The sequence below is a fragment of the Ambystoma mexicanum genome, chromosome 3q, assembly GCF_040938575.1.
Source record: "Ambystoma mexicanum isolate Mex_15411 chromosome 3q, UKY_AmexF1_1, whole genome shotgun sequence".
NCBI lineage: Eukaryota > Metazoa > Chordata > Amphibia > Caudata > Ambystomatidae > Ambystoma > Ambystoma mexicanum.
Window position 1 is genome coordinate 159,972,716 of NC_090926.1, and position 1,153,433 is coordinate 161,126,148.

The 1,153,433-nt window shown below is 46.4% G+C and overlaps 2 protein-coding genes across 11 annotated transcripts; one reads left to right on the top strand and one right to left on the bottom strand.

The window, feature by feature from the left end:
- Positions 1-69,367: 69,367 nt before the first annotated feature.
- Positions 69,368-602,267, bottom strand: POU6F1 (POU class 6 homeobox 1). Of its 3 annotated transcripts, XM_069653381.1 has the most exons (11): positions 601,858-602,267; positions 448,139-448,232; positions 378,104-378,299; positions 373,970-374,079; positions 371,294-371,519; positions 347,102-347,367; positions 342,165-342,293; positions 286,565-286,786; positions 236,486-236,633; positions 210,323-210,491; positions 69,368-75,214 (listed from the first exon to the last, which is right to left on the bottom strand). In XM_069653381.1, exons 2-11 carry the CDS (start codon positions 448,190-448,192, stop codon positions 74,869-74,871), a joined length of 1,866 nt encoding a protein of 621 aa, XP_069509482.1. In that variant the 5' UTR covers positions 448,193-448,232; positions 601,858-602,267; the 3' UTR covers positions 69,368-74,868. The 3 variants fall into 3 exon arrangements, with proteins under 3 accessions (XP_069509482.1, XP_069509483.1, XP_069509485.1); XM_069653382.1 differs by lacking the exon at positions 371,294-371,519 and having other exon boundaries at positions 373,970-374,074; XM_069653384.1 differs by lacking the exons at positions 448,139-448,232; positions 601,858-602,267 and having other exon boundaries at positions 373,970-374,074; positions 378,104-378,235.
- A 350,695-nt stretch (positions 602,268-952,962) lies between these two features.
- On the top strand, positions 952,963-992,032 carry DAZAP2 (DAZ associated protein 2). Of its 8 annotated transcripts, none has more exons than XM_069653387.1 (6): positions 953,000-953,193; positions 985,557-985,607; positions 985,980-986,101; positions 987,131-987,373; positions 988,373-988,436; positions 989,388-992,032. In XM_069653387.1, exons 1-6 carry the CDS (start codon positions 953,181-953,183, stop codon positions 989,471-989,473), a joined length of 579 nt encoding a protein of 192 aa, XP_069509488.1. In that variant the 5' UTR covers positions 953,000-953,180; the 3' UTR covers positions 989,474-992,032. The 8 variants fall into 8 exon arrangements, with proteins under 8 accessions (XP_069509490.1, XP_069509493.1, XP_069509488.1 ...); XM_069653385.1 differs by lacking the exon at positions 953,000-953,193 and adding an exon at positions 953,317-953,377 and having other exon boundaries at positions 989,388-989,614; XM_069653388.1 differs by lacking the exon at positions 953,000-953,193 and adding an exon at positions 953,561-953,588 and having other exon boundaries at positions 989,388-989,614.
- The last annotated feature ends 161,401 nt before the right edge of the window (positions 992,033-1,153,433 follow it).

The following is a 1,153,433-nucleotide window of genomic DNA, read 5'->3' on the forward strand; positions in this document are numbered from 1 at the left end:
ATGTGTCTAGATGCTGAATCATTTTCCTAGCACATATGTGCGTGGGGCTGTGGGCCATAATGACCATCGCTGTTACATAGGCATTTGGCAACATTTTCTAATTTTTTTATCCACCCAGCAACCCTCTATGTGTAGTTCTGCTGCACCCTCAGACCAAGCTTTTATTTCGTCTGCAGATGCTTCTGTTTGCATCTCTTTAACTGTTGCAATTCCATTCTCTACCAATCAGGGTACTTCATTTGATCTCTCAATACACATTTTCATATGTAAATCAGTGGCAGTTTGTTTTGCAATTTTGTCTGCAAATGTGTTTCCTTTTCCAACATTACATGTTACTTTCTTATGTGCTTTGCATTTAATTATTGCGAGTCGTTTAGGAAGTGCAAGGGCAGACAACAATCTTACTATCAAAGTGCCATGTTGGATCTTGGTTCCATGTGATGTTAAAAACCTCCTCTCAGCCCATAATCGATCAAAATTGTGTACCACCCCAAATGCGTACTGACTGTCGGTATATATGTTTGTATTCAGGTTTTCAGAAATTTCACATGCTCTTGTTAACGCTATTATCTCTGCAGCCTGTGCTGAATTGTATGGGATTCTTTTGCTTTCAACAATACTCTTTAGTGTCATGATGGCATATGCAGCAGTTGATGTACCATCAGGTCATTTGAAACAAGAACTGTCACAAAACAGTTCTTCATCTGGCTCTTTCTGTGGGGGATCTATTAGATCAATTCTTCCTTTCGTTTCTTGCACAGTAACCATTATACAATCATGGGGGAATTCTTTTTCACCCGTCTTTTCATTAGGCGGAGGCATTAACTTGGCCAGATTCAAAGCGCAACATCTCAGAATTTGAATATGCAGTGTAAACAGGACAATTTCATATCTTGTCAGCCTAGCTGATGTAAGATGTTGCGTCTGTGTTTTATTTAAAAGAATGTCTACTGCGTGAGGCACCATTATGGTTGAGGCGTGACCCAAAAGCATTCCCTTGGTTTGCTTTACTGACGTGGCAGCCGTAACAACAGCTCGCAAACAGCGCGGCAGCCGCAGCAACAGCTTGCAAACAGCGCGGCAAAGCACATGCAACACGATCCAGTGTGGAAGAAAAATAACCACATGGTCTATTTCTTCCTCCTTGTTCCTGGGTCAAAACAGCCAAAGCACATCCATTGTTTTCATGCACAAATAACTTGAAATTCTTTTCATAATTAGGTGTGCCCAAAACTGGAGCTGAGCACAATAAAGCTTTGGCCAGGTCAAATGCTTCTTGACATTCCATACTCCATGGCAAGAGCAAAGCAATATCCTTCTTTGTTAATGCCACCATTGGTTTCACAATCATGGAAAAATGTGCAATCCAATGCCTACAATATGAAGTCATGCCTATTATAGCTCTGACTTCCTTCTGTGTTCTTGGAATAGGCATACCAGAGATGCTTTCTATTCTTTTGGGTGTCAGTCTCCTTCCCGCCTTCGAAAATAGGTAGCCCAAACAGGGCACCTCCTTTCGACAATACTGGAATTTTTTGAATGATGCTTTGTGTCCATGTGCTGCTAAATGTGTCAGCAATGTAGCTGTGCTCTCCTTGCAAATGTCTTCTGTGTCTGATGCAATTAATAGGTCATCAATGTATTGCAATAGTACACAACCTGTTGGTAGCTCTAGCATGTCTAGTTGTTACTTCAATGCTCTACTATAAATACTCGGGCTTTCAGTGTAACCTTGTGGAATTCGTGTGAATGTGAATGAACGTCCTCCTAGAGTAAAAGCAAATAAATATCTGCTGTCTGGATGTACAAGAATGCTAAAAAAATGCATTCTTCAAATCTACAACACTAAAATGTGATGCAGATGCTGGAATCATAGTCAAAATGGTAGTCACATCTGAGACCAATGGAAATTGGGGATCAACTACTTTATTCAATCCGTGCAAATCAATTATAAACTGATACAGTATTTCATTACCCCCTTTCTTGTAAACTGGAAGAATTGGACTATTGCAAGTGTTACCAGTAATCTCTTCAATCACATCTTGTTTAATCAAATCAGACACAATGCATTTCAATGCCTTCTCTCCTTCCACTGAAATTTTATACTGTGGAATGCGTGGCGATGTAATTCCTTCCTTTAAAACAATTTTTACCATCTCTATCTTCAAACAGCCAACATCATTATCATTCATCGCCCATATGCAAGTTGGTACACTAATTAATTCAGTCGGTAATGGTCTGGACAAAAATTGTGATACTGGAGCTTTTTGTGGTGATATAGTTAAATACACTCCATCAGGAGAACAAAGAATAACCGCACTCAATTTTTTCAACAAATTTAAACCCAATACATTTTCACTGCAATTCTGTGTCAAAAGAAATGGGCAAGACTCAGTGAATGGACCTAGTGTTATGGGTTCTGATTGTGACACAGGACTAATTACTGGTGTACCTGCGAACCCTACTGAAACGTTATTTTGCCCTGAAAGTGGTATATCTGGAACCAGATGATGGTCAATTGAACATTTCTGAGCAGCTGTGTCCAATAGAAAAGTGTGCTCTCTATTCCCAACCTTCATTTCTATGTAGGTCCCTTTCTGGTCTACGGGAATAGACACTGGTTCCAACCCCTGTCTCGGGCTGTCCTCGTAAAATAATACATCATCAGATGTAAAGTCGCCAGAATAGTATGCATTGGCCTGGTTATCAAATACTTTTCCATCTCCCGCACTATTCTGTTGCTGCTGGTTCTGGTTCTGATTCTGGTTGTTTTGGTTTTGTGTCGCTCTCATATTTCTATTCTGTCCTTGTGTTCCCAGGCGACCTCTATTCTGTCTTCTCGGGAAACCCCCACTCCTATTTTGTATCTGCGGGCACTGTGCTCGCCAATGGCCTTCTTGTCTATAATAGGCAAATTGATTAAGTCCAATCGGACCCCCGTGCATGTTGGCAAAGTTCCCTCTTGTTTGTGCGTTCCCGCCACCTCTGTTATTGTTTGCTACTTGTTGCATCAATACCCTTGTTTTCTAATTCCCTTTGTCCCTTAATTCTTTCTCCTTCTTTGCATTGACTCTATTCTCATAATATTGGGCCATGTGTAACACCTCACTCTGTGATTTTGCCTGCCATGCACTCTTGGATGTCATTATTAAATTCTGAATTTTCAGTAACAACCCTCGTACATACTTACCAACAAACAACCTCTTCCCTGGTTCAGTACTCAAATCTTGACCACTGAAATCTGCAAACACTTCTTCAAATCGATTAAAATAATCTGTCGCAACTTTATCTTTAGCCTGCACACAAGCTGTGAACTTGTCCCACACAATCCTTCTCTCAGGTACCCACATTTTCAATTTCTGTATTATTCTCGCTGGTAAGACCAACATGACCGGTGGTGGTTTCTCGCCAGCTTTTCTGGCCGCATAACTTATAATCAAATTTTGCCGTGTATCACCCAGAATACCAATGTCATCTGTATTTCTAATCTGTTTCCATATGTCTACAGGAAGAATCACAGGAAATAATAGGTCAATATCACTCATTGTAAAAACAGACGAATTCAGAACAGACTCAATTTCCTTATAAAATCCCGGAGGATTTTTGCTAAAATCAGAGATCGATTGTTTTATATTATCTACCTCCTGTCTTGAAAAAGGTACATGCACAAACGGTGCAGTATAATGGGCATTTATTGTGTGCGCGGCAACCGTTTCAGTGGCAGCAACCTCTACTTTCGGGACAAACGTAGGGGGCACTTCTCTCATAGGTAATTGAAAACTAGGAGTTTCCTCAGATGTTCGCTTGCTAAGCAATAAAGCCAAATCGAGATAGAGAGCAGCCTTTCCAGTTTCAGGCAAAAATGCTCTTTTGTATATTGTCATTAAATCAGGGGGCAACATAACTTTTTCTTCAAACACTCCTCTTGCAAATATTCAACCATTACCTGCAATACCTTCCTTTGCATCTCTAGTGTATATTCACTAAACGTATCATGCACTTCTATTGGGGTCATAGTGATGTCTGTAATCCATCTAAGCGCCTCTCGCGTACACATTTTCAACTCTTCACTAACAGGTTTTAATGGCGGCAAAAATCACTGCTGGACATATGGCACTACTTGTTGTTTCCCTTTTTTCATTTCTTCAATCGATAGATCCAGCTCATTTTTAAACACAAATAGCAGGCCTACATGTCCTTGTATTTCTGACGCACCATCCTGCATTCGAGAGAAAACATTTCAATCTCGCAACTCCTGCGGTGCCAAAGTACCAGTCAATTATTTCCATTGCTCTACAAGATACTCCCCCATGCATGCTAACAATACCTGTTCACCGAGCTTCTTATAGTCATACATGGAACTCTGCACGGATCCCTCATCGTTACCTTCAGTAAACATCTCTGCCCACTCTTTCAGCTGTTCTTCCCTCTCCCTACTAACCGTACTACGTGTTACTCTGGTGCTTCCTTTCAGCACAGGCCCCACCTCTACAGAACTGCCTCCTGCAGCAGCCACTAACTCACGCTCTGTCAGCAATGGAGGAAATTGTGTCACGTGTACAGGGGGAGCTGGCCTAGATGGAACAACAGGAATGGGGGGTCGTAGCAGAGGTGGAGGAACAATGGGTAGAGGTACAATAGGGTCAGTAGTACTATCTTGAGGACGTTCATTTCTTCGTTCATTCAGAATTTTGTTTATCAATTGATCTGATGTATGCAAATCTTGTTATGGATAGATTTTTTGTATGCCTAATTGGAAGCTCCTGTCTTCTGATATCCTCTGTCACTTTAAGTTCATCTAGTTCTAGCGCTTTCTCTGTGTTTGATTTATGTCTTTGTGCATGTTTCTCCCTACTTCTTAAACAGAGATTAGCTTCCTTCCTCCAATCTCTCACGACATCAAATGCTGCTGGGCGTGCTTTCTTGTGCAGTTATACTGATTCTAAGTGGTCTATATGTGCCAATTCAAAAGTTCCATCGGTAGGCCACTGCAAGTCTTCTACATGTCTGGTCTGCTTATGCCAAATTGCGTTGAACATTATTGCCCCTATTCCATACTTCACATACATTTCAAATGCTGGCGACCCCAGGGGTGGTGCAACTTGGCCAGTTTCCAAAGATTGTCTACTGCAGTGGAAAAATCCCACTAGACAGGAAGAGAATTTCCCAGGCATAACTGATCTTAACTTGTACCTTACCCTGGGCGTTTGATCATGCAAGAGCAACACTCAATCAATATCAGGGCAATTAAGAATCAGGTCACGACTCACCTGATCTATCAGTTCGTCACTCAGGACGCAATTCGTCCGTATACGGACGCAACCAAGAACCGTCGTGACTGCGTATCTGTTTTTTTTCCTTTCTGTCAGACGCTTTTGCAAAACGTATAATGCTCTGAAAGCTCATACACGGTACGAGGCCACAGCTTGCATGTTGATAGATCGACCCAGACAGGAATTTCCAAGCAGTGCAGAAATACATTGGGCCTCATTATGAGGCAGGCGCTGATGGAATGAAGGGGGCTGGTACGGGACCGGCCCCCTTCATTCAGTCAGGGCTGATTACGAGCTTCCCATCGCGGGACCTAGATCGGACGCCTGGTAAAACCAGACGTCCTTTCCGGGCCCCGTGAGGGGAAGAGGGAGGTAACAACGGGACACTTATAATGTGCCCGTTGTTACCTCCATCCCCATTCCCATTGAGCCCTATGGGGGCTCAAATGGGAATGGGGAATGGTTCCTGCAAGGAGAACTCACCGGGTCCTCCTATGTCGGAATGAACCAGTAAGTCCCCATTGCAGGAACCCGGAAAAGGAGCCCGGTTTGGAGGTAGCCATGGAGCTAATGGCTCCATGGATACCTCCAAACTTGTAATGAGGCCCATTGTTTTCCTCCCTCACTAAGTCCTTGAAAGCAAGCAGAAACGGCATTTAATCAACGGACCAGGTGCCGGACTGTCTCACTTCAGCTGTAGCAATAGGCAGTTAAAACATGAATTATACTTTTCTAGCAGTCCTCCTTCACGGAGCTTCCTTAGAACAGGCTGACCCCTAGTTCACAAATAGAAACTGGTAGATAACGTGCTTTGGAATGGGTCTCTCTCGCGAACAGCATATCCTTGATGAACAAGTGCTTTGTGTTCTTAATAACAAAGAACTATGGCTGCAACTGTAGCTAAGTATAAGAAACTTGTCATACTGTGTCATATTTGTCATGATTGTGAATCACTGAACCCTAGCTCAAAAAGATACATTATGGGTGGTTCTGATGTGCCTTGAAGGCTGTTATTTTGTATATATGTATCTGTTAGTATGATGTTCGCTCTCTTGCATCTCACGAGGTCTGGGTGACACACGTTGCGAGACGTTAGACCCAATCAGCCGACTGAGCATATTTTTTCTGCAATAAACCATTGTGCTTGGAAAATCAAACCACGTGTCTGTCGTATCAGATGTATATGGTGATTGTGCCTTGTCTCCATGTGCGAAGGGTCTTCAGGGCCTAGCAAAAATGGTGCTCGAATAGGGACAGTCCCCCTTTTGCTCCATCGTATACGTTAAGTTTGAAGATGGTGAAAGTGAATCGAGGACGAGGCCGTCGAGTCGGAATCGAAAGGTGTTCGGGCGCCCCTGGGAAAGTGATGAGAGACTCCTTTGCAAATCTGTACACAGCTGATCCCTGATTGATGAGCAGAGTCCAGAGAGCATTGGGGCGAGGGTCCCGAAACGAGGCAGATTGAGCCGCGACCTCATCAGGGGAGAAAAGAGGAAAGGATGAGAAAAAGGGTGAGGGGGTGGCTGGGGGAGGGTCAGCATGCACAGACAGAGATGGGAGAAGAGGGGTAGGTGAGGAGAAGGTAGACAGGATGTCCTCGGTTTTTTAGATAAAGTGAGAGGCAAGGGCATTGGGAGGCAACAGGAGAGATAGAGACTGCAGTAGGGTTGGCCAGCTCCTTGCATATTTTAAAGAGTTCAGCCGAGTTGTTTGATGCCGCAGAGACACAGGCTTGAATGTGGACTCTCTTCTTGGTGAGGACAGAGAGTCAGTATTGACTTTGATGTGGGTGACAGGCCAGTTTGTCAGAGGATGAACAAGAAGCCCCCCAGGTCCTCTCAGTCACCCTACACCTACATTTTAGTGTATCTAGGTCAGAGTCATACCAGGAATTGCACTTGGCTTTAGACTTCAAGCGGATCCTCATGACAGGGGCAAGAACATCAAGAGTATTAGAAATAGAGGAGTAGAGCAGAAACAGGGCGGTGTCAGGATGTGAGTCAGCCAGATGTGGATGTGGGGGAGAAGGTGGTGGCGAAAGCCTCAACTAACACACGCTTCATGGGCCTGATGTCCCAGAATGTAGATGGCAATGTTGGGGTAGGCTTGGCCCGGGGGGAAGAGAGGGAGAGATGAGAGGAAAGGAGGGAATGATCCCTCCAGGAGAGAGAAGTGGTCAGAGGGATGGAGAGGGGAGGTCAGAGGAGATCAAGACATCTAGTGTGTGCCCTGCAGAGTGAGTCGGGCCAGAGGGGATGATTGACAGAGATGCAGAATCGCAGAGGTCAAGGAAGAGTAAAGAGGAGGAACAAGGAGAGTCTAGATGGATATTGAGGTCACCTAGGAGGAGAAGTTGAGTGGTAGAGGCCAGGAGGGAGGAGGAGAGCTCTGCCCACTCAGAGAGAAATGAGGTGATTTGACCAGGAGGCTGGTAGATAGTAGCCACGATAAGAGAATGGCTAGGAGAGAGAGAGCCTACAGACAAGGCATTCAAATGAGGAGTAGGTCTGGATGGGAATGATAGAGGCTGGAATCCACTCAGGAGAGATAATGGCTACCCCCCCCACCCTGACCGGGGGATCTGGGTGCAGAGACGATCTTGTAGCCCTCGGGGAGGAGAGTGTCAAAGCTTGTGACAGAGCTGGACATGAACCATGTCTCAGTAAGACCAAGCACATCAAGGTCTAGTTCTTCAAGGAGGCGGCAGATGTCAGAGGAGTGTTTGACAGCAGATCAAGAGTTGAGAGTGGCAAAATGAAGAAGGTTGCCAGCTTTAAAGACCTTCTGGGAAGGGGTACAGATCAGAGGCGATATAGGCGCAGAACCAACCAACACAACAGACCACACCTCCGCCAGAAATTTGAGCATAGTAAATAGGGAGCGGGAGCGCACCAATCACTGGAGGAGGGACCTGTGACTCAGTCAACAGTCCGCCATAGCCCCAGCAATGCCCCGTCCTTCCCCAACTCTGGTAGGCAGCCAACCGAAACCCCTCACACTACAGGAGTCCAAGGAGCCGCAAGCAGCAGAGGGCCAACAGCACTGTAGTCCCGCCACTGGCGCTTTACAGAGCCCCCTCGGATCAGCCAGAGAGAGAAGAAGGAACCAATGAAGGTAGGTCCCTGCCAAAGACAGTGAACTGGATATCCTAGCCTTTTTCATGAGTAGCAATCACCCTTGAGATGGATGGGGATGCAGATTTTATTCATACATCAATAATCGAAATGACTCAGGTAGTTTGGCAAAAGGAAATCTGTTTTAATATCAACTTTCTAAAACAGGGAGTACAATGAACTTCAGCACTCGCTCGATCCTCTTACTCAACAAATCTTGCAAAAACTGAGGTTATATTAGGCTAAATCATCATCAGTGACGTGTTGACCTGCAACATTACCAACATTATCCTACATGGCAAACTACACAAACCTATTAAGGAAGTGATAGCCTCTAACTGAATATCTAAATATAAATTCCATATCAGTATAGAACAGTGAAGGAAAGTGATAGGGTACTTAACATCAGGTGGGGCAACTAAGCCCTCCCTTTAAAATGGCCACTATGAACGTCACTAAATGCACGACGTCCCATTGGCTACACAAACTATAGGACCCTTAATTACGCTGTCCTCTACAATTGGTCAGCTTCTAACTCCTGTCAGTACTTTTCCACCTATGTCTAGCAGCTTGCAGACTGAACATCCAGGTGCGGGTGAGCTTGTCTTAACATTAGCTTCCCACCAATTAGCAAATCAATCGATCATCACCTCAATGGTCCAGTGTCAATTAGGGCTTTGAAGCCTGGCCTTGAGTTTTACTGTGCTCTGACAAATTTTAAGGAGCGTGGGCACACGCTGCTCTCATGCGTAGGTGTGACCACCTCGTTCTTCCAACTTCATTCTTTCACGTGACTGGAGACCATGGAATCGAACCTTTTAGTGTATTAAAATACTATTTTCTAATAGTCCTCTGACGTCTTTTGTTTTGCTCAAGCCTTCTGGACAGGAGTTTCTGTTCTTTCACACAAATTGTATGTAATGTCAGTTCACCCCAGTTTGATAAGACCTTGGCTTCTTGGCTCATCCAACTCCTTCTGCTGAGATTCATTTTGTAAATCAATTTGCTTTTAACTGTGACACACGGAAATGAGGCCTTCTTGCTAATGTCCAGCACTGCTTTATAGTGGAACCATCCATCCTTTACTCGGCCATATGCACATATATATATATATATTGGCTCTTGCCGCATTCTATTTACTATAAAGCTAGTCTCAAGGTCACTTTGCCTGCTTGCGTTTCTTTTGCATCTGTATATGTGCAAAAATGACTTGATATCTCCATCTGTTTCTGTGGCATAAGCTTCTTCACCTTGATCCCAGATGTCACTTATCCTTGATACTTTCTTGATGCCTCATAGAATATCTGCATTCTCTGGTGTCTGCATCTCTTCTACAGACGTCAGTTCGATTCTGTGTGACGTCACCATTTATCTTTGCCCTTCATTTGCTCGGCTTCTTCAGGAATCTCATTCAAATGGTCATCATATTTTCTTGTATGCAGGTACGGTTTTCCCAATGGATACCTTGCCTCCCAGATGTTCTTCGGTATTGGTACTTTCACTGGTACTGCGCAGAGTGCATACTCTGTTCTTTGTCTGTTCAACTGCTCCGTGTATGTCTCATACTCTGGTTTCCAACAGACAGGTAATATGGGCGGGGCAGTTGGAGTAGGGATACTTGGCTCCTCCTCTACACACACCCCTCTGGGCGATTCATCAACCACTTCCTCATCATCCTTTACATCCAAGCATCCTCCTCTGAAAAAGAGCTTTTTAGGGACCCATATCTTTATGACTCCTTTCAGGCATTCTGCTGATTTCACATGCTCATCCTTACTCCATGTCATGAGCATGCATTGTCCACTTGGACTGCAATAGATCCATCTTCCACATACTTCTTATGGTTCTTTGGATAGAGGAACTTCATTTCCTCAAGTGCATGAATACCGGCCTTCACAAAGTCTCTGATTTCTTCATCTGTCAGGTCTCTGGCTTTCCATCCTTGCTCAACATCGATCATGATCTTTATCCCTATGGCTTTCTTTGCTGTCTTCTTGCACTGTGAGATTAGTGTTGTGATCACACATAATCCAAGTAACACCAACACTATCAGGGCTCCAAGAAACTTGAACATAACTGCCATCCATTGTGGAACCCAAGACAATAGCGATCCAAACCAGCTATCATCAGCAATGTCTTCCGCTTCGTCTATCATCTGGCCATGGAGTTTCATCAGCATGTCTATGGCCTCTGTCAAGGTTCCATGCTCGTCATCATGAGAAGGTATAAATGTGTAACATGATTCTCCAATTTTTGCACAAACACCTCCATCCATAGATGCGATCATGTCCAAGACGTGTCTATTCTGGAGAGTCATCAGTCTTATGGCTCTCATCTCTTCCCTGATAGCATTGAATCACTTTATTGTAGTGTCAATTGTCTGCAACAATTCCCAACTGGTTGTCTGTAACCACTTGGTGTTTGCTCCAACCTGGATTCTTGGCATGAAGATCAACGATAACACTGAAGAAGTTTGGCTAAACAGTCTGTGCTCACACGGGATAGAGTCAAAAGCTTCTATTGATTTGGCTGAGAAATAATTCTCTCTCTTCATCCTCTTTATCAGCTCCACAGATCTCTTCCTCAGGTGAGCATCTGCTTTTGGAAAACTGTCAAGAATCAGATCACTCTTTGGAATCACTAATGCTGGAACATGGACATTCACCAATGAGCATATTCCTCTGCAGTCTTTAGGTAACTTCATGTATGCCTTGGATCAACACGCCCAATAGTGATCCATAATTACTGCTGTCCCAATGTTCATTCGTGGTGCTTCGAATATTCGACCACAGTTATGGTTCTCTCCCATTTTTCTTTTTCCATTATTTCTGAAACACAGCTGTGCACTTTCTAAAGGCACTATCTGCAAGGGTCCTCCTCTATCTTCGACCCATGTCAGTAGCCTTGCCAGTTTCGGCCATAAAGGGTTACACAACATTTGTGCATGTTCAATCGTTGGCAGGTAGTGACCCATTATTACCCAGTCCATGCAGATCACCACACCTTCTTCCCAGCCATCTGGTGATAGGAAAGTTCCCCAAATCTGCATCTGGCCTCTGTTCTTCCATCTACAAATGTCTTCTGCAGACCTTCCTGGAGCTTTCAGTCTTTCATTCACTTCTCGTCTGATTCCAGTTTCTTTTACTCCAGGCTTCTCATATCTGATCACATGACTCCTAGTGTGGGCTCTGTTTCTTGTCTTTATGTCTTAAATATAGTCATCGTCATCTGGATCTGTCCATTCAGTCGCCCATTTGAGAGAGGCTGTTCGACCCATGAATTGGCCTCTTGCACTACAGAATGCTAAATGCACTATGCAGTGTTTAGTTAGGACATCTATTTCAACAGCTATGAAGATTTTTTAGTCCCCATGCTGTATGGCAGGAGTGCACATACAAAGCATTCCTCCTTTGAAGTTCTTCTCCCAACTTCTTTCATATGTTGATACCATATGTTATTTCCCAAGTGTGCCATGCTGTCCAGGTAATCATTTAATTCATAATTATCTTCCTGTGTGCTTCTTTTAGGCCTCATTCTTTTCATGTGAGCTTCCATAATCATATCATGAAGTGTACCAGCATAGCCTCTTCCAGCTGGCCTTCTTACAGGAACATCCATAAGTGCATCTTGTGTAGAAGTTTCAGCAAGTTTCATCCTCTCAACATACCTTTTAGGCATAAAAATGTCTCGCAAAATCTCCATGTGTGACTGTCTTTTGGGGATTATCTTTGGGTCATTTAATACAGGACCAGGTGTAATTGCATGCATTACTGGTGTAGGCTCACCCTGTAACAACCCCTTGTCTTGCCAAGCCTGTCTCTGGGGTCCAAAAATAATTTCTACGACACCTTTTGTATATGAATGATTAGTAATGGCACTTATCTCAGGTTTAGGCAATTTGTCATCTTTCTTTGGGACAGGAATGACTACATAGGGTCTGGGCTTCCCAGTAGTTGCCACGTTTACATTTTCCTTCTGCTCAGGAGCATGCACATGAGTCTTAGCTCCATTTGCACCAATGTAGGATGCCGTGCGTACAGTCAATGAAAGCAGTACAATTATGAACACAATTCAAGTGTAAATGATGCAAAGATAAGTTACTTTACAGAATGTACTTCGTGGCCACCGTGGACGTCTCTCTGTGTTATGCATGATGATGCTACTATGAATGCTGCCCATCTTTATTGCCTAAGGAAGGAAAAACTCAAACCTTAATACATCAGCATTGTGAACTTCCTCTGGAAGCTGCTGTCTTGACTCAGCAATTCGTCCTCAATCAGCTATCCACCTACTGTATGATAAGAACAAATTCTTTTACTGTATGTCTGGAACCAGTCTTTCGCGAGCCGAAATGTAGATGCCTTTCCAGTATGAAAAAATGACCTTAGTAAGTCTAAATGAGCTCAATGACATAGATCAGCTCCCAGTCAATGCCTCGTCTCTGCTTCAGCCTAGACGACATGTCGCATTTCTTTCAGTATTAAACAAGAGTCTTTTGTTATCAGCAACCTCTCGATCTGTCCCTCGAAGGAAAGTTTAACACCGATCTGTGATTTCGCTCGAAATATATGCTCACTTGGATTATAATGTCTTCCAAGATCACATTCAAATGTGCTGTGTTTCTAGGATCCCTCAGAAAGGCGAGCACATCGGTGTGCCTTCCAACAATATGTGGATATTCCTCAATCAGACGAAAGAACACCACACTGACTAGTCTATGAGCTGAATCAGTTGATAGGGGCATTTGTGCTCTACTCACTGTACTCAGGAAATGTTGTTGAGTGATAACTATAAGCAATCTTCTTATATCTTGGCCATTTTTAGGATCTTGTAAGAAAGCAGGAATGCAATTAGTTCTCCCCACCAGTGAAGGGAAAGAACGCAACACCAACTCGAAATAAGTAAGAACCAGCCGAGAAAGGTCATCACTGGGTAACACCATAGGTAAATCCAAACAGGAACTCAGTGTTAAATGAATATGAGTACTGCGCCCTTTTCCAATTGCCATAACCATGATCAGAATCTGGCATAATTCTCTTCTTATCAATGCTTAATCATGCCTCAGTCCAAAGTTTGACAAGCTCCTGTGGCTTTAAGACCAAATGATTTTTCTTTCACCCTGAAATGACAGCACAGAGTGTTCGGATCAGCTTGCCTTAACCTTTTCAGAGATGGCTAAAGAGTGTCCCGAACCAAGCTGCAGTCCAATAAAATGTTCTTTCTTTTATTCAACAGCTTCTGTGTCCTTCTTCCTCATCATAGACCTTGTCTGCATGTGCTGTGGTTCTTCCCCTATGCTTGTGCTTGCTTCCTGTAGGGGTGCAGGCAGAGGGGTTTCTCCAGCAAAGATCTTTACATTGCCTAGGAATGTCCAGGCACCCTGCCCTGCACTTTGACAGCAGACAGCGTGACGTCTTCCACGATGAACGGACCGTTGAAATGGGGTTCATCACACTTTTTCCTAGTATGATTGCGGACTAGGACCCCATCTACAGGGAAAAGTTGGGGAACACATAATTCCTGAGATTCACTTGTTGAAGCATCTCCTTCTGTGTTCTGTACTGCCCTACACCCTTGTCACTGCAGCTGACCTGAAATGACAGAGATACTTGAAGTGATACAGTTCAAATAGTCAAGCAATTCCATTCCTAACAAATTGTAGTTGGCTGAGCATCATTTCTTACTCTGGATGGAGGTATTAGGGGTGTCCTCATTCATCTCCCCGTCACTATCTCGTGGGTCATCAGATGGTGGCCAGAACCCGGTTGGTTCCTTAAAGCATATAATGCCAGTGGTAGGCAATGCAACCGCACTTTCTTCAAGGTAAGCTTCAACTTGGCTATCCTTTCTTTGAGCAGGCCATTGAGCCTTTCACAGATCCCATTTCCTTGTGGATGATAAGCCAAAGAAAACTTGTGCTTTATACCAAGCAACAAGCTGTTCTGTTCAAATGTTTGATTCACAAAATGTAGGCCTATCACACTCACCTGGGTCTCTGCGGGAGCGATGAAGTCTTCTGGACCTTTCCCCGGAGTAGTGGGTGGTACTACTGGTATCTGTTGAGAGAGAAGTGAACTGCTTAGTTTGCTTGGATATGGCCCAAATCCCCCTTTCCCTCCTCCCATGTGTGTACTGTGATAGAAGTGTAGGGGTATGGCTCACCTTTACGATAGATTGGGTGAGCTCTCCATCCTGAACTAGGCAGGGTGCTGTATCTCTGAGATCCTTGGAACTTCGTTAGGTTTGGGGTACTTGCTGGTGTTCTAGTTCCAGATTGCAGGTAAATTCTAGTCCCAGTTGCTTCACTGATTCAGGTTATATTTGCAGGTAAGTTCTAGTTCCAGAGTGCAGGTAAATTCTAGTTCCAGTTGCATCACTGGCTCGGATTATATTTGCAGGTAAATTCTAGTTCCAGAGTGCAGGTAAATTCTAGTTCCAGTTGCCTCACTGGCTCGGATTATATTTGCAGGTAGGCTCTGATTCCAGTTGCATCACTGGTTCGGGTATTCAGCGCATCTCTGAGAGACCTTGCTATGCAGCGAGTTCTATGTGTGGTAGGCAAGATGATTACTAGTTCTAATCCTGTTCTTTCTTTCTTCAGAGGTGATTCGCGGTGGTTCTCGGAGGGATCCGACAAAGGAGGCGCGTGTAAGAAGTCTGAACGCTACCTTAAGGTTTTCCAAAATTCGGGTATGTGATGCTGCTGACAGCGCGCACGCTCAAGAAGGTAGATTGCAGTGAAGGCGCTGACAAGTACTGCTTTTCTTATGCTGTCTTTCTCTTCCAGATGCTGAGATCCAGGACCTGCGCGCGGACGAAGCCGAGGAAGGAACAAGTCAAGGATCGCGGTATTCATGCTGCTCGAAGCCACAGTTGCAACACGAAGCACAGGTCTGCTGTCGCGCTCACCTGGTCTCCACGGGGGCGTGCTCGTGTGCGAAGGATGATGTCTGCACTGGTGTTGTTCTGCTTAATGAGGGCCTGCTTGCGTCTTCCCTTCTGTCTTGCCACAGGAGATGTTCGTCTGCAAGTTGAAACAAGATATTAGCCAACTGTGTGGAGCTGGTTTTGGTTTTCACCTCCTTCTGTGTAATCCTTCTCTTTCCCTGGCTCACCTTGTCTATTATACGGGTGAGCTCTCCGTCCTGCACACTCTCTGGCAGGGGTGCGGTTACTCAGTAGTTCCAGGATCGAGTTACTTCACTGATCCGATGGAGGTTGCTCAAGTGGATGGACCAGAGTAAGCAGTTAAGTCTCTATTCCAATAACTCCTTGAAATAGCTGCCTTAAGTCCTTGCATGCAAGATATCTAATGTTCGTTTTTTTGTCTTTCAGGTGCGGCACAAAAGTGGCTTTCGGATGATGGATGACTCTCTCCTGACAATGATGTGCAGGATTCTTGCCGGTAAGTAGAGCGCTGTGCGAGATGCGCTAATAGTTCGCTTTATTTTAGCTTTCTTGTGTGCGACTAACCTGCTTTATCTTTTCTGTTCGACAGGTGCGGCGCTTTTCCAGGAAGATGATGGAAGGTCCGACTGACGGTGTCGAGATGCGGCGTGATGCAGAATGATGGAGAACTGCTCACTGGAGTTCCTGGAGGGGGCCGAGAGGGTACCTTCTGTTCTGATCTTCCACAGATGCGGCGGCCCCTGGATAAGCGTGAAGGCGAGGTCGGATGTTCTGCAGGTAAGGCCTTCAATGCGTGAATAACTCTTGTTCTTCTATTTTCACAGGTGCCAATGGATAGAAGACTCTGGACGGGCATGGCAGAAAGGAAGCAAGAACTGACACGGTGAGCGTTATGCTTCAGGAGTGCAGATTAACGTGTAGCGTGTTCAGTTTGCAAGGTGCGGTTTAAATAGCCTTGCAAGTAGTTCCAGGAGAATAGTCCCCTTCATCGTATCCTGCCTCTCAGGAAAAGTAGTCCCAAGCCACACCCTGTACGGAATGGCTCAGCATCTCAGAGCCAAATAAATGGACCATGTATTTAACGCTTACCATGAGCCTGGCGCCAGCGGCTGAGCCCAGGGGAGCCTAGCTGGGGCCTGGGAAGTGCCAAAGGAAGCCAGAGTCCCGGCTGGGCTCGCAGCCTTCAGGGTTTTGGGGGCATGCACCATGACATCTGCCTTTAGGCGTGTCTTATGTAGCCAACCACACCCAGAGGCTGGAACGTGCCCTGGTATTCATTGGATTCACAGGAAGTCTCCTTGGGGCCATCTTGAGTGTACTGGAAGTGTGCCTGGGACAATCAGAGTCCCTAAAGGGGGCCGGGACTAACTGTGCAATGCACCTGAGTGCAAGAGTGTGGCAAATGGATGTTGGATGCCTGCAAGGCGTGTTTAGCCTGCCAGGCTCTAACCCATCTTGCTCCTGCCTGTTCCCCAGCATATATGACAGGGCCATTGTCTGACCTCATTACCTCACATACTCCCCATCTAGGAAATACTTCCGGCACTAACAATTTTGCTGCACAAGAGGAATCTGGGTGTGTACACGGTCCAGCCTCAATCCATCTTGAAAAAGGACACACTACTACGATCAGGTATCTATATCCATTACATACTTGTATCATATCGACATAGTCGATATGCAAATGCTGAAAAGGGCCATTAGGTCTCGGAATAACTCCCCTAACTGTGCACAGTGTATGCCCACCCATGCATTTTTGGCACACAAGACAATTATCTACATAAAATGCAACATGCTCTAATAAATTTGGTACAAACCAATCCTCAGCAATAGTTGCAGCGTGAGTCTCCCTCGTTGTGGCCGTGGGGTGGTGTGGCTGTTACAGCACCACCCTTAATAAGGCTACAGGCATCACCGGTTTACCAGTTCTGTCTTGTCTCCACAATGCTTCAGAGGGGTTTAAAGAACACCCTCTTCGTGTCCACAAATTCTTTTTCTCTTGAGGTGCTTCCCCTTGCACCTCTACCAACAGCATTTTTGACAGATTATTATAACTTTCAGATACAGTCATCATAACAACAATTTTTTCATTTACATTAGGAGTTTCAACTTTCATCATTTCCATTACTATGCGCTTGGCCTCAACATCTGCTGCTTGATTTCCACGTGAGATAAAATCTGCCCTTTTAGTGTGGGCTGCACACTTGATGACTGCGATGCTTACTGGGAGTTGTAATGCCTTAATAAGCCTGTCCAATAAGACGGCGTGCTATACTGGCGTGCCGTCCGCTCAGAGGTAGCCCCTCCTTTTCCAACGTGCTAACCCTGCATGCACCGTCGATGTCACATAGGCGGAGTCACTGTACACTGTTACTTCCTGGTCTGTGTGATCCTCAAGCGCAAGTATCAACGCCAATAATTCTGCAGCCTGTGCTGAATAATGAGACGGCAATCAAGTACTATTAAGCACCCGAAATTCCCCATTAGACGTGTGCTTTATCACAGCGGCACCTGTATATCTCTGTCCATCATTTTGATCGATCCTTGAAGAACCATCAGTGAAAAAAATCTCTCCTCCTGCTAATGCGTTCTCTTTTATTCTAGAGATTTCATCATAGAATTCTTCATAGTTTGTGCAATGGTGTTCAGGCTCTCCTTCTGTCATTGGCTCAGCTATAAACATGGCAGGATTCACTATTTTACAATGGACTATTTTTAGCGCTGGATTCCATATGACTACCTCATAGGCAGAAGCCCTTTGGGATGTCAATGTGCCCTTTGGTTTTTCTAAAATAGCAAATAATGTATGCTCAACGAATAACATCATGAAACATCCCATCACTATGCTTGCAGCTTTCTCTATGGTGAACGCGGCGGCTGCTAAACTTTGTTCCCATGGAAAATGACCTCTCATTACTGGGTCTAAGATTCCACTGTAATATGCAAGGGGCTTGTACCCCAAAGTGGTTCTCCACGTGAGTACTGCTGTCAACTGCTGTCATAACAGTGCCATCTGTATGTGAGAACAAAAATAATTTCTCAGTATAATTAGGAATCCCTAAAACTGGAGCTGTGCAAATAGCTTTTTTCAATTCATCAAACCCTTCTTCCTGTGTTGCCTGTGCTTTCTTTAAGGCCTGCAGCAAAGGTCTTATATACGAGTTATAGTCAAAGACCCATGCTCTGACATAATTACATAATCAGAAAAATCTCTGCATATGTTTTATCGTGTGTGGCTTTGTAGTTTTCAAAATAGCCTCAGGTCTTTCAGGGGTAACCTTCTTTCCTTCATGCGAAATCAATTGGCCTATAGCACTTCTTGTTGACAATATTGTAACTTTTCTTTGTCAACTTTATATCCTTTGTCAGCGAGTATAATCATCAGCCGTACAGAATCGCTTCTGCACTCTTCCTCTGAGTGCTGCAAACTAAAATGTCATCTACGTATTGTAACACAACACTTTCTAAAACAATATTGCTCAAGTCCATCTGCAGGACTCTATTGAAAATCGAGGGGACTCACAGTACTCCTGGGGTAAACGAATGCTTTTCAGGTGAGTCTGTCTGAACGTAAATGACATCAGATCCTGTGGGTCTTTGTGCAACGGGATTGAGAAAAACACATTTTTCAAATCAATCACAGTGAAATATCGTGCTTCAATAGGTATATTACATAAGTTTGTAGACGGGTTAGGAACTAGAGGGAACTCGGCTTCTTCAATCTGGTTTATCAGCCTAAGATCTGAATTAGTCTCCAAGACCCCCCCCCCTTAGATTTTTTGATAGGGTACACCGCAGTATTACATGGTGACTCTGACGTCACTAAGATGCCCTGATTTATCATGGCGGAAATCGTCTTAAAAATACCTTCATCTGCCTCTCGAGACATAGGATACTGTCATGCTCGAGGTGAAATTGTTCCTGGATTCAATTTAATCTTCACTTCACCAACCCCCTTCAGTAGGCCTACGTCATAGGGGCCGGTGGTCCATAATGAAACTGGCACTTTCGCCATGTCTTCATCAAAATACTCAGGACGCCTTTGTGCTAACATCATCTTCTGAGGAACTTCTCTTTTAATTACTCTCACCCAGTAAGTGATGTCTATGTCATATATTACTTCGGCATCAGATTGATGATCTCCAAACAGATCTTCATCAGTAACGTCAGTCAATCTGTAACCCTCCCCAATGGCGATCACTTCGCACCATTGTCTGCCTTCATCATCATTTCCGGCAAACAAAACCATTTCTCCTCGCATTATGGCTGCTTGTAGCTTTAAGAGAAAGACTTGTGTCTCCTCTTCAAGCATAGGTATTCTTGGTCTGAACAGAAATTCATCGGGTGTTCTCATTGCTCTGCCTGTTAGGCCTGGTAACCATGACAACATAATGCGCACTCCATAATGAAAAACCTCTGGTTCTAACGGTATGGCTCTCGAAGCTACCTGTCCTGAAAAAGCCATAATAATTTCACATACGTATAAACAATGCATTCCTGGTGTTGAACACACCATGCCTTCATCAGTAAATGAAATGGTCATATTCATCTTTGTCATTAAATTTCATCAATATATTAACAGGTGTTTGCCTTGAATATAGCAATGGCACCTTCATGTCACATTCTCCTATAGAGACTGGTAATTCTTCAGTGAAAGGAACTCTGCTTGTAGCTGCTGTGAATCCCTGAGTATTCATGGCATTGCCAGACATTGAAAATGTTCCCTCTCGTATACATGAGCGTGTTGCACCTGTGTCTACTAAAAATGAAAAACTTTTGCCCCCTATACTGACGTCTACCCTTGGTTCCTCATGAGGATTCGGTGCCACGGATAGTATGGAACACATCAGGTCTCCCATTGAGCTGTACTATTGTGGGTACAGCCTCATCCCATCGTTGGTAAAGGATTCCCTCCATTGCCAGTGACACCCCCTACTCTAGGAGTCATTAACTGTCCTGTGCTTGTGTTTTGCTGAAGCTGCGTAGGTGACTGCTGTGACTGTCCTTATGGCAGATTAACTGCTACCTGCTGTGGTTCAAAGCCGTGCTGTACTTTTGGCGCTTGCTGCTGCATTATATGATTCTTAGCAAATCCGTCTCCATTCTGCTGCGAATATGCAGGCAGATTTGACATCCCCCCTCTCAAAAACTGGTCATTTTGTACTAACCCTTGACATTGCCCCTTCAATGGTGTATTTGGACAATTATTTCTGCACTAGCTTAGCCTCTTCGCCTTTTCTCGCATCGTCTTTTTTGCAATTCTTTTCCTGCAGGAGTCTGTAGTAATGCGCAATGGTCAGCTGAATCTCCGACCATTGTTTTGCTTCTATACCCACTAATTTCTTGAGCTGCTTTTGGACTGGCTCTGGCAGCCCTTGGCATAATATATGATAGAATACCGGTATAGTTTTCCCCAAGATTTGCCCGTTTTCAAACTCCATGCCTCCTGAAAATGTTGAATGTAAACATGCGTGCCATCCCCGTCCTTCATCTTTTTTGTCATTATAGCTGCCATATCGGATGTGTCCAGATACAGTAATCTAAGCGCTTTCCAGACTGCTGCCCTACAGTTATTGAATGGTGCTCCATCATGAGCAGTGTTGACTGTAGTCACACCAGGGTACCCTGCCCTTGGCCACACGTCATCAGCTCTCTCACCAAGTATGGCGATGAGGAGACACTTAATGTCCCCTATAGCCCACGTGTTTCCTTCTGTCATTTTTTCTAACTCATGTATCCATTTCCCAGGGCCAGAAGTTAAACTCAGGAGTTTACACCTTAGATTATCTCTATCCATTTGAGGCCATGGTATATACTGTGGTCTCTTTCCTCCTTTCTCTAGCAAGGGAAACTGTGAAGCCCCAAACTCATTCTCATCTTTCATAATTTGTCTGTCCACCGCAGGGAGGATATTGCCACACCGCCTTCTTCCTGGCAATGATCTTGATCTGCTTACATAAGGCTGCGACTCCCCCCTCTCACCATGGAGTCACCCTTTAGGTCTGTCTGACTGTGTCAATGGTTCTGACGCCCTAGGTATAGGTGCGTTCAAATCCAACCATTTTACTTCCTCATCCATTGGAAAGCATCCCTCGGAACCACATGCATCATCTCTCTCTTCCCCATGGAAGGTTTCCCTGTCTTCGTCCGACATCTCTTGTGCCCAACTCGTGCAACTTCTCTCTTCGTCATCTCTATTTAGAGTTAGTCTATCTAGAGACAGCTCTTTATGCTTTGTACTACATGAGGCTTCCTCTGTGTCATACAACTGCGTGCTCTCAAGTCGATAATTTTTACTCTTCCCCTTTGACTCTTTCTGGGCTTTAATTTCTTGGTATACTTTATCGATCGCTTCCCCAATGCTCCTAGAATCAAACTCGTCTTCTAGATTTGCTCTAGATGTGTCTGGTAATGACTCGTACTCTGGTAAGAATTCCTCTTTATCCTCCCATGCTACTTGTGGAATAGGATCTCTTACTTCCTTTTCCAGGTGATCAAGATCGCGTACTCTCTGCCTTTTTTTGTGTTCCATATAATCGTCAAATTCTCTTTGCTTTCTTGCTTCTTCTCTCACTCTGTCTTTCTCTTTTTTCTTCATATCTCTTCTCTCATTTGCCCTTTGTATCTCCTCATCCCTTCGTCTCTGTATTCTCTTATCCCTTAACTTCTGTTCCTCTTCTTCTATTCTTCTTCACTCTAATCTTTCCTGCTCATCAATTGTTCTTTGTCTATTGTCACGTTTCCTTTGCTCCGCTACTCTCTTGTTTTTTCGCTTGCTCATCTTGCTATAACTGCTCTCGTCTCTGTCTATCTTTCCTTTTTGCCCCTTCATCTTTCTGTCGTTCCTCCCTTTCTTTATCTTTTTTTTCTTGCCCGTCTTGATCTTCTCTTCGTCTTACGTCCTTGATGCTTTTACCATCGAGTTTAAGCAAAATCTGACCTCCCATCCATTTGTTCTGTAAGAGCGCTGTCTCATCAGCTTTATCTCTTTCTCCTTTCCATCTCTTTATTTCTCTTCCTACATCTAGAGACATACTTGCCTGATTGCTTCGTTCCTTATCACGTCTCTCCTTGTCCCTCGGGACCTTAGAGATTAAATCTTTCTCAGTATTCTTCTCTAGGCCCCCGTCACTACTTTGCGTACGTGACTCATATGCTGTGTTGCTATACCCTGCCGCTGCCTTAAGCTCCCTCAATGGGAATAACCCATCATCTTTCTTATTCTCGTCTTTTATTTCAGGTGGTGCAGGTGGAGCAGTGGGCTCTTCACCCCCCTCTTCGCATACATTAAGTATCCAGTCTATAGGAGGCAGCCCATCTTGCTCCTCCTGGTACATTTTCCAAATCTCTAAGCTGGCTAGGCGCTTGTCTAGCTTCTTCTCAATATATGCTGCATGCAAATATGTCGTCACATGCTGCAGGACTGCCTTCGATAGTGACCCTCCTTGCGGCCACGGCATAAACATTTTATCTGCGGTTCCTTAAACCCATTCCGCACTATACTGTCTAAGCTTGGGTGCATGTTTTGGCAATTGTTTGCAGAGATGCACAAGTGGAGTAATATCCTCCATCCTTAACCCTTCACTCTTAACTTGTTAATGCTCGGTTGCTTTAATCACAGATTTAAAATTACGTTTCAGGAAAACAACACAATATGAGCGAGCACCAACCGTCGCAAGGTCCAATCCTGTAAACCACAATTTTTACTTTAATCTTGCTAAAAAACAACCATCAAGTGCAATAAACACAATAAATGTTTCCGTTTATGACGTTATCATTCTTCAAAACCACATAAAACAAACAGACAGACTCGAAGGGCTACATAAATCTCCTATGATCTTTTCTCTAAGACTCGTCTTGCCCTCTAAAAATACTTCATACAAAGTGTAAATTAACCCCTTTGGATTCGCCTTTAATCAAATCAGTTTTCTATGTGTTCTACTACGGGACTCTGGGTTCAAATTTCTTCTAACTGTCATGATCTCTGCAAAAGCTCACAGGAAGATTCTCAAGAAAACCTGGTCCACTGCTTACCACTCATGGATAGTGTGCAGACATTACAGTGTCAAAGCAAGCAATGAGGTAGTCACTTTCTGACTATCAAACATGGGCGTCTCATTGTTACCTGGCAGTCACAGTGTGGGTCTAGGCATTCTTGCTCATTCCCTATTCAAGCCCCTCCCCACGTGTGCTCCGCGCTTCGCGCCGTTCTGCTTTTGCAGTTGACGCTTACCGCGGGTCCATTTTAGCTACAGCTTAAAACTCGAGTTAAAAATGTCCTAATTGCTGCCCATAGTGTTAGTATCTTTTGACTTAGATTCCCTGTAACTGAAGTAATAGTTCAGTTTATTCCCAGTCCCTGAATCTTTTAACGTCTCTTCACTCGAGCAGAATTCCTGTCAGCCCGCAGTCACAGCAAGTATATTTTGACATTTATTGTGGTCGCCTCAGAAGTGCCGTTCCATTAGCGTGTTGTTTTTTCAGCTGGTATTTTTTTCAGTAGAACTTCTGGGTGCCGTTCACATTGCGGTCAGCATCTTCAGCTGTTCCGTGATTCGAACGTTTACCGAAGCATTACACAGCATTCCATTTCACCGCACTCGGAGCTGCGCTCTCAGCGGTGTTGATTTTTCTCTTTCCTGAACATTCTCAGGACGAACACACACCTCACATGGTAGCCTTCTCTTGTTACGTTTGTGTTGGTCATATTTTCCAGTCATTAACACATAGTTTATCACCATTAATGAATGCTCCACAATAATTAGTTGCTCAATCTAGGAGTAGGAGTCCAGTGAGAGAAACGAGTCATACATATATATATTAGTAGCAGAAGCTATCAGAGACAGCATTGAGGTCACTCTCTTCACTATTCCATTTACTCATTCTCCTCCGCTTAGCGCATGCCCGCTTCCTGATAAGCTCTCTCCTTGTCAGTTCACTTAACTCCCGCCTGCAGGTTAAGTGCAAGTGTAGTCACTTTGTCTATAATAATATAATTAAAGATTAAATTCTCCATACTTCCCATATAAGAGTTCCATCCAATTAAGATCTTCAGGACAAGCACCCCTGCACAGATGCAGGATGGAGAGCCCACCATAAAAGAGCAGAAGGTAAAGAGAGAAGAGTGTTAAATGAGAATTCTAAAATAAGGCACACTCTTGCAATAGTTCAGAAAAACTTGGAATCACCTCACTGAGGAATGTATGTGTATTACAATAGGAACACCACAGCAGTAGAAAAATCTTGAGAAGGAATACATCTCTAGCTAAGAAGAGTCCTTGTGAATAGTTCTGAAGTGGTGCTCCCTCAGAGTTCAGGTGGGTGTTACACTAACGTTCTTTAAAGCTTAGGTATGGGCGTATCCTCTTTATCGTAGCCTCTCTCACGATTTGTATTGCTCAGCCACACTCAATTCAATATCTATTCAATACTTTAACACTCTTATTATCACGTTATGTTTGTCCCGTCCCCTTATATCTTTTTCCCTTATCACCTCCCCTTATTAACTATGCATGTATCAATTTGCCACTCTCCTCAGTTTCTACTGACCATTTGCATGTTCGTCTTCTGACTCCCGGAATCGCACGCCTCTTTTACCACCTCTTCAAACTGTCGTCCGATCAGCTTCATGTAGACGTGGGAGGGGATTTTATGGAAACTAAGGGACCCGTCACACCTGCCTTGCAAGGTCTTGATAATTACACTGACCACTATCTACGGGGAGCTTCACGTTTTGTCAGCCGAATGGCAAAAGTCATGCAATATTTCCGGGACTCTAAAGTTTACTTATGTCGGTGGATTTTTTAATAAACCATCCTCTCTCTGCTACCAAGTGAACTGGATATCCCAGCCCCTTTGATGAGTAGCAATTACCCTTGAGATGGATGGGGATGCAGATTTTATTCATACATCAATAATCAAAACGTTTCAGGTAGTTTGGCAAAAGGAAATCTGTTTTAATATCAACTATCTAAAACAGGGAGTACAACGAACATCAGCACTCGCTCGATCCTCTTCCTCAACGAATCTTACAAAAACTGAGGTTATATTAGGCAAAATCATCATCAGTGACGTGTTGACCTGCGTCATTACCAACGTTATCCTACGTGGCAAACTACAAAAACCTATTGAAGGAAGTGATAGGCTCTAAGTGAATATCTAAGTATAAGTTCCATATCAGTATAGAACAGTGAAGGAAAGTGATAGGGTACTTAACATCAGGTGGGGCAACTAAGCCCTCCCCTTAAAATGGCCACTATAAACTTCAGTAAATGCACAACGTCCCATTGGCTACACAAACTATAGGACCCTTAATTACGCAGTCCTCTACAATTGGTTGGCTCCTAACCCCCGTCAGTACTTTTCCACCTACGTCTAGCAGCTTGCAGACTGAACATCCAGGTGTGGGTGAGCTCGTCTTAACATTAGCTTCCCACCAATTAGCAAATCAATCGATCATCATCTCAATGGTCCAGTGTCAATTAGGGCTTTGAAGCCTGGCCTTGAGTTTTACTGTGCTCTGACAAATTTTAAGGAGTGTGGGCACACGCTGCCCTCATTTGTAGGTGTGACCACCTCGTTCTTCCAACTTAATTTTTCCACATGTCTGGAGACCATGGAATCGAGCCTTTTAGTGTATTAAAATACTATTTTCGAATAGTCCTCTGATGTCTTTTGTTTTGCTCAAGCCTTCTGGACAGGAGTTTCTGTTCTTTCACACAAATTGTATGTAATATCAGTTCACCCCAGTTTGATAAGACCTTGGCTTCTTGGCTCATCCAACTCCTTCTGCTGAGATTCATTTTGTAAGTCAATTTGCTTTTAACTGTGACACACGGAAATGAGGCCTTCTTGCTAACGTCCAGCACTGCTTTATAATGCGTAGTGGAACCATCCATCCTTTACTCGTCCATATGCACCTATATGTATATATATACGCACTAGATAACTTCAAACTAACCTAATATCAATAAATTTAGAGCAACACAGCGATTTCTTTCACAATTTAATCTTAATGTTATTTGAATTTTCTCTCATTTTATTCTAGCTTGTAACTCCATAAAGTGGGTTTCACAAGAATATTCACAGGTACGAGCACCCTAATAGCAAGTACGTAGCGTCTTAAGGACTAGTTTCTGATATGGGATTGAAACCTAACTAGTTATCATAATAGTTCAATTGGACATTCATTGAAGTCTTAACGCAGTGTATTGATTAACTTGGCTCTGATGTTTGCCAATGGTTCATATTGATGGGTATCATTTATGTGTGGACTGACCACTGTCTTGTGTTGATTATACTTAATTCCTGTCTTTTGTGTTAATGTTAATGCACCCTGATGCTTGCGAGCTATCAGCGCTATACAAATAAATAAATAAATAAATCAGATTTATGTACCTGCCAAGTCTGCTCTTATAAATTAGACCTGGATGTATTATACTTCTTGGACAAGTTGATAACATGCCAACATGTAATTATAATTGGGTTCTTTCTGTTATCTTTTGTTTTTTCTTATGTGACCATGATGTTACATTTCATCCTTTTCAAATAATTGATATTTGTGCTTAATCGAATGCACTGTGAATCTTTCTTTTTGTCTAATTGGACTACATACCTTAAAAAGTCTGTGACTTGTTATCCTCCGCCAAAGACCTTGGGTTGTGCCCAATTTTGATTACTAATTGTTCTTAAAAATCCAAATACACTAACAAAAACTATAAATGTGATATCTTTAGCTATTTGTGTGCATGTAATAACTTCTAGCTTCTTTTTCTGCTGCTCTCCACAAGCATGGATCATCTCCTTGAGGCTATGCTCCATGTGGTGCCTTTGTTTCTTCTCATCGCTGCACCGCAGCACAATGGTAAGCCCAGAACGGCTTTTTACTATTGCGAGCACGTTCTGTTTCCTTCATGCTGAAAGTGAGGAATAATTCTCTACAAAGTGTGCCTTGGGCCTACAAGCTAGCCTCTACCCTTTTGCGTGGCTGCAAAGTTTGTGTAGTGGTTTTAGCGCATCTGGGCTGTACGAACGCTGGCTGATCACGCTCCCACTAATATGGCCGACTCCATCTGCACACTAGCTGTGCATCAGCAGCCAGATCTTGGCCTGAAATGATTGCCCATTGTGGGTCTCTTCAGGAGCAATCATTGGAGCCAGCAGCCGAATGCCAGCCCCGCTCCAAGGCCGACACTGAGGCCCACTGTCTGATCCTGTCCATTGTCTGGACGTGGCTTTGGCCCAATTTCTTGGCATCCCCAGTCAATATGTCTTTGAAAAACCTATTCACAGCCAACACTCTGCCTGTTTCTCCCTGACCCGCGCCATCAAGGGAATTCGGTGGCTGCCTTAGACCCATAGAATCTCTTCTACTCTGCCTTCCATGTCTGCCACTTTAAAAAAATCTCCATGCTCTACAGTGACTCTGTTTTCTGCCTCCACTCTTTATGACTCACTTCACCATCTACTGTAGTGGTGTGCTGCTCTTCCTGTGCCCTTGAAAGTCTGTAGTTTTCAAGACAACCGTGCTTTTTGTTTGAAAATTGTTTCTCTGCCCCCTTGCTGCTTAGAAAGTGCCTGTTTTGCATGAAATTCATGCTGTTTGTTTGAAAATCTTTCTTAGCAGTGCCCCTTGCTGCTTAGAAAGGGCCTGTCTTGCAAGAAAATTGTGCTGTTTGTTTGAAAATCGTTCCGAGCTGTGCCCCTTGCTGTCAAGAAAGGGCCTGTCTTGCAGGAAAATTGTGCTGTTTGTTTGAAAATCGTTCCTAGCGGTTCCCCTAGCTGCTCAGAAAGTGCCTGTTTTGCATGAAATTTGTGCGGTTTGTTTGAAAATCGTTCTTAGCTGTGCCCCTTGCAGCTAAGAAAGTGCCTGTTTTGCAAGAAAATCGTGCCTGATTGTTTAAAAATCATTCTTAGCTGTGCCCCCTGCTGCTTAGAAAGTGCCTATCTTGCAAGAAAACCATGCTGTTTGTTTGAAAACTGTTGTTAGCTGCACCCCCTTGCTGCTTAGATAGTGCCTGTTTGCAAGAAAAATGTGCTGTTTGTTTGAAAATCGTTTGTAGATGTGCCTGTTTGCTGCAGAGTATGTGTTTATTTAATGTGCAAACCCCACAGCTTGGCACCCTCTGTCCCCTCCACCCTGTGCCACCCCCTTCCTGTGTCCTGTGCTTGAGTGCATCAGCCTGGTAAGTGTCCTCCTCCCCATTGCAGTAGCTTTGTCACTATCTATCTCTCCTATCTTCTCTAACTGCTTCTCTATTTCCTATCCCTCAATCTGGCTGGAAGAAACTTAAGAAGGACATTTTGGGCTCCAACCCAGGCCTTCCTATGGAAGACACCTATGTCACGGCTTCTGCCAGAGAGACTCTCACAGACAGCCTCTTTGTTGTTCCCTCATCCGACCTATGGACCCGGTACATGGTCGCCTTTCTCTCGCCTATCGTCTCGTCCCCCATTAATGGTGGCACCCGCTAGGAGGTCCTACTCAACCTCTTTGCCATTTCCAGGGTCATCATTTATGTCTACCTGAATGGAACCGTCATGGTTCAGGGACCTCAACCAAACCTTCTTTTCTTCGATAGGCTCCTACCTCACCTCTCAAACCTTACCTCCGCCTCTGCACAGGCTCCATTGCCTGCTGTGCCTTCCTCCTCCTTTTCACAGTCTCCCTTGCCTTCTGTGCCTTCCTCCTCCTCTGCACAGGCTCCCTTGCCTGCTGTGCCTTCCTCCTCCTCTACACAGGCTCCCTTGCCTGCTGTACCTTCCTCGTCCTCTGCACAGGGCTCTCTTGCCTGCTGTGCCTTCCTCCTCCTCTGCACAGGCTCCCTTGCCTGCTGTGCCCTCCTCCTCCTCTGCCCAGGCACCCTTGCCCTGCCTCAGTGTCCTTGTTCCCTGGTTGGCCTTTGCCCCTCCACGATCGTCCACTATCCCGCTGGCTCTCTTACCACCCTCGAGGGAGGGGGGGGCCCTGTCCCCTTCGTCCCCCCCAAGGAAGACCTTCCAAGATGGCAAGCTGCTGCCTATTGCCACGCTTAACTCTCGCTCTGCTGTCAAACACTCGTCTGCCATCTCTAACCTCCTTCAACGCATGGATCTTGATGTGTTCACCGTCATGGTGACATGGTTCATGGACAGCTATGTTACAAGCTTTGACACACTCCCCCCTGAAGGATACAAGATCATTTCTGTGCCCAGGCCCAAGTGTTCACGAGGGGGAGTGGAATTGATCTTCCCAGAATGGATTTCTGTGTCTATCATCCCCACTTAGGCCTACTCCTCCTTCGAAAGCCTAGTCTGCAGGCTCTCACTCGCTCCTAAATATTCTCTCCCCATGGCCACCTTGTATCAGCCACCAGGACAGTCCACTCTCTCAGAATGGGCTGACCTGGCCTCCTCTCCACCCTCCTCCTCCTCACAACTCCCCCTACTGGGTGACATCAACATCTATTTTGACTTTCTGCAACCTATGTGATTCTCTCTCCCTCTTTATCTTACCTTCTGGCTCCACACACATAGCGGGCCACACTTTGGATGCTATTATCTCTATGACATCCCTCTCTCTATCCCTCTCACTACCTCTCTCTCTTGGACTGACCACTCTCTTCTTTCTTCACACTTGAAGCTATCCTCTCCCCTTGCATCGACACACCAGGTGCGGCCAGTCAGTTTCAAAGTCACCAGACCCATGAAAAGAGTGACAGCGGCTGCCTTTGCCTCCACCTACTCTCCACCTCCTACTCCTGTGGCTGACTCCCACCCTGACACAGCCCTCGCTAACTTCACTCTCTCTATCTGTAACACCTTTGATACTCTTGGCCCTGTCATGAGGGTCCGACTGAAGCCTTCCAAAAAGTGCAACTCTTGGTACGACTCTGATCTGGCTGCCCTTAAACGCAAGTGTAGGGCAGTTGAGCAGAAATGGAATGCGTCAGGCGCCCCCTCTGACAAATTGGCCTGTCGCCTCCTCCAAAGGCAATATTGACTCTGCATCCACACCAAGAAAAGAGTCTTTATTCAAGCATGCATCAAACAACACAGCCAAACCTTTCAAAGTCTGTAAGGAACTGGCCAATCCTGCAGCAGCCTCCTCTTCTGTCACACCCACCCATGACCTTTGCTCAGCCCTGGATGCACACTTCACTGAGAAAACCCAAGAAATCCTTTCCTCTCCCACTTCCACACCACTTCATACACCAACACCTCTGGAGCCTCCCTTTGCCCCTCCACTACTTCTCCTCTTTTCTCTCACTCCCATCATACCTGATGAGGTCGCCAGACAAGTCTGGTCTATGAAGGCCTCATCCAAACAGGTAAACCCCTGCCCATCCAAAACCATTAAGGACAACTTTGACTCTCTCGCTCCAGCCTTGGCGGATCTCTGCAATCTCTTTTGCCACTGGAGTCTTCCCTACTTCTCTTAAGCACTCCATTGTGTACCCCTGCTTAAGAAACGCTCTGCCGACCCTGCCATTATGGCAAACTACTGCCCCATCTCAATCACCCCTTTCCTGGGCAAACTCCTGGAGAAACTGGCTATCTCTCAGCTCACCCTCCACACTGAATCTGCTGGTTACCTCCATGAACATCAGTCTGGCTTTAGAGCATCCAGAGGCACGGAAACTTCTCTTCTGAACCCTTGTGAAGAACTGCTCTAAAAACTTGATGCTAACACTCTCTCTGTCCTCATTCTTCTTGACCTCTCCTCTGCCTTTGACACAGTAAACCACAACATCCTGATTGCACGTTTCTGTGACACCCTGGGAATCACAGGTCAGGCTGTGCCGTGGTTAACCACCTTCCTTTCCGACCACTCATCCCAGGTGGAATTTGGGTCCTTTCTCTCTACTATCACTCTTTCAACATGCTGCGTTCCTTAGGGCTCTAACCTATCCCCTGGTTCTTCAATATCTACATGGCTGCCCTGGCACATGTGAGAGCCACTTTCATCTCTAACTTCCAGTGTTATGCGGATGACACAAAACTCTCCTTCCGGCTACCCTCAGCCACCTCCTCTAACTCGCTCACATATGACTGTCTGTCCGCAATTCAGTCATGGTGTACTGCAAACAACCAATGCCTCAACGCCAGTAAGGCCAGGATCATTTGCAATGGGACTCCTGCTCCACTTTTGCACTTCCAGTCTCGCCGGCCTCCCTTGGCCCTGCGCCTGCACCAAGCTCCGAAGCAAAAAACCTTAGGGTCATCATTGACTCCACTCTCTCCTTCTCCACTCACATTTCAGACATCTCTAAAAAGTCCAACTACCAGCTGGATCTCCTCAGAGGTACTCTTGCTTTTCTCACCTGCCCCCAGTGGCTCACTGTCTCCAGAGCCCTGGTTCTCTCTAGGCTGGACTACTGCAACAGCCTCTTTCTCAACCTCGCTGCCTCTACTTTGCGCCCTCTGCAACTCATCCAGACCAGAGAGACTCTCACTATGAGACTTATCTTTGGCCTCAAGTCCAGGGACCGCATCTCGCCGGCACTGACATCCCTCCACTGGCTCCCCGTGGCCACAAGGGTCAAGTTCAAGACTCTCTGCATTGTAGACGAGGCTTTCTGGGGCATGGAACCTACCTATCTGCAACAATGCCTACCTAAATACTGTCCCTCCCTACCCCTCTGCTAATCTATCTCCAACCTTCTGCAAGTGAGCCGATCCTACAAGGAGAGATTTGGAGGGAGATCTTTATCCTCAGGAGGGGCTACCCACTGGAATAGCCTCCCTGTCGCCCTCCGTCTTGAGCCTGATCTCCTTAAGTTCCGGAAACTCCTTAAGACATTCCTCTTCTCCTCTTACTTCTCTCTCCCTCTACCCTGCTAACCTCTCTCCCTGCTGTGCTCCTGCTCTCCCTCCTTTTCCACACAGCTTGTCAACTGCCAACCTGGTGTACCTCAGAGTCTCACAGGTCCCTAGCATCCTCACCAGTCCTCTTGCACTTGCATCTGTGCTTGCACTTGTCCTCATTGCTAATGTACCTGGTCAATGGTCCATGAGAATGGCATTCTCTCAGCACTTACCCAGTTTCTGACTAATTGGGTGCACTTGGATCACTTCTTGTTATCTCTGTAAACTCTAACTAGTATGTATGCCTTTGTAAAGCATCAACAAATTGGAAAAATAACAGTCTCACCTCTGCAGACTGGAAATATTCAATGGGAAGGCAATGCTGAGTGAAAAGACACCGCCGCGTCACTCTCTACCCGGCAAGAAAATTCCTGAGAGGAGAAAGTACACGACAGTCAGGGTAACCCTCTGGGGTAGAAAACTCTGGTAGGAAGCGGAATCCGGTGTATCGAGTGAATTGTGAGGACAGCGTCACCGGTGGTAATGGCAGTTCTATGCGGGAAAGCTTCTTCTCTTAGTCTGCAACTTCTCGGATACCTGAAGCGAACCCTGGAAAGCGGGATTCCGAGAAAGCTGAAGGACGGGAAGTCCGGAAAGACAATCGGAAACGGGATAGAAACCGAGGCTCCCGACGAGGTGACGGGAGCAACCCCTGAGTTTGGGCAAGCAGGAAAGGCTGATAAAACGATGGAGCATCAGCCAAAACAGTAGCGACGCGAAGAGCGGTCAAACATCCTGCAGCATAAGGGATCACGTGAGCTGTCCGCCGCATCCCTGCCGAACGTGTAAAGATTGCAACATTGCTCTCCGAACAGACCGTTCCGCAGTCCTCCATCTTGGAAGTACCGACCCGAATTGAACCGCATAATCGGTTTCGGGACCAAAGGGACCAATGTCTTGCATGTGTAACAGTATGCCCCCTTCTTCTGCGAGGCGACCCCAGCTTCCCCGGATGTAATCGGAAAAAATGTTGAACTATTCGGGGTGCGTGAACCCCCGAAGCTGGTTCCCAGGTTCTCTCGGCAGGAGAGTACCCCTTCCAATCCACCAGGAATTGTAGTTTGCCCCTGCGATAGCGGGAGTCGCAGATGCTTGCAACTTCAAATTCAGGACCGGTATCTGTAGATACCAGAGGTAGAGGGGTTCTATCCAATCGATGAAAACAGTCTTGTACAGCTAATTTGATCTGAGACAGATGGAATACAGGATGTATCCGAGACCATGAAAGAGGTAGAGCTAGCTTTACTGCAGCTGAACCCACCAAGGAAATAATCTTGAAGGGTCCAAAAAATCTCAGAGAGAGCTTAGATGGGACCAAGTGACGGGGGAGAAATCGAGACGCCAACCAAACCGAATCTCCCGGATTCAACAGCAGGGAGTCTTGGCGATGTCGATCTGCAATATTCTTGGCCCGGTCTTGAGCGGCTTGCAGTGATATCTTGGCGAGTCTATGTCCTTCCTGAATTCCAGATATAAGACTATCCACTCCCGGGCAGCATGAAGGAGAATTGGTAACCGCTGGTACAAAGGAAGGATGAAATCCATATGAACAATGGAAGGGACAAGTGTGAAGGGCAGAATGTCTGGCGTTATTGTAGGCAAACTCTGCAAAAGGTAGTAATTCCACCCAATTGTCTTGAGCGGCGGATACAAAACAACGTAAGTATCCCTCCAGTGTCTGATTAAGATGTTCGGTCTTTCCTTTAGTCTGGGGATAATATCCTGAACTCAGAGCCCGTTTGATTTCTAAAGAATGACAGACCTTCTCCCAGTAAACTGAAGTGTATTGAGGACCCCGGTCTGATGGCCAATGGTGTAAAGTGAGCCAGTTTAGTTAAGTAATCTATAGTGACCATTATAGTGGTCTTGTTATGTGAAGTAGGAAGGTCCACTATAAAGTCAGTAGAGATTACTTGCCATGGTTTATCTGGGATTGGCATCCGAGTCAATAATCCCATAGGCGGTACTCTTGGATTCTTAGATTGAGAGCAGAGCATACAGTACAAGCAGCTACATAGTCTTGAAGGTCAGTGCGGACTCCTGGCCACCAAAAGTGATGTTTCACTAAGTCCAATGTACCTTGAAACCCTCGATGACCTGCTGCTCGGAAGTCGTGGCACATCTGTAAAACTTCTTGTTGAAGTGTCGATGTAGGAACCAGAACTTGGGTTTTGTGAAAGTAGTAGGGCTTTTCCTCGGTGAGATGATGGGTAGAGGCAATCTTTTCGCAGATTGATTGGTTAGCAGTGGACGCGGATTTTAGTTCTTGTAGAAAATCTGTTATCACAGCGATAAACTTTGCTTTGGGAAACAATTGTTCTGGACTGAATTGAGAGGTGGGTGAATCTTTACGGGAAAGGGCATCCGCCCTTAAATTTTGTTTTCCAGGAGGGAAAGGAAATTCAATCCGAAACGGGAGAAAGAAATATGCCTAGCGCGCTTGTCGACTGTTGGTCGTGTGTGCATTCTGTAAAACCTTGAGATTCTGATGGTCAGTGCGGACCTCTACTGGGAATGGTGAACTCAACAATAAGTGTCTCCATTCCTCAAAGGCCTTTTTGATAGCCAATAATTCTTTTTCAAGCACTGAATAGTTTTGTTCAGAACCTTTGAAGGTTTTAGAAAGATACGCTATAGGTCTTTCGTCTCCTTGTTCCGTGCGTTGTAGTAAAAATGCGCCTAACGCATGATGGGATGCATCTGTTTCTATAAAGAATTGTTTGTTCTGGTCAGGAGTTACCAAAATGGATGCAGATGTGAACACTGACTTTAGGGTTTGAAATGCTTGATTGGTTGATTTGTCCTAAAGGTATGGAATCCCTTTTTTCAGGAGTCGCGTTAGTGGTAAAATGATTTCTGAAAAGCAAGGGATGAATTTCCTATAAAAATTTGCAAAACCTAAGAAACGTTGGATCTCCTTAACATTGGATGGAATAGGCCGTTCGACTACTGCAGAGACTTTTTTTGGATCCATGGATATGCCTTGTGGTGACATAACAAACCCTAAATAGGTTACTTGATTTCGATGAAATTCACATTTTGAGGCTTTGCAATAGAAATGGTTGGACTGCAGGCGTTCTAATACTATATTTACATGTTTGATGTGTTCTTCTCGGTTAGATGAATACACAAGGATGTCATCCAAATAAATGATCACAAAGTGAAACAGAATATCTGCAAAAAGATAGTCCATAAAACGTTGGAACACGGCAGGTGCGTTTACCAACCCAAATGGCATCACGTGATATTCATAATGTCCGAATGGCATTCAGAAGGCTGTTTTCCATTCATCTCCGGGGGCAATGCGATTGAGATGATAAGCCCCACGGAGGTCTAGTTTAGTGTAGAAGTAGGGCCCCCGGACGGCTTCCAGGATGTCCGGAATCAGCGGCATCGGATATTTGTCTGCCACTGCGATCTTATTAATCCCTCGAAAGTCGATGCATGGTCTGAGTTCATTGGAATCTTTTTTGGGAATAAAGAAGAGTGAAGCACCAGTGGGGGATATCGATTCCGTAATGAGTCCATTTCGTAAATTGGCCTGGAGATATTCTTTAAGGACACTCTTTTCACGCTTTGAAAGTACATACATTCTCCCGAAAGGAATAGGTTGGTCAGGGAGTAAGTCAATATGACAGTCGTCTCTTCTGTGAGGCGGTAGGGTAGGGAATTGGGGATTGGAGAATACAGATTGGTACATCATATGGCAGTCTGGAATAACCTCCAAGTGTTAATGGTGGAAACTGAAGGAGTATCTGAGCTATCCATCGGGATGTGTATGCCTACTGACTCATCGGATAAACAATGGCGAACACAATATTCAGAGCCGAGGAAAAGAATTCCTGCTGTCCAGTTTATAAAAGGGTTATGCACCGTTAACCAAGGAAGACCTAGTATAATTGGAAAGTGGGCCGCTTTGATGAGATCAAACACCAGGGTTCCTTTGTGCGCGGCAATCTGACAAGTTATTGGTTCGGTTTGTTCGCGGATTGGGCCAGAGCTTAAAGGGTTTCCATTGACCCCTTGGATAGGAGTGATCATAGCCTTCGGTATACGGGTTATTCCGTGATCCGTGGCCCATTGATCGTCCAGGAAGTTTCCTGCGGCTCCACAGTCAATTAAGGCAGGTATTCCTGGTAGGACCTGATTAGGCAATGCAATGGTTACGGACACAATGACCATGTTCTGAGTGGTTGCAGCAGTGTCAATATTCAAACCGAACCTCTTTGGGGAATCAGACTTAGGTACCCCTACCGCTGTTCCCCCTGCGGTAGGGTTTCGAAGTTTCCCGACCCCGAGACTTGAGTACGGCAGGGAGGAACCAGAAGACAATCTCGTAAAATGTGAGACAAAGCTCCACAGTACATACATAATCCAAGGGTTTTTCTTCTCTCTTTCTCAGTAGCGGATAAAGGTCCTCTTACAGCTCCAATTTGCATGGGTTCGTCAGTCGGAACAGGTTTACTGGCAACTGAATGGAATTCGATATGAGGTCGGATCTCTTTATTCTTTTTCCTTTCATGTGATCGTTCGTGTAGGCGATAATCAGTTTGCATGGTAAGGGTAATCATGTCGGCTAGATTGGCAGGACGAGGAACTTTAGCTAACTCGTCCTTGAGATCATCTGATAGCCCCCGTCTAAACAATGTGAGTAACCCATCATCTGGCCACCCTGTCTCTGAAATGTGTGATATATGTCAACAGGTCCTTACTACCTTGCTTAAGATCTAGCAATTTCTCTTGTGTGGCTACTGAAATTTCTTGTCGGCTAAACATAGATTTTAGGCTATTGGTAAAGGCAGAGTAAGAGTCTAAGATCACGTTGTTTGATGTCACCAATGGAGTTGCCCAGGCCAAAGCGGGCCCGGCAAGGTGGGAAATCACAAAGCCTACTTTATCCTTGTCTGTTGGAAAGAAACAAGATTTAAAAGTGAATTGCACTGTGCAACTGTCAAGAAACTCTTTAAGTTTATGTGGGTCTCCATCAAACTTGCCTGTATTTAATGTAGATGGGGGTGAATCAGAAAACGGCCGGGCGACCTGTTTTCGCTGCTGGACGTTATCTTGTTTGAGGGATTGCATCTTTAAAGACATTGCTTGCATGGCGGCCGTAAGTTGTTGCATTTGCTGGTCCATTGAATATCAGTCTGCCAACTCCTTTCTTGAAAAGCTTAATAGGCGTCGCTATCTGTTATCTCTGTAAACTCTAACCAGAATGTATGCCTTTGTAAAGCATCAACAAATTGGAAAAATAAGAAAGTCTCACCTCGGCAGACTGGAAATATTCAATGGGAAGCCAATGCTAAGTGAAAAGACTCCCCCGACCGCCGTGTCACTCTCTACCCGGCAAGAAAATTCCTGAGAGAAAGTATGCGACCGCCAGGGAAACCCTCTGGGGTAGAAAACCCTGGTAGGAAGCGGAATCCGGTGTATCGAGAGAATCGTGAGGACAGCGTCACCGATGGTAATGGCAGTTCTATGCGGGAAGGCTTCTCCTCTAGTCTGCAACTTCTCGGATACCTGAAGCGAACCCTGGAAAGCGGGATTCCGAGAAAGCTGAAGGATGGGAAGTCCGGAAGGACGATGAAAAACAGGATAGAAACCGAGCCTCCCGACGAGGTGACGGGAGTAACCCCTGAGTTTGGGCAAGCAGGAAAGGCTGATAAGAGGATGGAGCATCAGCCAAAACAGTAGTGACGCGCAGAGCGGTCAAACTTCCTGCAGTGTAAGGGATCACGTGAGCTGTTCGCCGCGTCCCTGGCGAACGTGTAAAGACTGCAACGTTGCTTTCCGAACAGAACATTCCGTGGTCTGCCATCTTGGAAGTATCGACCCGAATTGAACTGCATAATCGGTTTCGGGACCAAACGGACCAATGTCTTGCATGTGTAACACTCCTCCCCTCCACTCTCCTGTACCGTCTGTGCACTTACAAGATATGAACGTACCATGCCTTGAAGATCTTCTATCTATCTTCCCTGTCTCCCCACCTTGCATGGTGGTGCCTCAATGCTCTTCGGAAAAACTGCAGAATCGCTTTCAGACCTATTTGGTGTTGTCTACACTGTTAATTGTATTATATGCACGTACTCTGCCTGTGCAGACTTGTATCGTTTCAGGAATGCAAGGGCTCTGAATTACTGTTTTTTCCCCTTGTTCCCTCCCTCCTTGAGCGCTTTGAAACACTTGCCTTGTGTATAGGTGCTTTACAAATAAAAATTACCCTACCATACAATACCTATTTTGGTTACGATATTTTGAGGATTCTAGCCTGGAAGAAGACTTGTGGTCAAAACACCTGTCGGCTCTATTAATTATATTAAATCTGATCACCTAATCATACGTGTAATTGCACATCGTGGTTGTGTTACTTCTTCTACATCAAGTTGTTGTACAGAGAGACCGATGGCAATAGCCTCTGGCTCCTAGTTTCTGTCTTCCACATGGAGAGCTGATGTTTAAAGAACCTGTTGAGACAACAAAAGCACCTCGAATTGAAGGTTACTGAGGACCCTGAGTAACACCTAGAACTGAAAGGGGTGCTGAGAAACCTAACAAAGCACCCAGAGCCTGAGAGGGGTACTGATAAATCTAAAAGATACCTACAACTTGAGCGGGGCATTAAGAGGTTTTAGAAATTGCTGGCGCCTGAGCGGTGTGCTAAGAAGTCTGAAAGCTACCTCGAATGTGAGAGAGATTTTGAGAAGTTTTACAAAGTTCTTATAGCTCTGTGGAGCACTGGCAAGTGTGAGGTACCTCTTGAACTTGAGAATGATATTGACAAGATTTAGGAAGCAGTTTTAGTCTGAGAGAAGTGCGGAAATACCTGAAATATGTGCACTTCAGAAGGATTGTGAAAGATATGCAAAGACATTGATATACCAATTAGAGACAATACTGAGACAGGGGTAAACGGGTGAAAGGTCAGACTCTGAGAGAAGTCTAGTATTATAAAATACCAAAAGTACAACACCTTCGGACACATTAACTATGTCCTTGCTTTATTAACAACCTTTCACTACACACACTTCATAAAAACATCACTGCCCAGCGGGCTAATAAAATACAGTATTGTAAGACTGTATGTCTGATATGCAACAGCTCTCTATCCACACGAACATGGATGAATCTGCACAGATTTCTAGGCACCTTGGTGTTAGTTGATAGATTGCTTGTAAGTGACATCAGCCCCACTGTGTGATTATTATAAGCCTAGTAACTGGGCATAGAACAAAGATTGTGTAAGGGTGTCGAAGAAGGATGCAAACACAAGGGTGGCATTTTCATTGGTAAAAACTTTTTTTATCAAAAGAAACCCTCACTATTCCTATCTTCTAAGAGTGGTTTCCCTGCCTCAAACTAATACTAAAGGATCTGTCAGAATATCAGTTAAAATCAACCTCCACAGCCCTGTATCACAACCTACTTCTATGCCTCAGACTACAACTAAAGAATAATCCAACAGAAATGTCCTTCTCCTGGGAAATGACTCCCTTCTCCAGGTATTTGGTTGGTATTCTCAGAAATGTTCTTTGACAAAAGGATGTCAGGGGGAATGGCTCCCTGCCCCTGGTCTGTGGTGTCAACAAACCTTTGTACCATTCAATTTTCAGAACCTAGAGAATGACTCCCTTCTTCTGGTATTGGTTTACACACTCAATATCATTCACAGCAAAGCCAGGGAGAATGTCTTCCTTCCCCTCGCATCTCTTGATCAAAAAGGGTGTTCAGTTCCTTGAACTTTCAGGACCAGGAGAATGACTCTTCTCTTCTTGTATTGGTCCGCACAACAAAGCCAGGGGGAATGGCTTCCTTCCCCTAGCGTCTCTTGCTTAAAAGTGCTTTTTTTTTGTTTCTTCACCCGGAGAATTACTCCCTTCTCTTGGTGTTTGAAAGTTCTTTTCTGTGTCTTTCGACTTGCTGTTTATTTTGCACCTTTCTCATGGATTTAACAAAGTGCCAAATCCTTCTCTGGCCTCAACGGACTTTTCTCTGCCACTGCGATGAGGATGCGTTCCTTGGATGCTTAGTACACTTAGGTTAGGGTCCCAGACCCTTCTCTGGCAGTCAGTGGGCTTGTTGCTGCCACTGCGATGAGGAAGTTCTCCTCTGATGCTTGATGTACTTGTGTTGTGGTCCCAGACCCTTCTCTGGTGGTCAGTGGGTTTATTGCTGCCACTGCAACAAGGAAGTTCACTGTGGATGCTCGGTTCACCCTTCACAATAGTTTGACTCTTACTACTGGGCCGGTTGAAAGCCACTCGAGCCTGCCTCTCTTCCACCCATGTGAGCTGTAAGTGATTTCAATCCGGCACACACCCAAGTCAACGCCTAGCGTGTAGTGCACAACTGAAATCCTTATTTATTTTTGTCTAAAAGTTCTTTATTCTTTTTTTTATCCACTTTATTCGTTGTTTTGAATAACACACAAAAGACAGATAAGCAATGTCATCTTAAAATCTTAACAATACAACCAGATTGCAAAATTAATAGCATTTTCAAAAAATATACAGTACTATACTCAATTTCATGAACACAAAGAAATTAACAACAATCACTAAGTATCAATTTACAAACGGCTTATCAACTTTTGACGCTTCACAAACAAGACAAGACCAGACAACATCGACGAGCACAACAGACAACTCCAAATAACCATTAAAACCAACCCCCTAAAAATGTAAACAGACTAATATATACGTGGTATTGGATTTTGAACTGTACAATTCATCAAAAGACCCCCAAAGTCGGGAATAAAAACCCTCCCTACCCTGTCTCAAAAACATGACTTTTTCATAGTATGACAGAGTTTGTACATCCAATAACCATTCTTCCACTTTTGGTTTCTTTCTTGACTTCCAGACACGTAATATTTGTTTTGCCGCTACTACCAAAACTCTATTGATCCAGTCTGTTCGTTCCCTAGCCCTACTCCCCCTTCCTCCGTTTGATAACAAAATTGTCGAAGAGAAAGTAGGTGGAAGTTGTTCCCCCAGCACAATGTCCAATCTATCTAATACATCAGACCAAAAGTCAGACACTCTTGAGCATACCCACATCATATGCAACAAAGTACCACCGCCACATCCACATCCCCAACAAGAATCAGTTTCCAAAAGACCCAATCTCGCCATCCTAGATATTGTCCAATATAACCTGTAAAGAATCCTCTGCCTAATGTATCGTAGTCCCAGGTCCATTTTCGCTTGTACCCCCACGTGAATCAGATATTCCCACTCCTTCACAGGGATAGCTATGTCAAGATCCTCCATCCAAGCCTGGCGAAGCTTGTCCCAGGCCTTCACTTCCGACTTATCCATCGGCATCAAATTAGTATACGTGGATACAGTATACGGGGTACAGCGAACGATCTCACACATCTGTGGTCTTTCAGTCATAGCTTCTTCCAACATCCCCGTTCTTTATTCTGAACGATCTACCACTCATATCACGCCCCTCCCCTGGAACCCTCTCCCCCCGGTCACACTGAACCAGAAATCAGGCTGGTTTGCAAAGTTAAAATATTTATTTATGTATTTATAATTTAATCACGCTATGTTTTAATGGGTACACAATAATCACCAATGGGGTGATGTAACACTAAATAATCTCTTTAATATACGAGAAGTAATAGTGAGCAAAACAATTCAGCACAGACATAATACTTTTGTGTGTGTGTGTGCAGATCAAATAGCACTGTGGTTAAAGGTTCCCCCTGCACACCCCTCAACCCCCACTAGGCAATGCAAAGAGATAGGAGGAGAGAGAAGGTATTCACGAATGGCAGAATTCAAACAAAATATCAATCCCACTTCCCCCCAGCAAACACAAGAGAAAAACGAAATTGACTGTCAAGATGTCAGGATGGCTTTGAAAGTTATCTTAGAATGGACTGGGTAAAAACACTAAAATATGGTCAAAAATGCTGAAATTGCTAAAAAGTCTTATGGGTGGCACTTTGGATAGTTGCTCACAAACAAAAGCAATGATTTAATACCAAGAAACAATTTGAAATCTTATTGGTTCAAGTTAAAGGGGAGGGTGGGAGTGGGACCAAAGAATGCAATCTGTGAATATTCTGCTGTTGAATCGGTTTCATGTTTGGTGTGTTGATAAAAGAATAAAATAAAAATTGTTTAAAAAAAAAAATTTGAAATCTTAAAATTCAAGTCAGGAGCAATCAAAAGCTGTTTTACATGTGTCAGAATTTCCCAAAAACGAAATTCACAGCAAACTTTTCACTGCGCAATAATCGCGATTACGGGAGAATAGCACCAAAACTGAGGGAGTTATAGATGTTTTAGTGGAGGTCATTTTTTCGAAATAGGCGCAAGAATGGAAAACTGGAATTCACTTTTCAAATAACAAAATGATTTCGCACACTAGAGGATGACTATGAACAAAACGAATACCTCACAAGAACACAGCCACTTGATCAGAATGACTGCCTGCAGAGGACTCGCCTTCTTCAGATGAGAAAAGATCAGCGCAAGGGTAGTTTTAGCATTACTAGTACAGAGGAAGATAGGAGGGATAGGATAGAGGGTTCAGACAATTCAAAAATACTCCTAACAATACAGGTTCTGAATACCAGATAGGGTGGGTTTAAGATAGGGATTAACTAAGCACTGTACATATGCTAGTGACACAGTTCTATGTATAGATACTCACTAGATCTGTTTTTAAACAGAACTGTCAGAATTCTGGTCCGTCAAGATTCTGGTCAGGGAATGGGATCTGGTTCTGGGACAGACACCTTGGAACATCAGATTGGATCTGCAATCAGCAAGGCGCTCTGGTCACAGCACGGCACAGGACTGGATCTGCAATGGTTCTGGTCACAGCAGGGCACACGACTGGATTGGATCTGCCCTTCTTAGTTCTGATGATAATTATTTCAGCAGGCAAGCAGTACAGCGCAGCCCTGCTGGATTTTGATGCTTCCCATTAGGTTTGTGGGGTTCTGGTTCTGGAATTTGAGGCCTAGCTGAAAAAGTTTCAGCTATGCAATGGGTTTCTGCATTGCCAAGTTTCTGGAGCAGGGTGCTCTGCCAGTATCAGGATAGTGGGTGAATCTGACTGTCTTTTTGAGTGGTGAGCTGTGTCTATTTATGCTATGATAAAGGGGTGTGTGGGCTGGTTTATCCTAAACTCGCCCCTTTGACAGATCATTGGGTCAGAGTCTCCTCTCCGCCTTGATAGGAGAAGAGAAACACTGTGTCATCTTTATGGTGTGATTTTATGAGGCTGAGAATCCACCCCTAGCCCCTTGAACACAAAATCTACTTTTGGCACAATACATATTTACACATGTGCAACCTCTATAAAAATCACATATACAGATTACATATTTTATATGGCAGCTATTTCTCAAAACCCTGTAACTGTGGGATCTTGTCTCTGCTTTTCACAGAATTGTGCCCTTTTCAACAGGAACACAATGTCCAATTCGTAAGCAAATATCGACAAGTGTGCACCTTTAACATGGGCATACGTGTACAAAGTTTCATACTTCTAGCATAAATATATTTTGTGTGAAATCACATTATCTGCCATTTCTTTCCAGAACATGGCACACGATTTTGCCGCCTCTTGAACGTGCAGCCAAAATTTAGATTTACAACTCTGCTATTTTAATATTTTTCACAATTTTAAGCAGTAAGTTATCCATCTTTTTAAAATGTGTTTTTTGTCCTTGTTAAGCAACAAATGGTTGTTTTTGCTCCACCCCTTGGTCTCTCCCTGGAAGCCCAGCAACAGTCTCCTCCCCATTTGCTCTTGGCAGAGGCCATTTACGACTGTCCTCACACCTTTCATTTCCTCAGTAGCAGCTGTTCATTGTTCCTCATGCCTCTGTAGACCAGGTTCTTTCCAAACCCTATAATTATCGCTTTGGTGTGATTTCCTGCTGGAGGGAAAGGCCTCTGTGAGGAAACCTGTTATTCTAGTTTGGTATGCTTTAACAAGGCTTGATTTAATGGTTAATTCTGTTGCATTTTTCCTTAGCTTAAAACAAACTTGTGATTTCAAAAAGCAGTTAGAATTCTCATTCAAGATTTTAAACCATGGGATCAAACAATTACAACATAGGTTACTCTAAGTAACAGGCCTCTTAGATTGCAAACATTTGATTTCATTTTATACAGGTTTAAAGTTTAATCAGGCAGGCTCCTGACAGCTGACATCCCTGCAGTCCTCTGCGGCACAGAGATTTTTAACATCCACAGACAGGCCACTTTTGCTGTGGAAATCCCTTTATGCTTTCAGCTTTTCAGGACCTTGCAAGTTCACAGTGATTACTTAAACTAAGTGAATTGTAGCACCCAGCAAGAATTCTGGATGTTTGAGGGTGTTTTGTACCGGCATTCTGCAGTTCCAGCAACAAAGAAAAAGGGATTTAAAGCAAGATTTTGGGGTTTCATTAGCAGCACTGCTTTTTCCTTCTGCACTCCATTTTCACTTGCTGAGGAGCCCAGTGACATATTCCAGGAGTGAGATCTCTGTTCCACCACTGACAACATGCGTGGCAGATTGGGCAGCCATCTTTTTGGGCATTTCAAAGCGCGATTTCAGAGGTTTTGGCATGCACAAGGGTTTTGCGGCCATTTTTCTATTTCTGGCACCATCTGTTACTCACTGGAATGGAGAGTACGTAAACAGGCCGGACCTCTATTGCTGGGGAGTTGCTTGAAGGAGCTAGGGTTGGAGCCTCCACCCAAGCCTCCTCTCTGTGAGGGAATGAACTCTTTAAACCGATATGACCACCTGCTGAACTGTACAGACAAGGGGACCGATCGATCAAAAAAGCGGGGAAAACAGACCGTCTCAAACCCAGGCTGTAAAGGAAAGGATAACAAGTTAAACAATCTGCCAATAATGAATCTGGTTTTTCCCCAAGACTATTCCCCTTTAGTAGTACCTGGTTTAATCTCCCCTTAAGCCAAAGGAACCGGAGCAACCTATAAATTAGAGAGGCTTTAGTATATGGCTAATGTATAATTATTCAGTATGGAAAAACCAAGAAAACTATACTTTACCCCTGATGGACATAGGATTGACGTAAAGAGTCCTGGGAAACAACGAAAGTATACGAAACACAGCAGAATCAGTGTCCAAGAGTTCCGGAAGCAGGCAAGGGGTCTGGTACACGGGCGGTCAAGAAACACAACAGAATCAGTGTTCAAGAGTTCCGAAAGCAGGCAAGGGGTCTGGTACACGGGTGGTCAGAAAACAGTTCAATCGAGGATTCAGAAGGAGTCCGTGTGCAGGCAGGGTCGGTACACGGGAAAAACAAGGACTTCACAATTCAAGATACAGGGAGAGCACTTCGGAAAGTATGCCGGTTGTAACTTTAAACAGAAGCAGCGTTCTGTATGCCGCTGTGGAATAAATAACAACAAAGAGGCGTATCGTTTGAAATTGAGGCTCCCATCTCAACGCCGAGAACTACAACGTAACAGGTTTTCTGGATACTGTAGTTCGTGTAGAAATTTGCCATGGCAGCTGCCAGCGCGATAAGAAGGGAGCATGCCGGCGCCGTAACCCTTTATGAAGGGCGATCACTTTCCTGTCCCTTATTCTGGTGTTACCTGGAATTCCCCAATTGTTCTTGCGCATACGAGAGCAACGAGGCAGAACCCGGGAAACGTGGCGCGGCCAAGGGCGAGGTGTAACACCATCATAACACAGTGATACAGCATAGCAGAGCAGAAGTGGGTTAAAACATCCCACAGTTCCATCCGGGTCTCTCGTACCTCCTGTTACCTTCTTTGGGACTTTGGTACACAACTGGTGCTTCAAGGGACTGGGGTGCGTTTCCGCGACTCTTGAGACTTCTCTCCTCTGTTTCAGCAGCACTGCTCCACAGGACTGCTCAGCTCTCTTGTCTTGCTTCATGTTTGGGCACGTTCCAGCTGGACTTACGGTGAATTCCCCCAGTGTTTCGCCGGCGTCCTCCGGATGGTTTCCACACCTGCCACCTCTACCGGCTCTTCAGTCCTTTGTCTCTTCTTATACATTGTTGCCAGTCTCACCTTCAGGGATTGTTAAAGTCCTTTATTGGTTTTGACAGTTTGATCATCATGCCTCCTTCTGGCCAACTGGTTCCAGTAATAGCAGTCAGAAATCTCCATGTCTTCTTTGCTCTTCTTCATCCTGGTACTTTCTGTTTTTGCTGTTTTTCCTACAATACAGAAATACATGTGTCTGTTCTCGAGGAAGTGATTTGGAATGGAAGGGGGGTAGGAAAGATTGGGGTTTGACATTGGTCTACGGACTGCCCCCTAGGTGATCGTCCTTATCCCCTGAGGGGGAGTCCCTCTCCATGTGGTCCTCCCACATTAAACCAGCCCTTGGGTAGCGGCAGCCCCTCCTTAGCCCCATGGGAAAGGGCTCTCCCTACCCCCAGGGAGAAGTGACGATACCTGGCGAATCGTTAAAACTGCTATTATTGATGAAAGTTCTGTTTTGCGCAGAAGAACATGTCATCCAATATTTCTTGCGATCCCGAAGGAGCCCACTTGAGAAACCTAGCCTTATCAACAGCAAAGACCAACACTTGGAGATTAAGTTATGATGTTCTTGTTTTGTTAATACCACTTTGCCACATTATCTTTAAACCAACCATTGTTGAGCGCATGGTTGCGAGCTACTTTTAAAAAGCAGTTCTCATGTTTTTTTCTCCTTTCTCCGCTAGAGCATAGGCCATCTTGGCAATAGAAGCAAGAACATGTTTTTTTTCCTGCAGACATTTTGTTTCTCAAACTTGTACGAGAAAAGAACGAGCCAGCCTTGGGTCTCAGGCTAGATGGTAGAAGCTGAAGATTGTTTTGTAAATATCTGTCCAGCTACAATGCCAGTGCCTGACATATTCCATGGGAAGATGACAATTTTGCTGACATTTTCTGTAGTATATAGCAGTGTGCTTTGCACGCACCTATGGGAACGGTGGACTGAAGAAAGCGGACGTTTGCAGCTCGCAAAAGCCTGTGCAGCTGTACGCTTCTGAGTTGTTACTTAGGAAGATCTGGATCCCCACAGAGGCTGATTAGACATTGTTGGGAAGTATCATTCCATCCTAATTTATGTATGATATTTGGTCTGCTCCTTGTATATTCATATGTCTCATAACAAATAGCGCAACTTTTTTTGTTAGTCAGTGGGTATTTGTTCAGGAAAATGTCACCTCACTCATGTACACCTAATCAGATTGCAATAGTTGGTATAGGCATACCAAGGTAAAGAAGGTTTCTTTCCATGGTTCACATGAGACAATGCAGATTTAAATGTGGCACAACATAATGGTTCAGTAACAGGAGCCTCAAGATCATTCTTTAGATTTCTCAGGTAGTAGAAACAGACTATGCCCAGTGACCTGAGGCATCAGAGCTGATAGGCAAAAAGGAACACCAGAATCCCCAGCACTGGAGCAGACGTAGGATAGGCATGTATGGATGTAGCTACAGTCATAGGTCTGAATAGATAACGGGCAGTATCATGTGCAAATCCTAATAGATGGGAGTGTTAACTGAAAGGAATTGTTTCTTTCCTCCGGTTCACAGAACGCCTTCTGTGGAGACACCTGGACTCCCAACCAACAAGATGCTGCCTAACTCAGATCGATTTTGAAAATGACATCGTCTTTGAGCATGATGCGCTTTAAATACACGGACTGCTCGCAATATATTTGAAAAACAATGGAAAGTGTGGTGTGTACCTACATATTGGGGAAAGGCGATACATTCAGAAAAAGTCCCTGTACAATGTACATTGCAAATAGCATTGCGTGATTATAATAATTAATTTCCTATATAGAACCCGGCTTAAAATAGGTAATTTTCCCCTAGGTTGGGCAGAGTGCACCATCACATCTGATGGGTGGAAGACTGATGCTCGTACAAAGAAATTGGTCCTGAGGAAGATGATCTAACAAACATATCATCGAAACCGGTCGACCTAAGAACATGATTAAATCCCCAAGTCATATGAGATGCATGCAAGAAACTAACAAATCATGAATGACCAGTGCCTCTATGACACATGATTGGTTTTAACTACATTTGTTGTGTCTTTCAAATTCTTTCTGGTAATAATGCAATTACGCACATTGTGGATCTAATTGTGCCAAAGGAAAAGCAAAAGACGCACATAGACATTTGATGTTTTGAAAGCACTCCAATTCACCTTTTTCAATTAAAGAAATGGGTTTTTATGGGTAGGCTCAGCACACTTCACGGAGGTTTAATAACATTTCTGGCAAGGTACCAGTTTCTGAATATTCCCTCACTGACTGCTTTTGCCGAAAACAACCCGCTCAGCTTCCTTCTGGGACGAGCTCCCAGACCTAGCGGTTTTATTCAATTTTTTATCAATTCTTCCAATGTAGTTTTAGGGCCAGTGAATCTCTCTCCCTCTCCTTTTAGATAGGCGGCGCACCATCGCAACCAAGGGTGAGAACAGTTTGGAGGGCCAGGGTGTTCTTATGGTCAGCGTGAGATATAGGGAACACAATAACAGTTTTCTGATACGTAAATATGAATAACAATGACCAAATACCTGTCCCTGTTCTGTGTGATACTGGATAGACATAAGCCAGGAGTTATGCAACAGAACGAGGTTAGTTTTTCTAGGCTGCTACATCCTGCAAATGGTTGAATGAAACATACTTAACTGTCCCTGCTCAAAACGGAAAAGGAATGATTACAACAAAGAAAAAGGTTACGTTTTTAGCAATCACTTGTTCAAAGTTTCATTTTCAAACGACTCACATATTTACACTGAACTATCTATTGAGGCCAATTAATATGCAATCCAAAACAGAGACCCTCAGTGTCAAATGCCTTGCGTCGTCAACCTGGGGAATGTCACCCACATGAATCTTGCAATGCCAACCAACTCGAATTTCACCTAGTCATTTCTGTTACAGATTGCACTCTGGTCAACTCAGAATATTTGTATTCAAACTTACTGTGACTGGTTTTCCTGCACCCCACCTCCACACCAGTTACCCCTTATTCCCCCCTTCGCTCTCCTCTCACCCCTTTTCCTCAGTCCCCTCTAGGGCCTTGAAGTGGCTTTGTTTTGCATATGTGAAGTTACAGGAAGTATGAATTAAAAAAAATAAACACATCCTCTGCAGGATATGATGCTTCAAAACAGTGAAGAGTGATGGCTGTAAACGCTTTTAATTAATCATAACCACTGAGCATTGCTCCAGGTAACTTTCTAAACTAAAACAAGTGTCAACCTCACTGGGCATTGCCAGTGCTGTATAGTTGGAATTCTAATTGCAGCAGGCTTGGGACCCACGTCTGGGCATAGCCATGCCCCTTAAGCCTGTTTTTGTAACTCTGCGGATTGACGAATGGAAACTGTTTAAATTAATCATAACTTCTGGATATTACTCTGGCAGCCTGCCAAACCAGCAAGTTGTGCCATTAGAGAAGGAGAAAAACCATAAGCAAATCAGCCTTGGTTTGATCCAGTCTGAACTTGCTGGGCTGCACCCTGCACACTTTAGGCGCAGCCTGGGTTTCTAAGCACAGAAAGCTTGGGACAACAGCCACCGAAGGACACTTATACAACAGTGGACAGTGATGGAAATAAAAGTTTAGAAATAACCATGGCCACAGCTGCTCTAGGTAGACTTCAAATCCAAATGACCAATTTCCATCAGCCTGCGGGTTGCTAAATACCTATAAACAGGTCAGGCTGGATACTATTCAAAAGAGGCAGCTCAGAGCAAATTACAAGGTCACATTCCTTCTGTGTGAGACCACAAGCACCTCAGACTCAGCGCCTGATTTCAGATTCAGTGCTGGGCAGCTAGCTAGCCATTCTCAAGATACCGCTCACCACAATGTCCAACATTTTAAAATAGTTTACAAATTTTGCTCCAGGCAGTGGGAGGTTTGTTTTTGCATCGTGGAAAGACAACTTTAAGAGAAAGTTAAAAAAATGTATACAAAACATTAGCATTTTGCGCTAAATAATGGTGAGTATCTTTGAAAAATCGGGTGAGTCAGTGGTGGACTGGCCTATAGGGAGCTTTGGTCAGATTACCCAGTAGGCCTCTGCACCCTGGGCCTCTTGTGTGGCATTTCCACAATTTCTCATAGGAAAAGGTTTGGGCTTGCTGAAAATTCTAATTTGTGGGCTCTTTGAAAATGATCTCCAGAGAGAGTTTGTCAGTGTGCTCCTCAACCTCTTTAAGGACGGTGTTGGTCTGTCTTCGGTGGGTGCAGTGTCTCCGCAAATGAAGAGACCCCCATGCACTAGTGACTCTATACTAAGAGGGCATGCAACAAAGACAGGGCAAGTCGTTTTCCCTCAAGTTTGTGGTGCATCAGCCTCAAACAGAATGTGGCTGTAAGACGTTAAAAGGGAGGCACTGGCAATTTATTTTAAAGTTAACCACAGTCTGGACGTTGTTATAGGCCCGGGGCTAAAGTTAACCCCAGTCTGGACGTTGTTATAGGCCCGGGGCGGATTGCTCCGTGCAGCTGAAGAAAGATGCAAGACGTCTTTGGTGTGTGACGGGGATTGACTCCCCTCGGTGGGAAGTCCTCCCCCTTTTATTAACGGTGGTGCGTGGGATCACCTGACATGGTTCCCTCACGCACTGTAACAGCCCCTTCCAACTTTCCTCCCAAAACAAGAACATGGGACAGTAACCAACATTGCAGAACATAGTCCTTCATTATACTTGAGATTCATCACTGCCTACTACATTACATAGTCTCTCAGCCTTTTGGGAAACTGGTGGCCCACCCACTGGGGCTAGCTCGGCGTGCTGGGCACCGCGCGGTCTACGGGGTCTGCATCGGGTGCGTAGTTGCTCCAGTCATTGTCAGCAGTTCTCAATCACAGAGTCCGGCCTGGAGTTGGCCCTCCTCGCTCTGCGGGTCTCCTCTGGTCAGTGTGTCCCTGATGCGATGGAACCAGCTGCAGTTTTGGGTGAGCGGCGAGCCCTCGCGGATCGCCGTGACCATAGTCACTTGGTGACCGGCCACTGTCCAGGGAATTAGTTCATGAGGGAGGCAAAGCTTGTGTGTGCGGCTCCTGGCCCTGGCCAGAATGTGATCGCCCACTTCCATTGGCTGTCCCACGAGACCAAGGCGGACTGACTTTCTGGTGTTCGACTGCACCTGTTGTTCTCTCACCAGTGTGGGTTCGACCGTGCCTTGCGACCGAGTCTCATGATCGAGCCTCATGCTCCGGGATTGTGGGCCTGACTTTGCATCGAAACAGTGTTTCAGCCGGGGATACAGCTGTGGTTGAGTGTGGCTTTGTGCGGTAGGCCATGAGGAACTCTGTGAGGATGGGTTCCAGTGCCTGACCTCTCTCCAGGGCAATGCGGAAGGCTTTGTTGAGCATCCTCATAAACCTCCCCACGTCGCCATTGGGCAGGGCCAGCACGGTGTAATCGGTGGTGCTCCATGACATAGGCGGTCAGGAATGTGGCCAGTTCCTCGCTCTGGAATGGGGACCCGCTGTCCGTCCTTATTGACTCCGGGAACCCGAATGTGGTGAATGTCTCCTTCAGTATCGGTGTGACTGCTCTGGCTGCTGTAGAGCCCACAAACTGAATCAGCGGGTACCTTGAGAATTCGTCCAATAACACTATGAGGTGCTGAGACTGTAGTACGGTTCCAAAGTCCATGTTGAGGGCTTTCCACGGGGAGTCTGCCTTTAATGGGGATGCAATGGGTGGCCCTTTGGCAGGGGGCCTCGCGGCCTGCCACCAGATACACGCTGCAACCATCTCTTTCACTTTTACTTCTATCTACGGGAACCACACCTTCTCGCGGTGCCTTGCCACGGTCTTGGTGACCCCTTGGTGGCCCACGTGTGCGAATTCGATCACTGACTTCTTAAGGGATGTGGTGATTAGCAGTTGCGTCCCCCTGAGCTGCATCCATTCCGGCCTCACCTTGAGCACATTCTTCACGTTCCATAGTCCCTGAAGAAATGCTTGTGCCTCGGGTGTTCGGATTTGAGTGATGCTTAAAAAGTCTTTCCACTGCCTGGACCATAGCTGCTCGGCCAACTCCTGCAGGCCCAAATCCAGTGAGGTCGCTTCGGCAACTTCTGAGACCGACATCGACCTGGGGACTTCTGCCTGCGTGGCCATCGCCACCGTGGCCTCAGTGTTGTCCATGGGTGTCTCAACTTCACTGGCCGCTCTTCTCGGGTGGGGAGACAGGTAGTCTGCGAGGCTGTCGGCACCTATTCTTTTGGTCAGAGTCACATTGTATTCCTTTAGTTGAAGGAGCCAGCGTTTGAGCCTGTCTCGCCTAGGATGGGGACCAGGGGCTTGTGATCCGTGACAACAGTGACAGGGTGCCTGTAGATGTATATATGGAAGTTCCTGCACTCCCACAGGACAGCCAGTGCCTCCCGCTTGATTTGGGAGTATCTGCGCTGAATGTCAGTGAGTGCCTTGTTCGCGAAGGCAATTGGCTGTTGTACACCAGATTCAGATACTTATAGGAGCACCGCCCCTAGTCGCACCAGGCTTGCATCCACCATAACCTCTGATTCCTTTGAAGGGTCAAAGTACACCATTGTAGTGTCCGCGGTGAGGGCTTCTTTAGTGGCGTCAAACGCTTCTTGTTCAGCTTTGCCCCAGTTCCAGTCCTGGTCTTTCTTTGTCAGGATGCAGGGGGGTTCCATGAGGGTGATGAGATTTGGGATTAATCTCCTGCAAAAATGTATCATGCCAAGGTAGCTTCGGATCTCTGAGGGTGATGTCGGGGCTGGTGCTCCCTTGATGTCCTCCACCTTCTTGGGGTCGGGTGACAGCCCCCCATTGTGAAAAACAAAGCCAAAGAATTCTACCCGGGGCTCCATGAATTTGCACTTCCTACGGTTCAGGGTAAGTCCCAGCTGGGAAAAGCCTCTCTAGCACTGCCGTGAGCCTGGCCACGTGTTCCTTCAGGGATGCTGAGTACACCAGAACGTCGTCACTCACATTAAGGACACCCGTGAGGCCTGCCAACACTCCCCTTATGTTGTGCTTGAAGACTTCTGCTGCTGTAATGGTTGACTTTGCCACAGCTCCCTCATGTGGCTCCCGCTGCCGGGATGCGTTGGTCGTGATGTGCTACTCCACCACAGGTATCGCACTGCTTCTGGCGCTCCACCGGGGGCTTTTACATCCCTTGCGTGTCCTGCCTTCTGCACCTTCTGAGGGCCTTGGGCGATCCGTTGGCCGACACCGCCTGCACCAGCTCCAGGCTTCCTCCTTTCGATGCCTCTTCCATCTGCGCCTCTCTGGATGTGGAGAGATCCTGGGTTCTTCCTAGCTCCAGGATCCTGTGTAGTGGAATGTCGGGCTGCTTTAAGATTTGGCATCACCGGGCTGCCGATGAGCAGTGTTGGATGATGTGTGCCCTGATCTCGTCTTCCTCATCCACCAGTCGATAGGTCAGGGCCAATCTCTGTAGTCAGACATGGTACACGTCCAGCGGTTCTGCCGAGTCCAGGTGGGCTTGCCACAGGCGAAATCTCTCATAGTCCCTGTTGACGAGCGGTCTGAAGTATTCCTGCAGGGCCTCCTTCGCTACACTATATGAGTTGTCTCGAGGTCTCAGGGTTTTGAAGATTTGATGCACCTCACTGCCCGCATAGAAAAGGAGCATCTCCCTTTGGGCTGCCTCATCGCCTTCCTTGGTCATGGCGAAGTACATCTCGAGCCCCTTGGCCCACGTTTCCCACCATGGCCCAAGGGTGGCAGGGGCTCCCGCAACATCAAATTGGGGCACTGGGCACCCGTGAAGCCACGTGTGGCATCTTGGGCCGTGCCGGAGCTCGTGCGTCCATCACTATGGGACGCGCATAGCGATGAGCTGCTTGCCACGCTGATGTGCTCCTCATCCTTCATCGTGGTGGGGCCTTCCCTCCACCTGTGCTGCTGTCTCTTCCTTGTGGAATCCCCCTCGGCAGCACAAACACCCCTGTGGTCACATAGGGGCCCCTTGCCCAGCTGTAGGGACACCTGTAGCAGGTAGTTCTGTTGGGCTAGGCTTCTGTCCCCTCCCCCACAGCACGAGCACCCTGGCAGGGCCGCTTGCAGTGATGCTGGTGCAGCGTTGCTGGGGCACCCTTTTTTTGTTTTGTATTCTTCAACCAACTTTTGTACGTGGTGGTGGTGTTGCCTAGTAGGTATTTGATGTATCTTTTATTTCTTCTCTGGGCCTCCCCCTGGACCTGGATGGCGAGCAGCTGTTTTCCTTGTTTTTTGGGGGCCTAGGCCAGCTCTGGATTCCGCAGCAGGGGGCACCGCACTCAGGTTCTGGACTTACCTGAGCGCACAAGGAATAATGGGCCTTGCTGCCAGAAGCTCCACCCAGCGCCGACCCTTGCACTGTTGCTGACAATGCAGTCGAACGTGGGGGAACTGCCCGGTGGCGTGCCCAGAGAGATGAAGAGTGCCGTCTCTGGACGGCACGCTTGGATCCCCGTCCCTGTCGCTAGTTGTTATAGGCCCGGGGCGAGTTGCTCCTGGTTGTGAAGATTTGAGGCCCAGAGCGGATTGCTCTGGGCCACTGAAGAAAGACGCAAGACGTCTTTGGTGTGCGATGGAGAAATGTTTTGGGCTTGCTGAAAATGTGTAATTTGTGGCCACTTTTAAAACTAGCCCCAGGGAGAGTTTATGGGTTTGCTCCTCAACCTCTTGAAGGAGGGTGTGGGTCTGTCTACGGTGGGTGCAGTTTATCCCCAATTGAAGAGAACCCCATGCACAAGGACATGCAACAAAGACATGGTAAGTCGTTTTCCCTCAAGTTTGTGGTGCATCAGCCTCAAACATAATGTGGCTGTAAAATGTTCAAAGGGAGACACAGTCTGGACGTTGTTATAGGCCCAGGGCGGATTGCTCCAGGCAGCTGAAGAAAGACATGAGACGTCTTTGGTTTGTGACGGGGAGGACTCCCCAGGGTGCTTGTTCTTCTTCTTGCTGATAGACTTTTATCCATCAGTGGTGATTTTGGATACTGAGGCTTGAGCCTCATTACTCCATCTTCTCGGGTTGAGTGTGTAGTCGTGGGTTCATATTCTTCTTAGTCTGTGTGGTCTTGTCACAGTAGAGCTGGTTTCACAGGATCTTCGTTGTGATGGGCGGGAAGTTCTCCTCCTTTTATGAACGTCGGTGCGCAGGGTCACCTGACATGGTGCCCACGCACACTGTAACAGACGTTAATTTACTGTATTCATTTTTATACCGCTAAGTAAAGTTTGCTTGCAAAAAATTTAGAGCCTGCATTACTCTTGCATACTTTTGAAATTGCATTTCAGTTACAGGCCTACCCAGCGTTCTTTTCAAATCCTCAACATTCTTTTTCAATTTAGGCTACTTTTAGAGTGCGTACGCACATACCACAATGAAGTTCGGAAGCCTGTGGCAGTTGTAAGCTTGTGCAAATAGCCAGGCCTTGAGCTTGTGAAGAAAGATGGAATAAGAAGAACACAGGCAGAGAACAAGGGGAAGAGAGTTACAAAGGGTAGGGGGCCAAGAAAGAGAAGCACCGGCTGTTATGTTCACCTGGCTCCCACAGGGGCGTCGTCGGACCCGGACAGCTGCGGTCTCCACCCACGTGATGCGTAGTGCAGCAATGACTGACTGGATCTGCCCTCCTAATCTTGTCTGCTTAACCCGTAGAAATATTCTCCTGCAAGTGGAGGGATGGGTTTAGCCACTTGTGGATTCAAGTGATGGCACCCCCACAGTCCTCCCCAACTAATCACCTCCGAAATGCCCTCACAGCAATCTCACCTTATATTCTTGAAAGATGAGCTCTCCATCCTGTGTGGATTTGCAGGGGCGTGTCGATTCCAGTTACTTCACTGGTTTGAAGGCTCGGGAGAGTTCCGGAGAGTATTGACTCTGAGGTTCCTGGTGAGGACCAGTAAGTATTAAGTTCATAGAGTTCAATATGTCCGATGTTCACTCTTGTTCCCCCCTTCCTTTCTTGTCTTGCAGCTGGTTCGTGAAAAGATGCTCTTGTGGCAGCTGGTGGCGCTCAGGTAAGAGTCTGTATTTCCCGGCGCTGTCCGGTAAATGTTGCACGTGGAAAACGTGTTGTTTTGTCTCTCTTTACAGATGCGGCACATGAAAATATGGAGAGTCACAAAAGGATGCCTCCGGTGGTAAATCAGGTAAGTCTATGGTGGTAAGAATTATATTTGTTGGTTCCCTCAGCTCACCTTGTGGTTTTCTTTTGTCTCCTAGGTGACGAAGTTCGGCGAAGAAATGATGGAGGCAGCGCCGACCCGAAGGATGCTGTGAAGACTGGTGAGTATTGCGCTGCAGCTGGAGGAGCGGCACATGCAGAAATGATGTTCTTTACAGGTCCGGAGACGAGATGGATCCAGAATCAGGTGTGGAATAGAAATAAGTTTGTTTTATAACCTTGTCCCTTTCTTTCCTCTTTGTTTTAGGAGCTCCGGATTCGAGGCGGGCGTGGCAGAAGACTGGATGCAGGCTGCAGGCACGGTGAGCGTTACGCTGCTGGATGCAGAATAATGCGAAGCGTGTGTTGCTGGTCGGGCGTGGTTTAAATAGCCTCAAAAGTAGTCCCAGGTAAGAAGTCCCTAGAACCACACCTGAGTAAAAAATAGTCCCTGTAGAAAAATAGTCCCTTTCAGGCTTCATGTTGGATTGGAGTCATTTGCAGCATGGTCTGCCTGAGGTACGTAATGACTATAAGCCTGGCGCCTTGGGCGCCAGAACTGATTTCTACTATGAGCCTGGCGCCTAAGGCGCCAGGACTGAACCCAGATAGCCCCTAGCCGGGCCTGCTGAGGTTTTACTAAATGTCTAGATGCCTGCTCCCGGGGCTATTGGGCTTGGTCCGGATGCCTGGGGGTAGGCATCATGACACCGGTTTCCTTTACGAGAGTAACTGGCTTTTGGAAGAATTTTTGGAAGAATGGAGTGACCTACAGGAGAGTAAGGGATGGTTCCTTTGGAAGGAAAAGGGGGGGTGCAGCACCACTAAAGGCAGCAGAAAAAAACAAATGACTTACCTTTAATGCTGATGAGGATACTTTATTTCCTAGTGCTTCACACTTCCTTCCCCTCGTCTGGGTGCAGAGTGAGTGCTGAAGCTGGATTGGTCGAGCAGTGTCTCCCCGCGATTGTTAGAAGAGTCAGTTGCCGAATGTCCCTACAAGTACAGTGAGTCGGTGTCAGGGCCTTTGTAATTTATCTCGCCGACCTAAAGGCGTCTTTAGAATCTGGACATCTGTTTCGCAAATGTGGTTTAAAATGGGAATGGTAGTGGGGATCCTGTGACATCTGTTGGAAAGAGAGATCCAGTGGGTCCAGTATTACCGTAGTATGCACAACCAGGGATACTCATTTAAAGATTCGAACATGGAACGTTTGGGGGCCTGGTAAGAGGTCCAACTGTATACAGGGGTGGGTGGGGGGGTTCATGAGGCAAAATGACATACAACTGGTGTTGCTGCAGGAGGTGCATTTACTACAGAAAGACTTGGAATACCTGACACGCAAATGAGGAGGTCAGGTGGTCGGATCGTCGTATTTCTCTTATGCAGACCAGTTTTAATTTGGGTGGCTCTAGGGTTCCATTACATATTGACAGAATTATAGGTGATGAAGTAGGGAAAACTGTCATGATACTTGGGAGACTGTAGGGGAAGGAACTGTTTGTTGTCAATTCATATGCTCCCAATATAGATGACAAGGATTATTTCCCATCGGTGATGAAACTGGCAGGTGGTTACAGGGCTGGATTTTTGTGCCTATAGGGGGGAGATTTTAATTGTCTTTTGCACCAGGAACTGGACAGCCTGGGGAAATCGGGACTTACATAGAGTGACCACAGCACAGAGTTGGACCTAGTCGAACTATGGTGGGAATCACATGGGCGGGAGAGGTGGTACTCGTATTTCTGTGGAACACATGGCTCGCATTCCCGTCTTGATTACATTTTTGTGGGGAAGGAATCCTTTCATTGGTTCTCCAACACTACATTCTAGGGGAGGATATTGTCGGATCATTCGCCCCAGGATACAAAACTAATAGGGCCCAAAGGGCGATCAGCGCTCTGGTAGTGGCAGCTGCATGCAGAAGCGTTGAAGGATGAGGCATTTGGTGCTTCATTGAGGGATGAGCCATCTAAGCTCTTTGAAATGAATTAGGGGTCGGTGGAGGACGTGGGGACATTGTGTAGGCCTACAAGGTTACGATGAGGGGGTATGCATCTCTATGGTCTCGGGAATACAGAAGTCTTTAAATAGTTCCTTAACGAAGTTAGAGGAATCAGTTGCACGTCTAGGCAGAAAAATGGTGGGAGGATCACAGGTGGGCAGTGTTCTGGTGCAGGTATTGGCATCCCATCGGGAAGTACAAGAATTTCTATTGGGCGCTTGTTGGCTTGGTTGATACAGCGAAAACAACCTAGATATGTAATCACACAGATTCTTAACAAGTCTGGGGAATGGTATGGTCCCTACAGGATATAAATGCAGTATTCCAGGGCTATTAACAGCAATTGTATAAAAGCGAGCGTACTTACTCAGAAATAGATGCAGCTGATTTAATGGAGCAGGTGCGATTGCCAATATTAGCGCAGGCCCTCAGAAAAGAGCTGGAGGACCCTGTAGAGGAATCGGACATTCACTTAGCTATTAATTCCATGCACACTAGTAGGTCTCCGGATAGCGATTGTTTCCCTGTACAATTGTATCACATGTATGTCGATATGCTGGTTCCTCAGTTAAAGAAAGTATATGATCATGCATTTGAAACAGGCGTTTTGCCGGATTCAATGAGGGAGGCGATTATCACGGTTTTGTTGAAGAGCGGGAAGGAGCCCAAGGCCTGTGCTTCTTATCGTCCTATATCATTACTTAATGGGGACACTAAAATTCTGGGAAAGATGTTGGCAACTAGGTTGTCTAAGGTGGGGCCGGGCCAATGCAAATTTGTAGGGGGGCCGAACACCACAATGAACTTGCATAGCCTCCATCACGTAACGAACCAGGCGAAACACCTCCAGGGAGAATTTGCGTTGGCTCTTTGGATGCAGTAAAGGCCTTCGATTCCCTAGAGTCGCAGTGGTTATTAAAGGTGCTGACAACCTTTGGTCTAGGTGAAAACATTTTAAATGGGTGAGGCTTTTGTACAACAGAGGGTGAAAACGAACACTTGGATTTCGTCACAGTGAACATTTATTTGTTTATTTTTTCATGTATAAAGTGCGCTGAACCCAGAGGCATTGAGGCGCTGTTACAGCACCAGTTACACACACAGAAATATTAGAGGGTTAAGAATTCAGGTCAAAGTGTAAGCATAGTGCCGTGTGCAGTTATGCGAACAGCCAATTTTTAGAGACCTCATAAATGCCAAGTATGATTGTTCTGCTTTCAAGGCGGAGGGGAGTGAGTTCCACTGTTTTGCTGCAAAAGTGGGAAAGCTGGCGCTGACAGCTTTAGACCTTTTGAATTTTGGTTACATCAGTTTGTTGATATATGATGATCTGCGGGGCCTGTTGGATTGATCTCTGATCATTTACTGGGCCAAGTAGGGGACAGCTGATTTGGAGAGACATCCGTGTGTAATAGATAATTGGCCTTATTACGAGTCTGGCGGTAGCTGTGCCGGAAAAATCGGCAGGCTGCCGCCAGACCCGAAAAACCATTTCGCCTCCCTGATTGCCGGAATCACTGTGGCATTACAATCCCGGTGACCATGTAATTCCGGAGGCGGAATTCCGTAAATCCCCATTCCCATGGGGATAATGGAAACACTAGTTCCGTCTATGACGAAGCCAGTGTTTCCATGTCTGCCTGCAGGCGGGTGGCGTTACTCCCGCCAGGTCAGAACTGGCGGTAGTCACACCTCCCGCCTGCAGAACTCGGAATCAGCCGGTCCATAAACAACGGTGGTGGCAGATTTACCACCACAGTTGTTTCTGGACTGGCAGAGTCATAATGAGGCCCAATGTCCTGAAAATGATTCACTCTGGTATCGGAAGCCAGTGTGCATTTTTTCTTGCAGCCGATTTGTGCCCCATCTCCGAATATTGAGAGCAGCTTGTATGGCGTCATTCTGGATCACCTGTTATGATAGGGGGTGCCAGCAAACAGGGGACTACAATAATCAAGTGTTGATCCTTTGATGACTTGTGCAATTGTAAGGCAACTGTCCTGAAAGAGGAAGGACCTAGAGGCATTGATCAATGTAGTCATGTGCGCAGAGGAAGAGGCAATAGCATTCACTTGGCGCTTCAGTGAGAGAGTAGCGTTAAGGTATATCCCCAGTGTCTTCACTGATGAGGAGACTGGTATTTAAATGCCGTCTGTATTGAAGGATGTGTTTCTGCCATTAAGATTCTTGATCACCGCCGGTGGCCCTACCAGGGGGAGGTCCGTCTTCTCGTCATTCAGACAAAGTTGTTGGGTGGCCATCCAAGCCTGGATCGTCGCGTACACTTTGTATAGTGAGCAGGTGTCATCTGGGTAGTTGCCAGTCAAGCGGAGGAGGATTTGTGTGTCATCGGCATAGTTGGTGTCAGATATGCCAATGGAGTCAAGAAAGTCAAAGAGGGGGCTGGCAAATATGTTGCAAAAGGCAGGGGACACACAAGATCCTTGAGGCACTCCACACAGGATTGGAGCAGGTGGGGCACTGTCGGTTTCGGTGAACACTCTCATGGATCTGCCATCTAGGAAGGATGCAACCCATGTAGTGGCTTCGGGTGAGAGGATTGCTGCAGAGATGAGATGTTGGCAAAGGATTAGATAGTCGACCAGGTCTAAGGCAGCTGAGAGAGCAAGGCTGAGGAGGAGGGCAGGTTGCCCCTCGTCTCTGATCTCGTCAAGCTGGTTCTTTAGGTCGAGCAAGACAGATTCCGGGCCATGGTTAGGCTAGAAGCCCAAGATGTGGTGGGGTTCACGGAATTGTTGAATTTGGATGGATGCTGCTCTGTCCAGGATTTTCAGTAGGAAAAGGACGGTGGTAATGGCCCAATAGTGTTGGGGACTGCAGGGTCAAGCTTAAGTTTTTTGAGCAGAGGGAGTACCCAGGCTTCTTTATGGCTAGGTGGAACTTGGCCAGAGGAGAAGGAGGCATTAATGAACTTAGTGATGTTCATTTTGGAAAGATGAACGACGAAAGGGTGCCTGGTATCACCCATTCTATATTCCATGGCATTGGAGCCGTTAGCCGCCGCCAATGCCGTTAACAGCCTAGATTGTCATAGATGCTGAAGTGGATACTTTCTTTGTGAGTGCTTCCAACCTCCCCTTCTTGTTTCGGTTCAGTGAGTGCTGAAGATGGATTGGCTGAGCAGCATCCTGCCACGACTGTTACGACAGAGTCCAGTCATGGATGCCCTCGCAAACAGAGTGGGGTGGAGTCATGGCCTTTTATTTCTTATCCAGCCATACCATGAACAATTGCCGCTGACGAAGGTGTCTTTAGAATCTAGTCTCCTGTTTCTCAAACATGGTTTACAATGTAAATGCTGGCGGTGATCCCTCGCTGCCTGTCCCTCCGGTCGGATAGGAATCACTGCCGCCTTCCTCATCATCTGTTGGAAAGAGACAGCGTCATTGAGGCAAACAAATCTGCCTTCAGCCTCAGGTTTGTCATGCTTCAGCATTATATACTTGTCCCATTTGTCCCCAATATCATCTTGATGTGCTGTATTATCCCCATATTTCCCCTCACCCCCCTCTGATTAGGGACTTTCTTGAGGATACTAGATATTTATATCATATCATAGGGCTTGTGCTTGTCATCACAGCCCTAGTCTTGTTTCACATCTGAGGGGTATCTGGGGCAGCATTCCCGTGTAGCTGAAGGTCCTGGGACTCTGTGGGGGCTGTGCCAGAGGATGTCCCTTTTTGCTACAGAATTGACATTCCACACCAATGACCCATTATGTTTGGGCAGTGACCTTTCGGACGTCCTTTGCTTTTCCTTCTCGCAGTCCTGAAACATGCGCTGGAGGGATAGGAGAAGGGATTTTGGTATAGTTTTAACATGAATTTGCTCTTTTCAGCCAGAATCTGCAAAGGAAACTGAGGTACTGTTATCTTTAAGTGCTTGCACCTTTTTCTGCCTTGTCGACTCCTGATCGTCCCCCAAGGAGTCATACTCTTGGTCCTGTAATATCACTGCTGGCACCACTGAGTATTTGGCAATTGGGTACAACGTTAACTGTTGATGTAGTACCTGAGTGCCCTTGCTCTTGGCAGTGGTGAAAACAGTAGACTAGTCTCGTTGATGGATTCACAGTGAACAGTGTTTTGTTAAGTGGACAATCTGTGGATGGCTTCCCCTTGGAGGAGGTGCACGTAGTTGTCCTTCTTGTGGGCTAGGAGCCTGTGGACAACATTGTTTACTGCGGGGTCAATGGACGGCTGGCTCGTTGGCTGGCTCGTTGACTGGATTATGTGGCCAGCACGGACTTAACAACTAACTTGGATGTTTATGAGGCCATGGATGGGAGTCCAGTCAATGGGGATTTAACTATGGTCAGTGCCATCTTTACCACTCAGGACCCACTAATTGACAGTGGTATCATGGATGGGGACATTGTAGGTGTAGTCGCCATCGATGGACCGGACGGCAGGTCTCTGCTTAAGGGGATCTTAGGGTCCCATAATGCCCCTAACATCGGTGGGCACTTTTAGAGGAAGACAAAAACAGGGAGGACATGAAGGGTTCCACAGTAGCTTGAGCCAGGCCACAATCGTTTGCCTTTTCTGCACGTGAGGCCCAGTCTTCCGGATATGATCCTTCTCAGAGGGGGCTTGGCCCTTAACTCCTTTCCCTCCAGAAACCCAGGCGTAGTTCACCTCATGCTCACTCAGGAAAAGAAGGCATCTACTTCTAACCTGAAGTGTTTGATGTAAACATGTTCTGTAGATCCTGCAATCTTTTGGCATATGGTCCCGGTGCATGCAGTAGATGCAATATTCACGAGGATCTTCGAGGAAAATATTATTTTTGTGGTATTATCACATTCCTTGATGAGTGATTTGCTAGCTTTTGCTGGATCTTAAGAAACTATTTCCTCAGCCATGAGGTGTGGGGGTAAGGCTTCACTCGGAGGAGCCTTACCACCACACTAGAAGATAATAGAAAACAAAACAGCAACCTGAGAACAACACCGGTTTAAAGGTGCAAAATATTGAAGAAACTGAGAATATTCAGAAAGCTTCTTTCACTGAAAAAATTATTAGAACTGGGAGAAAACAGAGAGGGCACCCATGCACACCATGGGTGCGGTAATGATCTAATGCTGTCCTCTGGTGGTGGAGCTTTAACCCTCATTGGTCAGAGTCAAAGGGACTAAAATGAGGGTGATAAACTGTATATTAAAACTTTTGTTAGTGTTTAAACTGTTTTTCTAATACTGAGGATTCTCAGCCTGGCAACGGGGATTTATTCAGCACATGTGAATCTATGAGTGATACAGTGCTGGAAATCCGTGCATAAGGGCTTAAATTGTACAAACTGCTTAATGGCCATACAGTGAATTTTGCCAAGGAAAGAAGATATATGAGATGAACCCTGTAGTCTGAAGATAGATGGGATTGAAGAAGTCTCATCTGGGATGAGGGGATGCCTAAGTAGAGGGAATTAGCATAGTCGAGGCAGGACTGAATCAAGGCAGAGATGTGGGTCAAAGCATTTAAAAGCATTCTGTACTGGCGTCTAGTCAAATCTACTAGTAACAAAGGTGCCTCTGGTGATCTGTAAGAGGAAAGTTTGTACTATTGGACTAAGATTCATATCAACTTTGTTTGGACTCGTTTTCATATAAATCTTGCACATTTTCTTTGGATTCTTTGCATAAGCACCATTGTCAATGAAACTGTACCCATGAGATATTCAGGTGAATAAATGAAATTAGACAAAAAGATGATTTTCTTTTACAAAATGATGTTTATCTCTGAATTGACATATTAAAGAGGCAATACCGAAACTTCTTACATCACATTTTGTATTAAAATATCCCTCTGATTTTTCACTTTCAGTTCTTCGTTGGCAAGCCTGTATTGTCTCACTTTGGGCCTCATTACACGGATGGCGGTAGGGATTTACCGGTACTGGTAAAATACCGGTACCGGTAAATCCTTACCGCCTTACTACGAGGTCCCTTTGCGGGTTGGGGGATTTAACGCCTGCTTTTTGCAGGCGTTAAAATCCAAGCCGCTAAGGGACCTCGGAGCTAATTACGGCACCGCAAAATTGCGGTGCCGTAATTAGCGCCTTCCCCATTCCCATAGAGCCCTATGGGGCAGAAATGGCAATGGGGAAGGGCAATGGTGGAAGGGGGATTTACCGCCCCTCCAAACTTGGAATGGAGCGGTAAATCCCCTTTCCGCCAAGGCGGTGCCGGTATTTTACCGGCACCGCCGGTAAATACAACCATGCTAATAGCACCATGGCTCACCGCCTACCGTGTAATGAGGTCCTTTGTCTGCAAGTCTGTTAATAGTGCTCCGCCTTAGCATTGCATACCCACTTTCTGGGCGATCTCGTGACTGTCCTTGCGGATGACTGTCACGAGCTATGGTGCCCCATTGAGTGGATGTGTATTAAGTGTCCATTTAGATGTCACTTGATCGGCATATATTGAAAGCAGAGGTCACCTTAGTGCTGCAATACATAACATACAAAATCACATACTTTAAAAATAAGATGATGTCACCCTTAGTAGCTCAATGTGCTTCAAGCAGCTGCACCACCAATTCCACAAGAAATAAGCTCATATATGGAGTTCAGTTGGGTACAAAAGTGAGGACCATGCTGAAATATGGCGAACAGACTTATACAGGAGAAAATTAATTTTTCTTACTGACGCATGTGATGCTTCTAAATAATTATCACAATGAACACAACATTCTTTTCAAACTACATATCTGCAAAAATGCATACTGCAACGTGGGCGGGATGCTCTGGCCCGTGTCAGTGCACACACCATAGTCATGGGTACAATGTTTGCAAAGCAAAACAAAATGGCAACCCACAGCAGACAAAACAATTAGCCCTTCAAAATATGAAGGTGTATCCTTCTTCTTTTGGCAGTTTTTTTTAAAGAGCTCATCAATGCACAATAGTAAATTGGCTTAATTTATCATTTAAGTGGCAGTGCTTTTAATATAAAAACAGGAACTACATTTTAGCCGTTTATGGATAGTTAACCATTCTTAACTATGCTAAGAATAGCAGGAAGGTTGTGATGATGGACTATCCATATCTTTTTTATGAGTTACTACTTCATATCACACTTTGTATGGTATCGCTAAAGATATGTTTCCTGTTAATGTGTAAAAACAGAGGGTTCCTTCTTCTTGGTGGCTAAACTCTAGCTTCACAGACTTCAGTCCCCTGGTTCAAACCATTGTTAGGTTGTCGCAGCATAAAGCTCGAGCAAAGAAGAATATGCTTCGAAGCCATTTTAGAATTTCTATAAAAGACTATTGGATTACTTTCTGGACCAGCAGGTGCACCTCACCGCATAGCAAATGTAAAAAACAGAGTTAGATGCTTGAGCAAAAGGGAAGGCCGTATAAGGCAGGGTTAATGGCAACTACATACTCTTGCGTCCAGTTATGCAAAACACCTTACAGCAGACCGTCATCGAAAACCACCACTGCTCAAGTAGAGGTTTTCAGATATTTTGACACACATTATTTACCATTTTACTCACAAATTTACTATTGATAGTTCAAGTATTTAGGTGTGTAGCTCAGTCTCTTGACCAACTACAAACTTCACTCAAGGCATGTTATATGATCAATCACCCTCTGTTTAGCAGTCCCACCAACACCTTTGGGATATTATGGTTAAAAGCCCCAATTGGTGAGGACACATCATATGAACACCACCAATCTTGGGTATCTAACCTGACATGGTTGGCACACATTAGCAAGCGTGAGAAACACAGGGTGAGCCTTGCATATTGCACTATTGTAACACGGGTAACACATTTTGCAGTTGTGCCAATGCATACAAGCCAGTAAGAATAAAGAATGGTATTTATATCACTAAACAATGTTTAGAGGTAGCACAACATATGTACTTCGCTCTGAAGCACTGCTTTAGTTTGCACATGGGTCTGAAGCTCCATTAGGCATAGTTGGGCATCAAGATAACTTTAGGTAACTTTGTGGGAGAGGCTGCCAGGGATATGCAGACAAATATTTCATTTTGAAACAGTGAATGTTTTAGCTTTATATGATGTAAGTGCAAAACAATACATGGTGCTTCAAATTGTGTTTTCATTTGTAATCCAAGTCATGAATGTTTTTTCGAACTTACTAGTTCCCACCTTAAAATTCCTGTGCCCTCTTAACATTGTATTCCCAACGCTGCTAGAATTGTGAATTGTTTTAAATGAGGAGTTGTGTGTGTCTTTCCTGGTCTCAGATATACTGCTCTGGAGACAAGGTGACCATCCAGGACTGCTTTACACGCATGCTCTTCCTATATCCCAAGGAGTTTAAAGTGAAGATTATCTTTCTTTTCTATTTGAAGAAATGTTCAGCACTTTGTTGGTTAATCATTTCACCCTTTAACTACCATCTGATGCACTAGTCACCCCTGGACTAGCGATAAAATGAAGGGCTTGTGTTGGTCCATTGTATGTTTAATTGTAATCTCTTAGGAGCATTGTTTTTGTTGTTTTAACTGAAACTCTTGGTTCTTATGTTGAAGCAATAATCACAGGTCTATTCACCTCTTTTTGGAATCATATTTGCAACACAACAGATCTGCATGACAGGTTCTAAGGCAGGTATGTTGTAAGTGACATGCCTTGCATATTGTATTATTTTACAATTTGCCCGTGATTGGGCCCAGTGATCTCAAAAGAATCTCACTGAACACACTACTATCATTGATGTACTTACTTATTTCCTGAGGGGCTAATATAAATGGGTAATCCAAGTTTTTTTGTTTGTCTTGGCTTTCTGTACGCAGGGTGCTTCTAGAATGCTTAATTACAACATCAGCACTGCCACCACGCACTAAATAGGCTACATACATGATAAGTATGCTAATACAGTGAGTGACACAAAAAATGTGGCCCCGATGGTCAGAACTGCTGCTTTTCCCCAAAGGAACAAGAAATGTCAAACAGCAATAGAGGCTTATTTGTAATATTAGGAACCTCCCAACACACCCCTGGACAGTCCAGCTTTCACTTGACGATTCCCCATAGTCATCCACATGCCACATGCCTCTGTAATATGTCCCTGCATTCAGTGCAGCTATTTTATTTATTTATTGGGCATGTTTAATGCACCTATTCACCAGGGTGTTTCAAGGCGCAACAACACAAAGGGGGGATGAGGGGACAGGGATGAAGAAAACAGAAACGATCCTACTAGGCTTTGTGTCATTCAGATCTATATTACCTCTACCTTAAATGGTGTTGAGAACTGTGAGCTGGCTAGCTGTTGGTGAAATGGAACAGAGCGGAATCAGAATCAGGTAAGGTTGAGTGGTGAAGATGCCCGAGGAGTCAATGCTGCACAGACTAGTTATATATGGTTGAGGTAAAAGTGTGCATACACAAAGGGGAGTGGTGAGGCAATGGTTCACAATACATGCCTATTCCACACTAGACGGACACGTTTGGTTTGGCTCTTTCAAAATGCATTCCCTTTTACAAAAGCTCAGCAATTGATGAATCTGATGTGGCATGTATAATGGAGTAAAAAGAAAATAAGCAGCCAGAAGCCAGTTGACCCCATCTATGGGCAGTGACTTGGTACATGGCTCTGCAGAGTTAAGAAAAGGGGGCGTGACAGAAATGAAAGGGAAATGTTGAGTTGGGAGAAATGAGTCGCTGCTAAGTTGTCGAGATGCCAACTCTATGCTTCAGGGGAACCACTGTCTTGCTTGAGCTCAAAGCAGCTCCCCCACCCCCCCAGGGAGGAACCCACAAACGCAATCCAGAGGGGTTTGAAAGAAAGACGCTGAGCTGCAAGTGGAACTGGAGGCAAGTGATAGAATGTTCAAATGTGGAGCTGGTTTCCATTTAGAAGGAGAAAGTAGTGAGATTGCACCAGGACGCAAGCCATACTGAGAGACTAAAGTAAAGCCAAGCAGAACCGTATTATGGGAATTTAGATTATGGCATTCTGCACCGAAGCCTAAGCAGTGCTGACAGATGGAAACACAAGCCAAGCGGGGTCACATGATGGGAATTTGGATTGTAGTACTTTGCACTGCAGTGTGAGGAGTGCTGAGACACCAAACAACAAAAATGGGAGAACTTTCATCTGTGTATTGGAGTCCGTCAATCCCCAGACATGGTAAGAGAGAACATGCAGTGGCAATGCCAACACTATGGGCTTTTGTGTGGGCATGGGAAAGGCACTTGCCAATGGTATTAACTGGCTATTGGCGGTAGCAGGTGCAAAATGGCACGAGTACCTGGGCATATAATAGCAGTGCATGGCAAATGCCTAATACAAAAATCAAAATTGTTGGCTTTGCCAATTCTTGTTTTTAACAAGACATCAGTGAAGGGCACACATAGTACTTATAAACCGAGTGGCTGAATAAGCGTGTTTACTGCTCCAATTAAGTCATTGCCTCTTAGAAGACTGCCTCGGGAAAACTCTGGCAGACACTTCAAGTGCAAAGTTTGAGGGTAAGATGGATTAAAGCGAGCTGAAAGAGTTCCCATGAGGAGCTGTTTTGGGTGGGGAGGGGCAGGAACTGGGTGGGACTGGCCATGGGGATTAGCATGACCATGTGCAGTCAATGGGTGGGCACATAACCAAAGAACACCTTCAAGCTTTGTGTCCCTCCTCATATGGCATTTCTCCCTATCTGTACGCTAATGCAATAGTTTCAGCTTATAGGTAGCTGTGCCACCTAATAGTCCAAACTAAAAACGAGACAGTGAAAATGATTTATCAGAGGTTTATTGGAAGTTGTGATTCAACAACTTCACAAGGGAACGTTTTTCATGCCGTGAAGCCCCAAAGAGAGGTGAACTGTATACTAGTGGTCGAAGTCCTGCCACTCCCAACAGAGCGCAAGAGGCCATGAGAGAGAAAAGGTGAACCACTGAGAATTATTGTTTAGAGGCTGTTGTTTCATAACCTCACAAGGCAAAGCTTGTTCCGCTGAAAAGCCTCGAGAGAACTAAAGGAAATTGTCTTCTGGGTATTGGATGCCTGTCATTCCCCAAAGGAGTAAAAGAGGTGCTGAGAAAGAGAAAGTAAACCAGTGAGGGCTATTTATTGGAAGTTGTGGCAGTAACACATCACAAGACAGAGAGAGGAGCACTGGGGAGCACCAAGAGAACCAAAGTGCCGTTTGTGATGTCATTTTTGATGTCCTGGGTGTTAGTCTGAGCAATGCATGGTGGTCGCGTGAGTTTTGACATAACTGGTGAATTGTTTTCATTTTTCCATATTGTGCTGCAACCATAACTTCTGCTTAACAATGTTTTTCCTCTGCTTCTTTTCAATGTTTTTATTAGTGCAATGGACCTCTAACGCCAGTTTAACCGCGTTTTTTCACTGAATCTATATATATTTAATTGACATTACTAATGGAAGGTGATGAATCCGCCCGTTTCAGGAGCCAACACCTAGAAGAAAAGATAGATGAGCTTAGATCATCTAGCTGATGAAAGATGATGGTAGCATATATGTGTAACACTGCTTTTATGTTACCCACGTTATTTCATTAACCATTTCTTCTGTCTTAATGTCAGATTCACCCCTTAAGTCTCATTCATAATTGTATAGACCATGTTAAAAAACACTGTTTGGGATCCCTACTTTCGACCATATGGTTCTACACTAAATTGTATTGATATGCCGCTCTTGGTTAATGGGGACTTAAATATAGGGGCATAGGTCCTTCTTATCATCTGTCTCCCTCTCTATCGGTGGTGTTCCCCAGGGGTCTAACCTCTCGGCCTCGCTTTTCAACCAATACCTAGCAACTCTTGCCCACTGCATTGCCATTTTCTGCTCCAATTTCCCGCGCTATGCTGACGACACTCAACTCATTCTTAGGCTGCCCTCAGCCACCTCCTCTCCTTCTCTCATCTCTGATTGCCTAACTGCCATTCAAGATTGGTGTGCCACCAACGATCTTTGTCTGAATGCCAGCAAGACAGAGATCCTCCTCATCGGCACACCTTCACCCTCCTTTCCCCTCTCTCTCTGGCCGGTCTCCCTTGGCCCTCCTCCTATCCCCACCTGCGAGGCTAAGAACCTCGGGGTCATCTTTGACTCCATACTTTCCTTCTCCGCCCACATCTCTGAGGTCTCTAAAAAGTCAAACTTCCTACTGCACCGCCTCAGAGGTACTCTGCCTTTCCTCTCCTTCTGCCAGAAGCTCACTGTCTCCCAAGTTCTGGTTCTCCCTAGGTTGGACTATTGCAAGTCTCTTTCTGAATCTACCTGCCTCTACTCTCCACCCCCTGCAACTAATCCAGCACAGGATTGCAAGACTTGTCCTTGGCCTCAAGCCTTGGGATCGTATCTCTCTAGCTCTGAAATCTCTCCATTGGCCTCCAATGGATGCAAGGATTTAATTCAAAACCCTCTGCATTGTCCACAAGGCTTTCTGGGGCCTGGGTCCAAAATACCTTCAGCTATCCCTCCGCAAATACCTCCCCTCTCGAGCTCTTAGCTCCTCTACCTTTAACTCCCTCAGGGTCAGTCGCTTTTCAAAGAAAAGAGCAGGGGTAGATCTCTGTCTTCGGCTGGGGCCTCCCTCTGGAACAGCCTCCCAGCTACTCTGAAACTTGAGAACCATCTCCGGTTTCGGAAGCACCTCAAGACCTTCCTCTTTGCTTCTGCCTTTGCACCCCCTCTCCCCTGCTGATCTGCTCTCTCTCTCGGCACTGTGCACCAGGCCTACCCTCTGTCTTCAGGGCCCAGGTACCTGCTCACCCTGCCACCCTCCCGCACTGCCCCGGGCCTCGCCTTGCACTGGGGTCTGTATCTGTACCCATACAGTCCCCCCTTTTATTCCTGCACTTATCAGACATACCCTGTCTACTGTTTTAAACCCAGCACTTGCCACTTGCGGGCTGCACTACCACTGTTTGTTGACTTTATTATTTATTTATTTATTATTATTTATCTGTTTTTCTCCTTTTCTCCACACTTGCCACTTCTGCGCCTCCCATGCACTTTTCCCCTCTCCCATGCACTTGCGCGTTCTCAATGTCACTGGGTCTAGTAAGATCGTTGTTTTGTTCTCCCCTGTTCCCCTCCCTTGCCTTGTCGCACTCTGAAACACTTGTGTACGAGCGCAATATAAATAAAATATCAATCACATGAACTGTTAGATTGTTTCCTCTTCCTCCTTTAGCAGGACATAAGATGTGAACTTAAGTGCAGTGGTGATGCTTAGAGAGCTATAATGAAGTTGGTACTATGATGTGGACTATCCAAAGACAGCACCAACCAAACATTGACACCCCTTTTCAGCAGAAGATGAAACTTTGCAAACTGCCTCTTTCATCAAACAGCTAGAGTTGTGTTTTTTATTTTGCTAATGCAACCCAGTTTGCGAGACCAATCAATGGAAAGCTAAAAACATCTTGGAGACATTACATACCTCTTGGGGGTTAAATATTAATAGCCACCTACTTCCGTGTTGCTCATTTTACTTTCCTCAGAAGGGTAGAAGTTTAGATCACTTCTGACGAGTATTAAACCTGTAAACTGCATAACACACTTAAAAGTCTGATATATACTTCAAGCCCACTTGTATCACTTTGTGATTTTAATAATCTGCAGTTCTAATTCAATAATGTTGCAGTCCTGGCACATTTTAAGTCCATTATTCTGCAACCAACAATGGCAAAGTGACAACTCTCTTTGCATTAAAATATATCAATATATTTTGATTTACAAAACGTACCACATATCATCTAACCTACGTGCCCAAATCATAACAACGTAAATCATTTGTTTTCATGCCTTTAGGATTTGTTAAGTTAGGTTACACTTCTTACCCTGAAATCTAGAGCTCATCCTATTAAAAAACAAATAGCAGCCATTTGCCTGGAAAAATGCTTCTCTAGTATGGGCACCTCTTCTGGATTCAAGTGATTCAAATATTCCCCGGCCTCATAAGTAGGCTCGTCAGCGCTACATATGACCAATGACAAGTCTAAGTGCCACGAGATCACAGAGACTATAATAATCCGATCCGTGATTGCCATTTTTGTTGTCCTTTTTGGGGCTGAATGGTTAAACACTTGAATCCAAGAATTGGTAAATCGTCGAGGCAGGATGTCTCAATCCAACAGGCATTCCCTTCAACATCGCTATCTAGATGGCAAAGCTTGCAGTATGTGTAGTTCCATTTCACACAGGACTGCTCAGCAGACTTCAGTCAAACAGATATTCATAGCACAGCTGCACCGGTATTCATGTACACTATGGGATGACCAGGCAGAGCATTACCTTTCTAGTAGCAAAAAGCGACGACAGAGTGAATCACCACTAGGATAAGTGACCACTTTGCAATTTAGCAACAAGGCAACAAGTAGCAAATCTTTGCCTTGTCTAGCTTTTAAAGTTTAACTCTCCGACTCATGATTCTTGGAATAAAAAAGGCCTTTCATATGAAATCTGAAATGCCAAACTGGTACATAACCCAAAATGTGCTTCAACAGTTTAGCGACAGCACATCTAGGGGATCATATTTTTGATAATGATTCACTCGAGACTCTCACATTCATAAGACAACATTTTCTTTCTTATTTAACCCTTTAAGTAACATCGGGGTATTCATGTATGCACCCTAAGATGTTTCACTTGTTACTCATTTTGTTTGCTGGTTTGAAATCTAGAATTGGCTGAATACTTAGGGTTTCTTTGTGAAACAGAGGGAGCTCGCCATGATGCCCATAGTTGCGCAGAATGCAACACCAGCTCACTTGCCTTCCCGGAGAAAAGGGATTGAACTTCTTTTAGCGAAATTATCCAAGTGAGTCTTTGACAAAATCTTAGAGGCAGATGGTGGGGTGAGAGCAGTGTGGTAGTGGAGTGAGAGGTGGCAGGTGGGAAGTGAAGGGTGAAATGAGAGGTGGCACTAAGGGGAACAAAGGTGGGGAGGGGCGTGGCAGGTGGGCCGTGAGGTATGTGGTCGTGGGGTCTCTAGGTCAAAGTAGTAAGCTGATGTAGCTTTCACAAAAAGCATTTAACACCAACACCTCAGACTTAGTTTAAAAAAATTAAATCAAAAGAAAAAAATGTTTTTCAATCCTAATGTTAATCCAATCGTACTATTTTTCACTGCTGAAGGGAAACGTCCAGAGTATGTGAACCAGCTGAAGAGTCCACAAATAGATTACATATTTTACAGTGCAAATAATGGAAACAAGTTAATCCTTGATTTTTGTGCACGTTTCCTCGAACTTCCCCACCAAAAAAGGTGGCCTAGAAACAGAGGCGTAGACAGGGTAGGGCTTGAGCGGGCAAGGCCCACCCAAACTCTATAAATGGCCACTGAGCTGCGCAGTGTGGGCATTTACAGATGTTAATCACTGTGGTGGACCCAACTACATTAGCTTCAGGCCTCACTTGTTAGACAATCCTGGTTACGCCTCTGCCTAGAAAAGTGTTGGCAAAGATGGCTTCATGCTGGGTAGAGCCCTGATATGTCCACAATGTGGTAAAGGAGTTTACTGCAGTAGAATACAGTTACTTTGACCAATAACGTCAATTTGTATACTTATTTTTTTAAATATACTATAAAGATTCAAGAAATGTATCTCATTAATTGCCATTAAAAACATTTACCTACAGTATTAACCTAGGCATACACCTTTCCCTGTATATTCATTGTTCTCGTTGACGCGTCCTGTCTTTGTATCGCTAGTCCACTCTCTTGTACAGAATGTTTCCAAGTAATGGACATATTTTGCTGGAATTGTTTTGTACAATTGCAACGTATGATGACATCTTGTTCTTTTGGCTTGCTGACAGCATTTTGCAGCTTTTCATCTCTTAAGCTTGATGGATGAAGCCGCTGCGTAATGAAGCGCAGGTGGAAGTGCATCCCATTATTATTTCTGGAGATAACTTTGATCCTCCACAAGAGTTCATTTTGGTTCCCCCCTCATTACATGAAGACAGGCATGACCAGGAGACAATCGTGTGATTCAGAACCAGTGCAATGGGCGCTCAAGATCGCTGCTACCAAAGAAGACTACATACGTGATGCAGCAGGCATACATCGACTGTAAACCTCACTCGAGTGCAATAAGTGTACCAGCAAACAGCGCTTGCACCAGATCATCATCTACTGCTACACACAGAACCGTGTCCGTGGGAGGAAAACGGTGACGGGCAGATTAACAGCCCCCCCTTTAAAGTTTCAAGTTCTTGCTCCATCGCAGCTTCATAAAACGTTCTATTGCATTGCATGGTGCAAAATACCCACAGGGAGTACCTGCTCATCGCGTCTCTGGCTACTGAGAGGCACCAACATGACCAACCAATGACCATAATGTACGCGGAATGAAACCAGCGTGGCGTGACTGCCTGTCCACAACAAGTTGTTAGTGGCTTTTCACGTGGCCTCCACTGAATTTCATGGCACAAGGTTGACAGGTGCAGGTGCATCACCACAGATCCACTGAGCGCTGAGTTTGACTGCTAAAAAGTGCTCATACAAAGAATGTGATCAGCTATAAAAGCATGATACTATTATCTCTTTTGTTTCACCCAATCCTTTCCTTTTAAGGATTCTGGAAGACGTTCAGTCTGCTGGTATTTTTGAGGGTCTGCCGCCTGTTGCAAAACCAAACCCTGACAACCTCGCGGTCATAGTTCAGCTCCTTTGCAATCTCTGTAATCTCCTGGCCCGTGGGAAGGGCATTCTTCTCAAAGTAGGCATTGAGGATCTCAATGGCTTGTGGGGTGAAAGAGGTCCGCCGCTTGCGTTTTTTGGAAGGTTCACCTCCGACGAACTCCATGAGGTTTTGCTGGCCTTCCTGGTTCCGCAGCTCTGCCTCGTTCAGCCACTTTTCCAGGACTGGTTTCAATTTCTGCGCACTCTTAGGAGTGATGTCCAGCTTCTCAAACCTAAGGGAACAAAGAAAAACATAAGAATATAATTGTTTTGTTAAGAAATAAATACCACTTGTTTGGCACTTTCGTTGGGTGATACATTTCTTTCTGCTAATGAATTCAATACTATCTCTCCAACCTTGAAAATGCCCACAATTTGTCCATGAATGAAGAGTGAAGGTGTAAACAGTTTGATAAGCAGTAGCAAAATCAAGCATTTCATCCCAGCCTCGAGTTTCAGAACACTTGGACAAGCCCTGATCATCTCTCACCTGGACGGTGGCAATCCCAAATCCTAGATGCCATCTTGGCCCCTCTGAAAGTGGTCTAGCACGCTGTGGCATGCCTCATCAGAGGACTCACATAATGTGATCACATCACCCCGGCCCTCAAGGAGCTGCACTGGCTACGCCTTTAAGTGTGCATCATCTTCTAAACAGCCTGTGTCACCTACAAAGCATGCACAACCAAAACACCACTCTGCCTGGCTGAGAAAGCCACCATCTCCGGAGGCCAGCACACCACAAGAAGCCACAACATTACAGACATTACATTACAGACTAAGAACCAAGAAGGGAGAAAAACAAGAAACAGGCCCTTTACTGCTAGTAACCCTACTTTTGGAACAGGTCTTGCCCCATCGATCCTTCACTTCTTTGAGGAGCTGGTGGACCGGTCAATACATTTCTCGCCAAACATTGATTGCTTCACTTAACCCAACTTCCCCCTTGCGGATCTCCCTCCCTCCACTGCTTCCCCTACCTATCAAGGCTCCCAAGCTACAGCAGCACCCTACTTGTAACCCCCACTGCTTTCCAGTTAGGTTTGCCTTTTATAAATTCCATACATAGGGCCTCATTACACGGTAGGCGCTAAGGGATTACCGGCACAGGTAAGGTCACTGGTGCCGGTAATCCCTTAGCACCCTACTACGAGGTCCCTCAGCGGGTCCCGTCCTTAATGCCTGGTCTGATCAGGTGTTAAGGACGGGATCCGCTAAGGGACTTCATAGCTAATAACGGTACCGCAATTTGTGGTACCGTTATTAGCTCCTTCCCCATTCCCATTGAGCCCTATGGGGGCTCGAATGGGAATGGGGAATGGAAATTGACATGGGGTCTTACCGGGTCCTCCAGGGTCGGAATGACCCGGTAAGTCCCCATACCGCCTACCCGGACCCGGTATGGGGTAAGGGAGTAGCCATACCGCTAATAGCAGCATGGTTACCTCCTACCGTGTAATGAGGCCCATACACACATATTCGAGCATGTCTCTTTCTTTTAGGTAGGGCACACTGTTAGGAAAGATTTCCATTTATGGGTCATTTTCCCTCCAATTGTGAACCCCCCAACTTTTTGCTGTTGTCTGATCATCCTAGCCTGACTTTTGCCAGTGGAGCCCAGCCTGGGATTGGGCCTGTACAGTGGATACATTCCATCAATACCCATCTATAATTCATCTCAGGGGCAACCACAAAAGAAGATGAACCTTGGCACCATTCTTAGCTGTATACTCACAGCACGCTATTCCGCATTTCAAGTGAGCAATGTGCGATTTCTACGTTCAGGGTAAGCTTATTAGTGACTTAATAGGCACATTTAGTGGTGTCATTGCTCGGGATCTCTTGAACTTTTGTTGTGAGGTTGCAAGGTCACAGCGGCCTTAGATGGTCTTAGATGTTATGTTGGAAAGAGCCAGGTTTTTAGAGCTTTGCGGAAGAACATGTAGTCTTTGGTGTGTCGAATATGTGGGGGGAGTGAGTTCCACAGAGTGGGGGCCAAGGTTGAGAAGGCAGATTCTCAGATCCTCACAGAATTAGAGGTTGGAATCACTAGAAAGAGAACAGTGCTTGATCTTAGGGTGCGAGATGGGAGTTTGGGTTTTATCTTCTCTTGTAGGTACTTTGGGCAGGTCTTGTGCGCTGCTCGGTGGGTAATGCATAGGTTCTTAAAGGTGGCCTTTCATCCGACCGGAAGCCAGTGGAGGGTTCGGAGAGCAGGTGAGATGTGGTCTCTGTGTCCCAGGGCAAGGAGGAGTTTGGCGGCAGCGTTTTGGGCTCTTTGGAGTGTCTTGAGTTGGTATGCCGGTGCTCCCAGGTATAAGGAGTTGGCATAGTCCAGTCTCTAATAAAACCATGGTCTGAGTATACAGCTAAGAAGGGTGCCAAGTTTCCTCTTCTTTTGTGGTTGCCCCTGAGATGAATTATAGAGGGGTATTGATGAAATGTATCCACTGTTCAGGCCCAATCCCAGTCGTATAAAGCTCTCTTTAGTCTATCCTGATTACCAATGAGGTCATCTGCATCCTCCCCGCACTTTACAACCAAACCAACTCATTACAATTGGCAGCCAAATCTTCAAGTGTTTCCAGACCCTTTTGATTCTTAATATACTTCAGGTCTTCATATAATGAATCTCTACACGGATCTCTACATTTTTCTGTAAAGGGATAGATAGTGCAAATAAACCCTTGCCATCAAGGTCAACACAAGTTCATATGGAATGGCTAAATGAGGGATCGAGCTATACATATGCAATACTCGCCTCCAGATAAGGACTTCAAGGGCAGACAATGCTTCAACAATAGTGACATCATAAACCTTCAAGCCATACAGTAGTCTGGGCACACATTTACCTTCATAATACCGAATTGCTGCTAATGAAGAAAATTTGCTGTATTTTGCATACATTTTGGTTAATTGATTTGCCAAGTTTGCAACTTTGTTCCGCAGCCGCTGAATGATGTTATTATTGGCTTTCCTGGACAGAATATAGAAGCCCAAATACAGGCGGGAGTTTGTTGTCTTTACCTGTTCACTTCCTGTGTGCCATTTGAAAGGTACTTGTTTCCCTTTTATTAGAAAAGCATATGACCTTAGTTTTAGATGTATTAATTGCCGGTGAATGAGTTGTTACAAAACTGGCAAGTCCCTCCAACAGATGTTGTAGGCCTATAGGGGTTATATCAAAGACAACAAGATTGCCTGCGGAAGCAGGCCACAATGGAGTAATATTGTGTTGTTTTGGGGTTACCATGGCCCTTGGTTGTAAGTAGTCACCAATATATGAAATGTATAGGTTGAAAAGGCAGGGGGCTACAACGCACCCCCTCTAAAGGTCTGTATGGATCTGGGGAGTAATCCTTGTTGGTTCCAGGTGACCTAAATTGATGTGCGGTCGTACATGCCCCTCACCAACCTCAATATACCTACAGGTATGCCCCAACCCTAGAGTTTCTGCCACAGCAGATTTCGGTCCACGCAGTCAAAAGCTGCAGAGAGGTCAACTGAAGCCAAGTAGACCGCAGAGTTCCCCTTAGAGTAAGTCTGATGTTGCATACACTTTATCAAGAGACCATTGAACCCAGTGCCTATATGGCTTTGAACACCTGTCTGCCCCTTTGAGATGTGCCCACTTTCACCTACCCATGCCTTCAGATGCTGAAGTAGTAAGCTAGAAAAAAACTTTACTATCAGCATCGAGGATAGCGATAAGCCAGTTATTGCAGGGGTCTTCCAACACACCTTTCTTATATATTGGGACAACATGGGCCTGTGCCCATGCCAAAGGAAATTCTTCCGTCCACACAATTTCCGTAACAGGGTCGAAAGGATTCTTGACCAAGTGTCTGGGTTGGTTTTAAAAAGAAAGTTTGATAATCCATTTGGTCAGGGAACCCCATAGGCACTAATGGATTTAATAGCTTTTAGTGTTACCTCCATTTCCACATCTATCCTTGTTCCGACATGACCCTCCCCAGGACATGGTGCTACAACAAGTCTTAAAGTAGGTAACCGAGCAAAGAGACGTTTAAAGTGCATTACCCACTCATCCTCGGAAAGTGCATTCACCAGCCTGCCCATATAGGGCATGTCCTGATTATTCATCAAGGACCAAAACTCCTGCGAGTTTTTATTACGTAGGGAAGAGAGCACTTGTTCCACATCCAGTTGCAACCTATCTGAACGAGTAGCCCTCAACCAGTTTTTATATATTTGCCGCCGGTGCCTACTCTGTTCTCTCTTTTGTAAGCAGGTAAGGTGTATGTTCCTTTGGACCATCCTGATTTCGGTGCGTTTAATTGTTTTCTGTTTGGCTAGATTAGTACAATATGTGTGTATATGGGGTTTGTTACTCTTTGTGTGCTTGCCCTTGTGTGCAGTATTCTGTTCAATAACATCCATAATGAATCCCCCGAAGTTATCGATAGAAATAATTTTGTTCCAATCCCCAATGCTGGTCACATCCCAGTAGTCGTGCATAGTTCCATTCACACAATGTGCCAGGGAGGGCGATCAAGTAATCCTCCTTCCTGTTATGTTAAGTTGGACATAGGGCCTACCCAATCCATATTAATCCACTCGGTCACCTCTATCCCAGGCACCAAAGTGACCCACCAACAGGGAATGGTCGCTTATTTCCATCCTAGTTATTTCTAATCCCAGACAATTCTCATGCAGTCCACTCCCCACAAAGATATAATCTATAGTAGAGGAGTGTTGGCCATCTGTCCACGTGAGACGGTGCGGAACATCTCTGCAGACTGAACCATTTAGAGGCTGCTATCCCAGCCCTCTAAAGCAGTCCCCACTGAGTACCATTGCGTACTTTCCAGTTATTCTGACCAGTGTCCATTCGTTGTTCCATCACAAGCATACCTTTTATACAGTCCGAGTTTAGATCTCCCAACAGTACGGTCTGGCCCCCCGCATGCTCCCCCATCATTCACTAATCAATAAAGTGATATGCTCTAATTCCTCGGCAAGTGGACAGATGCCTAGGTGCCAGTACACATTTACCACCAAAACATTAACTTTAGTCGGCATCTGCATTTGTATGTGGGTGGCCTTTGCCCCAAAAACCACATCCAGATTGGATATAACGCTTACTCCAGACACCATTTGGACCATTGTAATGAAGCCTCCATAGGGTCTGTCCATCAAACCCTAGCGAGCGACCTGATTAAAAATCATGTAGCCATCCAGCGAGGGGGAGAGTCTAAGCCAAGCCTTTTGGAGAGCAACAATTGTGTAGGTCTTTAATAGGTTGGACACTTGAGTATTATTCATTAGAGCTCTATTGCCCCTAGGGTTCCATGTAGCGATGGTCAGCTCAAATGCGCCAACCCGAGCCCCACCAGAGGGGTTGCAGAAGCGGCCTAGCATAATGCCTTGTTGAATAACCAAGACCAGTCTCTGCTCTCTTCAGGTGCCAGTATTTTCTTTTTCAGCATAAGAACCAGCTCCCCCATTACTTCACACTGCTCGGACATAAATGAAGGCCTGGGCGATTTTTGAATTACTTTCTGCCCATCCTCGCCGGCACCACGTGCTGACACCTCGTTATGAGTACAAATGTGAAAGCCTAATTTACGTATATTCTCACGTTCCCTCAGTAGAATATCGTTCAAAATACTTCTGTTCACATACAGTGTCACAGTATGCCCTCACTCGTTGAAAAAAATTCTATCGCGATCTTTATAACACACATTTGCAAGGGAGGGTATTTCCTGTAACAAGACATTTGTACAATTTAACACTATCGTTGAAATGTCCTGTAAAACACTTTCAATAGTTAAAGTCAATACATTTTATAGCTGTTGCTCCTTTAGGCTTTGTTTCCCATGTTTTGGCCCATAAGGCTTTATGTGGAGGAGTTCCCTGTTTGTTGGGCCTATCGGGAAGCAAAAAAAAAAAACCTGTATATTGCAGCTTCGTGCTGCTCGCAGTGTTAATGAGCAGCCTTTCACGCCTTGGTTGCTCATTTGTCACGTTAAGGACCCAAGGGGAGATTTTTGCCGAAACACTGCTCCAAAGTTACTAGTGCGGGGCATAGGTGTTGGTTTTAGAAGAAGCTCAGGCAAAGCGTCACGTATTTCTTTTAAACAACTATCCGATACGGCCAAATCTCTTGACCAAGTTTGCACCATTGGTTGAGGGAATGAAGGATTATTTTCCTCCGCCCTTGCCCCTGTAGAGTTTAATTTGGTCAGTGCCTGCTTAACCTCTGGTTGAGAAAATAGTAAATACAAATGTTTTGGCCGAATTGCTTCTTCGCCTTTGGCTGGATACAGTTCTTAGATTTTTTAACTTTGTTCAATGCCCGGTCGATTATTCTTCTCCCTTCTTCTTCTTCGGGCTCTGCCACCTTTAACAGGGACTATAGGAACCTACCCGATTGAAGCCTCTCCTTCGGCTGCGCTCTCCAGTCTCAACGTTAGCGATCTTTCTATGGCCCTTTGACGATCACTAATCATTGTATTCTTAGATGTTGTGTCGCCCATCTGAGTTTGCAGCAGGATTCTGTGTGGCACCTCTTGTTGATTTCCAAGTGCAGAGTTCTTTGTTCCAAGCTTCATCTTGCTTGCCATCAGGATTGGTTGACTCTCCATTGGGGCAGGTATCTTTTTTCCTGTCCCTTTTTCCTCGCAACTCTCTTTGCATCCTTTATGCTCTATGCCATCACCCTTACGGTCAGAAAGTAAGTCCTTAATTGCTGTGTGTATCTCTGGATGATCTAACTTAAACAGTAAATATTCCAACATCAGAGTTTGCTTTTGTCTCCCGCTGAATGGACTCATATAGTGACATTAGGATACACAGGACTTGATTTGTTTCAGTTAATCAATCATTCTGCACCTCTCTAGGATATTCCTCGATTTTCCGCATGATTGTTGATAAACGTTGAGGGGTTAATGGAGTCGGATACAGCGCTGGTGAAGATGAGAAGTCTGAGCCAGTGTTAAAGTGAGCATTTCGTCCTGGGAGATTAGATGATAGATCTAAGTCTGGTGAAGTATCCACGAAACGTAGGTCGATGAAATGGGTTTTTGTGGGCAAATTCTTCTGTTTATTCACAGGTGTAGGTTTGTCCATATCTACGGCCTTGATACTCATAAGGTTGGCTGACTTCAGCTCCCGAACTATTTTAGCGTTTGCATTTAAATCTTGAACGCTCAGTTGAATATGTTTCCTTACAGGAGAAAAGCAAGCCGTAATCAAGTTATGCCGTCACACTTTTGGATCAAAAAGGCTCTGTGTGGAGGAGTTCCCCGTCTGTTATTTGTCATACACCTTTGCCTTAATGAGTTCCTCCGGTGACGGAGCAAACAGCAAGTTAGCAGCTGCAAACATCTCTGCGTCTGTTAATGAGTGAGGGGATTGTAGTCCCATTTTCCCCCGACTCCTCAAATTGTACATGCAGGAAGCAGGGTCCAGGATACCCTCCCTGAGACAATTATGTATTGCGGTATTGAGTTGACTAGCCCAGCTGCTGATAGTCGTAAAGGGGGCATTTCAACCTTTAAGGACAACAGGTAACTTTTAGCCGGTAACACAAACCAGTGAACCGGTATGGTTTCCAAAATGGGAGAAGGTATTTCCTTCAATAAAGGAGTATAATTGACGCACCCAATGTTCGCAGGATTAACAATATTTCAGAGCGGATGGTGAGTAGTTCAGGTTGTGCCTGTCGCGTGCTGCGTGGACTGTTCTGACTGCAGCACTCAGCTCTGTCCAACTCCGCCTGACTGACTCTATGACTGGTCACAGAAAGCTTGTCCATCAGTGGGCATAGGTCGCTTGTGGTGGGACTGGTCAGAAATCTCTGTTCCATGATTGGTAGCACGAACGTGGCATCTGAAATGGTCACAAGAAGGCATATGATATCTGGTGACAAAGGGTAGTATGAATTGCTGGCTGCAAGAAGATCTTTCTCTCACCAGTCACATAGGACATGACTGGTCACAGGAAGTTCATTCACGACTGGTGACAGAAAACCGATTCGGTGACGGGTCACAGGAAGTGGTTTCTTTGACTGGGTACAGCAGGCTAGTTCTATGAGTGGGGTTGAATATGAGAAAGTGTCTCACATGGATTCCACCAGCAGGAAACTTAAGAGCATTATAAAGGTTTCAATAATAACCTAAAAAAGAGTATTAAAATGTTAACAATGTGTGCGTTTTGAGGAGGAAAAGACCTAGACGGTATTTTAACACATCTTGAAGGAGCTGTCCTGCTGGCTTAGGGTGCACAGTTTTCTTTGCATGGGCCACTCTACGGCCAACCTGTAGGGCCCTCAGACTGTGGACTGTCCTTATCCACCCTGAACTTTACATTGAAACAGGAGAAAACGTTTGGTTAGTCGCAGCAGGTAACCTTTTTTATTTTTTTAAGAAAGCCTTCCAGCTTTGTATTTCCCAGTTTCTGTGGTAACAGCTATCAAGGGGCTAATTTGCAAAGGTTGACAGAGCAGGAGTTATTTTTATCTAGAATTAATTACTGGAGTCTGACTTTATAATGCGTTCCTTAGTTTTATTCTTTTAAGAAGTAATAGAACACGCATGTGAGTCGTTTTTCTTAAAGAAAAACTATCCAATTGCTTAAGATGCTCATTTTTATCAGTAACCAAGAGAATGATAAAAATAACAACATGATTAGGCAACCCCTACCAGTAACAGCCCTTCCCCCTCCCCCATGCCACCCACTGCCGATAAGTCTATTGCTGTAAATACAAGATCGCATAACAAGTTCAACAAACAGTGACCAGGGCAACAGTTTTAGATTCTGTATAGGCATCACATGGGCAAAAGCATTTGCGAGTTGCTGAAAGATAGCAGATCGTTCTATCATTTGCCATGTATTGCCATGCTATGCCCAGGAACAAACAGACATGGCACATATTATGGCAGGCATACTAACGTACTAACATCATGGGGGACTATTGCCATTGAAAGCCATGCACTCGCACCATTAATCAGAATGGCCCAGGGCCTGTTCATGTGCATCACCATGTGTGAATGGTTCTGAGGAATGATTGTATGCCCATTCTATGGAAGGTTGAGCCTCAAGCCCTCCACTGAGGTACACTCATTACACAGCCCTAGACACTTAAAATATGCACAAGGATTTAAGCTAAAATGTGAAGAGAGACTGTTTCAGTCATGGCACAGAATGTCTCTGGTACTTGCTACCACAGATGGCCATCTCATCTTGCATAGCCAACTTAAGACACAGGTGTTTCCCCCATTACCAACATTCTTAACCGCTTAGTGAAAAGTCTACAGATGACCATGGTGCCCCTAGAAGTTGCTTCTTGAAATGGGTAGACCTTATTGTAACCCCTGAAGTGCTACCCGAAGGGACAGTACCAAGAAGCCACTTTGGTAGCATTGAAAGCTGTATGAAAATAAACACAACCATAAATCAAGACACTCTCTTCGATTATGAATAATTCATAGAAACCCTTTATCCTGAGTCCATGAAAGCCCTTTTATTGGAGCAGCGCAAATGCTCATTTGGTGAATATATTTAAACATTAGCTTTCAGGTCCACTCCTTCAGTTACAAACATCTTTAACCAACTTGTTATGGCAATGTGGCACTTGTATCTGACCACTTGCTTTCCCTGTGGCGCACAAGCTGTGGGAACCAGTGGACTTGGATGACCGCCCAATCAAACTTTGGGTCTGTGATATGTAGGTTGCACAACTGTCCAGGCTGATGCTGCATTGAGGAATCTTTCCTGGTTTCCTACAAGGGCAATATGCCAACTTTTTCATTTCTGAGAGATTCGTGACAAGGGTATAGTTTCATAGACATCTGTTCATTTTGGTGTTCCAAACTGATTCCGCCAACATGCAGCGTGCTGCCTATATGGCAGTCCCTTACTGCAAAGCTGCCTGTCGAGGTCTGCCGAAACATCCTCCGAACCTGGAAGCCAGGAAAGAGCGTTTGCCCTCATACCTGCATATTTCCATGCCTATTCCTCCCAAAGAGCCTGCATGGTCTACAGACGTAGCCATGTTTTGTTAATGAAATTGCTGTTCTGTGCCTTTACTCATTGTCATGTTTCTCTATCACCTTTATGGTGGTTCATTTGTCCAGGGCCAATCATTAGGGTCTACGCTAGATAGAAAATGCTGTTTAGGAAGAGGTCACCACTTCTGCGAAAGCTTTGAAATTGTGTTTGGCATTATTGCAACCTGACGCAGCCTCCCTTAGGACAGTCACAGTACAGAGCAACACAAGAGCTTGCTGTACATGAGAGATCTTTGGCACTAGAGCAACTTGACAACCTGTCACAACATGTTGTTTGCCTTCTTGATAGCTCTGTGTATTGATAGTCTGCTGCAGATATATGTGAAACCTGCAAATGAGAGGTTTGCAATCCCTTTGTCACTTGTAGATTCCGAGGGTAAATCACTGAGTGCCCTTACATTTGGTAATAATACCACATGTTATTGCAGTGCTAATAAATGAAAGAGGAGATCAGTACACATAGATGGTGAAGTTATTTTAAATGTTGTTTCTATTACGATTATTCAACGATGATGTACATTTATAAATAAGACTTATGATAACATGCCATACTATCTCTGTACAAGCACAATCCCTCCAAATGTATATAGCGTACATTGGTATACCCAAAACATATATTACACTCTATTTACTGTGGCACATACAGAATTTTAGTCACACATTGACAACAAGAGTACACCTCTCACCAATCTCCACCAAACTCCTTCCTCCAACTGCTGCTGGATCTTCCCTGGTCTTCTGATATAGGGAGATCTCTCCTCTTGAGTGCTGGCTAATACTTAATACGGTGTACTGAGGGTCAAACTATTAGTTAATGGGGACAGACGATGGTAGTCCCTATGACTTGGAATGAGGCTGGCCTGAGGTCACATGAGGGTATGCCACCATTTTGGAATTCACCAGGGCCATGGACAGCTGCAGCGTCTCCCACCCTCACCATGGGAGCCCTGTTGTCATTGCCTGCGTTAGTCTCGGCCCCACCACTTTCCTGGTGTGTGGATATAGAGTTGGGAAAGATCTTGGTAAGAATGGAAAGACGTTTGCTATGTTTTATTAGCTCGCAGGTTCTGTGAGAATTAGTTCATCTTTGTGTGGCTTTGTAACGGGTTGGGCTTCTGCAAGTGGCTGCATGTAATGTATTTCCTCACTTGTCAGGACTTTGAAATGTGAACATGTCTTCAAGGGAGACACTTCGTTTCCTATGATAGATGCCAGAGTGTGGCTATAGATCTTAAAGGGCACCCTGAGTGTGTTTAATTTACTGGAAGGAGTGTCACTGAGGGTCATGGCCACCCATTTCCTCTCTAATTGTCAAGGTTAGGGGTAGGCAAGGTGGGGCTATGACAGCCCCTGTGATTACCCTCTTTTTGGACTTGGGTGGTAACATGTCGGGCACTCCAGGATCCAGCAAGGGCAGTCGAGGAAGCCCATATCCTCACCTGTAACCCTGTACACCTCTACTAGCTTGGGTGGCACCTGGAATCGCTGACCACCCCACTATGGACGCCTAAGGTTAGGCAGAGGACTTCATCACGTTTCATTCATAGGTAAAATTGTTTATTGATTACAATCCTGTGTATTTATTTTGTTGTTTAGATCACCCCTGATGAGCACGATGGACTGGATAGAGTGTGTTGGCTTACAAACATTTTTGGGAATTGTAACTAAGGGCCAACAAATGATAATTTGATATATATTTTCAGCAACTGAAAAGAACTATGTTTTCATACCACCTTTGTCACATAGTACTTGTAGTTTATGGATTAATTAATACAACGGCAATGATATTAATTTCATGATCCTGCCATCCCAGAGTGGTGTTGACTGAATAGATTTCTGGCATTTTAGAGAAACCTAGCCAGGTGTTCTAATCTCAGCCCCAGGGATGCATATTTAAGACAAAGATGATTGTCCACATCCATCCTTTTGCATGTGTCAATAGATCCCATAATTCTATCTTCCTTCATACAGCTGTCCAAGCTTTACCCCCTCACCCCCACCTAAACATACTGTCCATTCCACAGCAACAAAGCGCCTGCCTCTGATGGAAATGTTTGGTGAAATATTCTTGTATGCCTCCTGGTATCCACTACCGACTTCCAAATGTTCATACATTTCTACCAGTTACAGGAAATTGCCTAGCTATACTTTAGGGTGCCACAGGAACATCCTGAAGGGATAAGGACTCAACCACAGCCGCAATCCTTAATGAGCATATATCAACCTGCACCTCTGCACCTCCCATAACCAAGGTGACATATTTTGTGAATGTGTGGCAGCATAGTGGGCGTTATAATTGGGAACTCCCAGACCACTTGACTCCCTGACTTGTATGGTACTTCATAGTGGTCAGTGCCACGACAGACAATTTACCCCTACAAACATTTACTCAGCTGGATGTCATAGCTTGCAAAATGCCACTCATGTAGTTTCAATAAAATGACTAAAACAAGGTATGAAGTAAAGTGAAGTTGGCTAAATCTGTTCTGCGCATTACTGATAGTGAGAGATGCAGATAAATGTCAATGGAGATCTCCATCTCCTCCAGTGGCCTGACCACACTGAAAGTATAGACCCCATCGGGCAAAAGCCTGCTTTTACTGAATTTGACATTGTAATGCTTATTGGCTCTAATTGATGTATGACCTGAAAATGTTGCTGGATAAATGCACCCTAAATGCATAAACATAGAATGACAGAATTTTGAAAAAATGAAATTAAGCTCTTGATATTTATAAACTTCATTTCTAAGCCCCAGTTTCTGTACCTGGGTAATATGAATTGCTGTTACCTTGCAATATACTAGCTTTCTGCCATGTAGCATATGTTGATCTAGCAAATCCTGCGCCATCCTTCTGTAAACTTGCGTCAGCCTTATTGTCCATCCTGTGCCGTCTCCTTATCACTGCCTACGTCAGCACCTCTTGTCAGCCTGCATCATCCATCCAGCTTCGTCTTTCCTTGTGCTTTGGACTACACGTCCATCAGTTAGTTCAAAGTGTGTGCTTGCAACGGATTGCTGCAGACAATCAGCCTTATCCTTCTTTATATTTGCTCAGTTTCTTTGCACTTGCTCACTTTCATTCCTGTATATCTCTAAAAGCAACATTGATTGTAGAAAACTATTTGACCTTTTTCATATTTGCAAAATTGCTTAGCCTGTTTATGTTTATAATGATACTTCATGTTCGTTGGATTCTGTCCTATAGAAGGTCACGTGATCTGTGATGTCTACTATGGCAGCTCACGGGGGAAGTTGTAGTGCAACTGCACTCAAGGTATGGCTATTTTTAGTGAATTTGATATTTTCATAGGGTTACCCTAAAAGAATGAAAATCAGAAGGCTGTATTATGAATGACATCGAGCTCTTGCTGTTTTTAAACTTTCCTTTTAAGCCTTCATTGTCAAAAATGCCAATGACATTGGATACAACCATCAGTTAGATGCATTACTTATTTTACTTATAGATCATTCATATTTTATTCCCTAACAGTGTCCTGACTGATACTTCTGTAAATGCTCTGAAAAATAAATCTATATTTCTATACCCCTGCAGAACGAAGTTTGCTTTGAAAACCGACACCCACCCTATGAATCCAGCACACCTGATTCAAAGGCCTCCCTTCCCTGAAAAGCACTTCACCTGGATGTCAGGTCTGTGACAAAAACATAATTTATTTATCCATAACAGTATTATTGACTTGAACTGAGATCCAAGTTGTCAAACAGAAACCTGGCTCAACAATACAAATGTGAGAGTTACCAAATAATTTCAGCAAGCCGCATGAGGTAGAGGTAGGGTCAGTTTACTAACTCAGCTGAAGACTGCCTTCTTTTAAAGTGCTGTTTATCGCTTAATTCCTCTGTATACCTTGGTTTCATTAATAGAAAAATTCATGTTGGCAAAATATTATGGTAATTCCAATTAGTATCCCTATTTCCCACAATATTTAAGGAAACCTTTTTCTTTCATGAATATGCGCCATTTTTTCAAACTGAAAAGCTGAATCTATAGATGTATATCCTTTTTGAGAACACCCTCGTAGGAATTACTTCTACAATGCTCAATGATCTGACTAATAGGATTTTAGAAGGCCTGTCTAATATTACCCCTCTCCAAAGGAATTACTCTGTGATAGCCTTCATGCCTAAAAAAATAAGTGATTGTCACAAGATGTACGAGATATGGAGATGCAAGATAGGAAAATTGAAAGTAGCTTTGACCCAGATAATTTTGTATGCTCCGAAATAGATAATATTCAAATATGTATAGCCAATCAATGGAACAATCAGTCTTGGCAAGCGACTTATTGGTCAGAAAAGCCTACATACTGAAGTTTAATCATGACCAAAATTGTGCTGTTTTTATGTTGCAGTTAAAAGTAGCAAATAATAATAGTAAATGTTCTGGAGAACCCAGTAATCAAATCCTTCTAAAATTTAAAAAAAGATTGCTTCATGCTTTGTAATTACATTTGTAATTTCCTCATAGATACCGGAATAGTTCGATATCTTTGTAAACATGCTCCTATAAAATCTCTATTAAAGGAACCGTCCCTTGACCATAATGATCTGCTCAACTTATTTTATTTATTTATTTATATACAGGAGATACAATGCTCTTTTGATCACAAAAGAACGTACAATAGATAAGAAATCTGATTTGACGGGAAGCAGTGAGCTTCTTACGATGGGGTGAGTTTGAGGGACATTCTGACCAGGTTGTGGAGGGGATTAAATGGAACAGTCACCGGGGACAATACATAAGTCGACATACATAGATTGTATCACCGCATCGCCACTCTCTGTCCTAACTTCCAGTGCTATGCGGATGATACCCAGCTCATTTTCAGGCTACCCTCGGCCTCCTCTTCCCCTTCCCTCATCTCCGACTGTCTTTCTGCTATCCAGGAATGGTGTGCCGCCAACGACCTCTGCCTTAATGCCAGTAAGACTGAGATTCTACTTAACGGCACACCCACTCCCTCCTTCCCTGCAGCTCTGTGGCCGGCCTCCCCTGGCCCTCTCCCTGCTCCTACCTGCAAGACAAAAAACCTCGGGGTCATCTTCGACTCCACACTCTCTTTCTCTCCTCACATATCTGACCTCTCTGAGAAGTCACACTACCAGCCATACCTCCTCAGAGGTATCCTTCCTTTCCTCTCCTTCCCCCAGAAGCTCACTGTCTCCAGAGCCCTGGTTCTCTCTAAGCTGGACTACTGTAACAGCCTCTATCTAAATCTTCCTGCCTTTACTCTCCGCCCTTTGCAACTCATCCAGAACAGGACTGCAAGACTTGTCCTTGGCCTCAAGCCCAGGGACCGTATCTCTCCAGGACTGAAATCGCTACACTGGCTCACTGGCTCCCAGTGGCCGCAAGGATTAAGTTCAAAACCCTCTGCATTGTCCACAAGGCCTTCTGGGGCCTTGGGCCAAAATACCTTCAACTCTCTCTTCCTAAATATCTTCCTTCTCGAGCTCTTGCTCATCCACCTCCAACTACCTCAGGGTCAGCCGCTTCTCCAAGCAACGAGCTGGGGGTAGATCTCTCTCTGCAGCAGGGGCCTCCCTCTGGAACCGCCTTCCTGCCTCCCTGAAACCTGAGGAGAACCATTTCCGGTTCCGGAAGCACCTCAAAACTTTCCTCTTTGCCTCCACTTTTTCTCCCTCTCTCCCCTGCTAAAATCACTGAACCTGCACTGAATCTGCAACTGGCCACTCACTGATCTCGGTCCTTGGCCCTGCCACTCTTCCCTGCACTGCCTACCTGAACTACAGGACTGTCTCTGTATCCTACAGCCCCTTCTCCCCGCACTTACCTTGCACTTGCCACCAGCTGGCCCTATTATTTATCTTGTATTCTACTAACCATGTACTGCACTCTCCTTGCACTTGCCACCAGCTGGCCCTATTACTTATCTTGTATTCTACTAACCATGTACTGCACTTCCCCTCTCCCCTTCCAGTTGCACTTTTCCCAGTCCCCCTACTCTTGCGCGATCTGAATGACACCTGGCCTAGTAGGATCGTTGTCTGTTCTCCCCTTGTCCCCCCCCTGCCTCGTCACGCCTTGAAACACTTGTGTATAGGCGCGTTACAAATGCCATATCATATCAAGGAAAACTAACATTGGACATTTTTAAGTGCAGGTAGGCGATCCGGCCAGCTGTGTTTGGGACGTGACCATGATGGGTGAAGTGCTGGAATAGAGGGAGAGGAAGTGAGAGACAGAGGCAGGCTGGTTTATGGTAATTTCATCTAAAACCATTGCATCTAATGCCATTCCATCGAAATCTTTCCATCTAAAAAATGTCTATCTAATGCATTTTTGTTTTCTTTTGGGGGGGGGGGGTCCCCTCTAAACCCCTGTTTTCTACCCTTTAAAATACACCTGAACAAAAACTAACCCTTTACTCCCCAAAAACATGTATTAGATGGACATTTTTTAGATGGAAAAAATTAGATGGAATGGTATTAGATGGAATGGGTTTAGATGATTTGACTAGATACTGGCAGGCTAGAGGCGAGGGAAACATGTTAGCTATCAGGCAGCTGAGAGCTAGGTTAAGATGGTAACTCAGAGGTGAGGAGGTAAGCTTTTAGTTTGGTTTTGAACAAATCTGCGAAGACTGTTTCTTGGATGTCCAGGGGAAGAAAATTCCATGCAAATGAAGCAAGAAGAGAGAAAGAGCGAAAGCGAGAGGAAGCACAGGGAGGGCGAGGAACCACAAGGGTAGTCGAGGAGGAACAGCATAGATCACGAGAAGGCTTATAGAGTTGGATAGAGGAGGATAGATACAGGTGTGCATTACCATGGATAGATTTGTAAACCAGGAGAAGAATTTTTTGTCTGGTCCTGTTTTACATCATCAGCCATCCAGCCTGGGGATTGTACGAGGAAGTAGGTGCAAACTGAAGGAGTTAAAAGATAGTACTGGTAGCGAAGTTAAATATCTTGTTGATAGAACAGAAAGCGTAGTTAGGGAAGACCAAAGGGGATGCTGGCACAGCAGTCCAGTTTAGAGAAGACAAGAGTGGTGAAGAGATGCTTGGTGGTGTTGAAAGGAAGGAAGTACCTGATTTTCCTAATATTTAGGAGGTTGAGGCGAGCTGCTGTTCCAGTTTTGGAGATAAAAGTAGAGAAGGTGTGAGAAGGGTCATAGATGACGCTGAGGTTCCTAGCTGAAGAAGAGTAGGGGAGAGTGTCAGGTTGGAACTGGATAGGCAGAAGAAGAGTGGAGAGAGAGTTTTTGGCAGGGAAAAAGAGTACCTCTGTTTTGGTAGAGTTTAACATCAGAGAGTGCAAAGCCATCCAATATTTAATGGCAGAGAGACAGTTGGACATTTTGATAGCGGGATCAGAGGATAGTTCAGGAAAAGAGAAGAAAATGTGGGTGTCATCAGCGAACAGTTGGTACGAGAACCCAAAGGAGGAGATTAGTGCCCCAAGAGCAGAAGTGTAGAGTGTTAAGAAGAGCGGAACCAAGACAGAGCCTTGTGCAACATCAACAGTTAGAGTGAGTTGAGAGGTGTTGTTGCTCCAGGAGACAGCGAATTGGTGAGGTGCAAGGTAGGAATCAATCCAGGCAAGGGCTTGATCACAAATCCCAAGTAGAAAAACAGTATTAAGGGATTGGAGTGATCAATAGTCTCAAAGACAGCAGACAGTTCAGGGAGAATTAGGACAGAGGACACGTTTGAGTGCTTAGCAGAGGCGATGAAGTTGGACCTATTCACAAGAGCAGTTTCCGTGGAGTGACAGGAGCCAAAACCTGCTTGTAGGGGGGCTTGAAGGTTGTGGATGTCTAGGAAATTGCTAAGACGGTTGAACACAACCCTTTCGAGCACTTTAGAGTAGTGAAGAAATAGAGACACAGGGCGAAAGTTAGCTGGTAGGTTCCGCTCAGCGCCTTGCTTTTTTAGGAGAAGGATGAGCTGTTTTAAAAACAGAGGGAAAGCAAGCAGAGTCGAAGGACAGGTTGAAGAGTTCAGCGATGGGGAGAGGCCACTACATGGGCAATAGGCTTGACTAGCTGAGGACCAAGAGGGTCTGATGGGGCACAAGAGTGGTTAGCCTTCATAAAAAGAGATAGCACTTCATCAGTATTATTGTGACTAAAGTGGGAGATGGAGGCAGAGGATGATGTAGAGTAGGCATGTAAAATGCAGGATGAGGGAGTGTGAGAAATGTCAGGAGGGAGGCTCTAATTTTGGAAATGCTTGCAGCAAAGTATTCAGCTAGGTCATTAGCTGTGAGAGTGTAGCTGATAGTCATATATTTAGGAGGAGTGATGAGTGAGTTAAGGTTGCCCTGTAGTCGGCGAGGATGGTTGGAGTGAGAGTCAATGAGAGCTAGACAGAATCCCCTTTTTGCTCTATCAAGAGTGGACTTGAGAGAGTTCAGGGCAGAGAAGTAGAGTTGCAGGTCCTCATGCGAGTGGGTTTGCCTCCATTTGTGCAGCAGCCGACTCATATCTGTGCGGAGAGAGCATATGAATGGGGTGACCCATGGTTGAGGATGCTGAGACTTACAGGTGGAAGTAAGCAGCGGGAAGTGAGAAGAGAATGAGACATGTGTTGGTAGATGTAACGCTCACCTGGTATCCACAGGGACGCTACTCAGCCTGTTTGGAGCTCCTACGACCTGAAACCCTTCCCTGGAATCTGTTCGTCTGGAGACTGGGCCTTGTTTTCTTGTGTAGCACGCTCTCCGTCCTGCCCTTCGGTGCAGGGGTGCGTCGAATGATGCAGGCTCGATGCTGCCTAGTTGCTTCACTGGTGCGGGCCCGATGGACTGGGCTTGCTGTAACTTCAGCCCGACCGGTAAGTAGAATGAGTCTTATGAACTGTTCTTTTTACTCTTGTTCATTCTATAACGTGTCTCTTCTCCCTTAGGTGTTGGAGAGGGGTCGGAGATGGCGTCGTGCTGCTGAGATGAGCCAAGCACTAACGGTGAGTGAGAGCGCAATGCGCGATGCTGTCCGCTCTTCCTTGTATTAACCAATGTTTGTCTCTGTGTCCCTTTCAGGTGCTGCAATATCCCAGCATGGTTGCCAGCTGAGAGGATGAGGTGCAGTGAGTAAGCACAATGTGCAGCGCCTCCTTATGCTTTTCGTGCTAACCTGGAATGTCTTTTCCCCTTGCAGGTCGATGGGATGCTCCGGAGCTGAAGTTACCCCGAGCGGCTTAAGTTCAGGTAAGCGTTTGACTCTTCCTACAGTTTTCGAGTAAGGTAAGTTATGCAGAATGCTTACTAATGTCTTTACTTCTGTTCATTTATCCTTCCCTAGGATGAGGCGTGCCGAGATGGAGATGACACCACCATAGCTGCCCACAGGACTGGAGGAGCGATGGATGGAAGCTGGATGCTCTTCAAGGTAAGTCTAATATTAATGCTGTTCTTGTTCTTGCAGGTGCGCGGGATGCGGCGGAAAGGCGAAGGCCTTCAGGAGACCGATCCGAGTACGGTGAGTGTCACGCTGCAGGTGCAGAGAAACGCAAAGGGTGTTTCTCAGCCCGGGCGTGGTTTAAATAGCCTTCAGGTATCCCAGGTATCCCTGGGTTGAACCACACCCAAAAGGCTAGACTGCACACTCATTTCAAGGAACTGGGTTATGTGGGGGCATCCATCTTGCCCATAATACATTACAAGTCCAATGCCAAGTGAATCCTAAGGCTGTATGTGAGCCTGGCGCCACAGGCGCTAGGTATGACTCCAAGTGTGTCTGGGTCTCTGGGAGGATGGAGAGGCCCTTGGGGGCCATATAGGTGATCGTGGCCTGGCTCCAGCCTGATATCTCAGAGGGCTGGGGGCAGGAATCATGACAGCAGTCCCCCCCTGCCCCCCCAAGGTGGCTCTCCTGTCTGGCCCTGGTTTGGTTGGATAGTTTTGATGAAATCTTCTAAGAATGCGAGGTGCATGGATATACTCGCAAGGTTCCCATGTTCTGTCCTGCGGACCATACCCTTTCCAGTCCACTAGATAGTATAGATTGGATCTGACATACTTTGAATCCAGGATGTCCTTGACCTCAAATTCTGGCTCTCCAACGATTACTATTGGCTTCGGTGGCGTTGCAACACGGGTCCCAAGTTGTACAGGTTTTAGGAGAGATACGTGGAATACAGGATGAATCTGCATGTTAGATGGCAAAGCTAGTTTAACTGCTACTGGATTTATCACAGAGGTAATGGTGAATGGACCCAGGTATCTTGGACAGAAAGTCTGGGTTCCTTTAATGGGCATGTGTTTAGATGCCAGCCAGACTTTGTCTCCAACTTAGTAATTGGGGGCTTTTACCGCGCGTTGGTCAGCAAATTTCTTCTGCCGATTCTTAGCTTGGAATAAGTGTTCGGCTGCCCTTTTAAAGGTTTGAGAAATGGTTGTGTGCAAGGTTTTAATTGCTGGCATTTCCAAAGTCGTAGGGACGTCTAACTCGGAAGTGCCTGGATGTCTGCCTTATATGGTATAAAAGGGCATCTGCCCAGTGCTGGTGTGTAGGGAATTATTATACGCATATTCAGCTATCCATAATAGGTCTAACCAGCTTCCTTCCGCTTGATGTAACATACAGCGTAGATACTGGTCGAGCGTTTGATTCGTTCTCTCAGTTTGACCATCCGTTTGGGGATGGTGACTGGTGGATAGTCGGATGGCGATTTGGGCCGTAGAGCAGCACTTCCTCCAGAAGTTGGACACAAATTGAGTACCTCGATCTGAGACCAGTACTGAATGAAACCCATGGTGCCATACGATGCGTTCGATAAATACCTTTGCCAGAGTGGAAGCGTTTGGGAGACCCTTAAAAGGAATGAAGTGTGTCATTTTTGAAAACAGGTCCACGACCACTAGAATGGTGTTAAACACTTGACTGGGTGGTAAGTCAGTAATAAAGTCGAGGGATAACGTGTGCCAGGGTGCTGGTGGAATATCCAATGGTTGTAAGAGTCCAGCTGGTTTCTGCTTGGATGATTTGTTTTGTGCACACACTCCACAGGATAGGATGATTGGATAATGTCTTTACGCCACGTGGGCCACCAATAACTCTGTTTTACCTTGGCTAGGGTTTTTGCAATTCCAGGATGGCCTTTCATTAAAGAATCATGATAACCGGACATGACTTGTTCTCGTAGTTCTTGGTTCGGCAAGAATAAAATGTTCCTGAAATAGGGCAACTGGCCCTTTATCGAGTAATGTTCCCTTTGTGTACTCCACTCTTGTAATTGCTCAGAATTTATTAAGCTTTGGATTTTTTCATGTAACTCATTTTGGGTTATGGTTGCTCTGATTCCTAGGAGTTTGTCACTTGGGAGGATGGCTATGGGGTCAGGGGTCTTGTATCCCTGTTCATCAACACCAATAAGGGAAAGGGCATTGGCTTTCCCGTTTTTTACTCCTGGTCGAAACGTGATCACATAGTCATATTCAGCGAAGAAAGGGGCCCAGCGTAATTGTCGTGGAGATTGAGCCTTTGCTGTTTTTAGGTACTGGAGGTTTCGATGGTCAGTTATTACAGTGATTGTGTGTCTGGCACCTAGAAGATAATGTCGCCAGGCCTTAAAGGCTGACTTGATGGCTAGGAGTTCTTTGTCCGTGATAGCGTAATTGAGCTCGGGGGGTGTAAATTTACATGACCAGAATGCAACAGGGTGTAATTGACCCGTTTCTGGGTCCTTTTGTGAGAGGACGGCTCCCATAGCCATACTCCAGGTGTCCGTCTCCACCACGTACGGGAGGTCTGGGTGAGGATGACGTAGAATTGGGGCAGAAGTGAATCTCGCCTTGAGTTCCTGGAAAGCCTTTTCTGCTTCTTCTGTCCAATGAAACCTTTTATTGCATTTTCTTAGTAATGATGTGATGGGATGCACTATTTGCGGGAACCCCGGGATGAACCGGCGGTAGAAGTTTGCAAAACCCAACATGCTCTGGACTCCCTTGAATGAATTTGGCGATGACCAGTTTAAGATAGCATCTACCTTGTGTACATCCATTCGGATTCCATTCGGGCTGAGAATGAAGCCAAGGAATTCCACCTTGGAGACATGAAATGAGCACTTTTTCGAGTTTGGCATAGAGCTGGTGTTGGCAGAGTTTTGCCAGTACGGATCAAACATGTTTGACATGGTCCTGCTTTGATGCGGAGTATAGTAGGATATCGTCAATATATACTAGGGCACAGACAGCAATTAATTCCCTTAAGACATCGTTCATGAAGTATTGAAATGCAGCGGGCGCGTTGCAAAGGCCAAAGGGCATTACTTGATATTCGTACAGGCCATACTTTGTAAGAAAGGTGGTTTTCCATTCGTCACCCTTTTTCACTCGAACGAGGTGATATGCTCCCCTCAGATCCAATTTTGTGTAGATTTGGGCGTCTTTAACTTGATCAAGCAGTTCAGGGATTAGCGGCAGAGGGTAATGATTCTTTATGGTAATCTGGTTCAGTGCGCAATAGTCGATGCACGTTCTCAAGTTCCCTTCCTTCTTCGGCATGAAGAATAGGGGACTTGACACTGGAGACTTCGAGGGAAGGCTAAATCTGTTTGCCAGGTACTGGTCTAGATGGGACTTCAGGTGCTGGTTTTCTGGTTCAGTGAGTGCATAGATGCGTCCACAAGGGATCTGTGCGCCGGGTATCAGGTCTATCTGGCAATCGTATGGTCTGTGCGGTGGTAGGTTATTACCTTGTTCCTTCTGAAATACATCTTGAAAATCCTGGTATTCACTTGCTAAGGCACCGGTTGCCATTGTTCCAAGCGTAGAAGTTCTGGTAACAATTGGTTGTCTCCCTTGGCGGTAACACGTGTGAGCACAACTTTCGGAGAAGGCCAACTCTTTTGCTCGCCAATCTATTCGAGGATTAATAGCTACCAACCATGGCATTCCTAATATCAACCGGAACTGAGGAGCTGTCATAAATCACCAAGGTATCTTATGAAAAGGATACGGTAACCAAAAAGGATGCAATTGGTGGGGCTCTTACGGATCCTTATTCACACAACTTGATAGTAGTGAAGTCAAATTAGACCTTCCAAATGATACAACTCTCTGACTGGTGAAACAGGCAGAGAGAGGGATCACTGGAAAGGGCGTGGGAGCTTTATAGGAAGTCAGCCTAGGATAAATAAAGCATCATGAGAAACTGTCCCAAATCAACTATAGCACAGTAATAGCACTAACTACAACACTGACCTGTAGGCTTAGAACTGAAGTATCCACCAAAGTCTCTGAAGAATCCAGGAGTTGAAACAATGAAAAGGAGGGGAAGGTTAGTAAGGGAGACTTATCCCGAACGGCACAAGGCTCACGCTAGATACCGGGTTGGTGCACCACAGGATAGCGTCCAAAGTACTGTGCACAATCACCTTCAAAATACAGTTGTTGAAATACTTCCTTTCCCACGTAGAACAGAAATATGATGAAATGAGTCCACCTGTTATCTCATCACTGGTGCCAGGGATTCACTCCAAAGCAAAGCATTGTATGCGTGTGGATTTACAAGTTTCAACAGAGTTCAAAAACCCGCGTGCAAGTTTACACGCAACAGAGTTCACGCAGCCGGAACAGCCGCGCTTACAAGCGTGAGGATTCACACGCAACACAAAGACACGCAACTAGGACCGCAGCGTGTAAAGAGTAGAGTAGACTGCGTGTGATATGCAAACAGAAGTGCACGCAGTCAGAGCAGCCGTACCTGAAGAGTTCCAGAGTCCGCGTGTGTATTACCCGCAAACAAAGTACACACAGCCGGGACAGCCGCGCTAGTGTCCGCGTGAGAATTTACACACGACCAAAGTACACGCAGCCCAGGACAGCTGCGCTAGCGTCCGCGTGAGATTTTACACGCGACCAAAGTACACACAGCCCAGGACAGCCGTGCTTGGAGACAGCGTCTGCGTGGGATTTACACGCGACCAAACTTCACATAGTCAGGAAAACAGCATGCGAAGAAATCAGGAACCCGCGTGTCAGGATACACGCGACTGAAGAGCACACACACAGTGCGGCCAACCTGTGACTTCCAGGCAGCAGCTCCAGGAATTCATGTTTGGAAGAAAACACGCCGAAGAAGCCAAGGAAGTAACTGAAGAGAATGCAAGGACGCAGATCAAGGGTTTCAGCTACTAAACGCCATATTGGTTCAATCAGAAGCAGCGAGCGACGTATCCACGCTGCTTATGAACGTACTGCCATAACACACGTGACTAACTTGAATCACGTGAATTTAACGACGTGAATAATGCAGATGTCGTTTTCCCGGCAGTGCATCAAACAACCTCCATTTAGAATAGAACGGTCTAGCAGTTCTTTGAGCATAACTCGTTCTGCGTGAAGATGTTCCAGGTCCAGAGGTAATATGTCCAGCATACATGACAGTGCCACCCCCCAAAGGAGCAGCCTCTCCCCTTTTCAAATGGAATTTTCTTAATAAAGCGGGAGCATGGATATTGGAAAGAGGTTCCCAGGACCTATCTTCGGGACCATAGCCTTTCCAGTCCACCAGATAATACGGTCTACCAGAATGTAGTCTCATATCCAGTGTTTCTTGTACCTCGAATTCGTCCGAACCTTTCACAGAAACAGCAACATGCCATATAGGCAATCTAGTAGCATCGGAGCATGGCTTGATGAGTGACACGTGAAATACTGGATGCACTCACCATCGTTTTGACAATGCCAGACAGACAGCAGCCGGGTTAATCACTTTGAGCACTTCATATGGCCCAATGTACTTAGGCAACAGTTTCTTTTTACCAGGTATCCTCAAGTTCTTAGTGGACTGCCATACTTTCATGCCTGCTTTGTAGATTGGTGCAGGGACTCTATGAGCATCAGCATAGGTCTTATCTCGTTTTTTTAGCCTGCTCTAATTGCTGCTTCACCTTCGTCTGTAGACTCTTTAGATCTCTGACATCACGAACTGCTGCAGGAGTATCCATAGACAAACCGGAATCCAAAGGAATGGATCTGGGGTGTTGCCCATACAGAGCATAGAAAGGTGAAGTACCTATGGCACTATGGTAGGAATTATTGAAGGCAAATTTTGCTGCCAGCAGGACATTGACCCAGTCTGACTGGAACTGCAGACACAAACACCGCAGGTATTGTTCCATAGTGCTATTGACCCTCTCAGTCTGTCCGTCCGTTTGGGGGTGATAAGCACTAGACATCCTGTCATCAATTAGTAATGCCGAGTTTAGTGCTCTCCAAAAACGTGACGCAAATTGAGAGCCCCTGTCGGTAATTATCACTGAAGGTAGATGTAACGCTCACCTGAATCCCTCGGAGGCGCAGGTCTGGGCTGGGGGTTCTCGGAGTCTTCTAGGGTCACGCGCAGGCCTCGAATGCCAGCCTGGAAAGGCCCTTTTCTCACTGAGATCTTGATCTGAAGGGTGAGGTGTCTGCAATTATGAGAGCAAGGGGTTAATATGGATATATAAGCCTGACTGGGTAAACTGCCTCCCCTTCCTGGTACTCCCAAGTAGTTCGTAGGCTAAATGTGCTCACCTTATGTAGGTGAAAGCGGAGCTCTCCATCCTGCGTCTGTGCAGGGGCGCCGAAGCCAGTTACTTCACTGGTTAATTGTCCAGCCTCTTGGTTGCAGAGGATGAAGATTTGGAGCTAGGCCGTTGTTAGCAGCAGAGCGATGGAATGGCGAAGGTATTGCAGGCAAGTAAGTAGAAAATGTCAATTCGAAGTTAAAAGCACTTCTTAATGTCTCTTTTCCTTTTTCAGGTCGCAGAAGCAGCTGGGTAGAAAAATGGATGTCGAGGAATGCACCGAGGAGTGAGAAAGATGAGCGCTGCCCAAAACATGTGCGTATAGATGGAGTTTTGTATTTCTTAATGATGTCCTTTTGTTTTGCAGATGCGAGTAGCAGCGTCGGCGGAGGCGAGAAGAATGCAGCGCAGGTAAGGAAAGTTTCACGGAGGTTTACTAACCAATGTCTTTGCTTCCACAGGGTGCCGGAAAAATGGAAAGCTGCAGCCCGTGGCTTGAGATGCACCGATGGACTGGGTAAGTGCTGCGCTGGTTTTTATCTCGTGCTAACCTGGTGTTCTTTTCCCTTTTCAGATGCTGCTGGAGACGAAGATGGTATTTCGGAAGGTAAGATTGCGGATTTCTCTTCCCCAGATGCGGAAGTTGAAGATTCTCTGGAGCTGACACGGTGAGCGTCCTGCTGCTATTGCAGAATAACGCGAAGCACGTTGCTCTGATCGGGCGTGGTTTAAATAGCTTACTGGAGTGCTTAGGTGTCTCCTTCCACAGCAGCCTCGCCCAGGTAAGAAGTCCCAGCTTCCAGAATAGTTCCAGTATCCAGTCCCAGGGAGTGGTGCTGGCCACACCCAGAAGGTAAAGTAGTTCCAGCCATGGATGGATGAGGATTTCATCCTGCAGGTGAGTGAGCAGCATGGTCTGCAGCAGGTAGGTCCACCCAAGCACCATTCCTTACATCATGAGCCCGGCACGTCCTGTGCCGGGACTGGGTCCCCTTATGAGCCTGGCGCCACTGGCGCCAGGACAAGGTCCATAAGGCCCCTATGGGAGCCGATGGGTGCCCAATGTACTTAGGCAACAGTTTCTTTTTACCAGGTATCCTCAAGTTCTTAGTGGACAGCCATACTTTCATGCCTGCTCTGTAGACTGATGCAGGGACTCTATGAGCATCAGAATAGGTCTTATCTCGTTTTTTTAGCCTGCGCTAATTGCTGCTTCACCTTCGTCTGTAGACTCTTTAGATCTCTGACATCACGAACTGCTGCAGGAGTATCCATAGACAAACCGGAATCCAAAGGAATGGATCTGGGGTGTTGCCCATACAGAGCATAGAAAGGTGAAGTACCTATGGCACTATGGTAGGAATTATTGAAGGCAAATTTTGCTGCCAGCAGGACATTGACCCAGTCTGACTGGAACTGCAGACACAAACACCGCAGGTATTGTTCCATAGTGCTATTGACCCTCTCAGTCTGTCCGTCCGTTTAGGGGTGATAAGCACTAGACATCCTGTCATCAATTAGTAATGCCGAGTTTAGTGCTCTCCAAAAACGTGACGCCAATTGAGAGCCCCTGTCGGTAATTATCACTGAAGGTAGATGTAACACTCACCTGAATCCCTCGGAGGCGCAGGTCTGTGCTGGGGGTTCTCGGAGTCTTCTAGGGTCACGCGCAGGCCTCGAATGCCACCCTGGAAAGGCCCTTTCCTCACTGAGATCTTGATCTGAAGGGTGAGGTGTCTGCAATTATGAGAGCAAGGGGTTAATATGGATATATAAGCCTGACTGGGTAAGCTGCCTCCCCTTCCTGGTACTCCCAAGTAGTTCGTAGGCTAAATGTGCTCACCTTATGTAGGTGAAAGCGGAGCTCTCCATCCTGCGTCTGTGCAGGGGCGCCGAAGCCAGTTACTTCACTGGTTAATTGTCCAGCCTCTTGGTTGCAGAGGATGAAGATTTGGAGCTAGGCCGTTGTTAGCAGCACGAACGGCGGTTGCTTGAATATGGAGATCCGGAGAGCGATGGAATGGCGAAGGTATTGCAGGCAAGTAAGTAGAAAATGTCAATTCGAAGTTAAAAGCACTTCTTAATGTCTCTTTTCCTTTTTCAGGTCGCAGAAGCAGCTGGGTAGAAAAATGGATGTCGAGGAATGCACCGAGGAGTGAGAAAGATGAGCGCTGCCCAAAACACGTGCGTATAGATGGAGTTTTGTATTTCTTAATGATGTCCTTTTGTTTTGCAGATGCGAGTAGCAGCGTCGGCGGAGGCGAGAAGAATGCAGCGCAGGTAAGGAAAGTTTCACGGAGGATTACTAACCAATGTCTTTGCTTCCACAGGGTGCCGGAAAAATGGAAAGCTGCAGCCCGTGGCTTGAGATGCACCGATGGACTGGGTAAGTGCTGCGCTGGTTTTTATCTCGTGCTAACCTGGTGTTCTTTTCCCTTTTCAGATGCTGCTGGAGACGAAGATGGTATTTCGGGAGGTAAGATTGCGGATTTCTCTTCCCCAGATGCGGAAGTTGAAGATTCTCTGGAGCTGACACGGTGAGCGTCCTGCTGCTATTGCAGAATAACGCAAAGCACGTTGCTCTGATCGGGCGTGGTTTAAATAGCTTACTGGAGTGCTTAGGTGTCTCCTTCCACAGCAGCCTCGCCCAGGTAAGAAGTCCCAGCTTCCAGAATAGTTCCAGTATCCAGTCCCAGGAAGTGGTGCTGGCCACACCCAGAAGGTAAAGTAGTTCCAGCCATGGATGGATGAGGATTTCATCCTGCAGGTGAGTGAGCAGCATGGTCTGCAGCAGGTAGGTCCACCCAAGCACCATTCCTTACACCATGAGCCCGGCACGTCCTGTGCCGGGACTGGGTCCCCTTATGAGCCTGGCGCCACTGGCGCCAGGACAAGGTCCATAAGGCCCCTATGGGAGCCGATGGGTGCCTGGAAATGAAGTTGTGACCCAGCTTCCGAGGCAGTTGGGCTAAACCTGACTCCTTGGAGGCTGCGGTCATGACAGCACCCCCCCCCCCAAGGCCCCTCCCAAGCTTGTCTTTTCCGGAGGTTTTGGCTTGTTGGGAAAAGCCTGATGAAATTTTCGGACTAGACGAGGTGCATGTACATATTCTGAGGGTTCCCAAGATCTCTCCTGGGGTCCATACCCCTTCCAATCAATCAAGTAGTATAGTTTTTATTTGGAAATTTTGGAGTCCAAGATGTCTCGAATTTCAAATTCGGATTCTCCGTCAACTTGGATTGGCTCAGGAGGTTTAGTCAAACGGGTTCCGGGTTGCACAGGTTTCAGGAGAGAAACATGGAAGACAGGATGTATCTTCATTCGAGTAGGTAATTCTAGTTTGACAGCCACTGGGTTAATCACGGCCGCGATCGAGTAGGGTCCTAAATATCTTGGGTTGAAGGTGCGTGGCCCTTTTAAAGATAAATGTTTAGTGGACAGCCAGACTTGATCTCCTTTTTGATATTGAGGAGCCTCTTTTCGATGTTGGTCTGCTCCTTTTTTGTATGATTCTTTAGCTCGTTGAAGATGAGCTGTGGCTTCTTTAAATGCTTGAGTTATCGTCGAATGCAGATGGTCAACAGCAGGTGTTCCGAGAGCTTGAGGTGGGTCCAGATTTGAGGTTCGAGGATGACTTCCATACAGCAGGAAAAAAGGGGTTTTTCCCGTCCCAGAATGGATTGAATTATTGTAAGCGTATTCAGCAATCCAAAGGACATCCTTCCAAGTACCCTCGGATTGATGCAACATGCAGCGCAGATATTGTTCTAAAGTTTGGTTAGTTCTCTCAGTCTGCCCGTCGGTTTGAGGGTGATGGCTGGTGGAAAGTCGTACATCAATTTGTGCTAAACGACAACAACTCCGCCAAAAATGGGAAATAAATTGGCTCCCTCGGTCAGAGATTAGTACTGAAGGGAAACCGTGCAACCGGACAATGTTTTCAAGAAATTCTCGGGCTAGAATGGAAGCTGTAGGTAAACCCTTCAGTGGGATAAAATGAGCCATTTTTGAAAAAAGGTCCACGATCACTAGAATTGTGTTGTATCCGGAGCAAGGGGGTAAATCCGTGATAAAATCCATCGAGAGCGCGTGCCAAGGGCCTGGTGGAATGTCTATTGGACGTAGTAATCCTGCTGGTTTTTCCTTCTGACTCTTGTTTTGTGCGCAGATACCACAAGAAGCCACAAACCTTTTAACATCTTTACTCCAAGATGGCCACCAAAAATGCCTTTTAATTTTCTCTGAGGTTTTGGCAACTCCAGGATGTCCTTCCATTAGAGAATCATGGTAGCAGGTGATGACCTGTTTTTGTAAGCCAACGCAGGGTAAGAATAGTCTTCCTTGGAAATGCAATAGGTTCTGATCTATTGTAAAATCCTTTCCTTTCAATTGCCAATTCGATGAATCTTCGGGAGTTATGAGTTGATTGACCCTTGCTTTAATCTCTTCGAGGGATAGTGTGTTGATTGCTCCTAGTATCTTTTGTTCAGGAATTATTGGCACCGGCTCTGGATTAGTTGTAAGTTCATCTACCCCTATCCGGGAAAGGGCGTCTGCTTTTCCATTCCTAACGCCTGGTCGATATGTGATTACAAAATAGAATTCTGCGAAGAATAAAGCCCAGCGTAGTTGCCTCGAAGATTGAGCTTTAGCTGACTTCAGGTACTGGAGGTTACGGTGATCCGTGATTACAGTTACTGTGTGCCGGGCTCCCAAAAGATAATGCCGCCAGGCCTTAAAGGCGGACTTAATTGCCAAGAGTTCTTTGTCCGTAATTGTGTAGTTGATCTCAGGAGCCGAAAATTTGCGAGACCAAAAGGCTACAGGGTGTGACTGGTGCGTTTCGGGGTCTCTTTGTGACAGCACCGCCCCCATTGCAAGACTGGAAGCGTCTGTCTCGACGATGTAGGGAAGTTCTGGACGGGGATGCCTTAAGACTGGAGCAGAGATAAATTTGGCTTTTAATTCTTGGAAGGCTTGTTCGGCTTCTGGAGTCCACTCGAATTTTTTATTCTTTTTCAGAAGAGCCGTGATAGGTTGGACTACCCGAGAGAATTCAGGAATGGACCTTCGGTAAAAATTAGCGAAGCCCAGCATGCTCTGTACACCTTTCACGGAAGTTGGGGAAGGCCATTTGGTGATAGCATCCACTTTTCTTGAGTCCATGTGAACTCCGTTGGGTGACAAGATGAACCCTAAAAATTCCACTTCCTTTGCGTGAAAGGTGCACTTCTCCACTTTAGCAAACAAGCGGTGTTGGCGAAGTCTCTGTAAAACCGCTGTGACGTGTCTACGATGATCAGTTTCTGAGGCTGAGTATACCAGGATGTCGTCAATATAAACGACTACGCACACATCAATAAGTTCTCTGAGGACATCATTCATGAAAAACTGGAAAGCGGCCGGTGCGTTACATAGTCCGAAGGGCATTACTTGATACTCAAATAATCCATATTTAGTGCGAAAGGCCATCTTCCATTCGTCGCCCTCCTTAATGCGTACCAAATGGTAAGCTCCTCTGAGGTCTAACTTTGTGTATATGCAGGCGCCTTTTACCTGGTCCAATAATTCAGGAATCAAGGGCAACGGGTATCGGTTTTTGACTGTAATCTGGTTCAGGGCGCGATAATCGATACAAGTTCTTAGGTCACCTTCCTTTTTTGGGACGAAGAACAAAGCTGAGGAAGCCGGGGATTTCGAGGGGCGGATGAATCCGTTAGCCAAGTACTGGTCCAAGTATTGCCTGAGATGGAGGTTTTCTGGTTCAGTGAGGGCATATATTCTACTGCACGGAGGGGTGGACCCAGGTATTAGGTCTATCTGGCAGTCGTATGACCGATGCGGAGGCAGGGCGTTGGCTTGATCTTTCTGAAAGACGTCGCTGAACTCTTGGTATTCCAGAGGTAATCGGGGGTCCTCGGAAGTGATGGCTGCTAGCTTGATTTTGGGCTGAGGATAACAGGTTGAAGCGCATTCTGGAAACCGAATTACCTTGGCTCGCCAGTCTATCTGAGGATTGTGCTTTTCCAACCAAGGCATTCCCAGAATCACCTGAAACTGCGGGGCCTTGATTACATCAAACATGATCTTCTCCCGATGTCCGTCTTGACATAACAACGTTACCTCCATGGTGGTATGAGAAACTGGTCCGGAAGCTATTTCAGTACCATCCACTGTAGTGATTACGTCCTTTACCATCTTGGGAAGTAGGGGAAGATCCATCCTGATAGCCAAGTCTTGGTCCACATAATTACCAATTGCTCCGCTATCAATGTATACTTTGATAGCATGCATGCGATCTGGTCTATTGGGACTTATGAGGACCATAGGCATTACCAAATGCGAGGTCAAGGAACTGGTTTTAACGCTCGGCAAGCGGACCTCTATGCTTGTCGGACGAGGTCGTTTCCCGATTCCAGTTTCTCAGCATTTTTATCAGAAACTCCTACGGTCTTCTTGACCGGTTTCACTGAGCAATCACGAAGGAAATGTCCAGAATCCCCACAGTATAGGCACAGCTGTAATTGCCTTCTTCTTTCCCGTACTTTCTGAGTTAATGGTCCTTTTACTACTCCTATTTGCATTGGTTCCACGGAGTCATTCCCTTTAGCGGAGCTCTGAGGTCTTGAAAGTACCCGGGTTTCAAATCTGGATCGATCGGTCTTCCTGTTCTGTAGCCGATGATCTAATTGGACTACTAGGTCGATATAATCTGAACAGTCTTGCGGCGGATTACCACCTGTGCTAAAACGTCTTTAAGTTCCCCACGTAGACCTCTGTAGAAGAGCGTGATTCTCTTATCTTCAGGCCACCTGGTCTCAACCACCAGTCTATTAAAGGACGCTATGTAAGCCAGGAGATCCTGATTACCTTGTCTGAGTGACAGGAGTTCATTGTCCAAGGCCTGCCCCTGTGAATGTCTTGCGAACAACTTTTCCATACTGGTCTGAAAGTCTTGAAAGTTATAGAGGAGCGGGTCATCCTGTGTCACGAGAGGAATGGACCAATCTGCAGCACTACCGCTAAGATAGGAAAGTACAAACGCTACCTTGGCTTGGTCCGTTGGGAATGCGGCGGGTCTACACAGAAAGTGCAAGCCGCATTGATTGATGAATACTGCATATCGCTTTGGATCACCGGAAAAACGTTCGGGCGGGGCCAAAGGCACATTCCCTGGCAGATTAATTTGCACCGGATTACTTGAGGTTGTAGGAGTGCCGCCCCCTCCATAGGGAGGCAGTGGCGTCTGTCCCGCTTGAGCCTGTAGCAACTGTCTGGCCAGATCATCCGTCCGTTCCTTGGCAATGATCAACTCCCTTCGTAAAGCGTTTGTTTCTTGGCGAGATGCGTGTACTTCTGCCCTTAGTTCCCCAAGCAATTGAGCCAGTTGATCTGTGTCCGAGGTTTCCATTGCGCCTGGGTGGGAAAATTGCGGTAGGCTTTGCGTTCTGTAAAGCTCACCTGAATCCCTCGGAGGCGCAGGTCTGGGCTGGGGGTTCTCGGAGTCTTCTAGGGTCACGCGCAGGCCTCGAATGCCACCCTGGAAAGGCCCTTTCCTCACTGAGATCTTGATATGAAGGGTGAGGTGTCTGCAATTATGAGAGCAAGGGGTTAATATGGATATATAAGCCTGACTGGGTAAGCTGCCTCCCCTTCCTGGTACTCCCAAGTAGTTCGTAGGCTAAATGTGCTCACCTTATGTAGGTGAAAGCGGAGCTCTCCATCCTGCGTCTGTGCAGGGGCGCCGAAGCCAGTTACTTCACTGGTTAATTGTCCAGCCTCTTGGTTGCAGAGGATGAAGATTTGGAGCTAGGCCGTTGTTAGCAGCACGAACGGCGGTTGCTTGAATATGGAGATCCGGAGAGCGATGGAATGGCGAAGGTATTGCAGGCAAGTAAGTAGAAAATGTCAATTCGAAGTTAAAAGCACTTCTTAATGTCTCTTTTCCTTTTTCAGGTCGCAGAAGCAGCTGGGTAGAAAAATGGATGTCGAGGAATGCACCGAGGAGTGAGAAAGATGAGCGCTGCCCAAAACACGTGCGTATAGATGGAGTTTTGTATTTCTTAATGATGTCCTTTTGTTTTGCAGATGCGAGTAGCAGCGTCGGCGGAGGCGAGAAGAATGCAGCGCAGGTAAGGAAAGTTTCACGGAGGTTTACTAACCAATGTCTTTGCTTCCACAGGGTGCCGGAAAAATGGAAAGCTGCAGCCCGTGGCTTGAGATGCACCGATGGACTGGGTAAGTGCTGCGCTGGTTTTTATCTCGTGCTAACCTGGTGTTCTTTTCCCTTTTCAGATTCTGCTGGAGACGAAGATGGTATTTCGGAAGGTAAGATTGCGGATTTCTCTTCCCCAGATGCGGAAGTTGAAGATTCTCTGGAGCTGACACGGTGAGCGTCCTGCTGCTATTGCAGAATAACGCGAAGCAAGTTGCTCTGATCGGGCGTGGTTTAAATAGCTTACTGGAGTGCTTAGGTGTCTCCTTCCACAGCAGCCTCGCCCAGGTAAGAAGTCCCAGCTTCCTGAATAGTTCCAGTATCCAGTCCAAGGGAGTGGTGCTGGCCACACCCAGAAGGTAAAGTAGTTCCAGCCATGGATGGATGAGGATTTCATCCTGCAGGTGAGTGAGCAGCATGGTCTGCAGCAGGTAGGTCCACCCAAGCACCATTCCTTACATCATGAGCCCGGCACGTCCTGTGCCGGGACTGGGTCCCCTTATGAGCCTGGCGCCACTGGCGCCAGGACAAGGTCCATAAGGCCCCTATGGGAGCCGATTGGTGCCTGTAAATGAAGTTGTGACCCAGCTTCCGAGGCAGTTGGGCTAAACCTGACTCCTTGGAGGCTGCGGTCATGACAGTAGACCAAAAAACCAGAATATATGCCGGATTAATAGGTCAGCTAGGGCAGCAGCTGTTGGTAACCCAATAAAGGGAACAAAAAGAGCCAATTACGTAAAGTAGTCCACCACAACCCATATGGTATTGTAACCATTATTTCTTGGAAGTTCTACCACAAAATCCATCAATATCATCTCCCATGGTTTGCGAGGAACAGGTAAGGATTGGAGTAAACCCACTGGTTTGCCAGGAGTGTTCTTGCATTGGATGCATACAGAACATGTTGAAACATAATCTATAACATCTCGTGTTATGGAAGGCCACCAACACCATCTTTTGAGCAGCTCTAGGGTCTTCTTCTGTCCAGGATGGGCTGCAATCAAGGAATCGTGTCCCCAACTGAGAGCCTTGTTCCGAGTAGTAACTGTTGGTAGATAAAGCACCCTTGTGTGAAAGGCAAACCGTTGTGTATGTCTAGATTCAATTCCTGAACCAATCAGGGATTTTGTTCCACCCATTCCTGTAATTCATGTTTTAGGGAAGGTTGTGCAGAACAACTACATATCACATGGTCTGCCAACAACCTATTTTGCACCGGTGGTTCTTCCTTTACCTCCTCACCGATGCGGGATAAAGCATCCGCTTTGACATGTTGTCTGGCAGGGCGATAAGTAATCTGGAAATTGTATTGAGCAAAAACACATGCCATCTGGCCTATCGAGCCGTAAGACATTTCATAGTTTTGAATGCCTGAAGATTCCGATGATCAGAGTACACCAACACCTGATGTTTGGCCCCAAGAAGATGATGTCGCCATTCTCGGAAAGCATCCTTGATCGCAAGCAATTCACGCTCAGTAACGGTATAGTTCTGTTCGTATGGAGTTAGCTTACGAGAGGAAAAAGCGACTGGATGCTCCTCCTTGGTTTCTGCACAAACTTGCGAAAGTACAGCTCCTGTAGCGACACTGGAAGCATCCGTTTCAATGATAAACTGACAATCAGGATCAGGATGTTGAAGTACAGGTGCAGTGGTAAATGCTTCCTTTAACATCTCAAAAGAGGCTTGGGCGTTCTGGTTCCAACAGAATGATACTGTGGAACTAGTTAAAGCTGTCAATGTGGCCACTGTTTTGAAGAAGGAACGAATAAATGTGCGATAAAAATTTGCAAAACCTAGGAATGATTGTAGCCACTTGACATTATGTGGAATGGGCCAATTCAATATGGTCTTCACTTTGGAACGGCTCATTCGAACACCATGATTGGTAATGTTGTAGCCCAGGAATTCAACTTCTTGTGTATGAAAGACACATTTCTCGGCTTTAACAAAGAGTTTGTTCTCTCTGAGTCTTTGTATGACAGCAGACACATGTTTAACATGTTGTGGGAAAGATGATGAATATATCAATATGTCATCCAAGTAGATCACCACAAATTGGTCCATCATGTCTCTGAAGATGTCGTTCATCAAGAACTGAAATGTGGCGGGAGCGTTACAAAGGCCAAAAGGCATCACCAGATATTCATAAAGGCCGTACCGCGTCTTGAAAGCGGTCTTCCACTCATCGCCCTCACGAATGCAAACCAGATTGTATGCTCCTCGTAAGTCCAATTTAGAAAAGTACATGGAAGTACCTAGCTGATCTAACAAAACATTTATCAATGGTAAAGGGTACTGGTTCTTTATGGTGATGTCATTAAGAGCCCTGTAATCAATGCAGGGCCTTAGATCTCCCTCTTTCTTTGGAACAAAGAACAATGGGGAGGCAGCAGGCGATTGGGATGGCCGTATGAATCCCATATCAAGAGCTTTATCGATGTATTCTTTCAGGACAACATCTTCTTTGGGAGTTAAAGAGTAAACACGACCAGTAGGGATTTTAGCCCCAGGAATTAGTTCAATCGGACAATCATACTGTCTATGTGGAGTCAGCTGTTCTGCCTGGCCTTTGTCAAAAACATCAGCATATTCCGTATAGTCACATGCTATATGTGTACCGATCTGATGTACCACACTGATAGTGGAACCTCCCTCCATAGAGGCCAAAATATGTGATTTGGTTGACACCTCCTGACTGGTAAAGCAATGTTCATTGCAATAAACGGAAGGATATTGGACCAATCCCGTAACCCAGTCAATGGTTGGATTATGAAGAGTCAACCAGGCAAGACCAAGCAATAGTTTGTACTGAGGAGCCGCAATGACATCGAAAATCATTTCCTCTGAATGACCATTTGATAAAGTCATCCAAATAGGTACAGTCTTCTGGGTTACCATACCTGAAATCAAGACTGACCCATCCACAGTATTAACTGTTTCAGGTTTGTTCTTGTTTACAAGGGGTATAGAACATTTTTTAGCATACGTGATATCAATGTAATTATTTGTGGCTCCGGAATCAACCATAGCCCGGGGAAACTAATTCTTGGTCAGCAAAACGTAACATCACCTCAACAGCTATAGGTGCGTACGCTGGAATGGTATGGGAGTCCGATGTAACACTCGACACAGGGACTCCTGCTACTGTCGAGTTTTGGCGTTTCCCGAACGCTTAACTGGTTTCTTGGGACATGCCGCCAGTAAATGTTCAGATGAACCGCAATACATGCATAGATTGTTTTTTCTTCGGTTCTCTCTCTCTGCATTAGATAACCGGCACCAATCTGCATTGGTTCAGGGCCATTTGAGGAAGCTTCCGGTGCCTCCGGACGAACCGGTGCTTGGGAAAAAGGTTTTCTCTCTCCTTTGCAAGCATTTCTTCGAGCATCGATTTGTAGAATCAAATCGGGCAATTCTGTGAACCCTGTAGGAACCACAGGGACCGTAGACAAGAAGTCTTTTAGTTCTTCTGAAAGACCCTTGTAGAAAACAGCAGTTTTCTTGTCTTCAGGCCATTGGGTTTTGGCTGTTAATTGATTGAATCTGGCTATGTAAGCCAACAGAGTTTGACTACCTTGTTGTAGACTTAAGAACTCCAGATCTGTGGCTCGAGTGGCGTAGCGCATATCAAAGACCTTACACATAGCAGCCCGAAGATCATCGCAATCGTACAGCAAGGGACTGTTTGATTCCAATAAAGGATTAGCCCAAGCAGCAGCTGTACCCCCCAAATGGGAAAGCGCAAATGCTGCTTTTGTAGTTAAATCGGGAAACGAGTTAGGCCTGCACAGGAAATGGAGTCGGCACTGATTGACAAAGGTTCTATAGGTTTTAGGATCACCTGTGAATCTTTCCGGGGGAGCCAAAGGAAACTGTGTTGGCATAACCACTTTAAGGGTTTCTTGTGGTGGTGCCGGTGTCCCAGATCCAGATGCAATGGCCACTGGAGCCTGTGCTCCCTGAGGACTGGCATGAATGGCGTCTTGCATAACATCCATGCGATGCCGCAATATGTCCTGTGCCGTAATCATTTCGTTTCTCAAATCGTTGATTAACTGAGTCAAGACAGTTAAAGGATCCGTATCCTCCTTGGCTTCTGATTCTGTCATAAATCACCAAGGTATCTTATGAAAAGGATACGGTAACCAAAAATAATACAATTGGTAGGGCTCTTCCGGATCATTATTCACACGACTTGATAGTAGTGAAGTCAAATTAGACCTTCCAAATGATACAACTCTCTGACTGGTGAAACAGGCAGAGAGAGGGATCACTGGAAAGGGCGTGGGAGCTATATAGGAAGTCAGCCTAGGATAAATAAAGCATCATGAGAAACTGTCCCAAATCAACTATAGCACAGCAATAGCACTAACTACAACACTGACCTGTAGGCTTAGAACTGAAGTATCCACCAAAGTCTCTGAAGAATCCACGAGTTGAAACAATGAAAAGGAGGGGAAGGTTAGTAAGGGAGACTTATCCCGAACGGCACAAGGCTCACGATAGATGCCGGGTTGGTGCACCACAGGATAGCGTCCAAAGTACTGTGCACAATCACCTTCAAAATACAGTTGTTGAAATACTTCCTTTCCCACTTAGAACAGAAATATGATGAAATGAGTCCGCCTGTTATCTGATCACTGGTGCCAGGGATTCACTCCAAAGCAAAGCATTGTATGCCTGTGGATTTACAAGTTTCAACAGAGTTCAAAAACCCGCGTGCAGGTTTACACGCGACAGAGTTCACGCAGCCGGAAGAGCCGCGCTTCCAAGCGTGAGGATTCACACGCAACACAAGGACACGCAACTAGGACCGCAGCGTGTAAAGAGTAGAGTAGACTGCGTGCGATACGCAAACAGAAGTGCAAGAAGAAGCCAAGGAAGTAACTGAAGAGAATGCAAGGACGCAGATCAAGGGTTTCAGCTACTAAACGCCATATTGGTTCAATCAGAAGAAGCGAGCGACGTATCCACGCTGCTTATGAACGTACTGCCATAACACACGTGACTAACTTGAATCACGTGAATTTAACGACGTGAATAATGCAGACGTTGTTTTCCTGGCAGTGCATCAAACAACCTCCATTTAGAATAGAACGGTCTAGCAGTTCTATGAGCATAACTCGTTCTGCGTGAAGATGTTGTTCCAGGTCCAGAGGTAATATGTCCAGCATGCATGACAGGTGCCTTGATGAGGTCGAAAGTAATAGATTCTTGATGTCCATCCTGGCATTGAAGGGTTAAGGCTGCAGTGCGTTGGAATACTGGACCAGAAGCTATTTCCGTGCCATCAACAGTGGTAACAGTGTCTGTGTTTGACTTAGGGCATAAAGGAAGCCCCATCTTTGCTGCGAGATCTTGGTCTATGTAGTTCCCAACGGCCCCACTCTCTATGTACGCTCTTACTGCGTGCATCCAAAATGGTTGTTGGTGATTGATCAATATCACAGATAGTGCAAAATGGGAGGTCTGTAGTTCACTTTCTTCGCTCGACAAGTGAACCCCTACACTTGCTGGGCTTGGCAGTTTTCCGATTCCTTGGTGGTATCTTCCTTGTTCATGGCTCCTACTGTTCTCTTCGGTGGCTTCACTGGGCATTCTTTAGGGAAATGGCCTGACTTTCCACAGTACAAACATAACTGCTGCTGTCTCCTTTTATCCCTTTCAGCCTTGGTCAAGGGGGATCTGACCCCTCCGATCTGCATTGGTTCCCCTGAACTTTCTGTTGTTCGAGAGACATTGTCCTTTGAACGCACATACATAGGGCGAGGGTCCGGTCTGGTTCGATCTGCTCTTCCGTCTTGCAATCTATGATCCATTTGAACAACAAGGTTAATCAATTCTTCACAGTCTTTCGGGGGTTAACTACTTGTGCAAGAACATCTTTTAGCTCTCCCCGCAGACCCTGATGAAATAATGTGGTTCTCTTCTCCTCAGGCCATCCAGTTTCAACCACGAGTCTATTGAACGTGGCTATGTATGTTAATAGGTCTTGATTCCCTTGACGAAGGGACAGAAGTTCGTTGTCTAATGCCCGTCCATGAGTACGACGGGCGAAGAGTTTCTCCATCTCCTGCTGAAAACCCCTGAAGTCATGTAGCAAAGGATCATCTTGATTAACAAAGGGTACAGACCAGTCTGCGGCACTACCACTCATATAGGATAGCATGAAAGCAACCCGTGATTGGTCATTTGGAAAGGCCCCTGGCCTGCAAAGGAAGTGCAGACGGCATTGATTCATAAATGTTGCATACTTCTTGGGATCCCCCGTGAATCGCTCGGGCGGGGCCAAGGGAACTGCCCCAGGAATGGTTATCTGAACAGGGTTGGCTGATGGTACTGGCATTGAAGACACGTTACCCGGTAACGGTGCATGTCCCGCTTGTGACTGGAGAAGTTGCCGGCTTAAATCATCAGTACGTTCTTTAGCAACTATCAACTCTGTTGGTCTCCTGCCTGGCTGTGTGTACTTTGGCACGTTGCTGCCCCAACATTTGGGCATACTGGTCGGTTTCTGACGTTTCCTTGATGCCCAGGTGGATTATGGTGTGAGGCTTTGCATTCTGTGACGCTCACCTGGTATCCACGGGGGCGCCACTCGAACCCTTCCCTGGAATCTGTTCTACTGGAGACTGGCCTTGTTTTCTTGTTTTCTTGTGTAGCACGCTCTCCGTCCTGCCCTTCGGTGCAGGGGTGCGTCGAATGATGCAGGCTCGATGCTGTCTAGTTGCTTCACTGGCGCGGGCCCGACGGACTGGGCTTGCTGTAACTTCAGCCCGACTGGTAAGTAGAATGAGGCTTATGAACTGTCCTTTTGACTCTTGTTCCTTCTATAACGTGTCTCTTCTCCCTTAGGTGTTGGAGAGGGGTCGGAGATGGCGTTGTGCTGCTGAGATGAGCCGAGCACTAACTGTGAGTGAGAGCGCGATGTTTGTCTCTGTGTCCCTTTCAGGTGCTGCAATATCCCAGCGTGGTTGCCAGCTGAGAGGGTGAGGTGCGGTGAGTAAGCGCGATGTGCAGCGCCTCCTTATGCTTTCCGTGCTAACCTGGAATGTCTTTCCCCCTTGCAGGTCGATGGTATGCTCCGGAGCTGAAGTTACCCCGAGTGGCTTAAGTTCAGGTAAGCCTTTGACACTTCATACAGTTTTCGAGTAAGCTGAGTTATGCAGAATGCTTACTTATGTCTTTTCTTCTGTTTATCCTTCCCTAGGATGCGGCGTGCCGAGATGGAGATGACAATGCTGTAGCTACCCACAGGACTGGAGGAGCGATGGATGGAAGCTGGATGCTCTACAAGGTAAGTCTAATATTAATGCTGTTCTTGTTCTTGCAGGTGCGCGGGATGCAGAGGAAAGGCGAAGGCCTTCAGGAGACCGATCCGAGCACAGTGAGTGTCACGCTGCAGGTGCAGAGAAACGCAAAGCGTGTTTCTCGGCCCGGGCGTGGTTTAAATAGCCTTCAGGTATCCCAGGTATCCCTGGGTTGAACCACACCCAAAAGGCTAGACTACACACCCAGTTCAAGGAACTGGGTTATGTGGGGGCATCCATCTTGATCACAATACATTACAAGTCCAATGCCAAGTGAATCTTAAGGCTGCGTGTGAGCCTGGCGCCAGAGGCGCCAGGTCTGACTCCAAGTGGGTCTCTGGGAGGATGGAGAGGCCCTTAGGTCTGACTCCAAGTGGGTCTCTGGATGGATGGAGAGGCCCTTAGGGGCCATATAGGTGATCGTGGCCTGGCTCCAGCCTGATATCTCAGAAGGCTGGGGGCAGGAATCATGACAGTAGAAGAGGAATTGGGTGTGAAGTAGTTGAGTGAGAACTTTAGGTCAGAGAGAAAGGGGGCAATGGCAGAAGGTTAACATTTCCTTTCAGTGATAGGTGAAGCAAGTGGTGAGGAAGGAACAAGTTACTTACCTGCAACTGTTGTTCTCCAGCATGGGTCTGGCATGGATTCACATGCTGATGAATATTCCCCGTCGTCAGGCTGGGAATCCTCGGTAAAGAAAAAACCAGTATCAGTTTCGTTTCTGATCTGTCTTTCGTAGTAGTAACCAATCACTGATCTCTGCGTCATACTGACCACAGCCAATGACTGCCCTCTACCTAAGCCCCGCCTCTGGCAGCCATCTTCAGATTTGGTAGCACGTGAAGTGGCAGTATGACCAAGTGAAGAGCCGCAGAGGGGTAGGCGGGAGGGTTCGCATGTGAATCCATGCCAGACCCATGCTGGAGAACAACAGTTACAGGTAAGTAACTTGTTCCTTCTCCAGCATGGGGTCTGACATGGATTCACATGCTCATGAATAAAGAATACATAGCAGTACACACATGCACAACCACGGGAGGTGGCAAAGGCTCAACATTAAGCATCACATCAAACTCAACATTAAGCAAATCTTACCTCCTCACCAGGCTCACCTTAGGCGAACAGGTTGCGCAGCACTGCTTGGCCGACCCTGGACTCCTCCCTGGAATCCCGATCGACGCAGTAGAATTTCGTGAAGGTGTGCGTCGACCTCCACATAGCAGCCCTGCAGATGTCCAGCAAGGGCACACCAGATAGGAACGCTGTGGTAGCTGCGATCGCTCTGGTGGAATGGGCTCTCGGACGGCCAGGCAGGGGTCGGTTTGCCAACCGATGACAGTACATGATACAGCCAGAGAGCCATCTGGAAATGGAAGCCTTCGAGAGAGCCTTCCCCTGATTGACAGGTCCAAAGTTCACAAAGAGTTGTGACGTCTTCCGAAAACCCTTCGTGCGGTCCACGTAGAACTTCAGCGCTCTAGCCACATCCAGCGAGTGCAAAGTCCTCTCAGCCGGCGACGAAGGCGACGGGAAAAAAGCAGGCAACACCAAGGGTTCGTTGAGGTGGAAGTCCGACGGCACCTTGGGCATGATGGAGGGGTGCGTCCTGAGCACTACCCTCGTGTCGTGAAAAGTCAAGTACGGAGCCTTGCAGGAAAGGGCCTGGATCTCTCATACCCGTCGTGCAGAGGTGATGGCCACAAGAAACGCTGTTTTCCACGACAAGAACTTCAACGGGGCCGAGTGCAGAGGCTCGAGCCGAGGTCCCATGAGCTTGGTCAGCACCACGTTGAGCTCCCACACCGGGGCCGGAGCCTTCACCGACGGGAACGATCTGAACAGTCCCTTCATGAACTCTTTCACCAGACGATGAGACCACAAGGACGTCCGCCCCGTGGTTCAGGTGTATCGGGAGATCGCAGCAAGATGAATCTTGATGGACGCGTGCGCCAGTCCAGCTTTGGCCAGCGTCAGTAGGTACAGCAGTACTTGGGGAGCCGTAATCCGCAGAGGGTTAATCTTCTGTGCGTGGCACCAGACAGAGAACCTCTTCCATTTGTGTCCGTAGCATTTAAGAGTTGAGGACGCCCTGGCCTTTGCAAGAACCTCTCTGCAGTCGGCCTGTATGTCGTATCCTCCAAACTCTAACGCTGCAGGAGCCAGGCCTGCAAGTTCAGCGACTTTGGGTCGTGATGGAGGATGGCGCCTCCTTCCCTGGAGAGCAGATCCGCGTCCACTGGCAGCTTGATTGACGGGGACGCTGACAAGTCCAGAAGGTCCGGGAACCATATCTGCCTCGGCCACGCAGGTGAGGATCATCCTGCACTGTGACCTCTTGAGCTGGTTGATGAGCCGGATCAGCAATGGCAATGGAGGGAACGCGTATAGAAACAGGCCCTCCCAGGGGAACGAGAAAGCATCGCCCATGCTCCTCGGCTGGGGAAACCTGCTGGCGAACCTCCGGCACTTGGAGTTCGTCGCCGTCGCAAACAGATCGATCTGGGGTGTGCCCCACCGTCGGAAGGGGCGGTCCACTAGATCCTGTCGTAGTTCCCACTCGTGGCACGAGCGCAGCTCCCTGCTTAGTGAGTCGGCGATGGTGTTTTTTATCCCTGCCAGATGAAACGGCACCAGAAACATCCTTTGGGCGACGGCCCAATGCCACAGATCCTGCGCCTCCCTGGACAGGGCTGGGGACCTGGTTCCGCCCTGTTTCCTGATGTAGAACATGGTGGTGGTGTTGTCGGTGAAGATCCTCACCACCTTGCCCTTGAGGGATGGAAGGAAGGACCTGAGGGCCCAAAACACTGCACGGAGCTCCAGGACGTTGATATGGAGGGACTTCTCCGTCGGGAGCCAAAGGCCTCTCGCGTGCAGATTTTCGGTGTGCGCTCCCCACCCTTCCAGGGAGGCATCCGTGGTCACTGTCTCCTGGTGGCCGGGGGTCTGGAAGTCCATGCCCGCCGTCAGATGGGCGCGGGTGCCCCACCACCGGATCGCTCGCCGGAAACTCTCGTCGAGTGTGATCCTCTCCTCGAAGCTGCCCGTCGTCTGGATCCAGCGCGCGTCCAGGAACTCCTGCAACGCATCCGGAGCCTGCACAGGGGGATGAGGTAAATGCAAGAAGACATCATTCCGAGGAGGGACTTGATGGACCTCACTCTGGCCGCGTCCGCAACCAGCATCCGCTGCACCTTGCCCAGAATGGCGCTCGTCCTTTCCTCCGACGGAGAGGCCAGAAGCGACACTGTGTCGAGCTTCGCTCCCAGAAACAGTGCGTCTTGCGCGGGCACCAAGTGGGACTTGGCGTAGTTTATGGAGAATCCCAGGTCCGTGAGAAATTGGACGGTCCTTGCCGTGTGCTCCACGGCGAGCTCCCTCGTCTCGGCTCGGATGAGCCAGTCGTCCAGGTAGGGGTAGACGTGGATCCCCTCTCGGCGCAGCTGCGCCGCCACCTGTGCGAGGCACTTGGTGAACACCCTGGGTGCCGACCTTAGTCCGAAGGGAAGGGCTCTGAACTGATAGTGACGCCCTTGGACCACGAACCTGAGAAACTTTCGGTGTCCCTTTAGGATGGGAATATGGAAGTAGGCATCCTCCAAATCCAACGACGACAGGAAATCGCCCTCCTCCAGCTGACCCAGGACGTGTTGGAGGGTGACCATCCGGAATTTCTGTGCCTTGATGAATTTGTTCAGTCGTCGTAGGTCCAGGATGGGACGCCATCCTCCCGTCTTCTTCTTCACGAGGAAGTATCTTGAGTAAACTCCGGAGCCCCGAAGCCTCTTTGGGACAAGCTCGATGGCGCCCTTCCTGAGCATCGCCTTTACCTCCAAGAGAAGTTGAGGGACGTGATGTTCTTTCATGGCCACAGGGGGGACGCGCGGGCACCTTTTTTGAAACTAGAGCACGTGAACCTGGGCTACGGTCACCCAACGGTCGGTGGAGATGGACTCCCACACGCTGACGAAGCTCGCCAGCCGGCCTCCCACAGGGGTGCTTCGGTGGGGGCCCGACCCCACGGCCGGTTCAGTCCTGATTCGACGAGGCTTTGCCGCCTTGACCTCCTTGGCGACGACGGCAGGGTCCGCCTGACTTGCCTCGTCCCCTGTAAGCTTCCTGCGACGACGAACGGGCCGCTTGACGGTAGGTGGAAAATCTGCTCCGGAACCTTTGGAGGCACCATGTTTGCCCCCGCCGCTCCGAAAGGGTGGCCATCGTTGCTGGAGAACCCCAAGAGCCCGGGCCGTCTCCGTGTCTGCTTCGATGGATTGAAGGGAATCGTCCACTGTTTTCCCAAACAGGTTGTTTCCATCGAACGGCATGTCCAAGACTCTGGTCTGCAAGTCTTGACGGAAGTCAGTAGCCTTGAGCCATCCACGCCGCCTAAGGCACACGCCGTTGCCCAACTGGCGAAATCCAGTGTCAGCGATGTCCGTCGCAATCGTAATGGTGTGGTCCGACGCCACCTCTCCTTCCTGCAAGATCTCTAGGGCATCCGCCCTCTTGTCATCCGGTAGGAAGTCCAGCAGGGGGGCCAGTTTGTACCACAGCTCCCTGTCGTAGCGGGCTACGATAGCCAAGGCGTTGGCCGCCTTAATCGTCATCGCTGCAGACGAGATGACCCTGCGTCCCATCGTATCCAATTTCTTTCCCTCGTCGTCCGGCGGGGAAGTCGATGTAGAGGCCCCACCCCCCCCCGCTTTCTTCCTGGCCGCCGTGGAGACAACAGAGTCCGGGGTCGGCTGTGCCCTGAGGCACAAGGGGGCCGCGTCCGGCCGGGACCCGGTACTTCTTCTCGTACCGATCCCTTCTAGCCGGCGTCATGGATGGGTTCTTGAGGAGGGCGAGGCCCTCATCCCAAATATCGTCCAGTAGAGGCACGGAGAGGACCGTCTTCCTCTTGGCCTCGCGCCGTTGATAAAGGAAACCTTCCTTCTTCTTCTCCTCCGGGCAGAGCTGGAAGAGCTGGGATGCCCTGGCGATCATGGAGTGAAACGATCCAATCTCGTCGGGCGGGGAAGCCCGGGTGGGAGGTGACGACGGCAGATCCTCATCGTAACCTCGTCGTCCGTACCCGTCGCGGCCGTGTCAGTCCCCGTATCATCCCCACGAGTCGTGGACGGGGAGGAGGGCTGAACAGGGCGCGATGGCTCAAAAGGAGGTGGAGGATGAATCCTTCTTCTCTTAGGGGGAGGGCTCCCAGAAGGGCCTGGCTCCGGGTCCCCCGTCGGGAGCGGTTCCTCCGCTGGTGGTAACGGCAGTCTCGTCCTTATCTCCGAGCATAAGGACTGTATAGCCAACAAAATGGCCGCCGAGTTGTCTTGCGGCGCTGGTTAAGGGGAGTCCGACGGGCGGTCAGGGGCCCCGTCTGCACCCTCGACGTTATCGTCATCTCCTACGTCGGGATCCCTCCCGACGGGCTGGTCTTCTTCCACGCCAACGCTGTGGCTTAAGACCTCGATCATCTCTTCCTCAGAGGTTGAGGCCGAATCCACGACGACCTCCTGCACCCCCTTTTTCTTCTCTGTCGGAGGTTTCACGGGGGTCCTGTCGATGGGCATAAAAGAGGACTCCCTCCGCGGTGGCAGGGAGACTCTGAGCCCCGAGGTCGCCACCACTGGTGTAGCCTCCACAGGCTGAGCCAGGGCCGCCGCGACTGTCTCGATAGAGGCCTTGGCCGGATGGATTAAGGCTTTCACCACCTTAGGTGCGCTCACCGCCTTCTCCTGGGGGGGGGAGACACTGCCTCGCTCTCCCTCCGATGGGGCCTTCGAGCTCGACCGGGGCCTCTCCAGGAGCTTCGCCGGGTGCTCGGCCTTCCTCTTACCCGAACCAGAGCGTTGGCTCGTGGTTGATGGTGCCGGGGAGGATGCGCCCTGCCTGGCGCCCGTAGAGCCCGACCGTTCGGCGCTCCCAGTGCCAGCGGACCCGCGGTGCTTGGCCTTGTGTTGGACCCCCGTCGCCGGGGCGTCCTCAAAGGTCTTAGAAGACCGCTCGGAGTTCTTCTTCTTCTTCTCGCCTGACGGGCTCTTCCCTTCCAGCCAGTTGGCGAGACGTTGATGGCGGTCCTTCATGGTCCGCTCCGACATATTGCCGCAAAACGCACAGTCCTTCTCCATGTGCGTCTTGCCCTCAGGTAGGCAGTAAAGACAAAAGGAGTTTTCGTCCTTCTTAAAGACATTCTGAAGCTGGCATCCAGGGCAGACCCTGTACAGCTTTCCGGGCGTCGAGCTTCCCTTTTCCTGGGCCATGTCCGAGATGGGCCTGAGAAACTTCTGGAGTCCTCCAAAAGCATGGCTCGACGAAATCTTCACCCTTGAGGGGCATAGACGAATCCGACACGGGTCCCCGTTGATCGGATGAAGAATCGGTGGAGTTTGAGGCTCTTTTTGACCGAAAAAAAGGAAGTTTTTGAGAAAAAACGTGAAAAAATAGCACTAACGCTCAAGAGCAATAGCACGAGGATCCCAACACTTGAACGTGCGGTAAAAATCTGAAGATGGCTGCCAGAGGCGGGGCTTAGGTAGAGGGCAGTCATTGGCTGTGGTCAGTATGACGCAGAGATCAGTGATTGGTTACTACTACGAAAGACAGATCAGAAACGAAACTGATACTGGTTTTTTCTTTACTGAGGATTCCCAGCCTGACGACGGGGAATATTCATGAGCATGTGAATCCATGCCAGACCCCATGCTGGAGAAAAATAAGATGGTGGAAAAGAGATGGTGGTGGAAACAATTGAGTGATCAGATATGGATGGTGTGACAGTAGTATCAGTGGCTGTAAGAGAGGGGGAGATGAAAAAGAGATCCAAAGAATTACCCCATGTGTGGGTAGGTAGGGTATGGATAGAGTGAAGATCATGGCCACTAAGAAAAGACTGAAGATCAGATGTTTGAGAAGTGGTTGAAGAGGGAAGGTTAAAGTCACCTGCAAGAATGAGGTGATGTTTAGTGGAAAGAGAATCAAGGAGTTGACCAAGATCATCAAAGAATGGTCCAGTGGGACCAGGAGAGCGATAGATGGAGATGATGTGAACCGAGTGAATCAGAGCAATAATGGAGATGGTTAATTTAAAATAGGCAGGAGAGGACGTGGCATTGGAGATTTGTGAGGCAGGAAGAAAGTAGGTGCCTGACGCCTCACCCTCTGCCAGTCAGTCGAGGAGAGTGAACGAAGGGTAGTTTGTAGTCGTGCAGAGCTGCCAGAGTGTCAGTGTCAGGTGGAGAAATCCAGGTTTCAGTGATGGTAAGAGGGTCTAGGGCAGGATAGCTGGAGTTAAAGTAGTCAGTGATAAAGGACGTTTTGTTGCATACAGGCTGATCATTCCAGAATGCAATGTTCAGTTGATGAGGTAAGGAAGAGTAGACAAGTCGAGTCTCAGAGGAAGAGAGGCGAAGTAGATAGGTGTTAGTGGAGGCATGGTTAGCTTGTTGGCTTTGTTTGTTGGAAGGAGGTAGACGAGAAATGGAGCAGTGTGAGTTTCGAGTTGTGAGTTTTATAATAAGGATAGGAAAAGAGGAAGTTGTAGCGTGATTGAAGAAAGTGTAGGGAGAGGTGAGTAGGAGGAGCAGCACGAGTGAATGCATTAGAGGTTAGTAGCACAGTGTGGAGAGACAGTACAGTCATCAGGAACCTTTGGGTACTCACAGGTGCAGAAGTTACAGGAAGCAGTAATCTCCTTGCATCTACTTGAACGGTTTGCAGCCAGAGGCTGCGAGTATAGATTGGATTTTTCTTTTTGAAGTATGCAGATCACTCTCAGATTTTTGTTAAACTCTGCAGCCTCTATATCAAAATCGTGTGTAACTATCATCATATCCCGGATGTTCCTAATTTATTTATTTAAAACATACCCCAGGTGCAAACATGGTTTCCAAAACCTCCTAAAAGTCCTCCTTTTGGTCTTACTGTTTCGGTCATAATCCCTAACAGTCAAATATAGTAAGAAAAGAAAATTCAGGATCCCGAAGGACAATAATATTGCCCTTGCTCCTAAGGTCTTGAAAGATGTAAAATACATGTTTTTTTCCAGCTGAGCAGGCTTAAATCAATCCTATCCATTGGAGTCTTAACTTTGGACCTGTCAAATTATGTGCAGTACATACCAAATATAACTGATCACCCTCTAACTAGGTCTTTGTGGTTTGCACACATCTGCCCTGTCCTCAGATCTCTACATTGGTGATCAGCCCATAATAGAAAATGATTAAGACCCTGTGCCTTGACCACGGGACATAAGTGTTGCCCCTCTCCTTTGCACCTTAGACTCATGCTTTATACGTTTCGCAGAATACATTGATCCTAAGATCAAACCAAATTAATTGTCCCCAAATTCAGTAGAAAGGAAATGGATGGCAATTCCTTTTCTGTTTTGGCCTCTAGCCTCTGGGACCATCTTCCCCCATTCATCAAAAACCATTTAACTATTTATATTTCAGAAGGACCTGAAAAAGTGGTTCATCCACACCTGCCTCGTCACTGCTCGCACAGGGAAAACATGAAACACCATTGCATTAGTTTTGACCCTGGAAACTAATGCTGTGTAAAATAACTGGTACCATTTAATAAAAGTACCCCCTTACTTAAATTAGGAAGCATCTTTAACATAAAGGTCCAGGTTAGCAACCGCCACTTCCTCATTCCTCTCACAATGACAATGGGCCTCATTACGAGTTTGGAGGTAGCCATGCCTTTTTTAGCAGTATGGCTACCCCCCAAACTCGGGTCCGGCTCCTGCAAAAGGGGACTTACCGGGCCATTCCGATCTTGGAGGGCCTGGTAATTCCCTTTCGCGGGACCCGGTACGTCCCCATCCCCATTGGGCCCCCATAGGGCTCAATGGGAATGGGGAGGATGCTAACAACGGGCCCGTTAATGACGGGCTGGTTGTTAGCATCCTGGACTGGTAGCAGGCCCTGCTCTGCATGTCTGGTCTGGCCAGGCGTCCAGAGCGGGACCCGCTGCAGACCTCGTAATGTTGCGGCCCGGAATGAACGGTGCCGGTCCCTTACCGGCACTGTTCATTCCACGACCGCCACACTCCTAATGAGGCCCAATGTTTCTAGACAAGTCTGATCTATGAAAGTCTTGTCAAAGCAGGTTCTCCCCTGCTCATCCAGAACCATCAAATACCACATCATCACCCTTGCTCCAGCCTTGACCGATTTCTGCAGTCACTCCTTTGCCACTGGAACTTTCCCCGGGCCCCTTAAGCACTCTCTTGTGCACCCCCTTCTAAAGAAGCCCTTGGCCGGTCCTCCATCTCTGGCTAATTATCACCCGATCTCCATCACTCCTGTTCTGGGCAAACTCTTGGAAAAGCTGGCCATCTCCCAGCTTAATCTACGTACTGATTCTGTTGGTTGCCTCCATGACCACCAGTCTGGCTTCAGAGCTGTCCGAAGTATAGAAACTGCTTTCCTGAACACATGTGAAAACTTTCTCCCATCTTGACTCTAATCTCCCTTCTGTCCCGATTCTCCTTGCTCAATCCTCTGCTTTTGACCTGGTCAACCATGCCATCCTGCTCAACCTCTCTGCAACAACCTTGGTATTACTGATCAGGCCCTGGCCTGGTTGACCACCTTTCTCACCGACCGACCCTCTCAGGTCCAACTGGGGTTTTCCTCTCTTCTATCTCTCTCTCTCTACTTGTGGTGTTCCCCAGGGGTCCAACCTCTCTCCATGGCTCTTCAACAACTACATGGCACCTCTTGCCCACCGCATCGCGACTTTCTGCTCCAATTTTCAATGTTATGCGGATGACACTCAGCTCTCTTTCAGGCTCCTCTCAGCCACCTCTGCTTCTTCTCTCATACCAAACTGTCTGTCTGGCCGCAATTCAGGAATGGTTTGCTGTAAACAGGGTCGGACTGGGACAAGAAATAGGCCCGGACACCCAAAAAAAAGTGGCCCACCCCTCGCTTCAAAAAAGTGACCCACCTCGCGCCTAAAAAAAGTGGCCCTCAAACCATCATCCGTGAATCGCCTACCACACTTCCCACTGCTCAAACACTGATGTTCCTACAGTATCAGTGCCATTAATGAAACACGACCTTTCACCCCTTGACAAAACAGGAAGTGGCATCAAAAGCAGACTAATATGGTTATGATTTCACTAATGTGATATGCATTTCATACAAGAATGGATCACCATATGTATCATTAATATCTGTGTGTTTAGATCCATATTGTCAAATTACTGTGAATGCAAGCAGACGTCCAAGGCCAAATGATAATATGTTATTGTATAGCACTAACGCTTAAGCTCTTTTTTATAGAACAAATATGCATACAATATCACCCAACCTGCCTTGGTACTCATGTATCGACCTCAGAAGAGTGAAAGGCTGAGATGGCCTTGCTGGGATGCAGATCACACACACACATCACAGCAGTGAGCACTCAACCCACTAAGCTATCATATCGGCTATAGTAAAATGAGCATCTGCAGATCTGGTGCAAATGTGGCCACATTTCAAGCCTGTCTGCAATGCATCTACTTTTCAGGCTCTGCCCACGGTAGTGCTTGTCTGATGAGGGCCTCAGCAAATACAAGTGCATGAGACAAGGCAATGGCGCCTGACCATTTAGGGTAGTTTCTAAGATCCCAACGTGCAGTCTCTAGTAAATCACGTCCATGACAAGCTGCCAGCCAATCCCCCAGGGCCTCGAGCACCTGATGGTAGGCTGATGTCAGCTGGATGTCAAAGCCAGCCTGAAAACAACGTCACGTCAGTAATTTACTGTCAGTAAAGGTCCTGTTTCTGGAACACCACCACCAAGGCATTGTGCTTCAGGCAGTCCCGGCCGTTTCCTCTGCTTATTAGGAAGTGGGGGGCCCGAGAAGCATGTGAATGAAAGAAGGGACATGCATAGCGCAGCACTGTTAACTGAATTGCCTCAAGGCGCTTCCTGGCCACACACCCACAGAGATTCTGGGAAATCGACAGACCAAAGGAGGTTGAAATTGTAATGCAAAGATCCCTGTTAAGCAGAATAGATTCTGCACGGACAAAGCAAAAGTAAGATTCTAACAACAAAATGTCAAAAGAGAAAAGTAAATTAGCTTTGATGAAGGAAGGATGACTGCTTTGTGGGATGGAAAGGACATCACACCCCTCTGAGATTTGTTTTAGGGAGTAGGCCCTCATTAAATGCCATGTACGCGTACATGTTCCAGATATCGTTGATATGACCAAATTAAAAGACTAATTGGAGCATTGTTCACTATTAGTTGCATTTCCATATTTAAGTTGGTGACATAAAATGGAGGCTCGTATGCAGGCATAACGTTGCCCACAACTACCTCATGCAAATAAAAGGTTTCAAAGGACGTGGGAATCATATTGAAACCACAACACAGTGTGGCTAGTGAAATGTGCGTTCGCCTCTAGCTATACAAGGTTGACAGCAGTTCGGAGAAAGATTGCACTCAGTGTGCAAAGGCGAAACACAAGATGAGAAATGGAAAATGCTGGCTGTGCTTGGATAAATGATGATAATGCATGCGCCAATAGTCATTAAATATAGTGCATAGACTAAGACCAGCCAACCTTGAGCCATTTTTGTGGCGCTCCCCAAATGCCAACAACCTATTATGGATAAACCCTGCCTAAGCTGCATGGATCAGTCTGGGAAGGCACCTTTCAAGCCTGGGCACTAGTATCCTAGTGAATAATTTGGTGTCTGTGTTTAATAGGGAGATGGGCCGGTACGCAGAATGCTGCAAGTGGTCTTTGCCTGGCTTGGGAATGACAGCAATCAGTGCCTCTAGGAACATAGGCGGTACATCGTCAGTGCCCTTAATAGCAATGAATACTTTAGCTAGGGATCTCGCCACAGCCTTCTGGAATTGTTTATAGAAATCTGAGGTGTATTTGTCGTTCCCAGGCACCTTGCCTGGTTACAGCTAGCTTATGGCCTGAATCACCTCCTCCGGCGTTATGTCTGCCTCAAGCATAGTCCATTCTGCACCAGTCAGCTTGGGAATAGGGAGCCCTTCCAAATAGTCCTGCAAGTGGATCCCTTCTGGTGCAGGGGGTTGTGCATATAAACACTCATAGTAGTCCGCAAAGCGGTCTGGGATACGTTCCTGGGGGGTAATCCAATTACCCCCCTCGTCCCTTATCCGGTGAACTCTCTATTCTACCGTAGCTGCCGTACCCTATTCGTCAGCATCTAGTACCTCTATTTTGTGTACTGCATCTTCTTTAAGACCTCCCCATCAGGAGCGAGTGCAGCTCTTGCCACTTGTCCCTCATCGTGCTCAATAGTTCTGCTCTATTTACCCTCAACCAACGTGAATAAGGACATCTAAACGGGACCCCATGCCCAGGCTGCCTTGAGACTCCCAGGCATGTCTGGATCACTAGGGTAACCGGGAGGCTGTCACATCCACAGGAGCAGCGGTCGGACTCTTGGGTTGAGGGGCTCACCTGATGTTTCCGACAGGTGGAACTGATAGGAGATGGAGTCCTTCGTGCCTTGCGCCGGGTCCAGGATTCCTGGAGATAGGGATGAGCCTCTCCTGAAGCCACCCTGCCAGTCTCCAGAAAAGGTACCAGCAGTATACCCCCTGGAGAGACCGTCAAGGATTACAGGAATGAATCCCCACAAGAGGGGAAAAAAACCTGCAGTTCGGTGTTGTTGGTATGTTTTCATTAGTTGAGTAGCACAGAACCCAAAGAGTAGCACGGAATCCAGGGCCCAATTGGAGCTTTCACGGAGTAAGAGATCAGGTTTACAAACAGGACTGGAGAGCTGACACAGAGGACAAGAGTGCATCAGAATGGAAGCAGAGAGAGGTAATCAGGCAACGGAATGCAGCTGGCACAGAAGAACAAAAGCACATCGGAAAGGCAGCAGAGAGCCAGGTAAGCACAGATATGGAGCCTGGCGAGGCATAGGAAGGAGATGGGATGAAGAGTGACAACAAGAAATAGTTACTGGAGTGCTGAGCTAGGGAATCCTAGCGTTGAGACGCAACATCAGCTTCCACATGGCTGGTATTAGGCAGACCAGAACAGGAAGCGGAAATGGAATTGAGACCGACTTCTGAAAGGATAGACTGTTGCATGGCACATCCAGCTGCCATGTTGGAAGCAATCGCTGAATGCCGTAATCAGGGAGAGAGGTCCCAGGAAGAACAAATAGTCCACAGACTCCCAACCTTGACAGCAGTACTATAAACTCCAATGAACTTCCCAGCCCCATTCCTCCATGCTTAAATGCCATGCTGTAACTCTCACTGCCTCCTCCCTTGCATCCTTTTGGTTGTGCAAAAGCACTGTTGAAGTGCTCCCGCAGCTGCTGCTGACCCTTCCGATCCGGCAGCTCCTTCTCCTTCTGTAGCACGGACAGCAGCCAGCCAACCTCCTCTCCCTGCTTTACTTTGTAATGTTCACCTCCATACTCAAAAGAGAGGGCAAAGGGGAACCACCACCTGCACCGTACCACTTTCTACAGCAGCCATCTTGTCAAGGGCCAGCATTTTCACCTTTGCTCGAGGGCGTACACCAACAGGTCCTGAAGAATTCCCACTAAGGAGTCTTCCCATTTTACCTCGCCCACCTCAGGAACCTTCCGCAGGATCTCCTCTTTATCGCTGTAGTAGAGGCACTTGGCCACTACTGAGCGTGGACCTTCTGCTAAGCCTGTGCTCCTTTGGACCTTATCAAAACGGATCTCTCTCTCGAGCGTGGGCCCCATCAGCTTCTGCAAGACTTGGCCCAAGAGGTGTTCCAATTCCTCCAGGTTCTCCACATCTTTACTTGGGAGCCCCCAAATTCATACATTTTCCACATCGTCCAGTTTGCTCCTGGCCTCCCTCTTCCTGCTTTCAAGTTCTTTAATCCGCACCTCCAAGTTCACCTCCGCGATATTTGCTGCACGCTCATTATGTTCCAGGTCCTCTACTTTCTCTTCACCCAATGACATTCATGGAGGTCTGTATTTCAGCCCGGAACGTTTTGAGCTCAAGGAGGATGTTTGAATGTCTTTTTTTAGGGCTCTGAGGCAACCCGTCTCCATTGCTGCCCCTGTGAATAGCCCTGTCTCGTTCCTGTCTCCTGGCCTGGGGCCACCCTCTCCTGCAGTCCAAATCTCTCCCTATGAGCACTGCCACCAATACCTGTCAGGGCCTCCACAGAGCCTTCCCCGGGCCCTGTGCCAGGCCTCCACATCCTCTGCTAGCTGGGGCTCGCAGGCTGCGGTCCGCAACCCACCTCACTCCTCCAATGCCTGCAGCAGAGCGTGGACCCCCCACCAGGGGTCCATGGGACCCACCCACACCAATCCACTGGTTAGTCAGTAGAATGGACAAGCTTTGCGCCTTCAATTGAGACCTTGCTGGAAAATGAGGTAGCTAGGGGTGTCCAGACAACAGCAAGCCTGTCTCACGAACCTTCACCAGACTGTATAGCTGAAGTTGCAAAAAAAGTAGACCAGTGAGTCCAGGCCCCAATTGACACCCTCCTCTCTATGGGAGCACTGCAGGCCCTAGCCCATGTGGCCGACAGTGGGGACCAGGTATCCTCAGTGCTGGCCACTTCTCACGGGCTCTCCACTGCGCTCTGCTTCAGTGCCAAAGCTGGTGCTGTTATGTTGCTCCCCGGGGGCCTCCCAACAGGTGCACATCTCCCACTTACCGCTGCTCCTCCTAGGCTCCACCGGCAGTGCAGCTCCACATGATTCAGAGCGGGGACCGCTGCTGCCCGTTGTAGGAGGTGGGCACCCCTCATTTCTGCTTCCAGACCACAGAGGTAGCTAATTGCCCCTCACAGGTCTCCCGAGAGGGCATGGGTTGGCCCCCGTTCCCATGTCAACCCCGGCGGCTGCCGCTCTCCTGCACTTTCACGGCTTCGCAGCAGGCCCACTCTCCAGTGGCTCCTGGATGCGGGTCTTCAGTCCGTGTTACAGGGGCACACAACACTGTAAGCATCACCCCAGTCCCACCTCCTCTTGCCTGGTGTTGCTCTCGGGGGACAGAGCTCTGCTTTCACGTGGCCATCAAGCTCCGCGATCCCTAGTGGTCTCCACTGCTTTCTATATTACAATCAATCTTTATCTCTTTTTGCCTTCTGTACTGTTCTCAGCACTATTATCAATAGTCTACTATGGGGTGAGACTTTACAATTACTTGATCTATCACACAATTGATATCCCTCGTCCAAACTAAATCTGCTGTTCACACCCTTGCAACAATGTTACCACCTTTCGAAAGCAGGCACTATAATCACGTATGGAATATATAGGTTTAGGAAGCAACAATTATCAACACATATCAGATATCTGTTGACATGGACCCCTCCTGGAATAAGACCACAGAGGACTTCCATCTGCCCGAACCTATGGTAAAAGAGATTGCCACAAGGTGATGGTAGTGGTGTTGTCCCTCAGCAGATTCATGGCTGAGAATCACACAGATTAACTCTGCAATTAACTGTACTGATGGTCAGTCACTAACAAGTGCATTTAGCAGGACACACTGACACAAAAGATATTGAATATCTAGAGTCCATGCGAGAGCCAGATACTTTGTAGACACTATGGGCCACAATTCCTGTGAGCATGCAGCTGCCATTTTGGACCCAACCTTCTTTAAAGAGAGACCTACTCCAGCCCAAGCACTTGTGATTCCAAAGACTTATGTGGGTGCATCCCGTAAATGGATTGGCCATTGCGTTTTGGCTCAGACACCCATAGTGAGGAGAGAAAAAGCTGAAGGACCTCCAGAGTAGCATTGTTGGTTTGCCTGGTGGGATCAGCTCTGCGCCCTAGCCCTGTGCTCCACTTTCCCATCTCAGAGTGGCGCAACACCAGCCTTGCTGCTTGTGCAACACAATGGTAAGTGTTAGGAAAGGTGGCAGACTTCGAGTTAGATAAAACTCACCGCAGACATGTGTCAGATGGACAACATTTGTTGTAGAAATTAATAAGGAACTAGCAGAGACAGCTAGCTAGACCCATATAAGCTAGATTGAAGCCCAGCCAAGAATACTACGGAAATGTAAGACAGAATGTCCTAAACTTCCTCAAGTTAGGAAAGTAGACAAACACAGTAGCAGCTGGTGACATTTTTAATTGGAGGGGCGTACATGTTTCAAACAACCATGTGGGAGTGATTTAGCATAGTGAGGGAGCCCGAACCAACCAAGTGGGATTCAGTGGTGGGGTTCCTCCCCAGGAAAATTCTATATATAATGGGTTGAAATGGTGCATTTTAAAGAACACTTTCTGTGAAAAATCTGGTAAAAAGCCAGACAGTTTGAAATTGGTTTTGGAGAGTAACACAGGTGGCAAGTCATCAGCAGTGTATAGGAGTTTTTTTCCAATAGTTCATCATGCCTTTCCTCACAATATGCTAGCATAGAAAAAATGTTGGCTGTGCCCATGCATGTCCAGGCTGGCTGCACCAATTGATGCCATTAGTCCCACATCTGAACATACTCATGTTTGCCCATAAACCCAGTAATGATACTATAAAAATCATGTCCAAGCTGGCTCTGCCAATATATGCCAGTAGCCTCAATGCAAGAAAACCCTGTTCGCTTTGTCAGAAATAAAGTGCCATGCCAGATCAAAAAAACATGATGCCTGTAAAAAATACCACATTAAGAAAACGTGTCCAGACTAGATCCACCAACCTAGCCCATAAAAACACTCATCATGTTGGCTTGACCCTTTATGTGGGTAAAAAATACCATGCCAGAGTAAGAAAATATGTCAACATTTGCGGCACAAATATGGGCCAGTCTAGCCATGTAATAACATATTTTATTTGCTTTACCCTTTATGCCTAGGAAAAAATACCATGTCACAGTAAGAAAACACATATAGCCAAATGCACCAATGCAGGCAAGTCTAGCCACTTTATAGCACTTATCATGTTTGCTTTACATTTGATGCCCAGTAAAAAATGCAATACCACATTCAGAAAATATAATGAGACTGACTGCACGAATATAGGCCAGTCTTGTCAGTAATAACAACTATTTTTGCTTTACTCGTATGCCCAGTACAAAATGCCATACCACAGTAAAAACATGTTCGCACTAGCTGCACAAATTAAGGCCAGTCTAGCCGTGTAATAAAATTTATGTTTGCTCAAGCCTTAATGCCCAGTAAGAAAGGCCATGCAACAGTTAGGAAATATGAGCACAAAAATGCCTGCACCAATTTAGGCCAGCCTAATAATAATAATAATAATAATAATTTAGCATTTATATAGCGCTACAAACCCTCAAGTATCTGAGTGCTGCTTATTATTACCCATGGTGTGTGGTGCTCATGTATCGACCTCGGAATGATGAAAGGCTGAGTTAAGACCTGCCGGGATTCAAACTTGCATCAGCAGACTCTCCACAGATGTCAAAGCGAGTGCTCTACTCGCTGTGCTATCGGACTGCGATAGCCATGTAATAACACTTATCATGTTGGCTTTACCATTGATGCTCAACAAAGGATATCGGGCCACAGTAAAAAAAACATACCCATACTGGCTAAAACATGTTTGATTTACCCTTGATGGATAGTACATAAATGGCATGCCATAGTAAGAATATAAAACCAGACTGGCTGTACTGATGTAGGTCAGTCTAGCCACATAATAACAGTCATCATGCTGGCTTTACCGTTGATGCCCAGTAACACATAAATGGTATGCCACAATAAGAAAACATACCCTGACTGGTTGCTGCACAAATAGACTCCCACCTCAAATCAAAGGACCTCTCCACTGTACAGCACATGTGCATGCATACATCATTGATTAATTTAATTCTCTCTTTTATTCACATGACCGGCACTCATTCAGCATCCATACACTCTCTATCACACTCACACTCGCACTCAAAACCATACACATGATTCACACAGCACTCTCATTCATAAGTACACTTTCACAGACACACCCTTACATGTACGCATGCATACAATTTACAAATCCCCTCTGTGCACATATTCATAAATACATAGAAATATACATATATTCTTATCTCCTCTTTGCGCCACAGGTCTGCACCTCCACGCAGGCCACATTTGCAAGCCCTGTGTTTCCTTTCAATCAAGTACAGGCAGATGCTGAGTACGCTGATTGTTCTCAAAGAGAGGTGGCGGGGCTTGCTTTTCTATGCCCCTGCAGGACTTTCAACAGTGTGCACCACACTTTTTGTGTGCAGCCTCAGCCACCATGTTCATATAACAAGACAAAAGTGCATAGTACACGGTACACCCCTGTCAAGGGTCGAAAGGTACATGGCAAAGGTAAAGATGCAAATTTAGATGTCAGTTATAAACTTAAATTGGATATTATTTTAAGATTAAAACATCATTTTTTTAATCTAAATTCAGTCGCTTCCACTGGGTGAACATATGCTCTCCTGAAATCTATGCTGCTTGACAGAACCTAAACATAAAAGTTATTTTATGTTTTTAGATAGAACCTGGGGCACTGGATGACGGAACAACGTGCATCTCAGCAAGTTGTTTCTGACGGCCCGGCATGCAAGATCCTGAGCCACCTGGTCTGACATGTGGCCCTGAAACTGTGACCACTGAAGTGATCTCATGCACAGCCTCGCCTCCAGAACCACTAGGAAGCAGAAGGCCATGAGTCCCAGAAGGCATTAATTGTTTATGTGTTTAAATGTTACACTCAAGAACTTAATTGGAAAAGGTAATGAAAAATTGAACGAAAGACTGAGACTGAAAACTATTATGTCTGCTATCCTATATATATGTCTGTAACCAGTGCTCTTGAGATGAAATACAAAAATAAAGTTTGTAAAAAAAAAATTAAGAAAGACTGAGGCAGCCCTCATTACAACCCAGGCGTTAAGGGGTAAACGGCGCCGTAAAAGGTGGCGGCGCCGTTAAACCCTTAACGCCTGATTACGAGGTCCCTTTGTGGGTTGGAGACTTTAACGCCTGCTTTTTGCAGGCGTTAAAAACCAACCCGCAAAGGGACCTTGGTGCTAAGTACGGTGCCGCAATTTGCGGCACCGTACTTAGCGCCTTCCCCATTTCCATTGAGCCCTATGGGGCAAAAATGGGAATGGGGAAGGGCCATGGCGGCATGGGGAATTACTGCCCCGCCAACCTCGGAATGGGGCGGTAATTCCCCATTCCGCCATGGCGGAGTCGGTAAGTTACCGGCATGGACCATGGTGCTATTAGCACCATGGTCCAACCCCAGGGTCGTAATGAGGGCCTGTTCCTGGGATTGGAGGACATGGACCATCTGGAAGATGTTCACCACTCGGTCCACCGGCGGGAATGTCCTTACCAGGCGAGTGTCCATGACTGTGCAGATAAATCAGAGACTGCAACGGCAAAACCTGAGACTTTTTGAAGTTTAGGGAAAAGATGTGCAATAGAGTGCATGTGTGGAGTATGTGCTCCAACATACATCTGGGGAGCGAGATCAGACGAGCCAGTAATCCAGGCAAGGAAAGACATGAATGCCATCCCTCCTGAGGCGAACCGGCACCACTGCTAGCAACTTAGTGTATACTCTGGGAGCCGAAAAAAGACTGAATGGCAGGACTTGGAACTGTCAGTTATGTTCGCCCACCACAAACCTGAGGTACTTCCTATGTTTCCAATGAACTGGCACATGGAAGTAGACATCCTGAAGGTCCAGTGATACCAACACTCCCTGCAGATCGAGGGCTTGCAGGATCTGGGCTAGTGTAACCATCTTGAATGTATCCTTGCATAGGAAATTCAGCAGCCTCAGATTCAGTATCGGACGCAACCCCCCGTCCTTCTTCAGCATCAGAAAATAAGTGGAAAACCAACCCTTGTCTCGTTTTGAGCACGGTATCAGTTCTATCACACTTTTTGAGCGAAGCTGACAGACCTGCTCCAAGTTGATCGGATCCAGAGGCAAGGTGATGGTGCAAGGGTCATGGTTTGGAGGACATTGTATGAAAGGGAAATAGCAACCTGTTGAATGACCTGTAAGGTCCAAGCATCAGACATGGTCTTGGACCATTATGCTCTGAACAGAGAAAGTATCCTCCTCACAGAGAAACTGTGGCAGAAGACCTCACAGAGGTCTAGCTTCTTGTGGTGGTAAGGGGATGGTGGGCGCAGCCACTCCCCCTTTGGGGGCACCGCTACCACTACCCTGTGTTAAGTGTATGCTCTGAAGTCTTCCCAGGGTGGCCTGGCCTCAACCCCTTGAGGCCTAGGAGACTTAGGGATGAAAACTTGCATTCCTTGCCAAAGGTGTAGAGGGCTGCTCGCTGCTGTACGACTAGGACCAATGACTTTGCTGTGACCTTAAATGCCTTGAATTTCTGGAGGGTGTCATCGGCTTTCACCCCGTACAGGTTCTGGCCATCAAAGGGCATGTCCAGAAGTTTAGCCTGGACAGCATGAGGAAAGCCAGAAGTTCTCATCCATGAGTGACACCTGAGTATTGTTTCTGTGGCCATGAATCTGCACACAGTCAGCTGTGTCCAGTCCAGACTGCAGAATCTGGTGAGAAGCTTCTCGGCTGTCTGTAACCACAGAAAATAAGCCCTCTCTCGTGTGTCCCGCAGGGATATGTTCAGCTGCATTAGCCATTGCGGACCACAAGCTGAAAGCGAATTTTGCCAAGGTGCAAGATGTGTTTATTGCACGAAGGGCGTGGCTGACCGACGCAAACACCTTCTTTCCCCAGACGTCCAGTCTCTTAGTCTACCTGTCAGGTGGAAGAGAAGTAAAGGTGGAAGACTTCAGATTACCAGTCGCGGCCTGCACCACCAAGCTCCAAAAGCAGCCTTTTCTAAATCGTCATCCATGTTGGAGACATGGAGATTCAATAGACAGAGTGCAAGAATTCATCCCTACCTGAAATCAGAGTTCATGTTTTCTTGAAAGACTGCCCTTATAGACCAGCAATGCTTGAATGTTAGAATTCTCATGCAGACCAATAAGCAGTTTCAAAAGACCAGCCGGAATGCCCCATTTGTCCAATTTAGACCAAAGGAGCTCACGATTCACTAAATCAAACGTGGCCGACAGATCAATCGAGCAACAAAAATGTACCTATATTCTTTATCCCAAGATAATTCCTGTAAACAATGCAAAATAAAACAATGTAAGGAGGTACCCTGCTGGTTTCTAAATTCAGTTTGGCATTCTTTTATTCTACCCAAACTATTTGCCCAACCCTCAAGATGGTTTAATTAAATGGATGCAAAGATTTTGCTGCCAGCATACATTATCATGATGGCCCTATAATTCTTGGGCTATGTTTGCAGGCTCCGGTTAAAAATATGAATCACAAAGGATGTTTGCCATGAAGTTGGAAAACTTTCAGCCTTTAGAATTTAATAAAAAAATGTATACATTGCCCATTTTTTTGGGACCGCTTTAAATAAATGGTTGGATAGGCCGTTTGGTTCTACGGATCTTGCCGAGCTGGATTTTCATATAATGGCTGAGATTACCACTTGCTCGAATTCCAAACTCCATGCCATTTTATCAGGATTTATGTAAGCAACCAAATAACGGAGAGGCATTATTTTATAAATGGATACAAAGTGCAAAACCCAAGCAGCTTCTTGTGTCGGTTTAGCCGGTTTAATTGCTTGATAATCTTCAATGTTATTTATTGTCTCCCAGAAATTAGAACTTTTCCTTCCAGATAATAATTGTAACAATCTTTCACCGTCCTTTTGGGCCATTAGCACTGTAATTGTAATTGTAATTGGTTATTAATAACATGCTTAATACCCAGAGGTTTCTAAGCGCGGACCCGGGGATCGTACCTGTGTTGCTCCATGTTATGTTGCTTCCAAGACGAGCACGTTGCCCCTGAGCTATCCTCTTGAGCAAACAGCGATTTTCTTTACCCTATTTTTATATACTTGGGTGACCTTTTTTATTTTATTACTAAAAATATCAGAGCCTGGGTTAACTTTTTTCAATTCACAAATAGTGTGTCTGATCTCTTTTTTCCTCTCCCATCTCCCAGAGTCAAAAATATGGATGTGTCTTTTGACCCTGGCTGTATTTATCTGAGAATACCTTTTAGAGATAAGTGTTTCCTTTATTATTTCTTCCATGAATGAGTGGAAGGAATCATAATTAAAAGTATCAAGTTTCCATTCGTACATGGAATTACCCAGGAATTCGTCCATTTCTTTTTTTAAAGATGTCAATATGATTCTCACTACATTTTATTCTATTTTTGCCAGGATTAATGGTCAGCTCATGTGACATACTTCCTTCATCTTTACTAAGATGAAAATGTAATTTCCCGGTCAACATATAATGATCACTTAATGTAGTTTTAATTACTTTCAATTGTTTGCACTGACATTGCAATTTCTGATCCACAAAAAAATGATCCATAACTGACTCTTTCTAGCCTCTGTGTCAGGTCGGTTGGATAGGGATACCACTGGACGTATTGCCATTCAGCATCCTACGTCCCAGGGCATTCATGCATACTGACCATAGGTTTCCCTGTTGATTTTTGTGAGAGGCAATTTTCAACACCTGGGTTCGTCAGTAATAGTATCCCGATTATCCATTGGAAAACAAGCAGAATTTAGATCACCAACGATTACTACATGACCATTAGTTGTAAGATGAAGCCAGTTCTCCACAAGTTCTGTGAGTTTAGTCAGAAATGATCTAAGGGGACACACCCAAATGGCAATAAATGTACATCAACATTAATCTTTACTTTAGTAATATATTCTATTAATTCAATCAAGGTGACCATCGGACCCCTAAGAATGTTGTATTCACTTATGGCGTCCAAAGAAACACAAGATGTTACTGCAGTAAGGGCCTACCTCCTCTATTTTCTTTGGCAGCCTGGAAAGGTAGGTTATAACCATCCATGAAAGGGTAATCAGTTAGCCATGTTTCCTGTAAGAGAATAATGGCCATTTTTTAAAACTATTTACACAATACTGGTTAGTGAATAGTAGCTTATTGCCACTTGTGCTCCAGGAAATGAAATTCACACCTGGACTTAAGATCCTGCCGGCTTTTGTTACGTGTGCTTGAGTTTAATGCGGCAGCCAACCAGGACCAAACTTTGCACCCGGCCCTATTAGTAATTTATGGTGGGATCAAATTAATCTCAAACTCTTCCAGGCTCCTATCATTGATGGAGACAACTACATCTTTAGATTGATTACCACTCCTCATCAACCACTTATTAGTCGGTGCTCCAATATTAGATGGTGTATAAGGAGTGATGTCAAATCCTAGTTTTCTAAGTGGACAAAATTGTTCAGAATAACATCATGTACTATCTTAGAGTTGATGTCCATGGTTACCAAATCTATTCCATGGTCATCAATAAATTCCTCTCTGGCAATGTCCTTTCTTGATATTGCTCTCAGGTTCAGAATCGCCAAAAAGAAGGCTTGTATATGTTCATCACAAGTGACTGATCGTCGTGAAAAATACCTTCTAAGAGCAATCTGTTAGGGCATTTGGACTCACTGATGACATGATCTTTCAAGGGCTTTGATTCTGTAGATTTCAATAATCTATCCCTGGTTAAACTAAAATCTCTAGAGCCGTAAGAAAGAGATGACGAAACAGCATCTCTCAGAATACTATAAGTCTGTTTTTGTATGGATCCAGACCCTCTGGAGTATGGCTACAGATCCTCTGGAGTATTCACAGCTACCTCTAGGGTAACTCTCTGGCTCTACCGCACCAACTGTGTGGACTTTGGATCCTTGCAGTGTCTGTAAGAAGAGTTCAAGTTGTGCGCTGTATAGGCTTTGTAGAATAGAGGATAACTCTCCTTGTAGTTTTTTCCCCCCAAATTATCAACCATAATTTCTAATGCGTCTGTTTTTTATTTGGGTTTGCCACTGGGACAGGTAATAGTTCCACACTGGGTTCCTTTTCCTCAAGATTCTGATTGATGCCAAGTTCTGTCTCAACCGAGGGAAGGAGATTCAGATTCCTCAAGAATTTCCGGCTATACAAAGCCACACCATTGAACCCACGTCTACCAAAATTTGCATGGATTTCTCTTTTGTCTGAGGCAAGATCGTAGTCTATGTTTGGATGCAATCATTTAATATGCAAAAGAAATGTGTATATGTGTGTGTGCTTGTCCGGCTACACAAATCCACACCGTTGAACCCACATCTACCAACATTTGCATGGATTCCTCATTTGTCTAGGGCAAGATTGTAGTCTATGTTTGGATGCAAAAAATATTTGGCTGTAGCCACTCATTTACTGATGCTCATCCCGATTCACTACAGTAGGTACTAGAAGGAGGCACAATTTGGAAAAGTGTCTGAAGCAAAATGTTCGATATGTTGATTATTCCTTTAAAATGTATTACTACTGTATACAGTTTGAAACTGTTTATTAAAGCATTTTTAAAGGGAATTAAAAATAAAAAGAATACTTTTTTCATCACGCCACTCCAAATATGGGAAACGGCAAGGTTACAGTTTACTTAAGTTCATTTACGAGAATAAACCACAATCAATCAATCTTTCGTGCACATTTTCTCAAATGTGCTGAAGCCATTAAGTGACTGAAACACAAAAAACGAACATCACTTGGAAAAGCCCCATCCGATGGAGAGCGAAAATCAATATTAAGATCCTCTGAAACACAACAACAAACAGCAGCACGACTCGGGGGGCGTGGCTAGGACGGCCATGTAAAGGGACGTGCTCCGGAGGAGCTCCTTCGCTCCTGTATTGATCCTGGGGAAAAAGTGCGCGCACGGATGCCTGACTGCGCTGTGAATTAACATCTGTGACTATGAAGGTGGGGGCCGTACTCGCTGAACTTTTGGTGCACATGGGATGCACGAACACAAAGATATACCCATTTGTATAACTGCGGGCCCCGACTCGAAAAACGGAAACAAAATGGCCGCGGGAACAAAGGGATCACCGAGGGTCATGGGCGCTCTGCAGCGATAGCTGATGGAAGGATCAGACGGTACCAGTAATGGATTTTAGGATCCTGTTTTAAGCAATAGACCCGAAGGGGCCGTAGTGTGGAGAAGCGGAGGAAAGAAGGTGGACTGCCCGGGCCACGCTTATGCTTTGCGAGTCGAGAGACAAGATTGAGACAGCATGATGCCCGGAGCCCGAATGCGTATGGATGGTAACTGACGAGACCCGCCGCGAACTCGCGGCTGATGCTGGGCCCGCAGTGAAGCCAGACTGAACTTGGAAGGTGCCCATGGAGTAAGGCAGAGACTGGGGTAACGACACCGAGAGTGCGCAAGTACGTGGGTGGACACAGCCCACTCTAAGGGTGAGGCGAGCGACCAAGACACACATGGGCATAGCCGCTACGGCCCTATACTGCCAAGAGTGGCCTGGTGCCACGCAGACCTTTGTGCACGGGGAGGTGCAGCTGGCTTACGCCCGCACAACACGACAGGATGTGTAATAAAGTTTTCAGACCCAGGACCAAACAGCCCACGATAGAGGCATACACCAAGACGCCCCCAGGTGCGGAGGGAGGCAAAAGCAAGGAGACCCCCCACGACAGAGGCAGAGGCACCGGGCACGATCCAGGAGGTGCTAGCAGCAATCGCAGACTTGAAAGTGGCCTGGGAGACTAAACTGGGCCAGGCAATGACCGAACTGAAGGTGGGCCTGGACCTCAAGATTGGTGCGGTCCAAGAGGAAGTGAACCTGCTGAGACTGGACGTGCGGACGATTGCGGAGCGTACTGGGAACTTGGAGAAGGAGATGGCCCCGAATACTGCGGCGTGCGCTGCACATGGATCGGAGCTACATGCCCTCGTGCAGCGGGTGGGCAACCTGGAGGACAGAGCGGAGGAGGCGGAAGGGCGGGCCAGACGAAACAACATATGAATTGTCGGTTTGCCGGAAGGAATGGAGGGGCCCAACCCAACAGAATATGTGGAAACCATGCTCCTGCAGGAGATAACTGGCGGGGCGCTGACCCAGGGGTTCACGGTTGAAAGGGCGCACAGGGCCTTGACAAGAAGACCGTCCCCGGGAACTCCCCCCGCAACCGCTGATCGCAAAAATTCTGAACTATCAAGACCGGGAGAAGATACTCTAATTTTTTCAGAAGGGAGGAACGATTGAAAGGGGGTCGGAAAAAATCACGGCATACATACGCTGCACGTACAGCGAAGCAGGATGAACTTTGGGTCAGTGAAAAGAAGATTAAGAGAAGCAGGCCATCGTTATATGTTGCTTTACCCAGCCAAGTTGAAAGTGTTCTACAAGAACAAATCTCTGTTCTTTGAGACGCCGAAGGATGCGATGGAATGGCTGGACATGCAGGGTCGCCCTCAGGAAACGGATATCCAGATGGGGGCTGCAAGAGATAAGTAGCACGCAGCTGTGTCCTTCTCGGGGACATGGCTAGGACATTGGGACTTCAATATAGAGTTCAATTAAGCTTGTGGGTAGTGCGCAGCAAGATAAGCTGGCGGGATCTGCTCGGCGCAACAACCCTAAACAGATAAGTGGGAGCACCTAGGAGGCATCCCTTGAACCCATTAGTAGTATACCTAGTTAGGTCACTGTTAGATCGGTGACGCCCTGCGGGGTCCTAGTCCTCGGATGCTACATAGGACCAGACGCGGGTGGGCCTGAGATCCAGGGATGGAGCTGGGCATTTGTTGGGGTAGGGTAGGGTGGGGGGAGGGGTTGGGTTGTGTTCAGTGGGGTGGAGTTGGGGTACCGGGGGGGTGAATTGTTGAGGCTGGGAAAGGTAAGAGTCGGTAAACGGGCAATCACGGGAAGCATCGGGGGGAGGAGTGGATTGGGAGCACACCGATTAGATGTATCTAAAAAGGATGCATATTGATATAGTCTTGCTACAAGAGACCCACCTCACTAAGGAGAAGCTGGAGGTGGTCAGGAGAAAATGGAGGGGTAGTGTCATGGAGGCCACGTATTCGATATATGCAAGAGGGGTGGTCACATGGGTGGCACCGCACGTGCCGTTCCAGTTGCTCAGTTCCACAATAGACCCAGAGGGCAGAATGGTGGTAGTAACGGGACTCCTGGAGAACAGAGAGGTGCACATCATCAATTTGTACGCCCCTAACCATGATACGGTGGCTTACTTTAGGTCCCTATACAGTAAGATTAGCCCCCTGGCGGGTGGCACGATAGTGTGGGGAGGGGACTTTAATTGTACCCTGAATCCTAGAATAGACAGGTCAGATGACAAAACAGGGAAGCCAGCGCCAGCGGCTAAAGCGCTGGGGACAATGTTGGAAGACCTAGGCCTAGTGGATGTTTGGAGGAAGCTGCATCCATTGGATAGACAATACTCGCACTACGCAGCACCACATGACTTGCACACGAGGCTAGACTATGTGTTTGCAGCTTCCGAGATATTGGGAGAAATGATGGGAGCGGAATATAAGGCTCGGGTATTATCCGATCACTCGCCTCTGGTCGTAGAGTGGCGATATCAACCCCCCAAGGCGCGCATCCTGACATGGAGGCTCAGAACTGAGGCGTTACAAGACACAGGGTTTCGAGAGGACCTGAGGGAGGCCATCGGGGAATATTTTGAAAGTAACACGGGCAGTGTATGCTCTGTGGGTACAGTATGGGAGGCGTTTAAGGTGGTGGTGCGGGGGGTCGCTATATCGAAATCTAAAGGGCTCCAAGGGGGCATTGAACAGGAACTTCAGGAATCAGAAAGAGAGCTGGAGGGTCTCATGCAAAATGAGGAGACAACCCGGCAGAACTGTGCCAAGATAAAAGACTTACAGTTAACCTGCAGTGGACTCTGGGATAGATTATGCAAATTAAATTACAAGAAATACACGGAGAGACTACATGCAGGGGGGGATAAACCGGGTAGATTGCTGGCCTGGCTGTATAAGAGCGAGACCCCCCGCTCAGTGATTAGAGAGATCAGGGATGCGGAAGAACCCGTAATACCCAGGAGGGGCTAAATGAGGAGTTCCTCAAGTATTATAGACAACTATATGAGAACACAGGGGAGGATATGAACCAAGACATACTGGGAACAATAGAGGATATAGGGCTGCCCACCCTGGATGACCTAGAATGTGCAGATCTGGATGCCCCTGTTACCTCGGACAAACTGGAAGTGGTCATCCAACATCTGCCCACATGTAAGGTGCCTAGGTCAGATGGGTTGCCTAGCGAGTTTTATAAGACATACAAGTAGGAGCTACTCCAGCCGTTGCTAGACATGTTTAATGAAGCCTACGAGCGGGGGGAACTGCCACCGTCCCTCCGCGAGGCAGTGATTATCCCACTTCTGAAACCATGCAAGCCAGCCATGGAGTGCGGGTCCTATAGACCCTTGTCCATGCTCAATCAGGACAGTAAAATACTCACGGCAGTATTAGCCAATAGGCTAAAGAGGGTGATTGGTAAGTTGATACACCCAGATCAGACGGGCTATGTCCCTGGTAGGAATATCACAGACAACCACAGGAGGCTGCACCATATCATTGATTACACCAGGGAGGATACGGGTGAGTTGGCTATCGTGTCGCTAGATGCGGTCAAAGCCTTTGACTCGGTGCGGTGGCCATGGTTGAAAGCTATCCTGTAAGGATACGGAATGGGCCCTGGATACATCAGGTGGGTCCATATTTTATATAGCACCCCGGTAGCGAGAGTTAAAACGGGATCCATAATTTCAGACAAATGGCAACTCAGCAGAGGGACCAGACAGGGATGCCCCTGGTCACCCATGTTATACATACTGGCAATATGCCTGCAACAACAATACGGGGAGGTGGGGATTCGTACGATAAGTGGCACGCACCTGATATCGCTGTATGCAGATGACATGCTCCTCTATTTGCGCTACCCGGAGGAAAACCTGCAATATGTACTGGAGGTGATGGATCGTTATGCCACCCTCTCGGGCAAAATCGGTGAACCCCGGGAAGTCTAGTTTGTTTCACTTGGGAAGGTATAAGAGTGTCCCGTTGGAGAGGCTGTCTATCCTGCAAATACCTTGGCAACCAGACATTTAGGTATCTGGGAGTAAACATTTATCACATTTATCACAGGACGGAAACAGAGCACGAACATAATACAGAGAAAGCGATCGAGGGAGTTAAGAATAGTATGGTGTTCTGGTCCAGATTATCTATGGTGGGGAGAGCAGCTCTGCTCAAAATGGTGGTTTTGCCCAGACTCTTACATTTGTTTGTAAATGTCCCGTATTTGATTCCCAGAAGTTTTTTCAGGAGACTTCATGGTATGTGCAGGAGCTTCATATGGGGAAACTTCAGGAACAGAGTAGCCCTGTGGAAACTACAGAACTCATGTGACAGGGGGGGGCATAAACTTGCCGAACTTTGAGCTTTATTATCTGGCAGGGCAGCTGTTGTTTGTGGCCAGGTGGTTGCCGTCAGTGGACTCGGCAGAAGCTAGACTTTTGCAGGGCGACTTGGCTCCATACTTTCTGAGAGAGACGGTGTGGCTACAAAAGAGTCAACTAGTGGGAAGAGGGAGACTATTGGAGCTGGATTGGGAGGTCTGGCGCAGGACGTGGAGAAAGGTGGGTGATCCGGGTCTGCTCTCCCAGCAGGTTCCGCTGGTGGCGCTGTGTGGAAACGACTCCCAATTGCTTGAGGTAGTCAGTAGATACTGGGAACCGATGGGCTTGGCCACCCTTGGGGATATATGGCAGGAGGGGGAGGTATTGGAATTCCAGAGTTTGCAGGAGGAGACAGGTGTGCATAGAGGCCAATATATAACTTACACCAGAAACACGAAACGGGTGAGGGAGAGGTGGCCCGAGACGGTGTTGGCGGAAGAACCTGATGCCGCCCTGGAAACGATGTACGATGTTTCGGAGGGCGGGCACAAAATATCCAGGGTATACGAGCTCCTAAGAGCTAAGGCTGGGAAGGAACTGCTTCAACTGAGGCAAGACTGGGAGGAGGAGCTAGGAGGACCCATGACAGAGGGGCAATGGGAGAGAGCTCAAAGGTACCATAAAAAGGTGTCCCGAAATGCGAGACTCCAACAGATCCATTTGTATGTCACCCATAGGGCTTATCTGCCCCCCGGGAAAATAGCCAGGTTTGGAGGCTCGGCCACACAGAAATGCCCCAGGTGTGGGGAGATGGAGGCGGGGTTGCTATACATGATTTGGGCCTGTCCCAAGGTGCACAGATTCTGGGACGAAATAAAGACTAAGATGGCCGGTGGGGGAATGGTGCTGGATGTGGGGTCGGCTTGGGCATGCATGCTCGGGATTTTTCCCAGGCCACGCAATCTAAAGCACATAAGCAAGATGAAGGACCTGGCTTACATCCTGGCCAAGCGTAGGATCGCAATGGGCTGGAAGGCGGCCCACAGACCCAGGGTGGAGACATGGTGAGCGTACCTCCTGAGATGGGCAGAAGCAGAATCAGTAGTATTGTTTGAAGCCGTTATCAGGGGGGGGTGAGGAGGAAGTGGGTCCCTTGATAGCCTGGTGGCAACTAGTGACCTCTTTGGTAAACCCCCACCAGGTTAACCATGAAATAGAAGACTCCGACGAGTCTACAGGCACTGTGATTCCCAAAAACGCTCCCGTAGATAACACGGATGAGCCGGCTCAAGTTTATGGGGTGGGTGGGAAGAGGACAGAGAGTAACACTGTATAATGTGACGGTTTGATATTGATCATGTACGTCCCGAAAAGCTGTATTGTTTGTTGGTTTTGTTTGTTTAAAATAATAAAAATAAATTAAAAAAAACAAACAGCAGCACGACTTGCCGACCAGAGGACAAGAGCAACTTTCCTCAGGGCAGATGAGATGCCAGAGCAAACTAAAGCAAGACTTGCTGACATGAGAAAAAGAGCAACATACTCCAGGGCACATGAGACACCAGAGCAAACGAAAGCACGACTTGCCGACAAGAGGACAAGAGCAACATCCTCAAGGGCACATGAGACACCACTCGATCAGGACACGGGCAACGCCAGGTACCCCAGCTAGTTTTTATATCTAGGACTTCCTGGGACAACTACAGTTCTTGCTCTTTGTTTTTCCCTCTTTGCATGGTGCCCCTGATGAAATTATAATAGGTTGAGAGGCGTCAACTAAGGGCAAACATTCACAATCATTGTCATCTGTCTGAACATGAAGAGGACCACCACTTTGGTATACAATTGTATTATCTTGTAGTACTAATGGACCACGAGTACTAAGCCGAGGTTGTTTGAAATTCATTTGTAAGAGAGAGTGTAAATCATCCACTTTTGAGAGGCTATCTATTTTTTTCATTATGGCCTAAAGTGTGATAGAGTGATGTTTAACTTCTGTACTAATATTCTTGGGTTACAAAAGATGATAAAACACAGTTTAGTGCGAACAAGGCAGATTCATTTGTGTCACTACTTTGTGGCTGTTTCAATAGAGAGGTAAAGCCACTTCGCTGTATAGACCTCGGAGTGAAGGACTGACAACTGTTGCTATTCTTGCTGTCATAGTCTGTGAACATAGGAGGTGTGTTCAGATAAGAATTGTGGTCCTCACCCCTCGATGTGCTCCCACCCACACCTAGGAGGTCAGAATCCATCACCAATAACCTCTGGGCATTAGCTAATGCCAAACTTTCCCTGCAGCTTTGGGCTTCACCCTCAATCCTCTCTTTTTGTTGTACATCTTTTGGCATGGTGTTATAGAAGGAAGTGATTTCAACAACGTTTTTACTTTTGTGAGGGGTAGCCACGTTGGTGCCTTGTGCCCTGGTGTAAGGTTTGCTTTACCCCAGTAGAGATGCCGGTAGAGGGAGGGCCCAAGCTAAATCCATTAAGTTGGCTGTATGTGTCATCATACTTTCTGCATTATTAGAAGTGGCCTTAACTTCTAGGATTGCGCATAGAAGGTCGTACAGTGAAGGGGAGGGCAATCATTCACCTCCACCCTTGAATAACTTCTGGTGTTTCCACGGCCTCACAGAAGGCCTGACAGCAAGGCTAACAGCACTCTCCAGCGCTCTGCGCCAGCCAGGATCTTTTGAGTAGTAAGAGTGTCACAGGCTAATCCGCCCGACCTGAAACAGGGCTCATTTGCACACCAGTCCACAACGCAGTGCTGACTGCACTCTGCGGCACTGCACGGCACTCTGTGCCAGCCGGGATCTTTTGAGTAGTAAGAGTGTCACAGATGAATTTGTCTGATCTGAAACAGGGCTCAATTGCACACCAGTACACAACCCAGTGCTGACAGCACTCTACGGCACTCTGCTGCACTGCGCGCCAGCCGGGATCTTTTGAGTAGTAAGAGTGTCACAGGTAAATCCTTCCAACCTGAAACAGGGCTCAATTGCACACCAGTCCACAATGCATTGTTGACAGCACTCTCCAGCACTCTGCCACTCAAGTGCAAGATTTCTGTTTTTAATGGATTAATCTTGAGGCAATTATCTTTGGTAAAAGCAATACATGCGTTAATCAATCGCTGGAGCCCAATCTGTGTGCTATCAAAGAGTAAAATATCATCTGCATATGCCAACCAAGAAAATTTAAAATCTGCAACATATAAATGCAGCGTTCTCTAAATATTTGTCAATATCTGAGACATATAGGTTCAACAGGCAGGATGCCAACATGCAACCCTACCTCAACCTAGAACTAGTGAGAATCTTTATCGAAAGATGACCAAAATTATTGCATCTAACTTGGATATTGGAGTCCCTTTAGAGTTGAATCATGATGTTCAATAGTCACACTGGGAGTCCACATCCCACTAATTTAGACTACAGGAGATTCCTGTTGACTAAATCATATGCGGCTGACAAATCAATTGAAGCCACAAATAAGAAATTACATTTTTTGCTCCAAGCCAATTCCTGAAAACGTTTTAGTAAGAAACCATTCAATGTTGTACCAAGATTTTTACGGAAACCCGTTTTATATTTTGAGTATCCGCCCACTTTTCCAACTCACTCAATGTTAACGAGGCAAATATCTTTCTATCAGCATCCATTATGGTAATCGGTCTGTAGTTCTCAGGGTCAGATCTAATACCCCTTTCAAAAATGGCAATAACAAAGGAGGATTCCCAAGAATGGGGAATTGCAGAGCCCTTCAAAATGTGTTTAAAGAAAAGAAACAAAATCATGGACCAAATTTTAATTTGCCGATTCATAGAGTCGATTGGAAAGATTATTCGAACCGGCACCGCTGGTGGACCTAGCTTTCTTAATGATTTTCAAAATGTCCTCCTGATAAAAATGGAGGGACCGTTTGACCACCACATGAAAATCCACATTACCCAAGGAGGGAGAGATGTTAGCATATAAATCCCCCAAATATCTCACCCAAACCTATTCGCAAATGGGGTTCATTTGTTTATCTACCTGGTTTCCTTCTAGCTCATTGATAATGGGCCAGAAATTGGAATCAGCCGTACTAAAAAGAATTCCCAACATATTTTCACCATCCCTTTCATCATGTAACAATGTTGTCTTAACTAATTTAAACTTAAACATTTGCCCATGATGAATTTTATGAGTTAAGTCTGTTGAATCTGTTGAATCACGAATGGATACTAACTCACCCTGAGAGTTTTTCCGCATTGTAACAAGTTGAATTGAGATCTCCTGTAATGATTATATTCCTATTCATTGTTGAGCCCAGCAATTCCAAAAGATATTCAGTGAGATTATCAAGAAATGTGCGCAGTTCGCATATACCTGTGTGCAAATAGATATTAATTAACATTTGTCCTGTTAAGGAAGCCGGTCAAAATTCTAAAATAGTAGCTAGAGCATCCCTGAGAATACAACACTCTTGAATTGTTATGCACATATTGGATTTAACGGCCGTAATAAATCCCCTGATGGGCAACCCATCCTGCCCTGTTTTGCAGGCTGGAAAGCAATAACATAGTCGTCCAAAAGTGGGCAATTGATAAACCACGTTTCTTGTAGTAGAATGATCGTGTGAGCCTTTAGAATACTACCAAGATGTGCGTTTGTAAAAAGGTTCTTATGGCCACAGGTATTCCATGAAACTATTTTTAAGGGATCCAACTTACTAAAGATGGCTTTCAGGTCTTAATTTAGTGAAACATTCTTAGTTTAAGGCTCCAACAAGCCACCACCAGTCAACCACCTCAGACTGTGTTCTTTTCAACTGATTTGAAAAGCACACCTCCCTCCCTTTTTCACCTCCCACCCCAACAGATATTACAAAGTCCTCCGGCACCAAATGAGAACCCTTGTTGTTATTATTGCACCAATTACGTGCATGGAGAACATCGATGGCGTTATGTCAAACCCAGTTGTCTTAAAGTGGTGTATTCCTTGAGTATAACTCCAAGCAGTCCTGCGAGGATCTATAAATTCGACCAAGCCAATGTCTCGAGTAGAGATAAAGTGAAGATTAGGTACTTCAGAAAATAATGCCAAGACATTCATCTGTTCAGAATTAAAGCGGTATACCCTCTAAATAGTCGTTAAGAGCCTGGGCAGCCTTCTTTTTACAGGCGGGGTTGTTTGTAGCCAGAGGGTGCCCAAGATCTCGATTATTGCCGGATGATAAAGGACACGTCAAATTTTTGAAATTATGGTTGGACCCCATACCTTTGAAGATACTACAGACTTTGCCCTGAGGGGGGAGTTTGTATGACAGAAATCCAACTGGCTCCTGACGCCGTTCATCCTGCCGATTTAAGACAGCCTTTGGGGAGGGGTGAATCAATCAGGGTTAAGTTAGATTAGATGTTTGGCACCAAATCGAGTGTTGCCATTAAGGGAAAAGAAAGCCAGGGTCTTCAATTACAGAACCACAGTCCAATTCGATATTTGAGTTACCATGTGGTAGCTCAACTGATGCAGGCCTCTTTAGTTTAGCTTTAGATTTATTTTTTGCACAACGTGTGGCAACAAATGTATTGTCCTTAGAATATTATTTAAGAATTTCCTAGATGCTCTCCTATTGCAATTTTTAGCTTTAACGTGTTTAGTCTTCTTTGCTTGGAATTGTAAACACTTTTGGTGTTTCTGAATAACCTGAGTGCCAGATTTATCATAATGATTTCTTGTCATGCCTTCCTGGAAGCTATGGGAAAGTTGGCGGCGCCATTAGACGTTCCATCACGTTTTCAGACCGTTGTAATGGTCTAGTTGTTCTTCAAGATGGCCACCGCCTGGAATAAACACTCACAACAGTGGCACCATCGCGCGTTGCACCTCGGATTTCTCCATGCTACACGCTTGTTTGCTTTCCGCTTGTTATAGCTCTTTTCTTCCCCTCCTGCTTCAGTCCCCCGGGACTCTACCTCTCTTTTCTCTTCTGTCTGCCTCGTTATGCTCACTTTCGCTCCTGTTTTTGCCTTACATGTGCTTCTCTCGCTCTCTATCTGCTCGTAACACGGCCCTTCGCGTTTTGTCGCTTTCTTTCTTTCCGCTCGGCTCCACTTACCTTTTTCTTCCTACCACTCCTTCGGGTTGCCTTTCTCTCTTCCGATTCCAGATTGGTTCTTGCCCAGCTATCTTCGTTTCCTGCATCCCTGGACTCCATTCCTTCTAGCAGTCGGACTGGTTTGAGAACTCTTCCCGCTCTACTAGCTCCCTTCAATTCTGTTGTTGCTGCTAACGTCCTGGTTCCCGTGTGCTTATTGATCCACATTACTGGATTCTTCTTACCAAGGAAGGTACTCCAGTTTCCATTGTTTCTGCCTACTACTTCTAAATCTTCCTGTGGACTCAAATCTACGAGCCAGGCTTTTCCCTGTTAATTTTGGGCTTGCTCCGGGGAGATAGCTCTGTTGGGGTTCTCCCTACCGACAGAGTGGCATCCCAGGGAGAGAGACCCTATTTACATCAGAAGAAGGAAAGAAAAGGAAATCTCATAAAGAAGAGTACTAGGAGAAAGAAGAGGAACCCGGAAGAAGACTCTGTTGAGGAATCAGGTGAGGAGGAGGGGAGGGTGGAATCAGCAGGAGTTGACAGCGTGCAACGCCAAAGAGAGACTATGGCCTCATTAGAACAGTATCACAAACTGGTTACAGCCATACAAGGTTTGACCACAGAGATGCAGACCATCCGCTCTGAGAATGCTGCTTTAAGACAACAAGTGGCTGCTAGGGACGAAGGGACCCGGGGTGACTTGCCTCCCTACCCATTACCCTTTGGGAAGTACGACGGCAACCCAAAGTCTTTAAAGGAATTCCTGGATACCTGCCTTATGTACTTCACTTTCCGGCCTTGAGCCTTTCAGACGGATAGGGCTAAGGTGGGGTTTTTGGTATCCGATTTTGTAGGCAATGCCCTGGTTTGGGGAACCCCTTTGATAACCCGATCAGACCCGGTCACAAATGACTATGCCTTGTTCATCCAACAATTCAAGACCCGTTTTGAGAGGCCCGAAATCCAATACTCCACCTACGAAGTGTTGATTTATCTACGACAGGGTTTACAAGACGTACAAACCTATGTCTCAGCCTTTCAGCGCCTGGCGGCTAATGCAGGTTGGCCGGACTCTGCACAACAAACTCTGTTCCGCCGAGGGCTCCACGAAGATATTAAGGACGAGTTGGCTAGGACAGCTCGTTCCCAAACCTTTCAGGAGTTAGTCACTCTTGCTCTACAGATGGAGTTCCGCCTAGGTGAGCGAAGACTTGAAAAAAAGACGCCGCCGTACCTACCCGTCGCCTCAGCTGGATCCCCCACCAATGAGTGAGAAGATCGTCTCCCCTTCGGGTGAAGAGCCAGTGCAGATCTGCATAGCTAGAGGACCCTTGACTGCTGAAGAACAAAGAATAAGAAAAGGGCTTGGCTTATGCATGTACTGTGGCTCTCAGAAACATCTTCGAAGGAACTACCCAGAAGTCCCTCCAAGACGGTCGGGAAACGCTGCGCCCCGAATCTAAACAGGGATAGGTCGGCGGTGATTGCCATCAGTCCCTGTAATCTTTCCAAAGTATCCAGAGACTCGGAAGACAGTCGTCTCATGGTCATAAAGGTGAGACTGCCTTCGGAGAGCAAGGAATGGGAAGGTTTAGCAATGCTGCATTGTGGCGCAGCCGCCAATTTTCTCGACATAGGTTGGGCTCATGAGAACATACTTCCGATCTGCTGCAAAGTCAGATCAGTTCCAGTAGAAGGCGTGGATGGTTCTCCTTTATCTTCTGGACCCATTGAGTGTGAAACACACCCAATCGGAGCAACCATATTCAAACATCAGGAGGAAATCGTATTCGATCTCATTAAGGCGGCCCATTTCCCCATTATATTGGGTATGCCATGGTTGCATCGCCACAACCCTTCCATTGACTGGACTGAGAATACTGTGTCCTTTGCTTCTTCCTACTGCAGAGATCACTGCCTTGATTATCCTACGTTAGCACCCCTCCAGGGTTTCCATGGTGAAGCATCGCCAGTAGTGGTCAGTTCAGTACCTATCCAGTATCATGACTTCCTAGAAGTCTTTGAAGACAAGGCTCATCACCTCCTCCCTCCTCACAGAGCTGAAGATTGTGCCATAGAAACCATCCCTGGGGCCTCCATTCCTTTTGGTAGGATGTACCCTCTTTCCATTCCGGAACGTCAAGCCCTGAAAGACTATCTTGAGACAAATTTGGAACATGGACTTGTACGTGAATCTAAATCCCCAGCTGGATCATCACTTTTTTTTCTCCCAAAGAAGGGGTCATCAGAGCTACGACCTTGCATAGACTATCGCGGTCTAAACCAACAGACCATCAAGGACCGTTATCCCATGCCACTGATTAAGGAGATACTGGAAGCTGTTCAGGGGGCCACCATTTTCACAAAGCTAGACCTTAGGAGAGCCTACCATTTGTTGCAAATAAGATCTGCTGACGAATGGAAGACAGCATTTCGTACTCCCCTAGGCCACTTTGAGAACACTGTCATGCCCTTCGGCCTGGTCAATGCCCCTGCAGTTTTCCAGAGATTCATGGACAAGCTATTTTCTGACTTATTATTTGTGAATGTCATGGTTTATTTAGACTACATTTTGGTGTATTCATCTTACACAACTGAACATCGTAAGCATGTACGTGAGGTTCTTTCACGTCTTCAACTCAATCATCTTTATGCCAAACCTGAGAAATGCGCGTTTCAAGTGTCTTCCATTACCTACCTGGATTTCATTCTCTTAGCTGACGGTATTCAGATGGATCCCTCCAACATTCAGGAGATCCTGAAATTGCCCACTCCCAAGACAGTGAAAGACATCCAGTGTTTTTTACGACTGGCAAACTTCTACCGAAGGTTCATTAGCAACTACTCTGACAAGGTGTTGGCCATCACAGCTCTACTAAAAAAAAAGGGGTTTCTTTCCAGTGGAATGCCGAGGCGGAGAAGGCATTCAACTAACTTAAGCATGCCTTTACCGCTGCACCCATTCTTAGACAACCTGACCAAAGTCCTCCATTTGTAGTCGAATCAGATGCTTCAGATAGTGCCAATGGGGCTGTGCTTCTAGAAAAGGGAGAAGACGGATTGGAACATTGCCCTATTGCATATCTCTCCAGAACCCTTACCACCAGCAAACTTAATTATCCAGTGATAGAGAAGGAGCTGCTTGCTATACGTCAAGCTTGTGTAGAATGGTGTCACCTTCTACAAGGAGCATTACATCCCTTCTCTGTCAGAACAGATCATCGCAATCTCCGCATCCTACAACAGATGGAGTGTCGCAATGCCTGTAATGCCGGCTGGGCGTATTCTTTTTCCCAGTTCGATTTTACGCTTGCCTATATACCTGGTAAAGAAAATACTCTAGCTAGTCCCCCCCCGGACTCTACCTCTCTTTTCTCTTCTGTCTGCCTCGATCTGCTCACTTTCGCTCCTGTTTTTACCTTACCTGTGCTTCTCTTGCTCTCTATCTGCTCGTAACGCGGCCCTTTGCGATTTCTCACTTTCTTTCTTTCCGCTCGGCTCCACTTACCTTTTTCTTCCTACCGCTCCTTCGGGTTGCCTTTCTCTCTTCCGATTCCAGATTGGTTCTTGCCCAGCTATCTTCGTTTCCTGCATCCCGGCACTCCATTCCTTCTAGCAGTCGGACTGGTTTGAGAACTCTTCCCGCTCTTCTAGCTCCCTTCAATTCTGTTGTTGCTGCTAACGTCCTGGTTCCCGTGTGCTTATTGATCCATATTACTGGATTCTTCTTACCAAGGAAGGTACTCCAGTTTCCATTGTTTCTGCCTACTACTTCTAAATCTTCCTGTGGACTCAAATCTACGAGCCAGGCTTTTCCCTGTTAATTTTGGGCTTGCTCCAGGGGAGATAGCTCTGTTGGGGATCTCCCTACCGACAGAGTGGCATCCCGGGGAGAGAGACTCTATTTACATCAGAAGAAGGAAAGAAAAGGAAATCTCATACAGAAGAGTACTAGGAGAAAGAAGAGGAACCCAGAAGAACACTATGTTGAGGAATCAGGTGAGGAGGAGGGGAGGGTGGAATCAGCAGGAGTTGACACTTCTGCTTCAATTTGCAGTTTGTTTCCTTGTGGCGCACTACTCACTACAATAGCTGTAGGTACTGCATCTAATGAGTTGGGGGATTTCCCCTCTTCATTTGCACAGTCATTCAGAGATATACCCTCTCCAGTTGAGCTGTTTTTTGTTATCACCTGAAAGATAGAACAGAGAACTTTGCCCGAATTCATAAGGTCCAATCTCTTTTTCCGGGCATTTAAAAGTACTGTGTGAACTTTAACTTCAGTATTAATATTCTCATATATGCTGAAAAAGGACGATAGTACAAAATCTAATGCTGTCAGTATGATGTGATTCATTTCAGCACCAGTAGTTTGCTGTAACAAGGAAGTAAAGTCACTTCGGTGAGTATTAAGAGGAGTATTAAGAGGAGAGGGTGATCAGAATGTTCTGGGTCACCACTTACGTAGTCAGTGAAAATGGGAGGGGTATTCAAGTATGGCACTATGCAGATGGTCACTAGTCACACCTTGAATTTCCAGATCCAAATGAAAGGAATAAACCTCCACTTCCTCTGTTCGCTTGCGTGTCGGAACATGACAGAGTTCTGGAAATGGCTCAGTTAAAATCACGGGGTGTGGGTTAGTTATTGTCTGAGCTTTCATGGTTTCTGTTAAAAGTTTGTCGATGGTAATTCTGGCAGTGGAAGAGCCCAACCCTGATCCAGGAGCGCTTTTTCAGAGTTCATATTGTCTTGCTTAGACTTACTTCTCAGAGTGTACATATTTGGAAAAGTATGTTGGCAGCACTCACCTACCAGCGAGTGTCAGCAGTCAAACAGCAGTACTAACAAACAGCATTGCTAACAGCACTCATCTGCGCTCCACGCCTTGTCAGTGACAACAAGCTATGTCGGGAAACAGCAGGCAATGAGAAAAAGTGACCTCCACAGTAGTGCCAACAGCACTCGTCTGCAGTCCGCAGCACTCTGCACCTTGTCAGTGATTTTCATGGGACAGAGTGTGCCACCCAACAAGCTCTGTCGGGAAACAGCAGGTAATGAAAAAATGTGACCGCCACAGCAGGTGTTAACAGCACACGTCTGAACTCTGTTTATATCTTTATTTTGTATGTATCTGTATTTAATAGCTCCTTGTCAAGTCTCTTGTTACTTTTTTGAAAAATATCACTCAATAAATGACCTTTTTGCAGTTTAGTTGGTTTGTACTATCACATCTCTTGCCTGATCAAAGCAATTAAGGCTAGTTAATTTTACAAAAAATGTTTTTCTGAGTAATGAAATGTGTAAATAAGTTTGGGCTTAGAAATAAGTTATGAAACATTTGTGTTTTTCTCATGCTGTGGATAGGATATTACAGATGAGGACTACGTGGGAGGTAGGAACCCAGAAACAAAATGAATGCCCTGATCTTCAATGTTTACCTATATAACACCTAACAGCAACACCAGCATTTCTTCTAGAGGCCCCACTAGATCACCACTCCTCATGGCCCCTACACCTACCTCCTACCTTCTTCAACCCGCCCCCACCACTTACTGTTGTGGATCACTCTGCACTCTGTGTCCTCATTATACTTGTTACCCACCCCTTAAATTGTGCAGCCCTCCGCTTCTTCACAATAGCCTTGGCTCGAAGGGATAGTGTGGATATTGTGATGAATCCCAGGATGTTGTCGCTGCTTTCATGGGAGGAGCCCCTTCCCATAATGCCAGAGAAGGGAGACATTCCCCCAGCAGTTGTTGGACTACCTCATAAGCCTTAGAACGGCCACGGGAAGGGACACGTTCGCCCATCAGTTGTTGCACCACCTCATAAGCCTGAGAAAGGCCAGATGAAGGAAGACTTTCCCCCATCAGTTGTTGCACCACTGCATACGTCTGAGAAAGGCCAGGGGAAGGGAGACATTCCGTCGCCATTTGGGTTTGAACTTTATTGTGAGAACTCTCAACTTTATACAGAGATGTTTTGATCCCCTGTCCAGAAGAAAGGGATAGTTCTCCTGGAACAAAGAAACCTACTACTTCTTCAGTTTAGTTTATACTGTATGGGAAACAGTTAGGATTCTGATAGAGGACTGTGGACATTTTACTTTGGACATATAGACAGCCCCATTAGCATTTTAGTTGAGACAGGTAAACCGCTCTTAAAAACCGGGCAAAATAGGGTTTTCTTTTCATTTATCTCATTAATACACGTTCTTGTCAACCACCATGCCACTGCTTTGTCAGAGTCCTACTTATACACCCTTACACCCTCCACACAGAGATCAGGTTCAAAGGCGCTTCCAAGTTCATTGACTCCATTTAAGGTTTTGGTACAGAAAAGCCCCATGTCCTACACCTATTACTAGCATATCCACGTCTCTTTATTTGAGTGTACCAGCTTCTGTAAATTTATGATTTAGAGCCCCAGTCCTGCTATAGGGCTGCATGGAATATGCAGTATGATTACTAGATTTTATGATAGTCCATGACCAGATGTGGTATCTTGTAAACTGGGCTATGGTCCAGAAGTCTGTTCCTGAGGGACTGGCGTGCAGGTCCACACTGCTTGATTGATCTGGGTGTTTCATCTCCATCACGATATGAAACCCTGTGGTATAAGACACTCAGTTAAAGGTAGATGGTGGTGGCTTTGCGCCCTCAGCAGATTTGTGGACTTTTTAGACACATTACGGAGCCCAAACTCACAGACTAGCCCTGCACGTCATGGTACTGAGAGTCAGACAAACACATAAGCATTTGGCAGGGCACAATAGGACACAAAACATACAGAGCATATTTGCTGCATGCAAGAATCAGGCACTTTTTAGAGAATACAATTCCCATGAACCCACAGCGGCCATTTTGGACAGGACCATCTTAAAAGGGGGCACTTCCGGTGCCTGAACATTTGTGATTCTCAGGATTGATTTGTGTACATCTCCTGAATTTGGACATATTTTCCCGCAGTAGGGAGGATAAGGTCACAATCCAGCACTGTGCCTACATATGTACAACAAGAACCCTTCAAGTCGTATAAGAGATACAGTGGTAAGTACCTTCTACTTACTGGTACTTCCAGTGATCTTTCCTCCAGACACCTGGAAGATGTTAAAGCATTAGAATTCTGAAAGGGAGGAAGCTAGACTATATATACAAACAAAGATATTTTTCAGGACGTCTTAATTAAATGGTGGGTTTGATCTGGAGTCACTATGAATTAAGCAGAGTTTTTTAAATGCATTAGTAGGCTTTACAGTGTGGAATAGGAAGGGGCACTCTGGATGAGTTAGCCATTACCCTATGAATGAGGGGTCAAAATATGATATACTTAGAGCTTTCATCAACGAGAGGAGTTGAAACCTAGAAGTGCTTGGAGACTGCAATTTCCTAACCCCAATGCTGAAACAACTATGCCATTTTGTGAGGTGTCTGTGTTGAGTAAGTTCTTTGTAGGGTTGTGGATGCAGAGATCAGTGTGGCACGGAGCAAAACTGAGGGTTAATCTATGAGGGCAAAGCATTCATGTTTGCACAGGTGGAAACCACTATTGACTTTGCCTCAAGGCGTGTGTTGAATGCGGTTCAGGTAGACTTAAAAAAGTCCTCAAAACATCAAAGTTCTCTCTGCATCATAGGAAGGATTTGCAAAGAAGGAAGGAAACAAGATTGACATGGAAATCAGATAAAACCATTTGCAAATAAAAATGTGCTAAAATTGATTCTGTTTCCCAGTAAGAAAGATGGCAATTTACTAAAATGAGGAATGTATAATCCGGCACTTCCATAACTTCCCTGGCAGTCATGTGTTCAAAAGGCTTGTGAAAATAAACACATTCTAATCGCAAACAGGATATGGAATCAGACAGGGGAAACAAATGCATAGGTTTTTCAAAATGACACTTCCCACCAATGTCTGAAAAAGAAAACTAGCAACCCTGATGTGCACCTTTGCCTTACTCAGAGATCAGGCACTAAAATGCAGCGCTGCTCGGCAGGTCTGGGGACACTGGCGTATTTAGGCTTTCTGCTGCCCTAGGCCCAAATAAGTGCATGTGCACCACCCCACCTTTACTTCACCTCTGCCAGACTCTGCACCGTCACAGGATTCCACCCCTTCAAAAAACCCTGTCTGTGTTGCCCAAACTACGCTCCTTCACCCCAATTTTGTTCCCGATTTTGGCTCCATAACATTGTAAGGACGTTTTTAAGGTTGCAGGGATTAGAAGATCATTGCTTCCTCGCTATGAAATCAAGCCTGTCATCATCTATGTTATGTGAGCTGAAAGACTGTTTTCAGATCTCTGCTGCCCATGATTTGAAGAAGGCAGTGTGTTCTACAGTTGAGTGCACTAGGAGGTAATTGTTGCAGCTAATTGTCTACTTTCGGTTAAGTCCAACAACAATCGTTTAGAGGAATTGATAAGAACATAAGCTGCCTACCAAAAGGACACAAGTGAGAGAAGGTTGTAATGAGGAATTTTGGTTTCAATGCTAATATCTGGTTTCTCTCTCAAATTGCCTGCTGTCACTCTATGAGAAGCACCTAGACAGACTGGTCTGTATTATTAATGCAACATAACTACATTTTGACATCGAGTCTTGTCAAATGGTAAAGTTTGCATATGAAATATATGCAAGTGGTACAGGCACATTTTATAAAAATGTTCAATAAAAAGAACTCAACCCCCTTATCATGGTTTCAGCTCTGGTGTTAGCAGGGGGCAAAATGGAAAAAAGGCAAGTCACCTGCGGCAGCCGATGTACCTTCAATCCCTTGGGCTGGAACGCCATTAAAGTATGACAAAATTACAAGTGCTTGCTTCTGAACATTGTTTTAGTGCCACCTGTTGGAACTTGACTTAAGCATAGGCATGCGTTTAATATTGTAAAATGATGCATCATTTGTAACCTTTACCCTCATTTTTAAAGCAGTTTAAAAAATGAATGTTGTGTATTTGAATATAAAAGTGATTGTTTAACAGTGTATGGGTGTATTATTTCGAAATAACTCCAAAGATAATGTGAAGTGACACCAATAAAACCAATGAGGTTTTGGCTGTTTTGCATATTAAAGAGCATTTTGGGAAGATAAGAATGACCAAAGAGCTTTATATCTGGCATATGTCTGTGAGTGTTGTATGACTGAATCACTAAATACCTAACGTACGCTGGGTTTGGTACGCGTTTTTTTTTTTTTCAAACAAAAGTCACCCTAACAATAAATCTTTTGCAAATATCAAGCATACATACAAATTTGGCCATCAAAGACTTTAGTAGTCAGAGTGGAATGACTGCTATCAGCTCAAAATGAATCGCAGTGTTGTGGATCAGCCATACTCGAAGTAACAAAATTGGCTTTATATAAGAAAATGACAAGCAATACATTAAAAATAAACTGCAATAAAATGCTGCTCCTCTGGCAATCTGCCACCCTAGGCCTGGGCCTTGTTGTAAATACGTCCATGGGGAAGCTGTTTATCTCCCTCTAGCTCACCTCTGCCCCTAAAAAGCCCACCTCTCTGTTTTCCCTCCACCCAGAACCATTATCTTCTTCTGCAGTCCCTTTTGAAACCTATGCAGGCTTCGATCTTCATATTCCCTTTTGTCTTCTGACATAAATTTCCTCACATCTGGCGTATACACTTGTGGCTTCTTTTCCCATGGCCGCAGCAGTGCTCTGAACTCTGTCCTCACGATACAAAATCCCTTTCACATCTCTTTCTACTCCTCTGTCCCTCATCAGTGGCCTTCACGGTCACATTGCATTTGGAAGAGAAACAGGGCTTCCTCTTCCTTTCTCTTTCCTCTTTTTTCATCTTTGTGCATGTTTACTTTTTCCAAGCACACCAGCTTCCAAGTTCTTGTTCTGAAAAAGCTTAGAGCATGAACAAAATCAGCACACTATGAACATGGCAACCTGGCCAGGGTGCAAGGAAGCCTTAAACCCGCAGTGGGAGACTAACCTGGCTGTTTAACTTCAAACCTTTGTTAATGGTCCTAGTGAAGGAAACATCCATTAACTCACACTTAACAGACACTTCAAAGCAGGTATTGCTCTCTACTGCAAGCTACATAAACTCCAGATGGCCTTAGACTAAATTCTCAGGAAACTGGACAGGTTCAGTAAGTGAAGGAATGAAGTGAAAAATTAGGAATGAGAAACAGACATATCAGACTACCCCATGTTTCAATTAATCAAACAGCCTGTATCTATGCTGCAATTGATCCTCACCAATCAGTCCACCTGGTAACAAAAATTATCACTAGATACTGAGGAAAAAACACGCTGATACAAAGTATTAATTCATTTTGAAATTCTGTATTTTGCTAATGATATGTCATAGCCATTCCATTGCTAAATCTTGAATACAAGGGATCAACCTGGTCCCACAGTTCCACTTCCAAATCAAAAACTATACTTCGTAGGAATTACAGTTGTATATACAAATGAATACAACATGAAGTAGACTTTATTAGTGAGGCTGACTAAACTTCTTTCAATATGATCATTTCTAATACTGTTGGAGGTCAATGCATGTTCTACACTGTGGTGGCTGATGTATAGTCCACAATAGGTGCTTCTTTTGGGCCTATAAATGAAGGGAAACAAAACCTTGTAATCTAAAAACTATTAACCAGTTCTGTTATTAACCACATTATTACGAAGTGTTTGATGTGTATTTGGATACTCCTTTTTTCTATTACTCTTTTCCATGTTTTGTCTCCAATTTATTTACTCTTTAAATTTACTGAATTACACAGCTCCAGATTTCACGTTTATGATTTGCACAAAATGCCATCAAATAGTTGTTTTTACAGGCAGCTCTTTTTTTAATCTGCAAATCATTTCATTGGCATTTCAAAGAAAGATGAATTATTGACTATGAAGGAGAGAAAAAAGAGCAGGAAAACAGCAAGCATGATCAGCATCAAAACATTCCAAATGTTGTATGAAATGTAAGTTAAAACCAAATAAGCGACAACCAGTGGCAGTGTTATTACATGAAAACATCATCTCCAAGAGCATCAATAAAGTAAACAAAAAACCCCAGAGGATCCCACTGCGTCACTTGTTGCCTCCCAATTATCCCATATTTTCCCAATCTTTCACTCCCCCGGCATTAATCATGAGTCCAAATCATGTTTGCATTTGGACACTGTGGAGGGAGACTGTATACCCCATGTCATTGCAATATTTGGTTTTGCTAACACTAAGGCAATTGACAGAGGTTTTTCATATCGGGAGAAGGCAGTGTCTCCACAAATGCCTAGTAGGGATAGTCTCTGGCCCATAGGTACTGGCTGGTCAAGTAGCAATGACAAACAATGTAAAACTGTACACTAGAACATCTGTATCTTAGGACGCAACCATATTGTATGAAAATATGTGCCCTCTACTGTCCGACATCGTAGACTGTCAGGTGTTGTGGCACAGCCACATTTAAATAGAAGGTCTCGGCCATAGTAGGCTCTATGGAGGATTTACAACTGGATCAACTGGACCTTTCCCAGCAGGAAAGGCTACATCTCGTGAGCACATTATGGCCCTCTGCCAATCCTCAGCCTCCAGCGGGCCAAAATCACATTCCAACTTTCACCTAAGTTTTGAGATGGTCTTCGACAGGGTCAATGTAGCATTAATATTGGCCTCTAGTGGAGATTGTGAGGGTAGGTCATAGGAACCATGAAACTGTGCATAAATAACATGTTTAGACTGTATGTATGGGAACTGATCACAAGCTGCCAGCGAAAACAACTGCCGCAATACAGCAAAGGGTTGAAGTTGATCCTCAGAAAGTACGTCTTCTAGCAGCTGAATATTTGTATTCGTTCATCGCTTAGCAAAATCTAGTTTCCAGAGCGCCGGGAGATCTTTATTGCCCCAAAGTGGAGATTTCATGGACACTATACCTCACCAGGCAGTTACTTTAGTGACCGCATCATGCACCCAGCTGATCTGCTGTAACATCAGTGGGAGCTTATTAACAGCCCCACCAATGGATATTTGGGAGCAGTTCTTTTGAGGCCTGGAGGATGCCTGGTTGGCACACCAGTGTCCTTCATTTTTTTGTTTTCTTTGTGTTTTTGCTGTGGTTTAATGTTGGTGGTTTTAGTTTTAATTTTTATTTTAAGTTTTGGATTTTTTAGTTTTTTACCGTTTTGCCCTTCCTCCCCGCCCCAAAAATATAAAGTTCCTTTGGGAACTAATTTGAAGTAAAACAAATAAGTACTACACATTTAAATCAATCTTTTTATTTTTTAACAATATATATTTGTCAAATTTTTCAGCACAGAAACACCAAAGAAACATCATTATACATTCAACCGCCTGGTTCGCAAAAGGCAAATCAATAAAAAGCAACTTCTATAAACATTTTCGTGGAAGAACCAGCAAATAGGATCCAAGGACACCCCAATTGTCCCCCTGCCATAGTATTCATTGCCAACACATGACTATATGAAATAGAAATCCAATATGCTTTCCCATTTCATCTTGCATCCATACTGAGAAATCCATCATCATCTAGCATTGAGAATTGCCCCACTTAACATCAATTACAGAGTATAATATAACATGTCACACCCTTCAAACTCAGCAACCACTCCACCCCCTTATGCGATTACCAGACCCGAGCGCTGGGTAATTCCCAGGGATCCTTGCAGACTACCCCATTTCACTGTGAGAACCCCCATTCCTCTTTGAAAGCCGTCACATTATCATATGCAAGGTATGTCAAATTTTCCATAGGGTACACACCCCACACTTTCTGTAAACACTCCAATTTATCTGGAACGGACGGCTGCCACCATTTCTGAGCCACTGCAAATCTTCCGGACCTTATAAGCGCCTTCCACATCCTTGGACATCTATAGTTTTCATGATCTTTCGGAGGAATACCCAGGATAATCATTAGGGGGTCCAGCTGAAAAGTAACCCCTATTACTTCTTTAATCCAGCTCAACAATTCCACCCAAATATGTATTGTGGGACATGTCCACCACATATGAGCCAATGTACCCCTTTGATCGCACCCTCTATAGCTCAAAGGAGAGACTCACACATTCAGGGGTGTTGCTAGGTCTGGAAAAGATCTGGGGCTACGCTAATGTCGGGACTCGGGCTAGCTAGCCTTTTAGTTGTAGCCCTTGAGCTTCTATCGGGGGCTGCAACCAGAAAACCTGGCGTTATTACCCCCTACGCTTCCCCTACCAACGCCTCTGCCCACAATCGTCCTAGAAATAGTTTGAGGTTCGCTATGCCTTCCTCGGAGGACCTTCACATTATGTTCCATTGTGTGAGTAGAAAGGTTCCCATGAAAAGTAACTTTATATATCTTTTACCATAGAGTTTCCAGAAAACCATCATTGGAGAGTGACTCCCAAAAAGATTTAAAACTTTGAAAATTAGTCATATCACTTGTTTACAGTACTGTATACATTTTAGATATAATGCCCTTCCTTGTACTATTGTCATCCAAAACATTTTTGAAAGAGTGAAAGGTCTCTTGATAACTTTTCTTTCCAACGAACATCCAGTGGGTGTCCCTTGAGTCTTAGATAGTCAAATGTTCTTACTGCTCCCCTACCCAACATCAAATGAACCTCCTCAAACTGTTTAAATTTGCCAATGGAAAACAGATGACAGGCTCTTTCAAGCCCGATATCAGAGCACGACTGAGTACCTCTCAATCCCAACTTCCCAGCAGTATCCCCCATGGGGAACGCAACAGTGAAGGCCATGTAAACAGTGCCTCATTAGCACGTCCAACTTTCCACAGGAACCGCAATAGCCCCCAAAGTAGGGGGAAGCATCTAACCAACATTACCTACAGCCAAAAGACTATAGGCAGACCAGATCAAGACAACCCCTGGGAAAAGCTCATAACCAGCATTACCATCAGCCAAGAGGTTGTGAGAAACCCTTAATAAACCAACCAAAGAATAAATCCCCTTTCAAGAGATATATTTGGGAAAGCTGATATCGCCCATTGCCAGCAGCCAAGAAGTTGTGAAACCACATGAAAGACTGGTGTGGGGAGTATTGCAATCAAGTCATCGAGTTTGAAGATGGTGATAGGAGTTTTCTTCCTGGCAGGCTAGTATTTCAAGAAACGGTTAATAGTAGTTAGTCCTGGCAGGCGAGTGGACCAGGTAAAAAGAGGATGGTTTGATACTGTCACGCCGCTTACCTGGGGTTCAGGGTCCTCCGGCCGCTTACGGCGTGCCCCGTCTTGGCGGATGTATCCGCACTTTTGTTTGGGGGGTTCTGGGATTTCCCTGTCCCCGGGTGCCGGGTTTCCCGTGCGCGTTGGACTGCACATGCGCAGGCGGCCGTGTCTCGCTCTCCGCGCATGTGCAGTACACAGGGCGCTCGGGCTGGGACAGACTTGCGGTCCGAGCCTCTCTCTGCCTGGGAACAGCATGGCTTGCGTTCCAAGCCTCCCAGGTGTTGGTTGCCCTTTATAAGGAGCCGGGCCATTCAAACAAACCGCGTCTCAACACGGTTTGTTACAGATCGTATCCACGCCAGACTCCTTGATTTCCAGTTCTTCTTCCTGACCTGATACCTGTTTCTTTCCTGTTCTCGTTTTCTTCCCCTGTCTGTGCATTCCTGGTCCTGCCTCCTTGTTTCTTGATCCTGGAAGGGGGCTCTCCTGTTTCCTTGACCCAATTGCCCTGGGGTGGTTCCTCTTCTGTTCCCTCTTTTGGGTTGTCCCTTCTCCTTCTTCTAGGGGTTCCTTGCCTTGCCTTGTCTCATCTGCCTCTTGTCCTGCCTTGGTAGGCTGCCCTATTGGACTCACCTGCCTCTTGTCCCGCCTTGGTACGCTGCCCTTTTGGACTCATCAGCTTTCATTACCAAGTCTTTGCCTGTGGTTCCACCATCATCTGGATCCTGCTGTCTACAGAGGGACTTTGAACTTTCATCAGGAAACGCTTCCCCTATCAGTGCCTGCACTGTCCTGACGCCACGTAAAAATCTGGGGAAAGCGCACCCGTGGCGTTGTTAGCTGGTTCACCTCCAACCCGTTTCTCATTCGGTGAGAGTCGGGCTGGTTCCCCACGTCATTCAATCTCCACAGGACCGTCCGACAGTCTGGCATCTTCTCCGAGACATTCAACCGGACGAACAGATACTCAGCGCCCTCAAGACGCTTTTCTTAATAGATTGAGACGCCAGCCTTCAGACTTGGAGATGGATGAGAACCAGGATCTTCCGAATGAGATACAAGCTCTAGGTGTCGAGATGACCGCGTTACATCAGGAAAATCTAACGTTACGTCAGATGGTGAACAGAGTATTGGAGCCACTCCTCAGGCAAAAAGCACCATGACCCACACCGCACCAATCAAGTTCGATTGCGACCCCAGACGTGCGGGCGAATTCTGCAACCATTGTAGGATACATTTCCTCTACAGATCCACGCATTTCAACAATGATAAGGCAAGATAGGTTACATCATAGGCAACCCATCAGGAAACATTCTTGCTTGGGCAATGCCTTTGGTTGTCAACAACAGTCCCATACTCAATGACTTTGTGGCCTTTGAAAAGGCATTCCTGGAAGTCTTTCAGTCTCCTAATTTGGCCTCTACAGCAGAGAACCAACTAATAGACATTCAACAGGCTAACAGTGTTATAATCACCTATATTGGTCATTTTCTTCAACTGGAGACCGATTCTCAATGGCCTGAAATTACTCAGAAGACCTTGTTATGCAGAGGATTAAGAGAGGAATACAAGGACGAGTTGTTACACATACCTGAGCCTGAAACCCTCCAGCGACTTATTGAACAGGTTTTGCAGATTGACCAGAGATTGGCCGAGCGAAGAGGAGAGAGACGTCGAGTTGAGAAGTTGTATCTCAGACCTCCAAACATACCGACCGGAACATCGGCGCCTTCGGATTCAACTCCAGAACCGATGCAATTGGGTGCTGTAAGGGGTCCTTTGTCTAATGAGGAAAAGAAACGCAGGAGAAGTCTTTGATTGTGCTTATAGTGTGGGGCTGCAGGTCACTATCTGGGTACCTGTCCCCTACACCTTCTCAAGAAGGGGGGAAATTAGAAGATCTGTCATGTACCGGAAAGGCTATGACAGGTCCATCCTTGCTTCCAGTCCTTTTTAGTTCCAGTCCTGTGCTTCCGGCTATGCAACCAGCTGTCTTGATGGTTTTGAAGATCAAGTTGAGGTGGCCTGACAAGACAGTAGAGATCCATGGTTTATTAGATTGTGGGGCTTCCGGAAATTGCATTGATGAAGAATTTGTTGCCATTGTATTCCAGAAGAAATGCTCTGCCTGTGGAGGTTATTGATGGTACACCTCTATCTTCGGGTCCCATACGTCTGCACACTATTGGTTTCCTCCATCAGATTGAGGGACATGGGGAACGAATAGCTCTCGATGTAATCAAGTCACCCTCATACCAGGTGGTGTTGGGGTTACCATGGCTTCTGCGACACAATCCCACCATCAATTGAGAGACCCGAACGCTGGTATTTTCCTCTGCCCTTTTTCTTCTGGATTGTTGTGTGCCCGGCACGTCCTTGGCTACTTTAACTTCAGCACCTCTAGCTGTCCGGAGGGAATCATCCGATCTGTGTTCTTTGGCTCAGATTCCGCAAGTATATGCAGACTTACAGACTATGTTTTCTGAGCCTGGAGACATACCTCTACCACCTCACAGATACTTTGATTGTTTAGTCGATCTGGTTCCGGGTGCTGTGATTCCCCATGGGAAGGTATATGCCCTGACTCAATCTGAAAGACAAGTACTTCGGGACTATTTGGATGATTGTGTCAAGAAAGGATACATTGTGCCTTCCAAATCCCCTGCGGGATTCCCGCTGTTTTTTTGTGAAGAAGAAAGAAGGCACTTCATGGCCATGTATCGATTACCACCAGTTGAATGATATCACACTAAAGGATAGGTACCCCTTGCCTTTGGTTCGGAATATCATGGAATCCCTGCAATCAGCCAGACTCTTCACTAAGTTAGATCTGCGCGGGGCCTACCATCTGGTTCGGATAAAAGAAGGAGATGAGCGGAAGACGCCCTTCAAGACTCCCTTTGGGCATTATGAATACAGGGTAATTCGGTTTATGTAATTCCCCGGCTATAATGCTGTAATTTTCTTAGTTCAATCACGAGTATACCATATACTGAGTACTCACCAATAGATGGGCTTCCCTGTACAGGTTCGGGTCTATGAACAGGTAAGATGTGTAGGGATGACTATGGGAATCCCCCTGAGTCCCCTCTCCCCCCCAACGACTGTGATAGTCAAAAAGGGGAGAGTAGACTCAGGGAAACCCTCTGCAGAATAAAACCCTGTTGGATCCGGGTATCTCCTTCGGGAGATTCCAGTAATAGCAGATGTAGAAAAAGAAAAGGAAGTTTAAAGGATAAGGAAGATTCAAATATATATACCATCCGAGAGGAATAGAAATTAGAAGCTGTGTCACTCCTCGGGGAGGTTCGTGTTTTGAGAAATGTCGCTAAAATAATAATCAAGGATAGTAAGACACGGGAAGCAGTGATAGAGAAGGGATTGAGAGCAACTGGTGAGTACCTGGAAAAGTGGACGACACGGGTTTCTCTGTTGAAAGACTAGATTTGTGTTATCAGATGAACCCTGCGTTCGCCAGAAATTATTGTGGCTACCGTGCTGTGAATAGGAATCAGGATGTGAGGAGAGTTGAAGAACAAAGAAAGGTAACTTGAAATCGTGTCTCTAACCCTATTCTACCCACCAGGTTTGTCCTCTGACGTTGAAGAGGAAAGTCAAATATTGAACGTTGAGCGCGAGTCTGTGTTTGCAGACAGATGGAAACAGACTTCAACGGGGAGTGAGACAGGTATCGGCGGCTCGGTCCGAGGGTTGAAATAATCTGTAATAAAGGACATAGACTAGCAGTTTAGAGATGAGGAATGGGAAGTACAGAGAAGTGAGCAAAGCCTAAATTGGCGAACTTACGTAGAGCTGATGTAAGAGAGTAGCAACGCGTCCACGTGTTGTAAAGGAAGGTTGATATTCTGTGCTCTGCAGAAGGGGCGGAGCCACCCTGTCCTCAGAGGATCGAGAAACTGTACCTTAGCAGCAGACGTGTGTCGCCATCTTGGGAGTAAAGATGGACGACACACGTCTGCGAGACCATCAGTGTCAAAGGGACCATCTGTTCCTGAGAAATGTCACAGTATGCCCCCTCCGAAGGGCAGGTGCACCGGGTAGACCGGGATGACGCCCGTGGAAGAGGACCAAACGCGGTGCATGTACAGCAGAAGCCGGCTCCCAGGAACGTACGGCCTGGGAATATCCACGCCAATCGACCAGGTACTGAAGACGACCCCGATAAAAACGGGAGTCACAAATTCCTGCAACCTCGTACTCAGGACCAGACGAGGTAGAGAAGGGAGGAGGGCGAGCACCCCGGATTCGGGCAAAGCGGTCCTTCACATCTTTTTTGAGTTGAGAGACGTGAAACACAGAGTGAATCCGGGACCAGGAAGGAGGGAGCCTAAGACGATAGGCCATGGCCCCAATACGTTTTAGAATCGGAAAGGGACAAAAAATTTCAGAGAGAGTTTGGAAGGCACCAGGTGTTGGTGCAGAAATCGGGAGGCCAACCACACCAGATCCCCAGGTACTAAGGATGGAGCCGGGGTACAATGTTTGTCTGCAAAACGTTTGACTCGTTCCTGCGCGGATATCAGGGAGGCACGGGCCAGCCTGTGGCCCTCATGAATATCCAAGAGCAGATTAACCACACCCGGAAATACAGAAGGAGAGGTAAGTCCCACAGGGAAGCAGGTAGGATGGAATGCGTAGGAACAGAAAAAAGGACTAGCACTCAGGGCAGCATGATGAGCGTTATTATATGCAAACTCTGCCAATGGTAGCAGTTCACACCAGTTGGCCTGGGAGGCAGAAATGTAGCAGCGGAGGTACCCCTCCAAAGTCTGATTAAGACGTTCAGTCTGGCCGTTGGTTTGAGGATGGAAACCTGAACTCAACGACCGGGTGATATTGAGACTCTTGGAGATCTGACACCAATATTGTGAGGTGTACGGGGGTCCACGGTCCGAGACTATTGACTCCGGGAGACCATGAAGGGAAAAAATGCGTGCAATGAAGCTTTTGGCCATCTGAGCAGCTGAGGGCACCTTAGGAAGAGAAACAAAATGTGCCATTTTAGTGAAATAGTCGACTGTGACCATGACTGCCGTACAACCGTCCGAGATTGGAAGATCTACCACAAAATTGATCAATATCATCTGCCAAGGGCGATCAGGAATCAGCATTGTAGAAAGAAGGCCCAGAGGAGCACAACAAGGAGATTTGGTTTGTAAGCATATCGAACAGGCTGAGACGTAGTCTTGTACGCCTTGTGACAACGTTGGCCACCAGAAATGACGACGAACCAGCTCTGTGGTATTAGTGATACCCCTATGTCCCGCCATCAGAGAATCGTGACATAATTGCAGGACCATCCTTTGGAGTTTCTCAGAGGGTATAAATAATCTCTTTCCATGATAAGCGCAGCCTTGAGAGAATACAAGACCCAGGGCATTTATAACTGTAGGATAGATTCTTTGCAGTTGTGATGTGGCATCTGAAACTAGTTGAAGAAAGGTTGTTATTTTGTGAACAAATCGAGCTTTAGGAAACAGAGGTTCAGCTTGGAAGGGTATGGAGTCGAAGGATTCTTTTCTAGATAAGGCGTCCGCTTTAAGATTGACTCTGCCAGGGATGAATGTGAAGACTATCTCGTAAGGAGAAAAAAGATGTGCCCATCGGGCTTGGCGACTATTCCTTGTCTGGGCGTACTGTAACGCACGGAGGTTGCTGTGGTCGGTTCGTACTTCAGTGGCATGATGAGCTCCTAGTAGAAGATGTTGCCATTCTTCGAAAGCTCGTTTGATCGCGAACAGGTCCTTCTTGAGGACTGTGTAATTCAGTTCCGAGGGCGAGAGCGTTTTTGATAGGTAAGCCACGGGACATTCCACCTCTTGATCGTTTTCCTGTAAGAGGACAGCTCCTAAGGCGCGGTGAGATGCATCTGACTCTACAATGAATCGTTTGGTTTGATCCGGTGTGAGTAGAATTGGGCCGGTCACAAAGCGGTGTTTAATGGCATCAAAGGCGAGTTGAGCTTCAGAGGACCAGTGGAACTCTATTCCCTTCTTGAGAAGTGCAGTCATAGGTAGTATTTCTTCAGAATATTTAGGGATGAAGCGCCGATAGAAGTTGGCAAATCCTAGGAATCTCTGTAATTCCTTAACACTTCCAGGTGGAGCCCAATCAGTGATGGCCGAGACTTTACGGGGATCCATGGATATGCCTTGACCTGACAATACATATCCCAGGTATGTAACTTTTTCTTTATGAAACTCATATTTGTCCAGTTTACAATATAAATGATTATCGGATAGTCTCCTGAGAACTTCTCTGACATGTTGAATGTGACTTGCTATTGACGAAGAGAATACAAGTATATCGTCCAAGTATACTATGACAGAGTGTAGTAGGATATCCGAGAAGAAGTGGTCCATAAAATGTTGGAAAACAGCTGGGGCATTTGATAACCCAAAAGGCATTACGCGATATTCAATGCCCGAAAGGTGTTCGAAAAGCCGTCTTCCACTCGTCTCCTGCCCTAATCCGTATTAAATGGTAGGCTCCATGTAGGTCTAGTTTTGTGAAAATTGCTGCCCCTTTCACTGCCTCTAGTATGTCGGGAATCAAGGGCATAGGGTTGCGATCAAGGATTGTAATCTTATTCAAACTGCGGAAGTCTATACACAGTCTGAGTTCTGTGGTCTTTTTTGGGTATGAAAAATAACAAAGCTCCCGCAGGTGAAGTGGATTCTGCTATCAGCCCGTTGTGAAGATTCTTTTGTAAGTACTCTTTAAGCACTTGCTTTTCACGAGAGGACAAGACATACATACGACCGAAGGGTATAGGTGCATCAGATACCAGTTCTATGGAGCAGTCATCTCTTTGGTGAGGTGGTATTTCCGCGTACTCTGTATTGGAGAATACCTTATGAAAAGACTGGTAAGCACCCGGTAATTCTTGTATATGGTTAAGCACAGTGGGCTCGGGGTCTAGATCTAAGAGAGAGGACATGGGGCGGAACCCGACTGCGCAGCCTGATAGACAATTGGAGAGGCAATGTTCGGACCCCAAGACAATAGTTCCGGCTGACCAGTTGATATAAGGATTGTGGATGCAAAGCCAGGGTAGACCGAGTATAACTGGACAATGTGCTGTTCGAATTACATCCAGGACAATGGATTCAACATGTGAAGCTATGTTGATCTGCAGAGGTTTAGTTTGTTCTTTAATAGGACCAGAAATCAAAGGGCTACCGTCCACTGATTCTACAGGAATAGAGACTAGTTTGGAAGAGCGAGGTATTCTGTGTCTTTCGGCCCAAACATTGTCAATAAAGTTTCCTGCAGCGCCACAGTCTACTAGGGCAGGCACCTCCACAGATCGCGAAGATTCCAACATTATGGTTACTTTGAGTACAACCATGGGTTGTTCAGAGATTTCTGTGATATGAGATGTCAAATGAGCTGATGAGGAATCACTCAATGATCCCCTATCCGAGGTTCCCCTGACGGAAGAGCTTGAGCGTTTCCCGACCTTCGAGGAGGGGCGATGGTACAGTTCTGGAGAATATGTTCCTTTGATCTGCAATACATGCATAAGCCCAGTGTACGATGACGATTACGTTCTTCGGGTGTCAAAGGTCCTCGTGCGGTTCCTATTTGCATGGGCTCATCAGGGATATGTGTCTTGGCTGTTGTAGAAGAGAAGTCAGACAAGTACTGAGCACCCCTGGGTCAACGACGCTCCTTATGTTTTTCTTGTAAACGGTAATCCATTTGCATAACTATAGAAATGAGTTCCGCTAGATTGCGAGGTCTAGGCACCCTAGATACCTCATCTTTCAATTCCTCGTTCAAACCCCTTCTGAACAGCGTGATCAATGCATCATCTGCCCAGGAAGTACCAGCAGCCAATTGTTTAAATTTAGTAATGTACGTTAATAGATCTTGAGATCCCTGTCGGTAGTCTAGTAACTGTTCTTGGGCTGGATCCATGATTTCTTGTCGACCGAACATAGTTTTAATACTGTTCAAAAAGGCAGGGTAAGAATCTAACAAAGGATTGTTAGTTGTGATCAAAGGGGTCGCCCAAGCTAAAGCAGGAACAGTCAATTGAGAAATCATATGCCCTACTTTGCCTCTATCATTATGAAAGAAGGCAGCCTTGAAAACGAACTGGACAGTACAGGCCTCTATGAAGGCTTTCCATTTGTGGGGACTGCCATCAAACTGACCTCCTGGTATAGGTCCAGGAGGTAATTCGGGACAGCTGGGAGCTCGTCCCATATGTTGTCGTAGTACTGCATTTTCTTGTTTCAAGGATTGTACCTCAGCAGTTAAAGACTGGACGGCCGCAATTAGCTGCTGCTGTTGTGCTGGGTCCATGTCCCGTTAGCCCGCTATTGGTGTGTCCAAAGTCTATGGTATGCATTTTCTTTATTATTTTTAGGCGTTGCTAACTACAATGCTGTAATTTTCTAAGTTCAATCACGAGTATACCATTTACTGAGTACTCACTAATAGATGGGCTTCCCTGTACAGGTCCGGGTCTATGAACAGGTAAGATGTGTAGGGATGACTATGGGAATCCCCCCGAGCCCCCTCTCCCCCCAACGACTGTGATAGTCAAAAAGGGGAGAGTAGACTCAGGGAAACCCTCTGGGGAATAAAACCCTGTTGGATCCGGAAGGATGTCTATTTCAGGAGGGGCAGCCAGTAATGGGTATTCCTTCGGGAGAGTCCAGTAATAGCATCTAAGCAGATGTAGAAAAAGAAAAGGAAGTTTAAAGGATAAGGAAGATTCAAATATATATACCATCCGAGAGGAATAGAAATTAGAAGCTGTGTCACTCCTCGGGGAGGTGGTGTTTTGAGAAATGTCGCTAAAATAATAAACAAGGATAGTAAGACATGGGAAGCAGTGATAGAGAAGGGATTGAGAGCAACTGGTGAGTACCTGGAAAAGTGGGCGACACGGATTTCTCTGTTGAAAGACTAGATTTGTGTTATCAGATGAACCCTGCGTTCGCCAGAAATTATTGTGGCTACCGTGCTGTGAATAGGAATCAGGATGTGAGGATAGTTGAAGAACAAAGAAAGGACACTTGAAATCGTGTCTCTAACCCTATTCTACCCACCAGGTTTGTCCTCTGACGTTGAAGAGGAAAGTCAAATATTGAACGTTGAGCGCGAGTCTGTGTTTGCAGACAGATGGAAACAGACTTCAACGGGGAGTGAGACGGGTATCGGCGGCTCGGTCCGAGGGTTGAAATAATCTGTAATAAAGGACATAGACTAGGAGTTTAGAGATGAGGAATGGGAAGTACAGAGAAGTGAGCAAAGCCTAGATTGGCAAATTTACGTAGCGCTGATGTAAGAGAGTAGCAACGCGTCCGCGTGTTGTAAAAGAGGGTTGATATTCTGTGCTCTGCAGAAGGGGCAGAGCCACCCTGTCCTCAGAGGATCGAGAGACTGTACCATACCAGCAGACGTGTGTCGCCATCTTGAGAGTAAAGATGGACGACACACGTCTGCGAGACCATCAGTGCCAAAGGGACCATCTGTTCCTGAGAAATGTCACACCGGCTGTCTTCCAACGATTTATGGACAACATCTTCAGTGACTTGACTGGTATCTCGGTGTGGGTCTATCTGGATGACATCCTTGTCTTTTCCAACACTCTGGAGGAACATGTTTCACACGTCCGAGAGGTGCTTCAACGTCTGTCACAAAATCAGCTGTTCGCCATAGCCGAGAAATGTTCTTTTCATCGGAAAGACATGGAGTTTTTGGGCTATGTTATCAGCAGTGCAGGCATACACATGGATTCCAACAAGGTCCAAGCCATCCGAAATTGGAAAAAACCCCACGATTTGAAGTCTCTCTTCTTGGGATTCGCCAATTTTTATCGGCGCTTCATTCCTCAATTTTCACGGGTGAAGGCCCCATTAACTCGTTTGACCAGCAACAAAATACCATTCCTCTGGGATCAACAGGCTTCCTCAGCTTTTGACTCTTTGAAGACAGCGTTCAGTACGGCCCCCGGTTTACATCATCCTAACAACGAGATGCCATACATCATTGAGGCTGATGCCTCAAACTTCGCTGCTGGCACCGTTCTCCTACAGAAACATCCTGTATCTGGCGATGAAAACCCTGTGGTTTATTTTTCTCGAAAACTCTCTCCTACCGAACAGAATTACGCCGTCATTGAGAGGAAACTTCTGGCCATAAAGACGGCATTCGAGGAATGGAGGAACCATTTGCTTGGGGGATGCTTCCCTGTGGAGATACGAACGGATCATCGCAACTTGCAATTTTTGCGGTCTTTGCATTGTCGCACCGCTCCCCAAGCCCGATGGGCTTTCTCTTTTTCTCATTACGACTTCCATATCACGTACATTCCCAGTGCTTTGAACCTGAAGGCTGATGCCCTATCTCGCTCTCTGGAGAAAAAAGATGAAAACACCAGTTTGAACACTCTACTGATTTCTACCAAACATTTTCTACTTACGCTTTCTCCTCACCTGCAGAAGATATTGCAAGAGACCCTAGCCGACCCGGATTGTGCTGACCTCCTGAAACGGCCACAGATCACAGAACGCAATGGTCTACTCTTCTTTTTGAACAGTTTGTACATTCCCACAAGCTCTCTTCGGGTGAACATACTCCACAGATTTCATGATTCACAAGTTGGTGGTCATTGTGGCATCAAAGCTACCTAGGAGTTGGTTTCCAGACAATTTTGGTGGGCGGGCTGGACCAAGGGGTTTAAACAATATGTGGAGAGTTGTCCCGTCTGTGCTCAGACCAAGACACCTAGAAGTAAGCCTCTGGGACTGCTATGTCCCATTGAAACACAGCGCTACCCATGGCACACCATCGACACCAATTTTATTGTCGAGCTCCCACCATCGGAGGGCTACACTTGCATAATGGTAGTTGTGGATTGTTTCTCCAAGACTGCGCACTTTATTCCATTTTTCTGAATACCTACCTCCTCACAGATGGCTTTGGCGTTTTTACATGACATTTACCGGTTACATGGGTTGCCAGAGAAGATCATCTCTGATCGAGAATACCAGTTCCTCTCCTCCTTTTGGCATCAGTTGTGCAGTCATCTCGGTATTCACAGGGCTTTGAGTTCAGGTTACCACCTGCACATCAATGGTCAGACGCAAAGAACAAACCAGACCTTGGAACAGTACCTGCGTTGCTATGCAAATGCCACTCAATCCAACTGGAAAAAGCAATTAGATCTGACGGAGGCTTCCTATAACAACGCCACTCACGCCGCCACCGGTGTCGGTCCCTTCTACTGTCCTCAGTGGCCTTTTGGTTACAGTTGCTCCAATCTTGGCGGGTAAACCCGGTTTTTCATATCTCCCTTCTGAAACCTTGTGTGGCCGAAGTCTTTGGGCGCTCCTGTCCTTGTCCTGCCTCCATTCAAGTACAGGTGGTCCCCGAGTTCGAAGTACAGGAAATTTGTGATTTGCGAATTCGTCGCGGTATGCTCCAGTTTTTGGTGGATTGGAAAGGTTACCCTGCTTGTGATCGCACTTGGGAGCCACGCTGTAATGTGCATGCACCCCATCTTGTTCGCAATTTTTTTCCTTCGCTATCCCTGGAAGCCTGGGGCCCCGGGTCTTTCTGGGAGGGGGCATAGTGTCACGCCGCTTACCTGTGGTTCAGGGTCCTCCTGCTGCTTACGGCGTGTCCCGTCCGGGCGGATGTATCCACGCTTTCGTTTGGGGGGTCCTGGGATTTCCCTGTCCCTGGGTGCTTCCGGGTTTCCTGTGCGCGTTGGACTGCGCATGCGCGGGCAGCCGTGTCTTGCTCTCCGCGCATGCGCAGTACACAGGGTGCTCGGGCTGGGACAGACTTGCCGTCCAAGCCTCTCTCTGGGCATACCAATGCCTGGGAACAGCACGGCTTGCGTTCCAAGCCTCCTAGGTGTTGGTTGCCCTTTAAAAGGAGCCGGTCCATTCAAACAAACTGCGTCTCAACGCGGTTTGTTCCAGATCGTGTCCACGCCGGACTCCTTGAGTTCCAGTTCTTCTTCCTGGCCTGATACCTGTTTTTTCCTGTTTTCTTCCCCTGTCTGTGCATTCCTGGTCCTGCCTCCTTGTTCCTTGATCCTGGAAGGGGGCTCTCCTGTTTCCTTGACCCAATTGCCCTGGGGTGGGTACTCTTCTGTTCCCTCTTTCGGGTTGGCCCTGCTCCTTCTTCCAGGGGTTCCCTGCCTTGCCTCATCTGTCTCTTGTCCTGCCTTGGTACGCTGCGCTTTTGGACTCACCAGCTTTCATTACCAAGTCTTTGCCTGTGGTTCCACCATCATCTGGATCCTGCTGTCTACAGAGGGACTTTGAACTTCCATCAGGAAACGCTTCCCCTGTCAGTGCCTGCACTGTCCTGATGCCACGTAAATCAGATGGAAGCGCACCCATGGCATTGGGAGCTGGTTCACCTCCAACCCGGTTCTCATTCGGGTGGGAGTCCGGCTGGTTCCCTGCGTCATTCAATCTCCACAGGACCGTCCGACAGTCTGGTATCTTCTCCGAGAGCTTCAACCGGACAAACAGGTACTCAGCGCCCTCGAGACGCTTTTCTTAATAGATACCTATCTGGCAGAAAGATTTGTGGAAATAACTTTTGTTGAATGAAAAGAATTCAGATACTTTATCATTTGTTGGAAAACAGTACAATCCTTGAGGCAAGTTGCTTTTTGCTATCCTGACAATAGTGTCCCATTTCAAGAAGAAGTATTGAGGGAATGTGATGTGCTATCATGATAAGAAGTCGTTTTCTTTGAAGAAAGTGTTCTATGATAACAGAACAATTGCTTTTGGTTTGTGGAACTTGTATTCTAGGGAGAAAGTGAAGTATGCTTAAAAGAGAGAAACTGTGCAAGACATTGAGTTATTGTCCTGAAGTGTAACGCTCACCTGGTATCCACGGGGACGTCACTCAGCCTGTTCTGACCTCTTACGACCTCGAACCCTTCTTTGGAGGCTATTCGACTGGAGACTGGGCCTGAAACACAGGATTGGTAGAGTGTAACTGCCTATTGTCTCTGTGTGCTTGAACCCCTTCTTCCCCGGGGTCCAACCCTTTCCTTTGATCCACAGCTCACCTTGTTTTCTTGGATAGTGTGCTCTCCGTCCTGCCTTCAGCGCAGGGGCGCGTTGATTGATGCGGGCTCGTTGCTGCCTAGTTACTTCACTGGCAAGAGTCTGACAGGTAAGTATAATGAGTCTTTTGAACAGTTCTCTAACTTTGTTCCTTTCCTTCCTTAGATGATGGCCGGCATCCGGGGATGGCGGTGTGCTGCTGAGATGAGTAGCGCTGAAGGTGAGTGAGAGCGCGATGCGCGATGCACCCCTTTCGTATTTGCATTGAACTGAGTTCTTTTTCTGTGTCTTTTAGGTGCTGCAACATTTTCAGCGTGGATGCCGATTATGAAGATCAAATGAAGTGGGTACGCGCGGTATGCGGTGCCTCTAGATGTTTCCACGCTAACCTGGAGTGTCTTTTCCCTCTTACAGATGGATGAGAAGTTCCGGAGACAGAGTTCCCCCAGAGTGGCAGGGATTCAGGTAAGCGTTTGAAGCTCGTACAGTATTTCAAAATAAGCGAAGATTTGCAGAATGCTTACTAATGCCTTTTTTCTGTTCTTTTCCCTTTTCCTTAGGAAGCAGTGTGCCGGGATGGGAATGACACCACCGAAGATGCCCGCAGAACAGAAGGAGCGATGACTGATGGGCAGAAGCGCCGCAAGGTAAGGCTGTTCCTAACGGTGTTCTTGTTCTTGCATGAGCTGAGCGCAGAAGAAAGATGCAGGCCTACTGGAGACCGATCCGAACACGGCGAGTGTCACGCTGCAGGTGCAGAAAACGCAAAGCATGTTTCTCAGCCTGGGTGTGGCTTAAATAGTTTCTGGGTATCCCAGGTGCCTCTGGGCTGAACCAAACCCAAAAGACTAGACCGCACATGCAGTTCTGGGAACTGAAATATGTGGGGGCATCCATCTTGTCCCCATCAATGCACTACAAGTCCAATCTCCAATGTTATCCTATGGGAGTGAGTGAGTCTGGTGCCAAAAGCGCCAAGTCTGACACCAAGTGGGTCTTTGGAGGGATGGCGAGGCCCTTGAGGGCCATGTTGATGATAGTGGCCTGGCTCCAGCCTGACATCTTGGAGGGCTGGGGACATGAGGGGCAGGAATCATGACATGAATTGACCCCACGTCCTCACCTGAGTCTTCTTTAGATGAGAACACCACCTCCATGTCGGATTGTGTAGTTGAGCCTTTCTTCTTTGAGGCCATGAAACAAGCATGTACGTAATGGCGGCACCTACTACAAGGTTCTAGACACCCTTTCGAGATCAGGACCGATCACAGAAACCTTAAAGTGCTCCAACAAATGGACTGCACCAATGCTCGTCAAGCTAGATGGGCCTTTTTCTTTGCCCAATACGATTTTTTCCTAACCTACATTCCTGGTTCTGATAACCTAGTGCCAATGGACTGTCCCGGAAATGAGCCTCTCCCACTGCCAAAGACCAGGATTTCGAACCCCTCTTCAGAAGAAATTGTTTTCTAGGAACAGTTACCAACTTTCAGCAGGAGGTCCAGTAAGCTGGTGCCAGTTTTTCATGTGATCCGTCGGATCCCGCTTACCAGAAGACCTGGAATCTCCTATTCCATCAGAATCTATTGGTGGTACCCACACCGAACTTACAACGAATGGTACTCTCTTGGTGTCATGAATGGAAGACTGCAGGTCACAAAGGGGTTGATGCCACCCTAGATCTTGTCAAACGGTTGTTCTGGTGGCCCACCTTGTACAGTGATGGTAAGGCCTTTGTTTGCTCTTGTCCCACTCTTGTCCCACATGTGCTCAATGCAAACATAACACTGGGCATATATACGGCCATAGGAATAGGCATTTCATTGCACCTATGATCTCCATCCCCGGTTTCTCCACAACTCCGCCTTGAGCTATTCCTTCTATTGATGCCCTCCTCAAAGACATCTTTCGAGCAGACAAAGAAGCTCTTGATAACCTGAGGAAGGCCAGAGATGAGTACAAGAGACAAGCTGTCCTACACAGAAGAAAGGTTCCGGAATGGGACGTGGGAACTCTGATATGGCTTGCCACCAAACACCATCCCAGATGGGTTGATCCTTCTAAACTCCCCCACTCCCCCCGATTCATTAGGGTCTTCGAGATCATTACCAAAATCCACCCATTGGCGTTCAGACTGATGCTGGCACCCCCCTTTAATAGATTACATCCTGTTTTTTTATTCTTCCCTTTTATGCACTTGTGTACAGGACCCATACCATCGCAAGAGGAAGTCCCTCCAGACGGCACCTCCCCAGGATATGAGGAGTATGAGGTCTCCAGGATTTGGGATTCCAGGTATCGCAAGTGGAAGCTCCAATACTTGGTACAATGGAAAGGGTACCCTCTTTCTCAAAACTCTTGGCAGTCAGTCTCTTTCATCAACGCTCCCTACTTCCTCAAGAGGTTCCATCAGATGCATCCATGGAAGCCTGGAACCTCCAGGCACGGAAGGGGGCATACTGTCACCGGGCGGCACCCGTGAAGTCTTTGGAGGAAGTGGAAGATCCTCCATTAATGTACTCTCACATTAATTCAAATGCGCCTGCGTGTTCTAGTCTTCTTGGATTCCAAATTTCGCTTGCATAAATGGTTGCTCCGCCCACTCCTCTCCACGTTGCAACCGATGTGTGTTTCACTTCTCCTTGGTACGCACGGTAGTTTCCTCGCTTTCTCTCCCTCGCCTGTTTGCTTCTGCGTTCGGCTTGCTGCCCCTCAGCCCTGCTTCAGTCTGCTTCCCCTCCTTCCTTTCGCCACGGCCTCCAGCGCTGCCATGCTCTATGACCAAGTAATTTAGCTCGGAAGGATTGAGGGTCTTGGACAAGTAAGCTATGGGATGTTCCAGAACACCAAAGCACTGTGAAGTGACCAGGGGTGTGAGCCAAGCAAGCTAAGGGAATACCCACCATATTGGAGACCATAAAGCCTGCTCGAGCGTGGTCAGTGGCATAAGTGTTGGTCCTGAAAGTGAAATGAACTATACAGGCATCACTGAATTCCTTGAGCCTTTTAGGTGAGCCATCATACTTGCCCGTAGCCAGTCCCATGGATGGAAGGTCGGATGAACGGCTGTCCCATGCGGTAACAAGCTGTTTCAATACTTTATTTTCCGCCTTCACTGCTTGGAGTTCTACAGAGAGCCCCTGAACTTCTGCTATTAATTCCTGGACCTGTTCGGCAGTAGCCATGGCTGTCATGGTAGTTGGGCATTGCAAACTGTCCTGAAGTGACCCCACGTCCTCACCTGAGTCTTCTTCAGATGAGAACACCACCTCCTTGTCGGATTTTGTAGTTGAACCTTCCTTCTTTGAGGTTTTCTGTTCTTAGTAGAGAAATTGCCGACCCCGGGAGGTAACTACTATGCCCGCTGAATATACAGCCAACTAACACACAAAGGGGGGGTCCCCTAAATGAACCACTTCCAATTATGATTCTATGAGGCCTGGCCCTTGCTGAGACCTGGCCATTGTACATATTTGTTAAAGGGATCTATTAAATTGTACACAAGTGAATATAAAAAGTAAATGATTTATTCCGTAGGCCCATGGGTCCTTATATATATCACATAAAAAATATATATGATCTGTTTTAATTTATACCGATGAAACAAACTCTTTTTTTGTATAATGAATATCAAAACAATAAATCCCCACCTATAACCCATAGTCCAAACCTAACATTGCATATTTACAAGTTAATAATACAATCAATAGCATTTGTGCATATTTGTTAACAAAGTATAAAAACAAAGAGAACAAATCTTATTTGTTATGGACAGGTTAAAGTGAGATTTCTCAAACAGGGGTTTGGCTATAGATATGAGTCAATCTAATTTGTAAATGTATGGTCCTTATACGCTCCTCCTACCCTATCTAACTACTGTTCAGCAGAATCCGTATATATGCAAACACCACGTGGATGATACATGTAACATTTTTAGAACCAGATACACATCCCAGGTCCATGTCCCAAATACATTGACAACCATAAAAATTTGTTTAGTGCCAAGGTTGTGCAGGCAAGACCTTTCGACAGACGATGGAGGCTTCTTCAGGACCCCAAGGGAAGTTGGAGCTCTGTGGATGTGATATAGTAAGTATTACTACAACATTGAAATAGAACAATAATAAAAACTAGATTAATAAGAGAGTTAAGAAAGCAGAGGATGTAAGGAAACTAAGAGTTAAAGCTAAAACCAAACACATCACTCGCCAAGTGTGCAACCCATTTTTCTGCTCTTCTTTCAGGTTTATATTTTCCAGACAACTGCTTGGAGCCATGTGTGGCTGTATGTGACATCTTTGGCTTGAATTCAACCAAATTGAACAGATAAGCCTATTGAGGCATTTCCCTCACATTGGTATTGGGGGTAAGTAGGAACTAGTTCATTGGTTAGGCAATTGAATGGGTGAATTGGCTCACCAGTGCAATAAAACTATAAATGGCAGAGCTGTAAATTGGAGAGTATGATAAGAAACCTCCTAAGTTAGGAAGCCTCTGTATTCACATATATGTATTGTTACAATCCTAGCTGAATCTAAGCTTCAAGACTATTATTGCTGTGATACATCCATGGACACCAGTCGTTCATCCGCGATATATAATTCCTTCTGAGTGCACAATATGTGGTTTTTGGTTGAATGGACATTGGCCCACTGGGTGTTGACGGTGTGGATTGGGAACTGACCTCATGTTACACGAAATTTGTTTGGTTTCTTTTTTCGTTTCTTCCTGTTTTAGTTTCCTTTAGATGTAAAATATTCTTTTCTACACCAGAGGTCTCCAGAATCTGGGTGAGAGCACACCTGGCGGGTGATGTATTTGGTTTTCGCTTTAACTCTTTGTTTCCTTACATCCTCTGCTTTCTTAACCTTCTTTTTAATCTAGTTTTATTTATGGTCTATTTTAAAGTTACAGTAATTCTTACTATATCACATCCACAGAGCTCAAGCTTCCCTAGGGTCCTGAAGAAGGCAGCGAAATCCATCTTCTGCCGAAACATCTTGCCTATACAACATTGGCACTAAATACATTTTTGTGGTTATCAGTGCATTTGGGATGTAGACCTAGGATGTATATCTGGTTCTAAAAATTATACATGTATCATCCACATGGTATTGGCATATACGGATTCTGCTGAACAGTAGTTAGATAGGGTCAGTTGTACAGAATAAGGACAGTACATTTACAAATTAGATTGACTCATATATATAGCCAATCCCATGTTTGAAAAATCTCACTTTAACCTGTCCATAACAAGTAAGATAGTTGCCACAGTAGAAAGACTCGGGACTCAGGACAAAATTATCCAGTCTGCTCCAAACACCGAACACTCCCGCACTCTCTGCTACGCTCTGCGTACTGCTGGGGATTTTGAAAGCGGGATCACAGGAAGCAGGTAGTTGCCACAGTAGAAAGACTCCGGACTCAGGACAAAATTCTCCAGTGTGCTCCAAACACGGAACACTCCCGCACTCTCCTCTGGTTGACAATTCAAATAACTGTCACCGGGCAGCGACCGTGGAGACTTGGGAGGAAGTGGAAGAGCCTCCATTAATGTCCCCTCATGCTAATTCAAATGCGCCTGCACGTTCTAGTCTTCCTGGATTCTGAATTTCGCCCGCATGAATGGTTGATCTGCCCACTCCTCTCTGCGTTGCAGCCGCTGTGTGTTTTTGCCTTCTCCTTAGTTTGCACGCTAGTTTCCTCGCTCCCTCTCTCCCTCGCCTATTTGCTTCTGCCTTCGGCTAGCTGCTCCTCAGCCCTGCTTCACTCTGCTGCCACTCCTTCCTTTCTCTGCAGCCTCCAGCACTGCTTCTTTCCCTCTTGCTCCCTTGGTTGCTTCCGCCTGCAGTAAGCTGCTTTGCTTCCTTCTCAGCTACTTACCTGGCTCCTCCTCCCTCCAGTGCCTCCTTTCTTCCTTGCTTCTGAGACATCTCCTGTGAGTCTGCTTTCAAAATACCCAGCAGTACGCAGAGCGTAGCGCAGAGTGCGGGAGTGTTCGGCTGAAGGCTGGCGGCCAGAAAGAGCTATTAAGCTAACACACCATTATGTTCCCAAGACCCGGACGCTGAGGTAATGATTTTTTCTAATACGTCTCGGAAACTTCTTTCTTAAAGTGGTGTAATTATCAGGAGTGACTACAGGAAAGTTTCCTATTAACCCTTGCTGAGTAGAAGTATTTTGTGCATTCCTCGGATCTACACAAAGATCTAAATATACACAATAGACTGCAAACGATCACAGGTGTTCATTGCATTGAGACAAATATTGGGTTTGCACAATACATGTTTTACTCTCTCTAGAGAAGGTGTGGCTCTGAAGAAATGTCTCAGTGATATAATCTGCGAAGTGGGCAGCAACGGAAAACCCCTCTCTTGAGGGGAGTTGGGATCAGACTCAGATTAAGCTGGCCAAACCTGCTAAACAGAGTGAGACTGTTAGAAATGACCATTCACCAACAGGGAAATATGAGGGAGAAGAGCAGATCACAGTAGGCAAATGGATCTGTCCAAAGTCGGTAGAGGTGCCTGAACATGCAGATGAAGCGAGGCTAGATCTAGATCACGCATCTGCCTACGGCTTGGAGTACACTCTAACAGCTGCCACGATAAAGAAATAAATGTATGACTGCTTCCCTATCCGCAAATGCTATAGTCTAGGGGACATAAATCAATTTGGTTTCAATGAAGGTCCCATGTTGAACGGGAGGGCGGACAGGGATGGTGTTAAAACTTTAGAGAGTAGCTTGATGTGGAGGATGGATAATGCTGTAGCGAATCCTAGTCCATCCAAAATTCTAATGATGAAAGAAATTAAATACAACACAGTTGATCAAACAAGAACATCTGGGAGGTCTGAGACGGAGGAAATGAAATGCGGCCAGCCTGTAGGTGCCACAGAACACAGCTCCCTCTTAAAGAGCCAGGAGTTTTACCATCCTGAATTAGAAAAAGTGAACAGTAATACACTTTCCGCTTTGAGTTTCGTCCTGAACTCACTAGTAAACGTGTTTGAATTGGTTAAAGGTTAGGTACAGGTCCACTCAAGTGTATTAATGGAATTGACCAAAGAAATGGAAAACTGCAAATCAGCAGCAGTGGATGTTCAAACAGTTCTAAGTCTCATAATAATTGATGCCCTACAAGATCTAAAACCAGAGGCCATACAAGAGACAGTTAGTATTGGGGAGATGCATGAGACTTTCAAAACAATGAGTCATTGTATGTAACTATTAGAAGGGAAAATGGCTTCCATGGAAGAGAAATTCCAGCTACTTCTACCAAAAGGGGGTGGCCCAGACCCTGGTATATAAGCTGTAATGTACAGTGAATTGGATGATACACCCCTGTTAGAATCTGTCTTGGAAGAGTTTATGAGGTTAGCACAGATAAGAGACGATCCAGGCACAACTACAGGAGGTCATTCCACTCCCATTCCTTCATCAAATAACAAGGAGAAAAGGGAAGGCCTCCCGCATGCATCATAAAGATCCAGGCAGGGTCAGGCAACACTTCGAAGTAGAATCAACCTGCCCCGGTTAGAGGGGAAAGACAATGGCCCAAAATGATCATACCCCCCCCAATAATCGAAAAAAGAACAGTAGAGGTAGCACAAAAAACATGCAATTTGGTAGACCAAGCTGCACAAACGGAACACCATGAGAATATACTTGACAGTCAAAATCAATCTTCAAAATGACCAGGTAAAGTGAATGATGCTATGAGCCAAAATGCCACAACAAGAAAAACCTCAGTGTTAAAGTTGGCTCCGATTTCCTCAGGGGGCCAAAGGCTCGTCAGTCCAAAATCAGTGAGAAAGAGACTAACGCATCCATCCCAGTGAAGTAATCTTTGTGTGAGAGAGCTCAAGAGAATAAGATAAATGGAGGAAAGATGGACAGAGAAGAAAATGTTTTTTGGGCCCTGAATATCAGTAGTCCAAAGAAGCAGCTCAGGTCTCTGTGGCAGTGTTGGAAAAACGTGAAGAAGAGCTAAAAACAGTACAAGCCTTTTGCTATTCCGAGATTGTGGATGGAAGGCTCACACAACGGCAGAGGCCACAAGGCTCTAAAACAGGAGTTCATTACTATCCATCTTCAAAGGAATTTCGACTTTGTATTTTTTATCCTCCCAGGACATAGAATATGTGCGATTTCCGCAACAGAAATTTCGCACACATTGTGGAATTGGGTCTAAAATCACGGGTGGGTGCTAGAGCAAAGATGGATGCAAGTTCTGATTTAAGGAGAGTTGGGATTACGCTGACAGAGTGCCGCCTTGAACCGTAGTGTGGGAAAATAAGAGGGAGAGAGTCAGAAGAGAAGAGGGAGTGGGCACACGACAAGCATGCTGAAAGCAACAGATCCACCCATGACGAAAGATGGGGGAAGGAAGAGAAGAGATGTGCCATAAAATCAAAGATCTGTCCTCTATTACCAGAAATAATTAATCAAGTTTTGCTGAAATTAGGGCTTGCCAATGAGTATCTCTAGCAAGAGATGAGATGAGTGTGCTTTGTTGGAATACTCAGGGCTCTACCTCATTTAGAGAATCAGGGGTCTGGGGTTCTGTTTTTGGTGATTTTAATTTGGTGTTCCTACAGGAAACCTGGTTGATGACATGTGGGGGTGGATGTTTCTCTGTAATTGACCAATTGGCCACCAGGGAGAGGGGAGGTCGACCCTCGGGTGGCTTGCTGATTGCTGCTCGTAATTCAGCTATATCTGAGTCCTTTCTTATTAGTGATGAATTTCCCGGTGTTTTGGCTATTGGTTTTGTGATTAGTGGAGGTATCTCCACTCAAACGGGGTAATTCATAGAATCCAGTGTGCGCTTGCGACAGTCTGCGCCAGCCGCGTGCGCTAAAATCCATTTCCGCGCACAGCATATTCATGAATTTCAACATCCAAAACCAGCCGTGGCGGAGCGACCCTGCAGCAGTGCCAGTTACACCCCCAAACCTCTCCCCGTGCGCCATTCACAGCGCACAAATCCGGTACATGGCGCACAGGCCATTGGACCAGCATACAGCCCCCCAACCACAAAAACGCCTGTAAAACTCCCTGCGCACCCCTCTAAATACATGTACACCCGGGCGCGGGGAGTTCCACACGCGATTGGCCCTGTGCGAGCGGTGTACGTGATTTACTGGGGTTCGCGTGGAGTTTTACACGCGATTGGCCCTGTGCGAGCAGTGTACGTGTATTACTGGTGTGTGCGGGGAGTTTCACACGCGATTGGCCCTGTGCGAGCGTGGTACGTGTATTTCGGGAGTGCGCAGGAAGTTTCACACGTGATTGGCCCTGTGCGAGTGGGGTACGTGTATTACTGGGGTGCGTGGGGAGTTTCACATGCAATTGGCCCTGTGCGAGCATGGTACGTGTATTTCGGGGGTGCGCGGGAAGTTTCACACAAGATTTTGCTGTCAGAGCGGGGTACCTGTATCCAGTAGGGTGCGCGGGGAGTCCCACATGTGAATTGGCAGGTCCTCCCAGGTGTCCGGTCTACCCCCTCCACGGCCCCTGCAGGCAGCCCACACCACAGGGGACTACCCTGCACCCCTGGTCATGTCCCGCAGGCAGCCCATCCACCATGGGCATGCCCCCCAGCCAAGCCACATGTCACCTTGCAATATGATCACCAACTCATGTCCCCCAGCACCCCCACCTCCCAGCAGTGAGGGGCACCTGCCAGCAGGCCCCCACTCATGTCCCCCTGCACCCCCACCCCCCAGCAGTGAGGGGCACCCCCCACTCATGTCCCACTCATGTCCCCCTGCACTCCCACCCCCAGCAGTGAGGGGCAACTGCCAGCAGGCCCCCACTCATGTCCCATTCATGTCCCCTGCACCCCCCAGCAGCGAGGGGCACCTGCCTGCAGGCCCCCACTCATGTCTCACTCATGTCCCCCTGCAGTGAGGGGCACCTGCCAGCAGGCCCCACTCATGTCCCCCTGCACTCCCACCCACCAGCAGTGAGGGGCACCTGCCAGCAGGCCCCCACTCATGTCCCACTCATGTCCCCCTGCACCCCCAACCCCCAGCACTGAGGGGCACCTGCCAGCAGGCCCCCACTCATGTCCCCCTGTACCCCCACCCCCAGCAGTGAGTGGCACCTGCCAGCAGGCCCCCACTCATGTCCCACTCATGTGCCCATGCACCCCCACCTCCCAGCAGTGAGGGGCACCTGCCAGCAGGCCCCCACTCATGTCCCACTCATGTCCCCCAGCACCCCCACCCCCCAGCAGTGAGGGGCACCTGCCAGCAGGCCTCCACTCATGTCCACCTGCACCCCCAGTCCCCAGCAGTGAGGGGCACCTGCCAGCAGGCCCCCACTCATGTCCCACCCAACACGTCAACATGACCCACAATCATGGCCCTCGTGGCCACCAAAATCCCATGGCACACCACCCCTGCCCAAATAACCAACCAAGCATAACATACACCCCACATTGAAATGCCCATTACATGAAACAACCCAAATGGCATGTATGTACATCAACACATGTCCGTCACACACACACAATGGGTGCCAGTGAATGTGAAAACCCACATCGTGACATGCATGAAACCAATGAGAGAATACTACACATTGAAGTACGGGAAAAAATGTATTGAACAAAAAATGTGGTGAAAGAAATTCAAAGACCAAACAATGGACATAAGGAAAACAATGCATAATGTCACATAATTATAAAAAAAAGGAAATCAGAATCCAAAATATATTAAATCAAAAATGTCTCCAAAGTCTCCTTCCAACAAAGCAAATCCAAACAGAAATGAAAAAGTAAAATCCATTGCTCCATGGAAAAATCAGAAAAGAAAATGCCGACAAATCCACACTAACTATTTACAAGGATGAAATCCTGGGTCCATGAGCCCAACTGTCCAAATGAAACCTACAAAAATATATTAACTAATGAAGAACTATATACAAAAATGTGGGGTATTGTCCAAGCGCCCCAAAAAAAAAAGAAAACCAAAATGAAACCTAACACTAACTAACTATTTACAATGGCAGCGGGCTAGTCCGAAGCCAGGGCATCATCGAACTCCCGCTCAATGTCCTGGAGGTGGTCCTCTTCTATGGCCCCGAGGGTTCGCAGGGACGATGACATGTTGACCTCCAACTCCCTGCGAATTGCCTCGAGGCACTCGGCCCGCCTCAGTGCCCTCCGGATGGAGTTCTCCGCCCTGACCATTGTGAGCCGTACCTCTTCCGCCCGCTGCAGCTCCGCTTCTATGGCGTGGCCCAACCACTGCCACATGGAAGACACTTGCATTCCTGGATCCTCCTGCCCTCTGGCCGATGCCTGAACCTCCGATGTTGAAGGCCCCAAGCCATCATTGTTCCCACCATGTTGCTGCTGCTGCTGTGCCTGTGCCTGCGCCCTGGCTCTTGTTGCCTGCACGTCCTCCTCCGGCTGGGATGCAGTTGTCGTGGTGGCCACCCCTGCTGGACGTCCGACTCCTGACTGTGGCAGGGATGTGTCCTCCACCAGCCTGGCCGCTGGGTCAGAGGCAGCTCCAGAGGGTACCCAGGTGATACATGGGTGGGAAAATGGCATGGAGGACGACTGGCGCGTAGGGGGTTCAGGTGAGGAGGGGGTCGCAAGAAGGTCCAGCACACGGAGGAATCCAGCTCTGGTGACCCATCCCAGTAGGTCAACGTGGTCAAAGAGGCATCCGAGATGACGTGCAGTGTCTTCACGAAAACACCGCAGGTCACCTCGCATGCCCTGTTGACGCAACGCTATCCCAGCCAGGACAGGCTCAACCCGGTCCCGGATAGCCACGTTCGCAGGGAGAGGAAGGCCAGTTGTTGTGCGCCCATCCCCTCCCTGAAAACGGGTCTGGACGTAGCCATCCCTGCTGGTGCCGGATGATGCAGTCACAGGATCAGGGACAGATTACACACAGGCACCTCCGCGGCGGCCTGTGCTGCATCCTGTCCCTGCCCCTGCACTGCACCACTGGCACCAGTGGAATCCCCACCTCCAGACCCCGTGTGTGTCCCTTCCACGGCCTCCTCCTCCTCCAAACCCCCCACCAACCTGGATGATTCCATGCCATCTTCCTCCGTCGGACCCTGTGGGGTCTCAGCTGCCCCTTCTGCTGCCGAGAAGTCCATCTCCAACCTCAGCCTGTTGGACCTACCCTCGGCAGCTGCGGCCTGCGACGCGGCACCAGACTCCTCACTCCCTGAAGAGATGACAATCTGGGAGGGGAGCCGGGCCTTGCGTCTACGGCTGGTGGTGCGATCCCTGTCGCTTTGCTCCACAGCACCCTCTCCGCCCTCTTCATCAGCTGACGCTGCAGACAAGGAGAGATACAACACAGGCATCAGGGCACTGTACAATGGACTGATACACACATGACAGTTGTACATGAGTGGCAGTGTCAAACTTCAGACATGGAATCACACTCCCTAACAAATGTAACTTCTACTCACACACATGAGCAATTCCACAGCAATATTGCACAAGGCAGCACCATCCATACACATACAGCAGCATCAGCCTCCGAAGGTGAGCCTGACGTCACATGAAACACGGGGAGTACCCAACACATGCACACAGACCAACACACTTACATGCATGTGTACATGTCCACCAACTGTCAGAGTGATGAGATCGCCATCCATGTCACAGCTGGCATTCAGCCTTCTACATTTCAGTGCCACATGCATCCATGTTGCATCACAGTTGCACACTTGTCAAATACAAACACATGCACATGTACACAGTGCAGATACATGCATCTGGAACCAACATCCATGTGTGACACCACAACCATGCCAACGTACATACACAGTAATTCAAACATGTGTGCTCCCACATCTGCATTTGGCCTGCATGCTTACCCACACATACACCATCCATGTGTTTCACACATGAGAGGACTCGCATGAGTCAGCCTCACGCCCCTGTACATAGACATCCATACATGGCCCTACAGAAACACATGTGCAACCTGCACACTACTGGCACACCACGACACGCACAGCATCCAACCAGTATGCATGCACACTTGCCGCTCGACTCCAGACGGATCTGCCTCTCAAGGACCTGGACGTGGAGCGCTGGGCTTATGCATTCCAGGACCCTCATTTGGTGGTCGGACAGGTGGCCCCGGCACCCCTTGGCATCCGCTGCCTTCAAGAGGCGCCGGGCCTTGTCGAGGGTCCTGGACCTGAAGTCCTCCCAGCGCTTCTTGACATGTTTGATGTCGCTGACTGCCACCCCCTCTTCGTTGATGGCAGTCACGATATCCATCCAGATCCTGGTCCATCCTTCATAGTCGGCGCGCGAACGTCCAAAGAGGGCATCATACTGCCCCAGGACTTGCTCCACCAGGACACCAACTTCCCTGGCACTGAAGCTGCTGGCCCTCTGCCTCTCTGGCTGGGGGTTGCCAGTGATGCCAGATGGTGTTGTGCCTGACATGGCAACCCCAGAGGCAGGTGTGGGTGGGCAACTGGGTCCTGGGGCTGGGCTGTGGAGCGATGGTATCCCAGTCGGGAGTCTTCAGTTCCAGCAGGGGTGGTCACAGCAACTGCACCCCTGGCTGACGCGCAGGCAGCAAATAGCAGGGCACGTGGGCAGCAGGCAGGCAGCAGCAGATGGCAGGTGGGAGCGTGCTCGGGACTCTTGGGGGCAGTAATTCGGCCTTCTGGGCAGGAGCGTGGTCTTCCATGTGTTGTCGCATGGCCAGCTTGATACGGAGTGATTTGGTACGTGAAAAATTGCACGTCTGCGTGTAATTCGAGGAAAGGCCCTTAGCGCGTAAGCACGTCTGTGACATTACGCGCGTGGGTCTTTCCCTCGTGATGGGTGCATAGTGAATCAGCACGTGAATACACCGCACGTACGCGAATTCATTGGACCAAAGGCCCTTTAGCGCTTAAGCGCGTCTGTGACGTGACGGGCAAGGACGTTTCCCTCAACAAGGGTGCATGTTCATTGTACACATGCAAAAACTGCACGTCCAAGTGTCAGCTCGTGTAATTGGAGGAAAGGGCCTTAGCGCGTACACGCGTAAGTGACGTTGTACGTGTGGGCCGATTGAAAAGGTAAGTGTAGCACATCATTTTCTTGTATGTGCTTTTCGTGGAGAGCGAGTGGGTGAATTTTGTACTTCTAGTCGGTTCACACGCAATTACTTCACAACAGTTCAAGTTCGTACTCCCTGTTACCTCTGACAGTGTTCAATTCTTATTTTAGCCCGTTTCCTCAAACAGCGTTCACTTCTTCTGTTGTCCTGTTTCCTCAGACAGCGTACAATTCTTATTTTGGCGGGGGTGTTGCCAACGCGCACACTTTGCGTTCTTTTTCCAGGCATACGGTGAGTCGCGCACGTATTTACCAACTGTGCTTGCCCCGTGTGTCGCATACCCCTTCAGAGGTCAGTGTAGGCTGCGTGTATTACACGTACGCTTATTTTTGTGTTTCTGGGTGCCACAGCGTAGTGGAGGTTAATTCTTCCTCGCACGTGGTCTACGAGGGGTTGCGTGGACATTCATTTTTGTTTTCGGGGTGCCTGTGCATTGCGTGACCCGCATCTTCCCCCAGGGGTCACAGACAGCCTTGCTAGAGCACTAGGGTACAAATTCCATCTAGTACCGTACCCCTCCCACCCCCAATTGCCCAGGACAATTGTTTACTGCTACTCCCATACGCACAACAACATCAGTGCCATGGTTGGGAGGTGACCAAGCGGTAAGGGAGGCAAAGGTGGCCGACCTCCAAAAGGTGGGTATGGTGGGCGCGGTAGGGGGCGTGGCCAGGATTTGCAGGGTTCCCCTAGACCCCCGTGTGTGGAGGACCAATCAGGGACACTCATGCCCCCCCATGGTTGTGGGAAATGTAGCTGACACCATCCCAGCTCAGCCCTTGTTTGACCAGCCCATTTTGGCACCAGAACCGGCACAGGATGACTCCCAGGCTGACTTCCAGGTCAGCAAGTCTAAGCCACGTGTGGCGGTGCAAGTTGCTGTCACCAGGCCATGTGGATCTGGGGTAGCAATGTCATCTGCTGCCCCAAGTAAGCAGGGTGGGGAGGCTGCAGGGGCAGCTGCAGCTCTATCCACCCCAGCTCTGAGTCTCCCAGCCGGGACAGTGTCGGTCCAGGTCCATCAAACCGACGTTGCCCCTGCCAACATCACCCTGCAGCCAATGCCTGCACCAAGACCTATGGTCATTGTGCATTCGCACACTCCTAGTACCCAGTCCACTGGCGCTTCTGCCCCTACTGACCAGAGCGGCATAAGCAACTCAGGATCCGCACCACCTTTGAAAAAGAAGAAGAAGGGTGCTCTGGCAGTACAGGCTGAGACCCCAGACACGGCTACACACTCCGGCACGTCAAGGATGCCTGGGTTTAATGACGCCGAACTTGATGCACTTGTGGCCTATGTGTCAGCACATAGCCGCAAAATGGTGGTGACTGCAGGGTGCAAGACCACACCTGGTCAACGTAAGGCACACTGGCAGACCATCGCCGACATCATTAGTGCCCTTGGATTTGTGAGGCGCACAGCTGATGATTGCTACAAGCGGTGGAATGACCTGAAACGCAGAGCAAAGAACAAGCTGGCCTCAAATCATGCCTCTCCTCTGGTGACTGGCGGTCGGTGGGTCTCCACCAGAGGACAACCAACTCACTGAACATGAGTCTGTTGATGGAACCTTTGTCACAGAGGAACAGATCCAAGGCGTGGGAGACCTACCAGATTACGACGCATTGTCCGGTGAGTGCCCATGCATGTGTGTGTAATCCATGTGTATTTTGTTTGGGTGACGGGTTCTGATTGAGTGCCTGGTGAGGGTGTGTACTCCTGAGTGGTATGGGTCACCCATGTGCTACCTCCAAAACATTCACTTGAATTTGGGTATGACAGTATCCCTTCTGCCCACAGTAGCCAAATAGCACAACATTACTGCAGTTGCCCTTGAACTGTCATCATGCAACAACATTGTTCAGATTTTTTCAGGGTTATTCAGGCTGATTGTTTCAATTCTCCAATTTTTGCAACGCATTTATCAGCCCTAATGCCACATATGTGACATGCTTCTGTCATTGATTACACCCCTCATTGGGCCACATTTGTTACCTTGTCATGTGAATGATTAGACCATTCAGGCTGATTGAGTATTGGCCTGCTCACATTGATTTTTGGTGCCTGTTTGAATTTGGTACATGATAGTTGTTTCCTGTCATGTTAAAGTGACCAACCATTGATGTGTACATCTGCCTACAATCACTTTATTATTGTACACTGGATGTGTAGCAGTGTGTGGCACATGCACATTTTGGCACACTATTTAGCATTTTTCATCTCATCATGTCCATCTCACATGGATGGGTGACAGTACTCATTCACTGACATATCGCTGTACTAGTCAAATGTGCCATGGCTATGCTACATGCCATCTGTGTGCTGGCATGTGTCATGTATGTGTATTGGACATGCAACTCACAGGCTGATGTGTGATGCCAGTGCTACCCACCATGCAGCAAATGTGTTGCTTTTCCGTCTTGGTGTCCGCAGTTTCTGCTTTTTAACTCCCCTTCAAACTCATTGACAGTGCATGCATGCCAGGGTTGTAGTCATGTGGGACATGTGTACATCCTGTACTGGATCTCTGGCTTGTCAGGCCTATGTGTGTGCTATGGTGCTCATGCCTGTTTCCATTTGTTGTCTTTCATGTTTTTGCAGGTGATGACGCACTTGATGCTGATGAGGTTTAGGAGATGGTGCAGACCCAGGAGGAATCTCAGCCAAGACCTGGCACCAGTGGAGGATGTGGTGTGGTGGTGGGTGAAAACCCTTTCGTACTGCAGACCATACTGTCCAGGGGTGTCTCTGGGTGCACCTCCCTAGACCTCTATTCAGGTGCTGAATCGGATGATGAGACTTATGTGCTGTCGCAAGTGAGTGCTTCTGGCAGGGATTCTGTTCTGTCCAACCCACCTGCACCAGGGCTAGAACCCTCTATGGAGATGTCAGTGTTGGAAGGTCCACCTTTGGCGGTTACGGATGCAGGGTCACACTCCACAACATCTGATCCTGTTCCTGGGCCAGCAGATCAGAGGGGGAATGCAGTCCTGCAGCCTCAGGCAGTGCCAGCACAGCAAGGTGCAGATCGCCTTGCCCCGAACAGGTGTGGTGCCCGCCGACACGGTGGCCGTGCGCCACCAGGCAATACTGTATGGGAAAACTCAATGTACGGTATAGCAGTCCAACAGGGAGCATCGGTTAAAATGATGGCTCAGGCAATGGAGAGGGTGGCCACTTCCATTCTCCCCCCTGAAAGGCAGATGGAGCAACAACAGCAGGCAGCAGAGTCCATTTGCCAATCACACAGGGAAGACATGTTGGCGTCCAACAGGGACCGACGGGCGGCACTGGAGACTCTGTGCGAAGCTATGTCAATAGAGTCACAGGGCCACAGGGAAGCCCTGAGGGTGGAACTCCATAAACTCAGGGAGACTCTGGTTGAACTTGAGGCTTCCCGAAATTTTAGGGCAGAACAGCAGCTGGAGCAGCTCACTTGTTCGCTCTCAGCTGAGCTGCATGCAACCCGTGAGGAGATCCGGGCATCACGCGAGGCCATGCGTGCAGAAATGCAGGCAACCCGTGAGGTGCTGCATGGGGATCTCCGCACTATCATCCTCCAGAATCAGACCTTCCACACCTGCATGCTTGCTCCCATGGAGGACCATACCAGGGCTTTGCGTGGGCTGCCTCCCATAGCACCACCACCTCCCGATGCAGCAGCAGAGGGTGATGAGAGCGACAGCAGTTCTCCCACAATGGCATAGCTGTGTAGGCCATATTTTTTTTTCTCGCAACATCCACGCAGTTGGGTGTTGGTGTGCCCCCTGTCCTTGAACCTCCTGGGTGGCCTCCCCCTCCCCCTGACCCCCACATGGCCATTTTTGATATTTATTTTTTTTTATTCTTTTTTTTACAGTCTGTTGCCTTGTGTGGCTCCCGTGGGCATTCACTGTGTATTCCTGCTGGGCACATGCAGGCTTGTCCTGTGTTTGGGTTAGGTGCTTGGGTTCCTGACACACACACTCCTCCTGCTTCCCGTTTCCATGGGCTTGCAAAGGGTGTGACCAAGTGACAGTAACTTACACAGTGACATTGGACTCCCATGAGCTGTGTGGGCAGTCTGTAGTCAATACTGTGTGGACATCCCTAGTGGGTATTGTTGTTGTATTGAACACTGCATGGTGTATTGATATGTGCTTGTGCATCCATGTCTTCATCCTTATTCGCAGGTACCTTCTTCACGTCTTCACATGGACGTCTCCTTTGCAGATGCAGTTCATGTTGTACGCAGTAATCTGACACATTTGCGTGACAGCCACACTCTGCCGTTGGAAGGGGTCGATGTTCTGGATTATTCAGGTTGTAAGACTTGCACTACTTTGACTTTGTACTGTCATATTTTTGCAATGAGTCATGCTGTGTTGCTGTATTGTGTTGCTGGTAAGTATTTGGTCACGTGTGGTGTTTGTTATTGATTACTGGGAGCATATTGTCTGTGGCCTGTTTCCTTTAGGGACAGTGCACTTTGTGACACTTGTGTCAGGTGTTGTACATTCCTTTGTTTGCTTTCACATTGCATGACATGCCATGGTGTGTTGGGTGGCCGAGATGGGGAGGGGTTGGGTGACATGGCGCTATTTTCATGTAGTATTTTGCAAGGGGGTAGTTAGTCATGCAGCATAAATGTGTGTCTTTTAGTGACACAGCATTGGTTGTCTTTCAGTAGGTAGGGATGCACACAATGTAACACTTCCAGGTGACCAATCTCAGGCTGGTATGGTTGTGACAGTTGACTGTCCCTTATGTCATCATCATTGATTGTCAGCTGGTATGTGCCAGGGCTGTGTACACTCCACAGGGGTGTGATTTTAGGTGAAGTAATTAGCCACCAGCTGCGTACGGGCTGCCTCACCACGTGCCCTTCCCCTCCCATGCGCAGCGGCCGTGCATGAGGTTGGGGATGTGGGGGCACCACCATGTCCACCGGCAGGCCCCGGCGTGTTGCAATGTTGTGCAGGACACATGCTGCCACTATGATCCTGCACACTACTGGGGGAGCGTATAGCAGCTGCCCACCAGAGTGGTCAAGGGAGAAAAAGCATGACTTGAGCACTCTGAATGTGTGCTCCACTATGCCCCGGGTTGCAATATGGGCTGTGTTGTATGTTACCTCGGGTGGTGTGTTGGGGTTCCGAATTGGCGTCATCATGTGGGTACTCAGAGGGTAGGAACTGTCCCCTGGGGAGGTGATGCTGGGTATCATTAATGGGGTTCTGACATTACTCAATATGTGACATGCATGCATGTGCAGTGGCATTTATACTCACCAAGCAGCCATGTATCGCCATGCCGCCCAGCTTCTAGGTCCCGGTTTAGGGTTGACATTCTGTAAATGAAACTGTCATGGGTGGACCCTGGATAGTTGGCATATACTGAGGTGATGATTCCCTTGGCATCACATACTACCTGCACGTTGATGGAATGCCAGTGCTTGCGGTTTCTATAGATGTGATCAGAAGCCCTGGGAGGACGTAGAGCCACATGGGTGCAATCAATGGCACCAAGCACTTTGGGGAAGTGTGCCACCCCGTAGAAATCCTGGACGGCAGCCTGCCTTTCTGCAGGTGTTCTGGGCAGGTATATGTGCTTGCGGACTGATGGTCATGCAGTCATGATGGTCAAGACCTGGTGTAGACAGCGTGACTGTGTAGCCAGTGAATCCCCCCCCACTATGGCACTTGTCCGCTGAAATGAACCAGTGGCCAAGAAGTGCAGAACATTGAGCACCTTTTCCAAGGGGCTTAGTGCTTGGGAGCACAGGGTGGGTGATGTGAGGTCATCCTCCCACTCACTCACCAGGTCAAGAATTATGTGAGGTGGAAACCTGTACCTCCCATACACCTGGTCATCAGGCATCCCAAAAAGGCTGGTCCTGGGTGAAAAATTCTGGCCCTGACTATCTTCCTCCTCCTCCTCCTGCGGTATCCCACGACCACTGCTGTGAGGAACGGTATATTCATCTTAGCGTCTGAGCTTGTTTGTTGTTTGCGTGCACTTTTATGCTGCGCGGGTCCGCGTATGCCTGCTTCCTGCTGGCGTACGTGTTTCCGGATTAGCGCGGCTATTTGGTGCACGCGTTAGCCCCGTTCGATTCCATGAATACGTGTTGTAGGCGCGCGTGTGGGCGTTCTGCGCATTTGCCTCCTGTACTTCCCCCGTAACGCCCACATTTTCACGCGTTGTTCCCCATTCCGCGTGTTACGCCCCGTGTTCCACCTACTTTTGTTGTGTGCCCCGCGCTATGTGCGCTTTCGCTGTGTGCGTAGCGCACTCTTTTTGATGACGTGTGCGCCCACGTACGCCACGCAGGATTTTAGCACACATCCATGGATTTACACGCGCACGGACTTCCATGAATCGATGTGCGCGGGTTTCGCTGCGATTTTCGCACTTGCGCTGCGATTCGCACGCTTGCGCGGAAATTTTCAGCACACATTAATTCCATGAATCGGCCTGTAAATGTGGCTGTGATAAACAAATATTGGAACCCCGCCGTCTCAAGCCAGACATCATTACTGCAATCCCTAATGTCAGTGTTGCTAAGCATTGAAAATATGTACAAAGATTTCACGTTACTGATTGCAGGTGATTATAACTTACAATGCATCTTGAGAGAAATGCAAGGCGATAAGCAAAAAGCGAGTCAGATTGCTAGTAGAGGTAAACACTGGAATACTTTCATGGCTGATTGGGCCCTGACAGTGGCAAATGGGAACATTGAAGGTGATGTGCCTCCGACATTGACCTAGAAACAAGGTGTGAAAGGTTCCATCATTGATGATCTATTTTTGTCAGATCTCTTATTTTCCAAATGCACAAGCTTCCAAATTCGGCAACAGACCCCCAGCAATCACAACATGCTGGTAGCCAAATTCAAACTCTCATTTGGGGAGAAAAAAAGCCTGTATTTAGGTGAACTAGCTGTTAATGAGGCAGAAAATCGCATCAGAAATCTGAGAGACAGTGCGACCGTAAATCAAAACACCAAACATTTATGGGACACTGCATCAGAGTTAGAGATACAGAAGTTCCCTGAGGTACTTTGCAGACTTCCTGTGAGAGCTAGATCCTCCGACACTAAAGGGGAAAAAAAGCAGTACAAGCATAACCATGCGTTTGATGAAGAGACCTGAAAAAGAAAAAGGGCCCTAAGGAAATCTAGTTGGGCCCTTAAATTTGAAAGTATCAGCTGCCTGGAGCATTCGGCCAAGCTGAAGTCAATGAAGAATGAGTACAGGAACTTGTCTAGGGCCCAAAGACAGCTACGCCTTCAAAATGATGGGGAGCTAATGCTGAGTTCTCTTTGCCTTGGTAACACAAGAAATGTCTGAGCGTTAGTCAAAAATCTGCATGCCCCTCAAGGCTTATTGCAGGGCAATGCTGTATCAGAGTATGCCTGGTGCCACTTCTTTGGAAACCTTTACAAGAAATCCTCAGAGGAAGAATTGTAATCCAAAGAGATTGCCCCTGGCATGTGGCTGTCACAAGAGAACGATAGCAAACTTGATCAAGAGATCCTCATCTTCTCGAGCTGCTAGCCCTAATGGTCTCACTAACCAGATCTTGAAGTCAGATGTAGAAATGTGGTCATAATACTAAACAAAAAGTATGGGGAAATACTGAGACTGAAACGCTTTCCTGACTCATGGAAGCGGGCAGTCATTATCCCGATATGTAAGAAGGGCGATCGGGCGAATCCTGGTAGTTACTGCCCGATCGCCCTCTTAGAAGTGGACAGCGAGATTTCTGCTGGACTCAGCTTGAGGGAGTTGGAATCTTGGGCAGAGAGCAGTGGAATCGTGTGAAAACATCAGTTAGGATTCTGAAAAGGACTGTCCACTTCAGTTAATGGATTGCTAATGAGCATAGTCTATGAAAGATCTTGAAGTAAGGGGGGGACCTATTCTATATGGAGCTTGTGTTGATCTATCACAGGATTTAGATACCATAAATAGAGAACGCCTGTGGAACAAGCTCAAATCTTGGGGGATACCCATGTCGTTGCTGGCAATTATAGTATCGCTTCATGAGAATTCCAATATACAGGTGGGATTAAATGTGGAAGGGCACTTTACCAATCAGATTACCACAGAGAGAGGTGTCTGACAGGGGTGTATTATAGCCTCCCTCCTGTTCAACCTCTAGCTGGCAGATTTGGGGGAAGCGCTTAGTACATCCGCTCTCAATAGTCCCAAAGTGGTAGGAGAAAATTCAATTGGCTTGCATATGCAGATGATCTAGTTTTGCTAGATTATGCACCAGTTGGCCTCCAGAGCATGATGAGTGCCCTCGAGTCATATGCGAGCATCAATTGTTTTCCCATAAACCCCAGAAAATTAAATATAGTCAAACGCAAAAGGCCCTACAAGAAAACTGTGAAATTTAGGTGGATACTGGACAAACAGTTAGCGCCAATTGTAAATGAAGTCACATATCTATTCGACAAACTACAGGTCTTTCCCACGCTGGCTACAATAGAGCATGAACCAGATGCCAAGGCAGACCAACTAATTTGTCAGATGAAGAAGTTGAATGTACTCTTATTGTCGATTCTGTTTAATTCCACTGATAAGATTTTACAAATCAAAGGTAATTCCTTCCCTGATGTATGGGGTTGAAATAAATCTGATGACTAGGAACTTCAATTGGTCCCAGCTGGAATGCCGGATATGGAAAAACGTGCGCGGTCTACCTTTGAGCCTTTTAATCTAGTGCCTGAGGTATGAGTTGGGTCTCTCTTCCATGAAGATGCAGGAGGGCTGGAAGGTTCCCTCACTGTTTAGACTAATCCGGCTATACCAGTCAGGGTCTCTGTTGGAAAATGTTAATGAAATGCTGAATACATGTCCTAACAGCTCTCTAACTAAGCTGGGCCTAACCGAGGGGTTTTCTTGCCAAATATTTTAGGCAATTTCAAGTCCAAGAGGAAGAATAAACTTTCTATGGTTGTGCCTCAATCTGCTCCCCACGGATGAAGTAAGGATTTTTCGGCCCCAAGAAGCCCTGCGGGGCTTCTCTTGCTCCTATTGCCATATGCCCATCGTGCAGACACTAAGACATATCATGATGGAATGTGAAGGAACTCAGGACCTCAGAATCAAACTCCTGAATCGTTTTGTTCACAGAGAAGAAGGACTGTATATGGATGAGTTTTGGGAAAGACTTACAGCTGGACATGAGATCTTACTCACTAATGACATTTTAAAAGCTTTGCAAATAATGGGTTTATTGATGTTTTAATGAATTGATGTTTTTTTTTGTTTTGTAACAAATTTTGTTTTGTACTATAAAATGTCGATATGTATCGGCTTAGACATAATAATAAAACAATTAAAAAATTGTCAGCCAGCTGTGGTGAAAAGACATTTGTTGTTTCTCCAAGAAAGACTCTGTGGTTGAAGAAGTCCTGTGTTTTGCCGAACCAAGTAATGGCCGCTTCCCCAACAGTAGAGGCAAAACCAATGGAGACACCGCCTTTTGCGTTCAGCATCAGACAGTGGTCCTCGTAGAGCTCCAAGCTGCATTGGTTCCTCCATGGATTCGTTTGATGGCAGAACTGGTGGTGCCACTGGTAGAAAATCACCCCTTCCCGCCCGTCTCCGCTCATCCCGTTGTTTCGTCAATCAATGATCGATGCAAATGACATGATCTAGCAGGCCCTCTAGCATTTTAGGTCCCTGTGAATGGACTAATTTATCTTTGTGGAGTCCTCTTCGGACTAGCATGTGCTGAGTCACCTCGGGCCTTTGAGAGTCTGCTGCTCGTTGGCCGAAGCGACTGATGTAGGTCACAAGATCGGAGGGTTCTTGCTTGAGATCAAGTAGCTGGTTTTGAGCCATGGCCGCCAAGTTGGTTGATTGGAAGACAGCGAGGAAGGCCTTCTCGAATTCACTGAAATCATCTAAGATAGGGCAATTAGAAAAACGTACAAGACTGCCCATGCCAGAGCGTTACCCATCAAGCTACTAAGAATAAATCTGATTTTGGCTTTGTCCTGTTGGAAGTGCTGAGGTCTGAACCGAAAGTGGATCTTGCAATGGTTGCAGAATTTCATTAGGCAACAGGGATCTCCATCAAATTCCAGGGATGAGGTGTGTGCCACAGTGTTCTCTGTCAGGGCAATCATGGGGTCCTGACCATGGCCCCCTTGAGAACAGCATTTTATTGTTTCAGCATGGCTACCTCGAGCCTCAAGGCTTGTAATTCCTCTCCGGGTTTTTGCACTGTGCCCATTGCGGTAGGGGTAGATGGGTGTTGTAACCTGCCAAGTACCTGGTCACGTCTTTGCTGCACTTCAGATGTGGGTTGGTATTCAGGCTGGCTTAAACCAGTCTTGGTCTTCTCTGGGCGGTCCAGGCTTCCTGCTGTTAGCAGAGGTGGAACAGAAACTGGCCCCAGTGAATCCCCGGGGCGGCAACACTGAATGGACTCCTGGGAACCAACTCCCTACAACACAAAGCGACTCCCCGGATTAACATAGCCTAGGGTTAGTGACAAGCTCTGTACTGGGGAGCCGTATGTTGTTGCTGGTGAAATGAAAGAAGCCAGAGGATCCCAGGCTGAATAGGCGAAGGACCAGGGATGGAAGGCTAGGCTGGAAGCTGGAGGGTCCCAAGCTGGGCAGGCAGAGAATCACAGGGAGCAGGTAAGGCCAGGCAACAAGCAAGCTAACAGGAGAAGACCACAAGAAGCAGAAGGCAAGTTACGCAACGGCAGGAAGTAGGGACAGGACTGGAACACTAGAGACAGGGAGTGAGAGAGAGAGAGAGAGAGAGAGAGAGAGAGAGAGAGAGAGAGACATGGATGGTACACAGCACATGGAACGTGTTACAACAATACCTTATAGAAAGTAATCCAATCGCAAAGTCATCAAAAAATTTTCATACATCATGAATAACAAAAACCTAACCAGTAGAATCCCTATGTAGTCATAACAATTTGGCCTTGAAACATGCAATTGGTTTTCAATGTGATTCAATTTTACAGATCATGCAACAAATGCATTAGTTTTTCCTATGGTTGGAGTCTAGATTAAAGGGATTTATTTGTAAAACTGCACCTTAGAATCATCCTACCTTTTTGGCGACTGTTGCAAAATGATATTGTTCTTAATACTATTTATAACCTTTACTATGTTCTTCATCAGGTTGTGTAAGACTATAATGTGGACTTTGTCACATGTGTCTCCATCTATAGGGACTACCGGTCAACATCACCTGAAGTCCTAAATTACAACTTTAAGAACACAAGTTGCTACTCTGTATTTCAATACAAAAGGTACCCAATTAATAATGGAGCTACACATGATCAAAAAGACGGTTTGGTTATAAATAGGCAGTATATAGTGACTGACTAATGGCCATTATAATATCATGCTTGAAAAAAGACAGATCTTTGGAAGAGTGCTAACGACTAACATTTCTCCCGACACCACATATTCTATTAACTTTATGTGTTGTAGTGCTCCTTTGGGGGAATGTGAACCAGGGAGTGTTGGACAGAGCCGAAACACATTTCTTAAGGACATCCTTATTCTATCTCGGGGGAACCCTGAATATGATAATCCATCATGAAGTGGACCTATGTCCCATAGGATTCATGACCCATATGAAACATGTGGTGTTCTGGTTACCCTCGGGTTGATAGCGTATCTAAATACTTTATCCCACTTTCTGGATTAAGAAGGGGGGGTTTACCATGGGTGGCACACATCATGACTTCCCTGAGAGATTTAGGGAAACATGATCTCTGGGAGCGACCAGAGCATATTACTAAAATTACTGCTGGTCGCGTGAAGACACTGCTCATGGAGCACTCTAGGAAATGTATGGTGGTAGAGTGCCAGCGTCTAAATTGAGTCAATGTTATTTGGGGAATAAGCAGGATTGTGGGTTTGATAGTTATTTAGATTATATTCATCCTCCCTTTGCTCGTATGTTATACCTCAATTTCAGGATGGCCCTCTTTAGCTTGCTTCTTTTACCAAACTCTGGGTTATTGATGGATTGTGTGTTTGTACACTATGTGGGACTAGTGAAGGGACAATTGTCCACTTCCTATTTCTTTGCCCTAGCCTGGGAGCCCTGCAAGGCCTGTACTTGATACCCATATTAAGATTAGTTGGTATTTGTACGACTACTGAGGCATTGATGATGTGTAAAAAGTACAGAAGATCCGAATATTGTCTCTTCTGGTGCTAAATGTATTCACCATGCCTGGCTGTTAAGACTCTCACCAAAGGAGCGGTGAGAGTCGATCTTATATCCCTTGGGTTATTTGCCATTGTTCTGAATTTTTTCACTAATGAGGCTGTCAGTTTTGTTCCACCGCCATTCTGTGTTTATGTTTGTATTTTTCTTGTAATGCATGGAATCCTGTTCTACTGAGAATCTTTGTATTAGGGTGGCTGCAAGCTTGTTACTCTGCCCCCTTGTGTTGCCCCTTTTAATGTTTATCTTGATATGTATACTTTTTTATTGGTCTCGTAATGTATGGTCATTTGTTTTTAAATTGAAATTGCTGATGATTTTGCATATTTTGTCTGAATCCAATGGTTTGGTGATGAAATATGTTATCATGCAAACTTATAACAATCTTTCACACTTTTTTGGAATCTATTGGCTTGCTGATGACATTTATTTCTATGTGTATATATGACTATAATTATGCCACGGTAATTAGCTTGTTAATTATTAATAATTGTGTATCTTTTTTAACTGAATCTGCTGGTCTGCTGACAAAAATATTCTTATGTGTACATTTTATAAGGACATTTCGTAATATTAGATGATCTCAGGTGGGATTTTTAAATTGTTCATCAATTGTATTCTGTATGCACTTTTATGGCCCTGTGTCGAATAAAAGATTTCAATGACGATGATGATTAAAAATTATATGAGTCACTCTTTAATAAATATTTAATCACCTTTACTTAGTGATGTCATGTGATCTCTTCACTGTTGTCATCGAGATATCAGTTTGTTCTCATTTCCTGTGATATTATATAGATGTTTTCAGTGATGTCATCTGCAGCCATGCATCAAGGTCTAATACAACTTGGGCTATCTTTGGAAAAATGTGGATACATTGATTCTGCTATTATTTCTTATGTGTGTAATATCGAATGTTTACATTTTGTATGCGTGGCACGCATTTCCCCACCTTGTTCGAATAAAGATGGGAGGTTTAAACTGGGAGTGCCTACTGGCCACGCAGATGATTGCAGCTGAAAATATGTTGGTAGCCTTCTGCACTCTACTCGAGGGGGAAATAAACTCTTAAATCCAAAACGAAAATACACTCAACCAGTAACCGTGGCTTTATGGTGTGTATTTATCAATTAAACAAAATATTAATATATCCAAACACGTAAGACAAAGTAATGGACAAAATCATATCTTTTTTATGATGTCACAATACAACTTTCACATTTCACACCACGTTATAACCATTAAGTGAAGTTTAACCAAACCAATAAACATTTATTAAGACAAGAAATCTTCTCCTCAGCAATTCTGAAATCATATCTTTCCCAGCATGTTTCAGATATCGACTCCTTTTTCAAGGGGTAGTGTTACATTACTTTCCTGATATCTTCCACAGTTTTGTCATGGAATGTTTTTGTTAAACTGATTACAGAAAAGATATTGAAATATCTAGTACAGTCACAATCTTGTTATAAAAAACGGATTACATTGTTATACTTCTACTGACCCCTGCATATGTAGGGTTTTTATCTCTTCATATCCTTCATAAAATATGCCAAACAATTATGATATGGAGACGGAAAGCACTTGATAAAAGAGTTTACAGACTCACGGTTGCTTTGCGGACTCTGTATAATTTATGTTAGTAACAACATCTAAACTATTTCAGAACTATCAATTTGATCATGTTTTTTGTTAACAACCCCATGCCTCAAATATTTACAACCTGACCAACCATAAAATGTACTTTACTTTTGTGTGGGCAAAATACAGTAGCCCACTACCGCTCACGTTGTGTCTCCTGCCCTCTGATCCAAAGAGCCAATTTTAATCCACGTTTTTTTTACTTAACCAATTCAATATAAAATATAATAAAGAAGAGCTTTTAAAAATAAAATTGATGAATTAAAGATTTCCAAAATCAATATTGATTTTAAAACTAGATTGGGAGGACTGGACAATGCTGATGATTTCCTAAGAATCTTTGGGCAGGCTTCCTAAGCATTTGGCGCCCTTCTGATATCCTTCTTGGAGATAGGACTGGTGATGGTTGCTTTAGCACAAGTACTCACACAATTAAGGATTGACCAATCAACATCAGTGACAGTACTTGTCCATCAATGTTTTATCACAAAAAATTGAAACACTAAAAAATGTATTTTTGTTGCAAGTCAAGGATGCAAAGAGATAAGAGCACTAACTGATCTCTAATAGAGGGAAACCTCCTTAAAAGGCAGTGATGTACCGCTCACCTAATAGATACTTGTTGGCAGTACTATGCTGGACATGTAGAAAGCTTCTAATTTTTATTTTGAATACATTTTACTTTAAAATAATGTGACCAAAATGCAAAACAAAAGTCAAAACAATTTTATGTGATTTGTAAAAGCAAACTAATCTGATATTGACAGAACTAATACAACTACATTTCGATAGGAGAGACTTTTTACTAATATCCTATTTTCACCCGTATTCAGTGCCTACAGTTTTCAGCTTTGTATAATATATTTAAACAGCCTTCTTCTGGACACAAACACTTTTTTAGGTGCTTGCAGTGTAGCATGTGGCGAGACATCAATTATAAAAAGGCAAGCATGGCTGTCATCTCTCATACAGTTTGTCAGGGTAGTGTACCAGACTGAATCTTTTAGTCACACCCAACTGCTGGATAGTATAGGAATGTTATTCCAACTGTAAATGTCTCCTTTGGCCTAGCTTCCCTGTCATTAATTATTTATTTTACAATCTAACTTCTTAGGTTATTCTCTCATACTGCATTCCAGTGCCCTCTTTATCAATTCACTACACACAAGGGCAACACTCCTCTCTTCTCCAATAAAGGCCAATCTGGTATTGCATGGGGTGGGGAGATACTTTGTCAAATTTTCCATTTGTGTTGCTCCAGCATTCATTCTGTCCACAGCCGATTCTTGGCTGTGGCATATCCGTAAGCAGGCATGGTTTTACCAGTGCCCCTCCGACAATTAGCATGAGGGAATCAAATATGAATATCTGGTTAGTACCCTCCACAACCCGCAGGCACTCAAACTCATGATGAGGCCATCATGCATGCACAACATGACTTAACATAATATCATCACCACACTAGTAAATGCATGAAAGTTCTGCAGGCCAACAAGGGAAGCTTATGTCTCTACTCTCGATGTGTTCTTCTGGTTAAAAAAACAAAACAATTATACATACTTTCCAACCATCACTACTACTAATACTTAGGCTTTCACCTCCCCACATGTTATGTGTTAGATCTGTATGTTTTTGTCTCCGCGACTTTATCCACACATCTCGTGTCCTACTCTCCTGTGCCGCATTTCCTTTTTACCTCACAGACAATGGTCTGGTTGCCCCCCTGGATAGGGTTACAATTCACCTCTAACCGCACAAGGCTCAGTGCTTTAATGCTTCTATGGTAGTGATGTGTGCAGTATAAAATACTAATATCATAACATATCTCTATCCAACATCTTTCCCTAACTCCACTTATCCTCCTGCTCATCTATCACCCACATCCTCTCCCCAATGTCTGTTTGTCTAAACTAGATCTACTGCTTGAAGAAATCCTAGCCAATGAATGTACCCTTGATTACCAAAGCTCACCAATTACAACTGGATTCCACCATATCAGATGACTCCCTGGCCAGTATACACAATCTCTCAACATACACCTGTGGTAACATCTTTCTATTTTCCACATTCAACTTCTCTGCTAATGACTCCTCCCAAAGCGATTACTTGTGTTCCCACAAATCCTACACCCACCCAACCATCAGCTGATCCTACCAATCCCTCTTTATATCATTCTGTCTTCCACTTACATCATCGTTATCACTCCAAAGTCCTTGAGAAGTTGTCTTCATCGCATCGTCAGCTTCCTAAACGACCACTCAATCTGCAATCCTCTTCAATCTGGCTTCCAGAGCAATCACTGCACCAAACCAGCACTCACCCATGCCTCGAACTTCATAACCGCTGCTTATCACTCTTCTCCATTCTCCTACCACTTGATCTTTCTGTGGCCTTTGGCACTGTCAACCACTCTTCCTCCCTCCATCTGATTCTCTCCTTCATGCGCGTCAAGGGCATCACACTTGACTCGGTGGCCTCTTACCTGTCCGACCACGCCTCTGTCATCAAGGACCTCCAACACTTCCTCCTCCCCCAGCCAGCCAGTGTCCCTCAAGGCTCAGTGCTCTGCCCTCTTCTCTTCACCCACTATACCTCCTCACCAGGCAAACACATCTCTTCCTTTGGCTTCCAGTAATATCTCTTCCCCAATGGCACCCAAATCCTCTCCTTTATATCCTTTACCCCCGGCTCTATCCTACGACATCACCAAGTATCTTGCTGCGATTCATTAATGGATGGCTATAATGTGTCTGATGCTGAATCCTTCCAAAACGGAAGTCAAATTGGGCTGATAGTGACCTTACACTACAGCAATTTATCATGACAACAGACATTGAAACTAGGTGCATTGCCCTCAACAGAAGGAACCTCCACCTGCAATTTACCTTCCACTCTTCTAAAAATCAACCCTCACCGACATTAATCTTGACTACAGTTCCAGAATACCTCAAGGATTGCCCCTCTATTCCTCCTTTCCTCTCAAGAAAAACCTCAACTTTGCCACACATACTATACAACCTACCCAGAACTGTCCTCACCTCTTCTCACCATCACTATGCTCCATGTACAACTACTCTCTTTTTAAACTTCGCTCCTCATCTACAAAGCTATCCATGGTATTGCCCCCCTTCCCCACCTGGGTAGCTGCATTTCTTGCTACTCTCCCCCTCTCATGCTGAAATCCTCCCCTCTCCTCTACCTCACATCTCTGCGCCTCATGCTAATTCCCAATTCCGCTCCTTCCATAGGACTTCCCATTGCTTTCACCATCATCTAAGCCATCCCATCACATCACTAGAACTATTCAAAACATGACTAAAAACCCACTTGCTTGCCACAGAGCAGACACATCCCACCCATCCTCTTGAAGTCCCAGGCCTAGTCCTACTGACATTATTCCAAATAGAGACACTGAATGCAGACATGTACACTGTTTGCCTGTACTAGCACTAGGCCACCTTTGTCTATTCATTGTATGCTTGCAAGTCTTTGTACCAGGATATGCCCTACATGCTGCCCTTTCATCATGCATGCACCTACCCATGTTTAGGCTTCCCCCACATAGGGATTGACTCTGCTATCTGTATTGCCTCCTTTGCACTGAATAACTGATTGAAAATGACGTTCCTGCTATTCAATAAAATACCATAAATACAATAAACAAAGTAGGGGTGAAAGCAGAAAAAGACTATGCCTTACCTACAGATGGCAGACTGGCTGTATGCTGGTCCTTCTGTGGCAGTCAAGGCTTGCCCCACCTGTGTCTGTGTAAGCCCTAGCGAGAGGCGCCTGATCTTGAAGTTCTTCGCAAATTCCCGAATCTCTTCCAGGTTGATTCCATCCTCATTGACATTCGGAGTCTGAGGCTCTAAATAAGAAAAGGCTTTCGTGAGTTGGACTTCCTTTTATTATCATGTATACACATCCTGTGCATAGTAATTTTGAACAACAATTGCAAAAGAAATTAGATTGTTGTTGCTATGGAACAATCCTTGGGAGTTGGTGGTAAAGAAAGCAGACAAACCCAGAGACCTATATTGAGGGTCCAGGAGCATGAGGTAGAATATCATGATGGTCACTTTAGCAAAAGCAGCTGCAAGTGGAACATCACATTTTAAATAATGTTGAAAATCCCATATATTTGATACCATTACCAGCATATAAAAGCAGTACAAAAACCGCGAGGAAAGCGGAACCCGGTGCCACGACTGGTTTTCATCTTTAGCCAATCAAGGAATAGCTTTGCTCGTTGCCAGGCAGTTGCATTGATCATCAGAAAGTAATCGAAGGATGCTTTAGTTAACAAACAGGGTTTGCTAGACTTTATTCTGGCATACAATGCACTTATAGACATATACCATTGTGTGTAAAATCCAAATTCATTTCATGTGATGAAGTTCTCTTGTCTGGAGGTGGAAAGAGCATTTTTGACACTGTGGCAAGCACAGAGGAGTTCTTTCCCCCTACCATTGCCTGTAAGAATCTAAATATGACCAGAGTGCTGGGAGAATAAGCTTACTCCTTTAAGGGAGCAAACGTGTCGTTATCCTGATGCAAAAGAAAGCTGGGGCTATTGATGTACGAATCAAGCTATTTTGAGTTTTATTCGAGCTTTAAACCGTAGCCAGTGCCTCTGCCTAAGGTCTTTAGAGATGTAGAACAGTGGGCTAACAAAGAGATGATAATCAAATTGAAAGAAGGCCTTAGAGCAAATTGAATCACTCTGCTTCAAAGAGAGAAATGCAGGCAACAGAGATAAGCTGCTCCGATACTTTAAATTGGGTTCCCCAAATAGTCAAAATCAAAATACTTTTATTACATTCCTCACAGCAATGGTAAGGGCTCTTAGGAGATTTGCAGTCAGACTGTACGGCATCTGGGCTGAAAGCTGTTCCAGCTCCAATATATGGGTCAAAACTCTCTGCCTGGCCCACAAAGATTTCTGTTCCTGCAACAGGCTCTCGAACCAAACTGATCTGCACTGAAAGCCATGCAGATGCCTATGACCGGCCTCCCAATTCAGATACAAGGATTGTGTGGTAGTCTCTACATTGCCAGGGTGCATCCCTATGGAACTCTTCCCATCTTTCTTCTGGCATGAAGCAAATTTTCCATAGATCCTGGGAGAACCATCTAACAATTAGAAAACATTTGTAGACCTGGTTATTCAAATGAATAACCTAATGCACAGTTGCAGACATTTCATAGCGCCAAGAAGCCACTTGTGATGAACAACGTTCTACAAAACCCCATAACATATGTTATCAGAACATAAAGGTGAAATACATTCCTTTGTGGTTGGACAGAGTAAAGGGTGTTTTCCCTAGAGAAAAGAAGCAACAACTGTTTCAATTACGCTACAACGGAACCAGTACCAATTCCGGAAGGAACTAAATCCGTGCTCTTATGCCAATCATTCACATGTAGGTAATTAAAACTTGAAAAGGGATTTTTGTGACTGGAAATTCATTTTAAACCAATGCATTTATAATAGCAATCATAACATTCCAAAACACACCTCTTATTGTCTACACAACACAGGGTGCAGAGTTTAAAATTAGCCAAGAATTTAGAAATGTTTCATTCTGTAACACATCACTGGCCAGCATCCCAACAACTCAACTCAATATTTCCACGGTTCTGCACCAACATTCTCCAGGTGCAAGACTACCCAGACAAGGAGGCCAAACTACAGTAATGGAACTAGCACCCAGCAATACAGCAGATAAGCCTCTACTTAAGAAAACCACAGCTAAACCTGATGACCAGGCGGATAACCACCCCTCTCCAGCACACCTTCATAACAAGCATCCTCTAAAAATCAATCTACCAACATCTCTGGAACGATGTAGACCCAACAATACAGATTTAGACCTATTAGGGGAAGGAGCCCCTACCCGCTGCTCCATATGGCACACACTAAAAAGCAATGTGACACAAACACACTATGTGCATTTATGCTTCTGGACATTTCTACGGCAGTCAACACCATCAGTCAGAAAGACTTGCTTAAAAGGCACAAGGACATTGTATTAGAGGAAACCATGCTACGTGTGGCCGCATCTTTCCTTATGGACGGGACAGAGAATACCTTCATCGGTACCACGCAACACCTGTGGAATGTCCCAAGGATCAAACTTATCTCCAATACTTTTCAACATGTGCATGACCTCCTCTCGGAAATCATAAACAACTTAAGCTTCACATGTAAAAAGTATGGGGACAATACTTAAATCATCTATGAACTCACCCACATTCAACCACAAATCAAGTGGACCTGGGCATTTACCGCTCACATATTGATTCATGTATGATGACAAATTGACTAAAACTAAATCCATCCAAAATGAAAGTTAAGATTTGCGGCACCGTGAACAAACAAACACATACATTCTAGAGCCGGAATAAATGCAAGCTTGCCAAAGGATAACTGCGATAAACAAAAACCTCAAACTCTTCATGAGTGTTCCCTTACACTGAAACCCCAAGTTCAAGCCATAGTAGGAAGCTGCCTCTTCCAGCTCTGAAGAGATTGGACAATCATGCCTTACCTGACTGTCCCACAAACAAACATGGACAACATGGCCCTGGTACTCTCCGTGCTTGATTGTGCCAATAACCTCTACCTGGGCCTCCCAGAATAATTGCAAACCTACCTACAAAAAGCCCAAAGCACTGCACCCACAATTCTCCGAAGACTGTAAAGATAAAAGCACATCGCCCTGGCTCTCTGAAGACTACATAGTCAATGTAAGGAAGGCATGGTATCAAACAGTGAAGACAGACACAAGTGATCACAGTTCAAGGGTGTTTATTGAACTTCAATGGGTTGGTTAAACGCCTATCTAAACCTAAATCTAAGGATGGGAGCAAGCTATGACCATCAAATAATAATAATGCAGTCCTAGTCGAATCTGTCAAAATAAAAGGGCCTATACTAATAAACCTATTGCCAATCCTTACTTCTAAATACAAAATGGTGTGGGACAATAGTGTATGCAAAACGAAAAGTGTTCAAGAAATAATATGTCAGGATAAGTGAGCAGTGTTTTCAGCATAGGGCAAGGCAGCACGTTCGAACTTCTCACACACTCTGGCTTCTCTGCCACGAGGATACAGTTCAAAGCATAGGTATCAGGGCCTTCTGCCAAAGCCTCTTTCCCAAATACAGTCTCTTGCTCTGTCTTAACAAACAAGCATCAAAGTTCCTTTCTCATCAGGATTTCACATTCACAAACTTCTCGCTTCCAGTGTTCATCATGGGTCTCCCTCCTCTGGGCTCGTACAGTTTTTATTACAATGTTCACAATTGACCTGCCTCGATCGGCTTGGACAATAGAGCTCCCTCGTTCGGGCTCAAGCCCCTTTTATTCGAAGTTCACATTTGGTCTCCCTCGTTCGGGCTCAGACCATGTATTCTCACTTTCTATGTTTTACTCTTGATATCAAAGATCGAAGACTTTCGAATGTGCGATGAGTTTTGCTTAAACCATTGCAGGACCACTTCGATTCACTTCACACAATGTTCCTACGTTCGTTTCTGCCACTTCTTGGCTGAATACCTTACAGAGACCTTTGACGGAGCACCCACGTGGTGCCGGAACACTCTGTCACTGGCATTATATCCTTCTCCTTAAATGTTCAAAATATCCATCAGCAATTAAGCTTTCCTCGCATATTTCATCACACCAGTTTCAATGTTCGTTCTTGCGCTCTTTATACAATGTTGCTGCTTACAACCTTGACTTCAACACAGACCATTCTTGCATTGGTTGCCTCTAACTCACCGGCTGTGTTGCTCTCTCAGGCGCTGATTTGATCTTAGAGCCAAGAAAAGGACCACGGCGGCTGCTGATCCTCCCCGACTCAGTCAGCCGTGCAGGAGGTCCCCAGGTATCTCCGACACACAATACAGGATTCTTCAGTTTGGGTTCCTGGCCTTATGCTTTGTACTCTAAAGGGTTCTGGAAAGCAAAGGTTTCTCTCCGGAAAGGTCAAGGGTATCTCCCTCCTTGCGTACTGTTCTTGGTTTGCGGTCATTCTTCCCTCGTTCAGCTGCCGTCGGAAAAAGTACTATTCCTTTGTGTGCTTTGCCTTGTTCAGATTGTGCGCTTATGCTCTGCTTTTTATCCGTGAGGGGAAGTTTAATGGAAGTCAGTGATTATCAGTAATTGCCTGACCTTGCCTGACCATTGTAGTGGGACATGTCAGGTGAGATGCTCGGGTGTGAGTCTGTTTTCTCCACATAGCGGGCTGTCCATGTGAAAGTGTGTGTGAAGGGAAATGGGGGCAGGGGTAAAGTTTTAAAATATCTTATCGGGTAGGATGGGTTAAAGGGGAGGATGCCACTTCTCAACCCTCAGCCAGGTGATCCTCCCGCACTGATCCACCCTCAGGAACTGGATCCAAAAGTGATGGCTGTGTCCTGGGTACCTGGATTACAGATCCCCGGGGACTAGCGGGTTAGACACCTTCTGGTTTCTCACATCAAAAGCAGCCAACCATACTGGGACTAAGAAGATTGAGCTAGTGAGGAAGAACTTTCAGGACAGAGAGACAAAGGACTATGGGTCTATGCTAGGGAGGGACCAGTACTTGACCTTAAAATTAGAAGGACCAACGTATGTTGTTGGTGGAACCTGGGAGGTTCAAAGCTGACGAGAGACCAGAGAACCACTGGAGGTCCTCAGCCGAGAAGACACCAGCAACCACTAGGTGGAAGAAGTATGGAGAGGGCAGAGAACCAAACTGTGTTTGCCCTAGAACGAGAATCGAGGCAGTGGCGTGACCCTGAAGAGGTGGACCGGCTGGTCCTCAAACAACACCGAGACCGCAACTGGAAAGGCTCAGCAGAGCCGCACACTGGTGCCAGGAGAAAGAAGGCCCACTAGATGCGCAGAAGAGACAAGAGGTAGCCTGACCTCACAGGGAGAACCAGTGATGCCAATCCATCAGAATCGAGGTAACGGGTGAGGCGGGAGACCCGAGAGGAGAAAAAGGCAGGAAGAGCCTCAAGGGCCTAATCATACTCATCTCAGGGATTGTGAATACCTTAAAGAAAGTGAAGAATGTAAGGGGACTCCTCATACTTGTCTCAGTGGTTGTGAATACCTTAAATAAAGTGAAGAATATAAAGGGACTCATCATACTTGTCCTAGTGGTTGTGAATACCTTAACGAAAGTGAACAATGTAAGGGGATTCCTCATACTGGTCTCAGTGCTTGTGAATACCTTAAAGAAAGTGAAGAATATAAGGTGGCTCATCATACTCGTCCCAGTGGTTGTGAATACCCTAACAAATTGAAGAGTATAAAGGGACTCATCATATTCATCCCTTTGGTTGTAAATACTTTAAAGAGGGTGAAGGACAGTTCATTAAGTCTACAGAGTGGTTGAAGTATAATACAAAGATATAAAGCATCTAGAGACACTGCAAGAAGCCAAAAGGGATAAGGGTCAAACCCCTATTGTGAGAGACCAATGAACTCTATTGAAAGCATTATGGGAGAAAATCCCCTAGAAGAATTAAAGAATTTGATTCACATGGTTACCAAGACCTATTTGAAAATAGACTATTAAGGCTGTCCAGGAGAAGGGCGTCATTCTCTTGGACCCCTTTCTTTTCCTTTGGTATTTAATAGTGGTAGGGTTAGAATAGGATAGCTTTTGATGAAGGACGGATCATTACTTCAGACTACCATACCGACGACAAGGCCCATAGTTTGTTTTATGTTAGGTACCTTTGTGATAGGTCTTTTTCTTAATGTTTAATAAAACAAATTGTAAGAATTCCACCATTTGGTCCACCTCCTTCATCTGACCTACCACAATACCCAATGCACCATCCATAGCAGAGCTACAGAATCCCCAGGAAGAAACGCACTACAAGCCAATTGGAACTCTTCACTCAAGCAACACGGTCCTAGCGGTAGTGCCATGCTTTAACTGGAAATGCCATGAAGGATCCTCATTCTTGCTCTTCTCAAACAAGTTATGGAACTCAATGCGCAGTTGACTTCCTGCATACCTAGTCTTTAATAAAGCTTTCAAAAACCTGCCTGTTCACAAGATTGTAAGAACGAAATCAGCAAGCCATCCACAAAAGACTGGACCAATCTGAACTTTTCAACCTACTAGCCACCTCAGGCTGGGACTCCGAGACCCCCCCAGAACCACTCAGATGAACCAATAAACATGCAACTCCCAAGGATAGGACCAGTAAAACATGAACAAGATAACAGCCATCATGAATCTGGAGCCAAAGACCAATCAGAGTGCCAATGTCATAAAATAGGAGAAATAGAGACACTGTTGCTGACACTTGTAATGCGCATACGCGCAACGCTCAGATCAAAATAACAGGAGATTGGACTCAATCAGGTCGTTCTCCACAACGTTTCTCCACATCAAACAAAAGATACCAACATGATCCCAAAATCATCATAACATGAACAGTAAGACACCTCATCCCGACGAATCTCTGTACTTTGCCCAATGACAGACTTGGACTCTGTTGGTTCAGTCTAGCCCTACTCCAACTGCAGGACTTGTCAGGAGCTGCTAAGAACCCCTCCTTTCCTAACTATCAGACTCACCTCTCGATCAACTAGCACCCTTACATGGCCTAAAGAGCATCTATGTAGATCAAGAAAACACACATTTAAATATGTTTTCACAAAATACGTATTTTTTGGTCAAGGTGGGATAAATGCCTGTTTTTCTAGCGGTTTCTTGAAACAGTAAAAGGGTGTTCTGGCCTTAAAACAATCTACGCAATAGGGGTACGCAAGAGGTAGATTATACTGCATTGGGTTTTTCCTGTCTAGCATTGATACTGCTTTCCCTCCAGTTCTCTGTCTAATTTCCCTCTCATGCTGTCAGGGTAAAGCATCTAGTATGCTTTTTGACAGTCTTGTGGTTATAGAGCCCAATTGGCTTTTTTGCTGTCTAAACAATGTCTCAGCGCTATTGCAGGCTTCATGCTTTTTGACAGTGTAATCACAGTGGCAAGGTTGTAGCAGCCACCACACTTCTAGACAGGATAGCACTGGGGTTACAGTGCCCATTTCACTTCTGTTAAACACCTGAGGATTTAGTGCACAGCTTACTTCCTGGTGTACAGTGCTGAGCTCACTCCTTGACCATCTAAGATATAGTGCTCATCACTTTCTGTAAACTCCCTGGGATGTAGGACACAGCTCCCTTTCAGGCATATAGCACCCTGCTCACTCTTGCAGCCAACCCCAGATTCCCTTAGCTTGGTCAAGCTTAATCGCTGCTTGGGTAAGGCTCAGGCGTGCATCTTTTCCTCAAGAAACTGACATCTATCCATTTCCTGTGGGTGTGTAGACATTTCAGGCCCCTGAGAGGCCTCTAGGTTTCTCCTGCAGTGTCTCATCTGCTGCCGCTTCTTGCCTCTCATCTCTTGCAGGTAGATCAGCCGACATAACCTGAACAGATCATTCCTCTGTGTCAAGCGGTTTCTATGTTTTCCCTCTTGTGGGTGTCTTGTTCTCTCGACTGGCTCCTTGCATAGGGCACCTGTCCTGTGGTTCTGTTTGATTGAGACTTTTATAGAAATCTGCATGTTCATTTATTATTATATATTCTTATAGCTCAAACCTAGCCCAAGATCAACGGAGCACTGTAGAGCAAGACATTTGTGGTGAGAATTTAACAGGTGATGAAGTAAAAATAAGTAAATATTTCCCCAGTACAGTGTACAGATGCATGTGTGCACAAGATAACCGGAATCTAGGTTTCACCAAGGTGCTGTTGGAAGTTTATAATAAACAGGCTTGGGATTGGTTATGCTCATTTCATCCTTGGTATCCTGCTGATTGTTTATGTGTTTATCAGGTAATCGTGTCCACGTGGAGGCTGGACATGCCGTGCTGAGGCTTCAAAAGGTCTGGTTGGTATTTTGAGGCCAGGTGGAAGTGTTCCTTCCTCTGTGTAGCTCTGCTTCTACTCTCAGCATGGGTCTGGCAGCTCTTGCAGTCTCATGCCCCTCAGAGCTTTGCTTCTGTGCAATTCCTTTTAAGCCAAATGGTGAGTGATATCATGCATGGAAGTAATTGGCTCTGGTCCGGATGTCACATCAACTAAAAAGTGTCATATGGAGCCTGGCCTCAGCCGTGGTTAGGAAATTGTATGTATCTCAGAGTTATCAACATACATACTTCTGTTTCTCGACATGATGATAGAGAGGTGCTGGTGGGAACCCGGAAACGGGGCTAGAGGGGGGAGAAGTAACCTTAGTTGTATCAGGATATGCAGTGTGCCTAATCATTTGATTGTGGTGGTTGGAACTCTGAGGAAAACTGTAAAGATACCAAAATAGCGGAAGTTTGCAAAACAAAAACATCTTACATTACTTTACCATTATTGTCTTTTATTGGTGTTATGTCCCCCATGGAGCCTTTGTCTCCATTTCCCCTTTTGGTGCCAATAAATAAATAAATAGATACATTCTTAAATGCATGGTTGTGCTTTGCAACACAGCTGAGTGGCCATCCAGTTTGGAGATCTTTCTGTGACGACTTTTGAACAAAGACACTATCCACAAAGAAAGCTTTCAAGCTTCTTGCCGATCCCAGCAAGTGCCTAGATGTGATTCAGTTTGCGATGTTGTGCTATACACAGAGCGACTCACTCACAGATTGCAAATATTCCCTCATAGTAGAATATACCTGTTACTCCTACGTCTCTGCTCTACTTTTGTACTGACAGGGTAGCTCCTTGGTGACATTGTTGGTAGTCGGAATTTGGGGTCATGACCAATATTCCCAGTTATTATTATTCACCATGTGCGGAACTTGTTGGCTGTTGTGCGCACATTATTTTCCATGTGCGCAACTGACTAATGAGGTAGCCACTTTGTGGGCATGCGTAGTTAGTGAACTACTATTGCAGAAGAGAGTTTGGAAAGGAATTTCCTCTTCCCAGCCACTGCAATTCTTGACAAATCTTACAACACTTTCCAAACACACAGGCTAAAATAAAATGTCATATGTGATCGTACAGAAAACTCATTAACAAGTCCAACACTTCAACATCTGCCACACTACCTTGCAAACATATTTCTGTGCAGAGAAAAATGTAAGTTTTATAATGCTGGAAAATCACTCGTGTACTACAAAACCCAAATATCTCTTGTCATGACTGATGTTACTGTCAAGAGATTCATACAGAATACAAAATTTGTGGATGGATTAATGGCAATTAAAAGCAATGTGTCCAAAAACCTGCTGATACGAGTTAAAGTGCCACTTTAATGTAGTAATTCAAGGGCCAGGAGAACATGCTTCCAATCATTTGTGTAAGGATGATAATTGCATCAGAATAACTGCACCTCAGAATATGATGATCAAATATTCCTGTACCTCTGCTTACTATCCACATTAGGTTATCTTGTGGGTAGGGATAACACCAGCCTTACAGCTAAGAGACATATGCACCATCCATTTTTACTCTCTAAAAAAATTAAAATGTGCCTAACAAAAACAAGAAACAATATCGTTGCTTCAACCCACAAAGTTCCACTCATATTTTTTCGAATTAGTAACCAGCAGGGCAGTGGCATAGGAAGGAACTCTAATAATATTAATGCCCGATCTCAAGAGAAATTGTAAGGAGAAGAACATTTTTTAATAAACAGAAAGTATCCCTATTGTCAAAGCGAATTACTTTTGTATTCCCTGAAAAATCATTTGACTCCAAGTAGGCAGCAAAATCTGATTAGAGCCCTGCCTGTACCCCTGACATAGGAAGTGAAACGACAGGGTGCAAAATAAAGTCTATAGTTTGCCCACCCTTCCGTGCCACAGCCTGGATAAAATTAAACAAGAGCCTTACTGAGGTTTATTATGGAGCCCTGTTGAAGGAAATCATATATATATATATATATATACATTTATATATATATGATACATTACTCACCGTAATCGTATTTCTGATGCTTGTATCTGCTTAGATTCACATGCTGTGCATAGGCCGACATCTAGTGGAAGCTGCAGAGTGTTACAGTTTGTTTTTCGAAACTCGAAAATGGGCGTCGACACAGGGCGTGCCAGTAATACTATCCCTAGTGTGACGTCCACTGTACCCAAGATCCCTCACGCATCTAGGATCCTCAGATTGTATTTTTTCTGACATGAGGTAGCATGAGGAGTAGCGTGAGTACAGATAATCCAAGCAGATAGATAGAAAGGTAAGACTACAAGCAACCATGCACCTTCTCTCAGAGGGGAGGAAGGGTGGGTCACATGTGAATCTAAGCAGATACAAGCATCAGAAATACGATTACTGTGTGTAATGTATCCCTTATGAGGCTTGTGGAATCTGCTTAGATCACATGCTGTGCATAGATTAGCGAGCAGTACCTGAAGAAGGAGGTGGGATGTGAGGAGGGTCATGAGCAAATAAGTGTCTTAGAACCGATTGTCCCACTTGTGTATCTGCCTTGGAATGGGTGTCAATGCAGTAATGCTGAGTAAAAGTGTAAATAGAGCTCCAAGTAGCTGCTTTGCAAATGGTGTCAAGGGGTACATTTGCAATGAAAGCTAGAGTGGCCCCAATGCCTCTAGTAGAGTGGGCTCTTGGCGTGAAAGGCAGAGTTCTTTCAGAGAGTGTGTAACACAGCTGGATACAGTTAATAATCCACTTCGAGATGGCACCTTTAGAGAAGCGATCCCCCTCTCTGCCTGTAGCTACGGAGACAAACAGTTGATCTGTTTTTCTTAGCGGTCTGGTTTTATTTACATAGTAGAGGACCGCCCTATGCACATCTAGGGTGTGTAGTTTCACCTCAGCCGAGCTTTGAGGGTCCTGGAAGAAAGCCGGAAGCTCGATGGACTGGTTTACATGGAATTTAGATATAAACTTAGGTGAGAACCTAGGGTGTGTGCGTAAAACCAGTTTGTCTTTATGGACAGTAAAGAAGGGATCCTGCACTGACAGAGCCTGAATTTCACTGACCCTTCTTATAGAAGTAATAGCTACTAAGAAGGCTGTTTTATAAGTCAGGTGTTTGAGACTGCTTTTATGCATGGGCTCGAAAGGGGGTCCCATGAGCTTGGCTAGCACCACATTAAGGTCCCACCCTGGTGGTGGGTTAGAAATAGGAGGGTGAAGTCTCTTAACTCCTTCCATGAAGGCTTTAACTACTGGTACTTTCCACCACGAGACCTTGCTATGGGAAGTGGTGTATGCCGACAGGGCTGCCAGGTGTACTTTCAGTGAGTTAAAAACCAATCCTGCTTTTAGCAGGTGGAGCATGTATGTAACAATAGTGGAAGGAGTGCAATCAACAGGGTTGATTTGTCTACTCTGGCACCAGATAACGAACCTCTTCCACTTGTCAAAGTAACAGTGCCTTGTGTTTGGTTTCCTAGATTCCTTTAGGATGTCCATACACCTCTGTGGTAAATTGAGATGTCCAAACTCTATGACCTCAGGAGCCATGCTGCCAGGTTCATTGAGTTGGGTTGCTGGTGCACTGTTTGACCTTGGTGCTGGGACAGTAGGTTGTACCAGGCTGGAAGTTTGATGGGCTCACACACCGCCATCCTGCGTAGGTGTGGAAACCACCGTTGTCTTGCCCACAGGGGAGCAACTAGGACGAGCGTCATCGATTCTCTGTTCATCTTGTTCACCACTTTCCTGATGAGAGGAGTTGGTGGAAAAGCGTACGCAAACATCCCTGACCACTTCATCCACAGGGCGTTCCCCTGGGAGTCTGGTTGGGGGAACCTGGATGCAAATCCCTGGCATTGTCTGTTTTCGCTTGTGGCGAATAAGTCTATAGTGGGGAAACCCCACTGAGAGAAGATATCTTCTACGACCTCTCTGTGTAGAACCCATTCGTGTTCCTCTGGGAGGGAGTCTCTGCTCAGAGCATCCGCTAGGGAATTGAGCTCCCCTGGAACATGTTGTGATGACAGGAAGATATTCCGTCTGATTGCCCATATCCAGATTTTCTGGGCAAGCTTGGACAGATTTTGCGAACGAGTCCCTCCTTGCTTGTTCAGGTAGAACATGGCTGTTGTGCTGTCCGTCCGGATTTGCACTGACAGGTATAGTAGGTGGGGCTCGAACGCTTGAAGCGCTCTGAATACTGCCAGAAGCTCTAGCAGGTTGATGTGGTTCTTGGCCACTGAGGGAGACCAGAGACCCTGAGCTGTGTGGTGGAGATGGTGAGCTCCCCACCCCGTCAGACATGCATCGGTAGTGACTACTGCCTGTACTTCGGGATCGTAAAAGGGTTTCCCCTTTGCGAGATTCTCTCTTGTCCACCAGTGAAGGCTTTGTACCAGTGTTGGCGAAACGACCACTAGATCGTCCCACTGACGACTTGCCTGAGACCACTGTTTCGCCAACCACTCCTGCATGAGACGTATGCGCAGTGGGGGACCAGGTAAATACATGACGCCATCCGTGCCCAGTCATTTGGTCGACTACAAACTGGTCGACTGCAATTTGGTTGACGTCATTTGGTCGAAAACCAAATGGTCGAATTTTTTTTTTTAATTTCTATATGTGTTTTGTGGGTTTTCGTGTAGAAAAAAAAAAAGAAAGAAAAAAAGGGGGTGGGGGGGACCCCCCCAAAAAAAAACAAAAAAGGGGTACAAATAAAAAAAAAAAAAAAATTCGACCATTTGGTTTTCGACCAAATTGATTCGACCAGTTGTCCAGTCGACCAATTGTTTTCGACCAAATGACCGGCAACCGACGCCATCATGCCCAGTAAACGCATTGCTTTGCGTACCGTTATTTGACGACCGGACTGATAATGCGGAATTTGCAGTAGTATATTCCAAATTCTTTCCTCTGAAGGAAAGGTCAACCCCTCTTGAGTATCTAGGATTGCTCCTAGGAACTGTTTAGAGGTGCTTGGCACCAGGCTTGACTTTTTTTGCGTTGATTGAGAAGCCTAACTCGTGGAGGAGGTCGATAGTCCTTTCAATGTTTGTCCTGCAAATTACTGGGGTTTCCCCCGTTATGAGCCAGTCGTCCAGATAAGGATACACCGGGATTGCCTCACTGCGTAGGTGTGCAGCCGCCACCGCCAGTACCATGGTGAATACCCTTGGTGCAGAAGCTATCCCGAAGGGCAGTACTTTGAATTGGTAGTGTCGATTGTCCACCTTGAAGCGCAAGTACCTTCTGTGTGCTGGGAACATGGAAATATGAAAATAGGCATCTTTCATATCCAAGGTTGCCATGTAATCCCCCTTTTTTAGGAGGGGGATTACCTCTTGTAGCGTAGTCATACGAAACTTTTGGGGCTTGACATACTTGTTGGCAGGCCGTAAGTCCAATACTGGGCGCATTGTCAAATCTTTCTTTGGCACAAGGAAGTAAGTTGAATAAATACCCTTGTTTACCTGGTGTTCCGGGACGAGTTCTATCGCGTCCTTTTCTAGCAGAATGGCGATCTCCTCGAGGAGAATCTTCTGATGTTCTAAAGAGTGTACTCTTTGTCGTGGAGGATGGTTCCGGGGACGCTGCAGTAGTTCTATACAGTACCCTGTGGATACTGTTGACAGCACCCATCTGTCTGATGTGATCCCTTCCCAAGCCTGGGTGAAGTTGGAAATCCGTCCCCCTACTGGGGTTGCGTGAGAAGGGACCCTGAACTGAGCGTCACTGCTTTGGTGGGGGCATGCCGCCTCCCTTGCTGGGGCTGCCTCTGCCTTTACCACAACCTCTCGTATTACCCCTGCCATAACCCTGGGTAGACTGTTGGCTGTTGTTCCACTGTGTAACCTGCCCCTGGGAATAGTTAGATCCTCTCTGGGAATTTTGGCCGCGTGGGCGACGAAAATTACTATTCCCTCTCTGGTTAGGGGGTTTATTGGTTAACTGGCCAAGGGACTTGAGTGTCTCGCATTCGTCCTTGGCATTCTTCAGTGCGTCTTCGACCGCCTTACAACAGATCGGCTTCCACCGGTTTGTCCAACAATGATGCCTGGGTTTCTGCCTTAAAACCAGACTGCCGTAACCACGCATGTCTCTTGATAACAGTGCCTTCTGCTATCAATCTGCCGCGTTGTCCGCGGCGTCAAAGGTTGCTTTCAAAATGCAACCAGACACGGCTCTCCCCTCTGTGGAAATCCGAGCTAACTGGCCCTTTAAAGGTTCAGGAGCAGAGGCTATGAGTGCCGCGACTTCTTCCCACTGATGGCAGCTGTAGCTGGCCAACAGGGTGGTGGAGTTTGCAATCTTTGCTTGATAGGCGGACGTTGAGGCTACTTTCCTGCCGAAACCATATAGTTTTTTGCTCTCCTTGTCGGGAGGAGCTTCGGACGATGACAAGGGTGTTCCAGCCCTCTTACGAGTGTTAGTGACAACTAGGGAGTCTGGCTTCAGATGTCCTCTTATATAGAGAGGGTCAGACTGGGCTGCCCTGAAAAATTTTTCAACCCTGAGATTGACTGCTCTGGTGAGGTTCGGGTTCACCAGGGACGGGTCTATTCTTCGCTGAATGGACTTAAGGATCGGGTTGGTCTGGGCAACAGGCCTCCTTTCTCCCACTAACTCCTCTGCGAAGTTCCTCTCCTCCTGGATACCGTGGGTGTCAATATGGAAATGTTCTGCTGCACGTGCGAAAACCTTGTTTAGGAGGGGTTGGTTATCGACAGGGGAGTCGGTAACCGGGGCTTCGTTTTCTACCGGGGAATCTACTCTGTAGGTTTCAGGGTCTTCCTCTTCCTCTTCCTGGTCCTCATTATCCCCATAGTATCCCGTCCCGGTTTGTTCTTCTACTATGCCAAATTCTTGGTCCTCACCAAAGGAAGCTTCACCTTGATACAGTGAGTATGGTCTTGAGTATGGTTGTACCTCGAAGGGGTCTGTAGACCTCATTGGTGTTTCAAACTGGGGCTTCTTACACGGGGGATAGGATCATTAGAGCCTGAGGGTGTCGCCCCTTGTGGATCATACGAAAGGAAATGGTCTGGATTTTTATCGTAAAAATCAGCCAAAGAAGACATCCTTGACATGACCCTATCTATGTCTTCACTGGACCATTTTTTGGAACTGGGAATGACTCTCTCAGCAAGTCTCGGGGATTTATCTTGAGTAGATTTGGTTTTAGACATATCAGCAGACCTGGTCTTGTCTGTCTGTTTAGGGGGGGTGGTGTGTTTCACAGGTGTGGAAGAGTGCAAAGGCTGCTTCTTCTGCTGTTTTCCCCCCTCCCCGTGAGTGGAAAAATGTTTTCCCTGTCCTTTTGTGTCTCCGGAGGTTTTCGACGCCTGGCGTCGAGGATCGGGGGAAGGGTCCCTGTCCTTCGAGCGTGGGGCCTCACTGATTTTTACTGCAGGCTCCGACTCCTGGAGCACGGCCTGGGGGTGGAAGTCGTCTTCGTCCTCCGAAGATCGAACTTCTGTTAGCCTAGGGAGCGAGGCACTCTTGGCAAGAGTCGATGATTGCCTGGAGTCATGCGGCGATCTTGATCGAGAGCGCCCAGAGGACACCGAATCGGACCGTTATGTTTGTGCCTCTTTCCGAGCACTCGACGTCGTCGAGTCTCGGTTGGACTTTGTGTGTTTAGTGTGTGTGGTGTGTGAAGCGCTTGTGTCGCCGGGGGTCTTCCCCATAGCCGCCCTGCCGGACGACCTTCCGAGGTCGGGGACTTACGCTCGGCTGTCTTTCGACACCGTAATGCCCTCGCCGTCCGAAAGTACGGCGTCGCTGCCGTCGCTGAAGGCGCCCTCCGCTGCCATGGCCGCTTGCCTGGCGTGGTGGGCCCAACGCTTCGTCGAACGGTCCTTAAGTGTCTTAGGTTTAAACTTACTACACGCTCTGCAGTTCGCTTCGGGGTGGTCCCTCGGCAAGCAGAGATTGCACGTGGCGTGCCTGTCGACCCAAGGGTATTTGCGATTGCACTTGGGGCAGAATTGAAAAGGGGTACCCTCCATACGCACCTTGAGGCAGCGGGCTGTTAAGTGTAGGAAATGTATAAGGTGTACCTATATACCAAGAGTGTAGAGTATGTACAACCCCCCACTCTCCCTACTTGTAGGGCCGAGGCCAGCGGCCTTCCAAGGCCCGGGCCGAGGCCAGAGGCCTTCCGAGGGCCAAATCCGTCGTGCAGCAGCCGACGGTCGATTTCTTCTCCAGCCGGCGTCGAGTGTCGAGGTTCGACGCTGGGATGGGGAAGGATGTAAATAAATTAATATTTTAGCAAAAGTATGGCTAAGGCCAGGGGTCTCTGCAAAATGCTTCTGACCACTATGGCGGAAAAAAACAATCTGAGGATCCTAGACGCGTGAGGGATCTTGGGTACAGTGGACGTCACACTAGGGATAGTATTACTGGCACGCCCTGTGTCGATGCCCACTTTCAAGTTTCGAAAAACAAACTGTAATACTCCGCAGCTTCCACTAGATGTCGGCCTATGCACAGCATGTGATCTAAGCAGATTCCACAAGCCTCAGAAATATATATATATATGCCTTTTAAATTAATAGCACCAATCCATCAGAGATACAACTGATTGACTGCATTCTTCTGTAACTATGGATCCTACTTTTGTAATTCTGTAAGATGCCGGGAGATGTTAGAGATGTTTCACACAGAACACATGGTTATATTGAAAAGTCCTCAGCAGCTGAGCATAGAAAGACAAAGAAGGTGCTGTGTCTAGACAGGTACTAGAATTTCCTATCCTTTAGCAAACAAGCAACACATTTCCTTCAGTGTATGGCTGAAACGTCTGACTTGGTTTTTGAAATATGCTGATTTGTTCATCACCCGCAAGGAGTGTTGACCTGTGCTCTTCCACCCATACTCTTTCTGGCCCCTCTGCTAGCCTCCAATACCAGTTCATAGAGCACTGTAAAAAGTGTGGGATTTTAGCAGTAAACACTCAATGGGATATTTGCAGACCTACAATACTTTGCAAGCAAGGCATATTATATACATGTTGAGAATGTCATGACTCTGCATGTACACGATTTGTTTGCAGTGCATAGATGATTGTTTGCAACATACCCCACCCTTATAGCATTGTGTAGAATTACACAGTGCTCAGTGAAACTGTTTCTGTATAGCAGTGAGATACCATATAATGTGTGAAGTTCTATGCCTAAAGGAACTCTGAACACTGGGAAACAATTCAGATTGTGTGAAAAGCATTCTCCTGCCTGAATGGAACAAGTTTCTTACTGTTGTTCTCCAGCATGGGTCTGGCATGGATTCACATGCTCATGAATATTCCCCGTCGTCAAGCCGGGAATCCTCAGTATAGAAAAAATCAGTATCAGTTTCGTTTCTGATCTGTCTTTCTTAGTAGTAACCAATCACTGGTCTCTGGGTCATACTGCCCCCAGCCAATGACTGCCCTCTCCCTAAGCACCGCCCCTGGCAGCCATCCTCAGATTTGGTAGCACGTAAAGTGGCAGTATGACCAAGTGAAGAGTCGCAGAGGGGTAGGCGGGAGGGTTTGCATGTGAATCCATGCCAGACCCATGCTGGAGAACAACAGTTACAGGTAAGTAACTTGTTCCTTCTCCAGCATGGGGTCTGGCATGGATTCACATGCTCATGAATAAGAGAATACATAGCAGTACACACATGCACAACCACGGGAGGTGGCAACAGGCTCAACATTAAGCAATACAACAACTCAACATTAAGCATCTCTTACCTCCTCACCAGGCTCACCTTAGGCGAAAAGGTTGCTGTCATGATCTCTGCTTCCAAAAGGTCAGGGTTTTCCCAGCTCCCTTGGAAGCAGATCCATAACCCAGGTTCCGAGTGCCAACCAGTCCCAATTGGGACCTTTTGGACCCAGTCCTGGCGCCAGTGGCACCAGGCTCATAAATATGCCCAGTCCCAGCGCTGGAAGCGCCGAGCTCATAATGCTTGGGTGGACTTACCTGCAGCAGACCATGCTGCTTACTTGCCTGCCAGTTGAGCCTCTGATCCTCTTTTGTTTGGAACTACTTTTCCTGTTGGGTGGGACAGGAGCCACTCCCTAGGTTCAGAACACTGGAACTCTTCTGGAAAGCAGGAACTCTTTTCTTATCTAGGCGTGGCTGTGGAAGGAGACACCTAAGCACTACAGGAGGCTATTTAAACCACACCCGATGGATGAATCTTGCTTTGCGTTATTCTGCATCCTCTGCAGCAGAACGCTCATCGTGTCTTCTGCATCTGATCCTGGGCCTAAGGAAAAAGGCTTACCATCCTGAATCCAGTCTTCAGCAACACCTATAAAGACAAGAAAGAACAGGTTAGCATTACGGTCTTCAGTGACAGCTCTTCACTTACCTGGTCCATCGGCTGTCACCAACGCCTCGCGCTGCATTCCGACACCTGAAAGACAAAGGCTTACCTACTCTTCGTGCGCTCCGGAGGTCTTCACACTGCATTCCGGCATCTGAAAGACAAAAGCTTACCAACTCTTCGCACGCTCCAGAGGCCTTCGGCGCTGCATCCCGCATCTGAAAGACAAAACAAGGTGGTTTAAAGACATTGAGGAACTTTAATACTCACGTGCCATTACTCCTTTCCACATCTAACCCAGTGGGTATTCCGGCACCCTGCAGCCGCTCCGAACTTGTACCTGCAAAATAAAAAGACAGTTAGAGCGCATCGTGAAGCAGGCAACAAGCGCTTACTTACGTGCTTCCAGGCGCTTCTATTCATCACACGGGCTCCATCTTCAACTCACTTCAGCCCGTCATCCACCATCGCCGGAACCCTGCAAAACAAGAGACATCATTACTAAAGACTTTAAAGACATTAGAATTACTCAAAACTTACCGTTCGTGCAGTAAACGACGGACAGCAGTCCTCTGAAGTCAAGAGGCCTGCTCCCCTTATCCAGTGAAGAAACTGGTTACAGCACCCTGCCCAGAGGCAGATGGAGAGCACCGCGTTCACTTACCTAAGACATCTTACCCTTCGAGTCAGACATACAGTGCACAGAGGTCCAGCCCAAAGAGCCAGCCGTGTGTTACACATCACCTTTGAAGATACGGTATACGCCCAGTCAAGACCGGCGCCTCTACGGGAATCAGGTGAGCGTTACAGTTGCGCAGCACTGCTTGGCCGACCCTGGACTCCTCCCTGGAGTCCCGATCAACGCAGTAGAATCTTGTGAAGGTGTGCGTCGACCTCCACGTCGCAGCCCTGCAGATGTCTAGCAGGGGCACACCAGACAGGAATGCCGTGGTAGCAGCGATCGCTCTGGTCGAATGGGCTCTCGGATGGCCGGGCAGCGGTCGGTTTGCCAACCGGTGACAGTGCATGATGCAGCCGTTGAGCCATCTGGAAATGGAAGTCTTCGAGAGAGCCTTCCCTTGATTCACAGTCCCAAAGTTCACAAACAGCTGTGACGTCTTCCGAAAACTCTTCGTGCGGTCCACGTAGAACTTCAGCGCTCTAGCTACACCCAGCGAGTGCAAAGTCCTCTCGGCTGGCGACGAAGGCGACGGGAAGAAAACTGGCAACACCAAGGGCTCGTTGAGGTGGAAGTCCGACGGCACCTTGGGCATAAAGGAGGGGTGCGTCCTGAGCACCACCCTCGTGTCATGAAAAGTCAAGTATGGAGGCTTGCAAGATAGGGCCTGGATCTCTCCCACTCGTCGTGCGGAGGTGATGGCCACGAGGAAAGCTGTCTTCCATGACAGAAACTTCAGAGGCGCCGAATGCATAGGCTCGAATGAGGCCCCCATGAGCCTGGTCAGCACCACATTAAGCTCCCACGCCGGGGCAGGAGCCGTCACCGGCGGGAATGATCGGAATAGTCCCTTCATGAATTCTTTCACCCGGCGATGAGACCACAAGGACGCCCGTCCCGTAGTCCTGGTATATCGGGAGATTGCAGCCAGATGTATTTTGATGGAGGCGTGAGCCAGTCCAGCTTTGGCCAGCGACAGTAGGTACGGCAGTACTTGAGGGGCCGTAATCCGCAGAGGGTTAATCTTCTGTGCAAGGCACCAGACAGAGAACCTCTTCCATTTATGTCCGTAGCACTTGAGAGTTGAGGACTCCCTGGCCTTTGCAAGAACCTCTCTGCAGTCGGCCGGGATGTCGCACCCTCCAAACTCTAGTGCTGCAGGAGCCAGGCCTGCAAGTTCAGCGACTCCGGGTTGTGGTGAAGAATGGTGCCTCCTTCTCTGGAGAGAAGGTCTGCGTCCGTCGGCAGCTTGACTGGTGTGGACGTTGACAAGTCCAGAAGGTCCGGGAACCAGATCTGTCTCGGCCCCGCCGGTGCGACGAGGATCATCCTGCACTGGGACCTCTTGAGCTGGTTGATGAGCCGGAGCAGCAACGGCAGCGGAGGGAAGGCATATAGAAATAGGCCGTCCCAGGGGAACGAGAAAGCATCGCCAATGCTCCTCGGCTGGGGGAACCTGCTGGCGAACCTCCGGCACTTGGAATTTGTCGCTGTCGCGAAGAGATCGATTTGGGGTTCGCCCCATCGTCGGAAGAGTCGATCCACTTGATCCTGGCGTAGTTCCCACTCATGGCACGAGCGCAGCTCCCTGCTGAGTGAGTCGGCGATCGTGTTTTTTATTCCTGCCAGATGAAGAGGCACCAGAAACATCCGTTGGGCGACGGCCCAATGCCTCAGATCCTGGGCTTCCGGGGACCTGGTTCCGCCCTGCTTCCGGATGTAGAACATCGTGGTGGTGTTGTCGGTGAAGATCCTCACCACCTTGCCCTTGAGGGACGGAAGAAAGGACCTGAGGGCCCAGAACACTGCGCGGAGCTCCAAAATGTTGATGTGGAGTGACTTCTCCTCCGGGAGACAGAGGCCTCTCGCGTGAAGATCTCCGGAGTGCGCTCCCCAACCTTCCAGGGAGGCGTCTGTCGTCACCGTCACCTGGTGAGCTGGGATCTGAAAGTCCGTGCCCGCCGACAGATGGGAGCGGGTACCCCACCACCGGATCGCCTGATGGAACGTCTCGTTGAGAGGGATCCTGTCCTCGAAGCTGCCCGTCGACTGGACCCAGCGGGCGTCGAGGAACTCTTGTAAGGGGCGCATCCGAAGCCTGCAAAGGCGCACCAGATAAATGCAGGAGGACATCATCCCGAGGAGGGACTTGATATATCTTACCCTGGCCATGTCCGTGGCCAGCAGATGCTGCACCTTGCCCAGAATGGTCCTGGTCCTTTCCTCCGACGGCGAGGCCAGCCACGCCACTGTGTCGAGCTTGGCTCCCAGAAACAGGGTGACTTGTGACGGAACCAGGTGGGATTTTGGAAAGTTGATGGAGAATCCCAGGTCCGTGAGCGGCTGGACGGTCTTCGCAGTGTGCTCCATGGCAAGCTCCCTCGTCCTTGCCCGGATGAGCCAGTCGTCCAGGTAGGGGTAGACGTGGATCCCCTGTAGGCACAGCCGCGCCGCCACCGGTGCGAGGCACTTGGTGAACACCATGGGTGCCGACTTCAATCCGAATGGGAGGGCCTTGAACTGGTAGTGCCGCCCTTGGACCACGAACCTGAGGAACTTTTAGTGTCTTTTTAGAATGGGGATGTGGAAGTACGCATCCTCCAAGTCCAATGACGACAGGAAATCGCCCTCCTCCAGCTGTCCCAGCACGTGCTGGAGGGTGACCATACAGAACTTCTGCGCCTTGATGTACTTGTTCAGTCGTCGTAGGTCCAGGATGGGGCGCCATCCTCCTGTCTTCTTTTTTATGAGGAAGTACCTTGAGTAAACTCCGGAGCCCCAAAGCCTCTTTGGGACGAGCACCTTATCTGCATCCGGAGCTCCGAAAGGACGTCCGTCGTTGTTGGAGCACTCCCAGTGCCCGGGCAGTCTCTGTGTCTGTCTTGATGGCCTGAAGGGACTTATCAACCGCCTTCCCAAACAGGTTGTTCCCATAGAAGGGCATGTCTAAAACCTTGGTTTGTACGTCCTGGCGGAAATCCGTGGCCTTGAGCCGTCCTCGTCGTCTCAAGCAAACGCTGTTGCCTAACTGACGGAAACTGGTGTCGGCGACGTCCGTAGCCACCATGATGGCGTGGTCCGAAGCAATCTCACCCTCCTGTAGGATTTCAAGGGCCTCAGCCCTTTTGGTGTCCGGAAGGAAGTCTAACAGAGGGCCGATTTTGAACCACAACTCCCTGTCGTAGCGGGCTACGATAGCCAGGGCGTTGGCCGCCTTAATAGTCGTCGCTGCGGATGAGATGATCCGTCGTCCCATCGTGTCCAACTTGCTGCCCTCGCCGTCCGGCGGGGAAGTTGATGTCGAGGCTGATGCCCCCCCAGCTTTCTTCTTTGCCGCCGCCGAGACGAGCGAATCCCGGGTAGGTTGTGCCCGAAGGCACAAGGGGGCAGCGTCGGGGACCCGGTACTTCTTCTCGTACTGGTCCCTCTTTGTCGGCGCCGTGGCAGGGTTCTTGAGGAGGGCGAGCCCCTCATCCCAGATGTCATCAAGAAGCGGTACGGCAAGGACCGTCTTCCTTTTAACCTCGCGCCGTTGGTAAAGGAACCCTTCTTTCTTCTTCTCTACTGGGCAGAGCTGGAAAAGTTCGGATGCCCTGGAAATCATGGCATGAAAGGATCCAATCTCGTCGGGCGGGGACGCCCGAGCAGGGGACGACGGGGGACACGTCCCGTCGTCGCCTGCGTCGTCATCTGTACCTGTCGTAGCCGTGTCCATGCCTGTACCATCCCCGTTGGTAGTAGACCGGGGGAAGGCAGAGCAGGCCGCAGAGGTTGGAGAGGTGGCGTAGGATGCATCCTCCTCCACTTATGGGGTGGGCTTTCCGAAGGTCCTGGCTCCGGTTCCCCCGTCGGGTCTGGCTCAGGTACCCCTGTCGGGGGAAGGGGCAACCTTGTCCTTATCTCCGAGCATAAGGACTGAACCGCTGACAAAATGGCCGCCGAAGTGTCCTGCGGCGCCGGAAACGACGGGCGCGAGGCCTCTTGAGGAGCCTTGTCGGCGACACCGTCGCTCTCGTCGTCGCCCTCGTCGGGATCCCGCCTGATGGGCTGGGCCTCTTCCACGACTTCGATGAGCTCTTCTTCAGAGGTCGTGTCCGTATCCACGATGGCCACCAGCCCCTCCCCCAACTTTTCCAACGAGGACTTCGTGGGGGTCTTCTCAATGGGCCTGAAAGACGACTCCCTCTGCGGTGGCAGGGAGACTCTGGGTCTCCTCCACTGGTGTAGCCTCCACAGGCTGTGCCAGGGCTGCGGGACATCCTCAATCAAGGTCTTAGCAGGGTGAATTAAGGCCATCGTCACCTTCTGGACGCCTGGGGCCTTCACCTTGGGGGGAGGGTCCGATCCTCGCTCCCCCTCTGCCGGAATCTTCGAGATCGACCGGGGCCTCTCCAGAAGCTTCGCCGGGTTCTCTGACTTCCTCTTACCCGAGCCAGAGCGTTGGCTCGTGGTTGATGGCGCCAGGGAGGATGCGCCCCGCCTGGCAGCCAAGGAGCCCGACAGTTCAGCGCTCCCGGTGCCCACGGGCTCGCGGTGCTTAGCCTTTTGTTGGGCCCCCGTCGCCGGGGCGCCCTCACAGGACTTAGAAGACCGCTCGGACTTTTCTTCTTCTCGCCTGACGGGCTCTTCCCTTCCAGCCAGTTGGCGAGACGGAGGTGGCGATCCTTCATGGTCCGCTCCGACATGTTCCCACAAAACGCACAGTCCTTCTCCGTGTGCGCCTTGTCCTCATGGAGACAGTAGAGGCATAACGAATGCTCATCCTCCTTGAAAACATTCTGAAGCTGGCCTCCAGGGCAGGTCCTGAACAGCTTCCCGGGCGTCGAGCTTCCATTCTCCTGGGCCATGTCCAGGGTAGGCCTCGGAACTTCTGGAATCCTCCAAAAGCGTAACTCGACGAAAACGTCACCCTTGAGGGGCGTAGAAAACTACGAAACGGATCCCCGTTGATCGGATGTAGAAACGGTGGAGCTTGAGGCTCTATTTAACTGAAAAATGTGAAAAATCTCCTGAAAAAGCGTGAAAACGCAGCAAAAGCTCGAGAGCTACAGCACGAGGACTCCCAACACTTGAACGTGCGGTAAAAATCTGAGGATGGCTGCCAGGGGCGGGGCTTAGGGAGAGGGCAGTCATTGGCTGGGGGCAGTATGACCCAGAGACCAGTGATTGGTTACTACTAAGAAAGACAGATCAGAAACGAAACTGATACTGATTTCTTTCTACACCGACGATTCCCGGCCTGACGACGGGGAATATTCATGAGCAGGTGAATCCATGCCAGACCCCATGCTGGAAAAATCCGGTGCCCTGATTCTATGGATGGAGTAATCCCAGGCATAGTCCATACCCATTATCCCTTGTAGGCAAAGTAATGATATTGCAATGTTGCTCTCCACTTATAGGGTAATGTTAGTACTGCTAAAGTAGGAGACGCTGAGAATCACATTTGTCTTCTCCAAATCCACAGAGGGTAAATTAATATTTGAGTTTGATAATGCGTCAATCTGCAAGGGGGCAGTTCAAAGCACTTGCATGACATATGTACGAAGAAGAGGAAGTATAGAATAAGGTTCTACATCCAAGTAGCTTGCTTACTTGCAGTCAGTATCTGATATAAAACAAGTGGATCTAGGTACACCTCTGCTAACCTTTCACAGATCCAAGAGTGGAAGAGTCAAGGTTGTCTGTAGTATATTAATGTGTTCTCGGGCAGAAGAGAGTCGTAAAAGTGTGGTAGAGTCAAGTTTAGGAGTCATGGGTGCGGAGAAAACATTATTTGGTTATTTTGTGCATGCATATCTTGGTTAGATTCTTCTGTTCATGGAGCCAGCCTTTCATATTAGTTTTTAAACTCTTATTTCTGTATTTTACTGTTAGGGAATTTAGGTGTTTAGGGTCACCCATGCATAGTAGTGTAATGCAAATTAGCAGAATATCAAGACTAGTTTCTTATTTTAAGACAAAGAAAATTGCAGGTAATTGCTTAAATCTTTTTGAATAGGTGATAATTGTCTGTGTGCGCTGCTAAAAATCTTCTGAGCGGCACCCAGAAGGAAGCTGGGCAAGCGCACATGCGCACAGCTTAGAGGGAACATTGGTCATGACAATTGAGCCACGTGTGCATGTATATCTTTAAGTTTCTTCATATGTTTTTTTGTGATGCTTTTGTCAGTCGTACGAATTTAACAATGGCCGAAACTGGAAGTTGTTTTAGGCCATGTGAGGTGCGCCTTATGTTCTGCTCCACTTTGCTTGGAGGACTTGCATGGTTCATAGGAGGGAATTTACGGCAGGCAAGGAAGCCAGATGCAGAGAGGGCTTCAGCTGTGGGTTTTAGGTAACCCGCTATTATTCCATAGTGGAGGCTTGTGCACCTGAAGGGAGATGGATTTATTTGATTTCAACATCCTCCACGAAGGGTACCAGAACGCGTTGATCTTCTGGAACGTTACATAGGCTGCATGGCCAACATGAAATATTTCCTGCTTACTATGTATAATACGTCAACGTTCTCTAGTAAAGTTATTTATTTTGAAGATAACCAGTAATATCATGATCTCTGAAAGTTATCTCTGCAGATTGCTTTCCCACAAATAACTCTTGGGCAATTACTAAACCACAATGATCATTAGGAACATTACAGATACTATACAACCTACTCGATCACCAGACGTGTATGATTTTCAGAAACAAAAAACATAAAGAAGAAATTCAAATCAGAACATTACCTAATCTCAAATATGTTCAGGGTGGCTGCCTGAAATTAATGACCCACATATACTTTACTTGACCTCATACGAATATTTACTGAAATGGATTACAGCTAATTCTGTATCATGATAGTGGCTCTCACATGCGATGCATTCCTTTAAGTTTCCATATCCAGCAAACGCTAGGTAATGCTAGAGCCACGCAACTGACCGGAAGCAAGCGAAATTGGTACTTACTAGAAATCAGCTGTCCTACAGTTGGTGTCTCGGAGCAGGTGATGCTGGCTGGCGTGCTGCCCGAGCTGTTTGTAGATGCCGTGTTGCTGATGACAACGGGTGGTTGTGATACTGCTGGTGCAGGTTGGATCGGGTGCATGACCTGCATCTGCAAAATGCATAAGAGGACACGCTGAGCCTCTGCTAGGTAATGCAGGTGCAGAGGTGAATATCACTTGCTGGTAATCTTAGCCCAAAGCGCTGCCGAAACCCATCCCACAGTAACCTACTTGGATGATGTTTCACTGCCCAGCCGTGTATGAAAACAGAGACTCCAGCATGGAGACACTGCACCAGAAAGAGATGACTGTATTTCACAAAACATATTTATCACATACTTTTGTGTTGTTTGAGCATTTCACACTTCGACCGCCCATAGAATTTATCAAAAGAAACGTGACACAGAATTCTAACAAAAATTATCCACTGCATTCTAAAAAGCTGCCATACGGGATACACATGAAAGGCAGCAAGTTGGCGATATGTGTATAGTGCCCTCAAACCCTCAGCATGTGTGAAACCTTTCAGAGGAATTTCATACATTTAATGAACGGGAGAGAGGATACCCAAGACTGTGACGAGGAAGATTTTGACTTGATATAATGAAGTTTACCGATAAGTAATAAAACATTACAGCTTCATTCATCATCCTCATCATGAGGGCATAACAAGCAGTGTAAAAGTCTTTAATGAGCACCCTTCTTGAGGCACACCATGCAATATGAGCTATGTGGAATCATGACCCAAATTGCCGGAGACTGTGTGGAGAAACAACAATTGAAAAGTCACAGAAATAACTCAACGTAAATCCATGCCAAGTAAAACAGAGAAAATGGTAGCTGAAGCACAGAAACGTCTAGGCCTCCATCGAACTGTGAGGATTTCGAGCATCCGCAAGGGGAGAGTGCGCTTGACTGCGCTTTTTGATTTTTTGATAAATGAAAATGAATGATGGGAGATCAACCTCAGTAAAATGTGTGAGGCCATTTTGCACACATTTCATCTGCTTCCCGCGCGAAACGCAGTCACGTGTACTACTACGGGAAGACACAGCCTACAGGCGCCATCTTCCCCTGTCATATTCAGCTGGGATGTGACAGCCACCCGGGTACATCAAAGGGAATATTGAAGCGCTTGAGCTGGCATTCCAGCTGCAGGAGGTGGACGAGGTACTGTGAGGTGCAGCCCTGATGAATCGCTTACTGACACCAGGGACTGATGCAATTCTTCAGTTAACTCCTGAGGAAAGGCCCGTTTATGAGAGCATGAAGGAAACTCTACTGAGGAAGTTCTGTAAAACCCCAGAACAGTATCTCAAGAGCTTCAGAGAGCTCGGAAAGAAAAGTGGACAGACATTTGAAGCATTCACACACTTGTCGTTGAAGTATCTGAGCGGGAGGGTGACTGGTAACAAAGTTGACACATTTAAAGGGATGTACAATTTGATTGCGTGTGAACATGTGTTGAAAAATTGTGAGGTTGACCTACACCAGCAAGGACAAGACTATAACAGATCCTGGGGAGCTTGCAAAGGCTGCCGACAGGTTTGTGAGTACTCGAGTGCCAGAAAAAGGCTCAGGCGAGCACACCCAAACTGGAAGAGAAATCGGCGGACAAAAAAGTAAACAAGGATGGGAAGGACAAAGGTCCAACCCAATCCTCTTCAAAGTCAGGTCCCCAAAAGAATGAAGGGAAACCACCAAACTCTAGTTCAGCCGTGCACACCGAAAAGAAGAGCGCAGGCACCCCTAACACTGGGACACCTGCATTCTCACTACCCAAAGGTTGTTTTGTGTCTAAGGAGCTGGGCCACAGCAAAGGGGATCCTGCTTGCAAGGGCTTACCCAGGCAAGCCATATTGAATGTTGGACTCATGGAAGAGGCCATCATTAGTGTGGGCCTCTCAGAGGAGGATTTCCTACTAGGCCAGGGAGTGGCCGAATGTGGATTGGTTACACTGAGTGGGAATGGTACCGGTTCTCCAGGAGAGACCCCAGTTCCCAATAATACTGAACTCTATCTAGAGCATGTGTACATCAATGGACACAAAACTCCTGCTGGCCGAAAAAACGTGGCTAGCGTCACCGCTGTCACCTGGCAATGGGTACAGCCAGGCCAGTATATTACTGGGCCAGATTTGTGCTTAAGTGGATTTGATAGGATGGACTCCCGTACAGTGAGCAAAAGGATTATGAGGGCAGGGCGAGGACACCAGAAGCTTGGTGGTTCTCCAATGCCACAGAAAGTTCCTTTTGGATTTGGCTCACCAAATTCCTTTAGCAGGTTACTTGGGAGTGACTAAGACATCAGACCAGTTGTCAGCGCACATTTACTGGCCGCAGTTTGGAGTAAAAGTTAAGGAATGTGTCCATCCTGCCCGACTTGTCAAGCTTCTGGCAAGTCAGGTGATGCCACAAAGGCCCCCTTAATTCCACTACCGATGGTTGGGAAGCCTTTTGAGAGAATAGGCATGATATTGTGGGTCCTTTGGATCCTAAAACCAGCTCAGGGAACAGATATATCTTGGTGGTGGTGGACCATGCCACAAGATACCCAGAGGCTGTTTCTCTGAGGAGAATCAAAGCCCCTGTGGTTGCAAAGGCTCTGATTGGGATATTCTCCCGTGTTGGATTCTCCAAGGAAGTCTGGCAGGGGATCAAACATCACATCAGCGTATATGAAGGCAATGTGGGAAGAGTGTGGAGTCACCTACCGGTTCTCTACCTCCTTCCATCCACAAACCATTAGGCATTTCTGAGACATTCAACAAGACCCTGAAATGCATGATAGGGGGCTTGGAAGAGCACCTGAGGAAAACGTGATGTTCTCCTGCCATGCCTTCTGTTCGCCTACAGGGAGGTTCCACATAACGGAGTAGGGTTTAGCCCCTTTTAGCTTCTGTTTGGACACCCTGCACGGGGTCCCCTCAGTCTAGTGAAGGAGGGATGGGAAAGCAAACCCTCATCCCCTGTCACAAGATGTGGTGGACTATGTACTCTGCCTTCGGTCTAGAATGGAAAACTACATGGGACAGTCGACAAAGAATCTGAAGGCCAGTCAGGAGTTTACAAAGCACTGGCACGACCAGAAGGCCACAGTGACAGTTGATTCTACAGGCTAGTCGGTGTGGATTATGGAACCTGTCAAACCCAGTGCCCTTCAGGACAAGTGGACTGGGTTGGGCCTTACTGTGTGCTGGAAAAGGTCAGTGAGGTGAATTATCTCATAGATGTGAAAGGACCTAAACAGATGTGCAGGGTCTTTCACGTCAACCGGCTAAAACCCCATTGTAGCCGGGATTACTTAGTCATGGCGTTAGTGACTGACGGAGAGACTGAGAAAGAGACAGATCCCCTCCCAGACCTCCAGCACACTGAAGCCACAGATGGGTCAGTTGAAGGTGTCAACCTTGCAACGGAGCTGTCCGTACAGCAACTGACAGATGCTCCCCGGTTACAGGGACAGTGTGCCGGTCTGTTTTCTCTGACTCCTGGTCACGCAGATTGGTGCACCCATGATGTGAACACTGGAGACAGTAAACTGATGAAGAGTAGAATTCACTGGATGTCCGATAAGTTCAGTGACACCATCAAGGAGAAGGTTCCCAAGTTGTCCATAGGAGTGATAGAGCCATCCCACAGTCCCAGGGCTAGCCCAGTGGTACTGCCCCCTAAAAAGACCAGTAGTGGGAAAACTTTCATTTGGACTACAGGGGGCTCACTTCTGTCACTAAGACAGATGCTGACCCCATTTGGCTTTCAGAGAGGGCAGATGAGCTGATTGACAAGTTTGGCGCTGCCAAGCACATGAGTACTTTTGAGCTCACAGCAGGGTATTGGCAGGTCGGCTTGGCAGATGGAGCGAGAGAGAGGTCAGCATTCTCAAGCCTGGCAGTACATTATCAGTTCACTGTGATGCCCTTCGGATTGAAGAATGCCCCTGCCACTTTTCAGAGAATGGTTAACAGGTTTTTTCTGGACTGGAAAACTTCAGTGTTGCCTATTTAGGCGACATTGCAGTGTTCAGCCACACCTGGGAGTATCATGTATCCCGCCTGAAACAAATACTTCAGGTGCTGCAGAATGCAGGCCTGACTATCAAGGCCACAAAGTGCCACATAGCGCTGAGTACCCTGACTTATCTAGGTCACCTGGTCGGTGGAGGTAAGAAACCGCTCGAAGCAAAGGTACAGGCTGTGAAGGAGTGGGACATCCCCACCACACAGACGCAGGTCTCACAGAGTACTACCAGTCGTTTATCAGAGGGTATGTGAGCATTACCATGCCCCTGAATGATGTAACTTCCAAATAGATAGACCAAAGAAGGTAACTTGTCAAGCCTCCTTTCAGGATTTAAAGGATGGATTGTGCAGGGCCCCAGTTATGAAAGTGCCAGACTATGGTTGACAGACGCTTGTGATTTTGGGATTGGAGCAGTGTTAGCACAGCTGAACTCTGAAGGGGTAGAACAACCTGTCGCCTACATTAGCAGGCGGTAGACAAAAAGGGAAAGGAACTGGGCTGTCGTAGAAAAAGAGGCATATGCGGTCGTGTGGGCCGTAAAGAAGCTAAAACCCTACATCTTTGGGTCTCACTTTACGATCCAGGTGGACCAGAGGCCTCTGAGATGGTTAATGGCCATGCAAGGGGAGAACCCTAAGTTTTTGCATTGGGCCATATCCCTAGGGGGATTAGATATGGACATCCAGCACCAGCCAGGTTCGCAGCATGGAAATGCATTTGGCCTCAGCCGGTACTTTCGCCTTGATGATGAACCAGACCCTGAGTAGGGTGGTGGTTCACATGTTGAAGTTGGGGGACATGTGAGGAATTTGACCATCCACAAGGGGAGAGTACACTTGCCAGGGCTTTTTGATCTTTTGATAAACGAAAATCAATGATGGGAGACCAACCTCCGAGAAATGTGTGAGGCTGTTCCGCACACATTTCATCTGCTTCCTGCACGAAACGCATAGTCACATGTACTCCCCGAAGACACAGCCTACGGGCACTGTCTTCCCTTGTCATATTTGACTGGGATGTGACTGCCACGGCTACATCAAAGCATCTCAAGAAGGGGGAAGGCACTTCTTCCTACAGCCATGGGCAGCCTGATTTAAATATCAAAGGCTCAATGCATAGGAATTCCTTTTGTGGTACTTTGGCTAGTCGCTAGTGGCAATGCATACTATTGAGAGAAATTGAGGCAAGCCTAGAGGAGAGGCTTGGTTGCCAAACAGACAACAGGAAGGTGGGGCTAACACCCCTTTGGCATGCAATGTGTCAACTCGAAGCTAGTTCCCACCTTTCTGTAGGAAAGGCAGTGAATGGCCTGTCTGGGTGCATCAGTTACCACAGATGTCCCTGCAGAGCGGCCCCCTTTCAGAGGGATGAAGGATATGATTTAGGGGAAACAGGAAGTCTGCTCTCATCATAAATTTCAAGGGAGACCGGCACTTTAATCAAGAGTCACAGAGGGCTCAGTTAACCAGAGAGACACTTTGATCTACAACAGACTGGCTGATGGGTGGGACTTAGGGTATGTGTTGTCACCCCTTCTCTGTCCTGTTGCAGAGCACTCTGGTCTTGACCTCATGCATAACAGAAGATTGTCGGTGGGGACCCAGGATTTGTTAATTAAGGTGGGCTTTGCCTGCAATAATCACTGGGGTCCATTTGGCATTAAGAGAGGGCTAAACCCCTCACTTGGCAGATCATCTGATGACTTCGAAAGGAGTAAGAAGAAGGACTCATTTGGACCCGGGTTGCAGGTACAGTCTACTTTACATCCTCCACCATTGAGGGAAGGTCAGGTGTTCCAAGAGGGAAACAAGATCCCTCTCCTAGACATCTAGCGAGCAGAGGGAGATACCAGAATCAGAGGACCCATCCAGCAGCTTCAGAACCGGTACCCAACCCAGCCAGCACACAGTGTGCCCTGTTAGGTTCTGTCAGTAAGCTTCCTAGGTGGGAAGTGCCGGAGAGTATCTGAACTAAGGACAAGGCCGTTCTCTGCAAACACTCTCTGGAGCTTTGTGCCGTCCACTTGAAAGGATGACAAGAGCTCTGTGAAAAAGCTAGGAGGAGTGCCACACAAGCATCAACCGGAATCCGTTCTTTTAAGGACATCTGGCTGCACCGATGACTGTCATCACGCTGCAGTGACCAGAGCCGTCCGAGACGCCTCGACCAGCATTCCAGATCTGCCAACCAGCACAGAGACAACGATTCTTGGCCCAGAGCTGCCACGCCGGCCAGCCTGCAGATGTCCGTCCTGCCTCGCTTGCCAAACCGCCTGCTGACTTATACCCGCAGCTGTCTCCCGCCACTAACTGTCTAAAGGGTTGAGAAGCACCCTGGAATCACCTCGATGCTGTCGAGCACCAAGAACTTCTTCAGCACCAGGTACATTGTGGTTCTGCCCCACTAGTCCTTCTCCGAAGCCCCCGAGAGACAGTTACGACCCTTTGCCCTCTTGGTGCTGGAACCGAATAAACTTGAACAGTAAGACCGATTACTTTACCAACTACCCTCCTGTCAGTATCCAGAGTGCATCAGTTTCCTTCGTGAAACAGTCTGTCCTCTGTGTTCCTTTACAGTGTGGGTTGTATTTTGTAGTGCTAGAACTGTCTGTTGTAGGAATAATAAAGTAGAAATTTGTATACAACCATCCATGATTGGACAGTCCCTTTTATCATTTTTTTTATTTATTTTTGTTTATTAGTTCATTGCAAACTTTAAAAAAGAAGAGAAGTATCAAAAGAGGAGAAAAGAGGAGGAGGAGAGAGACAAGATACAAGAAGAGAAACAACAGCAAAAGCAAGTCCGTTTCTTCATTTTTCTCGATCTCTTTTAAGTCCCACTACTTGGTCAAGTGGTGGATCCTTTCTCTATTGTGCACCTTCTCCCTTCGGGGCCTTTAGCATCTAGTTTTTTTGCCAATTCTCCCAGATATACAGTTAGGGCAAATATTAGTTGTCTAGTTGTCTGTTTGTTCCTTCATGCATTAGAGTCCATACATTGTCCATATTTTGGCATGTCTTTATAATGGCCACTTTTTCTAAGTGTGTCGATCGTAGCTGTTGTTAGTGCAGTTTAAGACCAGATGTTTCAAGGTTTCTTCTTCGCACAAAAACAGCATCGATCTTCACTTAGTTCACCTTTCTCCCACAGGTTTAACACCTCTTTGGTGCGAAATAGGTTCAGATGGAACATAATATAGCTTTTCCTTTTTGTGGTACTGGGAAATTGCTCAAGGTTTTCGGGAGCTTGTTGCATGCCCTTGCATCAGGGGAAGCATCTTTCATTCGTCTATATCTCACTCTTTCGGCAGCAGTTTCACACCAATCTAGTTCCCATAACTTCTTCACTTTATTTGGATTTTGCATCAGGGTTTCGGCATTTGTTTCAAGTTGGTCTAGTAGGTTTTCGCAGTTTGCCTTCCATTGTGTGAAGATTGAATCCATTGATGTTTGGTTCAGAGTGTTTAGTATTTTGAATTGGGGTAAGGCATCTGCCCCCAGGACTTTCCTGTACAGCGTTAGTGTGTTCCATTGCATTCTGGCATTAATTGATAGACCAAAAGGTGTTCTCACACCACGCCCAGATGTTGAATGAACATCATAACATTGTTTCTGCGCCAACTATCAGAGCAGGAATTGCTTTGGCTGTGTAGAACTCTAATTATTGCTTGGGCTCCCAGCATCCTGCATTTCCTCTTTATTCTCTGAACCATTGGTTCCTCGGTTATGTTAGAGTTTATATTTACACCCGAGTATTGTACTTGGTTTACGCAGGCATTTTGGTCACATCCAATTGACTAATTGACTAATTGTAGTTGCGTGCAACATTTTATTTCTTCCACTTAGATTTTGTAGTATCAGGATCTCCGTTTTTTTGGTGTTGATCACTAAGCCATTTTTTCTGTGTATCTTTTCAAGGTGGTTAGTTTCCTTTGTAGGCCGATTGGTGTTTGGTCCAATAGTACCATGTCGTCGGCATACACCATGTGTCCTAGTTCTTGGCCATTTTTCTTCGGAGGGAAAGATCTAACTTAATTTAGGTTGTGCCCCACATCAGCCGTCAACAGGTTAAATAGTGTTGCCCCTAATGGTAAACCCTGCTTTACTCCTCTTTCTGTTTCGATTGGAGCACATGGAGAGCCTGCCGCGTCCAAACCTGATTTTAATGGTGGTTTCAGAGTATAGTTCTTGAATAGCTCTCAGCAAGTGGGGCGGGCAATTCATTAATGACATCTTAGTCCAAAGTAGCTGTCGATCCACACTGTCAAAGGTATATGCCAGATCTATGAATGCCACATATACTTTAGTTCTGTTCTTTATGGCTTCCATCTTTAAAAGGTTGATCATCAATAGGTTTAGTGAACACCCTACTGCCTTGACGAAGCCGGTTTGTCAAATGTCAAACATTTTGGTTTCTTTAATCCATGTCTCTAGTTGTTTACGGATCTATGTGGCAAAAAACTTCCCAATAACATCGAGCAGTGCTATAGGTCTAAAGTTTTGTGGTTCTGCTTGGTCGCCTTTTTTGAACACCGGCACAATCACTGCCGTCTTCCACAATTTTGTCACTCTCTTTTGTGTTTGAATATTTTGGAAGAGATTGTGGCAAAATTCAGCACAAGCTTCTAGATGTTATTTAAGCAGCATATTCGTTAGGCCATCCGGGCCGGAGGCTCTGGAAAAGCTTAGGCTTTTGAGATTTAGAAGAATGTTGTCTTTGGTAATATTAAGGGGCCACTCATCCAACTCATCACATTGCAGATATGATGTTTGGTTGTGCTTTTTGAATAATTCCGTGAAAAACTCAATCCACTTGCGTTCAGTAGCCGAGCTCGAGAGGAGGGCTTTTTGGGGTGCCTCCATGTCATATAGTGTAGCCCAAAATCTGCTCACCTCTCTAGTTGCTATCAAACCGAGCATCACCTCTGTGTCTTGCTGCAAGATGTTATATTTGTGAGAGGCTAGCCAAGCTCTGTAGGATCTCCGACATTTTTTGATTTCAAGCCGAACGTCAGCATCTCCTGTTTTCTTGATAGCTCTGATCGTTTTACGCATTTCACGTTTTCTCTGCACTATTTTTTCATTGTAGGCATGTCATGTTGATGTTTGAATGTCAGATTTTGATTTGCGCTTTGGTGTTCGGTATACTTTTCTAACAAGGTGGTATAATCAGTCTGGTCATGGATTGGGCAGTTTCTTGCGTCGACAAGTAAATTTGACATATTATTGATCTTTCGCTGGTCAAGCCTAATCCTGTGTCTTCCCGGCACAACCAATATTGGGTTTTTCCATACATCTTTTTTCTCTCTTTGCGTAGTCTCCAGACACAATGTAACTAGTTTATGGTCACTTTGTGTCATCGATGTGACTTAAGGTTGTTACAATGCTTAATATAGTCTCTGAAGCATAAAAGTAGTCTAAAATAGAACTACTTTGGCCTCTCTCCCAGGTGTGTTCTGCAGGGATGTTGCCGGTCACGTTTCCGTTTAGTAATATCATGTTCCTTGATTCCATCTCCTCAGACCAGGCGGAATTAATTTAATAATGATTGTTTTTTTTTCCTTCTTGTTTTATTTTAATTCGTTAGATCTTTGCAAACGCAGTCCATGTTTAGGTTCCGCATAGGATAAGTGCAGCGTTTTTTTCTGCCTCGTTGATTGTATCAATTATTCCGCATAACAGGTCTAGAAAGTCAGATTCATCCATGGCTTTGTGCTGCCAATAGACATTGATTATGTGTAGTCTATTGAATGTTTTATCACTGGTGGAGTTCATTTTTATTTGCGACACCTGGACGTAGGGAGACGGATTTGCAGAGGAAATTAGCTGTACATTTCTCCCTGTTTTTATCAATGTTAGTAAACCCGCCTTTGGTCTTCCTTTAGATCGTTTTAATGCTGGATTAAGAGCAAGTTTGTAGTTTACAGAACTAGGTAAGGTTTGCATCCAAGTTTCTTGTATGCAGATTATGTCCAGATCTTGGAGTTCCTTTGGGAATGTGTTGTATAAATGGGGGAACCCTCGAGTGTTCCATGTTCCCAGTGATAAAACTTCCTTTGTTGGGCTGTTTTGGCATTAACATTTTGAATTGCAGTTGATGGATTCGGCTAGTCAATTCCACCTGGCTAGTTCCAACTTCTGATCTTCTCCTGTGGAGCCACCGGCTTTCACATCTCCTGCTTTTCTGATTGCATGATAGTGATTTTAATTTAATCTTTTGTGGCTTTATCTGTCGTGTGTTGCCGGTTCTCCAAGGTACTTTTATTTATTATTCTTTTACACGATCCCTCCAACCTTCTTTTCTCTTCTGTCCTTTCCTCATTTAGGCTACATGCCTGTTGTTTAATTGCTGTCTGAACCTTTGGTTTTTGTAGATGATTCTTCTCAGATTGTATTGGCAAGCTCATTTAATCTGTTATCTCACAGATGTCAAAGCCTAGTGAGTTTAGATCAGAGCTATTATTCAAGATCAAGTCCCTCACTATCCTTGAATGGATATGTAATAGCACTCGATCCATGATGTTTTCTTTTAGGAACTCAACTGTTTTAATGTCTTCCGTGTTAATAGAACGAAGTTGCTGTATATGTTTAAATAACTGCAGAATGTTTCATCTGTTTAATATTAGTGAGTCCTTACCACGGAGGACCTTTTCCAACATCAAGCAGTAATTTGAGCTGTATTTTGTTCTTTTTGGGTGAGTCTTCTTTCTTGTTGTTGGCGTTCGGTTTTGGTCCAGAGTTTTTTCCACATCCAGCGTTTGCTGTCTATCTTCTTTTTGTAGTATGTTCTCCCCTCCTTGTCTCTTATGTTGCCCACTTACACTGCTTGTCGAGTGTGTATCACACTCGTGTTTTTTGAACTCAGTGACCTCTTCGTGAAACGGCTGTTGTGATGTTTTTTCCCATCGCTCGCTAATGGTTGCAAATCCTATTGCTGCTGTATGCTGTAAGTCAGGTCTCGCAGCATCAATAACAACCTTGTTTTCATGTTGTATTATCTCACAGATACGTCTAGCCGTCTCCTTGCTCTGCTTCTTAGCCTTAATATCACTCAGTACTTGGATGGGCATTTTCACTCCTTCTGCCGCTGCCACTTCTTCCTCTAACTGGTCAGATTTGTTTCCATCGCCATCGACCAGAAGTTCAATCATCGCAGCATCTTCTTCTTCTTGGAGCTCGTGGCTTTTCGGGTCCTTCATTTTATCCGTTTGCCAGTAATTGCCAGTCAGGGGAGGTTGTTTTTTCCATGAGATTACACCTCTCTTCTTTGTCAATATTTGTCTGTAAGAGGGCGTTTAGGTTTTTGAGGTTTCTCAAAAATGTGCAAGAGCCCCTTGCCTGATTGTTTTTACGTTTGGGCATATTTTTTGACTTCCGTGTCTGTTTTTTTGCCCTCGTCTTGTCATCTATATTTACTTTTGGATTTGACTCAAGGCTGATCTTATTGAAGATTGGGAAATTCCCACCTGGTGTCTTATTTGAGCTTTCTTCTGGGATGATCACGATTTCAGGCATAGCCGCCAGTCCATCTGCGTTGGCTGAGGTAGAAGGTTGACTTTCATGCATTTTGACATCTTCTGATGGTGTGACTCCCAAATCAGGGCACAAGTGATTTTTGTTCTCACTCCCATGTGTGTGTGACCGTGTGGACTTGAGATCAATCACTCTTTCTGCGCTGTTCATGCCGTCTATTTCCTTTCTAGTATGTTGCTCTGTCTTTTGGCCACTTTTGTTGCTGTCGTCTGGTTTCTGTTGATAAGTGTGGTTCTTCTTCTTTCCAGTTGGTAACTCCCATTATGTCTCATTAAGTCTTCACTCTCGCCATCTAACAGCAGTTGTTTGTTTGTCGCTTGAGTGTGATTTCTCAACGTTTGGACAGCTTCTTTTGCCACTTCTGCCAAGAGTCGTTTATCCTCTGCGTTGTTTTTCATGTGTTCCTTTAGCAGCATAGTCATTAGTTCATATGATTTTACATTGTTTTTAGCTTGTTGCTTCATATCCTGAATTTCCATTTCCAAGTTCACTGTTTTTGAATTCAGCAATGCTATGAGCGTGTTTTGATCTTTACTTGTTTCATTTAGTTGCTCATACAGTTTGATCAACAGGGCTAGTGTGATGGTCAAAGCAGAGGTTAGATTTGGTTGCAGCTCATTGATAACTTGCTCCACTAAGTTAATGCACCATTTACGTTCATCCTCCTGGTTTGGTTTCTTTCTGTTTTTCATCTGTCTTCGGGTCTCCCTTCATATCTTTGGATAGTGTCTTTCTATCATTTAGGAGTCAGTTGTTGTCTTGTTCTCTGATTCCGAGGAATCACTCGATTCAGGGCTCATTTGGGCTCTTTGATAGTTTGTTAGAGCTCCTGCTTTCGCATACTTGATACGTCCGCTTTATGTTGCTTACAAACCGTTAAAATGTTTCCGGTACTCAAAGTGCTGACAAGACATATTGTATCAGGGTCAGGGTAACTCTTTAGTCGGGCATTGTTTAGCGCAATAGCATGGGGAAGCTTACCATTACACCCATTCATTTAATTTCTTACTTCCTCCCCACTGATCAGTCCCAGAGCGTTTACAGCACTTACTTGCAATTCCGTGTTTCCAGCCGGAGCGTGGGTCACGGCTGACTCTGATTGTCAGCGTCTCAGCATGCTGGATCGTAGCAAGGTCATTTCCTACCAGGTGCTTTCTCCGCGCACTCAAGTCACAGATTATCAGCACCACGAAGAATAAAGTTGCGACAATGCGACAAAGCAGCAAACAGTCCAAAAGAATTTCGCCCTTTGCACGCTGTGGCTTAGCGCTACAAGGGTCTATGGGGCTCCCTTTATCCCCCGCACTTCCTGGATAGGCGGAGCTAGATATCGCACTGCTTCGTCGCTACAGTAAGTATCCAGGTCACGGGTAGTAACAGCCAAACAGTGCAGTCCAAAAGAATTTCACCCTTTGCATGCTCTGGTTTAGTGCCTCAAGGGGCTATGGGGGCTCCCTTTATCCCCTGCACTTCCTGGATAGGCGGAGCTAGATATCGCACTGCTTCGTCACTACAGCAAGTATCCAGGTCACAGGTAGTAACAGCCAAACAGTGCAGTCCAAAAGAATTTTGCCCTTTGCCCGCTCGGGCTTCGTGCCGCAAGGGTCTATGGGGGCTCCCTTTATCCCCCGCACTTCCTGGCTAGGCGGAGCTAGATATCGCACTGCTTCGTCGCTACAGCAAATATCCAGGTCACGGGTAGTAACAGCCAAACAGTGCAGTCCAAAGGAATTTCGCCCGTTGCACGCTCAGGCTGTGTTGCAACTAACCAACGATCCACAACCTTGCGAAAATAAGCCTGCTGTTCTGTCCACGTTACCAAAATTGAACAAGGAGGACTTATAATTTATGTTTATTCCAATCTGTTCGGATCCCTTCTGATGTACTAGAGGTGTGGGGTTGATTGATGGTTTAGAAACCAATATTCATCTCTGGCCCACTGGTGCCCCGGAAGTTGATTTGTCACGTGAACCTATTTGAAGAATGGTCCCCACACAGACAGCCTAAGCAAACCTAAGTGGCAAGTAAGCAAAACAATTGAACTTTGAAGAGGAAATGAGTACAATTGCAGAAGCACAATGTACATTAGGGGATATTGTGTCATCCAAGCCAAATTCCAACTGACAAATTACTAGAAACTCAACCAAAGATCACACTGACGTTGGCCCTACGAGAAATGAAAACAAGAGCCACCAGTGATCAAGCCATGATGGGTGTTGCTGACTCTCTAATGAAGTAAAAGCATCACAATTTGGGAACCACCATCAAGTGCTTTCCAAAGGGGACAAGCAACAACCCTAAAAGCAGTCCACAAAACAAAGTCCTTGGAGACTGCTCTAGATCTCCATTCATGCCAGACTCATGCGCACTCTCCCTTACAGCAGCTGAGCAGCCCTTTTAGGAGTCGATCACTCGGCAAACTGGGTGATGCAAGCCCTTCCACAGAACTAACAAAGGAATCACAGAAAACCTGCAAGACAAATGCAGGGTATTTATCAGTGGTGACAGCTAACAGACTACCAAGGTCATCCCCACTAAAGAGTGATACAGAAGATTGTGCAAAGCTGCCTGTAGAGGATCACCCTCGAAGCAGCAATGCCAATCAACAAATGGCCTTGCCACAGACCAAAACATATATAGCATGTCCTAAACAATCTGACACCTGCAGAACACCCTGTAGGGTTATGGTTTTCAGTACTATAACTCTTTCTTTAGCAGGCAGAACGCAGTTGGGAGATATACTCCCGCATACCAGGAGGAGATCCGATTCACCTCATCCTTGAGAAATCCCCAAACAATGGACGGTGCAATAAACCAACTCTGTGAACACCAGAAATCCATAGGACGCCTAGAAAACAAAAGCCGCACTCAAAGAATGGCAAACAGTAACTTTGCACAGGTAGTACCATCGGGGATAAATTGGCTGGCCTGCCTTGCCAAGAAATAATGGAAATGAAGTAACATTAAATCCCTTGCCAAAGCCACACGTCAAGGCCAGATACCAACCCACTATTAGAGAATACAGGAGGCAAAGAATGGTCTGCCACAAAGCGAAGATGCAAAACAGAAATTGTGCTTAGTATTGGCATAGTAAACCCTACAAGATAAACAAAATTGGACGTGAACAAGTAAGTCATCTAAAGCATTTGAAAAGAAAATGTGGTATGCAAAAGACCAGAAGAAAACAATTACACAAATGAGGGTCGCAAGCGGACTGACATCACAGAAACACAACCATTCAAATTGCTCAATATGAACGCCTCAAGTCAAGCAGACGACACTGCCCCGCATTGTGGTAACAATGTAGAGAGTAAACCAAACTGAGCGGGTGGCGCTGCTCAACTATAATCATTCATTTTGGCCCGGTCATGTCACAAAAAATAATTGAGATAATGTTTAAAACCCCAATCCAAATGGTTAACCAGTGGTAGAAAAGTCTGTATTTTCTTTTTGTGCCCCGAATGTTCACTCCAAAAGCCCACAGGCAAGACCTATGTGCCTGCAGTTTAAAGGAGCCCTTTATGCATCTACAGTGACGAAACAGACCAACCCAATGTAAGGCTGAGAGAATTCAAAACACGGATGTGCAAGGCGATACTGCTCTTCACACTACCATGTGTACTAGAAAGCACACTGCACAGTAAGTCCCAAATCTGCACTATAAATTACACACATTTACAACCTGAAACATGAGGAGACAATGGTCTCCCCATATTGACTCCAGATAATCAGGTTTGCAGGGCCCTCAAACCTTTTGGCGGGCATTCGAGGAAGTTCTGAGGTGTCCATCCAGGCTGCTCTCCAATACTACTGCAAACCTCTAAATTCAAGGGAAGGTGGTGAACACTGAAGAGATTGAGGTAATACAAGGTACATAAACAGAAGTCTGAGAAATTCTGCAAGTGCCATTTACACACTGAGCGCACAGTGAATTAACAGAACAGACCTGCTGCAGACAAGTGTGGGTGTGTAACCCCTGGAACACTGATTCGATGTGGGCAGGGAGGACACAGTCAACAATCACACCATGCAGTACGGCAAACAACTGGTGCCAGCCTTAGGCAAGTCAACCAGTGAGCTCTAATGTGGCAACCTAATGATCACAGCAGGGCCATGACTAAATCACCCTACCTTAGTGGCCTGGGACGAGAGGATATCACAGTTGCTAGAGTCAGACTCTGACCTGTGCAACCACTGTCATGAGTGGGGAAAATTGTGAATAAAAAACATAAACTGGCTGGTCCTGTCCAGTGATTGAAGGCTTTTGGGGGGAAGTGGCACAGAAATTAGCAGATAAGGGTGTTCTGCTACGCATTGACACGGCCTGGGCCTGCCTCCTGGGAGGGTTCCCTAGACCACGGAACACCAAACATCTCGGGAAACTGAGAGACCTGGCGTATGTACTTGCTAAGAGAAGGATAGCTATGAGTTGGAAGCAACGCCACGGGCCAAGAATAGAGATATGGTGGCAGGACCTGCAGAAGTGGGCGGAGGCTGAAACGGTGGTATGGCAGGAAGCGTGTGGTAATTGTGGGGAGGAAGAAGTGGGCAACCTTGCGGCTTGGAGAATGTTAATTACGGGACTGTTTGGCACGGAGATGGACCCTGCTGCTTCCGAGAGGGGCGACGCCCGGCCCCACCAATTGTACACAGAACTGTAAGGTTGATAAGCTCTTGGGGGGAGGGGGGAGGGTTTGAAGTGCAGTAACATGGCATTAATTGATGTTTACAGTGTGTAATGTATAATGCTGCAAGTTTGGTTTGTAATGTTTTATTTTGAAAATAAAAAATATTTAAAAAAAAAAAAAAAAACATAAGCTGGCTGGGCCCCGATTCATGCAATATTTTCCTTGACTTATTTCTTCATTAAGCAAATCTATCGATAAAGCTTTGCCCAGCAAAATATATATTTCCAAAAAAGTAATAGAAACAAGTGTATGACCCTGTAAGGCTTTGGTATAGGATTGCTTTAGGGATCCAAAGACTGTGCCCAAAATAAACGGTATCACATTCGGGCATCCTGCACCCTTGCTCACTCTCATCCATTAGGGGTCTAACTCGCGACCCTATGGTAAGAAATGCAGATTCTCATAAGGTTGTATGCCAATATTCAGAATTTACTTTTTTCACGGATTTCCAAAAAGTACCTTTTTTGCCAAATGACCTTTACGGCTACAGTACTGGGAAGGCTGTCATTTGCTTTAAATCTGGCCCAAAAGATACACTTTTCCATCACTCTCATATTTTTCCTTTCTTTTTATCAAGTTTTTGCCCCAAAGAATATCGTGACTTTCAGGATGTATTCCAAAAAGACCAGGCTAACACGTTGCCGCTGCATATGCCTTATGATCGTCAAATCGACTTTGGTTCTGGGGCACAAATCCCATGCGGCAGGATTTACGCTCTCACCGAGCCAGAAAACCTTCACCTGAAAACCTATTTGGACCAGTACCTCGCAAACGGATTAATCCGCCCATCTAACTCTCCAGCAGCCAGTCCTTTGTTCTTCATACCGAAAAAGGAAGGGGACTTTAGGACCTGTATTGATTACCGCACAATAAACCAGATAACTGTGAAGAACCGCTACACCTTGCCTCTTATCCCGGAAATGCTAGACCAAGTCAAAGATGCCCAGATCTATACCAAATTAGACCTTCGGGCAGCATACCACCTGGTCCGGGTCAGAAGCGGAGATGAGTGGAAACCGCTTTCCGTACCAAATATGGCTTGTTTGAATATCAAGTCATGCCCTTTGGCTTGTGTAACGCTCCTGCAGCGTTTCAATATTTCACGAATGATGTCCTGAGAGAACCTTTGCGCCTTAGTATACATAGATGACATCTTGATCTACTCAGCCTCAAAACAAGATCATATCAGGCATGTTCGTTCAGTCCTCACCAAGCTCCGCCAACATCGTTTGTACGCAAAGCTGGAAAAATGTTTTTTTTACGTCACCGAAGTAGAATTCCTTGGTTTCATCCTTTCGCCGAAAGGCATCAGAATGGACATGCAAAAAGTGGACGCAAATTTTAAAATGGCCATCACCAACATCTCTGAAGGGAATACAGAGCATGTTAGGCTTTGCAAACTTTTACTGCCAGGTTTATTCCAGACTTCTCTCAGGTTGTGCACCCGATCATGGTATTGCTACGAAAAAGCAATAAAAAGTTTGCTTGGACTGAGGAAGTAGAAAGAGCCTTCCAGGAACTAAAACAAAGGTTCACCTCTGCTCCAATCCTGCGGCATCCGCGTCCAGACCTCCCTTATGTCTTAGAGACTGATGCTTCCAGTATGGCGATGGGAGCGGTCCTGTCACAGTGGGACCCAGAAACCGGCCAGCTGCATCCTGTGGCCTTCTAGTCGAAAAAGTTTTCACCTCTGGAACTAAATTACGCTATCACGGACAAAGAACTCCTAGCCATCAAGTCCACTTTTAAGACGTGGCGGCACTACCTTCTGGGAGCTAGACACACCATTACAGTGATCACTGACCACCGGAACCTGCAATATCTCAAAACAGCTAAAGCCCAGTCTTCACGCCAGTTACGGTGGGCCCTATTCTTCGCCGAATATGACTACGTAATCACCTTTCGAACTGGGGTCAAGAATGGGAAAGCTGACGCCTTATCTCGAATGGGCATTGATGAAACAGTGTATACAACTCCATACCTGAAGACAAACTCTTGGCCATCACAACAACCTTATCACAAGCCGAATTATGGGACAAAATTCATCAGTCAATGAACCCGGATGCTTTCCTTGCATGGCAAACTCAGGGCGAGCAGTATTGCATCAAGGATCAGTTACCTTACTTTAGAGATCGGCTATATGTACCCGAGAAGGAGTTGCAACAGCATATCATTTCAGGTTATCATGACTCCCTGATCGAAGGACACCCTGGAATTGCTAAAACTTTAGCCAAGGTAAATAAGAACTTTTGGTGGCCTACCTGGCGTAAGGATATTGTCCAGTATGTTCAATCCTGCGGCGTCTGGGCACAAAACAAATCACAGAAACAGAAACCATCAGGTCTCCTACAACCACTGGACATCCCTCCCGCTCCATGGCACACTCTTTCCCTCGACTTTATCACGGATCTGTCAAGGCTTTAACACCATTCTTGTAATCGTGGATTTGTTCTCAAAGATGGCACATTTTATTCCTCTTAAAGGCCTCCCGGACGCATCCACTCTAGCAGGAGTATTTCTGGAAAACATTGTCAAGCTGCATGGCTTTCCATCAGTTCTGGTCTCCGATCGAGGCAGCCAATTTATATCCAATTTTTGGAGAAAATGTTGTGCAATGGCTCAGATTGACGTCCGGCTATCCACCAGTCACCACCCCCAGACAGACGGCCAAACTGAGAGGACCAACCAGACCCTCGAGCAGTATTTACGGTGCATGCTGCATCATGAATTAAGAGATTTGAAGGATTTACTGTGGATAGCCGAGTACACATATAACAACTCCGTACATTCTAGCACAGGCCAAACTCCCTTTTACACCTTGTATGGAAGACATCCACGTACGACAGAACTGGACCTTCCTGCCAGCTTGGAAATGCCCACAGTAAAGACTCTTCATACAACCATCACTCAAGCGTTCAAAAAGGCAAAGGAACATCTTATTCATGCTAAAGAAAAACAAAAGCACTTCGCCGATCAGCATCGGAAAAAGGCTCCAGACTATCAAGTAGGAGACCAGGTTTGGTTAGCCGCCAAATACGTCCCCATCAAAGGGACTTGGACCTTCCAACCTCGATATTTGGGACCCTATACCATCAAGGCAATTATCAACGCAGAAGCTGTCAAGTTAAATCTACCAATCTACAAATCCATCCGGTATTCCATGTATCCCTCTTAAAACCAGTACAACCCGGTACATGAATCAAAACACCACCTCAACCTATACTAATAGATGGAGAACCAGAATTCGAAGTCAAAGGCATCCTGGACTCTAAGTACTCTAGAGCCAAATTGTACTATCTCGTCGACTGGAAGGGATTTGGGCCTCAAGATAGGTCCTGGGAACCCAGTGAAAACATTCATGCACCACGTCTGATCAAGAAGTTTCATCAAAACTTCCCAACCAAACCTGGACCAGGCAGAAGACACACCTTGGGAGGGGCCTTGTGGGGGGAGTGCTGTCACGACCCTCAGCCCTGACCCCCACTGGCAAGCCAACAAGCCAGGTGGAATCAGGGCTCGGATCTTTAATAAGGCCAGACTTCCACTTTTCAAGCCCTCTTGGGGCCAGGCTCATCAGTTGGGAGAGGCATCTGCTTAAGGGACTACTTTATTAAGGCTTTCAGCCAACATTGAGGCATCCACATAGCTGGGTTCCTAGAACCAAGCTATGCGGTCTAGTGCTTTGGGTGTGGTGGCCTAGGGGCTACTTTAACTGGACTACTTTACAGTGGCTATTTAAACCACACCCGAACAAGAACACACGCCTCGCGTTACTTTGCTTCTAGCAACGTGACGCTCACCGTGTCCAGCTTCTCGCGAAACCGACGAATTGCGGACCTGCAGAAAAAACAAAGAAACATCGTTAGCAGCAGAATCTTACCTGCAATCTTCATCCATCTCTGCTCACAGCTCCTGGGCATCTCTGTTGGAGGAGTTCGCCGCCCGGATCGGGGGACCTGAGAAAAGGAGAAAGACATTATTAACGGAGGTACTAGAGACATTACAACCATAAAAGCACTTAAAGACTCACCTGGCTGGTTACTTCTCGACCGGCACTGCTCTGGAAACCCCATCTGCGCTGGGTACTCTCCGCGACCTACGAAAATGGAAAAACACAGGCCAGTGAGGACAAGGCATCGCTGCGCTACGCAACGCGCCTCCTTACGGCATCATAGCGCAATAGCGCGCCATCATCTCCCGGTGAGAACCAGCACATCCTGTTCTCCGAGTGGACACTCCACGCCCCTAGAGGAGATAAAAAGAGACATTAGAACAGACAAAAGGCATGCAAGAAATATGACACCATTAATTGCAATAACACCTACCTGAAAGACACTACAAGTGCCGCAGTCAGTGAAGTAACTGGACCGCCAGCGCCCACAAAAGCCAACGCGCCCCTGCCCAGAAAGCAGGATGGAGAGCCCACTGATTCCGGCAACCAGGTGAGAAGAGAACCTGGAGGGGCTGGAAATATAAGGAGGTGGGGGATTAAACTGCTTACCTTGGTCGCCCAATCCTGACATAGTCTTCATTTTCCAAGCAGAATTCCCTTGACACCGAGACCACAGGGGAACCATCAGGAAGGGCATCATCGACCAGCTGGCTGGGTGGCGTCCCCATGGATACCAGGTGAGCGTAACACGAACAAAATGCACAAATCCACCTGGAAGCAAACAGCCAACAAACACGGCCAAGATTGACTGCAACAAATTTCAAAGAATTCATGGAAAAATATATTATAGAAGCACCAAATAAATCTCCTTCTGCAAAACCAGAAAGACCTAATGTGATGCTGGAAATGCATCGGAGGGACAGGGCCTCCGTATCCTTGTCCTTTACTGCTTTTCATCGTGTGTTCTGTCGTGTTTACCGCGCAGGAGCTCATGTGGGACTCCTGGCGGTGCAGCTCTCTTTCTTTTGGTTTGGTGAACGGACCCGTGGGATACCCTTATGGCACCCATGGGTGGGGGTACAACCCTGTGCCCCTAGCGTATGTTTTTGGGCACCTGTGGGTGGCCCACAGAGCAGGGTATGGGGTGGTGGCAGCTCCATGCTGAATTTGACAGGTGCGCGGAGTATCCTCCATTTTGGGATACCCCGGCCCTGCCATTGGGATCAGTTGATTCCTGATGGAAAACAAGATGGCCCCGGTGGCCTCTTGCTTTCTATTACCCATTACCTTGTTTTCCCAAAGTCCTGGGAAGCCCTGCCTCTGTCCCTTCCCCCTGACTGGCTGTTGGATGGAAGTGCCATATATGGTGTTGTTGTGAAGGCCCAGTCAGACTAGCTGGAGCCTTCCCGGTGATGTATGTTGTGGGTACCTCCTGTGGGTGGGACCTGGGTGAATAGAGTGTGTGACGAATATGCATTCTGTGTTGTGGGTGTCTAGTATCTGGTGGTTGACACAATGACTGAGACAACCCTGCCCGAAACCGGTATGAATGCAGCTTGGAGTGTTGAATGGCTCGGTACTTGTCCCAATAAACATAACTTGTTGTGAGTGTCTGGAGAGAAGTGAATGGCCTGAATACCTTGTGTGCCTGATTGGCTGCCTGCCTGCATGAATGCCCGTAGTCATGATTGGATGCTTGAGTGTGACCCAGCGAAATGAATGGGAGAACAACAGTATATCTGGGGACCTCTCACTGCTAGGAATCGTGTTCAGAAGCTGAAGTCCACTACGACGAGTAACTGGATTAACTGATGCTTGACCTTGAAGCCCTGCTGGACGAGAAGAATTGCTGCTGCTCTCCTTCACAATCTGAAAGCTGCTGTGCCTCCAAGGACTGACCCAGAGAGGACCTGGTAAGGCGCCCTCTTCCCGAGCTACGAGGGACCATCGTGCACAGCTGATCTTTGCCAACGCTCCCTGGTAGACAGACCTTCGACAGGCTGCCGACCCGATACGGGGACTGCTGCGGAACTCCAAGGAGAAGCACTCGGACTGTTGTCCGCCACTGTCGACGACCGCCGTCGCCGACCGGAGCCGCCGTGCTCCCGTTTGCCTAAGAACTTCCATTGATCATCGGACGCTCTCGTCTGCATCGCCATCCGCTTGTCTCCCGCTGGAGAAGGCCCGACCGTCGACGTGCCGAGGAGCATCCACCGGTGGGTTTCCCGCCACCTGAAGACCACAGAGACGCGACGACTCGACGGCCTTGCTGGGCCACAGTTCTTCATCATCTCTTTGCGGTCCAGAACTATTGTAACTGAGGTGCCCCGCACGCCTCTTCCTTGCAGGACGCCAACGCTCTGTCGTCGACGAGCACCGCTAGGAACGAAGCTGCCACTTCCCTGCCATAGTTCATCCTGTTCACCGTCGGATGTTCGACGACCCGTGACTCCTGCCTTAAAGGGAGGGCACTCAAGAAGGGCAGTCGATTCCCCGACACCGAACGCCAAGTTCCCCGACACCTCTCGACGATCCGTGGCTACCGCCTGTAAGGGAGGCACTCAAGAAGGATCGGTCGATGCATCGTCGGAGAACTTTATTCCACCAGATACATTGGGGGGGTAAAACCTTAACAGGAAGAAGTAAGACTATTGAACATTTGGACTGGGCTTGTGCTATATATCTTTATTTACAGGTTGCCCAGGTGGGGGGATCTCCACACAGAACTGTGCCTAGCGGTAGGGGTCAGCATTCTGCCTATTGTTTCAACCATCTTACCTTCCTTCCTATCTCTATTGCTGGTTTACTCGTTATTGATCTGTGTGACATTTTAACCGTACAGTTGATGTACTTTAATGAGATTCGATAACATTAGTGGTACCACTTTAGAATTCTATATATTTATCATTATTGACTTCCGAGTACAAAGTACGTTATTGTGATCGTGTACATACCTTTGAATATTAATTATATAAAGACTGTGTATTCAGTAATACAGTGTGTGGACATTCCTTTGTGGGGGTTCGGGAACTACAGTGTACTTAAGAACCAGCCCGCATCACCTCCTGAGAAGCTAGACCTTGATTGCTCGTCCATTGCTACCTTATAGAGAATCTTGGCTGGGGTCTTCTGTGCCTCTCCTCTACCATATAGAGAGCAGAAGTATAGACACCCCCTACCAGTCTTTACACTGGTGGCAGCGGCGGGATGCTTATGGTTTTAAGAATCAGTGTATAACCGTGCCACTTACAAAATATCTGCACTTTATTCGATTAAGGTTTGGGTGTGTACAAAATAACTGCATTACAAGCAATGGAGTCTATTGCAAATGGTAAATTGACTTGGATGAGCTTAGAGGCTCTCCAGAGGGCTTGCGAAGCCAGGGAGTTAGACTTTGTGGATAAGTCTAGGGCTGAGCTGATAGCTGCCCTGGTGGACTACCAGACCGATGGTGAAACTCTTGATGAGGGGGGGAATGCAACCAATGAGGACTCTGCCCCTGGGGTTTCTACTGAATCTGTTTCTGGGAACGCCACCATTCCTGCTGCCTCTGTTACGAACCCCAGCAATACCTTGGAACTTGAGTTATTAAGGATGAAATTGGCCTTTGAATATCGCAAGTTGGAAATAGATGCTGAGCTTAAGAAAGAGGAGCTGGCGCAACAAGTGGAACTCAAGAATAGGGATCTTGAAATCAAAGACAAGGACACTGAATGTCAGAGAATCCAGCTAGAGAAAGCTTGAGTGGAGACTTCAGCGAAACCCAGACGTGGACCCCTTGCTCACTATTCTTAGAGAGGCACAGCTCCTCCCTACTGATGAGGTCCAACCAGACCGAAACACGTGTCTGGGGATGCTGTTGGTACTCTTGTTCAGAGGAGAATTGCCTAGCATTTCGGTGCTGGACTGCCCCAGGGCAGGACAAAGACTGATATGTTTAGGATATTTCTTCTCTGTGAAAGATAGTGAGCTAAAGACTCTGGGTAAGTCTCTCGCAACCAGGACTAATGTCTGGCAGAGAGACTCCCAGGACCCCCCTTGTTAATTTGCAAACCCAGTGAGAGTGTCAGGTCCCCAGCCACTAAATTTATGAAGGATTTGGCTGGCCTGTTTTCGGAGGGTTCTGATATCCTCCAATGGATTGAAGCGTTTGAAATGGCTTGTGCAATTCATGATGTTGACAAAAGAGATTGGGCTAAGTGTTTGCTAAGCAGAGTGCCTCAAACTGTATATGACTGTATTCTGAAGCGGAGTGTGGAAGAACGGGGTCAGTATGAGTGTATGAAATCTGCTTTGATTGCCAAGTTTGGCAAGACACCTACCCAATACCTTAAAAGGTTCAGGGATTTTAAGAAAAGAGAGAATGTGTCTTGGGTCGACTGGGTAAGTGCTGTGCACATGAATATGATGGGGTGGATTGACGGTTACAAGGTGAAAACTTTTGTTGAATTATCCCACCTGTTGTTTTTTGAGCATTTTTCTGAAGCCTGTTCACCGGAGCTGCGTCAGTATGTTGCTGACTAGAACATTTTGGATCCCTTTAAGCTGGCTAGGTTGGCTGACAAGTGGGTCTCCCACCGGGTGTCCCCTAAGGACTCCAGTGGGAAGGACAAGGACAAAGAAAAGGGGGCCTCTCAGAAAGCTGACGAGTCCCAAAAGCAGTCACAGTCGAATAAACCTAAACCTTCCTCTCCTAAGACCCAAAAATCTAGTGGGGATAAGTCATCTGTGGGTGGGAATAAGAGTAGTGGTCCACCTGCTGCAAAGAAGGCTCCCAGTGGTTCCAGTACCGTATCCCGCACTCCCGGCACTTGTTGGGACTGTGGGGCTCTGGATCACAAAAGGGATGACTCCAAGTGTAAAGGTAAGGCACTCGGAGTACAGGCTGTCAGCCTGACCTACCCTTACCCCATGTAGAGATTTCCTTAGTGTCCCTTGGGGCCTGGGACCAGTACGCAGAAGTACTGGCGACTATCCCACAGAACACCCGTAGATTTTTGAGAAGTGTCCTCCTGAATGGCCAGCCTTCTACTGGTTTGAGAGACACAGGGGCAAGCATGACAGTGGTGGGCAGGACCCTGCTCAAGCCAGAGGACTATGTAGATGCTCCTCTGAGAACCACCAGGTTAGCTGGTGGGCCTTCCAAATTATCGCCTGTAGCCCGAGTCACACTGATAATTAGAGACAAGACAGCAAAGCTTCCTGTCCTGGTACAGGACAACGTCCCCGCTAACATTCTGTTAGGTAACGATCTAGTCGAGTTGGGATTGATCACGGATGGTCTTCCCATGACTGCTGCTGCGGTCACTAGGTCACAGGTGACACCGGGTCTGGCTGTGAGTCAGGTACCCGAGCCGAAGGCGCGGCCTAAGGCACGACGAAGGAAGAGCCAGAAGGCCACCTCTGTGGAGGGAGCCCCTTCTCTTCCTGCTGTTCCTACAGCACCCATTGGGATCCATCCTCCGGACGGGCTGGGTCCAGTGGTAAACCCCGTCTCAACTCCTGTGGGAGAAGAGCCAGAAGACTCTCCTGTGGGAGAGGTACTCAACCCGGAGGATCATCCCGATCTTCAATGCTTGTTAGCTGAAGGGAGACCCTCCTGGGCAGACTTCTGTAAATGACAGAGAGAGTGTCCCTCTCTCGAGGGTTTGAGGAAACAGGCCCTGTCCCAGGCACAAGGCGAAATGCCTAGGACTTTCCAGATTTATTGGGAGGGTGAGCTCCTTGTTAGTGAGCCCACTAAGCCTGAACCTGGTGCCCTCAAGAGGTTGGTGGTACCCCAGGTTTACAGGCCCTTCCTACTGCAGTTGGCGCATGAGGTGCCCTTGGCTGGTCATCTTGGTACCAAGAAGACTAAGCAGAGGCTCTCTGCCCATTTTTTACTGGCCTCGGATGGGAGTAGAAGTGGACTCCCACTGCAGGACCTGCCCAACTTGTCAGTTGTCTGGCAAGACTGGAGGCAGTGTCATTGCCCCACTGCAGCCATTGCCAGTGGTTGGCACACCGTTTGAGAGGGTGGGCATCGACATCGTCGGTCCCCTTGACCCTCCCACGTCAGGTGGACATTGGTTCATCCTGGTTTTAGTAGATCATGCCACCAGGTACCCTGAGGCTATACCCCTTCGGACTGTTACTGCCAAGGTGGTTGCCCGGGCCCCCCTGGGCATTTTCACCCGAGTTGGATTCCCCAAGGAGGTTGTCTCTGACCGAGGATCCAACTTCATGTCTAGTTACATGAAAACCATGTGGAAAGAGTGCAGGGTAACCTACAAGTTCTCCACTCCTTACCACCCCCAGACCAATGGTTTGGTTTAGAGGTTTAATAAAACTCTCAAGAGCATGCTAGGTGCTTTGGAAGAGCCCCTAAGGAGGAAATGGGATCTCCTCCTGCCATGCCTGCTGTTTGCTTACCGAGAGGTACCTCAAGAGTGTGTTGGTTTCAGCCCCTTTGAGTTGCTCTTTGGACATCCCGTGAGGGGGCCCCTCGCCTTGATCAGAAAAGGCTTGGAAGCCGCCCCTCCCGGTCCCGCCAAGCAAGTGGGGGACTATGTGTTAGGCCTCAGACGGAGGATGACACAGATGATGGGACAAGCAATGGCAAATCTCAAGGCCAGCCAGGAATTGAACAAATACTGGCATGACCTTAAAGCATCGCAAGTGGAGTGGACTCCGGGACAGGAGGTCCTTGTGATGGAGCCTACCAAGCCTCTGGCATTGGCAGATAAATGGACTGGACCCTTCCGGATAGTTTCCAAGATGGGCGAGGTCAATTATCTGGTTGACATGGGAATCCCAGGGATAGCCCCTCAGGTATTCCATATTAATAGGCTCAAGCCGTTCCACAGGCGAGCAGAAGTCTCATGTCTCTTGCTGGCTTCAGAGCAAGAAGAGGATGAGCGTGAGCCCCTTCCTGATTTGCTGCATTGCAACCCTCAGAATGGCTCTGTGGAGGCGGTGCAGCTCTCTCCAGATTTGACAACCGAGCACTAGAGGGCCTGCAGGACTTTGCTCCAGCAGTATGCCTCTCTGATTCGCTGAAGCCAGGCCTTACACCGTGGTGTAAGCACGAGATTGACACTGGTGAGTCAATGCCGTCACCAAAACTGACGCGCATCCACTGCCCCGGGCTAATGAGCTCGTGGACACCATAGGTGCTGCCAAATTTGTGAGCACCTTTGACCTCACCTCAGGCTATTGGCATATAGCTCTGACGGACCATGCCAAGGAAAAGACGGCGTTCTCCACCCCAGAGGGACTCTACCAGTTTAGGGTCATGCCTTTTGGGTTAAAGAATGCCCCTGCCACCTTCCAGAGATTGGTCAATCATGCTCTCAGTGGGCTGGAAGCCTTTTGTGTGGCTTATTTAGACGACATTGCCGTCTACAGTGCCACCTGCGAAGAGCACTTGACACATCTGGGTAGAGTGTTGCGGGCCTTAAAAAGGGCTAACCTCACTATCAAGGTCACCAAGTGCCAGATAGCTCAGGGGAAAGTCACGTATCTTGGTCATGAGGTAGGAGGGGGTCAAATCCAACCTCTCCCCAGTAAGGTACAGGATGTACAGGACTGGGAGACTCCCACTACTCAAACCCAGGTGAGAGCCTTTTTGGGTCTCACTGGGTACTATCGCAATTTCATGGTGGACTATGGAACCATAGCTGCCCCACTGACAGCTCTGACTTCACCCAAGCAGCCTAGGAAGGTCAATTGGACTGAAGACTGTCAGAGGGCCTTTAAAGGCTTGAAAGAAAGTCTATGTTGGCCACCCGTGTTGTGTGCGCCTGACTAAAGCCGACCCTTTATCGTCCAGACGGATGCCTGCGACACCGGAATTGGAGCTGTCTTGTCCCAGTTAGATGACAAAGGGAGAGAACATCCTATCATATTCATCAGTAGACAACTCAAGGGTAGAGAACTTAGGTGGGTTACTGTTGAAAAGGAATGTTTTAGTATAGTTTGGAGCCTTAGGCGTTTTAGGCCCTACCTTAGGGGGTCTACCTTCAAGGTCCAAAAATATCATAAACCCCTAAAGTGGCTTATGCAGATGAAGGGTGAGAACCCGAAGCTGCTCAGGTGGTCCATTAGCCTGCAAGGGCTAGACTTCACCATAGAGCACAGACCAGGGAAGAGTCACGATAATGCAGATGGCCTTTCCAGAAGGTATGTTGACCGTCTGGATGAGGGTGTCTATCCCGTGGGAGATTAGGCACCCTCCACCTCAGTCTGGGGGGGGTGACTGTAATGCTGGAAATGCATCGGAGGGACAGGGCCTCCATATCCTTGTCCTTTACTGCTTTTCATCGTGTGTTCTGTCGTGTTTTCCGCGCAGGAGCTCATGTGGGACTCCTGGCGGTGCAGCTCTCTTTCTTTTGGTTTGGTGAACGGACCCGTGGGGTACCCTTATGGCACCCATGGGTGGGGGTACAACCCTGTGCCCCTAGCATATGTTTTTGGGCACCTGTGGGTGGCCCACAGAGCAGGGTATGGGCTGGTGGCAGCTCAATGCTGAATTTGACAGGTGCGCGGAGTATCCTCCATTTTGGGATACCCCGGCCCTGCCATTGGGATCAGTTGATTCCTGATGGAAAACAAGATGGCCCCGGTGGCCTCTTGCTTTCTATTACCCTTTACCTTGTTTTCCCAAAGTCCTGGGAAGCCCTGACTCTGTCCCTTCCCCCTGACTGGCTGTTGGATGGAAGTGCCATATATGGTGTTGTTGTGAAGGCCCAGTCAGACTAGCTGGAGCCTTCCCGGTGATGTATGTTGTGGGTACCTCCTGTGGGTGGGACCTGGGTGAATAGAGTGTGTGACGAATATGCATTCTGTGTTGTGGGTGTCTAGTATCTGGTGGTTGACACAATGACTGAGACAACCCTGCCCGAAACCGGTATGAATGCAGCTTGGAGTGTTGAATGGCTCGGTACTTGTCCCAATAAACATAACTTGTTGTGAGTGTCTGGAGAGAAGTGAATGGCCTGAATACCTCGTGTGCCTGATTGGCTGCCTGCCTGCATGAATGCCCGTAGTCGTGATTGGATGCTTGAGTGTGACCCAGCGGAATGAATGGGAGATCAACAGTATATCTGGGGACCTCTCACTGCTAGGAATCGTGTTCAGAAGCTGAAGTCCACTACAACGAGTAACTGGATTAACTGATGCTTGACCTTGAAGCCCTGCTGGACGAGAAGAATTGCTGCTGCTCTCCTTCACAATCTGAAAGCTGCTGTGCCTCGAAGGACTGACCCAGAGAGGACCTGGTAAGGCGCCCTCTTCCCGAGCTACGAGGGACCATCGTGCACAGCTGATCTTTGCCAACGCTCCCTGGTAGACAGACCTTCGACAGGCTGCCGACCCGATACGGGGACTGCTGCGGACCTCGAAGGAGAAGCACTCGGGCTGCTGTCCGCCACTGTCGACGACCGCCGTCGCCGACCGGAGCCGCCGTGCTCCCGTTTGCCTAAGAACTTCCATTGATCATCGGACGCTCTCGTCTGCATCGCCATCCGCTTGTCTCCCGCTGGAGCAGGCCCGCCCGTCGACGCGCCGAGGAGCATCCACCGGTGGGTTTCCCGCCACCTAAAGACCACAGAGACGCCGACGACTCGACGCCCTTGCTGGGCCACAGTTCTTCATCATCTCTTTGTGGTCCAGAACTATTGTCACCGAGGTGCCCCCCACGCCTCTTCCTTGCAGGATGCCAACGCTCTGTCGTCGACGACTACCGCTAGGAATGAAGCTGCCACTTCCCTGCCATAGTTCACCATGTTCACCGTCGGACGTTCGATGACCCGTGACTCCTGCCTTAAAAGGAGGGCACTCAAGAAGGGCCGTCGATTCCCCGACACCGAACGCCAAGTTCCCCGACACCTCTCGACGATCCGTGGCTCCCGCCTGAAAGGGAGGCACTCAAGAAGGATCGGTCGACGCATCGTCGGAGAACTCTACTCCACCAGGTACATTGGGGGGGTAAAACCTTAACAGGAAGAAGTAAGACTATTGAACATTTGGACTGGGCTTGTGCTATATATCTTTATTTACAGGTTGCCCAGGTGGGGGGATCTCCACACAGAACTGTGCCTAGCGGTAGGGGTCAGCATTCTGCCTATTGTTTCAACCATCTTACGTTCCTTTCTATCTCTATTGCTGGTTTACTCGTTATTGATCTGTGTGACATTTTAACCGTACAGTTGATGCACTTTAATGAGATTCGATAACATTAGTGGTACCACTTTAGAATTGTATATATTTATCATTATTGACTTCCAAGTACAAAGTACGTTATTGTGATCGTGTACATACCTTTGAATATTAATTACATAAAGACTGTGTTTTCAGTAATACAGTGTGTGGACATTCCTTTGTGGGGGTTCGGGAACTACAGTGTACTTAAGAACCAGCCTGCATCACCTCCTGAGAAGCTAGGCCTTGATTGCTCGTCCATTGCTACCTTATAGAGAATCTTGGCTGGGGTCTTCTGTGCCTCTCCTCTACCATATAGAGAGAAGAAGTATAGACACCCCCTACCAGTCTTTACACTGGTGGCAGCGGCGGGATGCTTATGTTTTTAAGAATCAGTGTATAACCGTGCCACTTACAAAATATCTGCACTTTATTCGATTAAGGTTTGGGTGTGTACAAAATAACTGCATTACAAGCAATGGAGTCTATTGCAAATGGTAAATTGACTTGGATGAGCTTAGAGGCTCTCCAGAGTGCTTGCGAAGCCAGGGAGTTAGACTTTGTGGATAAGTCTAGGGCTGAGCTGATAGCTTCCCTGGTGGACTACCAGACCGATGGTGAAACTCTTGATGAGGGGGGGAATGCAACCAATGAGGACTCTGCCCCTGGGGTTTCTACTGAATCTGTTTCTGGGAACGCCGCCATTCCTGCTGCCTCTGTTCCGAACCCCAGCAATACCTTGGAACTTGAGTTGGCCTTTGAATATCGCAAGTTGGAAATAGATGCTGAGCTTAAGAAAGAGGAGCTGGCGCAACAAGTGGAACTCAAGAATAGGGATCTTGAAATCAAAGACAAGGACACTGAATGTCAGAGAATCCAGCTAGAGAAAGCTTGAGTGGAGACTTCAGCGAAACCCAGTGAGAGTGTCCGGTCCCCAGCCACTAAATTTATGAAGGATTTGGCTGGCCTGTTTTCGGAGGGTTCTGATATCCTCCAATGGATTGAAGCGTTTGAAATGGCTTGTGCAATTCATGATGTTGACAAAAGAGATTGGGCTAAGTGTTTGCTAAGCAGAGTGCCTCAAACTGTATATGACTGTATTCTGAAGCGGAGTGTGGAAGAACGGGGTCAGTATGAGTGTATGAAATCTGCTTTGATTGCCAAGTTTGGCAAGACACCTACCCAATACCTTAAAAGGTTCAGGGATTTTAAGAAAAGAGAGAATGTGTCTTGGGTCGACTGGGTAAGTGCTGCGCACATGAATATGATGGGGTGGATTGACGGTTACAAGGTGAAAACTTTTGTTGAATTATCCCACCTGTTGTTTTTTGAGCATTTTTCTGAAGCCTGTTCACCGGAGCTGCGTCAGTATGTTGCTGACTAGAACATTTTGGATCCCTTTAAGCTGGCTAGGTTGGCTGACAAGTGGGTCTCCCACCGGGTGTCCCCTAAGGACTCCAGTGGGAAGGACAAGGACAAAGAAAAGGGGGCCTCTCAGAAAGCTGAGGAGTCCCAAAAGCAGTCACAGTCGAATAAACCTAAACCTTCCTCTCCTAAGACCCAAAAATCTAGTGGGGATAAGTCATCTGTGGGTGGGAATAAGAGTAGTGGTCCACCTGCTACAAAGAAGGCTCCCAGTGGTTCCAGTACCGTATCCCGCACTCCCGGCACTTGTTGGGACTGTGGGGCTCTGGATCACAAAAGGGGTGACTCCAAGTGTAAAGGTAAGGCACTCGGAGTACAGGCTGTCAGCCTGACCTACCCTTACCCCATGTAGAGATTTCCTTAGTGTCCCTTGGGGCCTGGGACCAGTACGCAGAAGTACTGGCGACTATCCCACAGAACACCCATAGATTTTTGAGAAGTGTCCTCCTGAATGGCCAGCCTTCTACTGGTTTGAGAGACACAGGGGCAAGCATGACAGTGGTGGGCAGGACCCTGCTCAAGCCAGAGGACTATGTAGATGCTCCTCTGAGAACCACCAGGTTAGCTGGTGGGCCTTCCAAATTATCGCCTGTAGCCCGAGTCACACTGATAATTAGAGACAAGACAGCAAAGCTTCCTGTCCTGGTACAGGACAACGTCCCCGCTAACATTCTGTTAGGTAACGATCTAGTCGAGTTGGGATTGATCACGGATGGTCTTCCCATGACTGCTGCTGCGGTCACTAGGTCACAGGTGACACCGGGTCTGGCTGTGAGTCAGGTACCCGAGCCGAAGGCGCGGCCTAAGGCACGACGAAGGAAGAGCCAGAAGGCCACCTCTGTGGAGGGAGCCCCTTCTCTTCTTGCTGTTCCTACAGCACCCATTGGGATCCATCCTCCGGACGGGCTGGGTCCAGTGGTAAACCCCATCTCAACTCCTGTGGGAGAAGAGCCAGAAGACTCTCCTGTGGGAGAGGTACTCAACCCAGAGGATCATCCCGATCTTCAATGCTTGTTAGCTGAAGGGAGACCCTCCTGGGCAGACTTCTGTAAATGACAGAGAGAGTGTCCCTCTCTCGAGGGTTTGAGGAAACAGGCCCTGTCCCAGGCACAAGGCGAAATGCCTAGGACTTTCCAGATTTATTGGGAGGATGAGCTCCTTGTTAGTAAGCCCACTAAGCCTGAATCTGGTGCCCTCAAGAGGTTGGTGGTACCCCAGGTTTACAGGCCCTTCCTACTGCAGTTGGCGCATGAGGTGCCCTTGGCTGGTCATCTTGGTACCAAGAAGACTAAGCAGAGGCTCTCTGCCCATTTCTACTGGCCTCGGATGGGAGTAGAAGTGGAGTCCCACTGCAGGACCTGCCCAACTTGTCAGTTGTCTGGCAAGACTGGAGGCAGTGTCATTGCCCCACTGCAGCCATTGCCAGTGGTTGGCACACCGTTTGAGAGGGTGGGCATCGACATCGTCGGTCCCCTTGACCCTCCCACGTCAGGTGGACATTGGTTCATCCTGGTTTTAGTAGATCATGCCACCAGGTACCCTGAGGCTATACCCCTTCGGACTGTTACTGCCAAGGTGGTTGCCCGGGCCCTCCTGGGCATTTTCACCCGAGTTGGATTCCCCAAGGAGGTTGTCTCTGACCGAGGATCCAACTTCATGTCTAGTTACATGAAAACCATGTGGAAAGAGTGCAGGGTAACCTACAAGTTCTCCACTCCTTACCACCCCCAGACCAATGGTTTGGTTTAGAGGTTTAATAAAACTCTCAAGAGCATGCTAGGTGCTTTGGAAGAGCCCCTAAGGAGGAAATGGGATCTCCTCCTGCCAAGCCTGCTGTTTGCTTACAGAGAGGTACCTCAAGAGGGTGTTGGTTTCAGCCCCTTTGAGTTGCTCTTTGGACATCCCGTGAGGGGGCCCCTCGCCTTGATCAGAAAAGGCTTGGAAGCCGCCCCTCCCGGTCCCGCCAAGCAAGTGGGGGACTATGTGTTAGGCCTCAGACGGAGGATGACACAGATGATGGGACAAGCAATGGCAAATCTCAAGGCCAGCCAGGAATTGAACAAATACTGGCATGACCTTAAAGCATCGCAAGTGGAGTGGACTCCGGGACAGGAGGTCCTTGTGATGGAGCCTACCAAGCCTCGGGCATTGGCAGATAAATGGACTGGACCCTTCCGGATAGTTTCCAAGATGGGCGAGGTCAATTATCTGGTTGACATGGGAATCCCAGGGGTAGCCCCTCAGGTATTCCATATTAATAGGCTCAAGCCGTTCCACAGCCGAGCAGAAGTCTCATGTCTCTTGCTGGCTTCAAAGCAAGAAGAGGATGAGAGTGAGCCCCTTCCTGATTTGCTGCATAGCAACCCTCAGGATGGCTCCGTGGAGGGGGTGCAGCTCTCTCCAGATTTGACAACCGAGCAGCAGAGGGCCTGCAGGACTTTGCTCCAGCAGTATGCCTCTCTGATTCGCTGACGCCAGGCCTTACACCGTGGTGTAGGCACGAGATTGACACTGGTGACAGCGTGCCTGTCAAGAGCAGGAGCTACCGAATGTCAGATACGGTTAAGAACCACATCCAGGCTGAGGTCGCCAAGATGTTGGATCTGGGTGTATTGAACCCTCAACCAGTCCCTGGTCCAGTCCAGGGGTCCTTGTCCCCAAGGCAAGTTCCCAGGCCGGTACCAAGGATTGGAGGTTCTGTGTGGACTACAGAGGAGTCAATGCCGTCACCAAAACTGACGCGCATCCACTGCCCCGGGCTAATGAGCTCGTGGACACCATAGGTGCTGCCAAATTTGTGAGCACCTTTGACCTCACCTCAGGCTATTGGCAAATAGCTCTGACGGACCATGCCAAGGAAAAGACGGCGTTCTCCACCCCAGAGGGACTCTACCAGTTTAGGGTCATGCCTTTTGGGTTAAAGAATGCCCCTGCCACCTTCCAGAGATTGGTCAATCATGCTCTCAGTGGGCTGGAAGCCTTTTGTGTGGGTTATTTAGACGACATTGCCGTCTACAGTGCCACCTGGGAAGAGCACTTGACACATCTGGGTAGAGTGTTGCGGGCCTTAAAAAGGGCTAACCTCACTATCAAGGTCACCAAGTGCCAGATAGCTCAGGGGAAAGTCACGTATCTTGGTCATGAGGTAGGAGGGGGTCAAATCCAACCTCTCCCCAGTAAGGTACAGGATGTACAGGACTGGGAGACTCCCACTACTCAAACCCAGGTGAGAGCCTTTTTGGGTCTCACTGGGTACTATCACAATTTCATGGTGGACTATGGAACCATAGCTGCCCCACTGACAGCTCTGACTTCACCCAAGCAGCCTAGGAAGGTCAATTGGACTGAAGACTGTCAGAGGGCCTTTAAAGGCTTGAAAGAAAGTCTATGTTGGCCACCCATGTTGTGTGCGCCTGACTACAGCCGACCCTTTATCGTCTAGACTGATGCCTGCGACACCGGAATTGGAGCTGTCTTGTCCCAGTTAGATGACAAAGGGAGAGAACATCCTATCATATTCATCAGTAGACAACTCAAGGGTAGAGAACTTAGGTGGGCTACTGTTGAAAAGGAATGTTTTAGTATAGTTTGGAGCCTTAGACGTTTTAGGCCCTACCTTAGGGGGTATACCTTCAAGGTCCAAAAAGATCATAAGCCCCTAAAGTGGCTTATGCAGATGAAGGGTGAGAACCCGAAGCTGCTCAGATGGTCCATTAGCCTGCAAGGGCTAGACTTCACCATAGAGCACAGACCAGGGAACAGTCACGATAATGCAGATGGCCTTTCCAGAAGGTATGTTGACCGTCTGGATTAGGGTGTCTATCCCGTGGGAGATTAGGCACCCTCCACCTCAGTCTGGGGGGGGTGACTGTAATGCTGGAAATGCATCGGAGGGACAGGGCCTCCGTATCCTTGTCCTTTACTGCTTTTCATCGTGTGTTCTGTCGTGTTTTCCGCGCAGGAGCTCATGTGGGACTCCTGGCGGTGCAGCTCTATTTCTTTTGGTTTGGAGAACGGACCCGTGGGATACCCTTATGGCACCCATGGGTGGGGGTACAACCCTGTGCCCCTAGCATATGTTTTTGGGCACCTGTGGGTGGCCCACAGAGCAGGGTATGGGCTGGTGGCGGCTCAATGCTGAATTTGACAGGTGCGCGGAGTATCCTCCATTTTGGGATACCCCGGCCCTGTCATTGGGATCAGTTGATTCCTGATGGAAAACAAGATGGCCCCGGTGGCCTCTTGCTTTCTATTACCCATTACCTTGTTTTCCCAAAGTCCTGGGAAGCCCTGACTCTGTCCCTTCCCCCTGACTGGCTGTTGGATGGAAGTGCCATATATGGTGTTGTTGTGAAGGCCCAGTCAGACTAGCTGGAGCCTTCCCGGTGATGTATGTTGTGGGTACCTCCTGTGGGTGGGACCTGGGTGAATAGAGTGTGTGAAGAATATGCATTCTGTGTTGTGGGTGTCTAGTATCTGGTGGTTGACACAATGACTGAGACAACCCTGCCCGAAACCGGTATGAATGCAGCTTGGAGTGTTGAATGGCTCGGTACTTGTCCCAATAAACATAACTTGTTGTGAGTGTCTGGAGAGAAGTGAATGGCCTGAATACCTCGTGTGCCTGATTGGCTGCCTGCCTGCATGAATGCCCGTAGTCGTGATTGGATGCTTGAGTGTGACCCAGCGGAATGAATGGGAGATCAACAGTATATCTGGGGACCTCTCACTGCTAGGAATCGTGTTCAGAAGCTGAAGTCCACTACAACGAGTAACTGGATTAACTGATGCTTGACCTTGAAGCCCTGCTGGATGAGAAGAATTGCTGCTGCTCTCCTTCACAATCTGAAAGCTGCTGTGCCTCGAAGGACTGACCCAGAGAGGACCTGGTAAGGCGCCCTCTTCCCGAGCTACGAGGGACCATCGTGCACAGCTGATCTTTGCCAACGCTCCCTGGTAGACAGACCTTCGACAGGCTGCCGACCCGATACGGGGACTGCTGCGGAACTCGAAGGAGAAGCACTCGGGCTGCTGTCGCCACTGTCGACGACCGCCGTCGCCGACCGGAGCCGCCGTGCTCCCGTTTGCCTAAGAACTTCCATTGATCATCGGACGCTCTCGTCTGCATCGCCATCCGCTTGTCTGCCGCTGGAGAAGGCCCGCCCGTCAACGAGCCGAGGAGCATCCACCGGTGGGTTTCCCGCCACCTAAAGACCACAGAGACGCCGACGACTCGACGCCCTTGCTGGGCCACAGTTCTTCATCATCTCTTTGCGGTCCAGAACTATTGTCACCGAGGTGCCCCGCACGCCTCTTCCTTGCAGGATGCCAACACTCTGTCGTCGACGACTACCGCTAGGAACGAAGCTGCCACTTCCCTGCCATAGTTCACCCTGTTCACCGTCGGACGTTCGACGACCCGTGACTCCTGCCTTAAAAGGAGGGCACTCAAGAAGGGCCGTCGATTCCCCGACACCGAACGCCAAGTTCCCCGACACCTCTCGACGATCCGTGGCTCCCGCCTGAAAGGGAGGCACTCAAGAAGGATTGGTCGACGCATCGTCGGAGAACTCTACTCCACCAGGTACATTGGGGGGGGTAAAACCTTAACAGGAAGAAGTAAGACTATTGAACATTTGGAATGGGCTTGTGCTATATATCTTTATTTACAGGTTGCCCAGGTGGGGGGATCTCCACACAGAACTGTGCCTAGCGGTAGGGGTCAGCATTCTGCCTATTGTTTCAACTATCTTACGTTCCTTTCTATCTCTATTGCTGGTTTACTCGTTATTGATCTGCGTGACATTTTAACCGTACAGTTGATGCACTTTAATGAGATTCTATAACATTAGTGGTACCACTTTAGAATTGTATATATTTATCATTATTGACTTCCGAGTACAAAGTGCGTTATTCTGATCGTGTACATACCTTTCAATATTAATTATATAAAGACTGTGTTTTCAGTAATAGTGTGTGGACATTCCTTTGTGGGGGTTCGGGGACTACACTGTACTTAAGAACCAGACTGCATCACCTCCTGAGAAGCTAGGCCTTGATTGCTCGTCCATTGCTACCTTATAGAGAATCTTGGCTGGGGTCTTCTGTGCCTCTCCTCTACCATATAGAGAGCAGAAGTACAAACACCCCCTACCAGTCTTTACACCTAATTATCTGCTTTTCTTGTTGAAGTATAAGGTGGCGACGAGAGGAGGAAAGAAAGCCACCACCAAGATAAAACTGTGGTTGAAAAAAGAAGACTCCTGAGGAAACTGAAAATATCTGCCACGATGCTTAACACAGAAAAGGCCTGGTCGAACTGTCACCAAGAAACAAAGATCTACAAATCGTGGCTAAAAAACTACAGACACAATCTCTACCAAAACAACACTGAGGCCATGTTAAGGACACTCAGTGGCAAGAGATCTCGTGATTTCTGGTCATTAATAAAAAAATTGGATTCCTCAGTTGAGAGCCAACTTTCCAATTCAGTTCCAGAAGCCAAGTGGGTAAAATTCTTCTCAGATTTGTTTGCTGCTCCCCCCACTCAAACTGCGACCTTCACTTCAGACACAGAAGTATCTTGGATTGATTTAACAAGCAAAGATGATATGAGAGGAGCATTAAGGAAACTTAAAACATCAAGAACCCCGGGCCCAGACGGCCTAACAAACATTGATTTAAAACAACACATTGAGGAATGGACCAATTTCATCAGCACAATTTTCACTCACTTTAGGAGAGCAAAGTTAATTCCGAGCTCGTGGAGGCAAGCAGTGGTGGTCCCAATTTTTAAGCGGGGCAACAGAGAGGATCCGGCCAATTATCACCCGATCATTCTGCTAGAAATTATCGGAAAGATATTTGCCACTCTGCTACTTAAACATTTTCAGAACTGGGCCAGAACATCACCGAGCTTAGAGCCCTTCCAAATGGGATTCCAAAAAAATGGAAGTATGGCAGTGAATATTCTACTGTTGAATATGATAAAATCAAACATCAAACAAGGTGCTCCGACAGTCTTTCTAGCCTTCGTAGACCTGTCTCAGGAATTCGACAAGGTGGACAGATGCATTTTGTGGAGTAAATTGAAAGCGTGGAATTGTCCCTCTGAAATTCTAGAGCCGGTGATTGCTCTCCACACACACACCAAATTGCGGGTCCGCCTGAATCGTCAAGGCCTTCTGTCAAATTAAATACCTTTCGGAACATGGGGTAAAGCAGGGATGTCCGCTTGCACCAGCCCTCTTTGTCGCCTTCTTGGGTGACTACAAGGACTCAGAAACAACAATAAGGGCCTTTTCTCCCAAAATAGGCAATGTAACTGTATCGCGCATCCTGTACGCTGATGACCTGATCTTATTAGATCAGACGCACATTGGTCTCCAGCGCCAGCTAACAAATCTTGCGCATTATATGGAAGCAAACAATCTGGAAATTAACAAATCTAAGACAAAGATTATGATCCTGGAAAACACCCTTCCAAGAATAAAAACAACCCAAACTGGTTTCTTGACAGCGCAAACATTGAAGTGGTGCCTTACTTCAAACACCTTGGAGTGTTAATCGACGGCTCCGCAAAAGAGCAAAAAATGCAGCATTTCCTTTGGGAAAAACGAGGAATCTTGCAGTCCAAATAAGAGCCATCAATAAGAAATATGGCAGTATTTCTTTACTCCCCGTTATCCATTTCTACAAGGGCAAAGTGGTGCCGACCTTAACATATGGGACGGACGCCACTTTAAACATGCGGCCTCACTATGGTCTAAATTAGAAGGTCACCTGTGGAAATCGGTGCTCGACCTGCCCAAATTTGTTTCAATGGCAGCACTCAGGCGGGAACTCTGTCTTTTGTCCCTTGCCACAACAGTGGAGCAGAGCACTATACAATTATACAGGAAGACTCTACTGCCGGAAAGCTTAGCTATATACAGGATGATCGCTGAAGAAATTAAAAGCCACCACTGTAAAATACTAAATGTATGGGCAGAGGACCAAAAGGTCAAGTTGAGTGACTTAGCCTGTACTGAAGACGACCTGAAAGCAAACCCGCAAACAGTCAAATTCAAAATGGAATGCCGAGACTGGATTGTAACATTTGAAAAAGCAGAAGCCAACAAACTCTTAAAACATTCGCCACCAAACGTCAACAAACTAAAAACTCCTGTGGCTTACTGCTCCAAATTTCCAGACAAACAGCTGATGAAAACCTTCATGAGAGCATGCCTGAACCTCCTCCCTACTCGTGAAATTTTAGCCACTGACAAACATTAATGAGTGCAGACTATGCAAGACGCCTAAACAAACAGAAACTCTAAGACACCTTCTGATGCACTGCTCCGAGATGAGACAAGATAGAGTAGCGTAATTGACTCTGTTATGCGCTGACCTGTCCATCGCAGAAGAGGAATTATGGTGGAACCGTCTAATCGCCGGGGAGAACACAAAATGGACGATAGCCATAGCAAAACTGTTTGAAATTGCCTTGAAAAAGATCAAATCACGTCCAAACTCACCGGACTAAGATTGTGTGTCAGAGACTCTTAAAACCCTGGGCAAACCTATATCGATGTTTCTCACGACCTATCTATGATCTGTTCGTTCTTCTTTTGTTCCACCTGCTCATGTCTCTCCATCTATTTTCATCGTCTGTTTGTTTTCGTTTTGCTCTTTATCACTTCTCTCTACTATCTGTATTGATCTGTTCAAGACCTTGTAAAAATCGCAATTTGATTATAAACAAGTAAATAAAAAATAAAAATAAGAAAATAATACAATTGTCCTCTATTACAATGTTACTAACATGTTTCGAGCAAACACGCCAGTCTCTCAGCCTTTACTTGCTTTCTTACAAATCTTCAGGAGATTACCTCAGACATACCTTTGACCAATCATACACCGCTTGCAGCCTAAACAGGGCTTCCATCGCAAATATCCTGGATTCAACCTGAAAAGAAAAAAAACTGCACTATTTCTAGAAAACCCTGCTTTGCTGCTTTCCCCACCACCGAATCCATTGTGGCACAAACAGGTGAGATTTTCATTGATCACCATGCAGATTGCCAGTGCCTAGTAATGGAGGAATCACCATACTCCTCACAACCTACACAGAAGCTGGAGAAAATCATCTCCCACAATGGACAGCAACACCCACTCACAAAACCATACGTCCTCACAGTATTATAGTGGGCATCTTAAATGCAGGATTAGCCTAAACAAATGCTGCTAATAGCCTTAAAATTATTGAGGAATTTTAAATTGACTTCCTAGGCATATAAAAGTTTATTTATTTGAAAAATGACATAACCCCAGGCCACAGCTAAAATATACTACTAGGCTACAAGAATCCAGATTCTAGGTGGCATTAATCTTTAGATGGATTCTGCCAGTGACAAACCTGCCAACCAATGCAACCCAAAGAGACATGGAAATGAGCATCGTAAACTTTGACAGCCAGGTAAATGGCCCCATATATTAGGACAGCTACTCTCTGGCTATCATAAATGAAAACAACCTACAGCATATTCCTCCTCCAGATAACGGCACCCTAGGCCTTCAACCAGGCAATAATATGCACTCCAGATAGCCGGGCTCGGCTCACTGAGAAAATCTTCAAACCTCTGCATAAAACTACTAATAAATGGTTTAACGATGACCTTAACACTGAAAAAGAATAATCACCGGATGTTTAGAACATTGATGGCTTTATTCCCAAACCAACAAGGACACACTCGCCTTCAGAATGCAATCCATAGGGTACTACATTATGATATCAAGAAAAGGGAAATCCTTTTTTCAGAACCACGTATCATCTTGGACGTTGTGATGCTAGAAATGGCTTATGGGGGGGCTTCCTAGTCCTTATCCTACCACTTCTCTGAGTGTGTTTTCTCTATGTTTTCTGCCACTGAGGTCCAGCTGGACCTATGGCAGTACAGCTCTTCATGTTTTCCTTTTGGTGAACAACACACATGGGACACCCTATGGGACCCATAGATGGGGGTACACCCTTCTACCCCTTATGTGTGTTTTGTGCACCTGTGTGTTGCCCACAGAGCAGGGTATGGGCTGATGACAGCTGCATGCTGACTTGGCAGTGGCTCTGAGTGTCCTCCAGTTTTGGTACAACCAGGCCGTGTCATGGGAATCAATGGATTCTTGATAGAAGGTGAGGTGGTCCCTGTGGCCTCTTGGTTACTATTGCCTTTTACCTTGTTTCCCTAAAGCCCTGGGGATCCCTGCCTCTTTTCCTTCCCCCTGACTGGCTGTTGGGTGGAAATAACATATATGGCTCTGGGGCTTCCTCCTGTCAGACTGATTGGAGCCTTCCCAGAGGCTGTGGGTACACCCTAGGGGTGGGACCTGTGTGAATGGAGTCTGAAGTGAACTCACATTCTGTGTTATGGCTATCTGGTTTCTGTGTGTGTGAGACAATGATTGAGACAGTCATGAATGAAACTGACATGAATGCAGTGTAGTGTGCTGAAAGGCTGGGTACTTACCCTAATCCACATTCTTTATTATGGGTGTCTGGGTGGAGTGAATGGCCTGAATGCCTGTAGGCCTGATTGGCTGCCTGCCGGCATGAATGCCTTTCTGCATGATTGGCTGACTGCGCCTGGCTCAGCCAGAGTGGATGGGGAACAGATGTGTATATCTGGAGACGTCTCACTTGCCAATTTGTTCAGAAGCTGAAGTCGAAGCTGAAGCAAGAAGAAGCTGTTCCTTGAAGCGCTGCTGGAGGAGAAGACTGCTGCTGCATGTCTTCGTGTAATGCTGTGTTCTTCCAAGGACTGATCCAGAGAGGAGCTGCAAAAGAGACCTCTCCCCGGACTACGAGGGACCATCGTGTACAACTGCTACTCTTCATCAGATGTACCCTGGAAGCAGTCCTGTGTGCCTGCCATCTGGAGAAGGGGGTATTCATGAGTCCTGAAGAAGAGTGCCCGGACATCTCGAGTCGAAGAAGTCCATTGCTGTCACCCAGGGTCTGGAGGTGCGTTTCGTGACCGCTGGAAGCCATTGCTGTCTACCGCTCAGAAGAGGGGGTGCCCTGGCATAGTGCTGCAGGACACCCGGAGCTGCAAAAGTTTTAAACTGCCTAAGAACATTTCAAGGGTCATCCTTTCCATCACCACTGACCACTTTTTCCCACCAGAGAGAGTCCAGAGTCGCTGAGTGTAGAGGAACGTCCACTGGTGGGTTTCCCATCACCAGAAGCTAACAAAGATGTCCTGAGGGTCCAGACTTGATGAAGGTCCGAGGTCCACTCCAGTGGTCGACTCCAGGTCGCCAGAAGCCGTCAAGAGGTCTGTGCTGCAACTGCAGCACCGTAGAACCGAAAGTCGGAAAACCGTGATATTCTGAAACCCGACAACAAATGTGACCTATGCACCCGTCGCTGCCAGAAGTCATCAAATGGTCCCAGGGGTCTTACTGGCAACTACCAAGCCTTTAAGGAGCCCACAGCAAGTTTCATCTTCACAGGACTTCTATTGTAGGAGAATTTTTTGACCAAACGAGAACACCGCGAAGAGTAAAACTGCTGCACTTCAGAAAGACATCATTCTCATGGACTCAGCATCCCAGTGGTCCAAACTTCCAAAGGGGGTCCATCCTCTACCACTTCGCCTGCCAAGGCGCCAAAGGTACTGTGATGAAGAAGAGCATCCTCTAGCCTCAGGAGTCGTGCAAGGGCCCCAGATTTTTCTTGGATCCTGTTCTCCTTTGGCCTCTCAGGTACTTTGAGGTAGTAGAACCTTTGAAAGAAAGCAGGTTATTGAATATTATTGGATTGGGCTGTAAAAGACATGGTTAGTTACTCCCTAACTTTTCCATTACAGGTTGCCCAGGTGGTGGATCTTCACACAGAATTGTATGAGATAATTCAACAAAAGACTTGACTTTGTGACCATCAACCCATCCCATCATATTTATATGTGCAGCACTCACCCAAAAAAACCAAGACATATTCTCTATCTTCTTATAATCCCTGAACCTCTTAAGGTACTGGCCAGGTGTCTTGCCAAACCTGGCAACCAAGCAGCTTTCATACACTCATACTCACTTCTTTCTTCCAAACTCTGTTTCAGAATACACTGGGGCTAGCATGACACTGGTGGACAGGACCCTTCTTAGGCCAGAGGACTTTGTAGGTGCTCGTCTGAGAACCACCAGGTTAGCTGGTGGGCCTCCCAAATTTTCTCCTGTAGCCCTAGTCACCATTCAGATTGAAGACAAGACAGCAAAGCTTCCTGTCGTTGTTCAGGACAATGTACCTGCCACCATTTTGTTGGGGAATGATTTAGTAGAGATATTGATAATTTCTGATGAGTTACCCCTGACTGCTGCTGCAGTCACTAGGTCACAGGTCACACAGGGTCTGACTGATTTTACCCAAGCCAAAGGGGAAACCCAATGCTAAGAGGAAGAGTAAGAAGACCACCTCTGTGAAGGGGGTCCTTCTCTTCTAGCTGTTTCAGCAGCACCCACTGCAGTCCCCGGTAATCCCTTTGCTCCCTATTCTGAGGTCCCTTTGCGGGTCCTTCCCTTAATGCCTGGTTTTACCAGGCGTTAAGGACGGGACCCGCAAAGGCATACCGGGGTCAATAATGGTACCGCAATTTGCGGTACCGTTATTGACGTCTTCCCTCTTCCCTTTGAGCCCTATGGGGGCTCAAATGGGAATGGGGAATGGCTTTACAAATGGGGACTTACTGGTCCCGCCAAGGTCGGACTGGACCGGTAAGTCCCCATACCACCAACCTCGGAATGAGGGCCCATGTCTTGTTACATGCAAGGAATGTGGTGTAACTTATACGTTCTCCACCTCCTACCATCCCCAGAACAATGGTCTTGTTACCATCCCCAGAACAATGGTCTGGTTGAGAGGTTTAACAAGACTCTCAAGGGCATGTTGGGTGCTTTGGAAGAGCCCCTAAAGAGGAAATGGGATCTCCTACCATGCCTGCCGTTTGCTTACAGACAGGTGCCTCAAGAGGGTGTTGGTTTCAGCCCCTTTGAGCTCCTCTTTGGACATCCAGTGAGGGGGGGCCCTTGCCTTAGAACGAGAAGGTTTGGAAGCCACCACCCCCGGTCCTGCCAAGCAAGTGTGGGACTATGGGTTAGGCCTCAGAAAGAGGATGGCACAGATGATGGCCCAGGCAACAGCAAATCTTAAGGCAAGCCAAGAATTTAACAAATACTGGCATGACCTTAAGGCCTCACAAGTGCATTGGACTCCTGGTCAGGAGATCCTTGTGATGGAGCCTACCAAGACTCGAGCATTGGTAGATAAGTGGACTGGATCCTTCAGGATAATCTCCAAGATATGTGAGGTCAACTATCTGGTAGACATGGGTGTTCATGGGATAGCCCCTCAATTCTTCCATGTCAAAAGGCCAAGTCTTTCCACAGGAGAGGAGAGGTCTCATGCCTCTTGCGAGCCTCAGAGCAAGAAGAGGATGAGAGTGAGCCTCTTCCTGATTTGCTGGATAGCAACCCTCAGGATGGCTCAGTGGAGGGAGTGCAACTCTCTCCAGATCTGACACCAGAGAAGCAGAGGACCTGCAGGGCTTTGCTCCAGCAGTATGCCCCTCTGTTCTCACTAACACCAGGCGTAGGCATGATGTTGACACTAGTGACAGTGTACCTGTCAAAAACACATGCTAGAGGATGTCAGACACTGTTAAGAATCACATCCAGGCAGATGTCGCAAAAATGTTGGACTTGGGCGTTATTGAACCCTCAACCAGCCCATGGTCCAACCCAGCGGTCCTTGTCCCCAAGGCAAGTTTCCAGGCAAGTACAAAGGATTGGAGGTTCTGTGTGGACTACAGAGGAGTCAATGGAGTCACCAAGACTGATGCACACCCATTGCCCAGGGCTGATGAACCTGTGGACAAGATAGGTGCTGCCAGGTTTGTGAACACCTTTGCCCTCACATCAGGCTATTGGCAGAACGCTCTGACTAACCAGGCCAAGGAGAAAACATCTTTCTCAACACCAGAAGGGCTCTACCAGTTTAGGGGTATGCCTTTTGGGTTGAAGATTGTCCCTGCCACCTTCCAAAGGTTAGTCAATCATGCTCTCAGTGGGCTGGAGGCCTTCTGTGTGGCCTACCTAGATAACATTGCTGTCTACAGTTCCACCTGGGAAGAGAATTTGGCATACTTGGATAAGGTGTTGCAGGCCATGAAAAGGGCCAACCTCACTATCAATGCAACCAAGTACCAGATAGCTCTGGGGAAGGTTACCTACCTTGGTCATGAGGTAGGAGAAGGTCAAATCCAACATCTCCCCAGTAAAGTACAAGCTGTACAGGACCGGGAGACTCCCTTTGTGCAAACCCAGGTGAGAGCTTTCTGAGCCTCACTAGGTACTACAGAAACTACATGGCAGACTATGGCACCATAGCTACCCCTCTAACAGCACTGACATCACCCAAAGAGCCTAAGAAGGTTCATTGAGTGAAGACTGTCAAATGGCCTTTGATGGCTTGAATGAAAGTCTGTGCAGGGCACCTGTCCTGTGTAACCCTGACTACAGCAAACTCTTTATTGTGCAAACTGATGCAGATGACACTTGAATTGGAGCTGTCTTGTCTCAGTTAGATGACAAAGGGAGAGAACACCCCATTATGTTCATCAGAAGGCAACTCAAGGATAGGGAACTTAAGTGGGCCACTGTTGAAAAGGTGTGTTTTAGTAGAATTTGGGCACTTAGGCATTTTACACCTTACCTTACAAGGTCTGCCCTTAAGGTCCAAACTGGCAATATGCCCTTTAAGTGGCTTATGCAGATAAAGGGTGAAAACCCCAAACTGCTCAGGTGGTCCATTCGCCTACAAGGGCAAGACTTCACCATTGAGCATAGGCCAGGGAAGAGTCATGACAATGCAGATGGCCTTTCCAGAAGGTATGTTGACTGTCTGGATGAGGGTAACAATCTCAAATCTCGTGGGGGATCAGTTGTCGTAACCTCAGTCTGGGGAGAGGGGCATATCTGATGCTGGAAATGCCTTATGGAGAGCAGGGCCTCCTTGTACTTGTCCTGCCATTCTCTGTGTGTGTTTTCTCTATGTTTTCTGCCACTGAGGTCCAGCTGAAGCTCTGGCAGTGCAGCTCTTCATTATTTCTTTTGGTGGACAACACCCATGGGAAACCCTTATGGCACCCATGCATGGGTGTACACCCTTGTATCCCTTATATGTGTTTTGGACACCTGTGATTTTCCCACAGAGCAGGCTATGGGCTGGTGGCAGCTATATGCTGCCTTGGAAGTGGCTCTGAGTGTCTCCCATTTTTGGGACACCCAGGCCCTGCAATAGGAATCAATGGATTCCTGATAGAAGGAAAGATGGTCCCCGTGGCCTCTTGGTTTCTATTGCCTTTTACCTTGTTTCCACAAAATCCTTGGGAGCCATGACTCTGTTCCTCCCCCCTGACTGGCTGTCGGGTGGAAATATATATGCCTCTGAGGCTGCAACCTGTCAGACTGACTGGAGTCTTCACAGAGGATGTGTGTTGTGGGTACACCCTAGGGATGGGACCTTTGTGACTGGAGAGAGAGAGAGAGAGATAGAGAGAGAGAGAGAGAGAGAGAGAGAGAGAGAGAGAGAGAGAGAGAGAGAGAGAGAGAGAGAGAGAGACACAGCCCTGACTGAAACTAACATGAATGCAGTGTAGTGTGATGAGAGGCTGTGTACTTACCCCAATCCACATTCAATGTTATGGGTGTCTGGGTGGAATGAATGGCCTGACTGGCTGCCTGCCTGCATGAATGCCCTTCTGCGTGATTGGCTGACTGACCCTGGCTAAGTCAAAGTGAATGGGGAATAGATGTGTATATCTGGGGACCTCTCACGTACCACTTTGTTCAGAAGCTGAAGCAAGAAGCTATTCCTTGAAGCCCAGCTGGAAGAGAAGTCTGCTTCTGCATGTATTCATGTAATCCAAAAGCTGCCGTGTTATTCCAAGAAGTGATCCAGAGAGGACCTGCAATGGAGACCTCTCCCTGAGCTAGGAGGGACCATCGTTCAAACTGCTACTCTTCATCAGAAGTTCCCTGGAAGCCAGTCCTGTGCGCCTACTGTCCGGAAAAGGGGTCTTCATGAGTCCTGAAGAGGAGTGCCCGGACATCGCGAGTCAAAGAAGTCCATTGGTTTCACCCACGGTCACGACCGCTGGAAGCCGTTCCTGTCTAACACCCAGAAGAGGGGGTACCCTGGCATAGCGCTGCCAGACACCCGGAGCTGCGAAAGTTCCAAACTGCCTAAGAACATTTCAAGGGACATCCTTGCCATCATCACTGACCACTTTTTCCCACTGGAGAGAGCCTAGAGTCGCTGAGTGCAGAGGAAGGTCTGTCGGTGGGTTTCCCATCACCAGAAGCTAATGAAAATGTCCCGAGTGTCCAGACTTGGTGAAGGTCCGAGCGCCACTCCAGTGGTCGAGTCCAGGTCGACAGAAGCCTGTGTTGCGGCTGCAGCACCGAAGAACAGGAAGTCGGAAAACAGCAATATTCTGAAATGGACACCAAAAGTGGCCTATGCACCCCTCATCCCCGGAAGCCATCGAAGAGTACCAGGGGTCTTACTCTCATCTGCCAAGCCTTCAAGGAGCCCACAGCAAGTTTCATCTTCACAGGACTGCTACAGTCAGAGAAATCGTCGACCAACGGAGGGCACAGCGAAGAGTAAAACTGCTGCACTTGTAAGACATTGGTTCAGTTTTTCTCGTGGACAGCATCCCAGTGGCTCCTTCATCCAAGGGGAGTCCATCCTTGTAGGGAATCATCGAGTGAAACCGAGAAACTCTGCCACTTCACCTACCAAGGCACCAAAGGTACTGTGACGAGGAAGAGCCTCTTGTAGCCTTAGGAGTCATCCAGGGGTCCCAGATTTGTTTTGGATTGTGTTTGCCGGTGCCCTCCGGTAATATGGGGTTGGTAGAACCTTTAAAAGAAAGCAGAAGGTTATTGAACATGATTGGACTGGGCTATAAAAGACAAGATATGTTACTCTCTAACTTTTCCATTACAGGTTGCCCACTAGGTGGAGGGGGGGGGTCTTCACACAGAATTGTAAATCTAGTCTAAAGAAAGCATTCTGCCACTGTTCACAACTAACCTACATTTCTTCCCTATTCTATGCTGATACCCCTCACTTAGGAAGTCACATGCCTATTTTAAACTGTCTGCAGTTAGTGCATCTATTACTAAATTTAAGTATTGTGTGGTACCACATAGAATGTATATTTGCCATTCTTTGAATAAGTATTTCCAAGTACAAAGTGTTATTATTTATATGTGTATATTTCAGTAGTAACCTTATTCTGTACAAACATGCTGTGTTATCACCTAACATAATGTGTGGACATTCCTTTGTGGGGGTTTAGGGATTCACTGTACTTACGAACCAGCCTGGATCACCTCCTGAAAGCTTATGCATGGCTGCTCGTCCATTGCTACCAAATTGAGAGCCCTGGCTGGGGTGTTCTGTGCCTTTACTCTCCCATACAGAGGGCAGAAGTACAGATACCCCCTCCAGTCTTTACAGACGTCCTAAAAATCTTCGGTGAGTTGAGTACACACTCCCAGACCCCACAATCTTGCAATAATCATTGCCTTTACCATTGGCAATGATAGCACTGATGATTTTTCTAGAAGTTATGATCCCGTGCAATTTCAGAATTTCCATAAAAACAACTGATTACTCTTTGTAACTTATGACCACTCGCAACTCATTTTACTACATTAAAGATGATAGCCCACCATTTCTTGCACATTGCTGCCATCATGCATCTTATACTTTCCACATCATTCTCCACTGCAGGTAATGCTTTAAAGGTTATTAGTACCAACCATCTCTCAACCTCTACTCTGTCTGGGCCCCATATATCAATGACTCATAGTACCCCTGACTAGAGTAGGACCTGAGGGCCTGAAGGGGTTACACCCAACAGGCAAGCTTCAGTATGCCATGATTGGTCAATAGAAAAACAAAGGAGCATGTGCCATTCCAAGGGGGCCATTGTGGACAATAGTATCAGAGACGTGGAAGCGCTCGGCAGCATGCTGTTCAAAGGCTGCGAATTCTGCTACCACGTTGGGTACCAGAAGCGATTCTTGAGACCAGGAACTCGAGAGACACAAAGAGAGCACCAGTACCTTTACCATGCACATTAGCACATCTAGTGGGAAATGCAAAGTTGCCAAAAGCTTAGAGTACAATAAGGCCGGCATGGAGATGTTTGCCCCCAAATTAACTTGTCAGTTGACAGTGGTGCATCTAGAACTGTTACCTGTTCTGGCTTGAGCAGTAATTCGGGGGGTGTCTGTTTTCGGATGGTAGCTGGCTGCGAGGCGCTGTTGGCTAAGGTGGCGATGACCTGCCCTTGAGCATTCAGCAATAGCTGTGGAGTGATGGCAGCCTGCATCTGTACATTCGGCGCTGGTAAAGCGGCCGGCGTGGCATTCGTGGAGAACGCTGCCGAGTTTAAGACCCAGGGCAGAGTCCCTATCACCTTTAGAGGACAAAAGCACATATGAAATAATGTACACAGGTATAACGGTTAGGGCCCAGGGACCGCATTACAATTCATTCAAAAAGCTGGGTACATTCATGTTACGTTATGTACTTGTACAGCGCTTGGCTGCCATTGTTATGGCCTCTAGTCACTTGTACGGTCTGCATTTCTCAGGGTCCGAGCAACTCTCACCTGTAATTGCATAGTGTAGCACTACTTTAAATAATCAAAGTTACAGTTTACTAGTAACAATAAAATGAGGAGAAAAAGACCTGGTAAATTAGCATCAAATAAATTACATATTAAAGGAGTGGTATCGTACATCATTTATGTAAAAATGGATGGCACCTCAAAGAAAAGCATTGTATCATATGTAAATATGTAATGAGTCAACAAAATAAACTGTCAAATTTACTCCTGTAGGGATTTATTTTAGAATTATTCGTGTAACTCTCCAGCAGTTTTTACAAAGTTAATGACAATGGACTGATGACTTGGAACCTGACATTCTTGGCTGAGGTTGAGGGAACATCCTGTCTGAAGGTTGTGGTGAAGTCTCCAGCCTGACCTTGCATGTGGTTGGTGGGGCCACCAGAGGGAGGTGAGTGCCACCACAAGCCATGTGATGCTAGGCCCCGGGGTGGCATGGAGAGGACCCCCTGGCTACATCCACCATACCCGCATAAGTAGGCAATGGCTCCTCACATGTTGCCTTTAGCAGCATGGGCCCTTTAAGAAATATTTTACCACATCTTGCTCATATTAAAGACATATGCGGAGAAGCCACTACTCTTAATTAATCTCTACGGATTGCAACAGACTCTGCAGAGGTAGTAAACAAGGGACCGAGAAGGAACACACACACGTTCACTGCTGCAAGACCGGGAATTTGGAGCTGCAGAAACGTCTCAGTGAGCACCGTTCCCCATACATAAGCAGCTTAGTGCGTGTGTTCTCGTGTGCACGCATACAGAAGCTCTGAGGATCAAAATGGCGACCAGCATTATGCAGTCTTGGCCCATGCAGCTGGGAGGACTGTGCTGATAAACAAACTTCTAAAATCTCTTAAGCCCCAACAATAGGGAAGGGACACAACCCCCATGTACAGGTCTTCGGTAAAGGTCTGGCCCTGGGGGAAAGATTTCGACCCTGTAAAAATAGGGCAAGCAAAAAGATGGCCCTCTCCTGTGGAGACAAGCTGAGTAACAGGAGAGGAGCCTTCTCTTGTTCACTTTGCGTCAGCATGTCTATGGTTTTAGCACAATAAAGAGAGGATTATTAAGCGCTATGTTTTTTGCCAAGCCAAAAGGGCCCGCAGAAAAAAAAGATACGTAGCGCAATGGGCACCTGCTCTGTGGCAGGCAGCACAGTACCCCATGCAAATAAAACAGACTGTGCTGCCTGCCACTAAGGCGGGGAGGGGTGCGCCTCAGGTGAGGTGGAGGGCCTCCACTTTATATACCCCCTTAGAATGTCTTTATCGTACCTGAAATACTTTCTCCTACATTTTTCATTTGGATAATTTGTCCCCATCATATTTATTAGGAGCGGAGGTGGCGATTTTTCTAAATGTGTTAGTCTGAACATCTTTTTCCTGCAACCTCTCCCTTTGAATGCACTGAGGAATCTCTTTCTTGTCTTTGTTTTTGTTCAAGGAGTTATCTCTTGTAGCAGGGCCTCCCTTTATCTCTTGCAAAACGTGTATAATACCTTCTGTGTCTGTTAGTTTAAAGACCTTTACTTATACTTCAAACGCGAGAGAGTGCGCGAACCCCCATCTATGCCATATTTCCCTTTCATTCAACCCGGATGCCAGAGGTTTACAATGTTTTCTGTTCTCCAATGTGGTAACTGACAAGTCCCGACAATACCTTAGCTCCTTCAAAATCAATAATTTCCTGTTTGCGAGCTCTAGCTAACATCTGCATTGTATCTCTAAAGTAGTGGGATTTCTTTTTTTGTACAAAAATGTTTTAAAGGGATTAAAATTCACTTTACTAAATGCATTCGAATCACATCTCACCACCAGCGGATTGGTGTAACTTCCATCCGTTTCTCTTCAAAGTAAAAGAAAATACACAGAACAGGAGTTGAGATGGTCATGGTCAATGCCGCATTGGGTCTTGTCAGCTTGGGATACAGTATTTATTTAAAAAAAACAGTACATAAGTACAACACGTTATCAAAAAACTTGGACATTAGAAGAGGCTGCACTAAACTAACCAAAAGTTTGCGGAGAAAAACAACTACATTTTAAAAAAAGTGAAACCCCTTTCAATTGAACTGCATGATGGGGTCTATATGGGTACAGACAATGAAATTGGGTCAGAAGCAGACTTAAAACCTCAGTCACATTGGGAAAGGGCAAATAACCATACAATACAATGAAATAGTACTGCTTCTTGGGGGCAGACTGAGGGGGGATGCTGCAATGTCTGTTTGTAATGATGGCATTGGGAACACTTCATTCAGTCAGGACCCCGTGGTGGAGATTTTGGGCCCAATAAGCGTCATAGATATATCGTGTCCCCTTCTCGTAGTTGGGAAGGGCATTACAAATATGCCAGAGTTTCTTTTTTTTCTTCATGCTTTTGCATTGTGGGCAAACCTGTAAATTAGCTGTGCAGCAGTCATTTCTCACGTAGAGGTTTTATTTAAAGTGAACAGCTTTGTGCAAATAGGGTCTGTGCAGAAGTAGTGGCATTTCTTTATCTTTCTGCTCAAGATCTTTTATCCGCAGTTCAAAGAGCAATTCTAGTAATGTTGGAGTTAATTGACAGTTCTCCAATGTTTCCATAATGCTCCCAATTTTATCCACTATACCCCAAAGTTCAGAGACTGTAGCCTGTATGTCTGATCTCAATGCTTTTATTTCTTGTAAAATATGCCTGATATCCTTTTTTGTGGCCATCTCTGTTGCGGATGTGTTTCCGGAGGGTGTGTTCACTCCTAAATCAGTCATGCTGTCATATCAGGTAGAGGGGCTTTCAAATTAGTTGTCAAACGTGTTTGTCTTTATTGAGTTTCGAATCAGTGTGGGTCCTCCTCACCCTTCGAAAGCCGGAGTCTATCTCAGGCACCAAGTGATGTCACTCCCAGGGCCGCCCTTAGGGCAGGGCCCCTGGGGCAACCGCTCGGGGCACCATTAGTCCCCGTCAGGACAGCCTGGGGGAGTCTTTTAAGGTCTCCCCTGAGCTGGCGTGGTGGGAGAAGGCATGGCAGGCGCCCTATTGAAATTAAATACGTCCCGCTCCCCGGTGCGCTGCAGCCTCTAAAGCTGGCACTGGTTGCTCCATGTCACTTTCTGTGGGATTAGACCAGCCGGAGCTCTTGGTGGGCTTTATTTTGTTTTCGGTGAGATCATTTTGTCCAGGGGCATCCAAGGAAAAAAACGCCCACTTTATCTAGCCTCCTCTTTACGTCGATCCTTATCAGTCATGCCTTGCTGGCAGCAAAGCTTTTAACTTCCGTGCCTCACTCTGTATCCCAGCTTGATGTGGGGCTGCTGCTGTTCAGTGCTGCTGAGAAGCTCTTTCACAGCGGGGTCTGCTCGGGTACAGCTGGGATCTGTTCCTTCCCCCACTGTACGGCACACCTAGAGCAGGAAAGGCCCGCTTCCATAATCCTCCCCAGCTCCGTTCCGTTGTCTCCGGGGCTGTTCTTAACCTCTTTGCGGCCCCCTGATGCCGTCTGTGGTTATGGCACGCTGTGACTGTGTTCCTCCTTTTATTTAAATCTCCGGTAAGGGCTCCAATAAGTGCTCATTTGGTTGGGGTCGTGAGCATGGCTTTCAGGCAGCCATCTTGCCTACGCCACCTAGCTGTCTCCAATTAAGGAGACTCCTTTCCTTTTCTTAATCGCTTTTCCTGTTATCTTTCAGAAGACTGTATACTTGTTTATAAATTCAATTAAAATACCAAATATACAAAACTAAGTTTACTTGCACCTTTTTTACTCCATCGTGAGGTCTTCATTGCCAAAAACGGAATCGAGTAAGAAACAATGCCCAGTAGACCTGGACATGAGGAAACAAGAAGAAAAGGAAAATTAGCAAGATAGGTAGGGATAGCTACATAAACAGATTCCTCTGTGTTGCTGGCCCGCACCTGAGTCTTCTTTGGCATCAGAGTCAGCACAGAACACGTGACAAAGGTGTGATATAACGCGCCTGTACACAAGTGTTTCTAGAGGACAAAACAATGAACTTACTACGCCTTGTGTCATTCAGATCACACAAGTGCAGCTAAGTGGAAGGGGAGAAGTGCGGAGGGGGTTGGGGGGAGAAGTGTAGGTAACTCAATGAGTGCAGCCAGCGGGTGGCTCATAAGTGCAGAGAGAAGGGACTGTGGGGTTGCATAAGTGCTGGAGGAGCCTGGAGGCAGTGCGAGGGCAACTGGACATGCAGGAGCCTGGGTCCAGTGGCCAGTTCATGGAGCAGTCGGGACATCAGCAGGGGAGAGGAAGAGAGAAAGCAGAAGCAAAAAGGAAGATCTTGAGTTGCTTCCGGACCCAGAGATGGTTCTGCTCAAGTTTGAGAGAGGCAGGGAGGCTGTTCCAGAGGGAGGCCCCAGCCGAGGAGAGAGATCTGCCCCCAACATTCTGCTTGGAAATGCGTCTGACCCTCAGAGAGTTGGAAGTGGATGAGTGGAGAGCTCGAGAAGGGAGATGTTTAGGAAGAGAGAGTTGGAGGTAGTGCGGTCCCAGGCCCCAGAAAGCTTTGTGGACAATGCAAAGGGTCTTGAACTTGATCCTTGCCGCGGTTTATAGTGACATTTTCGAATTTAATAATTTCGAATGCATTAATTTCGAATAAAAAATGTGGGGAAAAAAATGTTGAATTTTTGTTTGAATTTTTGTTTTTTTTAATGGGGGGTTTCCCCCATCCCCCTTTTTTTAATAACCCTTTTTTTACTAGCCAAACCCCCAAAAAAAACATACAAAATAAAAAAATAAATATTAGAAAAAAACATTTTCGACATTTTTTTTCTTCAAAATTAATGCATTTGAAATTATTAATTCGACATTTTAACTGGACACCCCTTGCCGCCACAAGGAGCCAGTGAAGAAATTGCAGAGCTGGAGAGATAAGATTCCTGGACTTGTGGCCAAGCACAAGTCTTGCAGTTCTGTTCTGGATAAGTTGTAGAGGTCGGAGAGTAGAGGCAGGTAGCAGGAAGAGGGCCAAGAGTGGGCAGCCAGAGAGAGAGAGGAAAGGAGGGAGCTGGTCTTCCGATGAGGAGGATCTCAGTTTTACTGGCATTTAGGCAGAGATCATTAGCGGCACACCATTCCTGAAATGCAGCCAGACAGTCTGGTATGAGAGCAGGGGAAGAGGCGACTGAGGGGAGCCTGAAAGAGAATTGGGGGTCATCTGCATAACACTGAATGTTGGAGCAGAAAGTAGCAATGCGGTGGGCAAGAGGTGCCAGGTAGTGGTTGAAAAGCCAGGGAGAAAGATTAGACCCCTGTGGAACACCACAAGTAGAGAGAGAGATAGAAGAGAGGAAAGACCCCAGTTGGACCTGAGAGGGTCGGTCAGTGAGAAAGGAGGTCAGCCAGGCCAGGGCCTGATCAGTGATCCCCAGGTTATCACAGAGGTGATTGAGCAGGATGGCATGGTTGAGCATATCAAAAGCAAAAGAAAGATCAAGGAGAATGAGTACCGAAGGAAGGTTAGAGTCAAGGTTAGAAAGCAGGCCTTCACAGGTATTCAGGAGAGCAATTTACGTACTTCTGGCAGCTCTGAAGGCTGACTGGTGGTCGTGGAGACAACCAACAGATTCAGTGTGCAGATTAAGCTGGGAGATGGGCAGCTTTCCAAGAGTTTGGCCAAAAAAGGAGTGATGGAGAATTGGCGATAATTAGCCAGAGAGGAAGGATCGGCAGAGGGCTTCTTTAGAAGGGGGCACACAAAGGAGTTCTTAAGGGGGTGAAGGCTCCAGTGGCAAAGGAGTGATTGCAGAAATCGGCCAGGGCTGGAGCAAGGGTGTCATTGTGGTCCTTGATGGTTCTAGATGAGCAGGGGAGAACCTGCTCTGACAAGGCTTTCATAGATCAGACTTGTCTAGAAACATTGTCTGGGGTGAGCAAGGGAAAGGAGGAGAAAGGAGGAGGATAGACAGCCACAGGTGGGCCAGGAGTGGAGGAGGAGGAGGTAGAGGAAGAGAGGGTGGACAGGATGTCCTGAGTTGTAGTGATGAAATGAGAATCCAAGGCTGTGCAGAGGCTGGGAGGGAACAGGAGAGGTAGAGACTTGAAACAGGAATTGCCAGCTCCTTGCAGATTCTGAAGAGTATCGTCCAAGTTGTTAGCTGCCGCAGAAATGTAGGCTTGGATGTGGGCTCTCTTCCTAGAAAGGACAGAGAGTCTGTATTGCTTTTGGGGCAGGCGGTAGGCCAGTTTGTCAAGGGGTGCACCTGATGCCTTTCACTTCCTCCCAGCCACCTTACACTTGCATTGAAGGGTGACGAGGTTGGAATCGTACCAAGAGTTGCACTTGGATTTGGGCTGCAAGCGGATTCTCATGACAGGGACATGGGCATCAAGAGTGTTAGAGATAGAGAGATGAAGGTTAGATAGGGCTGTGTCAGGGTGTGAGTCAGCCAAAGATGCAGAAGAGGGAGCGAAAGTAGTGGCAAAAGCCTAAACATGCTTCATGGGTCGAATGATTGAGAAGGTAGGTGGCAGTGCTGGAGTCGGCTTGGCTTGAGGGGTAGAGAGAGAGAGGTGGAAGGAAAGGAGAAAGTTATCACTCCAGGAGAGAGGGGTGGTGAGAGGGTTAGAGAAGGGGAGGTCTAAGGAGGTCAGAACATCTAGGAAGTGCCCTGTAGAGTGAGTCGGGCCAGATGGAAGAATATATACAGAGAGAGATTCACAGAGGTTGCGAGAGAGTCCCAAAGAAGGGCAAGTAGCATCCAGCTGGATGTTCAGGTCTTCAAGGAGAAGTTGAGAGGTTTAGGGGAGGCAGGAAGAAGAGAGGTCAGCCCACTCAGACAGGAAGAGGGGGACTTGGTCAGGCGGCCTGTAGATAGTGGCCACAGTGAAAGAGAGGCCATGAGAGATAGAGAGCTTGCAGGCTAGGCATTCAAAGGATGAGTAGTCCTGCATAGGAATGACAGAAGCAGGGATCCACTCTGGGAAGATCAAGGCTACACCCCCACCGGGACGGTTGGTTCTGGGTTCGGAGAGGATCTTGTAGCCATCAGAAAGGAGAGTGTGAAAGCTCGTGACAGAGCTGGCCGTGAACCAAGTCTCGGTGAAACCGAGTACATACAAATCAAGTTCTTCCCGGAGACAGTAGATGTCAGAGGAGTGTTTGACAGCTAAGTGAAAGTTGAGAGTAGCAATATGGAGTAGGTTGCCCCCTTTGAAGGAGTTCCGTGGGCGGGTACAGGTTAGAGGGACGCCCTGCGGAAGTGTTGGAGGTGCCCGAGGATGGGCAGAGGAGGAAGGAGAAGATGGCAAGGTAGCCAGGGAGGAGGAAGAGGGTGCCATAGAGGTGCTGGAGGAAGGAGTTAACAGGGTGGCCAGAGAAGCAGCAGAGGGTGTCGTAGAGGTGTCAGAGGTTGGAGGTGACAGAAGAGCCAGTTAGGGGAAAGAAGGGATAGCAGGAGAGGAAAGGAAGTTGATAAGGCGCAGGAAGCGTCTATCAAAAAGGAGGAGTTTGGCCTGAGGGCCCTGGACCAAGACAGTGCCATTTAAGTAGACATTAATGATGGTCTTGGAGGAGTGGAAGGGGGCCAGGATGGCCTCCCACCGGGTGCCATTATTAATGGGAGAAGATGAAAAAGGAGAGAGAACAGAGCCATATGGGGGTGGGGGTCCATAGGCCTGGAGAGGGAACAGCAAAAAGGATGCCGGTAAGGGTCTGTCTGGAGGAAGCACTGGTGTAGGTATCAGCAATAGGGAGGCCTGGGTTGGAGACCAGGATGTCCTTTTTGAGCTTCTTCCTCCTAGACCTATTGAGAGGGATATGATAGTCAATAGAAAAACAGTTAGAGAAGATAGGAGAGACAGAGATCAACATAGAGGGTGCAGAGAGGAAGAGGGGGGAGCTGAGGAGAGAAGTCCAAGCCGGGGAGGAGGGTGCTGGTAGCACTGGTGGAGCAGGCAGGAGGAGAGGGACACAAAAGGAGGGGGCAAACAATGGGCAGGAAGCAGCGGACCAGAGAAATCAGATGCATTACATAGTCAACAGCAAAGTACAGCACACAATAGGGAACCAAGAAGAAAATGATGTAGATGCAAAGAACTAACAACAAAGCACAGAGCATAGCAGGGGACCTAGAAGGGAAGAAAGAATAAGGACCACCAACAAAGCACAGAATTCATCAGGGGGCCTAGATGGGAAGAAGGACAGAGCCAACATCAAAGTACAGAGCACAGAATGGGACCTAGATTGGAAGAAGCAAGCAGTGTAGTGTGATGCCAAGAATCGTAGGGAACAGCACAATATCAGAGCAAAGGAGAAAAACCCAAAATCAGAGCAAAGGAGGATGCACAAGGTCAATCACAAAAGGAACCTAGAAGTAAAGAATGTGCACACCAGGAATGCAGGCAATGCAATGTAAGCCAACAACCGTGGAGCAACAAAAACATCGGCGGAAGGGAAGACAAGTGGCAGTCCTGCAGCTGAGCTGAGCCTGAATCGCTGGTGCAGCTGCCTGTGGAGTCTGTCTCCTACCTCCATTATTGCTTTTTGCCTGTGGGTGGACCCACACTTTATAACCAGCTCCCAGCCGTGGAGCAACCGCGGAGCGGCCGCGGAGGGCCACGGAGTGGACAACGAGTGGCAGTCCTGCAGTCATGGCTGTCAGGACTGCCAGGTTCGTCAGGCCAGTGGACCTTTATGCAACATCCAAAGAGGACGAGGAGGGACACTGTTTAAGAAGTTTACGGATGCGTCCAAACACCCCAATCTGAGGTGCCGAAAAATACTTCAGAACAGGGATTTTCCCTCGACAAACTTAACAAAGGAGACCCAGCTTTATCATCTACACATGTGTACGACCCAGCGAGCGGTGTTCAAATCATACCAACACCGCCGAAAGGCTGGCGGGAAACAACTGTGAGCAACAACTAAGTGAGCCCCTCCTTACCTTACAGTGAGAGCCGACACAGCAATCTCCGGCATCTTGCACGGACTCACCCTGCACGGAATGATTGTTCGATCCGTGCCAAGCGCTGGCAGCTCTCGGAGGGGGGCCATCGCCCGTGTGGGGACCATGGGGGGTACGGGTTGCGGACCAGGAGCCGAGGATAGAGGGGAGCCCGTGGCGAGAGTGCCCTGGGATCCATCGGTGGAGGGAGCGTCTTGGAGGGAGGAGCATGCTCTGGAGGCTCAGCAGGAGCTGACTCCGCCCTTCCGTCCGATAACAACACGTGTGGAGGCGCAAATCCATGCAGCCCTGGAGATTGGGCGGAATGATACAGGAGTGCCGGACTTGGAGCTAGTCACTGAGGTTTCCTCCTCGGCTCCTAAACCAAGGAAAAGACAAAGAAGGCTCGACCCAGCTTTGAAAGTAACAAACACAAAAAAACTTTAAGAACTAGTTTGAAACAATCAAGAAAAACCAATTCTAAGATCAAGGCCCAGAGTGTGAAGAAATCACTTGCAACAAATATGACCTTGAGCTGCCCGGATGGAAAACAGGAAAAAAGGATTGAGGAATCAGTCCTGAGAAATTTTGTGACAGACTACTTTCACACACGTACCAGTTCCAGATCTAAGAACAGGCACAGCTCTTCAGAACTAACCGATGTGGAAATACTCGAGGCCATTAGAGAATGCTTGCCTCTCTCGAAACAACGTAGGATTGATTCTAACCCATCTAATTCTCTACAGCTAACATTGTCTCTGAGCTGTGAAGAAAGTGAGGGTATGATCAACCAACAAGAACACCAAGAGAAGGGGGAAATGGTTGTTAACAATCCCTCGCCTCTACCAACGGCTCATTCACCAATGCACGATGCAGATCAACACTTTTTGCTAAAGAAACAACTAGACCCTAAACGGGGGAATGATCCTGAAAAATCAGGTTTACTCGATACAACCTGAGACAACTTATTGCTGTGCCAAAGGGATCGGGACCTGCTGTTGGAACTTGACAATGGTTCACCTAGAAACATCTCCCCCACGTCCATGGAAATCATATCTCTCCCAGCACCACAGCCAGGAGTGCTGGAACCGGATATAAACTTAGACAATCCAAAAACTTCATCTAACACGGCAGCTAAATCACCATTGGCGAGCAGGGGGCGGTGCCATCCCCACAACAAAGGACCTGGTGGACAGAACATCTTCCGTCAACTCCGGACTTGACTAGGAACAGAAGGAGTTCCTTGGACACACATCGGCTTGACAAACCACATCGTCCGGGCCTCCCGACTTCCCGACTTGACACCCCAACAAGGAGACCTTCAATACAGCAACTGTCACCCAGCCTGCCGGGGACTCCAAACAAAAAAGTGGACTTACTCTCGATTATGTCAGCCATGACGATAGCTTTAGCACCATTCATGAAGCTATACGAAGCGGTGGCAGACTCTTTAAAAGATCATACAACCCTACAAGCAATGATCCACAGCAAGGTCATTTTCCCTGAAGCATACATCATGGCACTGAAATCTAGACCAAAAATTTATGTGACTTGTAAAACAACTGTTTTCCACACTTCAAAACTCACAAAAGGGAAAGAAAGCGGGGGTGTCCTGCAATACGACAGGAACACAAGTCACTATATTGATTGACTTAACAGCAAATAAACCAGTCAGCCAGGGACCGACCGTGCCACTGGCCATCGATACTCCAATGGGTCTATGTGGAAGCCAAGAAAAGCAACTCACAGTCGATCATTTGGCTGATTGCCAAGAAATACCGGTCACTTACAAGAGCGGGCTCCTAAAGACGACAGCCCAGGGAACAACCATTTGCAAGGAAATGCGACCTCCGGGGAAACTAGGCACCTAAATGACAGAACCATTTTTGCAATTTTTTACTCAGCCAAGGGCCAACAAAGAGCACAAGTCAATGCCAGCACCTTCCTTAAACCAGCAAGTAAATAAAGCACCAGGAAAAAAACCCTTTGACACCAACGAAAACAACGGGAACTCTAGAAAGGAAGGGGCCACATAAGCAAAAACAGTTGACGATTTCCTTGAAAACGGGTCCCTGATGAACCTTAGCCAACATCTTCTAGATCAATCACTGACACAGTCAACTGCGGAGCAAAGCACTATTTTATTTAGCAAAAGGGCAAGTACTGGGATATACACCACCAAACCCTGGAGGACAGATGCAAAAGCCTAAACAAAAAAGTAAACTGGAACCAAAAAACTCTGACGTATGTGCTCCAAAAAGTTAGTGAACAGAACCCAAAGGGGGCATCTGAGGATCAGGGTAGTCAAAAAGCTGGAAGGATGAATCAAGGCAATTCTCCAAGGCACCAGGACCACCTGAAAGAAAAGAATAAGATGAGACAGCGACATGCAACCTCACCAAACAACAAAGGTCGAACTGACGGAAGGGCCAAATCACATAGCCCACCAGTGTCCTCCAATTACAGCAAGGAAAAGAAAAAGAGAAGCAAAGAGATTGGGTTGAGGCATCACTATATGCCCAAAGAAACGAGAGAGTCTGACCTCCACTTTAGATCTAGAACTTACATCTACAATGAAAAACCAAGAAAATGGGAGCAGGCTAAATGGATAATCGAAATGATACAATCTGAAGAAAACAACAATAGGGTTACACTGAATAGTGGATCAGTGTTAACACTCTTCAAACACATTCCTAACTTGCGTCAAATCAAATCAGAAGACCTTTTGGTGGTGGAACCCAGCCACAAACCGAAAAAAGCAAGAACACATTTACATATTGCTTCGAAATCAACAATAATTATCCTCAAATATGAAACAAATGAAGTGCTAAGAATGGGATATGAGCTGAGTGTACATTCAGCAAGTAGTATGATAAAGAGACCATCTAGTTATGAGAAAACCAAGCGGCTGGGATCGACAAGTTCTAGTGCCTGTGACCAACCCCACGAGAGATTTAATCTCCGGGGGGCTATTACAGATAGAAAGCACAAGCATGTGGAGGAGAAAAGTGGCAGATCGCCCCAAAAAAAGGAAACAAGTGACAACCGAGTGAGCCTAAAAAACAAGGACCAAGAGGCTAAGGTGACTGTTCTGATCAGCCCGTCAACAAAAAACCAACAACAGACCAACAGTAGGAATGAAAAAGGAAGCCACATAAGGAGAGACACCATCATTACAAGATCTATTACACAAGTGGTACCGTTACACAAAAATGAGAGCGAACCACCGAAGAAATGTGCACCAATGCAGGGTTTGTGGTCTTGGTTGCCAAAAGCCCTAACTACGCAGGAAAAAAAGTAGCAATCCTCAGACCAGGAGCTCGTAGACCAGGAAACCCACCGCCCGAACCAACGAGAACAAACTATAAGGATGTGCTCATGGAATACGAGAGGGCACTCTCACCTCCAAACTCCGGGCGACACTGGAATGTGGTCCTACAATATAATATGCCTCCAGGAGACCTGATTGACAGAGCACCCTTCAATGCAAGGGTATGAGCTAGACCTGGCTCCAGCAAAAAAAGGACTGTTGGGACGACCTTCATCAGGCTTGTGGACTGCTTGTAAAAATGGATGTGGGATCCAACTGGAGCAGACATTGATTAGCAACAAAGCTATCTTGATGGTTAAAGCAACATGGACGAATCAAGGTAACAAGAAGGCATTTTACGAAAAAACTACAATAATAATAGCAAACAAATACTGCAACCCGGCTGCTATGGACTCAACAGCTTACCTAGGAATCGTAAAGAAGAGGCAATAGATGAGGCCCTCGCAGTCCATTTGGCACAGCACTTTTTTATATGTGGCGACCTTAATGCACTTTGTCAACCAAGAACAGGAGCTGACCCAGGGTCCGTGAACAAAACAGCAGCAGGGCAGTGTGGGAAACTGTGGATGAGGCTAATGGACTCAAGAAATCTCCATAACCTAGATGAGGCCTTCCCAGACCCAAATCGTCTACCATCATGGGAGAGAAAAGACAGAAACGCTACAATTGACTAGATTTTTGTCACAGAATCAATATTGTCTGTGACTACATTTTTTGAGCTTACAAGAGATAACGCTAGCGACCACAACTCACTTTCAACCACATAGCGGACAATATCACCATTCATGGACCGAATGGAAGCGCAGGTAGACAGCAATGCCCAGGGAAACAGAGTAAAATTGTCAGCAGCGTCAATTAAAGAGCTGGAAAACAGATTTAATATCTCGACCCAAACAAACTGCTAAAACCGAACAGACTACCTGCCGTTACTAATAATGTACAAGAAAGCATCAACTTCGAAGTACAATTCGGGCGAACAACCAAGACACGTTTTCAACAAGGCCTTAGTCAATAAAAGCAGAGAACTGAGGAGAATTCAGTGTAAGGCAAAAATTACTGCAACGCCGTCAGCATTCAAAGAGCAAAAGTAGCCTCCAATATAAATCCTGGGTTAAAAACCATCAGCTCGACCTGTATCAACAGGATTCCGAAAATATTTTAAACACCATAAACGGCAAAAAAGCGAGAGAATTTTGGAGCCTATTGAGAACAACATCTAAAGGTCTAGAAAATTCCATAATAAATGACATTGGTAAACAGTTTTTTGATATGCTTGACCTACCGCCACTGATGCCAGTTTTGTTATCCTATGTTATGAAACTAATAAAATATATTTCAAAAAATAAAAAAAATAAAATGACATTGGTGAACAGACCTGCATAATGCACTTTAAGACCTTGTACCAAAACCCGACAACTACATCAACCCCTTGTGCTATGGTAGATGTCTCATTGTGGGTAAGGGTGGACAACCAGGGCGAAATATCAGACCGGATCAAGTCTTTAAATAACTCCAGGGTTCCGGGACCAGATGGGATCACCAATGTGGACATAAAGACGTGTCCAAACGAGTGGGCGAGTCTCCTCAATAAAATCTTTAGGAGATGTGCGGATTTGAAAAACATCCCACTCTCGTGGAGGACAGCAACAGTGGTTCCCATATTTAAGAAAGGCAACAAAAAAGACCCGGCGAACTACCGCCCAATTGCGTTACTACACGTAATGGGGAAAGTATTTGGCTCTCTACTATTAGATAGATTCAAGACTTGGGCAAAAAACATGCCCTATGAAGATCCCTTCCAAACAGGATTTAAGAAGAACGTAGGTACAGCGGCAAACATTCTTCTTTTGAACGTCCTAAAGAACAAAGTATTGGAAGGAGTGCCTCGAATCTTCATTGCCTTTGTCGACCTCACCTAGGCCATTGATCGAGTAGAGAGATCGAGACTATGCTTGAGGCCTGGGATTGCCCTACAGCCCTTTTGGACCGATAAAGGCCCTCCACACTGACACCAGTATGCGCATCCGCTTAGACCATCAAGGACTACTGTCAGCCCAGATCCCAACAGCTTGAGTGTAAAGTAAGGGTGCCCGCTTGCTCCGGCCCTCTTTTTGGCATTTATGGGCGATATTAAGGACTCAGACGCAGAAATGAGCATTTCTGCCAAAGATATGTAAAACAGCAATCACAAGGTTACTCTACGCAGACGATCTAGTGCTACTAGACCATACACCAATTGGGATACAACGCCAATTAAACAACTTACAAATATACATCCAGGAAAACAACTTTGAGATTAAGGAAAGGAAAACACAATTCTTGGTGCTAGAAGCAGCTAGTAGAAAGAGATAAAAAACTTATCTTACCCTCGAAGATACTTCCATTGAAAAAGTACAAGACTTTAAATATCTGAGGGGCATGCTAGATAGCTCAAAGCAAGACCATGCAATGCAATTGTCATTAAGATCCAAAGTAAACAAATTGGCGGCCCAAGGCAGAGCAATTGTTAAGAAATTTGGCAGGTACTCAATAGTCCCAGTATGGGAGTTCTACAAAAAAAGTGATGCCTTCATTAACATATGGAAGCAATGCAATGCTAAACTTACCATCGAACATCTGGCTGAAATTGGAAGCAACATTTTGGAGGAAAGTTCTGAGTCTGCCCAACTCTACCCCGGCCGCATCCATTTGCCGAAAATTAAGTTTGCCTTCCTTGAAAGGGACAGTAAAGCAGCTTACGCTGATGTTGTATAGAAAATGCCGGATGGCAAACCCACCATCAGTTTACAACTTAATAAATCAAGAGATGGAGTCAAACAGTAGCAAAAGGCTGTCTTCATGGAAAAGGGGAAACATCGAAGTCCTCGAATCAATAAAATGTGATGAAGACACATTGATTGGCAACCCGGAAAAAGTTCTACAAAAACTGAAATACCTAGACTGGATAGCTACGCTGGAAGACGCAGGTAAAAACAAATTGACAACACATCTTCCACCTAACACAAAGTAATTAAACAAGCTCCAGTCTTAAATCAAAAAGTTCCCAAACAAAAAGGGGAGAGACCTCCTTTTGCGTGCTCGGCTAAACCTACTTCCAACAAATGGGATCTTGGCCATAAGAGGCAAGTCCCCTCCGAACTTGTGTCGTTTTTGTAAAACCTCAGAAAAAGAAACCATCCAACATTTACTATTAAATTGCTCTAGCATCCAACAGATTAGAGAAGGATATTTAAGACACACTTTTTCAGACGTTTTCCTGCTGGACGAACCTATGTGTTGGGCCTGATTGATTGACAAGATGCAGTGGCTGCTAGCAACGTACAAAATTCTTGAAACCTTCAATCTTTCGACAGTTTAGCCAATCAGGAAGGCTATCCTAGAGACACTATTATAGAGATAAGCGATGTAAACAAAGAATTGCACAGATTTCAAAAAAGGTAGCAGGCGCTCCTCTCCAGAAAGAACATGGCATGATAACCTGTTCTGAGATGAGAGTTTGCAGCACATGCTTTTTGCTCACTGTACCTTTCACAGATGGGAAATATCCATTTGCATATCAGTCTTTGTCCCGCCCACATGGGCAGTCCAGCACCGAAATGCTATGGCAATTCCTCTCAAAGAATTGCACAGGAAATTTGATATAGATTACATATGTTTTGTAAAAATCTAATTTGATTAAACACAAATAAACAAAAGAAAACCATCAAGAGCAGTACACAGTAGATCAAGGGGGGGGGGGGAGCTAATATGAGAGGAGACTAAGATGAAAGGTGAGGGAAGGGACTGCAGGGAATGTGCCCCCCCTCCTTGTAGCTGCATTACATATTACTGAAATTGGTCAATTTCTAAGGAGAACATATTTAAATATCTATGTAAAAACTTCCTAAACCACTCTTTGAGGTAAATGATTCATTATTCTGTCTAAAAAGGTAACTCCTGCACAGACCAGTGCAGGTTTTTCACCACAGATAAACATGTTCCACCATTCGTCTGCGAACAAGGAGCTTGTGTACTTAACATATTTCAGGAGATAAAACAAACGATCAGCCGTCCCTGCAGGACACATTGTTATGAGGTGTTCCACTGACTCCATGTTCTCTGTAATCTTACAGAAGCGACAAACGCCATCATTGGATTCTTGATTGGCCTTTATGTATATTCGCTCCATTGTGAGATATATATTTAATCTAATCTGTAAGAATTGATTGCAGTGGTATCTGCTCGGGAATGTCTGTTGATACGTTGGAATTGTGTTCAGTTGCCACAGTTCAAGCACCGAATTTTTGAGAGATTTGTATTGTTCTCTTACTTCCAGGTTATGGATCCAGACAAGTCTTTTCAACTTTTGCTTGACCCCACAGGGATTGGAGACAAGTGAATCCACAGACAAATCCAAATGTTCCAATTGCTGTAGGCATTTTTCATGCCATAGGTGTAGTAGCTCGCACTTTCCTGGAGCCTTAATCTTTAGAATGCTGTAGGGAATCAATGGTTTATTCAATGATGTTTTTCTCCATAGCGATAGTGATTTCCATTCTACAATGGACGGCAACGGCTAGTTCAGCTCTGATAGCAGCTATTGGGAAACTTTTCGGTACCTTCACAGTTATTTTCCAAAATATTCCCTCTAGAACATTCCAAATTTTCCACGAGAGGTTTAAAGTTGCCTCTCCTCCACAAGTCAAGACTGGAACTGCTTTCTGTACATAGAAGGTGCGTAGGGGTAGCATTGAAAATCACCCATATCTTGACTGTAATATGGATCCTTGTGAGGCTAGCATTTTGACTTTTTGTTTTAGCTCCACTTGCCACATTTTTTCTTCAATTGATTTGTTGAACTTAACACCTAGGTAGCGAATTGAGTCAACATCCTGTAGTTCTTTATGACCTAATCTCCACACAAAAGCACTTAAATTTTTCTCAAATTCACGGCCCAATGCTGTAATTTTTGATCTGTCGTTGTTAATCATCAAATCGTTCATTGACATATACTGTTGAAGGGAATTGAGTAAACGTTGTAGTCCAATCTGTTTTTGGCCCAGAAGGACTAAGTCATCGGCAGAAATCACCATTGACACCATTGACATAGGCTGGTTGTTTATCTTGGGAGTGAAGTGTAGGGTATCCTTTAATGCCTCCGGTAAGTCTGGTAAATATCAGTTGAACAAAGTGGCAGCTAGCGGGCAGTCTTGTTTCACTCCCCTCCCAATATCTATTTGTGTCGATAGGTCGCCCTCATTATTTAGACGTACACACAAGCCATAATGGATGCCAGGTGCACTTAACTGTAGGAAAACTGAAACCCAAATTTGGCTAGGTAAAAAAGTGAAGGTTGAACAGTTTCTTAGTGGTACACCATAGGAGCACAGCCTCTGTCTAAGCACCACAAATACAGTTTCCTTCAGTTTAAGGCATAGGAAGATCTTGTTGACAGACGTTTTTGCTTACTTGAGGATGTTTATGCATCTTGGAACTAGGTCCAAATGTCCTTACTGCAAGTAATCTTGAGCAATGCCAAGTTCACTGATGCTTTCCTCTGATGGCAAATGTTGCAGTTCATCATGCAGAGGAGAACTGGCCTTCACAGCAGTGTCTTGTGTGGTCCCTCTAAAAGCTGTAGGTGGTTTGGGTACCATGCCTGGCGAGGCCATGGGGGGACTAGCAGGATCCTTTTCTATTTGAATTGTCACAACTTGAGGATCACCTTTGTTGTTTATATATATACGTTAAGGGTGGGGGAGTGGCTAACGGCCATGTGAGGTGGACATGCGCTCCATGGGCTCCTGAAGATCCGACAAAAGATATGCTGCAAACGTATGCTTAATACAGACTAAACGACCAGGAAATATAGGAACAGTAGCTTGGAACGTCTGAGAAGCTCTGTCCGGCGCGAGACTGCCCACGAGGACCTAATTCAAGATGAAACACAGTGTCGAAGAGGAGCTACAGCGAGGGTCTGGAAAATGGCAGAGGCGATTTAAGAGCAGTGGTGGCACCGGAGGAGGACTACTGTGCTCACAGGGAGGAGAAGCTCCTACGTCGGCAGAGGGAACATCGCTGCGCCCAGACTTTCCAGGCTGCTGAAGGACGAACGTTGTGGTGGGGGAAGCGTTGAAATGGCTTTTGCCGGAGGCTAGGAGTGCCGGAACATTGTGCAGCATAAACAGCCTGACGACGGGGAATATTCTAAGCCTGTGAATCCATGAAAGATCCAATGCTGGAGAAAGAAACAAAGCAGACTGGCTGTCGGAGATGTGGTGACTCACGCTGCTGCATTGCACGACCAGAGGAGCCAACGCTTGGAGCCAGGCATATGGACACGGATCTGAGACAGCAGGCAGATGAGTGCTTGAGCCATGGGGACATTTGCTGCTGGTAACCTGGACGGAAAGACCAGCTAAGGCACATTGCGGGCCGAAGTGCAGCTGCGCCTGTGAATCCCCCACCGGAGAGCTGCCATGAGAGATGCAGACCGTGGGTTGGTAATGCAGAGACCGAAGGGGATCCCTGCTGACACCAGACTGGCAGTAAGGAATTAGGAGGGGTGGGGGGGCCAGAAAGGACTACAGTAGAACCACTAGGCTGGGAAGCAGGCTCCCTCCATTCCCCACTCTCAAGACCCGAATATTAAGCTGCGCCCGAGGCAAGAAGCGCAGCAATAAGGGTGACTCCGCCTTAAGACCAAAGCGCCTCCTTTCCCCAGTCAAGAGTCGGACCGTGGCCAGAATCTATCTATAAAGGTAGCTGGCAGTGCCTCAGTGCATGGAGCACTGAATGCATGGTCGCAGAAGGGACAACACCTGCCAGAGCGATGGACTTTCGCTCTCCCCTGCGAAGCCAGCCAGCTGTGGCCATGCTGATCGCCTACGTTAAAAAGGACATAACAGTGGAAACCAGAGACTGGTGTAGCACCATAACGTGGGCAAAGTGCACGAGACCCGACTGCCACACAAACACACTTGCGCAAGAAGAGCCCTCTGAGGTAGCGTAGCACAGATGCCACGAAAAAGACAAAGAGGAGCCAGAATACACATATCCCAGCAGTGATACTTGGGCTTACATACTGCGCACTGCGGTCCAAGAAGAAGACGCCACAACGACTGCGTGAATACACCTGGTACCTGAAGGCCAAGTGAGAGGAACGGTCAGCAGGGGTGCAGCAGGGCTATCTGGACGATTGGCCCAAGCCCCCCCCCCCACCAGCCTCGGCACTGGTCTGTACCGTCGATCTACGGGGTCCGAACACTGGGCTGCGCCTGTAAATATTGAAGCCCTTACAGCATAAATAGCCCATGGTCTTACAGCTTGCAGTGAACATCCGATGCAGCAAAAGCTGGCTTAAGGTCCTCTGGCATTGCACACCACAATACACAAATGAACAGTCCTCTGGTGAACATACACTGAGAAAGAACCCCCCGCCCCCTGGGAACAATTGTAAACAGGAGTCCTACAGGCCCTTTAAAGCAAACCACATTATAAACCTTCACTATAGGTCAAGCACCCCGGCAGGAGAAAGATTGTGGGGACAGTGCGAAAGAACAATGATCGCCCCCTGGGAGCATGGAGGATCCGGGGAACCAACAAAAACTGGAGGCCATTGCAGCACTTAAAGCTACGCTGGAGATCAAGATAGACGCTGTTGCTATCGATGTAGCACTGCTACGCCAAGATTACAAGGCCATGCGGAACGTACAAGCAAGCTGGAAGAACAAGTTAAAGCTAACACAGTAGTCAGAGTGCAGGCGACGAAGGACATAGACATCCTTATGCAGAAAGTGAAATTATTGGAAGACAGAATGGAGGAAGCGGAAGGTCGAGCATGCAGAAATAACATAAGAAGGGAATTGAAGGATCGGACCCCACTACCTATGTGGAAAACGTATTGATACAGGAAATCGGAGCGGAAGAACTCACACAAGGGTTTACAATAGAGAGAGCACATTGTTCCCTCATTAGAAGGCCGCCGCCAGGAGCTCCACCCAGACCATTGATAGCCAAGGTGTTAAATTATAGTGCAGTGCTAAGGGTTATAAAGCACAGGTGGCCATGCATTAATGAAGCGGTAATAGGAAGCGAGACATAGAGAACCTGCTCAGTGTATCAGAGGGTGGACATGCTATTTCAAGGGTCTATGAAGTATTAATGCAGCGGGACTCAAGGACAGAATTGAAGTGCAAAGATAGATGGGAAACTGAATTGGGCAGAAGATTCAAAGATAAAGAATGGAGTGCCATGTAACTATATCATAAAAAGGTCTCCAGAAACGCCAGACTTCAATTAATACAACTCTATATCATACACAGGTCATACCTCACGCCAGCGGCAATCGCAAAAATCAAGGGGGCAGGCAAACAAGTATGTCCTAGGTGCAGAGAAGAGGAAGGAGGGCTGACACATATGTTCTGGGGATGCCAGGTGGTACAGGAGTTTTGGGAGGGAGTGGCGCTTAAAGCGGCCCAAGGAGAAATAGATTTGGACACACAATCTCCAGAGGCATGCATGCTCGGTAGATACAGGCGGAGTTCGAAGAATAAATCACTGAACAAACTTAAGGACTTAGGGCCTCATCACGAGTTGGGCTGTAACCCTTAAATGCGGTGGTAACGGTATTACCACCGCATTTAAGGGCTGGCCCTTTCACAAGTTGGGTGCTAAATTGGCTGTTTTACCTCCAGATTCTTTCTGGAGGTGAAAATCCCTGTTTTTGGCAGTATTACAGCTGGCTGTATTAGCCCACAGTATTAGCACTGTAATACCACCGGACCGGTTGGTGCTAGGGCTATTACAGTCGGCGGTATTACAGCCAGGAATACAGCTCGTGATGAGGCCCTTAATGTATATATTAGCCAAACGTAGCCATGATGTGGGAAGATGCAAAGGGACCGAGGGTGGCAAGATGGCGGGAATACCTAAAAAAGGGTCAGCAGCTGACATTGGAGTATAGGAAAGGGCCTTAAGAGTACAGAAACAAGAACATGGCATGGACATACAACAATGGATTGCTTTGACAGTGACCCTGTACAACCCAGACATCGGCGAAGTCGCTACACAACAGGATGTACAAGGGGCAGACTGACAGAAGAAGGATATAAGACACAATGGGCCTCATTATGACCCTGGCGGTAAGTGGCAAACCATGCCGGTAAAGGATTACCGGCATCGTTTACCGCTCCGGCCGATTATAACCTGACAATGCGCAATTAACGGCACCGTAATTAACGGTGCCGCTAAAAGCGCCAAGGGCGCGGGCACGCGACCTCCCATGCCGTAAATACCGGCATGGCGCAAAGTGGGGAACATCACGAGTCGGGCGGACATGCAATTAACGCCATTGTGAAGGGCGTAAAGTACCTTACCGCCATGGTGCTAATACCGCCATCGCGGACCAACCGTAAACGGCCATGTGCAACGTTCCCAACTGCCACAGGTGCACACAATCAGCACAGGTGGAGGCTATACAGACTGGGCAAGCACAAAAGGAGCACACCCCACCCCTTCCCACACCCAGTCACACTCCACAATGATCCCAATACTACTAGCAATGCTGGGGCTGGAGGACCTGATTGCAGTTGAAGTGCTACAACAACAACAACAACAGGCAGCACAGAGGAGACGCAGGAGGAGAAGGAGGGCAAGGCAGGGCTAGCATGCCCTACCAGCACAGCCAGTGGCACCACGCAGGCAGCCCCCAATCTCACACATCAGAGCCAGTCCATTCAACCTAACCGCTGAGCAGATCCACACCCTGTGCCGTCTGGACCGGGACACCATTACCACCATTGGAGACATAATACATGACGACATTGTCAGCCTGAATGAAACACGCACCGCCATCCCACACCTACTGAAGGTAGTGTCTGTGCTCCACTTCCTGGCCACAGGCACCTACCAGCACATAGTTGGGCACTTGCATGGCATTTCACAACCATTATTCTCACGTACGCTGAACCAAGTGCTTGATGCCCTCCTCAAGCACACAGATGACCACATTTCCTTACCACGGTCTGCCCAGGAGATCTCAAACACCAAAGTAGGTTTCCATTCACTAGCTGGCATACCTAGTTGCATTGGCGCCATCGACTGCACCCATGTGGAATTGGTTGTCCCACATGCCATGGAGGTAGCGTACAGCAACTGTAAACTATACCACTCAATCAATGTGCAAATGGTATGTGACTCAAACAGGATCAGCACACATGATTCAATGATCCTGCGGAACTCGACAGTACCACGCTACATGGAGCAACATGCAGGGCAGAGATCCTGGCGTCTCGGTGAGTCGCATGTTATGCCCATGGAAATGTGATGTGGGTAGGTGAATGACGTATACATGCATACTTCACCTGGCTGCGAGTGCCAGAGGTAATGGAGCATGCTCATGCCCCAAAGCAGCCCAGACTGGACCTGACACATGACCACATAATGCAAGATGTAAGGAGCCCTACAATGTAAATGAAGCAGTGTCACAACCATTCCACAGCCATCTGCATGTGCACTGTACCAAATCAGATCACACCCCCCTCATCAAAATGCAGCTACAAGCTATGACTATGGCCAATACACAGCACCAAACACCATCAACTGAAAGGACAGTCCCCCATTACTGTGTACAAAGGATCACATTAGGGTCAAAAACATCAATACACCCCTACACTGACAAAGAGGCCCAACTAAATTGAATGACACCTTTTGTTGTGCGTAGTGAGATCATCATGAGGCTGACATCAACGGTGCCAGGATGAAAGCATACAAATCACCAGACATCTGCAACATCACAGAAACAACCACTGTGGACTAACACAGTGCATGGGCACTCACAAGGAACTTGACCCCCCTGCGCCCACTAGTAGATGACATGCAAACAAGTCCATAAGAGGAATACACACATAGTAGTCACATCGTGTGTCTCCATCCATGCATGGAAATGGGCTTGAAAATAAGAAATACATGCATGCCATGTTGTCACTCAATGAGGTCAAATATGATGTGGTAACTTACACATACATCGTTGCCCACATGCAGATGATGCAGGCTATCTCTTGAAGAGGTGGCTCCTTACCACAGTCCGGAACCCGCAGAACAGGCACGAAGAGGACTACAACCGTGCGCATACACGTACCTGTGTGGTGACTGAGCAGACATTTGGCCTTTTGAAGGCATGTTTTCACTGCCTCATCAGGTCTGGTGGGGCACTCCTGCACAGGCATCAGGAGGTGGGCAAGATCGTCATGGCATGTGTCATGCTACACAATATGTGCATCAGACGCAATGTGCCCCTGCCCCCTGACGCTGAACTGCAATCACCTGACAATGAGGATGAGGAGGTTGGGGATGGGGCAGCACCTCAGGGACGGAACGATGCACAGGAGGGACGTGCCATGCGTCAGACTCTGATCAACCAATGTTTCTAGCAGACATTGACTGGGGGATAACATGGAGATGGCACTCGGGGCACAGGGTGTGTCCGGGACATGGACACTTTAGACTGTTACCCAATTAAGCACATGTACGCAATAAGCAATGTCCACACATGTGAATTCTAATTAAACAAAAAGTGTATTGAATAAGCAAAACTAAGTGAACAGGCCCTCCACCCCACACACCCACTCCCCCCTCAACTCCCCAACACACCCACTCCCCCCCTCAACTCCCCAACACACCCACTCCCCCCTCCCACCTCAACTCCCCTACACATGGTGTGCAGTACTGTGCACCAGTGGACCACGTGGCACCAGTACACAGGGCTGTGCCTACTGGCATCCCCTCTTCCAGCACCAGGTGCACCCCTGTCTGATCGCCGTAGGTTCCTGTCAGACCTGCGCACGGGGCTGGTCCTGGTGGAACTGGTAGCCGAGGATGTACTCGGTTGCTCGGATGGACGCATGTCCCGCATTGCTTGCACCATGTCGGACAGTACGTGCCGCACTGAGCTGGACTCAATTGCTGACCTCAGGGAAGCAGCACATTCACGCATGTCCTCCCTTGCACTACCGCATTCTGTAATGTGCTGTGTCAAGAGGCCAGTGAGCTGCTGCTGGCGCCTTATAATGTCCTGGATCCCCTCTTGGGTGTTTGGGGCTGGGGCGGATGGTTGAGGGGTGCCCAAAATACTGTGTTCCTCCGGCACAGGTGTGGTTGGGCTGGGAGATGCTGGCCACAAGTTAGCCGGAGATAACCCGTGCATGCTGGTGTTGGGCAGGCTGCATGGGGACAGGTGTGGGGATTGCAGGGGGCCAGTGGGGGGAGTAGCAACATGCAGCACATCCCCTTCCTCGTCATCTGAGATTGCTGCTGTGGCAGCTGTTTCCCCAATGGTGCTGCTTGCAGCCGTTGCAGTTCCTTCGGCCGCCGACACTTGGCTGATTCTGGCTGTTGTGGGTGCCAAAGTGGTGGACGTGGAGCACATTGGTGCTGCGGCCTGTGGTGTGCTCTTGGCCTTTTCGTGTCGTAGGGATTTCCTTATGCCCCTTGAAGTGGAGGGCCGGGGTTGTCCCTCTTCGGCCCTGGCCTTCTTAGATGGGGTCGCACCGGTGTCGTCATCGGCACTGTCTGATTGTGTGCCTGTGGGGGACCAAAGGAGGGAGAGGGTTAGTGATGGGTCTACGGGCATTTAGCATGCTTTGTGGTGGCTGCATTGATATGGATCGGTGGATGAGTCACATTGGAGGGAGAGACATACAGGTTGTCTCACTCTTGGGTGGGTGATGCATGGAGGCATGTGGGTAGCAACAGAAATGGGGTGCATCATGCATGTGGACAAGGTGATGCTCTGCACTGCCTGTAGGCAGTCTTGTGCTTATGTGTCTGGTGGACTCTGATATATATCATTGCACTTCCCATTCATCTGGACATCATCGTGGTGGTATTGGCATAGTTAGATTTGAGACACCTACCTGCATCGGCTGATGACGGGGCTCCTCTCTCCATGTGCCCAACTCCCTCTATGGACTCCATGCCTATGGTGGAGGCACATATCTCCCCCCATGCCTGGAGTTTTAGGGGCGACTCTGCACCTCCACCTGTCGCATCCCAAGATTTCTGTTTGCCGCCAGTATGCTTCTCACGCGGAGATGTAGGTCGTCCCATCGCTTGCGGCATTGTTTTGGGGTGCGGGGTGTTGTGCCGACAGCACTGACCCTCTGGGCGACCAATGCCCAAATCTGCTTTTTCCGCAGCAGCGCCGGTCGGGTCATCTCTGTTGCAAACACGACGTCTGCATGCTCCTGAAGGGTTTCAGCCAACATGGTCAGCTCCTCTCTTGAGAAGCGCTCCTGGCGCAGCCGATCTCCAATTTTCTTCACAACTTTTGGCATTTTCAATTCAGACAGGTGGTAGTTGAGGTGTGTGGGAGTTCTGGGGGTCAGATGTCTCCTGGTTGTGGTGGATGGCAATGGATTTTGTTTTTAAAGATGGCCGCCGTGCTCTTTCCTGTTCCTGTGCAATGACGCTACTTCCGGATCCGCTTATTTGCGGTCACCGCTAATGACTATAGCTAGGATGCCGGAGGTGCTATTTGCACTGCATACGATGCCGGTAAGGGGGATTTTTCGGCCTTTAGCAGCATGGCAGTGATTTTATTACCGGCATGGCGCAAAGCTTGTGCCCGCGAACTCGTAATGGGTCGCTTTTAGTGGTCTATTGCCAGCACGGACACAGTAATTGCGCCATGCCGGTAATGACCGATACTTACCGCCAGGGTCATAATGAGGGCCAATGAGAGAGTATGCACAAGCAGGGTGGGGCGGGAGTTGGGAAGTTTATAGGGAATGATGCTCGTGCAATAACGAAATGTGATGTATGTTGGTAATATGTTGTTTGGTATTGGTGTTATAAAACAAGAAACATCAGTTACAAAATATATATATATAAGTTAAGGGTGTAAAAGCATAAATAAGCACACCTGACTAAACTGATTTAAAGGCTTTCTCCTACGAATTTCACTCTAGAAATCTAGAGGCAAAGTCGGTTCTATGTGATATTTCTGCATTTTGAAGGTCAACACCAAAAACACTGACTCATTTTGGTCGTTTTGGTGCACCACACTTTCCCTTCATACATTAACACCATCTGAAACATTTCAACTTGCACCCCCGCCCACTCATATTCCCACTACAAACATTCACTCACCTCTCCCTCACATACATGTACACACACACATGCACACACCAAAACAAACACCTTACTTCCACGACGTCCCTTGCCCGACCGCGCCTGTCAGCCCTTGCGTGCATTAGTGTGCGTCTCAGGGAGCAGCTGTCATTCCTAAAATGACTGTGCACTGAGAGGAAGGCAGCGTCAGATGGCGCAAGATAAGTTCGGGGGAAGTGGAGAGGGGTTTTGATTCTGAGCTAGCTAGTTGGCTGAATGGTGTCTTAACGATCGATTTAGAAGACCGAATTATCCATTTTATTCAGTCTTTCTAAATCGATCTTTTTTTCTTTTGATAATAAAAAACAATTTTTCACTTAATATCGGCAGTCACGTCATTTTTAACTGCCTGCTGTTACAAAAAGATTGGTCTGAAGCATTCCCCTCTACAAAACCTCTCCAACCACTTTTTTTTTTAATTAAAGAACCACTTGAGGCTTTCCAAAAAAGACATGCTTATTGTATCTCTTTGTACCTGTTTTACCTCTGGACGATGTATCACTGGAATTGCAAAATTGTGCTCTAGAAACCAGTGCAAACTGCCTAAGCATTCACTGAAATAGTTCTGAACAGTTTGTCTCGGGAGGATAGCTCATGGGCAACGCGCTCACCTTGGAAGCAAGTCGACGCAGAGCAACATAGGTTTAATCCCCGGGTCTGTGATTGTCTGGGTCTTAAGCGCATTATAAATAACCAATTATAATTATAATGAACATCGCTCCACCTTTTTTGTTCAGATAGTAGATGGAGGTAGTGTCGTCTGTCCACATGAACACTGATGTTATTGAGGGGAGGCCCTACAATTCCTGCATGTTTATATGTTAACTCTTCTGTTTCTCTGACCAAGCGTTCCATGCATGCTTCCCATCCAACCATGTAAGCACCCTTAGCATGGCAGTTTACTTTGGAAAAGGATCAGTATGAACATATCACAATCCTAACTAATGGAGAGATACAAAAGCCACTGGAGACAGTGCCACTGCCTTGCCAAGAATGTGTCCACTGCAAACACTGGTTCTCCCGACATAGTTGACCGGATAGAATGTATTAGGTGTACAGGAAGTAATGTGAAGATGTATGAGTCTGCCACACATTGGAGTTAATGAAAACTGTCTGGCGGTGGACTCAACATTTATCTGTTGGAGAGAGCAATTCTTATGCATTCCTTGTATCTAGGACAGCTCGAAGTAGTGAGTTTTCTGTACTGTCAGGGCTGTTGATGGCAATCGGTAGGTGGAAGTACATGTCCCGAAGGTCTATGGCACATAGGCCACACATGCAGAATCTCTACTTTTTCTTCCACATGAGACTGAGTTGATTCCCAAATTTCAGTTGCACTAGAAAATAAGTGAAATACAGCCCTTTGTCATCTTGGAATTCTGAAAGTTTCTTTATCACTTTATTTTTTAGACGTGCACAGACCTCATGCACCAGGAGTTAGGGTGTTGGGGATTGCACACCTTCACTTTGGAATGCTCAGTCACAGAGCGTTATCATTCTGTACAATATTGGCATCAAACTGACTATTGTGGCTGATATCTTGGCGGGAAATGGCACCGAAATGCTTCCTCCTACTTTCATGTGAGGTGTGGGGAAGCTCTTATCGAGTTATTATTTCTATTTAGGGTTGGTCATCCCCCCTCTGCAGAATGCTATTTCCTCCTCTTTCTTTGGGTGGATATCTCTGCCGGTAGCATTGCAGCTTTTGAGTTAATAGTATTGTTGCTCACAGTTTACTCTTTTCTCGGTGCTTGTGTGCAGTGTCCTGAAGTACTCTCCCTAATCTGAGCAAGCGTGTGGTTATCGTTAGTGTCTGGCCCTCACCTATCATACCATTGGTCAAGCACCCAAAGCATACCCTTTAGGATAGGAGGAGAGACAAGTGCAGAGGGTAAAACTTTGTTACCTTAAATAAAAAGAAGCTCCATACAAAAATATATATAACATAGAAAATCGCTTGACATCGTCATTATACGTAAGTGAAAATGTTTGAAGAGTAGTAGGTAGGAATGTGAGTACAAAGGGATAGAGTGATAGGGTACAATGTTATACATATAAATATAAATTATAATTATTATACATACATTAGAAAGACAGACTATTAAAGGTGCACTTGGGAGGATATGGAGAAATGGGATACAGAGGGCTACAGGCATGGTATACAAGTGGGTGAGGCAAAATAAAGGCACCTGGAAAGATAAGTAAAGGCACCTAGAAAATCTGCAGGAAATATTCATGACCAGTCTCTAGTTTGTTACCTGTTAAATATGTCGCAGAATTAAAATAGGGTACAAGAGTGGGGACTAACAATAAACAGTTTACTATTGGGTGTCCTGTGAGCCCTATGTTCAACCATGGCAAGAAGCTCCCACAGAAAAGTCATAAGGCATATCTCTGAGGAGCTGAATACGGGCCCTAATGCTTGCGGTTCACTTTGGCTAGTCTATAAGGGGCTGAATATCTGGTGGACCAGTAGTCATACATAGGTTATAACATGCATTTATATCGCATATTTTCATGGAATCATGTTTCCATATTTACATTTATTAGACTAGAACTGAGCACAAATAGTAGATCTTTATGTTTGGAGGAATTGGCAGAAGACCACTTAACACATTACATTTTAAATTTACAGACAACTCTTCCTACGCATTTCAGTTGGAGAAACTGTGATTGAATCCCAAAGCAACCTTGAACATTTTTCAAATACTACATTTTGTTGCAGTTTATTTGGTCTCTTTTGGTATGATACATTATTTTTTTCTTTAAAACATGCTTTCATTAATAAGTTTAGCTATCCCATCAGATTTTACTGACACGTCTTTCCCTAGTCCTTTTTTGCTTTAGCGTTATTCCAGGAATTTGTACCGGAAATTTCCAGAACAGGTGCGCTTTCACTTCCACTGGACTGGAGCAGGTTATTTTTACAATTTATTATTAAAATAACGTTTTCGTTTCAGTACAATCGACCTGTATTATAGTTTCTAATTGTTGTTACTTCCTGTGTGCAATGTGCCTCTTTTCTATTTTTGAATTGGTGACTGTTTGGACACATTATATGTTGAGTTTTTTTGCAGGAAAGACATTTTCCACATTTGTTTTTTAAATTCCTCTGTATGGATCGTGTAGAATCTAGAATCATTCCGAGGTTTTTTGGAGGAATTATTTTATATATTTTGTTCCTGAACCCATGGCTACATGTTGCCTTTTGTAAACTGCACCTTTCATTTAGCTTTCTTTTGCTCTTTTTTTAGGGCCATTTTTTCCTCTTGGCTAACAAGGGTGTCCCCGATTTCTGTGGCACACTTCTTCCATTGGTTTTGATATTGTATTGTACCAGGATGTATAAAGCACAACTAAGGCCCGTAGACATCTAGGCGCTGAGCAATAAGGAACAAGTTACTTAGCTGTAACTGTTGTTTCTCTAGCATGGGTCTGGCATGGAATCACATGGGCATGGAATCACATGCTCATGAATATTCCTCGTCGTTAAGCTGGGAATCCTTGGTAAAGAAAAAAATCAGTTTCAGTTTCGTTTATGAACTGTCTTCCTGCTAATAACCAATCACTGGTCCCGGGGTCATACTGCCCCCAGCCAATGATTGCCCTCTACCTAAGTCCCTCATCTGGCATCTTCAGATTTGGTAGCATGTAAAGTGGCAGTAGGACCAAGAGAAGAGCCGCAGAGGGGTCGGAGGGAGGATTCGCATGTGAATCCATGCCAGACCCATGCTGGAGAACAACAGTTACAGGTAAGTAACTTGTTCCTTCTCCAGCATGGGGTCTGGCATGGATTCACATGCTCATGAATACAAGAATACAAAGCAGTACACACATGCACAACCACTGGACAACCACAGGAGGTGGCAAGGCTCAACATTAAGCATTTCAACAACTCAACATTAAGCATCTCTTACCTACTCACTAGGCTCACTTTCAAGCAAACAGGTTGTGCAGCACTGCCTGGCCGATTCTGGACTCCTCCCTGGAATCCCGGTCCACGGAGTAGAATCTCGTGAAGGTGTGAGTCGACCTCCACGTGCAGATGTCCAGCAGGGGCACACCAGACAGGAACGCGGTAGTATCAGCGATCGCTCTGGTTGAATGGGCTCTCGGACGGCCGGGCAACAGTGGGTTTGCCAACCAGTGACAGTGCATGATGCAGCCGGAGAGCCATCTGGAAAAGGAAGTCTTTGAGAGGGCCTTCCCTTGGTTCACAGGGCCAAAGTTCACAAACAGCTGTGATGTCTTCTGAAAACTCTTTGTGCGGTCCACGTAGAACTTCAGCGCTCTAGCCACATCCAGCGAGTGCAAAGTCCTCTCAGCTGGCGACGAAGGCGACGGGAAGAAAACAGGTAACACCAAGGGCTCATTGAGATGGAAGTCCGAAGGCACCTCGGGCATGAAGGAGGGGTGCTTCCTCAGCACTACCCTCGTCTCGTGGAATGTCAGGCATGAGGTTTACAGGAGAGGGCCTGGACCTCTCCCACTCATCGTGCGGAGGTGATGGGCACAAGAAACGCTGTCTTCCACGAAAGGAACTTCAGCGGTGCCGAATGTAAGGGCTCGAATGGGGGCCCCATGAGCGTGGTCAGCACCACGTTGAGCTCCCACACCGGGGCCGGAGCCTTCGCTGGTGGGAATGAGCGGAACAGTCCTTTTATGAACTCCTTCACCAGGCGGTGAGACCACAGCAACGACCGCCCGGAGTTCTGGTGTAGCAGGAGATAGCCGCCAGATGGATCTTGATGGAGGCATGTGCCAGCCCTGCCTTGGCCAGCGACAGAAAGTACGGCAGCACTTGAGGGGCCGTAATCCGTAGAGGGTTGATCTTCTGTGCACGGCACCAGACAGAGAACATCTTCCACTCATGTCCATAGCACTTAAGAGTCGAGGACGCCATGGCCTTTGCAAGTACCTCCTTGCAGTCCGCCGGGATATCGTAGCCTCCGAACTCTAGTGCTGCAGGAGCCAGGCCTGTAGGTTCAGCGATCCCGGGTCGTGATGTAGGATAGCGCCTCCTTCACTGGCGAGAAGATCCATGTCCATTGGCAGTTTGACTGGGGGGACGCTGACAAGTCCAGAAGGTCCGGGAACCATATCTGCTACGGCCACGCAGGTGCGACGAGCATCATCCTGCACCGGGACCGTCTGAGTTGACTGATGAGTCGCAGAAGCAAAGGCAGTGGTGGGAACGCATACAGGAATAGGCCGTCCCAGGGGAAGGAGAATGCATCGCCCATGCTCCCCGGCTGGGGAAACCTGCTGGCCAACCTCCGGCACTTGGTGTTCACCGCCGTCACGAACAGGTCGATCTGGGGACTGCCCCATCGTCAGAATAGGAGATCCACTTGATCCTGCCGAAATTCCCACTCGTGGCAAGAGCGCAGATCCCTGCTGAGCGAGTCAGCTACAGTGTTTTTTACTCCTGTCAGATGAAAAGGTACCAGAAACATTCCCTGGGTGACGGCCCAGTGCCACAGGTCCTGCGCTTCCTTGGATAGGGCAGGGGATCTGGTGCCCCCTGTTTCGAGATGTAGAACATCGTGGTGGTGTTGTCGGTGAAGATCCGTACCACTTTGCCCTTGAGGGACGGAAGGAAAGACCTGAGGGCCCAGAACACGACCTGGAACTCCAGGACGTTGATGTGTAGGGAGCCATAGGCCTCTTGCATGGAAATCTCTGGTGTGCGCTCCCCATCCCTCCAGGGAGGTGTCCGTCGTCACCGTTTCCTGGTGCATTGGGGTCTGGAAGTCCATGCCTGCCGCGAGATACGCGCGGGTGCCCCACCACCAGAACGCCTGACGGAAAGTCTTGTTGAGGGAGATCTTGTCTTCGAAGCTCCCCGCCGCTTGGATCCAACGGGCATCGAGGAACTCCTGCAATGGTCGCATCCTCAGCCTGAAAAGGCGCACGAGGTAGATGCGAGATGACATCATGCCGAGCAGGGACTTGATGGACCTCACCCTGGCCACTTCCATGGTCAACAGCCATTGTGCTTTGCCTTGGATGGCTTTCATCCTCTCTTCCGACGGTGAAGCCAACTGCGCCACTGTGTCGAGTCTGGCACCCAGGAACAGGGCGTCCTGCGACAGTACCAAGTGGGACTTCGCAAAGTTGATCGAGAATCCCAGTTCCGTGAGCAGGTGGACGGTCCTCGCTGTGTGGTTGACGACGAGTTCTCTTGACTTCGCTCGGATGAGCCAATCATCCAGGTAGGGGTAAACGTGGATCCCCTGCAGGCGCAGTCGCGCCGCCACAGGTGCCAGACACTTGGTAAAGACCCTTGGGGCCGACTTCAACCCGAAAGGTAGGGCCTTGAACTAGTAGTTCCGCCCTTGGACCACGAAACGTAGGAACTTTCGATGTCCTTTGTGTATGGGGATGTGAAAGTAAGCATCCTCCAATTCCAGCTACGATAGGAAGTCGCCTTCCTCCAGCTGTCCCAGTACGTGCTGGAGGGTAACTATCCGGAACTTCTGGGCTTTGATGTATTTGCTGAGGCGCCGAAGGTCCAGGATGGGTTGCCAGCCGCTGGTCTTCTTTCAGACGAGGAAGTACTGCGAGTATACTCCAGAGCCCCGGAGCCTCCTTGGGGCGAGTTCTATCGCGCCCTTTCTCAGCATGGCTCGTACCTCCAGAAGCAGCTGTGGAATGTGGGTTTCTTTCCTGGCCACAGCAGGAAAAGGGGGGCACTTTCTTTGAAACTCCAGAGTGTGCCCGTGGGCCAGAGCATCTAGCACCCAACGGTCGGTGGAGATGGACTCCCACACGCCGACGAAGTTCGCCAGTCGGCCTCCCACCGGGGTGCTTAGGTGGGGGCCCGACGTCACGGCCAGTTCAATCCTGTTTCGCGGAGGCCTTGCCACCAGCTCCTTGGCGATGACGATGATATCCACCGGTCTTGCTGCGGCCTCTGTAAGCTTCCTTCGACGCAGAACGGGCAGCTTGGCGGTATGACGATGAACTGCTGCCAAATCCTTTGGAGGCGCCTTGGGATTTGCCTCCGGTGGTCCGAAAGGACGGCCGTCATTGAAGAAGAGCGCCTAGGGCACGGGCCGTCTCGGTGTCCGCCTTGATGGCCTGTAGCGACTCGTCCACCGCTCTCCCAAATAGGTTGTTTCCATCGAAGGGCATGTCCAGTACCCTGGTCTTTACCTCCTGACGGAAGTCGGTGGCCTTGAGCCAACCGCGCTGGTGCAGGCAAACGCTGTTGCCCATCTGGTGAAAGCCGGTGTCGGCGATGTCCGTGGCCACCGCGATGGTGTGGTCTGACACCACCTTGCCATTCCTGCAGAATTTGAAGGGATTCCGCCCTCTTGTCGTCTGGGAGGAAGACCATGAGCGGAGCGATCTTGAACCACAGCTCCCTGTCGTAGTGCACCACGATCGCGAGTGCATTGGCCACCTTGATAGTCGTCGCTGCCGACGAGATGACCCGACGTCCCATGGCGTCCAGCTTCTTCCCCTCGCCGTCAGGTGGGGAAGTGGAAGTAGATGCTGTCGCCCCCACCGATTTCTTCTTGGCCGCCGCGGACACCACCAAATCCGGGGACGGCTGTGCCCTCAGGCACATAGGAGCGGAGTCTGGGACCCGGTACTTCTTCTCGTACCAGTCCCTCTTTGCAGGGGCCGTGGACGGGTTCTTCCGTAGGGACAGTCCTTCATCCCAGATGTTGTCCAGTAACGGGACTGAGAGGACGATTTTCCTCTTGGCTTCCGGTCTTTGGTAGAGGAAACCTTCCTTCTTCTGCTCTCTGGGGTATAGTTGGAAAAGCTCCGATGCCCTGGCGATCATGGCGTGAAAAGGCCCGGGCAGGGGGTGATGGGAGATCCATCCCGTCGTCACCACCATCCTCGTCCGTCCCTGTCGTCGCCGTCTCCGTTCCTGTCTCATCCCTCGGTGGAGGGGATGGAGGTGAAGGATGGAAGGGAGGGGGAGGATGGATTCGCCTCCGCTTGTTCGGTGGGCTCCCCGACGGTCCAGGCGCCGCTGGATCGTCTGCTGGAGGTAAGGGCAACCTGGTTCTTATCTCCGTACACAGGGTCTGCAAAGCCATCAAGATTGCTCCTGAATTGCCCTGTGGTGTAGGCATCAGTTGCGACGGGAGTGACGGCTGGGGCACGGGGTCCTCCGTTTCCTCCAGGGCCAGCGACTCCTCATCAGCTCCACCGTTGCTCTCCAAGTCCGCCTCATCAGGATCCTTCCCATAGGTCCTGACCTCCTCAAACTTCTTGTCCAGGATAGCTTTGACGCCAACCAACTCATCCTCGGAGGTGGTGTCTTGTCTATGTCCGTTATGGCTACCGTGCCCCCCCCCTCTTTCTCATCCCGGGGGTCTTCTCTGGAAAGATGATTCCCTTCGGGGTGGCAGGGAAACTCTAGGCCCGGAAGTCGCCTCCACTGGGCTAGCCTCCACAGGCTTCGCCAGGGCTGTCACGACTCCTTCAATCGAGGCCTTTGCCGGGTGAATCAGGGCCTTCAAGACCATGGGCACGTCTGTGGACTTCACCTTAGGGGGAGAGTCACCGCTTCGCCCCCCCCTTGGCTTTCTCCGTCGGGATCGACCGGGGCTTCTCCCAAAGCTCACCCGGGTTCTCTGACTTCCTTTTTTCCCAAGCCAGAGCATTGGCTCGTGGATGACCGCGTCGGTGACATCGCGCCCTGCCTGGCAGCCGAGGAGCCCGAACCAACGGCGCTCTCAGTGCCCGCGGACTTGCAGTGCTTTGCCTTTTGTTGGGCCCCCATCGCCGGAGCACCCTCAAAGGTCTTAGAAGACTGCTCAGACTTCTTCTTCTCACCTGCTGCTGGGCTCTTCCCCTCCAGCCAGTTGGTGAGCCGAATACGACGGTCCTTCATTGTCCGGACGGACATTTTCTTACAGAACGCACAGACCTCCTCCACGTGCGACTTGTCGGCGTGAAGGCAGAAGACGCACCAGAAGTGCTCATCTTCCTTAAAGACATTCTGTAATCCACATCCTGGGCAGTTCCTGAACAGTTTGGATCCAGTAGGTGTCGAATCTCCTTTGTCCTGGGCCATTTCCGAATCGGGTTAGGCCTCAAAGCTCTTCCGGAATCCTCTGAGAAGTGTAGTTCGACGAAAATCCACCCTTGAGGGGCGTAGAAAATACCAAAACGGGTCCCCGTTGATCGGAAGAAGAATCAGTGGAGCTTGAGGCTCGAATTTACTGACAAAATAAGAGTAAACTCTTTGAAAAAACGCAATGCGCAGTAAAAGCTCGAGAGCTACTGCACGAGGACTCCCAACACTGGAACGTACCGTAAAAATCTGAAGATGGCTGCCAGAGGAGAGGCTTAGGTAGAGGGCAGTCATTGGATGGGGGCAGTATGACCCAGAGACCAGTGATTGGTTATTAGTAGAAAGAAACAAAACTGAAACTGATTTTTTCTTTACCAAGGATTCCCAACCTGATGACAGGGAATATTCATGAGCATATGAATCCATGCCAGACCCCATGCTGGAGAAGTGGACATTCGGCGGTGGAGGGAACCGTGTCATGCAAAAATGGAGTTTGTTAAAAAAAAGATAGGTTTTAAGTGCCTTGCGAAATGGCAGATACTGTCAGGATTCGCCCCTGGAAGTTATGGAGTTCCTGGCAATTGTAGCCGACTCAACCTACGAGGCGGTCTAGTCCTCACCCAAGATGGAGGCTCACACTTTAAATCTAGGCCACATCCACAGCCCAGCGCGTTGTATCTGTTTTCCATTTCCTCCAACGCTGCTGTGCTTCGGCTCAGTGATATTACTCCTCGGATCTCCATTGCCCTCCAGCCCGTTTGCCCCCTCTGCCCTTCGTGTCTCTACCCTCTGTAGTGACCGTGTTACTCCCTTGCTACTTTACTCCTGGACTTTCGTTTCTTAGTCCCCTCCTTCTTTTCTATATCCATACTTCTTTCCGTTTCAACCGCCTACGGTACTTTTCTACTTCTACCTTTCTGTCTCTTTATACGCGTTCCTCCGTCTTGCTTTATTTCCGAGCTACACCCAGGGTGATTTCTAAGGTTTACTCGGCTTCCTTATTTTGTCTGTTTTCCACTCGCGGTTGCGGAGCCGCTTTCGCTTACTCCGTGATAGCGGTTCGGCTTCCGACACACCGGGTGTCATTTATTCTCAGGTAGGTAGCTTTTCTAGACACTGCCTTTCCCATTATACTTTCCTTCCGTTCTGAGATTCCACACTTACCTTCTGTGTTCTTTAGATCCTTCTTCCCTGGAGGTCCATATTGCACTTGTCTTTCTCTTCCTTTTCTTCTTCGTACTCTGCTGAATTTGTTGCCAAAGACCCCTGCCTTCTACTGCCATACCAATAGGGGAAACATTGATTGCTGTATCGAGGAACCATATTAAGATGGTGGACCTTCTTTCTTCCGCATTCATTACTAAGGACTATATCCATTGGACAACCAGGGTTTTTTCTGCTAAGGCTTTGTCCCTGGAATTTTGGGTTTGGCTCCTCGCGGTCCCCCTTAGGCAGGTTTTTCCCTTCCTGCCAAGGTGGCCTCTGGGGAAGCCAGACCCTACTTACGCGAAAAGAAGAATAAACCCATCAAAGAAAAGCCAACAACCGACCACAAGAAGGCTAAGAAGAAGCCTGCTGCAAATTCTCCCTGATATGTTTGGGATATTTCTTCTCTGTGAAAGATAGTGAGCTAAAGACTCTGGGTAAGTCTCTCGTAATCAGGACTAATGTCTGGCAGAGGGACTCCCAGGACCCCCCTTGTTAATTTGCATATTTACGTAACTTTGGGTCTCACCCTAAGTTACTAGGGGAATCCAGACGTAGACCCCTTGCTCACTATTCTTAGAGAGGCACAGATCCACCCTACTGATGAGGTCCAACCAGACCGAAACACGTGTCTGGGGTTTCTGTTGGTACTCTTGTTCAGAGGAGAATTGCCTAGCATTTCGGTGCTGGACTGCCTCAGGGCAGGACAAAGACTGATATGTTTGGGATATTTCTTCTCTGTGAAAGATAGTGAGCTAAAGACTCTGGGTAAGTCTCTCGTAACCAGGACTAATGTCTGGCAGAGGGACTCCCAGGACCCCCCTTGTTAATTTGCAAATTCTCCCAAGGACTTATCATCTGAAGGCTCAGGTGAGGAGGAGGTTGGGGAGGAGAGTGCCTTATCTGTCAGAATACAACACCAGCAGATTCCGATTGCGTCCTTGGAGCAGTATCAGGAACTGGTTGCAGCAATGAAGAACCTCACGGTTGGAGTGCAAGCACTGAGAACTGAGAATGTGGCTCTACGCCAGCAAGTGGTCTTGCATAGAGATGACCGCGGAGACCTACCACCCATCGCCTTATCCTTTGGAAAGTATGATGGCCATCCTGGTGGCCTAAAGGATTTCCTAGATGCCTGTCAAGTCTACTTTACCTTCCGTCCGCACACATATGAGACTGCCAGAGCCAGAGTGGGATTCATCATATCCAACCTAATCGGTAATGCATTAGCATGGGCTACCCCTTTTGTGACTAACAATGACCCGGCTTTGAACGATTTTGATCGCTTTACAGGTTCTTTCAAGGAGAGATTTGATCGACCCGAATTCCTGTACACCTCGTTCGAAGCTATTCTGGACGTGAAACAAGGCACTACAGATGTGCAGACCTACATCTCTCGCTTCTTAAGACTCGCCACAAAGGCAGACTGGCTGTACTCGGCCAAACAGACCATCTTTAGGAGAGGTCTGCACGACGACATTAAGGACGAGTTGGCTCATATAGCCCAACCTACTTCTTTTCAGGAGTTAATGACGATAGCACTGCAGATTGAGTTCCGCCTAAATGAACGTCGCCAAGAAAGGAGAAGACCTCGCCCTTTTCCCTCCTCAGTACCCCCTTCTCAGCCTCCCAGAGAGAGCCATGGAAGTGAAGAACCCATGCAGATAGGAACTACCCGGGGTCCTTTAACTCCAGAACATAAGAGACGCAGAGATGCGGGACTTTGTATGTACTGTGGATCGTCTAAACACCTTCTTCGGAATTGCCCTGAGGTGCCACCACGGCAGAAGGAAAACGCCAGCCCCCGAACCTATGCAAGGGAAGTATTGGAGGAACAACCTACAACCCTTGCTACAACACAAGACCAATAGAGGAAGGCAAAGAAAATCGGCTATGGTCTTCAAGGTACTGTATGGTTGTCAGGTCCCAACCTGGTGGAAGTCTTGGCTATGCTGGATTGCGGTGCCGCAGGCAATTTCCTTGATGTGGACTGGGCAAGAGAAAATAGAGTGCCCGAACGTCCTAAACATCGACCAATTCCAGTTGAAGGGGTGGATGGTTCCCCCCCTCTCTTCAGGTCCTATCGTCAAAGAATCCATTCCCTTACAGATGAAGTTGGACCAGCATACAGAATTCATGGTGTTCGACATCATTGGGGCAGCACATTTTCTATTGGTCATGGGCATACCATGGCTTAGAAAACATGACCCTTTGATAGACTGGGCATCCAACAGGGTAAGCTTCAATTCATCATACTGTCAATCACATTGTATGGCGGTGCCTTGCTACAAGACTCAGTCAGAAGAGACGGAGATTCCTAAGAAGAGGACAGTTTTCTCCATACCTCTACAGTACCAAGAATTTGCAGAAGTATTCAAGGACAAGCTGCCTCAGAGCCTACCCCCACATCGACCCGAAGACTGTGCTATAGACCTGATACCGGCGGCCCGGGTACCTTTTGGACGCATGTATCCTCTCTCTTGCCCCGAGAAGGAGGCCTTGAGAGAGTACCTAGAAGCCCATCTCCAGAATGGATTAATCCAAGAATCCAGATCCTCCTGCGGAGCCTCACTGTTCTTCATACCAAAGAAAGACTCATTAGAACTCAGGCCTTGTATCGACTATCGTGGTCTCAACCAAATCACCATCCGAGACCGTTATCCTATGCCTTTGATCAGAGACATCCTGGAAGCAGTTCAAGGGGCATGTTATTTCACCAAACTGGACCTCAGGGGAGCCTACCATCTCCTGAGGATCCGCAAGGGTGATGAATGGAAGACAGCCTTCCGGACCCCTTTGGGCCTTTTTCAATATAAGGTCATGCCTTTTGGGCTAGTCAATGCACCAGCCATTTTTCAACGGTTTATTGACAAGATTTTCTCAGACCTATTGTTTATTTTGGTTGTTGTCTATCTGGACCACATTCTGGTGTACTCCTGTGACCTTCAAGAACATAGGAAGCAGGTCAAGGAAGTATTGCTTTGCCTTCAGACTAACCAACTACTGGTCAAACCAAAGAAATGCATCTTCGAAGCCAGTTCTGTGACTTACTTGGGATTCATTCTTTCTAAAGAAGGAGTTCAGATGGACCCCAGAAAGATCCAGGCCATCCTCGATTGGAAGGAACCCCAGAACGTCAAGGAAATTCAGAGGTTTCTAGGATTGGCCAATTTTTACAGACAGTTCGTCCCCAACTTTTCAAGATTAGCACAACCAATAACGCATCTCCTCAAGAAGGGAGTTAAGTTTGAGTTCAATCAAGAACAAAGGGAGGCATTCTGCAGTTTGAAGGAACATTTTACTTCCACCCCCATTCTGGTGCAACCAGATCAAGACAAGCCATCCATTCTTGAGACAGATGCTTCTGCGGGAGCAGTGGGAGCAGTCCTACTGCAAAAGACCAAAGACGGATTAGAACATCCAGTAGCGTATCACTCAAAGACTTTGACCAGTAGCGAGCAGAATTACTCAGCTCTCGAGAAGGAACTACTGGCTATGAAACTGGCTTGTCAAGAATGGCGTCATCTCTTACAAGGAGCCAAACACAAGTTCCTCATCCGTACTGACCACAGAAATCTAAGAGTCCTGCAACAGATGGAATGTACCAATGCTCGCTATGCTCGTTGGGCTTATTTCTTTTTACAGTTCGATTTCCACATCATTTATATCCCGGGCACTGAAAACCAAGTGGCAGATGCCCTATCCAGAAGCCTAGGAGAAGAGATGATTAACTATCCAGGCCACGACCTAGTTCTCCCAGGTGTTCAAAGAGTGGCAGCGGTGGTTCCATTTTTACAAGACCTCCTGGTACAATACCAGCAAGAGAAGGAACGTCCCCATGTGGTCATTCAAGGTCAAGATGGTTTGCGTTATCACAAGAAGGCTTTGTATATACCATCCAAGACCCTTCAAGATCGGGTCCTCAAGTGGTGTCATGATGCTCCATTGTCCGGTCACCCACGCAAACGCAAGACGCAAGAGCTCATCCGTCGTCAATTTTGGTGGCCTACAATTCTACAAGACATCAGCAGATACGTCTCCTCCTGTCCGGTCTGTGCCCGCAATAAAGTTCCTACGGGCAAGCCGATTGGCTTGCTACAACAACCCAGAATACCAGAGCGACCGTGGGAAAACATCTCTACTGATTTCATTGTGGAACTACCCATCCCTCACGGCATGAATACAGTAATGGTGACCCTAGATTCTTTCATCAAGTTGGCACACTTCTCTGCTATATCCCACCTACCTTCTGCTCCAGAGACAGCTGCTATCTTTCTACGTGACATTGTCCGGTTACACGGATTACCAAGAATGATAGTAACAGACAGAGGATCTCAATTTACCTCTAGATTCTGGTCTACCTTATGCAAGATGCTGGATATTGACAGTGCTTTGTCATCCGGCTACCATTCTCAAAGCAACGGTCAGACGGAGAGACTAAACTCCAGTCTTGAACAGTATCTTAGGTGTTACTGTGGTAATAAACAGGAAGGTTGGGTATCATTCCTTCCACAAGCATAATTTGCCTACAATAATGCTCTTCACATTTCCATTCAGATGAGTCCATTCTTCTGCACTTATGGTTACCATCCTCAGCCTCTGCCATGGTCTCATACTTCTGCCACCAGCACACCTGCTATTGACAACCTTCTGACGGAACTCCTAGAAGTTCAGAAGACCGCCAATAAAGCATTAGAAGTCGGCAAACAGTCACATAAGAAGTGGGCTGATCGGAAGAGAGGAACCAATCCCGACTGGAAGCCAAGGCAATTGGTTTGGTTATCCACAAAGTTTTTGCCTAGATGGGTACATACCGGAAAGTTTGCTCCTCGTTTTATAGGACCCTTCCCCATCGAAACCCAGATCAATCCAGTAGCATGCAGACTCAAGTTACCTCAATACCTCCAAAGGGTACATCCAGTCTTTCATACATCCCTACTCAAGGAGCACAAGACAGATCCTTTTTCCTGGAAGACTTCAATCCAGTATCCTTCAACCCCTCCTAGTCAGGAGGAATATGAGGTGGCCTATTTGGTGGACTCCCGTTACAGAAAGGGAAGTGTTCAATATCTAGTGCATTGGAAGGGTTATTCTCAGGAAGAAAGAACATGGGAACCCAAGAAACACATACATGCACCCAGACTTGTAAGGCGCTTTCATTTACTTCACCCGGGGAAACCAGGAGGGCCCCCGAGAGGGAAGGGGTATACTGTCAGGATTCGCCCCTGGAAATGATGGAGTTCTTGGCGATTGTAGCCAACTCAACCTACGAGGCGGTCTAGTCCACACCCAAGATGGAGGCTCACACTTTAAATCTAGGCCACGCCCACAGCCCAGCGCGTTGTATCTGTTTTCCAGTTCTTCCAACGCTGCTGTGCTTTGGCTCAGTGATATTACTCCTCGGATCTCCGTTGCCCTTCCAGCCCGTTTCCCCCCTCTGCCCTTCGTGTCTCTACCCTCTGTAGTGACCGTGTTACTCCCTTGCTACTTTCCTCCTGGACTTTCGTTTCTTAGTCCCCTCCTTCTTTTCGTTATCCATACTTCTTTCCATTTCAACCACCTACGGTACTTTTCTACTTCTACCTTTCTGTCTCTTTATACGCCTTCCTTCATCTTGCTTTATTTCCGAGCTACACCCAGGGTGATTTCTAAGGTTTACTCGGCTTCCTTATTTTGTCTGTTTTCCACTCGCGGTCGCGGATCTGCTTTCGCTTACTCCGTGATAGCGGTTCGGCTTCCGACACACCGGGTGTCATTTATTCTCAGGTAGGTAGCTTTTCTAGACACTGCCTTTCCGATTATACTTTCCTTCCGTTCTGAGATTCCACACTTACCTTCTGTGTTCTTTAGATCCTTCTTCCCTGGAGGTGCGTATTGCACTTGTCTTTCTCTTCCTTTTTTTCTTCGTACTCTGCTGAATCTGTTGCCAAAGACTGACCCCTGCCTTCTACTGCCATACCAATATGGGAAACATTGATTGCTGTATGGAGGAACCGTATTAAGACGGTGGACCTTCTTTCTTCCGCATTCATTACTCAAGGACTATATCCATTGGACAACCAGGGTTTTTTCTGCTAAGGCTTTTTCCCTGGAATTTGGGGTTTGGCTCCTCGAGGTCCCCCCTAGGCAGGTTTTTCCCTTCCTGCCAAGGTGGCCTCTGGGGAAGCCAGAGCCTACTTACGCGAAAAGAAGAAGAAACCCATCAAAGAAAAGCCAACAACCGACCACAAGAAGGCTAAGAAGAAGCCTGCTGCAAATTCTCCCAAGGACTTATCATCTGAAGGCTCAGGTGAGGAGGAGGTTGGGGAGGAGAGTGCCTTATCTGACAGATACTCCTCAATTTCCCGAAGAGAAAGAGGGAGCCCATTCCACAGAGTGGGAGCAAGAACCGAGAAAGAGCGACCCCCCCAATTGGGCTAGCTGATACCACCGCACCTTTAAGAGCGCAAGGGAGGATGAGCGAATGCACCTGGCGGGGCGGTAACGCTCCAGCTTATCTTTCAAAAAAATTGCACCTGTATCGTGAAGAGCCTGATGTGTGACACACAGAGTTTTGAACTTAACTCGGGCCTTCACCGGCAACCAATGAAGTTGTCGTAACAGGCCCACAGAAAGAGTCACTCTAGGTGCATTTAAAGCTAGCCTAACTGCTGAATTGTGGAGTACTTGCAGCCGCTGCACCTGATGTTTTGGTTATCTCAGGCAGACCCCGTTACAGTAGTCCAGCAATCCCATGATCGCCAAAGTGACTACCTTAGTCCGGCAGTCGGCAGGTAGAAATGGGAGAATCTATCTCAGTACTTTAAGTTTCCCAAAACCTGTATTACAGACGACCACAATCTGGGCTTCGCGGGAGCCGGTGAGGAGAAGCCTCACCCTTAGGTTCTTTACGGACCTGCTGGGTATAGGGCATGGGCCAAGAGAATCTGACCAGAACTGGGAGCTCCAAGTACTAGTCGCCGTCTGGGGGCCAAACACAAGCACTTTGGTTTTTCCCCATTGAGCTTCAACCAGTTAGAAGACATCCAGCTGCCTACGGTGGAAAGACAGTCTCTTAATTTATGAGGGGGCTCGGTAGTGGGGGAGTGGAGTCGAAACACCAATTGTGTGTCATCAGTGTACGTGTAAAAATTAGCCTCAGACTCCGAAATTATGGGCCTCATTACAAATCAGGCGGTCCGGAAATAACGGTGGCGGTAAACCCGCCGCCACATTTGTTTCCGGACCACTTGATCCCGACTCCTGCAGGCGGGAGGTGATGTTCACGCCAGGTTTGACCTGGCGGGTTTAACACCGCCCGCCTGCAGGCGGACGAGGAAACACCGGCAGCATTACGAGATGCTTAATAGGACTCAATGGGGATGGGGATTAACACCATTCCGCCTCCGTGATTCCCGGAAAACTGGGGTTGTAATGCCCCGGTAATTCCGGGAATCACGGAGGCGGAATGGTAATACGAGTCCGGCGGTAACTAAGCGGTTTTACCGCCTCAGTTACCGCCAGACTCATAATGAGGCCCTATGTCTCCCAAAGGACATAAATAAAGATTAAACAAAAGTGGGGACATAGCCGATCCTTGGGACATCCCACAGGGGAGAGAGGAAGAGGAGGAATGACAGGCCCGAAAAGAGACAGTTTGAGTGCACTCTGCAAGGAACGAGGAGAACCATGCCAGTGGAACCCCAGAGATCCCCATCTGCTCCAGACGGGCCAGGAGAATGCCGTGATCCACTGTATCAAAGACAGCAGAGAGGTCAAGAAGAATCAACCCCTCCACGATCCTGAAGCAGAACTAGATCATCCAGAAGTGAGATCATGACAGACTCCATGCCCATCAGGGGCCTGAAACCTGACTGATAGGGGCATTATCTGAACTTTTTAGCATCCATTTTTTGTGTGAAAACCGAGGGGTTGGGGATATTCTGCAGTTTGAAATGTTGTTTTTTGGTAATATCTTGGAATCCTTTCCTGTATCATTGTCATGCACCAAAACGTGAGTACACTTGTAAATCTTTTTCATAGTGTTAAGTTAATAAAAATAGAACTTAGATACACAAATCGCCTGTGCTGCCCCTATTTCCACTCGCATTATCAGTTTTTCTGCCTGTTTCTTGTAGTTCATGTTGCATTTTACTTTCTCCCCCTCCACACACCTGTATAAGTAGGAATTCTTGATGTGACTTTTCTTTCCTCACTGTGCTTAGAAATGTCCAGAAGCTCATCTACCCTGTCTCAATGATATGGGCAAAGGAATTGTGCAATCCTTCAACTGTGTTGTATGTTTTGGCGTCATTTTTAGAATTAAGTCATAAGATTGCAGAACTCCTTTTTCCATGCCTAACCACCCACCCACCCACCCAAATCATGTGTTCCCAAAATAATCTAAAAGAGGGCTTCATTCTTCCTCATGATTTTCTAAATAGTCGTTACGTGGTGTAAGTTCAGAATGCTTTTGCGTGTCTGAAACTGGTAGAAAAGGTAAAAAACCTAAAATTGTAACTCAGTGGCGTGTGTCAGGATTTCATGTATATCAATTTTGAAGAACTGAGGTTTGTATTTTTCTTGACAAACCTTGCATAAAGTGTACAAATACCCCCAATTTCAACCCAGTTAAATGTTTTATTTTTACACTGTTTATCCTTTGAATCTCCAAATTATTTACAATACATTTGGCAATAATGCTAAAGTATTCTGAGGTAGGTTTGTTAGGTAAAAATGCAAAAAGTATTACTGTCAATCTTTGGGTAACATGTGTGTACTGTATACAGCCGAGTGAAGGAGGCAGGGAAGGTACAATATGTACCATAAGAATTCCATATTTTGGTATTTTTTCAGAATTTCAATGTTTTTATCTGTACTCAGAATTATTGGTCTGTTGTCTTCCTTTACATCGTCGGATAATAGGACTTTTCCCTCCTCTCGTTTTACTTTTGGTATTTGTATTTCATTGTATTCATTTTGGCAATTTCATGACCGTTTGCCTTGCCTTAACACTAGTGGGTGGTGGTATCACTTCAGTGCTTGGTAGAGCACCAGCGATATGTCCAGAAGCTCCTGCTAATGCAGATTCTATCAAGGTTTCTACATGAACACCACTTTAAACAGCTTTTTTATTTCATCCACGTTTCTTCAATTCCTCCATGTTGCATCAGCCAGGTGCTTACGTTCAATATTGCATATTAGGTTTTCGACATGAGTTATAGCCCTATCACCACATGTTTTGCTACCATACTGTAAAACGTCATCATTGTTATAGCTTGGGGATCATTACACATTTGCCGGTGCAGGTAAACCAGGCAGTAGTTCTGCCACCGGCACTTTCACTGCACCGCCAAACTACAGGTTTGCCGATGGGGGTTGCCTGATTTACCTCCAGCCAAGAGCTGGAGGAAAATCGGGCCTCCACTGGCAAATAACAGCCAGTATTACTGGTGCTGGTAATACTGACTTGGCTTCTGGTGGTGCACTGTCCATCGGAGATGCTGAGACTCTGGAGTTTTGGGTGACTTGAGGGTGACTGCTTTGTAGATGATTCAGCAAGACTTAAAGGTAATCCGTGCATGCAGTGGGTGCCATTGAAGGTCGATGAGGGATGGGGTGATGAGGTTGTATATGCGTAGACCCAGGATGAGGCATGCAGTCATGTGTAGGACACTTCTCAGGGGCACAAGGTAGGACGAGAGAATGCCTTCAATGAGGGCAATGCGCCAATCCAGGTGGCCTAGGACCAGTGCTTGAACAGTGGATCTAAAGCTATCCGGAGGCAGGAAGGGCTTGGTTTTCTGCAGGAGGGAGAGCTGATACTAAGAGTTTTCTTAGCTATGTGTGTCTTGAAGGAGAGGTGTTTGCCGATGTGGACTTGGATCTGAAGGTGAGCTCAGGTGTGAAGCCATCAGGGTTCATAGTTAATAGCCAAGTCTGTATGTCTGGTTGTTCGGTGTTGTTGGCGAGGTGTATGGGTTGAGCTTCAAGAATGCAATGGAAATCCGACACTGGATCAGCGCGAGGCAGGTTTTGGGCCTGTGGTTGTCCTTGATGGAGTCGACCTTGAGGTATTGCTGTGTGTCGTCAGCGCAGATGTTGTGTGTGGCTAGGCAGGCACCCAGCGGCTCCATGTATAGAGTGAAGATCACTGGGGAGAGGATGAAACTCTGCAGAACTCAACAGGTGACGGGTAGCATTGGCGATCTAGATGTGTTCATCTGACCAAACAGCTGGTAGTTGGGGAGGTAGGACTTGAACCAGCGTAGGACAAGGTAACTGATCGCCATGAGCCGATGTAGGGTTTCCGTGAGCGCCTCGTGGTCTACTGTGACGAAAAGCGGTCAAGAGGTTGAGTAGAACCAGGAGGCTGTGGTGCCCACCGTCAAGGATGTCGAGGGTGTCATCGACCACCTGTATAGTTGCAGTCTGTGTGCTGCATCTGGGTCTGAACCCAGATTGGTAGGTTTGGAGGAGATTGTTGGTGTCATGCTGCTGCAGTTGTGTGGCTACCACTTTCTCAATGATCTTATGTAGGAAGGGAAGATGGGTGATAGGGTGACAGTTACCTAGGTTGTTGGGATCCAGAGTGGGTCTCTTTAGTAGAGGGAGGATTTGTCCTGTCTTTAGGGTTGATGAGAAGGTACCTTGAGTTAGGGAGCTGTTGACTATCTCCACTTAGGGAAGGAGAGCTTCTGCGGGGAGGGTCTTGAGGATAGGTGCTGGGAGGATGTAGTCTGTTTATGATGTGGCTTTGAGGCCGGCAAGGGTTCCTACCAGGTCGTCCGTAGAGAGTGTCTTGAATGTTGTCCAGGGTGTGGTGTGGAGATTTCACAAGGAGGGATGTGAGCTGGGTCTGTAGATGTACAGCTGGTGTCTATGTGCAGGTGAATTTAGCTGATTTTGTCGATGAAGAAGGTGTGGATGGCGCTAGCTTTCTTCGAGGGGGTCTGGTATGGCAGGGTCGGGTAGCGGGTTTATGCAGCACTTGACTGCTTTGAAGAGGCCTCTGTTTTTGTTGTGGGCTTCTGCTAAGGTGTTCTGATAGTAGGAGGCCTTGGCTGTGGTGATTAGTTGTTGGCGGGTTGAGGAGTGCCAGGTCGGTTGCGGTCCTGGAGCGACGCCAGGTTTTTTCTTGTTTTCTGATGACTTTGCTTCCAGTAGAGAGTCGCAGTTCGGTTGGGGGTGTTCGGTCAATGTTTGGTGGGGGGTGGCGAGGTTTTCCGTGAGGGCCTGCACTGGGAAGTTCTTAAAGGATGTGAATGTTTGTCTGAAGGGTTTCTGCTGGAAGTGCTTGACTGGGGTGGTGTGCAGAATGTTGAACAGCACAGGCAGGTGGTTGGATCAGTCAAGCAGGAGAAGAGAGCTGTAAAGGAGGGAAGGCAGGGTGGTGATGATTGGGTTGAGGATGTTACGTTTCCCGTGCACTGGGTCTTTTGGGTGCTGTATGAGGCTGAGGGTGTCGAGAAGGCAGAGGAGAGCTTCCTTCATCTGTTTGGTGGGCTTGTTGCTTGGGAGTTTGAAGTCACCTAGGAAGATGTTGTTGGCATGCATGAAGGACATGGTGGTGACCAGGTTGATAAAGTCTCAGACGAAGGCACAGTTGCGTTTGGGTGGTCTGTAGATGAGATGGAAGGTAACTATGTCCGTTGGGAGAGCAGGAAGAGACAGGAAAGGACTTCGAAGGAGCCAATGTTGTTGACATCTAGTCTGGTGCAGGGCCACAAGCTCTAGTGGATGACTGTGAGGCAGTTGCATGTCTTGTTCGGCCGGTCTCTGTGTTGGATGCTGTAGGCATCAGGGCTGCTCTCCTGTTTTGTGAAATATTTTTAAAATAATAAAGAGAATTTAAAAAAAGGAAACAATGTTTGGTTGCAGACCTTTGCCTTAATTTGTATATGGGTCTGCCGATAGGGCCCCACACAGTACAGCAAACTATACCGCATATGATTTAAGTGATAATACCACTAACCAATGGAGACCAGACATCAAGGAGATTTGCACGAACCATGAACTTGAGGGGCTTAAGATCCAATATGGCATATATTGGTATTTTCTTCTCTGTTGAGGCCTCAGTGCAGGAGGAGGAGAGAAAATGACGAAAGACATAGAAGACTTGTGCTAGAGTGACAACGTAGGACTTTTGGTCTCACACTCATGTTAATGCCCATCTTGGACCATGGTCACGCTGGGCCACATACTTGTATTATTTCAGATTTAGATTTCATTACTATAACCTATTTGTATGTGTCAACCAAAGTGGGTTGATACTGAAAATAAAAGATCCAAGATCTTGCGCTGGGCAGCTACATTTTGCCCTGTAGGCCTGAACCACATTGACCTCCTCTTGGGTATGTCCTTACCTAATAGGTCTGCTGTGTCATTTGCTTTACGGATGACCTTGGTTGGGACCACAGAGCCCTCTTTTACGATATCCAGCAGATCATCTCTCCTGTCACGTAGAAATTAGCCAACAAGGTGCTCTTCAGATTTCCACAAGTCTTATCTAACGATGTAGGGAGAAGTACTATTAGATCTTGATATTGCTGCAAACGTGGTCGCAAACCTTTGTCCCCAGTGTTTCCATGAGTCTGATCTTCTTTTAAGGAGGGGCTGTTGATGTAGATGTCAATGAAGATAGCTGTGGGTTCTAACTTAAACATAAAGGATACTGTAAGTGCCTGGAGCTCTAAATGTCTTCTCCTCCCTATAGTTGTGATGATTGTCTGAAGCTGGTGTAAGAAAGAATACAAAGTGGTTCCAAGGGTGCTGAAATCAATTAGATAAGTGGACTAGTCAGTACTTTTGGTTGCAAAAGTAAAATACAAGGGTCTCGTCACAGGAGCAAAGTTGGGATGTTCAGCTTTACCCCTGGCCTGTTAGGAGGAAACTGGGTCACTGGTCCCTGTGGCATCGTTGGCGCCACCTGTCATTCATTGGTAAATCCACATCCAAGATTGCGTCTTCATCACACGATCTCGGTCCATCCTTGCAGACCGCCACTATCGAGGGTCCTCCTCTTACCACGGAAGAGCTATTTCTAAACCCGGAAGCTATTCGACAGCGCGTTGCTACTGTCCTATGTGGTTGCGCTAAGTGAGATTTCGCCTTTACAATGATTGCCTCATCTACGTCCTCCAACCCCTGCTTTCCCTCTAATGCTCTTGTTTCTCGCTACCCAGGGATTCTGCTTTCTATCACAGTACGAACCCCGGGCTCTCATTAGACTAGGCGTTCCAACAATTGGCCACGTCGCATTCGGAATCTCGTAGGTGACAAGTCCTTCCTTCTAAACAAACCCTACTTCCTTTTTTCCATCCAGACTAATTCTGTTATATTTCATCACAGACATTACGAGTGTATCTCAGACTACAGCTCCCTGTTTCCATCGCGGTATTGTAACAGATACTGCCGCTCCTTCTTCTAGACTCAGGGTGTATTATACCGGTAGGTGGGAACCATTTTCTAAATCTAACTCTCAAACCTATTCTGTCTCTTTGGATTTCACTCTCGGTCTTCCCTTTAAGGTACTTATAACTGTAATTTCACCCTGCAACCGAATTCCTCGCTCCTCCCACACAGCAGGTCGCGCCGCAGATAAAGGTACGGATACTCCCTGTTGTTGGAGAATAGGGAGGTGTTAAACCCTTACTCATTCCCTCTCTCTATCTTTGTAGCTATCTCCTGAACTCAGAGATCAGTCCAGCTCCGCTCGACAATATCCAGTGGGCACCGTTTTTGACGCTCTCTAGCAACACCTTAAATAGGCCCTTCCATCATTCTCAAGCAGCACAGGGTTTTCTTCCCTCAGAGGGTTTCCCTGGCATGCCCTTCTGATGCTTAGCTGTTTAGGCATGGGAATGGTGGGTCAGGTGAACTTCTCCTAGCTACGTGCAGTTAAGAAGACCAGGTAAGTCTGTGCCTATTCTGTTCATCTGTTATCCACTGGATCAGTGACCCTTGAAGTAGTGCTGTCTAATATCAGCCTTAAAACATGTTAATGTAACATGGCCTAAATGTCACATCATTGACAGTGCCAACCACAGGTGAAGTATGAGTCAGGATTGAACCATGCTAACTTAGAGGAAAAACTGCCCAATTCATGTCCAAACCTCTCTGTAGTATTGATAGTGTGAGTGCTCATTAAGGCTTTGGTGGAATGATCGCTTTTGGCGTTTTTGATGATGCAACTGCCCTTAAAAATGTGTGTTTCATTTTGTGGGACCTTGACTGAGTTATACTTCTGCCCCCATGTTTAAAGTGCTCTTAAGGCTTTGCATCCAATGGGACGTGTTATGGATCTGTCATGGTCACTGGAAATGCCAGAGTCACTGAAATGGGCCGTTCTAGTGCTGGAGTCAATTCTGAAACGCATTGTTATCTACTGTAAGTGTTCTCTGGGACTGCTGTAGTCACTGTCCTCTTGTCCCCAACTTCCATATCAAGGTGGAAGACCTTGATGTTGCGTGCCACCAAACCTAAACCATGACCTCAACAGTGACTGGGCTCTTGAAGCTGAGCATGATACCAACAAGATTCTTGGTATCAAGACTCTTAACACTGATTTATGAAATCTGTAATGGGAATGACATTGCCCAAGCTGGCCGCAGAAGGCCCCAAGTTATGGGGATCATTCCTTCCAGTCCATTTTACTGGGGTTGAGCCACTAAGTTAATGCCCAAAAGGGAGTCCTGGCGCATTCCAGAGAATCTCCAGGCTTAGCTCTAAGTCAAATGTACTCACCATCCTTTGGCCTTCTTTATGGGATTTCTTGAGAAATTGAGGATTCCCCAATGTTTTGCTGTCAGGGAATAGATAATGCACACAGCGTTGTTGTTTTTGACTTTTTGCTACCACAGGAAGACCTTTGAAAATAGATGTCCTTGTTATTGGAAAAGCAGCTGAGGAAAAATGACTAGGGTGGAAAAAGGGTTTAATAAATCTTACAGCCATGAAAAACCGCTGTTAAATGCTGCAAGCAAGTCAAATACTTTTAAAAAGTCCACACTCTGCTTAAAACCTTAATTTATTAAGGTGACATTAGCTGAACAATGCAAGAAAAGGTAGCAGACGCCCCTCTCTTGATAGAACATGGCATGATAACCTGTTCTGTGTTTTTTTCCCACCTTGAGAGTCCGCAGCCATCGCTTTTTGCTCACTGTACTTTGCACAAAGGAGGAATTACCATTTGCATATCAGTCTTTGTCCCACCCACAAGGGCAGTCCAGCACCGAAATGCGAGGAAAACCTCCTTTGAACAAGAGTGCCAACAGCAACCCCATACACGTGTTTCAGCCTTGAACAATGGTCAGTGTCCAGAATCCTTACTCACAAAGCAGACTAATGAATTGTACCTACTCTGCGTGTTGGGGCTACTGAGCAGCTGGCAGAGTTAAAATGTCATTACCTGATCAACATGACATGCTTAACGCTTTATTTTATTTTCGTTTTTTTTGAGTAATTTTGTTTAAAGCATGCCTGTTTTTGAAAATTGCTGCGATCTAGCACACAGTCATATCGATTCTGTATTCACGAATATTAATAGAGAACCCATGTTTGAAAAATGAGAATATTTCATGGGAGGTGAACAAAGTTAATGAGATAATACATGTTGGCTGTGGTTCGGGTCCTATATACGATGTCTGCATCGACTTAAACAGTGGTACATTCATGGCATTAAGAGATGAGGGAAAAAGCAGAAAAGGAATTCATCAGTGACCTAGGACAACTACATGGAAATAGTGTTAATGATAAAGCAGAGAATGCGTTGAATCTCTGTGCTGCAACAGGAAGGGAACTGGTGAATTAGATGGGCCTAGAAGACTTTATGTGCCGGCAAACTCTACCTCCATAACTGCTGGTATACAGAAACAGACTGGATGAAGCCTACCTTACAACAAGGACCTCCTAGGCAATCCTAAATGTGGTTATTACTTTTAGGAGGATGAATCTGCATGTATGTGCTGTGGCTGTTATAGAATTATTGGATGATGAGACAAACCTTGTTTATTGATGGCGCTGGCTGTTGGTTGTTGACCAAGGTCTATAAACTTCAATTTTCTGAGTTGTCAGCTTGTTTGAATTAATGAAGAAGTGACTCCTGATTTGTTTTCATTAATACAGATTTTAATGTAGTAATAGACATGTATCACATGTCTGGAAATGTATGCCAGGTGAAGGTGAAACAAAAGGGGACGCACGTTTCAACCGTAGTCTTTATCAAGGCTGTGATGGGTGAAGTGTGGGGTGATAGGTGTGGAAAACATATCGGCGCAGTGGTAGGGGATAAATAGTTCACAAAACAAGGAGAAAGAACATGGGAATAACATTATTTTCCCATTCACAATGTCACATATCATATTAGGGTGGTGTTGTGTGAGTTGTGGTGGTGGTCATAGTATAGGAAGGTGATTGCAAGGCAGAACAAGGGTGCAAACGGACGGAAACATGTTCACATTTATGCATTTCGGCAGTTAGCACGTATGCAGGTTGCACTATTAACAAGGTACCAAGGTGAGAAGAACGGGAGGGAGAGGGAAGGAAAGCAAAGGGGAAGGATTAGAATAAGGAAGAGCTGTTAAGGTAGGTAGAAGTGAAAAAGGAATCGCTGGTGCTTACCAGACAAATTGGTGATGGTCCTTATTAGGAATGTAGCGCCTGCGGAGCCTCCCGGTAGGGTGCAGGCTGCGTGCTGAATAGCCAATCTAAAAAGAAGGTAAGTCATTGTCTACCATTAACAGTGTTGAGATCCCATTGTCCAACCGTAGGTTGATTGCTGATTGGTGAGAAGCAATGGTCGTGGGGATTGGTGCGCAACCTAATCATTAAGTTATCAATGATATTTGTTGGTTGATGGCCACTGTGTGATGGATTGGTTAAACAAATCGTGGCGCTTGTGGGTAAGATAGTACAATAGGCGGAGAGGGATAGTAGTGAGTAAGCTGGCACCGGCGACATGGTCAAGGAGATACTGTTGGTATCTGTTGGCTGGTAAACCCGGCGTGACAGTTTGGTCCACAGAATGTGGAGCTTGGGAGTACGAGGGGTGGGGGGTAACCCAAAAAGGCGCGAGGGCTTGGGTGTAAACAGTGGCGCTGGGGCTTGATAGAAAGGGGGTTAACCCGTGGGGGCCACTTACTAGACCATACCTCTTGCACTACCCAGCACGCCCCCCTCGGCACCCCCGGGATCCCGGCTTAACCAAGGCGCCACTGCACACCGGGTGCCACGCCACCTCACTGCCCCTCCTCCCCCTACTAATCACACATGGAGCTGGACCCGACCACATCCCACGCCCTACTCTACGAGCCTCGCCCAAGGGGCCATCCTACACTGGACTATGTTTGGCTGTCTGCCTTTGAACCGGCTGCTACTTCCCACAGGGCACGCTACCCCCCACACGGATTAGCCCCCTTTCTATCACGCCCCAGCGCCACGATTTACACCCAAGCCAGGTTGAACAATGGAATCCCGACACTGTTAATGGTAGACAATGACTTACCTTCTGTTTAGATTGGCTATTCAGCACGCAGCCCGCACCCTAACGGGAGGCTACGCAGGCGCTACATTCCTAATAGGGACCATCACCAATTTGTCTAGTAAGCCCCAGCGGTTCCCTTTTCACTTCTACCTACCTTAACAGCTCTTTCTAATCCTTCCCCTTTGCTTTCCTTCCCTCCCCCTCCCTTTCTTCTCTTCTTGGTACCTTGATAATAATACAACCTGCATATGTGCTGACCGCCGAAATGCATAAATGTGACCATGTTTCCCTCCGTTTGCACCCTTGTTCTGCCTTGAAATCACCTTCCTACACTATGACCACTACCACAACATCACCCTAATATGACATGTGACAATGTGAATGGGAAAATAATGTTATTCCCTTGTTCTTACTCCTTGTTTTGTGAACTACTGATCCCCTACCACTGTGCCGATATGTTTTCCACACCTATCACCCCCCACTTCACCCATCACAGCCTTGATTAAGACTACGGTCGAAACGCGCATTGGCTTTTGTTTCACCTTCAACTGGCATACGTTGCCAGACATGTGATACATGTTTGTTACTACATTAAAATCTGTATTAATGAAAACAAATCAGGAGTCACTTCTTCGTTAATTCAAACAAGCTGACAAACTCAGAAAATTGAAGTTTATATATCTTGGTCAACAACCAACAGCCAGCATCATCAATAAACAAGGTTTGTCACATTATCCAGTAACTAACCCCTTGGGAACATTCACGTTTTGGTTCCCCGACAAACCATGTGCCAGGTCGCAGGCCATTCTACAACCAGCCACTAATACTTGTCACTTGCGCAGGGACTGGCTTTCCCTCCAACTCCAACCTTCTGAACCTGTTATAAAATTATGTTTGTGGTTATCCATTAATTACATTTGTGGCTTACGAGAAGACTCTAGGATTAGTGGAATTTTTGGGTGGTTATTGTTTATTACAGACATATCAATGTAAGGAAACTCTCCAAGCCATGGCTATCAGCCATTTGATTAACACACAGCATCCATGTGGCATTCCCCAATGCTCAGTCTTGCAGTACTACTGCTTACCTGTCCCTGCTGGTTGGTGATGATTTGGCCAGTGAGCCCTTGAACGCTGGGAAAGGTATTGGCGATAACTGGGCTGGCAGCCAGTGATCCAAGGAGCTGGGCTTGTCCCCCAAAAGGTGCAGCACTGATCTGTGAAAAACGGAAACAAAGGATGACCGATTGAGTGGGGCCAAAGAGAACTCAGTGAAAGTAATGAGAAAGAGGAGAAGAAATTACTGAGAACGAGAGTGTTACGGAAACATGAGGTGGACAGCCAGAGGGTGGGGGGGGCACTGTGGGCTTGTCAGAGAAAACCCTGAACCAGAGTTAGAAGTACCTCCTTCCAAGTGCCCAGCTAACCTGCCAAAGACTAGGCAGATGCCTTTGGGACGACACTTGGTAACCCTCCGCCTCCTTCCAGTAGATGGACTGCTCTGAGCGTGACTCCGGGACAATGAACTGACAGAATTAAGTGAAGAAGATGACGACTTGGGGAAAGAGAATTCAGGGGGCAATCAGAACAACTCCGACTGTGGGCATCATTACAAGTTTGCAATTTTACTGGCACGATACCGGCAAACTGTAATACCATTTCCGCCACCTGGTCTGCCGGAATTACCAGCAGATTCCAAGTATGGCAGAAACGCTGGTAAATCCCCATTCCATAGAGTCCCATATGAATCCATGGTGGGATTTGCCGTATTTTCTAGTATTACCGACACCGGTATTACCGGGCTGGTAATACAGGCAGTTTTTTGCCTATAGGGTGGCGGATATTCCTCCAGTTTATAGTTTATTGCTGGAGGTATATCCGCCATCCTAACGGCAATCTTGGAGTGTAAACCCGGCATGTTATTACTGCACCGGCACACAGTCAGTATTGATCGATGGGCTTGGGGGCTGGACACTGCGACTTTTCAGAAACTGGCCTTTTGCTTACTTGCTTAACGTGAGGAGAAGTCATCTTATTATTTCTCACTTACTTCAACCAGAGTGGGAGCCATCATGCTACTTGTTTGAGTTGGTCTCTATGGCCTATTTATCTTGACAGTCTTCATAACATGCCACAGGTGCAATATGATACCTTGCATTTTGCCACTCACTCTGTAAAGGGGGAGGGGGCAATTGCGCCTCTAGGATGGCAAGTAGAAGTATGCCTGGAGGATATCAGGAAGGTAGTGGATTGGTCAAGGGATTCCTTGTTTAAAGATTTTTTTACCTCAAATCAACTTACTAACAGCGATTTTCAGTGGTACTCAAGCTTTAAAGAAGCATAAAGCTTTCCTTCGATCTTGACATAAAATGGAGATTTTTCAAATGTTCTAGAATAGGACAGTCTTGATTTGCTTAAAGCCATGGAGGTGAGCAACAGCCTGCCTTAGTTGCATGAATTTGGGTGGGATGCCTCGGGACAGCTTATCTTCTCACGACATGACGTATAATGATTCATTTGTCTGTAATGGTTGCCATGTCCTTGTTGTTGTCAGATTATTTTATTAACACTGCCATCCCAACTGGGTCCTGACACTTATCATTTCTTCCAGTTTCGGATTTCAATGCCTTGTGAAGTGAGATGGCTGCGGGTGTGTATAACTCCTGCTTTGCAGCAAGTAGATCATCAGTATTGGAGGTTTTTAAATGACCAGTCAAGGGTATTGTGAACATGATCTATGATATAATGGGCAGTATGGTGAGTATGCTGAATGCCCTATCCTTACCTGCAGGGCAAGTAGGCCTTTAAGGATAAGGTTGGTACGACCGCTACCCAAAGTGCCTTCTGCAGGTTGCTTTAGGTTAGATCCCGTTGGTCTGCTACTTCTCAGGAGATGCTGTAACCCTGCCGGGAGTCCCAAGATAATAGATGGAATAGGTACAAGCTAAGAATCTCAGAATGTCAGCTTTCCCTCTGATACTAAAAGGAGAGCCAGACTTAAGTGCACATTGAGTTGCAGTGAGGAAAACGAATTCAGACCCTCTCCAGAGTCTTTCCCAAGAAGTGGTGAGGACTCAATGCTTCCCAAAACACTGAAGTCCTCAGGGCCGCAAATCTGGAGCGTTCACAGACTGCCTCAAAATCTCAAACGTGGATTGACTGTGCAAGAGCGGCCAGCCAGGAAATCACATATGCAGTGCAACAGCAGTATTAGCAGTTCTAGAGAGATGCCAGAGAAAGCAGGTCAGGAGGACGTGGAACCTCACTCCATTGCACTCTGTATTACTGGAAATTCCAAGATGGCGCCACTGAACTTGTAAAACTTTAACTCATCGTAAAATCCTGATTACGAGCCATCAAGAACCTCAGCTTATTAGCCAATGCGATCAAGAGGCTTATGAAAAGATAATGAAGGGGAGTTACAACTCAAAGGGCAATTCTTTTTTAAAATTTTTTTTATTGTGTTAATAGTTCAAAGAACTTTTCACAAATTTATATACAGAAAAATGAAAAAACATCATACACAATTATATAAACACATTGGGCCTCATTACACGGATGGAGGTAAGGGATTACTGGCACCGGTAAGGGCACTGGTGCCGGTAATCCCTTACCGCCCTACTACGAGGTCCCTCAGTGGGTCCCGTCCTTAACGTGTGGGGGCTCAATGGGAATGGGGAAGGGCCATGGTGAATGGGGAATTACCGCCCCCACCAACCTTGGAATGGGGCGGTAATTCCGCCATTCACCATGCCGGACTCCGGCGGCAACCATGGCGCTATAAGCGCCATGGTTGACGCCATCCGTGTAATGAGGCCCATTATCTCAAAATAACATCAAATTTGGATAAAACATAAAAGAGAAAAAGGAAAAATACTAAAATACAAACTTAAGTAGCACAAAGCATACAAAAAGATCACACTAAAAGGCACAACAGAGATATATATATCCCAATAGATAAGAATTATGCCACATAAAAATACAAAACTAATTTTATCACTTATTCAACGGTCATATGAGTCACAACAAAGTTCAGGTCCACTCTCCAGATCCAACATCATTTTAACATCCTCTTCGAATTTCCGTAGGCGTTCATAAGCCACCTTCCAGATCTGGTGGGGCAAGGGGCAATAACCAACCAATAAGATTTCCAGGTTCAAACCTTAAAAGTGAAAAACATATGAGGAGAGAGGAAGCAAACCAATCCCCATTGGGAGCAGTGTAAAAAGGGCTGGCACAGACAAGTGAGGGAACGGATCCTGAGGTATACAGACGTATCTACCCCTGCTTCCTTCTATCAAGGGAGAACTGGAAAAAGGAGGCGTTTCAGAAGTGAGCTAACTGTTTGAGCCTGACTAGACTCTGGGAGAAACATCTGAACCTAAGCAGAAGGTACAAGCTCAAGGCAGAGCCTGTGGCATCAAATCCACCATGGAGGTGGAATATTGAATCCTTTTGCCTTTTGGGAACTGGAAGATTCAAGACATAGGACCTCAACCAGAAATCCCAGATGGATGCCCTTGCCTATGTGTTGCCTATGTGTTGCCTGACAAGAACCAAGAGAAGGGGGGGGGGGAGAACCTATCTACCTATCTCAATTCCGAAGAGTACAGGTGTGACATAGAGAATCTTAAAGTAGAAGAGGCATACATCTGACACATGGCGAGAAGCCTGTAACTCAAGGGCAAGGAATAGACCTGTTATTAAGCCTAAATACAAATGTCTAGCACAAGCCTAAATGAGAAGTCTGAGGGTAAGCAAAAGACCCACAGTGAAGTCTGATGCCTATGTTTGAATCGAAGATATGATAAGATACCGGAACCTAAAGATTGACAAAAAAAACTAATTAAACACCATGAAACCTATAACCCGGAAGGAGACCTTGAGAGGAGCTTGACTCTGGGGCCTCCAAATTAAGGGGTTAGACTGCTGGGTTCAACAGGCATAATTTTACTGACCCAGAGTTGTAAGGATTGGGGCAAAGTCCTGACGCAACCGTACTGGTATCAGCGTGAGGAACCGAGTAACGGTGAGTAAGACAGGACCAAAGAGGCCCATCAGCCTTTTGATGAAGGGCAGTGAGACTCCTAACTCCAGTAGAGGAACTTGAGGTGGAGTACCAGAGAAAGGAGAGAGGATGGAGAGGGAGCCCACACTGTGAGTAACCTGCATAAGAAACTGTTGCATAGTAGTTTATGGATGGTCTCATAAAGGATAGGTTTTGAACTATGAATTTGGTCATTCCTCTGGACTTCTGTTATTAGAGTTGAGTACTCAAAGGCAATTGAATTTTTTGACTTCTGTAGACCATTAAAATCCCCTTTATATTGTTGGGGTTAGTATGTCTTCCGAAGAGACAAGCACTTGTTAAGATGGGGAACCTGACACACGGGGGGTCAGAAACCCTCTCCTAAAAGAAAAACCACCTTTTCCTTTAGCCCAACTCTTGCACCTTTTTTAATATAGATTTATTTTTCTAGGATTACCTTGAGGGACTGATAGATGTAAACATTACCTTTCCTGCTAAACAAAAACGTTTTTAAAAAAGACGATCTGATGTGTCACGTGTTTCATTGGCCTACCACAACAGAAATGGCCAGATGCCCTGTTTGTTCCTTTGCCTACACACTCCCCAGTAATGGGAAATGTAGTGTTGTAAGTTAATTAAAGTTGCTGCTTGTGGGTCTCACTAAAGGAAATCACAGCATAATGTTTTCCTCTGTCTCTTAACAGAATGAAGATTCTCCCATACTAATACGTTTGGCAAATCTCCATTCCACATTTCCCATGATGGTGCAAATCCCACCCACTGGTCTCACGCTCTATTATCCATGCACTCATAGAGAAGCTGCAGTCAACGCTAAGCCATTGTGATGTTTAACTCGCTATCATCCACATACATGTGCCACGTTATGCAATTAAAAAAGATAACCTCTGAAAAGGCAGGGCCCAAACATAAAGAAAGTATAAATCTTGCCAAGACCTGTTTTGGTAACATTGCATTTGAAGAATGTAGCATACTTACTATTGTTGGATTAAAGGCAAAGCTGGCTGGCTGGATTGCAAACTGGGCCTGTTGTTCCATGGGCTTCTGGATGGACGCCTGAACCATGGTTGTCATCTGGGGCTGGATCACGTTTGGCGCAGATACCGGCGGTTGCTGCTGGACTGCTGCCTGCACTTGAACGGGTTGTGGCAGAGGGGCCTGTTGAACATGAAAGACCTGGGGTGCTTGAATGGCCTGTGGGGCTTGTATCGTCGCTTGTAGGTTTGTGTTCAGCATGGAAGTCGCTGAGAACAAAGGGTAGAGATTGGTTTAGGCCAAGCAGCTCATTCAGATATAACAATTATCATGGCTCATTTAAGAGTTTAGCCAGGGCCGGTTCTAGGATTAAAGCTCTAGGTGTTTTGCTAAAAGAAGCAACCAATTACTTAGAGCACAATTAAACAAGGTGTGACCACAAAGTGAGTTCGTTTCCAAGGGGAGAAGTCCTGTGGAGAATTTAGTAGACTCCCTAAAAAGGCCAATGCTTCTGAAAGTTTGATTGTGCTATGGTGCACAGAGTATCAGCCTTTTCAATGGTTTCTAAGCAAAGCTTGAGCTTCAGTCATATATACCGAGGAGACAAATGCAATATTAGGACACACAAAACAAAAAACCCAGTTAAATAGAGCTTTAAAAGGAACTATGACATTTACTCGCAGACCATTTACGTAAATCGCATTTATTCACAATCATTTTACCGCATTTTACTGCAAATAATGGGGGTGACACCCGCATCCTCCCACCTTTCTAAATACCTCCAAATCATCTACATTTCTGCTGTAAAACACAGCAGAACAATTGCAAGGACACATAATTTGAACAAATGGGTTGAGAGCAAAGTGGGTATCCTTTAATAGACAGCAATAAAAGAATTATGATTACAAATTAGGAAAATGACATTTACTACGGCTTAATTTCTTTTTTCTTTATTTTATCCCTCAAAACACAGCATATTACACTGCATTTGATCAGAAAGGGCTAAGTACTAACACTGTTACAAATAACTAAACGGAGGCAGTTCAACATGTACATGAAAACCCTTGCCAAATTAATTTCCCCCCTCTCATTTCCCTTTCCGAATATGTGTAGATGACACGAAAATTACACTTAACTATTTAAGTCAGTATTTTCACTGCTATTTTATAGGGAGGACAAACCCCCTTCATGTCCACTCTCTGGGCATCCGACTATTGGTCAGTTACACTCCTCAGGGATGGAATCACAGAGGCTCAGGCTTAGAGCCGACGAAAAAACTCTATTTCACTAAACAAATACTGTAACTTAAAAAGAACTGACTACCAGTTCCATATGCACAGGCGCCTACTGCCTCGTCCCTTAATATGTACCACATTAAGTCGCCAGACCTATGGTGTTATCTCACATCAACTGTTCTACAAGCCTATTCGCAGGCCTCCCAGAAAATCCACTATAAACAAAACAAGGCAGAAGGATGATCATTTGTACTAAACCAGGGGATCTTTTTCCCATCTAAGGAGCAGGTGAGTGTGCCTGCCCATCCGCGACCCCATTTCCGTGGTTTTTTTGTTTGTTCAATTGGTGCCCCAGGCCCCGCGTTGCCCCGTGCTTCCCGGCCTCCCCTTCCTGGTTTCTCCCTCGCCCGCCCGCCTCCCAGCCCGCTCCCCTACCCCTTCCTGGTCCCACTTCCTCCCGCCTCCCGACCCGCCCATCCCGTCCTTCATCAAGGGTCCTTCCAGGGCAGCCCTCTGCCCGGCAGCCCCAGCGGCTGAGGGCCCCAAGGCCAAGGGCGGCCCCAACAGAGGCGGCTCCAGGAAGTGTCAGTAGGTGTCCGCAGGGGAAGCCAAGGAAGCCACAAGACACCGACAAAACTGTACATGCTGGCTTGGGTGGGGGGTAGAGCAATTACTCTACTCCAGAAAGCTCCTGCCACTCTAACCTACCTTTCAATGGCTTGCAGTCTAATGTTAACCAGTACCATAGCCCGAGAGAACCACACAGGTTAGCCTGTGCCACCTCTAGGCAGAAATGTGATTGTTAGCATACGCCACACTTAAATGGAATCTCTAATAGCCTCTCTGTGAAAGTTGAATTTAGAAGTGTACCCAATTGCATTTAGAAGTTGCGCCCAATAATCCCTCTGAGAAAGTTGCATTTAGAAGTGTACCCAATTGCATTTAGAAATTGCGCTCAATAGCCTCTTTGAGAAAAGCTGAATTTAGAAGTGCACCCAATTGAATTTAGAAATATACCCAATCGCATTTAGAAGTGTACCCAATCGCATTTAGAAGTTGTGACCAATAGTCCCTCTGAGAAAGTTGCATTTAGAAGTGTACCCAATTGCATTTAGAAGTGTACCCAATTGCATTTAGAAATGTACCCAATTGCATTTAGAAGTGTACCCAATTGCATTTAGGAGTGAACCCAATTGCATTTAGAAGTTGCGCCCAATAGCCTCTCTGAGGAAAGTTGAATTTAGAAGTGTACCCAATTGCATTTGGAAGTTGTGACCAATAGCCTGTAACGCTCACCTGACTCCCACGGGGGCGCTGGCCTGGTTCGCGCTGCTGTGACCTCGTCTAAGGTGATGCGCAGGGTTCGGAAGACGGACTGGACCGGGCCCCAGATCTGGCTTGTCTGACTCGCAGAAGTATCCTTCTTAGGGTCTGGAAGGACGAGCTCTCCATCCTGCTTCTGATGCAGGGGCGCGTTGGTATCCAGTTACGTCACTGGATTTTCGGATGGGTGAGAACCAAACTTGCTTGGCTTCCAGGTAAGTTTTTCTATAAGTGGTTCCCCTTGTGTCCATGCATTAATGTTCTAATGCTAGTGTCTTTTTCCCCATAGGGGCCGGGGTACGGAATGCCGGGGAACAGGCACCGACCCGAGGTGAGCGGTGAAATCCTTGTGGAAATCAGGTAAGTCTTTAATGAGTGTTTTGGTAATGTCTTTTCATTCACTCATTAATGCTGATGTCTTTTTCCCCTTAGGGACCGGGGTCCGAAAATGCCTGGATGCGGCGCGGACCCGAAATGAAAAGGGAATGACCCAACAGGTAAGTCTTGACATGGAGTTTTAGCTTCCCTTTTCCCTTCTTTCTCTCACCTTTGTTCTTGTCTTTTTCTCCCTAGGCGCGGGGGCGCGACTGCGAATCCGGATGGTCGCTGCTGAACATGGAGGCGCCCTGTAAAGGTGAGTAGAATGCGGAGCTGCAGCGATCGATGCGATGTGCTTTTTAAAAATAAATGTCTTCCTTTTCAGGATTGTCGGCGAAATGTCTCTGGGATGCAGATTTAGCAGATGAGGCCTTTTCCTTCTTCTGTTCTCTTGTTCCCTTCCTTTGCAGGCGATTCAGGAATGTGGCAGGTGTGGCAGAAGTCAGGATGCAGGAGCAGGCACGGTGAGCGTCCAGCTGCTAGATGCAGAACAACGCGAAGCACGTGTGGCTGATCGGGTGTGGTTTAAATAGCCTTGGAAGAAGTTCCTAGAATGTGTCCTTCCTCCAATCAGGTATGTATCCTTCCCCGACCACGCCCGGGTGGTAAATGAGTCCCACAGGTAAAGTAGTTCCTTTCAGGCCTCAAGGAGGCCGGGGTTCTGCAGCATGGTCTGCATCAGGTAAGTGCACCCAAACACTTTCATAATGAGCCTGGCGCCTATGGCGCCAGGACTGACGTTTTCTATGAGCCTGGCGCCATAGGCGCCAGGACGCTGTCCAAAGGGCCCCTATAAGGGGTTGCTGGGACCTTCCCCGGGGACTTGATGTCCGCTTTCGGGGATGCAGGGCCTGAGCCGGCTCCCCGGGAGCGGGCATCGTGACAGCACTCCCCCCCAAGGCCCCCCCCAAGGTTGTTCCCTCCGGGGGTTTTGGTTTGTTTGGGAAGAGTCGGTGGAATTTCCTGACTAATCGAGGTGCATGCACATGGTCACTGGGTTCCCACGACCTCTCCTGAAGTCCGTACCCCTTCCAATCAATTAGGTAGAAAAGCTTTGACCTAAACATTTTTGAATCTAAAATGTTCTTCACTTCGAATTCGGGTTCCCCATCTATTTGAATAGGTTCTGGAGGTTTGAGTAGTCGGGTTCCGGGGACCACTGGTTTCAGAAGTGACACATGAAAAACAGGGTGAATTCGCATATTAGCTGGTAAATCAAGTTTAACCGCTACTGGGTTAATTATTGCCGTAATAGAATAAGGTCCCAGATATTTTGGGTTAAAAGTTCGAGGCCCTTTGAGCGGTAAATGTCTGGTAGCTAACCACACTTGATCCCCAATCTGATACGGAGGTGCTTCACTCCGATGTAGGTCAGCATTTTCCTTGTATTTTCTCTTGGCTTGTTGTAAATGCGTGGTTGCCTCTTTGAAGGCTCGGGTAATGGTAGAATGCAGATGTTCTACTGTGGGCACTCCGAGGTTCTGAGGTGAGTCGAGGTTTGAGGTTCGAGGGTGATGTCCAAACAAGGTATAAAAAGGACTATGGCCAGTTCCAGAGTGTACCGAATTATTATATGCTTATTCGGCTATCCAAAGAATGTCTTTCCAGTTGCTTTCAGATTGCTGTAACATACACCGTAAGTACTGCTCAAGGGTCTGATTTGTCCTCTCGGTCTGACCATCGGTCTGAGGGTGGTGACTGGTCGATAATCTTACGTCGATTTGTGCCATTTGACAACATTTGCGCCAGAACTGGGAAATGAATTGGCTTCCCCGGTCAGAGATTAGTATAGATGGGAATCCATGTAGCCGAACAATATTTTCGAGGAATTCTTTGGCTAGGACAGAAGCTGAAGGTAAACCTTTCAAAGGAATGAAGTGGGCCATTTTGGAAAACAAATCCACAATTACCAGAATGGTATTGTATCCCGAATAAGGAGGCAAGTCCGTAATAAAATCCATTGATAGGGTGTGCCAGGGTGCTGGCGGTATGTCTAGAGATTGAAGGAGACCGGCTGGTCTTTTCTTTTGACCTTTATTTTGGGCGCAAACACCACAGGACATCACAAAAGATTTAACATCTTTTCGCCAAGAGGGCCACCAGAATTGTCGTTTCACCTTTTCCATTGTCTTGGCAATACCGGGGTGTCCCTCTATTAATGTATCATGATAACCTGAAATAACTGGTTCGTGTAAATCCTTGTGCGGCAGGAATAAGCGTCCTTGGTAATAAGGTAAACCAATATCTATGGTAAAGTCTGATCCCTTTTGTATCCAATCCTGTAGGACTGTAGGGTCCAGGAGTTGTTTCACTCTGACTTGAATGTCTTCAAGCGTCTGTAACGAAGTCATGCCTAGAATTCTCTGTTCGGGAATTATTGGTACTGGTTCTGAGTTTGTATCAGATTCTCCCATTCCAATTCGGGATAAGGCGTCTGCTTTGCCGTTCTTGCAGCCAGGTCGATAGGTAATCACGAAATCAAATTCAGCGAAAAACAAAGCCCATCGGAGCTGCCGTGATGACTGAGCCTTGGCGGTTTTCAAATACAGTAAATTCCGGTGATCAGTGATCACCGTGATAGTATGTCGAGCGCCAAGCAGGTAATGCCGCCAGGCTTTAAAAGCGGACTTTATGGCTAACAGTTCTTTGTCAGTGATTGCGTAATTAATCTCTGGTGCCGAGAATTTTCTGGACCAAAATGCTACGGGATGCAGTTGGTTGGTTTTAGGATCTCTTTGAGACAGAACTGCTCCCATGGCTAGGCTGGATGCGTCAGTTTCGACGACATACGGGAGATCTGGACGTGGGTGTTTCAATATAGGTGCGGAGGTAAACTTAGCTTTTAAATCCTGGAAGGCCTGCTCGGCTTCTTCAGACCATTCAAAACGTTTATTTTTCCTCAAGAGTGCAGTAATGGGTTGTACTATTCGTGAAAATTCCGGGATAAACCTGCGATAGAAATTGGCAAAGCCGAGCATGCTTTGAACCCCTTTTACAGAGCTAGGTGATGGCCATTTGAGGATGGCATCCACTTTTCTTGAGTCCATTCGGACTCCTTTGGGTGTCAGGATGAAACCGAGAAACTCAACTTCTGTGGTATGGAAAACACATTTCTCCAGTTTAGCAAATAGTTTGTGTTGGCGCAGTTTTTCCAGAACTGCCCTAACGTGTTTTCTGTGATCAGATTCCGAAGAGGAGTACACTAGAATGTCATCGATATAGACGACAACACAAACATCGATGAGTTCCCGAAGGACATCATTCATGAAGAATTGGAAGGCAGCAGGCGCATTGCACAACCCGAAAGGCATTACCTGGTATTCGAATAATCCATATTTTGTACGGAAGGCTGTTTTCCATTCGTCGCCTTCTTTTACTCGCACCAGATGATATGCCCCCCGGAGATCTAACTTGGTGTATATGCAAGCGTCCTTCACCTGGTCAAGGAGTTCAGGAATCAGAGGCAGAGGATAACGGTTTTTAACCGTTATCTGGTTCAATGCTCGGTAATCGATACAAGTTCTAAGGTCGCCTTCTTTTTTAGGCACGAAGAACAAATGCCGGGGACTTTGACGGGCGAATAAAACCATTGGCGAGGTATTGATCCAAATATTGTCTCAAATGCAGGTTCTCAGGTTCGGTAAGGGCATAAATCCTGCTACAAGGGGGTTGTGCACCGGGCACCAGATCGATTTGGCAATCGTACGATCGGTGATGAGGTAACGTGTTTGCCTGTTCCTTTTGGAAGACGTCCTGAAAGTCCTGGTATTCCGGAGGTAATTGCATGGAGGCAGAGGTTACAGACGCTAGGTTAATCTTCAGGTTTTCTGGGTAGCATGTTTGTGCACAATCCGGGAAGGTTATTCTCTTAGCTCGCCAATCAATTCGAGGATTATGTGTCTCTAACCAAGGAATTCCAAGAATAACCTGAAACTGTGGAGCCTTGATTACATCAAACACAACTGCCTCCCGATGGCCGTCAGGACCAATAAGCGTCACCCCAGTAGTTGAATGTGTTACCGGTCCAGAGGCAATTTCAGTTCCATCGACTGTGGTGATGACATCTTTGCTGGTTTTAGGACAGAGAGGGAGGTTAATCCTAGAGGCCAATTCACGATCCACATAGTTTCCAATAGCCCCACTATCGACGTATGCCTTTATTGCATGCAACCACTTAGGCTTTTCTGGATCTACGAGAACCATTGGCACAATGAAATGCAAGGTTTGAGAGTTACTTTTCAAGCTCGGCAAGCGGACCCCTACGCTTGTCGGGCTGAGTCGTTTCCTGAAACAGAGTCTTCATGGTTTTTATCAGCGGCTCCTACCGCTTTTCGGGGCGGTTTTGCAGGGCAATCTCGTAGAAAGTGTCCAGAGTTCCCACAATAAAGACATAATTTTAACTGCCGCCTCCTTTCACGTTCCTTTTGAGTTAAGGGTTCTTTAACCCCTCCAATTTGCATAGGCTCAGAGACATCAACTCCCTTGGGGTTAGCGTGGGTCTTGACCAACACCCGGGTCTCAAACCTGGACCGATCTGTTTTTCTGTTTTGAAGTCTGTGATCCAATTGGACCACTAAGTCTATATATTCTGTGCATTCTTGGGGCGGATTTACAACTTGGGCCAAGACATCTTTAAGTTCACCGCGTAGACCTCGATAAAATAACGTGACTCTTTTATCCTCTGGCCATCCCGTTTCCACAATTAGTCTATATAAAGGTTGCAATATAGGATAGGAGGTCCTGATTGCCCTGTCCCAGGGATAGAAGTTCGTCATCCAGAGCCTGCCCCTGAGAGTGTTGAGCAAATAACCTTTCCATGCTTGCTTGAAATCCTTGAAAATCACGGAGAATCGGGTCATCTTGAGTAACCAGTGGAACTGACCAATCGGCAGCGCAGCCGCTGAGATATGACAATACAAAGGCTACTTTGGTCTGATCATTAGGGAAGGCCTCAGGTCTGCATAGGAAGTGCAAACGACACTGATTCATGAATACGGCGAATCGTTTGGGGTCCCCAGCAAAGCATTCAGGTGGGGCGAGCGGCATGTTTCAAGGTAGATTAATCTGCACAGGGTTACTGGGAACCACAGGAGCGGGGTTCCCTCCGGAACAGGGTAGAGGAGTTTGTCCAGCTTGACCTTGCAAAAGCTGTCTGGCCAGGTCATCAGTTCTTTCCTTTGATATTATTAATTCCCTCTTGAGGGCATTAGTCTCTTGACGAGCGGCATGTACTTCGGCCCGTAATTCCCCCAGTAATTGGGCCAACTGATCAGTCTCAGAAGTTTCCATAGCGCCTGGGTGGGAATTTGTAGGAAGGCTTCGCGTTCTGTAACGCTCACCTGACTCCCACGGGGGCGCTGGCCTGGTTCGCGCTGCTGTGACCTCGTCTAAGGCGATGGTCAGGGTTCAAAAGACGACTGGACCGGGCCCCAGATCTGGCTTGTCTGACTTGCAGAAGTATCCTTCTTAGGGTCTGGAAGGACGAGCTCTCCATCCTGCTTCTGATGCAGGGGCGCGTTGGTATCCAGTTACGTCACTGGATTTTCCGATGGGTGAGAACCAAACTTGCTTGGCTTCCAGGTAAGTTTTTCTATAAGTGATTCCCCTTGTGTCCATGCATTAATGTTCTAATGCTAGCGTCTTTTTCCCCATAGGGGCCGGGGTACGGAATGCCGGGGAACAGGCACCGACCCGAGGTGAGCGGTGAAATCCTTGTGGAAATCAGGTAAGTCTTTAATGAGTGTTTTGGTAATGTCTTTTCATTCACTCATTAATGCTGATGTCTTTTTCCCCTTAGGGGCCGGGGTCCGAAAATGCCTGGATGCGGCGCGGACCCGAAATGAAAAGGGAATGACCCAACAGGTAAGTCTTGACATGGAGTTTTAGCTTCCCTTTTCCCTTCTTTCTCTCACCTTTGTTCTTGTCTTTTTCTCCCTAGGCGCGGGGGCGCGACTGCGAATCCGGATGGTCGCTGCTGAACATGGAGGCGCCCTGTAAAGGTGAGTAGAATGCGGAGCTGCAGCGATCGATGCGATGTGCTTTTTAAAAATAAATGTCTTCCTTTTCAGGATTGTCGGCGAAATGTCTCTGGGATGCAGATTTAGCAGGTGAGGCCTTTTCCTTCTTCTGTTCTCTTGTTCCCTTCCTTTGCAGGCGATTCAGGATGCTGGCAGGTGTGGCAGAAGTCAGGATGCAGGAGCAGACATGGTGAGCGTCCAGCTGCTAGATGCAGAACAACGCGAAGCACGTGTGGCTGATCGGGTGTGGTTTAAGTAGCCTTGGAAGAAGTTCCTAGAATGTGTCCTTCCTCCAATCAGGTATGTATCCTTCCCCGACCACGCCCAGGTGGTAAATGAGTCCCACAGGTAAAGTAGTTCCTTTCAGGCCTCAAGGAGGCCGGGGTTCTGCAGCATGGTCTGCATCAGGTAAGTGCACCCAAACACTTTCATAATGAGCCTGGCGCCTATGGCGCCAGGACTGACGTTGTCTATGAGCCTGGCGCCATAGGCGCCAGGACGCTGTCCAAAGGGCCCCTATAAGGGGTTGCTGGGACCTTCCCCGGGGACTTGATGTCCGCTTTCGGGGATGCAGGGCCTGAGCCGGCTCCCCGGGAGCGGGCATCGTGACATAGCCTCTCTGAGAAAAGCTGAATTTAGAAGTGTACCCAATTGAATTTAGAAATATACCCAAATGCATTTAGATGTGTACCCAATTGCATTTAGGAGTGTACCCAATTGCATTTAAAAGTTGCACCCAATAGTCCCTCTGAGAAAGTTGCATTTAGAAGTGTACCCAATTGCATTTAGAAGTGTACCCAATTGCATTTAGGAGTGTACCCAATTGCATTTAGAAGTTGCGCCCAATAGTCCATCTGAGAAAGATGCATTTAGAAGTGTACCCAATTGCATTTAGAAGTTGTGACCAATAGTCTCTTTGAGAGAAGCTGAATTTAGAAGTGTACCCAATTGCATTTAGAAGTTGTGACCAATAGCCTCTCTGAGAAAAGCTGAATTTAGAAGTGTACCCAATTGCATTTAGAAATGTACCCAATTGCATTTAGGAGTGTACCCAATTGCATTTAGAAGTTGCGAACAATAGTCCATCTGAAAAAGATGCATTTAGAAGTGTACCCAATTGCATTTAGAAGTTGTTACCAATAGTCTCTCTGTGGAAAAGTTGAATTTAGAAGTGTACCCAATTGCATTTAGGAGTGTAACCAATTGCATTTAGAAGTTGTGCCCAATAGCCTCTCTGAGAAAAGTTGAATTCAGAAGTCCACCCAATTGCATTTGGAAGTTGTAACCAATAACCTCTCTGAGAAAGTTGAATTCAGAAGTCCACCCAATTGCATTTAGAAGTTGTGACCAACAGCCTCTCTGAGAAAAGCTGAATTTAGAAATATACCCAATTGCATTTAGAAGTTTGACCAATAGCCTCTCTGAGAAAAGCTGAATTTAGAAGTATACCCAATTGCATTTAGAAGTTGTGACCAATAGCCTCTCTGAGAAAAGCTGAATTTAGAAGTGCACCCAATTGCATTTAGAAGTGTACCCACTAGCGTGCCCTACTCAATCAAGTTGCGCCCAGTAGCCCCTCTGAGAAAGTTGCATTTAGACGTGTCCCCAATTACATTTAGAAGTTGTGAACAATAGCCTCTCTGAGAAAAGCTGAATTTAGAAATGTACCCAATTGCATTTAGAAGTTTGACCAATAACCTCTCTGAGAAAAGCTGAATTTAAAAGTATACCCAATTGCATTTAGAAGTTGTGACCAATAGCCTCTCTGAGAAAAGCTGAATTTAGAAGTGCACCCAATTGCATTTAGAAGTGTGCCCACTAGCGTGCCCTACTCAATCCAGAGGGGCCCAGTAGCCCCTCTGAGAAAGTTGCATTTAGACGTGTCCCCAATTACATGTAGAAGTTGTGACCAATAGCCTCTCTGAGGAAAGTTGAATTTAGATTGATGCTTAATACCCTCCCTGTATAAGCAAATTGAATCTAGAGGCTAATGTAGAATCTAAAACGGCGACTAATAATCTAATACAAAGTTGATTTACATTCATGCCTAATACCCTCCCTGTATAAAGGTGAATTGAAAGAAGTCCACCCACTAGCGTGCCCTACTCAATCCTATTAGTATAACTAACAGTATAGCTGTGCAATGTAGAAGCTAGAACGGTAACTAATAATCTAATACCCCCTCTAAGCAAATTGAATCTAGAGGCTTACCGAATATCTTCTCTGTGTACAGGTGAACTTAGAAGTTACATAATAAACTAATATCATCTCTGTCTACAATTGTATCTAGAAAGCACCAAATAGTCTTTGACCAGTTGAACCTGGAAGTGTGCTTAAAAGCATGAGCCACCGATCTTAGAACTACAATCAGAAAACCCTCCTAAATCAACCTAAAGCTCGCACCAATCATGAGCGCACCCACTCCACCAGAGTCTGTCAGAAACGACCCCCGTGGACCAACCCCACTCTCCGATCTGCCTTCCCTCCCGCCCCCCTCTCCCAAATCACCCCACCCTCCTCCGCACTCCCTGCCATTTCCCTCTCCAAACACCAAGGCAGGGCAGCACGATGGCGAGCCACTCACGCTAAGACCACTCATCCCCTGAACCCCACCCCGACCCACCAGCATTGCCCATACCCGCTCCCCTCACTATCATACCTGGCACACCCCATCCTGCAATCACCCACCCCCCGCCTTGCCCTGATACTCCTGCCACCTTCCCCCCCGACCGCACCCTTTCCCCTCCCAAAAACTGCGCGCCTAGCCCTAGCAAGAACCGAAGCTGCTTCCCTCTCCCCCTCTGACCCTCTCTCACACACCAGTCGCAGCAAAGAAACTAAAGAGGAAACGTTCCTGGTCCCCCTCAATCTCTCAGCACTCCTCGCCCCCCCGTCTCGACCCAATAGTACAAATGAATAGTATGTTGAGCGGATTAGTGTGTAGACCGGATGAGTGTGTAGACCAGATGAGTGTGTAGATCAGATGAGCGTACTGAGCAGATGAGCATACAGAACGGATGTGTATACAGAGCGGACGAGTATACAGAGCGGATGAGTGCATAGGCAGACAGGAGTACATGCGCGGGGTAGACTGGAGTGCATGCGCGAGAAGGACAAGAGTGCATGCGTATGAAACACATGAGAGCATGCGTGGGGCACACTGGAGAATGAAGGATAGACTACAGCGCGCAAGGTGAACCAGAGTGCGTGAGTATGTCGAGCAGACATGAATGTGTAGGACAATCTTGAACGCCTGAAATAAACAAAAATGCATAGAACGGACCTGTCCGCACGGAATTGCGTGACGTACATAATATGCCTTGGAATGCAGGGAACATTTGAAAGAGCATACATCATACCACACCCCACGCTTACGCTCTCCTTTACACCACCACTCAACTAGAACACAGAGATACTATGACACCATTCGGTATAACTGTTCTCATAGCAAAATCTTCCGCTCACTCTAAGTAAACATTGCTGGTTTCACACCCCCCAGCCAGGCGTTCTCCTCAGGCCTAACGCAGCCACACTCGGTGTGGATAATTCCTGCCAGAGCGAACACATACTCCTGATCTCTCAACCACCACACCTACCGCTAAGAAGCAGCTACCACATAAATTCCACACCAGCTGCACACATACCTGGTGCGCACACGCACTTTTTGGACTCTCTCTACTCTCTCTACTGACCCGAACTTCGGTTCCCAAGGGCGTTCAACCTACCAGCACCTTCAGACCATACCAACGGTATATAAGGCGCTATATAAAGGCAAAATAACATAACATAACATAACATCACGGCAGCTCTGAAGGCTTCTCTGTTGGCTTCAAGAAAATTGAGTTTAACACAAAGTCTCCTGCAATAGTTGATTGACATGTTTTAGCAAGAGACTAGAAAGATAAACCTATTTCACATCTTAAAACGCAATAAAACGCTCCACTATTATCATCAAAAAGTAACTCTTCGCAGGAAGAACTCTTGCAACTAATGGTACGACTCTCAGGAGAAAGCTTCTGAGCCTGCTTTCTGGTGAAGAGAACCACCTCACATACAGCAAACAGACAAAACCCTTACTTTTCTAAAAACTGTTTTTTTCGATCCCTAGGTTGCACTCCTTTTCTCACCCAGCAGGATTGCTGGTTATCAATTCTTAACCTTCCGAGGTAACCCTGATCTGGGCATCTGCAGCACCCGGCGGGTACCAGCGGCCCAGCTGGAATTACCCAAAATGCTAAATGATCTACTGTGCCAAAGCCCTCCTCTTTTCTCTCTTTCCCTCTGACTCATTCTGAATTCTGAGAACACACCAATATACTACAAAGTTTGGCAGAATCAATTCATTTATTAATAATGCATGAGGTTGCCACTGTGACAAGCTTGCTTTCTGGCACCTGGCAGAAGCTTCTGGAACTTTGCAGATCCCTAAGATTTTAACTGCTTTTGTCATAAACGCAGTGCACCTCCCCTTCATACTCTGACCTAAACTGGAATGCACCGAGAACTGTGATTGATCAGATTACTCGTTTATCCCACACTGTAATATATACCGTGTTAACCTTTGCCCCACTCCTCGCAGGCACCATCATGCAAATGTTATCGCACAGGCCCCCTACAAATGAACAATCACAACAATAAATAAAACCAGCAATAGAAAAATAAGAAAAGGTTCTGCAAACATACATTTAATGTAATTAGGCAGATAAATTGTTCTCCGCCAAACAGTTGGTTAAGGTGACCTTTTGAAATTGAATTACTACATATTACCGAGGTTCAGTCCGACAACGGTGCGGAGACCGCCTACCATAGCCTACAGTAAAACTGCATACGTGATCATCAGTAGAGAGTGAGAGACCGTGGTGGAGGCATAACCTGTCACGGCGGAACTATGCCGAGTTGGTCTACCCAAACGCGAGGCGGAGAGAGGCGAGACACAGAGATCTACAAAAGGAAGTTAAAGAAGGAAGAGCGAACCTGCAACCCCTGGTGAAACCAGTGGAGAGTTCCTCGGGAGAAGGTCAAGGGAACATGCACAAGTCCGGAAGGGGGTCTGGAAGTTACAAGAATGTAAATCATAAAGGGAGAGAGAAAATCGTAAAACTGTTTTGTGATAGAGCTCCCAGGCCAACTCCACAAAGGTTTGGTGCTGCAGAGACTGTGAAAGAAATTGGGGAACCAGCTAGAACAAGGGAACTAGCCCCACAAGAACTTTATGCAACTGTTTATTTTCTGTTGGGTTACAGAGAACCCAGAACTTGTATGGAACTTTTGATTTGAAGAAAGTGAAAGGCGTTTGGACGCTTTACATCCAGGAGAAGGGAGTCATTCTGGAGTACGAACAGTAGTTGGACTTTTTGGTGTTTTGTCGTAGTGACAGGGATAGAGGAGGAGTTTTTGTGACCGGGGTGGTGCCTTTTTGTTTTGACTCACATAGACTTCCTGATGAGCACCTGAGTTTCTTTAGTTTAGATAAAAAAAATCCCATTAGAGTTAAGGATAGATATGTTTTGTTTATTATGTAATAAAAGTCTATAGCAACCGCTATGGCCCCACTTGCTCAGTCTCTTCATTCCTTGTTGCCACAATTGCTTCAGACTTTCCAGTGCCTTTGGAAGGTCTGGTCCCAATTTGGGTGCCAAATATTGGAATGCTCTCCCCGAAAATCTGAATGATTTATACGCATTCAGGAAAAAAATGAAAACAATTATGCATTAATACTTAGCCCTTTTGCACTCCTTAACACCACAATCGAAGGTCAAGCACTTAAATGCCACGCTGAGTCATTAGGGGTCATTCCGAGTTTGGAGGCAGCCATGGTGCTATTAGCACCATGGCTGCCTCCAAACCCGGGTCCGGTGTCTCTGAATGGGGACTTACCGGGCCATTCCAACCTTGGAGGACCCGGTAAATCCCCATTCAGACAACCATTCCCCATTCCCATTTGAGCCCCCATAGGGCTCAATGGGAATGGGGAAGGAGCTAATAACGGATCCGCAAATTGCGGGCCTGTTATTAGCTCCAAGGTTTCTTAACGGTTCCCGCTAAGAACGGCTGGTCAGACCAGCCGTTCCTGGTGGGACCCGCTAAGGAACCTCGGAATGTGGCGGTAGGAGGTTAACGGCACCGGCATCCTTACCGGTGCCGTTAACCCCCTAGCGCCATACTCGGAATGAGGCCCATATTGCCTACTCGCTAACAATATCATAATTTAACAGCTGTCCACACATTAAAGCTATATTCCAGTGAGTGTCAAATAACCTGACCTTCCTAACTGCTCTCTTAAGTGCCAAGGTCTGCATCAGAATTTCACTCCCAGGACTTCTTCTGTAACCAGGTAGGCACAAGCATACTGCCAACAGGATTTTCTCTACAGTGCAGTCAATTTTCATCAGGCACCCACTCTCATCTGACGCATGCAACTCTTTTGACTTGTCACAGTCTGAAAAATAAGCATGGTTTCTTCTTTCCACAATTGCTCAAATTTAAAGATAAAAGAGTTCATGTTGGTGTCCCCCAGACCGTAAATGGAAGCGCTGAAGACAGGCGTAATACAGTTATGCTTGTCATAACACTGCCATCCATGCTCTGGGGGACTTTCACTGTTTTTAAGGGAGAAGGGGCGGCATAACGGTTGCCCTGCGCCTTCAACTTGGTTACACGCCAGCATGAGATTTTCTTGCTGCCGTGAAAACAATGATTTTGTATGGAAACCGCCTGCTTTTTGCAGGGGGTTTTCTTAGAAAAATCATTGCAAACGTTGATTGCCATGCGTACATGGCAGGCACCATTTGTTCTTCAGTGCAAATAGGGAAGTGTAAAGAGGCTTCTGCCGTCTCTTTACACTTCTCATTTGCATTCCACAGTGCTGATGTTGATAATTGCCTGGAGGGGACCTGTTTGCATTTAAGTGCAAACGTAAGCTGTCCCCTCTGGGCAATCTTCCTGGCTTAAAGCTGTATCTCCTTGGGAACCGATCATCCCCATTCATCCCTCAACCTCCATTCCACTGGGAAGTCCGGGGAAGGGGTCTGACACTGTCTGGGGTTGCTTCGGAGACCATCTGCTTGTCGGTTCTCCATCCTTGAATACCATGGTGACTTGAGGTAAGTTTCAAGTCTCCCACAATCCCAATGTCAAATGTTGGACCACAATCACAAACAATCACAACAAACAACTTGACAAGCAATCTAAAATTGTAGGAACTGTGTTGAATAGATTTCCTATCAAGCCACTATCGGCATGGCTTGAATGAATGCATTTACTTTTCCTATTTTAGTTACGACATGGTTAAAAATCAGAACAACGAAGATGAATGTCACTGATGACTGAAACGAAGTATGGTGCGAATAGTAATTTGACTGAACAGGAAAAAATGAGAACAAGGAAAAACGTGAATTGAAACTGATGGAGTAAACATAGATCTATTTGCTGGGCAAAGTGAGTTTTGTCTTTATGTCTAATGTCTGAATTGAGGCATTGTGAGACACGTTAGCCTGTTCTTTATACACTGGTCCTATGTGCTGCTAAGAGCAGGCACTTTTTATGAAACTTTGCAACATTGTAAATGATGGTTTGGTTTTACTATTTAATTGCATAAAGACTAAATGAGACAGTTTTTTCGACCAATTGTCATACTTATGAGCTTATTACAGCCACTTGACATTTTAGCCATAAGCTACAAACATTTCTTTTTGTGCATAACTCTGTTAAAAATATTTCCCTCGGCTTTATTTTTTTTTACCGTCACCCTGCGGTTTGGTATTGGAGGTTTTATAATCTTCATCTCATAGTCCTCCTTGCTGGTCGCAGCATCTGTGACTTCATCTGGACACGTGAGCACCTACACACCTGTTTGGGCCTGCTGGGCACGTGCTCGGGTGGTCGATGCAAACCTTTGTCGAATTTTAACAACCTCACAGTTTATCCAATATATCTGTATTTTTATCTGTACATTTTATCGCTGCCTTTGTTAAATTTCTGTTTCAGCCTATGTACATATTGATTTGTTTTTCATGATGATTTTATATTTGAGTGCTTAGCTACGCACTTTACATATTGAGAAGGAAGAAATACTGCAGCACTCCCAGCATAAACTTGAGCTGCATGCCCTTAATAGAGACCCCCTGCTGAGCGCTTTCGTCATTAGTAGTCAAATGGGTTTACGAAAATGTAAACAAAGCTCCCTCTCACTTAAAATGTACACTGATAAACTCCAGGCCATCTGTTTCAAATGCTGTTCACACTGCAGATTTGATTAAAATCTGTTTTCTTGGTAACACCTTTATAGCTGAAACATGGCTCTATGAAGATTGTGGACCATTCCTCTTGGAATTGTTCTCATCCGACTACTCTATTAAATGGCTAGATCTGTAAATTCAATGAGTAGGGGGTTGCCATTGTTTGTAAACAAATCATTAACCATTAAGTAGATACTTTGTCACCACCCTCTCAGGCCTGTAATTACTTTACTGGAAAACATCAAATATGATTTGGATACCCAAGCCTTACACTTTAGACAACTATTACTTTTAAGGGGATTTTATTTTGATGAAGTTCCCCAGAAACTCTAATGTTGTTGTTATTCAATTAGAGCATTTATTATCAGCACAATGTATTATTTCATTACATAATGAAAGGGCACTGCCTTGCTCAAGTGCTTTTGAGATGTATTGGTTAGATCCTGTTCCCTTTAGAGATCGTGTTATTAGTCTTTTTAAGCTCTTTAAACCTACTATTCCTGACTATAAAAAGGCAAAGGCATCAGGGTCTTATCACAGAAGTAAGCTTGCTTTTTTCTCGGGTTCAGGACCATCTGTTTGACCTACCCCTGCTTTACATGTGAAAACCGCGTGAGCTGTTCTTTGATAATTGTGAAACTGCATTTTGCACTTTTTGTTATTCTATGGCCCTGCTAAGAGCATCAATACGCATCATGTATTGTGGTTTACCACTCAACTTGAATTCATCGAAGTTGATTTACAAAGAAAAGAAATCCACTTGTATTTGCATTTGTATTTGTATTTTATTTATTTGTAAAGCGCACCAGGCCCAAGGGCATCCGGGCGCATGATTTAGGTTACAGGCATGTTATAGGGTGCATACAAAAGAGAACAAGGGAAGGGAAACATTTTTAAATAAAAATGCAATTTTAGAAAATATAAAAGTACTATAAATATTAACAATCATGCAGAGCAGCTAGCAGGTTTGCGCAAGTGTAGCAGAGTGCTAGTGGGTGCTAGTAATCAGGCTGGTCTTGGGCTGCCAGTCAGGCTTTGGCTTTGCTCTTGAAGGCCAGGAAGGATGGTTCTGCTCTGAGTGGGTTGGGTAGGGAGTTCCATAGTTTTGCAGCCATGACTGGGAAACTGCTCCCGCCTGATCTCTGGAGGTTGAAGCGGGGGATGGAGAGGCAGTTGGTTTGAGCACTTCTAAGTGGCCTTGAGGAGGTGTGTAGAGAAAATCTAGTAGCCAGGTAGCTTGGTGCTTGATGCGAGAGGCTTTTGTGTGTTAGCGATAGTGTTTTGAGAGAAACTCTTTGGGAAACTGATAGCCAATGGAGACTCCGTCTGGTGTCTGAAATGTGGAGGTTCCTAGGGATGTTTACTGCCGCTCTAATGGCATTATTTTGAATGATCTGTAGTTTGCTGATGTTACATTGGTTAGTGCCGAGTGCCGACGTAGAGGGCATTACAATAGTCGATCTTAGAGAGGACCAGGGTCCTGGCTAAAGTAGTGCAGTTGGCTGGTGATAGGAATGGACGTCGAGCCATGATGAGCTTGCATGTATAAGATGCAGCAGAGGAGACAGCGTTAACTTGTCTCGAAAGTGATAAAGTGGCCTTGAGATAGATACCAAGTGTTTTAGTATCTTTGGCCACTTTGATGGTATTGCCATCAATAGTGAAGGATTTGAAGGACGAGTCTAACTTGTTAAGTCTTTGGTGAGATCCTAGGATGAGAATCTCTGCCTTTTCATCGTTCAAGCACAGTTCATGCTGCGCCATCCAAGCCTGGATGATTTGATAGATGGAATTGATGGCTAGAGTATCAGTTTTGTGGTCACCTGTGATAGGGATGAGTATCTGGGTGTCATCGGCGTAATTGGTATATGTGACACCCAAATAGTCCAAAATATCAAAGAGTGGTTTCGTGAACACATTGTAAAGTGTCAGGGAAACACACTTGAGGAAACATCCTTCCATTGAGACACTGGCATCTATTAAATAAGTACTTACAATTTTTTTCAAGCCCAGAGGACTTTTCTTTTTGGGAAAGCAGATCTGCAGGACTGAAAACAACCCTAGAGAACTCTTTCAAATTGTTCCGTCTTTTTAAAACTCTAATGTACTAATTCCAGAATTATCATTTAAGAACTGTGAAGACCCAAATGCATATTTTTAATCCAAACTTAAGGATATCAAACGAGACATTTTGATAAGAAGGGCTACCATAGTACCTTCTGTTTGGGAGGAATAATTTCCCACTGTTCGTTTCTTTTTTATTCACAAATGTTTAGTGACCTCCCATAACATTATAAAACTACAGACTTCAAAGTGTCCCACACGCTGCATGAAGGACACTCTTCCAGCACTTGGATCTAATCAACATACAGTGAGTATTGCCACTTTTATGGTGCATTTTATCACAAAATCTTTCCCTGACGTAGTGGATCCTGGCTCTCTTAACGAGTCAGTGATCGCTTTGTTGCTCAAGAAAATGTAATTGATCCTCTTGAGTTGAATAATAAACATCTTAAGGTTGGTCTCTCAGGGCCCTCTACTGGTATAGGTTGTGACTTTGCAACTGCAGGACTGTGCTGAAAGCCACAATTTATTTGAAACCTTTGCAGTTGGGCATTGGGACAAGGCATTGAATGGTGGCTGACTTGGTGGGACACTATCTTATCGGGATCAGCCACGGCATACTTATTATTACGTGTGATGCTCAATCTCTTGGCAGAATTTGATACTGTGCAGCAGCAGATCCTGCTGAGTTGCCTGCCTATCAGAGATAATCTATGCAGTCAAGCTATCCTCTGGTTTCAATCCTTTTTGTTAAATAGAGTACAAAGGGTCTGATTGGGCCCTTTGTTTCCTGATCCTGTTAGTTATGGAGTACCCTAATCCTCCACCTCTACCCTCTCTATTATTTAACACTTATTTTGCAGTTTGTTGTCAACTATTGACAAATATGAACTGGTATATCATTTTTACACTGATGACACCCTGGACTTGGTCCCAAAATGAAGGAAATTAATGAATCAGGAAATTCCTTATGTGTTCTGTTCACCCCTAGGTCTGTTTCATACAATTCATTACTCTGTTTCAGCAGCAAGTCCCTTCAAAGTACGTAATTAAATAATCTGCATTACAATATTCAACCATAAAAATATTATGCAGAAAGATATGTTTTACAATAAAATAGTAAAATAAAAATCATTACACATATATCTTCATGCAAGCAATGGAAATAATATATGTGAAGCCCCATGAAAACAATTCGACAATTACTGTGCATATTTCATAAATCTTCAATTCCAAGCTACGAAAACATAATTTGATGTTGGTTGCAAATACAGTCGCTGTCCTACTTGTTGGAATGAATGCTCCTTCCAAGGTTCTGATACTTGCTGAATTCAGTAAAATATCAACCAGTATGTTCTATAGGGGACAGATAAACAAAAAATGTACAATTGTTTCCATAGTGCTAATAACTAAGAGGACAAGCATTTGAATTATATTTGGACCAATGGGATGTAAAAGCTGACAATGGAAGAATATTGAATGGAATATTCTTATTTAGTGGCTTGCTTGTTTGATATCAGACAATTGATTCTTTCCAGTGGTCTGCAGCTGAATCAAACAAAGACCAGAGTGATCTACCCTGTGCCCAAACAGCTGGAAAAAAGCATCCTGGAGTGCCAATCTCCCTGAATCTGCCAACGATTTATAAGACCAAGAATGTTGCCAATCTGATCAAATTGGTGAGTAAGTTAAACAAATCTTTCTTAAACTCTGATACCTTCTCCAGATGTTACATTTCCTTCCAAAGAAGGATCATGTGATCATTGTTGGAACTTTGGTCAACTCAAAACTTGATTATATTAATGCCTTATTTGTATTTCAAATACCAACTACAACATCTACAGTCTGTACAAAATGCCACAGTTCGCATCATCATTAGCTGAATCAAAAGATAACCCATCAATTCCTTCAAATAATCATCGCATTGGCTTTCAGACAGTTGTAGAATCTGCTTCAAGATTTTATGCCTGGTCTTCAAATGCTCAAATGGCCCACTGCAAAGGACATGTAAAGTAGAACTGTTCCTTATAATTCCACTCAATCCATTAGCTTCGGTCAGGCCTTCCTTTTTGACTGTCCGTCAATCAAGATGTAAATCTTGTTTCTATCGCAGACTTTCAGTGATGCTCCTTTCATACGTGGCATGCACTCTATGGCGACCAGGAATTAAGAGACTGACCCAGTGGTGACATAGTGGTTGCTATAGACTTATATTAAATGATAAACCAAACCTATCTATCCCTAATTCTAATGACATTTCCCTACCTAAACTAAAGAAATTCAGGTGCTTGTCAGGAAGTCTGTGTGAGTCAAAACAAAAAGGCACTGTCCCGGTCACAAAGGCTCCTACTCTATCCCAGTCACTACACCAAAACACCATAATCGTAATCCAGGAGAAAGGCTCCCTTCTCCTAGATGTAAAGCCTCCAAACGCCTCTTAGGTTGTTCAAAATAAAAGTTCCATAAAAGTTCTGGGTTCTCTGTAACCCAACAGAAAATCAAACAATCACATGGAGTTCTTGTGGAGCTAGGCGAATGACTCCCTTCTCCTAGCTGGTTCCCCACTATCTTTCACAGTTCTTAATAAGATGTGTGGCTCCCTCAGGGAGGTTTTCCCAATCTCTAGGTTTTGTGCAATTCTTGATCCGCCCCCACTGGGACGACGAAGCTGTTCCTGGAGTCCCTCTCGACCCTCCAGTACTGCACTTTTATGAAACTTGCCTGGGAACGGTAGCACAAAATGATTTACAGTTTTCTTTATTTCTTTATGGTTCACAGTCTCATAACTTCCCGGCACCCTCCTGGACTTGCGTGTGTTCCTTTTACCTTCCCCCGGGGAACTCTTCACCGGTTTCACCAGGGGTCGCAGGGCTAAACTTCTTAGACCAACTTCTTTCTTTAGTAGTCCTCCACGTTTCACCTCTCTCCATCTAGAGCTATTGTGAACCGTCTTGGCGTAGCTGCCTGACCCCCTGGTCCCGCTGTGACAGGTTACGCCTCCTCCATGGTCTCTCGCTCTTTCCTGATAGTCACCTTCGTGGCTATGCTGTAGGCTACGGTAGGCGGTCTCTGCACTGTTGTCCGACCAAATGGTCGACCCACTACAGGTACGGCCACCACCTCTCAGTCTCAGCAGGTTTATCACGCGGATTTTGGAGAAATGTCGAGACGTTTTGAAGAAAAGGTGAGGCATTGGTCGATGAGAACAAGTGGTAGTGTTGTGAGTGTACGTTCATGAGTATGTGAGAGTGTTCGAGAAAGTATAGGGAGGGAGTAAAAGGTGACTGAGGGAGTGAAAAGAAGGTGAGTGAGTAGAAGGACGGATGGAGTCATAATGGGGAGGGTAGAGCAGTAGTAGAGAGGGAAGGCAAGTGTAGTAGTGGAATGGGGAGAGTAGTAATGAAGTAGAGAGGGGAGAGTGGTATTATAGGGGAGAGGGGCAGGAGAGAGTAAGAGAGTATCATTGGAGTATGGAGGTAGAGGATAGAGATAGCGCGAGACAGAGAGACATTATAGGATCTGAAGAAGGGAGAACTAGGGGAAAAGGTAGGGTGAAGTTGTAATGGGGAGAGTAGCGGATGGAGGGTAGAATAGCAGTGAAAGAAGGAGAGAGGAACATCAGGGCATAAGAGGAAAAATACAGAGTTCCGCAATGAGATTAGACAGTTAAGGTGATAGCCTTTAGGCCCAGATTTATAGAAAAGTCAGTGTTTATACAGTATGGCCAATAAGCTCTAGATGCTAACCTAGGGAGGAAGGACACCTGATTTAGGGAAGAAACTGGTTCTTCTAGATGAGAAAGTGAGGGATGGCCCTTAGCACCCTGCCACATTTTCAACAAAAACCCTTGAACAATGTCTCAGATTTGGCATGTTCTTTAGGCCATCTGTGACATAATGTAAGAAAGACTTCCACAGGGACTGTCATCCATTAGCAAAGACCTGGTCCCTATAGGCTCACCACCAACACCTCTCACTCATGGGTCTCAACTATCCTCAGCAACCAGTGTAGGCATAAAAAAGCTGGCTGTCACAGAGCTGATGATCCTTGGCCCACATGCTCCATCAAGATCTGCAGCTACCATGCCATGGGGCTCACAAGCTCTATGAGGGCCCACAGGCTGTCACAACACTGGGTAGGTTCAGGATTATTTGGGACATTTTACAAAACAAATGGGATAGTGGTGGACAACCACAAAACGTTGCCATCTTGCTCCTGCTCACGTGCCCCCAAACTACTGGTCATGAAAGAATCTTCTCCTTACGTGAGATGGAACTAAAAAAAAGCTCTGATTATCTTTGAATAGTCAGCTGCCCTTGCCAACATAGACAAAACAATGTTACTACAATGCCTGTTGTTTACTAGGGCCCTTAAATGGGTTCTGTAACATCTGTGATGGGGATCAAATAAACAGACACATTTAGGAAGTTCATTTTAAAGTGTTTTTTATTAGGGAACCTTTACAGTGTGGAGGTAAATAATAAATGGGTTAGGAATAGACTGCAACTGAAAGGTCAGGATTAGTCATATGGTTTTGACTAACTAAATGTTAGAAGGAATCACTGGACTCAATAACTTAACAGAGGGAACTGTACGGGTTACACCTTGGACTATTTTTTAATCTGCTACTTTAAATGTTGCTACAAAATATGGCTATTTATGGATCAGCAGTAAGAAAACCATATCCATACATATGCTGGGTCAAGGCGAAAGCAAGGTAGAGGACAAGGATAACTATTTACTACAATGAACCGTATGCATAGGATGAGTAAATTCCCTTTAACAGTAAAATGCAGTGCCATTAATGAGTTATTTGTGACAGACAAACCAAGCATTTAAAAGAGAGAGAAACAGTCATACAGAGATAACTCAAACCTGAAAACGTTTGTTTTTTTGTTCTGCCTGCGTTCAAAATATTGTGTCTGACGGGAATGCTCTTACTTTGCAAATTGGTGAAGGGAAGTTTCACCAGTCCGCCAGCCGGGGTGGTCGCTGACAGCCCAGGTAGGCTGGCAACTGTAGCTGTGGGGAAGGTCCACACTGTCAAGCCCTGTTGCCCGCTCATTGGATTGGCAATACTGATGGGGATGAGAAGAGGTTGGGTAACAGCAGCCGCTGGAGCCATTACTCCTGCCAGAAGGGTTGCCAAGTTTTCCTGAGTCAAAATCTGCAAAGGGTAAGTTAAAAAAAACTTAGTGCCCTAGTTATAATTTACTAGAATGTTCTAGAACAATAGCTACAATTTCTTATGACTCAGAACATGTGTGATACTCTCTAATATTTTGTTAAAATAACAGAGGTTGAAGGTTGTAAATGGCAACTTTTTTATAATCAAGTGTAAAGAAAGCTGTGTTTAAAAAACAAGATACAAACGTTTAAAGAACAGAGTCCAATACAAAGTGGGACAAATGCCCAAAATCACACTCTTTGAACCTTCTTTTTTCATCTGCGCAAGTGTAGGCTTTTTTGTAGGCATGGGATCAGAATTGTCCTGCCACTGCCAGGATAGAACTACCTGGCCATAAGATGTCAAGAATTGGCAAATTATGTTTGCACCTGGGCATGTTGTAGAAGTGCCTGTGAATGCCTATACAAGAGCCCAAACTGTTGGTGTTGCCAATGCTTGTTTTTAGCATGGATTACGATGCAATGACACCCACTGGCCCAGAGCGCACTTGGTTAAGAAATGTGCACCACACCAGGAGTTGGTTTATAGCTGCAATTAAGTCATTATCTTTCAGAAGCCTGCTCAGGAAACACAGAGCTAGCTCAAAGAGATCCCATGAATTTGCGTTGGGCTTTGGGCATGGTGGTGCACGAAGTGGGTCGGAATGGCCATAGGGAAAACCTTTCCCATTAGGTGTCAAGGGGTGGGTCAATAACCAATCAACACCCGTAGACTGTGTGTGTCCCCTTAAATCCCATATGTCTCCTATCAATTCTTCCCACGCCAATAGTTTTGGCTCATTGGCAGAGTTTACAGCTTTTTGCCTAAACTAAAAAGAGTGTAATAAGAACGTTTTACATTGTTGATTTCATAGTTATAATGTTAATTGTATTTTAATGTTATTTAAAGGTGCTTATACAGCAAGTAATATACTGTTTCAAAGCACCCACAGGGCAAAGGGAGGGAACAAAGGAGTGAAACACAATAAAAACACAATATTTAAAAGCAGGCAGGGAAAAGGAAAAAAGGACGAACCTATTATGCCTTGTGAGTAGAGTATTCAGAACGTGCAAGTGCAACAAGGAAGAGGATAGAGGGGGTAAGTGCTGGGGTTTCTGGGCTCATGGGTGAGCCACAGATGAAGGACGTGGTATGGCGAGTGCTACACGGCCAGAGCAGCATTAAATGTAAGTGCGCACCTCCAGGGCAGAAGGTGTGCCAAAGCAAGTGCTGAGGGTAGAGAGGTATTGGGCGATTGGGTGTGGGAGGTCAGCGGCCTTGAGGATGCGTAAGGGCCTAGTACACCAATCACAGAAACTGTGAGATTAGCAGAGGAGAGAAGAAGGGAAGGAGGTGGTAAAGAGGAAAGTCTTGAGGAGCTTTGGGAATTTAAGAAAGTCCTGCTCAAGCCGTAGAGAGAGGGGGAGGCTGTTCCATAGGAGAGAGCCAGCTGAAGAAAGCGATCGACCACCTACCCTCTGTTTAGTAAAACGCTTTACACACAAAGATTTGGTGCCAGAGGAAAGTAGTGGTCTAGAGGGAGAGTATTTAGTAAGATAAAATTGAAGATAGTGTGGTCCCCGGACCCAGACATCCTCGTGGATGATGCAGAGGGATTTGAATTTAATCCATGCAGCAATCGGGAGCCAGTGAAGACTTTTTAGTGCCGGAGAGATGCGGTCCCTGGGCTTAAGGCCAAGGATAAGTCTCGATGCCCTATTCTGGATTAGCTGGAGGGGTTTCAGAGTGGATGAGGGTAGATTCAGGAGGAGGCTATTGCAAATGTCATGCCTAGAGAACACCAGGGCTCGGATTACATTGAGACTCTGGGGGAAGGTGAGAAAATTGAGGATTCCTGCATTTGTAGGACGGGAAATACAAATGTGTTACTTTTAGATCTTCAAATAGAGCAAGTGAAGAAAAAGCAATGATTTTATAAAATATTATTTTTACTTCAGCCATTTACATTTCTTATAAGCAGCTCCATTGCCATCTACTGCCGTTGAGACAGCTCATCCATAAAGTACTCCGGTAACATAGAACTATGCACACTAGGCGGCTCATGGGGTTAGCAGTCTAGAATCCTTCTTCAGAGGTAAAGAAAAATAGTAGAACTGATTTAAGTGCTATCATCTGTTATTAGCACGTTTATATCCGTCAGTATATAGAAGATCAATTATTATTATTATTATTGCTTTGAAGTGCTGCTGCCCAGGTATGCAACTGTGCCAAATGAAATGATTAGGCTATTCTGTCAAGCTAAATCTTCCCATGAGTCGTGCTATAGGCTGATGCCCTTTAATTGAATTCAGAGGCATCTAGTACAAAGGATGAGCATTTCTACTAAAGCAATAGGGCATCTTGTTTCATATACTGGGCTATACAAGCGTGAATACTTCTTTAGAGTAACGTTTCTTGACATTGCACTCTCACCCTCCTCATGCACTGACCTGTGGTGCAGCTTGCAGCGCAAAGGGAGCAATGGTCTGCTGTGGCTGGCTGGTTGCGTGGGTGAAGATTGTCGGCACAGATGTTGGTATCATGCCCTCTGATGACTTTACTTCAGGTTAAGATAAAGAGAAGACAAAAAAGAAAGAAATAACTTGTTACTGAATATCTCTTATCAACATATGGGTGGAAAACTTTAAATTAGAAACTGCCCAAAATGGGTGGGAGGTGGGCAATGTGAGAGCAAACATTCCAATCCTTAGATTTGTTTGGGTGTGCCTCTATAATTTAGGTCAAAGTAAGCGGGGTACTTTGGGAGATACAATCAGTCATTAATTAATCCTGATTGACAGTCAGGGGTTATTTTCGTGCGATAATTCCGGTCCTTAAGTTATAGCCCAAATCAGTCTATCCAACAAGGCTTCCTGTCAGGCAATACACTGAAGAACGGCATTATCAAAAGCAACAATGACCACCTGTCATGTCTATACAGCAAGTAGAACTTTGTGGTAAAATAAAGTAAAATTGTGTAAGCAATGTCAGATGTTAAGCTGCTGCTGAAGGAGAGTATTATGATTCAACTTTCTTTCCTTTCACTTCAGCAATCCAAAAACATTTTACAAAAATAAAAACGAGAATCTCCCAGCAGACCTGAATTTTTCTCAACTCAACTCAAACTCAGCTGTTTTCAGAAACTGTAAGTTATATGGTCTTTTCCAAAAAGTATGTTTCTAAGCTGCCCAGGACCTCAATTCCTGCTACGAGCCCCCCTAATTCTCTGATGCTCTTCGCCCATTTCAGTGCCTTTAATCTTGCTCTTTGTAGTCTCATTGTATTTTACCTAGACCTTGAGCGTATAGTTCATTGCATAAAGGTTTAGGTATTTGTGCCACTTGCTAGATTGACTGTGGTGTTTATTTCGCTACTTCGCTACGAACTATCAAAGAACATACGGAATACAAGAGATCACCTACAATTCAGGAAACTCCTCAAATCCTGGCTCTTCACCCCATATAAAGAAAGAATGCCCATAGGGGCATACACAGCAAAACTATGCTGAGAGAGGAAACCTATGCACTATTCCCTAAGCCTTCGACCCTTACTAGACCCTTGTGGTATTTTTCTTCGCTGAAATTATTGCATGGCTTTTTCTTTTCTTTCAATGGTTAGTATCACTCTTTCCCCTCTACCAACCTCTTAATCACACCCTCCCCTACCTTCCCCGTATATCCATCAACATACACATGCCTTTGTTTACCACTAGGAAGTAATTTAGGCAAAGTAAATTACTAAATCTAATTTACTTCAACGAAAGAACAGTGTACACCTGTAAATCCCTATGTGTTCATGGTTGGGTGCAAAAGGGCAGCTAGTCTATTAGGCAACTCCAACTGTGCTATTCTTTTGATCGCCAAATAGGGGTGTTGATGGAAATGGATGTCAGCCTTGGCGAACAGGCCTTTTCGGAGGCGGCAGCAGAAGCAAAAACATTCGATTTGGAGAACCCTTTTCAAGGAAACGAAGCCGCATTATCAGCACAAATGCAGCTTTTGACTTGGTGCAAGCCTTCATCCCAAGAATATTTTGACAACAACTCTTGTGTTTCTCCACAGCAATTGCAAAAGTAAATTCCAATTACCACTGATTTTAAAATTACTTTAGACATTTTAAATGTATGCAAATATAAGTTGAAAACTACACATTAATTCATTAATTGTTAAAGTACCAACAATTACAGCGGACACGTGGCCTATGGTTAGCATATTTGCATTTTTTCAATGCTACATAATCCTTTAAGATCAAATATAAATCCCCAACTATTATGTGAATACAACATGTGACATACATCTAACCCATTTTAACATTGTAGAGGAATAACAAAAACTTAAGGTGAAACAGAGAACAAAGACAAAAGTAATTACTCATTCTGAACAGAAATTAAAGTCTCAGACTTAATATTACTCTACTTAGGAAAAACAATAATATAAAATTATTATATTAGAAAAAACAGATTTTATGTTGGGATTATTCACTCCTCTTTGGGGGGAAATGTTTTCTATAATCTGTATAGAAATTATTACATTTGTAAAGCATATCCTCTTGCTAACATTATGCTGTTGAAAACATTATCGATATGTTATGAAATATAATCGATTAGGTCTTAAACTTTATTTCACAGATCAAGATATCGTTTTCATAAATATTCTTAAAGCTAATAGTTTGATGAGTTGAACAAAAAGATATGTTGAATCCAATTTAATGTACAGATTATCGCCACATTCATAAATATCCTGAAGTTAAGAAAAAACAATTATTGTTGTACTATTAAATGCAACTATACTGTTGAGTGGTCACAATGCAGTTCAAACTAACTATAAAGTTACTTTATTGATCTATATGTATACAAATAAAGGTCTTTTAAAATAGGCAACTAAGTTTTTTAATTAATTTTTTTAATATGGGCCTAGTTTCATCTAAATACGCCGAGCATATTTTTGGCATGTATCTTTGGTTCAATTCAGCATATTTTCTGCATTTTAACTGCATATTTATAGTTGTTTATAATGTCATTGGCATACATGTAAATTAGTATTCCATCAGACTTTGAAAGTGTAGCCAATGGGCGTAGATATTGATTAAGAAGAAGCAGTGACAGTATGGATTCCTGGGGAACTCTACAGGATAAATAGCTAAGAGAAGATTCATAACAAGCTAAAGCAACAGATTCTATCATGTCTGTCAATTAGTAATTAATCCGTTCAAAGGCTCCATAAGGAACCCCTCAAGAGTGAAAGTGGTCAAGCATGATGGTATGGTCGATAGGGTCAAAATCTGCTGATAGATCTAAAAGTATAAGAGCAGAGACATTGGCGCAATTAGCCACCCTTTTAAGATTTTCATAAATGATATTAGGAGGGACTCAGTCCCTTGACCGGGTCTAAAAGAGGTTAAAATTTTATATTTACTATTCTCTCAATCAGTTTTTCAGGAAATCGGAGCTGAGAAATGGGATGGTAGCCCTTTGGATCATTAACATCAAGATTTTTCTTCTTCAAAAGTGGTAGTTCAACAGCAAAACAGTTTTAAACATAGAGAAACAATCACTGTTTCCAAGTAGGAATGTATGATATTTTAAAGATCGGGTGATCAAAGCAGTCTAAGAGCTTTCACCAGCTGAGCAGGACAAGGGTGTTTAGGGGACCCTGCCGATTTGCATACAGAAATAAGTGTTAAAATGTCTTAGATAGCTATTGGAGAAAACTCTTAAATAAATATGGACAGCAACACATATTTTTATTATTTGTAATAATCCATTGGTACTCAGAGGTTGAACTATGAATCAATGTAACATATCATTAATACTTTGTTCTGTTTATTTTAAATTTTAATTAGAAAATATGTATACATGCCATGCCACATCCCTGTAGGTATTTCAGGTTCACATTCACACAATATACTATTGCTGGAATTTGATGCATACTGTTAACAGATTTTCTGGATGATTTCTACACCTAATTTCAGACATCCAATTTAATTCAAAATCTGCAGTAGACTGAATTCCCCCCAAAAAGCGCAATGGTTTTGTAAAATGCTTGAATTAATTAAAATATCTGCCACCTATTTTGCAGAATCGCTGGATGGGGAATTTTTCTGCACAAGATACAAATTTGTATGAACAGTGAAATCCTGACAAATTCTACATTGAGACATAACCCTACTTTCAAAGGGATTCATCAAAACATGTGCAGAGTGCCATGGACAGTTATCAAAGCAGGTAGGCTCCCCCAACCATTGTCCAATCCACTAAATGCATGCCCATCCACTTATCATTTTCTGATTTCGGTCACCCAAAAGTCATTACGGAAAACTATTCTGGGGCCAACTGTGTGCAAGACTCTATGTTAGTTCTATAATATTTGTGTGTGTGTGTTCTCTGATTTTGTGGGTCATCTGTCTTCCAAGGGATTGAGTGCCTACTAATAATATTCATGTCTTTCGATATAATTTCACAAGTGATTACCCCTCCCCTTAGACTAAGGTTCCGCACTGCAACTTGGTAAATGCATTTCAGAACCACTACAACATAATGGAGATGCCTTCTCTCTTTATTCTGCCCATTTTAGGCAGCGTCCTACCCACGGGTTCTTCACCGGGGTGCTCTGGATTTAACTGCACTGCTTTAGTGGCTGGATCACTCGTGTCTGCAGGCTTGCTGCCCGTGGCATCTGTCGCTGCTGGTTCCAAAGCCTTCCCCACCTCTTCTGCTTGAATTGGGTTGTCAACACCTACTTCCAATACTCGAATCGTCTCTTGTCCTGACATCACAATAACCTGCAAAGTAACAAGACAATCAAGCACTGTCAGCAAGTGTTAACATCCATTTTTCCATTTCTTACGCAATATATGCTGTTCATGCTTTAAAACTGTGCCAACACGATCTATTGTTCCCAATTTATTATTTTACACGCAGTTCTCTCTATAGGTTTTCATCACATCATCTAGCTTAGCTTATCATATATATTATTTCAGTAATCTTTCCATATAGTCGTCCTTTAAATCTTGTACCAACCCTCAATCTAGTCTTCCAATCTTTTCAAACTCATAATGACACTGGATTCTTAATCTGACAGCTCCCATAGGCGCATCATTGGCCTGTTACAGCCTGTTTAGGAACTAGGCGAGGTCATATTCTGGCAATACAAATTCCTTGAAACAAGTAAGAATTTGGTCTCTGAAGGATCTTAGTCTACATGTGCAGTATTGAGCTTTGCCCCTGAAGCACTCCAAGTCATCCTGCTGTTGCTGTCTCTTATATTTAAATCAAATTATTTCATGCATGACAATACTAGTCTATATTTGTATTAGAATGTTTGCTTCACCTCAGTAGTCTTCATCTTGGGTATATTTTCATATGTAGGCGAGGGTGGCAGAGATTGACTTTAGAGGCCTCTCAGTGATTCCTAGTGATGGGGGATAGGGACATCTGGGGGATGCTATGCGTAAGCTAGCGTTGAATCCAGTCCTGGATAGAAAGCTCTATACAATGCTGCATCATGGTCTGGGCAGTTGAAACAGACATAGGAGAAGAGTGTAAAATATACATGAAAGTGGGCTAATAATGGCCCAAACTATGTAAAGATGATACCACCTTGTCTTTGATCATCAACAGAGCTATATTGATGGACCATATGTCACATCGCTTGCACAGATGTTAGGGGCTGTGTGCAGAACCTGGTGGGAGATGGGGCTCTGGACCTGAATCTGTACCAACATGCTTGCAGTTACAAAAAGAAGAGTATAACCCCATCCTCTGTAGGTGTTTAGTGTTGTGACTTGCAGATCTTCTTAGAATGGGAGGGTTGCATCACGAGTCCCACACTGAATGTTGACAAATGTTGCTAAAAAGTAAAATGGTACGCAGCACTATTTGCCTTAGGTGATGCTGTGGGAGCGCCTTTAGTTCCTGTGCTTGGCAAGGTAGACTGAGAGCTGCATGATTGCAAACCATGAAACAGAATATTATTATATTTAGTGAACAAAACATAGAGCTATTGCATACTGGCTTGGCTACAGACAGGAACTTGCTTGTGAGGTCCTATCATTGACTGACTAACGTTTGAGTAAATTACTTCCATTTGCCGGGTGCCATTTTAATAATTTTAGAGAGAGAGTAAATGATCACCTAGGGTTTATATTATATCTTAATTAGCTTGGTAAAAGCAACTCTTAGGGACCTGTGGCAGAAGAAACCAATCAATGTAAAATAACCAGAGAGAATCTAAATGTGATCACCTTCCGAGGCAAAGGGATAATAGATTAGTTACTAGATCATCAATGTCACAATAATCACTAAAGGAGTTACATTAACTGATATTGCAAGAAGCTACTACCGACAGTTACGACGACATCTGAGATTTTAAGAATTTAGTGAACGAAGTAGGTGCATTTATGAGGCATATGCTATGCAGATTTTACAAGAAGACTAGAAGAGGAAGAAGCACATAACATGATATCAAAAACAAACAAAAGAACCTAGAAAACAGTTTGATAATAACAATGACAAGAATAACTGTTTTTCAAACCGTGGTGTGGGTGTCACAAAAAAAGAGGAGTGGAGGACGGTGTGCATGGAGGGACAAGTGTTGCAGGAGGCAAAGAAAAGCTGAGCAATCAATTTTTGGATTCCGATAAATACAGGTGCTTGCTAAAGGAAATGTTCAACCACCCGTGGCAATTTATTTATTTCGACATTTATATAAGCGCATCAAGCGCAAAGGCATCTAGGCGCTGGTTACAATCAGGCATGATAGCAGAGGAAGAAGAGGAGAACAGATACAGGGGGAAGGAGCACAGTCTTAGTTGAAGAGGTAAGTTTTGAGCTTCTTTCTGAAGTTATGTTATGTTATGTTAAAGGTACTTATATAGCGCACCGTCACCATCGGGATTGGTTCCCAGGCACTCTGGCGGATCTGTAAACAGGAAGGGTGGGTATGGTTAGTCTGGAGGAGGGGAGCAGGAGAGTGGGAGAGGTGATGTGCTGTTGGCAGCTTCAGCTCGGTATACACCGAGTGCTGGGCTTTGGTGCTAGTATCGGATCGGGCGAGACCTCGAGTGCTGTAGGTGATGTTTATGTGTTGTTGATGCGACGTGGTAAAGTCCGTGCGGATTGCTGCGAGAGAGATGGTTGTGTGGCTTTGTGTGGTTTAAGTATGCAGAAGATTGAGGGTTGGGTTAGTGGGGTTTGTGTCCTGATTCAGGTACTTTCTGATTCCATTATAGTTGTATCCCTGTGTGTTGGGGTGATGCTGCTTCCTCATGGGCTGACTCACTTTGTTGGTGCTGCTCTGACCCCTCTGTACCATAGTGAGTATTGTTTGGGTTGATAGGTGCGTCTGAACCTTTCTTCTGGTGTGGGACTTGGTTTGGTAGTATCTATATTCTCTTATTATCTGGTGTGACACTGGTCAGTTGAATGGTTCAGGGTCGGAGTGGTGTTGATGTGGTGTTCTGGTGATTCAGTCATACTTTTCCTCTTGTCATGACTGTCTTTCCGTTGGTTCATTGGTTTCTGTGGGGTGAGCATCCATGGGGATGTTGTTAGTTGTAGTTTTTGTGTGATGGGGCATTGTGCTTCCCGCTGGGTGGTAGGTGGACGGTGAGTAATGATGAAACATTCGGTTTCTCCCCCACCGGGTTGGGGCTCGTGGTCTAGTGCTTCCTTTCCCTCTGTCTATTGTCCTTAGGTCTGTTGGGAGGGGCTATGGTTTAAGGTCATGGTCCTTTTGATGATTCGTCATAGTGTTTCAGTCTTTGTCTTGCTATGCATACAGTCTTTGGTCGTATTGCGGCTGTCTCCCGGTTAGCCGTTTAGTATGTTGTGGGGTATTTTTCTCAGGGTTTTTCCCCACTGATGGCTTGGTGTGGATCTGGGTCTCTCTCTACGTTCATAGATGTTATAGTTGTATGCATGCCCCTGTGGCTGGTCTTTCTAGTTACAACGTGAAGAGCCAGATTTTTAGTCGTTTCCTGAATAGTAGGTGGTTTCTTGCTTAAGAATTAGTGACAAGGTGTGCACTCTATTGCCAGTCAAGTTTTCCTGCTAGGTGGTTTCTTGTGTTACATATGTACTTTGGAAGGTTGTTCCAGGTTTTCGGGGCTTGGTGAGATAAGGAGGATCCTCCACGTTTTCTTTTGTTGTAGGGTTTCGGTTCCAGGCTGATGTCAATGCTTGACCTGCGCGTTCTTGTTGGTTTGTAAAGACACAGTTTGTCTCTCAGGAACTCAGCGCCTTTGTTGTATACCGCTCTGTGCATGATGCATATTGTTTTGAATTTTATCCGGTGTTTTATTGGTAGCCAATGTAGTGTTTTCAGCGCTGGTGTGGTGTGTTCTCTACAGGGTAGTTTCAGAAGCAGTCTGGCTGCCGCGTTTTGAATGCGTTGTAGTTTTTTTTAAAGTCGTTCCGGCATGCCTAAGTAAAGGCTGTTGGTGTAGTCTACTCAGGACATGACTAAGGCGATGATGGTGGTTGTTTTGTTGGCGAACAATAGGAATGGTAGTATCCTCTTTGCCGCTCGCAGGAGGAAGAAGCTTTTCTGGATAAGGGCGTTTATTTGTGGCTCTAACGTGAGATTATTGTCCATCAGGACCCCTATGTATTTTACAATCAGCGAGGGTGTTGGGGTTGTCCCGAGTTCCCTTGGCCAAGGGATGAAGTGGTTTTCTCCTCCATTTTTTGTGACAATCATTATTTCTGTTTTGCATGGGTTAATTTTGAGACAGTTGGGAGTTCATCCAGAGGTATACATCACAGAGGCAGTTTTTTAACGTTGAGTTTATTTCTGGGTTGTCTTGTATTTTTAAGATTATTTGTGTATCGTCGGCGTAGTTGTAGAAGGTGAGGCCATGGCTCTTGATGATTCTGATAAATAGATACAGGTAGATATTGAACAGTAGTGGTGAGAAGGAGGATCCTTGTGGTACTCCACAGGTTGAATTTCTCGGGCTAGATTTGAAGGGTTTCATCCATACGGTTTGCCTTTTGCTTGTGAGGAAGGATTTGATCTATAGCAATGCAGTGTCTGTTATTCCCAGTCCTTCTAGTCTTGTTATGAGGGTGTTGTGGTTAACTGTGTTGAATTCTGCTGATAGGTCTAGTAGTATCATGGCTGTGCTGTTGTCCGAGTCTGCGTTCATTTTTAGATCGTCCCATATTGAGTGTAGAGCTGATTCCGTTCCTCTCATTGGTCTGAAGCCAATTTGTGCTTGGTCTAGTAGGCTGTGCTCTTCTATGAAGTCTTGGGTCGTTTTGTATATGTATGTTTCGAGCAGTTTCGCTGTGTACTGGATGCTGGAGATGGTCCTGTAGTTGGAGAGGTCCTCTACGTTTCCCGCTGTATCTTTGAGTAGTGGCCTGATGTATGCATTTTTGAAGGCTCGTGTCATTTTTCCAGTTGCGATGGAATGGTTGAGGGGCGTTCCTTGTTTAAGAATTGATTTGTATATATTTGGTGGGCAGGGGTCTTCGGGAGACCCTGAGTTATTGCTTTCATTCACTATTTTGACGAATGCCTCCACTGATATTTCTGGAAAGCCCAGAATTATCATAGGATAGTTTGTTACGCAGGTGGACAGGGAGCTCATTCTAGAGTGCAGGGGCACGGACTGGGAAGCTAGCCGCCCCCCCTCCCTTTTGCGGTTGCATCTTGGAGCGACGAGGCAGTATTTGTAGGCGGTGTATTGTGGTCTTGTTGTTGTGTGTCTGGTGAACGGACCTCCTACCTTCAGATATGTTGTCCCTCTTTCCAATGTCAAGTGCAGCTCTCAGCGTTATTTTGGACTGATTGAAATTTGCACAGATTTTTGGAGACTGTGCCACAAAATAGTTAGTGCAGTAGTCAGCTTTTGAGCAGATGAGTGCTCGAGCAAGTTTAAGCCATTTTTCTGGTGACAGGAAGGGTCTACTGGTGGTGATGAGCTTGGTGGCGCAGCCTGGGTTAGAGGCAATGTGGTTGATTTGGCGTGTCATGTTGAGAGTGGAAACAAGATAGACACCAAGGGTTTAAGCCAGGAGCACAATACCAAATACTCCCTGTAGGCCACCTTCAGTGGAGTCTTGATAAAAAGACTGTCCAAGGCACAGATAATCTCACTGTTCAAGAGAGGCAGTAGTTCAAGTGTTTCATGCTCAGAGGTGAACAAGGTATACCTGGGTGCTTACTCTGATTTCAAGGCCATACATTTCCAGTCTCAGAGCGACAAAGGACTTTATGCCCTGTGGCTTGATTTATAAGCCAAAAAAAGCCTCCAGCATTGAAGAGGCAAGTCCAGCATGAACACACGCTCACTGTTCACTTAGCCACTGTAGGTGGTTTGAACACGGTAAAACCATTAGAAGCACTTGAGATTGCATATTGAGAATATGCACTGCTTTCACAGGAAATCACATTTGCTGAACTAAGACATTTTACCAGGTGAGATAAATCTGCAATCAGGGAGGTAAATATTGGAAACATTCAAGTAATCTACTAATACCACCAGAGTGCCGATTTAGACTATGGTAAAAATAGGTACGTGAGGGAGGTATGAATGGACTGTATGAAATGCTGTTAATAAAGCAGCATAAATGCAATGATGATTAATGATTCAACTTGATTAATCACAAAGTGATTGGCAGTCAATCTATCATCTTTGCCAGAGGCCCATGCACCTTCTTGGTTTCCTCAGAAGCACTTTCTCACTTACTCTGCCTTGCGAAAGCCATTAGGGTAAGACAAATGCAAACAGCTTCTGAGGTGTGATGGAAGCCTGACCTTGTGGTGCTGCGATGGCTGGAAATGTCCTTTTAAAAACTACTAGTGATACCCAATAGTATTCTTCCCAACAGCACATCAAACTGGATGGATCATACAAAGTAATTATCAGATAGACTATCTCGCCACCACATGTGTGCTCCCCACTAGTCATTGGTGAGTGTTAATCTTCACTGCATCCAAACATTTCTCTTTTAGATGAAAACAAGAGAATGGGCCTCATTACAAATCGCCCGGTATGGAAACAACGGTGGTGGTAAACCCGCCGCCACCGTTGTTTCCATGCCGGGCGATCACAACTCCTGCAGACGGGAGGTGATGTTCCCGCCAGGTCTGACCTGGCGGGTTTAACACCGCCCGCCTGCAGGCGGACGAGGAAACACCGGCAGCATTACGAGATGCTGCCGGTGTTTCCATGATCCCCATTCCCATCGGACTCAATGGGAATGGGGATTAACACCATTCTGCCTCCGTGATTCCGGGAAAACCGGGGCTGTAATGCCCCAGTAATTCCGGGAATCACGGAGGCGGAATGGTAATACGAGTCCGGCGGTAACCAGGCGGTTTTACCGCCCCGGTTACCGCCGGACTCGTAATGAGGCCCAATGTCTTTGTAAGGTGAATCAGGTTCATAAATGATTTATTATTTTATGCAAAGACTTGCACTCTACCTTTAATCTGGTGGTGAAAAGGTCAACAGGATCAGGTACTTAGAAACATTATGTAGCCAGTTTTGTTTTCCCCATACAATATTGACAGAAGAACTGAGAGCAATGTTGTGGAGCAAGGCATCTTAGATCACGCAGGCTGTGCGCAAAATTTCTTTTCTCAGACTTTTAAAAACTGAAACTAGGATTTGACAGAAGGAAGCATTTCTGTTATAAAATGGAAATTCTTCTTTTGGGATGTGTTAACCCACTTATGCTCTACCCTGCGGCATCACTGTGTGCTGGTGGCACCAGAATCATCAAAATGGCAGCAAAACAACTATGCGCGCCAAAACCTATGGAATTGCGCTCTACAAAGCACAAAAAGATGGCTGCCAAATCTACCACGCATGTTGTCAGAGGTGGAATGGAGACCTCACTATTGAAACATGTCATTGGGCTGCCTCACAAGTAAAAATGGAGACTACACGAAAAGCAGTGCTGGCTGAAAGAAATCCGAAATCTTGCATTTTAAATATTTTCTTGGTTGCTGAAAATACAGAATGCGAACATCCAATTTCTTGCTGGGTGTCACATTTTACTGACTTCAAAAAATCACTGTGAAATTGCAAAATCCTGGAAAGCTGCATTAAAGCTGTAAATTTGTACCATCAAGATCTAATGTCTAAAATCTAAGTGACCTGTTAACAAGAATAACCTAGGTTGTAAATATTTAAACTTCATGGTTTAGGGTCTGTAAACAGTGTTCTAGCTGCTTGTTTTAAAATTGCAAGTTTATTTAAACAAAGAAAAATGTAACAAAATGACATTTAAAGTGAGCCCGATTCCCAGCCAAAACCACAAACAACTTCCCCCCACAGAGCCAGGCACGCCCCTTCTGCTGTCTAGGCCAGGAACTCACATTCATGTGTTGATTAAGAGGGGAGGAGCACTTGGGCTGCTCTGGGAAAGGCACAATGGACTTCCTCTCAGGCAAGGAGATGCTAATCAGGAAGGATCGTACATAGACTCTGCCAGAGGAATATGCCAGAGATTGCTTTTGAGCTGCAAGCAGGAGAGGGAGGCGGGGTCAGACAACTTGTGTTGATTCACAATGAACAGAAAGTATATTTCTAAAAAGACTGATAATTTACTGTGGACAATTGTAAAAAAGTGTCAGGCTGAGAGGTCCTGTATCCGCGGAAGCTGCTGAACCCCCGACAATCCCCCTGAGATGTATTTCCCAGAACTAGTTTTCAATACAGCTCTGTAAACTACACCCCAAAGGGAAAGGGGGAATGGGACAACAAAACAACACCAGGCAGACTGCGTCAAGGCTAATCAGTGCTGAACCTGCAGAGGATAAAGAATAACATATACACTTCCTTAATTCACTTACTTAACCTTATGAATGGGAAGTCATTAATCCTTAACTAATAATTGAGAATCCTACCTGGTTGTTCTCTTGAAATTTCTTAGAGAAGTGGATAAGAAGCTGAAAATCTCTCTTACTTGCGATACTTGAAATTCCCAGCAACTTCTTACATTAGGCAAAACTGGAAGTCTTAGTTCTTTGTTTGTCTTTTTTCCAACATGCACTGGTAGTTCAATTAGATTGTCTTTAAAATGTTCTTCCTTGTCATTTCAAAACTTTTCAAACTATTTATAATTATCTTGAGTCTTTGAATCCTTGAAGAAAGAGGAAACACGTGCTAACTGCACACGCAGGTTATTTCCATTAAAATTATCGATGAACTTCACATAGAAATCTTCCTGGTTGAAGAACACGCGCAAACGGATGAAGACGCGCGATCAAAATAATCCACACGCGCAAAAAATCCACACGCGCAATAATTAACACGCGCAATAGTCCACACGCGCAATAATGTTCTCCTGCGAGACACGCGAAATAAGAACACCCGCGCTATTGAGTTCAAACGCAACGAAGTGATTCTCACGCGCAAAATCACTCGCGATGGAAAAAACACACGCGCACTCACATGGCACGCGACGAACAGATTCTCGCGCTTTGTACCCCCGCGCTAAAAATCACACGCGCTTTGTATTTCACACGCGCTTTGTACACCCGCGCTAAAAATCACACGCGCTTTGTATTTCACACGCGCTTTGTATTTCACACGCGCTTTGTACACTCGCGCTAAAAATCACACGCGCTTTGTATTTCACACGCGCTTTGTATTTCACACGCGCTTTGTAGTTCTCACGCAGCGTATAGCTTTTCGCGCAAAGGATCACCCGCGCAATAAAACACACGCGCGTTTAAAATGACACGAGACCAACCTCTACTCGCGCTCGGAATACACACGCTAGAAAGCACGCGCTCACTTGAATACGCACGCGACAGTCAAAATCTCGCGCTAAGGAACACCGCACTGGAAACACAAGCGCACTCCGATAGTTCAATAGTTTTAGTAGAAACACTACTTTTAACGAATTTTCAAGGAGACTGTTATTAAGATGAACAGATTTACAGTAGAAATAAAGTCACTTATCTCCTGAGCGAATTCACAAGATTTCCTGCTTTTCCTATCTTCAAAACGAATTCCTGCCAGCTGAAGACTTCTCCTGAACCCCCAAGAAAGTAGCCGCTCAACTGCTGAGATCTGAAGGATAAAATCCACCAGGCCTAATACTAAAGCAGGAGCAGCCACTGAACACGTCCTCTCAGATGGGGTTTTGATGATGAAAGGCACAGAGTGACAGTTTAGAATGTTCATTGTTGTTCAGCATTGTCTTCTAGCCAATCAGAGCTGTCACTGTGAGGCTCCATCTTGCCTTGGGTCAGAACCAGGATTCTGAATCAACAAGTTAAGGCCTAACCAACTATAATGGAAAACTTCCCATCCACACAAAGCTAATCTGAAAAGGATAATAATAAAAAGGAAACTTGAATAAGAGAAGGAAACCTGACAGTACCCCCCTCCTAATGCCCAGTCTCTGGGCCTATCTTGTGTGGGTTTTTAGCATGAAACTTAGCCACTAAACGGGGGGCATGTACATCAACTGAATCTTCCCAAGATCGTTCCTCCGGTCCATATCCCTCCCAATCAATCAAATACTGCAACCTTCCCCTCACTTTCCTAGAATCCAAAATTTGTTTAACCACAAATTCCTCAGATGAATCCTCCAAAATCACAGGGGAAGGTGGTGTTCTGAATCTAGTTCCTGAACAAACTGGTTTTAAAAGACTAACATGAAAAGTAGGATGTACCTTCAACTGCTTGGGTAATTTCAATCGTACTGCCACAGGGTTGATGATTTTCTCTACCTCAAAAGGTCCCACAAATCTTGGACTGAACTTATTCTTCCCCTTAATTTTCAGGTATCGGGTAGAAAGCCAAACTAAGTCTCCCACCTTATATTCAGGTCCAGTTTTTCTTCTCAAATCGGCATATCTCTTATATTTCAACTTATTTTCTCCCAGAACCTTTTTTGCTCTATCCAAGTTATTTTTCATTATCAACAAACGATCTTCCACTCTAGGATTCCCTGAATCTTCCTCCAACACCTCAAAACTCAGAAAACGAGGATGAAACCCACGACCCAACAAGAAAGGGGACATAGAAGTAGCATCTTTTCCACAATTGTTGTAAGAGAATTCTGCCAACCACACCAAATCCACCCATTCCTCTCTAGCTTGTAAATAACACCTTAAAAACTTCTCCAATTCTTGATTTACTCTCTCCACTTGTCCATTACTTTCCGGATGATACCCAGAAGTCAAACTAACTTCCACTCCAAGTTTCTTACAGAAGGCCCTCCAGAATTTTGAAATAAATTGAGATCCCCTGTCAGAGATAACTTGACTTGGGAGTCCATGTAGTCTAACTACACCTGGCAAAAAACTATGAGCCAGTTTTTCCGCGGTAACCTCTCCCTCTATTGGTAAAAAATGTGCTTCTTTAGTAAGAAGATCGACCACAACAAGAATGGTAGTACAACCCTTATCTTGAGGGAGATCAACTATGAAATCCATAGAAATTGTGTGCCAAGGACGAGGAGGAACAGGTAATGGCTCCAATAAACCATGCGGCTTCCCAACTTGACTTTTCTCTTGTGCACAGACTACACAAGTTTTAACAAAATTCAAGGTGTCTTGGCGAATTTTTTCCCACCAAAAATTCCTTTGAACCAGTTCCAGAGTTTTTCTGAACCCAGGATGTCCTGCTAAAATGGATTCATGACAATTTCTCAAAACCTTTTCTCTCAACTCATCAGTAGGTACATAAAGCTTGTTATCAAAAAAAGGAAGATTGTCTTTCAACTTTCTAGCTGGATCCAGTCTCACCCACTCCTCCATCTTCTGCAAGGACATATTTTGACGAACTTCATTCAAAAAATCAATTTCTTTAATGGCTCCAGCTAACAAAAAACGTTCTGGAGCAATTATAGGTTCTGGTTCTATAATCTCTTTGTCTTCACTTCCAGGAAATTGGCGAGATAACGCATCAGCTTTTTTGTTTTGACTTCCGGGTTTAAAAGTCACAATGAAATCATAATCTGCAAAGAACAAAGACCAACGAAGTTGGCGTGGAGACAAAGTTCTGGCAGATTTTAAAAACAATAAATTTCGATGATCAGTAAGGACCGTTACTGTATGTCTTGCTCCTTTAAGAAAATGTCTCCATTCTTCAAAAGCGGACTTTATTGCTAACAGTTCCCGATCAGCAATTGTGTAGTTCACTTCAGCAGCAGAAAACTTTCTAGAAAAGAATGCAACTGGATGTATTTGACCAGTAGTTTCATTCCTTTGAGAAAGCACCGCCCCCAACGCTAAATTTGAAGCGTCCGCCTCCAAAAAAAAAGGTTTCGAAAGATCTGGATGAATTAGAATTGGACTAGAAGTAAATCTTTGTTTTAACTCTTGAAAAGCCTTTTCTGCTTCAAGGTCCCAGTCAAATTTCACTCCTTTTTTCAAAAGCCTCGTTATAGGAGCAACCAGCCGAGAAAAACCTTCTATAAATCTCCTATAAAAATTGGCAAATCCTAAGAAACTTTGTATTTCCTTAACCTTAGTAGGAGGGGGCCATTCAAGAACGGCTTGCACTTTTTTAGGATTCATTTCTAAACCCTTAGGTGAAATTATAAAACCTAAAAACTCCACAGAATCGGTATGGAATTGACTTTTTTCCAATTTGGCAAACAAATGATTTTCTCGCAACTTTTGTAACACCAAGCGCACATGTTTCTGATGTTGATCTAGGTCAGAAGAGAAAATCAAAATATCATCGATATAAACGACAACAAAAATATCCAAGTATTCTCTAAAAACCTCATCAATGAAAAATTGGAAAGCCGCTGGAGCATTACATAGACCGAATGGCATAACTTGATATTCAAACAGCCCAAATCTGGTCTTAAACGCTGTCTTCCATTCGTCCCCTTCCTGCACACGTACAAGATGGTAAGCTCCTCTCAGATCTAATTTTGAGAAAATATTTGCTCCTTGTATTTGATTAAGCATTTCTGAGATGAGAGGAAGAGGATACCGGTTCTTAATAGTGACTTTGTTAACTGCTCGATAATCTATGCAAGTTCTAAGCGAGCCATCCGGTTTTGGTACAAAAAATAAAGGAGAGGCCGCAGGTGACTTAGAATGACGAATAAATCCTTTGGCCAAATTTTCTGACAAATATTCTTTTAAATAATCATTCTCTTTCTCAGTAAGAGCATATACCCTACTACTAGGCAAAATTGTTCCTGGCTCCAGTTCAATTTTGCAATCAAAGGATCTATGGGGTGGTAATTCTCCTGCCACTTTCTCATCAAATACGTCCCAGAAATCTTTGTAACACTGGGGAAGTTGACCCACTACAGCTCCCACATCATGACCTCCAATTCCAGTCTCAGCCAGAAAACTAGACACGGAATTACTTTGTTTTACCTCTTCCTCTAAGAGACTTCCTGAAAAGCAATTCTCTTTACAAAAATCGGATTGCATGTCAATTGTCCTAGCACTCCAATCAATTAGGGGATTATGGAGAGTAAGCCAAGGCATGCCCAAGATAATCTTCAACAAAGGGGCATCAATTAACTCAAACGAAATTATCTCTTTGTGACCTCCTGATAACTCCAAAGTTAAAGAACCAGTTCTATGAGTAATAGGACCAGAAGATAAACATGTACCATCAACAGCCCTAGCCTGCTCTACAACCTCCTTCAGAATAATTGGAATTCCCAACGATTTGGCCAGACCCCAATCCATGAAATTCCCAGTCGCACCCGAGTCAATCATTACAGGACCATTTCCCTTACACTCCAAATCAAAAAATAAGGATACATTTATGGTTATATGAGGAACCGCTGTCTACACCGTATTAGCGATCTGTTGTACCTTGACTGCTGAGGAAGAAGTCTTCTTGGGAGTGTAAGGACAGTTTCCTAAAAAGTCCCCACCTCTTCCACAGTATAAACACAGATTATTATCTCTCCTCCTAGTCTTTTCCTCCACTGTTAACGGGCCTCTGATTCTTGGAGATGAATTATTCCCTTTGGGTTTACTCTCTATTTTAGGTCTATCTACTCTAAGTATAGACTTTACATCACTCTGACCATGACGTCTCTCTGCCTTCCTTTCACTCAAACGGAAGTCCAATTGAATAACCAAATCAATCAGACCTTCACAAGTAGGAGGGCGTTCTACTACTCCAGACAAAGCATCCTTTAACTCATTTCTAAGGCCCCGATAAAACAAGGAGGCCTGTTTAACCTCGGGCCACTTGCTTTCTAACACAAGGGACTTAAATTGTGTTATATAAGCAATCAAGTCTCTATTACCTTGTTTTAATTCTAAAAGTTCACCATCTACTTCCAGAGATAACTGTCTTCTATCAAACATTTTTCGGAATATCTCTAAAAAACTGGTATAATTTTCTAAAACCGCACTCTTTTGACTCACCAACAACCCAGCCCAAGCAGATGCCTCCCCAGAAAGATATGACAACATAAATGTTATCTTAGAAGCATCCAATGGAAATAATTCTGGTCTACTCATAAAATGTAATTCACATTGTGTTAAGAACACCCTAAATCTCTTGGAATCCCCATGATAACGTTCTGGGGGCGCCAAAGGAACTGGCATAATTATACTCCTTACCCCTTCTGCCACTGAAGGCGCCCGTTGTATGTGTGGTAACTGATCTTCTCTTTCTAACTCAGGTGGAGAACCTGCGCCCCCTGAAACCTCATCCTCTCTCCTTTCTCCCCTCTGTTGAATTTGTGTAACTTTAACACTTAAGTCATCTACCTTTTGACTAAGTAAGGCATTTTCTTCCCGAGAAATTTTCAACTCCTCCCGTAACTCCCTAATCAAAGATCCTAACATCTCCATGGATTCGTCGGGGTTCATGACAGCTCGGGCGGACTAAATTATTGGCCTTTCATTCTGTCAGGCTGAGAGGTCCTGTATCCGCGGAAGCTGCTGAACCCCCGACAATCCCCCTGAGATGTATTTCCCAGAACTAGTTTTCAATACAGCTCTGTAAACTACACCCCAAAGGGAAAGGGGGAATGGGACAACAAAACAACACCAGGCAGACTGCGTCAAGGCTAATCAGTGCTGAACCTGCAGAGGATAAAGAATAACATATACACTTCCTTAATTCACTTACTTAACCTTATGAATGGGAAGTCATTAATCCTTAACTAATAATTGAGAATCCTACCTGGTTCTTCTCTTGAAATTTCTTAGAGAAGCGGATAAGAAGCTGAAAATCTCTCTTACTTGCGATACTTGAAATTCCCAGCAACTTCTTACATTAGGCAAAACTGGAAGTCTTAGTTCTTTGTTTGTCTTTTTTCCAACATGCACTGGTAGTTCAATTAGATTGTCTTTAAAATGATCTTTCTTGTCATTTCAAAACTTTTCAAACTATTTATAATTATCTTGAGTCTTTGTTTCCTTGAAGAAAGAGGAAACACGTGCTAACTGCACACGCAGGTTATTTCCATTAAAATTATCGATGAACTTCACATAGAAATCTTCCTGGTTGAAGAACACGCGCAAACGGATGAAGACGCGCGATCAAAATAATCCACACGCGCAAAAAATCCACACGCGCAATAATTCACACGCGCAATAGTCCACACGCGCAATAATGTTCTCCTGCGAGACACGCGAAATAAGAACACCCGCGCTATTGAGTTCAAACGCAACGAAGTGATTCTCACGCACAAAATCACTCGCGATGGAAAAAACACACGCGCACTCACATGGCACGCGACGAACAGATTCTCGCGCTTTGTACCCCCGCGCTAAAAATCACACACGCTTTGTATTTCACACGCGCTTTGTACACCCGCGCTAAAAATCACACGCGCTTTGTATTTCACACGCGCTTTGTATTTCACACGCGCTTTGTACACTCGCGCTAAAAATCACACGCGCTTTGTATTTCACACGTGCTTTGTATTTCACACGCGCTTTGTATTTCACACGCGCTTTGTAGTTCTCACGCAGCGTATAGCTTTTCGCGCAAAGGATCACCCGCGCAATAAAACACACGCGCGTTTAAAATGACACGAGACCAACCTCTACTCGCGCTCGGAATACACACGCTAGAAAGCATGCGCTCACTTGAATACGCATGCGACAGTCAAAATCTCGCGCTAAGGAACACCGCACTGGAAACACAAGCGCACTCCGATAGTTCAATAGTTTTAGTAGAAACACTACTTTTAACGAATTTTCAAGGAGACTGTTATTAAGATGAACAGATTTAAAGTAGAAATAAAGTCACTTATCTCCTGAGCGAATTCACAAGATTTCCTGCTTTTCCTATCTTCAAAACGAATTCCTGCCAGCTGAAGACTTCTCCTGAACCCCCAAGAAAGTAGCCGCTCAACTGCTGAGATCTGAAGGATAAAATCCACCAGGCCTAATACTAAAGCAGGAGCAGCCACTGAACACGTCCTCTCAGATGGGGTTTTGATGATGAAAGGCACAGAGTGACAGTTTAGAATGTTCATTGTTGTTCAGCATTGTCTTCTAGCCAATCAGAGCTGTCACTGTGAGGCTCCATCTTGCCTTGGGTCAGAACCAGGATTCTGAATCAACAAGTTAAGGCCTAACCAACTATAATGGAAAACTTCCCACCCACACAAAGCTAATCTGAAAAGGATAATAATAAAAAGGAAACTTGAATAAGAGAAGGAAACCTGACAAAAAGTATGGACACCCCGGACTTCTAAAAATACATTTTGGCTGTACATTTTAAGAGGAGCCGGAACTCAGTGCTATGTTCTGGGAAGTAACTGTAGACATTGTGGTTTTATACCAAATGTATTCATGTCAAAGGTATGAAACTTCACATGCTTATGCCCAAATGCAATGCGCACAGTTGTACACAATTTTGGATAAACTAGATATTGTGTTCCGGCCCAAAAGGGCAGAATTCTGTCAAAAGCCGACACAAGATCCTACCATGACGGGGCTTGGAAGAGCACTTGCTCCACAAAATATGTGATCTAGATATGTTATTGTTATAAAGTCTGCAAAATTGTAAATATGTATTATACTAAAAGTAGATTTCATGTTCAAAAGCCAAGAGGAGGATTCCCTGACTCATAAAACCACATCATCATGGGGACACCGTTTTCTCCTCCAATCAAGGGAGAGGGAAGATTCTAGCATATAGCCAACCTAGGGGGCATGCTTAGGATGATCCAGCATACACACACCTTTATCAAATGCATAAATAGAGACACCTGAGGACTTAGAAAGACACACAGATTCACCCACCAACCGATTGCTGGTGGAGCACCTTGCGAGAGAACTGGACATCTTCCCTGCTCCAGACTCCAGAAACTTGGCAAGCAGAAAGGCACATTTCTATAGCTAAACCATTCTCAGCTAGGCCTTAAAAATTACAGAAACCAGACCTCTAATGGAAACCAGAAAACAGCCGGGCTGTGCTGTCACTGCTTCCCTGCATAAGAATTATTACCAGAATCCAAAGATCCAACCCAGTAGTGCTGTGCTGTGCTGTGCTGTGACCAGATAGTTGTGAACCAGACCCATTGCTGACCCTGTCCAGTCCGGTGTGCCCAGCAGCCCGTCCCAGTCCGGTCGGCCCAGCAGAACTTCTGACCAGAATTCCTGACGGTTCTGTTGAAACCTCTATAGTGAGTATCCTTAATATAGGACTGTCACTAGCCTATGTACTGTCCATAGCAACCCCTATCTAAACCCATCCTCTATTATACTCAGAACTGCATTGTTAGAATATTTTTGAATTGCCTGAACTCTTTATCTCATCCCTATTATCTTCTTCTGTACTAGTAGTGTTAAACTGATCTTTGCGCTGATATATCTCATCTGAAGAAGGCCAGCTTCTCGGCAGGCAAAAACCTGATCCAGAGGCGTCCTGGTCTGGTGGCTGTGCTGTCGTGGAGTATTTGCTTCTTCATAGTCCATCCCTAGTGTAAAGAAATCCTGTTTGTCTTTTAAAAGCGCATCCTTGTTTTCCAATTTGCCTCTGTCTAAAAAAACGACCTCCACGAAAACATCCATAACTTCTTCAATTTCCAAGCTAGAAACGATATTTAAGCGCCTGCTTGTAGCTAGCATCGTAAGCTTTCCAGGGAACCCGAAACCGCATCTTATAGTTCTCCCGCGATCGCGATTACCGCGCGCGGAATAGTTTGCCGCACATTTTGTTTTAGGTAAAATTCTATAACGTGTAAAACAGCTTTCAATTGCACCCGACCTCAAAATTACGTTTTCACATTGCTTTTTGCTCTCAAATCATTGCTAGTGTTTGTCTGCAACCAGATAAAGAGGCTCCCATTAGAATTTAAACCATTTCAGTGATTTTGCCCATCTTTAGTGTTCTAACCATTCCATTCAAAGCCAACTTTAAAACCATTTTGACAGTTTGCCAAACAATTCTGTTTCTCTCTTTTGTTTACTGAGGGGAAATTGGGATTGATATATTTGCTTGAATTCTGCATTCCTGAAACCTGTTCTCTCTCCTCCTATCCCTCTACATTGCACATTGGGGGTTGAGGGGTGTGCAGGGGGAAATAGTCACCACATTGCTATTTGATTTGAACACCCACCCACAAAAGTATTATTTCCGTGCTGCATTGTTTTTGCTCATTATTACTCCTTGTGATTAAAGAGATTGCTTAGTGTGACATCACCCATTGGTGATTATTGAATCCCCATTCAAAGGAGTGTGATTATATTGTGAATATATAAATAAATATTTTAACTTTGCAAACAGCCTGATTCCTGGTTCAGTGTGACTGGGGGGATTCCAAGAGAGGGGCGTGTTTAAGTGGTACATCGTTCAGAATAAAAGAACTTTTAGACACAAATAAATAAATAAGGATTTCAGCTGTGCATTGCACGCCAGACGTTCACTTAGGTGAAGTGCCGGATTGAAATCACTTTCAGATTGGGGGCTCGCCACGAGATTTCTGAATTAGACATACCACTTGTGACAGTCTAATACTGCGTGCTAATTGACGAGGTACATAAACCCTGTTGGGCTACCACACTGTGCTACACTGTGAAAAGCACCCTTCAATAGAAACACTCTAAGGAATTTGGTCTGTTTTGCAAAAATAAAATAACTCCTGTAAGTCAGAAAGGGAATTAATAGTTCCGGAATGGCGACCCTAGTAGAAATTAATATGGCAAAAGAACACCTACTGCACAAATTATTTGTCAGGGGTGAATGGACAGAGTAGGATCAGAATGTTTGGTTGCAGGAAATCAAAGAACAAGCCACTGCCACAGGATTAGACATATGGCAGGATCACGGTCCATTACACATGGCACTGATTGAATTGTACATGGCCCCTAAGGTAAAAGAAGAGCAAAGTAAAATTGCTAAAATAGCGGCATTTCTGTAGCTCCACATTGGAGCAATACAGGAAAAATATGCCGAAAACCTAGATCTGGCAAAAAGGGAACTACAATCATTAGAAAAAACCCAAACTGATCTGGACTCTGCAGAGCAAGGGCTACAAAAGAGTCTGGAATCAGAAAATGAAACCAGACAGTACCTGGTAAAAATAAAAGGAGATCTGGATATCCTGCAGCAAGAGAAGGTAGAGCAGGATACCAACGTACTGGCGCTGCAGAAAGAGTGCCAAGAAAGTTTGGACTCTCTACTACAGAGTTAACAAAAGCTTAAACAGCAATTAAATTTTAATAGAGCCTGTGCAGGGCAGGTAGTCACCCTGCAAAACCGCCTAGACCAAGTAAAAGAAGAAAATAATAAATTAATTCTCAAAGATCTTGACATCCAGACAGAATTTGATGAAGAGCGCCAGAAAGCTGGTGCACTCCGAAGACAAAGGGATGACCTGGCTACACAGAGGGGTACTCTCATTCAGGAAAGGGACACCTTAGGCCAGGAGGTCAGTTATTTAAAAGCCAAAATAGAAGAAAATCACCTGGCCTTTCAGGGATTGGGTGAGCTCCAAAAAGACTACGAAAAACTGTTAGAGCATGCCAGGAGCGTGGAAGATGCTCTGGCAAAGAAGGACCAGGCCAGTAAGGACAGGACTCAGGAGGTAACCCTCCTGCAGTAAAAATTGGCCCAATACTCTAAGATTACCCAGGAAGCTCAGAGAGACAGTGAGGCTCTCTGTGAGAAAAATGACAGACTCCACAGAGAGGTAGCTATGCAGGAACAACTAATCGAGACTAGTAAGGCCTTGATAGAAGAGCAAAAGGGTCAGATTCTTGCATGGCAACAGGGAGCAGGGGCTGAGAGAGATGAGGTCCGCTGGGAGAGGGAAACACCTGAGCATAACCTCAGGAACCCTGGTACCAGAGACTTTCATCTCTTCATCTCGATGGACTCTGCCGCCCCCATGTCCACTGGTGCACATGAGCCAAGGGCCACGGGGATGGCAGACTTCAATCCAATGAGGAATATGGGGCTCATAGATCAGCACCTCCCAGGATTAGATGGGCGGGCATCTGTGTATGGGTTCCCAAGTGCTAGGGCCATCTTCTCTGGTCAGGGAGACTCCAATGAGGGGAGGGTCAGAGAAATGGATCCTCAAAAATATAATTTACCCAGAGACCAGATGGTGAAATTTAGTGGGGAACTCCATGAGAGTAGGCTCACTAAGGGCATCCTGAAAACCTCTTCCCAGCTAGGACAGTGGGGGGGGGGGGGGGGAGGGGTACTCAGCCAATCCTGGGAGCAAGAAAAAATCAGAAGACTCTTCTGAGCACCACAGGACCCAAGGAACTAGGCCCCCACATTCTTCTAGCCATCCCAAACTCGCAGAATACAGGAGAGCCTAGAAGACCAGACAAGCACCTCTGGTAGCAGTGCCTCTGAGTCAGAGAATGAGTGGACCAGGGTCACCTGAACTAAGAAAGCCAACAAGGTCAGGAGGGCCTTGCCCAAGGATCCCCTGAAACAAATAAAAGCCATTAGGAGCGTCATCACGCCCTATCATAAGAATGCAAAGTATTCGGTTTGGGAGCACCTTGAGCTCTTTGAACAAATGATGGAAACTTTCCATTTGAAGGACAGCCAAAGCTGTATTCAATATGTATAGTGGACCTTCCCCCTACCCCCCCCCCCCCCCCCCCCCCGAGTACTCCAGCTTCTTTGCGGGGCTGGAGGATCAGAATCATTCCAGATGGTACACCTATGGGGCGGCCATCCTGGAACATTTCTCCAATCACAGGAATCCTCAGGTGGCTCGCAAGGCAGCCTACAACTTGCAGTGTGGGGAAGATCAGGCCCCACAAGAATTTGTTCAAGAGTTAAAACGTGCCTTCGTGCAGACCACTAGAAGGGTGCGCACTGACAGCAAAGAGTTTGTAACACTTTCTTCCATGCCCTCCCTAAGTATATCATGACCCAGCTAGTGAGGGACTTTCACGAGAAAAGATCACTAGACTGGGTCATTGAACAAGCCACGCGCATTTATGAGGTGCAAAAGCCAGTGGAAAATAAAAATAGTGGAAAAAGCCCCAAAACAACCAACACCCCTGCTGCTGCTAAAGTGGCGGAGGTGAAGGTTAGATTTGGAGATGGGGGGGCCTAAAAACCTGCTTGCACAGAATCAAAACAATCCCAAACCCAGAAGGCCCTCGGGCCAATCACAAACAGGGAACCAGGGAGGTAATCCCACAAATAGGACCCCTAACTCCCCTGACTATCTCAGCCCATGCTACAAGGGCAATAGACCCATCCTTGGTTTTCTATGGACTCCTCCAGCCCAAGGGGGGGGGGGAATCCAACCAGACAGCAGCTAACCCAGGGAACTCCCCCCCCCCATTTTTCCCAGGAGTGCAGTAATCCCCCGAATACTGGACGAAATGTCCTTCCTAGGTACCTGCCAAACTTTAACCCCCAAAACAATCCATCCTTCTTCCCCCACTTTCCTGAGCCCAGACAGCCCAATCCGGGAGAGGGGTGGCCAAGGATGTGGGGGTACCCAAACTTTCCCAACCCAGGGTATTTTGGGAGAAGGGATAGCTACCCTTCCCGGGATCAGCCCAGGGGAGACATGAGGCCCCCGTACCAGCCAGAGCGGGTGTCACAACTAGAGCGCCAGGTCCAGAACATGGCACAAGATCTGGGTCGCATGCTGAGGGCTCAACAGAACTCTCAGATGAGCATGGCGGCGCAGAATACCTCAAATCCAGGACCTGGTGCTCCAGAGCAATGACAGGGGAAGAACCCCAGTAACCCACCGGATCCCAGGGAGGAGCCACAAGGGGAAGGGAGTGTAAAGCCTTGGAGGAAGCTTCCTTCCCCACTTGTAAAAAGCCCCTGGAAACCCAGGAACCGGAACCGACTCTCCTGCCCCCGACAATCTGCAACCCAAGGAGCAGAGAGAGGGTAGGAGAAATAAAGAGCCCAAAAAAGACCCATTTTGAGGAGGAGGTACAAGTCTTCCAGTTTGAAGGAGAGGGATCCTCAGAAGATCCTGGGAAAAGGATATTCTCCTTCAGAGATGGGGAAACTCCTCCCAAAGAAAAATGGGTCCCAAAGGATCCAAATCTAGACTGGCGAGATGTGGGGACTGAGTTAGCACCGCCCATCATCAAACCCCAGAATGACCAACACGAAAATCCCCTGGTTCAAACCCATCCTGGTGACTGCCTCTAAAAAGGGGGGGGGCAGCCCAGAACCAGAACCAGGGGAACCCAAAACTTCCCCCATATCTAGCTGTCACCTTTTTCTTCCAGATTCCCAAGACTCCAAACAGAATCCTGCCCAAATCACCTTCCTGTCAGCATCCAAAACCAAGAAACTAACCCACCAGTTGTCCAAATATTTACATTATCTTTGCCCCCTTGAGGAGAAGGAGGGAGGATTCTATTCCCCGGTCCAAATACAGGGGCAGTGTACTATTTTGGCACTGGTGGACACTGGATCCCAAGCTACTCTTCTGTCAAAAAGGGCCTTTGACCAACTGAATTCGGGAAGGGGGGAGAAATACCAAATTCCTCTCACCCCTCTTCCTGGACAACTTCAGAACTTCGACGGGAAGGAAATTCCCATTGAGGGGACTGCGGATTTGGACATTTAAATTGGGCTGTGACTCCAGAGGGTTTATAGTGATAATTTCAAATTACATTATGTCGAAAGTCATAATGTCGAAAAAAAAAAGTTGAAATCTTTTTTTTTTGGAATGTCTATTTTTGTTTGTTTTTTGTTCGAAATGGGGGGTTCCCCCTAAACCCCCTTTTTAGTATTTGTTTTTGTTTTACCCCCTTTTTTTTACTTGCGGAACCCAAAAGAAACATGGAAATAAAAAAATAAAACATTCGAAAAGAATTTTGACATTTTTTTTCGACATTATGACTTTCGACATGTTTTCGACTTTTTCACTGCACACCATCCAGAGGGCACACCTTGTTTACTAGGGAATGACATCCTGCGTAGATTGTCACCCCTCATAGATTGTGTAAACAAGGTCCTCTGGACCCAGACTAGCCCACCAATAAAATTGAAACAGAGTGTCAACCGTGTTAGTTTAAACGGCACATGCCACATGGTTGAGCAGAAATCTGAAGGAAACACTCTGAAATTCTTTACAAATTCACAATCAAAAAATCCCACTCCTATAGTGCAGAAAGATGAAAAATCAGCTCAAAGCCTGGCTGATATTCAGAAAATTGGAGAGCAGTTGTTGATCCCTATTCAGGTAAATGAGGGGAAGGGCTCTGTTCTCGCCCGAGTGTGTGTGAACAACAGTAAGAGCTTCATCACCGAAGCCATGTTCCACAAACTCCCAAAAGATCCAGCCATCCCCACATTGAAACTGTTAGACAAATGGGAAATGGACCGGGAAACACCCAATTCCAAACATCTCCTGCCTAGCAGGTGTATGCTCAAAGTGTCCGTAGGCGACAAGAGCATAGTCCATAATTGTTGTGTCGTGCAAGATGTCCCTGCCGCATTATACTTAGGCAGTGACATTCTCAATCGCTTTGCCATTAGTTTGGACCTAATAAACTTCAAAGCCTGGTCCCGATTAGCGGGTAATCCCAAGGACTTTGTTGACCCAGAGAAAGCATTTAGGTCAGCTCAACTGCTGCCTGATGCAGTTGAAATTCAGATTGGAGAGGAAGTCACCATCCCAGAACAGACCCGACAATTCTCTCTGGAAGTGAAAGTTAAAAGAGGACAGAAACTGAAAAACCCTGACGTCTATGTCCATCTGAATGCTCATTTCCAACAGCAGGGGTTGGGGGTAAACCCAACACCATTAGTCAACATAGAACATGACACCATTCCAATAGAGGTGGATAACAGCGACTTAAAGAGTATCACTCTAGCCGCAGGCACCATTATTGGAATGGCGGTTGATGACTGACATTTTTCCATAGATTTAGGTAATGAACTGTTAGGACCAATCCCCAAGGACTGTTTTGACAGTGATAGTGACGATGACACAACACCAGACAGGATCTTCACCCGGCATGGGGGGAATTTCCTGGTGTACTCTTCCTGCCCTTATGGTAAGGAAGATGTGACCTGTGACTTCAGGAGGGATGAGGTGATATTCCAAGTCCGCAAGGACTGCCTTCCCCACCTGAAGCCACCAGTCCAAATCAGCACTTTGACCAGGGACTTCTCCACCCAGCTGGAGGAGGCCGCTGAGATAGCAAAACCGTAATTCTTTCCAGGCTTCAGGCTGATGGTTGAAGGGAGAGTCAACCTAGCTGATGCCTGTGCGACTCTGGAGCAAAGGCAAAAATTGAAACAAGTTTTCTTAGATTTTCAAGATCTCTTTGCGGTGGACTCATATGACTGTGGTCGCACCGACATCCACACAACAACAATTCCCACGGACCCTGGCATGACTCCAGTGTTTGTGAAGCAATATCGCTTGCCTCGCGCATCAATGGTGTCCCTTACTGAAATATTTAAGAACCTTGGGTCCCGTGGGATAATTTGTCCAGTCCACAGCACCTTCAATAATCTGGTGCTGGGGATTTTGAAGCCAAATGGCCAGTGGAGACTCTGTGCCGACCTTAGGGAGCTCAACAAACGGGTCCATACTTCCCAATGGCCTCTTCCCTACATTGACCAAGGGCTGGCCCAGATCCACGGGTCACAGGTATTCACTGCAATAGACCTGACCAATGGGTACTGAACTGTACCCGTCAGTAGGGAGGACCAATACAAGTTGGCCTTCACCTTCGGGGGGCAGCAGTACACATGGACCCGGACTCCCTTCGGATACATCAACTCCGGCATTGAATTTAACATTTTTCTACACAAGGCCATGCCCGACCTGGGTGAAAGGGGTAACCTGGCTTATGTAGATGATGTTTTAGTCAAAAGCTCAACTGTGAAGGAACATATAGCAGAGATCCGTTATGTTCTGACACAGTTGAGGGCTGCCAGAGCAAAACTCTCATTTCAAAGGCACAGTAGTGCAAAACCTGTGTCAGTTTCTTGGGGCATGAGATTACTCCTCAGGGTCTCTGTCCCCAGGAAAAGAAAGTGGAAGCACTCCATAAATTGAAAGACCCCAAAACTCTGCGGGAACTAAGGAGCCTCCTTGGACTAACTAATTACAGCAGAAAGTTAATTGAGGATTACGCAGAGATCACAAAACCCCTGATCCATCTTTTGAAGGGGGGGGGGTCAAGTGGGAGTGGGGTCCATAACAAGCCGAGGCAGTAAGACAACTCAAAAGAAGCCTCTGACAAGCACTGTGCCTATATTACCCTGTCAAAAACAAGTTCTTCTTGGAGACAGGGTTCTCAAATACATGCTTGACGGCAGTATTATATCAAAAGCATGACAAGGTCAATAAAGTAATATCTTATGCGAGTAAAACTTTATCCTCTGTGGAGTAAAAATTCAACGATTGTGAGAAGGCACTCCTGGCAACGGTGTGGGCATTGAAGAATTACCGCCCGTTTATCCAGGGGGAACACATCATAGTGGAGACTCCACACCAGCCTCTGCAATATCTCCAAAGTGACAGAATACGGGCCGGAAATGTGAGTAATTCCCAAATTACTTCCTGGATTCTGCCAATGAAAGGCTTTCCTGTGGAGGTCAGATATGGCCAAAACAAGAAGAGTCCCCTCGCGCAAGGTCTGGCTGACTTGCATGATTGTGCCAGAGAAAACTGTCTCAAGGACGAAAGTCTTAAAATCAAGGACAACATGGAGGCATACCTAACTTAATTCCCCACACAAAGTCTATGAAGAAGACCAGTGTGAGGGAATGCCCACTGTCTATGTGGATGGATGCTCTCACCATGTTGACAACAACGGGGAAAAAGAACTTGCGGCTGGCGTAGGGAATGCATGGGTGAATGATGCCCCAGAACCCTCCGCTGGGTACAAAATCGGTCCCCGAAGTAGTCAAGTGGCATAGTTGATGGCTGTGCATCAAGGCATCCTCACAGCTGTCCAACACCAACTCCACGAACTGGTCATAATCACAGATTCGGATTATGTACAGAACGGGTTCATGGAGCACCTGGTCAACTGGAAAACCAGAGGCATGCTATGTGGTAATAATAAACCACTGAAACATGGAAAATTAATTCAAAATATTGATGATCTGGTCACCTCGAGTGGGATGACCATCTACTGGAAAACGAGCAAGGGTCATTCTAAAGTAGAGAGACCAGACAAAACTGGAAATGACCTAACTGATCAGCTGGCCAAAACCGGAGCCATCCAAGGGGATCTACTTGAGATCGAGTCCCTGTTGGGGGAAATCCAGGTCACTGCTATCAGTAGGTCCCAGACAAATGCTCACAATGAACTCTCAACTGCACAATGGAGTAAGGAGACCACAGATGCTGATTTGATTACGGCTCAAAAAGGGGACCCAATAATTGTTAAGTTTTATCAACACATTGAGGACCCCGAGAACTTTCCCCTGACGGATCCCGATTACATAGGGAAAGAGGACCTCAGGGTGTTGATGAAATGTCCAAAAATGTTCTGAATCCAAGACGGTTTGTTGGTAAGGAGATCCCTAGCTGGCTGGCCATGACCAGTGGGTGGTCCCTACCTCATTCCGAAGCCTGATGCTAAGTTACGCCCATGATGCAGCCACAGCCGGTCATCAGGGCTTTCATATGACACTAGAAATCTTAAGAGAGGTTGCATACTGGCCACACATGGGGCAGGACCTCAACCAATACTTGAAGGGGTGTCTTGTGTGTGCACAATTTCAAACAACATGTCATGCAATGAAGTATTGGATGCTTGACAAATACCCTCCTTGGTTCCCTCCTCCTCACCTGTACTGAGTTCTTCTGAGGAACTGTCTGTGTCTATGGCTCTCCTTTCTCTCCAGAGGTCCTGTCCTTTTCTGTTGAGTTTGGGACGAGCTCCACTGGAAGCCACCCTGCCCGCTGGTAAACAGCAAGGCAGAGAGGGCCCTCCGGGAGTCCGCCCCCAATTCCAGGGAAAAGCGTGGCTGAAAAACCCTGGTGTGCTTGGAGGTATTTAGCACTACGGATGTCAAGGATGAATGCTTTCCGTTGAGGTAGATGAGAGGACTTCAATTCCCAGAAGACACTGCGGGAGTCGGGTTAGCTTGCGTATCCTGAGCGCTGTTTGAATGGATACCGTAGCCGAGGAATGAGGAAGAGGTCTGCCGAAGCAGCATACAATCATAGAGGTATGCACAACCAGGAAGAGAAAAGCACTTGAGCGGAAGAAGGAACCAGGGCAACAAAGCGGAAGGAAAAGAGGAGAGGAGGAAGAGCCCTGCGAGATCAAGGGCTAGGAGCAGACGGACAATCACTGACAAGAGAGAGCAAGCGGGAATTCACAAGGGGAGTCAGAGAGGAGCACTAGCGAATGACCCAGGTGAGGAATGCTCGGTTGCAACGCACCGACTACCGCGTGTGACGCATATTTATGCGTCATGACGGTAACGTGCCGTGCGTGGGAGACTAGACCGCTGTTGGAGGTACGGAATCAGCCCTTCCATCGGCTCCAAAGCTTCCATGGAGCGCGCGTCATGACACAACATCCCTCACACACCTGCCTTGGTCAGATTTACAAGTCGATTTTATCGGGTCCGTGATTCGCTCCTCTAGGGGGAACAAGTACATGTTCACCGTGACATGCTTGTTCACTAAATGGGTGGAATGTCTCCCGGCCCCAAATTGCAAGGCAGAAACAGCAGCTGCCCTGATGATCAACCACATCTTCTCGCATTTTGGACTACCCCAAAGTATCGAGTCAGAATGAGGTAGCCACTTCACTAGCGAAGTGATGACAAAGATGTGGGAGATACTCGGGGTCAAAAGGAAACTACACATTGCCTACCGGCTAGCCTCCAGTGGAGGAGTTGAGAGATACAACATGACAACTGTGAGCATATTAAAAAAGTTTGTGGCAGATTCTGGGACAAGTTGGGACATTCAATTACCTCTTGTCCTGATGGCCATCAGATCTACCTATTCTTCTGCAACTAAAATGTCACAGTTTGAGCTGATGACTGGATGAAGGATGGTGCTTCCCCAGCATCTGCTCTACAGAACCCAAGAGCAAACCTTGATAAATGCCTCCAGACTCATGAGTATGTTGAGAATCTGAGAAAACACCTTCAACATGCTTTTGCCTATGCTCAGCGGAATCTAGAAAGATCGGCAGAGAGTATGAAGACCCACTATGACCTTAAGACAACTAGAAAAGAATACCAAGTAGGAGACCGGGTCTACTTGTACAATTTCCAAAGGAACCAGGCCAAACAGCGCAAATTTCTTCCTAGCTGGCGGGGTCCTTTTGAAATTGTAGACAGAATCTCACCAGTCGCCTAGAAAATCCGTATCCCCAAAGGCAGTTTGGCAGAAGGGGAAGATAAGTGGGTCCACATCAACCAGCTGAAGTGTTGCCATCCTAGGCACACTCTGCAGCAACTAGAGGATTCATCTGGAAACCCAGAGGGGGACATTCCAGCTCCCTAGTAAATTCCGACTGTGAAAACCATTCCATCTGTTATAATCAGTAATAATTATAAGCGGGAAGAATTGTCATTATATGTCAAATGTATGCGTCTGCCCCACTACATGAATAGTGGTGGGGAAATGTCCACTAATATGCTCTGTTTTGTCATCATAGGACTGAAACCATGGATGCTAGGCACCCAGGAGGACCACTCGGGGACCGGAAGAAAACACCCAAGGGGCCCGGGGTATCGCTCCACACTTCCATCTGGAACCGGCGAGGAGAAACTGTTGATCCAGTACTGATGGGAGAAGCAGACACATTTCTCCACTTGGACCAAAAAGAAAAAACTGAACATCCCAATCTCGCGACTTCCCCGTGACGGACGGTCAAAAGTCAAGTCTCGAGGGGGGGCTTTGTGGGATGTATTAACCCACTTATGCTCTACCGTGCGGCATCACTGTGTGCTGTTGGCACCAGAATCATCAAAATGGCCGCAAAGATCCTATGCGTGCCAAAACCTATGGAATTGCGCTCTACAAAGCACAAAAAGATGGCTGCCAAATCTACCATGCATGTTGTCAGTGGTGGAATGGAGACCTCACTTCTGAAACATGTCATTGGGCTGCCTGACAAGTAAAAATGCAGACTACATGAAAAGCAGTGCTGGCTGAAAGAAATCTGAAATCTTGCATTTTAAATCTTTTCTTGGTTGCTGAAAATACAGAATGCTGGTGCAAGACACCCACAAACATCCAATCTTCTTGCTGGGTGTCACATTTTACTGAATTCAAGAAATCACTGTGAAATTGCAATATCCTGGAAAGCTGAATTATCATTTAAAACATCCACAGCAAAAGTTGCCTGCCTGTGGGACCTCTCAAAATCTGGACACAGTACCAGCGACTGCCTGAATGACTGTTTCAAAAGCATTAAAGATGTAAATTTGTACCATCAAGATCTAATGTCTAAAATCTAAGTGACCTGTTATCAAGAATAACCTAGGTTGTAATTATTTAAACTTCATGGTTTAGGGTCTGGAATCAGTGTTCTAGCTGCTTGTTTTAAAATTGCAAGTTTATTTAAACAAAGAAAAATGTAACACAATGACATTTAAAGTGAGCCTGATTCCCAGCCAAAACCACAAACAACTTTCCCCCACAGAGCCAGGCAACCCCCTTCTGATCTCTAGACCAGGCCTAGTATGATAGTGTCATGATGCCTACCCCCGGGTATCAGGACCAAGGCCCTCAGCTCCGGGAGCAGGCATCCAGCCATTTGTTTTAACCTCAGCAGCCCCGGCTAGGGGCTGTCTGGGTTCAGTCCTGGCGCCTTAGGCGCCAGGCTCATCATAGAAATCAGTCCTGGCGCCATAGGCGCCAGGCTCATAGACTTTACTTACCTGATGCAGACCATGCTGCAAAAGAGTCCAAACCTACATGAGGCCTGGATGGGACTATTTTGTTACAGGGACTATTTTTTACTCGGGCGTGGCTCTAGGGAACTTCTTACCTGGAACTACTTTGGAGGCTATTTAAACCACACCCGAACAGCAGCACATGCTTCGCGTTATTCTGCATCCAGCAGCGTGACGCTCACCGTGCCTGCAGCCAGCATCCAGTCTTCTGGACCACGCCCGCCTCGAATCGGAGCTCCTAGAATAAAGAAGAAGAAAAGGGCAAGGTTAGAAAACAAACTTATTTCAAATTCCTCACCTAATTCCGGAACCATTTCATCTCCGGACCTGGAAAGTACATCAGTCCTGCACGCGTCGCTTCGCCAGCTCCAGCACGGCGCCATACTCACCAGTTCTCACAGCATCTTTCGATCCGGCACTGTCTCCATCATTTCTTCGCCGTAATCCGGCACCTAGGGGACACAAGAAAGAACAAGGTGAGCCAAGGGAATCAACAAATACAACCTCTTACCACCATAGACTTACCTGATTTACCACCGGCGGTATTATTCCATAACTCTCCACATTTTCATATGCCGCATCTGTAAAGAGGGAGAAAAACAACACGTTAGCGCATGCAATAGTTACCGGACAGCTTTGGGTAACACAGACTCTTACCAGAACGCCAGCAGCAGCTACGAGACCTTCTTCTCACAAACTCAGTTGCATCTTAAGGAAGGAAGGGGACAAGAGTGAACATCGGGCACATTGAACTCTTTGAACTTGATACTTACCAATCCCGCCAAGGACTTCAGAGTCAATACTTACCGGAACTCTCCCAATGCCTTCAAACCAGTGAAGTAACTGGTATCTACGTGCCCCTGCAAGACACGCAGGATGGAGAGCTCATCTTTTATGAACAAAAGGTGAGGTTACTAAGGGGATATCGGAGGTGATTAGTGGGGGAGAGCGAGAACAGTTGGGAGGCCATCACTAAAACCCACAGGCGCTGTCTCCACTTGCAGGAAAATACTTCTTCGGGCCCAGCAGACAAGACTAAGCGGGCCAGTCCAGACAGTCATCTCTGCACTACGCATCACGTTGAAGGAGACCGCAGCTGTCCGGGTCTGATCGACACCCCTGTGGGGTCCAGGTGAGCGTAACAGATAGTCGCTTGTTTTGTTCCTCCCCTCCCTTTCTGCACCCCTCTCCCTCACCTTTTGTTTTTTTCCGGCTCTACCAGAAATGTCGTCAGGCCTAGTACGGTAGTCGCCTGTCTGTTTCCATTTCCTTCCAACTATCCCCCTCCCTTCCTTACCTATGTCTTAGCTCTTGCACTATCTGAAATGTCGTCAGGCCGAGTACGATAGTTAATTTCACATCCTTACTGTTCATGGCCTGTGAGAATGTGGTTGTATTTTCCTTGTTCCCTCCCTTGCCTTGAAGCGCTTTGAAACACATTGTGTATAGGCGCTATATAAATAAACTTTATCATATCATATCATTCATGTATTGATTAAGAGGGGAGGAGCACTTGGGCTGCTCTGGGAAAGGCACCATGGACTTTCTCTCAGGCAAGGAGAAGCTAATCAGGAAGGATCGTAAATAGCCTCTGCTAGAGGAAGGGGGCGGAGATTGCTTCTGAGCTGCAAGCAGGAGAAGGAGGCTGGGACAGACAACTTTTGTTGATTCACAATGGACAGAAAGTATATTTCTAAAAAGACTGATAATTTACTGTGGACAATTGTAAAAGAATATGGGAACCCCGGACTTCTAAACCTCAATTTTGGCTGTACATTTTAAGAGGAGCCAGAACTCTGTGCTATGTTCTGGGAAGTAACTGTAGAAATTATGGTTTTATACCAAATGTATTCACATGCTTATGCCCATATGCAATGCGCACAGTTGTACAACATTTTGGATAAACTAGATATTGTGTTCTGGCCCAAAAGGGCAGAATTCTGTGAAAAGCCGACACAAGATCCTACCATGACGGGGCTTGGAAGAGTACTTGCTCCACAAAATATGTGATCTAGATATGTTATTGTTATAAAGTCTGCAAAATTGTAAATATGTATTATACTAAAAGTAGATTTCATGTTCAAAAGCCAAGGGGAGGATTCCCTGACTCATAAAACCACATCATCATGGTGACACCCTGTTTCTCCTCCAATCAAGGGAGAGGTAAGATTCTAGCATATTGCCAACCTAGGGGGTGTGCCTAGGATAATCCAGCATGCACACACCTTTATCAAATGCATAAATAGAGACAGCTGAGGACTTAGAAAGACACACAGATTGACCCACCAACCAATTGCTGGCGGAGCACCTTGCGAGAGAACTTGACATCTTCCCTGCTCCAGACTCCAGAAACTTGGCAAGCAGAAATGCCCATTTCTATAGCTGAACCATTCTCAGCTAGGCCTTAAAAATTCCAGAAACCAGAATTTACCCCAGACCTCTAAGGGGAACCAAAGAACAGCCGGGCTGTGCTCTAACTGCTTCCCTGCATAAGAATTATTACCAGAATCAAAAGATCCAACCCAGTAGTGCCGTGCTGTGCCGTGCTGTGACCAGATAGCTGTGAACCAGAGCCATTACTGACCCTCTCCAGCCGGGTATGCCCAGCAGCCCATCCCAGTCCGGTGTGCCCAGCCGAATTTCTCACCAGAATTCCTGACGGTTCTGTTCAAACCTCTATAGTGAGTATCCTTAGTATAGGACTGTCACTAGCCTATGTACTGTCCACAGCAACCCCTATTTAAACCCATCCTCTATTATACTCAGAACTGCATTGTTAGAATATTTTTGAATTGCCTGAACTCTTCATCTCATCCCTATGATCTTCTTCTGTATTAGTAGTGTTAAACTGATCTTTGCGCTGATATATTTCATCTGAAGAAGGCAAGCTTCTCGGCAGGCAAAAACCTGATCCAGAGGTGTCCTGGTCTGGTGGCTGTGCTGTCGTGTAGTATTTGCTTCTTCATAGTCCATCCCTAGTGTAAAGAAATCCTGTTTGTCTTTTAAAAGCGCATCCTTGTTTTCCAATTTGCCTCTGTCTAAAGAAAACGACCTCCACGAAAACGTCCATAACTTCTTCAATTTTATGCTAGAAACAATATGTGTTCCTGCTTGTAGCTAACATCCTAAGCTTTCCAGAGAACCCAAAACCGCATCTCAAATCCTTATATTTCTCCCGCGATCGCGATTACCGCGCGAAGAAAAGTTTGCCGCAAATTTTGTTTTAGGTAAAATTCTATAACGTGTAAAACAGCTTTCAATTGCACCCGACCTCAAAATTAAGTTTTCACATTGCTTTTTGCTCTCAAATAATTGCTAGTGTTTGTCTGCAACCAGATAACGCTGCTCCCATTAGAATTTTAACCATTTCAGTGATTTAGCCCATCTTTAGTGTTTTAACCATTCCATTCAAAGCCAACTTTAAAACCATTTTGACACCTTGCCAAACAAGGGAGGTTGAGGTGTGTGCAGGGGGAAATAGTCACCACATTGCTATTTGATGTGAACACCCACCCACAAAATTATTATTTCTGTGCTGCATTGGGTTTGCTCATTATTACTCCTTGTGATTAAAGAGATTGCTTAGTGTGACATCACCCCATTGGTGATTATTGTATCCCCATTAAAACTAGTGTGATTATATTGTGAATATATAAATAAATATTTTAACTTTGCAAACCGGCCTGATTCCTGCTTGAGTGTGACCGGGGGGATTCCAAGAGAGGGGCGTGATATAAGTGGTACATCGTTCAGAATAAAAGAACTTTTAGACACAAATAAATAAATAAATAAGGATTTCAGTTGTGCATTGCATGCTAGGCGTTGACTTAAGTGAAGTGCCGGATTGAAATCACTTACATTTGTCTTAAAAACCTACTGATAACTAATAAAAAAAGATATAAAACTCTGTTAAAAAGATAGAAAGGGTTTTTAGTATGATTTATACAAGGCAGACATGGGGAATTCTTACACAGAATCGGGGGTATACATTTGAAGTTGCACGTTACTAGCCCAGCATAGAAGTCACTTGCCCCCACCATTATCTACATTCACACAGCATACTATGTTTTACTTCTCAAGCACCCATTATTACTCACCAAAGGCTTGTGTAAAGTGCACATTTTGAAGCCTGCACACAATCATACAAGTTAGACTGAATTATCTTCTTAAACATAACCAAAAAGCCAAAATTAAATTGGAGCGCCAAGCAAGACTAAGAGAGAGACACATTATCGCCTCTCCATTGTTAGAATGCTCTTTGATTACATAGGTTTGCAGCAGCTTCTTGGAGGTAGCTTTGTAGGGGATGATCCAGCGATGTTAATCGAGGAAAGTGTGAGAAATTTGAGTTTTGTGCTTTTAAGGCTTCAATCTATGTTACAAACTTGCTATCTTAGGTATTTGTACATCTGTAAGGTAACATCTATAAGGTGATCGTGACACTTTACTCTCTGCCCCTAAAAAACCAGCTAGAGAATTGAAATCACCTGTATACGTGTCAACATTTTCCATCCAAAGCAATAAAATCAAAAAGACTATCAAAAAACATTGGAATATTTTCAAAAACGGCACAAGAGTGCAAGATCTATTTAATGAACCACCAGTGTTTGCTTTCCAAAGGAGCAGGAATCTTAGGGACAAACTAGTACAGACAAGATTACCCTGCACGAAATTGTCCACACAACGTACTGGTACATTCCCATATCTACATTGTGTTAATTGTAATTCTGTAGTCAAAGGTAACATTGGTTTCCACCCACGGACAGGCCAAAAAATCATTCTCAAGACATTGGCACTTGCGACAGCACCAACATCATATACGGCATAAAATGCCCCTGTGGAAAATATTACGTGGGTCAATCTACTAGAGCTGCCAAGATCAGATGGAATGAACACCGGTCCTGCATTCGAAATTCCAATCCAAACTCAGCCGTGGCCCGCCATTGGGCCATGAACAATCACAATTTGTCACAGATTAAGTTTTTGGTGTTGGAAGTGCTTACAAGAAACAATCCCCATGAAGATCTGAGTCTACGATTAAATCATAGAGAAACATTTTGGATCGATAAACTCTGTAGTTTGGTCCCCAACGGTTTGAATGAGGAAATTAATTACCACTGCTATGTCTAATAACATGTCCTGCAAATGTACGCCTGGTGCATTGTTTGTTTACACTGTTGTTCTGCTATTACTAATGTACTGATTGCATCCTTTACTACCTTGACCCCATGTGACCTGTTAATTAACCTCGCTGTATATCCCGGACCTTGGTCTGGGACCCAAGGTGCCGTTCCTCATGGCGACACCATCCTCAACGAGGTTACGTAACATGAATTGCCTTTCTGGATGATATGTGTCCACATGCACTTGATATTCCTATTTATGAATCGCTGCACTTTCATATGTCATGTACTATCTCCCCAGCAATGCGACTAGCATGTTCTACTTATATGGTTTACTTTAGTAATACCACAACCTTGCAGTATTTTACTACATCACTTCCCTTTAGCTGACTTCTCTGCAGCTCATTTATCCCTTGTTGTGATATTGTCCTGCTTACCACTTGATCCGCGAGTATTTTTTCCATTTCTATTAAGGTATTTCATATATTTTTTTCGTTTTGGTCTAAATTTCATTTTTAGATGTTACATTATGCTGAGATACCCCATAATTGAATATATTTTCAATATGTGCAGGCTTACCCCTGTTTTGCACCTTAGTTTTGTGCACATCGGACGCCCAATGGCGCCGCGATGATCACGTGTCACTACAACAAGCGGTTGCCTAGGCGACTACCTTACACAGCGTTTCGCTCTTCCAAACTGGCTTCTGCACCCAGAAGGATTCCCCTGTTCCGTGTACACGGAGTTAAGCAACGCGATCGCGTCCTGCTCAATTTTGTACTTATCCATAGCCTCATAGCCCAACTTACCGGGATCCATATCTTTCTCCTAGATAACGCGATCTCTTTAATACCTTGGCGGCTGTATGCACGCTACAACGTTGCGCCCAGTTCCCCTTGGACTTTACAGTGTATGTTCTTACACTTGCAACACTATTAAGGTAACATTTCTTCCTCACATAACCATTCATTTTGTTTTTGTGTATTTCCTTCCAGTCATAATTGTTCATTTATCCCCTTTTTTCTATATTTCGCCTACACCATGGGACTTTCCATTGATTGGTATGTTGAAATCATTTTTATTTATATGTAATGGCGATAATATTATTGTTGCATTTTGTGTAACTGTGCAGACTGGTCCTGAAGAAGGAAACCTTTCCGAAATGCATTGGCCCTAGTCTATTGTACATGTGTGTTGCGGCTACTCTCCTCTCACTAAGAAAACATTAGTGACAGCTTTATTTATATTTTGGATAAACTAAAATTTGAAAAAACCAACAGATGACTTACTGCATTCATATTTTTTTTGAGCATTTTTTTTTAGCATTGTAATACCTGTGGATATAAGAAAACCTTTGAACTTTATAATTTGACGCCCACCTCTGGGCCATTTTTTGAGAGCGGCTGTGTGACCTAGTATTTTTACTCGGTCTCCTGCTTTTGTTGCGTTTTGTAGTCAGAGTGTCTCCAGACTTGTCGCAGCCAGCTCCTTTTGAATTGCTTTGAGCATAACAGTACATATTGACTTTGGATTAAAGAATATTACTCAACAGTGGTGCCCACTTACTTCTCCGTTTGTTTTAACATCTATAAGGTGCACACATATTCTAAAAAGCCTCATGCCACCTGGCAAGTTTGCTTGAGTATGAGCAGGAGTAGTTGAATGCTTCGGTCAAATGCTTAATTCTGAGTAACTTTCAAACGTGAGAGAGGTTAGTGGTGTCTCAGATTTGTTGAGGGCGGGTTCATGCTAGAGAACCTGAAAGGCCTTAAGGTCTTATGCTGGGTCCTATTGGAGAGCATTTCCATGAAAGACTTCATGGGCTAGAACAAGCACTTTGAATGGTGGACTGCCTGCGTTGCGAAATGGACCTTGCTGACGTAACCGTTGCGAAACATCCATGTGCAATCCAGGAAGGTCATTGAGGAGGACCAGCAAGTGAGGAGTGGAGCAGCAGTGAAAGGTGGGTTGCGGAGGGAGGCAAATGGATGGGGACTAGAGGGGGGTATCCACCAGATAATGACAGATGGGAGTGGGGGAGAGGGAAGTGGGTAGAGAAGTGAGACAGAAGGCCCTTGGAAAGTGAGGAGGTACAGGGTAGAGGGATGTAGCGGTGAGGACTGGGAGCGAGAGAGATCCTTTTCGGAACCCCCGTTGCACAAAAGTCTCTGTACAATGTTTCTCATTGATCCCATACAATCCTTTGCACCAGAATCTCTGTCTTATAGGAAGCCAATAAAGACGTAAGCGATAGGGGAACAGGAGCATCTTTTCTTGCCTATCGATGCTAATAATTAATTCAGCAAACACATTTTGTAGACCTTAAGGCCTGATTCACAGAACGTTTTCCTATGGGATTGCGCCATTATAAAACACTTCTGTGAATCAGGCCCTACGAGTTTTGGTAGGAGTATTACACTGGAAAGTTCCAGTAAGCGGACGTGATGGTCCACATTTAACAAAAACACATTCTCAAGGGGATGTGAGAAACCTGAAGGTGGCTCACCCGCTAGTCCCTGGGGATCTGTCATCCAGGTGGCCAGGCCACGGCCATCGCTTTTGGATCCAGTTCCTGGGGGTGGACCAGTGCGGGAGGATCACCTGGATGAGGAGTCCTCGGGGAGTGGAAGTGGGACACCATACAGTATGGTGAGATGCGGTATCTCCTTCCCTGAAACACCTTTTCCCCATCCTACCAGGTAGGATACCTAGGAACTAAACCCCCCCTTTCCTGATACGAACACTTTCTCATGGACAGCTTACCGTAAGCAACAACGGACTAACACCAGAGCAGTATACCTGACGTGTCCCAATACAGCGGTCAGGCAAGGTCAGGCAATTACAGATTATTACACACACCTGACTTCCATCCCACTTCCCAACATAGTTAAAAGGCGGAGCATGAAAGCACACTCTGAGCGAGGTAAAGCACACAAGGAAACAGCAGTTCCAAGATGGCAGTTTAATACGAGGAGAAAGACGGCGAGAACTGAGAGGGTTGCAAGGTGGGAAGTGCCCTTGACCTTTAAAGACTGTTACTTTCGTGAACCTTGAAAAGTAAGAAACCTAAGACCAGGAACTAAAGCTGAGCAGACCTGCACAGTGTGTCGGAGGTAGCAGGTGTTCTGCTGCGTCGATAACCAAGGCGAGGAGGAGCGATTGCCGCCGTGGTACTGTCCTTGGCTCCTACAACAAAGCAGCATCACTAAAGACAGCATAGCCGGCAAGTCAGAGAGACTGATACCAAACCAGCCTGTGTTTTGAATCAAGGTTGCAAGCGGCAACATTGTGTGAAGATATCTAAAGAGAACAATGTGTGAGACATATGTGACGAGCGATGCGAATATATTTGGAAACCAAAGGAGTTACTGAACTTTGGGAGGCCAAGAAAAGATACCATAGAGAGAGTGGTCCGGCTCTATGTGGGTGTTCATTCAAAAGACTCTGTTAGGTATCCAACTGATGCTAAGTGGTCCTGCAATGGGTCAAGCTAAACCCTCTGCACATTCGAAAGTCTTTGATGGTTTAAAGTACACTGCAATTGGTCTGACCCCGGTTTAGGGAGGCTAATTGAGTAAAAGAAAGAGGATCTGAGTCCAGCTGAGGGGGATCCAGGGTGAACCCGGGAAATTATATTCTTTGAACATTGTAATAAGGAGATCTGAGCCCGGAAGAGGGGGATCCAACTTTAAACTTTTGTTTTGAAAGGGATCTGAGCCCGGCTGAGGGGGATCAAGGGTGAACACCCACATTGAATAGTTGTAAAAGCAAAATAACTTTTGCATCTTATTTTTGTACATCAGGCCCTCTGAATCAAGAGATGTTTAAGAAGTAAAGAGACTTGGACACAGAATGTGTTGATGCCGTTAATGCAACTGTATCCTGGTGCCACAGAAGCCAGAGTGTGTGCTTGGTTCAAGTGATCCGCCTTGCCCCGTGCTGAAAATGTGGAGAAGGGAGGCCCACACCTGAACATCCTGACATATAATTTTGTGAACACTTCTTTCTTTTTCATGAACACTACCCCAAACTATTTGTAAACTAGTGGTAAGGATTGGCAATAGGTTTTTAAGCATAGGCCCTTTTATTTTGACAAGACTCTACTCGGACTGCATTATTATTATTTGATGCTCATAGCTTGCTCCCATCTGTAGATTTCGGTTTGGATAGGCGATTGTCACACCTTTGCAAAAGTTCAATAAACACCTTGAACTGTGGTCACTTGTGTCTGTCTTACTGTTGATACCATGCCTTTTTAACAGGGATGACATACATTACTCACTGTAATAGAATTTCTGATGGTTGTATCTGCTTAGATTCACATGCTGTGCATATAGTCCGACATCTAGTGGTAATCACAGAGTATTGCATCTTTTTATCGAAGTTCAAAAAGGGACGTCGACATGGGGGTGACTGTAACATTATCCCGAATGTGACATGTAGTGTACCCAAGAGCCCTCACGTGTTGAGGTCCCACCGGATGTTTTTCTTCTGCCGTGAAGGGGCCTTAGAGAATGCATGAGTGAGTACAGAAAAGAGACAATGTGTAAGATGTCTTTGTTCCTTCTACTTCAAGAGGGGAGGTAAGGTGGGCGCATGTGAATATAAGTAGATACAACCATCAGAAATACGATTACGGTGAGTAAAGACTAGCGAACAGTACCCAGAGTAGGTGGTGGGATATGTGAAGGAACAGTAGCAAAGAGATGTCTTAGCAGCGCTTGTCCCTCCTGAGAATTAGACTTGCAGGGGCATCACGAGTTTGCGGGAACCCTTAAATGCAGCGATAACGCTATTACGTCGCATTTAAGGATCCGTCAAATCACGGGTTTGGCAGGAATTAGCCCCAGCTTTAAGCTGGGGGTAAATCTGCTGCGAGATTGCCAATTTCCGGTGCAATTACAGCGTTCCAAGCTATGTTGAAATCCTCTGTTAGTATAACATTCCCCTACGCAAAGTTTTCAAGTGCCGCCATAGTGGCCCTAAGAAATCCATCCTGTCCAGAATGAGGTGCACACACCGTAGCTATGGTGAATACCTCTGTCTTAATACAAAACGTAACAAATAGGTATTTTCCTTGCTTGTTGTTCGTGGAACCCAAAATCACCATGTCAGGATTGTTTCTAAGCACTATCAAAACCGCTGCTCTTTTCTCATTCGCATAAGCCTGATAGATCAGAGGGTATTCCCGTAATCTAATTCAGGGTTTATCTTTCCTGCATATGTGGGTTTCTTGGAGCGTGAGAAAATCTGGTTTCTCACACCTCAAAAAATGCTACAGTTTACATCACTTTACCAGTGAGTTTAGCCCCTTATATTGTACGTGGTGATTTTAAAACACATAAACCTTCCCTAACCTTTCACACTTCTTCCCCCTCTTTCGACCCCTTATCAATGCACCCCCTTGAGAACCCCATCTGTTAGCATAGCCCATACCTCTAGCAGTATGGTAATAACCCATGTTTGCCCATAGTACTGTAACGCTCACCTGATTCCCGCAGAGGCGCCGGTCTTGACTGGGTGAATGCCGTATCTTCAAAGGTGATGTGTAACACACGGTTGGCTCTTTGGGCTGGACCTCTGTGCACTGTATGTCTGACTCGAAGAGTAAGATGTCTGCAGATAGAAAATATGGGATTAATGAACTGGGGTTATTGGGTGCCTCTCTCCTCTTCCCTTTCTCTTCTCCTGTAGAACCCCAAAGGTTAACACCCTCACCTTAGGTAAGTGAACGCCGAGCTCTCCATCTGCCTCGGGGCAGGGTGCCGTAACCAGTTTCTTCACTGGATAAGGGTGCAGGCCTCTTGACCTCAGAGGACTGCTGTCCGTCGTTAACTGCACGAACGGTAAGTTCTGGGCACTTCAAATGTCTTAAAAGTCTTTTGTAATGATATCTCTTGTTTTGCAGGGTTCCGGCGATGGCGGATGGCGGGCTGATGAGAGTTGAGGATCGAACCCGCGTGAGGAATAGAAGCGCCTGGAAGCACGTAAGTAAGCGCTTGTAGCCTGCTTCACGATGCGCACTAACTGTCCCTTTTATCTTGCAGGTACAAGTTCGGAGCTTTAGAGAAGCTGAAGGGTGCTGGAATACCCACTGGATTCGGCGTGGGAAGGAGTAATGGCACGTGAGTAATAAAGTTGCCCAATGTCTTTAAACGCACCTTCTTTTGTCTTTCAGATGCGGGATGCAGCGCCAAAGGCCTCCGGAGCGTGCAAAGAGCTGGTAAGCTTTTGTCTTTCAGATGCCGGAATGCAGTGCGAAGACCTCCGGAGCATGCGAAGAGTAGGTAAGCCTTTGTCTTTCAGATGCCGGAATGCAGCGCGAGGCGTTGGTGACAGCCGATGGACCAGGTAAGAGATGCGCTGCCACTGAAGACCGTAGTGCTAACCTGTTCTTTCTTTGTCTTTACAGGTGCTGCTTTAGACTGGATTCCAGGATGGTAAGCCTTTGTTCCCTTAGGCCCAGGATCAGAAGCAGAAGACACGATGAGCGTTCTGCTGCAGAGAATGCAGAATAACGCAAAGCAAGATTCATCCATCGGGTGTGGTTTAAATAGCCTCCTGTAGTGCTTAGGTGTCTCCTTCCACAGCCACGCCTAGGTAAGAAAAGAGTTCCTGCTTTCCAGAAGAGTTCCAGTGTTCTGAACCTAGGGAGTGGCTCCTGCCCCACCCAACAGGAAAAGTAGTCCCAAACAGAAGAGGATCAGGGGTTCAACTGGCAGGTAAGTAAGCAGCATGGTCTGCTGCAGGTAAATCCACCCAAGCATTATGAGCCCGGCGCTTCCAGCGCTGGGACTGGGCATCTTTATGAGCCTGGTGCCACTGGCGCCAGGACAGGGTCCAAAAGGTCCCAATTGGGACTGGCTGGCACTCGGAACCGGGGTTATGGGCCTGCTTCCAGGGGAGTCGGGCAAGTCCTGATCTTTTGGAAGCAGAGATCATGACAAGTACCTCTTATTATTTTTCCTGCCTCCCCAACCTGCACCACCTCCCGTGCCCACTGCCCACCCCCATCACCACTCAGTGCGTGGCGTGTCACTCGGCTTTTCCCAACCTTTCGGGGCCCGGGCATTTCTATTATCTTGCTTTACCGTGGACCACTCCCATTGCCGCCTCTGTTGGGTGGTGCGGCTCCCAAGATTCTGTATCCCAGTCAGATCACTGTACTCTGGTACCACCACATCAAGACATTCTTCACACGTTGTCACGATTGCCTTCCAGGAAAATAGCATACCAAAAGGGAGAGTCTACCCATATCGGACCTTTTCCTGATTAAGAATGCTGGTAACTGCTCCCATCAGCCACCTTCAAGTCCTGGAAGAGCTGTTTTTCCGAGCCATTGATAGTCAAAGACGTACCTGCTTGTGTTGCCCGCAAAACGTCTTCTTTCTGCCCGTAAGAAGTGAATGCTGCCAAAACATCCCTTGGGCGGGCCCCCAGCTCTTTTCTTGTCGGTCCCACTCTGTGAATCCTATCTAAATGAATCTCATCCGAGGGAATCTCTCAGAGCAGGTCAGCACAAAAGGTTTGAGTTGATTGCTTAACATCTTTGTCCACAATCTCTTTCGGAACATTCTTAAAATGAATATTGGAGCGCCTTGATCTATCCACAAGATCTTCACACTGAAGCTCTAGATTGTGCGACATTCATGCAAGTCGTTCTAGGGCTTCATTTTTCTGAGACTATTCAGCCAGTTCCTGCAAGGCATGCTCATTCGTGTCTACTTGTTCTCCTTCCATCTTTTATTTCCTGTACAGCACTTTTTATATCAGTTTTTAGCGAGGAAATCTTCTCCTGGAAAGATGCTTGTAGTGTTTCCTTAAGCCGTTGCTGATGGTCTGCTAAAAATTGCATCAGTTCATTCATCTTTGGTAACTGCCATTGTATCCCAATGTTCTGGAGTCTCCTCGTCTCGTGCCAGTGATTGTGGAGATTCAGTGAAACTTGCCTTTTCTTTTTGCTGAGCTGTGCCTGCGCCGCTTCTTTTGCATGTTGTTATGATGTTCCGGGCCGCTGTGATGTTCCGAGATCAAGGAGAGACTACACATGGTAAGTGGTTTTCATTGTTCTTGTGTGGCTGTGAGCGAGCGCTCACTAATAATGTCTCTTTTTCAGGTTGCTGCAGCGTTCCGAAGATGGATGCAGCGTCGTGATGAAGAATCCCCGGATCGCGTGTATTCAGGTGAGCAGCTGGTGGTAGTTTGAAGATGGAAGATTCAAGACCAAAGCCAAGCTGCTACTTATAGGTAAGAGCTGGATAATGGTGTTCTTCTTCTTCCAGATACAGGATTCAGCATGTGGCAGGATGCAAGAAACACCGGAGATCAGAACTGGACACGGTGAGCGTTACATTGCTAACTGCAGAATAACGTGAAGCATGTGCTGCTGTTTGGGTGTGATTTATATAGCCCAAGTAAAGTAGTTCCAGGTAAAGTAGTCCCAGGCCCAGATACACCGAAACACTAGACCGCATAGCTCAGTTCTTTTGAACTGAGCTATGTGAGTGACTCCATGTTAACTGAAGTCCCAATCCAAATATTGTCCTTCACATTACAGTATGAGCCTGGCACCAAAGGCGCCAGGTCTGGCTCCAAGAGAGTCCCTGATGGTGTTTTGTGGCCCTTGAGGCCACAATGGAAGCCTGTAACCTGGCCTCGACCCAAAGGCTGGTTTGGCCATGATGACCAGGAGCATGAATCGTGACAGCACTCCCCTCTCCCCCAAGGACCCTCTCAGGGTAGTTCTTCTGCCTGGCCCAGGTTTAGTTGGATGATTTTGATGGAAACGTTTTACCAAGCGTGGTGCGTGGATATTCTCACTTAGTTCCCATGTTCTGTCCTGAGGACCATATCCTTTCCAATCTACTAAATAATATAGTTTAGATCTAGTGTATTTTGAATCCAGGATGTCTTTAACTTCAAACTCTGGTTCTCCGTCTACCAGTAATGGTTTGGGTGGTGTTGTAACTCGAGTTCCAGGCTGCACAGGTTTTAGGAGTGATACATGGAATACAGGATGGATCTTCATGTTTGGTGGCAGGGTTAGTTTAACAGCTACTGGGTTTATTATAGACTCACTGGTGAAAGGTCCTAGATATCGTGGATGAAAGGTCTGGGTTCCTTTTATTGGCACATGTTTTGACGCTAACCAGACTTCGTCTCCAACTCGGTAATCAGGAGCCTTTCTGCGATGTTGATCAGAGAATTTCTTTTGTCTTTCTTTAGCTTGAAGTAAATGTCTAGTTGCCTCTTTGAAGGCTTGAGTAATGGTTGTATCTAAGGTTTTCACTGCTGGCATCTCCAGAGCCCTGGAGCATCTAATTCAGAGGTGCGTGGATGCCTACCATATAAGGTATAGAAAGGAGTTTGTCCTGTGCTGGTACACAGGGGATTATTATAGGCATATTCTGCTATCCATAGTAAATCCTTCCAACCTTCTTCAACTTGGTGTAACATACAACGTAGGTATTGTTCGAGTGTCTGGTTTGTCCTTTCCGTTTGGCCATCCGTTTGGGGATGATGGCTGGTGGATAATCGAATATCGATTTGGGGCATTGAACAGCACTTCTTCCAGAAGCTAGATACAAATTGACTACCTCGATCTGAAATCAGGACAGAAGGAAAACCGTGTATTCGTACTATATGTTCCAGAAATACCTTTGCCAGACTGGATGCATTTGGAAGACCTTTAAATGGAATGAAGTGTGCCATCTTAGAAAATAAATCTACAACCACTAGGATGGTGTTGAATCCTTGACTGGGAGGTAAATCTGTGATGAAATCCAGAGAAAGTGTATGCCAAGGTGCGGGTGGGATTTCCAAGGGTTGTAGGAGACCAGCTGGTTTTTGCTTTTGATATTTATTTTGTGCGCACACACCACAGGTAAGGATAAAGTGAATAATGTCTTTGGGCCATGTTGGCAACCAATAGTTTCTTTTCACTTTGGCTAGGGTTTTGGCAATTCCTGGATGACCTTCCATCAAAGAGTCATGATAACCGGAGATGACTTGCTCTTGTAATTCTTTACTTGGCAGATGTAAACGATCTTTGAAATATGGCAGTTGATCCTTAATTATGTGATGTTCGTTTTGAGTACTCCATTTTGTAAGGTCTTGGGATTCATTAAGAGCTGGATCTTGCTATGGAGTTCACTTTGGGTTAGTGTTGTTGTCAGGCCTAATAATTTGTCATTCGGAATGAAAGCTACTGGATCTGGGGTTGTGTATACTTTCTCATCAATACCCATGCGGGATAAAGCGTCAGCTTTTCCGTTTTGGACTCCCGGTTGATATGTGATCACGTAGTCATATTCTGCAAAGAAAAGTGCCCATCGCAGCTGACATGAAGATTGAGCTTTTGCAGTTTTTAAGTATTGAAGATTTCGATGATCAGTAATCACAGTGATGGTATGTCTGGCACCTAAGAGATAATGTCGCCAAGCCTTGAAAGCTGATTTGATTTGTCCGTGATAGCATAATTGAGTTCTGAAGGCGTGAATTTGCGTGACCAGAAGGCCAGAGGGTGCAGCTGGCCGGTATCGGGATCCCTTTGTGCAAGAACTGCTCCAATTGCCAAGCTAGAGGTGTCCGTTTCCACCACATAAGGGAGACATGGGCGAGAGTGTCGAAAAATTGGGGCGGAAGTAAATCTTTTCTTGAGTTCTAGAAAAGCCCTTTCTGCTTCTTCTGTCCATTGGAATTGCTTATTGTTTTTTCGTAACAATGACGTAATCGGGTGCACTATCTGAGAAAAGCCTGGGATGAATCGGCAATAAAAGTTTGCAAAGCCCAGCATGCTCTGGATTCCCTTTAACGAAGTTGGCGACGGCCAATTAAGAATGGCATCTACTTTGTGCATATCCATCCTGATCCCTTTTGGAGCGGGGATAAAACCGAGGAATTCAACTTTGGTAACATGAAATGAACATTTTTCAGGTTTAGCATACAGTTGATGTTGACAGAGTTTTGCCAGAACTGAACAAACATGTTTGACATGATCTAGGAGTATACTAAAATGTCATCAATATAAACCAAAGCGCACACGTCGATTAATTCCCATAAGACATCATTCATAAAATACTGGAATGCAGCGGGAGCATTGCAAAGTCCAAAGGGCATTACCTGATATTCGTACAGGCCATACTTGGTACGAAAGGCAGTTTTCCATTCGTCTCCTTCCTTAACATGAACGAGATGATATGCTCCCCTAAGGTCCAATTTAGTGTAGATCTGGGCATCCTTAACTTCATCTAGCAGTTCCGGAATTAGAGGCAGTGGATAGCGATTTTTTACGGTGATTTGGTTCAGTGCGCGATAGTCGATGCTAGTTCTCAAGTCCCCTTCCTTCTTTGGTACGAAGAATAAGGGACTGGCTGCCGGTGATTTAGACGGGCGGATGTCACAGGTTTCCCCTTTTCTCACCTGTTCTCTGTTTTGCGGAGTCCTTTGTCGGGGTCTTCTTCCTAGCAGTTCGGGTCCCTGACAAGCCCGCTCGGCCGTCTTCGGATTCCAGGATTCGTTCAGCTTCTTCGTCCGGGATCTATGGAAACTCCAGGAAGCTTGGAATGGAGGCAGAACACAGAGGCCGTCTGCGCGGAACACGAAAGAAACAGGATCAAGGAAGATAGAAGGAAAGGAGAAGGTGGAAGGTCCGGGAACCAGGAAGCAACACAGTTCAGGAGAACGAACTACGGAGCACGTCAGGCCACAGCTATCGGTAGCGCTGAGACACGCGGAACCGCAGGGGAGTGGCTAATTTATAGAACGTGCTGCATAGGACGTAAAGGTTGATAGACCGCGTTCCGTGTATACGGCCATGTTGGGTGTACTACAGCGAGTAACCCCCGATGTGCCAGGGACCAGGAAGACCAGAAAGGGCGTGATCGACGGATCATGACAGCAGATAAAGCCATTAGCCAGTTACTGATCTAGATAAGATTTCAAATGGAGGTTTTCTGGTTCTGTGAGTGCGTAGATTCGACCACAAGGGACTTGTGCACCGGGTATGAGATCGATCTGACAATCATAAGGCCTATGTGGCGGCAGGGTATTGGCTTGTTCTTTCTGAAAAACGTCTTGAAAATCTTGGTATTCGCTTGGTAGAGTAGCTGTAACCCCCAGTACTATTGTTGCTATTCCCTAAACAGCTGTCTGTGAATCCGTTTTCTGCTTTTCTCTGTGGTAGCAAGTGAGAGCACAGTCGTCGGAAAAGGCCAACTTCTTTGCACGCCAGTCTATTTGAGGATGTTTGTGAGCTATTAACCATGGCATCCCTAAAATCAACCGGAACTGAGGAGCTTGATGAGGTCGAAAGCAATAGATTCCCGGTGTCCATCCTGGCACAGAAGGGTTAATGCTGCTGTACATTGGGTTACTGGACCAGAAGCTATTTCAGTACCATCAACAGAGGTGACCTTTTCAGTAGTCGGCTTTTTGCATAGTGGAAGCGCTACCTCTGCTGCCAGATCTTGGTCTATGTAGTTTCCAACTGCCTCGCTGTCTATGTATGCTTCTACAACATGCATGGTTGTTGGTGATGGATCAAAATCACAGGTAATGCATAGTATGAGGTCTGTGGCCCATTCTCTTCGCTCGACAAACAGACCTCTACGCTTACAGGGCTTTGTAGTTTTCTGTCTCCTTGTTGTCGTCTTCCTTTTCAGTAGCTCCAACAGTTCTCCTCGGAGGCTTTATTGGACATTCTTTGAGGAAATGGCCTGACTTTCCACAGTATAGACATAATAGCTGTTGCCTCCTTTTGTCTCTTTCAGCCTTAGTTAAGGGAGCCTGTACCCCTCAGATTTGCATGGGTTCTACAGTGTTCTCCGTTGAACGTGAGACATTGTCTTTTGACCGGACATACATGGCACGAGTGTCAAATCTCATCCGTTTGACTTTTCGGCCCTGTAGCCTATGATTTAACTGAACAACAAGATTGATGAACTCTGCACAGTCTCTTGGTGGATTAACCACTTGTGCTAGGACATCCTTTAATTCTCCCTGTAGACCCCAGTGGAATAATGTGGTCCTTTTCTCTTCAGGCCATCCGGTTTCAACAACTAACCTATTAAAGGTTGCTATATATGTTAACAAGTCTTGGTTTCCTTGACGGAGGGACAAAAGTTAATTATCCAATGCTTATCCTTGGGTATGTCGAGCAAACAGTTTCTCCATTTCCTGCTGAAAACCTCTAAAGTCACGTACAGTGGATCATCCTGACTTACTAATGGTACAGACCAATCTGCAGCACTGCCACTCAGATATGATAAAACAAAGGCAACCCGTGACTGGTCGCTAGGAAAAGCCCCGGGTCTACAAAGGAAATGAAGACTACATTGGTTCATGAACATTGCATACTTTTTTGGATCCCACAAACCGTTCTGGTGGAGCTAAAGGAATTGTCCCAGGAAGAGTTATTTGTACCGGACTGGCTAGTGTTGTCACTGGCGGAACGCTTCCAGGTAAGGGGGCCTGTCCTGCCTGTGATTGGAGTAATTGTCTGCTCAATTCCTCAGTACGATCTTTAGTAACTATCATTTCTCTCCTAAGGGAGTTGGTTGCTTGCTTGGCTGAATGTACTTCGGCACGTAGCTGCCCCAATAACTGGGCTAAATGGTCGATTTCTGATGTTTCCATGACGTCCAGGTGGATAGATATATAAGGCTTCGTGTTCTGTTACGCTCACCTGATATCCACGGGAACGCCATTCAGCCCTGGCTGAAAGATTAGCACTCTCGAACCCTCACCCTTGATTGTGTGTTGGACGTGGATAGCGCCTGCAATACAGGAGAACTGGATATAAGGCTTAAATGTCTCTCTTGGGTTGATTCCCACCTCCCTCAGCCTCAAATGACTCCCTTAAGTCTAATCTCTCTCCTCACCTTAATATTAGGTATGGTGTGCTCTCCGTCCTGCGTTTTCTGTGAAGGAGCGCGTTGGAGGTGTGGGCGTTCTGCAACCTAGTTGGATCACTGGTGCGTTGCCCCGTGTTCGGGTCCAGGCCTGCTGTGACTCTGATTTGCTTGATGAGGTAGGTACTACTTTTTTACAGTCTTTTATCTTGCCCTTTTCCTCTTTTGCCTTTTTGTTGTTATTAATGTCTCTAGTTTCTTTCCCTCAGATGAGTTGGAGAGTTTTGGCGTTGCCGTGCTGTATAGGATGAGAATCCCAGCAAGGTAAGTGAATGCGTGGTGCGCAGCGCTTTCTTTCCTTTTCTTTTTGCTGTGGCGTGCCTGCGCCGCTTCCTTTGCAGGTCGTTATGATGTTCCGGGCCGCTGTGATGTTCCGAGATCAAGGAGAGACTACACCTGGTAAGTGGTTTTCGTTGTCCTTGCGTGGCCGTGAGCGAGCGCTCACTAATAATGTATCTTTTTGCCTTTTCAGGTTGCTGCAGTGTTCCGAAGATGGATGCGGCGTTGTGATGAAGAATCCCCAGATCGCGTGTATTCAGGTGAGCAGCTGGTGGTAGTTTGAAGATGGAAGAGTCAAGACCAAAGCCAAGCTGCTACTTACATGTAAGCGCTGAATAATGGTGTTCTTCTTCTTCCAGATACAGGATTCAGCACGTGGCAGGATGCACGCTGCTAACTGCAGAATAACGCGAAGCATGTGCTGCTGTTTGGGTGTGGCTTATACAACCCAAATAAAGTAGTTCGAAGTAAAGTAGTCCCAGGCCCAGCCACACCGAAACACTAGACCGCATAGCTCAGTTCTTTGGAACTGAGCTATGTGAGTGCCTCCATGTTAACTGAAGTCCCAATCTAAATGTTGTCCTTCACATAACAGTATGAGCCTGGTGCCAAAGGTGCCAGGACTGGCTCCAAGAGAGTCACTGATGGTGTTTTGTGGCCCTTGAGGCCACAATGGAAGCCTGTAATCTGGCCTCAACCGAAAGGCTGGTTTGGCCATGAGGACCAGGGGCATGAATCGTGACAAATAAACAATCTCAGCCTCAGGGATCTCTTCCTCAATACACAATTTCAGTGATGTTTTCACATGAGGGTGTCTGCCAATTTCTTTAATGATCTGTGCCACACTGGGACCCTCTGTATAATGCTGGTCTCTGCATCACAAAAGGTGTTATTTGAAATTGGTAGATCATTTAAGTTCACCTTGTTAAAGTTCATTTCCCAAAGCTCCACTCACTTTGAGGAAAAATACACATTGGGTTTGCTGGCCGTTGTACTCACTTTACAGTTCATTATTCGTTGGTCTCCTTGTAGTTATATTCAAATGTTCTGTAGAAATAACATATTTTAAGGTTGCTTGCAATGTAAAGTTTTGTAAAGTTTCATTCACTTTTGGAATTATCATCCGATGTATTTAATTATATTGAGAAAGCTTCCCTTCTCTTGGTTCCTTCATAAGTAAACGTTTTCCTTCAATGCGGTATTCAAAATGGTGCAGATTTTATGATTTGAATATTCTCTGCTGTTCCGCACCTCTGTAATGTGTAAATGTTTTAAGGAAAGTAACTTTGTTATTCTCACTCAATTCGTTAAGTAATGTAATTATCATTTGCCTTTAAATGTTTCCGGCATTCTGTGACTTTGGCCAACATGCTTTCATTTGCATGCGACCACTCCGTAACAAAGTATTCATTCGGCGTTCATGAGTTAACAAGTCATTAATATTCGCTGGTTTGCAAGGATTCTAATCGGAGACCTTTGACAACATGTCTTTCAATCCACGCAACCACTCTGCAACAAAGTATCCTTACGTGCAGCATCAAACACTCGCATAACGGGTTTCTGTTTATCTAGAAACTCACTGGTTGTTTGATTCAACCGACCTTCTTGTTTTTGCTTCAGGCCTCTACCTCCTGCACCTCAGGCATTCCTGGGTCGTATTCTGGACCCAGGAGAACAAGCACCTTGAGCAATAGAAAAAGGAGCAGTCTTCCAGCATGGCTCCCTTTTCATGCTTCCTTCGGTTCCACAGAGCCCCTGCTCCCGGGCCGCTCTTCCCTGAACCATTAAGCGTGTTGCACACGGACAGCGCCTTGCTGTTCTTCTTGGCCTCTCTGCTGCTGCAAATTAACTGCCACTGCTCCTGACACCATTCCCTCCTTTACACTCATTCGGTGGGGCTTTTTTTTTTATACACCTGCAACCCTGTAACAGGTCGCAGGTGTGCATACACAATTAGCCCTGCCTGACCATCATTAAAGGGACATACCAGACCTCTGCTGCTCTCAGTAAGCCTCTTCTTCGTCCCAGTACCTAAGTGGTGAAAGCAACTAGTCTTCATTGTTCTCGGTTGCCTCTTCCTCGTCTCAGTACTTTTTGTGGTCATGTGTGAATAATTCAGGGGAGTTGTTTTGTAATACCCCATAAAGACATGGGTTGGTTTGGTCTTTATTAGGAAAAAGGGGATACTCATTATGACCCTGCCAGTCCGGAAACAACGGTGGTGGTAAATCCGCAGCCACCGTTGTTCGCGGACCAGCAAACCACGAGTTCTGCAGGTGGGTGGTGTTACTTCCACCAGGTCTGACCTGGCGAGAGTAACGCCACCCAACTGCAGACGGAAATGGAAGCACTGGCACCATTAATTACAGTGCCAGTGTTTCCATGGTCCCCATCCCCATGGGGTCCCATGGGAGTCCATGGGAATGGAGAGTAATGTTTTTCCGCCTCCGGAATAAACAAAACAAAACAATTACCGGACTACCAGGGCTGTAATGCCCCGGTAAATCCGGCCAGTCCAGAGGCAGTAATTCATTCCGGGTCCGGCACAGCTACCGCCAGACTCGGAATGAGGCCCCATGTCTCTCCCAATTCCCAGTCTCCACAGACCCTTCACCCAGGTGATCCTCCCTCACTTGTCCACCCCCTAGGGGGCTCAAATGGGAATGGGGAAGAATATTTTCCGGCACCCGCGAATGGGCAATTACCGGGTCCGGCAAGGCCGTAATGACACAGTAATTGCCCATTCACAGGCGCTGGAAAAAACATGATACCGGCAGCATCATAATGAGGCGCAATATCCTTCTAAAATGTATGGAAACTGCGACCTGCTCTCCATAAAACTTACCACCACCCATACCAGCTCCATACTACTCAACATTCTATATTGGCTAAATGTACCCGAGGCACATTTGAGGAAGACCTCCTTTATCTCCTCAATGCCAACCTCAAACCTACATCCAAAGTCATCCTTCTAGGAGACCTGAACCTGGGCCTTAACAACCCTACAGACTGAAGCGCCACCTCCCTAGCAAATTCACTGAGTGCCCTAGGGTTCATTCACTGCATTAACACCCCTCACCATGCTACGGGCTGCACCCATGACTGGCTAGAGGACCTCAACTGCAAGGTTGATATCAACGCTGTCTCCCCATGCCCCTGGTCTGACCACAGCCCCAGGACAACCCACTTGCCGGCACCCCCATGCCACCCACTTGGTCCCTGAGCTCCCACAGAATCACTAAAGACAGCATCACACCACTGCTCTCTGATCTCCAACCAGAACACCTCACCCGCATAGCCAATAACCCAGTGGCTCTTGTGGACATCTACCTGAAGACACTGGCAACAGCAGTGGACACGGTCGCCCCATTAGCCCCACGTAAGGCCAAAGCTCTGTCCAACGACAACACATGGTTTACTAGTGACCTCAAAGACCTGAGTGTGAAGAAACGCCAGGCAGAAGCCACTTGGAAGAAATTTCAAACAGATGCCCACAAGGCACTGTTCAAGTCCACTAAGACTTACAAACTAGCCATCACTCAGGCCAAAGCATCCTCCTACAAAACACGAAAGAACTCTTCAGTATCCTTGGGGAATTGGAAGACCCAGCCCCAACACCTCCAGGCATTACTAAAGATGAAACCTGAATTGGGAACATCCAAAAGACCGTGCTAGAGAACGTAGTCAACCTACAGGAGAAAATCGCCACCAAGCCAGCCTCAATTAAAACCTCTTCTCCCACCCCGTCACTCTCGGCTCTCCACAAACAAGTCACTTTTCACTTCCATCATGTCTCAGAAACCGAAGTTGCAGCCATTCTTATGAGCCTTAGGCCCTCCAAATGCAAAGGGGACACCTGCACTGCTCCTATCATCAAAGAAAGTGCTGAAGCTCTCAGTCCATTTATCACCAGCTTCATTAATGCCTCTTTCTCTACTTGCACAGTTCCCACTTCCCTGAAGGAAGCCTGGGTTCTTCCTCCCTATCTTAAAGAAACCCACGCTAGACCATGCTATGCCCAGCAGCTACAGTCCCATCACAGCATTCCCTTTCCTGCTAAAAATCGTAGACAGGGCTGCTTACACACAAATCCAGAACTACCTGGAAATCAATCAGATCCTAGGTCTGAACCAGTTGGGCTTCAGACCATGGCATGGAGCCGAATCAGCCCTTTTGGACCTCAAAAACCAACTTGATGCATTTAGAGATCAAGGCAAGCCAGCCCTCCTTCTCCTTTCAGATCTCTCTTCCGCCTTCGACCTGGTGGACCGAAAAACGATCTGCCACCACCTTACCTCAGCAGCTAACTTCTCAGCGGAAGCCACACCCTGGGTAGCTTTCTTCTTGGGGGGAAGATCAATAAGAGTTTTCTCTGAAGTTGCCTGTGTGCTCCCTCTTCCCCATCACATATGCAGTGCCCCAAAGCTCATGCGTATCCCCACTCTATACAACATATTCACCAAACCCCTCTTCGATCTACTGGTCTCCATCTGCATTTCTTACACAAACTATGCCGATGACAGGCAAATCTTCTTACCCCTCATTGGCAACTACATGGGAGACTCTCCCGCCCTAAACACAACCTATCCATCCAAGCTTGGATGGCAGCTAATGGCCTCTGACTAATTGATGAAAAGAAAGAGATCCTAGTGGTCGGGCCTCCATCTATCATCAAAAACCTCTGCCCCAATACGCCAACTTAGGTATAGATGGGCTTCTGATACCTGTCTCCAGATCGGTAAAGACCGTAGGTGTATACCTTGATTCTTCACTCTCCCTGACACGCCAGGTCAATGCCATTGCAACTTCAGCTGCTTACACAACAAAGCTAATCAATGCTGCCACACCTTTCCTAGCCCCAAAGAGCTGCTTCACCATTGCTAGAGCCATCATCGGAGCCAGCCTAGACTATTCCAATGCTCTCTTCGCCCGCACCTCTTGTCACAACATCCAAAGGCTCCAAGTGATCCAGAACAATGCAATCCAAGCAGCACTCAACAACCTGAAAAGAGAGCACATATCCAAGGCAAGAAGAAATGCCCATTGGCTTCCCATATGATATGATGGGGCATTTATAACGCACCTGTACACAAGTGTCAAGGAAAGGATAATCTTTAAAGCATTATACTACATGCATAGATGTCTGTCCAATTCTGCCCCTCATTATATCTCTCAAAGCTTCATGAAGGCCCAATCCTCCAGACCTGTTAGGAGGGCCTACACCCATCGTCTTGTCCTACCCATATCCAAGCGAGCTAAACATGGAGGTGCCGAATTCCCCTCCGTGGCCACTCAACAATGGAATTCGCTCCCACCACACCTAAGAGCGGAATAATCATACTGGGCCTTGAGAAAGGCACTGAAAACCTGGCTGTTCACCTAGAGCCATTGATTTGTTTTCTTTTACTGTATTCCTTCTTTCCTATTTCACACAATAGATCATCAGGCAAATGATTCAATATTATTTACACTTTTTAAAGTTAGCTTCTGCGTAACTATAGCACTACTTGCCCTCCAACAATACTTTCTATCCCTCGTGAGTTTGCAGACCCTGGGTAGCGCTGATGGGCCACTTATCTAGAGTGAGGGCATAGAAACAGAGACTTGCCCTATGACTACTGTCTCACAGTCACTCCTATTTATATATAAAAGGCACGCCTTAACATATATCAACCTCAATGGTATGCTGAATGCTTAGCAGGTGAAATCTAATGACTTTATTCTGTTTCCTTGCTCAGCCATTTTGAAAGAAAAACAAACAAGTGAGTAAAAAATGTTCCGTGTAAAACAGCTCTCTTTAGTTAGTAGACTTATATTTAAGTCACTTTCCCAATATGGCATAACGTCTAGTTGTATCATATTGCTCTTAGAAAATGTTTAATTTATTGCATCAACCTTAGGACCATCCCAGTGTTCCTGTATAATGGTCTGTTCTGGAAAGTGACTTAAATACACAGAGGGTAACTTTAAAAAGTGTAAATAATATTGAATCATTTGCCTGATGATCTATTGTGTGAAAATGTATCAGGGTGTATTGTCAGGTACGATACCTTTGTAGTCCCCTTAGTGTTTTTTTGGTTCCTTCTTTCCTATCCACAAGTTAAGTGTACCTGGTTGTAACAGCACCTCGATGCCTAAGTATATGGGTGCTTAATAAAAGCAACAAAAAAAAAAAATAGAAAATAGCGCCTAGCTTTGAGGCAAGGGCAGGCACCATTTTGACAACCAACAACTCTGCTTAGGCCATGTTATTGCCTCAAGACTCAGACCAGGCATCCCCCCAGGAATTAGATCACACCCACAGAAACTAAGGGGTTGTTTGCACCTTGGGTCAAGGGATCTCCAATGAATTCCATGTCATGGTCCACCTCATACCTGCCCCCTGATGGGCCCACTCAGTTTCTTGGATCCATGGGTGGCACATCACTGGCACACTTTGTGGTACCATGCCTCTCCCTAAGCCTGGACTCTAGCCTCTTTGGTCTCTTGGACACTTACCTCTGAATCTACATCTTTACAGGCATTGTGCAAAGGGAGGTTTTTTGACAGATTTCAATCCTTTATGAAGTCACTGGCTGTGACATTTTGAAGGGCTTCATCAAGGACGCACTACCTCATGCTATACCAACCCCTCCTACTCTCCCATCGGCTCTGCCCCCTCAACTCTGTCAGTTGGGGCTAGTCAGGGATAGTCTTGCCCAGCCTGAATCCCTGGAAAACGCTCTTTTGGAGCTGGTACAGATAACAGGGGATATGCTTCACCTCCCAGGGAAGCTCTGATTACAAATCTCACAGGCTCCATTTTGGAGGACTCTCTACCAGACCTACCAGATTTGGGTCCTCAATAAGCAGAGGGTGACCTTCCTTCTTTAGTTCCGTAAACGATTGGTTGGGAGAGGTGGCAGAGTTTCTCAGGCTTCCCAACCCAGAGGAACGTATTGCTGAGTTAGGGTTGCTGTTGGGAGTTGTGGGTCTTTAGGCTTCTGCAATGTCTGATATTCCCCTACAGAAGAATGTCCTGGCTGAGGCAGCCAGTATGTGGAAGCTGCCGCTACAGCCCCCACCAATGAGAAGCTGACGCTTAGTTGCCTTCAGACATGGTCTGCCTATCATCTCAGCCTATGCCCTCATCCTTGGTGGTGGGAACTTCTTCCCTATTTCATAAAGCCTCTGCAGACACATCTTCCTCATCCTTGATTCCCCTAGCCAAACAGGAAAAGCTCCTGGATAGTCATGGCAAGAGAATAGTACTATACTTAAGGTAGGCTAATGCCGATGCTTTGCTGGACACAGCTAACCAAAGCCTTTCGAGGAACTGGCATAGTTTCAAGCACACCTCCCTCTGGAATGTCAGGCATAATAGCAAGATCTCCTGGACGCCTCTGCCCATCATATAGATATGGCAGCCAGAGGCATGTGCAAAGGGGCAGATATGAGGGGGTCAGCCTGGAAATAGCCCATACAATTCTCCTACAATGTGCAAGATATGACAGGAACTTGTCAGTCCATGGTGCACAGATCTTCCACAGGAGTTCAGATGAAGAGCCATGAAGAAGAAATCTCTACTCTGATAGCAAAATTTCTGGTGGTTCTTACTAAACAACCTTAGAAATGCGCTCAGTCTTCTTCTGGCTCCAGGCAAGACTTCCAGTCCAGAATGTCCAGAGGTTCTGTGACTTTCTAGAGTGCAAGAAGAGCCTGCCGGCTTGCTCTCCAGGTTTTCCCTGCAAAAAGCATTGAATGGTCACAAAGGGCTTCCCCTGACAACCCTCCACATTCCTGGATCTGGCTGAGGAATTATATTTATGTTCAGGTCCACAGGCCTCCCTTTCGAGAGGGAGAATTTAAGATTTTGTGGCAGGTGGAGCGTTCATTTACAGGCATTCCTGGGTATTATCTATGATTGCCAGGGGTTATAGGTTGATTATCCTCTTTTACACCCTTACTTCTCCATTCTCTGCCAGATCGGCTCCAACTCTCTTCGGCTAGAGGTCCAGAGTATCTTGGATGATCACACATGTTCAGATTCCTTTCTCCATGGTCAAATTCTACTGGCTTTGTGCAGTGGTCCCGTCTGTCTTCACATTTCAACTTTGTCTCCCAACAGAAAGTTTCTTTGCTTGCTATTGGGCGAATATGTGCTCCACTGGTGTTCTCAAAGCTACAGGACACAGTCGGTGCTCAACGTCCTCTAAAAGGCATACATATTAATTAATATTCAGACAATCGGCTGACATCAGCCCCATTGGCCAAGCTGGCTTCAGCTTCACTTCAGTTGTTGCTGGATATTCTTTTAAGGGTAGGGCTTTTAGTCAACTAGAGGTAGTTGCAGCTGGTTTCCAAGCTGGCCATCCAGTTCATAGACTTTGTCTGGAATAGATGTAAAGGTATAGTATTTCCATGTCAGACAGTGTCAGACCTCAGGAAAATGGCGTCGTTCATTCTGACCATAAACCAGGGGTTGGCTTGGTGGTTCAGCATCTTGTGTTCTGGTCATACCCTTTGCTAGGCTAACCATGAGGAGAATGAAGCTTGATCTACCAAGTGTTTGAGATTGTGTTCAAGATTCTCAATCAACCTGGATAGGTATTACTGAGATTCTCCACTGGGACCTGTCCTAGTGGGACAAAAAGGGAATCTAGGGGTATGCTGTTTTCGGTCCCACTTGTGATGTTGAGAAGACGACAGATTAGCTGTTCCTGGGCTGCAGTGACAACCTAGAGGGATACTACATTCATAGCCTATGAACTGTTTTGTATCAGCTAGATTAAATCAACGTTCTCAATATCAGGAACATATTCCTAGCAGTAAAGGTGTTTATACTGTCCATTTCGGCCAAGGTAATGTGATCCAGACAGACAAAATGGCATATATGTCCTACATACACAAGCAGGTCTCCTATCCTATGGAAGCTGGCAGTGGAGATCTGGGATTGGACCATCAGTCATCCCATCTTCTTCAGGGATGTCCATGTACCAGGTCTACAGAATGTTAAATTGGGCATGTTAAACAGACACTGGGGCAGGCCAATCATGATTGGGAACTACACGGTTCACTAGTAGATAGAAAATGCCAACAATGAGGACTGAAAATGTTCGCCTTGTCGTCCAACACAAAGTATATAACCTCTGTTAAATCGTTGTGGGGTGGGTTACTGATTTCCTTGGTCTAACAGGTCAATATATGCATTTCCACTGATTCTGTCAATCCACAATGTAGAGACCAAGTGGAGATGATCTTGGAATGTCTCTAGGATTCTCATCACATCGCACTAGTCAGGCAGGACAAGGTTGTCAGACTTAATGATTCTTGCCATAGAAAGTCAAATATTTTTCCTGGTTTTCTCTAATGAAATTAGCGAGCTGGCTCTTAATGTGCTGACCCTACGTCACTTCTGCCACTCGAAAGGAAATTTAAGGATCGTTCAAGCAGCCAGAAAGTCCTTGACACATAATAAGTACAAAAGTAACTGGTTGAGGTTTTGTCCCTGTTTGCTAGACCTGGGCCTGACACCCCCCCCCCTTAGAGCTCTAGATTAAGTTTTGTCCTTTTTCTCACACTTAGCAGTTATCCTCCATACAGGCTGGCTCTTGCCATACATAACTTGTGGCTATAGGGGCATATATTTTCAATTTCTAATCTGGTCATCCATTTGCACTTTGAAGGTCATGATATCTATTTCGACTGGTTAGTACTCTGGACCTCAATATTGTGTTATCGGCTATTTGTATTTCACACAAAACATTTGAGCCACTGGCTTCTGCAAACATGAAGTCAGTTACATGAAAGGTGGTGTTTTAGCTGCCGTAACTATAACACAGAAGGTAAACAGGATCGGACTGCCCAATAGGCCAATGTCCAACCAAAAACGCAAACTGCTAGTGTGTGCCAGTTTGTTTGATGAAAGTGGGCCACTTTTTTGGCCCGTGTTGGCCAATTGGATGAGTTACTTCACTGTGCGGCTAGAAGTTTTGACCAGGGTTACTGAATTAATATTCTTTAAAATGCACAATTTACATCACATTTGATCAAAAACCCCCCCTTTGCGTAGTACTCAAAGTCTGTCACCAAAGGAATGATTTTGCTATTTTCAACTGTGGGCCACTTTTTCATTGGTGCCTGAGACAATTGTATGCATCAATCTGACCCCGAAAGTAGCTGTGTACTGCTGCAGGCTGTGATGAAATGTGCGTTACAGAAATGGGAAAATACTGTCAACCAGCAAAACCAATTATGCCCACTTAACACTTGGGGTGAAAATACAGCCATTCGAATTTTATTACTGCTGGAAATATCCATTCTGGAACAAAATAAAGCCAGCCTTTGGCTGCGTGCAATGGCCAAAACAAGACTGGCTGTTAGCTAGAATTAAAAACTTTAGCACCCATAAATATCTGCTGTCATATGAGAAATGTGGCATGTGCGAAGTGTACACATACATGTGATAATGTGGGAGTTGTTTGTTCATTAGGGAGCCACATTAGCCCCTAAACTGTTTAGTTTCTTTATTTATACCGGCCGCCGAATCCTGAGGTAACTGGGCGCCAGAGACTTAGATCAGGTTACAATAGATTATAGACATACAAGATAATAACAATAAGTGCAAATGACCGGGTTACATGGTGGTCGAAGGGCAGACACCAGAAAAAATACAGTGATGAGATAGTGGTTAGTATGTCAGACAGTGGGAGGGTTCTTGTTGGCGAGCCAGGACTTAGTTTTTGCTATGAAGGTCCAAAAGGATGGTTCTGCTCTTTGGTTCACAGGTATAGCGCTCCATTGTTTGGCAGCTAGGACCGGGAAGCTGGAGTCGCCTGCTTTTTTTGAGGAAAATTTGGGGATGGATAGACAGTGAGAATTCAACATTCTGGTTGGTCTGGCTGATATGTGTTTGCTGAATTTGTCTGCCAGGTGCTTGGGGGCGTCGTTAGAGAGGCATTTGTGGACGATGACAAGGGATCTAAGGGTGATTCTGTCTCGTACAGGGAGCCAATGGGCATTTTGTCTGAAGCTGGAGATGTGAGAGTGCCGCAGGATACTCAGAGCCGCTCTGAGGGCATTATTCTGCAGCACCTGCAGTTTGTTCAAATTACGCTCTGAAGTGCCAAGGAGGAGAGTATTGCAGTAGTCGATTTTTTAGAGCACTAGCGTTCTGGCTAGGGTAATGCAGCTGGAAGGCGAGAGGAAGGTTTTGCAGGCATTGATGATCTTATTTGTGTAAGCCGTGGAGGAGGCTGTGGCATTTACTTGTTTTTTGAGCGAGAGTGTGGAATCCAAATAAACGCCTAAGGTTTTGATTTCTTTGGCCACTGTGATAAGGTTACCATCAATGTTGATAGAAGCGTAATAGGGTCCAGTTCGTTTAGCCGTGGTTGGGAGCCGGCGAGAAGGAGCTCAGTTTTATCGTCGTTGAGGCATAAGCCGTGTTCTGCCACCCAGGCTTGGATCTCCATGTAGAGGTTGTTAATCCGTATGGAGTCCTCTTCATAGCAACCTGATAGGGTGAAGCGAACCTGGGTATCGTCAGCATAGTTTGTGTATGTGTGTGGGGATACGCCTCGGCGCCAGCAGGGTGTGTTGGGTGCACCGGTGATCGGGGGCCCTGAGAACCGAGGCAGCGGGTCGGCCCCTTCGCTCTCGGCTGTCATAAGCGCCGAGAGCGAGGGAACGCGAGCCGCTGCTCGGAAACGTGGCGCATCACAGCTGCACTCACCTGACGGGAGGCCCGACCCCGAAGGGAGGGGGGGACGAGGGCGCAGGCACTCCATGGCGGGGTGGAGGGGGGGCGACCGGTCCTTCAGCGTGGCGTGCCCCGCGGTGGCCCCGGAGCGGGTTGCGGCTGGAAGGCACCCAGAGCCCGCCCATACCCAACGCAGTCGCGGTTGCGATCACGTGATCGCCTCCGGCGTTTTCCAGGTCTCGGGAAGCAGGAAATGGTGCATGCTAGCACGGCAGCCTTTAAGGGAGGCGGGACAACCCCTCAGCAGCCAATAAGGTGTAAGCCAGACAAGGCTGATGCTGATTGGTGGGGAATTGAACCTAGGGAAGCCTTTAAAAGCGCGCCAAATGAAACTGACGAGGTTCTCTCATTTTCAAGGAAAGAGAAGAGGACGAGGAACGAAGATCGGAGTGGTGGGCCTATCCGGACACGAGATAGGACAAAGTTGGGGACTGCTTCAATCTACATTGGAAGGGCCAAACACTGGTGAAGGAAACCAGAGGACTATATTCTTTGTTTTGTTAAGGACCCTTTACCCATTAGAATAAATATTGTTTCAGCATCCGCCTGTCTCCTGAAGTCTGCTTATCACACTGGCAACGAAGGTGGGATACCGACAACATCATGGAGGCACTGATCAAAACGCTATTGGAGGGGCAGCAGCAGCTGCAACAATTAATACAGCTGCAAACCCAACAGGCGGCTGCCGATAGACAAGCCTTCCAGCAGGCCATCCAGCTGCAGGGCACCATACAAACCACAGCCCAGGACAAACAACACAAGACCATAGCCCGTCTCACTGATGTGGTGGCCAACGTCAGAAACCAACCATTGGTGCCATCAGCTCTACTCCAGAAATATAAAGAGGGGGAAGATCCTGACTTCTTTTTCACCAGTTTTGAGAGGATCGCCAGGAATGCGCAATGGCCTCCGGACCGTTGGGGACAGTATGTCGCCCCCCTGCTATCCGGGGTGATGCAGGGTGCCTATCAGGCGGTAAACCCCAATGGCAGCACTCCTTACGGAGAAATGAAGGCCGCAGTCCTGGATCGTCTAGGCCTAGACGAAGAGGCTTACCGGATACAGCTGAGAGAGACCAGACTCAGGGTGGGGGAGAGCCCGCGCCAGTTATACAATCGTATAAAAGACTTGGTTGAAAAATGGCTGCTACCTCCCACCCCAGCGAATCAACCCATCCTCGACAAGATCATCCTGGAGCAATTCATCGAAGCCCTACCAGGACAGATGCAGAGGTGGGTTAGACAGCACCACCGGCCCAACTTGACTGAGGCGGTAGATCTCGCCTCAGCATACCAAAAGGCGGGTCACCACAAGATGCAGCCAACTGGAGTAACAGCCCGGATAGCAATCCCGATATCCGACCCCCTTGCATTCCGGAGTGGTAGGACCCTACCCACGAGGTGGAGACACGCCGACGACAGCTCCAGAAAACCGGAAGACAAAAAAACGGGAGGCGAGGAAAAACACCCATTGGCAGCACCAGGATACAAGCAACCGCAATGCTACGAGTGCAACGAATGGGGCCATATAGCCAGGTTCTGCCCCAGAAGGAGACCAGCCGAACCGATGGACATCGGATACTTGAGCCCTGGGTCGGAGGAGAGCATCCCGGGTCCCTATGTGGTGGACATCCGGGTGGATGGCAGACCATTGCGCGCTCTACTCGACAGCGGCAGCCGGCAGACCGCCATATCACCAACCGTGAGTAACACTCCCTACTTATCTAATATAACAGTACCCATTAGATGTATCCATGGGGATGTGAAGCGATATCCAATGAAGAATGTGGTGGTAGAACTAAACGACACAACCACTCCCTTGAGGGCTGCCGTCCTGCCGTGTCTGCCTGCCCCGGTAGTTATAGGGACCGACCTGCCTGGCTTTGAACAGGTCATGAATGCCCTGGAGGGAAAGAGAATTCCACGCAATTCCGGCGCCCCAGCGTCGGACTCTGCTTCCCTGGCCCCCGTGCCAGGACGGAAAAGACGAACCCGGATGGAATGGTGTCAGGCTAGTTACATGACCAGACCCATCGACTGGAGCTTGGAGGAGAATGAAGACACCATTAGGGGGGAGACCCTAACTGACCCAACTCTACGGGTAGCACGAGAAAGGGCAACACAAGATGGGGAACCCAATCTAAGTAAGGGACCAGGGTTCCTATTACGCCGGGGTCTACTACATCGAATATAAAAGGGCGAGGATGAAGCCGCTAAGGAGCAATTGGTGCTACCAAAAAAACATCGTGCCATAGTTGTACAACTGGCTCACAACCATCCCTGTGGCGGCCATATGGCTTCCCTCAAGACCCAGCAGAACCTATTGAAGCGGTTTTACTGGCCGGGCATATACGGGGAAGTGGCGCAGTTCGGTAAAAACTGCCCCACATGCCAATTGACCAGCGGTGTCCTACCAGCAAAGGCGCCACTACAGAAAATGCCTCTCATAACGGTTCCCTTCCAGAGAATCGGCATGGATATTGTCGGTCCTTTGGAACCTGCTAGCAGGGGGTATAGATATCTGTTAGTGATCGTCGACTATGCCACCCGATACCCGGAAGCGTTTCCCCTAAAGGGGACATCCGCCAGAGTTCTGTGTGATCAGCTTATCCCGTTTTTCGCACAAGTGGGGTTGCCTTCGGAAATAATCACAGACCAGGGTACGAATTTCATGTCCGCCCTCCTACGGCAAGTATGTGAGCATCTCCAGATCAAACAAATGAGAACCTCAGTATACCATCCCCAGACCGATGGACTGGTTGAACGGTATAACCAGACCATCAAGAAAATGCTGAAGAGGGTGACAGGGCCGGACGCAAAGAATTGGGATCGGGTGTTGCCTCTGGTGTTGATGGTATTAAGGGATACACCCCAATCTTCCACTGGTTTCTCCCCCTTTGAACTGCTATTCGGAAGACAACCTCGGACGATAATGGATCTGGTTAAAGAAGAATGGGAAGCCAGTGAGGAGGTATCACTCACTGAATACACTGAGGAGCTAAAAAACCATCTGACAGCTCTGCGTACCTTGGCCGAAGCAAACCTGAGCCAGGCTCAAACGACCCAAGAGAAGAACTATAATAAGGGGAGCCGAATGAGGACCTTCAAACCCGGAGACCAAGTACTGGTACTCCTGCCTACGTCTGCAAACAAGCTATTGGCCAGATGGAGAGGGCCATATAAAATCACGGACGTGCTCAGCCCAGTGACTTATCGGGTGCATCAACCTGATAGGACCACAACCGACAAGGTTTATCACATCAACCTTCTGAAGGAGTGGAGTGAGCCGAGTCTGAGTGCCTTCACAGAACCTGAGGAACCCGAATCAGAGGAAACCGTGAACACCGTTCCTGACACCCTCGAAGCCATCAATTGGGGCGACGTCCTCTCCCCGAACATGAAATCAGACGTCGTGGACAAGTTATCCCCCTATGCCGATGCCTTTTCTACGTTACCCGGTCGGACCAGCATATTGGAACATGAGATCAACACAGACCCCAGACAAACCATAAGGCTTAGGCCATATCGAATCCCCGAAGCCAGGCGAAGAGTCATCAGTTCAGAAGTAGACGAAATGCTGCGGATGGATATCATTGAGCCATCCAACAGCGTATGGTCATCCCCCATAGTTCTGGTTCCCAAGCCGGACGGGTCCGTCCGCTGCTGTATGGACTACAGCAACTAAACACAATTTCCCAATACGAAGCGTATCCTATGCTGCGGATGGACGAGCTCTTGGAAGGCCTCGGAGCGGCCCTCTTCCTAAGCACCCTAGATCTAACCAAGGGATATTGGCAGATCCCCTTGCGTTCCCAGGACAAGGAGAAAACCGCCTTTTCCACACCAAGGGGACTCTATCAATACAAGGTTCTGCCCTTTGGACTACACGGCGCCCCCGCCACGTTCCAGAGGTTAATGGATATCATCTTACGACCACATGACGGATATGCGGCCGCTTATCTGGATGACATTGTGGTGTATAGCAAGTCCTGGGAAGCCCATCTGAACCATCTGGAACTAGTGGTGGTCGATCTGCATAGGGCTGGTTTGCATATAAACCCAAAAAAAAGCACGATCGGAACCCATGAAACCAAATACCTGGGGCACATAGTGGGTGGGGTTGTCCTGAAACCGCAACTATCCAAGACTCAGGCTATACACGATATTCCGACTCCCACCAACCAGAAACAGATCCGAGCGTTCTTGGGGCTCGTTGGATATTACAGGAGGTTCATACCTGACTTCTCCTCGGTGGCTGCCCCCTTGACTGATGCTTTAAGGCTCAAAGGTGTTCCAAACCTAACCAACAACCAGAGCGCCTTGAACGCCATAAAACTCCTGAAACATAGGATTTCATCGAATCCTGTACTTTGTTGCCCAGACTTTCAAAAACATTTCTACCTACAAACAGACGCCTCAAACCAGGGTTTAGGGGCTGTACTCTCACAAGACCGGGGGGGTGCCCTGCGTCCTGTATGCTTTATCAGCCTCATGAGGCTGCCTATTGGACCATAGAGAAAGAATGTTTGGCCATCCGATGGGCCATCGACTCCCTTAAGTACTACCTATTGGGTCGCCTGTTCACCTTGTACACGGACCACGCCCCCTTGCAGTGGCTTGTGGGACATAAGGACACCAACCAGAGAGTGCTCCGCTGGTTCTCTCCCTCCAGCCTTTTGACTTCCTCACGTTGCACAAACCAGCCAGGTTTCAGCTGGTGGCCGACTACCTGTCTAGGTGTGCTTCCCGGCCCGAACGGCCTGGGACTGGGGTGGGGATGTGTGGGGATACGCCTCGGCACCAGCAGGGTATGTTGGGTGTACCGGTGATCGGGGGCCCTGAGAACCGAGGCAGCGGGTCGGCCCCATTGCTCTCGGCTGTCATAAGCGCCGAGAGCGAGGGAACGCGAGCCGCTGCTCGGAAACGCGGCGCATCACAGCTGCACTCACCTGACGGGAGGCCCGACCCCGAAGGGGGGGGGCGAGGGCGTAGGCACTCCATGGCCGCGTGGAGGGGGGGCGACCGGCCCTTCAGCGTGGCGTGCCCCGCGGCGGCCCCGGAGCGGTTGCGGCTGGAAGGCACCCAGAGCCCGCCCATACCCAACGCAGTCGCGGTTGCGATCACGTGATCGCCTCTGGCGTTTTCCAGGTCTCGGGAAGCAGGAAATGGTGCACGCTAGCACGGCAGCCTTTAAGGGAGGCGGGACAACCCCTCAGCAGCCAATAAGGTGTAAGCCAGACAAGGCTGATGCTGATTGGTGGGGACTTGAACCTAGGGAAGCCTTTAAAAACGCACCAAATGAAACTGACGAGGTTCTCTCATTTTCCAGGAAAGATAAGAGGACGAGGAACGAAGATCGGAGTGGTGGGCCTATACGGACACCACGAGATAGGACAAAGTTGGGGACTGCTTCAATCTACATTGGAAGGGCCAAACACTGGTGAAGGAAACCAGAGGACTATGTTCTTTGTTTTGTTAAGGACCCTTTACCCATTAGAATAAATATTGTTTCAGCATCCGCCTGTCTCCTGAAGTCTCCTTATCACAATGTGACACCCAGGTTATCTAGGCGGTCGAACAATAGCTTTGTGAAGATATTGTATAAGGTCGACGAGACGCACAAACCTTGTGGGATGCCACAGAGGATGGGGATGGGGTGGGCTGAAGCAACCGACGAAAAGACCCGAGTGGTTCGGTTGGCTAGGAAGGAAAGGACGCAGGCAGTCGCCTGACTGGAGAATGCAGCTGAAGCCATCAGATGTTCTGTGAGGATCTGGTGGTCAACGAGGTCGAAGGCTGCCGAGAGGTCAAACAGCAGGAGAATGGCTGGATTGCCCTTGTCCTTTGCCTCGTCCTTCTGAATTTTTAAGTCCAGAAGGGGTGTCTCTGTTCCATGCCTTCGCCTGAAGCCAGATTGTCTAAGGCCCAAAAGGTTGTTCTCTTCCAGGTGCTTCTGGATTTGCAAGTAGGCCACTCTGTCTAAGATCTTTAGGATGTAGTGGACAGTGGTGATTGGCCTATAATTAGTGGGGTTGTTAGGGTCTAGGTTTGGTTTTTTTTAGAAGTGGCATGACCGACGCCTCCTTGAGGCTACTAGGAACTGAGCTTGTTTTGAAGGAGGCGTTGATTATGGCTGTTATGAAAGCGGCCAGGTCGTTGGAGCCTTCCTGAATGATGGAGGCTGGGCAGAAGTCCCCTTAGCACCTGGAGGGCTTGAGGCCTTTGATGATGCTTTCCACTTCTTTTGTTGTGACAGTGGCGAAAGAGAAGGAAGGGCAGGTTGGAATTTTAGAAATGGATGGTAGTGGAGAGTTTGCTTTTTTGGCTAGGATAGTCTTTTTCTGTTCAATTCTAGATTGTAGCATGGCAATTTTGTCTGCCAAAGCTTTTTGGATTCTCTCACACCAGTCTGCATCTTTCACGCAGGTTTCTGTAGGTGGGGAGGGGGACTTGAGTTCCCTGAGGAAAATGAAGAGCTCTTTTGTTCTTGATTTAGCAATGTCAATTCTGTTTTCATAGGTCTCTTTTTTGGCCCTGAGGATAGAAGTTTTGTAGGAGGTGGCCGCTATCGTGACTAGTGCTTTGTTGGCCGGGTTAGGGGTTTTTCTCCAGCTGGCTTCTGCTGCTCGTTTGGCGTTCCGAAGGATATTAAGCTCAGGAGTAAACCATTTGTTCAAGTGGGCTGCCAGTTTAGTTTTGGTAAGTTTGATGGGAGAGATGATGTCTACTGCTGATTCAAGTGTTTTGTTATAGAGGTCAGCAAGTTTATCCACATCTAAGTTGAAATAGTTTGCAGGAGCAAGGATATTGTGGATTAGGGGGGGAGGGCTTTGCATAGTGATGTTGTGGTTATTCCTGGAGAGGGTTTGCGGGATAGTAGCCGGTAAGGTGTTTGGCTGCACCTTCCCTTGGATGGAGAAGGAGATGACGTGGTGATCAGACCAGGCAATTGGTTCGTTTTTAAGGATGGAGGTGGAGCAGTTATGATCCGCCAGCCAATCCAGGGTTCTGCCTTTGTTGTGAGTAGGGGAAGTGACCCTGTGCTTGAACCCTAGTTGGGTGATAGTGTTTTCCAGGGACAGCGCATTAGCGTCATTGGGGTCGCCTAGGCCTAGGTTTAAATCCCCAAGTAGGATGATTTGTGATCCTGTCTTGGTGTTATTAGTCAGGAGGACCGATATCTCTTCCTCAAATAAGGATATGGGGCCTGTTGGTCTATAAATGAGGTGTCTAAGAATAGTTTGTGCTGCGCTGAGTTGGAACTTAACTGACAGAAGTTCAGTGGATCGGAGGCTGGACGAGGGGGTCTCTCTGAGGCAAAGGGAAGTTTTGGCGATAAAGGCTACTCCTCATCCTTTGCCTGAATCCCTGTCGTTACTTAATATCGAGTAACCCTCTGGGATGGCAAGGGACAGAGCTGGGCCTGCTGCCTGATACAGCAAGGTTTCAGTAATAGCCAGAAAGTGAAGGTTGTTAGCGGAAATAAGGTCTGCAATGTCAAGCACGTGGGCGACCAGCGACCGAGCATGGATGAGAGCGCCTCTGATCGGAGGGTGTTCAACTATGCTGATGGTTTTTTTTTGGGTGTTGTTTACGATGTGCATAGGACTGGCTTGTGGTTGGTTAGGATACGAATGAGGGGAGTGTTTTTTGTTGGATGTCCCTGGGGGGTATGAACCAGGAGCCAAGTCTCAGGTTTCTGTCCTTCACTGGACATGTATTCCAAGGTGTGGGAGGTGCAGCAAATCTGCAAATCCATTCTAGTGGGCTGAGTGGCTGGCTGAGCATGAGAGCCTGATTAAGGTCTTCATGGGCAAAGGTCATGGTGAGTGTGAGGGGTGGATGAGAGAGTGGAGGTGGGAGATTTTTGAATGGGTAGTGGGATAAGAGGTCGTTATTGAGTAGAGGAAGTATTGTAGCTAAGAGTAGTGTGGATCTGCAAAGGGGTGCCATGTACGCAGTGAGAGTGTGTTAGGATTGGCGTTCGCTAGAATAGGCCTTAGGCTGTATATTCAATAGGATGGTGCTAGTTCCAGAGGAAGGGTGCAATAGGCTGTGTAGATACAGAGCAATTTAAGAGCAGAGGCACATTTCAGTAGAGAGTACTAGGCTGGTCCCTGTCAAGCTAATTCAAATAGTGGTGCTACGCATGTTAATAGCAATACACAGAGCACTAGGCTAGTTCAAGATAGTAGTGGTACACAAGGTAATGACAAAGCACAGAGCACTAGGCTAGGCACAGTGTAGTACAGTTCAAATCTCACCTAAGGCAAGGTTGCACAGTGATGTTTAAAATATTTGAATAGTTTAAATATCTAAAATAGTTAAATATATCAACTGCATATACAGTTGAAGGACAGTTGAAGGACAATTGCCTTTATTATTTATCCAGGCAGTAGGCGTGTAGCTGCTACATAAGAATCAAAATAGGTGTTCCACACGCTGTATTTATTTACCCTAGCAGTAATCAGTGATGGAAATGGCAAAACAATGTACTTTGGGGACCCCCTCTTGGGGGCGGGAGGCGGTGAGAGCTGGGGCCAAGGGGTCTCGCCAGGCCAGGTCACCAACACAGTGGGCCTCATTACGAGTTCTGCAGTAACCGTGCCAGTGATACCGGCGGATTGCCGCCAGACCATGATGTTTTACCGGCGCCTGGCTTCCCGGTAACACCGAGGGATTACAACCCTGGCGGACCGGAAAGTCAGGCGCCGGTAAATTGTAAGTCCCCATTCCCATAGAGTCACATGATGGGAGGGGGGACCACTGAAGCACCGGCACCGTTAATAGCGGTGCCGGTGCTTCCGTGAAAACTCTGCACCCACCGACCTGTAATATGCCGGTCCGGAAACAATGTGCCAGTAAGCTTACCAGCACTGTTGTTTCCAGACCAGCAGGCTCAGAATGAGCCCCAGTGTCTCTTCATGGAACCTAAGCCTGGCTATTTGCATAAACGCAAAGAGATTTTGGGAACAAAAGAATGGCCACAATTTTAAATGGGAAACTTGTCTGTCAGTGATTCAGCAAGAAACTCTTTTGAGAAGGTAAAGAAAGTGGGACTCTGCTCTTTTCATTGGTCACAATACTCACCCTAACAAAACAAGTCTGTGAATAGCAAGACATATATATCATTTGGACACCTTCTTAGCAGTAGTGAGACCGTTTTTGCATTGAGTCGATATTGTAAAAAAATATAAAGCATTTAAGAAATGTCCTTCTCACTGATCACAGTCATATTGATACTACACGCTACAAGAATGTGAGATCTGACGTCTCTAACCAATCATATAGAAACATTTACAAAGAATTTCACACACTGTTGTTTGGTCATATTATTAAGCATTCCTACTTGTTCGTTGACCGTAAGTGAGGCCTCCTGCAGAGGCACCGAGCCAGTATCCATGACGCCTCGAAAAAACAGCTTTCTTTAAGTTTCTGGCATGCTGTGAATGAGAAGGTTGATAATAAACTTGCCATGATCCTTGCCACATTCGAAGCCCACATACAACAAAGACCAGCGAGTTATATACAAATATTATCCTGTGCTTAAGTGTCAGTACAGAACTTCAACTTTACCTGAGTGCACCAATACCCAGAGCAAAGAGGCTTCTTCGTAAGAACAGAAGTGTTACCTTCATAATTATACAAGGAAAAGCAATTTACAAATGAAACCCCTGTACACAGAGGATACTAACAATTTACAACTGTTTGGGAACTTTAGAACTCCAAAATAAGCAGCTGTAATACAGAAATGAAAAAAGTGGTAAAGCTCAAGTCATCCGAAATAAAGTGTCAAGTTTAATAAATAAATGTAATGCTTGACTAAGGCTACCTACATTAATCACATTCCCAAAGATGTGTGTTCTAGGCAGCATATAACATCCCATAATATCACAAAACTGTGAAAAGTCCAAACCAAAAACGGCAAACGTTTTGGATCATTAAATATTGTGCGTTAAAAAACATGAACGTATTAAACACAATAATTGATCGTTGTGTGCTGCTTAATTAAGTTATCTGGTACACAAAATAATCCATACTAATGCATTAGGGGTATCCACTATTGCTTTCATGAATGCTCGTTTATCAAGGCTTTATAGGGATATGGCCATCTAACCCTAGAACAAAGATATTTCAAGTAGCTATGTTATCCTCTGTGTAATCACTAATCTGAAAACGCAGAGCTACTCAAGGTCAAGATTTTCCTAGAGGTGATGTAGCTAAAGAATTCATGTGTAGGGCTGAGACAGAATTGAGCTATTGTGCCTGGCTTGGCTCCATGAACCAAACGTAAGCCGAGTCAGTAAAATATGCAAAACACTGCCATCTGCCCCCCTCAACCCTCAAACACAAAACCAATACATGTTATCCTGCGTCCTCCACCCCCACAACAAAAAACATGCCCGGCATCCAACTCCCTGCCCCATAACACAAACCCATACATAATGTTCTGCCGCCCTGCCCCCATAACAGGGAACCTATAACTGGCATTCCTATGTTAAAAGATATGGCACTGTGAAATTAAATGATTCGTCCAGAATCACACACTTTCTGTAAAATGTGACACTTGGCCACATATTTTCTCATCACTAGCTGATAAATTGGTCTTCATGTATGGATAAGGAACTAAAATGCTGTGCTGTTTCACAAATCACAATATGAACCAACCTGACAAATACATAAAACCTTACATTAAGCTAAAAGGTTGGTTATAGCTTTATTTTCATCATTTTGAATGGAATTTTACATGTATCAAATGCAAAAATAAGTAGGCCTAAATAAGCCTGTGCTTTGCAGCTGTACTTAGACTTAGACATACAACAAATCTGCTACTTGTAGTCATTCACCACATACGACTTTAGGCTGGTCATTGTGCACAGCTTCTAGCAGGCTGAAACCATAGGGGAGCTCTCAGTGGGAGTAACTACCAGCACTTACATGTCCTGGACAAAAACTAAAGAGCTGTGTGGCAGGTGGAAAGCCTTAGGTCTTGGCAAGCAGCCCCTTGCCCAAGACCATGTGACCTCCCACCACCTCATTCACAAACTGGGTAATTTGTGGATAATCTATGGCCACTGCCTCTAGCCCAGGTGAGAGAAATATATATTGTCCTAGCAGGATCCTTATACAGCAAAGGAAAATGCCCCAGGCAAAACCTATTGCCCACCAAACAGTATGGTACACCTTCTATTTCACTTTTCTGTTAGGAGAAAAACATAGCTCATAAGTGACAGAGCAATGAGCAAGTTAAGAGATACTTCAACACGTGGAGCACAGGATATAAATGATCAACATTTGTAACATCTTTGGAGCTAACCCTGCAGTTTAACACATGTGTATACAAGTGGGGCTTTATGTGTAGGGCACAGCTGACATAATGACTTCTAAGTGACCCCACTTATGGAAGCCAAACGAAATATCACCCAATTTAAGTAGCCTGATTTGCCCGTGATTGCATATATTGTTCAGGTGTGAAAGGCAGTTTCTCGGGTTGCACAGTTTTCAGCTTTCAGATGGCACATGCATCTTTACTTTTGCAATAGCATGCACTCATCAAAGTACACCGCGCAAGCAGATTATTGCACACATCTCTTAACTGTCACTGGGTGGCAGTGCCACTCTAGCTCTATGAATAAAACCGATGATGAGGTGATGCTTGGCTCTAGTTGGCTCTTCTTTCGCAAAGGCACTAAGCCGAGCCAGAGGTAGATAAATATTCTAACCAAGCACGAGGCAGCTCTGGCTCCCCTACTTTAGATTCTAGTCATTATCTGTAGAGGCTGCGATGGACTGGGTTATTCCTGCATGTAATCTACACCGCCCACCCCACAGAGAAAATCTAGTGCCATGCTAAAAGTGCATGGCCAGACTGAACAGCCACTGTGCACAGTGGTGAAGACAGGAGGGGCAAGGACAACCCTCGTTGCCCAATGGTCCATTCTGGTTACAGTTTAGCTGTGTTCAGAGTGGTGTCTGACAGCTGATGATGGTGCATATTTGGTTGTTTAATGCATACAAATGTATTCAACTTTTTGCTGAGCTTACAATGTGATGCATTTTAGGGATAAAAAATAAACTGCATGTCGGTGTCAAAAAATAACTATGAGCATTTTATTTTATCAGACTATGGGGGGTGTCTATGTCTTGAAAGTAGCACAACTCGTTGGGAAGGGTATTGTCCCTTGCAAGTTGTGAAATAACAAGTCTGAGATCGCACTGCATTCTGATACTTGTAGTTCTTTATTTATAAACTGGACAGGAATGTAAAATGACATTCTAACAATTCTCAAACTTAAAGAACATAATTTTGGAGAGCTCCGTTGTGATTTATTTGTATGAAACACGAGTGTGAATGATGCATTTGGATGAGTAAAGTTGGCAGTGGTTACTCTGCATTACAAGCTTTAGAACGTGTACACTCCAGTTATTTTGCAAGCAGATTACTCTTGTACAGCGGGGGACAACATGTGCCAATGTATATATGTATGTATGGGATTTAAAGCGCAAACCTAGCTACCTAGTAACAGTGCTCTGCACAAACCGGGGGAGAATTCAAGAAGAACTAGTGGTGAGGGCGAGCGAAGTAGAGGTCAATTCAGTGTGTTAATCCCATAGATCCTTGCGCAACCTGCATACATATATTCGAAATCTGGTGGGGTCTTTTCTGCCTTGCATCCTTGCAAAATTGATCAAAATGAGTGCCAGTTAGTTGGGTAATAACATCTTCTTCTTTTTACAAGGCAATGAAGGAACAAGTTACTTACCTGTAACTGTTGTTCTCCAGCATGGGTCTGGCATGGATTCACATGCTCATGAATATTCCCCGTCGTCAGGCTGGGAATCCTCGGTAAGGAAAAAATCAGTTTCGTTTCTGATCTGTCTTTCTTAGTAGTAACCAATCACTGGTCTCTGGGTCATACTGCCCCCAGCCAATGACTGCCCTCTCCCTAAGCCCGCCCCTGGCAGCCATCCTCAGATTTGGTAGCACGTAAAGTGGCAGTATGACCAAGTGAAGAGCCGCAGAGGGGTAGGAGGGAGGGTTCGCATGTGAATCCATGCCAGACCCATGCTGGAGAACAACAGTTACAGGTAAGTAACTTGTTCCTTCTCCAGCATGGGGTCTGGCATGGATTCACATGCTCATGAATATAAGAATACAGTACACACATGCACAACCACGGGAGGTGGCAAGGTCCAACATTAAGCATTACATAAAACTCAACATTAAGCAACTCTTACCTCCTCACCAGGCTCACCTTAAGCTAACAGGTTGCGCAGCACTGCCTGGCCGATTCTGGACTCCTCCCTGGAATCCCGGTCGACGCAGTAGAATCTCGTGAAGCTGTGCATCAACCTCCACGTAGCAGCCCTGCAGATGTCCAGCAGGGGCACACCAGACAAGAACGCTGTGGTCGAATGGGCTCTCGGACGGCCGGGCAACGATCGGTTTGCCAACCGATGACAGTGCATGATGCAGCCGGAGAGCCATCTGGAAATGGAAGTCTTCGAGAGAGCCTTCCCTTGGTTCACAGGTCCAAAGTTCACAAACAGCTGTGATGTCTTCCGAAAACTCTTTGTTCGATCCACGTAGAACTTCAGCGCTGTAGCTACATTCAGTGAGTGCAAAGTTCTCTCGGCCGGCGACGAAGGCGACGGGAAAAAGACTGGTAACACCAAGGGCTCGTTGAGATGGAAGTCCGACGGCACCTGGGACATGAAGGTGGGGTGCGTCCTCAGCACCACCCTTGTCTCGTGGAAAGTCAAGTATGGAGGCCTGCAGGAAAGGGCCTGAATCTCTCCCACGTGTCGTGTAGAGGTGATGGCCACATGGAACGCTGTCTTCCACGACAGGAACTTCAACGGAGCCGAATGCAAGGGCTCGAATGGTGGGCCCATGACCCTTGTTAGCACCACGGTGACCTCTTGAGTTGGTTGATGAGCCTGAGCGGCAACGGTGAAAACACATACAGTAACAGTCCGTCCCAGGGGAACGAGAAAGCATCGCCCATGCTCCTCGGCTGGGGGAACGTGCTGGCGAACCTCTGGCACTTGGAGTTCGTCGCTGTCGCCAACAGGTCGATTTGGGGTTTGCCCCATCGCGGGAAGAGATGATCCACTTGATCCTGGCGTAGTTCCCACTCTTGGCACAAGCACAGCTCCCTGCTGAGTGAGTTGGCGATGGTGTTTTTTATCCCTGCCAGATGAAAAGGTACCAGAAGCATCCCCTGGTCAACGGCCCAGTGCCACAGATCCTGGGCTTCCTTGGACAGGGCTGGGGATCTGGTTCCTCCCTGCTTCCTGATGTAGAATATCGTGGTGGTGTTGTCGGTGAAGATCCTCACCACCTTGCCCTTGAGGGACGGGAGGAATGACTTGAGGGCCCAGAACACTGCTCGTAGCTCCAGTATGTTGATGTGGAGCGGCCTCTCCTCCAGGAGCCACAGGCCGCTCGCGTGAAGCTCTCCGATGTGCGCTCCCCACCCCTCCAGGGAGGCATCCGTTGTCACTGTCACCTGGTATTCTGCGGTCTGAAAATTCGTGCCTGCGGCAAGATGCGCGCAGGTGCCCCACCATCGAATTGCATGGCGGAATGCTTCGTTGAGCGAGATCTTGTCCTCAAAGCTGTCCGTCGCTTGTGTCCAACGGGTGTCGAGAAACTCCTGCAGAGGGTGCATCCGAAGCCTGCACAGGTGCACCAGATAGATGCAATAGGACATCATCCCGACAAGGGACTTGATGGACCTCACTCTGGCCACGTCCGTGGCCAGCAGACGCCGTACCTTGCCCAGGATGGCCTGTGTTCTTTCCTCCGACGGCAAGGCCAACTGTGCTACTGTATTGAGCTTGGCTCCCAGAAACAGCGTGACCTGCGACGGAACCAGGTGGGATTTGGGGAAGTTGGAGAATCCCAGGTCCGTGAGCAGCCGGAACGGTCTTTGCTGCGTGTTTTACGGTGAGTTCCCTTGTCCCTGCTCGGATGAGCCAGTCATCCAGTTAGGGGTAGACGTGGATCCCCTGCAGGCGCAGCCGCGCCGCCACTGGTGCTAGGCACTTGGTGAACACCCTGGGCGCCGACTTCAATCCAAATGGGAGGGCCTTGAACTGGTAGTGCCGCCCTTGGACTACGAACCTGAGAAACTTTCGGTGTCCTTTTAGGATGGGGATGTGAAAGTACGCATCCTCCAAATCCAATGATGATAGGAAGTCGCCCTCCTTCAGCTGTCCCAGCACGTGCTGGAGGGTGACCATCCAGAACTTCTGTGCCTTGATGTATTTGTTTAACCGACGCAAGTCCAGGATGGGACGCCAACCTCCTGTCTTCTTTCTGACGAGGAAGTATCTTGAGTATACTCCGGAGCCCCGGAGCCTCTTTGGGACGAGCTTGATGGCTCCTTTCTTGAGCATCGCCCTTACCTCCAACAGTAGTTGAGGGACGTGGTTTTCCTTCCTGGCCACGGGAGAAATTCAAGGGCACTTCTTTAGAAATTCCAGAGTGTTCCCGTGGGCCAGGACATCCAGCACCCAACGGTGGGTGGAGATGGACTTCCACACGCTGACGAACCTTGTCAGTGGCCTCCCACCGGGGTGCTTCGGTGGGGGCCCGACGCGACGGCTGGTTCAGTCTTGCTTGAAAGCAGCCTTGCCGCCCTGGCCTCTCTGGCGACAACGGCGAGATTCACCGGAATTGCCTCGTCCCCTGTAGGCTTCTTGCGACGAGGAGCGGGCCGCCTGACGGTAGGTCGAGGAGCCGCCGCCGAATCCTTTGGAGGCACCTTGCTTGCCTCCGGAGTTCCGAAAGGGCGGCCGCCGCTGCTGCAGAACTCCCAAGGCCCGAGCCATCTCCGTGTCAGTCTTGATGGCCTGCAACGACTCATCCACAGTCTTTCCAAACAGATTGTTCCTGTCGAAGGGCATGTCCAAAACCTTGGCTTGCACGTCCTGGCGAAAATCCGTCGCCTTGAGCCACCCCCGCCGTTGAAGGCAAACGCTGTTGCCCAACTGAAGGAAACCGGTGTTGGCAATGTCCGTGGCCACAGTTATGACATGGTCCGACGCCACCTCACCCTCCTGTAAGATCGCCAGGGCCTCTGCCCTCTGCCCGGACGGGAGGAAATCCAGCAGGGGGGCTATCTTGTACCACAATTCCCTGTCGTAGCGGGCCACAATCGCTAGGGCGTTGGCCACCTTAATCGTCGTCACCGCCGACGAGATGACTCGTCGTCCCATGGCGTCCAGCTTCTTTCCCTCGCCGTCCGGTGGGGAAGTTGAGGATGAAGCCGATGCCCCCCCCGCTTTCTTCTTGGCCGCCGCTGAGACGATAGAATCCGGGGTTGGCTGCGCCCTAAGGCACAACGGGGCGGCGTCGGGGACCCGATACTTCCTCTCGTACCGGTCCCTCTTGGCAGGTGTCGTGGACGGGTTCTTGAGGAGGGCAAGTCCCTCGTCCCAGATGTCATCCAGCAACGGCACCGCGAGGACTGTCTTCCTTTTGGCCTCGCTCTGTTGGTAGAGGAAGCCTTCCTTCTTCTTCTCCTCCGGGCAGAGTTGAAAAAGCTTGGATGCCCTGGCAATCATGGCGTGGGAGGAGCCAATCTCGTCGGGCGGGGACGCCTGAGGAATCGGAGACGGGAGGCCAGTCCCGTCGTCACCGCCGTCGTCATCCGTCCCTGTCGTGGCCGTGTCCGTTCCTGTGTCGTCCCTCGGGATCGGGAAAGGCAACATAGGCTGAGAAGGCCGTGAGGGCTGAAGGGGCACTGGATGAATTCTCCTCCTTTTGTTCGGAGGGCTTCCTGACGGACCCGGTACAGCTGGGTCGTCCATCGGGGGCAGGGGCAGTCTCGTCCTTATCTCCGTGCATAAGGCTTGGATTGCCGTCAAAATGGCCACCAAGTTGTCCTGAGGCTCGGGTTGCGACGGGCTTGCCGGGAGCGACGGTTGTTCCTCCACGGGAACCCCGTTGTCCCCTCCCTGGGATTCCTCCCGTGGGGCTGGGCCTCTTCCAAATTCTCGGCCAGTTCCTCCTCGGAGGTTGTGTCCGTGTCCGTGATGGCCACCGCCCCCCCTCTTTTTCCACCGGGGTCTTCACGGGGTCTTCTCGATGGGCCTAAAAGAGGATTCCCTCTGTGGAGGCAGGGAAACTCTGGGCCCCGAGGTCGTGTCCGCTGGGATAGCCGCCACAGGCTTCGCCAGGGCTGCAACGACTCCGTCGATAGAGGCCTTAGTCGGGTGAATCAAGGCCTTCACCACCTTGGGCGTGCTTGAGGCCTTCACCTTAGGGGGAGGGTCACTGCCTCGCTCCCCCTCGGCCGGTTCCTCCGAGATCGACCGGGGCCTCTCCAGAAGCTTAGCCGGGTTCTCGGATTTTCTCTTCCCCGAGCCAGAGCGTTGGCTCGCAGTTGATGGCGTTGGTGAAGGTGCGCCCTGCCTGGCAGCCGAGGAGCCCGACCGTTCGGCGCTCCAGGTGCCCGCGGACTCACAGTGCTTTGCCTTCTGTTGGGCCCCCTTTGCCGGGGCGCCCTCACAGGACTTAGAAGACCGCTCAGACGTCTTCTTCTTCTTCTCACCTGCTGGGCTCTTGCCTTCCAGCCAGTCGGAGAGACGGGTCCGGCGATCTCCCATCGTCCGATCCGACATGTTAAAGCAAAACGCACAGTCCTTCTCTACGTGCGTTTTGTCCTCGTGGAGGCAGTAAAGGCATTTCAAATGCTCGTACTCCATAAACACATTTGGTAGGTTGCATCCCGGGCAAATCCTGTACAGCTTGCCGGGAGTCGAGCTTCCCTTCTCCTGGGCCATGTTCTTCTCGTCCATGAGGTAGGCCTCAGAAACTTCTGGAATCCTCCAAGAAGCGTAGCTCGACGAAAACTTCACCCTTGAGGGGCATAGATAAATCAGAAACGGGTCCCCATTGATCGGAAGTAGAAACGGTGGAGCTTGAAGCTCGATTAAACCGAAAAGCTTGAGAGCTATAGCACAAGGTCTCCCAACACTTGAGCGTGCGGTAAAAATCTGAGGATGGCTGCCAGGGGCGGGGCTTAGGGAGAGGGCAGTCATTGGCTGGGGGCAGTATGACCCAGAGACCAGTGATTTGTTACTACTAAGAAAGACAGATCAGAAACGAAACTGATACTGATTTTTTCCTTATCGAGGATTCCCAGCCTGACGACGGGGAATATTCATGAGCATGTGAATCCATGCCAGACCACATGCTGGAGAAGGTAGCATATACAAGTTCACATTTTGCCATGCTTTGGAATTAAAACTGATATGTACCCTTAGTTTATGGGGATCACTGGCCAAAGACAATATAAACACGACCCGCCCTGTAGAGAAATTCGGGCTACATCTGTGATTGTGCAGCAGAGCAATTGTTCATTTATTGGAGTTTCATAAGGGGCCAATAGCGAGCACAGTCGCCTCACAGTGCTTCCAAAGCAAGTTGAAGGGGAGTGGGAGAGCACATCATTCACAGACTTTAGAAACATTCAGATACGTGCAAAAAAAGAACAGAGCAAAGTAGATAAAGGCAAAGTGAGAGAACGATTGGTGAATAGATATTGGCTATAATAATAAAATAACAAAGTGCCATAATCAAGGTCCATGTGGCATGGGTGCAAGGCACGCTGAGAACGAGGCAGGGTCAAATCAGTACAAGCGACAGTAACCCAAGATCACAGGCCAAGTGCAGCAATCAAGGCTCATGTTTTTTTTAAGTGGGTTTTGGTTTTCTTTTCTGAACCGAAGTTTACAGAATATATTTCGAGTAGCACAAGTGACTATCTTACCCATCTCTATAATAAGGATGCTTGCACAGGAAGATGCTGCCTAAGCTTTGGTTGAAAGAGCGTGCAGATGCCTTGGATGGTGACAGTACTGAGTTCGAGTTCTCTCATGCCGGTAATGCCGGCGGATGAGAGAATGTGTGAAGCCCCGTGGGAGAGGCCCGGCTGAGAAGTGCAAAGAATCACACAGACCACCATTGTGCAGATCTCGCCCGGAACAAACTCCCCTCGTGGAGGGGCAGGGCTTTTATTAATAAATCCTGACGTCACCGCATTAACGGAACGTCAGGCGTACATAACATTCCTCCTTTTTCCCAACAATTTGTAACTGAAACACTTTAAACTCAACTGTGCATTCTAGTCCTCACAGCTTAATGTTCTTCCCTTAAGTGTCCTTAGACCACACAGTTTTTCAATCTATGAGGGGCTCTTGGGGCTGTCCTTAAGGCATAATGCCCTCATCTAGGGGCTGTCCCCTGACCTGTGTTCTCTGGTGGCTCACCTTCCTTAGTCGGAGATGCCTCATTCGAACCATCCAGGTGTTCGTCTGCTTCCTGCCCCGAAGTCGACTCTCCTTCGGGCTGGTGGATATCGTCTTCCAGCAGCAGTCCTGCTTCCTCTGAGCGCTGCTGGTCTCCATCCGTCCTCATTTGTTGTGGCACGCTCTTGATCCACGTTTCTTAAGAAACGGTACAGGTCAACCCTCCAGAGGCTGGAGTGTGCCCGTGATAGACGTAGCACCTTGTTGAGGGTCCGTTGGCTTGTGGCCATCTGGGCGTGATGTGATGGTATTGGATGTTCAGATCATCAAGGTATTTTTTGATTTCCGTGCCCTGGAACGGCAGTCCATTGTCGCTTTTGATGCGTTGTGGCAGGCCATGGGTACCGAAGATCTTTTCAAGGGCTGGTATTACCATGTCTGCTGATGTGGACGACACAATTTCTACCTCCGGGTATCTCGAATGGTCATCAAAGGCTACTAGCAGATACGTGCCTTCCTGGACCGTGCAAAAGTCAATGCTGATTGCGTCCCATCTTGAGGACCCCGTTCTGTCGCTTGTATGGGTTCGGTGGAGCACTTGTGATTTGGCACGGGAGGCAGGTTGTTATGAGTTGTTCCACCTTGTTGTCGATGTGTGGGAACCACACTCGGTGCCGGATCTTGGCTTTGGTCCGGACATGCACTGGTGGCCTTCATGGGCTAGCACTATAATTCTGTCTTGTAGGCTGTTGGGGATTACGATCCGTGCCCCTCGCAGGATTAGTTCTTCCCTTGTGACTGACAGGTTTTGTCGTACCGGGAAGATGCCCGTAAGGTCTCTGGCCTCAGGTGTGCGGTTGTGTACGTTTCGGAGAAAGGATCTCCACTCACCTGATATGATTGAGTCTTTGATCAGGTCACAACAGGGGTCGGTTTGGGTAGCTTCCACAATGTCCTCAATTCCGACTGCTTTGGGTTTCATTGTGTGAATGACCCGGCGGATGTGCTCCTCAGTTTCCTCTGCCACATTCACCTCCCTTGGCGTGGAAACCCTTGGGTGTCTGGATAGAAAGTCCGCGGGGTTGCTGGTTCCTGGTTGGTACGTTAGCTCAAATTCGTATTGTTGCAGGTGTAACAGCCAATTTCCTATCCTGGCCAGGGGGTGCGCTGATGATCCCGTGAATATGGGTATTAGGGGCTTTTGGTTCGTGTAGGCTTTGAATTTCCATCCATATAGGTATATGTGAAAATGGTGGCAGCCCCACAATACAGCAATGGCTTCCTTCTCAACGTGTGAATACTGTTGTTCGGTTGGAGTTAGTGCGCGGGAAGCGTATGCAATTGGCTTTGTTTCTCCAGTTCGAGCAACTTGGACCAATATTGCCCCGAGGCCGACGGGGCTGGCGTCAACGTATAGTTCCGTCGATAGTGTGGGGTCGTAGTATGCCATTGTCGTCTCGGCTGAGAGGGATGTCTTGATCCGCTCTAATGCCTCCTGGTAGTCGGGGCTCCAGATCCATGTTGTGTTGGATTTCGTGAGTTCTCTGAGCGGCTCGGACATTGTTGCTAGGTTGGGGGTGAACCTCCCGCAGTATGTCGCCAACCCCAGGAAGCTGTGTACTTCAGTGGGTGTAGTTGGGGGAGAGGCTTCCTTTATGTCTGCAACCTTTTGTGGGTCAGCCAACACCCCTGCGCTGTTGAACACATATCCTTCATGAATTCGCACTTCTGCCGGTGGATGGTCAGCCATGCGGTCTCCAGCACGCTGAGCACCATCTCGAGGTGACGCATGTGCTCTTGTCTGTCGCTGGCATGGATGAGGATGTCATTGCTGACATTGAGTACTCCGGGGATGCCCTGTATCTCCTTTTGGTTGGCCTGCTGGAACACTTCTGTCGCCGAGGATATACTAAAACTCAGCCTTTTGTACCAGCGTAGGCCCAGGTGTGTGGAGAAAGTTGTGAGATATCGGGAGTGCCGGTGCAGTTTTAGCTGATGGTATCCAGCGTTGAGGTCAACCTTGGAGAAGACTTTTGACCCTGTGAGGTCCGTGATGATCTCGTCGAGTGTGGGTGTAATGTGGCGTTCCCACTTGATCGCCGCATTGGGAAGGCGTATGTCGATGCAGATCCTCACCTTCCCCAGTTGCTTTGGCTTCTTTGTGACCACCATGGGTGATACCCACAGTGTCGGCCAAGTTACCTCCTCTATGCTTCCTGCCTTTTCCAGTTCTCGCAGCTCCTTTTCGACTTGGTTGCTCATCTGGAATGGGGTTCTTCTGTGCCGCACCGCCTGGGCCTGTACCGAAGCGTCATTGTGGAGCTGAGGTTCGGGTATTTTCCAAGGAGGCTGGTTATGTCTGTTGGATCAGTGATGTCACAGATGAAGCTGATTAGCCCTAGGTCTTCTGCCGCATCCCTACTCAATAGGCATTCGATGCCCGCGTTGACAATGTATATTTTGGATTGTAGTGTCCGGTTGCCTCTGCTGAGCGTTGTTCGGAACCGTCCCACCAATGGAAGTGAGGTCTTGCACCCGTAGGCAAAAAGAAGCGTGTCTGTTTGCTTCAAGTCGTGGATGGGGTGCAGTTTTCGGTACATGGTTTCCGGCATGACATTTACTGATGCCCCTGTGTCAATTGTAATTTGTGTTTCTTGGCCCTGTATGGCCACTAGGCATTTTTGTCTCCTTTGCCTCTTTGTCGACGCTGCGCCTCTGTGTTCCGAGTGCCGAGACTAGGTTGACTTTTCTCCCCCTTCTCAGTCGTCCACTTTCCGTCTCTTTCGTTGTGTCACCGTCGTCATCGCCTTCTTCGTCGGTAGATGAGTTGGCCGTTTCGACACGGCAAGCATTGGTCTGTTGCTTTCTCTTCTGGGCACCTTTGTCTTGTTGTGGCTTGCAGCGTTGTGATTGCCCTGACAATCTACAAACTCTTGCGTAGTGGTCCTTCCGGCCACATGCTCTGCACGTGGTGCCTTGTGCTGGGCAATTTCGTCTTCCGTGACACGCACCTCCACACCACCCACATTCAGCAGGCCCTGGAATCCGTGACTGCCACCGAGGTGAGGCATTTGCGTCATTGGGGTATTCACTCGGCTGTTGGCGGCTGGCGATTGGGGCTATTGTCGCAGTTGTCGGTGTTAGCTGGAGCTTCTGCAGCGTGGTGCCCATATGCGCCGCCCTTGCGTGTGATAGTTCTCTCTGATGCCCGTATTTGAGGATTCAGGGCAGGGAGATGCCCTTTTCGCTCAACACCATCCTACGTAACTTTTCAGAGTGCATGCTGTTGATGATTTGGCGTCTGATTTCTTTTTTTACGTTGTCGAACTCACACGAGAGAGTCTTGTGTGATAAGCGTCTAGCGTTTCCTCTTCTAACTGGATGGTGGTGCAGAAAATGAAAGTCTCGTAGTCCGGGTTTAGTTGTGGCATGAAGTGGGCTGTGAAAGCGTCTTTCGCTAGCTGGTAGACGTCTAAGCCATCACCGATCATCAACGAGTTAAAGATGCGCAGGACGTCGTCACCTATGTTTAGAAGAAGGTGTGACCTCATTTTTCTGGGCGTGGTGATGTCTTTGCAGTCCATTGCCATTTCAAATTTCTGGATCCACAACACCCAGCAAGGGCCCACGGAAGAGGGATCAGTGTATGGGTCAAAAGGTCAGAACGCCATTGTTGCTCCTCCCTGTAGTCGTGGGTGTGGTTTTGCTGGTGACAGTGTCGCTGCAATCCTTGATGTTAATGTTAATGTTAAAGGACATTTGTACCGCGCACTCTCACCACCGGAGTGGTCCCCTGGCGCACTGGCGCCTTTGAAAGAGGAAGGGAGGGTCAGTTAGTGGGAGGAAGCAGGAAAAGTGCAAGAGAGCAGAGATGTGCTGTTGATGGCCACAGCCCGGTGGGTCCGTTGACTGGGTCTGGGGTGTTTGGAGCCGGTAGTCGTCCTGTACAGTTGTGGAGGTCTATGTGTGTTTTTGTTTTGTTGTTGCAGTGTAGTGAAGTTTGTGCGGTTTGTTGTGCTTTAGGTTTGTGGTTGTGATTGGTTTGGAGATTGAGAGGTGTGTGCAGAGGTGGAAATTGTTAGTAGAATTGGTTAGTTGGCATCTCTATCTTGAATTGAGGTGCTGGGCTTGCAAAGTCTCTCCTGAAGCTCCTCTGTCCTGAACTGGGCCTATCTTGCACTAAGGTCCCTTTCGCATCTGGCCCCCACCTTACCCAGCCTCCATCACAACCCCTCCTGTCCTCCTAACATGCTCTTGTGGCCAGTGCACATGCCAATGTCCACCACTCAGCTAGTGTGGTGATTGCCAGGGTGTCTGCAATCCAAATGATATGTTGGTACATGGTAGCAATTGAGGTGGAGTGAAAAGGGGATTGGCTGGGGTAGTTGACTCTGTCTCAATGGGTGTCACCTGTGTTTTAGTCTATCCTGTGTCACCTGCCTTGCCTTGCAGGAGGTTCCCTGTCATTTCTAGGGATGTTAGTGTCATTTCCTGTTCCGTCATCCTTTTTTCCGGTTGTTTCGATTTTCAGGTTGAGTCTGTGGCCTTGAAGAGCCAGGTTTTTAGTAATTTCCTGAATTTGTGGTGATCTTTGGTGTTTCTGATCTCTTTTGGGATGTTGTTCCAGGTTTTGGCGGCTAAGTGGTACAAGGAGGTGCCTCCAAGTTTTTTCTTAAGGTATGGTTTTAGTTCGGAGGGGTCATTTCGGTTTGTAGATTGCTATTTTCTTTTGTAGGAATTCTGCTCCTTGTCCACTGATTGCCCTGTGCATTATGCATATGGTTTTGAAGGTGATGCGATGTTTTACTGGGAGCCAGTGTAGTGTTTTTAGGGCAGGAGTGTTTCCTTCTGCGTTCCCTGCACACCTCGCCCGTGTGCGCTCTTCCTTCCTGGTATTCCTGGAGTTTCCTTGATCCTGGACGAAGAAGCTGAATGAATCCTGGAATCCGACGACGGCTGAGCGGGCTTATACAAGACCCGAACAGCACGGAAGAAAACTCCGGCGAAGGATCCCACAAGGCAGCATAAACAGGTGAGAAAACAGGAAACCTGTGACAGATTGAGACGCCACCTGACTGAATTCGACACAGACATGGAAGTGGCCATCCAGGACCTTATGCGTGGCATGCAAGAGCTGACGACCGAAGTGCAAAATTTAAAGGCAGAGAACGCCGCCTTAAAGCAATTGGAGTTGTCCCGTGAATCCGCTACGAAAGAGAGTGTAATACTGGGCGGCGTTGTTGATAAATATGATGGTTCCGCAAGAGCCTTCGTGGATTCCTTGACTCATGTTTGGTCCACTTTACTTTCAAGCCTTATTATTTTTCTACGCCCAGGGCTAAGGTGGGCTTTATTATTTCGCATCTTTCTGGCAATGCCTTGACCTGGTCAACCCCACTGGTCAACTCTGGGGATTCTCTCCTGGATGATTACGATGGCTTCATACAGGCCCTTAAAACCATGTTTGACCGCCCAGACCAGGTCTACAGTGCCCAGGAACGTCTACTCGACTTTCAACAAGGAACCCAGGATATGCTTACGTATGTCACACGCTTCAAACAGCTGGCTAAAGAAGCTGATTGGTCCTCTGAAGCTTGTTTTACCCTATTTCGAAGAGGGCTAAACGAAGACATCAAGGATGAACTAGCCAGAGTGGCGCGCCCAAGTTCTTATCAGGCCCTAATGGATCTTGCCCAGCAGATTGACTTTCGCATTCAGGAGAGAAAGGCAGAGAAAAAGAAAAGCAAGTCGCCACTCCAGAAGAAACCCATTGGGATACTCTCGAACCCCAAAGGTATTTCCACTTCAAATAACGAGCCTGAACCTATGCAGCTGGGGGCATTCCGTGGACCCATATCCTCCCAAGAATTAATGCGTAGGATCCACACCGGGTTGTGTATGTATTGTGCATCAGACAAACATTTAGTGAGAAAGTGCCCAATAGCCCCCACACGGCGCTCGGGAAACGCCAGCTCCCGATCCTAAATGGAGCACAGGTTCGGGAGAGAGATGCCTGCTCCACATCAATTCCATCCTTGAACTCTCCTGGACAAAATTCTTTGGTGATTTTACAGGCCTTCTTATCGCCATCCAAGAAGGAAACGCATCCCATCCTGGCACTGGTGGACTGTGGAGCTATGGGGATTTTCATAGACCAAGAATGGGTTCTTAAAGACCATATTCCTTGCGAATCCCGGACTATCATGCAACCTGCAGAAGCTATTGATGGAAGACCCCTTTCTTCAGGACCCATAACCCTTCAGACCAAGGACGTCGAACTTGCCATAAACCACCATTGAGAAAGGATAAAATTTGACATCATCAAGTCGGCCCACTACGCAATGGTTTTGGGAATGCCCTGGCTTCAAAAACACAATCCGTACATCAATTGGGCAGCAGGTTCCTTGTTCCTGGGCTCAGAATTTTGTATGTCCCACTGTTTATTGTCAGACCTTGCTCTGACACCATCAGAAGGACCTCCTACGAATCACCAAGGTACAATCTCTGTCTCAAACATTATCCGGGTTCCGGAGATATACCAGGAATATTCTGATGTCTTCTCCTCTGCCATTGTCCAGGCGTTACCTCCCCATAGACCAGAAGACTGTGCTATAGAAACGGACCCTTCCGCTGTAATTCCCTTTGGGAGGATGTTCATCTTATCCGAACCTGAAAAGAAAGCCCTTCGAGAATACCTGGATACTAATCTTGCAAATGGCACCATACGACCCTCTAAATCCCCAGCAGGGGCCTCACTGTTTTTTGTTCCCAAGAAAGACACCAAGGAACTCAGACCGTGTCTGGACTATCGAGGTTTAAATCAATGCACCCTTAATGATCGCTATGCGTTACCCTTGATCTCGGACATTCTGGAGGCAGTAAGGGGCGCAGTTGTTTTCACCAAGTTGGATCTCAGGGGTGCCTACCATCTGATTCGCATTAGGGCAGGAGACGAGTGGAAAACGGCCTTTAGAACGCCCTTTGGTCATTATGAATACTTGGTCATGCCTTTTGGACTTTCTAATGCCCCGGCGGTCTTCCAACGCTTCATGGATAGGGTGTTCTCAGACATGCTATTCCTTTTTGTGATTGTCTATCTGGACGATATCCTAATATTTTCGAAGGACATTTCCAAGCACGAAGAACATGTATAGGCAGTGTTACAACGACTACACGAAAACAAGCTCCTGGCAAAGCCCGAGAAATGCATCTTCCATGCTTCTACTGTACACTACCTAGGATTTGTCCTTAGTCCAGAAAGCATTGGAATGGATCAATCCAAGGTTAAGGCTATATTATCCTGGCCAAGCCCCACCTCTGTGAAACAAATCCAGTCTTTCCTGGGCTTAACTAATTTCTACAGGAAATTCATACCTTCCTTTTCCGAGATAGTCCAACCAATCATTGTCCTGTTAAAGAAAGATGTTCCCTTCCCTTGGACCACAGCTCAAGAGGAAGCCTTCCAACGGTTGAAGACTGAGTTTACACAAGCTCCCATCCTGGCTCAACCTGATGTCAACCGACCATTCATAGTGGAGACAGATGCCTCCAGTTACGCTATTGGAGCCGTCCTCAAACAGCTATTCGGGGACAGGATGGAACACCCCATCGCTTACCTTTCTCGGACGTTAACTCCCAGTGAAACCCATTACTCAGTCTTGGAAAAGGAACTGCTGGCCATCCGTCAAGCCTTCACCGAGTGGCGTCATCTACTCCTCGGAGCGAAACATCCTGTCCAGGTCCGCACGGACCATCGAAACCTACAAGTACTGCAGGATTTGGAATGTAGGAACAGCCGTCAAGCTCGGTGGGCCTTCTTCTTTGCCCAATACCAGTTTCAGATTCACCACGTTCCCGGGACACAAAATCAAATAGCTGACGCCCTCTCTCGACGTCCAGACTACGAACCTCCGGGAGATCGGGCATATCCCAAGATGTTTCCCCATACAATATTTGTAGCTCAAGCAAACAGTCTCCTGGAAGACATTCGTATGCAAACTCAGACTTCGGAACTCTGGAAGGATCTTTCAAAAAGGACCCAATGGGATCTGAGAACCCAGGACAGATACCTGTTTAAAAATAACAACCTGGTCATTCCCACACAGAAACTACAACAAAAGATAATAAACCTCTGCCATGATACCCTTCCCTCCGGTCATCGCGGCATCTCCAATACCCTCCGTCTAATACAAAGACAATTCTGGTGGCCCAGAATGAAGGCTGACGTTCAACTGCATGTGCAATCTTGTTCTGTCTGTAATCAAAACAAACATGACAACCAGAAACCAGCAGGACTCTTATTACAGCCTACACCACCAACAAGACCATGGGAAGTCATCGCTACAGACTTTATTGTAGAATTACCGCCATCCAGAGGGTACAACAATATCATGGTCACCATTGACATGTTCACTCATATGGCCCATTTTACACCTCTGTATAAGTTACCATCCTCGTCAGAACTTGCTGGAATCTTCCTGGAACACATCTTCCGACTGCATGGACTTCCTTCCAAGATTATATCGGACAGAGGACCACAGTATATCTCTCAATTTTGGAAACACCTCTACAGGATACTAGGAATCCAACGAGCCCTCTACTCAGGATATCATCCCCAAACCAATGGAGTCACAGAACGAGTGAATCAAACCCTTGAACAATACCTTTGTTGTTTTTCTACTAAGGTCCAGGACGATTGGTCGCTTCTGATAACACTGGCAGAATTCGCCTACAACAATTCGGACCATTCAGCTGTTAAAACCAGCCCCTTTTTTTGCAGCCATGGATTCCACCCTGCAGTATTACCTTCAGTCCTTCCGCACCCTACACCAGTTCCAGCAGTCGATTCCTGGATTGAAACACTCATCAATGTACAGAGAGAAGCCAAGGAACATCTAGAAAGAGCACAGATCCAAACTAAGCACTATGCAGATTTGACAAGAAGGCCAGGGCCTTCTTACACCATTGGGGGTAAAGTATGGCTATCCTCAAAGCTACTGCCCCGACATCTCAGACCGAATAAGTTGGCTCCTCGATATTATGGGCCTTTTCCTATAAAAGAAGTCATTAACCCTGTGGCCTTTCGACTTAAACTACCAGACTCCTGGAAGAAAATCCATCCAGTTTTTCACAAATCTCTATTGAAGCCTTACATCCAAACCACCCGGACTAATCTTAGACCCAGTCCTGTGGTTGTCAATGACCAGCTAGAATAGGAAGTGTCTCGAATATGTGACTCCAGATATAGACGAGGACAACTTCAATACCTGGTGGAATGGAAGGGCTGAACGTACCTGGGAACCAGTCTCAAACCTAAACTCCCCCAGATTGCTCAGAAAGTTCCATCTAATACATCCAGGCAAACCCGGTGGAACGAGTTTTAGAAGGGGGCATGCAGTCATGATCCATCGATCAAGCCCCTTTTGGTCCTCCTGGTCCCTGCCACATCAGGGGTTACTCGCTGTAGTACACCCAACATGGGCATATTCACAGAACGCGGTCTATCGACCTTTACGTCCATGCAGCATGTTCCATAAATTAACCACGCCCCTGTGGCTCCGCGCGTCTCAACGCTATCGTTAGCTGAGGCTAGACGTGCGTCGCCTTGTGCTCCTGGAACCGAGTTGCTGCTCGAATTCCCGGTCCCACTCCTTCTCCTTCCCTTTCCTTTTACCTGTTTCCTTCTGCGTTCCGCACACACCTCCCCCGTGTGTGCTCTTCCTTCCTGGTCTTCCTGCAGTTTCCTTGATCCCGGACGAAGAAGCTGAACGAATCCTGGAATCCAAAGACGGCCGAGCGGACTTATACAAGACCCGAACAGCACGGAAGAAAACTCCGGCGAAGGATCCCGCAAGGCAGCATAAACAGGTGAGAAAACAGGAAACCTGTGACAGGAAGCAGCATGAAGGTGCAGGGTGCCTCACGTGCCTGAGCCTCGCCTATTGTAGTGTTGGTTGACATTTGTAGCCTCCTTTGAGCTTCAGGCCAGACAGATGGTCTGTGTATTGCTGTGTTAAAAGAAAGAGGAAATGTAGTTTATCCGTTTCAAGGTGCCTGCTAATTCATTCCACACAAGTTTGCTACGCAGACATTCGTGGTTCACTGAGCCTTTCCCATTGTATTACAGCCAGTACATTGCATATCCCTCCTCTCTATCTAGCAGGCATTGCATCCTATATGTAATTGGCTGGGGACATCAGGGCTCCTATTAAGGTTTTGGGAGTTGAGAGTAAATGATTTTCCAGGGAATCAAACAATTATTTCGATTCGAAAAGGGGATTTTCTTTAGGTGAGTCAAAATATATTTGAACTCTAAAACAGATATCGTTTTGTGATCCATATTTCTATGCACCCCGCACTTCATGCAAATGGAAAGATACATTTTTATCTTACACTTTCACATCAGATTATAGACAGTAATAATATAGTGCCTTCCCATGGCACTGCTCTGCTCTGCTGGAACCACGGATCCAAACATATCCATTGAGCTGTGTAGGTGGAAGAAGGGTGCACTTCCCTTTTTTGTTAGGAGTAATTGTATTCCTTGTGCAAATTCAAGAGGGAACACCTTAAGCCTATGCCCCTGTCTAACCCTTCTCCAATCTCCATATTGCCTCTTTTTCTGGCACGACCCCACAATGGCAAGCACATGGGAGGCTTAGATGTGGAATTTAGTTCTGAGCTTGGTGAATCTGATCTCTATTTACATTTTCGATTATCTTGCTCATGTTTGGGTTGGCCTTAATATTTGCTTTCCACCTTGAATATACCCCCAGCCATTATTCACCTCAACCAGGATGGTCATACAGCGACCACCCGTGCCTCGCAATAGCACTTTCTCTTTACCTATCACAACCATAGCCTCTCACCAGTGGTGCCCCCAAACATTGTGTTGTCTCTCTACTATGAGTCGATATTTACATCCATCCCTTAAAAGAAAAATTCAATATTATGTCAAGAACTTTTAGAACTGCCCAAAAATAGTCAGGTTAAAACCAAAGATGGTTTAATTTACCATGATCCCCTACATGTATACTGTCACACAGGGGTAACTGGGAAGCAAAAGTGGCCCTGGCAATGTTTTTCAAAGTGGCCCCATATTCCACCACACAAGCGAATGGAGTGGGCAAGCCAAAATATGTTAGGTTATTTTGATTTATACTGCGCACTGATACCACCCAAGTGCAGTCTCGCGGCTCTGCAAGAAAGAGGACCGGGTTGGTTAGTGAGGGAAGAATGATAGGAGAGGTCCAAAACCAGGAGAAACTGGTGTCTGTGTGTGCCGGCTTGCAGATGGTAGGTTGCGTGCACTGGCTTGTTGTATTCGTACAAGTAAGGTCCAATGCCTGGGATGTTTTCTGTGTGAATGTTTTTATGTTGGAGTGTGTATATGTGTTTTATGTGTAGATTGGCAGGTGTTTAAAGTTGTGCGCACTGGCTTGTTGTGTCCATACAAGTAAGGTTCAGTGTATAGTGTTGTGTGTTTAAGTGTGTGTTCAGGGACATCATTTGGGGGTCGGCAGGGGTCGCAACTGCGACCCCTGAGGACTCCCTTGCTACCCCTGGGGTCTCCCTTGCTACCCCTAAAATCATTTTTAAAGATGTTTTTCTTTTTTTTTTACATGTAGGCTTCAGTGCCATGTGGTTCTTTGTTTGTGGCTGGCTTACATGTTCAGGCGTCTTAAAAAACAGGGGGTTGCACTAGTGTAACACTTTGAGTAGTGACTCTAAATAAGAATGAATAGGAATAACAAATAATTTGTCTTTCTGGAATTCTACACAATAATTGCTAGACTCATAAAAGGTTTATTTCAGGCACACTTCAGGGGTGAGTCCCTGATTTACTCTGTTCTTAAACACCTCAACTCAGCCTTTCATCCTTCTGAGGTCGATGAATGAGTACCAACATTGGTGGGATGATATTGTATGTATATTTGTTCTATATAAAGCGCTTAAGCTTAAGTGCTTTATAATCACACATCATTATCATTTGGCCTTGGATGTCTGCTTGCATTCACAGCAATTTGGTAATATGGGCCTATACATACTGATACTAATGATACATATGGTATCCATTCTTTGTATGAAATGTATATCACAATATAGTGATATTGTAACCATATTTTTCGTTGTGGACGTAGGAACAATGCTATGTGATGTCACTTCCTGTTTTATCAAGGGGTGAAAGGTCGTGTTCCTTCGCTTACCGTGATGTCACTTTGGGGGTGGGTCAAATGAGGGCAAACGCCATGTGATGTCACTTCGCTAGCCCTGGAGTTTTGGTGAAATGACGTCCCTGTGTGTGTTGCTTGTGTTTGATGTGTGTTAGGTATAGGTTGGCTAGCCCAGTGGGCCGTGGGTTTGGGTGGTGTATTTGAGGAAGTAGAAGAGGTGGGGTGGTTAGTGCTTTGGCTACTCGCTAAGTTCTTCTATGTGGCTAATATACACAGTCCTATCTGATGTGACAAATGACTAATCTCCACAATTCTATCTAAGTGTGATGCATGGCTAATATTGAAGCGATTTGCAGGGTTCTCCACCCAATGGAATCTCGAAAGATGGACCAAATAGTATATTTATATATAAACATTTCCCCCAATATAGATATTAAATAGTAGTTACATATACCAATAAACAGTCATAGTACATTTGTTAACAGTGAGGAATAACATACTTGAAGATGTCTAGCACATTATTTCCTTCAAAGGAAAATGGAGGATGAGAGCAGATCCAAAGGAAGTGCCTATGGTGACTGGAGAGCAGAGCCAAAAGAGCGGAATACCAGGGTATCAACACTAAAGAGGCTCACGGTGCAGAGGCCCCCCAGGACAGCTCCAGAGTTCCCTGTAGGCCGGTCCACCACTGCTGTCTCATCAGCCAAATGTTTTAAGGAAAAACGTAAGTGCACCAAAATGGTTTCTTACTGAGCAGAGTAATGTCATGTGTATTTTGATTACATTGGACATCAAAAGTATGCTTTTTTCCTTGTGTTCTCTATTGATTAATTAAGGTGGACACATCAGTCCTTGTTTATGTTAGAATCCCTTATATATGCTCATAAATATTGTTTGTGCCGGCTTTATAGAAAGATGAAGCAGCTTAGATGGGAATCTCGTGGTTGCTTCATTGAGTATGGACACTGGCTTATTACGTATTGTCTCCTGAAGAGGAGATTGCTCTATTAGCACAGTGTCCCATCTTGGCTGAATTGGAAAAGTGTGCTGGAAGTGTAGAAATATGGAGTGATGTCCCCATTCTAAATTAAATCAACTCCACAAAGGGTTTAGTGTATCATTCCTTTCCTACGTATTTTACCATGGATATGCCCTTGTCTTCCCAGTCCCAAAACGATTTAACCGGGTCAATTTAGACACTGAATTACTGCTGCATAGAGGGCTTTCACTGTCATCTTTCCCTTCCATCCAGTTTGTGGCATGAGCTCTGTCCACTTCTTGACCATTTTGCACCCACTGGTAAGCGGCTCAGTGTGCCTTCGCGTACAATACGGGTATGCATCTTGCTCTTTCCAGTAAGTATCTTTCTAGCCTTTTTGCCAAATCAGACCTTCCCCAAACACCCATGAATTACACACTATGCATTCAATTTTTATTTTATTTATTTATTTTATTGTATTTGTTAATACGCCCAAACCCAAAGGTATCACAGTGTAGGTTACAGAGAGTAGTACTTGCTGGTTACATGGGAACAGGACATATGCTTACATTACATCATAATACATATAAACACCATCAAACGTGGTTACATTTGGTTACATTATGTACACATATACAGAATAAATGCTAAGTGGTACATTTGATCATAGTTCATTTTCAGTATGTACAAGCAGAACAGGAACAGCTAATAGGAGTTGAACATTGGGTAGTGGCCTCAAAATGTGTTAAATAACCAGGTTTTTATGAGTTTCTTGAATTGGATATGGGAGAGCTCACTGTTGATAGTGGTGGGAAGAGTATTCCATTATCTTGGGGCTGCAATAGTGAAGCAGGCGTCTCTGGTTCTTGAACTCTTGAATCGCGGGACATATAGTAGTGTGTCCTTGTTGGATGTAAGGCGTCTCAAGGGTATTTTAGGCATGAAACAGGCACTCAGGTAGGAAGGGTGCATTTTGTGTGATGCAACTATGCTTGGTGTTAAGTGTTTTATAGAGGATCCTGGCTTGGAGGGGGAGCCAGTGACAATCTATCCTGGCTTGGGAGATATGGTCGCTTTTTTTGTTCCTAGGCTGCTCTGCATGCTTTGTTTTGTAAAAGTTGAAGTTTTGTGAAGTTTTTCTTGGATGTGTCTAGTGGAAGTATGTTACAATAATGAAGTTTGGACATGACGAGGGCTCTCGCAAGAGTGATGCAGCTGGTTGTGGTCAGGAATTGACGACTACGGGAGATGAGTTTGGATGTGTAGGATGTGGAGGAGGCTAGGGAGTTGATGTGTTTAGTCATGATGAGGCTAAATAAACCCCTAATGTTTTCACCTTATTAGAGATTGGGATGGGGGTGTCCTCAATGGTAATAGAGGTGTAGTCTTGTGGTAGTTTTTTTAATTGGGCTGGTGAGCCTATAATGAGAATCTCAGTCTTTTCACCGTTGAAGCAAAGACTGTTGGTGGCCATCCAATTCTGCATAAGGGAGTAGATATTGTTGATGGTGATGGTGTCCTGGTCTTTATTAACCGTGATTGGGATAAGGATCTGTGTGTCATCAGCAAAGTTAGTATAGATGACTCCGATGGCATCTAGCACTGAGAAAAGTAGTTTTGTGTAGGCATTATATAATGTGGGAGAGAGACATGAACATTGTGGTACTCCTAGGGGCACTGGTATGGGGTCAGCTAATTCGTCACCTATAGCAACGTTGGATGTGCGTTCTGAGAGGAATGATTTGATCCAGGCAGTTGCATTTTGGGAGTACTGGATATTATTGGAGAGTGATTGGCATAATTTATCATGGTCCACTACATCAAAAGCAGCGGACAGGTCGAGTAATAAGAGTATACTAAGTATGCCTGAATCTCTGATGGAGTCCATTTGATTTTTTATTTTTTTAATAATTTTTTTGTTTGCAAGTCACATCACAATCGCTTCAACTTCCCAATAATGTAGTTTATAAACAACAAAAACAATGGTTTACTCCTAACCGTTCCCATTTTGCAGAATGTGCGATTTTAGCAATAGTGCAATTTTAACACATTGTGCAATTTTAACACATTGGGTATACGAAGTAGGAATTTCCGCATGGGGTTCAATCATTCTCTGACTCCTCTGAGTGTGAAGAAGTAGTTTCAAGGTAAGATCTGAATGGTGCCCAGATGCCTTTGGGTCTACATGGTAAGGGGACTAGACCTATGTAATTTTCTTCACATTCATTGACATATGACAATGTTGTTAGGAATAGCTCCGTGCACGGGGCGTGGTTACTTTTCCACTTCTGCAAAATACATTTCTTGGCCACTATGCATGCTATATTGAACAGTCTCCTGGTTTTTTTCCGGGACTTTTCCTATGTCGCCAAATAAGTATTTTTGGGGGTTAAGTTGTGCAGGAATTTGTGTAATGTCTTCCAAAATCTTCGCTACATCACGCCAGAATCTAGTTATCATAGGGCAGGCCCAATACATATGGTATGCGTCCGCATGGGGGTTATTGCATTTGGGACAATTTATAGTTATAGACTCATAGAATTTTGCCATTTTAACTGCCATTTTAACTGGGGTGTAGTGGAGCTTATTCAGAATTTTAAACTGTATGAGTCTGAACCCTGCATTCAGGGAAACCCTCTTTGTGAGGAGACAGTATCTGGTCCATTTCCCCTCCTCTATTGTAGTGCCCATGTCTTCCGCCCAGGAGGCCTTTATGTTGTCGGTTGATTTCGTGTGGGTTTAGACTATGTTGTATAATATGGAGAGCCAATGCCTGTGTGTGTAGTGCTTGATAACAGGGATGTTCGGGCGGTTCTATCGGGAATGAAGGCCATTGTTTCTTGAATGCTGCCTTCATGCAGTGATATTGTAAAGTGACCAGTTGGCCCCGCCCCACTGTGTCTGCGAAATCTTCCAGGGTCACAAATCTGCCGTTTGGGAATATGGCCTTCATAGTGATGTCATAGATCCAGGCTTTCTGTATACCGGTGTCATAGGTAGGAGCAATGCCCGGAAAATTCCATAGTGGAGTTTGTGAATCATAGGGAGTTTCGATGTGGAGTCGTTTACTGATTGCAGCCCATGCTGCGATTGTGCAGGATGCTGCGTCATATTTGCAGTCATCTTTATGAGATTTCGCAAAGATTATGGATCTTAATTCCGTAGGACGGACTGAGTATCATTCTATGGGGACATGTGGTGCTTCTTCTGTGGGATTCTGCCTGTATTTGGCGTATTGTGCCTGTGACACTTGGTAATATAGCTCAAAGTTAGGTGCAGCGAAGCCCCCCATATCGTAGGGTTCTACCAGTTTTTCCCATTTAAGCCTGTTGGCACCCCCGTTCCATATGAAGGTGGTTGCCATAGAGAGTACGTTTTCAAAGAAGGGCCCGCCTGGCCAGATGGGGACGTTGTTGAAAATGTATAGGAGCTTGGGAAGGACTACCATTTTGAGTACCGCTATACGGCCAGCTAGTGATATGGGGAGTCTAGTCCAGATTTGGAGTTTAGTATGGATCGTCTGCAGTGTGGATTCATAATTGTCTATGTATAGTGACGATTTGTCCCTAGATACCAGAATCCCCAGGTATCTGATGTGTTCTGGGGACCACCTCAGACCATGAGTGTGTGAACGGCAGACGGTGGCCTGTGTCAGTGGGAAAATTTCAGATTTGGCGGTATTGATTTTATAGCCAGAATGTAGAGTGAAGTCTTTTATCACTGCCAGTGTAGGCTCTAGGTTCCTCTCTGGCTGTCGAACATATAATAGTGCGTCTTCGGCGTACAGTGAGATGGATTGATAAATGCCTGCCATCTTTATGCCCCTCATTTGTTGTTCCTTTCTACTTGCGGCCGCCATTGGTTCGATGGTGAGGGCGAAAAGGATGGGGGAGAAGGGACAGCCCTGTCTGGTGCCCTCTGTGAAGGGTAAAATGAGTAGAGACGGGACGATTTGTTAGGACCTGGCTTTGGGAGAGGTGTAGAGTAATCTGACACACTGTGTAAAGTATGGGCCAAAGCCGAGTTTGTTGAGGACCTCAAACATGTATCTCCATGAAACAGAATCAAATGCTTTCTCAGCGTCCAATGAGATGGCCACTGCTTGTGCATCCGGTGTGATCTGCGCCATGATACTAAACAATCTACGCAAGTTTAAAGCCGTGGACCTTGTTGGGATGAAGCCACATTGGTCAGGGTGAATTAGTGTAGTCAGTTTAGGGAGTAATCTATTAGCGAGTACTTTTGCATATATCTTTGCATCTGTGTTTATTAAAGATAGAGGGCGATATGACGAGCGGTCATGGGCGGGGCGTCTAGGCTTCAGTAAGACAGTTATGACTGCGTCTGTAATTGAATCTGGAAGGGAGCCGGAGCTCAAGGCCTCCTCTCATACATGAGTAAGTACCAGGGATAGTATTGCAATGTATGTCTTGTAGAGGTCTGACCATCTGGGCCAAGGGTTTTACCAGCAGCCAGTGACTTAATCGCATCAGCAATCTCTTCCTTGATTATTTCCTGTTCAAGGACACTATTGTCTTCTGGAGAGAGTCTAGGGAGCTCAATCTCGTTCAAATATGTCTTGATGTTTTCCTGTGTTCGTGTATCATGGTTTGCGTATAGGTTGGTGTAGTATTTAGCAAATTCAGAGTTAAATTCATCCTCTGTGTGTACGGGCTCACCCAAGTCAGTGAGGATGCTAGTGATGGGGGCATGGTTACATTCATTTCGTAATATACATGCCAGGTGGTTCCCTGCTCTATTTCCTTCGCCGTATCTGCGCGCCCTGATTGGAGTGGACATGTATTGTAACTCTTGGGTTGCTAGATCACTGAATATTTGCAGTTGTGCATTGATGTCAGCCAGTGTGTTTTTGTCGTGTGTCCTAGAATAATCCTTCTCAAGCGTTCTAAGGAGTGTTTCAGTTTTGTCCAGGTTCGATCTGACATTCTTGAAGAGCCCGGTAGTTTTGGACATTAGGTTGCCCCTTACCCACACTTTAAACGTTTCCCATACTGTGGCCCACTTGCCCACTGATCCTACATTTAACTGAAAGAATTCCTCCATGTAAATATGTAGTGATTCGACAAAGTTAGGGTCCTTAAAGATGTTTGGGGGCATTCTCCACCGCTGCGCTGGCCGTTTAATGTTGTGGAAGGATATTTCGAGTGTGACTGGAGAATGGTCCGAGAGTATGCGGGGAAGTATTTCGCAGCACACCACTGAGCTCAGCAGGGCAGAGGACATGAACCAATAGTCTATTTTGGATTCTGTATCATGTACCGATGAATAGAAGGTATATTGTCGATCTGTGGAGTGTGTCACTCTCCATGCGTCAGTGAGGGCCAGTTCACGCAAGACTTGATGTATAGTGGTGGCTGATTTAGTAAGGGTCCTTTGTCTGCTGGAGGACCTGTCCAACCGCACATCTAGGATAGTGTTAAAGTCTCCACCGCACAGAACCCATGCGTTGGATGTTGGGCCTATTATGTCGCGCAGGTGAGCGTAAATTTCGGGGTCATCTGTATTCGGCCCATAGGAGTTGATCAGCACTAATTCTTCACCTGCTGCCGTGCCCCATACCACTACATATCTACCCAGCGGGTCGGTTTTGCTTTTTTCATGGGCAAACCCCAGAGTGGGATGAATCAAGGTTAGAACACCCCTATTCTGTGTTGAGTATTAAGTGTAATACCTGGTGTTGCCCCATTGTTTCAAGACATTCTCATTAGTCCCCCGTAAAGCATGGGTTTCCTGAAGCATTACTATGCGCGGGCGATGCCTATTGATGTATGCCCCCACCCAGCTGGATTTTGCTCTATTGTTCAGACCCCGGATATTCCGGATATTCCAGGTTAACAGTTCCAGCCCTCTGTGCCATATCAGCAGTTTACGGTCATTTTCGGGAGGAGGGAGTGTCACCAAGGGTTGAGCAGCGTGTGAGACTGCATTTTTAACAATAAACATAACTGTAAACGTTTCCTCAAGATGCCCAACTGGGGCTCTCAGCATGAATGACCATATTGCTGGCCGGTTAAACAATCCCAAGTTCCCTGTACCCACCCCACCCACACCATCTGGCCCAACTTGATGATGAGTCGGTTTCACTCGTGGAGGGGGCGTGTGCTGCAACTCCGCTTCCGTAGCCGAGCACATGTCATCCGGCTTACTTAAGTACTTGAAAAACTGTGCAATCCCTTTCTGCTATTGTCAAAGTTGAAGTCCAGTGAAAGCAAAGAGGATATTAGGTGCTGTGGTCGGTTAGTGTGCCATGGAGGGATCTATATTGGCTGCTGTAGGGGATTTGGATTGAGTTCATTTCTTCCGGGTGGAAGGGGGATGGCGGATTCCACATATTCTAATGCCGCTGCCGGAGAATCAGAGAAGTGCGCACGTCCGCCATGTTGAATGCGTAATTTTGCTGGAAACAGGAGGGCGTATGGCACCTGTCTCACCCGCAGCTGACGCTTGATGGATTTGTAGGAACATCTCTGGGTTTGGACTCCCGCTGAGAAGTCAGGATAAATTTGTATACTTTCATTGCCGTGTCTCAGAGGGCCCTTTTCTCTCACCAGTTTCAGAACAGCGTCTCTATCTCTGTAATTCAATAGCTTCACAATTATTGTGCGGGGGGGGAGCCTGGGTTTGGGTGGTGGGGCAAGTGAGCGATGTGCCCTTTCCACCAGGAATTGAGGGGAGAATGATTCAGCACCCAGGAGTGTCTTCAAGAGAGTTTCAATTTGGGTTTCCATCGGACCTTTGCAAAAGGACTCCGAAAGGTCGACAATGCGTACATTATTCCTTCTCGACTCCAAATCATCACACTTTTCACGGAGTTTGCTCATTTCGCCTTTCAAGAGGGTAATGTCCTGAGTGTTTTGATGGGTCGAGTCTTCATTTGAATTTATTCTGTTTTGGGCATCAGTGATTCTGGCACTTTCTTTGTCCACCCGGGTTTTGAGGGAGCCTATTGTAGAGACATTACATTTGACTTTAATTGCCAAGAACACGTTTTGGACCGTAGTTAGGAGTTGGTCAAACTTGGAGTCCTCCGCCACCGGGGGCTCAGCTGCCGACGTTCATTGTGGTCCGTAAACAGGATTGCGCACACACTGTCCGCTAGGTCGGTTGGTCTCTGCGACAGCCACTGCGGGATAATGGATCTGATATAACACTCGTCTCACCACCACTGCAAATAGATGATTGAAGAGATTTGGGCAGCAAAGTTGGATGTATGGGGGGCACCTGCTCACCTATACTAGTCGGCAGTGGATATGCATTTCGGCGGTATCACCAATGGTCTCTGAAGTGGACTGTGTCCTCCCACATGTCCGCGTATCATCAGGGCATCTTTGACTGGGATGCCAGATTACTATCTCCGCTGGCCTGGTTCAAGAGCAAGCCGCCCTGTACTTCTGAGGACTATTGCGGGGGGGACGGCCAGACTGGCCCAGGATAACCTACTCCAGTGGGTTCCATCGATGAAAGGATGCTTCGTCCTGCGCAGATGTTAGCCAAGCTGGATGGGAGGGCGTATGGTGGGCTCACAGGGCACCTCTATGGCACTGCTGCTCCAGGTAATGATGACTTTGATCCAGCCAGGAGGAGGCCGTGCGGTCCTCCGTCCGCCCATGTGCAGGTGGGTCTATGGAGTGGCTGAATTAAGGCTGAAGATGCTACGTCCGGTGTGTCTGTTGCCAGTTTAGACAATGTTCACCGAAATGGACTGTGTCCCCCCGCGTCGTTAATAGGAGTGTGAGAGCAGTGCTTTCACTTCAAGGGCTTGAGGGCGAATTGGCTTCTAATTGTACAAACTGCGGAGATGGGTAGGATCAAATATGCCTTAGAATGGGGGTTGGCCAAATGTGGCAGTTAGTTCTGGGGACGGGTGCGCCAGGAGCCCGCTGAGTTTTGCTGCTTCAAGTTGTTATCTCTCTGATTGTGCCATGGGGGAGGCCGTATGGTCTTCCTCTCTGCCTCACCCCTGGGTGGTTAATAGAGTGGATAATCCCTGGGCAGTGTGTCCCCTTCAGGGTCGTCAGCCTTAGACCTCCGGTGGTTTCCACACCCCAGATCTGTGCCTGTTTGGAATGTTCAGCTTGTGCCAATCAGCATAACAGGGATTTTCTCTCGTGTCCCCTAGTGCGCCAGTTTCCGTGTGATAGACAAAAATGTTTGTGTCAGAGGGCCGGGGGGGACCACTTCAGCCGTCAGCTCCAGGCTGCCCGTCCGCCGCGGGCCGCGCGCGCTACGCACACATGTGCTGACACCTCCTATGACCCATCACATGTGGCCGGGAGAGGAGAGCCCGGATCACTGCGCACGCAGCAGTGCCACTGCTGGTCAGCGGCCGGGACGACCTCTGCCAGTCGTGAATGTCTATGCGGCCAGCGTTGCCCTCAAACCACCCAGGGAGCGTGGACAGCCCGTAAACTGGGAGATCAGATGGGACAAAGCGCACTCAATGCGTCCGGGGGGTGCAGGGATAGGCAGATCTGCTCCTACCGGGTGGGTCCCTCTCCTCGACGTGCCTCCGGTATTTCTGCTCGTAGGATTCCGGGTCAGCTGGGATCGCTGGCGCCGCCGCCCCCAAAGTGCGCCGTCCACGGGGCCGGACCCGCCCAGAGGGAAGCCCGCAGACAGCTGGAGCCGCGGTCTTTGCGTAATTGCTTCTGGAGCCGTGAGGCGGCCCGGAGCTCCCAGTCCGCGACCCTGTCCGATTGCGAGCGCACGGAGTCCGATTCCTCTCGTTCTTTTTGCGGTTGAAGTTAGGATGTGTTATTCGACCAGCACAGCTGTTTTTGTAGGTTGGGGAGATTTAATTACAGGATATATTTGTGGAGGATTTCTCGCCGGAGAGGAGCTCCACTCTTAGGCGGCCATCTTGTTGCGCGACGGCGCCCCCTCTCGTGTCCATTTGATTTTTTAAATCAAGTAAGGCGGTCTCCGTGCTGTGTTTAGGACGGAAGCCGGATTGCCTCTCACCTAGTAAGTGGTTCTTCTCTACATGGGCTTAGACTTGATTGTATGCAATTGTGTCGATTATTTTGAGGAGGAAGGGGACTGTGGTGATGGGTCTGTAGTTGGTGGGAGTGGATGGGTCTAGGGAAGTTTTTTTTAGAAGTGGTGTTGTCCATGCTTCTTTGATGTCCGCTGGGACTGCACTGGAACTAAAGGAGGCCTTAATGAAGTTGGTAATGATGGGGTTAACGTTTGAGAGCAGGATTTATCTAGTTTGACAGGGAAGATGTCACCTTTGCAGACGAACAGTTTGAGGGAGTCAATCACTTTACTCACAAGCTCATGGGTTGTCGAATCAGGTGAGTTGGAATGGGCAATAGTTGCTGAGCTCATGCTTTTGTCTAGTAACTTTCTTTTAGCCATGATTTTGTCTTCCAGGGAGTTAATTTTAGATGCTAGGACATTCTGAATGGTGGTGCACCATGCTTTACTCGCAATGGTTACGCTTGGGGTGGCAATGGGGGTTTCCAATTCTTTTAGGATGGAGAACAGTTCTTTACTACTGGACGCTGCATTGGCAATACAAGTATTAAGAGTGTTGGACTTGTGAGAGATAATAGCAAATTTGTATTTCTTGGTGAGTAAGTGGAGTTCTGTTTTTGCTTCATCAGTGGGTTTTTTTCTGACCAGATGCTCAAGAGCTCTTTTGTTTCTTCTTAGTTCTATGAGTTCTTCGCTGAACCATGAGTTACTGCGTTTGGGTGGTTTGGATTTCAATGGGGCTGCTTCGTCAATCGCTGTTTTTAAGCATGCATGGTAAAATTTGGCAATGTCATGCGGATTGGAGGAGGATTTAGGTTGATCTTGTAACAGTTCCTCAATAATGGGGGTGAGTTTCTCTTGTGCAAGTTGTCGTGAGTTTCTTACTAAAATTAGGATGAGAGGTGGGGATAGATCTTCTTGGGGTTTGGTGGTCGATATGTTAAATTGAATAAGAAAGTGATCTGACCAGAAGGTGTTCCTAATGTTTACCAATGTGACATCAGTGTTCAAGGTGAGCATCCAATCGAGGATTCTCCCCTCGGTGTGGGTGAGTGAATTCACAATTTGACTGAACTGCATATCTTGTAGTGCAGCGAGGAATGCTGTGGCTTTCTGGTCCTGTGGGGTCACTGAATCCTAAATGTATGTCTCCTAGTACTATAAATTTAGTTTTGGGTTTGATAATGGGAGTGATAAGTAACAGAATGTCGGTCTCTGGATGGTTAGCTGCACTAGGTGCTCTGTAGAGTAAGAGGAGGTTGATAGTAGTTTTAGGGTCTGTGGTTAATTTAAGAGAGAGGAGTTTGTAACCTTCTAAACTGTCATTATTGCTGATTCTGATGTGCAGTGAGGATTTGGCAATAATGGCTACTCCGCCTCCTAGTGTAGCTTGACAGTCAGTTCTAAGTATGGTATAGCCGAGGGGTATGGCTAGAGACAGTAATGATCCTGAGGCTGGGTGTAACCATGTTTCAGTTAAAGCTATGAAATCAAGGTGATGTTCGAGGGTGAGATCGTGAACTTCATTGACATGTGCACCTAGTGAGCGCACATTTAGAAGTTCTCCTTTGAGGTAGTTGTTGAAAGGGGCGACCGGTGGGTCAGGTATGATGGGTAGGCTGGTAGAGGATGTGTTGTCTCATGGCAGTTTTTTGGGTTGACTTTGTAGTGAGTCTGCAGTGGCCACTGCTGTGGGTGGTTTTAGCTCTGTGGTGGTGGTAGTCTTGGGTGTCTTTTCAATAGTGGTTCTGGCAGAGATAGGTGGCGGTTTGTATTGGTTCCCCAGTATATGGTGTAGCTGGTATGTACGGGCGGATAATCTGAACTTCCTGGAGGTTCCATTGATAGGGAGGGCAGTTGGAGGATTGTAGGGTGAGGTTCAGGTTCTTAGTCTTTCCTGGCGCCGTGAACCTAGGCAAGGGGAGGTAGAGATACTGGATGTGCAGCATTCCCTGGTAGTGATTGGAGGTGCTAGGCTTTTAATGTTCTGATCAGACAGTGATGTGGAGTTGGCTTAAGGATGATCGCTAGTTTTATTTGGGAAGTTTGATAATGGGTGCGTACTCAAAGGAAAGGGGTCTGATTTAGGTAGAAACGGTGTTGGGCATGGTAGTGGATAATGTCTAGTGCAGTAGATTCGAGCGAGGTCTAGGTCATGGTAGATCCTCTGGTGCAGGTGGATGGAGAGGCAGGGATGCTGGGAGGGATTGAAAACATACTGGTAAATTTGGTCAGTAGTAAACTGTGAGTTAAGGGAATGAGCAATGATGAACAGGCTATGGGAATTGCATGGAAGATTAACGACGTAGGTAGGCAGTCATAAGGCATAATTTATGTAGTGGCAGGTTATAATCAAAGGGGGCTATTGGCATTGTAAGCCTAGCTGTGCCTTAGCAAAGTGGCCGTAGTGATGTGTGGGCGTGAACAGGGAACCGACGAGTATCGGCCTATGGTTGCTAATAGGTTGTGCAGAGAGGCGGCACGTAATGAGAAGTGGATACCCTCAGTTTACCGCTACCAGTCGATTAGCAGTTCAGTATGTATTGGCTATGGGCATACAGTTCTAGCACAATTATGCAATGAAGCAGCATGTAAGGAGAAATGCGTACAGGTGTTGTAGGAAGTAATGACTAGTTTCAACTTCCCGCTCGCAGTCAGAAAAACACACAATATATGTTAGATATAGGCATATAATTTCTAGCACAGTTATAAGTAAAACCAGCACGTAATGAGGAAAAAAGTGTTTTTGTTAAGCAATGACTAATGGCAAATTTCTGCTAGTAGTCTGATGACTAATCAGGAGCTGCAAATGTCAAAGGGAGTCATATGGGGATTAGACAGTAACTGTAAAGTAACCTAGTGTTACAGGGAGCAGTGCGAGGCCAGCCGTAGCTGAAGCGTTGTGCGTGCGGATAATATGAATAGAGTGGACAAGAGTGATAATAGCTGCTACTGTTTGGGGTTTAACGTTTTTTGAGCAGTGGTACAACATTCGCATTACAAAGTATATAGCAATTTAAAAATGGTATGTTGCAACAATGCGTATATCACTGTGAACATTTTACGTGTGAGTAAATAGGTGGGAGGCGAACTTACCCTGCACACAAGCAAAGAGGTTCGGTGGTAGTCTTTAGTTTAGTAGTCCTCCATAGGTGTCTCGTGGTGGGAGGCTTGGGTGTACGGGGTCGTGCCAGTTACAATGTTAAGTCAGTTAAGGAGAGACACACGGGCAGGGGGATGCGGCCCGCGGGCGTAACGGCCCTGACAGGCACAGACATGCCAGTGCCTTTAGAAGGTGCCTTAAAAGGGAGGACCGGCTTGCACCTTCCGGCGGGGCCGTGCCAGGTATAAATGGAGCCAGTTCCAATGAACAGCGAGGATGGTTGCTAGCCAACCTGTAAACAGCTGCTGATGTTAGCCATTTTAGGCTGTTTTCGGAAGTCAGCCACGTGTATGATGGTGATTCAAGGCCGATTCAGGATGTTAAAGGAACAAAGCAGCCAGTAGATCGTGGCTGGAGATCAAATGCTTTTCATGGCAGCGAACAGGAGTGAGGAGCGTTTGTGGAATAATGCGCTCTCTCACCTGATTGCCAGGATGCTGGGGAGGCTTCTCTCATTGCGGCGATGGCGGAGGGGAAGGTCTCCTGCCCGGGCCTCGGAACGGCAACGAGTGAGATCGGCACAGACAGGCCAGTGCCTTTAGAGGGTGCCTTAAGAGGGAGGGCCAGCTTGTGCCTTCTGGCGGGGCTGTGCCAGGTATAAACAGAGCCCGTTCAATGAACGGCGAGGATGGCTGCTAGGCAACCTGTAAACAGCTGCTAATGTCGGCCATCTTAGGCTGTTTTCGGAAGCAAGCCACGTGTATGATGGCGATTCAAGGCGGATTCAGGATGTTAAAGGAACAAAGCAGCCAGTAGATCGTGGCTGCAGATCAGATGCTCTTCCTGGCAGTGAGCAAATTCCATCAAATTCTGTGACTTGTATTGCAAACAGGGTATTTTGGAGGATGTACAAACATTTTGGAAACATCATTATTTTGTGCAGTGGTTTCACCATCATTTTGTACGGTGGTACAGTGGTTTCCTTCCTGTTACTTTCCCCGTGCTTGGCTTCAGAAGTGAACCACTTAGGAATCAGGTCTAGGTTAACTGCACTAATGTTTTCCAGGAAACATGCAAACAGTATGCCCAGGTATTTAAAGGAGAGATGTGAGCCTCTCAGGACTGCATATTCATCACCCTGGACTGGATATAACCTTGTTATTTATGGAACAGAATGATGAACTCAAATATCCTTAAGCATCACTATTTTAAATTGTATTGATTCAGTTTTAAAAATTGTGTAAAAGTGATGGTAATGTATGCTATGTATATATGAATTTTATTGTAGCTATGTGCATCGTGCAGTTTTGTGTTTGCTAAAGGTTACATTAACCATAATGCAAATAAATAAACAAATATAAAACCTTGATGTCTGCACAGATATTATTTTAGGCAACTATCCATTATCTTAGGGCCGGAGAATTGTGTAGTGCCCAACACAATTCATTGGTTGTTTGTGTACAAGGAGATTCTACCTTCCACCCCCAATGACCTGTGCAACTGTGAGCAGTGACTCTGTCTTTATACATTCGACCAGTGACTTGATAGAGTCAAGAGAAGTGGTGGGTTGGGCCCACTTACCCATCTTTCTTCTTCCATAGAAAGGTGATTATTACCTCCCACTGTGGCTATCAGTCAATTGTATAGACTCCTGTTGATTTCCAGACAAGTCCTATCTTACTTAACATAGCCCAGAGGAAAGAAAATTAAATTGGGCTTTCTCCGAGTCCAGGCCCATGATTGCAAGGGGTGACCATTTCTGGTCCGCCAGTGGCATTGCATTGTATGACCAAGTTGATGTAATTTTATCTGCCATGAATGTGCATTGTTTGAGGTGGATAGCTGCCACATTAATTGTCTCTCCTACTCAAGAACTGTGTGATGACCTTTCCCAATGTTTTATTACTAAAATTAGTACTATTGCTTGAATATCTTGAATGCTACAAATATTTTGTCCGGAAGAGAATACTGCCCACTTTATATCATAGACCCGGTGGACTCTGCGAGGTGGTCATTCTTCCTGAGGTTTTTGGAAGAAGCAGTCTTAGCCGCCATCCAAAAGATCAAGTCATGTTCCCCCTCGGATGCTGTTCCTGTGGCTATTATGAAAAAGATTTCCCCGGATCTTCTGGCGGAAATCACAGCTGCTGTTAACAACTCGTGTCATTCAGAGTTTGTCCCGCCTGAGTTAAAAGCTGCTAGGGTTATTCCTCTTCTAAAGAAGCCATCACTTGACCCTACGGTTCTGGCTAATTTCCATCCCATTTCTCTTTTTCCATTCCTCACGAAACTGCTTGTATCCCTGGTGTCACCCAGACTTTCCACGTTTCTTGAATCTTCTCATCTCCTGGACCCCGCGCAATCCGGCTTTAGACCTGTCAGTCACCGAGAGTGTTCTGGTCTCTGTCCAGGACGATATGGCCAGGCTGGTGGACTCGGGTAGGGTGGGTGACCTGATTTTATTAGATCTGTCAGCGGCATTCGACACTGTCGACCAACCTATCCTGTTTTCTCGTCTTGCCCAGATGGGTATATCTGATCAGGTACTGGCCTGGTTCACCTCGTTCCTGGCGGATCGTACTCAGACTCTCTCCATGCTGCCTTTTCTATCTGGCCCTTGTCATTTTAGCTGCGGAGTTCCACAGGGGTCCTCCTTATTTCCAATTCTTTTTAATAAATACATATGGGCACTTGTGTGTCTCTTCCGCTCCTTAGGTGTCAGATGCTACTCCTATGCCCACGGCACTCAGATCCTGATCCGATTAGATCTCGATCAGGCTGAGATGTCATCGTGCTTGCGAAGGTGCCTGGCTGCGTGGGGGAGTGGATGTACCACAATTGGCTCAAATTGAACAGAGACAAGATTGAGGTCCTGGTGGTGGGGTGCCCTGCTGATACCTCACTGTGGGTGTCTTCTTTCTGGCCCTCCTCTCTTGGTCCCCTCCCCGCCGCGGCGGTTAAGGTGAAGAACTTGGGTGTAGTACTGTCGGCTTCCCTATCTATGGATAGCCAAGCAGCAGCCATCTGCCAAGCAGGACACTTTCAGCTGAAAGTACTTAAGAAGGTGCTACCTATGATCCCTGCACTTCTTCGTCCACCGGTGGTAGCAGCTTTGGTACTATCCCGGTTTATTATTGTAACTCTCTTTACCTGGCCCAACCGAAGAGGCTTATCAAACACCTGCAAATTCTTGCAGCGCAGGTGGCAACAGGCACCTCCTATGGAGCTCACATATCCCTGGTACCACAGTCCCTCCACTGGCTGCCTGTGATCCAACCAATCAGGTTTAAGGCTCTATGCATCGTTCATCGTGCTTTGCATGACCAGGGTGCAGAATTCCTTTGTGCTAAATTTGAACGCTATCATCCTAACCGCCGGTTGCATTCGGCTTCGGCTGATCTGCTTATCGTGCCCTCTTACCGACGTACACGGATTTGTGGCAGGGCTATTTCTATAGCATCTGCTATACTATGGAACGAGCTGCCGCTATCCATAAAGACAATTCCTAATCAACTTGCTATTAGAAAGGCAGTAAAGACCTTCCTGTTCTAGGCAGTCTGGTCTGTGTTTTTTCTGGTTGTGGATGTATGCCTGACTCTCCAGCGCCAAGACACCTTAGGGTGGCCGCGCTCTTAAGAAATCGTCATAACATTAATCCCTATCAATTTGTTGACCAAAACTTTTGACATAATCTTTGTTTCCCAATTTAGAAGTGAGATTTGCCTATATGATGGACATTCACTAGAAAGATGATCTATGATCATTTGACTCAAGTTTTCCTTCACTCAGCGTAAGTTAAACAAAGCAAACAAATGTTCATAGAATGTTCCTCAAATGAACTTGGCCCATTGCCTACTTACCTCTACTAATTTTATTTCTCCCCTCTAGGGCTTCCCCCTACTGCCTGGGCAGGGTACTAACTGGAATAGCTGACATAAGCCACTTCACTTCGTCATCTGTACTACCTAGCATGCACCAACAAAGGCCCATGATTTATGTTGAAAAGGTCTTTGGCATTCTCTCCTGATATTTGACTGCACTCACATGTTATCTCCACTCCTCTTTCTAAACAACCATGTCAGCAGTATTCCTATTTATATCACACAATCTTTCTCTCATAGCCTACACAAAATGCCTCATGTTATCTAAGTGGAGGTGCCAATTCTTCCCCTTCTGTGTCAGATTCCTGTATTTCCTAGTTTCCTGTGGTCCCTAATAAACCCTCCTCCATCTGTGCCACCCCTCTCCCCATTGACTGATATTACCATCCTTTACCTCAGTGTTTGCACTAATAGGCTACCTTGAGGCCAATTGCCCGCTCTGCCCTGTTGTTAGCTCCTTGATCCTGTTTTCATTGCTTCCGTCACTGTGTTCTTCTCCTTATGATTGTAAAGAGCCCTGTTGCTTCCCAAAGCTAGGTTCACGCTCAATAAATACCCTAATAATAATAATGTGTCTCCCATAGCTTATTTTCTGAGGATAGTCTTTTAGGCCTCATACATAACTACCTCATCTTCCACAGAGGGCATTTTACTCTTGTACTATTCCTCTGTAATTACTAAAATATTTACCTCACCCTTTATTCACAATATGTAGGGGCGGGGGATCCAAACTACCATGATAGAAACCCAACTTCCTTCACCCTATATGAATCTTGTCCCAGGATGAAAGAATAATCAAGTCTGGAAACAGAAGCATGCACACCCAAATTGTAGAATGAAGATGTACCCTTGTTCCCAGGGTGCCATACGGTGCCATACATCTTCCGATCTGATGGCCTGTGTGTACACCTTCAGGTTAGGGCCACCTCTCGGTGTCCTGGTTTACCCCAGTGACATGTCTTTTTACAGATCAACAGTGTCATTAAAGCCACCCTCCCCAATTTTCAGTCCCTTTCTCATTCAGAGCATCAGATTCAGCAGCTCACAAGTTACTGGTGGAGAGGTGTATGCATTGATGGCTAATACGGTTTCCCTCCTCAGCTTCCCACCAGTGCTCCGTGAGATGGGAGGTTTATCGGGCACATCAAAGCCACAGTTCGATCCAAGAGCAAATCGAGAAACCTTGACTTCACATGCTTAGTCTCTCAAAGAAGGGTATATTTAGGGCCTGTGAGATACAGTTCCTGGAGAATCAAGTACTTGGCTTTGTGACTTCACGTTTATACACAGCGTTAGTGCCCTTTATTTCATCTTGTTGCAACTGACGTTCACACATCAGCCTCTTTGCTAAGGAAAGAGTATACCCCTATCTACTACCCGATTACAAACCACCCCCATTTTATAACCCCAACTATTCAGACCCCAACAAACCTAAAAGACGTTGGTTGACGTACTTGAATACTAGACGTTCTTCACCAGAGGAGGACACTGGGGCAGGGTTGGGTGGGGGATAAAACTACCTGTGCGCAACCTTTTTTAGGATGGGGTCAGTTGCGGACCGGATGTCCACCCCAGCGAGGAGACAAAATAGGGTTTCCAGGGAGACTGAATTATTTTGAAACCCGCAGGAGGAACTACCCGAGATAACCATCCCCGTTTTCAACCTTACTAATATTCCACTTAACAAAGCACAGTTGAGCGTTCTGTCTAAAGGCCTCAATTTTGTACCCACTCAACAGGTGTCCAGACTGAACTAGAACTCAGAAAATATTTCAGGTCCATACGACTCGTCTTTTTTCCTCAGGCAAGAAAATATGACAGACTGCCAACACTGATTTCAGACCCAAGTCCAATTTCATCCCTAACGATGCTGAAATTCCCATACTGAGAGAATTACGAGCCATCTACAAAAATTGTCACCTGGCACGACACAGCAACTTATCCAGGGAAGAAAAATATGCCCTTAGGACACTAGCGGCCAACAAAGAGCTGGCCATCAAGCCTGCTGATACGGATGGGGGTATTGTCCTAATGAATAACAATCTGTATTGCAACCTGGTCAGGATTCTTGTGGAGAATTTGGATTTTGTGAATTGGCTTAACCAATACCATCCTGATTTGTCATTCACAAGTAACCACAGCAGGCAACATATACCATTTCTTGACCTAATTCTAAGCCACAGAGAAGGATTAGCTACACCAACTTCTTTCGGGAACCCACCGACAGAAGTACGCTCCTACTCGATGAGAGTCAGCATCCCAGGAATCTACGCGACAGCCTCCCTTACGGGCAATTTCTTATATTAAGTTACAATTGCACGCATTTGGGTGACTTCAAGGACCAGCGCAGGATTTAGCAGAAAGATTAGGACAGCTGGGTTATCCCTGCAAAATCATAAAACATGCTGTGAAAAGGGCTCTGTTTACGGACTGCAGGCACTCTCCTGACTTCTAAAGAGCCAGTTGAAGCAACAGACAAATTGGTTGAGAACGTATTGGCGACTGTTGACATCAACAGGATGCACATCGCAGGTGCCACAATTTGCACTTAACTTAAAAGGGGTTCTAACATCAGGGACAAACTGGTCCACTCCAGATTTCGATCGGGAGATGGCCCAGCACAAGCTACACTTGTCCCGGATGGACAGATGTTCCACACAAGGGTCAGGGAACACAGAAGCAGGATTCGAAATAACACTGCCATTGGTGCAGCATGTTCGCGAACACAAACATGGACCAGACAACATTAGATGGCCAGTGATTGATCAATTGAAACCTGACCTATTTGGTTTCCCTAACCCAGTCAAACTGCTGAAATTGGAACAAACTTGGATACACAGATTAAAGACTGATATCAGCTGCCTGAACGATGGAATTATCTGGGCGGCGCTCATCACCCAATGTGGGGGCATTCCATGCCCTGTGGCCAGAGCATGACTTACTTTGAAACTAGATTCCATCCACGAATGGTCCCTCCTACTTCATCTTCCCCTTGAATGTGACTTCACAACCTGCCACCGGTGATGACACACCACCTATTTCCCAACTTCATTTCCGCGCACCCTCTTTGCGTCCTAAGCAAGAGACTGTAAAGAGGTGGAAGGAGCATCAGCCATTAACTTCAATCTTTTGAGTACCACTCCAAGATGGCCGCCATTCCAGACAACCTGTGGTAGCATCCGGATGCATGCCGCGCCACACAGACCAAGGAGCTGGGTTACCACGGCAACCCAATGACTCCTTCCCGGCCTGCCTGCCAGCCCTCCCAAGGGTATTACCCAAACTGACCTTTTACAATTGACCTTTTGTACAAATGACCTAATTATAGTGGTCCTAATTGACCTTCTGTACAATTGACCCTTATATTATTTTAGTTATTTTATATATGTATTGGGTTGTTTTTGGATTATAAATAATATAAGGGGATTGGTAGGGGGCTGCAGGGGGTTTTGGATTGGGTGGGGGGTTGCAGAGGGTTTCCCCACATATATGTCCTAATTGACCTTCTAAATTAGGTCAATTCTCCCGAGGTCAATTGTGAAAATGTCAATTAGTATAGAGCCCTCCCAAGACCGCCAGTACCAGACCGCACTGTAAGGTTCCGCAAAAGCGACATGCAACTGATGCCTGCAGTTTCTGCAACTAACCTGTACAAACTGTAGCCAACAAAGACCGAACCCAATTCTGACGCCGCCCGCCCATCGATATAGCCGCTGCAGCTCGCCATCTCGGACAGGTTAGTTCTGCTGCATCAACATGTGTTTGGAGAACTTTGTGCCTTGGGGTCCCGCACCTTGTGAAGCCACTCGAGCGCCCACCTTCATGCGCGGTCTTTGTTTTAGGCGTGGCGCGATCCGTCTGGTCGGCTCGTTGAGGAGCACGCACGCAGTTGACACGAGCACTCCCAACCGATGGATAAGGTGAGCACTGGTTCGATCCAATATGGTGATTGCAGAATTCAGTACCAAAAACCGTTTGAGTCTTTCAGTTCTTTAGTTTTATCGACCTCATCTGTGCCACTTTCATTCATAGGCTTACAAACATGGCCAGTGTCCCCGCATGTGGCGCACACCACCCCTTGCCCACGCTATCAGAACCTTCACTTTGACGATCTTCCAACAGCATTTGCTATTAATTTCGTTCACATGTTTTGCAGCGGAACGTGCAGTTTCCCAGACTGTCACAAGGGAGTGCTGTCCTTCAGTGTAAAAAACAAATATCAAATTTCCTTCAGTGTACGGCTGAAATAGCCGGCTTCACCGCTCACTAATGTGCTCCTATTGAGCGGTCAGAGAAGGGGGAAATAGAGAAAGTTTGCTTTATTCCAGCAGGATCCGGCTTTCTTCCCTGACCATATCACACATTTTTGCATGATGTGAACTGTTCAGCTGAATACAACACCACCTCCACTGTTCCCCCACTCATGTGCTGGCCACCAGTACTAGTTGTCAGGGCTCAGTAAAAAGTGAGGTAGGTTTCTGTGGATTTTGTAGCAGTCAAACAATCACTGGGCTATTTGCATACCCACAATGCGTTGCATGCAAACATATAATTGAAGCATCGCCATTATAAGGAAGAGCCACACATATACATAGACACAATTTTTGTAGGGCAAACAAGATTGTTTGCAACATTACCACACCTTAATATTGTTGTTTAGGATTATAAAAAAGAGCTGAGTAACCATAAGGTTAATTAGAAACTGATGAGTAAGTATGCAGTTTGCCTGAAAAGCACTATGATTTCGGATAATATGTTGTCCTAATGCTACCTATGAGTAGCACCAGAGTGGTATTTTTTCCATATGAATAATCCTTTGTAGGCAAAACTACTGCTATTTCAGAAGTCTTCCGTTATAAGGTAATTCTACCACTATTAATGAAGGGAGGCTGAGCATGAAACTTGCCTACCCAAAATTCTTATATGACAAATTGAACAGGTTTTTATTGTCACCATCTCATTAGGGGTAATGTAAACAAGGCGATGCCAGGATATCAAGACTAATTAGCATAATTTAGCTTTCTTAAGTGAGAAAGCTAATGGTATGTAATTTCTGTGGCTTGTGCATTTTAAATGCTTGGAACAGTGGTAATTCTGTGTGCACTGCTATTGCGGGACTCAGAGGGATGCTGGGCATGCGCACATGCACACAGTTTAGAGGGAACATTGACGAGTTCAAAGTGCTGGAGATATGTGTTCCAGTCTTTTGAGTCTGCGCAATATCCTTGATGCTGAGTTCTATATGCATTTAAGTTGTTTTGAGTGGTAGTACGGCAGGCCAAGGTAAATGCTGTTGGATTAATGCATCTTGATAAAAACGGTACGAGGATGGCATGGGTCCTGTCCTGGAAGGTGAGAATTGGCATGATCCATCTGAGGGAGAAAAGATGGTAGAACCATTTCTTTACTAGTGCGTTGATTTGTGGTTCGAGGATGAGTCGTTCATCCATAAGGATGCTGAGGTTCTTGATTACTTTTAGGGTTAGATGAAGGCCTATGGATACATGGAAATAGGGAAAACAAAACAAGAGGGAGTTTTTAAAGGGTACAGTGTGAGTGACGTGGAAGAAAACAAAGTACATAATACACACACACTTTATTGTCCAGCAACCAATCCGGAATCCAGAAAACAAGGCTCCTGAGCTTCCACCCAGGTTAAATTTCAATCCGTTATTCAGTCACACTGAGGGTTAGAATGTCCCAGCACACTTTCTCTTCCCCCTTGTAGAGATCTTGGTCTGTGGCTGGCATCTTCACCTTGGTTTTAGTGATGATCTGGTGCTGGATCAACAGTCTCCTCACTGGACAAGACTTTTAGCTTCTTTCCTGCTGGTTACCTCGGGGGGTCTGCACTGTACTCGAGGGAATGAATCCCTTCTCCCAAGGGGGAGCCCCTTCCTGTGAGGCAAGGGAGGTGAGCCCGCTCTGCAATACCTTCCCTAGGGGTAGAGGCAAGTGGGACCTCACCCGGAGATACTCACCCTTAGGAGACAAGCACTCATGTTCCTGTGAGGAACTCCTTAAAGCAGTACACATTATGGCCAGAAACCTTTTCACATCAGGACTGGGATGAAGAAACGCTGCAAAAATGCCAACATCTTACTGAAAAAGAATTTGTCCCTTTAAATGAGAATAAACAATTCACTGCTAGGAGAACGTTGATTAACGTAATCTCGATAAACCAGAGAGAGGAGAGAGAGATATAGAGAGAGAGAGAGGAGTGCAGATGTCGGTTCCCAAACCACATAACATCTGCAGGAACGAGAAATCCTGTGAGTTTTGAACTCGCTTAACAGTAAAGGACAAATCGCCAGCATTGCGGAGAACACAAAGCGCGACAATCGGGCAGGGCTGAGGCAGGAGAACAGATGGTGGCAAGACCACAGAGCAGGATCTGTGGTGGACCGCTGGTCCAAGTGACTTCACTGATACCACCGTGAGAGTGACGCCACAGGGTGTGGGGCCCCACTACCGAGTAGTGGAGCACCAGGAAGAGACCATAGACCACAGATAGAGAAGGGGCCGCAAGAAAGCAAGCACAGATGAAGGAAAGGCACATGCGGCTCAAAGCAGATGAGAGGGATTCCGAGGGACCTAACCCCGGACCATGTTCCCCAGCAAAGACAAAGGTAACCGGGAGTCACTGGTGGCCTCAAAGAGGGAATCATTATTCAGAAACGGCCAACTTGTCTCAGTGTTGGCTATAAAACAAAGTTAATCTTGAAAGAAGACAAGTGAAAATGTGATAATACCAAAGATCGGATAACTGAAAAGCTAAATAGAGAAAGAGAAGAATCAGTGATGCCAATACCGTGGGGAAAAGGAGAAAGAGGTTAAGTTCCATTTAAACATGATGAACTTAAAATGCGATTACACAAAGGAACAAGCTACTGAGAAGCTAAACAGAGAACGAGAGAAGAAAGAGAGATAATAATACCCTGGGAAAGGCTATAGGTAGTACAGCGGAAACCAGGTCAGGAAGACCACAATGAACTGATTTATAATAAACCAAGGGAAACAGACACCCCAAAAAACAAAATGCATGCAGGGATATTCTGAAAGACACAACCAGGAGTGGAACATTCATAAGAGACCCCTAAAGGAACTTCCTAAAGAAGGAGAAATAAACATCCTGAAAAATTACATTGTACTAGGGCAGTCGAACATTCAGGTAACACCTACTGCTCCAACTCAGATGAGTACCGTTTCCCATCCCCGCCCCTTGCCAGTATCGTTCAGGGAGGAAACGTTACAAGCTGAGACAGCCCTAACGCCCCAAAAGTCTTGGGGTAGAAGATGAAACAAACTAACACCATGAAGGTAGCACTAAGAATATAGAACAGATAGTGTGATCTACTGATATAGAGCAACAGGTAGTTGGAACTATATATGTAGATAGAGAATAACTAGGTGACTACACGCATACACACAAAGTACATATAGTGGACACGAGTACATGTAGAACTAAAAGAATGCATAGACATAAAGAATATTCGCTCAGAGAGATGAAAAAAACACACATGCACAGACATGAAGAATATATTTGCAGGCAGACACAAAAAATATATACACATACGTATATAGCCCCGAAGAATCTCCACATGAAAAGGATGCAAAGCACAACATGACAGAGAATGAACCAATGTGCAGCCATTTTTCGAGCACACAGGCCACAGTAGACCCAGAAGCAACAGGGCTTCATACAAATGCTGAACTTGCAAAAACACATTTACCCGGGTAGCTGTGAAATTGCTCACAACCGCAATCACAGCACATGCCAAGGTTAAATACAGGAGGGAGTAGTAGACATGCAAAGTGGGCATAAAGACGAGATAACAGTTACCAGGGCATGAAGCAGTTAATTCCAAGTTAATTGAATTACTAGAAACAACCAGCCCTTGATGTCCAGGTGCAAAGTTTATGTCAAGACACTCTATAGAGACTAGGGAAAGGGCGCCCCCAGTGGTCATAAAGAACAAGCATGTTACAATTACCTAAAATCCTAATAAATATAAGAAAATACACTCTCAAAAACTGTACCCTAAACATGATCCAGACACAAAATCACTGGCTATTCATTGCAAGCCAAACTCTGATAAGACACCTGCAGAACTCCCTCATAGCACACACAGACAGCACACAAGGCTGGCATCAAAGGAGAGATAAGGCCTCACCGCCTTGGGATGACTAGACAATATTATTTAATTGGAATTATGGCACACAATGGAGTGTGATTCCCCCACTTGTGTCTAGCACATTTATTGATGCCTTTTTGAAAATGTCCAAGGTTGATAAGCTAAATGCCAAGCAATGAAAAACCCCTTTGCCACACCACCTATGATGGACAACGCCAACCAATGAACTGTCCCCATAATGATGTACTAGAGAAATTATCAGTAGTATGTCCGAAGTCATCAGAAAGAGATTAGCTAATGGTCTTACTAACCCATATACATTCTATAGGTAGCTTGAACTTTTAACCAACCCAACTTCCCCATAGATTTTGTAAACTGATAATGAAATGTGATGTTTAATGATGATGCAACTGTGATACAAAACTTGCATGTAACCATTGTCAAAGTGAGAGCTATGAGAACAACAATGCTTTTATGCTGCCCCAGCTTGGATTTGTTGTGTGAATAAAGCTGGGTTTTGAAGTGCACCTGAGTCTCCATTCTTGAGTATTATTCTGACTAATTGTGTGATCCTGATCCTACCTTTAAACTTGGTAGCAGAAGATGGTTGTCTAGTGGCTTGTGGACCATCGAGGGCTCCTTGCCGCATCCACTTGGACATCGAGGTGGTCTTTGGAGAACAGAGGTAAAGCGCAACTAAGAAGAAGAGGTTGGCAGGTACCTATGTTAATGGAAAGCTCAGCCTGGTCCCCGCAGGCTGCCCACCCTAGGCGTGGAGAGGAGAGGGGGCTCGACACCAGACACGCTCAGAGAATCTGTGGATGTGAGTATGAATAGTGCATGCCAAAACTGGGAAGTTGTTTTTTTTGTGTGTTATTGATTTATGAAACAAGCAGTTAATTCCAAGTTAATTGAATTACTAGAAACAACCAGCCCTTGATGTCCAGGTGCAAAGTTTATGTCAAGACACTCTATAGAGACTAGGGAAAGGGCACCCCCAGTGGTCATAAAGAACAAGCATGTTACAATTACCTAAAATCCTAATAAATATAAGAAAATACACTCTCAAAAACTGTACCCTAAACATGATCCAGACACAAAGGCCAACACTATTATTAGAAGAATATGAGGTGCAGCGCAGGGTGCAAGCAAAGCTAGCAGAAGAGGATGAGGAGTGTCAGAGAATTAAGGGCATGAAGGGTGGAATTGATGAGACAGCAATTGTACCAGATAAATGTATAGGAGGACAAATAATATTGGAACTTGATGGAAAGGGTATTGATCAATGTAACAAAAAGGCTGAGGGAAGGTAGAGATGGACAGGAGGTGGAGAATGAGAAAAGACTGCAGGAAAAAGGGGGAAAGGGAGACACTAAGGGAAGAAAGAGAGAGAAAAACAGCACAATGAAGAAAGAAAAAAAGTGAAGTTTAGAGAGGCATCGTAAGGAAGTAGATGACATCAGCAGGCATGCAGTGTCAGATAAAGGGAAAGAAGATGTTATGAGAAGGAAAAGCGTTAGTAAAGACAGAAACAGACAGGATTGCATTGGTGCAAGAGGAAGTTGGGGAACAGATCAACAAGAGAAAGACAGGGACGTAATAGAAGAGGAGATGAGTGGGACATACAGACTAGATCCTCTCAGGAGGCTAGATTTTGAGGACAGAGAGGATGAGGAAGCAGATGAAATATCTACAGACGATGATGAAGGATTGAATACCTTTGACATGGGTTGAGTAAGATCACGTGGTAAGCCTCTTTAAGGGGCAGAAATAGACAGATCCCCTGAGTAAACGGGAAGACAGCTGTTTTTGAGCATAATAATATTTGCTGGCGCCAGCCTTGTGTTGTGGGGTAGTATAAAATAGTAGAGGTGTTTTTGTATTGGTAGAAGTGAATTGTTGTGGACCTAGAAGGTGAGGTCCGGAGTGTGAGCAGCGGATTTTGGTTCTGCTCAGGAGAATTTGGTGTTATCAAAGAGTTGGGGCCTCATTACACGGATGGCCGTAGGGATTTACCGGTACCGGTAAAATACCGGTACCGGTAAATCCCTACCGCCTTACTACGAGGTCCCTTTGCGGGTTGGGGGATTTAACGCCTGCTTTTTGCAGGCGTTAAAATCCAACCCGCTAAGGGACCTCGGAGCTAATTACGGCACCGCAAAATTGCGGTGCCGTAATTAGCGCCTTCCCCATTCCCATAGAGCCCTATGGGGCAGAAATGGGAATGGGGAAGGGCAATGGCGGAAAGGGGATTTACCGCCCCTCCAACCTTGGAATGGGGTTGTAAATCCCCTTTCCGCCAAGGAGGTGCCGGTATTTTACCATGGCTCACCGCCTACCGGGTAATGAGGCCCTTGGTCTCAGAAAGAGAAGAAAGTATTGTTATATTGGGGAAACTATTGTGGGAGGGACTTGAAAAAGGTGACAAAAAAGGCGAGCGAAGGGTGAAGCTGAATTCATTGATTTTTGGTAAGTTGTGTTTTGTATTGCTAACATGGCTGATACTCCCATTGTTCATTTCTGTAAGTCACTTCTACGATATAAAAATAAATCATGGAATACCACGTTGAGTAGGTTAAAAATACAGCTGTCAAGATGTTTATGCCATGGCCTCAAGACGGCACTCACTCGAAAACGGGGCTGCAACACGTGCACATATTTACATCGTCTCTAACTCTGAACTAAACACAACCATACATCTACAGCAGCACAAACCGCACACACTTCACAACACCCTGACAAGGAAACAAACTCACAAAATCCTTTTTTGAAATTCACCATAGAATTTGACAAAAAAGCTATACATTTTTTGGATCTTAATATTCTGGCGGTACAAGACAAACTATGTTCTAAAATATACAAGAAGGATACTGACAGGAATTCACTCCTGAGATATTCGAGTTACCATCCACAGGCATTGAAAGACAATCTTCCCTTCGGACAATTCCTGCGTTACAGAAGAACCTGTACCCAGACCTCTGATTATGAACAACAAGGAAAAGCCCTCAAGAAACAACTGGTTGATAGAGGGTACCCTAAGAGAATCATTGACTCTACATACAGGAGAGCCCGTAATATCCCGAGAAGTGTCACGTTACAACAACATCCAAAACCACCTGCACAAGACAACATAACGGCAGTTATGAGCTATTCCCCGATGTTGAATAAATTGAAAAAGGAAATCAAAAATCTATGGCCAATTCTAAATACTGGACAACATCATTTGGAGGAGCCCAAATTTGCCATCAAAAGGAGAAGTAACATCCGTGACAAAATAGTGAAAACTTGTAGAGACACAAGAGACAACCATCCTGTCACGATCTGGCAAAGTACAGCCCCGATGGGACATTCACCATGCGGTTCCTGTTCCATGTGCTCACAAACCGAGCGCACAAAACAAATAGATTTGGGGCTTCGCACCCCGTGGATACAACGGCAGTTTACCAACTGCAACACCGCAGGGGTGATTTATCTCATTAAATGTCCTTGTAACCTTAAATATGTCGGGATGACTATGAGACCTATTAAGAAACGCATGATTGAACATCGCTCGTGTTTAAGGACCAAGAAGCTGACAGCACCTATGGTAAACCATTTTATCTTGAAAGGACATAGTCCAGAAGCATTCAAATGGACCATAATTGAAAAAATTAACATTCCGAAACGGGGTGGAAATTTCCAGAACATACTATTTAGGAGAGAACAACATTGGATATTTAGGCTTAATACACATAAGAAAGGGCTTAATGAATTTATCCAATGGAACGAGCTAGCGGTTCTCCCTAGTTAAACAGCATAGAGATTCTCTGCAATAATAGATTATCAGGATATACCCCCTTTTTCCTCAGGGGTTGTGTTGTTAGGCTTCCTCCTGTTTGCTATACAGAGAGAATAGCCCCCCCTTCTATTGTATAACAACTATGCATGATCAGGACTGCCAGCAGAAACCAGATTTTTAACATTAATACGAATCCAACACACTGTAGTAGTGTAAAAAGATCGGTTCCTCCATATGCTGTTACATGTATTTAAATGTACATTTAATTCGGATTGATATATGCACACACAGAAATGCTACCTAGTTAAGAAACGGGTGTTTTTAAAGAAAGATCGAATTATGTACGGGACATATTTGTTTTTAAAAAAACTGTGTCCTTGCAATGATGAACCGGCCTGTATGTGATCAGTGAGCAATTAATGTAATTTCCATGAGGACATGATGACAAAATATGTGTATCACGTCTTCATGGGCCAATATATGGTGGTCACTAATACTTCATCTAATTTAGAATATGATGTGTCATTAGCCTCGTTTTTGTCTGCGAAAAGATTCAAGTTTCTTTCTTCTTTTCTTTTTTGTGTGCGCAAGAAAAATGTCTATTATTCCACGATTACGGACGATTTTATACGTGTCGGAAAGTTGTTCACCTTATATATATAGAAATGTCCTGTGGATAGAGATACACACGTTATTTGCCCTATCAAAGATGGCTGTTTAGGTAGCCTGAGATAAGATGGCTGCTAAACCATAGAGTCCACTTTAACCATCTTGGCTAGCATGCATGCTATCGAGTTACCATAGCAGATAGCGTTGTAACAGTAACACCAGCGTGCGAAAACTTAGATGCATTGCACAGACACAGTGAAGCTTTGATGTATGCTGCTTTAAAGTAACTAAGGTGAGAGGCGATTTTTGCAAAACAAACTAAACAAAGTGCCGTTTGGTAAGAATTATGCATATATTTTGCAGCACTCGTGTTTTCAAGAAACTCTGCACGTTTGTTGCTGTTTTCGTTTTTAAAGGTGTCCATAATTTAGAAACATTGCGCAGACACAACGCTGTTGGATGCAGCTATTGCATAATCAAGACAATAGGTGTTATATGTAAAGCTAATGAAACAAGTGCTGCTTTGTTAAGAATAATGCATGTACTTAGTCGCACCGTGGTCTAGGAAACTTTGCACGCCCGCTGTTATACTTAGTTTCAAAGATGTCTATACCATCCCGTGAGAAGTGTATATAGCTTATGAACACCAACGGTTGTTTTTGTGTCAAAAATAATGCATGGATTTAATAATATTTTTCGTGTATACTAATAGCGCTTTTTGCCTATTATTTACAGATTGTATATAAGCCAATGCTGAAATAGGCAATGAGCTAACTGGCGCGCTCTTTTCCAAGATGCTTTCTGAGCAGTGATGGTCCACAGTAAAGTGTGGTAAGATCACACATGGTAAGATCACACACAAAGATAAAATGGGCTATTAGGGGATTCTTTCACCCCCTTTTTCACCCTTTTCTACCTATAGACTATTTGGTCTAGGCTATGGAGTTTCCTCGTGCCTGTTGTTTATTACTCCCCCACCCCTTTACCTTTCCCTTACCTTTCCCTTCGACGTTTTATGTAAGAATAGGCATTTTTGGACACATTTAGTTGTCCTTTTGAATAAGTAAGCCTAGTGATATCAAATGATACACCTATAAGTAGTAATAGAGGTATAGCAGTATACAATTCGAGAATCTGAATGGTACATTAAGTAACCATTCCTTTTTCTGTCTCTCTTTGATCCATACCCTATAGGAATAGGAACAGACACGTAAGGGCGCAAGACAGCGTTCCCAGAACAGGCAATCAAGACCTTATCAAACAAAGTCCTGACGAAGATAACTAGAATGAGATATGGTTATGAAACCGGTCGACTCTGATATAGCATGAGCAGGACTCATGTGTTTTTAGATCTATGTGTAGAATGGTTGCCATAGACTGTGTTAAAAACTTTAGACATTATATAATGTCATATGTCTACACTAAGTTTTAGATCCTTAGAAAGGACCCCTCATTCAGAGGTGCCTTTATAATTTAAGTGTCGCGTGTTCACAGTACAAGCTACTGGATTTTTCTATTCGCTGGCACCTGAGTGGCCATTAAAGTATTCATACACTGACGTGCAGATATAGCACTAGAAAAATCTAAGTACATTGGCATTATCTAATGTAAAATGCCTTATATGTTTCTTTTGTTGTGACTTATACACTTGATACTGTGTTTTAATTGCTGGAAGTGATAAAACTGAATTTCCTCTGTATGTTGGAGATTACTATCAACATATTAAAAAAGTTTTGTACTGCTCTACTGCTTTGATGAAATGTTTTTACATATTAAAATCTGTTTAGTAAAACCACTTTCTCTATAGACCGTGATTGAGTGTGATAAGGAAACAAACCATACACAATCTCACCTCAACACCACATGATCCTAATAAACGAAAACGCAGCTACACTCAGTGAGCGGTTTCTTCGAAATGAAGCTGCCAAAAGCACATCACAGCTCTCTTGCTCTTCTCCTGCTCAACCCGAATAACAAACCCCTCCTACCCTCCTTACTTTGCAGATCCAGCAGAGCGCCAAGAGACCATGCAGGTGGCAACAGTGAGCGGTATAAGAACCCTTAACATAACATAACATTTACATGCCACACATAAGGGGAAACAATTACAGAACAGACTGTGTATACCCGAACTGTGGAAAATGTTCGAAGAAGAAGGGGGGAGAGCAAAGTTTTAAAAAATGGACGCTGAATCAGCACAATGGAGGGGGTGAGCAACCCACATCTCCTCCTCAAACTAGCAACCCGCCTTAGACTGTACAAAGATTATATCCTTTAAAGGACGCTCCAGGGTATTCCAACCCCATATATGCACCCCCAGCATATAGTGATGAAGACAGCGGAGAGGCAAAATGACAAGTGGGCAAAGGCCAACACTATTATTAGAAGAATATGAGGTGCAGCGCAGGGTGCAAGCAAAGCTAGCAGAAGAGGATGAGGAGTGTCAGAGAATTAAGGGCATGAAGGGTGGAATTGATGAGACAGCAACTGTACCAGATAAATGTATAGGAGGACAAATAATATTGGAACTTGATGGAAAGGGTATTGATCAATGTAACAAAAAGGCTGAGGGAAGGTAGAGATGGACAGGAGGTGGAGAATGAGAAAAGACTGCAGGAAAAAGGGGGAAAGGGAGACACTAAGGGAAGAAAGAGAGAGAAAAACAGCACAATGAAGAAAGGAAAAAAGTGAAGTTTAGAGAGGCATCGTAAGGAAGTAGATGACATCAGCAGGCATGCAGTGTCAGATAAAGGGAAAGAAGATGTTATGAGAAGGAAAAGCGTTAGTAAAGACAGAAACAGACAGGATTGCATTGGTGCAAGAGGAAGTTGGGGAACAGATCAACAAGAGAAAGACAGGGACGTAATAGAAGAGGAGATGAGTGGGACATACAGACTAGATCCTCTCAGGAGCCTAGATTTTGAGGACAGAGAGGATGAGGAAGCAGATGAAATATCTACAGACGAGCAAGATGACGAAGAGAGCGGGGAAGAGAAAGCTATACAAGCACCGTCTATAAGCACGTGTGTAGGGAGAGAGGTAGATTGGTCAGACCTAAAGAAACCAGCGATGAGGCCAGAGCCTATTAAATACCTGTGGCTCCAAGAGAAGAGGTTGAGCGGGGAAGAAAGGAAGAGTCTATATGTAAACAGGGTAAGAGATTTACAGGGACGAAAGAAAAGAATGAAGTGCCGAAATGGACGAAGGGCGCAGCTACACCCTTGCACAGAATGGGACTGACACAATTTCCACTATTACAGAAAGGTAATGGAATAGCACAATATATACCATGGCCACAGACAGATAATAATAACTTGATTTATAAATGACCACTGCTTACAGCAGGGGTAGGGAAGTGGATTTATGAGTTAGAAAGAGCGACAGCAGGTATGACGTTGGATTTGGGAGACATGAAAAGAATGTTCGCTGCTATATTGGGTGAGCAATCCAATGACATTTGGAAACTGGCTGTGTATCCTGGGGTGACAGCTCATAACACAAGACATGACGGGGCACCTTTCAACAATTGTAGGGCAGATGTTTGGAAAGTACTCAGAATACAATTCCCAGACACATCAGACATGGGTGCAATTATGACACAAAGGTTGGGGCCAAATGAAGACCCTGCTGCTTATATAAAAGGTATACAAAACATTGGCATCAAGATATACAAGAAAAGTTGCGCCTGGAATCATACAACAAAAATATTACTATTTGGACCACCAGGGGATGTGGAAGAAGATGGCCACATGTCCGTGCTTGGCCTTAACATTTGGTTATAAGGCATAACCCAACAAGCAAGTGAAGAAGCCTGCAGGGTCTGCGGAGCATGGTGGAGACGTGCACTCGGCTGCAGAACCCTGATCAGAGCGCGTTCTGTGAGGGGTAGGTCGCGTCCCGGACTGCATAAGAAAAGCGGCCCCAGGCACACTGAAAGGTGCATACCATGTGCAGTGGAGGAGACCGCAGGTGCAGCCCCGGCTTGCTGAGGGGCAAGTGCATGAGTGGCAGAGAGGCCCCATGCCTGAAAGGCATTGCAGTCCCCCTCAGACAGGAGGAGCTGAGGTGGAGCTCCGGCACCGTTAGCGAGAAAGGAAGAAACAGGGGAAAGTGCTCGGAAAGATGGGAGCCCCTCCCCCACCATAATAATGCAGTGGACAGTGGACAGTAGCTCGCAACGGCAGGCTCGAAGTGACCTGGGCCCGGTGGTGACTCTAGGGTAGGGGCGGACCTCAGCGAGTGTGTTGGAAGAAGGGCCCGGCCCCAGCTGGAAAGAATGGAGGGTTGCTGAGGCCACCTGAATGTTGGTGCCTGGGGTGCTGCAACACAGCGACATACCTTGGCTGTAACCTGGAAGGCACACAAGCCCAGGAAGGGCCTGTGAGAGGTGAGGAGCAGCCCACGGAGGAGAGGGGGCCAGGAAAGATGTAGGTGAAATAGGCTCACCACCCAGAGGAGCAAAGGAGGCTTCCACACCTGGCACATGAGGGCTAGAGCAAAGCAGTGACGCTGAGCTGTGCGCAGCTGAGGAAGGCAATATGGCGGGGGAGGCTGGGGCTGAACTGGAGCTGGGGGACCTGGGTGGCATACACCAGGACATCCATTCCATTCTTACGGAGCTGCATGCATTCCAGTAGAGGTCCAGGGCTCTATGGGGACTCTCACAGAGTGAGTCATAAAAGCGTAGGATCGGGTGGAAGGCCTCGAACACACACAACACCCAGCCGACATAGTTGACGGGGAAGTTGGGATGAGGCTAAAGCAACTTGAACGGAGGGACAGTGAGGTCCAGTGCAAGGTGGATGCCATTGAGAACAGGGAAAGAAGGAACAACTTGCGCATTTGGGGGTTCCATGGCAGAGACACGGAAATGCAGCAAGATCTGGAGAAGTCCCTGGTATTGCTATTGTGTAAGCTACTGGGGGCATCATCTGAGAGGGAAATCAAATTCACAGGATTCACAGGGGTGGAGGGTCTGGTGAGGGGCAAAGTGCCACCACTACAGCGACAAGGAAGAAATCCTCCAAGCTGGGCGCAATAGAATGGGAAGGAGCCCAGGTGAGTATTTTCCAAGATCTCTCGGTTTACACCCTGTACAGGCGCCATAAATGTAGACCCCTCATGAGATGGCTCCAGGAAAAGGGGGTGGGTTATCCTTGGCACTTTCCCTTTGCCCTTGCATTTGAGCTCAAGCGGGAGAACTATGTCCTACATTAGGGTGAGGATGCAGATAACCTTCTTAAGGAACTGCAGAGTGAGGAAGCGCTGCCAGAGAGGGAAAGCCAGCACCAACTGCAGGAATGTTTCAAAAGTGCATTTTCCCAACCTAAGGAACGCAGGAGAAAGGGGAGCTCGAGGCGTGCTAGAAGTGAAAGGGAAAAAGATGGTGACAAAATAATTCTGTGGTTTTGCACTGAGTGAGGCTCTTGTCCCTCATGTTTGTCTGCTTGTCGGGGAAGAGGAGGCAAGGCTGACCGTAAGCTTCCACATGCCCTGGTGACCTGGGGAAATCCAGGTGTCTCTACTTAGTTGGGCAATATGCCCTGAGTGTTTATGGTTTGGTTATGGGGTTGTTGTTATGGGTTAGGGAGGATAATCAGGGTGGATAGGGGTTGAGAAAAGGGGTCGGGCACACACAGGGGGGGCAGTGGGGGTCCCAGGAGGGGCAGAGGTTCCTGATATGAGGATATTTTCCAGAAAAGGCCATGGTTGAGCTGAAGGTTGCAACACTTAACCTCAAGAGACTCAACTCCCCAACATACAATATGTTCCGGACCCTTCAACTGTCCATTCTGTTTTTACAAGAAACACATTTTCAACAGGGGATGGAACGACCATTGCGGAAGGGGGTGATGGGGCAAATGTTCTGAACCTCTAATAAGGACCATAAAAAGGAAGGATGGGAATTGTGTTGCCAAGATCCTTCCATATGAAGGAGCTCCAGGTCAAGAGGGGATTTGGGGGGAGATTGCTGGCGCTTAAGGGTCAGGTGGATGGAGTTATGTTTACCCTAGCTACTGTGTACATGCCCAACGTAGGCCAGCTCTCTTTTCTGAGAAGGATCTTTGTGTCACTACAGGAATGGGGGGAGAGACACATGCTAGTGGGGGGGAGGGTTTAACCTGATGGCTGACCCAGGGCTGAACTGGTGGTCAGCGAGAGAAGGAGCAAACAAATAAACAGGGAAGGAGAATAGAGATGTTGCTAACCTCCTGGAGGATCACTTTTGGGTTGACGTTTGGAGGGCATCACACCCTCAAGCGGGAGGCTATAATTTCTTTACGCCTCCCCCGACTTAACTTATACTAGGATAGACCTTCTATTGATCCCAAGGGAGCAGACAAATGACATCACCTCCCACAACCCCCAAGATAGTGACGGTCACGTGGTCGGACCACGAGTTGGTCATGGCATCTTGGCAATTTGAGGCAAAAAAGAAGGGTTACTGCAGAATGATGTTGTAATTATGTCTTGCTTAGGGACCCAGTCATTAGATACTTCTTGGGGAAGAAGATTTGCTCATTTATTGAGGTTAACATTACAGGGGAAGTCCACCCCAAGATGGTATGGGACGCTGCCAAAGCTATGATACGAAGCCTGCTGATAGTGGAGGGGGCACGGAAAGTGGGAGATAGGGCTCATTGAGAACAGGCTACGAGAGGAAATACAAGGGCTTAGGGTGAAGCTGAATGGGGGATCTGGGGACAGGGTGGGTCTGATACAGGATATCCGGGACAACAGACAGGCTCTACATGCCACACTGATAGGCGAGGTAGTAACAAAAAATGAGGCACACTAAACACCGATATTATGAGAAAGGGGATTGAGTGGGGTTACTGCTGGCTAACAGGGTGCAGAGTAGTAGAGGCAACAGGCGGGTTGAAAAGATTAGGGACAAAGATGGGGGGCTGTTTGGTCCGCAGGAAGGGATCCCTGAATGCTTTGCGGATTACTATGAAGCATTATATAAGAGGGCGCCCAGACCAGAAGATCACACAGTTAAAATATATCTGGAGAGCCTGGCAATGCCGAAGCTCACCCCAGAGGAAATTGCAGTCTTGGAGGCCAATGTTACGGCAGAGAAGGTAGTGTTAGCCATAGGGAAATTGAACGCCAGGAAAGCCCCAGGGGAGGATGGGAACACTGCTGTTTTTTACAAACAATTTCAAGAGCAGCTGGCAGGACCGCTGGCGAGGGCCTTTAATGCCATTAGTGACAGAGGTGAAGTGCCCCCTCCTTCCTGGAGGCAAGAACGGTACTGATACCAAAGCCATGGAAAGACACAACGCAGTTGCAGGCGTATAGGCCCATCTCGCTCCTCAATGTTGACGCCAAACTCTTTGCAGGGGTATTGGCATCCAGATTGGAGAGATATCTTCTGAAACAGATCCATACTGATCATTTTGGTTTCATTAGGAACAGGCAGGGGATAGACAACCTCTGTAAAACGCTCCATGTGCTACACTCGCCCACAGCCAAAGAATAAGGGGCTCTGATCCTATCTCTCGAAGCTGAAAAGGCCTTTGACCGTGTCAGTTGGTCGTTTTTGCAGGGAGTTCTGGCATCAGTGGGAATGGGAGAGAAATGGGCGAGCTGGGATCTGCCCTGCACTCAAGACCCAAGGCAAAAGTTGTAGTGAATGGGGAGGAGTCAATGCCATTTGGGCTAGGAAGGGGAACTTGGCAGGGCTGCCCCCTGTCACCCCTCCTGTACTCCCTGGTGATGGAACCATGGCCGATAGACATTAGGGCAGACGACCAAATCCGGGGGTACGGGTGCGGGAGGGGGAGTACAAATTGAGTCTATTTGCGTATTATGCTTCTTATACATAACACAACCTTCAGGTATCCCTCCCAAGAATACAAGAATATTGATGGATTGGAAAGGTACAGACAACTATCTGGGCTTAAGGTGAATCTTAGTAAGTCAGTGGCTCACCAGCTGGGACCAGACTGAGATCAGATTGAAGATTATGTGAAGGGACTGGGCCTCAGTGTTTGGGGGATGGGTTCTGCTACCTAGGGGTGGAGATCCTGAGAGATCTTGGTAATCTGTTCAGTCAAAACTCCCCCACCCCGCACTCCCATGGGAAAAGGTTAAGGTGGACCTCGACCACTGGACCAGGCTTAACCTGTCCTGGACGGCCAGACTTAACTGTATTAAAATGGTGATCCTCCCTACATTTTTATTTTTGTTTCAGATGCTCCCGGTGGTAGTTCCCTTGGCATTCCTAGGGACGGTTAAACGTAAGCTTCTGAACTTTCTGTGTGCAGGGAAGAGACCCAGAATAGGGCCCTCACACTTTTGAGGGATAAGGGGGAGGGGTGGTAGGGCTCCCAGATTTAGAGACTTACTATAAGGCGGCCCATTTACGTGTGTTAATAGACCAACTAGAGCCGCAATCTGGGAAACAATGGGTGGCAATGGACAACTCGATTCTAAACCCGGTCCCTCTGGGTGAATGGCTATGTGTGCCCCAGAAGGAGATTCCCTGTAGGGTCTTACAGCACCCGCTGCTAGAAGTGCTATGGATGACATGGAAAGAAGGGGGTAGTATACAGTGCATTACGACATGAACTGTATCTGGGCCCCCCGTTAAGGTACCTAATCGCAGAGCCCCTTCGGTTTCAGGAATGGTATGAGGCGAGCCTGAGTAGAGCAGGGAAGATGTGGGACAAGGGGGAATTCCTACCTATTGAAGCATTGGAGGAGTGCCTCCAGATTGGTCACCTATCCCTGTTTTGTAATCTGCAGCTGAAGGGAGCTCTCAATGATGATGAGGGAACAATTTACAAAGAGACCTTACGACCTTCGAGTGGTTGCTTTTTGCAGAGTAGGGACACAAAGGGTCATTTAGCGAGTCTATACTGAGGTCAGAGCCCCCTCACCCCCCAGGCCCCCCGAGGGTCCAAAGGCTACGGAACGATGGGCTAAGGACTTGCAGCAGGAAATAACGGATGACTTATGGTTCACGATGTGTAGACGTGTCACACAATCCACGGCCTCCCTCCAATAAATTACTACCACATGTGGTGGGCATGCACCCATATACAGATTTATTGGGGAGAGGTCCTTTCATGGATTAAGGGGATCGATGGAATTTCACCAAGTCAATCACCCTGGGGGCTTTTGTTCGGGTGTGGGAGGAGGATGAGGGGGAAGACCAGGGAAATCACATGACCTGCACCCTGTTGGTCAAAGCTAGGTGTTGCATGCCACAATTCCGGAAACGGAACAGAACCCACACGGAGAAGGAATGGCTAGAGAAGGTAAGGGGATCTATGAAATGGAATATTTGACACATTTTCTTAATGAGTCCAGGGTTAGGGTGGGAGAGATGTGGGTACCTTTTTCGCAACTAACTGGTGTTTCGGGAGGAACTAGGGTGGGAATAGAAGGGATGTGCAGCTGCCTCTAATTGTTATATGTTGTAATAAAGGCTGTGTGCTGGAAAGGGAGAGGTGGTGTTGGGGTCAGGGGGGGAGGCATATTGTGGTCAGGACAAATGTCCTGTTGTGATAGGTGTTTACTCTTGATGATGCTCTTCTCTATGTTATAAAATGTTAATAAAAATTTGATTTTCAAAATAAAATATCACTATTTTCTATCACATTTTGAGTCAGGTGCAGAGACAATTAAAGAAAGTTGTAGGGATTGAGGCAAAACTATGGTCTAAGATACAATTGACCATTGTTCATCACTGCAGACTGGAACAAGAGAAGGACAGAAAGAAAGTTGAGAAAAGAAAGAAGGAGGAAGCAAAATGAGTGCAAAGAAACTGTTGAAATTGGAAATAGAAGGAGCTGGTTGTTTTCCTTAGGGGTTTTGCTTTGTTCACATAGTATAAGACTGCCCTATGTACATCAAGTGTATGGAGGCTTCTTTCTGCTGAGTTTGAAGGATTTTGAAAGAAGGTGAGAAGTTCTATGGATTGGTTTACATGGAACTTTGAAATGAACTTAGGTGAGAACCTATGATGTGTTCGGAGGACAACCTTGTCTTTGTGTAGAATGAAAAAGGGGTCTTGTACAGAGAAAGCCTGTAGCTTACTGACTCGTTTTATGGAGGTGACAGCTACCAGGAATGCAGGTTTATAGTTGAGCTGCTTTAGACTGGCCTTGTGTATAGGCTCAAAGGGTGGGCCATGAGCTTTGAGAGCAAAACATTGAGATCCCAAACTGGGGAAGGGTTGGAAATTGGGAGATATAGCCTCTTTACCCCTCCATGAATGCCTTCATGACAGGGACTTTCCACCAGGACACCTTGTTCTGTGAAGTGGTGTAAGCCAATAGGGCCGCCAGGTGCACCTTTAGGGAATTAAATACTAGGCCGGAGTCTAGTAAGTAAAGCATGTAGTGTAGAATGTTAGCTGGAGAACATTCTAAAGGGCTCAGTGATTGTGATGTGCACCATATCACAAACCTTTTCCACTTATTAAAGTAGAAGTGTCTAGTGTTGCGTTTCAAGGTTCAAGTGGCCAAACTCTATGACTTCAGCAGCCAAGCTGCCAAGTTCATTGATTGTGGGTGTGGGTGGAGGGATGCCTCTTTGTGTTTTGTCAACATGTTGTATGGGCACAGAAGCTTGATTGGGTCGCACATCGCCAGCTTGAGCAGATGTGGAAACCAAGACTGTCTTGCCCACATAGGAGCAACCAGGATCAGGGTTACTTGTTCCTGGTGCATCTTGTGCACTATCCTGCTCAGGACTGGTGCCGGGGGAAAAGCATAAGCAAATTTCCCTGACCAGTTCATCCACAGGGCGTTCCCCTTGCACGCTGACTGGGGAAACCTGGACGCGAAGTATGGGCATTGTGCGATTAGCTTTTTGGCAAACAAGTTTAGTGAAGGGTGAACCCATAGTTAGAATATTCTGTCTAGGATATCTCTGTCGAGTTGCCACTTGTTTTCTTCTGGTAGAGGGTGTCTGCTTAGATTGTCTGCCAGATAATTGAGTTCCCCTGGAACATGTTGAGATGTTAGGAACATGTTCCGATTGAGTGCCCACTTCCATATTTTTTGGGATAGCTTGGACAGACTTGGAAAGTGTGTGCCTCCCTTCTTGTTCAGATGGAACATGGCTGTGGTGCTGTCTGTGAGGACCCGCACTGTTTGACCGTTGAGATGTTGTTGAAAGGCTTGAAAAGCATTGAGGACTGCCACGAGTTCCAGGACAGGAAGTTGATATGTCTTTGGGCAGTAGCTTTTGTCCACTGTCTGTGGACTGTGTGGCGGAGGAAGCGTGCTACCGATCTGGAGAGTGAGGAATCTGTAGTTAGGATTGCTTGTGCTCGTGGAGCAGAGAAAGTTTTTCCTTTTAACAGGTTGTCCTTGGACCACTAGCAAAGACCCTGAACCAGGGTTAACGAAACAACCACTAGATCGTCCCACTGTTCGCTTGCCTGAGACCACTGTTTCACTGACCATTCCTGCATTGGACACATGTGCAGGCGCACGTGAGGAGCTAAATGAATGCACAAACTCTGTCTGGGTGTCCTTTGTGGTTAAGGGTGTCGAAACTCTGAGTTTTTTTGGTGACCTTGCCTTTACTAGTGATGCACTGATGTGTTTCTTAATTATAGCTTATATTTTCAGCGTTTTCTTTGGGGATGCCGAAATGCCTTTCACTGCCTGTTCTTCGGCACACAAACGGAAGGCCTTTTTATATGCGGTGTCCCAACCGACCTTCGCTTTCGGTTTTTGGGAACTGCCATGAGGCGAAAGCGTGCGCCATGCCCCAGAGGACAGTGAGGAACCTGAGGCTTTCTCCCCAGTCACTGCATGGGCCTCGACGCTTGTTGGCGTCACCAAGAGTCGGCCGTGGGGTATGTCCTTAGTGTGTTTGCATTTGTGTTTGCCCTGGATGCCGGGGGTCTTCTCCATCACAGGACTGCCGGCCTGCTTCTCGGAGTCGGGGGCCCACAATTGGGGTTCCGACAGACCTCATCAGCATCACTCATGATCACGATACTGTCTTCACTGGATTCTTCCATCACGTCTATGGAGGCCTTGGTCTGCATGGTGTGAGTGGCCCAGCGTTTCGTCCGGCGATCCTTTAAGTTTTCGGTCGGAAAAGCTGAGCGGATTTACAATGCTTTTCAGCGTGATCCCTCAGGAAACAGTGATTGCACAGTCAGTGCTAGTCCATCCACAGGAATGCATGGTGGCAGGAGGGGCAACATTTAAATGGGGTTTTGTCCATTATATTTTAAAAGGGCAGATGGGCGAAAATAGAAGAAAAGGGATGATGGAATAAACATTCTCTAAAAGAGGTCAATATAAAGAACCTACCCCCCTCTATCCCTACTGTAATGGGCCAAAGCCCAAAGAGGTCCGTAAAGGCTGCGTCTGCCCATCGATCGAACAGTCGTCGACGGTGTTGGTGTTCATCAGGAACCGTTGAGTGGTTGTAGCAGTCGTGCGGCGAGGCGAACAACAAAGGAAAGGAATAAAGTTTACATGTACAACTTTAGTTAATCAAAGGCATCAGCCTAGAAGAGAACTCTGCATTTGCGACTGACTTCGATGGCGGAAAAAACAATCTGAGGGACCTCGACCTGGGGTACAGTACAAGTCACACTAGGCACAGTATTACTAACACGCCCTGTTGACGTCCATCTTCAAGTTTCAAAAACAAATATTGTAATGCTCCTCGACTTCCACTAGATGTCAGACTATGCATAACATGTGATCTAAGCAGATCCACAAGCTCCAGAAGCTAGTTTTACTGTTTAGATCAATCAGAAACATCAAGGCCTAAGAAATACCCTTGTTCCCTTCCCCCCTTGAAGCGCTCTGAAGCACTCCACTTGTGTACAAGCGTTGTATACATAAACAATTACAATTACAGGAAGAGGGGACAAGGGTTCATGCCTGGAGGCAGAGGGTTTGGATTTCAAGCAGGGCCCCAAATACAGTGTGTGATAAATCCTGTGGAGTCATCATGAAATCCCAGCCTAAAGTGCCCAGGGAAAGGCAGCCGCTACCTGATCCTAACCCAGGAGGGAGGCTCACATGGGAGAAGATGGCAGTCAAGGGAAAGTGGTGACTCTGTCAGTAGAAACCAGGTATTCATCCTCTTCTGAGGATGAGATTTCCCTAATGCCTAAATATTTAATGGCATGCTGTCACTGTAAGTCTTTCCCTTTCCGAATTACCTCATTAGGAGTGAGCCGGTCTCGAAAAAAATGCCAGTAACAACGGTTACCGGCGGCTTTTCTGGACCAGCTTACCGTGTCTGCCGGTAGGGGCGGTGAACTACCGGCAGGCCTGCCCTGTCGGTAGTTCAGGCCCCTACCGGCAGAAAAATCACTGAAGCACTGGCACTGTTACTAACGGTGCCGGTGTTTCAGTGTTCCCATTCCTATGGAGTCCTCTGGGACGCCACGGGAATAGGAACATACTGTTCCTCTGCTGCCCCTAATATCCCAGTATTACTGGGAAATAGGGCAGCGGCAACGGTAAACCGAGGTTGCCAGTAGGCCGCCGTTACTACTGGCAGCATTCCAACAACTTTATAATGAGGGCCAAAGATTAGTTAGTAAAAGAACAAACAAGAACATTATGGACTTTGGGACTTAGACGAGGAAGAGGAGCCCAGAGTTTGCAAACTATGGTGAGCGGTCTAGTTGTTTTAATGACCAACACCTGAGTGGGACCTTTAAACATTGAAAGGCCTTTGACGTGTGGGCGAGGAAGACGCAGCAGGGAGAAGCCGAAGTTGAAGTTGCTGTTGTGGCCGCAGTAGGCCACTGTGCAGAAGACGTGGCAGATGTTGGGACTCCTGATGTAGCACAGAGGACATACATTGGGAAGCGGTATTGAAGCCAGCCAGCCCGTAAGAGAGAGAAGCTCTCTACATGCCATGAACTGTTCTGGTAACAGATTGACACCGGGGAGTGCACAGAGCTGCAGAGGCACCATTGATGGTCAGCACAAGTGGCAGCAGACCGACCAGAGCTGTCCAAGGCAGATGAGGACCCAAAGAGTGAAGCAGGAGGCTAGCCGGCGAGTCAAAAGGAGACACCACGGCAAACTGGTGAGTTGGCCTGAAGCAGATGACCCCGGGGCGCTCCGAGGGAGACTGCTAGGTATTAATAACCATTTTGAATACAGAACAATTGAATTAAAAAAAAACTGGGCACAACTCTCCTACTGAGGGATTCAGAATAGGGGAACATAGTAACCCGCATTGCCAAAGCCAAAGAAAAGAAAAAGGTCAAACTTGGCGCCACTCTCATATTAAGGGATTTCAGATAGGGCAATATTGTAACCCACATTGCGAAAAAGCCAAAGAGAATTAATAACAAAGCAAAGTGGACACAACCCTAAGGAAGGGTTTCAAATAGAAAGATATTGTAACCCACATTGCCAAATCCAGAGAAAACTAAGACATAGACAAATTGGGCACAACTCTCTTAACCAGGGATACCAATTGGAAGACTCTTGTTACTTACAGTGTCAAGTTAACCGTAGAGTGATACCAAGGCAATTTAGATTTGATATTCATAGAGAGAGATGTCCAAAGGGAGAAAGTTGAAACCCGCATTGACAGAAGCCAAAAGATTGCACAAGGAGAAGTAAAAGATTGCAGGAGCAAAGTCCTCCTTGTAAGAGGAATCAAGGGAGAGAGAACTGTAACCTGCATTGCCTATGGAAAACAGACCAACAAGAGAATAATTGTCCTTTTGTGAAATATCAATTTGGAAGAAGATGTAAACCAATTGTGTTAGAAGTTAAAAGGCTGACCAGAGAAGCAGCCATTGGTTCAAATCTCCCCATTGATGATTATAGTGTGGAGAGTTTGGAACAAGCCTTACCAAAGAGTACAAGTTGTAGTAGTAGCAGGGGTTTTATCCAGGCAGGCGAGTAAACCAGGAAAGGGAGACATTCTAGTTAGTCCTGGTAGGCGAGTATACCAGGAAGAAGATGATTTAAAGCACTGTGGCTGTGGTAAAAGGTTGTGGTGGAAACAATTATCAATTCCACCATCTTGCTTTGATGAACTGTTGCATAACCTAAAGTGATTGTTGAACCATCCTGACTAAAGTGTTTCTTTTGAATGAGCTATCCTGACTAAAATATTTCCTATAAAGAAGAAGTATGATGTGCTAAAAAGTTATTGACCTGTGGAGAAAAGAACACTTGCATTTGATTTCTGAATTGATGATTAGATAAAAATACCTTTGCTTTCCCAAGCAGGAGATTGTGGAAATGTTAACAATTGCTTTGAACTGTGGAAAAACCTTTGGAAGTGAGAAAGCTACTGTCTCCAGTTAGGATATATTGAATAGAAAAGACTTGGTATCCTACATTGAGTGGAACGAACTTTGTTACTGAATCAAACAGTTGTTAAATTGAACTGTGTTCCACAGAATCCTGAATTGATAGAGGGGAAGGGAATACACTCTGGACGCAATGATTAATGGTTATAACTTTTGACTTTGAATTTATATGTTATTTTGTGGAGCTTAAAACTGCCAAACAACTCCTATGGGATTATGTTGTGTATATTAATTAGGGTGAGTGCCAGATATGTTTTGAACACTAGGTCCTTTTGCTTTAACCTTAGGTTGTTAGGTAGGGGTATCCTTGTTATGTTAGGGAAAGATAGGTGTTTGTCTCACCACTTTGTATTTAAATAAAATGACAACTTGTGAGAAAACTATACCTATGTGTCCGTCTCGCATTTCTTACCCCTCCCAAGTGGTGGATGTGCAGGAAGCTAGAACACATGTTACAGACTTGCAGAAGCAGGGGAGCCATGCAGCAAAACTGGAAGCAATATGGCCCAGCATATCCACCGCCATATAGCGCTGCACCGCAAGATTACTATGTCCAGGATTACACACAGTATATACCAGCCCCAACACAGACCCAGCAAACACAGCAAATACAGCAGGAAATACAACCACAAATGCAACAACCACAACAGACGGTGCAACCTCAGACACAGCAAGCACATATAGAACCACAAATACCGCAAAATGCAGTTGTACAATGGGACACAAACATATTGCTGCAGGCACTGCCGGCAACTAGGACAGGAAGTGTGACAGCAGTTGGAGGGAATACTTTCACTGGGACAGGACTGAACATGCATCTGCAATAGGACAGGTCAGAGGGAGACTTGATGTGCCCAATTCTATTGATTGCCCCAGGCCCGCAAGAGGAACCGAGGGTCGGGGTGAACATAAGCGACAAGACCTTTTCCTTCTTAGTTGGCACTGGGGCAACAAGATGCGTGTTAAGAGGGAATGGTTCCAATGTCAGGAATATCGATGGATGAAAACGGTTCCTTTAACAGACAACTTACTGTGAGAAACCAGAGGGTGTCTCACCCACTAGTCCCCAGGGATCTCTCTCTCAGGTGGCTAGGGCATGGCCATCGCCTTTGGATCTAGACCCTGGGGATGGACCAGCGCGGGAGGATCACCTGGGTGAGGGTGTCTTCAGGGAGGCGGGGTGGGGCGGCCGAAGGTGAGATGCGCTATTCCCCCCATTTTGTTTATCTGACCCATCCTATTTTTTAGGATACTCTGAGGTCCCAAATCCCCCCTCTTTTACACAAACACTGGGCCGAGGAAGAGGGTGACTGAGAGTAACAACATTAACTTTCACACATCGTCGGCAAACTTGACTCTAAGTGCATACACCTGATACCAATTAGCTCTCCTCACACAGATAAAAGGCAGAACCTAGAGACACACTCTGAGCAAGGCAGAACATGAGTACCAGCAGGGCTTCTGGGAAAAAGGCAAACCTACTGGAGCAGAGCAATGGACCAAGGGATGAGAGCAGCGGGTAGAAAACCCCAAGAGTTCCCTACTGGAGGTCGTCGCCTCCGACAGGTCATGAAAGACACCTGGAGAAAGCCAGATCCCACAAGTGAAGGTTGCATTGTGTTTCAAGGATGCCAGCGACCCTCCCAGGTGAGCGGCAGAGTTGGGGAGGCGAGGACAATTGGAAATCGCAAAACCCAGAAAAAGACACACACAGCCAGTGAGTTGGCAAAGGACCTGAGAGACCCGTGTGTGTTAAAGTTTGAAATAGCAACATTATATCGTAAGTGAAGGCTGCACATTTGTGGATGAGATGTGAGGAAAGGCAGAACTGTGAATGAACTTTGAAGTAAGGACAGCTGAAAAATCAGCGGTACTAAGTAATAGAGTGGTCCGGCGAAAAGAAGTAGCCCACTCGACAGTCTCTGTGAAAGGTACATTGTTTCAAGCGAAAAGCGAATGAACATCAAAAGTGAAGTAAGCAAGTTTACCTCCTAGAGAAGGGGAAGGGGACAGTGAGAGATAAACCGTGAACTGTGAGTCAAAGTGGTCCTGCAGGGGTCTGTAAAGAATGCCATGCACATTCAAAAGTCTTCGACATCCGAAAGTGGTCTGAGCCCCACAGAGGGAGACCTGAAGTATAATAAACTTGGGGAAGGGAGCCGCCTTGCAAGTTTGTGTTGAACTTTGGTGTAAGAGGTCTGAGCATCAACAGAGCCAGAGTGTATCATCCTGCCTACAGCCTTACTCTGTGAGGTCTAACGTGGGAAGGAGAGCTGGTTCAACCACATTTATTCTTTTGAACACTGATTTTTCCTTTACATACATTTCTCCTTTATGCACAAGAGATAGGACAGGCATTAGGCTTTGTTAGCATAGACCATTTCGAATTGAGGGACTCCACTAGGACTGTTTTGTTTATCGTTTGATGGTCGAGACTACTCCCATCTTAGTTATAGGGCAAAGTACAAGTGTTTCCAGCCCCAACAACTGCAATAAAGGTTTTACAAATTGTACCCATTTTGTCAGTGTCATACTTGTGATACCATGCCTCCCCTACATATGATGTCAGGGTGGGATATGACTCAAGTGGGACAAATTGGGGGACCCTTAAATTCTAGAAACGTAGTCACAGAGCCTCAGACCCCTCTACCGTCACAACATAATTCATGAGCTTTGATATTTGTAGCAGCAGACGAGCCACGAACCCTCCTAGTAAAAGAGGGATGATTCCCATGGACTTAGTCGTAATACCCCCTGCGGGTTGTTATATAAGATTGGTCCCAAAATCTGGCCTGGCCTGGGAGTTTGGCCCCAATGTCCTAGCAGGCGTCACAGATCCAGACTTTCGGGGAGACATAACGGTTCTCTTACAGAACCATGACAAAACTCCATTTGAACTCCAGTAGGGACAGAACTGCAGAGGGAATTCTTGAGAAGGCTCTATTTCCCTGTTTTAAGGAAGAAAGTGAACCAGATGAAACTGAAAGGGGTTGCTTAGGCTTTCCAGAGGCTGATGAAACACAAATCACTGAGGAAAATCCTTCACGATGTAGCCTTCGCTCAGCAAAATAATCCAACACTCACAGAGGCTTTCTTACAAGTGATTCCAGAGGCAGAAAGACAAGAAAGGGGAGTCACCTTTCCTTCCTGAAACAGGGCTTACTATATAGAAAGGAAACCTCCAGAGACGGCCCAAGTAAAATTCACTAATACCCAAAACCATTGTAAGATCATGCTAGAGATTGCACATTCTCATTTGACAGGAGGATATTTAGGACAGTCCAAAACCCAAGCTCACATCAGTGGGAAATTCTACTGGCCCATGTTGACATAAAGAACTTCAGTCAGACATGTGTAATATGCCAGAAAACCAGTGCACATATTCCCTTGCCTGCCCTTCTAAACCCATTACCTCTAATAGAAGACCTTTTCTCCAAAATTGGAATGGATATCATTGGACCGTTGGAAACCTCTAGACTAGGTAATAAATATGTTCTCGTAATCATTGATTACGCTACCCGGTACCCAGAGGTCTCCCCATGCGGAACAACACAACCCAGCACATTTTAAAACACCTACTACCATTCTTTTCTAAGGAAATTCTAACGGATCAGGGATCCAATTTCATGAGCAAACTTATGGGCGAAGTCAAGGAATTACTACACATTACCACCTTATGAACTTTGGTTTAACGCGCCAAACAGACGGATTGGTAGAGAGATTTAACAAAACCCTTAAAATGATTTTGAGGAAATTTGTAGATGAGAATGGGAGGGACTGGGATCGCATGATGCCATGTGCCCCACCGGATTCTCCCCTTTTGAGCTACTTTACGGTAGAGAACCAAGAGATGTCTTAGACATGCTCCGGGAGACCTGAGAAGAGAGGGAAGAGGCACCTATTTCCTCTCAAAGACAGCTACCCAATTGCGAGAGCACATGAAACTCGGCCGGAATCTAGTCCACACTCACATAGAGAAAGTCCACCTATGACAAGAAGGTGAATCTAAGATTTTTTTCAGTAGGACAGAAGGTATTTGTCCTCTTACCTACATCCATAAATAAGCTTGTCTCAAAGTGGCATGAGCGATATGAGGTGCTAGAGCAAACAGGAACCTGTACCTATAAAATAGCCCAACCTGATAGAAAGCAAAACACCCACCTTTATCATGTACATTTCCTAAAGGAGTGGAAATAAAATCTTTCTGCCGACACCGCCTCGATATTGTCTTGTTTGGTACCCTAGGAGATAGACAACTCTGAACATATTCCCCAAGCACTATCTAAACAGAAACAAGAAGATTTGAACAATATTATTATGGCATTCCCCGATATATTCTGCGAGAAACCAGGGAGAGTACATGGTACCTATTGTTATATCAGAACTCCAAAGGGAAAAGTGGTCCATTTGAAACCATATAGACTCCCAAAAGCACGAAAGCAAATAGTGGTTGAGGAAGTGAAAGAACTGTTGAAGACAAACATTATCGAGCCCTCTTCGAGTCCATGGTCCGCCCCTATTGTGTTAGTAACTAAACCTGATAATTCTTGGATGTTTTACATAGACTTCAGGTAGGTTAACACCATCCCTGCCTTCAATGCCTATCCTATGCCATACATTGATGAGTTAATAGATAATCCTGGAAATGCCACATTCCTATCAACCCTAGATTTAACCAAGGGATATTGACAGGTCCCAGTACATGGAACTGAAAAGGAAAAGACAGCTTTCTCAACCCCAATGGGACTATTCCAGTTCACAGTCCTCCTTTTTGGACTGCATGGGGCCCCAGCCACTTTTCAACGACTTATGGACAGGATATTACAGCCTTACTACAATTTCTGTGGGGCCTATATTGACGACATATTTATATGTAGTAAAAGTTGGGAAGACCATCTTTTTCATCTTTCTACTATTATGAGAACCCTCAGAGAGGCCAGCTTAACTTCCAATCCATCCAAATGTAAGCTGGCTCAGTGAGCCGTGAAATACCTAGGCTTCTATGTAGGCAGTGTCCAGCACAAACAAGAAAAAGTGAAAGCCGCCCTAGATTCCCCCACACCCAAGACCAACGGAGACCTCAGGGCATTCCTAGGATTGATTGGTTATTACCATAGGTTTATGCCACATTTTTCAGATAGAGTAGCCAGATTAACAGACAAACTAAGGAATGCTGAACCCCAGAAGATTAATTGGACTCAGGAGGAGGATGCCTGTTACAACAACCTAAAACAAACCTTGTGTCAGAACCCAATCCTAAAAGTAGTAGACTTTTCAAAAGAATTTGTGTTACAAATGGATGCCTCTCTCACAGGGTTAGGAGCAGTTTTATCAAAAATATACAATGGAATAGAACAACCCATCCTATTCGCTAGTCGTAAACTCTTTCCACGTTGGATGAACTATTCTGTGTTAGAATTAGAGGCCCTTGCCATCAAATGGGCAATTGTCCATCTAAGATACTACCTTCTAGGGAGAAAGTTCAAACTTGACACTGACCACTCGCCTTTAGTATGAATAAGTCAATGAAAGGAATTTAACCCTCGAGTCATGCAATGGTTCTTTGACCTGCAAGCCGCTAGTCCCCGGCGATCTCTCTCTCAGGTGACCAGGGCACGGCCATCGCCTTTGGATCCAGACCATGGGGGTGGACCAGTGCGGTATGATCACCTGGGTGAGGGGTATTCGAGGAGTGGGAATGGGGCAGCCGATTCTGAGATGCGGCATTCCCCCCTGTTTTGTTTATCTGACCCATCCTATTGTTTGGGATTCTTTTTACACAAACAATGGACCGAGGAAGATATTGACTGAGAGTAACAACATTAACTTTTACACATCGTACTGGACATGGACATGCCCCGCTAATCGGGTCAGGCAGAGTCAGGCGCTTGACTCTAAGTGCATACACCTGATACCAATTAGCTCTCCTCACACGAATAAAAGGCAGAACCTAGAGACACACCCTGAGCAAGGCAGAACATGAGTATGAGCAGGGCCTCTGGGATAAAGGCTAACCTACTGTAGCAGAGCGACAGACCAAGGGACAAGAGCAGCAGGTAGAAAACCCCAAGAGTTCCGTACTGGAGGTCGTTTCCTCCAAAAGGCCACGAAAGACACATGGAGAAAGCCAGATCCCACCAGTGAAGATTGCATTATGTTTCAAAGACGCCAGCGACCCTCCCAGGTGAACGGCAGAGTTGGGGAGTCGAGGTCAAGCCTGTGGTACTACCTTGACTCGTGAATTGGAAATTGCAAAATCCAGAAAAAGACACACACAGCCGGTGAGTTGACAAGCAACCTGAGAGACCTGTATGTGTTAAAGTTTGAAATAGAAACATCATATCGTAAGTAAAGGCTCCATGCGTGTCGATGAGACGCAAGTAAAGGCAGACCTGTGATTGAAATTAGAAGTAAAGACAGCTGCGAAATCAGCAATACTAAGTAACAAGAGTGGTCCAGCAAAAGGAAGCAGCTGTCATGATCTCTGCTTCCAAAAGATCAGGACTTGCTCGACTCCCTTGGAAGCAGACCCATAACCCCGGTTCCGAGTGCCAGCCAGTCCCAATTGGGACCTTTTGGACCCTGTCCTGGCGCCAGTGGCACCAGGCTCATAAAGATGCCCAGTCCCAGCGCTGGAAGCGCCGGGCTCATAATGCTTGGGTGGACTTACCTGCAGCAGACCATGCTGCTTACTTACCTGCCAGTTGAACCCCTGATCCTCTTCTGTTTGGGACTACTTTTCCTGTTGGGTGGGGCAGGAGCCACTCCCTAGGTTCAGAACACTGGAACTCTTCTGGAAAGCAGGAACTCTTTTCTTACCTAGGCGTGGCTGTGGAAGGAGACACCTAAGCACTACAGGAGGCTATTTAAACCACACCCGATGGATGAATCTTGCTTTGCGTTGTTCTGCATTCTCTGCAGCAGAACGCTCATCGTGTCTTCTGCTTCTGATCCTGGGCCTAAGGGAACAAAGGCTTACCATCCTGGAATCCAGTCTTCAGCAGCACCTGTAAAGACAAAGAAAGAACAGGTTAGCACTACGGTCTTCAGTGGCAGCGCATCTCTTACCTGGTCCATCGGCTGTCACCAACGCCTCGCGCTGCATTCCGGCATCTGAAAGACAAAGGCTTACCTACTCTTCGCATGCTCCAGAGGTCTTCGCACTGCATTCCGGCATCTGAAAGACAAAAGCTTACCAGCTCTTCGCACGCTCCGGAGGCCTTCGGCGCTGCATCCCGCATCTGAAAGACAAAAGAAGGTGCGTTTAAAGACATTGGGCAACTTTATTACTCACGTGCCATTACTCCTTCCCACGCCGAATCCAGTGGGTATTCCAGCACCCTTCAGCTTCTCTAAAGCTCCGAACTTGTACCTGCAAGATAAAAGGGACAGTTAGTGCGCATCGTGAAGCAGGCTACAAGCGCTTACTTACGTGCTTCCAGGCGCTTCTATTCCTCACGCGGGTTCGATCCTCAACTCTCATCAGCCCGCCATCCGCCATCGCCGGAACCCTGCAAAACAAGAGATATCATTACAAAAGACTTTTAAGACATTTGAAGTGCCCAGAACTTACCGTTCGTGCAGTTAACGACGGACAGCAGTCCTCTGAGGTCAAGAGGCCTGCACCCTTATCCAGTGAAGAAACTGGTTACGGCACCCTGCCCCGAGGCAGATGGAGAGCTCGGCGTTCACTTACCTAAGGTGAGGGTGTTAACCTTTGGGGTTCTACAGGAGAAGAGAAAGGGAAGAGGAGAGAGGCACCCAATAACCCCAGTTCATTAATCCCATATTTTCTATCTGCAGACATCTTACTCTTCGAGTCAGACATACAGTGCACAGAGGTCCAGCCCAAAGAGCCAACCGTGTGTTACACATCACCTTTGAAGATACGGCATTCACCCAGTCAAGACCGGCGCCTCTGCGGGAATCAGGTGAGCGTTACAGCAGCCCACTCTAAATTCTCTTTGAAAGGTACATTTTTGGAAGCGAAAAGCAAATGAATAGCAAAAGTGAAGTAAGCAAGATGACCTTGTAGAGAAGGAGAGAGTGCAAGTTAAACCGTGAACTGTGAGTCAAAGTAGTCCTGCGGTCGTCTGTAAAGAAAGCCACGCACATTCAAAAGTCTTCGACATCCGAAAGTGGTCCGAGCCACACATAGGGAGACCCCAAGTATAATAAACGTGGGGAGGGGATACCCCTTGCAAGTTTGTGTTGAACTTTGGTGTGAGAGGTCTGAGCCTGACAGAGGAGGACCTACGTGAACTGTATGGTTAAAGGTCTAAGCCCGAAAGAGGGGGACCTTTGTGAATTGTTAGGCAAGAATGTGTGCAGTACCCTGTGGGAGACTGCACCAGCCTTGACCTCTTGGCAATAGTTAACCCAACCTTTGGCGCCAGGCTCATGTGAAAAGCCAATAATCTGGGCCCATTAGGGCATTTTTTCAACAACATGGATGCTCCCACATGGCTCAGTTCCATAACTGAGTCATGCAGTCTAGCATTTTGGGTGTGGCAGGCCCAGCAACACCTGGGACACCTGCAGACTATATAAGCCACGCCCGGATTGCAGAACACGCTTCGCGTTGCTCTGCTTGCTGCAGCGTGACGTTCACCGCGGTCAGCTGGAATCTTCATCCACACGCCGGACCTGATCTCCTGCAAGAAACAAAGACACCATTAGTATTCGCTTACCTTTTGGAATCAGCTCTCGTACTCCGCTCCAGGAAAAACAACATTAGTAAGCGTTTATTCGTCAAATTCAATAAACTCTCGCTTACCTGCATAGAACGGCCTCCAACACCTGCAGAAGAACGGAAGGGCTGGTTCCAACTTAGAGTGCCAGTAAGCGGTTTGCTCACCACTACTCACCCCTCTCCATCTTCTCAGCACGCGTATTCCGGATCAGCACCGCAGCCTGCAAGAAAGACAATATAAACAGGTTTGCACAAGAAAAGCATATAGCGCCGCGCTACGCACTTTCTTACCATCTCATGCACAAACTGCGCGACATCACGAGGACAGCATCCACACCTATAAACAAAGGAAAGAGTTAAATAGAGACAATTACAAAACAAAGAACACACCATCAAGACAGACTTACCTGAAGAACGGAGACGCAGCAGGTCTGGACTCTTTAGAGTCTCTCCAGTGAAGTAACTAGGCAGCGACGAGCCAAACCCCAACGCACCCCTGCACCGAGTGGCAGGACGGAAAGCGCACCTTATCAAGAAGCAAGGTGGGTCCATATGGGAGGTGGGCCTGGGTCAGAGGAGAATACCAAGCTAAAATCTAATACTGTGTTTCAGACCAGGTCTTCAGCCACACGAGGGTCCAAAGGAAGAGATGCAAGGGTGAAACAGTTCGGACTGGGTGGCGCCCCTGTGGATACCAGGTGAGCGTTACACACCCTGAGGCGACTTAAATAACTAGGACACTATGGACAGAAATATATCATGGGTACATTTAGAGCAATACTGAGGGTAGTGTCAAAAGAAGAAGTTGAGGGAATAAAACAATGGTTAACAAATATTCTTAAGCAGGTAAGTACTTTTTGAACCCTCCAATGCAAAGTAAATGAACCCTTTCCTGGGGGAAAGGCAAAGCACAAAGTCAGGGGTAAGAAGAGTCTTTCAGGGAGCCTGCACAGCCAATGTTAGTTGATCAAAAGTCTAGGTTAGCTGAAGCACTTCTTGCAGGTCGGTAAAAAGACAAAAACTGATATGCAAATGGTTATTTTTCCCATCTGTGAAAAGTACAGTGAGCAAAAAGCGTGTGCTGCAAACTCTCATCTCAGAACAAGTTATCATGCCATGTTCATTCTGGAGAGGAGCGCCTGCTACCTTTCTTTGAAATATGTGCAAGGAACATGGGGTTGGTCACCCTGAGTTACCTGGGGGCAACCAGACGTGGACTCCCTGCTCACTGTGCTCAGAGAGGCACAGCTTCACCTCACTGATGAGGCCCGACAAGGCTGAAACACGTGTATGGGGTTGCTGTTGGTACTCTTGTTCAGAGAGGAATTGCCATAGCATTTCGGTGCTGGACTGCCCATGTGGGCGGGACAAAGACTGATATGCAAATGGATATTTCCCATCTGTGAAAAGTACAGTGAGCAAAAAGCATGTGCTGCAAACTCTCATCTCAGAACAGGTTATCATGCCATGTTCATTCTGGGGAGGAGCGCCTGCTACCTTTCTTTGAAATAGGTAAAAAGTCTTGCGATAGAAATAAAATGCCAATTCAATTCAATTGCACAATGTTTTAGAGTTCTTTGTATAAAAATGAAATCACTGTAGGGCCACAATCTGGGTGGCTTATGAGGGGCAAAGCTGAAAGCAACTCTGGAAAAGCAACAAGACAAGTCTCAACTGAGAACTAACAAGGCTACACACCAAGAGGTAAGTCCCCTTAGTTTTACAGTACCTTTGGTTAGAAGAAATGTGTTCCAGCTGGCTTCTGTTCCTGTGTAGGTCTGCAGATCCTGTTGTTCCTGGGTCTCAGTCGTGGGGACAAGAGGGAGGACATCTGGGGACTCCTGCACTACGAATTGAAGGTTGGCGGCAGAAATGGGCAAACTTCAGGTCAGCTGCACTTTGCAGTTTCAGCTTCTCGCGACCCTCGCAAATAGCACCACTTCGGTTCTCGTATACCTTAATGGACTTTCCTCGCATCTGGGGTCCAGCACTCTGTTGAGGTGGCTCAGGCCTGGCCAGTCCTGCCTCATGGGAGTCCGGAGGATCTTCCTGGAGCTCAGGTCCAACTTAAAGACACTCACTCAATTCTGGTGTTCCTCTCCCTGGCAATCAGTTCCTGCAGCAGCAATGGAAGTACAGCCAGCTCCGAGAGGATTTTCAGATGAGCTCGTCTTGGGGTTGATTGGTCCCACCAAACCAAGGGGAGAAGTCGTCCTTTGCAGGTCTTCTCTAGTCGAGGCCAATTTGGAGCTTCAGCACTGGAGCAGGTCTTCACTGGGCAAGCCAACAGTCCAGGAGTTGCAGCAGGCGTCTCTTCCAAGTTCTTCTTCGGATTCCTTCATCCAGTGGTCGACTCTGCCTTCCAAGCAAAAAGCATCGCCTTTCATGCAGGTTTCTCCCATTCATTTGAAGCCTAGCTGTCAATCACACAGCAAGGTGGCTGTCCTATAAGGACATCCCTCCAGCCAATCACCTTTGGGTGCATTCCTGTAACCAAAGAGACTAAGCACAGGGAGTTTCGGGCACCTCCTTTGCTACCTGCCCTGCCAGACACGCTGGAGCCAGAGGCTGGCTTCACTGGTAAATCCTGCCAAAGACAAAATGAACAAAGGGACCAAACCTGGTTTGGCATGCAGAGGAAATCTCAAAAAAGACCTTTCCAACAAGAAATGGCGAAAAAAGAAGACCGGGCCATTTTGACAAAATAGGCACACATGGGTGCTTTACTGCAGCTGCAATTGCAGCCCCCGGTAGAAACACACAATGGTAGGAAAAAGCAAACCACTGCCTCCAGCCATTACTTGTAGAAAGGGTAACATAAAAATGTTACATGAGAAACTAGACAAAGGGGATACTAAATAACCGCTCCAGCACCCTATGGTAAGATAGTGTGTGCTGGCTCTAAAAAGTTACAAAATGTAAGTAAAGTCAATTTCACTTCACTGCTCTTGGAAACAGTAGTTTCACCAAGAGAAGGTATTTAAACATTGGGCCACTGTACTGAAGGTGCTGTGTATCACAATGTAAAGGTGATGCCTATGGAGTTTGTCAGACTCCAAAGTTAAAAGAAACACAGAGTCCAAATCACAGAAAAATACACGAGAGAGTGGGAAAAAGGTCTCACATCTCCATTTTAGAAATTAAAAGTCCTAAAGTCCAGCAAAAAGAGCTGGGGGTCTCTAAGGTAGAAGGGAATTAGCACATTTCTGAGAATTCTCCCTAACATGAACTTTTTGTTGAAACATTACTTTGGAATACAAGAAAAGAGACTGTTAACATGGAATGCCAGTCGGGCCTCAATTCACATATTGGAACTGTTTATTTTGTCGGAAGACGAGCCAGAGAGTGTCATCCTGCCTACAGGAACAGCCCTAGTCCGTGAGGTCTAATTCTGGGTACCGAGCTGGTTCAACCACATTTATTCTTTAGAACACTGATCTTTCCTTTGCATACATTTCTCCTTTATATACTTTTTGTAGAAGAGATAGGATAGGCATTATGTTTGTTAGCAAAGGACTCCACTAGGACTGATTTGTTTATCGTTTGATGGTCGAGATTACTCCCATCTTAGTTATAGTGCAAAGTAGGAATTTTTCCAGCCCAAACATCTTCAATAAAGATTTTACAAATTGTACCCATTGTGTCAGTGTCATACTTGTGATACCATGCATCCCCTACATTACCAATAACCATAGGGGAACACGAGATGGCTATGCCATCATTATATTCTTGAAAGACACCAGTCTTTCAGGAAGAGATTGATGAGTAAATTAAACATGACGATTTCCTTTACTGAAAAGTGGATAATTTGTTCTACAACAGCATTTATTTGAGTAGATGGTGCAGGAGTGGCCTGGCGCACTGTAGTAGCACTCCATTTAACACACAGACTCACTAATTTGACTTATTATTTGATGATGACGACTCAGATGATGAGGTACTTTTTGATATTTGTCTTACATATCATTTGCAAATAGAATACAGAGAAGTTCCCCAACTAATATAATTGGTGAGGAAAGTATCATTATTCATGCAGGAAGATTTGGAGAAAGTGTATTTCTCCCTATGGATCAGTGGTCCATATGATGTTGGCTTATTAAAAGGAGCACTAAAACTAATACTAAAAAAGGATGCAATTCGACCACCAGTAAGATAGTATTGCATGTCCAAAGAAGCTGATGAGGGTATTTATGAGACTATTGCTGCCTTGGTACGGCAGGGTATATTAGTACCCTCAGAATCACCATGTAACACAGCGGTGAACCCCGTAAAAAAGGCACAAGGAGGGTCTTGGAGATGTATACAGGATCTAGCACCTTTAAACAATATTGTTGAAGTAGAATTTTCCTTAGCGCCAAATCCTGCGACAATATTATGTAACATACCACCTACTACCCAATATTTTACTTTGATCGACTTAATGCTTCCTTCTCCATCCCCTTGCATGAAGATTCACAATATTTGACCGCATTCATGTTCCTTGGAATTAGATTGCAACACAGCTGCCTCCCACAATGTGAGTTCCCCGTACTCTGGGTCCCTCCATGTTTTCAACAAGGTGCTGCAAATGGACTTAGGAAATGTCCAGACTGACAGCACGGTCATACAGTATGTGGATAACTTATTAGTTTGCAGTGCAACACAAGAAGAGTGCAGGAAAACTCAGTAAAATTACTGACAGTTCAGGCTGTGAAAGGATACGAGGTAGGCAAAGGAAAACTGCAGTATTGCCAAGAAGAGGCATTGTACATAGGCCAGATAATATCAAAAGAGGGGAGAAAAGTGACACCTAAAAGGGCCGAAGTGATCAGCAACAGAGCCAGACTGAATACTGTAAAGGAGGTGCAGCAGTTTCTAGGGCTTTGCAATTATTGCAGAGCATGGGTGGTTCATTACAGCACATATGTAAGACCACTAGTGGAAGAAACCAAAGGAGCACAGAAAGACAGGAGGGATATGTCATGGGCAGTTGAGATGATAGATGTATTTGATGAATTAAAAGGAGAAATTAGCACAGCTCCCGTGCTAGGGATCCCCTATTACAATAAGGATTTCTTCTTGTTCTCCCATTCAAATGGAGCTGTGATAATGGATGTCCTCACACAGAGAACTTCAATGGGACATAAAACATTGGCGTACTAAAGCGGGATCTTAGACACAGTAATGAGAGTCCATAGTCCATGTAAACAAGCATTGGCTGCAGCAGCCTTTGCAACTGAGAAGTCAGCAAGTATCACCATGAGCTGCTCAGTTACATTATATGTGGCGCCATTCTTGAGATACCCAAGAGTACACTGACTACCCAGAGAGCATCACGCTATGAGATTTTAATATCAAACTCATCAATACAAATTGTGAGGTGTCGCACAGTGAACCCAGCAAGGTTCACAGAAGAACCAGTAGAAGAGGGTGTTTATGTAGATGACTGCACAACCTACACAGATTTTCATGATGATGTGCCACACGTCAAGGAAGGTGCCCAAGGCCTAATACTCTTCATTGATGGGTCATCGGCGATAGATCAAACAAAAGGATTGCGGCACAGTGGGTCAGCAGTAGTAAAAGCAATAGACAATGGAAGGTTTCAAGTTGTGAAAAGCACAAGATTACCAGCACACTGTTCAGCGCAAGCAGCATAATTGGTAGCAATGATTTTAGCGGGTGAGTCGCATGAGGTGGTAATAGTGTACTCTGACTCCGCCTATGTGAGAACAACAGTTTATTCAGGGTTGTCACGTTGGAAAAGGAGGGGTTTCCAGTGCGCAGATGGCACACCAGTACAGCATGCACCATTGTTAGAGAGGCTATTGGAAGCACTCGAATATCCCTCAGTGATCGCTGTGGTAAAGTGCTCAGCGCATAAGAAAGGCATAGGTCTAATCTCTTGCAGCAATATAGCCGCAGATGCAGAAGGCTAAAGGGCAGCATATTTCCCTGAAATATGAAACATTACAATGGCCCAGAACAAGTATACACACACACGTAAGGTGGGGATGGCAGAAGGTTTCAACACACTGCCAATAGCACAGATTGTGGAGTTACAGGGACGCGCCCCGAAAGAAGAACAAGAATTATGGAGAAAGAGGGGTGCTCATTATCCCCTTCTCACCTAGTGTTGCGCCAAGATAGCACAGGAAAACCCGTTATGACCACTGAGTTGATCACAGTAGCTATAGAGCAACTGCATTAACCTTCACACATCACTAAAGTACGCCTTGCAGCATCGATTTTGGACAATTGGTTTATCCCTAAATGAGCATATAACTGACTTTATTATAAATTGCATGACATGTCAGAAATGTACTGCTGGCCATACATTGTGGACGGTGAGAGGAGCAAACCCCCAGGGGATGCTCATTATCCCCTTCTCACCTGGTGTTGCGCCAAGATAGCACAGGAAAACCCGTTATGACCACTGAGTTGATCACAGTCGCTATAGAGCACCTGCATTAACCATCACACATCACTAAAGTACACCTTGCAGCATTGATTTTGGACAAATGTTTTATCCCTAAATGAGCATATAACTAACTTTATTATAAATTGCATGACATGTCAGAAACGTACTGCTGTCCATACAATGCGGACGGTGAGAGGAGCAAAACCCCATCCTATGGGACCATTTCGGCATTCGCATGTCGACCATGTAGACATGATAAAAAATTCCAATGGCTACAAATATATGATTGTAGTTGTTTGCCCATTCTCCCGCTGGATCGAAGCTGGTCCATGCACACATCCAAATGCAATATGGGCTGCAAATGTTTGTCGTACAAGAGGTGTTTTCCAGATGGGGAATATGCAAGGTATTGCTTTCAGACAACAGACCACGTAAATGAAGTATTGAACACATAACATCCCTTTTGGGAATAAGACACACATTTTCATCTGCCTACCACCCGCAAGCAAATGAGATGCAAGCGCCTCAAATGCCTGTAAAAGGAATGCCTCGCAAAAATAAAAGATACTCTGCATACAAATTGGCTAAACTGCCTCCCCCTGGATCTCTTTGCCTTATGTAATCAGCCTAACTCTGACCACCACCTCACGCCTCATGAACTGGTGACGGGGCGTAGAATGAGTGCCCCAATTGTTCCTACCACACAAGCTCGAACTGATGCTGAGACAAATGCATGATTATTTGATGGCTATGACTAAATCCCTGAAATGTATCTCCAAACAGGTGCAGACGAGGCAGGGGGGTTCAAGAGTCATCAAAGAAACCAATGGACATATTGACATAGAGACATTATTACAGCCCCTTCACCTCTATCCTGGCGATTGAATTTTATGTAGAAATGTTGTGAGACTTTGGCATACACAAAGGTTTGAAGGACCTTACATAGTAGAAGCAGTAACTTCTTACGCAGTTAAAGTAGACGGAAGAAAGGCCTGAATTCACCTGAGTGACGTCAAGAGATAGTACCACAATGCCCCCCTGTCCAATAATACAAAGATCGAATGAGAAGAAACTTGAAGACCACAGACGCAGGCGATGACCAGAGCCAATTAGCAGCAGGAGCAGCAGCAGGAATACAAAAAATAACTGAGTTTTTAGCACAAGAACATCTATCCAACATTCTTCAAAAAGGGGTTTTCCAACACAGAGCGTGGTTTCCTGCTTTCCAAATGTAACATCAAATGGTCCCCATTGTCATTTTGTTTTATCTGGTTCCGTCATTTTTCTTGAATACTTATCCCTTTTTAGGCACTTGGAACATTTGCCTAACGATTTTATTGTTTAATCTGAAGACATATATTGTTCTAGGTTATAGGTCAAAGTTTCGACTCAAAAGAGTCGAATGACAAAAGGGTCGAGCCAATTCGTCCAAAAAAAGGGTCAAATTTTATTTATTTATTTGTGTAAAAACACCTCTTTTTACCTACACTAAAGCAACAAAAAAAATATACATTTTTTTAAAAAATTCGATCCTTTTGTTTTCGGTCGAATTGACTCGACCCTTTTGTCCTTCGACCCTTTTGAGTCGAAACTTTGACCGGACACTATTGTTCTAGAAAATCATTTTCTCACACTCTTAACTAGGTTTTTCTTGTAAATACTTCTAAGAACGAGAAGAGACGTTCCCTTTAGTAGAGCAATGCACCTATTAAATATTAGATACTCTCTTCTAACACGTAGGAGAAATTATACACCCAGACATCTGCAAAAAGCAGACATGCTAGCTACTAAGATTATAGCAACATTTTTTACATGTTGTCTTTATTTTATTATTTTGTATCGCAGTAAGAGAACTGGCTACCAATATTATAGCTAGAACAGTAAACATTAGCATAATTACTGTAACACATGAAATGACAACTGAACAATTCTCTGAAGTAAGCACACTAATTAGAAGATTTAAAATAAGTGTGCGAGATGACCCAAGACAATTGAGCAAGTATATTGATAATTCTGTCCACATCACCAAAAATATGTGGTACGAACACATAAGCGAAGTGGGCAGAGAGAAGTCTGATGAGAGCTGCTTTGTGTCTTCTGTGAGGGGTCAGAAATATGAGACTACACAAAGTTGTAATGTTTTCAACTTTTTTTATTTTTTTTATTTTATTGGTTTAAATTCAAACCTTTAAAATATTACAAAAACAATCTCAAATCAAATTAGATCCATCAACTTAAATACAAAACCCCAAACACCACCTCCCTCCCATACTCCATTGTCGTCCTACTCCAGTCTAGTCAGCTAGTGTGTCTCCACGTGGCTTGTTTGGGGTTGAACAGTCTGATGCTGAACATCCATATTTAGCCTCTCCTCTATTGCCGCCAGAAAGGATGTTAATGGCAAGATTAGTTTCATGTCGGTACCATTCCACATTCTCCTCCACCATTCTTCTGCGCACACAAGTTGATGTTCGTCATTCCAATGGCCCAGGTGAATTGATCGAACATCTTTTAGACCTGGACAGAACAACACCAAGTGTTTGAGTGATTCCACTTAATTCTCACAGAACCGACAGACAGGATTCACTCCTGCATTGCCGGCCCAGTGACTGTATCGCTCTTTGGTTTTTAAGGCGTTTAAACGAAACAGCAGAAAAAGTCTGCGGGCTTTTGGACTCGGAAATAAATGCAGATACTTTTGTAGCACATTGTATCCTCTTGCTTCTGCAGGTGCTTTTTTCATTGCTCTAGCAACGAGACGCTCACTACACGTGGCTTCCCAGTTTGCCCGCCAGACCTTTACTTTTGCTGCTGTGGGATTTCCATGTAGAGTGACCAGGCTAATATTATATGCGAGTAAAAGATCTTCACAGCGTTTTGTCCATAAGGAAACCATATCCGTTCCCCTCGGGGTAGCGTTGTGGAGTATCCGAAATTGCAGAATTCCTTCCTGACCTCTAGTTTTCCGGAACAAAGCCAATTGGTTCCAGATGATCCGAGCATACAACGAAATTAACGCCAGTTTGTATCTTATGCATGCTGTTGAAATTCCAATTGGAAGACTTGGAGCTTTAGTCCAGAACATATGTTCGAGCGAAGCCCAATGATTTGATGGGCATCCGAAGGCATTTTCTGCTCCGTACGTAAGGATCGGCGACGCTTTTTGTTCGTAAAAGTTTCTCAAGGGTTGCATCGAGAATCTTCCAAATTTTTTGTGAATCAAAAGGCCCCGGCATGCTAACTGACCACATTTCCTCTTTGATTCACGTGTCCAAGGGTCGTCGCAAATGCTGGAATTTACCATCATGCCCAAGTACTTCACGCTTTTAAATATGCATAATTTGTCTTGCCCAAGTTTCCACACAAATTTTGTCTCCAGTGATCTCAAGGTAACGCTAGAGTTATGGAATATAAGTATTTCACTCTTTGTGGCATTAATTTTCAAGTTGTTTAGATTCACGTACCTCTGTACAGCCTCTAGTTTGCGTTGTAGGCAGATAGGAGTTAAATCCAAGATGACCAGATCGTCAGCATACAACATCCAATTTATTGGTGACGAGTTGAGTTTAGGTGGAAAAGCCCTCACTGATGATATTGCATCACCAATATCTGATATGAAGAGGCTGAAAATTGCTGCTGCCAGTGGGCAACCTTGTATGACACCCTTATGTGTCTTAATCTGGGCAGATAGAGAGCCAGACTGGTCCAAACGAATGATGATCGATGTATCCGTGTGTAGTTCTTTGATGGCAGCTAATAAACTAGCAGGGCAGCCCCATGCACCTAACTTTTGCCAAAGAAGCTCTCGATCAATCATATTAAAGGCGCAGGAGAAGTCCACAAACGCAAGTTGTGCGCTGTGCTTCCATTTTTAAAAGGTTCAAGATGAGTAAGTTCAGCGAACACCCAACATTTTTGACAAAACCTGCTTGTCTTTCATCGATCCTTTTTGCTGATTGAGCCCAAATAACCAGTTTTTTTTGTAATTGCGTAGATCTTGCCTAAAACATCAAGCAATGCAATTGGTCGATAATTTTGAGGTGACCTTCTGTCACCTTTTTTAAAAATTGGCACAATTATCCCTGTTTTCCAGGAACTTGGCGACTGCCGAGACATGATTATTCGTGCAAATAAATCCACACATAAGTCAGCCCAAAGGTCAGGAAACTGTTTGATCATTACATTCGACAACCCGTCAGGACCGGGTGCCCTAGAGTTTTTGGCTTTCTTGATAACCTCGCAAATGTCTTCTCTCTGGAAATGTAAGCCCCATGGAGTAGGGTCAATCACTGTTAGCGGCTGCAACAACGGGTCTTTGTTGTAAAGTGTTGTAAAATGCTTCACCCACTCGAGTTCGGTTACCGGACACACTTGCAGCGCTTCTTGTGGTGATTCCATGCGATTAATGACACGCCAAAATTCTCCACTGTTTTTGGTTATTAGGGTTTTCAGCATGGCCTCCACGTCTTGCTGATGTAATAGAAATGTATGGCTTTTTAGCCAATTTTTATAGGCTTGTTTTGTAATTCTGTTTTTTGACGCTATTTCACACTTTGGCCCTTGGTTGTTATTCCGAATTTCAGCTCGCATTCGTCTTTTGCGCTGCATCACTGTTAAGTCAAAGCGATGTTTGTTATGAAATGATAGGTGTTTTAAACCGATGTTCTTTACTTTAAATCGACACAGTAGCGAAGCATATTCAACCTCCTCCTGGCTGCTCTTAAATTGGTTTCATAAATTTAACACCTCTCGTTCATCCAGCCTTACTCTTAAGCGGTTAGATTCGACCCGCACTTTTGTTCTCCATTGTCGTGGTTGAGCTACTATCAAGTTTTGAAATTGCAGCTCTAACAGTTCATGGTCACTATGAACCATTGCCCGAACTTTCAAAGAGTTTATCCTGCCATGCATAGCATCTGAAATGAAAATATAATCAATCGTTGGCGATTGATCATCGCGACGCCACGTTAACTTTGCTGGAATACCCTCATGCGTGGAGCCGTTTGCCATAGTTAAGCCTCTTACATTCAGTTCTTCCAACCAGTCTATCGCCAGTTGTGATTTAGCTGGATTCTGTGGCTTAAAGAAATCGATGTTTAGATCACCACAGATTATCATTCCCGCCCCTTTATTTGCTTCAAGAAGGTTGTCAATGATTGTTGTAACTTGATCAAGGAACGGGTAAGAGCCTGTCCAACGATGATTCCAGTACAGGTTTATTAAATGGATTATATCTACCTCCTTTCCTGCGTGATTAAATTTGCCTATCTCAGAGACTTGAATGTATGAGGTGTAATTGTTTGAGTTTAGTAACCGATACCCTGAAGATCGCTTAATCATAGTTAGCAGGCCAGCTATTGGTCTCCCCTTTTCGGCTCTAGTGGCAGGATTCAGTGCACATTCAAAGTCTGAGATCACTGGTGTTTCTAACATCCAGGTTTCTTGCAGACACACCAATTGCAAATTGAGAAGCCAGTCATTATTTAGCAAGTGTATGAAGCCACGTGTGTTCCATGACGCAAAAGAGCAGAGCTGTGATTCCTCGTTTGTTGGGCATTAACTTGAAGTTTTAGTGTTCAGTGCACTAGCCAGCCAATTCCAGTCTTGGCGGCTTTCTCTATCCAAAGCTTTGTTTGCCAGACTGGAAACACTCCTATCGCCTGAAATAGCGTTATTTAAAGTAATCTGAATATTCTCCATTGGATTTTTGCGGGGCGACAATTTCTGGTCAACCGACGTCACTCTAAGACCTGTAAGAGCAGCACAGGTTGTTTTGAGTCTCGCCTCTATCGCGCACAACTCTCCTTTCGAAGTTTGATTCGATAATCCATTTTTAAATGACAGCTTGCTGGAGTTAGAATTGGTGTTATGAGTAAGCAAGGCACCGCCTGTGTCTGCCATACCCACACGTGTGTCACAGTTTGGAGGGTCAATTACTTTATAGATATCAAACCCCAAAGACAAGAGATCTTCCCCAGCTTCTAAAATAGCATTTGCAATTATGCTGGATACTACATGTAGTATAACCTTATTTATTTATTTATTTAACATTTATAAAGCGCTCACACAGCCCGCAGGCATGGAGGCGCTGTTACAGGAATAGTTTTTTTTTTTTTCCTTAGTTGCGTAATTGTGGTTTTTTTTTGTTGGTTTTTTTGTCTTAGTTACATATTTATAACGCGCTTAAACACCCAGAGGTTTCTATGCGCGGACCCGGGGATCGAACCTGTTGTTGCTTCATGCCGTCTTGCTTCCTCCCGGGACTTATCATTGCAAGTTTCATCGGGAAATTCCACTATTTTTAGGTCTTTAAAACTTAGCGCTCTTAGACGGGGTACATGATGGAGCAATCTTATTACATTGGTGCGGTTCAGAATCAATTGATCACCTGACTCAATCCTCTCCAACATCAATTTGAACGTCAGAGTAGCATCCAAAGGATGAACTGTTTCCTTCCTATTGTTATTCTTCTGTGTAATCGCCCGGCCTCCGGGTTGTTGATACTCAGCTTTTCGTGATGGACAAGCAACCTCCTTTTTCGAGACCACATCCGGTTCAAAGCGATTTCCTTCAAAGTTTCAACAGTTTGTCGGGAACTCGCTCTTACATCCACTCACCGCATGTTTTAATTCAACAATACATTTTAGACGTTCCCTTTTTTCTTGTAAAGTGGCAAAGGCTGGACTTTTTGGAGTCAACTCATTTGCGGCTGCTGTTTCAACCTGCTCAATAGAACAAATCCTGCCCCCTAACTCTGATGTTGTAATTTTTAATTGATTCAGGGGCTCTTGTAACCCAGTCATTTTAGGATGCAGCTGGTCTGTTTCAGCATTCTTAGGAGAGGTGAATTCCACATGCCTGGAAGGTATCATGACCTCTTTTGTAATCGCTGCAACCTCAGGCGGTTGGATCCCTGCAGCCTCCTCTTCCCCAACAAAATCCTCATACACCGATAGGTCCAGCAGCTCATCTTGGTTTGCCTTTTCCTCTTTGCTTAGGCAACGGCTTGCCGATTTCAAATTATGTGCCGTTTCTTCTCCAAGAGTCTTTACCGGCTCATTAGTTGGTTCTTTCAATTTCAGACAAGTGGTGATTGCTTTATCTACAAATTGTAACATGTTAATGTTGCGGAGAAATTTTCGGGCACCTCTTTGTTTACTCTGTTTGCGTCCTGGCATGTTTTTTTGCTTTTTGCTTTGAGAAACCTTTCCTTTTTTGTTTCCTGCCTTTTTTTGTGCTTCTACATCTGGCCCTCCAAAGATTGGAAACAAACTTGCAGACTTTGCGCTAACACTGTCAGCCGCTTCTGGACCAGGAGTTTGCTCCCCACCTGGCAATTGGGACGATGAGTCAGATGCATTTTGGGAATCCAACAGGGCCGGATTAGTTGAACTTCCAGCTTGTATAAATGCTGTGTGAAAAGATGTGTCCAGTGTTTCGCTGTGCTCGCCAGCTTCACGATAAACGTCTCCGGTATTTACATAGTTCTCGACGTCAATTACCACTGGGAGCACGGACTCCTCAATTTCCGTATCAGCATTAGTTTCAGCGACATTCGTTCCTAGGTGCCCTGTTTGTCTTTGTGGTGAACTGGTCTCATTGGTCGTTACTCTTTTCACCGCCTGTGGCACAACACTTGTCAACTCATTCATTGGCGTTTGTAACCCAGTGCCAACTCCAGGTGACCCTCCGCCTTTTAAGTCAGGCAGAACTTTCGTAAACAGAGACAGAGCTTCCTTTGCTACTTCCGCGAGCAACTTTTTTATCAAGCATGTCATTACGTTTGCCATCGTTAATCGACGCCAGACCTGCCAATAAATTCTGAGTTACATCATCTTGTTTTGAGCTTTGGCAGATGTGCATTGATTCTATATGTAGGAGTTTTGAATTCATTAAGGCCAGCAAAGTTGTAACGTCCTTCACATTTTCATTTAGTGACTCATAAAGTTTAGTAAAAGGAGCCAATGAAATAGCCATCGCAGAGGTCAAAGCTATTAATAGCTCATTCGAAGGCACATGAACACAGGGGGTATGTCCGCCACCTCTACCTAGCCTTGACATGCCAGGTGCAGTGTGACTAAATGCTGACTATTTTCTTCAGACTTTCGGGAAATCTCGCTCTACAAATGAGGATTCTCTGGACGTAGAGTCGTCCGTGGAGCCGTCACTGTTTACATTCAACGGCATTTGGACTGATTGTGACAAAATAGTACCTTGATTTAACTTGTTGTAGGGTGTCTGGTGTTTCTGAGAGTCCACCACCTTCCCACTTGATGACTTTGAGGAATCTTCAGAGGACCCGTCCTCTAGTGTTCTTACTCTTTTGTAATTAGCAGATCCCCAAATGTCCTGGTTGACATTAGTCATATTAAGGCATTGCCTTTTCTGGCATATCTTCGCCATCTCTTTTGGAGCTGGAATACTCTCAGAGGTCTGTTTACTAGCACATACTTCATTTAAATCAATTAGGTTTTGTAGGACTGTTGAGACCTACAAAACTCCTCTAAGGAGTTTCTTCTACCTTTAGTAGGTGTGATACACACTTCTTGTCCTAACACAATTTCACCTTGCGCCCTTGTTGCTTCATTGAATACTGTGTCGTTTAAATTTCAGTCCGTCAGACATGAGGCACTAGGCATGCTTTTTACTGAGCTCAATGTGTGCACATTTTCCTGTTGCAGTAAAATCATCGGGCTCTTTATTTTGCTTGTGTTAGACTTTGCCTGCGGGAAAGCAGTCACGCTTACCTCGCTCTTGTGTTCCCCGTCTCCAGGCGTCCAGGCGTCTCCAATGAGATTGCGTCCCTTCCTGGGATCACAGCAGTCGCGGCATCGGCGGACAGCGCCACCGCGGCCAAGCCCCTTGATTGGCTAGCCTGGTGCGCCTCTTCCAAGTCTAAGCGACACTGTAATGCCGCGGCTACCTCAACAGAGCACAATGCATCCGCGTCACATCCCCGCCCATCGATGTCATCGGGCGCGTCCGTGAACCGCGGGAGAGCCCACCGGCTTCATTAGTCGAGCTCCCGCAGAAGGCAAACCAAGGTCCCGCGGGTCCCCAGTACACCCACCAGACCATTGCGAGCACGGCGAGCCAGCCCCAGCCTCCGCAGGGACAGCCTCGCCACTCCCAACAGTACTGGTGAGTTTGTGTGTTTCCGACTGCACTGATGCAGAAAGGTCTTGCATCAGTACTGCTTGTACCGGCGTGTCCTTCTCTTGTGGGTTTCGTTCTGGCAATATTGCAGTAGCAGATGTAGGAAGTATTTCAAATACCTCTTCTACGACCGGTGACTCTGGTTCCTCCACAATATCCGCTATAGAACCACAGGAGTAATATAGGCTCGTCTGTTGCTGACGAGCCACCTTGGTTAGGTGCTCGTCCTGTAGAGCCATACGTTTTAATTGAGCTCTAGTCCTTGAATATGGTATAACAGTTTCCATCTTTTCCTTAGTTCCCCACACACGCCACTCGCCAAACAGCCAAACAGATACTCCTCGCCCTTGCTCCTGAGTGCTTACGCCGCAAGGGCGTGGGAGGTGGCCTTATATGGGCTAACCCACTGATGGGATTAAAGGCACACGCACCTCCAGGCACCTCCAGGTGCCACGAACTGATTAGCAAAAACCCAGGAAACAGACGTAGCTTGGAGGGAGAAAAGTTCAAACACTGCTCACTCGCCACAGCCAAACAGATGCTCCTCGCCCTTGCTCCTGAGGGCTTACGCCGCAAGGGCGTGGGAGGCAGCCTTATAAGGGCTAACCCATTGATGGGATTAAAGGCACAGGCACCTCCAGGTGCCGCGAACTGATTAGCAAAAACCCAGGAAACAGACGTAGCTTGGAGGGAGAAAAGTTCAAACACTGCTCACTCGCCACAGCCAAACAGATGCTCCTCGCCCTTGCTCCTGAGGGCTTACGCCAAAAGGCCGTGGGAGGCGGCCTTATATGGGCTAACCCACTGATGGGATTAAAGGCACACGCACCTCCAGGCACCTCCAGGTGCCACAAACTGATTAGCAAAAACCCAGGAAACAGACGTAGCTTTGAGGGAGAAAAGTTCAAACACTGCTCACTCGCCACAGCCAAACAGATGCTCCTCGCACTTGCCCCTGAGGGCTTACGCCGCAAGGGTGTGGGAGGCGGCCTTATATGGGCTAACCCACTGATGGGATTAAAGGCACACGCACCTCCAGGCACCTCCAGGTGCCACGAACTGATTAGCAAAAACCCAGTAAACAGACGTAGCTTGGAGGGAGAAAAGTTCAAACACTGCTCACTCGCCACAGCCAAACAGATGCTCCTTGCCCTTGCTCCTGAGGGCTTACGCCGCAAGGGCGTGGGAGGCGGCCTTATATGGGCTAACCCACTGATGGGATTAAAGGCACACGCACCTCCAGGCACCTCCAGGTGCCACGAACTGATTAGCAAAAACCCAGGAAACAGACGTAGCTTGGAGGGAGAAAAGTTCAAACACTGCTCCCTCGCCACAGCCAAACAGATGCTCCTCGCCCTTGCTCCTGAGGGCTTACGCCGCAAGGGTGTGGGAGGCGGCCTTATATGGGCTAACCCACTGATGGGATTAAAGGCACACGCACCTCCAGGCACCTCCAGGTGCCACGAACTGATTAGCAAAAACCCAGGAAACAGACGTAGCTTGGAGGGAGAAAAGTTCAAACACTGCTCACTCGCCCAGCCAAACAGATGCTCCTCGCTCTTGCTCCTGAGGGCTTACCAACAACATTATTTCAACATTAGACATTTTATTAAAATAAAAAGGTATGGGTAAAGGCCTTCCTATCCCGATACAAATTAGAGTTTCCCTGCCTATGAAATCAAAACTAGGGAACGGTCTGTGTCTCATCGTCCAACTTACGAAAACTGTCCTTGTGTCCAAAACGTATCTGACCCTCACACTAAAAATGAACACACACTAAAAATGAACAACATAATGTGCAAGGTAAATGTCTCTGGTTTAAACTCAGAAAAATATGTGCAAAAACGAAGTATATAAATCCCAAAGACCAATCTTTGTATCAAGGGGCGACTGCCTTCGGTTTCAGGTAGAATATTGGAAAGATTCAGTTCATACAATAGTTCTTGAAGAGTGGTAGATATGTCTCTTCACATTACGCTTCCTCGAATATGAAAGTATCTCTGCCGAACAAAGTATGATTTAAGGATGGTAAAGTATCTCTTGGCAACTTATGAAATTATGTTTTAGCACTTCTTTAGGGATGATGAAAACATTGTCCTTCCCAAATAATGGCTCCCCATGGGTAATTGCAATATCTCTCTTGTACAACACTTTCTTAAGAATGACAAAGAGTATCTTTTCAAAGCAATTGTGTTTTTTGTTAGGATGGCCGAAAAGGGGGTCTCTTCGACTCAGCAACTTACTGATCAGGATTTCCTGGTATACTGCCCTGCCAGGAACTCGTTTTACAATGTCTTTTCTTCTTTCACATATTTTGGCTGGATTACCTGGTGTACTCCCCTACCAAGTGGCCCCCTCTCTGTGCTTGGTACACTCTGTTAGGCAGAAACCTGTGCAGTTCCCTCTGGGACCACTGCAAAAGATTTAAGACTACAGGTGGTTGGCAGTAAACTCAATTGATAGCAGTCTGTACCACCCAGATTTACCTGGTAACTGTGGCAGAGCAGTCAGACTTCTCTCAAGAAGAGTTAGGCAGTATACAGAGTATTCACAATAGGTCAAAAGAACACAGTAGAACAAGCAAACACTGACCAGAGCTTGGTGTAAAAGAGATATAATTATTTATTTAAAAACACATCTAGTTAAACACACTGGCACCAATATTAAGCAGTTCAAAAACACGGTCCCTAAAAGATATACACTCCCTTCAACGATTATTAGACAAGTCTTAAGTAAGGCAACACTTATTTTCAGACAGCGGTGAGCGCTTAACAAAGATGGCACTCTAAAAGGGAGAGAAAGGCAGAGCAAAGATAGAAACAGATTCCAACCCTTTCGCAAGAACACAGTAGGAGAAGAAGGCAGGTTAAAACCGTAAAGTCAAAGTTAACAAGGCCGGACCCACTTTAAGAGGCTCAGGTCGAAATGTGTCCAAGGTCACACGGTTAAAAGTGCCCAAAAGTCTCGCAATAGTTTCAGAAGGAGTTGGATCAACAGAAAGGGACCAGTTAGATGGTCAAGGCGGCCAGCCCAGTCCAGAAGGTTAAGGGATTTTTGTTACCTTGTAGCAATCTTTAGAAAGGGAGGCCTGGCAGACACGGTACCTTAAAATGGTGAGAACGCTCCAGCGGAGGCAGTTGTTCCTGGCAGCGGGTGCAAGTCGGTGCTTCGTCCGGGGGAAGAGAGGATCTCGTCGGGGAGGAAAGCAGGAGTCTGTTGCACTGCCAGGGAAGAAACCAGCCGCGGAGTTCTCAATTAAAAGGAGCGGTCCTTTTATTCGCGGTCCAAGGGTCAGTGGCTATCCGGTTGCCAGGGTGCTTGGCACAGGCAATTCGACCACAAGACGCCCTGGGATGCGAGCAAAGAAGGTAAACTGGTTGTGCCCACCAGTCAGGGGAAGAAGACTCTCCAGCAGGGAGATCTCCTCTGTCGTTGGGAAATGGTGAGTCGGTTCAGCGGGGCTCCACCGGTGGTGTCGTCGTAGCAGGTCGGCTCAGCTTCTCCTTCGTCGGATTTTCAGGTCCTGTGGTGACTTCTGAAGTTCCAGTCCCAAAAGCCCTGCTTTTATGCAGCACAGCCCCATTCACCCAGCCTAGCTGCCAATCAAACATGCTAAGTGGTGAGCCGGGGGCCAATCACACAAGAGTGTGACTGAGTTGCCAAGGCAACTCAGTCCAGGGTGTCTAAACCCCCTCCCACACCCTCTGTGGTACCAAGACAGAGTGGCACCACTTTTGGAGGCTTCTGTGGAGAAGCCCACCAAAAAGTGGAACAAAGGGCTCGACCTTTGGTTTGGAGTTACAGAGGCGAACACAAACGCCATTTTAAAACCGAGTTCTGGCAGAAAATACCAACCAGTGAATTAATATTAAATAAATAAACCGGCGGTATGTTAGAGGCTATGTTAAAAAGTATTAGCCTCGAACAATGGGAAAATCCCATAGAGATATATTCGCGGTTGAATATAAAAAGTAGTATCCACTGCCACCAGCCAAAACTCGACGAGGGGGGACGGGACAGTGCCCCCTCGGATAACAGACCCAGGGGCAATCGAATTGCCCCTACCAGTACATCCACAATATGATGGTTTGTACTGGTTCTGTTAGTAATTTGGAACTAGTAAAGCCAATGGTGACTTTACATGCCCTGGGAGACAGTAGTCAGTCCCAGGGTATGGAGTCTATGGTGGGGGGTCACTATGACACCCCGGTGTTACTGCACAGAGGGTGCGGTGTAACACACATAGAAAAAAAAACATATGAGATCCTATGGATTAAAAGACCCCATAGCCCATGAAACACATTAACATTCAAAGGAACACCACAAATCATGTCCAAGAGTGTGAGAAAAAGAGTCTCACTCTTGGCAGGAGAAAAAAAACAAACTCCAGAAATCCAGCAAAGCTGCTGGGGGACTCACTAGGTTAGGAAATTCAGCCTAAACAGAGAATTCTCCCTAACACACTCTCCTGCCAGGATCCTTCCCCCAAAGACTCACTGCCTGATGTAACACTTTCACCAGGTCTTGGACGTTTCCTTCTGTGCTTGATAGATCCCTGGTCTACTATCCTGCCAGGTATCTTCCCCCCAAAGGCTCACTGTCTGATGCAACACCTTCACCTTACAACCTTTCAATTCTCTTTCTTCTTTGAGTATAATACAGTTTTTACTCCTTCACTGTTTTATACTCCTTTAGCTTCAGTTATCACTTGTTTCAACTTCCCCCACATTGGCACCCCTTATATGGAGGCTTGTTCAAGTTGTGCTTGTTAACTTCACTAGTAACGTTCATTGGCTTGTGGCATTGGCTTGCTCAAATCTTCCCCATATTGACCTTTCACATGAAAAGAGTAGTACATATCTTGCCTTTCAATTACTTCATTAGTAATGTTAATTTTCTTTTGACAAGATTTACTCCAGCTTTCACTGTATTGGCATCCCTTATATGGAGACTTATGTAAACTTAGTATTTCAATGTTTCTTGGCAGGTATTCAAAACAGCTTGGTAATTGCGTGTACGCCTGTCAGTGTGCCCTGGGCCTCCCAATACTCCAGGGCAGACTCGCCAGTGTTTCCTGGTGTTCCCAACCCTTGGTGTACTGCTGCCGCGATGTTCGTGCGGTGGGAAAATGTTCCCCCACTCTGCAAACACTTCTCTGGACTTCCTGCCGGCTTCTCTCTCACTTGCGGGTGGGATTCTTGCTCTGCAGCGTGACTGCGCATCCGACAGCCTTCTCCTTGCTATTGGCTCCTCAGCTGTCCACTTTCTGCGCCTGCTATGCCGTTCTCAGTCCCTCTTCACTTTGTTAGAAAGCGCCTGCCTCCTTTAGCCTAGCATGCTCGCGTGTGTCTGCCTCCAGTTCTGCTTCCCGCTGCAAACGCTCTGCATCTCTACTCTCCTTCTGCTCTTTATTTTCAAAGGCACGCCATTTTTAAATGTCCAGCACAGCTGATTGATATCACAACAACTACGCACATTCAGCTTGGTTTGCTTTCCACTCCACATTAACTCTTTCCCCCTCTTCCTCGTCCCAGTACTATAGGTTTTATGGGACACGGAGTCCATTGGAGATTGAGGGCCTCATTACGAGGTTGGTGGTAACCTGCCAATCCCGTAACATTGTTTCCGCAGCCTGAGATCCCGGTGTCTGCGGGCATTACAAGTCCCGGCAGCCGGGGATCTCAGGCGGCGGAAAATGTTGTTCCCCATTTCGTAAGAGTCGGATAGGACTCTATGGGAGTGGGTACACGGAAGCACCGGCACCGTTGCTAATGGTGCCTCCATGACAACAGTGCTGACCGGGGCCGCTGCGCAGGTCAGACCTGCCGGGTGCAGAGGCCCCGGCAGGCACAGTTGTAGTCTGCCGGTCTGGAATGGGTGCTGGTACGTTGCTACCAGCACCCTTAATTCCAGACCAGCAGACTTGTAATGAGGCCCTGAGACTCTGTAAAGCTATAATGCTTTGGATTTGCATTCAAGTCAAGATGGTCAGATATAGAAGATGTTATGTGAATATTATGTGCACATGAAGTGTGAATGTTCTCCTGCTTACGGTGTCTGGCAAGAAAAGTTCTTTGAGTTTTATTATTAAAAGGATTGGTATACTGACAATACGCCATCAAAAATCAGGAATTATAGGATCCTCTTCACATGGAAGAGGAGCATGCCGCGTCCCTCCCCGACAGCCATCTCCTCACATGTGATCTTCCTTCATAATACCACCCCCAGGGACAGGATCAGGCAGCGGCTGCCGTCCCCGGACACATGAGAGGAGAATTTAGGCTGGGAGTTAGTGATGACTCCACAGGAGTCATCACAGTTCCCTCATCCCATACGACATGAGTGCCTCTTGAATATTCATAGCAACAGAAGTACCTGCAAACACAGCACATTGCCTGACAGACCTTGTACTGTGTATGGCACAAGGACAATTCCAGGATCAGACAACTTCCATTGAGTTGATGTCAAGAGGTGATTCTCCACAGAAGGATCATTTTATAAAGCAAAAGGACCCAATGATCATTGCTAAAACACAACACAAGGTAATTAAATATATGCCAGTAGACTTGAATAGTGGAAGGATTAGATTAGAAGACCATAAAATGCTGCATTGTAGTGATGCACAAGGGAAAGAAATACCTAGTAGCTGGAATAGAGGTCAGTTACAGATACAAGGAAGTGTATTTACTGTCGAAGGATGGGTTGAAGGATTGAAAGGATACAAAACATTAGCACTCCTGAGACAGCCTAAAGAGGTTGTACAGAATGTGAATAATAAAGAGTGGCGTGAATATGCAAAACTACAGAGCTGGGTAGAAGACGAGGGAGGACAAGTAGTGATAATGCCACTGAATAAATGCTACCATGTGCTTCCGAAATAATGACACAGTGACGGTTGGAATGAACAAAGGGTATGGGCGCCTTTTTGACATAACAGGCATCAAAGTAGGTACAGCAGTGATAATGGACAACTACTGGGCTTGTGGTTCAAAGTCCTACATGCAGCTTCCCCCCAAATTGGGGAGGGCACTGCTCTATAGTAATAATAAGCACTCCAGCTTGTGTGGTGCCTAGAAGTGAGGTACAGATTGTAGATTTCTCCCGGATGAGCAAGAATGTCCACAACAAAAGGTCTCTAACGCTAAAATGTAGCAAAAGGGACATTTATTATCATGACATACTAGACGAACATAAACAGTTCAGCAAAGCTGCAATAAGTATTTACTTCCTACTTTGCCCCTGGCATGCAAACAGGGGTAAACGCCAAATGGTTACAGATAACTAGATGGGAATTGCTGCAAACAATAAACGCAACTATAAAACAGTTCAAGGCCATTAAAGAAGAACTGAGGGCAGTGAGACTAATGACCCTTCAGAATAGCTATGTCCTCAATCTGATAACAGTCATGGCGGGGGGGCGTATGTGCAGAAATAAGGCCACCTTGCTGCACATACACACCAGCAAATAATGATGAGAATGGGACCCTAACAGAAGCCATTACAGCCTACAAGACTACAAGAACTGCACACTTAGATGGTGCCAGAGGTGGAAGACATTGAAAATGAAGAATGGCCATACCTGTTTGCATGGATACCCACCTAGGTTGGCGAACACATTCAAAATTCTATTGGCCATACTGGTACTAGTCCCAACAGCTATTTGAGTCTTGAAAATAGCACTAAACCAATGCAAAAAGGTGAGCAAGAAAGCACCCAAAATGACCTTAATAATAAATGTGGAGACACAAGTAAATGAGGGCACACAAACAGATGAATTGCAAAAATGTACCCTCTAGATCGTCTCATTGGACCTCCCGGGACATTGTTTGAGTGTCCCGTTGATCCCTACAATTACACTGAACACTGGGTGGATTGTGAAGCTGATGGGGATTGCTGTTTCATGACCTGTGGTCCTGAAGAATAGGTAGCAAAAGGAGGCAGCTTGATGGGGTGAGCAAAATATGGATACCCAAAGATGAGTATAATGGAATGAGCAGAAATATGGGACTGCAGAAATATGGGACTGACTGGACCAGAGGGGGGACGTGTAGTGGGGCAGTCGAACAATCAGGTAACACCTACTGCCCCAACTCAAATGAGTATGTAAGTACAGTTTACTATCCCCGTCCTTTGCCAGTATCATTCAGGGGAGGAAACGTTACAATCTTAGATAGCCCTACCGCCCCAAGAGTCTTGGGATAGAAAATGAAATAAACTAAGACCATGAAGGTAGCACTAAGAATATAGAACAGATAGTGTGATAGGTAGAGAAAAAAGATAGTTGGGACTATATAAATAGATAGAGAATAAGTAGGTGACCACACGCATACACATGAAGTACATATAGTGGACACATGCAGAACTAAACAAACGCACAGACATGAAGAAAATTCACCCAGAGACATGAAAAACACACACATGCACAAACATGAAGAACATATTTGCACGCAAACACAAAAAAAAAAATATATATGTATATATATATATATATATATATATATATATATATATATATATATATATATATCCCTGAAGAATCTCCACATGAAAAGGATGCAAAGCACAACGTGACAGAGAATGAACCAATGTGCAGCTATTTACCTAGCACACAGGCCACAGTAAGCCCAGAAGCAACAAGGCTTCAGACAAATGTTGACCTTGCAAAAACGCATTTATTTAGGAAGCTGTTTAATTGCTCAGAACAGCAATCACAGCACGTGCCAAGGTTAAATACAGAAGGGAGTAATAGACGTGCAAAGCAAGCATAAATATGAGATAACAGTTCCCAGGAGACGAAGCAATAACCTTCCAAGTTAAACGAATTACTAGATGTCCAGGTGCAATGTCTATGTCAAGACGCTCTATAGCTATAGAGAACAGAGAATGGGTGTCCCAAGTGGTCATGAAGAACACAACATGCATGTTAGAATTAGCTAAAATCCTGATAAACAAAAGAAAATCCACTCTCAAACACGGTATCCTAACACATGATCCAGATATAAAAACACTGGCTATTCATTGCAAGCCAAACTCTGATAAGACACCTGCAGAACTCCTTCAGAGCACACGCAGGCACCAGACAGCACAGAAGGCTGAGTTCAAAGGAAAGATAAGCCCTAATTGCTTTGGGATGCCTAGGAAATATTCTTTAATTGCAATTATGGCAGCCAATGGAGTTCAGTTCCCCCACTTGTGTCTCGCACATATCTTGACACCTTGTCAAAATGTACACGGTTGGTAAGCTAGATGCCAAATAATGAAAAACCTCTTTACCACACCACCTATGATGGACAACGCCAACCAATTAACTCTCCCCGTGATGTTGTATACAAAACAATATCAGCAGTAGGCGGTCTCAAGACGGAGTCATCAGATAGAGATTTGGCAATGGAGTTACTAACCCATGTACATTCTATATCTAGCTTGAACGTTTAACCAACCCAATTTCCCTGTACACTTTGCAAACTGATAATGAAATGTGACCTCAATGATGATGCAACTGATACAAAACTCACTTGTAACCCTTGTAAAAGAGGCAGCTGTGAGAACAACAATGCTTGTATGCTGTCCCTGCTTGGAATCATTGGGTGAATAAAGCTGGGTTTTGACGTGCATTCTTCAGTATTATTCTGACTCATTGTGTGAACCTGGGCCTCCCTTTACAGCATCAAAGAGTCTGTGTCCTTCAAATGACTCGCCGCAGTAGGCATTCCCCCTTACTGGCAATTACAGGTCATTTTTACAAGCCCTAGTGTCTGGACAGTAGCACTGAATGCTTCCTAAGCGTTGATCATGATCTTGAAAGTTCTACCACAGTCTCGGCAAGACCACTAGCTGGGGGTAAAGATGGCTCGCAGTGACAGATTTCTGTCAGATGCTGCGGCACCCGCTTGTACACAGCTCTTCAGGCTTACTTCTCTCTTAAACTTGCCTGTCTCACTACTGGCTGTAATTAATTGATTGGTCTAATGAAGCTGACTCGTAAGTCTGTTTCTCATAGTGGCACGTGGATTGATCACTTGTGATTCGGTCCACCTACAACAATATTTTATATTTCTTTCTGTTGTGTGGAACAGTTGGGGAGGATTGCTTGATAAGGGGCATCAACCCATACCTCAAAACACAATCTCTTGGTCTTAGAAAAAACCTATCTGCCATTCTGGGATCAGGCCTTGTAGTAATGGCAGCCCTTTGTTTCACAGAGGCTTTTCTGTGCATGTCTATGTTTCCCCTGGCTGAAGTAGCATTCTCGTGTTACTGAAATGACAATAGAGGTCAAGGCTTTTCCCCAGGAATGACTCTTATATCATCCTCCTTCCTGTCTCGTGGTGGTGAATGCTGCCTTTGCCCAGACGCAAACGTAAGGAAAACTACATCACCGACCATCAGCATCCTCACTTTACAATGTTCGTTCCCTAGGATACCCCTGAACTGGTAATGGTGATAAAAGGTGGTTGGAGGGTTTGTAAAGCTATCTTGGGGAGCAAAGGTCAGTGTCTATCACACTTGCATTCCTTGTAGTGAAGCAAACCATCTGCCTGTGCTTGTTCACTGTGCTTTAGGATTAGCCCTCTGTGTGCTGATTCATGTATGGGTCCTTTGAATGTGTAAGGAACTCATGATGGTGGCAACAGAAAGACAGACACAAGTGATCATAGTTCAAGGGTGTTTATTAAACTATATGCAGATTGGAAAAATGCCTAATCTAAAACTAAATCTAAGATGGGATAAAGCATCGCCCATCAAATTAAAATAAGGCAGTCCTTGTGGTGTTGTGTCAAATAAAAAGGGCCTATACTAAGACATCTATTGCCAAACCTTACAACTAACACAAAAAAGGGTGTGTGATGGTTTTCAAGAAAAGAAAGAATTGTTCACAAATAATATGTCAGGTGCGGTCGCTTGGATCGTCCTTCCCTACGTTTTGAGCATATGGTAAAATGGGATCTTGGAGCACAGTACGCACTCGAGCTTTCCCAGCGCAAGTCGACAGTTCCACTTGCAGCTGTCAGGACTGTCGATGGTCAAGTCTTGTTTGTCTTGAAAGTCTCTTGCCTTCGAGGGCCTAACATATTCAACAACAAAACAAAAGTTCCTTCAACAAAAAGAAAGTTTGTTTCCTGGTTTTGCTTTGGGTGAGGATTCTTCGCCCCTCGATCCCCCTCTTCCGGGCGATGACCCCGCTTTACTTTTAGCCTCCCTCCTCCGGGCTCACTATGGCTTTTCCTTTGTTCACAAATCCTAATGTCTTTTTAAACAGTTACAGTGGACATCCTTGGCCTGGTTCACCTTTGTCAACACACTGTTTATTGAGACTTTCAACTTTGCCCCCTTCTCATCAGCATCCCTCTTCCGGGTTCACACTTGCCAACTTCACCTTTACATTCACTTTCAATGTATTCGGGATTCACTTCCCTTGCTTTCTTAAAAGTTTGTATGTCAAAGGCTTTCGACTGTATGGGGATTTTACTTGACCTCCTGTATGACCACTTTGACCTATCTTGGCAGCTCTCCTACTGCCTTCTGGTTTCTGTAGTTTTACTCAGACGAGGATCGACCAGAGTGTCTCGAGTTAGCACCCACGTGGTGCTGGTTCCCTCTACAGCTGGTCTCCCCTCAACACTTTTAAAAAACATTTTTTTTTAACTTGTTTATTTTTGGTTAGCACCCACGAAAACACTGCTTTACAACAATTCAGCATAAGTTACATTCTTAAGTCATAATTATCATCGCCTGAATTTCCACCCCCACTCTTTAATTCTGGCTGCCTCCCGGAACTTGCTCCACTGCTGATTGAGCCAGACTCAGTCTGCTGCGCGTTGGGCATTCACCACCAAACGTGGTTTATGCGTTAGGGTCGGGAAGCGCTGGTCATAGTCTATCACAGGCGACCAAATGTTTGTGAAGCGGTGAAGGCGGCCTCTGTTTGCCGCCATGATCTTTTCCGCAGTGAAGATGTCCCAAAGCTTCAACCACCACAGAATCATTAGGGGGCCCTCCAGGGATTTCCAAGTTCGGGCTATTGTGATTTTCGCGGCCAGAAGCAGTTGCGTAATGAGGGCCGCTAGCTTGCCCGATCTCGGATATATGCCTGGGATCGGGGTCCCCAGTAGGAGTGGTTCTAGTTCCAGTGGTGACGTGATCTGGGTGATATCTGCTATGGTGGCAATACACTGGGACCAGAAGTTCACCACTATCGGGCAAGTCCACCACATATGTAGGTAAGAGCCCGGCAATCCGCAACGGCGCCAGCATTGCGGGTCCAAAGACTGATTGAAGTGGTGCAGTCGAAGCGGCGGGTAATACCATCTTAAGAGGAGTTTATGCGCACATTCCCGGTTGGTAATGCAGAAAGAGGACGAGTGGGTACGTGACCAGATGTCGGCCCAAGATTGGTCTTGAATCGGATGTCCTAGTTCTCTTTCCCACTGTGACATGTGCGTTGCTTTAGCTGCCAGTAGGTTCATCTGGAATAGTCTGTATAGCGTTGAAATACGCCCTCGGCTCGGTGGATATGCGGCTGTTAGCTCGAGGGCATCCAGATCTCGTGTGGCTGCCATGCGGGTCTGGGGATGCGAGCACCAAAGTCTGATTTGAATATACGAGAACCTGGCCGTCTCCGAAAGGCTAAAGACACTTTTACATTGGGCGAACGTCAACGGCTGAGTTCCTTCAAATAGCTGACTGAGGGAGCTGAGGCCCCCGGCGATCCAGTTTTTAAAGTTCGAGGGGCAGGTCCCGGGTGAGAAGGCCGGGTTGTGGAACACTGGGGTGGATGGGCTTAGGTCTCTCGGGATACCTCTGGATTTGCGTGCCCAGTCCCATGCCTTTAGTGTCTGTTTGGTCGATGATAAGATGGATGGCCATGTCTGCCGCAGTGAGGCAGGTATGTGTAGGTGAAAGCGGAGGGGGAGAGGTAATCGGGATCCACTTGGGGCGCCCTGATGCGATGGTCCAGGCTCAAGTGTGGGCTATCTGCACCGCCATCTGATATCTTTGGAGATCAGGGACCCCGAGGCCTCCCTGGTTCGGGGCACAGAGCATGGTTTTCCGTGGAATGCGTGACTTCTTCCCCTTCCATATGAAGCTGAATATCTTCCTCTGAAGCCGCTGAAGCGGAGGGCGGGGGACTATGGTGGGGAGGGCAGAGCAGGCGTAAAGGAATCGTGGTAGGAGGTTCATTTTACAGGCCATAATGCAACCTATTAGCGATATTTCCTGTGAGAACCAGCGATCCAGGTCTTTTTCCAAGGTCTTGAAGAAGGTCGGGAAGTTTATCCGGTAGGTGTCTTCGGGACAAGCGGGGATCTCGACCCCGAGGTAGGGGATAGACTTTTCGCTTAATAGGATCGCGCAATGAGATCTAAAGGATTCTTTGTCTCTCTGTTCTAAGCCTATTCCCAAGGCTGTAGATTTTGCAAAATTGATGGCAAATCCCGAGACCTTTCCGAATCTATGGATTTCTGCTAGGGCGGCTCTCAGTGACTGGGAGGTGTACGTTATGGTCAGCATCACATCTTCCGCGTATAGCGCGATCTTATGTTGGGCAGGGCCTACTTGGAGGCCTTTAATTCTGGTGCTGAGGCAGATCCGTTGGGCTAGGGGTTCCATTACCAGGGCAAAGAGGAGGGGGGAGAGAGGACACCCCTACCTAGTGCCGCATGTTAGGGAGATTGGGCTGGATAGTAGGCTGTTCACCCGGAGGAGTGTATTCGGAGCTTGGTAATGGAAGCATTCCAGGTTAAGACGAAGGAACGACCAGTCTACTTTATCAAAGGCCTTGGTCGCATCCAAGGCCAGCAAGGCTAGCTTTCGTGAGTCTTGCTTAGCAATCTTGATCAGGTTGAGGACCCTACGTGTATTGTCTGTGGTTGCTCTATTCATTATAAATCCTGTCTGGTCCGGATCTATAACGTCCGGGAGTACCTTCGCTAAGCGGTTTGCCAAGATCTTTGAATACATGTTCACATCTAAGTTTAACAGAGAGATGGGTCGGTATGCCGCAATATCTCTGGGGTCCTTTCCTGGTTTAAGAGCTAGAACTGTGATTGATTCTTGCATCGATGGGGTAATCGATCCTGAGGTGGCGAAGGAATTAAAGTGAGTCGTCATAGGTGCCAGCACCTGGGGTCGGAAGAGTTTGAAAAATCGAGGCAAGAATCCATCTGGTCCCGGGGCTCTTGATTTCAGGCTTTTAATGGCCGCGTCGACCTCCTCACTGGTGATCGGGGCCTCCAGCTCTTCCCTTCTTGTGGTTGTGATGTTGGGTAAGGCGGCCTCCTGCAGGTAGGAATGCTGTTCTTCGCTGTATCTCGGGGTTCCCGACATTGTATCGGTCATGTGGGCCTCTGCGACCCTTAGTTTATCACGATCAGCGAACTGCACTGCACCCTGAGGGTCCCGTAGGCCTATAACTGTATTCCTCCTCTCTCTAATTTTCCACTAGGAATTTATTTGCTTTATTACCTCTGGCGTAGTAGCTTTGCTTTGTTTTGGCTAGAAGCTGGGCTGTATCCTCTGCATAGTGGGCCTCCAACTTCTTCCGGGACGTCTGCAAGGCTCGATAGGTTCTCGGGGACCAGTTTCTGGCTTTACACACTGTCTCCGCCTCCTGCACCTTGTCCTCTAGGTTGCAGCGGGTCTGTTGTTTTTGTTTGTGGTAGGCTGCCCCTCGGGAGATTAACCCCAATCTCGCCACCGCCTTCATTGCGTCCCACGTGTTCGCTGGGGAGGTATCTTCATTTTTATTTTCTTCAAAGAACTGCTTTATTGCTTTAGCTACCACGTCTCTTATAGACATAGCTTCTAGGATCGGGTCATAAAGAGACCACCTGCGCCGCGGGGCCGGGTCAGGATCATGGGCTCTAAGCATTAAGGTTATTGGCGCGTGATCTGAGAGGATTCTAGGCCCAATGAGGACTTCATCTGTGAATACTAGGACCTTTGGGGATGCCAGAAGGAGGTCGATGCGTGAGTATGTTCTATGTACATAAGAGTAGAACGAGTCGTCTCGAACCTCAGGGTGGAGGACTCTCCAGGTATCCACAACGTCCAAAGTCCGAAATAGTTTGAGTAGCGCTGTCGCCAAGCTGAAGTCTTTACGGGCAGGAGGATGTGATCTGTCTGCCAATGGATCAGGAACTCCGTTAAAATCTCCCCCGATGATGGTCTGGCCCTGAGCAAATGGTGGGAGAGCACTTTCTAGGGCAGAGTAGAATTCCTCTTGCTCCTCGTTAGGAGCGTATACCGAGATCAACGTGTAAAGTTGGCCGAAGATTCAGCATTTTACCGCTACAAAGCGGCCATCTGGGCAAAGCAAGGAGTCCAGGATTTGCGGCTTGAGACCCTTGGCGATCAAGATTGCTGTGCTGTTCCATTCGACGCCAGAAATTGTAGTGGAAAGACAATGGAGGCCTCGTTGTTCTGTACGCGTCTTAGAATCGCTTTCCGTTTCTGCGGGGCCTTGAGGCCCCTGACATTCATTGTCAAGAATTTCAGTTTCTGATGTGGTGGGGGAGTTTCCTGGGCATCCTCTGGTGCGGGGTGCTGCTCAGAGCGGGGAGGATGGGGGTTCTCAGTCTTCATTTAGTGACTTAAATTCAGCGTGGTTTTCCTGCGGCTGGGTTTTATGTTTCTTCCAACGGGAGGGTAAACTTATAAATGAGTGGGGGGCCGGCATTTCCAATGCGGGCCTTCCCACGGCCAACTGGGCCTTAATTGTTCTCCCAGCCAACGGGGCTAGGATCAAACCACATAATTGGGTTAGTCTCCAAGGGTGGGTTGGTGACATAATCCTTGGAGCGGGGTATGGGCCGCTCGGGACCCGCGGCATTACTGGTTCCTTCTTCAATCATAGGATCGGTCATCGTACGACCATCAGCCGTGGCAAGATTATTTTATCTTTCGGCGTCTCTGTGCTTTAGACCAGGGCTGCTGCTGCTGTCTCTGGGGTAGCTGCTGCCACTCCCCTGGCGAACGCCGTGGGCTATGGGCGGGTGAGGCCTCCGGCGAGTGTGGGTGTAGGATGGACCCCGCGTCCTCTAGGTGGCTAACTTTGGCTCGGCTCCCTGGAACGTGAATTGAAGAGTGGAGGGGAACAGCCATCTGTAGCCTATCTGTTGGTTCTGCAGGAATAGAGTCAGGGGTTTAAGGGCTCTACTTTTCTGCAGGGTTATCAATGAGATGTCTTGGAATATCTGGAGCTGGGTACTCATAAACGAGAGCTTGTCCTTGGTGCGGCTTATAGCCGAGATGGCCTCTTTAGTGGCGTAGAAATTAACCCTGGTAATTACATCTGGGGGGGCGTCCGAGTCCACTCCCCGTCTCGGGCACAACCTATGAGTGCGGTCAAGGATAAGTTGGGCTTTATCCATGTTTGGGAGGAGCGCTTGGAAGAAATTGCCGATGTATTCTGGCAGCTCTTTGTCTTGGATCGTCGACGGGACCCCCCGAATGCACAATTTTTAGTCGCACCCTATTTTCTAGGTCCTCCTGCTAAAACTCCAGCACTTCACTCCTGTTCACCTGGATCTCGCGTCTCATGTCTAGGATTGTGGTGTCGTGACTCTGGGTTAGGTCCTCCACCTCGCCCAGCCTCTGTTCCGCATCAGTGAGTCGCTGATCTGTCTGTTCCATCCACGTGGAGAGCTCTGTCATGCAAGACCGGAACTCTGCTTTGATGTCCCGCATGAATGCCTGGATGTCTTCCTTAGTGGCTAATTTTCCCTGCTCCTCTGGAGTTTTCTGTGGGGTTAGTTTAGGGCGGGGTCTGGTTTCTTCGTCCTGTCTGCTGCTAGCTACCGAAGATTTGGTTGCTTTAGCTAGCTTCGACATTCTGCAGGGGTTAGGGTCTCAGGCTTTCTGCATCTGCTATGCTTAGGTTGAGAAGGACTGTCAGACTCCAGAGATCCCTTTATTTAGTAGGGTGAGAGAGGGGGAGAGGGGAGATCCGTCAGTGTGAAGGGAGTTATAGCTCGATTCCAAAGCTCCCAGGCTGTCCGGCGGGAGCAGATTGGGGGGGTCTCCAGGAGAGTCCGTAGCGCCACTCACTAAGTTTCCAGCGCGATGGAGGGGAGGAGGAGATCAACCCCTGATTGAGACAGTCAGAGACCTGTGATGGCAAGGGGGATCTCCCCAGCCAGAAGGATGGGGGCAATGCTCCCTCTTATTATTTTTCACCATGCGCGGAACTTGTTGGCTGTTGTGCGCACATTATTTTCCATGTGCGCAACTGACTAATGAGGTAGCCACTTTGTGGGCATGCGTAGTTAGTGAACTACTATTGCAGAAGAGAGTTTGGAAAGGAATTTCCTTTTCCCAGCCACTACAGTTCTTGACAAATCTTACAACACTTTCCAAACACACCGGCTAAAATAAAATGTCATACGTGATCGTACAGAAAACTCATTAACAAGTCCAACACTTCAACATCTGCCACACTACCTTGCAAACATATTTCTGTGCAGAGAAAAATGTATGTTTTATACCGCTGGAAAATCACTCGTGTACTACAAAACCCAAATATCTCTTGTCATAACTGATGTTACTGTCAAGAGATTCATACAGAATACATTTGTGGATGGATTAATGGCAATTAAAAGCAATGTGTCCAAAAACCTGCCGATAAGATTTAAAGTGCCACTTTAATGTAGTAATTCAAGGGCCAGGAGAACATGCTTCTAATCATTTGTGTAAGGATGATAATTGCATCAGAATAACTGCACCTCAGAATATGATGATCAAAAATTCCCCTGCTTACTATCCACATTAGGCTATCTTGTGGGTAGTGATAACACCAGCCTTACAGCTAAGAGACATATGCACCATCCATTTTTACTCCCTAAAAAAATAAAAATGTGCCTAAAAAAAACGAGAAACAATATCGTTGCTTCAACTCACAAAGTTCCACTCATATTTTTTCCAATTAGTAACCAGTAGGGCAGTGGCATAGGAAGGAACTCTAATAATATTAATGCCCGATCTCAAGAGGAATTGTAAGGAGAAGAACATCTTTTAATAAACAGAAAGTATCCCTATTGTCAAAGCTAATTACTTTTGTATTCCCTGAAAAATCATTTGACTCCAAGTAGGGAGCAAAATCTGATTAGAGCTCTGCCTGTACCCCTGACATAGGAAGTGAAACGACAGGGTGCATAATAAAGTCTATAGTTTGCCCACCCTTCCGCACCACAGCCTGGATAAAATTAAACAAGAGCCTTACTGAGGTTTATTATGGAGCCCTGTTGAAAGAAATCACATATATATACATATATATATATATAAATATATATCCTAAATAAGGAGGAAAGGCGAGCCGCACTCCCGCAGGCACAGCAGCAATTGCAGCAGACTCCAAAACACGGACAGAAATCAAGGAAACATTGTGTTGAAAAACGGATATATTTTAATGTTTCCATAGGAATAAAAGGATTGTACAAAAAAATAATGGTACAATCAGCAACCACACAAAGACACACAGAAGCAGGACGCCGTGGTACACGACCTGTACACAACGCGTTTCGCGCTCCACTAAGCGCTTGATCACGTAGCAAAGGGGGAGAAATGGACTAGTAGAAATACAATGAAAACTACAGTCCTATTACTATGTTGATTAGCTCGTGGGTCCATGGCTAGAGAAGAAAAATGCTGACGGCCATTATAGAGTGTGGTAAAATGCGTGCATGAATAGGAAAACAGGAAAGTGATGCACAGTCACAAGGGACAATTGGATCATACCTATACAAATATATACGACTATATATGTGTAACGGAAATATGACATGAAGATAATACTGCAAATGTTAACAACATTTTTTCAATTTGGAATTAAAGCCCCAGTGGCAAAAAGAATGAGCATGAAAGCACAGTCAGAGTGGATAAACATACATGCAGTCAAATATAAATAGCAATTCCTGCAAAGCAATAATTCATGCACGCACAATATTAATCAATAGAACCACACTGCTGTACAGTGACTGCAGATAAAACCATGAGTGCAGCGCTGACGCCTTGCAGTCGGGAAGTGCTGAGCATGCCTGTGAGGGATATAAACACTGGCATAGATGACATGTATACCGCCAGCCAAAGAGTACAACGGACGAGCATGAACGTTGCATATCGGCTGGGTGTAGGGACAATGGTCCAAAAGGACTAAAGTGCATAGTGCATACAGAGGGTCAGGCTCATAAAAGAGAGGCGAATAATAATATTAACCCCACATTACAGACTCTACTGAAACATTGCATCAATCAAGCTAAAAGGTAAATGCAAAATTGCAACCAGTTAAGAAAGGCGAAATAATGACTCTGCGATGTGGTAATGGAGCCGAAGCAAACCGCGTCATTAGCAAAGTAAGGAATTATGACACCTACACATTTCATCAACAGGTCGAACAACACTCCCAAAATTCAACAATGGTAATAGCTCGCATAATCGAATCAGTGAATAGGTAAAATGTACTCGTAAATGGAAATAAATGAGATACTGGCTAAACCAGTGCGAAATAAAAAGGGATCAGAATATTAAAACAGCCTCATGATGTTAAAGCCAAGGTAAAGTGCAAGTGCATTCATGACTGGGCCTTTCAGCAAGTATTAAGGTACACATACATCGGCAGTGGCATGGCAGTAATGAGAAATGGCCTCAGGATGACATGGCCATAATAAAGTGCAAGTGCAACAGCAACTAGAGCTTAACGCAATTAATAAGGTGCAATTGGAGGCAAATGCCAAATAGGCAATTACAGAGCCCACCTAGTTAACTGCCAAAATGCCAGTATGACTGTACCTTTATCCACGCATTAAGGCACCAGTATATTGGCAACTACAAATAGTAGATATGGCCTCATGGTCGCATGGCCATATTAAAGTGCAATTGCATAAGCAACTAAAACAAGACACAAAACACAGATGTAAATATGAAGGATAACCAAAATAACAATTAAAATGCACTCGTAACAATTTACAGCCCATAGTCACAAATCATTGCACAGATTGTAAAATTTGAAGCTAAAATAAGAACTAACCATCTGAATACAGCAAGGCAACAACAGTACACCAGACCACAGCAAAGGAAGGACCCCGAGTTAAAACCAATTAGAAGGAAAGAATTTGATGATGATGATGTAGACCTCCCCATAGGTACTAAAGTGAACAGCCAAAGTATAAAAAATCCAAATTAAGATTCAAGTAAAAAAGAAAGAAATGATCTCCAGAACATAACAAAGACAAAAGAAGAAAAACATCAAAAAACAGCAAATCAACGTCCGAAATGGGCATAAAAATCAGAGAATAATCGAAAAAAAATGCCTAGGGAAAGAGACAGAGCAGTAACAGAGTGGTGAGGAAGGCAAAGAATGAAAATTAAGTGCCCAGAAAGGTATATTATTCCTCGTCAACATTGTGGCCCTTTGGATACTTGGTATCAAAATCTAGAATGAATCTAGTTTCAAGTTGTCTTAATTTTAGGACACCCCTCGGATGAGCAGGTACATGTGCCACTCCAAAAAAAGTTCATAATTTCACATCATTGTCGTGGTCTTGTTTAAAATGCTTAGCCATGGGGTACGCTGGAATGGAGTACTTAATGGCTCTGAGATGTTGTAGGATTCTCAGCTTCAGTTTGCACGTAGTACTCCCAATGTACCATCTCATGCAAGGGCATGAGAGGACATATACGACAAAGGTAGTGTCACAGTTAATGGAATACTTGATCTTTTGATTAATTTTGGTGACAGGATGAATAAAAGATTTGAGCACAGTGGCATGGGCACATGCTTTGCATTTCATGCATTTTGTAAACCCCATTGAAGAGGTCGAGAGCCATGTCGTAGAAGATACCTTTTTCTTGCCGGGAACAAAATACTGGATACAAGTTTGTCTCTGAGAGAGGGCACACTTTTGTACGTCATAGTGGGACAATTGGACAAAACAAAACCGAGATCACTATCTAAGGTAAGGATGTGCCAATGTTTCTCAACAATTTTCCGAATGTAGTTAGAGGCAGCATCAAATGAGATGATAAATCTAGGGTAATCATTGTTGGCGATTTTGGGCTTGGTATTGTACAATAAAGTGTCTCTAGAAAGGCCCCGTGCCTTCATGTAGGCCATTTCAATAGTCCTCTTGTCATATCCTTGTTTGGCAAAGTCTACAGCTGCCGATGCACAGTAACGATCAAAGCAAGCAATATTGCTGCAGTTGCGACGAAAACGAATGAATTCGCCGTAAGGAATAGATTTTTTGCAGGATGGCGGGTGACAGCTGCTAGCATGAAGGGGCAAGCCGGTATTAGTCGACTTCTTATGAAGAGCCGTATGAATACCAAGGTTGTCCAACTTAACAATGACATCCAGGTATACAATCTCGGAAAAACTATGGCATTCAGTAAAGCTGAGATTGACCTTGTTGGTATTAATGCTTTTAACAAAAAGTAACCAATCGCTTTCAGTTCCCTTCCAAATAATAAAAACATCGTCAATATACCGCCACCAGGACACAAACTGTGTTGGAAACAAAGTGGCAGTTAGATCAGACAGGAAAGTAGCCTCCCACCACCCCACCGTGAGATTAGCATAAGATGGTGCAAAGGTACTTCCCATAGCAGTCCCCCTGACTTGTCGAAAGAAAGACCCCTCAAAAAGAAAAACATTGTTGTGTAAACAAAACAGAAGCATTTCCAAGATCATAGAACTGTGACCAAAATAATTTAAAGAGCGAGTGTCCAAATAATATTTGCATGCATTAGTGCCCACTGTATGGTCGATAGAAGTATAAAGGGAAACCACATCAAGGGCCTCATTACGACCCAGGCGGTAAGTTACCGCCTGGGTCGTACCCTTACACCATGGTGGATGGCGGATTTACCGCCCCATTCCAAGGTGAGTGGGGCGGTAAATCCCCATTTCCCATTTTACCCTTCCCCATTGCCATTTTTGCCCCATATGGCATAATGGGAGTGGGGAAGGCGCTAATTACGCCACCGTAAATTACGGTGGCGTAATTAGCACCATGGTCCCTTAGCGCCATGGATTTTAACGCCTGCAAAAAGCAGGCGTTAAAATCACCATGGCGCTAAGGGACCTTGTAATCAGGCGTTAAGGGTCGGCGCCGTTTACGGCGCCGTTAACCCCTTAACGTCTGACTCATAATGAGGCCCCAAGTGTGGCTAAAATCAGACCCTCTTCCCATGGTGTATTTGCGACATGTTGAAGGAAATTCTTAGTGTCCCTCAGGTAAGATGGCAACACTGATACAAAAGGAAAAAGTGTTTCGTCAATAAATTGAGCCAGATGTTCTAGTAGTGAGCCACATAGAGTAACAATGGGCCTACCTGGGGGACACTTAAGAGATGTATGTATCTTGGGAATAAAATAAATCGTGGGTATAGTATGGCATGCAGGAATAAGGAATTTAATTAGATCATCATCCAAGTGATCTTCTTTCGCCCACCTGGTACACAAAGTAGTAAGATCGGCCCTTATTTCTACAAATGGATCTTTGGAAAGCTTCTTGTAGCACAAACGATTGTGTAGCTGTCTGTTAGCTTCTGCTACATATTTGCCTCTATCGTGAGTAACAATGTTCGAGCCTTTGTCAGCTGGTTTAATGACGATGTGTGGCAATTGTTGACGTTCACTGATAGCCGCATTTTGAGTAAAGGTCAAGTTCTGCTTAGTCATATTGGTTTTCTTGCGTAGTTTTCTGAGGTCACTGATACAGAGATCCTTGAACGCCTTGATGCAGCCCCCTACTGGAAATTGCAGATTGAATCAGGACTTGTTTTTCAATTTGGTACGTATGTCCCAATTAGGATTAATATCAAAGTCAGACAAATCGAAATCAGCAGTGTCAAATTTGTCGTCATCAAGGCAGGCCAGATCCATGAGTGATGGAATGTCAGAAATCAACAGATCAGTGCCGCCAGTTTGTGATAATGGAGGCTTGGCAGTAGTAGAATTGGTGACGAAAAACTTCTTTAACTTGATTTTGCGCAAAAATTTGTCAAAATCGATGCGTGCTTGCAAGTAATCTAAACTGACAGTGGGACAGAAGTTGAGGCCAAGAGACAAAAGCGAGGTCTGTGATTTAGTAAGGACATGAGTCGACAGATTAACTATTTGGCAGCAGTTCACAGGATCGGCGGCTAATTTTTTGTCCCAGAGCGCATTGATCTGCCCTGTTGGTGCCCCATTGGACCGTTCCCACAGCGGCCTCGGCGCATGATCTTCCTGCTTGTGACTTCTGTCCTTTTCCTCTTCCTTTTGTTTTGCCATTGCCTCTGCCTCTTTTTTGGTTTTTCCCGTCCTGACATAGCAGTCTCATTTCGTCTAAAAAATTAAATTTTGGCGTAGGTTCATCGGTCTCAGATGCAGATATCCGACTCTGATGCAGCAGCCCCCAAATCGCAAGACTGTGTGGCTGTAGACTGTATGGCATTGGTCCTGCGGATGGAGTCAAACCGTTTGGCAAAAGTAAAAACTTGGCCCATTTCATAATCTATTTTATCTCTCAAGAACTTCCTATGTTTCTGTTGTTTGATATCGACTTTTTGTTGGCCCCTACAGTGGGCGGCGTGACTGTATGTTCTTGCTGTTCACTAAATAAATATTTGGCCTGGAGAAGCCGGGCTGCTACCCAGGCGTCCTGCATGTTGGCCATCTGAGTGGTTGCTTGAATCAAAAAAAAGGAAAAAATATCATAGAGGCTAACTATCCGGCTGGAGCGGCCAAAGCGGAGTGCCAACTCATCTCAAAAAGGTCGGAAACATAAAGGACAAATAAGTTGGTGCAGAGAGGGATGTGGTAGGCACAGTAGATACAAGTGATTAGAGAAGACACAGAAGCAAACTGAGACAAACACTTACCATATGGTGATCTTCCGTGCGTCCTCCGGCACACGTGGTACCACCAATCAATATATATATTTATATGCACCTTTTAAATTAATAGCACCAATCCATCAGAGATACAACTGATTGAGTGCATTCTTCTGTGACTATGGATCCTCCTTTTGTAATTCTGTAAGATGCAGGGAGATGTTAGAGATGTTAAACACAGAACACATGGTTATATTGAAAAGTCCTCAGCAGCTCAGCATAGAAAGACAAAGAAGGTGCTGTGTCTAGACAGGTACTAGAATTTCCTATCCTTTAGCAAACAAGCAACACATTTCCTTCAGTGTATGGCCAAAACGTCTAACTTGGTTTTTGAAATATGCTGATTGGTTCATCACCCGCAAGGAGTGATGGCCTGTGCTCTTCCACCCATACCCTTTCTGGCCCCTCTGCTAGCCTCCAATACCAGTTGATAGAGCACTGTAAAAAGTGTGGGATTTTAGCAGTAAACACTCACTGGGATATTTGCAGACCTACAATACTTAGCAAGCAGGTCATTTTATATACATGTTGAGAATGTCATGACTCTGCATGTACACAATTTGTTTGCAGTGCATAGATGATTGTTTGCAACATACCCCACACTTATAGCATTGTGTAGAATTACACAGTGCTCAATTAAACTGCTTCTGTATAGCAGTGAGATACCATATAATGTGTGAAGTTCTATGCCTAAAGGAACTCTGAACACTGGTAAACGATTCAGATTGTGTGAAAAGCATTCTCCTGTCTGAATATCCGGTTCCCTGATACTATGGATGGAGTAATCCCAGGCATAGTCTATACCCATTATCCCTTGTAGGCAAAGTAAATGATATTGCAATGTTGCTCTACACTTATAGGGTAATGTTAGTAATGCTGAGCATCACATTTGTCTTCTCAAAATCCTCAGAGGGTAAATTAATATTTGAGTTTGATAATGCGTCAATCTGCAAGGGGGCAGTTCAAAGCACTTGCATGACATATGTACGAAGAAGAGGAAGTATAGGATAAAGTTCTACATCCAAGTAGCTTGCTTACTTGCAGTCAGTATCCGATATAAAACAAGTGGATGTAGGTACACGTCTGCTAACCTTTCACAGATCCAAGAATGGAAGAGTCAAGATTGTCTGTAGTATCTTAATGTGTTCTCGGGCAGAAGTTAGAGTCATAAGGTAAAGGTGTGGTAGAGTCAAGTTTAGGAGTCATGGGTGTGGAGAAAACATTATTTGGTTATTGTGTGCATGAATATCTTAGTTAGATTCTTCTGTCCATGGAGCCAGTCTTTCATATTAGTTTTTAACCTCTTATTTCTGTATTTTACTGTTAGGGAATTTAGGTGTTTAGGGTCACCCATGCATAGTAGTGTAATGCAAATTAGCAGAATATCAATACTAGTTGCTTATTTTAAGACAATGAAAATTGCATGTAATTGCTTAAATCTTTTTGAATAGGTGAGAATTGTCTGTGTGCGCTGCTAAAAATCTTCTGAGCGGCACCCAGAAGGAAGCTGGGCAAGCACACATGCGCACAGCTTAGAGGGAACATTGGATGGGGGTCCGGGTCACCAGGGGGGTGGAAGCGGATTATGGGCAGGGGTGCCCCAGGAACAGCCAGATAGCCAGACGCAGTGGGGATCCCCAGCCTGGACCTCCGCAGCGTTAGGATTGAGCCGGAGAAGAGGTGTCACCAGCGTAGTTCCCTGAAGGAGGGAGGTCGGGTGGTGCTAGGCAGCCGGGGGATTCTTCTGGAGAAGGGCATCAGGCTATGATCCAAGTAGGGAGGGTGGGCTGGGGCGCCCAAGTATACCGAGGGGTGGGGCCCAGGAGGGGCACCAGATGTGCACCATCCGGACGGCGGGAGAGCCGTCAGGTCCCCTGGGCAGTAGTGGCTGGCCAGCACCTCCCCAGGCCCCAGTCGCGCTCTCACCTTTCAGGGGCCTGAAGGATCCTGGACACCGCCGCCGGATAAACCCAGGGAGCCGGAAAGAAGCTGTTCGCCGGCCGCTCCCACGTCGATCCGCCAGGTGCGGCGCTGGGCCCTGGCTCGGGAGCTCCCGCTCCACCGTCACCACAGGATTGGATCCCGCCTTTCCTCCTGCAGGATCGCCGCCTCACATGAACGGGGTCTCCCCCGTCTTGCCGCTGATGTATGAGGCCGCCGCATCCGCTTCAGGCGAACGGGCGGGGGAGAAGGTAGGGGGAGGGGAGAGGCTGGCTGCCACCCGATCTTAACGCTCCCGCATAAGTCAGCCGAAAAGCTGGCCGCTCTCCCTCCTCTCCCCGTGGGCACCGTCGGCTCTCTCCCGGCTCTGCCTCCACGTCTCAATTTGAGCAGGGACGCTCCTCATTGCGCTGCTTATCCGAGAGCCCAAGAAGTCCTGTCTGCCATTTTGAGGGCGCCAGTTACGGCGGGGCTCGCCTGGGGGTTCAGGCTATTTCAGTGCGAAATATGGGATTAGTGGAGCCGTACTGGGCTGCATCTGGTGCCCCAGATTTTCCGATTCCCTTAAATGGCACATTTGCGTTGATCCGATCGGGAAAGGATTAAATACTTGTCAAATGCCGCGGGTCTTGGACGGAGGCCATTAAGGAAACCGCCACATCGCTGGCGGTCCAAGCCACGCCCCCCTCCCCTCAACACATTTACAGTGATCTGAACTTGGTTCAACTTGCCACTTTGCATCTTTCATTCACCACAACTCGGTTCTTATCAGCTCTCCCCTCGATTCACCGGCTGTGATGAACCGCTTGGTGTTCCTCTTTACTGGAGTCAAGGCCGGTACCACGGAAGTAGAAGTCTCCCTCGCTCCGGCTTATCGGCGTCCATATGCTTCGTGCACCGTCGACATCTGTTGCAGCACCCATGGGCTATTGTTTTCGATATTACGTTTCTCTCAGCAGACGGTTTGCAGGGTTTTGTGGAAATGGGCAAGGTCGTGTCTCACCTCGTCAGCCTCTCGACATTTGCCGCCTTTCTACTCCGCTTGAATTGCCAGGTCTGTATAGCTGTCTTGTCGTACGGTCCGCCTTGTTCGTACTGTGCCCTCTTGCTCCACCTTTTATCCTTGTGGGGAAGGCAAAGGGCTGTCAGGTGCGTGTGATTCTGATCAATTGCCTGACTTTGCCTGACCGTTGTATTGGGACGGGTCATGTAAACGGCTCTGGTGTTAGTGCGTTCTCTGGTGTGTCTAGCGAAAGTGTTTGTGCGGAAAAGGGGGGGGGGCAGTGGTTTTGAATGTCCTACGTGGTATAATGGGGAAAGGTGTTCAAAGAAGGGGGATACCGCGTCTCACCCGTCAGTGTCCCACTCCCCGAGGGCCCCCATCCAGGTGATCCTCCCTCACTCGTCCACCCCAGTAACTGGATCCAATAGCGTAGGCCGTGTCTTGGACACCTGGATGACAGATCCCCGGGGACTAGCTAGGGAGACACCTTCAGGTTCCTCACATATGGCAACTGTTTATTCTGAGACTTCTTTTAGACTAACCCCCTGCTTGATAATCTTTGGCACTTCATCTGGCAATTGCTTGTTTGCTGTGCTTTTTGGATTAACACTATGTCTGCTTTGGTGTATTTGATGTATCTTCTGTTTTTGACTCTGACACCTGGATCCAGATATTACTTGCCTGGATACCATCGGAACCGTTAATAAATCAGATGCCTTTGAGACCTGACTTTATTATTTTGTTCACTGCCCCTGGATGTACTCCGACTTGCTCAATATTCTGGAGTATTTTGTTTCCTTTTTCTTTTGGCTATTTTTATCGGCATAAGTAGCAAACTTTCCTTTTGCTTTTTCCCTGTTTTACCATCTCCTATGATGTCTGTTCTGCGAATTCTATTTGGGTCGCAACCCCCTAAAGAACCATTCTTAATGTGAACCATTTCAGGTAGCAATTCAGATAGTATAATGTATATCCTCTCTGTGATGTTCATACTCAGGTTGGCCTTTCCTTTACAGCCTCAGGATTGGGGTGTAGTTCCTAGCCTCCCCCAACTATCTGATGACTGCTCAGGGCACCTTCTTGGTGTACTCTGGGGTCATGGTTCGGTGGGTGCGGGCGTATCTTTTAGGACCACTGCATCTGACAACTCTGGCCCATTTTCCCCTCCAAAGGATCAATTATATCATGTTAACAAGGTCACTCCCCTGGTGGGATATGGTGATAATACAGAATACATGTTGCAGACACTAATATATGCAAGGGGCAGGCCAGTACATCTTTTCACTACTGTCAATCCTCACCTGAAATATGCACGAAAACTTTGAGAATAAGGTGACGTGCACATTTCAACAATAAGCGCACATGAAAAAAATCACATCCTCCGTGCTTTTTTTTATTTACACTCACTTTTGAGAATCCTGCCCCTGGCGTTCTAAAGGGTGGGTCTTGCTAGCACCACCTTACATCAGAATCAAGGTTTCTTTTCTCATATTGCAGAAAATGCTTCACTATCAAGATTGTATAAAACGTCTTCTGGTGTAGAGTGTTGCACTGGCAAATACAATGCATCAATGGAACACAGTTCAAGTAACTCTTCATTTAATTCTGCTCTTATTCGCAATTGCGATGCAAGGTAGGAAATTAGATGTATTCACTGTGGAAATGTAAGGGCACTCTACAAGGAAATGTCTTAAAAAACACTTACAAAACATGTATGTGAATTTCTACAATGTTTTGTAAAAACATGCTTTTATGGCATCCCTACAAGCATATCGTGCTTGATGAACCCATGTCCCTTTGATGCATAGGCTGGGGAACCACGAATCTGTGACAGATATATTAAAAACAGGAATAAATGATCACATGTGAGCATTGAGGGAAAAGGGGTCAGGTGCATAGTAATTATTTAGTGCTTGAAAATCAGATGCCCCCCTCCTTTATACACCCAACGCTCCAATGTCCAGTGTGGCTTTGTTGTTTTTATCTGAAAGGCATAATTAGGAAATCCATAAATAGTCCTTAACATTTTCTCACCCGCTCCCACTTGGTGAGTAATGCTGGAATAAAACATAATGGAAACATTCTCAAATGCAAATAACACTGCTTTAAACCACATGCTATGAGATTTCACTGAACAAGAGGGTTGTATGATGTGGCATTTTTGCCATAAAGTAGTAGTTGTAAAGACAAACGGTGTGTCGTTTAAAAATTCTTTTGTTGTTAATTCCATCAGTAATAACTTTTAATTAACCAGATGGTTTGGACAATATTTGTTTAGCATTAATAATATCAGTAATAATAACTTTACATATGGAAATTGCTATCCAAATTTTTGCCATTCCGTAGCACAGTAATTAACAGGTATTATTCTTGCCCATCATTAAGGTACTTAATTTATGGAGCTGGAAGATGAAAGGCTGAACCAGTTCTGCCGGGATTTGAATCTGGTGTACCGTTCATGCTGAAAATAGTGTGTAGCGAGTGCTAAGCACATTAAGCTAACCCACACGCAGCAATCTTTCGGTTTGTTTTGAATACTTGTTTTTCTGTTGTTTTTTTTAAATAGTTTGATCAAAGCCTGGACTAGCTTTTCCTGCTGTATAATCAGTACATAAAAAAAAATCATCATTCATAAATAGTATACTATTGCATTTCTCTGAAGATCTGACCCAGATTCAACGACTAACATGTTCCACGAATTCCCTAAAGCATGAGAAACCTGGCAACATACAGCACTGCCCCCTCCCATTTCCCCTGGCACTTTGCCCCTCCCCTTCCCCTGCACTATCTCAATGTCACTTGGCCTAGTAAGATCGTTGTCTCTGTCCTCCCTCTGTTCCCCCTTCCTTGCCTAGTCGCGCCTTGAAACACTTGTGTTTAGGCGTATTACAAATGCCAAATCATATCATATCTCATATCATATCAGCATACATTTTTAGGGCACCAACAAACCTCGGTAGAGGGAGGTAATGGCAAGATTGGCATCTGATGTTATTAGGGCCAGAGCATCGGGGATCAATGGTGGTGGGTGTCTGGGCGCCAGCAGACCACCTGCAGCATCCAGAGCAGCATTGCGGCAAAACAGTTAGCTACGAGTGATGGAATTCTTGACTTTAGCCCGCGTCGCATCTAGATAGAAATGTGAATGTTAGCATGTACCACACTTAGATGAAATTCTTAACTTTAGCCTGCATCACATTTATACTGGTGTAACAATGTTAGCTTGTGCCACCCTTAGATGGAATTCTTAACTTTGGCCTACGTCGCATCTAGATAAGATTGTGAATGTTAGCATGTGCCACACTGAGATGAAATCCTGAACTTTGGCCCGTGTTGCATCTAGATAGAAATGTGAGTGTTAGCATGCGCCACACTTAGATGGAATTCTTAACTTTGGAATGCGTCGCATCTAAATGGGATTATGAATGTTAGCATGTGCCAGACTTAGATGCAGTTCTTAACTTTGGCCTGCGTCGCATCTAGATAGAGGTGTGGATGTTAGCGTGCGCCACACTTAAATGAAACTGTGAGTGTTGACAAGTGCCACACTCAGATGGAAACGTGATCATTAGCCTGCCTCACATCTAGATAGGATATTAAGGATTAGCAAGTGCCACACTCAGATGGGATAGTGAATGATAGCAAGCATCACACCTAGACATAATTGCAAAGACAGCAACGCCAATTAACCAATCCACTAACAATTTCACCCCTCTGCATGCACCTCTCAAACTCTAGCCAAACACAACACAAGCCTAAAACACAACAATCCGCACAAACTTCACTACATTGCAACAACAAAACAAACCACACATAGACTTGCACAATAGCACACAACCACTACCGACCGTAAAACACCCCAAGCCCAGCCAACGTACCCACCGGGCTGAGGCTGCCAACAGCACATCACTGCTCTCTTGCACTTTTCCAGCTTATTCCCACTAACTCAACCCCTCCCTTTTTTCATAGCCGCCAGAGCACCAGGGGACCACTCCGGTGGTGATAGTGCGCTGTACAAATATCCTTTAACATTAACATTAACATTAACACCTCACCCCCCTTATGGGGCATGGCAAGCCATTTCCATTACTAGTTCCACAGTGTTTGAGGACGTGAGATTTACTCATGTCCTTCGGGTTGTATTTCGAGAGTTAACTTTCATTTAAGGGACCGCCAGAACCTGAATGACTGTTAATGACATTGAGGTTTGTGTCTTGCAACATTGTTTCTTGCACCTTCTTATACTTGTTACTCAACTTCCACGCTTTAATCATGCCACAAGTATTATGAAAATTCTTAGCCCTCATTACGAGGTTGCCGGTAATTTGCTGGTTGCACCAGCGTCTTACAGGCAGCCTCGGTTTACCGTTTCCGACGCCTGCTATCCCAGTAATTACCAGGATTTTATGGGCACCAGCAGAATGGTAAGTTCCCATTCCTATAACCACTGAAGCACTGACACTGTTAACAGTACTGGTGCTTCAGTGAACTATCTGCTGTTAGGGGCCTGAACTACTAGTAGGTCAGGCCTGCCAGTTGTTTACACCGCCTACCGGCAAACACGAGTGAGCCGGTGCAAAAAAAGGCCCGGTAACATTGTTACAAGCCCCTTAAATCCAGACGGGCTCACTTGTAATGAAGGATCATTGTGTTTGAAAAACAAATGGCACTTGGGCCACAATCTAGTCTTTTCACAGAACAAGGGTCCCTAAGGACATTTTGTAGGAAACTCCCCATCATTTGTATTACAATACTGGGTTCAATAACATTTTTGGAACCCAAGTGTTGTGCTGTCTTCATATATTTAGCAGATCTAATCTTCTTCCACAAAATGCTCTGTAAATATAGGGTTTCTTTCAGTCCGTCTATACCACGAAGTATGGGATGCTCTGTTAATATATCAAATTGTCTACATCTTGATAAACAAGAACAAGTTGTACTAACTAACACCGCCATGTTCAATTTCTACAAATGTTTCAGTTTCTTTACACAATGTACTGGCCTGGCTTGAGAAAGAAGAGCGTCTGAAGATGTCAGAGCCTGCTTGGCTACCACAGGTTCAGAATTCGATGTGTGGCCTTGGGTGTTGTGGTCAGTGAGGCGTTTGGGTGTGTGGGTTCCGGCAGGGCATATGGCAACCCGGTTAAGCAAATGGAGATGCATCACTGTATTCAGAGGGCTAGCAGTTGATGAAATCTGTGACTGCACTCTACCTAAGGCCTGTCTGGTGGTAGAAAGATAGACTGTACAATAATAGTGGACTGATGCTCTTCCTGCCCTGTCCTCTTGCAGCATTCCTTGCTCAAACCTCTTCTCAAATGTTCTTTCTTCCTTGCAGACCTTGTCAGTGGGTATCCTGTCCTCTGCTGTGCAGGTTTCAGATCCGGCCAGTTGCCTTCCGCAGAGAGAGCGGGGGAATTGGGAACACCCCGATCCTTACACCAGTGCTCTCTGACCCAACCCTGCTGCTTTAAGAAACATATGAGCCAGTATGCTGACATGTCTGAAGGCCTTACTTACAATCCTCTCCACTCCAAACTGTGATTTTCCTAAGGCCTCTTTATTTCCCTTTCTAAATTGGTAATGTATCCAGGGCATACAACTCTAAACCCAGCAACTAGATATTACAAGCTAAATATTACTTTAAAAGTAAGTTAAGTTCACACAGGGGTAATATAGAAAATCGACAAAATGTTAATCTGAAAATGAGTATAAATAATAACTACCTGTATTATTAAGAACGGTCACCTAAGAGAGTGTCTTGATATTTATCAGAACCTCATGAGGACAGCGGATCCTGCGGCGTGATGGGCACACTCAAAATACATCTCCAGTGCTCTGATAAAATATTAGAATTGCTGGTATGAGTGAGATATTTCTATAACCTTTTAGCTAATAACATAGCCTTTTTGCACTTTAAACAATGAACATCAAATTCAGACTGCCCTTGGTTGATTTTATTGAGAAATAAATATGCAATAATAATTATTATTATTATAAAGGCGTTATTTGGTTCAACAGTAATAAAAACCTTTTGCCTTACATAAGCTTTTAAAACCCTAAGGTAAAAAAAGTAAGATCCATAAGAGCAAATCATAAAAGAGTATTTAAACTACAAACAGGAAGTAGCAAAAATTTGATTAAAAAAACAGAAAAGAGAAAGTAGAGAAAAACAAAAGGGAACTAAGCTCGTTGTTAGATCGTCAACACCTAGTTCTGGTCTCGTCCTCTGTGCCTCTGTGGTCCACTCCTCCTTGGCTCGTTCCAGCCTTGATTCTTACAAAGATTTCACTTAATAGTTTCACCACTGCTAGTGTGAGAGAAATGTGATTGCCCCTTAATAGTTCCAGCCACCAGTCCTCTGCAGTCCTTCCAACATGTTTTTTTGTAAATTCTGCCATGAGTTGGAATCGTTTGTCCTCCATGGTTGGGCAAAACAGTACCATGTGGTGTAGTGACTCTATAGTATCCTCAGACTGGCATAGTCTGCAGAGAGGTTTCGTACAAATGGTTGACCTGACGCTAAGTATCTCACCGGTTGGGAGTATATTTAATCTAAATCTAAGATAGTAGTCTCTGAAGAACCAGTTTGGGAATTGGTCGGGGTATTTTGGCAGCGTGTTTAGCTTCCTTTGGTCAGGACCTGGTTTGCCAAACAGTTTTAGATCTTGTCTGGCATCTTGAGTGGCTATCCAGTCACTGACGTATAGTTTCCGTTTTATTTTATCTGGGTTCTCCTTTAAGGTTTGATCATTTTCTCCCAAGTCGACGATGATAGCTTGACAGATCTGTTGCCATTCGGATAGTGTAGTTCCGGTGTTCTTGGTAATTGCGTCTTTTAGCACTGCAAATCCACCACTGTCTGTTGCGATCAAACATTTTCTGTAAAGCGCGAGCGACTTCCAAGTGACGATGGTCTTCATGGCCATCAGACCCAGTTTCATGCGTAAAGCTTGAATGGGTGTACTGGGTTGGACTCTCAGTACTCGGTTCCAGAAAATTCCTTCAATGACTTACAAATTTTCAAGACCAATGAAGAATACTGTTTCAGCACCGTAGGTTAGTATTGGAAGTGCTTTCATGCAGTAAAAATCAATGAGGGGTTTTAGTGTAAAGAAACAGTACCTTTTCATCAGTAGTCAACCTTGTTGGCAAGAGTTATAGTTTTAAATTTTAAGGCTTTGAACCTTGGTCTGTCAGTTGTGCTCGTATTTAGGCATTTCCCCAGGTAGGTGAATGCTGATACCTGTGTGATAGGTTTCCCTTCAAGGTGCCATGTGTTGGATTAGCTCCAGGTTTTTCACCAAGGACCATAATTCTTGACTTTGACAGGTTGATTTTTAGGGCGTTAAGCTCTATATAGTTGTTGAAAGCCGCCAGTTGGCGTTGCAGCCATACCGGAGTTTAGTCCAGTAGGACCACGTCATCCGCGTAGAGCAGACAGCCTATTTTGGAGGGAAACATCTTATAATGTGGAATGCCGTTTCCACATACGAAATGAACAGGTTGAAGAGGTCCGGGGCGTGGGGGCAACCTTGCTTCAACCCCCTGTTGGTGTTAATGGGTTTGGACAGCAGACCCGATCTGTCCAGTCTTATCTGTAGAGATGTTGCAGAATACAGCTCTTGAATCGGTTCTAGAATGTTGGTTGGGCAGTCCACTGCTTCATTTTAGCCCATAGCATGTGACGATCGACGGTGTCAAAGGCTTCTGTAAGGTCAATAAAAGCGGCGTACATTTCTTTCCCTTTATTACGCTCTGCTTGGGCTTTAAAGATGTTGATCACAAAAATGTTGAGCGAGGTTCCCATGCCCTTTATTAACCCATTCTGCCATTTGTCTCAGTGGTTGGTTTCCTTGCTCCACTTACCCAATAACTTCAAGACGAACAAAGCAAACACCTTACCCACAACATCCAGCAATAAATAAACAATTTCTTGACCAAATAATCTGTTTTGCCTTTCTATGGTAGTTGGCACGTTGTTTACATTGCCAGTTATGGTTTTAAGATGCTTCTGATTAAGTATGGAGCCTGTCCTTCCTTGGAAACATTTCCTCCTTTCTTTCATTTCACTTCTAAGCTTCCCTGTTATACCAAGACTTTTAATTCAGAGTTCACTGTTTCCTTTGCTTCTGTTATGTCTTTTTTGTGATAGCCGATTTAGCTTTGTGGTTCTTACACCTTTGCCCTTTCTCCTCTATCTCCTCCTACATGAGGAATCCATGCCCGCCCTGTCCTTGGTGGCTGAATCTTGGAGGCTACAAAGCCTCCCAGAGGTCCCCACTCTGTCGTGCTCCTCCCACAATTGGTTAAAACAAATCTATACACTATGTTCATCATTTAAGCAAACTACTTTCATGTTCATATTGTGGTTGACCACCATTTCAGTGTTTGGGTATTAAGTATTACTCCTGGTTTTGTGGAGTTCTTGGCTTGTTTGCTTGCATTGTTTTTGTCTGTCGCAGTCTGACCTAAACTAATGTGTACTATAGCAATAATACTGTTCCAGGCAGGCTGCCCCATCTGGTAATGGCCAGCCAACCCGAGGTAACAAGGGGCGGTGGGCTGCTAGTGTGAAACTTGACCAAATGGTGAAAAAACGTATGCGCTTAGGGGGAGAAAGTCTCTGTGAAAGGTGAAAAGTTTGTAACGATAAAGTTATTAACTGTAAAAGTGAGGTGATTGAAATGGACCCAGAGAAAAGGGGAGAGGAAAAGGTGAACGTTGAACTTTGGTGCATAATATAGTGAACTACCCAGACCAGGAAGCACTGGGGCAAATAACATCAGGAAATGTGAATTGAAAGCTGGAAAGTCGAAGTGGTCCTACAGAGGTCTGTAGAAAAAAGTCACGCACATGCGAAAGTCTTCGACATAAGGAAATGGTCAAAACCCAACTGAGGGAGGACGAAGGTGTAGTACGTTAGGGGAAGGGAACCCCTAAAAGAGGTGAATTAAGATTGAGGAAGGGAACCCCTGCAAGTGTTTTGTTTTGCTGTGAAAGGTCTAAGCCTCATTGAGGGAGACTGATGTGAACTTTTTGGTGAACTGTACTTTTGCTTTAAGATTTCTGAGCCCAACAGAGTGGGAATAACGTGAACTATTTTGTGAACTGTGTTTTAGAAATTGGAAAGTAAGACTTTAACGTGGAAGGCCAGGCAGGCCTCGATCCACATCTTGAACTGCCTTTGTGTTAAGAGCCTGAGCCAGAGTGTGTTATCTTACCTATAGGGACCGCCTTACTCTGTGCTATCCAACGTGGGGAGGAGAGCTGACTCAGCCACATTTATTCTTTATATTTGAACACTGACTTTTCTTTGCATACATATTCTCCTTTCACACTTTTTGTACACGATATAGGAAAGGCATTAGGTTTTTGCGGGTATAGGCCATTTTGATTTCACAGACGCAACTAGGACTGTTTTACTCAAAGGATACCTGACGGACAGCTGCAATAGCCATGAATTTCAACCAGACCCAACCCTGAATTACTTGCCAACCGAATTCAATTGAACAATCTCTGGGGTTCCTTTGGTAAAACTATGGCTATACATAAAATATGGAGAGATAAATGCACCACTTCTACTTGGAAAAGTACACTCAGATTTAAATTATGGCGAAAAAGAAGTATAAAGAATGCAGTAATTAAGCAAATATCGTGACATTAGCCACTCTTAGTAATAGTGGAAAGTATCTACAGTACGGTATGGGTCGCTTTTCTACACCAGATTATTTCCAGGCATTTCCATGCCCAAAGATAATACGTCAATATACCCTCTGTCCCCTGGGCCCAGGTACCTGCTCACCCTGCCACCTTCCCGCACTGCCTCCTGGCCACCTCTTGCATTGGGGACTGTATCTGTACCCATACAGACCCCCACCCCCCATTTTCTTCTTTTTCTGCACTTATCAGACTCACCCATTCAGCTGCCGTAAACACAGCACTTGCTGGCTGCACCTCCACTGTTTATTGCCTCTATTATCTATTTATTTTATTTATTGTTATTTATCTGTGTCTCCCCTGCTCCTCACTCTCCACTCTCCCCCTTCCATGCACTTTTCCCCTTTCCCTTTCCCATGCACTTGCGCATTCTCAATGTCACTGGGCCTAGTAAGATAGCTGTTATGTTCTGCCCTATTCCTCTCCCTTGCCTTGTCGCGCTCTAAAAAACTTGTGTATGAGCGCGATACAAATGAAATATCATATCATGCTGAAATGTAATTGTTGTGAAACATTGGAAACTAAAAGGAGCAATAATAGGTATACCACATGCGGTAAGATGGTGTCGTCTCTGTGGAGAGCTAAAAATAGAAACTTTGAATCATCTGTTTGTTGCGTGTGAAAGTCTTAACCAAATTAGAGAAAGTTATTTGAAATCATATGACAACCAATCCAATAACATGGATAAGCTTTTGAGCCTTTTTATGGAAGGAAATTATATGAATTTGATATATTTTTTACACAAGTTTTATTGGAAATGTACTAAAATTTTAAATGAATTATCGGAAGGTGTATTTTAAATTTTAAATGTTAACTTCTGTAATAATTTGGATAAAGTATATCATGTGGTCAAAATGAACAAATTAGAATGTTTTAAATAGAATTTTATTTTTTAATTTTATGTGTATATTATTGATGTGGTGTATAAAATGTATAATTTTGATTGTTGTGTTTTATATTGAATATACAAAACCATGTGGTTATACGTATATTAAATCAATAAATAAATAATGGTCAAGCCTGCGATTTTAAAGTATTATTTGGATGGAGGTATTAAGTCTACTGAGGACCTAGCGGAGGCTTAATACTGGCTTAAAGCTGAAAGATCGAGGGTTGCTCAGGATTCATAATAATTAATAATCAAAATATCTTTTTTTTAACTAATCTAATGTATTATTGTATTAACTTTGCACTAATGCTTTGTTATTTAGTTTAACAATTAATATAATGTAATAGTTAATGTGGTTTATTATCTTTTGTAAGGTTACCATTTATTAACGGCTGCATTTACTTTTGAGAGCTAGCCCAGACTGTGGAATGTTTATTAATATTTGAGGGTGCCTTCCTCTAATGGGGACATGAGGGATGAAATGATGACGAGGATGTGCTCCGGCCTGTATCTGCCGTGCGTCGATGCTGGATAGGGTGGGAGTGTGTACGTTGAGGTTTGTGTGGGGAGGAGGCCATCTCAAAATACAACAGCCTTGTAATGATACAGGAAAGTGTTACGATCACCTGACTGCATTTCTTGGGCTGTGATAGGATTGAGACAGAACGTGATTTATAGTTGATTGGCAGAGTCACAGTCACGGGTCAGTCTTCAGATGGTCTCGTCAGACGAGAGGCGGATTAAGGAAGTCAGCGTGTGATTCCAAAAAAGGTAATAAGCAGTTGCTGAGTAGCTTTTGTTACGGAGACCAGTGCATGAATAGAAACAGAGATAGTAGGCGAGGGGGCTACGGGCAGTTAGACGTTGTGGTAGTTCTAAGAATATTGGTAACGCGTATGAAGTTTGTACATCACTGCCCTCTCTATACATTTGAAGCAGGTGCCTGTCGGCCTAATGTTGCTATGAAGGGGATGACATCAACGGCAGAGATGGGAGGAGTGAATCCTTTAGCTGTGTGGAGAATATCAGTGACGGCTCCAACATCGCTTTTGAATGAACACTGTTTTAATGTTTTGACGGCACGTGAACATTCAAGTATAGGCGCATACTGGTTAGCTATTGTACAATAGAGCCTGGTATTGTATTTGTATTGTATTTATAAATTTTATATAGCGCTTTACGCCAAAGCACTTTACATTACAACAACAAGAAGACATTAGAAGCATGAGTAACAAACTCGAGTCATATAATCAAAAACAGTATGCAGAACAATTTGCTGAGGACTAAGAACAAGATAAAAATAGAGGAAGAGGAAGAGGAAGTAGTAAAGAGCTGTCAGGAGGGAGGATGAAGAAGGTGAGATTTTAAGGAGGAGCAGAAGTAGGGGTAAGAGGAAGTGGAGCGGATAAGAAGAGGTAGAGAGTTCCAGTATAGAGGGGCGAGAAGCTAAAAAGATCGGAAGCTGGAAGGAGCGCAAGGAGAAGGAGGAACAGTCAGGAGGAACGGGTCTGCGGAACGGAGGGGATGAGAGGAGTGTAGAAGGAGAGGAGGGAGGAGAGGTAGGGAGGGGCAAGATCACAAAGAGATTTAAAGACGAGACAGAGGAAGTTGCATTTAAGTTGTGAGTGAAAGGGAAGCCAACCAAGAGATGAAAGCGAAGAGGAGATAGAGTCATAAGGAGAGAGAAAGCAGAGGGTACGGATAGCAGAGTGATAGAGGGATTTCAGGGGGGAAAGAAGAGAGGTAGGGAGGCCAAGGAGGAGAGCAGAACAGTAGAATAGGCGGGAAAAGATAAGGGAGGAAATTAAGAGTTTGGTAGCATGGAAGGCGAGAGAGGAATAGATTTTACGAATATTGAAGAGGTGATAGCGACAGGCTTGGGAGGTAAGAGAAATGTGGTGAGTAAGTGAGAGATTAGAGTCGAGGTGGAGGCCAAGATTGCGGGCAGAGGTTGAGAAGGGAAGACTGGTAGGGGGAAAGAGGATAAGAGGAGGGGGAGAGGGAGCAGGAAGAGTGTTGGCAGGAAAGAATAAAACCTCGGTCTTGTCAGTGTTACGAGAGAGAAAATGGGAAGACATCCAGTTTTTAATAGCTGTGAGACAGGAGGAGAGTTTAAGATGAATTTCAGGGGTGAAGGAAGAGAAAGAGAGGAAAAGCGGGGTATCATCTGCATAAACATGATGAGAGAAACTGAATGAAGAGATAATGGCGGCAAGAAGGGAGGTGTAAAGTGTAAAGAGGAAAGGGCCAAGCACAGAGCCTTGGGGAACGCCAAAGTCAAAGGAGTAAGTAGGAGAGGAACGGCCGCCCCACGAGACGGCAAAATATTGGTTAGAGAGATAAGAGGAGAACCAATTGAGAACTGAGCCTTTGAGACCAAAGGAGGAGAGAGTGTTGAGGAGTAAGGGGTGATCGACAGTATCAAAGGAGGCCCAGAGGTCCAGTAAAATGAGAATGGAGGATTCAATGTCTGTTTTTCAATTATGTACGCGAGATGGACAGACATCCTACTTGGAAAGTATGCACCATACATCCCCCCGATCCGTGACAGTACACGATCGAGGTATCCCAATGTATGTGCCATACATCCAGCCAGTCCCAGGCTTTCGCACTGCCTTTGGGAACTTGTGCTTTTCTTTAGCTTTTATTTTCTCGTTTTAAGAATGTCTTAAAGTGCTGGGATGCAGAGTGAAAATCAGGAACAAATCAGGAAGTCGGTTTCCTTCCTTTGGGGCATTGGTATACTTTACATTTATGAGTCTGTTATTTTAGTCTAGGCAGTATGACCACTGGAATGACAAGATTTATAAGGCATTTTGAATGGTGACGTTTCATTATGGGATAACGTTCGAGGGGTTAGCTAGTAGTAATGACTTTAGCTTCTACATTCATACTATACACAACCATTTGTTAGTAAGGGCGGGCTTCTGGAAGCGCACTGTAAATCTATGTATAGCCAGCAGAGGTCAGCTGAGCTGTTAGAACGTCTTAAGGGTGGAATGCCGGAATCTTTGGCACAAGTGGTGCTGGGATGACGTGATGTGGGGAAAGTAGAGCAAAGTACTGGGGATGCGTGAGGATGCTTTAAAAGGGTGAAGAAATAAGGTGAACTACGGTTGGTGACAGAGTCAGGAGGGTAGTGGGGCCATGGTGAGGAACAGGAATCAGGAATAGGTGAGTGGGAGGACATGGGATGGCCAAGGGCAGCGTACGAGTGGATAGGGGCATATGTAGTAGAGGAGGTTAGGAGTGGAGAGATGCAGGAAGAAATACGCAACAGTGCAAGGTTAACGTAGAACTGACAATGCAGGCGCAAAGTCGGTCGATGTATTGGCCTACAGACATGGAATCTACACCTATGACATGCACATTCGTGTGGCTCTCTGGTCAGCATGCTTCACAGTCACAAGCTGTTGCATCTCATACATTGTTGATGCTAAGGGCGCATGGACTCAAGGAGGAACCTGAGGTGTGCTTTCCACTTAGGTAGCATTCAAGAGGATGCCAGAGTTTCTCGAAGTGACACTTTGGAATGCTTAAAAACAAATGCATTTAATTCCCCCTAGGATAGTTAGGAATGTAAATTTGGAAAACAGAGTTTGGCACTGCTTCTATCTCAATTCAAAAGAACACATGGGGCCTCATTACACGGATGGCGGTGGACCAGGGTGCTATTAGCACCTTGGTCCATGCCGGTAAAATACTGGCACCGCCTTGGTGGAAAGGGGAATTACCGCCCTTTTCCAACGTTGGCGGGGCGGTAATTCCCCCTTCCCCCATTGCCCTTCCCCATTCCCATTTTTGCCCCATAGGGCTCTATGGGAATGGGGAAGGCGCTAATTATGGTACCGCAAATTGCGGTACCGTAATTAGCTCCCTGGTCCCTTTGCGGGTTGGTTTTTAACGCCTGCAAAAAGCAGGCGTTAAATTCCCCAACCCGCAAAGGGACCTCGTAGTAAGGCGGTAAGGGTTTACCGGTACCAGTAAAATACCGGTACCGGTAAACCCTTACCGCCTACCGTGTAATGAGGCCCATGGACTTTTAGAACTATTCTTACCATACATTTAGCCCTCCCTATATGCCTAGTACCAATAAGCAGAACAAGACCTTTTGGGTGGAGGATTTTTGAAGTGCATTTTATTTGTAACATGGGATGGCCTGTACTTTGAATAATACTTGACCAGATGGAAACTGTTTGTGACACGCATGTTCTAAGGTGGTATTGTTTCTGGTATGACTAGACTACTCAAGTGCTATTGCACAGGATTAGGCTGAGATGTGGGGTATGTTTATGGGGGTTGCAGGTGGAGAGCTAACTAGTGGATGTTAGTATGAGATATGAGTTTTAAGAGAGTTAAATGGTTAAGTGGTGATAAACTGCTAAGAGATTAGGTTGGGCATAATATGTGATCCTAACATTTAACCACGGTATAAAGTGTTCAAAGCAGACAAAGTGAAGGAAAGAGATTTGTTCATTTTTCTCAGGCAGGAAATGGTAGAGGGAGACTGTGGGGGTAACTATGTTAGAGGGTTTTAGACTAAAGTCTGGAATGCGCTCGAGTAACTTAAATGAGTTATAAATAGGTAACAACAGATTACTTATAACAGGCTTGTCCAACCTTTTTCAATGTGGGGCCAAAGCATTAACTTTTTGTCACCCAGTGGGCCGGCGAGCCAAAAGTCATCTACCTCACCCAAAGCAGTATATTAAAAAGAGATATTGTGTGACCTTTGACACAACAGCCTCACAGGCAGTGATAGCCATGCAGTCCCAAAGATAGCTTTTGGCGTCATGGGTAGTGATCAAAGGTTAGTTGCTTGTGATTTCTTTCAGTGTCTATGTGTTAATATTTTTCTGAAATAGTGGGGGCGACCGAGCGTAGCGAGGGAGCTACAAGGTTCTAGGGAGGGTTTGGGGGGGGGGTTCCCCCCCAAGAATTTTTTTTTCAAATATGGGGTTGAAATGGTGCATTTTACAGCAGAAAATGTGACCAAAAAGCCATAAGTTTACAATCAGTTCTAAAGGGAAACATGAAAATTCCATGTCACCAACAGCAGAAAAGAACATTTTACAACACAACACATTTTAATGATCAATGTGTCCACAGTGTAAGACAGCACTGTCACTGATGTAACACATTGTCATGCTGGTTGTACCCAAAATATGCCCCTGTAGCAATATGTCTATGCTGGCTGTTCCCAATTTAGGCCAGCATTGTCCTGTACAAAGCATGATTGATGCTGCCCTAGCATGTGCAGTGTGCCCAATACACATGGCAGCTTATCTCTGTAATACACATTACTTCTGTGGTGATGAAAGAAGCATAATTCAATTCAACAGATAAAATGCCCTTGAGATCCGATTCTCCCCTGCCAGCTAAGTATGAGTTGCATGCAAGAGGGCAGGGGTTGGGTTAGTTCTGGGAAGCCCCGCTAAGTGAGGGTAAGAAGGCAGGCCCTGACCCAGCCCCAATCTCCCACCCCCGTGGGAGCCCTGAGCATCTGCAGAGCTGCCTGTCCCGCGTGTAGGGGGAAGATCCAGCAGGCAGAGCCCAGCAGAAGAGCAGATTGTAGCGCAGTTCCTTTCTCCCATCAGGCCCTGCTCGGCCTGAGACTTGTAAAAATAGCAGGATGGCTCGAGGAGGCCTGTTGCAGTCTGCCCACTGGCCTGTCGGCCCCACACGGGCCCATGGCCCTCCTGAGCAGTGCTGCTCAGCGCTGGCCCCATTGACGCCATCATAATCATCCTGGACCTCGACGCTCCACCACCCCTGAATCTCAGAGTTCTGCTCAATGACAATGCTGAAGCTTTGACATCTTTGCCGTAACCATATGCCGTGTTGTGTCAGCCGGGCCTGCACAGCGCCAAAGGCAATTATTCCCTTGTCCGGGCCCAGAGGTCACTGAGTCTTCCAGTGCCATCCACTTGGCACGGCCTACTGTTCCCCGGGTTTTCTACCCGCAAATCAGCACCACTGCCAAACAGAACTGCATCATTGGGGCCCATCGCTGCTGCTCTACGACTTAATCCCAGCCCAGCGCAAAGGCACCCATGCTTCTGGTCTGATGCTGAAAAGCCTGGCTCTGCTGAGATCCGAAAGACAAGAACTAAGGTATTTTGGGAACATAGTACTATTGTTTTTTGTGTTGCAACTGTATTAGCTCACACCTCTCCTGAAGGGTATAGGCTGCCCTCAGACTGCGCTACCAAAAGAGTGAAAATAAGTTATACCTGTTGGGCTTGCCTGTTTCACTTTTATGATTGGGATCACTGCTGCATGGGTATTAAGCGCGTTATAAATAACCTATCAGATCATATCACACATCAAGATCATAAGCAACCTCCAGAAACCTTGGCAGGTGGTCCACTGAGGCCCATTTGCAGGTTGCAGTGTGTTATTGGGGCACTACTAGGGTAACATATTGTGCTGAACATGTGGTATTCGCCATGCTTTGATACCCCACTGGCCACATCTATAATGACCAATGTATTTGGTATAATGCATGGACATTTTCATCAATCCGCACTGTGCTTAGAGGTAAACGTAACTGAGCTCCCGCCGTTGTTCTTTGTCTCAAGACGAGGAAAAAAAGCACTGCAAAGGTTAAGTTTCTCAACTGATAAAGGTTCCTCTTCGGTGACATTCGCAATTCAAAAGAACGATTTTTGGGGCAGACAGGCTGTGTCGCCGCAACCCTTCCTAAACATATGTCCAGAGATGACAAACCTTGAAAGTAACTCCGCACAATGGCCCTCTGAGCAGCGGCCCACGGCTAATCAGGGGTTCAGGAATCCACTGTGCTGCCCACGCCGAGAGGAACTCCTGCACAGCACATGTCCACATAATCCTTCGCCCGGGCCAGCACTCTCTTCTCCTCAACTCACCACCTCCTCCATTCATCTCGGCTCGCCTTTTGCCCCTCGGAGCACCATGCAAGAGAGGAACGGGCATGTCTGGGCCGGAGCCCGTTCCTCTCTTGCATGGTGGGTCCAACTTGCCTGAAATGGGATATTTAAATGCAAAGTAATTGCTACTATATTAATCCCATTCATAGTTTGCGGGAGTACTGGGCAATTGTATGGACCCGCGCTCACTGAAAATGAATGGTATTCCCGAGGTAACCCTCACTATGCGTGATACAAATTAGTCTCTCCTTCCTCCATCATCAAGTCCCAAGATCTTCTTGGCGAATTTATTTATTTCTGTAATGTTCGTCGGATAGCCCACAAACATTGCATAAATAAATAAATTAACGCTTCGTGACTGAGGACTGTAACTACCTCTATCGACCCCATGGGGTCACCAGAGGAAGCTACAGTTTTGCGGACAGGCACATTTAAAAAATACAAAATAATATATATATTTTTTTTTTTACTCAAGAGTTGTCCAACATACGGCCTCGAGGGCCACATAAAATGGCTTTGCGGGCCGCATTGTGGCCCGCGGGCCATATGTTGGACAACCTTGACTTATAAGGATAATAGGAAATGAATTGGCAAAAAGGGAATAATTGATTCTTGTAGAAGGGATTTGAAACTAGAGGAGGAAGCGGGCAGAGTTCTCTCTACATGGAGTACAGAAAGGAGATACCGGTGGTTTGGGTTGGACAAAACTAGGGGTTTTCTTGTTTTGTTTTTATGTCCGTATGTTTTTAGTGCTGTTTTTTATGCGTTCGTAGGATTCTTCACAGGGTTGGTAATGAACAGCGTTAACATGGCAAATTCGTGTAAGTTGGGTTTGCAAGTGATTTCCTGGAATGTTAATGGTGCAAATTGTGTAAATAAGAGAAAAATAATTTTGAATAGATTAAATGAGTTGGGGGCGGACATTGCCCTACTTTAGGAAACACATTTGCTTGAGAGGAGGAGAAATCTAAACAAGAATGGGTAGGGAATGTTTTTTGCTCTGCATTTACCTCAAGCTCTAGGAGAGTATGTACACGGATAAGAAAAGATTTACCTATTTCTTAAATGTCGTGTAAAAGGGACAATGAGGGGCGCATTGTATGTGTCCGTTTGAAAATACATATTACCTACTGTGTATGAAATGTTTATGCTCCTAATGGAGGTGATGGGAGATTTTTTTGTTACTCTTGCACAGTTTATGCAAAATGTATATCAAACGTCGCTCATAGTGGGGGGAGATTTTAATGTCACTCTGGAACCAAAGCTGGATAAAAGTGTAGACACTAGGAGTAATGAAAGTACAATGAAACAAAAGGCCTTAAAATAGTTTATGGCGTGGAGTTTACTAGATATGTGGAGATCTCAACATCCCTTAATCAGACAATACAGTTTTCCCTGTGGCCGACATAAAATGTATTCTCGGATTGATCTACATTGACGTCTGGATTATGCACTCAGAACTATAAAGGGGCAGACAATAAAAGCATATTAATTTCAGGTCATGCCCCAGTCTCGCTTGAAATTAATTTAACGTTTCCGATGCCCAAAACAAGTACATGTAGAATAAATGTAACACTCCTCAATGACACAGAAATATTGGATAAGATAGTAAAAGAGGCTAGGTTTTTTGTGGAAGAAAACTGGACTCGAGGTGTGAAAGTGGTATTTGTGTGGAAGGCCTTCAGAACCTATATGAGGGGTATGCTGATTGGCTTCTCGAGCAAAAAGAAAAAAGAAAGGGAAATGGAGATAAAGAACCTGAGCAAAGGAATTGCTAAACTTGAAAAGCAAAATATGATAGTTTACTTAATGGACTCTTACAATGTGCTCAGAAGGAGAAAAAAAAGACCTAGAAGAAATACTTACAGGGAAGGCAGAAAAACTCCTATTTAAAACAAGATGTATATATTATGAAGGAGGTGAAAAATGTGACCGGCTATTGGCCCATCGATTACATGTAATGGACAGTGAAAAAACAATAAGCGCGATTGAATAATGGGCAGGTAACTTGACATATGTGCCTACAGAGATCAATGATGCATTCAAGGAATAATATACCAATTTATATTCTTCAGAAGTGCATGTGAACCAAGAACAAATGAAACTATTTAATAAAGGGTGCAATTTTAAAAAGTATAAAGACTGAGGACAGAGTGAGTCTTGAGAATGATTTGAATGTAGAGTCTTTTAAATTCAGGGAAATGCCCGGGGACGGATGAACTCCCAGCAGAGCTATATAAAATGTTTCCAGATGAGGTTTTTACCCTAATGCTGGCCATGATACATTCATCATTGAGTGAAGGTCTGCTTCCATATACCACAAGGCACGCCACTATTTCCCTATTCTTGAAGCAAGGGAAATCATCAGTAAACACAAGCTATAGACCTACAAGCTTGATAAACACTGACAATAAGATTTTTGCAAAAGCCTTAGCCACGAACTATAGACCTACAAGCTTGATAAACACTGACAATATGATTTTTGCAAAAGCCTTAGCATCAAGATTGGAGTACCTGATGCCAAACATTATTGATCACAGAATCAAGCAGGCTTTGTTAAAAGGAAGCATGCCTCGGAGAACATGCAGAAGTTATTGCTAACCTTACACGAAAGCAAGAAATTGTCAAAGGAGCTGGTGGTATTATCACTGGACACAGTGAAGGCGTTCAAATCGAATGGGAATACCTCATGGCTGCATTAGAAGGTTTGGGATTGGAGACAATAAGATTTGTTGGATTCAGCTTTTATATTCAAGTCCAACGGCTAGCGTAAATATAAACGGTCTTATGTCAAGAGGATTTGAACTGGAAAGGGGAACAAGACAAGGATGCCCCCTTCCCCCTTTGTTGTTTGTCATCGCAATGGAACCCCTTGCAGCAAAGTTAAGAGAAGATACACTAATTCAAGGAATACATTTTGAAGATGCCAGTCAAACAATATGGCTCTATGCTGATAATATGCTCTTGGTACTACAAAACATAGATACATCTGTTACGGCACTAATTAATTAAATTGATAACTTTCACAAGTACTCAGGTTATAAGATTAACTGGTCGAAATCTGTGGCATTGCCAGCTTCAAACGCTTGTACAAGTCAACAGCTGAGTGCATATAGTTTCAAATGGTGTTAAGATAAAATGTGCTACCTGGGTATTTGGCTAACAAAAGAAGTAGATCATGTTACTGAAAACCGGGCAAAAGACTTAAGAAGATGGAAGGAACTGAGACTAAACCTTTGGGGGAGAGTGACTGCAATATGGATGACGTCAACTCCACAAATTAATTACATTCTAAGCATGACCCCCTGCTGGCTAAAAAGAAAGCAACAAAGAGAATAGAAGGCTTAATACAATCTTTTCTGTGGGATGGAAAACAGCCAAGCTTGAAACTTTGGAAACTTTAATTATCAACAGAAAACAGTGGTCTGGGTGTGCCAGATTTTGAAAATTACCATCTGGCGTTTGGAGCAAAACACCTGCTACCTTTCTTAGAAAACTCATCAGATATCTGGACACAAGCTGAGACTAGTAGGTGCACTCCGATAACAGCCAGGGCTATACTGACATCGGGAGACGCAGCAGGAGGCAGATCATCTGCACCAACTAAATTTATACGGGAATGCTGGAAAGGTCCAATGAAAAAAAATGAAAAAGATGCATCTAGTTCTAGTAGCTATTCTCTGTGGTTAAATACAGACATTAAGCGAGGAGGGAAAACGCTACTATGGCCAAATTGGCAATCGTGTGGAATCCAATGGTTGGGAGACCTTTTTGAGGATGGAAAATTGATTAGTTTCAAAAGATTAACTAGAGAAAAGGATCTTAAAGACTGCACACTAAAGGACTACAGGAAACTGAAGAGGGCAGCAGAGAACAGGATTCCAGAGAAAGGCAAAGACTGGCCTGAATGGTTGCAAGACTATAAATTGGATGGTCGCATAGCCTCAAAAGGTATACAAAAACTTGGCACAATACAAAGAACCTAATAAAGAGTTACTGGACAAATGATCAGTAGTGATAGATCGGAGATGAGTGAGAGCAGGTGGATGAATTTATGCAAGAACGTGGCATTGACGGTGTCCGGTCAAAGGTGGAATACATTGTTTCGAAATACAATAGTTTTGAAACAAAAGGACTGAAAACAAAAAAGTGGAATGCCCTTTTTAAATGTATTTTGTTTGGCTTTCGTAGCGGAAAAAATATGTTTTTTTACAGTAAAAACAGAGGTTCGGGGGGGAGACCCCCCAACAACAAAAAAACGTGCATTCAACTTTTTTGTTGTCTGTCCTTTTGGTTCGAAACTATTGCATTCGAAGCAATTTCATTCGACCCTTTCACCCTGAACCGGCATTGACATCTTTGAATCTAGGTGAAAGAAGTAGACAAATCAAAATGATCAGAGTATTCTGGACTCCGCAAAAGCAGTATGCAAGAGGAGTAATTCAATCGGAGGCCTGTTGGAGATGTAAAAATAGTGTGGGTACTTTTGAGCACATGATCTGGGAATGCAACAGCTTACAAAACTATTGGAAAGAGGTTACGTTAACAATGAACAAGGTACTGTTGCTAGATGTAGATTATGATTACACAAGTATTATTCTTGGGGAAGAGAATCTCTCTTTCGCGCAGTGCTGTTGGTTTTTCAGGGCTACGAATTTGGCAAAAAAAAAATATTCTAAGGAAATGGAAGAGTGAGAAAATGCCAGCAGTGTCAGATTGGATGTTGTACTTGCAACAAATGTCGAGGATGGAGAGACTTATCCTTTACAGAGACAAGAAAAGAAGTTTATATGTACAAATTTGGGAACGTTTTTCAAAGTTGTGATTCTTTAGTTTAAATTCAACGTTGCTGTATGATCTTTTTCGACGATTTTCCAATGTCACATGACCTAACTGTGAAGAAAAGAACTTTAATTAATCTGTATATATGTTTTAGTTTGGATGTTAATGTTATGTTTTTATGGTTAAAAATTCAATAAATATGTAAATACAAAAGAAATAGTGAATGACTGAGTGTGTTACTCACCTGTGGTTTTTAATTGATAAGCGTTGTCTAACGCCTAAATAAATTACTGTAGTTTTGTAAAAAAATTAATTAAAATAAACGTTTCTCACATAGAAGACATTGTTCTTGCTGGCCATTACCTCAGCGAGGAGGCTGGGTGTAATTGGAGTGATGTTGTGTACGGTTCTGTTCCTGTGAGGTATCTCGTAGTTTCAGATGTTATCCGACTTTCCTTCCTAAAGTCCTTTTGAAGTTTCATCAGGCACAGGGTATTGTGCTTCTGTCCTTCTTTCCCAGTCCTACCTCTCCTGAGGAGGAACAGTGGCATAAATTGGACGTGAAAAGGTCTGTCTTCTTTTTGACAGTCTAGCAGTCTGTATATAAACACATAGTGTATAGGCACATTATAGATACCCAATAAATAAATACAAATAAATAAAATGTGTGACATCTGGGGGTTCAAAGCCTTGCCTGATGGCATCAGTGCCTACCAGCCCCCCAGATAAGGTGTGTATCGTATACGCTGTATTTATTCATTAAAAAGACCTACTTTCCACCACCAGATGTCACTGTAGCAAGCAAGCTCCTGACCAGTGGTGGATTTAATGGTGCTGCCAGGCAGATCCTTCCCAGTCTCTTTCCGAGACATGTATCCAGGGACCAACCCGCACCCTTCGCCCTGGGAGACAGTTCCGGAAACGCATGTGTCCTTCACTCCACTGCTGCGTACTTTCTGTTTTCATTTAGTGCTTCTCTGAAGAGGAAGAGTAGCCTTGGGCTCGCAGCTGAGAGCGGAAGCCACAAACGCCACAGGAGTGGTGACACCAGGAGACACCAACCAGGTGAGCATCCCGCCCTTCTGCTGCTGCCGCTTTTAAATTCCATTTTTATTTTCTCTATGATAGCCAGGACCATGCAAGATTAGATCAGATAGCAGCAGGCCTGCTCCTATCTGATCTAATCTCCCAGTAATGCCTGGGAGCAGGAGCGCAACCTCTTTGAGCTGACCGGGCTGAAGCCCTCCCCACTAGAATGTTAGCTGCGGGGGCGTCCGTGCCTTTTAATAGTTCAAAGGATCGGGAACATGCTTCTGGGTGCATTTTGTTTCTTCCGAGGCAAATCTACTATCTGCTCGGGTCGGATGATCAAGCACTGCCCATTTCCCCCCGAGTACCAGCCCCCCTGAAACACACAGGCAGCGTCCCTGGCTCTGGCTGGCAACCAAAGCCGTAATGAACTCACAACACATTTCTTTTGTTATCAGCAGCATAGCCTTTCTTATGCATGATGGTGAATTTCCAACTGAAAGACCACGAGTCCCCTTGCAAATCTTTGACAGTTAAAGCGAGCAACACAATAAAGCAAGCTTTGAAAATGTGTTCATACCCATAACTTCTAATAGCTTGATATGCTAAAAAGTAAAGTTTGCTTTTATGTCCTCAGTTGAATTTTCTTAAACCATACATAACACCACGCTGAAGGTTTGTGACGAATCTCCAAACCTTAGTGAGTTTATGGCACAACTTATTTTATTGTGTGTCTTAAAGCGTGGAAAATAAAGTGGGTAAAGAGATATTTTGCCTTTTGCATCTTATAGTTTTCCATTCAGGATGTGGAAAATAAAGGTACACTGATATTATTTTTGCCCAACATGCTGCTATAAGGATTTACATGTTGTCATGATGCGTTACCATGCAATTTGTGTATTTTGCAAGTAAATTCTATAGGACAGTATTATTGTAGGTCTTGACACCCAACACTTTAATATATAGTAAAGCGTGGAAGAAGGCGGCTGTGCCCAAATTGAAAGAGTGGGTTAAAATCCCTGCTTCGCTGTTTAGTCTAAGTGTGTGATCCCGGGCAAATAATGTAATCTCACCCTGACTTCAACTGCAAAAATTGGAGTGCTTATAAGGGATTACCTTTACACACTTACAAAAGGATGATTTAAGTAAGTGTATGGACAGATTGGTTTACCCTGGTGCTCCTCTGCTAGTGGCTCCAATACAGCCACATATAATTACATTATTGCTTCACTGGACCTCTCCAGTCTCGTAACACTTGCTTTGACAGGCAGACATAGTCTCACCAGTCAGTGCACCAGAGATTCTAGTATAGTGGACTGTTAATGTTAAAGGATATTTGTACTGCACACTATCACCACCGGAGTGGTCACCTGGCGCTATGACGGTTCTGAAAAGGAAAAGGGGGTCGGGGGTGAAGTTAGTGGGAACAAGCAGGATAAGTGCAAGAGAGCAGTGCTGTGATGTTGGCAGCTTCAGTTTGGTTAACACTGTTCGCTGAGCTTGGGGGTACTTTTTCAGTCGGTAGGCGTTGTGTGCTGTTGTATGAAGCTGTTTGTGGTTTGTTTTGTTGTTGTCATGACATTCAGAACACGCCCCTTTTGGACTTCCTGGTCCTTGTCTCAACAGGGCTTACACTCCCTGGTACTCCCAACATGGCCGTCCACTGTGAAACACCTTCCTCTCTCTACACGTTGAACGTAGCGTGTTCTATTAATAGACTACACCTCCCGCGGCTCCGCGCATCTCAATGCTATTGCGAAGTAGCGACCAGACGTGTGCTCCGTAGCTCGCGGTATTATTTTCCTTGCTTCTTTCCCAGCCAACCCCATTCCTAGTCCCTTTCCTTCCTTTCTTGATTCCTGGACTCGTGTGCTGAGTAGCGCACTCTGTATATTTCCCGGATTCCTGGATCTTTGCATCCCGGGACTTTGAACGCACGCTGGAGTAGGAAGAGACTCGTGCAGCCTTATTCAAGACCAGATCCGTCTGCACAAAAAGGCATCGACCAAGAAATCCAGCAAAGATCGAATTCAGGTGAGAAGGGGGGAACTCCTTGACAGTTGTTGCGGTGTAGTGAAGTTTGTGCGGTTTGCTGTGCTTGTGGTTTATGGTTGCGTTTGCTTAGAGTTTGAGAGGTGTATGCAGATGGGTGACATTGTTAGTGGGTTGGTTATTGGCCTCGCTATTAAGAGGTGATATGCTATAAATGTCCACATTCTTTCTAGGTGTGGCTCGTGAATATCTCTTCATTTCTATCTAGATCTGGCACTGGCTAATAGTCACAATCCTGTCTGTATATGAGGCACACCAATTTTCACTATTATATCCAGATGTGGCACTGACCTAACTTCAAGAACCTGTCTAGATGCGATTCAAGCTGGCATTCACAGTTCTAAGTATGGCATAGTTAGTATTCCCAATGCAGTCTAGATGTGGAAATGGCTATTATTGGTACGCTATACAGATGTGGCCCAGTCCGACATTCACTGGATGGATGCAATGCAGGCCAATGCACACAACTCCATCTGAGGGTGGCACTTGCCAGCGATCATAATTCTATCTAAGTGTGGCACCCGCCAACCCTCACAATCCCATCTAGATGCGACACAGGCCAACGTTCACAACTCAAACTAAATGTGATACCTGCTATCATTCACAATTCCGTCTGGGTCTGGCGCAGGCCAATGTTCACAATTCTATACAAGTGTGGTACTTGCCATCTTCACAATTCTGTCTGGGCCCTTGGGGTCATTACGGTTGTTGGATAGTGTTGGACATGTATGTCGATGTCTATCCTCATGGGGTTGTCGATTGTGTTCTATTCCAGCTAGCGTTGTCTCTCTTGTTGTTGTCAAGTTTCCCTTAGTCGGTTCTGGGTGTTGTCTGTGCCATCATATATTCTGTCAATCTGTTCTTTGAGTTTCCGGTTTGATTGTTTAGTTGTTTCAATTTGGTTCCGAGGTGTTGAAGAGCCAGGTTTTTAGAAGTTTTCTAAATTTTAGGTGGTCTTTGGTGTTTCTTATTTCTTACTCAGGATGTTGTGCCAGGTTTTTGCAGCCAGGTGGAAGAAAGAGGAGCCCCCTAGTTTTACCTTGAAGTATGGTTTTGGTTCCAGGCGGATTTCATTGCTAGATCTGAGGAGTCTAGTTGGCTTGTAGATTGTTATTTTCTTTTGTAGGAATTCAGCTCCCTGAGTGCTGATTGCCCTGTGTGTTATGCACATTGTTTTGAACGTGATATGATGTTTGATTGGGAGCCAATGTAGTGTTTTTAGTGCTGGAGTGATGTGATCTCTTCTGGATAGTTTGAGGAGGAGTCTGGCTGCTGCATTTTGGATGCGTTGTAGTTTCTTCAGGAGGCATTCTGGCATCCCGAGGTAGAGGCTGTTTGCGTAGTCGATTCTTGACATGATGAGGGCTGCGATTGTCAGTGTTTTGTGGGTGAAGGAGAGGAAAGGCAGGATTCTTCTTCTTGTGTGAAGGAGGAAGAAGCATTTCTTGATTGTTGGGTTTACTTGTAGTTCTAAGTTTAGGGCATTGTCCATTAGGACTCCCAGATTTTTTACTACTTTAGATGGTGTGGCCGCGGATCCCATTTCCGTCGGCCAGGGAATGTAGGTGTTGTTCTCTTGGTTTTTGGATATAATCATGATTTCTGTCTTTCCTGGGCTTGATTTTCAAGTTCTTGGCGTTCATCCAGACAAATACTTATTTTAGACATTCTATTAGGGTTGAGTGATTGGCTTGACTATCTTCGATTTGGTAGGTGATTTGAGTGTCGTCTGCGTAGTTGTAGCATGTAATTTTGTATTTTATAAACATCCTGATTACTGGAGTCTGGTAGATGTTGAAGTATAGTGGTGATAGTACGGATCCTTGTGGTACCCCACAGTCGTTAACTCGTGGAGTAGATTTGAAAGGTTTTATCCATACGGTTTCAGTTCTGTCTGCTAGGAATGATTTAATCCAGAGTAGTGCCATATCTGGTATACCTATATCTTCCAATCTTTTGGTTAGGGTGTCATGACTTACGGTTTCGAAGGCTGCGGAGAGGTCGAGCAGAATTAATGCCGAGGTTGTGTTGGAGTCTGCGTTTGTTTATATGTCATCCCAGTTGATAGCAGTGTTGATTCTGTTCCTCTTGCGGGTCTGAAGCCGACTTATGCTTGGTCTAGCAAGTGGTGTTTTTCAACATGTTCTTGGTTTAAGTTGTATACGTACGTTTCTAGGAGTTTTGCCGGTTAGGGAATGTTTGAAATCGGTCTGTAGTTGGAGAGGTCTTGCACATCGCCACTTGTGTTTTTTAACAGAGGCTTAATATATGCTGATTTAAAGGATTGTGGTACTGTTCCTGTTGAAAGTGACCGATTTAAGAGGTTTCTGTAGTATTGTGATGGCGTTCCTTGTGCGAGGATTGATTTGTCGGGGGGAGCAGGGATCAATCGGTGATCCCGCTTTCTTGCTGTGTTTTACCAGCTTGATGAATGCCTCTGCTGATATTTCAGGGAGGTTTTGGAGTTTGTGCTGTGGCTCCTCGTCAGGTCCGGTTAGTTGAGTGTTAGAGATGGTTGGTCTGTCTTGTATGATTTTTCAGATGTTGTTGATTTTGTTCTTAAAATGGTCTTCCAAGTCGTTGGATAGTTTCTCTAAGGGGGTTGGAGTGTTGTTGCAACCTGGTGGGTTTTGCATTTTTTTTATGATGTTGAACATTTCTTTTTGTGTGTTGGTGGCACTGGTGATTCTGTCATCATAATGCCTTCTTTTTGCCTTTTGAATTTCCATCTTGTATGACCGGATTTGTTTCTGGAACTGGGTCTTCTTATCTTGGTTGTATTCTTTCCTCCATTCCAATTCCAGCTTCTTCTTGCTCTTTTTCATGGTGCTTGGTATTGGGGTGAACCATTTTGCCATTGCTCTTTTTCTTGAGGGGGTAAATGGTTTTTCCGGGGGGATGTTTTCGATTGTGTCAGCAATCTATTCGTGGAGTAGCTCCACTTTTCCATCTAGGTAAGCCTTCTCCACTTCTGCTGCTAGAGGTTTGGTCATCTCCAGTTGAACCATTAGGTTGCTTGCTTTGACGGTGTTCCAGTTTCTTTTTGTGGTGGTTGTGAGCTTGAGGGGCTGGATGCTGACTTGAGTTGGTTGTGTGATCACGAATGGGATGATGAGATGGTCACTCCAAAGTATTTGTATCGGTGGTGCTGTGGTGATAAGTTTTTTTCTTGGCGAAGATTGCGTCAAGGGTGTGTCCTGCCTAGTGTGTTGCCCCTTTGACCAGCAGTTGTAATTTCATGGTTTTTAACTGCCCAATTAGTGAGTTTTGGGAGTTGGCATGTTTTTCTTCTATCAAAATGTTGAAGTCCCCCAGGATTATTAGATGTTCGTGCTCGATGGCTATGTTGATGATGGCTTCTATGAAGTTGTTGACGAAGGTTGCTTTGTATATCGGTGGTCTGTAAACCAGTATGAATTTGATGTTTCTTTTTGGATATGCTGATAGGTGTATGACCATGGTTTCGCAGTTGATGATGTTAAGAGGTTTGTCTGTTTTTACTTTCAGGTGTTCTTTGAATGCTATTGCGAGGCCTCCTCCTTTTTTATTTTTCTTGTTTACCTGAAGGCACTTGAAGTTGGTGGGGAGGCAGCTTTGGAGTGTGATTTTGTAGTTGTCATCCAGCCATGTTTCTGTGAGGAATAGGATGTCAATGCCGTTGTCGCAGAGAAGGTCACAGATCTCCGTTGAGTGTTTTGACATGGATCTTGCGTTAATTAGATTGCAGTGGATTTTAAAAGGTGTAGTTTGGTTTGTGCTTTATTGTCGGTGTTGTCTTCTGACTGGTGTTAATGTTTCATTCCAGGTCGCTCTCTAGTTGAGTTGTTGGTACAGTTGTGTCTGTGTCATCAAAAAGCTCTTCTAGGTTTAGTCTTGGGTTTTTGTTTTCATCAGGTTCCTCTTATAAATTTTGAGCTGCCTAGCGGAAGGTCCTCTTGTTTTGGTGATGTAAGGGGTTAGGGCGTTGATTATTTTCTTGTTATTTCTAGCTTTGTCTGTTCTTCTGCGTGGTTGTGTTTGGTTGTTGGTCGTTCTGGATTTGTACGTTGGGTCGGCTCGTTCCGGTCAGTGGTTATTTGCGAGGCATGGAATTAGGTAAAGGGATTTCTCTCTTCTGTCGGCACTGGTTCTGTTGTCGCTCCTGTCTGTCGGAGTGTGTTCTGCAGATGTGAGTCTTTGGTGGTGTTCAGTTGGGACTGTTCTTTCCGCTCTCTGTCTTTCCTTTGTTCCCATTCGTTTGGGTGGCATTTTGAGCGCGATTTTTTTTTTGCTTCTTCTTTGGTTTGTTGTTGCAGAGTTGGTCTTTCTGATTTTTGGTTGGTTGTCTTGTGGTGTTCGACTGGGTGTGGGGGATTGTCCGGTACAAGCTTGGGCTCTGTCTGTTGTGGTGGTCTAGTCAGATGAAATTGCTAGGTTAGTTCAGTCGCTGTCTCGAGTTAGGGTTGTCCGTTTGGGGAGGTCTACTAGGGTGATAATGCTGGGGTATTCCAGTGGCTGTCCCTAATGTGTCTCCCTGGAAGAGACTTACCGCTGTAAACAAATCTATGTGGTGTGAGGCTGGGTACAGCTAATAACCACAATATTATCCTAGAGGGCGCAAACTGATAATCTCAGTGCTGCCCTAGAGGGCACGAGCTGATAATCACAGTACTATTCTATAGTGGTGCTTTCTAGATGTGAATTGGGTAAATGTGTGCTAATCTCTAAGGGTAGTGCTCAGTCTACCAATCAATCACAGTATTATCCTGAGGAACAAGGCAATAATCACATTACTATCTTAGAGTGCACACGCTAATAGTGATAGTGCTATTCTATAGTGGTGCTTTCTAGATGTGAATCAGGTCAATGAGTGCTAATCTCTAAGGGTAGTGCACTGTCTGATAGTCACAGAGTTATCCCAAGGAACAAGCCAATAATCTGTGTACTTTCCTAGAGGGCACAAGCTAATAACTGTGGTAGAACCAACATTACATGTTCTCCCCTGTTGTTCCCAGCCACTGAAGTTGCTTGGGCCATCTAGCGTACTGCCAGACACGGTGCAATGTCCGGTTATGCTATGGTATTGAGTCTTTCATTGCACAACAGCTGCCATTTTCACACTTTCTAGGACCTTCAGGATCTGCAAGAAGTGGGTGTTTCAGACTTAACAGAGAGAGTTAACTGATTGTAGCATTAAAGCTGGACTAAAATAGTTTAATTACAATGAGTAATGAAGTTAGATGCCCCTGTACTGTAACACTTGCTTACTCACACTCCCTCTGCAGGCAATATATTAGTCTCAATCTATAGTAATCTAGGCCCCAGAATTTTGAAAATGAAGCTGCGTATGTAGCATATATTTTCTAAGTTATTTAATGGCAGAATATTTTCCGCAAGTATAATAAAATGGTTAAAGGTAAGCCAGACAACTTTCACCCACAACTCTTCTAGTCTACGGGTCTGATTTTACGTCTGCCTTGGGTGTATGTGTTTGATATGTTTTACTCTCTTGCAGAGGAGAAAAATCATTTTTACTCTCTTGAAATTGCATTTACTCTTTAATTTGAAAAATCATGCGTAACATACTCCCACCTCAAAATCTTATCTGGAGCACTGGTGCCTAGGATTAGACATTGGATTAGGCAGGGTATTGCCCAGCCTGTTCTGGGGTATTACCCAAATTCACCACAGATGATTTGCGCGAGGTTGATTTGACCAAATTTAGTTTTTTTTTTTTCCTCAAATATATGTGGTAGGTGGGTCCAGGTTAATAAATAATATAGGGGGCTTTTGAAAGGTTTGCCGGGTTCCACTCACTTATATTTGTGGTCAAACTACAAACCAAAAAAAATAATTTGGTCTAATCGACCATGGGCAAATAAATTTGGTCAAACAACCTCAATCCTATTCTGAGGCACAGGTCTCTTTGCCGGCTTGTGTTCAGTGTCACTCTACAAGAGGCATGGTTGCATCTCGGGCAGAGGCAAAGGGAGTGCTGATTCAGATCTTCAGAGCGGCTACCTGAGCCGACGCAAATACATTTACCAGACACTATCGTCTCAATTTGCACAGGCAAGGGTCTTCCTTCTTTGGGAGTGGGGGTTGAGTGCTGGCACTGTGACTCAGGGGGGAGATCTTCCGGTGTTTTGAAATGAAGATGATGATGGGATGGTGCAACTGCACACTGGTTAGTCTATGTTTTTTTGTTTGTGGATACATTTTTCACTGCTGCCTTTGGTATGACTCGCTAGTAAGTACTGGGACGAGGAAGAGGGACGTGGAGGTAATGACTGGGTTACTTTCCTGTAACCTTCATTACTCCTAGTCCTACCCTTCCTCATCACAGTACTAAAACCTTACATGATGTGTTAGGGGTATTGAAACTAAAACGTGTGGTGGTGGGGGGGAAGTACTGTACTCTCAGAAGGGGTGGGGCAGCTATGGGCGTTAGATAATAAATGGAATGGATTCCTGCAATGAGGTCGGACCTCACACTTTTAAGTAATGTGACGAGGATGAGCAGGGCTAGGAGTAATGGTAAGTAACTGGGTCATTTACAGGGCTGCTGCATGGGCTGAGTCTAATACTTTCATTAGACATTCATAGCTGTCAACCTTTTCAAATTAAAGGCTGGTGAAACTAAAAGATTTTCCTTTTGTGGATGTTCTCTCTATTGACACCTATTGATGGGCAAGGGGATTGGTGGGTGAGGGAACTGACTTTATTGCGGGTGTCACACGCCAAAAGCAGGTGAGTTGACAGGTATGGACTTTAATTGCTTAGTGTGGCTGGTCAGGAGGCCTCTGCTTTTGATACCCATGTTCTACGGTGGCGCAAATTGAAGGAAGTGTGTGGCAAGGGAGGTGTTACACCTCCTTTTGGTGGGAGGCATAGCTATCAGCCTTTATTGTCGCCAACATTGGTGAAAACACTGGATTTCGTTTTTGGCTGGTGATGTCCCATCGATACATGACGTGGCATAACGCGCCTATACACAAGTGTTTCAAGGCGCGACAAGGCAAGGGAACGGGAACAGAGGGAAGACAGAGACAACGATCTTACTAGGCCAGGTGACATTGAGATCGCACAAGTGCAGGGGAGGGATAAGGGGATGGGGCAGTGCAGTACATGGGATCAACAGTAAAAAATAAATAAATACAAATAAAAACCAATACATAAAAAATGCGGCCAGCTGGTGGCAAGTGCAAGGGTAAATGCAGACATCAAGTGTCAAGTGCTGGTAGGGGACTGTAGGGATACAGAAACAGCCCCCGAGTGTAAGGGTTGCCAGGGGGGCAGTGCAGGTGTGCAACTGGCAGGGAGGGGACCCGAGCACGAGATCAGGGGGTAACCGGGTGACCAGTGCAGTTTCAGCCAGGAGTTCAGCAGGGGAGAGGAACAGAGAAAGCAGAAGCAAAGAGGAAAGTTTTGGGGTTCTTCCAGAACCGGAGATGGTTCTCCTCAAGTTTCAGAGAGGCAGGGAGGCTGTTCCAGAGGGAGGCCCCAGCGGAAGAAAGAGATTTACCACCAACACGTTGCTTGGAGAAGCGACTGACCCTGAAGGAGTTAGAGGTGAAGGAGTGAAGAGCTCGAGAAGGAAGACATTTGCGAAGAGAGAGTTGAACCTATTGAGGCCCCAGAGGCCTTGTGGACAATGCAGAGGGTTTTGAACTTAATCCTCGCAGCCACTGGGAGCCAGTGCAGAGATTTCAGTCCTGGAGAGATACGATCCCTGGGCTTGAGGCCAAGGACAAGTCTTGCAGTCCTGTTTTGGATGAGTTGCAGAGGGCAGAGAGTAGAGGCAGGCAGATTTAGAACAAGGCTGTTGCAGTAGTCCAGCCTAGAGAGAACCAGAGCTCTGCAGACAGTGAGCTTCTGTGGGTAGGAGAGGAAAGGAAGAATACCTTTGAGGAGGTGCAGCTGGTAGTGTGACTTCTTAGAGACTTCAGATTTATGAGGAGAGAAGGAGAGTGTGGAGTTGAAGATGACCCTGAGCCTTTTAGCCTCCGAGGTGGGAGCAGGAAGAGGGCCAAGAGAGGCTGGCCAGAGAGTGACAGGAAAGGAGGGAGCAGGTGTGCCGATGAGGAGAATCCCAGTCTTACTGGCATTAAGGCAGAGATCATTGGCGGCACACCACTCCTGGATAGCAGACAGAAATGAGAGAAGGAGAAGAGGTGGCAGAAGGGAGCCTGAAAATTAGCTGAGTGTCATCTGCATAGCACTGAAAGATGGGGCAGAGAGCAGCAATGCGGTGGGCAAGAAGTGCCAGGTATTGGTTGAACACCCAGGGAGAGAGGTTAGACCCCTGTGGAACAACACAGGGAGAGAGATAGAGGACAGGAAGGAAACCTTGCAGGGAAGATGAAAGGGGACCCTTTTGGCAAACATAGCCGAAAGTGACTGTAATTACAGATGCTTCCCTGAAGGGCTGCTGCCCTGATCCGAGCGAGCTGGCGGTGAGCGGGCTCTAGTCCCTCGCAAAGTCAAGACTCCACATAAACCTGTTAGAGCTGACGCCGATCCGAATGGTGCTTATGGTCTTTCTGCCTTCCATGCAGGGGAAGACTGTCCTGATCATTGTATTGTATTGGCCGTATGGACGTGCAGGGGGCTTGGTGGGAGAATCCGCTGATTGCAAGCGGGTGTGAGTTGAGAGGTCTGGGGTGGACATACTTATTTGAGAGAAGGTTCCCGTCAGTTGAGGCTACCTAAAATATAAGTACTTTGACAAGGAAGAGAAGGAATAGGAATAATGAGGATTACCAGTGAAATATTTTGCCATGGACTTCAAAAAAAGTTGTGGGTAACCCATAGCTCTCAACCATTTGTGTGGCAAAGGCGGGTGAAAACACCCGATTTTGTTTTTGGCGGGTGAGACGCCCATTGGAATGAATGGGCGTGCAGGAGGCTTGGCGGGTGAGTCAGCTGTTTACAAGGCGGGTGACACCCGCCAAAAGCGTGTGAGTTGAGAGCTATGGGGTAACCTCCAGTTCTGAGGTTGGCGAATCCATATCAACAATTTTCAAATCTGTGCTACGTTTTCCACATACATATCTACTGTGCAGAAATTTTGCGCTGTCCATGGTCATGAAACGCTAATGAGCTGGTGCAAAAACGAGTAACCGTCTACAAAATGCGTTGTTTACCATTATAAAACCTGAGCGTATCCACGGCACAAACAATACTCAAACTGCATACTTGCCAACCCTACAGATTTAGGCAGTAGGCTACTTCTTTTTAAGCAGTCCTACCGCCTACAGATTTGGGTGACAGATCCTACTGCTTTTTAAAGTGGCAGGCAATTTATGTGACTCTAAGGCAGGCTGCAGGACAAAGCATGCAACACATTAATTAGTCTGTCTGTACAGTGGGCTGGTAGGTGGTTACTTTGATTGGGCTCAGACCAATCCACTGACCTGACACCTACGCAACGGAAAAACCCTTAGGCGAACCACCAGTGAAGGCAAGTGGAAGAACGTAACACCATCACACAGCATCTGCCTATCAGACTGAGGCGTTATCAGTCTCCATGTCAATCAGTGTTCAACTTGCACTGCAGGAATACATATTTATTGCCCAGGCTGCTGCTACTCAGCAGTGGCAAAACATTGCCTACCAGCTCTGTGTGATTACCTTCTGTGAAGTTAGGTAATTGAATTTGGTGTTAAATTACCATTCAGAATTATACATTTTTAACATTTGAACATCTTTCCATGTTGTGCTGTTTGATGGGTTGTGTATTTTAGAATACCTCAATGGTGCCAACAATGTATGTTTTGTGTTTTCCTGTGATGTCATTTTTATGCGAATTTTTGATTTTGAAACTTGAAAAATCATACATCTGTTGGCAAGTATGAAACTGCTATTGATTCATTGAAGCTTGTCATTTCATGCAGTTAATCTTGGGATAGCAAAACAACAAAAAAATACTTTTCATAAAAAGACGCCGCGAAACCAAAGCCCGAACCCTTTCTTTTTCTAAAACCTCTACCCTCTTCTAAGTCCCAGCAAAGTGTGTCTTCTCTTTCCACTTGTTGGGCGGAAGCTGGCCAAGTTACTACGCAAGCGCGTTTCTTTCGCTCATTCGTCATTCCTTCAGACCCCTCCCATCACAGAAAGCTCGCCATTTTTACCTCATAACCAACGGGGATAAATTGAATATAAAAGGCCTCGCCGGCCCACATATGAACACAAACAACACAGAGAGGCAAATAACGAAATACATAAGTAAGCTGTCACTGGTTTAGTCGGGATCGCAGACTGCAGGGTGCCTCTTTACACCCCTTCAGACGTTAGCACATTTCCCTTATATTCTCTTTATTCATAAATATATAAATTATGCTAATTAACTCCCATTGCATATTAACGCCACAAGAAGTAAAACCTCCCATTTTTCCATGACCCCCTCCTCCTGTAGTGTAAAAACCTTGCTTACTTACCCCGTTTTGACGTGGTCCGAAAGGGTGAAGAAGCTTCTTTTGGTGCGATATTTTTCCTCTTAAAAAATTAAAAATGGTGCTAAATATTGAAACGCTCCCGCTGCTTTATTTGGATGCTTCGCTTCCCACACAAAGGGGCAAAAAGAGCCGTAAACGCCTCATTAATATATAAACATCATGCATGTTGTGCCTCCACAAGGCTTTCTTGTTCGTTTTTCCTATTTGAAAAAGATGTAAAGATATATTTAAAATACACATATAGCTATCCACGTCTCCTTCGCTTATAAACTTCACTGCAGTTTTTTTTTACTTGCACATTTTTTTTAAGCATCTGCGTCATGAACATAATTTATGCAGGGCGAGGGCTGCATGCTAAACAGGATTTCTGTGAAGTGAAGGGCGGGGCATGGCGCTCCTTTCTGAGACAGCAGGAGATGGGGGAATGGGCGGTGTTCTGTAATATTTGGTATCCCATACATATGTGGTATTCCTGGTCTTGGCTCTTTACTGATTGGCTGCTTTAAGCCCCTCTTCCAGCTGTCACAGACATAAGCAGCAGAGCACTGTGGGAGCGGCGTCCTTTGCTGTTATGGATTGAACACTGTTCATTCTGAGAGAAAGCTTTTCATTAAAACGCGAGGCTGTCTTTGAGGAAGCCGCCGATGTAAAGCTTTCTCTCAGAATAATAAACAGTGATTAATCTATACCCACAACGGAACGAAGCTCGGCATTACATACACTTTAACTTGTCATTAAAATACGAGGCTTCGACTGAAGCCATTAATGACTCGTTATAGTTCATGAAATGTCGAGCTGCGCTTTGTGGTAATAACAAGACAGTTACATCTTATGAAAATCCTCCCTATATTGTTGTGTCAGTGGAGTATTCAGCATTGCAAGGTGTGGTGAGGGGGACAGCCACAGCGAAACTCCTGCTACTTACCCCTCAAATGCAGTGCACGCAATTCCAGGTTGTCTCATTCGCGCCCACAAACCACCCACCCCTGCCCCAATCTATTTTTTTGGTAACATTATTAGTGACATCTTGCATTTTAACACAAAAAAAACGGCATAATCATTACAGATGCAGGTACCTCATCTATTAGAGCTATGAAGCCGGTCAAGTGGCACAGTGAGTAGAGCGCTCACTTTGACATTCGTGCTAACCCAGGTTGGAATCCCGGCGGGGCCAAAATCAGCCTTTCATCCTTCCGAGGTCGATAAATGAGCACCACACACTGTGGGTAATAATAAGCAGCTCTCAGATACCTGAGGGTTCGTAGCGCTATATAAATGCCAAATTATTATTTATTATTATTATGTCCAGGCGCTCTAGGGCAAAATACATGCGCATCAACTAATTTGCATATGAATTGCACTAACAGAAATTACTTCACAGAAAGCAAATCACAAGGAGCATCATCAGTCTTTGATACTTGGAGGCGCCATGCAACTGCCTTTAGAATAAGTTGGCATAAGTAAGCCAAGTGGCAAATAATTTTGTGGTGCAAAATACCTAAATTGCACTGTTATATATGGAGCAAGTCAGGCTTTTTTTTGTTTGTTTTTTTTTTTAAATAACAGCATGATATATTAAAGCTTTGAAGTGAATCACTTACAAAGCTGCAGAGAAGACACAGTCTGATTACATGGTCTGCCCAGGATCACACACACTTTGGTTAAATGGTGAAAATGGGATGTGGACATGTTCACAGTTTTAGTTTATATAGATATTTATTAATGTTTCCCTTTGCATTTCATGTGCTTAAATAATACTTTATTTATACCAATGCCTTGGAAGCAAAGCACATTACATAAGAAACTACCCTTTCATTATTAACTTTAACTATACATCACTATAGAAATATGTTGAGCAATAAGAGGATGGATTTAGTTTTATTGTCCCCATCCTGCATGCAAAGTCACAATAGCATCATGTAGATTAATGTGAGCCTAACAAATCCCCCTTGGGTAAAGCCATACTCATTTCATAAAGCCTGCAGCATTATGCAACCGTCTCACACCTGATCACTCCCTCCCATGCACATTTCTAAAGGGACAAAAGTCCCTGCTAATAGTCCACCCTGCCTTCCATCAGTGCCTAATGGTTCACATTGAAATGCTCTGTTGACACAGAGCAACCTGTGAGCCCCTCTGCTGCTGCCTGGAGCTCCTTGGGACATTGTCCTGGCAGAGGTTTCAGAGTAAGGTGTCCTGCTACCAGGACAATTACTGTGCTGAGCAGGAATTACTCAGCACACATTGTCCTGCCAGGGGGACACCTTTCCCGTTTGGGCACCCTCATTGAGGTGCCGAACAGGAGAGGTAGCCCACTGACGAAAGTCCTGGTCAGGCTCTCAAAAGAGCATGTGGCGTGGCAGCGTGCCCCCCAGCCCCTGCTCGGTACGCCACTGTGTCCGGATGTTCTCCAGCCGATCAAGATATGAAGCTTTACCATCCCTGGTGCCACATCTATGAGTTCATGAACCACCCTTGTGCATTTCACCCATCCTCCTGATTGAAGGGCTTTAACACACCACATAAGACTTCCTCCATTAGGTTCTGCACTTTTTTTGTCAAAATGTTATATTCAAGAAAAAGCGTGAACAGTAATTTCAACAAAGTGTACATCCTCATCGTATACCGCCACAGATTCCTTACATAAATCAAGAAATGCAACCTTTCAAATACAATTTTCAAAAAAAGAGGCACTAATAAAAACAACCACAAACAGCAATACATAAGGAAAGTCGGTGGGTACAAGGTGTGTTTCTGACAGACAGCAACAGGAACATCGACAAGACTGAGCACACTGATACAACAAGCATTAGCAATGCGAACAGTTTGGGCTTTTTGGTAGGCATGGCAAAGGCACTTGTCAGGCACAGTCATATTGGTATTAACTGCCCATTGGTAGTTGCAGGTGCAAAATGGTGGCAGTACCTGGACATCTAAGCAGTGCCCGGCAAGTTCCTAATATTATACACAAGCCAAAACCGTTGGCTTTGCCAATGCTTGTGCTTAACAGGACTTCAATGAAATAAACAGAGTGCTTATAAATCAAGTGGCTGAATGCAGACCTGGCTTAAGCATTTTTATTACACCAGCAGCGTTTTTACAGCAGCAATTAAGTCTGCAAGCTGTGTGACCCTCCTCATATGCCGACACCTGAAGGGTTTCTGTCAAAGAGGCTGATACCTTAAAAGTAGGTACTGGGACAAGGAAGAGGAACATGGAGGCAATATGCCTGAAAGATATGTGTAGAAATGAGCATTTCTACACATAAAGTTGACTTACGACTGTGCCGGCCTGGTAACAGCGGTGCCGGTAAGCCTACCGGCACTGTTACTGGACTGGCACAGTACATCTCTGCGGGCAGGTGCCGTCCCCCCACCGAGTTTCACGGAAGCAACAAAACCGTTATTAACAGTGACATTGCTTCCTTGGTCCCCATTTCCATTGAGTCCTTTTGGACTCAATGGGAATGGGGACGAACAGAATTACCGGCGCCTGACTTACCGGCCACCGGGGTTGTAATACCTTGGTGTAACCGGTAAATCAGGCGCTGGTAATTTTTGTCGGGTCTGGCGGCAACCCGCCGGTTTTACCGGCAGGGTTACCGCCAGACACGTAATGAGGCCCATAGTCTTGTTATTGTTAACAAGATACAGTATTATTCTTCATAAAGTACCTATGCTGCTATCACACCCGGCTGGTGTGCATAGTGTAGTTCACTCCACAAGCAGGAGAGCCCCATGGGAGCAACCTCTCTGCCTGCCGCGCTGTGCTTTTCTGTGCAGCGCCCTGCGACACCCTCACACGCCTCCTCGACCACAAGCGGCGTGCCCTTGTGGCGTGGGGCAGAGCGATGCGGGCAACACAGTATGCTGTGCAGAAACATCAACACAGTATACATGTTGTGCTTCTCACCGCTTACAGCATCTGCAGGTAAGAAGCCCTCAATTCCGAACACAAGTGGGATACTGCTTTGGTGCATGGGTGCAGCAGGCACGCATTATGTTGCCTCCCTTTTACAATGGCCCGGGCTCAGACCCTGAGTCAGGAGATGTTGTGCTGCTGCAAAGTGCCACGTCTTCTCTCCTGCATGTCCTTTGGTCTCACATCCTTAGTTCAGAAGATGTGCATGAGTGGAGTACTGTACTGATGTATTCCTCCTTTGTGCAGATCAATACAGAGGCCCTGCCGGATTATTTGTCAGTGAGTAGGATTGATACAGCCTTCCCTTTCAAACCCCACTGCCACAAGCTTGTTAAAGCATGTTTGATGCTTCTAGTGCAGTTGTTGGTGTAATTCCCTGGTTTAGCAAAGTCTTTCATACCAGATGAAACTCTAAGAAAGTGGAATTGTTCCTATTTCATCAACCTTGCGGCCGTGGAAGCTGCCAATGTTGTCAATGCTGTGAGGCCTCATTAGAATATGTTTCACCATGAAAATATTTGAAATAAATAAAATAAAAATTGTACCTACTCCTGCTCACATGGGGATCAGGGTAGCAAGTGTATTCATCCTCTTCACAGCAATATTACCAGTCTAGCTATCTTATAGGCTGTGTATATCATACATTTGTTAAGAAGGAGATGCATAGAGCAGGCGCAGGCAGTATGCAAAAACAGATTAATTGGCATGCCTATTAATGCCGTTCAAGTGTGCCCCAGTGATTGGTGGTGTTCTGCAGGTGGGGATTATATTTATAACATGTTTATCCCTTCCATGATGATTTTCTGGATGCCATATTGGGTGCTGGAATGGTAAGTGTTTGTCTTTATCTCTCTCTTCCTGTCTCTCTCACACAATCTATGACAAAACACTCTCCATAAACTAAATGTACTCTTGCCACTTCAATAATACACCTTGACCATTAACCTCATATAATTTCAAGGTCTTTGATAGACCCTGAAAGTATAAAAGGTGCAGTCTAGAGGTGTTCCTCAGATCTCTGTGGTGGGACTCAACCCACAGAACAACCTTACTGGCTCAACAGATGGCTATAGTCGGCCATGGTCCACAATCGCTGTCCATGATCGGCAAGACTTGACCATGATTGGCGATGCTTGGCAATGGTTAGCTATGAGTGGGGTTGGTGGGCCATGGTTGTGAATGATTGACTTGGGGATAGGCAACTGTGGTTGGTTTGGACGCTGGCGAAAGTCAGCAATGGCCAACTGTGTTTGGCAATGGTCTCCTGCTGTCTGATCCTAAAAAACGTTTGGTAATATGATTAATGCAAAATGCAAAACCTTTTAACTGCAGATAACCAAGACAAAAGACAGTTCAGCCAAACAAAAGCCAGACTCTATATCTGCCTCTGCCAACCCTTATGTCACGCTTTTGCCTACTTGGCGCTTACCTGATCAGGTTTCATTTTGGAAACACTTTTAAATTGCGTCCCGATCCAAGATGGCGCCCAGACGCTCTTGCCACGCGGTGACATCATCGCGTTCACGTGCTCGGCAACATCTGATACCCGGAAATAAATAGAGGTAATTCAGAAGGCTTCTCGCATTGCAATTGTTTTTTATTGCGGAACGCTAGTTTGCCTTGCGACCTCATGTTTTCTACTTGTTCCTTATTCCTGTAAAGACAAATTCCCAGAATAACAAATTTACCTGGAATGTCTTCTCAGCACCTTGTTTTTTTTCCCCCTCAAGGTTTTTTTTCCCCCTGGGACCTGGCTCCCGGGGTAGCCGTAGTGCTTACCTGTTATCCTGTAATCGGGTTGCATGGTGGCTACCAGAAAGGACAGGCCTTACCTCTTCCCAGCTAAGGAGTCCAAAGGAGCAAAGAGGTAAGGACTGAACCTGACACCTTATCTCCTAGTCATCATTTAGGGCATTCATGTTGGCTCACATGCAGAGGGGAACTAAACCACCACCTCCTGGAGCCAAAACTTAAAAATTCAAATGTAATCAGTACTCAAATAATTCTACTAAAATAAAAAGTCAAATAAAAATGAATCAAATAAGAGATAAAAGTAAGTTTGAGTCCCTGTAATATAGCCAGGGGTGTTAATGTCTCTGTTGCAGAGATATACTTGTATCCTACGGTTCCGAATTTCACATTCCCAGTTAGATTGCACAAAGGGTTAATATGCCTGCTTTGATTTGTCTGTTACATGCACTGCACATACCTACCATTCTAAACAATGGAAGAGCTGTGGCCCCTGCAGCCCACCCCTGAAAAACTGAAAAATATATTACGATTTGCTCCTCATAAAAACAAATGTCCCTTCTTCTGGGTGCTCCAGCACGGGAGCAGGACTTGTTTCATTTATATAGGGCACTGCTGCTACACCAGAATGGGACAGCCTTTGAAAGACTGCCCATGCTGGTGTGGCAGCGGCGCACTATTTAAGTGATAAGCTCTCCGCTCGTAGACAGCAGCTTGGAGCTTTTCATTTAAATAGGACGTTGCTGCTACACCAGTACAAGGTAGCTTCTGAAAGGCTTCCCTGAGCTAGTGTGGCATTAGAGCCATATCACCCACCAGATACAGAGGGATGCCCTGCGGCAGATCTGGCTTACAGCCGCCGTCTGCCTCATGGGGTAGAGCTTGCTGAGGTGAGTCGTAGCAAGGTTCTGAACCGAACTGGGACTTGCTTGTACTTCAGAGACCTATTCTAGAATCAGAAGACGCTGCTCTAGTATTTGTGTGAGTGGGTGCAGGCTGTGCATGGGGGATGTAGCCGCTTCCCTCGTGTGCTGAGGAGGGACACATTGAAACAATCAGCGAGGGATCCTAGCATTCGCAGTGTCCCAAAAACGAGTCTGTTTCGGTTGTAGCTGAAGACTGTGATGGGAGGCAGACCTAGTTCTCAGTAGTTGTCAAACCCTCAGAGGAAGCCACTCCCCAGGGTTATGATCAAGCTCAGTGGGACACAACTTGTCAACTAACTGCCAACTCACCCTAGTTTTGGCAGAGCCTCCATTGTTTGTGATTGCCCAGATACAATTCCCTTTCACACTTTCCCTTCAACGTAGAAAACATACAGTAGTCACTCCGTGGCCGATTAAAGCTTGCACCCTATGCCTGTTTAACCGCTGTGAGAAACCTGAAGGTGTCACTGATACTGCTTAAGTATCCAATAACATGTGGTACAAGCACATGACTAAAGTAGGTAAACAGACCACTGGAGAGTGAGCTGCTATGTCTGTTCTCTCATCCCCTACGCCATTAGCGCCCCAGAACATTTGTGACAATTGAAATACCAGCAGCAAGAGCACAGTGCCTTATGTTATTGTTATTGTTATCTTGCATTTATATAGCGCCTTATATACCATTGGTATGGTCTGAAGGCGCTGGTAGGTTGAACGCCCTTGGGAACCGAAGTTCGGGTCAGTAGAGAGAGTGAGGAGAGTCAAAAGGTGCGTGTGCGCACCAGGTATGTGTGCAACTGGTGTGGAGTTCATGTGGTAGCTGCTTCTTAGCGGTAGGTGTGGTGGTTGAGAGGTCAGGAGTATGTGTTCGCTCTGGCAGAATTTATCCAGATCGAGTGTGGCTGTGTTAGGCCCGAGGAGAATGCCTGGCTGGGGGGTGTTAAACCAGCAGTGTTTACTTAGAGTGATGGGGAGTGAGCGGGAGATGTTGATATGAGAACAGTTATACCGAATGGTGTCATAGTATCCCTGTGTTCTATTTGAGTGGTGGTGTAAAGAAGAGAGTAGGCCTGGGGTGTGGTATGATATACATTATTTCAACTGTTCCCTGGATTCTAATGCATATTATGTATGTCACGCAATTTTATGCGATCTGGTCCGTTCTATGCATTTTATTCATTTCAGGTGTCCAAGATTGTCCTACACACTCCTGCCTGCTCGACCCACTTGCGCATTCTAGTTCACCTTACGTGCTCTAGTCTATCCCTCATTCTCCAGTGTGCCCCACGCATGCTCTCATGTATTCATATGCATGCACCCCTGACCTCCCCGCGCATGCACTCCAGTCTACCCGTGCATGTACTCATGTCTGCCTATGCACTCATCCGCTCTGTATACTCATCTGCTCTGTCCGCTCGTCCGATCTACATACTCATCTGCTCTGTACGCTCATCCGATCAACACACTCATCCGGTCCGCACACTCATCCGGTCCACATACTCATCCAGTCCACACACTCATCCGATCCACACACTCAACCGCTCAACATACACTAATTCGCTCCACACACGCATCTACTCCACACACGCATCCGCTCCACAACTCATGCGTTCCACACACTCATCCGCTCCACGCACTCATCCGCTCCACACACTCATCCGCTCCATGCACTTATCCGCTCCACACACTCGTCTGCTCTACACCCCCTTCCGCACCACATATACTCATCCGCTCTACATTCATTCATCCGCTACATGCAGTCGTCCTCTCCACATACACTTGTTCGCTCCACACACTCGTCCGCTCCCCACACCCGTCCGCTCCACACACTTGTCCGCTCCCCACACTTGTCCAATCCGCACACTCGTCAATGTACACGCTCATTCGGTCCACACACTCATCCTGTCCATCCACTCATCGGCACAACATACTACTCATCCGCTTGACATATTACTCGACCACTCTATGTATTCATCCGTTCCACACACACATTTGTTCCACATATTTATCCGCTTTTCTATCACAAGATCTATTCTATCCGATCTCCATACTCATTTGATCTATCTAGTCGTCTGTCATTCCATTCATGCACTCATACACTTAGTCCATTCATCTGTTCTATACGCTTTATCCATTCTAACTATTTCATCTATGTTATTCACTACGTTCCCTCCTCATTCATTACGTCCATTTCATCAGTTTAGATCTCCTTACTTTCACAATGATTTATTCCTATTATCCACTTCACTGTTTTGATCTACATTATTCGTTTAGTTCTGTTTGTTTTCTAGTTTGCATTCGAGTTTATTAGCTGTCAATATCTTGCTTCAGGTAGTTTGTTGGGCCGGTGTTATTGTGATGATGCTAGTTTGGAAACCGGTTGGTTTTAGGGGAAGAGCGAGGTTTCCAGTAGTTTGCGGAAGGACGTTAAATCCTCAGTTAGGCGGATGTGGGGTGGGAGCGAGTTCCACAGGGTTGGGGCTAGGGCAGAGAATGAGGAACCGCCTAACCTGACTGTGTTTGTCTTAGGAATTACTAGGAGGCCGGCTGAGCTTGATCTTAGGGTGCGAGTGGGATGATAAGGTATTAGCTTGTCTTGAAGATATTGAGGTCCAGTTTTATGCAGTGCTCAATGGGAGAGGCATAAGGTTTTGAAAGTACATAAGGTTTATGTACCTATCAATGTGTACCACCCGAGGAAGATTCCAAGGGAAAACAGCAACCTTAAGATGGCTGTCGAAGGCAACATTTCCCTATGGCGATAGCTATATAAAAACACTAGACATGATGGACAGTTACTGGAAAAAAGATCATTCTATATAATATATTACTGAAAGCTCACAGAAAGGAAGCCCACAGGAAGGAGAGACAAAACCAATAACATTTAAAGAATTGCCATGTCGTAAGAAAGGACCAATAGAAATTGGAGGAAGCTGAGCAAGAGGATCACCCTCAAGAGAGAGGGTAAGTGACACAGATGAGAGGACTGTCAGTGAAGCTGTTCCATAGATAAAATGTAATCCAATACTTCCAACTAAAACTAGACCAAAACACCATCAAGAAATTGATACGAGGACAAAAGACAATTTAAAGCTTCCTTTGGAATGCATAATATTTAACGATGATGGTCTAGTGTTCATAGGGCAAATGTGATTAGGCTCTTACATCATGTCCCGACACTCAGTTCGGTTTCATCGCAAGAGTTCTCGATAATAGAGTTTCCAGATGGTCAAAGAACAGACAAGGTGATAATTCACTTAGTCTCTAGGCTAGCAAAACTATGCCTACTGGAGGAGGCTCATCATTTGCGATATTTGGGATTTGACTTACAAGAAGAGAAACCAACAACTGATCAGAAAAAAGTACATCAAATAAAGGCAGGGCAGCATTATGAACAAGATGAGAATCAAATGCAAACCAAGGCTCAACAAGTACCGGTAAAAGACGGAAAGAGCAGTAAGACCACTACTCAAAAATCACCCCTAGAAGGAGATGAGGCCTATTGGAAATGGTTAGTGGGCATCCTAGCAGAAAAATTGCATAATCAATATCATCAACCTCGAAATACAGAATTGACCTTTGTAAGCTGGAACACCAGAGGCTCGTCACATTTGTTCTCAGATGTTGAAAGCCAGTTAGGGGAAGCAGACATTATTTGTCTTCAAGAGGTTTGGCTCTACAAGGCCCCATTGATAGAGGGCTATTGGGTAGAGCAAAACCCAATGATCAAACGCCAGGCGGGTAGACCCAAAAGTGGCCTATTAACTGCAGTGAAGAACAATTTAGGGTGGACTTTCTTATACACCAGGTCACCCACACCATTTATTCATCTGGCAGCACTCAAAACCTCAAATCAACGTCAGTGTAAAGTTCAAACATTAATTGTGGTAAACATTTATTGGAATCCGGCAGAACCAGAGAAATAGCAACATGGCGCATGATATTGCGTTGTTAATTGACCAAGAGCGACTAAAGTGGAACGACCCCTTAATAATAGTAGTGGGTGACCTGAACTGCACTTGCATACATATAAATAACAAGCATATTCTTGAAGAAGGACAATTCACAAATAACAAAGAAAAGAGAGGAATTGCCTGTCGAACAATGATTCAGGCAAGAGACTGCATAATCCTGAATGGATTCTTAAAGGAGGTGTCCCGGCCAAGTCCACATGGATGGGTGCAACTAGTGAACATCTATTATATTACATTTGTCTCTCATCCAATATATCTACTTTACTAAAATCATTGAAAGCATGTGATACTCGAAGAAGTGACCACAACCAATTAAAATTGATGTGTCATGCATTAGATTCGGTAACACTACAGAAGTATGTACACAAGTTGCAAATAAATCCAGAGAGAAACAGATTAGTTATTCTTGCCAACAAGTTGCCAGAATTGACCCAACATCTATTTAAGGCAATCAACAACACGCAGGATAAGGAAGGACAGGCTAGAATTAACTACCTTCCACTGTTTCAAGAATTTGCTGTTAATCAACAAATAAATCGGGTAAAGCGGCAAATGTGCCATAGGCACACCTACGATAAAGTGATAATAATAAAGAAAAGACAGCTTAAGAAGAACATCAGATGATGGAAACCCGCCAATACGAGAGAGGCCTAGAAAGAAATACACAAATTAAAACAAAAATATAAAAACTGGTTGCGGCTACATAAAAAAAACTATGATAAACCAAGACGCCCAAGCAATGTTAGCCAATATCCAAACGCAGAACACTGCGGCTACGTGGGCAACAATTAACCAAATCGATGCACCACAAGACGCATTACTGGCTACTTCAATCTCGGCCAATGAATGGCAAGCTCACTTTGCTAAAATGCAAAATTTAGATGAGGAGGCTATCTTGGAAATAAATCACAAATCATTAGCAACATCAGAGAATGAAAATAAGGAGCTAAAACTGGACATTGACACAGAATCAAATTAAGCGATCATTAAAGGCCTGAAGAATTCAAGAGCGGTGGGCCCTGATTGTTTGCCAAATATTGAACTGGAAAAAAAAAACTCTGGCCAACGCTTCTGCAACATTTATACAAGGGTATCCTCCCATCGTCAAAAGTCCCACTATCTTGGAAATCGGTGGTAGTTGTCCCGATTTTTAAAAAGGGCCTACCATCCGACCCGGACAACTACCGGCCGATCGCCTTATTAGACGTGGTGGGTAAGGTTTTTGGATCGATATTGCTAAGGGCTCTGTCGAAGTGGCGAACTGTAAAAGGGCTGTCAAATATCTACGGCATTTATCGATCTTTCAAAAGCCTTTGATTCCATCAGGAGAAATCTGTTGTGGGCAAAAAGTTTGAAGAACATCAGAGATCTCCATCACAAAACATCTATTAAGATCAGAGTGGATAAGTCGGGGACCATCACCGAATCTATTGCAACAAGGGTAGGACTCAAACAAGGATGTCTGCTTGCCCTTGAACTCTTCAATTTATTCTTATCAGATATTGACATTGCCTTTTGTGACATACGCTAATTCCCACCAAAGATCGCTAACAACGCAATTGGAAGACTTCTTTACGCTGATTACATAGTCATAATTGATCAGACTCCGATAGGATTGCAGTGTCAGCTCTACTCTCCACAAATGCACTTGGAGGACAACAAATTAACAATAAATCCAGGGAAATCGAGGATCGTGGTCTTTGGTACAGGTGACAAAGCAAGAGGGAAAGAGAAATATTCCTGGTGCCTAAAAGGGCAACAAATCAATATAGTTAAAGAATTTAATTATTTAGGTGTGTGCATCAATAATAGCAGATGCGAGGTACCGAGATTGGACATACTGTGGAAAAAAACATCACGAACCAAGGCAGAATTCTAGTAAAAAAATACTGTCGCTATTCTCTAGTCCTGCTGATACAATTCTATCCATCAAAAGTTATACCAATATTGACGTACGGTGCAGAAACATCTTTTATGCTGCCAGAGGACATATGGCCACGGTTAGAAGGCCTCTTCTGGAAAACTGTACTGGGTCTGCTAAAGAGCATTCCCATTACCATCATCAGAAGAGAGTTAGCTCTAACTTCACATATAGCTACGGTTCTATGGAAATCAATATCTTTTTACCGAAAATGTACAGACGAAACACCAAAGGGTGGTTTCTCAATTCTAAAGCGGGCACTGCAGGCCTCCAGAGAGAGACAACTGAAAGAATGGGAAAGCATCTGTCAGAGGACCCTTACAAATATGAACGAAACAGAGGAATTCCTATTTTGAGATCCAGACAGGATAAAAAAAAGCTCTATAGGCATGATTGGATAGACACACTAGAATCAATATACAATTACAAACATTGTGATGAATTGTGGTTTTGGCCACGGAAACTAAATGATCTACCAAGATACGTAAAATCTTTCCGAATCCATTTTTAAGACTGCAATATTTACGCCTGCGTCTTAATCTCTTTCCATCAAATTTGCGGTTAAGCAAGGGGAAAGGCTCTACCATCATCCCCATATGTAGACTCTGACGAAATGAAAATGTAATCAAGTCCATTCGGCATCTGATTCTGTCATGATCCACAGAACACGCCCCTTTTGGACTTCCTGGTCCCTATCACAACGGGGCTTGCACTCCTTGGTACTCCCAATATGGCCATCTAACGTGGTACGCCTTCCACCTGACTCCACGTCAGACGCAGTGTATTCTACAAATAGACAACGCCCCCGCGGCCCCGTGCATCTCAACGCTATCGCTGGTAGTGGCTAGAAGTGTGCTCCGTAGTTCGCTGAACTATTCTCCTGTTCCTGGTTCCTGGACCCTCTAAATCCCATCTCCCTTCCTCCCTCTTCTCTCTACCTTGCTTCCCGGATTTCGTGTGCCGTCTTCGTGTACACCTTCCCCGTTTCCTGGACTTCCCGGAGCCTCTGAGTATCCCGGAACACTGAACGCACGCTGGAGCCAAAAGAGGCTTGCGCGGGCTTGTACAAAACCCGATCCGTGCGCAAGAAGACTCCTCCCAAGAAATCCTGCAAGGATCGATCTCAGGTGAGAAAGGGGGAAATCCAAGACGCCAAACGACCGAAGTTGAATTTAACATGGAAGCGGCCGTTCAGGATCTCATGCGTGGGATGCAAGAATTAACGACCGAGGTGCAGAATTTAAAGGTGGAAAACGCTGCATTGAAACAATTAGTTTTGTCCCGTGATTCTGCCACAAGGGAAAGCGTACTACTGGGCGGCATTGTAGACAAATACAATGGGTCTGCAAAAACCCTTTGTGGATTCCTTGATTCCTGCTTAGTCCACTTTACCTTTAAGCCCTACTACTTTTCAACTCCCAGGGCTAAGGTGGGCTTTATAATCTCACACCTCTCCGGAAATGCACTAACCTGGGCTACACCTTTGGTCAATTCTGGAGATGCCCTCCTGGATGATTACGACGGATTTGTACAGGCCCTTAAGACCATGTTTGACCGCCCAGAACAGGTCTATAGCGCACAGGAACGTCTACTTGATTTTCAGCAAGGATCCCAGGACGTGCTTGCGTATGTAACTCGATTCAAACAATTGGCTAAGGAAGCGGATTGGTCTTCAGAAGCAAGTTTTACCCTTTTCCGAAGGGGGTTAAATGAGGAGATCAAGGACGAATTGGCCAGAGTGGCTCGCCCAAGTTCATTCCAGGCCCTTATGGATCTTGCCATGCAGATAGACTTTCGTACCCAGGAAAGGAAGGCAGAGAGGAAAAAGTCCAAGATGCCCTTCCAGAAGGTGTCCTTAGAGACCTCATCGAAACCTGGCACTACTCCAGTCTCTGTCAACGATCCAGAACCCATGCAAATAGGGGCTTTCCGTGGACCCATATCCCCGCAAGAGAGGATGAGAAGGATCTAAAGGTGAGCTGCTCCTGCCGAGGACAGCTGATTAGTTTTATTTAATTTCTCTTTTATTCCGATTGCTTTTAAATTGCTAATTTTAGAAAGAACTTTCTTGTACATTAAACGGTATTGTTGTGCCCCGTGTGAATGAAGAGACTTGAATGCGTATGCCAGCCTACCGTACTTAGTGCTCGGCGGCTTCTGTTTTGTTTATTTCTACCGGCAGTTGGAGGCGGGCTAGGACTATTCAATAGTCCTGTTTCTACGCCCGTGGCCTCATCCACCCAGCCTCGCTTTCACCAGATCCGTGCACTTATGTGGGCAGGCGCAGCGGGCGCGCTGCCAGCGCACCAAAGGTGCGCTCAAGGCAAGCCCGTCTGTGCCTGTCCGTGCCGGGAAGGGGCGGAAGGGTGCCCTGGACAGATGCTCTCTTCTTTCCTTGGCACCTGCATACACCATCTGGCCAGCTAGCTGGAGTCACTCCAGTCCAGCCACAAACCCTCCTCCTACCACTAAGGCTGATTACACAGAGCCCATAAAAGATGCTCTACCCTTTGCCTATTAAATACTCAATCCCTCCCAGCACATACTGGTGAAGTTTGGGACCTGCTTACTAGCAGGAAACCAGACTTTTTGAGCTTAACTGAAACGTAGCTCACACCAAGCTCAGCATCTGCCGTAGTCCAAGCTATCCCACCTTCCTATCTTCTCATTCATCGCGACCGTCTGCTCCAGAAGCGGGGTGGAGGGGTTGCATTTATTTTTAATGAAAAATACACTGTCACGGAGCTACCATGTTCCCACACACTTAAATGGAAGCTCTTTTTATTCGGTGTGCTATTACGCCTTCCCGGACTATCCACCTTCTACTTCTTTACCGCCCTCTGGGCCCTATAGGATCCTTTGGCAAAGATCCAGCTGATTTAGCTGCAAACCTGAACCTTCAATTCTTTAACTTTGTCATTCTAGGCGACTTCAATTTGCACCCTAACATGCTGAAATTACATCTTTTTTTTGATAGTCTTTTGGACTTACATCTACACCAATTGGTGCAAGCTCTTACTCATATACATGGCAACATCCTCGACATAGAATTTTCTAAAGACTCTTTACTGTGCCCTGGTCTGATTGAACCAGTGACATGGTCTGACCATCATTTGGTCTCCTGCTCTTTTCTACCCACTATATCTCTCTGTAAACTTCCTCCCTAGCTTCTTCGGAGACTCTTACCTCTATGGTTAAACCATCCCAGGAACTGTGCGATGACTTGGCTTCCTTCTTCATTACAAAAATTGATGTTATTCGAGCTAACATCGCAAAATCTCTTGCTTTATTGCCTTCTGATACTACCTGTTTTGTCCCCCCTCTCCCCACTGACACGCTTGCGAGTTGGTCCTCTTTCCCTCTGTTTACCGAAGCAGAAGTTTTGGCAGCCATTTTAAAGATCAAATCCTCTTCTCCCGAGGATGCTATTCCGGCGGTTATGATGAAGACGATTGCCCCTGACATCTTAACTGACATCACGATGGCGATAAATAACTCATGCCAAACTGGCCTGATGCCATCGGAGTTGAAATCAGTGAGGGTTATTCCCCTCCTAAAGAAGCCTTCCATAGACCCTACTATCCCGGCTAACTTCCGTCCCATCTCTCTTCTTCCTTTCCTATCTAAACTTTTGGAAGCTTTGGTTACTCCTTTGTTGTCTTCCTTTCTGAAATCCTCAAAAATCTTTCATAATGCTCAGGCTGGTTTCAGGCCAGGTAGAGCTACTGAAAGTGTCCTTGTCTCTGTGCAAGATGACTTGTCCAGACTGGTCGATGCTGGCAGAGCTGGGGCTTTGATCCTATTAGATCTCTCTGCCGCATTCGACACCGTGGACCATTCCATCCTCCTCTCCCGCCTCTCACAGATCAGCATCTCCGGTTCTGTTCTTGCCTGGTTTACTTCCTTTCTTTCTCATTGCACTCAGACTCTCGCTATGCCTCCTTTTCTCTCTTTCCCATGTGCCCTCACCTGTGGGGTGCCCCAGGGATCCTCTCTGTCACCGATTTTGTGCAATATATATATCTGGGCCCTGATCTGTCTCATCCGTTCATATGGGCTTAATTGCTACTCATATGCGGATGAGACACAAATCCTGATCCGCTTGGATCAGGATCAATCTGAGGTTCCAGCCTGCCTCCATGACTGTCTAAGAGCAGTCGGGATATGGATGGGTCAGAATTGGTTAAAGCTAAATGGGGACAAGACAGAGGTATTAGTCGTAGGACGTCCTCCCAATCTTTATTGTGGACCCCTGCTTTTTGTCCTCCCTCCCAGGGCCCGTTACCTGGCCCAGTTAGTAAAGTAAAGAAACTAGGGGTCATCCTCTCCGCTTCTCTGTCTATGGCTAACCAGGTCACGACCGTTTGTCAGTCCACCCATCATCAAATTTGGGTCCTTAAGAGGGTTAAGCCTATGATCCCCGAAGCCCTTCGCCCTCCCGTGGTTGCTGCGTTAGTGCTCTCACGGCTAGACTATTGTAATTCGCTGTACCTGCCGCAACCAATTGGTCTTATCCACCGTCTCCAGCGTATGCAGAACCTTGCGGCCAGGTTAGCCACTGGCTCCCCCTATGGGGCTCACATCACGCCAGTTTTACGCCAACTTCACTGGTTGCCGGTGAAGCAGCGAATTCATTTAAAATCTCTGTGCATCGTCCACCGGGCTATTCACCGCCAAGGGTGCCGAATTCTTACAGTCTAAATTTATCAGATATATACCGGTCGGGACCTCCACTCCGCGACCTCTAACCATCTGACCGTTCCTAGAGCTAATCAGGAAGGGCTTGGCGGCAGAGCGTTCTCTATTGCCGCTCCCAAATTGTGGAACAGCCTCCCCCCGCTACTGAAAGCCACGGCTGACCATCTTGGTTTTAGAAGAGCCTTGAAAACCTACTTGTTTTAATTTCTGGTCTTCAATCGGTTTTCTCGTCCGTGCAGCCTCCTTCTCGAGCTCCATGATGCCTTTGGGCGACCGTGCACTTTATAAATTGCAATAACATAATATAACATAAAATAACATCCATATGGGGTTATGTATGTATTGTGCCTCGGATAAACGCCTAGTTAGAGAGTGCCCTCTAGCCCCTCCACGGTGTTCGGGAAACGCCAGCTCCCGATCCTAGATGGAGCAAGGCTTCGGGAGATAGATGTTTGCTCCACATCTATTCCATCCTTGAACTCTCCTGGACAGAACAATCTAGTGATTCTACAGGCCTTCCTATCGCCATCCAAGAATGAGACCTACCCCATTTTGGCCTTGGTGGATTGTGGGGCTATGGGAATATTCATTGATCAAGATTGTGTTTTTAGCCACCACATTCCATACGAAACACGAAGTATCATGCAACCTGTGGAGGCGATCGACGGAAGACCTCTCACTTCAGGACCTATAACCTTGCAGACCAAAGAGATCCAACTCTCGATAAACCATCACCAAGAGGTGATCAAATTTGACATCATTAAGTCGGCTCATTACCCCATGGTACTGGGCATGCCCTGGTTACAGAAACACAATCCATATATCAACTGGGCAGCAGGATCCTTGTTTCTTGGTTCTGAGTTTTGCATGTCTCACTGTCTACTCCTGGATTCCTCCTTGACATCTTCCGAAAACACGTCAATAGACCAGCAAGGCCTACTCCTGGTTTCTAATATCATACAGGTTCCCAAGGCTTATCAGGAATACGCTGATGTGTTTTCAACTGCTATAGTCCAGGCCCTACCCCCTCACAGACCTGAAGACTGCGCTATAGATACAGAACCTTCAGCAGTGATTCCTTTTGGAAGGATGTTCATTCTATCCGAACCAGAAAAAAGGGCCCTTCGAGAATACTTGGATACTAACCTTGAAAATGGCACCATAAAACCATCTAAATCCCAGCTGGAGCTTCGTTGTTTCTTGTTCCCAAGAAAGACACTAAAGAGCTTAGACCTTGCCTTGATTATCGTGGATTAAATAAATGCACCCTCAAGGACCGCTATCCATTGCCCTTATTCTCTGATATCCAGGTAACAGTGAGAGGAGCTGTAATCTTCACAAAATTGGATCTCAGGGGTGCCTACCATCTGATCCGTATTAGGGAAGGAGACGAATGGAAAACAGCCTTTAGAACACCCTTTGGTCACTTTGAATACTTGGTCATGCCCTTCGGACTTGCTAATGCCCCCGCGGTTTTCCAATGTTTTATGGATAGGGTGTTTTCTGACATGCTGTTCCTCTTCGTCATCGTTTACCTGGGCGATATCTTGATTTACTCCAAGGACCTTCTAAAGCATGAAGAGCATGTAAAGGCAGTCTTGCAACGGCTACGTGAACACAAACTCCTAGCTAAACCCGAGAAATGCCTTTTTCATGTCACTTCTGTTCATTACCTAGGATTTGTCTTTAGTCCAGAAGGAATTGGAATGGACCATTCAAAGGTAAAACCCATACTATCTTGGCCGGTTCCCACTTCCGTGAAACAGATTCAATCCTTCCTGGGGCTTGGCAATTTCTACCGGATGTTCATACCGTCCTTTTCTGAGATAGTGCAACCGATCATTGCTCTTTTGAAGAAAGATACTCCCTTTCTCTGGACCTCAGCTCAAGACAAGGCATTCCAACGATTAAAAACAGAGTTTACTCAAGCCCCCATCCTAGCTCAACCCGATATTAATCGACCATTCCTAGTGGAGGCGGATGCCTCTAACTACGCCATAGGAGCAGTGCTAAAGCAGGAATTCGAGGCTGTCATGATCTCTGCTTCCAAAAGATCAGGACTTGCCCGACTCCCTTGGAAGCAGACCCATAACCCCGGTTCCGAGTGCCAGCCAGTCCCAATTGGGACCTTTTGGACCCTGTCCTGGCGCCAGTGGCACCAGGCTCATAAAGATGCCCAGTCCCAGTGCTGGAAGCGCCGGGCTCATAATGCTTGGGTGGACTTACCTGCAGCAGACCATGCTGCTTACTTACCTGCCAGTTGAACCCCTGATCCTCTTCTGTTTGGGACTACTTTTCCTGTTGGGTGGGGCAGGAGCAACTCCCTAGGTTCAGAACACTGGAACTCTTCTGGAAAGCAGGAACTCTTTTCTTACCTAGGCGTGGCTGTGGAAGGAGACATCTCAGCACTACAGGAGGCTATTTAAACCACACCCGATGGATGAATCTTGCTTTGCGTTATTCTGCATTCTCTGCAGCAGAACGCTCATCGTGTCTTCTGCTTCTGATCCTGGGCCAAAGGGAACAAAGGCTTACCATCCTGGAATCCAGTCTTCAGCAGCACCTGTAAAGACAAAGAAAGAACAGGTTAGCACTACGGTCTTCAGTGGCAGCGCATCTCTTACCTGGTCCATCGGCTGTCACCAACGCCTCGCGCTGCATTCTGGCATCTGAAAGACAAAGGCTTACCTACTCTTCGCATGCTCCGGAGGTCTTCACACTGCATTCCGGCATCTGAAAGACAAAAGCTTACCAGCTCTTCGCACGCTCCGGAGGCCTTCGGCGCTGCATCCCGCATCTGAAAGACAAAAGAAGGTGCGTTTAAAGACATTGGGCAACTCTATTACTCACGTGCCATTACTCCTTCCCACGCCGAATCCAGTGGGTATTCCAGCACCCTTCAGCTTCTCTAAAGCTCCGAACTTGTACCTGCAAGATAAAAGGGACAGTTAGTGCGCATCATGAAGCAGGCTACAAGCGCTTACTTACGTGCTTCCAGGCGCTTCCATTCCTCACATGGGTTCGATCCTCAACTCTCATCAGCCCGCCATCCGCCATCGCCGGAACCCTGCAAAACAAGAGATAGCATTACAAAAGACTTTTAAGACATTTGAAGTGCCCAGAACTTACCGTTCGTGCAGTTAACGACGGACAGCAGTCCTCTGAGGTCAAGAGGCCTGCACCCTTATCCAGTGAAGAAACTGGTTACGGCACCCTGCCCCGAGGCAGATGGAGAGCTCGGCGTTCACTTACCTAAGGTGAGGGCGTTAACCTTTGGGGTTCTACAGGAGAAGAGAAAGGGAAGAGGAGAGAGGCACACAATAACCCCAGTTCATTAATCCCATATTTTCTATCTGCAGACATCTTACTCTTCGAGTCAGACATACAGTGCACAGAGGTCCAGCCCAAAGAGCCAACCGTGTGTTACACATCACCTTTGAAGATACGGCATTCACCCAGTCAAGACCGGCGCCTGTGCGGGAATCAGGTGAGCGTTACAGAACGCAAAGCCTACCGCAAAACTCCCACCCAGGCGCTATGGAAACCTCGGATACCGACCAGCTAGCCCAGTTACTTGGGGAACTAAGAGCAGAAGTGCATGCAGCCCGTCAGGAAACGAATGCTCTAAGAAGGGAACTGATTATTTCCAAGGAGCGAACAGACGATCTCGCTAGACAATTGCTACAGTCACAAGCCGGACAAACTCCGTTACCCGCATCAGGGGCAAATCTTCCTTCAACATCCTCTACAAACCCAGTGCAGATCAACCTACCTGGCAATGTACCTCTGGCTCCGCCCAAACGATTTTCTGGTGACCCAAAGAGGTTTGCAGTATTTATTAATCAGTGCCGGTTGCACTTCTTATGCCGGCCAGCAGCCTTTCCAACTGATCAAGCTAAGGTAGCTTTCGTGCTTTCGTACCTTAGTGGCAATGCGGCAGACTGGTCGATCCCTCTAGTTAATCAAGATGATCCAGTTCTCCATGATTTTCAAGCTTTTCAGCTCAGTATGGAAAAACTGTTTGCATGACATTCACAGGGGCAGGCCTTGGACAATGAGCTCCTTTCATTGCGACAGGGTAATCAAGACCTTTTGGCTTATATTGCGTCTTTCAACAGACTGATAGTGGAAACTCGATGGCCTGAGGACAAAAGGATTACGCTGTTTTATAGAGGTCTACGTGGAGAGCTCAAAGATGTGTTAGCCCAAGTAGTGAATCCCCCGCAAGACTGTTCGGACTATATTGACTTAGTCGTTCAAATTGACCACAGACTGCAGAACAGGATGGCCGATCATTCCAAGTTTGATGCTCGAGTATTTTCCAAACCACCAACTTCTACCAAAGGAGTAGACTCCGGGGAACCCATGCAAATAAGGGGCCTGAAAGGACCACTAACACAAAAGGAGCGGGAAAGGAGAAAACAGCTGCAATTATGCCTCTATTACGGAAACTCGGGGCACTTTCTTCGAGATTGTCCGGTGAAACCAGCCAAGAAGGCAGTAGGAGCTGCAGTTACCAGGGTCACAAACTCTGAGCAGGGAAACGACCTCGCCCGACAAGAATAGAGGTCCTCTTGCCGAGCGTTAAAACCAGTTCCGTGACCTCACATTTCGTGATACCTATGGTCCTCATTAGCCCTGAACATCCGGATCGATTACATGCGATTGAAGCTTACGTCGACAGCGGTGCCATCGGCAATTATGTGGATCATGAAATGGTTTTGAGGATGAATCTGACTCTTTGTCCAAAGGCTGTAAAGGACGTCATTACTACGGTGGATGGTACGGAGATAGCCTCCGGACCAGTAACGCATACCACCCAAGAAGTGACGCTAGTAAGTCAAGATGGACACCATGAGAAGATCGTGTTCGATGTGATCAAGGCCCCTCAGTTCCAGATTATTCTAGGAATTCCTTGGTTAGAGAAGCACAATCCTCAGATCGATTGGCGAGCAAGAACGGTTCAGTTTCCAGAATGTGTCTCTACTTGTCACCCTCGACCTGGTGTTGCACTGGCAGCAATTTCCTCGGAGGCTCCCCAGTTACCTCCTGAATACCTAGAATTCCAAGATGTTTTCCGGAAGGATCAGGCTAACTCTCTACCTCCTCATAGGTCTTATGACTGCCAGATAGACCTGATACCTGGATCTACTCCTCCTTGTAGTAGAATTTATGCCCTCGCCGAGCCTGAGAATCTTCACCTCCGACAATACCTGGATCAATACCTAGCGAATGGGTTTATTCGTCCTTCCAAGTCCCCTGCTTCCTCAGCTTTGTTCTTCATTCCAAAAAAAGAAGGGGACCTTAGAAGTTGTATAGATTATCACGCCCTGAACCAGATCACCGTTAAAAATAGATATCCGTTACCTTTGATCCCTGAACTCCTGGACCAAGTCAGAAAAGCATGCATATATACAAAGCTGGATCTTAGAGGAGCCTACCACTTGGTACGAGTAAAAGAGGGCGATGAATGGAAGACGGCCTTCCGCACCAAGTATGGGCTATTTGAATATCAGGTCATGCCCTTCGGACTTTGCAATGCCCCGGCTGCCTTTCAATATTTTATTAACGATGTCCTCAGAGAGCTCATAGATGTGTGTGTTGTTGTTTACATTGACGACATCCTCGTTTATTCTTCATCGGAAATTGAACATCGGAAACACGTGAAAATGGTCCTCGAGAGATTGCGTCAACACAAACTTTTGGCTTAGTTGGAAAAATGTGTTTTCAACGTGACTGAAGTTGAATTCTTGGGATTCATATTATCACCTAGCGGAGTGCGTATGGATTCAAAGAAGGTCGATGCAATTCTCAAATGGCCATCGCCATCCTCCGTAAAAGGTGTTCAAAGCATGTTAGGCTTCGCTAACTTTTACCGCAGGTTTATCCCCGAATTCTCTCGAATAGTCCAGCCCATCACCGCCTTGTTAAAGAAAAACAAACGTTTTGAATGGTCTACCGAGGGGGAACAAGCTTTCCAGAATTTGAAGACTAGATTTATCTCTGCACCGATCTTAAAACATCCTCGCCCAGAACTCCCCTACATCGTTGAAACTGATGCTTCGAGCCTTGCCATGGGGGCAGTTCTATCACAAAAGGACCCAGTAACCAATCAGTTGCATCCCGTGGCATTTTGGTCCCGCAAATTCTCGCCTCCTGAAATCAATTACACTATTACTGATAAGGAACTTCTAGCTATCAAGTCCGCCTTTAAGGATTGGAGGCATTATCTTCTGGGGGCCCGACACACTGTTACTGTGATTACAGATCACCGAAACCTGCAATATTTGAAAACCGCAAAAGCTCAATCCTCTAGGCAACTCCGTTGGGCACTATTCTTTGCCGAGTTTGACTTCATAATTACCTATCGACCTGGTACAAAAAACGGTAAAGCTGATGCCCTTTCTCGGATGGGAGTGGAAGAACATTTGATCAATCCTAAACCTGTACCTATCATTCCCGAACAAAGAATTCTAGGTGTAATCGCCACACAATCCATAGAGGAAGTTAAGGATAAAGCCAGGCTACTGGTAACTCCAGCAGACATACAGAATTGGCATTTGCAGGGAAAGGACTTTACGGTGAAGGACAACCTATTATATTTCCAAGAACGGTTATACCTGCCCAGCACAGATTTACAGAAAAAGGTAATCTCTTGTTATCACGATTCTTTAATGGAAGGACATCCCGGTATGACCAAGACCTCGGAAAAGATCAAGCGCTACTTCTGGTGGCCGTCTTGGAAAAAAGATATCAGAGACTTTATAATGTCCTGTGGAGTATGCGCCCAAAACAAGAGTCAAAAGGAAAAACCAGCCGGCCTCTTACGCCCTATTGACATCCCGCCTCGCCCTTGGCATACACTTTCTATGGACTTCATCACCGATCTACCTCCATGCTCCGGATACAGTACGATCCTAGTAATCGTGGACCTATTCTCCAAGATGGCGCATTTCATTCCACTCAAAGGCTTACCAACAGCAGCAACTCTGGCCTGAGAATTTCTCGAAAACATCGTCCGACTGCACGTTTTTCCTTCAGTTCTAATTTCGGATCGAGGTAGTCAATTTATTTCTCATTTTTGGCGAAGTTGCTGTCGTTCGGCTCAAATTGATGTGAGACTTTCGACCAGCCACCACCCTCAAACCGACGGACAAACCGAGAGGACCAATCAAACTCTGGAACAGTATTTGCGCTGCATGCTACAACAAACTGAAAAAACTTGGAAAGATATCCTTTGGATAGCCGAATATGCCTACAATAACTCTGTCCACTTGGGAACTGGGAAGACCCCGTTTTTTCTTTTATACGGTAGTCACCCTCGAACCTCGGAGTTGGATCCACTCCAAGATCTTGGAACACCAGCAGTAGACCACCTGCATTCTACAATCACCCAAGCCTTTAAGGAAGCCGTTTCTCACCTTCAAAGGGCTAAAGAACAATACAAGAAAGGAGCAGACCAACATCGGAAGGAAGCCCCCCAATATCAAGTAGGGGATCAAGTCTGGTTATCCACCAAATATCTACCTCTAAAAGGACCACGCACATTCAACCCAAGATACCTTGGTCCCTATTCCATCACTACCATAGTAAATCCAGTAGCGGTCAAGTTGGACTTGCCCCCTCACATGAAGAGACATCCGGTCTTCCACGTCTCTCTATTAAAACCCGTGCAACCTCAAACCCGACTAACTACATCTCCAAAACCTATTCTAGTTGATGGAGAACTCGAGTTTGAAGTCAAAAGCATCCTGGATTCCAAGATCTCCAAATCTAAACTATTTTACCTGATTGACTGGAAAGGCTACGGTCCCAAAGAAAGATCCTGGGAACCTGCAGAATATGTCCACGCTCCTCGTCTAATCAAAAGATTTCATCGAACATTTCCTAACAAGCCCAAACCCCCGGAGAAGCCCGGTTTCATGATCTCTGCTTCCAAAAGATCAGGACTTGCCCGACTACCTTGGAAGCAGACCCATAACCCCGGTTCCGAGTGCCAGCCAGTCCCAATTGGGACCTTTTGGACCCTGTCCTGGCGCCAGTGGCACCAGGCTCATAAAGATGCCCAGTCCCAGCGCTGGAAGCGGCGGGCTCATAATGCTTGGGTGGACTTACCTGCAGCAGACCATGCTGCTTACTTACCTGCCAGTTGAACCCCTGATCCTCTTCTGTTTGGGACTAATTTTCCTGTTGGGTGGGGCAGGAGCCACTCCCTAGGTTCAGAACACTGGAACTCTTCTGGAAAGCAGGAACTCTTTTCTTACCTAGGCGTGGCTGTGGAAGGAGACACCTAAGCACTACAGGAGGCTATTTAAACCACACCCGATGGATGAATCTTGCTTTGCGTTATTCTGCATTCTCTGCAGCAGAACGCTCATCGTGTCTTCTGCTTCTGATCCTGGGCCTAAGGGAACAAAGGCTTACCATCCTGGAATCCAGTCTTCAGCAGCACCTGTAAAGACAAAGAAAGGACAGGTTAGCACTACGGTCTTCAGTGGCAGCGCATCTCTTACCTGATCCATCGGCTGTCACCAACGCCTCGCGCTGCATTCCGGCATCTGAAAGACAAAGGCTTACCTACTCTTCGCATGCTCCGGAGGTCTTCACACTGCATTCCGGCATCTGAAAGACAAAAGCTTACCAGCTCTTCGCACGCTCCGGAGGCCTTCGGCGCTGCATCCCGCATCTGAAAGACAAAAGAAGGTGCGTTTAAAGACATTGGGCAACTTTATTACTCACGTGCCATTACTCCTTCCCACGCCGAATCCAGTGGGTATTCCAGCACCCTTCAGCTTCGCTAAAGCTCCGAACTTGTACCTGCAAGATAAAAGGGACAGTTAGTGCGCATCGTGAAGCAGGCTACAAGCGCTTAGTTACGTGCTTCCAGGCGCTTCTATTCCTCACGTGGGTTCGATCCTCAACTCTCATCAGCCCGCCATCCGCCATCGCCGGAACCCTGCAAAACAAGAGATAGCATTACAAAAGACTTTTAAGACATTTGAAGTGCCCAGAACTTACTGTTCGTGCAGTTAACGACGGACAGCAGTCCTCTGAGGTCAAGAGGCCTGCACCCTTATCCAGTGAAGAAACTGGTTACGGCACCCTGCCCCGAGGCAGATGGAGAGCTCGGCGTTCACTTACCTAAGGTGAGGGCGTTAACCTTTGGGGTTCTACAGGAGAAGAGAAAGGGAAGAGGAGAGAGGCACCCAATAACCCCAGTTCATTAATCCCATATTTTCTATCTGCAGACATCTTACTCTTCGAGTCAGACATACAGTGCACAGAGGTCCAGCCCAAAGAGCCAACCGTGTGTTACACATCACCTTTGAAGATACGGCATTCACCCAGTCAAGACCGGCGCCTCTGCAGGAATCAGGTGAGCGTTACAGAACGCAAAGCCTACCGCAAAACTCCCACCCAGGCGCTATGGAAACCTCGGATACCGACCAGCTAGCCCAGTTACTTGGGGAACTAAGAGCAGAAGTGCATGCAGCCCCTCAGGAAACGAATGCTCTAAGAAGGGAACTGATTATTTCCAAGGAGCGAACAGACAATCTCGCTAGACAATTGCTACAGTCACAAGCCGGACAAACTCCGTTACCCGCATCAGGGGCAAATCATCCTTCAACATCCTCTACGAACCCAGTGCAGATCAACCTACCTGGGAATGTACCTCTGGCTCCGCCCGAACGATTTTCTGGTGACCCAAAGAGGTTTGCAGTATTTATTAATCAGTGCCGGTTGCACTTCTTATGCCGGCCAGCAGCCTTTCCAACTGATCAAGCTAAGGTAGCTTTCGTGCTTTCGTACCTTAGTGGCAATGCGGCAGACTGGTCGATCCCTCTAGTTAATCAAGATGATCCGGTTCTCCATGATTTTCAAGCTTTTCAGCTCAGCATGGAAAAACTGTTTGCAAGACATTCACAGGGGCAGGCCTTGGACAATGAGCTCCTTTCATTGCGACAGGGTAATCAAGACCTTTTGGCTTATATTGCGTCTTTCAACAGACTGATAGTGGAAACTCGATGGCCTGAGGACAAAAGCATTACGCTGTTTTATAGAGGTCTATGTGGAGAGCTCAAAGATGTGTTAGCCCAAGTAGTGAATCCCCCGCAAGACTGTTCGGACTATATTGGCTTAGTCGTTCAAATTGACCACAGACTGCAGAACAGGAAGGCCGATCGTTCCAAGTTTGATGCTCGAGTATTTTCCAAACCACCAACTTCTACCAAAGGAGTAGACTCCGGGGAACCCATGCAAATAGGGGGCCTGAAAGGACCACTAACACAAAAGGAGCGGGAAAGGAGAAAACAGCTGCAATTATGCCTCTATTGCGGAAACTCGGGGCACTTTCTTCGAGGTTGTCCGGTGAAACCAGCCAAGAAGGCAGTAGGAGCTGCAGTTACCAGGGTCACAAACTCTGAGCAGGGAAATGACCTCGCCCGACAAGAATAGAGGTCCTCTTGCCGAGCGTTAAAACCAGTTCCGTGACCTCACATTTCGTGATACCTATGGTCCTCATTAGCCCTGAACATCCGGATCGATTACATGCGATTGAAGCTTACGTCGACAGCGGTGCCATCGGCAATTATGTGGATCATGAAATGGTTTTGAGGATGAATCTGACTCTTTGTCCAAAGGCTGTAAAGGACGTCATTACTACGGTGGATGGTATGGAGATAGCCTCCGGACCAGTAACGCATACCACCCAAGAAGTGACGCTAGTAAGTCAAGATGGACACCATGAGAAGATCGTGTTCGATGTGATCAAGGCCCCTCAGTTCCAGATTATTCTAGGAATTCCTTGGTTAGAGAAGCACAATCCTCAGATCGATTGGCGAGCAAGAACGGTTCAGTTTCCAGAATGTGTCTCTACTTGCCACCCTCGACCTGGTGTTGCACTGGCAGCAATTTCCTCGGAGGCTCCCCAGTTACCTCCTGAAGACCTAGAATTCCAAGATGTTTTCCGGAAGGATCAGGCTAACTCTCTACCTCCTCATAGGTCTTATGACTGCCAGGTAGACCTGATACCTGGATCTACTCCTCCTTGTAGTAGAATTTATGCCCTCACCGAGCCTGAGAATCTTCACCTCCGACAATACCTGGATCAATACCTAGCGAATGGGTTTATTCGTCCTTCCAAGTCCCCTGCTTCCTCAGCTTTGTTCTTCGTTCCAAAAAAAGAAGGGGACCTTAGAACTTGTATAGATTATCGCGCCCTGAACCAGATCACCGTTAAGAATAGATATCCGTTACCTTTGATCCCTGAACTCCTGGACCAAGTCAGAAAAGCATGCATATATACAAAGCTGGATCTTAGAGGAGCCTACCACTTGGTACGAGCAAAAGAGGGCGATGAATGGAAGACGGCCTTCCGCACCAAGTATGGGCTATTTGAATATCAGGTCATGCCCTTCGGACTTTGCAATGGCCCGGCCGCCTTTCAATATTTTATGAACGATGTCCTCAGAGAGCTCATAGATGTGTGTGTTGTTGTTTACATTGACGACATCCTCGTTTATTCTTCATCGGAAATTGAACATCGGAAACACGTGAAAATGGTCCTCGAGAGATTGCGTCAACACAAACTTTTCGCTAAGTTGGAAAAATGTGTTTTCAACGTGACTGAAGTTGAATTCTTGGGATTCATATTATCACCTAGCAGAGTGCGTATGGATTCAAAGAAGGTCGATGCAATTCTCAAATGGCCATCGCCATCCTCCGTAAAAGGTGTTCAAAGCATGTTAGGCTTCGCTAACTTTTACCGCAGGTTTATCCCCGAATTCTCTCGAATAGTCCAGCCCATCACTGCCTTGTTAAAGAAAAACAAACGTTTTGAATGGTCTACCGAGGCGGAACAAGCTTTCCAGAATTTGAAGACTAGATTTATCTCTGCACCGATCTTAAAACATCCTCGCCCAGAACTCCCCTACATCGTTGAAACTGATGCTTCGAGCCTTGCCATGGGGGCAGTTCTATCACAAAAGGACCCAGTAACCAATCAGTTGCATCCCGTGGCATTTTGGTCCCGCAAATTCTCGCCTCCTGAAATCAATTACACTATTACTGATAAGGAAATTCTAGCTATCAAGTCCGCCTTTAAGGATTGGAGGCATTATCTTCTGGGGGCCCGACACACTGTTACTGTGATTACAGATCACCGAAACCTGCAATATTTGAAAACCGCAAAAGCTCAATCCTCTAGGCAACTCCGTTGGGCACTATTCTTTGCCGAGTTTGACTTCATAATTACCTATCGACCTGGTACAAAAAACGGTAAAGCTGATGCCCTTTCTCGGATGGGAGTGGAAGAACATTTGATCAATCCTAAACCTGTACCTATCATTCCCGAACAAAGAATTCTAGGTGTAATCGCCACACAATCCATAGAGGAAGTTAAGGATAAAGCCAGGCTACTGGTAACTCCAGCAGACATACAGAATTGGCATCTGCAGGGAAAGGACTTTACGGTGAAGGACAACCTATTATATTTCCAAGAACGGTTATACCTGCCCAGCACAGATTTACAGAAAAAGGTAATCTCTTGTTATCACGATTCTTTAATGGAAGGACATCCCGGTATGACCAAGACCTCGGAAAAGATCAAGCGCTACTTCTGGTGGCCGTCTTGGAAAAAAGATATCAGAGACTTTATAATGTCCTGTGGAGTATGCGCCCAAAACAAGAGTCAAAAGGAAAAACCAGCCGGCCTCTTACGCCCTATTGACATCCCGCCTCGCCCTTGGCATACACTTTATATGGACTTCATCACCGATCTACCTCCATGCTCCGGATACAGTACGATCCTAGTAATCGTGGACCTATTCTCCAAGATGGCGCATTTCATTCCACTCAAAGGCTTACCAACAGCAGCAACTCTGGCCCGAGAATTTCTCGAAAACATCGTCCGACTGCACGGTTTTCCTTCAGTTCTAATTTCGGATCGAGGTAGTCAATTTATTTCTCATTTTTGGCGAAGTTGCTGTCGGTCGGCTCAAATTGATGTGAGACTTTCGACCAGCCACCACCCTCAAACCGACGGACAAACCGAGAGGACCAATCAAACTCTGGAACAGTATTTGCGCTGCATGCTACAACAAACTGAAAAAACTTGGAAAGATATCCTTTGGATAGCCGAATATGCCTACAATAACTCTGTCCACTCGGGAACTGGGAAGACCCCGTTTTTTCTTTTATACGGTACTCACCCTCGAACCTCAGAGTTGGATCCACTCCAAGATCTTGGAACACCAGCAGTAGACCACCTGCATTCTACAATCACCCAAGCCTTTAAGGAAGCCGTTTCCCACCTTCAAAGGGCTAAAGAACAATACAAGAAAGGAGCAGATCAACATCGGAAGGAAGCCCCCTAATATCAAGTAGGAGATCAAGTCTGGTTATTCACCAAATATCTACCTCTAAAAGGACCACGCACATTCAACCCAAGATACCTTGGTCCCTATTCCATCACTACCATAGTAAATCCAGTAGCGGTCAAGTTGGACTTGCCCCCTCACATGAAGATACATCCGGTCTTCCACGTCTCTCTATTAAAACCCGTGCAACCTCAAACCCGACTAACTACATCTCCAAAACCTATTCTAGTTGATGGAGAACTCGAGTTTGAAGTCAAAAGCATCCTGGATTCCAAGATCTCCAAATCTAAACTATTTTACCTGATTGACTGGAAAGGCTACGGTCCCCAAGAAAGATCCTGGGAACCTGCAGAATATGTCCACGCGCCTCGTCTAATCAAAAGATTTCATCGAACATTTCCTAACAAGCCCAAACCCCCGGAGAAGCCCGGTTTGGGAGGGGCCTTGAGGGGGGGTGCTGTCATGATCTCTGCTTCCAAAAGATCAGGACTTGCCCGACTCCGTTGGAAGCAGACCCATAGCCCCGGTTCCGAGTGCCAGCCAGTCCCAATTGGGACCTTTTGGACCCTGTCCTGGCGCCAGTGGCACCAGGCTCATAAAGATGCCCAGTCCCAGTGCTGGAAGCGCCGGGCTCATAATGCTTGGGTGGACTTACCTGCAGCAGACCATGCTGCTTACTTACCTGCCAGTTGAACCCCTGATCCTCTTCTGTTTGGGACTACTTTTCCTGTTGGGTGGGGCAGGAGCCACTCCCTAGGTTCAGAACACTGGAACTCTTCTGGAAAGCAGGAACTCTTTTCTTACCTAGGCGTGGCTGTGGAAGGAGACACCTAAGCACTACAGGAGGCTATTTAAACCACACCCGATGGATGAATCTTGCTTTGCGTTATTCTGCATTCTCTGCAGCAGAACGCTCATCGTGTCTTCTGCTTCTGATCCTGGGCCTAAGGGAACAAAGGCTTACCATCCTGGAATCCAGTCTTCAGCAGCACCTGTAAAGACAAAGAAAGAACAGGTTAGCACTACGGTCTTCAGTGGCAGCGCATCTCTTACCTGGTCCATCGGCTGTCACCAACGCCTCGCGCTGCATTCCGGCATCTGAAAGTCAAAGGCTTACCTACTCTTCGCATGCTCCGGAGGTCTTCGCTTTGCATTCCGGCATCTGAAAGACAAAAGCTTACCAGCTCTTTGCACGCTCCGGAGGCCTTCAGCGCTGCATCCCGCATCTGAAAGACAAAAGAAGGTGCGTTTAAAGACATTGGGCAACTTTATTACTCACGTGCCATTACTCCTTCCCACGCCGAATCCAGTGGGTATTCCAGCACCCTTCAGCTTCTCTAAAACTCCGAACTTGTACCTGCAAGATAAAAGGGACAGTTAGTGCGCATCGTGAAGCAGGCTACAAGCGCTTACTTACGTGCTTCCAGGCGCTTCTATTCCTCACGTGGGTTCGATCCTCAACTCTCATCAGCCCGCCATCCGCCATCGTCGGAACCCTGCAAAACAAGAGATAGCATTACAAAAGACTTTTAAGACATTTGAAGTGCCCAGAACTTACCGTTCGTGCAGTTAACGACGGACAGCAGTCCTCTGAGGTCAAGAGGCCTGCACCCTTATCCAGTGAAGAAACTGGTTACGGCACCCTGCCCCGAGGCAGATGGAGAGCTTGGCGTTCACTTACCTAAGGTGAGGGCGTTAACCTTTGGGGTTCTACAGGAGAAGAGAAAGGGAAGAGGAGAGAGGCACCCAATAACCCCAGTTCATTAATCCCATATTTTCTATCTGCAGACATCTTACTCTTCGAGTCAGACATACAGTGCACAGAGGTCCAGCCCAAAGAGCCAACCGTATGTTACACATCACCTTTGAAGATACGGCATTCACCCAGTCAAGACCGGCGCCTCTGCGGGAATCAGGTGAGCGTTTCAGAGGACAAATTGGAGCACCCCATTGCTTATCTTTCACGAACCCTAACTCCCAGCGAGACTCATTATTCGGTCTTGGACAAGGAGCTGTTAGCCATCCGCCAAGCCTTCACAGAATGGCGACATCTACTTCTGGGAGCTAAACATCCTGTCCAGGTCCGTACGGACCATCGAAATCTCCAAGTTTTACAATCTTTGGAGTGTAGGAACAGTCGTCAAGCCCATTGGGCCTTCTTCTTTGCCCAGTACCAGTTCCACATCCATCATGTCCCTGGATCACAAAACATAATTGCTGACGCCTTATCTCGACGGCCTGATTACGAAACTCTTGAAGATCCTGGAAGATATTCGAATGCAAATCCAGTTCTCTGAGATCTGGAAATAATTCACGGGGAAAAATCGGTGGAGTCTTGGAACTAAAGACTGGTACTTGTTCAAGCACAATGCCCTAGTCATTCCCACACAGAAGCTGCAACTACGGGTCATTAACCTCTGTCATGACACTCTTCACTCCGGGCACCATGGCGTCACCAACACCCTCCGTCTAATACAAAGACAATTTTGGTGGCCTAAGATGAAAATTGACGTTCAATGGTACATTCAAGCCTGTCCAGTCTGCAATCAAAACAAGCATGATAACAAGAAACCGGCAGGTCTCCTATTTCAACCTATGTTACCTTCTAGGCCTTGGGAATTCATTGCTACGGACTTTATCGTGGGATTACCACCATCTAGGGGCTATACCACTATTATGGTCACCATTGATTTATTCACCCAGATGGCCCATTTTACACCCTTATACAAGTTGCCATCTTCCTCAGAACTCGCTGGCATTTTCCTGGAACATATATTTCGCCTTCATGGACTCCCTTCCCAGATCATATCAGACCGAGGACCTCAATACGTCTCACAATTCTGGAAACATCCATGTCGCATTCTAGGAATCCAACTTGCCCTCTCAACAGGATACCACCCACAGACTAACAGAGCTACGGAATGTGTGAACCAGACCCTGGAACAATACCTTTGTTTTTTCGCACACCAGGGTACAGGACGACTGGTTGCTCCTTATACCCGTGGCTGAAGTCGCCTACAATAATTCTGATCACTAGGCAGTGAAGACCAGCCCTTTTTATTGCAGCCAAGGATTCCACCCGTCAGTTCTACCTTCCATTCTCCCACATCCCACACCAGTACCAACCGTCGACTCCTGGATTGAAACTCTCATCAACGTACCCAAGGAAGGCAAAGAACATTTAGAAAAGGGCCGAACACACACTAAGCGTTATGCGGATACCAAAAGAAGACCAGGGCCTTCTTATGCCGTCGGTGATCAAGTCTGGCTGTCCTTGAAACTACTGCTTCGACATTTACGACCAAACAAACTGGCCCCCCGATATTATGGCCCCTTTTCCATAAAGGAAATCATAAACCCAGTCTCATTCCGGCTCAAGTTGCCAGACTCCTGGAAGAAGATTCATCCAGTTTTTCACACTTCTTTATTAAAACCTTACATCCGATCATCCCGGAATTCCTGCAGACCCAACCCCGTGGTTGTGGACGACCAGCTGGGATATGAAGTTTCCAGAATATGCGACTCCAGGTATAAACAGGGTCAACTCCAATACCTGGTTGAGTGGAAAGGATATCCTCCTAGTGAAAGAACCTGGGAACCAATTTCTAATCTAAATACCTCTCGATTGCTCAGAAGGTATCATCTCATACACCCGGGCAAACCTGGTGGAACAGGTTTTCAGAGGATTCATGCTGTCATGATCCACAAAACACACCCCTTTTGGACTTCCTAGTCCCTATCACAACGGGGCTTGCACTCCTTGGTACTCCCAACATGGCCATCTAACGTGGTACGCCTTCCACCAGCCCCCACGTCGGACGCAGAGTATTCTACAAATAGACCATGCCCCCGCGGCCCAACGCATCTCAACGTTATCGCTGGTAGTGGCTAGACGTGTGCTCCGTAGTTCGCTGAACTATTCTCCTGTTCCTGGTTCCCGGACCATCTAAATCCCATCTCCCTTCCTCCCTCTTCTGTCTACCTTGCTTCCCGGATTTCGTGTGCCGTCTTCGTGTACACCTTCCCCGTTTCCTGGACTTCCCGGAGCCTCCGAGTATCCCTGAACACTGAACACACGCTGGAGCCAGAAGAGGCTCGCGCGGGCTTGTACAAAACCCGATCCGTGCGCAAGAAGACTCCTCCCAAGAAATCCTGCAAGGATCAATCTCAGGTGAGAAAGGGGGAAATCCGTGACAGATTCTGGGTTGCCCAGAGCTAAAAGTGGAAAGAGAACTGGAAATGGGCGACATTTCGAAGCAATACAGCTGTCGGTCTATGGAAGACTGGTGACAGATGATAATAGAGGGAGAAAAAACGCACCTCATTCTGGCTGTGTCAAAGCTTTTGTTGCTAATCCAGGCTAGACTAGACAAAGCCAGACAAGGCGACAAGAGCCCCCCCTGAGTGGTCAGAAGAGACCCCTTGAATGTGATGATAAGAGGCTCTGATCTGACGAACTTTGTTCTTTCAGCTTTCTGCTTTCTTATTTTTTTGTGCGTTTCATCATTTAGGACTATTTATTCGTTATGTGTTGTATGTAAGATGGTGAAAACAATGAGTTTGTGTATTTTGGCAAAAGGTTTTCTAAATTGTAAACCACATAATGCCAATAAAATAAAAAATAAAAAAAATAAGAAGAAAAGGGACTACTGATGGTGTAGAGCCAAGGCTAAAATGAACAGTTCAATGTTTTCTGAGGACAAAGTACTCCGACTGGCAAAGCTGTCAACACAATATAAGAATTGGCGTAGAGCCCACAGTTGTTCCACTTCTAATGTTAATTGCAAATTATCATACAATTACTTGGGAGTAACGATAATAAAAGGTTTTGGGCTATAATTAGAAACTTTACAGTAGGACAAGATTCTCAGAAACAGAATGTCATATCAGAACTTACATGGACCAAAGCTATCCTCGAATTAGACTATAACCCTGAAATAGAGATACTTGAACCAGAAGCGTGGCATCCGCCCTTGAAGAGTGACTTGTTTGATTCCACTGATTTATATGGTATTAAAAAAATTGAAGATTTGTAGGGCACCTGGGCCTGGCGACATTTCCAACGCTGTGATTAAGGCTAATTATATCTTTTGCGCATATATATTGGAACAGCTCTTCCTAGATATCATGGCCACCGGGACCATACCATCTAGCTGGCAGGAATCCATTCTTATTCCGGTCTTTAATAAAGGGAAAAGGGATCACCCTCGCTAACTATAGATTTTTTACAATGATGGATTCTGGCCAAAAGATATTTTCCTCCCTGCTATTAAAACATCTTAACAACAACTGGTCCATGAAAGGACGTCTGATTCATAAGCAGCAGACAGGATTCCGGAAAGGCCAAGGCTCCATTCATAATATCTGTGCTCTTCATTGTACCATGGCCAAGACAGGAGGCCATTTTCCAAAGAAGCTTTACCTTTGTTTGTGGATTTTTATAAAGCTTTTGATTCAGTCTCTCACCCCTTATTATGGTGTAAATTGAACCGCTGGGGGATTTATCTGAGTTTGCTATATTTAATTAAAGCAATTTACTCAGACACATTAGTCGTTGCATGCCTAAACAAAGGGGGTTTGGTCACACATAAGGTTGTTACTAACCGAGGTCTAAAGCAGGGGTGCATGTTAGCACTCCTTCTCTTTAATCTATGTATATCCGATCTGAGTATTGCCATTGGTGCTGCTCGTAATTTTCCTCCCTCAATTGGGGGTGAACCAATAGCGGGGTTGGGACATGCTGACAATACCTTCTTGTTAGATTACACACATATTGGCTTGCAGCACTTAATAGATGTGTTATCAGCTTATACAAAACAAAATAGCCTCCATATCAACATCTCAGAGATCAACATTCTACTTATCAGAGGCAAACCTAGGAGGAAACCACTTTATTCCTGGATGATTGACTAAAAACCTCTTGAAGTGGTGGAAACCTATACATTTCAGAGCTGCGATGCCCGAGGGCTGTTGTGCGCTTTATAAATGCAAATGAAATAAAAAAATAATAATAATAAAATACCTTGGGGCTCCCATTAAATCGAGATCTGAATGTAATTTCTATGGTGATGTCATTGGTCCCAGAGTTATGAGGAAATGGCTGGTCATGAAAAAAGTAAATTTGTAGCATGGAGGACACAACGTAGAAGGACTCATTAACATCTATAGGCTGAGTTTTGTCCCAGGGATATTATACAGACTCACTGTGCACCCCGAATCAAGAACTAGGTGGATTGAAAGATTAGAAGGTAAGCTTCTTAGCTTCATATTGGGAGTTCCATCTTCAGTCCCAGTGTAAGCATTAAGATTGAACTTGGGTTACCGTCTTTGAGATCCCTTTGGTTGTTATCTCTTCTCAATCCTCAATTAACTTCAGAATTGCTACTGGGACTTAATGCAAAAACAATATCAATGCAAACAAGCCAACCATTTCCGTTTTGAACTATGGGACACAGTTATGGTTCACGTTGGTAATATAGGGTAATTTAGGGTTAATGATGTCTCATTTGATTACCTTCCCAAATGCACTGATTACATTAAAGAGGAGAACAAGGGCCTGGGACGTGGACCATAACTCTATAACAAGAAACATTACAAAATGGTGAGTACTGAAGACATCCGACCAAACTTACCATGCAAATATCTCACAAGGATGTGTAGTGGGCAATTAAGCATATTTATCACCTGCATACTTTGGGGGTCATCACGTGTTTGGCAGTAACCCTTAAATGCGGCAGTAACGCTATTACTGGTGCATTTAAGGGTCTGCCAAATAATGGGTTTGACAGGATTTACCCCCCGCTCAGAGCTGGGGGGAAATCTGCGGGGAATTTGCCGATTTTTGGCGCTATTACCATGCGGTAATAGCACCCACGGTAATCCTGCCGAAAATTCCCCATTGGGTTCAATGGGGAATGGGGAATTCCTGAATGGGCCCAATGGGGAATGGGGAACTACCGTTCCGCCAAACCCGTGTTCCGGTGCTAATAGCGCCAGACTGGTTGGCGGTAGCGCTATTAGCGCGGGCAGTATCCCGGCGGGAATACCGCCCAACTCGTGATGAGGCCCCTTATAACATTCTGCCTACATTGGAATATGTCAGTAGTTGGTCTGGTATTTTGTATCATGCTAGAAAGTGCAGTTTTTGTAAATCGGTGGTAGAAACTCTTAGTCACATTCTAACTGCCTGCCTGTTTTACATACTGTATAATTGAACGGTTGTACAGTGATTACACCTTCTATTGATTTTAACGAGACTGATCAATTTTGGAGTGGCCTTTATGGAGCCAAATCTATCGTGATAATTGCAGCTGCTTTTTATGTATGGAAGAAAGTGCTCCTCTCTACCCAATTTAGTTCGGATTCAGGAAATAATTTTGAGACGCTGGTATGGGGGTACCCACATTTTATCTGTTTGTGTATATTAATGATTTATTTGTGATATTTTAACAATCGAAATTATCATCGATAATGAATTGAAGTTTTAAGATGTATTTTATAATTTTAAATCATGCTCTAATATTTATCTTATAATATTTGTCAACTATGTTTGTTTAATTATTTTCCAAGACGGTTTTGTTTTTCTGTGTGCTAAAGGCTTTTCTTGTATAACCAAAGGCACTAATAAAAAAAAAAGATTATAATTAGAGCAACTTCTTTCTCCCATCTCCCCAATCTCTACACAAATGAGAGTGTAGCTCTCTCTCTCTTTTGGCCGGAATGTGCTGTGAGACAGGCATGGTATCAAGAGAGAAAGACACTCAAAAGTAACAGTTTGAAAACCTTTATTATCAAAGTTTGTGGGGTTGGTGTACTGCCTGGCCCTAACTCTAAGGGGATTGTTCCCTCAACTGATGCTTCTAGGGGCCGTTGATGTCCATAAGTTGAAAACCAAAGTTTGTCCTTGTCCAAAACCTATGCTTGCCCTCACTCTTAAACCAAATATGATGGGGGATCTTCTAAAGGAAAAATTGTGACTCAAAAAATAAAATAAATGTAAACCACAGCTGGTTTTGGGTAGTCTTACCAATAGGTGTAGTTGTGCCAGTTCAAAATAGCTCAACTCAAAAGGATTGCTCTTGGAACCTTCCAGCAGGACACTTGCCGTAAATCAATAGACTTCACAATGTCTCTGGGTATCTTGGGGTTTCCGTCCCCAAGCTTTGATTCTTCCAATTCCAAACAAAAAAACACAGTTTCTGTTAGTCCTCTCAAAGCTCACTTCACAAAGTTCAACAATGTCTTTAGTGAGCCTCTTCCCCAAGCCTAGGCCCCTCTTTACGCAGTTCCACAAACAAACAAACAAAAGGTTCCTCTTTTCAGGGTGTACCTTTCACTGTACAGTTCTTCCATGAGGGGAAGGGGTAGTATCAGAGACTTTCGAGAATGCGGGTTCTTTGCTTCTCCCAGGTTTGACCACTCTGACTTCTAACCCCTTTCCCTATTCTCTGGTACCTTTTCTTCCTCTGTGGCTCTTTCACTCTGTTCTCCACTTTACTGTGCTTCCTGAACACCTTCTTTTCTGTCGTGCACACTTGCACCTTCTTTCCACCTTGCCCACTTCTCTCTGCTTTTCATCGTGCTCTCTTGCACCTCCATTTTCTCACTGTGCTCTCTTGCACCTCCATTTTCCCATTAACGTGCTTCTTGCACTTTCTGTATTCATTTCAGGTCGCTCGCACCCTCTTTTTCACTCTTGGGTTGCTTGCACCCTCTCTTGGCTGCCCGGTTTCCTTCTCTCTGTCTCTTTGCTGTCTTTCTCAGTTTCGGGTCACTTGCATCCTTTTCCTTACTTTCGGGTCGCTCGCACCCACTTATGGCTGTTTCCACGCCACCAGTGTACTTGCTTTGTCTCTATTTATTTCCGCGCCTCTAGCGCCCTTTTCTGTTACTCCGCTTTACTTTCTTTCTGCTTTTGCTTGCTTTGCTTTTCCCTTTCTCTTGCTTCATTTTGCTTTTTCCCACTTTTGTCAACGCTCCTGCTCCCGTTCCAGCCACCCGATTCTACTGAGTTTACTTTTTGGCTCACAAAACTCACCAATAGTAGCACAACGCCCGCAAGCAGTTCAGTGGGTTTAGGTCGAGGTCAGGGTCTCACCATCTGCCCCTTAGGCACCCCTGGGACCTACACACGTCCCATGGGAACGAGCACTGGCCTAAACAAGGCCAATAGACTACCTTCTGTCCCGTTCCGTTTTCCTGGAGGCCTGGCTTCCTCGCCTCAAACACACCGGGTCAGCATCTTGGTGTCCTGTACTCCACAGGTTCTTCTGGGCTCCTCTCCTTGAAGCCTTCTGCTCCTTGGACTCCTGGTTCCATCCTGAAATTCCAGCTTGCTCAATGCTTCTGGCAGAACCACCCTTTTTATATTGCAGATGAGAGTCAATCGGAGTCAGGTGTGTACAATTGGGGAAAAGTGCCTGACCGTGCCTGACTCTATTAGTGGAACACTTCAAAGGTTTTAGATAGTAAGCCTCACTTTGTATCCCTATGTCATTTCTATGGGTAATCCTCATCACTCCCAGTCGCCTGTTCCTCCTCCCAGTACTTATTAAAAATGGGGATGTGGGGGGAACGGAACAAGACCAATGAGGGTTCTTGTAAGGCGAAAGATAATAAGGTGGTTGGAATTGGAGAGAAGGGGAACACCCAGCATGATTTTTGTATAACCGGGACAATTCCCTTTTCCCCATATTATCCTTCTTCACTGGCAATTTGGAATGGTTGGTCGGATATGGATAAGAAGTCCTTTGATTTGAGTTGGGGAATGACCTGTTGATGTTATAGCCAAACAGATTATGTTCCCTCTGGTTCCTGCACTTCCCCACCCTCGTCATCCTACTGTGATTGGACTTCTCTTCCTTTTTCAAGAGAGATAGACCCAAATATCCTATGAAGGCTTCGGCAATGTCTTCCTTACCCCCTTTTATCCTGATAGGATACCGCATCTTGCCTGAGGGTCTCTCATATTTATTACCCCGGAGTCCCATACTCGGGAGATCTGTGTGTCCACCCCCACGGTTGGGATCCAAAAGCGATGGCCCTCCCCTGACCACCTGAATAGAGGAATCTTGGGCTTGCCTGGGAGAATACCCTCAGGTTTCTCACAGTGCCTACTGCACTCAACCTGCCAAGCCTAGCTAACATCTGCTGACAGACGCACCCCCAGATAGCCAAAGTGATCCACCTATTTTATCTTCTCCCCATTACATTTTAAAATAACCTTTAGTAACTTGCATCCAATGCATACAATGAGAACAGTTTTTGACCGTTTTTGACAAATTGACTAAGGCACTTTGTGTGGAACAGAAGGTTTGCAACACCTCCAACTGCTTTTTTACCTCACACAGGGATTTAGAAATCAGGACCGCATTGTTTGCATTAAGCAGTAATCCTTTGTTAGATCCACCTATTTGGGGTGCGTCAAAGTCTAATTCTTGAATTTGGTCAGCAAATGCATTACTATAAAATGAAATCAGTAGTTGGGGGAGTACACAGCCCTGCCTCACACCAGAATTCACCCCAAAATGATGTCTACTTACCTCACTGCCCATCCCTAATATTAGCTGTATTGTTAGTGTCTAAAAGCTGAATAATTTGTATCAAAGCGATAGCGATTCCTGCATCGATCAAAACCTGCCATAGTTTTGACCTGTCCACCTTATCGAAGGAAGTTTTAAAATTGATAAACTCTAGAAAAAGAAGCACCTTCTTCTGTTTGACAAATGTCCAGATTAGAGCACAAAGTAAAAATAATTGCTCTAGCATGCCCATGTTTTTTCTAAAACCACTTTGCAAATTAGAAAACACATTATTATCGTTCACCCAATTAATATTTATTTTTAAAGCAATTTCCAAGCACAGTTACAAAAATTAAAAAAGATGAAAGTTGTATTTACCAATATAAACATAAAATATTAAGGTGTCTTTACAAAATCTTCAAAGAGAAAAAGATCGCTAGTTTAAGACTAATCTGTGAAGTGTCAAGCCAAGAGTGACCAACAATATATGAAATCACATTGTAGATCATATTTCATATTTTTGTAATATCATTATTTGTCTGAGAATTCTTGTAATGGCCCCCATAGCTGGCAATATGAATAGTTACTTCCTTGTTTGGAATGGGCCTTGTGATACACATAGAAAAGTTCCAACAATTCGTTGTACCAATGCCGCAGCTCACTGGCTATCAGAAATGAGCCAGCTAAGAACCTATTGATCACATTAATTCGCTGTACCTTGTGATCAGAATTTAAAAGCAACACCTGGGTATATAACGCTGGTTTAGATTGATCTTTTCCATTCTTTTAAAACATCATGAGGTTTGTCTTGCCAATTAAGTTGGAACATTATGTGCAGTAGCCATAATAAATGATCTCTACGCAAATAACCGAACAGACTCAAAGAATATGGCAAAATACTACTTTATCATCAGCTCAATAAAGTAAGGAAACATGGCTTACAACAAATCGTAGCCCACACACTCTCAGTTACATATCAGACGGAGGGATTGGTTAGGAGAACATATCTACTCATAGTTTTTGTTGGTTTTAGTAACATGATTGGCTGCCCCTCATCTGGCAAACATAGCTTGAACAACCTCTAAGTATGTATTATACAGATTATAGCAGCATAACGAAAGCGGATTGGCCCCTGCAATTATGTATGCTCACCATTGCATAAGTTCTCATGATTGCTTGGCATTCTCACCCAACCTCAGACATTCGGCTCATTAGCAGCACATAAGCAAAACTAAACCCTGGTGCAGAGAACAACATCAGACTACTGCCCACTTGCCCAATTAGTCTACTATCTCTCTTCCGCCAAGCCTACAGCCGAGGCTTCTTCTTTCTACTTAACCTCGCTGAATGTTCTCTTCCCTGAAACTTTAAGAAGAGTAAAGGTACATTGTTAGCTTCATTCAGCACTTATGAATAGGCAGTTTTCTGGTCTAGCACCACGTGTGAAGAGACCACAATTTTGTCCATCTCACCTTTCTAGTTAGTGCTATTTGATTCAATTATGTCATGTGTCATTACCCTCTTCGGCCTCTGGAGACTTGGCTGCTCCATCCCACATATGCTGTCTGCATCTTTAATTGTTCAATACTTGGTATTCACAAATGTTCGCTCATTTACTTAATCTAAGAGAAATATGTCCTGCGTATATTGCTTATCCTCCATGACTTCCTTTGTACCCTGCAGTTGCTTCTTGCTGTGGCATCCTTGATCTCTGACCAACAGCTATCCTTTGTTGGTGTGCAAATCAATTTTTCCAGAGTCTGTCAGCTCTGCAACCCTGGTCTTTCTCCTTCAAGCATCTCGCTTGCTTTTATTCAGAGCCAACGTCCATCTTTTCAACATGGCTGCTTTACCCGTGTTAGATTTTCTACAGCAGTAAGCTTCTATGTGACTCATCTACCATTGCGTTTCTGCATATATATATTTACTACTCATATGGTTACTTATCTTCTTCTCACTCAGATATGTTTATTTTGCTTCTTCAGGTACATCTAAATTCTTTAAGTATTCTTAAATCGTTTCAGTGCATCATCATGCCTTCTCTTTACGACATCACTTTGCACCTGTCAGATTTCCTTTACAGCGCTTCGATGTTTAGTGGTGTCTGCAAATCTCCTGCTACCACTTCAGTTGGAGGGTACATTCGATATGGTTGTCTGAGTGCATATCGTCTCTCATACACCCGATTCAGTATTGGAATGATACCCAGTGTCACCCACAGTGTCTTCTTGTCCTTCATCTAGTATGTGGGGGCTGTGGGGGCGGGTTCTATCAATGACGTACAGTCTGTTTCTCTACAATTCCCCCCAACTCTAGGGCCTTATTCTGCTTCTCGCTTGGTTTTGAAGTGCAAGTTTATAACAGCTTTTAAGACCTTTCATGAACCCCCTTCTGCTGTTGGCAATATCTGCGGGATTGTATTTGCCTGGATTATAGTCTCCCTTGGTTTGGACAATGCTTGTAGATATAACGTCTTAACAATATTGCCCCATCGGGTTGCTAGGTTTTCCACAGACTTGCACGTTTAAAGTTACAGTCATTTGGTTTTGTTACATAAGGCATTTGCTGTTTTTCAACGGTTCAATATTAAAAATTACTTTGAGAACCACTTTCACCCATACAGATTGTTCTGCTTACTTGATGGACGCCTGCCTTGAACACGCGAGCGGAGCACTCTGGGGTCACTACCAGCTTGTGAACTCACCGGGTAAGACGTGCACCTCCGATCCCCTCACAGGACTTTGGATTTTCTGTGGCTCCTTGTGACCCAGCAAACTGCTTCTCTTACTCTGCCTTCGCCCGCTCCACCTCCAACAGAAGCTCCTTTGCTCCTGAGGCCCTCTGGTGCACGCCAGCCACCGGCGACAGCCTTGAGCCCTCGGGTGCACCAGCCACCGGAGACAGCCCCCTGGGAAGCAAAGCTTCCCTCGCTCTTGCTTCCCGTTGCACAGCCTCTGCAGAACAGTTCTCCAGAGGGCAAGCTTCCTTCTTGCCCGCTTCCCGCTGCAGGACCTGTGCACTTCAAGTTTCAGGAGGCAAAGACCCTCTCAGGACCAGCAGCTGATATCTTCCGAACAGTGCCCCGGCATCTTTTCTCTTCTTCAGCTCCTGCCTGAGCTGCCTGCACGAACCAGACTGATTCTGCTTTTTGCCTTTTCAGCTCTTCACAATGGTCTGCACTTGAAGGGGCCTTTTAAGCTTCTCTGTCTCTCTCAGGTGTGGGTCATCTGAATTAACGATCTGACCACTCCTGCAACATTGTACCGTTTTAGCCCTCTTCTTCGTCCCAGTACTTAGGGAATTATGGGACTTGAAGTCCCTACTGGCAAAGTTAGGTTTTCGAGTTTGATTTTTACTTTTGAACCCAAGTCTGTTTCTTATAATATTCTTTAAAGGAATATCACAAGGATTAGCCACCAGACCTGATTGAAAAGGGGAAGGCAGTTCTTTTAAGCCATTATTATTCACAGATTTCCTTTCACTGTACCTTTGGGTGTTAAGGAGGTCTCTAGCTTTACAATTCTCTGGGATTTTGGAAGGGGTTTTATCTCTCCCAAGATCTCAGAGTTTGTGATTGTTTTCCCCCCTATTTATATGTATATCTTGTGGACTTTGGAATTGAAGAGACATTTTCCCTAGAGGAAGCCAAATACTGAGTCTCATTCCACGGATTCTGATCATTCCCCTGGGACTGTTCTCCTTCCAGGTGATCCTCTCACAGAATACCATCCCCAAGTTCAGGATCATAAAAGTGTCTGCCTTTCCCTTGCCACCTCGGAGGAGACTTTAGGCAGGGATTTAGTGAGGAGTCCGTAGGATTCATCGCATTGGGTAGTACAGCGAGAGGTGTGGAAAAATAGATTTTAGTGATTTTACACTTTCATGTCATGTCTGGCCTGTTGCAATGCCAACCAGATATTCCAACTTCAGAACCCCTATTCCCCCCCCTCTCTCTCTCTCTCTCTCTCTTTCTCTCTCTTTCTCTCTCTTTCTCTCTCTCTCTTTTGCAACAATGGATCAGGCACTTTTGTGGCACAAGATCCACAAAAATACACCAAAACCAAAAATGTTTACTTGTCGAAACCGAAGGCTACACTTAAATTGGAATAATGGTATGCACATCTCTCTGCAGGGGTCTCAGACTATCCCTAACATTGGATTATATTACTTAGTGGAATGGATATTTCAATTAGATCCTGATCCACAGGCCGTGCTCTAATTTGTATTGCTTTTCAATGCTCCACACTTAACCTTATTCTACAGGTGACTTCATAGGTGTGGGAAAGGATTAACTTCGTCCAAAAACTGATAACTATTTGCACCCGGGAGGAGGTTACGTGAAGCAGGCTACAGATATATGCTGTTATACCCGGCAAAAATGAAGTTGCTGCATAAGAATAAAGCGCTGTTCTTCGAAACACCATAAGATGTGACTGCATGGCTGGACTTGCAAAACTGTCTGATGGAAGCGGAAGACCGGATGGAAAGTGGAACGGAAAAGTGAACCGGCGCCCTGTTAATGCTGCACTGCCGCACAAAGAGACAATATGAGAGATAAGTACGGAACACATAGTGACATTGGGACGTGATTATAGTAGATTGCATAGGAACTCAACAAGTTAGTCTATATGGTCCTACACAGTAAACTGTTGTTAGCGCAATGCAGAAGGCGCTGCACCAGGAGACACGCTACCATTCCCCCGGAGGTAGTTTGGTTGGGATACTATTAGGGCGGTATCCCCCTGCTCAGTACCGAGTATCGGTTGTACCAAGAAAAGGGCTAGATGTGGGGTAGCCTGAGATCCAGGGATGGAGCTGGGCAACAGTAAAGGGAAGTTGAAGGGGGCAGAGGGCAGGGCAACAGTTGGGGTTGGGAGAGGGGGAGGGAGGGAAGAGAAGAGGGGAGTTTGAAGGGGTGTTAATCAGTGACCAAACTGGGCAACTAATTGGGGAGTTTGAAGGGCCGTCCCCAACTGAACCCCCCTTCAAACTCCCCCAAGCTCCCCAACTCCCTTCCCTACTTGTGTAGGGTGGGGGGCGGGGAGGGAGTTGGGGAGCTTGGCAGGGTGTTAAGGGAAGTTGGGGATGGGACACAAGCTTACACCCATGCGCTACTACGCATGAAGCGGAACACAAGGGAGGATAGAGGCGGGACTGGATATGGATAAGAGATGGGAGACCGTAAAATAGCAACCTGGAACATCAGGGGGCTCAATAGTTATTTAAAGAGGAATAAGATCATGATGTATCTACGGAGGCAGAGAATAAACTCACCTTACGAAGGAAAACCAGGATGTGATAAGGAAGAAATTGAAGGGGACCACCATAGGAGCAGCATATTCAGCATACGCCACAGGGGTAATCACTTGGATAGCACCACATGTCCCCTTTCAGTTATTACAGTCCACCGTGGAATCTGATGGGAGGATGGTGGCGATACAGGGATTGATAGAAAATAGAGAGTTGTGTATTATTAACACATATGTACCGAACCAAGATACTGTGGCCTACTTTAAGACCTTATATAGCAAAGTTAGCCCGTACCTCGGGGGCGCAGTCATATGGGGAGGAGACTTTAACTGCACGCTGGACCCCAGGGTGAATAGATCAGATAGAAAGCTAGATAGACCCACCCCTGCAGCCAAAACCTTGCAGACCCTATTGGGAGACTTCCACCTGGAGGATGTACGGAGACTGCACCACCCACATGAAAGACAGTATTCTCATTACTCGGCCCCACAAAACTTATATACACGGCTAGACTATATGTTTGCTACTCCGGAGCTGACGGAGGAGCTAGTGCGGTCGGAATGTAAAGCGAGAGTCCTCTCGGACCACTCGCCACTGATCCTAACATGGCAATATTTGCCCCCTAGAGGGAAGATCCCAACATGGCGGCTCAGAGCCGAAGCATTGAAAGACACAGTGCTGAGGGGACCTGAGAAAAGAAATGATAGAATATTTCGAGAATAACACTGGAAGCATAGAATCGGCTGGCACCCTATGGAAGGCATTTAAGGTGGTGGTGGGGGGAGCAACTATATCTAAATCCAAAGGTCTGCAACGAGGTATAACGCAGGAGTTACAAAAGGCAGAGGCGAAATTAGAGGCAATTATGCATAAAGGAGAACACTCCCTTGAGGAAGCCGAAACAATAAGTCAATTGCAGCAGGAGTGTGGAGGGCACTGGGAGAGATTATGCAACTTGAATTACAAGAAATACATAGAGAGGCAGCATGCTGTTGGGGACAAGCCGGGGAGGTTGCTAGCATGGTTGTATAAATATGAGACACCCAGACCAACGATTAGAGCAATAAAGGAGGAGAAAGGACAAATACCGACACCCAAGAAGGCGTGAACGGCGGGTTCCTTGAGTTCTACCAACAATTGTATGGAGACGTTAAAGGGTGGGGGTTGGAGCGAGATGGTTGAAACACTGGAGGATAATGGCTTGCCTAAATTGGAAACAGAAGAGAGGGAGAAACTAGAGGCCCAATTACGTTGGAGGACCTATGAGCAAGGCCCCGGGAGCAGACAGACTCCCCAGTGAGTTCTATAAAACATATAAGATGGAAGTGCTCCCACCGCTACTGGCAATGTTGAACGAAGCGTTAAAAATAGGGATACTGCTGGAATCTCGGAGAGAGGCAATCATTATCCTGCTTCTCAAGCCCAACAAGCCGAGCATGGACTGTGGCTCGTATAGACCGCTATACATGCTGAACCAGGACAGCAAGATACTTACGGCTGTGCTGGCAAATAGACTGAGACAAGTTATTCACAAACTCATACATCCTGACCAGACCGGATATGTCCCGCACAGAAGCATATCCGACAATCTCAGAAGGTTCCACCATGTCATAGAGCAAACAGAAAGGGACCCGCACGAAGTTGCAATTATCTCATTAGATGCAGTGAAGGTCTTCGATTCTGTCAAATGGACTTGGCTGATGTCTGCCCTAAAAGAATATGGAATAGGGCCCACATACCTGAAGTGGGGGAAACTACTGTACAGTATTTCACTAGCCAGAGTCAAGACGGGAGCAATAATTTCAGAGAGTTTGGCAACTCAGTAGGGGCACCAGACTGTTTATCCTTGCACTGGAACCCTTAGCGATATGTCTGAGGCAACAATATGAGGAGGTGGGGATCTATACGAAAAGAAGGGCCACATTTAATATCAATGTATGCTGATGATATGCTGTTATACCTGAAGTATCCTGAGGAAAACTTGCAATACATCTTAGAACCAATGGAGCGATTTGCGGTGCTCTCTGGCATTACAGTGAATCCAAAGAAATCATGTATATTCCCCTTGGGGAGATATAAAGGGATTCTGCAAGAAAATCTACCAGTACTACAAATACATGGGGAGACTAGAACCTTTAGATCCTTGGGGATTGACATTTATCATACGATAGAGGATGAATACCAACATAACACAGAGAAGGCAGTGGCGAACATTGAGAATAGCATGAGATTCTGGGCTAAGCTCCCTTTGGCCATGGTGGGGAGGGTGGCACTGTTGAAGATGGTTGTATTGCCGAGGTTGTTACACTTTTTGGGAATATACCATATATGATACCCAAGAGATTCTTCATTAAACTTCAAAGCCTGTGTAGAGGGTTCATATGGCAGAATACCAGGAATAGAATATCCCTGTGGAAACTGCAGAACATGTACGACAAAGAGGGCATAAAATTGACCAACTTTGAGGTTTATTATCTGGCCAGTCAATTACAATATGTGGCTAAGTGGTTAACGGAAGACTCGACATCAGAATCTAAATTGTTATGGTCCGAATGTGTCCCGTTTTTTCTGAAAGAATGGATATGGCTGCCAAATCCAGAGATAAAAGGGGGCACGAGGATTTTAGAACTGGGATGGAAGATGTGGAGCTAGGCCTGCCAGGTCACGGAGAACCCGACCCTGTGTTCCCGTAGGTGCCGCTAGTGGTATTGACTGGAGTGGACGAGCAACTGAGGAGGACAATTCGTAAGCATTGGGAACTGGTGGGCATTGCAATGCTGGGAGATGTATGGCAAGATGCGAAGGTAATGGAATTTAATGTATTGGTAGAAGAAACTGGTTTACACTCAGGGCAGTATATTACATACACCATAATGGTGCGGCGGGTGAAATACACATGGTCAGAAACAGGGGGGCACGAGGTCTCACAAATCTATGAACTGCTAATGTCCAGGGTGGGAAAGGAGGTGACCCAGCTGAGACGGGATTGGGAAGAGGAAGCTGGGGAACCCATGAATGATGAGTTGTGGGTGAGGGTCCAGAGGTACCACAAAAAAGTGTCAGGAATGCGAGGCTGCAACAGATCCAGCTATATGTTACTCACAGAGAGTACATGACTCCCCTGAGGATTGCTCAATTAAAGAACGCAGGGATACAAACATGTCCCAAATGTGGGGAAGTGAATGCAGGGATGATACATATGTTCTCGGCATGCCCGGAAATTGGAAAATTCTGGGAAGAAGCAGCCCTCTGTTTAACCGAGAAAGGGATCACACTAGATGTGAAATCTGTGTGGGCATGCATGGTAGGGGGATTTTCTAGACCGCGCAAACTGAAACTCGTGAGTAAACTTAAGGACTTGGCCTATATACTGGCCAAGCCCAGAATTGCCATAGGTTGGAAAGCAAACAATAGACCAAAGTGGTGGCACGATCTCCAGAAATGGGCAGAAGAGGAAACAGCGGTATGGAACGAAGCGGTCAATAGAGGGGGAGGAAGAAGCGGAAACTCTGATGGCCTGGAGACACTTAGTGGCCACACTGTCTGGGTCCACCCAAGCCTGCCTAAGTGAACATGATTCCTCCGGAAATACAGAGGGAGAGGTACCCCGAAAGGAATCAACGGCAGAGGGCAAAGTGGAGTAGGCTCGAGTTTAGGGGGAGGGTATTGTGGAGACAGTGGACATTTAATGATATTGTATATGATGTTTGCTTCACATGATATGCACTGTCGAGTCTGTTTTTGTTTTTTGTTAATTGGTTGTTGTAAACGTTAATAAAAATTGTTTTAAAAAAAAAAACTATTTGCACCCGGAGGCACCTTTCTGGAATTATGATTGCATCGATATTGCTAGTAAAGTAATAAACTAGGCAGAATAGCATATCAAAGGCATTGCTAGTATTGGGCACATTACCTCCGAAGAGGGTCAAATGTTTGCATTTCGACTGCGGTTGACAGTTCAATGGAAATATATTATAACCAGCGGTACCACCCAGCGTTGCTCGTGTCTGTAGCTGACATGCATGTGTGGGTCTGCTAAAGCCTTGTGTATGTTTTATTGTGTCATAACTTCCTATCATTGAAAAATTGCAAAATCGGCAATTACCCAAAATCACCTATACTGATAGCACAGGGCCAGACCCCGCTCGACCCCTGTGCAGGGAGAATGCGTGGGTTTGGTCAGATTTCACTATCACCAGTACAACCCAGACTGGTATGCCAACCTTGGGCCACAATTTCAGCCCACCAACCATTGTGTGGCCTGAGCTAACAATCGCTAAATCGTCAGTCTCCCGAAATACCCTGTTCTGATAGCACAGGGCCGGACCCCGCTTCACTCCTGTGCAGGGAGAATGGGTGGGGTTGGTCAGATTTCACTATGGCCAGTACACCCCAGACTGGTATGCCGACCTTGTGTCCTAACTTCCTATATTTGGAAAAGTCGCAAAATCGGCAATCTCCAGAAATCGCTTATGCTGATAGCACAGGGAACATGTGATAGCACTCCTGTGCAGGGAGAATGTGTGAGGTTGGTCAGATTTCACTATCGCTAGTACACCCGAGATTGGTATGCCGACCTTGGGCCAGAATTTCAGCCCGCCAACTGTTATGGGGCTGGAGCCAACCCCAAACATACAAACACACTTTCACATAGTTATGGTTAAGTTGCTGTTTCCATAGGAAGAGCACTTTTTTGGGTGGCCTATAACTCCGCTCCCCCTGAATCCTCAACAAACTTTGCAAAAATAGTATATGGGGCACTCTGAATTTTTTTGCAAAGTTTGGTGATGTTTGGTCCAGGGGGGGAAACGTTATAGGGGGGTCCCAAAAAGTATTTTTTCCCATAGACTGAATGGGGGAAAAACTTTGTGGATTTTTCACCAAATTTGCAGCGGGTACGGGGGCTTGGTCCAGAAAGCGTGCTTTTGTAAATTTGGTGACCTTCCGTGCAGTACTTTTCATTAAAATGACCAAAAAGTTGGTCTGAAAAAATTAGTGATATCTATGTCCGCTTCGCGTTCACACTTCCCTGTTCCCTGTTCGGTCCACGGACAAGATACCGATTGGCTAAGGGGCTGGCATCATGACCGCGGACACACAACGTCTCTGCCGATTGGCTGCTGCGAGACGTGTTCTGCGTCAGATTGTTTGGCTGCGCCCGACATCTTGGACCGGCTGATAGCAGAGCAACAACCAGCATACACATGCTATATTTATAAAACTCTTTTGCTGTGTCACAGAGCGTTGGGACAGGTTCAGACAGTAAAACATGGCTGATTAATTCATTTGTTCTGGGGGTCGGTCTTCATGATGTATTTTCTATGGCCACCTTGTACGCACAGAAAATTAGGTGTGTAATAATGGTAGCATTTCAGTCCATGCCGTGCACAGGAAACTTGTAACTGTTGTAAGGACACGCGTAGTGGTAGGGAACATTGAAATTGACAACATTCCATAATTGCATTACTTTTTCCTATGGGTATTATTATATTCATTAGTACGCCACCATGGGTGTCACATGCTACAGTGGTTGTGGCCAGGGCTTAGAGTCTTGGCTGCATGGCCGTCGGCCAAAGGCCGAAGGCCTTACTTCCAAGACTGTAGGCCCTGGCCACAACCACCGCAGCATGTCACACCCATGGATACACCCATAGTATTGCGTATCGATTGCCAAGTTGTGGGGTGTGTGTGCAGTCTTGGGTGCATGGCCAAATGCGGCAAAGGCCATGCACCCAAGAACAAAGTTATAAGTACTGGACGTTCAAGCCACTGCACACCCATCCCATGTAATATCTATGGACATACAGCTAGGAGTGAAGCCTCTGGCCAGAAGCAGTAAAGGATACCACACCTATAGAAAAAACCCTACTACCACACAGCAAGGATACCACACCTATAGAAAAACTCTCACTACCACACATCACTGAGGTGGTTGTGGGGAGACCCTGCACTCTTGGGTGCATGACCAAAGGCCATGCACCCAATAACAAAGTTATAACGTCTTCATGATGTATTTTCTATGGCCACCTTGTACGCACAGAAAATTAGGGGTTCAATAAGGGCAGTATTTCAGTCCGTGCAGTGCACAGGGAACTTGTAACTGTTGTAAGGACACGCGTCGTGTTAGGGAACATTGAAATTGCCAACATGCCGTAATTGCATTAATTTTCCTATGGGTATTGTATTCATTAGTACGCTGCCATGGGTGTCACATGCTACGGTGGTTGTGGCCAAGGCCTAGAGTCTTGGATGCATGGCCGCCGTCCGAAGGCCGAAGGCCTTACTTCCAAAACTCTAGGCCCTGGACACAAGCACTGCAGCATGTCACACCCATGGATACACCCATAGTAATGCGTATTGATTGCTTGGTTGTGGGAAGTGTGTGCAGTCTTGGGTGCATGGCCAAAGGCCATGCCCCCAAAAGCACATTTGTATGTAGTGTAGTTATATGCTGCAATGGATGTCATATGGTGTGGTAGTAGTGGCCAAGATGCAGAGTATTTCAACAAAGTAATAAGCACTGCAGTTGTAAGCAACTGTGCATTTTATATACTGTACACCCATACATTTATAATTCTATTGTCTCAAACGCACGTCTGTAGCCTGTGGCTACAAACTACTGCACCATATCACAGCTATTGGTACACTTGTAATATGCAACATAATTAAATGGTTGTGGGGAGGGCATAGCATTTTGGGAGCACCCACAGTCTTGACTACATGCCCAAAGGCTATGCACCCAAGACTGAAGTCATAAGCAGTAGAGTTATAAGTGAATTGTTATAAGTGCTTGGTTGTGGGAAGTGTGTGCAGTCTTGGGTGCATGGCCAAAGGCCATGCCCCCAAAAGCACATTTGTATGTAGTGTAGTTATATGCTGCAATGGATGTCATATGGTGTGGTAGTAGTGGCCAAGATGCAGAGTATTTCAACAAAGTAATAAGCACTGCAGTTGTAAGCAACTGTGCATTTTATATACTGTACACCCATACATTTATAATTCTATTGTCTCAAACTCACGTCTGTAGCCTGTGGCTACAAACTACTGCACCATATCACAGCTATTGGTACACTTGTAATATGCAACATAATTAAATGGTTGTGGGGAGGGCATAGCATTTTGGGAGCACCCACAGTCTTGACTACATGCCCAAAGGCTATGCACCCAAGACTGAAGTCATAAGCAGTAGAGTTATAAGTGAATATGGGTGAATATGGTGTAATGCGCTAGTTGTGTCCACACCCTGATGTCTTGGCTGCATGGCTGTAGACGATGGTCCCAAAAGTACATTTATAAGTAGCTAATTCACAAGGACCATGGTTTCGATATGCAGCAATGGTTGTGGCTAGGATCTATACTCTTTGTACCTTGGTCGTAAGGCGTAGGTCGTAGGTTACACACCGAAGATGCAAGGGCCAGCCTACAGCCACTGCAGCATATTAATACCATAGATTAGACGTGCAGATTTGCATGTGTAGAAAATGACTGCCAATATACTTACTCCTTACTTTGTTCAGAATCCACATATCATTTTTAAATGCCTTTGGTACTTGGCGGAAGTATCCCTTTTTTAATTTCTGTGATAAAAGAAAAAGGTATGTTAGTCTTTGCATTTTATGAAAACTTACTACATTGCATAATAGACAGTTTACCTTTTTTTACCCTCATATTTAGTTTACAAACCAGTGTACTGTGCATTGTGCTCAGTTTCTGTGTTTGCTTTTCTAATCCTTGGGTCTGGGGAAAAAAATCCTTGTCGGATTAAAAAAAACCTTCATTTGCTATGGTACTAACTACTTCCTTGTTTCCTTTGAGTGTTTCCGTCATCTTTCTGATTAATGTTATGTCTGTTGCCTTCCTGCCGATTTTTAACAACAGTTAGATACCTGTAGGTGTATTCTAACTGTGCATTTGTTCCTACAGATCTGTGATATTCATTTATTTGTGTTGTTATATCCTGTTTCCATCATCTTTCTGATTAATGTTATGTTTGTTGCCTTCCTGCTGATTTTTAACACCAGTTAGATACCTGTAGGCGTATTCTAACTGTGCATTTGTTCCTACAAATCTGTGATATTCATTTATTTGTGTCATTGTTATATCCTCTTGGGCAGTTAGATAGCTGTTGGCGTATTCTAACTGTTTGTAGTCTTTCACATAATTTTTTGGCAATCTTGAAGTAAACATTATTTATTACATTTTGCCTTTAAGAAGATTAAATACGCATTTGTAAGATTAGCTGGCAATCTCTGCTTTAGAATAATGGTGCTATCATTACATTCGAACCATCCACATTTCTTTTTAATGTATGCAGTGTAGTGACATGCATTGGTTGTAGCTCCTGCATGGTAGATTATACCTATTGTTGTAAAGGTTTTCTTTCCAAGTGACACTTGACCGTGTGTGAATCCCGTCAGTTTGCAGTTGTTTTTGGTACCATCTGCATTATAACGAAGAAGCATAAGTATTATGTAGGAACTATGTGATTGTATCAGTAAGGTGGAGCGATTGTTTGAATTGCAAATAGTACATAATCTGCCATGTTTTGCATTCTGTACAAGTTGCTGAAATGGATTGCTTTCAAAATTTGGTATGGAAACATACACAAATCGATCATTTGGGATTTCTTCCTGTATCACATTGCTACAGAGATGTATCTGGAAGATTTCATTTACAGGTATGCTTTTGTTTTCCAATACTAATAGTAAGTACATTAGACATTCTTGTGGATCTTCTTGTGAGTTCACAGTGAATCTCACCATTCCAGCAAAGTCATCCAATTCTTGCCGTATTCCATGAACACTGTATGTGTTGTCAGGATTACTTGTTGCATTTCTATGAAGCACTAACATTTGAAAACACAATTGGTCTGTACTGTGCAAGTAAATATTGTTAACAATTGGTGGCAATTGAAATAGAATATTCATTGCTACATTTGCATAGCAACTTACCCCACTTTCATTTGCAAATTTGAATGGACCAGCTAGTTCTGTATGTGAGTGCATTTTTCAGAATTTCTGTTCCTTCTTTGACGACATCCCTGGTTTACCTTCCCTAATAGGTTCTTCTTTGTTTGTGGTAATTGCTGAAACTTTAGCTTCTTTTCTTTTCTTTGAGGAATTTGCTGTTGGATTCTGTTGCATTTCTGTTTCATTTACTTTTGTTTTACCACGTTTTACTTTATCTGGAACAGGATATTGTTTCAGATGAGGGGTGTACAGTGAACACAGTCTATTGTATTCTAGAATGCAAGGAATATCAGCTTTGACTTTACTTGCATCAAGTTCATTAGCAATAGACTGTCAAGTGTACGTAAGCATGATAATACTACGTAGCTCATGCCTTCCTTAAATACTGTGTTTCCTATATCTATCAATGCTTTGTCTAGCGTAAGACCTTGGGATTTATGAATGGTAACTGCATATTCAAGAGTTAGAGAAAATTGCTCTCTACGTACATACACGTCTTTGAAGAGAATGAATCAAGCAATTGAGCGCCCTATCCTTTTCACTTCTGAAACTTTATCAAAGTGGATATTGACAAACTGAATGTTGCTGTCACGTGGGTATGATTGAAAGCCAACAACTGTACCTAGTGCTCCATTAACTAGCCCTTGCTCGACGTCAAGGTTACGTTTAAGCATTACTCTACAATTTAAGGATAATTTAAATATTTTTTCCAACCCAGCTGTGTTGGAGATTGAATTTTCTAAACTATTGTTGCATCCGTTTTGCCAGTGGCAACTACCTTGGCGTCTCGCAACTGGTCGGCGGAACCATCGGCCCCTCCTGCTGCATCATCACGTGACCCGGAAGGCCCGGCCAACTGTTGATACTTCGGATCACGTGACAAGGAAGCATGTGGGTCCGCGCGTCATGTGACGCGGTCACCTGACAAGCCTCTATCCATTCAAATACTGTGAGGGAACGCTCGTTCAGTGCTTCACAGCTTACTTGTTTTTGGCACTTTTTGGCACTGTTTGGCGTTCCTGTTACTAGGTTCACGGTATTGAATCACGGACTGTTTTTTCAGACTTCTTCTTGTCAAGCCCTTGGTTATCGTTCTGCTCTGCTGGTTACCGGACTTTTGGACTGCTACTAGCTTCCCTTGGATCCCCCCTTGGATTTGGCGTGCTCATCTGGTCTAGACCTCAGAACTCCTATCGGATTGTCTACGGATCTCCCCACGCTCTGCAACACCCTAATTTATCATTCCAGCTCACGCAGGTATTCTGGTGCAAGTCCATCCGGATTGCCATTCAGTGTGCTACCTCACCTGTTGCTGCCAGTAACACCCTGTCTCTGCATAGAACACCTCCCATCCTGTCTGTACTACTTAGGGCTTGGGCCCCTCCACCTTGGTAAGCACTTTAGTATTAAGTTTCATTGTGATCCTCGCCAGTTTTCCTTGTCATTGTACTTACCCATTGCTTGCTTTAAAGAGGTTGGGGGGGGTTTCCGGTGTTCCTTGCATTTCCGGCACTCAATACCTGTGGCCTCAAGGATCGCTCTGGGAGTTATTGTGTATCTCCCTGTGCGGTACTTGGGGACAGAGGCCCCATAATCTTCACGACCATCAAGTTATAACAACTTTGTAGTCTTGTTGTGGCTTGCTCACACATGGGTAATGTCATACCATGTACGTCTAGTTTGTCTGTGGCGCTAATTTCCATTATTGGTTGCATTTCTTTATTTGAAACAGCTTGCAAAAGTTGGCATTAAGGCCGTACAATTGACATTTTTGTGCGCTATTTGTTCCATAACATCAGTTGCACGCGCATTATCGCCATAAAGTGCATGAATGTACCGGTTTTTCAATACAACTTGTGCTTCTTGCGATAACTTTTTAAGATTTTGGCATAAGTGAGATCTGCAGATTGCCGCATGTTCTCAGTTAATTCTCTGTATTGAAAATGTTGCCAAAGGTTGACATTACCTATGCTACCAACAGTTTTCCGGCAGAGTTTGTGGCCTAAGGTTTTAAAAATAGGTTCACCTTTCACTGGTGTCAATTGTAGAAGATCTCCGAAAACGATAATGTGTTTCTCTGCAAAGAGTTCTTCGTTGTTACTTTTAAGTACTTCTTGCAATCTGAGGTGAATGAAAGCCAACATTAGATTGGAGACCGTGCTCACTTCATCTATTAGTAGCATTTTCATTTGTTTTAGTACTCTGCGTAATTCCATTGCAGCTTCTGCAGAAAGTTTGTAATAGTCTCATTTATTTTGATGCTCTACTGGAAGCAGTAGTAATTGGTATAAAGTGACACTGCCTATGTTGTATGCAGCTAAACTTGTGGGGGCCGTTACAACAGCTGACAGTTTGTTGTTTGTCAGTTGTTGAAGGAACTTGCTGATGATTTTGATTAAGAATGTTTTCCCTGATCCAGGTTCACCACTCACGTACAGAAGTATAGGTTTGTAATTTTGGCAGGTACATTCTTTATTTTCGTGTTGTACACCATGAACAATTTGTTTTGTTACGTCTTCAAAAACGGTGCGCTGATCTTTGTTAAGTTTTGCTTGTTGTACATTTAAGTCTTCTGTATTTTCTTGATACTGATACATGGCGTTTTCTACTTCTGCCATAGCTACTTCAGCCTCATTTGCTATTAGTGGTTTTCCTAGTGGTTCTTGACTTCCTGTTACAGAAGGTTGGCTACTGTCGGAAGAGTCCTTATCTAGTTGGGTCTGAAGTTCTTCTTCATGTTGCTACTCATTGTGTAACATTGTTATGTACTGCATAAAGTTCACATCAGTGATAGCGCTTTCATTTGCTTTGAAAGCATCTTCATAGCAGTCATAGTTTTCTAGTATGTCTTCCTCTTTTCTCCATGGTTTTAAAAGTTGTAACAGAGACATGTAATAAAGTTCTTTCTGTTGAGGAGTTTTTAATGACAATTTTACATGATTAATTAAGCTTTGTTTGGTAAGTTTCACTAAGCTCCCTTCACAATCGGCCACTCTATATCTACGTTTGCTTTAATCAGGGTTTACATTATTTTTGAATGCAAAGTTTTGAGCTATGTGGTATAGACACATGCTTTCCAAATTGCTACTCCTGTTCGGATAGTATGTGTCCAGTAAATTGTTTTTTAGAATGGCTTGTCTGTTGGGATCATTTCTGGCAATTGTTTATATGTCCTCATATGATTTCAGCACCCTTTTTCTAGATTTTGCAGGACCAAGACTTAGCCATACTATGTTGTCTGATTTAAGCAGTACCGGTTAAATGATCTGCTGCCTCAAAGGCGCCACATTCTCTATGAGAGAGCATTTCTATGCCTAGGCTGAACAATTTCTGTGATAATGTTATGTCTGATGCTAGGTCATCCCAGAGGTCTTGAAGCTCTGTTTTTTCTGCTTTTGTTAAGTAGGCTGTAACATATCGTGCAACAGCAGTTGAATTGTCTGCAATGTACTGCACATCTATGTTTGCATTCCATAAGAGGGCAATGATTGCATTGTAATCATTTATATATTTTGATTCTTCCCTTCTTTTTATGTAATACGTGTTCTTAGGTGATCTACCTTTAACACTATGTCGAACTGAAGACATGAAGTTGTTACTTCACCTGTTCCTGTAACTGGTCTAGGGAAAGCAAACCGGCATTTGGTGTAGTATTTACCTTTGTTTTTGTATTTGCGGCAACAATATTTGCCACATTTGTGTCTTTGAAATTGTAAAATCTGCCCATGCAGCTCACTATGTGTCTGTTGGCAAGGGATTTCACAAGTGACATATTTTTGGATAAACTGCAAGACAGTGCTATCACTGTCGTGACCAAATTTCAGTGCACATTTGATCCATAGCAGCATGTGAAAATGCGGTGCTCCTCTCGCTTGATATTCTTTTCTCCAAAAGAAGTGTTGCACTTCTCCAAGCGGAGGAACAGTTTTATTGCAAATAAAGTGTAGCATGGCAATGAAACGATGATGGAAATATCTTGACACATTAACTGGATCTAGAGAGCAAAGTTCTCCAGGTGTTAATATATCTATGTTGTTTTTGTTGCTGTTTGCTATGCGTAGGAACTCATGTAACTCTTCCCATGCATATTCTGCACAACTTAGCGTAACAAACCAAGTCGCTGGTCCAAGGTTTCTGATCATACAACGCACGTCTCCATGCCGTCAGAACGAGTATTCCTTTGTACCACGCATGTTTGCAAACAAATTAGTTATACTTGATTGTAAAACCTCATCTTTTTCCTGTACTTTTTGTATTAACTGCGTAGCTGACATATTTTGAAAGTGTGTTCCAGATTTCAAAATGTGTGCAACTCCGTTACATAGTGTTGCTAATTCACTTTCATAGAGTAGGTGGAATATGTATTCCACATTTTGTCTAAATCTGTGATCTTGCGAATACATTCGTAAAGAGCGGTATTCTGAGGCCCCCATCTGAGTGGGTCTATCATCGTATCTTCCACCTTTGCCAGTAGGAAATAGCAGTGGAAAAGCACATGTTTCTATACTTTTTTCCCATATTCTCATTGGTGACCCTTTGGTTTGTCGCATTTGGTAACTTTCTAGTGCATCATCTATGCTTTCATTGGAATGCAATGGATGAATTGTGTAATGGTCCAAAAGAGTGGATACTGTAGCAGGATCCAGAAGTTCGAATTGTCCAGTTTCTGATGGCTCTTGAATTATTTCAGTTGTTTCCCTTAAGCTTTCATCAATATTTATTTCCTTGTAGTGCTTGTTATTGTCTTTTAGATATTGCAATGCTTGTCTAACTTTATGTAAATCCACCAGTTGTTGCCAAATTTTTTTGTCCTTTGTTGGTACACCATTTACCAAGACTATTAAAAAATGCTCTATTTGCCACGAATGCCTTTCACCAATTCAGAGGAAGGTAATTTTGCTGTTTTTGGATGAAGGCGTATAATTGCTTGAAATGGGTGAACTGTTTGAATTATTATGCTCTCTTCCAAATTGAGTTGTTGCAGGATATTTGGTAGTGGGAACAATTCCAAATTATTGGTAATAGCGTGTGAAGGAGTGTGGTTGTTGTCTAATTTTGTAGTACAGTAACTGTAACATATTAGGCGTTCAGATAGTTCATATTTGTTTTCTGCTAAAAGGTAGAGAGCTCATTCAAACCATTTAGAATCTTCATTGTCTTCTATTTTCTATGCTATGTTTACATTTATTGTGTTCCTTTTGTAAAACGTTCTGCGGCAACACACACATACATGGTTTGGTACTTCAGCCGATGATCTTTTACATTTTACTATTTCTTTTTTGTATGTGTGTAATAGAAGGTTGCTATGTGCAGAATTGTTGCTACTATGTTCTAAAACTATTGCATTTTGTAAGTGGCTTTCACTTCCAAAATACTTTCTCTGAATACGGTCAATTTCTTCTTGTAAGTATTTGGGTGTACCATGCAGAAGAGTGTTATTTAAATTGCCTAATTCTGAAGCTGGACTTTTTGCATAGTATATTTTATACACTATATTTCTTAAATTTGAATGATGTATTGATATCCTTTTGATATCATGGAAGGTGCTTTTGCAAATAGGCCCAGAAATGCAGGCTAATGAATGTCATTGTAGTCCTGTGTATTTGCGCACTGGACAAATATCTATATTTTGCAGCACTTTCATTTTACTTTTGTATTTACCTTTTACATACTGATTGAGGAACTGACATAAAGATTTGAAAGCTTTGTTTGGAATGGAACACATTGATGTGCACGGGCAATTGTATACAGGACAGTGTGGTTCTGTTGAATCGAGAGGTAATTCTGAGTTTTCAGAGGACACTTTTGTAAGCAGTGTTTCTTGTTCCATTATGGTAGTATTGATTTTCTCATACCCTCGTCTACTGCTATGGATGGCAATTGTGTTTGTTTGATTTTGTTTGTATGCTTCTTCATTAAAATATGGTTCTGTGTTTGGTGTGTGACTCCATTCACCACCACAAACATTTAAGAAATTATTTTTGTTCACATTCCGTTTATTGCTGAGTTTCTTTTGTAGTTTGGTACTTAGCTTTGTTAGTGCTTTCATCCTATTTAACACTAATATATACAACTTCCTTTTGAGAAGGATTGCACTGTCCACGGGAGCTTGTAGCATTAACTTTCTACGGTAGGTTTTAAGGGGTGAGGATGATTTCGGTCCTCCTCTTAGTAGATTCTGAAGGACTCTATGACGAAACATTTTTGATAAAATGTTTTTACTATTGGTTCTTGTTACACTATCAGGATTAGTAGGAGCATTGTTAGCTGTACTGGTAGTCAATTTCTTGCCAACATTTTTGTGTTTTGTGACACATTTTGTTGGAGGAGGTAAACTTTCGGTAGTTGAAGCTTCCTTTATTTTGCTAACTGACTGCATTAGCTGGCTTGTTCCAACATTCTCTACAAAATGGATGTTTAGATTGGGCACTTTTATTTTTATTTGCTCTACTTCTGCGTTCCTTTCTACGGAGTTGCTTTTTGGTAGGCATTCTTTGGTGTCTGTTGAAAAAAAGAAGGCATATTTTGGTCTGTTGTACAATGTATGTGTGCTGTGTGCATGCGTGCATGAGTCTGATGGGGAAGCTATTTGTCATGGCGTGTGAATGTGCATTGGACACTTGCAATGATTTGGTAAGGCTATTTTACTGTTTGTATACTACTACAAGTGGGCTAGTGGTGATGAGAAGCATTATTTATAAACGAAATGCCATAAACTTGCAACAACAACTTCTTTTCTAAATCTAACCTTCTAAAGATTACGTATGTTATTTGAGTTCAAAACACACAGGGTTTTGTGAGTCATTCTGCCTGTTATTCTTTCTTCAATAATAGGCGGATATTTGTAGGTAGAATGGTTCAGAAATCAATGTTTGCTTTGGTGGCCAAATTAAACAAATAACCCACGCGGCCTCTTTGAGGTGTAGTTACAATATAAAGGTAGTACTGTACTTACTCTTTTTTGCAAAATGACCAGGTTTCTTCGGATATGTCGTCTGCAGTGTAGATGCTGTTGATTCTCAGGAGAGTAGTCTTCACTGCGATACAAAAAAACAAAATTAATTACTTTGTGTGTTTACAGCAGTGCTGATACTGCACACATTAATTGTGCATCTTTAGTCAGAGCATTATCCTTTCATATTTCAACCCAGTGCATGTGTGCATTTCACTTCACTCTGTGCAGCCTTTGCATGGTTTTTGCAATATGTTACTTGCAAGTTCTTCAAAATTGCTAACATTTTTAAGGTTATAAAAATGCCTTGTTTTTTACAAGGTGTACTATCTATAGGAGAGAGGTTTGTAAGCGATAGGGCATAGTAGTAGATGGGAAAAAAAATGTAAAAGCATGATGCTGAAAAATTGGGAGACCCTCAGAGGGAGATGTCACCACAACAATCGGGAGGGCTAACTTTTGTCATACGATTACATTGCAAGTAGCATTACTGTAGGCCGTACACAGTACACAACTCCGACATTTTCTAATACAAAATCGAGTTTCGCCCTAAATAGGCATGCTTGCAACGTATGTATAGGTTATGCGGAAGACAGTAAGAAGGCGTGCGGTTTGTCAATGATAAATCGGACATCTTGCACTTAAAAGGGGGAGCGTATATTTCCTATGCACATTTAGCGGCATTAATTTGTTTACATTAAATCATAAGGGTTGCAAATGTTCTCTAAAATATACATACCTGTACTCTATACTCATGCATGTGCGCATGCATGGAGCTGTACGTAGAAATTTGCAACACTTGCACAGTAGCTTCTGAAGTAGGTGGTTTCCAATGATATGCGACTTCCATTCACAATTATCGACAGTACTTTTGAAGTGCGCAATGTTGATGTCAGAGTTGGATTTAGCGATGTTTAATGTGATTGGTGGATGGTTGTGTGACTGCTTAGTTGTGTCCAATGAGGGCCTCGATTTGCTGCAGCTGTGAGAAGGGTGAAAGGACTGGGTAAGAGTTGCGTGCCGCACATAGGCAACTCTTGTCCACGGGTAGGGCATGTCACATACAGGTTTTTACAGCAAATCTTTCATGGAAAGTGGACTGAAGGCATCAGCCAAGGAGATGCTTACATTACTCTTTTGTGTCGAAAGACGGTGCGTACACTGAAGATGGCAGAGGTGGAGAGGGTCAGGGTTTTGGTGCTTGGAGACATTTTATGCCGAGAGTAGGCATGTGGCACACCATTTTGATGGGAGAGGAGTGGAGGTGGTGTGGAACGCTGAGACTGATGCCAATGTTGCGGCAATTCTGCAAGTTTGCAGAGACATACGTACGATGACCTCTCCTCATGTGGTAATTTGGGCTACGTGACTGCACGTACTTTGTTGGCAGATTTGGGACAGTTGGTTCAAGCACTCATGAACACCTTTCCAACTGCGAAAGTCATTTTTTCTGGTTTACTCCCTAGAGTAAAATGGGAGAACAATTATTTTTTCTGTCCCGATCAAAGTATTGGGAGGTGTATCATTAATCGCAGCATGCGTGCTTTTATGTTGGTATGTTTTTCTGCAGCCACGAGAACATTGTGCCCAGTAATGCGGCTTATTTCGAAGCATATGGTGTTACGCTATCTTCTTTGGGAAATGCCATGTTCTTTTGGAATGTGAGGCTTGCTTTAGAGAATGTTCTGTAATGGTTATAGGAGTAAAGTAAGAACAAAAAATAACACAAAAAAAGAAAAATAACAGGTGTCTGTAAAGCATCAGCCCAAAAAAAAAAAACAACGGCTCTTTTACAGAGCCCGCCTTCAAGGGGAAAAGTGGACTAATACTTAAATGTACAGTCGTCACGCTCTGCTCCTGTATGTGTCTGCGAACATGGCAGTAGTTTGCAGGCACCGCCTTTTACCAACAGGGATTTTGGGGTGGAGACGCATGCAAATGAGAATGTGCAAAGGTAGGGACTGGTCAGTAAAGGTCAGTGGGTGTGTTCTGTACGGAGATATTTAGTCAGAACGTCTTTTCCCTGACAGGAGGCCAGACAGCCATGGCTCTGTGTGCTCGAAAACAGATTATCTGGATTTTGGGAGACTTATGGATACATTGGTTGAAGGTGCATGCAGAAAGCTGCAGTTTATCTGCAGATCTCGGATTTCCTCATGTGGAAGTGCAGGGGCATGGCGTGCGTGGCATGAGGTGGCTGGTCTTGGTACCTCTCTGTGTTACTTTACTGACAGAGCGTCCTCCAGATATACTTATCATTCATTGCGGAGGAAACAGTTTAGGCCATGTCTCTGGAATTTCTTTGCAATTTGCTATGAAGGAAGGACTTGCGAAGCTCATGGACATGTTTCCAAATTGTCAAATACTTTTTTCCTGTATTGCACAAAGACAAATATGGCTGCATTCTTCTGCTTTTGGTCCACAAATGGAGAAAGCAAGGCGCAATGTGAATAAGGCTGTTTGTGCCTTTCTAAGAGATGTTGGCATGTCCTCATTCCACAATGAAAACATTTTGTTTCGCAGCTCTTTCATTTTCCGCAGAGATGGAGTCCATCTGACATATGCTGGCAATCAGATTTTTCTTCGCAATGTACAAAATGCATTGCAACCTCTTTTGGATTCACAATGACCTATGTGACAATCCGTTTTCTCCAATCCACAGTTTTTGACCCACACAACACACCACCGAAAGGCTCTTTTCAGATCCACCACTTACTCCGAGAGTACACTTCATTGTGTTTGCTCCACTTGCACCCTCCTTTTTTTTCCCTATGACTGATCGCAAACTTTTCCACAACTCTGGGGGGTCTACAACGGTCACTTCATAGTTCTATTGTTAAACTGAGAAAGGCGGCTCTGAAAAGAGCCTTTTCTGTAATTTTTGTTGTTTTCACATTTATTGCTTCTCAGCACACGACACACTAGGAGAGGAGGCCAAAGGAGGGTAAGTAAGGGACACCAGCCACGGGGATAAGAAAGGGCAAGTGGACGGAGAAAGCTATAGGGTGAGCTTCACTTAGGTAAGGAGCAGATCTTCTGGTGCTCCGTGACCGTAGCCTCAAAAGCACTTCGAAAACTCTCTCCCCTGCAGAGTACTTCGTCACAATACATACACACCTTTGAAAGGTAAGGGTCAACAGCATTACGAATGGCTTGTGAGGCAGCTGGAGGAAGGCGCTCCCCCACAGGAGTGTCTCTTGTGGTGGGAGGATTGGACACAGAGGATGCTTTGGAGGAACTCAATCGACTACGCTCTTCACATGGCACCACCTTGCGAATGTCGGCAGTGTGGAACGAAGTGAGGTGTTGCTTCATGGTTGTCGTACCAAAGCTGTACGCACCAAATCTCCCGCGACTCAGCACCACCTCGCACTTGTTACACCTCACCAGGTTCGCACATGCTTTTGGTACGTTCCCATAAATGGAAAACAACCGCCACACCCACGATTCCCGGCGAGTGCTCGTAGTGCGGAGTTCCTCCACCTCATTCTTTTCCTCCTCGCTCTCTACATCCTCACCCGTACATCTCTCTGCAGGCCCTTGGGGAGGTGGTGGTGGTGGCGGGTTTGGGGGTGGTGCAGAGGCTAATGAACCAACATCAGCCATGGAAGCCATACCGATTACTTTACTTTTGGTCAATACAGGTAAAGGCAGTACACCTCAATCTGCTATAGTTAGAAGGACAATGAAGATGAGCTTAGGGGTGTGGCCATTTATAGGGGTGGAGGGGTGTGCCTTGTGACCGTCTTCATCACTGCAAAGCAGTACAAAAATTTAACACAAGAAGTCCTCAGATAAGCTATTGTCTGGAATATTTGAAATGATATTTTAACACTCTACAATATTTTGCCTTGTGTCTACAAGTTCTTTTGTACTGCTACGGAAGCACACAAACTGCGCAAATTAGTCCACACGCTCAGCGTGGGTGCGGTCACATGATGACGTCCTGAACATATCCGCGACAGAAATGGGAGTCCGCTGGAAAGCAAATGCAGAGTAACAAACTTGCGCATGCCGCAAGTGTCCTACGGACAGTGTTCGGGTTCTCAAACTAATTCAAAGTGTGACACAAGTGAGACGGACAGTTAGGAACAGGCGCGATGTTCGCTATACTTACGGTTGTACTGCGCATGTGCATACATGATATGCTCACTGTACGGACAGGTCCAGTGTCCTTAGGACAACTCCATTTTGTTTGACTACGAACTTGCCGGCCACTGCACCTGTTCTACGGACGCCACCATTTTGGCTGCGGACGATACGGACAGGTATACTGTCCTTAACACACACCCATTTTGCTCATTTACAGCCATCCCGGACACCTGGTGTGTTCTACGAACATGTTTCATCTCGTTTGTAAATGGCACAGCAAGGTATAATGTCCTTAGGACGCCTCTTTCTGTTTATGTATGCACAACTTGAACAGATGTTGCGGTCAAACATCAACTCCATCTTACTTGACATTAGCAAGGGTAGGTGTACTGCTTTTACAACACCCACATTCCATTCCTTACGGATAGGTCGAACAGGCGCGCTGTTCGCAAACATTTTAAGTCTTTTTAAAAAAAAAAAAAATTTCCTCAAACTCTATAACTACAACTACTATAAAAAAACATTCTAAACACACACACACACACAATTCAATCCAAGGAAATAGCGGGGGAAGCAGATACTGACACAAATATAGGGGAATTAGGATGGTTATGAGGAGAAGATTTGTGAGGGGAAGAAGGGATGGATGTTTCGTCAAAACGTCTATTTTCTTCTTGAAGGTTTGGGGATGGTTCACTAGGGACTGGTGAAGCAGGGCAGGTACAGGTGGGACAACGGTAACATACTTTTCTTCTCACACAGTCCTCCACAAACTCCCTTAAACTTTGAAAATTGTCATTCAGTACATCCATTTTCTGCTCAATCCTTCTCATCCTGTCTTCTTCTGCCTCGTTTGTTGGCCTTTCTTCTTTTCTTTCCTGGTGTGTACAAAAAAAATATACATATGTTAAATGCCTATAAAATACTGATCATTATTTTGCATATGCAGAGCAGTGTGTACCATTATTGTCGCTGTCTTCAGACATTTCCCCATGCGGAAAATTCTCCTCCAGCCACTCCAAAGTACTAGCCATTTCTGTGTCAAAACAACAGGAAAGAGATTACTATTTCTGCATCACATACCAAAAAAATTACACACACTTACAAAAAAATGACTTTCACTCACTAGTTTGATGTAATTTCCTTTCGTCCTACTGCGTCCGTCCACTGTCGGTCCAGGCTGCAGAGTTTCTGTGAAGTGATTACGATGGAGGCATCCTTTTTTTTATGGTACCATCCTTTTCATTCTACATGGTTATTAAATGTGTCATTTTCATTTCACACCTTTAGGTTTCCATATTTACTTATTACTACTTATAATGTCTTTGTGTCCTTCTACGTTGCAGATTTTTTGTGTAAAACAATAGTACATTTTCATATACCCCCTGCATCTTTGGGTAATGTTGATCCCGTCCACCCCCGTCATCAATAATATTTGTTATGTCATTTTTGATGGCATGGGTGTTAGTCTTAGCAATGCACGTAGATGCTGGGAGTTATGGTTGCTGAGCTTACCATAATGGGGGAATGTGCAGTGTTTTTTGGTTTCACTGTGAAGTATAACATCCATTTAACAAAGTTTTTTTACTGAATGCACGTATATATACATGGAAGGGAACAATAACAAAGGGGCTAAACATGTGATGTCGTCAGTGATGTCATCAATGACATTTGTGATGCCATCTTTCAATTTTTTAATTTGAACCATAATGGGGAGGTAGACATTTTTTTTTTAGTGAAGTTCACAGGTTTTTGGTAGGGCAACTTAACCATAACGTCCCCTCAACAAAGGTTTTTTTGTAGTATATATATATATATATATATATATATATATTGGCCACGGTAGAGGCCATGTAGTTATGGTTAAGTTGCTGTTTCCATAGAACACTTTTTGGGCGGCTTATAATTCTGCTCCCACTGGACGAATCCTCACCAAACTTTGTAAACAAGAAAATCGTCCAGGGGGAGCGGAGTTATAGGGGGGGGGGTCCAAAAACGTCTTTTTTTCCATAGACTGAATGGGGGAAAAACTTTGCACACGGCTACAGGTGAAAACGCTGGACGGATTTTGACGAAATCTGCGGCAGGTACAGGGGCTTGGTCCAGAAAGCGTGCTTTTGTAAATTTTGTCACCATACATGCAGTACATTTATTTATAATCATAAAAAGTAGGTCTGAAATAATTAGTGATATCCATGTTTGCTCCATGGTCACACTTCCCTGTTCGGTCGACGAACAAGAAACCGATTGGCTAAAGGGCTGCCATCATGACTGCGTACACGCGACGTCTCTGCCCATTGGCTGCTGCGAGACGTGTTCTGCGTCAGATGGTTTGGATGCGCCCCACATCTTGGATCCGTGGAAAGCGGAGTTACAACCAGCGTACACATGCTTTTTACATTACCCTATTTTGCTGTGTCACAGAGCATTGGGAAAGGTTCACACAGTAAGAAATGGGTGATCTATGCATTTGTTCTTCGGCCGTCATGATGTAATTTCTATGGACACCTTGTACGTACAGTAAATGTGGGGGGTAATAACAATAGCACTTCAGTCCATATAGTGGGCAGGACATTTGTAACACTTCAGTCCATGTAGTGGACAGGAAATTTGTAACTCTTGAAAGCACACGGGTGTAGGTAGGCAACATTGAAATTGACAACATGCCGTGAACGCATTATTTTCCCCAATGGCTATTATTATATTCATTAGTACGTCGCCATGGGTGGCACATGCTACGGTGGTAGTGGCCAGGGGCTACAGTCTTAACGTATGGGTGATTAATGCACTTGTTCTGGGGGTCGGTTGTATGATGTAATGTGTATGGACATCTTGTACGCACAGTACACTTATACCTACTTAATGACGTATGTTCTATGGCCTCCTTGTACGCACAGAAAAGGAGGGGTCCATTAAGGCTGGGTATTTGAGGCCGTGCACTGCATGGGGGAGTTGTTACATTTGTAAGGATACGTGTGGTGTTAGGGAACATTGAAATTGTCTACATGCTGTGAATACATTACTGTTTCCAATGCCTATTATTATATTCATTAGTACGCTGCCATGGTTGGCACATGCTACGGTGGCTGTGGCCAGGGCCTAGAGTCTTGGATGCATGGCCGTCGGCTCTAGGCCCTGGCCACAACCACTGCCCATGCATACACCCCTTGTGTTGCATTTTCATTGGCAAGTTGTGGGGAGTGCGTGCAGTGTTGGGTGTATGGCCGAAGGCCTTGCACCCAAGAACAAAGAGGTGGTTGTGGGGAGATTATGCACTCTTGGGTGCAGGGCCGAAGGCCGTGCACCCAATAATCCACTTATACGTACTTTATGACGTATGTTCTGTGGCCTCCTTGTACGCACAGAAAATGAGGGGACCAATAAGGCCAGTATTTACACGGGGGAGTTGTTAGATTTGTAAGGACACGTACATTACTGTTTCCAGTGGCTATTATTATATTCATTAGTACGCTGCCATGGTTGGCACATGCTACGGTGGTTGTGGCCAGGGTCTAGAGTCTTGGATGCATGGCCGTCGGCCGAAGGCCGAAGGCCTTACTTCCAAGTCTGTAGGCCCTGGCCACAACCACCGCCGCATCTGGCACCCATGCATACACCCCTTGTGTTGCATTTTCATTGGCAAATTGTGGGGAGTGCGTGCAGTGTTGGGTGCATGGCCAAAAGCCATGCACCCAAGAACAAAGAGGTGGTTGTGGGGAGATTCTGCACTCTTGGGTGCAGGGCCGAAGGCCGAAGGCTTACTTACAAGACTGTAGGCCCTGGCCACAACCACCGCCACATGTGCCACCCATGCACACACCCATAGTGTTGCGTTTTGATTGGAAAGTTGTGATGAGTGCGTGCGTCTTGGGTGCATGGCCAAAGGCCATGCAACCAAGAATAAAGTGGTAAGTACTAGACTTGGAAGACACTGCACACTCATCCCATGTAAGATCTACAGAAATACACCTAGGAGGGAAGCCTCTGGGCAGAGGTACTGAAGGATAACACACCTATAGAATAACCCCCACTACCACACATCATCGAGGTGGTATTGGGGAGACCCTGCAGTCTTGGGTGTATGGCTAAAGCCCATGCATGCAAGACTGAAGCCATAAGCAGTGGAGTTACAAGTTAATATGGGTGTGGTGGATTGTGTTCGTTGTTTTGATGGCCTAGTTTCTTCACTTCATGGCTGCAGAAGATGGTCCGAAAAGTTAATTTATAAGCAGCTAATTTACAAGGACCATGTTTTACAGATGCAGTGATGATTGTGGATAGGAACTGTACTCCTTGAAACTTGGTTGTAAGGCGTAGGTGGTAGGTTACTCACCTCAGACGAAAGGCCAGCCTACAGGCACTGCACTGCAGCATATTACTACCATAGATTAGACGAGTAGATTCCCATGTGTAGAAAATGCCTGCCAATATAGTTACTCCTTACTTTGTTCAGAATCCATAAACTTTTTTTAAATTGGTTTTCGTATTTGGCGGAAGTATCACTTTTTCCATTTCTGTGATAAAAGAAAAAGGTGTGTTAATGTTTGCAGTTTTTCCACATTTACCACATTGCATAATAGACAGTTCACTTTTTTTTTTAGACCCTCATATTTAGTTTACAAACCAGTGTACTGTGCATTGCGCTCGGTTTCTGTGCTTGCTTTGCTAATCCTTGGGTCAGGGGAAAAAAATCCTTGTTGGATTAAAAAAACCTTCATTTCTTATGCAACTAAGTACTTCATTTTTTCCTTTCAGTGTTTTCTTCATTTTTCTGATCAATGTTATGTTTGTTGCCTTCCTGCCCATTTTTAACAACAGTTAGATACCTGTAGGTGTATTCTAACTGTGCATTTGTTCCTACAGACTTTTGATTCTTATTCATTTGTGTCGTTGTTACATCCTGTTTCATTCATCTTTCCCATTAATGTTTTCTTTGTTGCCTTTCTGCCGATTTTTAACAACACTTAGATACCTATAGGCATATTCTACCTGTGCATTTGTTTCCAACGATTTGTGATAATCATTTATTTGTGTCATTCTTCCATCCTGTTGGGTAGTTAGATACCTGTAGGCGTATTCTAACTGTTTGTAGTCTTTCACTCACTTTGCTGACAATTTTGAAGTACACATTATTTCGTAAATTTTGACTTCAAGAACATTAAATACGCTTTTGTTAGGGTAGCTGGCAACCTCTGCTTTAGACTAATGGTGCTATCATTACATTCAAACCATCCAGAATTCTTTTTAATGTATGCAATGTAGTGACCTGCATTGGTTGTAGCTCCTGCATGGTAGATGTTGTAAAGTTTTCTTAACAAGTGGCACTTGACCCTATGTAAATTCAGTTAGTTTGCAGTTGTTTTTGGTGCCATCTGCATTATAACGTAGAAGAATAAGTTTTATATAGGCACTATGTGATTGTATCAGTAAGGTAGAGCGATTGTCTGAATTGCAAATACTACATACTCTGCCATGGTTTGCATTTTGTACAAGTTGCTGAAATGGAATGCTCACAATTTGGTATGGAAACATACACAAATCGCTCATTTGGGATTTCTTCCTGTATCACTTTGTTACAGAGAGTGCATGTATGTTTCCACATGTACGAAATTTGGAAGATTTCATTTACAGGTATGCTTTTGTTTTCCAATACTAATAGTATGTACATTAGAAATTCTTGTGGATCTTCTTGTGAGTTCATAGTGAATCTCACCATTCCAGCACAGTCGTCCAATTGTTGCCTTACTCCATGAATACTGTATGTGTTGTCAGGATTGCTTGTTGCATTTCTATGCAGCACTAACATTTGCAAACACAATTGGTCTGTGCTGTGCAAGTAAATATTGTTAAATATTGGTGGCAATTGAAATAGAATATTCATTGCTACATTTGCATAGCAACCTACCCCACTTTCATTTGTAAATTTGAATGGGCCAGCAAGTTCTGTATCTGAGTGCATTTTTCGGTTTTTCTGTTGCTTCTTTGCCAACGTGCCTGGTTTACATTCCCTAATAGGTTTTTCTATGTTTGCGGCAATTGATGAAACTTTAGCTTCTTTTCTTTTTTTTGCAGAATTTTCTGTTGCATTCTGTTTCATTTCTGTTTCATTTACTTTTCTTTTACCACGTTTCACTTTATCTGGAACAGAGTGGGGCCGATTCATGGAACAAACGTGCGCCGAAAATCCATGCGCAAGCAGGCGCAAGGGAGCGCAAGCGTGAGAAACGCAGCGCACGTGCAGGTGTGCGATTCAAGGAAGACGCTGCGCGTGTTTACCGCTGTCCGTGCGCCCAATCCAGCCATGTGGGCGGAACAGAGGGCGTAACACACGGAATGGGGAACAACGCGTGAAAAAGAAGGTGTAACTGGGGAAGTACTGCAGGGAACTACACAGAACGCCCACACGCACGCGAACAACCCGTATTCATGGATCCGAATACGGGAAACCAGCGCACGGCAAAAGACGCACACAGGCGTCAACGCGTCCGCCACACGAAGGCAGGCGGAAGCGTCCCCGCGCACAGTACAAAAGTGCGCGCAAACAACAAACACGTATATACAGCTACGATGAATGCCCCATTTGTCGCATCACTGATCGTGGGACATCGCAGGAGGAGGAGAATAGCCAGGGCACGCATTTTCGCACCACGGACAAGCCTTTTTGGGATGCCTGACGACCAGGTCTATGGCAGGTATAGGTTTCCACCCCACATCATCCTATACCTGGTCAGGGAGTGGGAAGATGACCTTACATCCCCCACCCTTTGCTCCCAAGCATTGAGCCCCTTGGAGAAGGTGCTCAATGTCCTGCATTTTTTGGCCACTGGGTCATTTCAGCGGACTACTGCCATAGTGGGGGGGGTCTCACAGGCCACGCAGTCACGCTGCCTACACCAGGTACTGGCAATCATGACAGCGCGCCCCTCAGTCCGTAGGCACATATACATGCCCAGAACACCCGCAGAAAGGCAGGCCGTTGTCCTGGATTTTTTCAGGGTGGCACACTTCCCCAAAGTGCTCGGTGCCATAGATTGCACCCATGTGGCCCTACGTCCACCTAGGGCCACTGAGCACATCTACCGAAACCGCAAGCACTGGCATTTCATCAATGTACAGGTGGTATGCGATGCAAAGGGAATCATCACCTCTGTCTATGTAAACTACCCTGGCTCCACCCATGACAGTTTCATATACAGAATGTCCGCCCTGAGCCGGGCCCTGGAAGCTGGGCAGCATGGCGACACATGGCTCCTAGGTGAGTACAAATGCCCTTGCACATGCATGCAAGTCACACACAGACAAATTCCCAAACCCTAATAATCTCAACTATTATCACCTCCCCAGGGGACAGTGCCTACCCTCTGAGCAACCACATGATGACGCCAATCCGGAACCCCACCACACCACCCCAGGTAAGATACAACGCCACCCATATTGCAACCAGGGCCATAGTGGAGCGCACATTCGGAGTGCTCAAGTCACGTTTCCGCTCCCTTGACCGCTCTGGCGGGCAACTAGTCTATGCACCACCAGTAGTGTGCAGGATCATTGTGGCAGCATGTGTCCTGCACAATGTTGCAACACAGCAGGGCGTCCCGGTGGACATGGTGGTGCCCCCACATCCCCAACCACAGGCACAGACGCTGCCCATGGGAGGGGACAGGGCACGTGGCGAGGAAGCCCGGACCCAGCTTGTGGCCACATTTTTCACCTAAACTCCCACCCCTGCGGAGTGCACACAGGCCTGGCACATACCAGGTGACAATCGATGATGACAAAGAGACAGTCAACTGTCACAACCCTACCACCCTGAGATAGTTGCCATGGAAGTGCCACATCGTCTGCATCCCTAGCTACTTAAACACAAGCTATCCTGTGTGACCAAAAGGCACACATATGACATATGACATGATATGGCCTATACACAAGTATTTCAAGGTGCGATGAGGCAGGGAGGGGGGAACAAAGGAAGACAGACAACAGTACTACTAGGCCAGGTGTCATTTAGATTGTGCAAGTGCAGGGGTAGGGGGAAGGGACAAGTGCAAGGGGAAGGGGAGGGGAGGGTGTGCAGTACAGGGGAAGTAGACCAAAAAACAAATACATAGGTCAGCTGGGGGCAACTGCAAAGGTAAGTGCAGACAAGTGCTGGGAAGGGGGCTGTAGGGATAGAGGGACAGTACGCAGTGCAGGGGTTGCCAGGGAGGCAGTGCAAGTGGAGAGTGGCTGGGCCAGGGACCGAGGTCGGTGAGAGTGGCCCAGTTGCAGATCCAGTGCAGTTCCAGTGAAGAATTCCGCAAGGGAGAGGCAGAGAGAAAGCAGAAGCAAAGAGGAAGGTCTTGAGGTGCTTCCCGAACCGGAGATGGTTCCCCTCAAGTTCAAGTGAGGCAAGAAGGCTGTTCCAGAGGGAGGGCCCTGCCGCGGAGAGAGATCTACCCCCAGCTAGTTGCTCTGAGAAGCGGATGACCCTGACATACAAGGTGTGCATCACACACACCTGCAAAACAGGCCATGGCCATCACTGTTATGTCACTCAAACCCTCCCAAACCACAACATGACATGGCAAGCAATACCCATACACCAACACAGTAACAATAAGGTACACATTGCCATGTCCAAAATGTACAGTGGCATCAGACAATGATGCCTGACCTGGAATCAGATGAAATGACAGACCAACAACCTCCCACCCAAAATAAGCCATTTCCAAATGCATTACAAGAGTTGTAGACGTAACATAACAATGAATGCCTGTCTACATGCACATTGTGCATTGCAAAATCAACACTGCAGCTTCTGTGTGCTGTGTCCTACTCCTGCAACACACTGCTCAGTGCACAGCACAGTGAACAGCCATTGTGTGTGATGCACACCCTGAGCATCACATCTAAGCGACAGACCACATCAAAAAGCAAATTAGGCATGTACAGGATCCATAATTGGTCACAGAACATGTGCTGCAGGGACACAGTGGCCACCAGAAGGCAAACAGTGTACACGTGGATATGCAAGGGTGGGAGTACATGTAGTGCATCAGAGTGCAAGTGGGTGGGTCTGCAAAGACATGCACTCAACATATGCATGTGCACTCAAGTGACCATTAGTGTTCTCTACACATCACATGTGAACATTCACCATGTGTACACCCCAGCATGTCAAACCACAACTATCCCCTCGCACCTGAAAGGTAAACACAACACATGAACAGGCATTGATCAGCAGAACACAACATGTACATAGGATACCACCATTACAATGTCAGAGTTCCCATCACACTGCAGGGCAAGGCAACTATCAACAACCCCCCCTCCCTCACAAATGACCATGACCCACTGAACAACTGCACCTGGGTCATGGAGCCTTCAACCCTCAATTCCACCTGGCCACAGGATCACCTTTACCCTTCGTCACCATCTCCCACCTTGTGTGTAAAAAGGTGCCTGCACCCTCAGAATCCACACTCATTTCCAAACTCACAAAATCCAAGGCATAAAAACGAACCAGAACACCCTCCAATAGATGACTTGACGTAGCAGTACTTCACAAAGGCCAGTACTACCACAATGATGCAACAACCAAGGTAGCACAGTAAAACAATGTCACAACAGGATGTGAACCATGTGTGGTACATAACATAGGATGATGCACCAGGAACGGATGTCTACTGTCACAGGTCCCGTGTACAGGCGCGGGAGTGTCACGAAACAACCACCCCCACCGTGTCCCGGGTGCCTGCAAGGTCAAACTCACACAGGCCCCTGAGACCCTGGTGGGGAAGGAGGTTCAGGGATATGCAGTTGGGACAGGTGTTGGCACACTGGATAATTGGAATGAGTGGCAGGAGAGGGGAGGAGGAATGACACATGAAAGTAGGGAATGCACGAAAATGTAATACCTGCATGAACACATACACAATCCAAACAAACTTGGACATCATTGTCATGGCCTTCTGTAGTCCAGGCTTAGGAGTGGTACGAACCAACCACCCCCTCTAGGGTTTTGGCGCCTGCAAGTTCGGGGCTTACACAGGCATCCGCAACCCCAGTGGGGAAAGAGGGTTAGGGAACGTTGCTTGGATAGGTACGGGAAGCAGGAACACCGGGTAGAGGGTACAGGGTTCAAAATTGCATAGGATTCCGGGTGATTAGGTGGAAAAAACATACCAAATTGAATCACACATACATCCATGCATTAGTGCACCCCCCAGCAAGCCTATGCAGAGCAGTTTGAAAGAAAAACAACAAGACACTTAGCTCTGGTTTTGAGTGCTGGCCTCCTGTCTGCGCACTCTCAGGTCCGGTTGCAGGAGCACTGCAATGCTGCAAAGAGAGCCACAGTCAACAACCTGTACGTGCCAATTACACAAAAACACACCACCAAACATGCCCCATAGCAACAAACTACTCTACAAACAGACAATCTGGTGTAGATGCTTCGTACCCATATATAACATTACCCCTGTGACGGGTCATACACAGTCAATGCAGTAAGTCAGCCGCCGGTGGGTGCGTGGCAAATGGAACACCAATGTGTCACAATTCACACAACATGCAATGTTCCCTGGGTAAGCAGACAGACCCATATAGCAAGCCATGACTTCAGAGTAAGTTGCGTACCACCATGACCGAAACAAAGTTGGCAGTGCATTTATCATAAAGTACATGGAAATGAAATGCACTGCACCCGAGTATGTCCCTTGCTGTATGTCCCTGTGAGCTGCCCCTTTCCATGTCTCGGAAGGCTACATGGTTGATACAAGTGCCTCAATGGACCTTGGTGTACCGGAGGGTATGTGCCACTGCCCCTGCAGGTGTCCCAGACAACCTTACAATCAACAGCCATCAGTCCACCAACACATCTGCGCTGCATTGTGTGCTTCAACACCAATATTCGTCCAAGCTCACCCTCAGTGCTGTGACTAAGCCTGCATGTGCAACTCGCCTGATGCAAGCTTTGCTGTGTTGTGGCCCCCCTGTGCTGCTCACCTTGCCTGGAGTTCCTTGGAACACGTCAGCAGTTCTAGGATGTAGGTCTGCAATCCCTGTGCCTCTGCTTGTGCACACATGTGCATGTGGGCACCAACAAACGTGTCCAGAATTCCGTCGTCCAATGGGCCATGCCTGCTGGCAAAGGTGCTCTGGAGGCTCATCCCCCTGCAGAAAGGGCATGAAACACATGATTAATGCTTCAAAGTCATCTGTGTGTGTCTCTTCAGGCATCTCATTACTTCACCATGTCAGAGAGTCACATCATAAATCACACCATCAGTCCGTCTTTCACATCAAAGTGTGGAACACTATCTACAGCATGAATTGCAACATGCACGTGTACAGTAAAGATAAGAAACATACTACACAATGCATAGCAATTAATGTACACATTAGTCATGAAACACCCCATCTAGCAAAAGCTGAACAGTGGACAATAACACCAAAATCATCCCCACTAGGGGTGTAAACACAAGTCACACAGCACCAGACATGCCACAGATATGACAGTCCAAAGACCTTGTGTAAAAGTTTGTGACACCAAACCATCCTTGCGAGCCCATGGATAAGGGAGGCAGGAGTGGCATATGTGAGTCAAGGACCCCAAGCAGCAAACACATACACAAGACAAGCCTGAAGGGCCCAGCTGGAACAGACAGTGGATGCCTTCAAAAGCCACAAAGCACCGCACCGTCACATGAAAGCACAATAGACAAGCAATTTTAAACTATATTAACTATTAACTAATTACACTAACTATGGAAAACCTACATTACCTAATTAAACTAACTACAAAACAGAAACTTAACTAACTAAACTAAAAGAAAAATCAAATATGGCCACATACGACCCGGGGGGGAAGGGAGGCACCCAGGAGGGGGGAGGTACAGGGTGCTGCTCAACATCCACATGCGATGATGCTGAGCCAAAAAAAAAACCTCCATGGGCTCAACGCCTGCACAGCCCGACCTATGTGGGAGATAGATGGTCGTCCGAGTCTGGCTCATCCTGTAAAGGAGGACGTGGCACAGTAGCCTGGCCACGCCTAGCCGCAGCTTGCCCCTCGTCGGCAGCAAGTCTGCCGGACGGGTGAGCCTGGTTCTGTGTGGCGATGTGACGTAGGTCTGCATGCAGAACCTCACGTGATACACGTGCTTCCTCTTGCAAGGTAGCACGTGTAACACAGAGTTCCTCCTGCAAGGCCTGGCTGGACAACTGCTGCACCTCCCGGCCAGCCTGTAGCTCAACCGAGATCGTACTCTCAAGCTGTGCTAACCTCTCCTCTGCCTGATGCCTCCGGGACATCATAAGGACACCCAGAGTGGATGTGAGGGAAGCATACTCCTCCCTCAGGGCATCCATGTGCGCCTCTGCGTGAGCAGCAATTGCTTGACGCAGAGATGACATTTCAGCCTGGCGTGCCCTGTCTGAGGCCGCCATGCCCAACCTGAGCGAGCGGCCATGGACCGTGCCGCCTGCTGCTGGAGAAGCACCTGCCTAGCAGGGGGGAGCACAGATCGGGCCACACGCTCCATGCTCTCAGCGATGTTCTCCATTGCTGCCCCCTGCCGTTCTGAATTGGCAGTCATGCCTTGCTCCCACTCAGTATACTGCGGTTGCGCGCGGCGTCCGCGTTGCCGGGCTTGACCAGGAACCAAGACTGTCTGATCCCTCAGTGCAGGTGTTGCAGACAGAGGAGTGTCCACATCAGAATCACTCACCCCTGACACATGGACTTGATGCTCATCCAACTCAAAATGGACGTCAGAGTCGTCATCAAGGCTGGACTCATAGGCAGCCAGAGACAAGATGGACTGTAGCACTTGGGGGTTTTCGTGGCCTACCACCCCACGACCCCCACTAGTGCCGGGTTGATGTAGTGGTAACAACCCTCTGTCTGTCACCTGAAAAATAGAGAGAAAAAAGGTCACTACACATGTCAGAAGCACACAACACACACACACCGACAGCAAACGCATCAGGCAGACATGTGACACACAACATATAACCTGGCATGCATGCTGGGTCAACTTTGAATTGCTTCTGTGATCAGACCTGTTGAAAGGTGGCAGTTTCCATGGAAGTTTCCATGGAAGTGGGTCTATGCAGTGCAGAAAATGTGTACGGCACTCACTACCTACATGTACAAGAATTCCATGGTGTGTGCCAGGAAATGTGAAGGCAGTGCAATGTCAAATTCAGACATCAAGTGCATTGTGCATTCAATGTGTACCATATCTAGAAGCCAAGCACCCCTCCACCCCAGTACCAAAGCAGGGATGCCTAGCATGGTATCAAAAGGCTGACCATACACCTGTGTATTGACAGGCAGTGTTGACTGGCATCAATAGCTTAATGTGACTCAAGTGACAACACTGCAATGATGCTGGGACAGTAAGCAGGACACATGATGAAAACTCTGGATTCCGCCCATGTGTGAAGAAGACACAACAACAGTTGGACAGAGTCATTGGCCATTGAACAGCCTGAGGCCTGTGAGCCACACAGATTGCCAGACCCTAAACATGTGTGCAACGCAGGACTGAGCCACAGTTGACATGGGAAGGCTGATGAGATGGCAGGCAATGTATGTAACCAAGGACTTGTATTACAGTGATCATCCAGTCAAGGACACATAGGGGCATGCGTGCAATGCACATGGAGCATGAATGGGCACTCATGTCCCTGAGGGACATCTGACCTATGCACAGTACAAGTGAGATAACCTGCATCAAGTACTAAGGCTGTACCACACGGCATATGTTTGGCAGATTCTACGCTGGAAGTTAGCATCTACACAGGACGCATGAACAAGAAAGTATACATTGGCAAGATTGAAGAACACCAGTGCAAAGGTGGAACTGGGGTGCAAAGTGGCGGAGGAGGGGCAAGGGAGCATGCCTACATGGAGTCCCCGCATGCAGGCAGAGGAGACATGCATGACGGAAGCATTACATTACTTACACATCAGAACCATGTACACGTCACATGTAGCGGCAATCATGCACAACACATCCCACAAGGGAAACACACACGTCCTCAACAAACACGCATCAACACTCACTGGACTGGGCATCAAAGTCCAGCATCTCTCCCACTCCTTCGACCAATTCAGTTGGTATGAACTCCGCAACGAGTGCCTCATGCGGAGTGAGCTCTTCCTCCTCTGGTGCAGGCCCACCGCCAGTCACCAGAGTCAAGTTGTAATTAGAGGCACGCTTAGCCTTAGTGCTGCGTTTGATGTCATTCCAACGCTTTTTGCACTCTTGCGCCGTGCGCACCTCATGGCCGAATGAACTGACATGTTCCGCAACATGCTTCCAGTGGGTGTCACGTTGGGCAGCCGTAGTCTGACTATTGGCACCCACTAGCATGTCACGGCTGTGGCCCTGCACGTAGTCCACGAGGAAGTCCAGTTCCTGCTTACAGAAAGGCTTCTTCCTCGATGTGCAGGAGGTCGTGGCTGTGTGTGGGGTCCCAGCCTGTGCTGCAGGTGCAACCTTCCTCCTCTTGGACTTTGGCGCAGACCCTGGCTGGCTAATGCCGCCCTGACCAGTATGGCCAGTGGGTTCGGTGGATTGAGCCAAGGGAGTGGCAGGTGGAGGGATGACCAAAGGCCTGACTTGTGTCAGTGGCAGCTGGGTGCCCACTAATGGACCCTGCGCAGCAACGGTCCTGGTTGGCAGACTCACAACCGGGGTGCTGTTGGGTGCATCTGCCCCTGCACTTGCCAACACCCGGCTGTTCGGGGCAGCAGATGACATGACTGCCCCAGGGACACGTGTCTTGGTCTGAGCAGCCCGGCCTGCCCCTATGGTTTCCCCCCTGGCCTGTTGGAGATCTACCAAGGGCTCTTCAAGTGCCAACGCAGCCTGCGCTGGCAGACCCCGAGCCTGGGTGGCGGTGTCCACAGCTGCACCTGCAGCTACCACTACCCTTCGGCCCGTGGCAGTCGATGGAACGGACTGCCGGGTCACACGGGTGCCAGTGCCAGATGCAGAAGCTGCATCCCCCGGAACCACAGGGGGTGGTGGCATGACTGCACCTACACATGGCACAACATTGTGCTCAAGTGGCGCACCCCTGCCTCTTCCCCCTCTGTGGCTGCCCTGGACACCCTGGAGTCCCCCTACTCCCTGGTCACCACGACCATGTCCCCGACCACGCCCGCCACGAGGAGGACGCCCAGCTGAGGCGCCCCTCACCTTTGGTGGCCTCCCAACCATGGCACAGATGTAGTAGTGCCGGCACAGATGGAGTGGTGCCAATGGGAGGTGTACACCACAATTGACCTGGGCAATTGGGGTGAAGGGGGTGGGAAGCAAGATGTTAACAGCCCCCCTGCACCTGCAAGGCTGTATGTCACCCCAGTGATGTAGTGACGCGTCACGCAATGCTCAGGCACCCCAAAACTGCAGTAAAACCGTGCACGCAACCCTGCAGCCTACGTGCGTGGATTCAACCTCCCGCAGTACGCGGTGGCACCCAGTCTAACACGAATAACACGTACACGTGGGACATGCAGGCTACTATGACATCGAAAATGGGTGCGATACACAGGGGAACCCGCAGTGGGAAAAAGAGCGTGTGCGACTCACCGTCTGACTAGCGCGATGCAGAAAAACACGCGTAGCCAATACCCCGCCAAAAGAAGAGATACGTCCTTGATAGCTGTGAAGTTGTGAGGGCGCGCGAAACAGGAAGCAGCAACAAACGTCGGTCTCCAGAAAAGGCACGTACAGTGAACTGCTGGGCCCGCTCACCTTTAACCCGTGCTGAGGGAAACCCACGCGCGCGTCACGTCACTTACGCGCATGGGCCCTTTCCTCGTATTACACGCGGACGTGCAGTTTTTCACGCGCGCTGAAATGCCCATGCACGCCTGTGCGCGTCACGTCACAGGGGCGCTTGCGCTTGAGGGGCCTTCTGTCCAATGAAATTGCGTATGCGTGCAGACGTGCTTACGCGCTAAGGGCCTTTCCTCGAATTACACGCTGACGTGCCAAATTTTCACGTGCCAAATCACTCCGTATCAAGCTGGCCACGCGTAAGCACACAGAAGACCACGCTCCTGCCCAGAAGGCCGAACTACTGCCCCCCAGAGCCCCGAGCACGCTCCCACCTGCCATCTGCTGCTGCCTGACTGCCTGCTGCCCACGTGCCCTGCCATTTGCTGCCTGCACATCAGCCAGGGGTGCTGTTGCTGTGACCACCCCTGCTGGAACCGAAGACTCCCGACTGGGATTCCATCGCTCCACAGCCCAGCCCCAGGACCCAGTTGCCCACCCATTCCTGCCTCTGTGGTTGTCATGTCGGGCACTGCAACATCTGGCACCACTGACAACCCCCGGCCGGAGAGGCAGAGGGGCACCAGCTTCAGTGCCAGGGAAGTTGGTGTCCTGGTGGAGCAAGTCCTGGGGCAATATGATGCCCTCTTCGGAGGTTCTCGCGCCAACAAGGAAGGACGGACTCCGATCTGGACTGACATCGTGACTGCCATCAACGCGGAGGGGGTCCGCGACTTCCAACATGTCAAGAAGCGCTGGGAAGACTTCAGGTCCAGGACCCTGAACAAGGCCCGGCGCCTCTTGAAGGTAGCGGATGCCAAGGGGCACCGGGGCCACTTGTCGGAAGATCAGATGAGGGTCCTGGAACGCATATCCCCAGCGCTCCACATCCAGGTCCTTGGAGTCGAGCGGTAAGTGTACATGCATCCTCATTGTGAGCTGTGTGTGTGGTGATGTTTCAGTAGTGTGCAGGTTGCACATCTGTTTGTATGGGGTCGAGTATGGGTGGGGGTGTACAGGGCCGTGAGGCTAACACATGCGAGGGCTGTAATGTGTGAGACATGGATGGTGCTTGTGTGTGTAGGCTTGCATGCCAAATGCAGTTGTGTGGGCACACATGTTTGGATGAATGTGTATGTAAGTAGACATGTTCGTGATGTCACGCATGTATGTTGTTTTCAGCTGCATGTATCAGCACTGTGTACATGTGCATTTGTCTGTATTTGACAAGGGTGCAACAGTGATGCAACATGGATGCATGTGACAGCGGGATGTGGAAGCCTGATTGGCAGATGTGACATGGATGCCCATCTGAACACGGCGACACTTGGCAGAGGTGTACACATGCATGCAAGTGTGGTGGTGTGTGTACATGTGTGGTGCACTTCCTGTGTTGCATGTGATGTCTGGCTCAGCTTTGCCTGCTCATGCTGCTGTATGTGAATGGATGGTGCTGGCAGTTGCGATATGGCTGTGGTATGGCTCATGTGTGCGAGTTGAAATGACATGTGTGTTGGGGATTGTGATGGCATGTCTGAGGTTTGCCAATGCCACTCATGTACAACTGTCATGTGTGTATGTGTCCATTGTACAGTGCCCTGATGCCTGTGTTTTATTTCTCCCTGTCTGCAGCGTCAACGGATGAAGAGGGCGGAGAAGGTGCTGTGGAGCACAGCGGCGGGGATCCCACCGCCAGCCGGAGACGCAAGGCCCGGCTCCCCTCCCATGTTGTCATCTCGTCGGGGAGTGAGGAGTCCGGTGCCGCGTCCCAGGCCGCAGCTGCCGGGGGGAGGTCCAAGAGGCGGAGGTTGGAGTTGGACTCCTCGGCAGCAGAAGGGGCAGCTGGGACCCCACAGGGCCCAACGGGGGAAGATGGCACAGAGTCATCCAGGTTGGTGGGGGGCTTGGTGGAGGAGGAGGCCGTGCAAGCAACAGAGACGGGGTCTGGAGGTGGGGATCCCACTGGTGCTAGTGGTGCAGTGCAGGACCAGGGACAGGAGGCAGCACAGGCCGCCGCGGAGGTGCCTGTGTGCAATCCTGTCCCTGATCCTGTCCCTGCATCATCTTGCACCAGCAGGGATGCCTACGTCCAGACCCGAATTCAGGCAGTGGATGAGTGAACGACAACTGGCCTTCCTCTGCCTGCGGACGTGGCTATCCGGGTCCGGGTTCAGCCTGTCCTGACTAGTGTGGCGTGGCGTCAACGGGCCATGCGAGGTGACCTGCAGTTTTTTCATGAGGAGACTGCACGTCATCTCGAATGGCTCGTTGACCACGTCAGCCTACTGGGACAGGTCACCCAGGCCGGATTCCTCCGTTTGATGGGGCTTGCTACGACCCCCTCCTCAACTGAACCCCCTACGCACCAGTCGTCCTCCGTGCCATCTTCCCACCCATCAGTCACCTGGGTGCCCTGTGGAGCTGCCTCTGACGGTGCAGCCAGGCTGGTGGAGGAGGCATCCCTGCCACAGTCGGGAGTCGGACGTCCAGCAGGGGTGGCCACATCAACGACTGCACCCCAGCCGGCGATGGATGTGCAGGCAGCAGGAGGCAGTGCACGGGCAGAGGCACAGCAGCAGCAGCAACGTGGTGGGAGCCATGAAGGCTCAGGGCCTTCATCATCGGAGGGGCAGGCATCGGCCGGAGGGCAGGAGGACCCAGGACAGAGAGTGTCTTCCGTGTGGCAGCGGTTGGGCCACGCCATAGATGCGGAGCGGCAGCGGGCGCAAGAGGCACGGCTCACAATGGTCAGGGCGGAGAACTCCATGCGGAGGGCCCTGAGGCGGGCTGAGTGCCTCAAGGCAATCCGCAGGGGGTTGGAGGTGGGCACGTCGACGGCCCTGCGGATCCTCGGGGCCATGGAGGAGGACCGCCTCCGGGACATTGAGCAGGAGTTCGATGATGGCCTGGCCCGGGACATCCACAAGTGAGCCGTCAGACTAGCCCGCTGCCCTTGTACATAGTTATGTAGTTAGTGTTAGGTTTCCTTTGTTTTTGTATTTATTTTGGACCTTTTGGACATTGGCCACATTTTTGTATATAGTTTATTTTATTAGTTAGTGTTGTTAGATAGGTTTCATTTCTTTTGTTGGGATAATGGACCCTGGCTTGTTCGTCTGTACATAGTTCACTGTTGGATTTTACTTTTCTTTCACAATTTACCCATGGAGCAATGGCTTTCAATTATTATTTCCCATTGGATTTTCTTTTGTGGACTGTGACTTTGGACACCATTCCTTTGGATTATGATTTTTGGTTTTGCTTTTTTTCACGGACATGCTTCTTTTCATTTTTGTACATTCCCATTTCTGTTTCTTTATTTTTGAATCTATTTATGTTTCCTTTAATACATATTTTTTGATCGAACTTCAATGTGTAGTATCATCTCATTGGTTTCATGCATATCATGATATGGGTTTTGAGATTCACTGACACCCATTGGGTGTATGTGAGGGACATGTGTTTGTTTCGAAACTTGCAATTGGTGTTCTGTCATGTAATTGCCATTTCTGAGTGGGTGGATGCAATACTCGGGTGGGTGTTTTGCATTTGGAGGCTGACCATAGGGACCAGGGATCTAGATTGTGATGACATGTTGGCTGGGGAACATGAGTTGGGGCCTGCTGGCAGGTGCCCCACAGTGCTGGGGGGTGGGGGTGGTGGGCAACATGAGTTGGACATGGGTGGGGCCTGCTGGCAGGTGCCCCACAGTGCTGGGGGGTGCGGGTGGTGGGGACATGAGTTGGACATGGGTGGGGGCCTGCTGGCAGGTGCCCCACAGTGCTGGGGGGTGGGGGTGGTGGGGAACATGAGTTGGACATGGGTGGGGGCCTGCTGGCAGGTGCCCCACAGTGCTGGGGGGTGGGGGTGGTGGGGAACATGAGTTGGACATGGGTGGGGGCCTGCTGGCAGGTGCCCCACAGTGCTGGGGGGTGGGGGTGGTGGGGACATGAGTTGGACATGGGTGGGGGCCTGGTGGAGGCTGCCCCTGCACTGCTGGGGGTTGGGGGTGGTGGGAGACATGGGTGGGGGCCTGGTGGAGGCTGCTCCTGCACTGCTGGGAGGTGGGGGTGGTGGGAGACATGGGTGGGGGCCTGGTGGAGGGTGCCCCTGCACTGCTGGGGGGTGGTGGTGGTGGGAGACATGGGTGGGGGCCTGGTGGAGGGTGCCCCTGCACTGCTGGGGTGTGCGGGTGGTGGGGAACATGAGTTGGACATGGGTGGGGGCCTGCTGGCAGGTGCCCCACAGTGCTGGGGGGTGGGAGTGGTGGGGAACATGAGTTGGACATGGGTGGGGGCCTGCTGGCAGGTGCCCCATAGTGCTGGGGGGTGGGGGTGGTGGGGACATGAATTGGACATGGGTGTGGGCCTGGTGGAGGCTGCCCCTGCACTGCTGGGGGGTGGGGGTGGTGGGGGACATGGGTGGGGGCCTGGTGGAGGGTGCCCCTGCACTGCTGGGGGGTGGGGTGGTGGGAGACATGGATGGGGGCCTGGTGGAGGGTGCCCCTGCACTGCTGGGGGGTGGGGGTGGAGGGAGACATGGGTGGGAGCCTTGTGGATGCTGCTCCTGCACTGCTGGTGGGTGGGGGTGGTGGGGAACATGAGTTGGACATGGATGGGGGCCTGCTGGCAGGTGCCCCACAGTGCTGGGGGGTGGGGGTGGTGGGGACATGAGTTGGACATGGGTGGGGGCCTGGTGGAGGCTTCCCCTGCACTGCTGGGGGGTGGGGGTGGTGGGAGACATGGGTGGGGGCCTGGTGGAGGGTGCCCCTGCACTGCTGGGGGGGGTGGTGGGAGAACTGGGTGGGGGCCTGGTGGAGGCTGCCCCTGCACTGCTGGGGGGTGGGGGTGGTGGGAGACATGGGTGGGGGCCTGGTGGAGGCTGCTCCTGCACTGCTGGGGGGTGGGGGTGGTGGGAGACATGGGTGGGGGCCTGGTGGAGGCTGCCCCTGGTGGCTGGGGGTGCAGGGGGACATGCGTTGGTGGGCAGTAGTGCAAGTTGACATGTGGGTTGGCTGGGGGGCATGGCCATGGTGGATGTGGTGCCTGCAGGACATGTGCAGGGTAGGCCCCTGTGGTGTGAGCCACCTGCAGGGGCCGTGGAGGGTGTAGAGGGAACACCTGGGAGGACCCACACGTGCAATTCACGTGTGGTGCTCCCCACGCACCCCTGTAATACACGTACCCTGATGGAATCGCGTGTGATACTTTCCGCGCACCCGTGATATACACGTACCGTGCTGATATCGCGTGTGAAACTTCCCACGCACCCTGAAATACACGTAGCCAGGACATTCGCGTGTGGAACTTCCCGCGCACCCCTGATATACATGTACCCTGCTGACTTTGCGTGTGAAACTTCCCACGCACCCCAAGATACACGTAGCCAGGAGATTCGCGTGTGTAACTTCCCGCGCACCCCTGATATACATGTACCCTGCTGACTTCACGTGTGAAACTTCCCACGCACCCCAAGATACACGTAGCCAGGAGATTCGCGTGTGTAACTTCCCGCGCACCCCGAAATACACGTAGCCAGGAGATTCGCATGTGGAACTTCCCGCGCACCCCGAAATACACGTAGCCAGGACATTCGCGTGTGGAACTTCCCGCGCACCCCTGGCATACACGTACCCTGCTGATATTGCGTGTGAAACTTCCCGCGCACCCCGAAATACACGTAGCCTGGACATTCACATGTGGAACTTCCCGCGCACCCCTGGAATACACGTACCCTGCTGATATTGCGTGTGAAACTTCCCGCGCACCCCGAAATACACGTAGCCAGGACATTTGCGTGTGGAACTTCCCGCGCACCCCTGATATACACGTACCCTGCTGAATTCACGTGTGAAAATTCCCGCGCACCCCTGATGTACACGTACCCTGATGGAATCGCGTGTGGAACTTCAAGCGCACCCCTGTAATACACGTACCCTGCTAAAATCACGTGTGAAACTTCCCGCGCACCCCTGAAATACATGTACCCTGCTGAAATCGCGTGTGGAACTTCCCGCGCATCCCTGAAATACACGTACCCTGATGGAATCGCGTGTGAAACTTCCCGCGCACCCCTGAAATGCACGTACCCAGCTGAAATGACGTGAGGTACTTCCCGCGCACCCCAGTGATACACGTAGCCCGCTTGCCGTGCTGGTACAGGGTTAGCGCAGCCCTTTGTGCTGGATTGGGGATTTTGATGGCTTTTCCCTGCGCGAGAGGCGTTCTTGGGGGCATAACTGGCGCTGCTGCAGGGTCGCTGCGCCACTGTGCACCACGGCTGGTTTTGGGAGCTGGAATCCATGAATACGGTGTGCGCGGAAATGGGTTTTGGCGCACGCGGCTGGCGCAGGGATTCGCACGCGCACACTGTGCGCCAGCCGCGTGCGCCACTTGTGCACTGAATTCTATGAATCACCCCCTAGTATTGTTTCAGATGAGGGCTGTACAGTGAACGCAATCTATTGTATTCTAGAATGCAAGGAATATCAGCTTTGACTTTACTTGAATCAAAGTTTATTAGCAATAGACTGTCAAGTGTAAGTAAGCGTGATAATGCTACGTAGCTCATGCCTTCCTTAAACACTGTCTTTCCTATATCTATCAATGCTCTCTCTAGAGTAAGACCTTGGGATTTATGAATGGTAACTGCATATGCAAGAGTTAGAGAAAATTGCTCTCTACGTGCATACATATCTTTGAAGAGAAGAAATCGAGCCATTGAACGCCCTATCCTTTTCACTTCTGAAACTTTATCAAAGCGAATATTTACAAACTGAATGCTGCTATCACGTGGGTATGATTGAAAGCCAACAACTGTGCCCAGTGCTCCATTAACTAGCTCTTGCTCTACATCAAGGTTACGTTTAAGCATTACTCTACAATTTAATGATAATTTCAATACTTTTTCCAACCTAGCTGTGTTGGAGATTGAATTTTCTAAACTATTTATTCTTGTTGTGGCTTGCTCACACATGGGTACTGTGAAACCATGTACGTATAGTTTGTCTGTGGCGCTAATTCCTATTATTGCTTGCAATTCTTTCTTTAACATTGTTTAATTGAATTTGAAACAGCTTGCAAGAGTTGGCATTAAGGCCATACAATTGACATTTTTGTGCGCTATTTGTTCCATAACATCAGTTGCACATGCATTATCGCCATAAAGTGCATGTATATGCCGCTTTTTCAATACAGCTTGTGCTTCTTTCGATAATACACCAACTCTAATACTTTTTAAGATGTTGGCATAAGTGAGATCTGCAGATTGCAGCATTTTCTCAGTTAATTCTCTGTATTGGAAATGTTGCCAAAGGTTAACATTACCTATGCTACCAACAGTTTTCCGGCAGAGTTTGTGGCCTAAGGTTTTGAAAATCGGTACACCTTTTACTGGTGTCAATTGTAGAAGATCTCCGAAAATGATAATGTGTTTCCCTGCAAAGAGCTCTTCGTTATTACTTTTAAGTACTTCTTGCAATCTGAGATGAATCAAAGCCAACATTAGATTGGAGATCATGCTCACTTCATCTATTAATAGCATTTTCATTTGTTGCAATACTTTACGTAATTCCATTGTAGCTTCTGCAGAAAGTTTGTAGTAATGTAATTTATTTTGGTGCTCTACTGGAAGCAGTAGTAATAAATGTAAAGTCACACTGCCTATGTTGTAGGCAGCTAAACCTGTGGGGGCTGTTACAACAGCTGACAGTTTGTTGTTTGTCAATTGTTGAAGGAACTTGCTGATCATTTTGATTAAGAATGTTTTCCCTGATCCAACTTCACCACTGACGTACAGCAGTATAGGTTTGTAATTTTGGCAGGTACATTCTTTATTTGTGTGTTGTATGCCATGCACAATTTGTTTTATTACCTCTTCATAAATGGTGCGCTGATCGTTGTTAAGTTTTCCTTGTTGTACAGTTAAGTCCTCTGTATCTTCTTGATACTGATACATGGTGTTTTCTACTTCTGCCATAGCAACTTCAGCCTCATTTGCTATTAGTGGTTGTCCTAATGGTTCTTGACTTCCTGTTACAGAAGGTTGACTACTGTCGGAAGAGTCTTTATCTAGTTGGGCCTGAAATTCTTCTTCCTGTTGCTGCTCATTGTGTAACATTCTTTTGTACTGCGTAAAGTTAACATCGGTGACAGTGCTTTCATTTGCTTTGAAAGCATCTTCATAGCACTCATAATTATCTAGTATGTCTTCTTCTTTTCTCCATGGTTTGAAAAGTTGTAACCGAGACTTGTAATATAGTTCTTTCTGTTGAGGAGTTTTTAATGACAATTTCACATGATTAATTAAGCTTCGTTTGTTAAGTTTCACTAAGCTCCCTTCACAATAGGTCACTCTATATCTACGTTTGCTTTTATCGGGTTTTACATTATTTTTGTATGCAAAGGTTTGAGCTATGTGATATAGACACAGGCTTTCCAGAGTGGTACTCCTGTTCGGATAGTATGTGTCCAGTAAATTGTTTTTTAGAATGTCTTGGCGGTTGGGATCATTCCTGGCAATTGTTTCTATGTCCTCATATGATTTTAGCACTCTTTTTCTATATTTTGTAGGACCAAGACTGGGCCATACTATGTTGTCTGATTTTCCATACAAAGCAGTGCCGGTTAAACGATCTGCTGCTTCATAGGCCCCACATTTTCTATGAGAGAGCATTTTTATGCCTAGGCTGTACAATTTCTGTGATAATGTTTTGTCTGATGCTAGGTCATCCCAGAGGTCTTGAAGCTCTGTTTTTTCTGCTTTTGTTAAGTAGGCTGTAACATATCGTGCAACAGCAGTTGAATTGTCTGCAATGTACTGCACATCTATGTTTGCATTCCATAATAGGGCAATGATTGCATTGTAATCATTGATATATTTTGATCCTTCCCTTCTTTTTATGTAATACGTGTTTTTAGGTGATTTACCTTTAACACTATGTTGAACTGAAGACATGACGTTGTTTACTTCACCTGTTTCTGTAACTGGTCTAGGGAAACCAAAGCGGCATTTGGTGTAGTATTTATCTTTGTTTTTGTATTTACGGCAACAATATTTGCCACATTTGTGTCTTTGAAATTGTAAAATCTGCCCATGCAGCTCACTATGTGTCTGTTGTGAAGGGATTTCACAAGTGACATATTTTTGGATAAACTGCAAAACAGTGCTATCACTGTTGTGCCCAAATTTCGGCGCACCTTTGATCCATAACCGCATGTGAATATGTGGTGCTCCTCTCGCTTGATATTCTTTTCTCCAAAAGAAGTGTTGCACTTCTCCAAGGGGAGGAACAGTTTTATTGCAGATAAAGTGTAGCATTGCAATGAAACGATGATGGAAATATCTTGAGACATTAACTGGATCTAGAGAGCAAAGTTCTCTAGGTGTTAATATATCTATGTTGTTTTTGTTGCTGTTTGCTATGCGTAGGAACTCATGTAAATCTTCCCATGCATATTCTGCACAACTTAGCGTAACAAACCAAGTTCGTGGTCCAAGGTTTCTGATCATGCAAGGCACGTCTCCGTGCTGTCTAATCGAGTATTCCTTTGTACCACGCATGTTTGCAAACAAATTTGTTATACTTGATTGTGAAACCTCATCTTTTTCTTGTACTTTTTGTATTAAATGCTTAGCTGACATATTTTGAAAGTGCGTTCCAGATTTAAGAATGTGTGCAACTCCATAACATTCACTTTCATATAGTGGGTGGAATATGTATTACACATTTTGTCTAAATCTGAGATCTTGCGAATACATTCGTAATGAGCGGTATTCAGATGCCCCAATCTGAGTGGGTCTATCATCGTATCTCCCACCTTTGCCAGTAGGAAATAGCAGTGGAAAAGCATGTGCTTCTATACTTTTTTCCCAAATACTCATTGATGACCCTTTGGTTTGTCGCATTTGTTAAGTTTCTAGTGCATCATCTATGCTTTCATTGGAATGCAATGGATGAATTGTGTAATGGTCCAAAAGAGTGGATACTGTAGCTGGATCAAGAAGTTTGAATTGTCCAGTTTCTGATGGCTCTTGAATTATTTCAGTTGTTTGCCTTAAGCTTTCATCAATATTTATTTCCTTGTAGTACTCGTTGTTGTCTTTTAGATATTGCAATGCTTGTGTAACTTTGTGTAAGTCTACTAATTGTTGCCAATTTTTTTTGTCCTTTGTTGGTACTCCATTTACCAAGACTATTAAAGAATGCTCTATTGAACGTTCCACTCCTAGAGTGTGCACATTTTCCATTAGATCTAATGGCAATTAAACTACTTTGCCACAAATGCCTTTCACCAATTCGGAGAAAGTTAAATTTGCTGTTTTTGGATGAAGGCGTATAATTGCTTGAAATGGGTGAACTGTTTGAACTATTATGCTCTCATACAAATTGAGCTGTTGCGGGATTTTTGGTAATGGAAACAATTCCAAATTATTTGTAATTGCATGTGAAGGAGTGTGGTTGTCTAATTTTGCAGTACAGGAACTGCAACATATTAGGCTTTCAGTTATTTCATATTTGCTTTCAGCTAAAAGGTACAAAGCGAATTCAAACCATTTAGAGTCTTCATTGTTTTCTATTTTGTATGTTATGTCCACATTTTTTGTGTTCCTTTTGTAAAACATTCTGCAGCAACATACACACACATGGTTTGGTACTTCAGCCGATGACCTTTTAAATGTTAGTATTTCTTATCTGTATGTGTGTAATAGAAGTTTGCTATGTGCAGAATTGTCGCTACCATGCTCTAAAACTGTTGCATTTTCTACGTGGCTCTCACTTCCAAAATACTTTTTCTGAATACGGTCCATTTCTTCTTGTAAGAATTTGGGTGTACCATGCAGAAGAGTGGTATTTAAATTTCCTAATTCTGAAGCTGGACTTTTTGCACAGTATATTTTATACATTAAATTTCTTACTTTGGAATGATGTACTGATATTCTTTTGATATCATGAAAGTTATTTTTACAAATAGGCCTAGAAATGCAGGCTAATGAATGTCCTTTTAGTCCTGTGTGTTTCCACACTACACAAATATCCATATTTTGCAGCACGTTCATTTTACTTTTGTCTTTACCTTTTACATATTGATTGAGGAACAGACGTAAAGATTTGAAAGCTTTGTTTGGAATGGCACACATTGATGTGCACGGCCATTTGTATACTGGACGGTGTGGTTCTGCTGAATCGAGAGGTAATTCTGAGTTTTCAGAAGATAGTTTTGTAAGCAGTGTTTCTTGTTCCATGATGGTAGTATTGCTTTTCTCATACCCTCGTCCACTGCTATGGATGGCAATTGTGTTTGTTTGATTTTGTTTGTATGCTTCTTCATTAAAATATGGCTCTGTGGTTGTTGTGTGACTCCATTCACCACCACAAACATGTAAAAAATGATTTGTGTTCACATTCCGTTTATTGCTGAGTTTCATTTGTAGTTTGGTACTTAGTTTTGTTAGTGCTTTCATCCTTTTTAACACTAATATGAACAACTTCCTTTTGAGAAGGATTGCACTGTCCACGAGTGCTTGTAGAATTAACTTTCTACGGTATGTTTTAAGGGGTGAGGATGATTTTGGTCCTCTTCTTAGTAGATTCTGAAGGACTCTATGACGAAACATTTTTGATAAAATGCTTTTTACTATTGGTTCTTGTTACACTATCAGGATTAGTAGGAGCATTGTTAGCTGTACTGGTAGCCGATTTCTTGCCAACATTTTTGTGTTTTGTGACGCATTTTGATGGAGGAGGTAAACTTTCGGTAGTTGAAGCTTCCTTTGTTTTGCTAACCGACTGCATTAGCTGGTTTGTTCCAACATTCTCTACAAACTCTACAAATGATGGATGTTTAGATTTGGCACTTTTATTTTTATTTGCGTACCTTTCTACGGAGTTGCTTTTTGGTAGGCATTCTTTGGTGTCTGTTGAAAAAAAGAAGGCATACTTTGGTCTGTTGTACAATGTATGTGTGCTGTGTGCATGCGTGCATGAGTCTGATGGGGAAGCTCTTTGTCATGGTGTGTGAATGTGCATTGGACTCTTGCAATGATTTGGTAAGGCTATTTTACTGTTTGTATACTACTACAATGTGCTTCAGATGAGAGTACAAAGTGGGCTTGTGGTGACGAGAAGCATTATTAATAAACGAAATGCCATAAACTTGCAACAACAACTTCTTTTCTAAATCTAACCTTCTAAAGATTACGTATGTTATTTGAGTTCCAAACACACAGGGTTGTGAGCCATTCTGCCTGTTATTCTTTCTTCAATAAATTGATATTAATAGGTAGAATGGTTCAGAAATCAATGTTTGCTTTGGTGCCCAAATTAAACAAATAACCCACGCAGCCTCTTTGAGGAGTAGTTACAATATAAAGGTAGTACTGTACTTACTCTTTTTTGCAAAATGACCAGGTTTCTTCGGATATGTCGTCTGCAGTGTAGATGCTGTTGATTCTCAGGAGAGTAGTCTTCACTGCGATACAAAAAAACAAAATTAATTACTTTGTGTGTTTACAGCAGTGCTGATACTGGACAAATTAATTGTGCATCTTTCGTCAGAGCATTCTCCTTTCATATTTCAACCCAGTGCATGTGCGCATTGCACTTCACTCTGTGCAGCCTTTGCATGGTTGCAAGTTACTTGCATGTTACTTGCAAGTCCTTCAAAATTGCTAACATTTTTAAGGTTATGAAAATGCCTTGTTTTTTACAAGGTGTACTATCTATAGGAGAGAGGTTTGTAAGCGATAGGGCATAGTAGTAGATGGGAAAAAAATGTAAAAGCATGATGCTGAAAAATTGGGAGACCCTCAGCGGGAGATGTCACCACAACAATCGGGAGGGCTAACTTTTGTCATACGATTACATTGCAAGTAGCATTATTGTAGGCCGTACACAGTACACAACTCCGACATTTTCAAATACAAAATTGAGTTTCGCCCTAAATAGGCATGCTTGCAACGTATGTATAGGTTATGCGGAAGACAGTAAGAAGGCGTGCGGTTTGTCAATGATAAATCGGACATCTTGCACTTAAAAGGGGGAGCGTTGGTATGTATTGCCTATGCACATTTAGCAGCATTAATTTGTTTACATTAAATCATAAGGGTTGCAAATGTTCTCTGATTAAAATATACATACCTGTACTCTATACTCATGCATGTGCGCATGCATGGAGCTGTACATAGAAATTCGCAACACTTGCACAGTAGCTTCTGAAGTAGGTGGTTTGCAATGATATGCGACTTCCATTCAGAATTATCGACAGTACTTTTGAAGTGCGCAATGTGGATGTCAGAGTTAGATTTAGCGATGTTTAATGTGATTGGTGGATGGTTGTGACTGCTTAGTTGTGTCCAATGAGGGACTCCATTTGCTGCCGCAGTGAAAAGGTTGAATGGACTGGGTAAGAGTTGCATGCTGCACGTAGCCAATGCTTGTCCGCGGGTAGGGCATGTCACATACGGGTTTTTACAGCAAATCCTGCATCAAAGGGGACTGAAGGCATCAGCCAAGGAGATGCTCACATTACTCTTTTGTGTCGAAAAACGGTGCATACACTGAAGATGGCAGAGGTGGAGAGGGTCAGGGTTTTGGTGCTTGGAGACATTTTTGTCCATGGCTTACAACATTATGCCGAGAGTAGGCATGTGGCACACCATTTTGATGGGAGAGGAGTGGAGGTGCTGCGGAACTCTGAGACTGATGCCAATGTTGCGGCAATTCTGCAAGTTTGCAGAGACATACGTACAATGACGTCTCCTCATGTGGTAATTTGGGCTACATGACTGCATGTACTTTGTTGGCAGATTTGGGACAGTTGGTTCAAGAACTCATGAACACCTTTCCAATTGCGAAGTCATTTTTTCTGGTTTACTCCCTAGAGTAAAATGGGAGAACAATTATTTTTTCTGTCCCGATCAAAGTATTGGGAGGTGCATCATTAATTGTAGCATGTGTGCTTTTATGTTGGTATGTTTTTCTGCAGCCACGAGAACATTGTGCCCAGTGATGCGGCTTATTTCGAAGCATATGGTGTTGCGTTATCTTCTTTGGGAAATGCCATGTTCTTTTGGAATGTGAGGCTTGCTTTGGAGAAGGTTCTGTAATGGTTATAGGAGTAAAGTAAGAACAAAAAAATAACACAAAAAGGGAAAAATAACAGGTGTCTGTAAGGCATCGGCCCAAAAAAAAAACAATGACTCTTTTACAGAGCCCACCTTCAAGGGGAAAAGGGGAATAATATTTAAATGTACAGTCGTCACGCTCTTCTCCTGTACGTGTCGGCGAACATGGCGGTAGTTTGCCGGCACTGCCTTTTACCAACGGGGATTTTGGGGTGGAGACGCATGCAAATGAGAATGTGCGAAAGTAGGTATTGGTCAGTAAAGGTCAGTGGGTGTGTTCTGTACAGGGATATGTAGTCAGAACGTCTTTTCCCTGACAGGAGACCAGACAGCCATGGCTCTGTGTGCTCGAAAACAGATTATCTGGATTTTGGGAGACTCATGGATACATTGGTTGAAGGTGCATGCAGAAAGCTGCAGTTTATCTGCAGATCTCGGATTTCCTCATGTGGAAGTGCAGTGGCATGGCGTGCGTGGCATGAGGTGGCTGGTCTTGGTACCTCTCTGTGTTACTTTACTGACAGAGCGTCCTCCAGATATACTTATCATTCATTGCGGAGGAAACAGTTTAGGCTATGTCTCTGGAATTTCATTGCAATTTGCTATGAAGGAAGGACTTGCGAAGCTCATGGAGATGTTTCCAAATTGTCAAATACTTTTTTCCCGTATTGCACAAAGACAAATATGGCTGCATTCTTCTGCTTTTGGTCCAGAAATGGAGAAAGCGAGATGCAATGTGAATAAGGCTGTTTGTGCCTTTCTAAGAGATGTTGGCATGTCCTCATTCCACAATGAAAACATTTTGTCTCGCAGCTCTTTCATTTTCCGCAGAGATGGAGTCCATCTCACATATGCTGGCAATCAGATTTTTCTTCGCAATGTACAAAATGCATTGCAACCTCTTTTGGATTCACAATAACCTATGTGACATCCATTTTATCCAATCCACAGTTTTTGACCCACACAACAAACCACCGAAAGGCTCTTTTCAGATCCACCACTTACTCCAGAGTAGAATTCATTGTGTTTGCTCCACTTGCACCCTCCTTTTTTTCCCTATGACTGATCGCAAACTTTTCCACAACTCTGCGGGGGCTACAACGGTCACTTCATAGTTCTATTGTTAAACTGAGAAAGGCTGCTCTGAAAAGAGCCTTTTCTGTAATTTTTGTTGTTTTCACATTTATTGCTTCTCAGCACACGACACACTAGGAGAGGAGGCCAAAGGAGGGTAAGTAAGGTAAACCAGCCACAGGGATAAGAAAGGGCAAGGGGACGGAGAAAGCTATAGGGTGAGCTTCACTTAGGTAAGGAGCAGATCTTCTGGTGCTCCGTGACCGTAGCCTCAAAAGCACTATGAAAACTCTCTCCCCTGCAGAGTACTTCGTCACAATACATACACACTATTGTCACCTTTGAAAGGTAAGGGTCAACAGCATTACGAATGGCTTGTGAGGCAGCTGGAGGGAGGCGCTCCCCCACAGGAGTGTCTCTTGTGGTGGGAGGATTGGACACGGAGGATGCTGTGGAGGAACTCAATCGACTACGCTCTTCACATGGCACCACCTTGCGAATGTCGGCAGTGTGGAACGAAGTGAGGTGTCGCTTCATGGTTGTCGTACCAAAGCTGTACGCACCAAATCTCCTGCGACTCAGCACCACCTCGCACTTGTTACACCTCACCAGGTTCGCACGTGCTTTTGGTACGTTCCCATAAATGGAAAACAACCGCCACACCCACGATTCCCGGCGAGTGCTCATAGTGCGGAATTCCTCCACCTCATTCTCTTCCTCCTCTTCTTCCTCGCTCTCTACATCCTCAACCGTACATCTCTCTGCAGGCCCTTGGGTAGGTGGTGATGGTGGCGGGTTTGGGGGTGGTGCAGAGGCTAATGAACTAACATCAGCCATGGAAGCCATACCGCTTACTTTACTTTTGGTCAATACAGCAGTAAAGGCAGTACATCTCAATCTGCTATAGCTAGAAGGACAATGAAGATGCGCTCGGGGTGTGGCCATTTATAGGGGTGGAGGGGTGTGCCTCGTGACCGTCTTCATCACTGCAAAGCGGTACGAAAATTTAACACAAGAACTCCTCAGGTAAACTATTGTCTGGAATATGTGAAATTATATTTTAACACTCTACAATATTTTGCCTTGTGTCTACAAGTTCTTTTGTACTGCTGCGGAAGCACACAAACTGCGCATATTAGTCCACACGCTCAGCGTGGGTGCGGTCACATGATGACGTCCTGAACACATCCTCGACCGAAATGGGAGACCACTGGACAGCAAATGCAGAGTAACAAACTTGCGCATGCGCGCAAGTGTCCTAAGGACTGTGTTCGGGTTCTCAAACTAATTCAAAGTGTGACACAAGTGAGACGACATTTAGGAACAGGCACGATGTTTGCTATACTTACGGTTGTACTGCGCATGTGCATACTTGATATGCTCACTGTACGGACAGGTCCAGTGTCCTTAGGACAACTCCATTTTGTTTGACTACGAACTTGCCGGCCACTGCACCTGTTCTACGGACGCCACCATTTTGGCTCCGGACGATACGGACAGGTATACTGTCCTTAACACACACCCATTTTGCTCATTTACAGCCATCCCGGACACCTGGTGTGTTCTACGAACATGTTTCATCTTGTTTGTAAACGGCACAGCAAGGTATAATGTCCTTAGGACGCCCCTTTCTGTTTATGTACGCACAACTTGAACAGATGTTGCGGTCAAACATCAACTCCATCTTACTTGACATTAGCAAGGGTAGGTGGACTGCTTTTACAACACTCACATTCCATTCCTTACGGATAGGTCGAACAGGCGTGCTGTTCGCGAACATTTTAAGTCTTTTTTAAAAAAATAATTTTTTCCTCAAACTCTATAACTACAACTACTATAAAAAAAACATTCCAAACACACACGCACACACACACACACACACACAATTCAATCCAAGGAAATAGCGGGGGAAGCAGATACTGACACAAATATAGGGGAATTAGGATTCAACACGGGCTGGTAATGGGGAGAAGATTTGTGAGGGGAAGAAGGGATGGATGTTTCGTCAAAAAGTCTATTTTCTTCTTGAAGGTTTGGGGATGGTTCACTAGGGAAAGGAGAAGCAGGGCAGGTACAGCTGGGACAATGATAACATACTTTTCCTCTCACACAGTCCTCCACAAACTCCCTTAAACTTTGAAAATTGTCATTCAGTACATCCATTTTCTGCTCAATCCTTTTCATCCTGTCTTCTTCTGCCTCGTTTGTTGGCCTTTCTTCTTTTCTTTCCTGTTGTGTACAAAAAAATATATACATATGTTAAATGCCTATAAAATACTGATCATTATTTTGCATATGCAGAGCAGTGTTTACCATTATTGTCGCTGTCTTCAGACATTTCCCCATGCGGAAAACTCTCCTCCAGCCACTCCAAAGTACTAGCCATTTCTGCGTCAAAACAACAGAAAGAGATTATTATTTCTGCACCACATACCAACAAAAATTACACACACATACAAAAAAATGACTTTCACTCACTATTTTGATGTAATTTCCTTTCGTCCTACTGCGTCCGTCCACTGTCGGTCCAGGCTGCAGAGTTTCTGTGAAGTGATTACGATGGAGGCATCCTTTTTTTTTATGGTACCATCCTTTCCATTCTACATGGTTATTAAATGTGTCATTTTCATTTCACACCTTTAGGTTTCCCTATTTACTTATTACTACTTATAAGTCTTTATGTCCTCCTTCTACGTTGCAGATTTTATGTGTAAAACAATAGTACATTTTCATATACCCCCTGCATTTTTGGGTAATGTTGATCCTGTCCGCCCCCGTCATCAATAATATTTGTGATGTCATCTTTGATGGCGTGGGTGTTAGTCTTAGCAATGCACGTAGATGCTGCGAGTTATGGTTGCTGAGCTTACCATAATGGGGGAATGTGCAGTGTTTTTTGGTTTCACTGTGAAGTATAACATCCATTTAACAAAGTTTTTTTACTGAATGTACGTAAATATATATGGAAGGGAACAATAACAAAGGGGCTAAACATGTGATGTCGTCAGTGACATTTGTGAGGCCATCTTTCATGTTCTGGGTGTTAGTGTTAGCAGTGCACAGTGGTGATGGCAGGTATGGGCGCTTAGTTTACCATAACTGGCGATTTTCAGGGGTTTTTCGGTTTTAATTTGAACCATAATGGGGAGGTAGACATTTTTTTTTTTTAGTGAAGTACACAGGTTTTTGGTAGGGCAACTTAACCATAACGTCCACTCAACAAAGGTTTTTTTGTAGTATATATATATATATATATGTATATATATATATATTGGCCACAGTAGTGGCCATGTAGTTATGGTTAAGTTGCTGTTTTCATAGGGAGAGCACTTTTTGGGCGGCTTATAATTCCGCTCCCCCTGGACGAATCCTCACCAACTTTGGAAAAAAAGTATATGGGCCACTTTGAATTTTTTTGTAAAGTTTGGTGAGAAATCGTCCTGGGGGAGCGGAGTTATAGGAGGGGTCCGAAAACGTCTTTTTTTCCCATAGACTGAATGGGGGAAAACCTTTGCGCACGGCTACAGGTGAAAACGCTGGACGGATTTTGACGAAATCTGCGGCAGGTACAGGGGCTTGGTCCAGAAAGCGTGCTTTTGTAAATTTTGTCACCATACATGCAGTACGTTTATTTATAATTAAAAAAAGTAGGTATGAAATAATTAGTGATATCTATGTTCGCTCCACGGTCACACTTCCCTGTTCGGTCGACGAACAAGAAACCGATTGGCTAAGGGGCTGCCATCATGACTGCGTACACGCGACGTCTCTGCCCATTGGCTGCTGCGAGACGTGTTCTGCGTCAGATGGTTTGGATGCGCCTGACATCTTGGATCCGTTGAAAGCGGAGTTACAACCAGCGTACACATGCTTTTTTCATTACCCTATTTTGCTGTGTCACAGAGCATTGGGAAAGGTTCACACAGTAAGAAATGGGTGATCTATGCATTTGTTCTTTGGCTGCCATGATGTAATTTCTATGGACACCTTGTACGTACAGTAAATGTGGGGGTAATAACAATAGCACTTCAGTCCCTATAGTGGGCAGGAAATTTGTAACACTTCAGTCCATGTGGTGGACAGGAAATTTGTAACTCTTGAAAGCACACAGGTGTAGGTAGGCAACATTGAAATTGACAACATGCCGTGAACGCATTATTTTTCCCAATGGCTATTATTATATTCATTAGTACGCCGCCATGTGTGGCACATGCTACCGTGATAGTGGCCAGGGGCTACAGTCTTAACATATGGGTGATTAATGCACTTGTTCTGGGGGTCGGTTGTCTTGATGTAATGTGTATGGACATCTCGTACGCACAGTACACTTATACCTACTTAATGACGTATGTTCTATGGCCTCCTTGTACGCACAGAAAAGGAGGGGTCCAATAAGGCCGGGTATTTGAGGCCGTGCACTGCATGGGGAAGTTGTTACATTTGTATGGACACATGTGGTGTTAGGGAACATTGAAATTGCCTACATGCTGTGAATACATTACTGTTTCCAATGCCTATTATTATATTCATTAGTACGCTGCCATGGTTGGCACATGCTACGGTGGCTGTGGCCAGGGCCTAGAGTCTTGGATGCATGGCCATCGGCCGAAGGCCGAACTCCTTACTTCCAAGACTCTAGGCCCTGGCCACAACCACTGCCGCATGTGGCACCCATGCATACACCCCTTGTGTTGCATTTTCATTGGCAAATTGTGGGGAGTGCGTGCAGTGTTGGGTACATGGCCGGAGGCCATGCACCCAAGAACAAAGAGGTGGTTGTGGGGAGATTCTGCACTCTTGGGTGCAGGGCCGAAGGCCGTGCACCCAATAATACACTTATACGTACTTTATGACGTATGTTCTGTGGCCTCCTTGTACGCACAGAAAATGAGGGGTCCAATAAGGCCAGTATTTCAGCCCGTGCAGTGCACAGGGGAATTGTTAGATTTGTAAGGACACGTACATTACTGTTTCCAATGGCTATTATTATATTCATTAGTACGCTGCCATGGTTGGCACATGCTACGGTGGTTGTGGCCAGGGTCTAGAGTCTTGGATGCATGGTGTCGGCCGAAGGCCTTACTTCCAAGACTGTAGGCCCTGGCCACAACCACCGCCACATGTGCCAACCTATGCACACACCCATAGTGTTGCGTTTTGATTGGCAAGTTGTGGGGAAGAACAAAGAGGTTGTGGGGAGATTCTGCACTCTTGGGTGCAGGGCCTCCTTGTACGCACAGAAAATGAGGGGTCCAATAAGGCCAGCATTTCAGCCCGTGCAGTGCACGGAGGAGTTGTTAGATTTGTAAGGACACGTGTGGTGTTAGGGAACATTGAAATTGACAACATGCCATGAATGCAATAATTTTTCTAATGGTTATCATAATATTCATTAGTACGCCACCATGGGTGGCACATGCTACGGTGGTTGTGGCCAGGGCCTTGAGTCTTGGATGCATGGCCGTCGGCCAAAGGCCGAAGGCCTTACTTACAAGACTGTAGGCCTTGGCCACAACCACCGCCACATGTGCCACCCATGCACACACACATAGTGTTGCGTTTTGATTGGCAAGTTGTGGGGAGTGCGTGCAGTCCTGGGTGCATGGCCGAAGGCCATGCAACCAAGTAAAAAGTGGTAAGTACTAGACTTGGAAGACACTGCCCACACATCCCATGTAAGATCTACAGACATACACCTAGGAGGGAAGCCTCTGGGCAGAGTTACTGAAGGATAACACACCTATAGAATAACCCCCACTACCACACATCATCAAGGTGGTTGTCGGGAGACCCTGCAGTCTTGGGTGCATGGCTAAAGCCCATGCATGCAAGACTGAAGTCATAAGCAGTGGAGTTACAAGTTAATATGAGTGTGGTGGATTGTGGTCGTTGTTTTGATGGCCTAGTTTCTTCACTTCATGGCTGCAGACGATGGTCCGAAAAGTTAATTTATAAGCAGCTAATTTACAAGGACCATGTTTTACATATGCATCGATGGTTGTGGATAGGAACTGTACTCCTTGAAACTTGGTTGTAAGGCATAGGTGGTAGGTTACTCACCTCAGACGAAAGGCCAGCCTACAGGCACTGCAGCATATTACTACCATAGATTAGACGACTAGATTCCCATGTGTAGAAAATGCCTGCCAATATACTTACTCCTTACTTTGTTCAGAATCCATAAACTTTTTTTAAATTGGTTTTCATACTTGGCGGAAGTATCACTTTTTCCATTTCTGTGATGAAAGAAAAAGGTGTGTTAATGTTTGCAGTTTTTACACATTTACCACATTGCATAATAGACAGTTCACTTTTTTTTAGACCCTCATATTTAGTTTAAAAACCAGTGTACTGTGCATTGCGCTCAGTTTCTGTGTTTGCTTTGCTAATCCTTGGGTCTGGGGAAAGAAAATCCTTGTTGGATTAAAAAAAACCTTAATTTCTTATGCAACTAAGTACTTCATTTTTTCCTTTCAGTGTTTTCTTCATTTTTCTGATCAATGTTATGTTTGTTGCCTTCCTGCCCATTTTTAACAACAGTTAGATACCTGTAGGTGTATTCTAACTGTGCATTTGTTCCTACAGATTTTTGATACTCATTCATTTGTGCCGTTGTTACATCCTGTTTTCTTCATCTTTCCCATTAATGTTTTCTTTGTTGCCTTCCTGCCGATTTTTAACAACACTTAGATACCTATAGGCATATTTTACCTGTGCATTTGTTTCCAACGATCTGTGATAATCATTTATTTGTGTCATTCTTCCATCCTGTTGGGTAGTTAGATACCTGTAGGCGTATTCTAACTGTGCATTTGTTCCTGCAGATTTGTGATACTCATTCATTTGTGTCGTTGACATATCCTGTTTCCTGTATCTTTCCCATTAATGTTTTCTTTGTTGCCTTCCTGCCGATTTTTAACAACAGTTAGATACGTATAGGCGTATTCTGCCTGTGCATTTGTTTCCAACGATCTGTGATAATCATTTATTTGTGACATTCTTCCATCCTGTTAGGTAGTTATATACCTGTGGGTGTATTCTAACGGTTTGTATTCTTTCACTTACTTTGCTGACAATTCTACACATTATTTCGTAAATTTTGGCTTCAAGAACATTAAATACGCTTTTGTTAGGTTAGCTGGCAACCTCTGCTTTAGACTAATGGTGCTATCATTACATTCAAACCATCCAGAATTCTTTTTAATGTATGCAGTGTAGTGACCTGCCTTGGTTGTAGCTCATGCATGGTAGAGTATTCCTACTGTTGTAAAGGTTTTCTTTCCAAGTGACACTTGACTGTGTGTAAATTCAGTTAGTTTGCAGTTGTTTTTGGTGCCATCTGCATTATAACGTAGAGGAATAAGTATTATATAGGCACTATGTGATTGTATCAGTAAGTTAGAGCGATTGTCTGAATTGCAAATACTACATATTACTACATAATCTGCCATGGTTTGCATTTTGTACAAGTTGCTGAAATGGAATGCTCTCACAATTTGGTATGGAAATATACACAAATCGCTCATTTGGGATTTCTTCCTGTATCACTTTGTTACAGAGAGTGCATGTATGTTTCCACATGTACGAAATTTGGAAGATTTCATTTACAGGTATGCTTTTGTTTTCCAATACTAATAGTATGTACATTAGAAATTCTTGTGGTGGTTCTTGTGAGTTCATAGTGAATCTCACCATTCCAGCACAGTCGTCCAATTGTTGCCTTACTCCATGAATACTGTATGTGTTGTCAGAATTGCTTGTTGCATTTCTATGCAGCACTAACATTTGCAAACACAATTGGTCTGTGCCGTGCAGGTAAATATTGTTAACAATTGGTGGCAATTGAAATAGAATATTCATTGCTACATTTGCATAGCAACTTACCCCACTTTCATTTGTAAATTTGAATGGGCCAGCAAGTTCTGTATCTGAGTGCATTTTTCGGTTTTTCTGTTGCTTCTTTGCCAACGTGCCTGGTTTACATTCCCTAATAGGTTCTTCTATGTTTGCGGCAATTGATGAAACTTTAGCTTCTTTTCTTTTTTTTGCAGAATTTCCTGTTGCGTTCTGTTGCATTTCTGTTTCATTTACTTTTCTTTTACCACGTTTCACTTTATCTGGACCAGGGTATTGTTTCAGATGAGGGCTGTACAGTGAACGCAATCTATTGTATTCTGGAATGCAAGAAATATCAGCTTTGACTTTACTTGAATTAAAGTTTATTAGCAATAGACCGTCAAGTGTACGTATGTGTGATAATGCTACGTAGCTCATGCCTTCCTTAAACACTGTCTTTCCTATATCTATCAATGCTTTCTCTAGGGTAAAACCTTGGGATTTATGAATGGTAACTGCATATGCAAGAGTTAGAGAAAATTGCTCTCTACGTGCCTACATGTCTTTGAAGAGAAGAAATCGAGCCATTGAACGCCCTATCCTTTTCACTTCTGAAACTTTATCAAAGAGAATATTTACAAACTGAATGCTGCTATCATGTGGGTATGATTGAAAGCCAACAACTGTGCCCAGTGCTCCATTAACTAGCCCTTGCTCTACGTCAAGGTTACGTTTAAGCATTACTCTACAATTTAATGATAATTTCAATACTTTTTCCAACCTAGCTGTGTTGGAGATTGAATTTTCTAAACTATTTATTCTTGTTGTGGCTTGCTCACACATGGGTACTGTCAAACCATGTACGTATAGTTTGTCTGTGGTGCTAATTCCTATTATTGCTTGCATTTCTTTCTTTAACATTGTTTCATTGAATTTGAAACAGCTTGCAAGAGTTGGCATTAAGGCCATACAATTGACATTTTTGTGCGCTATTTGTTCCATAACATCAGTTGCACATGCATTATCGTCATAAAGTGCATGTATATGCCGCTTTTTCAATACAGCTTGTGTTTCTTGCGATAATACACCAACTCTAATACTTTTTAAGATGTTGGCATAAGTGAGATCACCAGATTGCCGCATTTTCTCAGTTAATTCTCTGTATTGGAAATGTTGCCAAAGGTTGACATTACCTATGCTACCAACAGTTTTAAAAGGTTTAAAAGGTTTTAAAAATCGGTTCACCTTTTTCTGGTGTCAATTGTAGAAGATCTCCGAAAACGATAATGTGTTTCCCTGCAAAGAGCTCTTCGTTATTACTTTTAAGTACTTCTTGCAATCTGAGATGAATCGAAGCCAACATGAGATTGGAGACCATGCTCACTTCATCTATTAGTAGCATTTTCATTTGTTGCAATACTCTATGTAATTCCATTGCAGCTTCTGCAGAAAGTTTGTAGTAATGTAATTTATTTTCATGCTCTACTGGAAGCAGTAGTAATCGGTGTAAAGTCACACCGCCTATGTTGTAGGCAGCTAAACCTGTGGGGGCTGTTACAACAGCTGACAGTTTGTTGTTTGTCAATTGTTGAAGGAACTTGCTGATCATTTTGATTAAGAATGTTTTCCTTGATCCAGCTTCACCACTGACGTACAGCAGAATAGGTTTGTAATTTTGGCAGGTACATTCTTTATTTTTGTGTTGTACGCCATGCACAATTTGTTTTATTACCTCTTCATAAATGGTGCGCTGATCGTTGTTAAGTTTTCCTTGTTGTACAGTTAAGTCCTCTGTATCTTCTTGATACTGATACATGGTGTTTTCTACTTCTGCCATAGCAACTTCAGCCTCATTTGCTATTAGTGGTTGTCCTAATGGTTCTTGACTTCCTGTTACAGAAGGTTGACTACTGTCGGAAGAGTCTTTATCTAGTTGGGCCTGAAATTCTTCTTCCTGTTGCTGCTCATTGTGTAACATTGTTTTGTACTGCGTAAAGTTAACATCGGTGATAGTGCTTTCATTTGCTTTGAAAGCATCTTCATAGCACTCATAATTATCTAGTATGTCTTCCTCTTTTCTACATGGTTTGAAAAGTTGTAACAGAGACATGTAATATAGTTCTTTCTGTTGAGGAGTTTTTAATGACAATTTCACATGATTAATTAAGCTTCATTCGTTAAGTTTCACTAAGCTCCCTTCACAATCGGTCACTCTATATCTACGTTTGCTTTCATTGGGTTTTACATTATTTTTGTATGCAAAGGTTTGAGCTATGTGGTATAGACATAGGCTTTCCAGAGTGGTACTCCTGTTTGGATAGTATGTGTCCAGTAAATTGTTTTTTAGAATGTCTTGGTTGTTGGGATCATTTCTGGCAACTGTTTCTATGTCCTCATATGATTTTAGCACTCTTTTTCTAGATTTTGCAGGACCAAGACTGAGCCATACTATGTTGTCTGATTTTCCATTCAAAGCAGTGCCGGTTAAACGATCTGCTGCTTCATAGGCCCCACATTCTCTATGAGAGAGCATTTTTATGCCTAGGCTGTACAATTTCTGTGATAATGTTTTGTCTGATGCTAGGTCATCCCAGAGGTCTTGGAGCTCTGTTTTTTCTGCTTTTGTTAAGTAGGCTGTAACATATCGTGCAACAGCAGTTGAATTGTCTGCAATGTACTGCACATCTATGTTTGCATTCCATAATAGGGGAATGATTGCATTGTAATCATTGATATATTTTGATTCTTCCCTTCTTTTTATGTAATACGTGTTTTTAGGTGATTTACCTTTAACACTATGTTGAACTGAAGACATGACGTTGTTTACTTCACCTGTTTCTGTAACTGGTCTAGGGAAACCAAAGCGGCATTTGGTGTAGTATTTATCTTTGTTTTTGTATTTACAGCGACAATATTTGCCACATTTGTGTCTTTGAAATTGTAAAATCTGCCCATGCAGCTCACTATGTGTCTGTTGTGAAGGGATTTCACAAGTGACATATTTTTGGATAAACTGCAAAACAGTGCTATCTTGCCGTGCCCAAATTTCAGTGCACATTTGATCCATAACAGCATGTGAATATCTGGTGCTCCTCTCGCTTGATATTCTTTTCTCCAAAAGAAGTGTTGCACTTCTCCAAGGGGAGGAACAGTTTTATTGCAGATAAAGTGTAGCATTGCAATGAAACGATGATGGAAATATCTTGACACATTAACTCGATCTAGAGAGCAAAGTTCTCCAGGTGTTAATATATCTATGTTGTTTTTATTGCTGTTTGTTATGCGTAGGAACTCATGTAAATCTTCCCATGCATATTCTGCACAACTTAGCGTAACAAACCAAGTTGGTGGTCCAAGGTTTCTGATCATGCAACGCACGTCTCTGTGCCGCCTAAACCAGTATTCCTTTGTACCACGCATGTTTGCAAACAAATTTGTTATACTTGATTGTGAAACCTCATCTTTTTCTTGTACTTTTTGTATTAAATGCTTAGCTGACACATTTTGAAAGCGCGTTCCAGATTTAAGAATGTGTGCATCTCCACAACACAGTGTTACTAATTCACTTTCATAGAGTAGGTGGAATATGTATTCCACATTTTGTCTAAATCTGGGATCTTGCGAATACATTTGTAATGAGCGGTATTCTAATGCCCCAGTCTGAGTGGGTCTATCATCGTATCTCCCACCTTTGCCAGTAGGAAATAGCAGTGGAAAAGCATGTGCTTCTATACCTTTTTCCCAAATACTCATTGGTGACCCTTTGGTTTGTCGCATTTGTTACATTTCTAGTGCATCACCTATACTTTCATTGGAATGCAATGGATGAATTATATAATGGTCCAAAATAGTGGATACTGTAGCTGGATCAAGAAGTTCAAATTGTCCAGTTTCTGATGGCTCTTGAATTATTTCAGTTGTTTGCCTTAAGCTTTCATCAATATTTATTTCCTTGTAGTACTCATTGTTGTCTTTTAGATTTTGCAATGCTTGTGTAACTTTGTGTAAGTCTACTAATTGTTGCCAAATTTATTTGTCCTTTGTTGGTACTCCATTTACCAAGACTATTAAAGAATGCTCTATTGAACGTTCCACTCCTAGAGTGTGCACATTTTCCATTAGATCTAATGGCAAGTAAACTACTTTGCCAAAAATGCCTTTCACCAATTCGGAGGAAGTTAAATTTGCTGTTTTTGGATGAAGGCGTATAATTGCTTGAAATGTGTGAACTGTTTGAATTATTATGCTCTCATACAAATTGAGCTGTTACAGGATTTTTGGTAATGTAAACAATTCCAAATTATTTGTAATTGCATGTGAAGGGGTGTGGTTGTTGTCTAATTTTGCAGTACAGTAACTGCAACATATTAGGCGTTCAGTTATTTCATATTTGCTTTCAGCTAAAAGGTACAAAGCTAATTAAAACCATTTTGAGTCTTCATTGTTTTCTATTTTGTATTTTATGTCTACATTTTTTGTGTTCCTTTTGTAAAACATTCTGCGGCAACATACACACACATGGTTTGGTACTTCAGCCGATGACCTTTTCAATTTTAGTATTTCTTTTCTGTATGTGTGTAATAGAAGTTTGCTATGTGCAGAATTGTCGCTACTATGCTCTAAAACTGTTGCATTTTCTACGTGGCTCTCACTTCCAAAATACTTTTTCTGAATACGGTCCATTTCTTCTTGCAAGAATTTGGGTGTACCATGCAGAAGAGTGGTATTTAAATTTCCTAATTCTGAAGCTGGACTTTTTGCACAGTATATTTTATGCGCTAAATTTCTTACTTTGGAATGATGTACTGATATTCTTTTGATATCATGAAAGGTACTTTTACAAATAGGCCCAGAAATGCAGGCTAATGAATGTCCTTTTAGTCCTATGTGTTTCCGCACTACACAATTATCCATATTTTGCAGCACTTTCATTTTACTTTTGTCTTTACCTTTTACATACTGATTGAGGAACAGACATAAAGATTTGAAAGCTTTGTTTGGAATGGCCCACATTGATGTGCACGGCCATTTGTATACTGGACGGTGTGGTTCTGCTGAATCGAGAGGTAATTCTGAGTTTTCAGAAGATAGTTTTGTAAGCAGTGTTTCTTGTTCCATGATGATGGTATTGTTTTTCTCATACCCTCGTCCACTGCTATGGATGGCAATTGTGTTTGTTTGATTTTGTTTGTATGCTTCTTCATTAAAATATGGCTCTGTGGTTGTTGTGTGACTCCATTCACCACCACAAAAATGCAAAAAATTATTTTTGTTCACATTCCGTTTATTGCTGAGTTTCATTTGTAGTTTGTTACTTAGTTTTGTTAGTGCTTTCATCCTTTTTAACACTAATATGAACAACTTCCTTTTGAGAAGGATTGCACTGTCCATGAGTGCTTGTAGAATTAACTTTCTACGGTACGTTTTAAGGGCTGAGGATGATTTTGGTCCTCTTCTTAGTAGATTCTGAAGGACTCTGTGACGAAACATTTTTGCTAAAATACTTTTTTACTATGGGTTCTTCTTACACTATCAGGATTATTTGGAACATTGTTAACTGTACTGGCAGTCGTAATTTGACAACATCTCTGTGTTTTGTGACACTTTTTGATGGAGGAGGTACAGTTTCGGTAGTTGAGACTTCTTTTATTATGTTACCCAACTGCATTAGGTGGTTTGTACCAAGATTCTCCACTAACTCTAATACAGGTGGATGCTTACATTGGGCATCTTTATTTTTATTTGCTCTAATTCTGCGTTACTTTCTACAGAGCTGCGTTTTGGTAGGCATTCTTTGGTGTCTGTTGAGAAAAAAAAGTATACTTTGGTCTGTTGTCCAATGTATGTGTGCTGTGTGCATGTGTGTATAAGTGTGATGGGGAAGCTCTTTGGCATGGTGTGTCAATGCACAGTGACCTCTAACTATCATTTGGTAAGGCTACTTTACTGTTTGTATACTAGTACAATGTGCTTTAGATGAGAGTACAAAGTTCCCTACTTGTGACGAGAACCATTATTCATAACCGAAATGCCAAAAACTTGCTACCGCAACTTATTTTCACAATCTAACCTTCTAAGGATTTCCTATGTTATTTCAGTACCAAACACACAGGGATTTGTCGGCCATTCCACCTGTTATTATTTGTTCAATAAATGGATATTTGTAGGTAGAATGGTTTACAAATGAATGCTTCCTTTGGTGCCCAAAATAAACAAATAACCCACGTAGCCTCTTTAAGGAGTAGTTACAATATGAAGGTTGTACTGTACTTACTTTTTTTGCAAGGTGACCAGGTTTCTTCGGATATGTCGTCTGAAGTGTAGATGCTGTTGATTCTCAGGAGAGTGGTCTTCACTGTGAATTAAAAAAACGATATCAATTACTTTGTGTGTTTGCAGCCGTCATGATACTGCAGACTTTACTTGTACTTCTTTCATCAGAGGATTCAACTTTCATATTTCAACCCAGTCCACGTGCACATTTCACTTCTCTCTGTGCAGTCTTTGCATACTACTTTCAATGTGGTACCTTCAAAATAACTACATTTTTTAAGGGTTTGCAAATGCCTTGTTCTTTACAAAATGTAGTATGCATAGGAGAGAGGTTTGTAAGCGATAGGGCAAAGTAGTAGATGGGCAAACATTTTGTACTTCTTAATGAAAAGCACGATGTCCAAAAATCGGAAGACCCTCCGAAGGCCATGTCAGCACCACAATCGGGAGCGATTACTATTCTCATACGATCACATTGCAAGTAGCATTACTGTTGGCAGTACAGAGCACAGAACTCCAACATTTTCACATACAAAATTGAGGTCAGCCCTAAATGATACTTCTCAACTCACATGCTTTTAGCGGGTGTCACCCGCCTTGTAAAGGGCAGACTCACCCGCCAAGCCTCCTGCACGGCATTCATTCCAATGGGTGTCTCACCTGCCAAAAACAAAATCGGCTGATTTCACCCGCATTTCAGACAAAAATGGTTGAGAGCAATGCCTAAATAGGCATGCTTGCAACGTATGTACAGGTTATGCAGAAGTTAGTAAGCAGTCGTGCAATTTGTTAATGACAAATCGGCAATCTTGCACTTTAAAAGGGGGAGCGTTGTTATGTGTTCCCTATGGACATTTACTGACATTATTTTGTCTATTTTAAATCATAAGGCTTCCACATGTACTCTGATTAAAATGTACATACCTGTACTCTATACTGATGCATGTGGACATGCATGAACCTGTACGTAGAAATTCGCAATCCTTGCACAGTAGCTTGTGAAGTAGGTGCTTTGCAATGGTATGCAATTTCCATTAAGAATCATCAACAGTCATTTTGAAGTGCGCAATATTGATGACAGAGTTAAAATTAGCGATGTTCTATGTGATTGGTGGATGATTGTGCACCCGCTTAGTTGTGTCCAATGAGGGACTCGCTTTGGTACCACTGTAGAAAGGGTGGAAGGACTGGGTAAGACTTGCGTGCCGCACTTAGGCAATGCTTGTCCGCTGGTAGGGCATGTCACATACGGGTTTCTACAGAAAATCCTGCATGGAAAGACGACTGTAGGCATCAGCCAATCAGATGTTCACATTACTCTTTTGTGTCGAAAGACGATGCGCACACTGAAAATGGCAGAGGTGCAGAGGGTCAGGGTTTTGCTGCTTAGAGACATTTTTGTGCAAGGTTTACAACACTATGCCGAGAGGAGGCATGTGGCACACCATTTCGATGTGCGAGGAGTGGAGGTGGTGTGGAGCGCTGACACTGATACCAATGCTGCGGCAATTCTGCAAGTTTGCAGAGACATGCGTAGAATGACCACTCCTCATGTTGTAATTTTGCATTACGGTGCTTGCCACTTGGGATACCTGACTTCACGTACTTTGTTGACAGATTTGGCACAGTTGGTTGAAGTGCATTCATGCTACAAGTTGGTATGTTTTTTTGTAGCCACGATACCATTGCTCCAAGAAATGCGCATTACTTTGAAGGAGATGGTGTTGTGCTATCCTCTTTGGGAAATGCAATGTTCTTTTGGAACATAAGGCTTGCTTTAGAGAAGGTTCTGTAATGTTTGCAAGAGTAAAGCAAGGACAAAAAATACAAAAAAATACATAAAATACCACATGTCTGTAAGATATGTGGCCACATTTTTTTAAAAAAACAGCTCTTTTCAGAGCCTACCTTAAAGGGGAAAAAGGGGAATAGTACTTTAATGTACCGTCGTCACGCTCTTATCCTGTACATGTCAGCGAACATGGTGGTAAGTATCAGCCAGCACATATCACCACCGGGGATTGAAGGGTGGAGCCGCATGTAAATGAGAATGTGCGGAGCTAGGGATTGGTCCATAAAGTTCAGTAGGTGTGTTCTGACCTACGTATTTTAATAAAACCGTCTTCTCCCTCACAGGACACCACACAGCCATGGCTTTTCATGCTCGAAAACAGATTATCTGGATTGTGGGAGACTCATGGATACATTGGTTGAAGGTGCATGCAGAAAGCTGCAGTTTATCTACAAATCTCGGATTTCCACATGCGGAAGTGCACTGGCATGGCGTGCGTGGCATGAGATGGCTGGACTTGGTACCTCTTTGTGTTACTTTACAGTCAGAGCATCCTCCAGATATACTCATCATTCATTGTGGAGGAAACAGTTTAGGCCATGTATCTGGAATTTCTTTACAATTTGCCATGAAGGAAGGACTCGCAAAGCTCATGGACATGTTTCCAAATTGTCAAATACTTTTTTCCCGTATTGCCCAAAGACAAATATGGTTGCGTTCTTCTGCATTTGGTCCACAATGAAAACATTTTGTTTCATTTTCTGCAGAGATGGAGTCCACCTCACATATGTTGGCAATCAGATGTTTCTTCACAATTTACAAAATGCATTGCACCCTCTTTTGCAATCACACTAACCTATCTGACAATCCGTTTTCCCCAGTCCACTGTTTTTGACCCACACAACACACCACCAAAAGGCTCTTTTCAGAGCCGCCACTTACTCCCAACATACACTTTATTGCGTTTGCTCCTCTTGCACCCTCCCTTTTTCCCCTCTACGACTGTCCGCAAACTTTTGCTGAACTCTGCAGGGGTCTACGGGCTTCACTTCATAGTTCTATTGTTACACTGAGAAAGGCGGCTCTGAAAAGAGCCTTTTCTGTCATTTTTGTTGTTTTTACTTTCATTGATTAACAGCACTCGACACACTAGGAGAAGAGGCAAGAGGAGAGTAAGGAAGGTACACCAGCCACGGGGATAGGAAAGGGCAACTGAACAGAGAACTATTAAGGGTGATCTTTATTTAGGTAAGGAGCAAATCTTCTGGTGCTCGGTGACTGCAGCCTCTGAAGCACTTCGAAAACTCTCCCCCCTGCAGAGTACTGCGTCACAATACGTGCACACTACTGTCACCTTTGAAAGGTAAGGGTCCACAGCATTGCAAATGGCTTGTGAAGCAGCTCGAGGGTGGTGTTCCTCCACAGGAGTGTCTCTTGTGGTGGGAGGATCGGATTCCAAGGATGCTGTGGAGGCACTCAAACGAATACGCTCTTCACATGGCACCACCTTGCGAATGTCCGCAGTGTGGAATGAAGTGAGGTGTCGCTTCATGGTTGTCGTACCAAAACTTGTATGCTCCAAATCTCCCGCGAGCCAACACCACATCACACTGCTTACACTTCAGCAGGTTCGCACATGCTTTTGGTATGTTCCCATAAACGGAAAACAACCGCCACACCTACGACTCCAGCAGAGTGCTCGTAGTGCGGAGTTCCTCCAATTCATTCTCTTCCTCCTCTTCTTCCTCAATCTCTACATCCTCACCCATATATCTCTCTGCAGGCCCTTGGTGAGGTGGTGATGGTGGCAGGTTTGGGGGTGGTGCAGAGGCCAATAACCCAACAGCAGCCATGGAAGCCATACCAATTAATTTCCTTTTGGTCACTACAGCAGTAAAGGCAACGCACCTCAATCTGCTATAGCTAGGACAATGAAGATGCGCTCGGGGGTGTGGCCTTTTGTAGGGGTGCAGGGGTGTGCCTCGTGACCATCTTCATCCCTACAAAGTGGTACACACATTTTACACAGCAACTCCTGAGGTGGCCTATTGTTTGGGATGTGTGAAATTACATTTTTACACTCCACAGTACTTTGCCTTGTGTCTACAAGTTCATTTTTAGTGTTGCAGAAGCACACAAACCGCGGAAACTAGTTCCCATGTTCAGCATAGGTGCGGTCACAAGATGACGTTCTCAACACATTCGCCCCAATAATGAAAGTCCCCTGGACAGCAAATGCAAAGAATCAAACATGCGCATGCGCACAAGTGTCCTGCGGACAGTGTTCAGGTTCTCAAATTACTTCAAAGTGCGACACAAGTGAGACGGACAGTTAGGAACTGGCGCAATGTTCGCAATCCTTATGTTTGTACTGCGCATATGCACGCATGCTATGTTCACTGTACGGACAGTTGCTGTGTCCTTAGGACAACTCCATTTTGTTTGCCTACGAACTTGCCGGCCACCGTGCCTGTTCTACGGAGAGCACCATTTTGACTGCGCCCAATACGGACCGCTATACTGTCCTTCACACACTCCATTTTTACTCATTTACACCCATTCCAGACATCTTGTGTTTTCTACGACCATGTATTATCTTGTTTCCAAGTGGTACGCCGACGTAGTATATCCTTTGGACACCCCTTTCTGTTTATGTATGCACATTTTGAAAAGATGGTGCAGTCACACATCACATCCACAAACATTTGAAACACACACAAACACACACATCAATCTAAAGAAATAGTGGGGGAAGCGGACACGGAAACAAATATGGGGGAATTAGGTTTCAACACGGGCTGGTTATGAGGAGAAGATTTGTGAGGGGAAGAAGGGATGGATATTTCGTCAAAATGTCTATTTTCCTGTTCAAGGTTTGGGGATGGTTCACTAGGGAATGGAGAATGGAGAAGCAGGGCAGGTGCAGGTGGGGCAATGATAACAAACTTTTCCTCTCACACAGTCCTCCAGAAACTCCCGTAAACTTTGAAAATTGTTGTTCAATGTGTCCATTTTCTGCTCTGTCCTTTTTATCCTGTCTTCTTCTGTCTCATTTGTTGCCCTTTCTTCTTTTCATTCCTGGTTTGTTAAAAAAAACAATACATAGGTTGAATGCCTCTAAAATACTGGTCACTATTTTGCATATGCAGAGCACTCTGTACCATTATTGTCGCTGTCTTCAGACATTTCGTCATGTGGGAAATGCTCCCCTACCCACTCCAAAGTACTTGCCATTTCTGAATCAAAACAACAGAAAGAAATTACTATTCATGCACTACATACCACAAAAAAAATCACCCATATAAAAACATGACCTGCACTCACTCTTTTGCTGTAATGTCCCTTCGTCCTACTGCGTCCGTCCACTGTCGTTTCAGGTTGCCGAGTTTCTGTGAAGTGATTACGCTGGAGGCATCCTTTCTTTTTTATGGTACCATCCACTTTATTCTACATGGTTATTAAATGTGTGGTTTTCTTTTCCTAACTTCAGGTTTCCATATTTACTTATTACTACTTATAATATTGTCAAGGGTTTTGACCCATGTTGAATCAATAGACTGGGTAGATGTGGGGATGAGCTGTCGCCGCCCATTATTCTATCCCAGAACAAACTAAATCAATAGACTGGGTAGATGTGGGGATGAGCTGTCGCCGCCCACATTCACGCCAGAATCCAGGAGAACTGCGCAGTTTGCGCACACCAAAATGGTCACCTAATCTGCCACCCACCAGTGCAAAGAAAGGTGGTTCTGGTCAAAATATGTTTTTTTATGTCAAAAAGTTGCTAAAATCATGGGTACAAGACTACTCTAAAGATACAACCTTCTTGTGGGGGGTTCCACATCAACACTCTACTGTAAGGATGCCATCAAAACAATGTTAAGCAAGGGTCCTATACTATCAAGCAAAAGACCACTCTATTGAAATGCATTACTTCAAGACAGATCCCAAAAATGGGTGCAGTACCAGCTTTGTCCACAAACCGGCGCTAGCGGTTTAAACTCTGACAGTAGGACTGTATCTCAGGAGTGCAAGAGGATCCAGCCTAACTGGGACTTCAAAGCCTGTTGGTTAATTAAAATTCTTAACCACCTGCTGTTCCCAGAGACAATCTGATTCAATTAACAGGCCAAGAGGCTGGGAAACCTTCTCACCCCAGAGACCCACACAATAGACTCTTTCCCTTGAATGGAGTATGTTAATTTTGGATGTGGACTGTACACAGAGCTCTGCCTGGGAGCAGGGACATGTGAGCTGACCCACCCAGCTTCGAGGGGCGGGCCAGACTTGAGTGTGGATTCCTATTGGATCAGAAATAGATTTGTGTGCACATCGACAAGGGGAGTGTCTTTCTGTAAGCCATAAAGATGACAAACAACCCAGCTCCCCAATCAAGGGAGAGAGGAAAGCATGGCCAATGATAAGTGAGAGGGGCAGGCTTAGCTAGGCCCAGGTACAACCCATTTTCAAAACACATAAAAAAGAGCCACTGGAACCCAGGTAGAGATTCACTCTCCACTTTCTTGCGGGGCGCTTTGCTGGGAGACTTCAGACTTCACATCCAGAGATCCAGACTTCAAATCCATCAATCTCCAGAGACCAGAAATTAACTCCAGAATTTGTAGCAGAGAGGCCTGAATCCACAAGCTGAATCCTCTTCAGCAGGCCTCAAAACCAACCAAACTATTCAACAGCCGGTCGAGCTGTTTGAATTCTTTGCCAAGAACATTTGCAAGAACCTGTAGCAGTATCCAGAAATCAGTGCTGTATCCGGAACCAGAGAGAACCAGAAACCAGATCGCTGTGAAGAACTGCTAGCAGAAGTCCAGCCAATCCTGACCCGATCGGTGACGAAGTCGCATTCCTGTCCAAAATCTAGTGTGAGTACCCAGCTAGCACTGTGCCAAAACCAATCTCTTAGTTTAAAATAATCTAATCCAAACTATTTTAGCCTATTAGAACTGCCTCCTAGAATCGTTTTAACTGTCATCTTAAAGCTAAGATTCTAAGCTTTCCAACAAACCTAAAACCGACTTGCTACCCCTTATAGTGCCTCCGTAATTGCGCTCGACGCACGCGACTAAATTTGCTGCGATTTGACATTTTGCTTAATTTCAGCCACGTGTAAAAATAGTTGTCCTTGCTTTCCTTTGCTAAAATTCGTTTGCAACCTGACAATCATTCATAGAGCATTGCTAAAGGGATCCTGAACTAATACAAAGTAGCTGTCACCCACCCTGAACCTCTAGAGGGAATTAAAATCATTTTAGCATATTTTTCACTTCTTTGCATACCACCTTTAAAGTACTTTGCCTGTGTTAAAATCATCCCTTTTCCTCTAAGCTTGCTAGGGGGGAACTGAATTATATTTGATTGCATTCCTGAGAACTGTGTGCTTTCCTTCCATTTCTTTACCTTGCATAACGGGGGAGGGGGTGAATTGTCAAAGACAAGTGATTAAATTGTCTTTTGTTGAAGTCATATCAAGCTTATTTTCTGTACTGCATTTCATTCATCATTGCATTGTCCTTGAAGCCATAAAAGCATTCTCACCTACTTCATCCTCTCTATATCACTTCTAAGCCATCAAAAAGAGTGTACCACTGTAAGATTATCCATTGTTGATCACTATCATCCTCACAAGTGTGCTATCAAATATTAATTTACTATAAAAGTGTGATAGATATATATTGTTTAATTTTCACATAAACCTTTTAAATTTGCAAAACAAACCTACTTCTTGGCTCAGCGGGGTCGGGGGGATTCTGAGAGAGGGGTGTTATATAAGGGTTGTCATCCAGAGTAAATGAACAGGACATAAAAATACATCAATAAGGGCTTCCATCAGCATCCCAGACTAGGCATTGACTTAGCTGTAGTGTTGAATTGAAGTTGCTTACAAAGTGGGGGCTCGTCCGGGATATTCTGGATTAGATTTACCACTTGGGTAGCTTAATACAGTGTGTCAACTGACCGGATACACATATCCAGTTCGATCACCACACTGTTTTACACTGTGAAAGCACCCCTCAAAGGAACGCTCTAAGGAAACAGTCTGTTTTGCAAAATAAAATGCAAACTTCTGTAAGTCAGGAAGGAACTCAAATTCCAGTGACGACACTGGTAGCCATCAAAGTAGCCAGACAGCACTTCTTACATAAGCTAATTGTGAGAGGTGAATGGACTGAGCAGGGCCAGGATGCGTGGTTGCAGGCAATCACATGACAGGTCACTGCAACTGGGTTAGATATCTGGAGAGATCAGGGTCCCTTACATGTGGCCCTGAGTGAACTAGACATGGCTCCTAAAGCTAAAGATAAACACGACAAGATGGTTAGGATAGCGGCATATTTGTATCTATATATGGGAGCCATGCAGGACAAATGTGCTGAAGGCCAAGATCTGGCAAATAGGCAACAGATCGCGTTAGAGAAGGCCCAATCTGACCTGGTCTCTTCTGAGCAGAGGATGCACAGAAGCCAGGAGTCAGAAAATGAGAGCAGACAGTATCTCATTAAAATCAAAGAGGACATGTGTATCCTGCAATAGGAAAATTCTGACCAGGATACCAGATTTCTGGCCTTGCAGAAGGAGTACCAAGAAGGTTTGTACTCCCTACTGCAGAGCCAGAAAAGGCTGGAGCAACAATTAGATTTCAATAGGGCATGTGCTGAGCAGGTAGTCACCCTGCAAAGCCACCTAGATAGGGAAAAGGCAGAGAGCAATAAACTGATCCTGAAAGACCTGGATACCCAGGCAGAGTTTGATCAGGAGCGCCAAAAGCAGAGGGACGACCTGGCGGCATAGATGCAGACGGTAGATGCAGACGCAGGGACACCTTAGGCCAGGAAGTCTGCCATTTAAAGAGAAAAACTGAAGAAAATCACTTGGCCCTCCAGGGGCTGGGTGACCTCCAAAAATAGCATCAGAACCTGTTAGAGCACACCAGGAGGGTGGAAGAGGCTCTGGCAAGAAAGGAGCAGGCCAGTAGGGATGGGACTCAGGAGGTAACCCTCCTGCAGCAAAGACTGACCCAGTACTCCAGGACCAATCAGGAGGCACAGAAAGAGAATGAGGCTCTCTGCCAGCACAATGATAGGCTCCAGCAACTGGTAGCCATGCAGAAGAGACTGATAGAATCTAGTAAGGCCTTAACTGAGGAACTGAAAGCGCAGGCTCTTGCATTGCAACAAGGAGCAGGGGCTGATAGAGATGAGGTTCGCTGGGAAAGGGAAACGCCTGAGCATAACCTCAGGAGCCCTAGTACCAGAGGCCTTCATCGCTCCCAGTCCCTGGACTCTGCCACCCCCATGTCCCCTGGCGCACATGAGCACAGGGCCATAGGGATGGCAGATTACTATCCAGCCAAAAGGATGGGGCTCATAGGCCAGTACCACCCAGGAATGGATGGGCGGGCATCCGGGTCTGGGCACCTAAGTACAGTGCAATTTAGTGGGGAACCCCAGGAGAGTAGGCCCACTAAGGGCATCCTGAAAACCTCTGCCCAGTTAGGTCAGTGGGGGGGGTACCCATTAAATCCTGGTAGCAAGGAGGGATCCGAAGACTCCTCTGAGCGTCACAGGACACAGGGGACCAGGTCCCCACATTCTGCCAGCTATTCCCAGGCTCGCAGAATCCGGGAAAACCTGGAAGTTCAGACGGGCACCTCTGGGAGCAGTGCTTCTGATTAAGAGGATGAATGGACCAGGGTTACCCGAACCAAAAAGGCCAATAAGGTGAAAAGGGCCTTGCTTAAGGACCCCTTAAAACAGATTAAGGCAATCAGGAGTGTTATCACGCCTTATCATAAGAACGCCAAGTATTCTGTTTGGGAACACTTGGAGCTCTATGAGCAAATGATGGAGACTTTCCATTTGAAGGACAGCAGTAACTGCATCCAGTACGTCAAATGGACATTCTCCCCTGAATACTCCAGTTTCTTTGCGGGGCTGGAGGACCAAAACCATTCAAGATGGTCCAAATATAGGGCGGCCATCTTGAAACATTTTTCTGCACATAGAAATCCCCAAGAAGCTCGCAAGGCAGCCTACAATTTGCAATGTGGGGAGGATCAGGCCCCACAAGAATTTGTGCAAGAATTGAAGCGTGCCTTTGCGCAGACCACCAGAAGGGTGCGCATGGACAGCAGAGAATTCATCAACACATTTTTCCATGCTCTTCCCAAGTACATAATGACCCAGCTCGTGAGAGATTTTCACGAGAAAAGATCTTTAGACTGGGTCATTGAGAAAGCCATCCGGATCTATGAGGTGCAGAAGCCCATAGAAAATAAAAATAATGCGCAGAAAAACCCCAAAACCAACAGCACCCCTGCTGCTGCCAAGGTGGTGGAGGTAAAGGTTGCTCCCATTTTAGATTTGGAGATGGCGGGGCCTAAAAACCTGCCTGCGCCAAATAATTCACAGCCCAGAAGGCCCTCGGGCCAGTCACAGACAGGGAGTCGAGGAGGTAGTCCCACAAATGGGGTCCCTCGCTCCCCTGATTATGTAAGTCCCCGCTACAAGGGAAACCGACCTCCAGCACAGGGGGGGAATCCAGCCAAGCGCCTAATCCGGGGAACGTCCCTCCTAACTTCCCCCAGGAGGGCAAAAATTCACCAAATCCTGGGCAGAACTTTTTCCCCAGGTATCCACCCAATTTCCAACCCCCAAACCATCCATCCTTCTTTCCCCAATTCCCTGAGCACAGACAACCTAATCCGGGAGAGGGGAGGCCAAGGGTGGAGGGGTACCCAAATCTTCCCAACCCGGGGTATTACCAGAGAAGGGATAGTTACCCTTCCCGGGATCAGCCCAGGGGAGAAAACAGAACCCCGTATCAACCTGAGCGGGTTTCCCAACTTGAGCGCCAGGTCCAAAATATGGTAGGGGATCTCGGTCACATACTGAGGGCTCAACAGAACCCTCAGATAAGCATTCCACCGCAGAATGCCCCAAACTCTGGACCTGGTGCTCCAGAACAATGACGCGGGCAGCACCCCGATAACCCACCGGTTCCCAGGGAGGAGGCACTGTAACGCTCATCTGGCTCCCACGGAGGCGCTGACCTGGTATGGATTGCTGTGACCTCTTCAGGCGTGATGCGCAGGATTCGAAACACCGACTGAACTGGACCCCCAAATCTGGCTTGTCTGGCCCGTAGAGAAATCTTTCTGTAGGTGGAGAAAGGGGATTAACTGTCTGCAGAGTATTGTGATTGCTTCCCACCTCCCCTTTGCTCTCCTCTGACCACCTCCGAAATCCCCAATCAAGGCTCACCTTAATGTTTGAATGGATGAGCTCTCCATCTTGCTTCTGGTGCAGGGGCGCGTATTTGACCAGTTACTTCACTGGTTTCGGAAGGCGAAATGCCGTAAGTATGCAGTTTAAAAAGTTCCAGAGTAGAGTCTTCTCTTTGTTTGCTTTTCTTAACCTGCGATCTGTCCTTATTTTCAGGTGCAGAGTGGAAGTGATGCTTCGAGGGATATTGCCGGAGATAAACTCAGGTGAGTTTGTGATAAAATGATCCCTTTAAATGTCTTTGAATCCCTCTAGTAATGTCTTTCTTTTTCCCCTTAGGGGTTGGGGTGCGGTACCAGGCCAAGAAGTGGCGCCGACCCGAAATGAGGAGTGGTTCCGTCAAATATGGCCAGGTAAGTCTTGTGACGGAAAATCAGGCTTACCTCATTTGTTCCTCCTGCTCACCTTTTGTCTCTTCTTCTCCCCTGCAGGTGCAGAGATGTGGCGGAATGCCCAGAAGGTCGCGGTGGATAGTGAAGAGCCCACGAGGCAGGCGAGTGATGCACGGCGCTACAACAAGTAGCGCAATGCTTTTAAAGAATGTCTATCTTCAGGATCGCTGGCGTGATGGTTCCAGACACAGGTAGGAAGTTAGATTAAGTTCTTGGTTTTCACCTTTTCTCTTCCCTTCCTTCCTTTCAGGTATCTCAAGATCGAGGCAGGCGTGGCTGGAGGCAAGATGCAGGAGCAGGCACGGTGAGCGTTCAGCTGCTAGATGCAGAGCAACGCGAAGCACGTGTGGCAGTCTGGGCGTGGTTTAAATAGCCTTGGAAGAAGTTCCAGGTAAGTATTCTTCCACGGTCCCCACCCAAGTAAAATAGTTCCTTTGATAAAATAGTCCCTCCTAAGCCTCATTTGGCTTGAGGCTTCATGCAGCCAGGTCTGCGTCAGGTAAGTGCACCAAACACCCTCTTTTATGAGCCTGGTGCTTATGGCACCAGGACTGATGTCCAACATGAGCCTGGCGCCAAAGGCGCCAGGACAAAGTTCAAAGAGCCCCTATTAGGGGCCGCTGGGCTTTTACCCGAGGGCATGATGCCTGCTCCCGGAGGTGCTGGGCCTGTCCTGGTGCTCCGGGGGTAGGCATCATGACAGCACTCCCCCCCAAGGCCCCTCCCAAGGTCGTTCCCTCTGGAGGTTTCGGTTTGTTTGGGAAATCCCGATGGAACTTTTTTACCAGCCGAGGTGCATGTACGTGGTCGCTGGGTTCCCAAGACCTTTCCTGAGGCCCGTACCCTTTCCAATCAATTAGATAGAAAAGTTTTGATTTTGAAATTTTAGAATCCAAAATGCTCTTCACCTCGAATTCAGGCTCCCCATCTATCTGAATTGCTTCTGGTTGCTTTATTAATCTGGTTCCTGGTTGCACTGGTTTCAAACGTGACACATGAAAAACGGGATGAATCTGCATGTTAGCTGGCAGATCGAGCTTGACTGCCACTGGATTAATGATAGCTTTGATCGAATAAGGGCCCAAATACCTTGGATTAAAAGTTCGAGGTCCCTTGAGCAATAAATGTTTGGTAGCCAACCATACTTGGTCTCCTATTTGGTATGAAGGCGCCTCCTTCCGATGCAGATCTGCATTTTTCTTGTATTTCTCTTTCGCTTGTTGCAAATGGGCAGTTGCATTCTTGAATGCTTGAGTTATAGTGGAATGCAAATGGTCTACTGCGGGCATTTCAAGGCTCAGAGGAGAGTCCAGGTCTGAAGTTCAAGGGTGATGTCCATATAGGGTGTAAAAGGGGCTTTGTCCAGTTCCAGAGTGCACCGAGTTATTGTATGCATATTCGGCCACCCATAACAAATCCTTCCAATTACCCTCCGATTGGTGCAACATACACCGTAGGTATTGTTCAAGGGTCTGGTTCGTTCTCTCCGTCTGACCATCGGTCTGTGGGTGATGGCTTGTTGAGAGTCTTGCGTCGATTTGTGCCAGTTGACAACACCTTTTCCAAAAATGTGAAATAAACTGGCTTCCCCCGTCGGAGACTAATATGGACGGGAATCCATGCAAGCGGATGATATTTTCGAGGAATTCCTTAGCAAGGACAGAAGCTGAAGGTAATCCTTTCAACGGAATAAAATGAGCCATTTTAGAAAATAGATCCACCACAACCAGAATAGTATTGTATCCATTACAAGGGGGCAGGTCCGTGATAAAATCTAGTGACAAGGTGTGCCAAGGCGCTGGTGGAATGTCTAAAGGCTGAAGAAGACCGGCGGGTTTTGTCTTTTGGCCTTTGTTTTGGGCGCAAACTCCACAGGACATCACAAAAGATTTAATATCCTTTCGCCAGGAAGGCCACCAGAATTGTCGTTTAATTTTTTCCTCAGTTTTGGCAATGCCAGGATGTCCTTCCATCAGGGTATCATGATGACGGGAAATAACTAGTTCTTGTAATTCCTTTTCTGGCAGAAATAAGCGTCCTTGGAAGTAAGGTAGGCCATCGTTGACCGAAAAAGTAAGACCCCCCTTTGGATCCAATCCTGCAAGGCGGTAGAGTCCAGGAGTTGTTTTACTCATGCTTGAATGTCTTCAAAGGTTTGTAAGGAGGTTAATCTCAAAATTCTTTGTTCAGGAATGATCGGCACAGGTTCTGAATTAGTGTCCATGTCTCCCATTCCTATTCTAGATAGTGCGTCTGCTTTGCCATTCTTACAGCCGGGACGGTAAGTGATTACGAAATCAAACTCAGCAAAGAACAAAGCCCATCGGAGCTGACGTGATGATTGAGCCTTGGCATTCTTTAAATATTGTAAATTTCGGTGATCAGTGATCACAGTGATGGTGTGCCTGGCGCCAAGAAGATAATGCTGCCAAGCCTTAAAGGCGGACTTAATGGCTAATAATTCCTTATCGGTAATTGCATAATTTACCTCAGGCGGTGAGAACTTTCTGGACCAAAATGCTACAGGATGCAGTTGGTTGGTTTCAGGGTCTCTCTGAGACAGGACAGCTCCCATGGCTAAACTGGACGCGTCAGTTTTGACTATGTATGGGAGATCAGGACGCGGGTGCTTCAAAATAGGTACAGACGTGAATTTAGTTTTCAATTCCTGAAAGGCCTGTTTGGCTTCCTTGGTCCATTCGAAATGTTTATTTTTCCGCAAGAGTGCAGTGATTGGTTGTACTACACGTGAAAATTCCGGAATACATCTGCGATAAAAATTGGCAAAACCAAGCATGCTTTGGACCCCTTTTACCGAGCTAGGAGATGGCCATTTGAGGATGGCCTCTACTTTCCGTGAGTCCATTCGGACCCCATTAGGTGTCAGGATGAATCCAAGAAACTCCACCTCGGTGGTATGGAAAACACACTTTTCCAGCTTAGCAAACAGTTTGTGCTGGCGCAATTTCCAGAAAACCCCCTTCACATAGGGCCGGGTGTGAAGGGAGAAGGTCACAAGTCCCGACCGACTGCAAGGGCCATCAAGTGGAATTAAGCTGCAAAATGCGTTGATGCTTTGCAAGGAAATAGGCAGCACTGACATATTGAATACATTTACATTCTACCAAAACAAAGTACAATGCAGTTGCTAAGAAGTCAGAGTCTCACTGTCAACCGATTTAGCCACCATTTTATTATCATGCCACGCGACCCAGTAAGTCCATCAATTATTCGGATTCCCCCCCCCCCCCCCCAACATAACGTCTGGGCAAAGTTCATTATGTCCTCAACGAAAATGTCCATGATTCTCTTAGATAGGTGCACTCTGTCTCAGTGAAACATCAGTTCACACTTGATAAAGCCATGGTGAATTGTCCAAATTTTGTTATTGGGCCTCATTATAAGCCTGGCAGTAACCCTGCCGGTTCTACCGGTGGGTTTCCGCCAGACTCGTAACATTTTACTGGTGCCTGACTTCTCGCTGCCACTGGGAGATTACAAACCCAGCGGCCCGGGAAGTCAGGCGCCAGTAAAATGTTAGTCCCATACCCATAGAGTCCAATGGGAGTGGGGACTCAGACACGCCGGCACCGTTGCTAATGGAATGTGTACAGTCTGCCTACCGTGACCGCTGCACCCAGCTGGGTCCAACCTGTCGGGCACAGCAGCCCTGGCAGGCAAACTCCTAGTTTGCCGGTCCAGAAACAAGGGTGCCAGTGAGTTTACCAGCACTCTTGTTTCCGGACCGGCAAACTTGTAATGAGGCCCATTGTCCTTGGTCAGGCTTGCCAGCTCGCCATTAAGTTTCCTCACTGAGGAGTTGATGGACTTTTTCTTCCATGGAGTTCTCCAATACCTCATTGAAATCATTTGTGACCAAGCCACCACAGTGTTTGGGAACCTAAACAAAATCCACTCCAGCTCAGCCATCAGTAGCTCCCCGACCCCTCTACGTCCCATAGAAGCCATATCATTTCTTCCTAGATGTACCACCATTAAAAATGGAGGTGGAACATCTCTTTTTGCCTGGGCATCGCAGATGACTCCTCTGAACTGGTGAAGGCGCATTCCCCGACACCAAACCAGTGCAATGAGACACCATCCCTCTGAGACCCAGATGTGCTTGGCCCTGTGAAATGTGCTGCTGCCCTTCAGATGAAAGAGTGCCTGACAATCCATACAACCCTCATCCTCACTAGGAAATGGAAACATGAAAAACAAACATGAATAGGGCCAGACGCACAGTTTATCAGTTAGCACAGCAAATGCATTAATACATGCCTCTTGCAACAATCCCAGACACACACTTCTCCCAATGTTATATGTACTTCACATGTGAGAGAACAGGAGGTCATTATGTAATTGACACCTTTTTTCAGGGAAAGAGGTGAAGGATACACTGGGGGTCGTTCCGAGGTTGGAGGTAAGTATTGGTTTTTACCGGCATGGCGGAAAGAGCGAGTCCGATCTGGTACCACGCCGCTATTTACAGGCTATTACGACCTCGCGGGCACGAGCTTTCCGCCATGCCGGTAAATCCCCTAGCGGCATACCGCTAAAGGGTCCGTTAAACCCCTTACCGGCATGAAGCGAGACATTCTTAACAACACCGCCATCGAAGCTTCGCCGTCCGTAATTAGCGGTGACCGTAATTTACGGATACCGTAAGTTACGGTCACCGCTAATTAACAGATACGGAAATTACGTCATCGCACAGGAACGGGAAGGAGCGCGGCGGCCATCTTTAAAAACACAATCCATTGTCATCCTCTTCATACAGGACCCGGAGGCATATTTGGATCGGAAAAATAGCCATTAGAGACCAGCATAATGCCGAAAGCACTGAAAAAGGGTGCCGCCCCCATAAGGAAGGAGCGCTTTACACAGGACGAGCTCCAGGTACTCGTGGACACTCTGCACGAACATGCAGAGATAGTATTCAGCAGTGACATGCGTAGGCCCACTGTCGTCAGGAAGAAGGAGATCTGGGACTTGGTTGCACAGAGGGTGAGCGCCGTAGGAAACACCCCCCCCACCACGAAGGACTGCAGGAAACGGTGGGATGACCTCCGTTTCGGGGTGCGGGCCATCCTATCGGCCAACCAAAGTCAGGCCCTGGAGACAGGAGGAGGCCCAGCTTCTCCCATCAAAATGATGCCCTGGGAGGAAACGTGTGCGGACATGATGGGCACAGAAGCCATAGAAGGGGTTGGCGAAATGGAGTGCGGTGTTCCGTCATCCGCTGATGGAGGTGAGTGTCATGAGTCAAGACAGTAAAAGCATTCCTAATGTAAGGCACCGCCAAGGGCTGGGCAAGCTGTCACATCATGTATGGGAAAACCCCCCACCCCCAATGAAATCATGCCGTAACAAGTGGGACCCAGGCTGATGTCAGGTGCAAGGCTGCAACCCATATTGGCCATACCACACAAAGAGGCTGTCAATGTGAGTCACCACAGTACTCCGCCAACATGAGTGACCCAGACATCTGCATGCATTTTCCATCCAAGCCCAGATCACTGTCCCACTCACCACCCAAATGTCAACAAAACGCTGCAATCCCATTGTGATACCATAGGCTTGAAGAAATGCTGACCCCCAAATCATTGCTCATGCCGTCTCTCTCTTCCCCCCCACAGGCAGCGGGCATGAAAGTGAGGACCAGGAAGCCACCCGGGCCAGTACCTCCAGGAGCAGATCCAGGGGACACCGTATACCTGCAAGCAGGAATAAAACACATGCAACACCACCTGCTCCAGCAACCCCCATGGAGGGTGCACAACCCCCACCTGCACCCCTACCCATGCTTGCAGTGCCGCCGGACACATGCCCCACGGTGCACTCTGAGGAGTCCAGTGTGGCAGGGGAGAATGCTGCCATGTGCCTCCTCGATGTGCCAGACAGCCCCACATCAATTTCCGTGGCCAACGTGGAGGACCCCAATGACATTGGACATAGCCCAGACACTCCATCATACAGCCAGGTGGCACACAGCGACTCCGGGGAGAGTGACACCCCTGGGCTCACAAGCCAAGGAGTACCACCTGCCTGTCCTGGATCCACTTCCCCTGCAGAAAGTCCCGAAAGGGCTGCAGGCTCAATACCAAGCCTGCCAAGCACATCGGCCACATCAGCCATGGATGCAGTGCGCTCCCAGCACCTCACGGGCCTGATTGTGGAGTTCATCCGGGACAACCGCGTATCAAGGTTGGAGTGGCACAATGACCTTCAGGCTCTGGGCGAGGTGATCACTGCGAGCACAAACCGGCTCTGTGAGGTGCTGGGCCGGATCGCAGATGCCCTGGAGGCAGCACCCCCCAGACCACAGCCCCAGTGGGAGTACCCACCCTCCCAAAGCTCCTCCACGCAGACCAGCCCTGTCCGTCGGTCACTGCGTACATTGTGCCGCCACGACATGGATCCCCCTGGCTCTGGGAGTGCACATTTCGACAAAATGTGCCACACACATGTGGCCTATGTTGCACTGATGGGACTATTGTGGGGTTGTTGTGGGGGGAGGTGAAGGGGGGTGAGGGTGTGTGTGGGAGTTGGGGGAGGGGGAGGGGGTGAGGGTGTGTGTGGGAGTTGGGGGGGAGGGTAGGGGGGTGAGGGTGTGTGTGGGAGTTGGGGGGGAGGGGGTGGCAGGGTGTGTGTGGGATTTGGGGGGGTGCGGGAGGGGGGTGAGGGTGGAGGTTTTGTTGTACACGTTTGAACATTATTATTCAATACACTGGTTGATCATCCCTAAAAAACAGAGTGGACATTGATCATTGTACATGTGTCTTTTAATGTCTCACAGTGCATGGTGTACATGTATCCCTACACCCAGTGCCCAATGTCCTGTCATCCTCACACCCTCAGCTGACTTGTGAGTCAGAAATATTGTCCGATCAATGACTGCTGCACGGAACGTCCCTCCTGTGCATCGGCACTGTGATGCTGTCCTGCCATTCCTTCCTCCTCCCCCTCATCATCATCTGGTGGTAGCAGTTCCACGTCAGGGGGCAGTGGCACGTTCTGACGGATACACATGTTGTGCAGCATTACACATGCCATGGTGATCTTGGACACCTTCTCGTGGCTGTAGATGAGTGCCCCACCCGACCGGCTGGGGCAACGAAATCGTGCCTTCAACAGGCTGAAGGTCTGCTCTATCACTACCCGTGTACGGGTATGGGATCTATTGTAGTCCTCCTCGTGCCTGTTCTGTGGGTTGCGGACCAGGGTCATGAGCCACGGCTTCAAAGGGTAGCCAGCATCACCTGCATGAGAGTGGAATGAAGGTAAGTGGTTGTGCATTCATGGTGGAGAATTGTACTAGTCTTACATGGCCGCAGGTGATTACTGGCCATACACACATGTCCCAGGATACAGTACCCCATTACTGGCCCGGCTATGTGTCATGTGCAATGGAATGATGGAGGGGGTAGCTTCTCCCTGATGGGTCATGGTGTGCACACACGTCTTGTTGCATGTGCATCGTATATGCATGCAGCAGTGTTGGACTGCATTCATTGATGTCTTGCGCAAGACTTGGTGAAAGGGGGTGTTGGCTGTAGTTGGTAGCATACTCGTCATTCTGCACGGATCCCTACCATGGTGACTTGCAGTAATCCTATGGGGTGCAGGACCAGTGACACGCTGTAGGATCCCTGTTAGACTCACTTCTATGCACTCCCAGGGATGACTGTCCTGTGTGTTGAGATGCAGGCGTCAGCGACATGGTGCTATTGCACTGCATGGTGCAGGATGCCCCTACGGTGTCTAAGGGCTGCCAATGAGTGGTGCATGTGTTGTGGTATCTGGCCAGGTTTCCTGTTAGTCATGTAGTGTTAGGTGTCGGCTCGAATTCATCACTGTGTGGTTATGTGGTCATGTGCCGTGTCACTTTCCTTGGGGCACAGTGTGCTGTGAGGTGCACATCGTGCACTGGCGTGAACATTCCCACCCAGGTGGAGTATGCATCTCCCCCCCTTTCCCACCCAGGTGGAGTATGCATATCCCCCCCTTTCCCACCCAGGTGGAGTATGCATCTCCCCCCTCCTTTCCCACCCAGGTGGAGTATGCATATCCCCCCCTTTCCCACCCAGGTAGAGTATGCATCCCCCACCCCTTTCCCACCCAGGTGGAGTATGCAGACAACCTACTCACAGCCCCAATGCACTGCCATGGCCCATTCAGGTTACTCACCAAGCAGCCAGGCACGTCGTCCAGCATGTCGCTCCATGTAGCGTGGTAGTGTTGAGTTCCGCAGGACCAAGGAGTCATGAGTTGATCCGGGGTATCGGGCATTGCAATGTGTGATGGCTTTACTGGCATTACACACTATCTGGACGTTGATGGAGTGGTATTGCTTGCGGTTGCGATACGGCACCTCCATGGCATGCGGGACCACCAATTCAACGTGGGTGCAGTCGAGGGCACCCATGCAATTTGGCATGCCTGCCAGTGCATGGAAGGCAACTTTGGTGTCAAATATCTCCTGGGGAGTCCGGGGTAGGGATATGTAGTCCCTTGTGTGGTTGAGGAGGGCATCCAGCACTTGGTTGAGTATCCGGGAAAATATGGGCTGTGAAATGCCATGCATGTGCCCCACTGTATGCTGGTAGGTGCCTGTGGCAAGCAAGTGGAGCACAGACACTACCTTCAGTAGAGGGGGGATGGCAGTGCTGATTTCTATGCGGCTCACTATATCGTCATGTATCAGGTCCACTATGGTGTAATGGTGTCCCGGTCAAGTCGGTACAGGGTGTGGATCTGCTCTGGTGTGAGGTTGAAGGGGGTGGCTCTGATGGGGGGGTTTGGGGGCTGCCGGCGTGGTAATGGTGGCTGCACCGGTAGGGCATGCTAGACCTGTCTCACCCTCCTTCTCCTCCTGTGTATCCTCTGTGGTGGGGGCTGTGGTTGTTGTTGCTTTTGTTGTAGTTGCTGCCTTGCAAGCAGGGCCTCCAGCTCCAGGAATGCTGCTACAATTGGTATCATCTTGGTGTGGGAGGGGGTGTGGTGTGTGGGTGTGCTCCTTTTGTGCTGTGCCAGACTCCATTGCCTCCACCTGTGCTGATTGAGTGCACCTGTTCCTCTTGGAAACACTGCTCAGGGTTCTTAACACCTTCTCGACGATGCCGGTATTTACTCCATGGCGGTAAGGTACTTTGCGGTCTTGTGGAGGCCGTTTTTTTCATGTCTGCTTTACTTGGGACCAGCTCCGGTTTACGCCATGCCGCTAATTTCGGCATGGCGTGTCGGGCGCGCGCCACTAAACCCCTATTTACGGCCTCGTACTTTGCGGCGCCGTAAATAACGGTCTGGTGGGTCAGAATGGGCCGTAACGGGAAACGATGCTGGTAGTCCTTTACCGGCATCGTTTTTCCCTTACCACCTAATTCGGAATGACCCCCATTATGTCAGCTTGTGCCAATGTCACAGTTGTGCTGGCACAATTGTAATCGGTGAAGATTTCTGTTCCTGCAGCCCACGGTTTGTTCTGCAAGGTGGTAAGGAGAGCTGCACGTACTACATCACTGTGATACCGAAGTATCAGGGAAGGTAAATGGGAGAGAGATACTGCCAGAAAGGAAGACTAAGACTCAGCGAAGTCTCCATGCCTAGCAGTGGTGAGGGCACTGTACAATACGCATAATTCTCCCGACAGCGTGACTATTCTGACAGAGGAAATGAGCACCATAGCAAGTGTGCATTGTATGCTCTGTCAAAATAGGCACACTGACAAAATGTGTGCCAATCATCACAAATTGGTACAATTTTGGACAGTTGCATTGTTAAAGCTTTGGCCAAAGCTCCACGACGGCCAGAGATGCTGTCCCCAGCCTTGGGCACCTGTCTCCCATGTGGGTTGACCGTCTCCAAATTCAGCGGCGGTCCCATGGAGCCCCGGCAGGGTCCCTATCCCTCTTCGGAGGGAAGAGCTGTAACGCTGCTGACCTAGGGGACGGTCCACCAACAAAGGAGACATGCGCCCAAGGCGGGGCCCATCACCCCCAAATGTCCTGGCCCCCTGGGTGGACTGGGTTACAGCCTTTCCTCTGGGAAAGGATGGGGACCATGCTGGGGCTCCCTGCAATCGCCACTGAACTTGGGGATGGTCGACCAACAAGGCGGACAGGCGTCCAAAGGTTGGAGCCATCACCCTAGACCATCCTAAAGCTCTGCATGGGCTGCGTTATAGCTTTCCCCTCCAGGCAGGAATGCGGACGCTGCCGGGGCACGCTGGGACGCCGCTGGACTTTAGGACGGTCTCCCAACATGGTAAACAGGCGCCCAAGGCCGAGGCCATCACCCACGACCTTTTCCCCCGGGGAGGGATGTGGACACTACCAGGGCTCTCTGGGACTGCTGCTGAACTTGGGTAGGTCGACCAACAAGGGAGACAGGACCCCCAAGCCCGGGGCCATCGACCCCGACCCTCCTAGAGCTCTGGCTGGGCTGTGTTACAGCTTTTCCCTGTGGGAAAGAGTGGGGACCCTACCGGGGCTCACTGGAACAGCCGCTGGACTTGGAGATGGTCCACCAACATGGGAGACAGGCACCAAATTCCGGGGACATCACCCTCTGACCAGTCAGGAGTTCTGGTAGGCCTTTGTTACAGGTTGTCCCTCCAGGGAGGGTTGGGGACCCCGGCATGGCTCTCCGGCACCGCTGTTGAACATGGGGACGGTCGATCAACAAGGGAGACAGGTGCACAAGCCCAGGGACATCACCCCGACCATCCTAGAGCTCTGCCTGGGCTGCGTTACAGCTTTCCCCTCCAGGAAGGAATGGGGACGCTGCTGGGGCACACTGGGACCGCCACTGGATTTAGGGACAGTTGATGAACAAGGTAGACAGGCGCCCAAGCATGGGGCCATCACGCCCGACCATCCTAGAGCTCTGCCTGGGCTGGGTTACAGGTTTCCTCTGCAGGAAAGAATGGGCTCCAGCTGGTGTTCCTTGGGACCGCTGCTGGACTTGAGGATGGTCGACCCACATGGGCATACATGCCAACATACCGAGGGACCTGGGAGGGAGGTTTTGTCAGGGAAATCGGGAGATGTAACTTTCTCTATAGGAATACATTGGGGCTAGAATGATTATAGGTGGGAGAACATGAAAAATAAGTACATTTTTCACTGAAAAGTCGGGAGTCTCCAGCCTAAATCGGGAGGGTTGGCATGTATGCATGGGAGACAGGTGCCCAAGGCCAGGAACATCACCCCGACTGTCCTGGACCTTTGGGTGGCCTGCGTTACAGCTTTTCCCTCCCGGAAAGGATGGGGACCTTGCCGGGGCTCACTGGGATCATCACTGGACTTCGGGACAGTTGATCAACAAGGGAGACAGGAGCTCAAGCCTGGGGCCAGCACCCCCGACCATCCTAGAGCTCTGCCTGGGCTGTGTTACAGCTTTCCTCTCCAGGAAGGAATGTGGCCCCAGCTGGGGTTCCCTGAGACCGCCGCTGGACTTGGGGATGGTCTACCCACATGGGAGACAGGCGCCCAAAGCCAGGGACATCACCCCCGACTGTCCTGGACCTCTGAGTGGCATGCGTTACAGCTTTTCCCTCCTGGAAAGGTTGGGGACCCTGCCAGGGCTCACTGGGACCGCGGCTGGACTTGGGGATGGTCCACCAACATGAGAGACAGTCACCAAAGTCCAGGGACATAACCCTCTGACCAGCAAGGAGTTCGGGTAGGCCTGTTTTACAGGTTACCCCTCCAGGGAGGGATGGGGACCCTGGCGTGGCTCGCTGGCACCGTCGCTGAACTTGCGGACGGTCGATCGGCAAGGGAGACAGGTGCACAAGCCCGGGGCCATCACCCTGACCATCCTAGAGCTCTGCCTGGGCTGTGTTACAGCTTTCCCCTCCAGGAAGGAATGGGGACGCTGCTGGGGCACCCTTGGACCGCCACTGGACTTGGGGACAGTTGATCAACAAGGGAGACAGGTGCTCAAACCCGGGGCCAGCACCCTGACCATCCTAGAGCTCTGCCTGGGCTGCATTACAGCTTTCCTCTCCAGGGATGAATGTGGCCCCAGCTGGGATTCCCTGAGACCGCCGCTGGACTTGGGGATGGTCCACCCACATGGGAGACAGGCGCCCAAGGCCAGGGACATCACCCCCACTGTCCTGGACCTCTGGGTGGCATGCGTTACAGCTTTTCCCTCCGGGAAAGGATGGGGACTCCGCCAGGGCTCGCTGGGACCGCGGCTGGACTTGGGGATGGTCCACCAACATGAGGGACAGTCACCAAAGTCCAGGGACATCACCCTCTGACCAGCCAGGAGTTCTGGTAGGTCTGTTTTACAGGTTGTCCCTCCAGGGAGGGATGGGGACCCTGGCGTGGCTCGCTGGCACCGACGCTGAACTTGGCGACAGTCGATCAACAAGGGAGACAGGTGCACAAGCCCAAAGCCATCACCCCGACCATCCTAGAGCTCTACCTGGGCTGCGTTACAGCTTTCCCCTCCAGGAAGGAATGGGGACGCTGCCGGGACACACTGGGACCGCCACTGGACTTAGGGACAGTTGATCAACAAGGGAGGCAGGCGCCCAAGCGCGGGGCCATCACGCCCGACCATCCTAGAGCTCTGCCTGGGCTGGGTTACAGCTTTCCTCTGCAGGAAAGAATGGGCCCCAGCTGATGTTCCCTGGGACCGCTGCTGGACTTGGAGATGGTTGACCCACATGGGAGACAGGTGCCCAAGGCCAGGGACATCACCCCTGACTGTCCTGGACCTTTGGGTGGCATGCGTTGCAGCTTTTCACTCCCGGAAAGGATGGGGACCTTGCCGGGGCTCACTGGGACTGCCACTGGACTTGGGGATGGTCCACCAACATGAGAGACAGTCACCAAAGTCCAGGGACATCACCCTCTGACCAGCCACGAGTTCTGGTAGGTCTGTTTTACAGGTTGTCCCTCCAGGGAGGGATGGGGACCCTGGCGTGGATCGGTGGCACCGATGCTAACTTGGCGACAGTCGATCAACAAGGGAGACAGGTGCACAAGCCCGGGGCCATCACCCTGACCATCCTAGAGCTCTACCTGGGCTGCGTTACAGCTTTCCCCTCCAGGAAGGAATGGGGACGCTGCCAGGACACACTGGGACCGCCACTGGACTTAGGGACAGTTGATCAACAAGGGAGACAGGCGCCCAAGCGCGGGGCCATCACGCCCGACCATTCTAGAGCTCTGCCTGGGCTGGGTTACAGCTTTCCTCTGCAGGAAAGAATGGGCCCCAGCTGATGTTCCCTGGGACAGCTGCTGGACTTGGAGGTGGTCAACCCACATGGGAGACAGGTGCCCAAGGCCAGGGACATCACCCCTGACTGTCCTGGACCTTTGGGTGGCATGCGTTGCAGCTTTTCACTCCCGGAAAGGATGGGGACCTTGCCGGGGCTCACTGGGACTGCCACTGGACTTGGGGATGGTCCACCAACATGGGAGACAGTCACCAAAGTCCAGGGACATCACCCTCTGACCAGCCAGGAGTTCTGGTAGGCCTGTTTTACAGTTTGTCCCTTCAGGGAGGAATGGGGACCCTGGCGTGGCTCGCTGGCACCGCCGCTGAACTTGGGGACGGTTGATCAACAAGGGAGACAGGTGCACATGCCCGGGGCCATCACCCTGACCATCCTAAAGCTCTGTCTGGGCTGCGTTACAGCTTTCCCTTCCAGGAAGGAATGGGGACACTGCCGGGGCACCCTGGGACCGTCACTGGACTTGGGGGCAGTTGATCAACAAGGGAGACAGGCTCTCAAACCCGGGGCCAGCACCCCAGACCATCCTAGAGCTCTGCCTGGGCTGTGTTACAGCTTTCCTCTCCAGGAAGGATTGTGGCCCCAGCTGGGGTTCTCTGAGACCGCAGCTGGACTTGGGGATGGTCGACCCACATGGGAGACAGGTGCCCAAGGCCAGGGACATCACCCCGACTTTCCCGAACTCTAGGTGGCATTCGTTACAGCTTTTCCCTCCGGGAAAGGATGGGGACCCTGCCGGGGCTCCCTGGGACCGCGGCTGGACTTGGGGATGGTCCACCAATATGGGAGACAGTCACCAAAGTCCAGGGACATCACCCTCTGACCAGCCAGCAGTTCTGGTAGGCCTGTTTTACAGGTTGTCCCTCCAGGGAGGGATGGGGACCCTGGCGTGGCTCGCTGGCACCGCCGCTGAACTTGGGGACGGTTGATCAACAAGGGAGACAGGTGCACAAGCCTGGGGCCATGACCCTGACCATCCTAGAGCTCTGCCTGGGCTGCGTTACAGCTTTCCCCTACAGGAAGGAATGGGGACGCTGCCGGGGCACCCTGGGACCACCACTGGACTTGGGGACAGTTTATCAACAAGGGAGACAGGCGCCCAAGCCCGGGGCCAGCTCCCCCAACCATCCTAGAGCTCTGCCTGGGCTGCGTTACAGCTTTCCTCTCCAGGAAGGAATGTGGCCCCAGCTGGGGTTCCCTGAGACCGCCGCTGGACTTGGGGATGGTCGACCCACATGGGAGACATGCACCCAAGGCCAGGGACATCACCCCCGACTGTCCTGGACCTCTGGGTGGCATGCGTTACAGCTTTTCCCTCTGGGAAAGGATGGGGACCCTGCCGGGGCTCGCTGGGACTGCGGCTGGACTTTGGGATGGTCCACCAACATGGGAGACAGTCACCAAAGTCCAGGGACATCAACCTCTGACCAGCCAGGAGTTCCGGTAGGCCTGTTTTACAGGTTGTCCCTCCAGGGAGGGATGTGGACCCTGGCGTGGCTCACTGGCACCGCGCTGAACTTGGGGATGGTCGATCAACAAGGAAGACAGGTGCACAAGCCCAGGGCCATCACCCTGACCATCCTAGAGCTCTGCCTGGGCTGCGTTACAGCTTTCCCCTCCAGGAAGGAATGGGGATGCTGCTGGGGCACCCTGGGACTGCCACTGGACCTGGGGACAGTTGATCACCAAGGGAGACAGGCGCCCAAGCCCGGGGCCAGCACCCCCAACCATCCTGCTCTGGGTGGCATGCGTACAAGCTTTTCCCTCCGGGAAAGGATGGGGACCCTGCCGGGGCTCCCTGGGACTGTTGCTGAACTTGGGGACGGTCGATCAACAAGGGAGACAGGTGCACAAGCCCGGGGTCATCACCCTGACCATCTTAGAGCTCTGCCTGGGCTGCGTTACAGCTTTCCTCTCCAGGAAGGAATGTGGCCCCAGCTGGGGTTCCCTGAGACCGCCGCTGGACTTGGGGATGGTCGACCCACATGGGAGACATGCACCCAAGGCCAGGGACATCACCCCCGACTGTCCTGGACCTCTGGGTGGCATGCGTTACAGCTTTTCCCTCTGGGAAAGGATGGGGACCCTGCCGGGGCTCGCTGGGACTGCGGCTGGACTTTGGGATGGTCCACCAACATGGGAGACAGTCACCAAAGTCCAGGGACATCACCCTCTGACCAGCCAGGAGTTCCGGTAGGCCTGTTTTACAGGTTGTCCCTCCAGGGAGGGATGTGGACCCTGGCGTGGCTCGCTGGCACCGCGCTGAACTTGGGGATGGTCGATCAACAAGGAAGACAGGTGCACAAGCCCAGGGCCATCACCCTGACCATCCTAGAGCTCTGCCTGGGCTGCGTTACAGCTTTCCCCTCCAGGAAGGAATGGGGATGCTGCTGGGGCACCCTGGGACTGCCACTGGACCTGGGGACAGTTGATCACCAAGGGAGACAGGCGCCCAAGCCCGGGGCCAGCACCCCCAACCATCCTAGAGCTCTGGGTGGCATGCGTACAAGCTTTTCCCTCCGGGAAAGGATGGGGACCCTGCCGGGGCTCCCTGGGACTGTTGCTGAACTTGGGGATGGTGGACCAACAAGGGAGACAGGCCCCCAAACCCGGGGCCATCACCCCCGACCATCTTAGAGATCTGCCTGGCCTGCGTTACAGCTTTCCCCTCTAGGAAGGAATGGGGACCCTGCCGGGCTGTCCCTGGGACTGCTGCTGGATTTTGGGATGGTCCACCCACATGGGAGGCAGGCGACCAGGGACATCACCCCTGACTGTCCTGGACCTCTGAGTGGCCTGCGTTAGAGCTTTTCCCTCCCGGGAGCGATGGGGTCCCTGCCGGGGAAAACTGGGAACACTGCTGGACTTGGGGATGGTCAACCAACATGGGAGACAGGTACCAAAGGCCGGGGACATCCCCCTTAACCATCTTGCAGTTCTGTCAGGCCTGCGTTACAGGTTTTCCCTCCAGGGAGGGATGGGGACCCTGCCGAGGCAACATGGGCCGCTGCTGGACTTGGAGACGGTCGACCCAAATGGTTACCATTCTAATAAAAGAGCTCCATACCAAGTGTGCATTGCATGCTCAGAAGAAATTAACGTCTGCATTACTAGCGTAAACATGTTTCAGAAAGTGGTAGTCATTGGGCCTCATTACGAGATTCACGGTAATGGAAAAATGATGCCGGTAAGGGAATACTGGCACCACATACCGCTCCAGCCTATTATGAGTAGACATCCCAGTATCAGCTCCACCACTGAGACCGTGCCCCTCCGTACCGGCATGTGCGCGGTAACGCAACCCTTCGGGCCGGCAATACCGGGATTCCTCTAACAGGAGGACATTACAAGTCACGCAGACATGCACCTTCCGGCATCTAGAAAGCGGTAATTAGGGATACCGCGATTCCGGCATCACCGGCATCGCAGAACACACGTTAAAAGCAAACTGCTGTGTATCCAAATGCCACAGGTGCACACACTCAGCACAGGTGGAGGCAATGGAGCCTGGCCAAGCACAAAAGGAGCACACCCACACACCACATCCCTTCCTACATCAAAAATGATGACACTTGCTGGTGCAAATTCGTGGCTGGAGGACATGCCTGCATTGGCACCCCATGACCAACAACTACAACCAGCACATCAGAGGAGACGCAGGAGGAGAAGGAGAGTGAGACTGGCCCAGCAAGTTCCACCAGTGCAGCCACTGGTTCCATGTAGGCATCCACCAATCCCTTGCATCAGGGCCAGTCCTTACAACCTAACCCCTATGCAGATCCACACCCAGTACCACCAGGGCCGGGACACCATCACCTCCATTGTGGACATGAAACACAACGACATGGTCAGCCTGATTGAAATCTGCACCGCCAGCCCCCATCCACTGAAGGTAGTAACTGTTCTCCATTTCCTGGTCATAGGCACCTACCAGCACACAGTGGGTCAGCTGCATGGCATATCACAACCCTGTATAATACGCATGCTGAAACCAAGTGCTGGATGCCATCCTGAAGCACGCAAGGGACTACATATCCCTAGCACGCACTGGCCAGGAGGTGAATGACACAAAAATGGGCTTCCATGCACTGGCAGGCATGTCACATCGAATCAGTGCCTCGACTTCACCCTTGTGGAATTGGTGACTCCACATGCCATGGACGTGTTGTACCGCATTCGTAAGCCATACCACCCCATGAAAGTGCAGATGGCATGTGACTCCAGCAATTTCATTGCACATTGCTGTGCACGATTTCCGGGATGAGCACATGATGTCAAGGTGCTGTGGAACTACTTGTCACCCCGCCACATGGAGCAACAACAGGCTGCACAACGTGCCTGGCTGCTGGGTGAGTCTGCACACAGGCCCATGGCAGTGTCAGGGGGGGGAGGTTAAATAGATGTATTCTCCACCTGGGTGAGAATGGGATGGTGACTGGACACTGCCCATACTGCAAAACACTCTCCCCTAAACATCCCAACCTAAACATGACACTGAAAATTGTCAACCCACTCACCCTTGCGGCACAACAATGCCAATATGTCAGACTTGCAAGCAGCCCACACCCCTCAACATATCCACTGCACATCATCAGACCGTACCCCCCTGCAACACAATGCAGCAACATGCATTGAGTAAGCGTAAGTACTCTACCACATCAAAGCACCACACCGGTAACGCATCCATGAGTGCGCATGAATACATTCCAACCAGGGAATCCACTGATTGTCACTGGCCCTCCTCCACAGTAGCGCTGCATGCCAACATGGCAAAGTGAAGTGGCGCATGCAAAATGAAACACAAACTTGTGCCACCACTGTATGTAAACACACCTACATAGTAGTCTACATCACCCATATGAGTGCTATTGCAGTGATAGCCATCCACAGTACATAAGTACCAGCATGCCAGTGGACACTCTGCATCATCAGGGGAATGCTACCTACACCTGTGGACCATTACACCAAACACATAGTGGCACAACAAAATGTGTGCATATGTCACGGGACATGTGCATGGCGTCATCAAAGGGCTGCAAGCATGAGAGTGCAAAGTATATGTGACATGGTACACATCATCCTAAAGCTACAAACATTGTATGACCAGAATATAGTGACATCACCTGCCACACAATCCTCATATGTGACCACGTCATGGTCCCTCTCACTCCATCTGGTTGTGCGGTGATTCTGATTGAAGGCCCCTCAGTCCTGTAAGTCACACTTGCCCTACACCATGTCGTCACCAAGTAGTGGACAGGCCAGATAGTTGTGCATATGTGTAGCCAGTGACTAACAACAGTGATATCCTGCGTACCAACATAAACAATGTACAGCCTTAGTACATATGTCATGGAGGAGATACCGCCACTCATACACTATTGTGCTGCCATGCAGGTGATGCTGGCTATCCCCTGAATCCGTGGCTCCTCACTCCTGTCAGGAATCCGCAGGACAGGCACAAAGAGGACTACAAACAGGCTCATTCCCGTACCCGTGTTGTGATCGAGCAGACCATTGGCCTGTTGAAGGCATGGCTCTGCTGCCTCAGCAGGCCTGTTGGCGCACTCCTCTACGGGCCAGAGAGGCTGGATGAGATCATCATGGTCTGTGCCATGCTGCACAACATGTGCACCCGGCGGAATGTACCTCTGTCACCTGACATTGACCAGCAAGCACCAGGTGTGGATGAGGATGAGGAGGGAGTAGATGTCGCACGACGGCCAGGGCGCCATGCACCAGATGGACGTGTGGTGCGCCAATCAGTGCTTGACAATTTCTCATGAGAGACAGGGATGCAGAGGGTGGAATGATAGCTGTACTCTGGGCACTGGGAACGTGTGTATATGGACATAGGGTGTGGTGGTAGATGGACACTGAACACTGTAATGCATTGAATGGACACATGCCAAATAACCAATGTCCACTCGTGATTTCTTTTTTAAACACAATGGTTGTATTGAACAGTATATTTCGACATAGTGAATTGGCCCTCCACCACCCCTCCTCCCCTCACAACTCCCCCACACACACCCTCCCCCTCCCCCCACAACTCCCCCACACACACCCTCCCCCCACAACTCCCCCACACACCCCCTCCCACCTCCCCCCCCACAACTCTCCTACACACCCCTCCCACTGCCCCTCCCCCCACAACACCCCACACATGATGTCCAATGCAATTCATTCTATGCAATATGAGTCAGCACATGCAGGCTTCCCCTGCTACTGGCAGCCTCTCTCGGCCTCCGGGGGCTGCATATCAGAGTGCCGCATGGTGCATGTAGATCTACGCACGGGGCTCATTTGGGTTGAGCTGGTAGATGACGCTGTGCTCGCATGCTCCAATGTTGAGGCAGGACGCTGCACCTCCAAGGCCTGTGCAATCCTGGCCAGGACCTGCGTCACTGCTGATAGCCCCTTGCATATCAGCCTGGTATTTGTCTCCATGGCCCCTGTCATGGCCGCAGTGTTGTCATGGGCCTCCTGCCTTGTCAAGGCACCATCGGCAACATATTGCTTGAAGAGCTCCTGCTGCCACCCCTTCATTCGGGCCATGCGCCCCTCTATGTCCCGGATGGCTGTGGAGGTGGATGGGACAACTGCAGAGGGGCCCAATGCAGGTCTATCCTCTGGGGGGGTCCAGGCCTCTTGGATCGCCTCTCCTCCTGACTGGTGGAGTGGGGTGCTATCTGGAGTGCTCAGTGGGGTGTGCTGGGTGGTTTGCTGAGGCCTTGGTGTGCGTGCACCATCCCTGGAGAGATTGTCGTCCTCACGTAAGAATTCCTCAACCTGGCACTCTCCTTCATCTCCACTCTGGGGCACTGAGGCAGCTGCCTCCCCTATGGAGCTGTTTGCGGCTGACTGGGTCCCGTCTGCCACTGCCTCCGGATCAGTGGATACGTCCTGTGTTCCTTCTTGTGGTTTTGTACCAGTTGTTTGATGCCCCTGTGCCTTGGCATGTTGTATTGGTGTGTCATGATGCCCGCTCCCGGGGAGCCGGTTCAAGCCCGGCGTCCCCGAAAGCGGACATCCAGTCCCCAAGGAAGGACCCAGCAACCCCATATAGGGGCCCTTTGGATAGTGTCCTGGCGCCTATGGCGACAGGCTCATAAAAGACATCAGTCCTGGCGCCATAGGTGCCAGGCTCATTATGGGAATGCTTGGGTGCACTTACCTGATGCAGACCATGCTGCAGGATCCCGGCCTCCTTGAGGCCTGAAAGGAACTACTTTACCTGTGGGACTAATTTACCATCCGGGCGTGGTCGGGGAAGGATACATACCTGATTGGAGGAAGGATACATACCTGGAACTTCTTCCAAGGCTATTTAAACCCCACCCGAACAGCCACACGTGCTTCGCGTTGTTCTGCATCTAGCAGCTGGACGCTCAACGTGTCTGCTCCTGCATCCTGACTTCTGCCACGCCTGCCAGCATCCTGGATCACCTGCAAAGGAAGAGAAGAAGAGAACAGAAGAAGGAAAAGTCCTTACCTGCTAAATCCGCATCCCGGAGACATCTCGCCGACAATCCTGAAAAGGAAGACTTTAATTTAAAAGCTCATCGCGTCGATCGCTGCAGCGCCGCATTCCACTCACCTTTACAGGGCGCCTCCATGTTCAGCAGCGATCATCCGTATTCGCAGTCACGCCCCAGCGCCTAGGGAGAAAAACACCAGAACAAAAGGTGAGAGAGAGAAGGGAATAAGGAAAGCTAAATCTCCATGTTAAGACTTACCTGTTGATTCATTCCCTCTTCATTTCGGGACCGCGCCGCATCCTGGCATTTCCGGACCCCGGCCCCTAAGGGGAAACAGAGACATCAGCGTTAATGAGCGAATGAAAAGACATTACCAAAAAACGCTCATTAAAGACTTACCTGATTTCTACAAGGATTTCACCTCTCATCTCGGGTCGGTGCCTGTTCCCCGGCATTCCGTACCCCGGCCCCTATGGGGAAAAAGACACTAGCATTAGTACATTAATGCATGGACACAAGGGGAACCTCTTATCAAAAAACTTACCTGGAAGCCAAGCAAGTTTGGTTCTCACCAATCCGAAAATCCAGTGAAGTAACTGGATACCAACGCGCCCCTGCATCAGAAGCAGGATGGAGAGCTCGTCCTTCCAGACCCTAAGGTGAGACGCTACGAGAAATCACAGAAGGGTTTCAAGGAGGGTGAGAGGGGAAAGTGGGAGGCCGATTGCATTACCCCGCAGACAGTTAATCCCCTATTTTCGCCTAGAGAAGGATACTTCTACGAGCCAGACAAGCCAGATTTGGGGGCCCGTTCCAGTCCGTCTTCCGAACCCTGCGCATCACCTTAGAAGAGGTCACAGCAGCGCGAACCAGGACAGCGCCTCCGTGGGAGTCAGGTGAGCATAACAGAACGCGAAGCCATCCTACAAATTCCCACCCAGGCGCTATGGAAAGTTCTGAGACTGATCAGTTGGCCCAATTGCTGGGGGAATTACAGGCCGAAGTACATGCCGCTCGTCAAGAGACTAATGCCCTCAGGAGGGAATTAATAATATCAAAGGAAAGAACTGATAACCTGGCCAGACAGCTTTTGCAAGGTCAAGCTGGGCAAACTCCTCTACCCGGTTCCGGAGGGAACCCCGCTCCTGTGGTTTCCAGTAACCCTGTGCAGATTAATCTACCTGGAAACATGCCGCTGGCCCCACCCAAACGCTTTGCTGGGGACCCAAAACGATTCGCCGTATTTATGGATCAGTGTCGTTTGCACTTCCTATGCAGACCTGGGGCCTTCCCTAATGATCAGACCAAGGTAGCCTTTGTATTGTCATATCTCAGCGGCTGCGCTGCCGATTGGTCAGTTCCACTGGTTACTCAAGATGACCCGATTCTCTGTGATTTTCAAAGGTTTCAAGCAAGCATGGAAAGGTTATTTGCTCGACACTCTCAGGGGCAGGCTCTGGATGACGAACTTCTATCCCTGCGACAGGGCAATCAGGACCTCCTATCCTATATTGCAACCTTTAATAGACTAATTGTGGAAACGGGATGGCCAGAGGATAAAAGAGTCACATTGTTTTATCGAGGCCTTCGCGGAGACCTTAAAGATGTCTTGGCCCAAGTTGTAAATCCGCCCCAAGAATGCACAGAGTATATAGACTTAGTGGTCCAATTGGATCACAGACTTCAAAACAGAAAAGCAGATCGGTCCAGGTTTGAGACCCGGGTGTTGGTCAAGACCCATGCTAATCCCAAGGGAGTTGTTGTCTCTGAGCCTATGCAAATTGGAGGGGTTAAAGGACCCTTAACTCAAAAGGAACGTGAAAGGAGGCGGCAGTTAAAATTATGTCTTTATTGTGGGAATTCTGGACACTTTCTACGAGATTGCCCGGCAAAACCTCCCCGAAAGGCGGTAGGAGCCGCTGATAAAAACCATGAAGACTCTGTTTCGGGAAACAACTCCGCCCGACAAGTGTAGGGGTCCGCTTGCCGAGCTTGAAAACTAACTCTCAGACCTCGCATTTCATTGTGCCAATGGTTCGCGTAGATCCAGAACAGCCTAAGCGGTTGCATGCAATAAAGGCATACATCGATAGTGGGGCTATTGGAAACTATGTGGATCGTGAATTGGTCTCTAGGATTAACCTCCCTTTCCGTCCTAAAACCAGCAAAGATGTCATCACCACAGTCGATGGAACTGAAATTGCCTCTGGACCGGTAACACATTCCACTACTGAGGTGACTCTTATTGGTCCCGACGGCCATCGGGAGGGTGTTGTGTTTGATGTAATCAAGGCTCCACAGTTTCAGGTTATTCTTGGAATCCCTTGGTTAGAGACACATAATCCTCAAATTGATTGGCAAGCTAAGAGAATAACCTTCCCGGATTGTACACAAACCTGCTACCCAGAAAACCTGAAGATTAATCTAGCATCTGCAACCTCTGCCTCCATGCAACTACCTCCGGAATACCAAGACTTTCAGGACGTCTTCCAAAAGGAACAGGCCAACACGTTACCTCCTCACAGATCGTACGATTGCCAAATCGATCTGGTGCCCAGTGCACAACCCCCTTATAGCAGGATTTATGCCCTTACCGAACCTGAGAATCTGCATTTGAGACAATATTTGGATCAATACCTAGCTAATGGTTTTATTCGCCCGTCAAAGTCCCCGGCATCCTCGGCTTTGTTCTTCGTGCCCAAAAAAGAAGGCGACCTTAGAACTTGTATTGATTACCGCGCATTGAACCAGATAACGGTTAAAAACCGTTATTCTCTGCCTCTGATCCCTGAACTCCTTGACCAGGTGAAGGACGCTTGCATATACACCAAGTTAGATCTCCGGGGGGCTTATCATCTGGTACGAGTTAAAGAAGCCGACGAATGGAAAACTGCCTTCCGTACTAAATACGGATTATTCGAGTACCAGGTGATGCCTTTCGGATTGTGTAACGCGCCGGCTGCCTTCCAATACTTCATGAATGATGTCCTTCGGGAACTCATCGATGTTTGTGTTGTCGTATATATCGATGACATTCTGGTGTACTCCTCTTCGGAATCTGATCACAGAAAACACGTCAGGGCAGTACTTGAAAAACTGCACCAACACAAACTATTTGCCAAATTGGGGAAATGTGTTTTCCATACCACAGAAGTCGAGTTTCTAGGTTTCATCCTGACACCCAAAGGAGTCCGAATGGACTCAAGAAAAGTGGATGCCATCCTCAAATGGCCATCACCTAGCTCTGTAAAAGGGGTGCAAAGCATGCTCGGCTTTGCCAATTTCTATCGCAGGTTTATCCCGGAATTTTCACGCGTGGTACAACCCATTACGGCACTCTTGAGGAAAAATAAACGTTTTGAATGGTCTGAAGAAGGCGAGCAGGTCTTTCAGGATTTAAAAGCTAAGTTTACCTCCGCACCTATTTGAAACACCCGCGTCCAGATCTCCCTTATGTCGTCGAGACTGACGCATCCAGCCTAGCCATGGGAGCTGTCCTGTCCCAAAGAGATCCCGAAACCAACCAACTGCATCCCGTAGCATTTTGGTCCAGAAAATTCTCGGCACCCGAGATTAATTATGCAATCACGGACAAAGAACTGTTAGCCATTAAGTCCGCTTTTAAAGCCTGGCGGCATTATCTGCTTGGCGCTCGACATACCATCACAGTGATCACTGATCACCGGAATTTACAGTATTTGAAAACCGCCAAGGCTCAGTCAACACGGCAGCTCCGATGGGCTTTGTTTTTCGCTGAATTTGATTTCGTGATTACCTATCGACCTGGCTGCAAGAATGGCAAAGCAGATGCCTTATCCCAAATTGGAATGGGAGAATCTGATACAAACTCAGAACCAGTACCAATAATTCCCGAACAGAGGATTCTAGGCATGACTTCGTTACAGACGCTTGAAGACATTCAAGCCAGAGTGAAACAACTCCTGGACCCTACAACCTTACAGGAATGGATACAAAAGGGATCAGACTTTACCATAGATAATGGTTTACCTTATTTCCAAGGACGCTTATTCCTGCCACATAAGGAATTACACAAACTAGTTATTTCCGGTTATCATGATACATTAATAGAGGGACACCCCGGTATTGCCAAGACAGAGGAAAAGGTGAAACGACAATTTTGGTGGCCCTCTTGGCGAAAAGATGTTAAATCTTTTGTGATGTCCTGTGGTGTTTGCGCCCAAAATAAAAGTCAAAAGAAAAGACCAGCCGGTCTCCTTCAACCTCTAGACATACCACCAGCACCCTGGCACACCCTATCAATGGATTTTATCACGGACCTGCCTCCTTGTTCGGGGTACAATACTATTCTGGTAATTGTGGATTTGTTTTCCAAAATGGCCCACTTTATTCCTTTTAAAGGTTTACCTTCAGCTTCTGTCCTAGCCAAAGAATTCCTCGAAAATATTGTTCGGCTACATGGATTCCCATCTATACTAATCTCTGACTGAATAGCGCAGATCGACGTAAGATTATCGACCAGTCACCACCCTCAGACCGATGGTCAGACCGAGAGGACAAATCAGACCCTTGAACAGTACTTACGGTGTATGTTACAGCAATCTGAAAGCAACTGGAAAGACATTCTTTGGATAGCCGAATACGCATATAATAATTCGGTACACTCTGGAACTGGCCACAGTCCTTTTTATACTTTGTTTGGGCATCACCCTCGAACCTCAAACCTTGACTCACCTCGGAATGCCTGCAGTAGAACATCTGCATTCTACAATTACCCAAGCCTTCAAAGAGGCAACTACGCATTTACAACAAGCCAAGAGAAAATACAAGGAGAATGCTGATCTACATCGGAGTGAAGCACCTCCGTATCAGATTGGAGATCAAGTGTGGTTAGCTACCAGACATTTACCACTCAAAGGGCCTCGAACATTTAACCCAAAATATCTGGGACCTTATTCTATTACGGCAATAATTAACCCAGTGGCTGTTAAACTTGATTTACCATCTAGTATGCAAATTCACCCTGTTTTTCATGTGTCACTTCTGAAACCAGTGGTACCCGGAACCCGACTACTCAAACCTCCAGAACCTATTCTAATAGATGGGGAGCCCGAATTCGAAGTGAAGAACATTTTAGACTCAAAAATGTTTAGGTCAAAACTGTTCTACCTAATTGATTGGAAGGGGTACGGACCTCAGGAGAGGTCGTGGGAACCCAGCGACCATGTGCATGCACCTCGATTAGTCAGGAAATTCCACCGACTCTTCCCAGACAAACCAAAACCCCCGGAGGGAACAACCTTGGGAGGGGCCCTGGGGGGAGTGCTGTCATGATGCCCGCTCCCGGGGAGCCGGTTCAAGCCCGGCGTCCCCGAAAGCGGACATCCAGTCCCCAAGGGAGGACCCAGCAACCCCATATAGGGGCCCTTTGGACAATGTCCTGGCGCCTATGGCGCCAGGCTCATAAAAGACATCAGTCCTGGCGCCATAGGTGCCAGGCTCATTATGGGAATGCTTGGGTGCACTTACCTGATGCAGACCATGCTGCAGGATCCCGGCCTCCTTGAGGCCTGAAAGGAACTACTTTACCTGTGGGACTAATTTACCATCCGGGCGTGGTCGGGGAAGAATACATACCTGATTGGAGGAAGGATACATACCTGGAACTTCTTCCAAGGCTATTTAAACCCCACCCGAACAGCCACACGTGCTTTGCGTTGTTCTGCATCTAGCAGCTGGACGCTCACCGTGTCTGCTCCTGCATCCTGACTTCTGCCACGCCTGCCAGCATCCTGGATCACCTGCAAAGGAAGAGAAGAAGAGAACAGAAGAAGGAAAAAGTCCTTACCTGCTAAATCCGCATCCCGGAGACATCTCGCCGACAATCCTGAAAAGGAAGACTTTAATTTAAAAGCTCATCGCGTTGATCGCTGCAGCGCCGCATTCCACTCACCTTTACAGGGCGCCTCCATGTTCAGCAGCGATCATCCGGATTCGCAGTCACGCCCCAGCGCCTAGGGAGAAAAACACCAGACCAAAAGGTGAGAGAGAGAAGGGAATAAGGAAAGCTAAATCTCCATGTTAAGACTTACCTGTTGATTCATTCCCTCTTCATTTCGGGTCCGCGCCGCATCCTGGCATTTCCGGACCCCGGCCCCTAAGGGGAAACAGAGACATCAGCGTTAATGAGCGAATGAAAAGACATTACCAAAAAACGCTCATTAAAGACTTACCTGATTTCTACAAGGATTTCACCTCTCATCTCGGGTCGGTGCCTGTTCCCCGGCATTCCGTACCCCGGCGCCTATGGGGAAAAAGACACTAGCATTAGTACATTAATGCATGGACACAAGGGGAACCTCTTATCAAAAAACTTACCTGGAAGCCAAGCAAGTTTGGTTCTCACCAATCCGAAAATCCAGTGAAGTAACTGGATACCAACGCGCCCCTGCATCAGAAGCAGGATGGAGAGCTCGTCCTTCCAGACCCTAAGGTGAGACGCTACGAGAAATCACAGAAGGGTTTCAAGGAGGGTGAGAGGGGAAAGTGGGAGGCCGATTGCATTACCCCGCAGACAGTTAATCCCCTATTTTCGCCTACAGAAGGATACTTGTGCGAGCCAGACAAGCCAGATTTGGGGGCCCGGTCCAGTCCGTCTTCCGAACCCTGCGCATCACCTTAGAAGAGGTCACAGCAGCGCGAACCAGGCCAGCGCCTCCGTGGGAGTCAGGTGAGCGTAACATGGTGTTGGTTTGGTTGGCAGTTGTTGCTTGGTAGTGGCCTTTGATGTCGATGCCCTGGTGCCGTCATCCCTGGCCCTGGCCTTTTTGTTGGTGTCCTGGCCTGTGCCGCAGTATCCTCACCATCTCTGTCAGCATCTGTGCCTGTGGGGGACCGAGAGAGGCACGGCATCAGTGATGGTTGTACGTGCATCATGCATACATTGGTATTGGTGCAGTTGTACCCATGTGATGCATTGCTATCTTGGAGTTGTGGCATATAGGTTGCTTGCTATATGGGGGAGTTATTCAGGCATATGTGAGGTTCTCACATGTGTAAGGTGGTGTATGCTGCGTGACATGCCTTTGTGTTGTGGACTGCGTGCAGTGTGACACATGCTGTTTAGCTGTTTGTGGGGCGTGTTTCAGGTATGGCATTGGCATGCTGCATGCATGTTGATGTGACAGTGCTGGGGACAGCATCTGGACAGGGATGTGTCCATGTGTGTGTGATGGCCCATGCATTGCCTTATGTCACTATCACATGTGTAGGCCATCATCATGCTTTGGTTTCCTATGGTTTGTGTGGACACTCACCTCCATCTGCCGATGACGGTACTCCACACTCCATATCTCCGACTCCCTCGATGCCCTCCATGCCGATGGTACTGCTGCATGTCTCCTCCCATCTGGTGTGCTTGATGGGGGAGTGGGCCCCGCCGCCTGTTGCTAGACCCTGGCTCCGATTGGTGGATAATATGTTCCTCACACGGACGCGTAGGTCATCCCACCACTTCTTCACGTCTTTAACCGTGCAGGCGGTGGTGCCGACCGCACTGACCTTTCTGGCCACTTCCTCTCATATCTCCTTTTTCTTGATTTGTGCGGGTCACCTGAGGTCTGCTGCAAAAACCACATCAGCATTCTGGGCCAATGTGTCACCCAACATGATCAATTCATATTCAGAAAAGCGCACCTTGCGCTGACGGGAGTCACCTTTCTTGATAGCCTTTGGCATTCTGGTGGAGATGTATGTTACGCTCACCTGGACCCCACAGGGGTGTCGATCGGACCCGGACAGCTGCGGTCTCCTTCAACGTGATGCGTAGTGCAGAGATGACTGTCTGGACTGGCCCGCCTAGTCTTGTCTGCTGGACCCGAAGAAGTATTTTCCTGCAAGTGGAGACAGGGATTAACCACCTCTGGGTTTTAGTGATGGCCTCCCAACTGTTCTCGCTCTCCCCCACTAATCACCTCCGATATCCCCTTAGTAACCTCACCTTATGTTCGTAAAAGATGAGCTCTCCATCCTGCGTGTCTTGCAGGGACGCGTAGATACCAGTTACTTCACTGGTTTGAAGGCGTTGGGAGAGTTCCGGTAAGTATTGACTCTGAAGTCCCTGGCGGGATTGGTAAGTATCAAGTTCAAAGAGTTAAATGTGCCCGATGTTCACTCTTGTCCCCTTCCTTCCTTAAGTTGCATCTGAGTTCGTGAGAAGAAGGTCTCATAGCTGCTGCTGGAGTTCAGGTAAGAGTCTGTGTTACCCAACGCTGTCCGGAAACTATTGCATGCGTTAACGTGTTGTTTTTCTCCCTCTTTACAGATGCGGCATATGAAAATGTGGAGAGTTATGAAACAATACCGCCGGTGGTAAATCAGGTAATTCTATGGTGGTAAGAGGTTGTATTTGTTGATTCCCTTGGCTCACCTTGTTTTTTCTTGTGTTCCCTAGGTGCCGGATTACGGTGAAGAAATGATGGAGACAGTGCCGGATTGAAAGATGCTGTGAGAACTGGTGAGTATGGCGCCGTGCTGGAGCTGGCATAGCGACGCGTGCAGGACTGATGTACTTTCCAGGTCCGGAGATGAAATGGTTCCAGAATTAGGTGAGGAATTTGAAATAAGTTTGTTTTCTAACCTTGTCCTTTTCTTCTTCTTTATTCTAGGAGCTCCGGATTCGAGGCGGGCGTGGCAGAAGACTGGATGCTGGCTGCAGGCACGCGGGCGTGGCAGAAGACTGGATGCTGGCTGCAGGCACGGTGAGTGTCACGCTGCTGGATGCAGAATAACGCGAAGCATGTGCTACTGTTCGGGTGTGGTTTAAATAGCCTCCAAAGTAGTTCCAGGTAAGAAGTTCCCTAGAGCCACGCCCGAGTAAAAACTAGTCCCTGTAACAAAATAGTCCCATCCAGGCCTCATGTAGGTTTGGACTCTTTTGCAGCATGGTCTGCATCTGGTAAGTAAAGTCTATGAGCCTGGCGCCTATGGCGCCAGGACTGATTTCCATGATGAGCCTGGTGCCTAAGGTGCCAGGACTGAACCCAGACAGCCCCTAGCCGGGGCTGCTGAGGTTTAAACAAATGTCTGGATGCCTGTTCCCGGAGCTGAGGGCCTTGGTCCTGATGCCCGGGGGTAGGCATCATGACAATGTATGTGGTGGTTTGGGGTTCAGGTCCTGTGTGTGGAGGATTGCAATGGATTGTGTTTTTCAAGCTGGCCGCTGTTGCATTTCCCGTTCCGGCGCAATGACGTTACTTCCGGTTCCGGTATTGCCGGGCCCGATATTGTTGGACCCGGTATTGCCGGTGCCAGTTATTTAGGGGTGGACAGAGGCAGAGGAGGTGTCAGCGCATTACATGATACCTCTAACCGGGGTTTGAGGGTCGTTAATGGCATGCCGGTATGCGCATGCACGAATTCTCGTAATCGGCTGCTGTTAGCGGCATCAGTGCTACTCGGATGTGGTTGCCTCCATGCCAGTAAGGATTGTTTTTTACCGCGAATCTCGTAATGAAGCCCATTATGTTTACTAAAGTTTTTTCATACAAAGCAACCAACTTCCTCTATTCAGGGCACACACAACATTCTACAAATTACCTCTGCACCATCCGTTCCCACCCATACCACGGACACTCCAGCCACAGTCCCTCCCACTAAACTAACAATCTGCCCCCCAATTATAATGGTTAATAACAAAAGGACATTTCGTACTACATAATCCAGCAAAAGCTTTGACCTGCCACAACTGTAAAGGAAACAAAGAGAAAATGATCTCATCTGTTCTCAGCCCAGCAGTAACACATCCAAACTTCCAGGCTGCTATCTCCAAACCTTTCCCTTCCTTGGCCAGATAAATGGGACATACCAGTCATCTGCCACCAAAAAAGGGTAAACTACAAACTGATGGAAATGCGGATGAGGGCTGATCGAGCGATCCACGCACAGCAATGTATCAAGGTATTTGTCGTTGGAAAGGGGAGAATCTCCCCTTTCCAAGGACACCTCCCTCGATCAAAATGGCATGAAGAAAATGCCTGCGGTCGAGTGTGAGACCTACCTTCTCTTTCACTGCCATGCTGGTGTGAAACTGAATGAAATCCAACCGCCAGGTCGTGAGGAGGAACCTCCTCCTCACATAGCCTGGGGTTGGATTCAGAGTTTGTGCGATTCCACAAACAAAAGTGCTAAAAAGGACGAGGCATCTCATGCTCAGCACTGCAAACGTAGTGCTGAGGATTAGATCCCTCGTCCTTAGCACTTAAGAGGTTAAAGAGATTTTCCTGGCAGGAGACTAAAACGGGATATCAAGATGTTTCCTTTGTGCAGCTATGGAGATATTCTTGGCAGGAGAGTATACCAGGATATCAAAGGTTTTGCCATCCTGAGAAAAGTGTTCTATGAAAGAAACATTTGGTTTTGCCAATCAGAGAAAAGTATTCTATGAAAGTGACATTTGGTTTTGCCATCTTGAGAAAAGTATTCTATGAAAGAGACATTGGGGTTTGTCATTCTAGGAAAAGTGTTTTGTGGAAAAGATAAAGATTTGGTTATTCTGACAACAATATTCTATGGATGGGACATTTTGTTTTGCCAAAGAGGGCGCTTTGTGGAAAAGACATTTTTCATTAATTTGACAGAACATTATTGGAACAACATATTTACTGCAGGCTTCTTGGATTGATTCAGGGGAAGGTCGCCAGCTCCTGAATAAGAGGATTGCCTTTATTGGAATGACCTATTTGAACTTTCACACTCTTTTTGTTAAGTTGGAATCTGAATCATTGACCGTGCACATATTTTTGTATATGTTAGTGTGATGGTCAGATACAATTTGGACACAAGGTCAGTAGGGACTTTCTTATTAGATAGGGACAGATAGGTTTGTATCCCACCCTTTTCACTTTAATAAACATGGAGAATGTTGAGAACCCTACAAGTTTGTGTCAGTCTCTCATTTCTGACCCTCAAAGTACCATAAGAGGTCCTTTGTCCAATGCAAAAAGAGAACATAGGCAGAAAACCAACCTATGTATGTACTGTGGGGCCTCTGATAATTTTCTGCGTAACTGTCCCAAAAGACCCATACAAAAAAAGGAATACTCCAAAACTGGACCGTAGAAGGAATCCCTCTGCCGAGTATGTGTCCTTTGGACTCCCTTTCTCCTCAATCAGTACATCCGGTATAGCCTTAGATCTCCAAGCTGATGTCCCAACAAAAACGCACGCTGTGATTGACTCAGGGGCAACCGGTAATTATATAGATATACAATATGCTTGACAGACTGATTTTCCTATAATCACGAAGGAACATCCAGCAACAGTTACTGCAGTGGGTGGCACTGCCTTCGTCTCAGGACTTGTTACGGAACAAACTTAATTCTTGCTTATGTCCACATCTCAAGGACATCAAGAAAGGTTGGTGTTCAATTTAATAGTGGCACCTCAATTCAAGATCATTCTTGGGTTACCCTGGTTACAACTACACAATCTGAATATTGACTGGGAGAGTCAAGAAGTATCTTTTCCATCAGACTATTGTAACACACATTGAGCCTCATTCTGAGTGTTGCGGTAAGGCAACAACGGCGCCGGTAGTGCACCGCAACATTCTGAGTTCTACTCGCTGGGCCGTTCTGTACGCCTGGTCAGACCAGATGTGCAGAGCGGCACCCGCTAGCAGAACAGGATGGTAGCAACAGTCCCGTTATTAACGGGACCAGTGTTACCATCCTCCCCATTCCCATAGAGCCCTATGGGGGCTCAAATGGGAATGGGGACTTACCGGGTCCGGGTCCCGCGAATGGGAATTACCGGGCCCACAAATGTCGGAATGGCCCAGTAATTCCCATTTTTCGGGACCTGGACCCAAGTTTGAGGGTAGCCATGCTGGTAAAAACAGCCTGGCTACCTCCAAACTCGTAATGAGGCCCATTGTTTGAATTCAGTAATGCAGATCCCTATAGCCAACTGCACTGCCATTCTTACGCCCATACCTTCTGTTGGGGCAATAACCAAAGTACCCAATGTAGATATACCTGACGAGTACCACACTTTTTCAGATGTGGTTGACAAGAAAAAAGCTGAACAACTCCCTTCACCCACAGCAACCCCATGATCATGCTATTGATCTGATACCTGGCTCTAAAATTCCTTGTGGTCATGTGTATTCATGGACCGTTAAAGAAGACGAGAGCTTGCGTGAATACCTGGAGAGGACATTGACTAATGGCTTCAACCAGCATTCCAGGTCTCCAGTGGCTGCACCTCTCCTTTTCATCTCTAGGAAAGAGGGAGACATGAGGATGTGCATAGATTACAGATACCTCAATGCCATCACATTAAAAAAAAACAGTATCAATTGCCTCTTATCACAGCTCTGTTAGATCAATTGGGCTCCTCAGTAATCTTTACTAAATTGGATCTGAGAGGGGCATACAACCTGGTTAGAATACGTGAAGGCGAGGAACGGAAAAACGTCATTCAAACCCCATTATGGTCTGTTAAAAAATATAGAGATGCCGTTAGGGCTCTGCAATGCCCCGGCCACTTAACAATATTTCATGAATGATGTCTTTCAAGAAATGTTGGATCGATTTGTCATAATCTATTTGGATGACATCCTGATCTACTCAGAATCTTATAAACAACATGTGGAACATGTCCGCTCTGTTCTCCAAAGATTACGGGACAGTTCATTATATGCCAAAGCAGACAAATTTGTATTCAACACAACAGAAGTAGAATTACTGGACTATGATCTCACCAATAAAGGTGTTAGAATGAGCACTGAAAAGTGAAAGCAGTACTAGAGTGACCAGTACCTTTCTCTCTGAAGGCATTGCAGTTGTTTCTTGGCGTAGCAAATTTTTAAATGGAGATTCATACATTCCCTCTCTACTATTCTGTCGCGTCTTACTATTCTCACCAGTCCCAATTAACCTTTTTGTTGGAACCCAAGTGCAAATAAAGCTTTTGACGCGCTAAAAATTGCATTTACAACCACACCTGCGTTACAACATCCTGATCCTATGCAACCTTTTGTAGTGGAAGCAGATTACTCCGGAACAGCTATAGCAGCAGTATTGTGTCAAAGATGTCCTGGTACAGGCAGAATGTATCCAGTAGTTTTCTATTCTCGGAAACTAACCATCCATGAAAGGAACTATACTATAACAGAACGCAAGTTACTGTCTATCAAAAAGGTTTTTAAAGAGTGGAGACACAAGTAATTAGGGGCTCGTCATACAATCATGGGCTATACTGATCATCGCAACCTTCATGCTCGAATAACCATGAAATGTGTAACAGCGAGCCAGGCACGTCGGCATGTTTTCTTTTCTATGTTCGATTTTGCCATAACTTACCGACCTGCTTCAGAGCATGGTAAAGCTCACGCATTGTCCTGTTTAGGTGAGACGCATCCTTAGAAGAAAGAGCAACAGTATTTATTAACACCCCAGTATTTAGTAACACCCCAGTAAGTAGTCTGTGGTTGTACTCCTCATTCTACACTGAGAGAAGCATACAAGAATGGGTTTCTCAGCATTCTGAAGATGCAGATTGCATCAATGCTGATATCATCAATGGGTCCTCATATTCAGAATCGGTTATATATTCCAAATGAGGAAACTCGTTTATGCGCCCTCAAATGGTGCTATGACTCACACATCGCTGCTCATGCAGGAAAGAGAAAGACATTAGATCTCCTAACTAGATGGTTTTGGTGGCCATCCATCTCACAGGATGTGACACAGTACATCTCCACCTGTTACGTTTGTGAGTAATGCAAACAATAACCGAGTAAACCATTTGGGTTGTTGCAACCTCTTCTGGTTCCACCTAAATCATGGTGCATGATTTCTATGTATTTTATAGCAGCGCTTCCTCCTGTTCATGGTTATGACACCATTTCGGTGATCATTGACTATTTCATTAAAATGGCTCTCTTTGTTCCTTGTCTAGAAATCCTGTCTACACCCGTGCTGACTGAGTTATTCCTAAAACAGATCTTTGGGTTTTTTGGGTTGCCATCTATTATAGTCACAGATAGAGGCGCGCAATTCGCATCATATTTTTTGGACAGCCTTTTGTATTGAGATAGATATTCTAGTGTTTACCACCCCCAGAGAGATGGGTAAACCGAAAGGCTGAATGCCACTTTAGAACAATATCTGCATTGTCTGTGCCTTCAATATCAAGAAACTGGCACTCAGTATTTCAAGTTGCTGAGTTTGCATATAACAACTATCTTCATACTTCTGTTGGTTCTTCTCCATTTTACGCTATATATGGCCAGCATCCTCGATCTCTGCCTTTGGTTCCAGCCCTGCCTCTAAATACCTTTGCTGCCCAAGCTTGCATTAGGGATCTAACACTAATACATAAAGAAGTTACATTTGGAACAGGCGCAACTCACTACTAAAAGATATGCTGATGCTCACCGTATCCCTTCACCCGGTTATACGGTCGGTTTGAAAGAGTGGTTTTCCACCAAGAACTTGAAGAATTCTGGCAAGTGCAAGTTACAGCCCAGATTTATATGTCCCTATGTTGTTTCTCAGATTGTTAAACTGTGACTGTACATCTTGACCTTCCTCCGAACTAGCGCCTCCACCCGTGTTCCAGGTTTGCTTGTTAAAGCCATGTCATACGGCCACTAGATTGCCTCTAAGGTCTGCTCCGTTACGTGTGGCAGTTGTTGAAGTACATGAGGTTAATGCTATTTTGGATTGCAAAATACGTTATGGCAAACAGTGCTATTACATTGATTGGAACGGTTACAGTCTGCAGGATAGAACTTAGGGACCTTTGGAAAACATTCATGCTCCACATCTTTTGGCCCAATTCCATGCCTCTAAGGGGTTGACATGTCCTTTGTGGGAGGAAAGTGTCAGGAAGCGTGCCAACTCTCAGTATAGACGGCAGTTTGCACAGAGCAATGCCGACTCTGCTGTGCATGCGTGATGTTCGATTCCTACCTCATGGCCATCTCGTGGTGTGTCATGCATTGCCATGGATACACGGCATGCACCAGCACCCTGCCGTGACCTATGGACACGATTCAGATGGATACAAAAGACTGCACTGCCATGGCAATGGCGCTTCTTATTGAAGTAAGTTCACATGTGTTTATACTTGCATCCCTGTTCCTTTTTGATATTCTGGTCACCCGATTTGGCTCGTTTCATAGACTGCATCTTGGAATTAGCTTTGATACTTCTTGCTTGATACATTTACTGGCAACAAACCCTGCATTACGTTTGACTGGATTGAGATTGGATTGGATTTTCTTGTCTGCTTACTACTGATCCTCTAACCTTTGGATATTTTTCCCAGATTGATTCTTTTGCAGATATGTGCACTCTTGGACGCTTTGCTGATTTTCGGACACTATTTAGAGCGTCCTTGTGCCATCTGAGGTTAGGCCCTATTAACCTTACTAACCTATCATCCCATCTCCTGTTCCTTATCATGGATTTACTATCCCTGTTCTCTTGAGGCTGTTTGCTGTCTTACATTTCAACCTTTCAGGGGATAATCCTCATGAGAAACAGTAGGTGAGCATCTATTCTGTAGTACTCATTTTTGTTACATTTATTTTATTTTACTACACTGTCCAATATATTGTTTTGTTCACCAAACAACTGAACAGAACACATGGCTTTTTTTGGACCAACAGGCTTGTTCACTTCAACCCAGGTCTTGCGCTCAGGATATCAAGATTGTTTTTATGGTGCCTATGCTTATTATATATGAAAATAAAGTGTTTGTAAATAGTCATAGCTCTGTTTTTTCTACATTTCAGCCTGGCGCATCTTGGTGGTTCTTTTTGCTTTTTCATTTGAATCACAGACTCACCTGTCCTGTTATTCCGGTAATACTTTCTTCATAGGATAGGTCACTCTCTTTGAGGAGACTCTTATTAGGGTTGTTTCCAGAGAAGAGACACCAATCTACCCCGTGACCACACCGTGAGTTCTGACAGAGCCGAGTCAAGCGGACAACGGGACTCCTACACCCAACAGCATCCAGACCGTACTGTGAGGCTGGCAGACGGTGACGTGAATGCAGGAAGCAGCGTCTATACCGTCACTCCAAGGGCCAGGCAGGAGATCTACAAGGGAAAGGAACTGAGATGCAGAGAAGCCTGCGCAACATCTTCCTCGTGGCAGTACTTGGCAGGGAGGTGGAACAAGTGGGCCAAACCAAAGAAGAAGGGAGAAACCAGGGTTGCAGACCCTCACAGCACTCAGAGTTGGGTGTTGTCAGTGTGAAACCTAATGAGGATAAGACCAGGGGAAGGGAATAATTCTCCCTGGTTGTGGGAGACCTTTGGCCTCATTACAACTCCAGCATCTCAATCAGGTGTTTCTTGCCTGTCCAAAAGTTGCGGGCCTCTCCAATGCTTAATGATGTCAAGGGCTTCCCCTGCTTACTATGCTCTCTCTCCTCCCAAGTAAAGTACACATCTCTTTTTAAAGAGACATTTATTTTAGCTTTGTATGGCTGGTTTGTTCCCACTTTGCTGGAAACAAAATATAAGGACAAAAATCCATTTTCTTTGCTGGTAGTCCCATATAGGCAAATATGGGACTAGGAGTGTAGGGGTTTCCTCGTCGGAATGGGAGTCCTTGACCCCCAAGGGTGAGTCACTCCCATTGCAATCCCACTTGCCCATACCCCTAGGGAGGGTCTTGCAGAGTGGGCACACCTCCCTAGCTTCAAAGGGGGTGGCTCCCCATTGGGGAGAAGGGACAAATATGCACGATTCATCACAAAAGCCAGGCAGGACTTTCTTGTCCTTACCATGATAATGTGAGGGCCTCTCTTCTGTATCTTTCACCTATTCATGCCTCTTACATTGACCGAGCTTTCTCTGAATTTCACTATGCACTTGTGACTCCATTTGACCAACACTATCCTGCTTGCACATTCGCACCTTCTGGTCCCTGTCATTAGCCTTGGATCACCTCTGAAATTCAGACCCTCAAAACAAACATACGCCATGATTTACGATGCTGGCACGAATTACGGACACCTACCCAACCAAAATGTCTTTGCCACCCTAACCTCTGTAAATCTGCCTACTTCATAAATCTAGTCTCCTCCCTTTGCAATCACCCCAGCAAACATTTGGATTCCCTCCAATCTTTGCTCACACCTCCCAAGCCACTATCCATTGCCTTCTCCCTTTCTGCTAATACTTTGCCCTTATATCTCTGAGCTCTTTAAGCTCTCTCTCTCCACTTGTCTCTTCCCTGCCTTCTTCAAATCTGAAACTGTTGTACCTGTGAGGAACCTGAGGACATCCTGACTTCCTTTTCCCCATTATCCTCTAATGCCATCGCTTTTGGATCCTAACCCTGGAGGTAGATATGGGAGGGAGGATCACCTGGGTAGAGGGAATGAAGAGGGGATGTCCTTGGGTGTGACGCGGTATCCCCCATTTCCATCCCATGATGAACCTTCAGTCCCAGCAAGCCTTTATGGGATATTGTTATCCTTTTCCCTTTTCTTCCTTCCAGGATGATTCTGGGAAATGCCAGCAAGGTTGTAACAATAGGAAAAGGTTGAATAAGAGGAGGTCAACAGGTGAGACATGGTATTCCCCTTTCTCTTGTGAGAGCAAATCTTACCCTCCCGCTACCTGTATAGGTTGTTGCCAATCACTTCCTTTTATTTCCCCTTTTATTTCCCCTCAGTCATGCCACTCTAGTACTGGGACGTGGAAGAGGCAAATAGGACTTGTACACACTATCATGCAGTTAAACTACTCTGGTACTGTGATGAGAAAGAGGCCTGGAAACTATTGTGAGGGACAGGCATGTCCAGAAAACACCAGTAATTGTAGTCAGGCAATTGTACACTAGGGCTCGCACCTCAACCTGTTGTAGGTGGAGCCGACTGCAGGGAACGAGAAACCAGCAGGAGAGATGCTGGGCCGGGGGAAACAAGCCTGAGAGGATTGAAGTCATGCAGAGAAGAAGGCTGGCGAGGAGGGTCATGCCTGGCGGCCAAGACACTGGCGAGTGCTGTCAGGAAGTTGTGCTAGCAGGACCCTAGTGGGCCGTGCAGGATCAAAGTTGACATAATCCTGTCTGGTGCCCACAGCCAGAGCTGAGGGGCACGGAGTACTCGGCACCACAGCATCCATGAGAGAGAGAGGCAGAGCTATCGACAACCCACAGCGGGATTCGTGGAAATGGAAACAGGTTTGAGACACGCATGGGGTACATTTTAAAAAGGCAATGGATGAAACATTATGAATAAGATGAAAAGCAAGTGATGAACATTTATGAAGTTTGTGAAAACTAGGTGGTGAAGAGAGTGAGCACCATAAAGTGAGTTGTGTGGAAGAACACACTGTGGCAAAGTCAAGGGACTGGCAAGGTGAAGTGAGTTGTGTGGAAGAACACAATGTAGCAGAGTCCAAGAGACTGGCAAGGAGAAGAGGTCATTTTGGAACTGTGTTGTCTACTTGGGGAAAGGAATGCCAAGGCTTTATGGAACTGCTTTGAACTTGGGGAAGGGGAGCTGGAAAGGAAGCCTAGAGCTGGAAGAAGCTCAGAACTTTATTTGGAACACTGGGCCTCATTACAACCCTGCCGGTCCGGTAACAACGGTGCCGGTAGGCTTACCGGCACCGTTGTTACGGGACCGGCAGAATACAAGTTGCGGGCCAGGTGCCTTTCCGCCCACCAGGTCTCACCTGGCAGGCGGAAAGGCACCTGCTTGCAGACTTTGACGGTAGCACCGGCACCATTACCAAAGGTGCCGGTGCTACCACCCCCCCCATTCCCATTGAGTCCTATGGGACTCAAATGGGAATGGGTAATTACTTTTTCTGGAGCCTGGCTTCAGGGACTACCGGGGCTGTAATGCCCTGGTGATTCCCCATTGCCAGGCACTGGAAAAAAAACACAACTCTGACGGCAGCCGTGCTGTTTTTACCAGCACGGCTACTGCCGGGGTCGTAATGAGGCCCACTGTTTCATTTGTGGCTGGCATCCCTACACATTGTATAGCTTAGTTGTGAGGGCAAGTATAGGGCTTGGTCACAGACAGACCTTTAAGTTGAACTTACTGACTCAGACTATCCTTAGATTCTTTAGGTAGGGAAATCCCACCTTAGCATAGGGAAAGGTAGGCCTTACATCATCCTGACATTTAAGTTAATAAATACATTTTGTTTGAACTTTGAATCTATTGTCTGTGTCTTGCTTCATGATGCCTTCACATACCCCAATTAAAGAAATTCTCTGCTGACCCAAACGTCACCAGCAAACTATTGCCCAGATTCTTTCCGTGCCCATTATTGAAAAGTCCTTGAGCAGGTGGTCTTCGAACGGATCACTAAGTACTTTGAGGATAATGGCCTTAGAGATCCACTTCAATCAGGCTTCCATAGTAAACACTCGACTGAGAATGCACTTATGCATAGCTCCAGCTTTCTCTCTAATGTTCACCACTCCAAACTGTCTTCTATACTATCTAGCTGCACACATAATGATTCTCCTACTCTTGCATACTCTCCAGACTAAACTACCTCTCAGCACCCATCCACTGCATGCACAACTCTAAGACACATTGCACAACACCTCTGCCTTTAGAATACATCTATCCCCCACAACACAAATTCAGTCTAGCTGCACACATAATGATTCTCCTGCTCTCGCATACTCTCCAGACTACCTCACTGCACCCATCCACATGCCTGCTGACATGGGTGACGAGCAGGGACTTGGCCAAACCTACATACCTTTGTATTGGCTAAAATGTACACGCAAATTCTATAATTCTCTGATCAATTTCCCATGCCTGGACTTCTATCCGCCAAGGGTCTTCAACTAACAGCACAGTGAGACCATACCAATGCTGAAAGGCGCTATACAAATGACAATTACATTACATACTCATCCTTTTGGACTTTTCTGCCGCTTTCAACACTATTGACAACTCATCTCTCCTTCTCACTCTCCAGGACCTTGGGTCTCGCAAATCTGCTCTTGTTTGGATCACCTTCTTCCTGGAAGGTCGAACCTTTCAAATTTCTTGGAACTCGCAAATCTCATTCTTTGGCTTACACTATCACCTTTTCTGCTGATAAGACTCAAATATGTTTCTCATTTCCCTCGTTCACCCCAGCCATCTCAGATGGAATTCATCTTTCACCCAGCTTCCAGTGCCAACCCTGCACTCCCCTCTTCTATCTCCTTCCCACATGTCCTTCTGGCTCCTGCACCAAAGGCTCACAATCTTGTGGTCCTCTTTCATAGCAACCTATGACTTCAACAATTCATCACTGCCACTACATCTGCTGCTTTTATTAACCTCCTCAATATTTTCCTTTTCTCACTGACCAATATGCAAAATCTCTATTCTTGACTTTTGTGCTTAGAAAACTTGACTACTGCTCAAGCCTACTCCTTAGCCTTCATATATACTTATTCTTCCCTCTAGACAAAGTCCTCCACTTTGCTACCCGCACTCTCTACAAGCTACCCAGAGCCTATCCCACTTCTACCTACCCACAACATGCTGGTTGGCTCTCCGCGCAAAACCGCTCTCTTTTCAAGTTCCTTCTCCTAGTCCTTAAAGCTATCAATGGTGTTGCTCCTCAGTACCTGTCTGATTGTATTTCAGTTTACTCAACATCTCGTTCCCTCTGATCTTCCGCTGCACTCAACTTCACTGTCCCATGCCCTCCCTGTGCCTCCTCTCGCTTCTGCTCTTATTATTTTCTTTTTGTTTATTGAACATTTAGAAGGGACCTATATAGCAGAAAGTGTTTCCAGGCACCACAAGACAAAAAAGGGGGTAGAGGGACAGAGGAGAAAAATAACAATAACGGTCATACTAGGCATTGTGAAATTCGGATTGTGCAACTGCAGTAACAAGAAGTGCAGGGTGGGCAGGTCAGGGAGAAGAGATGGGATAGGGAGAAGGGAAGAGGGAGAAGTGCAGGAGGGAGGGAGAGGGCCCCCAAGAGGCTGGGCAATTGCTAAGGGGAGCCCAGGAGGGCATGTGCCAGGGGAGCAAGGGGGTGGGGGTTAACTAGTGTGAGGAGGGGTGTGGACCAGACTCAGTAGGCAGGGAAGGGTGCCCGAAGGCAAGTGTTGGTAGAAGAGGTCCGGGGAAGACTGGTTGAAGGATGGCCTGGCTCCAGTAAGGCTCATAAGGAACAGGCAACCAGACACAGCGGCAGGGGGAGACTAGCAAGAGAGGGTGAGAGGGAAGGAGGAGGAGAAAAGGAAGGTCTTGAGAAGCTTCCGGAACTTAAGGAAGTCCGGCTCAAGTCAGAGAGGGTCAGGGAGAACGTTCCAGAAGGAGGCTTCTGCTGAAGAAAGAGATCTACCCCTCACTCTCTGCTTGGAGAAATGTCTGATCTGCAGAGAGTTGGAGCTAGAAGACCGAACGACTCTAGCACGGGGGTATTTAGGGAGAGGGAGGTGGATGTAGCGAGGTCCCAGGCCCAAGAAAGCATTGTGGGTGATGCAGAGGGTCTTGAATTGAATCCTTGCAACCACTGGGAGCCAGTGGAAAGATTGTAGGGCTGGAGAGATGTGGTTCCTGGGCTTGAGGCCAAGGATAAGTCTTGCAGTACTATTCTGGATAAGTTGAAGAGGGCGGAGGGAGGCAAGAGGCAGATTAAGGAAGAGGCTGTTGCAGTAATCCAGCCTGGAGAGACCCAGAGATCTGGAGACATTAAGTTTCTGGGGGAAGGTGAGGAAGTGGAAAATGCCTCTGAGGAGGTGAATCTGAAAGTGAGCCTTCTTGGCAAAGTCAGCGATATGAGGGGAGAAGGAGAGAGAGGACTTGAAGATGACACCCACGTTTTTAGCCTCACGCGAGGGAGAGAGGAGGGGGCCCAAGGAGTGTGGCCAGACAGTAGGTGGGAAGGAAGAGGCAGGAGTCCCAGTGAGAAGGATTCCAGTTTTACTGGCATCAAGACAGAGATTGTTAGCAGCACACCATGCCTGAATATCAGTCAGACAGTTGAGAATGAGAGAGGAAGGAGAGGAGGAAGAGGGGAGAAGCTTAAAGGAGAGCTGTGTGTTGTCAGCATAACACTGGACATGAGTAGTGAAGGTGGAGATCAAGTGGGCAAGAGGGGCAAGATAAATGTTGAAAAGCCACTGTGAGAGGATAGAGCCCTGAGGGACACTGCAAGTTGAGAGTGGGGTAGAGGATAGAAAAGGGTTCAGATGCACTTGGCAGGGCCGATTTGAAAGGAAAGAGATCAGCCATTACAGTGTCCGGTACGTGGTGCCCAGGGTATCACAGAGCCAATTTATGAGGGTGGAATGGTTGACCATGTCAAAGGCAGAGGAAAGGTTGAGGAGGATGAGAACCGAAGGAGATTTGGAATCGAGGTTTGAGAGCAAGTCATCATGGGTGTTCAAGAGAGCGGTTTCTGTGCCTCTGGCTGCTCTGAAGCCAGACTGGTGATCGTGGTGACAGCCAACAGATTCAGTGTGATGGATTAGATGGAAGATGGCCAACGTCTCCAAGAGGTTGCCCAAGAGGGGGGTGGTGGAGATAGGGCAGTTGTTAGCCTTTGCAGATGGCTTATTTAGGAGATGACGAAGAAGGGAGTGCTTTATGGGTAATGGGAAAGAGCCAGTGGCAAAAGAGTGGTTACAGAACTCAGCCAAGGAGTGAGCCAGAGAGGCCATGTTGTCCTTAATAGTTCTAGAGGAGCAGGGGAGCACCTGTTTGGAGGAGACTTTCATAGAGCAGACTGTTTTTATGACCTCATTTGGCGCCATGGGTGAGGAGGAGGAGAGTTGAGGGAAGGTTGAGAGGGGGGCTAAGGGAGGCCTGGGTGCAGGCATAGGAGGGGGTTAGAGGAGAGAGAGGACAGGATGTCCTGTGTTTTGGTTGTGAAATGTGAGGCCAAAGCCGTGCAGAGGGCCTTGGAAGGAAGAGGAGAATTGGAGACTGAAGTCAGATTGGCAAGTTCCTTACAGATTTTGAAGGGTTCTGCAGTGTTGTTTGTGGCCCCAGAGATGCAAGCTTGGCTATGGGCCCATTTCTTGTAGCCGATAGAAAGTCTGTATTACCTTTGGCGCAGGCGAAAGGCCAGTTCATCAGAGGATGTGCTAGAAGCCAACCACTTCCATTCTGCAAATTTGCACTTGCGTTTCAGCAAAGCTATGTTGGAATCATACCAACTTTTGCACTTGGAAGAAGGCTTTATGTGGATCCTCATGGCAGGGGCAAGGATGTCACGGGTTTTGGAGAGTGAGAGGTTAAGGTTAGAAAGGGTCAATGTGCGATTCAATAGCAGAAGTAGGGAGAAAAAGCAGCTACTGACACTTGTTTTATCGGTCGAAAGATGGAGAAGGAGACTGGCAGTGCGGGTAGAGGCTTAGCATGGGAGCCTGCTCCCAACTCGCCCCACTCCACTGGAACCCACTGTCCATAACAATCAAAATCAGCCCAACTGTGGATCTTTTCAAAGCTTAACTTAAACTTCACTAACATGCTAAAGAGGAAGTTTCCTCTGCTCTCTCCCTACCTGACCCCACCACTGCCTCCAGAGATGCAATTTTGTATATTTAAATAGTGCTCCTGTTTAGGTTGAAAAGCTTGCACCATTAGGTTGTATACCTTTGTAAGTCACCTGTTTTCATTGTTGTGCTATTGTAGAGGCAGCCTATGTGGAAATGCCTCCTCCATCTGTAAATGTGATATTGTAAGTAATTTCTGTTCGAAATTGAAATCCCTGTTCTGCAAATAATAAATACAAATACAAATAAATACAAATCTTTCTGAGGAGAGAAAACATTGCAATTGTGTAAAATGTTAAGACTTGGAAACCTAACCCGTCAGCCCATCTGTTGAAAGAAAATTGAAATTTGGGTATTTGAATACACAATGGTCCATACCTAGTACTACCCTTGCAACAATTCTTATACACCAGACATCTCTCCAATTCCATATGTGAAAGAGAAGTGAGCCACTTGACAAGAACCGGGCAGTTATCTATTATTGCTATACTCATGTAAAATTCAAATGCATATTTTTTCTATGCTGAAATATAGCTATATAAATAAAACGCTTAGGTATGTGTTTCCGTACTCAGCTGATGCAATTTCTCAGTGTTAGGTTGCCCTCTGCTATCTAAATGCCAAAGTGCACCCACTTCAACAACAGCTACCATTTCAACAAACAGAATGAGCACAGTTCTACGCGGTCAACTTCACCTTCCACTATTGCAAACATTCAGGACTTCTTTCCACCCCCGCTGCTCTTCACACAGGGCACAGTGGTTCCAGTGTCAATGCACAGTTAATTACCGGCTCAACGTTTCAGTCTCTAAAGAGTGAAATGCTGTCAGACAAATGCCTCCTCAGGAGCTAAAACTGAAAGTAGGTGATGTAAATGTGCTACTACGCAATCTTATGCCATCACGGGGACTGTGAGTGTCGGAAATACGAACTGGGGCAAGCCCAGACGGCTATATCAGAGGAAATGAGTATAAAACTACAGTACCTAGTAGGCTTTGGGGGCGAATGTAGTTGTTCCAGACTCCCGCCACTAGCCAGCTGCAGGTAATTGGGGCGTTTACTAAACCGCCGGCCGCCCGTGCACGGGTGCTGATAATTGTTGATTATACAGCACGGGCGGTCACAGCGTTTCGCTCTCAGAGGAAGGATGCAGGAGAGATCGTCATTTTGCTTGGTGTCACGCTGCGGTCCACGGTAGCAATTCGAGTGGAGACATAGTTTGTAACCGAACACGCTGAACCCTTGCTACATGGTGTGACGATTCATGCACTGGTGGTTTCCTCGGCAGTGGACGTCTCGTTCAAGGAGGTTGAAGGCGCTACTACTGGAAGTCCGGGTGCGCTCACGAGGCACCCGGACATCAAGATAAGTGCTTCTGTTTTCTGTTACATGTTTATTCCACGAGGGTGTCAAATTCCATTCCTTGTTGGAAGTGTTTAAGTTTGGAGTGGACGTAGTACATGGACGCTACGCTCACTCTTGGGTCTATGATTGGCAATAGACCTTTGCCTTAAGTGTGATTGTATTCAGATATATATATATAATTACCAGGGACTTCACGTTTTCATGCTCGGAGTATCTAAATGACTGTGCAACTAGCCCGGACCATGGGTACCATTCTCTGAATTCAGAGTGCAGAGTTCTGTCCTCATTTGGCTGCGCTTTATGTTGTTATGTTGCTTGCCTGCCCTTCGGGCCATGTATTCATGTCTATCTCATATGGGAGCAGTTCCCTTGTTTGTGTCACACCGCTTACTGCTTATATGTGTTCATGTCAAAGCTGATGTACTATGTTAAGCAATTACGTTTATATGCATATTCAGGAGTTCTTGTGAGTCTGTAGTAGGTGGTGTTCAGGATCAGGGATACAGACTGGTGATAAGGTGTACGTAGGAATTGTGAATTGTATGTTATCTCCCCTCCTTTCCTTTGTCAATCCACACCCTTTCCCTAACTCCGTCTTCCCCCCATTGGCTGCCACGTGGTTATCTGTTATATTACTATTCAGACGCCCGTGCCAACCACGGTGGGAGGGTCGATCTATTCGGCTTCTGTGGTTCGGGAGATCCCCTATCATCCCCTACGGTTTTGACAGAATTATCAGACCCCTATTGGGGTAATTGAACCACCCAGGCCAAATGGATTTGAATCCTCCCACTTTAGCAGAAGTGCTAAAGGCTTTGCAGGACATTCAAGGGGAACTGGCACATGCAAGACAGGAGTCAGACATTTTGAAAGCTCAGGTGCAAGGTTTGGTAGCTCAGAGGGCTCCCTTGGAGACTGCCGGTCTATCCAGAGGGAGTAGTGCCGAAAGCACGTCCACAGTGATAGTACAGCAGCCAAGTAGTGTACCTTTGGCGGCCCCAGAACGATTTGCTGTTGACCCCAGGAAGTTTATGACATTCGTAACACAATGCAGATTATATTTTTTGTGCAAACCTTCAGCCTTTGAATCCATCCAGGCCAGAACCGCATTTGTAATTTCACATCTAACAGGGGATGCTGCAGCCTGGGCCATGACATTAGTACAAAAAGACGACCCATTATTGTATAACTGGGATGGATTCTTGGCAGAATTTGGATGACTGTTTGATCGTATAGAAATGTCTTTGGCCCAAGATAAGGAATTACTGGCATGAAAACAGGGAACGCGAGATTTGGTATCTTATGTCACTCAGTTTAACAGATTAGTAATAGAAACAGATTGGCCAGAGAATAAGCAGACTGTATTGTTTTATCAGGGATTGAGAGAAGAACTAAAAGATGCTATGGCACAAGTCGAACCATGGACGCTACGCTCACTCTTGGGTTTATGATTGGCAATAGACCTTTGCCTTAAGTGTGATTGTATTCAGATAAATATATATAATTACCAGGGACTTCACCTTTTCATGCTCGGAGTACCTAAATGACTGTGCAACTAGCCCGGACCATGGGCACCATTCTCTGAATTCAGAGTGCAGAGTTCTGTCCTCATTTGGCTGCGCTTTATGTTGTTATGTTGCTTGCCTGCCCTTCGGGCCATGTGTTCATGTCTATCTCATATGGGAGCAGTTCCCTTGTTTGTGTCACACCGCTTACTGCTTATATGTGTTCATGTCAAAGCTGATGTACTAGGTTAAGCAATTACGTTTATATGCATATTCAGGAGTTCTTGTGAGTCTGTAGTAGATGGTGTTCAGGATCAGGGATACAGACTGGTGATAAGGTGTATGTAGGAATTGTGAATTGTATGTTATCTCCCCTCCTTTCCTTTGTCAATCCACACCCTTTCCCTAACTCTGTCTTCCCCCCATTGGCTGCCACGTGGTTATCTGTTATATTACTATTCAGACGCCCGTGCCAACCACGGTGGGAGGGTCGATCTATTCGGCTTCTGTGGTTCGGGAGAGGGGGTCGATCCCCTATCATCCCTTACGGTTTTGACAGTGAGAAACCTAATGGTATTCTCCAACCTACTCCTGCGGGATCCTACAGTCAGGTGGCCAGGGAAAGGCCATCGCTTTTGGATCCAGGCCCTGGGGGTGGACAAGGGAGGGAGGATCACGTGAGTGGAGGATCACAAGGCATTGTGAGGAGGTACGCAAGGGTCAGACATAGTATTCCCCATTTCCCAATAATACCTAAACCTACTCTCCCTCAGTCTTCATGGGGTATTTCCAATCTCACCCCATCTCCCCCTCCCTATTTCCATCAAATACTGCGACGTGGAGGATACATCAAGGACCAGTCAGGCAGGGTCAGGTATTTGATAATGACCTCTCACACCTGACTCCACTTGACTGTTTGTTCAACTATAAAATGTGTGGTTTTTCACAGAGGAGTGAGGGAGCTGGATATTTTGTCTGGACCACAGAGGCCAAGGAGCAGAGAGCAGCAGGAACTGAAGCGTGGAGGAGAATGGCATGCAGTGACACTGCCCCGTTATTGGTGATCGGCTGCAGCATGGCTAGGGAGCCGTGCCTTCAAGGAGCCAGAGCGAGGCAGCCTGCCAGCCGTGTCCAGTGAAATGCTCGTTCCCGAGGGACTGGTGCCTGTCCCAACGGTATCTGAGGGGCAGGTGGTGAGACCCTGATGTATCCAGAGAAAATGCTCATAAACGCGGCACTGTCTATGGAGTTTCATGTCAGTGAGAAACTCAGGAGCGTGTGCTTGATTGGAGCGGAGCGGGAGAAAGACACAGTTTGTAAAGCCGCACGGAAAAGCGAGAGAAAATTGATATGCCGACACAAAGCGGAAGGCGAGAGGAAGCTTAAGAAAGCTGCTTTAGGAAAGCAGAAAGAAGGAAAAGGCGCTAGCGGTGCAGAGGGAAAGTAAAGACCTTTAAAGAGTGTAAAAGTGTGCAGAGACACGGGAGGAAAAAGAACCATTGTAAGTGTCTACGTTAAGGAAAGGAAAGTATGTAAAGTGTGCAGAGGCATGGGAAGAGAACGAACAAGAGCAAGTGCGCACGTTAACCAGGTGCAAGTGTGCATGTTAAAGAAAGTAAAGTGTGGAAAGTGTGCAAGAGGCACAATACAGATAGAACAAAATAGAGGAAGCTGCAAGAGTGCACAAGAAAGGGGGCGTGGCTTGGAGCGCCATCAATGTGGTCGCTCCCTTGAGGCCGCCCGTGGGATGTCCGCCACCGCCGCCAAATTCAAGCGGTTCTGACCGAGTATCCAAGTCGCCAATGCCATCTACGACGATCGGAACCAATGAGGCACAACCTGGCTTACAATGACCTCCGAACGCTGGAGCGTTCTCCTAGAACTTAGCGACCGAACCGCTCCCCCGTCGCCATTCGAAGAAACCAAGATGGCGGCCGCGCCGGAACTCAACAATATACTACGAACCTGATGGCGACGGGCTTCAGGGGGACCGAAGAGGAGCAGCAGACGGAGGTTGCCCGGTGAACATATGAGAACTTCATCGGGGGCTGCACTCGGCCAGGCCGACAGGGGAAACACGGAGGCCACGAGATAAGCCCCGAGAGCCATCCAGAGAAGCCCGACCTCGCGGGCCCTCCTTTCACGCACCACTCAGTGCTTCCTGGGGTGCCCCGGCCCACCCATCCAGCCAGCGACCCAGTCACAGCCTTGGCCTCGCCGCAACCCTTCCAGCCAAGACCGCCAAACACGATCATCATGTCTAGGCAAACAAAGGTTGGCAAGGGCGCAGATATCTCCACCATGCTCACTGCGCTAGATAAAAGCAGGAAGCAAGAGCCTCCCAAACTCACTCCACAGAAACAACAAGAGGACGGGGGAACCCTCGCTACCAAAGGGGACCTGATAGCCTTCATGGCGGACATCAAGTCGGAGTTCCGCTCATGCCTATCAGAACTCACCACCAAAATCGAACAGACGGACCAAAGGGTTACAGAGGCCGAACAGAGGTTCGGAGAAATCGAAGACCACTCGCGGGACCACGCCACCACTCTAGGGGAAATGCGAAGAGCCATTGACTCCCTGCATCAGAAATGCGAGATCCTGGAGTTTAAACATGAGGACCTTGAAAATAGGGCGCGCCGCAATAATCTCTGCATTCGGTGGGTCCCGACCTCCGTCCCCGACAACAAGCTAGCGGACTACGTGGGACGCTTCTTTGAGGCCCTCCTCCCAGACCTGGATAAATCTCAGCTCTTGCTAGATCGCACCCACAGACTTCGCCCGCGTCATGGGGCTGTTTCTGACCCCCCCCCCAGATGTCATTACGAGGGTCCACTTCTTTACAACCAAGGAAGCGATTTCGGCGATCAGCCGCCAAGGGGAGGAAATTACATTTCACAGCACGCCACTCCAAATATATCAGGACCTCTCACCACTCACCCTCCAGAAAAAAAGAGCACTCCGACCCCTGGCACTATTCCTCCAGGAGCAGCAAGTCCGCTACAGATGGCTGTTTCCAGTGGCTCTACAATTGACATACAAAGGCACCCTACGCCGGATCTGCCACTTGGAGGATGCGGAGAGGATCATGCATCCATCTTCGCCCCAGGAACTCTCCACACCAACCCCGGAGGGAGCTGAGGTCTCCAGGCCGCTTTCCTCCCCGAAACCTAAACGTACGCCATGGTCATCAACCCAGTGGATCAACAAAAAGAAATGAACAATGGCGCCCCCCGCACCTCCAGGTTCCAACTACATCTCTCCTTGGTCTCCTCTGACCCGGCCTGAATTCGGATCCACCACATAACGCTTAATCTGACGACCTTCGAGGGCGGAGACGGCGGACCATACCCACGGTTCATACCCACTCCAAGGACACTTTCCAACTTACGTTCCTTGGAAACCCACAGTACTTGATACACGATGGGACAACCGGCCCCGTTGGCCAATGGTAGGCCCGTACCTACAATGTCGGTCTACCCACCAGTTAATGTTGCGGCCCCCCGTTGGGACCCCGCGTTAAAACCTCAAGTGCAGGATGGTACTACAAGATCTCGTGACAAACATGGCAGCTGAACCATCGACCCGGACTCCCCCCCCAACTCAAGAGGTAGAGAATGGGACACCTCTGGACCACCAGGTTCTGCGAATCCTCTCCCTAAATGTTAACGGACTGAACTCCCCTAACAAACGAAAGGCAATTTTATTAAAGCTCCAGGACGAAAACGCTGCGATAGCTATGCTCCAAGAGACCCACTTGCTGCCGGCGGATGTGACCCGGCTTCGTTCTCGATCGTTCCCGCTTCAATTTTTTGCCTCTGGCTCAAGCAAAAAGGGGGGCACGGCGATTCTCTTTAGAAAAGACTTGAACCCACAAATCCTGGAAACAAAAACATGCCCGGAAGGCCGATACACAGCAGTCAAATGCCTCCTGTTGGGAGACCTATACACCCTCATCTCGGTATATGCCCCTAACACGGGACAATCACTCTTCTACGACTCCTTGGGCACGACCCTCGCTAGTTTTGTGGAGGGCCAAACAATCGTCGGAGGGGACTTCAATGGGGTTCCCGACCCCACTAAAGACAGGTCACACCCCCCGACTCCAAGCGATTTCGCCCAAGCACTCAGCCTCCTCCGGTTGTTCAGGTCTCTAGAGATAATAGACTTGTGGCGGGTGTTTCACCCCGCCGAAAGAGACTACTCCTTCTACTCGTTCGTACACCGCACTTTCTCAAGGATTGACTTATTTCTGATCTCCCCACACACCTTCCCCTCAGTCAAAGAGGTCTCCATCGGCACGAGAGCCATGTCCGACCACGCTCCAGTGTTCTTGGAACTCCGGGTTCAGGACCCCAATCTCAATAACCCACGCAAATGGTCTCTGTATGACCCGATTCTCAATGACATGGCTACGAGAGACAAGATCGCGACAGGAATTTAAAACTTCTTTGATGAAAACCCAGCCTCGGACACCTCACTGGCAAATAACTGGGACGCCATGAAGGCAGTAATCAGGGGCTCCCTCATCGCTCAGGGAGCGGCCTACCACCGGAACAGACGCCAGACTCGAATTGCTTTAGAGGACAAGCTAAGGGAGGCTGAGGCAATCCACAAAGAAAAAGGCTGGTCCCCTAAGACGCAACGGATCATGCGAACAGCGAGGAAGAAGCTTGAAGCCCACTACGCGGAACAAACCGCCCTAATGATGGCAAAAGCCAAACAATCATATTACGCGAAGGGCAACAAAGCAAACAGGTCCCTGGTGGCCAAACTAGCCAAACGGAGACGCATCAACACGATTGCAGGCCTATGTGATCCTGAGACGGTCACCCGATACTCGGAGCCCGAAAAACAACAGCTCGCGACAGACTACCTGACCCAAATCATGAAGGCAACCCCTCGAAACCGACCGCAACAGGTGGAATATCTACAGAAGGCAGCGGTTCCCCGTCTCGCCAACACGACGAGAGACGAATTGGAGGAGCCCATCACGGGGGAGGAGATCGAGGAGGCCATCAAGTCGCTTAAAACACGAGCCCCAGGCCCGGACGGCTTTTCGACCAAATTCTATAAACTTTTCAGGCCACAACTGACCCCCCATCTGGTGACCCTGTTCAACTCCTTCAGAGACACAGGCGCGGTCACCCCATCGATGCGGGAATCAACCGCCATCATCCTGCCCAAACCGGGAAAGGACCCAAGGAGTCTAGCCTCCTACAGACCGATAGCACTCTTAAACATTGATGCAAATATATCTTCAAAAATCCTGGCAAACCACCTGAATCGCGTTCTCCCGAAGATCATTCATCCCGACCAAGCAGGCTTCATCCTCCATCGATCAGCGGGAGACAACATATGAAGAACCCTGAACCTGGTGGACCTCGCCTCTCGGACCTCCCAAAAACTGGTCTTAGTGGCTCTGGCCCAGCCAAGGCATTTGATCGAGTAGATTGGCCCTTTATGAAACTCACCCTAGAGCCCAGGTACGAGTCTAAGAATTAATGGGCACAGCTCAGCTCCGATCCCCCTATCATGCGGAACCCGGCAGGGCTGCCCGCTATCACCCTTACTCTTCGCTCTCACCATGGAGCCTTTGGCCCAAAGGATTAGGGAACACGATTGAATTAAAGGGCTGCAGGACGGCCCCAACCAACATAAAATCGCTCTATATGCGGACGATGTCCTACTCACGATCTCAGAAGCCCAATCATCATTGAAATAGGCAATACGAGAACTTACCACCTATGGTGAGGTCTCAGGCTTCACTATAAACTTTGACAAATCCTCGGCCATGGGCATCGGGCTCACTCCAGCAGAACGGGAGCCACTGACGACGATGTGCCCGATGACATGGGTGAAGAAGGCCATCCCCTATCTAGGGGTCCACATCCCAGCTAACCCAAGAGACACATACAAAGCCAACTTCCCCTGGCTACTGAAAGAACTGGAAGGCGACTTGAAACGATGGGAGACCCAAGAGATCTCACTGCTGGGGCGCATCACAGCATGCAAGATGAACCTACTGCCGAGGTTCCTATACGCCTGCGCCTCCCTCCCAGTAGCGATCCCCACACCAACCCTTAAGGACATCCAAAGGAAAATGCTGAAATTCATCTGGAAACATAAGAGAGCGAGAATCCCTCTCAAAACGATGCTGGGGGGCTCCAAGCTAGGAGGTCTGGGGGTCCCGGACTTGAGGGCCTACAGTGTGGCAGCACAACTAGCACAATTTCAGGCATGGCAGACCATAACAAACCGCCCCAGGTGGGTAGAGCTGGAACAATCACAAACACCTTTACCCTTGCGATTTCTGCCACACATTCCGCCCCCCCTTAGAACACACTGGGGAGACCTCCTCCTATCAACTAAACACACCCTTAGCTCCTGGGACTGGGCTCTAAAGCAGAAGGGAGTGCCCAGAGGACTGAGTCCACGCTCCCCGGTCTTCCATAACCCTTCCTTCTCACCCGGAGCAGACCCCCGCAATTTCCGGAACTGGATAGAGGGCGGGCTGGAGACCATAGACCAGCTATATATGGGAGGGACACCCCTCACCTTCGCCCAATGTAAGGAGAAGTTCCAACTCCAGGAAAGGGACAGATTCACCTATATCCAGCTACGCCACTGGTGCTCGCACCCCCAGACTCTGCAGGCAGCAACTCGTCCGCCCACCGCCCTGGAGCTGACACTGGGGGACCTTCCAACCCGGGGCAGGTTATCCACCCTATATAGGCGCTTCTTAAGGGACTTCCTGTCCACAGAGACCCGCTGCATGGCTCAATGGGAGGCGGACCTGGGCCATCCGGTCGAGGACCAAACCTGGGTGGACATCTGGACCAGAACGCATACCTCCTCCACGTGCGTTACCAATAGGAAATGTGCGTACAAGGTGCTCCTCCGGTGGTATTACCCACCCCTTCGACTTCACCACATGAACCCACAGGTGGTTCATCCGCCAAAGGCACCCATAAATCTACAGATAGGACACTGTTGGTTTTTTTTTTTTAAGATTTTTGCCTGGAGGGGATGTGGTCACCCAGGCACTTTCTTCCACATGTGGTGGGCTTGCCCAAAGATTCGACAGTTCTGGAGGACATGCCTAGAGACCATTGCACAAATTACAGGAACGGCGATTCCTCTGGAACCTGAACCAGTCCTGCTGGGGGCCCCGATCCCCGCGATTTACCCGCGCTCCGGGACCAAGTCTAAACTATTGGCACACTGCCTTCTGGCGGGGAAAACGGTGTTGGCTAGGGCCTGGAAATCCCCAGAAGGACCTCACATAGCCCAACCGTGGTCTAAACTCTGGGACATCCTGATCACGGAGAAGGTCAGGGCAGCACAGGCGAGAACGCTCCACCGCTTTCAGAATGTTTGGAGCCCAGTGTTGGAATACGACCAGGGCTTCCCCGCCCAGACCTACAAACCGACCAGGGCCCGATGGATCTTGAAACACCAAGAGGACCCGGGAGAAGACACATAGACGCTAAGGGGCGAACTGGACAACCCAGAAAGAAAATTCCGCCTCCGAACATGAGAGGGGGAGAGGCCAGAGGGAGGTGGGAAGGAGGAAGCCTGATGGGGGAAATGAGGACTGGGGATCGAAGAACTTGAATAAGCATTGCTTGTGATATGTCATGATTTGTATATTTGCCATCCTGCCTTGATTTAAAATAAACGAAGTTAAAAAAAAAAAAGAGTGCACAAGAAAGTAAAAGAAACAAAGGAAAGCAAGAACAGGGTGCATGAAGCACCTGAAGGTGAGAGGTTAAAAGAAAGAGCAAGGAATAAAGAAAGGTGATATCCATCAGAGTGGTCACACCTCGGAGAAGCAAAGAACCTGGCGTGAAATGTGTATGAAAGAACTGAATATAAAAGGAGAGGTACATCCTGACAACTAAACTTGTGTTTGAATTCAAGAGGGCCCTGAACTTGGGGAAGGGAAACCCTGAGAGCTATAATAAAGTGGAATACCTATTATTTTGTGACAGCTAAACTTGAGTTTGAATCCAAGAGAATTGGAATACTTATTGGTTTTGATACCAAAGGAGTTAAAGTTTGGGGTAGGGCACTCCGAGGAGCTTGGAAAGGAACTGTGTATATTTCTATTGATTGTGTTCTGGAACTTGGAAGAGCTAAAGCATGGGCAAGGGAATCACAAGGAACTCAAGACATTTGAAAGTGTAAGACTGCGACAGGAACTATGGAGAAGGTCTGATGAACAGCCCTTTGTTGATTGAACTCATTTTTGCGAAGCTGGTCACCCCCACACCCAGTGAGAAAGTCACCTGAAACCAACCTTGGTTTCCTATTTTCTGTTGAATCACTATTTTTCCTTTGTGAAGGCTTTCTTACACATTTTTTGTAAAGAGTGAGGGAAAGCATAGGTTTAGACAGAGACAGACTATTGTTTTGGACTCTTAAACATAGACAGCCCTTAGAAACAACAGTTAAGGGAACCATCCTTTTAAAGTTAGGCCAGCTAGGCATTACACCAACCCAAGAACCTTAATAAATAAAGGTTTTGAAACTAACCTCTTTGAGTTAGTGTCTCTCTTGATACCATGCGTCTCTTACAGGACTCTGCAATCGAACAAGGTTGACAATTATACATCTTCAAAGACACATCATAGAGACCTGTGTGATGGATGGAACTTAGATACTGTTCTTATACCGCGCATACCTGTCATTCCATCTGAAACCTTTAGCCTTTTCAATGACCATTAATAAGTCACAGGGACCTACGTCCCCTTCTTGAAAGTGATCAGTGGTAATTCTGCTATTTAAGAAGGTGGACAGAAGTGACCCTATGAATTATCGACAGATATTGATCTTTAATATATGCTAGAATTGTGTATTTTATTCCGAGAACAGCTTGTATCCTCTTAATATGGCCAGGTCACTCAACCTCACCCCTATACAATTCATACCGACCTCGAACAACATCTATGCTTGCATAACTATTAACTTTGTACCATAATGCAGAGTAAATTACTATAGAACGTGTGTGTATAAACATAATTGTTGTTAAGTAATCTGATCTTTAGTAACACGCTGAGCAAGCAGGGATCAAAATGTTTGACATTCTCATCAGTGAATCAACCCTCCTAACGCAGTAATACACCACACACTGAATTTTGTTCTGAATCAAGCCTGCTACCATCAGTGGTCACTTGGTCCTCACAGCCAATATACTTACCAAGGATTATTTCCCAAATACCGTTTCCAACCATTCCTGAGGCGATTGTCACTGGTGTACTTCAGCAGAGCTAAGAGCTCAAGATGGCTTTGAAGTAGGTTTCTACTTGCTCACCTTCTCATGTTTGAATACACTTATGGTTTCCTTCATCACCGTGTGCCCCTGCAATGCCTATGGGACTGCCATCAAGCCTCTCTTACTTTGTTGCCTAAAATACGTCCTTATGAGCCATAATGGCAGTGTTGTGCCGCATGGTGCAGGACAGCAGCCGTTCCATTTCTTTACAATGTTGGGACATTACCACCCTAAGCCAGGAAGGACCAGTGCGCTCTGTTAGTTTCCACACACCTGGCGTCATCATTTCTTCTAATGCCACCTACTCAGACAGAGCTCTTATGCTGACAATGGGCACAGTCCAAAGGCCCCACCATTTCTGACTATCTAGGTAAATATTTGAATAGTCCTGGGGAGAACACACAAGTAGGCAAAGTTCCACTCATACACATTTTACACATGGAATCACTGCCTCTAGCATCAGATCCACAACATACATGCACACAATATGGGGAGGGAGAAAACAGGATACAGCACCTATATTTCCCTATTTTAAAACAACATAAGAAAAGTATTCTTCTGGGAGATTATTTTAGCCGATACTCGCAAGCTAGTCTCTTTACAGGCTTCTTTGTTTTCAAAGGGTTCTTCAAGTATCTCCCAGGATTTCAGGCTCCACAGCGCTTTCTCTTTTCAGGCTACTGTAAGCAGTTGTCACGCCGCGCGCTCGCTCGCGGGCGCCGGCGCCACTTACCTGGGTCCCTGGTCCACGGCCACAGCGGTCTCCTCCTTCATGGAGGCTGTATCCGCGGTGGCGACTCTCTTCACGCCGACCCGCGGTTCGGATGGGCGCCATGGACGCCACCATCTTGCGAGGATCTGCGCATGCGCGGATCGTCAGTATTCGACGTCCCGCGCATGCGCAGCATCGGAACATGCGTTCCAAGCCTCGTTTTGACCCCGGACCATAAATAGGCACCGCATACACAGGGACAGCGCGTCTCAACGCGGTTGTTACTGTGTATGCGCTGCTGGAGCCCTGGTGCTCGGTTTTCAGTCCTCCAGTTTCCAGGTCTACCTTTTCCTGCTCAGTCCTGCCTCTTCTCTTTACTTCTTCTTGCTTCCTGGTCCTCCTACCCTTTCTTCCCTTATTTCGTTACTAGCCAGTCCCTGGTTCAGGGTGGAGGAGGTTTGTCTGGGTTCCTAGTTGTAGGGGGGACCCCTGTCAGTACTGCTTCGTCTTGCAGTTTGCTTTCCTTTGCCTGTCTTGTGCCCTGCCGGTACCTGTGCCTTACTGCCTTGGAAGTTCCTGAGTTCCTCCCCGTTTTCATCGGTGATTTCATCAAGCCTTCTCAGCCAGTGGAAACACTGTCCCGACGTCACGCTAATTCTGAGAAGTGCCATCCGTGGCGTTGGGAGTTGGTTCAGTGCCGTCCTGTCATATACCGTCAGGAAGGGATTGGGCTAATTTCTCGCGTTACTCTTTCATCGGCTATCAAGACTTCGACAGACTGGCAACCTCAACTCCACGGTCTACAGGAAAAAGAGGTAAACCACGATCCCGTGAAGATTCGTTTAACAGCAGTACCAGAATAATCTCTCAGTTTTTTCACAATTGGTCCCTCCAAAGTTTCATGACAGGCCCTCCATGGACCTCGGCTTGCTTCTCAAGATTCACAGCATGCCCTTCATTGTCCTTGAGTTGCTTCTCAGGATTCACGATAGGTCCTGTCTGGACCTTAGTTTGCTTCTCAGGATTCACATCAAAACCCTCCTGGGGCCCTTGGCTTGTTTCTCAAGATTCACAACAGGTTCCTACTGGTCTTAGTTTGCTTCTCAGGACCCACAACAATCCACAATTTGTATTTCTCCACCCCTTATTAGGGAAATTGTTAGGCAGCGGTTATTATTTCACCCTTCTGCCACTGGTTTAGGTTCTCCTCTCTTTTACCTCAGAGAATCTCCTTACCACCCTGGGGCCTGTCTCCTGCCAGTTTATCCTCCCGCTGTACACCACCCCCAGGGTTGGGATCAGGAAGCGTCTGCCTCCCCCAGTCACCTGGGAGGAGACTTTAGGCAGGGTTTCAGTGAGGGATCCATAGGATTATTCACAACAGATATAATTAAACACCCCCTTAGCTTGCCCTGGCTCAGTTCTAAAGACATCAGGGAACTGTTCTAGGAGGTCCAACAGGTCTTACTTTCAGTTTTGAGGCAGTTCGGATGTAATCAAACTGTTCTTATTTCTCATCGGATAACAGACCAGTAAATACAACAGTGGTATTTTCAATAGGGTTTCCCTCCACTCCTTTAGGAGATTTATATGATTGATGTGGGTTATACATCTTTGGTCAGGTTGAGATACTCGATAATCATATGGTCCTGTTTGTTCTATTACTTCATAGGGACCATGCCATTTGGACAACATCTTGTTCTCAGATGAAGCGAGTAGAACAATGGGTTTCTATCCAATGGAAAATGATCCAAGCAAAACTTTCCTCTCATGGTAATCTTTCCGATGTTCTGGGGCCCTAATCCTATGGGTTTGAACTATTGTCCTGAACGTACCCATGTGTTCCTTTAATTGTTGAGCTGTTTGGGAAAGGGACAAAATAGCTTTCTCCCGCTCTTCTCAAGTTTCCAGCAACATATCAAGGACTTCCCAGTGCCTCTCTGCCATATAACAGTTCAAATGGAGAAAATACTGTTGAGGACTGTCAGGTCTTTTGGACAGCAAAAAGGGCCACAGTGTCATGATATCCGAGTTTTTGCCATCAGCTTCCACTAGCTTTTTCAAAAAAATGTTACGGTTTTGTTAAACCGTTCTATTAACCCGTCAGTCTGTGGGCTATAAATGGAAGTTCTCAATGTTTTAATATGTAGAATTTCCTTTACTTCTGACATTACTCTTCCCATAAAAGTTATCGCCTGGTCCGTTAGGATCTCCTTCTGGTACCCAACTCGTGAAAAATATGGGATCAAATGTTGGAGAATTTGTTGGGTCGTATTATTGCGTAAAGGGAATGCCTCAGGATAGCGAGCCACATAATCCACTATTACCAATATACATCGGTTGCCTACTTTGGATGGTTCAAGGGGCCCAACAAGTGAAAATGGAACATCTGTGATTGGTAAAGGTTGTAATAGAGCTGGAGGGGTCATCTGGAAACTGGCCTTTTGGTATAAGGTGCAACTAAGCACAACGCTGTTCACATCGGCATAAATCCCTGGCCAATAAAAATGGCTCAATATTTGTGCTTGAGTTTTAGCCGTTCCTAAATGACTGCCTGGCAAATGGGAGTGTGCAATCTCAAACTATATTTCTGTGACTTTTGGGCACCATTCTTTGTGATCTAGGAGTATCATCAGGGCCAATGTCTCCTCTATAAAGAATCCCATGTTTTAGGGAAGAAAATGAACCCCTTTTCTCTCTGCCCTCCTCCTCGGGTAACACATGAAGGAAGGGATCTGAAAGCAAGGGATCAGAGGATCCCCTTTTCCAGCATTCTTCTTTACATACACAACAGTTCTTTGGGCCTTACTTGGCCAGCTACCACACTTTTACACAAAAACTGTGTACCTTTACAATTTTGGTTTCTTTCAGGACACCTGGTATCTCTCTCTCTCTCTCTCTCTCTCTCTCTCTTTCTCTCTCTTTCTCTCTCTTTCAAGTGGTGTGGTTTCTTCTTTCTTGTTTAACACAATTCTTCTCAATTGCCTGGTATACTCTCCTGCCAGGACTTCTGTTTCACAAACTTGAAATTGCCTGGTATAGTCTCCTGCTAGGCTTCTGGTTTTCACACACTTGTGACTCCGAGATATACTTTCCTGCCAGGACTTCTGTTCATTCGGGGCATTCGCCTGCTCCCAATGTTGCTTATATATAATGTTGGATAATGTGTCCTTCTGATATGTTATCCTCTCTCTGCTTCTTAAGTGTCTGCACTGTGTACATTCACACATTAGAAATGGGGTTGTTTGTAATTTAAACCCCTTCTTCAATATGTTCATTCTTTATCTCTTTTTCCATTAACTGGTTTCCAAAGGTTGCACTCTGCGTGCTTGCTGATCCACCCGGTATCCCCACTGCTTCTTGATGGACTCACCGGTTTTCATTGGCTTTGATGACTTCTCTCACGGTCTGCAGATAAAGAATTCCCATCTGCCTCCTTCTCGTGGCTGCCTTTCCTTCGTTCGCCGGTCCTCTGTGGCTTTCACTTGACACGCCTGCTTTCCTCTTGGCTCTGTTAAGTGAAACGCTGCTTTCTTTCATTTGTGAACGCTCAGGGGTCCCTCATGTCTCTTGGCTCAGCAGCTTGTTTCTTCTCCATCAATGAGCTGCCTTGCTCCACCACACCAGTTCCAGCTGTTCTCTGCTCCTCCTAGAGAGGTGTAGCTCTCTATCGCCAGTCGCCACAGCAGCTGTCATTGATTCTCAGTTGGGGCTGTTTACTTTTCCCGGGCACAGGTGTGTGCCAGGAAACACTAAAGCGCTCGCTGAGCTTGCAGTCTCTTTTGCTCCATATTGCTTGAGCCAGTGACCTCGCTTCCGTAGGAGCCAAGAAGTCAGGGGAAAAAGCCTCCAGGCACAAAAAACCCTAGTTGCCACGATAAGGAGCTGTGATGGGATGGTCTGCAGTGATAATTGGTTCCTGCGGAAGATTCCTTAATTGAGCCAACGGATCCAGGTCTGATCACAGGAAGAAAGGTTGGACAGATTGGAATAGCAGGCAGTCGAAATAGGTAACTATCTGTCCCAGGGAGAATGTTGGAGATAGCAGTGGGGTGACACGGGTGAAGCCGTTCCCTGAGAGGAGCAGTAGAATCCCAGTAATGAGCCTTTGCAGAAAGGAAGGACCAGACTGGAATAAGCAGGAGGAGCGTTCCGAGCGAGACCAGGAGCCAAGGGAGTCCCCAAAAAAGGATGCAAGATAATGCCACAGAGGAGAGAGCAACCACGGGCGGGGAGAACCGCAGCAGAGGACAAAAGGGGAATAAAGAGAGACAGAAGGCGGGAGAGAGCCACCGAAGTGGACAGATGAAAGAATAGAGAGAGAGCGCGAGTGGAGGAGACCGCTGCGGACGCCAGGCAGCAGCAAAACAACAGGCTGAGAGGTCAGAGTACCTCGAAACAACAAAGCAGAGCACCGCTATGGGAAAAACTGGCGTGGCGACCCGAATGGGAAAAGCACAAGGAGTTGCAATGCATCGGCCCCCCCAGGAGGAGGAGGCATAAGAACCTCCCGGCGGCAGTCATGCATAGCAACAACTAGACTGCGTTGGAAATGCAGGAAAGAATGTAATGGCACTATTCAATGGAGGCAATATTTCCATTGCTTCCAGACGCGCGTGGCACCCAGTAATTCGAGGATTCTGGGAACCAAAGTCCATTATTGAAAATTGACTTATGGAATTTGAATAAGCATTTAAAAAAGGTTTCAATGGAAAGTCAGTTCTGATTGATTGACAAGTGGAATTGAAAAAAGGTGATTTCATCAGATTGGCATGGGCGACCAAAGTTAGAAGGTTGGTTCATAGATCTGGTGAAATTGGTTTCCCTGTTATTCATGCGAAAAGGAGTAGATGCATGACAATAGGCCATGAGGGTTTCAGACATGGGGAGGTGGGGATGTGGCTAGAGCCTATGGAGCGAGAAAGCTTCTGTCATGAGCTCCCGTCATGATCCTTTTCTACATCCTGAAAATGCTGGTTTTCAGTGACTGCCTGCAGAACTACACACACTGCTGACAACATAAACCAATGCTGTTGACCCACAGCGTGTGCCCGATGATAATCGGAGCCGCACAACATGTGATTGCGACTGGTGAAGGTGCCCCCCTCGGCGAGCAAGATGGCAGCTGTCTTGGGGCTATGCACTGAATCTGAAAAGGTGCGGAACGCGATCTGAGTCGAGTCCCACTGCAGCGGAGCACTGCTGCTCCTCCCCACCGAGCGGAACAGTCACCAGAGAGGAACCAGGCTCAGCCCAAGACCGTGTCTGTGGGCTGGTGTGAGGGAGCTGCGCGCACTAGAAACTGTGCCAATCGCACCGTCCCATGCTGCCCGGTGATTGGGGACCCACCAGTGTCGAGGTGTGCGGCACACTCATGAGGAACTGGTCCGTGAAGCACCCGATGAGCTTGGAGCGTGAACACAAGCGCCAATGGTAGGAGCAGCTACATGTGGGCCTGCGGCGTCGGCCGCGGTCAGCAGCCCGGCATGGTGAGAGGTGGAGTGCTGATTGGAACTTCTGCCCGGGGCCCCTGCTGCCAGGACGGGTGAGGCCCCCTAGGCACTGGCATCAAGTGCGGCAGAGGGCTTTAACAGCCCCACCAGATACATTTCTGGCCCATGCGGGCACCACAGGTAGGAATGTAGTGCCTGTTTTGAGCCACAAAGCACACTGTGAGTATCTAAGCGACTCTATAAATACCCCATATTCCTCCACATGAATCTGGTAGGCTGCAGCACAATGGTACATATGAATTAGCATGAAATACACACCATAGACACAATGTGCCATTCCCCCGCCTGATATCCCCCACTGATTGGGCAAAGTGTGCTAGCATACTAGGGACTGCACACCTTGACAATGCTTGCGGTGCTGTGCCCTGAACACTGATGGTGATTAGAGACACCAAACGGGCAGACAGTGCGAGGAAATAGCCCTCAAACCGGTTGCCTCTAATCACAGTAGGCTGACAATGCTGCAGTCCAGGCATGGCAACTGTGTCTTGCGCACAGGGGCGTCTTGCCCAGAGAGATCTCCACGCACAGATAAGGGAAATAATGATTAAACTCCGAACCATCTTGAAGCCTACTGTTGTTCCACAACCAAGATCGCATTGACCACCCACGAGCTGCACTACTGAAGATACATCCGGAAAGCAGGATAATTACATCAAGCTTCAGAGCACTGTCGCACAGACCTGCACTACAACCACCCACACACCGTACGGGAGGCCCTTGAGACCCAGACATTGTAGCTATGGCCAGCTGCGACTAGCTGCAGCATTCACCCCATAGCTGAGGCTTCCACTGGCTCTATGTAGCAAAGAGACCCACAAATACTCAGCCTGTGCCCTTGGCCGGGGGCCATTAACTCCCTTAGAGGCACCTGATACGCATGCAGGATAATAAACTGCACACCATAGAACAGGGGCCGAGCTGCCAAGTACCACTACGCCACCTTGGCCCACACAACGCAGCAATGCCCGCAACCAAAGGAAAAAAGGATCCCACCATCATGGACTCCTTCAATGTGGCTAAACCTAAAGGGCAGCATGGAGTCACAAACAGGTCAAACTCCTACCGAATATGGCGGTAAAGTGAACCAGGTTCTAGAAGCTATTGCTGCCCTAAGAACATTTATAGACACTAAAATTCAAGAGGTTAAATCAGACATGCAATTGATACGCCAAGATGTTCGCAACCTCACAGAGAGGGTCATGGTTACGGAGACGGAATTGAAAGACACAATGGACACCACCAGGGACCTTGAGAAGAGGATGTCAGAGCTAGAGAAGAAAAATGCAGCCCTAGAAGCTCGGGTGGAAGACGCCGAAGGGCGAACCCGGCTAAACAACGTACGCCTCCTGGGAATCCCGGAAGGGACAGAAGGCCCAGACCCCACAAACTTTGTTGAAAATGTACTACTTCAGGAAATCGGGATGGGCAACCTCTCGCAGGGCTTTGTGGTGGAAAAGGCCCACAGATCCTTGCAAAAGAGGCCCCCACCGGGCTCCCACCTCCACCCCATTGCTAAAATACTGAACTTCCGAGACAGGGAAATCATCCTAGAATTCTCACGAGAGGGGGGGGAGATTCGACGTGACAGTTCTAACATTCCCATATATCCAGACTACACACCAGCTGTGTAACGTCAGAGAAACTTTTTCGTACCAATCAAGTCAAGTGAACGGACAGGGTTGAAGGTTACCGGCACTACGAAAGCAACTGAATATGAGTATATCTGTAGACAGGTGTGCAGATGCAAGATGCTTTGGAGGGGTGATATAACACTGGTATGGTAGCAGAAGTCAAGGTACTGATGTGCAATGTTAGGGGACTGGGCATATATATTCCTTTCTCAATAGGAAAAGAGTGTCTATTGCACTACTGCAAGAAACACACCTAACACAACAAACCATGGACATGATTGTTGAACACGGGGGGGGCAATGCTATGGGGCCACCTACTCCCAGTTCGCCCGGGGTGTTCTCATATGGATAAGCTCTGCACTTCCCTTTAAACTATTGGAGAGGTTGGCCGACCCGGAGGGTAAGTACTTGATACTGAGAGGTTGCATTGAACAGAGTGAAGTTTGCATAGTGAACTCTTACCTCCCCAATCATGGGATCCCATGACACCTACGCATGCTGGGTGCCAAGATAGCTCCGAACCGGGAATCTTTCTTCATCTGGGGCGGCAACTTCAATTGTGTGTGGGACTGGGAGCTGGACAGATCTAGCCAACCAGCTATTCGGAATGAGGCAGCAACAGGGGCACTAAACGCGCTGCTTGGGTCTCTAGATCTGGTAGATGTGTGGAGGGAGTTACACCCAATTGACAGATGCTACTCGTACTTCTCTTCACTGCACCACGTATACACTAGGATTGATTATATATTTGTGGCTAAGACGCACCTAGCACAGATGGAAACAGCAAAATATCTGGACAGGTCGATATCAGATCACTCACCGCTGTTACTGACATGGAGAATCCTAGGCCCAAGACCCCCCATACCACTGTGGCGCATGCCCACAGACAGACTAGCAGGCCCGGCCTTTAGGGAAGAACTACGAAGTAAACTGGCAGAATATTTTGAAAAGAATGTGGGTAGTGTGGAAAAGTGGGGCACACTCTGGGAAGCTATGAAAGTGGTGGTGCGGGGTGAGGTTATCGCCAGCGTGTGTGGCATCAGGAAAACATTACGATTGGAACTAGAAAGACGGGAGAATGATAAAAAACAAAAAGAATCAAATATGCTAGGAACTAAAGAAGAGGAGCTTGAACTGGCACAAGGATAGCTGCCGGGAGATATGGGGGACACTAGAAAAATTTGACTATTCAGCCAAAACTATCAGGGCACACGCAGAAGGGGATAAACCGGGGAGGCTTCTGTCATGGCTTTGTAAAAAAGAACACCCAAGACACCAGACCACGGAACTCAAAGATAGATTGGGCACTACCCACAAATCGCAACAAGACTTGCGATTTGTGGGTAGTGCCCACAAATCGCAACAACACTTTTAAAGAATTATACTCCCACCTATATAGGCATGATCATCGGGTGTCCCAAGAAGACTTATTGAGCACACTTGAGGAGATAGGTCTGCCCAAGCTGGGGGAAGTGCTGGAGACGGGAATAACTGCCGAAGATATAACCGAGGCGATTAGGTCACTGGCCTCGAGTAAGACTCCCGGTATTGACGGGCTCCCCCGCAGTTTTACAAAACTTACGAGTCTACCTTGACCCCGGCACTACTAGAAGTATTTACGGAGGCAAAAACTAAAGGAGTGTTACCAAACTCCATGAGAGAGACCCTATTAATCCCAATGTCCAGGCATGGGAAGCCAACTGACAAATGCGATTCATGCCGCCCATTGGCGATGTTGAATAATGACGTCAAGATCCTGACCACGATATTATCCAATAGATTAAGCAAAGTAATAGGGAATTTGATCCACAGTGACCAAAATGGTTTTATCCCGGGGCGCAGTACTGCGCTAAACCTTTGCAGACTGCAACATGTGCTTGCACACACGGCAGACTCCCAAGAACAGTATGCTATACTATCCCTGAACGCAATTAAAGCATTTGATTCAATATATTGGGAATGGCTGCTGGCCGCATTAAGAGAATTCGGATTTGGGGAACATTTTATCAAATGGTTGCAAATACTATATGCAGCCCCATTAGCAAGAGTGAAGACTGGATGGTTGGTATCATCGGCCTGGGACATACAAAGGGGCACTAGACAAGGTTGCCCACTGTCTCCGATGCTCTATGTGTTAGGACTAGAGCCGATAGCCATCTACTTCAGAAAACAACTACCAGAAGCGTGCATCTGGGTGGGTGGGGTAGGGCATCTGGTATCGCTATATGGAGACAATGTGCTTCTGTACCTGGGGGACCCACACTTGAATGTCCCAATGGTTCTAGACATACTAAACAACTATGCAAGAGTGTCTGGAATTAAATTCAGCAGAACCAAGTTCTACATATTCCCGATAGCTGGATTAAGAGGGAAGGATGAGGGGGAGTTACCAGAGGTCGGAATTCGCTATGAGCTTGAATCGTTTAGTTACCTAGGGTTAAATATACGATATACTATACACCAGAACAAATGCATGAAAGCAACACGGCAGCTGTTGTGAAGGGCTTGACGGGTTCCATTAAATTCTGGTCCAAGCTACCACTATCGTTAATGGGCAATGTGGCTATCACCAAAATGATTATCCTCCCAAGATTCTTGTACTACTTTAATAATGTACACTGTTACATAAAATCCTCATTCTTCTGCCTACTAGAAGCACTACTTTGTGACCTTTTGTGGGGAGCAGCTCGCCACAAGTTCTCACTCGCCACATTATGTCTACCCTACTCAGAGGGCGGGGTACAAATGCCGAATCTAGAAAAATACTACTTGGCAGCCCAATTTAGCCATGTAATCAAATGGTTAGCAGATGAGCGCACCTCTGAAACGGAACTACTGCAACGACTAGTGGCCCCTGCTAAGCTAAAGGAAATACTATGGGTACCACTGGATTGCCTGGGACACTCCCCCATGGTGGTGGTATTGGGAAGGAAGATATGGAAGAGAACAATGTCTATATTGAAATTTAGTAATCCCTACTCACCTGAGGTGCCGCTTGTCGCTGACATCTGCAGAGTCAAAGCTGACTTGTCGACAGCGCAACGGTGTGAGGAATGGGGCATATACACTTGGGATGATCTGTATGAAGAAGAGGTTTTCTGTGAATTTAGGTCACTGCAAGAAACAGAAGGGGTGCCGGGTGGGCAGTTCCTCTGGTACCAAAAGCTAAGGAAAACAGCCAGAGAAAAATGGGTTGGCTGGCCTGCGGAACCGGCAGGCAACGCTTTACTAACCTTAATGTATAACCTAAGTGATGGCTGGCGCGCAGTCTCTAGATTATATAACACACTCATAGATATCCCCATCCCCAAAAGTATGGCATTGAAGGAACTGTGGGAAAAAAACATGTGAATGGCCATATTGGAGAAGGAATGGGAAAGGGCACTGAGGTACCCTAAAGAAGTATCCAGGAATCCCTGCTTTAAATTGATACAACTGAATGTGCTGTACCGCACATACATGAACCCGTGCAGGATAACCACGTTCAATAAGAATGTGAAACCGATATGCCCCTGGTGCGGGAGGGGGGAGGCTGATTTAATACATATGTTCTGGATGTGCGCACAAGTACAGAGTTTCTGGACAAGAATTGAACAATCTTGCAAGAAGGCAGGCATAGCTAGGTATGAATGGTCACCGAAAGAGTGCTTGCTAGGCACATACCCTAGAATTAGCAAATATAAACACGTCCTGAAGTTTATGGACATGGCATGCCTTCTAGCCAAAAGAACCATAGCGATGGCCTGGAAATCTGCAAGAGGCCCGCATTACATGAGATGCTGCAATGAGTTTGAACGTTGGGCTGAAGCAGAAACCAGGGTATGGACGGAGGGGACGAGAGGGGCAGGACTGGATGGAAGTGATAAGTGTGAGGCCTGGAAAGCGCTGATCAGAGATATGTACCACCCGTCAGATAACAAACCCCCCTGAAGTGCGACAATTGCATTGCTTAGTGATTGGCCTGGACTCCTTTGTAACATTGCTGTATCCTATCCCACCACTCCGAAACCCCTAAGGACAGCGAATTAATGTAACCTGCTACTCCCTCAGGCACGCCTATAATCTGAACGTGACACTAGGTAATACAAGTGAAGAAAGTTTCTTGTTTGTTATATGTTGTTGTTACCAATGCACCATTACAAGTACTATGCACTGTTTGTACAAATAGCACTGAAGCTGCAAAGTTGTGTTTAACAAATGGAAAGAAAAACATTTTAAAATAAAATTCAGACATGGGAAGGTTATTTGCAAGGGAATATGAGCGATACCATGTCTCACCCAATGGTGCCATGACATCTCCCTGGAGGCTGTCTCCTCCCATGTAATCCTCCCTCATATAGCCACCTCCAGGATCAGGTAGTGGCTGCTGTTGCCTGTTCCCTGGCCACATGGGTGGAGGTTGCCACCAGGAGATCAGTGATGACTCTACCGGATTTATCACAGTACACTTCTGAAAAATATTTTTTTTTGTTTCCACTTATTCTGATCTTGAAAACTTGGAAACTGGCGAATCCAGAACTGCAAACCTTTTGTTCCTAGCTCTTACAAGAAATAAAACACAGGCTTATTTGTACAACATTATACACATGTTGTCATTTTTCTGTTATTTTCTCTCACCCCACAACAGCAAACCATGAATCCTTGGTGGTGTTACGATGCCCTACATGTGGGAGGAAAAGGGTGCACATTTGGCCAGGCAATCACTTGTAACATGAAAGTTACAAGGGGTTGAATACCAGCATACCGAAATGTGCAAAAAAGGGCTCAGCACCGGGAGGGGAAACCGTCAGCAGTTAAGGGGTTAAAATATTGAACTTCTGCAATCATGGGGATTGCAAATATAATTGATAGCCACTGACACGCACATTGAAATAGCAAAGGTCATGCAGGAGCATTTCAGCACATAAAGCATACATTTGATGTATGGCACATCGCCAAATCAATATCCCAAAATATCACAGCTGCTGGCAAAGAAAGGGGTCAAAAGAAATGATAAAATAGTCACAGCTATCACCATTTGTTTTGCATTGTCAACCCGAGTGGGATGGTGTGGTTTAGAACCAAAAAATCAATCCAAGCAAACAGTAATGAGAGGCACAGGTTGCAAGGAAAACAGCTTTAATGTATTTCTCTGCATACATCTGTATGTATCTCTTTCTAGATCTTTATCCATCTCTATGTGTGCATGTCTCTATATCTCTATCCATATGTCTGTGGATCTATGCACATTTTTTTCAAACTCTGTACCTCGTAAGACCTGTCTCCCAGACCCTCTGTCTGAATGTCTGAAATATTGTGTCTTTCACTGTAGGTGATATATAGCCTGCTATAATATGCCAAGTGCTGCCTCATATACCCCAATAATGCCATTTTATTTTGGTAGAGTCACCATATATAGGGTAAAGCCCCAAAAGTACAAATTGAAATGACCCATTACTAACAAGACCCAGAGCCCAAACCCCATACCTTACATCCTGCCCAAACCACCCAGCGCACAAGCCCCATACCTGGCAACCTCCCCCTCCACTACCAATATCTCAATCCCCATACCTGTAATCCTACCCCTCCAGCACCCAGAGCACAAGTACCATACCTGGCATCATGCCCCCTACTATCCAGAGGACAAGCACATATATGGCATCCTGCCTCCCCACCACCCAAAGCACAAGCCCAATACCTGGCATCCATCACGCTATCACCAAGACGGCAAACCCCACACGTGCCCCCCTTCCCCTAACAGCCAGAGCAGAAACCCTGCACTGGGCACTTTTTGGTGTTGAGGTGTTGGCATGTAAGTGCATTGCGCTTCCGTTGTGTGCTGGCTTTCTCCATAGAGGCCCAAACCTTCTGCCGTGGGATGGGTAAGGAAGGGTGGCGGGCGGGCACAAGGGGAGGCACAACATTTTGTAGGTGAAGCGTGTGTCCTCCCTGGCTCTACCATAGGGGGGTCACTGTGTAAGAGAGTATTTGTTTTTGCAATTGTAGACCAAGATGCCTCTATATTGTGAATGTTACTATTTTATTCAAATAACAGTAAACATTGTATTCAATTCTAGTTGTTAGTATAGGACACTGTTTTAATTGGGTTAAAACAATTTAATCGTTATTCATTTTACCCAACAAAATGCATTGTAAAAGTGCCTGACCAACTGTGACACCAGAACACTTTCCCGCATGTGCATGTAGTCTTGTTTGATAAATTAATATTTAACATGGTTTGATTAAGAATGTGCATATTAATAGTAACGTTGAACGTAAATATTATGTGCTTATGAAGAGTACAAATATTGTCTTATTTTTTATGTAGAGGTCACAATTGAAATAGGTACATAATATTTTTCATTTGTGCGGTAAAGCCGAAAGTGTAAGGGCCCTTAGAAATGTGAGCACACAAAGAAGAGGCCCTTTGTAAGTGGTGCATGAATCCCTCAGAATAAAAATTCCAACGATAAAATATCATAAGTAAGCTGAAAGAAAAGATAAAAATGGACTTGAAAGAAACAGAAATTCAATTGTCTTAAGTATTTTGCCAGTGGGCACTAAAATATAGTTTACATCAAAAAGATGTGCGTATGTCATGGCAACCATCTGCCCGTCGATGGGTTCTTCAACCAGAATTGGAGTTTTTGCCATCACGAATAGAGCAATGATTAGCATCGAATGGGGCGATTGAGATGCCCAAGTTTGCCCATTTGCAGTGCCCGTCATCAGAACGAACATGCCAGCCTTTTTTTCAATGAAGACATGCGGATAGCAACGTTTTGTTGTTGATGTGTAAATAAAACTTTTTTTCTCCCAAAAAAACGCCATGTGCTTCGATAGAAAATCGATGATAGAACATAATGGAATTATATTTTACTCCACTGAACTTTGACTTGCATAATTCAAGTACAGGGATCAAAACATCAAACGATAGAATCCGAAATATTGCATGGAATGTTATCGTCGATCTAAAAATAAGTACTGTGGCTTGGCCTAATCAATCTGTTCTTCCACTGGTTATGAGCCCCAAAAGTTTGAATGTCTTGTTTGATGTACTCAACTGTTTCTGTTGCATTAAGAAACATAACGACTTGGTAAATTCCTGAATATGAGTATTTATTGAAAAGTCTAAGTTGTTTGCTTCTTTTTGTGAAAAGCGATCAAACTATGACTGTGTGTGTATATGCGTGTGTGTTCATCTTCTGTGTTTTGTATTAGGTAACGTGATGACGTAGTTGATGACAGTGTATATTTGGCTATTCTGTGCACCAACGTCATGAGAAGAGGTGAAGTATATGTTATGTCAATGTCAGCTTGAGGGGCGGGTGTTATGATTTACTGCCGCAAGGGCACTTGAACTGAGGGCGATAAGATTATCATAAGATGGTGGTTTATGACCCATTAGGTTTGCATGTCTAAATATCAGAAAATCGAAGGTAAGATGCATTGGAAGAAAATAAATCTGATTGATATATATATGCTCAAAAATACATGCCCTATTCATTAGGCCAATACAATTCCTGAGAGAACTTCCCCTTTAAATTTGGGATGACTATACAGAGGCAGCCTTGAGGCTTTCTATACAGGCACTAACCAGTTAATGCATTATGTGTAGCAACACAGCATCAACCTATTGAAGTCTGTAAAATGGTACATGTTATAAACATATGTATGTGCTTTGTATACACAACACATATGAACCCGTGTGGGCCCTATAAAACAAGGTAACAGTATCTGAGATGGATGGGGATGCAGTTCTTACTTATATGAATAATCAGATCGACTCAGGAAGGTGGCAAATATAAACTGTTTTAATAACAAGTATTTAAAACAGGGAGTACAATAGATATCAATGGACGCCGCACAGCTCGCTCAACGACTTCTCGAAAACATCTAATAAAAAACACATTTATATACTAAAAATGTGTCATTAGAGATGTCACACTACGTGGCAAAATATGAAAACCTGCTAGGGGATGCGATAGGCTAAAGGGGAAGATCTAAGTATACTTTCTTTAGGGGATTGGGTTGTGATTGGGTCTCTGCGATCAGGTGCACAACTAAGCCCATCCCAAGTCATCTTCCATGTTAGATTAATATACAACATACTATTGGCTTCTCAAACTCTAGGGCTCTTTAATATGTGTCTCTCTACAATTGGTTTGCACGCTTGTACCCTTCTGGAATATTCCACACGCAAGCAGCACGAAGAGAGGTACCCCAGGTGCTAGGGTGTTGGCCTGGTCATGCCTCCCCACCCAAATAGCCCAACATCCATCATCACTCCTGTGGTCTGCCATTCAATTACTTTGTTTGAACTTGGCCTTGCGAAGGCTCACTGTGACTGAGAATAAAAGGGAGTGAAGGCATGGTCTTATCTTCTGGTCTCAGTGTAGCTCACCCCAAAGTCTATTTTTATCTGACCATGTGACTAGAGACCACGTTTTGAGCTCCTTCGTTGTATTTAATACTATTAAATGAAGAAATATTGGCACTTCCAGTGTTTTTCCATTAGGCCTCCACCAGGAGCTCAGCTTGCTTCTCACGTTATTGTATCTTCTCGAATAGATAACCAGGCTCTCAGCGGCCCCGACTCTTGACACTGGGCCAGGCAAGCCTTTCCGAATCTTCATTCGCCTCCAGTTATTTTATTCAACTGCGCCACACTTCCAGCCCTTTCATTCACGGGGATCAGGTTTACTACAATGCATCATGATTTTCTATAGATTCCTATATATATATATACATTGGTGCATTGCCTGCAGTCTTTACTACGTGGCCAGCCTCATGATTACTTCGTCTACTTGCGTTACTGCATCTGGACATTTGTAAACTGACTTTGCATTTTCTTCAGTGCTTCTCTGCACATGTAATCTTCATTTCGATCCCGAAATGTTGCTTACTTCGCTACTTTTTCATCAGATTCTATAAAGTCTAAATTCTCTCTTCATTAACATCTCTTTTAGGTGCATCATTTCGGCTTTTTGTGATGTCACCATTCTTCTCTTTCTCTCATTTTCACACTTCTTCCGGAACTTCCTTCAGAAGACCATCATTTCTTCGTGGATACATTTAGGGTTTTCTCAATGAATACTTTGTTTCAAGGACTCTTCATGGTATAGGTACCATTACTGGTTTTGCTCATGTCGCAGTTTCTGGTTGACAACATATAGGCAGAATGGAGGCAGGACTTCTGGTAGAGGTACTCGGCTCCTCCTCTACACTCCCCCATCTGGTTGATTTATCGACCACTCTCCCATCAGTCTTCACATCTAGACATCCTTTTTTGAAGAAGTGCTTTTTCAGAGTCCATATCTTCATCACTCCTTTCAGACCTTCTGCTGATTTCACATGTTCATCAACACTCCAGATCATAACACTACATTGCCCATTCGGGTTGCAGTAGATCCATCTTCCCACATACTTCTTGTGGTTCTTCGGATACAGGAACTTCGCTCCCTCTGGTGCGTGAATACTAGCCTTTACATAGGCTCTGATTGCCTCATCTGTCTGCTCTTTGGGTGCAAACCCAGACTCAACATCAATCATGATCTTCGTTCCTGTTGCTTTCTTTGCAGTCTTCTTGCACAGTGGGATTATTATTCTGATCAAACAGAATACAAACATGATCATGACCAACAGGGCTCCAAGAAACTTGAAGATATTCACCATCCATTGTGGATCCCATGAAAAGATGCAAATCAGCTATCATCAGCAATGTCTTCCACTTCATCTTGACATGCAAGTTTGTCAACATCGTTAAGGCCTCTGTCAAGGTCCCATTCTCTTCATCGTGAGAAGGTATGAATGAGCAACATGATTCTCCGATTTTGGCACAAACACCTCCATCCATAGCTGTAATCATATCCAGGACATATTTGTTCTGAATTGTCATCAATCTTATGCCTCTCAGCTCTTCTTTGATAGCATTGAATCCCTTTATGGTATTGTTGATCGTCTGCAGGAGCTCCAATCTGGTTATCTGTAACCATCTGGCATTTGCCATAATCTGGATTCCTGACATAAAGATTGTTGTGAACACTGCTGAAGACTGGCTGAACAACCTGTGCTCATATGGAATGTCATTGAAAGCTTCTATTGATTTAGCTGAGAAATAGTTCTCCCTCCTTGTCTGATTGAGGAATCCAATTGATCTCTTCTTCCTCAGGTGAGCATCTGCTTTTGGAAACTCACCAATGTTCAGACCGCTCTTTGGTATCAGTAGTGCTGGAACATGGACAATCACCATAGAACACAGTCCTCCCCATTCTCTGGGCAACTTCATATTTGCTCTGGATCCGGAGGCCCAGTAGTGATCCATTATTACTACTGTCCCATCCTTCATTCCTGGTACATCGAAGATTCGACCGCACTGTTGATTCTCTCCAACTTTTCTTGTGCTATTGTTTCTGAAGCACTAGCTAGAGGCACTATCTGCAACCGGCCTCCTTTGTGTTCGACCCATGTCAGCAACTTTGCAAGTTTCGACCAGAGAGGTTTGCACCCTTTTTCCACACAATCGATTTATTTGAAAATATTTTTATTGGCATTTATGATTTACATATGATTGCGCCATATTTGCCACTTTAATTGTTAAGGATTGTATTGCATTTAAAACAATAAACAAACAAACAGTTTTACAACAACAACAAGTTTCTTCACATCTGCAGGTACATTTATGATACTGATCTACATGTGTGGTGTGGTGCGCAGTATGTCTCATGCCGCTAGGGGCCACCTCGTGTGGGCGGGATTGCTGCTGTTCCCTGGTCTACTCCGAACCTCTGTATCCCAGCTCCGCTCTTTCAAATATGTCTCATTGTATTCACAGTGGTTTATCATCTAATGGGTGAAACATGTCCTAGATCAATGCTTTCCATGCTTCATATGTCAAGCTTGCATCGCCCCCTTCCCTGGACACCCATTCTCCCCACACTCCGGTTTCTGCCTTCGACCCAGTGTTCAAACTCTTTTAGCCATCTGGTGTACTGCGGGCCCGCTGGTGCCTTCCACGCCATTGCAATGGACCGTTCGGTTAATATGCATACCATGTCCATGAATTTAACGACATGTCTAATCTTACTTATTCTCGGGTAGGCTCCTAGCAAGCATTCCATTGGTGTGCAGTCATACCTCGCTATTCAAGCGTTTCTGCCTGCTTGTTCTATTTTGGCCCAGAAATGCTGCACCTTCGGACACCCCAGAACATGTGCAGCATCCCTGCTTCTCCCGAGCCACACCAGGGGCAAAGTGGGCGTACTTTATTGCTGAAGCTAGCTATCCTACTTGGCGTCATGTATGTTTGGTACAGGACATTCAGTTGTATCAGCCTGAACCTGCCGTTTCTAGACACCTCCCAAAGGTACATCAATATCCTCTCCCATTCTCTATCGGTTATTTTCATCCCCAGGTCTGCTTCCCATCTTTGTTTCAGTGCTTCGCTTTTGGGGTTTGGTCTGTCTAGCAACTGGCCGTATACCCTGGACACCGGTCTCCAACCCTCATCCAGGTTGTGTATCAGAGTCAGCAGCGGGTCTGCCGATGGTTCCTCTGGCCAACTTTCCCATTTCTCCTTAGCCACCCTCCTGGTTCTCTGGTACCATAAGAACTGCCGGCTGGGAACACCTTCTTTTCCCCTTTAAGAATCAAATTCCTTAAATGCCCCCTCTTCATAGATATCCCCCAGGTGTAAATGCCATAGAATCCCAGCGCTGCACGCTGGTCAGGTCAGTTCTGCTCTTGCATATATCAGCCGCTATTGGGGTATCTGGTGAATAAGGGTGGCTGCAGCCCAGTAAGCTCTGAGTCCTCTTCCATATCTGCCTTCCCAGTTCTACTATCATCAGCGTTTTGCCCAGGCTACTGAGCGAGACCCACAATATCTCTTTTAAGTGAATTGTGCCACCAGCTGTTCAATCAGCCACGTTTCCGTAGTTGTCTCGTCTGCAAGCCACTTGGCCACGAAGCTGAGTTGTGCTGCCAGGTAGTATCTTTTCATATATGGTAATTGTACCCCACCCTCCCTGTATGGCAGGGTCAGTGTGACCAGAGATAGTTTGTGTCTGGCAGGCCCCCCAAAGGAACTCTATCAGTATACCTCTAGTAGACGAAAGAATGTTGTTTTAATGTAGTGATGTATGTTCTGAAAGTAGTATAAGAATCTCAGTAGTACTATCATTTTAACAATAGCAACCCTGCCCAGCACCGATAGCGGCAGTGTAGACCAGAATTTCATGGATTTCCTCAAACCCTTCACTGCTGCCTCAGTGTTGTTCACATGCATCAGTGTAGGCATGTGCCAAACATTCACTCCTAAGTATCTGAATGAGTTCAGCTGCCAGCAGATCCCTACATACGGAAGATCCCCCTCCCTCTTGTTCACCAGTCCAGCCACTGGGTATATGCAAGATTTTTCTCTGCTGAAGCTGATGCCAGTAACTCTTGCAAAATTTCCCAATACTTCTAGGATTACCTGGACGTTAAGGTGTGGATCTCTTACATACAGCAGTACATCATCAGCATACAGGGATATCACATGATATGTGCCATCTATCCTAATACCTGCATCAAAAAATTGCTTCTTGAGAAATATGGAAATTGGCTCGATCCCCAGCACATATAACATCGGCGACAACCCCACTGTATGTCCCATGCCGCCGACACTGTCCTTCCGGTTTTCACCCTAGCTACTGGTGCCTCATAGAGTAGTTTTACCCACTTGATGAATTGACCCCAAACCCAAATTCTCTCAAGACCGCAGTTAACCATTCCCAGTAAATTGAGTCGTACGCTTTTATGGCATTCAGAAAGACTATCGTGTAATGATCCTGTTAGTCTGCTGTGTGTTGAAACACAAAGGGTTTTTTTGTATTTGATGACCTCTAAAAAAGTCAAATTTACATTCCTACCGTGTATTCATAATACATATTAGCACTCAATCACGGTCTATGGAGAAGAATTTATGTTGTACCTATTACATATGTATATTTGGTACACCATATACCTTTAACAACACTTGCTGGGGGCCGTCACTCTACAGAGAGATATGGGACCCCCAGTCTAGAGGAAAAAATATATAAATAACGGTAACTAATTCCGCTTCGTACAAAGAGAAAATACATTTATTAAAAATCAGACTTAGTGTTTTAACAACAATAATTCATAAGAACAAATTTAGAAAAATTGTAGGAAAAAATGGGGCATTTTACATTAGATAATGCCCGGTACTAGATTTTTTTAGGGCTTTCTATGCAGCACGTTGTATATTGTTTAATTTTAATTAAACAACGTAATGCTAGCTCCTATAAAGATCTGACACCTCTTGCTGATCTAACACACCTAAGGATCCTAACCAATAAGGTCCTTGCATATAAACACAATAAAACAGACCTATACTTCAGGTCACATTAAATTCTCATTGATTATGTCGAGTTGTTTTGTGACATAGATCATAAGAAAGCATGAGTCCAGCTCATACTTTAATAAGGTCGACCGGTTTCATAACCACACTTGTTTAGGTCATCTTCTTCAGGACATATAGTTTCAAAAGAGGGGATGTTGGCTCCCCAATGGAAAGGTTTTTTCCAGATGTGTGTTCTTACTCCTACAAGGAAGCAAGAGAGAGGGGGGATTATATCACTCCTCTAGTCCCTAAATTGCATGTTATATTCTATTTTAAATATAGTGTTGATAAAAGTATTTCTTGAGACTATTGACTAAAAGATCAATTTTTTTACTAAGACTGCTGTTTAGAATTCAAAACAGCACCAAAAAAGCACTAAACAAGGGAAGGGATAGGGATGGGGCAGTGCCCAGGGATGCTCCTCGTGATCCGATTGATTCATACATGCATATGGGCTCTTGTTGGTACAACCTTATAGCCCCATTGTGTAACGAGTATGTGCAAAGGTGGTAGTTTAAAAGAAAATTAAAAAGATATTGTTTTTCCTTATCGCCATATTCGAACTAATGGCACTGTCTTGTGTTGCCTGCCCTTATGCACCTAATACGATTAATCTTGTCCCCTGCTGTAAACAAGGGAAAGCGATGGAAGAATCACTTTCCATACATCACTTTAACTATGTCATAACAAGTGTGCTTATCATTAGCACCACTGCCTTAACAAAGGTATATATATGTAAAAATGCTTACCAGTTCTTATATTGCTCGTTGCTTCTCGTGTGCACGATGAAAAAGGGGGATATTTAGTAGGCGCCGTTGGATCGCCTCGCCAAGCGGCTATTTTATTGCTTTCCTAAAAGGAAAAAAACCGCGGGTGTGCTAGCGTTATATGTAGCTCTTTTTTACAGGGAATTGGTACTATATTCATGTCGTAGTGTTATTTTAATAAGGCAGCACCAAGGAAAGTAGGGAAAAGTACTAGGGCTGCAAAATGCATACCTTCGATCCTCGCGTGTATGAGCACTATCCGGGTCGGCTGCTCTGGTTACTTTGCAGCGGCTGTTGGTAATGGGCCACCCTGGAACACTATCCTATTTTGATTACTGGCAAACAAAGCCACTCTATGGTTGCGACGCCATGTTGGACAGGGTAGACTACACCGCCATCTTTAATCAGGCGGCTAAAAAATGACCTATATATTTAAAAGGCTAATTGTAACCTGTATGCTTATTGTTCAAAGTAAAATACGGATACCTATTTATGAGAGCTACGCTAGTTTCTCTTTGGGCAAATCATACTTGCACAACAAATAACTTGTAGATGTTTAATATATATCCCAGAGTTGAAAAATTCTAGAGATAAAGAGAGATACAAATTCCTTATACAACACAAGATTAATTCTGTTCAAATATGCAAACCCTCTTCATCGGACAATGTAGTCAGCATCTTAACGGCAATAGTATATATTACATATTCAATGGTATTTGTATTTACAAAAAATGTGAGAGATGCATAGCAGACGGACACATCCTAGTTCCACAGCACAATTTAGAATGGGAACCAGGGGAGATCCTATTTAGTAGAGAATTCTCTCATCACATCAGTAATTCAAACAGAGAAAAACAAATGGGTGTTTTGATACATAGACCCATGTTGTAGTTGTTTAACAAACAATACATTCTGTACATCACAGCGACACAGTGACTAAGTCAAGGCACAAATTGCTAACATTAGGGATGCCTTTCTTCTAGTGGCTAAAACCACTTTTCTATGCCAAGGGATCAAAAATAAGGGAATATTAGAGATATGGGCAATGAATCAACGTGGGAGAACTGCCAGCTCATTCCATTGGATTTGTTCATTCAAACCGCTGTTGTGTGTATTTAGTCTAAAAATCCAATTTTGTTCCCTCCTCAGAAGGATGTTGTGATAATTCCCACCTCTTTTAGGAAATTGTATTTTTTCAATGACTGTCCATTTAAAGTCTTCAGGACCATGTTCTTTTGTTATAAAATGGTTGACCATTGGAGCTGTGAGTTTTTTAGTTCTCAGGCACGACCGATGTTCTATCAACCGTTTTTTAATCGGTCTCATGGTCATACCCACATACTTCAAATTACATGGACAAACTATCAAATAGATCACTCCTGATGAGTTACAATTAGTGAGATGTCGTTGTACCCAAGGGGTACGTAAACCCAGGTCTATTTCTTTTGTACGTGCCGTTTGCGGGCACATGGAACATGACCCACATGGGGAGTGTCCTGTTGGAAAGCTACTTTGCCAAATTGTTGCAGTCTGTTTTGCTTTATCGTCACGTAATGTGGTTACTAGTTTGTCTCTAATATTAGTTCTTCTTTTAAGGGCAAATTTTGGTTCTTCCAAATTGTGTTGTCCAGTATTCAGTATTGGCCACAGATTCTTAATTTCCTTTTTAAGTTTATTCACCATGGGTGAATAACTCAGAACAGCCATTATATTATCCTGTGGTGGTAATTTAGGATGTTGCTGAAGGGTAATGCTCCTGGGAATATTCCGGGCTCTCCTGTAGGTAGAGTCAATGATCCTCCTTGGATAGCCTCTATTTTCAAGTTGTTTTTTGAGGTTTTTTCCTTGCTCTTCAAAATCAGTAACTTGGGTGCACGTTCTTCTATAGCGAAGAAATTGGCCAAAAGGCAAATTGTCTTTAAGTGCCTGAGGATGGTAACTTGAGTATGTCAAAAGTGAATTTCTGTCTGTTGATTTTTTATAGACTTTAGAGCATAACTTATCTTCTATTACCATAATGTCAAGATCTAAAAAGTGTATTGTTTTCTTGCTGAATTCCAACGTGAATTTTAAGTATGGGTTCTGTGCATTAAGCCAGATATGGAACTCTTGGAGATCTGTCTCTGAACCGGTGAATATCATAAAGATATCATCTATGTATCTTTTCCAAAGTGTAATCTTTTGTAGGAATGGATTAGAAACTGGATAGATGGCATCACATTCAAATGAATTAACGTATAAGTTAGCTAAGCTTGGCGCAAAGGTCGCTCCCATCGCAGTGCCAGATATCTGCTGGTAGAATATGTCGTCACATATAAAGAAGTTCCTAGTCAGGGCTATTTCTGCCAGTTGGATTATCAGACCTGGTGGAGTATTGTGTAATGCAATCCCTGATTCCAATAACTGTTGAACCATGGCCAGAGTCGCTCGTTGTGGTATTTTAGTGTATAGTGACTCTATATCCATCGTGACCAACCACTCCTTTTCCTGGTTAAATACAATGGTGTCAAGTAAATTTAGCATGGAAGTCGAGTCCTTAATATATGCTCGCATTTTTGGAACTTCTTCTTTGATGAAATAGTCCACAAACTGTGAAAGGGGTTACAAAATGGATTGTATCCCAGACACGATCGGTCTTCCAGGTGGCGGATTAATACACTTGTGTATTTTCGGGGTTGCGTAAAATGCCGGTATCCGTGGGTATGCTGGTGTTAAAAAAGCAGCCTCTTTCGCACTTATGTATCCCTCTGCTTCCGCTTCCTCAATGATACTGTTAATTTGATTTTTCAATTGATTGGTTGGATTTCCTGGTAAGACACGATAACTCGTTGTGTCTAGTAGGAGGACATTCACCATGTTGTTATAGTCAACTCTATTCATAACGACAATAGCTCCGCCCTTGTCTGCTGGTTTTATGACGATAGCTTCATTCTCTGCAAGTGTTTTTAATGCTACCATTTGTTGTTTGGTGCAATTTGAGTGAATGGTTGGAATATTTTCTTCCATTTTGCTTATGCTCTTAAGTAGAGCTTGTTCAAACGTGATTGATTCCACTGTATTGGTTCCATGTGGAGGATAGAATTGTGACGGAGGTTTCAAACCTGTTGCATCTTGTTTGCCTGGTGGGATTGCTGCAAAATATTGTTTGAGTCTGATTTTCCTCATCAATTGACTAACCTCTATTCTGGTTTGAAAAGGATCATAATGAGCAGTCGGAACAAATGATAAACCCTTTTGGAGGATTTCTTCTTCTGGTTTCGTTAATATGTGTGTAGATAAATTCACAACTAAAGAAACACTGGCTGGGGGAGCCCTCTTCCTCTGCTTCGGGTAACTCGTGGAGATTGGTTTTGCCAGCGTTTGTTGCCTTTGATCCCTCCTCGTTGTCCTAAAAAAGAGGAAGCATTGGCGGGTGCTGCTGGAGCCTGGTTGTTATAAAAGTGTACTCTTGGGTTTCCTGAGCTATTTGATGACCCCGATGACGAGCCTGATCTGTTTCTATTAGTATTTTTCTGCATATTTTGAAATCTCAGCTGGGCTGCGTCACGTCTGGACTGTTTGGCTTCTTCTGTAAAGTAATCAACTCCCACATAAGGATATATTTTCTCGTGGGAGAATGCTGCCAAATCTTTTTTTAATTTAGTCAGCTTCTTATTTAAGTTGAAATCTTTAAATTCTTTTAATGATGTTTCAAGAGCCAGGAGTTTAGCGTTATATATGTCCAGGGTCATTTTCAATTTCATGGCATCATTTTTATCACTAAGTTCTTTCAAAAGTTGCTCAGTTACTTTCTTTGCTGTGTTAATAATCAAAATTAGCCAGTCTCTGGTACACTTATTGGCTATATATGACCAATCCTTCCTAAATTCCAAGTTATCCAAAAAAATCCGCGGTTCAATGCGAATGATGAGACCATTTGGGGCTGCATGCGCTCTTAAATATTCGATCATAAGTGCCCCATGAAGTTCTGTTCGAATTATTTTCTTCCTTATAACTTCCAATTCATTCCATTCATCTGAGTTGGGGGTAATTTGAATTGCCAAATCTGCACTAAGCATAGAAGGGTGAGACAGAATGCCTTCAACCAACTCCTCTGCATATGCAAGATAATTATTCTCAGCCATAATGGACTCGTGGTACCGGTGTGTGTCCGTCAAGAAGGGTATCTTATATACTTGATTAACATATATTCAATCGGAGCTAAAGGCCTGGGCACGCACTACAAATATTGTGCACTGAAGCTTTTCTTTTATAATGCTTCTTGACAATTATGGACTTACAGAGACTCCGCTCCTGTGTCCTTCACTTGAATAAATCTAACCCAACAACCGCACGGGTTGTACGAAAAATACTGAAACACAAAGGGTTTTTTTGTATTTGATGACCTCTAAAAAAGTCAAATTTACATTCCTACCGTGTATTCATAATACATATTAGCACTCAATCACGGTCTATGGAGAAGAATTTATGTTGTACCTATTACATATGTATATTTGGTACACCATATACCTTTAACAACACTTGCTGGGGGCCGTCACTCTACAGAGAGATATGGGACCCCCAGTCTAGAGGAAAAAATATATAAATAACGGTAACTAATTCCGCTTCGTACAAAGAGAAAATACATTTATTAAAAATCAGACTTAGTGTTTTAACAACAATAATTCATAAGAACAAATTTAGAAAAATTGTAGGAAAAAATGGGGCATTTTACATTAGATAATGCCCGGTACTAGATTTTTTTAGGGCTTTCTATGCAGCAAGTTGTATATTGTTTAATTTTAATTAAACAACGTAATGCTAGCTCCTATAAAGATCTGACACCTCTTGCTGATCTAACACACCTAAGGATCCTAACCAATAAGGTCCTTGCATATAAACACAATAAAACAGACCTATACTTCAGGTCACATTAAATTCTCATTGATTATGTCGAGTTGTTTTGTGACATAGATCATAAGAAAGCATGAGTCCAGCTCATACTTTAATAAGGTCGACCGGTTTCATAACCACACTTGTTTAGGTCATCTTCTTCAGGACATATAGTTTCAAAAGAGGGGATGTTGGCTCCCCAATGGAAAGGTTTTTTCCAGATGTGTGTTCTTACTCCTACAAGGAAGCAAGAGAGAGGGGGGATTATATCACTCCTCTAGTCCCTAAATTGCATGTTATATTCTATTTTAAATATAGTGTTGATAAAAGTATTTCTTGAGACTATTGACTAAAAGATCAATTTTTTTACTAAGACTGCTGTTTAGAATTCAAAACAGCACCAAAAAAGCACTAAACAAGGGAAGGGATAGGGATGGGGCAGTGCCCAGGGATGCTCCTCGTGATCCGATTGATTCATACATGCATATGGGCTCTTGTTGGTACAACCTTATAGCCCCATTGTGTAACGAGTATGTGCAAAGGTGGTAGTTTAAAAGAAAATTAAAAAGATATTGTTTTTCCTTATCGCCATATTCGAACTAATGGCACTGTCTTGTGTTGCCTGCCCTTATGCACCTAATACGATTAATCTTGTCCCCTGCTGTAAACAAGGGAAAGCGATGGAAGAATCACTTTCCATACATCACTTTAACTATGTCATAACAAGTGTGCTTATCATTAGCACCACTGCCTTAACAAAGGTATATATATGTAAAAATGCTTACCAGTTCTTATATTGCTCGTTGCTTCTCGTGTGCACGATGAAAAAGGGGGATATTTAGTAGGCGCCGTTGGATCGCCTCGCCGAGCGGCTATTTTATTGCTTTCCTAAAAGTAAAAAAACCGCGGGTGTGCTAGCGTTATATGTAGCTCTTTTTTACAGGGAATTGGTACTATATTCATGTCGTAGTGTTATTTTAATAAGGCAGCACCAAGGAAAGTAGGGAAAAGTACTAGGGCTGCAAAATGCATACCTTCGATCCTCGCGTGTATGAGCACTATCCGGGTCGGCTGCTCTGGTTACTTTGCAGCGGCTGTTGGTAATGGGCCACCCTGGAACACTATCCTATTTTGATTACTGGCAAACAAAGCCACTCTATGGTTGCGACGCCATGTTGGACAGGGTAGACTACACCGCCATCTTTAATCAGGCGGCTAAAAAATGACCTATATATTTAAAAGGCTAATTGTAACCTGTATGCTTATTGTTCAAAGTAAAATACGGATACCTATTTATGAGAGCTACGCTAGTTTCTCTTTGGGCAAATCATACTTGCACAACAAATAACTTGTAGATGTCTAATATATATCCCAGAGTTGAAAAATTCTAGAGATAAAGAGAGATACAAATTCCTTATACAACACAAGATTAATTCTGTTCAAATATGCAAACCCTCTTCACCGGACAATGTAGTCAGCATCTTAACGGCAATAGTATATATTACATATTCAATGTTATTTGTATTTACAAAAAATGTGAGAGATGCATAGCAGACGGACACATCCTAGTTCCACAGCACAATTTAGAATGGGAACCAGGGGAGATCCTATTTAGTAGAGAATTCTCTCATCACATCAGTAATTCAAACAGAGAAAAACAAATGGGTGTTTTGATACATAGACCCATGTTGTAGTTGTTTAACAAACAATACATTCTTTACATCACAGCGACACAGTGACTAAGTCAAGGCACAAATTGCTAACATTAGGGATGCCTTTCTTCTAGTGGCTAAAACCACTTTTCTATGCCAAGGGATCAAAAATAAGGGAATATTAGAGATATGGGCAATGAATCAACGTGGGAGAACTGCCAGCTCATTCCATTGGATTTGTTCATTCAAACCGCTCTTGTGTGTATTTAGTCTAAAAATCCAATTTTGTTCCCTCCTCAGAAGGATGTTGTGATAATTCCCACCTCTTTTAGGAAATTGTATTTTTTCAATGACTGTCCATTTAAAGTCTTCAGGACCATGTTCTTTTGTTATAAAATGGTTGACCATTGGAGCTGTGAGTTTTTTAGTTCTCAGGCATGACCGATGTTCTATCAACCGTTTTTTAATCGGTCTCATGGTCATACCCACATACTTCAAATTACATGGACAAACTATCAAATAGATCACTCCTGATGAGTTACAATTAGTGAGATGTCGTTGTACCCAAGGGGTACGTAAACCCAGGTCTATTTCTTTTGTACGTGCCGTTTGCGGGCACATGGAACATGACCCACATGGGGAGTGTCCTGTTGGAAAGCTACTTTGCCAAATTGTTGCAGTCTGTTTTGCTTTATCTTCACGTAATGTGGTTACTAGTTTGTCTCTAATATTAGTTCTTCTTTTAAGGGCAAATTTTGGTTCTTCCAAATTGTGTTGTCCAGTATTCAGTATTGGCCACAGATTCTTAATTTCCTTTTTAAGTTTATTCACCATGGGTGAATAACTCAGAACAGCCATTATATTATCCTGTGGTGGTAATTTAGGATGTTGCTGAAGGGTAATGCTCCTGGGAATATTCCGGGCTCTCCTGTAGGTAGAGTCAATGATCCTCCTTGGATAGCCTCTATTTTCAAGTTGTTTTTTTGAGGTTTTTTCCTTGCTCTTCAAAATCAGTAACTTGGGTGCACGTTCTTCTATAGCGAAGAAATTGGCCAAAAGGCAAATTGTCTTTAAGTGCCTGAGGATGGTAACTTGAGTATGTCAAAAGTGAATTTCTGTCTGTTGATTTTTTATAGACTTTAGAGCATAACTTATCTTCTATTACCATAATGTCAAGATCTAAAAAGTGTATTGTTTTCTTGCTGAATTCCAACGTGAATTTTAAGTATGGGTTCTGTGCATTAAGCCAGATATGGAACTCTTGGAGATCTGTCTCTGAACCGGTGAATATCATAAAGATATCATCTATGTATCTTTTCCAAAGTGTAATCTTTTGTAGGAATGGATTAGAAACTGGATAGATGGCATCACATTCAAATGAATTAACGTATAAGTTAGCTAAGCTTGGCGCAAAGGTCGCTCCCATCGCAGTGCCAGATATCTGCTGGTAGAATATGTCGTCACATATAAAGAAGTTCCTAGTCAGGGCTATTTCTGCCAGTTGGATTATCAGACCTGGTGGAGTATTGTGTAATGCAATCCCTGATTCCAATAACTGTTGAACCATGGCCAGAGTCGCTCGTTGTGGTATTTTAGTGTATAGTGACTCTATATCCATCGTGACCAACCACTCCTTTTCCTGGTTAAATACAATGGTGTCAAGTAAATTTAGCATGGAAGTCGAGTCCTTAATATATGCTCGCATTTTTGGAACTTCTTCTTTGATGAAATAGTCCACAAACTGTGAAAGGGGTTCCAAAATGGATTGTATCCCAGACACGATCGGTCTTCCAGGTGGCGGATTAATACACTTGTGTATTTTCGGGGTTGCGTAAAATGCCGGTATCCGTGGGTATGCTGGTGTTAAAAAAGCAGCCTCTTTCGCACTTATGTATCCCTCTGCTTCCGCTTCCTCAATGATACTGTTAATTTGATTTTTCAATTGATTGGTTGGATTTCCTGGTAAGACACGATAACTCGTTGTGTCTAGTAGGAGGACATTCACCATGTTGTTATAGTCAACTCTATTCATAACGACAATAGCTCCGCCCTTGTCTGCTGGTTTTATGACGATAGCTTCATTCTCTGCAAGTGTTTTTAATGCTACCATTTGTTGTTTGGTGCAATTTGAGTGAATGGTTGGAATATTTTCTTCCATTTTGCTTATGCTCTTAAGTAGAGCTTGTTCAAACGTGATTGATTCCACTGTATTGGTTCCATGTGGAGGATAGAATTGTGACGGAGGTTTCAAACCTGTTGCATCTTGTTTGCCTGGTGGGATTGCTGCAAAATATTGTTTGAGTCTGATTTTCCTCATCAATTGACTAACCTCTATTCTGGTTTGAAAAGGATCATAATGAGCAGTCGGAACAAATGATAAACCCTTTTGGAGGATTTCTTCTTCTGGTTTCGTTAATATGTGTGTAGATAAATTCACAACTAAAGAAACACTGGCTGGGGGAGCCCTCTTCCTCTGCTTCGGGTAACTCGTGGAGATTGGTTTTGCCAGCGTTTGTTGCCTTTGATCCCTCCTCGTTGTCCTAAAAAAGAGGAAGCATTGGCGGGTGCTGCTGGAGCCTGGTTGTTATAAAAGTGTACTCTTGGGTTTCCTGAGCTATTTGATGACCCCGATGACGAGCCTGATCTGTTTCTATTAGTATTTTTCTGCATATTTTGAAATCTCAGCTGGGCTGCGTCACGTCTGGACTGTTTGGCTTCTTCTGTAAAGTAATCAACTCCCACATAAGGATATATTTTCTCGTGGGAGAATGCTGCCAAATCTTTTTTTAATTTAGTCAGCTTCTTATTTAAGTTGAAATCTTTAAATTCTTTTAATGATGTTTCAAGAGCCAGGAGTTTAGCGTTATATATGTCCAGGGTCATTTTCAATTTCATGGCATCATTTTTATCACTAAGTTCTTTCAAAAGTTGCTCAGTTACTTTCTTTGCTGTGTTAATAATCAAAATTAGCCAGTCTCTGGTACACTTATTGGCTATATATGACCAATCCTTCCTAAATTCCAAGTTATCCAAAAAAATCTGCGGTTCAATGCGAATGATGAGACCATTTGGGGCTGCATGCGCTCTTAAATATTCAATCATAAGTGCCCCATGAAGTTCTGTTTGAATTATTTTCTTCCTTATAACTTCCAATTCATTCCATTCATCTGAGTTGGGGGTAATTTGAATTGCCAAATCTGCACTAAGCATAGAAGGGTGAGACAGAATGCCTTCAACCAACTCCTCTGCATATGCAAGATAATTATTCTCAGCCATAATGGACTCGTGGTACCGGTGTGTGTCCGTCAAGAAGGGTATCTTATATACTTGATTAACATATATTCAATCGGAGCTAAAGGCCTGGGCACGCACTACAAATATTGTGCACTGAAGCTTTTCTTTTATAATGCTTCTTGACAATTATGGACTTACAGAGACTCCGCTACTGTGTCCTTCACTTGAATAAATCTAACCCAACAACCGCACGGGTTGCACGAAAAATACTGAAACACAAAGGGTTTTTTTGTATTTGATGACCTCTAAAAAAGTCAAATTTACATTCCTACCGTGTATTCATAATACATATTAGCACTCAATCACGGTCTATGGAGAAGAATTTATGTTGTACCTATTACATATGTATATTTGGTACACCATATACCTTTAACAACACTTGCTGGGGGCCGTCACTCTACAGAGAGATATGGGACCCCCAGTCTAGAGGAAAAAATATATAAATAACGGTAACTAATTCCGCTTCGTACAAAGAGAAAATACATTTATTAAAAATCAGACTTAGTGTTTTAACAACAATAATTCATAAGAACAAATTTAGAAAAATTGTAGGAAAAAATGGGGCATTTTATATTAGATAATGCCCGGTACTAGATTTTTTTAGGGCTTTCTATGCAGCACGTTGTATATTGTTTAATTTACACAATGGGGCTATAAGGTTGTACTAACAAGAGCCCATATGCATGTATGAATCAATCGGATCACGAGGAGCATCCCTGGGCACTGCCCCATCCCTATCCCTTCCCTTGTTTAGTGCTTTTTTGGTGCTGTTTTGAATTCTAAACAGCAGTCTTAGTAAAAAAATTGATCTTTTAGTCAATAGTCTCAAGAAATACTTTTATCAACACTATATTTAAAATAGAATATAACATGCAATTTAGGGACTAGAGGAGTGATATAATCCCCCATCTCTCTTGCTTCCTTGTAGGAGTAAGAACACACATCTGGAAAAAACCTTTCCATTGGGGAGCCAACATCCCCTCTTTTGAAACTATATGTCCTGAAGAAGATGACCTAAACAAGTGTGGTTATGAAACCGGTCGACCTTATTAAAGTATGAGCTGGACTCATGCTTTCTTATGATCTATGTCACAAAACAACTCGACATAATCAATGAGAATTTAATGTGACCTGAAGTATAGGTCTGTTTTATTGTGTTTATATGCAAGGACCTTATTGGTTAGGATCCTTAGGTGTGTTAGATCAGCAAGAGGTGTCAGATCTTTATAGGAGCTAGCATTACGTTGTTTAATTAAAATTAAACAATATACAACGTGCTGCATAGAAAGCCCTAAAAAAATCTAGTACCGGGCATTATCTAATGTAAAATGCCCCATTTTTTCCTACAATTTTTCTAAATTTGTTCTTATGAATTATTGTTGTTAAAACACTAAGTCTGATTTTTAATAAATGTATTTTCTCTTTGTACGAAGCGGAATTAGTTACCGTTATTTATATATTTTTTCCTCTAGACTGGGGGTCCCATATCTCTCTGTAGAGTGACGGCCCCCAGCAAGTGTTGTTAAAGGTATATGGTGTACCAAATATACATATGTAATAGGTACAACATAAATTCTTCTCCATAGACCGTGATTGAGTGCTAATATAGTCTGCTGTGTGTGCCACAATATGATGCAGTCTCCTCAAATTTATAGTCAAGTTATGGCCCAGAATGAACCCGTTTTGGTCTTCATGTATTATAGTCCCAATGACCTTCTACAATCGTTTGGCCAATACTGTGGTCAGGATTTTAATGTCGTAATTTATCATTGCCAGCTGTGCTGTATGAGTCACATTCATCTACAGGTTTTCCTGGTTTGGGTATTGGAACTACCTTATCGTATGCCTCCTTGAACACCTCATGCAGGATCTGGACCAGTTCTAAGCCATATGTTCTATAAAACTCTGGGGGTAGTCCATCACTTCCCGGTGTCTTACAGGTTGCTAGGGACTTAATTGACTCGCTTATCTCTTCAATGGTTAGTTCCCCCTCCAGCGCGTTGCGATGTGCATCCGCCAGTTTAGGTAGACCTATTTCCTCAAGCGTATCTAATATTTTCCACACGATCTATAACAGGTTTATGATGTCCTGTTACTGCCACAGCTCTACATACAACTATGCCTTCTTCCCAGCCATCTGGAGAAAGTATTGTTCCCCAGATCTGCATCTGGCCTCTTTCCTTGCATCTTCATATTTTTTCATCAGTTTTTCCTTGACAATTAAGCTTCTTGTTTATCTCCCAATGGATTCCTGCTCCTTTCATTCCAGGCTGTTCATATCTTATCACATGATCTCTGGTGTGTGTTCTTGCTCTTGTCCTCAAATCTTGAACATAATCATCTTCTTCTGGAGCTGACCATTCGGTCACCCATACCAAGGATGCTGTTCAACCCTGGAATTGACCTCTTGTATGGCAGAGTGCAAGGTGAGACAGGCAATGAGCTGTTTGGACGTCTATCTCTATAGCTATGAATATCTTAGACTTCCCCATTGCATAAGGTAGGAGAGCACAAACATAGCAATCCTCCTCAGAGGCTCTCCTTCCTACCTCCTTCATGTGTTGATACCACTTGCTGTTCCCCAAATGTGCTGTACTATTTCCAAAAGAATACGTGCAAAATGCTCATGGAGTACATGTAACGCTCACCTGATTCCCGCAGAGGCGCCGGTCTTGACTGGGTGAATGCCGTATCTTCAAAGGTGATGTGTAACACACGGTTGGCTCTTTGGGCTGGACCTCTGTGCACTGTATGTCTGACTCGAAGAGTAAGATGTCTGCAGATAGAAAATATGGGATTAATGAACTGGGGTTATTGGGTGCCTCTCTCCTCTTCCCTTTCTCTTCTCCTGTAGAACCCCAAAGGTTAACACCCTCACCTTAGGTAAGTGAACGCCGAGCTCTCCATCTGCCTCGGGGCAGGGTGCCGTAACCAGTTTCTTCACTGGATAAGGGTGCAGGCCTCTTGACCTCAGAGGACTGCTGTCCGTCGTTAACTGCACGAACGGTAAGTTCTGGGCACTTCAAATGTCTTAAAAGTCTTTTGTAATGATATATCTTGTTTTGCAGTGTTCCGGCGATGGCGGATGGCGGGCTGATGAGGGTTGAGGATCGAACCCGCGTGAGGAATAGAAGCGCCTGGAAGCACGTAAGTAAGCGCTTGTAGCCTGCTTCACGATGCGCACTAACTCCCTTTTATCTTGCAGGTACAAGTTCGGAGCTTTAGAGAAGCTGAAGGGTGCTGGAATACCCACTGGATTCGGCGTGGGAAGGAGTAATGGCACGTGAGTAATAAAGTTGCCCAATGTCTTTAAACGCACCTTCTTTTGTCTTTCAGATGCGGGATGCAGCGCCGAAGGCCTCCGGAGCGTGCGAAGAGCTGGTAAGCTTTTGTCTTTCAGATGCCGGAATGCAGTGCGAAGACCTCCGGAGCATGCGAAGAGTAGGTAAGCCTTTGTCTTTCAGATGCCGGAATGCAGCGCGAGGCGTTGGTGACAGCCGATGGACCAGGTAAGAGATGCGCTGCCACTGAAAACCGTAGTGCTAACCTGTTCTTTCTTTGTCTTTACAGGTGCTGCTGAAGACTGGATTCCAGGATGGTAAGCCTTTGTTCCCTTAGGCCCAGGATCAGAAGCAGAAGACACGATGAGCTTCTGCTGCAGAGGATGCAGAATAACGCAAAGCAAGATTCATCCATCGGGTGTGGTTTAAATAGCCTCCTGTAGTGCTTAGGTGTCTCCTTCCACAGCCACGCCTAGGTAAGAAAAGAGTTCCTGCTTTCCAGAAGAGTTCCAGTGTTCTGAACCTAGGGAGTGGCTCCTGCCCCACCCAACAGGAAAAGTAGTCCCAAACAGAAGAGGATCAGGGGTTCAACTGGCAGGTAAGTAAGCAGCATGGTCTGCTGCAGGTAAGTCCACCCAAGCATTATGAGCCCGGCGCTTCCAGCGCTGGGACTGGGCATCTTTATGAACCTGGTGCCACTGGCGCCAGGACAGGGTCCAAAAGGTCCCAATTGGGACTGGCTGGCACTCGGAGCCGGGGTTATGGGTCTGCTTCCAAGGGAGTCGGGCAAGTCCTGATCTTTTGGAAGCAGAGATCATGACAGCACCCCCCCTCAAGGCCCCTCCCAAACCGGGCTTCTCCGGGGGTTTGGGCTTGTTAGGAAATGTTCGATGAAATCTTTTGATTAGACGAGGCGCGTGGACATATTCTGCAGGTTCCCAGGATCTTTCTTGGGGACCGTAGCCTTTCCAGTCAATCAGGTAAAATAGTTTAGATTTGGAGATCTTGGAATCCAGGATGCTTTTGACTTCAAACTCGAGTTCTCCATCAACTAGAATAGGTTTTGGAGATGTAGTTAGTCGGGTTTGAGGTTGCACGGGTTTTAATAGAGAGACGTGGAAGACCGGATGTATCTTCATGTGAGGGGGCAAGTCCAACTTGACCGCTACTGGATTTACTATGGTAGTGATGGAATAGGGACCAAGGTATCTTGGGTTGAATGTGCGTGGTCCTTTTAGAGGTAGATATTTGGTGGATAACCAGACTTGATCTCCTACTTGATATTGGGGGGCTTCCTTCCGATGTTGGTCTGCTCCTTTCTTGTATTGTTCTTTAGCCCTTTGAAGGTGAGAAACGGCTTCCTTAAAGGCTTGGGTGATTGTAGAATGCAGGTGGTCTACTGCTGGTGTTCCAAGATCTTGGAGTGGATCCAACTCCGAGGTTCGAGGGTGACTACCGTATAAAAGAAAAAACGGGGTCTTCCCAGTTCCCGAGTGGACAGAGTTATTGTAGGCATATTCGGGTATCCAAAGGATATCTTTCCAAGTTTTTTCAGTTTGTTGTAGCATGCAGCGCAAATACTGTTCCAGAGTTTGATTGGTCCTCTCGGTTTGTCCGTCGGTTTGAGGGTGGTGGCTGGTCGAAAGTCTCACATCAATTTGAGCCGACCGACAGCAACTTCGCCAAAAATGAGAAATAAATTGACTACCTCGATCCGAAATTAGAACTGAAGGAAAACCGTGCAGTCGGACGATGTTTTCGAGAAATTCTCGGGCCAGAGTTGCTGCTGTTGGTAAGCCTTTGAGTGGAATGAAATGCGCCATCTTGGAGAATAGGTCCACGATTACTAGGATCGTATTGTATCCGGAGCATGGAGGTAAATCGGTGATGAAGTCCATAGAAAGCGTATGCCAAGGGCGAGGCGGGATGTCAATAGGGCGTAAGAGGCCGGCTGGTTTTTCCTTTTGACTCTTGTTTTGGGCGCATACTCCACAGGACATTATAAAGTCTCTGATATCTTTTTTCCAAGACGGCCACCAGAAGTAGCGCTTGATCTTTTCCGAGGTCTTGGTCATACCGGGATGTCCTTCCATTAAAGAATCGTGATAACAAGAGATTACCTTTTTCTGTAAATCTGTGCTGGGCAGGTATAACCGTTCTTGGAAATATAATAGGTTGTCCTTCACCGTAAAGTCCTTTCCCTGCAGATGCCAATTCTGTATGTCTGCTGGAGTTACCAGTAGCCTGGCTTTATCCTTAACTTCCTCTATGGATTGTGTGGCGATTACACCTAGAATTCTTTGTTCGGGAATGATAGGTACAGGTTTAGGATTGATCAAATGTTCTTCCACTCCCATCCGAGAAAGGGCATCAGCTTTACCGTTTTTTGTACCAGGTCGATAGGTAATTATGAAGTCAAACTCGGCAAAGAATAGTGCCCAACGGAGTTGCCTAGAGGATTGTGCTTTTGCGGTTTTCAAATATTGCAGGTTTCGGTGATCTGTAATCACAGTAACGGTGTGTCGGGCCCCCAGAAGATAATGCCGCCAAGCCTTAAAGGCGGACTTGATAGCTAGAAGTTCCTTATCAGTAATAGTGTAATTGATTTCAGGAGGCGAGAATTTGCGGGACCAAAATGCCACGGGATGCAACTGATTGGTTACTGGGTTCTTTTGTGATAGAACTGCCCCCATGGCAAGGCTCGAAGCATCAGTTTCAACGATGTAGGGGAATTCTGGGCGAGGATGTTTTAAGATCGGTGCAGAGATAAATCTAGTCTTCAAATTCTGGAAAGCTTGTTCCGCCTCGGTAGACCATTCAAAACGTTTGTTTTTCTTTAACAAGGCGGTGATGGGCTGGACTATTCGAGAGAATTCGGGGATAAACCTGCGGTAAAAGTTAGCGAAGCCTAACATTTTTTGAACACCTTTTACGGAGGATGGCGATGGCCATTTGAGAATTGCATCAACCTTCTTTGAATCCATACGCACTCCGCTAGGTGATAATATGAATCCCAAGAATTCAACTTCAGTCACGTTGAAAACACATTTTTCCCATTTAGCGAAAAGTTTGTGTTGACGCAATCTCTCGAGGACCATTTTCACGTGTTTCCGATGTTCAGTTTCCGATGAAGAATAAACGAGGATGTCGTCAATGTAAACAACAACACACACATCTATGAGCTCTCTGAGGACATCGTTCATAAAATATTGAAAGGCGGCCGGGGCATTGCAAAGTCCGAAGGGCATGACCTGATATTCAAATAGCCCATACTTGGTGCGGAAGGCCGTCTTCCATTCATCGCCCTCTTTTACTCGTACCAAGTGGTAGGCTCCTCTAAGATCCAGCTTTGTATATATGCATGCTTTTCTGACTTGGTCCAGGAGTTCAGGGATCAAAGGTAACGGATATCTATTCTTAACGGTGATCTGGTTCAGGGCGCGATAATCTATACAAGTTCTAAGGTCCCCTTCTTTTTTTGGAACGAAGAACAAAGCTGAGGAAGCAGGGGACTTGGAAGGACGAATAAACCCATTTGCTAGGTATTGATCCAGGTATTGTCGGAGGTGAAGATTCTCAGGCTCGGTGAGGGCATAAATTCTACTACAAGGAGGAGTAGATCCAGGTATCAGGTCTATCTGGCAGTCATAAGACCTATGAGGAGGTAGAGAGTTAGCCTGATCCTTCCGGAAAACATCTTGGAATTCTAGGTATTCAGGAGGTAACTGGGGAGCCTCCGAGGAAATTGCTGCCAGTGCAACACCAGGTCGAGGGTGACAAGTAGAGACACATTCTGGAAACTGAACCGTTCTTGCTCGCCAATCGATCTGAGGATTGTGCTTCTCTAACCAAGGAATTCCTAGAATAATCTGGACTGAGGGGCCTTGATCACATCGAACACGATCTTCTCATGGTGTCCATCTTGACTTACTAGCGTCACTTCTTGGGTGGTATGCGTTACTGGTCCAGAGGCTATCTCCGTACCGTCCACCGTAGTAATGACGTCCTTTACAGCCTTTGGACAAAGAGTCAGATTCATCCTCAAAACCATTTCATGATCCACATAATTGCCGATGGCACCGCTGTCGACGTAAGCTTCAATCGCATGTAATCGATCCGGATGTTCAGGGCTAATGAGGACCATAGGTATCACGAAATGCGAGGTCACGGAACTGGTTTTAACGCTCGGCAAGAGGACCTCTATTCTTGTCGGGCAAGGTCGTTTCCCTGCTCAGAGTTTGTGACCCTGGTAACTGCAGCTCCTACTGCCTTCTTGGCTGGTTTCACCGGACAGTCTCGAAGAAAGTGCCCCGAGTTTCCGCAATAGAGGCATAATTGCAGCTGTTTTCTCCTTTCCCGCTCCTTTTGTGTTAGTGGTCCTTTCAGGCCCCCTATTTGCATGGGTTCCCCGGAGTCTACTCCTTTGGTAGGAGTTGGTGGTTTGGAAAATACTCGAGCATCAAACTTGGAACGATCGGCCTTCCTGTTCTGCAGTCTGTGGTCAATTTGAACGACTAAGTCAATATAGTCCGAACAGTCTTGCGGGGGATTCACTACTTGGGCTAACACATCTTTGAGCTCTCCACGTAGACCTCTATAAAACAGCGTAATCCTTTTGTCCTCAGGCCATCGAGTTTCCACTATCAGTCTGTTGAAAGACGCAATATAAGCCAAAAGGTCTTGATTACCCTGTCGCAATGAAAGGAGCTCATTGTCCAAGGCCTGCCCCTGTGAATGTCTTGCAAACAGTTTTTCCATACTGAGCTGAAAAGCTTGAAAATCATGGAGAACCGGATCATCTTGATTAACTAGAGGGATCGACCAGTCTGCCGCATTGCCACTAAGGTACGAAAGCACGAAAGCTACCTTAGCTTGATCAGTTGGAAAGGCTGCTGGCCGGCATAAGAAGTGCAACCGGCACTGATTAATAAATACTGCAAACCTCTTTGGGTCACCAGAAAATCGTTCGGGCGGAGCCAGAGGTACATTCCCAGGTAGGTTGATCTGCACTGGGTTCGTAGAGGATGTTGAAGGAAGATTTGCCCCTGATGCGGGTAACGGAGTTTGTCCGGCTTGTGACTGTAGCAATTGTCTAGCGAGATCGTCTGTTCGCTCCTTGGAAATAATCAGTTCCCTTCTTAGAGCATTAGTTTCCTGACGGGCTGCATGCACTCTGCTCTTAGTTCCCCAAGTAACTGGGCTAGCTGGTCGGTATCCGAGGTTTCCATAGCGCCTGGGTGGGAGTTTTGCGATAGGCTTTGCGTTCTGTAACGCTCACCTGATTCCCGCAGAGGCGCCGGTCTTGACTGGGTGAATGCCGTATCTTCAAAGGTGATGTGTAACACACGGTTGGCTCTTTGGGCTGGACCTCTGTGCACTGTATGTCTGACTCGAAGAGTAAGATGTCTGCAGATAGAAAATATGGGATTAATGAACTGGGGTTATTGGGTGCCTCTCTCCTCTTCCCTTTCTCTTCTCCTGTAGAACCCCAAAGGTTAACACCCTCACCTTAGGTAAGTGAACGCCGAGCTCTCCATCTGCCTCGGGGCAGGGTGCCATAACCAGTTTCTTCACTGGATAAGGGTGCAGGCCTCTTGACCTCAGAGGACTGCTGTCCGTCGTTAACTGCACGAACGGTAAGTTCTGGGCACTTCAAATGTCTTAAAAGTCTTTTGTAATGATATATCTTGTTTTGCAGGGTTCCGGCGATGGCGGATGGCGGGCTGATGAGGGTTGAGGATCGAACCCGCATGAGGAATAGAAGCGCCTGGAAGCACGTAAGTAAGCGCTTGTAGCCTGCTTCACGATGCGCACTAACTCCCTTTTATCTTGCAGGTACAAGTTCGGAGCTTTAGAGAAGCTGAAGGGTGCTGGAATACCCACTGGATTCGGCGTGGGAAGGAGTAATGGCACGTGAGTAATAAAGTTGCCCAATGTCTTTAAACGCACCTTCTTTTGTCTTTCAGATGCGGGATGCAGCGCCGAAGGCCTCCGGAGCGTGCAAAGAGCTGGTAAGCTTTTGTCTTTCAGATGCCGGAATGCAGTGCGAAGACCTCCGGAGCATGCGAAGAGTGGGTAAGCCTTTGTCTTTCAGATGCCGGAATGCAGCGCGAGACGTTGGTGACAGCCGATGGACCAGGTAAGAGATGCGCTGCCACTGAAAACCGTAGTGCTAACCTGTTCTTTCTTTGTCTTTACAGGTGCTGCTGAAGACTGGATTCCAGGATGGTAAGCCTTTGTTCCCTTAGGCCCAGGATCAGAAGCAGAAGACACGATGAGCGTTCTGCTGCAGAGAATGCAGAATAACGCAAAGCAAGATTCATCCATCGGGTGTGGTTTAAATAGCCTCCTGTAGTGCTTAGGTGTCTCCTTCCAAAGCCACGCCTAGGTAAGAAAAGAGTTCCTGCTTTCCAGAAGAGTTCCAGTGTTCTGAACCTAGGGAGTGGCTCCTGCCCCACCCAACAGGAAAATTAGTCCCAAACAGAAGAGGATCAGGGGTTCAACTGGCAGGTAAGTAAGCAGCATGGTCTGCTGCAGGTAAGTCCACCCAAGCATTATGAGCCCGGCGCTTCCAGCGCTGGGACTGGGCATCTTTATGAGCCTGGTGCCACTGGCACCAGGACAGGGTCCAAAAGGTCCCAATTGGGACTGGCTGGCACTCGGAACCGGGGTTATGGGTCTGCTTCCAAGGGAGTTGGGCAAGTCCTGATCTTTTGGAAGCAGAGATCAGGACAGTACATCAGTCATCATCCTCCCTACAGGAGGAATCATAGGGACACTTGTCAGAGAAATAGGTGACATTACATGTGTCACTGGTGTAGGAATATTTACATATGGCTGGTCCCCTTACAACATCTAACTCTGCATAGGTCACTGGGGTAGGGATAATCAGAGGGACTCCTTCCTTTCTGTTACCAGAATGGTAAGCAGCGTGCAGTAGCAAAAACAGGAAAACAATGATAGATGCTGCGCACACATATATTATGCACCAGTACATGAAACCCCACTACTGGTGTCTCTCCACACATCGTTGAGTCTGCTCACTTTCTGGAACTGCATTATTTTCAATACTCCAAATCATGCCTGTGTACTACTTTTTAAGGAAGAAAAAACCTTTTTAATCAAGCAGCCTGGTTAAATGCTCAGATAGCTGCCAAATTTGCTCAATTATTGCTGCCAACAATCTTCTAATCGCTGGCCATTCTTAGGATCCTGCACAAAATTGTGAATGGCTGTGCTACGCCAACAAGAGCAGAGCAAGCTCAGAGTATAAAAATGAAGACAGTGAGAAGTTGTCTATGGAACTCGACATCAGAAAGACCATTAACCTGACCAAAGAGAAACTCAGTGAGGAAAGAATCTGGGAACTGCTCCCTCTTCCAATCGTCAAATATAAAATCAAGATCTGGCATTTTTTATTACAGCAGCACTTTCTAAAATCCAAATTGACATGCTTCCTGTGGCTCAAGAACAGTTACTTTCTCACCCCTGCTAAAATATCTATAAAGAGTGTCCAGGGTAAGCCACAGACCAAATGCACTTTTACATTTATTTAATCAGCAATCTTAGCGTCCTTCTTCCTCGTCATTGATTGAGTCTGCACATGCTGAACTGCTTCTTCTTGTCTTGCTTCCGAATCAGGTGGGGGTGTTCTGGTCTCACCAGCATACGGCTTCACATCGCCCAAGTGACTCCAGGCACGCCTTTCTTGGACTTTTACTGCAGATGGAGCAACATTCTCCACAATATATGGTCCACTGAATCGGGCATCATGCCACATCCTAGTGAAGTTTCTTACTAAAAGGGAATCTCCAACAAATAGTTTGGGTACAGGTAATTCTATAAGTCCGGTTGCTGAATGGTCTTCATCTATGTTCTGAGACCGACACCCCTTACGCTTGAGTTGATCTGAAATGACAGAGATACTAGTGGTCATACATTATAAATATGCATGTAGCTCATTTCTTAACAATTCTGCAGTCGTCTGGGCATCACTTCTACTCCTCGATGGAGGGGACAGGGGCGTTCTCATTCGCCTTCAAATCACTAACTCATGGGGTGTGTGGTGGTGGTCCGACCCAGGCTGATTCCTTAATGCATATAATGCAAGGGGTAGGCAATACAGCCATCCCCTCTTCAGTGCCAACTTCATTTTGGTGATTCTCTCTTTGAGAAGACTGTTGAGTCTCTCACATATTCTGTTCACTTGCGGGTGATAAGCAGAAGAAAACGTATGTTTTATACTAAGCAATAGGCTGATTGTTACTCACCAGACCAATCAGCTTGGGGCATTGAATGGACGTCCTCGAGTCAAGCAGGTAGAACAGCGAGAGGTCCCTCTTTGAATCACCACTAACGAGCCTGAATTCACAAAGAACTCAAGAATTCAGGCCTCCTCCACATGAGGGAACTATTCTTTATGATACACCCCTCTCCTGTTCTGATAATAGACAAAGGGGTCGATCATACAAAAGAGCGGGGAACACACGCGCCGCCAAACTAAGGCTGTAAGAAAACCACAGAAAACAGGTTAATGCCAAGTTGATTCAGGACTATACTCACAAGGACTTCAATGAATACCGTAATACCTGGGAAAGTTTGGCTTGTAAGGCGTGTGGAATCTGAACCTATGCAGAAAACCAAATATACCATTAACATACTTGAAACCCCAATAACATATAACAAGTAACTCACTAAGTAATCTAAAGAAAATAGCTTACCAAGATGGAAATTTTGAATTAGAAGGGAGGATTGCCAGTCCAGAACACAAGTAGGGATAAAATAACAAAAAGGGATGTTAGTACAGGTAGAATAACCCAGGCGGCATGAGGGACGTGCTAGTGCCGGGTTGGTGCACTAAGCAGCAAAGCGTTTTTAAGTGCACTTGTTATCCTGTAAAGGTTCAGAAAGTTTCCAGTGCAGAATGAGGTAAGATGAAACACTGAAGGTTCATTGGTAAGAGCGAGTGTCCAAAATGATATATTCTTGAATAGTGGCAAGCAAATGTCTTACTTGTATATCTGTGTATATCTGTGGTATTGATGTGAGATCAGACATACATAGGAACAGAGGTTATTCAGAGGTTACCGTTAGTTCAGCTACTGTTGCAAGTAGCAGAATACTGGCAACACGAAATCCGTAATGTAGGCTGAGTTGGAAACGGTTGATCACATAGAAGCAAAATCGTGAGGAAAAAGCAGTTCGGTCCAAGTAATCAGAGGAAGTCTGTGCATCTTATCAAGGGAAGGAGCAGAAATGAGTCTGGTAAACGTCACCAAGTCAGGCAACACCATAGAAAGTCTGAGTAACGCTGTAATTAGAAGCACCACTGCACTGTCGAACGCCGACCTTAAGCCACAGTACGAAGGCCGGGCCTACACGTAGCTGGCAAGAGCAGCTGATGTGTCACATGACACAGACAAAGCGTCTTTGCAGATAGTTTCCATGGCAACTTCCACTTCTGCCAAACGGAAACCTTTGTGCAATGCTTCAGGTGGAAGCCATGCCTGCTAGAGTGCAGTGCATGTTGCGAATGCAACTGCATATGTGTAACACTGATCTGTTCAAATGCCTCATTAACAAAATGGGGCCCATTGTCGGATCTTAGCACCTCACATATTCCCCATCTAGGAAAGACTTCTCGGACTAAAAACTTTTCAGCGCAAGTGGCATCAGGGTGTGTACATGGACCTGCTTCAATCCATCTCGAAAATGGACACAGCACCACTATCATATACCTATATCCACTACATACATGCAGCATGTCAACCTAATCGATATGTAAATGCTGAAAAGGACCATTCGGTCAAGAAATTACTCCTCTGATTGCTCGCAATATGTGCCCAGCCATAAACTTTTGACATATGATGCAATTTACTGCATAAAATGCAATGTGTTCTAACAGGTTCGGTATGAACCATTTCTCTGCAATAGCTGCAGAGAGACTCTCCCTAGTTACATGTGCAGGGTAGTGGAGCTGTTCTAATGTTACCCTTAATAAGGCTACAGGCATCACCGGCTTTCCAGTGCTGTCCTGTCACCACAATGCTTCAGAGGGGTATAAAGAACACCATGTCCGTGTCAATAGTTCTTTCTCCTCCTGAGGAGCACTGCCTTGAACTTCCATCAACTGTGTTCTGGACAAATGATAAAATCCTTCATTCACCATCATAATCGTAACCACTTTTTCCTTCACATCTGGAGTATCAAAACTGGAAATATCTGGAGAATATGCAACGCTTTTGGCCTCTTCGTCTGCGACCTTGTTCCCGCGTGAGATAAAGTTAGTTCTCTTAGTATGTGCTGAGCATTTAACTATTGTGATGGCTACTGGGAGTTGTAGTGCTTTAAGAAGCCTGTCCAATAATGCAGCGTGTTGCACTGGAGTGCCGTCCGCTCTGAGGTTTCTTTTCCAACGTGCTAGTCCTGTGTGCACGGTTGACGTCACATAGGCGGAGTCACTGTACACCCTTATTTCCTGCCCTGCATGTTTCTCGAGCGCGTAAATAAGGGGCACAATTCTGCAGCCTGTGCCCGAAAAGCGAGCTACCGCTTCAAATTCCCAATTAGCTCTGTTCCTTCCAATGGCTGACCCTGAATGCCTTTGCCCATCAGTTTGATCTGTTTTCGACGACCCGTCATTAAAGGGAACCTCCTCCCCTGCTAGAGCATTCTCCCTCAACCTTGAGATCTTGTCATAGAACTCTTCATAGTTAGAGCAATCATGCACTTGCTCATCCGCTGTCACAGGTTCGGCTATGAACGTTGCAGGGTTCACTATTTTACACCTGACTATTTTTATCAATGGATTTGATAGAACTACCTCATATGCAGAAGCCATCTGAGACATCAATGTACCCTTAGATTTCTCCAAAACAGCAAACAATGAATGCTCAACAAAGATCGTCATAGAACACCCCATCACAATGCTTGTAGACTTCTCAATAGCCAACACGGCTGCTGCCAGCGATTGTTCGCAAGAAAGTGTCCTCTCATAACCGGATCTAGAATCCCACTATAATATGCCAGAGGTTTGTACCCAAGGGTGGTCCTCTGTGTAAGCACTGCAGTCCTAACTGTCCCATTTGTGTGCAGAAACAGATAGAATTCCTCAGAATAATAGAATAATTGGGAATTCCTAAAACTGGAGCTGTACAAATTGCTTTTTTCAATTCTTCAAACCCTTCCTCCATTTCCTCAGTCCATTCTATTTTTTCCTTTTCACTTGAGCTTTCTTTAAAGCCTGCAAAAGGGGTCTCGTGTATGAACTATAATCAAATACCCATACTCTAACAAAGTTGCACAATCCCAGAAACTGATGCATTTGCTTTATTGTGTGCGGTTTTGGTGTTTTCATAATCGCCTCAGCTCTTTCAGGTGTAACTTTCTTTCCCTCTTGCAAAATTAACTGGCCTATGTACCACACCTCCTCCTGGCAATATTGCAATTTCTCCTTGTCTACCATATATCCCTTGTCAGCTAGGATAGTCATTAACTGAATCAAATCTTTTCTACACTCATCTTCTGCTGTGCTACAAACTAAGATGTCATCTACGTATTGAGGCACAATACTATTTTCCAATTTACTCTTGCCTAGGTCCATCTGCAGGACCCTATTGAAGATCGATGGAGATTCACAATACCCTTGGGGCAAACAGGTACTTTTTAGTTTAGTCTGATGAAAAGTAAATGACGAAAGGTTTTGAGAGTCCTTATGCAAGGGGATTGAGAAAAACAAATTTTTCAAGTCAATCACCAAGAAATATTGTGCTTCTGTGGGGATACTACATAAAATCGTCACAGGATTTGGAACTAGAGGAAGCCCTGCCTCTACAATCTGGTTAATTGGCCTCGTATCTTGAATTCATCTCCACGACCGCCTATTCGATTTTTTTCACAGGGTGCACAGCAGTATTACACAGTGACTCTGACATCACCAAGATACCCTGTTCCATCATAGCAGATATAGGGCCTCATTACACGGTAGACAGTGAACCATGGCGCTATTAGCGCCATGGTTCATGCCGGTAAAATACCGGCACCGCCTTGGGCTCTATGGGAATGGGGAAGGCGCTAATTACGGTACCGCAAATTGCGGTACCGTAATTAGTTCCACTGGTCCCTTTGCGGGTTGGTTTTTAACGCCTGCAAAAAGCAGACGTTAAATTCCCCAACCCGCAAAGGCACCTCGTAGTAAGGCGGTAAGGATTTACCGGTACCAGTAAAATACCGGTACCGGTAAACCCTTACCGCCTACCGTGTAATGAGGCCCATAGTCTTAAAAATACCCTCATCTGCCTCTCGAGGCATCGGGTACTGCCTTGCTCGAGGTAAAATTGCTCCTGCTTTCAGCTTGATTTTAACTTCTCCCACCCCCTTCAATAGGCCTACGTCATAGGGGCCTGTGGTCCATAAAGAGGTTGGCACTTTTACCATGTCTTCATAAAAAAGTGCTGGGCGTTGCCACACTATCACCATTCACTGTGGGATCTCCCTTCTCTCTTTTCTGATCCAATATGTAATACTCATCTCAAATACTATTTCATCATCTGACAGATCATCTTTAAACATATCTTCGTCTGTGACGTCAGTCAATCTATACCCTTCCCCAATGGCAATTACCATTCTCCATGGCCTGCCCTCATCATCGGTTCCTTCGAGCATGGCCAATTCCCCTCGCACTATGGCTGCTTGTAACTCTAGGGGAATAATCTGTCCCCCCTCTTCGTCCATAGGTACCTGTAGCCTGAACAAAAACTCATCAGGTATTCTCATAATCTTTCCCACTAAACCGGGTAGCCATGTCAACAAAATGCGTACCCCATACAGAAAGACTTCTGGCTCTAATGGCATCCCTCGCAGAGCTATTTGCCCTATAAACGCCATGATAAATTCACCAACGTTTAAATAATGTATCCCTGGAGTGGAACACACTATGCCTTCATCAGTGAAGGAGATCGTCATATTTAACTTTGTCATTAAATCTCGGCCCAGAATATCAACTGGTGTCTGCCTTGAATACAATAGTGGTACAGACATGTCACATTCTCCTATAGAGACTGGTAGTTCATTAGTAAAAGGAATTCTACTTGTAGCTTCAGAGAAGCCTTGAGCATTCATGGCATTTCCCGATAACGGATATCTTCCCTCCTGTATACATGAGCAAGTTGCCCCAGCATCTACTAAAAAAGAAAAAGATTTGCCTCCTATGGTAAAATCAACCCTTGGTTCCTCTTGAGGATCTGGTGTTACCGATAGTACTGAACACATCAAGTCACCCTTTGGGCGGGCCTATTGTGGGTACATGCTTATGCCCGTACCTGTAAAAGGACTTCCTCCTGTGACAGTGACACCGCCTAATCTAGGTGTCAATAACTGTCCGGTGTTTGCACTCTGCTGTATCTGCATGGGTGCGTGCTGTGAGTGCCCTTGCAGCAGATTCAATGGTGCTTGCTGCAGTTGCAAGCCTGTTGCATTTGCGGCACTTGTGCTTGATACACTGTCTGATCTTGGACAAACCCATCCCTACTTTGTGAGCTACATGCTGGAGGATAAGCTGTGCCCCATCTTGAAAATTGCCCATTCTGCACATACCCTTGGCTCCCACATGTGCGCACGATGTTCCCTGTCATACCACATGTCCAACATATAGGAGGGAGTCTTCTAATTTGCCCTCCCATCTAACTCTGTCCTCCACCTGTCTTTTCTCTTCCCTTTTTTTAATTTGCCCTACACACCTCCTTATCTCTTCGTCTTTGCATTCTTTTATCTTGTCATTTCTGTTCTTCTTCCTCTTCTCTCTTCTTATCTAGCCTGTATTGTTATTTGATTGCTCTCTGCCTGTTATCATACTTCCTTTGCTCCTCTGCCCTTTCTTCCATTCTTAGTTGCTCTTCCTGATACATCTCCTCTTGCCTTTGTCTACTCTTTCTTTTATGCTCATCCTTTTTCAATGGTGTCTCTTGTTCGCTGTCTTTTCTAGCTTGTTCGTCTTGATCTTCCCCTTGTCTGACTTCCTCAATACTTTTACCATTGAGCTTGAGAAATATGTGTCTGCCCATCCATTTGTTCTGTACGAACGTAACCTTGTCAGCTTTCTCCTTTTCTCCTTTTCATCTATTAATCTCCAGTTCTATATCTAGACATACATTCAGTCGTTCACTTTTCTCTTCTTTGTCTTGTAAACCTTTTGTCAGTTCCCTTGGTTTCCTCCCTGGAATCACTGACCTCCTCTTCCTCCTCACCTGGTCATCGCCAAGCGTCTTCTTGATTGATAGTCCTTCTTTTTTTATGGAGGTAGGGCCTACCCCGAGATGAAGCCACAGTGGCTGCCTGTAAAACTGCAGACCTGTGGCCTCTCTCCTGAGATCGACACAGTGGGGAAAAAGCCTCACATATGCATCAAAACCCCCATTAAGGATGAGGACTTGCTGCGCAGTTTGGTCTTCGATATGTCCAAAACGGGCTCTGCGCCAGGACAGAGTGGTTCAAATAAAAACCAAAGTGCCAATTGAACAGTGGGACTCCGAGAAACAGTATGCCGGTAGAGAGGAGGGCCAGGAGAGAAGCCTGGGAGCCCATGAGGATGGGCGAGTGAGGTTCCAGGGAAAGCACCACGCACGCACAGAGAAAGTGAGAAAGAAAACGGAAAGAAGAGAAGGGAAGTCTGGAAAGGGCAAGCAGAACGCTTTGAGGAAATTGCGAGGAGCGGGAAAGGAGATAGAGTTCAAAGAACAGAGACGAGAAACAAAGCACCAGGCAGGGCTGTGTGGGGAAAAACTGGCAAGGTACTAGAGAGAAAGGCTTCAAAGGATAGACCGTTCCGTGAGAGGAACAAAGCTGAAAACACTAGGGTAGTGTACTGCAGCAAAAGGAAAAGCACACTGCAGTTGCAACGTGCCGGCTGCCGGGAGAGGGAGGACTAAGAACCTTCCGGCGGCGGCCATGATGGGGAACAACTAGACCGCTGAGGAGCGCACAGGGAAAGAAGTGCTGGCACATATCAATTGCGGCCAAACCTCCATTGATACCACAAGTGCCACTGACCCGGGTTTATGACACCTTTAGAGATCACTTCCTTTCCTTTAGTTCTTTCTGGGCTCTCGTCACTGCTATATGCAGAAGGTTCCTGTATCGGATTACTATATCCTGTCGCCGCTTTTAATTCTGTTAATGGATGCAATCTTTCATCTTTCGTACTAGCGCCAATTACTTTGGGAGTGGTAAGGGGAGCAGAAGGCTCAACACCTTCCTCCCTACACTGATTGAGCATCCAATCCTCAGGAGGTGGATCTTCTCATCCCTCCTGGTACATTTTCCAGAGCTCTAAACTAGCTAGCCTTTTCTCCAATTTTTTCACTGTATATGCAGTGTGCAAGTATGTGTTGTAAAACCGCATTTGACAGCAATCCACCTTTGGCCATGGCATGAACATCTTGTCTGAGGTACCCTTAACCCATTCCACACTATACTGTTTGAGGTGGGTGCATGTTTTGGCAGTTGCTTGCAAAGATGCATCAGTGGAGTAACATCCCCCATTGTGACAAGTCTCAATTGACTGTCGATACTAACTGTTGATTTACACAAAATATGTTTTCAGAAAAATAACATATATGAGCGCGCACCAACAGTCGCCGCCCAAAGCCTCTACTTCTAAATTTTACTTCAATCTACCTGTTCAGTCACGCCGACAATGACTAAAAAGATTGATAACAACTTTTAATCTCTACTCAACACAGTCTATCTTTGTCGCTCTTCGACACTTCACTTTTTTCAATACACAAAATACACAAACAGACAAACTAGTCGACTTTAACATGCATCTCCTCAGTGCTCGCTCCTCGCTGCTTTCTCTTGCCCCTAAAATGCTCTGATAAAAGTTTAAATCATTTCGTCTCATGGACCTTGTCCATGTGCCGTCTAAGTACCCCTTGGGTTTTGAAATGACTTCTTCTAGACGCTCCTTGAGCGTAGGACTCTGGGCTATATAGACGCTCCTCGTCATATATTACTAAACCAACCAGATGTTACTTCTTTCTATTATCACATTTTGCCAGTCCCCTCAATCCACTCACTATTCGCCTTTCATCTCCTGACACTCGAGATCGTCTCCTCCTCCAACCGTCCACCGTCGCCTTCGGTCCGCTTAGCGCCTGTGGAAACCAGGAAGGCTTTCATGAAAGAGGGACTCTTGCCACCTGTATCAGTCTTCTTGCAAGATTTCTATATTAGCTGCTCTCCACAGGAAGCCTTGCGATCCTCCAGCTAAATGGCAGAGGACGCCATGTTCTGAAATTTTAAAAGCGTACTAATCGATGGGTCTTGGAAACCAGCCTTTGCTACCAAGTGAACCTGTGTGGGCCCTTTAAAATGAGGTAACAGTATCTGAGATGGATGGGGATGCAGATCTTACTCATACATCAATAATCAGACCGACACAGGAAGTTGGCAAATATTAACTGTTTTAATAACAAGTCTTTAAAACAGGGAGCACAAGGGACATCAACGAGTTCTTGAAAACATCTAATAAAAAACATATTTATATAATAAAAATGTGTCATTAGTGATGTCACACTACGTGGCAAAATATGAAAACCTGCTAGGGGATGTGATGGGCTTAAGGGGAACATCTAAGTATACTTTCTTTAGGGGATTGGATCATGATTGGGTCTCTACGATCAGGTCGACAAGTAAGCCCATCCCAAGTGCATGTCAGCTTCCATGTTAGATTAATACACAACATACTATTGGTTTCTCAAAGTATAGGGCTCCTTAATACGTGGCCCTCTACAATTGGTTGGCACGCTTGTACCCTTCTGGAATATTCCACACACTAGCAGCCCACAAGCTGGTACCCCAGGTGCTAGGGGGTTGGCCTGCTCGTGCCTCCCAACCCAATTAGCCCAACATCCATCATCAATCCTGCGGTCTGCCATTCAATTGCTTTGTTTGAACTTTGCCTTCCGAAGGCTCACTGTGCCTGATAATAAAAGAGAGTGAAGGCATGGCCTTATCTTCTGGTCTCGGTGTAGCACGCCCCAAAGTCTTTTTTCATCTGACCATGTGACTAGAGACCATATTTTGAGCTTGTTCATTGTATTTAATACTATTAAATGAAGAAATCTTGGCACTTCCAGTGTTTTTCTGTTACAGCTCAAACAGGAGCTCAGCTTGCTTCTCACGTTATTGTATCTTCTCGAATAGATAACCAGGCTCTCGGCGGCCCGACTCTTGACACTGGGCCAGGTAAGCCTTTCTGAATCTTCATTCGCCTCCAGTTATTTTAATCAACTGCGCCACACTTCCAGCCCTTTCATTCACAGGGTCCAAGTTGCTAAAATGCGTTGTGGAACTTCCAGATTCTATACATTCCTATATATATACATTGGCGCATCGCATGCAGTCTATTTACTATGTAGCCAACCACATGAGTACTTTGTCTACTTGCCTTACTGCGTCTGTACATTTGTAGAATGACTTTGCATTTTCTTCAGTTCTTCTCCGCACGTGTTATCTTCACTTCGATCCCGAAATGTTGCTTACTTTGCTACTTCATCATCAGATTCTATGAAGTCTATATTCTCTCTTCATTTTTATGACATCACCATTCTTCTCTTTCTCTCATTTTCACACTTCTTCTGGAACTTCCTTCACAAGACCGTAATTTCTTTGTGGATACATATAGGGTTTTCTCAATGGATACCTTGTTTCAAGGACTCTTCATGGTATAGGTACCATTACTTGTTTTGCGCATGTCGCAATTTCCGGTTGCCAACATATAGTCAGAATGGGGGTGGGACTTCTGGTAGAGGTACTTGGCTCCTCCTCTACACATACATTACGGTTTACAATGAAATACAATAAAGCTGCCTCATATTCCCTCACACCTGTTAAGGACAATAGTACTCCACAGACAGTCTGGTGCCTTGGTCATAAACCGCTAATCTCTCTTATTGGAATGCTCGGTTGAAACAGAGCGTGAACTTGGGGGTGCCACTGGGCTACTGCATGTTTTCAACTATCACACAAAAAAGGTGCGTGAACTCTGAGCCAGGAAGTTGTTAACAGCTGATAATGTGCATAGAGATTGTTACATCCTACTTGGAGGGTTTGGATGCTGGCAGCAGGCCCTGGAATATGATGCAGGCCTCCTAGCTATCTTCCAGCTTCTGGACAATAGGGCAGTCTCCCAGCATGGGAACCAATTCTATCAGCATGGGTGTAGGCTGGGAGACTCAAAGACAGCAGCCCTTAAATACAAGGACCAATCTTGCGTGCTTCATGGAGCACAGCTGCTTGTGTGTGCCCACTCCTTTTATTAAGCGTGATGATGCTTTCCCATGTGCACAGGCGGGGCATAGAGCGTGCCCACCACGCCTTTCAGCCACATCCCATCCCTCCCCACCAACAAGTAATTTCAACAAGGAATGTTTGTCCGGTGTTCCCCCATTATAAAGTCATTTAACTATTCTGGGGGTCTGATGCGTCTGCGTTCTAGATACCATTGTTCAGCTGACACACTAGCCTCATCTACAGTGGTGTTCATTACTGAATTTTGGGACCACTCTGTTGCGTGTACTATGCTCATAGGTTTTTCAGTAGTTTGCCCTTCTTCCCCTGTCTCTTATTCCTCAAGGAGATGTTCTCTTGAGGGGCAGTACCAAGGTTACATATTCAGTAATGGTCTTTTTAATGTTGACTCTTCTTAATTAGTGACATGCGACCACTCCTACTGACAATAATAGTCTTTTGAAAGTGGAGCAATGGATTTAAGCCGCGTTTACTTTCTATGCGAGTAAAAGGACTTTCAGTAATACGTGGAAACTACATTTCCATTGTTCAGGTATTTCAGCTTCAACAAACAACTTCTACTCGCTTTAAACCATATTCGAGTAAATAGGGAACTGTATACTGTTGCTGGCAATGCTTGCGCAAGTTATTAGAACGATGTGCTTCACTCACTGGATTCTTTAACACTTGTTCTGCTGGTCACACTGCTTCCACGACTTCTACTGCTTTTTTCTTCTTAGGGACACATACCCTTCCTCTGTGAAGGTGTCTCCGGCCTGGCCACATTTATATGGAGCCCCTCTCGCTCCCAAGACCCACGGCTTGACAACTGCTCCTCGCCTCGGTCTCCAGCACATTCACTGCGCGGCAACCACGGCAATCCGGCTCATATGCGGAAAGACAGCTCTCCTGCATGCCTTCCGCTGCACAGCCTCTGCACTTCAGAGTTTGGGGGAATAGGACCCTCTCAGAACAAGCAGGTGAAATCTGCTGTCTCCATGTTCTGGTGTCCCTCTTGCTCTCCCACTTCTGCTTGGGTTGCCAGTCTTGTGCCTTCTTCCTTCTGCTAAAGCTCACATTCCAGTCACAGTTCCAGCTCCTTCCAAGTGGCTGCACCTGGGGGGGACTTTTATGCCTCCCAGGTTCTCCGAGGTGTGGGCTGTTAGGCCTATTTGCCTGACTACTGCAACTGCATTCCTGTTCAGCCCTCTTCCTCACCCCAGTACTTATGTGATTATGGGACTTGCAGTCCCCTTTGGCAAAGTAAGCTCTTTTAACAATTGAGTTACTTTTAAGGGTAGATTTATTTTCCTTCAACTCATTAAAAGATGGACTGTTAGAATTAGTTGTTACAGAGGAAGACATTTGATTAAAGGCATGTTCTCTAGATCCGTTTACATTATACCTTTGGGAGTAAGGATTTATTCTTAGAAGATCTTTCTGTTAATAAGGCTTGCTCAGATTTAATAGAACTTGTACACCGGGTTACAGATCGTATGTGTGAGTCAGGGACATTATAATGACAATATGCCATTACGTGTTTTGGCAACCCTGTTGGTGTCTTGACTTGACTCGTCGTGAAGAATATACAGGCCTCTGTCCCCAAGTTCCAACAGAGAGAAAGAAAAACTACTCTCTGTGCGAGCCTTGAGGCCACAGGTGGCTGTTGTTGTTTCGCAGGACCAGACGCCGCCGAGGACCCCAGAGCTGTGGAATGAATTTAGGTATTAGTACAAACAAGCACAGTACTGTCAACAATATAACTGTTATTGAAACAGGGCTTACCCAAGGGTGATTTTCTAACTGCCAGGAACTCTGAGGCTGTGGTGCAGGGAAGCGTCAGTAATCCTTGAAAGCCAGGCACCAGAAAACTCAGCGCTGGCTACCACCTGATGATTCTTGGATGTGTTCTTAACACTGTGGTACCATAGCAGTTCGAGGAACTCTGGAGAACGTAGAACACTTGACAAAGCAGAGAAGGGTAATCCAATCGAATGTTAGCTAAAGTCCAAAAAGTCTGTAAATCCGAGCAGAAACCAAAACGTCAAATCCAAGGAGCAAGAAAAAACCAGTCCGTAATCCGTAGGCTTGAGATCTGTAACCAAATTAATCCAACGTGAATCGAAAACGCCAAACAGTGCCGTGAAACAGCTGTGAAGCGGCGAGTGATTCAAAGTGCGCCGCTTTTATACCTGCTGACTCCTGATCACGTGAGCGGAGCTCAGGGCACGTGACCGGGAATTCGGTCTGGAACCGGGAAGTAGTTGTTGCCGATTGCTCCTGCTCCAGCCCTCTCGCAATCTCCATGGCAGTTGCCAGCGAAAACGAGGGAACAAATAATATCGCCCTCTGACAAAGCCTGGAAGTTGGTGACGCTTCCCTCGCACCACAGGTAGCGTGATCATGTGAAGGGCTGACTGTGACTTGGAGAGTCTCGCTGTGTTATGTGTCAGGAAGTCGCCGGGGGTATGAGTGTTCTGTAAGGCGGTGTGCCTGGTGTGCCTGACCTTCCTACTGCGCATGACAGTTGGAAAGGAGCCAGCGTCTTCCAGTATTTCCAAGTGCTTTAGAATTAGACAAGTCTTCTTTTAACTATTTCTAAGCACTACGTGGGGGAGGGTGGCCACTAAATGAAGGTAGTTAGTATTTAAATATAAGGTGCAAATAACTATTTAGCTGAATACATTTGGAAAATGTTAAATTGTATTTCATTTTTCACAAAGCACAGTAAAGAGCAGAATGCTCTGTGTCCAAAGGAATGCAGCCTGTGCTAAAAATAGACTACAGGCATTTTCTGGTGTTCGCTAGCACTGGCAGAGCACACGAAGTGGCTGAGCAGCTGTTTTCAGTCCATCAAAAGCCCGTGCAGACTAAGAATAGGGGAGTGTACATGCTCATGCACACAATTCAATATTATGTGAAAATAAGGTTTTAAGGGGAATTACTGGACCAGATAAAATATGAGCATATTCAGTGAAGTGTGCCGAGTATGGCGGGAAGCTGTGTTTATATATAAATGTTCACAAATATCAAAATAATGATAAACAGGAGCTACAATGTATTCGTGCATAGGCAGCAGTATGCTAAGTAGTTTGTCCTAAATGGAAATCCGGCCATGCAGGAAGGAAGACTGCAGCACCCCTTGTAAGGGAAGGACAGTTTTGAATGAGCCATGCGGTATCCAGTGACCAAGTCAAACAGCATATAAGGCTCGTCCTGCTTGGCACCAGTCTGCAGGAGCTGGGAATGGTGAGGGACAGAATACTGTTTAGGAGCAGAGTCCTTTGCCCCTTCCTCATTTACTGTAAAGATTAAAACTTGTTATCCTTGCAAGATAAAGACTCTTGGCCTTAATTCCCTAGAGGGGTGAAATTTAATCTGGTGTGAGCGTGATTAGGGGTACCCTTACACTTAAGGGGTACTCCTGTAAATTGGGCTACCTTTCAGTGGTGACCTTTGACATGATCTTAGTTTCTTGCCCCCGTACTTTAAGAAGCCCCAGGCCAGTCAGCCATGCCCATCTATAGTGACCAGTCAAAAAACATGTGTTTCCTGAGCGGTTTTAGTAGAAGCCATTTTAAAAGACATCCTCTCCGCTGACTGAAGCAGGGAGTGGCTCCAGAAAGACAGGCCAGCATGGGGACTTCGTAATGGAGGAAACACATGTGAGTATACATGGGAACATGTATGTATAAGTATGGTGATGTGAATAATAGTATGCTGATGTGGATGATGTACAAGGTCAATGGAATAGGTCTTTTTGGTGATGTATTCTGGAATAGGATTTTTGCTGATAAGGAATAGATTGGATAGGTGTCAAGACCGGCTAATTCACCGCTCCCTTCTCCCAACTCCTCCTCACCTGAAGTGTTCAATGTGTCTGCAAGTAATTCCGTCTTCTTTCTCCTTCTAGGTCTTTGTGGCTTCTTCTCCTTCCTTTCTTTCTTGTGATGTAAGTAGGGGCGTGACTCCCCGGTGAACACTGTGACCGGAAGGTGGCCTAGTCTCAGGGGCCCCCGAGGAGTAAGCCCCCCAAATCCAGGGAAAAATCTGATTGGCGAAAAAACCCTGGTAGCCGATGGTATTACTGTAGAGGTGGTGGAATGTTTCCAGTGGCAATCTTGATCCTTTTGTTGTGAAGGGTTGATGATCCAATGTCCAAATTCAGGTTTGGCGGAAACAGCAGTGCGATTAGAACCTAAACAGTACGTAATGTTTACCACCAAGTTCAAAGATAAGAATTCACAGAACGGTAAGAAGTGCTGTGTCAGGTAACACCGAAGAATGCTAACTGCTAGCGGAGAAGGGTTAGCCAGCAGCGCAGTGTCCAGTACGCCAGCAGATGCTGGATGGCACCGATGAAGAGTCTGTCAGCAGGGCAGTGTCAGGACCCCAAATAACGCTGTATGGCAGTGGTGAAGAGTCTGTAAGCAGCGCAGCATCAGGACCCCAGTGGACACGGTATGGCTGCGGTGATGAGTCTGCAAGCAGCGCGTCGTCAGGACCCCAGTAGATGCGGTATGGCTACGGAGATGAGTCTGCAAGCAGGGCGGCGTCAGGACCCCAGTGCAGTGGACGTGGTATGGCAACGGTGATGAGTCTGCAAGCAGTGCAGTGTCAGGACCCAGTAAGGAGTCAGAAGTAGAAGAAAAAGGTAACAGGCGAGTAGAGAGAAAACAGAGTATACCACAGAATAGGATAGAAATAGTATGAAATACAGAGATCCATTAAGGTAAGTAGCAGAGAAAGGACAGGACCGACAAACCCCAGAGTAAAGAAAAAACAAGGCAAGGTAACGAAAGGATATACCTTACCTCCTCCGTGCAAAGCGACAGAAAGCAACCTCTGAAATAAACCTCACAGATACAAACCTCTGAAAGTGACCAGATAGAATTAAAGGCCGCAAAACTATAAGTGCGGCAGGAAAAGTTACAAGGGCAAGTAACAAGGAGCAAAATAGAGCGGGAGTGTATGGAGCAGAGAAACTTCGATACAACGCATCAGAGTAACGGTGCGTCTCAGCGGCCATGTTGAAAAAAAGGCATGGACCGCTAAGGCGGAATCACTTGATTCCATATTCGGAGTATCTCCATTTAAGCCAAACCCTCCATGGCTGATGCATTACAATATGATAGAGTGGATATAATTTCAGGTGATGTGTTAAGAAGTAGATTGGATGAGAGGTGGGTCATGTATTGAAATTGTCAGGTATTTCTGTTTTTCTGCTTTTTATAATGGAAAAATCGAACCTCAGCATATAAAAGACTGAGATGAAAGGGAACCTAAGCGTATACAAGACTGAGATGAAAGGGAACCTCTGCGTATAAAAGACGGAGTTGGAAGGGAGCCGCACCTTATAAGGACTAGGATGTAAGGGATCCCCAGCCATAAAAGGTTGAGAAGGTAGTACCACGCATTATTCTTTTATGACGATAAAAGCAATAGGTGGTATTACAACAGATAAACAGTAGTGGCTCATTATAAGGAATAGGCCTGGATTTTAGTCATTTTTTTGTATATTTTCTCTTGCTCCCTTTTGTGGTAAAAAAGGAAAGAAGGTGGATGCGTCGCAGTGTTTGTGTGTATGTGTGAAATCAAATTGGAAAAAGTATAAAGGAGGTGGGGGAAAAATGGGTTTCTCTGTATTTTTGTGTAAAAAGCTGAAACATGCATAGCACTAGGGTTTAGAAGCATTAGGGACCTGCGCAATATTATGGGGGAAGAAACCCAAATAAAACACATGGATAGGGTTCTGCCACTGTATTGTGACAGAATAAATAAACATTTGATAGTAGAAACAAGGAATGGGGGATGTCCTGCTCCTGGCCAGAGCAGGGCTCCCATAACTGAAACATGCTAGAAAAAATGTCCATCATTATAGCAGCAAAATATAAAGGGAACCAGTCCCAAAAAAGAAAAGGGATTCTAGATCTCTGGCAATTAGTTGAGGATATGGAAGATCAGGAAGGTAAAAAAGAGATCCAATGTAAGGGGATATACTCCGTAACGCCGAAACCTGCAGTAGAGTATACAAACCCAGTCTATAAGCCTCCAGTGGTAGAGTGTCAACAGGATTATCAGGATTAGCAACTATGGGGGGGAACTCAAGAGCTTTTGCACCTCCATATAACCCATCCACAAGCGCTGATATTCCCGTTGCATTGGTACACCGAGTTGCGGGAAAGGTTGGTCAGGTACAAGAACCTGAAGAAGTGTCACCAGAAATAAGGGCACTGGTGCAGAAAATATGGGATTGGAAGTCAGGAAATGTTTTGTTTGGATTCAACCCTGTGGCAATAAGAAATGTTTGTGTTGAAAAAGATGATGGGTAGAGGGTATGGACGGTCCTGGGACAAGAAGTAGAACAAGCAAGGGAAAATGGAGGGGAAGATCAAGGTGGTATACATAATGAAGAGGCAGGGCAAGAAGGAGATCAAGGAGAGGAGGTGGTGAGAACCCCATCCCTGCCACAAGCGAGTAGTGACAGACTAAGAAACAGACCAGATTTAATCGTGATGCTACAGGATTAGAAGAAAAAAGGGGTAGAAAACCAAATAGATATGCAGATGCCTCTTATACATAAAGGAGTAGGGATAACGCAGTAGGTGCCATGGCTTCAAATGGACAAAAATAATTTGATTAAAGCGCTCCCACAGTTTATAGCTGGAGCTAGTAAATGTATCAATGAATTTGAAAAACAAACAGATGGGGTAGACTTAGCACGCCATAGTTGAGGACCAGGCTGGGGACATATGGGCAAGGGTGGGGTACTCTGGGATAAGTCTTGCAGATAATGAACATGATATGATATTTATAACGTGCTTAATACCCAGAGGTTTCTAAGCGCAGACTCGGGGATCGAACCTGTGTTGCTCCGTGTCGTCTTGCTTCCAATGCGAGCACGTTGCCGCTGCGCTATCCTCCCGAGACATGATGGAGCAGCCTTTAATGAGTTAAGGGCAAGAGTATGGGATACGCTACGAAGGATGTACCCAGATACCCCTGACTTACATTCTTTAGTGGAGTGCACAGTGGGTGATGATGAGGACCCAGTTAGGTTTATTCTTAAGTTACAGGAAATGCCGAGAGTTGAGACAGTACCATTTTTCTATTTTATCGTAAAGATAGGATTACCAAAAGAGGTCCAGAAGGCACTCAATACAATTGTGGGAATTGAAGCAAAAGGGTGGGCAGAGATACAAAGTATAATAGTCCACCGTTGTAAGAGAAACAAGGAGCGGGACAGGGAGACAGCCCAGAAGCGGCAAACGGACAAGGCAAAACTAGTGGAAAAGAAACTAAATAAGGTTGTCATCCAAGCACCAGTGACGGAACTGGCTCAGGGGGAAAGGAAAGGAAACACTCAACAAACAAATTGGGAATGCCACAATTGCGGCACTATTGGCTGAGAAGGACAGGGACAACGGGTGGGGGAGGGACAGTACCCCAAACCCACAGTGGCAGTATGAAGGAGCACCAAGGGGAAAAAGCGGATTTTGAGGAGCAAGAGCAGGAGGCTTTGGGGGGATAGGGCCCCGGGGAGGAGGATTGGGAACATCACAGTGCTGGTATTGCAGGAGATGGGGGCATTTTGCAAGGGAACGCAGCAACAGGCCTGGGATGGGATTTAATTAGGGGCTATCACCTGCAGAGCAGGGATTCCAAGAGCCCCAAGGAATGGGACAACAGCAATTTGGGCGAGGGGGGTCAAAATCAGTTCCCTTATGGGACTGACAGGCAAGGGCAACATGAGCAACAACTACAGCAGGGTGAGGGAACGCAGTTTAACAGGATGGCAGGGGGAACAGGTGCCCCATTCCAAGGCGTTACAATGGCGGGGGCGGCCCTTTTTCATTCCCCGGGACAAATACATAGTGTGATTAGGACAGCCCACAGAGAGCACTCGCATGTCCAATCCTATTGATAACCGCACACCCTGAAGAGAAGCCCTTGGTGGAGGAGGAAATAGGAAACAAGCAATTTATATATATATTTTTTAAACCTTTATTTTTAGTTGGCATACGGAAAGTAGCAGTTACACATAGCGCACTCGGTGCAACCATTCAAACAAACACATTTCATCTTACAATCTAGACCGCTATATGCAGTACAGATACAGTATGCAGCTTGCAATTTATATTTAGGGTAGATTCAGGTGCAACTAAATCATGCATTATAGAGGGGAACTTTCCATTATCAGGTAAAACGCTTTACACTCTCTGGGGCTATTTCTACGGTTCCATACACAGAGGAGCTGGATATAAAAGTGGGAGGTGAGGTAGTACGAGCCCCCTTGTTATATTTAGAGAGTTCCCCTGTGAACTTGTTTGGTAGGGATCTGCTCAGTAAACTAAATATAACTATATGTCATGATGAGCAGACCAGATCGCCCCAGCCCAGAAGCAGTGGAAACATTGGGGCACATTAAGGGCCCTGACTGGATCAAGCCTCAAAGGAGGGCCACCTGGACCCAGTCCTGGCGCCTCTGGCACCAGGCTAATGGAGCTAACCTCAAGGAAAACACAGGTATAGTTGGTCTGCCACTGAGTGATTGACTTCTGTGCTAATTGCAGTTAAGGGTGTGGCTCTAAGCCATTAGCTTGTGCATTAGTCTGCAATCATGGGTGTGGCAGAGAGCTTCTAGAATTCATTGCACAATGGGAGTGGCAGGGCATGGTTGGCTATATAAGCCCCACCCAAGCCCTAAGGCATGCTTTGCGTTATTCTGCAGTTAGCAGCGTAACCGCTCTCGGAGGAACTCCTGCCAGCAATCTTCTACAAACCTGCAAAGAAAAGCCGGAGACCATCGGGCCTCGCATACTCACCTGCTCTGACTGACCTGTGCCTCCAGCAACAACCCGGTTGTTCGTGAAGGACTCCAGCTTTCATCGAAGACTCCAGCTTTCATTGGTCGCCGGCACCTGCAGAAGCACGAGAAGGAAAACAAGGTTAACCGCTGAGCTCATTCATCGCGCCCTGTCACCGTCGCGTATTACTCACTGCTTCCGTCACCATCGACCGGATCCACTCATCACGCCGGCTCAAAGGTACCTGGAAAAAGAGAAAGAAAGAACAGGTTAGATCACGCAAACCGCACCTGAGCTTGCACTGGGCCCTAGACACAAGGCAGGCCACCGTGACCCACTGGCTCAGCCACTCACAGGACTTGCACCAAAGCAACACACACCGAGGAGGGCTTAGTGCCACAACAGCGACACGGGTCACAACAGTGAAACGAGCACAGACTGCGGCACGCAGCAAAGGACAACACAGGACACGAACAACATACAATTCAACGGATTACATGGACAATAACAAGCAGAGCAACACAAGCAACACGAGTTGTGAACATAGCAGTACTGGGTTGCCACTCGACTTCAAGGGTCAGTGAAGTAACTGGATCCTACAGGATATTGCACCCCTGCTGAGACTAAGCAGGAAGGAGAGCTCACCAACCAAATACACAAGGAGCTGACCCAAGGCCAGTCCAGGGAACAAAAGACGCGCAGTGCCTCTAACCAGGGAAGCAGACACTCCACACATCAGCGCCCGACGTTCCCGCAGAGACAAGGTGAGCGTAACACTATATCATTCACAGATCAAGGGGAAGTGTGTTCCACACCAGGGAAGTGTGTAGCTCAAGCAATGGTAATAATCAATGCAATGTCGAGGCAGTCAGTAGTCTGTGGGGTTCCTGTGGTCCCAGATATATGTTTCTATGGTATCAAGGTATTAGCAAAAGCAGTGCCTCCAATTGATATGATATGATATGGCATTTATAACGCGCCTATACACAACTGTATCAAGATGCGACAGGGCAAGGGAGGTGGAACAGAGGGAAGACAGACAATGATCCTACTAGGCCAGGTGTCATCCAGATCGCGCAAGTGCATGGGACGGGGGTGGGGGAGAGCGCAGGGGGGAAAGGAAAGGGACAGTGCAGTACATGGGATAATAGAATAAATAACAATAGTAAAGTACGGCCAGCAGGTGACAAGTGCAAGGGTAAAGGGTAAGTGCAGGCATCAGGTGTCAAGTGCTGGTAGTGGGACTGTAGGGATACAGAAAACAGTCCCCAGGTGTGGGGGTTGCCAGGGGGGCAGTGCAGGTGTGTGACTGACGGAGGAGGGGAACTGGGCTCGAAATCAGAGGGTGGCTGGGTAAACCAGTGCAGTTTCAGTATCAGCCAGGAAATCAGCAGGGAAGGTTTTGAGGTGCTTCCAGAACCGGAGATGGTTCTCCTCAAGTTTCAGGGGGGCAGGGAGGCCCCAGCCGAAGAAAGTGATCTACCACCAACTCGTTGCTTGGAGAAGCGACTGACCCTGGGGGAGTTGGAGGCGGATGAGCGAAGAGCTCGAGAAGGAAGATATTTAGGAAGAGAAAGTTGAAAGTATTGAGGCCCCAGGCCCCAGAAGGCCTTGTGGACAATGCAGAGGGTTTTGAACTTAATCCTTGCAGCCGCTGGGAGCCAGTGCAGAGATGTTAGTCCTGGAGAGATACGATCCCTGGGCTTGAGGGCAAGGACAAGTCTCACAGTCCGGTTTTGGATGAGTTGCAGAGGGCGGAGAGTAGAAGCAGGCAGATTTAGAAAGAGGCTGTTGCAATAGTCCAGCCTAGAGAGAACCAGATCTCTGGAGACAATGAGCTTCTGGAGGAAGGAGAGGAAAGGAAGAATACCTCTGAGGAGGTGCAGCTGGTAGTGTGACTTTTTGGAGACATCAGAGATGTGAGGAGAGAAGGAGAGTGTGGAGTCGAAGATGACCCTGAGGTTTTTAGCCTCACAGGTGGGAGCAGGGAGAGGGCCAAGAGACGCCGGACAGAGAGTGACAGGAAAGGAGGGTGTGGGTGTGCTGATGAGGAGAATATCGGTCTTGCTGGCATTAAGGCAGAGATCATTGGAGGCACACCACTCCTGAATGGCTGACAGACAGTCAGAGATGAGAGAGGGAGAAGAGGTGGCTGAGGGTAGCCTGAACATGAGCTGAGTGTCATCCGCATAGCATTGGAAGTTGGGGCAGAGTGCAGAAATGCAGTGGGCAAGAAGTGCCAGGTATTGGTTGAACAGCCAGGGAGAGAGGTTAGACCCCTGGGGAACAGCACAGGTAGAGATAGAGATGGAGGAGAGGAAGGACCCGATTTGAACCTGGCAGGGTCGATCGGAGAGAAAAGAAGTCAGCCACATCAGTGCCTGACCGGTGATCCCCAGGTTATCACGGAGACGGTTGAGCAGGATGGCATGGTTGTCCGTTTCGAAGGCAGAAGAGAGATCAAGTAAGATGAGGACACAGGGGGTGTTGGAATCAAGGTTGGAGAGTAGGTCTTCACGGATGTTCAGGAGAGCAGTTTCCATGCTTCTGGCAGCTCTGAAGCCAGACTGATGGTCATGGAGACAACCAACAGATTCGGTGTGAAGATTAAGCTGGGAGATGGGGAGCTTTTCCACGAGTTTTCCCAGGAAAGGAGTGATGGAGATTGGGCGATAGCCGGGCAGGAAGGGTCGGCAGAGGGTTTCTTAAGAAGATGATGCACAAGGGAGTGCTTCGTGGATGGGGGGAGCCTCCAGTGGTGAAGGAGTGGTTGCAGAAATCAGCCAGTGCAGGAGCCAGGGAGTCAATGTGGTCCTTGATGATTTTGGAGGAACAGGGGTGAACATGTTTTGGCGAGACTTTCATAGATTGGACTTGTCTAGAAACCTCATCTGGGGAGAACTGGGGAAAGGCAGAGAAGGAGGGAGGAGAGGTGGCCGAAGAAGGGCCAGAGGAAGAGCAGGGAATAGAGGGAGAAGGGGGAGAGGGAGAGAGAGAGGACAGGATGTCCTGAGTTTTAGAGATGAAATGAGAAGCCAGTGCCGTGCAGATGGCCTGGGAAGGGACAAGAGAGGTAGAGACTGCGCCAGGATTGGCCAGATTTTAAAGAATTCAGCTGAGTTGTTGGATGCCGCAGAGATGCGGGCTTGGATGTGAGCTCTCTTCTTAGTGCGAACAGAGAGCCGGTATTGCCTTTGGAGCAGGCGGCAGGCCAGTTTGTCGGAGGATGTATGTGAAGCACGTCATTTCCTCTCAGCCACCCTGCACTTGCGTTTAAGGGTGACGAGGTCTGATTCGTACCAGGAGTTGCACTTGGCTTTCGGCTTCAGGCGGAGTCTCATGACAGGGGCAAGAAAATTGTGAGTGTCTGATATAGCAGAGTGGAGCATGGAAAGGGTTGTGTCAGGGTGTGAGTCAGCCAAAGGGGGAGAAAGTGGCAGCGAAAGCCCCAACTGACACGTTCTTCATGGGTCGGATGACCGAGAAGGTGGGTGGCAATGATGAAGTTGGCTTGGCCTGAGGGGTAGAGAGGATGAGCTGGGAGGAAAGGAGAAAGTGATCACTCCAGGAGAGAGGAGTGGTGAGAGGGATAGAAAGGGGAAGGTCTGAGGAGATCGGAACATGCAGCGTATGCCCTGCAGAGTGAGTCGGGCCAGAGGGCAGAATGGAGAGTGAGAGAGAGTCGCAAAGGTCGTGAAAGAGTCCAGAGGAAGGGCAGGAAGCATCCAGGTGGATGTTGACGTCTCCAAGAAGGAGGAGTTGAGTGGTTGAGACCAGGAGGGAAGAGGAAAGGTCCGACCACTCAGAGAGGAAGGAGGAGATCTGACCAGGTGGCCGATAGATAGCAGATAGAGGCATTCTAAAGAGGAGTAGACCTGCGTAGGAATGACAGAGGCAGGAATCCACTCAGGGAAGATCATGGCTACACCCCCTCTGGAACGGTTGGGCCTGGGCGCAGAGAGGATGTTGTAGCCATCAGGCAGGAGAGTGTCAAAGCTCGTGACAGAGCTGGCCATGAACCATGTCTCGGTGAGACCGAGGACATCGAGGTCAAGTTCCTCCAGAAGGCGGCAGATGTCAGAGGAGTGATTGACAGCTGAGCAAGAGTTAAGAGTGGCAATATGGAGATGGTTGCTGTGCTTGAAAGACTTCCAGGGAGGGGTACAAATCAGAGGTACGCCCTGCAGAGGTGTAGAAGAAGCCCGAGGGGGGGCAGAAAGGGAAGGAGGAGAGGACAAGGTAGCCAAGGAGGAGACAGCAGGGGAAGGCAAGGAAGCCCTGGAGGGAAGAGAAGGGACAGCAGGAGAGGAGAGGAAGTTGATGAGGCACGGGTAGCATCTATCAAAGAGGAGAAGATTGCCTGAGGGCCTTGGACCAAGATGGTACCATTCAAGTAAACATTAATGATGATCTTAGAGGAGTGGAAGGAGGCCAAGAGGGCCTCCTACCGGGTGCAACTATTAATGGGAGAGGAAGAGAAGGAAGAGAGCACAGAGACCATATGTAGAGTTCATAGGTCTGGCAAGGGAACGACAAAGAGGATTTCGGTTACAGTTTGCCTGGAGGAGGCACTGTTATAGGTGTCAGCGATAGGGAGGCCTGGGTTGGAGACAGGATGTCCTTTTTAAACTTCTTCCTACCAGATTTAGTGAGGAGAGCAGAATAGTCGATAGAGAAGCAGTTAGAAAAGATAGGAGAGACAGAGAGCACCATAGAGAAGGGAGAGGAGAGAAGAGAGAGCGAGTGGGAAGGGGTAGGTGAGAACACTAGGGAAGGACACAGTGCAGACCAGACCAAGGGACGAGAAAGGTTGACAATTGGACAAGACGACAGGTGCGAAGATAGTGGCAGAACATTTGCTGGATGAGTGCTTTTGCAAAGAGGATAGCCACAGGACAGCACTACTTTCACAATGCAATTTTGAGTACAGGAGGGAAAAAAACACCTAAGTTTTAGAGTCCTGAATAGTGGGAAGAAGGCCTGGGTTTCACAATGCAATTTAGAATGCTTTCACAATGGAATTTTGAACACAGGAGAAAAACACACCTTATTTTGAAAGTCCTGAATAGTGGGAAGAAGGCCTAGGTTTCACAATGCAATTTAGAATACTTTCACAATTGCGTCAACGTGTTGGTGAGCGCCCACAGATTTTGTTATCCAACCCATGGTGCCACCCGAGATGGTGGCAGGGACAATATTGTCATTATATTTATAAGGATTAGTAGTGTCAGACAAAAGAGTAGTCCTGACAAGTAGTGCCAGACAAAATCTTCCTGCTTCTACTCTCCGCCCTCTGCAACTTATCCAGAACAGGACTGCGAGACTTGTCCTTGGCCTCAAGCCCAGGGATCGTAATTCTCCAGGACTGAAATCTCTACACTGGCTCCCTGTCGCTGCGAGGATTAAGTTCAAAACCCTCTGCATCGTCCACAAGGCCTTCTGGGGCCTAGGGCCTCAATACCTTCAACTCTCTCTTCCTAAATACCTTTGTTCTCTAGCTCTTCGCTCATCTGCCTCAAACTCCCTCAGGGTCAGTCGCTTCTCCAAGCAACGAGTTGGTGGTAGATCTCTTTCTTCGGCTGGGGCCTCCCTCTGGAACAGCCTCCCTGCCTCCTTGAAACTTGAGGAGAATCATCTTCGGTTCCGGAAGCACCTCAAAACCTTTCTCTTTGCTTCTGCTTTTTCTCCTCCTCTCCCTTGCTGACTACCTGGATGACACTGACTTTGCACTGGTTGCCTGGCTGCCCTCTGATCTCGGGCCAAGGTCCCCTCCCCCACCAGTCGCACTCCTGCACTGGCCTGCTGGCTACCCCGCACTTCGGGACTGTTTCTGTATCCCTAAAGTCCCACTACCTGCACTTGACACCTCTTGTCTGCACTTACCCTTGCACTTGCCACGTGCTGACTGTACTTTACCCATGTACTGCACTGTCCTCGCCCCCTTCCCACCCTGCACTTCTTCTCCCTCCCCTTCCCATGCACTTGCACAATCTGAATGACACCTGGCCTAGTAGGATCGTTGTCTGTCTTCCCTCTGTTCCCCTCCCTTGCCTCGTCGCGCCTTGAAATAATTGTGTATAGGCACGTTATAAATGCCATATCATATCATATCCTGATTGGAACAGAACATGTTGGGGGGTGAGTGGTGCACAATATTATGTATAGACCCTACAGTATAATTAAAGAAAATGACTGATGAGGAGTAATTTGGGTTCTATGTTATTTAATCGCGGGACTTTTCATTGCGGGGATTTTTACCGTTTTGGGTTAACCCCCCAAACCCGCCATTCACTTTATTTATTTTTTTATTCCCTTACACAAATTTTTATAATTTTTTAACCCCCCCCAAAAAAGAATACGATGATTTTTTTAAAAGAAATACATTCGCGGTAAAAAACCCTGCGATGAAAAGTCCCGCGATCAAAGGATGGTATACCGTTATTTGAGGACAGAAAGCAAAATGGGGAGATTATTTTGGGAATCTGCATCCCCTGTGATATCATGGTGCAGTATAGGAAGGTACAGTGCCCCCTGATTGCAGTGGTGACCCAGTCTTTTTTGAGGAGGACATGCGATATGTGCCAGAACAATTATGGACTGTTAATCCACATGATGTTGGGTTACTGAGAGATGTGACCCCAGTACAGAGTACATTGAAGTCAGGTGCCTAGCACAATCATCCAGTATGCGGATGATCGGTTGGTATGTAGTGAAAATGAACATCAGGATTCTGTGGCATTATTGCAATTGCTGGCTCACAAAAGAGTACAAGGCAGATAAAAAGAAGCTACAATACTGCCAACACTAGGGACTATACTTGGGACAACTAATTTTTCCAATGTGGATTTTTTTTTACCAGATAGGCCGGCGGCAGTATGCCCCGCCCCTAGGCCCAGTACTGTGAAGGAAATGTAGCAGTTTTTTGGGCTTATGTAATTATTGTAGGGCATGCATCCTAGACTATGCAGTGTACACAAGGCCACTGTTACAAAGTCTCAGGGAAGGACAGAGAACTTAAAAGTAAATTGGAAAGGACTGACAAAATGAATAGACAATTTGAGGACTTAAAAGAAGCTATGTGCACGGCCCCTGTTTTAGCAACTCCAGATTATACACAGAAGTTGTATTTATTTTCCCACTCTGATGTACGGCTCATACATTGACGGAAGGAGACATACTATATGTTGATGGGTCATAAATAATTGACCAGGGGACGGGACGGAGACACTCAGGGGCGGTACTGGTTTGCAGTGAAGGGGAGGAGAAATAGTGACCACCCCTGTAGAAAGCGAGACCACAGTTCCATATACAGCATTACCTTTTTTGTCAGGAGTTTACCGCCACCTTCAGTGATCTGATTTCATAACACACAGTCTGCGGAGCCGGCGGGCGGAAGAAGCGCACTGGAAAACTAGAGCTAAGTGCATTAACGTGATCAAAGAATTGTGTTTGAATTTATGTTTTAGATCTTGTGGTGATATGTAAAAGGGGTAAAAACTAATGTAAAGTTGAAGCTGAATATTGAAGCCAGACTAGAATATTGTGTCTATAGAAGCCCAAGGTTGGAGCAAACTTTGTGAACGAGGTAAACAGAGTGTTGGGTTCCAGTCTGAGGGGTAATGCATGCATGAGATAAGAATGCATGACTGAATGAATGCCAAAATGTTAAAAAGCAACTACCAAAGCGGAAAATAGTTCAGACTTAGAAGGTCAGAGTCTGGGAGCATCTCAACCACAAAAAAACCCTTCCCTATCCATAACCTCTCCCTAACCCTCAATCCGGTTACCCTACAACCCCGAAACCCATCCAATCCGTGGATCCTAACCCTCTTTCCCCGTGGGGGTCGCGGTGACCTGTGTTTCAACTAATCCAGGCGCCAAGACCGTCAAGGGGAGGTAGGAGTTCTTGCTACTTCTGCGTTGGGACAGACTTCGCCTTGACAGAAGCACGGACCCACGTATTTTTAAACGCCCAAGTAGCACGAACTCCGGAACCATGGAAGATATAGCTCGCGTCCTACATGAGCTAAAAGATGCTTTAGATGCTACTAGGCAGGATTATGCAACGCTAGCCCAGCATGTGCAAGAACTCACAGCACAAGGTAGACCCCTTCCTGATGGGCCCCCTCCTACCCCGGTGCAGGTTCAAGTGACCACGGAGCCGCCCATGCCCTTAGCCACCCCGGAAAGGTACGGGGGAGACCCACAAAAGTTCTCCATATTTATGACCCAATGCCAGTTGCATTTCCTGACCAAATCATCAATCTTTCGTTCGGCCCAGTCCCGCACAGCCTTCGTGATTTCTTACCTCACGGGGGATGCTGCGGCATGGGCTACCCCCCTAGTACAGAAGGACGATGCTTTGCTGTATGATTGGGGTGAATTTCAGGAGGAGTTCGGTAAAATGTTTGATAGGAAGGCGGCCTCTTTGATCCGGGATCGGGAGTTACTTACCTTGCAGCAGGGAAGTAGAGAACTCATTTGGTATGTGACAACGTTCAACAGATTATTGGTTGAAGCAGAGTGGCCCCATGAAAAAAGACTGGCCCTTTTTTATCAAGGCCTTAGGGAGGAGTTGAAAGACCTTATAGTGCAAGTGGACCCACAACCAACCACCTGCACAGGAATGATAGAGTTAGCCCTACGTTTAGATCACAGGCAAGGGGAAAGGAGGCAAGACAGACGTAAATGGGAGGCAAAACAGTATCCAACAAGATTGGATTACCCAAGAGCTGCACCTGGTTCGGGCAAAGCAACAGAGAAGACTTCGGAAGTTGAACCCATGCAAATCAGGACAATTCGAGGACCGATTACTAAAGAAGAAAGAGAGAAACGCAGAAGAGAAAAGCTGTGTATGTACTGTGGCAAGACTGGACACTTCGTGAAAGAATGTGGGGCTAAGCCAAAGAATACCACCTCGTCGGGAAACGCCAACGCTCGCCAGTAAGGAGGGGGGATCTGCCGAGCCAAAATCATCACAGCGCCCCCAAGCATTTATTGGGTAATGTGACACAGGTTCACAAAGCCCATGTTACCGTTACTGGAATTCTTCAGACACGCCAAAGGGATCAGGCCATCACATTAATGGTGGATTCTGGAGCAACTGGTAACTTTGTGGATTCCGATTACGCAGTTAAATTGGGTTTACCAGTGGCCACAAAGAATATACATGAGGAGGTTCGATCAGTCGATGGATCTCCGTTGACATCTGGACCAGTGACACAGCAAACGGGGGAGATGATTTTGAACATCCAAGGACATAAAGAGCGCATTCAATTCGATATCATCGCCGCCCCCCAGTTTGGCTTCATCCTGGGGCTGCCTTGGCTGGCGCTACATAACCCGGCAATCGACTGGGCACGCGGAACAGTTCGTTTCTCTTCTAGTCTTTGCAGGACTCAGTGCACTAAAGAATTGGGACATATGGTGCAGGTTCTAGGGGCCGCACAAGAAAGCAAAGGAGAGCCGCTAGTGGGGTTACCGCAAGAATACCAAGATTTTCAGGATGTTTTTAGCAAAAAGGCGGCAGAAACATTACCACCACACAGGTCGTTTGACTGTAGGATAGATCTGGAACCAGGGGCCGCCCTGCCATGCAGCCGGATTTATGCCTTGACGGAATCTGAAAACCAACATCTCAAAGAATATATAGACACTAATCTCCAGAATGGGTTCATTCGTCACTGCACTTCTCCCGTTTCTTCACCGTTATTCTTCGTTCCGAAGAAAACTGGAGATCTCAGGACGTGTATCGACTATAGTGCGATAAACCGCATTACAATCAAAAATCGCTACCCCCTACCGTTGATACCGGTCCTGCTGGATCAAGTACGAGGAGCCACAATTTACACCAAGTTGGACTTACGAGGTGCTTACCACCTGGTGCGGGAGCGTGAGGGGGACGAATGGAAGACTGCCTTCAGAACGAAATTTGGACTGTATGAGTACCAGGTCATGCCATTCGGCCTCTGTAACGCACCTGTCGTCTTCCAGCACTTCTTGGATGAGGTTCTACGTGGTTTGCTAGACATTTTCGTCGTTGTTTATATCGATGACATACTGATTTACTCCTGGAACAAGGATGAACATGTGCAACATGTCAGATCCGTTCTACAACGTTTGCGAGAACACCATCTGTTCGCCAAATTAGAAAAATGTACATTTCATTGTACCACAGTGGAATTCCTGGGCTTTATACTCTCTCCCGAAGGCGTAAAAATGGATATGCATAAGGTACAAGCAATTCTGGATTGGCCAGCCCCACAGAATGTCAAAGAACTACTGTCAGTACTAGGATTTGCAAACTTCTACCGAAGGTTCATCCATGGGTTTGCGGAGAAAAGCCTAGCCATTCCCCGTCTACTCAAGAAGGGGAAAAAGTTTGTGTGGGATTCTGAGGCAGAACACAGTTTCAAGTTATTAAAGGAGGCGTTCACTACAGCCCCCGTTTTGTTGCACCCGGATCCAACGTTACCATTTCTGGTGGAAACTGACGCTTCTAGTTATGCACTGGGAGCGATATTATCACAACGAGACCAATCAGGACATTTACACCCAGTGGCTTATTACTCAAGAAAACTTAACCCTGCAGAGCAAAATTACACTATTGCAGACCGCGAGCTGCTAGCTATAAAGGCGGCTTTTGCAGAATGGAGGCACTATCTGCTGGGAGCGAGACACACCATAACAGTGCTGACAGATCACCGCAATCTCCAGTTCTTAAAGTCGGCACGAGCTCTCACCCCACGACAATTACGATGGGCGATGTATTTTGAGGACTTTGATTTCGTGGTAACATAACGACCCGGACAGGAGAACAAGAAAGCAGACATACTTTCCAGATATCCGAAATTACCAGTTTCTCCTAGACCTGATGAAGCGGCAAACCCATTGTGCCTTCGACCAAGATCGTAGGACGTGTAACCAATACCTTGTTGGAACAGGTGGGGAATGCCATGACAGCAAAAGAGTTACTCCAATGGGAGGATCCACAGCTAAAACGTTCTTTACAGGAAGGTATACCGTTCCAAGGCAAAGCAGTATATTTACCAACTAAGAGTCTACAGGCTGAAGCCCTCAAATGGTGCCATGACTCCCCATTGGCAGGTCACCCGGGGATGAACAAAACACAAGAACTACTTCAACGGCACTATTGGTGGCCCAACCTACATAGAGATGTGCGAGAATATGTGGCGAATTGCGAAATATGTGCTCGTAATAAAACGGATCACAAGAAACCAGCAGGACTGTTGAGACCTTTACCCACTCCCTCGCAGCCGTGGCATACAGTATCGTTAGACTTTATTGTAGAACTGCCCCCGGATCAAGGACAAACCACGTTATTAGTGGTAATAGATTCATTTACTAAACTTGCCCATTTCATACCCAGTTGCGGCCTGCCGACGGCGGAAGAATTTGCAAACCTTTTCCTACAACATGTTGTTCGCCTGCACGGAGTGCCACAACACATAGTCTCGGACCGAGGATCGCAGTTTACGTCCAAGTTCTGGCGGCATTTCTGTAAGAAAATAGGAATACAATTGCAGATGTGTAGTAGTTACCATCCCGAGACCGACGGACAGGCAGAGCGACTGAATCAGACGCTAGAACAGTACCTTCGCTGTTTTACACATGGAACTGAAGGGGGTTGGGTTGAACTCTTGTGGTTAGCAGAACTAGCCTATAACAACTCTCAGCATGCCTCCACAGGATATTCTCCTTTTTTCATGACCTACGGATACAACCCATTCGTACAGCCAAGTGGAGAACGAACTCCGGATGCATTGCCATCAGTACAAACCAAAGTGGCTCGGTTAAGACAAATCTGGAAAAAAGCCTGACAGAACCTAATCACAGCCAAGAACACAACCAAAAAGTACGCTGACAGAAAGCGGCGTGCTAACCCAAAATATCAAGTGGGAGATAACGTCTGGCTCTCAACGCGACATTTGCATCTCCCAGGTTCCCGAAAATTGAAGCCCCGTTACTTAGGCCCATTTCGCATCACACAGGTGGTTAACCCAGTAGCAATGCAACTTCGTCTTCCAGACCATATGAGGGTTCACTCTGTATTTCACGTAGCGCTCCTAAAACCAGCAAAGCCCCATACGCGCATGGAAAGGCCTCCACCCGTTTTTATAGAAGGGTACCCAGAGTACGAAGTTAAGGCCATACTAAACTCACGAGTGAGGGGGGGTAGGTTGCATTACCTGGTTGATTGGGTGGGGTTCGGCCCTGAGGATAGGTCCTGGGAACCTGCCACCAATGTGCATGCCCCTAGGTTAATACGCTTATTTCATCACAATCATCCCACAAAACCTGGCCCTTCTGTGGGGAGGGGATGTACTGTCATAAACCCACGACCCACATTACGCCCCCGAGGTCAAAACAAAGGCAAGGTGGTTGCAGGGGTTGTGGGCTGTCACCTTTGTCCCCAGTGCAGATGTACGTGGTGTGGGGGGTAAAAGGTGTACAGGAGGCAGAACCAAAGGAAGACTACGTTTCCCAGCAGCCCCTGGCCTAAAACTACAGCTCAGGCAGCCCAGGAAACGCCCAGGACAACGCCCGACGCAACGCACATGCACGAGGAAGCTACCGCGCATGCGCGATCCCGGAAAGTTTGTCCGTGCTCGACTCTGCTGCCGAGAGGACGCATCTGACGGAGCTCCAGCGGAGCTTCTCGCGGGGCCGCCCTCGCTGCCGGATACATCTTCAGGCACCGCGATGCCAAAGATAAGTACACTGCCTTCCTTTCAAAGCTAACCAGAGGGAAATTAAAACTGGAAAGAGACTCTGCTTAACAGTGACATTTAGGAAGTCTTTATAAACTTCGGGGAAGATACGCGAATATTCGCAAACTAACTATTAACCCACTAAATCTGCATGTGATGTGCATTCGCCAGTTGCGGGTGCAAACGTAACGTTATGCTCGCCTGTTGCGGGCCATTCAAAGCCGTATTCGCTGTTGCGAGTACTTGTGAAATGCCAAAAGGCGTGAGAGGGCAAAGCTAACTTTCTCCTTTTTTGTCAGGAGTTTACCGCCACCTTCAGCGATCTGATTTCGCAACACACAGTCTGCGGAGCAGGCGGGCGGAAGAAGCGCACTGGAAAACTAGAGCTAAGTGCATTAACGTGATCAAAGAATTGTGTTTGAATTTATGTTTTAGATCTTGTGGTGATATGTAAAAGGGGCAAACACTAATGTCAAGTTGAAGCTGAATATTGAAGCCAGACTAGAATATTGTGTCTATAGAAGCCCAAGGTTGGAGCAAACTTTGTGAACGAGGTAAACAGAGTGTTGGGTTCCAGTTTGAGGGGTAATGCATGCATGAGATAAGAATGCATGACTGAATGAATGCCAAAACGTTAAAAAGCAACTACCAAAGCGGAAAATAGTTCAGACTCAGAAGGTCAGAGTCTGGGAGCATCTCAACCCCAAAAAACCCCTTCCCTATCCATAACCTCTCCCTAACCCTCAATCCGGTTACCCTACAACCTCGAAACCCATCCAATCCGTGGATCCTAACCCTCTTTCCCCGTGGGGGTCGCGATGACCTGTGTTTCAACTAATCCAGGCGCCAAGACCGTCAAGGGGAGGTAGGAGTTCTTGCTACTTCTGCGTTGGGACGGACTTCGCCTTGACATGGATTTAACCACGCTGGAGGATTACACCCAGCAGGAGGTTGGGGAAATTATTACCCGTTTGAGGCAAAAATCAGGGGAACCTTTATTGACATGGATGGTGAGGTTGCTAGATGGGGGGGCGCCGCGGGGTTGTTGGTAGATTCCACGGACTCACCGCGTTTTCTACCCTTGTCAACTGACACCAATGTACAGGAGGTCTTAAGGGCAGGGCCGCCCCCTGATGAGAATGGCCAAGATTCACAGGTGTCTTTGTTGCACCTAGCATCCCAAGCATGTAACCGTAAATACCCCATTACCACAGATTGGCCTAGCAAGGAAACAAAGTGGTATACTTTGAAAGAGGCAATTCAAAAGGTCAGGGAGCATGCTATGAAAGAGGCAATTCACGTAGATGCTCCAGGATACATGGGCCGTGCCGCTCTCAGTTTCAACTAAAAATATGGTGATCAGAACTGCATCGCCCGCATACAAAAGTGTCATTATGACTTTGCTCATAGGTATGACGGGCAAACCCACTGATGAGGTAGTGGATGCTATTCGGCAACTGGCAGATTTAGGGGAGTGGGACAAGAGTGATGACAAGCCACGGGAGAGAGAGGGGCGTAGTGAGAGAAGAACTGAAGGCAGGAGGCAAGATAGTAGAGACTCCAGAGTGTCCAGAAAGGGCATGTTTTTGGCTTTGTTAAAAGATGGTGTGCCACGAAAAGAAATTGATGGCATTGAAGCTAGGGTAATGTATGAATGATACAAAAAGAGAGGGCTTGCAGCCAAAGAGCGCTATAAACAGGTTAAGAAACAGGAAGTAACCAAGCCACAGGGGGACACCTTACCTTCCGCTCCTCCTGAGGAAGAACAAGAAGAAGGGTTTATGGGGACACCTTCCCCGTACCAGCCAACATACGCTGATTTGAGGAAGGTGGTGAGTGCAATGCTAGAGGCAGAGTCAAGCCACACTCATTCAAAATTTGACTAGGGTTACGGCCAAGCTCCGGCAGCGTCTGCTCACATAAAAGTTGATAGGCGGCCCCATGTTAATGTTAAGATTTTTTGGGGGCCAGGAAATACGCAAGGGGTGCGAGCATTGATAGACACCGGGGCGGAGGCCTCTCTGATTCATGGCAATCCAGCACGATTCAAAGGCAGACAATTTACTATTACAGGTCTCGGGGGAAAGGAAACCCCCGCAGTACAAACTGAAGTGGAGATGAAAATAGGCAATTTGAACAGGCAAAAATACCAAGCGTTGATTGTCCGATACCCGAGTACATTATTGGCTTTGACATTCTGGAAGGGTTGACTTTGGGACTGGGAGGTAAAACGTACCAGGTTAGGGTGAGTGCATTGACCTGCACACCCATTACCGTAGGCAAATTGAAGATGCCCCCAGTGCAAGTGCCTGTGGCAACCAAGCGGGTAGCAATGAAGCAATACCGCATTCCTGGGGGGCACAAGGACATTTCAGACACCATCAAAGGGTATGTGGAGGCGGTTGTGTTACTCCCTATCACTACCGCATGGAACAATCCTCTCTGGCCTATCAAAAAAGGGGATGGGTCTTGGAGGATGACGGTGGATTACCGTGAGTTGAATAAACACACTCCTCCCTTAGTGCCCGCGGTCCCAGATGCCATTACACTGCATGAAAACGATAGTTTACCAAAGTTCTCAGATTGGTAAACCAATGCATAACCTCAACTTTGCAACAGTTTACACAGCCATTGTAAACATTTTGCAAACATAATGTCTACTTGTAGTTTACACAACATTTGAATGAGTGTACACTATGTTTGCAAACATTTTACAACAATGTAAACTATGTGCAACACCATGAGTTTACAATGGTTTGCTTGTTTGTAAACCATACCCAACCTATGGTTTGAAAGGTTTACAAATGTTCTGTAAACCATTAACAAAAGATTTACATAGTTTACAACAATGTTGCAAACATAACCTCACAGGTTTGGCAAATGGTTTCACTCATTCTCTTGTGGGGAAGTACTTTGTATGGCTCATGCCACATTGGTGACTGGCAGCAAAAGAGGAAAAACATGAATCTTGGCACTGCTGAAGCCAGTTCTCTATACTAGAAGAAATTACATTAAATGCTCAGGATCACACACTTGGTTCAACAATGATGCTGCGATTTTAACCCACTCTACACATTGGGCACTTGAACAAATAAATACACCCCTTCTGTACATGTTTGCTCTTAAGAAGCACTTTACTCTATTTTCGTTTAATCTGTACATGTTTTGCAGTAGCTTGAAGTGCTCTTCATTTAATTCTTTCCAGAAAATCTTCCCCAGTGTACATATGCCCTTATCAATTTCTTTACATTTGTCTGGTTATCTAGTAGAATTGATTGCAGTATGATATTCGTGTAAAGAATGGAGGGGGGTGTCTTTGATGCTATCACCTATATGGTTAGGGTAGAGGCGCAGAGGCAATGGACAAGCAACCAAGGCTGAGACTCAAGGGCAGTGATGCAGGCTGGTTCTTAAGTACAGTCAATCCCCACGCCCTCACAAAGGAATGTCTACACAATGTTATGTGCTAACACAGCTCTTTGAATAGATAACATTAGGCTTAGGTGAATAGCTACAAATAAATAAGAATCACTTTGCACTCAGAAACACTCTACTTCAATAGTTAAAACAATAGATACAATACTATATGGTACCACAGTTATTCCTATCTTAAGCAATAGGCGTAAATGGGCATATGTCATATGTTATACAATGCACTAAAATGATTAAGCACTGTTTAACATCAAACCACAAATGTATAAATGTAGCCAATTACTTTAGAACACTGGCAGAATATTCTTTACAATAAAAAGGCAGTACTGTGTGGAGCCCCTCCCACCCAACCTGGGCAACCAGCAATAAAAGATAAGTCATTTATTTAATTTATTGTGCATTTGTAAGGTGCTTATACATCAAGTACATTGTATTTAAAAGCGCCCACAGGGCAACAGGGAGGGAACATGGGAATGAAAGGCAAATATAACAATGAAAGAGCGTGCAAGTGCAAAGAGAGAGAGAGCTGAGGGGGCAAATGCTAGGAGTAACAAGGAGGGAAGTGCTGGGGAGTAAATTGCAAGCTGTTAAGTGACTGGCAGAGATCATTTGGTGAGTGGTCGACTGCCAATCAATAAGTGCAGGCCTGTGATAGCACAAGACAGTAGGCGCCTAAAGCAAGTGCTGGAAGTGGGCAGAGCCTGAAAGCAATTGGGGGTTGAGGCCACGAACCCAGGTGGACACAAAAGGGCCCTGGTCACCAATCTCAGTGACTGTGGGATTTAGCAAAGGAGGGAGGGGGAGAGGGGAAGAGGTGAAAAGAGAGGTGAAAAGGAGTGTCTTGAGGAGCTTCTGGATTTTGAGGAGATCCGGTTCAAGATGAAGAGGTAGGGTGATGCTGATCCATAAGAGGAAGCCAGCTGAGGAAAGAGATTGTCCACCAGCCCGCTGTTTGGCGAATCGCTTGACATGCAGAGAGTTGGTGCCCGAGGTACGTTCAGATCTGCAGGGAGTGTACTTAGTGAGAGAGTGGGTGCAGAGATATTAAAACACACCAGGATTCGTTATACTTTGCTTATGAATTAGAGCCCAGTCCTTATATGTTCAATAATTGTCTGTTCTTGCTTCTACAAGTCCAACCACCACAAAGCACCTGGGAAGCAGCAGGAGGGTCAGGCCCAAGACAAATCCAGGACCCTTGTGTTACCCCTGCATGAAGTAGTCCCTTTTCGTAATCCTAGTATCTTGGGTCTGTTGGAAGGCGAAGTAGTAGAGTCTCACAGCTTTACTCGACAATACCCTTCGAGGATGGTCCCCCTCTAGAAGAAAAAGTCACTGGGTCATCGATGTTGTCAAGAAGGGGAAGGGAACTAAGTAATGTTGGAATGGCAGCAGTGATGGTTCGTCGTGGTGGTCTCCTTGGTGGGGTTGCTATGCTAGCTGTTGCCTGAGTGTGACTGAGTGGGCGCGACTGAGTGACTGGACATGACTTAGTGACAGTGTGCCTGAGCGAGCATGACGGACTATATGTTTAAAACAGTGATTTAGTGTAAAAGATTGTTATTATTACAGAAGCTGTCAACCTCAGGCTGTCCATTCCCTCCGGCCTTGCAGTATCCAGCAGCATTCCTTTCACCTTGTTGCCATTCTACTCCGGTTTCGACTACACTCGCATCTTGCTAACAAAGAGAGTTTATTAGCTTTTTGTACGTGGATATTTAGTGTTTATGCTCCTCACTGACTGCCTATCTTTGTTTTGCCATGCAGAGGCCAATAAACATCTCCTATGATGAGTTGCTCTTTTGTTTTATCTAAGATTTTTCACAGAATAAAACCACAGGGAGGGATTGATGGTTGGAACATATCTCCATTATAATGTATGCAACCCACAGGTGCTTCAGATGGCTTTTCCCATCTTTAGTCAAGGGAGCAGCAAACATCATTTTGGAATGGCCTCCCACAAGCCCCCATGCATCTTAAGCTGGTCAGCTTTGTGCCCATTCACGTATACAGAGAAGCGTTCGCATTGCCCCCCGGGCTTTCGGCAATATGTGCCCTGGGAGTTTAAGTGAGAGAATAATTAGGTCAACTGCCTTTGTCTAAGCTACCTGATTGTCCCTTGAAGACACATTTCAAGGGGACCCCTTGATTTCCCATTCCACATCAAAACCACATCAGACATTACATCAATATCACAACAACATTTTATCCTCATCAAAACCACACCCACATCACAACTACCATATTCTTCATTACTCCTAGTCTTGTTCTTGCTTGTTACAGTACTTATAACCCACTGCGTACGGCTCAGTGGAGGTGTCTGGTTCCATATGGTTATGAAGTATGGAACTACAAGTTTATGGGTGTGCACAATAATGTATGTGATGACAGATAGAGGAGGAACCACAAAAAAAATAGAAGAAGGGTACTGTTAATTGAGGTGGGGCCTCAATGAGTATGTACTGCGACGAGGAAGAACATGACTAGGAGTAATGAGTAATGAGGATTATGAGAAAGCAAATGACGGTTAGAAAGAACCCCCCACAGATTGAACCACCAGTAAAGGCAAGTGGCAGTGCATAGCACCATCACACAGCATGTGCCTATCAGACTGAAGGGGTGGTAAAATAGCTCAGCAGGTTGAGCGCTCGCTGCTGTGATCTGAGTGTGATCTGCAGGTCATAGGTTCGAATCCTGGCAAGGCCAACTCGGCCTTTCATCCTTTCAAGGTCGATAAATGAGTACCAATTTCGGTTGGGTGATATTGTATGTAAATATGTGCTCTGTGTAGCGCTTTGGATTAAGGCGCTATATAAATAACACGTCATTATCATTATTATCATTATCAGTCTCCATGTCATTCAGTGTTCAACTTTCACTGCAGGAATACAAATGTATTGTCCAGGCTGCTGCTACAGAGCAGTGGCAAACGTTGCCTACCAGCTCTGATTGCTTTCTGTGAAGTTAGGTAAAGGTGTTAACTTACCATTCAGAATTCTATGTCAAGACCGGAGGCTCAGATTATGCTTTCTCTTCAACTTTACTGTTCAGCAGCAAAGAAAACAAATACCATTGAACCTGAATACAAAATTAATAAAAACTACAATAACCAAGTTTTTCAGAGTTTTTGTAGTCCATTTCAATTGGTCTTCGAACTGATCATGTGATAAGTCTGTAACCAATAAACAAAGTCCTCAGTGTATAAAACCTCCTGTCCTCTTTCCATTCCTCCTCTTTCTTTGTTGCTCGGCAGCGAGTTAAGTGCTTTTTTCATTCTATTATATGTGTGAGTGAGAGTGTTTATATGAGCTTAAGATAATATTTTGGGAACACGACACGTGTGAGCTTGATCAGGCAGAGCATATCCGTGTCGAGTTAGTAGGCTCTCGGGAGTTGCGGCCGCGACGGGGCTGGTGCAACGGCGGCCGCAGCTCCTCAGATCTGACGCAGAGGGCACTGCGACACAGAAGAGAGAGCGCGACGGGACCTCGCAGTTCCGGCGCTCTCTCTCCCATTTAGGCATTCAGGTTTCTCGAGTACGGAGCGAGTGATACGAAAGTTGTGCAGACTGATTCTTACGATCGAAAGATCCATTATTACAAGAACTTTACATTCCACCTCAGCACGCATCGTTTCTTTGGAGCGTAGCGTCCTGTCAGGAACTCGACAGTGCCCCTGCAGGCCATCTCAGCTACCGCACGATAATACGGGCACAGTGTTACGAACCGTTCCCAACGGTGGTCTTTTCTGCGCCGGTGGCGCTTCATGCCATCTATTCACGCCGTCACTCCCAAGATGGTGTCGCGGAATCGAATGGACGGTCTAGAACCCATTCCATCCATTGAGGAAACTCCGCCCGGTGATTTGATCACGTTACTTAAACCGCCGGAATGGAAGACTCAGCGCGTTGCTACTGTTGTTAGTGGTCACGCTCCGTAAGTCTTTGCTTAGGAGAAATACTGGAATTTCGTTTCCGGATTGGTTCCAACCTTCCACCTCCTCCCTTTATTGAAACCTGCTTGTCTATCCTCTTTTCTCTTTCCCAGGCTGACCGCGACCAATCACTGTCACTTCATAGCGTTCAAGAGCTCGTTACCGGTGAAGTCGCCTTCAGACCTGCTCACAGTCCGTAGGTTACCTCCCCTCTCCCTTCGATTCACATTTCGTCACACAGGAAGCCCCATTCTATACTTACCTCTCATTGTTTCTCCCTCGTGTCTATTCATTAGGAATCTCCGAACTACATCTCCCATCATTCATCCCGGGAATCTCCATTCACATCCCCCTTCGTACTCAGACTGGGTTGGTGGAGCCAAATCCCTTACATATTCCTACAACCTGTCTTCTCTTAAAACATCACTGACCTTGACTTCTTCCTCTCCCAAAGTTCCCGCAGGTCCCGAACCTCTCAACAAACCCACCTCCGAGAATCGGCATAGCAATCAGCGAACTATCGGAGAACCTTCGGGAGAAACCCGCACGCTGAAACATTTCCACCTCGAGGCTGCAGCAGAAGTCTTGTCAAATCCCATTAACTCAACGCTCTCAAGCGGCAGAGGGTTTTTTCCCCTTTACAAAGGGTTTCCCTGCCGCATCCTTCATTTGCCGAGTTAGAGGCGAAGGGAGGGTGTAACAGGTGAACTCCTGATAGCCTCATCTCACTATTGAAGACAAGGTAGGAAATCTCCAATTGTTGTGTGGTATTGGGGGGAGACTGAGTGAGCCATTACATTCCCACAGTTACAACTAACTCTAAAATTAACAGATAGCAACGCCTGTGGGTGGTAGCTGGGTAGCGTTTCGACTCTCTTGGTGCTCCCTACCTCACCACAAATTAGTATGGAGCAGCAGGTCCAACAGTTGATGTCGGCTGTACAAGCCCTCTCAGGGGAGGTCCAACAGCTTAAACAGGAAAACCAAATATTGCAACAACAGGTGGGTCGCTCAGCCCATAGCTCAGAGGTTCCCCCGGGTCCACTTCCATTCGGAAAATTCGATGGAAATCCACATGCCGTTAAGGAATACCTAGAGGCTTGCACAGTTCAGTTTGCCTTTAAGGCAGCCTTTTTTCCTACGGATCGCGATAAGGTGGGCCATATGATCGCCCAAATGACGGGCGCAGCATTAGCATGGGCTACCCCCCTTGTCACTAATAATAACCCAATTCTGGACTCTTACCCCGCCTTTTGCAACAGTGTCAAAAGCATGTTTGGCAGGCAAGAAATCACGATAGCCTCACAAGAGAGGCTGTTGGACCTTAAGCAGGGAAGTCAGGACCTCTTGACATACATTACTAGGTTTAAGCAGATGTCCGCCGACACCTCCTGGGCGGACGACGCTCTAGTTACCATATTTCGACGAGGGCTATCTGAAGACCTAAAGGACGAAGTTTCACGAGTCCCCCGTCCTCACAACTTAACGGAATTTATTGCATTAACAATGCAACTAGACTATCGCCTCCAGGAAAGACAGCGAGAACGACGCAAGGGTCGTTCACAAAAAGCCTTTTCTGAAGGGACAGTTCCTCTACCCAGGACTTCAGTAACAGAAGAACCAATGCAATTAGGTTCCACTAGAGGTCCTCTTTCTCCAGAAGAAAGGTCCAGAAGAAAATCGTTAGGTTTGTGCATGTATTGTGGGGCTAGTACACATACGGTAAAGGAGTGTCCCCTTACTCCCAAAAGGAAATCGGGAAACGCCAGCGCCCGGCCGTGAGGGGAACAACGGTCCAGGGCTCTTTGACAGTTACCGGTTCCCTATTGGCCATACACTCGGATCCCGACCCTATCCCAGAAAGCGCCATGATTGTGCTAGAAGTGACCCTGTCCTGGGACAACATACAGCTTCAAAGAGTGTCTGCTCTCATAGATAGTGGAGCTGCAGGGAACTTTATTGACGATGTCTGGGCGGCACGACATGGTATTCCGAGAAGAGCAAAACCCATAGCAATCCCAGTGGAAAGCGTGGATAGTAGCCCCTTAACCTCAGGACCCATTACTAATCATACTGGCCCTTTAAATTTGAACGTTTCTAATCACCATGAATCACTGGTGTTAGACATTATCAAAACAGCCCATTACCTGTTAATCTTAGGGTTACCTTGGTTGAGGAAACACAATCCTTACATAAATTGGGCTGCCGGCACTTTGTTCCTAGGCTCGGAACACTGTGTTCAACACTGCTTAGGATCAAACAACCCGTCCCTAAACCAATACACAACCAACCAGGGGCTCCACCAGGTGAAGATTCTTCCCCCTGTCTACCAACAATATCAGGAAGTCTTTGCACAGACAGAGTACTCCTCTCTGCCACCACACCGCAGAGATGACTGCGCTATCGATCTAATCCCTGACAGTCCTCTCCCCTTTGGGAGAATGTATATCCTATCTGCCAAGGAAAAGGAAGTACTGAAAGATTACTTACACACACACATGTACAGAACGGGTTGATTACTGAGTCTAATTCCCCGGCAGCAGCTTCTTTGTTTTTTATCCCGAAAAAAGACTCTGCCGAACTTCGCCCATGTATAGATTATCGAGGGTTGAACAAAATTACAGTCCCAGACAGGTACCCTATGCCCTTAATACATGACATATTGGAGGCGGTCAGGGGTGCACAGATATACACCAAGCTAGATCTCAGGGGAGCCTACCACTTGATACGTATAAAATCCGGGGATGAGTGGAAGACAGCCTTCCGCACCCCTTTTGGTCACTACCAGTACCAGGTTATGCCCTTTGGTCTTACCAACGCTCCCGCAGTGTTCCAAAGGTTCATGGACCACTTGTTCGCAGATATATTGTTACATTATGTTATCATCTATCTGGATGATATCTTGGTCTTTTCTCCCAATGAAACTATACACGTTCAACATGTCAAAAGGGTCCTTTCCCGTCTGCAAGATAACCATCTATTTTGTAAAATATAAAAGTGCGAATTTCATCAAACTTCTGTCACTTACTTGGGGTATGTCCTTTCACCGCAAGGAATCTCTATGGACCTGACAAAGATCTCTGCCATTAGGGACTGGCCATCCCCCAAGTCCATCAAAGACATACAGAGGTTTTTGGGATTCGCCAACTTTTATAGACGGTTTATTCCACACTTCTCTTCTCTTTCTCAATCACTTACACATTTGCTCAAAAAAGGGGTCCCATTTGTTTGGACTCCCGAAACCCAGACCTCCTTTAACGCTTTGAAATCCGTGTTCACTAGAGCACCCATTTAGGGGGTTCCAGATCAAAACCGACCATTTATAGTGGAATCAGACGCTTCCCATTCGGCACTTGGAGCGGTCCTATTACAGCCGGATGCACAGAATATGGAAAGACCAGTAGCATATTTGTCAAAAACCCTCACTCAAGCGGAGCTCAACTACACAGTCTTGGAGAAGGAGCTCCTGGCTATAAAGAGAGCTTTTGAGGAGTGGCGACATCTGCTGTTGGGAGCGCAACACCCTATAGAAGTGAGGACGGATCACCAAAATCTACGAACCTTGCAGTATGCACAGACATGCAATAGTCGCCAAGCTCGATGGGCACATTTCTTTTCACCGTTCCGAATTACTTTTACCTTCATTCCAGGTAGAGTTAATTTAAAAGCGGATGCTCTATCCCGACGGGAGGGCAAGGACCATAAGAGCTTTAAACCAGAGCCCTTATTCCCCGTTGCTAAGTTCATTCCAGTCATACATCTTTTTATACAGAAAATCCGAGATCATACTCAGAGGATGTTGACGGTCAATCCAGACATTACCACTCAGCAAAAGTTATCAGTTAACAACAGACTCCTATTTAAAGGCGATAGGCTATTCATCCCTAATGAAACCCTTCAATTGGAGGTACTGCGACTATGCCACGATTCACGGATCGCTGGGCATAGAGGAATCTCCAATACCGTAGAACTGATTCTCAGGCATTTTTGGTGGGCCACGGTTAAGGAGGATGTAAGAGAATACATAGCTTCCTGTGCAATTTGTCTACAGACTAAAGTTCCTCGCAGACCACCTGTGGGGAAATTGGTGCAAATGCCACTACCCAATAGACCCTGGCAAATGATATCCACTGACTTTATTGTGGACCTTCCAGACTCGGACCATTGTTCCACCATTATGGTCACCGTGGATTCGCTAACTAAAATGGCACATTTCATCCCCCTTCCATCTGTACCTTCTGCCCTACGTATGGCCCAAGTCTTTTTGGATCGTATCTTCTCTTTACATGGTCTTCCCGACACGATTATCTCTGATCGGGGTCCCCAGTTCACCTCCCGGTTCTGGAAACATTTGTGTAACACCTTAGGAATCTCACGTGCTCTGAGTTCGGGCTTCCACCCTCAATCTAATGGACAAACGGAACGCCTAAATCAGACGCTAGAGGGATACCTCCGATGCTATATTTCGGCAGCACAAGACAATTGGAAAGACCTACTACCTCTTGCAGAATTTGCGTATAATAATGCTGTGCATTCGGCCACAAAAGTCAGCCCTTTCTACTGTACCTATGGCTTTCATCCTTCCGTATTTCCATCAGTCTCCCCTTCTTCCTCAATCTTCCCGAGCTTGGAGAAGCTTTCGGACTCCGTTCGACAAGGACACCAAAGGGCATTGGAAGCCTTGAAGGTGGCACAGGATAGAAGCAAAGCGCAGACGGACAAACACAGATCCCCAGATCCTCCTCTTGCCGTAGGGGATCGTGTATGGTTGGCCAGGACGTTTTTGCCCCGGAGACTCATCCCTTCTAAACTGTCCCCGAAGTACTTTGGACCTTTTAAAGTGCTTGAGCGGAAGGGATTGGCGGCTTTCAAATTGGAGCTACCCAGGTCATGGAGCAGGATCCACCCTACTTTCCATGTCTCTCAGCTGAAACAGGATATTCGGAACCGTTTTCATCTTGTCCCTACTGGTACACCCCCTCCGATACTTCGGAGTTCTGGCCCCGAATACGAGGTATCAGATATCTGTGATGCACGTTTTCACAGGGGGTCTCTGCAGTTTTTGGTCGATTGGAAGGGCTATTCACCGGCTGAGAGATCCTGGGAGCCCGCCTCTGCGGTACATGCTCCACGCTTGATTCGCGCCTTCTATCGCCGGCATCCGGGTAAACCGGGTGCCGCCTCCTTTGGCAGGGGGCATACTGTTATGAACCGTTCCCAGCGGTGGTCTTTTCTGTGCCGGTGGCGCTTCATGCCATCTATTCACGCCGTCACTCCCAAGATGGCGTCGCAGAATCGAATGGACGGTCTAGAACCCATTCCATCCATTGAGGGAACTCGCCCGGTGATTTGATCACGTTACTTAAACCGCCGGAATGGAAGACTCAGCGCGTTGCTACTGTTGTTAGTGGTCACGCTCAGTAAGTCTTCGCTTAGGAGAAATACTGGAATTTCGTTTCCGAATTGGTTCCAACCTTCCACCTCCTCCCTTTATTGAAACCTGCTTGTCTATCCTCTTTTCTCTTTCCCAGGCTGACCGCGACCAATCACTGTCACTTCATAGCGTTCAAGAGCTCGTTACCGGTGAAGTCGCCTTCAGACCTGCTCACAGTCCGTAGGTTACCTCCCCTCTCCCTTCGATTCACATTTCGTCACACAGGAAGCCCCATTCTATACTTACCTCTCATTGTTTCCCCCTCGTGTCTATTCATTAGGAATCTCTGAACTACATCTCCCATCATTCATCCCGGGAATCTCCATTCACATCCCCCTTCGTACTCAGACTGGGTAGGTGGAGCCAAATCCCTTACATATTCCTACAACATGTCTTCTCTTAAAACATCACTGACCTTGTCTTCTTCCTCTCCCAAAGTTCCCGCAGGTCCCGAACCTCTCAACAAACCCACCTCCGAGAATCGGCATAGCAATCGGCGAACTATCGGAGAACCTTCGGGAGAAACCCGCACGCTGAAACATTTCCACCTCGAGGCTGCAGCAGAAGTCTTGTCAAATCCCATTAACTCAACGCTCTCAAGCGGCACAGGGTTTTTTCCCCTTTACAAAGGGTTTCCCTACCGCATCCTTCATTCGCCGAGTTAGAGGCGAAGGGAGGGTGTAACAGGTGAACTCCTGATAGCCTCATCTCACTATTGAAGAAATGGTAGGAAATCTCCAGTTGTTGTGTGGTATTGGAGGAGACTGAGCGAGCCATTACGTTCCCACAGTAACTAACTCTAAAGTTAACACACAGTCCCAAGTAAAACCTGTCAATTAGAATTTTATATATATATATATATAATCACGAACCAGGTGATCTATACTACATAGATACAGATTTCATATATATATATATATTGAATCTCTTTACAGAGAGGTTATAAAGTACAAAACCCTGGTATATATATATTATATACAGACACTTGTATTCCCCAGAGACCGCGAACGATGAGCTCCTCCAGTGATGAGGGGAAGGCTAGTATTAGCCAAAAGAGGAGCCACTCGGCAATGACGGATGTCCTCCATAAAGCCCTGGGGGCTTCACTGGGACATGGACCTCAGCAAATAGCGCTGATGGAGGACTGGCTCAGATTCTCGCAGGGCCTGGAGGCAATCAAGGGCCTTAAGGCACAGAAAAAGTCAAAAGGGGGCAGTAAAGCAGCCCGCAGGGCGGAAGAAGCCCACACCCCCCCGGGCACACCACCGAAGAAGGAGGGTGGTAAAAGGAAGAGAAAAGGAAAAGTGGGGCCTAGCAGGGGACGTGAAGGGTCCTCAAACACCTCAGATGAGGGGGAGGACGACTGGGAGGAGGAATACTCTGAAGAGGAGGATGTTCTATCTATATCCTCTTCAGAAGGTGAAGGCCACAAAGCGCCGAAGAAAAGGAAGAATGAGGAAACAGAAGAGGATGGTGCAGAGGATGATGATTTCGATCCAGAAGCACTCATTCATCCCAGATCATCTGAATGGGAACCACCCAAAAGAATAGTGGCATATTTAAAGAAACGCCTGAGAGCACCACTAGCCAAAGAAGCTCGGAGCAAGATGAGGGCAGAATGCCCCAGACCTTACCTCCCAAAGGGGGCTGCGGAGACACCGACCATAGACGAGAAGATGATAACCTTCATGGGTAAATACACAAAAGATGTGAGGAAGGGGCTGGACAGATCCTGGCGATCATGCCAGGACAAGATGCTAGATATCACGGGCCCCCTCACAAAGATTCTCCAGATGGGAGAGGAAGCCAAAGTCAGAGGAGAGCCAATAGACCCGTCAATCTAATCGGGTGGGCCCAGAGGGCGATATGCATGTTGGGGAATGCCAATCATGCTATTACCACGGAAAGGAGGAGCTCTTTGTTGGTGAAGATCGACTCCAAATTAAGTGAACTGGCCTCCTCGGAATCTGCCTCATCGGCAAAAAGAAAACTGTTTGGGGACTCCTTTATCAAGGAGTTAACCAAATTTGTCAACTCCTACGCAGCCTTGGATAAGGCTCAAGCCTCGCTCAAGAGAGTGTTCGGGAGGCACATTTTTGGACGGGCGAGCAGATGTAGGGGTCGTTCGGCTGGTCGGTTCCAATACAATCGATCCTATCAGGACAGAGCTCATTGGAGAGAACAAGAGGAACGCAGACAGACACCTTTCTTTCCCTCGAGATGTAGAGGAAGAGGGAGAAACTGGTGAGGGGAACGTCAGCAGAATAACCCAGGTGAGAATAACATCCCCATGTCTAAATACCCCAGTAGTAGGTGGGAGGACAGCTCAATTTTTAAGAAATTGGTTGAACATATCGGGGGATTTCTGGGTGATACACACCGCTCAAGGTTTTTATATAGATTTTCTAGATACACCACATCAGGAGAAACCACCAAGAGGGATGGTAATGAACAGGGAAGACAAGATCTTACTGGAAAGAGAATTGAGAGGGCTGGAAAGCAAAAGAGCTATACGACCCGCATCAGGTCAGTCAGGAGGTTACATAAGCAATATGTTCCTAGTAAAAGGGAAACACAAGACAAGACCAGTCATAAATCTGAGAGGCCTAAACGGTTATGTGGTGTACAGACACTTCAAAATGGAAGGGATACAGCTATTAAGAGATACACTAATTCAGGGAGACTGGCTAGCCAGGTTAGATCAGAAGGATGCATACCTGACTATTCCCTTAGCAGAGGGACACTGCAGATTTCTGAGATTCATCTGGGGGAAAGCGACATGGGAGTTTCGATGCCTACCCTTTGGCCTGGCATCGGCACCATGGTGTTTCACCAAGATGATGAAGCCAGTTCTATCACACCTCAGAGCTCAAGGGATAAGACTTATAATATATCTAGACAATATATGTCTGATGTGCCAAGAGAAGGAGACATTTATAGAACAAGTACAGATAACAATAGATTTGCTGGAAATTCTGGGTTTTATAATAAATTGGGAGAAATCCAGTTTAGTACCAATGCAGTCAATGGAATTCCTGGGTTTCCTAGTTGATTCAATTCAGGGAACGCTCAGTCTACCCATTCACAAGGTGAACGATATCAAGAAACAGCTGAGACACACACTAGCGAAGGGAGAACTCTCGTTGAGGGACATTGCGAGTTTAGTGGGGCGCCTATCGGCATCAATCCAAGCGATTTTCCCAGGACCGCTACATTACAGGGCACTCCAGAGGTTGAAGATCTATCAACTCAGGAAGGGAGCTTCATACGAATCAAATGTGACTATTTCACAAGAAGTGAGGGAAGAGTTAGAATGGTGGCTCATTCATATGGATGCATGGAATGGGAGAGCGATATTTGGTTCATCCCCGGACCTGATCATCGAATCCGACGCCAGCAGATGGGGCTGGGGAGCCCGATGCGGAAACCTGTCGACAGGGGGCAGGTGGTCGGGCCAAGAGACGAGTCTCCACATCAACTGCCTGGAATTACTGGCAGGGTCCTTTGCAGTGAAATGCTGGACCCAGGAGAGGGTTCAATGTTGCGTTCTGCTAAAAATGGACAATGTCTCGGCAGTCAGATACATCAACAGACTGGGAGGGACAAGATCCAGGTTACTAGCAGAACTGGCAAAGGACTTCTGGGAACTCTGGAGAGAAGAGTCTCAGTGACGGCGGAATATCTGCCGGGCCAGCAGAACGAAGTGGCCGATTGGAACTCCAGATGCCTCAGAGACGCCAGCGGTTGGAAGCTGGACGAGGTGGTGTTTCAGAAACTGATGTCTCGATGGGGTCCATGCCAGATTGACCTATTTGCATCGAGACTAAACAGGCAATTACCCCAGTTTTTCAGTTGGAGACCGGACTCAGAAGCAGAGGCGACGGATGCATTCCTGCAATCCTGGGGTCAATGGAAGAACTATGCGTTTCCTCCGTTCTCCAACGAGGATGCTAGCTCAGGTGAGACGACAGGGAGCATCCCTAATCCTACTTACGCCGGACTGGAAAGAGCAGGTGTGGTTTCCCAGCCTGCTGGAATTGACTCATCAGAACCCAGTGGCTTTACCCAACACAGAATTCATCATTCGAGATCCCAGAGGCCTCAGTCATCCACTGGTGAGGTCAGGAGGACTCAATCTCTTAGCGTGGGCGATTTCAGGAGATCTTGGGTTAGGCCAGGACTATCGGATGAAGCTGAAAACATCATTAGCGAATCATGGGCCCAAGGGACACACAAAGCTTATAGATCAGCATGGGTCAAATGGAGTAGCTGGTGTTTGGAAAGGAATATCCATCCCGATAGAACGGATGTAGTACATGTAGCTAATTTTTTAGCCCAGATGGCAGCTCAAGGAAAGGCGTACAGAACTATCAACACAGCCAGGTCTACGATATCTGCAGGGCACCCTAGAGTTGAAGGTTTAGCGATTGGGGAACATCCATTAATCTGTAGACTTCTGAGAGGGGAAAAGATACTCAGACCCCCTAGCGAGAAATATAATCAGTTATGGGATGTAGACAAGGTTTTGAGACTATTTTTATCATGGCCAGATAATCAGGATTTGACACGTAACGCAATTTCAGGCAAGTTAGCCATGCTCTTATGTCTTTTAGCATATAAGAGATTGTCTGATGTTAGAGCACTGGAGATTAACAGGAAAAGTATATCTCCGAACGGAGTGACTTTTCTCATAACTAGGAGGACCAAAACGGGGTTGAGATCTGTTTCCTATGAGGTTTTTCCAAACCAACCACAATTATGCCCAGTCAGATGCTAAACAGCATATGAAAATATGACGAGGGAAGTAAGGCCCCCGGGGGTCTCACAATTATTAATAGCAATTTGTAAACCATTTAAAGCGGTTAGACCTGTAACCATAGCCAGATGGCTTAGATGGGTGATGGATAAAAGTGGGTATCGAAATCGAGAGATATGGCGTTCATTCAACTAGAGGAGCGATGGCTACTAAAGCATATAACATAGGAGCCAGAGTAGAGGACATTATGAGATCTGCAGATTGGTCGAATGAATCGGCTTTTAAAACTTTCTATTTTAAACCTATGGAAAGTGCGACATCGTTAGTGGTGAGTAAGCTTTGAACAAGCATAATCCAAGCCTCCGGTCTTGACATAGAATTCAGATTTTCAACACATTTGTTACAGAAAGTCATAATTCTATTAAAGACACGGGTGATTATCAGTGACCTTTAGATTGAGCTATCACGCATCCACCTATTCTCAATCTTTTAGAGTGGTTTATTTATCTTACAGCCAACATTTCTACTGGCTGGTTGCTCTCTCCTTCTCTCTTTCCTCCCCTGGCTTGTTCTCTTCTTGGGGCGGACCGCTTGAGCTGGGGTTCTGTGGGCACAGAGCAGTGGATCATTTTAATTTGTTAAACTGTTCATTTAGCAATCCTAGGGTTGAAGTGATTGTTCTCTTCTTTCCTTTTTCCTCTCCTTTCTTTCCTCCTTTTTTGAAATCATTAAGCTTGCAATGGGTGCACAGTTGCCTGTCATGCTTCTGTCTGTGGACGAATAATTCTAATCTTGTGAATTTTCCTTCACAGCACAAATTAGCCACTTTGACCACTTTCCATCCACTTCGTCATGAGGAGGCTGGTCTGCATCACATTGAGGACCGTTGGTTAAGCCGAAAACTTGAGTCGACAAAGACCCTGGATACATACATATATATCTCTAAGAAGTAGAGATTTTGCAACAATACAAGTAATGGTTATATAACCTGTACATAGTAACATTAAAACAGTGAAAGATTTACACATTTGCAGACAAATTTGTTTTTTGGTTATATGTGTCCAGTTTGTTCAGTGACGTACAACTCTATATGATTTTAATGTGTGTTTTTTTTTATCACGATTGGTTATGCTATGTATGTGTGGCATGTATAAGTGGTGTGAAAGCAATAGATGTGTTTGAAAAATTGATATGACAGCAGTGTCAAACTTACATTGCCAATTAGTACTGTGAATTATGTTATGTGATTTCAAATTTTTTGAATAATTCAAATAAGAATAAATCATTTTTTGTTTTATACCGATTGAAAGATTTTTCTTTTGTTGTTGAAAATGTTGTTATATTTGGCTAGAGGGCATTGCAATTTTTGTGTGTGTTCATTGACCTAGTTCTAGGTTATTTAGTGCCCTAGCCTCTGTTAAGCTTTTTGCTCGCACCACCCCTTGTGTTGAACTGTTCGAAATCTGCAAGGAACTCGCCAATTCTACTGCAGTCTCCACTTCTCTTCTGCCATCCCAGGCTCTCTGTACTGCACAGGCCTCCCACTACAAAACCAAAACTCAGGACATCGTGTGTTCACTCTCCTCTTCTCCCCTTGCCTTTTTCTCACCCGCTCTCAGGCTTACCTTGGCCCCCCTTACCTCTTCCTTCCTATTCTCATCCTTCTCGCCCATAGCACCGGATGAGGTCTCTAAACAAGTCCTCTCTATGAAAGTCTCTTCCAAACAGGTGCACCTCAGCTCCTCCAAAACTGTCAAGGACTACATTGCATCCCTTGCTCCAGCGTTGGCTGATTTTTGCAGTCACTCCTTTGCCACCGGCTCCTTCCCACTACCTCTCAAGCACTCACTTGTGCACCGTCTCCTTAGAAGCGCTCTGCCGACCCTTGCTGCCCTGCTAATTACTGCCCTATGTCCATCACCCATTTTCTGGGCAAACTCTTGGAGAGGTTGGTCATCTCCTAACTGATCCAGCACACTGAATCTGTTGGTTGTCTCTGCGACTATCGGTCTGACTTCAGAGCAGCCAGAGGCATAGAAACTGCTCTGCTGAAAACTCATGAAGACTTGCTCTCGATTCCAAATCTCCATCCTTTCTCATCATTCTCGATCTTTCCTCTGCCTTTGACATGGTCAATCTTGCCAACCTTATACATCGGATCTATGATACCCTTGGCATCAGAGACCTGGCAATGGACTGGTTGATCTCTTTCCTAGCTGACTGACCTTCCCAGGTCCAACTGGGCCCTTTCCTCTCCTCCACCTGTGGCGTCCCTTAGGGTTCTATCCTCTCGCTGTGGTTCTTCAACATCTACTTTGCTCCTATGGCCCACCTGATTTCCACCTTCTCTCCTCACTTCCAGTGTTATGCGGATGATACTCAGCTCTCCTTCAAGCTTCCCTCCACTTTCTCTTCTTCTGCCTCTCTCATTCCTGACTGGCTGTTTGCTATTCAAGTATGGTGTGCTGCTAACAATCTCTGCCTTAATGCCAGTAAGACTGAGATACTTCTCATTGGGACCCCTGCTCTCTCCTTCCCTCCTACTCTCTGACCACCGTCCATGGGTCCCCTCCCCTCATGTTCTTGTGAGGCTAAAAACCTTGGTGTCACCTTCGACTCCTCTCGTCACATCGCAGACCTTTCCAAGAAGGCCCACTTTCAGCTGCACCTCCTCAGAGGCATTCTCAATTTCCTCACCTTTTCCCAGAAACCTAATTTCTCCAGGGCTCTGGTCCTATCTAAACTGGACTACTGCAACAGCCTCTTCCTCAATCTACCTTTATCCTCCCTTACCACCTTCAACTAATCTAGAATCGGATTGTGAGACTTATCCTTGGCCTCAAATCCATGGACCACATCTCTCCAGCCCTAGAATCTCTCCAACGGCTCCCTGTGGCTGTGAGGATCAAGCTCAAGACCGTCTGCATTACCCACAAGCCTTTCTGAGGCATGGGACCATGCTTCATCCAAATCTCTCTCCCTGAATACCTCCCTGCTAGCGCCATCAGTTTTCTAGCTCCAATACTCTGCAGATCAGATTCTTTTCTAAGCAGAGAGTGGGGGGTAGATCACACTCTTCGACAGGAACATCCCTGTGTTATGGCCTCCCTGCCCCTCTCGGGCTTGAGCCAGATCTTCTTAAGTTCCAGAAGTTTCCCGAGACCCTCATTTTCTCTTCTTCCTTTCCTCTCCCCATCCCCTCCTAATGCCCCCCTCTGCCTCATGGACTGGCTGCCTGGTCCCTTCTGAGTCCTACAGGGCACTCCGTTCTCCTTAACCTGCACTTGCCCTTCCAGGCCCCTTTCCCCCCACTAGCCTGATGGGGTGTGCATCCCTACCGAGCCTGGTCCACCCCCGTCCTCGCACTTAGCATGTGGTCCTCACTCCCTACATCCCCTGGCACTTGCCCACCTGGCCTCCCCTTCGCACTTGCCTAGCCCAATGGGCCTTCCCATTCCCCTCCTCCCGGCCCTGTACTTGTATGCTGCCACTCTACCCTGTACTTCCCTCCCACCCTAGAATGTTCCCTTCCACCCTACCTGCACCCTTCCCCACTCACCTCACCACTTCGCTCACTGTTACTGCACTCTCCAAATGACAGAAGGCATAGTAGGACCGTTATTGTTGTTTTCTGCCCTGTCTCCTCCCACACACTTTCTTGTTTTGTTGCACCTTGAAACACTACTTGATGTATAGGTGCTACATAAATAAGCAATAAATAAATAAAAATATGTATTTTGCATTGTGGAAAGTGCAAACCTTTGAGCCATGTGAAAAGTGTTGGCACCATGTGCAAGACTGACCATTTTATTCTCTTTTGTCCTCCTCAAATGGAATGCAGCAAGTAAAATTGCTGGGTGCTACTTCTCTCATGCTTGTAAATTCATAGAGCCCTGTTAGCTTGACACCAAGCAATACCAGGAGCTACAGTTGACTCGCTAGTCGAACCGCTGCCATTTAAATATACCTATGTGAAAATAACCAGTTTTGGGAATGTGTATAAAGGATCATTATGACACACGTAAGACATTTAAAAGTAAAATGCAGCATATTAATAATATAACCTAGTGTATAGCTTAAAATAAACTTTCCACAAAACAATCCCACCATAATAAAAGAAAAAGATTATCAAATACAATTCCAATCACATTACAATGAGGCATATATAATGGACACTCGTTTGGTTCTTGTGGCATGTCATGTACTAGCTGCTAGTTCTCCAGATATGTTTCCTGTATATTGGGTGATGCCAGATAGATTGGGGCTGCTCCTGGCCATCAAATCTTTATTCTGATCAGTAGCAACATGTCCCCACTCACAATCTCATAACCTCATTGCTGGTAATACCAGGTAGAAGATAGTCGGATGACTTGAATTACAAGCCAGATTGCCTTTAACCCAGTATGTGTTCCAAGAGTTACTTCTATGCCATTCCAGCTTCGCAGTAAGAGAGCTAGATAACTGCTAGTGTAAGGATGGGTATTTGGAAATAGATTAAATATAGTTGTACACCTTTCACCTACTGCGTTTTACAAGCTTGAGTTGGGTTTCTGGAAATCTGATTAGGTCAGAGGGAACAGCAGCACCACACAGAGTTATGTTGGTGATGGATTTTAAAGCTAACCCGGATTGGTAATAAATAAATCCTTTGTTTTGGGATGGCTGTTCGAATTTTGGTATGAGTTTATTGGTAAAAAGCACAATATACACATCTTTCACTGAAGAATGTTTAACTTCTTGAAATGAAGGGGCTAAGGGGAATTTGTTTGACGGGTTAGATGTATTTAGACTTCACACGCAAGCAAAGTAATAAACGGCTATTGTAATACAAGGCTGCAGGCTTAGTGATGTAAACTGCACCACTGTCCCAAATTGTGAACATTTTTAGACCAGCACAAAGCTCAGAGTTGTTTGTGCCCTCCTTGTGCAATTTTCTCTCCCCTCCAGCTTGGGATTCTCTGTCCTTCCTCCACTCCCTTCAATCCCAAATAAATAGCTGTCTCTAAGCAGTCTCACACTATTCTAATGGTCATCTTCCTTTCTTTAAATCAGAGGCTCTGTGGAGGCGCTCGCTCCAAGCGGTCTGCCACTCATAGCTAATGGTTAGCCTACTTTCTTACAATCTGCCATGGAGGAGGCGCTCGCTATAAGCGGTCTGCCACTCTGTGCTAATGGTTGTCTTTCTCTCTGCCTTTTTCTCTTTCTCCCTTTCTCTTTCTTCCTTCCTTTTCATTATAAGCAGTGAGTCACAATAAGCTAATGGTTCTCGTTTTGCTTTTTTAGAATTTGAGTTATGCATGTGTATGTGGTCATTCACACCATGCTAATTTCATAGCCACATTCACAAGGGGGATACAGGGCTTCCCAAAGTGGCTAAGGGAACCATAGTTCCATGAGGAGGACACAGAGAAGTAAGACCTTCACAATGGGGAGTCCAAATGTTACAAAGTGGGTATGGGGCATTAGGTATGGGTATCAGGCATCACCAATTAGGCAGGAGCTGTGCTGGAGGAACCAGGAGCTAGTACATAGAGCAAAGCAAATATAACCTTTGCGTAAAACACAAACTCTAACTTATTGTCCATTTTATATATTATCCAATATGCTTTAAATGTCAAGTGTGTCCATGATTCTCATTTATACACACACCCAAACCTACCCAGTTAATACTACATAACCGTGTTTGTATAGCAGCACTTGCCTGGGGTGTCAGAAGTAGCTCCTGGTAGCTCTTGGTTTCAAGGTAACCATGCTCTCCTTGGCTATGACCAGGGGCTAAATAACTCCTAGCTCCTGGCAGTTCCGATCCCTGCTATTGTTTTGCATGTTTTTGTATGGATCTACATCTTATGTGATGTCTGCAGTGTAATGTTGGCATGCAATCACATGGTTTAGAGGCTTTAAATATTTGTATAACCTTTTTTTATGTGTGCTGCCAGTGATGCAAAATCAAGTTTTCTTCAAATCATATGTGCCTTTTCTAAGTCACTGCAGAGAGGGGAGAAGAGCTACTGCAGTAGATTACAGGTCTGTATTTACAAAGTTTCATTCGTAAACCCCTTCTAAAACACAACCTTTAAAACATTGTGTTTTAAGGGGTATACAACATTACTATTTAATGAAGTAAAAGTGCACTCAAAATGAACTGAACATTATTTGCAAAGGTTTACAAACATTGTAAATTCTGTAAACCAAGTGTTTATTAATAATGACAGTTTTGAGGTGTACACTAGGTTTACAAGCAATAGTAAATGGTGTAAACCAAATGTTTACAAATATTGATAAAAATGGGGCGTACACTAGGTTTGCAAAGGTTTACAAATAAGGTTTCTTTGTAAATGAAATGTTCAATTGTGCCTGAAACATTAAGTGTACATTAGGTTTACAACGTATTCATGATTTGTGAACCATGGCAAACGTATGGTTTACAAATCTCTGGAACATTAAGTCCAAATGGACTTGCATAACTACAAGGTTTACTTATGTGTAAACACAATGTAAACCAAAGGTTTACAAAAAGGTTTCAAACACTCGTAAACCTTTGTAAACCTATAGTTTGCATAGGTTTGCATTCAGTTTACCAAATTTGTAAACCATGATTTTCGAGGGGACTTGGTATGCAGTGGTAGATTTAGCCAATGCATTTTTCTCTGTGCCAATTGCTGAAGAGTGCCAAGAGCAGTTTGCATTTTCTTGGAGCGGGTGTCAGTACACCATTACAAGGTTACCTATGGGGTACATACATAGCCCGACTATCTGTCACCGGCTGGTGGCAGAGCACTTAGACAAGATACCGTGTAAACCTGACATACAAATCTCTCACTACATTGATGATATTTTGATTCAGGGCAAGGATGAGCGCAGTGTGCAAAACCAGTTAGAGGTCATTATGGAAGGATTGAAGAAGGAAGGGTGGGAGATTAACCTGAATAAAATTCAAGGCCCAGCTGAAACAGTGATATTCCTAGGGATTCAGTGGCATAATGGGCATCGAGAAATGGTGCCGAAGGCCCGACAGAAAATACTTGAGTTCACCACTCCAATGAACAAAAAGCAAGCTCAGCAGTTTATAGGGCTGTTTGGGTTTTGGAACAGCACATTCCCCATTTAGGGCAGATACTGGCCCCCCTCTACAAAGTGACACGAAAGAAATATGAGTTTCAGTGGGGGAAAGAGCAGCAGAAAGCATTTGATTTGGCGAAAGACACCGTGCAGCAGGTGTTGATCTATGGCCATTGAAGGAAGGCGAAGTGGAATTGAATGTGTCTGTACAAGACAATTATGCTAACTGGAGTGTGTGGCAGAAACAAGACAGGAAACGTATGCCACTGGGGTTCTGGAGTCGTAAGTTGCCCGATGCTGATAACTCATACACTCCGTTTGAGAAGCAGTTGCTGGCATGTTATTGGGCCCTTGTTGATACCGAGCAAATGACAGTGGGCCATGATGTATTGATGAGGCCAGAAATACCGATTATGCAATGGGTACTAAGCTCTCCTAAAACTCATAGAATAGGACATGCTCAAGAAGCCAGCATAATTAAATGGAAATGGTACATTCAAGACAGAGCCAAATCAGGGAAGGGTGGAGTTGCAAAATTACATGAGCAAGTAGCCAACATACCGCCCTCAGATTACATACCACCGGAAGTGCCTGAAAAATGTGAGTCTCCCGTGAAATGGGGAGTACCTTATGGCGATTTGACCATGGAGCAGACAGAGCATGCCTGGTTCACGGATCGCTCAGCCCGATATGTGAGAGCAGAGCAATACTGGAAAGCAGTGTTGTACAATCCCAAGACAAAAAAGATTTTGACAACGTCAGGGAAAGGGAAGAGCAGTCAGTTTGCAGAGAGCTTTACGCAGTTTACCAGGCATTGAAACAAGAGACCCCTGGTCGATGTCATTTGTACACGGATTCATGGTCAGTGGCGAATGGGTTGGCGGTGTGGTTGCCAATCTGGCAAAAGAATGGGTGGAAGATTCATTCAAAAGAGTTGTGGGGAAAAGAACTGTGGCAAGACATTGCAGAAATGTTATCACAAAGTGAAATCACTGTGTATCATGTGGACGCGCATTGTGCTACAGACTCATTAGAACGTTGGTTTAATTCTGTTGCAGATGAACACACCAAGATTTCATCTGTGGATGCAGAGGCTCAGGAAGACAATTTGGAGGGTTTGGCCAAGTGGGCTCACCAGAAATGTGGGCACCTTGGAGAAAAGGCTACTATCAGGTGGGCACAAGCTCGAGGAATCAGTATTCCTTTAGAGGTAGTGAAAACGATCATTTTGCAATGTCCAGTGTGCCAACAACAGCATAGGCCTATCCGTCAGATTGTTCGGGGTACATTGCGAAGAGGAAAATTACCAGGTCAAATTTGGCAGATTGATTATATCGGTGCCCTGCCAATCAGTAAAGGTTGTCAGTATGCATGTACTATTGTGGATACATACTCAGGATACCTGATGGTTTTGCTGTGCAAGCGTGCTACACAACTGAACACCATTAGGTTGTTAGATCAGATCATATGGCATTACGGAGTGCCTTTGCAGATTCAAAGTGACAATGGGTCACACTTCAAAGGCAAATTGATTCAGGAATATTGTCAGGAAAAGAGCATTGAATGGCTCTACTATGTGCCTTATTACCCTGTCGCTTCAGGGCTGATTGAACGAATGAATGGTTTGATGAAAGAACAGCTGGGCAAATCTGGAGATGGCAATTTGGCAGGCTGGCATGATTGTGTGTTTGATGCGGTGCAAGTGCTAAACAATAGGCCTGTGAATGAGCATGAAACTCCTTTGATGCGGCTAATGACTCCTGCTTTACAGATTCAACCCAACTCATTCAGAGAAACCCTACTGTACTGGGAAATTACCCCGGGTTCTTTAGCTCCCTATCGGGCGACTCCAGAGTCAGCAGGGGTAGACTTGCATTCCCGTGAGGAAATCAGATTAGACCCAAGAGGGATTGTCGTAATTGAAACAGGGATTGGAGTACAAATTCCCCCCGAGCATATGGGATTGATTGCCCCTAGATCTGTCCTAGCATTGAAGGGAGTTCAAGTGTTGGGAGGGGTAATTGATGCCGATTACCAAGGCGAGATCAAAGTCATCCTGATGAATAGTGGGGACCAATTGTTACCGATCCACAAGGGCGATCGGGTGGCCCAATTAATTATTATCCCAGTTAAGTTGTCCATGATTAAGAAGGGGGAGCCTCCTACAGTGTTAACTACCCGTGGGGATCGTGGTTTTGGCTCTTCAGACAGTATGGTACCGGGTGCGAAGGTGTGGGTGGAAAGGCCAAGTGGCCCACCAGTGCCCGCAGATGTCATTGCATCAGGCAAAGACCAAGTCGTTTTAGTAATGGAGCCCGGTAGAAAGAAATGGCAATATGTGCCCGCAGACATATCTTACCTAAGAGAGTGATTTACAACACTGATATCTCTTTTCTGGGTTTGCCTTGTAGATCCTGTGTCTGGCTGGTGTAATTGTGGGACTAAATGGACTCTGTTCGGGAGAGTCAAACGGCATGCTGCTACCAATGAAAAATGTCACATCTGTGCCAACGATCAAGGAGAAACTGATAATGATGAGTAATGATGTCCAAAAGCAGCCCTATGCCGATGCCGAAAAGCCAGCCAGACCGAAGACATGGATTTGTGAAATGCGGCAAACACGTCAGGCGCAAGTGAAAACAACATTGATGCCAGTTATGCGAGAGGCATCTTCAGGACGGTGAAAACATTCTCCAATGATCACCCAAACGGAGAATATGTGGACATTCCTGGCACAACAGGAGCTCAATATTACGCACTTTTGCCTTACTGACTTGCCTAATGCTGAAGCCTTACTGACTACGTGCTTAGTAGCAGTGCCGATGCCAGTTCCGGTTCTAAAGCATATTTTCGGCGTCACGCACAATGATTCTTTGGTTCAAGATTCCGATATCAGGCAATCCTTTTCCGTCTATGAGTACTGCAGGTTTTGCCAGGAAACAGATCGCAAATGGAGAGATTTGACACGTATTACAACCTATAATATAACTCAAGGTGATGTGTGTTACCTTATGACATGCAATGCAAAAGAAATTGGCAAATGCCAACAGCTCAATTTAACCAAACAGCAAAATCAAACTGTGTTCGAGAAACGATTGTGTTCACGAATTCCACGCACATGTACCAGTGTGAATAACACTATCAGGCCGATTCATGGAATAATTAGCGCGGCGCAAGTGGGCAAAAACGTGCGAATCGCAGTGGAATGGCGAAAATCGCAGTGCAAGTGCGAAAATCGCACGAAAAGCAGCGCACATCGATTCATGGAAAGCCGTGCGCGAGAAAACCATCGGATGTGCGATAAAAAAGTGCGCGGCGCACGTTGGCGCACAGGCCATCTAACTGCGTATGCCAGGTCACAGCGAAAATCGCACAGGCCACAGCGAAAATCGCACATAGCGCGGCGCACGCAACAAAAGTAGGCGGAACATGGGGCGTAACACTCGGAATGGGGAACAACTTGCCAAAACGTGGGCGTCACGGGGGAAGTACAGGGTACAAGTGCGCGGAAGGCCCACACGCTCGCCTACAACACGTATTCGGGAATAGAATAGGGCAAAAAAGCGCACGCTCAAACCAGCGCACAGGCACAAACACGACCGCCACAAGAAAGCAGGCGGTAGCGTCTCTGCGCCTGGAAGAAATGTGCGCCAAAAGGTGCGCCAACAAATAGCACCTATATACAGCCATGATGAATGTCCTATACTGTGGCCCTCCAGGACAAATGACGTGCAAAGGGGTACCCACAAACACGGACACCCGCTGACAAAAAATACATGTGCGTGTATACCGGGGTGCGCGGGAAGTCTCACACGCAATTTCGGCAGGGTACGTGTATTTCAGGGGTGCGCGGGAAGTTCCACACGCGATTGGCCCAGTGCGAGCAGGGTACGTGTATTCCATGGGTGCGCGGGAAGTTCCACACGCGATTTCGGCAGGGTACGTGTATTTCAGGGGTGCGCGGGAAGTTCCACACACGATTTCAGCAGGGTATGTGTATTCCAGGGGTGCGCGGGAAGTTCCACACGCGATTTCAGCAGGGTACGTGTATTTCAGGGGTGCGCAGGAAGTTCCACACGCGATTGGCCCAATGCGAGCAGGGTACGTGTATTCCATGGGTGCGCAGGAAGTTCCACACGTGATTTCGGCAGGGTACGTGTATTTCAGGGGTGCGCGGGAAGTTCCACACGCCATTGGCCCAGTGCGAGCAGGGTACGTGTATTTCAGGGGTGCGCGGGAAGTTCCACACACGATTTCAGCAGGGTATGTGTATTCCAGGGGTGCGCGGGAAGTTCCACACGCGATTTCAGCAGGGTACGTGTATTTCAGGGGTGCGCAGGAAGTTCCACACGCGATTGGCCCAATGCGAGCAGGGTACGTGTATTCCATGGGTGCGCGGGAAGTTCCACACGCGATTTCGGCAGGGTACGTGTATTTCAGGGGTGCGCGGGAAGTTCCACACGCGATTGGCCCAGTGCGAGCAGCGTACGTGTATTTCAGGGGTGCGTGGGAAGTTCCACACACGATTTCAGCAGGGTATGTGTATTCCAGGGGTGCACGGGAAGTTCCACACGCGATTTCAGCAGGGTACGTGTATTTCAGGGGTGCGCGGGAAGTTCCACACGCGATTGGCCCAGTGCGAGCAGGGTACGTGTATTTCAGGGGAGCGCGGGAAGTTCCACACGCGATTTCAGCAGGGTATGTGTATTTCAGGGGTTCTGGGGAGTACTACACTTGAATTGGCCGTGTGGGTCCTCCCAGGTGTACGCTCCACAACCTCCACGGCCCCTGCAGGCAGCCCACACCACGGGGGACTACCCTGCACCCCTGCTCATGTCCCGCAGGCAGCCCATCCACCATGGGCATGCCCCCCAGCCAACCCACATGTCACCTTGCACTACTGATCAACAATGCATGTCTCCCACCACCCCCACCCCCCAGCCACCAGGGGCACCCTCCACCAGGCCCTCACTCATGTCTCCCACCACCCCCACCCCCCAGCCACCAGGGTCACCCTCCACCAGGCCCCCACTCATGTCTCCCACCACCCCCACCCCCCTGCCACCATGGGCAGCCCCCACCAGGCCCCCACTCATGTCTCCCACCACCCCCACCCCCCAGCAGTGCAGGGGCAGCCTCCACCAGGCCCCCACTCATGTCTCCCACCACCCCCACAACCCTGCCACCATGGGCAGCCCCCACCAGGCCCCCACTCATGTCTCCCACCACCCCCACCCCCCAGCAGTGCAGGGGCACCCTCCACCAGGCCCCCACTCATGTCTCCCACCACCCCCACCCCCCAGCAGTGCAGGGGCAGCCTCCACCAGGCCCCCACCCATGTCTCCCACCACCCCCACCCCCCAGCCACCATGGCCAGCCCCCACCAGGCCCCCACTCATGTCTCCCACCACCCCCACCCCCCAGCAGTGCAGGGGCACCCTCCACGAGGCCCCCACTCATGTCTCCCACCACCCCCACCCCCCAGCAGTGCAGGGGCACCCTCCACCAGGCCCCCACCCATGTCTCCCACCACCCCCACCACCCAACCACCAGGGGCACCCTCCACCAGGCCCCCACTCATGTCTCCCACCACCCCCACCCCCCAGCCACCAGGGGCACCCTCCACCAGGCCCCCACTCATGTCTCCCACCACCCCCACCCTCCTGCCACCATGGGCAGCCCCCACCAGGCCCCCACTCATGTCTCCCACCACCCCCACCCCCCAGCAGTGCAGGGGCAGCCTCCTCCAGGCCCCCACCCATGTCTCCCACCACCCCCACCCCCCAGCCACCAGGGGCACCCTCCACCAGGCCCCCACTCATGTCTCCCACCACCCCCACCCCCAGCCACCAGGGGCACCCTCCACCAGGCCCCCACTCATGTCTCCCACCACCCCCACTCCCCTGCCACCATGGGCAGCCCCCACCAGGCCCCCACTCATGTCTCCCACCACCCCCACCCCCAGCAGTGCAGGGGCACCCTCCACCAGGCCCCCACTCATGTCTCCCACCACCCCCACCACCCAGCAGTGCAGGGGCAGCCTCCACCAGGCCCCCACTCATGTCTCCCACCACCCCACCCCCCAGCAGTGCAGGGGCAGCCTCCACCAGGCCCCCACTCATGTCTCCCACCACCCCCACCCACCTGCCACCATGGGCAGCCCCCACCAGGCCCCCACTCATGTCTCCCACCACCCCCACCCCCCAGCAGTGCAGGGGCACCCTCCACCAGGCCCCCACTCATGTCTCCCACCACCCCCACCCCCCAGCCACCAGGGGCACCCTCCACCAGGCCCCCACTCATGTCTCCCACCACCCCCACCCCCCGGCCACCAGGGGCACCCTCCACCACGCCCCCACTCATGTCTCCCACCACCCCCACCAACCTGCCACCATGGGCAGCCCCCACCAGGCCCCCACTCATGTCTCCCACCACCCCCACCCCCAGCATCCAGGGGCACCCTCCACCAGGCCCCCACTCATGTCCCCCTGCACCCCCACCCCCCAGCATCCAGGGGCACCCTCCACCAGGTCCTCACAATCCCCAATCATGTGCGTTATGGTCAGCCTCCACAGCCAAAAAGCCCTACCAAGTAACCCATTCACCCACATGGAAATGGAAATTACATGTTACACCCCCAATGTTCATGAAGCTAATGAACCCATGTCCGTCACACACAATGGTTGCAATTGAATGGGAAAACACCCAACATGACATGCATGAAACCAATGAGATGATACCATACAGTGAAGTATGAAAACAAAATTGTATTGAAAAAAATAAAGAATGCTAAAGAAATGAAACAAACTACAATGGGAATGAGAAAAAATAAGCTGCATGTCCGTATAAAAAAAAAACAGCAAATCAGAATCCAAAAAAATGTCGTCCAAAGTCAAATGTAAAAAAATATCTATCCAATCAAGAACTATGTGAAAAACTTCCAAGGGTCCATGAGCCCAACTGAACAAAGGAAACCTACAAAAAAACCTAACTAAAATGCAACTATATACAAAAAGTGGAGCAGTGTCCGTCGACTCCAAATCATAATAAGAAACAAAGGAAACCTAAAACTAAAGAACTATATACAAAGGCGGCGGGCAAGTCCAGCGGCTCACTCCGTGGTGTTCCGGGCCAGGGCATCATCGAACTCCTGTTCGATGTCCCGGAGGCGGTCCAGTTCCATGGCCCCGAGGGTCCGCAGGGACGGCGCCGTGTCCTCCTCCAACCCCCTGCGGATTGCCTCGAGGCACTCGGCCCGCCTCAGGGCCCTCCGCATGGAGTTCTCCGCCCTGACCATTGTGAGCCGCGCCTCTTCCGCCCGCCGCCGCTCCTCACCTATGGCGTGGCCCAACCGCTGCCACACGGAAGACACTCTCTGTCCTGGGTCCTCCTGCCCTCCGGCCGATGCCTGCCCCTCCGATGTCGAAGGCCCCGAGCCTTCATGGCTCCCACCATGTTGCTGCTGCTGATCTGCCTCTGCCCGTGCACTGCCTCCTGCTGCCTGCACATCCTCCGCCGGCTGGGGTGCAGTTGTTGATGTGGCCACCCCTGCTGGACCTCCGACTCCCGACTGTGGCAGGGATGCCTCCTCCACCAGCCTGGCCGCACCGTCAGAGGCAGCTCCACAGGGCACCCAGGTGACTGATGGGTGGGAAGATGGCACAGAGGACGACTGGCGCGTAGGGGGTCCAGTTGAGGAGGGGGTCGGAGCAAGCCCCATCAGACGGAGGAATCCGGCCTGGGTGACCTGTCCCAGCAGGCTGACGTGGTCAACGAGCCATTCGAGATGACGTGCAGTCTCTCCATGAAAAGACTGCAGGTCACCTCGCATGGCCCGTTGACGCAACGCCACACCAGCCAGGACAGGCTCAACCCGGACCTGGATGGCCACGTCCGCAGGCAGAGGAAGGCCAGTTGACGTCAGCTCATCCCCTGCCTGAAAACGGGTCTGGACGTAGGCATCCCTGCTGGTGCAAGATGATGCAGGGACAGGATCGGGGACAGGATTGCACACAGGCACCTCCGCGGCGGCCTGTGCTGCCTCCTGTCCCTGGTCCTGCACTGCACCACTAGCACCAGTGGGATCCCCACCTCCAGACCCCGTCTCTGGTGCTTGCACGGCCTCCTCCTCTACCAAACCCCCCCACCAACCTGGATGACTCCGTGCCATCTTCCCCTGTTGGGCCCTGTGGGGTCCCAGCTGCCCCTTCTGCTGCCGAGGAGTCCAACTCCAACCTCCGCCTCTTGGACCTCCCCCCGGCAGCTGCGGCCTGGGACGCGGCACCGGACTCCTCACTCCCCGACGAGATGACAACACGGGAGGGGAGCCGGGCCTTGCGTCTCCGGCTGGCGGTCGGATCCCCTCCGCTGTGCTCCACAGCACCTTCTCCGCCCTCTTCATCAGTTGACGCTGCAGACAGGGAGAAACAAAACACAGGCATCAGGGCACTGTACAATGGACACATACACACATGACAGTTGCACATGAGTGGCATTGGCAAACCTCAGACATGTCATCACAATCCCCAACACACATGTCATTGCAACTCGCACACATGAGCCATGCCACAGCCATATCGCAACTGCCACCACCATCCCTACACATACAACAGCATGAGCAGCCAAAGGGGAGCCAGACATCACATGCAACACAGGAAGTGCACCACACATGTACACACACCACCACACTTGCATGCATGTGTACACCTCTGCCAAGTGTCGCACTGTTCAGACGGGCATCCATGTCACATCTGCCAATCAGGCTTCCACATACCGCTGTCACATGCATCCATGTTGCATCACTGTTGCACCCTTGTCAAATACACACACATGCACATGTACACAGTGCTCATACATGCAGCCGAAAACAACATACATGCGTGACATCACGGACATGTCTACTTACATACACATTCATCCAAACATGTGTGCACGCACAACTGCATTTGGCATGCAAGCCTACACACACAAGCACCATCCATGTCTCACACATTACAGCCCTCGCATGTGTCAGCCCCACGGCCCTGTACACCCCCACCCATACTCGACCCCATACAAACAGATGTGCAACCTGCACACTACCGAATAATCACCACACGCACTGCTCACAATCAGGATGCATGTACACTCACTGCTCGACTCCAGACGGGTCTGCTTCTCCAGGACCTGGACGTGGAGCGCAGGGGATATGCGTTCCAGGACCCTCATCTGTTCTTCCGACCAGTGGCCCCGGCGCCCCTTGGCATCCGCTGCCTTCAAGAGGCACCGGGCCTTGTTCAGGGTCCTGGACCTGAAGTCCTCCCAGCGCTTCCTGACATGTTGTAAGTCCCGGACTGCCACCCCCTCCGCGTTGATGGGAGTCACAATGTCAGTCCAGATCCGAGTCTGTCCTTCATTGTCGGCGCGGGAACTTCCGAAGAGGGCATCATACTGCCCCAGGACTTGCTCCACCAGGACACCAACTTCAGTGGCACTGAAGCTGGTGCCCCTCTGCCTCTCTGGCCGGGGGTTGTCAGTGGTCACAGATGGTGTTTGCCCCGACATGACAACCCCAGAGGCAGGAGTGGGTGGGCAACTAGGTCCTGGGGCTGGGCTGTGGAGCGATGGAATCCCAGTCGGGAGTCTTCGGTTCCAGCAGGGGTGGTCACAGCAACAGCACCCCTGGCTGATGTGCAGGCAGCAAATGGCAGTGCACGTGGGCAGCAGGCAGTCAGGCAGCAGCAGATGGCAGGTGGGAGCGTGCTCGGGGCTCTGGGGGGCAGTACTTCGGCCTTCTGGGCAAGAGTGTGGTCTTCCGTGTGCTTACGCATGGCCAGCTTGGTACGGAGTGATTTGGCACGTGAAAATCCTGCACATCAGCGTGAAAATCGAGGAAAGGCCCTTAGCGCGTAAGCGCGTCAGCACGCATACGCGATTCTATTGGACCAAAGGCCCTCAGCGCGTAAACGCGTCAGCACGCATACGCGATTCTATTGGACCAAAGGCCCTCAGCGCGTAAGGGCGTCTGTGACGTGACCCGCACGGGTGTTTCCCACACAGCACGTGATGACAGAGCACACGTGGAAAGACTGCACGTCAGAGTGTCATCGCGTGTAATTGGACAGCAAGTCAGAGTGTCATCGCGTGTAATTGGACAAAAGTGCACGTACACGCGATTGGCCTATGTACGTGTATATCAGGGGTGCGCGGGCACTTACACACGCAAGTACGTCAGCGCACCTGTATCCCGGGGTGCGCGGGAATTTCCACATGCTATTGGACTGGGTACTGGATTTCAGGGGTGCGCGGGTCACACGCTCGCCTACAACACGCGCAACGCATAAATTTGCACGCTAACAAAATAACAAGCTCAGACCCAGGATGAACATACCGTTCCTAGCAGCAGTGGGCGTGGGCTACCAAAGGAGGAGGAGGAGGATAGTCAGGGCCAGAATATTCACACCCAGAACCAGCCTTTTCGGGATGCCTGATGACCAGGTGCATGGGAGGTACAGGTTTCCACCACACATTATACTGGACCTGGTGAGTGAGTGGGAGGATGACCTCACATCACCCACCCTGTGCTCCCAAGCACTCAGCCCCCTGGAGAAGGTCCTCAATGTACTGCACTTCTTAGCCACTGGATCATTTCAGCGGACAAGTGCCATTGTGGGTGGTGTATCACAGGCCACCCAGTCGCGCTGCCTACACCAGGTCTTGAACATCATCACTGCACGCCCATCAGTCCGCAGGCACATATACCTGCCCAGAACACCTGCAGAAAGGCATGCTGCCGCCCTGGATTTTTACGGTGTGGCACGATTCCCCAAAGTGCTAGGTGCCATCGACTGCACCCATGTGGCTCTACGTCCCCCCAGGGCATCAGGGCACATCTATAGGAACCGCAAGCACTGGCATTCCATCAACGTGCAGGTAGTATGTAATGCCAAGGGAATCATCACCTCAGTATATGCCAACTATCCCGGGTCAACCCACGACAGCTTCATTTACCGAATGTCCACCCTAAGCCGGGACCTAGAAGCTGGGCGGCATGGCGATACATGGCTGCTTGGTGAGTATGAATGCCACTGCACATGCATGCATGTCAGATACTGAGCAAGGTCACAACCCCACCAATGATACCAATCACCACCTCCACAGGGGACAGTGCCTACCCTCTCAGCCCCCACATGATGACGCCAATTCGGAACCCCACCACGCCACCCGAGGTAAGATATAACACAGCCCACATTACAACCCGGGGCATAGTGGAGCGCACATTCGGAGTGCTAAAGTCACGCTTTTGCTCCCTTGACCGTTCTGGCGGGCAGCTGTTGTACGCTCCCCCAGTAGTGTGCAGGATCATAGTGGCAGCATGTGTCCTGCACAACGTTGCAACACGCCGGGGCCTGGCCGTGGACATGGTGGTGGCCCCACATCCCCAACCACATGCACAGCCGCTGCGCATGGGAGGGGAAAGGGCACGGGGGGAGGCAGCCCGTACACAGCTAGTGGCTAATTACTTCACATAGAAATCACACCCCTGTGGAGTGCACACTGCCCTGGCACATTCCATCTGACAATCAATGATGACTCAACCTGACACTGATCCTGAATGTCTGGAGAATGAACCGTGAAAACCATATCAGCCTGAGATTGTTCACCTGGAAGTGTCACAATGTGTGCATCCCTACCCACACAGACACCACCAATGCAGTTTTGTGAAGTAACACATTCAAGCAGCTAAAATGAATACCCACTTGCAAAATGCAACAAGAGGACAGTGCCATGTCAGCCAACCCAACCCCAGCACCGCCACACGACACACCGTGCCATGTCATGCTATTTGCAGGTAAACAAAGTAATCCCCACAACATGACACTAGTGTCACAATGTAGAGTGTCCCTAATTGAAACTTGCAACACCTGAAATGCTCACAGTAATGCAGGACCAACAACAAACTTGAGCAGGTACTACCATTAACATGACATCACAAATGTTATACATTAGTAGTCTCACCACCTGGAAATGCCTGCACTCCCACCACTACCAACTGTGCAGTGTTGGTGCCATGTACAGTTGTAGGTGCACTGCTGCCAACATGGACCCCATCTCCAGACTAGAGGGCCTTGTGTAGACATGAGGAAGGGACCTGCAAATTGGGAGGTAGACACAGATGATGAGTTACACATCAATGCAACATGCAGTGTACAACACAACAGCAATATGCACTAGGAATGTATACACAGTATTGACTAGACTACCCACACATGTAGTGGGAGTCCAATGTCACCATGTACGTCAATGTCACTTGGGCACACCCTTTGCAAGCCCATGGAAACGGGAAGCAGGAGGGGTGTGTGTGACTCAAACCCAAGCATCTGAACCAAATACATTACAAGCCTGCATGTGCCCAGCCACAATGCAGCGTATGCCCACAGGAACCACGGAAGCCAACAAATCGTCCCAAAAAAATTGGGAATAAAATAATTAAAAATAAAAATAAAAATAAAAATAAAAAAAATAAAAAATGGCCATTGATGGGCCCGGGGGGGTTGGGGAGGCCACCCAGGAGGTCCGAGGACAGGGTGCACACCAGAACCCACCTGTGTGGATCCTGGGAAAAATAAACACCTCCATGGGCTCATGGCCCACACGGCTACCCTATTGTGGGAGTATCACTGCTGTCGCTATTATCACCCTGTGCAGCTGCATCCGGAGGTGGTTGCACTATGGGAGGCAGCCCACGCAAGGCCCTAGTCTGCTCCTCCATGGCTGCAAGCATGCGGGTGTGGTAGGTCTGGTTCTGGAGGATGAGTGTGTGGAGGTCCCCATGCAACAACTCACGGGATGCTCGGACCTCTGCCCTCGTTGCCTGCATCTCAGCTGAGAGCGTACGGGTGAGACGCTACAGCTGCTGTTCTGTCCTTTGGTGTGTTGAAGCCTCAAGCTCAACAAGAGTCGTCCTGAGGTGAAGGAGCTCCTGCCTCAGGGCTTCCTTGTGGCCCTGGGACTCAATGGAGATGGCCTCCTGCAGAGTCGCCAGTGTCGCCCGCCTGTCCCTGTTGGACCCCAACATGTCCTCCCTGTGTGACTGGCAGATGGAGTCGGTTGCCTGCTGTAGTCGCTCCATCAGCCTTTCAGGGGGGACAATGGAAGTGGCCACCCTATCCATGGCCTGAGCCATCATCTCGGATGATGCTGCCTGTTGGGTTGCCATACCGTAAATGGATTGCTCCCATGCGGTATTGCCAGGTGGCGTACGGCCACCACGTCGGCGGGCACCACACCTGTCTGGGGCAAGGCGAACTGCGCCTTGCTGTGCCGGCACTGCCTGAGGCTGCAGGACTGCATTCCCCCTCTGATCTGCTGGCCCAGGAACAGGATCAGATGTCGCGGAGTGTGACCCTGCATCCGTAACCACCAAAGGCATAGCTGCCAACACTGACATCCCCATTGAGGGTTCTGACCCTGGTGCAGGTGGGTGGGACAGAACAGAATCCCTCCCTGGAACACTCACCTGCGACGGCACATAGGTCTCATCCGAATCAACACCTGAGTACAGCTCGGGGGAGGTGCAGCCAGAGACACCCCTTGAGAGCACGACCTGCAGCAGTTGTGGGTTCTCACCCACCACCACACCACGTCCCTCACTGGTGGTTGGTCGGCCCTCGGACCCCTCCTGGGTCTGCACCATCTCCACAACCCCAGCAGTATCAGGTGCGTCTTCCCCTGCAAAGACATAAAAACAAAGAAATGGAAACAGGCATTAGCACCATGGCACGCAATGAGGGCTGAGAAGCAAGAGAACCAGTACTTGATTGACACATGTCCCACATGACTAAAACCCTCCCATGCATGCACCCTCACTGCATATGAAGGGCAGGCAAATGGCACACACTGATGACACCAAGATGGAAGATGAACACATTTTCTGCATGCTGCCTGGCAGTGGCATCACACATTGGCCTGTGATTGCCAGGTGAAACACACATGCCATCACACAGATGGCATGTACCATTGCTATTGAGTGAAGATGGAGAGGAGGGCAGCACCTATTCATTCAGTCCAGTTCCCGCATGTAATAGCTTTTCTAATTCAAACAGGTCAGATTTTTCACCTGGAGCTGCCAGTCCGAAATGGTCCAATTGCACAGGGACATGTTTGAACAAATGATATCCAGGTAACAAAGTCACTCCACTTTACCATAGCCATGTCAGACATGTGACTAGAGGACTGCGACATGCCTAGTAAAAGTGGTGGAATGCAAACAATCTGACTGAATGAACAGTGAAAAATAAGCAACAATGTTGTGGCAAGGTGACACTTCAAGGGCAACTGGCGTGCAGTTGGGCTAGATGTCTACTGTTGGCAGAAGGGATACTGCTATGGCCAAATGCAGCTGCGCAGGATGTATTGCATGAAGCACATGGCTTACCCATACGACTCAGGCGCACACACTCTCACCTGGCACACAAACAGAAGCCCTCACACACACCATGCACATGGATGACACACACATGCATGTGCACTCACCGGACAATGCCTCGTAATCAGCCAGATCTCCCACGCCTGCGACTGACTCATGTGGAGTGAGTTCCATGTCTACTACTGGAGACCCACCTCCAGTCACTAGAGTTGCGGCATGACTTGAGGCCAGCTTACTCTTTGCCCTGCGCTTTAGGTCATTCCAGCGCTTATAGCAATCATTGGCTGTGCGCCTCACGATTCCAAGGGCACTTACGATGTCCGCAACGGTCTGCCAGTGTGCCTGGCGTTGTGCAGGTGTGGTCTTGGATCCTGCAACAATGACCATCTCGTTGTCATGTGCGGACACATACTCGACAAGTGCATTCAGTTCGTCATCCGTGAAGCTGGGTTTCCTCGACGGGCCGGACTGTGTAGCCGTGTCTGGGGCATCAGCCTGTGCCGGACGAGCACTCTTCCTCTTCCGCTTGGAAGGTGGTGGTGATCCTGAGTGTCCTGCGCCGCTCTGGACACTAGGGGCAGGAGCCCTGGTGGACTCTGTATCAGGAGTGTGGGATTGCACACTCAGCATGGGAGTTGGTGCAGGCATTGGCTCAAGTGTGATGGTGTCAGGGGGAATGTCAGCAGGATGGACTAGGACCGACACTGTCCTGGCTGGGTGTGTGAGGGCTGGGGTGGATGGAGCCGCAGCTGCCCCTGCAGCCTCTCCGCCCTGCCTACTTGAGGCAGCAGATGACCTTGCTGCCCCAGATGCACGTGGCATGGTGACATCAACGTGCACCAGCGCACGTGTCATAGGCCTGCTGACCTGGAAGTCAGCCATGGAGTCAGCCAGGTCTGGTGCCACAATGGGCTGGTCCAACAAGGGCTGAGCATGGATGGTGTCAGCCACATCAGCCTCAACGGGAGGGGGGGGTGGGGGGATTATGGGTGCCCTTGACTGGTCCTCCACACATGGGGTGACAGGCTCACCCTGCAAGTAACGACCACGTCCCCTACCGGATCCACCACGGCCACCACTTGTGGCTCTTCCACCTTTGCCACCCTTACGGAATCCTCGCCTCCCAGCCATGGCACTGATGTAAATGTGCGTATGGGAGTGGCTGTAAACTATTGTCCTGGGCAATTGGGGGTCAAAGGGGTTGGGTACCAGATGGTAATTGTACCCTAGTGCTCTTGCAAGGCTGAATGTAACCCCTGGGGAAAGATGACGGGTCACGCTACGCACAGGAGCCCCAAAAAAGGGAGATGAGGTGCACGCAACCCCTCTTAGACCACGTGTGCAGAAAGAAAAACCTGCACTACGCTGTGGCACCCAGTAACACAAGAATGAACGTATGCGTGTCACATGCAGCCTAGAATGACCTCTGAAGGGGTAGGCTACACACGGGGCAAGCACAGATGTTAGATATGTGCGTGACTCACCGTCTGCCAGGTAAAAGAGCGTGAAAAAGGAGCGCGTTTGGTTGGCAACACCCCCGCCAAAAGAAGATTTGTACGCTGTTTGAGGAGACAGGACAACAGTAGAAGGGAACACTGTTTGAGGTAACAAGCCCAGGTAAACCATTAAAAGAGAAAAAAGAGAAAAAGCTGTCAGAGGTAACAGGGAATACGAACTTGAAACGCTGTGAAGTAAATCGCGTGTGAAACGACAAGAAGTACAGAATTCACCCACTCGCTCTCCACGAAAAGCACGTACAAGGAAATGGTGTTCTACACGTACCTTTTATACAGGCCCACACGTCCAGCGACACTTACGCGGCGTGTACGCGCTAGGGCCATTTCCACCAATTACACGCTTTGTCACTTCTGCGTGTAGGGCCATTTCCACCAATTACACGCTTTGTCACTTCTGCGTGTAGGGCCATTTCCACCAATCACACGCTTTGTCACTGTAACGCTCACCTGATTCCCTCGGAGGCGCGGGTCTTGACTGGGCGGTGAAACCGTCTTCAGCGTTAGGCGTAGGATTCGTTTGGCTCCCGGATTAGGCCCCTTCTTCACTGAAAATTTGACCCGAAGGGTGAGGTGTCTGCAAGTAGAAAATCTAGGTATTAGTGGCTGGAAGGTTGGGAGAAGTTCCAAGCCCCTCTCTCCCTCTCTCCCCGTGGTACTGGGTTGTAGTCGCGCTCACCTTAAATAGGTGAATGCCGGGCTCTCCATCCTGCGTCTTGTGCAGGGGCGCTGGGTCCAGTTACTTCACTGGATTCGAGTTCAGCCTCTTGATTGCAGAGGGTGATTTGAGAGCGATGCCGCCGTTTGCTGCACGAGCATGACTTGTAAGTATTAAAGTTCTTTTTAGATTGCTCTCTTTTAATGTCTATGTCTTTTTCCTTTTCAGTTGCTGCCGGTGCCAAAGAAGATGCCCTCCCGGTTCGTGGCAATGAACGAAGCAAGAAGATGGAGAATAGGATGGCACGTAAGAAGAAAGGCTGCTCTAGGGCTGTAGAATGCACCTTAATGTCTCTTTTTGTCTTTACAGGTGATGGAATGCGGCCCGAGCAGAGTTGGGGCGAGCGTAACGCAGGTAAGTCGTTTTGCAACTAAGCGTTAGTAACCAATGTTCTTTGTCTTTGCAGGCCCGATGCCGGACGAGAAATGCAGAAAAAACGCCTTGGATGCTGCCGATGGATCGGGTAAGTTGAAGCGCCAACCTTGCTTTTGCCTAACCTGTGCCTTTTGTTTTTTGCAGGAGTTGCTGAAGACTGCAGATTGGTTCCAGCAGGTAATTTTCTTATTCACAGGATCCGGAGCTGAAGATTCCCTGGAGCTGACACGGTGAGCGTCCTGATGCAGATGCAGAATAACGCGAAGCACGTTGCACCAATCGGGTGTGGTTTAAATAGCCCACAGGAGTGCTTAGGTGTCTCCTTCCACAGCCTCGCCCAGGAAAAAAAGAGTTCCTGCTTCCAGAAGGATTCCAGCATCAATGATCCAGGGAGTGGTGCCTGCCCCACCCAGAAGAAAAAGTAGTCCCTGCCAGAAGAGAATGAAACATCATTCTGCTGGTAAGTAAGCAGCATGGTCTGCTGCAGGTAGGTCCACCCAAGCACTTTCACACTTGTTATGAGCCCGGCGCTTCCTGTGCCGGGACTGGTCCATTTTATGAGCCTGGCACCACCGGTGCCAGGACAGGGTCCAAAAGGTCCCCATTGGGACTGGCTGGCGCCGATGGTATATGTTATGAGCCTGCTTCCAAGGGTGTTGGGTTGGTCCTGACTCCTTGGAAGCAGTGGTCATGACAGTCACTGCCGCATGTACGCGCTAGGCCCATTCCCACCAATTACACGCGATGACACTCTGACGTGCTGTCCAATTACACGCGATGACACTCTGACGTGCAGTCTTTCCACGTGTGCTCTGTCATCACGTGCTGTGTGGGAAACACCCGTGCGGGTCACGTCACAGACGCGCTTACGCGCTGAGGGCCTTTGGTCCAATAGAATCGCGTATGCGTGCTGACGTGTTTACGCGCTGAGGGCCTTTGGTCCAATAGAATCGCATATGCGTGCTGACGTGCTTACGCGCTAAGGGCCTTTCCTCGCTTTTCACACTGACGTGCAGGATTTTCACGTGCCAAATCACTCCGTACCAAGCTGGCCACGCGTAAGCACACGGAAGACCACGCTCCTGCCCAGAAGGCCGAACTACTGCCCCCCAGAGTCCCGAGCACGCTCCCACCTGCCATCTGCTGCTGCCTGACTGCCTGCTGCCCACGTGCACTGCCATTTGCTGCCTGCACATCAGCCAGGGGTGCTGTTGCTGTGACCACCCCTGCTGGAACCGAAGACTCCCGACTGGGATTCCATCGCTCCACAGCCCAGCCCCAGGACCCAGTTGCCCACCCACTCCTGCCTCTGGGGTTGTCATGTCGGGGCAAACACCATCTGTGACCACTGACAACCCCCGGCCAGAGAGGCAGAGGGGCACCAGCTTCAGTGCCACCGAAGTTGGTGTCCTGGTGGAGCAAGTCCTGGGGCAGTATGATGCCCTCTTCGGAAGTTCCCGCGCCGACAAGGAAGGACAGACTCGGATCTGGACTGACATCGTGACTGCCATCAACGCGGAGGGGGTGGCAGTCCGGGACTTACAACATGTCAGGAAGCGCTGGGAGGACTTCATGTCCAGGACCCTGAACAAGGCCCGGCGCCTCTTGAAGGCAGCAGATGCCAAGGGGCGCCGGGGCCACTTGTCGGAAGAACAGATGAGGGTCCTGGAACGCATATCCCCAGCGCTCCACGTCCAGGTCCTGGAGAAGCAGACCCGTCTGGAGTCGAGCGGTGAGTGTACATGCATCCTGATTGAGAGCAGTGCGTGTGGTGATTATTCGGTAGTGTGCAGGTTGCACATCTGTTTGTATGGGGTCCAGTATGGGTGGGGGTGTACAGGGCCGTGGGGCTGACACATGCCAGGGCTGTAATGTGTGAGACATGGATGGTGCTTGTGTGTGTAGGCTTGCATGCCAAATGCAGTTGTGCGTGCACACATGTTTGGATGAATGTGTATGTAAGTAGACATGTCCGTGATGTCACGCATGTATGTTGTTTTCGGCTGCATGTATGAGCACTGTGTACATGTGCATGTGTGTGTATTTGACAAGGGTGCAACAGTGATGCAACATGGATGCATGTGACAGCGGTATGTGGAAGCCTGATTGGCAGATGTGACATGGATGCCCGTCTGAACAGTGCGACACTTGGCAGAGGTGTACACAAGCATGCAAGTGTGGTGGTGTGTGTACATGTGTGGTGCACTTCCTGTGTTGCATGTGATGTCTGGCTCCCCTTTGGCTGCTCATGCTGTTGTATGTGTAGGGATGGTGGTGGCAATTGCGATATGGCTGTGGTATGGCTCATGTGTGCGAGTTGCAATGACATGTGTGTTGGGGATTGTGATGACATGTCTGAGGTTTGCCAATGCCACTCATGTGCAACTGTCATGTGTGTATGTGTCCATTGTACAGTGACCTGATGCCTGTGTTTTGTTTCTCCCTGTCTGCAGCGTCAACTGATGAAGAGGGCGGAGAAGGTGCTGTGGAGCACAGCGGCGGGGATCCGACCGCCAGCCGGAGACGCAAGGCCCGGCTCCCCTCCCGTGTTGTCATCTCGTCGGGGAGTGAGGAGTCCGGTGCCGCGTCCCAGGCCGCAGCTGCCGGGGGGAGGTCCAAGAGGCGGAGGTTGGAGTTGGACTCCTCGGCAGCAGAAGGGGCAGCTGGGACCCCACAGGGCCCAACAGGGGAAGATGGCACAGAGTCATCCAGGTTGGTGGGGGGTTTGGTGGAGGAGGAGGCCGTGCAAGCACCAGAGACGGGGTCTGGAGGTGGGGATCCCACTGGTGCTAGTGGTGCAGTGCAGGACCAGGGACAGGAGGCAGCACAGGCCGCCGCAGAGGTGCCTGTGTGCAATCCTGTCCCCGATCCTGTCCCTGCATCATTTTGCACCAGCAGGGATGCCTACGTCCAGACCCGTTTTCAGGCAGGGGATGAGCTGACGTCAACTGGCCTTCCTCTGCCTGCGGACGTGGCCATCCAGGTCCGGGTTGAGCCTGTCCTGGCTGGTGTGGCGTTGCGTCAACGGGCCATGCGAGGTGACCTGCAGTCTTTTCATGGAGAGACTGCACGTCATCTCGAATGGCTCGTTGACCACGTCAGCCTGCTGGGACAGGTCACCCAGGCCGGATTCCTCCGTCTGATGGGGCTTGCTCCGACCCCCTCCTCAACTGGACCCCCTATGCGCCAGTCGTCCTCTGTGCCATCTTCCCACCCATCAGTCACCTGGGTGCCCGGTGGAGCTGCCTCTGACGGTGCGGCCAGGCTGGTGGAGGAGGCATCCCTGCCACAGTCGGGAGTCGGAGGTCCAGCAGGGGTGGCCACATCAACAACTGCACCCCAGCCGGCGGAGGATGTGCAGGCAGCAGGAGGCAGTGCACGGGCAGAGGCAGAGCAGCAACATGGTGGGAGCCATGAAGGCTCGGGGCCTTCAACATCGGAGGGGCAGGCATCGGCCGGAGGGCAGGAGGACCCAGGACAGAGAGTGTCTTCCGTGTGGCAGCGGTTGGGCCACGCCATAGGTGCGGAGCGGCGGCGGGCGGAAGAGGCGCGGCTCACAATGGTCAGGGCGGAGAACTCCATGGGGAGGGCCCTGAGGCGGGCCGAGTGCCTCGAGGCAATCCGCAGGGGGTTGGAGGAGGACACGGCGTCGTCCCTGCGGACCCTCGGGGCCATGGAACTGGACCGCCTCCGGGACATCGAACAGGAGTTCGATGATGCCCTGGCCCGGAACACCACAGAGTGAGCCGCTGGACTTGCCCGCCGCCTTTGTATATAGTTCTTTAGTTTTAGGTTTCCTTTGTTTCTTATTATGATTTGGAGTCGACGGACACTGCTCCACTTTTTGTATATAGTTGCATTTTAGTTAGGTTTTTTTTGTAGGTTTCCTTTGTTCAGTTGGGCTCATGGACCCTTGGAAGTTTTTTACATAGTTCTTGATTGGATAGATATTTTTTTACATTTGACTTTGGACGACATTTTTTTGGATTCTGATTTGCTGTTTTTTTTTTATACGGACATGCAGCTTATTTTTTCTCATTCCCATTGTAGTTTGTTTCATTTCTTTAGCATTCTTTATTTTTTTCAATACAATTGTGTTTTCATACTTCACTGTGTGGTATCATCTCATTGGTTTCATGCATGTCATGTTGGGTGTTTTCCCATTCAATTGCAACCATTGTGTGTGACGGACATGGGTTCATTAGCTTCATGAACATTGGGGGTGTAACATGTAATTTCCATTTCCATGTGGGTGAATGGGTTACTTGGTAGGGCTTTTTGGCTGTGGAGGCTGACCATAACGCACATGATTGGGGATTGTGAGGACCTGGTGGAGGGTGCCCCTGGATGCTGGGGGGTGGGGGTGCAGGGGGACATGAGTGGGGGCCTGGTGGAGGGTGCCCCTGGTGGCTGGGGGGTGGGGGTGGTGGGAGACATGGGTGGGGGACTGGTGGAGGGTGCCCCTGCACTGCTGGGGGGCGGGGGTGGTGGGAGACATGAGTGGGGGCCTGGTGGAGGGTGCCCCTGCACTGCTGGGGGGTGGGGATGGTGGGAGACATGAGTGGGGGCCTGGTGGGGGCTGGCCATGGTGGCTGCGGGGTGGGGGTGGTGGGAGACATGGGTGGGGGCCTGGTGGAGGGTGCCCCTGCACTGCTGGGGGGTGGGGGTGGTGGGAGACATGAGTGGGGGCCTGGTGGAGGCTGCCCCTGCACTGCTGGGGGGTAGGGGTGGTGGGAGACATGGTTGGGGGCCTGGTGGAGGGTGCCCCTGGTGGCTGGGGGGTGGGGGTGGTGGGAGACATGAGTGGGGGCCTGGTGGAGGGTGCCCCTGGTGGCTGGGGGTGGTGGGAGACATGGGTGGGGGCCTGGTGGAGGGTGCCCCTGGATGCTGGGGGGTGGGGGTGCAGGGGGACATGGGTGGGGGCCTGGTGGAGGGTGCCCCTGCACTGCTGGGGGGTGGGGGTGGTGGGAGACATGGGTGGGGGCCTGGTGGAGGCTGCCCCTGCACTGCTGGGGGGTGGGGGTGGTGGGCGACATGAGTGGGGGCCTGGTGGGGGCTGCCCCTGCACTGCTGGGGGGTGGGGGTGGTGGGAGACATGAGTGGGGGCCTGGTGGGGGCTGCCCATGGTGGCAGGGGGGTGGGGGTGGTGGGAGACATGAGTGGGGGCCTGGTGGAGGGTGCCCCTGGTGGCTGGGGGGTGACGTGGTGGGAGACATGAGTGGGGGCCTGGTGGAGGGTGCCCCTGGTGGCTGGGGGGTGGGGGTGGTGGGAGACATGGGTGGGGGCCTGGTGGAGGGTGCCCCTGGATGCTGGGGGGTGGGGGTGCAGGGGGACATGGGTGGGGGCCTGGTGGAGGGTGCCCCTGCACTGCTGGGGGGTGGGGGTGGTGGGAGACATGGGTGGGGGCATGGTGGAGGCTGCCCCTACACTGGTGGGGGTGGTGGGAGACATGAGTGGGGGCCTGGTGGGGGCTGCCCCTGCACTGCTGGGGGGTGTGGGTGGTGGGAGACATGAGTGGGGGCCTGGTGGGGGCTGCCCATGGTGGCAGGGGGGTGGGGGTGGTGGGAGACATGAGTGGGGGCCTGGTGGAGGGTGCCCCTGGTGGCTGGGGGGTGGGGGTGGTGGGAGACATGAGTGGGGGGCTGGTGGAGGGTGCCCCTGGTGGCTGGGGGGTGGGGGTGGTGGGAGACATGGGTGGGGGCCTGGTGGAGGCTGCCCCTGCACTGCTGGGGGGTGGGGGTGGTGGGAGACATGAGTGGGGGCCTGGTGGAGGGTGCCCATGGTGGCTGGGGGGTGGGTGGGAGACATGGGTGGGGGCCTGGTGGAGGGTGACCCTGCACTGCTGGGGGGTGGGGGTGGTGGGAGACATGAGTGGGGGCCTGGTGGAGGCTGCCCCTGCACTGCTGGGGGGTGGGGGTGATAGGGGACATGAGTGGGGGCCTGGTGGGGGCTGGCCATGGTGGCTGGGGGGTGGGGGTGGTGGGAGACATGCATTGTTGATCAGTAGTGCAAGGTGACATGTGGGTTGGCTGGGGGGCATGCCCATGGTGGATGGGCTGCCTGCGGGACATGAGCAGGGGTGCAGGGTAGTAGTCCCCCGTGGTGTGGGCTGCCTGCAGGGGCCGTGGAGGTTGTGGAGCATACACCTGGGAGGACCCACACGGCCAATTCACGTGTAGTACTCCCCAGAACCCCTGAAATACACATACCCTGCTGAAATCGCGTGTGCAACTTCCCGCGCACCCCTGAAATACACGTACCCTGCTGAATTTGCGTGTGGAACTTCCCGCGCACCCCTGGAATACACGTACCCTGTTGAATTTGCGTGTGGAACTTCCCGCGCACCCCTGAAATACACGTACCCTGCTTGCACGGGGCCAATCGCGTGTGCAGTGGCGGCCGCTCACATAGGGCGGGGGGGCGCCGCCCCCCCACCCAGAGCCCCCCCATAGTGTGCTGCAGAGTGCAGACACTGAACAAGTTCTGTGTATTTTATTCTTTTTGGGGATTTTCTTTTTACAGCGCTGCATCTCTGTGGCAGCAAAAAAAAACGAAAGCATAAATAATGTGACTGCTGAGAGGCCCAAAGCCCAATCATTAACATTACAGAGCACGGTATGACTCAGAGCGCTCTGCAATGTTGATGACTGGGCCTGGCCTAAAACAACACAGGGGCGCGTTCACTTTTACGCATCTTCAGTTGTATTGTAGATGCATGGAGCTCGTAGCTCCACGCATTCTACGTTACATCTCACAATATAGGAGACTGGCGGGGCGCTAGAGGGGTGGCCCCGCCAGTATATAATCTGTGCGCAAATAGCGCACCACCAACAAGCCTCTGACTTGGGCATAGCAACAGGTATTTCCTGAATGTCATTGGCTGTTTGCCAGCCAATGACATTCATGTGTGGGTGGGGCTGGGGGTGATGGATGGGTGCCGGCGTCTGGGTGACGTCGGTGTTGCCTCGTTCCTTCTAGAACTTCTCTCAGGCTCACACTTGACTTTGTGCTGACTGAGTATTTGAGAAGAGGCTCAGCTGCCCAGCCAGCCGGACCACAGAACAGGAGTCTGGACAGAGGGCCGTCCAACAGCCTATGTGTGCTGGTAACTGCGGTAAGTAAAAGGTCGACTCGAACTCGGAAAAAGACTGTGCCCGGCCTGGGCTGGCCTTCAATCATTCCCCAGGCCAGGAGGACAGTGCTCTCCTGGAGCCCTGCCCTGGGGAATGCAGCAGGGACAGGGAGGGCCTAGTGGCTGTGTCGATGTCAACGCCATAATAGGCCCTGGCTGCATCATGTCCTCCTCCTCTTCCATTCTAAGAGGAGTGGTCGTGGACATGATGCAGCAGGGAATAGGCGACATCGACACGACTGAGAGGGGGACATACAGTCACGGTGGATAATTCCTTTGCGGTCGAGATATTGTGTCCAGTGGACAGCTGATTTTAGTTTATTAATTGTGTTCTTGTTGGTGCCGTTTAGTCCCAAAGTCTGTTTTTATGCTTTGAATCGTTTAAAGGTTTGACAACAATGAAATGTATGGGCTGAATGCCTGAATCACCCATACTTCCTGGCCAGCAGGGCTTTGGCTGCAGATGAATTTTTGGGAAAAGTGAAATGGGAGCAATGCTGGGTGTGAAGTTACTTTATACAGTAAAAGGGCTGGGGGAAGGGCCAGGTAATGATTCTGTAGTGGGAGGTGGAATTTGCCTCATTATGAAAAGACTGGTGTTCAGTGGTAAATAATCTAGGCAGTCACTCAAGCTGAATATTACAAACCTAACCTGCTTAGTTAGCATTTTGCATTTTCTGATAGATTCTCCAGAAAACCGACCTTACTGTGTCTCTGCTGATAGTCACTAACACATAGAAGGAACTCTGCTAGTAACTGCTATCCGTTTCCAATGTGCATAGCGCCGGGCCTCCAAGTACCATGGCATTGGCGCTATAAGCGGCATATGCATTCAGCTTTTGCATTTTCAAAGAGTTGACAAATCAATGCCACTATGGTTGTCCACAGTCTCATTAATTTGTCAACGCATGTACATTCTGAGAAATACACTAATCACTTACCACAGAACTGCATCTCCTGCGAAGTTTGGTTTTTGTTAACCTCCCTCTCCTACAGCTGACGCACCACTGAGATCAAGTCCCACAAATGTTATAATTTCTGGCCTTTCTGGTGTAATGGCCTACTGTGCGGCCCTGGGAGCGGGCTGCAGCACTAGTTTGCACTGAGAACAGGTCACACGGATATTATAATTTCTGGCATTTCTGGTGTAATGGCCTAGTGTCGGGCTGCAGCACTATGCAGCTCTAGTGTACCATCTGCGAGCCCCCCTCCGAACCAATGAGGCACTAAAAATCCACACTGCCGACGCTGAGAAAAGCATGCTCCTATTTTGACTGTGATGTTTAAATTGCAGAGAGTGCAGCCCCAGGATGGCTCAAAGTGCAAGCAATATCTCTCTTTCTATCTTCATCTCTTCAGAAGGTTCCTCTTGCAGCCTACAAAATCACTGCCCTGGCACAGGGCCGTTTTCTAGCAATTGCAAATGTTAAAGCCGAGCCCACACAAGCGTAATTGTCCAATTACACAGTCGCGGTACATGTATTTATCATGTGTGTGTCCTTTCAAAATACATTTTTTGCTAGTGATCATATTAATGGCATAGCCATGCATAATACAGCACCACATGAGCAATACATGTAGAGCAAAGCCGTGTGTCAGACTCCAGTCGTGAGCATTAGAATAATTGCCAGGCGGAGACAGAAAACCAAGCAATGCTCTGGATGGTGTCCATGCATCCCCTGGTAGAGCACTGATCTTTAGGGTCACCTATTTGAAATAGGGTTTGTGCCCCACAGTGACCCAACACAGCCTGTGATTGACAGGTATGAGGTGTGGTCTCCAGAAAGAAGGAAGCCAGTCGTCCAGATCACAGAATAGCATTGCTGCAAGGCTGCAAATTACACGGGCATTGCCTGTTTGAAGCACGACAAATGGAAAAAGAACAATTTGAAGGGTTCTTCTTTATAAAATGGGAAATTACAGACACACACAAAAAAGTCTGTTTTGAAATCTACTGCTACAGGCGAACAACTGCCTAAGGCCATATACAGACAATGAAATAGTGTCCCTCTATTATACATTGGGACATGAAGGAGAAATTGAACTGTTTCCTTCTTCTTGACAGATTAAAAATAATGCATGTTCGGTTAAACAAAGATATTATTCAGTCTCGTCTTCTGCAGGTCCACACTGCTTGTCACTCTGAAGTACAGTACATTCAATATAGTAAAGTATATTCCTTGGCTCTGGTGTGTGGTTAGCTTGCCATATCTGTCCCTATTCTGGAACGAGGTCCTAAAACATGCACTTGCCCTGCCTATGTAGCTTGCATGCATTTACGTGCGACTGTTTCGCGTGCACCATGATGAAGCTACCAGTGTATCCCACTTAGCTCTAGGCGACTATTCCCAAGCTCCCGATTCCCCTAAATTCAAAACTATAAATTACATATCATCAGATAACAAACTCATATTAAATAATATTAATTTGCAGGAATGTATGGCATTAGCAGATCCTTTAAAGTCTGGAACAAGGAAAAAGAAAATAATTTCACAGGCTCCATTTCTCCTTTCCCTCGCTGCTCACATTTCACCCCATTTCCAGGAGCTTCACACAAGACACGGCTCTTTACTTTGCATATAAGCATAAAGAAGTGTCTACAGACTTCAATGTTCATGTGCTAAATGGACATTTGCATTGGGCTAGCATAGAACCGAAAAAGAGCCACAGCCCCTCCTGCAGTGAGAACTGTACAAAGGGATGACAGCTGTGGCAGTGCTGAATGGACAGATGACTCTCTGCATCTCTACTCTGATCCAATTACAGTGCACATCCCTCTGAAAGACCCAGCAGCTTGAGTCTTGACTCCAGTGTTTGAGGAAGGGCAGTATTGATCTCTCAGGTCATAGTATTTAGGTACAAAGAAAGGTGCAAAGGGTAGCCTCTAAATGCTCTAAACTTGAAGAAATCATATCATAGCAATATGACACCCCAATCATAATTACGGTCCAGACTGGAGGCAGACCTGGTTAAGACATTTTCATTACACCCGTAGCCGGTTTCCAACTCCAATTAAGTCATTAACTCTCAGAAGACTGCTTTCATAAAGCACTGCTGGCAGGCACATTTTAGCACAAAGTTTGATGGCAAGCTCAGAGTTCCAGTGAGGAGGTGTTTTGTGCGGGGAAGGGCAGGAACTGTGGGGGAATGGACCATTAGCAGGCAATGGGTGGCCAAATAACAAAACAACAACTACAGGCTTTGTGACCCTCCTCATATGCCATTTCATCATATGCCATTTCTATGTTCTACAATACAACATAGTACCAGCTATTCTCAAATACAAGCTGCTGTAAAATACACTATCACACTTGCACACATAAGAATAATATAACACCATTAGTATGTAAAACCTAATGCTTTTTATATCATATTTCTGTGGGTTTGGACAGTAAATTGGACGCGCACCCCTGAAATACACGTACCCTGCTCGCACTGGGCCAATCGCGTGTGGAACTTCCCGCGCACCCCTGAAATACACGTACCCTGATGAAATCGCGTGTGGAACTTCCCGCGCACCCATGGAATACACGTACCCTGCTCGCACTGGCCCATTCGCGTGTGGAACTTCCCGCACACCCCTGAAATACACGTACCCTGCTGAAATCGCGTGTGGAACTTCCCGCGCACCCCTGAAATACACGTACCCTGCTTGCACGGGGCCAATCGCGTGTGGAACTTCCCGCGCACCCCTGAAATACACGTTCCCCGCTTGGCGTTTGCTGTTTGCCAGCCCGGTGAACTGGTCCAGGGTTAGCGCAGCCCTTTGCGATGATTTAGCGATTTTGATGGCTTTTCCTTGCGCGAGGGCGTTCTTGGGGGCGTTACTGGCGCTGCTGCAGGGTCGCTGCGATTCTCTGCGCCACGGCTGGTTTGGAAGCCTAAAATCCATGAATACGCTGTGCGCGGAAATCGGTTTTAGCGCCCGTGCCTGGCGCAGTCAATCGCACGCGGACACTCTGCGCCAGCCGCTTGCGACACTTTTCTGCGAAATTCTATGAATTACCCTGTATGTCTTGTAACCATACAGTGATAGCTGCCAGTCATCTGAATCATGTGAAACGTCCAACAGGATGGCTCTTTTCATGTGGCAACATCACATACACTTATATTCCAGCTAACATTTCCGGAGGTCCATGTGCCTTAACTCGATTAGGACTAATGATGTTCCCTTTAGACCCAGCAATATCTCGAGGCAAAAGGTCAACTTTTGAGTCTGTGGGTCTATCCCCCGATTGTGATTCACATGTGCATTTGCTATCAGAAGCTGAGGTTCTAGCATTAACCCTTTCATTAGTGGGAGTTTGGGGTTTAGCTGCTGGGGGTTACAAATCTTTGATCAAATTAGCATGTTTAGTAGTCAAAGGACTCAATCATACTTCTCAAGCATTAGAAGAGTTACTCCTTGATAGCAAGTTTATTAGAAAAGCAACTTTGCAAAACAGGGCTGCTGTTGATTATCTATTGCTAAAGCATAATTTAGGTTGTAACACAGTTGAAGGTATGTGTTGTTTCAATCTAAGTGACCATTCACGATCCATTGAAAGTCATATTCGAGGTTTGAGGGATCTCATTTCTCAAGTGTCCCAAGATCATACTGGGAATTGGTTATTTTCATGGATTCCTGATATTGGGGGTACACTGCGTTACGCTTTTGCTTGTATTTGCATTATTTTAGCTATCATAATAGCTTATTGTTGTTGTATTCAATGCATTCCCAACTTAGTTTTAATATTTCGTCTGTTTCAGAGACCGGCTCCTCTGCCACTGGGCTATGGAAGATAAATATCCAAGGGTGCAATTGTTATGCTTGAGCTAAAACATGGCGCTGGTGGGCATTGTATTTTGGGGGCACTCAGAGCCATAATGGATATTTACTCCATGCCTCAGTGAAAAGCTGTACTTACTTTGCTGAGAGCTGAATTTACTTTGCTGAAGAAAACATGCTTTCCAAACCTGGTATGCAGTCAAGGACATTTTGCTGGGAAAGCTGGTTTTGTTATGTCTTGTTATGAATTATGGGACTGTTTTCCGTGGCGTTTGTTCTTAGGAGAGGGAAGCGCTTTGCTCCTTGAGGTTACTGTCGGTTGACCCAGCTGGCAACCAACGGTTCCCCATCAATGCACAAGTGCATTGCCAGAGGTTCGAGAAATTACCACCCCTTTTTGAGGAGTGCATATATGCGGAACCCCTCAACGGTCAGAAAGGACAAGTACAAAGGCCTTAGTCCGAAGGGGGATGCCTTTGTCCGGCATACCTGTGGGCTGATGTGCTCTCGGCCTGGCTGTTATCGGGGTCTTCCAGCTGCTTCTGGCGAGATGAGGGATTCAGTTACGCCCACGGTGATGTATTTTCTTTGGAATTCTCTGTCTTTTCTGTGATTTATTTCTGTGTTATCACTTGTTGCTTCCAAGCTTTGAATAAATAGCCGTATAAGTGCTCATTATTTTCTAAGTGTGCGTGTGGTTGTAAGTCATTGCGTCGTCTACCTGCGTTTAAAGTATTATCTCTCCAATTCCGCTGGTGATTGATGACTGTCCGTGCACTCTGGGCGAGCAATACAGGCATGGGTTAGAATGTGCATATATCTGTCTACATTTTATAAACAACCTCTGTCTAAGTAATGGTTTTATGCCCAACATTATTGTTTGCATGCCAATGACCATTGTGTCATTTAGATTAGTTAGGATTGTAACACTTTGTGAATTAAGCCTGACCTTCACCCTGCGAAGATGAGCCCAGCTGACCCATGTGCCAACTGACCGCCACAGCAACCAATTGGAGTCTGACATCACCTATACAGTATACTATGCCATGTGGGCCAACCAATTGAAATTGTTATTTTGTACTATATGTCATTAGATCATTCATGTTGCTCTTTGGGTTCATAATGTGGTGCCTGTGTATTGTTTGGCAGAGCGCTCTCAGGGCAGCAGAGTTCTCTGAATGCACATCTTTATCTATATAAAACTTTGTTCAACTTGCAATCCATCTCCTGGTCTCAGTCCTTAGTGGGGTTATCCTTTTATTTGACTTGTTTTGTATCGTTTTGGGACCAGGCGCCTTCAATTGCAACAATGAAGAAGCCAGTGTGAATACATAGAGCCATAGACTCAATGAAGGAACAGTTCCTGGTGGCACAGACACACAGTGCAACCACCCTCTTGTGATCCCTGATATGACGAAAGGTATGGAAGCAGTGATGGATTACTACTGGGTATGTGGCCAACAAGCCTACTTGCACCTCCCACTTTCATGGAGGGGCAAGCGTTCACTGGCCACAATGCACTCAGTGCTACTAGTAATCCTGGAAGAACACCTGAAGGGATAAGAAATGCCTGTCAATGTGCCAACAGCCACTCCAGCACCTAAAGTAGCAGAAGGAAGCTTGCAGATCACATAAGAATTTAGTATTCTGCCAGAGAAATGACGATTTCAATGGCAGGGAAGAAAGAAGAGATCAAATTGTCTCAAAATTCCGTTCCGCACTGCTCAGAGGAATACCTGACGAGTATCGGCTTTTTAGCTCAGCAGAGATTTTCTTTTTTGGCTCCTGGGGTACAAGCAGCTGCTGCACTTCTATACCCCTGCAGGATGCTGAGAATGGGTCACTATCCCACGTCATCAAGGCGGTGCATAATCTAGGTGTTCAAATGAAGAAAGAAGCTGGAGTTCAGAAAACGGATTGGCTATAGCTTGTCTTTGATTGGGTCCCGTCATGGCTGGGGGAGCAGTTAAAATACCGGTTCCTGTTATCGTATTCTTCTTGGTCCTCTTCTGCACATGCCAATTGGGTCTCCGATGTTGTGTTCATATAGTCCCTAATAGTGCAAAGATGATGGTATCATTTGGGGGATCTAAAACACCTTGCCATACAATAAACAGCGAAACTCAGACTAATTTTTCTGGGATTGTAGATATGGCGGGTAGGGATGAGTTTGTTAGTGTAGAAGTAATGAAAGAGGGGAATGTTGGAAAGGAGCTAGCTCCTTCCATCATTTCCAAGCGCTTTAGAATTAGACAATTCTTCTTTTAACTATTTCTAAGCACTAGAAGAGTCCAGGGGGCAGGGTGGCCACTAAATGAAGTTAGTTAGTATTTAAATATAAGATGCAAATAACTATTTAGCTGAATACATTTGTAAAATGTTAAATTTTATTTAGTATTTCTCAAAGCACAGTAAAGAGCAGAATGCTCTGTGTCAAAAGGAATGCAGCCTGTGCTAAAAATAGACTACAGGCATTGCCTGGTGTTCACTAGCTCTGGCAGAGCAAACAAAGTGGCTGAGCAGCTGTTTCCTCTCCAAAGGCCCATTCAGATTTAGAATAGGGGAGTGTACATGCTCATGCACACAATGCAACATTATGAGAAAATACGTTTTTAAGGGGAATTACAGGACCAGATAAAATATGATTATATTGAGTGAAGTGTGGAGAGTATGGCGGCAAGGTGTGTTTATGTATAAATGTTCATAAGTAGCAAAATGATTTTAAACAGGAGCTGCAATGTATTCTTGCATAGGCAGCAGTATGCTAAATAATTTGTCCTAAATGGAAACCCGGCCATGCAGGAAGGAAGACTGTAGCACCCCTTGTAATGGAAGAACGACAGTTTTGGATGAGCCAAGCCGGTATCCAGTGACCAAGTAAAACAGTTTATAAGGCTCCTGCTTGGCACCAGTCTGCAGGAGCTGGGAACGTTCAGGGACAGAATGCCATTCCGGAGCAGAGTTCTTTACCCCTTCCTCATTTTCTGTAAAGATTAAGACTTGTTATCCTTGGAAGATAAAGACTATTGGCCTTAATTCCCTAGAGGGGTGAACTTTAATCTGGTGTGAGCGTGATTAGGGCTACCCGTATACTTAAGGGGTACCCCTATAAATTGGGCTACCTTTCAACCCAGAAAGGCACTTCCTTCCAGAGTACAAATACTGCGTCTCTTCCCACGAGATCTCCTCACCACCCTGGGCCCTGTCTCCTCCCGGTTGATCCTCCCACAGTACACCACCCCCAAGATCAGGATCATGAAGCATCTGCCTTTCCCTGGCCACCTGGGAGGAGACTTTAAGCAGGGTTTCAGTGAGGGATCCGTAGGATTCTTCACAAATGGTACTGGCCTAGTGATTGTCCTGGAAGTAGGGGACAAGAGGTATGGCTTCTTACTCAGAATCGTCCATCCTGCCTTTGTCGTTGTTAGATCCCACCTGGAGGGTCCAAATGCTGGCAGTAGGACCTGAAATATGATGCAAGCCTTCTAGCTATGTCCCAGCTTCTGGAGGGCAGGACCCCAGCTTGTATCAGCATAGATGTATACCATGCAGGCAGGGAGCCTCAAGGACAGACGAAAGACTATTAAATGCACTGACCCAGCTGGTGGGCTCTGTTGCAAGGGTCACTGGCCTGTGCTGGTGCCCTCGGTAATGACTACACCACACTCGCGGATAGGTCTGTGGGACTTGCACCTGTGCCTGAGCGGGGTTCCCTTTCAGTCTACCTATGAAGTAGATCATCACCTGACAGGGGTGCCGTCCTACGTCACAACATCCCATCCAACCATTGTAAATGAAATTACAGAAATATTAGGAACAGTTACAACAACTGAGCGTTAGGTAAATCCAGATTATTCCAGGACATAGTCCCGGATCCTCCCTGGGGCTCTCCGTTCAGATCTCCTCAGGTATCAGGAAACATGTTCACCTGGCTCCTTCACCCTTTCATTACCATGGTCATGGTCCTCCTGCTGCACTGCACCATCATCTTGAAGCGCTCGACGGTGCCCTGCCAGCTAAGGAGTGGTGCTGGTCTCAGCTTTCACTTGCTAATTTTCAGGTTTCCCTTGAAGGCGTCTAAACCAACTACAGTTCCTGTTGAAGGGCTCACGACCTCTCACAGCCGTGATCCTGGATCCTTGCTTGCCGGCAACCATCCATGGATCTGTGTCGTGAGACAGACACAACTTGTGCGTTGGATGCCGCAAATGCGCCAGCACAATGTCTCCTACCCCCAAGCTGTCGATGGGTCATCTCCCCGTCATTGGCCTGCTCTTGGAATTCCATCATCCTCATGCGTTCCCGAATTGCCATACTCCCCGATTCATGCTCAGGTATAAGGCACCACACCTTGCGCCATAGGAACACCTCCACAGCACCCGTTGTGGTATAGGTCGGCATCCGGTAGGCCATGAGGAATTATGTGAGTACTTGTTCCAGTTGCTGCTCTTTGTCCACCTCAATGCAGAATGCCTTGTTAAGCTTTCTCATGAACTGCTCCACGTCCCTGTTTGCCTGCAGCCGGCAGGGCGTGATGCGATATGCCATAGAACTGCAGAAATGGTGCAAACTCCTTGCTCTGGAACGGCGAGCTGTTATCGGATTTAACGGACTCTGGGATACCATGAGCGGCAAACAGCTCTTCGGGGATCGAGGTGACCACTCCAGCTGCCGTGAACTGCACAAACTGCACTATGCAGTAGTGCGAGAACTCCTCCAGGATGACCAGGAAATGCCTGGGCTGTAGTATTGGGCCAAAGTCCAGGCTGAGCGCTCATCACGGTACCGAAGCTCGATCCAGGGATGCAATGAGTGGTTCATTGGCCAGCGGTCTGGCAGCTTGGCACCACACACAATGGCAGAGCACATCATCCTCCTTTTAAGTCCAGAAACCACACCTTCTCGCAGAGACGCACCTTCATTTTACTGGCACTCTACATGAACAAGGCCCAGAACCTGTTCTTGCAATTCCAGGGGGATTAATAAGCTAAGGACTGCGGAGGAGTACACCTTCATGCCCCAGTGACAGCTCTCCTTTCACTTTCCACAATCCTTGGAGAAAAGACTGCGCTTCCGGAGTTCTTTGTTGAGTTGTGGAAAGGAACATATTCCACTGAACAGCAGCATGACTTGGTATTCTTGAAGCTGCAGCAACTACTGTTCCAGTAGAATTGGTGGGCAAGGTACCAACCCCACCATGGTCGTTATGAGCTGCTTGTGGTCAGAAAAGATGGTCACCGGATAGCTGCATATGTAGATGTGAAAGTGGCTGCAGCCCCACAAGGTTGCCAATGCCTCTCTCTCGATCTGGGAGTAATGGCGTTCAGTGCTCATCAATGCTTTGCCGGTGTATGCCACTACTCGCCTGTCCTCTTGCCCATCCATCTGGAAAAGAACAGCACCTAGCCCCACTGGACTGGCATCCACAACCAGCTCTGTGGTGTGTGTTGGGTCAAAATAAGCCATGAAATTATCATCTATCAGTGCTGCCTTGGTGGCATGAAAATGTTGGGATGGGGGACAATTTCCCAGACCCCCAAGTGCTTTCGGATGCGGCAGAGATCTGGTAGTGTGCAGTAGGGGCTCAGGGAGGTTATAGGGCCTAGGGGAGCATCTCCAGGGACTACACTTGGTGGAGGGTAGTGCATGCTTTCGCTTTACAGTATATAGGGAATGAAACGCCATTTTAGATTGTAGCAGCCATATTGAAATTGAGGCCTAGTTCTGTGCTGCAGCCAGGGCAGCGGCTCCAGCCACACACACATAGAAATAAGTGTATGCATGCAAGAATAGGGAAAAGGTTGTAGAATGGACACCGGTGAGAAAGCCCAGAGCTAAAGAGATGCATAATGCGCTCTGCAAGGACATTAGGGGTTTTTGAGCATTGAGGGGTTTCTCTATATCTACCTTTTTGGTGCCCCTGATGTGATCTCAGCAACCCCTGTGAAGATGGAGGCTTCCAGGCTGCATCTCTGGAGGGGCCATGCCCACCTACAGTGACCAGCCCCAAGCGCGCAACCCGCAGTGGTGTACAGGGGCCGTTTTAACAGAATACCTGTTTGCTCTTTGGAGTGGGAAGTGACTCCTAGCAGAGTGCATATCCTTATTGGGACCCCGTGACGGAGGAGTTTGGGTGAACATGCAGATGTAAGTACATCTTTTGTGGGCGACAACGATGGGGGTAAGAGTGAGTGGAGAGGCGAAGGGACAGTGAAGAGAGAGCGTGAAAGGCCACGTGGCAGGTTTTGCGGTTTTATATTATTATTATTAAGGAGATAATGAGGAGGAAAACATGAGTGTGGGATCCTTTCTGAGTAAGGGGAGAAGGTGGCACCATTGTTTATTGTAATAAAGGGATACAAAATTAGGAGCTCCCTATAATTAGAGAGCTTGGATTCCTGTGCCCAATATATTTTGGGTGGAAGAAGGAGGCAGAGAAGTGTTGTTGTTTTGGCTTATTATCTTAGATATTGTTTTAGTGTACGGAACTAGTATTGTGAATTTGGTGGAAGCCGAGGAAGGATTTGTGGAAGTAGTGTGCATGCGAGCGATGAGGAGTGCGGAGGTGTGTGCGAAGGGAGGGGGGCGTGAGCAGGGGGCGACGGGAATGGGGGACTGGTAGTGACGTTATAATAACATTGTTTATGACGCATTACTAGAAGCTTTTTATGAATATAACATTGTCAATATGGGGGTAATGTGCATTGCCATTGTACAAGGAAAAGATAGAGCAGTATCACAAGCAATGGGTGGTGGAGACTCAAGGGGAGGATGCCCCGCCCTGGCCAGAGCAAGGTACTAATAATAGAGTGATATTAGAGCACATTAGCACTTTGCTAACTGCAAAATATAAAAGCAAACAACTTCAGAAACGAAATAAAATTCTAGACTTGTGGAAAATGGTAGAGGATGTAAAGGAAATTATTGGGTTTACGCCCTGCGTGAAGATAGTATGACCTTGAATATATAGTATGCGACAGCACCAGAGGAAGCGCTGCAGCCAGCGCTGAGATAGGGGCTTTACCCACTTATTACCCATACAGGCGCAGGATACACTAACCCAACATATCTACCCAAGGCTGCCACCGCCCCACCCCCAATATCGACGAACGCTGAACAGCATTCAACCACGGGAGAGTAAATCACAGAAGTTGTTAGAGGGGGCCATAGAGGCAATGCAAGCAGAGCTGGCCCGTCTGTGGGCAGTGAAGTAATGGGAGAGCAACCAGGGGTGTGGTCTGGACGAGTGGAAGGTCAGAGATATTTTGTTCAGACTGCATAGCACCGCAATAAAAGATGTGCATGTTGAGAGAGGGAATGGTGACCACCACAGAGCGGAAAGCGTAGGCTATGGGCAGTGAGGTCAGACAGGGATGCAAAAGGAGATCTGCGAGAGGGATAATGGGATAAGAGGGGGATGTCGAGGAAAAACCAGAGATATCGCCCAGAGTAGAGACCTTGTGGGGACCGCGATTGAGGAGCCGATATGGGCGGGTAGCAATGGCAAGGAAAAAGGCAAGTGATGGACAGAAAGCAAAGATAGGTGTGGGCACGCAACTATCATTATTGCACAGGTGGCCCGGGAGGGCATATTATGTGCCATGGGCTCAAACGGACAAGAATAATTTGATCAAAATGCTCCCGCCCCTTACTGCCAGTGCCGGGAAGTATATATATGCCTTTGAAAAGCAGACAACAGGAATTCCCTTGGCGGTGGGAGACATGAAAAGTTTACTTGTCGCAATTGTGGGAGATCAGGCGGGTGACGTGTGGGTTAAGGCTGGGTATCCAGGGCTGAAGTTAGACGGTGAGGTGCATGACGGGGCCCTTTTCGACAATATCCAAGTGCAGGTGTGGGATGCACTGCGACGGGTATCCCCGGACACACCAGATTTTCAGTCCATAATGACAAACCGGGATGAGAGAAGGAGAAGGGGCGGCAGAGGGTTGCCTGAAAGTGATCTGAGTGTCGTCCGCATAGCACTGAAAGTTGGAGCAGAGAGCAGCAGTCCAGTGGGCGAGAGGTGGCAGGTATTGGTTAAACAACCAGGGAGAAAGGTTAGACCGCTGGGGAACACTACAGGTAGAGAGAGAGATAGAGGAGAGGAAGGACCCAGGTCGGATCTGGAAGGGTCGGTCGAAGACGAAAGAAGTCAGCCAGGCCAGAGCCTGATCGGTGATACCCAGGTTATCATGGAGCCGGTTGAGCAGGATGGCATAGTTGACCGTGTCAAAGGCAGAAGAGAGCTCAAGTAAGATGAGGACAGAGGGGAGATTAGCATCAAGGTTAGAGAGCAGAACTTCACAGATGTTCAGGAAAGCAATTTCTGTGCTTTTGGCTGCTCTGAAGCCAGAATGATGGTCATGGAGAGAACCAACAGATTCAGTGTGAAGATTAAGCTGGGAGATGGCCAGCCTTTCCAGGAGTTTGCCCAGGAAAGGAGTGATGGAGATCGGGCGATAGTTAGCCAGTCAGGAGGGGTTGGCTAAGGGGTTTCTTGGGAACAGGGTGCACAAGAGAGTGCTTCAGGGGGAAGGGAAGGTTCCAGTGGCGAAAGAGTGGTTGCAGAAGTCGGCCAAGGCTGGGGCGAGGGTGTCAATGTGGTCCTTGAAGGTTTTGGAAGAACCTGTTTTGACAAGGATTTCATAGATCGGACCTGTCTAGAAACCTCATCAGGGGTGAAGAGATGAAAAGCAGAGAAGGGAGGGGGGGTGGCCTCAGGGGGGCGGGAGGAAGAGGAGAGAGTGTAGAGAGAAGCAGGAGAGGACAAGAGGGTGGACAGGATGTCCTGGGTTGTAGAGATGAAATGAGAGGCCAAGGCCGTACAGAGGGCCTGGGAGGGGACAAGAGAGGTAGAGACTGTGGCAGGATTGGCCAGCTCCTTGAAGAATTGAAATAGTTCAGCTGAGTTGTTAGATGTCGCAGAGACGCGGGCTTGGATGTGAGCTCTCTTCTTAGTAAGGACAGAGAGTCAGTATTGCCTTTGGAGAAGGCGGCAGGCCAATTTGTCAGAGGATGTACAAGATGCCAACCATTTCCTCTCAGCAGCCTACACTTTCGTTTAAGGGTAACGAGGTCTGAGTAGTACCAGGAGTTGTACTTGGCTTTAGGCTTCATGCGGATCCTCATGACAGGGGCACGTACATCAAGCATGTCAGAGATAGTATAGTGGATCATGGAAAGGGCTGTCTCAGGGTGTGAGTCAGCTAGATGTGCAGGAGGGGGAGAGAAAGACAGCGAAAGCGTCAATTGACACACGCTTCATGGGTCAAATGACCAAGAAGGTGGGTGGCATTGTGGGGGTTGGCTTGGCCTGAGGGGTAGAGAGAGATGAGAGATGAGAGCTGAAAGCGGTCACTCCAGGAGAGGGGAGTGGTGAGAGGGTTAGAGAGGGGGAGGTCTGAGGAGATCAGAACATCAAGAGTGTGCCCTGCAGAGTGATCCGGGTCAGAGGGAATGATAGTGAGAGAGAGAGAGAGAGAGAGAGAGAGAGAGAGAGAAAGAGAGAGAGAGAGAGAGAGAGAGAGAGAGAGAGAGAGAGAGAGAGTTGCAAAGGTCGCAAAAGAGTCCCATAGCAGGACAGGAAGCATCCAGGTGGATGTCAAAGTCGCCAAGGAGGAGGAGTTACATGGTCAAGGCCAGGATCCCTCCTGGCCTTGACCACTGGAAGAGAGGTCCGACCATTCGGAAAGGAAGGAGGTGATCCGACCAGGTGGCCGGTAGATAGCCACTGTGAGAGTGTGGCCAGGAGAGAGAGAAAGCCTACAGACCAGGCATTCAAAGGAGGAATATGCCTGCATAGGAATGATAGAGGCAGGAATCCACCCCAGGAAGATCAGGGCTACACCCCCACCAGTATAGTTGGATCAGGGCTTGGAGAGTATCTTGTAGCCATCAGGTAGGAGAGTGTCAAAGCTTGTGACAGAGCTGGCCATGAACCATGTCTCGGTGAGACCAAGGACATCAAGGTTGAGTTCTTCCAGGAGATGGCAGATGTCACAGGAGTGTTTGACCACTGAGCGAGAGTTAAGAGTAGTGAGGTGGAGAAGGTTGCCATCCTTGAAAGACTTCCGGGGTAGGGTACAAATCAGAGGTGCTCCCTGCGGAAGTGTAGATGGAGCCCGATGGTGGGCAGAGTAGGTAGGAGGAGAGGGCAAGGTAGCCAAGGAGGAGGAAGAGGGCACCAGAGAAGTGGCAGAGGGGGGAGGCAAGGAAGCCAAAGAAGGGAGAGGAAAGGAAATTGATAAGGCATGAGAAGCATCTATCAAAGAGGAGGAGGTTGGCCTTAGGGCCTTCGACCAAGATGGTGTCATTCAGGGAAACATTAATGATTAACTTAGAGGAGGGAAGGAAGCCAGGAGGGCCTCCCACCGGGTTCCACCATTAATGGGAGAGAAAGAGAAAAAAGAGAGCACAGAGACCATATGAAGAGTCCATAGGTCTGGCGAAGGAACGAAAAAAGAGGATGTCGGTGAGGGTCTGTCTGGAGAAAGCGCTGGTGTAGGTATCAGCGACAGGGAGGCTTGGGTTGGAGACCAAGATATCCTTTTTTAACTTCTTACTACCAGACTTAGTGATAACGGTAGGATAGTCAATAGAAAAGCAGTTGGAGAAGATGGGAGAAACAGAGAGCACCATGGATGGTGCAGAGAAGGAGAGATGAGAGGGTTGTGGGTGGAGGGTGAGAGAAGAAAGGAAGGGCTGGGGGAGATACTGGGGAAGAACACAGGGGGGGTGTAAGCAGAAGAGATGAAACGAGACATGGACAAGTGGTAAATAGATAAACTAAACTGAACTAGATGGAGGGCTCGGAAGAGAGCACAAAAGAACACAGGGCAGTATGATGAACAATAACTAGGTTAGCAGGGTAGCGAGAAACCAGAGCAGTCAAAGAAAGAGAGCCTAGAGGAAGGAAGAGCACAGAAGTGCAAAAGACAATTCACAGCAAAAAACAGAACAAATGGCGGAAGAAGACCTAGAAGAGGGGAAAGGCAAAGTAGTACACAGAGCAGTACACAGCAAAAACAGGATAGTTGACCAGGGAACCTAGAAGAAGGAAAAGAGCAGCAGAAACACAGAACAATACAAGCAAAACAGAGCAGTCGATGTAGAAAACATTGAGGGGGGAGAGAACAGCAGACACAGAGCAAAACACCAAGGACAGAGAAGTGGCAGGGGGAGGGCGAGGGAAGGGGAGCAAGGACACTCGGGGGGCGTGGGTATTGGCGAGCTGGAGAGGCAAGGCCGCGAGGCACACGCGATCAAGGAATTGTGAGGGAACAAGTGGGCAAAGGACGTGCAGTGTGAGCAACCAAGGATGGAGGGTGCGAGGAACCGACGCAATCAGGGATTGCAAGGGACCACGCGGCTAGGACGTGCAGGTGCAAAAAGTGGCCAAGGATGGAACACACGCGATCACTGGAATGCGAGGGACAATGCAGGCCAAGGATGCATAACGTGGGCAGGCAAAGGAAAGGAAAGGACGCAGAGGCACATGCGATCAAGGAATGCCAGGGGCCACGCAAAAATGGGGGTGTGCCAAGTACAGAGTGGGCGGATGCACACACGCTCACGGGAATGCGAGGGACCATGCAAGTCAGAGATGCGTAGCACGTGTGAAGCCAAGGATGGAAGTTGCGCAGACACACACACGTGAAGGAATCCGAAGGACTACACAGAGAGAGGACGCACAGAGCAAACAGACAGGGATGGAAGGGACACGGGGGTACACGTGATTAAAGAATGCGTGGGGCCACGCATGTCAGGAACGCCGACGCATGCTAAGCCAAAAATGGAAGTGGCACGGATGCGCACGCGTAAGAGGAATGCGATGTACCATGCAGGGAGAGGACCGGGAAAAGGGAGGGGGCCAGGCTGGAAAGGGTCTGAGGGGAACTCAAGGAGGGATGAGAGGGGACAGCACAGGTAGGGCGTGATAGGGAAGGGGCACACACAGCAAAGGCCCGGGCAGAGGCGAAGGTTGCAGGGGACACAGATAGGGAAAGGCTCAGGAGAAGAGCTAAGAAGCGCAATGCAAGATAACTCCCCAGCTCCTTACCTGGCGGCCGCAGACAGGAGGGTGAATCGTCTGCACTCACTGTCTGCGCCACAGACCCCTTCGTCGCCAAACACATGCATTGCTCCACACCGCGGCCTTGTCCTGTGAGGACTTTGCCGCACAGGGTCTGAACCTCAGATTTTATAGGTATGGTATCATGGACGTAACAAAAGTGTTAAGTGTCATCGGACAGTGTATCCTGCGAACCTGCGTTGCTCAACACCGCTACCTTGTCCTGCGAGGGCTTTTGCAGGCATGTGCACACATGCAGGCACACGCACCACCCAATGCACACTCCAACCCACTAGCAGCCCAGCAGAATATCGTGTATGGAGTCAACTGCCAACATCTAATGCAGTGCCAAATGGAACAGTAGCACCGTACTGAGGGGTCAGTGTCATGGGAGGAAACCCTTTCACGTTCCCAGGTACCAATACCTACCCTTATTAGGACAGCCCACAGAAAGCTCTTGCATGCCCAGTCCTGTCCATGACTACCTTCCCGGCGAAGAACCCTTGGTGGGCACTGAGGTAATAAGTAATTCATCTTTATTGTCGACACAGGTGCCACTAAATCATGCATCAGTGAGGGAACCTTCCCGCTATCAGGTGAAACGCTTGACACACAAGGATTCTCTGGGGCTGTCGGGCGGGATCCCTACACAGAAGAGGTAGCTATCAAAATAGGAGAAACAATGGTGTGTGCACACTTGCTGTACTCAGACCCTCCCTGATAAATTTCTAGGGACAGGACTTGCAGAGTAAACTGGACATGACCATCTCGTTTACGGACCATGGGGTGATGTGTGCCACCCCAGGTATGTGCGTCTTAAGGGCAATGGTCATCATACAGACCAGAGGAGGGGAGGTTGTGGTTTGCGGCATCCCCGTGGACACGGGCATGTTTGTGTGCAGGATTATAGTATCACATGATGCGGTGCCCCAGATTGGAAAGGCGTGTTGGCGGGTACTGTGAAAAACCCAAGGGCCTTTTTCCCCTTTCTGCCTAGCTGAGTGGAAAGTTTGGGAAGAATGCCAAAAGAAGAGAACACCATTAGACATCCTCTGTTCTAATTTCCTAGCCCGATGTCCCCTCAGCTTTTGTAGGATGCTGTCATTGTACCTCAGCCTCATCCCAACCATGTGCTTCTTAGAAATATAACACCTACCATCCCAATCATTCTTCTCCCCATCCCTCTGATGATTATTTTCTGAACTCCCAGTCTGCTTTTATAAATAAACAACAGTTCCCATAATCCCCCCTATTCGTTCCACGACCCAGATACAAAAGCCAGAGACAAAACTAAAAGAAATACCTCTGGCTTTCTCCTGCGAGCCTGTCAGGCACCACACCTTGACAACACACACCTGACCTCCATTTCTCTTCCCCATAGGGATAAAAGGCAGAGCACAGAAGTACACAGGGAGCGAAGCAGATCACACGAGGAAACAGCAGTTCCAAGATGGCAGTTTAATATGAGGAGAAAGATGGCGAGACCAGAGAGGGTTGCAAGGGGGGAAGTGCCCTTGACATTTAAAGACTGTTACTTTCGTGAGTCTTGGAAAGTAAGAAAGCGAAGACCAGGAACTAAGGCTGATCAAACCTGCACAGTGTGTGGGAGGTACCCGGGGCTCTGCCGCATCGATAACGAAGGTGGGGAGGAGCGATTGCTGCCGTGGTAATGTCTTTGGCTCCTACAACAAAGCGGCATCAGTAAAGACAGCACAGCCGGTGATTCAGGAAGACTGATACCAAACCAGCTTGTGTTTTGAAACAAGGTTGCAAGCAGCAACATTGAATAAAGAGAACAGTGTGTGAGGCATTTGTGATCAGCGATGCGAATATAATTGGAAACCAAAGGAGAAGTTGAACTTTATAATTAAACTTTGGGAGGCCAGGAAAAGATACCGTAGACAGAGTGGTCCGACGCCACATGGGTGCATATTCGAAAAACTCTGTTCGGTATCCAAATGATGCTGTGTGTGAGAAAAAGGAATATTCAGATCGAAGTAGTCATGTAACGGGTCAAACTAAACCTTGTGCACATTCGAAAGTATTCAATAGTTTAATGTACATCACAATTGGTCCGAGGCCAGCTGAGAATTGAGTAAAAGAAAGGGGATTTGTGCCTAGCTGAGGGAGATCCGGGGTGATCCGTGAGTCACCCGATAAAGAATTCTCTCAGCATTGTTTTGAAGGGGATCTGAGCCCAGAAGAGGGGGTCCAACGTTGAACCTTTGTTTAGAAAGTGATCTGAGCCTGGCTGAGGGGGATTCAGGGTGAACACCCAAATTGAATACTTGTAAAAGGAAAATTACATTTGTGAGTTGTTTTTGTGCACCAGGCCCTCTGACTGAAGAGACTTGCAGGAAGTAAAGAGGCTTGGACACAGAAGGTTCTGAACTGTGAAAATGGAACTGTATTATTGTGCCGCAGAAGCCAGAGTGTGTGCTTTGCTTGAGTGATCTGCCTTGCCCCGTGCTGAAAACGTGGGGAAGGGAGGCAAACGGCCCAAAGATCCTGACATATCATTTTGTGAACACTTTCTTTTCCATGAACATTACCCCACATTATTTGTAACTTAGTGGTAAGGATTGGCAATCGTTTTGTTTAGTATAGGCCCTTTTACTTTGACAAGGTTCCACTAGGACTGCATTATTATTATTATTTGATGGTTGCAGCTTGCTCCCATCTATATACTTATGTTTAGATAGGCAGACCCTCCAGTTTATAGCGATTTTGCGATCCCGCAAAATGCCACGAAAAACGGCAGTTTTTGCAAAAACACCCACAAAAATGTCCGTTTTTGAAAAAAATAAAAATAATTTTTAAACTCAAGGGGCCAACGGGCTCAACTCTTATTTTTTGGACTCAAGAAATGAAATGCGCAAGCACATTTCATCACTTTAGCAACAAACAAAAAAAGAGTAGTCCGATCCACAAAGGACATCTGAATGGACGCTTCTTATATGCGCCCATTCAGAAGTCCTTTTTCACCCCTTTGCGCAAATCAGGGGGCGTTTCTGTGCAAATAAAAAGAAACGCCCCCTGAACTGACAAGCAAGATGCACTTTTAAATGTGCAGAAAATGTAGGCCACTATATGCGCCCACTTTAAATACATGCACGAGGGGCGTCACTGCTTTACAGGGTCTTTTTTTGACCCTACTGACTCGTGCAATACTTTAAAATAAACATTTTTAAGTGTGACAGCTGCTGTCTCACTTGCATTTCTGTTCCCCAAATGGGATAGAAATGTGTTTTGGGTTGCATTTTACAGTGGCAGGACCCTTAAGGGCCAGTCACGGTGAAAAGCATGGAGAGCCTGTAGACCATTGTCAGGAGAGCATTTCTAACACAAGCGTATTCAAGGTGGCTGGCCAGCGCATCATTTGAGCTACAGCTCTACCCAGTGGAAATGCGCAGTTCACCGTTGAGATTAAGGTGGCCTGCTCATTTACAAAAATGGTTTAATAGCACATCTTCTGCTCTATTTTTAGATGCCCCATTTTTTGAGGAAAAAATCTACAGTTTTCTTCGAAAATTGAAAAATGGTCACAATATGTGAGAGAAAGGAGTGGGAGGGGAGTGATGGGTGAGCTGTGGCGTGGTAGGCAAGAAAGTGAAGGGAGATCAGAGGGAGAGCAGTGGGTCACAGGGGGAAGCAGTGGGCAAGAGAGCAGAGCAGATGCAGTGGGGCGGTGGGCCAGAAATCAGAGAGAGCGGAGGTACAGAAAGTGGAGGGAACGTGGCTCAAGGGTAGTAGTGGGCTGCAGATTGGGAGAAAGGATGAGGGAAGAGTGTGATAGAATAGAAAAAGGATGAAGGATGCAGAAGTAGCATGCAAGAATGAAGGACTGTATAATGCGGGAGGAATTGGGGAGTGTACGGTGTGAGTTGGGAGTATGATTTGGAGTTTAGCAGGGACTAGAGAGCGCAAATTGTGACTTGGCAGTGTGACAGAGCATGTGAGTATGTTTGCGTATGACTGAGCGTGAGGTTCAAAAATACAAGTTGTGATGGGGAATTGGTGAGACATGTGAGGTGTGTTGGGTGAGAGAGTTGTGTGGGTGTTTGCGGGATTGGGGAACATAGGAGGGCAATATTTTCAGCATTACAACTGATAATGATCAATAACGTTAATAATATTAAATAGGCATGCACATTAAACCAAAAAACGTAGCCAAAACAAACACTGTTCTGCCAGGCCAGAGACATCTAGGACTCTTCCTATTTGATATAAAAGATACATATATTGACACCCTGGCTCTCTTGTAGTCTTGCACACAGCCTCTTTCCTACAATGTACCAATCTTGCACCCTCCAGTCAATGAAAATTGTGCTGCAAAAATAACACCATAAATAAAGGTCTGTGCCGCAAAATTTGCCATTTCATGCCGCAAAATCTCAGAGGGTCTGGATAGGCGTTTATCACACCCTTGCAAAAGTTGAATAAACACCCTTGAACTGTGGTCACTTGTGTCTATCTTACTGTTGATACCATGCCTATCTTACAGTACCATCAGATTTTATCTTCTACCTGTGGTGACCCCAGAGCTTGTGGCAGGTATGATACTTTCCCTAGATTTACACGGTCTAGTTGTGTCGGCTAAAAGGATTTTTGGGATGGGCACTGACTCTGATGGGTGTGAGTGGTATAATGTATTGATCCAACGGTGCCCCTCAAAGAAGTGACAGATGCAGATTTGTTTGAAGATTGGTGTCATGATCTCTGCTTCCAAAAGGTCAGGACTTACCCAACTCCCTTGGAAGCAGACCCATAACCCAGGTTCCGAGTGCCAACCAGTCCCAATTGGGACCTTTTGGACCCTGTCCTGGCGCCAGTGGCACCAGGCTCATAAATATGCCCAGTCCCAGCGCTGGAAGCGCCAGGCTCATAATGCTTGGGTGGACTTACCTGCAGCAGACCATGCTGCTTACTTACCTGCCAGTTGAGCCTCTAATCCTCTTCTGTTTGGGACTACTTTTCCTGTTGGGTGGTGCAGGAGCCACTCCCTAGGTTCAGAACACTGGAACTCTTCTGGAAAGCAGGAACTCTTTTCTTACCTAGGCGAGGCTGTGGAAGGAGACACCTAAGCACCACAGGAGGCTATTTAAACCACACCCGATGGATGAATCTTGCTTTGCGTTATTCTGCATCCTCTGCAGCAGAACGCTCATCGTGTCTTCTGCATCTGATCCTGGGCCTAAGGGAAAAAGGCTTACCATCCTGAATCCAGTCTTCAGCAACACCTATAAAGACAAGAAAGAACAGGTTAGCATTACAGTCTTCAGTGACAGCGCTTCTCTTACCTGGTCCATCGGGTGTCACCAACGCCTCGCGCTGCATTCCGGCATCTGAAAGACAAAGGCTTACCTACTCTTCGCGTGCTCCGGAGGTCTTCGCACTGCATTCCGGCATCTGAAAGACAAAAGCTTACCAACTCTTCGCACGCTCCGGAGGCCTTCGGCGCTGCATCCCGCATCTGAAAGACAAAAGAAGGTGCGTTTAAAGACATTGGGTAACTTTATTACTCACGTGCCATTACTCCTTCCCACACCGAACCCAGTGGGTATTCCGGCACCCTTCAGCAGCTCCGAACTTGTACCTGCAAGATAAAAGGACAGTTAGTGCGCATCGTGAAGTAGGCAACAAGCGCTTACTTACGTGCTTCCAGGCGCTTCTATTCCTCACACGGGTTCCATCCTCAACTCACTTCAGCCCGTCTCCGCCATCGCCGGAACCCTGCAAAACAAGAGACATCATTACAAAAGACTTTTAAAGACATTTGAAATACTCGGAACTTACCGTTCGTGCAGTAAACGACGGACAGCAGTCCTCTGAGGTCAAGAGGCCTGCACCCTTATCCAGTGAAGAAACTGGTTACGGCACCCTGCCCCGAGGCAGATGGAGAGCTCTGCGTTCACTTACCTAAGGTGAGAGCGTTAACCTTTGGGGTTCTACAGGAGAAGAGAAGGGGAAGAAGAGAGAGACACCCAATAACCCCAGTTCATTAATCCCATATTTTCTATCTGCAGACATCTTACTCTTCGAGTCAGACATACAGTGCACAGAGGTCCAGCCCAAAGAGCCACCCGTGTGTTACACATCACCTCTGAAGATACGGTATTCGCCCAGTCAAGACCGGCGCCTCTGCCGGAATCAGGTGAGCGTTACAGAACGCAAAGCCTACCGCAAAACTCCCGCCCAGGCGCTATGGAAACCTCGGATACCGATCAGCTAGCCCAGTTACTTGGGGAACTAAGAGCAGAAGTGCATGCAGCCCGTCAGGAAACGAACACTCTAAGAAGGGAACTGATCATTTCCAAGGAGCGAACAGACGATCTCGCTAGACAATTGCTACAGTCACAAGCCGGACAGACCCCATTACCCGCATCAGGGGCAAATCTTCCTTCAACATCCTCTATGAATCCATTGCAAATCAACCTACCTGGGAATGTACCTCTGGCTCCGCCCGAACGATTTTCTGGTGACCCAAAGAGGTTTGCAGTATTTATTAATCAGTGCCGGTTGCATTTCTTATGCCGGCCAGCAGCCTTTCCAACTGATCAAGCTAAAGTAGCTTTCGTGCTTTCGTACCTTAGTGGCAATGCGGCAGACTGGTCGATCCCTCTAGTTAATCCAGATGATCCGGTTCTCCATGATTTTCAAGCTTTTCAGCTCAATATGGAAAAACTGTTCGCAAGACATTCACAGGGGCAGGCCTTGGACAATGAGCTTCTTTCGTTGCGACAGGGTAATCAAGACCTTTTGGCTTATATTGCGTCTTTCAACAGACTGATAGTGGAAACCCAATGGCCTGAGGGCAAAAGGATTACGCTGTTTTATAGAGGTCTACGTGGAGAGCTCAAAGATGTGTTAGCCCAAGTAGTGAATCCCCCGCAAGACTGTTCGGACTATATAGACTTAGTCGTTCAAATAGATCACAGACTGCAGAACAGGAAGGCCGATCGTTCCAAGTTTGATGCTCGAGTATTTTCCAAACCACCAACTCCTTCCAAAGGAGTAGACTCTGGGGAACCCATGCAAATAGGGGGCCTGAAAGGACCACTCACACAAAAGGAGCGGGAAAGGAGAAAACAGTTGCAATTATGCCTCTATTGCGGAAACTCAGGGCACTTTCTTCGAGACTGTCCGGTGAAACCAGCCAAGAAGGCAGTAGGAGCTCAGTTACCAAGGTCACAAACTCTGAGCAGGGAAACGACCTCGCCCGACAAGAATAGAGGTCCTCTTGCAGAGTGTTAAAACCAGTTCCGTGACCTCGCATTTCGTGATACCTATGGTCCTCATTAGCCCTGATCATCTGGATCGATTACATGCGTTTGAAGCTTACGTCGACAGCGGTGCCATCGGCAATTATGTGGATCATGAAATGGTTTTGAGGATGAATCTAACTCTTTGTCCCAAGGCTGTAAAGGACGTCATTACTACGGTGGATGGTACGGAGATAGCCTCCGGACCAGTAACGCATACCACTCAAGAAGTGACGCTAGTAAGTCAAGATGGACACCATGAGAAGATCGTGTTCGATGTGATCAAGGCCCCTCAGTTCCAGATTATTCTAGGAATACCTTGGTTAGAGAAACACAATCCTCAGATCGATTGGCGAGCAAGAACGGTTCAGTTTCCAGAATGTGTCTCTACTTGTCACCCTCCACCTGGTGTTGCACTGGCAGCAATTTCTTCGGAGACTCCCCAGTTACCTCCCGAATACCTAGAATTCCAAGACGTTTTCCGGAAGGATCAGGCTAACTCTCTACCTCCTCATAGGTCTTATGACTGCCAGATAGACCTGATACCTGGATCTACTCCTCCTTGTAGTAGAATTTATGCCCTCACCGAGCCTGAGAACCTTCACCTCCAACAATACCTGGATCAATACCTAGCGAATGGGTTTATTCGTCCTTCCAAGTCCCCTGCTTCTTCAGCTTTGTTCTTCGTTCCAAAAAAAGAAGGGGACCTTAGAACTTGTATAGATTATCGTGCCCTGAACCAGATCACCGTTAAGAATAGATATCCGTTACCTTTGATCCCTGAACTCCTGGACCAAGTCAGAAAAGCATGCATATATACAAAGCTGGATCTTAGAGGAGCCTACCACTTGGTACGAGTAAAAGAGGGCGATGAATGGAAGACGGCCTTCCGCACCAAGTATGGGCTATTTGAATATCAGGTCATGCCCTTCGGACTTTGCAATGCCCCGGCCGCCTTTCAATATTTTATGAACGATGTCCTCAGAGAGCTCATAGATGTGTGTGTTGTTGTTTACATTGACGACATCCTCGTTTATTCTTCATCGGAATCTGAACATCGGAAACACGTGAAAATGGTCCTCGAGAGATTGCGTCAACACAAACTTTTCGCCAAGTTGGAAAAATGTGTTTTCAACGTGACTGAAGTTGAGTTCTTGGGATTCATATTATCACCTAGCGGAGTGCATATGGATTCAAAGAAGGTCGATGCAATTCTCAAATGGCCATCACCATCCTCCGTAAAAGGTGTTCAAAGCATGTTAGGCTTCGCTAACTTTTACCGCAGGTTTATCCCCGAATTCTCTCGAATAGTCCAGCCCATCACCGCCTTGTTAAAGAAAAACAAACGTTTTGAATGGTCTACCGAGGCGGAGCAAGCTTTCCAGAATTTGAAGACTAAATTTATCTCTGCACCAATTTTAAAACATCCTCGCCCCGAACTCCCCTACATCGTTGAAACTGATGCTTCGAGCCTTGCCATGGGGGCAGTTCTATCACAAAAGGACCCAGTAACCAATCAGTTGCATCCCGTGGCATTTTGGTCCCGCAAATTCTCGCCTCCTGAAATCAATTACACTATTACTGATAAGGAACTTCTGGCTATCAAGTCTGCCTTTAAGGATTGGCGGCATTATCTTCTGGGGGCCCGACACACCGTTACTGTGATTACGGATCACCGAAACCTGCAATATTTGAAAACCGCAAAAGCCCAATCCTCTAGACAACTCCGTTGGGCACTATTCTTTGCCGAGTTTGACTTCATAATTACCTATCGACCTGGTACAAAAAACGGTAAAGCTGATGCCCTTTCTCGGATGGGAGTGGAAGAACACTTGATCAACCCTAAACCTGTACCTATCATTCCCGAACAAAGAATTCTGGGTGTAATCGCCACACAATCCATAGAGGAAATTAAGGATAAAGCCAGGCAACTTGTAACTCCAGCAGACATACAGAATTGGCATCTGCAGGGAAAGGACTTTGCAGTGAAGGACAACTTATTGTATTTCCAAGAACGATTATACCTGCCCAGCACAGATTTACAGAAAAAGGTAATCTCTTGTTATCACGATTCCTTAATGGAAGGACATCCCGGTATGGCCAAAACCTCAGAAAAGATCAAGCGCTACTTCTGGTGGCCGTCTTGGAAAAAAGATATCAGAGACTTTATAATGTCCTGTGGAGTATGCGCCCAAAACAAGAGTCAAAAGGAAAAACCAGCCGGCCTCTTACGCCCTATTGACATCCCACCTCGCCCTTGGCATACGCTTTCTATGGACTTCATCACCGATCTACCTCCATGCTCCGGATACAATACGATCCTAGTAATCGTGGACTTATTCTCCAAGATGGCGCATTTCATTCCGCTCAAAGGCTTGCCAACAGCAACAACTCTGGCCCGAGAATTTCTCGAAAACATCGTCCGACTGCACGGTTTTCCTTCAGTTCTAATTTCGGATCGAGGTAGTCAATTCATTTCTCATTTTTGGCCAAGTTGCTGTCGGTCGGCTCAAATTGATGTGAGACTATCGACCAGTCACCACCCTCAAACCGACAGACAAACCGAGAGGACCAATCAAACTCTGGAACAGTATTTACGCTGCATGCTGCAACAAACTGAAAAAACTTGGAAAGATATCCTTTGGATAGCCGAATATGCCTACAATAACTCTGTCCACTCGGGAACTGGGAAAACCCCGTTTTTTTCTTCTATACGGCAGTCACCCTCGAACCTCGGAGTTGGATCCACTCCAAGATCTTGGAACACCAGCAGTAGACTACCTGCATTCTACAATCACCCAAGCCTTTAAGGAAGCCGTTTCTCACATTCAAAGGGCTAAGGAACAATACAAGAAAGGAGCAGATCAACATCGGAAGGAAGCCCCCCAATATCAAGTAGGAGATCAAGTCTGGTTATCCACCAAATATCTACCTCTAAAAGGACCACGCACATTCAACCCAAGATACCTTGGTCCCTATTCCATCACTACCATAGTAAACCCAGTAGCGGTCAAGTTGGACTTGCCCCCTCACATGAAGATACATCCGGTCTTCCACGTCTCTCTATTAAAACCCGTGCAACCTCAAACCCGACTAACTAAATCTCCAAAACCTATCCTAGTTGATGGAGAACTCGAGTTTGAAGTCAAAAGCATCCTGGACTCCAAGATCTCCAAATCTAAACTATTTTACCTAATTGACTGGAAAGGTTACGGCCCCCAAGAAAGATCCTGGGAACCTGCAGAATATGTCCACGCTCCTCGTCTAATCAAAAGATTCCATCGACCATTTCCTGACAAGCCCAAACCCCCGGAGAAGCCCGGTTTGGGAGGGGCCTTGAGGGGGGGTGCTGTCATGATCTCTGCTTCCAAAAGGTCAGGACTTACCCAACTCCCTTGGAAGCAGACCCATAACCCAGGTTCCGAGTGCCAAAGAGTCCCAATTGGGACCTTTTGGACCCTGTCCTGGCGCCAGTGGCACCAGGCTCATAAATATGCCCAGTCCCAGCGCTGGAAGCGCCGGGCTCATAATGCTTGGGTGGACTTACCTGCAGCAGACCATGCTGCTTACTTACCTGCCAGTTGAGCCTCTAATCCTCTTCTGTTTGGGACTACTTTTCCTGTTGGGTGGTGCAGGAGCCACTCCCTAGGTTCAGAACACTGGAACTCTTCTGGAAAGCAGGAACTCTTTTCTTACCTAGGCGAGGCTGTGGAAGGAGACACCTAAGCACCACAGGAGGCTATTTAAACCACACCCGATGGATGAATCTTGCTTTGCGTTATTCTGCATCCTCTGCAGCAGAACGCTCATCGTGTCTTCTGCATCTGATCCTGGGCCTAAGGGAAAAAGGCTTACCATCCTGAATCCAGTCTTCAGCAACACCTATAAAGACAAGAAAGAACAGGTTAGCATTACAGTCTTCAGTGACAGCGCTTCTCTTACCTGGTCCATCGGCTGTCACCAACGCCTCGCGCTGCATTCCGGCATCTGAAAGACAAAGGCTTACCTACTCTTCGCGTGCTCCGGAGGTCTTCGCACTGCATTCCGGCATCTGAAAGACAAAAGCTTACCAACTCTTCGCACGCTCCGGAGGCCTTCGGCGCTGCATCCCGCATCTGAAAGACAAAAGAAGGTGCGTTTAAAGACATTGGGTAACTTTATTACTCACGTGCCATTACTCCTTCCCACGCCAAACCCAGTGGGTATTCCGGCACCCTTCAGCAGCTCCGAACTTGTACCTGCAAGATAAAAGGACAGTTAGTGCGCATCGTGAAGCAGGCAACAAGCGCTTACTTACGTGCTTCCAGGCGCTTCTATTCCTCACACGGGTTCCATCCTCAACTCTCATCAGCCCGTCATCCGCCATCGCCGGAACCCTGCAAAACAAGAGACATCATTACAAAAGACTTTTAAAGACATTTGAAATACTCGGAACTTACCGTTCGTGCAGTAAACGACGGACAGCAGTCCTCTGAGGTCAAAAGGCCTGCACCCTTATCCAGTGAAGAAACTGGTTACGGCACCCTGCCCCGAGGCAGATGGAGAGCTCGGCGTTCACTTACCTAAGGTGAGAGCGTTAACCTTTGGGGTTCTACAGGAGAAGAGAAGGGGAAGAAGAGAGAGACACCCAATAACCCCAGTTCATTAATCCCATATTTTCTATCTGCAGACATCTTACTCTTCGAGTCAGACATACAGTGCACAGAGGTCCAGCCCAAAGAGCCACCCGTGTGTTACACATCACCTCTGAAGATACGGTATTCGCCCAGTCAAGACCGGCGCCTCTGCGGGAATCAGGTGAGCGTTACAATTGGGTTGACAATGGGGAGATTGTTTTAGCAATTTTTATCCCTTGTGACATTATGGTGCAATATTGAAATGTGCAGTGTTCCTTGATGGCCCTTGTCGCTCCGCCCCCTTCACTGACAGTGACTTGGAGCAGGTCCCAAAAAGATTATGGACAACTAATGCTCACGATGTAGGGCTCTTGCAGGGGGTGGTGCCGGTCCAAATAACACACAAGCCAGGCACAGTGTTACCCCGAGCTAAACAGTGCCTGTTGTCCAAAGAAGCGGAAGAAGGCATACCACTGTGGCACTTTTGAATCAGGGAAGAATAACAGTACCCTCTACCTCCCCATGCAACACGGCTATCTATCTGATTAAAAAGGCAAAAGGGGGAAGCTGGAGGATTGAGGACCTTTGCCTTCTAAATGAGACTGTCCAGGCAGAATTTCACGTAGTTCCGAACCCTGGAACGATATTGTGCAGCATCCCGAAAAAAGCAACCCACTTCACATTGGTGGACCTTTAAAACGTCTTCTTCTACATACCTCAGCACCCTGATTCTCAGTACCTGACTTTGTTTACACATGGGGGAATTTGTTTCGAGCACACATGTTTGCCTCAGGGATACTGTGAGTCCCCCAGCATCTTCAACAGAATTTTACATGCTGACTTAGTGAATATCCAAGTGCCCAGTGCCATCATTCAATATATTGATGATTTGCTGGTTTGTAGCGACAGTGAGCAGCAGTGCCAGGAAGGACTCCATCACCCTCCTACAGCTGCTGCCATGCAAGGGGGTACAAGGTAGATAAGACAAAGCTGCAATATTGCCTCAAAGAAGTGCTCTGTTTAGGCCAGTTGATATCCTATTATACCTGAACGTGCTGCTTCAGTGCACAGCACTCCCCAGCCCAAAACTGTCAAAGAGATGCAGACATTTCTAGGCTTGTGCAATTACTGTAGAGCATGGATTCTATTCTATGCGGCATACTCCTAGCCTGTTTAAGTGCCTTAAAGAGGCTAAAAAGAATATCTGTACGATTGCATGGATGGAGGACATGCTCACCAACTTCAACGCCCTAAAAGAAGTGATCTCCACTGCCCCAGTGCTGACTACTTCTGAATAAATATGCAAGTTTTATCTATTTTCTATAAATAGCCAATTGATGACCGCAGTACTGACACAAAAGAGCACGATGGGCCACAAACCATTGGTCTACTACAGAGGACTGCTATTTTCTCTGACGCAGGGCCAGTTCCCATGCGAACAAGTGCTTGCTGCTGCATTTGCGATTGAGAAAAGTACCACAATTTTCATGGGGTGCTCTGTAACACTGTAAGAGGGGCATGCAGTGTTTGCCATTTTGGAGCCTTTCCAAATCAACTTTGACCAAGCAGCAGGCGTGTGCATATGAGATCATCCTGTCCAGTCCGAACATTCATATCATGAGGTGTAAAACTGTAAATCCTGCCACCATTTTGACAGAGCAGTGTAGCAAGGAAGACCTTGCAGCACATGATTGTGTAACATTTGACGGAGCGGATGACGACATCCTGAAAGCAAGAGATAGCCCACTGGAGGGGAGGGAGGTGCTTTTCGTTGACTGAGCAGCAACTATCACATAGCACAGGTTTGAAGCATACTGGGGCGGCAGTGGTCCGCCTAGTGGACAGGGTTTATGAGGTATTGGTGCAAAAGAGATTAGCCATGCACTATTCGGCCCAAGCAGCAGAATGTATAGTGCTCATTGAGGCGCTTCTGGTGTCTCAAGGGTGCTGTGCCACCATATATTCTGATTCAGCCTACGTGTCATGAGGACCGGATTGTGGAAACTTTGGAACAAATGGAGGTCCTAATGTGCCACTCCGCAGCTGGTCCGAGCTGCAGTCTAGTCTTTCTTTATTCTTTTCCTTTATCCGGGTTGTTGTTCCGCCCACTCGGTGCGTATCCAACTCTAGGAGATTCTCTCCGTCCTTGCCCGCTTACTTTTCTTGCCTTGTTTAGAAAAGTGTTCCTTATACCCTTTATTGTATTTTCGCTTGCAGTACTTTCCCTTTCATTGTTACTCCGTATTCCGTTACTTTTCAAGTTCACACGTATCCTTTTTCTTTCGTGCTGAACGCTTTCTGCTATCGTGGGAATTTCGTTTGGTCCTTCCTGGACCCGGCGTCACTCTGGTTCACATCATCGTTCGACTTCCTTCTTGACGCCCTTTTGTAGCTTGGTAAGTTTGGGTCTTAATTCATACCTATTTCGAATGAGTCCTTAAGCATTTTTTCCTTAATTTACCGCCTGGGGTTTATGGCTCGTGGTCTTTCTCTCTGCCTCCCTTCCAGTCGCCTTAGACCGTTCCAGTCTCTACTGTCCCATTCTGTCAGGGTTCTATTTCCCTTTCACGTACCTACCACTACTGCAGCCTTTTTCTTGCTGTATTACTTTGTGCCTTCCTTCCTGTGGCACGCGTTTACCGCACTACGACCAACCTGGTGCTTTCTTGGAAACGAGAGTACATTCTCGCCCAGGGAGATACTTCTCTCTCAACGAGTTCAGTAAATACTGACTGCTTTACTTCTTCTCCTGTTTGCCTACGGAAATCAACGCAACTACTGTGTTCTACACAGTACCAACACCCTACCCTGTCTTCCTGCGGAAATCAACACAACCACTGCCCTCGACATGGTACCAATATCCTACAGCCTTGACAGACTAACTGCTGTGGATCATCTTTTTCATGACTGAAAGAAGTTTTTTTTTGTGCCATCAGGCTTTTTACCCTTTAAGGGTTGGGCAGGGAGTGTGCACTGTTGTGGAAACTGTTCAATAGTCCAACAAAAGTGGCAAACTCTCAGAACAGACCCTATCTCTTCACAAAGAAGGGCTCTTCTGAAGAAAGGATTCTTTTACCATCAGATTCGGACGCCTCTATCAACGACAGCGATGAAGACACCCAGCTGAGGTCAGCAAAAGCTGACACTACATCACCACCACGGTTCACGCAGGACTGGCAAGTTGGACGAGGAGGGGACTTAGGAGGGCTGATGGTTCCCCGGTACAACATGCAACACTGTAAGATAAACTAATTGAAGCACTATCCCAACCCTCCTTGACAGCAGTGGTGAAATGCACAGCCCATACCAACAACATCGACGAGGTCTCACTACGTAACGCTGCAGCAGACACGGCAACCAAGCAAGCAGTGTATCTCCCTGTGCCAAATGTGTCTGAGTACCCAGTACTGGCGCAGAGCCAAGAGCAGTTACCAGACTCTCACAATTCCTTGTCTATTGCACAACTAATTGAGCTGCAGGGTCAGAGCACCAAAAGAAGAAAAGGATCTATGATGGAAAAGGGGCTGTAAGCAGTCCCCTATAAATTTATTATGGCGGCAGGAAATATCTGTCAAAGCAGTTATGCCGCATGAATTGCTACTGGTTGTATTCCAGCAGCTGTATCATCCTTCTCATGTGTCGAAACACCATATTGCTACAGATATATACGGGAGGACTGGTTTGTCCCCAATCTGCAGGAGGCATTAACTACCATCGTTATCCATTGGACCACATGTCAGATGTACAGTACTGTGCTTACTCTAAGAACAATTTGAGGTACCCTGCCCCCCCTACTGGGTCATTACGCAAAATGCATGTAGATTATGCAGACATGGGGGAAAGGTGCAACGGCTCTGCTACTTAATAGTAGTTGTATATCCTTTCTCAAAGTGGGTGGAGGCTGATCGTCATGCACACCCTGATGCAAAAGGTGATACGTGCTGCCAAAATCTTGGCCAGAGAGGTTTTTCCTCGGTGGGGCATCTGCCATGTAATAAGGTCTGACAGCGGCACACACTTTTTCAATGAGCTTTTTAAGGCGATAATGGCATTATTGGGCATCAAGCATCAGATGTGCACAATTTACCACTCCCAGGACAATGTGATTGTGGAGGGGATACATGGCCTTCTAAATTGCATATTGTCAAAGCTTTGCACCACATTAAAATACAACTGAGTACACTGCTTGCCCCTTGCTCTGTTTAGCATGTGTATGCAACCCTGTAAGGATCATCACATATCGCCCCACGAGATGGTTACAGGACAGCGCATGCACATGTCCCTGTGTCCAATCAGCAGAACATCTAACGCTCACAGGGCTGCGTCTATTCTAGGAGAAGAATTTGAAAGTTACTTGCATGCCTTGACGAAAGTCATGTAATGTATCTCTCAACAGATCCCACTGCTGAGGACTGAAGAGACGACCAGGACTGCATCCGATTCTCCACCTACGTAACCCCCTTTCCGGCTTTTCCCTGGCGATTTTGTCTTGATAAAGAACTTTGTGCACCAGTGGAGCGAGCCTAGGTACAGCAGCCCCTTTGACGTTGTCTATGCTACTCCTCTTGCGGTACAAGCTTGAGAGTTGCGTACTCGGTGCATCTATCTGATGCTCGCAAGGTACCCCAGGCCAAAACCCCTGCTCAAACTCAGTAAAGTTTTAACAGTACAGGTTAAGTACTACACATAACAACTCTCATCCTGGTAATAATTCTCAGGAAACACTTATAGCTGCAGATTCACTGTTTCCTTCATGATGGGTCCTTCATTTTCTTCTTCTCAAAGGTTTTCAACAAACCTACCTCTATGATACACAGAAACGCTGAAACACATTGTTTGCACCAAGAGCTCTCTCTCTCGCTCTTCTCCTTCACCTTGCAGTGGATGTACACAAGTCCAAAAATTCATTTATAAAAAATGACATTCTCGTTGTCAAGAATATTCTCTTATAACAGTGTTTTCCTCCACCTATATCTGTGTTATGCACTCTGTAGCTGTTCTATTCTCTATTTCTATGTTTGGACTAGGCATTTATATAGGGTTTCGTTTTATATGGCATATTCATATAAAAGGGGGGATAAGAAATGGAAACATTACTAATGGATCCTTTACTAAGGGCTCTTTGGATTCTTTAACACAATGTTACAAATATAAATGAAATGAATAATGCTGCTGCTCAGGCCTATGATACACAGCCTAATGCATCTGTTTCTGTTAATGACACACTTGTCACCCAGCAACGTAAGGGGAAGCGTACAAAGTTACTCATGTTGTCATTATTTCCTGTGCTTTCTGACATAATCACAAATGATAGTTTGCCTCCTAGTGCCTCACATTTTACTGGTCCAAAACGTTTTAAAAGACACGTTAGAATGGCCAAGTATGATCAGTACCAAGAACTTGAGTTAGACACCATAGAAGATGAGCACCATGCTGCATGGCAGGCCGAAAAAGTGAATACCGCGGTAGCGGGTACTGGAATGAGCAAATAGCAAAACTCCCGTTGATCAATGCAATCGAGAAACCAGTCAAAGTACAAAAGCTGGAAGAATACGCACTATGCTTTTACAATGAATGGAGCATTTCTGTGGGGAAAATAGTTGGTGCAACAAGGCATTATCCATCCCAGATCACAAGAAAAGGAAGAGCACCCGTGTGCAGCCAGCAGGCATTTCTGCACCTCCTGTCATCATGGAGGGGCACTTGCTTTCTGGCCTCGTTGCACTCAGCACTCCTGGTGGTCCCTGCAGATAATTTGATAGTGGGTCCAGGTTGCTTGTTGGTTCCAACATTGACACCAGGGTAAGACATCCCCACCACAGTGACACCGCAGAAGACCATATTCCATATTTTACCAGAGAAGGAGAAAAAAGAAAGATTGTGGCAGAGGAGAAGATCAAATTATCTATTGCATGATTCCTCACAATTACTCAAAGAAATACTAGATCAAAACCGACCCTACAGCAAAGAAGACACTTTTTTGCATCGCTGTTGCTACCGGGTGTGCAGACCGATGCAAATGCCTAGTGACTTCAGATTGTGTGATGGGAAGTGATCCAGTTGGTCAATGACACTGAACAAGGCCTCAATGCGATCAAGATGGAAATGCATGCAATCCGGCAGATGACGCTGCAGTATCATTAAGTGCTGGACCTCCTCAGGGCCATGGAAGGAGGGGTCTGCAAAAATATTGGCGATTCATGTTGCACCTACCCACCTCCTAATGATGCACAAAATGTGGTCCCTTGCCAACATAATAGGGGTCCTGCATGTCCCTGGCACGCACATGCGAACAGAAGCTGGAATACAGGAGAATGATTGGTTTGCCAACCTTTTTTCGTGAGCACCATCATGGATGGGGGCTATCATGAGGATGTTGGTCCCTGTGATCGTGATGGTGATCTTCTGCACCTGCCAGCTGGGGTTCCGAAACTGTGCCAAAGCATTGCCTAGTAGCGCAATGATGATGGTCTCAATTGGGGTACATGAGGCACCTTGAGGTACAAAAAACAGTGCAGTCCAAACTGACAACCCTGAAAAGTCACGTATGGTTATAATAGAGCAATGCCTGCACACCCCAGGCACCACCACAGTACCCCCACCAAGTCTCGAAAATTACACAGTACACTGGGCAGATTTAGCAGGGGATGGAGGGTGTATATACATGACATGCACTCCTGAGCAATATGCACAAGCAGGGGAAAGTTTAAGGTCCGCATGCAGAGGATGGGTCACCGCCATATTTAGAATCTGAAAGATTGGAAAAGGAAATAATAATAAAGGATGAGATACTTGCCTCAGGGTTCGTTAATTTAGTATTAACTAAAGGGGTGAATGTTGGACGATCGACCCAGACCCCTAAGCACTTTCGGATGTGGCAGAGGCCTTGGAGTGTGCAGTAGCGGCTCAAGGAGGTTACAGGGGGCAGAGGGATATTGCCAGGGAGGGTGGTGCATGCTTTAGCTTTACAGTACATAGGGAATTAAATGCCATTTCAGATTGTAGCAGCCATATTAAAATTGAGGACTAGTTCTGCGCTGCAGCCATGGCCGCGGCTCAAGCCACACAGACATGGAAATAAGTGTATGCATGCAAGAATAGGGAATAGTTGGTAGCATGGGCACCAGCGATAGAGGCCAGAGCTACAGAAATTAATTGACCCTTCATTGTCTTATGTTGTCAGTATTCGTATCCCAGAAGGAATGTGGCCTGCAAGGCCATGAGGGGGGTGAGAGCTCGCTGAAAAAAGTGATCCGACGAGAAGGAGGGCATGAGCCTCTGACCTTCCACATCCCAGCTCTAAGTAATAGCACCCAGATGCCTCCATCCCAAGACCCCCCCAGCATTCCAAGGTACTTCGAAGGTACTAGTCAGTCACACACCACCAACCATAGAGCTGTTAAACCCCCACTCGATCAGCAAAGATTTTTTTAAAAGGGACCAGTTGCCCCCCACCATTGGGCACGTGATTTGTGCCTGGAGGGGTAAAACAACATAGCCAAACGAGGGTGGGGAGATTTGGATGGATACTTCAACCAGTATCTGGCACTCCTTGCCCACCGCATCGCCACTCTCTGCCCCAACTTTCAGTGCTATACGGACGATACCCAGCTCATTTTCAGGCTACCCTCGGCCTCCTCCTCTCCTTCCCTCATCTCCGACTGTCTGTCTGCTATCCAGGAATGGTGTGCCGCCAATGACCTCTGCCTTAATGCCAGTAAGACTGAGATTCTACTCATCGGCACACCCACTCCCTCCTTCCCTGCAGCGCTCTGGCCAGCCTCTCTTGGCCCGCTTCCTGCTCCTACTTGCAAGGCAAAAAACCTCAGGGTCATCTTCGACTCAACACTCTCCTTCTCTCCTCATATATCTGACGTCTCTAAGAAGTCACACTACCAGCTGCACCTCCTCAGAGGTATTCTTCCCTTCCTCTCCTTCCCCCAGAAGCTCACGGTCTCCAGAGCCCTGGTTCTCTCGAAGCTGGAATACTGTAACAGCCTCTATCTTAATCTGCCTGCCTCCACTCTCCGCCCTCTGCAACTCATCCAGAACAGGACTGCGAGACTTATCCTTGGCCTCACGCCCAGGGACCATATCTCTCCAGGACTGAAATCTCTACACTGGCTCCCAGTGGCTGCGAGGATTAAGTTCAAAACCCTCTGCATTGTCCACAAGGCCTTCTGGGGCCTGGGGCCTAAATACCTTCAACTCTCTCTTCCTAAATATCTTCCTTCCCGAGCCCTTCGCTCATCTGTCTCCAACTCCCTCAGGGTAGTTGTTTCTCGAAGCAACGAGCTGGGGGTAGATATCTCTGTGCGGCAGGGGCCTCCCTCTGGAACAGCCTTCCTGCCTCCCTGAAACTTGAGGAGAACCATCTTCGGTTCCGGAAGCACCTCAAAACCTTCCTCTTTGCTTCTGCTTTCTCTCTCCCTCTCCCCAGCTAAATTCTTCACTGAAACTGCACTGAACCTGCACCTGGGCCACTCTCACCGACCTCGGTCCTTGGCCCAGCCACTCTCCACTTGCACTGCCTCCTGGCAACCCCTGCACTGCGGGACTGTCTCTGCATCCCTACAGCTCCCACCTCCCAGCACTTGTCTGCACTTACCTTGCACTTGCCACCAGCTGGCCCTATTTATTTATTTATTTATTTTTATTCTACTTACCCTGTTCAGCACTTCCCCCCCTCCCCTTCCCCTTGCACTTTTTCCCTTCCCCCCACCCCTGCACATGCGCGATCTGAATGACACCTGGCCTAGTAGGATCGTTGTCTGTCTTCCCCTTGTTCCCCCCGCCCTGCCTCGTCGCGCCTTGAAACACTTGTGTATAGGCGCGTTACAAATGCCATATCATATCATGGGTGCTGTCATGTCTAGTATCTAGTTAGTGTGTGTGATGTAATGACCTTTAAGTATCATTTCAGCCCTTGTCTGCAGTACCGGGTGCACATCAGGTTAGAAAGAGAGAGAGCCTGCAATGTTTTTCTTCACATAATCACTAATTCATTGTAGCTTCATGCCTGATGATGCACAGGGAGGATCCCACATGGAATAAGACAGGCTGGGACCAATGGCCTGCCATCCCTTATGGAGCAGGTAGCCTATGCATAGGGTCTGACCAACCAGCCATTTGGATGTGTACGTTATGTAATTTATGACACTGATTATGCTGTGTGCCTTCATGAAGTGTTGCTCATACTGATTTCTTTTAACATTCCTTGGCAGCAGAGTGCTTTGCTGGCACATTTTTGAGGAAATAAAACTTTGTTCTCCTTGCAAGAAGTGTGCCGGGGATTTTTACCCTAATGGGTTGCAAAATTTCAGGTGTGAGCATTGAGTGGTTTCTCTACAAAAGGCATCATGCTTGACTTGACCCCATTGCCAGTCCTTCTGGCGATAGGGTCGCCAGAAGGACTGGTCCTTCTTTGTGAGAACACGCAGTGATTCCGTCAGTGGGGCAAGGTTGGGGATGAACCGGCCATAGATGTTCACCATCCCCAGAAAACTTCTGACTTCGGAGGGAGGGTGCATCACTGATGTCTCTTACTTTCTGGGGGTCTGGAGATAGGCCCCGTCATAAAATATGAAACTGAAAAAGTCAACTTGTGACTGCATGAAACAGCATTTCCGTCTGTTCAGTGGGAGTCCATGTTGGGCAATCCTTGCCAACACCTCTGCCAGCCAGGACAAGTGGTCCTTGTGGGACGCTGAGTAGATAAGCACATTGCCACTCACATTGAGCACCCTGGGAGCCCTGGCAGCACTCCCCTAATTGTGTGCTGAAACATTGGTGGCGCAGGTCTGGAACTCCCTCTCACTGACAGTGGACCAACCTTTCCGTCAATTTAAGTGCAAGACCATAAATTGGCTTGTATCACAGGACATTTAAGTCACATTCCTGTCTATGGGCCTCATCACGAGTTGGGCGGTAACACCGGCGCTATTAGCGCCGGCACTAATAGCCCTACCGCCAAACCCCCCGGCACTATTAGTGCCAGATCACGGGTTTGGCGGAAGGGTTATTTCCGATTCCCCATTGGGCCCATTCGGGGATTCCTCATTCCCCATTGGGCCCAATGGGGAAAATTCACGCTATTACCACCGGCGGATTTCCCGCTGGTGGTAATAGCACTGAAAATTGGCAATTTTGCAGCGGATTTCCCCCCAGCTCACAGATGGGGGGAAATCTGCCAAAGCCATGATCTGGCGGACCCTTAAATGCGGCAGTAATAGCACTACCACCGCATTTACGGGTTACCGCCAGACTCGTGTTGAGGCCCTATGCCTGGTAGCTACTTGACTGTCATGCCTGTAACTCTGCCTGTAACTCCCATTAAGGCTATTCTCCAAGACTCCACGTCCTCAGGAGACGCATTTTGCATATAGAATGGCTAGACCGTTCTACACACGATGGAGATTCTTTAATGCACTCCCTGGGAAGTGGCGTTTTCAGCTCGTAAGCCATTAATATCACATGATGTGTAACAAGTCACATGTTCTACTGTTAAGTATTTAGCAGCGCGCAAGCTTACACTCGCTGCTTCTGATAGTTGTTTCTACGGCATTCCTGAGGCTGGGTTACTCCAAACCCTTCTACCTGCCGCTCGATTCAGAAAGCGGTACGTTGTTCGTTTCAAAACGGAACTCAGAGGAGTGCCGCTGCTATATTCCATAGCGGACGTTTGGACTTCCGCATCTCTCCTTGCTCTCAACCTACAAGTGAGGCATTACTGTCTACTGACATGATGAGGATCGTACCCTTATAGCTAAATAAATTCCCTTAGCTGTACCCTAGAGACGGACGCTCATTTCTCCAGAATCATTTCCAGTGATACGTGAATGAACTATACTGCATATCCTTAAAGCACACGTGTCAGTCTGTTTTCAGCTGAAGTGCACGTTTTGCTCTACACATCCTGCTGGCACACAGTAGGAGTTCTTTTGGCTGATTCCTAAAACTATTACTACTCAAAGGAATACCACATTAACCCAAGGGCATTTTTGATTTCTCCCGTTCAAGAACAATCACATCAGGTCATTTGTTATTTTATTTGATTTGTGGAGACGTGCACAAGACATTATGGACGCTATCCAGAAGTGCACCAACCTGGCACTACCGTGACCCTCGTGCCGTTCGGAATTAGATCCTTTACTAACCTACATTTCCCTGTCATTGCTTTTCTATTTTGATTTCCTGGTGGTTCTGTGACGGACTTCTTGATTCTACATACGCCATCAGGTTAGTGTGTTATTCAATAAGTTGATACGAAATCTAATGTTGTATGACATTCACTGATGTAGTCTTTCTTATTACAGCCTGGTGAGTGTTGTGTTCAACGCCCTTTCCATTGACTTCTCTCTCTGGCTGTATGTTTAACAGTCAGAGGGTGCCATCAGTTGGAAGGTCTATTTTGACCAGAATTGTTATATCCAAGTACGAGGTTGTATCATCAAGTACAGGAGACTGCCCTCACAACCTGTATCCTTTGTTTAGTACGCACACTAAAAACAGTGTTTTGATTCATGACATTGACTTACCAACTCTGCAGCCTTTGCCACCGACCCAGTTTTCCTCTGCTCCTACGTGAACAATCCAATGTATCACTATGTAAATTTGACATGCTTTCTTATGTACCAATCTTCTGTAACTATTGTAACTCGTTCAACAATTTTTGTCTGTAACCTAAGCTTAATGTATACTTGTACAAATGCGCCCTGATACCTTCGGGTCCGGCGCGCAATACAAATAAATAAACAAACATTCCAGCCACTGAGGATACTCTGAAGATATAGCGAAATAGTCTGACATGTGATGAGAAGGTTATCAGGCGAGAGTCAGCATGCAGAGGGACTTGATGGTAGCCAGACTTGAGGGCGAGAGTCGAGAACACCTTGGCCCCCCTGTAGATCGGCCCGAATGTCATCTACCATAGGCATGGGGTGTCGTTCTCACACATATATGGACCTCTTTGGGGCACTTGGGCTTGTTGGCCACTACTATGTGCGAGACCTCGGGCGTGGGGTCAACCACGTGCTCCATGATGTCTGCTTGCTCAAACTTGGCAAGCTCCTCTTCGACTATCTGTTGCAGGTGAACAGGGATCTTGCAGTGACGCAGTGCCACCGGCTGCACAGACTTGTCGATGTGCAGGCACACTTCTTGGTCTTTGAGGCATCCCACCCCTTTGTACATATGTCAAAACTTGTGTAACAGGCCGTCGATGTCCATTTCATATACTTGGGATGCAAACTGTAGCAACCCTAGGTCTTCTGTAGTGGAGCAACTCAATAGGCTGTCAGTAACCACCAGAGTCACATAAAAAGTGGCTTTGGCCGCTGCCTATTCGTGCATCAACTTCTTTGAAAATGCTCCATCCAACAATAGTGGCGAGGAGCCCCATATGTGAAGATGTGAATCCCCAGTGGAATCAGCTTGGGCGTGGGTTAGAGCCTTTAGAATTAGGCAGCCGGCATGACGTTAACTGACACCCTGGTGTCAATCAGGGTGGACATGCCAGTGGCCAGGATGGATACTGAACATTGCGACTTCCCATGCTGACCAGGTCTGCACAGGCAGATAGCTGAGATGAAGAATACCTCCTCAATGTCCGTTGCCCCTTACAATCTTGACAGGACTGACCTTTGATCATCCTCCAAAGCTGTTACGTGCTGCTTGAGGGGGTGTGACCGCATAGGCAGCGGTTGGGTAGACTGCACAATTGGCAATGTTGCCCTCCATAGCCTGGCAGAGTGATTAGGCTTTCCGCAACAGACACAGGTCGGGTAAGCTGCTGGACATGCGTGTTCGTGCAGCGCCGTACCCCCACACGCATCATAGTGCTTCTGTTGTCCATCACATTGTTTGGACGTTGTTTGCTCTGCCAACTTGTTGAATCATCCCCTGGGCTTTGACAGGCTTCTTACTTGTGCTGATTAAGTCTGCTCCGCTTTGGAGGGCTCCTCCATCTGAGCAGCTAGTGAGGTGGAGAGTTCCCCTGTGCGACCCAGCGCAAGGATTCTTTGTAACAGGATATCAGGTTCCTTGAAGATCTGACGTTTCAGCGCTGCAGATGCAGTGTTGGATGATCTGCACCCTGATTTTGTCTATTTGGTTATAGAGCCGGCAACACATGGCACGGCGGCGACCTTGATAGGAGTACAGCGACACAAATGGCTCCTGATGAGCCTGTCACAGCAGAAACCTCTCATAGTCGATTAACCAGGGGTCAAAGGTAAGCTTGCATGGCACCTTTCGCTTCCTCATACAAGTTTTCTATGGGCTGTAGGTACCTCGCTCCCTGCCTAAAACAACAGCATGGCTTTCATTGCGCTGTCATTCGTTTTCCTGGCAGTGTCAAAAACATTTCCCATCTAGGCCCTAACGTTGCTGGGGCTCCAGTGACATCGAACTTGGGGGCGGTACTCCCTGCAAAGCCACAATGGGGCCCTTGATGTTGGCCATAGGCACTGCCACTGTCCAGGTGCGAGCTCACGGGGGCATCCTCAGCGAGGAAGACACCATGTCATCATCAGTGTAACCATCCATCTCGACACCCTCTCTTCAACGCACCTGCAGTGGATATGTCTGTAACTGGGCAATGTACCAACTGTCTGCAGGATATGGGGCACCGGTTTCAGTTCTTCTGTTGCAAGGGAACCACAGCTGCAGGAGCACCCTTGTAGGGCTGCTAGTTGATCCTAACAGCTTTGCCTCCCCACCTCCTGCCCTGATGACTCTGTGACAATATTCTCACCAGGAGATGTAGGTAGAGCAACCCCGTGGACAGTTGAGCGCGTAGTGTAGCCATAGAATTCTTCCCTACAATGCAACTCAACTCCCAAAAGTACAAATGGACTGTTTGGGAGGGGAATTGTCTGGAAGAAGGAAAACTCCCCAGGACACAGCTGTCTTCATAAAAAGGAACACTGTGTCAGGTGCAAGTTAAATATAGAGGGAACAACGTGACAAGAAGTAATCCTCTGATAACTCACGTACTGAGAAGTTGTTATGCCACTGTACTTCAAGTGTAATTCGGGGTTTCTCCTGTAGCAAACAGACCATAAGGGATATTTAGCCCAGGGGAAAGCATGAATCGTATATCAACATTCACCAGTATTCACAAGATTCTTACCCAGTCTTTCTTGAAGCAGGACTTTGTTGTAAATGCTGTAACTCATGTAGATGTCCAGTTCCAGGCAGGAGGCAGTCCCAATAGAAGGTATCCAAGACAAAACTAACCCCCGACAGCACGCGGACGCCTAATGTGTGTAAGGCAGTCTAGTCCACACAACACAATCCTTGAAAGTTCCAAAACGTCATTCCCAAAAAATGACGTAGGCGTAGTAAATAAAGTTCTGTGAAAGTACTTAGCCAAGCAACAAGAATCCCGGGATGAAGAAAGACGGAGGGTCTGCAGTGGTCCAAAAGTCGGCAATGTTCCGGTCAAGTAAACAGCAGGGCGTTGAGCGATGGAGGCGAGGTAAGCGTTCCGTAGTCGTAATCCAGCAAAAGCAATTCGAAGTAACAAGCCAAAGGACAAAAACAGTAACAATCCGTAGGTAGCATAAACAGGGTCAAGGCACGAGAAATAGCAAAGTCAAAATCCAGGCAGCTCTAAACAAAACTCAGAGGGTCAAGGCACGAGAAATAGCAAAGTCAAAATCCAGGCAGCTCTAAACAAAACTCAGAAGCGGCGATTGCCGTCATGGGCGGAGCTTTATAGAGGCAGCGCGTTCACACGGCGGGATGCTGTGTATGCTGTAACCTAGTACGTAGGTATAGCGGCGTCCACCGTTTCCATGGCAATCCCCACTGTTGTTTACAGGCGCGAAAGGGAATGCATGGCATACGCTTGTAAAGCCGCTTTCGTGTACGGGGCATAATAGAGCTGTATGTTGCCAAAGGATTACAAGAACGAGAGGAGGGAAACGTTTGTGTACGAGAACCTTTCCTGAAGGAAACCCCAGTAGATGGTTTCCTGACAGCATCCGCACCCAAAGAAACATTCCCCCCCTGAGATGCGAGGAAACAGGCCAATAATTTCGGTGCGTGCAAATTACATTCTGGCTCCCAAGTCTGATCTTCCGGACGGTAACCCTTCCAGTCCACCAAAAAATACTGCACCCCCCGGGACACCCTAGAATCAAGGATAGCCTGGACCTCGTATTCCTCATTACCTTGCACTTTGACAGGAGGGGGATGAACTGAGAACCGAGTACCGTCAGTACATGGTTTCAAAAGGGACACATGAAACACGGGGTGGATCTTCCAGGACTTTGGTACATCTAGTCTGACCGCCAAACAATTGATAATTTCTTTGACCAGATAAGGACCCACACACACATCGCGGCTTCAAACAACCCCGTATGGGGATGCGTAGATTTTTCGTGGATAACCACACCGACATGCCAGGATGGTAGTCAGGCGCCGGAGATCTATACTGATCCTCATATTTCTTAGAGTGATCCTGGGCGCCCTTCAAATGACAATGGAGTTGATGATGGAAGGCGGTGATATCCCTGAGACTGTCCTGCACTGCTGGGTTGTCAGACAATAGTGGAAGGTCAAGAGGCAATGATCGAGGGTGATGACCTTATAGTGCAAAGAAAGGAGTTGAGCCAGTGGAAGTATGAACCGAGTTATTATAAGTAAACTCTGCTGCCATCAATACTGACAAACATGACTCCTGATGTTGCATGGTTAAGCAACGGAGATACTGTTTGAGTGTAGCGTTGAGACGCTCTGTTTGTCCATCGGTTTCAGGATGGTAAGCACTCGAATAACGGCCATCAATTCCCAAGGACGTGGTAAGATGCCACCAAAAACGGGAGGTGAATTGCGAGCCTCTGTCTGAAACCATGATCTCAGGTAAACCAAAGAAACGAAAAACCTGGCGAAGAAACAGATCCGCCAAGGCAGGAGCAGTGGGTAAACCTTGGCATGGGACAAAAACCGCCATCTTCGTAAAAGAGTCAACAACCACCCATATGGTATCATAGCCTTGGACGGATGGCAGTTCAACTATAAAATCCATGGAGATCATAGTCCATGGTATGCTTGGAACCGGGAGGGGTTGTAACAAACCCATGGGTTTCATTGTATTGGACTTGCACTGGGCACAAATAGCACAGGTTGAGATGTATTCTGAAACGTCCTTATGTATTGAAGGCCACCAGCACCATCTCTTCAAATGTTCCAAGGTTTTGCGCTGGCCAGGATGAGCTGCTACCAAAGAGTCATGACACCAATGTAATGCGGTTCGTCTGGATTCCACATCAGGAAGAAACAGACAACCATTAACATAAGGCAATCTCTGGGGGATTCCCTTGTACCCAGTCCTTGATAGTGTCCTTGAGTGAAGGTCCAAGAGTACATGTACACACAACTTGATTAGGTAGCAATAGGTTGCCGGTGCCAGCCGTGTTGTTCTTTCACTGTACATCCTCAAAAGTGCATCAGCCTTTGAATGCAAAGAACCAGGCCGATAGGTGATCACAAAGTTACATTTGGAGAAAAACTCATGCCACCTAGCATGCCTAGCCGTGGTACACTTTACAGACTGCAGCGCGAGTAAATTACGATGGTCAGTATAGACCTGAACGGGATTATCAGTACCCAAGAGGTGATGTCGCCATACCTTGAAGGCATCACGTACTGATATTAGTTCTCGTTCTGTGATGGTATAATTTACTTCATACTTGGTGAGTTTTCTGGAGTGAAAAGCAATCGGATGTAAAAATCCAGTATCAGTGAAAATCTGCGATAGTACCGCACCGACTGATTGGTCAGAGGCATCAGCCTCCACATAGAAGGGCCGGGTAGGATCTGGATGTTGGAGAACTGGAGCGGTGATAAACGCGGTATTTAGGTTATCAAAAGCAGTCTGAGCTTCTTCAGTCCATCTGAAATGAACATTTGAACTGGTAAGGTAAGTGAATGGCGCTACTGTGGCGGAAAATGAACGTATAAAACGCCTATGGAAATTTGCAAATCCTAAAAAGGACTGAAGATTTAATAGACGTAGGAGCAGGCCATTCCAAAATAGCCTTGACCTCAGATTTGCTCATACTGACCCCCTGATTCGTGATATCATAACCCAAAAACTCCACGTGTGTAGCATGGAAGGTACATTTTTCCAACTTAGCATAGAGGTGGTGGCTTTGTAACCTTTGTAAAACGGTAGAAACATGCTGGACGTGGGTCTCATAGGAAGGAGAATAGACCAGTATGCGTGGTAAACAAAGTTCTGTGAAAGTACTTAGCCAAGCAACAAGAATTCCGGGATGAAGAAAGACGGAGGGTCTGCAGCGGTCCAAAAGTCGGCAACGTTTCGGTCAAGTAAACAGCAGGGCGTTGAGCGAGGGAGGCGAGGTAAGCGTTCCGTAGTCATAATCCAGTAGAAGCAATCTGAAGTAACAAGCCAAAGGACAAAAGCAGTAACAATCCGTAGGTAGCATAAACAGGGTCAAGGCACGAGAAATAGAGAAATAGCAAAGTCAAACTCCAGGCAGCTCTAAACAAAATTCAGAAGCGGCGCTTGCCGTCAAGGGCGGAGCTTATAGAGGCAGCGCGTTCACACTGCGGGACGCTGTGTACGCTGTAACCTAGTACATAGGTATAGCGGCGTCCACCGTTTAATGCCAATCCCTACTGTTGTTTACAGGAGAGAAAGGGAACGGATGACATACGCTTTGTTAAGCCGCTTTCGTGTACAGGGCGTAATAGAGCTGTATGTTACCAAAGGATTACAAGAACAAGAGGAGCGAAACGTTTGTGTACGAGAACCCTTCCTAAAGGAAACCCCAGTAGACGTTTCTTGATACTTTGGGCGTGTATGAATAGGGACTTGCACCAGGGACCTCCCACCCCCCCGCCCCCCGCCCCCCGCAGCAGCAGGGGGCTCGCCTTTGGGGTCACTGAATATGAACAACGTTGCACCCTCACGCGTAGCAGAGCCTGTGCCCAGGGCCATGTGACAAGTCGGCAGAGGCAGCCAGACCTGCCTTTGTGTCGTCTTAGAACAGGTTCCTGGCAAGGGACACACTTGTGCCTCAGTCGGCGCACAGTAGACTTCACCGGAATCACCGCTGATGCTGGCGGGCAAAGCAGCTTGTCTGTGCTGCTTTCAGCGAGCCTCCTTTTTTCCCCCAGTGAGATCCGCTGTATCCCACTGGCTACAGCGCACTACCTTGCCTCACAGTGGGTGCGACGTACAGCGGGCCTGTGCCCACCTTGTCACCAGTTGTTACAAGGGTCACTGGCCTGTGAGACTAACTCATGTCCGTGCCTCGGCAGGGTCCCCTTTTATTCTAGCAGTCACGTAGATCGTCACTTGACAGGAGTGACATCATACATCACAACAGGCTCCATGCAGGCGTATGTGGTTGGGCATTGATACCAACAAATGATTGTTTGGGAAGTAGATTGTTACAGAAATTGTGAGCGTTGAATTATATTAGGATTAGGGATATTTTAGGGCCGGGGTAAAACTGCAAAATGTTCGCACAAATATAAGTAGTCTCTTGCCTAAATCACGAGGGTTGGCATATATGCTTGTGCATGCATGGCCCTGCATTCCTTTTATTAAGTGGGGTGACTTGTTTTGCATCCCCGGGAGGTGCTGTGATTGCATGCGGATTTGTCCGCTGCGCTTTTAGAAGTGCCACAGAGATCAAGTTGGAACTTTTTCGGTGTCCCGGACAGACTGTCTTTTTCTAAATTGGAATAGTCCGACCAAAATACAGGACAGCTGGCTACCCTATTGTCAGGCAAAAGCAAATTGCAACTATGAAAATGTCACCCCAAAAAAAATTGAAAACTTGCCATCTCTGTATTGTTCACAGTAGGCTGTCTTTTAAAAATCATTGCAGCATCAGTTGCTTGATTTTATATTCTTAGTTCACTTTCTACAAATATTTGTTAAAAAAAAATGAACAAAAACAAATTCAAATGTACACGAAAGGCTGCCACCACTGAGTTCCAAGATGTCTGCCTTCTTTTCTCATTGCCAGTTTCCTAGAGCGAGACATAGAAAAGAGATCTCTTTGCGCCCTTTTTCGTTGAGGTTGAGTTTAAATAAGGACATATAGCGTTGTCGTTTAGAAGTACCTCGAGCATAAAAATACGAATACGTGTATATGTATTAAAATATACACACACGTATTAGTTTTAAATTATGCTATTAATGATAATGTAATTTAATTTAATATTTTCTAGTACTCTACATAGTGTTTTATCCAGTAACGACATCACTATATACGATTGGGACTAGGAAACACCGCTACTTTCGCAGCAGCTCGTGTTACAGTTGAGTCAACAAGTTAGGATAGCCTGTAAGCCTAAAATGGAGGTACAGTTGGTCCAAAGAAGGAGGTGCCTCACACAATCGTCGCTGCCTCATCATGGTAGTGACGCACACAGTATATAGCGACGGCCAACACAACAAGGAAGTGGAGCCTGAAACCGGAAGAGAGTCGTAGTCTGCAGCAGAGAGGAAACAAGGGCCAGTAGATACATCGCGGATCACAGAAAACCAGGCACCTCGCGCATTAGTGAGGACAGCGCGAGCCATCAGCAAAGAGCAGGGAGCACACGGGGTCGCCATGAACAACAAAGGTGCGCCAGGGGTCGCGCGCGACCAGGAAGACTGGTGCGGATTCCGGGAGGGGAGGGGAGGGGCGTCACCGGGGACCGAATGCACCTTCGGTGGGACACTCTGATTGTTAACCGCAGGCCCGCAAGGGAAGAGCGAGAATGGGCCTTGCGTGTTTATTCTCTACCAGAACGAGGCTGCCGCAAGGTGGGGGCGGGGGACATTAGTCCGCAGGGCCTTTGAGGACTCCCGGTATCTGGGTGCGCTCAATGCAGTATGGGCGGATGCTGACTCAGTCCCCATTCTGCACTCTGTTAAAAGGGGGAGGGGGTAGGTAGGGTGCGGAGGTTTTGTGTCCACGGTGTTCAAAGGAAAGGGGTTGTTGAGGCTGACACGGTTGGAATAATGGCACACGATGGTATGGGTTTCCATTACTGTATTGGACGGTGTGCGTTAACTGATCATGGGGAAGGCGTTTCGTGTTTAATTATGCGGTTGACCCCAGCACGCGAGTGAATGGCCTTGAGAGTGAGTGCCTTTTGTCTAATGGGTTCGGGAGAATTGTTTAATTGTACGGATCTTCTGTACGATCGCGTTTTCTGGTTCAGTAAGGCTTTGTTGTAACTTATATTTGGCGCTCGTCGCTGTTTCTTACTGTACTGCTCGTGGACGTCTGTATAGTTCCGGTAGCGGGGCGCAGATGGTGTTTGTCCACTATGTCGAGCGGGTGGGACTGGGATCCGCAAACCAAGCATTTCTGAAATTGGAATAACTCTATGGTGCGAGTATCTTCAATCCGTTGGCTACTTCTTGATTTCTAATGGTCCTGCAATGCAAGCACCCCCTGCCCAGAACTGTTTCTTTCGTGCACATATAGTCGGAGGTTCTCCGTATCCGTTTGACCTAATGGCGCTGTCGTGTTATTAGGTGGGAGGAACCAGTGGACGTACTTGTCAATTTTGCCTGTGAGGAAGGGTTCTATAGTTCATGCTTCCCACGTGGTGCTTCGTCACACCTCGTTCCCGTCAATATGGTGCTGTACACATCATACTGATGAGATGGGGTTTGTTAAACTGCTCACCATTCATGACCCCCCGCCCCCCCACACTCCCCGAATCTGTGAAAAACATGTGGTTGGCTACTGCTTCTTTGAAAGTGGTTTATTTTGAGTTGACCGTATGGTGTATAAAATGGCACTACCCTATTAGACAATGGTTTTGCATGGAGCAAAAAGAGCAATGTTTCCACTTGCATGCCCACGATGTACTGTTGTGCCTCTGATCTCGTGGTTAGCGCCTGTTAATGGTTACTAGGCAGTGTTCGGCCCTCTTTTACCCCAGGAAAGCGTGGTTAACTTGAAACCTGGGGTGAGACATAAGGCCTAATTCCCAGAAGCGTTTTATAATGGCAAAACCCCCCATTGGAAAACGCTCTGTGAATAAGGAAAATGTGCAAAAAGTTAGTTTTCCTCTTATGTGGAAGTTAGATTTACGGTGTGTACTTGCTCCTGCCACGTGCTGGTGTCCGATACCCAGGAGCTGGTTTTAGATCCTGCTTTTAGAATCTCATTTAGCACCCTGCTAGGTGGTGCTCGGTTTACACTAAAGTATGCGTTCAATAGCTACAGGAAATGCACGTAGAGTTTAGTACACTTGTACCTGATATTGAGTTGCTGCTGCACTGAAACCAGAATTGGCTTTCAAATACTCAAAGCGCTTTATACTTCCTGGTTGTGAATCGCATGTGAAACGTTTATGGGGCCTTTGAAAGGGTTTTGCTGCAGATAACTAACTGCTAGATGTGCAAGGACAAATCAAATGCATACATGTTTAAAGCGAAGTAAGGGGATACTTTAAATGGTGGTCATTGAACGCAGATGACATGCCTCTTGCACACTTGGTGGCACTGGCAGGCCCTTTTGGTTCTTATGGGCAGTGCTGGGAAATGTCATTTAGGAGAGTTAGACTGGCACCCTCCACAGTGCCACCGCCTGTCAAACGCAATGCATTGTATTCCTTTCCGTTCCATGTATGTTCGTTCTTGGCAGGTTCTGCGTTTCTCTTATGGTCAGTTGGAGAGGGGGTGTCTTGATTCAAGGCATACATCAGTTTTCAAAAATTAATTACACAAATTTGCTAATTAAAATGTTCTTGATTAGCAAACAAACCCATTTAGCAATGTTGTAGTAATATTTTTAGTGTCACCAGAAGTTTTGTACCCAAGACATAAAATGGCCAACAATACAGCGGTCTTGTTTACAGCTGAAGTAAGGCATTAGTCAGGCCTTGCAAACTCTTTAGAAAGTCACTGGACCTGTGGGTCAAGTAACTTTTGTTTGCCTGCTTGACCTAAGACGCATGCACTCGGCCCATAGCAATGCATGACAACGAATTTAAATGCACTTTTTGTAAAACAGTGCATGTCACCAAAAACCCACTTTGTTTGGCACTCTGCTTCCACCTTGTGGCCAACCTTGCACAATGGCATCTTTATTTGATATTTACTGCAAACAAAGTAAACGTTAAATAAGTTCCAAACATCCCCTGCAAATGGTACTCGCCCGTCATAAAATCTACGGACTATTAGTGTGGTCAAACAGACTCTGCGGGCCCCGAAGAGTGTATGTAAGAAGTTAGCTGCATGAATGGATATATATATATATATCCTCTGAAAACAGTTGGGCCAGCTCTCTTGCAGGTGCTAATATATGCTACAGTGTATGGTGGTGTAGTATATCCAGTCTGATGTACAGACTGGATGGACTATTGATCACTAATTTGCATACACATCTAGTTAGCTTTGTATTCATTATGTAAGAGTAAAGAAAGTCAGACACTAAGCGGAGTAGGTGGTGTAGCAGACATTGAACTAGGCAAACTATAGGGCATATTGTAGTTTGTGGCCATCCCGCTTTTAGGGTAGCTGGTATAAAGCAACAAGATGAGTTTGAATGTCAAGGAGTATGGAATCAGCTCATGGGTTCAGCTCCAGTTGCACAGATGTATTCAACCAGCAAGTTACAGGAGTAGGTTTTCCATCATAAGCACATGTGGGCATGTATATCTAAAAGTATTCACTCGTCAATATGTTGCGTCTCCCCCCCTACCCCAACAAAATTAAACATATTTTGAGACTATGGGATTTAGATCACCAACCTAAACTTTACTGTAAACCATGGAGATGATCAACCCTGTAATTATGCATTATGCAACAACCAAAATCTATAGTAATGGAATTGCATGACTGTCAAGAAATCATACAGGATATAGTTGCCTTACTACCAAATTACACTTGGTTTGGAATGATTTATTTGGAAAATAAATTCTTTCATAGCTCTCACATAGGCCTGTGGTGCTTATAGTGGTTGAGGTGATTATTGCTGCACTCTCTCCATTAGCTGCTTTGAACTTGCAGTGAACGGAGAAATGAGAGCCCTGGAGGCAACATAGGATTGTAGGGTGAGCTGTGCTTTCATTGAACAGGGTAACTTTAATGGCTAGCTTAGCTACACTCGTGTCAATTTGATTAGCAAACCTACAGAATTGCATAGCAAATTGCTATGCAACACTGCTTATTTTATGCCTCTTGATTTATGATCAGTTCCTGATATGCTTTCGGTCTATGTTTGGATCCTGGTTTCTCATCAGCCGGGTGATGAGTCTCCTCTCTAGAGACCACCTACTGCTTGCTATGTCTGAGGCCCGGATCACTGTTAATAGAATCGTCTCCCTCTACGCCCATTGCTATGTTAGCCATGTCCGGCACTAAAATCCTAATCTGTGTGGGCCGTCTTGCTGGTGAACAGGTGCAATTGCTTCACTTCCAGGCACCTTCTGCAGTGGGTACTAGCTCGTCTCTATCAGCTCATGCCCAGTGTCAATCCTTCTAAGCATCACCCGGCCCATGTTCCCAAGCTGCTTCTTGGCTGCTTAGCAACACATTCTAACATCTCATCAGATATTTCGCTAAAATGCCAGGGGTAGCAGAAGTGACATCACATGACCCTTGACCTGACATTGCAGGCAGTGATGTCATTTGACCTCACCCCAGTGACATCACTGGAAGCGATGGAACACAACCTTTCACCCCTTAACAAAAACAAAACAGGATGTGGCATCACATAGCATTGTTCCTAGGTACACTCTGAACAATATGGTTACAATATCCCTGTAATGTGATATACATTTCATACAAGAATGGATCACACATGGATCGTTAATATCAGTTTGTATAGGCCCATATTACCAAATTACTGTGAATGCAAGCAGATGTCCAAGGCCGAAAGATGTGTTATTATATAGCACCTTCCAGTGAGCACTTTATATAGTTAATGTTAAAGGACATTTGTACCGCACACTATCGCCACCGGAGTGGTCCCCTGGCGGCTCTGAAAGAGGAGGGGAGGTTGAGTTAGTGGGAGGAAGCAGGAAAAGTGCAAGAGAGCAGTGATGTGCTGTTGGTGGCCTCAGCCCGGTGGGTCCGTTGGCTGGGCCTGGGGTTTTTGCGGCCGGTATGTGTTTTAGTTTTGTTGTTGCAATGTAGTGAAGTTTGTGCGGTTTGTTGTGCTGTAGGTTTTGGTTGTTTATTTTGGAGTTTTGAGAGGTGTATGCAGAAAGGCAAATAGTAGGGTTGGTTAGTTTGCATCTCTATCCTGAATTGAGGCGCTCGGCTTGCGTAGTTTCCCCTGATCCTGATCTGGGTCCGACTGCTATACAAGGTTCCTTACATCTCTGGCCCCCACCTCTGACATGCTCTCTCATAGCTCCCCTTATCCTCCCTTGATACTCCTGTGGCCAGTGCACCTGCCAATGTCAACCTCTCAGGTAGTGTGGTGATTGCCAATATCTCGACAATTCCATACTACTGTGGTGCCTGGCGGTAACTAAGGGATGGGCGAAAGTGTTGGTGGGATTGTCTGATTGTCTGGGGTAGTTGGCTCAGTCTCCGTGCGTGCTGCCTGTGTTACAGACTATCCGGTGTCACCCGTCCAGGTACCATGGGAGCTACCCTCTCGGGTCAGGGATGTCTGTGTCCTTTCCGGTTTAGTCATCCTTTTTCCGGTTTTGGTTTCCAGATTTAGTCTGTGGTGTTGAAGAGCCAGGTTTTTAGTGATTTCCTGAATTTTAAGTGATCTTCAGTGTTTCTTATTTCTTTTGGGATGTTCCAGGTTTTTGCGGCTAGGTGGTAGGAGGTGCCTCCAAGTTTTATCTTAAGGTATGGTTTGAGTTCCAGGCGGATTTCGTTGCTTGATCGGAGGGGTCTTGTTGGTTTGTAGACTTTTTTTTCTTTTGTAGGAATTCTGCTCCTTGTCCGCTGATTGCCCTGTGTGTTATGCACATTGTTTTGAAGGTGATGCAACGTTTTACTGGGAGCCAGTGTAGTGTTTTTAGGGCTGGAGTGATGTGGTCTCTTCTGGATAGTTTGAGGAGTAGTCTTGCTGCTGCATTTTGGATCCGTTGCAGTTTCTTCAGGAGATATTCTGGTATTCCGAGGTAGAGGCGTTTGCATAGTCGTGTGTTTTTTTTTTTTTTTTATTTATTTATTTTTTTTTTACATGCTTAGGGCGACGATAGTGAGTGTTTTGTGCATGAAGGAGAGGAAAGGTAGAATTCTTCTTGCCGTGTGGAGGAGAAAAAAGCATTTCTTCACTGTTGGATTTATTTGTGGTTCCAGGGTTAGGGTGTTATTAGGACTCCCAGATTTTTTACTACCTTCGATGGTGTTGGTGTGTTTTCCCATTTCAGTAGGCCATGGGATGGTGGTTTCGTTCTCTTGGTCTTTGGATACGATCATGATTTCTGTCTTTCCTGGGTTGATTTTTCAGGTTGTTGGCATCCATCCAGTTGAAGACTTCTTTTAGACAGTCGATTGGGGTTGCATGATCGGCATCGGTGTCTTTAATTTTGTAGATGATCTGAGTGTAGTCTGCGTAGTTGTAGTCTGCGTAGTTGTAACATGTAATGTATTTTTTGAAGATTCTGATGACCGGAGTCTGATGTTGAAATATATTGGAGATAGTGAGGATCCTTGTGGCACTCCAGTCGTTGACTCGTGGAGTGGATTTGAAAGGTTTGATCCATACGGTTTCTGTTCTGTCTGCTAGGAATGATTTGGCCCAGCGTAGTGCTGTGTCTGTTATGCCTATGTATTTTGGTCAGGGTGTCGTGGCTAACTGTGTCAACGGCTCTGAGAGGTCGAGCAGAATAAGGGCTGAGGTAGTGTTTGAGTCTGCGTTAGTTTTGAGGTCGTCCCAGATGGATAGTAGTGCTGTTTCTGTTCCTCTCGCTGGTCTGAAACCGATTTGAACTTGGTCGAGCAGGAGGTGTTTTTCTATGTGTTCTTGGGTTAGTTCATATATGTAGGTTTCTAGAAGTTTTGCTGGGTAGGGGATGTTAGAGATCGGCCTGTAGTTGGAAAGGTCATCTACGTCAACACTTGTTTTTCAAGAGTGGCTTGATGTATGCTGATTTGGAGATCTTCGGTACAGTCCCTGTTGATAGTGATAGATTTAGGTTTCTGTAGTGTTCTGCTGGCGATCCTTGCGCGAGGATTGATGGGGGACAGGGATCCATGGGTGATCCCGCTTTCTTGCTTCGTTTTACCAGCATTGCGAATGCCTCTGCTGATATTTCAGGAAAGCTTTGGAGTTTGTGCTGTGGTTCCGTGTTAGGTTCGTTGGGTTGTATGTTGTGGGTGGTTGGTCGCTTTTGTATGGTTTGTCGGATGTCATTGTTTTTTTTTTGTATTTATTTTATTTATTTTTTTAGTCGTCCGCCAGGTCGTTGCATAGTTTGTCTGAGGGGGGTTTGGGGTGTTATCGCAGCCTGGTGGGTTTCTCACTTCTTCAATGATGCTAAAAAATTCTTTGTGTGGTGGTAGCATTGTTGATTCTGTCATCATGTCTTCTCTTTGCCTTTTGAATTTCCTTCTTGCATGTGCAGATTTGTTTCTGGTAGTTTTTTTTTTATTATTTTTTTTTTTTTTCCCTGGGTTGTATTCTTTCCTCCATTCCAATTGTTTTCTTTTTTCATGGCGTTTAATAGTGGGGTGAACCATTTTGCCATTGCTCTTTTTCTTGATGGGGTGAACGGTTTTTCTTGGGCGATCTTGTCTGTTTCTGCGATCTATTTGTGCAGTATCTCTGCTTTCCCGTCTAGGTCAGCTGTAGTTGAGGGTTTTGTTAATTCCAGTTGTTCGAATAGGTTGCTTTCTTTGACGTGTTTCCAGTGGTGGTTGTGAGTTTCAGATGTTGGATGTAGGCTTCGATAGGCAGAGTGATCACGAATGGGATGAGATGGTCGCTCCACAGTATTTGTAATGGAGGTGCTGTGGTGAGTTTTTCTTTAGCGAAAATTGCGTTTAGGGTATGTCCTGCCGAGTGCGTTGCTCCTTTGACTAGTTGTAGTTTCATGGTGTTGAGTTGTTAAATTAGTGAGTTTTGGGGGTTGGCATGGCTGTCTTCAAACCAGATGTTGAAGTCCCCCGGGATGATTAGGTGTTCGTTGGTGATGGCTTCTATGAAGTTATTGACGAATGTTGCATCATATGTCGGCGGTCTGTATACCAGGATGAATGTGATGTTGGTTTGTGGGCTCGCTCTTAGGTGTATTATCATGGTTTCACAGTTGAGGATGTTGAGTGGTTCGTCAGTTTTTATTTTCAGGTGTTCTTTGAAGGCTATAGCGATGCCTCCTCCTTTTTGTTTTTCCTGTTTATCTGTAGGCATTTGAAGTCGGTCGGAAAGCAGCTTTCGAGTGTGATTTTTGTAGTTGTCGTCCAGCCATGTTTCTGTGATGAACAGGATGTCCATGCCGTTGTCGACGAGTAGGTGAAAGATCTGAGTGTTTTGACATGGATCTTGCGTTTATTAGATTGTAGTTAGTTTGGAGGTGTTTGGTTTGGGCTTTGTCAATGTCGTCTTCTGCTCGGTGTTGAGGTTTCCTTCCTGGTCGGTCACTTGTTGGGCTGTGGGTTTCGGGGTGTCGGCGTCTTCGAAGAGTTCTTCTAGGTTTTGTCTTCGGTTTTTTGTTTTCATCGGGTTCGTCTTCCGATCAACAACCACAACTCCCGGAAGTTCCTCTTGCTTTGGTGAGTTAGTTATTGTGTCGGTCGTCTGTCTGTTTGTGGTGTTCATCCTTATACTTGCTTGTGTTAGGTTGTTTGATGTTGCTGCTTCTAATGTTGGGTTGGATTGGAGGGATTTTTCTCTTCTCTCAGCGTTGCTTTGGTTTGTGTTCCTGTCTCTGGGGGTCCAGTCTATGGTTGTTGTTCTGGAGTGTTTGTTCTTTCATCTCTTCGTCTTTTCCTTGGGATGGGTCGTTTGCGCGGCATTGTAAGATTGAGAGTTGTTTAGAACAAATATACATATATCACCCAACCTGTGCTGGTACTCCTTTATCAACCTCAAAAGGACGAAGGACTGAGTTGGCTGCCCGGGATTCGAACCTGCAAATCATGCACATTGCCGCCGCAGCAAGCGCTCCACCCCCTGACCTATCTTACCAGCAATAGCTAGCTTGCCAGCTATAGTAAAATTATCAATTGCATGTCTGAATGTTCTGAAAGTCAGAAAGCAGATTACTCTGTGGTGGATACCATAAAATTAGTAACTGGGATTTAACAGCGGGACAGTTCATCTGTAGGTCAGGTGCAAAGTTGTCCACATGTCAAGCCTCCATGGATCTACTTTTCAGGCTTCAGAGTTTGGCAAAATAAATACAATTTTTGGGGGATTCATAACTGTGTATTAAAGAATGTTTAGAGTAGCGCAGTGAAAGCAGGGCACTCGCACAGCATCCTGCACGCGTTACCTCCTACATATGAACATCATGCCATTGAGATAGGAAATATGGACACATTACAACAAAGCATTCATTGTGGCACACTGAAATAAAGGGCCACTTTATGTGCTATAGTCAAACACAAACATTTCTACACTGTACACAAGCTTTTAGGCAAAGGTATTTTGTCAAGTGTCCGAGGTGGAATGTCTTGTGGTGATCGTAACAGACCATGGCAGAAAAAAACATGCTATAACTGCAACTCGCGAAAAGCAAAATACATAGGACCTGATTTACAGAAGCGTCTTCTAATGGCACAATGCCATAGGAAAATGGTCTGTGAATCAGGCCTGTAGTCCGAAAGGGATGCATATTCTACTCTAAATGCTTTTTTTGAAAAATATTTTTATTTTAATTTTTTTGTCTGCATTGTGAATTTGAGGTGTTTAGGAACTGACTAAATCAGTGACTCACCCCTGAAGTATGCCTGGAATAAACCTGAGTCTAGCAATTGTATAGAATTCCAGAAAGACAAATTATTTGTTATTCCTATTTTCTTATTTAGGGCCACTGTTTGTGGAACTCCCTTTTTTTTTTTTTTTTTGTTTAATTTTTTTATTTTTATAAAGCCTGATCAAGAAAGCTAGCCACTCTAGAAACAGACATGCCACAGCCCAGGAGCTTCAATTAAATACATTAAAAAAAACCCATGCGACATCCCCCACCCCAAATGATGCCCCTGCTTCTCACATCGTGCATTCTCACATTGTGCAACCAGTTTTATATTACAGTATTTGCCATGAATACAAGCTACAAGCGCACAGAATATTAGCCTTCTTCAGGGGTGTCTGGACATTTCGTCGGAAAAAAAAAGGTCTACAGGACAAATGGTCGACACCATTTGGTCAAACCTTTTTTATATATATATATATATGTATATATATGTTTTCGTTTAGGGAAAAGTTTTTAGAAAAAAAGGGGGGGGGGGTGAAAATACAAAAAATAAAAATCAACCAAATGGTGTCGACCATTTGTCCTGTTGACGACTTTTTTTTTTTTTTTTCTCGATGAAATGTCTGGTAACCTTCTTCAGGCATGTCCTGTGAAGCACACACAATGTATGATTGCACTGTCATATCTGGACACATTCAGGAAATCTCAACCGATTACCAGCCATGTTACAATGGTACACTTGGACTACCCCACCCCAAACTCTTCCAGGGGCCAAGCGTGCCCTGCTGCCCTTTAGACAATTGAACCGTGATTACTAACACATTTTGAAGCAGCAGGCGCGTGGGGCTTTATTGGCTCAAGGAAAAAGTAGACCTGCCTCTGATTTTGAGGTTAAATGCAACTTTCACACCCGTCTTTCACTACTTGTGGGGCCAGAAGATCTTACGGTTGTTTGATGCCATCATGCATATGGTGAAACACTGATCCGTAAATATCAGTTGGAACATATTGAACAGTACATCGCTGCTCTTTGCACAACATCCATTGTCTGAAAGTTTGGATCCTGGGTGAAGTTATCATACCAAGTGTATTGTTTATTTGTAAAGGTGGGAGGGTAACCGGGGAATGCAGTAATCATCCTTGGGCCTAGAAATTTCCAAATGATCTAACACAAACTAACTAGCATACTAGCCCTTACAGCATTTCTACTAGTTCCGCTGCTCTGCTCTTTCGTTTGACAGCCAGATTGGAGTCATACCAAGAGTTGCACTTTTGGAAGTCTTCAGTCTTCAGACTTCTGACGGGGGCAAGAATGTCAAGAGTGTTGGAAATGGATTAAGTTAGAAAGCGCTGTCAGGGTGGGAGTCAGCTGCTGAATAGAAGTGATAATACAGCCTTGAGGACAAACAAATTTGAGAAACTCTGAATGCTTACTTGTAGGGGGACCCACTTCTTTCCCATGGCAAAACAATTTAAGGAACAAAACGTGGGCTGTGGAAGTTGACAGCGCCACTTGCAACTCCGCGTCAAAGACCACTACCACCCTGCAAGGACATCTCTGCCATTCCCACATCTTGGAAACCGAGAAAGTGGTAATGATTCACTCTCATTGGCCCTGTCTGTTCAACTGCAGCAAGGAATGCCAGTTGGTGCTCCAATAGATCCAACGTAGGCTTACACCCCACCCCACATCCCGCCCCCCCCCTAAAACTCCATGAGGGAGTGATTATCGTCGTTTTGGTAGGTAAGGTAGCTTACATAGCCCCCAAGGACTTGGGCACCATAGTTGGTGTAAAAGTCAACATTTTATTTGATTCCGGCTCCATGTATCCTCGGATGTGGAAGCCTTGTACTTTAGACTGGAAATGTTCGTAGCTTAGGGAAAATGCACCTCCAGGTGTGGACACTGGCTATTACTTTGGTCATGACATTGATGTCATTTTATTGTAGTTGGGCTAAAGGACAGGTCTGCCTTGGTGAAGGTTTCCATTGTTGAAAGGTTTTCCGTCTTGGGTGGCCTTACCAAGCAGCCTTAAGAGTGAGGTCAGGCACTGGAGGGGACAACGGGTTGATGCAAGCTGCAACAGAAGAATCGCATATTGGCCAGATGTGCTGCTCCTGGTGTACATAGAAGTGTTTTCAGACAAACCAGGCTGCCTATGTAGTTTCCAAATCCTGCTCCAAGCAGGAGAAATACTGTTGAGCTATGCCCAGTTGCTGCAGTCTTTCACTCTGTCCTGCCAATTCGAATTTAGCTGTGCCTAGTTGCTGCAATTCTGTTTTCACTTTGTCCTTCTGATATCGACTCTAGCTTTGCCTAGTGGTTGTTAGGTAGCACACCCAGCTAATGAAGACACAAGTCTCCCCCTAACCCCCCTTGTGCCCCCACCCCTTCATCTGTGTGCATCACTGTAGCCAACTATGTCTCTATCTATCCTATCTTCTCTAACTGCTTCACCATCTCTTACCCCTCTCCTATCACTAAATCTGGTCGTAAGAAACTGAAGGACATACTGGGCTCCAACCAAGGCCTTCCTATTGCAGACACCTACGTCGCAGCTTCCACCAGAGAGACTTGCATTCTTTTTTTCTCGGTAAGGCACCTGACGTATGGACTCACTACATGGTCAGCTTTCTCTCCTATCGCCTCTTCTCCCATTAATGGTGGTACTCGCTGGGAGATTGTTCTTGACCTCTTTGCCATTTCCAGAGTCATCAACACTGTCTATTTCAATGGAATCCTTATGGTTCAAGGTCCTCAACCAAACCACCTTCTCTTTGACGGGCTCCTCCCTTACCACTCTCACCTCACTCCGGCCGGCTCCCCTTCCGTCTGTGCCTTCCTCCTTCTCTGCACTGGCTCCCTTGTTAGCCTTGGCTCCTCTGCCATCCTCCACTATCCCTCTTGCCCTGCTGCCACCCCATGGGGTGCAGGGGTGGGGGAACACCATCCCCTGCACAAGACCCCTAAAGACGGCAAGCTGCTCCACGCTCCACGCTCAACACTCGCTCCGCTGTCGCTCGTCTGACATCTGCAAACTCCTTGAACTCGTGGACCTTGATGTTCCTGCCATCACACAGGCATGGTTCAAGGATAACTCTGTCACAGGCTTCGACACATGCCTCCCTGAAGGCTACAAAATCCTCTCTGCACCTAGGCCAAAGAAGATGGGGTGGTGTGGCGCTGATCTTCCCAGAACGGATACCAGTGTCTATTATCCCTACTCAGGCCTAGTCCTCCGAGTGCCTAGTCTGCAGGCTCTCGCTCTCTCCTAAGTCTTCTCCTTTGTCCACCCTCTATCAGCCACCAGGACACACCACTCTCTTCATCTTGGAATGGGCTGACCTGGCTTCCTCTCTGCTTTGATCCTCCTCTCAACTCCTCCTGACGGGTGATTTCAACACCCATCTGGACTCTCCTGACTCCTCAGGACCTTTCTGCAACCTATGTGACGCTCTCCCTTTCTATCCTACCCGCTGGCACCATGCGCACCACGGGCCACACTTTGGATGCTCTCATGTCTACTGACACCCCTCTCGCTAACTCTTTCCTGGACTGACCACTCTCTTCTCTCAACACACCTGAAGCTCTCCTCTCCTCTTGCAGCAGCATTGCCGCTCAGCATCAAAGTCACCAGATCCATGAAAAGTGACAGTGGCTGCCTTTGGCCCACCTACTCTTCTCCCTTTTCTGCGGCTGACTCCTACCCTGACATGGCCCTCACTAACCTCAATCTCTATTTCCCCAACACTCTTGATACTCTTGCCCCTGCCATGAGGGTCTGGCTGAAGCTTTCCAAAAAGTGGAGTGCAATTCTTGGTACGACTCCCATCTGGCTGTCCTCAAGTGTAGGGCAGTTGAGAGGAAATGGAATTCATCAGGTAGGCCATCTGACAAACTGACAACTCTGCATCTGCTCGAAGAAAATGGCCTTTATTCAAGCCCACATCTCCATGGCATCAAACGCGGCCAAACATTTCAGTCTGCAAGGTTCTGACCAATCCTGCAGCAGCCTCTTCAGTCACGCCCACCTGGGACCTCTGCTCGGCCCTGGCCGCACACTTCATCACAAAAACCCAAGACAGCCTTTCCTCCACACCACAGCCTACACCAACACCGGATCCTCCCTTGGAGGGGTAGGGGGGGCCTCCACTTCCCCTCTTCTCTCACCCATCGAGGTCACTAGACTAGTCTGATTATGAAGGCCTCATCCAACAGGTGGACCCCTTCCCCTCCAAAACCATTAAGGACAATATTGGCTCCCTCGCCCCAGCCTTGGCTGATCTCAGCAATCTCTCCTTTTCCACAGGAGCTTTCCCAACTGCTCTTAAGCACTCCCCTGTGCACCCTCTGCTCAAGAAACCCTCTGCTAACCCCGTCCCCCAATTCCAGCAAGCTGCTGCCCGATCTCATCACTCCTTTCTTGGGCAAACTCCTGGAGAAGTTGGCTATATCTCAGCTGACCCTCCACACTGAATCTATTGGTTGCTTCCATGACCATCAGTCTGGCTTTAGAGCATCCAGAGGCATGGAAACTAAACTGCTCTTCTGAACACCCGTGAAGACCTGCTCTCAACGACACGAACATCCTTCTGTCCTCATTCTCCTTGATCTTTCCTCAAGGAGATCTCTCCTCTGCCTTTGACACGGTAAACCACAACATCCTGATCACACGTCTCTGTGACACCTTGGGAATGGAACCTATTCCCCTGGTTCTTCAACGTCTATATAGTTACCTTGGCACGTGTGATGCCCACTTTAACTTCCAATGTTACGTGGATTACCTTACTGTATCCTTCAGGCTACCCTCAGTCGCCGCCTCCTCCACGCTCACATCTGACTACACTTGTCGGTGATGGTGTGCTGCAAATGATCTCTGCCTCAATGGCAGTAAGACTGAGATTGTCCACATTGGGACCCCTGCTCTCGCTTTCACTCTGGCCGGCCTCCCTTGGCCCTGCGCCCGCACCCACCTGTGAGGCCAAAAACCTCGGGGTCATCTTCGACTCCACTCTCTCCTTCTCTAACATTTTGGACCGCTCAAAAAAAGTCTCGGCTATACCTCCTCAGAGGCACTCTACCTTTTCTCACTTTCCCCAGCGGCTCACTGACTCCAGAGCCCTGGTTCTCTCCGGGATGGACTATTGCAACAGCCTGTTCCTCAACCTCCCTGCTTCTGCCCTGTGCCCTCTGCAACTCATCTAGAACAGAACTGCAAGACTTATCCCTGGCATCAATCCCAGGGACTGCATCTCTCTGGCGCTGAAATCCCTTCACTGGCTCACCGTAGCTGCAAGGATCAAGTTAAAGACCCTCTGCATTGTCCACAAGGCTTTCTTTGGCCTACCTACCTGCAACGTTGCTTACCTAAATGCTGTCCACCGCAAGCCCTCTGCTCATCTACCTATAGCCTTAACCTGCGAGTGAGCCAGTTCTTCAAGCAGAGATTTGGAGGGAGATCCTTATCCTCAGCAGGTGCCTCCCCCTTGGAACAGCCTCCCTGCCACCGTCCGTCTTGAGCCAGATCTTCTTAAGTTTCAGAAACTCCTCAAGCCCTTCCTCCTCTCTACCTCTACCATGCTAAACTAGCTCTTCGCTCTATCCATCTCTCCCTTACAATTGGCCGCCTGGTGTACCTCAGGCTCGCAGGTCCCGGTCACTCCCACCAGCCCTCTCTGCACTTGCCTCAGGGTCTTGCTCCCCACCCTCCCTCAATGCACTTGAGAATTAACCCAAGAGTGGCTCTCTGATCTTACCCCAGTCTCCACTGACTGGCTACACTTGGACCTCCCTTGACTGTCAGTGCACTTGCACGATCCAAATGCACCTTTGCCTGAAGATTGTCTGTCTGTTTTCCCTTGTCTTCACCCCCTCAATGTGGACTTGGTAAAACTGCAAAATTGCTGTCTGATCTATTTGCTGTATCTCAATTGTTAAATGTAGTATTTTCACATACTCTTCCTGTGCAAACTATTGTCTCAGAATTTCAAGGGCTCTGAGCAGCTGTTTTTCCCCATTTTCCCACCCTCCTTGAACGCATGCCTGTGTATAGATGGCTTATAAATAAACATTACCATGAGGCCCAACCGGTGCCGCTCCTTAAACTCAAGCTACCGGCCATTCTTTGGGATCCAATAGAGGTTGAGAAATCTGTGAACTGACTGACTTAATCATTAGTGGGTCTCTTCCATTGTACTGGCACAGAAAGAACATGGCCCTTTCACCTTTTTTTGCCCCCAGTAAATGAACATTTTATTGGATATCCACCCTCCCCTGAACATTCAGTTTTGTGGGGGGGAGGGGTCGGCTGTCTATACTAGCAGACTTGCGTCTGGATGTAGCGCCTGTTCATGTCTCTCTGCATGTCCTTTGGTCTCTTCTGTGCCCTCAGTATTCCAAAGGGTTGCCCACAAGCTTTATAAGAGAGGTCTGCTTCCAGGATAACGTGTTAGTGTTTCGTCTAGAGCAGAGAAGAAGTTGAGACGTTTCGATAATCCTACAAGCCAGTGGTATGATGCTGGTGGAAAGTGAGAGCTATTAAAACTGGATGTTTTTAGTGTCTAGGACACGTCTTTGCATGTTATTCACCCAAAAATTAGCTCAGGCTTTCCTCTGATCAGGACCAGCTCAAGTACTTTATCAGCCTGGGTGAATGCTCCTTTAGATTTATGCCCACGCTTGCCTTCATCCTGGCTCATATTTAAACCAGCTGGCAATACGTTTTTGCCCTGGTTAGCAAGAAATCCCATTTGCTGTCGTCCATTTAACAGAACATGTCTCCCTATAGTGGGGCACTCGCTCAAGCTGGCTGCCCGTTCACTGTAGGACTGCCAAGGTGGCGATTGTCTGGGGGAAGTTTTCTAAAGGGACGTACTGCAGTAGAACAAAGTTCTGGATAATGTGAAGACCAAAGTCTCTCAAGTGGCCCTATGCCAACGCTATTGAACAGTTACAACCCCTCTAACAAAGCAGGAAGATCTGTCACTAGAAGGCTCCTAGCAGTTAAGGGCGGAGTGGTACCACATTTATTTGCATTTTTAAAGCGCTCACAGCCCGTGGGCATCAAAGCGCTGTTACGTCTTTTGGTTGCGTATTTATAATGCGCTTAATACCCAGAGATTTCTGGGGGTCGAACCTGCGTTGCTTCGTGTTGTCTTGTTTCCAAGGCAAGCACGTTGCTGCTGAGCTATCCTCCCGGGACATAAGGAAATGAGTGCAGTGGGCTCATGCTGCCAACTTGGTGACTGGGGTCTCCCCCTTTGAAGTGATGCTGGGAAGGTGGCAAGATACCAAGCTCTAGCCCTGGTGGTTTATTTTGTAGTCCTGCCAAAAATATTTGACCTTGATGGTATGATGAGCCACTTAAGCAGGGGAAGAGTAAAACCAGTTTCGCCTCTCAAATGCTTTCAGCTGTGCAAAATAAAGTATCCTACAGGGTAGGCCCAAGCGTCCTGTTTAAGTAGATTAGCCTCTGGTGGTCTTACCATGCTCTTTTCAGATCTAATGGGATGGCAGAGCTTCTGCTTTGCACGCACTATGGATGTCTGGTTTGAGCACATCAACGCAAGTGCACTTAATCTACGAATTCAACAAGCAAAGCTTGTGTCATGGTATTACACGGGATGCATCCTTTGCTGGTTTCTGCCTGGGACTTGATTTATTTATTTTTGCCAGAGGCAACATTGTTTTGTATAACCACAATTAGTGGGGTGATGTTTTAATATGCTTATGGCTTTATTCGCAAAATTAATTAAATTGAAACAAGTTAAAATCTAAAACAACATGGTTACAAGCACACATTTACTTCCATAAACATCTAGTGTAGTTGTCTGCAAATTAGAAAATGATGTAGCTGTAAAAATGCATACGTTGTACAATTATCAGTCCACGGTTTATTATCGTATTCTAAAACGCATTAAAAAATTACCATTCCAAGCAACAATTATTCCCTGCTGCTGTAATATATGAAGCAACCACAATAACAACTTATCTTCGTGGAATCTCTGTAGATGTCTATTTTCTCTCTGTATTGTGGTAATGCCATAGATCCTAAACCTACTTGATAGCCACCGTCTTTTTTTATTATATCTGTTTATTGATTTTAGTTATGAGTACAAAACAATATAAACAAACAGCAGGGCCCCATGATATACAATACACGGTATTAACCGTGAACATTTCTAGGTAGTACCAGTATTTCTCGGACGGCCAGGTGTGTGGCCCATTGGCCGCCTTTGGAAGTTTGTGAGAGGTCCCGGGCCTCCTCTTCCGGGGGAGGAGGGATATCGAGTCTTCCCACTTGCCCCATCTTTTCTGAAATTTCTCGGGGCATCCTCTGACTTTGTAGATTCGCCTTTCAAGGGAGGCGCATCTGTCCACTTCGTTGGGCCATCGGTCTATACTCTGTGTCTGCTGGGCCCAAGTTACGGCTGTCAATCGCTTCCCCACACCCAATGCCACTGCCAGGAATATTTTTTATATTTAGTAAAGTTTACCCCACCCCCAGATACCCAGTAGTAACAATTTCTTGGAGATCATACTAATGCATTCCGCCCAGAAGCTCTGTAGTACGTTGCAGTTCTAAACCACACGGAAGGAGGTGCCTTCTGTGCGTTTACACCAGAGGCATTCCCCCTCATCTACCACCCCCGCCCCCCACTGGCCCATCATTGTTCGGGAGTAGTATGACCTGTGCAATATTGAGCTGAGATCAGTTTTAGCTTGGCATCAGTACCTATTTCTCGAGGGAACATCAATAGAACATCAATGCTTCCACCCGTTTCTCTCTCAGCCTGGTCAGCTATCGGGTACCAAAGGAGTTGAGAACCTGATGAAGCGTGGAGATAACCTTAGATAGGACACAGTCCTGGAGAACATTGGTCTCCTCGGGGAACAGGTGGGTATTTTGACCAGATTCGGAAATTGAGTATTTATGGTGTGAGTGAGTTGTATGTGTCTAAAGCGGTCGATGAGTTGTAACTCGTATTTCCCTTTCAGAGTCTCAATCTAGAAGGTGCCCTTCTTGGACTACATCTGCCAGTGTACATATCCCATGTTTCTCCCAGATCACACAATGCCCCATTTTCTGGATTTCAGGGAGGTGTGTGTGGTGCCACAGGGGTTGGGTCAATGTTGGTCTCGCATTCCATCCAGTGTGTTGGTGACCTCTTTCCAGACTGCGGATATAGTGTCATTCTTGACCCGCCTATCATACTCTTGTCACAATATAGTATCTGAGGGGGGGGGGCATTCCTGTATCGCTTAATTCGGCCCTGATGTGTGGGAGCGCAGGTTCGCTGTGTAGCCACTCATTTAAAGATCCACTGGGTCTCCTGCCGTTGGATTTTGAGGAAGTGTTTGACTCAGTGGGGTGGGACGCCCTGTGGGAAATAATGAGCCGGATCGGGTTTGGGCATGGTTTCACATCTTGTCTATGACTCACCCAAAGTTGTTGTGAGTGTAAATGGCAGCTACTCTAGGATGTTCCCACTGGGTCGCAGAACCACCCAAGGCTGCCCCTTCTACAACCCCCCCCCCCCCAATTCTGTTTCTTCTGGCAATTGAACCATTGGCGAGCAGATGAGAATTAGTCAGGATTCTCTTGGCCCAGGAGAGGGGAAGATCTCCCTGTACGCAGATGACCTCCTTGTCTATTTTAGCAACCCTGCTATCTCATGCCCGATAGTTTCCCACATTCTTCTGGAGTAGCAAACCTTCAGGTGGCTCCAAGTGAACAAGCAGAAAATTGTATACTTCTCGATCCAGGGGGGGGGGGAGACAATGCAATTCCCGAACTCTGCCCCTACCCCGTTTCGATCTTGGGCTTCACTTATCTGGACACACGGATTAGCCAAACCCTGGACGACTTTCTCCAGCTCACCCTACAGCCAGTGGTAGACAGATTTGCAGCAGATGTCTCTCACTGGCAGTCCCTCCCACTATCACTGATAGGCAAGGCTGCACTGTTTAAAATGATGACGCTTCCAAGGCTTTTATATGTTCTCCAGAACATCCCACACCCCAGTGGCCAAGGCAACTCAGTCCAGGCCCCAGGGTGCCTATTCCTCATCCCCCCCACCCCCTTCCCCCTCCTCTCACACATCCTGTAGACCCAGACAGAGTGGCACCATTTTTGGAGGCTTCTGTGCAGAAGCCCACCAAAAGTGGAACAAAGGACTCAACTTGGTTTGGAGTTACAGAGGCGAACACAAATGCCATTTTAAAACAGAGTCCTGCCAAAAAGACCCAACTGGGGAATAAATATTAAATAAATAACCCAGCGGTATCTTTAACATTGCACCAAAAAAGTGGTGCGTTTAAAATGAATGGGGAAAATCCCATAGGAAATATTCTGGTGGAATATTTTGTGTGGTATCCACTGCCACCAGCCAGAAACTCGACATGGGGGGGGGGGGGGGGAAGAGGGGGAAGACTGGACATTGCCCCTGGGTCTGTTTTTTTCAAGGGGGCAATCGAATTACCCCTACCAGTACTTCCACAATATGATGGTTTGTACTGGTTCTGGTCACAATTTAAGTCTAGTAAAGCCAATTGTGACTTTACATGCCCTGGGAGACGGTCAGTCCCAGGGTATGGAGTCTATGTTTGGGGGTCACTATGACACCCCTGTGTTACTGCACTGAGGGTGCTGTGTAACACAGATACCAAAATCACATGAAGCCCTATTGAGTAAAAGACCCCATAGCCCATAAAACACATTACATAGTCAAAGGACATTCTCAAATCATGCCTAAAGAGTGGGAGAAAGTCTCTTAGCAGAAGAAAAAAATGAAACCCCAAAAAATCCAGCAAAGCTGCTGGGTGGACTCGCTAGGTTTGGGAAATTAGCCTTAACAGAGAATTCTCCTCCCCAACACAGCACATGCCATATTTGTTTGTTCGTTGTCTCATAGGGTCTGAAGTGAGTGTCGTGACCCAGGGCATTCCCCCTCCCCTTAAATGCTCCTTCCAACCCGAGCCCCCGGTGTTCCTGCCACCTATGTCTTGGCTGTTCGTCATCGACCCTGGTGCTACTTTGTAACCGTACAACATGAACCATTTAACATCTCTAATCTCCTAATATTGGGTTTTCTCTTCAACTTGCGATTCGGGCACAGTGGGTGTGGTATCAGTTTTCTGCAGGTTTTGGTGGCAAATGTCCCTACACCCTCCCTCCCCGTTCTTCTAAACGGTACCCTGTGAACTCCCTGTGTGCCCTGCCCAGAATTACCTGACGCCCAAACTCGTGGAACGTTGAACTTGTGAAAACCTGTTCGGGGTAATCCCTGGGGGCCAGTGCAAGACTGTTTGCCGCCGTCCGGGGTTGACAGTCTTAGGATTCAAATTTAGAACAGTTATAGGTTTTACTTAGTGGAGGGGAGACTCTCTCCCCTAAAGCTATCTAGACCTTGTGTGGGTCTTGCCGTGCTTCATTGGCCCTCAGGTGTTTTCTGCTTGTCCTGGTGGCCCCTCGTTATTGTCATCTTTATGTGGTGTCAGTCTCTACCCGATTCGGGCTACCTCCGCCGATGTCTTTCAGGGTGTGGTCTCTCGCCACTCCCGGGTGTGGGACAGAGAGGACCTCTTGCCAGCCAGTCCAGAACTCGCTCGGGTTATGAAACACATGGACCGTGTTGTGGTAGAGCTTGAGAGTAACCGGGAAGAACAGCGCACACTTGATGCCCTGGGATGAAGCTTTTTTCTTTACTGAGTCATTAGACTGGCGGGACTCCTGGACCTCCCTCGTGTAGTGAGGGAAGAAACCGATTTGATTACCGTTGTATGTGATCGGACCTGTTGCCCATGCCATGTGGAGGAGTATCTCTCTCCCTATAATTCATGAGTCTAGCAATCAGTGTGTGGAAGGGCACCGGGTACTGGCCTGCCGGCAGGGATCATATGCCCCCTCTCGAAGGAGGAGTTCGATAGCTTTCGGGTGCCATGAGATCTGAAAGCCCCAGCTTTCTAAGGAGCTCAATGGATGGTCCCTCTTCCTTTTCCGGAAGGCCAAGTATATGGTGATTATTGCAGCAAGATCTACCTTTGCTGTCTTCCTCATGAGCCTCAAGGGTGGTGAGCTTTTGTACCATGCTTTCCAGGTGTTCTTCCAATCTTTTAACAGTGTCCTAGTTGTCTGATATGCGGTGTTCCATTTCACCCACCCAGGATCTGATTCCGCAGGTCCTGGCACTGATTTCCTGGATTCTCCGATGGCTGCCATGATGTCCGTGAGTGATGGTATCTGGCTTAAACCCCCCATTTGCTGCATCCTCTCCCATGTTGTCTGCAGGCCCAGTGGCATTTGCAGTGGTGCTCGTTGTGTACCTTGCTGTGCTGACCCCTTGTGGGGCATGTCCTTCACTATTGCTTTGATTCAATGGATCTCTTCAGGAACCACTGTCCATTTTTGTTTCTTAGCCGGTGACTTGATGCCCAGGTAAGCAGAGAGGCAAGTGTTTGCACCGCAGGGCTCTCAGGCAATCTCTCTAGGGCGGGGGGGGGTGTCACAACCCCTGAAGTCCAGGCCCCGGGGGTCCAAGTGGTGCCATGGGCGCTCCGGCCACTCCAATTGTTTTTGTTCATGGTTTATAATGCGTTCTCACCCAAAGGTATCTGGGCGCAGTACAAGATGATGCAATTTCTTAGTTACACAGGTAAACAAACTGTACAGTACAGAGTCATAGCTACAATGTAAAAAATAAACAATACATACCGTCCTACTGGATAAAATCCTTCCTAACAAACAGAACCGAAACCGTATGCATGAAACCCTTTAAGTCCAAACCAAGAGACTCCACGTGCGAGTACCACAAGGATCATCTTTCTCCCTGCTTCTATTCAACATCTACCTGTTAAAAATAATAATCAAAAGACACAGCCTCACATGCTACAGCTACGCCAACTATACTCAAATAATCTTCGACATGCAAGACACCCGAGAAGAAGCACATTAGAGAATTGCCTTTGTGATATAATCAACTGGATGAACCTCAACCACCTCCAAAATCAACGCAGGCAAAACCGAGATAATTGTTACAAAAAAAGGGAGGAGACATCAGCTACATCCCCTGGCCAAGAGCTCAGCACCACGCCAGCGCCATCATCAATTGTAAAAAAAACCTAGGGGTCCTGATGGACATCAACCTCACTCTAGAGCCACAAGTAAACACTACTCAAAAAAAAAAATTCTTTCTCCTGCGAGCGCAAAAAGAATCCTACCGCTCTGTCATTCGTCAACAAAATACTTAACATCATTGCTCTGATCATGTCCAGAACAGATTACACCAATAGCCTATACCTAGGCATGCCTAAACGACTTCTAAAAAAAACTGCAACGCATACAAAACGCGGCAGCCAGACTCTTCCTCAAGCTATCCAGAAGAGAAGACCTCACACCCGCGCTAAAAATACTACAGTGGCTACCATTAAAACGACGAATAAAGTTCAAATCAATGTGCATCACGCACAGAGCAATACACAAACAAGGCGCAGAATTCCTGAGTGATAAACTACACCTACACCAGCCGACAAGAACACTGAGATCAAGCACCAAAATCCGCCTGGAACCAAAACCCTATACAGAATAAAAGTCGGAGGATCCTCTTTCTCTCACCATGCACCGAAAACCTGGAATAACCTACCAAAGAATATACGCAATGCAACAAACCACCTAGTATTCAGGAAACTCCTCAAATCCTGCTCTTCACAGCGAAACTACAACGACGATGCACAAGAATGCCCACTCCGCTAAACAACGATTAATAAAGATACCGACCTCGGTCGCTCCCAAAAATGGACATGCACAGAACCCAAAGAACGGGCCCCACGACAAACCATAAGACAGTATGAGAAATGGCCACAAAAGGAGGACACTAAACACCGTACTCAGACTGAGACGAAGGCCCTTAAACGACTCATCCACAGCCTCCCGGCCTGTACCATATCCAAACTCCCAGAAGACACATTCAGGTAGAAAGTATTGTTAGAGGCTACCACAACACCTGCACCAACTCCCAAGGAGGAGAATGGACCCCCAACCCTACATTACTTACTCCATCAGAATTAGAACACTTGCTGAACGCATCAGCACAGCGCACCAAAACCTAAACCCCTACCAGGCGTAGCCCTTTCGCCCATCTTCATGGGTTTGTGAAGGATAGCGAGCGTCGCACTTGGACAGAATTTTGAATGTTAGCATGTTAAACATCATATAACCCACTAACCAAAAAAAAGCTCAACATTTCTGCAGACTTATCTCATACAACCATCTCTCGCACAACAACCCGCATGCACTTCACAACACCAACACATAAGCCGCACCAACAGCGCACGAGGGCTGACATCGATCTGATACTTGCACCAAAGCTCAGCACCTGGTGTATACCGAGTTGAAGCTGCCAACAGAACACCACTCCTCACTATCCTACTCCCTCTTCACCTTACCAACCCATCCCACCTTCTCGTTTGCAGATCCGCCAGAGCGCCTGGGGACCAACTCTGTTGGTGACGGTGCATGGTAAATACCTAAACATTCAACAATCGTATTGAGCAAGAAGTACAATAGTGATTTTAAAAGGTTATTCACAATAATTGCATAGAAAGCAAGGCAGTAAAGGAAGGCATAGTTGCCTATAAACATGAAAAAAGGCTGTGGGCCTCTAGGGGCCATTGTTGGTGATGAGCCAGTTTTTCATTTTGAGTCTGAAGCTGGAAAGGGATTGGCTAGTTCTAAAGTTGGGGGGGGGGGGGGGGGGGTAGTTCTACAGTTGGGCAGCTAGTGCAGGGAAGCTGTTACCGCCTGCTTTTTGCAATTAATATCTGGGCACTTGAAGAAGGCCCAGGCTGACTGGTCTGGTAAATCTGGCATGTTTAGGGGTGAAATTGTCAGAAAGGTGTTGTGGGGCAGCATTTTTAAGGCATTTGTAAGTGGGAGATGCAGTTGAATTCTTTCTTTAATAGAGAGCCACTTATGGTCTCTTCTTATGGCGGAGATGTGTTTGCGAGGAATGCTTATGGCTGTCCTAAGGGCATTATTTAGCGGGATCTGTAGTTTTTTGGTGTACGTATTGGCTCCAAGGTAAAGTCCATTACAATAGTAAAGTTTTGACAATATTAGCGCTCTGGCCAGAGTGGTGCAGCTTTGTGTGGCGAGGAAAGGTTTGCATGCTCTGATAAGTTTACAGGAATTGGGAGCCAATGAGGTGTGCCACATTGTCTTGACTCTCCAATGGGTCCTAAGGCGTGGGGTCTTGTGTGCCAGACCCTACCTTAATTCACGGCTCTTCTTGTCGGCGCCAATGGGCCTCATATTGCTCTTTGCCCTCAGGGGGAAAGCCTCCTATTAACAGGGTCCCTGCGGGCCACAGCCACTCTGAATCTGTCTCTCGTGTGTCTCAGCTCCCTTGCCCGCAGACATCCACTACCCTGTTATCACCTTCCTGCCGACACACTTGTCCCCTACCTCCCCCCCCACCCCCTCCCCCTGTTGTGACACGTACTTGGCCGGGCGCACCCTGGGGGGAAGGAAGGAGGGGGCTGCTTGTCCCACGAAATGGCCTCCACTGCAGAAATGGCCACCACTGCAGTCTCTCTGTTGCCCGCCAAGTCTACCGAGGGGCCAAGGAGCGGCCCACAAGGCCACTGCTCCCTCTGTTAAGCTGGGCTTGATTCATTCCCAGGTGCAGGGCTTCTCCTTTTCTCCTAACCCGGTGTGATTCGATTGGAGTCTGTTGCAGTAGTTCTGCTACGGCGGTCCTCCGTTCGCCTCTTACGCCTGTGGTTGTGGTGGCCGTCTGTCTGCAGTTGCGTTGCACAGATCTGTCAGTCTAATGCACCCTTGTGGGCTCCCTCCATTATTGGCTGCCCACCTTCCAGGAGGGTAGTAACTGACAGGACCAGCTCTGGGTCCCTGCTCTGGTCCGGGCAGCACCTGTTGTCTGTTCCCACTCTGCGGTCTTGTAGAGTGGCTGCCGTTTCTTCCCTCTGGTCGCCGCCGGCCCCACTTGTTGTCAGGTCTCCCTTGCTGCGTATTCTGAGCCAGGAGGCTCAAAGCTCAGATTCTTATTTTATTTTCAGGATTGCGGGAGAATAATGCTAATAGCCCCTCTATGCCGGCATTGATTACTTGTTACTTACAGTGTTGATATCAGAGAATAGGATATTTGTTCAGGATAAAGGTAGACCCGGTGGAGCAGCAGATCCTGGCGTCTGCATCCATCGGCTGCTCGACAGTGCCCCAGCCAACGTCATTCTAGATTTTGTTTATTTATATAGTGCTCCAAACCTGGAGGTATCTAGGCGCATTGCAGGGTATTTGAAGTTACATGTATCATAATATAAACTACATGAATATACAGTTGCAGGAAGCTACCTTTAAAATTACAGGAGAATATGTACATAAGTTTTGCATTGTAATAGTTCAAAAATGTACACAAAAGGCTGTTCAGGCAGTAGTAACCTTGTTCTTAACGAAAACAGAAGGTGGGCAACAGATGCCAGTTATAAATCCCTAGCGAAGAGCCAACATTTTGTTTGATTTCTAAAGCAAAAGGACGGTTCAAGGCTGGCAGAGTTCCACAATTGTGCTGCCCTAACAGGAAAGCTATTTTCCCACCTCCCTTCGTAAGGTTCTAGCTGGAGATTTTAATGCATCTGACTACATGGTCCTGGTGGGACGATCACACGTTTCTGGAAAATGTATCCACTTAGTATTTGGCTGAATTGGCTAGACATTTATGGGTAAGAGTTAATGACGGAATACAATTTAAAACCTTAACTGAAGGCAGTTTAGTAGTACGTCTAGCCTCTGAGATATGGTGCATTCTCGGGATACTTAGCACAGTTCTAAGAGCGTTATTCTGTAGTATTTGAAGTTTATTGAGGTTATGCTTACTTGGAGCCAAGGTATAGTGCATTACAATAGTCAATTTTTGACAGAACAAGTGCTCTAGCTAAGCTAATAAAACCTTAGCTGTAGCGAGGTAGCTAAGGTAATAAAACTAGCTGTAGCGAGTAACAGTTTGCAGGCGTGGATTAGCTTACAAGTGAAGATGTTGTGACCGAGGCAGTAGTGTCAACTGGTTTGCGTAGGTTCAAGCCCATGTTTTTGACCTCTTGCGGGACCCCACAGGTTGTTGATGCTGGCTCTACTGATGCGGAAGGAGAGAAGACTCTTATGGACCAATTGCCTAGAAAAGATTGAATCCAAGCCGTTGCTTCCGGAGAGAAATGGGCAGCTGTGGATAGGTGTTTACAAAGCACTTTGTGGTCCACTATGTCGAACGCGGCGCAGAGGTCTAGTAGGAGTAGCCATTTATCCTTTAGGTCATTGATTTGTTTTTTTTTTAGATCGCTCAATGCTGTGTACGTTCCATGTTTGGGTCTAAATCTTGACTGGCGGAGTCCCAGAAGATTATTATTCTCTAGGTAGGTCTGTATCTGAAGGTAAGCCGCTTATCATTTAACAGAATTGGGACCGTAGTTATGGGTCTGTAATTATTTGGGATGTTGGGGTCAAGGGATGGTTTCTTTAAGAGCGGGCGGACCAAAGCATCCTTAAGATTAGTGGGGACAATACAGGATTCAAATGAGGAATTAATTATTTGTGATGAATGGGGCTAGGTGCTCGGTTATGTGGTTTGGTTAGGTAGGGATCCTTGCGGTGGCAGGGAATTGGGGATTTGAATATTTGTACACCAGGTTTTGTCCTTGATGCATGTATCGGTAGGAGGAATCGGGGACTTTGTTCTTTTAAGATGACAGAGTTCTCTTGAACTGGCTTTATCAATCCTGTCATTGTATATATTACGTTTAGTTTGGCAAATCACTGATTTCATATTTGGCTTTAATTTTCAGGTTATCCTTATTTAGTACAGTCGGGTTGCTTTTCCAAAGGCATTGTAGGGCTTTAAGATTTGGGGTGAGCCATGAGTTAAGGTGGGCTCTGGGTTTGCTTTTGCACATTTTTAGGGCGGCTATCTGTTCTATAGCTGGATTAAGCGTAGAGTTGTATAGGTTTACTAAGGCTGCCGGGTCTAAGCCGGGAGGCACGGGATTGGTAATGGGTTTGATAAGTGGAAGTAAATTGTCCACTGTTTTTATATTTCTGGTGAGTAGAGGAGGTGCCAAGAGATTAGTTGGCGTGGGTAGTGGTCTATATTGAATGGTGAATGATAGTAGGTGATGATCTGTCCAGACGCAGGGCTTGTTGGATGTTATTGTAGTTGCACATTTGAGGTCAACTGCCCAGTCTAAAGTTCCGCCTTTGGCATGTGTTGGTGTGTGCACCCTTTGAGTGAAACCTACCTCTGAGATAGTATTGGTGAGTGCCAAGGCATGCTGGTCATTGAGACCGAGATTGAAGTCCCCCATGATTAAGATTTGAGAGGTGGTTTTAGTGTTGGTCAAGAGTAGTGTTATGACGTCGTCTTTGAGGCAATGGGGCCAGGTGAATAATTGTCTGCAAGGCTGAAAGTGGCAGCTTACTGCCAGCAATTCCCCTGAGGGGAAAGGAGGATGTGTCGAGACTTAGTCCTCGCTTGGTTCTGGCAAAGAAGGCAATGCCACCCCCCCCCCAGACATTTCTGTCAAGCCTCAGAATGGTAAAATTGTCAGTAATAGCAATTGAGATGGAAGGTCCAGCTGCATGTAGCCAGGTTTCAGTTATTGCTATAAAGTCTAGTTGTTTGGAGGTAATCGGGTCGGCGATTATCTACAGCATTGGCAACCAACGATATTGTGTTAATAAGAGCCCCTTTTAATGTGTAGAAGATTAGTATCGGGAGCATGGGCAGTGATTTTTTTTCAGGCCTGTAAGGTTCCTAATTTGTTTAGTTTTAGGTTTGACACTCTTTATCATTTTTCGAGTGGGTTTGTTCCTATAATTAGGAGAGGGTGTAAAGTTATTGCTTAGTCTAGATAGCAGTCTATGGTTTCTAAGTTTGGTTGAACATGGTTGGTGGGGTGTGGGCCTTGTGGCTAATCGTTGGATCCATTGATCAGGAGGATCCATTGGTCAGGAGTAAGAATACACTTGGCGCTGGATGTGGAGAGGGTCTGAGATATTCAAATTGTTGGCTGTCTATCTATATTGGTTTTTGTATAGCGCTAAATTGGCCAAGGGCCTCAGAGCACTCACAGGGACAGAGACCGACCTAAAACATGACGGGCAGACAGCTGGAGAATCGGAGGGCCAGAGCATGACACGAGAAAGAAGGAAAGTTTACTCGGTGCCATCATCAAATAACCAGGTCTTGAGCTGCTTTTTGAAGGTATTAATGGATCCACAGTTCTTTATAGACAAAGGCAGTGAATTCCAAATCTTGGGAGCCCAGAAGCTAAAATTAATGCTACCAACTCTTTGAGGAGTTGGCAAGGTTGCAATAAGATATTGGATCGCACATTTCTTCTAATGGGTGCTTTCTGTACTTTGTCAGAGATATTTGGGAGCTGTACCAGACACATTTGAAGATCATTACAGCACTTTTTAAAATCCTTTTACCAACAGGGAGCCAGTTCAGATTCCTTCTCTCAGCCGTTATCTTCGCGTATTTACGAAGGCCATTGACTGCTCTAACTGCTCCATTCTGAATAGTTTGGAGTCTTATATTCGATTTAGAGGTGCCTGTCAGCAAGCTGTTGCAATAATCAAGTTTAGAATTAACTATAGCGCTAGCTATAATAGCCAGATTGGGCTTAGAAAGATATGGGCGGATTTACCAGAGAAGATTGGAGAAAAGGGTGCAGGTTGACTTAAGGTATGAGATGTGCCTTTTGAAAGAGATCAGAATCCATAAAAACGCTTAGCGTTTTTACATGGTCCGAGACCAAGATGTTGTTGATTTGAAAGCTTTGATGGTTATCTTAATCTCTGGGATGTACCGATTTATCTTTAGCTCCATCCGGACTTGTATAGTTGAAAAGACCTCTCCTACCTATATATTGCTAGTGCAAATGTTCTGTTGCTAATGAGCAATGCCAGTAGGCCTACCAGTGTCATGGTGACAGCATGCATAGCTTAGGTTGCTAGTAAGGTGCCAAATGGGAAGGTTATTTAATAGCATCATCCAAATTTACTAACTAACTATTTATTAGTGGTTGCTGTAATGTACTTGTTTCTTTTTCAAGATTGCCTACTGGTTGGCAATATGATTAGCCTAACGTTATAGCAAAGGTGAAAATAGATGGAACAAGGCTAAGGTGCGGCTCTAATTAAACAGTATACCGCGTTTCTGATTTATAGGCTACAGTAACACGGCCCTATCTGGAACACTGGGGATGTGTGTGTAATATATATATCTCTGTGCTGTCACCTATCCAGGAAAAATAAAGTGCTTCAGGCGAACAAGTTACTGGGGGGAGGGGTTGAAAGAAAAATGCACATTTCTGAAAATAAATGGTTAATTGCAAGTCCAGGGAATTGTGTTTGCCCCATCACTACATAGCTTTATTATGTTTCAATTTGTCAAAGTCCTGCTGGTGTGCATGGGTAAGCGTCATTTTTGCCCAGGAAGTGAAAAGTGCACAATCCGAATTGCAATGACACCCCGCCCCCACCCACGGCATTATGCTTCCGCCTGATAATTTCACCAGGTTTTGTAGTTTTGGCATAGTGTGACTAGAAACGCCACACTGGATGTTTCTGCTCGATCCATGCTAGTTTCATGCAGTGGGACGCAAAACTGTCAGGGTTTTTAGCCCTCTGCGTTTTGTGCAGTACTGCGACTTTGTGCAGCTCTTTGTTTTGCATTTCAGCAAGCAAAACTTACCAGTTATTTTGATTTGTGGTGGTTCGCAAAGCGATGTGAGAAATTTGATGCGCAGGAGTGGCGGAAAAGCAGGTTGTGGCAAAACTGGTCGCGATCTTTCGGAACATAATTTCACAATTTTTCCGACCTCTACTATAATTGGTTATTTATAACGTGCTTAATATCCAGACATTTGCAAGCGTGGGCGCAGGGATCGAATCTGTGTTGCTACATCTTGTCTTGCCATCCAAGGTGTGCCTGTTGCTCCTGAGCTATCCTTGCGAGACCCACCAGTGGATACATTTTTCCCAGGTTCACCGGGCAGTCCCTCCATTGCAATCCCATCACTTCTGAATACCTGTTACAGGTAACTCAAAAGTACAATAAAGAGTGATGCTAAAAAGATAGTGCTTGTTAAACTAAGCACAATCAGTCAACTCAAACTGTCGCCTCTGTTGGAGCAAATACACTTATCTATGCTCTTAAACCCTATCACAAAAAGGTAAATAACATGACCTGTGCTTATTTCTACTTCTAATGTATTGTCCTCAATGTGGTGGGTTCCCAGCACATTTTGTCTTTGTAGTGTGCGTGGTTATGCAAATTATACTTTTTTTATGGAGTGTGTGCCATGGCAGTGTGGCCAAAGCATAAGTGACCCTAAAGCACACTAAAAAGTTGGCTTCTAACATTTGCACCATCTGGCCTTCAGAGTGCAATTCAATATGTTTGTTAGCTAGGACATTTCCCCTTCCACTTTGGCAGCATATTTGCCCCTGCACTTACAATTGTTCACTTGCTCTTAGTTCCTGATTTAGTTCAGAAATGTTGATCGATTTGGAAACGGAATAGTTTAGCACACAACTTCTGAATTGAAAACCTGCTTAACCTCAAATTACTCAGAACATTCTCATTGCTTTCACATCTGAGCCCACGCATCAATTTACTATAATGACGAGATGTACTTTGAAGAATCACTGTGGGAACATAATACTGGTTGCCCTTTTATGGGTAAGTCTCTGAGATGGGAGGCCTTGTAGGTGAAAAGCAGGCTCAACTTCTCTACTTTTACATTATTCTACTTACATCCGTTCCTCTGCTGCATCATTTTGTGGTTTTTATCAGGAACCTCAGTAACTCAGTTGGCATAGTACATTCAGGTGAAACCTTGAGAAATGAAAACGCTTGGGGTGATCCCTGTATGCGACTGGATTCTTGGGAGAATTTGGCCCATGAGTGCCAATGCTTGGACAGCATTCAATAAGATAGTTGGTAGGTTATTGCTGCTGTAGAAGGTCTGTGGGCTGTTTTAGACAGCCCATGGTTTTTAAGATGTTCATCAGGGGTTCTGATATCTAGTAACAATGTCATCTTGCACTGTGTAGGCTCTGTGCAGTGCATACAACAAATAGTGCACTATGAATTTACTACAATGTGTAGATCTCTGCTTGTCACCTCATGGTCTTCAAAGTTACAGGTTAAGCAAACGGACTACAAGTCTTCATCACAAGCTTGTTTTGCAGCTGCTGTTTTTGAATATTCCATAATGCTTGACCTTTTAGATTCCTTGACTGCCGTCTTGAGCTCCATTCCAGAGACATCTAGCCCAATTCAGTCGTTTAATGCTTGGTTTTCAAAACCAGGGTCTAGGAGTGCCATGTTCAATTTCAAAACATTTGAATTTTGTCTGCTTCTGTATGTTTATCTTGCACTAGCATAGCAGTCCTAACAGTGAGGCCTGTTGGCATGGTAATCCCCCAACTTGTCGCATATTGTCTAAAATTCCTTGTTAGGCAGTATTTGCTGTTCCATTTATGATGTGCTGAGTATTTTTGTGCTTGTTTCTAGTTTAGTTTTACCACGGTCTGCCAACCCCCCACCCCCCCTCCCCCCCCACCACCCGCCATTCACTGTTAGCTTGGCGTGGTAAGATTTAAAAATTCGTTCTTATGCTTTTTGATTTGATCGTCTAAAATATGTGTACGATTGCATATTTCTTATTGCGTGTTTTCAGTGTGCAGCCGTCGGCACTGTTAAGGGAACATGGCAGGGCTGTATACTCTACTCAAGATCTCTCATACTAATTGCCCTTCTGTTGGCTAAGGCTTTATATGGCGCTCCAAATTCTTGATTTTGGAATGTCAGCCACTTTCTCCAGCGCATTTGTTATAAAATGAAAACCAAGCACGTATTGCTTCCTAGTAGGAATTTCACCTCCTAGTGGTTTCTTCCTTTGGGCAAACTGTATAGTCCAACTTTTATTACTTGACTTTTGTCCCTTAGCGCCCATTTCAAGATTGGTTATGCACATGTTTTATATTTTTTTTAGACTTGTCTTGTGGTGTGTGACGTGGCCAAAAATGGCCTTGCTAAGGTTTAACCTATATTGGCTTTTTTCCCCCTTACAGCAGCCTTAGGGATGTCATATGGAGAGGGTTCACTGCAGCAAGATTACTATGGTAATAATGCATCTTGTCTGGCGTGTATCTTGAATCTACCATTTAGCCCACCTTTTTTGCACACCAGCGTGCCCACTTTTGAGCAAGGGTTCTGGGGTTGATTTGTTAGGTCACTTCTTGGTATGGGATTTTGGGTGGTGTTTTCCTCTCTGCTTAAGAAGCAATCTCCTCTGAGCAATAATTCATTGCACATGCTTAAACCCTTCAATGTAGGCTTGGATGTTGTTTTCCCAAATACTGTGTCTTGCCAAACTGTTTCACTCGGACTACTAGTTTGTAGACTCCAAAGACACCATTGTATTCACTTGCGTTTTTTTTTTTGCTTAAGAAATATTGTATACGTTGATTTGTAACATATTTTTCCTATTCTAGGTCAATACCCATCACAGCCTGGCTATCCTGGACAGCCACAAAATGCTCCTCCCATGTACCCACAGTCCATGCATCTTCCCCAAGCTCCTCCCTACACTGATGCACCACCGGCTTACTCTGATGTAAGTAATCTAATGCAGCAGAAGTGCCACTGAACTGGAAAATGCCTTTCTGTGGAGTTAATTGGTCTCTTAGCTTGCACTGCCACGTGGATGATGCGGTTGGGAATGCACTTGCTACTAGGAACTCGGCACCTCTTTGAGGTTGCTAAAAATACAGTCTGTGTACTGGGTGTGCTGTTTGTCACCATTGATTTTTGTATTGTTTCTTTTTTTTTGGTTGCTCCAGCGGGCACTGACCCGTGTGTTCTGATGCTGCTTCTTAGAATGCCGCAAATTAACCTGAGTCCCAGCTTCAGTCGTTGTTTGTTAAATATCATCTTCCTCAACACCCCAATTCCCCCGTTTCATGTCTGTAAGAAATGACTTCAGGGTGGGTGAAGTGGACCATAAACGTCTGACCTTGCCCAAACACGTTGTTTTTCACTAAATTACAGTTCGTCATAGTGTGTGGAAATGCAATGGGCTGTGTGTAAACCTGGACGACTGCCCCTAAACCTGTTTGTGAAACCACCTGGAGATTACTTGGAATCTGTTATAGGAAAATGTCCTCTTGCAATGTTTCTGGCAACCACCACTAGTTACGCTATTTTAACTGGAAAGGACTGAGTTTGTTCAGTACTAGGTTTCGACTAAACTAATTGTTCATTGTACTTTTCCGAGCTAAATGGGATTTATTTTAGGTAAATGACCCATGTCAACAAACCTCCTGTGTATGCTTGTACATTTCCGGTCAGATGTTTGTTTTAGCAGGTAGAAAACTGGTAATATGACCTTTTCTGTGTATTGTAGCCATTTGCTGAATATTTGTATCTTTTGGTATGCAGTTGCATTTTATCTTAGATTTCAGTTTTGAAGCCGTTCAATAGTCTATGCACAACTGTTTTTAGCTTTGTTTTATAGTACTTCTGCACCCACCACTTAAACATTTTAAAGGTGTCCATGGAGCATAGGTTAAAACTGCTTGTTTTACCACTCTTGCGTTTAAATGTAGTCTTCAAAGTTTAATTGACATAATGTTCTCCCTTCCAGCTTTTTCGTCCTAGTTATATGCATCCAAATGCTGCAAACGTCCCTCACCTGTCTTCGCCCTATCCTGGTACTTCACTGTATCTTCCCATGACACAATCTATGCCTGTTGGTCCAATGGGCCAGTCGATGCCCATGGCATACTATCCAATTGGAGCAGTCTACCCACCAGGGTCCACAGTTCTCGTTGATGGCGGATACGATGCTGGAGCCAGGTTCGGTGCTGGGGCCACAGCAAATATTCCTGTAAGTATGAGCGATCAACTTATGCCGTCTAAATTAGAAAGTCTACCAATTTTCCTTGTTGCCACTGTTTTCACAAGTAAAATGTGCTTTCCCATGACATTCAGTGGGCCCTGCAAAGGCCCTACTGTGTTGACCAGGATGGTCCTTGGGGGTTATTTGATTGTGTGACCATACCTTTGACCAGTTAACAGTGCATACCTTTTGCTTGCTCGTTTCCTGGGGAAGGTAAACGAGCAAATAACAGACTAGTTGTCCGGTTAACTGACTATTTGGGACATAGCATGATTTTATCTGCAAGAGTTGGATGCTGTGAAATTGTCTTTTTATGGTGAACTGATTCTTTGTTCGGTATAGGGAGCTGTTTTTGGTGGCTACTTGATCTGCATCCTTGCTTTCACGGGAGTATGAGACTCCCTCTTAATCCCTCATCGTAGTGTTTGAAATGTCTGTTATAAAAGAGAAATGCTGAAACTTCCAGGCCACACTTCTCGATCGAGGTCCATATAACCGAGGGTGGCTTAGATAAACCAATATCTGGGGAACATATTTAATGCCTTAAGTCATTACTAAACGTTTTTTATTTGGTATTTTTTTTTTGGGGTGGGGATTTATGGGAAGAATTTTAAAAGCATTCTAGCCTTGTGCTGTCATTTGCATGCTGCATTTCTTTTCCGCCTCTACATTAATCTACATGCTAAGCTCCCTAGACATCTTATAATGGAGCAGAAAACGTGCTAATTTTATGCAAGTGATGTGTAATTTAATAGGCCTTTGAGACCATTCAGTTTTTCGTTTACTGTTGCATCATACCTAATTACCCTACTAATTTTTAAAACTTTCTGTAGCATGACAAACATGTTGTGAATTGACTACTGGCGCTGCCCCACTAGCAGGGTAGTTGCTACTCTATGTACATCAGCTGGTTCATTAAAATGTTTAATGAAGCACACTAAGCAATCTGATTGGGTGAACGTTTTGTACCCCTTATTTCTGGTATAGTATGATCTCGTGCAGAGGAACAGCAATGGATCGTTCCACTACCCTCTAAGATGGGGTGTTTATTGTAAGTAACACATCTGTGGAAAAAAATGCACTTGTCCAGCTGGTATAGTGTTGGCACTACCCTTCCACTGGGAGTACCGGTTCCAAGTCTGTTCAGTTTTGTATCTTGGTTACTTTAATCACTGTTGGCACTCCAGTGTTCTTCACTATTCTCAATTGGGATCACTGAATGGTGGAAATCTACAATGGTGAATTCAAGAATGGTTGGCGATGAAAAAATATTACTTGGGACTGACCCATGGAAAATGAAGGTCAAGCTGGATAAGAATTAACTCTTTCAATATGTAAGGGGGGGTGGGGCAGGGGTCGGACTCTTATTTATTTTTATTTTGCTGTGTATTTTTGCACATTTCATAACCCTAATCATGGCTTTTTGGAAAGATAAAGTATGCCCTTAGACGTATCACAGATATATTCATCTTGCTGTGGGCTGGCCTTCAGTGTGAATGCTGGCATCCTTTGCTGTTAATCGTATTCATTGTAAGACACGTTTTCTTCAGGCTCAGCTATTTAGGTTCCCAATTCACGAGTCTTTGGAGGGCAGTGCTTGTTAAAATGAATGACTGTTCCCCTTTGACCTGCAGTTCGAGGTGCCCCATCTTGCACGTTCACTTGAATTTCCCCCCCCCCCCCCCCCCCCCCCCTATAGATTTGTCCAAATCTTTGGACATTTATGACTTGGTGTAATTTAGGTGTGGGACCAAGTAGCCAATACATAGTAAACCTTAAGTGGAATTGGGGATGTTGCCCGATGGCTCCTAAAGAGCCTCTTGCATGTGTAGTCTGAAATGAGTCCCTTCCTTTTGGGAAGAGGGTGGGGGTGGTGTTTCAGATTCCTTTTTATTTGCAAAACTGTCTCTTAAGCAACTATGCTTTGAAGATGAGAATGTTGGTATAGAGGAATATTCATGATGAATCTGCTTACCATAAACATTTTGTTTTTCTTCCTCAGCCACCCCCTCCAGGATGCCCTCCCAATGCAGCGCAGCTGGCGGCCATGCAGGGTGCCAATGTGGTAGTGACACAACGGAAGGGTAACTACTTTGTGGGCGGCTCAGATGGCGGCTATTCAATTTGGTGAAGAAACCCCAATGCAAGAAATGAACATCACACACCGTCGGCACTTCTCACAAATGTACTGCTTTAGTCATATTAATCTAAAATCGTTTGTTTAGACACGTTGTGTCTTCCTGGTGCCTGAGCCATGGTGGCACTCTGAAACACAATCCTTAAACCATGCTACGGTAGGTGTGCTCTTCTAGATGGGGCGGGTGTTAAGTAAATCTGTGCCCTAATGATCTTTGTTTACACCCATGGCAATGGGTTTCAGCATGCATCGATCAACTAATTAAAAAGAAAATGTAAAAAAACGCGGGACAAGAAATGGTTTGATCATTAAGAACATTCAAGTTCTTTTGTGCAACCAAATCGGTTTCCTGCGAGTGAGTGCTCCATTAGGTGGGATTGTGTTAGTGATTTCTTTTTGTTTTTTTTTTTAATTATAAAGTGAGCCCCCCCCCCCCCCCACATTTTTGGGCTTGCCCCATGAGCACTAGTATTTGTGGTGCTAGTTAAGAAATGGTTGTTTAACCCCTTACTGAATCCCTGTCCACAAGAGCTCGGGCTGCTTTCTCATGTTTTTAATATTTCAGAGACTTGGGATCCCAAGGACTTTCCTAAGGTGTTCGCCTCTTTTGATGGAGAAGAAAAAAAGACAAACGCCTTTTCTTTACATAATAATTTATTTTTTTTGGCTGCTTAATTAAATCTAATATTAATCCAAGCTGCGCTTTTTTTTTTTTAAAAAAAAGAATGCGTCAAATATCCATTTGTTGGGATATTGCAAACCCATGGGATTCTGAAATTGGTCTTTAGAAAACAATTAAAGAATAGCTCGGGTTGGCATGCTTAACATCAGTTTTTGAATACATTGTTTTTTTTTAAAAGGACCACAAGAGCATTAACATGTAGTGCTAGAAAGGGTGGGAGTGGCAGGAATTGTCAGTGAATTTAAAGTAAACTGGGCCTTGTCTCTTCAATTTATTAGTTTAAAGTTGGTGACTTGTTTTGCTGGTAGGGCCCAGTTGTATGGGTTCGTGTAGTTAGCATGAAATCCTGCTTTTGGATACCAAATGTAACACCTTTGTGACCTCTATGCAGTCCACATCTAGAACCCTGGTGTGGTGGGTTGGTGAACAGTGGACTCTACTTCTGTGCACTTTTTAGAAGCTGCGTTCTGAACCACTAAAGGCTCAATTCTCACTCTTGTTATATTGTCCTTTGAGCAGTTTTTTCCTACAGGATAAATCTTCCTTAAACCAGGCGGAAACTGCATGTAAGGGTGTTTTAAAACAACACTGTTGCCAGGAGGGCTGTTGCTCATTTGACCATGTGGCTGTTTTGGTTTTATTGATACAATTAGCCTGTTAAGGCTAATGCTGTTTGTGTTCGGGAGGAGTTAATATGATATTCTTCTGAGGGCATCACAGTAGTGCAGTAAATCCCATGGCTTGCCCAGATAAAATACCAAGTCTCATTCTTGCCCTTTGACGTTTTAAGGGCAAGTTGTGTTCTGTGACTTTCTGGTGTTCTTTGGCACTGTAGCCTAAGCTCTAGAAATTGACGTTTGTCTCCATCCATACTGGGCTGGCTAACCCAGAGGATTTGACTAACTACGTCAGTGGGGTTTGACAGACTGTCAGTGGGTCAACTACCACGTGAAACATTGTTCTAGCAAGCACTCCGACACTAGTTTGTGTGCATTGGCAGAGCAATTCAAGTGTTTGTGCAACCCAATGTCTGCATGTTTTTAGCCCAATCGGCACAGGCTACCTTTTGCTTGTGCTACAAGGACAGCTACCTTTAGGGTCTGTAGTTCATGGTACTACACAGTATATTGGGATACAGCTAATTATAGGGTTGGAATGATTTCTTGTGAACTGCATAGTAAACTGGGTTTGGCATTGCATTGCAAAATGGATGTTCAGGTCTGTGTTTTCCTCACTGTTGTCCCTCGTGTAAAGTACTTAGAGTGCCTTACTCAAGGAAACTAAAATCTGATTGCTGCTGCTTCCTGATAATCATCATTGTTGGGATGTGTTTGTTTGTAATGACATCTGCAGCAATTTCACCGTAGCCATCCATCCATCCCATCCATCCAAGCATCCATCCAAGCATTAAATGAACAAGAGATGACACCCACCTTAATGCAGGACAGTGAAGCGCCAAACCTTTCCCGATGTGTAGATAACTTCAGGGATCATCTTAATAGCTTTTTTATATATAATTATAAATTGTTTAACTTTTTTTGATCCATGTTTGAGTACTGATAAATGTGTTGAACTGTACAAATGACTGTTATTTGAGTTCATTCTTTCCACTGTGGTGCACGCTTCCTCCCACCCCCCTGCTAATATGTAGAATAAAGACTATTTTGGAGATTTGAATGAAGTGGCAAACTTGCATTATCTTAAAGACCTCTGCTTGACCCTGCATCTTTGTTTGTTCAGTTTCCAGTTCTTTTCCCTGCCTTGCCGCATTCTCCCCTTTCTATCTGTACATTTTTTTTTTTAAATAAAGGACCCCTGGAAATGTTAACTGTTAATAGATTTTTTTTCCCTCCAGGCTTAACTGTTGTCTCACAATGTTCATGCTCCCTTAGGTGGGGAATGCAGGGGATACGGTTTGTGTGCATCTCTTGTTGCAGCCAAAATTATGACCCTGCTATTATATAGTGAAGTAATCAAAACTGAGTTGTTGGCTGTGAACAAATGCTTGTTAGGATTGTGTTTGGTGCCCACATTCTCCCCACAACAATCTGCAGTGTTCCAAACAAATCTGGAGCAATGTGTCAATGTAACCGGGGTGAATCAAACCACTGTCGTTGGTGGTTCCAGACCATCCTATTGAGTCAACCAGGAAGTTGTGCAAAATGCCTGTTAGTATGCAGTACCCTTTGGGACCACAACACCCTACTATGACTACAGGTGTAAGCAAACCAACCTTTGGTGTAAGTCTGTACTACACAGATTTGGTAGCGGAGCTGAGCAAACAGTTTCTCTCAAGATGGAATGTGAGCAGTAGTGATGTTACACAGAAGTCTACAATCACAGGTGTTCAAATAAACTCTTACACTCAGTATTTCTTTGACAAATACTTACTCATCTGTTGGTTATAAAACATTCATAACGAGGCAATTCTATAATGCACACTAATATACATCAATACTATTTCAGAATACTTTTTAAGAGGATTACAAGATAAAGGTTATTAGAACATGAAAGGTTAGAATTGTTCTTAGAGGGTGTAGATATTTGCAGTTCACCAGGTGAGCCTATTCAATAGGCTAGGCCAAAGTCAATGAGCTAAAGTCTTGGATAGGATAAAGCGCTTCTGGTAAGTAAACGGTATAGTCTCTGCAGAAGTTCTCAGAAGTCGTATGTTGCGTCACAAGCTGATTAGGCCTGCGAGTTGCAAAAGTTTCAAGCACTTTCTTTTTTCAAAAAACTTTTATTATTGGCATATACAAGGCAAGTATACGTACGGAGCACCCAAGGAGGCAATATAACATTACATACATGCACGATAAAACACAATACATGGCATTGTTGCGCAACTTCACTGTGAGCTATTGGCATTCAATAATAGTGATGGTATACAGCTTATTCATGGGGGGGGGGGGTGGAGACATACTGGAAGATAGGATCTCATCAGAATCTTTGTTGAGATAACTACAAAAGGCAGTCCAGATATTCGGCGAGACTGTGCAGGTAAGGTAGCTATGTACTCCTCTTCACAGGTTTGTGTCCACGTGAGGGCAGCGAGCCACATCTTAAAGGTAGGGGGTGTGATTATCTTCCAACATTGCAATATGCATTTTTTAGCCACCGTGCTCCCCACATACAGAAATCTGGCCATTTTCCTTAGCTCATCTCCCCTCCATATCCCAAACAGCAACGCCATTGGGTCTGGATCGATTAGTGTACCCGCAATCTCGGATAGTGCAGCCAGTACCTCTCTCCAGAATGCATATAGAGCAGGACACTACAGAACATATGCGTATGATCAGCGGCATCTAGGACAGGTCTGTAAACCGCCCCAAACTATCTTAGTCAGTCTATGTGGGGTGTGGTACACTGTACTCAATATTCTGTACTGAATGCAGCGATATCTAGCACTCAAGGACCCCTTCCTTGTATGGGAGCACATTTCCTTCCACAACGCATCTGTGATGTCCAGGCCGAGTTCTGCGGCCCAGGCATCCCGGACCTTAGGAGTCGAATTGGCAAGTTTTGTAAGTAAAATTTTATATAGAGAAGGAACTACACCCCTACTATTACCTGAGGTGGCAATGTATTGTAATTCTGGGTTATCCGGAGTTTCTTCCGGGAATGATGACCACACATCACGGAATGCAGCAAGAAGTCTATAATACGGCAGCATTTCCAGGGCCGCGCCTGTGTGGCCGGGCCGCCGTGTCTGAGGGGGTGATGAACCGTCCCTCCGGAAAGAAGTCAGTCAATGCACGGTAGCCAAGGGCAGACCATTGTTGTAAAAGTCGTGGGTAGGTTCCAACCCGGGGAAGCGCCATACGGGGAGCCATTTATAGTAGGGGCGGGGAGTTGATGTGGAGGCGCCGCCACGCCAATAGGGTCAGCCAGGGCGTCGGTTATGTATTTGTGATGAAGGATCAGGGTCATCGAGTCGACCTCTGGTGTGGCCAGTATTTCCAACCTTACGTGGGGGGAGGAGTAGGGTATTTATACCAATATGTGGCAAATTGTGCCTGGGCCGCTGTCCAGTTTAAGACCAGGTCCAGGGGAGCAAAGCCCCCTTTTTCATAAGGTAGTGCCATATGTTGCCGCTTCTTAAGGATCGGTTTGGAAATCTTGGCTTGCCACACGTCAAAGAGGCTGCTACAACCGTGACTCGTTATCATTGGATACAGCTCTACTCTTCAGATTCACACGTATTTCACTTTTGTTTTGGCCATGACCCACAACTCTACCACCAATGAGAGGACACGTATCTCGCACCAGTTAGTGACGCGTCCGTTCACGAACATAGCCCCAGTCCCATTGGTTCCTTCAGCCTCCGTGGGCGTGCGTAAATGATTGCAGCGCCTGGGACTGCACATCCATCATTGCTGCAAGGAGCAAGTCTCCAGCACTTTGGCCAGCAGCACACTCGCCCACGCTGCTGTACACTAGGTTTGGATGGTTGCTGTCTGTTTGACAATTTGACCATTCTTACCTCACACGTGTGTTTGGTTTCAGCAACCTTACTGCTTGGCACCCCCACCACCGTGCCATTACTTCAACTTGGATCCACAGAGTCTTGTGCATTCTCCTTAAGACTATAGCACATACCATGTATCTCCTGTGCTGTCTAGGCCCGGGTTTGGACTGACGGCAATTTTTTCCTTCCACCCAACATCTCCTAGACCCACTAGGTGAAATTGCTCAGCCTACAGGACCCGCAATCTTCTAAGTCGGTCCGTGCGACGTAGTGCCATGGGCTCCACACAGTCCTGCAAATAATTAAGGACTCCTAAGCACAGCGCCACCGCTGCAACCTCAGCGGACGGTAAGCTGTCTTTTCAATACTGCTTTGTGTATTCAGGCACCAATCAGCCATTATTCAATAATGTTTAAAAATGATAATGCCCTAGAGATCCTTACAGCTAGCCCTTTCCCCCACAGATTACCCACACGGACAGTACCACGCTCAGCGTCCATCCTGATGAAGGCGACTACTACTTCATGCTCTCACCCAGCCCCACATGGCCGAAACACTTATCGATATTCCGTGATACAACAATCAAAACCCTGTTGGATATGTGTTTGTAGATAGTGCACACCGTCTTGTTCAGCACCCCTGGACCTAATACAGTCTTGGGCAGCACTTTGTCAAATCTTGTCCCCACTTATTTGTATTTTGTACTTGTGGATTATCTTGGAAATTTTACCTCGACACTAAAGAGGTTGATACACATCTGTATTTCCTGTGTTCCAAATAATATCTTTCGTGCTTATCGAAAGTCATGTAAATATTTAATTTTGTCATCTGTGCAAAAAATTGGTTGGAGGCAAAATAAGTGTCTCAACCAGATAGCTGCGTATGGATCTTTCATCCTGATTTCTAGCATTTTGTGCACTCATTAGTGCTGATCCTGGTTTCCGCCTCAGTGATCCTAGAGCCTTGTTGGTCTAGCTTGGATCTGAGCGGCGTCACATTGGAATTAATGTCATCCAATTTTTCATGAAAGGAAGCGAATTTCTTGGCCATGGTTTCCATCATAGTTGCAAGGTCTGGGCCTGGGGATCTATCTGGCCATCTGTGTCGCCCTGGTCAGTAGCAGACAGTCCTTGTTCAGGCCTGATGGTAGCTTTCGCGAATTTGTCCATGGCTCTAGTTTTACTTGCGCCGCAGAATCTATTGGACATCTTGAATTTGGATGACTACCACAAAAAAGTGGGCAGGAACTGAACTCTCCCTTGATAGGTAGCATTAAGAGCCAGCATGATGTGAAGAGACTGGCCTCCATGCGCGTGTTGGCAGTTGCTGGGCAGTTGTTTGCGCCCTCCCTATGGTTGCTGCAGAGCAACATCCTGTGTGAAGTTGAAGCGGGTAAGGCACAGACGAAGGGTACAGGGCGAGGTAGCTGGATATGCAGTTGGTGGGTTAAGGACCCTCGCAGTGACGCTCCCGGCTGAACCTGCCGTCATCCAGGCCAAAACTGTTAAGGGTGGGCACGCTGGAGGGGATGAGAGAACGGCAGACTAGCCACAGGAAAAACCCCCAACAGGGCTGACCACGGTGTAAGCAGGGAACATGAGGCAGACTTGTGAGGGAGGGCTGTGCCTATGGACTGCAGTGTAGATCCCCAGAGCCTGGTTAGCTCGGCAAATGTAGGACCATATGAGTTTGGTGGGGCCAGGCAGGTTTAGGGATCACTCCAGCACTGACCAGAGGGAGGATGTGTAGCAGCTGACCAGAGCTTGTAGCAGTTCTGGGACTGTTGACCAGAGTAATCAAGGTGGAAATGTATATGGAGGCCGCTCCCCATACAGGCTCCAACAGCGCATCTGCAGCAATCCAACAAATGGACTCTCCCACCAGAGCCAACGGTCCCCAGAAGGTCCAGCTGCGGGGTCAGCCCCCCCATATCCCTGGGGAGGCAGGGGTGAGCGGTGGGCTCCCAGGTGCTGATCAGGGCGGGAACCGCCGAGGAGGCCCCACTACCGTCCCAGCAGGAGTGGGGCCCCTGGGGAGCACACAACACAGGCAGAAAAGAGCTGGGGGGGGGGGGGGTTTGTTATCCGGGATGCGAAACCGGGAGGAGTGCCCGCGCTGCAATCCCTGTTCTCGGATGGAGATGAAGGACATGGGGATCGGGGCTTGCTCAATGCAAGATGCCAGAGGGGGCGGGGGTGTTTACCAATCCAGGCCGCAGATCGGTTTGTTGAATAGGTGTACTCCACGCCGGTCCAGCGGAAGCTGCCCCCCCCCCCCCGGCAGCCTATCGGTGGGTAGCTCGTTAAGTCTGGGCTGGCACCAGGGCAGATGGTGGGCCGCTCCTGGCAACGCGGGGGGGGGGGGGGTATGGGGTAGGCCGTCAAGCACACCAGCACAGGTCCACCAGGGGGGCGGGCCGGTGACAGGGCCGCCGATCAGAGGGTGAGCGCCTGGCCGCAGGCGGGTAGCATGGTGCACCCGGCACCACACCATATCTCGGAGAGCCTTCAGTGGCATGTGCGTACCGAAGAGGAAAGGCCGCCTCGTTCTGCTCAAATTTCAGTCGGCAGGTGCCCAGTGTTGTTGCCTTCACATATATCTGGTCTCGGGGCTGTAGAGTCTCAGAAGCTGCAGCTACATACGGATCTTTGCTGGCTGTACACAGAGCTGTGAAGCTAATCAGCCATCTTGGGCTGCTCAACCCCCAGGTTCACGCACTTTCACCGCGAGAGGGGAAGTACTCTGTCTGATTTCACAGTACCTTACAATGAAGAAAAAGATGCAGCTGATGACTTCTTCTGTTCCTGCAAATCTCACTGTGCCTCAGTCGTGGGGACAAGGGGGAGGACATCAGAGCACTCCTGCACTGGGACTGGTCAAAAAGCTTGCAATTGGCAAACTTCAGTTCTGGTGGCTGTAAGTAAAGCACACAAGGTGGTGTCCCTCACCCTGGTTGTAAGGTTTCCTGCAGCACTCGGATGAAAATGCAACCAGCTCCGAGATGGGTATCCAGGTGGCTTACTGTCGAGTTGATTGGTCCCACCAACTCCCTTAGCAGGGCTTATCTGTCGAGATGAACTTGGCGATTTGGACCTGCAGCAGGGCCCCACTGGGAAAACCAACGGTCTGGGAGTTGCAGCAGCTGTCCTCTTCAAGCTTTTCTTTGGTTCTTTCGTTCCAGTGGTCGACTCTGCCTTCCAAGCCAAGAGACTCATCTTTTTATTCAGTTCTCGCCCATTCATTCCAATCTAGCTGTCAACTCGCCCAGCAGGGTGGCTGTCCTTGCCGGACAGTCAGCCAGCCAATCACCGCAGAGTGCATTTGGGTCTCCTAGGAGACTAAGCACAGGGAGTTTTGGTCACTTCCTGCCCACCCCAGACACTCGGGCGCCAGAGGCGGTTTTTACTCCTGAAGCCCGCCGCCAATTACGAAGGAACAAAGGGCCCAAACTAGGGTTGGCATGCAGAGACTAACTGTAGAAGGACCTTTCCACAAAGAAATGGCAAAAAAAGGAGACAGACCTGTTTTGACAGATGGGGCTCAGACACCATCTTGAAAAACACTGCTCCCGCGATTTAATGTTGCCGGAGCTACGAATAGTTTGCAGTCGGGGAAAAAATCATGGTAGTTTGTTGTAAAACCACTGCCACCAGCCATTCTGAGAGGAAATGGTAGCATTTGACTGCTACATGAGTATCTAGACACCCGGGATACAAAGTAACCCCTGCAGAACTCTATTGTAAGATAGGGTGTGCTGGGACTAGGAATTTAAGACTAGTAAAGTCAATTTCACTTTACTTACTCTGGGAAATGGTAGCTTATCCCAGAGAAGGTAGTTAAACCATGGGAAAGCCTGAAAGGCTTCCCCATGTCGATGCACTGAGGGTGCTGTGTGACCCAATCGAAAAAAGATGATGCTTATGGAGTTGGTTAGACTCCATAACCAAAAGAAACAAACCCAGAAAACAAATTCTAAGTCCCAAAGTTTAGCAAAAGAGCTGGAGGGCTCTGAGGGGGAGGAATTGGCACAGTTTGAAAATTCTCCCTAACAATGCCCAATTTTCTTTTCCCATCTGTATCCATTAGATATTTTTGTAAAGTTTGAAGACATTGAGTGCCCCTTCTGTCCTTTTAGTGTCCAAGCAGTGTCCAGAGCACCCCCACTGTGCCACCTAAATGAGTTGTTGATGATGCGGTAAAGAAAAGCCTTCGTGCTCTGCCATTAAAAGAACATGCTAAAGGATGCTGTTGGTGGCTCGAGCGCGAGTGAAGGCTGCATTGGTCTAATTTTTTTATCCCAAGCCCCAGGCTGTCCCTTCTCAGTGAAGTGCTCTTAATCGCAACACCATTCTATGTGATTGACTGTTGTAGAGTCTCTAAAACCCAAGCAGTCTAAGGCCCAAACCACACTCAGTTGAATGCAAGTTTTATTTTTTCCAAAAGGAAAGACAAACTATGATGTATAGGTACATATTTCATTCTGGCTGTCCTATCTGTTGCTATGCATCCCCAACCCCCCCCCCCCAAGCTCCCTATCTCTCCTGTTGCAATAAAAACCCATTTGTGTAAGCGCCAGCATATTGCTCTTCACTGTCCTGCACCCCTCATTTAAGACCAAGGTACTGCACATTTAGCGGAGTCCACTGCTGTCAAGAAGCAGCCTCACCAACCCTCTTCTCTTGCAGGATTACTGTTACCAAGTTCTGGTGTCTTGTCAAAAACTGTGTTGGGGGCAGATGGTTGGAGTTTTCAGTGAGAACTATTTGCGGGGAGTAAGTGGTTTGTGGGAGACAGTAGGATAGACCGGGCAGAAGCAAGGATGTATTCTGGCCCTTGAATGCTGTGTTGTGCCACTGCCCTCAACAGTCACGTCCCAGCAGGCCACCGGCAAGGGTGGACTGGCCTATAGGGAACTTTGGAGATTTCCCGGTGTGCCTCTGCACCCTGGGCCTCTTGTGTGCTATTTCCACATTTTCACATAGGAAAAGCATTGGACTTGCTGAAAATGTGTCATATGGGCCACTTTGAACATTATTTCCAGGGCCTCTTTTGTTCCCCAGCAATTATTTCCAGGGCCTCTTTGTTCCCAGTCCACCCCTGGCCACCGGGCACCACACTTGAGCATGTTGGAGTGAGTTTTGTGGCATCTCAGCCTGCCAGCCGAAATACTAAGGAAGGTTAGTTATTGTGGCCCTCTAATTTTAAGCAGCTCTTGCCTCACATAACATTGCAGTAAGGTGCATGATCAGGGTGTTTGCCATGATAAATGGAACACAACTATGGGCCTAACATAAATTTGAAAAGGACCTTCCTAAAAGGGCAAAACCAGCTAGTCACCAAGTGTTTCTTGGAAGCCTATCTCTTGCTCACTTTTGGGGACAGAACGGGTGCAGTTGAACTACAAAACACTGCACACTAACGTATATATGCCCAATACCATTGTAAATATGCACCTGTACACAATGGTTTCTAGGCGTGCTAAGACAAGGAAGGGGAAATGGGGGACAAAACTAGGCCCTGTGATGTGGAGTAGGAGGATCTGCCCCAACTCTGCTTTAAAGCGAATTGACCGTCAGAGAGCTCAAGAGGGGCGATGTTTAGGAAGTGAGAGTTGGAGGTAGTGCATTCTTGGCTCCCTTTTGAATTGCCAGACAAATCTAAATCTCTCATAATGAAAACTGTGTACTGATAATAGTGAGTCATATTCTGGTCGGTAGCTTCTGTGTGTTGTTGTGGAAGTGATGTGTGGTTTATTTTGTGCCGTTTGTTGTGTTTGGTTAGAGATTGAGAGGTGTATGCAGAGGGGTGAAATTGTTAGTAGGTTGGTTATTGGCCTCACTATCTAGAAGTGATATGTGCTAAATTTCCACTGTCATTTTAGATATGGTGCGTGAATATCTCTGCATTGCTATCTGGATCCAGCACTGGCTAATGTTCACAATACTGCCTGTATAAGAAGCATGCCAATATTCACAATTGTATCCAAATGTGGCACTGGCCCACCTTTGAAAAACCTGTCTAGATGCGAAAAATTGTGAATGCTAGCTTGCTATCTAAATGTGGCATTGCTAATATTCCCAGTGCAGTCTAGGTGTGGCAATGGCTAATATTCACTATTCTATCTAGAGGTGGCGTTGGCTGACATTCACAATCCTGTCTAGATGTGACGCAGGCGAACGTTCACAATTTTATCAGTGTGGCACTTGCTAACCTTCACAATTCTATTTAAGTGTGGCACTTGAATTTTGTCATTTATATAGCACTCCTTTCCCCCACTTGTGTGGCCTCAATGCACTTTTTCCTTGGTTGGAACGCCCTTGGTGACTGTAGTTTCTGTGGTTGGAAATTCTAGGGAGTTTGGCTTAGGAGATGCATGTGTGCATGTTTCTGTTCTAGGATTTGGGTGGCTGGCAAGGCTCCACTAAGCAGCTCAAGAGAGGTCGGACACATGGGTGGGTGCTGTTAAGGGTTGGAGATATATTGCTATTGTTGTGACGCCAGCTATACCGTTTCTTTTTGGGCGGTGGTCGCTGTATGCTAGTGGCAGAGGTGGTGAGGTATGTCCGGTGTTTCAGGCTGGACGGCTATGTGAGCACTAGACCGGATGTGATTGGCCATAGCTGTATTTTATCATGCATGGATGGTTGGCGGTGCCTGCGGCCTGTGTCCACACTAGTGGTGTAAAGATATACGTACCATAGGCTGCGACATTGCTTGGCTGGGGCAATGTATGTCCAGGTCTAGAATTGAGTCCTATACCACTGGGTCTAGCCTTTGTACTGTATCAGGTATCCAATCTTGTCCAGTATAACATTCCGTAAGTATATGCAGAGAATACTTTCTTGCTGGATTTTAGACCTTGAACTGTATGCTGTGCATGCTTTATCTGTGGCGATTTCACAGCTTTGAAACTTGCATAATAGGAGCATAACGGATTCACAATGTTAGCTAGAATCAAGTAACTTTTTTTTGTTTGTAATTTTACATTTATAACGCAAAAGCCCATCTGAAAGTTTAGCAGTTGGTATCTACAATAGCAAACGTACAAAATCGCTTTAACCAACTGGACCTAACTACTACTGTCATGCATGGGTTCTGTGTGTATACTTTCAAATAAATTACTTTGTGGAAAGTTACTTAGCTGTTGTTATAGACTGCGTCACGAGGACGTTGTGTACCTGTTCGTCTGGTTGAAGACCTTGATGATGATGCCAGGCTGTCAGGAGTCCTGCGTTGATGTGGTTGATGACGCGAGAAGCCAGCCCAGCTCCCGCCCGAATGGAACCGGGTTGGAGATGAACCAGCTCCTAACGCCACGAGTCTGCTCACCCCTGATTTACGTGGCGTCAGGACAGTGCAAGCACTGACAGGGGGAGCCTTTCCAGATGACGATACTGAGTCCCAAGGAAGACTGGATCCGGAAGATGGAAGTCCCAAGGAAGACTGGATCCGGAAGATGGAAGACCCAAGGAAGACTGGATCCGGAAGATGGAAGTCCCAAGGAAGACTGGATCCGGAAGATGGAAGACCCAAGGAAGACTGGATCCGGAAGATGGAAGTCCCAAGGAAGAGGACACAGTGGAAGTTGGTAGGAGGCAGGATCCGGGAAGGGAAGGTAGAAGTATGGCTCACAAGGTAACTCAAGGCAGAGGGAGGCTGAATGGGCAGGCAGACAAGGTACAAGGGCAAGGACCAACTAATAGACACAGGGGAACCACCCAACTCAGAAGAGGGGAAAAGGAACCACCCAACCACAGGACAAGGGAAGGGAGGACAAGGCAAGGCAACTACAGATGTACCCGAGGGTACCAGGAACAAGGAGGACAAGAATCAGGTAACAGGTAAGGAAGGCACAAGGAACCGGCGAGGAAACACGATCCTAATCAAACCGCGTTGAGACGCAGTTTGAATGAACAACCGGGCTCCTTAAATAGGACTGCCAACCCCTAGGAGGCTTGGAACGCACGCCGTGCCGTCTCCCAAGCGTTGGCTGGCTCGGAGAGAGGCGTGGACCGCAAGGTCCTCCAAAGCGAGTACTCCGTGCAGCGCGCATGCGCGCAGATCGCGAAACGGCCGCCCGCGCATGCGCTGACCAACCTGCCCAGGAAACCCGGAAGCGCCCGATGACCAGAACAACCCAGGGACCCCTAAGCGAAAGCGCGGGTACAGCCTCCAGGACGGGGCGCGCCGCTTCAAGTAAGTGGACCCCAATGCGGGCGGCGTGACAGCTGTAGGCTACCATGGGTTCCCCATACCTCTACCATGTCCCACTCTATGTATCCGCCTATGTATACCTCTCCATTTTTCTCCCACTATGCAACCTCACACGAAATAAACTCTGCACGTTGGTACTGATTTCTATTAAACGACGGTATATGTATACATAGACCTTTTTTTTTATATATACCCAAGTCAATGCATGGAACTAACGTTGCTGCTTGTCACTTAAACAAGGGTACAAAATGTGCACTTGCCACTAACTAGTGATATTTCACTCTTGGCGAGGAAGAAATGATGAGCTGTGTGTATGTAAACAAGCCTTCTCTGCCTACAAGACCATGGAACCTCCTCCCTGTCGGTATCGGACTTGCCCTCATGCACTTACAATTTAGAAAAGAACTCGGGACGCATCTCTTCAAGGAGTCTCTCCTCCTCAACGCCTAGTCCATGTCGGCCCTGTGCCACCTGATTTGCTAGATGCTGTCTGTCCATCTCCTCCCTGTACAGATGTGCCCCTCTGTATCCTACCCCCTGCTGTATAACTGTTCTGTTACCTCTGAAAAACACTCCATTATGCATCTGCATTTTTGAATACCTCTGTAAAGCGCTCTGTTGCTTCTCAAAGCTAGGTTTGTCCTCAATAAATATAATATTAAGGCGGCAAATTATTTATTTTTTATTTTTATGGCTGGCTAGTAGCTTGCAACTTAAACGGGTGCCCCCCGCCTTAAACTATCAGAAGGTTCACTGATGTGTGATAACTAGCTATTTTTTGGTAGATTGCCATGCACTACCTCTGTAACATACTATTATCCCCGGCTTTGTCGAACTTGATCTACCGCAGCGAGCCAATCCTATGACCATGTGTCAATTTGCGGACCTTGATTGAAGTTACTGTCGTCTTTTTAAATACGTTTTTGGATACACCAATGTCTGGTGCTTGCCCAGAATTGTGGGATTGTATAAATGGGTATGAGATTCGCATGCCACACCTGCTTGACCCAATAATAAAATATTCTACATAATTGGGGGCTTGTCTGAGATGTTAGGTTGACCTGACTGATGTCTAGGCATTGATGTATTGAGTCGTACAGGACATGCACAAGGACACGTGTGAAAGAATCCATTCATGCATGGCAAGAGAGGGTCTCCTAGAATGTGCAGACAGTGTTGGTAATTTTGTTTTTGAAAGTATGAAATTTGTTTTTGGGAACAGTATTGTCTATGCGATAACTAGATAATCTTTGCACGCTCAATGGCAGATGAGATTTGGGAACATGGTTGGCGATGAAACACAAGATTGAAAGTGAGGGCCCAGATATTTGAGCGCAGCAAGACCCGCTCTATGTGGCCCTTCAGAACATGTGCATGACTGCTTGTGATTTCGTTCTCAGTACTTTATTTTGTTTAACTTTCAAATGATGAAGAATGGTTGGCAGAGAGCTTGTGTGATTTGCTATGTGTTACGCAATATTTAAGAGGCCTCTGCAGAGTTAATTGTGCAGAAAGTGCATATAGATTGAAAGATCAGTGTGAGGTTAACCTCTTGAGTGTTCAGGATGAGTCCTCAGCAGACCCCGCTCCCCCCCGCCTTCTGTGCCAGGGGGAACAACACCATCAAGAAATTACTTTTAGCCAAAGTAGAAGGCAAGGTTTTGTGTGTTGTGTGTGCATCTTTAGCCTGATTTCCTTGGGCTCGTGGGAAAGGGGAGACGTTACAATTCCAAAGACAAATTCACTAATACAAAAAAGAAATCCAGAAGGCCAAAAATGAATACTACGACAACAGAATCACCAAAACCGCCAACACCCAAAAATAACTGTTTAAAATCATACATGAAATGAGAAGCCCCCTGGCTTCACCAACACACTGATACCTTCACTGAAAACTATGCAACGACCTTGTAGACCACGTAAAAAACAAATTACCACCATCCTACAAGGCCGACCAAGCAACCACAACATGCAACCCACCCAGCCTTCTGAGGATTATCAGAACAAACTGAAGCTTGCCCCAAATATCAGCCGAGATGTTTGTCAAGCTGGACTGCAACACAGCAGGCTCCCTGCCCCCAGAAATGCACAAATCAATCCCCACACAAAACACCCCTGCAATACTACAGCACTCTTTTCAACCAATCATTGTCATTCAAATCGGCATACATCGAGCCACTCAAGGATGCAGCAGGCAATATGGAGGGCCTCCAACTACAAACCCATCTCCAACACCCATTACCCAGGGAAACTACTCAAAACCTACTTCTATAGAATGACACTTCATCGAACACTGGCTGGCTCAGGCAGACGTGGGCTTGAGACCGATGAGAGGAACAGAAATGGCGCTGCTTCCAATCTGGGGCGATCTAAAAGTTAATGCAGACTCTAACAAAGGCACATCTCTAATACTTCTGGATCTCTCCGCAGCATTTGACACTACCATAACATCCTCGTTGGGAGATTGGAAGAAATAGGAATCACTGACCTAGCTTTACTATGGATTAAATCCTTCCAACAGAAACCATATGGGTCAAACCTTTTAAATCCACTTCAAGGGAATCCACCTGTGGAGTACCACAAGGATCCTCGTTATCCCCATTGCTTTTCAACATATACTTGACTCTACTAATCAAGCGAAGTAAAAAATACGGCCTCACATGCTAGAACTAGGTTGACAACGCACAAATCGTCTTCAAAGTACACGATACACAGGAAGAAAATGCTGGAAGGCTGCCTACAAGAACTCTACGGCTGTATGAACACAGCCTCAAACTCAACCCAGGCAAAACGGAAATAATGATCATATCCAAAAGTGGGGAAACCATTGCTACATCCCATGGCCGACTGAACTTTGAACATCACCGACTCTATCAATGATGGTAAAGAACCTGGGAGTCTTGATGGGCAACAAACTAACACTTGAGCTGCAAGTAAACGCTATACTCAAGAAATGTTTCTTCCTCCTACATGTGGTAAAAAGGATCCTACCATTCCTCCATGTCCCCCTCAAAATCCTCACCGTCGTTGCACTCCTAGCCACAGTAGACTATGCCAACAGCTTATACATAGGAATGGCAGAATGACTTTTCAATAAACTTCAACACATCCAAAACATGGCAGACAGACTCCGGCTCAACTAGCACACTACCCCAGCGCTGAAAATGCCACACTGGCTACCAATAACTGTTAATATAAAGTTCAAAACTATGTCCATAAAGCACAGAGCAATCCACGGCCAAGGAGCAGAGTTCCTAAAAGACAAAATAATCTTCTACCTTGACCACTCGGATTAAGCAATAACATTCACCTAGAACTGAAACCATACAACAAAAGGAGGATCATCTTTCACCTGGCAACAATAACCTGGAATGACCTACCAAAAATATGTGCAACACAAGGGATCATCTGGAATTCAGAAAACAACTCAAAACTTGGCTCTTTGCTCCAGAACCAGAAGGAAACTACTACGAAGCATATACCCAGCGGGAAATAAGAATACCAGAGATGCAACCCTTGACCTCTAACAGGAGGGCAGGGAGAGGACGCTCCACATACTGCTAATCCATAGAGGAAACTTGGGTAGGTAAGGACCCAACACGGGATGGACAAGAATCCTCTAACTTAACCATTGCCAACGCGGGGGAGGCCTCCATCAACCATACACACATACCACTAAAGTACTACAGAGGAAAACACGCCCCGAAACGTGCCTGCCAACTAGGTGGCCAAACAACAATTCCAATCACAGGATAATCATAGATGTTGAGTGCAGAAATGCAAAGCTAAGAGGTAAGAAATAACCCACTAACTGAACTCTAAAACCTTAATTTTCCACATACACCCTCATACTGAAACTCACAACCACTTCTTTGCACAGCAATCCGCGCATAGTTCACCACACTGCAACAGCATACATAATCCAGCACATGGGAGTTCGCACTGACCCAAAAACTGCACGGAAGCTCAGTGAACGGTGCAAACCGAATTGAAGCTGCCAACAGGCCATCCCACCCCTTACTTTCCTATTGACCCCCCCTCCTCTTTCAGATCCAACAGAGTGCTTGGGGACATTTCCGATGGTGATAGTGCACAGTACCTTTAACGTTTAAGGAGATGGTTATGTGGTAGTCTACAGTTCTATTTTTGTGGTGTTAAAATTAGCTATATTCTTATGGGATCAGTGTTGTGCAGTAGTATTTGTATATGAGTGCAGAGTGTGTGGAATGAGGCCGGGCCTTCTGTTAAGTTGGGAAGGTGCGGTGTGTGAGATGAAGGATCTTGGAGTGAATAATTGCCATCCCTAGGGGCAGATTAACACTGTAATCTACCCCTTGGGAGAGGGCAACAATGCCAGACTGCGTTACAGCTTTCCCTCCAGCGAGGCGCCTGGCTTGGGAACGGTTCACCCACATGGGAGACAGGTGCCCAAGGCTGGGTGCCGCACCCCCAGTTGTCCCGGATCACTGGCTGGGCTTGATTGGAGCTTCTCTGGGGAGGCATGGGTGATCCTCGCTGGGGCCCCTGGGACTGCTGCTGGGCTTGGGAATGATGGACCCACATGGGAGATGAGTGCCCAAGGCTGGGGGCAGCAGCTGTTGGGCAGGAAAGGAGGTTTGCCAACACCTCCAGGTGATAACAAATGAGAAGCAAACGCCAGAGAGCACATCCTGAGAGCAGGGGTGTTGTACATGGGGAAGGGTGCGTGATCACCTTAGTGCACGCATTAGAGGCTATATAGTAGGTGTGGGTGTGAATGCCATCTTAGTTAAAGGCAGCCATCTTGGAACTTTGACCCAAGTGCAGAGAACAGCGTTGTGGGTCATAGGAGAAGAGCGCCTCTTGGCAGTACCATCCTCCGGGTATTAAGCGCGTTATAAAGAAGCTATCATATCCCATGGAATAGATAGCAAGGTCCTCCTGCCCCCAATGACCACCACTTGTGTTGACCAGTCCCCAGATGTGTGCAGGAGCTGTTTCCACAGAAGTCCTGTCTGCTCTTTGAAGCGGTGTGTGGCTCCGGGGACAGTGCAGGCTGTTGTTGGACCCCTGTGACGGAGGAATTTGGGTGCCCTTGCAAGTGGTAACCAGTAGGGGAGTGGTATATTGGGAAGTGTATGGTGAGTGAGGAGAGGATGCGGTTGTTTGTATGGTGTAGGTGTGAAATTTCTTTTTTTTGTTGCTTTGATTTTTATTTTTTTTATTTTATTTAAGAAGGGCATTACGGAAAGGAAAACTGAGTCTAGGGAGCCTCCCTGAGCGAGACGAGAAGGTGGTACCACTTGTTTAAGGTGGAGAAAACTAGGAACCCTGTATAATTAGTGGGCCTGGATGCAGTAGTGGTTGTTTTTAGTTTCTTACGTTAGGTGGTTGTTTTTGTGTGTTTAGTGACATATATATATATTTTTTTTTAATTTCTCTCTGCCCCTTCTATACAGTGAAGGCCTGATGAGGGGTGTTCAATAGTGTTTTTTTTTTTGGAGTGAGTAGAGTGTGAGAGCATGTGAAAAGGGAGAGGGGGACAGTGAAGTGATTTATTTGTTTTCTGACATTTGCAGCACGCAATTAGAAACTTAGGGATGCTTTTAGAGCGTGCATATTGCTGTAATGGGAGGGGAGACCTGGGAAATAATTGAGAAATACCATAAGCATGGGGAGGCGGAATTCCCTGCTCCTGGCCAGAGCAGAGCAATCGCAACAAGGGAATTTTGGAACCTATGACTACATCTTTAGCAGTGATGTACAAAGGCAAGCAGCTGCAAAATAGAAAGAATATGTTTGAGTTATGTAAGATGATTGAGGACGTTGAAGAGCCCGGTGGGGTAGTGACACTACATGTGTAGCCTGCAAATTCTCCAAAAGTCAGATTTCTCTAATGATGGAAGGAGTTGGGGAACTACGTACATTCACTACTTGCAAAAGTAAGAACATAGTGTATGCCATCCAATGCCCGTGCCAATTGTTCTATGTAGGAAAAACCTCTTGAGAGGTTCACCTGCGTATCAATGAACACCGTTCTAAAAACAGAACGCGCACACTCTGCACCATTAGTGGACCACTATGTAGAAATGGGCCATGACACAGAAAGGTTTTGCATTAAAAACACCTTTGCTAACGGGCCAGCTCAAATAGACAAAAAATTTAAAAACACTCCATAAAGGTCTTAACACGCTGGAATCGTGGGATTTTAATGCCAGCTAGCATTTTGCCAACACCGTTTTTTCTGATTTATTCAATCCCATTCTGTGGCTTCAGCTAAGCGCTATTATTAATACATATATTCCCCTAGCTGAGCAGTTTTTGTCTTTTTGACTTCATTATTCTATTTTAATAAAAAAATATTTTGTTTCATTGCTTTGTATTAAAATTGGCAGCTTTCTTCAATTAGTTTTACTTAAATCAGCAGCCATGCATGGGACTGGCACTGCATTGCCGTTGGTGCCAGCCTTTTCATTATCGTTTTTTTGAAGCCACTTTTTGAAGTTATTGTTCATATGACATGTGCCTTTGGCAATAAATGTGGCTATTCAGTTGATTTTCATTTCATTTTTTTCCCATTAGACCAGTGGTCACTTGGTTATTTACGTGACTGGGAGTACATCGCCGTCTTCTCAGTCACACGTACATGATGACAGCCTTCAAATATATGCCTAGCACAACATTCGGCCGCAGCACCCTTTGGCTTTCCTGTTCTCCTGCGCACATGCGCAGCGTTCGCAGGTGCATTCTTGCACTGAGACCGATTCACTTCATCTCTACGATCCGCGTCTGGCTCCTAGTTGACGTGAGTTTTTCTGTAGTAAGTCATTTTCTTTGGCCCCAGTGTACATCTGCCTATAGCCACCTATGTGTGAAGTAATTTGGTGAGCTCTCGTGACTTATGGAGTTAGGGATCCTGTCCCCAGGGCTGAGGCATTTGTCTCAGGTATAGCCCGGCACTGACTCTTGCCTACTTTGCTTTTTGAGTTATGCACGGCTCACATTACATGCAAGTCTTCTTGCACCCCGGTTCCCCCTGGCGTTGTGCTATAATCTGCTCACCATTCATTGTGAGGTCCCTGGGTGTACAATTGTTGTCTTAAAATTATATATAATTTTTCCGGCGTCTTTATGATCAGCAATTGGCAGTTAACTGGTGTTTTTGGTTTCTTGATTTGCAGCCAACAAATCTGGCTTACTTTGGAGATTCTTTTCACATCTGTTGTCTTCAAGTATTTACTCCCTTGGACACCCATTAGTTCAAGCATAGACCCCTTACGGTTGTGTCTATTTTAAGGTGAGCCCTCGTTCACTTAATGGAGTTCAATTGCACATTAGGCTTCCTTGGGCATGGCGCCTAACCTTGTGTCTTGGTCTATTCAATTTTTGTGACAAAGTGGTAGTACAGGCCGTAGCCTTGCGGTGTGGCCACGCTCTTTTTTCATGCACTTGTTGTAGCCAGCAATTCATGTGTATAAGGTCAGTCTGCTAGTATATTGGGAGCAGATCCTCTTTATTTACACTTTATTTGCACTTCTTCACTCATGCAGCTTCAGTTTTGTGGTGTTGGTCCGTCATCACGGTTCAAGTTTAGGCTTCACTAACCCTGCACCCTGGGCTCTAACTCTGTGGATCGGGCACGCTTGTATATTTAATTTACTCTATTTCTATATATTAGGCGCCCATATATATTTTTGTAAAATTTAGGCTTTTTTTTGTCCAATTAAATATTTTATGCAGGCAGCATATGTTTAGATAGGACTTTTATGCAATGTTATACAGTTATGTCCTTGTCTTTTGCAGTATGGTTACATCTTCCTCCTGATGAAGACGTTATGTCGAAACCGGTTGAGAAAATCCCAAAGGGATGTTATCCTTGAACTTTTCTGCCCTGATCCACAATTTGCGATAGATTGTGTTTTAACTATTTCTATTGCTTTCTTTATAAATACTAAAATAATGAGTTCAGTGATGGGGAGAACTAGAATTTTTCTCCTCATATGTTTATAGTTTTTTGTCTTTTAGTAATTATTGTTTGAATGCCACTGTGTTCAGTTTTTCTTGAATTTTGCACTGTGAGTGATACGTGTGGTTGTTTTTTTTCTTCTTCTTTTTGGCCAATTTTAGGCAAATTGTTGCTGTCCTGCAGTGTTTTGTAATTATGAAGTGTTTAATAGTTTGTGATTCACTATTTTTCTAATTAGTGTATCATTTAAAATACATTTTGATACGTTATTATAAACGCATCCTCTGGACATTCTGGTTTTGATCTATCGTTTGGCAGCACTCCCAGCAACGTTGTGCACTATCCCAACATATGTGTCCACCCTGGCTCCTACGCCCCTGTATATACCCACTCCTGTAATCGCTCTGCATCAGGAGTGTAAAGGGCAGAGGGAGTTGGAAGAAGCACTAGAATCAGTGTAAGGAGAGTTGGCACGATTACGAGCAGTACAGAGCGAAGTGAAGGGGAGTGGGCTAGATGAGTTGAGAGCGGGGGACATGTTGTTCAGACTGGATAGTACGGTGATAAAGGATGTGCATATTGAGAAGGAGGTTTGGCAAGCAGGCAGCACAGGGTATGGGACAGGAAGGTCAGATAGATGTCTAGACCGGTCGAGGGATGATTGTTGGTGTACTGTAGATGAGTTTGAGGATGATGGGAAGGCAAAGGCGCAGCAGGCGCCCGAGATCACCTCGGGTGGAAAGTTTGTAGAGTGAAGGGGTAAGGAGGTTTGGCTGGATGGCAGTCGCAAGGAAAAAGTGAAGTGTCTGAAGAAAGGAGGGTAGGAAAGTAGCTTTGCAAATGCCCCTGATACAGAAGGGTGTGGGCAGGGCACAAACTGACAAAAACAACCTGATTAAGACGCTCCTGCTGTTAACAGCAGGGGAAGGGATGTGGATACAAGCGGGTGTGCCCCTAGCTGCGGGTGATATGCAAAGTTTATTGGTGGTGATTGTGGGAGATCTGGCTGGGGACGTGTGGATCAAAGCAGGGTAACCAGGAGCAAGGGTAGATGATGCAAAGTTTAACATTGGAGCGCTGGTGTGGGACGTGCTTTGGTGACGCCCAGACCATTATGCAATGAACTATGGGTGATGACGAACACCCCAGGCAGTACATTATTATGGTCCAGGAGATGTAAAGGGCGGAGATCGGACACTAGTAGGATGGATCAGTTCCTCTTTTTTTTTTTTTACTTTGTGATCAAAAGGGTTTTTACTGCAAGAAGTGCAGATGGCATTGGACAAACTTGTGGGCATTGAAGCAAAAGGGTGGGCGGAGATTCAAACTATAATACACCACTGTGAATGGGAAACCGTGCAACAACTGCAGGCAAATGAGGCCAAACTGGTACAAAGGACGTTGGGTAAAATAGCTGTAAAGGAAACCGTGCACAGACAGAGATGATGGGGAACACACAATCGCCCGCATAGAGCAGAATAGCAGTGTTTTGGCCAGAAGGAGAACAAGGGCAGTGGGGATGTGGACCGCAGTACCCCACCCAAGAGTGGCAGCAAGGAGGGCAGCAGCACGAGAGGGATGGGTTTAGAGAGGGATTTGGAAGAATGGGACCAAGAGGGGTGAGTATGGGTATGGATCTGTCACAGTGGGAGTTGTGGGGACATTTTGTGAGGGAGTGCAGGAGCAGGCCAGGGGTCGGATACAATCTGTACAATAACTACCACGCACCATCTCAGAAAACACAGATGTCATCACGAGGATGACCGCCATACCCTACGAAATACACCAAGCATGCATGCAGTGCCCATTCCGACCCTTGGGGGTGCAAGCGCAGTAACAACATACTACACAGCAAACTATGCCCCAGTATGGAAATCGCAAAATGCAAATGCTGACAGATGAAGAAATCATAGTGTTACACAACAGCCCCCCGGGCTATATTCCAAAAGTTCCCCAGTGAATTTGTTTGGTAGGGATCTGCTCGGCAAACTCAGCATGGGCATCTCATTTACATTTACGCAATGCTTATCCATGCAGGGAGGAGGGCGGAATCATGCGATTACGTTGCGCCCAGGCATGTTTTTGTATGGGATAACTGTGCTTTCAGAGGATTGGCAAAGGGTGCTGGCGAGTGCCCACGGATTTTATATATTGCCCTTAGTTGGCGGCAGGTGCGATACTGTCTCTGGATTTGCAAGGTTTGGTGATTTCTGTGAAAAGTATTGTTGTGTTGGGGACTGACCAGGATAGGTGTGAGTGGTGCACAGTGCTTTACATCGACCCCATGGTGCAGAGAGAGAAAAAGAAGAAACAAATGCAACACACTCTAGGTTGCCTTGGGGGGGTACTGTGAGACCCCCAGCATCTTCAACAGAATACTCGAAACAGACTTGGGCAACATCCAAGTGTCCAGCACAATCATCCAGTGTGTGAACGACCTGCTGGTGTTCAGTCACACTGAGCAACACTGCAGCCAGGACTCAATTACACTTACAGCTCATGGCCTGCAAGGGGTACAAGTTAAAACTACAGAACTGTCTAAAGAGGTTTTATATCTAGGACAGTTAATATCGGCAAATGGTAAAGCAATACTCCCAGACCATGCTGCCTCTGTGTGCACCACTCCACAGCCCATGACAGTAAAAGAGATGAAAACGTTCCTAGGGTTGTGCAATTATTGCAGGACATGGATCCTTGATTATGCAGCAAATACCATGCCGCTTCTACAGGGCCTCAAGTAAGCACAAAAGACTGACAAAGTAGTGTGGACTGCAGAAACGTCAATGATCTCAAAGTAATTTCAACTGTCTCTGTGCTTGCTACTCCAGATTTTACACAGAAATTCTACATATTCTCCCACTCTAATGGCCAGCTCATGACTGCTGTGTTGACACAGAAAAGCAGAATGGGCCACAAGCCATTGACCTACTACAGTGGCACACTAGACTGTGTGATGGAGGGACAGCTGGCATTCAAATGGGCACTTGCGACAGCAGTGTTTGCAATTGAGAACAGTTTCACCATTGTGATGGGTTGCTCGGTTACACGTAAAGCCACCTGCCGCAGACAACCTAAAGTCCTGCGCCTCATCAAATCCATCCATCAAACTACTACCTCCTCTGACCACGTTACTGGAGCACCAACCCACGATGTAGCACTATTGTATCCGATTGTCTCTCTCGCTTGCCATCCATGCACTAATGTAACTGCATGCCAATCCCGACATAGCTACTCTGGATTCCGCTGATCACAATCCCACTGCACATGACCTGACCCCTTACATGACCAATCCAAATTCTGCCCCAACTCATGAAGGTCATGCTTGTACATTCCCTGCACTCAAATGCTATTACAAACCTGCTATGCTAAACCCAGGCCCCACTACATCCGTCCACTCTGGATCCAAGCTAAGTATAGTTCGCACATCCAGCCTCGTGGCCAACACCACTCTTGATACTACTAGCAGCCAAGAACTTCCTCAAACCTCTGGCCCTATTTCAATGTGCTCTCATTAATGCCTGCTCCCTCCCAGCATATGCCCTGGAAACCTGCGACCTGCTCACTGCTAACAATCTTGACCTAATAGCCATCTCGGTAACCTGGGTACAAAAAGCCGCTGGCATTTCCTTAGCACTACCACAAGGCTACAACATCCACCGTCAGGACTAGGGCTGTACCGAATAGCATATTTAGTATTCGGCCGGAGCAGAATAGTGTTTTTTTTTTTTTTTTTTTTTTTTATTATTTTTATTTTATTTATTTTTTTTTTAGGCAAACATATTCTAGGGCATAAAAAATCAGCATTTCAATGAATAAACTAAGGAGGCATTCTATTGCATGGGTACATATTTATTAATTGGACACATCTCTGTAAGCTTATGAGAAAAGACAAAGAAAAAATACAAAAGTTACGGGAAAAGCCCTCACTCTTAGTAAGAGTAACCTATAAGGGGAAGGTTGTATTTTAGGAAAACAAGCCTTTCAACATTTTCAGCTAAGAAGCTACTTCTGTGTTCGGAATAAATATCTCCAGCTGAACTGAACACTCTCTCGCTGTCCACACTGGTAGGAGGAGGTGCCAAGTACACACACGCAACTTTTGCCAACCCTGGAAACCGAACACTGTTCATGTCCCACCACTCCAGCGGGTTTGCAGTTTTAGGAAGCAGCGGCTCTCTCAAAAAGACAGTGAGCTCAGTGTCCAGGGAACTTATGGACTGACTCACACCAGCCGTGGACTGCTCAACAACACTGTCCCAGAATGCCCATATGCCACATGGTGGAACGCTCTCCTTCGGTGGTGGCTCATCCTCTTGTGGGTCAGGGTCTGCAGGTTGCCCCTCAGGAGGGGAGGACTGCTCACAGAGGGCTAAGGCAGTGGAGTGCATAGAACATTTCACATTGTTGGCCACACCATCATTGCTGAAAAATGTTAATTTGAACCGCGGATCGATGCCTGTTGCCACACAGTAGATAGATATAGCCTCAATGTCTTTGAATCTTGCCTCTACAGCCTTCAATAACTCTGCTTTCACTAGCTTCACACCAGTGTCCCTAACCTCGCCAGAGCTCAGGTAGGCCCTTAAAGCTTTCACAGCAGGAACAACCAAGGAGATGCTTGATGCATGAGAGCAAATCTCCTTTGTGAGCTCTGCAAAGGGTGCCAACAAAGATAAAACATTTTCTGCCAAAAGCCACTGGCAGGCAGAAAGATTTGACACTTTATCGTCCTCTGCACAGTACAAACCTACTGGCCGCCTCTGCCCCACCAGTCGCCCCAGCATCAAAAATGACGAGTTCCACCGTGTAGATACATCTTGAATCAACTGCAATTCAGGCACCCCTAGATCTTTTTGCAGTGTGTGCAGGCGGGACGTGGCCGAACTAGAATGTTTGAAGTGGCCTACAAGTTTCCTTGCATGTTCCATCATGTCTGACACAGATCTTTGCACAAAAAGGCCATCATGGATGCAAAGCTGTAGGGTGTGAGCAAAACAGCCCACACTAGCTAGGTCTGCTTCTCTGAAGGCCTTGCACATGTTAGCGGCATTATCCCGAAGAATGACATGCACTTTGGAATGGCTAATTTGCCACCTTTCTAGCATTTCTTGAAATGCTAATCCTATTTTGGCACCAGTATGGCTTCCGCCAAAAGCCTCGCACTGCAACAAAACTCCATGCCTTTTCATGTTGCTGGCCAGCCAATGCCCTGTTAAGCTCATAAAAGATTTCACAGTGTTATCGGATGTCCAAATGTCCACAGTAAATGCAATTTTCTCAGCCCTCTGAACCAATAAACTGGCTCACTTTCTCATACAGGTCGGGGATGATGTGCGTTGAAAAATATTTACGTGATGGAACCTTGTACCTAGGCTCCAATTTATGGAGTAAACGCACAAAACCGACATCCTCAACAACAGAAAATGGTTGCAAGTCTAGCGCTATCATTTCGCCAATACTGCGATGCACTGCATGTGCGGAAGGGCTGTCCAGAGGCCATGCTTGTTTTTTGTCCAGACAATCTTTAATGGACAGCTGTGACAATGCCCTCTTGCACTTTGCGGGAGACACATTGCTATTGATTCTCCCAACAACTGCCTCTTTTTTTCCTTTCATATTGGACATATTCATGGTGATGTTTGGACCGCAGATGGTTGGTCAGTGCTGATGTGCTGCACTGTCTCGAGTTTTCAGATCCACGAGACAAAACCGCAAGGCACACAGAACACACTGCCTTGGAGTTATCGTCCATTTATATGGTAAAGTAATCCCACACAGGGCTGGTTTTCTCCTTGGTGCTACTCATGCCGACAACGAAGGGGGTTCTGCAGCTCTGAGGGATAGGGTTTCTGCTGGGCACATCTCCTAGCTGTTGCTTGTGGGTCTTTAGGTAAATCAGAAGCTCGTACTGGTGACAAAGAAATGTAAAGCAAAAGTCAAACTTAATTTTTTGGCAGGGCAGTACTGCATGATGGCTCTGGGCTCTGAAGTGGTATCGGGGTTCCCTTTAAAAAAGTTTTTGAAAAAACCTTTTATCAAAAATAACTATGTAAAAAACCGAAATATGAACGACAAAAACCTCACTTGAAAATGCCAGGAGTTGGTGTCATTATGTACATCCATTGACGGCAGCAAGCATAATACAGCAGTCTTTCATTTAATCAGGCATATGAGTGTTAACCTCCCACCGCAAGCTTCCCCTGCATAGTAAAACCCCCATAGTACTCACCAGAATTGTGGGCACTAAGCAGGCATCTGCATCAAGGTGGTGTAAGTCCATCTCAGGGGTTAGCTTCCTTGGTACGTGCTGTGTCTTTTCTGGGCTGTGGTATAACTAAAGTAAAGAAAAGGATGATGTTACTGCTAGACAAGTGTTGCAGGATTAAGAAAATGCACAATTTTTCTACTCATCACATTTTGTCACAAGTCTACAAGAACAAATACATGGCCCAGAACAACTGGATCATAAGATCAAGAAACTATGGCCTAAAAGGAACAAACTATGAGACTCTTTGGGACGCAGAAGTCCCATCACAGCCAGCGGGACTGAGATCCACTCATAAAATATTTCAGACACAGAACTCTATGGAGGGCAAGGCTAAAAGCAACCCTGGGGGCTGCTCCAGCAGGGACATCATGGCACAATGGAGGGGGTGGGGGAACATGGGAGAACATTGCGGGACAACAGTGGGTGTGGGGGTAAATGGCAGAACATTGCGGGACAACAGTGGGAGTGGGCGGGAACATGGGAGATCACCATGGGACAATTGAGGGGTGGGGGTAAATGGGAGTGCATTGCGGGACAAATGTGGGGGTGGGGGAACATGGGAGAACATTGCGGGACAACAGTGGGGGTAAATGGCAGAACATTGCAGGACAACAGTGGGGGTGGGCGGGAACATGGGAGATCATCATGTGACAATTGAGGGGTGGGGGTAAATGGGAGTACATTGCTGGACAACTGTGGGGGTGGGGGGAACATTGGAGAACATTGCGGGTCGGGAGGGCACATGGCACCCCTGCTGCCTCACTGTGATGAGGGGGAACATTTCAAAGTGAGGCCGCCGGGGTGGCTTCAGTGCCCCGGCGGCCTCATGAGTCTGGGGGGGCCGCTCCCGTAGGAACAGCCCCCCAATGCAAAATAAATGTCGGGCCACCGGCTTTGCACCGGTGGCCCGACCAGCATACCTGCAATTACTGCGGTGAGACCGTGGGGGTGCAGGGCACCCCCGCGGCCTCACCGTGGTGAGGGAGCATGGGGGCACATTAGAAATGGAGGCCGCCGGGGTCGGCAAAGTGCCCCGGCGGCTTCATAACCGGGGGGGGCGCGGCCCCCCTATGCAATACAATGTCGGGCCACCGGCTTTGGCCCGGTGGCCCGACAAACACAACATTATTGCGGTGAGGCCGAGGGGGTTCCCTGTGGCCCCGCGGCCTCACCGTTCTCAAGGGGCGAGGGGGGGCACATTTCACAGCGAGGCCGCCGGGGTCGGCAAAGTGCCCCGGCGGCCTCATGAGTCTGGGGGGCCGCTCCTGTAGGAGCGGCCCCCCAATGCAAAATAAATGTCGGGCCACCGGCTTTGCACTGGTGGCCCGACCAGCATACCTGCAATTACTGCGGTGAGACCGTGGGGGTGCAGGGCACCCCCGCGGCCTCACCGTGGTGAGGGGGGATGCGGGGCACATTCGAAATCGAGGCCCCCGGGGTCGGCAAAGTGCCCCGGCGGCCTCATGAGTCTGGGGGGCCGCTCCTGTAGGAACAGCCCCCCAATGCAAAATAAATGTCGGGCCACCGGCTTTGCACTGGTGGCCCGACCAGCATACCTGCAATTACTGTGGTGAGACCGCGGGGGTGCAGGGCACCCCCGCGGCCTCACCGTGATGAGGGGGGATGGCGGGGGGGTCACTTACCTGGTGATTTCTCTGGGTCCGGGTGCTGGCATCTGCTGGAGCCCGTCTGTTGGCATAGGAAACGAGGGAAGGGAAGAACTGTTCCCTTCCCTCGCTTCCTATTTCAACACGTTAGGCTGGTTCCTCTGTGGTCAGACTGCAGAAGCCAATAGGCAAACAGCTTGTTTGGCTTCTGCAGCCTGAACACTGTCAAACTTTCTATGATTGGCTGTCATCTCCCAAACAGGGAGAGGGCAGCTAATCATAGAAAGTGGACTTCGGCTTCGAGTCCCTAAACAGAAACTATTCTGCCGAAGCAGGATAGCTGTATTTCAGCCGAACTTCGGCAGAATAGGGACTCGAAGCCGAAGTTCGGTACAGCCCTAGTCAGGACTGCCGACACACTAAGGGGGTGGAGTTTCCTTCATAGCCAAGAATCCCTTACGCTAACGCAGGTCTCCAACTCTTTCGAAGGTAACAGTGATGTCTTGTTCCTCAAGCTTACCACTTACCCTAACTGCACCATCACTATACACATCGCTTATGTCCCCTCACCCCTTGGCTACCTGGCTGACTTCCACGAGAACCTCCTCCACCTCCTATCCGACAATCTACAAAATCTCATCTAAATCCATCCTACTAGAGACATGAACTTTGGTTCAACGATCCAGAGGATTCTCAAGCCAAATCTCTCACCAAAGCCTTAGACACTCTGGGGTTCAGACAATCACAAACCGCACCCACTCTAAAGGCCGTATCCTGGATTGGATAGCAGACCACTGCTCCTGCTCCCCTTCCATCAACTCTAGCACCCCCTACCCCTGGACTGACCACCATATCATCTACTTCTCCATTCCCATGCCATTGAAACAAAAAAACCCTCACCACTCTCCTACCGCCCGCTATAGGTCAGAGCTCTCTAGAAACCCCTGCATTCATACCTCCCTTCTCCAATGACCCTACAGCTCTGGCTGAAATATACAATTCTGCACTAAAGAATGCAGTTGATGCTATAGCCCCACTGTCTGCCAGGCAAGCAAAAACTGTTAAGCATGCAAACTCCTGGTTCACACCTGAGCTACTGGAACTCTGTTCCATGAAACACACTGCACTCTCCACTTGGCAAACCAACCCGCTTGAATCCACAGAACTGGAATTCAACAAGATGGCTGCGCAATACAAAAAGGAAATGGTACTCGCCAAAACCACCACCACTACTGCATATCTGAATCCTAACCATTAACTGTGGGGAACACCCCCACCGCTACACTCGCCACCAACCCCTCTGCCCAGGAATCCCACCCCCTCTTCTCCTTCAATGACATCACTGAACCTGAAGTCCTCACCCTCCTGAATCACCTCAAACCATCGAATTGCAAAGGTGATGACTGCCCAGCCATGATCATCAAAGACTGTGCTGTCGCACTGGCCTAATTTCTCGCTGCATTCATAAATGCCTCCTTTGCCTCAGGACTGGTTCCCCCTAGGCTCAAGTAATCCTGGGTATGAACACTTCTAAAAAAGAAAAGAAAACTCACTTGACCTGGCCTCCCCCAACAACTACAGGCCCATAACTACAGTCCCCTTCCTTCTAAAAATCCTCCACAAAGCGGCCTACATGCAAGTCCAACACTTCCTCGAAACCAACCACATCCTGGGCCTAAATCAATCCGGCTTTGATATGATAGGTTATATATAACGCGCTTCATACCCAGAGGTTTCTAAGCGCAGACCTAGGGATCAAACCTGTTGCACTGTCGTCTTGCTTCCAAGGTGATCGTGCTGCCCCTGAGCTATCATCCTGAGCTATTTCACCCTGGTCACGATACATAATCGGCTCTGCTTGACCTAAAAAACCAACCAGATGAGATCAAGGATGCAGTCAAGCCTGATCTACACCTCCTCCTGGACTTATCAGCTACATTTGACTTGGTGGACTACAACATTCTGTGTCATCACCTTCTCATCCAAAGCCACAGCTTGGGTCACCTAATTCTTGGAAGGGGGAGCCATGAGTGTTCTCAGATCGGGCCTGTGCAGCGCCTGCCACAGTCCACCGCAGAGTCCCACCGGGATCCTGTATCTCTCCCACTCTCCCCCTCTGTTTGACATCTTAGACACCATTGGCATAGCATACACCAACTATCGAGTCCTCCCACTCTCTGGTGACTTGGAAAGTGATGCCTAGGCCCTCAACACAGCCTACTCCTCTATTCAGGCCTGGATGGCAGCTAACTGTCTCTATGGCAAAAAGACTGATATCCTCGTAGTCGGCCCTCTAGAAACCCTACAAAAACAATACACCACTTTCACAATTTCAGATCGCTGACCCCTCCTCAGTTAAGGCCTTAGGAGTCTACCTTGATGTCACCCTCTCCATGTCACACCAAGTCGGCGTCATTGCTTCCTCACCGGCCTACTACACCAAGCTGATTAACGCAGCCAAACCATTTAAAAAAAAAAAAAAGAAAACGTTATTTATTGTTGCACACAGGTATGACACATCAACATTATGTAACATTTACAGAACTTTTACATTTCCTTTAGATGCTAGAGCATATCATTGCGTGTTTTCGACTTCAGCTTTGCCAGCTAGGTATTGTTTATATCTGGCCCATATATTTCTGAGTCTAGTGGCTGCTTGCAGTGAGTCTATATATATTTCTTCATTGTCGTTTGTCCAGATCATGTCTCTGTCCCAATCTCCCTTCGTTGGAGGACTGTTGGTTTTCCATTTCAACAGTATCGCCCTCTTGGCTAGCAATAAACTCATATTCAGTAGTTTCTGCCATATTGGGTTAATCTTCCCCGTGGCCCCAATAAGCACAGCATCGGCGACTATTCAATAGGGTGTTCAGCCATCTCATCTATTGCTTTGCAAATTTCTGCCCAGTAGTCTTTCAATTGTATACATGACCAAAACATATGGAAAGTGTCCGCCTCCTCAAAGTGACATCTCCGGCATATACTCTCTGCTGTGGGATATACAAGTTTCAGTTTGGCTGGAGTGTAATGTGTCCTGTGGCCAACCTTGTAATGAATTAATGTATATCTAGTGTTGCATGATATGTGTTTGGTCAGAGCGCATATTTGTGTCCATTGGGTGTCGCTGATCGGGTGCCCCAGGTCTTGCTCCCACTTAATTTTGGCACTATGTGTCACAGGCGGGCGGGTCTGAGTAATGGTCTTGTATAGTGTTTTTTTTTTAACAATCTTTATTCATTTTATTTCAACAAACAAAACTTAAACCATGTCTATTGCTTCCCCACTTTCCCCCCCCCCTTCCGAGCCTACTCTACTTCGTGATTTGCTTCTGCTTCCTGCGAAGAGGTTTCTTCTTCTATGATCCCTGCTGAGTCCTGATCGCTCAACCAGTCCAGGGCGGGCCCAAACAAAGTGGCTATTAGGTGCTTCCAGGCTGTCAAGGTTTCTAAGTTTTCCTCCCCTCCCGCATTATTAGCTTCCTGCCATACTGCAGTTTCGGTTTCTGCCCATTTTTGAAGGTCTTTCCACCATACTTCTATCCTTGGTCTGTGGCATGCCTTCCATCACATGGCAATTCTACGCGTCGCAAGTATATATGCCAGATTCTTTAATTTACTTACATGTTTAAGCTTCCTTGATTTGGGAAACCCCCCTAACAGACATGCCCACGCTATTTCAACATTTAGCTTAACACCTTTGTCCTCCAATCTGTGGGCTACTTCCCCCCTCCCCCCCCTCCAAATTTCTCGATTTCTGAGCACGCCCAGAACATATGCGTCATTCCGGCGTTTTCCTCGTCGCATTTGGGGCAAGCTTGATGTCCTACATTTTTAAGTTTGGCTATCCTCTGGGGTGTCATATAGGCCCTGTGGGTTATATACAATTGTATTTGCTGTAGTCTACGTCCCTTGACACTTTTTTATGGTACCCTTGGGCCCGCTCCCACATCCCATCACTCATAGTGACACCCACTTCTTCCTCCCAGTCTTTTCTCAATTGTGCCACCTCCTTCCCCACTTTGGACATTACCAACTCATATATCCTGGCTATCTCATGCCCTCCCTCTGCGATATCGTACATCATTTTTATGGCGGCGTCCGGTTGTTTCTCCAGTACTATTTTGGACCATGTCTCTTGGATGCGCCGCACCATCCTATGGTATGCAATATATTGCCCTGTGTGCAACCCTGTTTCCTCCACCAGCATCCCAAATTCTTTCATACTCCCCTCCTGCCATACGTCTCTCACTGTTTCCATCCCTACCGGTTCCCAGTGCTTCCTGATCATCTTCCTTAATTGGCCTTCTTTTCCAGTCAATGCAACTAGTGGCACCTGCAGAGAACACGGAACTGGGTTTTCCATAATCTGACCGGCCCTATGTCATAATTTTCATCCCAATATCATCATCTCTGGGTGCTCTTTCATATCTGATATAGGCAACCATATCATTTCTTTGAGGAAGTAAGGGGCACATTCTTGTCTAAACAACCTAGACTCTGAGGTTGGGTCCTCCAATAGCCACTTTGCCACATACTGAAATTGTCTCGCTAAATAGTAGACCTCGTAGTTCGGCAGTTTTATACCCCCTTTGTCATATGAATTTTGTAACTTCCAGAGGGCAATTCGTTTCCTCGTTGCATGCCAGAGAAATGCCCTACATATGCTATGTATTCTAGTGAAAAATCGCCTCTTTATCAGATACGGTATGTTCCCGAAGCAATGCAACAATCTTGGCAGAACTACCATTTTCAGCAATGCCCCTCTCCCCATCGTCGCCAAAGGAAGCTTTGTCCAGAACATCATGCTGTTTTCAATGTTCCTGCTTCCTCTGTGTTATGCTGGTGCTCCGCCTCCACCGTGTGATAAATGTTTATCCCCAGATATCTAAACGTGCTCACTTCCCAAGGTATTTGTAGAATTGGGAGGTGATCTTGCTGGATCCCTACATACCTGCCCAGCGGAAATATACATGATTTTTTGGAGTTCACCGCTATGCCAGATAATGTCGCAAAGTGCTCCATCACTTCTAGGACATATTGGAGGTTTTCTTTGGGGTATCGTAAATACAACAGCATATCATCTGTGTACAAGGAGACTAGGCGTGGTTCTCCTTTTATGTTAATCCCTATTATATCATACTGCTGCCTTAAATATATCACCAGGGGCTCTAATATGGTCTTGTATGGTGTTGATGCTGATATCTTCCCTTTTCCTGCTGTGAACATATAACCCAGTCCCAGGTTTATCGGTGGCTCAGCTGGGAATTCACTCCATAGCTTAGCGATGGCGGACCTTATACGCATATAGTGCATCTTATGTTTTGGCGTGTCACCTACAATATCTTTAAGGATTTCCCATGTCACGAAGCATTTATCTGGAAACAATTGCCCCTATTGCACAATTCCCTTAGCGCCCCATTGTGTAGCTGCCTCTTTATCCAAAGTAGGAGGTATGTGGTGAGCGCCCCAGATTGGCATGCTTGGATGGTATAGCATATCTGTACCATATATATCGGCAATTCTGGCCCAGGCTGTGGTTGTGACCAGTGTGGGGTCAATGATATTGTACCGTTTAGGGCGTGGCGTCGTAAGGCTATGGAGTAATGTGGTGGATTTCAGTGTTGGGGGTTCATTTAGTGTTCCCTTAGGGCTGAGAAATCTGTCGCCCATTGAGCGGCGTAGTGTGCTTGTGCTGCCAGGTAGTAAAGTTCAAAGTCTGGTGCCGCTAAGCCTCCTTGGGAATATTGGTCGGATAGTACCCTCCATCGCAATCTGGAGCGTCCGCCCCAGGTACATGTGGTGCATGCGCTTACCATTTTTGCAAATGGTGCCCTGCCTGGCCATACCGGAACAGTGCTAAATAAGTAAAAAAGTTTAGGAAGAATTATCATTTTTATGAGGGCGATTCTCCCCATCATTGATATTGGTGGGGCACTCCAGCGTGTCATTTTGGCACACAAGGCATCAGCGAGGGCATCGTAATTCAGCGTGCGGTACAACTGCGCTGTCCCAACAACATTCACCCCCAAATATTTGATGTGTACCGGACTGCATATAAGGCCATGAAGGTCGGTTGGTTTAACAGTCGCCTCCGTAATTTATATATATATATATATAATTTTTTTTTTTTTTTTTTAGCATTGAGTTTCAGGCCAGAGTACTCGCCAAAAGTTTTGACCGCTGATAGGACCTTCCTCAGCGTACGCTCAGGGTTCTTTAGGTATAATGGGATTTGATCAGCATACAGTGTAATAATTTCCAGCTTGGCCTCCAGCCACAATCCGTGTGTGGTGTATCGTGCCCTGAGTATGTCCGCCAGGGGTTCAATCACTAGTGCAAATAGGAGGGGGGAAAGTGGGCAACCTTGACGGGTGCCCTGTAATAGCTCCAGTAATTCAGATAATGTGCCGTTGATGCTTATCTTAGCGTAGGGTATAAAGAATTTTGACCCATTTAACAAAGTTAGGGCCAAACCCATAATTTTGTTAGACCCTGAATAGAAATGGCCAGTATACCGTGTTGAACGCTTTTTGCATGTCTAATGAGACCGCCACCCCTTGTGTTTCTTCTGGTATTGCCATTAGGATTTTGTGGCAGCGCCTGATATTCGTTTTCAGTGTATCTGGCCATTATGAATCTCGCTTCGTCCTCATGGACCATGTAGGGCATTAATGGGGTCAGCCGAGTGGCCAGGATCTTCGCGTCAGTATTTATTAATGATAGCGGTCTGTAAGAGCCGCAGTCTTCAGGAGGTTTCCCTGGCTTAAGCAGTAGAGTAGTGACCGCTTCTCTAGTGGTTTCGAGTAGTTCCCCTTTCTCTAAGGCTTCCGTCCATACAGCGTATCGCTTGGGAACGAGGAGCTGGGCGAATTTGTAGAACTCCGCACAGAGGCCATCGATGCCTGATGCTTTCCTATTGGGTAGTGCTTGTATGGCTTCAGATATCTCTGCTTCAGAGATCGGGGTTTCTAAGAACTCCCTAGTGGCATCAGCTAACAGTGTAGTTGGTATTTGGGATAGATATTGATCTATTTCCGCATCAGTGGCATTGCTCAGTGGGGGAGTATAATTGTAATGCCCCCTCGACCTCTTGACTGTCCGTGGTCACAGTACCATCGTTTCGTGTTATGCATGGAATACTCGTCGGCCCACGTTCCCCTCATACCATCCTGGCCAGCAGTCTCCCAGGGTGTTCTCGTTCCCCATATCTCCGAGCTGCTGCAGGCCTGTCGAAGTAGCGGATCTCACGATCAGCTGCACTCTGAATTCGTCAAGCTTGGCCTTAATGTCCAGCCCCAGTTGTGCAGATGGTGTTTGTGCGTACAGATTCGGTTGATTGGCAATGTCTGTTTCACGGCGCTCTAGATCCCTGCGGATATCCTTCAGGACAGCAAATTCAGCAGACATCGCGGTGCCTCTGATGCACACTTTGAATGCATGCCATAATACCGTTTGGCTAGTCACTGAGCCTTCATTGATTTCGAAGTATTCCCGAATGTGTTGGGCTAATGATGTCTTATAGACCAGGTCTTGGAGTGTCGCTGGTTTAAACCTCCAAGGGGGTCTGTTTATTTCAATCTCAGGGATTCATATTGATAACTGCATGGGAGAGTGGTCAGAATATGTCCTGGGATAAATATGAGTATCAGTGACCCAGCTTAGTGGCTCGTGGGATAACAGCCACACGTCTAATCTGGAGTGCATACCATGCACCAAGGAGTAGAACGTGTACGCCCGTTTGGTGATGTTCAAGGAGCGCCATGTGTCCCTGAGGCTCAAGTCAGCCATGTGGGTGAGCATCATTTGGGCCGCTCTGGTCAATGCGGTCCAGATGTATGTCAAGGATAGTGTTTATATCACTGCTGCATACCAGATGAGCCGTGGGAAACTTTTCAAGCTTCCAGAATAGTGTGGAATAGAAACCAGGGTCATCTATATTTGGGCCGTATAATTGAGTAGTACTACCTCTGTCATGGAGGGTGCCAAGCACCAGAACATATCTGCCCTCTGGGTCACATTCCGTGTTGAGGCATGCAAATGGTATGGTTTTATGTATTAGGGTTACCACTCCCCTAGCGTGGCTAGAGTACGATGTATAGTATTGATGTGGTCCCCAATTTGGGGCAAGCTTTTCGGCTTGTTGTAGTAGTTGAGTTTCCTGCAGAAATACTATCTTGGGGCCTAGTCTATTGATATATGCCATAATTTTCCTTCTCTTTAGCTGGGATCCCAAGTTCCCTTGGACATTCCAGCTTAACATTTCGATATCCTCTTCCCTTGTTTTAGCCAAAATCTCGTTGTTTTATGTGGTTATGCTTCGCATGATCTGTCTTTGCCATGAATGTCTGTCAGATCCCGGTACCAGTGTGCTTTTTATTATAATTCTCTCTTCCCCCCCAATTTATACCCCAACAAACCCGTCCTGTTCCCCACCCCCTCCCTCATAGTTACCTGAACTTTAACTATGCCCCTTGACCCCTCCCCTGTCCCTCCCTTAACTTGATGTGCACCTGCTACAGGGGTTTCTGCAGTGACATTCCAGGCCGCAGTGGTAGATATTCTTTTCTCTGCCGGCCAGTTCTGCTTATTGTTGCTCAAACAAATTATGAATAGTGGGAGTTTGCTCATAATATCAATAGTTCACCTCTGAAACATTTAGTCCTCATAGAGCACCCACGTGGGGGAACCCTTGTCCCCTCGTCATGGTTTCTCATCCTGCTTTTTTGTCGTCGTGAACCCTTGACGATTCAGGAGTCCTCCTCATGTATTGGCTGATGAGTTGGTAATGGGATATTAGTTTCTATGAAGTTTGTCTCTTCCTCAGGGAATGTAAAGAAGTAGGTTTTATTCTGGTATTGTAACCTTAACCTGGCCGGGTATAACATTGCATAGGGGATTTGTCGTTCACGCAGTAGCTTCTTGACCCTGGTGAATGAACGTCATTCTTGCTGTACTGCCAGCGTGTAATTGGGGAATATGCTAATAGTATTGGCCTCCCATCTCAATTCTTGCTTCTCTCTAGCTGCTTTCAATACCAAGTCCCTGTCTCTATAGCTCATCATGTGTGCTATGATGGGCCTCGGGTAGGCTCCGGGCTTGGGAAGTGGTGCCAATGATCTATGTGCATGCTCCGCAATGAACATGGGTGACCATCGGAGGTCCCCCAGGGGATCTCGTAGTAGTCTTTCCACAGCCTGTTCCATGGTCCCTTCAAGGCCTCTTGTGGCATACCTATTATGCAAATGTTATTCCGTCGGGATCTGGCCTCTAAATCTTCACACTTTAGTTTGACCGTTCCTAGTTCCTTCACCATTGTTGTCAGTGTTTAACGCTTCCAGTGTGTCTTCCGTGTTGCTGATTCGGGACTCGGCTTCCATGATGCGGTTTGTGGTCTTGTCCAGTTGAGTCTTAATAGAAGCAACGTTGGCTGTTATCCCGTCCAATTTCTCATTGAGAGAGGTGAACTCTTGTTGCATAGCCGCAAAGACTCCCTGTGGGTCCATTGCGGGTGCAGTTGTGGCTGGTTGTGTTTGCGGTAGTGATTCTGTAGACATAGTGGTCTCAGTGCTCTTCTTTGTCGCTGTTGTATATTTATCGATAGCTCAATTTCCTTTCTTTGGACCATGGCTTTTGGGCATGTCTTTTGGTTGTTCTGGGCTTGTCTTTGCAAGTGCCTCTTTCAGGTTTAGTCCGTCGCACAACACCAGGGTCTCGCTGATTGTCTCGTAGCCTACAGCATATTTGATGAGACTGGGTGCTGGGGTCGAGGAGGGGTGCTAGTTCGGGCCATCTGGTGTAAGTTTGTGGTTAACGTTCCCCCAACTGTGCTTGTATTGCCTTCTCTTTCTCGTCGTCCGTTGTCACCCTTTGTTATGCTAAAACCGCTTATGATGTATTGTGGGTTGACGACGGCCAGAATACGTAATTCGGAAGCAGACACTCGCGAGCTTGACAAACTGACGAGAAGAGTTTGCCATTGTATCCAACAGTAAACACAAGTAACGCATGCAACATAGATCCGGCCTTTGAACAGCCTTGCTACGCCGAGTGGTTGTTCCATCTTGTCCTTGCCGCCATCGAGGTTAAGTTTACAATGGGCTAGTATTAGTCCCCACATACTGGAGCTGGCGAGAGTGAACGGATAGGTGCCTAGAATACAAGATTCACCTGTATCTACTAAGAAGATACCTTTATCCACCCGTCTCTTCATAGCTTATCATAGCTTATCTGATAACGTGGACGGTAAATGAAAATCACCGTGAAGGAAACCTAACTGTATTGTCTGACGTTTTGAGTTCTAAGACCTATTACGTTTGTTGTTGTTTTGTTGCTCTACCCCTGATGAATTTCTCGCAATTGTATAAATCGTTGTTTGAGAATGAAACATGTAGGGTTTTTGATTATGTTGTATTACTGCCAACATCTTAATACATTAAAGTTATATTTAACTGTTTAGAACCGCCAATCATACTTAAGGCGGATTCACTGAACCAGGTATTTGTTATAGAGAGGTGGTACTCTGTAAAATAGGGACTCCCGCAGAGTTTAGTATCAAAACACAATTTTTTCATGAAATTGGGTCCTTTTTACTCTGTTCTTACAACTTGTTAATGAAGTCAGTTGTTTGTATCAGAGTTTATCTCCATTTTTTTAAAAAAATGTTTCCCAAGTGTTTTGGATTCACTGTGCACTTTATTATGAGTGAGAATGTCTTTGTGATTCTTAATGTGATTTTAGGCTTCTAGTGAAAGTCATTGTTTTTTAACAAATATATTTTTTGTAAGAAAATTGAACAGTTTAATATGTCAATTTAATAAAATATTATACCGATTTAGACCACTCAGTGGTGTTTATGGTTTACTGTTTGTAATTTTCGATCTCTGGTGAATTTCAATGCCTAAGAGGGGGTCCTATATGGAAGCTGCGAGATTCTTTATGTTTTGAAACGATCGTAGGCTGTGTCAAGGGGGACGAACCTCGCAGCACTGTCTAGTAGCCCTTTCGTCTTCCTTTTGGTTAATGGTGGTATTGTGGGTTGAGACCATTGAACTGAGAGTCGTGGCTGGATCACGGAGAGTCCCTTCTTAGACCATGCAATGTGTCCGTAATCCGCTCTGATGGTAGCGTGAGTGTATCTGGGCCCGGTGGTGTTAGGATGTGATTGACTGCATCCTGGCGTTGTCCTCATTTCCTGTATCTGCGATCTGTCCTGAGTATGTAACTAATAGTCACGGGGCCGGGGGGTGCCCCCAGCTGCCCCAGCGCGATGTTGCCGATATGCTTGTTTGGCCTCTGCTACTGCTGAGTTGATTCTATGGAGATTGTCGCCGGTGCTTCAGTAGGCTGGGCAGTCCCTATGGCCTGTCCTGTATGTGAGGCGCAGGTTTATATGTGGGGTGCCTCTATCATTTAGAATCCTCTTCCAACCTTTTAATACTTTAGATGGTAGAAGTTGCAGGTATGCATTGGGACTCCATAATGCAGGATTCGAGAGCCAGCTGCCACGGGTTCTGCTCGGGACACAGTGCCTCTACTGTCCGTGATAACAATGTAAAGTGAAACTTTTTCTGTCCTTGCCCTTTATCCTGTTCTTCCTGGGTTCTGTCACCAGTCACTTCACCCGGGTAGTGGATGTGGGGGAGGTCAGGCTACGCTCCTGTTGTTGCTACCCTCGCTCGCTGCAAGTGTGCCTTGGCCCTCGGCAATAGCCGTATTGTAGCACTGGTAATGTCGCGGGCAGGGCCACGTTCTTCTGCCAGTGGCCGGGCCACCTGCGGACACCCCCTCCCCCGGTCTGGTTAGGACTTGATGGGCAGATGGAGGTGGGGGTGGCGGTCAACAGAACACTGCTGGACGCGGAGGGGCCCCGGGCCAGCACAGGCCAATCAGACCTGCCGCCCATGTCCCCTCTCCCTACCGCTCTCTCGATCGCTCCTGGGCGGGCAGCCACTGCGTCCCGCCTCGCTGCTGTGCTGGATCAGTAGGTGCTTGATATTGTTTGGAGCACCTGCGACCGTTCAGTGTGTTGAGGCAGGCCCAGTGCGCAGCCCGACCTGTTCTCAAGTATGCCTGTGGCCGGGCTCCTCCTCCATCCCCCCCCCCCCCCACCCTCCCTGCACCATGGTGAGGAAGGGCTGGCCTCCCACGCTGCCCTCGCATGTGTGTTCGCAGGACGTAACTCTTGCCTTGAGCCACGGATTTAGGCCAAAATCTCAGGCAATGTTCTTAAGGACTTGCTGAGTGTCTCCAACAAATTTCCGGCAGAACCGGGTTGTTTTAACGCCGATGCTTATATTATGGCCCGGAATGTCACAGGAGCTCACACGGGAGCAGCCATATCACTGTGTGCGCAACAGCCCAGCCAAACCATTTTTATCCACTGCGAACTGCCCCTTGATTGCTAGAGCAATAATATGCTCAATATTGGACTACTGCAACGTCCTCTTTGCTGGCTCCTCCTCAAAAAACCTAATGAAACGCCAAATAATCCAAAACAATGTACTTTGAGCTGCTCTCAACATTCCCAAAAGAGAACCCATCTCTGCAGCCAAACGCGATGCCCACTGGCTCCCCATCATAGAACATGTCTTATTTAAAACTCTCGCCATCATGCACAAGACATCACTCACACAGCTCCCTCAAACCCCCTACCTTTCCTCGAAAGCAATTAGAGCGGGCTCTTTCAGACCCTCTAGAATACCATATTCCCACTGAGTCATTATCCCCAGATTCAAACGTGCCAAAGCAGGTGGTGCTAGCTTCCCTTTCGTTGCTGCCAGACGATGGAATTCCCTGCTGCTTACCCTCTGAAATGAACCCTCCCACTCTGCGTTCCGCAAAGCCCTCAAAACCTGGCTGTTCCACTAACCTGTGTCCCCATTTTTGACCTACTCTTGCGTACACTTTATTTGTTATGTCCTTTACTACTGTAACTAAGTAACCTGCCACTGTAATAGCTATGATATTCAATGTATGAACCACTAGCTTACCTACTTCTGTAACAGTGCCACGATGCCCATGGGCTGTTGTATGCTATACACATAAAAAATAAATATGTAGAACATGCAATTTTTGCCATTCCGGAAGGATCAAAATCTACTCTACCCAAAGGGCATCTGCATATGAGCTCATTCGTTCCATCACAAATATCCATATTGTATGGTGTAAAACAGTGAATCCTGCAACGTTCACAACAGAAATGTTTCACTGATGGCGATTTGGCCAGACACAACTGTGTCATACGTGAGGGAGGAGGTTGGTGTTGCAAAGGAGGACAGCCCACTGGAGTGGGGGTGTTCTTTGTTGATGGGCCAGTGACAATTGACCAGGACACAGGCCTCAGACATAGTGGCGCAGCAGTGGTGCACCTAGTGGATGGGGAATATGCGACATTGATCTAAAAAGACTACTGATGCATTATTCAGCGCAGGGAGCAGAGCTCATTGCGCTTATTGGAGCACTGCAATCCTCGCAGGGGTGTTGTGACCATTTATTCTGATTTGGCATACGTCACTACAACACTGCACGCTGGGGTTTCCTGATGGAAAAGGAGGGGTTTCAGGAGGGTACACAGGTTCCCAGCACAGCATGCTTTGTTATTAGACAAACACATTTTTCACACTCTCACAGCCTTCTGTAGTGGCGGTTGTCTAATGCACTACCCACACTAACACTGTCAAGGTGTCCCTCGGAAACTCTGCCACGGATACCGTGGACAAAATTAAACTGCAGCATATCTCCCAGTACCAACTGTAGCTGAATATGTTGTCACAACACTTGCCACTGACCAGCCCACCTGTCTTATACAATGTCCTGCCCATAGCACAGATTGAGTGAGTTACAAGGAAGGGCCCCGGAAGAGGAAAAAGAGTTATGGGTCTAAATAAGGTGCAAACTGTCTCCTACTGATTGATTGTGGAGACAGGAATGTACGGGGAAAGCAGTAATGCCACACAAATTGCTGGTAGTAGCGTTTGATCAGCTCCATCACCCCTCCCACAGTACGCCTCGCTGCCAACATCCAGGAAGACTTGTTTATTTGAAACATTTAGGAACATCTGACAAGTATAGTTATTAGGTGCACCACGTGTCAAAGTTTCAGTAGGGGCATGGCATTACGAACACTGAGAGGTACTCTGCCCGACCCCAGTGGGCCGTTCCTTGATTTGCAACTCTACTACGCAGACATGGACGAGAGATGCAATGGGTCCTGATAATTGTCTGCCCCTTCTCACGATGGGTGAGGGTGGGTCCTTGTGCACATCCAGATGCCAAATGCGTGGCAACATTTTTGGTCCACAAAGTATTCCCCCCAGTGGGGCGTGTGTGATATACTAAGTGCAGATAATGGTGCACACACCATATGTATGACCTACAGGCTTGTGTGTGCTGATTTTTAAAAAAATCTATTATCAGGACCCCTGGTAACAGAATATATTGTTTTTAATTTTTTTTTTTTTAAATCGGCACACAACAGCCTTTAGGTCATACATTTGAATGCGTTTCCTCTCACTACAGAGCCAACCAATCCAAGGCCCAGATCGAGGCACTGACACCACCAGCTGAAATGTATATACTCTAGGACCAACCACAACACCCCTAACATTTAACTGTGTTCTATACTATTTATTGTGACGTCGACCAAGGATTGGTCAAGAAAATGCTCTTGACAAGATGAACAATTAATTGAAAAAAATGACAAAATGTATTTAATATTTGTCATGACACTGATTTATTTTCACTGCCTTGCACAAATGTTCTTCAAAAATGTCTTGTTGCAATATGTTTATGCACAAATATTTATCAACTGTACTATGTATTAGAAAGCACCTTTAGCATCCTCGAAACAGATGCTTAAGATATTTATCCCAAAAAAAAGGAATACAATTAGGCCAATTGAAAAAAAGACTACAAGAAGGATCACAAATCGTTATGTACTCCTTCACACAACAAAACACCAGGTGTTTCTCTAGGAAGGTAACTGGGAATTGAACTACCTCATAAATACTAGACTTAAAACTGTGCAAGACTGATGCATGTTGAAAATACCAAGGCATGACACCCCTTGTTATAATATAACTTAATTGCCCATAGTTCCTGCCAGAATAAGGCTACCCTTTAGTTTCTTACTGAAGAAAGGGACAGCAGCAGTGATGGATTACTTTTGGGAGTGTGGCCAACACGTGTATTTGCACCTCTCACCATCGTGGAGTGGCTATTGTTTGCTAGCATCGCTGCATTCAGCCCTACTTGTAATCCCAGAAGAGCATCTACAAAAGGGGCCAACAGACACATTTGCACCAAGCACCCGTCCAACTTCTGAAGAACAAACAAACCTGTTGCCGGCACCAGAGTTCTGCATCCTCCATGGGAAAGATAAAAGTGAGCCCCTATGGCGAAAGATGGGTGCTATCTGTCCAAAGACTCATCAGACCTGCTCAATGAAATACCTGGTGAGTACAGACCTTTTCAGCAAAGCAGAGACTTTCTTTGCCTCAATGTTACTGCCCGGTGTTCAAGCAGCAACCAATGCCAAATGGTTGTAGATTGTATGTTGGGAGCTCATACAGCTGGCAAGTGACATTGAACAAGGATTCAACGCTATAAAGGTGGAATTGCGCATAGTAAGGCTGATGATCATGCAGAACCGATACAGAGGCATTTGCAAAAATATTGGGGATTCCTACTGCGCCTTTGTGCCTCCTGAAGCAGCATAGAACAGCTCCCTCCCATACATCATAGGAGCTGTACACAACCTAGGCATGCGCATGCAGAAAGAAGCTTGAATACATAGTGCGGACTGGTTTGATACCATTTTCTCTTGAGCACCATCCTGGCTGTGGGCAATAGTAGTTGTCGGCTTCATGTTGGCCTTTTTCTGCACCTGTCAGATGGGTCTCCAATGCTGCACCAAGGCAGCGTCCAATAGCGCAATGATAATGGTTTCAATTGGGGTAACATCCAAAGCATGTTGCGGTACCACAGAACGGTACCCAGACCAATGATCCAAACAAGTCCTAGATGGTAGAAATTGAACATCGCTTATACCCCCTTGGCAGGACCGCCATACCCCCACCAGATCCCAAAAATTACACTGAGCACTTGGTTGACTTAGCTGGGGATGGAGGATGCATTTACATGACCTGTACCCCCGAGGAGTATGCCCGGTCTGGAGCTAATTTATGGGATGTTTGCAAAGTATGGGTTCCAAAAGACTGATCCCTGCCATATTTAGAAGCCTAGAGGTTGGAAAGGGTGTGAAGGGGGGGGAAACATGTACTGGAACTTAGTTGCGCATGACACTGCAGGGGAGTTCGTTAATTTGGGATTAATGAAAGGGGGGAATGTTGGAAAGGATAGAGGGTCTTCATACCATCTAGGTGATACCAAATCAGAAGCAAACGCTAGAGGACACATCCAGGGAGCAGGTGTAATGGGGGCGCACATGGAGGAGGGTGCATGACCACCATAGTGCATGCATTAGTGGCAATCTAGTAGATGCAGTTGTGAACGGCATCTTAGCTAATGTCAGCCATCTTGGAATTTAGGCCCAAGCACAGTTAACAATATTAACCTTGCCTGAGTGCGAACATCACCACCACCCTGGCCAAGTTTCAGAGCTCCATAAAATCCTCCATTGTGCGCCCTGGGAAGAATGCGCCTCGCAAGGTCATGAGAGGAAGCAGAGTGCCTCTTGGCAGTACCATCCCATGGAATAGATAGCAAGGCTCTGCTGCCCCCAACAAAATACAAATGAGAAATGCAGCTTTGCAATGCTTTCATCCTGAGACCCCTGCATACCACAGTACCATGCACACCAAGACCACCGACCATAAAACATTGACACCCCTTGATCTATAACTAAGATCAGAAGGCAAGGATATCGAGCCTTCAGAAATGGGTCACGTGATTTATGCACCAAGGTGCAGGGCTGTGTCAAATGATAGTGTCAGGCTGAGACTTCAAGCCTTGAGTCCGCGGAAGCGGCTGAACCCAGACAATCCCTTTGAGGTGCGACACCCAGAACTAATCCTTTAAACAGTTCTGCATGTAGCACTCCCAAGGGAAAGGGGGAAGTGGATAAAATAAAAAAACACCAGGTTGCATGCTGCTCTAGGCCTTGACCTTGAACCTGCAGAAGAGACGAGAGCATACAAACATCCCCCTTTAAATTCTACATGCTGTTACTCTCTTTCCAAAAATACAATCCTAAACAAGTAGACAAAAAAACCATACCTGGTACTTCTCTGGAAGACCCTTGAGAAATTTTAAAATACTTGCAGATGATTCAGCCTCTTAATATGGTCTGCAATCACCCAAGATATCAGTGGCAGCTAGAAGAAACCTCCAACTTTGACCCCTCCTGTCTTTCCAAAGCACTGTCCAATACTGATTAGCCTGCGTATTGTGTTTTTTTGCTCATTTCAACTTGCCCTCTTTGACACATGGGTCCATTAGCAAAATGAGTTCACAGCTCCTTTTGACTGGGGCAGAGGCAGCACAAACACCTGCATCCCTGTTGGGTCTTGGCAGGGGCTATTAGGGGAACATGCTCCTGTTTTCTTCTCCAGTGGGTATACTCCGCCCTTGCATTCATGCACTCCTCACTCACGCTCTGTGCCCCACTGAGGGGAGCCTTTGTACTGGAGCTTCGGAACCAGGACACTAATGAATCTTAGGATACTGTTATGTGTTGCTGTTCTTTCACAGCTACAAATAATTGGTAATACCACTCTGCATTACCTGCATTAACTTATGCAGATTATATCTCAGATTGCATGCATGGTCTCCAACTCCCCCTTGCATTACATCATACAAGGTTAAAACAAGTAAGCAAACATTTAGCTTTGATTTCTGACTGGTGCCCCAGGTTCTCCTGGCCTGTTCGTGTTGCTTGGCCAAAGGATGCTCCATATTCCACTGAAAAATACCAACGCATATTGTCAGTGCGGGCGGTAGCAAATCCAGTTGTGTAGCACGTGGTTCAGGAAATATTCGTGGTTAAGGAAATGTTCGTGGTTACTTTCACTCAGAGCATAGGTTAATTCCCCAGCGTAACATGCGTGGGCTGATTAGTCATGCAGGATTCATGTGCAATGTTTCCTAGTCAAGCAGGGTTCATGCGCAATGCTTTTCGTGCCTCCGTCCCTATCTGTAGTTCTGAACAATGACCGTGGTCCCAGCTGAGCGTTCAGCTGAGGATCTCCTTGTGCCTCCCAAAAACGTTCCCAGCAAGAAGTAACCATAGAGGTTAACTTATCTATTGTTGTACGCGGGGCCTGGGGTGTTCAGGCGGGAGCTTGTGCCCCACGTAGGCATGCCTGCTGGAGCTTGGGTGAAACATGTCTTCTCCCCATGAAGTCCGGAATTGCGAGCGTCGCTCCCGGGGGCGCGGCTCGCCCATGCGTGATAGCGTGAGTGTGGCATTTCCCTGCTGGCAGGCTCGTGCAAGGCACGGCCTGCTGGGAAATGTAGTTCCTAGGCAGTTCTCCATCCCGGAGTCGTCTTCCTGCGAAAGGGATGGAGAATACGCCTTGAATACTGGGTTGGGTGCTTCAGGAGTCCTTTCCATGTTTAGCAGCCCCCTTAATGGCTGATACATGACTCCTTGTCCCAGCACTAGGTCCAGCCCTGACAGTACCTCACCCCCCCCCCCCCTCTCTCCTCGCAGGCCCTGGTTTAGTGGGATACCTGAAATGGAATTGGCGAAGGAGCCGAGGAGCATGAATGTTTTGTGCTGGTTCCCAGGACTGTTCTTCAGGGCCGTACCCTTCCCAGTCTGAGGTACCATAGTTTTTGTTGCCTGCGGCGTGAATCTAAGATGGTCTTTACTTCGTATTCTGGACACCCGTCCACCAAAATCTGTGCAGGCTTCTTTGTTCTTACAGAAGCTGAGGCAGGTTTCAACAAAGCCACGTGAAATACTGGGTGTACTTTCATGTGTTGCGGTAGTGATAGCTGGACTGCCACTGGATTGACGATTGATTTGATTGGGAACGGGCCAATGAAATGAGGACGGAACTTGCGAGGTCCCTGCAGATGGAGGTTTCATGTTGAAAGCCACACCTTGTCCCCAATCTTGTAGGGTGGGCTTATTCTTCTTTTCCTGTCCACGTAGTGTTTATATGATTGTTTTGCTGAGGTTAGGTTATGCTGTATGGACTGCCAAATGATTTCTAGCTGCTTTCTTCGTTCCCGCGCTGCCGGAACTTCTGGTATTTCAGTTTGTGGCAATGGTTGGAAGCTTGGGTGATATCTGTATGAGCCAAAGAACAGCGTGACCTTGGTTGAGAAATGGATTGCGTTATTATACGCTAACGCTGCCAGCCAGATGACCTCTGCTGAGGTGTTATCTTTGCCTTGAATGAGACAGCGTAGGTTTTGCTCCAAAGTCTGGTTTAAACGTTCTGTCTGTCAATCTGTTTCTGGATGGTAGCTGGTGGATAAGCGCATTACAATCACTACTGATTTGCAGAATGCCTACCAAAAACGTGAGGTGAATTGTGGACCTCTATCTGAGACAATGCTGTAGGGGTTTCCATGCAGCCGGACTATGTTTTGCAGAAACAGGTCGGCCAATACACTGGCTTTGGCGTGCCTTTACAGGGCACAAAATGAGCCATTTTGGTGAGATAGTCTACAAAAACCAAAATAGACGTGAATCCATGACTTGAGGGTAACTCCACAATCCGATCTAACGAAACGGTGTGCTAAGGAGTTGGGGGAGTTGGGAGTGGTTGCAAATGACCCGCTGGTTTCTTATGCTCGATTTTGTTTCTCAATCAAGTATCACAGTTGGATATGAAATGCTGCACATCTTTTTCATACATGGCCACCAGAAATGTCTGTTGAGCAGTTTCATAGTTTTAGTTGTACCAGGATGACCTACAAACAGCGAATCATGGCACCACTTTATTGCCTGTTGTTGGACTGAAGCAGTGGGTAGGTACAGAGCAGCTTTAAAAAATGGCAATCCGTATTTTATTATTCGATCTGAATCTTGTGCCGTCCAATGTGCTAAATCCTGGGCAGACATTGCTTTTCTGATGTTTTTGAACATGGTGTCTACTACGATGCTTCCCACTATACGACTTGCATCTACTATTGGTTTGGTATCTTTCTTTTGTTTGAGTGTTCAGTGTTTTTATTCTGGGTATCGTGATGGAATATCTGCCTTCCTGTTTTCTATCCCCGGATGATATGTTATAAGAAAGTCAAACTCTGAAAAGTACATGGCCCATCGTAGTTGCGTAGGACTAAGGACCTTGGCTGACTTCAAGAATTGTAGGTTTTGATGGTTGGTGTATATGGTAATGGTATGCCGGGCTCCCATGAGGTAATGGCGCCACTCACCGAAGGATGCCTTGATGGCTAACGGCTCCTAGTTGGCTATTACGTAGTTCTGCTCAGCGGGTAGCAAAGTCCTGGAGTAGTAGGCAACTGGATGCAATTGTCCATTGTCGTCACGTTGGGATAGGATGGCGCTGATGGCATAACTGGATGCGTCGGTCTCTACCAACTACGGTCTGGCTGGATCTGGATGCATAAGGACAGGAGCTGTGGTGAACATGTTTTTCAGGGCCTGGAAACCTGCTTCTGCCTCTGCATCCCGTTGGAATGGTACTCCTTTGCGTAAGAGCTGAGTAATAGGTTGAACCTTCTTAACGAACCCTTCTATGAAGCGGTGGTAGAAATTCGCGAAACCTAATACCATCTGGACATCCTTCACAGACGTTGGAGATGGCCAGTTGACGATGGCTTGTACCTTTTTCTTGTCCATCTTCACTCCTTGAGGCGACAAGATGAATCCCAGAAATTCTACTGTGAATTTATGGAACTCGCACTTTTATAATTTGGCGTAGAGCTGGTGATCCCTCAACTTTTGCAACACTGCCCTCACATGGCCCCGGTGTTCTTCCATGCTTTGTGAATAGATCATGATATCATCGATGTATACCACCGCAAATGCATCTGAATACCTGTGTAGGACCTAATCTAAGAAGTGTTGGAAAGCGGCAGGAGCGTTGCAGTGTCCAAAGGGCATAACCTGGTACTCGTACAGGCCAGATTTTGTCCGGAATGCTGTTATCCATTCGTCACCTTGTCTCACGCGCACCAGGTGGTATGCCCCTCGTAAGTCTAGCTTTATGTAAACCGTCGAACTGCATACCTTGTCCAACAACACTGGGATCATTGGGAGGGGGTAGCGGTTTTTGATGGTGATGCGGTTTACCACTCTAATCTATGAAAGTCCTGTGGTCTCCTGTTTTCTTAGGCACAAACAACAGAGGCGAGGAGACTGGGGACGTGGAATGCCAGATGAATCAATTTGCCAAGTTGGTGTTGATGTATTCTTTTAGATGCTCATTTTCTGCCTCCGTGAGGGCATAGATCCTACTGCAGGGGAGCACTGCACCAGCCTCTAGAACAATCCTGCAGTCGAACGATCAGTGTGGGGGTAGGATCTCCGCTGCCACTTTACTAAAAACATCCGGATACTCTTCATATTCCTCTGGCAATACTACCTCCATGCCACCAATGAAATGAGACACATTTCCTGGGATTCCGCAGATCCTACAATAATGCATTGATTGAAATTGCAGCGTAGCCATACTCCAATCAATGGTGGGTTGTGGAGCCTCAACCATGTCAGTCCCAAGATGAAGCCGAACTGCGGGGCAGCAATAACATCAAATTGGATTGTCTCTTGATGGAACTTCCCACAATCCAAGCATAAGGGCTGGATTTGCCGTGTAATCGATCCTGAGGTCAGAGGTGAGCCGCCTACCGACTTGATTTCCTCCATTTGTGCTTTGTTGCTCAGCGGGAGACCCAGTCTTAGTGGTACCTGTTCATCCACAAAGTTGCCTGTGGCCCCTAAATCCACCATTAGTGATACGGGGATACGCTTCCCTTGCCAGTTCAAGTAGCCTGCTAGTATGACATGAGCTGCCTGATTGTGGTGAGTGTTGGCTAATGTTCTTGGGGTGTCTTTAGTTTCGCTCGCCCTAGCCACCCTCATGGGCGAGCTGCAGCATTTCCCGAAGCCCCTTCTTTTGGTGGTTTGGCGGAACATTCACGTACAAAATGGCCAGCCTTCCCGCAGTATAGGCACAGTTTCTCTCCCCTTCTCTTATCCTTTTCTTCTTTGGACAGTGGCCCACGGACTGCGCCGATCTGCATGGGCTCATCTGTGTTCCTTTCCGTTGCCCTGAATGTCTTTTGCTGATCCCGTCGTGTGAAGGGTTTCGTATCCCACTTACGTCGATCCTGCCGTTGCTTGCTCTGCCGCTGGTCCAGACGAAGTGCCAGGTCTATCATCATAGAACAGGTGTCAGGCTGTGGGTCGACTTGAGCAATAAAGTCCTTTAGATCCTCACTGAGGCCCTGATAAAACCGAGCCATCCTCTTCTGTTGTGGCCAATCAGTTTCCATAGCCAGTCGGTTAAAGGCTGTCACGTAGGACACCAGGTCTCTGCTCCCTTGCTTGAGTGTTAATAGTTCCCGGTCCTTAATGAGAGACGCTGAGCGTCGGTTGAATATCTTACCGAATTCCTCCAGGAACATATCCCAGCTGTATAGTAGGGCATCATCTTTGCGGACCAAGGGTGTGGCCCAGGAAGCTGCATCCCCGTAAGATAGGAGATTACAAACGCTGTACGAGCTTGGGCTGTCCTGAACACAGCTGGTTTGGTTAGGAAGTGAAACTGGCACTGCATGACAAACTGGTTAAAATGCTGTGGATCTCCATGGTATCTCTCCGGGGCAGCTAGAGGTAAGGGTGGTTCTGTGGACACCTGCACTGGTGTTGGCGGGGGCAGTCTGGGCATGGGGGTTGTTTGGGCCTGATTTTGGATCGTCAAGTTATGTACTTGACCTGCTAGGGTTTGGTAGTCCTCTCTGGTTGCTGCCAATTCTGCCTTCAGTTCCTGAAGCAGGGTAACTGTCTGCCATGGTTGTGCTGCCCGGGCGCCTAATAGACGTGGGCTCGCAATTCTGTCACTGCTCCTGTTGACTGGCGCATAGGTAGCACAAACACCTGCCTCCCCGTCGGGTCTTGGCACCTGGGAGAGTAAACCACAGGCCACTGCAACCCCCCGGGGAAAGAGGGTTAGGATTTGTTGGTTTGGATGGGTTCAGGGGGTTCAGGAAAACCAGAAAGAGGTTTAGGTAGATGTTATGGATGGGTAGGGGATATTAGGGGAACATGCTCCTCTGCTCCTGTTTTCTGCTCCAGTGGGTATACTCCGCCCTTGCATTCATGCACTCTTCACTCACGCTGGGTGCCCCACTGAGGGGACCCTTTGTACTGGAGCTCCGGGACCAGGACACTAATGAATCTTAGAATACTGTTATGTGTTGCTGTTCTTTCACAGCTACAAATAATTGGTAATACCACTCTGTATTACCTCCATTAACTCATGCAGATTGATATCTCAGATTGCATGCAAGGTCTCCAACCCCCCTCTCTCTTTAATTACATCATGCAAGGTTCAAACAAGTAAGCAAACACTTAGCTTCGATTTCTGACTGGTGCCTCAGGTTCTTCTGGCCTGTTCGTGTTACTTGGCCAAAGGACGCTCAATATTCCACTGAAAAATACCAAAGCATATTGTCAGTGCGGGCGGTAGCAAAGCCAGTTGCCTAGCACATGGTTCAAGAAATGTTTGTGGTTATTTTCACTCAGAACATAGGTTAATTCCCCAGTATAACATGCGTGGGCTGATTAGTCATGCAGGATTCATGCGTGACGTTTCCTAGTCATGCAGGGTTCATGCGCAATGTTTTCCTAGCCAAGCAGGGTTCATGCGCGATGCTTTTCGTCCCTCCATCCGTATCTGTAGTTCTGAACAATGATCGTGGTCCCAGCTGAGCGTTCAGCTGAGGATCTCCTTCTGCCTCCCAAAAACGTTCCCAGCAAGAAGTAACAATAGAGGTTAACTTATCTTTTTTTGTATGCGGGGCCTGGGATGTTCAGGCGGGAGCTTGTGCCCCTCGTAGGCGTACCTGCCGCAGGTCTGATGAAACACGTCTTCTCCCCAGAATTGCGAGCGTCGCTCGAGGGGCGCGGCTCGCGCATGCGTGATAGCGCAGGCGTGGCATTTCCCTGCTGGCTGGCTCGTGCAAGGCACGGCCCGCTGGGAAATGTAGTTCCAAGGCAGTTCTCCATCCCAGAGTCTTCTTCCTGCAAAAGGGATGGAGAACACTCTTTGAATACTGGGTTGGGTGCTTCAGGAGTGCCTTTCCCCCTTCAGCACCCCCCTTAATGGCTTCTACCTGACTCCTTGTCCCAGCACTAGGTCCAGCCCTGACGGTGAGTTTCTGAGTTTCTCCTGTTAGCTGTTTGTCAAGTTCTAGCCCCTCTATGCTGAATGAAGAGCTTTGAAGAAAACAAAGAAACTTTGAGTTTTTATGCTTTTTATCCCAAACAAAGTCTGACTTGCCTCACTCAACAACGATGGTTATGCGCACGCACACAAAATTAGTATTTTGAGTTAGGATCTCCCGCGCTGAGTAACTTTCTCCTTGGCACCACGCATGCGAGACTGGAGAATAGCGGAGAAACAAACCCGCGCACACGCGCAAAACCTCTTCAAACCGTGACGCGTCCCACAGTGTTTAGGAACACTAATCTTTTTATCCGCACATGCGTGGGACCTAAAAAGAGTCGAGGTACCTACCACGCACGTGCAATACGAAGAGCAACGACAGGCAAACCTGCGCATGTGCACTCGTCTTACTGCAGAATATGAACGGAAAAGCTGAATGAGTCCGAGAAAAGACACCACCTCGTAAGATGATCAGTGACTCCCTAAGTCCACGTGCGCCAGCCCTAACGCGACACGCTTTACTGATTACAGCTCGCGCACATAATAAGGCACAGGATACTCCATTTAGTATATTTCAGTCTAAAGAGCTGAGTTGCCAATTTAAATAAAGAATTCCTTACGCTTGAATTACTAAGATAAGTAAGACTTTGAAGTTGACAAACATTACGTGGAAGCTCCTTACTTATACTAAAATGCTTCCAAGCTCCCAAAGAAAGTTCTATCCTTGCTTAACTCACTACAGACGCTACTCTCTCTAACTATTTACAGTTGCAGGATTTTCAAAACATAAAGTCACTTATCTTGAGACTCAGGATAAATCACAGCTTCCAAGTCTTGCCTCTTAGTTGACAAGATGCTCACTGTACTCCTAAGGTTTCCAAAGGTTCAAAGAAAACCCAAATCTATTTAAGCCCAAACTAAATCTGGGGCTGCTTGGCTTGATGTCTTCTCAGCTGGGCATCAGACAATGAAAGGCAGTTTCAAAAGTTCACTGCCAGCCCTTCTGCCTACTCCAGCCAATCAGGCCTTTTGCTGGGAACCTCCATCTTGGCTAGGGACACTTTCCAAGCACTGCAAAGGAACGTTAAGGCCAAACCAACCACATAAAAGAATCTTTCCCATTCATTCCCCTGAATATCGTGTGCTGTACCTGACAGTACCCCCCTCCTAATGCCCAGTGCCTAGGCTACACTTAAAAGGGAATATTTTATGAAACTTCCCAACCAGACGAGATGCATGCACTTCACTTGCATCCTCCCAAGTGCGCTCCTCTGGCCCGTAACCTTCCCAATCAACCAGGTACTGTAATTTTCCTCTCACCCTTTGAGAATCCAAAATCATCTTCACAATAAATTCATCAGAAGAACTCTGCTCTATCACCACAGAAGATGGGGGTGCTAAAATCCTAGTTCCCGGATTTACTGGCTTTAGGAGACTAACATGGAAAGTAGGGTGTGTTCTCAAATGCCTTGGCAACTTCAAATAAACGGCAACAGGATTTACCACCTTTTCCATCTCAAATGGTCCTACATAACGAGGACTGAATTTATTTCTCCCCTTTAATCTAAGAAACCTAGTTGACAACCAAACTAAATCTCCCTCGCAATACTGGGGAGCAGACCTTCTCTTAAGATCAGCAAATTTCTTGTAATTTTGCTTACTCTCAAGCAACAGTCGCTTAGCCTTCTCTGAATTCTCTCCCATTACCTTCAACTGATCTTCCACCACTGGACTTCCCGAATCACAGTTGGCCTCAAAACTCAAAAAACGAGGATGAAACCCCTGCCCCAAATAAAAAGGGGACATGGGCGAAGCATCTTTACAACAGTTGTTCTACGTAAACTCCCAATCTTCTCCTGCCTGAGGATAACACCTCAAGTACTTTTCCAATTCTTGATTTATTCCCTCAATTTGGCCATTAGTTTCTGGATGACAACCTGAGGACAAACACACCTCTATCCCCAATCTGTTACAAAAGGCCCTACAAAACGTAGAAATAAATTTGTAAGACAAGGCATACCTAAAATAATTTTCAGAAGTGGGGCATCTATTAGCTCGAATGAGAGTTTCTCTGTGACCAAGGCAATTCAAGGATACGTTCACCGTAACATGAGGAACAGCTGACTGTATCGTGTTGGCCCCCTGCTGCATCCTGCCTGGAGAACTGGTGAATTTCTTGGGCGTGAAAGGACAATTCCCTAAATAATGACCACTCCTACTGCATTACAGACACAAATTATTCTCTTCTCCTGGCTTTCTCCTCCTTAGTTAAAGGACCCCACACTCTAACCTGCTGTTCACTTCGCTTACCCTTTACCTCCCTGTTTATCATTTTTGTCCTGGAACGCTCCCACCTTCCTTGATATCTCACATCTCCCTGCAAACGCCTTCGCTCCAAATGTCTTTCTGTTAACCGAAAATCTAACTGAACCACCAAATCAATTAAACCATCAAAGATTGTAGGGCACTCCAAAATTCCTGACAAGGCATCTTTCAACTCCTCTCTTAATCATCTGTAAAACCAAGATGCCCTTTTTTCCTCCGGCCATTTACTTTCAAGGACCAGCGACCTAAACTGGGTAATATAGGCCACCAACTCCTTATTCCCCTGACGCAAATCCAGGAGTTCCCCATCCACTTCTAGTGAAACCTGCCTATGGTCAAACATTTTCCTGAACTCGGCCAAGAAAAGAGAGAAATGGTTTACAGCCGTGCTTTTCTGACTAACCAATAAACTTCCCAAAGAGGACACTTCACCAGGTAGATGAGACAAAGTAAAGGTTAGCTTAGAAGTGTCCGTTGAGAAAACCTCTGGCCAATTCAAAGTGCAACTCACACTAAGGAAACCCTGGAATTTTCTTGGATCCCCAAAGAAACACTCCGGTGCCGCCAATGGAACTGGCATAACCAAAGCTCCAATACCACCATATGCCCCTACTCTTCTAGGAGACATACGTTCTTCTCCCTCCCTTTCCAACTCCGGATGTGACCCTGAGCTCCCAGAAACATCCTCCTCTCTCCTTACTCCAGCCCCCTGCATAAGTGTCACCTTAGAACTCAACTCATCCACCTTCTGACTAAGATTCATGTTCTCCTTATGGGCCTCTCACAACTCCCTAATCATAACCCCCCAAAGCCTCCATGCTTGTCTCGTCAGGGTTCATAACAGCTCGGGCAGACTACACTTTTCTTGGGCCTTTAATACTGTCAGGCTGAGACTTCAAACCTTGAGTCTGCAGAAGCTGCTGAACCCCGACAGTCCCCCTGAGGCGCGACACCCAAAACTTATCCTTTAAACAGTTCTGCATGTAGCACCCCTAAGGGAAAGGGGGAAGTGGATAAAATGAAAAACCACCAGGTTGTGTGCTGCTCTAGGCCTTGACCTTGAACCTGCAAAAGAGACAAGAGCATACAAACATCCTTCTTTAAATTCTACGTGCTCTTACTCTCTTTACAAAAATACAATCCTAAACAAGTAGACAACAAATCATACGTGGTACTTCTCTGAAAGGCCTTTGAGAAGATTTAAAATACTTGCAGACGATTCAGCCTCTTGATCTGTTCTGCAATCACCCAAGACTTCATTGGCAGCTAGAAAAAACCTTGAACTTTGACTCCTCCTGTCTTTCCAAAGCACTGTCCACCACTGATTAGCCTGAGTATTGTCTTTTTTTGCTCATTTCAACTTGCCCTATTTGACACATTCAATGATGATGGTTCCGCGCACGCGCAAAGGAGACACTATTGAAGAGTTGAACTGCGCATGCATGCAAAATTTGTATTATGAGTTACGATCTCACGCGCTGAGTACATTTCTCCCTGGCAACGAACATTCAAGACTGGAGGATAGCAGAGAAACAAACCCGCGCAAAACCTTTTCAAACCGTGACATGTCCCACAGTGTTTAGGAACACTAAAAATTTAGTCCGCGCATGCGTGGGGCCTAAAAAGAGTCGAGGTCCCTCTACTGCACGGACAATACAAAGAGCAACGACTGGCAAAACTGCGCTCTCGCACTCGTAGTCTTACTGCAGAATACGAAAGGAAAAGCTGAATGAGGCCGAGAAAAAACGCCACCTCGTAAGATGATTGGTGACTCCCTCACTCCACGCCCACCAGCCCTAACGAGACACACTTTACTGATTACAGCTCGCGCACATAATAAGGCACAGGATACTCTATTTAACAAGTATATTTCAAGCTGAGTTGCCAATTTAAATAAAGAATTCCTTACGCTTGCTGCACTAAGATGAGTAGAACATTGAAGTTGATAAACATTACGTGGAAGCTTTTAATTTATACTACAATGCTTGCAAGCTCCCAAAGAAAGTTCTATCCTTGCTTAGCTCACTATAGATACTACTCTCTATAACTATTTTCAGTTGAAGGGGGCGTGGCTACGAGAGCCATGTGAGGAGTCGTGTTCTGGAGGAGCTCCCGAGATCGTGAAATAGATCCTTGCTAAAAGTGCACACACGGATGCTCTGAAAAATTACCTGCCCGCCTATGAATGTGGTGCACATGCCCTTAGAAATTCTGGAGCCTGTAAGACGCATTGGGACAGTGCTGTGAACATTGCCGAGGTCGCACATCCATGAACTGCAACACAAAATGGCGGACGGGAGAAACAGACAAAGGAATCAGCCGTCCGGGTGAAGACAGTGAGTGGACAACGGAGGATACATACGGCTGCGAGGTGCAGCGCACAAGTACCCCTGTGCCGCTTGCACAGGCCTGACGAGCCGGAATCTGAGGGCGTGGGGGGGCGATCTGCATCCGACATACAGGGGGTGAGACCCCTAACCGAACTGCTCCCATGGCTCGTCTGCAGCGGGACACGGCTGCCCACCGAGGCCGTAGAGGCTGTGTGAGATCAGACACGCAGCGAGGAGGGACCCGACAAAGCGATCACGGCCCCAGCATTGGTATCACACAACAACGTGTAATAATGTGGCAGGTGGTGGAGCGGCTCTAGGGAGAGGCGGACGTATGAGGGGCACCAAGGAGCCCAGCGAAGGATAACATTGGGATGCCCGTGGGGCGAGAGACAGAGCTGTCTGACACACCCCTGCTGGGAGGAGCCACGGTGGGCCGAGTGAATGGGAAGTACCCGCGGCGGAGCAACGCAACAGGGGGCACACGGGCCAAAGAGCGAGACAAGGAAGCAGCGGTCTGAAGAGGCGCACGCCCTAACTAAGGGCCGCAACCAGACTGCAGTCACACACCTAGAGTGACCAAGTCGGGTTGCAAGGCAGGCATGTCTTGCGGTGCCTGCAACCATATGCATATGTGGCCCCCCCTGGAGGAGAACTGCTGCAAACACATGGTTGTGCCGTGTACTTGTGAGTGAGCGTGGAGCCCGAAAAAGTAAACAGTCAAGCAGTGCACACACACACCCAAGGCTGCCACAGGGGAAGCCCCGACAGCGCTGCACGGCAGGGCAATCAGGGGAGCACCGAAGGCCATGGGAGTGGACATAAGACAAGGCCCCAACAAAGACCTCGGGATCTAAAACATATGGAAGCCGGCAGCAGCCCACAGAACTGCCCAGTGCACGGGAGATGAGCAGTGGGCACAACCTGAGCATAACTTGCGTTGGGGGACCGGCTGGAGCCTGATCCCAATAACGAGTGGACAAATGGTGAGCGCATAGGAGCCGGATGAAGATGGCATCCTCAAGCCCATGAGAGGGGGGGGAAAAGGACGAGGCGTGAGGCGCACCCAGCAGAAAGCACCTTAGCATACCATATAAACAGGCAAGCAGCACCAGCGACCAGACGACACTCACTGCTGGAAAGTGCCAGGCCCATAGCAACACCTAGATAGGTCCACGAGCACTTGGGTGCACTGACTGAGACATGAACCACCAGCAGTCGGGGCACACTGACGATAAGAAACGATAGCAAACAATAACGTGGGAGGACACAATCCACTCCAGACACAGAACTAGCAGAACACGGAAACCCCCCACTCTAGCCCATCCCAGGTTCCATCGCCGATTGTGGAACGACTCGGAGGAGCTAAAGACCATACTCTGGGGCGCAAGTATAAAACCGCACAGCAATATCAAGATGGCCAACAAACCAGCTAAAACAAAGGGCAAACAACCCATGCTTGAAGAATATACGCCAGAACACCGCTTATGGCAGAAGGGACCAGGAGCAAGGAGAGGACCCCCACCGCAGGCACTGATGCCACGAGCAAAGATCAGCAGATCCTGGAAGCAATTGCGGACCTGAAAATAGCATGGGAAACTAAATTGGAATCGGCTATGGTTGAACTGAAGGCAGCACTGGAACTAAAAGTAGGGGCAGTACAGGAAGAGGTGAATCTCCTCCGTCAAGATGTCGGAGCGCTAGCAGAACGTACAGGCGACCTGGAAAAGGAAGTGGCCCCGACCACAGCTGCATGTGCGTCTCACAAATCGGAGATCCACATCCTAGAACAACGCATGGGCAATTTAGAAAACAGGGCAGAGGAAGCGGAGGGACGCGCTCGGAGGAACAACGTATGCATTGTGGGATTGCCGGAAGGAGCAGAGGGACCTAACCCCACGGAGTATATCGAAACAATGCTGCGGCAAGAAATAACCGGAGGAGTGCTGACTCAAGGATTTGCGGTGGAACGGGCGCACAGGGCCTTGACGAGGAGGCCACCACCAGGAGGCCCCCTGAGGCCGATAATAGCCAAGATCCTGAACTATCGAGACCGAGAAAAAATCCTAGACCATTTCCGGAAGGGAGGAACGATACAAAGGGCATCGGCAAACATAACGGCATACCCGGATTAGACATTGCTGGTACAAAGACAACGCATGAACTACGGTGCTGTGAAAAGAATATTGTCAGAAGCAGCGTATAAGTAATTGTTAATATATCTGCCAAAACTGAAGTTGTTCCACAAAAACAGAGCATTGTTCTTCGACACTCCAGAGGATGCGTCAGAGTTTGTTTGTTTGTTTGTTTGTTTGTTTGTTTGTTTGTTTATTTATTTATATGGCGCACCTTACCCAGGGGCACCAGGGTGCAGGCAGAAGATAATTCGAAGCTTACAATGTTGCGGCAATATACACATTGAGGTAATGATAGAGATAACCAAAATTACAGGATAAGAAATGTACAAATCTTCAAACATACAAAGTCGATATCTATGCAGGGGTAAATAAACAAATATACAAATATGTACAGGGCTGTTAGAGGCGGGTACTCCTGAGAAAAGTATTCCGGCTTACAGGATTACAGGAATAGGAGGTATGGAAGTGTATGCAAATCTTCATACAAATAGGTCAATATCTATACAGGAGGAAGGTGTACAGATGTGTGCTGTAAGGGCTGTTAGAGGCGAGGGCGAGGTCACGGGCAGGGTATCACTATCTATACCTAGGTATAGAAAGTGCAGCTACAAACAAGGGTTGTTGGAGTTAAGGTGACTGATGAGGTGTTTTCTAAAGTGTAAGTATGGTTGGTCAGCTCTTAGGTTATGTGGCAACGAATTCCAGAGCATGGCAGCTTTCATCGGGAAGCTGTTCCCACCAATGGTGGAGAGTTTGAATCTGGGAATTATCAGGCGGTTGGAATTGATAGTTCTTGTTTGTCTGATGGAGGACTTTCTCTTTACCTTGTCCATCAGGTAGCTGGGGGCGGCATTGTTGAGGGCTTTATGGGTTAGGGAGGCCAACTTTAATTTGATTTTGTTGTCTGTGGAGAGCCATTTCTGTTGGCGTCTAGTGGTAGAGATATGATCTCTCTTGTTAATGCCGAGGGCAGCTCTCAAGGCATTATTTTGCAGGATTTGAAGCCTATGGATAATGGCTTTGTTAGCGCCACTATAGAGGGCATTACAATAATCGAGCCTAGATAGTATGAGTGCTCTTGCCAGGATCAAGCAACTGTCATTGGAAAGGAATGGTCTGCCTGCCCTTATTAATTTGCAGGTGTACGCAGTGGTAGAAGCTAGTGAGTTGACCTGTTTATTGAATGACATAGTGGCATCTAGATAAAAGCCGAGGGTTTTTACTTCCCTGGATACTCTAATGAGATTGCCATCTATGTTGAATTCAGCATATTCAAGGCCTAATTTGTTGATATTGGCGGGGGAACCTAGGATGATGAGCTCTGTCTTGTCATCATTCAGGCATAGACCATGCGATGCCATCCATGCCTGAATGATGAGATATACCCTATTCACCAACTCTCTGTCCTTACTGTGATCCCCTGAAAGTGGGAGGAGAATCTGAGTGTCATCAGCATAGTTAGTGTAGGTGACGCCCAGATGGTCCAGATCGTCGAACAGGGGTTTGGTGAAGATGTTATATAGTGTGGGGGAGACGCATGAGCCCTGCGGGACTCCACAAGTAGTAGGAGAGGGGTCTGCTGCTGCTGAAGGGGAGAAGACTCTCATGGTTCTCTCACTCAGAAAGGACTCAATCCATTTGATAGCTTCTGGGGAGAAGTGAGCGGCTAAGTCAAGGTGTTTGCAGAGGACCTTGTGGTCGACGAGGTCGAAGGCCGCGGAGAGGTCGAGTAGGAGGAGGAGTGCTGTCTTACCCTTGTCCCTAAGATCATCAATTTGGGTTTTCAGATCGATAAGGGCTGTTTCCGTGCCGTGAAGTGGGCGGAAACCTGATTGTCTGGAGCCTAGTAGCTTGTGTAGTTCTAGGTATTTTTGAATCTGGACGTAGGCAACTTTGTCCAAGATTTTCAGTAGGAAGGGTACCGTGGTGATGGGTCGGTAGTTAGTGGGGATGAGGGGATCGAGCGTCTGTTTTTTGAGGAGGGGGAGCACCCAAGATTGTTTTAAGTTGGCGGGGATGCTGCCTGAGGAGAAAGAGGCGTTTATGAGTTTAGAGATAAAGGGCGACAGGTCTCTGGCTGCGTCCTTTATTATGTGCGCGGGGCAGATATCACCTTTACAGTTTGATGGTTTAAGGGAAAGGATGATTTTCTCAACCTCCAGGGTGGTGGTTTTAGAAAAGGTGAATGAGTTAATGTGTGTACTTGGTGTGGCAGTGGGCAGAGTTGTGGGAGGGTTAGTGAGGTTTAGTGAGTCTTTTTTTAGTTGAATTTTGTTTTGTAGGGTGTTTATTTTATTTGCTAGTGCTTGTTGTATGTCTGTGCACCAAGTCTGGTTCTTAGTGCAGGTGTCGGGTGTAGTAATGGGTGACTCAAGTTCCTTCAGTATGGAAAAGAGCTCCTTCATACTTGAATTGGAGTTGGCAATGCGGATGTTATAGGAGTTCCGTTTGGCTAAACAGATTTCAGCTTTGTAATGACGAGAAATCGTGTCAAGGGTGGCTTTCCTTTCACTGGCTTGACACACAGAGCTGCCCACCGGAATCGGGTATCCGGAAGGAAGACAGCACAGATAAGTAAAATGGAGACTGCGGTACCTACGGTATTGCAGTCTCAGGCACTGGGACTATAATATAGACGGGGCAAAGACTGTTGGAGCAGGGTGACCAGGGCTGTATAAATATGATCCTTTGAGCACGGAAATGTATTGCAAGGGGTAGGAGCCTAACGGAACCAGCTCTTACACCCCCACAAATAGACCAGTTAGGTTACCGGTAGATCTGTGACACCCTGCTGGGTTCCTGATCTTGGCATACCGAGGTAGGACCAAATGCGGGGGAGCCTGAGATCCAGTGATGGAGCTGGGCACCAGTTGGGGACGGGTAGGGAGGAGGGAGGGGTGTTAATGTGTGCAGTGAACATAGTTGGGGAAGAAGGAGAGTGCGGTTAGTTGGGGAGTTAATGTTGAAATTGGGAGGGGTACAAGCACACATTCATGCCAAATAAGACTAGAGAGGATAACTGAGAGGGAGGGAGGAGGGACAAACCACGTATGGCGACGGGATGTCTTAGAATAGCCACCTGGAACGTGAGAGGCCTCAACAGTTACCTGAAGAGGAATAAAGTAATGATGTACTTGAGAAGGCTGAGGGTGGACATAGCATTACTACAGGAACACCACCTTACTAAAGAGAAACTAGAGGTGGTTAAAACAAAATGGAGAGGGACCACCACGGGAGCGACATATTCTGCTTATGCAAGAGGGGTGGTCACCTGGGTGGCACCTCATGTACCGTTCCAGATGCTTCAGGCCACGGTAGACCCAGATGGAAGGATGATAGTGGTGCAAGGGATGCTGGAAAACAGAGAATTGAGCATTATAAATTCATATGCCCCTAACCAAGACACAGTGGCCTATTTCAGGACCTTATATGGTAAAATTATCCCCCTACTGGGTGGCGTGATTCTATGGGGAGGGGATTTCAACCGTATGTCATACCCCAAAATGGATAGATCAGATCGTAAACTAGATAAACCCACCCGTGCCCAAAAGCATTACAGGCCCTGCTGAGAGATTTTGGTCTAGAGGATCTCTGGAGACAGCAACACCTGAAGGACAGGCATTATTCACACTACGCTGCCCCACATAACCTGTACACAAGATTGGATTATGTGTTTGTTGCCTCGGAACTTGCAGGGGAAATGATAGGCTCGGAATACAAGGCGCGGCCATATCCAAATCCAGAGGGCTCCAAGAGGGCATAGAGCGAGAGCTACAGGAGAAATAGAAGGAACTGGAAGAAATGATGCAGAGAGGGGGCACCTCACAGGAGGAAGCCGAACGGGTGAATTTACTACAACAAACTAGCAGGGAGCACTGGGAAAGACTATGTAAATTGAACTATAAAAAATATATTGAAAGGCAACATGCAGGGGGAGACAAACTGGGAAGGCTGCTAGCATGGCTATATAGAAATGAGAAGCCGAGACCAGTGGTCAGAGAAATAAAGGGAGAAGGTCAGACCTGGGACACCCAAGAGGGAGTAAATGAGGGGTTCCTTAGATTCTACAAACGCCTCTATGAGGACACTGGGGAGGAGATGGGTGGGGAGATTCAGGAAACACTGGAAGACATAGGATTACCCAAATTAAACGATGAACGGGAGAACCTAGACACCCCAATTACAATAGAGGAACTAGAGACAGTTGTTCAGCACCTACCCACATGTAAGGCTCCGGGATCGAATGGGCTCCCTAGTGAATTTTTTAAAACATATAAGCAGGAAGTATGGCTGCTTGCCATACTAAATGAAGCGCTCGAAAGGGGAAGGTTGCCGGAGTCTCTGAGGGAGGCGGTGATTATTCCGATACTAAAACCGGGCAAGCTAAGCATGGATTGTGGGTCATATAGACTATGTTGAACCAAGATAGCAAAATTCTCACGGCAGCGGTGGCAAACAGACTCAAACGGGTAATTGGCAAAATTATACACCCCAACCAAACAGGCTACGTTCCAGGCAGGAATATAACTGACAACCACAGGAGACTCCACCACATCATAGAACAGACAGAGAAGGACCCCGGCGAAATGGCAATAGTCTCGTTGGACTCAATAAAGGCCTTCGACTCTGTGAGGTGGCCATGGTTGTTGGCGGCCCTGAAAGAATACGGTATGGGTCCAGGGTATTTGAGGTGGGTCAGGATGGTATACAACTCCCCAATTGCAAGGGTCAAAACGGGCGCGATACTCTCAGATAAATGGCAACTTAGTAGGGGCACTAGACAGGGTTGCCCCTGGTCACCCGTGCTTTACATTCTCGCATTAGAACCATTGGCAATCTGCCTCAGACAATAGTACGGGGAGATAGGATCCACACGAAGGGGGGACCGCAGCTGATATCATTGTATGCTGACGATATGCTGTTATACCTGTGCTTCCCAGAAGAAAACCTACAGTATGTCCTGGATGTGATGAAATGCTACGCCACCCTTTCGGGCATAGCGGTAAACCCTAAGAAGTCAAGCATGTTCCCTCTGGGAAGATACAGAGGGGCCCCGCATTGGACCGTACCGGTTTTGCTGATACCCTGGCAGACCAGGACATTTAGATACTTGGGGATTAATATATACCACATGGCTGCGGATGAATACAAATACAACACGGAAAGGGCAGTGGAAGGTATCAAGAATAGTATGGGGTTCTGGTCCAAGCTCCCCGTGGCGATGGTGGGAAGGGCGGCTTTGATCAAGATGGTGGTTCTGCCCAGGCTGTTACAGTTCTTCACGAACATCCCATACATGCTCCCCAAACGCTTTTTCATGAAACTCCACAGCTTATTCAGGGGCTTCATATGGCATAACTCCAGGAACAGGGTAGCCCTTTGGAAGTTGCAAAACCCGAGTGATGAGGGGGCATAAACCTGCCGAACTTCGAGATAATACTACCTAGCAGGACAGCTCCAGTATGTGGCCAGATGGTTATCCGAAGAAGAGACGGCCGAAGCCAGGCTATTGAGCAAGGATTCCGCCCCTTTTTTTCCTCAGAGAAGTGGTATGGCTACCTAAACCAGAGATGCAAGGAAGTGCGATCTTGCTGGAACTGGGCTGGAAAATATGGAGTAGAGCATGCCAAATAGTGGGAAACCCGACCCCATGCTCCCCGCAGGTGTCGCTAGCGGTGCTATGCGATGAGGACACGCAAATGATAAAAGGGATCCGCAAATACTGGGAGCCGATGGGCCTTGCGACCCTCAGAGACATATGGCAAGAGGGGGAGGTACTAGATTTCCAGAGGATAATGGAGGACACTGGGGTTCATAAAGGTCAATATATCACATATACAAGAATCATCAAATGAGTGTGTGAAATGTGGCCTGAGGTAGAGCTAGTGGAACAACCCGATACAGTCATTGAGTCGATGTACGATATCTCAGAGGGGGGGCACGAAATATCCCACATTTATGAACTATTGATGTCCAGGGTGGGCAAGGAGTTGCTCCAACTGAGGCGGAACTGGGAGGAGGAGGAGGTGGAAGAACCTATGCAAGACGGACAATGGGATAGGACTCAAATGTATCATAAGAAGGTTTCCCGGAATGCAAAGCTATAGCAGATCCAGTTATGTTACCCAGAGGGCATATATGACCCCTAGCAAAATTGCCAGGTTTGGAAGCCCAGTGACACAGAAATGCCCCAGGTGCGGGGAGGTGGACGCTTTGGTGATACACATGTTCTGGGCATGTCCGGAGGTGGACAGATTCTGGATGGAGGTTAAACTATGTCTGTCCCGAAAAGGGATTAAGATGGAGGTGAAGTCGGTATGGGCATGCATGCTGGGGGTTTTGCCAGATCACGCAACTTGAACCACGTTAGTAAGATGAAAGACCTGGCCTACATCTTGGCCAAACGGTGAATTGCAATGGGCTGGAAAGCAGCCCAAAGACCGAGAATAGAGATGTGGTGGGCTGACTTCCTGAAGTAGGCGGAAGCGGAGATGGCAGCCTGGTATGAAGCAATCAGTAGGGGAGGAGGAAGCGGGGCCCCTGATAGCGTGGAGACAACTGGTGGCCACAATGGTAGGACCCTCCCATGCTGAACTCAGTGAAGATGAAACGCTTGGGAATAATGAGGGAGACAAACCTTGAGGAACGAAATCAGTGGTATTGAAGTAGTGGCTCGAGTTAAAGGGCCGGAGGGGGGAAGACTGTGATGCATAATATGTGAATACAATGACGTGAAGCATATACGTGTATGTCCTAAATGTTGGTAAAGTTTGGTGTGTTGTTTATAAAATAATAAAAAGTGTTTAAAAAAAAACTATTTACAGTTGAAGGATTTTCAAAACATAGTCACGTATCTTGAGATTCAGGATGAATGACAGCTTCCAAATCTTGCCTCTTGGTTGACAAGATGCTCACTGTACTCCAAAGGTTCATAGAAAACCCAAATCTATTTAGGCTCAAACCAAATCTGGAGCTGCTTGGCTTGATGTCTTCTCAGCTGAGTATCGGACAATGAAAGGCAGTTTAGAATGTTCACTGCCAGCCCTTCTGCCTACTCCAGCCAATCGGGCCTTTTGCTGGGAACCTCCATCTTGGCTAGGGACACTTTCCAAGCCCTGCAAAGGAAAGTTAAGGCCAAACCAACCACATAACATAATCTTTCCTATTAATTCCCCTCAATATCATGTGCTGTACCTGACAGTTAGCTGCTGATCTGTCTGAAAGTGAGTGGAGCGTGAGAGTTAGTGTGACTCTGGCCCTCTCCCCAGGCTCATCCCAGTATCTGCCAAGTGCATTGTTACAGCAATAAAATAATATTGTTTTTGCAAGTAGGTAATTCATTGTTAGGCCAGCTTCATCATGGACGACAAGCCCAGTAATGCCCACGTGGATGAAGATGGACAGAGAAGGCGGTCCAATGGCCTGGCATCCCATATGGTGCACGCCCTACATGTATAGGACTCCTCCGATTAGGATTGTAGAATTGTACCATATGTGATTACATCATCATTGATGTCATTTGTGCTTATGTGCCGCACATGCCTACATAACTCAGATTGTTCGGCGGCACCAGAGTTCTTTGCTGATGCATCTCTATTTTGTAGAAATAACTACTATCCTGGCAAGCAGTGTCTTGGGCCTTTTTCCCTCGTGGGTCGGATCTTTTCTGGTGTGCGCGTTCAGGGGCGTGCCTTCACACCCCCAGACGTCCTGGAACACTGGCTGGCCTGCATTAGAGCTTTCACTCCGGGGAGGCATGTTGGACCTTGCTGGGGCTCCCCGGGACTGGGAACAAATGATCCACATGGGAGACAGGCTCCCATGGCTGGGAGCCGGTCCACCCACGTATAAGGCAGGTGCCCAAGGCTGGGAGAAGTATCCCCGGTGGTCGTAGAGCGCTGGCTGGGTCCTGTTACAGCTTTTCCTTCCAGGGAGGGATGGGAATCCCGCTGGGACTCCCTGACACTGTCGCTCAGCTTGGGGATGGGAGATCCTTTAATTTCCGTCTAGGTAAGCGGGCCCCCGCATTTGAGGTCTGGTTTGTATCAGGACATCTGTGGGAAGGTAGGACATGTGGTGGTTTGCAAGCGTTTTGATTCTTTCTCAGTGGGAAATGTGTGAACCTATTTACAACTTTACAGTACATTCTGGGTAAGAAATTCCAGCATGGTACACGCAAGTGATGTCGCTTTGGATTCCCACAGGTTTGGGGGATTCCCTGGTTTCCTTGATGGCTATGACACCCCATGCCCTCATCTGTGGTTTGTTCACAAAGCCAAATACAGTGTGGATTTGGTCTTGCCAGGGCGTTTGGTGTACCAGTGGTGTATCCTTTTCCCTTTGCGCACAGGTCAGTGTACCAACACATGTGAGGTTCTGTTTTCAATGGGACACCTGTGGGAATTTGGCCACGTAAACATTATTTTGTTCCCTGTCCGTTTCTGTGGTTTCCCAATGGCTAATGCATCAACATTTAGTATTTATTTCCTATTTGCCATGCCTTCTGGTTAAACAATTCTTCTGCAATCAACAAAAGCAAGATGTGTTTGTGTTCTCCTGAGTTTCTCCTTTTCAAAGCTCCTCACTGAGCATTTGCATGCTGTCATTTTAGCTCTTTCCCTTTGGCCCCAGTCAGTGGACCCTTACATGGAAGCATTTTTATTTGGACGCCTGTGGCAACATTAAAAGGTAGGACATGCAAAGTTTGCTGAGCATTTTCGTGTTTTCCCAGTAGCAAATATCTCAAAATACTGTTTTTATTTCACAATTGCTGTGAATTGTGGGTAGGAAATTCTTGTGCCAACAATGCACGCTGGGTGTATTTGAATTGAATTCCCACATCTATCTTATTTTCGAAAATATAGGTTGTTCAGTATTTTCTTTTGTGGGGGTAATGCCCCAGCCCTTAATCTATGAGCTGCCCACATGCCCAATGCACACTTCAGAGAGTGTTTTCCATAACTGTGGTTTACCCACACAGTTTTTCCTTTTAGGCCAGGTACAGTGCGCATGGATCTGTAAGGTACTATTTTCCAACATCTGTGGGGAAAGTAGGACATTTGTTGTTTTCTGTTGATTGTGGCATACATTTTCTGCTGTGCTTTGTTACACCACCCTTTCATTTCCAAAATGTGCCCTCCATTCAGTCTCTGCTTTAGGCACTGCATGCTTTTGTGACCTGCCCAAGTCACCTATCCTTCAAAAGGTCCGCATTTGGTCTTTCAAAAAATAATGCGTGCTTGGCATTCTTCACCACATTGCATGTTTGCATTTGAAAATAATGAAAACCAAAGTAGTTCACTTTGGGGCATCAGCATAAGCCTACTGTGTGCCATGGCTTGGTTTGTGGCTTGTGGTATTGCTTGTTTTGTGAAACATTATAAAAAATGTGCGATTTCCTAAGTGGAAGAGCCAGGGTAATGTACCGGTGCATTGCTTTTCTAAATATTCATGGAAGCCATCATCTACAACTGCAAACATGTCCAGCACATACCATTTTACTACTCCCTGGCCCTCCTCCTTGTCTTACATGAAAAAATAACACATGCTTCTTTGTACATCATTTTATTGGCATTTTCTGAAAAAACACATTTTGCCACTTTTTGTTATTTTCTCACACCCCACTACAGCAAACCACAAATCCTTGGTGGCGTTATGACTGCCTACATCTGGGAAGAAATGTGTGCAAATGTGGCCAGGATAGCACTGGGAGGGGAACCCCCTCAGCAGTTAAGGGATGTTAAGGATTTCAATCAGGCGATACTCTGATCTCAGCCTAGTGTACAGCGCGATGGAAAAACTTATTTGATATATAGATTCAATTATTTGAAAGAAGTACCACTTGTATCACACCCCTTACTTAAAAATACCCCGGGCCATGCTGGACCAGGAATCAGGCTGGTTGGTAAAAGGTTTTATTTATTTATTTAAATTGAAAATCACAATATATACATATATTAATAGGTAAACGGCAATCACCAATGGGGTGACAGAACACTGAATAATATCTTTAATACACTGGGAATAAGTAATGAGCAAAACGAATGCAGCACAGAAAATAATACTTTTGTGTTGGGTCAGATCAGATAGCACTATGGTTAGAGATTCCCCCTGCAACACCTCTCAACCCCCAAATAGGCAATGCAAAGAGATGGAAGGAGAGAGAGAAGGTATTCAGGAATAGTACAGATCAAACAGTGTCTCACTTCCCCTTTCCCCCCCTTACACAGAAAGAGAAAAACAAAATGGGCTTTTCAACTGTCAGTATGACTTTTAAAGTGGCTGAGCAAGAACTCTAAATGTGTGGAAAAATGCTTAAATTAATAAACATCCCTACGGGAGCCGCTTTGAACAGTTGCACACAATCACCAGCAATGATTTAGTCCAAACAAAACAATTGAAATCTTAAAGTACAGGTCGGAAACAAATGGAAGCTATTTCACACGTGTAACAATTTCTCAAAATGGGAATTCGCTGCAAACTTTTCTGTGCGCAATAGTTGTGATAACGGAAGAACCACACTTTTGGGTTTTATGGATAGCTACAGAGGTTAGCTACAAGTAGGAGTTGAAATTTCGTTTCCATCACAAAAACTGAGGGAGTTATAGAGGCTTAGTAAAGGTAGTTTTTGCGAGATAGATGCGAGAATGGAAAGAGGCTTCAGTTTTAAAATAGGAAAAATTATTGACTATGGACTAGAGTGTCCAAGCTAAGCCATCAGGACGGCACAGGTAAGAGTCAGGAGTGATTTGCGACTCAGTCCTGGTTCCTCGCTGTCCACCTTGAAGCGCTAGGCTGGTCACTCAAATGAAATGAATAGATCAAAGTTGACAAAGATGACTAGGAAAAACGATGCTTTTACAGATTAAGAATCAGATTTCACTATGGATTCAGACAATGTTACTGATTATGGAAGTAAGGATAGTTTACAGCTTAGGAGGGGACAAGATAGTGCACGGGAATCAACAGTTTCTAGCTTCCTGTTAATACTCGCAGACAAAATGGATTTAAGATTTTGGACCGTTAGGATTCTGGACCATTGAATCGGAACTATCAGGGATGGACAGCTGGGCACATCGGACTGGACAAGGTCAGCAAGGCTCTCTGGTCACCGCACAGCACAGGACTGGATGGAATCTGCCTTTCTTGGTTCTGAGTATATTTCAATTCAGCAGGCAAGCATTAACAGTACGCCCGGCTGTATTATGGTGCTTTGCCTAGGCTTTTGGGGTTCTGTTCTAGAGTTTAAGGCCTTGCTGAGAATGGTTCAGCTATGCATGGGCCTTTGCTTTGCCAAGTTTCTGAAGTCTGCAACAAGGAAGATGTAGATTTCAGCAGCAGGGCGCTCCGCCAGCATCAGGAAAGTGAGTGGATCTGTCTGTCCCCATGTGCTATCAGCTGTCTCTATTTATGCTCTACAATGACATCATAAAGGGGGTGTGTGGGCTGGCTTAGCTAAGCTTGCCCCTTTGAGCTGGGTTAGGGTCAACACTTCATCTCCGCCTTGCATTTGGGGTGACTGGATCAAGACCAGCTGATGTCACATGTTATGATTTACTTTACAGTCCTCAGAGACCTCCCTTTAGCCACTGGTCTCAAAATCAGATTTTACACTAAACACACATTTCTACATTAGTCACCTTTATATAAATCACACACAAAGATGCCATCTTTTGTGTAGCATCTTTTCATCAAAATCTTGCAGCTGTAGGATCTTGTTTTAACTTTCTACAGAATTCTGTTCTTTTTCGCTATGCACACAGTTTCCAAATTTTATGCAACTTTCCACAAATGTGCATGTTTAACACAGGGAATGGCGTGTACATTTTCACAATTCTAACAGCAATACATTTTGCATAAAATCACATATCTTGCCATTCTTGTCCAGAACATGTCACACAGTTCTGCCGCCTCTTCACACGTGCAACCAGATATTAAATTAACAACTGTGTCATTTTTATATTTTTCACCATTTCAAATAGCAAGTACAAGTATTTTAAAATGTGTTCTTTTTTCATGCTTAGCAACAGATGGTCGCTTGGCTCCGCCTCTTTTTGTCTCCCTGCAGTCCAAGGCATCCCCCCTGGCTTGTTCCTTCCAGAGAGTTTACGACTGCCTTCACACCTCCAGTTTCCTGGGCTGCAACTTTGTCATTGTTCCTTTGCCTTCCATAGACAAGATTCTGCTATAACCTACAAACACCTCCCCGTGAGTTTCTGCTAAGAGGAAGGCCCCCCTTCTGAGATAAAACCTGCTTTCCCAGTTTTTTGCTGCTTCAGCCAAGCAAAAGCCACATTTGTTGCATCACATACAAATACATTTCTTTCTTGGCCTTAAAATCTGTGGAATCAAAAACACAACTAAAATCTGTATTCCTTTTTGGCAACAATCCTTTTTCTGTTTGCTAATCCAGCAGGCTTTTGAATTCTAGCTCACTTTTAAAGTTTTATCAGTCTCCTCTGACAGATGTCATTCAGGCAGCCCCGGGTACTGCACCCAGATATTGGCATAGAGGCTGTCAGTTTTTAGACTTTGTATGTTTCACAATGTTTCAATTGACACATACATTTTAGTACCAGGCAAGATTGTGGATGTTGAAACTGTTGTGTTATAGGCATTTTGGAGTTTTTGGCAACAAAGCAAATGGCATTTGTAGGCACATTTTTGGGTTTCATTTGCAAAGTGCTGCCTCTCTCTCTGCACTCTGTTTGCTGGTTATGAAACCCACTGGCACATTTCTGCAGGATGTGCTCCATTCCACTGCACATGCACCATGGGTGGCAGGTTGTGCATCCCTCTTTTTGTGTGCTGAAGCACACGGTTTTGGTAGGTTGCTGTAGGTTTTTGGCGCGCACAAGGGTTTTGCAACCATTGTTGCTGTTTCTTTCCCCATAACTGGCAGGGTGATGCTGCATAGCATAGCGGAGTGGGTCAATTCTCCCACAGAGGCCCCGCCCCCTCCTGACTTGTTTTTGACCACCCGTCAAGAGGAAGTCGGGAGATTGGGATGTTCTTTTCTTTTGTCCATGTGGAGAAAGTCAGCTGCTTCTCCCATCAGTGCTGGAGGTGACCGCTATCCTCGCCGGTTATGGTCAGGAGTATTGCTGGTCCTGGTTGGGAGTATGGAGCGGCACTCCGGGCTCCTTGGGTCTTTCCTCCCGGGCCCCGGGTGGTCCTCCTTGGTAATCCCTTTGGATGATTCTTAGTCCAGATGCTACAAGATAGAACAAGATAGAACATAGCATGGTTATGGATATTGTCCCACTCCTATGTCCACATGTCATTTGGGGATGTCAGTAGTTGCAAAGACACTTGCATTGGTTATAATTGGCGCTATTCCCCATCTGGGATTCCGGTTGGTTCCTCTATTTGCTGCAAAGTATGCCTGGGATGGCAACTCTTCAGCTGGTTTATGTGGACCCACTTGTCTTCCCCTTCTGCCAAACTGCCCTTGGGGATGCAGATTCTGTAGGCGACTGGTGAGATTCTGTCCACAATTTCAAAAGGACCCCGCCAACTTGGGAGGAATTTGCACTCTTTGGCTTGGTTCCTTTGGAAATTGTACAAGTAGACCCGGTCTCCTACATGGTATTCCTTTTTAGTTGTCTTAAGATCATAGTGGGTCTTCATACTCTGCAGATCTCTCTAGATTCCGCTGAGCATAGGCAAAAGCATGTTGAAGGTATTTTCTCAGATTCTCAACATACTCATGAGTTGTGGAGGCATTTATCGAGGTTTGCTCTTGGGTTCTGTAGAGCAGATGCTGGGGTAGCACCATCCTTCGTCCAGTCATCAGCTCAAATGGAGACATTTTTGTTGCAGAAGAAGGGGTAGATCTGATGGCCATCAGGACAAGGGGTAATTGAATGTCCCAACTTGGCCCAGAATCTGCCACAAACTTTTTTAATATGCTCACAATAGTTTTGTTGTACCTCTCAACTCCACCACTAGAGGACAACCGGTAGGCAATGTGTACTTTCCTTTTGACCCGAAGTATCTCCCACATCTTTGTCATCACTTCACTAATGAAGTGGCTACCTCGGTCTAACTCAATCCTTTGGGGTAGTCCAAAACGCGAGAAGATGTGATTGATCATCAGGGCAGCTGCTGTTTCTGCCTTGCAATTTGGGGCAGGGAGACATTCTACCCATTTAGTCAACAAGCATGTTATGGTCAACATGTACTTGTTCCCCCTAGAGGAGGGAATCACAGGCCAATAAAATCGACTTGCAAATCTGACCAAGGCAGTGTCATCGCCCTCTTTTGAAGGGGAGCACGGTGTGTGAGTGATGTTGGCTGAAGTTGTGCACACACAAGACACCCCTTCAAGTATTGGTCGAGGTCCTGCCCCATGAGTGGCCAGTATGCAACCTCTCACAAGATTTCTAATGTCATATGAAACCCCCGATAACCGACTGTGGCCGGATCATGGACGTCACTTAGCATCAAGCTTCGGAATGAGGTAGGGACCACCCACTGGTCATGGCCAGATATGGATTTCCTCACCAACAAACCGTCTTGGATTCAGAACATTTTTGGACATTTCATCAACACTTTGAGGTCCTCTTTCCCAATGTAATCGGTATCCGTCAGGGGAACGTTCTCAGGGTCCTCAATGTGTTGATAAAACTTACCAATTATTGGATCCCCTTTTGAGCTGTAATCAAATCAGCATCTGGGGTCTCCTTACTCCATTGTACAATTGAGAGTTCATTGTGACCATTTGTCTAGGACCTTGTGATAGCAGTGACCTGCATTTCCCCCAACAGGGACTCAATCTCAAGTAGATCCCCTTGGATGATTCTGGTTTTGGCCAGCTGATCAGCTAGGTCATTTCCAGTTTTGTCTGGTCCCTCTACTTTAGAATGACCCTTGATCTTTTTCCAATAGATGGTCATCCCATTCGAGGTGACCAGATCATCAATATTTTGTATTCATTTTTCATGTTTTAAATGTTTATTATTGCACATAGCATGCCTCTGGTTTTCTAGTTAACCAGGTGCTCCACGAACCCGTTGCACACATAATCTGAATCAGTGATTATTACCAGTTCGTCGGGTTGGTGTTGGACAGCAGTGTGGATGGCTTGATGCACAGCCATCAGCTCTGCCACTTGACTACTTCGGGACCGATTTTGTACCCAACGGAGGGTTCTGGGGCATCATTCACCCATGCATTCCCTACACCGGCCACAAGTTCCTTTTCCCCGTTGTTGTCAACATGGTAGGAGCACCCATCCACATGCACAGTGGGTATTCCCTCACACTTGCCTTCTTCATAGAGTTTGTGTGGGGGAATTAAGGTATGCCTCCATGTTGTCCTTGAATTTAAGACTTTCGTCTTGGCACAATCATGCAAGTCAGCCAGACCTTGCGCGAGGGGACTCTTCTTGTTTTGGCCATATCTGACTTCCACAGGAAACCCTTGCATTGACAGAATCCAGGAAGTAATTCGGCAATTACTCACATTTCCGGCCCGGATTCTGTCACTTTGAAGCTATTGCAAAGGTTGGTATGGAGGCTCCACTATGATGTGTTCCCCATGGATAAACGGGCGGTAATTCTTCAATGCCCACACCGTTGCCAGGAGTGCCTTCTCACAATTGTTGAATTTTTCCTCCACAGAAGATAAAGTCTTACTCGCATAGGAGATTACTTTATTGACCTTGTCATGTTTTTGATATAATGCTGCAGTCAAGCATGTATTTGAGAACCCTGTCTCCAAGAATAACTCCTTGTTTATGACAGGGTAAGCTAGGCAAGGCGCTTGTGAGAGGCTTCTTTTGAGTTGTTTTACTGCCTCAGCTTGTTCTGGACCCCACTCCCACTTGACCGCCCCCTTCAACAGATGGATCAGGGGTCTCGTGATCTCTGCGTAGTCCTCAATTAACTTTATGCTGTAATTAGTTAGTCCAAGGAGGCCCCTTAGTTACAGCAGTGTTGTGGGGACTTTTATTTTCTGGAGTGATTCTACTTTCTTTTCTTGGGGACAGAGACCTTCAGGAGTAATCTCATGCCCCAAGAAATTGACACGGGTCCTACACCACTGTGCCTTTTGGAAAGAGTTTTGCTCCGGCAGCCCTCAACTGTGTTAGAACATAACGGATCTCTGCTATGTGTTCCTCCACAGTTGAGCTTTTGACTAGAACATCATCTACATAGTCCAGGTTACCCCTTTCACCCAAGTCGGGCATGGCCTTATGCATAAAGATGTTAAATTAATTGCCGGAGTTGATGTATCCGAAGGGAGTCCGGGTCCAAGTGTACTGCGGCCCCCCTGAAGCTAAAGCCCAGCTTGTATTGGTCCTCCCTACTGACAGGTACAGTCCAGTAGCCATTGGTCAAGTCAATTGCAGTGAATACCTTTGACCCTTGGATCTGGGCTAGCCCTTCGTCAATGTAGGAAAAAGGCCATCGGGAAACGAGACCCGTTTGTTGAGCTCCCTTAGGTCAGCACAGAGTCTCCACTGGCCGTTTGGTTTCAAAATCTCCAGCACTGGATTATTGAAGGTGATGTGGACTGGACAAATTATCCCACGGGACTCAAGGTTCTTAATTATTTCAGTAAGGCACTCCATTGATGCGAGAGGCAAGCAATATTGCTTCACAAACACTGGAGTCATGCCAGGGTCCGTGGGAATTGTTGTTGTGTGGATGTCGGTGCGACCACAGTCATATGAGTCCACCGCAAACAGATCTTGAAAATCTAAGAAAACTTGTTTCAATTGTTGCTTTTGCTCCAGAGTCTCACAGGCATCAGCTAGGTTGACTTTCTTCAACCATCTGCCTGAAGCCCGGAAAAACTTCTGATTTGGCTATCTCAGCGGCCTCCTCCAGCTGGGTGGAGAAGTCCCTGGTCAAAGTACTGATTTGGACTGATGGCTTCAGGTGGAGAAGGCAGTCGTTGTGGACTTGAAAGATCACCTCATCCCTCCTGAAGTCACAGGTCACATCTTCCTTACCCTAAGGGCAGGAAGAGTACACCACGAAATTCCCCCCATGCCGGGTGAAGATCCTGTCTGGTGTTGTGTCATCGTCGCTATCACTGTCAAAACAGTCCTTGGGGATTGGTCCTAACAGTTTGTTATCTAAATCTATGGAAACATATCGCTCATCAACTGCCATTCCAATAATGGTGCCTGCGCCCAGAGTGATACTCTTTAGGTCGCTGTTATCCCCCTCTATTGGAATTGTGTTGTGTTCTATATTGCCTAGTGATGTTGGGTTTACCCCCAACCCTTGCTGTTGGACATGAGCATTAAGATGAACATAGGCGTCCGGATTTTTCAGTTTCTGTCCTCTTTTAATCTTTACTTCAAGGGACAATTGTTGGGTCCGTTCTTGGACAGTGACTTCCTCTCTAATCTGAATTTCAACTGCATATGGCAGCAGTTGAGCTGACCGAAATGCTTTCTCTGGGTCATCAAAGTCCATGGGATTACTCGCTTATCGGGACCAGGCTTTGAAGTTTATTAGGTCCAAACTAACGGCAAAGCGATTGAGAACGTCACTGCCTAAATGAAATGCAGCAGGGACATCTCGCACGACCTAACAATTATGGACTATGCTCTTGTTACCTATGGACATTTTGAGCATACACCTGCTAGGCAGTAGATGTTTGGAAATGGCTATTTCTAGGTCCATTTCCCATTTGTCTAACAGTTTAAATGTGGGAATGGCTGGATCTTTTGGGAGTTTGTGGAACATGGCCTCGCTGATGAAGCTCTTACCGTTGTTCACACACACTCGGGCCAGAACAGAGTCCTTCCCTTCATTTAACTGAATGGGGATGAACAACTGCTCTGCAATTCTCTGAATATCAGCCAAGCTTTGAGCTGATTTCTCATCATTTTGGACTATAGGGGTAGGATTTTCTGATTGTGAATTTGCATAGAATTTCAGAGTGTTCCCTTCCAGGGTGGAATGCCACCTTAGACTGGAAGGAAGGTTGATTTTAAGAAATAGAGAGGACTCCCCTTCACCAGTTTGCTGTCCTACTGCAATTACTGTCATGTCAGGGCCTCGATTATTCTGGAAGTGGAATTTTGGTCAGGTTCTTGTTCAACCATGTGGCATGCGCCATTTAAACTAACATGGTTGACACTATGTTTCAATTTTATTGGTCGGTTAGTCTGGGTCCAGAGGACCTTGTTTACACAATCTATGAGGGGAGACAATCTACGCAGGATGTCATTCCCTTGTAAACATGGTGTGCCCTCTGGAGTCCCAACTATGGCCGGGTGCTACACTGTGTCATCCAATTTTAATATCTAAATCCGCAGTCCCCTCGACAGGAATTTCCTTCCCATCGAACTTCTGAAGTTGTCCAGGAAGAGGGGTGAGAGGGATTTGGTATTTCTCCCCCCTTCCCGAATCCAGCTGGTCAAAGGCCCTTTTTGACAAAAGGATGGCTTGGGATCTAGTGTCCACCAGTGCCAAAATTGTACATTGCCCCTGTATTTGGACCGAGGCATAAGATCTTCTCTCCTTCTCCTCAAGGGGGCAAAGATAATGCACATTTGTAGCCAATTGGTGGGTTTATTTCTTTGCTTTGGATTCTGACAGAGGGGTTATTTGGGCAGGATTTTGTTTGGGATCGTGGGAACCTGTAAGAAAAAGGTGGCAATTGGATATGGGGAAAGTTTTGGGCTCCCCTGGTTCTGATTCTGGACTGCCCCCTCCACCCCCCCCCCCTTTTTGGAGGTAGTCACCAGAATTTGTTTGAACAAGGGGATTTTCTTGCTGGTCATTCTGGGGTTTGATGATGGGTGGTTTTAACTCGGTCCCCACATCTACCCAGTCTTGATCAGGATCTCTTGGGACCCATTTTTCTTTGGGAGGAGTTCCCCCATCCCTGAAGGAGAAGATCCCTTTCTCAGAATCCTCTGAGGACCCCTCTCCTTCAAATTGGAAGCTTTGCACCTCCTCCACAAAATGGGCCTTTTTCGGCTCTTTATTTCTCCTACCCACCCTCTGTTCCTTAGGTTGCAGATTTTCAGGGGCAGGAGATTTAGATTCCGGTTCCTGGGTTTCCAGGGGCTGTTCACAAGTGGGGAAGGAAGCTTCCTCTAAGGTTTTACACCCCCCTTCCCCCTCTACCTCCTTCCTGGGAACCGGTGGGTTGTCAGGGTTCTTCCCCGTCATTGTTCTGGAGCACCAGACCCTTGATTTGAGGAGTTCTGAGTCGCCATGTTCATCTGAGGGTTCTGTTGAGCCCTCAGCATGCGACACAGATCCTGTACCATGTTCTGGACCTGGCGCTCCAGTTGGGACACCCGCTCTGGCTGGTAGAGGGTCCTCTGGTCTACCCTTGGTTGATCACCGGAAGGGTAACTGTCCCTTCTCCCGTAATACCCCTGGTTGGGATAGTTTTGGTGCCCCTCCACCCTTGGCCTCCCCTCTCCCGGATTTGGCTGTCTGGGCTCAGGAAAGTGGGGAAAGAAAGAAGGTTTTTTTTTGGGGGTTGGTGTTTGGCGTGTACCGGGGAAAGAAAAGCAACCCTGCATTTGAAGGATTATGTGAGGAGGGAAGTTCCCTGGGGTTGCAGCTGCCTGGTTGGACCACCCCCCCCTTGGGCTGGAGAAGTCCACACATAGTCCAGGATGGGTCTGTTGCCCTTGTAACGGGGGCTGATATAGTCAGGGGAGTTAGGGGTCCCATTTGTGGGGTTACCTCCCTGACTCCCTGTTTGAGATTGGCCCGAGGGCCTTCTGGGTCTGGGGTTGGTAGGATTCTGTGCAGGAATGTTTTTAGGCCCCCCCCCCCCATCTCCAGATCTAAAATGGGGGCAGCCTTCACCTACGCCACCTTAGCAGCAGCAGGGGTGTTGGTTGGTTTTGGGCTTTTGTTAGTACTTTTACTTTCTAGTGGCTTCTGCACTTCATAGATGCGAGTTGCTTGTTCAATGAACCAGTCTAGTGATCTTTTCTCATGAAAGTCCCTCACTAGCTGGGTCATAATGTATTTAGGGAGGGCATGAAAGAAGGTATTGACAAATTCCCTACTGTCAGTGCGCACCCTCCTGGTAGTCTGCACAAAGGCACTTTTCAGTTCTTGGACAAATTCTTGTGGGGCCTGGTCTTCCCCACATTGCAGGTTGTAGGCTGCCTTGCGGGCCTCTTGAGGGTTTCTATGAATGGAAAAATGCTTTAGGATGGCCGTCCTACAGGTGGACCATCTTGAATGGTTCTGATCCTCCAGCCCCGCATAGAAGCAGGAGTATTCAGGTGAAAATGTCCACTTGACATACTGGATACAGCTTTGGCTGTCCTTCAGGTGAAAAGTCTCCATCATTTGTTCAAACAATTCAAGGTGCTCCCAAACTGAATATTTGGCATTTTTGTGGTAGGGCGTGATGACACTCCTAATAGCTTTGATTTGCTTCAGGGGATCTTTCAGTAAAGCTCTCAACTTTGTTGGGCTTTTTAGTTCTGGTCACCCTGGTCCACTCATCCTGACTCAGAGCCACTGCTACCATAGGTGGCGGTCTGTTCTTCTAGGCTCTCCCTGATTCTGCGAGCTTGGGAATGGTTGGCAGAATGTGGGGGCCTAGTCTCTTGAGACCTGTGGCACTCAGAAGAGTCTTCTGACTCTCCCTTGCTCCCAGGATTGGCTGCTAACTCTTCGCCTCACTGTCATAGCTGGGAAGAGGTTTTTAAGATGCTCTTAGTGGGCCTATTTTCATGGAATTCCCCACCAAATTTTACTGACTGATCTCTAGGTAGGTGATATTTCTGAGGATCCAGTTCTCTGATTCTCCCCTCACTGGAGTCTCCCTGATCAGAGAGGCTGGCCCTAGCATTTGGGAACCTGTACATAGACGCCCGCCCATCCATTTCTGGGAGGCACTGACCTGTCAGTCCCATATTTCCCACTGTGCTGAAGTCTACCATCCCCGTGGCCCTTGGCTCATATGAGCCAGTGGACATGGGGTTGCAGATTCCATGGAGTTGAAGGGATTAAAGTCCCTGATGCGAGGGTTTCTGAGGTTATGCTCAGGGGTTTGTCTCTCCCGTCTTACCTCATCTCTTTCAGCCCCTACTCCCTGATGACATGCCAGAATCTGACCCTTTTGTTCCTCTATTAAGGCCTTACTGGTCTCTGAGTTGTTCTTGCATGGCTATCTGTCTATGGAGCCTGTCATTCTTTTCACAGAGAGCCTCATTGTCTCTCTGTGCTTCCTGCCTGAATTGGGAGTATTGGGCCAATGTTTGCTGCAGGAGACTCACCTCCTGAGTTTGGTCCTTACTGGTCTGATTATTCTTTGCCAGAGCCTCCTCCACCTGCCTGGTGTGCACTAACAGCTTTTTGTAATTATTTTTGATTTCACTGAATTCCTGAAGGGCCAGGTGATTTTCTTCTAACTTTGTTTTTAAATGGCTTACTTCCTGGCCTAAGGCGTCCCTTTCCTGAGTTAGAGTGCTCCTTTGTGCCGCCAGGTCGTCCCTCTGCTTTTTGAATGCACCAGCTTTCTGGCGCTCCTCATCAAACTCTGCTTGGGAGTCTAAATCTTTAATGATTAATTTATTATTTTCCCCTTTTAATTTGTCTATCTGGTCTTGTAAGACGACCATCTGTTCTACACAGATTCTATTCAAAGAGAATTGTTGGTCCAAATTTTGTTGACTCTGTTGTAGAGAGTGCAACCTTTCCTGACACACTTTTTGCAGTTTCAGTACCTGGGCATCTTGCTCTGCATTCTTTTGCAGTAAGAGCGCCAGTTCTTCTTGCAGTTTGGTGGCATACTGCCTAGCCTCTGTTTGAGCTTCTTGGCAACTCTGGAGCCTTTGCTCTGCAGAGTCCAGATTAGTCTGGATTTTCTGCATTGCTTCCCCTTGCCTCCTTGTGAAGTCTACATGGTCTGCATACTTTTCCTGCATGACTCCTATGTGGAGGTACAGGTAGGCCGATATTTTGGCAATTTTGCATTGCTCCTCTTTTAATTTATGGGTCATGTACAGCTCACTGAGTGCTTGATGTAATGGCCCCTTGACCTGCCAGATATTAGGTTGGTTTCAGTGACTTCTTGTTTTAATCCCTGCAGCCATACCTGTTTGTCCTGTTCTAGCCATTCTCCCCTGACAATTTGTGCAGTAGGTGTTCCCTTGCAATATTGATTCCACTGGGGTCGCCATTCTGGAAATATTAATTTCCTTCTGGCTTAAATTCAGGGTAAATGTACTTTTTCAAACAAGCCTGACTTCTGGAGTATTTATTTTAGGGGCGCTTATACAGTGTAGCACAGTACTCACACTGCACAAAGTATTATTACTCTGCAGGTTAGACTGCTGTGTTAGACTGTCACAGGTGCCAATCAATCAAACCCCAGACTAGAGCCCCCAGATTTGTTAAGGATTTCAATCAGGAGATATACTCTGCCCTCGGCCTACAGTACAGTGCAATGGAAAAACTTATTTGATATATAGATCCAATTATTTGAAAGATGTACCACTTGCATCACACCCCTTACTTAAAAATACCCCGGGTCACGCTGGACCAGGAATCAGGCTGGTTGTTAAAAGGTTTTATTTATTTATTTAAAATCAAAATCACAATATGTATGTATATATATATATATATATATATATATATATATATATATATATATATATTAATAGGTAAACAGCAACCGCCAATGGGGTGACAGAACATTGAATATTCTCTTTAATACACTGGGAATAAGTAATGAGCAAAACAAATGCAGCACAGAAAATAATACTTTTGTGTTGGTTCAGATCAGATAGCACTATGGTTACAGGATTCCCCTGCAACACCCCTCAACCCCCAATAGGCAATGCAAAGAGATGGAAGGAGAGAGAGAAGGTATTCGGGAATAGTACAGATCAAACAGTGTCTCACTTCCCCTTGCCCCCTTACACAGAGAAAAATGAAGTGGGCTTTTCAACTGTCAGAATGACTTTTAAAGTGGCTGAGAAAGAACTCTAAATGTGTGGAAAAATGCTTAAATTATTATCAATTCCTATGGGAGCCGCTTTGAACAGTTGCACACAATCACCAGCAATGATTTAGTCCAAAGAAAACAATTGAAATCTTAAAGTCCAGGTCAGAAAAATGATTGACTATGGACTAGAGCGTCCAAGCTAAGCCACCAGGATGGCACAGGTAAGTGTCAGGAGTGATTTGCGACTCAGTCTTGGTTCCTCGCTGTCCACCTTGGACCGCTAGGCTGGTCACTCGAATGAAATTAATAGATCAAAGTTGACAAAGATGACTAGGAAAAAGGATGCTTTTACAGATACACAGAATAAGATTTCACTATGGATTCAGAAAATGTTACCCATTAATGAAGTAAGGATAGTTCAGAGTTTAGGAGGAGACAAGATAATGCACAGGAATCAACAGTTTCTAGCTTCCTGTTAATACTTCCAAGAAAATGGATTTAATATTCTGGACCGTCAGGATTCTGGACCATTGAATTGGATCTACCAGGGACTGACAGCTGGGCACATCAGACTGGACAAGGTCAGCAAGGCTCTCTGGTCACCGCACAGCACAGCACAGGACTGGACGGAATCTGCCCTTCTTGGTTGTGAGGATATTTCAATTCAGCAGGCAAGCATTAACAGCACGCCTGGCTGTATTACAATGCTTCCCCTAGGCTTTTGGGGTTCTGTTCTAGAGTTTAAGGCCTTGCTGAGAATGCTTCAGCTATGCATGGGCATTTGCTTTTCCAAGTTTCTGGAGTTTGGAAAAAAGATGTAGATTTCAGCAGCAGGGCGCTCTGCCAGCATCAGGAAAGTGAGTGGATCTATCTGTCCCTATGTGCTATCAGCTGTCTCTATGCTCTAAAATGACATCATAAAGGGGGTGTGTGGGTCAGCTTAGCTAAGCTTGCCCCTTTGAGCTGGGATAGGGTCAACACTTCATCTCCGCCTTGCATTTGGGGTGATTGGATCAAGGCCGACTGATGTCACATTTTATGATTTGCTATAGAGTCCTCAGAGACTTCCCTTTAGCCACTGGTCTCAAAATCGGATTTTACACTAAACGCACATTTCTACATTAGTCACCTTTAGATAAATCACACACAAAGATACCATATTTTGTGTAGCATCTTTTCATCAAAATCCCGCAGCTGTAGGATCTTGATTTAACTTTCTACATAATTTTGTCCTTTTCGCTATGCACACAGTTTCCAAATTGTATGCAACTTTCCACAAATGTGCATGTTTAAAATACGGATAGGCGTGTACATTTTCACAATTCTAGCAGCAATACATTTTGCATAAAATCACATATCTTGCCATTCCTGTCTAGAACATGTCACACAGTTCTGCTGCTTCTTCACACGTGCAGCCAGAAATTAAATTAACAACTCTGTCATTTTTATATTTTTCCACATTTTGAATAGCAAGTATAAGTATTTTAAAATGTGTTCTTTGTTCATGTTTAGCAACAGATGGTCGCTTGGCTCTGCCTCTTTTTGTCTCCCTGCAGTCCAAGGCATCCCCCTCCTGGCTTGTTCCTTCCAGAGAGTTTACGACTGTCTTCACACCTCCAGTTTCCCGGGCTGCAACTTTGTCATTGTTCCTTTGCCTTCCATAGACAAGATTCTGCTCTAACCTGCAATTAACACCTCCCTGTGAGTTTCTGCTGAGAGGAAGGCCCCCCTTCTGGGAGAAAACCTGCTTTTCCAGTTTTTTGCAGCTTCAGCCAAGCTGATTAACTTTTAAACCTAGCAAAAACCACATTTCTTCCATCACATACAAATACATTTCTTACTTGGCCTTAAAATCTGTGGAATAAAAAACACAACTAAAATCTGTATTCCTTTTTAGCAACAATCCTTTTTCTGTTTGCTAATCCAGCAGGCTTTTGAATTCTAGCTCACTTTTAAAGTTTCATCAGTCTCCTCTGACAGCTGTCATTCAGGCCGCCCCGGGTACTGCACCCAGATATTGGCATAGAGGCTGTCAGTTTTCAGACTTTGTATGTTTCACAATGTTTCAATTGACACATACATTTTAGCACCAGGCAAGATTGTGGATGTTGAAACTGTTGTGTTATAGGCATTTTGGAGTTTTTGGCAACAAAGCAAATGGCATTTGTAGGCGCATTTTTGGGTTTCATTTGCAAAATCATGCCTCTCTCTCTGCACTCTGTTTCCTGGTTATGGAACCCACTGGCACATTTCTGCAGGGTGTGCTCCATTCCACAGCACATGCACCATGGGTGGAAGGTTGTGCATTTCTCTTTTTGTGTGCTGAAGCACACAGTTTTGGTAGGTTTTTGGCGCACACAAGGGTTTTGCCGCCATTGTTGCTGTTTCTTTCCCCATAACTGGCAGGGTGATGGCGCATAGCACAGCGGAGTGGGTCAATTTATCCCACAGGGGTTAATGACCTTCATGTTCTGTGCCTACATACAGATGAAGAATTAAAGTTCAAAATAACTAATCAAGATATTCATATTGAAATCTCACTACATGACGTGAATATAAAAAAATCAATTGACAAGAAGAAGAGCTTATAACAAAGCAGATTGCTTTGTAATATCATTGTACAGCTGATCAAATTCTGTTTGTGAGTCAGAGCTCAGTTAATTCATGAGGAAGATTCTGCCATTCAGCAAATACACTAGCCTACATTACAAATGACACCTGTCACAAATGCAACATGGTCAGAGTAAGGTGCCCCCACAAAAATACAGCGAATAGAAGGAAGTATAACATTGAAAGAAAGCATTGACTCACTAGCGAAAAATCTTGATGCAAAGCGAAATTTAACACCTGAAGAAAGATTTAAATATTTGTACACTATCCATTAGAGGTTGGCGGATGAAAAACAGATTTACCAGTAACAGACTTGTTACAGAAGGAATTACAAAATAGGAATGAAGCGCTGTCATCCAAAACTAAGGCATTTGATAGTAGTTTGAATGAATCTATGGACCAGCTAGTACAAAGTAAACAGCAGATCATTACACTAGATTGAGGCAAGAAATTGAATTCGTCCATGTGATTTTGCACTGTTTAAACCTGCAGACAGATCATTTTCATGGCAGAGGGGACATTGTCACTTCTCCGTGGCCAAAAACTTCCCACTTATGACAGTGGTTTTAGGGCACCTAGCCATAGCTGGGAAATGGAGCTGCCAGACACCTTCCCTTCTGTTCAGGCTCACCAGTAGACCTAATTTCCCTGTAAGATACAGAATAATATGAAGAGATCCAGGTTAGAGGGGAGTGGCACACTTAGCTTGTCAGGGGTGGACTGGAGAGTGAGCGGGAGTACACCCAAAAGAGTTGGCTGGGTCAAGAGATGAAAATGAGTAAAGGGAATGAGTTACAGCGCATGATTCAACTGAGACCATCTAGCCTGCTTGGCTGACATTGAGTGACAGACCTACAACCTAAAAAGAGCATTTTAAAAGTACTTTTGTATCCTAGAGACTATGGTGATGCTCTTAAGCCCACATGTAGATGAGAAAGACTTAGCAACAATATGACATAGATCATATTATCCAGCCCCTCGGAAGAGATTTGGGGCCCATAATCCAGAGGACAAAGGGGGAAAGGGAAATGAGAGAGGGTCCACAGTACCATATACCGAGGCAACCTCCTTGTAGTCTTACCGACAAGTGGGGCGGGAGAGAGACGATGTGCAAGCAGGAAAGGGCATTCAAGCACTGACTGATTCTAATGCGGGAAACTGTATTCAAGTTTTTTATATAGCACCAAAGACAGCAACCCTGGAGGTATCAGGGCGCTAACAAGACAAACAACCAAAAAAGTACAGTATTACGGGTGGTAATCATGAAGAGAGAGAAGAGGATTGGAAGAAACTCAGCCATTTAAATGAGGCTGCATCGTGAATTGCGCAAACCGCTTCAGAATGATCGCATCCTGCCAGCAGCTTTCTGGGTGCATGGGCAAAGTAAGTCTTCAAGGTGTGCATAAAGCGGTCCAATGAAGCACAAGCTCTCAAATCAGGAGGCAGAGCCTTCTACAGCTTGGGTGCTACACAATGGAAATCTCTGTGACCAACTGTAGTCAGTTTCATTCTTGGGACAATCGGGAGATGGGTGTTATTGGATTTCAAGATCCTTCCACAAGGCCACCAAGAAATCATTTCTGATAAATAGACTGGGATCGGACCAAAAAGGCATTTGTGTGTCAATCTGAGAATACAGTAGGTAATTCTCGCTTCCAATGGTAACCAGTGGAGCGCTCTCCTCGCTTGATGGATATGTTCTCTTTGCTCAAAGCCTTGGAAAAAGGAAAGTTAGTTTGTAAAATACAATATCAAACAGATTAAGGTCATAAAGGCTTTTATGACCCCTTAATTTAAGAATGCGAAATATTTGGTTTGGTCACAGCTAGACATGTGTGAATATTGACTATCATTGGATTGAAGACTGATAAAAATAATGTGGACTTTGTAAAATGGACGATCTCTCCAGAGTTTTCTAGCTTCTTTGCTGGAAGATAAAACGCATACAAATGGCCATTTTGAGCTCCCAGAAATCCCTACTATGCACAACAGGAAGACTGCTATTTAATTTGTGCTGTGGACTAATCTCCTAGGGAGTGCGCTCAAGAACCTGAAGCTCTTGTTTGCCGAGATTTTTTGATGTGTTGATACTGAAAGTTGAAAATTCCAAACCACTTTCTTCCATGCAATTCCAAAATATGTAGTGGATTGATGTATGATTTTGGTGACTCAAGAACTGTCTACTGCATAATCACACAGGCTATACAATGTACAGAAACCAACCAGTCCTAAAAACAAGGAAAAGATCCCAAACTCCCCGACCAAATGCCTGCTCCAGCCACCATTAAGGTAGCTGAGGTGAAGAGTACTCCTCGGCTGTGCTTTGAAACAGACAATCAAAGAAATTTCACTGTTAAGGAACCTAACTAATGGAGAAGACCCTCTTTTCAAAGCCAGCTGACGAGTCCTCCACACGGCATGCATAATACTGACCATACAAAACCAGAGACTTAAAACAGTCCTCTGTATTTAGGCTCAACACCTATCCTATGATATGAGTATGCCTCTTATGCATAAAGCAATAATTGGAACTCGAATCTGACTTTTTTGAAGGAAGAGAAGGCAGTCAACACCTATAACTACTTTCCAAGAATATATACCCTCCTCCTAGGTGCAGGATGATAGAGGTTTCATAAAGTTTGTTTGGTCCACCTGCCCACCTTCGGGAAGTGGAGGGGGGGACAAAACAGATTCATCGTCATTCGTTCCATTATGAAATCATGTGGAAGAAAAAAAGAACTGAATAAAATGTTAAGAAACATTAAAAAAGGCAATATGTGTAATGAGTCTAGCAAAATAAAATCTAGATCCCTCTTGCAGAACTATAAAGCATGGTCAGTGGCCAGAAATATATGGAGGCTTTAGCAGGATGGGGAACATATGTTGAACTAGTTAAGAAAAGAGATACAAGAGAGTTTTGGTCAGTGTTACATCAATTGGAGGGAAAACAGAAACCATCCAGTGCAACCTGGCCTCTGAAAAAGACTTGATTAAGCACTTCACAGCGGTATTTGGGAAACCACATACAACCATTATACAGAACAACAAGCCAGTGGTCTGGAGTTTAACCTTTGTTTGTTTTATTTGCTTATATAGCACCCCGAGCCCGAAGGTGTCTGGGCACTTTTTCTTAAAGTACATGGTCACATAAATGATCTACAGTGCAATATAAAATACATAGATTATGTACAGTGCAATATAAGATACAGTGAGTTATGCAATTTTAAAGTAAGCATTACATATATGCAATTCAAATACATTTTGCAGAATATGGATAAGTAAGCATAGCATCTATATAGGACATGGCTTTTTACAGAAAATACATAAAACAGATTCATAATAGGAACTTGGGTAGGAGTACACCTGGCCATAGGAGGCCTGAGTGGAAATCTTACCATAGTGCAGGCATAGATCAGGAGAGTTGCTGAGGTCTAGAAGTCACGGTAGAGCAAGGTAGATTTAGTTATCTGGCTCGAATAACCAGCATTTTGTTTTGTTCCTGAATGAGCGGAACATAGGGTCAATTATTGGTGCAAGAGGAAGTTTATTCCAGATCTTAGCTGATAGAATTGTGAAGCTTGAGCCTCCTCCTTTGTTTAGTTTGAAAGTCGGATGTTTAGGCAATGGGCGTAGAGGGATCTGGTAGGCCTGGTGGATTCTCTTCTGGAGAATTTGTTCATCTGGTACTTGGGAGCTGAATTGGTGAGGCACTTATGGGTGATCATGAGGGTTCTGAATGTAATCCTATCTTGGATCGGGAGCCAGTTAGCAGTTTGTATAGTTTGTGTGATATGGCTAGAATGAGGGATATTGAGGGCAGCACTGAGAGCATTGTTTTGCATAACTTGTAGTTTGTGTAAATTCCTTTGTCTGGTACCCAAGTAGAGAGCATTACAATAGTGGACATTATAAGAGCTCTAGCAAGGGTGAGAAAGCTGTTAGCATTCAGGAAGGGTCGACAGGCATTTATCAGTTTTGAGGTGTATGCCGTTGATGAGGCAGTGGCATTAATTTGTCTTTGGAGGTTTAACGCAGAATCTAAGTAGAAACCTAGGGTTTTTGCTACTTTGTCAACTTTGATAGGGTTCCCCTCTATATTGAATGAATAATATTTAGGGCCTAGTTTGCTGGGTTTTAGCTTGGAGACAATGAGGAGGATCTCAGTTTTATCATCGTTGAGACACAGGCCCTGATTGGCCACCCACACTCCTAAATGAAATGTATATTTCATTTAGGAGTGTGGAGTCAGATTTGTAGTTACCTGATAAGGTGATGAGAATTTGCGTATCGTCTGCGTAATTCGTGTATGATACGTCTAACTCATCTAGGTGGTCAAACAGAAGCTTAGTGTATATATTGTAAATGGTGAGTGATACACAAGAGCCTTGAAGGGCTCCACATGTGATGGGGGCTGGATTGGGTGAGGCGATAGTGGAGAAGACCCTCATAGATCTATCTACCGAGAAGGAGTTGACCCATGCGGCAACTCAGTGAGATTCTGAGGTTAGCAAGCAACCAGTCGGAGCAACACACAGGTAAGCTAGCAAGGAAGCGAGAGAGATAAGGCAAAGGAGAAAAGGAAGGTGTTGAGCTGTTTTCGGATCTTCAGGTGGTCCGGCTCAATTCTGAGTGGGGCAAGGTGGCCGTTCCAGAGGAAGGCACTTGCATAGGAGAGAGATCTACCCCGAACTCTCTGCTAGGGTAGCACCTCAGAGTTGGAGGCTGCTGAGCGAAGGGCTCTAGAAGGAAAGTATTTTGAAAGAGAGAGTTGGATATAGTGTTGGCCCAGCCCCAGAACACCTTGTAGACAATGCAGAGGGTCTTGAACTTGATCCTTGCAGCCAGCGGGAACCATTGGAGAGATTTTGGTGGTTGGAGAGATACGGTCCCTGGGCTTGGGGCATGTGGTCACCAAGTCAGCCAATCAACGCAGTCTTATCCCAACAGATAATGCTCACTTACCATGCACTCAGATTGACTGCCATAGCATCAAAATTTAGTGAAGAAAACTGTTGTCTTATGTGCACTGAATATGATTGCTATAATCAAAATACCAAGAAATCAAAGATACAATTTGAAGGAGTTAATCAATTGTCAGTCTACCTAGATAGTATACATATATAGGATACTGACAGTTGTACCTGTACTTCACACAGTAAGTACTACTAAAAAATAAAAAAAGAATGTTTATTTATATTTTATACTTTACACCATGGAACCTACCCACATGCCAAATTGTTGGGAAGTATACTGAACATTATGAACGGACACACTCCAGTGCTCCAGTGAGTGTTTGAATATGCTGCGATCTGTCTGTGTCCAAATCAATAGTTTTGGCCCGTGTTGTCTAAGGCCCAGGCCCTCTTCCCATCCATCTCCCCCTGCTTCCCCATCCCGCTCCCACTTCCTGATTCTGATCCCTCCCGCCTACCAGCCCGCCCACCGTTCTGTGATTGGCTCATTTGCCCCACACTGTAGGCCTAGTGAATCGCGTGCACCGTAGACTCGCATTTGTTCCTGTGCCCCGGTGAGTGTTTGAAGCTGCTGCCCACCGCTCCATGATTGGCTGTTCCCACTGGTATTAACTGATCCTCCCAGGGCAGCCCTTGCGGCTAAGGGCCCAAGGCAAAGGGCGGCTCCAACAGAGGTGGCTCCAGACTGTGTCTGCAGGTGTCCACAGGGGAAGCCAGTGAAGCCAGCAGTGAACAGACACCAACAAAACTGTAAGTGTGGTATGGGTGGGGTGTAGAGCAATTACTCTACTCCGGAAAGCCCCTGCCACTCTACCTTACCTTCACATAACGTAAACTGCCAAAAAGCAACAGAATTGTGAATGATAGCATGTACCACACTAGAACTTAGAAAGTGTGCCTCATAGCGTCACAGTGTTAGCATGGAACTTGGAAGGTATCCCCAACATCATTGAGTGTGCCCTAATAGGGTTGCTGTGTTGGAGTTGGATCTGAAGGATGTGCTTAATGACGTCACTGTGTTAAAGTTGAACATAGAAGGTATCACTAATATCAAAGCTGAACCTAGAAAGTGTGCCTAATAGTATCAATATGTTAAAGTATTGAGCTGAATTTTGAAAGTGTTCCCAACATCATTGAATGTGCCTAATAGCGTCAAAGTTGAACATAGAAAGTCTGCCTGATGGAGTCACTGTGCCAAAAGTTGAATTTAGAAAGTATGCCTAATGGTATCACTGTGCTAGAGTTGACTTTCGAAAGTGTCCCTAATAACACCACTGTGCCAAAGCTGAATTTGGAAAGTGTGCCTAATAGCGTCACTGTTAAAATGTTGAGTTGAATTTATAAAGTTTTCCCAACATCATGCAGTGTGCCTAATAACATCAAAGTTGAACTGTGCTAAAGTGTTGAGTTGAATTTAGAAGTGTGATAAAATTATGATTGGTAGCATATCCCTAACTTAGTTGGAATTGTACATGATAGCTTGTGCCACGCTTGGATGGAATTGTGAATGATGGCATGAACCACTCTTGGATGGAATTGTGAATGATAGCATGAACCACACTTAGAGGGAATTGTGAATGATAGCATATCCCACAAAGATAGCATGTGAAGGATAGCATGTGCCACACTAGAATTAGAAAGTGTGCCTAATAGCATCACAGTGTTAGCATGGAACTTGGAAGGTATCGCCAACATCTTTGAGTGTGCCTTAATAGCGTTGCTGTGTTGCAGTTGGATCTGGAGGATGTGCCTAATGGCGTCACTGTGTTAAAGTTGAATCTAGAAGGTATCGCTAACATCAAAGCTGAATCTAGAAAGTGTGCCTAATAGTGTCACGGTGCCAAAGCTGAATTTAGAAAGTGTGCCTAATAGTGTCACAGTGCCAAAGCTGAACTTAGAAAGTGTGCCTAGAAAGTGTGCCTAATAGTGTCACGGTGCCTCAGTTGAATTTAGACTTGTCCCCAACATCATTGAGTGTGCCTAATAGCGTCAAAGTTGAACCTAGAAAATGTGCCTAATAGTGTCACGGTGCCAAAGTTGAATTTAGAAGTGTGCCCAACATCATTGAGTGTGCCTAATAGCGTCAAAGTTGAACCTAGAAAGTGTGCTTAATGGTATCAATGTGTTAAAGTATTGAGCTGAATTTAGAAAGTGTTCCCAACATCATTGAATGTGCCTAATAGCATCAAAGTTGAACATAGAAAGTCAGCCTGATGGAGTCACTGTCCCAAAAGTTGAATTTCGAAAGTATGCCTAATGGTATCACCGTGATAGAGTTGACTTTCGAAAGTGTCCCTGATAACACCATTGTGCTAAAGCTGAATTTGGAAAGTGTGCCTAACAGTGTCACTGTAAAAGTTTTGAGTTGAAGTTGGTGTGCCTAATAGTAATCTCTGTATTATACTTGAAATTAGAAAGTGTAACTAATAGCGTCACTGTGTTAAAATGTTGAGTTGAATTTATAAAGTGTTCCCAACATCATTGAGTGTGCTTAATAACGTCAAAGTTGAACTGTGCTAAAGTGTTGTGATGAATTTAGAAGTGTGATAAAATTATGATTGGCAGCATATCCCTCACTTAGTTGGAATTGTATATGATAGTTTGTGCCACACTTGAATGGAATTGTGAATGATAGCATAAACCACACTTACATGGAATTGTGAATTATAGCATATCCCACACTTAGATAGAATTGTGAATGATAGCATGTGCCACACCTAAAAGGAATTGTGAATGATAGCATGTACCACACTTAGATTGAATTGTGAATGATAGCATGAACCTCATCTAGATAGAATTATGATTATGATTGGTAGCAAATAACTCACTTAGTTGGAATTGTAAATGATAGCATGTGCCACGCTTAGATGTAATTGTGAATGATAGCATGAACCACACTTAGATGAAATTGTGAATGATAGAATATGTTTGGTAGCATATTCCTCACTTAGTTGGAATTGTAAATGGTAGCTTGTACCTCATCTAGATAGAATCATGATTATAATTGTAGCATATCCCACACTTAGTTGGAATTGTGAATGATAGCACATCCCACACTTAGAAAGACTTGTGAATGATATCATGTCTCACATTTATTGTTGAACTTAAAAATTGTGCCTAATATACGCCCCCTGTCCTGCTCTCGTGCTTGATCGCAGGCGCCTTACTGATAACCACCATATCACACCACTATGCTTACTCTCCCATATATACCATCATTCAACTAGAACATAGATGTACTATGACACATTCGGACTAGCTGTTCTCATAATAACATGACCCCACGAATTCCGCATCATCCTAATAAAACACAGCTAGCTGAGAACATTCTGACTAGCTTAAGCGTCTCCTCAGGCTTAACGCATCTAAAACTCAGTCTGGGTGTCCACCCTCCAGACTGAACCCATCCAACTGATTTCCTCAGCACCACACCTACCGATAAGAAGCAGCTATCATACAACAATCGCACCAGCTGTACACATATCCGGTGCACCAACTCACCATACCACACTCTCTCTATTGACTGAACTGCGGTTCCCGAGGGCGTTCAGCCTACCAGCGCTTTCAGATCATACCAATGATACATAAGGCGCTATATAAATGCCAAGTAACATAACATAACATGTCTGTACCAGGGTGAGTGGTGATACAATAATAATCCTAGAACTACCCAAACTACTCCCTTAGAAGAGAACATTACCCTTCTAGAAAAGACCAGCTATATGACAGAAGACCACATAGTCTGGAAACTGGAGGGAATGGAGTGGATCAACAGGCCAAGCAGCTGATAGAATATTGGTCAATTCCCAAGACCCTGTCCCCCTCCGCCCCAGAATTCAAGATTCTAATGCTAAGACCACCATGGCCAGCTTGGGCAATGACCTGAGGAATTTGTTCATGTACAAAGTATCCAAGGAGAAGAAGAGGAAAGGGGAGGTGAAAAGAAAAACATGCCTGATGAGCAATCTTACTGGCTGTTTTTCTTCAAACCCCAAAGCAAAAAGATATTGCTCCGGCTTTAGATGCTTCGAGGCCTCACATGACCTTGAGGAGAATGCCCCTGCAGCGACTGCCTACGGTCAAGTTTATGAAATCCCAAACATCCATAAAATGAATTATGAATTATCTGCTGACTCGCACTTTCTTTGTAAATTGGAGATTAATGATGTTTTGTGCCTGTCCAAGCTCAGGGACAGTGTGAATTCCCAGCTGTCATAAATACAGGGTCGCTAGTGACCTTGATGCCTAGAGAAGTACTTGAAACTCTCAGCCAAGGAATGGCCAAGTCACTGTATTTCTCTCTAAACCCTCCCTGGAAAACCCCACAACTTTGATGGGAAGCAAATCCCTGTAAATGGGATTACTGAAATCAAAATGGGGTGACATCCTCACCTAATAGGTGATAGGTGTGGATTATCAGAGCACACGTTTTTACTAGAACACTTTTTACTTAGAAGGCTTTCGCTCCTGGCATTGTGTGACATTGTGTGAACCAGGTCCTCTGGACCCAAGCTCTGCCTGATCAAATTAAAGAGCATTGCCAACTATGTCTGTTTTGAATGGCACCTGTCATTTGATTGAATCAAGTAGAGATTAATTTCTGAAACACTGAAGTCACAGATGTCACAATCATTGTTGTGAAAGAACAAGATGAAAGCGATTGGACTTCCGAGAACCTTCGAGAATGTCTTCCGCCAAACAACGAGTGGTTCTCCACTATGGTGGCAAATATCCTGCATTCTATCCATGCCAGACCTCCAGTGAAAACAAAGGTCGACTGACAACTGAATCAGCAGTTTAGCTCCGCTACAAAGAGAAGGAGGAATCCTATTCTTCCCCAGTCAACTTAATGAAGATAAGGAAACTGTTCTATCCAAAGTTTACATTACTCATGAAAGATGTTTTAATTGTAATATACTGCTATGGAAATTAAAATAGAATCAGAAGGATCCCATATTTAATCTGATTGATAAATGGGAATCTAGACTTGATGTGATGTATTCAAAACACCTGGTTAGCATCAGGCAAGTCATAATTGCTCAGTTGTGGGAGATGTCATTTCTGATTTATTAATATTGGCAATGACATACTGAATCGATTTGCAAGTGACTTAGATCTTATTAATAAAGGGGCTCATTACGAGTTTGGGGTGTGGGTAAAAAAGTGGGGGTGATTCAGTTTACCTCGTTTTTTCCTGCACCGCCAAACTACAAGTTTGCTGGTATTACCTCTGGTGGTATTACTGCATGGTAACACCACTACTTTTTAATAGTTGAGGACTTACCTGGAGTTAAGTCCTCCATTTTAACTCAAAAATTGGTGGTATTACCATCTGGTAATGCTGCCGGAGGTAATACTGGAAAAATTCCCCAATGCATAAAATGTGGGGATTTACACTGCCAAACCATCACTTGTAATCCAGCAGTATTACTGGCGGAGGTAATGCTGTCTGACCAAGTGGTGGTATCGGTAATTCCTTTTGCCAGTGCTCTGGCGAACTCGTAATGGGCCCCAAAGTGTGGTCCTTTGGGCTGGTCAAACAAAATGTTCAAACAGGGATATTGATATCTATTTTTGCTCTACAGCCCGATTAGTCCATTTAATTCTGCATCTGTCGTTATTATACTGATTCAGATTGCTGTTACTACTATCATCCAAAATGACTACACCCCCCCGGGCATTTGATTCTTAAAATGACATGATCATTGTCCCTTTCCGGTGTTTTAATGACCATTATATCCAAAGCCAAATCCCAATTCTCAATTCATACAATTAATAAGATTATAATGAATAAGCAATTTGCGATTGGCCTCTCCTAAATGTTGGTTTCCCTGCGACGGCTTGGTAACTGACCATTTTCAGTCTCGGGCACAGTTCTATTAACAGAAAAGCCACGTTCATTACATCTGGATGTTGGCAATTTGGGCTAGTGGTTGATGGGTCTGGGATAGCACAAATCATATCCTCCTCCTGTGAGAGAGTGAATTCAACATCAAAATCTTTAATTCCTCCAAAACTCTAAGATGTACAAAACTCTAAGATCTAATCTACCTTTAGCACCCATGACTGCAGGTATACTAAAATTGTGGTATTCTGGTATAGCTGGAGGATCCATCAGCCAGCTCTTTTGAAAGCAAATGTTATCACGGTGGGCAGTTGGGTTGATGGTTCTTAACTGTTGCTGAGGGATACATTTAGAACTATTTATGATGACCAAATCATTCGCAGACCAAGCAGATATAAGGTGCTCCTTAGGGATAGAGTTTGAACTATTCAGTTTAACTGCATTATTCACAGAACAGCGGGCACTGATTTAGAAATGGATAGAGACAGTGAACTTCTTAAGGCTACCATAGTGCTCCCTGGATAAGCAGATGGCTCTTAATGTTTTTCAGGCTTTTTTGCGCAATATGATTTTACAGGCTGATGGGATAAAAGACCAGTAATCCATCACTAGTAACCAATCAACCAATCCTGTATCAACTAAAGTAACCTCAATTGCATCCCATAAATACTTGAGGGATCTGGTTGCGTTTTGACTTATGTGATATCTTCTCTTATAATAGTCTATAAGTCATTGACATGACGGTGTGAAGGGGTTAACTCCAGAAAGCCAATCCAGATGGGCCTTGTTAGATACGGGCTCAAGGCAAGTGTGATTAATGATTTCTTTAATGAGTAGACAAATCAAAGGCAGCAGGCACCGCCTTGAGAGGCAGGCTCCAACTGGCCAACAATGGAATCAACAGTAAATAAAAACACTCTAAATGGAATCACAATGCTGCTAACCTGCTGAGTGTTAACTTAATACATATATGACAGTATAATTAATGTCATAGTAATTACCTCAACACATCTCCTCCCTTTTAATTTGTAACAGATTTAACCCAGGTAATAATCATTCAACCTGACAGGTTTATTCCTGGCCCTGTTTGCATTCAGACCACCATCATGATTAACAACTCTGTTATTATAGGGTTCACACTCTTGTTCTTTTTCCTCTTCATGCTCAAGTCCATCCTGTTCTTCTCTCTCTCTACACTCAACATCATTGTCACCTTTATTGCACTTAACAAGTCTGGACATTGCCCAACATTCTCCACCCTCCATGATGACAACATTCCCCATTATTACTGCAATTTTCTTGGGTCCAATGAATTTACTGGTACACTCCTCGCTAGATTCAACCAGCCCGGACACAACTTTGTCCCAGGTTGTCTTCCTTTAAGAGACATGAAAGGTGAAATGCCGGTAACAGAGTGTGGGGTCGTGCAGTAGTTGCAGACCATCTCCCTGAGCACAGTCCTCCACTTCAAACCTGAACCCATGGCTAACTGCAAACCTCCTTTTAGAAATCTATTGGCTCTCTCAACAAGACCATTCGCCCTAAGTTGGTAAAGTGCTGTCCTGTAGTGTTTGATACCATATCTATTGAAAAATTCCACCATCCTGTCTGAACAAAATTGGACACCATTGTCCGAAACAAGCTCCGAGGGAAATCCCTCCCTGTAAAACACCTCCTCAAAGAAAGTAATCATTTGCGAAGTGGTTGCTTCCCTAATGGGTTTCCACTCAACCCATTTTGAGTGATAGTCTACCAACACAATCAAGTATTTGAACTCTTCTCCTAGTTCTTAATTGGGACCCATTAAATCCACTGCTAGTTTCCTCCATGGCTCTGCTGGGACACTCACCGGCCTTAAAGGGGTCTCTTTCACAATCTTACTTGTATCGCTTTTCCCACATTCCTTACAACCCCTCACACACCTCTCTACCTCACCATCTACTCCTGGCCACCAAAAGGATTCCCTGATATGTCTCTTGGTACCCCCCATCCCAAGATGGCCTTGGTGAGCTATGTCCACCAACTTGGACCTGATATCATAAGAAGGTACTATCCTCATTCCTCTTCTGAGCTGAGACCCATCCCCTGACAAGTTCAATTCCTCTTTAATACAATAAAACACATCAAACTTCCTCTCTGAGATCTTTTCTAGGCCAACCTGCTTTGACCCAGATTTTGACTTGCCCCAGAACTTCATCCACTTTATCAGCAGATAGCCATTCCTCTTTGCTTATGGCATTGTGTACTATTTCGCAAATACTCACAGTGCTCTCCACATTCACATCTTTGAAATTCTCATTCTGTGTAGGCAGTCTGGAAAGACAATCAGCGACAACATTTTCACCTCCAGGTATATACACCATCTTAAAATCATATGCCAGCAAGTCAACCATCCACCGAGATATCCTGGGTGAACCTTTAGCCCACTCTGCACTGCCCAGCAACTGGACCAAGGGTTTGTGGTCTGTCTTTATAATGAACGACTGGCCGAATAGAAAGAACTTGAAATGGGCTACAGCCCATGATACAGCTAAAGCTTCGCTCTCCACCACAGAGTAGTTGTTTTCCGCCCCCCTCGGTGGTCGGGAGGCAAAAGCTATAACATTTTCAATATTCCCATCATACTGGAAAAGAGCAGCCCCAAGACCTAACATGCTCGCGTCCACAGCCAACACAGTTTTCCTTCCAGAAACAAACCCTCCCAAGGAAGGTGCTTTGACAATACTATCCTTAATCTTAGTAAAGGCATTCTGGCATTCTTCCGACCACACATATCTGGTGCCCTTTTTTAACAAATCTCTCAATGGAGACGATATGGCTGAGAACCCATCAACAAACTTGTGATAGTACTCCGCCAACCCCATGAAAGAGCGTAATTGCTCCTTATCCAGAGGTTGGGGAGCACTCACAATGCTATCCACTAAGGACTTTCTAGGAGATATACCATTGCTGGAGATCTTGTGCCCCAAATAATCTACTTCCGTCACAGCAATTTTGCATTTCTCCCTTTGTACTGTCAGACCCGCATCCCTGAGTCTGACCAACACTGATCTAAGAATATTATCATGTTCAGGCCCATCCCTGGCAAATATGAGAATGTCATCCTGGAATACGGTTACGTTCTCAAGACCTTCAAGTACCGTTTCCATTACCCTTTGGAATACCGAAGCCGCCGAGGCTAACCCAAATGGCATTCTGTTGTACTTAAACACACCCTCAGGAGTAATAAATGCAGTTAAATGTTGACACTCCTTAGACAATGGGACTTGATGATACGCAGAAGAACGATCAATGATGGAAAACAGTTTGGGCTCTCCCAATGTGGACAAAACTTCGGAAATATTTGGCAAAGGATGTCTCTCCACCACTATATTCTTATTGAGACTACGCAGGTCGACGCACAATCTCATTTTACCATTGGCCTTTGTAACCAGAACAATGGGAGACAGCCATTCAGTAGCTACTACGGGTTCAATAACACCCTTGCCAACAAGGCTATTAAGCTCTTGTTTAAGTTGTGCCCTCATCTTCAATGGTACCTGACGTACCTTGTGCACAACAGGCTGGGCATTGTTCTTTAGTCTGATGTGATGTTCAAATTCTTTGAACCTCCCAAGACTCTCAGAAAACACTTGTGGAAATTCCTTGGTCCAGGAATCCCCCACTTCAGCAATAGAGACAGGAATTGGTGCACTAGCCTGTACTCTTATGCCCAGCTTCCTCTGCTCCTCCTAACCTAATAAAGAGGCTCCTTTCTCTGCTACGTGAAATGTGGCATGACAGTCTCTCTCCTTGTACGTTACATTCACACACAGATGGATCTGAAAACAGAAGTCAGTGCATATATAATAAAATGTGTTTCCTTGTTAGCCAATGTGAGGCGTATTTGCAGAGTAACTAGCTTCCTTTCCCTCTAAAACACTGTTGACACTACAATGCCAGGCACTTCAGTGCAGAATAATGTTCCACAATAGCCTTTGCTGCGAAAACCAGGTTGTCAGGCAGCAATTACATCACAGAGGGAGATCCGGGGTTTAAACAATCCAACAAACCAGTCCCACGTTCGGTCTGCCGCTCCCAGGCACAACAAAAGCGTTGCCTGGATACTGATGTCACAATGGGAGGACCGGGGCTCTAGGAGACTGGCACGTCAGCTGAGCGTGTCTTCCAGCACGCACGAGCAACGAAAGCTCGCTCTGGGTCCGTGCTGCAGCTTGCGCGCAACGCCCTTCCTCAACCCAGAGCTCGCGCAAGGCTCCCAAACAGCGGCCCCGCTGTACGGACGCCCGTCCTGAAGGTCCCCCACTTGCCTGAGAGATTGCGGGACTGCGGTTCCTCCAGCTCCTTCTCCTGCCCGCCTCTCGCCTGCTGCACTCTTCGGAGAATGAGGGTCTGGATGGCTTAACAAGAACGGAGGCCAGGAATCCCAGCAGCCTCACGCAGGTTCCGTGAAAGTCCTCGTCGCCAATGTTAGATACGGGCTCAAGGCAAGTGTGATTAATGATTTCTTTAATGAGTAGACAAATCAAAGGCAGCAGGCGCCCCCTTGAGAGGCAGGCTCCAACTGGCCAACAATGGAATCAACAGTAAATAAAAACACTCTAAATGGAATCACGATGCTGCTAACCTGCTGAGTGTTAACTTAATACATATATGACAGTATAATTAATGTCATAGTAATTACCTCAACAGGTCTATCGGCTAATATCAGGTATCACGGCAGTAGAAGACTGAAAGGATGAGTGTTAGGAGGTGGTCCCTGGGCATGTGATGCACAGATTGCCTGACAAACAGGAGAGGAGTTTCTGCAGAAGGTCCCTTATTCTAAGCTGCCTGTGTTTGCATTGTTTTTGGTTGCTAGGTAACGACTGAGGAGGAAGAAGAGATCCGTTATGAGTGGGCTTACTGAGACGGTAGCCTGCGCAAGAGTTATTAAGAAATTTTTTTTATAAATTACAAGAGAGAAAATGTTGTGAAAACTCAAACTTTCTGTGGTCCCTGGTCCATGAGCAGTGAGAGTTACGAGCGGAGGCGAGTGAAGAGAAGTAGTGAAGAAGTGACATCCGTCCGCTAATACGAAGGTGTTTGTATTAACAACTGACAAGATTCGTGCCTTACGAGCGAACATAAAGCCCTGCACGTATGCGCCAGCTCCCTAATCCTCTAATGAAGCAGTAGCACCTGGGGGTCTGAGTGGAGATGAGGATCGGAGAGGCTGGAGGGGGCGGGGCCTTCCAGATATCAGTTGGCCCCGATCAGCTCTTTTCTCTTCAGAGCATATTGCGGATGTAGCACGAGTCCCTCTGCTGGCGAAAAGGGGAAGTTCAACCCAAGAGCGAGGACATCTGCCTGCCACAGAAGGAATTGCAGGCTCATTGCTAAAAAGATTAATACAGGAGAGGAAGGAAGGGAAAAGTGTCAACATCGTGCAGATTGTACAAGGATTACTGGGGAGAGCCAACCCTATCCCTTGGGAAAAGTGACTATCTAGGGCCTAGAACAGTTCTGATTAAGTCCCAGCTCACCAAAGAGGCCAACTACCAGTGTGAGGTAATTTCTACGGTTAAAATTCCTCTGTTTTGTTGAATAAAAGTTACAGTTTTACTTCCTGATAAGAGTGCTGGTCCTTATTCCCACCTAGGAACTTTGACAGACGGATCCAGTGTATGACTGCATTTGTTAGACTATCTGGACTTTCCCATTCCCCATTACTGAGCTTGGGGACCTCTGTCATAAAAGAAAGTTTACATTGAGGTTATTCTACCAGATCCTCCCAAATAATTACCATTCAATACCCCATTTGCACAGAGGGGTAGAAATGATCTGTGTGTGTCTGGGTGCATGCTTGTTCAAAGGAGGGGGTTCTAAAGGATGATGTGCTGTTTTAAAAATTAAATTGATAGTTAAATTGCTGGTAGCATCCAGTCTTACCATTTGCTCAGCATTACAAGGACTACTTTTATGATTCTCAGTTAGGGAACCCTCTTCGTTGTTATTGGTAATGACCAATGGTTGGACAGAACCCATATATACATACAGCCTTTAGCAGTTCCTAAACCCTCCTAATGTATAAAATCAATTCATGAAGATTAGCAACCTCCTTAGCGAAGAAGTCCAAGAACTTTGCACAACACGCACAGGCCTTACATTTCAATGGTTGCTAATATGCCACCATAATATCAGTGTCATTTACTTGGGTAGAAATGTCTACAGACATATACTCCTGTGGGGGTTTTACTACTGCCACTAATGTAGCACAATCATCCGGGTCACAACATTCTATCGAAGGGCTAAAACAATTAGTAACCTTAATTCCTTCTGCAAACGTTATGAAATTATTGGTCTCCTCAATAGTACAGGTTATCAAGTCCTTGTTTCCATGGCAATCATATACCTTCGTTATTGAGGCTGCATGTGCTCCGGCAGAAGGGAATATGTTTGCACTCCCTCCTTGAAACAACAGAAACAGCAGCTCACACACCCAACGCCTCAATCAACCAATTTAGCAGCTTGGCTCCTTAGTTCAAACAATTTCGACATTTGCATTTACCTACACGAAATATGAAATATTGAAGGTGGCATCAACATCCAAAACCAGACATTGTTACTCCAATAAATGGAAGAGGTTTGCCATCTGGTGTACTCGCAAGCAGTTCAGTACCATCATCTGCTTTCCAAGAAACATAACCACCTTAATTTACTTGACTCAGACCTGTTATTCAATTCACTAAAGGTACTTCTGGCAGCATTATCAGCACACACATCTCAACACAAGTTATTTTGGTGGAAGATACCAGTGGTCAAGGCTTTATGGATGGGATGGAGTGCATCTATCTCACTGGTGGCACATCCACCGCCAAGCTAAGATTTCAACATTGTCCTATTTAAGCTTATGATACTACCATTTGAACCAATGCACAAAGCTTCCCTTAAGGACCTCACATACAAGGCTGCTTTCCTTATTGCCATCACTTCTGTGAGAATAACTGTGTCAATGCCATTTGTCTCTATTCACAAGAGAAATGTGGTTTTAAGAACACATCCTAGCTTATCCCCAAAATATATCTCAACAAATCAGTACATAGAACTGCCAGCTTTCTTTCAGCTCCCTCCTCAGAAGAGTGTTGGGAGGGTACTTCATACACTTGATGGTCATAGGGGGCTCATGTACTACCTCACTAGAACAAAAGAATGTAGAAATACTGACCAGTTCTTGGTTTCGTTGTCAACAGGGAGAGTGGGAGATCCAATCACAAAGTCAACTATTGCCAGTTGGATTGTTAATTGTACACTACAGTGTTACGTTCTTTCCAACAGCACTCTCCATTTTACCCCTAAATCACACTATACATGTAGTGTGAGAGCTATGCTTGCTTTCATTGCTAATGTACCCATGTAAGCAATTTGTAAAGCAGCAAGCAAGATGAACTTCAGTGCACACGTTCACTCAGCGCTATTGTGTAGAGATTCAAGACTTACCTGTTTTTTAAGGGGATTTTACTAATCTTTGTTTCTGCTGGTTCAACTTCTAGAGAGAACTGCCATGGTGGTGTAGTCCTTTGTTTGTTTCTGTTCCCTTTTCCTCTCTCCTTCCATGTTAATAGCAATTGGCTGACGGAGTGCGTGCTGCCTGTCCATTGTCTGTAGTTTTCCCTGCCTTACAGTTAGTAATCCATAGGCATCCTGTACAGTAAGCACATGGCTAGATGTTTACAGCCTGTTTGGGGTAATTTGGTGGGGGGTGGGGGGTATATCTGTTTTTTCTGCTAGGGTGCCTGTCCATTGTCAGTAGTTTTCCTGGCTTGCAGTTAGTAATCCATAGGCATCCTGTACAGCAATCACCTGGTAAGATATTTCCAGCCAGTTTGGGATAATTGAGGGGCGGGGGGGGTGGAGGGGCGTGCTATCTGTGTTTTAAGTGGAATTTACAAAGCGTTTTTTCTGCTGGGGTGCCTGTCAATTGTCGGTAGTTTTCCTGGCTTGCAATTAGTAATCCATTGGCCCCAGCCTGCTTTTCACTCCCTCTGATTGGCCTGGAACGCCTGACGCTGACAACCTACAGTGACAGATAAGGTAATTGTTGTGTGGGTGGGGAATACAGCCATTGCTCTACCACAGAAAAACCCCACCGCTCTTATTACTGGTTATCTAGCCTAATTGTGTAAGGTGTTCATTTTGACACTCAGTCTAAGTGTGTGAAATAGCTATACTTTAGATGGTGCCTAAATTACGTACAATAGTCATACTTCACACCTGAACTGTTGGTATAGCTGTGTTATATTCCCCTGCTGGGCTCTGAGATATAGCTGTGCTGCACCTCATAATTAGCCATTGTGTTCCATACCATAGCTAATTTGTGTTCAACGTTTCCATACCGTGTAACTAGCCATTGTAAGGGAATACGGGCGGGAACTACAACCATTACTGTGTTCCAGACACAAAGCCAGTCTTACACTACTAATACTATTCTAACTGTGCTGACATAGTTGGCCTTTAACGTTCAATTGTGCTACCCCCCATAGTCAGATATTTCATTTGTCGCAAATTTAGTAATGGATAGAACCCCTTTCAAGTTCTGGCCAAAGTGCAACATAAATTCCCCTGGGTTAGCAAGCACCTGGCGTGCAACCTTTGTCTCACTCGGGACCACGTCGAAGGGAACTGTCGAGCCTGTAAGCTCTTTAAACCCAAGACGTTATAAGACCATTTAACTAAACACTGGGCACACCAGGCCAAAGCCACCATGGACGTTGAAGGGACCTACAGTGACGGCAGCAACGCCGTGTTTTCAGACGGCGAAGGCGATAGGGAAACTTCGGTTTCCCAAGTGCAAGCCCCCGACCCCAGCAGACAGACCCGTGGCCCTGTTACGGGGATGGCCCCCGGCGGCACCAGCGCTCACACAGCCCCTTTCACTAAGCACACAACCCCTTTCACTAAGCACACAGCAAAGGGCCCTGACTCGACACGTCTGTTGACCAAGGGCCTGCACACAATGTCTAGGGATATGTCCGTAGATGCACTGTCCTCTGGGCACTCGAGGTCACGATCGCGCTTGACAGGTCCCGACTGTTGAAAGACAGAACAGACTTCATGCCTAAATCCATTCCCGAACATCGCACGTGGCAGACGAGACATTGGATCACCCCACAGCCGAAGTTCAACATGCCTCGTTGAAGAAGGCTAAGGACTCCATACAGTCGGGATTAGCCCACCTGCTAAAGTAACATGTCCCTAATGGCCTACTGGAGGGTAAAGAGTGCAAAATGCACTCTTCTAAGACCCCTCACAAGGAAAGGTCCTACTCTACACCCAGGGACAGGGTTTCCCAGCCACACAAAGAAGGGGATTCACTCCCCCAAGAAGAAGAGGAATCTTTGTCATCAGCCCTAAAAGAAAATAAGGGTCAGCCATCACCTCTAGCCCTAATCACACCTCCGGCTTTTCCTCTAGGCCCTATGTCCATTCAAAGCTCGGCCCAATGGGCATGTGAGGACATTGATGGAGTCATGAGAAGGATGAAATTTACGGCAATTTCTTTTTTTTCTTTTAAACCCCAATTTTATCCAAAACGTCCAAATCACACCTCCCACTACAGCTGCCTCGGGTTCTCAAGTCCCTGTAGATGCCCCTACTCCTCAGCCCCCTTCTAAGAGGGTTTGTCCTGATACCCTGGCTATTCAATCCCAGGTGGACCCACCCTTCATTGATCTCTATGACCCAGACTCTGACACTGAAGATACCTATACAGCTCAGGAGGCCAGAAAACAGGGCTATGGCAATGACGATGAAGAGGAGGACATGTATAACGTAGCCTCTCCCATCACTCTAGATCCCCCAGTAGTAGATTCACCCATAGACAACCAGACACTACAAAATGACATGCTCATCAAGGCAGCTAAGCATTTTCAGATAAGAACACAAGAGACTAAGTTGAGGACATTTTAGGGGATAAGAAAGCAGTCACGCAGTCTATCCAGCAGAGGATCCAACCATCCCTGGAAACTCCTAAGCAGATGCGGACAGTTGATCTGCACATAGAGACGCTCTTCTGCCCTGTTCTCACAGATCCCCCTTTATATAGGGGACAGCTCAAACCTGACTCTCTTGTAGTTACAACAAGAAGGAAGAGAGCAGGGACACCATTAGCCTCTTCAGAGGCACCAACAGACAAGGAAAGTAAGAAGCTGTATACTATGGGGTGGAAAGTAGCCTCTTCTGCAGCCTTTCAGGGCTAGAATAGCTAACAACACCACTCTTCTGGTGAGTTATAACTGCCATAAATGGGATGAAGTGTCCGCATTATTGTCTTCAGCTCCTAAACCCCTTAAGACTCAATTGGCCCTTGTAGCGGCAGAAGGCAGAGCAATTTCTAGCTGCATTCTGAAGAGTAATCTAGACACTGCTGACAATGCAGGCAAAATTATTGCAGTGGGAGCCATTATTAAGAAACTTGCTTGGTTACGCCAATCCGGCTTCAAGCAAGAAACTCAAGCTACACTTCTCAATATGCCTATTGAGCCCAACGTCCTCTTCGGAAAGGCTGTTGAAGATGCCCCCAACTCTGCAAAGGGGGAATACGACACCCTAAAGTCCTTGGGCCAGCCTAACAATAAACCTACAGGCCAAAGGGGTAATAATAGTAATTTTCACTGCTTTCGTGGACAAAATTCAGAGAGAGGTTCAAACTACAATCGGAACCAAGGATCGTCTTTGGGTAACAATCAACGTCAGGCCTCACAGGGTTACCAAAGGGCACAGCGCAGGTCTCATGGCCAGGGGTGGTCCTCCACTTCTAGAGGTGGAGCCACATCTTCAAAACAGTGACTACACGCTTCAGGTGCCCTCCCATGCCTCTCCAGTAGGAGGGCATATTTCAAACTTCACCCAAGTATGGGAGGGCATCACCTCAGACAAATGGGTGCTATCCACCGTGGCAGGCGATTGTGTGGAACTAATCCAGCAACTCCAGATCCATCCCCCGCGTCAAGTCTCACTCGAAAGAAGAACAACGCATCCTTCTCGAGGAAATTGTAACACTGATCCAAAAGGACGCCACAGAAGTCGTCCCGGCGAACCAGGTAAACAAGGGTATTTATTCAACCTACTTCCTTGTGCCAAAGAAAGATCTATCAATGGACCCAACATAAGACCTGCGCCCTGCAAACAACTATGTCAAGCCACAAATATTCTGCATGACTATGCTACAAGAAGTAATCCCCCTGCTAAAGCAGGGAGACTACATGGGAACATTGGATTTGAAAGATGCCTATTTCCATATTTAAATGTTCCCAGCGCACAGAGGAGTCTTGCAATTCAAGATAGCGAACCAGCACTACCAATTTATAGTGCCACCCTTCGGAATAGCATCCGCTCCAAGGGTATTCACAAAGGTACTGGCGGTGGTGGCAGTGCACCTGCGCCTGGAAGCAATCCCAGTGTACCCTTAACTGAGCGACTGGCTGATTACATGGGAGGCTCCCCATATTTGCAGACGAAACATTTAAAGAACTATCAATCTTCTCTTTCAATTGGGCTTCTCAATAAACGAGAAAAAATCAAGCCAAGTGCCAAGCACAACCAAGCAGTTCCTGGGAGCTGTAATAGACTCAAAAGAGGGGTTAGTCTTCCAGTCAGAGGAAAGAGTCCAAAATATGTTACTGCAAATATCTCATCAGGCCGGCCACCAGATAAGCGTACGCAAAGCTATGCGTTTGCTAGGCATGATGGCATCTTGCATTTACCCGGTCCCACACGTACGAGAAACCGTGGTCTCGGAGAAGCAGTCACTGGGACGATCTAGTGGTCGTTTCTCCAACACTGGTACAAAGCCTTTGCTGGTGGACAAGAGAAAATCTGTTGAAAGGAAACCCTTCCATGATCCAGAAGTGCAGGTGGTAGTTACGACAGACGCGTTTCTCACCGGGTGGGGGGGCTTATCACCTTTATCACACAGCACAGGGTCTGTGGACTCGTGCAACAGTGCAGAACCACATCAATCTGCTCGAGCTACTGGCGGTGTTGAAGGCCCTTCAGGCATTCGAGATACACCTAGCAAACCAGTCCGTGCAAGTCCTCACCGACAGCACTACAGCGATGTTTAACATCAACAAACAGGGGGACACATGCTCTCCAAATCTGTCCACACTAGCACAACAAATTTGGAAATGAGCACTCAAACGGAAAATATTCCTATCCTCACAACACGTTCCATGGGAAGTCAACTCTCTAGCCGACTCACTGAGCAGAGATCCCCTACCAGAGGAACACGAGTGGCAACTAGACAGAAGGGTCATAGACAACCTCTTCTCTCAATGGGGTTTCCCCACGCTAGACTTGTTTGCTACAAGCGAAAACTAACCATGCCCAGACTTTGTGTCAAGGTTCCCCCAACCAGGCTCAAAGGGGTACGCCCTATGGATGACTGGTCAGGAGATTTGATTACGCTCCCCCTCGACTCCTCTGATGAACAAAGTGGTGAACAAGATCCACAAGGAACAAGTAATGCTCATCCTAGTTGCGCCTATGTGGGCAAGACAGGCATGGTATCCACATATGCGCAAACTGTTGATGTGCGACCACATCAAGCTCCCGTGCCAGACCAACTTACTCACTCAGCACGGGGGCTTAACAGTGCACCCGCAACCTCACTCGATGAACTTGGCAGTGTGGATCCTGAAGTCATAGAGTTTGAACATCTTAACCTACCACAAAGGTGTATGGATATCCAGAAGGAGGCACGAACGCCAAACAATAGACACTGTTATTTCGACAACTGGAGGAGTTTTTTAATTTGGTGCCAGTCTAAACAAATTAACCCCATGGAATGTACCCCATCCCACATTCTAAACTATATGCTCCACTTGCCAGACTCAGGGTTAGTATTCAACGCTATAACAGTCCACCTGGTGGCCCTGTCGGCTTACACCACCTCCCACAATAAAGTATTGTGGTGGAAGATACCGGTCATCAAGGCATTCATGGAGGGAGTAAAAAGATTTGAACCTCCAATTTCAAACCCACCGCCAGGATGGGCTCTCAATGTAGTACATGCTAAGCTCATGGGACCCCCTTTCGAGCCGATGCACAAGTCAAGTCTTAAACACCTGACTTACAAGACTGCCTTCTTAGTGATTATTACTTCCATAAGAAGAGTTAGTGAATTGCAAGCATTGTCAGTGCAGGATACTTTCTTTGTCATACACAAGGACAAACTGGTTTTACATACTCATCTTAGGTTCTCCCCTAAGTTCATCTCTAAATTTCATGTGAACCAGTCCAATGAGCTTCCGACTTTCTTCCACAACCCAAAAAGCTCAGCTGAGGTTAAACTCCACACACTAGATGTGAGGAGGGCGGTCCTTTACTATGTAAACAAGACCAGACCGCTAAGAAAATTAAGAAAAACAGACCAACTGTTTGTCACCATAGCCCCAGGCAGAGAAGGGGACAGCATTTCCAAGAATGCCATCTCCAGCTGGATAGTCAGATGCATACAAATATGCTATTCTCTGTCAGACAAGACACTGACTTTCACGCCGAGAGCTCACTCCACAAGGAGCACAAGATCTACTTTGGCATTTATTGCAAATGTCCCCTTAGACAGCCTTTGCAAAGCAGCTACATGGAGCTCAATACACACTTCCACCCGGCACTACTACATTGATACACATTCCAAGACAGATACACAGGTGGGACAAGCGGTTCTAAAACATCTGTTTGCCCATGAATCTTCTCACAACCCACCACCTTCTCCTAACACTGCTCGCTAATCTATGCACAGCATGTGATCTAAGCAGATTCCACAAGCTTTAGAAGGGATACATTACTCACCGTAATTGTATTTCTGATGCTTGTATCTGCTTAGATTCACATGCACCCACCATTCCTCCCCTTGGAGAGAATGTGCATGGATGATTATGAGCTTGTCTGATGCTTATCTGCTTGGATACACCTGTACTCGCGCTACACTTCATGCTACCTCACATCAGAAACAAAACAATCTGAGTGAGCTTGCGCATGAAGGAAGTACAGTGGACGTCACACTAGGGATAGTATTACTGGCACACCCTGTTGATGTCCATTTTCGAATTCTAAGCAGATACAAGCATCAGAAATACAATTACAGTGAGTAATGTATCCTATATAACGGCAACTAAGGGATGTGGGGGATCTTGGAAAGAGGAGGGGGTACTTGGTGAGTGCCTGTGAGGACAGGGAAGAATTTGTGATCTCTAAACCTTTTTGGGGCAATACCAGGGGAATCCCACAGGCATGGGTCATTTGTTGTCATTATATGTATAGTTAGTTGTCGTTATTGGGGGAATATATGTGGAATCCTGTGGGAATCAGAAGAGAATGTAAAAAAAGGAAATCTTACACCTACAGTGATCACATGTACTAGGCAGGGGGTAATGGGTCTTTGTGCCATGGCCAGTTGGTCCCTAAGAAACCTATTGGTGCAACATGTACAGAGGTCACGGCTGAAGGCCTATGCTAGTGTGCGCCAAATAAATGTTTTGGTGGACGCCAAATAAATGTTTTCGTGCAACAAGTACAGTAGCGAAGGCTGTGACCACTGGAAATGGCAAAAGGGCATGGCTAGTGAGCCCCAAAGCAATTTGAGATAAGGGTGGTGTTGGAACAGCTACACTACCTTTCCCATACACTAGAGGGAGCCTTCCTGCAACAATTGCAGAGTAATGGTTAGTTCCAATTTTATTAGAACACATTTCATTTTATGTAGTGAACTGCATTGTATGTCAAACCTTTACTGCTGGGCACACACTGCGTACAGTTGGAGGAGTTATCCCGAGACCTAATGGTCCCTTTCAGCATTTGCATATCGACTATGTCGATATGCTGCAACTCTTTAATGGATACAGATATATGATTGTAGAAGTATGTCACTTTTCAAGGTGGATTGAAGCTGGTACATGTACACATCCAAATTCCACCTGCGCTGCGAACATTTTATACGAGAAGTATTTCCTAGGTGGGGAATATATGAAGTATTAAGATCAGATAATGGCCCTCATTTTGTCAATGAAGTATTTAAACAGATAAGCATATTGCTCAGTATAAAGCACAAGTTTTCATTGGCTTATCACCTGCAAATGAACGGGATCTGTGAGAAACTCAATGGCTTGCTTAAAGAAATAATACCCGACTTGAAGCTTAACTTGAAGAAGGGATGGTTGCATTGCCTACCACTGGCATTGTATGCGTTGAGAATCAACCAGGTTCCGACCACCATCTTACATTCCATGAAATAGTTACAGGGAGGCAGATGAGGACACCCCTCACACCTCCATCTAGAACTAGAAGTGATGACCAGACGACAGCAGTATTGTTAGGAAAGGAGTTACGTGATTACTTAACTTGTATGACTTCAAGTACCTCTGTCATTTCAGATCAGCTCAAACTGAAGGGGTGTGGGGCTCAGAACACAGATGGAGACAATTCAACAACCGGATGTGAAGAACTAAGTCTTCCCAAACTTTTCCCCGGTGATCAGGTCTTGATCTGGAACATTACTCGTTGGTGGCATGAGCCACGCTTTAACTGCCCATTCATTGTGGAGGACGTAATGCCGTCAGCAGGGAAAGTGCAAGGCAGACGTGCGTGGATATTTCTTGGAGATGTAAAGAAATATGCTGGAGAACCCCCTTGACCCCCAGCCTCATTGGAAGCAAGCATCAGGGCAGAACCTCAGCACGTGCAGACACGATCCATGACGAGGAAGAAGGACGCAGAAACTGTCAAACAGATTCAGAATACTTTGGACTGTGGCTTGTTTCAGGACACTCTTTTAAGCTGCTAAACAGGAGTGAAAGAAGGTTATTTCTTTTTGAACCACAGGAGTTTGCTAAACATTGGACTGAGACATGCTTAAGTCTTGATCGGGGAGGAAAGAATGCCAAATTTGGATTTCCTTTTTGACGACTGGAGGGGGGAACAGTTTCCCGATTCTTTTCTCACTGAGTTTCTCTTTGGAGGCGCCCATGGTGGTGCCCAATGACAATGTTCATCAGATCATCCTTGCTATTTTTCTCTACATTCTTCATTCTTGCCCTTCTTTGGTGGGGAGAACTACTGACGTTCATAATTTCCTGCAAAATCCTAAGAATGGTCCAATCGTGAGGAGATTGCTCACAGCCATAATAGAGCAAGTTCTCCAACTTCCTGATTACAGTGGGGAAAACACAAATGCCCCTATCAAATGAAAATTTTCATGGACTAGTAGCTTTGGTTTTCCACTACCTGACTGAGGAATGCCCACATCTTGTTTGGACGACAAACCTATGTTCGCACTTTTGAGAGTTCAGATGAATACAGTGGCACTTAATGAATTGCTACGCGACATAATCGAACAAGTTAATCTACATTCTGAGCGAACACTAAGGACATCCTGAATAAGACCTTTGAGGGAAGAGATCCAATGTCTACTGTCTGAAGTCTTTTTTCCCTTGATGGAGGAGCATCCACATTTCATCTGGCGAAAGGACAATTCCTTTGTTTACATTGGGAACTTTGTTAGACGTCCTGCAATCAGTCAGCTGATCGAGAAACTTGTGGAAGAGATTCAGCATTTTCCAGAATATTGCATGATGTTGCCCGGATAAAAGTTGATTTTTCCTTCCTTAAAAAAGATAGAGAATGGGCAGCATCAATAGTAATAATGTTATGTCCAACAACGAGAGACCTCCGTGATGTGCAAGAAGCTACTGTTGTAAGAAGTGGGCCTACCTTTACGTCATTTATACATGCATTTTGTTTATAGTGATACTTCTCTCACATACAGTGCGCACTGCTTACTTTCTGGATCCAAATAAAGCAAAGGTTCCTCTGTATCTTCCGATGCAGAAGGGGGGTACAACTGTGCCAACTACAAGGCAGCTGAGACCTTATGTAATTGTCCCTACTCTAGCGGAACATTCAAAAGCAGTTCTGTAATAGATAAATCTAGGCTTCCTTTTGGGGGAAGGTCACGTATGGAGATTATGAGACACCTTTTTTCCTCTATATTATGTTAATAGGATGAAGCTTCTGGAACTTTCTCCTACACAAGTAGTACATGTAAAAAAATCAAGTCCACTGACAAATGTTTCTGTAATCGGTCCAGTAAGTAGGAATTTTGCTGACATACTTTATGAGATGATTATTGAAACTCATAAGAAAAGAATGAGACCTAGGAGAAGTGCTACGGAGGATGATCATGAGTTAAATGATTACCTGGATAGTACAGCACACTTGGAGAATAACACATGGTATCAGCATATGAAAGAAGGGGTAAGGAGGATCTCGAAGGAGGAATGCTTTATATGTGCACTCCTGCCTTATAGCATGGGGAAGTCTAAGATCTTCGTAGCTATTGAAATAGATAACCAGACAGCACATTGTCTATCACACATAGCACTCTGCCATACAAGGGGTCAGTTGATGGGCCGAACAGCCTATCTTAAATGGGCAACTGAATGGATGGATCCTGAAGAAGATGATTATGTGCAAGATACAAAGACAAGGTTAAGAGCTCACACCAGGAATCACGTGAACAGATACGAAAAACCTGGAGTAAAAGGAGCTGGAATCAGATGGGAAGTAAACAGAAGACTGCAGAGTCCAGGAAAATATGTAGAAGAAATTCAAAGATGGACGAACAGAGGACAGATGCAGATCTAGGGATCAGTGCTTTCACCAGATGGCTGGGAAGAAGGAGTTGTCTGCAGAGCCTGGGTGGTCGTTGGTTTCTATCAGCCAACCATTGACATAGTGCAGAATGGATTTAAACCTCTATGGCAGAGACTTTCCAAATTGCTGACATGGGTCGAAGATAAAGGAGGACCCTTGCAGATAGTGCCTTTGGAAAGTGCAAACTGTGCTTCAGAAATAATGGCACAAGAAAAGTTGGAGGTAGCCAGAACTGTGGTCGAATCTTTGATGTACCAAGAATGAGCATTGGAACAGCAGTGACAATGGATCACTACTTGGTGTGTGGATCCAGAGCTTATATGAAGCTGCCCAAGGACTGGGGAGGACGATGTTCCATACTAAATGTTCATGTTCCAGCGTTGGTGATTCCAAAAGTGACCTGAACATTGACAACTTTCCAAAATCAGATGCTCACCTGAGGAAGAAGAGACTTGTGGAACTGATAAGTAGAATGAACAGCGAAAACTATTTCTCAGCCAAGTCAATAGAAGCCTTTGATGCCATTCCATATGTATACAGACTGTTCAGCGAGACTTCATCGATATCCATGTTGATCTTTATGCCGAGTATCCAGGTTGGAGCAAATACTAAATGGTTGAAAATTACCAGATGGGAACTGTTGCAGACAATCAACACTACCATAAAGGGATTCAATGCTATCAGGGAGAGCTGAGAGCCATACGACTAATGACTCTTCAGAATAGATACGTCTTGGATATGATCACAGCTATGGATGGAGGTCTTTGTGCAAAAATAGGAGAATCATGTTGCACATTTATACCTGTTCATGATGACATGAATGGCACCCTGACAGAGGCCATAGAGATGCTGACGAAGCTGCATGTCCAAACGGTGGACGAAGTGGAAGTCATTGCTGATGATAGATGGTTTGCAGCGCTCTTTTCTTGGGTTCCACAATGGATGGCAGATATTTTCAAGTTTCCTGTAGCCCTGATAGTAATGGTATTGCTTGGATTATGTGTGATTATGATAATAATCTCACAATGCAAGAAGACAGCAAAGAAAGCCATAGGGATGAAGATCATGAATGATGTTGAATCAGGATGGATGACCAAAGAGTTAACAGATGAAGAAATCGGATCTTTCGTGAAGGCCAGTATCCATACACCTGAGGGAACGAAATTCCTGTATCCAAAGAATCATAAGAAGTATGTGAGAAGATGGATCTATTACAGTTCAAGTGGCCAGTGCATGCTCATGACTTGGAACAAGGATGAGCATGTGAAATCAGTTGGATGCCTGAAAGGAGTAATCAAGATATGAGTCCCAAAGAAGCATTTCTTCAGACAAGGATGTCTATATGTGAAGAATGATGGGAGAGTGGTCGATGAATCACCCATAAGGGGAGTGTAGAGAAGGAGCTAAGTACCCCCCCACCTCAAGCATCTCGCCCATATTGCCTATATGTTGGGAGCCAGAGTGTTGAGACATGTGAAGTACCAGTGAAAATACTGATACCAAGGAGAATCCTGGAGGCAAGGTTCCCATTGAAAAAACCATACCTGCATACGAGACAGTATGATGGACATTTGAATGAAATCCCAGAAGAATCAGAACCAATGAATGAAAGAGCAGATTTGTGACATCACACGAAGCCAGACTGTTATACATGGAAGAGATGCAGGGACAAGAGAAGTGAATATAGTCTATAAGGCATCAAGACAGTATCAAGATAAGTGACATCTCGGGCTCGAGATGAAGAAACGATGAAGATATCAAGTCATTTTACACATGTGCAGATGCAAAGAAAAGCAAGCAGACAAGTTATTTGTGGTGCTAGCTATGTAGTGAATAGATTGCTGCATGTGACAAAGTATACATATGTAGGAATGAAGTAAAGAATTGATGTTTCCACAATGTGTTATAGCAGAGCTGGACCAAAGAAGGAAGGCCTTTTCCCAGTGTGTTGCAGTTGAAAAACAACGAATTTGCAGAAGTGAATCTCAGAAAGGCGAGGCTGGATGAGCCCACAAGAAGACAAGGTTGTATTGGACTGGATGAGCAGACATTAGTTACAATTATGTGAAAGAATGAAACTTCTGTTCAGAAGGCAAGGACGAAAACAAGGAAGACGTCAGAGGTCTATTAAAAAATAGTATTTTAAATGCACTAGAGCTCAAATTTGTGGTCTTCAGTCACGTGGATGGATGAATTTGGACAAACATGATGAACTACATCTACGCATAGAGGAAGCGCGTGCCTGTACTCCTCTGTATTCTCCAGGGCAAAGAACATTTCCAAGGCCAAGTTCAAAGCCTTAATTGATGTGCAGACCAGTGAGGTGATGATAGATGATATGCTCATTGGTGGGAAGCTATGGTTATAACCAGCTCACCAGCACCTAGAAGTCCAGCCTGCATGCTGCTAACGTGGGTGGAAAAGTACTGACGGATGTAAGAGTGCCAACCAATTGTAGCGGGCCGCATGATTAAGAGCCGTATAGTTTGTGTAACCAATAGGACGTTGTGTATTTAGTGACGTTCATAGTGACCTGTTTGAGGGGAAGGCTTAGTTGCCCCACCTGATGTTAAGGAGCCTATCACTTTCTTAGACTAGTATGGAACGTATACTTAGATGGTCCCTCTAAGCCTATCACATTTGCCACTAGGTTTTTGTAGTTTGCCACGTAGGATGACGTTAGTAAGTGTGTAGGTTAATGTAATCAATTATGAGTTTTTACTATAAGTAAGATGTTTTTTCTGAAACAAATTGAGAAACCATGCTATGAGACGTCCGTTGCACTCCCTGTTTTCGATCATTGATATTAAAACAGCTCACTTTTGCCAACTTCCTGAGTCGTTTTGATTATTGATGTTTGTGTAACTTCTGCATCCCCATTCATCTCAAAGTATTGCTACTTCATCTTAAAAGGCTGGGTCGGCTGTCCCGCTTCGTAGCACTTTAATCTAAAGCGCTTTACATAAGTCATATTTCGATTCTCTACAATTGTTAACCAATCGAAATTTATAATCGATAAGACAAGTTTATCTAAGTAGCTAAGCAGATATTCTGTGGTATTTGTCATTTGGTCTGCCATGTGATGGCTTAGCCTGGTTGTCCTTGGACCATATCTGTAGTATTTACTTTGCAAAATCGTGCCAGTTTTTATTTGGAAAATCTGGTCACCCTAAGCATGACCAACAAAACATGAGGGCCCTTAATATATTTATTGTGGAAAAGACTGCAATCCATTAAGACGGTTCTCTTGCCACTATAATTCAACACCAAATTTAAAATCTCTAGGGAAAGGATATTGCAGCATTTAACAAGCAATTAATTAAACGTGAAGAGAATTGCTCTGGGATAGCAAGCATGCATTTCTCCCACCCTGGGAAATTGGAAGTGCATTGGGTGGTGGGGCAGCTCCCTAAACTTTACTAATTCTGTTTAATGTTTAGACTGGCTCCACTCATCTTGCAATTCAGATCATCCGGATTACTCTGATGATGGGCTAACTTCAATTTACAACCAAGTTGTCTTAAATTACTCCTCTGGGAGTCTATGGAAATCCATGAAAGCATTTGCAATGACCTGCAGCTATTGAAAGTCAAAGTGTACATTGGGTAATGAGATGGTGAAACTCAACGAGGCACACTAACAAACAAGCGGAATATAATTGATATGCAGGTTTTATTGTTTTTTAATCTTCACTGTGCTAAGTCATTTTTAACTTTCAAGAACGACAATTTGGTAACTACATAAAACAAGCGCCATCAATTTCAAATTCTATGAGAATATTTAACTTCACCTATATTCTTCAAAGGTTCAGGGGACAATTGCATATTTACAACCAAATGAGAGATGGAATCCTAATGGGAATTGCCTTGGACCCACAACCTACTGAGTGGGTCAAAATCTGGTCAGCAATGTTGAAAGAAGCTCGTATGACCGTCCCAAGGCATACAATAAGCAATGTCGTATTGCTATTTGCGATTACAATATCACAGGTTTGCTGATTACTTCCTTACTTTTGAGATCTGAGAAATTCAATCTCTCCCCTCTATTGGATAAAGGCATGAAACACACAAAGCGCAAACAGCCATGGACCATACCAAGACCACTACGGTTGCACCACTCTGCCGCAGAATGCCTTTAAACTACTCAGGGAATGTTTTATATTTCCATTTCTGCTTGGGGGAGGGGGGGCCATGGGGGTTTCTACATTGTGCTCTTTCATAAAAGTAATTGTTTTGTCTTGGCTGTGCTTTGATCCTTCTAGCCGCTCGCACCTTTCTGAAAAACTGTTAGATGCTGTATGTTGTTTATTGCATGACTAGATACCAAAAATGTCCTGTACCATTGAATAAGCTCTCTAATCAAGAAAAATGAAATCACAAAATGTTGTCGTTTTTAAAAACAAATGTAGACCTTGCTTTCTGGTCTCTTTTTTTCTGTAGAGCACTGCAAAATAAATCCATTTGTGGAAGATTTGAAGAAGCGAGTTACCCTAGAGTAGATATGGATACAGTGTAAATGCTTTGAATATTATTGGTCGCATAACGTCAAAATTGCAAAACCAACAATCGATTAACTGCTTGACTGTGAAGTGTGTGTGCCTCCATTTCTTAGGGTCTACTGTCATCATTGTGAACATATATGGCAACAAAAATTCCTGCCAAGACTATGCGGTTAAGGTGGTCTTTCTGTCACCAAGCAACTCTGCTCACCATCACCCACCCCCTTGCACACACAAGCTTTATGCTTACTCAGACCACCCTAACCATGATGGAGCAGTGCCAAGTCTCACATCTTTAGCATTATCACACGCCCTGGCCCAGGCCAGCAGCTCATCCCATCTCGCAAGACTGTCCTTTATCAGATATGTGTCTCTCTCTGGAAAAAACACATTTCTAAGTGTCACAGTGACAAAGCACATAGAACGATACTGGCATTCTGGACTGGTGTACCTCCAGATTGCACTTAACACCTTTATGCATTGCACTGGCCTACCCCTCTGTCCCACTAACACCTGAACTCCCTCATCTTTTCATGTAGACCCAACAAGGTTACCAAAAAGGCAGATATTATACGTTACCGCTCAGCAAAAAAAAAAAAAAAAAGGAAATCAAATTCTAACACTACCATGGCTCAAGTCGAGGGTACACGTGGGGGGACGGAGTCCACCCACTTTATTCAGAGGGTGGACTCAGCCCTACCCCAGCTAAAATGAGAGCCATTGAATGTCCTCTTTTAATTTCTGAATTAAAGGAGACCTCGGCTGGACACTTCACCACTGCACTATGTAACCGGGTGAAGAATAACAAATAACTAAAGGTGAAATGTCTCATTTCGGTACAGCAAGTTTCAGGGAAAATATATGTATTGGTTCTGTCATATCCACGGGACTGCCGGAGGAGTCAAGTCATGGTGTGGCAGGTGTGGGGGGGGGGGGGTTGTTTAGTACGAGGGGATGGTTGTATGTTGCTCATTTAAGAAAATTAATAAAAATAAAGTAAAAAAAAAAGAAATTAAAACATGCACACCTTTTAACGTTTTCAAAAACACTATTAGAAGAACATATCCTCTCATGGTTTTATGGTTTTGTGTGTGTGTGTTGATTTTATGAAAGGCAAATGCTATTCGTCCTGTTCAATTTGAGTGCTTATGCAAAGCCAATTTAATTAAATGTGCATATTTCAAGTTGATATGATACTTTCTGGCGATGTCACATCTCATTTGTTTGTTGATGAGTCCCCCCACTTGAATTTTTAGGACTTGACCCCTAAACACTACTGGATACCATCTATGGGACTGTTCTTCAAATGAAAAATGTCGAAAATTACAGAAGGCCAATCTCTCATCCAAGAGTATAATGCTTTTTGTATCGCTGATAAACTTGAGAATATTTTACCTCAAGACTTGAATTTATAAATATTGAATGCAACTGTATACTTACTAGTGCTCAACCAAATATCTCTAAAGTATGTTAGCACCCTGCGAGGGACAATCGGATTGCTACAAACGATCTGATTGGCACTTGTCGGGTCCCTACCAGCCCGACAATGACCTACCTGCTATAGGCGCTTGGAGCGGCATGTCCCTCCAAGTTCCTTTCCATCTTTGTATGGCTGTCATTGAAAGGGAGAAGGGACTACGTGCAGTCCTTCCTTTTGATCCATGGCTTCCATTTTCTTTGTTTACCTTTATTTTATATCTTTATAATGGCCACCATACAATGGGAGAAGGCACCACATTTAGTGTTGTCTCCCTGATCCATGGCAGCCATTTATTTTCTCGAGTTGTGGAAAAAACACTATTGGTACCCCGGTACAACGTGCCAGACAACTAATTGCAATAGAACCCTCGGAGCAGGCATTACCAGACTGGTAATCGAGTTGGGGAAAAAACACTATTGGTACCCCGGTACAACGTGACAGGGTACTAATTGCAATAGAACCCTCGGAGCAGGCATTACCAGACCGGAAATGCTCCTCGTTCTCGGGTTCTATTGCTTTAATAATGTCCAACAGAATTAAGAAAACCTCACTATACTAACCACGTTACATATAAAACATCCCCAAAAGTAAAACTGCCTCAACTAGCATTCTTATTTCATTTAACTACAACGACTGCAAAACACGAGGCAAGCACAGTTGGACTCAAGAGGAGTGCTGCAGCAGCCTGTCAGAATTCTGTGTGTGAGTGCAGATGGATACCTTTAGACACGCTAGCAAAAGTGCTGTCAGCGTTCTCGCATGAAAGAGCGAGTCAAGTGCAGCTGTTGAAGGACTCCAGCGGAGTGCTGTTGCAGCCTACCAGAATCCCGTTTTTGAGCGTGGAGGAGGAGCCTTTTAGACACGTTATTAAAATTGCTGGTTGTGTTCGTGCAAGCCAAGCGCAGTTGTTGAAGTTGACAGGGGGTGAGTGAGGAGTAAGGAGTTATCCTGATTGGCAAGGAAATTCAGGTGCTTGCAGAAGCACAACTTTTTAACCTGTGCCTATCAGGAGGCTCAAGTAAGTCCACTCTTTTCCATGATTCTACTTTGCCCATTCTGTTCAGTACACACGTTACCCCTTCTAACACAAGTTACCCCCGCTGGCTAGGATTACATTGTTGGGGCCCTAAAAACTGCCCCCACTTGTTGGTGGGTAGGCCATCTCTGCAGGATCTGGGCAATTTAAGGGGAGACCCATTGGTGCTGTGTAAACAAGGTTATTTACTGTGGAGGGTCAGACGAAAGACGTGGACAGTGTTAACATTTCTATTTGTATGTTCATTAAATGATAAGAAAAGGCCTAACTTTCCCTATTGCTATTCGGGTGTTCCCTGCCTATTTAAATAACTAAGGTACTCGTTCATCAGGAGGTCATAAAACACAAAAATGGTCTGTGGCCCTGTGGGAATGAAAGACCAAGACAGGGTTGTAATAGAGGTCGTGTAATTCCTCAGGAATACAGTGCTTCCGCTATTCAGCTTGACTCAATACAACTTAAATAGTCTTTCTTATTGGTTTTGAAGATAGGTATATCCTTCCAGGATATAAGGATGGCTTCCCCTTTTTCTGCCAGCACTAGCCTTCATAGGCCCAACAAAATCACCTCTCCTCCTACGCCCCGTGTGTCACCTGCAAGAAGCAGAACAAGAATGACTTAAAGTATCGAATTTGCTGTGATTTATACTGCCTACAGTAGCCAACAGCCAATCGGGACTGTTCTTGCTGCCTAGTGTATGTAGATAGTTCCTAACCCCCCCCACTTTGATTTCACTGTCCTTCTGTGACTGCCATTGCTTTGACTTATAACCTGCCTCGCCGACCTCTGCAAAGCCAGTATGCACCCTGGGTCCATAGGACGGTGCTCTCTCCACTATAGGCCCCAAGACAGGTGAGTCTGGTGATCCGTATCCGAACCAGGCTCCTCACGCTCCGTAATGAATGTGGGACATGAGTGTTTCTTACCGTGTCCCGCGTTGCCGTCCTAGGATGGGATGTGCTGGCTGCTTCCCCGCTCGGCCCTCTCGGTGTGTCTCCTGGCTTGTTGTGCCTTTCTTGGTCCCAATAAACAAGGGCAGGGTAGAGTTGCTTAGAAGTAATTCTGTGAGGGTTGTGCTCTAGCAATATTTTGTAACACAATCAGAAGTGGGGTGGGGGGCAGTGACCGTAGTAGTTGATCATTCAGCTGTGCATCTATAATGCTCCTGAAAGTTTTGAAATGTCTCAAAGGGAGAAGAAAGGGCAGACAATACTGGTTTAGTCCTGTCTTATCTTTCCAAGCGCAAAATTGTTGTATTGGTTTGAGACTGGATACCGAGTGATATAGATCTATATAGGACAGAAGGAAAAGGGGATAGAGACGGTTCTATCTTTCCCTGCCTGTTTAAGACCCTATCCCTGGTCGACGCTGGTAAGCCGCCTATCTAATAGTGGATAGAGTAAGGCAAAGGAATTATATTTTTATTTTTATGCTATCATTGTTGTACCAGTTCCTACTTTTCTTGCTTCAGTACCAGTTTCTTGGTACGTGATAATGTGCAAGACAGGAGGGCCAGGTTAGAGCCTTACTCGTATGGAATATAAAAAAGCTATTGAATAGCTTGGTTTTTTTTTCTTTGTTTTTTTTTAAAAACAGTTTTTATTATTTTGAACAAACAACACACCAGATATTACAACCATTTGGGACGTTCAAAGTCAATATCAAAATATCACATTATACAATGTCATCCTCCATCCTCCCCCCTCCCTCCCCGCAAACTCGAGTCGTTTCATCCGTGCCATCTGCATGAGCATTCTCAGGTATCTCGGTACTTGTCAATTTGTCTGAGTCTTCCATTGCATGAGTGACCTGGTGAGGATTTGCCATCGTGATCACCAATTGCCTCCAGGCTATCAAGGGGCCCACTTCTTCTTCTCCCCCTTAGTGGCAGCTTCATACCATACCGCAGTTTCTGCTTCCACCCATTTCAAGAGGTCTGCCCACCATATCTCCACCCTAGGCCTATGGGTCGCTTTCCAGCACATCGCTATTCTGCGCTTGGCCAAGATATAGGCCAGGTCCTTCATCTTGCTGATATGCTTTGAATTGCGTGGCCTGGGAAAACTCCCCAGCATGCACGCCCAGGCAGACCTCGCGTCAAGCACCACTCCCCCACTGGCCAATCTCATCTTTATTTCTTCCCAGAATCTCTGCGCCTCAGGGCAAGCCCAGAAAATATGCAGCAGCCCTGCCTCCTCCTCCCCGCACCTGGGGCATTTCTGTATAGTCGAGCCTCCGAACCTGGCTATTCTTCCTGGGGTCAAATAAGCTCTGTGGGTGACATACAACTGGATCTGCTGGAATCTCGCATTCCGGGACACCTTTTTATGGTACCTTTGAGCTCTATCCCACTGTCCCTCTGTCATGGGTTCTCCTACCTCCTCCTCCCAGTCATGCCTCAGTTGGAGCAGCTCCTTCCCCGCCTTTGCACTCAGGAGCTCATATATCCTAGATATTTCATGCCCACCCTCCGTGACATCATACATCATTTCCAGGGTGGCATCAGGTTCTTCTGCTAGCACCGTCTCAGGCCACCTCTCCCTCACCCGTTTCATAAGCCTGGTATAAGTAATGTACTGGCCTCTATGAACCCCTGTCTCCTCCTGCAGCCTCTGAAATTCCAATGCCTCCCCCTCCTACCATATATCTCCGAGGGTAGCTAGGCCTACCGGTTCCCAGTATCTGCGGACCACTTTGAACAGCTGGGAGTCTTCCCCGCATAGCACCACCAGCGGGACCTGCTGAGAAAGCAAATCTGGGTCACCCACAGTTCTCCATGCTCTGCGCCAAACTTCCCAGCCCAACTCCAGTAGTCCCCCCATCCCTGCTATTTTAGTTTTATGCAACCACACTGTCTCTGTTAGGAAGTATAGAGCTGCATCACCTTGCAAAAGCCTAGCTTCTGCCGAGTCCTCTGCAGACAACCACCTAGCCACATACAAAAGCTGTCCTGCCACGTAATGCAATTCAAAATTTGGCAGGTTTATGCCCCCCTTATCGCATGCGTTCTGTAGTTTCCAAAAGGCCACCCTATCCCTGGAGTTACCCCATAAGAAGCCCCTGCACATGCCATGAAGTCTCGCAAAAAAGCGTCTGGGGATCAGGTACGGGACATTCACAAAAAAAATGCAAGAATCTGGGCAAAACCACCATTTTGAGCAGCGCTGCTCTTCCCATCATAGCCAAGGGTAATCTAGACCAGAACGCCATGCTATTTTTAATTCCCTCAATTGCTTCCTCCGTGTTATGTTTGTGCTCTGTCTCTATCCTATGGTAAATGTTTACGCCCAGATATCTGAACGTCTCAGTCTGCCAGGGTATCTGCAAGACGGGCAGCCTCTCTAGTGGGGTATTCCTATACCTTCCCAAGGGGAACAGACTAGACTTCCCGGGGTTCACCAATATGCCCGAGAGGGTGGCGTACCTATCCATCACCTCCAGCACATATTGCAGATTCTCCTCTGGGTAGCGCAAGTAGAGGAGCATATTGTCTGCATACAGTGATATCAGGTGTGTGCCTCCTGTCGTGCGAATCCCCACCTCCCCGTATTGTTGCCTCAGCCAAAATTGCCAGTGGCTCTAGTGCCATAATATACAACATGGGCGACCAGGGGCATCCCTGTCTGGTCCCCCTACTGAGTTGCCATTTATCTGAAATTATAGTTCCTGTTTTAACTCTCGCAATCGGGGAGCTGTGTACCATCCGGACCCACCTGATGTATCCTGGTCCCATCCCGTATCCTTTCAAGGATGCCATCAACCATGGCCACCGCACTGAATCAAATGCTTTAACCGCGTCCATCGTCACAATAGCCAACTCGGCCGAGTCTTCCTCGGCTTGATCAATGATATGGTGCAGCCTCCTATGGTTGTCTGTGATATTTCTACCGGGAACATAGCCTGTTTGGTCCGGGTGTATCAACCTGCCGATCACCCTCTTAAGTCTGTTAGCCAGCACTGCCATGAGTATTTTGCTATCCTGATTAAGCATAGAAAGGGCCTATAAAACCCGCATTCCATGTCCGGCTTGCCCGGTTTCAGGAGCGGGATGATCACTGCCTCACGGAGGGACGCCAGCAGTTCCCCCTTCTCGTAAGCTTCATTAAACATGGGCAGCAGTGGCTGGAGTAGCTCCTGCTTATATGTTTTGTAAAACTCACTAGGTAGCCCATCCGACCCGGGCGCTTTACTTGTGGGCAGGTATTGGATCACCGCCTCAAGTTCGTCCAAGGTGATGGGGGCCTCTAGATCTGCGTGTTCAAGGTCATCCAAGGTGGGTAGCCCAATGTCATCTATTGTTTCCAGCATTTCTTGACTCATATCTTCGCCTGCGTCCTCGTATAATTGTTTGTAATACTTGAGGAACTCCTCGTTTACCCCTTCCTGGTTATTACAGGTATGACCTTCAGCGTCCCTGACCTCTCTGATCACCTGGCGGGGATGTATAACCAGGCCAGTTAATCTACCCGGCTTATCCCCCCCGCATGTTGCTTCTCTATATATTTCTTATAATTAAGCTTGCATAATCTGTCCCAGAGTTCACTACAGGCCATCTGCAAGTCTCTTATCTTAGCGCTGTCCTCTCGGTGGTCCCCTCACTTTGTATCAGGCCCTCTAGCTCTCTTTCTGTTTCCTGCAGTTTCCGTTCAATAGCCCCTAGGAGCCCTTTGGATTTTGATATAGCAACCCCACGCACCACCACCTTAAATGCCTCCCATACTGTTCCCACAGAGCGTACACTGCCCGTGTTGAGTTCAAAATATTTCTCAATGGCCTCCCTCAAGTCCTCTCAGAATCCTGCATCCTGTAGGGCCTCAGCTCTGAGCCTCCACGTCGGGATTCGCGCTCTGGGGGGTTGATGTCGCCATTCTATGACCAAAGGCGAATGATCGGAAAGTATCCGGGGCTTGTATTCCACGGCTACCATTTCTCCCACTATCTCGGCGGCGGCAGCAAACACGTAGTCCAGCCTTCTATGCAGGTCGTGTGGCGCTGCGTACTGCGAGTATCGCCTTTCCATAGGGTGCAGCCGCCTCCACACATCCTCTAGGCCAAGGTCTATCAACAGCGTCCTCAGTGCCTTAGCTGCTGGCGCAGGCTTTTCTGACTTGTCATCTGACCTGTCTATGCTGGGGTTCAGGGTGCAATTGAAGTCCCCTCCCCACACCATTGCGCCACTCACCAGGGGGCTAATTTTACTATACAGTACCTAAAATATGCCGCTGTAACATGGTTGGGGGCGTACAAATTTATAATGTTCACTTCTCTGTTCTCCAGGAGCCCCACCACCACCTCCATTTTACCTTCTGGGTCTGTCGTTGATCTGAGCAACTGAAATGGCACATGCGGTGCCACCCATGTGATCACCCCTCTTGCATATGCCGAGTATGTGGCCCCTATGACGTTGCCCTTCCATTTTCTCCTAACTACCTCCAACTTCTCCTTGGTGTGGTGGGTCTCCTGTAGCAGAGCTATGTCAATCCGCATCCTCTTTAGGTACATCATCAACTTATTACGTTTTAAGTAACTATTGCGGCCCCGCACATTCCAGGTCACGACTCTGAGATTACCCGATGCCATTGACTTGGTATCCTTCCATTCCCCACTCCCTCTGATGTCTTCCCAGATGGCCCGTTTTCCGACTCTTAACCCTCCCAACCTCAACAACTCCCCCCACCCCCTTTTCCCAACCCTGCCTCACTGCACACAACTCTCCCTACCCAACCCAACAAATGCCCAGCTCCATCCCTGGATCTCAGGCCCACCCGCGTCTGGTCCTGTCTCGCGAACCGAGGACTAGGACCCCGCGGGGCGTCACCGGACTAACAATGACCTTACTAAGGGTAATGCTTTGGGGTTCAAGGGGTGTCACCCAGGTGCTCCTACTTGTTTTGCTTTTTGCGGGTCTTGCAAGCATGTATTTTCTGCCACACATTCCCCACAGGCTTTATTTAGTACTATACTCTAGTCCCAGTGTCTTGTGCTGTGTCACCAAGATGACCCAGCTGCGTGTTACTTATCTTCTGCAGCTTCTGTCTGGATACCCGGTTCCTGGGGGCGACCCTGCATATCCAGCCAGTCCATAGCATCCTCCGGCATCTCGAAAAACAGGGTTTTGTTCTTGTGGAACACTTTCAGTTTGACCGGATAAAGCAAAATATATCTGTGGCCAGCCTCTCTCAACCTCCTTTTCACCAACCCAAATTTCATCCTGCTGCGTTGTACGTGCAAAGTGTAGTCTGGGTATGTTGTGATTTTCGCCGGCCCCCTTTCGATCGTGCCTCCCTTTCGGAAGAATCCAAGTATCTTCTCCCGATCCCGGTAGTTTAAAATCTTTGCAATCAGCGGCCGCGGGGGGTATCCCAGGGGTGGTCTCCTTGTCAAAGCCCTGTGCGCCCTTTCAACTGCAAACCCCTGGGTCAGTGCTCCGCCAGTTATTTCCTGCAGGAGCATGGATTCCACATATTCCGTTGGGTTAGGTCCTTCCATTCCTTCTGGCAATCCTACAATACGAATGTTATTGCGTCTGGTGCGCCCTTCTGCCTCCTCAGCCTTGTTCTCCAGGTTACCCACACGCTGCACCAGGGCATGAAGTTCCGATCCGTGGGCGGCGCATGCTGCTGTATTTGGGGCCATCTCTTTTACCAGGTTTCCGGTGCGCTCTGCGACTGTCCTCCCGTCCTGTCTCAGCAGGTTAACTTCTTCCTGGACCGCTCCGATCTTGAGGCCCAATACTACTTTTAGGTCATTCATTGCCAGGCCCAGTTTAGTCTCCCACGCAACCTTCAGGTCCGCAATCGCTGCCAGCACCTCCTGGACCGTGCCCGGTGTCGCCGCTGCCACCGTGGTGGTGTTGTCTCTGCTTTTGCACCCTTCTGCCCCTGGGGGTGTCTTGGCGTAGGTCTCCATCGTGGGCTGCTTGGTCCTGGGTCTGACAATTTTGTTAGACATTGTGCTGTGCCGTACGGACGCGAGCCAGCAGCGACGCCCCACTTGCGAACTCCAAAGTGGCATCAAACCACTCTCAGTATTAGGGGCCGCTTCAGTCGTATTCGGGTATATCTTTGTTACTCGCCGCCCTCCTAGAATGGGCTGTGTCCTCCCGCGTACCTGCACCCACGCAGTATTGCTCAGCCAGCCCCTGCCGTATCTCCTTCAGTGGCCGGTGGTTAGGTACACACACTGACCCTGCGCTCCCCCACTCCGGCCCTCCGCTGACCTCAGGGCCCACCAGCCTGCAGTCTTGTCTTAGATGCCTTCTCTTGGTTCCTTGGCATTTGTGGATCGGTCCAGCGGCGGGTCAGCACCCTTATGTCTTCAGGCAACCCTGTTTAGGTCTCCCTCCACCAGCGTATGCTTTGTCTGCTGCCTCCTCAGCGTGTGTGCAGCGGTTGCTGTGCTATGCAGGGACTTGTGCTCCCCGGCCCCTTCCTGGGCCAAGTGTACCTGTTCACAGTCATTTATGTGCGCTCTGTAGCTTGGGTGCTCCAATTCTCCCCCCCCTCCGGCGCGCTCTTGCACCAGCATTCGCTCCAGGGCGGGGGCCGTTATGGTGCTGGGGGCCTGTGTCTGGTAGCCCGTGTCTGGGCTGCTCGTCCTCTCCAGCTCCCCAGTACTACCTCCCCAGACACCGCAGTCTATTAATTATGGCCAGCTGTGCACCGCCTTTCCCCGATGCAGCGGGGACCGTTCCGCCCGCTCCGGGCTTATGCGGGTCCAGCCCCAACCCCCAGGTGTTCCGGGCTTCTATGGGGGCCGATGCGTTATGTCCTGCCCCCTCCCGGGCCCCGGCAGTGCACGGTCTTTGTCCTGCCGGGGGTCCGCCCGTGCAGCTGGGTGCGCACTGGGCCATTGCCCAGTCAGTTCTTCCCAATGCTAGCAGCGCCGTCGCGGTTCTGCTGCTCCGGCCCTCCTCAGCCCCGGCAATCTGGGGCCGCGCAGTAGTCCACCGCGCCTCCGCCTGCCGCGGGCCACAGTGCCCGTGCCCGGGTCCAGGCAGGTCTGCCGACTGGGGCCCCGCTTCAGTTCCCCAGCCAGGCTCAGGCAGCCGCTCAGTGCATCCCTCTCAGCACCGATGCACTCAACGGCTGCAGCGTGTCCTACGAGTCCCAACCAGCCGGCCGCATCTCATCCCTCATGGGCCAGTCTCTGCTGACGATTCAGCGACGCGGCAGACTCGAGCTCGGTCCCAGCCACAGATTTTCTCTCTCGCAGCTCCCTGGTCATTTTATGACCCTTTGTCTGCCGCCGGCCATCTTGTCCGCCTCTATGTCACGGGCACCAAGCTTTTCGCGGACCGCTGCATCTGCCTCATTCAGCTACCGGAGACAATATTCAGGTGCCCAATGCAAGCACCAGCTATTCATGAGTCTGTGGGTGTGCTGGTGACAGTCTCATGTTCCTGCAAACATCTTTTCTTCTGCAGGATCGATGTCGTATCACGGGAGCTCCTCCGGAACACGTCCTTCTATGCGGCCATCAGGCCACGCCCCAATAGCATAGTTGTTGAACAGTAGGGGTGATAACAAAGGTTACTTTATTGGCCAGTACTGTAGGCTCCAACAGATCCCTGTTAAAAATATAGATGCTTTAATTGAAGAGCTACACATGTTTTTCTATGAAGACTTGTGTCAGGGGTCTATGCACTCTGTGGGACTGGCTTGTGCCACAGAATGCAGCAGGAACTTTCCTGCTATCTCCCCGTATTTGTCGACTGGTTTCAGTGGACTATCTGACTTTTGCCACCTTCTTCAGGACTGTCTTCGTGCTGTAGTTGTAGGAATTGTCTGTATTTTAGGTGTAGCTATCTCTCAGTTGGTCAACCTATTTCTGCATCCAAAATACAAGGTTCAAATTGCAACAGTCTCACCTTTTTTGGGTTTGAAGAGACATTGAAACTGCCCCTGTAAAAATTGAAAGGGAACTCACTATTTGAATAACTAATATGTATTATTTGTTCACTTGCCAATAGTTTTGGAGCATACACACATTCATGAAAAAATACTCAAATGTCACTTTTGTGACTATGGTGTGGGTTGCTTGATGAGATAAATGGGACTAGTAACACGGAGAGTTCATGCTGTGAACCTCCTATATAAACAAAGAAATCTGGTGACCCATCAGGTAACAGTTTGTACTGAATTTATTTGGTTATGTTTAAGAAATAAAAAGAATTGTAATATATATATATATATATATATTCTTCACACATTTTCTGGAATTTTAAAAGGCTCTGCTTGTAGTCTTTATTTGGTATAGGCACATCGCTTTGTCAGTACCCACCGAGGCACACTCTGGTTATTTTAAATCAACTGACTGTGTGTGCAGTCCATGTTGTTATGCTCACCTGGTATCCACAGGGGCGCCACACGATACTGGATGGAGGTCTAAGCGCTATCCCGGACCCCTCTCTGCTTGGTTATGTGCCATACATTGGGTAGCGCCTATAACAGGAGAATGGAGGATTAAGATACTGGTTCTGTGATGGGTGGACTCCCACCTCCCTCTGGTCGAAATCTAATCCCTTGGGGTTATTGCTCACCTTAGATTTGTGTGCGTTGAACTCTCCATCATGCGTCTCTGTGCAGGGGCGTGTGGTTGGTGCGGGCGTTCCGTGGACCTAGTTGCTTCACTGGTCCGTGTGCCCTTATGTCGGGTCCAGACGAGCTGTGACTCTGACTCTGATTGCTGTCTTCCAGGTGAGTTTTGATGTCTTTACGTCTTTATTCTGTCTCTTTCTTTCCCTCTGTTTCCTCTGTCTTCTCAGTGTCTTGCTCCACTACGCTGTTCCCTAACAATGTCTCTTTTGTTTTCACAGTGATGGTTGCGATCTCGAAGTTGAAGCGCCGATGGTGAAGACCACAGTGAGTTATTGATGCGCAGAGCGCTGCGCTGTTTATTGGTGTGAATTGCTAACCTGTGTTCTCTTCTCTTCTTTGTACAGGTTGCGGTGATGTTCCCGAGTGATGAGCGATCGAGGCGCTGCTTGACCAGCTAAGTGCTTTGTTAATGCTGACCTTGTTCCTTCTCCCTTGCAGGCTGCGGCGAACTCTGGAGATGGGCGAGGTAAGCGAAGCGCAGGATGGATTCAAGGACGGTTACTTCACAGGTACGTGTTGTTGCTCGCTAATGCTGTTCTTGTTCTTCCAGGTTATTAAGGGAATCTGGATCTAGGGCTTCAGGATCGGGCTGCCGAAGAAGCAGATGAGCAGGAGCTGGACACAATGAGCGTTACGCTGCAGGAGTGCAGAATAACCCGAAGCGTGTTCTGCTGTTTGGGCGTGGTTTAAATAGCACAGGTAAAGTAGTTCCAGGCCCAGCCACACCCAAAACACTAGAAAGCATGGCTTGGTTCCAAAGAACTGAGCTGTGCAATAGGCCTCCATGTTGGATTAAGGTCCAAAACTGGTATTGCTTTATTCCTCATAATGAGCCTGGCGCCAAAGGCGCCAGGACTGACTCCATGTATGTTTCTGGAGGAGTTTTAAGGCCCTTGGGGCCAGTGTGAAGGGCTTTAGCCCCACTGCTGCCAGGGGGCTGTTATACCTGAGGGGGTCTTCCATTCATCTCCTTTCTTTACACGCAAGAGATGGTATGCCCCCCTGAGGTCCAATTTGGTGTAAATATGGGCATCCTTGACTTGGTCCAGCAGTTCTGGGCTAAGGAGTAGACGATAACAGTTTTTAACTGTTACCTGGTTTAGTGCGCGGTAGTTGATGCACGTTCTCAAGTCCCCCACCTTTCTGGGTACGAAGAATAGGAGCGAAGCTGCCGGGGATTTGGACGGGAGGATAAAACCGTTTGCCAGGTATTGGTCCAGATATGATTTCAAGTGGAGATTTTCAGGTTCGGTGAGTGCATAAATTCGACTAAACAGGATTTGTACACCAGGTACGAGGTCGATCTGACAGTCATATGGCCTGTGAGAGGGTGAGGTATTAGCCTGTTCTTTTTGGAAAACGTCTTGGAAATCGTGGTATTTGATTGGTAGTGTACTTGTTACACCTAGTACCAACGCCTCTTTATCTTGGACAGGTGTCTCTGGGTCAGACGATGGCATTTCCACTTGGTAGCATGCATGAGTACACTCATTGGAGAAGGCACATTTCTTGGCTCGCCAGTCGATGTTGGGATTGTGAGTCACCTACCACGGCATCCCTAGAATCACCTGGAACTGAGGGGCCTTGATAAGGTCGAAGGCAATGGCTTCCCAATGTCTGTCTTGGCACAGAAGGGTCAATTCTGCTGTGCGTTGAGTTACAGGACCAGAAGCTATTTCTGTGCCGTCGACACTAGTGACCTTCTCAGTTGTCGTTTTCTGACAGAGGGGAAGCCCCATCCTTGTTGCCAGGTCTTGGTCTATGTAGTTACCAATGGCTCCGCTGTCTATGTATGCCACCACAGCATGCATCCGAGACGGTTGTTGGTGACTGATCAAAATCACAGGCAGGGCAAGGTGTGAGGTCTGTGGCACTTTTCCTTCGCTCAACAAATGGACCTCTATGCTTGCCGGGCCTGGAAGTTTTCCAACTCTTGTTCTCCTCCTTCTTTCTCTGTAGCTCCAACTGTTCTCCTAGGGGGTTTACGGGTCATTCTCTGAGGAAGTGACCTGATTTCCCGCAGTGCAGCCATGATTGCTGTTGTCTCCTTTTGTCTCTTTTGGCCTTGGTTAATGGGCTCCTCCCTCCCCCAAATATGCATGGGTTCCGAAGTGTTTTCTGATGAACGCGGAGTGTTCTGCGGACTGTTCTCCTTTGAGCGTACATACACAGTCCGATTCTCCCTTATGGCTCGATCTGTCCTTCGATCTTGCAGCCTGTGGTCTAACTGCACCACTAAGTTGATGAACTCTGCACAGTCTTTTGGCGGGTTTACCACCTGAGCTAGGACATCTTTCAATTCCCCCCGTAATCCTCGATGGATTAACGTTGTTTGTTTCTCCTCAGGCCACCCAGTTTCAACGACAAGTCTGTTAAAAGTGGCGATATATGTTAGCAAATTTTGGCTGCCTTGACGGTGGGACAGAAGTTCGTTATCCAGAGCTTGGCCTTGGGTATATCGGCCGAACAGCTTCTCCATCTCCTGTTGAACCCCCCTGAAATCCCGCAGGAGTGGGTCATCCTGGCTTACTAACGGTACGGACCAATCTCGGCACTGCCACTCAGATATCACAGAATGAAGGCAACCCATGACTGATCGTTAGGAAAGGCTCCGGGTCTACAATGAAAATGGAGGCGGCACTGGTTCATGAATATTGCATATTTTCTTGGGTCCCCCGTAAAACGTTCCACTGGGGCCAAAGGAACTGCCCCAGGGAGGACCACTTGCACTGGATTGACGGATGTGGCTGGACCCTATGTCTCTTTTGTTTTCAGAGGGATGGTTGCGATCACAGAGTTGCCGCGACAATGGCAAAGACCACGGTGAGTTATTGATGCGCGGAGCGCTGTGCTGTTTATTGGGGTTATTGCTAACCTGACAGGTTGCGGTGATGTTCCGGAGTGATGAGCGATCAAAGCGCTGCTGGCCCAGCTAAGTGCTTTGTTAATGCTGACCTTGTTCCTTCTCCCTTACTAGTTGCGGCGAACTCCGGAGATGGGTGAGGTAAGCGAAGCGGAGGATGGATTCAAGGCTGGTTACTTCACAGGTAAGTGTTCTTGCTTGCTAATGCTGTTCTTGCTCTTCCAGGTTATTAATGGAATCTGTATCTAGGGCTTCAGGATCGGGCCGCTGGAGAAGCAGATGAGCAGGAGCTGGACACGGTGACCGTTACGCTGTAGGAGTACAGAATAACGCGAAGCGTCTTCTGCTGTTTGGGTGTGGTTTAAATAGCCCAGGTAAAGTAGTTCCAGGCCCAGCTGTGTAATAGGCCTCCATGTTGGATTAAGGTCCAAAACTGGTATTGCTTTATTCCAGATAATGAGCCTGGCGCCAAAGGCGCCAGGACTGACTCCATGTATGTTTCTGATGGAGTTTTAAGGCCCTTGGGTCCAGTGTGAAGGGCTTTAGCCCCACTGCTGCCAGGGGGCTGTTATACCTGAGGGGGTCAGGGGCATGGATCGTGACACATGTCCTATAGGCTTGTGTGGCAGTCTATTATGCTGTGCCGTCCCTCACATTAAATTGGCTATCGTCTCGGCAGAGACTCCTATGCGTTCTGGAGGCCAAAGGACTATGGGCCTCATTACGACCCTGCCGGTCCGGAAAGAATGGTGACGGTAAAACCGCCACCACTGTTGTTTCCGGACTGGCTGATTAAGAGTCCTGCAGGCGGTAGGTTACTTTATGTAAGGAGAACCCAGAGTTTGTAGAGATGGAGACGAGACAAATACTCAATAAATGTAGTTTGGACTTAATTCTACTGACAATACAAGAACTCGCCAAAAACTTGGACCTGCTAGACCAGGAAATCGAAACCCTGAAAGCGGACATCAGTAAAGGCATAACTGCACAACAACTACAACAGATTCTTGAGGATACAAATAACAAACTTGACAGATACAAGCAGGAATTGGAGACAAAGAAAATAAGGAAATTTAGAAGAGACACGCAGGACTATAAATTGGAAATAGTGTATACTTGGCAACAATATTACGGACATCAGCCCAATAGACCACCAAGACAGCACACACCAAAGGCAGGCACGAACAACACAGAGACCGCCTCATCGGAAGCCTCAAGTGCTGAACTCGAGGTAACCACAGAACAAAATGAAGAGGATACTACTACGCCACCTAACGCAACAGGAGGAGCATCAAGTACCAGCGTTTCTTTTAGAAAAGGCCCCACCAGAAGGGGAAAAAAGAAAAAATCCCCAAAGGAAAAAAACAACGAACAAGAAGACATAGTTGTTAATATTTCCTCCTATACACTGTCCCGTTTGGAACTAGGCGTATTGAGAAAAGGACTCTCTTTTGTCCCGGAAAGCAGTAGTAATCTCCTATAAGAAAAAATAGATTTCTACAAATTAATGAGGAAACTAAAATTGAAAGTGTTCTTTAGTGAGATGGATGCTGAAGGAGAAGAAGATGGAATATCTGAATTCCTGGAAATGTCACCAAAAAGCACCTTCAACCCATCTATACAGAACCATGTACTATCAGTATTTGAAAAAACTGTACTAGAGGACTTTAAAAAATTATCATTTACAGCAAAAAAACACATTAACTTCTCAAAACAGGAGAGACAAGTACTCAAAAATCTGCTAGATAACAACGACATTATTTTTAAGCCCGCGGACAAGAGGGGTGCATTGGTCCTCATGAACAAATGTGATTACCTTGAAGAGATATACAAACAACTGTCAGATCTGGAAACATATAAGGAAATTCCACAGGATCCATCTGAGCAGATCTGCACCCTAATTCAAGCAGTTTTGGATGAAGGACTGGAACGTGAGGTTATCTCTGCAAAGACTCGAATATATCTAGAGAATCAACATCCAATTATACCGGTATTATACATCCTACCGAAAATCCATAAAAGACTTGATAAACCACCAGGAAGGCCTATTATAGCTGCCACAAACAGTTTATTGGAACCATTGGCACGATATTTGGATCAGGTCTTACAGCCACTAATTCAGAGCACGGAAACATACATACGTGACACTATGCACTTTCTGGGAAAACTGAAAAACATTGAGTTTATGGAAGGTAGGGATATATTATTCACGATGGATGTGACATCCCTCTACACGAATATTGTGCATGAGGCTGGCCTTGAAGCAGTAGAGTGGCTCTTACTGCGCTCTCAAAATTGTTTGGGAGACAGATTATTTGTCCTTACCCTGCTCAAGCTGGTTCTAATGAACAACTTTTTAAAATTTGGAGATCAATTCTTCCTACAACTGTCAGGAACCAGTATAGGAGCTGCAATGGCACCGACCTATGCCAATACATTTATGTACTATTTGGAATATGAAAATGTCCTGAGTACGCCAAGATGGGCACAACATCTTTTACTTTATGTCCGCTACATCGACGACATTTTCGGGATCTGGTCTGGTCCAAGTGATGAGCTCATTAATTTCTTCAACATGATGAACAATATGCATCCCCGTATTAAATTTACAACTTGTACAAGCAACACCAGGATACACTTTCTGGATGTTGAGGTTTACAGCAAGAGCAACTCCTTGGAAACCAAAGTTTATACCAAAACCACGGATCGTAATAGCCTCTTGATGGCCACAAGCTTCCATCCGAAACGGACAATCCAAAGTGTACCGTTAAGCCAATGTCTTCGATACAGAAGAAACATCTCGGAAAATGAAGAATACAGGCGACAATCAGACACCCTTAAGTTGAAGTTTAAAAAACGAGGATATAACTCCACTGTCATTTCGGACATTGCATCCAAAGTCAATACCATTGAGAGAGAGACTCTCCTCACTCCCAAACCACCTAAACAAGGAGAAGCATTGGTGTATGTTACAACTCACTCCACACAGAGTCATAAGATCCGAGGGATCATTAAAAAGAACTGGCCCATGCTGCAGATGGATCCAACACTACAAACTTTATTTAGGGAACCACTGACATTTGCTTATCGCAATAACAAATCCCTACGGAGCAGTTTGGTCAAAGCAGAAGTACACACACCTGGTCCCGAAAGGAGGCCCTTCAAAGGGACACAACCATGCTTAAATTGCCAGCATTGTGGCAACATAATTACGGGCAACACAATCATGCATCCACACTCAGGGAAACCAATCACATTAAGGCACTCATCCACATGCGATTCAAAAAACGTGATCTATGCATTAAAATGTCCATGTGGTTACTACTATGCCGGCATGACCACAAGGAAGGCAAAGACTCAATGGACAGAGCATAAGTCCAATATAAGAACTAAGAATCAGAGATAACCTGTGGCAATGCACTTTTTTGAGGCTCGTCACACAATGGCACAACTTAAATGCGTTATTTTGGAACAGGTGTCTTTGGGAAGTCGGGTAGGGATCTGAATAGGAAGCTGTTACAGAGAGAAGTATTGTGGATCGACCTACTTGACTGTATACATCCGAGAGGGATGAATTGTGAATCCGACCTTATGTGTTTTGTTTGAACTACTTCCTTCACTTTACAAATATGAATTTGGTTTACAAGTATTTGTTTTATGTACATAGTAATGATGTTTGAGTTACTTTATCTCTTTTACAAACAGGAATTGGATTTTTAAGTATACAATTTATGTACATAACTAGATTATTTTTTTTACTGAAAGCTCTGCTAGAACACATCTAGTGCAATATTAATTTTCACAAGGTTTACGATGGCCCTTTGGACACCTTTGGTAGTGAATTGTGGTGTACCAAGTTGATAATAAATTCAAATCTTTGTCACTGAATATGTTCGGGGGAAATAGGCTAAAACTATTCTGTTTGAGAATGATTCTCCATGCTTTTAAAATGTCAAATATGTTATGCACCATGTTGTACTGAATCCAAGTATGTTGATGTTTCTCTTTACTTCCATAGTGGTTGTTATATAATCTACTGTATTCAAGGTGTTTCCTACATGAGTAGCTAGTACTATATCATGTTCCTTTTTTGCAACTGCCTGTTGAGCACAGGTCTAAACAGAATCAGGTTCTCTATATAAAACAAGTACTAAGGTGATTGCGGTATTAGATGCACTATGCGCTATAACACATTATCTACAACTTTAAAAGAGACGGGGTAAGGGGCACCCAACCAACTATTTGTTCGGGAGACTGCCCCACCCCCTGTCATTCAGCTTGTACCATCCGACTTTTCATAATATCTGAAATAAGTTACTACACTACACATAATTAAGGTTTTTTGGCTACACAAGGCATGCCTGGGCATGGGCAATTCCTCTCATATTCTATGACTCGTCATACTTTGAGATTTCACATTTGCCCGTCCTAAGGGTGGATCACATTACAGTCTATTGAGCGACCTGCCTCATTTTTCGTAAGTGGTATCCAGGGAGATGGCGCTAACACAACGCACTCCCACACCAAGATGGCCTCCGGGCGACTCACCCCGCATGCGCAGACATTGCCAGGCAACCATTCAATACACTTGCAGTGTAGCGTTCGCGTGAGCGGCTTCGCAGCTGCAGACAAACGATACCGGCAACAGACAGGTGAGTGTTGCAAACACCCAGAACAGGAGAGTTCAATAGATCTTACCATTGCGCAATTCAGCGGCCCCCTCTGAAGGTCACGGCGCCGATATCTGATACTTTGAGACGCAAGCCCATATCGATCCCTCATTGTAATACGAGCATGCCTTTAACATTTTGGGAGTGCACCAACTAGTGGCATTTTCACTATTGAACATTAGTAATGGCGAGGAGTCATTAATTTGCAGGGGGAACCGCATATGAGGCCACACCTCTGTGTTGTGATCTAAATTCACATTGCACTGCTTAAACATATTCCACTTTACTTACAGGAATTAGGCGTTCTCGCCCCTCTACCCCCTGCAGCTACAAGCTTTCTTGAGTCACTTTACCTCATAGGGGAAACCAACCCTCCATCTTAATCCAGACCCTTGACTGGGGACTCGGCCCACTTGGATCTTGATACATATAAGGGTCAAGGATTGAAGGTTCGTAACGTTTGGAGACACATGTTTAGTGGTACAATTAGAAACTATAATCCCAAATGAGAACATTAAAAATTCCTCAATATTTACTTTTCGGTTTCAACAGGAGTGACAACATTGAAAATAGAAATGAACTGTTATGGGACAATAGGCACCTGGCCCTGAAGATGGATTTTTTCCGAAACGCGTCGGCATATATACAAAAAGGAGCCTATTACAGTCACACAATAGATTCTTAATGTTTTAGAGATATGTCTTTTCTACAGTGTGATACTAACACTACTATGTACCCTACCACTACACCTTAAGTGGACTATGTACACATTTGTTGATTGTAATAATTCTTTTGTTTGAAAAAACGTAATGTCAATGGCGTATTAGAATTGACTTTCTTCTTCATTTACCATTTATTGTTATGCTATCTATACTAAAAAAACCGAAACCAGTGAAGTGTCTGTTCTTTGGTAGTAGATGCTATCACATATTTACAATTAATTACACATTTGTGATGGAAATGTAATGATCATCTATGTAACACATTGAATTGTTGTGATGTTAGTACATGTGGATTTCTGGTTTCAGAACTTCGTTCCACGAATTATTAAGGGATTTTACATCCCTATAGGAGTGCGACAGTGGGTCTCCTGTTAGCGTCTAACAGGTTTTGCTTCACTCTGGCGGGATTTACACCACCCGCCTTCAGGCGCAAATGGAATGTTTCCATTGTCCCCATCCCCATGGAGTCCTACAGAGTTGCCGTCAGGACTACAGGACTCCATGAGAATGGGGACTTACAGAATTCCGCCTGTGGAATTCCCGGGTCACGGGGTTGTAACGCCACGGTGATTCCTGGAATCACAGAGGCGGAATGATAATACAGGTCCGGCAGCAGCCTGCTGGTTTTTCCGGCACAGTTACCGCCGGACTCGTAATGAGGCCCTATGTTTTGAAAGTCCTGAGCATACATTTTTGCCCCACTACTGTGCCTTACAGCTATCCGAATTAGGATTGCTCTTTTTGTGAGCTGCAGTGCGTATCATTCGTACGGCAGTTCCTATGCAAACTGATGCATGCCAGTGTATGTAGTTGCATCATTACACTGTATTTGCAGCGTTATGTCTATAAAGCAGTCAAGGACTGCTGCATCGTAGGGACTAACCATCTTGCTCTGTATCACTGCAAATTGCTGTGTGATTATCGCTACGATGTGCACTGCCAAGCTGATCAATGTCATACTTACCCATTGCTGCAGATGCGTGGAGCTTCTAACAACCATGTCGTTGCTCAACGTAAAAAGCATTGGTTGCCGTGATTGGCGTTCTTAAATTTGTACACCGTTTTTATGGTTGCCATGTGTGGCGCATTGTGTTTTCTAGAAAGCAGTTACTTCCCGAACGCAATGTTGGAGTGGCTTCAATATCGTTATATAGGGGTGTTCTGCTGTGTTTATTTATATTTTGATCGATAAAATTGTCGGTTTTCTGTTATTTCTGACTTGGAACATTTCTGGCAATTGTCAATGGTTAAGAACAAGTCATATTTTAATATAGAAAACAAAAAAGGAAAAGTATATTTTTTCCGGATGTTAGTGATTATCTTTCTTTATGATTACAATCCCATAGATGCTATATGTAGGGGTTGGTGGGCAACCTAGTGTCAGTACAAGCAGGATTTGATCTAATTGTACACCTTCTCGTCTGGTATTTACATATAACATTCTTGTGATGTGATTGCGGACAATGGACTAACAAGCCTTACATTATGGTTTGCTGGGTCCGCCGTCCATTAGCCATGGGTTCCCGCACACAGGCTACCATTACGGGCACTCGCGGCTACATGTCCAAAAATGTATACTAACTGACCTTACTACTATTCCAACAGGAATAAGGTCAGGAGAATGCCTCCCTTCTCCTGGTTGACTTTTCTCTCAAGAATTTCTCATTGGCTTCAAGCTTCTTTATTAGTAGGTTAATTTCAAATAGTCTCTTGTCACCCTCTGTATAAGCTCTTGTATCTCCTTCACGCTCTGTGGGTTTTCACTCCTTTTTTAGGGATTTATTTCCAAGAATACCTTTTGTCTTTCTCTCTTGTCTTTACTTCTAAAATGAAGTTAAGGATCGCCCTGTCCTGGGGGTGGGAGGGGGTTTGGTTGGCTTATCCTTACTCTTGTGAGCCTCTCTTGCCCTCCCTTCATAGGATTCTCCTTCTGGTTTACAGTCTCCGACTCTTAACATGTGTAGAAATTTATTGTGATTCCCTCTTTCTCATTATTATAGTTCTGCTTCCTCGACTTCAAAGTTACTGTCTCGTCATTTCTATTGAGACGAGTTCCTGCTGTTCTATAATGATCCCTCAGAGGCCTCCCAGTTCTCCTGTTCTCCCCGTTACCTTGGGTACTGGGGGCAGGGGACGTCTATGGGGCCTCTCATTGCTAGTCATCTCCTCGGTTGATTGTTTTCTCAATGCCCCATCTTCTCCAGTGTCCCACGTTCTATAGTCTCTCACCATAAGAGCTGGTAACGCTGCGGGAATCTGGACAGTTTGCTGGTTTCGCAGCATATTGGTTTCACCGTCGTTCTGTCGGTGCCCTACCCACTGCAAAGTCGTTATTGTCTCGCCACCACCACCTGCTCCACAGTTTCTCCCTCTCTGTGCACACTGCACGTCCAGTCCTTTGCTGTTGCTCAGAGAGCAGTTTCTAAAGTCGCTGGCTCCGAGGCTCTCGGTGACTCCTCCTCTCTCATGTGTTACACTGCCAGTGGGCCTACCCTGCGTGCGTACAGGTTTCTTTGCCTCTGCTCACTTCGGCATGTTCTCCTCTTCCATCCTCCTTCCCAGTTAAATGGATATTTCTGTTCAAGGGGATAGATCTTTTTTCTTGTTGGTAACAGTATTTTTTAGTTTTTTCATCAACCAAGTCTCTGTATTGTATACTGCTCTGTGCATGTGATATTCCCATGTATGCCACCATGTGGTATGACTTAGGGAGTTTTTCACAGGAACGGAGTCCTTGCCTCCATAGGGGGAGTCTCTCCCAGTGAGGTCCCACTTGTATCGATCCCTAGGAAGGGTGTTGTGAAGCAGGGCTCGCCTACCTAGCCTCACAGCGGGGGCTCCCTCTTGGGGAAAAGGGATGAATTCCCTCAATTTGTCACATCACCCGTTGAGCAATGGAGGTTATAAAGCCTGCCTATAACCTGAGAAACAGGAAGGGACACCAAGTCATTGGAAAGAACCCCCCAATTCCGCACAAAAAGAACGGTGCCCCAGAAACAAGTATGGAAGAGCCAACAGTGTTAGAAGAGACTAAACCCCTAAAATATAAATAAACTATTTCCCAAAACGAGGTACAAAATCATACAGCCAGGCTGGACAAGCAGGTGCCAAATGGGGAGAAGTCTTTAAGGAAAAGCCAGTAAACCTACCGCAAACCAGAAGATTGGGAGGTAACCCCTGTAATGGATGACTTAGCAAATGCCTGGTTCTTGAACAGGATTCTAACAAAAGTGAAGGGCTTTCTGCTGAGACAAGTGGAAGATTCCAAAGGGAAGGGAATGCCTTGTGCTGTTTATATTTGGTGGATATAGAAGAAAATAGATTTCCATCTGATATTGAGGTTGACACATTGGGGTCTTCAGCTGTTGCTGCCCTGCAACTGGTGTTGAAGCATTGGCTAGGCTATACGACAGCATCAGAGGTGAAGTAAGATCCAATTTGGCTAAGCTAAGTAAAATATTGGTGACACTTAAGATAAGGTATTACGTTTTCATCAAAACCAGCGAAAACCGATGACCTTGAATAAGAAGAGCAAGCTTTGTCTAGCATTTCTCAAGACATAGAGATGTAGGATGTACACTTAGTTGAAGAAAGAGGAAGGAAAGTGGTGAAGAAGAGGGCCCCCATCAAAGCAATGAAAGCAAAGTTAAGAAGTAAAGAAACAATAAATATATTACAAAACATGCAGAAAGGATTGGGAAAAGGTTTACATACATTTTGTGAGGATCCTGAAGACATCCTCCAAAGTTCTTACCTTGGATCCACGGCTCAGGTGGCCAGGGCACAGCCAGCACTTTTGCAACCAGACCTGAAGGTGGACAAGTGTGGAAGGATCACATGAGTAGCGGATCCTTGGGGAGTAGAAAGAGGATGCACAAGGGTGAGACGCGGTATTCTCATCCTCTTTCCCGATATCCATCATCCTACTCTTCCTCAGCCGTTGCAGAACACCACCCTTCTCTTCCCGACAATAATACGCCAGACTTACCTGTTATTCCTATCAGACACTACAACTCCCACAATCCCTATTTCTCACTTGCTGGACTAAGTACTGAGATGAAAGAGAACAAAGGAAGAAGAAGGAAGATTTCCCATAGGAATAATAAGATCATGGTTTCCTATGGGAATCCAGCATATTGTCACACTAATGCGGCCAGGCAGAGTCAGGCAGGGCTGGGCAATTACTCACATCTGACTTCAATTAACACTCCCTGTCAGCACAAAAGGTGGGACACACAGAGACACACTGAGTGAGGCGGTACACGAGAAGGTAGATCTCAGCAAGGGCTATCGAGAAACAAGCTACGAAATTCAGAAAAGCCAAGGGGCTGCTCGAATACGAAGTAGGGCACAAGAAAGCCAGGCTGAAGAACCGTGATGTTGATCGGTTGAACTATCGAGTCAAACAGCTGGAGGGATTATTCCTGGCAAGTGTGTAAAGACGACACGTTCTCCTCTGCTTGAATAACATTAGTGCTGGAGAAGAACCACAAGGCTAAAGCTGGAAGTCTTGACCGTGAAAACAAGAGCCGGAAAAAAACACCTGCACGCAACCAGTGAGTGATGTAAATGAAAGGGAAGCCGGGTTTGCGAAAGGTGAAAGCAATGAAAAGTAGCCAACAAGCTTATGAGTGCTTTTTTGGAAGGGCTTTTTCAAAAGGGCTGTCTGTGGCTTCAGAAGTGCTGCTGGACCCCGCTCGTGTTTGGATTGTGTTGGACACAGTAGAAGCTTCAACCCACTTTAACAACGGTGACACAATTGGATTTTTGTTTCTAAGTGGCACGGCTCCTCATCCTACTCCCCAGAAGCCCATATACAGCAAAGGCACACGCTTTTGCGGAAGGGCTGTCTGTGGCTGTCTTGGCCGGGATTGGTGGGGTTTTGGCTCACCTTACTGCTAATTTAATTGAATTATTTTAAATGTCAAGCTATATCAAGTGCTTATGTGATATTTTGTCGGTTTGAGAGAATAGAGAACTATTAACGGTGCAAAAGAACTAGTGTCGCACACAACATTTTTATACAACACATTGAGTTGTTTACTGTAAGAAATACTCGTGTTTTACATTGAATGGTTAATTTGAAGCTAGTACAGAAATAAACACTGTGATATCCACTTTTTTCAGTGAATTCTTGCTTCAAGATTACTCAAATAGTGGAATGACATCGAGACCCTATTCATTGAAACCGGGGATGCCTGCTTTGGGAAATGGGGCCTCCGCCACAGCAATGACCACTCCTAATCAAAAAAAAGTTTTAGTCCAATTTTTTTTAAAGAAAATGATGGCAAAATCGCTTCAGCGTTCGAAGTCAATTGCTGCAGATATTCGCTCATATTGCAGCTCCAATGGGGCCTCTCCTAAACCAGTGGATGTGGTTGAAGTTAGCTTGAAGGCCCCTAGCATGCTGCAATTAGAGAACGGAAATGAGATTGCTATGGCTAAAAAGGTAAAACCAACGGGAAATGTGAATGATGATGATGACAAAGCGGTGTCGGATACGACGATTGATGCAGTGTTAAGTCTATGCAATCCCAGCGCAATGGTCGATCTCAGTGATCAAACAACCCGTCTTAATGACAAAAATTATGCACAGTAGCATCTCAGAAGGCCCTAAGAGATGCATATCAAGATTTGAGAATGACAGGGCAAGCTGACGATGAGGCCTTGGACTTTATGGATCAATTAAATTATTTCGATAAAGACTCTGAGATTGTGTTTGTCCACTCTAATATGGGGGAGTTAATGGAAATGAATGAAGCTTTTAGGTGTGACTTTGCTGATGAACTAACAACATCTCCTACATTGAGCTATAGTATACTTCGACAGAAAGCTCTGAACAATGGTTCCAAATTACAATCTGTAGACATGTCTCATTATTCAATTCCTCATTTATTATCCCACTCATCTTCCTTCATTCCTCCAAAGCCATGATGTTTCAATCCGGTGTTAAGTACTCAGGAAGTAACTCGTCAACTCGACCAAGCATCTCAAGATCAGGGTGCGCTTAGCAATATAGAGGCGACAAACCATACCCTAACAAACCATACCCTAACAGCTATGAATGCAGCCCTTTTTATTATAGTGAGGCTGTTCGAGACAATGGACCAGAAACTTAACCATCAGACAGCGACTCTTGAACAACTGATGGACTTCGTCAAACGAAGTAATCAAGACAGCAATGTAGTTCTAACTCTTATGTACGAGATCTTCTAATCGCCTAATAATAGGCTGTCGAGATTTTCCATATCCGAACTTCGACCTTAATCGAGCAAGAGTCCTGAATATCTGCAGGGATATCCCCAAATAAATGTTTTTGTGTGTGTGTGTGTATATATATATATATATATATAAATATATATATATATATATATACATTGAATTGAATTGATAGGCCTCTCTCCCGCTATACAGGTCTCTCCAGCTTAGCAGGGGTTCTACCTCCAAACTGCATTGTATGATATTTAGATTGCATTGATAGGCCTCTCTCCCACTATACAGGTCTCTCAAATTTAGCAGGGGTTCTGTCTCCAAATTGCATTGTATGATATTTAGATTGCATTGATAGGCCTCTCTCCCACTATACAGGTCTCTAAAATGTAGCAGGGGTTCTGTCTCCAAACTGCTTTGTATGATTTAGATTGCATTGATGGGCCTCTTTCCCACTGTACGGATCTCTCAGGTCTAATTGTGCTTTGTGTCCAGATCGCATTGTGTGATACTCAGATTGCATTGAGAGGCCTGTCTCTCAAATCTAGCAGAACTTCTGTGGCTGGATTGTATCAAGAGAGTAAGTCCTAGCTGGGCCCCTCAAACTCACTCCTCAACTAGTACATGTCCTCCCTGAACCTATATGGCTAGCTTACCGCAGTGAACCGCGTTCAGGGAGATGTCCACTGTGCAGGACTCCCAGATCTAGCTGTGTCTGGTATCGTGCTCCATTGCTTCAACTGACCTCAAATCTAGCTTTGTTTAGTCTGATACCCTGTTGCTCCCCTAGGTGTGGGCCTCTCTCCCACGGTGCAGGACCCTCGAGTCTAGCTGTGCTTCTTATCGTGCTCCACTGTTTCGGCTGACCCTCAAATCTAGCTCTGTTGGTCCAGTACTCTGTCGCCTTCTTCATAGGCCTTTCTCCCATATACGGGGCCCCTAATCTAACTGTATTTAGTTCGGTACTCTATTAATCCCGGAAACCCATCACTACTTAGCTTAATTGAGTCCTATACCACCAGACCATTTAACGCCCATAACCATCCCTGACAGTGCGCCCTTAGGAAACACACCCTACTAACCGACAGAAATGACAGACTGAGCCAGAGAACTCCCTACCATATCCAGAGCAGGAAAACCAAGATTACTGCGTGTACACAACACAGCATAGAGGACCAACTACCCTACTACGCCTGCACCTTGAACTGAAAAAGGGCCCGACCCAGAAAAGGACGCAGAGAAAGAGAGCAAGATCGTGCAACAAGTGACGCAAACACACAACACCAACAGAACCCAGAAGAAGCAGCCTCATTGGCAGGAAACACGCCTAACATAGTCATAACCGGAACAAACTATGTAAGAGAAAAATCCTCACACCTTACCTCGCAACAATCACGGAACACCGACACCTCAACACAGAAACCTCAAGACATGCAAAGAATTTCCTGAAACACCCAAAAAAAGACAGGAGCACTCAACAAGAGAGTGGGATGACTCCGACTCCTTTACCCCTTACATCACTAGAACAGAGGGGCACCATCGATTTCCACAACATCCCACACAATACGACAAAGCCCCGGCAACCAACAATGCTACCACCAACCTAACAATCAGACACAATGAAGAAGAAGCCATTGCTGATCTTCAACCAAGCATCATCACAGCAGAAGCACCACGATTGATCAGCCCCGCTATCAACCTATTGGACCGCTTCAATGAAGAAGCAGCTGTTGCCATTCTTCTTCCTACCAACATCAATGCGGAAACACCACGACCGGACAACTACAAACCTAATGTCACGATCCACTTCCTAAAACCCCCCCGGCAAGTCCATGGGCCAGGAGGGGTCTCGGCTCGGGCCCCAACAAGCTTAGGCATCCTTTGCCTAGGCCCTCTTGGGGCCAGTCCTGGCGCCTTTGGCGCCAGGCTCATACTTAATAAAGACTTCTGCTTGGGGACTACTTTATTTCAGTGCCAGTCAACATGGAGGCATCCACATAGCTTGGCTCCTTGGAACCAAGCTATGCGGTATAGTGTTTTGGGTGTGGTAGCCTAGGGACTATTTTACCTGGACTACTTTCTTGATGCTATTTAAACCACACCCGACTTAGATAACACGCTTCGCGTTACTTTGCAATCCTGCAACGTGATGCTCATCGTGTTCAGCTGCATCTGCGAACCTCGGAAGAACAGCATCTGAAAAACAAAAGGACATCGTTAATGGCAGCAGCTTACCTGTGATTCCACTGTAAGCTGCCCTCTGCTCCTGCAACCAGCATCCAAGGAACACCGAGCCTCCCGGACCGTCAGATCTGCAAAAAGGAGAGAAAAAGGACATTAGACCAGCATCACCTTGGGACTTCTTGCTCCGGGTGAGCACCGCAACCTATTGGAACAAAAGACAACAGGTTAGCAAAGGCAAGGCATCATAGCGCTGCGCAGAGCGCCTACTTACCGCATCAAGGCGCTCTGGAAGCACCATCACCTGCCGGCGAGTCCCAATTCAGCCAACGTTCCACAGCGAACTTCCGCGCACCTAAGGAGAGAGAAAAGACATTATTTAAATCCAAGAAAGGCATACAGTATAACAATAATAAGACCTACCTGAAAGACTCTAAAGGGCCTGCATCAGTGAAGTAACTAGATCGTACTTGCCCACAAAGGACAACGCGCCCCTGCCAAGAAGGCAGGACGGAGAGCACGCCAAAACCCATAACAAGGTGAGGAAAGGTCCGGGGAGGCGCTGCGGGCATATGGGGTGTTGGGAGGCTCTTACCCCAGTTGCCCAGTCTTGAACATTGCCCACCTGTTTTCCAGGCAGAACTTCTCCGCTGATTATACCTGGGAGTGGCTGAGAAGGGCACCAGAGTTCCCACAGCTGGGTGGCGTCCCTGTGGATACCAGGTGAGCGTAACACCTGAACAACAAATAACCACAAAACAAAATCACACCCAGAGAATCCACTGCAACTTAATAAACGCAAGGTCAATGTCCAAACATTCAACCGAAATATACTACCTCCTATCAGAAGGAGGAATAGACATCCTATTTGTAACCGAAACATGGCTAGATGACTACACGATCACCCATAACAACTACCTGCCTGAAAACTTCAAATGCATCCAAGCAAACAGGAAATCCAAAAGAGGGGGGGACTAGCAATCGTCCACAAGGAGCAACTGGCCATCAAAATGGAAGATCCACTAAACATTGATAAATGCGAATCCTTAATACTACGGCTATCAATAAACCCCAAAACAAACTTGAAATTCATACTGATATACAGACCACCAACCTACAATGCGACTTTCATAGACACCTTCACGGAAGCAATCACCATCCTAGCCATCAAGTACAATCATCTGATCATCCTCTGAGATTTCAACATCTGGTTCGAAAAAGAAACCACAACCACACAAAAATCCTTAACCGCCCAACTAGAAGCCATGAACCTACAACAACTAGTCAAAGGAGCAACACACTCAGCCGGGCACACACTTGATGCAATCTTCGCCAACAAGGATCTCATCACCATGGCACGCCCAATTCAAATACTCTGGAGCGACCACCTCATCATTCCATTCATAATCACAACGGCTGCTCCAACAAAGAAGCAACAAGAAAAACCATCGATCATGATGAAAAGAAATTGGAGAACCATAAAAAACTCCAACCTAACCGAGCTCCTGGAACTTAGCAAACCACAAGCAACAACCATGGAAGAAGCTGACCTAGACAAAAAGGTTGCCCTGCTCCATTTCCTGGATCGCTACAACTCTAGGTGACATGGCCAAAGAAAAGCCCTTCACCCCATCATGTAAGAAAACAACAGCAAAATGGTTCAACCCACTACTCAACGCCATGAAAAGAAAAAAACGAAAACTAGCATCTGAATGGAGGACCAACAACACCACTGCAAACAAATTGAAATTCCTGCAACAGATCCGCTTATATAAAAAGGCGATACAAAAAGCGAAGAGGAAACATTACGACAACCGAATCCTCAGATTAAATTTTAAATTAATCTCATGGAATATTCGTGGCTTTAGACATTTTGTTAATTCTAGTGCATCTACTTTGAATGACTATGACATTGTGATTTTGCAGGAAACTTGGCTGACCCAGGCCCCGATTTGGGATGGGTATGATATAACCATGACTCCTGCGCTAACTCAACCGAGAGGCCACCCCATGGCAGGTTTATTAGTTGCCACGAAAATTACCAATAACTTCACCATGGAACCATATCCATCTTCTACTCCATTTATTCAAATTGTAAAACTGACAAGGGATACTTACAAATTAGTGATTGTCAATATTTATTGGGGCAGATCTCACTTACAACCTGATGACTTTTTCACCCACATTTTGCATAATTTGGACGTTATTATGATGAAAAAAGCGCTGATTTCATAATGATTGTTGGAGATTTAAATCTTCATTTATTGCCCGAAGGGAATAAAAAATGGAGTCAGGAGGAAAGTATTTATTTGGTCCAGTGTGATGAAGGACAGGCAACTAAAAATGCTAAATGGCTCCACTTATGGAGATATCCCTGCCAACAATACATGGCACCGAAATTCCGATCAAGCAATAATTGATCATATCTACACTAATGTAGAATTTTTCAATATAATTACATCAATGACTATCAAGGAGTCAGATCTAAGTGACCGTAGTCAAATGTGCTTGACTTGGAATTGGAGATGTTCAAACAATGAAAAAACAAGGGATCTCTATGGTGGAACCGGTGTGGCCAGTAACTCTAGGAATCGCTTGAGGTGGTGTGAATCAACTTTAATGGAATTCAATAATCTTCTGAAAGTTCAGAGGGGTGAATGCTATACAACATTTATGCAAACATTTGTGGAGGTTGTGTCTAACTTTCTGAGAAAATCCTTTAAACACTCACATATTTTTGATCATGCTATAAAAGATAAGAAAATAATTTTGAGATGATCACTTCGTGAGTTGAGCCATCTTTCGTTACCAATAAGGGTTATAGAATCCAAACGTCTTAAATTAACTTACAAAAACTGGGTTCGTGGGAGGAAAGCCATCCAACTACAGCATGACAGCGAACAAATGCTGTCAAACATCGCAACTAAATCAACAGCGAATATATGGATGCTTCTAAATAAATCAACATATAAATCATAGGACTCCGTTCAGGTAAATCCAATTTCAGAAGTCATCTGGACGGAATACTATCGTAACATGTATGTCTCCCCACTTTCTCAATGTCATCTGAAAATATATTACCAAAATTGGACACATGATATACAATTTGATAGGGATGATCTTTTGTATTTTGTTTCTAAATTGAGTATGTCTAGATCACCTATCCCGGACGGACTGAACAATAGTATGTTGAAAAGAAACTTGATTATATGGACTGGAACAAGTTTTCAGAGAGGTGATGTGGAAGGGCTGAATTCCTGATTCCTAGAGGAAATCAGATATAATCCCCTGGTTTAAAAAGAGGGACAGACAAAACCCAGGAGCCTATAGACCAATATCCCTCCTGGATTGTCCAGGTAAAATCTTTGCCTGCATGATCCTTAAAGAATTTAATCAGTGGCAGACCGACCAAAATTTTCGAGATCCCAACCAAACAGGCTTTATTCCAGGTTTGGGTACCAGCATTCATTTGTTTGTTCTAAATGCTCTCATTGCTAGCAGTCAACAGAAAAAACAACCCTTGTACGTAGCCTTTGTAGACTTTAGGACTGCATTCGATTCGGTCCTGAGAGAGTTGTTATTCAAAAGGTTGATGGACCGTAGTTGCCCCTGACATATTCTAAAGTGGCTCATCGATTTTCATGCTGAGAACTCAATTCAGGTTAGATTGAGCCAGGATGGCGTGCTATCTACTCCAATACCCACTGCAAGAGGGCTAACGCAAGCATGTCTCCTTGCTGCGGCCCTCTTCCATTTTTTTATTTCGGATATTGGAGTTGGTTTGAAAGAATGTGTCTCAGAATCACCAAAACTGGGGACACATGTTATAAGATGCCTCCTATATGCGGATGTTCTCCTTTTAATTGCTAAAACACCTTGTGGTCTGCGTAATATGTTAAGAGTATTGGAGGGATATGCACAAAAAAAACCGATTGAAATTAACATCAACAAAAACTCAAATAATGCAGTTTGGAAGTCACAAACCAAAAATTGCAGCTAATGCCTGGAAGTTGTATGATACAAAGTTGCTTTCTGTTACAAACTATATTTACTTGGGAGTAAGCATTAATAATCATCATGCTGACATACCATATGACTCAAGCCTAAAAGCCAAACTGTTAACAATCACATCTCAGGCGTGTTTAATTAAAGCCAAATATTGTAAATTTTCAGTTCTTCCGGTTGTAATTTACTACAAACAAAAAGCCATGCCTATATTATTATATGGGTCTGAAAGTAAAAAGTTGAAAAATCAACTTTATTGGGACAGGATTGAAGGTAAGCACTGGAAAACAGTGCTTAATCTTCCTCCCTAAATTCCAATAGCCCTGATAAGGACATTATAAATGGAAGATATGTTCCTTGTATCGGAAATGTTTGGACAATACGATACATAATGGTTTGTTAGGAGTAGTAGAAGATTATGTTGGAAACTCAAATGACAATTTTGTCAAATGCTGGAAATCTAAAGAGGAGGATTTCTTGCTAAATGCGGATATTACTAAAGAATTACTGCTTACCAATCCTAATAAAGCAAAGGTCAAACTACGGGTATTTGATTGGATTACAAATAGGAATCAATGTGCGAAGTACAAAGACTTTGCAAAAAATCCATTCATAGCTAAGCTATATGGGACTATTAAACCCTATTTGGTTAAATCACCAAATATGCATAACCGCTCTGGACTCCTTCGCTTCAGATTAAATTTGTGGTGTACTAGGGAGATCTTGATGAGGTGGTATCCAACTGTTTGTGTAAACATGTCAAAAGTTGAAAGAAACTCTTGAGCATATTATGGTGCATTGTCCCACGTTGACACACATTAAAACTATCCACTTTGGAAAATAGTTTGAAGGATATCGAACCTTTGATGATCAGAAGCTATGGTGTTATCTATTTAGCATACAGTCAAGACTAATAGGCTATGCAATAATGAATTACTTGAAGGCAATACATTTGGAGTCTAGTGATGAAGATGTTGTTTTAGCAAATAAGAGCTAATTGAGAAATTAAGAGAAATGCTGATTGAGATAATTTTTTGGACTGTTATGGAATTTCCTTGTTTTTTTAAAAAGTTGTATGATTATTGAAGTAATACGTTGAATTTTAATTTTGTATATTGTAAATAAATTAAATGTATTTTTATGTTTTGTATAATTTGAAAGGTTGAAACAAAAAAGGTTATGCGGATAACGGCTACCGCATGTAGAGAGAGTCGACTGTTCTAAAAGCTGATACAGAATAACAGAGTGGTCCTGCACATGAGATGCATTGTCGAATGACTCTGTTCTGAATCTTTAAAGTTAAATCCTCCCGGTCGTGAGGAGCAAGAAAACAAACTACAAACTCTAGGAGCAAGAAAACTACAAATACCAAGATACATTGGTGTGAGAGGTTGTGAAAACTGTGACAAAAGGCTTGATAAGATATTTCAGGCAACAGGCTCGAGCACGGCTGAGGGAAGCCTATGTAAAAAAAGGTGATTGCCAAAGTGGTCAGGCGGAGGTGTGAGTGAAACCCCTTGGTACACAAAAGATAGGCTAGTCCCGGTTTGCTAATGTGGATTTTGGGGACGGTAAACAATATTCAAACAGTGAAAAAGTAGAAATCCACTTACACCCAATTATTTAAAGGTGATAAACAGACAATCTGAAGACACATCTGTATATTCCTCTTCTTTTTTGCCTGGTATGATGCCTCGTTTGAGCATTAGAATTAGTCTTTTCTAAACCTTTATGAATATCACCTTTAAATAATTGGGTGTATGTGGATTTCAATCTTTATACGGTTTGAATAGTGAAACACCTTGGCCCAGGAAACAGTCTTTGATGTAAAAATGAATGTTTAAAAACTGAACTGTGAACTCCCAAATAACCAGATCCAAGCCTGACTGAGTGAGATTTGGTAGAACTTTCGATTAGCGAGCCTGACTGATGGAGATCTAATTTGACATTGTGTTTGAAATTCCATGATCCAAGCCCGACTGAGGAAGATCTAATTGGAATTTATGAAATATAAAGATCTGTGCCCGAATGAGGGAGATCTATTGTGTGTTGTTAATTAAGGCAGGTTCAAACCCGGACTGAGGGTAGCCTGTGTTTTAAGCTGTGCTTGAACTGTGTTTAACAAAAGACCCAGACTGAGGTGAAGGAAACCTGAGGGGTCAATTGGAGGGAGACCTGAAGGATGTGTACCCAAAAGCTACAGTGTGTCTCTTAAGGAACAGTGTGCTTCAAACGTGGGGAATGGAGTGTTATACCATTTTCCGAAAGCCATTTCTGACATTTCCTTTTTGCAACACTCTTTTATTTTTGATTATCCCTGTGCACATTTATTGTAATAGAGTGAGGGCAGGCATTAGGTTTTCCAGTTTAAATCTTATGATTTTGACTGACACGACTAGGAAATTATTATCTATTATTTGAAGGTCGAGATTACTCCTATCATAGATATAGGGCTAGATACGCATTTTATCATAACCTTGTTAAAGTTCAATAAACACCCTTGAACTGTGGTCTCTTGTGTCTGTCTTACTGTTGATACCATGCCTTCCTTACAATTTTTACAATCTTTGGCACATCGGTACAGAACATGTCTTCATGCATTAAACAAAAAAACAGATGAACACAAGGGAAAGGCAAAGAAAAGAAATAAGAAAAAAAGTAAAAATAAAAAAGGGAAAAAGCCAAATAAGTTATTGACATAAGATCTTTCGTTGTGCATGGTAAAGAGAGTGGGATGACTGCCTCATCTGAGGATCTAGTGGATGCACCAGACTCACAAAAGGATTAGAGAAAAAGGGTCCCCAATCTTAGAAGGAGGTGTGCATCCCCTCTTCACATTGAACCATCAACCAGGGAATGCAATGAGACCCAAGCCAAAGAAGCAAATACAGACGGAAGCGCCCAGAGATGAGGTGATTGCCGACAGTAATGCTGAAAGGGAGCTTTGTTCCGCTTCTGATCTATGAGTAACTGTAGAATCTATCTTGAGAGAAGACACAGATATCCCTTCAAAGAAAAGTCGAATATTGGCCCTATTCTCAAGGATTCCCGAGTTAAAGAGTATATCCTCAGCAGCCATTAAGCATGTGGAGTTCGGACCCGGACAAAGGGTTAACAGAGTCAACCTCCACGTCTACTCTAAAGTGGTTCTCTCCCTAGTATGGGGAGTAATAAACCAACTATGACAGAGGGGAGTGGATATTTCTGCACTTTCTGCCATAATTTAGGAAGAAACATTTTCTAAAAGAAGGGACAGAAGTATACTACTGAGGGAGATGCGAGGAACAATGGATAAGGAAGCGTTAAAATCCCTAACTATTTTTTGCCCACTGAGAAACCTGGAGGTGTCTCACCTGCTAGTCCCTGGAGATCTGTCATCCAGGTGGCCAGGACATGGCCATCACTATTGGATCCAATTCCTAGGGGTGGACCAGTGCGGGAGGATCACCTGGATGGGGAGTCCTCAGGGAGTGGAAGTGGGACACTGATGGTGAGATGCGGTACCCCTTTTCCTAAAACACCTTTTCCCCATCCTACCCCATAGGATATTCAGAGGTTCTACCCCCCAACCTTTTCCATTACAAAAACATCCCTACACTGTGACCGACAATGGACTAGCACCAGAGCCGTTTACCTGACATGTCCCAACACAAGGGTCAGGCAGAGTCTGGCAATAGACAATAACTACGCACACCTGATGGCCCTTTCCCTTCCCCACAGGGATAAAAGGCGAAGCACAAGAGCACACTTTGAGCAAGGCCAAACGCATGAGAAAACAGCTACACCGGACCAACAGTTCAAATGGAAGAGTAAGGCCGCGAGACCTGGAGGGACGACAGAGGGGGTACTGCCCTTGCCCTTTTCAACTCAAACCTGCAATGCCTCTGAAAGGGAAATTGTAAGACAGGGAAGTCCAGCTTGCTTGTGGTGTGACAGGTGTCAATGTTACACGGGGCTCCCCCATGCAGATAGCCAAAGTGGGAGGAAGCGCTTGCCACCGTGGTGCCATCCTTGACTCCTGAGACAAGAAAATGCTGACAGCTCAGCACAGCTGGTGAGCCGAAGAAGACCGATAATAAAACAGAGCTCTGCTGGGCCCAAGGTTTCAGGCGGCGACCTTGTTGAACAAAGAACTTGTGTAAATGAACTTTAAGAAACCCAAGTAAATGGTTCAGAAGCAGAGAGATCGGGCATTGCAGGGCGCTCATTCGAAGGACTATAACTGAAGCCTTTTTGGGTTGTATTTTTTTGTTGAACCTACGAAAGCCAAGATGCCTTAAGGCTGTAGGGAATTGTCAAAGTGGTCCTACGAGGGTAGAGCAAAACCCCTTGTACACTTGAAAGTCTTTGATAGATTGGAGAAAACTGATCGAATTGTGAATGTGTGTGAAGCCTGACTGGGGGCTGGAAAACCAAAGAAAATGAGTTCTGCATAGTGTTAAAAAAACCTATTACATTGTGGTGACAAGTGTGAACACGGCTGAGGGATGCCCACAACAAATAGTGGTTAACTGGCAAATGTGAACCCAACAGACGTATGCCTGCGAATTGAGGGTAAATGGGAATATACTCATGAACATTGTGACGACAAATGTGGACCTGGCTGAGGAATGTCTACAATGGATAGTTGTTCAAAAGGACATTGGAATTGTTTCAATGCTATGGTTTTGGATGAAAGGCCATAGTGAACCCGATTGAGAGAGGCTAACTTTACAAGAAAGATCAGAGCCCCGACTGAGGGGATCCTACGGGTGAAGAGCAATCGTCCAACGTGTAAGATTGCCAAAGGAACTTTTTGTTTGTTTATTGTTTATGTTTCAGCAAGCCCTTCTAGGCCAAGAGACTTTGCAGGAAAGAGACTTGGCCCCATAAGGTCCTGGAATCATTGAAAGGACTGTAACCTCGTGCTGGCGAGGCCCAGGAATGTGCTGTGCTCAAAGGTCCTGCCTTGTCCCGTGCTACAAACATGGGCAAGGGAGACTCCAGCCCTACCATCCTGACTTATCATTTGGTGAAAACTTCTTTCTTTTCTTGTGAACATTATTCCATGCTACTTTGTAATATAGTTGTAAGGATTGGCAATAGTTTTATTTTTAGTTTTTGGGCCCTTTTTATTTGACAAGACACCACTAGGACTACCTTATTATTATTTGATGGATTAGATTAGGCGTTTTTCTCACTCATTATACAGTTTTAATAAACACACTTGAACTGTGATCACTTGTGTCTGTCTTTACTGTTGCCATCATGAGTTCCTTACACCACAGGAAACCCAGGAACGGAGGCTGGTCCTCAATAAATATGAAGGGAATTGTAAAACAAACAAGGACTGTGATACCTAGTTCTGGTAACCATCAACCGTGCAGGCAAACACAAGCAGGTAATCTGGCTGCTGAGTTTCAGACAATAAAAGCAATGTGTTGGACCTCTAGGGGATATGATAGCTTCCTTTGGCAGAACAGTGGTGTGACATGGACGTTTTATTGTGACTTAGCCCTCCACCCCCATGATTGATGGGTTTGCAGTTGCACTAAATTAAGTGACAAAGGGATAACTGGGTTGTCCCATGGGATGTCTGCTAATAGTTTAAAATGACCTTAAATGTTTCCTATGTAGAATGCCCTGGTGCATCGAATGCAATTTTTGCAATTACTCTAGCCGATGATGAGGGCAAGAAGGAGAATGATTTACTACTAATTAAACTCCATTGTAAACCAAAGACTAGACCTGATGATTTGCAGAGACCAAAGATGGTTAAAATATTGAAGGAGGTCGGGTGCAAAAAAATTCTATCGGATGATCAAATTAATTTGACTGGTATAATAAGTACAAATGAGCATAAGTCTGTTGATAAAAATAAGGTTCACTCAAGGGGGAGGATCTTTTTGGTTATGGGAACATGATTTATGGGAATGTAGTGGGGGACATACCGAGCCATCCAACTTTGCTTTGTGGGACTTCTTCCTTTACATTAGACTTCTTGCATGCCTTTGCCTTATTATTTGATTGTTGTATATCAATGCATTACTACATTTAGTGACCATGCTTAATTAGTGCTGACCTTTCCAGGTGGCTCACTCAGTTCCATAGTGGAATTTCTAATAATGCTTGTAATCTAGTGGTTGATACACAAAGTCCCCAGCTAAAATGGAACCCGAATAATATCGGCCGTATGAATATGGTTGTTAAGAGGAGTTGGGAGAGATTGTCCTTCAAAGACAAAATGATTATATGTGACCCACAAAAATGTATTGCATCCTTGCAAGATTGGTTGATTGACGTGCTGCCTCTACCGATTAAGGGATTGAACACTTTCATAGTAGACCACAAGTATTCTTTTGATATAGTTATTCAAAACAAGAAAAGAGAGCTGTGTGAGGCCATCAAAGACACCACGGTGCATGAACCAACCCATGAAATGGGTTGGGAGAGGCGGAGACATCTGAGGCATAGGTGCAGAAATTGGATAAAAAGTTGCAGAATCCAGCGAAACATCAGAGTGGGGCAGCGGTCCATTGAGAGAATAGCAAAGAAAGACATGAAAGGTCTTTGGTGGTTGCTGAATAATGACAAAATTCTCATGAGTCTATTCCAACAAGTGATCTTATTGAGTAATCGCCCAATGACATGGCATAAGGCAACAGTGGTTCCAAAACATAAAAAAAGGTTGCAGGATGTCAGTAGCAAGGTTCTGGCTGTGTTTATCCTGAAGGACTTAAACCCCTGGGCTGAGTCAAGAAACTGCCTTAGCATGTTTCAAACAGGCTTCCTTAAGCAAATGGGAACAATGGTAAATGGATTGTTATACCACCTATGCTAGAGACAGACCTTGTAAAGTCTTGGAAGATCGGTCTATTCGGTATGTTTAGATATGACAGCCGCATTCGATTGCTTTGATCGAAATCGGATATGGAAAAAATTATCAGCATGGAATATTCCTACGGCATTCTTAAAGATGATATTATTTCACGAAAATACCACTTTGCAAATATGAATGAACTCCTTGGGAGCACTAACTGATGAAATACTGACACTTGATTAAGGCAGGGCTGTGTTCTGCCCCCCCCCCTGCCTTCTTTTTAATCTATACATTTTGGATGTTCAAGAACATTTGATAAACTGTGAGGCATTTCCAACTAAATCACACCATCTACATATTGAGTGGCTAGCTTTTACAGACCATATTCTTTTGATGGATACCACAGTGATGAGCTTATAGAGAAGCTTAGATTGCTCTGCCAAATTTGCCATTACCAATAACCTAAAGGTCCATCCAACAAAAACAAAAGTTATCAACTTTAAACGACATAAGAAATATCAGGGATACAAATGGAAAATCAATGGGAATGTGTTGGAGGAAGTTGAGGAACTGGTATATTTTGGCTTACACTTGCAAATAAAGGAGGTACAAAAGATTAAAAACAAACTATCCGCAAAAGGGGATGCTTTCATAGCCCAAATGAAGATCATATTAGATCATATTAGATTAGATCATATTAGGGAAGTTTAGTAGATATACTATGCAACCATTCATTCAATATTATAAAGTGAAGTCACGCCTGCACTCGCATATTGGTCTAGAAACAATTGAAATGGAAAACTTGAAGTGGTAATGTGGAGATCCGTCCTAAGTTTGCCTCCCTCCTTACCCGTAATGGTCATTGGAGTGGAATTTGGGCTGAGATGCCATAGGTCCATTGATATATGGAGCAAATTAAATTCAGACCACAACATATGCTTGTCTACCGATAAGCAAAACAACCTATATGGAGAACTGCGCAGGATGGCAATTGAAAATACGGATCCAAGCCTTCAAGCGTTTATCAGATCATTTGAAGGCGGTAAATGTCAGTGCCAGTAACCTGGTTGAGAATTACGATCAGGTTAAACAAAAGATAAAGCAGTGGGACATCATGAGGCAATTAATGAGTAAATATACCTGGTTAAGAGAATATAGTAAATATCTCCCTATTTGGATGCAGCCAATGGCTTATTTGAAAAAGTTCCTGTGTATAGGAATTGGTTAATGAGGTTAAGACTTAGGGCCTCATGACAAGTTGAGGGGTATCCCGGCAGTAATTCCGCCCGGATACTGCCCAGCGCAATTAGCGCTACCGCTACTTGGTCCGGCGCAATTTGCGCCAGATCACGAGTAGTGTTAAGGTGGTAAATCCCCATTCCCCATTGGGTCCATTTGACCTGATGGAAATTTGTGGTGCTATTACTGCTGGCGCAAATACCGCTGGTGGTAATAGCGCCTAAAATGCCCATACAGCTATTCAGCTATTAGCTGGAGGTGAATGCGTCCAGGTAGGGTCACATTTGGGATTGGGTGGAGTGGTAAATGCAGCAGTAATATCGTTACCGCTGCATTTTCCCACTCCGCCCAACTCTTGATGAGGCCCTTAATGTCTTGAATACATTGAAATACATTAGGCGGGTAACGGGTTAGGAAGCTTGAGCATTCTGAGAGAACGTGCAGACTCTAAAAAAAAACAAAAACATACAAGAAACCCCTAACACAAAAAGCAATCGTGTGTGAAGCAGTTTCGTCCACTCAGAGGAAGCCCTAACAAGAGAACAGTTGTGGTTCAGATGAATACGCACCAAACAACTGTTTCTCTCATCGGCATTGATGAAATTCCTACAAGAGATCTTTGGTGCACACACATGGTGGGTCACTAATTGCACCAGAACTTTCATTAATTGGGCAGGGTCCAGATCATAGATTGTTTATAATAATAATGTATAATAATTTGATATTTATGTAGCGTTTTTACCAAAGCGCTTTACATAGCACATATTTGGATACCTTATTATTACCCAATCGGAATTGGTACTCACTTTATCGACCTCGGAAGGATGAAAGACTGAGTCGACCTTGTTTACAAACAGAGACGTAAGTTCATGCAAAAGTCACTCTAGGGCAGCCCCGGAAAAGTGATTTTATCTGATGAAAAGCTTTGAGTTTTAAGAGACTATTGTGCTGTTATCTATGTTTAGTGAGTTTGATGTAGGTATGTCTGTTCTTTCAGTGGTATCACTAGAATGTGTTTGTTTGCTGTCTATTCTATGTTGAGGGAGTTTATCATGCAGATATGCTTGTATTGTTTGTTTGCTTTTTATTTGAACTATAACATAATTCTTGTTAAAAGTTAAGAATCTTATAAATGGCACTTTAGATTGTAATTTTATTATAACTGTGAAATAATGCATGCACGTTATTCAGATTGGACTGCTGATATTTATTGAACAAGAGCTGTTACAAAATAGAGGCCTCTGATCACCATGGAATCGATACCATTCTACAAACAAGAACCACTACAACACCCAAACACTGCTCACACTTCCTAGAACATTCAAGTTGAGCATAAGATGAGTACAAATTATTGAAAACATTACTTTTAATTTAATTTTAATTTAATTTGTGTTTTAGTTCTAACAAGATCTTTTCACAATTTTACAAAAATGAGAATCGTATCTGGGGATGGAACAACAAGGTAGATTTTGGTATACAGACATTTTAACTATAAATCGGTCCAAAACAAGAGTGAAATGGCATATAGGTAATATTGTGAAAGTAAATAAACTTTTCCGTAAAGAAAATCAGGAAACAAATTAACAGAAAAAACAAAGCCTTTATAGTCATGATCATTTTGTCCAACATATCGGGAAAATGCTTACTTCGTTGGGAGTAAAAGGGTGCAAAAGTGACCCATATGGGGTAAGACATAGACATACTCATGATAATATCGTGAGGAAAAAGAAAAATGCCTGTAACAGAGATATTAGACTCTTGAAGAACCCAGGCTTGAGTGGTGAATTTATCAGGTCGGGATTAAAGAAATGAAAACAGATGTAAAAGAACTAAAAGTCATAAGATTCTTCTTCATCAAGCTGACAGTGAAGCTATGCTGGTAGCAATAAAGGATGGCTCCAGCAGAAACTTCTTGTTATTAATAGATAAGCTTGAATCATGACAGAGTTCCCTACAGTTGAACCCAATTGATGAAAAGACGTGGTTGGGACATTTTGGCTCAGTTTATGTGCACAAAGTTGGGGCTGCGAGCTGGGAAAAACTCTTACAAACATCGTGGGAGGTGGAATTCTCTGTTGATGACATTGAGGCCCAAATAAAGCGTGCAAGCTCCTCACGAGCTGCTGGGCCAAACAATCTGTTGAATGCTCTGTTTAAAGGAATGCAGGACTACGGGCTAAGGTCCTGTTCTTCTTATTTGAGGACATTATAAGAACAAAAACTATACCGTCATCCTGGCACTATTCTTATATGATTCCAATCTATAAAAAAGAAGATAAAAAGCTTCCTAAAAATTATCGGCCAATAGCCATCTAAGATGTATATTCAAAAATCTTTGGGGGTCTTATCTTGACTAAAATTAATTACTGGTTGCAACAAAATTCAATATTATCTGCACAACAGTATGGCTTTAGGAAAGCAGTGGGAACAGAAGCGGGCGGTTTGTTATTAACAATTTTACAACAAAGGGCATGGAAGACGGGAGCAACCGCAATATATTTTGCGGCGATTGATTTATCCATGGCATTCGATCTTGTGGACAGAGACACACTTTGGGGAAAACTGAAAGCTCTTGGAATGCCAGGCAATATTTTATCAATCCTCATACACCTACATGAAGATTCATATGTTCCAGTTGGCTTGAACTCGGATGGTTTGCTCTCAATTCAAATTAAGAGAGCGAATGGCCTGAGACAAGGGTGCATATTTGCCCCCACACTGTTTAACTTGTATATTTCAGATGCAAGTGTATATTTGAACAATGCTGCTTTTGTTCCACCCAAACTAGAAGGCGGGACTGTAGCTTGGTGTGCATACGCAGACGATTTTCTTTTAATGGACCAATCTCCCAAGGGTCTACAGCGTATGATCTCGGCCTTTAGTTTATACACATAAGTAAACCATCTTTCTATCAACGCCAATAAAACAACCATTATGGTCCTCACAAATCGTAAGACACCAAAATGTCTGGCATGGTTTATTGACAAGGGAAAATTGGAAATAAAAAAGACCATGAAATATCTGTGTTTCCCATTTTTTGATTCATACAAGAAATATCAATATTGGAATTATTTAACACACAAAGTAAGTCTGCAAATTATTCAAATGAGAAACGTAGACAATGAATGTGGAGAATTCACAATAACCCCTTGGCTCAGATACTATTCTCTGAAAGTTATCCCTAAAATAATCTAAGGGCTAGAAATGTATCCAGATACTATTACCGCAGAACTTTCTAAACTAGCGTCAAAGGTTTGGAAGACAATAATGCAAATGGCTACCCAAGTCGGTACCTATTGAAGCAACCGGATTTGAGTTGGGCTTGCTCTCTTGGGGCTGTTTGGTATTATGGCGTAAACTGCCACTATATAGAAGACTGATGTCTGATTCGGGTGAACATTTTTATGGGATTTTGGGGGCAGGTCTTAAACAAGGTTCTACCAAGGTGGACACTTTGTTAAAATTGGGAAAGGTATGTGCATTGACCAGGGCCATCTTAAGATCTTTTGGGGCCCTGGGCATGGACATCTTTGGGGCCCCCCTCCACCAAATCAAAGGAATTAAGGGATCAAGAATACTGGTAGCGCCCCCGCTCGTCGAGCTCACAACCTATAGGTTGATATGCTGTCTCGCAGCATAATAAGCACAGTTACTCCCTTGAATTCCCCTTGCCCTCTTCATTCTTGCCCTAATCAGAATGATAAACAAGCAGCATTTGAAGACCAACATTAGCAGTCTACAAAGGGGTTACTGTTCTAGTACATACAGGATACTTTTTTTTATCAATAACATCCAGGAAGGTTGATGTAGTATTAACGCAGGACCGTATGTAAAAGGTACATGTAACCCATAATAGACAGAAAATTCACATTAGCTGCCTCACAGAATGCAAAAGTGCTCATGCGTGGATAGAGACCTCCAATTGGAAGGAAGGAGAACACTACACATACCCTAGCATGGATAGTGTAGGAAGATGAGAAGCTACCAGGAAGGTGTATTTATCCAGACAGACTGAGATTAGAAGTGGGATATGGTTTTAAAATAGTGTTGCCATTAGATATCAAAAGAACAAATGCCTGTGGTGTGTGATATAAATATGCTCACTATTAATGCAGTGAAACCATGAATAAGGCTTTTTTGAAGATCATACCATGAGAAGGAATTCCTCGGATGGGCTGACAGTTTTGAAAGGTTTAGGGACTGGCAATATTGAGAGGTTAGGCAATACAAGATGATATGAGGATCACACATTGGTTAAGGGGTGAAGCTGGGATTTGTGCCAACTC

What these genes read in the sequence shown, in the direction of transcription:
- DAZAP2 (XM_069653385.1), top strand. Translation starts at nt 953,332, where the DNA reads ATGGGCCTTGCGTGTTTATTCTCTACCAGAACGAGGCTGCCGCAAG. An exon ending in CACCACCGGCTTACTCTGAT is followed by an intron (nt 986,102 to 987,130) that starts GTAAGTAATCTA and finishes TCTCCCTTCCAG; the next exon opens with CTTTTTCGTCCTAGTTATAT. An exon ending in GGGCCACAGCAAATATTCCT is followed by an intron (nt 987,374 to 988,372) that starts GTAAGTATGAGC and finishes TTTCTGGTATAG; the next exon opens with TATGATCTCGTGCAGAGGAA.
- POU6F1 (XM_069653381.1), bottom strand. Translation starts at nt 448,192, where the DNA reads ATGGATACTGGCTCGGTGCCTCTGCAGGAGGCCTCACTTACGGTCAAC. An exon ending in CACTTACGGTCAACGAACAA is followed by an intron (nt 378,300 to 448,138) that starts GTAGGAATGCTT and finishes GTTACTTTGCAG; the next exon opens with GTTATTGTGATGTCAGGACA. An exon ending in TACTGCTCAAGCCAGAACAG is followed by an intron (nt 236,634 to 286,564) that starts GTAACAGTTCTA and finishes TGCATTTTGCAG; the next exon opens with ATGCAGGTCATGCACCCGAT.